The following is a 1043184-nucleotide window of genomic DNA, read 5'->3' as shown; positions in this document are numbered from 1 at the left end:
TTTTACAATTGAAAAATAAAAATTAACAAAAACAAAAAAATCCAATTTATTTAAAGTAGGTACATTTAAAGTTGAATATAAATATAACCCTACAATACTCCCCCTTCCGGAGATTTAATGTTAAATAAATTAAAAGTAACTTTTTTTTTTGTTTTTGTGTTAGGTATCTGTATTTTATCAATCATTGCTGGTTTTAAAAGATCAATAGGAATAGATTTAATTTCATTGTTTATTTCAATTTTAAAGTTTTTAATATCTTTTTCAATAACACTATAAGGACCTTCATACGGATGTTGCAAGGAATGTTTGTTTATTACACGTACAAAAACAAAATGACAATCTTTTAAATCTTTTGGAACAAAAATACCACTAGAATTTTGACGATGTTCCAAATTTGATTTAAAATGTTTAAAATGTTCACGCAAACTACTTAAAACATCCGTTGAAGTTATATTCTCTGTAGTTGAAACAAATAATTCACCAGGTAATCTTAAATTTTGTCCATAAACCATTTCAGCCGGTGTTGCTGAAATAGCTTCTTTAAAAATCGATCGCAAACCCATAAGTACTATCGGTAACTCTTCATACCAATCTCTGGATCCATTCCTAGCCATTATTGAAGATTTAAGCTATCTATGAAAACGTTCTATCATTCCATTAGCTTGGGGATGATAAGGAGAAGTTGTTATTTGATGACTTCCAAAAAGTTTCGTTAATTCTGAAAACAAGTTTGAAGTAAATTGAGATCCCTGATCTGTTGTTATTTCTAATGGAACTCCAAAACGTGAAATATATTCTTTAAAAAATTTATTTACAACCGTAACTGCAGAAATATCTCTTAGTGCGAATGCCTCTGGCCAACGTGTAAATCTATCAATTATAGTTAATATGTAACGATATCCTTTTGAAACAGGTAAGGGTCCAACAATATCTAAGTGAATGTGTTCAAATCTAGATTTTGGAATTGGAATTTTCATAAATGGAGATTTTGTATGACGATGTACTTTCGATTTTTGACAACTTATACATTCTTTAGACCAAGTATTAATATCTTCATTCATTTTAGGCGAAAAATATTTCTTAACTATCAAACGACGTGTAGCTCTACTACCAGGAAGTGAAATCCCATGTAACATATCAAATATTATTTTTCTTAAATTGTTTGGAATGAAAGGCCTAGGATTTTCTCCTGACACTTCGCACCATATATTAAAGTTAAGAACAGGAATTTTTATTAGTTTCAAATTTAAAAATGTTTGCTCTGAGGTAAGTTTGCTTAATTCACTGTCTAGTTGTTGTTCACTTTGTAAAATTTTTAAATTAATGTCCGAATTACTAATCGCTTCTACTTCAAACGACGAGATAATGTATCAGCTACAACATTTTCTTGTCCTTTAATATACCTAATGTGATTCGTAAACTGAGCAATGAATTCCATATGTCTAGTCTGTCTTGGACTGCGTTCTGTTTTTGAATTTAAAGCAAATACAAGAGGCTTGTGATCTGTGAAAACTGTAAATTCACGTCCTTCTAGAAGGTAACGAAAATGTTTAATGTTCAAATAAATAGCTAATAGTTCCCTATCAAATGCACTATATTTAATTTCGGATGGAGACAATTTCTTTGAAAAGAATGCAAGTGGTTCTGACTTATTATTAAACGTTTGATGTATGACACCACCTATTGCCGTATTGGATGCATCTACATTTAAAGAAAGTTTTGCATCTTTGTTAAAATGATTTAAAAATATCGCAGATGCAAACTTTTCTTTAATGCATTCGAAAGCTTTATTAGATGTATCGTCCCAAATTAAAATCTTGTCTCGCTTCTTATTTGTTCTATTAATTAAAGCATAGATAACTGTCGTAAACTCTGCTAATTTTGGTATATATCGATGGTAATAATTAACCATACCAATAAATTTTTGTGCCTGCTTAATAGATTTTGGACGATCAAAATTTCGAATGGCTAAAACTTTTTCTTCTGAGAGTCTAATTCCCGTTTCAGAAATATTATGTCCTAAAAAGTCAACATTTGTTACGCCAAAAGTACATTTACTTGGTTTTATATTTAAACCGTACTCCGTTAGGCGCTGAAGTAGTACGCGAAGATCTTTGAAATGTTGTTCCTCATTTTCGCTTGCCACTAAGAGATCATCAATATATGTAAAAACAAAGTCTAAATCATTAATAAATCGTTGAAAAGTTTGCGCGGAGTTCCTAAGCCCGAAAGGCATTCTTACAAATTCAAACATGCCAAAAGGCGTAGTGATTGCAGTTTTATAGGTATCCTCTTCTGCCATTGGAATTTGGTGATAAGCTCTTACCAAATCTAATTTTGAAAATATTTTCTTATTTCTTAGATTCATGTTGAAGTCATGAACATGGGGCAAAGGATAACGATCAGGAACTGTTACGACATTTAATCTTCTAAAATCTCCACAAGTACGCCAGTCATTTAACTCCTTCTTGGGTACAAGATGTAAAGGAGATGCTACTGCTGAATTAGAAGGTCTACATATCCCTGTCTTTACTAAAAAATCGAATGCAGTTTTAGCTACTTTGAATTTAATGGGGTCTAAACGTCTTGGTTTAGAAAATGGCAAATTTCCTTCAGTGATTAATCTGTGAACTGTTGTATGTCTAACTGGTTGTGAATAATCTGGTTCAGAAAATAAAGAAGGAAATTCTTTTAGTAACTTTGTAAATTTGTTATCAACAGCGAAAACTTTTGGTAGCGAAACATTACAAACACATGAAATTGTGTTAACTGAAAGACTTGTTATCGGATCTACTAAGCATTTGCGTTTAACATCAACTAAGAGACCATATTTACACAAAAAATCAGCACCGATAATTGGTTTAGCTATATCCGCTATTAAAAACGTGAACGGAAATTCGCGACGCAGTCCTAAATTAATATTTAAAAGTTTTTTACCGTATGTCGAAATCGTTGAACCGTTAGCTGCAGTTAAAATAATATCTGATGATTTCTGCTCCACTATCTATTAAAAAATCAAGTTTGTTTGTTTTATCAAAAATAAATAAGCGACGTGTAAAGGTGTCTAAATTTCCGTTGTTTGTCGCCGTAACAACGGATAACTTTAGTTTGACGAACTATTATTTTTAAAAGCGCATGGTTGTTCGCACTTCAAAGCCTAATTACCAAACTTATAATGATACCTACAGAGGCAATTTGGGTTGTCACGAGACTTTGATCAATATCTAGAAGGACTTCTAAAACGATTCCTACTAAAAGATCGGGACCGTGAATAATTTTGACTCATCTGATTTTTAATTTCACTTATCTCTAATGACAATTTTTCAAAATTTTTGCACATCATGTTAGTTGTTTGAACCAAATTTGAAATAATTGCATTTTCGCTTTTAGAATTTGGAAAATTACTAACTGAGGCTATTTCATTTTTATTATAAACTTCCCAAATATTATCGGCTAATTTAACTAATTCACTTATTTCATTCAAATTCGAACTAGTAAGAATAATACTTAAATCTTTGGGCAACTTCCTTATCCAAAGCTTTTTAAGAATTTCTTTGCTAAAATTGTTTCCAGAGAGTAGCACTAGAGACCGATAAAACTCAGAAGGTTTACGATCTCCCATTTCTGAATCGGATAACACTCGATCTAATTTGGCATTCTCACTTAATGAGTGCCGTTCAATTAAAATTTTCTTTAATGCAGAAAATTTGTCATTTTCAGGAGGATTTTGAATAAAATCAAGAATTGTCATAATTACATCCTGTGGAAGTGCAGTTATGACATATTCATATTTTGTCCCTTCCTGAGTAATGTTCTTTCGACTAAATTGCATTTCAGCATGGATGAACCATGATTCAGGGCAATTAGTCCAAAATTGGGAAGTTTTACCGATGTAGCAAAAATTTCATTATTTTGATTCACATATGGATTTTGTAAATCATTTTGATAATTTTCATTATCCAAATCAATAAGTGAATCGTTTACTTGATTTCGTGGTGTAGATGTACGTATATTATTTGATGGTGAATGAAACATTGTTAATAGAAATAACTACAAAAATTATATTATAGGAAGAAATAAAAATGTCCGGAAAGGAGCGTTTACAAAACCCAAATTATTAATCTATTTTGATACATATACAGATACATATAAATAATATTAATACTAGATACAGCTCACCAAATATTTGCCGCAATGGTTTTAAAATTGATTGATGAATTTAGACAATGTATTGTGCAATGGCTTTAATTGTTTTGTATTTGTAGTTTTGTTGTTGTTGCTCTTGCAATGTTTGATTGAAAGGCTGATGTTAATGATGCAGCGGTAACGTCTGAAATAATGACAATCCAAAAATGCGACGAAGACGACGTCGTGCAGTTGAAAATAAACTAATTTTATAAAAGTGAATCTAGTTTTTGGACCACCACGTCTACGTCAAATACGCGTTAGAGAGGGCTCTTGTGATGTTCACGATATATTTGGTATATATTTTCAACTTTTTTTTCAGATAATTCTTCGAGTAGTGAGGACACTTCACACTAGTTTAAAGGTACGAATTACAAAACTTTTAGCGAGTTAGAGCTGGACGTTGCAAGATGTTACGCACTTTATTTGAAAGTGAATTTAAATAAATCTCTTCACTGGTCTTTTGTAAATCAATTAAAGTTTGTTCAAGTGCACCACCTTTAACAATTTGTTTAAGAATTTGCTGATAAAAACGTAATAAGTTGGATATAGTAAACAGAACTATGGTATCGTTTTCGGAAGTCAATATGGTTTCCACTCGCATAATATATAACTAGGAAGAGATTAAATCGATTTTTGCTGAACATCAACTGGTGGCGTTATTATTTCATACAGCATACAAGAATTAAAATTTGATTCGTTGTTTTTGAAGGACGGTTTTTATGTTTGGCTGGCTAGATCGCCAATGTGGTATATAATATATAAATCACTATTTAATAATAAGCACTATTTATTTTTATAAAATATTTTTATTTAACCGCTCCTAAAAGTATGTTACAAAACGTTTTTAAATATTTCAACCGAATGAAAATTTTTGAAAGACAATATTTTACAATCGAAAAATAAAAATTAACAAGAACAAAAAAATTCAATTTATTTAAATTAGGTACATTTAAAGTTGAATATAAATATAACCCTACAGCGTCCACCTATAGAACTACCACCACTCCCTTTTAAAACCCTTATTAATACCTTTAATTTGATACCCATATCGTACACCCATATGGTCCACCTTTATGCCGATATCTCGAAAAGGCGGCCACCTATGCAACTACCACCACTCCCTTTTAAAACCCTCATTAATACCGTTAATTTGATACCCATATCGTACAAACACATTCTAGAGTCACCCCTGGTCCACCATTATGGCGATATATCGAAAAGGCGTCCACCTATAGAACTAAGACCCACGCCCTTTTAAAATACTCATTAACACCTTTCGTTTGATACCCATATTGTAAAAACGCATTCTAGAGTCACTCCTGGTCCACCTTTGTGCCGATATCTCGAAAAGGCGACCACCTATACAACTACCAACACCCCCTTTTAAAACCCTCATTAATACCTTTAATTTGATACCCATATCGTACAAACACATTCCAGAGTCACCCCTAGGCCACCTTTATGGCTATATCACCTTTATGGCCTATAGAACTAAGGCCCACCCCTTTTAAAATGTTCATTAACCCCTTTCATTTGATACCCCTATCGTACAAACAAATTCTAGGGTCACCCCTGGTCCACCTTTATGGCGATATCTCGAACGGCGTCCACCTATGGAACTAAGGATCACTCCCTTTTAAAATACTCATTAATACCTTTCATTTGATACCCATATCGCACAAACAAATTCTAGAGTCAACCCTGATCCACCTTTATGGCGATATCCCTAAATGGCGTCCACCTATAGAACTATGGCCCACTCCCTTATAAAATACTCTTTAATACCTTTCATTTGATACACATGTCATACAAACACATTCCAGGATTACCCTCGGTTCATTTTCCTACATGGTTATTTTTCCTTATGTTGTCACCATAGCTGTCAACTGAGTATGTAATGTTCGGTTACACCCGAACTTAACCTTCCATACTTGTCAATATGCAAAGTGAGCACATAAAGTTATTATATAAGTTTTCGTTTAGTGTTTTGTTTTAATAACTTGATGAATTGGGGGATGCAAAGTCCGTGTTAAGCTGGCATCGAAAACGCTTGTTTTTTTTTTTTCTTTAATTTTTTTTTAATTTTGAACAAATAGAAAGAGTTAAATTTCGCAATTAGTTTGTTATAACTGGCAGTGATGCGCATCTGTTGATACCACTTTCGGCCATATCCGACCAATTTTCGACATGAACAATAAATGGCCTCAATAGTCTTAAACGAGTAGAAAATATAGTAACGCGCCGGACACCACTCTATTGAGTGGTGGCGCCGATTTCACAGTTAGCCCTTAAGCCGATTATGATCATGTTATGTTGTCACCTACTCACATTGGATTGAGGATTTCCATGTCAATATCGAGATGATAATACCTTTTGTATTCACCTAAAGGTGGAAAGAGTACAAGTCTGACTGGACTAGAAGCTAACAAAAAGGACCTGCCCGACATTAATCATTCAGTTATAAACAGGTATAATAAATCTCTCCATTGAACATGCTCAGACAAAAAGTGGCATCTGAACCCATATAAAGAGATGAAAATTAACTCTGTGTCTTTGCATGTAATGTACTTACCTTTACCAATTATTCAATTACAAAAGTAACGAGTTAATCGTAAAAGCAAAGACCTTTTTATCAGCATTTCAATATGAGTATATGTCCCAGTAAGACTCGGAAGAGTGGAACAGTTAAAATGTAAAAAAATTATGTGACAATGATTGATTTTTATCAATAAGCAATTAAATACATTTCGAGTGTTTAAACAACCTGCCGAAAAAATATACCCCTTATATAAAACTTATATGTTGATTGCGAAAACATCATCTTAGAAAACTACGCACCTCTCTCACGAAAGGCTCGTAGGGCTTCTTTTTTTGGAAGGTTCGCATAAAACATTTAGATTTTAATGCCCGGTTTTTCAGTGCGAGTTTAAACTCCAGTTAAAGTTGACTGGAGTTTAACCTTGTCACTTTGTTCGATAACATACTGTTACGAATATTAGCAACACTAAGGGGTACTGTCATCTCTAAGCGATGCTAGCAGTGACTTGTATGCACATCAATAGATCAATCATTATGACTACACATATGTCCATACAAGCAGCGGAGAAGAGACGCACAAACACATGCATATATCTTATCTGAGGTGCTCCCAAGAGAGGGCAATAATTTGTGCAAGTATTACTCACGCGCATATGAGAAGCTATAAACGTAGTTGTGGCTGGTTATTTTGTAGCTGATAACTAACTAGTAAGTTCTGGAGTGGAAAGCCTAGAAGTATGCAATGAGGAAATCAGACAGTATAAAAGGCGACAACAGTAGAGGCGCGGGAATTAGTTTGATTTAAGCATTCCATCTGTCGAGCAGTAGCAGTGTTATTTTTGAAAGTACTTTAATAAAGGCCATTTTGCATTACTAAATAGTGGTGTTATTTATTCAACAGTTTAGTGATTCGAACTTAGCAGAAGGTTGCAAATAAGAGGATTTGCAGTAAGTTCGTTACAATTGGTGTCAGAAGAGCAATTGTTGAATAAATTCCGAAGACTTCGAATACAACTTGGACATAGCAAAGTTGAGTGAATTGACGATCTAGCAACTGAAAGAGGAGTTGGAAGTCCGTGGATTGGCTACTTTTGGCGATAAATCCAAGTTACAAAGACGACTAAGTGTAGCTATGGTATTTGAAGGAATCAATGTAGGTCTTTCATTATGATAGCGACAAAACAACAACAAAAATGGAAGAAAAAAACGAAACACCGCAGACAGTGACCAGTACAATATCTGCCCAAAAATCGACAATGGCATCTCAGCTGGAGTCACAGGAGACACGCATTTCAGAAATGGCGTCGCAAATGTCATCTCAAGTGGAAGAACAGAAGATATATATTTCATCTCAACTGGAAGCGCAAGAGGCACGTATATCTGGAATGTCGACAAAAATTTCGGAACAGGTATCATCGCAGCTCTTTGCGAAACTGGAAGAGCAGGATGCAAAAATTTTACAACTCGAGGACAAGATTGATGCCGAGATAGAAGCGTTGAAAGGTCTTATGCAACAGTTACAACTAAATCGCCCAGCTGTTCCAGCGAGCACTCCGAAGGTAAAAGCTCCATCTTTTGACGGCTCTGTTGCTTTCGAGGTATTCAAGCTTCAATTTGAGAAGACGTCAGCAGTGAACAATTAGAATGCTGAAGATAAAGTTGCTGTACTGTTCGTGGTATTGAAAGGCCTGCAGCTGAAACCTTACAGACAATTCCAGAGTACGAACGGAAGAACTATGAACCATTAATGAGCGCTATAGAGAGACGTTACGGAAGCGAGCATAGAAGCAGATACATCAAATTGGGTTGCAAAATCGTTACCAAAAGGCGAATGAGACTTTGCAGGAGTTTGCGTCAGATGTCGAAATATTGGCTCATCTCGTAAATGCAGACGCACCCGTGGAATACACAGAGGGTTAAAATTCAGAGCTTTATAAATGGAATACGGGATGCCGCAACGAAATGAGCTACATATGCGAAACCAAAGCCAACATTTGCTTAAACGGTATCCCATGCACTGACTCAGGAAACATCGTCACTTTTAAGCCCGCATACAAAGCTCATCGCGTGGAAGTGGAAAGGCCAGATTGGTTAGACACAATTTTGGAAGCACTGAAGGGATTACAACAAAAAAATGCCGAAGTTATGAAGTGTTTCAAGTGCGGTAACCCAAGTCGCATTGCACGTCATTGCAGCACCGGTCATGGTAGTTCCAACTTGGCTGGTCGTAAACGCAAAGCTGGAGGCGATAAGCAAGAGCGAGTCAAATGTAAAGATCGAGAACTTGCCCCAGCTATTGAATGTCGTGTTATACCTATCTCGCAAACTGGAAGGAAATCGAGCAGTCTTACCGTCAAAGGAAATGTGGATGGCAAGGCGCCTGTACTGACTGTAGATACGGGCGCATCTCATTCTTTAATTCGATCCGATTTGGTCAACAGGAGAGTAAAGCCATTACCTGGAGCAAGATTGCGTACGATTACTGGCGAGTATAACCAAGTCCAGGGAGAAGTGGTATGTGAAGTCTTAATTGAGGAGGTCATGGTTTTACACAAATTCGTTGTGGCAGAGATCGTTGATGAAGTCATATTGGGAGTGGATTTCTTAGTTGACTATGACATCAGGGTCGATATGCAGAGAGGGATTATGCAGTATAAGAACAATGATGTGACACTTAACTTCAGTTTTGAGCAAGGGTTCAGCAGAAAGCGAGTGCTGGTGAAAGAGATTCGACGAAAACCACAAAAGTCAAAGGCAGCAGATCGGGCAAGGGTTGACGGAACGAATGGGCCAAACAAATCAAAACCGAAGGTACCTGCGAGAAAAACATTGGCATTGACAACCCCTAATGGACGCACTGAAACGCCTGAAAGAATTTTCCAGAAAGAATGCAAGGGTGGTTTCAAGTCAGCGCGCACTAATGTGGTGAAACGGCAACACGATACTGATTATGCAAAGCCAATTCGTCAAGATCAAGCCCTACGAAGTTGTTCATTGGCCAAACAACAGAGTGTGAGGGAACGGTCCATGATAATGAGTAGTAGGACGAAACACGACACGACAAGGAAAATAATTCGGAAGGTTTCCGGAAGGGAGATTTGGTTATGCTATACAACCGGCGTAAAGGTGCTCCATCCAAATATCGGTGCAGTTGGGAAGGCCCGTACAAAGTTATGAAGAAGATCAGTGATCCCATCTTCCGAATACAAACTATTGGGAAACCACGAAGTAGAAGAGTGGCACATTTGGAAATGCTAGCAGCGTTTAGATCGAGAGATGTGTGTGGTCGGGACGACCAGACTTAGGTGGAGGGCAATGTTACGAATATTAGCAACACTAAGGGGTACTGTCATCTCTAAGCGATGCTAAGCAGTGACTTGTATGTACATCAATAGATCAATCATTATGACTACACATATGTCCATACAAGCAGCGGAGAAGAGACGCACAAACACATGCATATATCTTATCTGAGGTGCTCCCAAGAGGGCAATAATTTGTGCAAGTATTACTCACGCGCATATGAGAAGCTATAAACGTAGTTGTGGCTGGTGATTTTGTAGCTGATAACTAACTAGTAAGTTCTAGAGTGGAAAAGCCTAGAAGTATGCAATGATGAAATCAGACAGTATAATAGGGGACAACAGTAGAGGCACAGGAATCAGTTTGAATTAAGGATTCCATCTGTCGAGCAGTAGCAGTGTTATTTTTGAAATTACTTTAATAAAGGCCATTTTGCATTATTAAATAGTGATGTTATTTATTCAACAGTTTAGTAATTCGAACTTAGCAGAAGGTTGCAAATAAGAAGATTTGCAGTAAATTCGTTACAATACAATATTGCTGCTCATATGAGCTATATCAACCGAAATGGCAGGGTTAAATTTTAGTCAACTTGATATGGTGTTTGAACTCGCCTGAAAAACCAGGCATAAGAGGAAGCTAGAGGCTAAAATTATTCTAGAAAAACTGAATGTTTTTAGCTGGCTTTTCTTTCAATTGTGTATATACTGTATCATTAAATTTGAAGTATCTAGTTTCTTCAATGAAAAATTTAAGTATTTCCATGAAAATTTGAACACATACGAATTTAAAGAAAGAATTAATAACACATTTATTTATGATGATGAAAAACTCATCTCATTTGACGTGGTGTCATTGTTCCCCAGCATACCAACAAATTTAGCATTAGACATAATTCGAGAAAAATGGGCGGTTATAAAAGAACACACTAATATACCCAAACAAATTTTCATGGAAATACTTAAATTTTGCGTTGAAGAAACTAGATACTTCAAATTTAATGATACGGTATATACACTATTGAAAGGAATGCAAATGGGATCCCCTGCATCCCCAGCCATAGCGGATATCATAATGGAAGAATTGCTCAACAAAACGATGGAAAAGCTAAGCCGTAAACCAAGAATATTAACCAAATATGTCGATGATTTATTTGCGATCATACGGGAGGATGAAGTACAAAATACGCTAAACATATTAAATTCGTTTGACAGAAATATCAAATTCACGATAGAACTTGAAGAAGAAAACTCATTGCCGTACCTTGACTCTATTATAATCCGCAGAGGAAATCAGCTAAAACTAAAGTGGTATAGAAAAGCAACAGCATCCAGACGATTCATCAACTTTCATTCAAAACATCCCAAAACGATGACAATAAATACAGCAATGGGCTGTGTACGACGTATGTTGCAGATAACAGACGAAGTTTACTACAATGAGATTAAAAAAGAAGCAAAATTACTGTTAAAAGACAACGAATTTCCGGAAAACATGATAAAAAAATTTCAAACCCGTCACTTATGTACCTCATTTATCAGAACGACTAGCGTAGTCAGATTGTTATGATAAAGAAAAAGTAAGAATAGCCCATAAGCCTACCAACACTCTGAAAACCATGTTCAACAAAACTAAGTCAAAAATACCTCAATTAGAAAAAAGTAATGTAATTTGTAAAATTCCATGTAACGGCAATAACCAAGAACCTTGCAAAAGTATGTATATTGGCACAACGAAATCAAAGTTAAAAACCAGACTAGCACAACACAAATGCGACTTTAAACAGTGCCATCATTCAAATACACAAAAAACTGCACTTATGGCACACTGTGCAAGTAGCGGCCACTCCCCCAACTTCGAAAAAGTAACAATATTACAACAAGAACAACACTACAACAAACGATTTACACTAGAAATGTTACATATAACTAACACTCTACCAGACATTCGGCTAAACTTAAAAACGGATACCAATGGCGTTGCTCACTTGTTTCGTCATTTACTAACGATCAAATAGACAGTGTTAAGTCCGCGTCAAGTTATAAAGACGTGCAAAGAAATGTATGTACATATATACAAATATTGTTTATGTTTTGACTTTGTTTTTGGTATTAAGAAAATTGTTTATATCACATTTATACACAGATCCTTGAGAACGGTTATCGCGGAATAACCGAAATATATTGGAATAAATTAGTTAAAAAACCTGTGGTTTTATTCAACGTAGTTTTATTGACCTCGAGCCAGCTAAAGTTCAACATATTCTAGAAAGAAATATTTGGGAAAATTTTCCATAGCCTTTTTTAAGGGTTTAGGTGTCTCTTGAGTAGGAATTTTTATGCGCCCAGACATTTACCGTCAAATTTTTACACAAGGTTATGAGGAGCTCATTATAAGGTTTATACGGCAGCCACCGTGTTCCTGTGTTCACGTTGATAGCAAAGCAACATCAAAATATTTTTCAATTAGAAAAAAAGAGTACATCATCGGTGTCGCTCCTCGGCATTGGTTTGGCAAACACTCCGCGTGTATTTGTGCCATGAAAACATTCTTAGTGATAATTCATCTGCGTTGCAGCCGCCGTTTTGAGTCGGGACATGTAGGTCCCGTTCGCCAATTTGTAGAAAAATGTAAAAAGTAGCACGACGCAAATTGGAAGAGAAGCCCGTCCTAAAATGCCTTCGGAGGTTAACACACGAGGTATTTATTATACTCAGCGTGCTTTGCACACAGAGTATATTAACTTTGATTGGATAACGATTGGTTGTACAGGTATAAAGGAATCGAGATAGATATAGACTTCCATATATCAAAATCATCAGTATCGAAAAAAAATTTGATTGAGCCATGTCCGTCCGTCCTTCCGTCTGTCCGTTAACACGATAACTTGAGTAAATAATGAGATATCTTTACCAAATATGCTACACGAGCTTATCTGGACCCAGAATAGATTGGTATTGAAAATGAGCGAATTACGATGATAACTACGCCCACTTTTTATATATATAACATTTTGGCAAACACAAAAAACCTGATAATTTAGTAAATAATACACCTAGAATGTTGAAATCTGACGTATAGACTTATATTGAGACTCTTGATAAACATTAAAAAAAAAAAATTTTTAAATGGCGTGGCACCGCCCACTTGTGATAAAATCAATTTTACATATTTATTAATCATAAATCAAAAATCTTTAAACCTATCGTAACAAAATTCGGCAGAGAGTTTGCCTTTACTATAAGAAATGCTTTGAAGAAAAATTAACGAAACCGGTTAAGGACCACGCCCACTTCTTTATAAAAGATTTTTAAAAGGGTCGTGGACGAATAAAGTCAGCTATATCTTTGCAAAGAAGAGCTTTACATCAATGGTATTTCATTTCCCAAGTGGATTTATAACAATAAATAGGAAAAACTTCAAATTTTAAAAAATGGGCGTGGTACCGCCCCTTTTATGACTAAGCAATTTTCTATGGTTCGTGTAAATAGCAAAAAATAGTTTTGAATCAATGATATTTCACTTATCAAGTTTTATTGTAAGAGGAAATGGCGAGACATTTTTTTTTAAACGGGCGGTGCCACGTGTTATGTAGTAAAGTAATTTATTTGAAATGAAATTTACAATTGAAGCTAACGCTGAGTATATAATGTTCGGTTACACCCGAACTTAGACACCTTTACTTGTTTTTTATTTTTATATGATTCAGCTTCCGTATTCCTTACAACTTGCAAATCATTTTTATATGATTTTTTGCTGGCAAAAAGAACAGTGGCATTCATACAAAAAATTTATTCTGTGTATTTAACAATACAAATTGACCTCTTTGTAATTGTAGTTCATTTCTCATGTTGCTGCTTGGAAATGATTATTTTTTTATATATACCAACTTAAAACAACAAAAATATTGAGTACAGTTAAGTAAGTGATGTATGTCATGTATTGATGATGGAAATGAACGTACGAATATTTCCTTTAGTTGTATATTGATTATAAAACAATGGATTATTGGGTGTTACGTAAAAGAAAATATAATTAAGATGCTACAAAATGACCTGGATAATATATTTACTATTTGGACAAATGCTCTAGGCCCAAATGCGTACTTTCATATATTTTCATGTCAAGCACTATACAAACTTATTTTATCTGCCAAAGTAGTAGTTTGAGTCGGATTCATTGAAAATATATTTATAGACTCTTAGAGTCTGACGGTGTTGCATACAACATTTATGTGCCTACGTATGTATGTATATGTGTATTTGTTATCCCGTTAAACATATTTATTTATAGCTGTGTATTTTTAAAAGGTTTTTCGACTAATCTTAAATATGCCGGAAAAGTTTTATTTACATTTGCATTTTTAAAACGCTGTTAAAGATGCCTAAGTAAACTCGAGCTTTGGGTCTACTAAACCATTTTCGTGTAATCTCAATTAAGCTAAATAGCATTTTCCATTCATCTCGAAATTACTTTAGTCTACCTATTAGAACGTTAACAAAAAAAAAAAAAAAAACACACTTTTTATTTATTTTGAAGAATATTGAAAAGTTGTCAGATTATTCCTTGGAAAATTTTTTGTTTTTAGGTTTTGGTTAGAGAGAATCTCGGACACTGAAAGCATTAGGCTGCAAATTTCTTTACACAAATTCTTGGCTTAAGCTTTTCAGAGATAGCTATATAAAAGAAATCAGCCCATACATTTCTGATATATTTAAGATTTAAATTTTTTACACTTCGCAAAGCATTGTTACGAACGAACACAAATTCAGTGCTGTAGCGGAAAGAAGTGTAATTGTGTGAGTCATAAATCAACTACCCGTTGGTCGGCTAACGAATTGGTTTGACGTGTTACGCTTATAGTATAATGGTAAGAAGACATTCATTTAAAACAATAAAGAGATATTAGATGCTAAGTTAGATCATTTAAAAGTTGTTTGGGGTAAAAACTTAAGCTCAAGAACAATAACTTAAACCGGCCTATTTTTAACGAAATTCTAAAAGTTTAGGGTTAGATTACGCTAAGTTTGCTGAACTGGTCCCTAAATTATTTTTAGAATTATCTCTTCGATCCCGAAATAGTACTGTGATGGTCCTCAATCAATACCAAAATGATCAGGAAAGAATACTGAAATGGATTCGAAAGCAATACTTGAGCAGCCTTGAACTAATCTTGAGCACTCCTGAAAATGACCTTGAAACAGCTCAGAAATTATTCCGAAAACAATTTCAAAATGAACCTGCAATAGTCCCGAACTGAGCCCGAAATAACCCGAAACAAAAACGAAATGATTCCGAAGTTGTCTTGGAACTATCGCGAAATTAATATCAAAATGCTCCCGCACTCGTCATGAATTGATCTTGATAAAGTCTTGAAACAGTCGCAATAAGATTTTGTAAAAATCCGTACATTATACCGAAATAGTCCTTGAATAACTGCTTTTGATGTCCGATTATAACGTCGGCGATTCTCAATACGAATACATTGTGAGTTCAGAAGTATTTTGCTAAGGGAAGACGGGTATAAAGAGTAGGCGCGGCTTGCTAAAAATTTCACAAAATTTCAGAGTAAAGAAATGGAGTTATAAAAACAAGGCCATTAAGATTTTTCAGCAGGGCTGGTGATTTTTTTCTGACTTATTAGTATTGCATATCTACCTGATGGCTTCTGTGCTACCTTTATAACATTACGAAATTGCCTGACGATGATTACGTGGCGCGGTTTTCGAAATGGTACCATCGCAATATGCCAGTAAATGTTTCTTTCTTTCTTTTTAGTTTCTCTTAGAAAAACATAATAATTGAATATTCAATTGTTATAAGCCGGTGTTAAGTTCATGAATTCTTAAATGATAAGTATAAATTAAACCCACCATTAAACAAACAAATATAAATTCGTTTTTTTTTTCTTTTACCAAAATTGTGTCAATGGAAACTTGCTAACTTTTTCTTTCGCCAATTTGATTTTAATTAAAATTCGAACCCCAAAACGCACAACCAGACATAACGTACATACATATGCGCATGCACACACACAAAGCTAATGAAACGCCAAAGTCAAGCGTAAAGATTGCTATAGGGCTCCGGCGGCTAACAACGAGATTGGCTGATTTTTGTGTGTTAGTGCAGTCGGGTGGCTTCGTGACACACGTATTTGTTGTCGGATATACGTTGATGAAAATCAAAAATTTTTAATTTTTTAGTTTGACGCTTGCTTATTTGATCGTCGCGGGGTGTGATTGACAAAACAACAGTGTTGTATTTAGTTTGTGTCGACATTCAAAATGAACAAGTGGGCGGCAGAACAGGAATTCATATTAAAATTTATTGAAAATTATCAATGTATTACGTTTTGCGTACAAGCTTTTCATCCACAATTTCTTTTTATCGCTCTTTTTCCTTTTGTTTTTATTTAATAAGACTGCTGTAGTTGCAAGTAAAAAAAATTATCATCCGATGACGAGATATTCACGTCCGAACGCTACGGTTTCTCAATGCAAATGTTGATTGATGTCTTTTTATTTGATAGTCGCGGGGCAACCGTCAACTACCCGACAAGCACACATACAAAAATTCAGTCAATCTCGTTGTTAGTCGCCGGAGCCCTTATGAAAACAAGCACATACATACAAATATTCATATTTGCAAACGCAAATAACAGCACGTGGAAAAACAATCGAAATAAATGCCGGTGCAATCGAATCATTTGAAAATTGCTTTGTGAATTTTCGTTTTACATTTTCTTGCTCACAGCATATCACATTGAAAATCATCGAGCGTAAACCCCAAAATAATAAATTATCACATGCTATAAGCTTGCAGCTGCAAAGGCCAAAGGTGCAAATTTCATGTCAAAGGGAATGAAATTGGGGATTACATAGCCAAATTATGCGATAAACATGTTTACATAAGCACAAGTTGCCCACCATTAGCAAAGCATTAGAGCAAAACAGTATGCAACAAAACTATCAAAGTTGACAACAACAACGAATACACAAACTGTGAGAAGCAAAGCTAGCGTGTAAAAGAAAATAAACCGGAAACTTGAGCAAAATATGCAACGGATTGATGCTTTGATATGTATGAAATTACGATGTAGTTATGTATGCTGTTAAGTATATGGGTACGATTCAGCTTGTTTCCACGACACTGGGCTGTTAGTGTAGGAAGATAAAATTGTTTTGCTGAATTTCAGCAGAATTTCTCAAATTAATTTTTTTCCCCATTTAATTGTTTTACAATTTTCTTCAAGTACATGGTATAACAAAATTAAAACTTTTTCTTGCAGCAGAGTAATCAGGAAAACGGACATCATACGGATCATTTTTGCTTAAAATACTTTCAGCCCAGCACATCTGCGATATCTTTATACCTTTCATGATATATTAAGTTTGTCACGAATCTCAAAATTGTAAGTCCTTAAAGGAAAAAGTATACCAATAAGTATACCGAAATGATCAGGATGAAGAGCTGAGTTGATTTTGCCCTGTCCGTCTGTCTGTTTGTATGCACACTAGTCCCTCAAATTTTTAGATGTCTTGATAAAATGTAGTGAACGGGTATATTTAGGTGTCCGATTAGACATTTGCCGGAACCGGCCGGATCGTACCACGATAGCATATATATCCCCCCCCCCCCCCCCCCCCCCCCCCCAAACCGAGTTTTCAGAAAAGAGGATTTTTGTCATATATTCCTAAATTTATCAGATTGAAGCATCAAACTTCACCATATGCTTTCTTATCTTGCCCATATTGTTGTCTGCAAAAATGGATGAGATCGGTCGTATGTATAGCATATGGGGGATATATATATACAACCGGTTCTTCAGATAAGAAACTTTTCGTAATTTCTGCCCCATTTTAACAGCTGGAGGCTTCAAATTTCACCGAATGCTTGCGTTAAGAGCATTCATTGTTGTCTGAAAAAATTGTATAAATCGGTGGTATATATAGTACATATCCCATGTGTTGCCTTTTTGGTTGTTGTGATTATTTACTAACAGCATAGTGATGTTAATATTCGCCACAATATCATTCTATTTTCTGTCATCAAACAAAAATTTTAAACTTAACTATTGAGAAGGTTTTTTGGTATGCAGTATAAATTTCCATTTAAATATAATGCAATAAAGGAAAAGTTTTATCTGGCTAAATCATAGAATTGAATTTTAAAATTCTGTTTAAAATTTCACGTTGCGAATTTTTTTCATAAGACAATTATATTAAACATTCGTTGGCTGAACTTTTTTAAACAGCACTTTTGACTCGTGATAAGCGATCACTAAATCGCCCGCATACCAAATTTCAGTTAAATTGCGTTATTTTCCGGAAAACTTCTCCAGTATTTTGAATACGCCATTTTGCATTTTTTTAAACAAATTTCAGATTTGTAAGCAAGGAATGGAAACGCGGTAATTTTAAGTTCTGTAAGAACATATTCAAATTTGATGTGGATATTAAATTTTACTGCTTGCCAGTACAGCCTAAATATAGCTCTATAAACATGATAATCGAGAATATCTAGCACCTCGATACTCGTTCGAAATTCGTTCTTTGCTCAATTGCTCAAATTTATATTTGCATGCATACACTAGAGTGTCCGGCATACGCTGTTCTGCCCGTAAATGTGTTTGCCTACATTTAAAAACTCTCTTCTCCTCCATAGTGTACAAGTACAAGTGTGTCGATTTCTTTCTGACAGGCACTCGCTTAAGTGAGCATAACGGGAAAATCTGGGTTGCCATTGTTGCTTCGGTTAAAACGATCAAATAGGGTCCTGTGCAGAGACGTAAACGATTGAAACAGGGTTTATGTAGTCGCAAAAGTGTTGGTCCTGTTCCACAGCATTTTAATTTTATATCATGGCGAAAAGTGTTCAGTTCAGGAGACTTTCACAGCTACAAAAATTAAGGCGGATTTACACAGACGCTTTGGTTGTGTTGCATTCATTAATTCATCTGTCGGGCGAAGTATCGAAAAATTTACATAAATGCTTTGGTTCCGTGCCTACGCTTTGACAACGCCAGACGAAAAACAATGAAACGCCGTACGTTATCTTTGCTTTGAAGCGACCAAAGCGTTTATATAATTTTGCCCTTATGCATTTGTGTAAACAGCCTTAATTTAAATAAATTTTACTTTCCGTATGTTTCCGCATTATTGCAGCCTACAAATCTTTTAGTATTATTATTTCCGCGGAAATATATGCAGCTATTTCATCTGTAAATTCTACAAAGTTTTATTAAACTATCAAATGCAACGCAGCTTGAAGTACTCTTACATACCAAAAATGCAACTCTAGACCTGAGATTTGCATCAGGTGAGCGAGGCTGTTTGTAGTTTTGACGTTTATCGCTTAGTTGACACACTTGTATAGGTACACTATGTTTTACTCCAACATTCTTTCGTCTCCCCCTATTTTCCTCCATCTCTTTCTCTTCTCTTGCTCCTCTCTTTCCTATCTTCGCCTTGCACTTTATCCACTTTTACCAGCATTTCCCACTCCCCCGTTCTTTCCATTATATTTTTCTTTCTTGTGTCCTTCTCTTTCTCCCCCTATCTAATTCCCACTTTTATCTCTGCTTTTATGATTCAAAAGAGATAGAAACAGATAGGGAGAGGGAGGAAAAGTAAGAGTGAGGAAAAGAAACTTCTTAAAGTTCTTTTAAATTTGTGGCCGGACCATATATATGTACTGGGTTCACGGTCATAAAGAGATAAAAGGTAACGAAAAGGCCGATTAGTTGACAAAGGAGGGTGCAGCATTCGCCGAATCGACGGTAAACGTTCCAATCCGTTTGGGAGAAATAAAAAGGGCACAGAGGTTTCATATGTTCCATCAAGCAGGAAAGGCGCGGGGCTACAAAATTTCTAAGATCGTTTACAAATCTTACGATATTAGACTCAAAAAGTGGCTCATTTAAGAGGCTAAGAATATTTCTGCGATAGGCTTGCCTGCATAAGAGGCGGCTAAAATCCACGGACTCGATGGTTTGTGGGCTCACAAACAATTGTTCGCAGTTGGGCCAATATCAGAAATTACTTGTACCGGAGAATTGCGCATTATTATCCGGCAAAGGACTGCTCTCATCCGCAAAACCTTCGAGGAGTGTTTTGAGCTACAATAACAGCATCTGGTAAGGCATCGTTTGCCTAGTCCGATAACTTTATATAAAACAATAGAAATCTGTTGTGTGAAAGTTTTGTGTTTTCAAATACTAAATGCCCATATTTTGCCAACTTATCTAATTTATTAGCGTTTATTTTGCATGTAAATTAAATGTTCTCTTTGTTCATAAACTTATGAGTTGGTACGATTATGTCTGTGTTTGTTTACATATGCAATATTTGCGTATTTGCATATCAAACTAACAGAGGCAAATATTTTAATTTGCTTACCCAGTTTTTAAATGACACCAACGAGATTAAAGTTTCTAACAACATTAATATGTGTTTGGGTATCATTAATGCATATATAAACAAATAAATATAAAAAGATGAAAGTTCACTGCCGCAAACATTCAGCTAAATTTTGGGGTGAGTAAACTATAATCGCAGCGTTATGCCATGTAGCAGGGGAAAAAAAATAACTTGATAATAACAAATATTAAAGCAATGATGTCTAAAGTTATCCGTTGCAAAATAAAAGGGTCCATTTTTTTAATAAATTTTAAAATCAATCTCTTCAGTACTTTTGATTCAGCGGGTAAACACTGACTAGTAGCAATGAAATGCTCTCTCAGTACATCCCTGCAGTCATATCAACTAGTTGTATAGTAGAAGATACTAGTTTGCCAAACATCCCAACTAGTATGAGTTCTGTAATTTTTCCATATTAGCAAACTGGTATTTTTAACACGGCTATGTCCTACGAAATATTAATTGCCAGTCTCTGCATCAGCATCATACCAATTGACATACAATATTAGTTAGTGTATTCAAGATCAACATACCAGGTGGCATACTACTCAGTCCATGCATCATTGTAATACCAATTGACATGCTAGCCTATATTTGCATCAGCATCCCACTAGTTAATGTACTAGTTCCAGTCGGTTTGAAAAATCACCATGGCCAGAACATTCCCACATTAAATTCCTTGAGAAAAAGGAACTGATAGGGTTCATCATGGAATTTGGCTGGGATGCGTTGCTGACCATTGGTCGCTGTGCAATCCTCAATAAATTATCTAGCTATCTAACGGAGAAGGAACCAACCAGATGTGGCTGACTGTATCACAACAGGCCAAGCTGCACTAGCACCGGCATATGATCAGTGTTAATGGAGTTCAGAATGATGGTAGTGATATGCACTTTAGTCATTCAGGGAATTTTAAGGATTTAAACGTTCTTTGGTTGCTGACTAAAAGGATTTTCGGTCTCTGGTAATGGGTTTATCCTTGCCATTCTCTGTTATTCTGGAATGGCAATGGCTTTTAACGACAAGTCGAAAAAATGTGCTAGGCTTCTGATGCCCTCCCTCATGGCCAAGGTGTTTTGGCATCGGCATGGGGTTTCCGTCTGTGACTATTGATATGGAAGGCTTGGCTTTTTCAATGGCTTCTTTAACCTCTGTTGAGGTAACTGTGAGGGTCGACTCGTCATTCCTTTGTTTATGTGCCGTTGATTTTGACGATATCTAGCATTGCCAACTGAAGTATGCATTGCAAATTGGCTACAGAAAGCACTCACGCATTTCCTCGAGTCCGACGGACGACATTCTAGTCGAATAAATTATTCAAATGCTAACTAGTATGAATAACCCCACAAAATTCTAGTCGATGCACTAGAATGTTTGCTGACTACTTTGGCTTTTGACTGCAGGGATATCGACAAGCCACATACAAACAAACTTTCATAAATGACTCCTTGTATCCATGGTCGCCACAATAACAAAATATGTCACTACTGTCACTGTCGGTTATATTTCTTAAATTTAATACACGAAGTGCATTTTGGCCATCTGATCCAACATTGTTCTTACTTACTAAGCTTAGCACACATTTTAATATACCAACCCAATCTTTCCAAATCATCCGACCTTCTCAACTTATGTCTGTATATGGATATATATAGCTAAATATAAACACATGTACACAATGTTATGATGACTAAAATCTGTTGTTTCTTTCTTTGTTGTTGTGTCGAATTTGTCGAGACCATAAAATTTCAAAATCTGTCGCAACAATGGAGGAGCAATGTTTATACTTTCATCTGTGTTTGTATTCAAATACATTTACATGCACTCTTTTATGCATAGTTGCGCATTTCCATTATGTACTTGCCTCAGTGGGCATTTTAAGCTCTCAAATCCGCCAGCTAGCATTTTTAAGATTTTGCCATGAATATAAAATACCAATGACCGCATAAATTGCTACGGTGGAGGAGCATAGTGGTAGCTGTGGTCATTTAACTTGCCGTGCTTATGCATAGAAATAATTCGTAATATTTGGGAGCTTTGCCAAAATTTCGAGTCAAAAAAAGAGATGTATCTGTTGTTATAACCGCAAAAATACTTCGCGATATATTGTGGATATTGACAGTCCTTTGCCGTATGTGAGTCCACCACGCTGCGGTGGTAGCGCCTTCTGGAACTAGCTCAGAAACGATTTCTAGCATAGCTAATCGCGATAATATTTTAGGTCCCTTGGTCCGCTGGGTATGCATGTCTGTTTATTGCACTTTTTGTGTTTTTTCTATTAAACAGAAAAGCGAGGGTTTATACCATTTATTTAATATTTTTTGAAACTTACCGGCTTTTTACCGCAAAAAGTGGGTGTTGCGGCGCATTTGCTTTGACAGCCAGGTCACTGTTAATGTGTATAACTTCGAGACTGTGAATAACTTCGACTATCTGCGAATCAGCATTAACAGCGAAAATAATTCCAGCTTACAAGTCAAACAGAGAGTTACTCTTACCAAAAAGTGCCACATTGGACGGATTAGTCAATAGGAAGTAAAGTCCTCTCTCCGCAAATAAAAATCGCGTTCCACAAGCACTCATCACAGCTCACTTGACGTATGACTCGAAGTCATGAACCGTGTCGAGTGAAGATGAGATGGCTGCTGAAGTATGCGAAAGGAAAATGTGTATAACTGTTCTCTCGACTGCAAGTTTTGATGGAACATCGTAGGAGGTAAAAGTCCAAAATCTCCTGGTGTAGGAAGACTTTCCCTCCCTTGATGCTCCCAATTGCCTTCAGTTATCGCGAAATAGCTATAGTTGGCGTGACTTGATACAAACGGCAAAAATCGATAAGGCGGCTAAGCATCAGTTAATGATGATGATAATCATTTTTTTACAGTTTTCGAAAAATTTCGTTATCATTCGCTATATTTTCTGCATTGATGCAATATAGCTACATTATCGTTTTGTTATAATTTTGTTGTTGTTCCAGAACATATCGGTTTTGCTTAATTATAGTTTCGTTTTCCTTATCATCATGTTATGCTATTGTTATCGTTCAGATATGGACTCACTGTCGCTGCTGTATGGCTAAGTTATCGTTTTGTTATCGTTTCATTATAGTTTCATTATTGCTTTGACATCGAATAGTTATCGTTTGATTACTGTTTTCTTATCATCTTGTTATTGTTTTATCACGATTTTGTTTTGTTTTCGTTATTGTTCATTATGGGTTGGTTATCATATCTTTTTCGTTTAGTTACCGTTCTATTATAACATGGGTATTGCTTCGTTATCTTTTTGTTACTATTTTAGTATAGCTTTGTTATGTTTTCGCTATTATTTCTTAATTGTTTAGTTAGTTTTTCGACATGCTTTGTTGTCGTTTTGTTATAATTTCGTTGTCGTTTCGTAGTCGAATTTACATCGTTTGCCAGGGTTTTGTTTTTGTTTCGTTAACGTTTTGCTGTTATTTCGTCATTCTTTTGCTATCGTTTCGTTGTTATTTCGGTATTGTTTCGTTATCGTTTATATGCGGTTTCATCATTAGTTCATTATCAATTTGCTATCGGATTGTAATCGTTTCATTATCTTTTCGTAGTCGCTATGTTGTCGTTTTGTATATAAAGTTATGATTTCTGTGTCCTATTCAATTGTTTAGCTGAGATTTTTCCATATCAGTTTGACATAAGAAAAATAAAGAGCATTTAGATTATTTAATTATTACAGGAAGGTCCCTAAACTTTTTAATTAACATTTGTCTTTTGTTGGAAAATTAGTTAAAGTCACAAACTTTTTCAATCAGAGCGATGTCTGGATTATATGTTTCGAGACCCGCCAATCCGTCATCAGGTCGTTTTTAGGGATTCAGTCTAACTTTTCAATAAACGGAATTAATTTTGTGTTAACGAAGTAATACGATATTCAAGAAAAAATTCACAGCTGTTCATTCTACATGTGCAGCTTTACCCAAATTAACCCTTTCTATGTAAAACAATTTGGTTTTCATTTGCGGCTTGAATGACCGCAGAATCAGCATACAACTTGTTTGAACATCGTAAAAATGCAATCAAACGCGAACCAAAGAAAATTTGAATCCACACAAAGCAAATCTACCAACGTAGCACAAACTGAAATGACTTGCATGGCCGAGTGTGGCCCCAATATTTTTTGTTAAAAACTTAAAATAAACAAATGAAAACAAAATTAAAAACCCTTAAAATTTATCTAAAACGCATGCAATCTCTGTTCGCTTTTCAGGCCTCACTGCAGCATGTCCCAAATTTTTCCTTATCCCATTAACGAGTTTAACTCGAAGCCTGCAGGGTCGCATGCGTCCTTTTCTTCTCTCTCCCTTGCGTATTGCTGCCATTTTCTCCAATTTTGTAACCAAAAAACAAATTGACCACAAAAGTGTAAACAAATGTAGAAAGTGTCTGGGTGTGTGTGGGCATTTTAGGAGTTCACCGTATGCCGGGCGTTGACCGGAAGTGTGGAAAACGTACAGAAAGTGAACATTTCTGTTTGCACTTTAAATAAAATAAAATAAATTTATTCAGCCATCAGGCTGACATTCGCCATTTAAAAAGCCGCTATGTATGAGTGCAAGAGTGCTTGCTCATAAGTGTGTCTAGTTGTTGGTGTGTTTATATCTCTTGTTAGTGTAATATGCTTGCTTTAATTTATAATTTATTTACTTTTTCAACTTCAGCTTACTTTGCATTTCATTTTCACTTTATTCAGTTGGTTTACTTTCGTTTTGAGGCAATTTTCCCAGGCTTTACATTTCGTTTCAGAGTTTTCACAATTTTCAAGGGTTCACTGGTGCTTTGCTTGCCATTTTAATGTTTCCACACCAATTTTTTGAACTTTTAACACTTTTAAAGGTGCTGACGTACAAACATATATACACTAATATGTTTATACTAACTGCATGCATGCAAGTGATATTTGTCTAAATAAGATATGAGTTTACTTTAAATAGAATTACTTTTACCCACATACATACTTACTTACTTAATTGGCGCTTAACCGTCTAAACGGTTATGGCCGTCCAACAAGGCGCGCCAGTCGCTCCTTCGCTCCGCCAACCGACGCCAATTGGTCACACCAAGGGAGTTTAAATCGTTTTCCACCTGGTCCTTCCAACGGAGTGGGGGCCGCCCTCTACCTCTGCTTCCATAGGCGGGTTCCGATAGAAACACTTTCTTGGCCGGAGCATCATCTTTCATTCGCATAACATGGCCTAGCCAGCACAGCCGCTGCATTTTAATTCCCTGGACTATGTTGATGTCTGCGTATAGCTCGTACAGCTCATCATTAAATCTTCTTCGGTAGTCGCCATCGCCAACGCGTAGAGGTCCACAAATCTTTCGAATAAATTTTCTCTCGAACACTCCCAATGCCGCTTCATCTGCTGTTGTCATGGTCTATGCTTCTGCCCCATATAGCAGTACGGGTACGATAAGTGACTTGTAGAGTATGGTTTTCGTTCGCCGAGAGAGGACTTTACTTTTCACTTGCCTACCTAGTCCAAAGTAGCATTCATGGCAAGATTGATTCTTCGCTGGATTTCAGTGCTAATGTTGTTGCTAGTGTTGATGCTGGTTCCCAAATAAACGAAGTCGTTTACTATTTCGAAATTATGGCTGCCAACAGTAGCGTGGTTGCCAAGGCGCATATGTGCTGACTCTTTGCTCGATGATAGCAGGTACTTCGTTTTGTCCTCATTCACCATCAAACCCATCTTTACCGCTTCTTTTTCCAGCTTGGAGTAAGCAGAGCTAACAGCGCGGGTGTTTAGGCCGATTATATCAATATCATCAGCATATGCCAGTAATTGCACGCTTTTCTAGTATATTATTCCAGAGCGGTTAAGTTCTGCAGTATAATTTTCTTTAGCACCAAATTAAAAAAATCGCACGATAGGGGGTCACCCTGTCTGAAACCTCGTTTAGTTTCGAACGGCTCGGAGAGGTCCTTCCCAATTCTGAATGAGCTGATGGTGTTGCTCAACGTCATTTTGCAAATGAAATAAGTCTACGAAAAATTGCATTCTTGGAATCTTTCCGCCATCATTAAATTTATAAATGATCATATCCTAATGAGATTTCTGTGCGCCGCTACTAAATTTGCTCACTTTAACTCAATAATGCCGCGGGTCCTACAAATACAAATTCAGCATTGTGAGGTGGAGTAGAGCGAGCTCTTCCTGATCATTGAGAAGGATTCTTTTGATGTGGTGCTGATCCAGCAGCCATAGCTCTCATTGGGAGGAAAAATTTCTGTGCTAAGCGCCCTAGGTTTTGGCTTTTACTACGCGATATGGAAAGACGGGGTGAGAGTTACAGTCATCTAATTTGCCTAAGTCCCCCTGTGATTATATACCCCGAACAAAACTACATGCGTAGTGTTCCTAAATATGCTGCATCTAGTAATGTTCGGGATATCAAACTGAGTTCGAAGCATCATATACCAAGTGCATTGCTTTTGCAAACCACATTTCGGATAGGTTAGGATGAAAGGCAGCCACCCCCGAATGGCAAAGACACTCGATCAACATGAAGACAACATAAAATACAGTCACAATTTAAAGAATTACAATTGAAACAAATACCGCACCTGAGAACACAGCCGTATGAAGCAAAAAAACACAAGCAGGTCCTCAGTGAACTCCACAAAGAGTACTCAAAGAACAATACCCAAAACTAGCAGAGGAGGAACGCACTCTCCCTAGGTAAACGCTAGTCACTCTAGCTCAATTTCGATCTGGATATTGTAACAGGTTAAACTCTTATCTATCCAGAATCAACCCCGACATACAAAACATATGTCCTGCTTGTAATGTGTCTCCACATGACACCAACCATCTCTTTAATTGTAATTTGGAACCAACACCTCTAACACCCCTCTCATTATGGTCCACCCCTGTTGAAACAGTAATTTTCCTTGGACTTACGTTAGAGGACGTCGATGACAATTTGTGATCGGTTGCACCTATTGGATGGGGCGAAGCACTGCTATAACACAACAACAACAAGATACAGTGACGCTGGCACTTAGAAAACCATTGCGTGGCAATAAAGAGGTCTCGAATAAGAGCGATCACGACCCTATTACATTTAATCCACCGAATATTTTACTCTGTCCGCATCTGCTTGGAAGACGCATAAACTTGCGGCTTACATCGAGCTACTGATAGAAAGCGCCTCCTCCAACCTTCCCGTCGAACTTCGAGCTATCTATTAAGAAGTTAACCAGTCTCTTGCCCCATATTAATTTCTTTTGAACTCCTCTCTTTTGAGGCTATGACTGACGGACTTGATAAAATTCCATATATTTTTATCTACTAAATTTGAGTAACCTATGAAGGCTACCACTGCAGAAGAATTGGACAGACTTTGATAAAGGTTACAATAAATCACGTTTACAAGAAGGCTCTTGGATTTAAGGAGCTGCAGATCTATCGGAAGCAAGTGAGGGATATTTTAGTCGGAAAAGTGGTGGAACGGAAATAGTGCTGGGATGAATATAAGAAATTAGCGGAGCGAAGAGAGCCCTTGAAAACGTTTGTAATGTCGTCGAATGCTCTGGCGTGGAGTACGTAAAATAAAAAGTCCCTCATGCCGCCTATTATCGCATATTCTCCTCAGGGATGACGAGGGAGAGTCGATATCCAAAGCTTGCCTCCCAATCACGTGGCGACAGGGCTGAAACTAGGCACAAATATCAAATCAAGTGGGCGGTAAAAACTCTTTCGAAAATTATCAGCAGAAGTAGTTGGTGAATGGGTTGGGATGATGGGAAAGATTGGTTATTTATTTCAAAAAGACTGAAATATTTTAAAGCACCGCATCCTAAGTTCAGTAAGAAGCTTGATTTTAAATATGCACTTAGCTCAATAACGAAAATAGTAATTTTCAAGTTATCCCAACATATCCGTTAAGTAGGTATTCAAAGACATGAAATAGAAAAGCTTATCTGTCCGATCTAGATAAAGAAAATGGGTACAAATAAATAAATCAGGGACGCCCGCGGGTAAATTAAAATCTGCATCATAAAGATACATATATTGACAAATTGAGCGAACAAAAAGTTAGTAAAATATTGACTCAAAAGGTGACGTAAAAGGATAAGCTTTGGTGGAGAAAAGGAAGCTACATATTGTGCCTGAAGGAAGCCTGCGTTGTGTGTATTTGTGTATATTTGACTATATGTGTATTCAATAGCTGCGCAAAAATCTTACACACTTCATAGTTTACACATGTTTATGAGGACCTGAATGGCTTGTGCGTGTTATGCATGGGTGAGTTTGTTGTTCAGCGGCTGAGTTTATGTTAAACTTTCTATTACAGCCGTGTTGTTAAATTATAAACTTGTTGCAATTTTTTATCCACCATCTGGTATTCGGCGTTATCCTGCCGAATTTACTTGTTTCATACCAAATAATGTGCAATGATGGTGCTTAACATGACGCCCATTATATACCCTCATACATGTTTGTAGCTTGTGAGCTCACATAATACAAATTTTTGGTATCCTTATGTGTGCAAAGCTCTTCTTTTTTTGTGTTTACCTCAAGCACGCGTTCACAAATTTCGGATTTTTTGTTGACATCATGCTAGACTATCACCCGCCTTAATTGTGACGTAAGTTGTGGTTCACGTTGTGAGTTGAGCACTATTATGATGAATGAACTTTTTTTTGTTTTAGCATTTTGTTGTAATAATTGAATTTAAATTTATTTATGATAATTTTGTAAGAATGAACAAATACAACAACAAATATGATGGTACTAAAAATGCTTTTTCATGGAATTCAAGTGACTGAAAACCAAGTGCCACTGTTCCTAGGGGGCTGAAATTTCGTATATAATACTGCTCAATCCTGGAAGGCTGACGAAACATTTGTCAGACTTCATGCGTTCCACATGTCGAAGCGGGAATAATGATGCCCGATAATGATATCAATCTCTAAGCATTTTTTGTTTCACTCACTCAGTTTATGAATTACGTAAAATCCAACAAAGTTCAAGATAACGTGAGCATGCTTGAATCAGTTTAATTTCTGATAAATTTTTTTACATCGCCTGTTGGAACTTTTATTAGATGTAGTCGAAAATAAACCCCTGAAACGAACATTTGCTTAAGGTTTTTAGGGATTTGAAATGCGATTAGATTTTTTCGCATTACACCTTATATGGAGTTGAAAGCGAGCCTTTCTGGGTCTAAACTCTTTATACTTGAGAAACCTAACTTTACTGGGAAAACACTCAATTTGATTTATAGACTTTAAGTCTTGATATAAAGTTTGAGATTGAACTTTAACTTCGTTTGTTTAATCTGATATGAACAAATTTTAATTATACTTAAAATTAATTTGATTTGAAAAAAGTTTCATTTGAGATGAAAAAAATTTGTATTCTACTTTATTATTTATTTATTTATTTGGTTTTAAAAAAGTTGTGTTTGACATGAAACAAGTTTCCTGTGGTTTGAAAATGTCATCTGACCTGAAAAAAATTTAATTTTATTTGAAAAAAGTTTCATCTTAAAATCTATTTGACTTGGCGGCCGCTGTGGTGTGGTGGTAGCCTTCTCCGCCTATCACACTGATACTGGGTTCAAGGCTCGAGCAAAGCAGCGTCAAAAGTTTAGAAAAAAAGCTTTTTTAATTGGAAAATAGTTTTTCTGATCAGGGTCACCCCTCGGCTGAATTTGCCAAACACTCCGAGTGTATTTCTGAGTGAAAATTCATCTGCCTTTCAGATGTTTTTCGGCCAATATGTCCGAACCGGCGTGCTCCGAATTACAGTAGTGTGCTCTACCTACTGGGCCATGATATATGTGCAACAAAACATATAATAACACCTTACATGTACATATAAGAAAATATTTCGAAAGGGAATCTATGACTTGCGGCACTTTTCACAAATGACATTTGTTATTTCTAAATTTTCAGTTACGAGTTTAAGATTTTGGGTTTTCTTTTATACCTAGAATGTATACAAGTTTCAATTTATAGATTTTTGAAACTTTTTTTTTGGGTTTGTTTTAAAGTAATTTTGTGATTTTAGAGTTTTTGCTCAAATAAGTTCAAAATTTGAACCTTTTAAAATTAAAATACCCAATAATAAATTGAGCGGTTTCCAATTTATTTCAAAAAAGATTCAAAAATTGCTTAATGGTCTAAAATGTAAGCTCAATTTTTTTATTCATGTTATTTGTGTCCTGTGAGATAAAAAAGAAGTGCGAGTTTTACGTTTTATAAAACTGGAAAAAACTGTTGAAGCATAATTGAGAATATTGGGAAATTTATTTGATTTTTATGCTTTTGTGGTTCTTCAAAATATATTTTTTCAAATTGCGATTACATAATTAAAAAAAGAAGTTCCATCGTAATAAACCGGACGTTGCCTAAATTAATTCTATGTTGGGCTGTAATAATCCTTGCTGCATCCTGTAAAAGAATAAAGTCGATAGTTTAATTATTATGTAAACGACCAGAATCGACAGTTAATGCTGTGCTCAAAAATGTGCTTGCATATATTTATTAAATCCAAAAAAAAAAAACAAAGGTTCGAAATTTTTCTAAAATTTTTTGGAATTTTCAAACTTTTTCGAAGATATTTTTGAGATTGGTTTATATAGTTTCAATTACAAAATTATTAAAAGGTTTTTATGAGTATTATTGAAAATAAAAGAAAGAACTATTGACGAAATTTGGTTAAAACTGTCATTGCTGGATAAGTGTGTGTCATATGACTTAAAGTAAAAAAAAAATTGAGTACTCTAGATTTTGTTCCAACTACTGAATAAAAGCTAAGTTCTCGCTCACAGGTCTTGATAAAATTAACGTACTTTTTATAGAAAATTTTTGAAAATTGCAAAGCATCACAAATCTCATTTATTGCTAAAAAAAAAGAACTCACTTGTCCCCGTTTCCCAACCAGGCTCCACATCATTTTGTTTATTTTGTTCCTTCAACCAAGTGTAGAGTGGCGCAAAATATTCCATAACACCTTTTCCGCTCAGCTTGCGATCACCGGTGGCTATTTCCAATAAATCGCGCCAATGCTTCGTTGCACCAGCTTCCATTATCTCCCTGAAGGTATGACAATGCAAATATAAAAAAAAGCCTTACAACTTGTTTCAATGTCACTCATATATAACTACAATTATACATATATACATACACAACTTTGTGCATTTTGTTTACGTACTTCATTAAAGTGCCCGCCTTCTTGCTGCCATAAAAATCGCAATTGTGCAATGGATACTCCGGATCACCAGGTCGATATTGCTCACTGGCCAAACAAAATGCTCGATAAAATTGAAAGCCCAGTATTTCCGAAAGCAATTTCCTGTTCACAAAAAAATGTACAAATGTGAGTTCATACTAAGATTATATCCATACCTGCACTTTCCAGATATTCTATACTAAACTAAAGAGATACAGTTTACCAATCTACACAACGTAAACTATTTAATTGATGCTTTGATGAAAGCATTGATGGCCAGCTAAAGCTACGTAAAACTCGGCCCGCACGTCCAATAAAATTGATAGAAACTTTGCATTTATATAGGATAAATGTGTATGTATTTGTATTTGCTTAGACTTTTATTCATGATGGGTCAAAACGAGTTACAACAACTCTCTGGTTCACTGCGTCTCTATGAAACATACATAGATACGCACCCACCAGCAACTATGGATGGCTTATACCCTGCAGTCAAATCCACAAGTTATGAACAGGTTCAGAAAGAGAATTACATAAAAAATTAAGAAAATGTAAACCTCATATTCGTCGGCTTATTATCGATAATGAAATTAACGTCGTGCTATCGACGGAATACAGATGTGTGTTTGTTTTTATATCAAAGCGTTATCGGTATCTGTTTTATTAAGACCGATTAGTTGTCGATAACAAATTGGTTATCGACGTGGTAGCACTCCCGTAACCAATCCATAACTAATCGATTAGATATAGATAAATTTTCGATAACACAGCGGTAGAAAATTGATAGCACTTCGATAACTTTTCAATAACTTAATGATAGCATTTTCGATATATGTTTGACAAAAAACCGATAACTCGTCGATAAAAAATCGGTAAATTATCGATAGTCTTTTTTATTGATGGTAACACTGCGCTAGCAATTCGATAACTCGATAAGACGCCCAGAATTAGTCGATAGCAAACAGATAACAGATCGCTAACCAATTGATAACAGCCGTCTTGTTGCGGTTCTGGCTTCGGTTTTAATTTCTCGTATCGCTTTTACCACGTGTATTAGAACACGTTACACTACAGTTAAGCAAAGACACTAACGCTTATATTGTGTATTCCCCGAAAACCTAGGCGGAGATGCATACTTTAACAAAAACGGTGTTAAAGTCACATACCAAGGAAGTTTGCTGAAATAACAGATTTCCGTCAATATTAGACGATCAGTGAAGGCTGTTGGCATGACAGAGGTTCCTGTTGTACCATACGAACACAGGAATGAGCGCCGTGAGCATACATTTTTCTTTAATATTTACAGAATATCATTATTTTAAAACCAAAAATCCATTTTAGTTGCTTCAAGTATGATCTATTTCGGACCACTTCGGTTACAGTCAGAAAATTCTAGTTCGTTTTCTCTGACCAGCTTAGCATTTCGCTTGTTGGTTACACATACATACGTAGACTATGCATGTTTGCGTGTGAAAAATCTGTTGCGATTTTAGCGTTTTTGTGCTTTAAGCTGTAGGATATTGGCGAATTCTTTTGCTAGCGGCTGAATTTGTGAGCTTTATTCGCTGTGCCATGAGATGCTGATGGGCAACGGCTTGTTAATATTTTTTTGGGGACTCAACGAAGATAAAAGTGTATTGAAATGTTGAGTGGATTTAGATTAAATTTTCAGTTTAAAGCCTGATTGCCTGATGCAGTTAGCCATATATCAAGCCGACGGATCTAGATAATCGACTAAGTGGCCATATGGCTTTACGGATAACTAAAATGGGCTTAAAAACACACAAGACATGGTAACCATTTGTCAGATACTCTTCACCTTTCTACAAAAGATTCCCAAATTGAAGGATATAAGTGGACTTTCTATACAGGAGAACGTTGGTGAAATTTAAGTCAGGCACACGCACACACCCTGCCGGGAGTTTTCAGCTCACGGTAAAAGCAAAATATATGAAACGGTGAAAGGATGGCTGATGTCAAAACCAAGACCACTGGAGCTAAGAAGAATGGGCACATTGTGGGCATATATGATCTCTAACTCCTTCTGTATAAGTTTACCTGAGTTAAACCACGCCGAGGAGCCAATAAATTGAGCGAACGCCCTTTAAGCCAGAACAGGCAGTAGCCTTCTGCTTAGTGTTAGTCAAATATGTAGTAGATGCTGCACGCCTTCCTCTTCCTTATTATATCATCAGCTCAGACAGTAATCATATTATTTGATGCACATCCTAGCCGAGAGAGTACTTACCGTAGAGTTTCCAATGAGAAACCTTACCAAGGCCGATTATGGCTCAAAATTGGTTTTGTGCGTCCTTTTTCATAGAAAGGCAAAACTAAGCTTAAAAGAGGCTATAGCTACACCATTCTCAGGTAGGATTGAGGCGATAGTTCGCCTCTGAGCCGGCTCATCAGCTATAAAGTTGCCTTCAATATCCCTGTGCCTTCGCACCCACATAAGGCTGATACTGAAGTGCTGGGTAATTTCTGAAGAGGATCAGCACATGAGTCCAATAGTCTGGGAAAATAAACACACGAAGGCGTCAAATGGTTTATTGCACTGCGCATTGGCAATATTTCCCCTTGATATAAGCTTCAAAAAAAAAAAAAAAAGTTACCTACTCCCACCTTCCCATCGTGGTTAAGGGCTAACGATAAAAATATGCAATCAGTTACTTTCTTATTAACCGCCACTTGTTTTGCACTGTGAATTTAAGCAGGAGCGAAATATCATGCTACATCTGACAGATTGCCGAAAAAAACGGAAATCTGAGTCATCGGCTCTGGAGTCCTTCACCTTGCTAAAAAATGTAATTAATTTACTCCTCTTTCTCATCGTTGTGACAGTTTCTGCAGAGGGAATTTTTTGGTATGAGACGCAGTTTTTGCAATAGTAAAGTGAACTGCGATGCCTTTGGCAAGTGCTCTCAAAGCAAAATTCTTCAGATAATGAATTACGCTCATTCATTTTCTATGCAAATGAGACTTTAAGTCCTCACAATTGGCAATATCGTTTTAATTATATTTTAGCTCCACGATTATCCTCAAAAGTTAATCCAGTGACGAAAATACGGAGCTACCTGCCTCGCTCATAGCCATTTTGGAACCTTTCCGGGTCATCTCATCAGCAAATTAATTCCCTACAACATTGCTGTGAAGATGCCCTATAAACGCTAGCGAGCCTCTGCAAGATATACGATTTTATCAAGTTAGATTTTAATGCCCGTAAGGCATTCTGGCTGTTAACGAAGATAGAAGACTACATTGTTATATGAAACCGCACTGTCCTGCAGCAGTATAGCTACTCAATCTATGTACTGTAAGCAAGAGAATAAGGAGTCAGTTCGACTGATTTCATAGCAGATGCCTCGAGGAAACTCAGTTCTGTATGCAAAAGCTGCCGCAAAAAAGTTTGTATTGGACGTTAGGTCAGTTTTGGCATTTCTGTTTTTTAAGTGCAAAGATCAAGCTGATTTCTCTGGATTTTATCAGTCTGAGAACCTTTGCAGAGGTGCCAAGTGACAGAAGACGCTTAAGCCATCTTGAGAGTCGCTGCTCACCGCACATTATAGCACCAGGATTGCTAGCCTTTGCACCTTCCAAATCACTCGGTGATTGAATACATGATAATTTCCCAAATACTTACACTGTATTCGGCTTCTCAGGATTTAGACCCCGATAGAATTTAAAATCCGGATCAAAAGTCTTCTCATTCCGCCTCATCGGTGGCACAACACCAGCATATTTATTTTGCAAACCCCAGTAAGCGCAATTCAACTCCTGCGCGCCAATGTGACCATCCATAACATCCACCAAAAATTTATCATTAATAAAATACTGAGGTATGGCTAAAATTGTGTGAATGCCCTAAAGGAAAATGAGAAAAAAAATTTAGTATTTTGAAACCTTGTTAAACTCGAACTCACCATACGAAATAGTCGATTCATCGATTGCTCCTCATTTAGACTATTATTGAAAAGTATATGCAATCGATTGAGATGACGTGGTGTGCCCGATGCAATGACAGCGGCTTCGCCAATACCACTTGCAAAACCCGGACATGGTTCACTATCCACGCCAAAAGGCAAACGTCCACGATATAAATTGTACTGCAACTCGGCCATATTTCCATGCATTTGCATTAGTTTTTTGTAATCCAATTTGGGACAGTAGCGTAAAGCGGCATCGGGAGGAAAGTAAAATACTTCAGCGCGACAATCGGAGCCAATGTCTTCATCGCCAATGCGTCGTGAAAACTTTTCGTAGAACGAGCTGAGTGAAGAGATGGAAAATTTTTGAAATATTAATTATAGTTGAACAGTGCAAGTTAATGATAACAACAATAAAAACCAACATTCAGACCCAGAAACCAGACTATATATTTCCGAAGGTTTATGATGCGCTAAATCCAAATCTAGCCTCAGATATCCTAACCTAAAAGTGCATAAAACACCGCTTTTGCCCATATTTGAGGTTATGTAGCCTTGCAGTTGTTTTCTTTCACCAAAATTAAAGGATGGTATCTTTAAACACAAGTCTTCTTCTTTCAAATGGCGTTCAATTTTTTCGTTGAGATATCGCATTTTGAAATTTTCATGTTTCAAAATTTTCCTACACCCGAAAATCAATTGAGATAACATAGACATGATATAGTCGATTACTAATTTTCTTGAATTGAGTCTTATTTTTCTTAAAATTGTGTCTCACACCATAAGTGTGCTAACTCACCACACCCCTACACTATCTAACCCTCTTATACCAAGTCACACACAGCCCTAACCAGTAGAAACCACCCCTATCATACCGCAAGCAGGCTAACCCATTTAACCCTGGGGTGATTTGAAATTTCAAAATGCGATATCTCAGCGAAAAAAAATTATATTTGAGCAAACTCAACACCATTTGAAAGAAGAAGACTTGTGCTTAAAGATGCCAGCCTACCATTTTGCTGAAAGAAAACACCTGCAAGGCTACATAACCTCAAATATGGACAAAAACGGTGTTTTTTGCACTCGAAAACCAGAGCTGATAGAGCGATTTTGAGGCCAGATTCCGATTCATCGCATCAAAATCCTTCGAAAATATATAGTCCGGTTTCTGGGCCAGAGATGCTGTCGGCATATGTTATCCATAACAGACACATAAGGATGATAATCAGGATATCGATATGAACTTGCGTTCAAAAAAAAAAAAAAAAAAATCTATCTAAAAAAAAAAAAAACGGAAGCCGAGAACGGTGTTTCCTGCTCACATGAAGTAATGAAAACCGATTGTGTTAATAATAGATGGAAAGAAAAAAAGAATGATAGTGAAACGAAAAGAGTTAAAAATGAAAGACAAAGATCTACTCGTATAAGGTCGTCTGTCAGAGCGGCGAGATCTATTATTTTGATTTTGTAGGATTGTTTAGGCGGGATGATATAAGGTTAATGTGTATAAAGACAGTTTACCTTATGTCCCCCTAAAATGCCTATAAGTTCAATTGACCTTATGACCACGTTCAATGACTATAAGGCCAGTATGGAGATCAATGAAAATTCCGTCTGACAATTTCGCGTAAAATACTGTAAATATATTTTGCTGTACCTTATTATTTCATAGAAAACCTCGCGGACTAGTTCTAATAGGATTTTTCACTGCAATGAATCTAGAATATAATAAAATGTGCGCCCAAAATTTGAAATAAAAGCCTTATTTTTATTCAAACGCTTTCATATATGTATATTTGAAATTTGGTTGTGCGAAACAAAACAATTGACTTTATGGCCCCTTTCGAAAATGTCAGTTGACATTATTATCATTATCATTACAAAAAAGCGCAATGGTCATAAGTTCAATAGTGTTGAAATTGTATGAAATGTAAAATTTGACGCTGTGAGCTTTTTAAATGGCGTCTATTTAATATAGTCATAAGGCCAAATGAAGTTATGACCTTGACCTTATGTCAACTCGACTTCCTGACTCCTGCAGTGTCTTCATAAAAATACAGTTAAACTACTCCAGGAGTGTAGAGTCTTAGATACTAAGGAAATTATCTGCATTAATGTCATGCTCATCCTGTTGTACTTAATGTGCTCCTCAACTTGCTCTAGAATTTCACATGTGTGGAACTGCAACTTGTTCAGTAGTAAGACTTGGCAAGTCTGGCTGTTGGATCTCGAAGTAGTATGGCTACAGTGGCATCCTCAGAAGGTTTGCTGGTGCGGCTTATCACAAGCCACCATTAATTTTTGACATGCTTCATAAGGTCCTTTCTCCCTTCAAGAGGGGACCTGACGTGGAGAAATAATTCTTTTTACAACTGACGAAATCGAAATCTTAGATTACATTAAGGACTCACCACATTTTCAACAACTACATAATAAGATTCCAGCAACTTTACTGAAATTACTTACTATGTGCACTAACTCACATTCTACTTCAAAGCTCACATGCCACTCTTACAATAATTTGCTTCCATAAAGTTAAAACTACGCACACATACTTACTCCGACATTTGATTAAGTCCAATCGATTCAAAGAACTCCGCTGCCTTTTTAATAATCTTCAGTGGGGTTACGAGTATTTCTTCCAAGCGCTGTTGCACAGTGGGTAGTTGGTTCTTGGGGTATGGTGTGCGAAAAACTGTGCGTGGTGACCATGCTTGACGTACAATTTGCTCCAACACATGTGCGGGTATGGCGTCCTCGTCGGCATTCAATTTATCACCATAAGTGTTGCGTACACATTTAAGTAGATAGGCGTGTAATTCTTTGTACAACGGCATTATCTCCCATACGACATCCTCGAGCTCACGTTGGAAATTATCCGTATCGTAATACAAATACCAGGTACGTGATGGGGTTATGTGGCCTATGTGTGTGGAGACACAAACAAAGAAGCAAAGGAGAATAAGTGAAAAACAAATAAATAAATATGTGTTGGATAATACAAAGAAATATATATATTTGCTTTAGTATGAGATGTGTGTATGTATGTGTATAGTTGCGTTACGTTGGTGTGAATATTCTTTCCACGCTGGTCTCTTATGTAATATTGGTGTTAGTAAACGTCCTTTGCAATTTGTGATTACCCTGCAAAAATGGTTGGATCATGTCCCTGCAAAAATCGTTGGATCATGTGGTCCACTGGAGTACTTACCTTTATACTCCTCTGTAATGCAGCAATGGACCAACTCACGTTTCTACACGAACACATTGTAAGCCGATCATTGCTCGTTTTTAACGATTGTAATCATTACACGATGTTTATTGGACTGTGGGTACTCCATGGATTACTCTGATGTAATGCGGAGCTGGTGTATATGGTCCAGTCCTAGGACATCGCAATGTTAATTGGACCATAGTTTTTGTATGAATTGTGGTTAATTTTGGAGTACTCGGTTGGTCCATAGCGAGTACTCCATACATGCATGCATGGAGTACTCGCGATTTTTGCAGGGTAGTTGAATGGCATATTTTTTCATTGATTTCTTGTCAATCGAATGGTTACTGCCTCTGCCTCATTACCATCACCACGAATGCTCAATATTCCAACCGCTTCATAACGGCTTCAATTAACCTTGTTAGTATTGTTGGATGGACCTTCGGGTTATGCGTCCACCGGTCAATTGACTTAATATATTTATGTGTGCAAACAAACAAACGCATATTTATACCCTAGATGTGAACACTGAGCTGGCCAGCATTTACAGGAGGCTACCCAGAGGAAAAACATCGATTTTTGAAAGAATTGGATTGAAACTCATACTAAAACTAACTCATACTAAACCAAGACATACGCCAAGACTTAGGGGGTCCTGGTACTGATACGCGGGTTGAGATAGTAACTGGGACTTAGACGGATACTTAAACTGATACTGGGAGCCAGACTGGAAATTTTACAAAAGCAGTTATTGATGCTGTGACTGGGACTATTATCGTGGTATAAAGTTGTTATTGAGGATGCGACTTGGACTAGGCTTGAGACAGGTTATGAGGCTGTGTCGGAGGTTGTATAGGCTAGGATTGAAATCTGTACTAAGGCCGACATTAAGGCTGAGACGGTTAATAAGACTAGGGCTGAGACTAGGATTGAGATGGATAATAATCCAGGGGTTTAAACAAGTTCTAAGGCTGAAGGTATGACTGGCACTGTGATTGAGGGTAAGACTGAAATTAAAATGGGGATAAAAACAAAATCTATGAAAGAATGCAGAGACTTTGACTCGTACTGGAACGCAAACTGAAGCCGAAACTGGGATTGGAAATCGTACCGACAAAAACACTTAGCCGTAGACTGAGACTTAAACTAAGCCGGATACCGGTCAGTAACTGATACTGAGACCGAAGCTAAAATTTGGACTGGGAATAAAGCGGAGATTGTTACTACGACTGAAAAAGCGAAGAAAACTAAGACCAATGGTGAGACTCAGGCTTGGATTGAATAAAAAGAGATGAAAACTTATGCTCACACAGAGACTAATTCTAAATTCAGACCGGCCGGTATTGGGGTCCTACAACATACAGTATATATAGCTCAGAGTTAAATATCTCAGTATTATATTGAATGTTTACCGAAGGGCTAGATCTCTGTCGCGATATATCGCTTTCCTATGTTCACAAAAGCGTGCAATTACTAGAACATGTTGACATTGATATCATCGGCCTAAACACCCGCGTCGTTAGTTCTGCTTACTCTAAACTGGAAAAAGAAGCGGTAAAGATGGGTTTGATGGTGAATGAGGACAAAACGAAGTACCTGCTGTCACCGAGCAAAGAGTCAGCACATATGCGCCTTGGCAACCACGCTACTATTGGCAGCCATAATTTCGAAATAGTAAAAGACTTCGTTTATTTGGGAACCAGCATTAACACTAACAACAACACATCAGCTCTGAAACGCACGAAGAATCACTATTGCCAATAAATACTACTTTGGACTAGGTAGGCAATTGAAAAGTAAAGTCCTCTCTCGGCAAATGAAAATCATACTCTACAAGTCACTTATCGTACCTGTCCTGCTATATGGCGCAGAAGCATGGACCATGACAACATCAGAAGGTACGGCTCTGGAAGTGTTCGAGAGAAAAGTTCTTCGAAAGATTTATGGACATCTACGCGTTGGAGATGGCGAGTACCGAACAAGATTTAACGATGAGCTGTACGAGCTCTACGCAGACATCAACATAGCCCAGCGAATTAAAACGCAGCGGCTGCGCTGGCTATGCCATGTTATGCGAATGAAAGATGACGCTCCGGCCAAGAAAGTGTTTTTATGAGAACCCGCCTATGGAAGCAGAGGTAGAGGGCGGCCCCCACTCCGCTGGAAGGACCAGGTGGAAAACGATTTAAACTCCCTTGGTGTGACAAATTGGCGCCGGTTGGCAGAGAGAAGAAGCGACTGGAGCGCCTTGTTTGAAGGCCATAATCGTTTAAATGGTTAAGCGCCAATTAAGTAAGTAAGTAGTGTTCATAAAAAGCAATGGGATTCTTACCAGCTCCGCTAATTACTTAAAATTACTCGCGAGCTTAAGACGTCACTGGATCACCTACCATTAATCTTAAATTTCAATACGCATTATACTCAGATGCAACTAAATTATGTGTCTATGTATCACCTCTACAAATGGTGTGTGTCCACTATTCATCGCAACCGATTCAGCTATATGTTATACACTATGGCCACCAGAGGTTTGTGCCTGAGCTTTTCGGTACAACATGTTCTGTAGCTAGTTTCATCTAGATGGGTCTCCTAAGCATTATCTAAGCGAGGATAAGCGTTTTTTTAAGCGCAAACGTATACGCTTGTAAAAAAACAAGGCTATTAATAATCTTTACCCGACAGTGCTGTGGTAACGGGTGGTCCTATAATGCGTGATAGCGCTGGCAATTTTCTAGCAATATTTCATACCCCTCAAAAGGGCAATGGAGTCAGTTAAGGGAATAAGCAGATATTCTTTAACGGCTGATAGTATTCTATTTCGAGGTGTGAAATATCTGTCACTCAATCTAACTAAACACACCTTAATATCGGCAGGGAAAGCTATCTCCACTTGGGTTTGAAATCTGCACACTGGGAGCATCCTCTCGATATAATCGAGCTGTGGGAGCTAATTTTCCTCTCACTACCTATTAACGCTATGGTATCGGAAAAGACCTATGCATACAGCAAAGCGCGAGTCATGAAGCGGAATCAGTCTATTTTATATATCATATAAGATTACGTCTAGCCAAACCAAAAGACTGAACCCATTGTCGACGATGTCATTGTTTTATCAGTGAGGCTTCAGATCTGTTAATCACGATACACTAATTTCTGGAGAAGACCGCCATAAATCGACAACCGCTGCGTTGTGAGAGTCGAAGGAAAGCTTGATCTAGCTTTATGCTTTATGCTCGCTTTAATATTTTTGGTACAACTTAAAGCTGTTCAATGAGTTGTGTCACAATTTCCTGCAGAGCAAAGGAGTATCCATAAATAAGTATGTTTGCATGTGCTCCTGCATGTTCATTTTGCCTACATTAATTGCTCAGTTGTATGTGTTATTTTAAATGCAATTTACGACATCTATTCACAATTTCATGCCCAACACATTGAGAGCGTATAGGTTCGATCGTTACGACGTATGCCTGGATACTGTGCCAACCTCTTCCGGAAGGTACATAAATGCATACAACCATAATTTTGCACATTCATCTTTATAACATAGAGGGATGTGTGTGTGTGTGGTGGCTTGGTATTAGGTTACCTCTATTTTCCAATCAATATTCATATGTTTATTCGGTTGTTCTTGCAAATGTGCTTCGTCGATCTTTGTAAGTACCAGGAATGCATTGTCCGCAAATTAGGTTGACATATTTTTCTCGCCTGACACTATTTGAGTGTGAATATACAGCCATACGTACATACATACATACATAAATACATAATGTGCATTGTTACCTCAAACCGAAATGATTTGCGTAAATTTTACTTAATGTGTAATTTAATTTTGTGTTACTGCTCTTAGCATTATGACTTGTGCTTTTGCGGTAATGGTAATTGGTAATCAAAGGCTAAGATGTGGAGAAAAAAATATTCTTGAAATCGGGGCAATTGATTCCTAAAAATCAGATATTGCATTCAACTTATAATTAGAAAAGACAATTAGGTTTATCACGGATAACAACCGATATGCCAGAAAAAGAAAGGCCTCAGCGAGATCTTTTAGTCAGATATATTTCCTAAGATTTTTTGAAAACTGCGACCGAAATAGCTTTAGGCAATTTCTCATCTGCTTTATTAACATAATGAAAACTTGAAGTTTTTAATTCTAGGCTCTGCTATTAAATGTCATTCTTAAAAGTTTTAACCAGGAAAATCATGCTACCTAACGAAAATATATTTATGGGGTCATGCAGGGACTATTTCTGGGTCCAATTTGAAATCATTGCTGACCTGCTTGGGGATGATTTTGCGATAACTTCGAGACTTCTTTGTACAAATGTTGGAATAATTCTGAGACTATTTCAAGATCATTTCGGAACTATTTTGGATTTTTTCGGCACTACTGTAGGTACAAACTCGAGATTTTTTTGAGAAGTTGTTAGGTAACATATCGGGTATATTCGCACGTTTATTTCAAGAATATTTCGGAATTTTGTTGAGATTATGTCGGGACTCTTTTGAAATCATTATGGGATCATTACGCAGCTATTCAAATGTAGTTTCAAAATTATGTTAGGCAATATTCGGGGAAAATTTTTTTCGGATTCTCAAAACTCATTTATGAGCACAAAAAGTTATCGGGCTCTCATCGATCGGCTGTTGTCGACACGTTATCGACTTGTTTTTTTGACAACAACTGTTATAAAAGCGTTGTCGGTACACTAATGTTGAATTATAGCTTTCTTATTGATAAACTTTAGTTTTGTTATCGAAAAAAATACAGATTTTCTATCGAAAAGTTATCGATTTGCTAAATACAAATTTATATTTGTTTGCCAAAAATCATCGAATTGTTATCGAAAAAATGTGGGTTTTATATCGATAACTTTTTGATAATATCCAGGGTTGTGTGATTTTTATTTGAATGAATCACGAATCCAAAAATAAAATGTATTTTTTATTTGAAAATATTTTCAAATCAAAGATATTTTTTATCTTTTATCTGATTCGGTATTAAAATAAAAGATACTTTTATTTGTTATTTAATTCTTCAGCCAAATCAAAGATACTTTTTATTTGCTATTTGATTCTTCTAAGCGGATGTCATTGCATAACTCATGGGTGAAAATCGTATAATCCTCGGCGCATCTACATAATTAAAATTTTACTAGTACCCTGGATAAAATGTTTAAAATGTAGACCGAAATTTGCAGACGTATGTGTTCACAATATTGATTTCAATAGTCTTCTTTAAATAAAAACGGTATTTTTGAATGAAAGTCGACCGATTTTAAATTGAAAGATGATAACTGCTGTTTTCCGGCCTTATGATATAAGAATTCGGTGACGCAAAATCCGTGTTAAGCTGACATCGAAAGCGCTTGTTTTTTAAATAACTTTTGAACAGTTTCGCAATTGGATTCTTATAACTGGCAGTGATGCGCATCCATTGATACCATCTTCAATAAATTTTCAACATGAACTATAAATGGCCTAAACAGTCTTAAACGAGTAGAAAATATAATAACGCGTCGGACGATGCTGCCGCTGCGCCGATATTTTTGACATTCGGCGGGGGCGTCCGAAAAGCGACAAAAATCGGCGGCGGAGGCGGCGTTTATCTCTAGTATAGCAGACATCTAGTCTGCCAATTTTTGGAAAATGAACAACTTCAGTCTTGATTTCTTTTAAGTCCCATATGAAAGCTGGAGATTTTTTGCGTTGTACGAAAATGGCTTGTTCTTTTATTTTGAAAGCCGGTAACCTCGCAAAATCTCAGGCCCAATAGAATTTTTATACTCAGTTGAGCAGAGCTCAGGGAGTATATTAAGTTTGATTGGATAACGGTTGGTTGTACAGGTATAAAGGAATCGAGATAGATATATACTTCCATATATCAAAATCATCAGGATCGAAAAAAAATTTGATTGAGCCATGTCCGTCCCTCCGTTAACACAATAACTTGAGTAAATTTTGAGGTATCTTGATGAAATTTGCTACGTAGGTTCCTGAGCACTCATCTCAGATCGCTATTTAAAATGAATGATATCGGACTATAACCACGCCCACTTTTTCGATAGCGAAAATTTCGAAAAACCGAAAAAGTGCGATAATTCATTACCAGAGACAGATAAAGCGATGAAACTTGGTATGTGAGTTGTACTTGTGACGCAGAATAGAAAATTAGTAAAATATTGGACAATGGGCGTGGCACCGCCCACTTCTAAAAAAAGGTAATTTAAAAGTTTTGCAAGCTGTAATTTGGCAGTCGTTGAAGATATCATGATGAAATTTGGCGGGAACGTTACTCCTTTTACTATATGTACGCTTAATAAAAATTTGCAAAATCGGAGAAGGACCACGCCCACTTAAGAAAAAATTTTTAAAGTAAAATTTTAACAAAAAATTTAATATCTTTACAGTATATAAGTAAATTATGTCACCATTCAACTCCAGTAATGATATGGTGCAACAAAATACTAAAATAAAAGAAAATTTCAAAATGGGCGTGGCTCTGCCCTTTATCATTTAATTTGTCTAGGATACTTTTAATGTCATAAGTCGAACAAAAATTTACCAATCCTCTTAAAATTTGGTAGGGGCATAGATTTTATGACGTTAACTGTTTTCTGTGAAAATGGGCGAAATCGTTTGAAGCCACGCCCAGTTTTTATACACAGTCGACCGTCTGTCCTTCCGCATGGCCGTTAAGACGATAACTTGATATCTTTACTGAACTTAGTTCACGTACTTATCTGAACTCACTTTATCTTGGTATAAAAAATGAACGAAATCCGAATATGACCACGCCCACTTTTTCGAAATTTACGAAAAATGAAAAAAATGCCATAATTATATACCAAATACGAAAAAAGGGATGAAACATGGTAATTGGATTGGTTTATTGACGCGAAATATAACTTTAGAAAAAACTGTAAAATGGTTGTGACACCTAGCATATTAAGTAGAAGAAAATCAAAAAGTTCTGCAGGGCGAAATAAAAACCCTTGAAATCTTGGCAGGTATTAAATTTATAAATAAATTAGCGGTATCCAACAGATGATGCTAAGTGTCACCCTGGTCCACATTTTGGTCGATATCTGGAAAACGCCTTCACATAAACAACTGCCACCACTCCCTTTTAAAACTCTGGTTAATACCTTTAATTTGATACCAATATCGTACAAACACATTCTAGGGTCACCTCTGGTCCACTTTTATGGCGATATCTCGAAAAGGCGTCCACCTATAGAACTAAGCCCCACTCCATTTTAAAATACTCATTAACACCTTTCATTTGATACCCATATCGTACAAACATATTCTAGAGTCACCCCTGGTCCACCTTTATGGCGATATCTCGAAAAGGCGACCACCTATAGAACGAAGGCATACTCCCTCTTAAAATACTCATTAACACCTTTCATTTGATACCCATATTGTACAAACGCATCCTAGAGTCACCCCTGGTCCACCTTTATGGCGATATCTCGAAAAGGCGACAACCTACACAACTACCACAACTCCCTTTTAAAACCTTCATTAATAACTTTAGTTTGATACCCATATCGTACAAACAAATTCTAGGGTCACCCCTGGTCCACCTTTATGGCGATATCTCGAAACGGCGTCCACCTATGGAACTAAGGATCACTCCATTTTAAAATACTCATTAACAACTTTCTTTTGATACCCATATTGTACAAACAAATTCTATGGTCACCCCTGGTCCACCTTTATGGCGATATCTCGAAACGGCGTCCACCTATGGAACTAAGGATTACTCCCTTTTAAAATACTCATTAACACCTTTCATTTGATATCCATATCGTACAAACAAATTCTAGAGTCAACCCTGATCCACCTTTATGGCGATATCCCTAAATGGCGTTCACCTATAGAACTATGGCCCACTCCCTCATAAAATACTCTTTAATGCCTTTCATTTAATACACATGTCATACAAACACATTCCAGGGTTTCCCTCGGTTCATTTTCCTACATGGTTATTTTCCCTTATGTTGTCACCATAGCTCTCAACTGAGTATGTAATGTTCGGTTACATCCGAACTTAACCTTCCTTACTTGTTTTGATTATACTCAGTTGAGCAGAGCTCACAGAGTATAATAACTTTGATTGGATAACGGTTGGTTGTACAGGTATAAAGGAATCGAGATAGATATAGACTTCCATATATCAAAATCATCAGTATCGAAAAAAAAATTTGATTGAGCCATGTCCGTCCGCCCGTTAACACGATAACTTGAGTAAATTTTGAGGTATCTTGATGAAACTTGGTACGTAGGTTCACTTATCTCAGATCGCTATTTAAAATGCACGAAATCGGACTATAACCACGCCCACTTTTTCGATATCGAAAATTTCGAAAAACACAAAAAGTGCGATAATTCATTACCAAAGACGGATAAAGCGATGAAACTTGGTAGGTGAGTTGAGCTTATGACGCAGAATAGAAAATTAGTAAAATTTTGGATAATGGGCGTGGCACCGCCCACTTTTACAAGAAAGTAATTTAAAAGTTTTGCAAGCTGTAATTTGGCAGTCGTTAAAGATATCATGATGAAATTTGGCAGGAACGTTACTCCCATTACTATATGAATGCTTAATAAAAAAATTAGTAAAATCGGTGAACGACCACGCCCACCTAAAAAAAATTTTTTTAAAGTAAAATTTTAACAAAAAATTTAATATCTTTACAGTATATAAGTAAATTATGTCAACATTCAACTTCAGTAATGATATGGTGCAACAAAATCTATATATGTAAAATTGAATGTTTGTATGTATGTCATCGATGAACTCAAAAACTACTGGACCGGTTATTATTAAAATTGGTATATATATGTATTTTTCCAAGGGGAAGGTTTGTATAATGGGTACTTTTATACCATGTGACTAGGGTCTCGAGATATAGGCCAAAACATGTACCCGGATACCCCTAGAATGTGTGTGTATTTTGGATATCAAATGAAAGCTGTTGCTGAGAGCTTTTAAGTAATTTTCATTGTACCCACATACCTATTTACATACGTCCTATTCGATTTGCCTGAAATTTGGTATATAAATTTGCCTATATTGGTATTTACGATGATTTTTTCCGGGAAGTAGACTAGAGACGGACTGGGACTGGGATTGGGACTGGGACTGAGACTGAGACTCGGAGTGGGACTGAGACTCGGACTGGGACTGGAACAAAATACATACCACCCTCTGGGACTGGCAATACGATATGAAAAAGAATGAGAAAAACTTGAGAGAAGAGAAAAGGGAGAAGGAGACTGAGAAAGAGATAGAATGAGATGAAGATGGAGATAGGTGAAGCGAAATACGAAGGGAGGGAGGAGTGAATACAAAGATTCGGAAAAAGTGTAGAGGGGCGAGGGCAGAGTTAGACGGAAAAAGCTTATTAAAATGTATGCAGATATACCAAATTTGGGGCAGAACAATGTCTGCCGGATCTGCTAGTACAAAAAAAAAGAAAATTTCAAAATGGGCGTGGCTCCGCCCTTTTTCATTTAATTTGTTTAGGATACTTCTAATGCCATATGTCGAACAAAAATTTACAAATCCTTGTGAAATTGGGTAGGGGCTTAGATTCTAGGACGGTAACTGTTTTCTGTGAAAGCGGGCGGAATCAGTTAAAGCCACGCCCAGTTTTTATACACAGTCGACCGTCTGTCCTTCCGCTCGGCCGTTAACATGATAACTTAAGCAAAAATCGGTATATCTTTACTAAACTCAGTTCACGTTCTTATCTGAACTCACTTTAAATTGGTGTAAAAAATGGCAGAAATCCGACTATGACCACGCCCATTTTTTCGATTTCGAAAATTACGAAAAATTTAAAAAATGCCATAATCCTTTACCAAATATGAAAAAGGGATAAAACATGGTAATTGGATTGGTTTATTGACGCAAAATATAACTTTAGAAAAAAACTTTGTAAAATGGGTGTGACACCTACCATATTAAGTAAAAGAAAATGAAAAAGTTCTGCAGGGCGAAATCAAAAGCCCTTGGAATCATGGCAGGAACACTGCTCATGGTATTACATATATAAATAAATTAGCGACAGATGATGTTCTGGATCACCCTGGTCCACACTTTGGTCGATATATCGAAAACGCCTTCAAATACACAACTAAAGGCCACTCCCTTTTAAAACCCTCATTAATGCCTTTAATTTGATACTCATATCGTACAAACAAATTCTAGAGTCACCCCTGGTCCACCTTTATGGCGATATCTCGAAAAGGCGTCCACCCATAGAACTAAGGCCCACTCCCTTTTAAAATGCTCATTAACACCTTTCGTTTGATACCCGTATCGTACAAACAAATTCTAGAGTCACCCCTGGTCCACCTTTATGGCGATATCTTGAAAACGCGCCCACCTATAGAACTAAGCCAACGCCTTTTAAAATTCTCATTAACATCTTTCATTTGATACCCATATCGTACAAACAAATTCTAGAGTCAGATCTGGTCCAGCTTTATGGCGATATCCCTAAATGGCTTCCACCTATAGAACTAAGGCCCACTCCCTCTTAAAATACTCTTTAATACCTTCCTTCATACAAACACATTCCAGGGTTACCCTAGGTTCATTTTCCTACATAGTGATTTTCCCTTATTTTGTCTCCAAAGCTCTCAGCTGAGTATGTAATGTTCGGTTACACCCGAACTTAGCCTTCCTTACTTGTTTTTACCTAGGCTTGATCAGCCTAGCCAAGCTGTGGAGCATAACCGGCTCCTCAGCACCTAAAGCTTTTTTTGGCTAGGGGGATCAGAGGCCAGAGAGTTCGCCAAAGAACATATACTACAGTGGCCCTATCCGGTCGGTTCCGACACAGTTCTTATCCGAAAGCAATATACATATACCAGCTCATGGCCAAATACATTGCCATCATCATCATGATTATTTCCGTATTTTTATCGGTGGGTACATCTCTTCCCTTTTGAGGACTTGCAATTTTGAGATTCGGGCCAAACTTAATGTGCCAGTTCATTTGCATGAAAGTTATATAAAGCATATTTGATTTGGCTGAGAAACCAAATCACAAATAAAAAATATTTTTTGTTTGGATGCCGAATCAAATAAAAAATGAAAATTATCTTTGATTTGAAGATGGATTTTAAATCAAGAAGTATTTAGAATCACGCAACCCTGATAATGTTGGCTATCGATAAAAAGTTTTTATCCTTCGATAGCAATTTGCTAGTTCGCCTATGCAACACCGACAGCAAACCGATGGCAAGAAATGTGCAAGTACTCCCATAAACCGTCAATAATAATCCGGTAACTCGTCGCTGTTGGTTGTTATCCTTTCCTTTCTTTTCGTTTGCTTTGCTGTGTTTCATTTCCTTCAGTTTCCTTTTCTTTTTCTTTTTTTCCCTTTACTTTATTTTCCGTTCTTTTCCTTTTCTTCTCGCTCTCTACCTTTGGACCAGCTGCCTTCCTATCTAATCAAAATAGTCGTACATACATACAACAACATATGGATGCCACTTAATTTGTCTAAATAGATACTGGATTACTTCGATTTCTGCTCAAAATAAAGATTACAGTTTCTCTTTTGAAAAAAGAAGCTGTGGTGGTCGAGGTTCCATTTTCTGTTTTAACCAATTGGTTGTTGCCCCAAAGCCCACTAACCATTATATGACGCCGCCAAACGCAATAAACGCACGTACGAAATAAAAGCCGACTTAGCACGATCTCGATCGGCTAATACCGTACGCCATTGACGCCAAAAATATTCGAGATCAGCTAAATTTTTAGAACGTCCAGCATGATTCAAAATCGTCGGCACCATAGCAACCTAAAGATCAAACAACATCAACAAAAAAATTATTAAAAATCAGTTCACGCCTTACCCCCTATCTCCCCCAACTCACCGTTGTTTGGCAATCACTAAGCGAGCACACCATTCGCGTTGTTATAAATGTTTGCATTGTATGTATTAAATTTTTGGCTTCTTCGTAATCATCATCTGCAAGTCCATATAATTGCAGCTTCGCAAGACGTTTGACACGCCGACGCAATATTGGATCATTCAATTGCATTACTGGTATTGTGCTGAGATTCATTGCGAGAGCGTACACGAGATGACGATAGTCATTTTCGATTTCTTGTTTGATTGGTGCCTGATTGACGGCATTGTAGCCACGTCCTTTGGTAGTGAGGCTAAAGAAACTGTTACGGCTACGTGTCCAAATATGTTGCATGCGCTCAGAAGCTTTATCCAAATATTGTTTGGCATGTGCCTCATAGGTAGCGGCATGTGGATATTTTGTTTTTATGTTGTTATTGGTATTGGATTTGGCAGCTGAGGATGTGGATGCTGAGTGTGTTATAGTTGGGTGGGCAAGTATTTTAATGTAGATGAAAAGGAGCAGCGGTAATTGTAGCTGAAAGATGTCAGTTGAGTAAAATTGTGTAAAAACATATACCACCTTTTTCTTTTTTTCGCCTTACCTTAGAGTGGCGGTTCCAAAGTAAATAATGTTTAATTTTCATTGTGATCTCATTGAAAGAAAAGTATCGTCTTAATTGAGAGAAGTTTTTAGAACCTTATTCGTTTGCGTACAGCAATATACTGATTTTCGTACCCCCACTAAAGCAGTTTGCTTTTAAGTGGCGATAAGAAAAAGCACGCTCTCGAATAATAATTGATAATCTTGCGCGGGTTGAAAACTAAAAATAGTTTTTTCTTTTATAATTAAACAAAAAACATAAACAGATAATCAAGCAGCATACATGTATAAAAGGAAGTCTGATATTTTTTTACTTATGTGCTCATTAGGGCGGCCCTTCTCTATGGATTGCAACTATAGTTCTAGAAGCAAAAGACAAAAAAAGAACTTCCTAATATAGGATTTTTACGAATCTGATAAACTGTACACCTAATCCTTACACCGATAGTAAAATCGACCAATCGGGTTTGCTATACTTGACTTGCCTAGTTACTAGACATTCTGTAAATTTGATCGCATTCTGGTTAAAAAGAATTTGTTGCTGCCACGTTGGAAATGTTCTTTACTAAGAACTGATGTCATCGCTTATTTCAACAGCGAATAACTGCAAATATTATGCAAATGATTTTAAAGAGAAACTCACGCTGAAGGCGCTCTTTACTTTGTTTTTATTGATCATGATGCCACAGAAATCTTTGATATCAACACCTTTCAATGTTATTTTAATGTTGACAAAAATTTGTTATTTTTTCAGTTTTTTTGATGCTTTAAGGGTGACAGTAGTGATAGAACGATACGAGTACTGAGTGAGTAGCATCGATACTTTTCCAAAAAATACTCGAGTATTTCGTACTCGATACTTTTCCCCGATACTTTATCAAGTGCCGATGGTCTACATGTTTTTGATAATAGTGGAACGGGAGAAGATTTCTGCATGTTGTGGTAAAAGAAAAGTACGTGTTTATTTTCCAGAATCACCAGCTCGAATAAAATTATGAAGAGCCGCCAACTCCATAAATTTCAATTAGATTGTCATATTAGAGTGTTATTATCATTGTAAAGACAGCGCATTATGTGTCTCCTAGTTAGATTTATTATATGACAGTCGATTCTGGGTACTTTGGCTGTGTTATACACTTTTGCAATCGTAACATATTTTGTGTAATTACTTTTTGCTGTCCTATATAAGGAAGTGCATGATCTCAGAATCCTTCTTTCCAGTTTTCTTAGCCTTTCCATGTATGATGGTGACAAGTTATACCAAATAGGACAACCATATGTGAGTACAGGTCTTACTAATGACTGATACATGATTGATTTTAGTCCGTTGTGCAGAAATTTCGTCGAGAACATTTTCTTAAAAGCATAATATGTTTTTTTTATTTGGTTGTTAATGTAATGATTGTAGTACAAGAAATTATCTAAGTAAATGCCGAGGTATTTGACTTTATCGGTTTGTTCAATTGTGATATTAGTAATCTCAGATTTAATTTTAAACTTTTTCCATAATTTGTTTAATGGTAGTGTTGCATTTTTTGATAGGGGGCGAAATAGGATATTTTCACATTTGTTGGTGTTTTATTTGAGATGCCAGCCCGTTGTATATTCTTCAATAGTATTGTATTTAAGTTGGAGATGTGTGTTTATGTTGGCAATTGTACTGTCTGAGTGATAAATAACAACATCATCTGAGAAGGCCATTATATTGTCAATTTTATGCAGTAGGTCTAGTATGAATATATTAAAAAGGGTGCGGGTATTTACAGTTCCTTGCTGTAGTCCGTTTTTTATATAGTAATCTTTACTGCTTTTTATATTATTTATCCACACCGAGAATGTTCTATTACAGAGCATATTGTAAATTAATTTAATCAGATGGAGAGGAAATTTGTATCCGATAAGTCCTTCTATCCAAACTTGGTCAAACGCTTTTTCGATATCAAGGAAGCAAGCGCCTTATTATTATTATTATTCCAGTTCCAGTTTATTTCCGAGACTAGTAGGTTGATCGCATGAATAGTCGAATGTCCATATTCAAAGCCAAATTATTTTGGGCTGACCAGGTTGTTATTTTCTAGTATTCTATTGATATTTATATTTATTACCACTTCGAAGACTTTGCTAATACTTGGAAGCAAGCTGATTGGCCTAAGATTTTAAATATTATTTTTTTCTTTTGTCTTTTTTTGGTACAACAATTATTTTAGCCTTTTTCCAACAAGGTGGGAAATATGCATTGTTCAACATGTTGTTAAATAGAGTACAATATTCTAAAATTATCTCTGAGGGAAGATTTTTTAGAATGATATTTGGTATTTGATCTAAGCCTGATGACAATTTACCTTTTAAATTTGCGAATACCCCTGCGAGGTCGTTAGAAAGAATGAAGAAAGTTTCAGTCTGTTCTTCGTTAAGATCATTTGCCTTTTTTTCATTGCTAAATGTTATTTTCTGCGATTCGATGCTATCAAATAAAATTTTTGTTCTTAAAAACTCATTGAAGCTTGCTTCAACTTGTGAGTGAACTAGATTAGTACGCACATTCTTTTTTGAAGAGTGAACTGCTTCGACGTGGACGCCAAGCACATCTACTATGTCTTTGTTGTTTTTAATAATGTAGCTGTTGGTTGCCAAATTGTTTTCAATTAAAGAGCTATCTACTGCCGCTTCTTGCATCAGTTCAGATGAAGCAAAGGTGATAGAAAGGTCTCATCTTGATTTTTGAGAAACGATTTTTTAACAGTGGATATTTTTGATGGATTGCTAGAATTAATGTGAGAGAGCTTATGTTCTAATTGATTGTTTATATGTATTTTGATATTTTCCTGGATTAGATTCTTGATTAGTTTTAGTTTTGTCTTTTCTTGTTGTATGTTGCTGAAAGAGCACTGTAGTCGTAGCCGGTTATATTTTTTTATATTGGTAAGAGTTTTACTTTTTTCTAGAAGTAATGTTTTTAACACTGGTATTTTAGTTAGGTTACGAGTAATGCTGTTAGGTTTGTTTTCGGGACTCTCTTTTTTATGGCAGTTATAATAATATTGTTTAGCTTATCCAAGTGGTGGCCGGTTATATTTTTTTATATTGGTAAGAGGTTTACTTTTTTCTAGAAGTAATGTTTTTAACACTGGTATTTTAGTTAGGTTACGAGTAATGCTGTTAGGTTTGTTTTCGGGACTCTCTTTTTTATGGCAGTTATAATAATATTGTTTAGCTTATCCAAGTGGTGGCCGGTTATATTTTTTTATATTGGTAAGAGGTTTACTTTTTTCTAGAAGTAATGTTTTTAACACTGGTATTTTAGTTAGGTTACGAGTAATGCTGTTAGGTTTGTTTTCGGGACTCTCTTTTTTATGGCAGTTATAATAATATTGTTTAGCTTATCCAAGTGGTGGCCGGTTATATTTTTTTATATTGGTAAGAGGTTTACTTTTTTCTAGAAGTAATGTTTTTAACACTGGTATTTTAGTTAGGTTACGAGTAATGCTGTTAGGGGTGTTTTCGGGACTCTCTTTTTCATGGCAGTTAGAATAATATTGTTTAGCTTATCCAAGTGGTGGTCGATCTCAATATTATTTAGGTTTCTATTCTCTGGTGTTCGGATAACGTTCTGGAGTTCTGGAGGCAAGGTGTTTTTTAATTTTTTCCAATTGGTTTTTTTGTAGCCCAATGTTTTCTCTTCTGTGTTGGCCAGTAGTGTAAAAAAGTTATCGTCTCTGCGAGCTATAATTTCTATGGCATTTTGATCGCTGTCATAGTGAAGGCATTTCAAAGAGTTGACGGTGTCGTTGGAATTTAGTATATTTAATCTGTGGTCAGCAATGCAGACATCCAAAAAAGAGCTTGCTCTCATGTATGAAGGTGATACAGAGGCATACATATTGCATCTGAATTTTAACTCATTTGTGATAAGCCAATCTTTTAACGCTCTGCCCTTAGGATTATCTTGGGCATTTCCCCAGTCCATGTGCTGGTCCGCTGGTCTATTACGGTCCGCTAATATATAATAGTGATTGAGTTGCTCGAGATTTAAAGCTTCGAAAACTGTGTTAACCTCTGTCTTAAATACATCATTATTATTTCCTGCTGGGTAATATGCTGCTATTATATATAATATGTTATTCGGGGGCATATGTATTTTAATTATGCAAGTTTCAAGGCATGACAGATGATCAATTTTGCGGTTAAAGACTTTGGTGAATTTAATGTTTTCTTTCATTAGTATTGCTGTGCCACCACCTCTCATGCCGACCGACCTATCTTTCCTTATCAAGTTATATCCAACAAATTTCAGTTTGTGCTTCGGGTTTAATTTAGTTTAATTAAGTAATATGTCTGGGTTTTTGTTTTTCAAAAATTCACTTAGATCTAGTCTCCTACATAAGCTTATGAGAGAGTTGACGTTAAGGGAAATAATATTAAATTGTGGCTTAGTAATAGCCTGCATGGGTCCAACGCTCATACTGAGTCCATTAAACCATATATTGCATCGACTCTAGCCATCTGCAATTCTAGTTGTTTTTGAAGGTTTGTGATTTGATTGCTTAAAGATAAAATTGTATTTTTTAATTCTACTAAAAATTAATTTTGAATATTTTGATCGTTGGGAGTGTTTAATGCTCGGTGAGCTTCTCTAGTTACATTTGCATAGCTTAAGTTAGAGTTAGTGAATCTATTTGGGTTGTTAGTGTTGTTAGTCTTAGTTATAGCTAGATTTTGCTTTTTCAGTCTTAATTTCTGTTGTAGCTCCTTATATCGTTCGCATCCCCTGTAGGATGCGGGGTGCCCTGATTTTTTGCATAGTACACAGTATATGTTTTCCTTTTCTGTATTTTCCCCATCTGAGGGAGAGCAATCTTTGCTGTTATGTGTTCCGCTACATTTCACACATCGCGGTGGCATATTACAGTTGGCGGCGTTATGTTAGAAGTTTTGGCAGTTTCTGCACTGTGGGATCTGAGGTCTACGTAGATGCTCCCATTTAATGCAATGACCATCGTGGTGCTACCATGCTCTGGGTTCACACCCCGGACAAAGCAACATCAAAATTTTAGAAATAAGGTTTTTCAATTAGAAGAAAATTGTTCTAAGCGGGGTCGCCCCTCGGCAGTATCTGGCAAGCGCTCCGGGTGTATTTCTGCCATGAAAAGCTCTCAGTGAAAATTCGTCTGCCTTGCAGATGCCATTCGGAGTCGGCCTAAAACATGTAGGTCCCGTCCGGCCAATTTTTAGGGAAAATCAAGAGGAGCACGACGCAAATTGGAAGAGAAGCTCGGACTTGGATCTCTTTGGAGCTTATCGCATCTTACATTTATTTATTTATTTATAAAATACAATTGATTGCTTTCAATTCTGAAATTAACCGATGGGCTGAAACGACTGATAAATGGCACCGGTGCATCGGGATCAACTGAGAGAGTAAAAAGCGACTGTAAGCATAGGCGAAGACTGTTATTCCTTTTATAATATAATTCCTTGCAAAGCTATTAATTTTGAACTTTGGACGGAAAATGATTCCTAATGATTTTTTTTTTTCGGGGTCGAAAAGTCCTGGTCTAAGAATTGTCCTAGGTGAAAATGTTTGAGTTCCCAGGTATCCCTATAGCAATATCATGTCGAATCATGCATCCTTTTTATTTTTCAAACATTTTCCTTAAAAGTCCACATATTAAAGTAAAATCTGTATTTTTATTTTTTGAATCCGATAGAACTAGTTAAACTCGGACTTTTAAAAATAAAATTCTGGAAATAAAAGTTAAATACGGACTTTTATTTTTTAAGGCCGAAATAAAAGTCCCGTTTGATAACTAAGAAACGGCTGATCCGAATTAAAAAAAAATCTTATTTCTGATCAGCCGTTTCTTTGTTATCAAGCGGGACTTTTATTTTGGCCGTAAAAAATGAAAGTGCGTATTTAACTTTTATTTCCGGACTTTTATTTTTAAAAGTCCGAGTTTAACTAGTTCTATCGGACTCAGGTAATAAAAATCCGAAAATAATTTTTTCTTGATCCAAATATATTTAAAGTCCAAAATTAATAGTTTTGCAAGGAGATATATTATAAAAGGAATGACAGTTTCCGGCCCTGCTCTAAATAAGTGAATATCTCTGAAAATTTTTATTGATATCTTTGGCTTTTTTAGGAGTTGGTTTTTGCGATCATTTCAAGACTATCTTCCAATATTTTCGGCAAAATTTCAAGACTTTTTTGGAAAGGTACTCAGGATTGCCCTTGCGAAATTTGAGAACTGTTTTTTTTATCATTTCGAGTCTATTTCGTGACGGTAAACTTTTTGAACCATCTCCAGATTATATCGGAATTGATTTGCGAATTATTTTATAAGTATTTCGGCATCATCTCTTATTATTTTTGAGGGATATATTCATCCTTATGTTCGAACACGCTACCGCACTATTTATATATTGTTTGCAGAATTTCGGAGCTACTTTGGAACCGTTTTGTGATTGTGTTTGGGAAAGCCTCGGAACTTGCTCAGCACAGCTTAGGGATTGTTTTCGGTTTATTAGGAAATGTGTTTGCGACTATTTTGGGAGTGTGCTCGATATTATTTAAGAGCTATATCGAAGTTGTTTTAACGGTTAACATTTCAGGATGATGAGAGATTAATTCCAAATAGTTTCAAAATCGTTTTTGAGATTATTTCGAAACTATTTTCGGATTATTTCAAGACCATTTTGGAATTGTTTTAAAAAAAATGGCGAGACTTTTTGGGATTTCTTTAACGAAAATATTGAAATTAGAACATAATATTATATATAGCGTTGGAACAGCTTATGCCGAGCGAGTAATGTTTATATGTAAGTATATGAATGGCATACATAAACACATCTGAATATTTTGCATTGCCACTGAAATTATAAAAAAACATATTGATTTGATAGAGTGGCACCTTATGCTATGTTACACATATAATTTTGAACAAATTCTCGCTATAACCATGATAACCATGAAAGATATTCCTTAATTAAATTTTTTGAAAAAATTTGAAAAATTTCTTCATTATTTTAAGTACGCACTTGTACTTTAGATTAATGCCCATTTATCGTCTTAATATTTTTGGTGAGGAAAGGCCTTACTAAATTATTTGATTTTGTTTCCGATATTTTGAATTATGTGCTCATGACTCACTTCCAGACTAAACTTTTAAGCAATAATTCTTAATAGGCCATCAACTACTTTGAATAAAAAGCTTTATGAACAAAAAACGTATACTTTCGTAAGGATAATGTGAATAAATACAGCAATTTTGTATACAATTTTAAATTGATCATAAAAAAGAAATTAAAATGATTATCGGGAAGCATTTAGACATAGGTGTAACTCATAATCTGAGACTGTTCTTTTGTGTCGGTGAAATCGGGTTTTGCCTTGATGAGGACATAAAGGAACGGAACCCGCGGGCGTTGGTACCTTCTCCTAAAATAGTTCGGACATTTGAAGTTCATGATGGATCTTTAAAATCATAAAAAAAGATCTCATCCAAGGCTTATTACTACTTGGCAAATCCCAAGCCTGACGTACAACCAAGGAACGGAATTGGGATTTTATTACCTTTTTATGTCAGGTATACCTATCGCGAGTACACTATTATCCCCCTAACCCTTAAAATATGCTAGTCTTTGTCTTAAACATAGTGCATATGAATATCTAACTTTGAAATTGGACAAGTTGTCACCCTAACCTTGACTTAAGATCACAGAACGAAAGTTTTGAGAACTGGGATAATGGGACATTAGCATTTATCAAACGTTGGCGTAATGTATTTAACCATTGATAAGCTAGAATTTATTCAAAAACCATTCTGGCCATTTGTGTTGAAGGGTTTGCCATGAGTTTCAGGATGGAATATTTCTCTCTACTCCAGCCTTCTGAAATTTAACAACCTACCTACCTTACAAAGTCAAAGTACATGTACATCTAAACAAAAAAACATGATAAATAGGCCTGCTTTTCTTAGAGAGATTATATTCAACTTCACGTCACAGACCACGTGAGATATTTTGAATCACTTTGTTGTAGGTAAACAAATGCAAAAAACAAATTATTTGAACTAATTAGTCTGATAATTTTGTATAAATTGTAATGATTTTTGGGGGGATTCCTGGATATTTTACAGCTTCTGTTAATGTTCAAAAAACAAGATTACTCGCGTACTTTATTTTGGCGTGTCTAAAATCAACTTAATGCCAACTCCTCAGCTTGCGCTGATTTTATACTCTCTATTGCCTTGTTCGGCCATTGCTCTTGGCGGCCACCGTGGTGTGATGGTAGCGTGCTCCGCCTACCACACCTAATCCCCCTGGTTCGCATCCTAGAGAAAGCAACATCAAAATTTTAGAAATAAGGTTAAGGATAAAAACAAAAACAATTGTTAATAAACCATGAGCACTTGGGAATGTCAAACAAAGTAATTGACAAAAAACAAAAATCCAGCATTATCAGTGATTTGCACCAGATAGCGCAACACTGAATAAATATAGTTGGTAAAAAGGAATAGAAGTAGCAAATTTGCCACTCAAACAAACCACCGCTGTATAGCTAAAGGGTTAGCGCAGCATGCCTAAAGCGTACTGATGATGAAGGCTTAGCACCCTTCGAAATGGATCTATCTGCGCAGCTATGGCAGGTTGTCTGAAAAATCTTCTACTTACTATTCCAAAAACAAAATACAATTTTTCAAATTTAGAAAAATTAAAAAATAACAATAATTATCATTAGAAAAACAATTATTGTTCTGGCCTTGAGCTCGAATCGAACCTTGAATCAGAAATAAGGTTTTTCAATTAGAAGAAAATTTTTCTAAGCGGGGTCGCCTCTCGGCAGTGTTTGGCAAGCGCTCCGAGTGTATTTCTGAAATGAAAAGCTCTCAGTGAAAACTCATCTGCCTTGCATATGCCGCTCGGAGTCGGCATAAAACATATAGGTCCCGTCCGGCCTATTTGTAGGGAAAATCAAGAGAAGCACGACGCAAATTGGAAGAGAAGCTCGGCCTTAGATATCTTCGGAGGTTATCGCGCCTTACATTTTTTTTTCATTGCCTTGTTCGTATATTTCTGCAAAGGGCTAGATTTTGCACAAACAGCCTTCTCGAACAATTATTTATTTATTTTCGTTTAAGCATCTCTTATTGACTTTGGGTACATATGTATGTGTACCCCAGGGAAGTCATCTAGGCCCTTTGCTCTTTACACTTTTCATTAATGACTTGCCACAGACAATATTATATTCCCATACTATAATATATGCGGATGATGTAAAACTTTGCTACACTTACTGTCCTACCGATTTGAGTTCCTTGGATTTTCTTCAGGCCGACTTGAACTCGTTCCAATGTTGGTGCACAACAAATTTACTAGCTTTAAATTGCTCTAAATGTAAGCATATAACATTTTACCGAGTGAAGCCAGCATTGAAACCTTATGTAATAGATGGTACGCCTTTGGAGCGTATATCTATTGCAAATGATCTAGGTGTCCTTTTTGATCCGAAATTGAACTTTAACATGCATATTTCATCTATTGCCAACAAAGCGTTGGGTGTACTTGGATTTGTTAAAAGATGGGCTAAAGTGTTCCATGATCTGTACCTCACTAAGCTTCTTTACACATCGCTGGTTCGTCCAATACTGGAGTATTGCTCATGCGTTTGGTCCCCTGTTTCTCATAAGCATATAAAGCGTCTTGAGTCAGGTCCAAACCAATTTTTGATATTTGCATTGTGCGGCCTTAATAAGGACTCCACCTTCCTCCGTACAGAAGTAGACTTCTTCTTATTAACTTACCCACTCTGGAAAATCGGAGAATATTACTGGGGGTATTTTCCATCCATAAGCTCATTATTGGAGAAATTGATTCTGCTGACCTTCTCAGCCGCCTATTTTTGTCGGTTCCCCCTGGAGTATCCAGACACTACGTTCCTTTTTATTTACCCCTTTGTCGACGAAACTTTGCTAAAAATAATCCTCTTCTTATCTGGTGCGCACACTACAATAACTTGTTTAGCTGTATCAGTCTTCAATGTACTTTTGAATCTATACGTAATGCTTGCCTATCTAATTTAAGAGATACAAGCTAATTTAATTTTCCGACATTTATTTCTATCGTAAAAAACAGGCACTATCTCGTATAAGGATGGAGGAACATTTATCAACATGTATCATTAAGAAGGAACAAGACAGTACTGTGTTGATTGGAATCTGGTGAATTCCAACAACGTTAAAAACATGCTTTTTCATTAGTCACTGATCGGAATCGTATGCATTCCGGCAGTATAATCTTATGGGTCAGGCGACGAGCTGATTGGAATCCGGCGCATTCCAACAACACAAATCATGTTACTTTTTTATTCCTTGTGATGGCGTATCCTCATTACACTACTCTTAGTACTGCCGGATTCCGATGACATGCTGATTGGAATCTTGTTGCATTCCAACAGCAAGATTGGAATCCACTGCATTCCGAAATCATGCTGAGCGGAACCTGATGCAATCCGCCAGTATAAGATCTCGGTATAAGATCTTATTTCTGCTCACATTTCTTATTATTATTATATTCTGAAATTAAAGTGTAATGTTCAATAATATATCTTTGTTTGTAACATAACATTTTTGAAATCTCGATATATCTTAAATTTTAACTTTTGAGTTGTGTATTTATATCTATATATGTATATAAAAAGAAGTGTACATTTTGATTGTCACTTCATAACTCGAGAACGGCCCTACAGATTACCATGAAATTTTTAGGAAAGATACAGGAAGGAGAGATGATGGTTAGTTGATTTTGAAATCCCAAATCGGTTTAGCCATATATATATATAAATCAAATTCTGTGTGTGTGTGTGTTCGCTATGGAAACGTATTTCCCACACATCAATCATCACCAAATTTTGGTTATGGGTTCCTTCGATCAACGGGAAGGTTTTAGGCTAAAAATAATTTCTATATATAAAATGGGCGTGACACTTCCCATACAAATGGAATCTTTGGTACTGCATACCTTTGAAGGTATACATGCCAGAACATTGAAATTCAGTAAGGAGTTAAATGAGGTCAATCCCTAACACCACCAAGAAAAGGCGGAATTGGGAAAAAGGGGGCGTGGTACCTCCCATACAAATGGAATATATTATACTGCATATATCTGGATGTCGTAATAGTGGGATAATTACAATTGGTAAGGAGCTATGTGACGTTAAGTCCTAAAACCTCCAGTAAAATGTGGAATGGGGAAAAACTATCGCTGCCGTACAAACTTAAGTTATTTTAACACCTAAAGTTTGACTGCATTGTTGAGTTTAGCTGTTATGCCTTTTGGACGTTTAGTAATCTGCCGCTGTTAAAAAAAATTGTTTAGCTTCAGTCTATCTACATGTTCTATAAAAATCAAATTCTGTGTGTGTGTTTCCTATGAAAACGTGTTTGCTATACTTCGATCATCACCAAATTTTGGCTCGAGGTTCCTTCGATCAAGACGAAAGTTTTTCATATTTCATATTTCTGAATTAAGAATTTTAAGTTTAAATGTGTTTGTTTCTTGGCTATGCGAAAGAACTATCTTAGCTCCCAAAAATGATCATGTTAACAAAATCAATGATCGCTTTCAAAATCAATTTCCTGGTGAAGTGACAAAATATAAATCGATTGACACAGTTACAGATGAAGATAAAATTGTGAATTATCCAAATGAATTTCTATACTCCTTAGAACCAAAAGGAATGCCTGCGCATATATCAACTTTGAAAATTGGCTCAGCAGTCATGCTTCTTCGGAATGTAATCAAAGCAACAATCATCATCGGTAAAAGCAATACAATAATATAAAATAAGATACAATAAGATACAAGAATAAAATGTTTTAACAGAAAATTTCACCAAATAAATAAAAAAATTCAATTCAATTTACAGAACAATAAATTAAATTATCAACAAACAAAACAGAAAAAATAACGCAACATCCATTCGATCTCGGGCGTTACAACGTGCGCCTGGTAAAGCTAGTACTTTTATATTATGCAGTCCACCATAGTTTGTCGTCGACTTTAAATACTTACTTACTTAATTGGCGCTTAACCGTCTAAACGGTTATGACCGACTTTAAATAATAAATAAAAAAAAAATATCTGCCATCTGAAATGAGACCGGCCATAGCGACGAATGTCACGCGTGATTAGTTATCACGTCCTGCACGAGGTGCCCCTGCTTCTACTGATAATGGCGGATCTAGAGAGGACAACTCGATAAAACCCGCACCCCCTGAGTCATTGTGCCGAGCTCAGGGGAGGGAGGACTCTTTAAGAGTCAAGATCGGTACACAACGGTGACGAACTGGACTGTTTTAGGGCTTTGATTTCACATTACATTTTGACTTGATGACTTTGGGCTGGTAGGTGCGGTATTCTGCCACTTTAGTAGGTCGGGGTGAAACCGTACCGAAATGGCTGGTAGGCTAATGCTGCACCTGCCCACGTCCCGTTAAAACCGTGGCGGGCCTCAAGGTACGTTCCGGCTCCGTCGCCGTTAAGTTGGTGGTGTAGGTGCGGTTGAAGATTTTCCCGCTTCGCGTCCGGTCTGGCTCTGAACGCATTACTCATAAGGTAATGCGTCAACCCTCGCGTGGCCTCCCTGCGTAGCATAGATAACCACGAGACCGTTAAAGGGCGACTACACAATCGGCTCCGGATAGCGGCCTTGAAGGGGGACTTTTTTAGAATGGACAAGACTAATACGAATCCGCCAAGAATGGGGTGCGGAAGAAGAGCGCTTTTGATGGAAATCCGTCAAATCAATCTTCAGCACTCTAAGGCGCCTTCCGCAAATTTGTTGCTCTGCCTTGAAAAAGGCGGAGTGGATATAGTCCTTGTCCAGGAGCCGTGGCTGAGTAGTAACGGCAGTAAGATTTCTGGATTAAGGACTGGAAAATTCAACACCTTGGTGCATGGGGAGGCAAGTAGGCCTAGATCCTGTGCGCTTGTTAAAAAAGAGATTAAAGCTTTTATTCTCTCTAATTTCAGCAATGCTGACGTAACCACGGTCTGCCTCGAGCGAGGAAGTAATGAAATGTGGGTGGTCTCAGCGTACATGTCCCACGGGGACATAGAGGGGCCACCACCTGCGATACTGGGTGAAATCACCGCTGAAGCAAGGCGGAGAGGTGTTGGCGTGATCATCGGTGCCGATGCTAATGCCCATCATAGCATTTGGGGAAGCTCGGATACCAACACTAGAGGTGAGTCTTTATTTACTTTTATTTTAGATGAGGGACTTTGTATATGTAATAGGGGGAATGACCCGACTTTTATTACTGCGGTAAGGGAGGAGGTCCTGGATCTCACCCTGGTTAGTAGAGAACTGGAAGGTCGGATATCTGGATGGAGGGTTCTCAACGAGCACTCCTTCTCTGATCACCGATATATTCAGTTCTCAGTGAACGAAGAACGTCCCGGTAAAATATCTTTTAGGAACCCTAAAAGTACTAACTGGGACTTGTATTGTAGGAAGCTGGAGAGCTACTGCCTGCGGTGCCTATCATTAGTTCGGGCCTGTCCGAATCTGAGATAGACGTTCTGGTGGAAAACTTCACCTCGGCAAGCAATAGCGCCTTTCAGCTGTCCTGCCCATTGAAAACTTACAGGGGGAAGGGCAAGCCGCCCTGGTGGTCGGATTCTCTTGACGACCTAAGAGCGTCCAGTCGGCGGCTCTTCAACAGAGCCCGGAGGAGTAAATTACCCTCGGACTGGGAGCTCTATAAGGTGAGTCTGGGGATTTATAAATATGAAATAAGGATAGCCAAGCGAGATGCATGGCGAAGCTTCTGCGAAAACGTAGAAGGCTGCAATGAATCCGCGAGATTTAGAAAAATACTCTCTAGGAACCCCGCTCCTATGGGGTATCTGAGAGATGATGGTGGGGACTGGTCGATGAGTAACGAGGAGTCCCTAAGGCTTTTACTGGACAATCATTTTCCCGATGTCCCAGTTGCGCAGGGATCTTCGCCTGCATGGTCGGCGGTCGTTGGCCATGCAGAAGTGCCTGCCATTCCAATACGGGAAAGTCAAATAACCTGGGCTATAGAGTCGTTCAAGCCCAATAAGTCTCCGGGCCCGGATGGAATCATTCCTGCGCAGCTTCAAAGGTCTTTGGGGATTTCCTGCCGCTGGTTGGCCATCATATATTCTAACTGCCTCAGGCTTAACTATATCCCGAAGCCTTGGCACACGGCTAGGGTTATTTTCATTCCGAAGGCCGGCAGAAGCTCTCATGTATCACCTAAGGATTTCAGGCCAATCAGTCTCTCGTCGTTTCTTCTTAAGACGTTTGAGCGGTTGATTGACCTGTACCTACGGGAAAGGATACCTCAGGGGTTACTGTCGGCTTCACAGCATGCGTACTGCAAAGGCAGATCGACGAAAACGGTTCTCCATTCGATTGTAAAGCAAATAGAGGGGTCCCTAGAACACAAAGAGTATGCTCTGGGTGCCTTTCTAGACATCGAGGGAGCTTTTAACAATATCTTACCGGGGGCAATCGAAAGAGCTCTTGTGGGTTTAGGAGTCGAGGCGGCTCTGGTTGAATTTATTAGCAAACTTCTATGCGGCAGAATTGTCGCAGCGGAATGGGGTGGGGCCATAATTAAGAGGAAGGTGTGCAGGGGCACGCCACAGGGGGGGTGTCCTATCTCTTCTCCTCTGGGTTGTGGTAGTCAACGAGCTTCTTGTGGAGTTGGAAGCCAGTGGTTGTTGGGTGGTTGCCTATGCAGATGACCTCGCTATCCTAGTCAGAGGCAAATTTCTGGGCACCCTGCGCGATGTTCTGCAGGGCTACCTGGATACTGTGGCTAGGTGAGCTGAGTTATGTGGGTTGGCGGTCAACCCGGGAAAAACGGAATTGGTCCTTTTCACAAGGAGATATAAGATGCCCGATTTCAGAACGCCCTCGATTGGAGGGGTGCCGTTGGTACTTTCTGATAGGGTTAAATATTTGGGGATTGTTTTGGACAAGAAACTGTCCTGGAGACCCAATGTGGAAGATCGGGCCAGGAAGGCCGCCACTGCCTTGTACTGCTGCAGAGGAGCTATCTGAAAGAGATGGGGACTCTCGCCAAGAATAGTACACTGGCTTTATGAGATGGTGGTCAAACCGATTATGCTATATGGGGTGCTGGTCTGGTGGAAAGCACTGGACACGGCGAGCACCTCCAAAATGTTAGTGTCAGTGCAACGGACGGCGCTGATCGGTATCAGTGGCGCTCTCAGAATAACACCTACCTTGGCACTGAACGTCATGCTGAACATATATCCAGTACATATTGCGGGAAAGGCGGCCGCGGCAAGGTCGTTGGTCAGGCTTCGTGATATGGGATATAGACTTTCTGACCGCGGACACTCTAGCCTTCTTACCAGTTTCGACTTCATCCCGGACAGAACGGACTACTGTATGCCGATAACTGCTCCCTATACAACCTTCACCCCAGTTATTCCAGAGAGAGAGGATTGGGAAAGTGGAATTATTTGGGGCGTGGGACCGGCTAACTTGTTCACGGATGGGTCAAAGCTGGATGGAAAGGTTGGTGGGGGGTCTTTTGTCAAGAGCTAAATTTAAGCCGCAACTTTAAGTTGGCTGATCACTGCAGGGTATTCCAAGCGGAAATTGCTGCGATTAAGGATGCGGTGGATGGAATGCTATCCAGTGCTACCACGGTTAGGGAATTTAACATCTACTCTGATAGCCAAGCGGCTATCAAGGCCTTGAGCGCAACTACAGTGCGATCGAGGGTGGTCTGGGAGTGCCTGACCTCGCTTGCGATTGCATCGAATTATTTTACAATTAAGATTATCTGGGTCCCGGGGCATAGTGATATCCCGGGTAACTGTCAAGCGGATCTCTTAGCCCGCATCGGTAAAAATGAACCGGATGAAGATGGCTGTAGGGATTTCGGGATCCCGCTGGCCACCTGTGGATTGCTCCTCCATAGCTGGGCCTCGAATCAGCTCAGCAAACGTTGGGCGGATACCACGTCTTGCAGGGTAGCAAGATCTTTCTGGCCAAAAGTGGATGGCAGGAGGTCTGCTGAAATAATTGGGTTCACTAAGGCTCACCTATCTATGGTCATTGGGGTTTTGACGGGGCACTGTCCCATGGGTATCCATGCGGTACGTCTCAGTATTCTGGAAAGTCCATCCCGCTGCAGCTGTATGGAGGATGATGAGGTGGAATCACCAAATCACTGATTGTCCAGCTTTTGCCAGAACTAGGCGAAAGTACTTCGGTCGCGACTCACTTGGATCTCCCGAGGATATATCCAAAGTTGAGATCGGTATCATTCGGAGCTTTATCGTTGCTACCCAACGATTCTCTAAGTAGCTAGATCTAAGTCACCGTTATTTTTTGTGTATGTGGTATCACAACGGACCTTCGTGTTGTCCAAGTGAGCTATCCTTATCAGGGCAGCTACCACCTAACCTATCCTATCCTCTCTTTGCTATGAGCTGCTGTTTACATGTACATATGTGCATGAAACAATCTCTTGGCTCTTTGCTTCGCTGTTTAGTCTGTAGGATTGAATCAAGCTGTAGATAAAATAAATAAAAACCAAATAACTGAAAGCCATTTTATCTTTAAAAATACGCTCCCAACAAATTTTAAAAATTACCATGGCTGCGGGTTCTTATTTCCACATATTTTCCTTGAGTAATTCAGATTTATTTCACTATTTATTGTTTTTGTTGTTATATCGGCCTACTGACTTGTAAGATCATTTGTTTTTATCTTAAATTCTACTAATATATTATTTACAATTTAAGGCTGGTATTTCGGTGCAAGTTTAAGCTGCGGCAGCGTTGAATAGAGTTCAAACCTGCCAGTTCGGAAGCATTGACTATGTAGCATCAGCAGTAAAATGGAATGTAAGCTGAGGTCAACTTAATTTGTAGTTTAAATTCAGAAAAACTGGGTATTAATGTGATTTTATAATACAATGGTGTCATTATTTTGAGAAATCTGAACAATTGTGTCAAGCTAATTTTGCGTATAATAAATGAAAGTTCCATCATCATTTGCATAGACGAATGTGACTTTAGGTGACGTTACGCTTAAATAGATCTATTCAACTTCAACCGCTGAACTACGTTTAACATAAGAATAAGAAAAAATATTACAAAGAACAAATACAATTTTACATACATCTGCCCGCCACAAATGTGATGCCATCAAATGTCCATATATTTACTGCGTTATGCAATACACAAAGTAGGTGCACATTTAAAGTTGATGATGAGGTGCGGTGTTAGTTGCGGTTTTGTTGTCACTGCTTGAAATTCTATACAGATTACAGTTGAAACGTGCTGACATGTGCCACGCATTCATCACGATTTTTCTATTTTTCTGTTTTCTATTTTATTTTTGTTTTTGTTCAATAAACCACAGTGGTGGCGTTGGGAGGTACGATGCCAAGCTTGCATTCTGCGTTAATATGACACAAATGAAAATCAAATGAGAAAATATAAATTGAGATGTACGTAGAGAGTGTAAATAAATAAAATGAGATAAAAATGTGTTAGACATTATTAAGTTGTGAGTGTGAATGCTTATGGATTTGACTTATATTTTTACTCACTGTCGATAGGCATCCAACCGACGCGCAAATTCTTGTTGATATTATCGTCACTAATCCAAGTGTTCAATGGCTCGAAATATTCAAGAAATGCGGTGGCAGTCATATTTGTTGCATGTATCCATGTTAAAGGTTTGATTACCTCACGCCATGGTTTGGAGGAACCAGAGCTCATCATATCGCTGAAATGTGGTAAGTAAATTAAGAGAAGAATTATGTAAGTACCAAGTAAAGTGTAAAAAGCAATTAAGTCAAAACTATAGAAACACAGTAATTTTTGCTTAAACATATATTTGTGGGCATTTCATAATCGTGGGGTGACTATAGAAGAATAACAGCGACCATTATACATATAGAAGTTTTTTTAATACAAAAAATCTAAGTAACCAGTACTGGTGAAGTTCGATGTGTAAACATACAAATCTACGTCTCAAATTAACTGGGGTGAGCTCACAGAGTTGTAATTAAACCCCAACAGAAGTTACTGTAATAAAGAGTTTTGGGCTATACATATGAAAAGAGTCGCTAGGTTTCTTTACCGACAAGTTATTAAGTATTTTATTAATTGCTTATTATCGATAGCGAAACTATCGTCGAGTTATCGGTTTGCTCCCGCCTTTTTAACACCGAGTCATCGGCTTCTTATTGGTTCTTTGTAGGCTTATTATCGACGGGTTACATATGTGCCATCGAATGCACACTGAAATTTTATCGGTGTCTGTTTCATAACAAACCGATGAGTAGTCGACAGCAAATCGGTAAAATGCTGAAAAGAATTTGGTAGCACTCGACAATTTTCGATAACAACCGATAACTTTTTGATATTTGGATCTTTTTTTCAAAATTAGTGTGGTTAAAAGATAAACACAAATGAAGAGCCCTATAGAGCAAGAAAAAGAGCTTAAATTGCTCAAGCAGATAATACTTACTAAAGAAATTTCCCAGCAAATTTGTTTCCATAAAAATCGCAATTATCCAAAGGCTTGTAAGCGTTACGTCGTTCAAACTCCCCAATGTTTAAGCAAATTACGCGATAAATTTGATAGCCTAAAAATTCATCGAATATTTTTCTAAAAAAAAAAGAAACAATTATTTAAAAAAAAATTTCGGGGACATTTGGTTTAAAAAAAAAAAAGTTGCTTACTTTGTGCTGCGATGTTGATCAACAATACCTTCGTAAAACTTATAGGGCATATCATATACGCCTGGATCCGTTTGAAGTGGTGGTTCAACACCCATGTATTTCTGCATCAAATTCCAATAATGACAATTATAATGTTCAGGTGGCACCTTGCCATCAATTATATCGACCCAAAGTTTTTCATGTACAAAATAAGTGGGTAGTGTGAGCAGTGTGTGGGCAGCCTAAAGATAAGGAAGGAAATTGTTAAAGAAGTCATAAAGTATTTTATTTGTTAGATTTTAGTAATAATATTTCAAATCAAATTTTCAATGATGATTTTGAATCTGGTAAAATATCGTAAGGGGAAACGAAGTGGAATTTTCGAAACCCGCATACTTTGAATATGGTAACGTTTTACAGGACGGTGCACCACCTATTTTTTATCGAAAATTATCAAAGGTGGTATCAAAAGAAGTATCTCGACCTCCGTTTTTAGAATCCCAAAGCGAAAATTTAAATTTTTATTTCTGTCAAAAGATATAAGCAAAAAATCGGTTGAAATTTTCATGTGGTTGTTGTTTTTTGGCATATTTGTTGTACACACACACATAGTAATGCAGAAAGGTGTTCTGCGAGCATTTAGTTTTGATCCCCAAACCGGTGTCGGACCCACCCAGGGTAATTTTTTATAAGCGCGACCGAAGGCCGCCAACGCAGAAAGGCGTTCTATGCAAAAAAACTATGGATCGGGCCCCACATTTCGGACGCTCTAGGGGTAATTAATTTTAGGGTTCTTTGTAAATAACTTTCGGCAGAAATAAAATTTTTGATTTCCGCTTTCGGATTCTTAAAACGGAGGTCGAGGCGCGTCTTTTGATACCACCTCTGATAATTTTCGATAAAAATTAGGTAGTGCACCGTCTTGTAAAACGTTACCTTTTATATTTAGTGAGTGTTTTCAAGTTTCAAGACGTTGGAAATTATTATTGTTTTTGTCGAACGAGTTACGGACACAAAATAGAATTTTCTTGTGAAAATTTTCAGTGGCTAATTTTTACAGCGGCACTTGTTCAGAACCACGACACGATTTGGCTTGTCAAGAAAGAACGGAGGTAATACAAGTTTCGAAATAACTAAAATAAATTTTACATTTTATTACATCTCTGATAAAGAGCTTAGAGCCTGAAAATTGATTTCCATATGTAGCCTTGTGAACAAAATGGAATTCTCAAAAAAACCCAAGCGTAATTAAATAAAACCGAATATTATTTCAAGAGAATACATATACTGGACATATGTAGAAGCTAGATAACAAGAAGAAAAAAATCTAAGAGTGGGAATAAAATAGAATTTTCGTTATAATATAAGTGACTAACATAATATGGTTCCGATGGCAATGAGAATGAAGGATTTCGGTATACCAACGCAATAGCTATATTTGCCTTTGATATCGCCAAAGAAAAACAAAAAATTTTCCAGCTACATACTGAAATTTTCTGGAATTTACGGTAAAACTGCCTGACCTCGGCTTACAATAAATTATAATTCCGTTTCGAGGACGACTTTGTCCTTATCTGAACTATCGGTTGTATGAGATATATACTATATATACCACCGGTCTCTATGATTTTTTCAGACAACAATACACGCTATACACGTAAGCATTTAGTGAAATTTGAATATATCTAAACGATTTTTAAGATAAATATATAATTCTTAGTATATAAAAAAACACGTGTCACAAGTTTGAGGCCAATGGACTCCTAAACTACTGAACTGATTTTGAATTTGTTTCGCACCCCGTGTGTATTTTGATCTAGCTTGAAATATAGGATAGGTTATATCTCAGTTTATAGTCGCAATATTATTTTATTGCAATTTTTTTTATTTGTTTATACGTAATATTAAAATGTTACGTATACGCAGTGGCACTCATATTTTCAGGAGGTGCGGATATACTTCCGCGTAATTGATTTGTGTTTAATTAAACAACCTGCTTATAAATAAAAAATATTATAGCGAATGATATAAAGTATAGTACATCACCAGGCCCGTCGAGAAGGGGGGGGGGGGGGGTTTCTGAGGGGGCCCGCGATTTAGAGGTACTATGACATTTTTTTTAATTCAGGAGAGTCTTTAGTTGTTCCATGTGCAATTTTTAAGCCTTAATCTGCATTTCGTTTTAATATTATAGTGAAGTGTGAAAAATAAAAATCTATATAAATCTTATTAAATAAAGTCGCTAAATGCCATGTATGCACATAACTTCACACAGAATGCTCCGATTTTAAAACGGTTTTTTGCATTTGAAAGCTTAGCTACGTGAGATGGTACAGTTAATATAATTTGAAGATATATATTATAGGAGCGTGGCAAATTGCCAAAATGTAGTAAAAATCATAACATTTTTGTTTACACAGCTATAACTCATAAACGGATGGATGGATTTAAAAAATTCTACTTTTCAGTAAAACTTTGAAATATTTACCTTCGATCTGCATCAAAAAAAAAATACTTGATTCTTTTCTTATATCAGCCAAATTGTTTAAACAAAAGTAACATTTTTACCAAAAAATGTGTTTGTGTGGTTGTTTGCTGTGAACTGTGCACGCTAATTGCTTTTGAGTGAGTCATGATGCGACACATACATACGTACATACATATATATAGCATTCGCTGCGTTATTTAACTTCGATCGTAGGTTTATAGGTATGTATGGATGTACATCACTACATAGTATAAAACAAAATAGCTTTTTCTGTCCCTATGTCCCTTTGAATGCTTAAACCTTTAAAAATACGCAACGAATTTTGATGCGCTTTTTTATTGGATAAAGAATGATTGAAGAGGAAGGAACGGATGAACATATTTGGCTGAAAATTGGTGGAGGGGTAGCTTAGAAGCAGGATACAGACATAGGATAATTTTTATCCCGTTCTGGCTAGGGTCTTGAGATCAAAACGTGCACCTGGGTAATCCTGGGATATGTTTGTACAATATGGGTATCAAATGAAAGCTGTTTATGAGTACTTTGATACGGGGTATTTTTCGTACCCGCGGGTAACTAGGGTAGGGTCTCGAGATATAAGCGAAAACGTGGACGCTGGTACCCCTAGAATTTGTTTATAGAATTTGGATAACAAATGAAAGCTGTTGATGAGTGCTTTAGTACAGGGTAGTTTTCATATCTATTGGTGACTAGGGTCTCGAGATTGAGGCCAAACGTGGACCCGCCTACCCCAGAAAGTGTTTATACAATATGGCTAACATATGAAAGCTGTTGATAGGTGCTTTAGTACAGGGTAGTTTTCATACCTATTTGTGAAGGGTCTCGAGATATAGGCCAAAACGTGGATCACGGTAACACTATGATGTGTTTTCACATTATGGTTATCAAATTGAAACTGTTGATGAGTGCTTTAGTACAGAGTAATTTTTATACCTCTGGGTCTCAAGATGTAGGCCAAAACCTGGACCCGGATACACCTAGAATGTGTGTGTAATAGGGATATCAAATGGAAGCTTTAAAGTAATTTTCATTGTGATATTCGATTTAGTCGCATCAACCTGGAAAAACTGATAAATATGCATGCTAAGCCGAAATAAAGACATGAATTAATAATACCCACATACCTATGTACATATTGCCTGGCAATAAGGTCTGAAGAAGAATGGGAAAAACTTAAGAGAAGAGAAAATATGGAAGGAGAAGGAGCTGAGAAAGATATAGAGTGAGACGAAGATATAGATAGATGAAGCGAAAAGACGGAGGGAGGAGTGAATAAAAGGATTAAGGAAAAGTGAGGGGGGGGGGGCAGAGTTAGACGGAAAAAGCTTATTAAAATTTATGTAGATAGACCAAATTTAGGGCAGAACAACGTCTGACGGGTCTGCTAGTCTATATATATAAAAAGAAAGGCTGAAATGCGTGTTAGTTGGTCGCCGGTGTTTGAAGAGATGCGTCGGTCGAGTTCAAACTTTCACATAAGTTGCGTAAACCTCACGCGGTGGTTACTACAGGTACAGGGTCTCGAGATATAGGCCAAAACGGGGGCCAGTGAATGCCTAGACAGTGTTTATACAATATGGATATCAAATGAAAGCTGTTGATGAGTGCTTTGGTACAGAGCAATATATTATCCAGAGACGGACTTGGACTGGGATTAGGACTAAGACTCGGACTGACACTCGGAGTGGGACTGGGACTGAGACTCGGAGTGGGACAGGGACTGGAATAAAATACATACCACACTCTTGTACAGGCAATAAGGGATGCAGAAGAATGAGAAGGCATTGAGAGAAGAGAAAAGAGAGAAGGCGATTGAGAAAGTGATAGAATGAGACGAAGATGGAGATAGATGAAGCGAAAAAGACGGAGGGAGGAGTGAATAAAAGGATTAGGAAAAAGTGAAGAGGGGGGGAGGGCAGAGTCAGACGGAAAAGGCTTATTAAAATGTATGCAGATAGGCCAAATTTACGGCAGTACAACGTCTGCCGGGTTTTCTAGTATAAAATAAACAAGTAAGAAAGGATAAGTTCGGGTGCAACCGCACATTACATACTCAGCTGCCAGCTTTGGAGACAAAATAAGGGAAAATAACTATTTAGCAGGGTGACCCTGGAATGTGTTTGTATGACATGGGTTTCAAATGGAAGGTATTAAAAAGTATTTTAAAAGGGAGTGGACCATGGTTCTATAGGTGGACGCCATTTCAGGATATCGCCATAAAGGTGGACCAGAGGTGACACTAGAATGAGTTTGTACGATATGGGTATCAAATGAAAGGTATTAATGAGGGTTTTAAAAGGGAGTGGCCCTTCGTTGTATATTTGAAGGCGTTTTCGAGATATCGACCAAAATGTGGACCAGGGTGACCCAGAACATCATCTGTCGGGTACCGCTAATTTATTTATATATGTAATACCAGGAACAGTATTCCTGCCAAGATTCCAAAGGCGTTTAATTCCGCCCTGCAGAACTTTTGTCATTTTCTTCTACTTAATATGGTAGGTGTCACACCCATTTTACAAAGTTTTTTCTAAAGTTATATTTTGCCTCAATAAACCAATCCAATTACCATGTTTCATCTCTTTTTTCATATTTGGTATAGAATTATTTAATTTTTTTCATTTTTCGTAATTTTCGATATCGAAAAAGTGGGCGTGGTAATAGTCGGATATCGGCCATTTTTTATACCAAGATAAAGTGAGTTCAGATAAGACGTGAACTCAGTTTAGTAAAGATATATCAATTTTTGCTCAAGTTATCGTGCTAACAGCCGAGTGGATGGACAGACGGACGACTGTGTATAAAAATTGGACGTGGCTTCAACCGATTTCGCTCATTTTCACAGAAAACAGTTAGCGTAATAAAATCTATGCCCCTACCAAATTTCGAAAGGGTTGGTTAATTTTTGTTCGATTTATGGCATAAAAGTATTCTAGACGAGTTAAATGAAAAAGGGCGGAGCCACGCCCATTTTGAAATTTTCTTTTAGTTTTGTATTTTGTTGCACCATATCTGTCTAAGCTTTGGTGATTCGGCGGGCGAATAGTTTTTTTGCTATTATATTATTTAAGTGGACTGTGTGTTATTTTAGAGAGGGAGGTTGCTATGTACCTGTTACACCTTGTATTTATTCATTGGGGGCGAGCACTGGGGGGCTCCAAGGTATTGGCTGCGAGTTGATCCACCTTGTTTTGCTTTGAAAAACCCCGCTTTGGGATAAAAAACTTAAACCATGCCTTTAGAATATTTCACTAACCAGTTGAGAATTACAAGCACACTCAATGGCTAATGAAACAAACGAACGAAAAATGTTCATAGTTTAAGTCACTTAAACAATATCATTACTGGAGTTGAATGTTGACATAATTTACTTATTTACTGTAAAGATATTCAATTTTTTGTTAAAATTTGACATTTAAAAATTTTTTTTTAAAAGTGGGCGTGTTCGTAATCCATTTTTTCTAATTTTTCCTTAGCTCATATTTAGTAATAGGAGAAACGTTCCTGCCAAATTTCATCATGATATCTTCAACGACTGCCAAATTACAGCTTGCAAAACTTTGAAATTACTTTCTTTTAAAAGTGCGCGGTGCCACGCCTATTGTCCAAAATTTTACTAATTTTCTATTTTGTATCATAAGGTCAACCCGCCTACCAAGTTCCTTCGCTTTAGCCATCTTTGGTAATGAATTATCGCACTTTTTCGGTTTTTCGAAATTTTCGATATCGAAAAAGTGGGCGTGGTTATGGTCCGATTTCATTTTAAATAGCGATCTGAGATGAGAGCCCAGGAACCTACATACCAAATTTTATCAAGATACCTCAAAATTTACTCAAGTTATGGTGTTTACGGACGGACGGACGGATGGACGGACATGGCTAAATGAATTTCTTTTTTCGCCCAGATCATTTTGATATATAGAAGTCTATAACTATCTCGATTAGTTTATGCCGTTACGGATTACCGTTATGCGAACAAAGTTAATATACTCTGTGAGCTCTGTTCAGCTGAGTATAGGAATAGGTAGGTACTTTTTGTGACGATGCAAAGCTTCACGTTTTTTGTTGTCTGCATGTAAAAGCTATGACTACGAATCACGTATTTCAAAAATATATGACATAAGCGTAACTATTTGATAAAATTTGATGAATTTTGAAGCTTCTAGCCGTAAAAAAGGGGCAATAATTACATATTATATGGGGTATATAATATAATATACCACCGATCTCTATGATTTTTTCAGACATCAATATATGCTATACACGTAAGCATTTGGTGAAATTTGAAGCTCCTAGCTTTTAAAATGGGGCTGAAATTGCAAAAAAATGTATATATATACTATATATACCATCATATATATATTACATATATCACCGACCTCTATGAGTTTTTTACACAACAATGTATACTATATACGTGAGCAATCGGTGAAATTTGAAATTTATAGCTGTTATAATTGCGAAAAGTTTCTTATCTGAACAATCGGTTGTATGAGATATATACTATATATACAAGCGATCTCTATGATTTTTTCAGACAACAATATATGCTATATACGTAAACATATATATATACCACCATATATATACTATATATATCACCGATCTTTATGACAAAAATATATGCTATATACGTAAGCATTCGTTGAAATTTGAAGCCTCTAGCTCTTAAAATAGGGCACTAATTACGAAAAGTTTCTTATCTGAACAATCGGTTGTGCGGGATATATACTATATATATGACCGATCTCATAAATTTTGTCAGACAACAGTATGTGCAATATACGAAAGTATATTGTGAAGTTTGAAGCTTCAATCTGTTAAATTGAGGAAGATATGACAAAAATCCTCTTTTTATGAAAAATCTGTTGTATGGAGGATATATGCTATAGTGATCCGATCCGGCCGGTTCCGACAAATGTCTAATCGGACACCCAAATACACCCGCTCACCAAATTTTATCGAGATATCTCAAAAAATGAGGGACTAGTTTGCATACAAAGAGACAGACGCACAGACAGACAGACGGACATGGCTAAATCAACTCAGCTCTTCATCCTAATTATTTCGGTATACTTAATGGTGGGTCTATCTATTTTCCTTTAAGAACTTACAATTTTGGGTTTCGTGACGAAATTAATACACCATTTCATTTTCATGAAAAGTATAACAAATGCTTAACGAAAGTAAAACGATTAAGAAACGACAATGAAACTATAACACAAACGACTGAGAAGGAATAACTAAACGATAACGCAACTTTAAACAAATAAACATAATCACATTGTTCATGTACCTCTAATCATATGATATCGAAACAAGACCGAAACGAGAGGAGAACTACAGTGCACTTATTTTGAAACAATAGTACAACAATAACGACACGATAATTAAACTATAACGAACCGATAAGGAAGTGGCCAACACGAGTAGCAATAAAAATGGGAAGGTTGAACTACAAAGGAAGGAAGTGAGAAGGATGCCGAAATGATAATTAAGACAGCGAAAAGAAAAAGCAAGGACGACAAAATTATATCAATACGATAACATAACTACAGTGAAAAAATAATGGAACGACAAAAAAGATAATGGAATGAAACCAAAATTAAACTACAAGCAGACAAATCAAAACATTTAAGAAATTTTAAATAACCAATATCTAAATAAAACTAAAATCTTATTTATTTAAACGAGCAATTCCTGTATATTTATATATGTATTTGTATGTTTGCATAGCCGAACGATCTCGGGAACGACTCAACCGATGTAAGCGAAATTTGGCACAGAGATAATGTATCACCTTCTAAGACTTTCTACATAGGTTTTGCCACTCAGAATGTTTCACAAGGTAGCCAACTATTCGAAATTAAAAAAAAAAATGCATGAGATATGCCGATATGGCATTACAAAGGGACATTTTTGAGTAGGGTTAAAAACAACACAAGCAATTTTACGATCTGCAATTGTGTCACAGTGATACCTTCATTTTTTGAAACGGTTGAATAAAAACCCACACAACTATGTTTACGACATGCAAATGCATCACAGTGATGCCTTCGTTTTAAAAGGGGGTTGTAAAAACGCTAATTTCTAATAATTGTTTTTTAATTTCTTTTCTATTACTAAGTTAAAATCATTTTTTCATTTACATATATTCTGATTGAATAAATTTCTAAAGAGAAAAATAAACTCCAAAAAGAAAAAAACATAGGCATTTCAAAGTGGGATTTTTCAAAATTTGCCCTTACCACCCAAAGGGGGGGGGGGGGGCATCAGAATTCGTTTTAGAGGTATGGTTCCTTCGGCAAAGTTTCTTATTTTAATCCCTAGATTATGATTTTCACAGAGCAATGGGCGATTTTTTTGCCTCCCCACAAATCGACCCGGCCTAGTAGCCACTTATTCGAAATAAAAAAATATTGTATGAGATATGCCGATATGGGTATCAAATGAAAGGTATTTCACTCAGCATTATAATAGAGACATTTTTGAGTAGGGTTGCCGTTTAGGGTTGGGTTGGTTAGACGAAATAGTACTCTATTTACTCATATTCTACCAAAGCTTTAAAGGAAAACATTAAAGTTAAAAATCTTCGAAAAAAAATCTTACACATGATTCGACTTAATTTTCTTAATTTCACACAAGCTAATAAAATTGAAATGCAATATCAAGGCACCGTAGCAAATTCTAGCAAAATATATTTAAATGCATATTTTTGGCAAATATGAAATAAATAATGGAAATTTCTCTCAGATTACTATTAGAAAGATTTCTCACCATAGCAAAAAGATATCGCACCATGGTAAATTGCTACCGTTGAAGAGGCATATTTTCAATTTGAAAACGACATTTAACATTTAACTACTTACCAACAGATGGCGCTTAGGGAAGTAAGTTGACATTTAATTAAACTAACTGATAGTTGTCATTCGTGAAATTTAAGTTTTTGGAATGTAATAAAATTGTGAGACTTTCATAGTGTATAACTAAAAAAATGTTTGAAATTAATAATTCTGCGCATGAAGATACTCGACTTAAATAACTTAGTTCTCGATTTTACTAATTGTCATAACAATCCCTTATACTATAGGCTGGATTTATCAATTTCAAATTTTTCATTCCAGTTCACTTTGCGGTTATTGTTTGATACGTTTTGAAATCTATTTTTAAGGAAATCAAATATTGGTAATTAAAAATATATATGTACATATAAAAAAGTAGAGTTTGATTAATGGTGATATGTAGAACATAGTATGTTATGCGGCATACTCGAAGATTGCCGAGCAAAGCTCAGTCGCACAGGGACTAATAGTAAAACGATAACGAAACAAAACGATCAACTAACTCACCATACGATATAATCGATTCAAGTTCAAAATATCATCATATTCGTAGTTCTGCAATAGTCCTAAGCGCTGCTGTAAATGCTTTGGATTGGAAACGGAAAGTATTACTGCTTCGCCCAAAGCTGCACCAAACCCAGGGCAAGCTTCCTGATTAAGACCAACACGGAAATTATTTTTTGCGATTGCATACTGCACCGCTGTAATATCAGCATGTGTTTGTAAAAGCTTCTTGTAGTAGACCCTCGGACAGTAGTGTAGCTCTATTTCGCCAAAATCGAAAATACGTGACTTGCAGTCAGGTCCACCAGTACCGGGTTCCATTTCAATAAAATGTTCGCTCATAAACTCCCTGTGCAGAATAGAAGAAGAATTAAAAAAATATACAAAACTAACATATGCATACATATCTTATAAAGTAAATACTCACTCTGTGAAATTTCTAAAACCCATCGAGCTAAAAAACTGCACACTAATGTTGACCAAATCGAATGGTTTCAACCCCACACCATCCAATTCCGTCTGCAAGTTCGGCAGCTTCCTTTGCGGAAAAGGATTTTTCAATACAGTCTCCTTCTTCCACGCCTGATATGTGACCTGTTCCAGGAGGTGATGTGGTATGAGACCTGTTGGTGGTATAACATCATTACCATATTTGTGACGTAAAACATTACGTAAATGTGCATGCATTTCACGATAGAAAGGACGTATGGCTTTCATTAGGTTCTCGAGTTCATATAGCAAATCTGGATCTTCATACTGATCATACCAAAAGGCAGAAGGTGCCATATCTGCTGTACTCAAATTTTTATAATATGAAATGTAATAATGTAAGGCTTCTTTCACATCAGTGGGCATTTTGTTACGCCACTCCTTCCAATAGTATTTCAACTCGTCCAAATCATCGCTATTTGTAAAAACTGATTTTATTTGATGCACAAAAGCCATTTGACAATTCGTCAGTTCGTTTTTGTTGCACACCCACTTTTTTCGTGACATATTTTTCAATGTATTTGTTGCACGTTTGAATTTATAATCGATTGGCGGATATTTGGCACCACGTAAAATCACCTCAAATTGTCGCCTAAGCAGAGGATCTACAAAATTTCGCCAATCGAATTTTTGCATTGTCTCGTAGAAGGGACGCAATTTTTCACGCATTAAAATTTCAGGGCTTAGAGTATCGTCTGCATATTGACGATATACCGTAGCACTGGCCCAATAAACATCATTGACGCGATTGAGTAGACGCTGTGCGCCCTCTTCATTGAAGTATTCTGGGTCATTGGGGAAGGTGTAGTTTTCTGCGGATTGTGCCAAGCAGATGAATGTAGTTAGCTGAAAGTGGTAAACGTGTAGTGAAGTGGTAAATTTAGTTGAACTTAATTAAATTATTTTAACTTTCGCTATCAAACAAATACACTAACGAGCAGCGTTGAAAGCACCCAGTGCTCAAAATCCGATGCCATAATTTACTTTGCCCTAAATTACTTGTTACGAAGTACCGTACGCACCAACTGTTATTGTAGAACTGAGATAGTACATTGAATTCTGATGAATAAAATAAGAGCACGTGTATACTATATATAATTTCAAAGAGGTCTTTTTAACTGATAACCTCAGGCCAAGTACACAAAATATGAAGCATACATTTTTATATTGCTGGCGTATTCAATACACACTTAAACTTAGTTTACACATATGAATTGATTAAAATAAAGTTTTTGATGGATTTTGAGTTCCAAAGATAGACTAAACAGTATTGAAGGCGGCGGTAGCCGTGATGTGGTGGTAGCTCCGCCTACCACATCGAAGGTCCTAGATCAAGTCATGGACAAAGCAACACCAAAATTTATTTCAATTAGAAAAAGGTTTTTTAAGCGCGGCCGCCTCTCGACAGTAGCTTGGCGAACATTCCGAGTGTATTTCTGCCATATAAAGCTTCTCGGTGAAAACACATTTACCGTGTAGCCGCTGTTTGGAGTCCGCATAGAACATGTAGGTCCCGTCCTGTTAACTAGTAGGAAAAAATGAAATCTACGCAAGTTGGAAGAGAAGCTCTGCCTAAATCTCCTCGGAGGTAAACCGCGCCAAGATTAATAAGAAACTTGGTCCCAGGGATAGTTATCACGTCCTTGTGACGAATCATGTATCTTTTATATTTTAAAAAATATTTTTTTTTTGACAAATATAGGTAGAGGGATTAGTGGAATGACGATCAAAACAATCCAAAAAATTAACTTAGCCAAAATAAATAAAAAGTTCCAAAAAAGAAGTAAAAGGCTTTAAAAAAGTAACCGCTTCAAAAAGGTAAGTCGTTTCATAAAAATAACGTGCACGAAAAAGGTTATTGACTCTAAAAACGTAACAACAATTGACTGCAAGTTGAATTAGAAAGTATGCATCGAAGAATGGGTACGGAAAATGGAAATGGGGACTCAAGCCAAGCAAAGTAATTTGGATGTACGAGGCGGTGATGCGACCGGTGCTTACCTATGGTTTCATAGCCTGGTGGGAAGCTCTAAGTAAGATCTACAATCTCACCAGCCTGCAAAAAGTCCAGCGCACTGCGTGCGTTGGTGCCATAGGGTCCGGATGCACTAGCCCTACAGCTGCTTTAGACCCCATTTTGCACCTGCTTCCGATCGACTTGCATATACTTTGTATATCGTCATAAACCGCACTGAGACTCAGGGAGTCTGGGTGTTGGAAGGATGCTCCGCAAGGGCATAGTAGTATCCTAAAGAAACTTCCGGATGGTACATGTAGTACCGAGGCAGATTACTACCCTCGAAAACTGAAGTTTGAGTACGGTTGTAATACCGCCTTTCCAAGCAGGAACGAGTGGAAGAGAAACCCGGGCATAAGGGTCGAGTACATCCAAATCTACACTGACGGCTCCAAGATGGAATCGGGAGTGGGGGCCGGAGTCTTCTCTGAGTCCCTAGATTTCTCTGCATAATTCAGACTCCCACCGCACTGCAGCGTGTTTCAAGCAGAAATCCTCGCGATTTGGCAAGCCTGCAAATCACTGGAGGGCTTGAATGTAGCTGGTAAAGTTTGCATCCTGTCGGATAGCCCAGCAGCGATAAAAGCGCTTTCCTCGCCACACATTAACTTAAAATTAGTGTGGGCTTGTAAGCGACTCATATACCAGTCATCCACCAATCTAAAACTACGCGTTATCTGGATTCATAGGGGTATAGAGGGTAACACGAAGGCCGACGAGCTAGCACGCAGGGGCTCATCGGAGATGAACGAGGAAATAACCAGTGTCGAAGTAGGCATACCCTTAGCAGTAGCCAAGGGGAATATCCAAAGCTTCTACTTGAAGAAAGCACAAACAAAGTGGAATAAATTCACCACCTGTACAATATCAAAATCCCTTTGGTCAAACTATGATGGAAAGAGGACGAGAAGTCTTTTGAACAAATCCAGGGCTAACACACTCAAACTGATAGCAGTCTGCACCGATCTTTGGGAAGTAGGTATGCATGCGGAAAAGATGGGCATTCCGTATAACGACTACTGCAGAAGCTGCAAAGATTCAAATGCCAGGGAGACAGTAGAACACTTTATGTGTAAATGCCCAACTCTAGCTAGAGTTCGGCTAAGGTTCCTTGGAACCCCGTTTCTAGAAGACCTCAGAGGGTTATCTGTGATAGCAATCCCGAATATTCTTAATTTTATCAACAACTCTGGCTGGTTGTAATAAATTGACCGTAACATTCCGTAGGTTTTTAGACGAGTTACATGGCATCAAAACGGCTTTAAATAGCTACTTGGGCGACCAGGGTCGCAGCCATTTCACCTACCTAAAAACGTAGCCGATTTAAAATAAGAAACGTTTTAATCAGTAACCGGTTGAACAATCAGCAGCCGGTACTAAAAAGGTAAACGGTTTTAAAAAAGTAACCAGTTCCAAAAAAGCAAATGGGTCTAAAAAAGTTGCCGGCTTGAATGTCTTAACTGGTTCAAAGACAAAAAAAGCACACCTGCTACGAAAATTAACCGGTTGCATGCAAGTCCCAAAGAAGTAACCGGTTCTTCGAATGTGAATCCCTTAAAGAAGTTAGAGACTTCAAAACAGTTATCGTTTCCAAAAAGTAACCGGTTCTCTGAATCTGGACCCTTTGAAAAAGTAAGAGGTTTCGAAAATAATATTCCTTTAAAAACAAGAGGTTTCAAAAAAGGTATGGTTTCAAAATAGTAAGCGGTTCTAAGAAAGAAAACGGTTCAAAAAATTTACCGGGTTAAGGAAGCAGCCTGTTTAAAAAGTAGCTGATTCAAGAAAAAAACCGGTTCTAAGAAGTAACCGTCCAAGGAAGTCTACGGTTCAAATAAGTAACCGGTACAAGGAATTAGCCGTTTTTAAAAAGTAGCCGATTCAAGGAAGGAACCGATTCAAAAACGTAGCGAATTCAAAAAAGTAACCGATTCAGAAAAGTTATAGGCTCAAAATATTACCAGTTCAAAATAACCGGTTCAGAAAAGTTATCGGTTCAAAATATTACGTGTTCAAAAGTAACCGGTCCAAAAAAGTAACTAGTTTAAGGAAGAAGACAGCTCAGAAAAGTTTAAGTAACCGGCTCAAAACAGGATTCGGCTCAAAAAGAAAGTCAGTTAAACAAACTAACCGCGTCGGTAAAATTAAACGATTGCGAAACAAAATTAAGTTGAAAGTTTAAAAATGTGACCGGCTCAAAATAAAATTAAGAATTTGCCCTGTAAAAAAAATGTATGCTCGAAGAAAAAAGAATTTACACTCCACCTTCAAAATTTCAAACAGTATAGAAATTCAATGGACTTAGTAGCCTTTCGTGTTTCTATTTTTTTTTTTGTACTTGGCTGCTTTAATTTTTAATAGCTTTAGCGATCTGGAACATAAACTCCCCCTCATTTGCCCTACCGTGGATCCGCCACTGATGCCAAGAATACAACACACAGTTTTTGGTCCCATTGGAAACGTCTAAGTGCAGAGAGGTTTAAGTTCAAACTACGCTATGAGACGAAGCTTTAACCACAAAGACACCCCTGAACCGGTTACAATCAAGACCGATATTTTTAATATTGTAATAAATTTCGGGAAATTCTGCTTATTTGAAACCTTCTTCTAATGTTCGTATCGCTAAAGCCTTGATTAATCACTCCAATGTTCTGTATAGCAAAATGGTCTTTATTAGACTACTTTAAGGTACTTCACAATAACTCTTACTTCACAACTAATTGCGAGTTTAAATCAAACTGCTTACTGATTACTCACCTTGCTCTGCTTTCATACTCTCTGTTGCCTTGTCCGCATATTTTTAAAAATGTCTAGACGTTTCTCCCTATAGAATCTTCTACTTGGCTACCAGCTATATGCATGTGTATTTGTAGTTTATGGCCTCTCGCATAGGCATATGCGTGTATATTTTTAGTTTGTAGTCTCTCGCAAGGCATATGCGGGTGTATATGTGAGTACTACTTCGGCTGATGATTACATGTGTTTATGAATATCTCTCCGTTGCCTTGTATGTTCGTGTGTAGATGATGATTGATTGGTTTACGTACATACTGCTTAGTATCGGCTTACTGATGGTAGTATCACTTAGTGATACTAATATTCGTCACAATATGTATGACATCGCCTACAATAATATAATTGTGTTTTTGTATTAGAAAACAAAGATTCAAATTTAAATCTTTTGAGTCTCCATTAAAAAACTTTAGTTTTGACTCCAGTGCAAAGCTCTTTCGAATCAGGACCAAATTCATGTATCATTATTTGTCCCTGGAGTTACTGTGTGAAAGCACAGGACACGGCGAGCACCTCCAAAATGTTAGTGTCAGTGCAACGGACGGCGCTGATCGGTATCAGTGGCACTCTCAGAACACCACCTACCTTGGCACTGAACGTCATGCTGAACATATATCGAGTAGATATTGAGGGAAAGGCGGCCGCGGCCCGGGTTTTGTTGTTGTTGTAGCGATATGGTTGCTCCCCGAAGGCTTTGGGGAGTGTTATCGATGTGATGGTCCTTTGCCGGATACAGATCCGGTACGCTCCGGTAACACAGCACCATTAAGGTTTTATGTGGCCACATTATACCTTCAGGCCATCCCTCCCTCCCCACCCCAAGTTCCATGAGGAGCTTTCGGTCGCCAGAGCCTCGTCTGTTAGTGAAACAGGATTCGCCTCGGATAGGTGGGGTTGAAAATTGGGTTTGGAGAAGCTATATATTGCGCTGGCAACCTGAAGGATTGCGCTACACAGCCCCTTGAATCTGATATTTTAGTCGCCTCTTACGACAGGCATACCTACCGCGGGTGTATTCTGACCCCCTAACCCGCTGGGGGCTGCGGCCCGGTCTTTGGTCAGGCTTCGTGATATGGGCTATGGGCTTCCTGACTTCGGACACTCTAGCCTTCTTACCAGTTTCGACTTTATCCCGGACAGAACGGACTGTTGTATGCCGATAACTGCTCCCTATACACCCTCCACTCCAGTCATTCCACCGAGAGAGGAGTGGGGAAGAGGAATTTTCTGGCGCATGGGACCGGTTAAGTTGTTCACGTATGGGTCGAAGTTGGATGGAAAGGTTGGTGGGGGGCCTTTTGTCAAGAGCTAAATGTAAGCCGCAAGTTTAAGTTAGCTGATCACTGCAGTGTATTCCAAGCGGAAGTTGCTGCGATTAAGGATGCGGCGGATGAAATGCTATCCAGTGCTACTACGGTATTTAACATCTACGCTGATAGCCAAGCGGCTATCAAGGCCTTGAGCTCAACTACAGTGCGATCGCGGGTGGTCTGGGAGTGCCTGACCTCGCTTGCGATTGCATCGAATTATTTTACAATTAAGATTGTCTGGCTCCCGGGCCATAGTGATACCCGGGTAACTGTCAAGCGAAACTCTTAGCCCCCATCGGTAAAACTGAACCGAATGAAGATGGCTGTGGGGATTTCGGGATTCCGCTGGCCACCTGTGGATTGCTCCTCCATAGCTGGGCCTCGAGCCATCTGAGCAAACGTTGGGCGGACACCACGCCTTGCAGGATAGCAAGATCTTTCTGGCCGAAAGTGAATGACTGGAAGCCTGCTGAAATAATTGGGTTCACTAAGGCTTACCTATCAATGGTCATTGGGGTTTTCACAGGGCACAGTCCCATGGGTATCCATGCGGTGCGTCTAAATATACTGGAAACTCCAGCCTGCTGCAGCTGTATGGAGGATGATGAGTTGGAATCACCATATAACTGTATGCTTGGTTGCCCAGCTTTTGCCAGAACTAGGCGAAAGTACTTCGGTCGCGCCTCACTTGGATCTCCCGAGGATATATCCAAAGTTGAGATCGGTGTCATTCCGAGCTTTATCGTTTCTCTAAGTAGCTAGATCTAAGTCGCCGTTATTTTTGTTGTATGTGGTATCACAACGGACCTTCGTGTTGTCCAAGTAAGCTTTCCTTATCAGGACAGCTACCACCTAACCTAACCTACTGTGTGAAGAGTGAGGCTGGTAAAGCTCGGTAATTTGATTTATAAAGATCATCCCAATGTACATTCATACATATGCACAAAAATAACTCATATAAAACAAAAAAAAAATTTTTTTTGTTTTCATTCAATACATTTTATGGATTATTTAACTCTTTCAAAGTTCGCACCTACATTTATACTCACATTAACACATACATATGTACATACACGCACAAGTACTACCATACGTTGAATTATTGTTGCTGTGGCAATTTGAAGTTCTTAGCATATTTTATTATTTCCCTCATTGCACGTTATTTATATTTTTTTTTTTTTTGCTTTTGTTTTCCCATCAATTTTACTTTTAGCTTCGTAACAAACTTCATCTTACACTTTGACACACACACGCACGGAAATACGCACACATACAATTGCTTTTTAACATTTTAGCACTACTGCCCTTATTTTTGTTGAACTTTGTTTTTGTTTTGTATCTTTTTATGCTTCTTCTTTGTTGCTGCAGTTGTTGCTCTCACTATGCGTCTTCTTCTTTTATGCCTGCGCTTGCATATGTAGTATGAACAACAACAACCATATGGATCGCCTGCTTATAATAATCGCGTTTTACATCGAACTTTGTGTTCTTTTTTTTATGTTAAACAGTTAGTAGGTTACCGTTGACCTTATTTCCAGAGATGCATTGCAGGACGCCTAAAAATAGTGGGAAGTTATGGAGGTATTGAGAATATTTTTATGCCCTATGTACGAGTGTGCTTTTGGCAGTTTTCTCTCATATTTTGGGTAGACTTTTGAATTTGCTGTTTTTGTAGCTTGCCGGCAAATATGCGTCTTTAAGGATATTTTAACAGTTCTGTTAAGTGAATGTTACTAACAGGACATTATTTTATGGGAATATATTGTAAACATAAGCGAGCTCAACCCAAGGATGGTCTTTTGATTGTATGATATGGTTTTAACGCCGATTCTCTATATGAAGTTCTGGCTTGGCAGTCAGCACTAGCCGCACCTTCTATGGTCAATAGGTCGGAAGAGGTGCAGCGATTTGCGATGGCTGGAATTAGAGGTGGTGAAAGTAATACACTGGCACCCCAATGCTAAATTTCTATTTCCGGGCTGCGCTTAGAGAAGCAGTTTATAAGCTTGAACTGAAGCCACACAGTGTTTTTTAGGCGGAGGTCAACTTTATTAATGAACGGAATGCAATGCGTCGCTATATATGTTATGGAAATTTAATATTTATTCAGACAATCAGTAGCTATCAAAGCGCTCAGCTCCACCACTGTGAGGTCGATTATCAATTCACCTTACTCACAGTGAGATTTTGATAAAAACTATCTCGGGGAATGCGGATACCCCTTGTGTGTTACCTTTGCGTTTCGGAGGACGGCAGCTACATGTTTCATGTAGTCTCCGAATGGCATCTCCTAAGTCGGATCAACTTTGCTGAGAAGCTTTTCATGGCAAAAATATATACGAAGTTTTTGTTTTAAAATAGTTTTAATAACATTTCAACTTTTTCCGGTTACCACAATTTGGTTTATGGAACCAATTTGATCTACAAGCCATCTGACATGAAAATTATTCTCCCTTATTTGATTTATTGATATTGAGAACCAGAAAAAATAGTAGCAAAAAGAGTTTATGCCTTAAAAAAAATTTACGGTCTCGAAAATTGTATTGGCGCCTAAAAATATACAATGGTTAGCTTTGTTATTAAAACAATCTGAGTAGTTCTCGCAGCTTTGGAAACGCATTCAATGCATACTTTTATGCGTTATTCTGTTTATTCTGATATTTTATATAGTAAATGCCGGAAATTACAAATTATTCCTTTGTATAGAATATTAAAATGCTTACCTTTCAATCAATAAATTAATTTCTATGTATGGTATATTACTTAAGTTCTTGCGTCTCTTCGTTTCCGTCTTTATCTCTCCGTATCATACTTGTAAACATTCATTTATGTTGTCTTTATTGTTACGCATCGCAGAGCATTCTTTATATCCTATAGATAGTGATGGTCCTAGACTATAGGTTGTCTAGTTCCAAAGACTGCTTACATACACTGTTGCGCGTATTCAGCAAACGCACTAAAGGGCTCAAAGTCATCCATCTCAATGCGCAAAGCCTATATAAAAAGCTGGATGAATTGAGATTCATATCTGAAGGTTCCGATAGAGATATTATATGTATTTCCGAAACCTGGTTTTCCTCATGTCACAAAAATGATTTGGTGCAACTAAATGGATATCAACTTTTCAGGGCTGATAGACGTGGTCATGGTGGTGGTGTTGCTATATATGTTAAAATATAGTTTATCCTGTAAATTTTGCTGCAGTGCTAGTCCAAGTGATTCTGTCGAATATGTGTTCGTATACGTGTTCTCTGTAAATAATGAAAGGCTTTTTATCGGCTGTGCATACAGACCTAATCGTGGAGTTGACTTCTCTGGCTTTATTGAATTTCTCGAGCCTCTACTTATAAGCTATGATAATATAATCATCGCTAGGGATTTCAACTCAACCTTCTCGTCGACTCAACTCTAAAGCTAAGTATGCAGTCTCTTGGACTTTTTCCCACCAACTTAACTTCACCTACACACTTTACTGACTCAAACTTTTCTTTGCTGGATTTATTTTTTGTGAATGATCCCCTGAAATTGCTCCACTACGATCAATTGTCGGCATCTTGCTTTTCAAAACACGATCTCATATTTCTTAGTTACAACTTTCAAATGTCACACATCCAATGTTCCTTTACGTATCGTGATTTTAGAAACATAGATTACAGTTCCCTTAATGCAGCGGTGGAGTCGGTCGAATGGAGCTTGATTCGTACGCTGACGTCGGTCGATGATCAGGCATCATTCCTACAGAACCATATTATTAGGCTTTTCGACAACCATGTGCCAGTGAAACTCAAAGCTGCTACACACAATAATACCCCTTGGTTTAGTGCCAATCTAAAACACTTAATTCACCAGCGTAACCTTGCTTACTCACGATGGAAAAGATACAAAACTCTGGAGGCTCACAACTGCTTCAAAGCAGCTAGGATCGCTGCAAACAAAGCCATTAAGTCAGCTAAGCAGAAATTTTATAATAACAAGTTTAGTGCTGCTTTGAGTTCGAAGGAAACCTGGGAGTCGATTAAAGATATTTGTATCGGAAAATCCAAATGTGATATTTCTGTCCTCCCTGATGTAGACATTAACGGGATAAATATAAATTTTGTAAATCTTCCAATCTCAACTGACAATATATGTGCTGACAATTATTTTATTCGCGCTAATGTTGATTTTGGTCCTCTTGAGTTTGCTAGTGTCGATGATTGTGATGTCGTTCAAGCCATTCTTTCAGTAAAGTCTAATACTATGGGGTTCGCTGATATATGTCCGAAATTTTTAAAGATAATTCTTTCTAAAATCCTTCCTCACTTAACCTACTTGGTTAACTCTGTGCTGATGTCCTGTGTATTTCCCAAATGTTGGAAAGTTGCTAAGGTAATCCCAATCCTCAAGCAAAACAAGGAGTATAGACCTATAGCTATTCTGCCTTTCCTTTCCAAGGTCGTCGAACGAATTTTGCACTGCCAGATAAATACTTATGTGCAGAATAATAACCTTCTCACAAATTCCCAGTCTGTATTCGGGTCAAATCGTAGCTGTAAAACGGTGCTCCTATCGGTGATAGAGGTTATTCGAGAACAAGTTGACAAAAATTTTACTGCTTTCCTAACTCTTCTCGACCATTCAAAAGCGTTTGACTCGGTCGACCACACCGTTCTCTGCAAGAAGCTAGATAACCTATTTAATTTCCCCAACTGTGCAGCAGCCCTAATCAGATCGTATTTGGCCTACCGAACTCAGGCAGTAAGTGTTGGTAGCAGAAAGTCTGACTTCGTCAGTGTTTTAAGAGGCGTCCCACAAGGCTCAATCCTTGGTCCCCTGTTATTTGTTTTGTATATAAACGATTTGCCTGGTGTTCTCAAGTATTGTAATATTCACATTTATGCTGATGACGTACAATTGTATATGTGCTGTCCTAGTGATCGTACCAGTTCATGTATTAATAGCTTAAATTACGATTTGTGTCAAATTGGTACGTGGGCTTTTATGAACGGCTTATGTCTTAACCCTAAGAAGTCGAAATGTATAGTTATTCATAGAAGGTCACTAGATAAAAGTGGAATGGAAAATTTAATTTTAGACAACGCTATTATAGAATACGTTGACACGGCAAAAATTCTAGGTGTAGTTTTTAACAAAACCTTGACATGGAAAGATCACATCTTCCGCACAGTGGGAAAAGTGTAGGGGATGCTTCGTACACTCTGGCTTACACAATATTTTACTCCGTTACATATTCGTCTACTAATAGCAAAAGCGTACTTAATACCTACGCTCCTTTATGGATGTGAGATTTACTCAAATTGTGACTATGTATGTAATAGGAAACTTAATGTTGTTTATAACAACATTGCTAGATACTTCTATGGGTTGAAAAGACTTGACCACGTCTCTCATCATACTTACAGGTTGCTAAACATTTCTTTCGATAACCTTATTAAACTTAAAACGCTCACTACGCTACATAAATTAATATATATGAAGGAACCTGACTATCTGTATCGGAGGCTAAATTTTCTCCAGTCGTCTAGATCTGTTCTCCTTACCCACTTCAGATATCGTATGCTAATATCTGATCGCTAGTTCTTCATTACTTCCATACGTCTTTGGAACTCGCTCCCTTCTAGACTTAGGCTTATAAGCAATGCTCTGCTCTTCAATAAAGAATTAACAAGTTTCTATAATAACCTAGACAATTAAAATACTGATTTCTTCTAAGCAAATGTACTTTATCATTCGTTTATTTATTTATTTATTATTTATTAAATATACTATTTATTGTAACATTTTCTTAGCCATAGTCATTAGCTTTAAGTTTCAAGTTTAAATTGTTCCTATTTTATGTCTTTTACCGACTAGCACTATAAAATAGTTTTTGCCAAATTGTTGTGCTGGGATGAATTGCCTAATAAATACAAATACAAATTAAATACCTTTCTACCTCATCTACTACACCGCACACATACACATATGTATATTTCAAATTTCAAACAGCTACTTTGTAGGTTGGGTTAGGACCAACCGAAAGCATGATTGAAAACATACCGGTAACTAATAATAATTCACATATACACACACACACATACACTAGCAACAGTCAACAAACGCAACAGCAAGTTTTTCGTCATAACAAATACGTGGTGAGTTTTTCCGGTATACACAACATGGGCGTGCTGCTGGCTGTTATCCTTTTCGGGTCAACACCACAAACCAATACCAAGACATCGCACGAAATACTGGGAAATTCCAGTACAGTGAGCAAATTTTGGCTAGGCAGGATTACGTCAATCGGGGAAAAAGCATTCAGTCGCCGACGAACCTCTCACATGAATTGTAGTAAAATCGCTTTTAGGTGCACGTGTACATCAGCTTATCAGCCTGAAAATATGCTATGAAAAAAGTGAAGTGAATATGAGAAGAATAAGTCGATATGATATGAAGTGCTTATATACATAATATAAATGTTACAACAAACATAAGGAAAATTCAAACAAAGTGCTAATGTATGAGTCTCTAATATAAATATGTCATAATGTAATAAAAACAAAAAACTGCTCACCCCACAAATTACTTAAAAAAGTTGCGGAAAGAAATGGCTGAGTAGGTTTTAAGCTCTAACTTGGAAGTGGTAAAGCAGTAAAAAAAAAATTACACAAAAAGAAATAACCAAAAACAAAATAACGAAGTGAATGGGAAGCGGATTAAAAATGGAATATTCCTAACCTAAATTCCCTAGCATACCTCGCAAAACACGCACATATACACTCACACAAGTGCAAACTCTGAGTAGAACACACCTATTGGCAGAAAACAAAAACAAAAATACATGCGCGTGTTTTCAAATTTAATTGTATTGGTGTGAGTGTGCATATATTTGCGCTTTCGGTGCTGGTGTTGGTGTTATTCATAGCTGCAGTTTTGTTGGTAGCGCAGCAAGAAGACAAAAACACAAAACGGAATAGTACGAGTGCTAAATACCGTTGGCCCACTATTTTTCTTCATCTTCTTCGCATGTGCGCGCCGCATCTGTGCAGAGGGGCTGTTGCAATACTGCAATCTAACGGCTCAATCTGTGTATCCGTGTTTCTGTTGATGATTCGCGTTTTTATGTCGTTGGCTGGCGGACGGTCGCTCGTTTAAAGTATGTCGCATCGTCGGTAGTCGGTTAGCCCGCTGGTAAGTCGTTCGTTAGGTCGCTTGCATGGCTGCTGTTGATCTGAGTAACGGTGTGTGCGCCAGCAAATTCAGCTCAAATATTTAGTGCAGCGTTGTCGGTGTGCGTGTTAGCGTTTGCGTTCGCGAAAACTTCTATGAAATGGACACATTTTCAGCTCTTTTGATATGTGTATGAATGGGGTTGAAAATATTTTTTTAAATTTAATTTTAATTAAGTGTAAACTGAAGTGAAGAAATTTTGTTTAGATTGGGAACTGCAGCTGATGTATTTTTTCATTTAATCTAAGCGCGTATTGGAAATAAAAATACAAGTATTCTAAAGCTGAAAAAAGCAGGTCATAAATTCACCAGTTTGAATTAAAACCAAAAAAATATATGAAACTCTTCACTTTTTTTGGTGTTACTATTTTCGCTTCCAAAAACATAAATAAAACAAATTTGCCAATACATAGAATAAGAAAATAGATAAAAACAAAACTGTGTAAAAAGAAAAAAACCTAAACCAAACAAAAATAGCTAAAAATATATTTAGCTTTAAACTTATAAAAGTTATGCTAAAAAAGAATTTTATAAAAAAGTACTTCAAATTGACTTCAAGTCAAAACGTGCCCAATATGGCAAGAAAATTTTTACAGCGTGAAAAAGTGTAGTTAAACAACCTTTTTTGTTTAAATTTTTTGTTGGGAACAATTTGAGAAAAAAATAAAATGTTAAATCTTTAAAGGACAAAGGTTTTGATTTTGCAATTTAACAAACGAACTAAGATTTATAAATGAAAAAAAAAAAAATTATTTAAAAAATTAAAATATTCAGAGAGTTACTGAAAAACTTCAAAAACTTGAGGAGCTTATCACCCTATCTAAGGTTTGCTTTAAGAAACTCTCATCCTTATGTCAAAGTCTTGTTTTCCTTTCAAAACATGAATACAAAAAATAAGTAAAGAAAAAATGTTTAACTTTGAAGTTGAAACTTTTTAAGGAGAGAAATTACAAACATTTTAAATGGCGGAATTTAATATTGCTATTATAGAGAACTATAAAACATGAAAATGATATTGAAAAACATTTTCGAAAATAATTTTGAAATTTGAGTGGCATCGAAATGCCGTGATATGATGTTTTTGAAGAAAACTCTGTTACAGGTATTTCTCAAAATTTGCTATGAAAGGTGATATTTCGCTCAGCTGTAGATTTGAAAAATAAAAATAATTTAATTATATGTGACTCGGTCTATGAAAAGATGGCTTTTGACTCAAAAAAGAAATTGCGAGAAACATCTGTTAAAGATAAACAATGCATTTCTTAAGGACATTTGTGCACTTCTTTTTTTTTTTTTTGAGTCATAAGCCACCTTTTTATAGACCGGGTCACATATATTTGCATGTATAATGCTGTGTTCAATTTTACTTAAGATTTTTCAAGAATTAATGAGCTTAACACTGATAAAAGATAATTGCTGTTCAATTACTATTTTTGGTTTTATTGGGAAAAGCTGAAAAGAATGAAACATTTACTGATATATTACGATGGTACCATTTCGAAAACCGCCACGTCATCATCGTCAGGCAATTTCGTAATGCTTATTTTATTTCAACAGGTTTTACCGGGAATCGGACCGCGTTCAAACTGCTGAAATCACAATCGCCTAACAATTGCTTTGCTTTCTTGGCTTATTTCAGTTTTATCCCAGTTTAATTAATAATTTAATTTAATATCAAATGAAGCTTTCAAGGTATGAAAAAAAAGAGTCTCGAAAAGGCTTTAAAAAAAGATTTGAAAAATGCTACTCGTTTTTCCTCTCCCAAAAGAAATTAAATAAAGAGATCTAGGAAGAGCTTCTCTTCCAAATTGCAGAGTGCTCCTTTCTTAATTTTTCCTATAAATTGGCGGAATGGGACCTATTTGTTTTATGCCGAATCGGAATGGCATCGACAAAGCAGATGAGTGTTTTAACTGAGAAGCATTTTTCATGGCAGAAATACACTCGGAAAGTTTGCCAAATCACTCCCAAGGGACGATCCTCCTTAGAAATTTTTCGTTTTAATTGAAATTTTTTAAATTAAATTTTTCACGCTACCACCACATAAAGTCTGCCGCCAAAAATGAATGAATTAGGTTAATATTTTTGGTAAAAATTGCTATTACTATAATTGGTTGCTGTACCTTGTCTGGAAATCAACTTGGACTTATTTCAACCAAATTTTTAAAAGGCCTGAAATACTTACTTAATTGGCGCTTAACCGTCTAAACGGTTATGACCGTCCATCAAGGCGCTCCAGTCGCTTCTTCGCTTCGCAAACCGCCGCGAATTGGTCACACCAAGGAAGTTTAAATCGTTTTCCACCTGGTCCTTCTAAAGGAGTTGAGGCCGCCCTCTACCTCTGCTTCCATAGGCGGGTTCGATAGAAACACTTTCTTGGCCGGAGCATCATCTTTCATTCGCATAATATGGCCTAGCTAGCGCAGTCGCCGCGTTCTAATTCGCTGGACTATGTGGATGTCTGCGTATAGCTCGTACAGCTCATCATTAAATCTTTTTCGGTACTCGCCATCGCCAACGCGTAGAGGTCAACAAACCTTTCGAAGAACTATTTTCTTGAACACTCCCAAAGCCGCTTCATCTGCTGTTGTCATGGTCCATGCTTCTGCCCCATATAGCAAGGCCCGAAATATTTCAATAAATTTTCACATCATGCAAAAAGTACTAACAACTCAAAAGCCTTTAAAAAAGGGTCATGAAAGCACTTAAAAACCCTCGCAATAAGGTACAGGTTTTTCTATTTACTTTTCAAGATATGTACGATACGGGAGCACTAAAGGCGAATCCTAATAGCCGAAGTGGAAAAATTATCATTTCGGCAAAACTGTTATAGACGGAACATGCCATGTGGTGCCTTCCTTTTTTCAGGTAAGCGCGACTGTTGAACCGAGACCTTACTCTGCTTAGTATGCATTGTATAACGCTAGATGTTCACGTAAGGTCTTTGCCGGAGTTTGGAATGTGTTCACTGCACTTACGATATCGGGTGTTTGTTCTCGAGCTCGCCTCCATTGAAAACATGTACATATATGTTGCAGTGTATTGACAAGCTGGGTTGCTTCATGGTCTATTTACAAAGTACGTGATCCTTTCTGCTACGGCAATGAGGCAACCCAACAAAATTTCACCCCGCCAACGCTACAATCCCTTTTTCTCAAAGAAATTAAATATAATTGAAAGTTGTAATGCTGCGAGCGGAGATATGCGGAAAAAATATTTTCGAAAATGCTAAAAATAAAGTTTTTGGAACATAAAAAAAAAGTTTTAAAACTCTATTAAACATTTTATTTTATTACGCCTTTACGTACAAAAAATTTTTGTTATTATGGAAAACTGAACCAACACAGTTTCTTCAGAAATTTATTTATTTATCTCCATGTTGTTTTTGTAGAAGCGCTTCGCCCCATCCAATAGGTGCTATCACTCACAAATTGTCATCAATATCCTCTAACTGGAGTCCAAGGAAACTTGCGCTTTTAAAAGGGTAGGATTAGAGGGGTGTTAAAGGCGTTAGCTCCTCATTGCAATTGAAAAAATGCGGGTTCAGGGAATTTAACGCTGGACAATAGAGGTCCAACCCCTTTTTGTGGATCTCACTGAAGACCCCTTTTTGTTTTTCTACTACATACAGAAGAGTTCTCAGGTTCCGTTTTTCCTCATAATGCTTTCGAAGATGACTTCTAGAGTTCCTGAGAGGCGGGCCTCTTCAATTAGATGTCGGTTGGGATGCCCAATATTCGGGGTGTTTCGCAGAAACTGTTTGTTCAGAATTTCCTTTCTCTCCCTAGTGAGGAGTACTAACGCCTCACTGTGTAGATAGTGTTCTGACGACATAAGAAAACAGCCCGTGGCGGTTCTGAGATCTGTGTTTTGGCAGGTCTGTATTTTCGTCAAGTGAGGAATCTGTAGTTTTGGCGACCATATCGGAGACGCGTAGCTTGGAAGCGAACGGCCAATTGCTTTTTAAATGGTAATGAGCGTCTTTCTTCGGATTTTATCACGGCTCTGGACTTTAGGTCCAATTGAAGATGCATGCTTGACAAAATGTAGATCCTGATCGAACGTCACACCCAGAAATTTTGGATGTAAGACAGTCGGTAGAGTAGTACCATCGACATGGATGTCCAATATGGTCGACATTTGTTTTGTGTATGTTGTAGAAAAGGTCGCCGATGATTTGGTCGGTGACATTGTCATGTTTGGGGAAATCAGGGAGATAGTTGTTTATTTTATTACATAACTCATCGATGGATGGGCGGGGACCTGCAGCCATTATTGTGTAGTCATCGGCGTATAATACAGTGGTAACTCCTTCTAGTGGTGAAGGCAGCTTTGACATGTTTATTAGTATGTGGTGCTCAAAAGCTTATAAACGGACTATAGCTCATGAAATGTTACTACTTAGTATGTAAAATGGAATAGATGAATGAATATACAAAAATAAAAATTAGTTGAAAGCTAACTAAAAGCTCTTGCCCCCACACTGAAAGAAAAAGACTGGTAAAATCAACCGAAATACGGTTCAATTCAACCGAAATTTCTGTCATTTTTTTTCCACCGCAACAAGATGTTGATTCAACTGCGCACAAATCGTTGATTCGTAATTGACCGCTTTAGTAGTCAAATGAACAAAAAAAGTTGTTGCGACAGCTTTGTACGAAAGTACCTATGTTGCCATATACATATGTAAATATGTGAATACATAAATACGCATGCTTGCTACATATCCATACATATGTACGCACTTACTCACCGAACTTCAATTGTGCTTACATCAAATATGCTGGCACACATTAAACAATATACACTTTATTATTTAGTTTTATTAAACGCACTTTCACCAAATTTTATAATTTATAATTTCTTTAATTTATAGCCTTGAACTTCGCTTTTCAAATGGAATTGAAAATAGTAGTCACAAAATTGTTTCTCAATTCTTTCAGTTGCAGCTCAGCTCATTCTCAATTTCTTCTCTCGCATGTAGTTGCCACACTTGATTGTTTCGAACAAAATTTGCAGTATAAATGTTTGACATAATATTTAAATAGAGAACTTGTAAGTTACAGAAAAGTAAAGAATCAAATGCGGGAAGGTAATTCATCACTGGAGTAACTTTACATGTAATTCGGCAAGTTTGATTTTCGTAACACTTTAAGTTGAAACAATTCCAAAACAACTCAAACTTTTATGTTGTCGGAAACATCAACATTAAAAAAGGATGTTTTTTATTATCTTAATAGATTCGTTCGCGTGAGTGGAAATTCGTAAAAACTTGAACAAAATGTTATTAATTTTGGAAAAATCCTGTTCATTCAAACACAACTTTTGCAACAAGAGGGCGGAATTTTGCATTTCGCTTGGAGGAGAAATTACAAAATTGTACCCGATAAATAGCTGTCGCGGTACCGCATAATTTTTTGCAGTGTAATGCACAGTAAATTCAAAAAAGGGCTTTTTCGTTTTGTATTGATAACTGAAAAACTAGTTTTTGTTGTTTTGGTGGTTTTCTTATTTTGGTGTTTTTTTTTTTTAACAAGTGGCACCATAGTCATAAGTGCAAAGTAGAGAGCGCAGTTAGCGTAAAATTCTCTTTGAAATTTGCTCTTTTATTGACTGTTGATCGCTGTTGAAATGACCAGTGAGTTCAGTTGTGTTACCAGAAAAATCAGTTTCACCGAATCTCCGTTAAGTCAAGAACAACAGAAACGATTTGTTGATTTTACTAGCACCATTTCTTTCAGCGTAGACATGTTATGCACGAACACGCCAATTGAAAGTGCCGCAACAACCGTTAGCATACTTGGCAATCGACAACCGGTCTTGGCAATGCAGCTCCAAATCCAACTATTAACAAGAACAACAATTGAAAAACAGCTAAGCGACCAAAATACGCGGCAAATAATGTTGAAAAACAGTAAATAAAAGGAAAAAGTAAACCGGAAATAAATTTGAAATAAAAATAAACAACATAAAATAGTGAACAAAGAAGAGATAAAATTTGAAAATAGCACTTTGGGGCCAAATAATTTTTTTTTTTGTTTATTGCACCAAATGTCCATTAAAATTTAAAACACATGATTTCCCAAATTCAATTTCGTATCTAGTTATTTTTATTTTTTGAAGGGATTGAGCCTGATGCGAAAAAATAGATCTCGAAGTTCGAGCCTTGACTTTTCGTATTTCTTTTTTTTTATTTAACGCATTGCTAAAATTAAACAACTTTAAATTTTCCAAGTTTTTCACTCTTCTTTCCTCATTTTAAACTTATTTTTGTACATTTATGTAATGCGCTCGAAAGTTAAATTTTTGCAAAAATAAAATGGTTTAAAAGACATCAAGGCTCCCGGTCAAGATCGTATCTGTTATGAGTTTTAAAAGTACGCACCAGAGTGTCTCTTAACTGAGCTTCTTGCTTTGTTCAACGTAATATTTTTAAAGAAGCAAATTCCTCAATCGTTTCGTGACTCTATTATAGTTGCCCTTTTCAAAAAGGGTGATCCCGATCTTCCATCCAATTACAGGGGGCTATCACTGCTTGATTCAATATAAAAAATAAAAAATTTTGGCTGGTTTGCTTCTGAGCCGCATCAATGCTTGGCTTGATTGTAATGATAAAATTTCTGAACTCCAGGCGGGTTTCCGTAAAGGCTAATCCACAATGGACAATTTGTATAATTTAGCTAGTATAGTTCAGTTAAAATTTGGCGCGAAGAATAAAACTTTCGCCTTTTTGTTGATTTTTTAAGTGCTTTTGACACAGTCCCACGGAATATGCTTTTCTATAAGTTAGCGCAGCTCGGCCTCTCCAGCCACATTATAGAGGTTTTGCGCTCCATAAAAGGGCAAATGTCCACATTTGGGCAAAAATTGCATATTTAATGCAATGTTTAATGTATATCCACCTTTATCCTATTCAATTTTATAGGTTACGGAATATTGCGTTTATTTTCTGAAGGGCTAATGTCGTGGAGTTGTGCCCTTATAATAACACGTTATTCGGTATCTTCACCAGTCTTCTGCCACTCATCAGCTTTTTAAGTGATGTTTTCAGGGTTAGAGGTCATATTAACTTGTTGTGTGATAGACATTTTGGCTATATCAAGAGAAATTTAAAACAAAGAGATCGAATATATTCCCAACGTCAATATTCAAACATGATTGACTATAAAATAATTTTTTTTTGGTAAATAATGGCGTAAGTAGTTCTGAATTTTAACAAGTGTTGACTTAAAATAAAATAAAGCGAAATTTATCACTAGCGGATGTTCTGCCAAGAGATTAAACGAACGTATTTAAAGATCACTGAGTTCTCCTATTTTAGGAAGGGTGATAGGGTTCCCTAAAAATCGAACACTGTTAATGCCTGAAAAATGCCGAATGCCCAAAAACAGCTCCGTTTTGGAACCGGCGCCCACCCCGGTATCACTTTCACATTACTTCAGGGTAGCTTCCGCATTTCTCATTTTTTAAGAGTCCACTGTTGCTCCTGCGTCCAGGTTCCTGCTATTTGCTCTGAGTGTCGATTTAATCGCCACTGCTTCACCTGGGCATTTCTCTGCGCTCTCTATCAGCATCCATAAGGCGTGTCATGACTATAAATGCAATTTTGCTCACTGCAGTCCAGCATTCCTTCCTGTTGCACATTTGTGATACCAAATTTCTCGTGGTAGGTTCCTCCCCAAAAACTCTATGCAAGGTGAGTCTTTCCTCGTGTAATCGGGGACAGTGGAATATGACGTGTTCTGCGTTTTCTAACTCCGTGGTACATATTGGGCAAAGAGGATCTTCCTCTAACCTACGCTTCCATAAATAACCGCCATGTCCACTCAGTATCTGCGTGAGATGGTAGTTCAGTTCGTCGTGCTTCCGCTCATTCCATTGAGCTACGTCCCAAACTAACGTGAAGGTCCAACGCTCGTCGTGTCACTTAACTATTGTTTCCATGCCTTTTCCTGGCTTCTTCAGATTGTCGCTCGATATTAGTGTTATACAGATCGGCCATTTCGCTTGCCAGTAAGTCCACTGGGATTTTCCAGGTTAGGGCAAGGATCGCGTCGTCGGACACCGTCCGATAAGCACTTGCTATTCTTGTAGCTGCAAGTCGGTATGCTGCTAATATATCTTTTTGATGGGTCCGTTTAGATCCGCACCACACTGGTGCTGCGTATAGTATTATCGAACTGGTTACTGTGGACAATAGATGACGGGTAGCTTCGCTCGGACCACCAATGTTAGGCATTATTCGCTTAAGTGCTCCATTAACTTTGGTAATTTTCTCTCCCACCGCTCTGAACTGCCCTTTGAAAGTTAACTTAGAGTCAGCGTGCACTCCTAAGTATTTTATGGAATCCTGTGAAGTGAAGTGATTTGATGATCCCCAACAGTTAAGATTAACTCATTCGCCGACCGTTAATGGCTTAATGAACAATATTAACTGTAAGCTAACCGACAAAATCAGAAAGTAAAAAAAATAGCATGATCAAAAATTTAATTTCTTATATTCCCTAGGGCATTATCATTGCGTGGCCGACTTCAACCAGCTCGTCTAACTCATATATAGAAAATAAGTTTCCCCGTTTCGGATCGTAAAAAAATATATGTATATATTATTGTTTAGCCCAATAGCCCAAACCCAAAAACATTAGGGGTCACCCGCGCATTTTCTTTATATTTGTTAACAGAGTCAGTCGAACTATTTATTTATTCCTTAGATGTTTGTTAGCATTTTTAACATAAACGGTCAGCAATTTTGTATTTCAATGACTTATTTATTATTGGAAGGGCACAAGTCCATAGACTAAAACGCACGAAAAGTCTAGAAAATAATTATGTAATTACCTTCAAAAATTGCTTCAAAGGGTACTTCAATCTTACCTACAACCTATCATTTACAATAATTGGAAAATAAGAAAAATAAAAAAGTTACATCGTTTTTTTCGTCTGCTTAGAAATATAAAAATGTGGGCACGTGCCCTTTTAATACTAAACGATTCATTTATTCTTAAACATATTCGGATAGTCTTGTTTATTCATGGAACATTTTATGAAAACCAAATTTCCCACATCGCCTAAGGCCAAATAGCCCTACTCCATCACTTAACCGCTCCGATATAATATTGCATTTCGCCTAGTGTTTTATTTAATGTTCTTCACATTTTTCTTGCTTTTTCTTCCCTGACACATCAAATTTGTTTTCGCTGCTGAAAGTACAAAGTTTTTCAGTGGAACTTGCCCATCTAGACCGTTTGCACATAATGATGGATTTGGCATTCATTGTATGGCATTTACCGCCGATTCTGATATTTCTGAAGTATTTTTTGACAATTTTACAGCACCATCAGAAGGATTTTTCACAATACTTCGCATAACTTACCATATTTTAGTACCTTCTTGTCGTTGTGGTCTGCCTAATTTGGAACGAGTTTGCATTTTTCCATATTTTTTGCTTTTTCAATAATATTTCGTACAGTATTGTGATCTCTATAGTATTAATATTTTCAATTCGGTGGAAGGTTTTCCTTTCCTAATGATATAATACCACAGGCTCGAGAATGTCGATAGGCATTTTTCATTGCGAAAAATGTTCTTCCGAAAATTTAAATAATGATCGCTAATACCTGAACACTTCAAATAGTTCATTTTAGTAGGTTATCATTCAAAGCAGGGCACTGTGAAAAACAAAAACAAAAAACAAAAAATATTTAAGGCGCGACAGCCTCCGATTTAAGACCGAGTTTCTCTTCAAATTTTTGTCGTGCTCCTTTTAATTTTTCCCACAAATTTGCGGACGGGAGCTACAAACGGCATCTGCAAGGCAGATGAGTTTTTACTGAGAGATTTTCATGGCAGAAATACACTCGAAGTGCTTGCCAAACAAAAACTTGACCTTTCAACTGTTTCATAAGTCTATCCTTAGTCGTTGTGAATAAATTTGATTTTGACACAACTTATTCCATATAGTGCGGCGTTTATGTGTCGGGTGTTACGACTTTTTTCTTTGCAAATATATGAACCCCAGCTTGTTCACTTTCTTTTGGCACTAGATATATGAAATATTTTCGGTTTTTTCTCCATAGCAATTTTTGCTGTAAGAGCTTTGTTTTTGTTTTCCATTAAATTGAACAGAATAACATATCATTTTCAAAACATATATAATATGTTCCATTGTGTCGCCTAGAAAGGCATTAAGTATAGCTAATATTGTTACATTAAACTCGCGTGTACTTTCTTTTGACATTTACTGTAGCGAAAGGTAAAACTTCGAAATTCAATACCTATGTTTTGGAGCTTAACTTTGAAAGAAACAAATTTTTTTTTACGTCTCACATAATCAAAAATTGGTTCGATTTAAACTCGTATTACTGCTCTTGAGTGTAATGAATATTTTTCTAAGAATATTTATACAAATATTTAAGGGAAACCGTTGACTGAAAAAATTTCACCAAAAAGTTGAAAAGATAATTATCTTAATAGCAAAAGATATGAATAAAAATTCATAAAAAAAATAAAAAATACACAAAATAATAAAAAAAAAGACTTTGGAAAAACTAATAAACATCTGCAACCAAATAGTGCGTGTGTGAAAATCCCTTAAAATGCAAATAAATTTAGTGTAACAAAAATTTGTGGGCTGATTGCAAAATTTGCGATGGTAATGTAAATATTGAAAAAATATGACATGCAAACGATATGCCAATACATACATACGTAGTATATAGATCCATATAAATATTTATTAAATTATATATTTGCAAAATAAAAAATAAAAACACCCGCATTAAAAAAGTTTATAAAATCTCCCATACATAGCATAAATAGTTAATATGCAAATTAAAAGTAGCTTAAAACTTTTTAGCTTCGAAAAAAATGCCGCTGCAATACAAATAATCAAAAAAATTTAATAAAATTTCTAGAATAATAACAAAGAAAAACTAAGTGGTAATTAAATTAGTGCTTCATTGTGAATCATTTTATAATTAAATTAATAATAAAAATCATAAAAACTTTGAATTGATCATTGCTAAAGTTCAATAAAAAGTGCTTGCCATAAACGTACATACCTATATAAATATGTAATAAGTATGTTAAATCAAAAATCATTTATATTCAAAACCAGCAAATTTGTGAAAAAATGTGCTGCATAAAGATTAGCTTATAGGTAAGAGAAATAATTCTAAAATAGCGCATGCTACCAGACTAAGCGAAAAAAAATTTAATTTTCTAAATTTGAGACATTGTTATCTCTACCCTCCTCATCTCACCCATTCTCTTCATATAGCCTTTCATTTTTCTCTTTTTCTTACTTTTTTCTGCTTATTGCTTTTCTTCTTACACTTTGTTGTCGTCTTCCCTTTACTCTTCAGAAACAAATATTTCAAAAAAATGCGAAAACTGGTTGGAATCAAAAATTTTATGTTGACAAATAATTATTCACAGCAAATGGACTGAGCCCAACAATTTTGTCTAAATAAAATGGAACTTATATTGGAAACTTTTCAGTGATAACGTTCATCAAAACTATGTCTTTGTTTTGGGAAAATAGTCTGCTTTTTATTTTATAAACTTTTTTTTTTTTTAATTTTTTATCAGAGCAATCGTGCCGTCAAGTGACAGTGATTTCAAGTCTAATATATGTTTCAACATGGGCTTCAACATTCTTCAAGCAACGAAATATTTTGGTTCTTATTTCAATGCCATGAGCTTCTGAAAGAAAGTTAAGTTTTCAAGTCACTAACTCACAGGAGTGTTACATAACAATCGCTTTTAATATTTTCCTATTTCGTAGTAATATTCTAAACATAACGGAACGTGTACCATCTTCCGATTTTTCTATCTACAGTGTTATTTTCAAGATTATACTAAATTTTTTTCATACCCTGAATTGCTTTCCGAGTTTTAAGTATTTAGCTTTTCAAAATATTATTTGAAAATTTATTGAAATATTTCGCTTGTTTGAATGAAGTTTTTGTATTTCTCCAACTACGTTCGATCTGGCGAAGCCTTTTTCCCTTGTGTCCGATTATCATCGGATTCTGGAGGACTCTATCTCACCGGGAAATTATTTAAAAATATACCACAATATCTCACATAAAAACTTTCTACGTCTCAGCTTTGCATGGTTAATGGGTTTCGAACCGTTAATACTTTATATCGACCAAAATATCCCTTTTAACGAACATTCTAAATATACGCTATCAAACTGAATTTTTCCTTATGCTGCATTTAAACAGTGTACTAAACTCGGCTTCTTTGTATCCAGTTTCTAGCTACCCAGGAATCTAATCGTTGATTACTTAAGTAGTTCCAAATTCCGGCACAACTTTTCGAGCGTTTCAAGAGTTAATGTATAATTTTTGCCAATACTTAACATTCACGTTTGAACAGCTGGGCAGGTACTTATTATTTCCCGTTACTTTAGTGTTTTCTAGTCAGAAATGCAATGCCAGCATTTAGAGTGTCAGAATCAAAGATGATTGATATAATAAGAAACGTCAGTTCATACTTTTGTGAAATTTATTTGTAATGTCCCATTTGAGGTGTAATTTTAAATTGCATCTACACGTTGTCTTGAGGTATTTTTGATTGTTTTAAGGGATTGTATTAATTAAACAATTCATCCTCCTTCCAACGATTACAATATATTGTGACGAATATTACACAAATCTCGTTGTGTGAAAAAATAGAGGGTTCTACAAACTCTATTATTCTTAAGCGGTTCTGAAATCTTTATAAATATGCAAAATCTTTTTTAAAATATGTCCATCATATTAAGCTCCTCGCATCCCTTTCTTCCGGCAACTCGTTTCCATTTTCAAAATAAGTATTTTTTATGCCTAGCTTACTACCGCCGCCTGTTTTGTTTCTATACAAAGTGGCCCTTTATGCACCATGTAACCCTAAACCATACTCTGCTCCAGACCATAGTTGTTACCTCATGCGCTGCTCTTTATTTACGAGTATATAGCCAATATAGTTGACGTTAGTCCTTGTGAGTTGTAGTTTGCACGCATATCCGCCTCATTCGCAACCATGCCGTAAGGATTCCTTGCATATGAAGGCCCTAGAAATTCAAGTTGCATACCCCCAAATCATAGTCTTGGGTATGTTTGGAGTTATTATTATTATTATTAATTTGAAATTATTTGTAATTTTTTATGAATTATGATATGATATTACTGCTAGTTTGAAACATGCTTTTCTGATTGCTTTCGTCTTGGAGGGTAGCGAGTTCCAAAGTCCGTCCAACTTATAAAGACCATTCTAGAGGATGTCACGTATTTAAAGTTCGGGATCAATATGTAAATTCAGAATCCGAGTAGAGCAGATGGGATTTTTTAGGGCTCTAAACTCAGTGCATAGCCAAACCACGAGCTGCCGAGTAAATATTAATTATCAATATGCTCGTGTTAGGTGTATACCAATTCTATGACTTTATTTTCCCCATATTACAGTGCGCTCTAAAATGTTTCCAACTTTTTAAACCTTAAACCTAATATCTGTTTAACTATAACATATATTTTTATGTTTTTGGTTTTGTTTATAAAATTTGTTGGAAGAAAGTGTAAAGTTCGTTTAAGAGATCATTAATTATAATTAGTGCAGGAAATGTAGCCCATTATGTTAGGAACATCACTGACAAGTGACTTACATACGCACATAAACTCACTCATCCATAACAAATAGTTGGCAAATAAAAGTAGCAAAATAGTTAGAGCAAGGATGTGTGTGCCGCTTCAATAGGTTGTCGAGCTATGTGGGTTAACTGGAGCTGAAAGTAGACCATTTAAGGCGAAAGAACAAAACCATAAATACGAACACAGTTTAATGCAGGCAGTCTGTTAAATTATGCGTTTAAGTTTATATTTTATGGAGCAAAAGTTGTTTCAAATCAAAATGGTGCACTTTACACGATTTTGCACATTAAACAAGTGACTGTTGGACATTTATCTTAAGTGTCGCATTTTATTTATTAATTACCTTGCGTAGGGCACAGCAAAAACAACAACAAACTATCAGGTTGGTAGCAACAAATCACTGTTAAATGTGAAAACTTTAAAAGAACACGAAAAGTTGTACAACTTTGGATACATGAACATAAATTGAACCACCTTTAGTATACAACAACATAAACAAAACTAGGAAACTAATTAGCCAACAACATTTTCTAAAGCTGTTACTTTGCATTTTTGGAATTTATGGACAAAAAAGAACTATTCAAGTTAAAGTGACTGAAAACAAGTAAGAAAACAAGGGAAAATCACCATGTAGGAAAATGAACCTAGAGTAACCCTGGGATGTGTTTGTAAAACATGGGTATCAAATGGAAGGTATTTTTATTTTTTTTTTTATTAAAGAGTATCTTAAAAGGGAGTGGGCTATAGTTCTATAGGTGGATGCCATTTCGGGATATCGCCATAAAGGTGGACCATGGGTGACTCTAGAATTTGTTTGTACGATATGGGTATCAAATTAAAGGTATTAATGCGGGTTTTAAAAGGGAGTGGCCCTTAGTTGTATATGTGAAGGCGTTTTCGAGATATCGACCAAAATGTGGACCAGGGTGATCAGAACATCATTTGTTGGGTACCGCTAATTTATTTATATATACAATACCACGAACAGTATTCCTGCCGAGATTCCAAGGGCTTTTGATTTCGCCCTGCAGAACTTTTTCTTTTTCTTCTACTAAGTTATATTTTGCGTCAACAAACCAATCCAATTACCATGTTTCATCCCTTTTTTCGTATTTGGTATAGAAATATGGCATTTTTTTTCATATTTCGTAATTTTCGATATCGAAAAAGTGGGCATGGTCTTAGTCGGATTTCGGCCATTTTTTACACCAATACAAAGTGAGTTCAGATAATTACGTGAACTGAGTTTAGTAAAGATATATCGATCTTTGTTCACGTTATTATGTTAACGGCCGAGTGGAAGGACAGACGGTCGACTGTGTATAAAAACTGGGCGTGGCTTCAACCAAATTCGTCATAGAATCTATGCCCCTACCAAATTTCACAAGGATTGGTAAAGTTTTGTTCGACTTATGGCATTAAAAGTATTCTAGACAAATTAAATGAAAAAGGGCGGAGCCACGCCCATATCGAAATTTTCTTTTATTTTTGTATTTTGTTGCACAATATTATTACTGAAGTTGAATGTTGATATAATTTACTTTTATACTGTAAAGATATTAAATTTTTGTTAAAATTTGACTTAAAAAAAGTGGGCGTGTTCGTCATCCGGTTTCGCTAATTTTTATTTAGCACACATATAGTAATAGGAGTAACGTTCCTGCCAAATTTCATCATGATATCTTCAACGACTGCCAAATTACAGCTTGTAAAACTTTTAATTTACCTTCTTTTAAAAGTGTGCAGGGCCACGCCCATTGTCCAAAATTTTACTAATTTTATATTTTGCGTCATAAGGTCAACCCACATACCAAGTTTTATCGCTTTATCTTTATCCGTCTTTGGTAAGGATTTATCGCACTTTTTCGGTTTTTCGAAATTTTCCATATCGAAAAAGTGGGCGTGGTTGCAGTCCGATTTCGTTCATTTTAAATAGCGATCTGAGATGTACGCGCAGGAACCTACACACCAAATTCCATCAAGATACCTCAAAACTTACTCAAGTTATCGTGTTAACGGACAGACGGACGGACGGGCATGGCTAAATTTCTTTTTTCGTCCTGATCATTTTGATATATAGAAGTCTATATCTATCTCGATTGGTTTATTCCGTTACGGATTATCTTAATGCGAACAAAATTAATATACTCTGTGAGGTATGCTCAGCTGAGTATAACTAGGAAACTAAATAGTCACCAACATTTTCTAAAGCTGTGGCTTTGCATTGTTGGAAAAATATTCAAGTTACAGTTACTGATAAATAATGTTAGTTTAGTTAGTAACCACAGTTTATTTTTTTTATGATACACCATTTAAGGTGGAAGAACAAAACCATAAATACGAACGTAGTTTAATTCAGACAGTCTGTGAAATTATTCGCTTAAGTTTATATTTTATGGAGCAAGAGTTGTTCCAAATCAAAATGGTGCACTTCTACACGATTTGCACATTAAACAGGGATCTTAAGTGTCGCATTTTATTTATTAGTTACCTTAAGTAGGGCACAGCAAAAACAGGTTGGTAGCAACAAATCACTGTTAAATGTGAAAACTATAAAAGAACACGAAGTGTTGTACAACTTTGAATATATGAACATAAATTGAACCACCTTTAGTACACAACAACAAAAACAAAATTAGGAAACTAAATAGCCAACAACATTTTCTTTTCAAGTTACAGTGACTGAAAAATAATGTTAGTTTAGTTGGTAACCCCAGTTTATTTTTTTTATGATAACACCAAAAGATACCAATATCTCTCCTCTTCGAACCACTTCGAAAAACTGATGTAGGCTACCAAGTCCTTGATGTCTTACCCCACGACGTGGATTAGCCAGAAAGGGAGCTCAAAGGCAGTTACGTTAGGCAGCACTAAACCGGCCAATTGTATATAAGGTGCTTCTTTGTTTCCTTTTCTAAGTCATCTCACAACTCCTACATTATCGACGATATGGCACTTCTAGCCTGCAAGTCTACCAATAGGGTAGTCTCCACTTATTATGTCCAAAAATATATGTAAATTTTATATCTACTCAGGTGTGAGCGTAACGGGGTTCCTCAAGGACCAATTTAGACAGGCTTTAATTAGATTTATGACACCCTGGGTTTGTAGTCATATATCTATCTATGTTGGCTTGACAGTAGAAACACTATATTAGCATTACATTGCATGACGCAAAGAGTAAATGTAAGCGTCCTTTGTCTAGAATACTATTTGCCGTGCGCTGCCTAGCAAGTTCGTTTGATATAAAGTTTTTCTAAAGGCCCCACTATCCTGACCAAGCGAGTTGTACAGCGTTCTGTTCGGCCACTTTCTGAACACATCGGTGGCAGTTTATTGTTATTTCAAAATTGAAAGGGTAGGAGCAATGGGATTTGATAAAAAAAGAGTTTCGTTTAGATTCGGCGGTGTATATGGAAATATGTGGAACACCGATTCGACTCCTTCCAATCATTTCCGCTGGGTATGTTTGCCATAAAGCTGCACATTTTGGTCACCCGCGGCCTAGGCTTCTTGAAGGAAGACAATAATTTTTTAGTATGTTACACTATCCTACGATTTCAATACTCCTACTGGATGTTTTTCGTTAGCATAGAGTGGACGTAGCCGCTGCTGCATATTCTCTCAAATCAAGAATAGGATATCAAAAATAAATGATCTTACGGGCTTTGCTTGGAATGATGCTCAGACAACCACTTACGCCGACGATATTCGATTTGTGCACTTATCCCAACAATGCTTTGCTCAATGCTGGTCACCATACGTCTACTTTATATAGCAATATAGGTTGAATAATCGCGTTATAAATTCATCTACATATATTGGGAGTACGTTCCCTGGTTTTTTGCTAATGACTCTTTTACACGTTTATAATGCAATGGAAGCTTTCTTCTGATGCTGAACTACGTCAACCTTCTCGTTCAGGTTTTTTGTCCAGAAATACATCAACGAATTTGGACTTATTGGGCAGATTAAGGCGCACACTATTTAGTTACCGAAGGTACAGTGGTGGTATTTTGTATCGTCTAGTGCATATAAAAAAGCTTCAATATATCGAAATTGACGCTGAGTCCGCTTCGGGAGGCCCAAAAGAAAACCCATTGCAATGTTATCTTCATCAGGTTACATAATTATTATTATTAGGTTTCTATACACTGCGACCTCATCAAAATATGCTATAATTTTTCCGCCCTCTCAAACTTGTATCTCTTAAAAGTGAGTTTCCATAAAAGCGGAGAAAGAAAACCACCACAAGGTATGTTTGTGACAAAAAATGGTACATATATCAGACTTCCCCAGTGAGGAAAGTATTTTCCTTCACTTGATCAATTAGTCCCACTAGGTATCTTTGTACACCCAGATTTATTAGAGCGTTGTTTCTTAGAAAGACCACAAGAGAGTAATCCTCTACAGTGGTAGGAAAAAGAATCAATTAAAATAACCGTGGCAATTATCCGCGCACACGAAACATAGTTGAGAGCCAAACAAGCAGTACAAATATGACGCAGCCAGCTAGTTGTTGCCTGCAAAGAGTAAATAAGCTGCGAGTGGACAAACTCGTCTGGTCCGGCGTGATTGGTATATTTATAGCCAAGTTTGCTTCAGCTGCTTCTGGTGCGTTGTGGTGGTTTATCGATAAATGTGTATCCAGGAGCTGCAGGAGAGTTTCCCTTTCCGTAATGTCTTCTCAAATAGCTCATACCTACTGATTTCTCATCGCATGACTTTCCGCTAAGCTAGAAATGCATGTGCGTCTTTTACATATGCCAGTATTTTTGCACCTTAAACAAATACAGAAACATAACTCCTGATAATAATATGCCAGACCAATAGTCTTAACTCAGATGAAGATTTCGCCTGCCGACTGATAAAAGCTAGTATGAAGAACATCGGGATATTGATGGCTAATGTTGTTCGCGCAAGGTTTCATATCCATATATTGCAGAGACCCAAACTGTTCTTTTATAATAAAAGTGCTTCAAAAAAAGTTATTTTCGGACATTTAATTTTTTAGTCCGAAGAAATTATTAAATCCGGGCTTTTTTTAAGGACAGAATAAAAGGGTGGCGCTATAACTATGGAACGGCTTATCCAAATGAAACCATTTTTTTTTTTCAAAGAGATTCCTTTTTATTTCAACAGAATGCGTTGTATCAAACTACAAGCAAATATCTCCAGATTTAACTTAAAATTTTGGACTTATAAAATAAAAGCCCGGAATTTACTTTAATTTATGATTTTTTCGAAAAATAAAGAAGGGTGCATCTTTTGTCATGAAAATGCTATGGGTATCCGCGGGATCCCATTAACTTTTGCCTGGGACAACAGTTTTACCCGGATCTTTTCTGCTCAAAAAAAAGTATTTTTAAAATGGGTCCCTGATGTACTGTTGTGTTTATGGTACGAAATTAGCAGCGGTATTTTTTATAAAATTTTGTCAATAAAATTCTTGTTTTTTTCCTTTTTAGATATTTTTTTTTATAAAACATACTCTATACAATTTTTAGCTGAAACTATGCAAACCAACCTCAAAACTTTTTCGGAAAAAAACGAGAATATTTAACGAAAATTTCGAAATTTATTTTAGATTATTCTGAATTTTGTTTAATTACTAAATGCAATTTTATTCAATATAAAAAGAGCTTTGCGCTGTCTTTATGAAGGAATTACCAGGAAGTTTGTAGATTGATGTTGAACGTAGCTATGTATATTGCACTTATACGAATCTGAAATGAATTCTGGAAAAACTTGTGTCAAAAACATATATACAAATATATACGTGATGTACTCATACCGCATGTATTACATATTTACAAATATATACTTATAAACGCTTTATAAGCCTTAAGCGCAAATCCGTTTGATTCGTGTCACAGCTGTTTTGAAATATCAACTTTTCCGATGAAAACCAACTCAAAGAAGGATTTACTTACAAATTTGTGTGACAAGGTGAATATGGTAATATAAATAAAGACACGTGTACAAATTCATATTAAATCTTAGGTAATTTTCATAAATACATGTGTACAGTGTTTGTGTAGGCAAACGTTTTAAAATTTTGTATTTTACTTTTCCCAAAGTATATTTGCTCGTGTGGTGAATGTTGGTTTACCATAACTCCTTTGGTTTTATTATAAACTTAACGAAAAATTATGAATTCAAATAAAGATTGAGAGAAGGAGGGAAATCAGTAGGGGGATGAAGACTGGATAAGGAGAGTGAGAGGAAGAAGAAAGAAAAATACTTTGAATTAAATACAAACAAAAATTTTGACAGGATAACAACTTTCGGGTGTCCGCTAGCGTGCTTTAAAACTTCTACTTATTTCCGTACGATTTTTTATTAATATAAACTAAAGTAGTTTTTTCAATTTCTCATGGAAGTGCTTCTAAATAATCTACTTTTTTGTTTCGTTTCAGCCAAAAATACAAATTACGGAAAAATATTTTGTAGTCCTAACCAACGTAGCCAACCAAAAATAAATAACCAAACAAACAAACTTAGGTAAAAAAAAAAATAAAATATTACGTTTATTAAATCAATATAGTGAAATATATATGCTATGTGAAAATTTAATAAAATAGTTGCTGTAAAACTCATTCAAAACGCTTAATATTTAAAATTAATAAAAATGTATAGGTAAGATAAGTATTGCGCTAATAAAATGACAAATGAAGTTAAAGTGTATGTATAAGTGTATGTGACAAAACCAAAAATGCTATTAATAAACCAAAATGTGGTTACTAAAAAAATTTAGTAAATACATAATTTAAACCTAACGCAAATAAATAACAAAAACTCTGCAATCCTTAAGCCGTAACTTAAAAGTGTTAACCCAAAAGAAGGAGAAATTTTGTTTAAATTATTGCTGTAACATAAAATATGGCACTGACGAATACAAAAAGGTGAGTTTGAAACGACAAAATTTTACTCTGTTCTTAGGTCGCTGTTTACGCACAAAAAGTTTTTTTGCTGATTATCGTCAACTTCTGTTCTAGTGTTTTGCATTACATTAAAAAACGGCAACTCTTCTCATGCAACCATTTATCATTTCGCTTTAATTTATTCTAAAAAAGTTTTTTAATTTATGAAATTTTTAAAAACAAACGTTAAATTTTCGATTTTTCAAACCAAAATTAAAAAATATTTCGTGAAATACAAAAAATTAAGTTGCACATTTCAAAGTAACATGTATACAATATTTGTAAAAAGAAGAAAGACAGTACAAAGCGAGTTGCCGAGCACAAGCGACGCGGTGCCCACACCCCGTTTCCTCGTCACCCCTTTTCTGAATGTAACCAGTTCCAGCAACAAAACTTAGCGTGTGTAAACAGAGACTAACAGAAAAAAAATTAAAAGTTTACAGCCATTTTGAGGGCTGCCACTGCAAAAAAAAATTAAAAAAAAAAAAAAAACAAGTAAGGAAGGCTAAGTTCGGGTGTAACCGAACATTATATACCCAGCTGCCAAATTACAGCCTCCAAAACTTTTAAATTACCTTCTTTTAAAAGTGGGCGGTGCCACGCCCATTGTCCAAAATTTTCCATTGTGCGTCATAAGGTCAACCCACCTACCAAGTTTCATCGCTTTATCCGTCTTTGGTAATGAATTATCGCACTTTTTCGGTTTTTCGAAATTTTCGATATCGAAAAGTGGGTATAACCACGTCCGATTTCGTTCATTTTAAATAGCGATCTGAGATGAGTGCCCAGGAACCTACATACCAAATTTCGTCAAGATACCTCAATACTTACTCAAGTTATCGTGTTAACGGACAAACGGACGGACGGGCATGGCTAAATTTCTTTTTTCGCCCTGATCAATTTGATATTTAGAAGTCTATATCTATCTCGATTAGTTTATGCCGTTATGGGGTACCATTATGCGAACAAAATTAATATACTCTCTGAGCTCTGCTCAGCTGAGTATAATTACAGTCTGCCAATGTCAACTTGTTTGTTAACTTCTGTTTCTGGGTTAACGTGGCGTATACGTAACATTTAAAAATATTTCAAGCAACTTGCTGACGGATATTGTAACGAACTTAAAATTGCAATAGGCAGTGAGCTGATAACACATGCATATGTGTTAAAATATGTCGAGTGCATACGTGGTTTAATGTTACGCATATGCTTTAATCCAAAATGCAGAAATGGAAGTAAAAAGTGCATTTTTATCCGAAAAAATACAGCAAATACAAAAAAAAAAAAAAATTACAAAGGTGCAATAACCTCCGAAGAGATTTTATGCCGGGTTTCTCTTGCAATTTGCGTCGTGATCCCGTAAATTTTCCTACGGACTTTTATGTTTTACGCTGACTCCGAACGTCATCTGCAAGATAGACAAGTTTTCACTGAGAAGCTTTTAATGGAAGAAATACATTCAGAGTGTTTGCGAAATCATTACAGAGAAGCGACCCCGCTTAGAATTAATTTTTTCTAATTGAACCTGGGATCTATGGTGTAGTAGGCGGAGCACACTAACACTACACCATGGCGGCCGAAATGTGTCTAACCACACGGCAATGGACGATTTCAGAAGCTTATTAGCTTCTAAAGAAGGCTAAGTTCGGGTGTAACCGAGCTGAGAGCTTTGGAGACAAAATAAGGGAAAATCACCTAGGGTAACCCTGGAATGTGTTTGTATGACATTTGTATCAAATGAAAGGTGTTAATGATTATTTAAAACGTAGTGGGCCTTAGTTTTATAGATACGCCTTTTCGATATATCGCAATAAGGGTGGACCAGGGGTGACTCTGAAATATGTTTGTACGATATGGGTATCAAATTAAAAGTATTAATGAGGGTTTTAAAAGGGAGTAGCCCTTAGTTGTATATGTGAAGGCGTTTTCGAGATATCGACCAAAATGTGGACCAGGGTGACCCAGAACATCTTCTGTCGGGTACCGCTAATTTATTTATATATGTAATACCACGAACAGTATTCCTGCCAAGATTCCAAGGGCTTTTGATTTCGCCCTGCAGAACTTTTTCATTTTCTTCTACTTAATATGGTAGGTGTCATGCCCATTTTACAAAGTTTTTCTAAAGTTATATTTTGCGTCAATAAACCAATCCAATTACCATGTTTCATCTCTTTTTTCATATTTGGTATAGAATTATGGCATTTTTTCCATTTTTCGTAATTTTCGATATCGAAAAAGAGGGCGTGGTCATTGTCGGATTTCGGCCATTTTTTATACCAATACAAAGTGAGTTCAGATAATTACGTGAACTGAGTTTAGTAAAGAGATATCGATTTTTGCTCAAGTTAACGCGTTAACGGCCGAGCGGAAGGACAGACGGTCGACTGTGTATAAAAACTGGGCGTGGCTTCAACCGTTTTCGCCCATTTTCACAGAAAACACTTATCGTCATAGAATCTATGTCACTACCGAACTTTATAAGGATTGGTGAATTTTTGTTCGACTTATGGCATTAAAAGTATTCTAGACGAATTAAATGAAAAAGGGCGGAGTTACGCCCATTTCGAAATTTTCCTTTAACCTTTGTATTTAGTTGCACCATATCATTACTGGAGTCGAATGTTGACATAATTTACTATTATACTGTAAAGATATTAAATTTTTTTACTTAAAAAAAAAAAAATTAAGGTGGGCATGTTCCTCATCCGATTTCGCTAATTTTTGTTTAATAATGTTAAATAATTCAATGGTGTAACACCTACCATATTAAGTAGAAGACAATTAAAAAGTTATGCAGGGCGAAATCAAAAGCCCTTGGAATCTTGGCAGGAATACTGTTCGTGGTATGACATATATAAATAAATTAGCGGTACCCGAAAGATTATGTTCTGGACCACCCTGGTCCACATTTTGGTCGATATCTCGAAAACGCCTTCACATATACAACTAAGTGCCACTCCTTTTTAAAACCCTCATCAATACCTTTAATTTGATACCCATATCGTACAAACACATTCTAGAGTCACCCCTGGTCCACCTTTATGGCGATATCCCAAAATTGCGTCCACCTATAGAACTATGCCCGACTCCCTTTTAAAATACTCTTTAATACCTTCCATTTGATACCCATGTCTTACAAACACATTCCAGGGTTACCCTAGGTTCATTTTCCTACATGGAGATTTTCCCTTATTTTGTCTCCAAAGCTCTCAGCTGAGTATGTAATGTTCAGGTACATCCGAACTTAGCCTTCCTTACTTGGTATATATATAACATTTTGGAAAACAAAAAAACCCGATTATTTAGTAAATAATGCACCTCGAATGTTGATATTTGACCTGTGGACTGATATTGAGACTCTTGATAAAAATTTGAAAAAAAAATTTTTTTTTAAATGGGCGTGGCACCGCCCACTTGTGATAAAACCAATTTTACAAATATTATTAATCATAAATCAAAAATCGTTAAACCTATCGTAACAAAATTCGGCAGAGAGGTTGCTTTTACTATAAGGATTGCTTTGAAGAAAAATTAACGAAATCGGTTAAGACCACGCCCACTTTTATATAAAAGATTTTTAAAAGGGTCGTGAATGAATAAAATAAGCTATATATTTGCAAAAAAGAGCTTTATATCAATAATATTTCATTTCCCAAGTGGATTTATCACAACAAATAGGAAAAACCTCAAATTTTAAAAAATGGCCATGGCACCACCCCTTTTATGACTAAGCAATTTTCTATGTTTTGGGGAGCCATAACTCGAAGAAAAATTAGTTCAGAACAGAACCATATGTATCTGTATTATTGCGCAGCCGTGTAACACTATTAAGCACACAAAACAAATAACAACAGCACTTCAAGTATGCGGCTGGGTATGTAATGTTCGGTTTCACCCGAACTTAGACTTCTTTACTTGTTATTATTGGAATTGGTTTGAATAACTGACTTGTGCAACAACAACTATTTAGCTTAGTCGAATATTTAGCATTTGTCTAAGATCACCAACAAATTATAGAGGCATTCATACATACATACGTCTGCATATATTTATGTCATATAAAATAACAAACTTTTTATAATTAATTAGAATTGAAATTGAAATGAATTTTGACTTAAAATTTTACAGCAATTTGGTTAGGCTTCGCTATCTTTTCCAAATTTATACAGCACAAAAAAAAAAACAACAATTTCAAAGTCAGCAATCAATAAAACCACTCCAAATATACCAAATAATTTACTGACTTCAACTGAGATAAAGTTATCTTGAATCTTTCTACAAGATTGGCTTTAGTTTCCCTGCAAAAAGTAGTGCGACTAATCCCTAAAGAGAACGGTCTCCGATTGGTCACTTTTATCTACATTAGTGCATAATTGATCCCCTCTAGTCCCCTTCGGGTACAGTTGGCATTAGTCAGATTGAAGCCTATGTAGCCCATTTTAAGAAACATAAAAAAGAGGCGACGAAGTGAGTTAAATAAAAAAGATTATAGATGATTGATACGAATTATTTAAGAAAAATATGGAGTCCTAAATCGAACTTAAATGACTTGGACCATATGTTCGGTTATCGTCGACCCATATCTCTGGGGATGTGTTGGCGACTTGATAATATTTTTACATAGATGTATCTAACAAATTTTTTTCAAGTTTTAATATTGCGCTTAAAATGTACAAATCCTCGTACCATACGAAACCTAATACTTTTTGATGAGAAAAGGAATTAGTCTTCATTCGTTCCCATATGGGTACAAAGGGGATTTGTCCTATCATTCCCGTTTGGGTATAAATGGGTACAATTAGTCTCTTCATAGGACAAGCTCAAACAAACGAACTGTTCGTTCAATGCATACAAAGATTTCAAAACTGGTATTCCTCGTATACTCCTTTGCGACGCATCTCGGACTCGTGCTAGACTAATCGCATTTTTTGCAGGGTACATACATATGTGTGTTTGTGTGTATGTTTGAATGTGTTAACATTGTTCTAATCGATTTTCAAGTTGCGTGTTTGAATTGCTTACCGACAATTGAGGCTCGTGGCAATGAAAATTGATATTGTTTGTTCCTCTTTGTACTTAGGTTGATTTATTGGTTCGTTTAATATGATTTACGATGGTGCTGTTATCATTACTGTGCTAACATTTGGGCGTATAGACGTTTTTGAATTTTAGAATGAAAACATTTTTGTTGAGAGTCGATTTTTGAGAATTTTCATATGACTTCTATCAAAACGTAAGTAGATATCCTAACAGTGCCGAACGCTTTGATAAAACTACCACAAATTTTTGTAAATTTTTTTTTTATTCGGTCCTACATAAGAAGCGACAAAAAAATTAGATAAAATTTTTTTTAAATACTTCCTTCATATAAAAGAACCAAAAGCGACAAAAAATTTCTCTTTAAACAAAAAAATAATCTTGTTGAACTTTGGTATTCAAATTAAACATAAAAACTGCAAAAATGTTTATGAGAAACAAAACTACATATGTATATAGGTGGAGTGCACATCGCTAGACTAATACTATTTTCACACAGAAGGCTTATTGAATAATAAAGGCAATTTTCTACATTAAGACGCTTATTGAGCTCAATCTTCCCTACAAAATTCGAATCTATTATTATTTCATTAGTAGCTAATCGAATGCCTAATGAAGTCAAAAGTACAATGCAACTCTATTGGCAGCGTTCCGCTTCCGTTTCCGCTTCTTAGTTTTTGGTGTATTCAGTGCTTAAAAATGTCATTTGTCAAAGCAAATGTCATTGTCTGCATGGCGGAACGATTTGATACATCAATTACCGGCGCAGTACGATTTTGACATTTGTCCATCGAATTTACAAGTACATGGAATTTTTTTTGTTTGTAGGTATGTCACCAAGCTCCCACCTTGTATCGTTCCGCCATGATTGTCTGTCTCATCCTTCATACTAATCGAGTAGTTACTTCTGTGTGAAAGCAAAAAATTTACGATTTCATTAGCAGGTGAAATGAGATCATTAAGTTTCTGTGTGAAAACAGTATAAGGTAAAGATTATATCGAAAGATTTCAGAATTCTACATCGGCTTTATCAAAACCTGTGAATATCTCGATCACTATTCCATATAGAAAAATCGTTTATCATAAATATTACAACTTTATAAAGCCCGAAGTTTCTTTCAAAGTTTCAGTGCTCTGGGTTATTGGGAAGTTTCTTAAAACACGAAAGTAAAATTTCCTATCTCGGACTATTTTTTTCATTTTCACGATCCCTAGGAATGGAAAAGTGGAATTTTTTTTCAAGAGTCTAGCTCTAAGAGAACTTACTCAAATAGCGGTTATAAGAATCCACATGATGTGAATGGTCTTTCTAAATATCTCTGATTATCTCGATCTCGGTTCCATTTAGAAAGGTTTTATTCCTTAATATTACAGCCTTATAGACTCCAAAGTTTAAGGTCTCAGAGTTATCGGGAAGTTCATTAAAACACGAAAGCAAAATTTTCAAGTTCGGATATTTTTAAGAATTTTCACGATCCCTGGATTACCTGGCATAGTTTTTTCGCCTCACTTAAAACTGTCACCGGGTTCCGATGTTTGTTCCAAGTTTCAAGACTTTGCTCTCCTGGAAGTTGCTCAAAAACAGATTGCAGGAGTCTCCAACTTTGTATGGAAATTGCCGGAAAACACCAAACAATGCTAATGTAATGGAAGTAAAATATAAAGTTTTAAAAATAAATAAAAATAAATAAATGTAAGGCGCGATAACCTCCGAAGAGATATAACGTCGAGCTTCTCTATAAAGTTTTAGGTTTCATAAAAATAAAGAGATGCGACGCTTTCGTGCTTATATCACTTTCTTAAACAACAACAGTAAAATTTTGACCCAGCACTACAAACATCTCAAACAATATGAGCACAAATTACTTCGATATTTTCGATAGTATGGACCTTAAAATGGAAAGCACTAATCAAGACTGCTGAACGAAATAACTCATGGGTATCCTATACAGGCGCTTACGGGGACTCCGGTGATTCTTTTCGATATCTCATTCCATTCTGGTGTTTAAAACACAGCGACGGAGATACTGAATGTGGGCTAAGGTAAGGGGCACATTACGTTTAAAGCAACAAGTCATTTTTTCTCATGTGAACCAAAACTCTTGCCCTATAAAAGCATTCATTCACTTCAGTGAGTGAAAGTAACCCTAAATACTTCTATGAAAATTTTGATATTATATAGTTTTAAAGCGTCGGAAAGGGTCACGGCGTCATACATAATCTAGCCCTTAAAACCCGTATCATTTTTATAGGTCTCAAACGAAAAATTAGAATGATGCTTTTAATTTCAACATCCATTCAGGATCTAGGTGGACCTAAAATCTGAATGTAAATTATGTTTAAGCAAAAATAAAAAATGTTTCCACGCCCGTTGGGCTCTTATGCCAAAATAAGATAATTCTAACTAGAATTCCATTTTTTCGGAGTCATACGTTCTCTCCATGCCTCGGCCTGTTGAAAATTTCCTGAACATTTGAAATTTTTTTTGGTTCCTAAATTTTTTGAGTAGTTTAAAAGATAAGTCCAGAAAAGAGGAATCATCGTTACTCAAGTCAATGTTTTCCATACTCATTCCTCCAGTTTTCACAACAGAGGGAGGATTTCCTATGTGATTTGTTAGCCTTTGCCAACGGAACTGTTAACTAATTGAGGTGTTGCGTGAAAGAGGGAACTTTTACAAAGAAGTTTTGAGATTTTCGTGTTTTAAACATTTTGGTTGTTGTAGTTTTGTAATATTTTTTTAACATATAGTATATTTCATCTATAATCTATTTTGTGTCTAAAAACAAATACAATAATTATTGCATGCAACCTAATTAAAACTTTGCTCAAAGCTGTGAGTTTTCTTAGAAATGGCAAACATTACACAAAAGTTTCGGCCATTTGAAAGAAACTGTTCTCGATTTTTTACATCTAGATTCTTCCCTTTGAACAAACCCAAAGATAGACGTGTAAGAATTATGTAAATCATAAATACATGTATATCTAATTACAACTAATGCTCAATTATTCACAGAAAACTTCTTTGGCGTACTTACATACATACATTTGCTCATAAATATTAAAGACACTATAAAAGTGCTATTAAAAGTTTTTCTATCGTTATTATTAACTTTCCTACACATTTGCTTAATTACCTGGCTCTAGGCTGTGTATGTAAGTATGTACGTATGCATGTATGTATATATATACCAGTAACAGTAACTCAGATTTCTTTTTATACTCAGCTGAGCAGAGCGAAAAAAGAAATTCAATTAGACATGTCCGTCCATCCGTCCGTGAACACGATAACTTGAGTAAATTTTGAGGTATCTTAATGAAATTTGGCATGTAAGTTCGTAAGCACGCATATCAGATCGCTATTTAAATTGAACGAAATCGGACTATAACCACGCCCACTTTTTCGATATTGAAAATTTCGAAAAACCGAAAAAGTGCGATAATTCATTACCAAAGACGGATAAAGCGATGAAACTTAGTAGTTGGGTTGACCTTATGACGCAGAATATAAAGTTAGAAAAATTGTACGCAATGGGCGTGGCACCGCCCACTTTTAAAAGAAGGTAATTTAAAGTTTTGCAAGCTGTAATTGGGCAGTCGTTGAAATATCATGATGAAATTTGGCAGGAACGGTACTCCTATTACTATATGTATGCTTAATAAAAACTAGCAAAATCGGTTGACAAACACGCCCACTCTTTAAACAAACATTTTCTTAGAGTCAAATTTTAACAAAAATTGAATATCTTTACAGTATATAAGTAAATTATGTCAACATTTAACGCCAGTAATGATATGGTGCAACAAAATACAAAAATAAAAGAAAACTTCAAAAATGGAATGACTCCGCCCTTTTTCATTTGATTTGTCTAGAATACTTTTAATGCATTAAGTCGAACAAAAATTGACCAATCCTTGTGAAATTTCGTAAGGGCATAGCTTCTATGCCGGTAACGATGAAAATGGGCGAAACCGGTTGAAGCCACGCCCAGTTTTTATACACAGTCGACCATCTGTCCTTCCGCTCGGTCGTTAACACGATAACTTGAGCAAAAATCGATATATCTTTACTAAACTTAGTTCACGAACTTACCTGAACTCACTTTATCTTGGTATTAAAAATGGGCGAAAAAAAATATAATTCTATACCAAATACGAAAAAGGGATGAAACATGGTGATTGGATTAGTTTTTTGACGCAAAATATAACTTTAGAAAAAACTTTGTAAAATGGGTGTGACACCTACCATATTAAGTAGAAGAAAATGAAAAAGTTCTGCAGGGCGAAATCGAAAGCCATTGGGATCATGGCAGGAATACTGTTCATGGTATTACATATATAAATAACTAGTGTTTGAAACATTAGAAACTGAGAATGAAAAAGAAATAGCAAGAAACAAATTGTGCAGCAGGATTCTTCAATTTAGGCACAACATTAAACATAATTCCGTAGAGAAATTTGTACTAGAGACTTACAAAAAAACAAAAGCTTTTCTAAAACTTCAAGAAGATGACATAATCGTAACAGACACGGACAAGGGTAACAAAACAGTCGGTCTATATAAAGCGGACTACAACACAAAAATTGAAAAACTACTAGGAGACAAAAATACCTATAAAGCGATGAGCCGACCCAACATCCACACTTCAAAGGAAAAACAACAATATAATACTCGAGCTATTCAAAGGAAAACACATTAGCCTAAAAGATAAACAACAATTAACTAGCACAGCAGCTACAGCACCTCGTTTATATGGACTGCCAAAAATCCATAAGCCAGAATGTCCCTTACGTCCGATTGTCTCGTCTATCAATGTTCCATGTTATCACTTGTCCAAATACATAGGAACAATTCTCAAGTCGTTGATTTCCGCCGAATATAACATTAAAAACTCGGTTGAGTTAAAAGAAAGACTGAAAAATTTAACTATACGTAATGATGAATTGTTAGTGTCGTTTGATGTCGTCTCGTTATTCACTAATATACCAACAAATATGGCCTCCAAAATAATAATGCAAAAATGGGATGAAATAAAGGAAAGTACGAATATACCTAAGAGCAAGTTTCACAATATTTTAGTGTTCTGCTTAAAAGACAACAATTACTTCGTGCACAACAACAACATATATACACAAACATATCGAATGCTTATGGGCCCAACCATTGCCGATATAATAATGGACGACGCGCTTTCACACACTTTTACTGAATTACAAAAACAACACAACATACAAATAAAGTTCCTAGTCAAATATGTAGATGATATTTTCGCCATCATCCCAAGAAAATACACAAATACAATATTAGATGTTTTAAATAAATACCATAATCGACTAAAGTTTACGATCGAAAAAGAAGAAAACAACAACATCCCCTTTCTAGACACACGTATACACAGGCTCAATAATAAACTAATATTGGATTGGTACTCGAAACCAACCTCTTCTGGGCGCCTCATAATCTTTATATCTTCACAGCCTTTCAAATACAAAATAAATACGGCGAAGAACTTTATAGACAAAATACTATCTATCAGCCATCAAAGTTTTCATGACGCAAATATTAGGATAATTTAATTGACGCTTAAAAAGAATAATTATCCGGACCATATCATATCAAATTTAATATATCAGAAACAAATGGAAATAGAAAATATAACCCAAAAAAACACAGTCTTCAGATACAAATAACCAGACAAAGCGATACTTCAGTGTCACTTACATTCCTAGGCTCACAGAAAATTTCACACATGACTTGACAAAAACATCAAACACAAACACTAAACTAGCATACAGGTCGAACTGCACTTTGGCAACGTGCTTTGCAAAAACAAAAACACCCATAGATCTCCAACAACGTAGCAATGTAGTTTAAAAATAATAGGCACCGAAAGGAGAGAAAAAGCGCGTTACACCTTAAGCATATATGACACTACTTTATTTTTGCTTGGATTCCAAGCTAAAAAAAACTGACGAAACTTTATCGGAACTTCAACACACCACAACAATTTCTATCATGAAAAACCGAGACCACTATTCCCAAAAATTTGTGAGTTTGACATGTTTTTGTTTATGTTTTACATTTTATGTTTACATTAACACTTTTAACAATAAAAACAATGCAAATAACACGCGAAAATTATTTCGGTCTCTAATGGTTCACTTTTTTCACAAGAAGGTTGGTTTTAATTGTGTTTTTATGCACTAAGTTTTCAAACTAAAAACAAAATTTTCATGTGTCAGAAAAAAATAATCAAAAACGGCCGAATGTCAAAAAAACCTATCGAAATACAAACTGGCTCGTTTGTTTTTAATGAACTAGATTGTATTTTCCTTGTATTTCGTTAGTTTTTTGAAATATAGTTTACACACTTACACCAATACTAAAGCCGTATTAGGAGGGAGTGCGACAAAAAATTGAAGATAAAATACAAGAAAAAATACACGAAAATAAAGTAGTGTAATATAGGTATTAGAAAGCCTAAGAATTTTGCAAAAAAGAGGAAACACAATAAACAAAAAAGAAGATACAGACAATATCGCCGCCGCGTACCTATTATGTTTGTAATTTAGTTTTTAGTATGACAAGTTTACCGCATGTAGGTGGTATCGATTTTTCCATTCAATTAACTTTACACAATTTTTTAATATTAAAATGTTTTTAAATGTTTAAATTTTTTAGTGAAAATTATGTGTTTCGTTTAATTCCAATTTTGTAAGTAAGAAAATACTTCTTGTACAAACAATATTTAATTGCAATATTTTAAATTTTAATTCTATATGTATCTGATTGTGTTCTTTGTTGTTTTTTGTTTTATTAAATAAATACAGTGTCACGCTCCTGAAGACGCCAAGGAAAATTGGCGAAACGTCGAGCTGAAAGGTGGAATAATCGTTGTTTTATTTGCACCCAACACAATAAATCTGCCTAGCTTAAATATACATAAATATAAATTATCGGTACCCGACAGATGATGTTCTGGGTCACCCTGGTCCACATTTTGTTCGATATCTCGAAAACGCCTTCACATATACAACTAAGGGCCACTCCCTTTTAAAACCCTCACTAATACCTTTAATTTGATATCCATATCGTACAAACACATTCTAGTCACCCCCGGTCCACCTTTATGGCGATATCTCGAAAAGGCGTCCACCTATAGAACTAAGGCCGAATCCCTTTTAAGATACTCATTAACACCTTTTAATTGATACCCATATCGTACAACACACATTCGAGAGTCACCCCTGATCCACCTTAATGGCGATGTCCCGAAATGGCGTCCACCTATAGAACTATGGTCCACTCCCTTTTAAAATACTTTTTAATACCTTCCATTTGAAACCCATGTCATACAAACACATTCCAGGGTTACCCTAGGTTCATTTTGCTAAATGGTAATTTTCCCTTATTTTGTCTCCAAAGCTCTCAGCTGAGTATGTAAAGTTCGGTTATACCCGAACTTAGCTTTCGTTACTTGTTTCGTTCTAAATTTTTTCATTGCATATTTTGTTTTGTTTTGACAGTTGTTCATTTGCTATTCAAAATTGAAAAAGTAAACTACGGTTTTTGAGGTTGCGTATTTGCCATGATGTAGCTAATGCATAGTTATAAAATTTTTGATCGTTTTGTGTAAAAATATTTCACCAATTTCCATAAAACCCTGAACTCCCTTATAATCTATTTTGCGTTTAAAAAAAATTACAAAAATTATTGCATGGAACATAATTAAATTTTTGAATATTTTGCTCAAAGCTGTAAGTTTTCTTAAAAATGGCAAACGTTACACAAAAGTTTCAACAATTTGAAGGAAACTGTTTTCGATTTTTTACATCTTTTCTTTTACAGAGTAGGATCTCTGTGAACAAACTCAACGACAGCCTTTGACAAACTATCTCTGAAATCAGCTTTTAATATATGTATATTGGGAATTTCGCCATTTAATTTTTAAGCTGATTGAAATAAAATTAAACATAAAATTATTATTACGTGTAAATTATTATTACGTGTAAGATATGTATATCTAATTACAACTAATGCTCAATTATTCAAAGACAACTTTTTTTGCTTACTTACATATATATGCTCATAAATATTAAGGACTCACTACCAAAGTGCTTTTAAAAGTTTTTCTATCATCATTATTAACTTTCCTACACATTTGCTTAATTACATGTCTCTAGGCTGTTTAAGTAAGTAAATCCGTATGCATGTATGTATGTATATACTAGTAACAACAACAACTCAGAATTCTTTTTATTTATATTAAAGCTAAGCGAGTATTTGACGATTTTCCTCATTTAACTCATTATTTGATTACACCTCCTGCGAATGGTCGTATTGACTTAGTCGCTCAATTGTGCTAGTATGACTTCGATAGCTTCCCTGCAAGGAAATGTCTAACAGAAATAACAAAGATATCTTTATCTGACATTTTTTATTTACGTTACACTGTTATATATGTAAATAATAATACCCGATATACCTCAAACCAAGTTAAGGCTAAGTTTCTCGCAAGGTTTTTTATTCCTGCGAGGGAGATTCATATTCCCCCCGTAAGAAAAGCTTTCTTGTTTACAATAGAGACTCCTTAAACGTCATAAATGTACATATATACATAAATATTGAGAAATATTTACATACATATATGTATGTACATGTGCAATAATATTTTGACGGATAAGCGCATAGCAAAACCGATAATCATACCTACATACAGTACGCGGACTTTTAAAAAGAGAATGTTGGTAGACGAAAAATTAAAATAGTGGTAGAAGTTGGTAGATTTTTTTCAAAGAAAACAATAGCTACAGTTTGTATTTGTACAAAACAATTCATAATTTATTGAAGAATAAATAAAGCACATTTCACGGAAATAACTCTTTTAAAAAAACATGTAAACAAAACAAGCTTGAAATACTGACGAAAATTTACCGAAACGTCTAATTACAACAACAATTTTCCAATGTACCAAAAATACTGCCACAAAATAACCGACTTCGGCATATCGTTTACTTAAAAATTTTTTTATTTTCGTTCAAAATTATTCACAAAAAACTGGTGAAAATAGCGCAGGAAAATATTTGCGTGCTCATTTACCACATTTATTTCATAAATAAATTTACTTCTTGTCTGAATTTGTGCACAAATTTTTCAAAATTGTTTAGTTTGGTTAGTGTCACCTCTTAATGTTATTTGGGTGTGCTCGGCAATTAAATACGTTTACCTACTGATCGCAGTATTTGGTTTCAATGCGAATATATTGAAATGTTGGTAGATTTTTGGGCTTTGGTGGTAGAAGTGGTAGAAAATGAAAATGGGTCTAAAAGTTGGTAGATCTACCAATAAAGTGGTAAAGTCCGTGCACTGCCTACATATGTACTTTTATATGAATGTATGTTTGTCACACTTACTGTGACTAATTTATTGGTTACTTCATCCTCTATTTGTGTTTATATCTTACTCAACAAACACAACAGTCAATCTCATGTGAACTACTCTACTTATATTTATGTATTTTCACGAGACTGTGTCAGGAATGACCAAATGAATTAAAATGAATGGTCTCACCACGTTTATAAAATTAATACATGTAGTTGTTTATTTAATTAACAAAAGGTTTAGGTTAAATTATAATTCAAATAATAAGAATCTTGATTGTAACACGAACTGACTACCGTTCTGCTTCAACGTCAACCAGCGAATGCCCTCAATGCTCTCACAAGCAAACTGTCGGTGACAGCTCGGCCTTTCCTGACATTTCGTCCTGCATGGACGAATCATCGTCGTCGTCGATACCATCAAGTTCAGGAATCAATGCACACCACGGTTTTATGTGATCCACACTACATATGTTGCAATAACGTCTTTGTGTATGTGTTGAGTCTGGTAGATCTTCGATAATATATCTGTCGTAGTTAAGTACTTTGGTAACAATATATGGTCCTTTAAATGCGGGATCCAGCTTATGGGAGAGACCTGTTGCCTTTGGAACATGATCAATGACAACTAAGTCGCCAACATCATATTTCTTTGGAGTTTGGTGTCTTTTGTCATAACGCCCTTTCCACTTTTCTCTCTGCCATGATATTGTTTGCTGCTTCATCACGTTTCACCTCGATATCTGGATTACCTTTATCATCATCGTTTATAGCTTGTATCATTCGGTTATATGTTACATCTCTAGGATTGAAATAAAACACAAGTTCATTAGGCGTGTATTTTGTTACCTCGTTATGTTGGAATTAATCGTCCATTGAATGTTTGGAAGCATTTTATCCCATGTTTTGGCCGTTTCGCTCATACATATCAAAGCGTTGATAATTGTTTTATTTACGCGTTCGGCCTGTCCGTTAGCTCTCGGTGTTCGTACTGCAGTTTTGTTGTGTTGAATACCATGATTGGAAATGAATTCTTCGAATTGCTTCGAAGTGAACACTGTACCTCGATCTGATGTTATTTTAAGTGGTTGACCGAAAATGGCCATGATTTCTTCTAATGCTTTTGAATCCGCATACAACTACTAATATGTACGAAAACCCTGATTTGCTGCGTTGGAATGGATCCACATGATCAATAAAGATGTGCCTAAATGGGATCGGCAATACATCGCTTACGTGCAATTGGCTTTGCGATTTACCTCCTGCTGCTATGTATGATTTGATATACCTCCTCATGCGTGGAAACCAAAAATGTTTGCATAGTCGCTGTAATATTTTTTCTAAAGAAAAATGTCCAGAGTCATCATGACATGACTTAACAACTCGCCATCTTACTGCCTTTGGTACTGCTAATTTCATTTCGTCCTTAGCTTTTCTAAATAATCGACTGTTATGCATCGTATAATCGGTTTTCATTTGCTTAATTGTAGCTTCATCTGCCGTTTCTTTCCCTGTAATTATATCGCTTATCCGTTTTAAATTTTCATCTTGGAGTTGCATTGAGTAAACCCAATCATTAATTGTAATGCCTCGGTTAAGCTTCAATACCTTTTCTGCAACAGTGTTTGTACTTTTCAGTATTTCAACAGGTGCTCGACTAAGTGAGTCTGCGTGCTGCATCTTAGACCCAGGTCGATATATAAATGTAAAATCAAATTCCTGTAGTTTTAGCCATCATCTGGCAATGCGCGGCTTCAATGCTGTAGTGGACTTAGTTGTTGCAATTGCATTGCAGTACGTTCGTACAACAAATGGTGTACCGACTAAATAAACTCGTAATCGTTCAAGCGTCTCTACGATCGCCAATACTTCTAATTCATGTGATGGATACGTAGACTCAGCTGCATTACATCGTCTGCCGTAATAGTGTACCGGCTTCCAATCCTCGCCTTCTAGCTGCACCAACACTCCAGATAGCCCTATGGAACTAGCGTCGGTGTGTACTTCGTGGCTCTTTGCTACGTCAAACAAAACTAACACCGGCTGAGTGCAAAGTACATGTTTTAATTTTTCAAAAGCTATGGCATGTTCGTCTGTCCACACGAATGTTTGTGCCTTCTTTAGTAACGTTGTTAGCGGCATAGCGGTACTACCATAATCTGGTATAAGCTTCCTGAAAAAACCTGTTAAGCCAAGGAATCGACGGACTTCTCCTACATTAGTGGGTTGAGGAAAAACTTTAATTGATTTTGTTTTCTCCTCACCAGGCTTAATACCATCTTGGCTTACAACATGGCCTAAGAATTTAACATTTCTTGACATAAAAGTGCATTTACTTGGTTTTAGCGTGAGTCCAGCATTTCGTACTGCCTCCAAAAACTCGGCTAGGACATCAATACCTTCACTAACATTCTTTGTTGCAATTATAACCTCATCAACGTAGCTTATAATTTTGTCTCGGTTTCTCAAACCACGTACAAGTTGAATAATCATCTCCTGAAAGACCATTGGTGCATTTCGCAGTCCAAATGGCATTACATTATACTCGTATAATCCCTCAGGCGTCAAAAACGCTGTGAACTTCTTGCTCTCCTCATGTAATGGAATTTGATAATATGCTGCAGTCATATCAAGGGTGGTGAAAAACGTATTACCCCCAAGCTTTGACAACTGCTCTTCTACTATTGGCATTGGAAATTGTTTTTTTATGGTGACCGCATTAAGTGCCCTAAAGTCAACGCACATTCTATCTTCCCCATTTGTCTTCTTCACTATTACAACTTGAGCTTCGTAAGGTGATGAACTCTGACGAATTATATTGTGTTTCAATTATGTGTGTCAATTATCGTGGAAAGTACAGGTCTTTGGATAAAAGGTACCTGGTACTGCCTACCTGTAATTGGTTTCTCGGTGCTGACAATGATTTCCATAGTTGTTGTTTTACGACGTCCAAGCTTTCTTAAGTCTTCTGCAAAACAATCCTTTCTTTTCCATACTGGTTGGTACTTTGGATTCGGATATGATTGATGTGTCGCTGCCAGTATCGATAAACGCCGAATACTGGTCACCATTTAGCAAGACACTTGACATTAACGGTGGATATAAATTTTCACTAACTACCTTCGCAACCGTTGATTTTTCATAGCGGCAAGACTTAGAATCGTGTCCCACCTTGTTACATTTTGCGCATCTTTCATTTCTTGGAGGCTTTGGACATTTTGCTGCAATGTGTCCATACTCGTTGCAATTAAAACATTTTGTAGATTTCTTCTCTCTAGTAACATTTCGTGTTACCTCGTTTACATTTCTATGACCACTATCTGTAACTTTGAACGCACAATATACATTTGCTAAACTATCAAGAGATCGCAATAAATCGTTACATGATGGTAATTTCATTGCCATAAGGGTGCGTGTTAAATTACTGTCATTTTACCCCCCAATAATATATGTATTGATTCATTCTTCATCAACCTTACCTCGCCTACCAATATTTAACATAGCGTAATAGTATTGACTAAAAGTTTCATTTGTTCGCCTCTTTCTTCGTGATAATTCCGCGTGAACTTATGCCGTACACATTGTGAAAGGAAATTCTGTTGAAATGCTGATACAAAAGCTGACCATCGTTGAAGTACGGTTTGCGTATCGAGCCATTCTTTGGCCACCCAACTTTGATTGAGCGGCTAACAAAATTTCTTGCTCAGACCATCCGTATGCTTCTCGTAGCTGTATAACTTTATCAACAAACTGTTTCGATGTTAAACTCCCTTTTAATGGATAAAAATCAGGTAATATTGCGATGATGTCGTGTACTGCGCTTCTTTCCCATTCACGTTGCGTCATTGGGACTAACAATGGACGATCTGCTATTGGTGTACTATTAATATCGTGTTCCGATGAACTCCTTGGTATTTCAGCGTGAACCTCTGTTGTGGGAGTTGAATGGTTATCGTGGCAACTAACTTCTGCTGGAATCGTTGTGGCATTCGACGGTGTTAACGTTTGCTTTGTCTGTACTGTCACCAAATCGTTTACAGACTTAGCTAGCCCCGCAATAATGCCACGCATTTCTTCCATTTGCTTCTGCATAGATGTAACTTCGCTGCTTACCTCCCACTCTTCAGCATCAACTTTATCAACGCCGTACATTTCTGTAAATTTAATAATCTTTGTTGCTTTATTGCCCATTACCGTCGCACCTTGGTTTTGTAGCAATTTGTTGATTTGATCAACCTTTAAAGTGTTTGATCATTTTTCCCATATTATAGTGCAATTAACTTTTCTGCATGCAATTGTCATCCAAAAACTGAAAAAATTGGCCTGCTTTTTTTTATACTCAGTTGAGCAGAGCTCACAGAGTATATTAACTGTGATTGGATAACGGTTGGTTGTACAGGTATAAAGGAATCGAGATAGATATAGACTTCCATATATCAAAATCATCAGTATCGAAAAAAAATTTGATTGAGCCATGTCCGTCCGTCGGTCCGTCTGTCCGTTAACACGATAACTTGAGTAAATTTTGAGGTATCTTGATTAAATTTGGTATGTAGATTCCTGGGCACTCATCTCAGATCGCTATTTAAAATGAACGATATCGGACTATAACCACGCCCACTTTTTCGATATCGAAAATTTCGAAAAACCGAAAAAATGCGATAATTCATTGCCATTGAAACTTCGTAGATGGGTTTAATTTATGACGCAGAATAGAAAATTAGTAAGATTTTGGACAATGGGAGTGGCACCGCCCACTTTTACAAGAAGGTAATTTAAAAGTTTTGCAAGCTGTAATTTGGCAGTCGTTGAAGATATCATGATGAAATTTGGCAGGAACGTTACTACTATTACTATATATGTGCTGAATAAAAATTAGCAAAATTGGATGAAGAACACGCCCACTTTTTAAAAAAAAATTTTTTTAATTCAAATTTTAACAAAAAATTTAATATCTTTACTGAATATAAGTAAATTAAGTCAAAATTCAACTCCAGTAATAATATGATGCAACAAAATACAAAAATAAAAGAAAATTTCAAAATGGGCGTGGCTCCGCCCATTTTCATTTAGTTTGTCTAGAATACTTTTAATGCCATAAGTCGAACAAAAATTTACGAATCCTTCTCAAATTTGGTAGGGGCATAGATTCTATGACTATAACTGTTCTCTGTGAAAATGGGCAAAATCGGTGGAAGCCACGCCCAGTTTTTATACACAGTCCACCGTCTGTCCTTCCGCTCGGCCGTTAACACAATAACTTGAGCAAAAACCGATATATCTTTACTAAACTTAGCCCACGTACTTATATGAACTCACTTTATCTTGGTATAAAAAATGGCCGAAATCCGACCATAACCACGCCCACTTTATCGATATCGAAAATTACGAAAAATGAAAAAAATGCCATAATTCTATACCAAATACGAAAAAAGGGATGAAGCATGGTAACTGGATTGGTTTATTGACGCAAAAAATAACTTTGGAAAAAACTTTTTAAAATGGGTGTGACACCTATCATATTAAGTAGAAGAAAATGAAAAAGTTCTACAAGGCGAAATCAACAGCCCTTGGAATCTTGGCAGGAATACTGTTAGTGGTATTGCATATATAAATAAATTAGCAGTACCCGACAGATGATTTTCTGGATCACCTGGTCCACATTTTGGTCGATATCGCGAGAACGCCTTCACATATACATCTAAGGGCCACTTGCTTCTAAAACCCTCATTAATACCTTTAATTTGATATCCATATCGTACAAACACATTCTAGAGTCACCCCTGGCCCACCCTAATGACGATATCTCGAAAAGGCGTCCACCTATAGACCTAATGCCCACTCCCTCTTAAAATTCTCAGTAACACCTTTCGTTTGATACCCATATCGTACAAACATTCTAGAGTCACCCCTGGCCCACCCTAATGGCGATATCTCGAAAAGGCGTCCACCTATAGACCTAATGTCCACTCCCTCTTAAAATGCTCAGCAACACCTTTCGTTTGATACCCATATCGTACAAACATTCTAGAGTCACCCCTGGCCCACCCTAATGGCGATATCTCGAAAAGGCGTCCACCTATAGACCTAATGCCCATTCCCTCTTAAAATGCTCAGTAACACCATTCGTTTGATACCCATATCGCACAAACACATTCTAGAGTCACCCCTGGCCCACCCTAATGACGATATCTCGAAAAGGCGTCCACCTATAGACCTAATGCCCACTCCCTCTTAAAATGCTCAGTAACACCTTTCGTTTGATACCCATATCGTACAAACATTCTAGAGTCACCCCTGGCCCACCCTAATGGCGATATCTCGAAAAGGCGTCCACCTATAGACCTAATGCCCACTCCCTCTTAAAATGCTCAGCAACACCTTTCGTTTGATACCCATATCGTACAAACATTCTAGAGTCACCCCTGGCCCACCCTAATGGCGATATCTCGAAAAGGCGTCCACCTATAGACCTAATGTCCACTCCCTCTTAAAATGCTCAGTAACACCTTTCGTTTGATACCCATATCGTACAAACATTCTAGAGTCACCCCTGGCCCACCCTCATGGAGATATCTCGAAAAGGCGTCCACCTATAGACCTAATGCCCACTCCCTCTTAAAATTCTCGGTAACACCTTTCGTTTGATACCCATATCGTACAAACATTCTAGAGTCACCCCTGGCCCACCCTAATGGCGATATCTCGAAAAGGCGTCCACCTATAGACCTAATGCCCACTCCCTCTTAAAATGCTCAGCAGCACCTTTCGTTTGATACCCATATCGTACAAACATTCTAGAGTCACCCCTGGCCCACCCTAATGGCGATATCTCGAAAAGGCGTCCACCTATAGACCTAATGCCCATTCCCTCTTAAAATGCTCAGTAACACCATTCGTTTGATACCCATATCGCACAAACACATTCTAGAGTCACCCTTGGCCCACCCTAATGACGATATCTCGAAAAGGCGTCCACCTATAGACCTAATGCCCACTCCCTCTTAAAATGCTCAGTAACACCTTTCGTTTGATACCCATATCGTACAAACATTCTAGAGTCACCCCTGGCCCACCCTAATGGCGATATCTCGAAAAGGCGTCCACCTATAGACCTAATGCCCACTCCCTCTTAAAATGCTCAGCAACACCTTTCGTTTGATACCCATATCGTACAAACATTCTAGAGCCACCCCTGGCCCACACTAATGGCGATATCTCGAAAAGGCGTCCACCTATAGACCTTGTGCCCACTCCCTCTTAAAATGCTCAGTAACACCTTTCGTTTGATACCCATATCGTACAAACATTCTAGAGTCACCCTTGGTCCACCTTTATGGCGATATCTCGAAAAGGCGTCCACCTATAGAACTAAGGATTAATCCCTTTTAAAATACTCATTACCATCTTTCATTTGATACCCATATCATACAAACACATTCTAGAGTCACCCCTGGCCCACCCTAATGGCGACATTTCGAAAAGGCGTCCACCTATAGACCTAATGCCCACTCCCTCTTAAAATGCTCAGTAACACTTTTCGTTTGATACCCATATCGTACAAACATTCTAGAGTCACCCCTGGCCCACCCTAATGGTGATATCTCGAAAAGGCGTCCACCTATAGACCTAATGCCCACTCCCTCTTAAAATGCTCAGTAACACCTTTCATTTGATTCCCATATCGTACAAACACATTCTAGAGACACCCCTGGTCCACCTTTATGGCGATATCTCGAAACGGCGTCCACCTATGGAACTAAGGATCACTCCTTTTCAAAATACTCATTAACTGCTTTCATTTGATACCCATATCGTACAAACATATTCTAGAGTCACACCTGGTCCACCTTTATGGCGATTTCTCGAAAAGGCGTTCACCTATAGAACTAAAGCCCATTCCCTTTTAAAATACTCATTACCACCTTTCATTTGATACCCATATCGTACAAACACATTCTAGAGTCACCCCTGGCCCACCTTAATGGCGATATCTCGAAAAGGCGTCCACCGATAGACCTAAGGCCCACTCCCTCTTAAAATGCTCAGTAACACCTTTCATTTGGTACCCATATCGTACAAACAAATTCTGGAGTCAGCCCTGGTCCACCTTTATGGCGATATCCCTAAATGGCGTCCATCCATAGAACTATGGCTTACTCTCTTTTAAAATACTCTTTAATACCTTCCATTTGATACACATGTCATACAACCACATTCCAGGGTTACCCTAGGTTCATTTTCCTACATGGTGATTTTCCTTATTTTGTCTCCATAGCTCTCAACTGAGTATGTAATGTTCGGTTACACCCGAACTTAGCCTTCCTTACTTGTTTTTTTTAAGTTCTGCAGAAATTCACTTGTAATCACGTTGGGTTTTCTTGAACGTCTCGCTGTTGTTCACCCCGTATGGCTCACAATAATAATTCTCCTCCATAGAATTCCAGAACGTTCTTCAATATTGCAGCTATAAACACCACTGCCCCTTATACGCTGCGCTTAAGCCGTTGCAAAAACACAAAACAAAAAAAATCTACTCTTGCTTTTGTCTTATTTTTGTTGTTGCGTTCTCGTCGTTTTGTTTGTATCGAAGTCGTTGCAAACACACAAACTAACGGCTTGTGTTCTTACATTCGCTACTTCGATTGTTGATTCGTTTGCGTTTACCTTTTGTTGTGTACGTATGCAAAGTCACTCGCCGTTGTAACTTTTCGTATGTAACTGTTGCAAATGATCTCTTTTTTGCTCTTTTTCTTTTTAAATTTATTCGTTGATTCGCTTACAGGTGGTATTTTTCCCCTCGCTTGTGTCGTTGATTGAAAATTCAATTCGTATGTAGGAATGGATGTAAAATATGTTCATCCCAATTCTGAGATGTCAGGAATGTCCAAATGAATTAAAATGAATGGTCTCACCACGTTTATAAAACTAATACATGTAGTTGTTTATTTAATTAACAAAAGGTTTAGGTTAAGTTATAATACAAATAATAAGAATCTTGATTGTAACACGAACTGACTACCGTTCTGCTTCACCGTCAACCAGCGAATGCCCTCAATGCTCTCACAATCAAACTGTCGGTGACAACTGTTTTTGAAGATTATGGTGAGACAAAGAAAAGAAAGAGCCGAAATGCATTTTTTATTATAGCTTGGTTATTTGATTCGATTAGATTGGGACAAAAAGTCCACTTTGGCCTTTAGTTGTTTTTGTTGTAGCGATAAAGATATTCCTCGAAGTATTATCGAAGTTGATGGTCCTTTGCCGGATGTAGATCCCGTACTTGACGGTAACAAGCACGATAAGGTGCAAGCGCGACCAGCTCGGGAATGACTAAATATGACCACGTTGAACCTTCTAGGCCATCCCATCACAAACCATGAAATTCCATGAGAAACTTGTGGTCGCCAGAGCCTCCCCTGCTAAACATTTGTGTGATACGTTTATATTCGTGACAGGCTTCGGCTCGCGTAGGGGAGGTTGTCAATCGGGTTGCGCTTATAGACTCCCTTAATCCCTGGGCAAGTCTAAAATTACAGAAGAGTTTTAAATGAAACAGAATGCAATTTTAGCGATTCAGTCCACTTTTGTAACTTATGGTAGCTTCAAGTAATATGTTTAAGATGTCGAGGTCCTCAAAACTAAGCTATGTATAAATACAGAGGCATACTTTTGCTGCTTTTTTCGGCCCAGTCTAATATGTAAGCACACGTATGTATATTGATACATACATATGCATTGCCTAGTTGTTCCTTATTCCCTTTCATTGATTGTGCATATTGCGTGCCAGCGCATGTTTTTTTCTATTCTTATTCTCAAAGAGTTTTGTCATATGAGTTTGCTAGATATTCTCATACCTCACCTAAACTTAGGTCTGAGGAGTCCGTCCACTCGGACAGCAGAGTGTTTGGAAGCATATCGCATTTTTTTGATGACCACTCACGCTCCAATACTCTGTAGATCTGTGCGCTATAAACCACCTCAAAATGTGTGATTTGGTTCTTGCGTTTGAAGGGCAACCCTTAAGCCATCTCAAGGTCGTGATATTGTTGCATGCATCTAATGATGAAACCTGTTTACGCGGTTCGTTCTGCAGCATTCTAGTCACGATCGACGCCATTTGGTAGGAATTATGAAAAATGGACTGTTACGATAAATTAGCAAAACATCAGGTATAGCCGGGATTAGGCGAATTTTCCTTATAGCCTCCCTTTTGTCTCTACGAGAATACGAGAGTTCTGATGTTACCTTCATTTGACTTATCACCCACGTCATCAGTTCTCTCTGTTGTTGGTATATAACTACTGTTCGCCGCTTATCTACTGCTTAACTTTCGAGAAAGTTGCTTCAACACTATTGGAGTGCCTCTGTCTTTAGCTTCGCGTATATGGCTTATCGGTGCTAACTACCTGTTTCACAGTCCTAGGGCTGGGTCCTTTTTGCCTCCTAAAAGTGGTCCCATCGACTTCAGGTGTAAGCTGCCTATTTATTCTGTTAAAATCTTGGTCTTCGTAATAACGGTCACAATATGAAAAGGTTCTGGCAACAACATTTTTGTCAGCGAACTGCCGTCGCCAAGTTTCTAATGCTTTGACTACATATTGGGTCGAATACGGTTCCCCAGCACTGACAATTTTGTAATGCTGCCCAATACTGTGAGGGGGCTCTTTTACGCTCTCTTCCTTGCAGCCTTCTTCATTTTTATTCTATGCTCGGATTCGCCTGTCGCCTTGGAGCTCGTTCATTTTGCACACGCTCCCGTTTTCCCTTTCTGCGGCCCTTTTCGCTCTCTTTTATCTTATCATCTTTAGAAAAATTTGGGTAATCCATATTGACTGCATGGACGTAAGCAGTTTGTTTAAAAAATCGGGAAAAATAGCCATCTACCACATCACCTCTCCTTGTTGTGGCTAGAGGTCAACATTACTTTTTGAGGCGGCCTCGATGGGGAAGCATCCGTTGAAGTTCAACAGAAGAGACCTTCAGACCCAAAATCATCCAATATAATAACCGGTTCGCAGTTATTGCTTACCGACTTTCTACCTGGATCCTATGTCGAGCAAAGCAAAGGTGCAGGAAACTATTTACTAGGCCACATATTCGCATGCTATGGAGTTCGGCTTAACCCTTGAATCGACGATGGCAGCTTCGCACATATCTTGTTACCTCATTGTTCCTGCAGAAAGTTGAACTTAACGGTAGTATGGGTAGTACAATACACAAATATGAAGGAAAATATGTTAGTAATATATCTAAGGTCTATTTTCTGGTTTAGGTTTTTTGATGCAACTTTTGCAAACAGAATTTCTTATCAAAACAATGCTGAAGTGGAATCAGAAGCTTTTGTTCTTCCACGAACGACCGACGCACTCCACTATTTAATTAAAATCTAATAGCAAAGTATGTGGCACCAGTTAAATGGCGTTTCTAAATGATTTTTAATTTTGTTTAATAAATAATTCACAGATTTAATATAAATCTCGTTGCTCACAACCTAACACTGTATTTAACCTCCCATCGACGTGTGAAGGCATTTGCTTGTACATTGATTTATCGTCGCCTTTCGGCCAAAAGCAAGTATGTTCAGCTTTACTGGTTTTGAAATAATTGGATCACTAAATCAACACTTGTACATTGTTTACGAAAGTACCGTACAAAATGTAGAAACTATTTACAGAGAACGGTTTTTTCAAAAACAGTCAAAATGCATTTTTAGTGTTCGATAATTTTCATTATTACACATTTATGATTTTGTCAAGGATTCATGTTTGTAGTGCACATCATAATAAATCAACCATTATACTATTTAACATTGTCCGCCCACACATTGGTTTTGATGTCTAAACATGACCTGCGGCAAAATTATATGTTGCCTTTGTGTTAGATTATAAATTATTAAATACATACATACATACGTACATACATATAGCTCGAGCATTGATTAATGAAAAGGTACGAGATAAGTCAAAATACAAACATATACAGCAAAATAAAGCAATGAAAAAAACGAAACAAATACAAGTTAAAAATTACTTAAGTAACATGTAAAAATGACAAAAAATTTATCTTTATATAAAAAAGCAAGACGCAAACATTTCATTTCCTTCTTTGAACGCACTGTGGCACAGTGCCGCGACTCCATACAAAAGATGGACAAAAATAGAAGGAGTGGTCTGAATTGGCTGAAACTTCACACCACGCTAATTTAAAAAATGAAATCGGGTTTTCTGTACCGGTTACTCATTTCGAGAAACCCGAGTTTTTCTCGCATTTTTGTATGAAAATAGTTATTGCGGACATGTGTTGATATAAGTAGAATGAGTCGTCAGAATGGGCCGAAACTTCACACCTCAAAGGACTATATCACGCCAATTTTAGACAAAAAATCTGTTATTCAATCCCGGTTACCAATTAATTTAAAACAATTTTTTTTTACAATTTGATAAAAAGGTCGAATAAGCCATAATCATCGTAGACATATGTTTATAAAAAGTGAAGTACTCGCCAGAACTGATTGAAAAAAAACCGGGTTTTTGCACGTTATTATATAAAATTGTAATGTGGCATATAATTGTTTATAAATGTTCAGAAAAATATAATTTTTAGTTATAATTTGTCGCATCTTTACATTAGGGTAATTTAATACATTATACTATGTACAAAGACACACCAAATTGGCAATTTATACCATTTGGGTAATTTATTACGAAATTTATCATATAACAAATAGTAATAATAAATTGCCAATTTAAAAGAAATTGCGTAATAAATTGTTTCAAACTGCAAATGCAACCTTGTAAAGTATGTTTATTGAGTAGATTTAAACGTCAGTTACGCTTGGCTGAACTATATGGTGGGCTCATCTCATCAGCTGATTTTATTTTTTTCATTTCACTGGTGTAGGGATTGTCAAAAGAAGATGGCAAACTCAAAATGAAACCAAAACATTGAACACATTTTCTTACAACACACAAAAATTCCAAAGTTTTATGTTTTCATTCCATTTCATTCGCCTAATACCAACACGCACATTTTGACAGTCTGAACAAAGGTATGTTCTTGCTGTAGAGATGAGCCAACCAGCTATCAAATTACCATTGTGTAAGCTAAATCGAGTTGTATGAACAGCACTCAATTCAAATCGAAGTTGCCTCAATTTATTTTTCTGTTTGAACATAGTATTACGCTAATTTTAAAAATTAAGTCGGTTTTTTTTTTGTTACATTTTACCCGTTCTGTAAAAAAAATAAAGCATAGTCGCTCTTGACTATGTAAATAAAAACAGAACTATTATAATCAATCAGTTTCAGAGTCCTCAGAAGATTCCATGTCGTTGTCTGCTTCATCACTTTCAACAATATATTTTTTAAAGCTGAGATCAGAATCCTTCGAATATTTGTTTCTCTGTTTTATATTTCTTTTAAATGCAACTAATGGATCGGATGATAATATCAAACGGGTCATTAAATCCGTATTGCTTTGTACTCTTCCAGTTTTTCGTGTATGATTAAGCCGATATTTTCTTATGTTTTTGTGTGAACATTCTAAGGCTTCTTCTAATAAAGAACCTGATAAAAAACGTGGAAGTACAGATTAAGACAAATAAATCATAACATAGCATAAAAATCCTATTGGTAAATCAAAGTATTTAATTACATCACATCCATGTACTAAAATTTTATGCACAGAACTTGACATGTTATACCAACCATAATTTTTTAGGTATAACTCTCTTGTTTCGGTCAACAAAACACTACACTCTTGGGTTTTTATTTCTTTTCCACAGGAGAGGACTCTAAGCACCAGAAAAAAACTATTGATTAGAGACTTATCCAGACGAGTAATTTCTGCGGCAACGTCAATATTTTCAAAAAAACGTCGAGCTGTATTTCCATCATTAGTTGTGCCAAACCCTTTCTTGACTTGATCAATTATCAAACCTGTTTTATCTTTGAATTCTTTTTGTATACGGGTTTTAGTTTCAATAAATTTAGCCTTATTTTCTATTCTGACTTGCCATTTCTTAAAAGGCAGGCGGCAGGCTATGTGCAGTAAAAATTCAAAGAATCGAGTCCAGCAATGGAGGGTTGATAACCCAAATTTATATTGATCTGGATTTGGTATTTTGTTTTGTTCAATATTGTTCATTTCCGTTGGGCTTGCATGACATATAAAACATCTGCTCGAAGAATTGGTGTTTGTTAAAACATTAGCTACTGCACCGTCAATCATAGTGCAGTGCATGACGTAGGAAATTTCAGCTATTCCCTTCTTATTTTTGAAAATATCGCATTCCAAATCATTAATCATCTGAACCATTTTATTATAATCAGAATGAATTACCTCTTTTCCTTCTTTCGTATAAATAAATTTCACTAGTCTACATAAGAGAGTAGAGAAAGAAGTTCGGTTGACCCATATTTCATTACCTGATTAGGAATCGATGAGCCTTAAATTGTGAAAAAAAAATTTTTAAATTTACAATATATACTTTGGAAACTAATTGATTTTATACGAACTTTATTTGTAAAAAAGCAATTACGAAAATAAATTCATCTGCGAGGTCTTCCACCGAGAAATTTTGCTTATATCGACTGTGCCCAGAACTACCATCCATTCCCCATTTACATGTAAGTATAAGTTTGCCCACTGGGTGTTTGTCTGAACAAACTTCTAAGATGTGTTTTGATGTAATATGCAGAAAAGCCTTTAAATTCACTTCTGCTGAAGTTTTAGTCGCTTCTATATGTGGTACTAAATTGTGTTTGAATTTGCTTAACTCATACGTGCTTGGGAAAGAATCCGTATGCATACTATTAACAACTTTGCGAAGTTTATAATATTTTTCTTCTGATAAATCTAAATCTAAACATAAGGCCAGCGTTTCAAAGGGCTCAAGACACTTCTTTATAGTGTTATCAGGTTCTTTTTCACCTTTCCTTACTTTCCGCGCAGCATAAGTAATTTCTTCCTTACTATGTTCTTCAATTATTTTACTTATCTTTCGGGATTTTGACTTTTCTGAAGCTACTGAAACTCTACTTGCGGTCTGCCTCTTTTCCCGTACTGGTGCTTGGTATCTGAAATTTATATTCAATTACAAACTTTCACACTACAAGGCATACATTAAATCATCGGGATCTTCAGTTTCAAAGACTGCCCATTGAAGCCAAGAAGAGTTCCATTTAATAAATCGCTCTTTTTTATAGGCAGCTTCTCTCCACTTGTTGTTCATGTCATAACTGAATCTATAAACAATTTTCCTCACATTATTTCTATCAAATTCAACATTAGTTAACTTTTCACAAACAAAAGCAAAAATGACTGATGATAATCTTTCTTTAAGGGGTGTTTCAAACCATAAATCTACCAAATTACTATTTCCGATTTTAATTGACATTTTTATTTATTTATTATAAAAGTTTTATGTTTTGGCTTTCGACACTTTATTTTGAAGTGAGATAAACAAGTGCCGATTTACCTGCTGCGGTCACTTGTTTTCACACGCACATATGTGCATTAAGGTGGTTCAAGTTTATATTAAACAAGTAAGGAAGGTTAAGTTCGGGTGTAACCGAACATTACATACTCAGTTGAGAGCTATGGTGACAGCATAAGGGAAAATAACCATGTAGGAAAATGAACCGAGGGAAACCCTGGAATGTGCTTGTATGACATGTGTATCAAATGAAAGGCATTAAAGAGTATTTTATGAGGGAGTGGGCCATAGTTCTATAGGTGGACGCCATTTAGGGATATAGCCATAAAGGTGGATCAGGGTTGACTCTAGAATGCGTTTGTACGATATGGGTATCAAACGAAAGGTGTTAATGAGTATTTTAAACGGGAGTAATCCTTAGTTCCATAGGTGGACGCCGTTTCGAGATATCGCCACAAAGGTGGACCAGGGGCGACCCTAGAATTTGTTTGTACAATATGGGCATCAAACGAATGGTGTTAATGAGTATTTTAAAAGGGAGTGGGCCTTAGTTCTATAGGTGGATGCCGTTTCGAAATATCGCCATAAAGGCGGACCAGGGGTGACTCTAGAATGTGTTTGTACGATATGGGCATCAAACGAAAGGTGTTAATGAGTATTTTAAAAGGGAGTGGGCCTTAGTTCTACAAGTGGACGCCGTTTCGAAATATCGCCATAAAGGTGGACCAGGGGTGACTCTAGAATGTGTTTGTACGATATGGGTATCAAATTAAAGGTATTAATGAAAGTTTTAAAAGGGAGTGGTGGTTGTTGTATAGGTGGTCGCCTTTTCGAGATATCGCCATAGAGGTGGACCAGGGGTGACTATAGAATGCGTTTGTACGATGTGGTTATCAAATGAAAGGTGTTAATGAGAATTTTAAAAGGGAGTAATCCTTAGTTCCATAGGTGGACGCCGTTTCGAGATATCGCCATAAAGGTGGACCATGGGTGACCCTAGAATTTGTTTGTACAATATGGGTATCAAAAGAAAGGTGTTAATGAGTATTTTAAAAGGGAGTGGGCCTTAGTTCTACAAGTGGACGCCGTTTCGAAATATCGCCATAAAGGTGGACCAGGGGTGACTCTAGAATGTGTTTGTACGATATGGGTATCAAATTAAAGGTATTAATGAAAGTTTTAAAAGGGAGTGGTGGTAGTTGTATAGGTGGCCGCCGTTTCGAAATATCACCATAAAGGTGGACCATGGGTGACCCTAGAATTTGTTTGCACAATATGGGCATCAAACGAAAGGTGTTAATGAGTATTTTAAAAGGGAGTGGGCCTTAGTTCTACAAGTGGACGCCGTTTCGAAATATCGCCATAAAGGTGGACCAGGGGTGACTCTAGAATGTGTTTGTACGATATGGGTATCAAATTAAAGGTATTAATGAAAGTTTTAAAAGGGAGTGGTGGTTGTTGTATAGGTGGTCGCCTTTTCGAGATATCGCCATAGAGGTGGACCAGGGGTGACTATAGAATGCGTTTGTACGATGTGGTTATCAAATGAAAGGTGTTAATGAGAATTTTAAAAGGGAGTAATCCTTAGTTCCATAGGTGGACGCCGTTTCGAGATATCGCCATAAAGGTGGACCATGGGTGACCCTAGAATTTGTTTGTACAATATGGGTATCAAAAGAAAGGTGTTAATGAGTATTTTAAAAGGGAGTGGGCCTTAGTTCTACAAGTGGACGCCGTTTCGAAATATCGCCATAAAGGTGGACCAGGGGTGACTCTAGAATGTGTTTGTACGATATGGGTATCAAATTAAAGGTATTAATGAAAGTTTTAAAAGGGAGTGGTGGTTGTTGTATAGGTGGTCGCCTTTTCGAGATATCGCCATAGAGGTGGACCAGGGGTGACTATAGAATGCGTTTGTACGATGTGGTTATCAAATGAAAGGTGTTAATGAGAATTTTAAAAGGGAGTAATCCTTAGTTCCATAGGTGGACGCCGTTTCGAGATATCGCCATAAAGGTGGACCATGGGTGACCCTAGAATTTGTTTGTACAATATGGGTATCAAAAGAAAGGTGTTAATGAGCATTTTAAAAGGGAGTAATCCTTAGTTCCATAGGTGGACGCCGTTTCGAGATATCGCCATAAAGGTGGACCAGGGGTGGCCCTAGAATTTGTTTGCACAATATGGGCATCAAACGAAAGGTATTAATGAGTATTTTAAAAGGGAGTGGGCCTTAGTTCTACAAGTGGACGCCGTTTCGAGATATCGCCATAAAGGTGGACCATGGGTGACCCTAGAATTTGTTTGTACAATATGGGTATCAAATGAAAGGTGTTAATGAGTATTTTAAAAGGCAGTAATCCTTAGTTCCATAGGTGGACGCCGTTTCGAGATATCGCCATAAAGGTGGGCCAGGGGTAACTCTAGAATTCGTTTGTGCAATATGGGTATCAAACGAAAGGAGTTAATGCGTATTTTTAAAAGGGAGTGGGCCTTAGTTCTATAGGTGGACGCCTTTTCGAGATATCGCCATAAAGGTGGAACAGGGGTGACTCTAGAATGAGTTTGTACGATATGGGTATCAAATTAAAGGTATTAATGAAAGTTTTAAAAGGGAGTGGTGGTAGTTGTATATGTGAAGGCGTTTTCCAGATATCGACCAAAATGTGGACCAGGGTGACCTAGAACATCATCTGCTGGATACCGCTTATTTTTTTTTTTATATATGTAATACCTGCCAAGATTTTAAGTGTTTTTTATTTCGCCCTGCAGAACTTTTTCATCTTCTTCTACTTAATATGGTAGGTGTCACAACCATTTTATAAAGTTTTTTCTAAAGTTATATTTCGCGTCAATAAAACAATCCAATTACCTTACCATGTTTCATCTCTTTTTTCGTATTTGGTATAGAATTATGGCATTTTTTTCATTTTTCATAATTTTCGATATCGAAAAAGTGGGCGTGGTCATAGTCGGATTTCGTTCATTTTTCATACCAAGATAAAGTGAGTTCAAGTGAGCACGTGAACTAAGTTCATTAAAGATATGTCGATTTTTGCTCAAGTTATCGTGTTAACGGCCATGCGGAAGGACAGACGGACGACTGTGTATAAAACTGGGCGTGACATCAACCGATTTCGCCCATTTTCACAGAAAACAGTTAACGTCATAAAATCTATGCCCGTGCCCAATTTCAAAAGGATTGGTTAATTTTTGTTCGACTTATGGCGTTAAAAGTATCCTAGACAAATTAAATGAAAAAGGGCGGAGCCACGCCCATTTTGAAATTTTCTTTTATTTTTGTATTTTGTTGCACCATATCATTACTGGTGTTGAATGTTGACATAATTTACTTATATACTGTAAAGATATTAAATTTTTTGTTAAAATTTTTTTTTTTTAAGTGGGCGTGGTCCTTCTCCGATTTTGCTAATTTTTATTAACCGTACATATAGTAATAGGAGTAACGTTCCTGCCAAATTTCATAATGATATCTTCAACGACTGCCAAATTTCAGCTTGCAAAAGTTTTAAATTACCTTCTTTTAAAAGTGGGCGGTGCCACGCCCATTGTCCAAAATTTTACTAATTTTCTATTCTGCGTCATAAGTTCAACTCATCTACCAAGTTTCGTCGCTGTATCGGTCTTTTGTAATGAATTATCGCACTTTTTCGGTTTTTCGAAATTTTCGATATCGAAAAAGTGGGCGTGGTTATAGTCCGATATCGTTCATTTTAAATAGCGATCTGAGATGAGTGCTCAGGAACCTACATACCAAATTTCATCAAGATACCTCAAAATTTACTCAAGTTATCGTGTTAACGGGCGGACGGACATGGATCAATCAAATTTTTTTTCGATCCTGATTTTTTTGATATATGGAAGTCTATATCTATCTCGATTCCTTTATATATATACAACCAACCGTTATCCAATCAAACTTAATATACTCTGTGAGCTCTGCTCAACTGAGTATAAAAAAATGTTGGCCTTTTCAGTATATTGTTACTCATACTTTACTTTCAAGTTTAAATTTAAGAAAAGTCGGTTAAGATATAAAAGGTGCTTATTGCTGTTTTATATTTTTTAATCCTGATTTTTTTTGTTAAATGGATAGAAAAAATATGTCAAATACAAGTTATAAATGAAATTTTAAACTCGCGTTGAGCACCATCTTCCACTAATAGTAAAACTATGAAATTTTTCACAGATAAAGTAATTAGTTAGGTGAACAAAATTATAAAAGAGATAAATAAAAAAAAAAAAAAAAGCAATTGGACCACCCTAATGTGCATTTTCGCAGAGCTCTTTTTGTTTGTGCTTAAGCTAAATATGCAGATGAAGATGAATATGTCACATATTTATTTTTTCTTTTTGTTCGCGTTTCGTCTAATGCTAAAGCAGTACCAAAAAAAAGGCATTTATTCACTTTTTCAAAATTGAAGATTTTCGCGAGGCGGAAGAAGGCGGAAGAGATTTCGATTATTTCTGTTAGTAGAAGGTCCAAACTACCATAAACAAAAAAAAATGTCACCGACTTGGGTTTTCTTTGTCTTCAAATTTACCAAAATTTCGGATTTTGGTATGTTTATTCATATATTTATTTATTAATAAAAAAAATATTTGTATAAGTGTTTTTTTATGTACCAAAAATTTTTTGGTTTGTCGCATATATCTTCATCAAAGTGCAAAATTTGATTTTGCTAGGAATAAAAATGTATTTTTAAAAATTTTTTAACTGCGACCACTTTTATGTGCGAAACCCCAAAATGAAATAGTATGTAGAAAATAAGTGTATTTTGAGGGGTGTGTGAGGCAGAAAGTTGTTTTTATCACAAAACAACTTATGAACTTCTCTTAGTTGGAGTTTTAGCTGTAACTTGACATCAAAACATCTAAGTTTCAAGACAGTCGATTTTTGTATTTTTGTCCACCTTCGCGGCACTGTGCGTGGGGCCGATTTGGATGAAATTTGCTCCAATTTGTAGGAAATAGAAGTTGTTGTTGTTGTAGCGATTACGACACTCCCCGAAGGCCTTGGGGAGTGTTATCGATGTTGACGATCCTTTGCCGGATGCAGATCCGCTGGAGGGAGTAAATAGAAGTCTTCAGTGCATATGGGGTATTTTTAATATTTAGGGGCGTGGCATCTAATGTATATACCAAAATATGAAAAACAAATATCTGTGAATATTTCAATCCCCTTCAGCGAAAATTGTAGTAGAAAATTACCTTTAGTAGTATATTATTAGTGATAATAAATCTGTAAATGCCAAGAGGTTTTGGGGGAAATAATTCATTTTCTACTAAATATTTCGTGAATTGATAAAGAGTTATGGTGGTTTGGTCATTCTTTCAGAATTTGTTTGAAGAATGTCGTACGTTAGAACTTTATTCATAAATACACTATCTCAAAATTTGTTTCAAAAACTCCAGATCTGAGTATAAGTTCAATGCATTTTGACATAAGAGGGATTTAATGAAAAGCAATCTGAGATAAGGCGTTCTTCAATCTAATTCTAATATAGGGCAGTTTGTGCCAAATACTGAAATGTGAAATTTTTTTTAAATATTTTGAGATAGGACTATTTGGAACAGGCAGCCGATATGGGGTGATACTCTACTCAGCAGACGCAATGAACTTACAAAAAAAAAATAAAAGAAAATGGCTTATTGTTAAGAGTTAAGCGGTCCTGCTACACTTTTTACTCAGAAATTCCGGAAAGCTCTTTTCCGTTTAAGTATTCATTAATTCTGAATATTCGGAACACGTTCCTTTGATACCATCTAACGAGTTCCGAATATATCAAATAAGAATATAAGTACATAACATTCAAAATATAAACCGACTCCTTAAATTCTTAAATGGAGACGAATGTTGCGAACATACGAAATGAATAAGTTAACATGCTCAATGAGTACATTTCTTTATGACATCTCCGTTATTTACTAATGACATTTTTACGTGAATCGATTTACTAGTCGAGTTTTTGACGTTGAACGATGAATATGTTCATAGGTTTACGAAAATGCACGATTCCTTGGTGTCCGTACTTTTCATAAAACCCACAATAATAGATCATGGGCATAAAATTATAAAATTGTTCTAAAGAATTATGCAACTCAGTACTTATCGGGTATTTGTAAACTGATTGCTTCATATTTCTACTACTAATATTTTTCGAAAAATCACAAAGAAACAACAGAGTTAACGAATGTCAATTCGATTTGGGAGCAAAATGGCTGCAATTGTCAAAAAAGCAAACCTCTTGTGATTGAATCATGATAACAATAAACAAAATATGAAAAACAAAAATAACAGTAATCGTATTTTTCAAAACAAAACTCGAGAAATAAGTATCCAGAACTTCCTCTCCAAGTACCCTGCGTTGTTTGTAGTTCTTTTCCATTTAGAAAAAATCTAATTTTTTCAGTAAAATTGTTTTCGAAATAAAAAAATTTATTGAGTAGATTTAAACGTCAGTTACGCATGGCTCAACTATATGGTTGGCTCATCTCATCAGTTGATTTTATTTTTTTCATTTCACTGGATTAGGGATTGTCAAAAGAAGATGGCAAACTCAAAATGAAACCAAAACATTGAACACATTGTCTTACTACCAAGGCGAATCCATACCAGGTTGTGGCAAACTGAATTCAACCAATTCGCCGTGCAGAATGTCAAGTCAAAAGAAAATTTTCATTGATTTCGATTAACTGACATATTGTTGCACAAGGCTTTGTATGGAAAATTATCAAGAAGAAGCATTCAGCTTTTGGTACTGAATTCGCCTTGCAACACAAAAACATTTCAAAGTTTTATGTTTTTATTTCATTCCATTCGCCTTATACCAACACGCACATTTTGTTGTATGAACACCACTCAATTTAAATCGAAATTGCCTCAATTTATTTTTCTGTTTGAACATAGTATAAGAAATAATGATGAAATGCCAAAAATGTAAAAATAAATAAACGAACGAGTTTACGGACACACAATTTTCTTCTATTAAAAGGAAACACATTATTCAATACAATGTAATAAACTCTAATAGTAAATATACAAAACCAAATAATTTCTTATTTATCTCGCAGCTTAGATATCCCAGATGAAGGATCGATCAAAGTACGCAGAACTATGGAAAATTAATGAAGTGCTTAGTTTTTCTAGAATATTAAAAACCAGCTAACCCAAAATAAATTGTAAACTTTCCGCTCTAAGGCAAAAACAATAAAGGCACAACAAAAAAGGTCAAAAGATCAAAGAAGCGCTTAAATTCAAAATAATAGCAGCCATATTTTTTTGAAACCTTTTCCAACTTTCCGCACCTACAAATTTGTTATGACCGTTTGGCATTTACACTAATAAATACCGCTGGCTATTTGTTTATCCAACTGCGTTCCTTTGCATGGACGGTAATTTACTGTTGTCTTTGTTTATAGCTACTTTGATACCTGCAGCCTTATGGCGCATAGATTTGTCTACCTACATATATATTAAATATACATACACTGAAAGAAAAAGACTGGTAAAATCAACCAAAATACGGGCCAATTCAACCGAAATTTCTGTCAATTTTTATCCAACGCAACAAGTGGTGAATCAACTGCGCACAAATCGTTGATTCGTAATTGACCGTTCTAGTAGTCAAATGAACAAAAAAAAAAAGTTGTTGCGACAGCTTTGTACGAAAGTACCTATGTTGCGGCATTTGCAAGGCAGATGAGTTTTCACTGAGATCTTTACATGGCAGAAATACACTCGGGAGTGCTTGCTGAACAGTGCCGAGGGGTGACCTCGCTTAGGAAAGTTTTCTTCTAATTGAAACCCCTTATTTCTAAAATTTGTATGTTGCTTTGCCCGGGGTGTGAACCCAGGGTCTTCGGTGTGGTAGGCGGAGCACGCTACCATCACACGACGGCGGCTGCCATATACATACGTAAATATGTGCATACATATAGTACACATAGTACACAGCATACATAAGTACAAAGTAGAGAGCGCAGTGAGCGTAAAATTCTCTTTGAAATTTGCTCATATATTGACTGTTGATCGCTGTTGAAATGACCAGTGAGATCAGTTGAGTTAACAAAAAAATCAGTTAAATTGATTAGGAATCTGTCAATTTTACAGAATTAAGTTAACTTAAGAGCGACAATTTCTCTTCTGTTGAAATGACTAAACTAATTTGTTCGCTTGACAAAGAACTCGGTCGAATCATAATTCGATTAATTTGGCCGAATCGCCGTTAAGTCAAAAACAACAGAACCGATTAGTTGATTTTACTAGCACCATTTCTTTCAGTGTAGATATATCCATTTTGGTAGTTATCCTGTTAAAATGATGTACCATTAAATGCGCATAAATGTGCTAGTGCAAAACATGAAAAAATTGTAACAAAAATTTAACCCAAACACACACAAACACAAACAAATTCAATAGAAATATTTCAGTTCTGAAAGAATTAACCATTTTAGCTTGGCAGCCGCTATCATCGTTTAGTTTAATGCTTCGGCCTAATCCTTTACCAACAAAAAAAGTAAAAGCACAAAAAAATGTGGCAAATAATTGCAAAAGAGAATATGAAAATGTTAAAGTCAGCTGCCAATTAGATGCTTAGAGTGTTTCTGTGAAATAAAGGATTATAAACAAAATCAACACACTTTTCAGAGAACTTAAAGTTAAGTTTAAATTGGCCTTATGGTAGGTGATAGTAACGCCCAAAACGCACGGGATGAGCAAACTGATAAGACAAGAGATAGAATAGATTATCTACGAATGTACCCATTATAATTCAATTTAAAGTGCAAGACACAATGAAGATTATTTTCGGTCGGAAGGAAAGCTTCTATTGATAAACCTTAAACAAAATAAGGAGTACCCTTTTGTTCCTTTGTTTACCACTTCCTAGATATATCGTAACAAGATTTCCCCAACGCCTACCGCCCACTCAGAGTATTGGCGGTTCACCTATTTAGACTGGGAGGGAAGAGATGATCCATCTATGCCTTTCAGTAAGATGTCACGGCTGACTCTGGCAAAAGGCTTTGAGAGGTCGAGCGCTACGAGAAATGCCTTTTGATAAATAGCCTATAAGCATTCGAAGAGGGTATATGATAAGGTTACTGGCGGATAGCATACTGTCAGAAAAGTTTTCCGGCAAGGACAGCGAGTGGCATCAGGTTTTGGAAAAGGGGAACATATATGCAGGAAAAATAAGCTAGATCAAGTAACCAACGTTTGAAACGTACTCAAAGTACGAATTAGCGAATGCAATGAAGATATTTAACATCGGCCTGCATTGTGAAGGTGTGCAGTCAACGATCTACTCGGACTATAAAAAATGCTGCCTAAGACCTTTTATGTTTACTTTTGATCAGATCCTGACGACGTGCAAAGACAAATAATTTTTCTTCGAATACAAACTGATTGTATGTCAGCATGCCGTTGTAGTCTCGGCCCACTGATGATTTGAAGGAAAAATGAAATGCGACGCAACTGAAGCTTGTATTTATTTATTTTTCTGCCACCATGACCGACTTTGCTTTCCTTACGTAATTTACTTGGATAACAACTAAAGGCCCATAAGTATTATGAGGAACATCTTTGAGTGATTCAAATCAAGTTTCAGACAAGGTAATTTTGATTTTTGAAGCTGGAGCATGAAGCTCGAGTCGAAGAACATAATCACCCCTATTCTGCATTTCGATTACGTTCCCGTTCTACGCTCCGCTTTAATCGAAGTTTGGTATTCTGCATTACGACGGAATCGTAAAGAGAAGAGGAAGAGCAAATGATTTTTCGAAATCAGCTGTTGGTATGGAATGTGTGAACATTGGAACAAAATAAATTAATGAAAATTTGTAAAAAACACTGAAAAACGTTTATATTTTATTATCCACGCCATTTTGTACAAAAAAAAGCAATAGAATATATTGCCGCAGTGTTATATTTTTTTGAGTGAAGTGCTTTCATAATTGTAAGTGCGTTTTTGTCGTTCTTTTGGCCAATTCCCTGCCGTGGCCACCAAGTTTTGTTAAAACGGATTCCTGCACGAATATAGTTGACATTTTTGAATTTTAAGGATGCTAATTTCATTGCACTGGCCTAAAATACTTTATAAAGGTTTATTTATTCTTTCCGCAAAGATTGTTTACATTTTCGCTTCACCTTCCTCTACGCCGGCAGCTTGCTTTGGCATATAATTGGACTCAACGAACAGACACAAATTATAGCTGTCTATTATAATGGAATCAATAGCCGCGGCATTATTTTTGGAGTTGGAAAGCAACGCATACGAAAATTGCCAGGCGAGAATGGAAAGGCAAATATTGCGAAATTTGTGTAATCCATTTGAGATGAGTGACGAATTGTAAGAAATTGAACTTAAAAGTGGTAAAGTTTAATGACTTATTTTCTTATTTAGGTTCAAAAAAAAACTTTCGACTTAACAAGGATGCTTTCAAGTATGTGCTAGATACTTTTGCGGGGCAAATACGTCCAAGGACTTCGACAACGACATGTTGTTTTTGACCTGGAAACATATAAAAAACAATCATCATCAAGCCTTCTACGTTTCTTAACAAGTTTTACTTACATTTTTGTTAAAATTCTGTTATAAATTAATAAAAAAATAAAAGAAAATATTTTTCCGCCAACTAATTTGCAACTTAGAAAAACGGAACTAAGATCGAAATGCGGAATACAAAAAATCGAACGATTCGAAGTTGGATCGAAAGAGATTGGAACACAGAATACCAAGATAGCCAAATCGAAAAAATTCCAATCCAAGTCGAAATGCAGAATAGGGCTGAATAAGTGAGAACCAAACTTACATAATCAAATTCAAAAAAGGACTGAAATGTATGAAACTGCTTTTTTCCTGCAAAGCTTTGGCTCATTATTCAATCGTGTGGTACCTTAAGCCGCTTCAGAAAACAAAAAAACGAGATTCGAGGTGGTGACTTTAGCATTCTAAAACTGAGTCTTCGCAGTCTCAGTTTATCAAAAAGTGTTAATACATTGTCCAATGCAGTAGTCTGGGTTTTTGCTGGGATTTGGAATCCACCATCATCTGATTTACTGCTTTCTAACTGAGGTGTCATCTGAAGTAACAGTCTTTAGCGTTTAAAATAAAGCATTCGCCAATGTAATTCCAGGTCAAATCTTTGAGGAGGTAGTCCAGAAACCAATTCCGAAATAGCTTCCAAAAATCTCGATATAGCCCCAAAATAAATACAAAAAAGTTCCAAAATTATCTCAAAAGCAGTACCATTTTTAGGTCTAAAATTTTCTCTAAAACACTCTTGAAATGGTCCAGAAGTGGTTCCCAAAATGTGTGATAATGATAAACACATAAATGAAAACAGTTTTAAAGTGATACGAAAATCGTCCAAAAATGTCCCTGAAACTTACACGTAACGTTAACAGCTCGAAACAAAACTGTACATCTGCTCAAAGGCGGCAAGCAGCCCACTTTTATAAAACTGCTTAAAACTTTTCAAACGTCTTTAGGCGAGGTCAAATAGGCTCCAAGTTATTGCGGTTTCCAAAAACAGTTAGCTGGTAGAAAGAAGGAAGGTTGAACCGAAGTTGAAAATTTAATACAACCTGCTAAGAAGTTTAAGGGTGATCGAACTTTCGCAGTCGTTAGGTGTTATATACAACAACAAATTTTGCATCTCCTCCGATATACAATGTACGAAAACATTCCGGTTCCGATTTCATTGCCTACCTTAGAAGCTAGTGGCAAAAGAAGAAAGATGTGTGAAACCGAACATCACATACCCATCTGTATACGTCAAATGCTGTTTTTGTTTGTTTTGTGTGCTTAATAGTGTTACAAGGCTGCGCAATAATACAGATACATATGGTTATATTCTGAACTAATTTTTCTTCGAGTTATGGTTCCCGAAACATAGAAAATTGCTTAGTCATAAAGGGTCGGTGCCACGCCCATTTATTGAAATTTGAAGTTTTTCCTATTTATTGTTATAAATCCACTTGGGAAATGAAATATTATTGATATAAAGCTCTTTTTTTGCAAATATATAGCTTATTTTAATCGCCCACGTCCCTTTTAAAAATCTCTTATATAAAAGTGGGCGTGGTCCTTACCCGATTTTCGTTAATTTTTCTCCAAAGCGTTCCTTATACTAAAGGCAACCTCTCTGCCGAATTTTGTTACGATAGGTTTAACGAGTTTTGATTTATGTTTAATAATATTTGTAAAATTGATTTTATCACAAGTAGGCGGTGCACCACCAATTTTTATCAAGAGTCTCAATATCAGTCCACACGTCAAATGTCAACATTCGAGGTGCATTATTTACTAAATAATCAGTTTTTTTTTTTTGTTTTCCAAAATGTTATGTATATAAAAAGTGGGCGTGGTTATTATCCTATTTCGCTCATTAGTATTGAACAATCTATTCTGGGTACAGATAAGCTCGTGTACCAAATTTGGTGAAGATATCTCAATATTTACTCAAGTTATCGTATTAGCGCACAGACGGGCGGACGGACAGACGGACGGTGGTGCATAGGTTCCTGGGCACTCATCTCAGATCGCTATTTAAAATGAACGAAATCGGACTATAACCATGCCCACTTTTTTGATATCGAAAATTACGAAAAACCGAAAAAGTGCGATAATTCATTACCAAAGACGGATAAAGCGATGAAACTTTTGTAGGTGGGTTGACCTTATGACACAGAATGGAAAATTAGTAAAATGATGGACAACGGGCGTGGCACCTCCCACTTTTAAAAGAAGGTAATTTAAAAGTTTTGCAAGCTGTAATTTGGCAGCCGTTGAATATATTATGATGAAATTTGGCAGGAAAATTACTCCTATTACTGTATGTGTGGTGAATAAAAATTAGCAAAATCGGATGACGAACACGCCCACATTTAAAAAAAAATTTGCTTAAGTCAAATTTTAACAAAAAATTGAATATCTTTACAGTATATAAGTAAATTATGTCAACATTCAACACCAGTAATGATATGGTGCAACGAAATACAAAAATAAAAGAAAATTTTAAAATAGGCGTGGCTCCACCCTTTTTCATTTAATTTATCTAGAATACTTTTAATGCCATAAGTCGAACAAAAATTAACCAATCTTTGTGAAATTTGGTAGGAGCATAAATTCTATGATGATAACTGTTTTCTGTAAAAATGGGCGAAATCGGTTGAAGCCACGCCCAGTTTTTATACACAGTCGGCCGTCTGTCCTTCCGCTCAGCCGTTAACACGACAACTTGATCAAAAATCGATATATCTTTACTAAATTTAGTTCACGTACTTATCTGAACTCACTTTATCTTGGTATAAAAAATGGCCGAAATCTGCAGAGCGAAATCAAAAGCCCTTGGAATCTTGGCAGGAATACTGTTCGTGGTATTACATATATAAATAAATTAACGGTACCCGACATATGATGTTATGGGTCACCCTTTTCCACATTTTGGTCGATATCTCGAAAACGCATTCACATATACAACTAAGGGCCACTCCCCTTTAAATCCCTCATTAATATCTTTAGTTTGATAACCATATCGTATAAATACATCCTAGAGTCACCCCTGGTCCACCTTTATGGCGATATCTCGAAGAGGCGTTCACCTATAGAACGAAGGCCCACTCCCTTTTAAATAATCAACAAACAAATTCTAGAGTCACCCCGGTCCACCTTTATGGCGATATCTCGAAAGGGCGTCCACCTATAGAACTAAGGCCCACTCCCTTTTAAAATACTCATTAACACCTTTCATTTGATGCCCCTATCGCACGAACACAATCTAGATTCACCCCTGGTCCACCTTTATGGCGATATCTCGAAAAGGCGTCCACCTATAGAACTAAGGCCCACTCCCTTTTAAAATACTCATTACCACATTTAATTTGATACCCATATCGTACAAACACATCCTAGAGTCATCCCTGGTCCACCTTTATGGCAATAACTCGAAAGGGCGTCCACCTATAGAACTAAGGCCCACTCCCTTTTAAAATACTCATTAACACCTTTCATTTGATGCCCCTATAGCACAAACACAATCTAGATTCACCCCTGTTCCACCTTTATGGCGATAACTCGAAAAGGCGTCCACCTATAGAACTAAGGCCCACTCCCTTTTAAAATACTCATTAACACCTTTCATTTGATGCCCCTATCGCACAAACACAATATAGATTCACCCCCGGTCCACATTTATGGCGATATCTCGAAAAGGCGTCCACCTATAGAACTAAGGCCCACTCCCTTTTAAAATACACATTACCACATTTCATTTGATACCCATATCGTACAAACACATCCTAGAGTCACCCCTGGTCCACCTTTATGGCAATAACTCGAAAAGGCGTCCACGTATAGAACTAAGGCCCACTCCCTTTTAAAATACTCATTAGCACCTTTCATTTGATGCTCCTATCGCACAAACACAATCTAGATTCACCCCTGTTCCACCTTTATGGCGATAACTCGAAAAGGCGTCCACCTATAGAACTAAGGCCCACTCCCTTTTAAAATACTCATTAACACCTTTCATTTGATGCCCCCATCGCACAAACACAATTTAAATTCACCCCTGGTTCACCTTTATGGCGATATCTCGAAAAGGCGTCAACCTATAGAACTAAGGCCCACTCCCTTTTAAAATACTCATTAACACCTTCATATGATGCCCCTATCGCACAAACACAATCTAGATTCACCCCTGTTCCACCTTTATGGCGATAATTCGAAAAGGCGTCCACCTATAGAACTAAGGCCCACTCCCTTTTAAAATACTCATTAACACCTTCATTTGATGCCCCTATCGCACAAATACAATCTAGATTCACCCCTGTTCCACCTTTATGGCGATAACTCGAAAAGGCGTCCACCTATAGAACTAAGGCCCACTCTCTTTTAAAATACTCATTAACACCTTTCATTTGATGCCCCTATCGCACAAACACAATCTAGATTCACCCCTGGTTCACCTTTATGGCGATATCTCGAAAAGACGTCCACATATAGAACTAAGGCCCACCCCTTTTAAAATACACATTACCACCTTTCATTTGATGTCCATATCGTACAAACACATTCTAGAGTTACCCCTGGTCCACCTTTATGGCGATATCCCGAAATGGCGTCCACCTATAGAACTATTCCCTTTTAAAATACTCATTAATACCTTTCATTTGATGCTCATATCGTACAAACACAATCTAGATTCACCCCTGGTCCACCTTTATGGCGATATCTCGAAAAGGCGTCCTCCTATAGAACTAAGGCCCACCCCCTTTTAAAGTACTTATTACCAACTTTCATTTGATACCCATATCGTACAAACACATTCTAGTGTCACCCCTGGTCCACCTTTATGGCGATATCTCGAAAAGACGTCCATCTATAGAACTAAGGCCCACTCCCTTTTAAAATACTCATTAATACCTTTCATTTGATACCCATATCGTACAAATACATTCTAGAGTCACCCCTGGTCCACCTTTATGGCGATATCTCGAAAAGGCGTCCATCTATAGAACTAAGGCCCACTCCCTTTTAAAATACTCATTAATACCTTTTATTTGATGCCCATATCGTACAAACACATTCTAGAGTCACCCCTGGTCCACCTTTACGGCGATATCCCGAAATGGTTTCCAACTATAGAACTATTGCCCACTTCCTTTTAAAATACTCTTTAATACCTTCCATTTGATACGCATCTCATACAAACACATTCCAGCGTTACCCTAGGTTTACCCTATAGAACTAAGGCCCACTCCCTTTTAAAATACTCATAAACACCTTTCATTTGATGCCCCTATCGCACAAAAACAATCTAGATTCACCCTTGGTCCACCTTTATGGCGATATCTCGAAAAGGCGTCCACCTATAGAACTAAGGCCCACCCCTTTTAAAGTACTTATTACCACCTTTCATTTGATACCCATATTGTACCAACAAATTCTAGAGTCACCCCGGTCTACTTCTATGGCGATATCTCAAAAAGGCGTCTACCTATAGAACTAAGGCCTACTCCCTTTTAAAATACTCATTAACACCTTTCATTTCATACCCATGTCGTACAAACACATTTTAGAGTCACCCCTGGTCCACCTTTATGGCGACATCCCGAAATGGCGGCCACCTATAGAACTATGGCCCACTCCCTTTTAAAATACTCTTTAATACCTTCCATTTGATATTCATGTCATACAAACACATTCCAGCGTTACCCTAGGTTCATTTTCCTACATGGTGATTTTCCCTTATTTTGTCTCCAAAGCCCTCAGCTGAGTATGTAATGTTCGGTTACACCCCGACTTAGCCTTCCTTACTTGTTTTCGATACTGATGATTTTTACATATCTAAATATCTATTTTGACATGTCTATATCTATCTCGATTCCTTTATACCTGTACAACCAACCGTTATCCAATTAAAGTTATAATACCCTGTGTACAAGTACAGCTGGGTATAAAAATTGTAACGCCTTTACGCTGCCTTCTTTTTTATTAAAGGAAGAGATCAGTGCCTTAGCAAATAGTACAAATATACAAGCATTTTCAGTTTATATTTATTAAGAGCAATTATGTTTATAGTTTTGGTAGACAACAACCAGAACCCAAAAAGCTGACTTATAAAAAATTCATAGCATATAAGTACTTAGTGAAAGCGTGAAAAGGAAATATTTGGTCATTATTCTTGTATGCATGGTTTGCTGGTGACTAAAATTCTGTATGCCATTAATGTAAGTATATATATGTACAGCAGCGGACACGAAAATGGCAATGATAATTCTTATCAAATTTCGTCAATTAAAAATTTCTTGTTTTATTCTCGCTAACCTAAGAAAAATGTCAGTTAATGTTGTAACAGAAACTGTGCAGATCAATCTCAAAAATGGTTTTCAAAAAAAGTTCGAAAGTTTGAATAAAAAAAATTTTAAATTTTGAAAATTTCATTTATTTTTCTACCGTGGATAACTTACCAAAACTGTCGACGAACTTTGTAACTGAAGCTATGAAAAACCAATCTCAAAAACATTTTCGAAAAATTCGAAAACGCGGCAAAAAATTTATTTTTAAATTTCGAACTTTTTCCTCTGAGAAAATACAAGTATAGGTTCCTAAAAATTTATACCCATTAAATTTTTTCTCCTTTCGAAAGGGTATTTTGTATTTTATTTAATACGAAGAGGCATTGTTTAATATATTTATACGGAACGAAATTTGAAACACCCTTCGGTGTTGGTTAGCCTCAAATTGATTGGGCTACAAAACTGCATACTCAAAAAAGTTCCGAAGAATCTAAATAAAAAGTTAAAAGTTTTCGTTAAATTCTCGCATGTTTTTAAATTTTTTTAAAAAAGTTTTTGAGATTGGTTTGCATACTTTTAGTCAGTGCTGCTCAAATTTCCTTATATGGAAGTGCGAATCACAATTCATGTACAAAATCGTGTGTGCACTGAAACTTTTTTGTATTTAAAAAAAAATTTATTTAAAAAATTTTAATTGTTTGAGGTTGGAAAGAGTTGAATATTTGGTTTCATGCTACAAAATTGTTGCTTAAAATATTACGTCAATAAATATATCACCAACATACCACAGCCGATAAATTTAATTCTGAAAGTAGCGAAAAATTACATTGACCTCTAGCCTCAAGTTTTGTGGGAATATATTCTATATACATATATTGTCGGAATTTGGGTTTCAATAATCATACTAGAAGTGAATGTACAGATTTCCGCGAATGTCGCATTGGAAATTGAATTTGAAAACATTTGCAATGCTCAATTAGAGGGCTCCGCGTGGTTTGTTTTAAATTTGTGTTCAAATTTACTTACGTATATTAGCAACAGAGATTACTGAGGTGCTGAAATACCATTTGAATTTAATAAAATATTTAACAGGTAAATGTTAGGTATGGTTACTTTACGGTTCCCCCCACTTCCAGTCGAAAAATGTCTCATAACCAGGGAGTCGAAAGGTCCTGGTCAATAAATTGTCCTAGGTGAAAATGTTTGAGTTCCCAGGTATCCCTATAGCAATATCATGTCGAATCATGCATTCTTTTTATTTTTCGAACTTTTTCCATAAAATTCCACATACAAAAGTAAAATATTTATTTTTAATTTTTTGAGTCCGATAGAAAAAAAAAATAAATAAAAGTCCGGAAATAAAAGTTAAATCCGTAAATGGCTTATCCGAATTAAAAAATGTTATTATAAAATTTATTAAGCGGTACTTTTATTTTGGCCTTACAAAATAAAAGTCCGGATTTAACTTTTATTTCCGGACTTTTATTTTTAAAAGTTCGAGTGTAATTAGTTCTATCGTCCAAAATTAATAGTTTTGCAAGGAATTATATTATAAAAAGAACAACAGTTTCAGCCTCTGCTCATAACCAAGAAAAAGAATATACCGAATTGAATAAAAAGTCACAGAAAGTACCCCGTAAGGAGAATCTCTGTTCAAAATAAGTGCATTTCTACTGCATTCTTAACCACTAATAGTTCGCCATCTATTTATTTTACATGCTTTCAACTGGCGAATTTAACATTGCGATGTCCTAGGCGGTGGACATTTTCCCCGCTGCTTTAACTTTTCACTAGTTCCTAACTATATACAAACTTCTTTTTGGTATTGTGACGAATATTCGTAACACTAAGTGATAATCACATCACTAATCTGATACTAAGTAAATAAAGCCACAACAACAACAAAGCAAGCTGCCACACTTGTATGTACGTAAACAATTTAATCATCATGTACGCACATACATACAATCACCAGAGAGATACTAACAAACGCATGTCATCATCAGCTACTACTTCGCTCGCATATACACACGCATATGGTTACATACTACAAATGCACGCGCGTATGGCTGGTGACCAGGTAGAGGATTCTAGAAGAAGGAACGTCTAGACATTTGGGCAGAGAGTATAAAAGCGGCAGAAGCTGAGTAGTCTGGGATCAGTTTGATTTAAGCACGCTATCAGTTGCGAAGTGAAGTTTAATTGCGAAGTACTTTCAAAGTAGTCTAATGAAGGCCATTTTTTAATACAGAATATTGGAGTGTTTTATTCAAAAGTTTAGCGATACGAACGTAAGCAGAAGGATGCAAATAAGCGGAATTTCCCTAAATTCGTTACGGTATTTTTTCGATAGTTACGTACTGGTGGAATAGTGTTTAGAAAGAGGCATACTCATATGTAGCCGCAGCTCGTTAAAGCTGGTAGCAGTTTTTTTGTCGATTTTATAACTGAAAATCTAGCTATTAACGAACTAATACTTATTTGGCACTCTAGGTCTAGTTCTGGACCAGAATTTTGTTTCACTAGTTACTGACTGCCCTTGAGGGTAATTAACTAATATCATATGAAGTTAGAATAGGCTCCTCTTGTTTTGGTACAGTGTTGCTTACATTCGTTGGTCATATGCCCCATATGTTTCAGCTCCCCGGTCAATTATGTATATATTTTAATTTTGTTTATGAATCAATTTAGATTACAAATTTTTTTCAATGCTATAATGTTTTTGAATAATTTTTAGGTGTCAAATTGTTAGTATACATTTTTTTATAATACACAAGTGCCTGAGCTTCATACGAGAGAGCTTTTTCTTGGCACTTTCATAATAAATTCAAGCATTTTCATATGATTCGAAATTATATGTGAGGGCATATGGGAGTGCTATAAAAAAAAAAATTTTTCAAAGTGTGAATTCAGGGCAAAACAAAAACAAAAGTGTTACAAGTGTATAGGGGTTGAGCAGCTCTGAAAAGTTTTAGTTAAGAGGTTTGTTTGTTTGACGAATTCATTTCATAAAATTTGATCAAAATTGCTACAACTATTTTCATGTTCGCTGCTGTATAACATTCTAGCACTGTTGTTATTTGTTTGACGCGTACTTGATGTACATTAGACATATTAATAGCCATAAAAAGAATACACACGTGCATACAAACAAAGTGCGGTCTATACAAATTGAATACACAAACAAAGAATTTACAAAAATGTTCGTAGAAGTAAAAGTATTCACGCTTCAGTTCCCAACGCCTCCCCTAATTTACTTTTGCTTCTTAGTCTTTGACTTTAACTTCGTCAAAACAAATGTTTTTCTTTGCTTAATAGTTTTGTTTTTTTTTTCTTTCTTTTTTCGCAGAAATAGCAGTTATTTTGCTTGTTAGTTTTTATTCTTTAACGAATTGATTACTCATACGCCTGGGTGCACCGAAACTGAATTGTCATGACTTTCCTACGATTTTTAGTTGTTTCTGTTGGTTTTTTTGTTTGGCGTTAAATTAAAATTTACTGTTGTTGGTTAAGTTTTGATTATCTTGATTAATCGCTTGTTTTACTTTGAAGTATTATATTTAGTCATATTATATATTTAATTAGCGAGCTTTGCCCATATTGCTTTATACAATGGGTTTGTTATTGATATTAGAGAAAAATTGTAAGTATTGTTTTTGTCGATCATTCATCGAAAAATTATAAGGTTTACAAACGGCGATGGTTACTAGGACATGTTTCTGATTTTCACTTCTTCATCAGCTAGATGTTCGGGAGCTGAGCATTGAAATCGAATCTCCAACATTCATACCAGTGCAAGGGCAGATGCCTTTAGCTACTCAGCCATATGAATGTCCCGTTGCTCGCTTTACAATTGGTCTCTAAGAATTGCCTTTTTGTTTCTATTCCTTTTATTCACCATTGTATAAAGAAATATGAGCAAATCTCGCTAATTAAATACATATGATCATATTGATATAATAGTAACAGCGGAAGTATTAAAAACAAATACTGTAAATCCATACAAATGTTACTAAACTTTCATAAGTGCACCTAAAATCATATCCACACTAATAGGAATAACCTACACACAGAGTGTATGTGCCTAAATGGTGAATAAAAGGAATAGAAACAAAAACGCAATTCTTAGAGACCAATTGTAAAGCGGGCAACGGGACATTCATATGGCTGAGTAGCTAAGGGCATCTGCCTTTGCACTGGTATGAATGTTGGAGATTCGATTTCAATGCTCAGCTCCCAAACAGCTAGCTGATGAAGAATTGAAATTCAGAAACATGTCCTAGTAACCATCGCCGTTTGTAAACCTTACTAGTATTCTATTTAGTTTTACATGTAATTGGCTTTGTTTTGAAGATTCTAATAAATAGGCAGCCATTGAGAAAAAAGAACTAATACTAACTCAGCGAATCCATTTAGTAGCCACGGCGTTTACAAGCCAGAGATTACAACAATCCGTAAGACCAACTTTGCGAGTCACATGTTCGAATGTAAAAACTCCCCAGCAAATACTCCAATGAAACAGTCGAGGTCCTACATACAAATGCAAGCAACAGGCGAGGTCTGACCGTACTCATGGAAAATATCGAAATCTACAAACATTCAACGGTAAAATAACAGAAACACTATTTTTGACACAATATTTGAACTTTTACAAACCACAAACACACATCAACAAATAAACAAATAAACACAAAAAAATAAACCAACCAAATCAACAAACTCACAAAAAAAGGTTAAGCGACTAAAGTTACTGACTTCTACCTGCCTCAGCTAACCACACAATTTGGTGAGTGAAAACCAGCCCCGTTTCTGAACATATAACACACACATATATAAATACACAAACATTCAATTTGACAAAACCTGCGCATACATCTTCGAACTATACACTTAGAACGAATGACAACATGAGACCAGAACGAAAACTGACATTGACAATGGCACAACGCCGAAACCGGTCTGTCACCAAACAAAGTTTGAAAGGAAAATTACGTAAAATCTTTCCAATATGCATCATTGTAAAAACTTTTATAAAAATCGCTTTTATTTACAAGTGTGACATTTATATAACGATTAAAATACATTCATCAGTTTTTTGTGGGGCACCTGAAGTCAGTGCTTCTTAGCGACTTCCGTCGATGCAGATTTGTATCAAAAATGTTTCGCAAATTTTTAAAATTAAGGTTTCAAATCCAAAGTTTATATTGAGTGATTTTGTTGTTGTCATCATTCGACTGCTGGTAAACTAATTTCAAGGGTTTTCCTCAATGCTCCCCGATAGGCATTTAAACAATAAATATCTCGTCCTATTATTAACTTCCTGGCATGCCGTTACTTGTAATATCCTTGTATTTTATTTCAAATTTTTCTACCAAATGGTGATTAAAATAACCAAAAGCTATTTTAGAACGATAACCAACTCATTAAAAATAGATTAACTCCCTTTAAGAATATGAAGTAAAAAAATCAAAAAGTAAAAATGTTTTTGTGTATAGATAAAAATAAAAAGCGCCAAGTGAGGTAATAAATCCCTGCAAAGAATGTAAAGCTGAACAAAGCACGGTTAACAAATGGCCCTGACTGCGGTTTGCCAACTTGTAAAGTTAGGCGCTGGGCTCGACAGCGTTTTTTATTCTTTAATGTATGCATTTAAGTATGTATACATGATTATGTGTGTGTGTTTGTGACATTCATATTAGCACTCACCTTACCACTTGTTGTGCAGTATTCGCACTCCAGAAAATTAGTTCTGAAGCAAAGTAAATAACTCAATAGTTTTTATTTTGGCGGCCTATTGACTTACTTGAAGTATTCTATTTAGTCATATGTATTTAATTAGCGAGCTTTGCTCATATTGCTTTATACAATGGTTTTGTTATTGATATTAGAGAAAAATTGTAAGAATTGTTTTTGTCGAACATTCATCGAAAAATTGTAAGGTTTACAAACGGCGATGGTTACTAGGACATGTTTCTGAATTTCACTTCTTCATCAGCTAGCTGTTCGGGAGCTGAGCATTGAACTCGAATCTCCAACATTCATACCAGATGCCTTTAGCTACTCAGCCATATGAATGTCCCGTTGATCGCTTTACAATTGGTCTCTAAGGATTGCCTTTTTGTTTATATTCCTTTTATTCACCACCGTTGTGTGATGGTAGCGTGCTCCGCCTACCACACCGTATGACCTGGGTTCACACCCCGGGCAAAGCAACATCAAAACTTTAGAAGTGAGGTTTTTCAATTAGAAGAGAATTTTTCTAAGCGGGGTCGCTCCTCGGAGTGTCTGGCAAGAGTTCCGAGTGTATTTCTGCCATGAAAAGCTCTCAGTGAAAACTCATCTGCCTTGCAGATGCCGTTCGGAGTCGGCATAAAACATGTAGGTCCCGTCCGGCCGATTTGTAGGAAAAATCAATAGGAGCACGACGCAAATTGGAAGAGAAGCTCGGCCTTAGATCTCTTCGGAGGTTATCGCGCCTTACATTTATTTTATTTTTATTGACTTACAATTTCTTGGTTCAAATACGATCTTAAGGCCTTAACAACAATTTCTAGGGATAACAGTTTCTTATAACTTTTTCACAATTGAAACTACTTTTTTTAATTCGTGTAGAAAAAAGAAATTTTCCAGAACCTTGTCATTGTTGCACAGATAGATTTATTTCGGGGATCGACAAGTCCTCCTCGCCAATATGCCTTAGGCCCGCCAATGGTTACATACATGGAATCGAATCCCAATACCCGAAAATGCTCTGATAAAATTTTGTTTGTTTTTATATTCGAGCGTCTCGAAGAGGTCCTTTCCAATTCTGATTGAGCTGATGGTATTACTCAATGCCATTTTGTACAGCCATATAAGTTTTGTGGGAAAACCGAGTTCAGACTTAGCCGCATAGTTGCTTTCGTGCTGTCGAATGCGGCTTTGGAATCGACGACCAGGTGACATGTGCCAATCTTTTTTCGCTTTCCAAAATTTGTTAAAGTCCAACCAGCCGATGGACGGTGGGCTTCGATCTATCGCATAAATATTTGCACCTCAAGCTTTGATCACTCACGCCTCTGATTTCTTCTTTCAATAAAGGCATCTTGCTTCCCTTTTAGATGTATGGTAGCGTTCACACACTCTTCTTATAGCGATCGTCTTTGGCGAAACTCTGCAGGCAGCGTCTTTTCTTTCGGTTGCATCACGGCATTCTTCATCGTACAATTTGTTTTTCCATAGTCGACGGTGAAAAATTGTTTTCCTTGGCGGCGGTACAAATTGCTTTAGAGATATGCTCCCACTCCAGCTGCATTCCGTTAGGTTAACTTGGGCTCTCAGGGAGCAGGTGTGAGAGTGGAATTGCGAAAGCATCGGCAGTCAGTTGCTGTCTTTCGGCAACTGGCTTTCCTTGTGGTTTTTGTTTTCGGTTTAAGCCGCGCAGAAGCGGGTACGTATTTTGGCTACGATGAGATAATGGTTCGCGTCGATTTCAGGTGCTCGGATCGTGCGAAAATCTAAAATACTGGATCCATATCCATGTATTACAACGTGTCCGATCTGATAGCGTGTATTTCGTTCGGGAGACAGCCATGTAGCTTGACATATACTTTAATGCATACGACCATGTTTCGTTCCGGCAAGCCGGTTCAGCCTCAGTTTATTAGGAGAGGTTTTATTATGACGTAGTAGCATAATAATGAAAAAAGCCAAATGACAATCGGTTTACGAAAGAAGTAAAATTTAATACACACCAAGCATGGAGGAGCTCACTGCTTACGCATTAGCTTTAGTTGACATTTAGATTATATGTACATACATACATACACATATCTCCGTTGAAAAATTTGAAATGTCATAAAATTGTCAATAAAAGATTTTGCTGACAGTTCCATTTTATTATGCAATTTCGTAAAATGTTAAAGCTAATAAAAACAATTTCAATGTGGCTGAATAAATTTGTGTAAATATTTATAGGCGAAAGTGAATAAAGAATACATGTGCATATGTGTGGGTGAGCTTTAACTCCCACATGAATATAATTTCTTGTAGTAAAATAGTATATATACATTGTGGATGATTTCGTATGCAAGGAATAAAGTTACTTTTCTGGGTATTTATATATGTATATTTGTATGTAGGTAAAATGCATTTATACATTCAAAAAAAGCCAAACATTTTATGACTTTTGTCTCGAGCACAATACAGAAATGCGAAATCATAAGCAGACACCTATATCTACGCTAGGGTGATCCTTAAAATTAAAATCAGCCACTCTTTTTAGTCCCAATCCAATGATAATACTACGGTGATATAAATTATGAATAAATGTTGGTCCCGAGTGAAGACTTGTCGCAGAGGGGTTAAAATTTGGGCTGCCTATGGAGAAACAACTCAAGCGCCGCCAATAGCAAAAAAATTATTAATTTGATATTTGAGTACCACCCTAATACATATGGGTGTGTATGTATGCTTTTGTAGCCTATTATACATTTGCAAATGTGTGTACAACATTTTTATGCACACATTTTCTCAGATAGCCCATTTATGTATATTGTTGCTAACCTGAAAAATTTTTCTTGTTAAAGATAAAACGTGTTGCCGAGTCATTCCGAGCAAGAATAAAACAAATTGCCTGCAATAACAAAAAAACCTGCACAGATGCATTAAATGTACTGAAAATAAATGTACTGTCTTGGGAGTCATTTCACTTTTTATTTCAGATAAAATTTTTATGGCTATCAAATTTGTTTTAATTCTGTTGTTTTTTTTTTTTGTAATTTTTCATTTTCTTACTACCACATTTGAATTAAGGATATTTATTAATTTATTTGTATAAAAAATTTGTACAAATAAGACTAAAGTCTTTTAGGTAGTACATCAATCAATCTTAAAGATTACAAAGGAAATATGACACATATAAATATAATAATTCCAAAGAAATAATAAAAAAGAAAACCATAATAATACTAATAATATTAATATCCTAAAAATAGCATTATACATTTTAACATAGAAATATTTTCGGTACACAGATTAAGAATCAAAGATCGAACTATCGCTTAAGATAAGTTAAGAGCTGGGGAAAGTTATTACTGCTTGTTTGAAACATCCTGCTTTTCGTATAGCTTTTGCCTTAGATGGAAGTGAGTTCCATAGACGGATTGTACTGACAAAGAACATTCTGGATGATGATGATTATCTAAAGTTTGGAACTAAAAGATTCATAGTTCGAGTAGACTGACACAAATTTAGTTTTTTAAATAAGTAAGGTGGATTTTGGAAATACAGTAGCTTATGCAAAAAGCAAAGATTTCTTACTTTTAAGAAATTATATACATCGCATCCCAGGATTTGTGTGGAAAATGAAGATATATGATCATACTTCCTTTTAGAAAAAATTAACCGGGCCGCATTGTTTAAGGCCAATTGTAATTAGGATCGACAACAGCTAAGCGAGATACACTTTACAGGAGATTTAGGAGGAACTTCTTTTCCACTTTGTGGCACGGTAATCACAATTTTATTTAATTTTTTTTTTCAAAATCGGCGGGACGTTAAGTTTTTATGCCGATGCAGAATTAAAGCCTTATACGTTATAATCACTGCCGCCTCAGATACAAAAAAAAAATTCTAACCTTTTTTCATTTCCCTTTCACCGAGACTTGAGCATTGGACCATCTGCCTGCTATGCGGACAGATTACTTTCATACAACATCGACCGCCTAACATCTCATTGCACCCCGAAGTGGATGAACTGACTGAATCATATCGTCACGATGCCTCATCTCCTGAAGAAGACTCATGATTAAATTCAAATAAATAAATAAATTCCCTAAACTGTGAAAAGGGCTCTTCCAAATGATGTTGAGCAAACCAACAGCTTTGTAAGGATTGGGACGAACTTTTCCGAGCCATTTGAAAACAACCAAGGCTTCAGACAAGGTAACTACATTTCGTGCGATTTCATTAACCTGATGCTGGAGCAGATAATTCTATCAGCAGAAAAAAATCGCTATTATTATTGCAAAACGTGTAACTTTTTACTGAATAGGCATTTTGAAAGTAAAGTCCTCTCTTGAAGTGCTCGAGAGAAAGGTTTTTCGGAAGATTCTCGGTCCAGTCCTGTCTTTTACGTAATGCCGACGAATGAATGGACAACAAAGTATTTCAGTTGACACCGTAGCTTGGAAGTAGAGGTAGGGGGAGAATTTCACTGAGTTGAATTCCATTTTTCGTAAGTTATCGCGAAAAAGGCAGAGCTGGCGTAATTTTTAAAGAAGCTTCCAAAATATTGTACACGGTTAAGCGCCAATTATTGATGAATGAAAATCTGCTTAGTGTGTTTCTGGCCTCAAGAGTACTGCAATCAGTTAAAGTATAGACGATGTCCTGTCATTTGCTGGTAGTTTAGTCTTCGCAGTTCAAAAGTGGGTAAATTGTACTTTCTTGTGAATTGTAGTAGTAATTCAGGTTTCGTCAAAACCACATTTTTGTGCCCATCGACAAAGCTTTGCCATAGTTCTTTCCATATTTACACTCAAAACAGAAGGATATTGATAGGGATGACCAAATGTTTACACCATTTGTGTTGAGTTTTGCTAAGACTAAAATTTTAGAAATGGGCCTTATTTGAGGTGAGAGCATATTGTGGTGTACATATCTACATATCTGCCTACTAACTATTGCTCCCTTGCTCAGCTAATATCGCCCGTTTAAGAAGATGAGAGGATATTTAATTGTTTATTAGTTCCTACTTTTCTGTTCCTGAAAAAAATTATATGGATCAAATCAAGGTCACTTAAATAAGCAGTCTGTCTTGATCTACAACTAACTTGGAATCAAATTTGCAAATTAAACACCCAACCATATTTCATAAACTTTTCTCTTAATTCAAGTACAATTATTGTAATTCAGTGCACATTTATCAATTCGAAATTATTGACAAATCCAATTTAAGGCTTTATTGTACATTTATACTGAAACTGATATCCAAATATATTTGAAAAAAAGGGCATTCAATGGAACAATTTCCAAATTTCAACAAATACATTATTTGTATTTTGTGTTTACTTTTTTCGGTCTGTTTTATTGCTTAACATCAAACTCAAATGCCTACAGCTAAGCCATTCAATTGGCAACTTAACAAGCAGTCAGACATTGATTTGAATAAAACTTTTTGGCTGAATAAAATCTAAGCGTCGATAATCCGCACGAGTAGCATTTAATGTGCGCTTGAAGAGGCATACTAGAATTTAATACACTTTCAATATTATTTTACATGAAAACTAGCAGACCCGGCAGATGTTGTTCTGTCCTAAATTTGGTCTATCTGCATACATTTTAATAAGCTTTTTCCGTCTAACTCTGCCCTCGCCATTCTACACTTTTTCCTAATCTTTGTATTCACTCCTCCCTCCGTATTTTTTGCTTCATCTATCTCCATCTTCGTCTCATTCTATCTCTTTCTCAGTCTCCTTCTCTCTTTTCTCTTCTCTCAAGTTTTTCTCATTCTTCTTCATATCTTACTGCCAGTCCCAGAGGGTGGTATGTATTTTGCTCCAGTTCAATTCCGAGTCTCAGTCCCAGTCCCACTCCGAGTCTCAGTCTCAGTCTCAGTCCTAATCCCAGTCCCAGTCCGTCTCTGGTCTAATTCATGGAAAAAAGCATCGTAAATACTAATATAGGCAAATTTATATAGCAACTTTCAGACAAATCGAATAGGACGTGTAAATAGGTATGTGGGTACAATTAATCCATGTCTTTATTTCGGTTTCGCATGCATATTTATCAGTTTTTCCAGGTTGATGCGACTAAATCGAATATCACAATGAAAATTACTTTAAAGCTCTCATCCTTAATACACACACATTCTAGGGGTATCCGGGTCCATGTTTTGGCCTATATCTCGAGAAACTAATCACCCAGCGGCATACAACTTACTCTGTACTAAATCACACATCAACAGCTTCAATTTGATATCCATGAGGTAGAAACACATCCTAGTGTTACCCCGATCCACGTTTTGGCCTATATCTCGAGACCCTAGTCACCCAGCGGTGTAAAACTTACTCTGTACTAAAGCCCACATCAACAGCTTCAATTTGATACCCATAATGTAAAAACACATTCTAGATGTATCCGCATCCCTGTTTTGACCTATATCTTGAGACCCTAGTCACCCAGTGGTGTAAAACTTACTCTGTACTAAAGCACTCATCAACAGCTTCAATTTGATACCCATAATGTAAAAACACTATCTAGGCGTTCACGGGCCACGTTTTGGCCTATCTCTCGAGACCCTAGTCACCCTGGGGTATGAAAATCACCCTCTACTAAAGCACTCATCAACAGCTTTCATTTGATATTCATATCCTATAAACACATTCTAAGGGTATCCGGGTCCACGTTTTGGCCTATAACTCGAAACCATAGTCACCCAGGGGTATGAAAATTACCCTCTACTAAAGCACTCTTCACCAGCTTTCATTTGTTATCCATATTCTCCAAACACATTCCAGGGGTACCCGGGTCCACGTTTTGGCCAATATCTCGAGACCCTAGTCACCCACGGGTATGAAAATTACCCTCTACTAAAGCACTCATCGGCAGCTTTCTTTTGATATCCATATTCTATAAACATATTCTAGGGGTACTCGGGTCCACATCTTGGCCTATATCTAGAGACACTGTGCGTCGATCCTGAATTGCTACAAACCTCACGGAGCCCGAGACCTTTCCAACGAATGCAAAACCGCGGAAATCTGTTAGTACGTCCTGGAGTTATAGCGTCAGGAAGGAAACCCCGACTTATTTTTATATTGTAACGAATATTAGCAGCACTAAGGGATACTATCATCTCTAAGTCGATGCTAAGCAGTGACTTGTATGCACATCAATAATTCCATCATTATGTCTACACATATGTACGTACACGCAGCGGAGAAGCAACGCACAATCACATGCATATATCTGAGATACTCCCGAAAGTATGCAATGGTTGTGCAAGTGTCGCTCACAAATGCACGCGCATGGGGTATGAGAGAAGATCATGCATCTATAATTATAGATGATAAGTAACTAGTAAGTTCTGGAATTGGGAGTGCCCAGAAATATGTCAACGAGGAAACCGCACAGTATAAAAGCAGCAACAGTGGAGGCGCGACAATCAGTTTGATTTAAGACGCTATCTGGCGAGCAATAGTAGTGTTATTGTGAAGTACTTTAATAAAAGCCATTTTGCATTATTGAATAGTGGAGTTATTTATTCAACAGTTTAGTGATACGAACGTTAGCAGAAGGTTGCAAATAAGAGGAATTGCACTAAATTCGTTGCAATTGGTGTCAGAAGAGGAATAGTTGAATAAATTCCGAAGCTTTCGAGTACAACAAGGACATTTTAAAGTTAAGTGTTAAGTTCATCTTGATGTCGACGAGACAACAACAAAAATTGAAGAGAAAAACGAAGCATCGCAGATAGTTACCAGCACAGACTTGAACATGATTTTGGCTGCAATATCTGCTCAAACATCGACAGTGTCATCTCAACTGGAATCACAGGAGACACGTATAACATCCAAGATTGAAGCACAAGAAACGACCATCCTAGAGTACGAACTTAACAGTTATGAAGCATTGATGGCTGCTGTAGAACGACGGTATGGAAGCGAACACAGGAAACAGATCTACCAAATGGAATTGCAAAACCGCTACCAAAAAGCTAACGAGACTTTGCAGGAGTTTGCGTCGGATGTTGAAAGATTGGCTCATCTCGCAAATGCGGACGCACACGTGGAATACACCGAGAGGGTAAAAATCCAGAGTTTTATAAATGGCATTCGAGACGTGGAAACGAAGCGAGCGACATACGCAAACCCAAAGCTGACATTTGCTGAAACGGTATCCCATGCACTGACTCAGGAAACAGCGCCACTTTTGAATAAGCCCGCATAAAAAGCTCATAGCGTTGAAGTGGAAATGCCAGACTGGGTAGACACAATTTTGGAAGCAATAAAAAGAACGTAGCAGAAAAACGATGGTGCCGTCAAATGCTTTAAATGTGGAAGGCCAGGGCACATTGCACGTTATTGCAGTACCAACCCTAACAGTTCCAGCAATGTGGGTGGCCGTAAACGCAGAGCTGAAGGGGATAAGCAAATCTCCAAATCTACTCAATCGTTAAAATAAAGCGAGTCAGCCGTAAGGGCGACAGCTGGCAACCGCAATTGAATGCCTCATAATCTCTATCTCGCAAATTGGAAGAAGGTCGGGCAATCTTACTGTCGAAGGACATGTGGATGGAAAGGAACGTTTACTGACTGTAGATACGGGTGCATCTCATTCCATCATTTGATCGGATTTAGTCAACAAGAAGGTAAGACCATTGATTGGAGCAAGATTACGTACAGCTACGGGAGAGGACACCCAGGTAATTAGAGAAATAGCATGTGAAGTAGCAATTGGGAATGTCTCGGTACCACACAATTTTATAGTGGCAGAGATTGTTGATAAAATCATAATTGGAGTGGACTTCTTAATCGACCAAGGCATCGAGATCGATATGCAAAGCAAGACGATGCGATATAATAACATGGACGTGCCACTTAATTTCGGCTACGAGAGAGGCTACAGCAGTAAATGAGTGCTGGTGGAAGAGAGTCAGCAAATACCACCAAAATCCGAAGCAGTCATCTGGGCAAAGATTGATCGGGATTGCGGGACAAACAAATTGTGGGTTGTTGAAGCAGCAAATAACTCAACACCGAATGTACTTATGGGAAAAACTCTGGCTATGACAAAACAATATGGACGTATTTCGGTAAGAGTACTCAATGAGTTCAAGTCACCACTCAAACTGACCAAAGGAGCTATTTTGGGAAGATGCCAAGAGGCTGAAGTAGTTATTAACTGTGAACAGCTCCAGGAACACGTTTCAACTTGTAATACTGATCATTCAAATGACATCACGGTATGGACGGAGGGCTTGAGGAAGATTATCAGAGTGAGTCGCGAACATATTTGACCAAGATGGCTCCAAACCAGGCCGCATCAACGGTGTGAAACATCACATTGACACTGGAGATGCGAGGCCGATCCGTCAAGCTTCTCGTAGTATTCCACTGGCGAAGCGGGAAGTTGTGAGTCAAATCGTACAAGAAATGAGCGACAGCGGCGCCATGGAACCGTTAGCTAGTACATAGAGCTCGCTCACCGGTGGTACTTTCGAAGAAGAAGGATGGAAAAATAAGATTTTGCGTTGACTACCGGAAGTTGAATGACATTACGAAAAAGGATAGCTACCCATTGCCAAGAATTGACGACACACTGGACTCGCTATCTGGTACGAAATCGTTTTCCACACTGGACTTGAAAAGCAGCTATTAGCAAGTGGAAGTGAAGGAGGAAGACAAAGAGAAAACAGCCTTCAGTGTCGGTGATGGTCTTTGGCAATTTACAGTAATACCGTTTGAACTTTGTAATGCTACCAGCTACTTTTGAGAGACTCGTGGACCAGGTACTGAAAGGACTACATTGGAAAACATGCTTGGTGTACCTGGAAGACATCGTCGGAATAGGCAAAAACTTAGATGAACATCTTAAGAACTTGGAGGAAGTTTTCCAGAGAACAGCTGGCGCCGGTCTGAAACTAAGTCCCAAAAAGTGTTCGCTGTTTAAAAAGGAAGTAAATTATTTGGGTCACAAGGTGACGACAGAGGACATCTGCACTGCGAATGAAAAGATAGAAGCTGTGAAGGATTGGCCAAGACCACAGAATCTTCATGAGTTAAGAAGTTTGCTTGGGCTGTGCACATATTATCGCAGATTTGTGCCAAATTTTGCCAGCGTAGCCCATAGTCTCCATGAGCTAACAAGAAAAAATAAAGCTTTTGAATTGAAGAAGGAACAAGAAGTGGCTTTCCAAATATTGAAAGAGCGTTTGTGCACTGCCCCAATATTGGCATATTCGATTCCAATAGCAATGTTTATTCTAGTTACAGATGCGAGCGGATATGCTATAGGAGGCGTTTTATCACAACTGGTCGATGGACAGGAGAGGGAGTTGCCTATTACAGCCGATCAATTGGAAAACCAGAGAGGAACTATTGCGTTACACGGAGAGAGCTGTTAGCATTGGTAGATTGCATTTAACATTTTCAGAAGCACCTCTACGGGCAGCGATTCCGCGTCAGGACAGATCACGCAGCGGTATAATAGCTCTTGCAGTTCCGTAATCCAGAGGGATAATTGGCACGGTGGATCGAGCGACTACAAAGCTATGACTTTTCCATTGAGCATCGAAAAGGTAGTACCCATGGAAATGCAGATGAAATATCACGAAGACCGTGTAGTTTGGAATGCAAGCACTATTCAAAGTCCGAGGCTAAGGAAGACATTATAGATGTCCGGCTAATGACTATAACTTGTATGGATGAATGGGACAAGGAGCAACTAAGGAAGTGTCAGCTAGAAGATACAGATCTGTCACATGTTATGTAAGGGCTAGAACGAAACGAAAACCAAATAGAGAGGAGATGTCAGTAGAGAGTCCCATTGCGAACTCATATTGGGCACAGTGGAACAGTTTAGAGTTGATATCTGGTTGCTTGCATCGAGAATGGTAGAGTGAAGGTGGTCAATGTAAGAGGAACCTGATAGTTGTTTCGAGGAAAAGGATTCCTGACGTTCTCCGAGCTACATAATGGTCCCAGTGGTATCACGGAGACGCTCGAGAACATTAAGCAGATATTCTATTGGGTTGGTTGTCGTCAGTCGATCACTGAGTGGATTAGGAACTGCGAGGTTTGCAGCAGAGCGAAAGGGCCCAAAAACCGAAGTCATGGCCAGTTGAAGCAATATTACTCAGGTGCGCCATTTGAAAGGATCGGTATGGATGTCGCAGGTCCATTTCCAACTAGTAACTGCGGAAACAAATATGTACTGGTGGTTATGGATTATTTCAGCAAATGGACAGAGGTATACCCAATCCCAAAACAAGAATCGGAAACAGTAGCAGAAGTGTTCATAAACAATTGGGTTGCTAGGTATGGTGTACCAATGGAGTTGCATTCTGACCAAGGGAGATATTTTTAATCAGCTGTATTCCACGAAATGTCTAAAATATTGGGCACTCGAAAAACACGGACAACTGCATTGCATCCTCAGTCCGATGGTATGGTGGAACGATTCAATAGAACATTGGAGGAGCACTTAAGGAAAGTAGTAGACAAGTTCCATAAAGAGTGGGATAGACGCATACCATTATTCTTGATGGCTTACCGATCGGCAGTGCATGAGACAATGGGCCAAACTCCCGCAAAAGTAATCTTTTAGCAATGACCTTCGATTTCCAGCTGATTTGGAGTTCGGGACGAATGCCGATGCGGAGAGAAATGCCAAGGAATCCACTGGTGTCTTGGAGGAAGAGCTGAGGGAAAGACATGATCTTGTAAGGCAACGAACCAAGATTATGAGTGACAAGATGAAAACCAGATATCACAAAGCATTTAATTCGAAAGGTTTTCAGGAAGGAGATTTGGTGCTGCTATACAACCCACAACGAAAAAAAGGTTTGTCACCGAAATTGCAGTGTAATTGGGAAGGCCCATATAAAGTTATAAAACGAATCAATGATGTAGTTTACCGCATACAAACCATTGGCAAACCACGAAACAAAATGAAAGTGGCCCATTTGGAAAGGCTGGCAGCGAGTAGATCGGAAAATTTGTCTGATCGCGACGATCCGACTTAGGTGGAGGACAGTGTGACGAATATTACCATCTCTAAGATGTACCAAGTAAATGCACAACAACAAAAACATTAAAGCAAGCTACATAAACACATTAATCATGCGAGAGACTATAAACTACAAATATACATGTATATATATGGATGGTAACCAAGCATGAATTTTGAGAAGTTACTAGACCTTAGGAGAAATGGGTGGACGAGACAACAGAGAGTATAAAAGCAGCGAAAGCTGAGTAATAAGTAATCAGTTTGATTTAAGCACGCTATTGGTTGCGAACTATAAGTGTTGTTGTGAAGTAATTTCAAAGTAGTCTAATAAAGACCATTTTGCATTATTGAATACTGGAGTTATTTATTCGTTACAATATATATATATAAAGTGGGCGTGGTTATCATCCGATTTCGCTCATTTTCAATACCAATCTATTCTATATTTACTAAAGTTACCGTGTTAACGGACAGACGGACGGACGGACGGACGGACGGACACGGCCCAATCAAATTTGTTTTCAATACTGGAGATTTTGATATATGGAAGTCTATATCTATCTCGATTTCTTTCAGTGAACAGCAAAAATCACAATTTTCTCGATTTAATCAAACACTAAAACTTGCATTCACATTCAATCATGCGAATAAACTCATATTGAATAAACTCATAATTGAATAAACTCGTAATTGAATATACTCAGCATCTGTCTTTACCAGACTCTGTTAGCATGATTGCGATCGAATGACCGAACAGGTTTTGCGTACGCAGGTTTTGCAAACGCCTGAATTGATTATATTCACGCATGCAATAAGTTGGTTGATTTTAAGTCAATGTCGATTATGTTCGTTTAAGCAAGTTGGACCATTGAACACGATCATGTTGCCGAATATAATCGAAGGTTGTTGTGTTCGATTTTTGCAGTTCATTGAATCCTTTATACCTGTACAACCAACCGTTATCCTATCAAAGTTATAATACCCTGTGTACAAGTACAGCTGGGTATAAAAAATATCAATGTATGTTTAACTGTCTAACCGCATTCTTTCTCCTTTTTTGCAGCGCCATTAAATAGGCCGGCACTACCAGCTGAAAAATTCCTTAAAACGAATGAGGTACGACACTGCGTATGAGCAACAATTCACGCCACGCCAATGCGGTGCTTTCACACTGGACATTGACAATTCAATTGCAAATGGCTTTAACGGTGAGTGTTGCGTGCTTTTAAACAAAAAAACAAAAAACGCTTAAAAACTAAAAGCAATAATAACAAAGTCGTATAAGACGATGACGATGACATCGGAATTTGAATGAAATGACGCCAAGCAACAACAACAAACTCCAAGCAATGACACGGCCTGTCAATGTTGGCTATACATTAAGCCAGCTAATGGCTGCTATGCTAACGAAATCGTTGGCGCGAGATTTTATTAAAAATGCATGGCAGGCGTTGATGCCGTTCGCTCTAATGGTGTTGGCTAAAGCAACAACAACAAAAGTAAATAAAATGGCATTTGAAGCGAATGAAAGTTAAAGAAAATACGAAGAAAATATAAGGCAGCGGCTTAGCCAAAGTAAATTAGAAAAAGTATGTAGCCAATAAATATATACATAAATAATTGAGAAATGTATACTTTAAATGCATAATATAAAAAACTTAATATCAAAACTTTGATAAAGAGATACAAAAATTTATAAATTTTGGTACTAAAGTAATTATGCCATACAAATGCAACGAATAACAATGCTAACTAGGAGCGAGAAAAAATTTCAACAATAAAAAAATTTCCCATTTAAAAAATAAAGAAAAAAAACACAAAAAGTACTTTTATGCATATTCATTCAAAACATTTTCCCGGTGAACAAAAAAAAAACCCAACTAATCGTCGTTTAAGCAAATACGCAACATAATATAAGATGTATGTATGTGTGTGTGAAGCGTTGTTAACCAGCAATGTTTAACAGCAATTTAGTTTTTTGCTGGAAAAGCAAAACAACAACATAAAAACTTGTAAGACTAATAAAACAGATTTAAAAGAGATAACAATATACATAAACAACGAAGATATAGACGCGTTTAACTCATAAAAAATTCGACAGGTTTCTTTAAAAAAGTAAAAAAAAGATAAACAAAACTAAACGGCAAAGCATCGGCTAACCAAAACGAACCAAAAACACACAACAAAACAACAGCACAAAATAAACGAACAAAATCTATCAAGATGAGTGATGACCAAACAACGCCCAATGATGATGATAAAGGTAAGTCAAACTGGGCAAGTATAAAAACTAACCAGCTAAGAAAACCCATTACAAACAGTCTAAATTCAGCGGCTTAAAGTTAGTACATAAAACGTGACAACAAAAAGTGTGAAAATTGTCATGTGAAAATGGTAAAGAAAATAAACACAAGGAGCAGAGTGTAATGTTGGGTCAGGAGGGATTAGATTTTGCTATTGGGTGAGGTCAGCATTTGCACAGCAATGAAAAATATAAAAAGCAGACATATTACAAATAAAGGAGAAAATGTTATTCTAGGTAAAAGTGAAAACAGCGAAAGGTGTTAAATGTATAAAAGCTATCTATTTTAGTTTTTCGTGCTCAAGGCATTTTCTTCTTCTTGTTTTTTGCTCAATTTATAGAATTTCTTTAATTTTGTTGATGGAGCATCGTTTTTCTACAAGTCTCATTCGTTTGTAAACTGTTGGAAAATTTGTCTTGTTTCACATAGAAAATGTGTGGCATATGTTTTCTAGTAGCTCATAGGTTAGGTTGAACTGACCGGCCCATGAGGACCTCACATAGACTGACTGAGTGTTACCAGAAGTTTATTTTAACGACCAAACTGAAAAACTCTATCGAAACCCAGGACTTATGTTATAAAATAACTCGGTCCTCTTGGTAAATACTTGAAGCTTCCTAGGACTTAACCCACTTGCTGCTTCTAGATCTGACAGCTGTATCACTCCTAATAGCTGGAGTATTAGCCTGGCAAGCGCAAGGCACGAGCACAGAACGTGCTCGATCGTTTCCTCCTCCAACCCGCACTTCCTATATCTTCTATCATTAACCAAGCCTAATTTAAAGGAATGTTACGCCAGAAGGCAGTGTCCAGTCAGAATACTCATCATGAGTCTACAGTCCTCTCTTTTCAATGATAGAAGCAACTTTGTTAGTCTAAGGTTGTAAGACCTACACATAATTTTTAACACTTTGTAGCCCCACGCTTGAACCCACGCCTTTCCCGCTTGTTCGATAGTGTGCACCTCTCCTCTCGCTTAACCTCGCCCAGTCTAATTAAGACGTCTTCGGAGCAAGCTTCAAGGGATGCACCCTTTTTAGCCAGTTCATCTGCTTTTTTATTCCCATTTATTCCCATATGCCCTGGGACCCAGTATAGACGTATGCTTCTCCCTGTCCCGATTCTCTCCAGAGATTGCTTACACTTTAATACGCATTTAGATGCCGTGTTATGAGAAATTGTTGCCTTTATTGCTGCTTGACTATCAATATAAAAGTTAACAGGGTTGCAGATTAAGCTATTCTCTTCCAGTGTTTTTACTGCTTTACTTACGGCTAATATTTCCGCTTGGAAAACGCTGCAGTAATCTGGCAGCATGTGGGATCTGTTTATATCCGGATAGGCACACTATACCGCAGACCCTACTCCTTCCACCACTTTGGAACCATCTGTGTCACTATGGTTGGAGATATCACATACAAAATTTGGTTATGCTTGGAAAAGCCTAACGCGTTTCGCAGGGGGGTAAAAGTTCAGACTACCCTACGGAGACTCGAAAAATAAAAGTGATTCTTCTTTTTATCTAATACCCGAAATAGATATCACTATGGTCGGAGATATCACATACAAAATTTGGTTATGATTGGAAAAGCCTAAGGCGTGTCGCAGGGGGGCAAAAGTTCAGACTACCCTATGGAGACTCGCAAAATAAAAGAGAAAGAGAAAAAAGAGGAATGGGCTATATATAGTAACTAATGGGTTTTTTGTCAATATTATAAGCAAATTAATTGCATAAAATAAATTACGTTTTCAAGTGATCAAGAACTGAAGTTGATATTTCGTTTCAATATGGTATCGCGACAAAAAATTAAGATTTATTTAGAGGGCCTCATCGAAAACCAAATTACGGGTGCCAAGTTGCCTTTTAATGGGCAAGTGTTACGGATTTTTCTCTACAATATTAGAAAAATAAAATTAAGTGTTCGCGGGGGTGCATATCTTGTGATAAAAGAAACGGCAGTGTTTGGCAAAAAGCACACATCCCTCTCAAGCCTAACCATCATAATGTTGCGAAGTTAGAAGCGTTATATATGAGATGGCGGTCGCTTTTTAAAAGCAGTAAACCCAACTCTGCACACCAAAAATCGAAAAAGTCGAGATTTTGCGAAGAATTGGAAAATTTATTTGATATAGCTCACGAAAAAGCATTGAACATGATCAACAACCAAACTGATAAGGAGTTTCTTATCAATCAGAGGAAGAAAGGACGTTTAGGCCCATTTTCAAGACTAAATTGTAGAGTAGTCTGAAATTTTACCCCCCCCCCCCCCGCGACGACCGCCTTAGGCTTTTCCAATCAAAACCAAATTTTGTATGTGATATCTCCGATCATAGTGATATCTATTTCGGGTATTAGATAAACAGAAAAATCACTTTTATTTTTCGAGTCTCCATACGGTAGTCTGATCTTTTACCCCCCCCCCCCCCCCCCCCCCGCGACACGCCTTAGGCTTTTCCAATCGTAACCAAATTTTGTATGTAATATCTCCGACCATAGTGATATCTACTTCGGGTATTAGATAAAAAGAAGGATCACTTTTATTTTTCGAGTCTCCATAGGGTAGTCTGAACTTTTACCCCCCTGCGAAACGCGCTAGGCTTTTCCAAGCATAACCAAATTTTGTATGTGATATCTCTGACCATACTGATATCTACTTCGGGTATTAGATAAAAAGGAAAATCACTTTTATTTTTCGAGTCTCCATAGGGTAGTCTGAACTTTTACCCCACTGCGAAACGCCTTAGGCTTTTCCAATCATAACCAAATGTTGTATGTAATATCTCCGACCATAGTGATATCTATTTCGGGTATTAGATAAAAAGAAGGATCACTTTTATTTTTCGAGTCTCCATAGGGTAGTCTGAACTTTTACCCCCCTGCGAAACGCGCTAGGCTTTTCCAAGCATAACCAAATTTTGTATGTGATATATCTGACCATACTGATATCTACTTCGGGTATTAGATAAAAAGGAAAATCACTTTTATTTTTCGAGTCTCCATAGGATAGTCTGAACTTTACCCCCCTGCGAAACGCCTTAGGCTTTTCCAATCATAACCAAATGTTGTATGTGATATCTCCGACCATAGTGATATCTATTTCGGGTATTAGATAAAAAGAAGAATCACTTTTATTTTTCGAGTCTCCGTAGGGTAGTCTGAACTTTTACCCCCCTGCGAAACGCGTTAGGCTTTTCCAAGCATAACCAAATTTTGTATGTGATATCTCCAACCATAGTGATATCTACTTCGGGTATTAGATAAAAAGAAAAATCACTTTTATTTTTTGAGTCTCCATAGAGGAATTTCAACTTCGACCCCCTGCGACACGCCTAAACCATCTCCAATCGGGATACAAATTTTTGTGCGATATAGTTGACCGTGGTGCAACGGATCTAGGGGGTGAGACTGGAAAAAATACTACATTTGATTATAAGGACCACCCTAGTGTACACATTTATCGCCCGTATATTGAGCACCCTTGCGCCAACGATCCACCTGCATTGTGGCCTTAAGGTCTCACTCGAAGCGCAGATAGGGAATCAGGTAGTCTGTTCGTCTTGTGATTAATGATGCTATACTACTGTGGCCGTATGGTCGGCGCTCAAGATGTCCCGAGGCACCGAGCCTGGTTGCATTTGTTACCGCTATGTTCTTTGCTACCAGGTGTACAAGAGGAATGTGCAGAATGGTACACAGTGCAGCCGTCGGGGTTCTTTTCAGGACTCCCGTAATGCTAAGCATTGAGAGTCTGCATACCCCTCTAAGTTTTTGAGGTAGGTTGTTTTTTGTGTGGCTTTCCATCAAACAAGAACTACACAGTATAGAATAGGGTTTACAATCGCTGTAAAAACTCAATGAAAAAAAGAAGGTGATAAGCCCCACGTACACCCCAACATTTTTTTACATGCATAAAACGCCGCTGAGGCTTTCTTCACCCTCTCATCCACGTTGAGCTTCCATGACAGCTTACTTTCTATGATAATTCCTAGATATTTGGTCAAGGTCTCTCCTGTAGGGCCACCCCTCCTAAATTAGACCTGGTCCAATTTGGGACCTTATACCTCTTTATAAATAAGACCATATCCGTCTCCGCGTTGGCTTTCAGCCCGACATTAGATGCCCATGTATGAATATCCCGAAGCGCCCGATCCATCAAAGAACTAATCGGTGGAAGGCACTTTCCTCTTATGTCAATTGCAAAGTCATCTGCGTAAGCCGTAAGTTTTACGTGCCCCTCATCGAATCGCCTGAGCAGTTGGTTGATGACCAGCTTCCACAGGAGAGGCGAGTGATGGCACCCCTCCATGTGGTGTGCCCCTGTCCACTGATTTCGTGGCATCGTACAATCCCCATTGTGATGTAATCTACCTGCAATTTTACATGCAGCCGACCCATCTGGTTAAGGCTGGATGTACTTTAATGTAATTAAGACCATCCATAATCGGCCATTTAGAAACATTGTTGATAGCCCCGGCAATGTCTAAGAAGACCCCTAGAGCATATTCCATATATTACGGCGGCCAGACTAATGAAAAAATATTGGGCTGTCCTGCGCTATCTTTGGGCACATGAGCCACATAGTTTTTATTAAAAAACACGTATTTTGGGGTGCTAGCTTCACGGGGTTTGAACATTTTTCCCCTCCTATTTTTTTCTAAGAGTGGTAATAATAGGATAAGCTATCCTTGGGTAAACGAACCAAAGTATAAACAAATCTGAGGAAATTTCAATTTGACATTTTTTTTACAAACAATTTTTTTCCAACATTGCGACAACGAAAAAACAGCAGCCTTAAGCCTCATCATGCGCTTTACACGGTGTATTTTGTTTTAGAAGAACTTTGTTATTTAGATCTCCGACAAAGCCTTAAATTGGGTTTCAGTCAAGATGCGGAACGTTTTCATTTTCATGGATTTTGACTTTTGTGGTGTACCAATAATAAAACCATAAAGAAACGACACTCTATTAAAACAATCCATGTAAATGCAACATTAATTTAAGTGCATCAAGTTTATGCAATATGTTCTTTCAAAGCTCTTGGAATCGTTAAACTATATGGTTAGCCCCAAAATATTTATGTATATGTTACTCCAATGGGCAGGACATTCTTTATGGTCAGAGCACTAAATAAAACCGCAATGAACTATAACTAAACTTTTTTGTGCATACGTCCATGCTATAAAAAAACTCAACTCAAATGACCGAAAGGGCTGGCTTAATGCCAAACAAAAATCACAAACGCTCTGTCCATTCGAATTATTTGCGCATCAGATTGAACTGAAACAAATTAACTTAAGTACAAACAAGGACTTCATTTGGGTTAAACAATGGTGCTGTAGTCAATTACTTAAATTTAAGGAGACGATTTGAGTAGATATCCACGCCTCTGTGCAATATCACCTTGTTTTGCTTATGGGCTTGATATGATAAGACCCTTACGCAGCTCAATCAAATTTAAAGTCCCTTTTGAAAAAAAAACATGAGATAGGATATTGTTCCAACAAATTCCGTTATAGAATGGTTTCAAATTGTCAGCGAAGCTAGAAATATACTCCACCCCAGCCTTATGACCACATGCCAAGCTGACAGTCAGTTGAAGCCGTCTATGTCACAAAAGTGCTGGAAAATATTGTTAAAATGTGTTATCTGTACTTCGTACCCTTCTCTAATCTTTTTATTTTTGCGGACTCACCCTTTCATCTCCCTTGCGGAGATCATTACCTTTCCGCTGTCCTAGCTCCCTAAGGCTTATATACCCCATTCTCCCTCCTTAATTTCCAAACTTCAAATCAGCTGGAAGTCGAAGGTCATTGCCAAAAATTACCTTTGCGGGAGTTTGGCCCGTTGTCTCATGCACTGCCGATCGGCAAGCCATCAAGAATATTGACATGTGTGTACCCAACTCTTTATGGTACTTGTCGACTACTTTCCTTAAGTGTTCCTCCAAGGTTTTATTGAAACGTTCCACCATACCATCGGACTGAGGATGCAATGCAGTTGTCCGTGTTTTTCGAATGTCCAATTTCTTACACATTTCTAGAAACACCGCTGATTCGAAATTCCTGCCTTGGTCGGAAAGTAACTCCATTGGTACACCGTATCTTGCAACCCAATCGTTTGTAGCCACTTCTGCTACTGTTTCCGCTTCTTGATTTGGGATTGGGTATAACTCTGGCCATTTATTGAAATAATCTATAACCACCAGTATGTATTTGTTTCCGCGGTTTCCAGTAGGAAATAGACCTGCTACATCCAAGGGGATCCTTTCAAATGGCGCATGTGAAATATACTACTTCACCTGGCAATGAATTCGGGTTTTGGGTCCTTTCATTCTGCTGCAAACCTCGCAGTTGGCAATCCACTCAGTGACCGACTAACGGCAACCGACCCAATAGAATCTCTGCTTAATCTTCTCGAGCGTCTTCGTGATTCCAAGATGACCCCCACTTGGACCGTTATGTAGCTCACTGAGAACGTCAGGAATCCTTTTCCTGGGAACAATTATCAGTTTCCTCTTACATTGACCATCTTCACTCTCCCATACTCGATGCAAGCAACCGGATATCAACTCTAAACTGTTCCACTGTGCCCAATATAACTTCGCAATAGGACTCTCTCTCATCTCCTCCCTATTTGGTTTTTCGTTTCGTTCGAGCCCTTGCACAACATGTGACAGGTCTGTATCTTCTAGCTGACATTTCCTTAGCTGTTCCATGTCCCATTCATCCGAACACGTTATAGACATTAGCCGGACATCTATAATGTCTTCTTTAGCCTCGGCTTTTGAACAGTGTTTTCATTCCAAAAAACATGGTCTTCGTGACATTGCATCAGCATTTCCATGGGTACTACCTTTTTGATGTTCAATGGAAAAGTGATAGCTTTGGAGTCGCTCGATCCACCGTGCCAATTGACCTTCCGGATTACGGAACTGCAGGAGCCATTTCAACGCTGCGTGATCTGTCCTGACGCGGAATCGCTGCCCGTAGAGGTACTTGTGAAAATGTTTAATGCACTATACCAATGCCAACAGCTCTCTCCGTGTAACGCAATGGTTCCTCTCTGGTTTTCCAATTGAATGGCTGTAATAGGCGACTACCTTCTCCTGTCCCTCAACCAGTTGTGACAAAACGCATCCTATAGCATATTCGCTCCCATCTGTATCTAGAATAAATGTTGCTCCTGGAATCGGATATGCCAACATTGGGGCAGTGCACAAACGCTCTTTCAATGTTTGGAAAGCCACTTCTTGCTCCTTCCTCCATCCATTTTTTCTTGCTAGCTCGTGGAGGCTATGGACTACGTTGGCAAAATTTGGTATACATCGGCGGTAATATGTGCACAGCCAAAAGAAACTCCTCAATTCATGTAGGTTCTGTGGCATTGGCCAATCTTTTACAGCCTCTATCTTTTCATTCGCAGTGCAGATGCCCGCTGTCGTAACCTTGTGACCCAAATAATTTACTTCCTTTTTAAACAGCGAACACTTTTTGGAACGTAGTTTCAGACCAGCGCCAGCTATTCTCTGGAAAACTTCCTCTAAGTTTTTAAGATGTTCATCAAAGTTCTTGTCTAATACGATGATGTCGTCCAGGTACACCAAGCATGTTTTCCAATGTAGTCCTTTCAATACCTGATCCATGAGTCTTTCAAAAGTAGCTGGTGCATTACTTAGTCCAAAGGGCATTACTGTAGACTGCCAAAAACCATCTCTGACATTGAAGGCTGTTTCCTCCTTGTCTTCCTCTTTCACATCCACTTGCCAGTAGCCACTTTTAAGTCCAGTGTGGAAAACCATTTTATGCCAGATAGCGAGTCCAAAGTGTCGTCAATTTTTGGCAATGGGTAGCTATCTTTTTCGTGACGTGGTTCAACTTGCGGTATTCTACGCAAAACCTCATTTTTCCATCCTTCTTCTTCACGAGTATCACAGGTGAGCTCCATGGACCAACTGATGGTTCGATTACGCCGTTGTCGCTCATTTCTTGTATGATTTGATTTACAACGTCCCGCTTCGCCAGTGGAACACTACGAGGGGCTTGACGGATCGGCCTCGCGTCTCCAGTGTCAACTTGATGTTTTACAACTTTGGTGCGACCTGGTTTGGAACCATCCTGGTCTAATATGTTGGCGTACTTTAGGAATAGTTGTTTTGCCTTACTCTGGTAGTCTTCCTCTAGTCCCTCCGTCCATGCCATGATGTCATATGATCAATATTACTAGTTGAAACGTCTTCCTGGAGCTGTTCAAAGTTAATAACTAATTCAGCCTCTTGGCATTTTCCCAATATAGCTCCTTTGGTCAGTTTGAGTGTTGACGGGAACTCATTGAGTACTCTTACCGGGATACGTCCATCTTGTTTTGTCATAGCCGGGATTTTTCCTACAAGTACGTTCGGTGTTGATTTGTTTGCTTCTTCGACAACCCACAATTTGTTTGTCTCACAATCTCAACCAACCTTTGCCCAGATGACTGCTTCGGATTTTGGTGGTATTTGCTGACTCTCTTCCACCAGCATTCGTTTACTGCTGTAGCCTCTCTCGTAGCCGAAATTAAGTGGCACATCCATGTTCTTATATCGCATCGCCTTACTTTGCATATCCATCTTGATGCCTTGGTCGATTAAGAAGTCCACTCCAATTATGATTTCATCAACAATCTCTGCCACTATAAAATTGTGTAGTACCGTGACATTCCCAATTGCTACTTAAAAGTGACGCTGTTTCCGGAGTCAATGCATAGGATACCGTTTCAGCAAATGTTAGCTTTGGGTTTGCGTACGTAGCTCGCTTCGTTTCGACGTTGCGAGCGCGGTGGTAGCGGTTTTGCAATTCTATTTGGTAGATTTGTTTCCTGTGTTCGCTTCCGTAAAGTCTCTCGACAGCAGCCATCAATGCTTCATAACTGTTCCATTCGTACTCTGGAATAGTCTGTAAGATTTCAGCTGCAGGCCCTTTCAATGCCACGAATAATGCAGCAACTTTATCATCCGCATTCCAGTTGTTCACTGCTGACGTCTTCTCAAATTGTGGCTTAAAGACTTGGAAAGGAACAGAACCGTCAAAGGATGATTTTTTTACCTTTGGATTACCCGCTGAAACTGTAGGGCTCTTTACTTGCAACTCCTGTATATGACCTCTCAAAGCTTCTTTCTCGGCATCAATTTTGCCCTCGAGCTGTACAATTTTTGTACCCTTCCAGCTTTGGTGTTACCCTTGCTTCCTGTGCTTCTAACTGCGAAGACATTTGTGCCACCTGCAATGATAAGCGCTCCTCTTGAGCTTCCATCTTTGATGTAATATGTGTCGATATTTCTGAAATACGCGATTCTTGTGATTCCATCTTGGAAGTTATGCGTGTCTCTTGCGATTCCAGTTGGGATGCCATATATGTCTTGTGTTCTTCCAGTTGAGTTTCCATCTTGGATGTTACTGTCGACGTTTGTGCAAATATTGCAGCCAATATCATGTTCAAGTCTGTGCTCGTAACTGTCTGCCATGTCTCATTTTCTCTTAAATTTTTGTTGCTGTCTCTTCCGCATCAGGTTGAAAGACACCTGATGCCTTTCGACTCCATAAACTCTCGTAGCCGTGCTTGAAGTTCGATCTTATTGCCGGTTGTATTCAATCCACAGTTCTCCAACTAATTTTTCAGTTGCTGGATCCTTAAGTAACTTAACTTCGTCATTCCTTGTAGTGCTCTGCAACTCTGGAATTTATTCAACAATTCCTCTTCTGACACCTATTGTAACGAATTTAGCGAAATTCTGCTTATACCACCTTCTGCTAACGTTCGAATCGCTAAACTGTTGAATAAATAACTCCAATATTCAATAATGCAAAATGATCTTTATTAGACTACTTTGAGGGTACTTCCCAATAACACTTATACTTCATAACCAACAGCGTGCTTAAATCAAACTGATTACTGATTACTCAGATTTATCCGCTTATATACTCTCTGTTGCCTTTTCCACCCATTTCTCCTAAGGTCTAGTAACTTCGCGAATTTCATGCTTTGTTACCAGCCATATATGTTCATGTATATTTGTAGTTTATAGTCTCTCACATAGCCATATGCGCGTTTAAATGTGAGTACTACTTCGGCTGATGGTGAGTATCTCTCTGCTGCCTTGTATGCACATGTGTAAAAGATGATTGATTTGTTTTACGTACATACTGCTTAGTATCGGCTTAGAGATGGTAGTATCTCTTAGTGATACTAATATTCGTCACAATATGTTATTACACAACTCCAGGAAAAATTTTGGAATGGGCGTTCTCCAAAGATGTTCTGATTTAGTTTTCTTCTTGCAAAATGTGAATAGAATACGTTCTGGCAATGGTGACAAAGACCTTGAAGATTTAAGTGAAGTGGTGACGAGGCCGCTTTTAGAGCACCCTCTTGTGATGCAGAAGATGGGATTCCACCTGAGGTTTTAGTTTTCATCGTTGGTTCTGAAAAATGAAAATTTAAAAACAGTCGATATCTTAGAACCGAAAATTGTTCATACCAAATGGCCACGTAATCAATTCCAAAGAGGTTTAGAAATGACAGTGGGATAGTCCCGAATTAATCCCCAAACAGTTTTTAAATGTGCTGAAAAATATCCTCAAATAGTACTGTAGGCCCTAACTGATCTCGAACATTTTTGAAATGATCCCAATGAGATTTCTTAAAAATATGGCAGTGTTTCGTAAACAATCCACAAATGGTTCCGACTTTATTCTAAATGAGTCTTGAAATTATTCAAAAAAGATCCCGAAATAATTCCGAACTCAACATGTCACATGATCACATAATGTTTTCAAAGTTCGCATTCAAATTTCGTGTCCTATTACCGACCTGCGACCATAGTCTTGTTAAAGGTCCACTTTTTTTCAATATATAAGCGGTCTGTCCACAAAATCTCTATACAGTGGCTATTGGGCATCCATGGTTAGGTTAGGTTAGGTTCAAGTGGCTGCCGTCCACATTGGAGCGGCACACTTAGGCCTTTATAGCCCCATTGTGAAACCACACGGATTTGTTCCTTCTCTCCTAATCAAACCACTTCGTTGAGTTTATGAAGCTAACTAAGCGTCTTGTATTGACCTCAGCTATATCAGTCAGATCTACGAGAAACATCTTGCCCATAAAACGTTGCCTTTTTCTACCGAGCGCAGGACATTCACGGAGTATATGCCTAACAGTTTCAGGCTCTTCTTCGTTGCCACAGCTTCTACAATAATCATTAAATGGAGCGTCAATCCTCTCCGCATGCGGTCCAATACAAACATGACCCGTAAGAAGACCTACAACTAAGGAAATATCCCTCTTACGGAGGGTGAGAAGCTCTCGCGATCTCTTCTCATTCCATTCCGGCCATGTGGCATCTATCATGATGCTTCCACCTGACTCCCGCTTCCATCACTAGAGCCTTCTTTATCTTGAGCTTGCAGGTGGAGAGCGGCATGCCCAACCTCTCCCCGGATGGCCAAAGTGGAAGGGAGGTATCCTTTCTTGCAAGCTCATCCCCATCTCATTACCTGGTATGCCCTTATGTCCCGGAACCCATACCAGATGCAGAGTACAATGTTCAGTAGGGCGGGTCGATTTAAAAATCGCTCATTGCTCTGTAAAAATCGTATTCGTGTCGTTGAATAAAAAACCCACACAACTATGTTTACGACATGCAAATGCATCACAGTGATGCCTTGGTTTTAAAAGGGGGTTGTAAAAACGCTAATTTCTAATAATTTTTTTAATTTCTTTTCTATTACTAAGTTAAGTTCATTTTTTCATTTACATATGTTCTGACTAAATAAATTTCTAAAGAGAAAAATAAATTCCAAAAAGAAAAAAACATAGGCATTTCAAAGTGGGATTTTTCAAAATTTGCCCCTACGACCCAAAGGGGGGGACATCAGAATTCGTTTTAGAGCTATGGTTCCTTCGGCAAAGTTTCTTATTTTGATCCCTAGAATATGATTTTCCCAGAGCAATGTGCGATTTTTTTTGCCTCCCCACAAATCGACCCGGCCTACTGTTCAGCCATCACGTTAAGTGATCTGCTACTACAGTTTCAGAATTAGCTGTGTCAGAGTAAATGGCTTTCAGTGCTCCATGACTGTCTGAGAAAATTGAAATGTGCTCCTGAGAGACTTGTATGGCCGCAAGCTCGGCCTGAAATACGTTACAGTGATCCGGAAAGCGAAACGATCTTTGTATCTCCAATCGTTCCACCCCCTCCGCCCCTGTTATTCAGTTTAGATCCATCTGTCTAGATCTAAATGCTGTCAGTGGGCCAATTCGGGTCACTCACCCACTGTTCCCTCTCAGGGATTAATATGTCGTATTCCTTTTTAAAGTTGGTATGTGGTTTGCAGAAATCTGTCCATTCTGGTATGCAGAATCTGTCGAGAATTTCATTATGTTTGCAGTGAGACCATGTGGCCAGTTTCCTCAGTCTAATAGCTGCACATGCTGCATATTTAATGCCTACTATATCTATGGGTAGTAGGTCCAGTATTACATTCATAGCCTCCGTTGGCGTTGTGCGGATGGCTGCGCTTATGCATAGTAGTGCAGATCTTTGCACCTTTTGAAGAGCAAGAACCGTCGAGGATTTATTCAGGGCGGACCACCATACCGCCAACCCATATAGCAATATTGGCCTAACTTTGGCCGTGTATATCCAATGTACTATCATAGGGGACATACCCCATTTCCGTCCAATTGCCCCTTTACATGTGTAGAGGGCAACCATGGCCTTACGGACACGTTCCGTGGTGTTTTGTGTCCAGTTCAATTTCTTATCAAGTGTGAGCCCTAGATAGTTGGCGGACTCACTTAATTTAAGCACTGTGTTTGCCAGCTGTGGAGTTGAGAGACGTGGTATCTTATACCTTCTCGTAAAGAGCACCAGCTCCGTTTTATTTGGGTTCCCGCTCAGACCATTATCAATGGCCCATGCTTCGACCCTTCTTAATGCCATCTGCATCATATCGCAGAGAGTTTGTGGAATCTTCCCACTTATCACCAAGGCTATAGCTTTACAGCCCCTCCTCTCCTCCATGTCCCTTAGCAGCTGATTCACCGGCAAGACCCACAGCAGAGGGGATAGGACTCCACCTTGGGGAGTTCCCCTACTGACGAACCTGCTCACCGATACCCCTGCAATTTCTGCCAGTACTACCCTGCATAGCAGCAATTGGTGCACAAGACCCACCAGCTGAGATGCGATGCCCAGGTCAGTCACTACCTTAATGATTGAGACGGGTTTAATGTTATTGAACCCTCCTTCTATGTCTAGGAAGGCTGCCAGGCAGTATTCCTTGAAGCAGAACGATCTCTCTATGCACGATGTAATTTCGTGCAATGCCGTTTCCGTTGATTTACCCTTCATATAGGCGTGTTGTGCTTCAGAGAGTTGGTCATTCATTGCCTCCCTGATATATGTTTCCATCAGCCTCTCCATCGCCGTTAGTTGAAACGAAGATAGACTGATGGGTCTGAAGCCCTTAGGTTTCGCGTGGCATGCTTTGCCTGCCTTGGGAATAAATACCACTTTAGATATTTTCCATATACGTGGGATGTGGTTTAGTGCCACGACACCTCCTATTATGGCATATAGCATTCCAGTGATTGTTGCATAGGTGTAACTCCGTCCGGCCCTGGAGTTTTGAATGGTTCAAAAGATTGGATGGCCCAAGATATCTTATCTATTGTAATTAGGTTGTGCAGTATAGGTTGCACTGTTGCTTGTGTCAAGCTTTGTGAATCCCCTGGTTCGTTCCTAGCTGCACCTAGAAAATGTGTATCCAGCAGTTGATCCAGGGTTTCCTCCCCGGTTTCGGTCCACGAACCATCATGCCTTTGCAAGCAGCCTGGGGCCGTATTAGCTGATCTGGAAAGTACTTTCCTGAGTCTACCCCCTTCAGACACTGTTTCCATGCTGCTACAGAAATCTCGCCAGGAGGATCTTTTGACTTTCCTTAGCTCAAACTTATAGTTTCTAAGATGTTCTTTGTATACTTCCCAATGCTGCTCATCGCCAGGGGCTTTAGCTGCATTGAAAGTGGTCCTACTTAACCTGCGAAGGATTTCGATTTGTGAATTCCACCATGGTGGCTTCTTTTTACCCCTTTGAATTATCTTGGGACAGACTTTATCTAGTGCCTTTGGGGCATGCCCCCGTGAAGTTATTTACCAGTTTTTCCAGTTCTGGTATGCTACCTGGTGTTTCGGGTACGCTCTCAAGTGGCAATATCTTAACTAGTTCCCTAATGTATTCTTGCCAGTTTGTACTTTTAATATTTCTGGTGGCAGCGCTCTGCTTTTTCACCCGGTCTAATTCGAATTGGATGTAACGATGGTCAGAGAATGAGTGATCCTTAAGGACCCTCCAGTCTCTGACCAACTCTTCCGCATCTTCTGAGAATAAGGTGACATCGAGAACTTCCCTTCTTGTTTTTGTAATAAAGGTTGGTTCAGTTCCCCTATTGCTTATGATTAGTCTAGAGTTTAGGATGAAATCAAATAGTAACTCACCCCTTTCGTTTTCGTCATTACTCCCCCAGGTGGAGTGGTGAGCGTTTTCATCTCCTCCCAGTATTAGTGCACCTGATGTAGCTTCCTGACGGTCGATGTCGGCACCGTCTTGTCATGGGCTAGATAAATTGATGATAGCCTGATTTGACTCATACTCAGGCTCAGGCTGATCGTTGTTGTGTCTTCATCACTAAATTGAGGAAGAAACAATATATTAAGCTTGATACTAACAAGTATACACGATTTTGGCTTTCCCGAGGTGCCACAACTTACCAGTGTGTAGCCGGTGGACTTGAGTCCGCAAATGTTTTGTCCTATCACCCACGGCTCCTGGATGAGGACAATATCAGCTGCCCCTTTAGATGTCAGTCGGAGCAGCAGACATCCATAATGGCGACTATATTTCAAAGTTGCCTGTCTTTTTCATATCAAAGAACCGGAATTGTGAGAATACCTACTTTTTCTTGCCGTTATGTGATATATCACCTACCAGTCTCTTGTTCTGCTGGTGTGTTTTGAAGAAAGTCCAGAAAAAGAATAGTCATCCCATCATGACAGATACTCTCTATTCTTAGATTTTTCTACTCCCTAACTTGTGTATGCTAACTCTACATTTGTGATTCAGCATCACTCAGTAAAGTGTAATTTATACATAGCCTACACCAGATATAATTAAAAAAAAATTTTATTTAAATTAAAAAATTTTGTAACTCATTACAGTTAGTACTGCTCTGCGTTAGAATATGACTATGTTTTCTTTGATAAATTACGTGAAGAGAATACTCTATTAAATTTCAAAATAATAATAATATTATGTTGGCGCGATACACCTTTGCAAGAATTTAGGCGGAGGTTCTTTTGGTAGTGTGCTACATTTAATCAGAACGGCATTTGCAGTCCATGCGAATCTTTGCTGAGAACTTTGCAAGGCAGAAATATATTTGTAGAGCTTACGAAAAAACTGCGATGAGGCGCTCTTTGAAAAAGAAATTGGCTAAGGATTTTAATCTTATATCGGGACTTGAACTTTGAATATTTGGCATGATAATCTAACACCCTAGGCATTTGCCAACGCAGCCGCCGACATATTTATGCACGGCAATAGTGTTGTCGTTTTTGTTTTTATTGTACTCCGAGCATGGAAAGTTTAAATTAAAGCTTTTGAGAGTAGTGGAGAAAGAATTAAAGTCATGCGCTCTCTAAACACATAAACGTATTTACATACGAATAAGGCGAACTTAAAAAATATATCAAAAACTTTTTATGGCAAATCTTTCAGTAAGTAATGCACATTAGGGTGGAGGAATTTTTTTTCATCAAATTGTAGTTTTAAATAATAATAAAATATCGATAAAAACTAGGGACAAGAATCAATTCGTTCCTTATTACGCAAATTATCGACAAATGGATTGATTTTTAGTTATAGAAAACGGAGTTCGGTATTGTGTGAATTTGACGTTGGAAACGTTGCTATAGCAAATATAACCTACGAATCGTGAGAAACTTTTTTCATTTAAAACATCTTTTTTAGCTATTCGGTTTTGAAAAAAAAAATACGGGTGTTGATGTTGCGTTTTGGCAATGCCGTATCAAATTCATAGCCATGTGTTTTGTTAGAGTACCGTAAAAAATATGCTACAGAAGTTTGCAATGCAATGATGCTAGACCATTTGCACAAAATCCTGAACTCTCTTAATATTTTCCTTTTTCGAAGTAGGTTGAACTGGCCGGTCAATAAAGACCTCACATAGATGGATGTCTATTGTACGGTTTTTGCAACTTTATATCACGGGTCAACACAAAATTTGACTTTGACTTCAAAGCATTAAATTTCAATTCTTTAGGTCGTAATTTGACGAAAAAAAAATATATGGCAAGAAAAAGTTTGCTTTCCTTTTTGGGAAACCGCTTGAACCAAATTTTTCAAAATCTGTGGTTTTAATTTTTACCTGAAAATGTAACAATTCAAATAAATATTTTTATTTAGTTTTAATATCGAAATAACTTACAAATAAGTAGAAAATGATTTAAAAGTGTACACTTTTACTTGTTCTTTTATGTTCATAGGTACTATCCCTCAGTAAACCCCAAATATAGGCTCACATCATGTTTTCATTATATTGGCCGTGATAACGTTGTTCGAAGAAGAGCCTAAAAGTTCTGCTTTACTTTTCGGTAAATTTAAATCTCTAACCAAATCATTCAAATCTTCAGTAGTGATGAAATGATGTTTTGGTTGTTCTGGTATCAGTAAAAACTCCTAAGAGATGATCCACTTCTCTGCGATAATTTTTCCGGTGGCTCTGGTACTGGTCGTGTCAGATCGTGCGCGACTGGAACAGAAGAATATTCAAGATCCGGATATTCGATAGGTTTTGCATTTTTACCTCTACGTATTTTACTCGGATTCACAATAGAAAAGTAGCAGTCTTTAACGTGGTATTTTGGTTCTCGGAAAATTCTTGGTGTTGCAAGTATCATAGATCTTTTCTCACCTCGATACCAACCTAAAATATAGAAAGAGAAATCACTAGGTTTACTTTATTTAATTTACTATTTAACTAAAATTTGCTTAACTTCCAAACATCTTTTACAATAACTATAAGCAGCATATGGAACCCATGTCTTGTCTTAATTCTAAACAGGACAGTCAAAATATGCTTCGTAGGCTTCACAGAGGATGAGAGATGTATTTAATTCATATTTTATACATCGAACTTTAATAAATTGCCCACATATATAACAAAAAGCATCAGCTGCATACTTACACTTTCGCGACGACATATTAGGGTATTCTAGATTTGTACAAAGCACCTGATCGTTGTTCAGTTATCACTCTAGCGCCATGAGTATTGTTATTATAACTATTACGAAAGCAAACTTTCTGCTGAAAAAAGGCATTTTCATTACACTTTTGTTTATAATAAAACACAAAATCGTGAAATAAACTTAGAACAAAGAGTTTTAGAGTCGAGTATTTTCTAATTGACAAATAAAAAGATGATAAAAAAATTTTAAGGACTACCTTTTTATAAATGGACCAAAAAATAGAAGACAATTTTTCTTTTAATATAGACATAGCCTTGTTGAATTTTGACTAAAAAACTATAACAATAGCCCTTGAAAGAATTTTGGGATTTAAAACTATAAAGGTGGAGCGCAATCTTTCAACTTAAGGCAAACCATGTACTTGTGATTAACTAATTGATTATTTAAAATTTAAACACGCGATCTACCTTTATAATTTTAAATCCCAAAATTCTTTTACAAGAGCTATTGTTAAAGTTTTTTTAGTCAAAATTCAACAAGGCTATGTTTGTATTAAAAGAAAAATTGCCTTATATTTTTTGGTCCATTTATATAAAGGTAGTCTTTAACATTTTTTTATCGTCTTTTTATTTTCAATTTTTTCGTACTGCCTGCAAAAAGGCAATTGCAACTTTGATTAGTAATTTAAATAATTCCAAAATGAAAATTCTTATCTTTATTTATTTGTTCAAAATAGCAATATTTAATAGAATTAGTGGAATTTTCGCTGACAAGACTGGAGAAAACAACAGAATTCCACCTCGCATCATAACAAGAGAATTCCAGCTCGTTTGCCAGCTACTTAATTTGCACAGCTGAAAATCGTTAAGAAATTCGCATATGCCTGAAAGTCCAAAAGAATCGTGGTGAAAGTCGCGTACGCCTAAAAGTATGCAAGGACGTGCATTGAGTTGGGCCTTCAACGAGGTGGTATTCTACAACGCCTGCAACACTCAGGAGGCTAGCCATGAAGGTATGGCCTAATCTTATAAATATTTCGACTTGTGCGTTACGTAGCTAAAATTTTTTGATCAAACATTGCACTGTCACCGAGTTTTAAACTATATTTCAGGTTTCAAGCCTCTAGATATCCAGGAAGTTAGTTAGAAATCGATTGCAAGATTCCCAGTTTAAAACTAGTTTTGTCAATATCTCGATCCATGCGCCATCTAGCGGAATTTTTTGGATAAAATATTGCATTGTCATCGAGAAGTTACTCGAAAATCGATCGCAAGATTCCCCCCGTTTTTAAAGGATTTGCAGTTATCTCGACTGGCGCGCCACCTAGCAGAACTTTGTTTTCTATAAGTTGTATCGTCACCAGGCCTCTAACTAAGTGTCAAGTTTCAAGTCTCTAGGTAACCGGGAAGTTAGTTAAAAATGGATTGAAAGATTCCCAAATAAACATTTTTTTTCTTACTATCTTGTTCCGCGTGCCACCTAGCGAATTTTTTTTGGTCAAATGATCCATTGTCACCGAGTTCTGACCCACGGCCCAAATTTCAAGTCTCTAGCTTACCGACAAGTTACTCAAAAATCGATCGCAAGATTCCCCTCGTTTTTCAGGGATTTGTAGTTATCTCAATTAGCGCGCCACCTAGCGGAACTTTGTTTTCTATAAATTGTATTGTCAGCGGGTATCGAACTATGTGCTAAGTTACAAGTCTCTAGGTAACCGGGAGGTTAGTTAAAAATGGATTGAAAGATTCCCAAATTAAAATTAATTGTCTTAATATCTCGATCCATGCGCCACCTAGCGGAATTTTTTTGATAAAATATTGCATTGTCACCGGCGTCTGACTTACGGCTCAAGTTTAATATCTCCAGCTCACCGGGAAGTTACTCAAAAATCGATTGGAAGATTCCCCTCGTTTTTCGGGGATTTGTAGTTATCTCAATTAGTACGCCACCTAGCGGAACTTTGTTTTCTACAAATTGTATTGTCACCAGGTCTTGAACTATGTGCTAAGTTACAAGTATCTAGGTAACCGGGAAGTTAGTTAAAAATTGATGGAAAGATTCCCAAATTAAAATTAATTTTCCTAATATCTCGATCCATGCGCCACCTGGCGGACTTTTTTGGATAGAATATTGCATTGTCACCGTGTTTTAACTTACTGCCCAAGTTTCATGTCCCTATCCCATCGGAAAATTCCCCTCATTTTTCAGGGACTTGTTATCTCAATTCGCACGCCACCTAGCGAAACGTTGTTTCCTATAATTTATATTGTCAGCGGGTCTCGAACTATGTGCTAAGTTACAAGTCTCTAGGTAACCGTGAAGTTAGTTAAAAATAGATTGAAAGATTCCCAAATTAAAATTAATTTTCCTAATATATCTCATCCATGCGCCACCTAGCGAATTTTTTTTGATAAAATATTGCATTGTCCCCGGGTTTTGACTTACGGCTCAAGTTTCATATCTCCAGCTCAGCGGGAAGTTACTCGAAAATCGATCGCAAGATTCCCTTCGGTTTTTCAGGGATTTTCGTTTATCTCGATTCGTCTGCCACCTGGCGGAATTTTGTTTTCCACGAATTGTAGTGCTATCGACTCGCAAACTTTGTGCTAAGTTTCAAGTCTCTGGATCACTGAGAATTTAATTAAAAGTAAATCGCAAAATTTCCATTATAAAATTTATTTTCTGTATATATCGATCCATGCGCCACCTAGCGGATTTTTTTTTCACTTGCATTGTAATGTCTCTCAGATCTGAACTATCTTCTAAGTATTAAGTGTCTAGCTCAACGGGAAGTTACCGAAAAAGACTTTTCCGTGGGTCACAAATTCGTATGGAAATGAGGGGACAAACATGAAAGCGACTTAATATAAAAGTAAAAAAAAATAATACAATTGCTCTTAAAACATAGGTAAAATCGTTCGAAATTAAGCCTTTCGTACTTGTGTTATAAACTTATGTTTCATAAAACCCTAAATAAGTAAAAGAGGCCTAGATTTGCCTTTTGTTCTCTTGAGTGGTATAATTTTTTTCACTGCATATGAACTTGCAAAAACAGAGTTAATTGGGTTGAAGGCCCGATCTTCGAAAAAGTCAAAAGCGATATATTTCTGCTAAAAGAATGCAGCACAAGCCAATATTCTTAATGCAATAATTCAAAGAAATTATAATAGCGAAGAGTCGAATTTCGAGTTTCGAAAGCACATTTCAAAAATGTTTTTGGAGGAAACTTTGGAAATTGAAAGGTAACATTTTGGCTTACAGATTATTCTCCTCAAAAAAATTAATTGGTCTACTACGTAGCCGCCTGTACTGTATTATTATTTAGTTCTTTCGTCTGTCTCTTAGAATAAGTACTTTTTCTTCTAACAGTGCATTTTCCATTATTTTACTTTCTCAGCAGCTAATTTTTTTGTTTGTTTTAACTTTCGCTCATCCCCAATGCATATACCCCATTAAATATGGCACGAAATGAAACTTTCATAGTAAATAGAAACATGTAAGTATAGTCTATTACTTAAGAAAGCCAAAAACCATAACCACATCCGAAGTTTCAAGCTAATATGAATGCACGCAAGGACATCAAGCCAAGCAGCAAGTCAAAGTTGTGGTCTTTAATATAAAAACAGCGAAAGTGAGTGAATGCGAAGAAGCAAAGTTAAATGAAAAGACAGCAAAAGGAAGTCGTTGAGTGTTTGAAATTGATTTTTGCTTTCGTTATAAAATTTATGCTTCCATTTGGTATAAGATAAATTTAGCTTGATAGAAACAAAAACAAATTTACTTTATTTGTTATTTTAAAGTGAATATTTGTTAGAGCATTACGCTTATAACGTATGTATGTATGTATGTACATTAAGCTGGGTTGATTTGCATGGACGAAAGTTAACCCATATCGCGCCATCGATTTTTCGATAGGTTTTGGGCTCAGGAAAAAAAAGTTCCACTAAGCATACCCAAAAAAATTATTTTCGAGCCTGCGAAATTTGAGATTTTTATCATTTTTTCTTTGATTTTTAAGGTTTTCTTCATGACCTTCTTAAAAAATTTTCATTTGATTCTAAAATTTTCATGTATACCCTGTCCGACTCAAAATTGTCCGCTAAAGACTTTGGCGATAACAGTTTTTTGAAAAAAAAAATATTTTTTGGGTTTTGAGGAGTGTTTTGGTGAAAAAATTTATTTTTTCGCCATTTTTTTTAAGGGCTTCTTCAGAAACGTGCAAAAGTGTTGCCGATGAAAACGAATTTGTCTCACGGACGGACGGACGGACAGACGGACATGGCATGGATCGTACCCTGATCATTTTGGTATACTTATTGGTGGGTCTAACGGAAACACATACATAAAAAATGATTTGGAGCCTTGAAAATGAAAAAAATCGATTTCGATCAAAACAAGTCCCAAAAACAAAAAAAAATTTTTTTTTAAAACTGTTAACGCCAACGTTTTTATCGCATAATTTTAAGTGGGATAGGAACTATGAGACAAATTCGTTTTCATCGGCAACAGTTTTGCACGTTTCTGAAGAAACCCTTAAAAAAAAATGGCGAAAAAATACATTTTTTCACCAAAACACTCCTCAACATCCCAAAAATATTTTTTTGTTTCAAAAAACTGTTATCGCCAAAGTTTTTAGCGGACAATTTTGTGTCGGACAGGGTATACATGAAAATTTTAAAATCAAATGAAAATTTTTTAAGTTGGTCATGAATAAAAACTTAAAAATCAAAGAAAAAAGAGCCAAAAAACTCAAATTTTGCAGGCTCGAAAATTATTTTTTTGGGTATGCTTAGTGGAACTTTTTTTCCTGAGCCCAAAACCTATCGATAAATCGATGGCGCGATATAGGTTAATAAATCGACCCAGCTTAACGGTCTGTTTGCCGTTGGTGATGAAGGAAGGAAGTGCTTGTGCACTCAAAATGCACGCAATATCCGTTTCCGCTATATACCATTGATATCACAGCTGGCTTTTAGTTTTCACTGCCCTTCCATCATTATTTCCTCATAATGTTTTATAATATTACACATTTATTTTAATTATATAAAAACGCTATAATGTTTTTAATAAGGTGAGCGAGTAGCTAAACAAGAAGTCGGTTTTGACTCATAGCAAAATAGTAGAAAACAAATTCTGTTTTGGTTTTGCTTCTAAATCTGCCAGTAATTTCCCATCAGATTTCATATCAAATAGAGCAACTTAGTATGCACTGAAGTGGGCCAAAGCGATAACTAGTATAATTAAGTGATATTTTACCAGTATTGTGAGTACCCCTATTACGTGGGAAGCATCTGATGGAGAATTTATTATCGAAGTGCTAACGGACGAATATAAATTCGAGACTGTGAAGGATTTCGGCTATTTGGGAAACAGCATCAACGAAAATACTTCTTCCAACAAGTGCTAATTTGGACTGAGCAGGCAATTGAAAAGTAAATTCTTCTCTCGAAGACCAAAAACAACGCCCTACAAGCCGCTCATCATACCTGTCGTAATATATTGCTCAGTATCATCGACGGTGTCGAGAGAAGATGAGTTAGCACTTGTTGTAATCGAGAGGAATGTTATACGGAGATTTATGGTACATTTCGTGATGCCGATGGCGAGTATCGAAGGAAGTATAATGATGAGCTGTATAAGCCTCACACAGGTATAACGAAAGTGCAGCGAATTAAGATCCAACCGCTTCACTGGCTAGGCCATGTTATGCGAATGGACGATGACGCTCTGGCCATGAAAATATTTCAACCGATACCGCAGAGGTGCATTATCAACAAGAGAAAGATTTGTTATCGAAGTATTATTAATTTGGTATCAATATCAAAAGTTATCATTTTACTGCTTTTTTATCGTTGATATATCGGTTTGTTGTCGAAAAAATATCGAAATGTTAATGATAATTTATCGTAAAGCTAAGGGCCTTTCAAATCGGCGAAGAGGTGATGTATGCAATTCTTTTTTCGCGGTTTTTTTTCAAGTTTTTACATACTTACTTACTTAATTGGCGCTTAACCGTTTAAATGGTTATGGCCGTCCAACAAGGCGCGCCAGTCGCTCCTTATCTCTGCCAATAGGCGCCACTTGGTCACACCAAGGGAGTTTAAATCGTTTTCCACCTGGTCCTTCCAACGGAGTGGCGGCCGCCCTCTACCTCTGCTTCCATAGGCGGGTTCTGATAGAAACACTTTCTTGGCCGGAGCGTCATCTTTAATTCACATAACTTGGCCTAGCCAGCGCAGCCGCTGCCTTTTAATTCACTGGAATATGTTGATGTCTGCATAGAGCTCGTGCAGCTCATCGTTAAATCTTCTTCGGTACTCGCCATAGCCAACGCGTAGAGGTCCATAAATTTTTCGAAAAACTTTTCTCTCGAACACTCACAGAGCCATTTCATCTGATGGTGTCATGGTCCATGCTTCTGCACCATATAGCAGAACGGGAACGATAAGTGACTTGTAGAGTATGTTTTTCGTTTGCCGAAAGAGGACTTTACTTTTCAATGGCCTACCTAGTCCAACGTTTATTGGCAAGAGTGATTCCGATGATATCAATGTCATCAGCATATGCCAGTAATTGCACGCTTTTATAAAATATTGTTCCAGTGCGGTTAAGTTCTGCAGCTAGTATAATTTTCTCCAGCATCAAGTTAAAGAAATCGCACGATAGAGTGTTACCCTGACTGAAACCTCGTTTATTTCGAACAGCTCGGTGAGATCCTTCTCAATTCTGACTGAGCTGATGGTGTTGCTCAACGTCATTTTGCACAGCCATATAAGTTTTGCGGGGAAACTAAATTCAGACATATCGGCATATAGGCAGCTCCTTTTCGTGCTGCCGAAGGCGGCCTTAAAATCGACGAAGAGTGATGTGTGCCGTTTCTTTTTTCGACGGTTTTTTCCAAGAATTGGCGCATTGTGAAAATCTGGTCGATGGTAGATTTACCAGGTCTGAAGCCGCACTGATAAGGTGCTATAAATTGCGCTTGGAGCTTCTTAAAAGATTAAAATCCCAGGAGGTTTTGCTCTTCTGTATGGCTTCCATAACTTTGTGATAATGAAGGGTATTTATCATAGGCTGGTGCGGTGCCATGATAAATTGTCAACCTAAGCAGTCATGCATTTGTCCGGGTAGATTTTCTTTGATTGATTTTATCTTTCTTCACCATATGGGAACTTGAAGGTCTGCGGGTTATGAATGTTATGCATTCAGTAAGTTTGTAAATATCAACATTGTCACAGGAATATAGCTTGCGTAGTCCATCTGGTTCTCTGTCCAAGCATCTGCTTTGAAGGGCAATCTCAAACAAATGTTCATTATTCCAAGGCTGGAAAAACGCCCGCACATGCACTTTTGTCATAATAAAGCATACAAATTTACTTAAAAGATTATTATGAAAAGTATCTAAAACTGATAAAAAATTTACCAGTGTATATGATGAACAGGCGATTACATCCGAGATCAAGAAAAAAAAAACCTTTATAAAAAGAAGTTATGGACAGACTGTTTGTTTCTTATGCTATGAGTCTTCAGCTTCTAGTCAGTGCAGGAAAAAAGTTTTGAGAAGCCCTGTCAGTTTTAACTTTGTCCAAGTAAGAGAAGTAATTTCAAGGTGCGGCAGTCCCAAAGCAATTTATATAAAAAAGTCTATTATTTTTATAAGAAAGGATGGAGATGGTCATGTTCTAACATCGTATTTAAATGAGCCAACTCGTAGTATGTATGGAAGCTGCTTGGATCACGTTTTCTGTCATGTTAGTAATCATTTTCTCAGTAGTTTGCGGAGCCTAAATCTTGATGTCGGAATAACAGATCACACTATGACTGGTGTATTACTAAGCAAGGCTTGTGCAAAAAACAATAATTAAAAGGTTAGTTCTTGTTTTACGCCAATAAATTTCGACGCTCTAAACGAACTATTACGATTTGAGTCATGGGATGAATGTTACTCTGAAAAAGCCGTATCCAAGGCATTTAATATTTTTCTGAACATTTTTAACAGACACATTAAGTCTGCTAGCTTTTCTTTTATCGCCTCGCAGATCTGATTATAAGTTAAAACCATGGATTAGCAAAAAGGTGCTCAAAAAAATGCATCTAAAAAACAAGCTTGAAAAAAAGTGCAAAAACCACCCATCAAACGCAAATCTTCGCAGCAGCTATATGAAATTATGTAGAGAACTAAAAAAATAAATACACTTGGAGCGTGATAATTTCTATCGAAATGAGTTTAGGTCTTCCTATGGCAATCCAAAGAAGGAATGGAATATCATTAACGGTCTTCTGAATCGCAGTTGTAAAGCTAATAACACATCAATTGTTTTATGTGGTGGTAGCGTGAACTTTTCTGATCCTCCAGCAGTGGCAAACCTTTTCAATGATCAATCTGCTGTTTTCGAATCCTCCGCTCTGATACCTGAGTTCTCGAACTCGGGAAATAGTTTTTTTTCGAGCCATTTACTGGCGTTGAAGTTTTAAAAACAATTAATTCTCTGAATAACTCCAGATCATGTGGATGTGATGGAATTTCGAATCAGACACTTAAATATGTGGCACTAAATTTAGTTGATATCCTAACGCATTTGTTTAATATACTATCTGGATTTGGTAGCAGGAATCAATAACGATGTGCATTTGCTAAGAGTGTGGTTTGCAGCACATAAGCTCTCTGTCAGCAATTTTCATCCAAAATCCTCACCTGACATAGCCATTGTATTCCACGCTACTGACTGCAAACGTTTTGTACTAAATAATTTTCTGTTCTGTGCATCGTTTAAAGCTGAAGTAAAATGTTGCGATAAGTGCTTCACTATTGAAAAAGTAGGCGACTTCCAATATCTTGGTGTTATTGTTGACCAAACTTGAGTTCGTCTACGCATATTTCTCGTTTGAAGTCCTACTTGCGATCTTCCGTTCGTTATTTTTACAATTTAAGAAAAGTTTGTTCAAACGCAACACTTAAAACTATTTACTACGCTTTAGTCCACTCCAAGCTCCAATATGGTATAACCTGTTGGGGTGGCGCTTCAGGTAATAAAATCCAGCAGCTTCTAACTATTCAAAAATGGGTCATAAGAAAAATATGTAATGTTGATGGTTTTCACCAATCTCTGGACTTGTTTAGGGATCTGCAATTTCTTCCTGTTAAGCATATGTACTACTATAAAACGTTAAAGATATTTTTCATTCGCTGTGGGTATTTACATAGCCTGGTCTCGGATAGTTATAACTTGAGGCAAAACCCATATGGACTTGTGTATTCGTTTCTTGTAAAGCTTTTAATGCGTTGCCTGCATGTATACGTGTCACTAGAAATCTGAATGAGTTTTTGGGAAAGGTTAAATCTTTTCTACTAGAGAAATCACACGAAGACATAAAAATTTTGCTGAACCCCAGCATTTAAAAAAATATATGTACTTTTAATCAAACTTCAACCCACGCACTATTTTACATGTTTTTAAATTCAATTTTATTCGGAGATGGCATTCGATACTAAAATACATATATTTTTACAGAATGCCTTACTTTTCTTTTGTAATTTTGGTTAATTTAATTTAAGTCGCTATTGTAACATATATGCTGTTTTGAAAGAAAATTAGTGAAAAATGAAATGAAATGAAAGCCGCTAACGATTGCCTCTTATGTTATAAGTACAACTAATAGTATCAATCATTACATAACGACGCTAATTAACTATAAGTCATTAACTAAAGTGCAAACTCGACATTCATTTAGACAAACAATCTTGAATGTCAGTTAAAAAAAAATAAATGTAAGGCGCGATAACCTCCGAAGAGATCTAAGGCCGAGCTTCTCTTCCAATTTGCGTCGTGCTCCTCTTGATTTTCCCTACAAATTGGCCGGACGGGACCTACATGTTTTATGCCGACTCCGAACAACATCTGCAAGGCAGATGAGTTTTCACTGAGAGCTTTTCATGGCAGAAATACACCCGGAGCACTTGCCAAACACTGCCGAGGGGCGACCCCGCTTAGAAAAATTTTCTTCTAATTGAAAAACCTTATTTCTAAAAATTTTGATGTTGCTTTGCCCGGGAGTTGAACCCAGGGCATACGGTGTGATAGGCGGAGCACGCTACCATCACACCACGGTGGCCGTGAATGTCAGTTATTATGCAGTTTTTTATGCTTCAATTTTTGTGGTTTTATAATTGCACAATTCTCTTACAATTTTAAAACAACACTTTTGCTAGGCCAAAAAGTAACTAAAAATCACACTAATTAAGATTAAAGCTGTGAGTGGTGAATCTAAAGAAATTTCGCCATATAATGCTTCGCTATAATGCCTTATTTCATTCGCTCAACCTTTTGCTTGCCAGGCGCTTACTTACTGTTCAGTTATTGTTTCCGAGCTGATGAACAACATCTCCTACTCCTTGCTCATACAAATATTACCTATTAAGTACTTATCACATTTTTGTGCTCTATTTGCTGGCTATTTGGTCTGCTGCCAAAAATGTTTGCTTACATAGCGCTTTAAATTGCCAATGCATGAATAGCATACAAATGCCTCGACATACTTACACGTACACGTACACATACATATATAATTTAATTTCATTTATGTAATGCTATTAGTAGTGTTTAACAATTTTGGGGTGTATTAGCAAATAAATCTCTTTGGGTAACTCCTATTGCTAGGAATCGGGGCTTCGTACCCTTATTTTACTATGTTCACTAATTGGGATACGGAAACTTGAATTGCACTTACCGGTACATATACGGAGATCAAGTTTTCCTCCTGTTAAGCTAATTGATTTGAAGTTCACCTAGATATTATTTTGCGCTCACATAGGAGACTACTTACCCAGAGTAGGCTAGCAACCAGAGACGTAATAAAATCCTCAAAACTCTTACAGGCGGCACTTGGCGTAAAGACTAAGGAACGCTCATTACCACTTACAAAGCAATTGGTCGGCCGATTGTACGCTACACGTCCCCGATATGGTGGCCAAGCCTAATGGTTACTCACTGGAAGAAAATACCGGCCTGCCAAAACACTGTTCTCAGAAATGCCACGCGTTGTCTTCTTATGTCCCCAGAACCCCATCTACACAATGAGGCGAGAGTATTCCCCATTAGGGAGAGAAATTAAATACTGAACAAACAGCTTCTGTTGATACCCAGAAACCTGGGCATCCCAATAGACATCTGATTGAAGAGGCCTCGCTTCCCAGGGACTTAAGAGGTCATATCTGTAAGCATTATGAGGAAATATGGCACCTGAGAACACAAACAGTTGTCGGACCTCTAAGCAAGGAATTGCTCGGCGAATCCAGATCTTAAAGAAAAATACCCAGAACTCACAGAGGAGGAACGCACTCTACCTAGGGAAACGCGCGTCACTCTAGCTCAACTTCGATCTGGGTACTGTAACAGGAATATTATTATTATTATTACTAGCTCTGGAAGCAGTGTGACCTTTGTGCAGATCTATTATGCAAGACCTTTCAGCCTAATTTTGTATCTGGATGCTTTTGATGTATATAAGTATCTCTTCAGGCTTTTTACTCCATATCTTATAAGGATTAAGAGTCGCACCACCTAGATGGGCTAGTTTCTGCCTAGTCAGAGCGGCGCATTCGCAGAGAATGTGAACCGGCGTTTCATTATCCAGCTCCCACAAACGATAAATTTGGGATCGGATAGATTTAATTTACTTAAGCGATATACTTAACAGGTTAAACTTGTACCTATCCAGACTCAACCCCGACATACCAAATGTATGTCCTGCTTGCAATGTGTTCCCACATGACACCAATCATCCCTTAATTGCAATGTGGAACCAACACCTCTAACACCTCTCTCACTATGGTCCACCGCTGTTGCAAGTTTCCTTGGACTCAAGTTAGAGGATATTGATGACAATATGTGCTCGGTCGCACATATTGAATCTGGCGAAGAACTGCTACAACAATAACAGTAGACCAACAACCAGTTCCGGCATTCCGAATGGATATCAGGAAGCCTGAAGAGCCTGTAGGTTGACAAAACTTCAAATACCAAAAATCTCAGAAGATTTGGCTATACGTTGGCTCCAATAACATGATTGCAGACAATTTGTGGAATTATTGACAGATCACTTCATGTGGTATAAAAACTTGACTGTCATAAGAACACATTGAAAACCAATCTGCTTATCTTGACTTGAAGACGAAGAGACAGTGTAGCATTTTATTGAGCTGGTGCTCCGCCTTCGCTACGATCATTTTTGTTAGTTTTGAGACCCGTGTCGCCGGGAACAAAATATTTCTGCATAGTTTTCGACAAAGGTGGACAGCACAGCATAAAATAACTGCATGTTGTCATCTCAGCGCTCTCCATGCAATTACAGCACAAAGGGTCTTACGGTATATCAAAGCGTACCGCATAGACTCTCATTGAACAGTGGCGTGTTAGTTCCCTAATCATTATTCAGAGATTAGTTGAATCCTCACAGGCACCCCCGAATAGTGATAGATCTTAAAAAAAAGTATCGATAGCGGTACTCATTTAAAATACTCGGATCAAAATATCATAATGATCCTAGTACTCATACTCAATAAAAAATGTCGAGTATACTCGATCTAAGTGAGTGCTTAGGAATTTTTACCAAAACTGAAGAACTTTTTTTTCTAAAACGAAATCGTATGTTTCAAATTTAGGAGAAACAAGTAAGGAAGTTTAAGGTTGGACAAAACCGAATGTTACATTTCAGATTTCATATATTTTAAGGATACGTTTAAAGAGAAAAGTCACGAATGAAATAGTTTAAAAGAAACTAGTTATACATATTTAAATATCGTGTTCCGTAAGAGGCTATACGTGCTATTTGCTATCATAAAAATGACTTATATATGTATCATATACATTGTATATAATACATTTTATATACTTACCAAATTTCAATAAAATTGGTCGATTTTTGATCGAGTTTAAAAATAAAGTTTTTTTTAATTAGAAAAAGGTTTTTATAAACGCTGTCCGAGTGTGCTTATGCCATGAAAAGCTTCGCGTTACAAGTTCATCTGAAATGCAAATGCCCTTCGTAGTCGGCATAAAATATGACGATCTCGTCTCTCGAGAGCTTGTGGCTACCTCTAGCTCCGCACAGAACCACCAACTCTCGCAAGCTTTTTCTCTCAATCTCAAAAAACACATATACCACACAGGCATTTCTAGAGGGAATGATTGAAGCGAAGCTTGTCTGTTCAGACTTAAACTCGAAGTCGGAAAGATTGTGAAAGAAAATGTGAACCGGCGTTTCATCATCCAGCTCACAGAAACGACAAATTTGGGTATCGGATAGATTTATCTTACTTAGGTGATATCATAGACCACAGAGTCAAGTATAGTACCCAGTGAGAGTTCTTAGGTCCTCCCTGCTTAGATTAATGAGTTTGGCTGATACTTTCGTTGCCGGAAGTAAAAACAGTTTGGCCTGTCTTTGCCCTGGGCAGTCAATCCAGTGACCTCTGAATTGTTTAGTTTCCCAGTTTCATATAGTTTCCCTGGTGTATGCTTCTGTAAGCCCATAAAAGGGCTCTGCACTGACTGGACTGTGTAGGATTGCAAGGCACGCAGGTCTGTCCGACATAATGTAGATGCTCTTCGGTGGTGAGCCTCTCCGCAGACATTCTCTACCACAGACTTCTATTGCATGGATTTCTGCCTGAAATATGGTGGGGTAGCTTCCCATTGGTGCCGATTTCTTGAAGCTCGGCCCATAGATGCCAGCTCCCGTTCTTCCGTCATCCAATTTCGATCTATCCTTGAACCAGACCTATGAGTCAGGGTTATAAAGGGGATTCCTTATTTTCCAGTGGGTCCTGTACACAATGGACACTTCATAATTCCGTGAGATTCTGAGCTTAGGGGACATTACGTCACACAGTTGTAATGTGGGATACCCAGAAAGTTACTGCTGGGTAAAAAAAGGCATTTTATCAGCGTGAGCAACGACTCGGCTGCCTAATTCAGTGTTGATTCAATTCAAAGGAATATTTAGAGGAAAGTATTTAACAAAACTATTGTAACGAGTTTTGGGCAATTCGGCTTATTTGCAACCTTCTGCTAATGTTCGAATCACTAAAGTGTTGAATAAATAACTCCAATATTCAATAATGCAAAATGGCCTTTATTAAAGTACTTCACAATAACACTTCTACATCCCGACAGATAGCGTGCTTAAATCAAACTGATTCATCGTGCCTCAGCTGGTGCTGCTTTTATACAAGGCGTTTCTATTTCTACAATTTACTAGTTAGTTACCAGCTATAAAAATACCAGCTATAACTACGTTTATAGCTTCTCATATGCGCATGTATATGTTAGTGATACTAGCACAAATTATTGCCTATTTTTGTGAGCATCTCAGATAATATGTATGCATGTGTTTCTGCGTCTCTCTCCGCTGCGTGTGCGTACATATGTGTAAACATAATGATTGATTCGTTTATGTAGATACAAGTGACTGCCTGCTTTATTATTGTTGTGGCTTCATTTACTTAGCATCAGACTAGTGATGTGAGTATCACTTAGTATCACTAATATTCGTCACACTACCCTCCCCCTAAGTCTGATCGACCCGATCAGACAAATCTCTCGATCTAACCGCTGCTAGCCTCTCCAAATGAACCACCCTTCTATTTCGTGGTTTCCCAATTGTTTGTATGCGGTAGATGACATCACTGATCCTCTGCACAACTCTGCACGGGCCTTCCCAACTGCACCAAAATTTGGATGGAACACCTTCCGCCGGTGAGGGTTGTATAGCAGTACCAAATCTCCTTCGCGGAAACCTTCCGAATTATTGTTCTTGTAGTACCTGTGTTTCATCTTACTACTCATTACCCTGGGCCGTTCCCTCATACTCTGTTCTTTGGCCAATGAAGAACTACTTCGCAGAGCTTGATCTTGACGGATTTACTTTGCATCATCCGTATCGTCTTGACGTTTCACAAGAGTAGTGCGCGCTCGCTTGAAACCACCCTTGCATTGTGATGGCTGGAATTTCAAATCGATCGTAGTTGGTACTTACATTTTTCAATAACTCTGGGTTATATCTCAGAAATACATATGACATTCCTATAGGGTGTTGGCGAATTATGAGGAGAAAGCTTGGTTTAATCGAAAAGAAAAATTTAATAAGAAATTTGCATTAAAAATCTTTAATTTGTATCCCAAAACCATACCAGTTTAAACTTATTTGGCCTCAGCACCAACAACAACCTATTATGTAAATATATTTAAAATGTAACCAGTAGCCAACTAAAATTATAATCAATTCAACAAAAGCCCGAAACAACCTGTTTGCGCAAACATCGTTGGAGCACCCTATATAATGTAAGTAAAACAAACAAACATACATATATACCTTAATATGTTGACTTTCAATTTGTTGTAATTGTAAATTAAATCAAGAAAAAGATTACTATGAGTTGTACTCATCATACAGCTAATTGTCAAGAGAATACGCATCCTTTATTGATTTAATTTCGCCTAGCCATGTTATTTTCGTATCAGTATATTATTACAAGCATATATATGTAAGCATTTTTGTATATCCAGTTATAAAGACCTGAGTTAAATTATGAATGTAATGAAATATAGGAGAATGAGGATAAGCCTCTTTTTGTGTTTTTTTTTTTTTTTTTTTTTTTTGTAGTAATGATCATTAGTGCCTTGCATTAAATAATTATGAATAAAGAGTAGATCATCTAAAGTAAGTCTTGTGAGTTGATTATGTAGTCGTGGGTGTTGTATTGGATGGGTATGGGAGAGATCGATGTCAACTCTCAATACATTGGTAGGGCAGGGAGCGAGAGTTATTATGAAGGAAAAACAACACCAAAAAACCTCCTCTCGCAGGTATGTTCTTTCGCTTAATATCGCATGTACTATTTTCCGCGTAGCAAATCCTCCTGTTGTGTTTTGGGTCAGTGATAGCTGACTCTTATATAGAGATTTTATGATTCCCTGAGTTCCGAATTTTTTTTTGTGTCTGTCTGTTTTTTTTTTTTTTTGCTATGCCAGTTAAGAGATTCTGTCCGTTTACAAAGCGTAAAAGCTGGATGAATTTTTCTTTGTTTTCTTAATGAATAGTTATTTTGTTCGGGTTCATTCAGCATGAAGTAAATTATATATGCTAATACTAGGGTGGTTCGATAGGAGCAAAAACCCCGACCTCCCGAGTGACTAAGCCTGGTAATACAAGCATGCACGTCCGCTCCGTCTTCCCCTAGTGTCGGTTCATGACGGCATTATTTCTGGAAAATTCTTTCAGTCGTTTTAGTGCGTCAATTAGGGTTTGTCAATGCCAGTGTTTTTCTCGCAGGTACCTTCGATTTTGATTTGTTTGGCCCATTCATTCCATCAACCTTTGCCGACTTACTTTCTTTGACTCTTGTGGTCTCTATTGAATCTCCTTCACCAGCACTCGTTTACTGCTGAACCCTTTCTCCAAACTGAAGTTAAGTGGTATATCCTGGTTCTTATAACGCATAACCCTTCTCTGCATATCGATCTTGATGTCATGGTCAACTAAGGAGTCCACTCCCAATATGACTTCATCAACGATCTCCGCCACAACGAATTTGTGTAGAATCGTGACCTTTCCAATTAAGACCTCACATACCACTTCTCCTTGCACGTGGTTATATTCGCCAGTAACCGTACGCAAACTTGCTCCAGGTAATTGCTTTACTCTTCTCTTGGCCAAATCAGATCGGATCAAGGAATGAGATACGCCCTTATCTACAGTCAGTACACGTTCTTTTCCATCCACATTTCCTCTAACGGTAAGACTGCTTGATTTTCATTCCAATTTGCGACACAGATATCACAGGAAATTTAATAGCTGGAGCTAGCTCTCGATCTCTACATCTTACTCTTTCTTGCTCATCCCCTCCAGCTTTGTTAATAAGACCACCCATGCTGTTGAAACTACTAGGATCAAGATCGCAATGACGTGAAATGTGACCGGGCTTCCCGCATTTGAAGCATTTATTAACTCTTTCACTCCGCTTTTGTGATCCTTTCAGCGCCTCCAATATTGAGTCCACCCAGTCTGACCTTTCTACCTCCACACGGCGTGCTTTGAACGCTGACTTACACAGAAGCGATGCTGTTTCCTGAATCAGAGCATGTGATGCCGTTTCTGTCAATGTAGGTTTTGGGTTTGCGTATGTCGCTCGCTTCGTTTCGACGTCCCGTATGCCATTTACAAAACTCTGAATCTTTACCCTTTCAGTGTATTCCACAGGTGCGTCCGCATTTGCAAGATGAGCCAACCTTTCAACGTCTGAAGCAAACTCCTGCAAAGTCTCGTTAGATTTTTGGCAGCGGTTTTGCAATTCTATTTGGTAGATTTGTTTCCTGTGTTCGCTTCCGTAACATCGTTCTACAGCGGCCATCAATGCTTCATAGTTGGTCCGCCCTCCTTCAGGAATCGTCTGTAGGATTTCGATTGCTGGCCTCTTCAATACTACGAATAGAGCTGCAACTTTATCTTCTGCATTCCAGTTGTTCACTGCTGCGGTCTTCTCAAACTGTAGCTTAAAGACCTGGAAAGGAACAGAACCGTCAAAGGATGGTGTCTTTACCTTTGGATTACTCTCTGAAACTGCTGGCCGATTTATTTGCAACTCCTGTATACGACCTCTCAAAGCTTCTATCTCGGCATCCATTTTGTCCTCGAGCTGTACAATTTTGTATTCTGTGCTTCTAACTGCGAAGACATTTGTGCCACCTGAAATGATAAGCGCTCCTCTTGTGCTTCAATCTTCGATGTTATTTGTGACGACATTTTTGAAAAACGTGCTTCTTGTCGTATCTCCTGTGATTCCAGTTGGGAGGCCATATATGTCTTTTGTTCTTCCAGCTATGATTGTGTTTCCTGTGCTTCAATCTTGGCTGTTATACGGTTATCCTGTGATTCTAGTTGAGATGCCATACTTTCAGTTATACGTGTTTCCTGGGTTTCCATCTTTGTCGATATTTGTGATAACAAAGCTAATATCGCATTATTCTCGCCGCTTGCGACTGGACTCGGACTTCCGTTCTTCTCTTCCATTTTTGTTGTTGATTCTTCTACATCAGGGTAAAAGACATACCCGTCCACATCAATTCCTTGCGATTCCATTACCTCTCGTAGCCGTGCTTGAAGTTCGTTCTTATTGTATTCAATCCACGGTTCTCCAACTCCTTTTTCAGTTGCTGTATCTTTAATTCACTCAACTTTGCCATGTCCAAGTTGTATTCAAAGTCTTCGGAATTTATTCAACACTTCCTCTTCTGACACCAATTGTAACGAATTTTGGGCAATTCGGCTTTTTTACAACCTTCTGCTAACGTTCAATCACTAAACTGTTGAATAAATAACTCCAATATCCAATAATGCAAAATGGCCTTTATTAAAGTACTTCACAACAACACTTCTACTTCTCGACAGATAGCGTGCTTAAATCAAAATGATTCATCGTGCCTCAGCTGGTACTGCATTTATACTTTTTGGCTTCCTCGTTGGCATATTTCTAGGCGTGTCAATTTCTAGAATTTACTAGTTAGTTACCAGCTAAAAAATACCAGCTATAACTACGTTTATAGCTTCTCATATGCGCGTGTATATGTGAGTGATACTTGCACAAATTATTGCCTACTTTTGTGAGCATCTAATATAAGATAGATGCATGTGTTTGTGCGTCTCTCTCCTCTGCGTGTACGTACATATGTGTAGACATAATGATTTATTCGTTTATGTAGATACAAGTGACTGCCTGCTTTATTGTTGTTGTGGCTTCATTTACTTAGTGATGCGAGTATCACTTAGTGTCACTAATATTCGTCATCATTTCTGTGAATGGCCCTAGGTAGGTAGGTTGAACTGGCCGGTCCATGAGGACCTCACATAGACTGATTGAGTCCGTAGTGCTACCAGAAGTTTGTTTTAACGACCAAACTGAAAAACCCTATCAAAAACCAGGACCTATGTTATAAAATAACTCCGTCCTCTTGGCAAATACTAGCAGCTTCCTAGGACTTAAGCCACTTGCTGCTTCTAGATCTGACAGCTGTATCACTCCTAATAGCTGGAGTCTTAGCCTGACAAGTGCAGGGCACGAGCACAGGACGTGCTCGATCGTTTCCTCCTCCAACCCGCACTTCCTACATCTGCTATCACTGTCCAAGCCTAATTTAAAGGCATGTGACGCCACAAAGCAGTGCCCAGTCAGAATACCCGTCATGAGTCTACAGTCCTCTCTTTTTAATGATAGAAGCAACTGTGTTAGTCTAAGGTTGTAAGACCTACACATAATCTTCGACACTTTACATCCCCGCGCTTGAACCCACGCCTTTCCCGCTTGGTCTATCATGTGCACCTCTCGCCTTCGGTTAATCTCGCCCAATCTAATTGGGACATCTACGGAGCAAGCTTCAAGGGATGCACCCTTTTTAGCTAGTTCATCCGCTTTTTCATTCCCATCTATTCCCATATGCCATGGGACCCAATATAGATGTATGCTTCTCCCTGTCCCGATTTTCTCCAGAGACTGCTTACACTCTATTATTGCTTTAATTGCTGATTGACTGTCAATATAAAAGTTAACACTTAAGCAGCTTAAGCTATTCTCTTCCAGAGTTTCTACTGCTTTGGTTACGGCTAATATTTCCGCTTGGAAAACGCTACAGTAATCCGGCAGCCTGTAGGATCTGCTTATTTCCGGATCTGCGCAGTATACCGCAGACCCTACTCCTTCCACTACTTTGGAACCATCGGTGTACACATGTATCGCCTCGTCCGCCATTTGCGCACACTTGCGCCAACCGTCCACCTCTATTGTGGCCTTAAGATCTCCCTCGAAGCGCAGATAGGGAATCAGGTAGTCTGTTCGTCTTGTGAATGATGACGCTATACTACTATGGCCATATGGTCGGCGCTCAAGCTGCCCCGAAGCACCGAGCCTGGTTGCGGTTGTTAACGCTTTGTTCTTTGCGACCAGGTCTACAGGTGGGATGTGAAGAATGGCATACAGTACAGCCGTCGGGGTTGTTTTCAGGGCTCCCGTAATGCTAAGCATCGATAGTCTGCATACCCCCTCTAGTTCTTTGAGGTATATTGTTTTTTGTGTGGCTTTCCACCAAACAAGAACTCCATAGTATAGAATAGGGCTTACAATCGCTGTAAAAACCCAATGAGAAAGAGAGGGCGATAGGCCCCGCGTACACTCCAGCATTCTTTTACATGCATAGAGTGCTGTTGAGGCCTTCTTGACCCTCTCCTCCTCGTTCAGCTTCCATGACAGCTTACTGTCTAGGATGATTCCTAGATATTTTGTGCAAGGTTTCTCCTGCAAGGTCACCCCTCCTAACTTAGGCCTGGTCCAATTTGGGAACTTGTACCTCTTTGTAAACAAGACCATATCCGTCTTTTCCGCATTGACTTTCAAACCGACATTAGATGCCCAGGTATGAATATCCCGAAGCGCCCGCAGCAGAGGTGATAACACCCCTCCCTGCGGCGTGCCCCTGTCCACTGATTTCGTGGCCTCGTACAATCCCCATTGTGATGTAATCTTTCTGCAATTTTACATGCAGCCTATCTATCTGATTAAGGCAGGGTGTACTTTAATGTAATCAAGACCATCCATAATCGCCGATTTTGCAACATTATTGAAAGCCCCTGCAATGTCCAAGAAGACTCCTAGAGCATACTGCTTATATTCCAGGGATTTCTCTATGCTTATTACCACCCTATGCAATGCGGTGTCTTGCCTTTGGTGTACGGATGCTGTGTTGTCGAGAGCAGCTTTTCATCCACGTTGGAGTTTATGTACACATCTATCAGCCTCTCAAAGGTTTTAAGCAGAAATGATGTTAAGCTAATGGGTCTATAGTCTTTGGGATACACGTGACCGATCTTCCCCGCCTTTGGTAGAAAAGCTACATGAGCAGTTCTCCAAGAGTGCGGTACATGATTCAGTCTTATGCACCCATCGAATATTATTTTAAGCCATTCCACGACCCACCTACTTGAGACTTGTAGCATGGCCGGGAATATACCATCTGGGACCGGCGATTTAAACTTAGAAAACGTCTTCACGGCCCTCTCGATCTTGGTATCGGTCACCAAGCCCGGCACTACTAGCTCCGTGATCGAAGTGTGAGTGATGTCTGCTGGCTCTTCTAAACCGTCTCCCGATGGGAAATGTGTATGGAGAAGCACCTCAAGGGATTCCTCACTATTACGTGACCATTCCACGTTCTCTTTCTTTATTAGTCCCTGGACTATGTTTCCCTTTGCTAGGACTTTTTTCAACCGTACTGTTTCGCTGGAGCACTCTATGTCCGTACAGAAACTTTTCCATGAGTTTCTCTTCGCCCTGGTAATTTCACGCTTGTAGATCCTCAGTAGATCCCTGTACTCGTCCCGACACACTTCGCTTTCCGCGGTCTTTGCGAGCTTAAACATTTCTTTTACCTGTCTTCTTAGAAAACTCAGCTCACTGCTCCACCACGACGGCTTTGCTTTTCCTCTGAATCTTCTTAGAGGGCAAGCTTTGTTATACGCAGTCATAAGTGTCCTTGTTAGGAATTTATTCGACTACTCCAGTTCCTCTACATTACCAACCTCTTTGGGTTGTCCCAGTTTTTTTTTCTACATGTTTCTGGAATTTAGTCCAGTTCGTTGACCTAGGGTTTCTAAAGGTTCCTCCCTTCTCTACCCTCTTTAGGGGGATGCTGAAGCTAATATACGTATGGTTGGAGAAGGATGGTCTATCAAGAACCATCCAATCATACCTTGATATATCACGCTCGGAGCTCAATGTAATATCCAGAACATTGCTGGATGTTGGACCAATGTATGTAGGGACATTTCCCCTGTTGGCTATCTGCAAATTGGTTTGCAGGATGTAACAAAACAGAGATTTGACTCTCTCGTTCGTATCTCCTCCTCCCCCCGCATTGTGGTTCGTATTTGCATCTATGACCAACCGCCCTTTTCGCCCTTCCTCCTGTAGTAGCCTTTTGCACTCCATCGGTGGAACCACCGCAGCATGGGCCATGTAGCAGGACGCCAGGATAAATACCTGCTTATTCTTTTGCTCAACGGCCACCGCTACGAGATCCTCAGTGGTGTAATTAGGCAGCATATATGAATGCAGTTGTTTCCTTACCATTACTACAGCTCGCACCCGTCCTTCCGTTTGCGCGTAGTAAACACCAAACCCGCGCGCGCTAAGTCCAGAAACCTTTCCTACCGATGATAGCCACGGCTCCTGGATCAGCGCCACGTCAAACGAACCCTCCTCAAGGGTTAGGAGGAGTTCGCTCAACGCCACTTTACTGTGTTGGAGGTTTATCTGTAGGACTCGCAGCACCATTGGGCTGTTTTCCCCCTCCAGCACCTTCGTCTTGACGTCGTCGTCCTCCCCTTGCCCTTTTGGTTTAGAGTATTCGAGGCCCCCTTCAGCCTCTCGCGACTGTTGTGCCGGGTGTTCCTCTGTGCGAGTCACAGCACCATTTAGCGGTTGGTCCTCTTCTAGTACGTTCGTGGTGATGTCGGGGACCTCTACCTGTCTTTTTTCCCTTAGGCTTTTGAGGTCTTTTCGACTTCGCCCACCTCTAGCGTGTTAGGGTTTTTATCCTCGGGACTTCTTCTCCTGAGTCGCATGTAGATTTTGCAAGTGCCAAAGGACATTTTGCCAAGCTGCGTGCACAAAATATCCTCCTCCTGCTTGTTTATTTGGAAGATGTAGAACTGACCATCCTCGGTAGGCCGAGATAAAATAATAAGTACCTTCCAATCCTGTGTCGGTATGTTCGGATTCTGATTCTGCAGAAGTCGTAGTGTATCCTCCGACTTCATCACGCATGGTATCCATACCTTAACTTTTGGTACCGTGGGGATCTTCGCTTTATCCACCACCTCAAACCGCGCGTTCTTGGCTTGCCTTTGGAGGTTTGGAACCACTTCCTCCAGCCACCGCAAGCTCGCGATGTTTTCGCACGCTATCATCTTCACATTATACTGTCCCCCCGAATCAAAGGTTGGAAGAGGCTTACTTGGTTGTTCCCGCATCATCTTAAGCATTAAGCTAATAAGCTCCCTTTCCACAGATCTCCACCTTTCAGTAGTCATTTGTCCGAAAGGACTGCTGCGATCAACCAGCGCCACAGTCAGTGACTGCTTTGCCACATCACTCAACTTCTCGGGAAAAGCAGGAGTCTTAGTGTTATCTCCCTTTGGCACCTCCGAGAAAGCCTGAGTCTTAGCGTTAACTCCCTTTAGCGCCTCCGAGAAAGCCGGAGTCTTAGCGTTATTTCCTTTTGGCTTATCTCCTACTTCCGTAATTGGAACTTCCCTCTGACTCGCAGCTTTCGAGGTAGTTGCTACCTCGCTATTGGAGCCCATCTGTCTTCCAGCTTGGGGCCTACTTGTCTTGTTTATGCGACTGCCCTGCCTCGCGGCTCTAGGACTGGGTCCTTACTGCCTCTTGAAAGCAGGCTTGTCGCCTTCCGCCGAACGTTGCCTATTCATTCTGCCATTCGACGCTTCTTCCTCCTCGTACCGGTTGCAGAACCGAGGGTTTCTCGCAGCAAACCTTTTGAATTGCTTTCGACCTACTTCTACCGCTTCATAGGTCCATTCCAAGCGCTCGATCTCCACTTCTGTTGGGTCGACCACTGTTCCCAAGCGTTGTACAATTCTTAGTGCTGCACGGTACTACGAGAGAGCTCTTTTACTTCGTCTGCTCCGTACTCTTCTCCACTCTTCTACTTCGTTTTCATTTGTGTGCTTCTCCAACACGGAGTTCATTGAATCAGCACTACTCTCGCTCCCCGAGTTCGACGCATCGCTTAATTCGTATTTGTCGTCCTTGGATTGCGACTCAGTTCTCCTCTTTACATCGTCCTTATTACAATCAGGTAATGAGTCGTTCATCTTGGTCGTACGACCACCTGCCCGACATGGCGGGCTCAGCGGTCCAGTATTATATACGGGGAAAGAACCGTCCGCCACAGCAGCGCCCCTTACTGTGGTAAGGCCATTAATACTTCCCGAGGTAGCCCGGTATGGGGAAGGCTCCGTTCGAATACAGCCGAATTTATCCCCTGGCTGCAAATCGTCCAATAGGCACGGTCCGCATAACACCCTGGATTAGGGGGTTGTCAGTTCTTGGTCACCGACATCCCGCCGCCCTCCTATGAGGCGAAACGGCGTAGATGTCAGTCCAAAACAGCTCCGCCTCATAGTCGGGCGCTATGGAGTTCGGCTAAGCCCACACACCAACGACAAAGTGCCTACCCTAGTGAGGGATAATGACCCTAAACTAAATTTTAAACATATTTCGTACCTGCTTTTTGAATTTTCAACAGTCGGTAAATGAAAGTTTTTGCAATCGAAAATTTCATTCTGTTTAATGACCATAAAAATTGCATGTCACAGCGCCGCTTCCTTGATTTCACTAGTCGCATACCTCAGCAGGCCAAAACACAGCTTATGAATCTTAATAATAGTCGTGTATGTATGCATATCTATTTGTGTTTCTGTAAGTATGCATGTAGAGACGCACTGACATAGCTTTGTGACAAAAAGAAAATTGCCTGTGACCCATCTGTTGTCACCTACACAAATTGCTGCCCAAAAGCAGATTACACCTATCCCCCGATTTACACGGTACTTGTTTTACACGATTTCGCTTTTACACGGTTCATAAAGCAGCAAAATTTGAAAAACTTCGAAGATTCACAAATCATTAAAAACCTTTGTGAGTCCCCTTGGCAACACTGGTTGCAATATTGAGGGTTTCCCCTTATTGTGAATATGAATTTACATAACCAAACGCAGAGTACATATGTAGTTAATGTGGAAGGAAAATCGTTTGATGAAAATTTGAACAAAAAGCCACAATTTTTACTATTATTGCGAGTTTTTTTGGTTTGAACTGGTAAGTTATCGATTGAATTATCTTTTCGTGAACCTTCATTAAGATGTTTTAGTTTTGTTTTATTTAAATAAATGACTGAATTGGGTAGTTTTTTCGCTTTACACGGTTTTTGTATAGGAAAACGAAGATTTCACTTTACACGGTTTTGTCGGGAACCGATCTTCCGTGTAAATCGGGGGATAGGTGTACATTTAAATTGCATTTCTTTTTTCTCGTACTCGGCGCTCTCACACTCCACCGCCTTTAATGTTGTCACACTAAATTACACCACTTGTACGTTCGCTGGCCTACCAACTGTCTGCCGGGAAGTGTTTAACCGCTTGACTGGTTACTGTGCTATGTGAAAAATGAGTCTCGTTGCCAAGAATAAGAATAAGACAATTTTGCCATGCTAAATATTCTGAATGCTCGCTGCCACCTGCAGAGTGCCCGGCGTTGATTATGCTCAGAAGACATTTCAGTTCTAACTTTTGCCTATGATTTTGATATTTTAGATGGAAAATATGGTTTTTACTTCTTCTTCTGTTGCATAATTTCGGCCGTTTTTTTTTGAAAATTGCTGACATTGGTTGGTAAATGGTCCAGATTTTGTTTTTATTTACCAATTTATATGCCAGCTGGCATATTTTGTATGTTTTATTTATTTGTGTAAGTAAAATTTGCATTAAAGCAGACTCTCAACTAGCCCCATCAATCCGTTTGTATCTTGCAGCGCCGATGAAAGCATCACCTAAAGCATTCTTCGAGATAGGAAAGTGGAAAGGAACCTCAGCGCGACAGGGGTCTATTTCATTGGTTCATGGATGGGTTGAAAGTGGTAGGGAAAGAGATGGGTGGTTTTTTTGTAAGAAACTAGTTTGTAAGACAAAATTTTGCATGGCCGATAACTAAAGCGTTTCCAAATCGGAACTTGTAGCGATTAAGGAGGCGCTGAGTGAGAGTCTATGCAATGCCACTACTAATGCCACTTAAAGAATAACGTGTTCTCGCTGTGTTAACTCGTTCTCGTTCTGGACATCCAAACCAAACGCTACTTTTCATATTCATGACCCACTCCATACACCGACAAACCAGACTTGATGTCATTGTCGCAGACTCGGCAGTCAGAAAATGATAAGCCTCCTCTTCACTAACCATTTAAACCCCATTAGTACAAACGAGACGTAGAAACTAGAGTTAACATCCCATCTCAACACAATTTTCTTGTAGGAAAGAGAACCCAATAGTTTGTACCGAACGCTGTCCTAAGCCCCGATAATGACGTCGCGGCACAGACCCTGAACAGAGGATTGCTATCAAAATCCCGTAAGATAGAATTATCTATGCAAAAAGCTACTTCTGCAACAAATTTCAAGCAAATTTCTAATATTAACGTGGTAGGCATACCACTTGTAAAAGCCACAGACGCAATTGTCAAGGGGTCGAGAGATCGAGATGTCCCTAATTCAATTCGGAAAATTATTGTTCATATCCAATTGTTTTTGTTTTTATCGGCCTATTGATAAACAATTCAAGGTTCAAATCGAGCTCAAGGCCAGAACAATAATTTTTTTCTAATGATAATTATTGTTATTTTTTAATTTTTCTAAATTTGAAAAATTGTATTTTGTTTTTGGAATAGTAAGTAGAAAATTTTTCAGACAACCAGCCATAGCTGCGCAGATAGATCCATTTCGAAGGGTGCTAAGCCTTCATCATCAGTACGCTTTAGGCATGCTGCGCTAACATTCGAACCTTGAATGATTTATCAATAGGCCGATAAAAACAAAAACAATTGTTAATAAACCATGAGCACTTGGGAATGTCAAACAAAGTAATTGACAATAAACAAAAATCCAGCATTATCAGTGATTTGCACCAGATGGAATAGAAGTAGCAAAATTTGCCAGTCAAACAAACCACCGCTGTATAGCTAAATGGTTAGCGCAGTATGCCTAAAGCGTACTGATGATGAAGGCTTAGCACCCTTCGAAATGGATCTATCTGCGCAGCTATGGCAGGTTGTCTGAAACATTTTCTACTTACTATTCCAAAAACAAAATACAATTTTTCAAATTTAGAAAAATTAAAAAATAACAATAATTATCATTAGAAAAAAATTATTGTTCTGGCCTTGAGCTCGATTCGAACCTTGAATGATTGTTCATATCCGCAACACTCCCATAGCCTTGGGGGTATCTTTAAAATAATTGTGCAAGAGTAAACATGTTTAAAGTATATTATGTAATTCAATCCTAAAGCAAATTTGTCTTAGCTAAGCTCTTTCCCAAAAGAAATCTCAAATTCACTTTAACTTGCTCTAAAATAATATCCATAGCACAGTGCATACCAATCATTGCGTTTTCTTTGATTTTCTTTCGTTATTACATTTATTGAAAACTACAATCCCACTGCAATAGCAAATATTTCGTAACTTCCTTTTAAGTGTCAATGATACGGCAATAAAAATTTATTTTATTTTACAAAATAAAAAAAGAGACTTCAAACAAGTAAGGAAGGCTAAGTTCAGGTGTAACCGAACATTACATACTCAGCTGAGAGCTTTGGAGACAAATGATGTAGTTGAATGTTGGCATAATTTACTTATATATTGTAAAGATATTGTGGCGAATATTAGCAACAGTAAGGGATATTATCATCTGTAAGCCGATACTGAGCAGTGACTTGTATGCGTATAACCAAATTAATCATTATGTCTACACATATTTGTCCATACAAGCAGCGGAGAGCAACGCACGAACACATGCATATATCTGAGATACTCCCAAAAGTAGGCAATAATTTGTGCAAGTATGACTCACATATACACGCGCATATGAGAAGCTATACACGTGCATCTGTAGTTATAATTTTATAGCTCTAGTTATCAGCTATAAAATTATAACTATCAATAAATTCTGGAAACGCCTAGAAGTATGGAACGAGGAAATCGAAGAGTATAAAAGAGCGCAATCTGAGCAATCAGCAATGAGTTTGATTTAAGCACGCTATCTGTCGAGAAGTAGTAGTATTGTGAAGTACTTGATTAAAGGCCATTTTGCATTATTGAATAGTGGAGTTATTTATTTAACAGTTTAGTGATTCGAACGTTAGTAGAAGGTTGCAAATAAGAGGAATTTCAGTAAGTTCGTTACAATATTCAACGTTTTGTTAAAATTTGACTTTTAAAATCTTTTCTTAAAAAAGTGGACGTGTTCGTCATCCGGTTTTGCTAATTTTTATTTAGCACACATACAGTAATAGGATTAACGTTTCTGCAAAATTTCATCATGATATCTTCAACGACTGCCAAATTTTAGCTTGCAAAACTTTTAAATTACCTTCTTTTAAAAGTGGGTGGCGCCGCGCCTATTGTCCAAAATTTTACTAGTTTTCTATTCTGCGTCATAAGGTCAACCCACTTTATCTGTCTTTGGTAATGAATTATCGCACTTTTTCGGTTTTTCGAAATTTTCGATATTGAAAAAGTGGGCGTGGTTATAATTCGATTTCGTTCGTTTTAAATAGCGGTCTGAGATGAGTGCCCAAGAACTTACATACCAAATTTGATTAAGATACATCAAAATTTACTCAAGTTATCGTGTTTACGGACAGAGGAACGGACGGACGGACGGACATGACTAAATGAATTTCATTTTTCGCCCAGATCATTTTGATATATAGAATTCTATATCTATCTCGATTAGTTTATGCTGTTACGGGGTACCGTTATGTGATCAAAATTAATATACTCTATGAGCTCTGCCTGCTCAGCTGAGTATAAAAATAGCAACAGAAAAGTTTTCAAAGAGCAAGCGCCATTGCATTTTTGTAAATTTTCCAATTGCAGGGCATGACTGTGGTTATGTTACTACATACACCCACTATTCCCCCGCTTGTTGTGAGTTCGTTAACTCATTCTTTTCTTATTTTTCTCCCTCTGTTGCTTCACTGATTTTTTGGGGCAAAACTATGTCAAAGCTTTTTTGACAAATTTCATACAATAAATAAATAGCTTGAAATAAATTCCACTTGTGACCATAAAACACAAACACTTAAAATTGTACAAATACTGTAATACACACACACATACACACGTAAGTAACGTGACTACATGAACATATTTATGAATTTAATAGTAGCTCAAAAGCCATCACAATACGTGACTCTTGTCGTTAAGTAAGGTACCATTCGAGCTACATACGTTACCACAAACACACACACAGGCAAATAGCATGCAAACATATACAAACACAAAGGAAGCGGTGTTCGGGAGGCTAGTTTTTTAGTTGGTTATTTATTTAACGTGTTTGGCTAAATTTAGCTACAAAAATATATAACCAAAGAGTATATATTTGTCAAGAGGCGTCACTCGATACTTTTGTGGTTGCCAAAGCAAATTACTCGATGTTTTCTCAAGGTAGTCGTTGGTTTTTTTTATCAGATGTATTTATAAAAACGCCTTCTATATATTTTCGTGGGGTATTTGTGTTTATTTTATTGATTGTATTAAATTAATTAATTAATTCTCTTTCCAAAAATCGTAATTATGCAAAGTCACTTTACCGCATAACTATATAGGATTCAATTAAAAAAAAAACTAAACAAAACTTCCTTGAGAATCACATTCGACATGACAGGGTTGCTTTGGCAACAACAAAGTATCGAGTGATGCCTCTTAACAAATATATACTCTTTGATATAACACGAACGGCTACGTCACTCTAAAGTCCATTGTTTTGTGTGGTGCGCCTGAAAGCATGCCATGGAATAGTTGAATGTATATTAGAGCAGGTCGGTTCCCATGAACAAAAAAAAAATTTCAAAAGGTCGCCCTTATATTTGAAGCATTTTTTTTTTTGTTTTTGATGTGAATGGGAGAGTACAGAATGTAAGTGTAAGTGTAGTCAATATACTGTAGAGTAATCAGTAAACGTTGTACCTTGGAGCGTTGATATAAGCGTGGGAAAGGACTGGAAAGGAAAAGAGAGACAGAGGGAAAAGAAAGGAAAAATTAGAGGGTGAAACCGAAACGGGAAACGAGACACGACGGCATTTCATAAATTTGTTACCTAAGTGGCCATGGTTTGTAATCTTTGAGTTATTGGTATAGTACCAATAGTATATGAGCGTGCTATTATTAGTGTTGTAGAAGTACCTCGTCCCATCCTATAGGTGCAACTAATCATAAATATCCATCAATATCCTCTAACACCGAGGAAACTTACAGTTTCAGCAGAGGAGGACCAGAGAGAGAGAGAGAGAGAGGAGGATGCTAGAGGAGTTGGCTCTACATTGCAATTGAAAATATGGTTGATGTCACGTGGAGACACATTGCAAGCAAGACACATATAACGTACATATGTCAGGTTTGATTCTGGATAGGTAAGAGTTTAACCTATTACAGTATCCAGATCGAAATTGAGCTAGAGTGACGCACATCTCCCCAGAAAGGTGGCTTTCCTCTTGTTTAAGTTTTAAGACCGTGTTTAGCCGGGAAATTCCGACGCCCTTTTGTGGTTATCACTGAGGACGTTTTTGTGTTCTTCTTCTACATACGGCTGAGTTCACAGGTGCTAAATTTTTTTCATAATGTTTGCGGAGATGATTTCTTAAGTCCCTAGGATGCGGGACCTCTTTCATCAGCCGGCTGTTGGGATGCCCATGGGATGCGACCATATCGGAGACGCGTAGCTTGCAAGCGAACGAAAGTCACACTCATTATTTTTCGATGTAAGTCAATCGGTAAGGTTATGCCATCGACGTGAATGTCCAATTGGGTTGACATTTGTTTTGTTTATGTTGTAAGTAAGGTCGCCACTGATTGGTCCGATGACAATGGCGCGAGGCACAGATACCTGAAAAATTAAGGATGTAGTCGTTACATAGCTCAATAACCGCTGGGCCGGGACTTGCAGCTATTATCTTGCAGTCATTGGCTTAGGATACAATAATTACTCCTTTTGGTGGCGAAGAGAGCTGCGATACATAGAAAATAGAATAGTACACCAACCTGTTGCACCTCTTGTTAAATTCTTCTGGGCTTAGATGTATCGATCCGCAATCAACTTATTTGTTTGTTGATGGCGTTTAGCACGGTGGGAGTGCTATGTAGCTTTCAAAAGCCATGCTGATTATTGGCAAGACGCAAGTTTGCGGTGAAATAGGGTAGCAGAATGGTTTCAAGTGTCTTGGCTACTGGCGCTTATTATCCATATCTGTACTGTTTGTTGAAGGTGTGCTAACGAATAGGTATATACGAACTTTTCTCAGTATTTTAGGTTTGTGACCGAAAAATGTTCGGTTTGTTAGCGAACGTCATATATTTTTTTCATCAAAATATTTTCGATTTTTGGTCAAAACGTTATTTATAAAAAAGGCATTGATATGTTATCAAAAAGTTATCGATCTGTAACAAGCTTATAATACACTATTTAGAAGCCGATGATTCGGTAGACCGATAAGAAGAAGAAGATGGTAAAGTTACCTCTGTTGTGGTTTAACTGCTACCCATCGGCGCACTCTAGTCAATTTGAAGGCCATATATCTCGCGAGTACTTGCTACTACAATAATATTCATGCTTATTGAAGCAAATATGCTAAAACAATAGCTGTGTTTTTTTTTCACGTCTATGTACGTTGACGCTTAAACTTTATATGGACTGCTAATAATGCAAATGCTTTATATGTTGCAAATTAGGAACATAGTGGGTGGACAAGATGGAGTGGTAATCGTAGAAAGTGCAAATAACGTTGAGAGAGAAAAAATACGAAATGCAATTGAAAATAATATTGGAAATAATTATGAGATGGGGATCCCTAAAAAAATTAACCCATCTGTTCTTATAATCGGAATAAGTTACAAATATGAGATTGAGGAGCTTGCTCAAAGAATTAAAAGACAAAATAATTGCTTAAGCCAAACTGACATAAAAACAAGTAAGGAAGGTTAAGTTCGGGTGTAACCGAACATTACATACTCAGTTGAAAGCTATGGTGACAACATAAGGGAAAATAGCCATGTAGGAAAATGAACCGAGGGAAACCCTGGAATGTGTTTGTATGACATGTGTATCAAATGAAAGGCATTAAAGAGTATTTTATGAGGGAATGGGCCATAGTTCTATAGGTGGACGCCATTTAGGGATATGGCCATAAAGGTGGACCAGGGGTGACCCTAGAATTTGTTTGTACTATATGGGTATCAAATGAAAGGTGTTAAAGAGTATTTTAAAAGGGAGTGATCCTTAGTTCCACAGGTGGAAGCCGTTTCGAGATATCGCCATAAAGGTGGTCCAGGGGTGACCCTAGAATTTGTTTGTACTATATGGGTATCAAATTTATTTTTATTTATTTATTTATTATTTAAAGTCGACGACAAACTATGGTCGACTGCATAATATAAAAGATATATAAATATACAACTCAAAAGATAAAATTTAAGATATATCGAGATTTCAACAATGTTATATTACAAACAAAGAAATATTAAAGAACATTACTATTTAATTTCAAAATATAATATTAATAAGAAATATGAGTAGAAATAAGATCTTATGCCGAAATCTTATACTGGCGGAATGCATCAGATTCCGCTCAGCATGATATCGGAATGCAGTGGATTCCAATCTCCCTGTTGGATTGCAACAAGATTCCAATCAGCATGTCATGGGAATCCGGCAGTGCTAAGAGTAGTGTAATGAGGATACGCCATCACAAGGCATAAAAAAGTAACATGACCTGTGTTGTTGGAATGCACCGGATTCCAATCAGCTCGATGCCTGACCCATAAGATTATACTGCCGGAATGCATACGATTCCGGACAGTGACTCATGAAAAAGCATGTTTTTTACGTTGTTGGAATGCACCAGATTCCAATCAACACAGTGCTGTCTTGTTCCTTCTTAATGATACATGTTGATAAATGTTCCTCCATCCTTAAGCGAAATAGTTCCCGTTTTTTATCGAAGGAATAAAATGCCGGCAAATTAAATTAGCTTGTATCTCTTAAATTAGATAGGCAAGTATTGCATTACGTATAGTGGCAAAAGTACATTCAAGACTGATACAGCTATACAAGTCATTGTAGTGCGCGCACCAGATAAGAAGAGGATTATTTTTAGCAAAGTTTCGTCGACAAAGGGGTAAATAGAAAGGAACGTAGTGTCTGAATACTCTAGGGGGAACCGCAAAAAACAAGCGGCTGAGGAGGTCCGCGGAATCAATTTCTCCAATAATGAGCTTATGGATGAACAATACCCCCAGTAATATTCTCCGATTTTCCAGAGTGGGTAAGTTAATAAGAAGAAGTCTACTTCTGTATGGAGGAAGGTGGAGACTTGAGTCCCAATTAAGGCCGCGCAATGCAAATATCAAAAATTGCTTTTGAACTGACTCAAGACGCTTTATATGCTTTTGAGAAACAGGGGACCAAACGCATGAGCAATACTCGAGTATTGGACGAACCAGCGATGTGTAAAGAACCTTAGTGAGGTACGGATCATCGAACTCTTTAGCCCATCTTTTAACATATCCAAGTAAACCCAAAGCTTTGTTGGCTATAGATGAAATATGCATGTTAAAATTCAATTTCGGATCAAAAAGGACACCTAGATCATTTGCAATAGATATACGCTCCAAAGGCGTACCATCTATTACATAAGATTTCAATGCTGGCTTCACTCGGTGAAATGTCATATGCTTACATTTAGAGCAATTTAAAGCTAGTAAATTTGTTGTGCACCAACATTGGAACGAGTCCAAGTCGGCCTGAAGAAGATCCAAGGAACTCAAATCGGTAGGACAGTAAGTGTAGCAAAGTTTTACATCATCCGCATACATTATAGTATGGGAATATAATATTGTCTGTGGCAAGTCATTAATGAAAAGCGCAAAGAGCAAAGGGCCTAGATGACTTCCCTGGGGTACGCCGGAGGAAACTCCGAACGATTCCGACAGATTGCACTTGAACAGGACTTTTTGGGTCCGGTTAGAAAGATAGCTTTTCAGCCACATTAATAGATGAAACGGAAAGCCCAGTAAATCAAGCTTATGAATAAGCAACTCATGGTTGACGGTATCAAATGCTTTGCTGAAGTCCGTGTAGATGACATCCGTTTGCTTTTTCGCTAAAAATCCTTCCATAACTATAGAGGTGAATACAAGCAAATTTATAGTGGTTGACCTTTGACGAATAAAACCGTGTTGGCATGCAGATAAAAGACTAGAACACTGATATTGCAGTTGACTGGTGACAATCTGTTCAAAGACTTTAGGAATGACTGAAAGTTTAGCAATACCCCTGTAGTTTTCAACTTTTGACCTACTACCTTTTTTATGCAGGGGTATAATAAAAGACTGTTTCCAAAGTGCCGGGAATGACGCAGATCCCAGAGATAGCTCAAATAACTTTAAAATAGGCTCATACATGTTTTCGGCGCAGTACCTAAGCACGCAACTAGGAACACCGTCCGGTCCCGGAGAAAAGGTGGGCTTCAAAGATTGAAGACTCTGAAGAACAATATTACCATCAATAGCAGGATTCCTAATGTAATTTGTGCTATCTAAGTGATAGGGATATTGACCGGAATGAAAACCACTGGATGAATACGTGGACTTAAAGAACTCAGAAAATAGTTCAGCAACGTCGTCATCAGTGCAAGCTTTTTTACCTCCAAAGGTTAATGAGGAAGGATACCCAGAAGTTTTCCGCTTTGAATTTACGAAACTGTAAAACTGTTTTGGATTTCTAAAAAATTGGGCTTTACAACAACTCAAGTAATTTTTATAACAAAGCTGATTAAGACGGTGAAATTTAGAACGAGCTATTAGATATTTAGAGAGGTCTGCAGATGCTTCTTGAACCTCTTATAAAGCCTAGATTTAATGTTAATAAGTCTGATAAGTTGCCTTGAAAACCAAGGGGGCTTATTCGAACATAGGGTATAGCGAGTAGGAATGCAGGTATCAAAGAAGCCATCAAGCGTACTGTAAAATATAGAGATAGCCGAATCGACATCAGTGCAAGCATAGAGATCCGACCAATCATGGGAAGCCAACAGATCATTGAGCATAATGAAATTCGCTTTGTAGAAGCATCTAGATCGGGGACGAGACTGTACTTGAATCCTACGGGGTAGGCTGATATCAAGTGATATCTCTAGCGTAGGGTGAAGAGGGTCTTCTGGAAGGGATAAACGTGGTATTCGCGTAAGGGCAGTACCCACCGAGCCATCCACAAATACTAAATCCAGCATTTTATTTCCACTATTTGGAACATTGTTAATCTGTAAAAGAGATGAGTCTAACAAGCAATTGAGAAACTCATGTTGAGCAGTGGGAGTTAAAAAGTTTGAATCAAATATATTAACCCAACTAACTGTGGGCAAGTTAAAGTCACCAACAACAACAAGTCGATCGTTATCTCCCAACTGCGAATGCAAATCACAGATGGCCGAGCTATGACTAGCATCAACATCCATATCCGAACGAGGTGGTATATACGAACAGCAAACAATTACGCTATAGCTACCGAATGAAAGCCTAACTGCTATGAATTCGATATGAATGAAAGGTGTTAATGAGTATTTTAAAAGGGAGTAATCCTTAGTTCCATAGGTGGACGCCGTTTCGAGATATGTCCATAAAGGTGTACCAGGGGTGACCCTAGAATTTGTTTGTACAATATGGGTATCAAATGAAAGGTATTAAAGAGTATTTTAAAACGAAGTGATCCTTAGTTCCATAGGTGGACGCCGTTTCGAGATATCGCCATAAAGGTGGACCAGGCGTGACCCTAGAATTTGTTTGTACGATATGGGTATCAAACGAAAGGTGCTAATGATAATTTTAAAAGGGAGTGGGCCTTAGTTCTATAGGTGGACACCTTTTCGAGGTATCGCAATAAAGGTGGAACAGGGGTGACTCTGGACTTTGTTTGTACGATATGGGTATCAAATGAAAGGTTTTAATGAGTATTTTTAAAAGGGAGTGGGCCTTCGTTCTATAGATGGACGCCTTTTCGAGATATCGCCATAAAGGTGGACCAGGGGTGACTCTCGAATGTGTTTGTACGATATTGGTATCAAATTAAAGGTACTAATGAGAGTTTTAAAAGGGAGTGGTGGTAGTTGTATATGTGAAGGCGTTTTCCAGATATCGACCAAAATGTGGACCAGGGTGACCCAGAACATCATCTGTTGGATACCGCTAATTTATTTATATATGTAATACCTGCCAAGATTTCAAGGGTTTTTTATTTCGCCCTGCAGAACTTTTTCATTTTCATCTACTTAATATGGAAGGTGCCACACCTATTTTACAAAGTTTTTTTCTTAAGTTATATTTCGCGTCAATAAACCAATCCAATTACCATGTTTCATCCCTTTTTTCGCATTTGGTATAGAATTATGGCATTTTTTTCATTTTCGTAATTTCCATATCGAAAAAGTGGGCGTGGTCATAGTCGGATTTCGTTCATTTTTTATACCAAGATAAAGTGAGTTCAGGTAAGTACGTGAACTAAGTTCAGTAAATATATGTCGATGTTTGCTCAAGTTATCGTGTTAACGGCCATGCGGAAGGACAGACGGAAACTGTGTATAAAAACTGGGCGTGGCTTCAACCGATTTCGCCCATTTTCACAGAAAACAGTTAACGTCATAAAATCTATGCCACTACCAAATTTTAAAAGGATTGGTAAATTTTTGTTCGACTTATGGCATTAAAAGTATCCTAGTCAAATTAAATGAAAAAGGGCGGAGCCACGCCCATTTTGAAATTTTCTTTTTTTTTTGTATTTTGTTGCACCATATCATTACTGGAGTTGAATGTGGGCATAATTTACTTATATACTGTAAAGATATTAAATTTTTTGTTAAAATTTTACTTTAAAAAAAATTTTTTTTAAAGTGGGCGTGGTCCTTCTCCGATTTTGCTAATTTTTTTAAGCGTACATACAGTAATAGGAGTAACGTTCCTGCCAAATTTCATCATGATATCTTCAACAAGTGCCAAATTACAGCTTGCAAAAGTTTTAAATTACCTTCTTTTAAAAGTGGGCGGTGCCACGCCCATTGTCCAAAATTTTACTAATTTTCTATTCTACGTCATAAGTTCAACTCACCTACCAAGTTTCATCGCTTTATCTGTCTTTGGTAATGAATTATTGCACTTTTTCGGTTTTTCGAAATTTTCGATATCGAAAAAGTGGGCGTGGTTATAGTCCGATATCGTTCATTTTAAATAGCGATCTGAGATGAGTTCCCAGGAATCTACATACCAAATTTCATAAAGATACCTCAAAATTTACTCAAGTTAACGTGTTAACGGACGGACGGACATGGCTCAATCAAATTTTTTTTCGATCCTGATGATTTTGATATATGGAAGTCTATATCTATCTCGATTCCTTTATACTTGTACAACCAACCGTTATCCAATCAAACTTAATATACTCTGTGAGCTCTGCTCAACTGAGTATATTTACAAAGTTATACCAAGTAAATAAAAATGGAAATATTTACTACAATGCAGTTCTAGAATTGGATGTCAAAGATTTTGCGAAGATATTAACTGAGGAAAGGCCTAATGTAGGATGGGAACAATGCAAAGTCTACGATGCAGTGCAGGTTTTGTGTTGTTTTATGTGCAAAGGTTGCAATCATAAAGCTATAGACTGTAAAGAAACGGAAGTGTGCACTAAATGTCATGGCGCACATATTTCCAAAGAATGCAATGAGACAGCAATTAATAGATGTATCAACTGCATTAGAGCAAACAAAGATCTGAATATGGGACTAGATATAAACCACGATACTATGGATAGATTGTTCCCTGTATATCAGCAGAAGCTGAATGTTAGGAAAAAACATATGGGATACTAGCAACAATCCAAATATAATGTGACTATATCACGGAAAACTAAAGCGTATACTACACGTACTAAGGAAGGCTGTATCCTGCAGTGCATATATCTTAATATTAATAGTATTGTTTCAAATAAAGTAGAACTAGAACGTCTTATGGAAGTTAAACAACCAGCCTTAGTAGTGTGCTCCGAAACCTGTACAACAGATAATATAATGGACTCCGAGTTAAATATTTCTACATATAAATTAATCCGTTGTGATTCACACAGTAGGCACATGTGTGGTGTGTTATTATATATACATGAACAAGTAGAATTCAACGTTGTATGCAATAAGTCTTTTGACATGAATATATGGTGTATTATTATAAAAATTAAAAAATGCGCTCTAAAGTGGAAATTTGAAGTAATCTATCACTCACCTAGTAGCAGCGATGCAGATTTTCTTAAATATTTAAATGAGATCGTCACAGAGCACCTTAAAGATTCGGATAATAATCTAATTGTTGGGGACTTTAATATAAACATGAATATACCATCCACGTACTCTAACCAGCTTAGAAGTATGTTTGCACAAATGGCCATGGTGCAAAAAATTGATTTTAATACGAGAGTAACGGAGCACTCAGCTACAAAAATTGACCTACTATTTGCCATAATGACCAGATCAAAATTGAGTGTGCCAGCGAATATAAAATATCTGATCATGAGACAATCTGCTTTCAAATACCTACTTCAAAATATTGCAGAATGAGAAGATATGCTAATGCCGTCTGTTGGGAGAACTACAGAGCGCAGAACCTGATAAATCTGCTGCGGATATGTGATATATCTAATATAGTGTTAGAAAATAGGGTTCAGGCTTTGAATGATATCTTGTCTGAAGCCATGCAAACGTTGACATACGAGAAGAGGATCAATATACAATTGCGAAATAAGTGGTACGACCGTAAACTAACAGTACTACATTAAAGAAAATTTGAATTATATAAAATTGTGATTAGCACAGGTCATTGGGATGATTATAATGCTGTTAAAAAAATATATAAAAAAACTATAATACTTAAAAAGAAGAAACAATATAGCTAATGTTTTGAATTGTTACTTTGTTCAGAGCATAATCCAAATCAATGATAGTATTGAAACAATTGAACTTGTTGATGAAAGTGAAACAACCAACTCGGTAGCAACATTTGAGCTCACCAGTATCGAGTTAGAAGATATAATGTACATAACAAAATCATTTAAAAACAAATATGGCGGTAAAAACCTATTGTCAGAGGGTGTTATCAAGGACTCTATGATGTACATTGCACACTTATATAAGGACATTATAAACGAATCGTTTGATAGTGGCATTGTTCCCAGCTGCTAGAAGATATCCACAATAATACCAGTGGCAAAAGTATAAAATACAATGAAACCTGACGAGCTGCGTCCGATTAATACCCTACCTATTGATGAAAAAATTATGGAAACAGTGGTGAAAAAGCAACTAGTAGCATACCTAGATGATCATAATATAATCATACCAGAGCAATCAGGCTTCAGGAAAGGCCACTCCTGCGAAACAGCATTGAACATGGTAATTGCAGAGTGGAAAGAGGCTGTTGCTGATAAAAAAGGTAGTAGTATCTTGCTTCTTAGACTTAAAGAGGGCATTTGAAACAATCGATCGAAAGGAAATGCTGATGTTAATGGATAAAATTGGGATCAAGGGAAAAGCTTTGGAATGGTTTCGTAGTTACCTGAGTAACAGAAAGCAGAGGATGGTAATTGGAAACGCAGTTTCATTGGTTGTTGATGTTAACATTTGGCTGCCACAAGGCTAAGTACTCGCTCCGATATTGTTTATAATTTATGATATAAAAACTTGCTTGAGAAATTGTAAAATAAGTATTTTTGCGGATGATGCATTTGGTAGCATTAGTGACAAAAATGTAGATTACGCTGTCATGAAAATACAAGAAGACTTAAATAATTTATTTAAGTGGCTGTGCAGTAGAAAGCTAAAACTTAATATTGATAAAACTAAGTATATGATATTTAACAAGAACCATAATAACTTAATCCAATCTAGTCTGAAAATAAAAAGCAATGCAATTGAAAGAGTAGATCAAATGAAGTACCTAGGTGTAATAATTGATGAGAAACTAAGTTTCACAGAACATATGAATCATTTAGAGGGGAAAATTGCACAGAAAATAGGATTTATGTATCGAACATGTAATCATATTAGCCAACATCACAAAATATTAGTATATAGCTCAATTTTAGGACCACATTTTATTTACTGCCCATCAATACTACTAGCAACAAATGATACGTCAATTAATAAGCCCCAAATACAGCAAAACAAAGTAATGCGTTTGATACTAAATGCTCTTATAGAACGTCAAAAAGTATTATGCTTCCTATGTTAAATTGCCTTAGTATTAAACAATTAATCTGTTATTACTCTTTGAAGTTTATACATTACATAACACAGGGAATGTTACCAAATTATCTGAGTGATAGGATACAGTACAATCATGAGATCCATAACTATGGAACTAGGAGTAGCAGAAATTTAAGACAGCCCAAAGTAAGAACCGAGTTCGCAAAAAAGACCTCATAATACGTAGGCTATAAAATGTATAATGAACTACCAGCAGAGATAAAAGACTGTGAAAACGTTGTTAAGTTTAAAGAAAAACTATTTCTATATTGTAAAAATTTAAATATGTAATACTAGTTAAACAATGAATTTACTTATTTCTTTTTAATGAAATAGTTTTAAGAAACAATTATGAATTTTGTAAATTGTACTATACAATGAATTAGGCTTTTTTGACAGTAATAAATAAAATAATAATAATAATAATAATAATAATAATCGATGTAAAAGATGTAACTGAAATATTTGTCCATGTATCACCCTCTGCACTAATTCCATATATTCTATGTGCGTCCACTATCTATCACAACTGATTCAGCTATATGTTATGCACAGATATACAACAGAGGGTTGTGTCTCCGCTTTTCGGTACACCCTGTAACTGTAGCTAGTTGTTTAACCACTGCCGCTAGATGGATCCCCTAAGCATTATCTAAGCGAGGGTAGGCGTTTTTTTTTTTCACGCGCAAACGAAACGTATACGCGTTTAAAAAAAAACACAGCTATTAATTTTAAAAATAGGCTATCAAAAAACTTAATTACAAAACTTAATTACAAATAAAGCAAAGCTATTCTCAATGTATATGCAAATTTTCCTATACTCTCTCAGAAAAAGCTTTAAATTAAGTGGCGGTCTTTAGCAAATTTCTTTTTCGACCCAGCCTAGTGTGTATAGAGCTCGCGGCAGCATTCATGTGTTCAGTGATACATTCTAGTAGTTTAGCGAAGTATAGCAGTTAATGTGTGTGTCCTAGCATTCGCGCTTGTTATGGCACTCTCACTCAGTCATCTGTTTGGAACTTTGCTCTCAGTTTGTTTTATGTTTTACTTACTCACTGTTGCCGCGCTGCTCCATATTTGTTCTTTACGAGTACTTTTGACTTGCTTGATTGCTTTCATGTTTTTCTTTGCCTTACTGGTGTTGGAACTCAAAAAAATGTTTCCACTTTGTTAAATGAAATTTTTACACCCTACTTGTGAGCAAATATTTTCCACAAAAATAACTAATGTAATTGGTGTCTATGTTTGTACAAATATAGGCTATATGAACTTGCTACTCTAGTGTAGATATATGTATTTCTATTTTTGTTTTTGTTATATTTTTTCAAATATAGCTGCACCTTTAGAGAAGACGTTTTTTATAAATTTTGGCCTTAGTCAGTGATTTGCGGTTCTTACCCAACGGTAGTGCAACCTGCTTTCGCTCTATGCTCCTAGTAGCTAAAGATCAGGTAATATTCCAATCAAAACGGATACGATCAAGTTTTCATTTTGTTACTAATTTTTTCTTCACATGCGTTACACAATATTTTGTGTTTTTCCTGTCTGTCAAACTCGTACGCCCTGATCAGGCGCCAGTTAGAATCCGCACTTTTTTATGCTAAAACAAATTAAAGCTTCAATCTACTTTGGTTCACAGTAACGATGATGTGTCTATTGTAGCAATATCCCTGCAAAAATCGCGAGTACTCCATGCATGCATGTATGGAGTACTCGCTGTGGACCAACTGAGTGCTCCAAAATTAACCACAATTCATACAAAAAATATGGTCCAATTAACATTGCGATGTCCTAAGACAGGACCATATACTCCAGCTCCGCATTACATCAGAGTAATCCATGGAGTACCCACAGTCCAATAAACATCGTGTAGTGATTACAATCGTTAAAAACGAGCAATAATCGGCTTACAATATGTTCATGTTGAAACATGAGTTGATCCATTGCTGCATTACAGTGGAGCATAATGGTAAGTACTCCAGTGGACCACATGATCCAACGATTTTTGCAGGGATTGATCACAGGAAGTTTCGAATTGAAAACTAGTTTTAGCATTGTGGGATGGTTGTTTCAGATATAAAGTGAATGAATTTATAAAAGGGTGCCGAAACCGGCTGAGATATTTTTTGCACAGCTGTAAATGAAAACGAATTGTTTTATTGAAATATTTATTATTTTTAATGAAATTTGTAATTTTTGGGCTAACACTTGTGTTTTAGTTTCTCGGTGCAACAAATGCGCCTGGCGGAGGGTTGCCATGGCTAAGCCCAGAATATCTATAAAGGTGGCAGCGGGCAAGGCATAGAGTGCATTGTACTGATGTCACAATCATTAATGTTCTTAACTGGTATACAGAGCACGTGGTGTGGGGTACTACGCGATTGCGTGTGCCGATAAAGGCGAGACGAAACGGGGGCGTGGGGCTCGGCATTGCTTCCATCGATGCTCCATAAACTGTAGTGATGGATTGGCGTAAGCAACAGCGGGCAGTTTATGTGGCCTGTTAGGCAGCGTTGCTGCCAGAAGGTGGCGGAGGTATGCTTGAGTGTGAGCCGGGAGACGTCCTTGGACGCGAACAGTAGAGAGTAGGAAAAGTTGTGTAGACATTTTGGGGTCAATGAATGTTGGGTTCTAGCCTAGAACATCCTGAAAGATGCTACCATCTTTTGCACGCTGTACACTGACAAGAGTTTGAACGTCGGAGGTAGATTCTTTTCCTGCATATGCAGCAAAAGCAGTTCCTAGGACCGGGCTTGGATTCCATACCTTTCTGAAACAGCAGGATATGAAACATTCCAGCTACAAGGAGCTGCTCCGAGGACGAAAATTTGGGGATGCACGCAACAAATTCAATGGAGTTACACTGAAATCACAGCCATTGGTCGAAAATAAAATTCGAGTCGCTCCGACACATAGAACTGGCTGCCGTGGGAAGCGAGCGAGTGCACCTGTTAAGTTTTATCAGGAAATAAACCAAACACCCTTTAAGCTTATTTCCTTGATTATTAGGATCACTAATTTTAAAAGGCGGATAGCTAGAAATTTGGGTAGAGGAAACGAGAAAAAGGGCAAGAAGCGAGTAAGAATTATTTCGGAACGATTTTGCATCATCCCTTGTCAATTTTGGTTTGGAGAAAAACCAGTTTCAGCGTTGTGCTAAATTTAAAAGCGATGACGGAGAATCGTTCCAAAATATTTCTGTTATTGAAATGTTTCAGAGTAATTTAAAAATGTTTACGTAAACTTTATAAAAATAAAGATTTAACAGCTAACAGCGATTGCATACGGTTCAACGATTTTTTTAGATTTGGTGGCAGATATCAACCATGATGTGTATTTGAGAAGAGCGTGGTTTGCTAAGCATAAGCTTGTTGTAAGTAAAAAACACAGATGATGTTTTTAATCTACATACGAGAGATATGCCTGATGGAGATATTGTTTTCCATTCCCTATTTTTCCCTACATGGCTTATCTTGTCCAATGAGTTCTTTCAATTACAATGCTTATTGTAGCGATTCCTGCTTTACAATTGAAAAAGTTAAGGAGTTTCAATATTTAGGTGTGTCTCTTTATCAAAGTCGTAACTGGTCTTTACACATTTTGCGTTTAAAAACCTATTTGCGATGCACGATTCGACACTATAATCTTTGTACAAATGCAACCCTCAAGGTTCTGTATTATGCGCTAATCCACTCCAAACTTCAGTGTGGCATAATCTGTTGGGGTGGGGCATCGTTTAATAAAATTCAGCCCCTTCTAGTTTGTCACAAATACATTATCCGAAAAATCTGCAATGTTAACCGATTTCATCACTCCATGGAGCTTTTTACAAAACTTGGAATTCTGCCGATAAGACACATGTGTTACTATAAGACATTAAATATATTTTTCATTCGATGCGGTTATTTACATAGCCTAGCTTCGGATAATTATAATCTGACAGCAAACACCAATGGCCTAGTTGTCATTCCTGCATATCGTACAACTCATTATAGTAACTTTTTCACAATCGTCTCTTGTAAGCTTTTCAATGCCCTGCCTGCCAATATACGTCTCATAAGAAATTTGCACAAGTTTTTAGAAAATGTTAAATCGTATCTACTCGAGCTATCACATAACGATATCAAAGTTTTTCTGGACCCTAGTATTTAATTTGACTTTGAATCTGTAAATATTGCATATTACATATTTATATTATAGTCGCTTATCTAAGTGCCATTTTCACCCCACACACTAGTTTTGTATTCTATTTATGTATAGCATTCCACACTATTATATTATATTTTACAGAATGCTTTACCTTTTTTTCTTACATATTAATCTAAATTATGTTAATTTTAAGTTGAAATGTTACATTGTAAGAAAAGAATGAATGAATAAATCTGAATCTAAAAATCTAAATTTAGACAAAGTGAAATCAGGGCGGATAATGCGACAGCTGTTTCGATTATACCTTGTCAATCTCTTCAGAGCCTTTTCTACCGGAACAACTCAGGCGCGATGTTAATTGACACTATATTTGTCAACAAATCGATCAACGCAGAAGTGCTTGCTTAAATGCCCTCTCCCGGCAGCAAAGGCTTTGAAGAGACTTACAAGATATAATCGCAACTGTCGAATTATCGGTACTGATATCACGTTGTCTAAATTTTTCCCAAACTATTTACTACTAATTTCAGATTTCTTTAAAAATATTTTCATACATTAAGCAATACGGGTTAGGTTAGGGTTGAACTGGCCGGTCAATAAATACTTCACATAGACTGAATGTGTCCATAGTGTTACCAGAATTTGTTTGACGACCAAAGAAGAAGAAGAACCCCAATCAGGTGCCAAGACATATTTTTTCAAATAACTCCGTCCTCTTGGACGAGCGCAGGACATGAACACAGAACGTGCTCAACAGTTTCTTCCTGCAGTTCACACTTCCTACACTTGCTGTTACTGACGAGGCCTAACTTATAAGCATGTGACTCCAGAAGGCAGTGTCCAGTCAGTATGCCCATCGTGAGCCTTAATTATTCTCTCTTCAGAGATAGGAGCCACTTTGTGGGTCTAATATCGTAGGATTTGCACATGATCTTAGAAATTTTGCAGCCCCGTGCTTTCGTCCATGCCCTTGGTGATTGATGGTTCATATGCAACTTCTGTCTCCTTCTGATTTCTCCCAAACGGATTTGGGCGTGTATCGTCGACTCAGCGAGTGTTGCACCGTCCTTTGTCAACTCATCGGCCTTTTCGTTACCTTCTATCCCTTTATGACCGCGAACCCAGTAAAGATATATGGTCTGAGCGAAGTGTTTCCAATGCTTCTTTGCATTCTAGAGTACTTCTTGAGATTATTGCCTTGATCACAGACTGACTATTAATATATAAATTGACGCGACTGCAGCTTAAGCACGCTTCTTCCAGAATTTCTGCTGCTTTCTTCGCTGCTATAATTTCCGCTTCAAAAACACTGCAGTAATCTGGCAGCCTACAGGATCTACTTTATTTCTGGGTCGATACAGTAAACAGCAGACCCAACCCCTTCCATTAATTTGGAACCATCCGTATACACGTGTATAGTATGTTCTACCATTTCTGCACCCCGGCACCAACTCTCCGGCTCAACTGTGGCCCCAATATCTCTTTCGAAGCTCAGGCACGGGAGCAATACGGGTACTCCCAGCTAAATATTTCATCTACTATAATGACCTAAATTATTTTGCGCACACCTGCACTATCGGCCCCAGCGTATGTTATCAACATTTCTAAATCTCATCACGTACTGTAAATTCCGCTTTTGATAAAAAGGACATATATTTTGCTTATTTTTTTAATTAAAAAAAATATATTAATTTTCACTTTAACGCTGCCACATTGCAAGTACGTACACGTTCTTTATTTGGATTTTGTATTCAAGCCATTAATGCCACGATAAAGCTCGTCAACACCAGCAGGTCAGCTAAAATGTGTTGTGTGTGGTCTGTCATGCAACGCATAAACATTTTTTTATACTCAACTGAGCAGAGCTCACAGAGTATATTAACTTTGTTCGCATAACGGTAAGCCGTAACGGCATAAACTAATCGAGATAGATATAGACTTCTATATATCAAAATGATCGGGGTGAACAAAGAAATTCATTATACTATTACTATTACTATATGTCTGCTAAATAAAAATTAGAGAAAACGGATGACGAACACGCTCACTTTTAAAAAAATTTTTTTTAAGACAAATTTTAACAAAAAATTTAATATTTTTACAGTATAAAAGTAAATTATGTCAACATTCGACTCCAGTAATTATATGGTGCAACAAAATACAAAGATAAAAGAAAAGTTCAAAATGGGCGTAACTCCGCCCTTTTTAATTTAATTCGTCTAGAATACTTTTAATGCCATAAGTCGAACAAAAAAATACGAAAAAAGGGATGAAACATGGTAACTGACTTGGTTTATTGACGCAAAATATAACTTTAGAAAAAACTTTGTAAAATGGGTGTGACACCTACTATATTAAGTAGAAGAAGATGAAAAAGTTCGGCAGGGCGAAATCAAACGCCCTTGGAATCTTGGCAGGAATACTGTTAGTGGTATGACATATATAAATAAATTACAGGTACCCGACAGAAGAGGTTCTGGTTCACCCTGGTCCACATTTTGGTCAATATCTCGAAAAAACCTTCACATATACAACTAAGGGCTACTCCCTTTTAAACCCCCTCATTAATACTTTTAATTTGATATCCATATCGTACAAACACATTCTAGAGTCACCCCTGGTCCACCCTTATTGCGATATCTCGAAAAGACGTCCACCTATAGAACTAAGGCTCACTACGTTTTAAAATACTCTTTAATATCTTCCATTTGATACCCATGTCATAGAAACACATTCCAGGGTTACCCTAGGTTCATTTTGCTAGATGGTGATTTTCCCTTATTTTGTCTCCAAAGCTCTCAGCTGAGTATGTAATGTTCGGTTACACCCGAACTTAGCCTTCCTTACTTGTTTTTTGTTATATTTGCGCTTTTGCTGTTTGTTTGTATTTAATATGCCATAGTCTCATTTGAAGTAAATACATTTCGTGTATTTTTTGCATTCAATGTATTTGTATTAAGTGTACATGTACATTAGTGTGTGTGTAAACATTATAGTACAAATTTACATTTACATAAACAAGCAAAAGTAGCCACGCGTGTTTGGCTGTGAAATTTTTATCTATTGGCTTTTTATGCAAATTTTTGTGTACAATTATTGTGCCAAAATGTGAAACGGATACAACTTTTTTAGCTTGGTTGCACAATAATTTAACTTCACTTTGTTTATTTTGTTCGTTTTTTTTTTGTTTTATAGTTTTTTTGCGTTCACTATTTTGTTTTTTTGCTTTTTTGGCCTTGTACTTCTCACATCATTTTTTCTGCTATCGATTTTTGTTTTGCTTTGTACTTTGTTGTTATCGCTACTGCAAACTTGTTGTGGTTGTATTTTAAAGTGGTTTTTACTTTATCTACATTTTGTTTACACTTTCAGTTTATTTATGCTTTGAAATTAAAATTCATTGCCGCTGATGTTACTTTTTTCTGTCCGACTTCATTACTTTTATATTGAATTTATTTCCACTTAATCCGTATTGCGTTAACAACGCGATTAGCTTACGTCACTTGATTTATTGATATTTCATTTTTCAGTTCTTTTTGCTTACAAAAGTTGTAATTGGTTGATTTCCTTTTGCTTGCACGTCATTACCCGAACTGGCTGATTTGCAGCATTCCAATTTGCGTTTCTGCTTATGAAGACCTGTGCTTTTGCTAATTGATCCCATAAGTAATTAATCCAATTATGAACACAAACGAAAAGAGTAGTGTAGAAGAAATTGTATAAAACCTCGTTCATATCACTGCGTTACAAAAAAGAGCTTTAGTTTTGTCCCATGAACCAAATATACTTTTTCGGAAAGCGGAGAAAAAATAAAAATATACGTGGTTCGGCGATTTTCAGGTACGCGTCAGAATTTTTTTTATGTATAAAGTATAAAGCTCGTAGTGTCCGTCTGTCCGCCTGTGTGAAAGATTTGGATCGATTTTTAACCCTTTTTCCGTGATCCAATCGAGCTGAATTTTTGCAGGCAATGTCTGTATCACGTCAAATTTAAAAAAAAAAGATTTTTATCAATTCTCAGATTTTCCTGAATTAAAAAAAATTTAATCTTATCAAATCTCAGATTTTCCTGATTTTTTTTTTAAATGGTTATCGGTTTTTTTTGTAACGGTTTCAGCTCATTGAAAACCCGATTTTTTTTTATTAATTTTATTATATTAAAATTAAAAATTGTTACATTAAACATTTCAATGCTTCGAAAGAAACTTAGCCCTTTTATTTTTGCGTTTGTAAGCATTTGTGTCAGTTAGCGGCTGTTATTTTAAAATCAGCCGCCACAATATTTATTCCACTGCTTAAAGCGTGATGCAAAGAGTTGCGCTGTTCTCTTTGACAAATTTCCGTCTCGTACAAGGTCATTGAAGTCGGCTTGCGTTACTAAACGCGGCACTGCAGTCCCAAGTTCACTGGGTGTTGGTACAAATTCCGATACTGGATTCTCGCATCTCGCATTCGATGCAAGAAATGTTGATAGCATTGTTGGTACTACTATTGGTTATCCATCGCTTTATTCGGTAACATCATCGAAAATCTCCATTGAAGGTGCTATACGTTCTTCTGGTGAGTACAGAACCGCTGGAATAACCGATTCTACATTAGCGTAGGGAATTTTGCTGCGGCGAAAGTATTGGTACCCTTTAGTTTAAGTAAAAGTTACGCAAAAGTAGCACAATTCATTGCAGTGCTCCGTACGTGGTAGCCAAATTGTTAGTACAACGTACCTTATTGTTGACCTTCCATCAGTAAACTTGCATAAATTTCTATAGCAATAGTCGCACACGACTTCCGGAGTATGCCACAAATAAGGAATATAAGCAGTCTTGAATATTTTCTGAAACGAATTAACCACTGTTTTCGTAATATTTTTAAAATTTTTACTTGGTGCGAATAAGCCACAAACGTAACAAAAGTTATTTCGAGTAGGGCACTACATTTTTTCTCAGATGAAATATATAGAAATACGTTTTCGCACAACAGAACTTAAAACAATTGTCAAAGTATACGTCTCCTAGTAGCGCATCTGTCAGATGATCGGAACAAACACACAATGGCACAGAGTGTGTTGTATCATATAATAAATTAAACGAATTTAAATCTGTTATACCAGTTGTAAGTGTTGTAAAAGTCATAAACAGTTTAGTGTTAGAAAGTTACTATTGATAAACTACAAATATATGGAGTAGGATGGGTCGAAAACAATTTTTTTTTTTGGAACGCTTTAGTAGTTTGAAAATTTGGAATCCCTTCAAGTTATGCTGAAAAAAGTAAAAAAAAAATATTTTAATTCAGGAAAATCTGAAAATTGATAAAAATCAATTTTTTTTTTTTTTGGTAAATTTGACGCGATACAGACATTTTCACGAGTCTACCTGCAAAAATTCACACAGGTGGACAGACGGAAACTACGAGCTTTATATTTATACATAAAAAAATTCTGACGTGTGCACGAAAATCGCCGATAAACGTGTATTTTTATTTTGTCTCCCCTTTCCGAAAAAGTATATTTGGTTCATAGGACAGAATGTGTGTAACGCAGTGTATTAATCGAAAATGCAGCACATGATGTTTTTCTCAAAAGAGCTTTTTTTGGTCTTAATTCCTTTTGGAAATTTTCGATTTTTTGATATGTATGCATCTTTGTTCAAGACATGGGAGAACCCAAATTGTAGGCGTAATGTTCGTGTAAGCGTAGTTTTTGGAAGTGATATGCTATATGGGGGAGTACAGACTGTAAGTGAAGGCGTAGTGTGTGAAATTGATTTGCTCTATTACAGAATTTTAGCGTCAATACATCGTAGATTGGTATGGCAACAATATATGAGTTGTTATGAATTTGTTACCAATGAGCTATCGCATGTTACAGATGTGTTATCGATTAGGTATAAACGAGATATCGATTTTTTATCTAAATATTATAAATTTTATATCGATGACGAATGTTATCGATTTATAATCGGAAAGTTATCGAGATTTTTCGATCTCGTTTTCCGAAAATTATAGATTTTTTTTCAGGAAGCTATCGGTTTATCTTCGGAATTTTTGATTTATCATACAAAATTATCTATCAATTATTAAAAAGTTTTCGATATGTTATCGAAAATTTTAGATTTGATACCGAAAAGCTATCAGTTTCTTATCGAAGTTTTACCAATGTTGTTTTTTTTGTTTGGCTCTCGAACGTTGTGAGAGCGCACTGCCCTCAAGTGGTCCGATTAAACCATTTGTACATGTAAACCAGTGGTCACCAAAATTGAAACTGTGGCTGTGTTCCGTCGCATAAGCATGAGTTTAACACAAACTTATGCATGATGTGTTGTTTGCACATATTTTTTTGGAGAACGATAGATCGAGCGACGCTGGCTCCATCTGATATGAAAGAGTAGCTAACTCTCAAATTTTGTTGCAAGCAAAGCATAAGAAGAAGAATTTGACATTTGCTTTAGCTAAGGGTGCTGGCAAACTTTGCAAGTGGAACTATTTTTCCCAGTCGTTGGTAACTTTTCTAAAATTTTTCGCAATTAAAAACTGCAATATAACAAATGCATACGGCACAAAATATGTCGGCAAGTATTTTTCTTATATAGAGAGAATTTTTATAACAGTGCTTCGCGAAAGTTTGTATGTGAATGGACAAAGTGAAATGCCAAGTCTGAAGTGCCTTCACATTATAAACGCAACATCTTGTTGGATTTTGGCGATGTTACTGGAATGCATAAACTTGTGTTAAACGCATCTATATGAAAATATTTCTTTGTTCCGCGGCCTAAAGAATAAAAATAAATATGCCATACAAATACTATTTTAGTGCTTGGGTCTAACAAAAAATTTAAAGAAAATATATTACTAATTTTTAACCATTAAAACATTATTCGCATGAGTGTTTGTTTGCAAAATATTTGTTTGGATACGCGCAAATAAACAAAAGCCTCCTCTGCCATTGCTACTCTGCTTGTTCCGTGAATATTAAACGAAAGAGAATAATAATGTGTGTGAAGTCAACGCGAATAATTATTTCACTAGCTGACGGCCAGTGATGTAAACATCAAAAAAATTTTCTACTTACTATTCCAAAAACAAAATACAATTTTTCAAATTTAGAAAAATTAAAAAATAACAATAATTATCATTAGAAAAAAATTATTGTTCTGGCCTTGAGCTCGATTCGAACCTTGAATGATTTATCAATAGGCCGATAAAAACAAAAACAATTGTTAATAAACTACAGATGTACATGTAAATAACCAAGTATGAAAAACCACTGTTGCAGAAGGCATGTTCGTGAAAAGTCTAGAGCATAGGAAAAAAGCAGCGCGGTGCAAGCGATAATGAATCAGTTTGATTTAAAAACGCTTTTAGTGAAGCACGCGAGTAATTAGTGAGGTACTTTTCCCAAGGTAGTCTAAATAAATCACATTTGACTATACGGAATATTTGAGTTATTTATTCGACAGTTCAGCGATTCGAATGTTAGCAGAAAGTGCATAATTATCAGGAATTTTCAAAAAATTCGTTACAATACATATACACATACATCCATACATACATATAAATAATAACGCTAGCGAATGTTGGCTTTCTTTCATACAATTCACAGCCAACATACACACGAACTGCATTTTCAACCTTTCTCACATTTTTTAAATTTTACTCTCATAATTTTTTCAAAACGCACCTGCAGAAGTATAACTTCAAAAATTTGTGTAATATATTTTGATGTTGCTATTCTCAGACTTGAACATAGCGCCTTTGGTGTGATGGGCGAGGTAGCATAGCTCCAAATCACGGCGACCGCCTGTATGGTATGGAAATTTGCGGAATGAAAGGCTAATTTCACAGCAGTTCATCAGCTCGAACCTTCTCTATGTTGCAATTTCTCCTACTTATACTTTTTTGCCGCCATCATGGCTACTTCTACTTCTGTTCCATGTGGCCTTCCTCGAATATTTTCGAATTTAGCGCAAGCTTTTCGTGAATAATTAAGTTTTTTTCCTTCTCTTGTTTTTCATGACAAAACTTTTGTTACCAACAAACAAATCCTTTCGATATAATTAAATGTACAGCAAAAATGTACCTAAAATGCAATTACTTGTCTTAAATGAGAGCAAATTAGCATACCACAAGCATTATACAAACACGAACACTCATTCATACATACATACAGACATAAATGTACATATTTTACGTTTAGTAGTTGTTGGCAATTTTCATTTAATCACTATAACAGTATGAACAAATTCCCCATAGTCCGCAATCGCCACTACCACAACATAAACGTAAAACTTAACTGTTTGACCTTTTAATTGCAAGCAAAAAAAAACTGCTGAACCAAGATAGAGGAACTTTGAGAAAATTCAAATTAAAAAGGAAAACACAAAATACGCAAAATACTGAGTTCCTTAGCGAAAGAAGTGGAAGAAGAGCGAGTGTAAGTAAGTCATGTACTAAAGTGCCAAGGGGAACATTTGTAAAAGTGGAAAAGGATGACCGAGGAAATTACAAAGTTCTAACTAAACCAAACTTAAAACAGAACAGTTGTTAATGAGATTATTAACACAGAATGGAACCAGTTCATCCCAGCTTTCAATGGAGGCTAACACTTTTGGAAATAGTAGCACATTTCTTTTTGTATGGGAAACGGCCTTCTCTCTTATATTTTACTTAAGTGCTAACATCATTTAGGATTGACTACTACTAATTTTAGGGACAGCTAAAGTAAAGCACGTAAACCTTTGTAAAACATCGCATGCTTTAATTCTAACTACAGATATCACGCATGCAATGACCCGGGCTGCAAGACCGATACCCACAAACTCGAGCCTCACTATGAACCTGTTTAACGAGGGCGCAGTTATATGGACGATAGGGTAATTTGGGCGCTTCAAACCTTCGGGTCTATTTAACTTTTCTGCAGTTGGGATAATTATTGATGCCAAACCTAATGAAGGTCATTAGGGAAAGCCACGTACTGGCCTATATCCCGATGGTATGAGGATAAAAGATCTGGTCAATATGTTCCCAACGGTTTAGGGGACTGTGAATATACCCGCGGTAGGTATGCCTGTCGTAAGAGGCGTCTATAGTACCAAATTGTATAGCGCACCCCTCTCAAGGGGTTTCCAGTGCAATATATAGCTCCTCAAACCCAATTGTCAACCTCTCCTACCCGTGGCGAATTCTGTTTCATGAACAGCCGAGGCTCTGGCGACCCGAACTCCTCATGGATCTAGGGGGTGGGGGGAGGGATGGCCTGAAGGTTTCATGCGGTCATACCAAATCGGTCCCGAGATTGTGGGGCTAGTACCTTTATGGTGCCTGTTACCGGGACGTACCGGATCTGCATCCAGCAAGGGCCCATCAACATCGATAACACTCGTCACGGCCTTCGGGCAGTGTCATTATCGCAACAACAACAACAACAACATCTGGTTAACTTCCTTTGCTCTGAAAGCAATGGAGTAAATCGTAAATTGCGTAACGAGATCAAACGCTCTAGAAACAAGTAAAGAAGGTTAAGTTCGGGTGTAACCGAACATTACATACTCACTTGAGAGCTATGGTGACAGCATAAGGGAAAATAACCATGTAGGAAAATGAACCGAGGGAAACCCTGGAATGTGCTTGTATGACATGTGTATCAAATGAAAGGCATTAATGAGTATTTTAAAAGGAAGTAATCCTTAGTTCCATAGGTGGACGCCGTTTCGAGATATCGCCACAAAGGTGGACCAGGGGCGACCCTAGAATTTGTTTGTACAATATGGGCATCAAACGAATGGTGTTAATGAGTATTTTAAAAGGGAGTGGGCCTTAGTTCTATAGGTGGATGCCGTTTCGAAATATCGCCATAAAGGTGGACCATTGGTGACTCTAGAATGTGTTTGTACGATATGGGTATCAAATTAAAGGTATTAATGAGGGTTTTAAAAGGGAGTGGTGGTTGTTGTATAGGTGGTCGCCTTTTCGAGATATCGCCATAAAGGTGGACCAGGGGTGACTCTAGAATGCGTTTGTACGATATGGGTATCAAATGAAAGGTGTTAATGAGTATTTTAAAAGGGAGTAATCCTTAGTTCCAATGGTGGACGCCGTTTCGAGATATCGCCATAAAGGTGGACCAGGGGTGACCCTAGAATTTGTTTGTACAATATGGGTATCAAAAGAAAGGTGTTAATGAGCTTTTTAAAAGGGAGTAATCCTTAGTTCCATAGGTGGACGCCGTTTCGAGATATCGCCATAAAGGTGGACCAGGGGTGACCCTAGAATTTGTTTGTACAATATGGGCATCAAACGAAAGGTGTTAATGAGTATTTTAAAAGGGAGTGGGCCTTAATTCTATAGGTGGACGCCGTTTCGAAATATCGCCATAAAGGTGGACCAGGGGTGACTCAAGAATGTGTTTGTACGATATGGGTATCAAATGAAAGGTGTTAATGAGTATTTTGAAAGGGAGTAATCCTTAGTTCCATAGGTGGACGCCGTTTCGAGATATCGCCATAAAGGTGGGCCAGGGGTGACTCTAGAATTCGTTTGTGCAATATGGGTATAAAACGAAAGGAGTTAATGAGTATTTTAAAAGGGAGTGGGCCTTAGTTCTATAGGTGGACGCCTTTTCGAGGTATCGCAATAAAGGTGGACCAGGGGTGACTCTAGACTTTGTTTGTACGATATGGGTATCAAATGAAAGGTGTTAATTAGTATTTTTAAAAGGGAGTGGGCCTTCGTTCTATAGGTGTTCGCCTTTTCGAGATGTAGCCATAAAGGTGGACCAGGGTGACTTTAGAATATGTTTGTACGATATGGGTATCAAATGAAAGGTGTTAATGAGTATTTTAAAAGGGCGTATGGCTTAGTTCTATAGGTGGACGCCTTTTCGAGATATCGCCATAAAGGTGGACCAGGGGTGACTCTAGAATGAGTTTGTACGATATGGGTATCAAATTAAAGGTATTAATGAGAGTTTTAAAAGGGAGTGGTGGTAGTTGTATATGTGAAGGCGTTTTCCAGATATCGACCAAAATGTGGACCAGGGTGACCCAGAACATCATCTGTTGGATACCGCTAATTTATTTATATATGTAATACCTGCCAAGATTTTAAGGGTTTTTTATTTCGCCCTGCAGAACTTTTTCTGTTTCTTCTACTTAATATGGTAGGTGTCACAACCATTTTATAAAGTTTTTTCTAAAGTTATATTTCGCGTCAATAAAACAATCAAATTACCTTACCATGTTTCATCCCTTTTTTCGTATTTGGTATAGAATTATGGCATTTTTTTCATTTTTCGTAATTTTCGATATCGAAAAAGTGGGCGTGGTCATAGTCGGATTTCATTCATTTTACATACGAAGATAAAGTGAGTTCAAATAAGCACGTGAACTAAGTTCATTACAGATATGTCGATTTTTGCTCAAGTTATCGTGTTATCGGCCATGCGGAAGGACAGACGGACGACTGTGTATAAAAACTGGGCGTGGCATCAACCGATTTCGCCGATTTTCACAGAAAACAGTTAACGTCATAAAATCTACGCCCCTACCAATTTTCAAAAGGATTGGTTAATTTTTGTTCGACTTATGGCGTTAAAAGTATCCTAGACAAATTAAATGAAAAAGGGCGGAGCCACGCCCATTTTGAAATTTTCTTTTATTTTTGTATTTTGTTGCACCATATCATTACTGGAGTTGAATGTTGACATAATTTACTTATATACTGTAAAGATATTAAATTTTTTGTTAAAATTTTACTTAAAAAAAAAAATTTTTTTTTCTCCGATTTTGCTAATTTTTATTAAGCGTACATATAGTAATAGGAGTAACGTTCCTGCCAAATTTCATCATGATATCTTCAACGACTGCCAAATTACAGCTTGCAAAAGTTTTAAATTACCTTCTTTTAAAAGTGGGCGGTGCCACGCCCATTGTCCAAAATTTTACTAATTTTCTATTCTTCGTCATAAGTTCATCTCATCTACCAAGTTTCGTCGCTTTATCGGTCTTTTGTAATGAATTATCGTACTTTTTCGGTTTTTCGAAATTTTCGATATTGAAAAATTGGGCGTGGTTATAGTCCGATATCGTTCATTTTAAACAGCGATCTGAGATGAGTGCTCAGGAACCTACATACCAAATTTCATCAAGATACCTCAAAATTTACTCAAGTTGTCGGACGGACGGACGGACGGACGGACGGACATGGCTCAATCAAATTTTTTTTCGATCCTGATTATTTTGATATATGGAAGTCTATATCTATCTCGATTCCTTTATATATGTACAACCAACCGTTATCCAATCAAACTTAATAAACTCTGTGAGCTCTGCTCAACTGAGTATAAAAACACTTCAACATCCAGGCCATCAGGCTATGGAATAATTAAAGAAGAAATTCAATAAAATTTGAAATCTACGAGATTGTGGTGTATAGATTTAGGGCTAAGCAGCAACCCAAGAGAAACGGACATTATTCCTTTCACCATGAGAAGAACACGATACGGCCACTGAAGGTATCTGCCAGTCGACTTGGGCATCTAAAGCATTGGTTTCAAAAAGTTAAAAGCAATTGCTCTTTCGCACACACAATGACAACAGAATGTTGCTATGGAATGCAGACCCCTGCTCTAGAACAACTTTATAGAAAATACTTGCCAACCTTGAACACTTCCAGAGACAAAGCATTCTGAAAGATTTTGCAGGCACACTCACAGGTCAATATAGACACTAAAGCTAATGTCATTTTATAATTGATAGATGTTTTTGTTTAAAGAAGGGTTATGACACGTTTTAGTAGTAAGACCTTCTGTTATTTACTAGTTCAAAAGTGAATGGAACACATTTATTGGACCCCTGGACCACTATTTTTGAGGGTTGGGATGGGCAATTCCCATAATGCCGTCGCAGCAACCATGCGTCCGTGGACTTAGAATCACCCCATTTTGAACCGTACCAACCAGGGACCGATACCTTCCATATTTCTCGTATTTCAAGAGCCTTCTGTTGTTCCTGCGTCCAGGTCCCGCTTTTTTGGTCTGAGTATGGTTTCTAGGAAGGCGATGATTTATTACCGCTCTTCCGGTTTGCCCAGAATATCTGCTGTAATATTAGCAACAGTGATTTGGTCGACTCCTTCCTTGGGCAACTGTCGATTCTGAATCCATCGCGAACACTTGAGGGTTGTTCAGCATCTTTCTCTTACACACTTAGGATTTTCGGCCTTTTTTATCCTGTGAAAATATTTTTGAATTACCCGGAGAGAATTTGGGTAACGTAGAAATTTACTTCCACTAAGCTTCTGCGGCTTCATGCTCCAACAGCTAGTAGTAGTTGTCCTGTCCTACTACCTCGATATTCAATTTCCTGCCTTTATTTCCACAACCTAAACATTTCTTTCCTGCTGTCTTTGCTAACAACTATCTAATGGTTAACTTCATTTTTTAATAACCACCCTCATGCGCGTGAATGTGAACGTAAATTGTGCTTCTACTTCTCCTGTAAAACTTCTAATTCGTTGGATACGTCCTTTGTGATATGAATATTTAAAAAGTATTCCAATAAAATAAATTAACCAACAGCTTTTGGAACAAATTTATGACTTGCCATTGATTATCAGCGTAAAGTGAGCAAAACAAATGAGCTAAAACGGTAAGCAACAGCAAGCAAGTAAAACCATACCTAATGCCCTCCATTCCTTTTTTTAAATTTTCAACTTTTTCCCTTCAACAAAAACTGCGTAAAACTTGCATTGCCGACTCGTCCCTACCTCCTGCTTACAAATTTAAAAGATGCTTTGATAAACGTACCCCCGTTCATGCTGTCACTTAATCAGCGCCAATTCACCTGAGGGAACTTCCACAAATTGGAGTGTTGATGGTTTTAGACAAGAGCAGAGATTACCGTTATGACGGTAATTTTTCTTTTACGTGTATTGATTGCGCTTTGCTAGTTGGGGGTACGTAGCGCATCTAATTTGGAAAACATTCAAAGGATATATGTTTCGTTTAATCTTATTATAGACTGGGGAAGTCAATGTGTAAAAAAAAATAGCTTGTCCATCCCAAAAAACCACTACTATTAATATAAAGAGATAATTGGTACAGAATTAATTCAATAAGGAGGCCATCTACGTTGAATTTGAGAATCTCCTTCTTTCATTTCAGCGAATTTTTAAGAAAATATTGGCAATGAGAGTTGAGCAAAAACGTACATTGTTCTCTTAATTTTCTACGGAGTTTTATGTCAAAGGTGATCCCATTAGCGACTGCTCAGTCGAATATCGGCCTCAACCGAAATTAAAAAAGTGCCGTTCATTCCGAATACACTTTTACCTATTTTTTTGAAAGGATGCGGTTTTCCACTTTGCTGTATAACCGACTTAGCTGTATCACAGGCAATGCACGACCTAACTCAACTGTTCATAGCAAGGGAGCAACCGATAAAACAAATGCTTCCAAATATCTCAACGGATAACTTGGGCGCAACATGGATCACTTGATCCAACTTTCCATGTATGACATCATTAGACCAGTTGGAAGACAACACAATCAGCAAAATTGACAAAACAGAGAGTATGCACCGCCCACAAAACATCGTATTGTGTGAATCTGACTTCAATGTGTGAAAATGCTGAATAAATTAGAAATCCACAATATTGTACTGTCGGCCTAGGTTCTGGATAGCAGGGAAGGAAGCAAGGGGTGAGCAGGCGGATAGCTTAGTAAGAGAAGTAGCACCTGTAAGGCATAAAATGAACCTAAAACGCTGCTACCAATTGGTTTGCAAACAATAGGCCAGGATTTAATAAACGAAGAGAGAGAGAGAGAAGAAAAAGGAATACGGGTTCAATACGCCAGGCTTGAGGCAGTCTAAATTAATGTATGTATATTCGACAAAAATAAACGAAGCAGTGCAAGTTCTTGTCAGAGCTACATACCCCAAATCGTTGCCGAGCGCTCATGAGCCTTCTAAAAGAATAATTTAAGAAATCTAAAAGGTATTCTTACAGGACATTGCCACTTGCATAAGTTCGAAATATCAGCTGGGACTCCTGGAATATGATGTAACTTCATTTGGTAGGCTTAATTCTCAGCTAACGATAAAGGAAATACTGCACTTCCTATGAAAAAAAAATAAATGTAAGGCGCGTTAATCTCCGAAGAGATTTTAGGCCGAGCTTCTCTGCCAATTTGCGTCGTGCTCCTCCACTGAGAACTTTTCATGGTAGAAATACAGTCGGAGTGCCTGCTAAACACTGCCGAGAGGCGGCCCCGTTTAGAAAAATTTTCTTCTAATTGAAAAAATTTGTCTCTGAAATTTTTGATGGCCCGAGAAAAAGGGCGTGAACCCATTATCTTCGGTGTGGTAGGCGGAGCACGCTACCATCACACCACGGCGGCCTATGAAAAGTCTTCCTAAATAAAGTGATGTTACTAAAACGAAGGCCATCGACCCTTTTCTCGATGTTCCTTTTGAGCCCCGTGAGCTGCAGCTGGTTCTAAAAGGTTTAAAAGACAACAAGGCTCCCGGTCAAGATCGTATCTGTTATGAGTTTTACAAGTACGCACCAGAGTGTCTCTTAACTGAGCTTCTTGCTTTGTTCAAAATAATATTTTTAAAGAAGCAAATTCCTCAATCATTTTGTAACTCTATCATAGTTGCCCTTTTCAAAAAGGGTGATCCCGATCTTCCATCCAATTAGAGAGGGCTTTCACTGCTTGATTCAATATACAAAATTTTCGCTAGTTTGCTTGTGAGCCGCATCAATGCTTGGCTTGATTGTAATAATATAATTTCTGTATTCCAGGCGGGTTTCCGTAAAGGCTATTCTACAATGGACAATTTGTTTAATTAAACTAGTACAGTTCAGTTGAACTTTGGTGCGAAGAAGAAAACTTGCATCTTTTGTTGATTTTTCATGTGCTTTTGACTCAGTTCCACGGAATATGCTTTTCTATAAGTTAGCACAGCTCGGCCTCTCCAGGAACATTATAGAGGTTTTGCGCTCCATTTATGAGGAAAGAGCCAGTCAGGTATCGATGGATAGAGTGCTTTCAGATCCGCTTACTGTTAATCACGTGTACGGCAAGGTTGTTTGCTGAGTCCAACTCTGCTCTCATTGTACATCAACGATTTGAGTGGGAGTCTCTCCGGCGGTGTAAAGGTTGCTGATACAACAGTAAAAGTACTTATGTACGCCGACGATATCGTTCTTTTAGCTGACTCTGCCACTGTCTTACAGAAAATGATAAATGAGCTTTACGTGTATAGTACGCAGTGGGGTTTGAGAGTTAACCTGACCAAATCTAAAATATTAGTGTTCAGGGAATGTAGCAGGTGTCCTTCTTTCCGTTGGACTACAAAGATTGCAAGTGACTACAAGTATCTGGGAGTTCTCCTGAATTACAAACTATCCTTTACAAAGCACCTCGAGGCAAAACTAACTGAGGTTAAAAGAGCGATAAATGCTACCTGGTCAAAATACATAAATAACCCTCGCATTTGTATCTCAAATAAGATGAAAAATTTCGAGACAGCATGTAGGTCCATTATAATTTATGGTGCGCAAGTCTGGGGTGTTGATAAGTTTGAATGCGTAAAGAAACTTCTTCGCTTCTTTTTAAAAAAGTTAAGTTTTTTACCAGCTAATACACCAAACTATATGTTACACCTTGAATCAGGTTTATCGTCGCTATTCAGTCACACCTTACGCATTCACATGCAGTCGACCATAGTTTGTCGTCGACTTTAAATAATAAATAAATAAATAAATAAATAAATAAATATTGCGCTCAGTTTGAGTTTCTTCTGCATCGCTTAATATGAGCATACCAATTTTACTAGAGAAATTGATTCAAAAAGAGTTTGCAGACTATGCCGATAGCTCTTTTCAGTCGTCACATGATCTTTACTCCGACTTGCTCACTATGTACTCTACCTATTTTAGCGATGAGTATCCTGCATACGCCACAAGTCTGATTTTCCAAGCAAGGGATGGCTTGCTAAATCTTAATGCTCGATGTTTTAAAGATGTTTTTTCCAAAACTATCACTTCATTGGGATATGTCCTATATGTAAAGACATTCGGTTTAATTGTTTTGGTGAGAAAGTTTTATATCTGCCTAAGGTGATAAATATCCTTAAGGGTTATAAATATAATTCACTCTTTGTTTATATAAGAAATTGCCTTAAGTATAGAGAACTTATTGTCAACGAATTTTCATAAGTGAGTTTTTCAGTTATAAGTGATATTAAGACACACAACATTTATTGTTATTGTCTGGAACCTTTATTTATTTATTTTTATATATTTATAGTTTAATTCATTTTCCTTTACTTTTGTAATTACTAGTTGAGAGAAAATAAATAAATTACTACTACTACTATTACTACTACTACTACTAAAACGTCGTAGCGCAGTCCTGAGCACTTAAGTATCTACCTACAGAAAATAAACCCCTCCCAATTTCTATCATTTACTATTCCGTCTGTCTGTCTGTTCCGTCTGCTGGTTTATTTGTCCGATTACTGATTTGTCGGAACCGACCGGATCGGACCACTGTAGCATATATCCCCATACAACCGAATTTTTTAATAAGAGGGTTTTTATTATTTATTCCTCATTTCATGAAATTTCACAGGATATTTACACACAAGGTATACACTAAAAGATTTTTTAACTCAGTCATATATATAATATTGTGCCGAATGTTAGTAAATAATCACAACAACAAAAACAGCAAGCAGCGACACTTATGTACTAGGCAACGAAGAACATTCCACACACATAACCAGTAGCTCGAAGTGATAAGATATCTCACATACACATATGTCGTCATCAGCTAAGAGAAGAAGTAGTTACTCAAACATACACACGCTTATGTCTAGTAGAAAAGCATTAACTACAAACATACATGTATATAGCTGGTAACCAAGCATGAGATACAACTGTTCGCGAAATGACTAGACCTTAGGAGAAATGGGAGAACGAGAAACCCGAGAGTATTAAAGCGGCGCAAGCTGAGGAATCAGTAATCAGTTCGATTTTAACACGCTTTTAGTGAAGCACGCGAGTTATTAATTTGTGAGGTACTTTTCCCAAAGTAGTTCAAATAAAGACCATTTTGCCATACTGAATATTGGAGTTATTTATTCGACAGTTCAGCGATTCGACGTTAGCAGAGGCGCAAAAAGAATCAAAATTCGTTAATTCGTTACAATATATATCCGATACAACCGATTGTTCAGATAAGAGGTTTAACGCAGAGGGTGCTTACACGTATGCCTTACGTTATTGTTTGAAAAAATCGTTAAGATCGGTCGTACTTATTATGTATATCCTATACAACGGATTTTATGAATTGTTTAAAGTTCAACACATTATTGTTCAGCTCCATTAATGAAAGGTATGAGGTCTCCAGGACAGCCGTAGACAGTATCGCCCTTACTTACTTTATTTTATACGAGGACCAACTCAGTCTACCATACAGCACCCAAGCAACCAGTTCTCAGCATCTCCACTTCTCTCGACCCACCTCTCGTTGTATTGAAAAACACTAATTGAATCTACAATTGCATTCTCACCATTATTTCAACAACGATTTCTACATTCGTATATCATCTTCAACTCCAACTGTTGCTGTTGTCAACAAAATACTGGTTGAATTCACATTTATTTCACCTAACGTGTTGCAAGTGCTGCTCCCATTATGTCCAGCTGTAACTAAAAAGAATTAAAATTAAAAAAAAATTGTTACTTTATTGCATTTTGTGCACAATGACAGTGGCCTCCTTGTGAGTGAATGAATTATTTGCTTGACACTTTTATGAGCATTGTTCAACTTAAATACGAACAATGTGCATATGATTGAAGAATGTTCATGTACACAGCTATGAACTTATATAAGATCGAAGGTACATACACATATATGCTTGAATGTAAATTTTTATTGCCCAGAATGTGTATGCTGGTTGAGCCATTCAATGTCTTGCTAGTATTTCAGCGATGCCAGTTTAAGTTGGCAGCTGGCCTCTATACAAATATTTATTTCTTTGGTTGGTTTTGCAAAATTTTATTTGGCTGCTGCCGTGGGCGATAACATTAATCTTGGGTATAGTACAGATGATTGAGACAGATTTTAATTTATTTGTTATCCAATAAAACTGGCATGAAAAGGTTTGCATCGAAGAAGACAGTGAACCATTAAGTAACATCAACCTACTTTCGTTAATTTGAACTTAAACGAACCACTTGATTACTTGGAATTTTTGTTTTTTCTTTTATAAAATAAATTGTTATTCATCAGCGTCAAAAGTTGTGAGAAATTACTTGATTAACTTACAAAGGTTTGTATGTTGCTAGTCGTTTCCAGACGAGCTATTCGCTTACTTATATCGTCATATTATATTTGACTAATCAAAAATATGTATGAATTTGTGCAATAAATCACATTCAAAGGCCAATGTATAATTAATCTTAATTAGTTGCATAAGGTAGGTAATCATGATTAGGATTCTTAGTTGCTCACATACTTATTTATTTACTTATCTACTCACATACAAGCCATTTATTTGCGAAGGTTTTAGGGATTTTTCAGGTAAACTTGGACGTTAGTTACGTTATCTTGCGTGGTTAAACGTCGGTACGAATTGTTGGCACATGATTTCTCATTTTATGCCATTTGTGATATGTTATTCTTTTTATGCTATGCTATGTTATGATATAACATATTATGTTATTTAATATTATGTAAAGTTATGTTATGTTATTTTTTCTGTGTTATGTCATTGTTGTTCGCCAGATTCAATAGGCGCGACCGAGCATAAATTGTCATCAATATCCTCTAACGGGAGTCAAAGGAAACTTGCTGTTTCAGCAGGGTGGACAATTAGAGAGGGGTTTTAGAGGTGTTGGTTCCACAATACAGTTGAAGAGATGGTTGATATCATGTGGGACACGTTACAAGCAGGACAGATGTTTTGTATGTCGGTGTTGATTCCTAATAGGTAAGAATTTAACCAGTTACAGTATCCAGATCGAAGTTGAGCTAGAGTGACTCGTTTTTTCCTAGAGAGTGTGCGTTCCACATCTGCAAGTTTAGGGTATAGTTCTTTGAGTACAGGATTTACCGGGCAATTCATAGGCATAGAAGTCCGACGCCTATTTGTGGAGTTCACTGAGGACCTGCTTGTGTTTTTTGGCTTCATTCGGTTGTGTTCTCAGGTGCCGTATTTCCTTATGAGGTGGGTTTGGTCAAAGGCTGAGGCATGCTCAAGTCAATCCAGAGTCGGATGGAGGTCCCACTTCCCCCACCTAAATAAATACACATTAAATTAGTGTTTTTGTTTCGAACACACACACACACGCGGCTCTCAGGCTAAAATATCCACAACCTTTAATCCAGGAGAGAGAGAGAGAGAGATGTTCACTAGGTAGTGTCGCTGACAATATAGTGTAACCCAAGGACGACGGCTCTCCACAGATAGAGGGAGATAGAAAGCTAGCTAAGCGGTGGCTGAGATGGTGAAGACGACGGTGGCTCTCGCTAAGGGGTGCTAACGGCGGTAGTAATGACGGCGGTAGTTAGGATCACGCCCGAAGAGAGATTACTGGGTGATGGTGGCTCTCACCAAATAGCTATGATGACGGTGGTGGCTAGACTGCGGGATGGGATATCCAAGGATCGGGATGGCGATGATGTTGTACCTACGGCGAAGTGTGTCTATTAGTATGAGGCTAACTAACTACAATATATTGGCTCGGGTATTCGGCTAGGGTAGTAGGGGAGTTTGTCCCGCCGCAGGCGTTGGGAAATGTTCCCCTCTTACCTGAGCCGTGTATCCGTGCATTACCCTTCCTCTGAGTAATAGGGGGGGTGAGTCCCGTCTTACTCAGAGGAGATGATAACAAAATATTAGGGTTGCCCAATAGGCCGCGGGGGGGAAGTACCATCGGCAGAACCGAACTTGTAACTTTACCCCCCCTCGACACAAAGGGAGTCCCTGGAATATGGGTAAGGCTGCCCAATAGGCCTGGGGGGAAGTACCATCGGAAGAACCGACCTTGTAACTTTACCCCCCGTCGACCCAAAGGGAGCCACTACGATGTATTTATATTGGCTCGGGCAGTCTGCCAGGGTAGTGGGGAAATCCGCCCCGCCACTGGCGTTGGGACGGGTTTCCTTCCTACCCGAGAAGGCTGCTCGTGCATTACCTTTCCGATGAGTAATAAGGGGTGTAAATCCCGTCTTACTCACCGGAAATGTGGGTAAACCTGCGGGGTGTCCGATAAGCAGGGGGCGTACCATCGGTGGAACCGACCTTGTAACGCACCCTCCTAACTCAAAGGGCACCCCTTGTCGACCGCCAGTGGCGGCCGACACGCACTTCACTTACCTACGGCGAAGTGTGCCTGGTGTATTCCGGCCAATCATTTTATTCATAGGTAACTATGAACACGTTAGGAATTATGCTCGCATTGTCGCGCACAGCGCGCCACGAATGCAAATTCCCAAGCATTGTGCGTTCACCATCGCTGGCTTGCTTTATGCTTGCGCGATGGTTGTTGGGCCGGTATGTATGTATATATGTATGTCGGTACATACACTACTAGGGGTGGGCAGTAAATGGAAAATATGATGTTAGGGGTGGGCGCAAAATAGGAAATAGATATTGTGGCGTAGCATTTGCTACGTTACAGTCCCCCTCCTACTTCGGCGGACGAAAGGTTGTGGTATTCTAGGGTTCTTGCGCGGAGGCCTGAACTACTATGGGCAGAGCCCAGGTATGTTTTATCATCGGTTGAATCCGATGGCTCGGCCGACATGTGTGTATATGTGTTCGTTGATGTTTTTATTATTATTATGATTGATTGATTTTTTTTTTTCTTCTTCTCTTTTTCAACAATAATGTGTACATTTCATTTGTGTTTAAATTTACATTGCAAGTAGAAATTCATTTTAAATTTACATTTCAAGATTAAGGTATATACATATGTACATTTTTATATTACAATTTCAATTTACATTTCAAAATTAAGGTATTTACATTTCATGTATAGAAAACTTATCAAACTAGGTCGGATCTTGCTTCTCCTCAGCCAGCGAATCGTACCATCTTGTAGTATTCTTTCAGCTTGATTATGGCGTGATCTTCGTCCACCCTACGCGCCGTGTTACACCCTTTTTGCGATTTAGCCATAGTCCGGGCAAAGAAGTCTGGGCGTGGTTTCCATTAATAGTATCGTATGGCTCTCGGTTTGGTGCATACGGTATAGTGTCACCAGCGGTTGGTTTGTCGCATACGATGGCGTTAAGATGGCCGGCTATTAATGGCGGGTTCCAGAATATCTTAGCGTCCAGTATTCGTGGCTTATTTGCGGGCCACGGTACTGCGTCGAATGGAGGCGGTTCTTCGGGCATGGCATATTTTGTTCGTGCTTCTCTCGGCCCAACGAAGTTGCGGTTAAAATTTATTTCGGCGGTTGATTTGTGTTGGGTCGTATTTATGGCGAACGCTTTTTCTGGTAATTCCCGTTGCCAGTTCCGATGGTCTTGTTTCGTACGTTGTGCCACCCTTGTTTTGATAACGCGATTAACGCGTTCGGTAGGACTTTTGTGGGGGGCACACGGTTTGGTAAATCGGTGGGTGATGTTATGATCCTTCAGGATCGTTGCCGGAGCGTTCGTGACGATTTGCTCACCATTGTTGCTGAGGAGGATGGCCGGGTAATAACTTTGTTTTAGTGTTGTGCTGTGTATGTGTTCTGCGGCAGTTTTTGGCCCTTTTAGGTGTGTGGGTGATTTTTGATGTGTTTCTATGAGCTCTAGGGGATCTATCTTTCGCTCTTCGTTGAGGTGTTCTGCTTCTCTTATGTAATGCAGGGTTACGGGTGCGTTTGCTTTGGTTGCACCGGCTGTGGTAAGGGGCTTTCCATCCAGTGAGACGGTAACGTTGCGCTTTGCCAAAAAGTCCATACCCAGGATAACACTCTCGGCCAAATTAGGGATAACAGACACCAACGTACTGGCTGTTTGATCATTGTATTTGACCTTGACCGGGTAGGAGTGGGTGCTCGCAATGCATGATTGGTCGGCGAGTTGCACGTTGCGACGATTGGATAACGGTGGAATCTTTCGTCGTTCCAGATGCCTTCTCACGGCTTCATTGATGTATGTCACGGTGGCCCCAGTATCGATCAGGGCGCGGCACATCAATCCTTCGATGGACACCGGTATGTAAAAACGTCCGTCGTTCCCCTTCCCTTTGGCTACGGATGATAATAGTGCGGGTTTTATCGGATTACTTTGGTTCATTCCGTAGCATGCACAATCCCTGGAGAGCGTTCCGTCTCGGCCGCATCTAGAACAAAAAAGTCGTCTTTTGTTGGTGCATTGGAAGCGGCGGTGGCCGCGTTTCTTGCATCGCCAGCAGGTGTTTCTTGCATCGTAACGGTTAGTGAGTGTGGACAGGGAGTGCGTTATTTGAGCATTCTGCTCCTCCAGCTCCTCGATTACTACTGTTCTTAAGCTATGTGCTAACAGCCGGCTCTGTTTGGCTTCTTCGCTTCGCAGCAGTTCGTACTCGTCGGTGAGCTCCATAAGCTGCTCTATTGTTTGGAACTCGCCCCGCTTCACAAAAAGTCGATACTCCACCCATAGTCCGTCATATATGCGTTCTAGATGATCTTCTTTGCACAAAGTCGGGTGGCGGCGAATCATCGTCTGGAGGGCGAGGATATAGTCCTTGGCCTTTTCGCTGCTCGTCTGTTTTCTTTGACGGATAGCGTCCTCTAGCTGGCTAATGTGTCGCTTCGGCAAAAAGAATTTTCCGGCTTCGTAGCGGAAGTCAGCCCATGTGTGTAGTTGTTGTTTTCGCAGGCGGAACCATTGAAGGGCTTTGCCACGCAGTATCTCTGGAAGGGTTGGGAGGAGTTGATCTGGCTTAATCAGATAGCATTCTGCCAGTTCCTCAATCCTTTCCAGGAAGTCGTATAATGTGTCGCCTCCAGCGTAATGTACATCCCAGCGGCGGACTGTATTCATGACCTCCGTGTTACTTATGCCGCTCTGCTCGCGCTGGGGGAATATTGTTTTGATTGTGACGGCCGGCGTGGTGTTTTGCGTAGATGTGACTGGCCGGGCCTCTTCGGCGGCGATCTCCATCTCTACCTCTCTCAAAAGATTTTCTGTTGACTTACGCTTTCGTTGGTCTCGGACGTATGCGCTGAGTGTGCTGCGCAATTCGGTGACGGTATGTCCTTCGGCGTAGATTCGGTAGCGTTGGCATTCTTCGATTAGCCTCTCCTTCTTCAGCAGGTAAATCCAGCCTAGAGAGTCGACGTTGAGCGTGGTGGTGGTGGTTTCGCTTATCTTTGTGTCAATTGTTGGTTGTGTGTTCGGTGAACCCGTTCCTACAGTGTTGGTGCTCTCGTTGGGTTTGGCACAGTCGCCTGAGGAGACGGGTCCCTGCTCGGGCGCCATTTATGAGGTGGGTTTGGTCAAAGGCTGAGGTATGCTCAAGTCAATCCAGAGTCGGATGGAGGTCCCACTTCCCCCACCTAAATAAATACACATTAAATTAGTGTTTTTATTTCGAACACACACACACACGCTGCTCTCAGGCTAAAATATCCACAACCTTTAATCCAGGAGAGAGAGAGAGAGAGATGTTCACTAGGTAGTGTCGCTGACAATATAGTGTAACCCAAGGACGACGGCTCTCCACAGATAGAGGGAGATAGAAAGCTAGCTAAGCGGTGGCTGAGATGGTGAAGACGACGGTGGCTCTCGCTAAGGGGTGCTAACGGCGGTAGTAATGACGGCGGTAGTTAGGATCACGCCCGAAGAGAGATTACTGGGTGACGGTGGCTCTCACCAAATAGCTATGATGACGGTGGTGGCTAGACTACGGGATGGGATGTCCAAGGATCGGGATGGCGATGATGTTGTACCTACGGCGAAGTGTGTCTATTAGTATGAGGCTAACTAACTACAATATATTGGCTCGGGTATTCGGCTAGGGTAGTAGGGGAGTTTGTCCCGCCGCAGGCGTTGGGAAGTGTTCCCCTCTTACCTGAGCCGTGTATCCGTGCATTACCCTTCCTCTGAGTAATAGGGGGGGTGAGTCCCGTCTTACTCAGAGGAGATGATAACAAAATATTAGGGTTGCCCAATAGGCCGCGGGGGGGAAGTACCATCTGCAGAACCGACCTTGTAACTTTACCCCCCCTCGACACAAAGGGAGTCCCTGGAATATGGGTAAGGCTGCCCAATAGGCCTGGGGGGAAGTACCATCGGAAGAACCGACCTTGTAACTTTACCCCCCGTCGACCCAAAGGGAGCCACTACGATGTATTTATATTGGCTCGGGCAGTCTGCCAGGGTAGTGGGGAAATCCGCCCCGCCACTGGCGTTGGGACGGGTTTCCTTCCTACCCGAGAAGGCTGCTCGTGCATTACCTTTCCGATGAGTAATAAGGGGTGTAAATCCCGTCTTACTCACCGGAAATGTGGGTAAACCTGCGGGGTGTCCGATAAGCAGGGGGCGTACCATCGGTGGAACCGACCTTGTAACGCACCCTCCTAACTCAAAGGGCACCCCTTGTCGACCGCCAGTGGCGGCCGACACGCACTTCACTTACCTACGGCGAAGTGTGCCTGGTGTATTCCGGCCAATCATTTTATTCATAGGTAACTATGAACACGTTGGGAATTATGCTCGCATTGTCGCGCACAGCGCCCCACGAATGAAAATTCCCAAGCATTGTGCGTTCACCATCGCTGGCTTGCTTTATGCTTGCGCGATGGTTGTTGGGCCGGTATGTATGTATATATGTATGTCGGTACATACACTACTAGGGGTGGGCAGTAAATGGAAAATATGATGTTAGGGGTGGGCGCAAAATAGGAAATAGATATTGTGGCGTAGCATTTGCTACGTTACATCCTCATAATGCTTACGGAGATTACTGCTTAATTTGTTATGTCATATCACGTTATGTCATATAATATAACGTCGTGTTATGTATTGTTCTAATTGTTCTGTAATGTTTAGCTATGTAATAATATGTTACGTTATCTATAAATATGTTATTTCATATTATGTTATATAATGTTATGTTATGTCATGTTATGCTATAATATGGTATGCTATACTCTTTCATACATATGTTAAATTATTATATTTATTTATTTTTGTTTGTGGTTTATTTGCTTTGTGGCTTTCGACGAGTACATACTTCATTCACTGACCGGGACTTTTAACCCTCACTACTAAAAATACGATTTCCTTCCTCTTGTGAGGGGCTATCTTCTATCGTCCTAGTCACACATCTCCGTATCTGAAACCGTATGTATCACTACTCCGAACACGAAAGCGCGCTAATGAGTTACTAAGCTAACTTCAAGCTACTGAGCTAGGCAACTCTCGTTTAGGGAGAAGAACATATCGCACACCTAGATCAAAAAGGATCTGCATAGTTCAGCATATGAGATTCAGAAGCTATGACTAACACCAGGCTTCCCAAAGCAATACTTACCGAACTTTATACTCGATTTATTATTACTTCCATTAAAAAGCGAAAAAGGACTCTGCAAAAAAACTTGTATTGGCGCATATGGGTGAGGGTGAGGGTTTTCCAAGCATTGCAATCATTTTAAGTGACCGCGGTTTTAAACTAGGTATGCAATATGTGCCTAACCTATTTATCGTATTCTCCCTTTATCTTGCGAAGATCATGTTATTGAATAACTTTGCCCAAGGAAAGGGTCGCCAAGTGTCTGTTATTCATGACAGGTATGACGGGGCACATAGCGAGGCTAAAGAGGTCAGTATTAAAGAGCACAACGAAATGCTGAACAGACAGTTTTTTGCTTAATTGTCATGAATTTGGAGACCTTAGCAAACAACTGTTTTATCTAGCTCCCCTCCAAGACTGTTAAGAGGACATTTCCATAAGCACAATGAAGAGATCAGTCACCTGACAACACAGCAATTCGATCCCGACAAGCATAAGGGGGTCCTCGGTTCCCGGTGAAGACCGTTATCAATAAACACTATCTTTCCAACGAAGAAGAAGAATGCACAATACCAAGAAAGACATGAGTCACCCTGGCACAACTTTGTTCTGGATACTGTAAATGGTTAAACTCTTACTTGCCCAGAATAAACCCCGACATAAGAAATGTATGTCCTGACAAATTAAATGGGGTTACACTGAAATGGCAGCCCTTGGTCGGGAAAAATCCCGAGTCTCGCTGCGCTAGACCTATCAAAAGCTTTTGATACGGTCAACCATGGCACATTACTGCAAGACCTAGAAGGGTCTACTCTTCCCCCCGAGTCTTAAAAGGTGGACCGCAAATTATTTGGGTAGTCGGCAGGCATCAGAGCAATTTAGGAACGCAACATCAAAACCAAGATGAATTAAACAAGGTGTGCCACTGGGTGGTGTCCTATCCCCACTTTTATTTAATTTCTACATATCAAAGCTACCTTCGTCACCAGAAGAAGTTACTATGGTTGCCTACGCCGACGACTGTACAATAGTGGCCACAGGCCCAGGCCCACAGATCGATGAGGTTTGCAACAAACTAAAAGGCTACCTCCATGATCTCTCCATTTTTTTCGCCTCGCGAATCCTGACATGACCGAATAAATCCTTGGCGACCTTATTTACAATATGGACGTCCCAAATGTCGACCATTTTGAACATCCACTACATTTTGGTGAGCATACAGCCGCAATTGTACCCAAAATCCAGGGCCGACATAAAATCCTCAAATCTCTTGCTCGCAGTACTTGGGGTAAAGATAAAGAAACGCTCATTACCACTTACAAAGCTATTGGCCAGCCGATTGCATGCTACGCGTCCCCGATATGGTCGCCAAGCCTAAAAACCACTCACTAGAAGAAGCTAAAGGCCTGCCAAAATACTGACTGATGATCTGATTGATGAGCCAACACTGCCCAGGGGCTTAAGGAGTCATCTCCGTAAGCATTATGAGGAAATACGGCACCTGAGAACACAGCCGTAAGAAGTAAAAAAACACAAGCAGGTCCTAAGTGAACTCCACAAACAGGCGTCGGATCTCTATGCCAGGAATTGCTCGGTAAATCCTGTACTCAAAGAACAATACCCTAAACTTGCAGAAGAGGAACGAACACTCCCTAGGGAAACGCGAGTCACTCTAGCTCAACTTCGATCTGGATACTCTAACAGGTTGAACTCTTACCTATCCAGAATCAACCCCGGCATACAAAACATATGTCCTGCTTGTAATGTGTCCCCACATGACACCAACCATCTCTTCAACTGTATTGTGGAAGCAACGGCTCTAACAACCCTCTCATTATGGTCCACGCCTGTTGAAACAGCAAGTTTTCTTGGACTCCCATTATAGGATATTGATGACAGTTTGTGATCGGTCGCACCTATTGGATGGGGCGAAGCACTGCTATAACAACAACAACAAAATGTATGTCCTGCAGCCGATGTATCCTCACATGACACCAACCATCTTTTCAATTGTAATGTAGAACCAACGCCTCTAACACCAAATTCCCTTTGGTTCATCCCTATTGACACTGATAGTTTCCTTGTACTCCCGAATGAGGCGAAGCACTGTTAACACAACACAACACATATGTAAGGAGCATAATTTGCAGATGGACAAAGTCTCTCGAGATTTCAAATTTATATCCGTGAGCAGTAATGTGGCTGCTAATACTCGAATTATCCAATTTTATTTTTTTACGACACCAAATACTTCGTCTTGTCTTCGTACATCCCAAAACCAACATTTAAAAAAAAAAGATAAAAAATTGTTTAAGCGGGTTCGCCACATTGGTTCTGAGTGTATTTCTGCCATGAAAAGTTGGTTAGTGAAAATCCACATTCTTGTAGGTTCCGTTCGGAATCGGCTTTAAACATGGAAAAAATTAAAAGAATAGCACGAGACAAATCGTAAGAGAAAAAACTCAATAAAAAACTTAGAGAGAAGCTGGGCCCAAATCTCTTCGGAGGTACATCGCACATTGTATTTCCTTATTTATATTTCACCCAGATAGGTGTTACCACGTACATGCTTCAATTTATTTAACATGTATTTTAAGTCGGTTTGCGAGATTGCTCGTCAAAAACTTTTTCCATTTAATTTTGTGAGTTACAGAGATATTACGATACTAACACGTCAAGTGGGCGATGGCTTGTCGAATGAGTGGATAGGTACCAAGTTACTTCTAATTTTTTTTCTGTTGAAGCTACTGGTTTTAATACTCTTATATTATTTTCACTATGTGTGTATGTTTGTAAGTCTTTTATACCAGATATTTAAGAAAAAAGTTACGATTACGCATCGGCAACCGTTTTTTCAGGTGTTACGGATACACTTGCATGTAGTTTATTCGTTTGTAATAAGACAACGTGCCAGTTTTGAGTGAGTTTTAATACAATTGCTTTACAAACAAAATGGATAACGATATTATCAATATTTTGATGTATGAATGTGTACACTTTTTACTGCCCACATTGCCATTTAAGCCTTTCTAATAGATATTCATAAAGACTGTCATTTCAACACCATGAACATTGTTTGCTAATTTCCGCGGGCATAATTAATCTTAATATTTCAACACGATAAAAGCGATACGAGCTGATTTCGTAAATGTTTCGCAAAGTCACAAACACATTCAGCTGTGTAATATTTAATTTATTGATTATCCTGCCATTTGAGGCGCACAGGAGCAACATGAATGAACCCACTCATGAGGTGGACAAAGCCTTTCGCATATGAAAGCACCATAGACGCACAAACACATTAACTACATACACATACACAGTTGTATTTACTTACCTTAAAAGCTCAAGTCAGCTAGCGATCCATTAGAGCAGCATTTCAGCGAAAGGACTCACATTAGAAGGACATTATGTGACGCTAGTGATTATAGGCAAAGACAAGCTAAGTAAAATAATCATGCTTGATTATAAAGTCAACTCAAACAGTGCTTGTGAGTCTCTTTACCCACACACACACACCCAATGAGTGTCAAAACAAAACTTTTGATATGCCCAATTAAGCTCAGAATTGGCTTCCTTTGGCACGTCTGGAGTACAATTAAGTGTAGTAAATTGATTTCCGGCATTTTGATCGCCCAAGCTTGTAAGTTTTTTAGGTCTTTGCGATTGCAGGAACAATTTGGCACACAAATTTCAATATAAATAAGAAATTTCGTGAGTGTACTGTTCATTGGATTTTGTGATTTGGAGGATGTTGTTTGCGGAGCAAAACGCCGAAGTCGTTGCTTCTTACAGCTACAAAAACATTCCTTCAAAGGCGAATGATGATGGTCGTCTGCTCGATATTGCTCCCGTACGTTTCGGAAACAAGCAACAGTGGAGTACTAGCCGGCCCATTTCGGAAACGATTTGATATAACCACCTCGAATCTTCAAAGTTTGTTGATTTTAATCGCCACTAACGAGATGCATGCCTACCGAAATATTCTAAGCTCATTAACCCACTGGGGCTCAGACGTTGGCCTCTAGTAATACTGAAACCAATTGTGAAATCCAGGGTGGGCCAAGTTTTCTACCACTTCTATATAAGTTTCTAGAGAATGTAGCCCTTTTCTCTTAGGCTGTAGCATATTATCCAATCACATTTGTTTCGATGTGCTATGTTTACTTGCGAAAAGTTTTACTATCAGCGGTCGGACCCAAAACTGGAGGTGAAATCGTAGAACGTTGAATGAAGCGCTGGTTAAAGTTTGGTGGTTAAAGGTTGGTGATCTCCAATTGGTCGTATGTGCTCACTGGTATGATGAGTGTCATATTGAACTGGGTAAGTTACCAAATTCTTGGGTGAGAGCAATATAAACATTTCTCAGTATGACGGAGTATGTTCAGAGTCGCGGTTTCCAAGGTACGATAAGGGTGTGAATATCTTATTCGCAGAGGAATGCTTACTAAAGCTCACAAATCGGGGTCCAATAGTAGTCCTGTGCGATTTTATCTAAGCGAAGAGACTCTGTCCTCAGAGATTCTCCTTACGTTCATTATACGTGTACCTGAGCCAAACTTTACATTGGACCCGGCATTCCAATCAGGAGGCAGGGGAGTTGTTCCTCAATACCCCTACGTGGAATGTCTCTTTTTTCCTCCACAGAGCCTCGGATTAGAATACTGGCGTTCTTGAGTGGTGTTTTTGCGAACTCGATTCTGATAATTTTCGTTTGGCTTCTACATAAATATTTACCACTACAGCTCAACGATATCCGATTAAGGTTATAATAGCATGCGTACTAGTTTAGTTAGGTACGAAAAAGTACAAAAAATAATAATTTGAATGAGTTGAAAAGCCGTCTCAGTTAAGTTAGGTGCTTTGATGCGGTCAAATCGGGACTAAATTACGCAAATGCGTCAAACCAAATCCCTTTTTGCCGACAAACTAAATCCATCGCATCCAAAGATTGCCTAATGAACAAACACAGTTATTCGCCCCTTTGTGGTTCACCTTAACTGTATATTTGTGCAGTTAAGCGCTGAAAAATTACGCCCAACACCAAAACAGTCACACTTTACTGAAATTCAATTACTTATTTAGCCGCACACTTTCTAAAATCAATGAACTACTTGCAACAGTAATTTTCTACACCAATTTCACCCTTCAATACCTCCAAGCCCAGTCTTGTACACTACATTACTTGCTTAATACGTATTCGATATAGTGTAAGGATAATTTAATTCAATTTAATTGGCGGCTTTCAATTGTGTGCGCGAAGCCAAGCAACACCCCGCGCCCACCAAACCAAATACAGCATTTTTCACCTTTATTCTACCACAAATAAAAATTCCATGCATTGGCAGCCAAGTTGTCGAGTGTCAGCTATTGCAAACGCCTATTGCAATGCTTCCTGGACAACGACTGCCTCCCTTGCATCAATACAAAAACAGACGCTGTCTATGTTTGTTGCTTGGGTGTTGTGAGTGTGGTTGGTGCGGTTTGTGTGGTCGCTTAAAGCTGCTTTGCGATTTTTTGTGTGCTCGTACAATTTACTTTTCAATGTTTTTTTTAAGTGATCGACAGTGAGCGAAATAGCTTAATTAAGCGCATAAGCGGAAAGAATTTTGTGTGGCGTTTGTTGGATGAGCTAATATTTGAGCAACGGTAAGTCTAGGATGAAAATTTGAGCATAAAGGAAACACAAAAGAGAGTGAGGAGTGATGGTTAACTGAGCAAATACATACAAAATATAAATTTATGAAACAGGGTTGTTGCTAATGACGACCAAGTTTTGATAGAAAACAAGTTAAAGTAATATTTTTTTTAATAATTCTTAATCTTTGTTCTTTTTGTCGTCACTACAGAAACGTCATTAACTTAAATGCACTATTGGATGACGTTTTGGCAGACCAAGTAAATATTCGTTTTCTTTCATTGTAGCGTTTAAGTTTTGAAAATTCCACGATGTTATTATGGATAAAGTGCTAGCGTTCCATACCGAAGGTCACTAGGTCGACTTTCCAGATATACATATAACACCAAAAAAGTTCTTCTTCATGTATAATATATATAGGAGACTTCCCGGAAGGGTTTGGGGAGTTTTATCGTTGTTGATGTTCATTTGCCGGATACAGACCCGTACGTTCCGGAAAATGGCACCATTCGCATATCATCCCGACCATCAAAGGAATGATTGATATGACCACGTTGAATCTTCTAGGTGATCCATCCCCCCCTTTCGTAAGATGCTTGCCGTCGTCATAGACTCGCTTGCTTGATAAACAGGATTCGCTTGACAATTGGGTTGCGGAAACTATATATTGCAATGGAAACTCCTTGAAAGGGTTGCGCTACACAATCCTATGATTCCCATTCAATATTAACGTTGCCGTGTGCTTTAAAGATATTTTTGAACAGCTCTTGCGTTCCCTCAGGTTTACTTGTGCTCTCAGTGAGCAGGTGTGAGAATTGAGTAAGGAAATGCTTAGCAGTTTTCTTCGGACAAGTTCTTTGTCCATGGTCGAGGGTAACCAATTTTTCCCTCAGTGCCGGTACGAAGTTCATTGGCGATGCATTAGCACTGTTCCTGCATTCCGTTGCGTTGAATTTGGCTCTGCAAGCAGGGGTGAGAGTCGAGTTGCGTATGTTGGCTACGGCAAGATAGTATTACAAATTTCTCCGAATGCCATCCGTCTATCACAACTGGTTCGATTGGATTGTGTGTATTTCGACCAAGGATAGCCAAGTAACTTGTTTAAACCTGGTGCTAGATAGGATCATGTTAGAGCACCGGCGAATTCGATCAGTCTCAATCCATTAGATAAAACTCCGTTGTGTAGGTTGAACTTATGGACAAAGGGGGACAGACAATCCAATTCCCTTAGCACTAATTTTATGTTATAATGACGGCAGTGCTCATACGCGTGTTCCAGACTCTTAAATTCATATTTTACTTCGGCGTCCATTTCATTCGTCGGTTCATAGGCGCAAATGAAACTCGACCAAATATGTAAAATAGGCTTTGTAAGTGAAAAACTAGCAAAACAGCTGATTTTTTCGGCTCTTTTTGTTTGCACTTATCTTTCTGAGACGCCTCAGTCAGTATGGAGAAAAGGAGAATTTCGTTGACTCATAAAAAAGTGACTTACAGAAGACTGCGCTGAATGAAGAAGAATAGCTTAGGAAGAAAATTCAGATTTTAGGAAAATTAACAAAAAAAAAACCGAGGAGATTTATTGTCTACTCTAAAAAAAAAATGTTTCTTCTTCCACACAGGTAAACAAATTTTGCTTTGGATCATTTTCAGTACTTGACGATTATCTCAATTACTAATGGCTCCTGATGAATGAGTCAAAGTGCTTAATCGACATAGACTATTATCCCAGACGACTCCCGAAATTATTAAGTGGGCCCAGATAGCATAGCCATGCCGATGCTTAAAATCCTAGGCAAAGAGAATTTCAAATATTTAGCAATGTCTTCAACCTGTCCCTTTCCACCTTTGTCCTTCCAGAAAAATGGAAAACGGCCAAGGTGGTCCCGCTTCTAAAGCCTGGGAAACCAGCTACCATACGAGATTCATATCGCCCGATATCTCTCCTATCGCCAGACGCCAAGACGCTTGAAGCCATTTTGCTCCCCTATTTCAAAGCAAATTTGCAACTAACCTGTCATCAGCATGAAAACTTCATAGCACAACCACCGCCCTAAATGCCATTAGCACCCAGATAAATTGTGGTTTAAATCAAAATCCCACCATAGAACAGTAGTCGTTGCCCTAGACCTATCAAAAGCTTTTGATACGGTCAACCATGGCACGTTACTGCAAGACCTGGAAGGGTCTACCTTCCCCCAAATCTTAAAAGGTGCACCACAAATTATCTGTGTGGTCGGCAGCCATCGGTGCAATTTATGAACGCAACATCAAAACCAAGAAGAATTACACAGGGAATGCCACAGGGTGGTGTCCTATCCTCACTTTTGTTTAACTTCTACAAATCAAAGCTACCTTCGCCACTATCGTTTCCTACGCCGATGACTGCACAATAATGGCCACAGGCCCAGGCCCACAGATCCATGAGCTTTGCAACAAAATAAACGGCTACCTCACTCTCTCCAGTTTTTTTCATATCTTGCTAGCAGTACTTGGGGTAAAGATAAAGAAACGCTCATTACCACTTACAAAGCAGTTGGCCAGCCGATTGCATGCTACGCGTCCCCGATATGGTCGCCAGGCCTAAAGATTACTCACTGGAAGAAGCTACAGGCCTGCCAAAATACTGCCCTCAGTACCGCCACAGGTTGTCTTCTTATGTCTCCAGAACACCATCTATATAATGAGGCGACATAACTCCCCATTAGAGAGAGAAATGAAATGCTAACCAAACAGTTTCTGTTGAATACCCAGAAACCTGGGCATCCCAACAGACATCTGATTGATGAGCCAACACCGACGAGTGGCTTAAGGAGTCATCTCCGTAAGCATTATGAGGAAATACGGCACATGAGAACACAACCGTATGAAACCAAGAAACACAAGCAGGTCCTCAGGGAACTCCACAAAGAGACGTAGGACCTCTATTCCAGGAATTTCCCGGTGAATCCTGTACTCAAAAAACAATACCCAAAACTTGCAGAAGAGGAACGCACACTCCCTAGGGAAATGCGAGTCACTCTAGCTCAACTTCAATCTGTGTACTGTAACAGGTTAAACTCTTACTTATCCAGAACCAACGCCGACATAAAAAACATATGTCCTATTTGTAACGTGCCCCCACATGACACCAACCATCTCTTCAACTGTATTGTGGAACCAACGCCTCTAACACCCCTGTTATTATGGTCCACAACTGTTGAAACAGCAAGTTTCCCTGGACTCCCGTTAGAGGACATTGATGACAATTTGTGATCGGTCGCACCTATTGGATGGGGCGAAGCACTGCGAAATTTTTATATTCCATTATCACAAATAAATGTTTAATGATTTTTGTAGTAATCCAAGTACTCCTTTCAATAAGTACTCATATCACGCTCTCATAAAATACCCATTGCCTTAAAAAGCTCTGTGTGACCAGTTACTGTACACCAAGCAAACAAACTCTTCGCGCTCTGTTTGATGTATTTTTATGCTTCAATTGACGTAGCGTGCTCTAGAATTTGTTAATGCTGGTTGTTGTGCTGGTAAACGAGTACACTCGCAACTAAAAAGGCAGAAAACATTGATGAAATGCAAGCAGCATTATCAATTAGTAGTTCTGGACGCAGAAGAAAGCCCCAAAAAATTCAGAATATAGAAAAAATCACACAAAATACGCAAGCACTTGGATAGGTCCTGAAATACCGATATAAAATATGTATGTACAAAGAAAGCTTGAATACATATATGTACATATATTTTGCGGCGCTCCCTTTTTAAATGCAAGCAATTTCCAAATTTTCTCACGTTCTTCTATCTTACAAGAGCGTTGATTTGCATATTAAATTTTATGTTACGTATACGCACTGTCATTCTTCATTTGCGATGCAATTTGTTGGAATTTCACGAACAACATGCAATAACCCAACGCAAGAGATGCCTAGGTAGAATAATCTACAAAACTACATAAGACGAAAATGGTACTAGAACTCAAATCAGAGTCCCATTATGAACAAAACTTGTCTCGATCCGAAGATAAGGTTTAATTGTGAAGCTCAATGAACGGGGGAATTCAACGAAAACGGATTTTCGCATAAAAATACAAAAAATTGGCATGATCCATCAAGCAGGAAAAGCGTGGATAGAAGCGCTATAATGAAAAATAACTAAGATCATGTGCAAGTCCAGCGGCTTTATACTCACAAAGTTGTTCATATCTCCAAAGAGAATTGTGGCCAAACCAGGTACCGTCCGTAACAGCGAATGTAAAAAGTGTGGGCTGCAAAATTAAAGGATTGTGGATGTTCTCTGTTCATGTCCAACGCTCGCTAGCTCAAGGCTATTAGGGACGGCAGATCTCGAGGCAGTAATGGAGCTAGGTCCTAGAAAACTTCTAGGCTAACCTAACTAGCATAGTCTCATGCTAACTTGACAAGAGTTTTCGGTCATTTGCCGTACAAGTTTCGGTTAAATTTTCGATTGGGGCATCAGATTCGGCGTCGGTTTCGATCTTTTTTATCCTTTTGATTCTGCTTTCTCAGTTCTGATACAATTTCAACTACGATTTTGGACCTGTTGTGATTCCGAGTTCTTGTTTCCCTTACGGTTGCCCTCTCGGTCCAATTTAGCTTTGTCTTGGTTTCGTTTCCAGTTCGGTTTCGATTTTTGTGTGGTTTTGGTTTCGACGCCGAGTTCCGTTCCATTTACGGTATCGGTTTCGACCCCTTTGGACTGTAGATTTGGTTCTAGTGTTGATCTTCGGTTTCTACTTCTGTTACTGTTTTGTCCTGGCTTCTGTTATGGTCTCAGTTTCGGTTCTAGCTTTAGCTCCGATTTCGGTTCCTCTCGTGGTGCTGGTTTTCGTTCTGGTTTTGGCTGCCGTTTCGGTTCCTATTTTAGTTTCAGATTCGGCACAGGTTTCGGTGCAATTCTAGTACCTGTTTGTCCAGGTTTCATTTTGGGGTCCAGTTACGGTTCCGGTTTCCCATCCTTTATACTCCCTTCTGCTTTTCTCCTCTTCTTTCTCGTACATTTACTGTTTGGCGTCTGATTTCGCTCATATCAACTGCACCTTGCACGTACGCTTAAACATACTTTCGTAATTCCCTCATAACGTTCCCAAAAATGTTTAATCATCAGACATTTGGCCGATTGGGTAACTTTGACTACTACAAAAAATTCGAATTTAGGTTTTAAATATCTTTTCAAACTAACTGCCTCTGATTTACTCGATTTCCAACTTTACAAGCCCGAAGAATACACTGCTTGGTTTTAAGCCATTTCTATATTATGTCGTAAATTCTACTGCTGCCTTTACAGCGACCCGATATATATATTTTACCTCCCATCCCCAGAGCCACATGCCCGCGAGAAGTCTTTATTTAATTTCACTTTTACAGCCCAATCATTTTCACTGCAATAACTTTTGTTAACAGTACAAAACGAAGGTTTCCTGGCATACACATAATGGCTTCCATATGTACATACTATGCCCCTATTCATGTGTGTTTGTATGTGCTTGCGAAAGTTTTGAATAATATTTTTTTATTTCTTCATGCATTTTTGAACCATTTTTACAGTTAAATCTATAAAATTTTCAGTATTCATATATATCAATATGATATGCCGTCGCCTTGAAAATCAGTAGCTTTGCCAACTGCTTCCAATGCTTCATAAGCAATTGTATGGACTTTCACGTCCAAATTAGATCATTCCGTTATTGTTGTTTTGTTTGAAATTTAGTACTATATGCTACTAAAAACAGCAAGTTTGTGCAAATTGATTTCCCAATGGACTTTTTCTTCATACTTGCTTGAAAGCATATCTTTAACTGAAGCTTTGCTTACAATTCGAATCATTTTCACTTCCCTGAAAATGTTTATTAATCGGTTGCTTGTGTTCAAAATGAAACTTACAAATTTTGTGAATTTTATTTTTAGTAGAGTAACATAAATCCAACCATAGCCATTTATGGTTCGAGTTGTTGACTTTTAATAACTTCAAATCTGTGTTGTTGTTATTCAAAATTTAAGGAAAATTCATATACAGCTTTCCTATATAATATCTGGTGACATTGGATATATTTCTGAGAAACATACTTCCTTTGTTCCAAGAAAAAAATTATTATATGGGTCATATGTGATTCATACATGACTCAAATATGACTCGTGTATGACCCAAATACGTTTCATATATGATTCATTTATGTTTTATATATGACTCACACTAGGCTCAGATGAGACAACCATGATAATGAGGGAAATTCTTGTATTTTCGGCGTCTCAATAAGCTCCAATAAAGCTTAAAGCCCTCCAAAATATAGACCCAAAAATAGTTTTACAACGGAACTTTCTCAGGGCTTTTTCATAGACCTCAAAAAACTACCTGTTGAGGTAAAATTTAAATGTAGAGCCGATAAGGTACGTCATGAATGGAAAATATGTCCCCGATGCTTGCTTACATAATCAGTTCGAATTATGCTCTCAGTGAGCAGCTGCAGTAGTGATGTAATCATCAACGGTTAGCTTCGCATGCAACTTCTAGACGGCAATCTATTCTTGGGTAACTAAATCCACTTTCTTCGTTACACAGAAATGTAATTTTGCTCCCGCAAGGTAATGGTTCGCGTCGATTTTTGGGCCTCATAGAGTGTGCACACCCAGGGCTCTGGTGATATTTTTGCCGCCGACCACAACGTAATTCTTTGACCATGTAGTAGCTGGTGTATCTTTTTGTGCTGATACCTGGTACTGCAGATGGACATACATATGTAGTTATTTCGAGACGTAGCGAACTTAGTAAACCTCAATCCATTGGGAAACGTTATATTGTGGAAACTAAATTTTTGTAGGCACAAAGACCGCTTTTGTGGCATGAAACTCCTTAAGTGAGATATTGATGGAATGTCCGGGGCAGTCATCGTATGTATTTTCTAGTTTCTTGCGCGTAAGCGAAGTCTCGCAGCATAGTCTCTTTCCCACCACAAAATTAGCATCGTGGTTTCGACCAATGCTTTTGTCCTCATAGCCATTGTCGTAAATGGCACCCTCGCACCATCTACCATTGTGCTTTTCCCTTTCCCTTCCGTTCCTGCCCCTGTAGCTGGTGATAGCAGCCTTTGCCTGCAACCCTTTTTACGCAATACAACTATTTGTGAGGCTCATAGTGTGACAGATGCTCCTATAGTTTCCCCTATCGTGCTTTAAATATGCTAGTGTAAATTTGGAGCTGAACGGCTCTTGGTGTGCTGCGGCCATGAAATCGTACTTAGTTTTTGATGTGTGTTTGAACCCTATAAAAGAAATTTAGGGCGCAGGCTCCTGAATATTTTATTCTAATTGTGTTAAGAAACTTCAAGGTAACTAAGAAAAAAATTCAATTCGCTGTGGAACATTAATATTTCGTAATTGTTCAGAAGAAAACATTACAATATATTAAGTACAGTTATTTGTATGCATATAAGATACTTTGGCATATAAAAATAACATCAGCATACAAAAACACACACACAAACAATGAAGCTCAGTTTTACTACGTACATATGTACAAATGCATATTTTTGGGATTTTCATTACTTTTACAAACAACTTCAAATTTCCTTTGTGATTCCCGCGGAAAAGTAATACCGTATAGGTAGGTAGGTTGAACTGGCCGGTCCATGAGGACCTCACATAGACTGATTGAGTCCGTAGTGTTACCAGAAGTTTGTTTTAACGACCAAACTGAAAAACCCTATCAAAAACCAGGACCTATGTTATAAAATAACTCCGTCCTCTTGGCAAATACTAGAAGCTTCCTAGGACTTAAGCCACTTGCTGCTTCTAGATCTGACAGCTGTATCACTCCTAATAGCTGGAGTCTTAGCCTGGCAAGTGCAGGGCACGAGTACAGAACGTGCTCGATCGTTTCCTCCTCCAACCCGCACTTCCTACACCTGCTATCACTGACCAAGCCTAATTTAAAGGCATGTGACGCCAGAAGGCAGTGTCCAGTCAGAATACCCGTCATGAGCCTACAGTCCTCTCTTTTTAATGATAGAAGCAACTGTGTTAGTCTAAGGTTGTAAGACCTACACATAATCTTCGACACTTTACAGCCCCGCGCTTGAACCCACGCCTTTTCTGCTTGGTCGATCATGTCCACCTCTCGTCTTCGCTTAATCTCGCCCAATCAAATTGGGACATCTACGGAGCAAGCTTCAAGGGATGCACCCTTTTTAGATAGTTCATCCGCTTTTGGGACCCAATATAGATGTATGCTTCTCCCTGTCCCGATTCTCTCCAGAGACTGCTTACACTCTATTATTGCTTTAATTGCTGATTGACTGTCAATATAAAAGTTAACACGGTTGCAGCTTAAGCTATTCTCTTCCAGGGTTTCTACTGCTTTGGTTACGGCTAATATTTCCGCTTGGAAAACGCTACAGTAATCCGGCAGCCTGTAGGGTCTGCTTATTTCCGGATCAGCGCAGTATACCGCAGACCCTACTCCTTCCACTACTTTGGAACCATCGGTGTACACATGTATCGCCTCGTCCGCCATTTGCGCACACTTGCGCCAACCGTCCACCTCTATTGTGGCCTTAAGATCTCCCTCGAAGCGCAGATAGGCAATCAGGTAGTCTGTTCGTCTTGTGAATGATGACGCTATACTACTATGGCCATATGGTCGGCGCTCAAGCTGCCCCGAAGCACCGAGCCTGGTTGCGGTCGTTAACGCTTTGTTCTTTGCGACCAGGTCTACAGGTGGGATGTGCAGAATGGCATACAGTGCAGCCGTCGGGGTTGTTTTCAGGGCTCCCGTAATGCTAAGCATCGATAGTCTGCATACCCCCTCTAATTCTTTGAGGTATATTGTTTTTTGTGTGGCTTTCCACCAAACAAGAACTCCATAGTATAGAATAGGGCTTACAATCGCTGTAAAAACCCAATGAGAAAGAGAGGGCGATAGGCCCCACGTACACTCCAGCATTCTTTTACATGCATAGAGTGCTGTTGAGGCCTTCTTGACCCTCTCCTCCTCGTTGAGCTTCCATGACAGCTTACTGTCTAGGATGATTCCTAGATATTTTGTGCAAGGTTTCTCCTGTAAGGTCACCCCTCCTAACTTAGGCCTGGTCCAATTTGGGACCTTGTACCTCTTTGTAAACAAGACCATATCCGTCTTCTCCGCATTGACTTTCAAACCGACATTAGATGCCCAGGTATGAATATCCCGAAGCGCCCGCAGCAGAGGTGATAACACCCCTCCCTGCAGCGTGCCCCTGTCCACTGATTTCGTGGCCTCGTACAATCCCCATTGTGATGTAATCTTTCTGCAATTTTACATGCAGCCGATCTATCTGATTAAGGCAGGATGTACTTTAATGTAATCAAGACCATCCATAATCGCCGATTTTGCAACATTATTGAAAGCCCCTGCAATGTCCAAGAAGACTCCTAGAGCATACTGCTTATATTCCAGGGATTTATCTATGCTTATTACCACCCTATGCAATGCGGTGTCTACCGACTTGCCTTTGGTGTACGCATGCTGTGTTGTGGAGAGCAGCTTTCCATCCACGTTGGACTTTATGTACACATCTATCAGCCTCTCAAAGGTTTTGAGCAGAAATGATGTTAAGCTAATGGGTCTATAGTCTTTGGGATACACGTGACCGATCTTCCCCGCCTTTGGTAGAAAAGCTACACGAGCAGTTCTCCAAGAGTGCGGAACATGATTCAGTCTTATGCACCCATCGAATATTATTTTAAGCCATTCCACGACCGCCCTGCTTGAGAATTGTAGCATGGCCGGGAATATACCATCTGGGCCCGGCGATTTAAACTTAGAAAACGTCTTCACTGCCCACTCGATCTTGGTATCGGTCACCAAGCCCGGCACCACTAGCTCCGTGATCGAAGTGTGAGTGATGTCTGCTGGTTCTTCTAAACCGTCTCCCGATGGGAAATGTGTATCGAGAAGCACCTCAAGGGATTCCTCACTATCACGTGACCATTCCCCGTTCTCTTTCTTTATTAGTCCCTGGACTATGTTTCCCTTTGCTAGGACTTTTTTCAACCGTGCTGTTTCACTGGAGCACTCTATGTCCGTACAGAAACTTTTCCATGAGTTTCTCTTCGCCCTGGTAATTTCACGCTTGTAGATCCTCAGTAGATCCCTGTACTCGTCCCGACACGCTTCGCTTTCCGGGGTCTTTGCGAGTTTAAACATTTCTTTTACCTGTCTTCTTAGAAGACTCAGCTCATTGCTCCACCATGGCGGCTTTGCTTTTCCTCTGAATCTTCTTAGAGGGCAAGCTTTGTTATACGCAGTCATAAGCGTCCTTGTTAGGAATTCATTCGACTCCTCCAGTTCCTCTACATTAGCAACCTCTTTGGGTTGTCCCAGTTTCGTTTCTACATGTTTCTGGAATTTAGTCCAATTCGTTGCCCTAGGGTTTCTAAAGGTTCCTCCCTTCTCTACCCTCTTTAGTGGGATGCTGAAGAGAAGGATGGTCTATCGAGAACCATCCAATCATACCTTGATATATCACGCTCGGAGCTCAATGTAATATCCAGAACATTGCTGGATGTTGGACCAATGTATGTAGGAACATTTCCCCTGTTGGCTATCTGCAAATTGGTTTGCAGGATGTAACAAAATAGAGATTCGCCTCTCTCGTTCGTATCTGCTCCTCCCCACGCATTGTGGTGCGCATTTGCATCTGCGCCTATGACCAACCGCCCTTTGCGCCCTTCCTCCTGTACTAGCCTTTTGCACTCCATCGGTGGAACCTCCGCAGCATGGGCCATGTAGCAGGACGCCAGGATAAATGCCTGCTTATTCTTTTGCTCAACGGCCACCGCTACGAGATCCTCGGTGGTGTAATTAGGCAGCATATATGAATGCAGCTGTTTCCTTACCATTACTACAGCTCGCACCCGTCCTTCCGTTTGTGCGTAGTAAACGCCAAACCCGCGCGCGCTAAGTCCAGAAACCTTTCCTCCCGATGAGAGCCACGGCTCCTGGATCAGCGCCACGTCAAACGAACCCTCCTCAAGGGTTAGGAGGAGTTCGCTCGACGCCACTTTACTGTGTTGGAGGTTTATCTGTAGGACTCGCAGCACCATTGGGCTGTTTGTCCCCCTCCAGCACCTTCGTCTTGACGTCGTCGTCCTCCCCTTGCCCTTTTGGTTTAGAGTATTCGAGCCCCCTTCAGCCCCTCGTGAATGTTGTGCCGTGTGTTCCTCTGTGCGAGTCACAGCACCATTTAGCGGTTGGTCCTCTTCTAGCACGTTCGTGGTGACGTCGGGGACCTCCACCTGTCTTTTTTCCCTTAGGCTTCTGAGGTCCTTTTCGACTTCGCCCACTTCCAACGTATTAGGATTTTTATCCTCGGGACTTCTTTTCCTGAGTCGCATGTAAATTTTGCCAGTGCCAAAGGACATTTTGCCAAGCTGCGTGTACAGAATATCCTCCGCCTGCTTGTTTATTTGGAAGATGTAGAACTGACCATCCTCGGTAGGCCGAGATACAGTAAGTACCTTCCAATCCTGTGTCGGTATGTTCGGATTCTGATTCTGCAGAAGTCGCAGTGTATCCTCCGACTTCATCACGCATGGTATCCATACCTTAACTTTTGGTACCGTGGGGATTTGCGCTTTATCCACCACCTCAAACCGCGCGTTCGTGCCTTGCCTTTGGAGGTTTGGAACGACTTCCTCCAGCCACAGCAAGCTCGCGATGTTGTCGCACGCTATCATCTTCACACCATTATACCATCCCCCCGAATCAAAGGTTGGAAGGGGCTTACTTGGTTGTTCCCGCATCATCTTAAGCATTAAGCTAATAAGCTCCCTTTCCACAGATCTCCACCTTTCAGTAGTCATTTGTCCGAACGGACTGCTACGATCAACCAGCGCCACAGTCAGTGACTGCTTTGCCACATCACTCATCTTCTCGGGAAAAGCAGGAGTCTTAGTGTTATCTCCCTTTAGAACTCCGAGAACACCGGAGTCTTCGCGTTAACTCCCTTTAGCGCCTCCGAGAAAGCCGGAGTCTTAGCGTTATCTCCCTTTGGCTTATCTCCTACTTTCGTAGTTGGAACTTCCCTCTGACTGGCAGCTTTCGAGGTAGTTGCTACCTCGCTATTGGAACCCATCTGTCTTACAGCTTTGGGCCTACTTGTCTTGTCTATGCGACTGCCCTGCCTCGCGGCTCTAGGACTGGGTCCTTTCTGCCTCTTGAAAGCAGGCTTGTCGCCTTCTGCCGAACGTTGCCTCTTCATTCTGCCATTCGACGCTTCTTCTTCCTCGTACCGGTTGCAGAACCGAGGGTTTCTCGCAGCAAACCTTTTGAACTGCCTTCGACCTACTTCTACCGCTTCATGGGCCCATTCCAAGCGCTCGATCTCCACTTCTGTTGGGTCGACCACTGCTCCTAAGCGTTGTACAATTCTTAGTGCTGCACGGTACTGCGAGAGAGCTCTTTTACTTCCTCTGCTCCGTACCCTTCTCCACTCTTCTACTCCGTTTTCATTTGTGTGCTTCTCCAACACGGAGTTCATTGAATCAGCACTACTCTCGCTCCCCGAGTCCGACGCATCGCTTAATTCGTATTTGTCGTCCTTGGATTGCGACTCAGTCCTCCTCTTTACATCCTCCTTATTACATTCAGGTAATGAGTTGTTCATCTTGGTCGTACGACCACCTGCCCGACAAGGCGGGCTCAGCGGTCCAGTATTATATACGGGGAAAGAACCGTCCGCCACAGCAGCGCCCCTTACTGCGGTAAGGCCATAAATACTTCCCGAGATGGCCCGGTATCGGGAAGGCTCCGTTCGAATACAGCCGAATTTATCCCCTGGCTGCAAATCGTCCAATAGGCACGGTCCGCATAACACCCTGGATTAGGGGGTTGGCAGTTCTTGGTCACCGACATCCCGCCGCCCTCCTATGAAGCGAAACGGCGTAGATGTCAGTCCTAAACAGCTCCGCCTCATAGTCGGGCGCTATGGAGTTCGGCTAAGCCCTCACACCAACGACAAGGTGCCTACCCTAGTGAGGGTACCGTATAAATGCGAAGTAAAAATGTCGGTCTTTATCTTGCCCCTTCTTGTCTTTTTTTTTCAGAGCATTAATTTCATTTTTGTTCAGCTTTTCCATAGCTTGTCTCGTCCTTTGGGGATTTTATATACGCCTTGCTTTTCAGTTGGCGCGAGTTAAATGAAAATACTAACCTCCTTGAACAGATTTTCGCCATTACGGCTGCTTTTTTTTATTCTTATTATATTAAAATAAAGTGGGTCAATTCACAGCCTTATCATAATTTGCAGAAAATAAATTTGGTAAGAGTATAAAATAAAACAAGTAAGGAAGGCTAAGTTCGGGTGTAACCGAACATTACATACTCAGTTGAGAGCTGTGGAGACAAAGTAAGGGAAAATCACCATGTTGTAAAAAGAACCTAGGGTAACCCTGGAATGTGTTTGTATGACATGTGTATCAAATGGAAGGTATTAAAGAGTATTTTAAGAGGAAGTGGGCCATAGTTCTATAGATGGACGCCATTTAGGGATATCACCATAAAGGTGGACCAGGCCTGACTCTAGAATTTGTTTGTACGATATGGGTATGAAATGAAATGTGTTAATGATAATTTTAAAAGGGAGTGGGCCTAAGTTCTATAGGTGGACGCCTTTTCGAGATATCGCCACAAAGGTGGACCAGGGGTGACTCTCGAATTTATTTTGTACGATATGGGTATCAAATGAAAGGTATTAATGAGTATTTTAAAAGGGCGTGGACCTAAGTTCTATAGATGGACGCCTTATCGAGATACCGCCATAAAGATGGACCAGGGGTGACTCTAGAATTTGTTTGTACGATATGAGTATCAAATGAAAGGTGTTAATGAGTATTTTAAAAGGGAGTGGGCCTTAGTTCTATGGGTGGACGCCTTTTCGGGATATCACCATAAACGTGGACCAGGGGTGACTCTAGAATGCGTTTGTACAATATGAGTATCAAATGAAAGGTGTTAATGAGTAGTTTAAAGGGCGTGGGCCTTAGTTCTATAGGTGGACGCCTTTTCGAGATATCGCCATAAAGGTGGACCAGGGGTGACTCTGGAATTTGTTTGTACAATATGGGTATCAAATGAAAGGTGTTAATGAGTATTTTAAAAGGGCGTGGGCCTTAGTTCTATAGGTGGACGCCTTTTCAAGATATCGCCATAAAGGTGGACCAGGGGTGACTCTAGAATTTGTTTGTACGATATGGGTATCAAATGAAAGGTGTTAATGAGTATTTTAAAAGGGAGTGGGCCTTAGTTCTATAGGTGGATGCCTTTTCGAGATATCGCCATAAAGGTGGGCCAGGGGTGACTCTAGAATTTGTTTGTACGATATGGGTATCAAATGAAAGGTGTTAATGAGTATTTTAAAAGGGAGTGGGCCTTAGTTCTATAGGTGGATGCCTTTTCGAGATATCGCCATAAAGGTGGACCAGGGGTGACTCTAGAATTTGTTTGTACGATATGGGTATCAAATGAAAGGTGTTAATGAGTATTTAAAAAAAAAAGTGGGCCTTAGTTCTACAAGTGGACGCCTTTTCGAGATATCGCCATAAAGGTGGACCAGGGGTGACTCTATAATTTGTTTGTACGATATGGGTATCAAATGAAAGGTGTTAATGAGTATTTTAAAAGGGAGTGGGCCTTAGTTCTATAGGTGGATGCCTTTTCGAGATATCGCCATAAAGGTGGACCAGGGGTGACTCTAGAATTTGTTTGTACGATATGGGTATCAAATGAAAGGTGTTAATGAGTATTTTAAAAGGGAGTGGGCCTTAGTTCTATAGGTGGATGCCTTTTCGAGATATCGCCATAAAGGTGGACCAGGGGTGACTCTAGAATTTGTTTGTACGATATGGGTATCAAATGAAAGGTGTTAATGAGTATTTAAAAAAAAAGTGGGCCTTAGTTCTACAAGTGGACGCCTTTTCGAGATATCGCCATAAAGGTGGGCCAGGGGTGACTCTAGAATTTGTTTGTACGATATGGGCATCAAATGAAAGGTGTTAATGAGTATTTTAAAAGGGAGTGGGCCTTAGTTCTATAGGTGGATGCCTTTTCGAGATATCGCCATAAAGGTGGACCAGGGGTGACTCTAGAATTTGTTTGTACGATATGGGTATCAAATGAAAGGTGTTAATGAGTATTTAAAAAAAAAAGTGGGCCTTAGTTCTACAAGTGGACGCCTTTTCGAGATATCGCCATAAAGGTGGACCAGGGGTGACTCTAGAATGTGTTTGTACGATATTGGTATCAAATTAAAGGTACTAATGAGAGTTTTAAAAGGGAGTGGTGGTAGTTGTATATGTGAAGGCGTTTTCCAGATATCGACCAAAATGTGGACCAGGGTGACACAGAACATCATCTGTTGGGAACCGCTAATTTTTTTATATATGTAATACCACGAACAGTATTCCTTCCAAGATTCCAAGGGCTTTTGATTTCGCCCTGCAAAACTTTCATTTTCTTCTACTTAATATGGTAGGTGTCACACCAAGTTTTTTTCTAAAGTTATATTTTGCGTCAATAGACCAATACAATTACCATGTTGCATCCCTTTTTTCGTATTTGGTATATAATTATGGCATTTTTTTAATTTTTCGTAATTTTAGATATCGAAAAAGTGGGCGTGGTCATAGTCGGATTTCGGCCATTTTTTACACCAATACAAAGTGAGTTCAGATAAGTACGTGAACTGAGTTTAGTAAATATATATCGATTTTTGCTCAAGTTATCGTGTTAACGGCCGAGCGGAAGGACAGACGGTCGACTGTGTATAAAAACTGGACGTGGCTTCAACCGATTTCGCCCTTTTCCACAGAAAACATTTATCGTCCTAGAATCTAAGCCTCTACCAAATTTCACAAGGATTGGTAAATTTTTGTTCGACTTATGGCATTAAAGGTATCCTAGACAAATTAAATGAAAAAGGGCGGAGCGACGCCCATTTTGAAATTTTCTTTTATTTTTGTATTTTGTTGCAACATATCATTACTGGAGTTGAAAGTTAACATAATTTAACTTTTTAAAAAGTGGGCGTGGTCGTTCTCCGATTTTGCTAATTTTTACTAAGCAGCTATATAGTAATAAGGGTAACGTTCCTGCCAAATTTCATCATGATATCTTCAACGACTGCCAAATTACAACTTGCAAAACTTCTAAATTACCTTCTTTTAAAAGTGGGCGGTGCCACGCCCATTGTCCAAAATTTTACTAGTTTTCTATTCTGCGTCATAAGTTCAACTCACCTACCAAGTTTCATCGCTTAATCCGTATTTGGTAATGAATTATCGCACTTTTTCGATTTTTCGAAATTTTCGATATCGAAAAAGTGGGCGTGGTTATTGTCCGATATCGTTCATTTTAAGCAGCGATCTGAGATGAGTGCCCAGGAACCTACATACCAAATTTCATCAAGATATCTCAAAATTTACTCAAGTTATCGTATTAACGGACGGACGGACATGACTCAATCGAATTTTTTTTCGATACTGATGATTTTGATATATGGAAGTCTATATCTATCTCGATTCCTTTATACCTGTACAACCAACCGTTATCCAATCAAAGTTAACATACTCTGTGAGCTCTGCTCAACTGAGTATAAAAAGAGAAATAAGAAAAACACAAGAACACTTCATCAGTTACAGTAAGATAGTCTCGAGTCTTAGTCCAGGGATGTTGACGTTGACAAGACTTGCAGTAAAAGCGCAAAGGACTGTTAAATGTATGGGTATTTCGGGATTTGTTGTGTATTATTCGTACTATATAGACGAATTTTTAGTAACTTTCCTATATAACAAGAGACTGAGACTTTGAGCATACCTCAGAGCTAATTAGAATGCAATATTTAGGATCACAAAGACGTCACTATCAACGACTCATTAATATCGATTTGTAGGTGTACGTCTAGAAAACTAACACTTTTAAGTTATTTGGACTTCGCCCATTGTTTGAAGGTTAACCGCAACCGAGGTAACGTTACCAGACACAACTACGTAGGCTTCTTATCGGTAGCAGCTCATAGACGAGTTATCGGCTTGTTTTTGCCGAGTCATCGTCTTCTTATTGGTTTCCTATCGGTTTATTATCAATAGGTGACAGCTGTGTCATAGATTTTATGTTGAAATTATATAGGCATCTGTTTCAAAACAAACCCATGCGTCGTCTATAACAAATCGATAACACTGTTGTAACAATACACCCATAAGAAATCAATAACTTTACGATCGATAGGTCTTGATAACAAACAGAAAAATTTTCGAAAAGTTTTCAATTACAAATCGATACCACGCGGATATAAAACTAATAGCATTCCGATAACTTTTCGTACAAATCGATATTTTTTCGATAAATGAAATTTTTTTTATTATTAATCGAAAACTTTTCTATATTGCGCCGATAACCCATTGGTGACACTGCGATAACTAATCGATAATTTATCTATACGTTTCCAGCAACAAATCCATAACTATTTGATGGCATATCGATAACTTGTCGGTAAATAATATATAATAAATCGATAACTTTCCGATAGCAAATATTTAATTAATATTTTTTTTGCTAACCTTAAAATTTTTGTTCTTGTTGAGCCATGTTAATTACTCCATATTCGCAAAAGATCCGCTGGGTAACGCACTGGTCAAGATAATAAGAAAATATATCTGTTATTTGGAATTTTGCGATCGTTTTTGAGTGACATTCCAGAGAGGTGGAAACTTGAAATTAAAAACATGTTTAAGAGGCCAATTACAGTTTTACTCGTAATGAAAAACATGGCGCACGGACTCAAATCTTACGAAAAGGTTTGAATTTTGCCATCAACTTTTGAAAGTATTATGCATGGGTAACTTCGAAGCAATCGCTGTGACTGACTAAATATGACGACATTGGCGTCTTGCTCGCAATCACGCTTTCCAATAATCTAGGCCTGTGCTTTTCTGTAACAATAAATTGCTACTAATGCCGCTTTCAATCCTCTTTTTTATTGTTTCACATTTCCCTTGCGATAAGAGCTGTGTTTGTGCCTGAACTGGAATTTAGATAAAAATCACCGAGTCTGAAAAGACACAGTCATATATCAGGTTGTTTTTCAAACATCTGACAACTATAGTATTAACAAAAGGCTGCCTAGCTTCTAAATCCTTGCTTATAGATGAAGAAAGTAATGGACACGCCACTTTCTGTTTCCTTGTCCGGATTGTAATAAAACAGACCTAACAAACTCGCATAGCCAAAACTGTACCAAGGATATGCCTGCAACAAAATTGCCTACACCGTTCCAAGCTGTTGTGGTATAACTCAAGCTCAATCAGAAGCGGGCCGTCATTTCTTAAAAATCTTAAAAAAAAACAGGAAAAGTTGGAGGCTCTTTTTTCTTCTACTCAAAAATCTGCCTCACCTTCAGTTATCGTCTACGTGTGCCCCTTCATATTTAAATATACAAAATATATATAAATATGTGCGGACATGCAAGTCTTGATTTCGTATCGCTTGAGTAACATTTGGAAAGAGAAGAACTAGCAATTTTTAAACATCTCGTCCTTTCCTACATAAACACCGAACCTCCGACATATTTATTCATATAATTTCAGCTTCGTGCTATGCACCCTTAAGTAGCGTAATTAGGTAAATGAATATGAAAAAGTAGACGAAGTGAAGAAAAATACCCATAAGTTCTACACACGTACATATCTACTCACACCGCTCAAGCTTGAATTGTGCGAATCTGAACTTATCTGACTTAATAATAAACAAGTAAGGAAGGCTAAGTTTGGGTGTAACCGAACATTACATACTCAGCTGAGAGCTGTGGAGACAAAATAAGGGAAAATCACCAGGTAGGAAAATGAACCTAGGGTAACCCTGGAATGTGTTTGTATGACATGTGTATCGAATGGAAGGTATTAAAGAGTATTTTAAGAGGGAGTAAGCGATAGTTCTATGGGTGGAAGCCATTTAGGGATATCGCCATAAAGGTGGACCAGGGCTGACTCAAGAATTTGTTTGTACGATATGGGTATCAAATGAAAGGTGTTAATGAGTATTTTAAAAGGGCGTGGGCCTTAGTTCTATAGGTGGACGCCTTTTCGAGATATCGCCATAAAGGTGGACCAGGGGTGACTCTAGAATTTTTTGTACGATATGGGTATCAAGTGAAAGGCGTTAATGAGTGGTGGTGCTTGTATATGTGAAGGCGTTTTCGAGATATTGACCAAAATGTGGACCAGGGTGACCCAGAACATCATCTGTCGGGTACCGCTAATTTATTTATATATGTCATACCACGAACAGTATTCCTGCCAAGATTCCAAGTGCTTTTGATTTCGCCTTGCAGAACTTTTTCATTTTCTTCTACTTAATATGGTAGGTGTCACACCCATTTTGCAAAGTTTTTTTCCAAAGTTATATTTTGCGTCAATAAACCAATCAAATTACCATGTTTCATCCCTTTTTTCGTATTTGGTATAAAATTATGGCATTTTTTTCATTTTTCGTAATTTTCGATATCGAAAAAGTGGGCGTGGTCATAGTCGGATTTCGACCATTTTTTACACCAACACAAATTGAGTTCAGATAAGAACGTGAACTGAGTTTAGTAAAGATATATCGACTTTTGCTCAAGTTATCGAGTTAACGGCCGAGCTGAAGGACAGACGGTGGACTGTGTATAAAAACTGGGCGTGGCTTCTACCGATTTCGCCCTTTTTCACAGACAACAGTTATCGTCCTAGAATCTAAGCCCCTACCAAATTTCACAAGGATTGGAAAATTTTTGTTCGACTTATGGCCTTAAAAGTATCCTAGACAAATTAAATGAAAAAGGACAGAGCCACGCCCATTGTGAAATTTTCTTTTATTTTTGTATTTTCTTGCACCATATCATTACTGGAGTCGAATGTTGACATAATTTACTTATAAACTGTAAAGATATTAAATTTTTTGTTAAAATTTGACTTAAAAAAAAATTTTTTTAAAGTGGGCGCCGTCCTTCTCCGACTTTGCAAATTTTTATTAAGCATACATATAATAATAGGAGTAACGTTCCTACCGAATTTCATCATGATACCTTCAACGACTGCCAAATTACAGCTTGCAAAACTTTTAAATTACCGTCTTTTAAAAGTGGGCGGTGCCACGCCCATTGTCCAAAATTTTACTAATTTTCTATTCTGCGTCATAAGTTCAACTCACCTACCAAGTTTCATCGCTTTATCCGTCTTTGGTAATAAATTATCGCACTTTTTCGGTTTTTCGAAATTTTCGATATCGAAAAACTGGGCGTGGTTATAGTCCGATATCGTTCATTTTAAATAGCGATCTGAGATGAGTGTCAGGAACCTACATACCAAATTTCATCAAGATACGTCAAAATTTACTCAAGTTATCGTGTTAACGGACGGACGGACGGACGGACATGGCTCAATAAATTTTTTTTTCGATACTGATGATTTTGATATATGGAAGTCTATATCTATCTCGATTCCTTTATACCTGTACAACCAAACGTTATCCAATCAAAGTTAATATTCTCTGTGAGCTTTTCTCAACTGAGTATAAATATACAGCAAAGGTTGCGTTAACGGAAGTATTTAGTAGGCAAGACCAGCGCGAAGGTGTCATTTGGGTTAAACACAACTGTAAATGAATATTTACCTGATCCTCAAACCTTAATCAAAATTTGTCTGCTTATTTTATGCAATCCCGTGCATATTCGTAAATATTTATGTAACGCGAAGTGCATTTTCTTTGTTTATTAAATTGTGATATTTACAGTCTATACCGCACCTCTAACCGGCCGCTCAAGTGATGTCGATACCAAATGCTTCACCAGCTGTGTAGCAAGCTTCTTACCAATGCGAATATATGTATGTAGATATTCTTCAGCTTTCTCCTCAAATAATTGTGGTCAGAAAACTAGGTTCTTATCACGTGCCGGCACTTCGAACGTAGATCAGACCTTACGCATAATAAAAACAATATTTTAAAGCTATATACCTCCGAACTTCTCTCCCAATTTTTATTCTGCGATTTTTCCTACAAAATAGCGAACCTTCCTGTTTTATGCCTACTCCGAACGGCCTCTGCTAGGGCAATTCGAATTTCGGTGAGGTAGAAATACATGTGGTAGAAATACACTCGAAGGCCTTGTCGAACCACTGCAGCGAGGCGGCTCCGTTTTAGAAAAAATTTTAGCTATTTTGATGTTAGTGGTCCCATCAGATTAGGCGGGCACCTGCCTCTAAATCACGTATGTGAGGCTTGTTTCTTGATATTTAAATCAGTGGATATATTAGCCTCTTACGATAAAGAGCGAAGTAGGATATAAGTCAAGTGGCTTGGGGATCTTGTAGCAGCTCTGTACTTTTGAGACTACTGTCGCACGCCAATTTCAATACTTTAGGATAACTGAGAGTCGGTGGCGTGACTTAATCAACGTGGGTATCCAATATTCTTGTTATCTATAGCTCCTACGAAGTGAGGGTTATCCGTAAGCTTCGTTGGCTGTAGTCATTTACATAGGATATAAAGTTGACTCCTTCTGGCGAGGAAGCGAGCTTCGATGTGTAGAACTTAAAGAAAGAAGGGAATAGGACCCCACCTCGTGGAACCAGTCTGTAAAATCCGTAAATATTTAAATATTTTATTCCTAAAATACACCGAATTATGCCGTCTACTAAGAAATCCGCAATTAGTAAGAAATTTAGACTGGGCGGAGGGCCGTCCGAAGTAATGAAATCGGTACAACGTTCTAGTGAGAGAAGTATGAGCAGGTGATGGGCTGATAGCGCAGCGCACCGATATCAGAGCAATCGTCACTGAGGCAGCACGTAACGACAAGAATGTAGCTTTTTATGATATCAAGATTGACATGGCCCGATCTAACAGATATATCAAAACGTTCTGTCCCTGAGGCCTATGTCGGGGTCAAATATATTAAATTGCATGATAGACCATGAACGCTGATCTTTGTTGTACTTCTAATAAAAATATATTCAGTTGCAAGATTTTGAAATGCGGCCGGAAATAAATCGTTATTTTCAGGTTCCATGATGACTGAGTGCACCTTGATAGTATGAGGCCGATCCCTTGTGAGTTCGGTGCTCTAGGCATGGTGCTACCATGTCCTTTTCTTGGGTACGGGGCTTGGCGCTACGCCTCAACAAATGAATCTCTCAGAGAGCTATTGTTTTTAATCCCAGAATATCTACTAAAGTGCCTGTATGTAAAACCAGTAAAATCTAAGAAACGTTTGAACCGCCGCAGATATCCCCGTTCTCATTAGTTTGACCACGTAGGTTAGGTAAGTTTGAACTGACCGGTCAATAAAGACCTCACATACACTGAATATACCCATAATGTTACCAGAATTTGACGACCAAACGGAAGAGCCCCAATCAGGTGCCAGGACATATGTTATAGAATAACTCCGTCCTCTTAGCAAATACTAGCAGTTTTCTAGGACCCAGCTTAATTGCTGCCTCAAGATCTGGCAACTCTGCCGCACCTAATAGCTGGAGCCTTGACCTGGCGAGCGCAGGACACGAACACAGAACGTGCTCAACCGTTTCTTCCTGCAGCTCGCTTTTCCTACACTTGCTGCTACTGACGAGGCCTAACTTGTAAGTGACGTCAGAAGGCAGTGTCCAGGCAGTATGCCCATCGTGAGCCTTAAGTCTTATCTCTCCTGAGGTATGAACCACTTTGTGAACCTAATATCGTAGGCTTTGGACATGATCTTAGAAATTTTGCAGCCCCTCGCTTTGTCCACATTTCCTGCTTGATGGGTCATATGCAACTCCTGTCTCCTTTTGATTTATCCCAAAAAGATTGGGACGTCTATCGTCGACTCAGCGAGTCCTGCACCCGCATTTGCCAACTTATCGGCCTTTTCTTTACCGTTATAACCGGGAACCCAGTAAAGATATGTGGTACGGCCTGAGCGAAGCAATGCTTCTTTGCATTCTAGAAGACTTCTTAATGAAGTACTGTGTGAGGTTATTGCCTTAATCGCAGCCTGACTATCAATATATGTATAAATTTACGCGACTGCAGCTTAAGCACGCTTCCTCCAGAATTGCTGCTGCTGTCTTCACTGTTATAATTTCCGCTTGAAAAGCGCTGCAGTAGTCTGGCAGCCTGTAAGATCTACTTCTTTCTGGGTCGACACAGTAAACAGCAGACCCAAACCCATATATTAGTTTAAAATCATCCATATACACGTGTATAGCAAGCTCTACCATTTCTGCACACCGACACCAACCCCCCGGCTCAATTGTAGTCCCCATATCTCTTTCAAAGCTCAGTCATGGGACCATATATTCCGTTTGCCCGATATTAGATGACGCTATACTGCTGTGGCCATAAGGCCTGCACTCAAGCTGCCCCGAGGCCCACGTAATTCAAGGCGGAAATACTAGAGTTCAGCAGATTTAACATGCAGCTTTACAAAAAAGGACAAATAAATTTTTGTATAAAAAATGAAGTGACTTAATATGGCAAATATAGATAAAACGACCTAACTGCGTCCATAGAATTTTGTGCTTGTAGACTTCAACCAAAAGTACAAGGTCATGCAAAATATAACTTTTGAGCAAATGATGTTCGGCTTTTATGTTCTTAAGTTCGCTCCAAATATATTGATATATCTCAACGCAAAAGTGCTATGATATTCACTTTCGTTATTGTTATTACATTTTTCTTTGTTCAAATCGCGCATTTCTGCAGAAAAAAGAAATGCTTTAAAATGTTTATCCAGGGATTTCAAACACACACCAATCTCATTGTGTACATATTGAATAAACCAATTTGCGACAACAATTGTATAAGCTTTTCGGCTAGAATGCGCCAACCGAGTCCAACTGACTCACCGGCCATGTCCCAAGCAGACAGTGGCTATTTGTAAAACCCAATTTCTGGTTGTCTTTGGCCATTAGAGTGGTAGCGTTTATTTATTGCATTCTTGCGTACACACCCCTCAGAAAATTGCGTAAGCGATTATAAGCAATAAGGAATATGGCGACAGCGCTACTTATAAATAAAAACGTCGTATGCTAAGATTTTATTCCGTTTTTCATCCGTTTTTCAAATGTTAAAATTTTCTTATTGAAATTGTACTAAGAAGGCGCAGGTCGGAATAAGGGGTTCTGGCGCTGTATTACAAAAGAGGTTGGTCTGGTAAATAATGTAATGGTCTAAAACTTTGTAATGGGCTGAATTTGCGGTAAGGCCTTAGAAGGTGAGGTATTTTGAAAACAAGTATCTTTTAGTTTCATAACTCAAATGTTGGGCTCGTCCTTAGCTAACAGGAGTATATGCCTTGAGATTACACACTCAGCTTCACATTTAATTTATCAGTAAATAAGTAAAATCTGGCAGCCCTGGGACAAATTGAACAAATTCAAATGTACTTTATATGCGTTTGGAAAAGCTGCACATGTGACCAGCACAATTTTTAACAAAAAACAAGTAAGGAAGGCTAAGTTGTAACCGAACATTAAATACTCAGCTGAGATCTTTGGAGACAAATTAAGAGAAAATCACCATTTAGCAAAATGAACCTAGGGTAACCCTGGAATGTGTTTGTGTGACATGGGTTTCAAATGGAATGTATTAAAGAGTATTTTAAAAGGGAGTGCGTCATAGTTCTATAGGTGGACGCAATTTCAGGATATCGCCATAAAGGTGGACCAGGGGTGACTCTAGAATGTGCGTTGTACAATATGGGTATCAAATTAAAGGTATTAATGAGGGTTTTAAAAGGGAGTAGCCCTTAGTTGTATATGTGAAGGCATTTTCGAAATATCGACCAAAATATGGACCAGGGTGACCCAGAACATAATCTGTTGCGTACCGCTAATCTATAATATACAAATAAGTCGGGTTTTCCTTCCTGACGCTATAACTCCAGAACACATGATCCGATTTCCACGGTTTTGCATTCGTTGGAAAGGTTTTGGGCTCCGTGAGGTTTATAGCAAAGAAAATTCAGGATCGACGCACAGAGTCTCGAGATATAGGCCAAAACCTGGACCCGGGCACCCCTAGAATGTGTTTATAGAATATGGATATCAAATGAAAGCTGTTGCTGAGAGCTTTAAAGTAATTTTCATTGTGATATTCGATTTGGTCGCATTAATCTGGCAAAACTGATAAATATGCATGCGAAGCCGAAATAAAGACATGAATTAATAATACCCACATACCTATTTACAAAAGTCCTATTCGATTTGCCTGAAATTTGGTATATAAATTTGCCCATCTATTTATTTTATTTTATTTATTTATTTATATAGTTTATTAGTATTTACGATGCTTTTTTCCGGGAAGTAGACCAGAGACGGGCTGGGACTGGGATTGGGACTAGGACTGGTACTGAGACTGAGACTCGGAGTGGGACTGGGACTGAGACTCGGAATGGGACTTGAACAAAATACGTACCACCCTCTGGTACTGACTATAAGATATGAAGAAGAATGAGAAAAATTTGAGAGAAGAGAACAGAGAAAAGGAGAAGGAGACTGAGAAAGAGATAGAATGAGACGAAGATGGAGATAAATAAAGCGAAAAATACGGAGGGAGTGGTGAGTACAAAGATTGGGAAAAAGAGTAGAGAGACGAGGGCAGAGTTAGACTAAAAAAGCTTATTAAAACGTATGCAGATAGACCAAATTTAGGGCAGAACAACGTCTGCCGGGTCTGCTAGTTTATTTATATATGTAATACCACGAACAGTATTCCTGCCAAGATTCCAAGGGCTTTTGATCTCGCCCTGCAGAAGTTTTTCATTTTCTTCTATTTAATATGGTAGGTGTCACACCCATTTTACAAAGTTTTTTCTAAAGTTATATTTTGCGTCAATAAACCAATCCAATTACCATGTGGCATTTTTTTCATTTTTCGTAATTTGCGATATCGGAAAAGTGGGCGTGGTCATTGTCGGTTTTCGGCCATATTTTATACCAAGATAAAGTGACTTCAGATAAGTTCGCGAACTAAGTTTAGTTAAGATATATCGATTTTTGCTCAAGTTATCATGTTAAGGGCCGAGCGGAAGGACAGACGGTCGACTGTGTATAAACACTGGGCGTGGCTTCAACCGATTTCACCCTTTTTTACAGAAAACAGTTATCGTCCTAGAATCTAAGCCCCTACCAAATTTCACAAGGATTGGAAAATTTTTGTTCGACTTATGGCCTTAAAAGTATTCTAGACGAATTAAATGAAAAAGGGCGGAGCCACGCCCATTTTGAAATTTTCTTTTATTTTTGTATTTTGTTGCACCATATCATTACTGGAGTTGAATGTTGGCATAATTTACTTATATACTGTAAAGATTTTAAATTTTTTGTTAAAATTTTACTTAAAAAAAAAAATTTTAAAAGTGGGCGTGTTCGTCATCCGATTTTGCTAATTTTTATTTAGCACGCATGTAGTAATAGGAGTAACGTGCCTGCCAAATTTCATCATGATATCTTCAACAACTGCGAAATTACAGCTTGCAAAACTTTTAAATTACCTTCTTTTAAAAGTGGACGGTGCCGCGCCCATTGTCTAAAAATTTACTAATTTTCTATTTTGCGTCATAAGGTCGACGCACCTACCAAGTTTCATCGCTTTATCCGTCTTTGGTAATGAATTATCGCACGTTTTCGGTTTTTCGAAATTGTCGATATCGAAAAGGTGGGTGTGGTTATAATCCGATTTCGTTCATTTTAAACAGCGATAAGAGATGAGCGCCCAGAAACCTGCATACCAAATTTCATCAAGATAACTCATAATTTAATCAAGTTATCGTGTTTACGACGGACGGATAGACGTACGGACGGACATGGCTAAATGAATTTCTTTTTTAACCCAGATCATTTTGATATATAGAAGTCTATATCTATCTCGATTAGTTTATGTCATTACGGATTACCGTTATGCGAACAAAGTTAATATAATCTGTGAGCTCTGCTCAGCTGAGTATAAAAAATGAATAACCGTGTAACGAAAAACATGGCTTAATAGAAAAATTTTTCTAGATCTGAACACAAATATGCATCAACAAACATTGAAACTAAACATGTGTGTGTGAACAAAAAAAATAAATTTGTATGCACAATAAAATTTTTGATGGCGGGATCCCGGTAACCGATCCAAGTTCATCACTTCTATCGTGAGTTGATGGGACATTCGATATGGTTAGGTAGCACACTTTTTCTACAGCATGGCGAACGTTGAATAGGTACAGCAGGAAAAAACTCAAAATAATTCCCACTTTTCGTCACGTTTTAGTCTATACGTCAGATACAACGCCCTTACGCCGAAGAATTACAACAGATCGGCAATCGATGTCTGAGCTGAATATCATCCTATCTCGGCTGCCCGTTCAAAAACGCCTCATTTGGGAATATTTTTTAAAAGCATCTTATCTCAAAACTCGCCTAAAGATCGCCCAATCTCATAATTAAGTATAAATTTCCATTCTCAATTATTTCAAAAACGTCGAAATGTTTTGTATTTATGTCCAGATAGATCATTCTTCATACAAATTTTGAAATAGGGCGGTTTTGGAGCGGCCGCAGCACTAAAAAGTTCGTTTTTTTTATTTCAAATCGGCCGGACATCCCTTTATCGCCCTTCACCTTCACAAGCCGTATTAGTTGAATATCAAACATCACCCAAAGTATTCGAAAGAGAACATCACCTTTCGGGGAGCCTCTATGAACCATATTTCCCACATAGTATTAACTCTATATACTACTATACTACTAAAAATTGCTCTGCCTTATTTGCATTTCGAAATCCCGGAATTCCCTAATTGCTAAAGCTTTGAATTTCTTGGTATGTATTTCTAAAATTCCAGTTTCTATAGAAATATACGCAGTCATGTGCGCTTTGTTTTTTTTGCATGTTTTTTGTGTATGTTTTCTGTATAAATATTCATATCTAACATATGTGCAAATACATTTAATTTTCCCCATCTCTCTATTCACCATGGCAATTATTATTGAAATTTTATGCTCGTTTTCATTGTAACTTGCCTTTTAGCTAAATGGTTACAAGAATGTGTGGAAGTGCATGAGTATGCGATAATGTTTGTTCCCATCTGTCATAATTTTGTCCCGCGCTGACATTTTCGTTCTTCACACTTTTTCCGCATGAATATACCTTTTGCTGTAAGTATTAAGTACACACATACACATGCATGCATACGTGAATACTTATACATATTACGTTCACTTATCGCAAGCAACAAAGTGTTTCTTGAAGTGTAAAGCCTTGACATGTGCACCTTTTAATGAGCGGAATTTTGAATTGCATTGACATGCAAACATTACGGCTAATGTAGGCCGTGTAATGAATTCAAATTAAGTAACGCACATTGACTTGTTACATAAATATCATGACAATTTGAAAGAAATGTAATAAATATTATTCTTTAGAGGATTATGATTTTATAGTCGATACTTCATATCCACTAAGGTTCCAACCTCTAGCGGCAAGACTCGATAGCAAGTGATATTATTTGTCCAATTCGGACGGAAGTTTATAAAGCAAGACTTAACCCGATTGAACAGCGATGAACTGATGAAAAGTCTTACCAAAGGTTCAACGTATTTTCTGGTCAAAACCTTGGAGAAACTTCGGATTATGCACACCACCTGTTGTTGTAGCAGTGTTTCGCCCCATCCAATAGGTCCAACTACTCACAAATTGTTATCAATATCCTTTAACGGGAGTCAAAGGAAACTTGCAGTTTCAACATGGGTGGACCAGAAAGAAAGGAGTGTTGGAGGTGGATATCTTTGAGGACCTCTTTGTGCATTTTTCTACTCACGGCTGAGTTTTCAGGTGCAATATTTCCTTATATGTCTGCTGTGTTGCGCAGGTTCCTGAGTATACAGCAGAAACTGTTTGTGCAGTTTTTCATTTCTCACCCTTATGTGTAGTACCCTTGTAAGTGGTGTTCTGGGCACATAAGACGATAACAGTCCGTAGCAGTTCTGAGAGCAGTGTTTTTACAGGCCTGTATTTTCTTCCAGTGGGTAACCTTTAGGCTCGGACACCATATCGGGGACGCGTTGCATGCAAGCGGCTGGCCAATTGCTTTGTAAGGGGTAATGAGATTCTCTTTATCTTTGCCCCAAGTACGGCCGGCAAGATATTTGAGGATTTTAATACGGCTCTGGATTTGAGGTACAATTGCGGAAGCATGATCGCCAAAATGTAGATATTGATCGAACGTCACACACAGTATATTTGGACGTAACACAGTCGGTAGGGTAATGCCATCGGCGTGTATGTCCAATATCGTCGACATTTGTTTTGTATATGTTGTGAATAAGATTGCCGATGAGTTGGTCGTTGACAATGTCCGGTTTTGCGAGGCGAAGAAACTGAAGAGATTAGGGAGATAGTCGTTTATTTCATATTTACATAGCTTATAAAGGGGTGGGTCCGGACCTATGGCCATTATCGTGCAGTCATCGGCTCGAATACAATGGTAACTCTTTCTAGTGGCGAAGGGAGCGTCGGTATGTAAACGCAAAACAAAATGGGGAATAGGACACCACCCTGTGTCAACCCTTATTTAATTCTTCTGGGTTTAGATGTTACAGATAATTCGCAGTCCACCTTTTGAGACGAGGAGGTTAGAAGAAAGGGGGCTCTTCCAAGTCTTGGAGTAAGGTGCCGTGGTTTACTGTATCAAAAGCGTTTTATAAGTCTAGCGCTACGAGTACTGTTATGTGATAATTGTTTGATTCAATCCGCAATTTATCTGTGCGTTGATCGCGTTTAGTGCGGTGGTAGTGCTATGTAGTTTTCGAAAGCCATGCCTGTGATTGACAAGACTCAGGTTTGCGGTGAAATAAGGAAGCGGAATGGCTTCGAGTGTTTTGGCTACTGGCGACAGGAGCCTTATATAACTGGTAGCCTAGTTATCAAAATAACAGTAAAGCTTTAAGTGGCTTCGAATCCAATCTTTGGAAGACTGATACACTTCCTTTAAGGTCCACAGAGGCTCTGGAACTTATGCCCAACCTGCTCGGAAAGACTGTCATGGTAAGCTCCCAATTGTAATGCTGTTTGTTGGAATGCAGTAATGTCCTGGAGCGACATCAGATTTTAGGGACCATTCCCAAAAACTTACATCAAATAGGTCACACCACACGCACCCTCTTTCTATACAATAAGTTCGATATAAGAATCCCAGAGAGGCACGAAAATATGTTTACTCAAGACCCGGAGGTAACGGCCGTATCAATAAAACTCATACATGGCAGAAGGATAGCAACAGACTGAAATCCGCGGGCTTAACAAACTAGCCCGCGATATGGGGTCAAGGTCACAGTGATGAACTTGGGAACTGTGCTGTCGACAAAGTAGCGAGGAAGACTACTGAATAGACCAAGTTGAACGAGCTGAGTGACAATGCTAGCGTAGCTTTGCTCTGCAGAACAAAAAAATTGCACGCACAAATTGGTTCGATTTCCGACACAATTTAGTTAGGAGGAACTCTAGGTCATCCAGTAGTATCACAATGAGCCAGCCGGCCTTAGTGAGCTTCTCTACTTTAGGGGGCAACTATTCTTATTCAACCTAACTATTTCTTAACAATAATCTTTTAAAGGTCACACGATGCATTTCGCGGTCAATTAATTTTAATTGATGTTAGGTTAGGTTGAACTGGCCGGTCCATGAGGACCTCACATAGACTGATTGAGTCCGTAGTGTTACCAGAAGTTTGTTTTAACGACCAAACTGAAAAACCCTATCAAAAACCAGGACCTATGTTATAAAATAACTCCGTCCTCTTGGTAAATACTAGTAGCTTCCTAGGACTTAAGCCACTTGCTGCTTCTAGATCTGAAAGCTGTATCACTCCTAATAGCTGGAGTATTAGCCTGGCAAGTGCAGGGCACGAACACAGAACGTGCTCGATCGTTTCCTCCTCCAACCCGCACTTCCTACTTCTGCTATCACTGGCCAAGCCTAATTTAAAGGCATGTGACGCCAGAAGGCAGTGTCTAGTCAGAATACCCGTCATGAGTCTACAGTCCTCTCTTTTTAATGATAGAAGCAACTTTGTTAGTCTAAGGTTGTAAGACCTACACATAATCTTCGACACTTTACAGCCCCGCGCTTGAACCCACGCCTTTCCCGCTTCGTCGATTATGTGCACCCCTCGCCTTCGCTTAATCTCGCCCAGTCTAATAGGGATGTCTACGGAGCAAGCTTCAAGAGATGCGCCCTTTTTAGCTAGTTCGTCCGCATTTTCATTCCCATCTATTCCCATATGCCCTGGGACCCAATATAGATGTATGCTTCTCCCTGTCCCGATTCTCTCCAGAGACTGCTTACACTCTAACACGCATTTAGATGCTGTGCTATGCGAGATTATTGCCTTAATTGCTGCTTGACTGTCAATATAAAAGTTAACACGGTTGCAGCTTAAGTTATTCTCTTCCAGGGTTTCTACTGCTTTGGTTACTAACTTTGGCTAATATTTCCGCTTGGAAGACGCTACAGTAATCCGGCAGCCTGTAGGATCTGCTTATTTCCGGATCAGCACAGTATACCGCAGACCCTACTCATTCCACTTGATTGATGTTAAATATTAATTTAATTTTTTATGGTCGTCGCTCAACGCCAGTGGCATCAATGTTTGACATTGATATTTGGTTTGTGAAAAAACGCGTTTTGTAAAAATAAAATATTTTCTATTATTTATAAGAAGGCAAAACAACCCTGAACAATCCCTGAACGGAATCGCGGTTTATATATTGTGAAAACAGTTTTCAATGTCCATTTAAATCAAGATACATATACATATACTTTAATGAATATAAGTCATCCACACTGAATGCGATACGCTCTTAAAAAGGACATACACAACATAAACAAAAAATAAAAATTTTAAATGTATACTATACAAAAGAAATATAACGAAAAGAGACTACGGGCACAGAAAGTTGCTTGCATATGTAAGCCACTTCCGTTTCCGTTCAGCATTTTAAATGCTTCAGCATTTCATTGGGATGCGCTGACATTGCGCTGCCTCCGCTTACGTTAATGTCAGCGATGGCAAAGATAGCTAAAACAACAACATAGCGTATGTGCTGCTCAGAGAGTCATAAAGATAATCATGAATAAACAAGTAAGGAAGGCTAAGTTCGGGTGTAACCGAACATTACATACTCAGCTGAGAGCTTTGGAGACCAAATAAGGGGAAATCACCATTTAGCAAAATTAACCTAGGGTAACCCTGGAATGTGTTTGTATGACATGTGTATCAAATGAAAGGTGTTAATGATTATTTAAAACGTAGTGGGCCTTAGTTCTATAGGTGGACGCCTTTTCGAGATATCGCAATAAGGGTGGACCAGGGGTGACTCTAGGATGTGTTTGTACGATATGGGTATCAAATTAAAAGTATTAATGAGGGTTTTAAAAGGGAGTAGCCCTTAGTTGTATATGTGAAGGCGTTTTCGAGATATCGACCAAAATGTGGACCAGGGTGAACCAGAACATCTTCTGTCAGGTACCGCTAATTTATTTATATATGCAATACCAGTAACATTATTCCTGCCAAGATTCCAAGGGCTGTTGATTTCGCCTTGTAGAACTTTTTCATTTTCTTCTACTTAATATGGTAGGTGTCACACCCATTTTACAAAGTTTTTTCCAAAGTCATATTTTGCGTCAATAAACCAATCCAATTACCATGTTTCATCTCTTTTTTCATATTTGGTACAGAATTATGGCATTTTTTTCATTTTTCGTAATTTCCGATATCGGAAAAGTGGGCGTGATCATAGTCCGATTTCTGCAATATTTTATACCAAGATGACTTCAGATAAGTACGTGAACTAAGTTTAGTTAAGATATATCGATTTTTGCGCAAGTTATCGTGTTAACGGCCGATTTCGCCCATTTTCACAGAAAACAGTTATCGTCATAGAATCTATGTCCCTACCAAATTTCACAAGGATTGGTAAATTTTTGTTCGACTTATGGCATTAAAAGTATTCTAGACGAATTAAATGAAAAAGGGCGGAGTTACGCCCATTTTGAAATTTTCTTTTATCTTTGTATTTTGTTGCACCATATCATTACTGGAGTCGAATGTTGACATAATTTACTTTTATACTGTAAAGATATTAAATTTTTTGTTAAAATTTTACTTAAAAAAATTTTTTTTTTAAAAGTGGGCGTGTTCGTCATCCGATTTCGCTAATTTTTATTTAGCACACATATAAAAATAGGAGTAACGTGCCTACCAAATTTCATCATGATATCTTCAACGACTGCGAAATTACAGCTTGCAAAACTTTTAAGTTATAAAAAATAAAAAATAAACTTTTAAGTTACCTTCTTTTAAAAGTGGGCGGTGCCAGGCCCATTGTCCAACATTTTTCTAATTTTCTATTTTGCGTCATAAGGTCAACGCACCTACCAAGTTTCATCGCTTTATCCGTCTTTGGTAATGAATTATCACACTTTTTCGGTTTTTCGAAATTTTCGATATCGAAAAAGTGGGCGTGGTTGTAGTCCGATTTCGTTCATTTTAATAGCGATCTGAGATGAGCGCCAGGTTCCTGGACCAACCACAGACATACCAAATTTCATCAAGATACCTCAAAATTTACTCAAGTTATCGTGTTTACAGACGGACGGACGGACGGACATGGCTAAATGAATTTCTTTTTTCACCCAGATCATTTTGATATATAGAAGTCTATATCTATCTCGATTAGTTTATGCCGTTACGGATTACCGTTATGCGAACAAAGTTAATATACTATGTGAGCTCTGCTCAGCTGAGTATAAAAATATGTATAAGTATGAAATCTGCTTGCTGTATCTCTGCATATGATTTTTGGTTTTTATGACAGCACAAGCAGATGGTAAATAAATGTGGCAATTTTCGTTTTAAAAAAATAAATTTAAAAAAATATTTTCGATTTTGATGACAGCAAATTTTTATTCGAAGTATTAGAAAATTAATCACCCTTATCGCGAGTTTTGTTTTCACCCGAAAATATTCACAGTTTTTGTTCACCCTATCGCAGAGGATGGCGAAAAAATTCTTCGTGTTCGAAAAAGATTTCACCTTATCGGCAACTCTTTGTTCGGGCGAAATGAACAGCGGGGAAACCCAAATTTGTTCACTTATATTTTACAGGCGAACGAGAGGAAAAGAAAATGTTAAGTAATGTTTTGTTTTGAAATTTGAAACACTTATAATTAAATGTATTTTTATTATTAGAAATAAATCAATAAATAATACACAATCAGAAGCTGAGTGGAAAAAAGTTAAATTCCTGTATTGCTAAATATTTAAATTCTATTTTTTATGACATTGTGGACAAAGCGACGGTTCCAAAATGTTGAACACCTCACTGAAACAAGATTGGCTAAGACCCATTTCGTCCTTCCCAACGCCTTCTCCCTATGCGAATACATTTACTCAACTTTACAATTGGTGGAACTCCAAATTTTTGCGTCAATGGTGGCAAGGAGTTGGTGAGAATATCTAGCAAATATTAGAATGCCAGCTTGTTTAGCCTGTGATATTGGCGAAAGCTTATTGAAAAAAATTAACTTGTTATTCAAAAGTGCTGAAAATAGTAATTTTTAGCTTACAGTGAATCATTTAGCTCCAAAGGGTTAGAACTGTCCCTTAATTGCCTCCGAATCGCTTTCACATATATATTTGCCTCGCGCTCAATCAATACCAAACTAAGTGCAATACTAAACATTATTTTATTAATTTTTATTTATATTTTTGTTGTATTTTAAGGAAATATATGCTTGGTTACAAAATTTACACAATTGTAAGTAAATTATTTGTTCACTGCCAATTCGCAATAGAGCATCAGCTGTTTCGAAGTGAACTTTTGTTCGCCCGAAAATGCCAATAGGCGGAAAAAGTTCACCCGAACAAAAGAAGTGAAGGCGAACACTTTTCCGCGTGAACTTCGCGATAAGGGTGAATATGAGTGCTTATTCTGATAATAACGGGAGCCTCAAAACTACCCCGACAGCAGCATTGCATGCCATTCTACACATTCCGCCTGCATACCTAACGGCCAAATAAGTTACGTTAGCAACGCCAAGGCTTAATGCCTCGGGGCAGCTTGAGTGCAGGCCTTGTGGCCACAGCAGCAGAGCGCCATCTAATATCGGGAAAACGGAATATATAGTCCCGAGCCTGAGCTTCGAAAGAGATATTGGGGCCACAATTGAGCCGGAGAGTTGGTGCCGGGGTGCAGAAATGGCAGAGCATACTATACACGTGTATGCGGATGGTTCCAAATTAATGGAAGGGGTTGGGTCTGCTGTTTACTGTGTCAACCCAGAAATAAGTAGATCCTACAGGCTGCCAGATTACTGTAGCGTTTTTCACGAAATTATAGCAGTGAAGAAAGTAGCAGAAATTCTCGGGGAAGCGTGCTTAAGCTGCGTCGCGTCAATTTATATATTGATAGTCAGGCTGCGATTAAGGCAATAATCTCACACAGTACTTCATCAAGAAGTGTTCTGGAAGAAGCTTTGGAAAAACTTCGGCCAGGCCGGCCCATACATCTTTACTGGGTTCCCGGTCATAAAGGGATAGAAGGTAACGAAAAGGCCGGTGAGTCGGGAAAGGAGGGTGCATCACTCGCTGAGTCGATGATAGACTTCCCAATCCCTTTGGGAGAAATCAAAAAGAGACAGGGGTTCCATATGATCCATCAATCAGGAAAGGCGTGGACAAAAGTGCGGGGCTGCAAAATTTCTGAGATCATGTGCAATGCCTTCGATATTAGACGCACAAAGTGACTCATATCTCTGAAGAGAGAATATTCAGGGCTCACGATGGGCATACTGACTGGTGAACACTGCCTTCTGGCGTCACATGCTTATAAGTTAGGCCTCGTCAGTAGCAGCAAGTGTAGGAAGTGTTAGCTGCAGGAAGAAACGGTTGAGACCGTTCTGTGTTCGTGTCCTACGCTCGCCAGGTCAAGGCTCCAGCTATCAGGTGCGGCAGAGTTGCCAGATCTCGAGGCAGAGAATTAGCTGGGTTCCAGAAATCTGCTTGTATTTGCCAAGAGGACGGTGTTGTTCTATAACATATGTGGCACCTGGTTGGGGTTCTTCCGTTTGGTCGTCAAACAAATTCTGGTAACACTATGGACACATTCAGTCTATGTGAGGTCTTTATTGACCGACCAGTTCATCCGCTTGAAGCGCTTAGTCGATTCGGTTTATTCGGCCGCTTGCGACAATGTTTTTCTCAACTTCCCGAAATAAGATAAAGTAACAAAATATAAAATTGAAGCTCTGGACCGCAGCCTTAGGGACAAGAATATAGCACAAACAATTGCATAAATGCTTACTACATCGTGGAATCTTCGACCACATTTCCCCCATCTTGTAGGAAAGATGAGAAACTCGGCCTTGAACTTACTTTTATTTTAGTCAAGAAAATTTTGGTAAAACTATAAGCAAATTCAGTCTATGTAAGGCAATATATGTGTAATACTTCCATATTACTATCACAGGCTGGGTACACTCACAAACATCAGAGTGCCGATGTATTGCTGTTTAAATGTTTTGGTTTTGGTATACAATAATCGAATGTACCCACATTTTAATTTTTCTTGTCACACTTACGCTGCTAAGTTCAGTAACTATTTAATTTTCACATTCACAGCATGCAGTCCAGGATATTCCACTTCTGAAATTCTATATGGCAAGTGATTTTATGCTAGTCACTTTTGTTGTAACTTTAATTTGGTGTGGTGGTCCTGAGATCAAGTCCGGGGTCAAGCGACATCAAGAATTTAGAAACAAGTTGTTTCAACCAAAAAAAGATTTTTCCAAGCGGGGGGTGTTTTGGCAAACACCCGCCAATTTGTAGAAAAAATTAAAAGGGAGCACAACGCAAATTGGAAGAGAGGCTTTTAATCTTTAAAATTGCCTAACAACATCAGACATAAATATTGACCTCAATCAAACCTGCCCATTAAGTTGAGTTATACAAATGACATGGAAACGCTGCTTTTCACTCCAAAGATGAATTATCCATTGATATCTAAAGCACCGCACGTGCCCTCTGAAATACACCACAAAGATATCTATGTTATAAACAAACGGCAAACGTATTCCTCTCAAATATTTTATTGAAATTCCACTTTTCCAGCACTCAAAGTTGTACTTGAACTTGATGACGCCATTGATGACGCCATTGATGGCGCCAAAATGCCACTATAATAACCGACAGCCCATAAAAAGAAATACCAATAATATAAAAACACAATAAATTGTATAGGCCATGGAAAGAAAAATGAATTTTTGCGTCTATTAATGTTGACAAAAAAATATACCGAATAGCTAAAATAGCAATATAGCAAATAGTTGAAACAGTGTTTCAAAGGAGAGAAAAAGCCAAAAAAAGATATGAAAATGTTGAGATGGCAGACGTTGAATTTTGATTGCAAACTAGGAAAATGTATTGATATCTGAAACTAATTTTTAAGTAAAGCTTATTTATTTTAGCAATGGCATAAATGGCGTTTTCGTCCAATTCAAAAAATTATCAGCCCAATTCTAAACCAAAATTCCGTGCGAGTTTTTTCCCTTCTCCCATTCCTCGTATTCTGAACAATGTTCGAATAAGCGGAAACCGGTTATGGGAGAAAAGTAGGTATTATGAATGTGAGGGAGAGGGAGATTTCTCTGCCATTTCATAGGAGTTTTTGCACTTGTTAAATTAAAGGGAATGCATCAAAATAGTTAAAGGAAATTGGTTCTTTTAAGAAAGAACACTTATTTGAACAAATTTGTGCTAAAATATGTATTTACATTCTACCACAATATTCTCACTGTTAATACAACAACAACTACAACCACAATATTCTTTATTTTAAGTCGAAAATTATATCATAAGCAACGGTAGAGCTCTTGGTATACATACATATTTGATGCAGCCATCCAGAAATTGCGCAAGGATTTTTTAATAAGGCTTAAATAGATTTTGGCATATGACGAAGGACGAATTCAACTCAACTTGGCCGCCAGAAAATTGCTTTGCTGAATGAAAGCAGGCAACTCCGGCAGATTTGTGTTATGCGGCCGTCTTTTTCTTATGTTCCGCTGTTGATGTTGCTGTGGCACCAATTCATTACTCATTTCAGTGAATACCACATGAAATGCAATAAATACTGTGCATTGTTTATATTTTATTTCTTAATTTCCAACAAATTTGCAACAATAATTAAACTTTTCAATTTTTTAAACAAAATAAGAAATGTGCAACGAAATTTCAATTGACAAAACAGCTGACTTCGAAAATTCGAAATTCCTATTCCCCAATTATTGTTCTCCCTAGGAGAACAGAATTGGAGGAATTTTTCCGCGGGAATAAAAAAATCCGCGAGAAAAAAATTCCGTGAGAATATTTAGAATTGGTCTGTATTTATCTGTGTCTGATACGAACGTGAAAAAAACAGCAATGCGTCCGCCACGGGTAACTTTATATTTTATTTGCGACTATGACGACTTTCACATTAAACCTGCTACTTTTAAGGTATTGTAATACTTCTCAAAAAGCGGAAGTTGCATCTAGAGTATTTTGCGAATATCATAAATCGGGAATTACTGTTTATCAAGCACTTTGTTGTCACTTCCGAAAAGAAAGTTCTTATTCAAGAGCGAGCTATTTTCCAAATTAGGGGTCCAGTCCCTTCTACTCCAGCAATGAATACTGTATAAAAAACTTTCGCGATCTATTTAATGTCTTCATTTAGTTACCGACCAGTTCAATCTTACCTAAACCCTAAGAATGCCGAATGCAATAAATCGGGATAGAGTGTCCAACAATCAATTTTTATTCCAATTTGGTATAAATTCGAACTGGAGCAAAAAAATCTAAGGGATAGCTTTCCAATGAATTTCTTATACATAGTGTACCTTCTAAAAGAGCTGAGAAACTTTGACCTAAGCTTGAAAGAGGTTTAGTCGGAAACACAATTAATTGCTTTCAAATGTTTCTGAAATTTTTGTTTGCTGTACATGGTATACTTTCGAAGATTAGGCGAAAAATAGCTCATGTGGGAATTTCGATGTGTATTAATTTTGTTCTAAGACTCATCAACTTTCAAGACAAAAAATCGTATCAATTAACATACCTTTTTACAAATATGTTTTGATCGAATAAAAAGCTTGCTTAATAGAGATTATTGCAAATCCCCATGTGACAAGAATAGACCGTTTCTCACCCATACTACTGTTTGGGACTTTCTTTAAATCGGCTGCTATACTATTCATAGGCTAAATAAGATTAAGTTGTAGCTACCCCGGCGACGGAAGCTCACTTCAACAAAATGAAATATATAAATATATCATTTTAAAACATGTAGAAGTTCTAGATACATTGACTGACCTAAAGTTTTATTCCACTTCCGAATTATAGACTGGTCCATATTTTTATTCCACTTCTGACTTATATCCTCAAAAAAACAAATCACATTTTGCTCTGTCAAAGATCACCTGCTACTGAAAAACATAATTTTAAAATAAAATAAAAAATTCAGAAGCTTTCAATAGAGGGGAAAGCAATATGGATTGTATGTTTTTAAAAATTTTTATATATATATACTGATATATCGTAACGTGAAACTACAATACATCTGGCAATACACTTTTTCATTGACGTTTTACTTTACCCGTCTTTCGCAATCTGCCGCCTATTTTCGACGTCACTAAAGTAATATAGTGAAGTCACAACATATACTCATAAAATAATAAGACACATTTTGTTTTTTAAAACTTTATTATTTCAATTAATTAAACTCTCATGCCAGGAGAGTGAAATGCGCTTAAGCCTTGAGTTATTTAGTTATCAAAGTAGGTAGGTTATTTTATGCATGAGTTTACAAAATAACTATAGTTGAAATAGTCATAAATACGTGGTTTAGGAATACAAGTTTCCTGGGGCAGTAAAAGGCAACATGAGAGCTAATAGGCTTAAGCAAAATCAAGTTTAAAAAAAAGTACAAGCAAATAATTTTCAGCTTACGGTACTAAGGATATACATAATTAAGTATGTATGTATGTCTTGATGGAACTAGTAAAACTAAGAGAGCAGATATTAAGTTAAAGTTTAATAAGCACTAGGAGTCTTAATTTAGATTTTCAGATCAGCATTTATCCTAATATTTAATAAAATTACATATATATTTTTTGCGCATTCACTTTTGAGAAGTAGAACCTTACGCGTACATTATTTTAACATTTTCGTGTAATTATTTTATGCTTTGACGGCTTCGTGTACGTAATAAGTAGGGCGAGAGTTGGTCTTATTTTGTATGTCTGTAGGTGTGTTTTTAACACATTATCTTTTAAAAGCACATCTTTTTTACGTAAATGTTAATCACTTTTACAAAAATCGTTTCAAATAATTCAAACTTCTACAAATAATAAATTAAGCAAATTTTCAATTTTTTCTTGTTACTTATGCACTATCACAAACTACGTTCTGTTTCTCGCTTAGGAGTATATAATGAGGTATATGAAAAGTTGTACATGACATGCACAACTCAGTCGAAACGATCAAATAAAACATATTCGCTGCCTCTTTCTCACGTCTCTTAGCAGCTCTTCTCTTCTTACGACTTACCCGCTTCATTACTATCCTTACTCTTCTCTCCGAGATGATAGTGTTCGTAGAGTAAATGTTTGCATCTATCATAGATAGTAAAGTAAAATGCCGTCATAAGACCAGACTTGATAAGTGTAGGAAACATGCCCTTATAAAAGCCTCTCACGCCCTCTTCGTGCATTGTCAACTGAATACAATGGAATGCGTCTTTGCAACGTTGCGTTTTACCAAAACGTGTACGATGGTGCTCGAAACCTTGTACCTGTAAACGTTTCTTAACGAAATCCAAAGGATAAACGACCGCTTTCGATGCAACCCCCGCTGCAGCACCAGTACATAATAATACCCATGTGGGTAATAAGTCATTATGCGCTAAACGTGTATGCAGCAAAATATCATTGAATTTCTTGTAAAACATAAAATTGAAGCCCACCAGCGGCACGATTTGTATCAAAGTCGGATGTAGGCCACGAAAATAGCCACGTATACCTTCGGTACGCCAAATGATTGGTACAGCATGCGCCATATTACGATAACCCTGTCCTGGATCTTGCGCCACTAGGCGTGTGCGTATCACATCGAAGGGAATGGATAAGAAAGTGGCTATGCATCCCGCAAAACCGCCAGAAAAAAAGTTAATAATATTTGGATGTGTCGCCATGAATGGTGAATCACGCATAACCCCACGTATTTGTTCGTAAGACCAAAACTGCGAAACACCATAAACAATGCTCATAAATTGTCCGGCATTATGACCTTTGAAGAGACCACGGAAACCCTCTTCGCGATAAATCAATTTGCTTGCTTGCAATAGCGATGTGTATTTGCCTGGTGTGGTTTTTGAGAGGGGTTCAACTTGCAATTGAAAACGGATTTTTAATACGTCGAATGGTTGCGTGATGGTGCGTGTTAAAGCACCTGAAATTGCACCAGCATATATTTGATTGAGTTGCGCTTGCGTTGAAGTGCGATCATCGTGGTGTGAGGTATGATGCACGGTGCCCTCGACATCATGCGGTTTAGACATATGCAATTCAGTTGCTGCTGGTGGCATTGCAGTAGATTGACCTCTCTGCAGTTGGAGTTGAAATGTTCAAACAATAGGAATGAGCTGAAATAAAGGAAATGTGAAAGTTTTTATTAAAAATACATATTGTTTTAGGCAAGCTATGTTATACTTTAAAACGAACTTGAACCTCTATTCAAGTAAATAATATCTTTCTCTTGCTACTAAACTGAAATGCTTGAAAAAACGTTTCGCACGAGTTGTCCCTTAACAGTCCCGAAACTATCTCGAAATAGTTCCAAAATTATCTCGAATTATTCGGAGATACTCCCGAAATTATCCATGATTAAACCTAAAATGAGAGATTCGAAATAATTCCATAATTTTCCCGAAATAGTTTTGAAATTATCTCGAAAACAATCTCGGAATAGCTCCGATATTATCCCGAATATCATCGGAATGATCCTCAGATAGTTCGAGCTTTTTTATTTGTTATGACCACATGCGACCTTCTAAGCCATACCGCCCTCCCACCCCTTGGATCCATGAGGAGTTCGGGGTCGCAAGAGCCTCGGCTGTTAATGAAACAGGATTCGCCACGGATAGGGGAGGTTGACAATTGGATTTGGAGAAGCTATATATTGCGCTGGCAACCTGAAAGGGTTGCGCTACACAACCCCTTGAATCGATTTGGTATTTTAATCCTCTCTTACGACAGGCACACCTACCACGGGTATATTCTAACCCTCGACTTCACCGCTGCTCGAAATATGGTCCACTGCAGTACAAGGATGGTCAATAGAATTGACAGGTACAGTTTTGTCACGATAGAATTTTGCCGCCTTTTCATAGACAAATCAAAAGCTTTTTAAAAAATCTGTTTCACAGAAAAAATAGTCAAAATAAATTTTTTCGTCTGTCGATATGTCACTTTGGACATATGTATATGGTGACGCAGAGGCTGATGGAAACATATATCAGGGAGACAGTGAATGACCAACTCTCTGAAGCACAACACGCCTATAAGAAGGGAAAATCAACGGAAACGGCATTGCACGAAATTACATCGTGCATAGAGATATCGTTCTCCTTCAAGGAATACTGCCTGGCAGCATTCCTAGACATAGAAAGAGCGTTCAATAACATCAAACCCGACACGATCAATAAGGTACTGACTGAACTGGGCATCGTATCTCAGCAGGTGGAGCTTGTGCACCAAGTGCTCATATGCAGAGTAGTACAGGCAGACCTTGCAGGGGTATCGGTGAGCAGGTTCGTCAGTAGGGGAACTCCCCAAGGTGGAGTCCTATCCCTTCTGCTGTGGGTCTTGGCGGTGAATAAGCCGCTAAGGGACATGGAGGAGGAGAGTGCCTGTAAAGATATGGCGTATGCTGACGACCTTGCCTTGGTGATAAGTGGGAAGTTTCCACAAACTCTCTGCGATATGATGCAGGTGGAACTAAGAAGGGTAGAAGTATGGCCCGCTGATAATGGTCTGAGCGTGAACCCAAATAAAACGGAGCTGGTGCTATTTACGAGGAGGTATAAGATACCACCTCTCTCAACACAGTGCTAAAGACAAGTGAGTCCGCCAACTATCTAGGGCTCACACTTGATAAGAAATTGAACTGGACACAAAACACCACGAAACGTGTCCGTAAGGCCACGGTTGCCCTCTACACATGTAAAGGGGCAATTGCGGAAATGGGGTACATCTCTTATGATAGTGCATTGGATATACACGGCCATAGTTATGCCAATATTGCTATACGGGGTGGCGGTATGGTGGCCCGCCCTGAATAAATCCTCGACGATTCTTGCTCTTCAAATGGTGCACAGGTCCGCACTATTGTGCATAAGCCGAGCCTTCCGCAGAACTCCAACGGAGGCTATGAATGTAATACTGAACCTACTACCCATAGATATAGTAGGCATAAAATATGCAGCATGTGCAGCTATTACGCTAAGGAAACTGACCACATGGTCTCACTGCAACCATACTGAGATTCTCGACAGATTCTGCTTACCATAATGGACAGATTTCTGCAAACCGCATACCAACTTTAACAAGGGATACGAGATATTAATCCCTGAGAGGGAACAGTGGGTGAATGACCCGAATTGGCCCACTGACAGCATTTAGATCTAGACAATATGGATCTAAACTGGATAACAGGGTCGGAGGGGTGTTTATTCGGAACGATTGTACATACAAAGATCGCTTCGCCTTCCGGATCACTGTAGCGTATTTCAGGCCGAGCTTGTGGCAATAGAAGACGTTGTAGACTGCCTAAGGCATAAGACAGTCTTTCAGAGGCACATTAATATTTTCTCAGACAGTCAAGCAGCGCTGAAAGCCCTTGACTCTGTCACAACTAATTCTGAAACTGTAGTAGGCTGTCGCAGATCACTTAACGTGATGGCTGAACATTTTACTCTGCATCTGGTATGGGTTCCGGGGCATAGGGGCATACCAGGTAATGAGATGGCGGAAGATCTGCAAAGAAAGGGTACCTCCCTTTCACTTTCGCCATCCTGGAAGAGGTTGGGCATGCCGCTCTCTCCAGAATTGTCTTCTTCATATTCCAATGCATTTTTCAGTTCAAGAGATGCAACATGAATATTAGTTGTTTCTTCCTTTATTGGGCGAGATACGGTTACTACATCAGCATACTTTATGCGGTCGCGGTTTTTATAGTGATGACCAACGGTGTTTGTTTGGCAGAAATTGCAATCTTCTTCCTTATGGAAAATTTCACGATGCCAAACCATTGGGGATGAAAATGGTAAAGGTCGCTTGTTGCATTTTTCAGTTTTCCATTTTTTGAGGGCACTAGAGCATGTTGGACAGGCGTATTTTAGTACATACCAAACACTTTTGTCATAGGCGCGGTCGTATAAATCTTTCACGGCTTTATTCGTCTCTAATTTTACGCGATGTTGCTTGTCAACGAACAAACCACAGATATAACAAAACTTTTTACGATTATTACACATTGTATAAAAAATAAAACAGCGATAGACCTTTACACGAGTTTAATTTTCTTATTTTAATTTTTTAATTTTGCAAAACTAAGTGGAAATATCTTCAATATATACATACATGTGATTCACAGCAACTAACAGAGCGCAGACCATTGATAGAATTTTTATACCTTTCATGAACATGAAATGGTATATTAACTTTGGTCCGATGTTTGTAACGTTGAGAAATATAGAAGATAGACTCACCATTAAGTATACCGAATTGATCAGGGCGACGAACTGAGTTGATATAGCCATGTCCGTCTGTCCGTCCGTCCGTCTGTCTCTTTGAACGCAAACTAGTCCCTCAAACTTTGAGATATCTCAATGAAATTTGGCACAAGGATGTACTTTTGTATTATATTAGACATTTTCGGATCCGGTAGGATCGGACAACTATAACATATATCCCCCATACAATCGATCGTTCAGATAAGACGATTTTGGTAATTCCTGCCGCAATTTAGAAAGTATAAACGTGAAACTCGGTGATATATATTTTAATATATCATAGAAGATTTTCTGAAAAAATCACTTTGATCGGAGCTATATATAGTATATCCTTATCCCATACACGCGATCGTTCAGATAGAAAGATTTTTGGCCTTTCTCCCTTAGTTTCCAATATAAAAACGTGAAACTTGGTGATATTTACTCTAATATATTGTAACGAATTTACTTGCAAATCCTCTTATTTGCCCTTCTGCTAAGTTCGAATCCCTAAACTGTTGAATAAATAACTCCAATATTGAATAATGGAAAAATGGCCTTTATTAAAGTAATTCACACTTTGCAACTAGCTTGCTTAACAACCAAACTGATTGATATCTCAAATGAAACTCTACTATTCAAAATAATACTGCTCTTGCTCGCTAGATAGCATCTTAGTCGAAACTGCTTGACAACTCAAATCAAACTGAATTCCAGCGCCTCTACAATTGCCGCCTTTTATACTCTTTGATTTCAACCTTCGCATCTTCTAGGCGCTTCCAGAATCTACTAGTCCAGCAGCTCTCAAACTTCTCAGCTGTAACTACAATTGCACAATTTTATAGTTTTTCTCATTGCATACTTATAGGAGTATCTCATATATATGCATGTGTTTGTGCATTGACTCCGCTGCTCGTATACGTACATGGTACATATGTGTAGACGCAATTATTGTTTCGTTTATGTAGATACATAATGATTGATCTATGGATGTGAATTCACGTCACTGCTTAGCATCGGCTTAGAGATGGCAGCACTCCTTAGTTTTGCTAATATTCGTAACAATATCATAGAAGATTTCCTGTAAAAATCATTTCGATAGGAGCTATATATAATATATATCCCAAAAAAACGATCGTTCAGATAAGGGGATTTTTTGCCATTTTTTATTTTATATTTATCTTAAAAATCGTTTAGGTATGTACACCTGTTCACTATATATTTCTTATCTTATACATTCGATTATTTGGAGATTACGAAAGGGATAAGATTACACAGTCCGACAAGAAATTTGACCATAAACCAGACCATACTTTCCTAAAGGCTTTCGATGCGCTGAATTCAAATCTGGACGCAGAATTGCTCTATCACGTCAGGATTTTGAGATATCCTAACCTGAATGTGCAAAAAACACCGTTTTTGCCTATTTTTGAGGTTATATATAAACGACAGATTTTTGTTTTTTTTTTAAAGCACACATAGCATCTTAAAGAAGCCGTCTTTCTCTTACGAATGGCGTTGAGTTTGCTCAAATATCTTTTTTTTTCGCTAAGATAGAGCAATTGTCGTAAGACTTATCGTAAGAGGTATGTGTTCTACTGCATCATACCTACGTTAATTCAGTGGTTTTTCAGCTATAGGAAAATTAGCAAATTTATAAACTTTAAATTGCTCTATCTTAGCAAAAAAAAAAAGAGATTTACAAGGTATAATCGAAACAGCTGTCGCCTTGTCCGTCCTGATGTCACGTTGTTTAAATTTTTCCCAAATTATTAAATAAATTATAAAATTTAAAAATTGCTTCAAATAAATGTTTTCATACATTTAAAAAAAAAAAAAAAAAAAGCAATATGGGCAATCCCCGATTATTAAAAATCATACAAACAGACAAAATTGGTTAATTCGTTTGTAGTTCTATAAATAGAACGAAAACAGCAACAAAACCAAAGTTTCTTTGAAAACCGCCGTACCAAGCATAGCTTTAACACATAACTGCATACGAAGTATGCAATGTGTAAAAGATTAAAATATGCAAAAAAAAGAAGGCAATTGGGAAAGACTTCACAACAGGCATGACGTAGCTGAATGCGTTTACAACCATTTCAACTATCGTAGGGGTGCGAGTTCGACTCCCACTCCCGGGAGAAAAGGCTTTGAAGAGATTCACAAGGTATAATCGAAACAGCTGTCGCCTTGTCCGTCCTGATGTCACGTTGTTTAAATTTTTCCCAAATTATTAAATAAATTATAAAATTAAAAAATTGCTTCAAATAAATGTTTTCATACATTTAAAAAAAAAAAAAAAAAAGCAATATGGGCAATTCCCGATTATTAAAAATAATACAAACAGACAAAATTGGTTAATTCGTTTGTAGTTCTATAAATAGAACGAAAACAGCAACAAAACCAAAGTTTCTTTGAAAACCGCCGTACCAAGCATAGCTTTAACACATAACTGCATACGAAGTATGCAATGTGTAAAAGATTAAAATATGCAAAAAAAAGAAGGCAATTGGGAAAGACTTCACAACAGGCATGACGTAGCTGAATGCGTTTACAACCATTTCAACTATCGTAGGGGTGCGAGTTCGACTCCCACTCCCGGGAGAAAAGGCTTTGAAGAGATTTACAAGGTATAATCGAAACAGCTGTCGCCTTGTCCGTCCTGATGTCACGTTGTTTAAATTTTTCCCAAATTATTAAATAAATTATAAAATTAAAAAATTGCTTCAAATAAATGTTTTCATACATTTAAAAAAAAAAAAAAAAAAAGCAATATGGGCAATCCCCGATTATTAAAAATCATACAAACAGACAAAATTGGTTAATTCGTTTGTAGTTCTATAAATAGAACGAAAACAGCAACAAAACCAAAGTTTCTTTGAAAACCGCCGTACCAAGCATAGCTTTAACACATAACTGCATACGAAGTATGCAATGTGTAAAAGATTAAAATATGCAAAAAAAAGAAGGCAATTGGGAAAGACTTCACAACAGGCATGACGTAGCTGAATGCGTTTACAACCATTTCAACTATCGTAGGGGTGCGAGTTCGACTCCCACTCCCGGGAGAAAAGGCTTTGAAGAGATTCACAAGGTATAATCGAAACAGCTGTCGCCTTGTCCGTCCTGATGTCACGTTGTTTAAATTTTTCCCAAATTATTAAATAAATTATAAAATTAAAAAATTGCTTCAAATAAATGTTTTCATACATTTAAAAAAAAAAAAAAAAAAGCAATATGGGCAATCCCCGATTATTAAAAATAATACAAACAGACAAAATTGGTTAATTCGTTTGTAGTTCTATAAATAGAACGAAAACAGCAACAAAACCAAAGTTTCTTTGAAAACCGCCGTACCAAGCATAGCTTTAACACATAACTGCATACGAAGTATGCAATGTGTAAAAGATTAAAATATGCAAAAAAAAGAAGGCAATTGGGAAAGACTTCACAACAGGCATGACGTAGCTGAATGCGTTTACAACCATTTCAACTATCGTAGGGGTGCGAGTTCGACTCCCACTCCCGGGAGAAAAGGCTTTGAAGAGATTTACAAGGTATAATCGAAACAGCTGTCGCCTTGTCCGTCCTTATGTCACGTTGTTTAAATTTTTCCCAAATTATTAAATAAATTATAAAATTAAAAAATTGCTTCAAATAAATGTTTTCATACATTTAAAAAAAAAAAAAAAAAAAAAAAAAGCAATATGGGCAATCCCCGATTATTAAAAATCATACAAACAGACAAAATTGGTTAATTCGTTTGTAGTTCTATAAATAGAACGAAAACAGCAACAAAACCAAAGTTTCTTTGAAAACCGCCGTACCAAGCATAGCTTTAACACATAACTGCATACGAAGTATGCAATGTGTAAAAGATTAAAATATGCAAAAAAAAGAAGGCAATTGGGAAAGACTTCACAACAGGCATGACGTAGCTGAATGCGTTTACAACCATTTCAACTATCGTAGGGGTGCGAGTTCGACTCCCACTCCCGGGAGAAAAGGCTTTGAAGAGATTCACAAGGTATAATCGAAACAGCTGTCGCCTTGTCCGTCCTGATGTCACGTTGTTTAAATTTTTCCCAAATTATTAAATAAATTATAAAATTAAAAAATTGCTTCAAATAAATGTTTTCATACATTTAAAAAAAAAAAAAAAAAAGCAATATGGGCAATCCCCGATTATTAAAAATAATACAAACAGACAAAATTGGTTAATTCGTTTGTAGTTCTATAAATAGAACGAAAACAGCAACAAAACCAAAGTTTCTTTGAAAACCGCCGTACCAAGCATAGCTTTAACACATAACTGCATACGAAGTATGCAATGTGTAAAAGATTAAAATATGCAAAAAAAGAAGGCAATTGGGAAAGACTTCACAACAGGCATGACGTAGCTGAATGCGTTTACAACCATTTCAACTATCGTAGGGGTGCGAGTTCGACTCCCACTCCCGGGAGAAAAGGCTTTGAAGAGATTTACAAGGTATAATCGAAACAGCTGTCGCCTTGTCCGTCCTGATGTCACGTTGTTTAAATTTTTCCCAAATTATTAAATAAATTATAAAATTAAAAAATTGCTTCAAATAAATGTTTTCATACATTTAAAAAAAAAAAAAAAAAAAGCAATATGGGCAATCCCCGATTATTAAAAATCATACAAACAGACAAAATTGGTTAATTCGTTTGTAGTTCTATAAATAGAACGAAAACAGCAACAAAACCAAAGTTTCTTTGAAAACCGCCGTACCAAGCATAGCTTTAACACATAACTGCATACGAAGTATGCAATGTGTAAAAGATTAAAATATGCAAAAAAAAGAAGGCAATTGGGAAAGACTTCACAACAGGCATGACGTAGCTGAATGCGTTTACAACCATTTCAACTATCGTAGGGGTGCGAGTTCGACTCCCACTCCCGGGAGAAAAGGCTTTGAAGAGATTTACAAGGTATAATCGAAACAGCTGTCGCCTTGTCCGTCCTGATGTCACGTTGTTTAAATTTTTCCCAAATTATTAAATAAATTATAAAATTAAAAAATTGCTTCAAATAAATGTTTTCATACATTTAAAAAAAAAAAAAAAAAAAGCAATATGGGCAATCCCCGATTATTAAAAATCATACAAACAGACAAAATTGGTTAATTCGTTTGTAGTTCTATAAATAGAACGAAAACAGCAACAAAACCAAAGTTTCTTTGAAAACCGCCGTACCAAGCATAGCTTTAACACATAACTGCATACGAAGTATGCAATGTGTAAAAGATTAAAATATGCAAAAAAAAGAAGGCAATTGGGAAAGACTTCACAACAGGCATGACGTAGCTGAATGCGTTTACAACCATTTCAACTATCGTAGGGGTGCGAGTTCGACTCCCACTCCCGGGAGAAAAGGCTTTGAAGAGATTTACAAGGTATAATCGAAACAGCTGTCGCCTTGTCCGTCCTGATGTCACGTTGTTTAAATTTTTCCCAAATTATTAAATAAATTATAAAATTAAAAAATTGCTTCAAATAAATGTTTTCATACATTTAAAAAAAAAAAAAAAAAAAGCAATATGGGCAATCCCCGATTATTAAAAATCATACAAACAGACAAAATTGGTTAATTCGTTTGTAGTTCTATAAATAGAACGAAAACAGCAACAAAACCAAAGTTTCTTTGAAAACCGCCGTACCAAGCATAGCTTTAACACATAACTGCATACGAAGTATGCAATGTGTAAAAGATTAAAATATGCAAAAAAAAGAAGGCAATTGGGAAAGACTTCACAACAGGCATGACGTAGCTGAATGCGTTTACAACCATTTCAACTATCGTAGGGGTGCGAGTTCGACTCCCACTCCCGGGAGAAAAGGCTTTGAAGAGATTTACAAGGTATAATCGAAACAGCTGTCGCCTTGTCCGTCCTGATGTCACGTTGTTTAAATTTTTCCCAAATTATTAAATAAATTATAAAATTAAAAAATTGCTTCAAATAAATGTTTTCATACATTTAAAAAAAAAAAAAAAAAGCAATATGGGCAATCCCCGATTATTAAAAATCATACAAACAGACAAAATTGGTTAATTCGTTTGTAGTTCTATAAATAGAACGAAAACAGCAACAAAACCAAAGTTTCTTTGAAAACCGCCGTACCAAGCATAGCTTTAACACATAACTGCATACGAAGTATGCAATGTGTAAAAGATTAAAATATGCAAAAAAAAGAAGGCAATTGGGAAAGACTTCACAACAGGCATGACGTAGCTGAATGCGTTTACAACCATTTCAACTATCGTAGGGGTGCGAGTTCGACTCCCACTCCCGGGAGAAAAGGCTTTGAAGAGATTTACAAGGTATAATCGAAACAGCTGTCGCCTTGTCCGTCCTGATGTCACGTTGTTTAAATTTTTCCCAAATTATTAAATAAATTATAAAATTAAAAAATTGCTTCAAATAAATGTTTTCATACATTTAAAAAAAAAAAAAAAAAAAGCAATATGGGCAATCCCCGATTATTAAAAATCATACAAACAGACAAAATTGGTTAATTCGTTTGTAGTTCTATAAATAGAACGAAAACAGCAACAAAACCAAAGTTTCTTTGAAAACCGCCGTACCAAGCATAGCTTTAACACATAACTGCATACGAAGTATGCAATGTGTAAAAGATTAAAATATGCAAAAAAAAGAAGGCAATTGGGAAAGACTTCACAACAGGCATGACGTAGCTGAATGCGTTTACAACCATTTCAACTATCGTAGGGGTGCGAGTTCGACTCCCACTCCCGGGAGAAAAGGCTTTGAAGAGATTTACAAGGTATAATCGAAACAGCTGTCGCCTTGTCCGTCCTGATGTCACGTTGTTTAAATTTTTCCCAAATTATTAAATAAATTATAAAATTAAAAAATTGCTTCAAATAAATGTTTTCATACATTTAAAAAAAAAAAAAAAACGCAATATGGGCAATCCCCGATTATTAAAAATCATACAAACAGACAAAATTGGTTAATTCGTTTGTAGTTCTATAAATAGAACGAAAACAGCAACAAAACCAAAGTTTCTTTGAAAACCGCCGTACCAAGCATAGCTTTAACACATAACTGCATACGAAGTATGCAATGTGTAAAAGATTAAAATATGCAAAAAAAAGAAGGCAATTGGGAAAGACTTCACAACAGGCATGACGTAGCTGAATGCGTTTACAACCATTTCAACTATCGTAGGGGTGCGAGTTCGACTCCCACTCCCGGGAGAAAAGGCTTTGAAGAGATTTACAAGGTATAATCGAAACAGCTGCCGCCTTGTCCGTCCTGATGTCACGTTGTTTAAATTTTTCCCAAATTATTAAATAAATTATAAAATTAAAAAATTGCTTCAAATAAATGTTTTCATACATTTAAAAAAAAAAAAAAAAAAAGCAATATGGGCAATCCCCGATTATTAAAAATCATACAAACAGACAAAATTGGTTAATTCGTTTGTAGTTCTACAAATAGAACGAAAACAGCAACAAAACCAAAGTTTCTTTGAAAACCGCCGTACCAAGCATAGCTTTAACACATAACTGCATACGAAGTATGCAATGTGTAAAAGATTAAAATATGCAAAAAAAAGAAGGCAATTGGGAAAGACTTCACAACAGGCATGACGTAGCTGAATGCGTTTACAACCATTTCAACTATCGTAGGGGTGCGAGTTCGACTCCCACTCCCGGGAGAAAAGGCTTTGAAGAGATTTACAAGGTATAATCGAAACAGCTGTCGCCTTGTCCGTCCTGATGTCACGTTGTTTAAATTTTTCCCAAATTATTAAATAAATTATAAAATTAAAAAATTGCTTCAAATAAATGTTTTCATACATTTAAAAAAAAAAAAAAAAAAGCAATATGGGCAATCCCCGATTATTAAAAATCATACAAACAGACAAAATTGGTTAATTCGTTTGTAGTTCTATAAATAGAACGAAAACAGCAACAAAACCAAAGTTTCTTTTAAAACCGCCGTACCAAGCATAGCTTTAACACATAACTGCATACGAAGTATGCAATGTGTAAAAGATTAAAATATGCAAAAAAAAGAAGGCAATTGGGAAAGACTTCACAACAGGCATGACGTAGCTGAATGCGTTTACAACCATTTCAACTATCGTAGGGGTGCGAGTTCGACTCCCACTCCCGGGAGAAAAGGCTTTGAAGAGATTTACAAGGTATAATCGAAACAGCTGTCGCCTTGTCCGTCCTGATGTCACGTTGTTTAAATTTTTCCCAAATTATTAAATAAATTATAAAATTAAAAAATTGCTTCAAATAAATGTTTTCATACATTTAAAAAAAAAAAAAAAAAGCAATATGGGCAATCCCCGATTATTAAAAATCATACAAACAGACAAAATTGGTTAATTCGTTTGTAGTTCTATAAATAGAACGAAAACAGCAACAAAACCAAAGTTTCTTTGAAAACCGCCGTACCAAGCATAGCTTTAACACATAACTGCATACGAAGTATGCAATGTGTAAAAGATTAAAATATGCAAAAAAAAGAAGGCAATTGGGAAAGACTTCACAACAGGCATGACGTAGCTGAATGCGTTTACAACCATTTCAACTATCGTAGGGGTGCGAGTTCGACTCCCACTCCCGGGAGAAAAGGCTTTGAAGAGATTTACAAGGTATAATCGAAACAGCTGCCGCCTTGTCCGTCCTGATGTCACGTTGTTTAAATTTTTCCCAAATTATTAAATAAATTAAAAAAAAAAGATATTTGAAACAAAAATCTGTCGTTTATATATAACCTCAAAAATAGGCAAAAACGGTGTTTTTTGCACATTTATGTTAGGATATCTCAAAATCCTGACGTGATAGAGCAATTCTGCGTCCAGATTTGAATTCAGCGCATCGAAAACCTTTAGGAAAGTATGGTCTGGTTTATGGTCAAAAAAATCGGTCTCATTTTGTCGGCCTGTGTTATTGTTCAGCCCCATTCATGAAAGGTATGAAGTCTTCGGCACAGCCGAAGACAGTCCCGTTCTTACTTGTTTTTATTAATTTTCTTGTTTACAATAAGCGTCGGAACTTAAACATTTATCAACCGATTTTGATAACCTATAACTTTTCTTACTCGGAATAAATAGTTCTTTCAGAATGAATGTAAAAAATATTTTTTTTTATGACATGTTACATAAAAAAGACGTCGAACTATGAAAAACGGGGAAAAAATGGGTAAATTTTAGATAAATTTTGGAAAATGTCCCAATTTTTTCGTATAAGGTATAAACAAATATATATCGGCTTGAAGCTTGAATCTTCTTCTTTCAAAACCGTAAAGCAATCGAAAATTGGTTAAAACATGACGTTATGATTGTTAGAGTGCGCGTAGTAGGCGAAAAACGTTTTTATACAGTAACTTGAAAATTTGGGGGTGTTATACAATTTTGAAACACATTATAATAATGTACTCGTCAAGGCCTACAACGTAAATTAGGTCACTTGAAAAGTGCAAAATCACTGTAGCACTGTGTAATTTTTATGTTTCTGTCTTTTTTAAAACTTTCTTCAAAATCTACTGTAAATTAGGGGAAATACGGCTCATCTGAGATTTTTTGCACAGTTCATATTTTGTGACGCTATGTATTGGCTCGCAGCTTCCTACTGCTAAGTGGAAGATGGTTTAATCCACTCGACGTTGGTCTCAATACAATATCCAAAGCATTTCGGGTCATATCACTATAATTTATATAACAAGTTTGATGGGGTCACTAAAGTTTACCTAAAATAACATAGAACTTCTGAGGCAGCCTATTTATACATAGTTATGTAAGTGGTAACAACAATAATAACAAACAAATAAATATACCCACGCCTTATAATTCTATAACAAATACGTGAAAACAATTTAAGGTCTCAAATATCAAATAGAGTGAAAGTAATTTCCTTCATTGCCCATTAGACATACCACTTCACTTTTTGGGTACGCACACTCACTCATAGGCGTTGTACGATAAAAATATAAATAATAAAATTCATTTCAAACAAAAGTGAAATGTAGAATACCATTACTTTTGTATATGCTTTGCTCTAGTGATTTTGGGGCGGTACAAAACGAGTTGATAACGAAATTTATACATATCGCTTCCCCGGTTCAATAATGACGCAATTGTAAAATATTAAGTTTTGGTGAAACAAGTTTCAATATTTGCATCAACGCGGAAACTATTTGTAATACAATTATAGAATTTATACACAGCAAAGATTAGTACTCTTTAAAGCCTTTGTGCGCGTTATCTCGAAACTTTAAAATTGACATTTGCGTCATTATTGAACCGGGGAAGCGATATGTAGCACATAAAGACGTAACCACAATTGGCGCAAGCACTGTCTCAATGCGCCTAAAGGTATACTTTTACGAGGGTTTTTTTGTTCGTTTAGCAAAAAAAACTGAAGCTGTAATAAAATAATAACCAGAAGACCGCAAAAAAAATATTAAAACGAAAGATGACCCCAATTGGTTGCTAGGAATAGATATGAAAGTGGCAGCTTATTTAATTTTTTTGAATGTGTATAGGCTTTTGTACACGTACACATATGCATGTAGCTATGCTGAATAAACGTCCTTGAACTCTTCAACAGAGTTTGTTGCAATATAACACTGCGTTACAAAAACGAGCTTTAGTTCTGTCCTATGAACCAAATATACTTTTTCGGAAAGGGGAGAAAAAGTAAAAATACACGTGTATCGGCGATTTTCATGTACACGTGAGAATTTTTGCGGGCAGACTCGTGGAAATGTCTGTATCCAAATTAAAAAAAAAAATAGATTTTTATCAATTCTCAGATGTTCCTGAATTTTTTTTTTTAACTGGTTATCGGTTTTTTTTTTTTTTTGTAACCGTTTCAGATCATTAAAAACCAAATTTTTTTTTATTTTTATTATATTAAAAATTTCAATGCTTCTCAAGAAACTTAGGACTTTTGTTTTTGCATTTGTAAGCATTTGAGTCAGTATTGCGACAAATAGACCAACAGTATACGCCAAGCATATGCGTAATGTCTTGTCCTTTAAAGCGCTTTTCAATAGCCCCAATGTCCTGATGGAACCTTACGTCATGCTCATTGCTACAAGCTCCTAAATCATCAGGGAAAAAATCTAAATGATTGTGAAGGAAATGGACCTTTAGCGACATTAATATGCCCATTTCGCCATATGCCGAAATCATTTCTGCAACAATATTTTTATAATTGGCAGCCCGTTTGTTGCCAAGAAACTGCTCAATAACGGCACCTGTGCCTTTCCATGCACTTTGTTCGATAGCATTCAATTTTGAAGAAAATTCATAACTTGCAACTATTTTTTCTATCTGCGGACAGACAATACGTGCTTACAGGAGTCATTGTCTTCGTAGACCTACCTCCGGTGTAAAACACAGATCAATATCCGTTGATCTTCGGCCCAACAAGTTGGTACCAAATCGGTGAGCTGGGCCTTGGTTTGGCCGAGGAGGACTATCCATCCTCCCCTTCCATTTTCGGGTAATGGCACCCGGTTGCACGGCAACTCCACCGCGAGTTCCGTGCTTGCCTCAGAATCCCTCTTTCATTGATTTTGATATCTCGATATCTGATTAACATGTTAATCAGATTGAGATATTGTGTTTTGTCGCAATTTAGGAATGTGACCAACCTTTCCTGTACTGCAGTGGAACAACAATGTAAAACATTGTTGACGACGGAGCTGGTTTTGCTTAGATATTGCTTAAGGGCCGCACTACGTTGACAAACAGAGTTAGCTTGGCATCAAATTATGCTCCGTCTTAAAACTCCATCACAATTAAAATCAAGGGATGTGACCAACCTTTTCCGCACACAGACATGTGAGTGCCGAGTGCCCGCCTCAACAATGCCCCTCGACATCGCTTGAGGCCACACTACGTTGACAGACATTGTGTGCCATATTGTGCTACTATGGGCTTCCATTTTTGCTACTAATTTCGCTCCAATTTTCACTCAATTACCCAACAATTATGCTCCATTTTGCCTCCAATTACACTCCTACCACAATTAAAGGGATGTGTCCAACCTTTTCCGCTCACAGACCTGTAAGTGACCGAGTACCTGCCCCAGCAACATCCTTGCATTGCAGTCCGCCACACTGCAGTGATTTGACAGCGTCAAATCTTGCCACATTTTTGGATGTGGCCATCCATTCAGCGAACGCCTCCTATTCGCTACGCAGTCTAAAGCAGCCTCAAAGATCTCAAAAGACGAGATGAGCACCGGCCCACTCGTACAATTATCGATTGTTTTTCGGCTGACGATAGACATGCGTTTCTTCACCATCTTTCAATCACCGTTTTTCATCATATATAACCGGCATCTCCGGTTGCCACAAATTAAGGGATGTGACCAACCTTTCATCTGCCCCTCAGGGTCAGTTTCTCAATGAGATTGGGATTGCCGTGGCAAGTATGAGACCGAATTCCCTTGGGTTTGCACGCCCCAAGGGAAAACAAGTCTACTCAGAGCGTGTGTCATAAGTTAACTCTATTTGAAACCACAACCACCGCGATGCTCCCACAAGGGGGCCATCCCAGGACAGGAGGTGAGACCTGAGTACAAAGCACTGTTCGATGCAGTGCACCAGATCACACTGGCTTCTCCTGCTCCCGCGGTAGCAGTTTTTATAAAGACCTTGCCTAGGGTCCCACAGGGTGATACCCGCGTCCACCCTGCTACCTTTCGAGTAAAACACCTTACTCATGGATTGGGTACCCATGATATTATGGTCGCCTTTTACGACCGGTATACCTACCGTGGGCATATTCTAACCCCTAACCCACGGGGGGATCTATCTGCGGACCATTGAAAACACCTTAAATCATACACATCATAAAAAATAAAGTTACTGAATGCCTTCTTAAACAAATGCCTGCATGAATCTTTGCGCCGCTCAGTTTCGGAAAAATTTTGCGCAAACTTGTAATCGCATCGCCTTCACGATCCAGTTTTTTAACAAAATTTGATACGACACCGAGCTTAATGTGTAGTGCTGGCAAAATGATTTGAGATGGCTGCACCAATGGTAGATGTTGTATACTTTCTACGCCTACTTTGTAGCATGGTCGCGGCTTCCACTTAAATTAAATATATGGGTCGAAAAACAATTTGTTTTTTTTTTTTCGGAACGCTTTAGTAGTTTAAAGATTTGGAGTCCCTTCAAGTTATGCCGAAAAAAGTGAAATAAATTTTTTTTTGTTTTAATTCTGGGAAATCTGATAATTGATAAAAATCTATTTTTTAAAAAATTTGACGTGATACAGACATTTTCACGAGTCTGGCTGCAAAAATTCAGCTCGATTGGATGACGAAAAAAGGGTTAAAAAGCGATCCAAAGTCTTGCACACAGGCGGACAGATGGACACTACGAGCTTTATACTTTATACATAAAAAAATTCTGACGTGTGCATGAAAATCGCCGATACACGTGTATTTTCATTTTTTTTCCTCTTTCCAAAAAAGTATATTTGGTTCATAGGACACAATGTGTGTTACGCGGTGTAATTGGGACTTTTATATTTTCAATATGCTGATATTTTTGCCGAGAACATTTCAATGAAAGATGTAGCAATATAAATACTCTTTTGTGATTTTTAAGATATAAATACAAACACAGAGTGAAATTCATTTGCACTCTGATGCCGCAATATTTCATGTAATATCTATTTGGTATAAAAATAAGCTCGACCATATTTAAAATGCCACGATCTAAGCGAACGTAGAAGTTCGCGTGGAGGTAAAGGTTGACATCATAGCACAAGCGATGGACTGAGCAATGCAAATGATCCGATAGGGCCTTGGATTGTCTAAAATAGTTACTTTATAGAAAGGCGCTAAGTATTGCCGTTCACGGATATGGACAATCGACTCACCGTGATCCTCTTCAGGGTAGGATGATTTGATCGAAGTGGGCACACTATCTTTTTATGAGAAAAGATATACGATGATATCAAAATCAGGCTTGACGACTTCAACCTAGGGGTTGGAGGTATTTTATCAAACGTTCGGAAAATTCAGATTGACGATGTAACATTTCCGAGACTGTTGGACTTCCCCGTAGCTTGAAATGTAGTTATCTGTTGTACCAGGTGCTAGCAAAAACAAATGAAGCGATCTCCTTGGTTGCCTCCTGATCAAAAAACACAAAGCTTATTTGATCACTTCTTGCCATGCAAAACCTGCTCACAAAACATATCGCTCATGATTACTCCACCCGGCGCACATACCTGCTCACCGAGAACAATCATTGACCTGACGTTCAACCGTGCAATGGGAGTACATATCCAACTCACTATACCGGCTCTACGGGTACCCCCAGGTTCTAACGAGGCCGAAGAAACACTGGTATGATGATGAAAGTCGAGCTTACTTACTTACTTAATTGGCGCTTAACCGTCTAAACGGTTATGGCCGTCCAACAAGGCGCGCCAGTCGCTTCTTCGCTCCGCCAACCGGCGCCAATTGGTCACACCAAGGGAGTTTAAATCGCTTTCCACCTAGTCCTTCTAACGGAGCATAGCAGGACGGGTACGATAAGTGACTTGTAGAGTATGATTTTCGTTCGCCGAGAGAGGACTTTACTTTTTAATTGCCTACCTAGTCCAAAGTAGCATTTATTGGCAAGATTGATTCTTCGCTGGATTTCAGTGCTGATGTTGTTGCTAGTGTTGATGCTGGTTCCCAAATAAACGAAGTCTTTTACTATTTCGAAATTATGGCTGCCAACAGTAGCGTGGTTGCCAAGGCGCTGATGCGCCGACTCATTACTGGATGACAGCAGGTACTTCGTTTTGTCCTCATTCACCATCAAACCCATCTTTGCCGCTTTTTTTCCAGTTTGGAGTAAGCAGAACTAACAGCGCGGGTGTTTAGGCCGATGATATCAATGTCATCAGCATATGCCAGTAATTGCACGCTTTTATAGTATATTGTTCCAGTGCGGTTAAATTCTGCAGCTAGTATAATTTTCTCTAGCATCAAATTAAAGAAATCGAAAGATAGGGGGTCACCCTGTCTGAAACCTCGTTTAGTTTCGAACGGCTCGGAGAGGTCCTTCCCAATTCTGACTGAGCTGATGGTGTTGCTCAACGTCATTTTGCACAGCCGTATAAGTTTTACGGGGAAACCAAATTCAGACATAGCGGCATATAGGCACCTCCTTTTCGTGCTGTCGAAGGCGGCTTTAAAGTCGACGAAGAGGTGATCTGTGTCGATTCTCTTTTTACGGGTTTTTTCCAAGATTTGGCGCATTGTGGAAATCTGGTCGATGGTAGATTTACCAGGTCTGAAGCCGCACTGATAAGGTCCAATCAGTTGGTTCACGGTGGGCTTCAATCTTTCGCACAATACACTTGAAAGGACCTTATATGCGATATTAAGAAGGCTGATTCCACGATATTTGGTGCATTTTGCAGTATCCCCCTGGGCAAAGAACACTTAGATTCCAACCGTCGGACATGCACTCGTCCGCCCATATTTTGCTAAGAAGCTGCTGCATGCGCCTTACCAACTCCTTGCCGCCGTATTTGAATAGCTCCGCAGGAAATCCATCAGCGAGAGCTTCAAATGCCTGCTGATACCAGAAATATCGGCGGATAACAGAAGATTTCAGGACAGTGGTAGATGCCTATAGAAATGATAATAGTAACCTGCTAGTGACCTGCTTACTCGTAAAGAGGGGACTTAATATCTTTACTAGCAGGCCCGAAAGACTTTGTGCGGCCTTATACTGTTTTCACGCAGACGGCTTATTGAATAATAAAGGCAGTTTTCTACATTAAGACGCTTATTGAGCTCAATCTTCCCTACAAAATTCGAATGTATAATTATTTCATTAGTAGCTAATCGAATGCCTAATGAAGTCAAAAGCACAATGCAACTCTGTTGGGAGCGTTCAATTCCTTATTTTTTGGTGCGTTCAATGCTTAAAAATGTCATTTGTCAAAGTAAATGTCATGGTCTGCATGGCGGAACGATACAAGGTGGCCGCATCGAACAGCTGATTATAACCTTTTTTTAGTTGATTTGATACATCAACTTCCGGCGCAGTACGATTTTGACATTTGTCCATCGAATTTACAAAAACAAAGTACATGAAATTCTTATCTATGTATGCAGGTATGTCACCATGTTGCTACCTTGTATCGTTCCGCCATGATTGTCTGTTATATAGCATTGTCATTTTATTCGCTTGACATTTCATCCCTCATACTAATCGAGCAGTTACTTCTGTGTGAAAGCAATTTACGATTTCATTAGAAGGTGAAATGAGATCATTAAGTTTCTGTGTGAAAACAGTATTAACTTCAGCTCCAATATAGTAAACAATATTTTGTACTGCACTCTCTCTCTCTCCACATTCATTCTCATTATGCCTCCCCCAACAGTCTGATAGCACACTCGGCCAGGCTAACATCTGCTGGATTTGTTAACTTTTGAATAAAAGAAAAATATATATGCTTATGCAATTTTTAAACTAACATTTTCTTTAAATTCCAGTTGCCACACAGCAAGTCGTTGAATATACACAAAAATCACAAATTAAACACGAAAATCGTCACATACAATTGGTGCGTGAATATGGCTTCCATCCGAGGACAAAGGCAACGGTTGAAGATGGCGATGTATTGCCAAAGAAATTCGAACCGTTTCCGGAGAATATGTACGGCAAACCATTGGAGGAAATTGATACTTTTATTTATGAAGAGGTAAGTGACTTTAATGAATGTGCTTAAATGACCACATTTATTGAGTATGGAAATGTTGGTTTAAGCATACAAAAAAAAAAGAAAAGTGATTTCTGTTTCGTATATTTCCATCCACATACTAATCTAGCAATATATCAATTTCTACTTGAGTGATGTACTTGTCAGCCAATTGATATGCCAATTTGACTCTGACATCAAATATGTCTCAACTGCTGTGTGAGCCTAAAGAATTACACGCTCACCACTTTTGGTTTGACAAAAAATTAGCTATTAATCTTTGCTATTTTTCATTTACGATTTTCTTCTTTCTTTTGTCTTATCTTTCATTTTCACCTGCACGTAGTTGTTAATGTCGGCAACTCGTTTGCTTTGCTTATTCGATTTAACGTAAGGTGAATGAAATCTGAACAAACGTATTATAGTCAAAACAAAGTATGAAATGATATTTGTTTTATTTAAAGTAAATTTATTATAATATCTAGATATATAAGATACATTTATAAATAAATATTTGCTCCATTACGGTTTGCTTTTCCTATTTTTTCCGGAAATTTCCTCATTGATTCTTGATTTCCTTTTGTATCGATATTTTTAAGCCCCTTTTTGACTTTATTAACTAAATACGTCGTATTTTTTGCAGGCTATCCTTCCCATAAAGCAAGCCTATTAAACTTTGCCCAAAAAGTTTCAATTGGTCTCAGATGGGGCAACGTTTGGGGGGTTGTACTTTTTAGGTACAAATTCAATTTTGCGGCTATGTACGTCCCTTAGCTTGCTTTTTGCATAATGTGAAGATGCAAATCCAGCCGGAATACTAACTTTCCCCTTTTTAATAAATTTTTGAAATTCTGGAATGCATTTCTCTATATAAGACTGAGCAGAAACGGCTAAACTACCCTTGAAATATACGGACTCACTTATTCCACGCTCGCTGATTGTTAGCCACAACAAAATTCCCGGGAAATTTAGTATTTTGAATATATATCACTTTGTCGGAAGATTTTCGTTTTTTGGACTCGAAGTAATACTTTAGGTGCCATTTGTTGCCTTCCACTGTGAAGTAGCTCTTATCGTCCATAACGCATTTGTAAGTTGAAGATGTGGAAAAAAAAAATTGCGAAAGTAGCCGCAACCTGGATTTAATTGTTTGTGCCTGCTTTTCTGTAGTAGCTGTTTTCGATTTTCTTTCTTTAATTTGTATATTCATAGCTTCCAAATAATATTTAATAGCATTCTTATCAACTTGGTGTTTTTGTCCGAGCTGACGGAACGGTTTTGCTTTTGCCCACTGTATCTGCTTTCAACCTTTCACGTACTTTACTGTCTTGTAAATTCCATTTTTTGTCGGAACCTTTTTTTCGAGATATGCTTTTATTATCTCTGAAAAGCATAATAGTCTTATATATGGATGTTATCTTAAATCCCATGTCCCTGAAGTGAAGAAATATTACGTTTGTGCTTTTGTCAGGATTATTTTCATAAAATTTCCAAACTAATTCGCTCCACAGAAACTCGTTCAAAGACATTTTGACTACTAATGGTGGCCTCATATAAATAATTTTTACGCGAAAATGTCACAAAGATGTCCCGTTAATTTTATGCACTGAAATTTGTTTTTAATAAATTGGGGGTACTTAGTTTTTGTGTTCCCAAGTTGTGTTCGGATTTCATTCACCATACGTTAGTATCGACTCGAGACCCAGTTATGTTGCTATTAACAGTTGTGAGTTTGATATCTTATTTAAGTATGGAATCTGCTATTTTTATGTGGATACGCATAGACAAAACTTTAGGAAAGAGAACACTAAATTAAACAGATGCCTTCATGGAATTAACACTTAGAATTTGTATTTTTCTGTTAAAATGTGCAAAAAATCAAGACATGGTGAAAATTGATGAATTAACTCTTATATATATGGCTATGAGTTTTTAGAATCGACCACTAATTTTGTATGCCTTTACCGGCGAGAAATTTTATTTTTAATAATGCTAAACAATGCTAAAAAACATTACAGCAAGATTAGTTATCAAACTACATACAAAATACTCTTGGATTGTGTCGAATAGACTCAGAGGTGTGACGAAAACAGAGGTGTGATTGAAAACAATCTCGGAATAGTCTTGAAGTTATCTCGAAAATAATGCGGGGACGATTCAGGCGCGATAACCTTCGAAGAGATTTATAGACATTAGGCCGAGCTTCTCTTCCAATTTGCGTCATGTTATTTTTAATTTTTCCTACAAATTTCATATAAAATATTTCAAGTCTACTCCGAACGGCATCTGCAAGGCAGATGAGTTTTCACTCAGAAGCTTTTCATGGCAGAAAGACTTTGTTCTAATTGAAAAAACGTGTTTCTAAAATTTTAAAGTTGCTTACCCCGGGTCGTGAATTCACGATCTTCGGTGTGGTAGGCACCACCACACCATGGCGGCCGCCGATTCGGATATCGCTGCGAAATAATCCCAAAAAACTCAGAGTTAGTCCCAAAGCTATTCCGAAACAATACCGAATAAAACTCCGAACGGTTTCGAAATATCATTGGTCTAGTCTAGTTGAGATAACGATTTAACATTGTAGCCTTATTAAGTTATTTAGCATAAATTATGTTTAGCTAATGGACCTGTAGTCTTTGAGGCTGATCTTCACTCCAGTGCTGTAAGAGTGAGATACATTGGGGGATTGCCAAGTTGTTGCTAGAAAAATTAGTGTGGCCGAATTCTTCAATAGACAGGTAGTTTTACGCAGGAACACTACACAAGCTAGACTTACATTACGTTTTCTGGACTTTGGCTGCATAGCAGTGTACCTATTACAATGCTTTGGTCTCATTTAGGGCACATTGGAAACATCTTTCTTTGTAGGTGGTTCCATTCTAGTGCAACAAATGATACAATAAATCAAATTGCTGTACCCATATTTGCCTGGGAAGCGAATCAACGTCGACCACGCTTAGTAGTTTGTAGCTTACTAAGTCGTCTATATACCATTGTGGGACAAATACATGAATTTTCTGCAGGTGAAGAGGAGTAAGATCAACGCAAGGTCCACAAAAAAGGAGGGTATCCCCTAGTGCCCTCAATTAACGCAGTTGTGCCACTTAGCTTCATACTGATTTTTTTTTTCATAAGCATGAACATTCTTCGTTGGATGAATCTTGGGTCTTATTTATTTGCTAATCAGAGCATATTGATTAGCCTAATGTAACTTTTTGTCATGAGATGTCACTAATGGCCGGAAATACCAATGAACGCAGAGACTGCTATATTTTACGACTGGGAAGGGTAGGCAAATTTATTCTTAAATAGGTGAAGTTTCTTTAGCTTGAACGCCCTGGAGATTTGAATACCCTGGCTTTCAGCATCATTTCCACTTTTTTCTTCAATATTAATGGACTACAAGCCACCCATTGTATGTGAATGCTTGGAGTCTGATATATAGTGCAGAAAATAAGTTGTAAATAAAAGTAGGCATATCTCTCCCGGCTACTGAGTACCTATAGCTCGTATTAGTTATTTTCCGAGTGTGAATTAGGAAGGGTCCTTGAAGTCTCAATAAAAACGTTAATTTTCTTACAATGCTTCTTTCGGGTAGCTCTCTTAGATATAGTTATTTTTTGTTTTAAATAAAAATAAGTGTAAGGCGCGATAACCTCCGAAGAGATTTTAGGCCGAGCTTCTCTTCCAATTTTTTTTGTATTATCTTGTAACGAATTTAGTGAAATTCCGCTTACCTGCAACCTTCTACTAACGTTCGAATTACTAAACTGTTGAATAAATAACTCCACTATGCAATAATGAAAAATTGTCTTTATTAAAGTACATCACAATAACACTTCTACTGCTCGACAGATAGCGTGCTTAAATCAAACTGATTCGTCGTGCCTCAGCTGGCGCTGCTTTTATACTTTTTGGTTTCCTCGTTGACATATTTCTAGGCGTTTCTATTTCTAGACTTTTCTATTTGTTTACCAGCTATAAATTTCTCAGCTATAACTACATATGCGCGAGTTTTATAGCTTCTCGCATAGCCCATGCGCGTGTACATGTGAGTGATACTTCCACAGACGATTGCCTACTTTTGGGAGTATCTCAGGTAAGATATATGTATGTGTTTGTGCGTCTCGCTCCGCTGCGTGTACGTACATATGTGTAGACATAATGATTGATTCGTATATGTAGATACAAGTGACTGTCTGCTTTATTGTTGTTGTGGCTTCATTTACTTAGCATGAGACTAGTGATGTGAGTATCACTTAGTGTCACTAATATTCGTCACAATAGTATAGCAATTCTATACAAATCCCAATCTCCCAATAGGCACAGCAACCTGTATACTTATCTTTACTTAAGCACGAGACCTCTTGAAAGCTCGTTCAACCTACAAAAGTCGCAAAGATTTATTTTTTATATGGAAGAGTCTGAACCATCCTCCGGAAAAAACTTTACAGCAATCAATGAGAATTTTGATAGACTTATAACTTAAACTTTGTTAGTCTAAAATTGATTCGTCGTAAAGATTGCATACTCAAGACAACCCAGAGAACTCCAAATAAAAAGCTCGAAATTTGCGTATACATTTCTGGAATTTTCAAATTTTTTCAAAAAGTTTTTGAGAGATTGGTTTGCATAGTTTCAGTTAGAAAATTCATAGAAGCTTTTCTGAAATAATCGAAAATAAAATAAATTATTGACCAAACTTGATTAAAATTGCTACTACTATTTTCGTCTTCGCGGCTGTACGTCTTAATTTCATATATAGTCTTTTCTCTATTTAAGCAGCAGAAAAAAATGTCTGCATATTAATTTTTCTAAAGAAAATTGATGTCAGCATACTGCAATCTTAAATGGTTTTATCTTATACGCATTTCGTTGACATTAATACCTTAAAAAATCAGCAACTCCAATGACTGCATTGTTCCTTGAGTCACTAAACAAATAACACAGATGTCGTGAATTAAACTTTCTTGCTGCCAATATACCAAATTGATTGCTTGTCAACGTTTACGGAACAATGCTTAGATTAGCTGAGAAATTTTCATCCTTCAGTTTTCTGTGCAAAAAAATGCATTTTTTCCAAACACATTTTTGAAAGAATGAAGTGTCACTGCAACAATAGGAAATGATAAAGTACTATACAAGCAGCATAGTAAAGTGAAAAAAGTAGAGACATAAGGCATAGCTCAGCAATTTTTCGTTTTCGTTTTACGTTAAACCAATGACTTCCATGATTTTAAATTACTAGCTGGAGAAAAAATTGTATTTCCTCCAGTAAAAAAAAGCTATAACTGAAAAATAAAGGCCAGAAGAAAAGCTGGCGAGCAAAGAATTTCGATAACGTACATGCAAACGTGCTTTTACATGTAAACATATACCAGTGTACGTTTAAGTTTTTAAGTGCGTGAGTTTATGTATTAGGCAGCATAGCAGCAGCATAGAATAAATGACATATTCAGCGGCATCTGACAGCTGCAAATAAATTTTCATACAACAGTTTTGCTTAGCTGTTGCTACTGCAATGCGTTGAGATTTATGCGTTTACAATTTGCTGCACACGCACATACACACACATATACACCGACTTTCCTGCATAATATTGGATCGTATTTTTCATTTTTATGTCTGCTTCTTTGAATTAAAATCTTTCTACTAACACAAACTTACACTTACATAAGCGTGAACTTTGACAGCGAAACAGTATGCGTTTGCAAACATATGTTAGTTGAGTTAGTACATATATGTGTGTTTAGTATCTACGTTTTTCTACTGGAAGCCTGCATACATGGTGTTTGACAAAATCAAAACAGCAGAAGTTTTCTTCAAAAAATGTATACAATAGTAATCCAACGACGTCTAACGCTTGATTTCGACATTCGAACAATGAAAGCAAGTAGAATGTAAGTGAGTCTGAGTTGTGGTGGAACCTGAAAAAATTAAGAACTTGAGAAAGTTCCACGAAAACTTCGAACTATTTACTAAGAGTTTCCTGAATTTTTTGGAGCACGCAGTTGTGTAAATCAGTCAATTTCAGTCTGAAAAAATAAAATTTGAAATTTGTCTTAATTTTGACATTTTTATTAAAGGATGTTTTAAATTTCCTACCAACGAAGGGCGCAACGTTTTTGCTTTTAAATGGAAAAAAAACTGCAAGTTCCTGCGAAAAAAGGAATTTCAAAAATCAATGCGAATTTTTAGAAAGCTTTTACATGTACTTTTTAGACCAAATTGATTGGGTTGTAAAACTGCAAGTTCTGAAAACTCGGAAACAATTTTAGAAAATCTTCTTTCGAATTTTGGAAAACGTATGTGAAATTGATTTGCATAGTTTCAGTTACAAAATTCATGATTGAAAACAAAATAAAAAGAAAATAAAAAATTTGTATATATTTAATTAGCGAGCTTTGCTCATATTGCTTTATACAATGGTTTTTGTAATTGATATTAGAGAAAAATTGTAAGTTTACAAACGGCGACGGTTACTAGGACATGTTTCTGAATTTCACTTCTTCATCAGCTAGCTTTTCGGGAGCTGAGCGTTGAACTCGAATCTCCAACATTCATATCAGTGCAAGCCTTTTGCTGCTAAGCCATATGAATGTCCCGTTGTTCGCTGTACAATTGGTCTCTAAGAGTTGCCTTTTTGTTTATATTCCTTTTGATCACCATGTAGGCACATACACTCTGTATGTAGTTTATTCCTAATGGTGTGGATATGATTTTTAGGCGCGCTTTTGAAAGCTTAGTAACATTTGTTCGGATTTTTACAGTATTTGTTTAAAAGGAATAGAAACAAAAAGGCAATTCTTAGAGACCAATTGTAAAGCGAGCAACGGGACATTCATATGGCTGAGTAGCTAGAGACATCTGCCTTTGCACTGGTATGAATGTTGGCGATTCGAGTTCAATGCTCAGCTCCCGAACAACTAGCTGATGAAGAAGTGAAATTCAGAAACATGTCCTAGTAACCATCGCCGTTTGTAAACTTACAATTTTTCTCTAATATCAATTACAAAAAATTTTTATGTTATTTAATATGTCCTTATATAAAGACATATTCTTGCTGAACTTTGATTTTAAAATTTTGACGTAGAAATTTTAAAAATATTTATGAGAATTAAAAATATTATAAAAGTGTATCGCACATTACTTAGAATGGAAAGTTGGCAGAAAAGGGGTCAATTTCTCAATATATAGTCAATTAATTCCACTCCACTTTTATATTTTTATTTCTCACATTTTTACGATTTCTATGTCAACATTTTAAAACCAAAGTTCAACAAGAATATTTCTTTATATAAGGATATATTTTTCTCTGAATTTTGTCTATTTATATAAAGGAAGAGCTTAAAATTTGTTTTCTTTTTATTTTCTATTTTTTAGTTCTAGGTGGAAAAGAGTACTGCCCTTAAAAACTAACTTTTATTAATTCAGAACCCATGCAATACTTGTATGTATACAATATAGTACATATCAGAAAAATTCGTCAAGCTACATTAGTTTTTAAGCTACTTGAAAATTGCTCATATATGCCAAGCTTGAATTGGTACATGGGAGTATGTTGATGAAGTTCCAAGATTGTAGCACAATGGGAAGTCTCTTATGATTCCCCCCGTTCCGTACGATTTTTCTTAATATCTCAATCCATGCGCCCGGTATCGAAACTTTTTTATGTTTTACACTGTCATCGGCCTATGAATTAAGTTTGAAATTTCAAGTATCTAGCTAATCAAGAAGTTACTTAAAAGCCGGTTTCAAATTTCCAAATTCTCATCTAATTATTTCGATAAGTGCGCCACCTAACGGATTTGTTTCCTTTTGCTCCTTTGTCACGGTGTCTTAAGCTACATATATGTACAGTTTCACGTTTGTAGCTCAATGAGAAGTTACTTAAAAATCGATTGCAAGATTTGTATTGGAAATGCGAACAAACATTTAACCAACCTAATATAAATGAAATAAAAAGTAGAATTCCATCTACTAATTTTGCTAAAAAATTGCTGCTGCTATTTTCGTGTTTATCAAGCTTTTTAAAACAACATTTATATACAAAATTTCAATTAAAAGGGCTTTATGAACCTATTTAATTGTTTGTGAGTTCCTCTCAAGCCAACATAACAATATTTAACATTCAATAACAAAAAAAAATTACATAAATAACAGTTAAACAAAAATAGCGCACAAAAAATTTAATTATTGCGTGTTCCTGATAAGCAGAACACATTTATGTTTAATGGACGCCACTGCGTATGCGTGATTAAATAATCGCATATTTTGCGTTAATAAGAAACCCCATACACAGAAAGGTACACAAAGAATTAACGATAAATAAAAATAAATACCTCGGTAAACTAATTCAAAGCTACTTACAAATTTCTCAACTTGTAATAAAATTATTTATTAGCCTTTAAGCTATTGCCAGTTGATTTGTTGGTCATAAAACAAAGCTACATACATAACTAAATCTAAATAACATGGACTTAAGTGTTGGTATGCGACTATACGTATAAGCTTTTATAATTAACGGCAATGTTCGGTAGTAGTAAGCACTCTTTTTTTGTGTGCGTGCCATTTTTTGGCATGCGTGTGTGTTACAACTGAATTGAGTTCGGATATCTCACCATTTAGATAAGAGCAACGTAGCACGTCCTACAATATTTTTGTTGGCATTAAGAAACGTTTATAAGCAAAATCTCACATCAATTGGACCACAATATGTCGAAGAAACTTGTTTTTTGTCGAACCAGATTTATAAGAAAGATTGTGAAACGCGCAATCTAGTGGACTGGCATAAGACACTTACTTATTTCTAAAATACTTTGTAAAGGCAATCAAGTGTTTGGGGCTGTTCTCCGTAGAACTGAAGGAACATGGATTCGGGTCGTCTATAAAAGCCCTCCTTAAACGTCGTGCTGGCGCATGTTGGAGAACATATGCCTTTAGGGTGAATCTGCCCTAGCGAAAATTTATTTTGATTAAAATACAAGGCTTCTGTAACAGAAGTTCTAAAAAATTACAAGTTTTCAAAAAATTTACCGATTCCAGAAAAGTATCCAATTTCAAAAATAGTAACCAGTTCCAAAATTCGAACCGGTTTATATAAGTAGCCTATTTAAAAAAATAAACCAATATTAATCAACAAAAAACCGCTACAAAAAGTAACCGGTCCCAAAATTAGTAACCTGTTCAAAAGTAGTTACCGGTTCAAAAAAGTTACCGGTTTAAATTTGGTATCCGATATCAAAAAAGTAACCGGTTTAAATTTGGTATCCGATATCAAAAAAGTAACCGGTTCTAACAAGAAAACCGGTTCGAGTCAAAATATGTTTTCAGAAATGTAACAAAAACCCGGTTACAAAAAGGAACCAAGAGAAACCAGTGGCAAAAAAAGAACCGGTTTCAAAAAAACAGCCCAATTTCAAAAATGCAACCAGCCCAATAAGTTACAGCTCCCAAAAATAAAAATGTATATTTTTAAAAATAATAGCCGGTTCAAAAAAATAAGAGCCTCCAAAACAAAACCCGGTTTTTTGAATTTAACCAGTTCAAAAAAAGTTACCGGTTTAAATTTGGTATCCGCTTTCAAAAAAGTAACCGGTTCTAACAAGAAAACCGGTTTGCGTCAAAAACTGTTTTCAGAAATGCAACAAAAACCCGGTTACAAAAGGAACAAAGGGGCATGAAAGTTACCGGTTTGAAAAGAGAACCCAATGGCAAAAAAATATTTGGTTTCAAAAAATAGCTCTATTTCAAAAATGCAACCAGTCCCAAAGAAAAATATTAATTTCAAAAAAAGTAGCCGGTTCAAAAAAATAAGTGTCCAAAACAAAAACTGGTTACTAAAATTTAACAGGTTCAAAAAAGTTATCGGCCAGCAAAAGAAACCCGTTTAAAAGCGTAAAAGACTTATAAAAGCAGCCTCTGGTAGACTAACCGGTTCCAAGAAGTACAAACAAGTGAAAGGTATGAACATTTTACCAGTTCAAGAAAAGCAGGTGATAAAACACTTTGTTTTATTAAAAACCAATTAATTAAACGCAAACACGTTCGTACTTTTAAAGATATCTGCAGGGTTGCGCTTGGAAAAAAATTTAGGAAAAGCCAACATACACAAGGTGAATGTCCGCTAGAGTTATCCAAGAGTGAGCTTCTATTGAATGGTCAGTTTAGGTACAAACCCCTCAGTATAGCTTCCATACTTTTTTCTAGGCTATAACATGAGAAAAAAAAAGTTAAACATACAGCAGAAGATGGTTGGAAGACTTTTTAGTAGCGATGTGTTTGTAAAATATCAACACAACTGACAACATTAACACCTGTTTCGTAAAACAACAAACACACACACACACAGTAATATGTACGTGCACACACAACCAATCGTATGGATTAACTATGTCTACATTGGTTGCATCAGCTTTTAAGTTCTTTTAACCATGACTTCTCTCATTTTATATGTGTTTTAGATAAACTACTATCTTTACATAAATATGCATACACATATATGAATATATAATGCAAATTTAATATGCACATACATATGTATGAGTGCAGGTATTTGTGTTTGTTATTGTTGACATTTTTTATATAAGCATACACAGACGATTTGCATAGCAAAGAAAAGCTTTGTGTATAACAGCTATCAACACGGAAGAGACTTAAAAGGACAGAAAAAGAAGAAGAAGCGCAAAACGTGTTTATAAAAGGTGCAAAACGTCAGTCAGTCAAGCCAGTCAGTAGTCAGGTAGTTATTGGCTTGAATGCATTTCAAAGGCTAGCGATAAAGTGGAAAAGTCCACACTACTTGTTTCAAATGCATGCATTAGTGTTTGTTTTTATATGTTTATGTATAAATGTGTGAAGCTACAGTTGAAGGATAGTGAATGCTGATGGCATATTCCACATTGTGACTAAGCTCAAATAGAAAATTGGCTAGTATTAAGAAGAAGATGAACAGATGTGCTTGACACGTGCAGTGTGATTTTGTTTGCTTTTGATTTTAGGTTTGACTACAATTTTCATCATCGTCATTTTTTTATTTTTTGTTTTTTTATTTATTAAACTGTATCTGGTCGCAGCAGCGTTTGCTTGTGGTTTTTCACATATTGTAAATTTTATATGATGCTGGCCTCCCGGCAAGTATTGAGGGGATTAAACTTGACGAGTCAATTTTAAATTTTTAAGGCGAGTCAAACATTAAAACCTTCCCAGCCTGCAAAAATAAACAAGCGACATATTTCACTCTCTCTCTCTCTCTCTCTTTCTTTCTATGTTTGGATAGGTACGAAGAGAAAGAGGGACGGAGAGAGGCCCTGACAAATTCAGAGCGGAGGAGGAAAAGTATGGGAGATAGATTTGGCAAGAGAGGTATAGGGGTACACTAAAAAGGAAGTCGCAGAGAGGTTGGTGGAATAGGGGCGTAGGAGTGAGATTAGTAACTCTCCACTATAGGTAGCAACTAAAAATTGTCCTATTAAAAAATTCTGAAAACTACTTTTATTATAGCAGGATTTTGAAAGATCTTTTCAATTTGACTTACTTAATTGGGCGCTTAACTATTTAAACGGTTATGGCTATCCAACAATGCCCACCAGTCTCTTCTTTGAACTACTAACGAACGCCAATTGGTCACACTAAGAGAATTTAAATCATTATATCCACCTGTTCCTTCCAGCGGAGTGGGGGTCGCCCTCTTCCTCTGCTTCATAGGCGGGTTCTGATAAAAATACTTTCATAGCCGGAGCGTTATTTTTCATTCGCATAACATGGCCTAGCCAGCGTAGGCGCTGCGTTTTAATTAGATTAGACTATGTTGATTCCTGCGTAATGCTCATAATTAGATCTTCTTCGGCACTTGCCATCGCCAACGCGTAGAGGTGCGTACATCTTTCGAAGAACTTTTCTCTCGAACACTACCAGAGCCGCTTGATCTGATGTTGTCATGATCCAGCAGCAACAGCAGCATCAAGCCGCGTATGCAGAAGTAATGACCAAAACACTTCTAAAGGCTTAGGGAAGTATAGCCGACGAGTGCGGTCATTATCTGAATATGAATCTGGTACACTGGGGTACTGGCAGCTTGTGATACTAGCCCGACTGCAGCGATGACGATTTTTTTGACCCCATCGAGCTTACTATCTAAATATTTTCGACCGACCGACCATTCATCGCCAGCCTAAAGAAATGATAACACCAGGAAATTTTAAAATAAAGCCGCTGCCCTTGGCTCACCATAAGGGCGGTCATATAGGCCGGCGACATGGCGTTGGACATAGGCGGGCTCTAGCCTGGACATTGAAGGAATCTCAACCGCACTAGCACCACCAACTTAGCGACGACGAGGCCGGAAGTTGCATTGAACGCCAACTCGGTTTCAACCTACCAGCCCAGATATTCTCAAAATCTAAACCCCGTTCCTTATCGTGGGTCAATAAAAAGCAAAAGGGAAGCTACTATTGTGGGACTATTTTGACTCCTTTATACCAGAGTGCTCCCACTAATGAACTCGGCCAATTAGGATTGCGGATGTCCGTAAAAGCAGAAGCACCTCCGGTTTTTTTGTAAGCATTGATTAATTTAAAAATCTTCTGTATAAAAGTTCATGTTATTACAGTGTACTATCATGTCAATAAAATTTATAAGTTTTTTTTTAGTATAAAAATTTGCATACGAATAGAACTCCGTCGAAATCTCAATGTTTGGTGCACTACATTCTATTTTTCCTACATATTGGCGGAGCCCCCTCTTTGCAGCATTTATATCCGAAAGGTCAATACAGTGCAATGCCGTTAGCTTATTTATAAACCAAAAGTCATTTAAAAGTCATCAAAACCATCACAGAGTAATAGAGACATGAACATACAAAGTGACCAAAACAAACAAAACTTGATATGCCCAATGAATTGCTTTATATATTTCATGTGTTTGTTTTTGTTGTTACATATAGCATAGACATTTACATTTCATGCAAACATCTGTAGTTTGAATTTATGCCATAGGCACAGTCAGCTCGATGGCAATCAATTACATGTGGACTTGCGCCGCCAATCAAATATGAATCGATATCAATAAAAAAATGCGCCTAAAAAAACAACACAAACAGACAGATCATCCATGTTTGCACACACATTTGCACAAATCTAAATAAATGCAAATATGCTTTGTGTTAACACGCAAATTATAGTTAGCAATTTTTATTTGTATTTCCGATTGGCGTTAGTCAAAGAAAGAAAATCCTTTATAAATCGCATATTAAATTTATTTATGGAATATGAATTATGAATAGTAAAATAAATAAATAAACAGTTTAATGCATATGTCAATAGCGATAAGTTTTAGCAAGTACATAATTAATACTGAGCTATACGATTCAAAAGCGATTAAGCCCTTTGACCAAATTGTGGTTTCATTCATCCACGGGTGTTTGTAATGTTAATTATTTTGATTATCGAGTTAATACAAAGTATTATTTCTTCAAAATCCGATTTTTAAAGTTAATCACAAATATATTGAGTAGTAGCTGGTGTATGGCGTATTTATATATATATATGTAAGGCGCGATAACCTCCGAAGAGATCTAAGGCCGAGCTTCTCTTCCAATATGCGTCGTGCTATTGATTTTCCCTACAAATTGGCCAGACGGGACCTACATGTTTTATGCCGACTCCGAACGGCATCTGCAAGGCAGATGAGTTTTCACTGATAGCTTTTCATGGCAGAAATACACCCGGAGCGCTTGCCAAACACTGCCGAGGGGCGACCCCGCTTAGAAAAATTTTCTTCTAATTGAAAAACCTTATTTCTAAAATTTTGATGTTGCTTTGCCCGGGGTGCGATACCAGGGCATACGGTGTGGTAGGCGGAGCACGCTACACACGTATGGCGTATTTACCTAAGTTATTAAAGTGTAGAATCAAAGAACTTTTTTATAGCCTAACCGTCTTTTTGAATCCTCCGATCAATTTCTAAAAAAAGTTACAAAGAGGACTTTAATTTAAATTTTTAATCCTTATTATTGCAGGCGAAATAATTTTTAACATTCTTGTATTAGCTTTACTTGTATCTTAGTATTGTGGCGAATGTTACCATTACAACAACAAAAACAGTAAGCAGCCACACTTATGTATATGTACACCCTAAAGCAAGCAGCCACACCTATACACAAGGCAACGAAGAATATTCCATACACATAACCAGCAGCTTGAAGCAGAGAGATTATTTCACATACATATATGTAGCCGGCAGCTAAGAGCAGAAGTTGTTACTCACACATACACACGCATATGGTTAAAAAAAAAAAACAAACTACAGATATACATGTATATAGCTAAATAACGAAGCATGAGATACAACTGTTCTAGAAGGCATGTTTGTGAAATGTCTAGACCTTAAGAGAAATATGCGAACGAGGCAACAGAGAGTATAAAAGAAGCGCAAGCTGAGGAATAATAATCAGTTTTGATTTAAACACAATATTAGTGAAGTATAATTGTGATTGTGAAGTATTACTCCCAAAGTAGTCTAAATAAAGATCATTTTTCAATACTGAATATTGGAGCTATTTATTCGACATTTCAGCGATTCGAATGCTAGCAGAAGGTGTATAATTATCAGGAATTCCCCATAATTCGTTAGAATATGTATGTGTGAGATATATATGTAGCTCTTTGATATAGAATAATACTAAAAATGTTACGTTTATCCACCGGTAGACGTATTTTCATGTGATACGGATATAAACTAACGTGCTTATTTTTGTTATAACTGATTTACTTGACATACATTTTTTTGTAGCACATATAGGAGACTGACTTAGTGACTACCTCCAAGGTGGTGGTAATCGGATTCAGATTGGGACATTTACTATCACTTGTACCAACAGTGCTGAAGTCTGACCTTTATGAAATTAGATTAATTAATCAAAGGCTATCACTATTTCAGAACCATCTACGACTGAACAAGTTAGAAACGCTTCAAAATGTCTGCAAAGGGGGTGATCGCCATTCTGTAGGAAAAGTGTCAGTCGAAAGCACTGCGAGAGATGAAAACTAGAACCTTTACGGCCTCGCAATGCGATGGTTATGCGCTAGTTCGGAACTAGAGCGTCTCTCTGCTACATAACTATCACTCGTTTGTGTGGATCTTTATAAATCAAGCCTTCTTTTAAAAACTAAACCAAGCATGTTCGCTTGAGCAGCAAGCGTCCAGCTTTGTAAGACCCAATTTAATTGTATAGTAGATGGAGCCTTGACCACGAGCGTGTCAACACGCGAACGTGCCCTAACGTTTCTAGCTGCAGTCCGCACTTGCTACTTACTATTTAATTAGTCCTTTTTCTTTAAAAATATGAGTAACTTTGTGAGTCTAATATCGTAGGATTTGCACATTGTTTATGCCTGCGGGCCAAAACATAAATATTTGCGGCTGCCCTAGGAACATAAATGTTGTCGGCAGCCTTAGTATGCATTCTGTTAAGCTTATGTTAACAGCAACTGTTTGACTACTTTTGTCAAACAGTTAACTACAATAATCGTTCGATCTTACCGTTTCGCGAGTTCGAGGATTTTATGCAAAAGAAGGCTCTTTCACTTCTTTTGCGATCATCCAAGGAACAGCAGTCTGCAGCCACCACGATTTCCGTAAGTTGAAAATAAAATTATTGATATACACATATATACATGTACATATACACATACACATTACAATTTCATATTGTAGTTAATCAAATTTTTGTATATTTAATTAATTAAATAAAATATTTTTATAACGTGAATCTAATTCTCAATTTTTTTCAATCTTCATTTATTTCGTCGGACGAGCCCAAGGTCTCCTGCTCCCTCGAACATGGTCCTTTGGAGCCGTTAAATGAGAAACAAATTTATTTTCCAGTGAGCAAACATTTTCAACTTTCGGAAAACTTATTATTATTGGTGGTCCAGCACATAAATTGGAAAATATCCAGCAAATAATATTGCAAGCAGCCATCCAGCGTTTTTACAATACAAATCTGCGATTTTTAAATAAAAGGTACGTGTGAAAAATTTCAGTGCACTTTTTAAAAATATATTGGTTACTTTTCTTGTAAAGAATAAAGTGAATCAAATTGAAAGAATTATTTAAAAGTGTTTTAAAGTGGTTTTGAAAATTAATTGAAGTTAAGGGTTGTTTTTGTTTGTGACCTACGCACATATGTACGTACATTCTTTTTCTTGATTTCGTAAATAGTGCACGCAAAGGCCAAAAAGAGTGTTAAAATATTTTTTTTGTGATTTCGGTAAATTTTTTGTTAATTAGTCACAAATATTTTTACATTAAATTAATTTGCTTTTAAAGTTTCAGGAGACAGGCATATGAGTCGGAAGGCTTTATTACTTCCGACCAAGAGTGCACCTGAAGGTTTCTGACTTCATTTGCGCTTAGAGTATATTCGTCTGGAGGTTTTGACTCCATTCGACTGCAGAGGTTGGCCGAGGGTTTCTACCTCAGTGACCTCTTATAAAGCTAGGGAAAAGGCTAGAGAATAGGAGTATCACACTTTTCCTTTTAACCTCACTTTTTAACGCTTGGCCCGTGCCCATACATATATAAAAACCTTAACAATTGTTCATTTCACGAAATCACTTAAATTATTATAGTTTTAAAAGTCACTTCAATTATTTTACAAAATCACTGCACTTGTTTTTAATTATTAAAATTTTGCTGACTGGCGAGCAATACACCACTTTGATTATTTACAATCATACATATACATATATACATATGTGCAATTAGGTACGAGCGGTCATCTGATTGCTGAAACATATGTTTTATATAAACAGGGTGTCTGGTTGTGTTAGTTATTGTTAAAATCAGTGCCACAAAAAATTATCTTGTACGATAAAGCCTTTTGCTATCGAGTATTTTCCCCCTACCCTGGTAAGGAATATCCGACACAGCTTAGGGCTGTACAGGCAACATATAAATTGGTTACCATAACCACGAGTATCTTAGCACAGCATTACAAAGCTCTCACCCACCCAGCCTTATACTGAATCGAAACTGGTCCCAAATGAACTAGTTTCCCAAAATATTAAAAATATCAGTTTTTTGCGTTTCTTTGTCTAAAAACATATATTTTTCTGGCTGGAAATATTTTTTGTGTGTTACATCTGTGGTGGTAATTAGTGAACCCGTCAAATATATAAGTTTTTCATAACCTTTGCATAATTTCATCTTATTATAAGCTTTTTGTAACAAAATGGAAAACTTTACCAGACTTACTGATTCAGTAGTAGATTTCGACAAGGATTTTAATGAAATTCCTGCAAAAAATCATACAATCCATGCGCTGAAAATTCAGCAAGCCGATTTTAAGGCAATGTGAAAGTGAAAGAAGCGTTTGACGGATTGTTGGCAGATGAAACCATTGACCAAAAAGCGGTTTTATCAATTCGCAAAAAGCATAAAATGTGCTATGCAACTTATATTAGAAGTATGTCAAAAATACATAGTTTATGCGAATCGCTTGAAGAGGAAGCGAAAAACAAGGGGAAAGAGAATATCGTCCACAAGCATCATAATCTCCGTCTGCCTCCTTGCGATACCATAACTTTCAAGGGCGATTATATTTCATGGCCAACTTTTCGTGATATGTTCACGGCTATTTATAAAAGCAATGAATCACTTGACGGACTTCAAAAACTATATTACCTTACACAAAAGACACAAGGTGAAGCAAGGGAAATTGTTGAAAAATGTCCTTTGACCAATGAAGGTTTTGACACTGCTTGGAAAAACCTTAGCGATAGATATGAGAATAAGAGAATTCTTATTAATTGCCAATTGAAAATTCTTTTCAATTTAGATTCAATAGCGTCAGAGTGCGGGACTTCTATTAAACAATTGCAGAGGGATATCAAAATTGTATATCCGCCCTTAAATGTCACAAAATTGACATTACTAACTGGGATGCAATTATCACCTACTTATGTTCAACAAAATTACCTGAACTAACACTATCGCTTTGGGAGCAGTCGGTCGAAAATAAGACGGACATATCCAAGTGGGAGGACATGGACAAGTGCCTCACTAATAGATTTCAGACTTTGGAAAGCGTTTCGGGTCTCCGAGGGGCCAAACCAAAGGTTCAGAAATCGAATAGTACACATACATAAATCCACCCCCGAACCTTCACAAAAGAAGCTTGGCGCACATCAATCTAGTGTTGCCAATAATGCGTGCAAGATGTGCAAATCAAAAGAGCACAAACTTAATAGATGTCCCAATTTCAAAAGGTTAGAGGTAAGCAAAAGGATTAGTTTTATTAAATCCAATGGCTGCTGCCTCAATTGCCTCTCTTCGGGACATACGGTGTCGAGATGTACTAGCCCGTACAATTGCGGCACTTGCCACTCTCGACATCATTCTTTATTGCATTTACAGAATCAACGGTCGAAACCGTCTAACAAATCACAGAAACCTTCGGATAATATACAGTCCACTTCTACACAAGCCCTACAAACGCGCGACTCCACTAGCAGTAACACACCATCTGCTAGCAATGTACAATCCCATCATGCTAATACAAGCAAAGGGATTTTATTAGGTATGGCACGGGTTAACATACATCACAATGGTACAAACTTTTCTGCCAGAGCACTTATAGATTCAGGATCAGAGTATTCCTTCATTACGGAGAGGCTCAGACGCAGAATAAACCTGCCAACACGTAAAATGCATGCTCAAGTTTCGGGCATCAATAATACGGTTTCTGCGCAGGTAAAGGAAGCGTGCATGATCCAACTGCGGTCACCTGTCGACCCACTGATGGCTATCGAGACTATGGTTCTTGTTTTGCCACAAGTAACTGGGAACTTGCCAACATGCCAAATTTCGGCGTTGACACAACAAGCTTTTCCAGACCTTATCTTGGCGGATAAGCGGTTCTTCATCAACGAGCAAGTTGATCTTGTTTTGGGAGGAGATGTTTACCCACAAATAATATTAGAGGGTATTAGGAAAAACGTGCTTAATACACTTTTAGCTCAAGAAACTGTGTTCGGGTGGATTTTAACTGGTCAAGCGGACGCAGTAAAACCATCTAACCATCGGGCATCCTATTTCAATGAAGTGTCATTAGTGAAACAATTAGGAAGCTTTTGGGAACTGGAAGATGTACCAAAAACAAAAATTCGTACGCAAGATGAGCAACAATGCGAAGAGCTCTTCAAACGCACAACAGTGCGGAATGATCAGGGAAGATATATCGTTTCACTTCCTTTCCGATCAGATTTCCCAAATAACATTTATTTAGGCCCTTCTTTAGGAAAAGCCTGTTCACAATTTTATTCAAACGAATCACGACTAGCAAAAAGGCCCGAGTTACATCAGGAATATAATAGGGTGTTCATGGAATATGAATCCATGGGCCACATGTCCAAATTACCTGAAATGCAGTCAGCTAATGCTACTGACAATTATTACTTGCCTCATCATGCGGTAATCAAAGAGGAAAGTACAACAACAAAGGTTAGGGTGGTTTTTAATGCCTCGTCTGCAACAGCAAATGGCAAAAGCCTTAACGACGTTCTCCTGCCAGGGCCGGTGCTTCAGTCTGATTTAACTATGTTGTTATTACGTTGGCGACTTTTTAAGTACGTCTTCAACAGCGATATTGAGAAGATGTATCGCCAGATTCTGGTCAATAGTGACCATACCAAATATCGGAGAATAGTTTTTCGTTCTAGTCCGAATGAACCTATCAATCTTTATGAATTGAAGACTGTGACTTTCGGAGTTAATTGTGCTCCTTACTTAGCGATTAGAACTTTATTACAGCTAGCTGATGACTCGGAACCCGTATACCCAATCGCATCGAATATTTTGAGAAATTATATGTACGTCGATGACGTCCTTGCTGGAGGTCATTCCATAGAATCGACAATTAAAGCGCGAGATCAAGTTAATACGGTTTTGAAATCAGCTGGTTTTCCATTACGAAAATGCACTTCGAATTTCAGTGAAATTTTAGGCGGGATTCCAAAAGCGCATCTTTTGCATGAAGATTTTCTCGAATTCGAAGATACGAGCAGTGCCAAAGCACTTGGTATTAGATGGAATGCTCATGCGGATCATTTCTATTTTAAAGTCAAATGTATTGAAACTAACCAAATTCTAAGTAAGAGAGAAATACTTTCGGCTATTGCCAAGCTTTTCGATCCATTAGGGTGGCTGGCACCAATTATTATAGTTGCTAAAATTTTGATGCAAAACATCTGGTTAGAGGGTACTAATTGGGATGAACCAGTTTCACCAGCCACGCAGGATCAATGGAACATTTTCGCGCAAAATCACATTGCAATCGAGCAAATGAGAATTCCACGATGGGTACTATTTTCACCAAAGGACAAAGTCGAGATTCATGGATTTTGCGATGCATCGGAGAAAGCATATGCTGCTGCTGTATATCTACGCGTGGAAAGGGAAGACGGGATACACGTCAACTTACTTTTAGCGAAAACCAGAGTTGCTCCAGTTAAAACTATTTCTCTGCCACGCTTGGAGCTTTGTGGGGCCGTTCTACTCGCAGAAATTATTGAATCGGTTATCAATAATCTTGATTTCGGTAACTTGAAATTGCATCTTTGGACCGATTCTACGATAGTTCTCGCATGGATACGCAAACTCCCATGCTCATGGTCTACCTTTGTGGCCCATCGCATTACAAAAATCCTAGATAAAGTAGGAAATTCAAGTTGGTCTCATGTAGATTCCGCAACTAACCCAGCAGACTTAGCTAGTAGGGGTGTATTAGCACACGAGTTGCTTAACAATTCCTTGTGGTGGCAGGGTCCTTCTTGGCTTCAAGAAGGTAAAGAAAAATTGCCGCCACAAAATACAGACTATACTACTAAAGCGAGGAAAAAAGGTTCAAAGTACATACTACAACCACAGGCAATGTTAGTGATATTCTTGAAAGATTTTCTAGCCTACCCAGAGCTTTGAGAGTGATTTCATATATTTTTAGGTTTTCTCAGAGAAAAAATCCAAAAACAAAAGCCTCATTTAAACCAACGTCTTGCTCAGTTGCAGCAGGCGAAATTAAATTAACGATTACTCGATTAATAATCATTGCACAGAGGCAACACTTTAGTTCGGAAATCAATAAACTCGAAGCAGGAGAAGTAATAGATTCTAAGAGTGAAATACTTTCTCTCAATCCATTTATTCACGAAGATAATATTTTGCGGATAAAAGGGCGTAATGAGGCATCTGAAGATTTACCTTTCAACGACCGTTGTCCAATGATTCTCCCGTATAATTGTAGGTTATCACGTCTGATAGTTCAATTTATCCATGACATATCACTTCATGGTGAAAACCAACTAATGTTGCGACTTATCAGAACGCAATATTGGATCCCTAGAGTGAAAACAATGATTAGGTCTGTCACTCATAATTGTAAGATCTGCACGATCTATCGGAAACGATCGCAAAACCAACTTATGGGTGCATTGCCGAAGGAGCGAACTACCTTTTCGCGAGCGTTTACCAATACAGGGGTTGACTTTACAGGACCATTTGATATTAAAAGTTATCGCGGCCGTGGTTGCCGCATTTCGAAAGGTTACGTTTGTCTATTTGTTTGCTTTGCTACCAAAGCTATTCATTTAGAAGCCACAAATGACTTAAGTACCGCATCCCTTTTAGCAGCCTTTGACAGGTTCATTGCTAGACGAGGATGTCCAAAAAATATCTATTCAGACAACGGAACGAATTTTGTCGGAGCCTCAAGGGTTCTTAAAAAAGAAGTTAAGGTCTTTATCGCTGATGCGCGTGATAGAACTTTATCAAAGTATGCACATCAATTACTTGAATGGCATTTCATACCGCCATCTGCGCCGCATATGGGCGGCCTCTGGGAAGCGGGCGTTAGAAGCTTTAAGGCACACTTCAAAAAGATTGCATTAGTGGGGAAATATACATTTGAGGAGTTTAACACGCTTCTATGTCGAATAGAGTCGTGTCTCAATTCGCGACCTTTGAGCCCTGCTTCTAACCAACCTTCTGACTTAGAACCTCTTACCCCGGGTCATTTCTTAGTAGCAGGACATCTATTAGCCCCACCAGAATTAGATACGAACGAGAATCCTGCTTCGATTGTTAATCGATGGCAGAAATTGAAAACTATACACCATAAATTTTGCCGAAGATGGAAATCCGAGTATTTAGCTGAACTACACAAACGGAATAAGTGGAAGCAACCTCAAACTAACATAAAGGTCGGAGATCTTGTCGTCATCAAAGAGGATAATTTGCCACCTAACGAATGGAGAATGGGCAGAGTGATCAATTTATATCCCGGTTCCGATAACCGAGTTCGCGTCGTAGACCTTATTACCGAATATGGTCAGGTTACACGACCGTTAGTGAAGTTGGTACTACTACCAACAGATACCATTGAAAATGAGGAACCTACTCCAAGGGAAACTATATCTAGGAAACCTAATCAACAAAGTAGCTGTTAGGCAAATTTTAACAAAAAAAAATTCTTTCCTTTTACTTAACACTATCACCTCGACATTCCTTCGCAATTCGTTGTTCAAAACATTTTTTTTCTCATCGCATCTCGTTCATTTTACCCGAAAAATACAAACATTTTCTTTTATTATAATGCTGGAATCCAAATTACCAATGGTATTGGAGTTGCCCATAAAATTATTATTATTTTTTTTATACTCAGTTGAGCAGAGCTCACAGAGTATATTAAGTTTGATTGGATAACGGTTGGTTGTACATATATAAAGGAATCGAGATAGATATAGACTTCCATATATCAAAATAATCAGGATCGAAAAAAAATTTGATTGAGCCATGTCCGTCCGTCCGTCCGTCCGTCCGTCCGTCCGTTAACACGATAACTTGAGTAAATTTTGAGGTATCTTGATGAAATTTGGTATGTAGGTTCCTGAGCACTCATCTCAGATCGCTATTTAAAATGAACGATATCGGACTATAACCACGCCCACTTTTTCGATATCGAAAATTTCGAAAAACCGAAAAAATGCGATAATTCATTGCCAAAGGTGGATAAAGCGATGAAACTTGGTAAATGGGTTGACGTTATGACGCAGAATAGAAAATTAGTAAGATTTTGGACAATGGGCGTGGCACCGCCCACTTTTACAAGAAGGTAATTTAAAAGTTTTGCAAGCTGTAATTTGGCAGTCGTTGAAGATATCATGATGAAATTTGGCAGGAGCGTTACTACTATTACTATATATGTGCTAAATAAAAATTAGCAAAATTGGATGAAGAACACGCCCACTTTTTAAAAAAAATTTTTTTTAAATTCAAATTTTAACAAAAAATTTAATATCTTTACTGTATATAAGTAAATTAAGTCAAAATTCAACTCCAGTAATGACATGATGCAACAAAATACAAAAATAAAAGAAAATTTCAAAATGGGTGTGGCTCCGCCCATTTTCATTTAGTTTGTCTAGAATACTTTTAATGCTATAAGTCGAACAAAAATTTACCAATCCTTCTCAAATTTGGTAGAAGCATAGATTCTGTGACGGTAACTGTTCTCTGTGAAAATGGGCGAAATCGGTGGAAGCCACGCCCAGTTTTTATACACAGTCCACCGTCTGTCCTTCCGCTCGGCCGTTAACACAATAACTTGAGCAAAAACCGATATATCTTTACTAAACTTAGCCCACATACTTATCTGAACTCACTTTATCTTGGTATAAAAAATGGCCGAAATCCGACCATAACCACGCCCACTTTATCGATATCGAAAATTACAAAAAATGAAAAAAATGCCATAATTCTATACCAACTACGAAAAAAGGGATGAAACATGGTAACTGGATTGGTTTATTGACGCAAAATATAACTTTGGAAAAAACTTTGTAAAATGGGTGTGACACCTACCATATTAAGTAGAAGAAAATGAAAAAGTTCTACAAGGCGAAATCAACAGCCCTTGGAATCTTGGCAGGAATACTGTTAGTGGTATTGCATATATAAATAAATTAGCAGTACCCGACAGATGATTTTCTGGATCACCTGGTCCACATTTTGGTCGATATCGCGAGAACGCCTTCACATATACATCTAAGGGCCAGTCGCTTTTAAAACCCTCACTAATACTTTTAATTTGATATGCATATCGTACAAATACATTCTAGAGTCACCCTGGCCCACCCTAATGGCGATATCTCGAAAAGGCGTCCACCTATAGACCTAATGCCCACTCCCTTTTAAAATGCTCAGTAACATCTTTCGTTTGATACCCATATCGTACAAACATTCTAGAGTCACCCCTGGCCCACCCTAATGGCGATATCTCGAAAAGGTGTCCACCTATAGACCTAATGTCCACTCACTCTTAAAATGCTCAGTAACACCTTTCGTTTGATACCCATATCGAACGAACATTCTAGAGTCACCCCTGGCCCACCCTAATGGCGATATCTCGAAAAGGCGTCCACCTATAGACCTAATGCCCACTCCCTCTTAAAATGCTCAGTAACACCTTTCGTTTGATACCCATATCGTACAAACATTCTAGAGTCACCCCTGGCCCACCCTAATGGCGATATCTCGAAAAGGCGTCCACCTATAGGCCTAATGCCCACTCCCTCTTAAAATGCTCAGTAACACCTTTCGTTTGATACCCATATCGTACAAACATTCTAGAGTCACCCTTGGTCCACCTTTATGGCGATATCTCGAAAAGGCATCCACCTATAGAACTAAGGATTACTCCCTTTTAAAATACTCATTACCACCTTTCATTTGATACCCATATCGTACAAACATTCTAGAGTCACCCTTGGTCCACCTTTATGGCGATATCTCGAAAAGTCGTCCACCTATAGAACTAAGGATTACTCCCTTTTAAAATACTCACCACCACCTTTCATTTGATACCCATATCGTACAAACACATTCTAGAGTCACCCTGGCCCACCCTAATGGCGATATCTCGAAAAGGCGTCCACCTATAGACCTAATGCCCATTCCCTCTTAAAATGCTCAGTAACACCTTTCGTTTGATACCCATATCGTACAAACATTCTAGAGTCACCCCTGGCCCACCCTAATGGCGATATCTCCAAAAGGCGTCCACCTATAGACCTAATGCCCACTCCCTCTTAAAATGCTCAGTAACACCTTTCGTTTGATACCCATATCGTACAAACATTCTAGAGTCACCCTTGGTCCACCTTTATGGCGATATCTCGAAAAGTCGTCCACCTATAGAACTAAGGATTACTCCCTTTTAAAATACTCACTACCACCTTTCATTTGATACCCATATCGTACAAACACATTCTAGAGTCACCCTGGCCCACCCTAATGGCGATATCTCGAAAAGGCGTCCACCTATAGACCTAATGCCCATTCCCTCTTAAAATGCTCAGTAACACCTTTCGTTTGATACCCATATCGTACAAACATTCTAGAGTCACCCCTGGCCCACCCTAATGGCGATATCTCCAAAAGGCGTCCACCTATAGACCTAATGTCCACTCCCTCTTAAAATGCTCAGTAACACCTTTCGTTTGATACCCATATCGTACAAACATTCTAGAGTCACCCTTGGCCCACCCTGATGGCGATATCTCGAAGAGGCGTCCACCTATAGACCTAATGCCCACTCCCTCTTAAAATGCTCAGTAACACCTTTCGTTTGATACCCATATCGTACAATCATTCTAGAGTCACCCCTGGTCCACCCTAAAGGCGATATCTCGAAAAGGCGTCCACCTATAGACCTAATGCCCACTCCCTCTTAAAATGCTCAGTAACACCTTTCGTTTGATACCCATATCGTACAAACATTCTAGAGTCACCCCTGGCCCACCCTAATGGCGATATCTCGAAAAGGCGTCCACCTATAGACCTAATGCCCACTCCCTCTTAAAATGCTCAGTAACACCTTTCGTTTGATACCCATATCGTACAAACATTCTAGAGTCACCCTTGGTCCACCTTTATGGCGATATCTCGAAAAGGCATCCACCTATAGAACTAAGGATTACTCCCTTTTAAAATACTCATTACCACCTTTCATTTGATACCCATATCGTACAAAAACATTCTAGAGTCACCCCTGGCCCACCCTAATGGCGATATCTCGAAAAGGCGTCCACCTATAGACCTAATGCCCACTCCCTCTTAAAATGCTCAGTAACACCTTTCGTTTGATACCCATATCGTACAAACACATTCTAGAGTCACCCCTGGCCCACCCTAATGACGATATCTCGAAAAGGCGTCCACCTATAGACCTCATGCCCACTCCCTCTTAAAATGCTCAGTAACACCTTTCGTTTGATACCCATATCGTACAAACATTCTAGAGTCACCCTTGGTCCACCTTTATGGCGATATCTCGAAAAGGCGTCCACCTATAGAACTAAGGATTACTCCCTTTTAAAATACTCATTACCATCTTTCATTTGATACCCATATCATACAAACACATTCTAGAGTCACCCCTGGCCCACCCTAATGGCGACATTTCGAAAAGGCGTCCACCTATAGACCTAATGCCCACTCCCTCTTAAAATGCTCAGTAACACCTTTCATTTGATTCCCATATCGTACAACTAGAGACACCCCTGGTCCACCTTTATGGCGATATCTCGAAACGGCGTCCACCTATGGAACTAAGGATCACTCCTTTTCAAAATACTCATTAACAGCTTTCATTTGATACCCATATCGTACAAACATATTCTAGAGTCACCCCTGGTCCACCTTTATGGCGATTTCTCGAAAAGGCGTGCACCTATAGAATTAAAGCCCATTCCCTTTTAAAATACTCATTATCACCTTTCATTTGATACCCATATCGTAACACATTCTAGAGTCAGCCCTGGTCCACCTTTATGGCGATATCCCTAAATGGCGTCCATTCATAGAACTATGGCCTACTCTCTCTTAAAATACTCTTTAATATCTTCCATTTGATACACATGTCATACAACCACATTCCAGGGTTACCCTAGGTTCATTTTCCTACATGGTGATTTTCCTTATTTTGTCTCCATAGCTCTCAACTGAGTATGTAATGTTCGGTTACACCCGAACTTAGCCTTCCTTACTTGTTTCCATATAAACTTTCCCCGTTTGCGTATCTTTTGATTTATGTAATTTGTGCATTCATTGAAATTTAATCGAACTTCACAAAATACCGAAAGGTTCAAAAAAGAAAAAAATTTTAATTTTTTTTTTGGCACAACACACTCCAACTCATAGCAGCTTTCGGCGGATTATACACCTCCTTTAGCGCACATCCAAAATAAAAACCCATCTGTTCCTTCAAAAAAAGGAAACATTTTTTTTTCTAGAAATTTTTTGTTCAAAGGCACCAACCCACTCTAATGCTCATTCTGATTTTGCCAATTTATTTGCACAGTTAAATAAGCATAACACGTGGCCTATTATTAAAATAACATTAAAATTCAGAAATTATCGCATTTCTGAACTTGGGCCATTGCACTTGGGTACATTTTCCAGCACCCTGTTTTTCTTGCATACAAATCTACACTTACCGGCACTTTGTTTTGATTTTGTTCTTCTTTTGTTCCCGGCCATCATGAAAGTAGTGGTGCGTGGTGAATGCATTTTTTCAATTCGATAAGTGCACCAAAGGTATCGATAGGTGTGATCATGTAGCGTTCACAACATGCAACTAGTTGTGTGGGCTGACTGCAAGATCCCGAAATCGATATGAAATGTATGAAAACGGTGTAAAATTTACTATTTTAGCCCGTATAAAGGCAAATTTAATGAAAATTAAAGGGGGGAGGATACTAAATGCTTCAGATTAACAAAAATCGCTCCAAAATATGTCAAGTGTTAATGCTGAAGATTTAATTTACTTATGTGCAGAATGGTCGTACGAAATATTTTAATTTTCTTTTTGGATCGCATATTCAATAAAGCAACATACATATGTATATGCTCGAGTATAATGAGCTATAAAATTTTAGTTTCTGGGTAAAAATACATACTTGCCACCCAGAATAATCACTTTAGCCACAAGTCGCAGCCGCTATTACTAAAGCGGCTTAAACCACCTCAGTTTCTAATCAAGGTAATCGGTAGAATTATTGCTCGCCAGCATATATACATGACATTTTCCATTATACCATTGTTACCTCAACGGGAAAAATGTCATTACAGCACAACATGACCCGTTATTCTGCTATGCGCAAACGCATTGAGTTCGGAGGACAATACAGCCTCAAGTGCAAATTCTGCGGCCGATATCATCCGATTCGGCTTTGTCCAATCTTTCGAGCCAAAAAACCGGAAGATCGTTTACGTGCGGTGCTCATACACCGCTATTGCACAAATTGCCTGGCAGGCACTCATCGAACAGAGAGTTGCTCAAATGAGGGAAGATGTCGTCGATGCAACGACGACCACCACACTCTTCTCCATATTGACACCTCTGCCGACCCGCGAAGAACAACGCACAAACCATCAAGGTATTCACGCCACGAAGACGACGACGATGACGACATCATTTCTTTAGAAGCATCAGTGGTCGAAGCTGAAAATACTGCGCCTGTAGAGTTGGAGGAAGGTGAAATATCTGTCTCGCAAGCGGGAACTAGTGCTTCCCGCAGAGACACCAACGAGGAAAGGGAGTTAGATGCACTCCCAACCGCACGAAGCAGCGATATGACCGACCGCCGATTTAGACCGTTGCTGCATCACAAAAAAAGGCAACAAGATGCGTCACGAGCGATTAAGCCGTACCGTCGACAACAAAATGCTCAAGCACATCGCCAAAAGCAAAACAAACCCCGGAGGAGAGTGGAACCCTACGCTTTCCAGCCTCTGGTTCGCAATAATTTTCGATCTGGTGTTCAGGAACCTGCTGCGTTAATGAGCATACAGTATACCACCGCGATTACACCGACTGCAGTCGTCAAGGTCGAATCCGGAGGGCGATTACATTTAGGTCGTGCACTGATTGATCCAAGCGCCAGTACCTCAATTGTCGCGGACGGCCTTGTAAAAGATTTAAACCTATCTACGACGGCGACAAATAAGCAAAAAGGTTGCTTTATCAAATTACAAGGCAACTACGGGCATCCGAGTACGGTAACAACGCATGCTATTGTTCTGCGGAACTTTTTCAAGCGCTCACCGGCTAACGAGGTTGATAGTGCAATCGTCAGAGCGTACTCCAACCTAAAGCTTGCCGACGCGCGGTTTCATAGTCCTGCCCCGGTACGCCTAGTACGAGGAGCAGACGTGTTCCCTAAAATATACAGGGGCACAATCCAAGCAGGCACTCTTGGTCCGCTACTAGCCCAAGACATCGTCTTTGGGTTCGTGCTTTCAGGGGCCTGCTAAAATCGCATACGTCGTTATTTTTTTTTTCTTTCATTTTTCAAACATTCAACTTTTGAATTTATATACATACATATATTAAGTACTGAACTTATTCTACATCAAATTTTATACATTTTATACGCTAACCAATTGAATTTTTTTGAGATCTATACCTTTTACCTTGCTAGACTTTATTTGATTGGGCTACAAACTGCACAAACACTCAATAAACTTCAGAAAACTAAAGAAAAAGGTTAACATTTTCTTAATATTTTCTCGAACTTTCGTAGTTTTTCGAGGTTGGTTTGCATATTTTCGGTGACAAAATTCATGGAAGCTTTTACTATTCTGCTATTTTCGTGTTTTTTTCTGTGTGCAGCACAGTGCAAAAGTAACGCTAATGTAAACGTGTGAAAAAGAATATACGAAAACGTTTAAACAAACCCAAACCAAATTTAGATTCAAGATCGGTCATATAGAATTTTGCTCATACATTTTTAATTTCCGTATCGCGCTTAATTTTTTTAAATGCTGTGCAAGATTGATGCGTTAAATTTAAATGTAAATTTGTTCCCTGTCATTACGATTGCGGTTCTTCTCTCATTACATGTTATTAACTTATATTAAAATAACAATAAGGTGACAATTTAATACAAGAATAGCAACAAATACCATCACAAAAATTGAAATATTAAATTCCCATACTAATTAAACGAATTATTTTTATTAAAAAACTGAAATAACTTTTGAAGCATTCATTTAAAAATTAAAATATTTGTGAAAATAATCTAAAAAAAATTGAGCTTTAACTATTATTACATTTTAAATGCGAAATGTATGCAATAATTGTCATCGGTTAGAATGATGAATCATTGAAATTCAAAAGTAAAGGCCAATGTTACGTATACGCCATGTGGTACGCTTGAAATTTATAATATCGTTAGCTTAATGTGAAAATGTGCTAAGTCACTTTTTACGAACTTTACAGGAGACGTAAAAAATTTAATAATTTTTGAAATAACCTTTTTTTTCAAACTGTGAATGAGGATACCTTCGTTGCAATACTTTTGAATGTAGAAGCTTTGAAAACGATAAATAAAAATCATGTATGCTAACCAAGCAGCTATTTTACGACTTAGCAGAATTTCCGCGCTCATAACAAATTTTTTCTCCTGACTTAGCACTTTTTACTCAATATGTTTCCCCATCACTCCTCCCCTTTAGTGATTGAAATATAACACTAAAACTATATATTTCAAAAAAAATACTATTTATTTATCAAACTATTTCTACCTATTGGCGGCCACCGTGGTGTGATGGTAGCGTACTCCGCCTACCACACCGGCTGCCCTGAGTTCACACCCCGGGCAAAGGACTAAATACTAAATCTCCTAATCGTTGTCAAGAGAATAAAGACTTGATTGTAATTTTTAACTCCAAACTCTCTTTTTCTAGTACCATTGACTTCGCTGTTTCAAAATTTGTTGCAATGGTTGGGTTCAGTAGCCGTAACACCAGTGACTTTAAGGACCCTATGACGTTGAAAGCACTTTATATATCCTTGGTCAGAAGTGGTGTTGAATATTGCTCAATAATATGGAATCCATTCTATGAAACTAACTCCTATAAAATTGAGAAAGTTCCAAAAATGTTTACAAAATTTCTTTACGTATGCTTCACTGGCCAGACGGCCTCCCATCATATACCAGCAGTCACAACTTGCTTGGTCTTCAGGTTTTGGATGACAGAAGAACTTTTATCACACACATGCTTACTTATAATGTAATAAATTTTAGCACGAATTGCTCTGATTTATCTACTTTATCCATTCCATATATTCCACTGCGTGATCTTCGGCATAATAGATTATTTATCGAAATAACTCATAAAACGAAGTATGCTCTGAATGAACCTATAACTAGGACTATAAATCTAGAAAATCGATTCAGTAGTGTTATTAATTTTAATAACAGCTAATATAAGTTTAAGCTTGAATTGTTTTCTATTTTTAACTAGTCTGTAAGAAAGCATGTAGTTATCGACATGTAAGAATTGAAGTAGATTATGGCCAGCGCAAAGCATTTATCAAACACCAAATGCATGTCTCAATTGGGTGAATCCAATTTCAAGGGGTTGTGTTCGGGGTTGCCAGCGCAATAAATAGCTTCTCCAACCCAATTGTCAACCTCACCTAACCGTGGCGAATCTTGTTTCATTGACAGCCGAGGCTCTGGCGCACCCAAGTTCCTCATGGAACTAGGGGGTGGGGAGGACGGGATGGCCTAGAAGGTTTAATGTGATCATATAAATCGCTCCCGAGATGGTCGAGCTAGTAGTACCTTAATAGTGCTTTGTTACCGGAACGTACCGGATCTATATCCGGCAAAGGGCCATCAACATCGGTAACACTCCCCAAAGTCTTCGGGGAGTGTCTTTATCGTTAATACAACAACAACAACAAAGCATGTACTTTTAGACTGAATGAATTAAATAAGTAAACAAAATGCGCGCACAAAGAAATGACTTGTAATTCAGATTGATATTATTGAATGGTTGACTAGCACATCTTTTTTGAACAGCTGACGACTTAGCACATTTACACATCATTGCCCACAGCACGTAAAAATTAAAAATTTAAATGTTTTTTTTTTGTGGTCGATGTATTTTGAATTCAGTTTTAAAACTGCATTAAAATACAATTTTTCAAAAAAAGTGACTTAGCACATTTTCACATTAAGCTAACGATATATGTACAATGTGGAAGCAATGAGGCGAGCTAAGTAAACCAATAGACAGATATTGAAAATTATACACGCCTTTAATAAAAATCCACAGTAATATTAATTGATGTATTGTAAATTGTACAGCATATTTATAATATAATGAAGGTAGCGATGATACAGAGATTTCAATCGAAAGTAATTTATCATTGATTATGCATGGCACTGAGGATTATATGTTGGCATGTTTTCGTTTCCGCTGTTAATTGTAGTCTACAGTAGCCTTGAAACGATCGCTTGGGTTTCCGTTGAGCCAAGGCTTTCCATGGAACATTTATAACATCCTTTTCAGCCGTATATAAAATATTTGAATATGTGTGAAAACATGTGAGTGACGAAAATAAAATTTATTCTATGAAAATGCGAAAGAGAATAAATTGAATAAAGATTAACATGTGTGCACATTTGAGGTTGGCACGTCAACGACATTAACACGAAAAAGTATGTGGCCAAGCTTTCGTTCATAATAATATATTCGTAATTTTTACCTTAAACCCTCCAAAGCATTAAAACCAAATTAGAAATAAGCAACCCGGAATATTTCGTAGTCAAATCAAGCAAATTCCAGCCAGACTGCATGATGCTATATAAGAAGATTCTGGCTTAATGTTGGCCTTCGGTCTGCCAAATAATTGTTAGTATTTGTATCTTCAGGGAAATAATATATGTGTAAACATCTAAAATATGGGAATAGATGGGAATGAAAAAGCGGATGAACTAGCTAACAAGGGTGCATTCCTTGAAGCTTGCTCCGTAGACGACCCAATTAGACTGGGCGAGATTAAGCGAAGGCGAGAGGTGCACATGATCGACAAAGCGGGAAAGGCGTGGGTTCAAGCGCAGGGCTGTAAAGTGTCGAAGATTATGTGCAGGTCTTACAACCTTAGACTAACAAAGTTGCTTCTATCATTAAAAAGAGAGGACTATAGACTCATGACGGGTATTCTGACTGGACACTGCCTTCTGCCGTCAGATGCCTTTAAACTAGGCTTGGTCAGTGATAGCAGATGTAGGAAGTGCGGGTTGGAGGAGGAAACGATCGATGCGCGTGCCAAACTAAGACTCCAGCTATTAGGAGTGATACAGCTGTCAGATCTAGAAGCAGCAAGTGGCTTAAGTCCTAGGAAGCTTCTAGTATTTCCTAAGAGGACAGAGTTATTTTATAACATAGGTCCTGGTTTTTGATAAGGTTTTTCAGTTTGGGCATTAAAACAAACTTCTGGTAACACTACGGAGTCATTCAGTCTATGTGAGGTCCTCATGGGCCGGCCAGTTCAACCTAACCTAAACATCTAAGCTCACAGGGGGAGGGAGTCCAGAATGTTATCATAAGCGTTGTGTAAGCGTAAGCGTAGTCTTCAGAATAAATATAGAATTTAAGCGTAAGTGTAGTTACTACACTGTAGGATAAAGTGGGATAAATATACGGGGTAGAGTTATCGATAAGCTATCAAAAAGTTGTCCAGTTAAAATCGAAAAGTTGTAGATTTTTTATCCGCGTGGTATCAATTTGTCATCGAAAATCTATCCAAAAGTTTTAAATTTTTCATCCATGAGTTTTTTTTCTGGTAAATTTACCTCTGTTGTAGATTAACTTAAACTCGTGGGCGAGTTGTCTAGACGCACACATGTCGGTTTACTCATCGAAGTTCACGTGTACTCGGTACTCACTCCTTTTTAAACTTATTATATAATAGAGAGACGGATGTGCTAATACATAATAGTAGTAAAAATAAAACGTCCCTGTGATATAGGATATTCAAAGAACCCTAGACTTGGGTAGATTTGCCTTTTCTCTAGCAAATAGGAATTATTCTAAATGTTTGGTGGCAGTTTATGGAGATGAAGCAAAGTTAACTCGAACCTAGCCCTCACATGGCTGGGGCTTACCTAGAGAAAACGCCAGGAGGTCGTCCCTGATCCTCCGTAGCTTTGGATAGTTTAAGCCTTCATATATCCTCCCCGATTGTAATACTAATGAACTCAGAGTTCATTCAGGCAGACGTAATTCTAGTTAAGTTCAAGTTTATGTGAAAGATTTCACTCCTTGCTATTCAGCTTTTGCCCATCTGTACAAAAAAATATCAGTCGACTAGTCGCGAGAATCGGCCCACTTTTTTACCAAATCAAGATAAATGAGCAGAATTTCGCACCAGTTTCTCAAGTGCATACGTCACGCAATGGTGATCAGTTTAGCAGAACCTACCACTAAGCAGATTCGAAGGCACGAACTACGCTGCCAACAACCACATCCAAAAATAAGGGGAGTGTCGGCATATTTAATGAACTCGCTAACCGCCTTGTTGTTGTTGAGCAATAAGGCCCCTCTCCGAAGGTTGTGGGGACCGTTATCGATGTGGACGGTCTTTTTCCGGATATAAAGTCGGTACGTTCCGGTAAAAAACAACATTAAGATACATGCCGCCATTTCGGGAACGATTTAATATGACCACAATGAACTTTCTATGCCATCCCTTCCCCCACCTACTAGTTCCATGAGGAATTTGAGTCGCCAGAGCCTCGAATGCTAAGGAAACTGGATTCGCCACGGATAGATAAGGTTGACAATTTTGTTGGAGAAGCTATAAAATGCGCTGGTAGCCCTTTAAAAAGGTTGTGCTACACAACCCCTTAAATAATTTGGATATTTTAGTCGGCTCTTGCGCCAGACATGCCTGTCGCGGATATATTTTAACCCCATAACACGCTGGGGGTCGTTAATCGCCTTCTTTGTAATCGCTATTTGACGTTGCTATTGCACTGGTGCTCGGTTTAAGACGATGTCATTTAAGACAACCGCTTCACTGTTCCATCATTCCTTTGTTCGAGACCTTACTGCGCCCCATCCATAGCAACCAACCAAGTTTTGGCGAGTCGCGAGGCGGAGGCTTATAGACACATAACTGTTTAATAAGCGAACAGTATCAAACTACATTTTAAGAAAAAATCGTCTATGAATTTTGTAACAGAAAGTATGCAAACCAATCCCAAGAACGTTTTCGAAGAATCCCTCTCAATTTAAGTGTGTATGCAGTTTTTTAGCCTAATAAATTTGAGTCTAACACATAGATTTTTCAAAATTCACTTTGATTTTTGAAACATTGTCCTGAGGGGGTTTTAAATTTTCGTCTATACAACGTGTCAAAAATTTTATTATTTTATAAGGAAGAAAATCTAAAACTCCCTTCGGAAAAAAGTTGTCAAGAATCAATGCTAGGTTTGAGAGACGGATAACTTGTACTTGGACTGCAATTAATTGGGCTACTACGCAAAACTCAGGGAACTCCAAATAAAAAGTTCGAAATTTTCATAAAAATTGATTTAGGATTGGTTTGAATTGTTTTAGTTACAAAATTCAAAGAAGTTTTTCTCTTGAAATACCGAAAATTAAAAAATAACTTATTTTACGAAATTTGATTTGCTGCTGCAGGTACATTCTTTTTGAATTTTCCTAAAAACTGTCTCAATAACAAGAATCAATGGAATGCAACATAAAGCATTCATCCATGCAAATGGTATAAAAAATATAGTTTTTTTTGCTTAACTCTGACTGAATGCAATGAATTTTGCTAAAGCAACCTTACAACAACGGTGCGTAGCGCCTGTCGTCGGATGATGGTGCATGTGCAAGTGTGTATGTATGTGCACTCGTAAGCGTGTTATAGATAATCATATAATCATATAATACAAGTCATCAGCTTAATGACGGTTGCCAATTCAAACTGTCTTGACTGATTAAGTGGCTACGTTGAAGCAAATCGACAGCTTATCGCGAAGTGCCAAGAGCAATGTAGGCGACGTTATATTTTGCCACTACACGTGCACCTACTTGTACACACTAATCCACTTTTCTTTGTATATGTAAATGTGTGCATATCCAATGCTTAGTGATAGAACGATACGAGTACTGAGTGAGTAGCATCCAAGGTTTTTCCAAAAAATACTCGAATATTTCGTACTCGAATTTTCCAAGTACTTAGTAAATAATGGATACTTTACCGAGTGCCAATGGTCAACATGTTTAATATCAACAAAGTTCAATTCATTAACACCATAACTTGAGCATAAACTGAGATCATCGACGATGCGGGAAAAGCTCCGTATTTAACTTAATCCGACTTTTTGATAACGGTGGAATGGAAGACGATTTCTGCATATGGTGGTAAAAGAAAAGTATGTGTAAGTATGTGTCACTAACTCCAAAAAAAATATGAAAAGCTGCTAACTCCATAACATTTCAATACATTTTAGCTTTTGATGCAGTAGAGGTGTTTCGTTCTACTGTGAAATTTTGGTGGATGGAGTTAGCAGCTTTTACAGCATCGTCGACGCTATATTGTTATTGAAAATGGCTGAAAACAGATTATATCCACGCTCACTTTCAAAAATGGAAAAAAGAACTTAAAGCATACTGATGAAGTGGAAATTTGTTCCAAAGGAGTTAATGTCTCCACAAAACGGTTAATGACATAAATAAAAACTTGATACCTCGGAGGAGATTTAGACCAAGCTTCTCTTCCCAATTGCTTCTGCTTTTTTTAATTTTACTTACAGATTGAGGTGATGAGATTTACATATTTTATGCCGATTCCGAACGGTATCTGCAAGGCAGATAGATGTATTTTCACTGGGATGCTTTTCATGGAAAAAATACACTTGCGAAACCATTGCTTAAAAACTTTATTCTAACTAAACATTTCTTTGTTAAATGCCAAAACACGATCAAAACTCTTTTAAATCATTTAATGTTCGTCACGTTTCTCTTTAAATGTATCGTTAAAATATTTGTAAGAACACACAAATGTGTTATATTTCGGTTTCGTCCAAACTTAAACTACCTTACTTGTTATACTCAGTTGAGCAGAGCTCATAGAGTATATTAACTTTGATTGGATAACGATTGGTTGTACAGGTATAAAGGAATCGAGATATACCCTCATATATATCAAAATCTTCAGTATCGAAACAAAATTTGATTGAGCCATGTCCGCCCGTCCGTCCGTCCGTTAACACGATAACTTGAGTAAATTTTGAGGTAACTTGATGAAATTTGGTATGTAGGTTCCTGGGCACTCATCTCAGATCGCTGTTTAAAATGAACTATATCGGACTATAACCACGCCCACTTTTTCGATATCGAAAATTTCGAAAAACCGAAAAAGTGGGATAATTCATTACCAAATACGGATAAAGCGATGAAACTTGGCAGGTGAGTTGAACTTATGACGCAGAATAGAAAATTAGTAAGATTTTGGAATGCGCACCGCCCACTTTTAAAAGAAGGTAATTTAAAAGTTTTTCAATGTAATTTGGCAGCCGTTGAAAGCCACGCCCAGCTTTTATACATAGTCGACCGTCTGGCCTTCCGCTCGGTCGTTAACACGATAAATTGAGCAAAAATCGATATATCTTTACTAAACTAAGTTCACGTACTTATCTGAACTTACTTTGTATTGGTATAAAAAATGGCCGCCCACTTTTTCGATATCGAAAATTACGAAAAAAGAAAAGAATGCCTTAATTCAATACCAAATACGAAAAAAAGGATGAAACATGGTAATTGGATTGGTTTATTGACGCAAAATATAACTTTAGAAAACAACTTTGTAAAATCGCGGGTTCGAATCGAGCTCAAGGCCTAACAATAATTATTTTATCATTATTATTGTTATGATAAATTTTTTCTTAATTGAAAAAAAATGGGTGTAACACCTACCATATTCAGTAGAAGAAAATAAAATAGTTCCGGGCGATGTCGATAATAGTTTTTAGCGGACATTTTTGGGTCGGACAGGGGATACATATGAAAATTTGTTTAGTAGGTCATGAAAAAAACCTTAAAAATCAAATTCGAAAAAAGCCAAAAAAATTAAATTTCGCGGGCTCGAAAAATTTTTTTTTGGGTATGCGTAGTGGAACTTTTTTCCTGAGCCCAAATCCTATTGAAAAATCGATGGCGCGATATCGGTTAATAAATCGTCCCAGTCTAATGTACATATTTTTTATTTTCATTCATTCTTAGTTATGTATAGTACAACATATTTCAAGCCATAGCGCCTTTCTTTCGCTCTGCAACCCTTCACAACCTTTGCTTTGCCAACGCAGCAACACTCGACTGCCCAATCAGCGCAATCCTGCCATTCTTCATCCAAGAGTTGTTGTAATTCTAACAGAAACGTCGTTCTTGCTCATATAATGCACAGGCATCACGACTACATGAAGCTTACTTGTCTCACTATGTCCTTTCTCTATATATGACTCTTCTGTGGCTATTGTTATCGCTTCTTTTATTTCTTTTGTTCTCGTTTTTCTTTTGTTTCAGCAAAACTTATAAAGTTTCTACTTTTGTGTAGTGAACAAATGCCCACTGGGGGCATATCCGAGAGCTGGTTTGCCTTATACATTGCATTTTTTATTGTACAATATATTTATGTATGAGTTGCTATTTGCAATGCTGTGGTTTAAACCTAAGGGCACACTACCCACCTACTCGCCGATTTCATGCAGTGATTATTTGGCTGAGATGCCATGGCGTATACGTAATATCCGTGTAAACGCCCATGCACATTTCGTATACAATAAAAAATGAAAATGTTTTACATATATTACAATATTTATATTGCTTACTTATATATCTTTATTTACTTGTATTGTGCTCTTGTGTGGGCCGGTTAAATTCCAGCGCTATTTGTGTGTAAATCAGGCACGATTCAAATATTGCCATATCAAGTGAAATTTTCAAATAAACATGGACCAAAGGTTGGTTAAACATAGGCACTGGCACCAACAAACCTACACATTGCCTTTGCTTTATTGTTAGAATTTGCTAGCTATGTAGTTGCTTATTGTATTTCCTTATTTGTTTGAATTGCGTTTTTCTCATCAGACTAAATAAACACTGAAGGAAGTTGTTCTCACAATAAAAAGGCTTTGGGTCAGGTTGAGAGAGCGTACAAACGTACAGGAGTACTTCCCACACTTCCAATCGGAAGCTTGGCTATAGTCCTTGACATGGGTCAAAAGAAAAAAATTATGAATCGACTCTTCCTCCTCCTCATCCTCACACCTTCTGCAGATGAAGCTTCTATTCAAACTTGGCAACACGGAAATAGCAACTTTTTCGTTTCTTTGTATACCACCACTATTGCCGTCCCTTTTTTCATTTACAGCTTTTGGCACACATTTTTCCTCTCGTTCCGTTCGTTCTGCTAATAAATTTAGAGGTGCAAGTCTTGTCATGCAGATAGCTTGCCCCGCGGTCATGGGACTGCGACGTTTCCAACGAACGCTGCCTCTTCTTCCATTTGGGGGTTTATTTCTACTCCGTGCGGTTGCAGAATAGAGGATCTTGGAGGAACAGCGGAATATGTGCACATCATCTTATAGGCACGTTCCGCATAACATCCTGTATAAGCGGAATTGGTAATTATTGGCCACCGATATCCCGTAGTCACCAGTAAGGCGAAACGGCGTAGACTAAGGCTTCTTAGCCGCTCAATTTTGCATTTAGCTTAGTATGTTACGTTTAATTAAATATTTGGGGATTCAAGCTTATTTTGCCTTTTATACATGTTTTTGTTTTTGAATACCAATTTTAAAAATCGAATTTTTTGTCACAAGTTGGTTCTCCTAATTTCTTTTGTTTTATACTTTTTTCTGTTATACTTTTTCGCACCAATCTTTTTTATGACACTTTTTGCATATGTTTTTATGTACAAATTTTTTATACCAATTTTTGTGTTAAACCAGCCTTTTTGGACCAATTTATTTATACCATTTTTTATACCAACAGATTTTATACCATTTTTTTCTTTTTTAATTTGTATTATTTTGAAATTCTTCTTCCTCGCCGCAATAGGGTGTTAAATATTTAAAAAAATATTGACAGCGCAGTAGGAACACATGAATAATACATCGCTGTGATAATACATTTAGAGACCGCACGCACAGTAAACTTTCTAAAAATCCCATTAAAAGTGTAGTTTGCCTATCTCAAATTCCAATAATACAAATTGCATTGTTCTCTCGCAAACAAAATTTATTGTTATGAGCTTCCAATTTGTCAAAGTTATGACTGTAAAGTTAATATTACTTGCCCTTACGATAGCATTAGAAATATGTATCGATAGAGAGCTACTTGAAATTATTGAGTTATTTAGCTAATATTTACATATTGACCCCATTGCAGATAAATTATTATAACGGCCAAGTTGCATAAATACATAAAACATTAACATTCTCAACACACACACCCCCCCCCCCCTTGACCGATCGCCTAAGCACAAAATAAGTGTTAAAAAAAGTTAAGTACCAATGGATGCGGTGGGCGAAATGAAGGAAATGACTACGAAAGGCACATACATACATACGTATGCATGTATGCACATTTGCACACATTTTTAATCAAAACACATTTGCTGTCTCATTGCTAGGCTTCAAAATGACATAAAACAGTCCAGTGAATGCAAAAAAATTAACAACAAGAAATTTTACGGATTTTGTGACAGTAAAATAAAGCGCAAATAGCAATTACAACAACTGCATACGTACTACATTGGTATGTGTGCAATGAATATGCCGTAAAAATAAAACAATGAACCACATGACCTCAATTAAACCGCAATTTTTTGCTTTTGCTTTCCTTCGTTTTTCATTTACTCTCAAGCATTGTGGTTTCCTTAGTTTGTTTTTAGTTTTTCTATTTTCTGTTTTTATTTATTTCCATTGCATTCAAAGGAGCATGATTTAGTTTTTCATTAGTACATACATACAACCCAGTAAACGTGTATATTTAATTTCAAGTTGAGATGCATTGATAAATAAAGCATTGATCTTATACTAAGGATCCACGATGTTCAGCTTTTACGTTGATACCTCAATTGCCGCTGACACAATATTTCGTAATACCGTAGCGCGATTCGTCCATGGCCGTAGCGCCTTTCGTACTACACCAATACAAGCTCTTTTTTGACAAAACCTCAACTCAATGGCGCAGATATTTCACTGACGACCGCTAAGCGCAAATGAAGAGAACGACACCTTCTAACAAATGGATGCGGCTATCGAAAGGTGCTGCGTAATAGCTAAAGATACAACACTAAGCATTTCTAAGGTCATATCTGATATATAAATTTGCTTCGTTTTGCGCACCTATTGAGCAGCTTCAAAAATTCGTTTAATGCAAATGCGCCATCTCAATACTTTTATTTCGGTCATGGTATCAAAGTCATGGTATCGAAGTCATGGTATCAAAGTCAAAAAAAAAGCCCTTAAACCCCTGCTTTTTTCGTAGCCTGTTTCATGCAAGTGAGAGTGACATATTCATCTCTTGCTGTATCATGCTTGCTTTCTTCTTTCACTCCCACTTTTTTTGCCAGCCAATTTCCCCCTTTTTTATTGTCATTCTTTTCGACCTTCTGTCACTTTCCTCTCTTTCCTGTTCTTGCTTTTTTCTTCTCATTTTCCCTTCCACTTTCTCCATTTCCCTATCATCTTCTGAGTTTTCTTTTCTTATAAATTTTCCTGTATTTTCTTATGTTGGTTAAACATATTTTTTGTGTTTTGTTATTCTTCTCTTTTCCCTCTTTTTATCTTCTCCCTTTTCCGTGTCTCTTCTTTTACTTCCAGCTCTACTTCTTTCTACTCTACTGCTTCCATTTCTCCGTTTTCCTTTTCTTCTCTCTCTTTGTTTCTTTTTTTCTTCACGACTACTTTCACATCACTTTCTTACCCCTTCATCTTTCTCTTCATCTTTGTATATTTCTCCTTAATTTTTTCTTCTTCTTTTTCTTCATCATCTTATTTCTTCTCGTCATTTTCTTCTGCATCTTCTTTTTATTCTTCTCTTTCTCCATCCTTTCCTCATTTACTCAACTTCTCTTTATCATTATTTTTTTTTTCATCCTTATTTTTTTCTTCTCTCTTTTCTACTTCTTTTTTCCTCTTTCTTCTTATTTTTCTTACTCGCCTTTTTGGTATTCATCTCCGTTTTTCTTCTTTCTCTACTTTCCTTCCTGTGCTGATTCTCCTTTATATGCATTAGTTCATTTTTCATCTTTTCTTTTTAACGATCTTTTCTTTTCGTTCTGCTTTTACTTATTCTTTTCCTTGCTCTTTCTCTTAATCTCTTTCGTTTGCTTTTCATTTATCTAACTTTTCCCCTTTTTTTCTTCACTCTTTCACGTCTTCTGCCTTATTTTTGTTTTTTGTTGTTCTTTGTTTCTTTGTATTCAACATATTCTTCTTTATACTTCCTTGTCTTCTTACACTTCCTGTTAGGTGCCTTTTATCATCTTTGCCAGGGCCGAATTAACAGGTAGGCAGAGTAGGCAGTTGCCTGGGCTCCCAATTTTAGAGGGCTGAAAAAGACTTCTAAAATTTTCTTACAAACATAGGATTCTAGAGAGTGAAATGAAAATATGAACAGAACTGAAAATAAATTTTACTAAAATAAATAAAACGAGATTGACCGCTTTCGAGAGGCGACGACTGACAAACTAGACAAGGTTCCTAAAAAGGACATTTCCGACTCATTTGACAAATTGTATGAGCGTGAAAAGAAGTGTATCGAAGTGAAAGGATTGAATAATAAAAAAGGTTTCTAACTTTTCTTCAGTTGGGAGGTCGTACTGGTGAAAGTCTAGCGAATCAAACTTTAAAGTTCCTTACTGAAGACTGTGGTTTAGATATTCAAAATTGTAGAGGACAATAATATGACAACGCATTAAACATGTCCGGAAAGTATAAAAGTATGCAAGCAAGAATATTGAGTTTGAATGAGAATGCGATCTATGATCCCTGTTCCGCGCATTCCCTTAATTTGGTTGGAGAGCATGCTGTGACATGCTGTTTTTATGCCATTATGCAGACATTATATAATTTTTTTCCGCTTTCAACTATCGCTGGGGCGTATTAAAAAATAAAATAAACAATGAGAAAACTTTGAAGACATTGTCAACTACACGCTGGGAAGCACATTCGAATGCGACGAATGCAGTTTACGATTCATTTGATATCATATTGTGGCTCTAGAAATCATTGCTGATGATGAATTACAAAATACTGTTACTCGTTATGAGGCTACGTGTACCGCGAATAAAATGCAAAAATTGGCATTTGATTTCATGTTGATTTTATGGAACTCTATTTTGAATGCTATGCGTTCAGCAAGTCATTGCAAAGTGAAAAAGCAGATTTACAAACGTGTGGTTTTTGTACGGATTGTTAGAAGAGAGTTTAGTTTCATTCTGTGAAAAGTTCAATGATTTCCAGGACAAATAAAACAATTATTACCTGGTGTAGGTTATACAGAAATCGTAAAACGTACTCGTCGTAGAAAAGACCAACCTAATAACGGAAATGCTCCAGAAGTCCAGAAGTAGAATTTTCGCCTCGCGATGATTTTAGGACAAAAGGTTTCCTCGAAATCATCGACAATCTTCACAGTGAAATCAAACGACGTGCGAAAGTGTATATGGAAGTTTCAGAGAGATTTGCATTTCTCATCAACTTTTCTCTAAGTGATGGCGACCTCCATAAAGCTATAAATAACTTAGTGCGTTTTTATTCTAGAGATTTGGAAGAATTTTTCATTGAAATGAAACAATTCCAAAGTTACGTGAACTCGAAATACACTGATGCACAAAAAACTCATAGTCATTTGTATAAGATTCTAATGGAAGATAAATAAGCCGATGTATTTCCTAGCACAGAAATAGCTCTTCGGACAGTTTTTACATTAATGATCACAAATTGTTCTGCCGAACGATCCTTCTCGCAATTAAAAAGAATCAAAGCTGCTGAAAGAGCTACAACGCGACAAGAACGACTCGAGATATTAGGTGTACTTTGCATTGAGTCATATTTATTGAATTTGCCGAAAACAAATGTAGAAAAGGACATGTTTAAAATTTAGATACTAATTTTATTGTAATTATTACATTGTGATAATAAAATGTTTATGAAAGATATAAGTTTGTATTTTTTAATCGAAAAAAGAAGTGAACGGACGTGAAAAAAGGGCCCCCAAATTGATGGTTGCATAGGGCCCCGTTCAGGGTTAATCCGGTCCTGATCTTTACCCATTGTAGTTATTTTTCATTCATTCTCGTTTTTCTTTTTAGCTTTCAAATCCAGCTATCCTTTTCTGCCTATTTAATAATCTTCTATTTTTGTTTTGCCTTCCCATCTCTTTCTCCGTTTCTTCATCTCTCTTTCTCCCTCCTCTCTTTCACGTTAAGGTTTCGTTATTTATCCCTTCTTCCTCGTCTTTGTTCTCAGTTTCTAAAGCATAATGGATGAAATCCTTTCTGAAGGAGGGAGGATCAGACCCTTCTCAAAGTTTCCTGACTTCAGAGATGAATTAGCGATTCAATCTATTACTTTTCCACATTCATGCTGTTATTTGACGCTTGATTTTAATTAAAAGGTAAGGCCTATCTTTTCTGCTTTTTACTGATTCCGAGTCATTCTTGAATCATCATTTCAGCTTTTGTGCGTTAGGGTGTTCCAAAATTAAAATTGCGCTACTGAGGATAACTAGTCCGAAAGACTTCACTGGAGAAAATATGCATTGCCCATGTTCCGGGGAACGAGCCAGGAATTTCTTTATTTGAAGTGAAAAAGCTCTGTAGACAAACAAATCAAATTGAGTCGTCTGTGGCTTTGGTCTTGGTAACTGCCTAAAATTTACAAAAAGCCTCATCATCTATATTTAAAAATGAAAGTGCCGTTATCTGTTTCTGCATGCCAGATATTTAAAACGTTGCGACTATTTGTAATTACTTTTTAATCATTTTCATGCATTTAGTAAATATAAATCCAACCAAAATAACAAAAAAATGCCATGGCGCAATTTGTACAATTCCATTTACCATGCAATTTGTGCGATTGTCCCATGAGCTCAAACAAATTTGACATTTCATTGCGGATATTTTAACTTTTCCGTTTTGTGTTTCAGTTTGAGAAAGCGTTCTTTTTTATTTTCGCTTAATTACGATTTAAAGAAAAGCTAAAAGCACACTTTTTACTGCATTGACCCTAACACGTCACTTTTTTCTCTCTGTCTTTGATGTCGTGCATGTCCTTCAACAATTCATCAAATTGGGGGTGTAGACTAGAGTTTGAGCTGCCCCCTCAAAAATCGACGACTGTTGATAGAAGTCAAAGTGCTTTGAAAAGCGATTGTTGTTCTTGATTGCATGCAAGATTGAGGGGGCCAAAAACAACAATTGAATGTGGGAAAGTAGTAAGTAAATATACCAAAACGGTTGTGTAGTTTCCTTCATATTCTAGCGTGTTGTTGTTTTTTTTTTTTTACTCCTGACATTTGTACAACAATTCATTTTTTGTTTGGCTTAGCAAAAAAAAGGACAAAACTGGCTATAAAACAAACATTAACCGTAAGTGGCAAACGAGCAAGTTCGAAATGTTCAATAAGCCAAAATAAACAAACAAAAAGCAAAAAAAACTAAAAGTCCGAAATTTTTACGATCATGATAATCTGGTAACGTTTATTTCGACTACACTAACTATGAACTTTGCTTAAGAATCTGTCACGCGACTATCAAATCATATACTTCGTATAGTTCGGTATTTATGGTAATTTGGTGAGAAAAGTGACGTTTCTTTTAATTTGCATATTTGGTATTTTTTAAACATTTTTGAGTAGTAATAGTAGTAGCAATAAAATTTAAATTGATTAGGAAGGAAATAGATATTTATATCAACGACAGGTAAAGAAATTGCATCAATTTAATTGTTGCTATCCATTAGCCGAAATCTTCTGGTGAGACCCGACATCAAATTTAGTACAACGGTTATATTCACCTTAAGCCACACCGTTCTCAACAGCTTTTGTAATTCCGTAACGGTTTTTAATGGTTTCCCTAATTTTAAAAGTTTTGCTTTCATCAGAGCCGAATATCGCATAATTGGCAGCAACTAAAGCACGTTGGGTGGATTAATGTTTTTCTTAACATAACGTACATTGTTATCTTTGAACCACTTTTGGGTGACACGAGTGCAACGTTACGGAGCCAATTTCTGTCAAAATATATAGGTTAAACATAATGGTGACGTAAGAATGGCAGCATACAATTTTGAAGACACATTTTCACCTTATTTTCTGCGTTCATGCTTCTCATCGTAAAGAACGGCGTAGATTTATGTCCACATTCACAAATAGCTTGCCAAGTCAGACTTTTCTACCAAACTTTTCTATGAATTGGTTTTTTTCTAATAGGAATGTTCTCTCCAGACTGCAAGCAGTGAACTGGGTGGCTAAGTTCATTTTCAAATACGATTCGTCATCTATAATCGCAAAAACAATTTTTTTGCCAGTTCTGTCCCATACAGTTTACGTGCAAAGGAAATAATCTTTGACGTTAGCTTAGCTTTGTTTTGTTACACAGATAAGATAGCTCAGTGAGTAGTGCACACGACTCAGATTCGGACGCGCGACTTAAAAATCCCTGACGGACAGCAAAATTTTTCTTTTGCTTAGATGCGTATGAAATCTTCTCTACTTTTTAGATTAAAACCAAGTTTTTCCTACCTACCTTCACGTAAACCGGTATGATCTGTGTTTTAAAACAAATTTGGTTGGGTCATATTTACAATGCAAAAAAGTTTCAGAGCTAGGCTCAAACTTTCAACCATGTATTATTTGTCCGGTGTTTTGAAACAACCAAGCAATTGGAAGAGGGTCTCAGTTGAAAAGTTTATTTTTGTGCAAACATACATATGTATGTATGTATATTAGACTGGGTCGATTTATTAACCGATATCGCGCCATCGATTTTTCGATAGGATTTGGGCTCAGGAAAAAAAGTTCCACGACGCATACCCAAAAAATAATTTTCGAGCCTGGGAAAAAAATGGCGAAAGGGTCAATTTTTGACCAAAACACTCGCCAAAACCCAAAAAATATTTTTTTTTGCAAAAACTGTTATCGCCAACGTTTTTACAACTAAAAATGGCGAAAGGGTCAATTTTTCTCCAAAACACTCCCCAAAACACAAAAAATATTTTTTTTTTCAAAAAACTGTTATCGCCAACGTTTTTACAACAGTTTTTTGAAAAAAAAATTTCTTGGGTTTTGGGGAGTGTTTTGGACGAAAAATTGACCCTTTCGCCATTTTTTTTGTCGCAGGCTTGAGAATTATTTTTTTTTTTTTGATATGCGTAGTGGAACTTTTTTTCCTAAGCCCAAATCCTATCGAAAAATCGATGGCGCGATATCAGTTAATTTTCGTCCATACAAATCGACCCAGGTTAATGTATATTCCGAAAAAAAATTTTGCATACGAATAGTTATAAATATGAGGTTTGTATCCCTTCCCCATTTTATCACCACTTACATTTCATCAACGCTTTCAAGAATAACATTTTTCTGGCAGCAATAATATGTACATTTAAACATGCTTACATAAGTTTTTTTCCACATATGATTGTGCCCACAAACATTTCAGTATTTATATTTTTTTTGCATTCCCCTCTTTTTATATTTATAATCTCTTTGCCTGCAGTATGCAACTTTGATGCAGGTTTTTGTGTCGATTTCACTTCCATTTGACAGTTTCCTTTTCTTTTTAGTCTTTTGGTTCACCATTTTTAGGAAATATTATCAAACGAGCCGGTTAAATACGGAAATAAAAAGAAAACATCAAAATATAAGTTGTTGACTACAAAAACGCATGCAAAATTTATAAATATGTATATCAAAAGATAGAAAAAAGTCATAGCCAAGCAGAAGATATCAGAGGCAAATTGAAGTGTCGAAATTCAAGTCATGGAGAAAGAACGAAACAGCATTCATGCAAGTTAACACGCTGCGGCACCTAACACATTCCATTCCCACATTCTACCTGTACGCGTGCCGTTGTATCAGCATAATTGCAGTCATACCATTTTGCAACCCAACACCCTAATTCCAGGCCAATGATATTTCACCATATACACCTGTGGGAAACCAAGTTCATGATTAGTACCACGTACTAATGTTTACGCAATAAGAACCATACCAACAGGGCCAGACAGTAGCGTCAGAAAATTATGTTTCACACGATTGTGAAATACTTGCGCATGTCCTCAGTGCACGTCAACCGTGAGAAGCTAGGGCCTAAGCCAGCGTACCAAATACTGCGCCCCCCAAGGCAGCAGAGCAACAAGTCTATATAAGGAAGCAGCGCGCATCAAAGTGGCAGCTGCATCGTGGACTACTAACCCGCTTGTTCTATTTCAATAAATTACTGTAAATCTAACTTTTCTGTGTTTCATTGCAGAACAAGTTGGCCCTTTAATTTTTTTATTGTTCGAGGACCTTCAGTCCTTTACTTGCATGTGTTTCAAAAAAACAAAAAAAAAGCTATTTGATAAATATAATATCTGTGATCATAAGCAATAATCACCTATGCCCTATCTTTTTATACGGAACTTAGGCGATTGTTGCTTATGCCTAAAGATATAATAATAAAATAATCTCAGGTTTTTTTATTTTTCTTTTTTCATTGAATACTTGATAGGTCGCTTAGCTTCAAATATTTTTTCTATTTCATTTAACAAAATTCAATTGGAAATTCAGACTTAACTACTATATGGAGCTAAATATTTTATTTGCGGTTCAAAATTTAACATATAATTAGATTTGTACACTGCTGGGGGTCTGAGTAACATTTCTTTTTATTATTTGGTACAAAAGAGTTACATACACACAAACATATAAATAAAGCTAATATGAGCGTGCTAAAAATATATATGTATATACAAAGACATTTGCTACAAATTGCTACAAAGGCGGACACGCTACTGTCACACCACGCTGGTCACCATACATGGCGAAAACTGCCGACTTCTGCTCTTCAGGGATGTGTAAGTTAAGGTCAACCAATAAATCTTAGTATACTTCGGGTCACAAACGCATCCATTCCAGCTATTATAAATGCCAACGCGTCCAAACATGGACGTTGACGGCGAAACTATGATGCTAAACCACCTATGTTGTAAGATAGTTAGCTATTTAATGCACTTTTTCGAGCTGATTTTGTAAATCTTTGCCACTACTGAAATATGAGGAACCAGCTGATTATGAAGGGTAAAGTTTCCTACGTCTAGGTAATCTACAGCATGATTTTCGGTCAATTCCTAGCACTATCACACCACTAAATTGTAGCTATTGCGCAGACAAATTAGCCAACACTTTTCACAAGAAAACTTGAAAACGAGATGGCCGCTGCGATGTGGTAGCGTGCTCCGCCTACCACACCGAAGATACTGGGTTGTAGCCCGGGCGAAGCAACATTCAAAATTTAGAAACAAGTTTTTTCAATTGGAAAAAAAGTTTTTCTAAGCGAGGTCGCCCCTCGGAAGGGATTTGGAAAGCACTTTGAGTGTATTTCTGCAATGAAAAGCCTCTCAGTAAAAACTCATCTGCCTTGCAGTTGCCGTTCAGAGTCCGCGCAAACCATGTAGATGTCATCCCGCCAAATCCTATGAAAAACCTAAAAGGAGCATGGCGCAAATTGTGGGAGAAGTTCAGCCTTAAATTTCTTCGTACGTTATCACGCCTCGCATTTATTTATTATTATTATTTACAAGACGAACCAACCAAAATGCAAGTATCGCCATCAAACTAGAGAAGTTACGATATCTTCCTTCGGTACTATAGAGGTGGGTGGCAACTTGCCGTAGTGGCAGCTACTTTCGGTTTACAAGTGCCCGTCGGCTAAGATCCCAGGCCCCTGCCATCTTGTATAAACAAATAAAATAATTAAAAACAGTTTTTTAGTTTAACGGCTTTATTGAAACAATACTTACATGAAGTAATAATAATACTAAAAGCTAGAAAGTAATTAGATAGGCCCTAGGTGCTAGTCATCACACTCCTCATCAATCTAGGGCGTTGATCAGATAATTAAATATTTCTAAAAATGTGAGGTGTAAAGTTCAGTTGGTCTTGCTTACGACTATCAATAGAAATTTGACGCGTCCAACGCTTTTATTTAATTGTCTGATCAACGCCCTAGATTGATGAGGAGTCCTACCTACCTAATTATTTTATACACTGAAAGAAAGACTGGTAAAATCAACCGAAATACGGGTCAATTCAACCGAAATTTCTATCAATTTTTATCCATCGCAACAAGATGTTGAATCAACTGCGCACAAATCGTTGATTCGTAACTTACCGTTTTAGTAGTCAAATAAACAAAAAAAATTTGTTGCGACACCTTTGTACGAAAGTACCTATGTTGCCATAAACATACGTACGTAAATATGTGAATACATAAATACGCATGCTTGCTACATATACATACATACATATGTACGAACTTACTAACCGAACTTCAATTGGGCGTACATCAAATATGCTGGCAGACATTAAACATTATACACTTTATTATTTTGTTTTATTAAACGCACTTTCACCAAATTTTATATTTCATAATTTATTTAATTTATAGTTTTGAACTTCGCTTTGCAAATAGAAATGAAAATAGTAGTCACAAAATTGATTCCCAATTCTTTCAGTTGCAGCTCAGCTCATTCTCAATTTCTTCTCTCGCATGTAGTTGCCACACTTGATTGTTTCGAACAAACCTTGTAGTATAAATGTTTGACATAACATTTTAAATAGAGAACTTGCAAGTTATAGAAAAGTAAAGAATCAAATCGCAGGAAGGTAATTCACGACTGGAGTAACTTTACATGTAATTCGGCAGGTTAAATTTTCGTAACACTTTAAGTTGAAACGATTCCAAAACAACTCAAACTGTTATGTTGTCGGAAACATCAACATTAAAAAAGGATGTTTTTTATTATCTTATTAGATTCGTTCGCGTGAGTGAAAATTCGTAAAAACTTGAACAAAATGTTACTGCCTTTGGAAAAATCCTGTTCGTTCAAACAAAACTTTTCAACAAGACGGCGCAATTTTGGATTTCGCTTGGAGGAGAAGTTGCAAACTTGTACCCGATAAATGGGTGTCCCAGTATCTCATAATTTTTTGCACAGTAAATTCAAAACAGGGTTTTTCGTTTTGTATTGATAACAGAAAAACTAGTTTTTTGTTGTTTTCCCATTTTATGTGTTTTTTCGATTTGGTCGTTTTCTTATTTTGGTGTTTTTTTTTTAACAAGTGGCACCATAGTCATAAGTACAAAGTAGAGAGCGCAGTGAGCGTAAAACTCTCTTTGAAATTTGCTCATGTATCGCTGTTGAAATGGCCAGTGAGATCAGTTGTGTTAGCAGAAATATCAGTTAGATTAATTAGGAATCTGTCAATTTTACAGAATTTTGTTAACTTAAGAGCGACAATTTCTCTTCTGTTGAAATGACTAAACTAGTTTGTTCCCTTGACAAAGAACTCGGTCGAGTTCACCATAATTTGATCAATTTCACCGAATCTCCGTTAAGGCAAGACCAACAGAATAGATTTGTTGATTTTACTAGCACCATTTCTTTCAGTGTAGCTTTTAGTATTATTATTACTTCATGTAAGTATTGTTTTCAATAAAACCGTTTAACTTAAAAAAAAATTTTATTGTTTTATTTTCAAGTTTTTAGTCTTTTTTGATTGCCTATTATTTCTCCTTCGATTTAGTTCATTTAGTGACTCATTATTACAAGGACTCTTTCCTGACAATTTGTTACAATCTATGTCCTCAATACATAATCCTTCCAAAGACTTTACTCGACTCTGCGCCACGTTTGCTTGTCCGTCCTAGAACTACAAGATATTTTGATATCACTTCCACCATGTAATATTTGTTCCAAATATGAGCCAAATCGGACCACAAATACGATTTTTTGAAATATTTCGATCCATACGCCACCTATCGGAACTATTTTCTTATTATTGCATTGTCATCGGGTTCTGAACTATATTCCAAGTTTCAAGCTTGTAGCATATCGGGAAGTTTCTTAAATTTTAATTACAAAATTCAGGGCGACCGGCTAGCTCAAGTCAAGCTAAACAAAACCATTTAATAAGTTCGATGTCCCTGCATGTGAGGTCAAACAATGCCTAATTCTCCTCCATTTAACAATGGCAGGCTTAGCTGATCAACCAGTACATATCAAACTCATTCGGATATATTCGAATGTAGGGGCAAGCAGTTAGCAGCTTGGATTCACCTGTAATCAAGTTTACCAGACTCCCAGAGGTTAGGTAGATTAGGTTGAACTGGCCGGTCCATGAGGACCTCACATAGATTGATTGAGTCCGCAGTGTTACCAGAAGTTTGTTTTAACGACCAAACTGAAAAACCCTATCAAAAACCAGGACCTATGTTATAAAATAACTCCGTCCTCTTGGCAAATACTAGAAGCTTCCTAGGACTTAAGCCACTTGCTGCTTCTAGATCTGACAGCTGTATCACTCCTAATAGCTGGAGTCTTAGCCTGGCAGGTGCAGGGCATGAGCACAGAACGTGCTCGATCGTTTCTCCTCCAACCCGCACTTCCTACATCTACTATCACTAAACAAGCCTAATTTAAAGGCATGTGACGCCAGAACGCAGGGTCCAGTCAGAATGCCCGTCATGAATCTACAGTCCTCTCTTTTTAATGATAGAAGCAACTGTGTTAGTCTAAGGTTGTAAGACCTACACATAATCTTCGACACTTTACAGCCCCGCGCTTGAACCCACGCCTTTCCCGCTTGGTAGATCATGTGCACCTCTCGCCTTTGTAACGACAGCCTTTGAGGATTTTTCTGACGACACGCAAGCGGGTATATGGACAGATGTGTAAGCAACCGCTAACCAAATCTCCTTCTCCGCTTTACGATATTAACAAAGCGGATGTTTGATTGTGTGAGTGGGTTGAACTGTTGCTTGCACATATGTGTATATACGTGCCGCCTAAGGGGCGAACGCGGATTGGTTCAACCAAAGCAGGAAGGCGATTCGTGACTTACGGTGTCCTAAATGCCGCAAGGATTAGTGGGTATAAAAGGGGGTCCCGCTAACCAACAGCATTCAAAATCGAAAAGTCGCGGTCTTAACTAGTGCGAAAAGTGAAGTGAAAAGTTTTATATTCAAAGTGCGTTTTGTTCACCTTAAAGTGTGGGTGCGCGAGTGACAAAATATTTTTTTAAAGTGCGGTTTCATGCGAAAAGTAAACGCGAGCGAAAAAAAAAATAAGAGTTAATCTTGATACCAGAGAATCCTCCCTAGGTGCACCGCAGAGCAAGGAGTATCGCCACAACTGGGCGTGGAAAAATCCCCGCAAGGAAGCAGCAAAGTCACAGGTACGCCAAAGTGTGAGATTTGAAATTCCTTTTTTTGAGAAACCTTTGTGTTTTTTTTACCCGCGATTTTTTTTACACCTTTTTCCTTTTATTAGAACATTTTTTTTTGAACCTTGGTTTAAATAATTTTGTTTGAAATTAACATTTTTTTTTTTTGTAAACTTTTTGAAGCAGGAGAGTTGTTAGAAAACCATTTTATTTTTTTGAATTGGTTATAGAAAAAAAAAAAAAAACAAAATTACTTACTTACTTAATTGGCGCTTAACCGTCTAAACGGTTATGGCCGTCCAACAAGGCGCGCCAGTCGCTCCTTCGCTCCGCCAACCGGCGCCAATTGGTCACACCAAGGGAGTTTAAATCGTTTTCCACCTGGTCCTTCCAACGGAGTGGGGGCCGCCCTCTACCTCTGCTTCCATAGGCGGGTTCCGATAGAAACACTTTCCTGGCCGGAGCATCATCTTTCATTCGCATAACATGGCCTAGCCAGCGCAGCCGCTGCGTTTTAATTCGCTGGACTATGTTGATGTCTGCGTATAGCTCGTACAGCTCATCATTAAATCTTCTTCGGTACTCGCCATCGCCAACGCGTAGAGGTCCATAAATCTTTCGAAGAACTTTTCTCTCGAACACTCCCAAAGCCGCTTCATCTGCTGTTGTCATGGTCCATGCTTCTGCCCCATATAGCAGGACGGGTACGATAAGTGACTTGTAGAGTATGATTTTCGTTCGCCGAGAGAGGACTTTACTTTTCAATTGCCTACCTAGTCCAAAGTAGCATTTATTGGCAAGATTGATTCTTCGCTGGATTTCAGTGCTGATGTTGTTGCTAATGTTGATGCTGGTTCCCAAATAAACGAAGTCTTTTACTATTTCGAAATTATGGCTGCCAACAGTAGCGTGGTTGCCAAGGCGCATATGCGCTGACTCTTTGCTCGATGACAGCAGGTACTTCGTTTTGTCCTCATTCACCATCAAACCCATCTTTACCGCTTCTTTTTCCAGCTTGGAGTAAGCAGAACTAACAGCGCGGGTGTTTAGGCCGATGATATCAATGTCATCAGCATATGCCAGTAATTGCACGCTTTTATAGTATATTGTTCCAGTGCGGTTAAGTTCTGCAGCTAGTATAATTTTCTCCAGCATCAAATTAAAGAAATCGCACGATAGGGGGTCACCCTGTCTGAAACCTCGTTTAGTTTCGAACGGCTCGGAGAGGTCCTTCCCAATTCTGACTGAGCTGATGGTGTTGCTCAACGTCATTTTGCACAGCCGTATAAGTTTTGCGGGGAAACCAAATTCAGACATAGCGGCATATAGGCAGCTCCTTTTCGTGCTGTCGAAGGCGGCTTTAAAGTCGACGAAGAGGTGATGTGTGTCGATTCTCTTTTCACGGGTTTTTTCCAAGATTTGGCGCATTGTGAAAATCTGGTCGATGGTAGATTTACCAGGTCTGAAGCCGCACTGATAAGGTCCAATCAGCCGGTTCACGGTGGGCTTCAATCTTTCGCACAATACACTTGAAAGGACCTTATATGCGATATTAAGAAGGCTGATTCCACGATAGTTGGTGCATTTTGCAGTATCCCCCTTCTTGTGGACTGGGCAAAGAACACTTAGATTCCAACCGTCGGGCATGCTTTCGTCCGCCCATATTTTGCTAAGAAGCTGCTGCATGCGCCTTACCAACTCCTCGCCGCCGAACTTGAATAGCTCCGCAGGCAATCCATCAGCGCCCACGGCTTTGTTGTTTTTCAATCTGGTTATTGCTATTCTAACTTCGTCATAATCGGGCGGGGGGACATATATTCCATCATCATCGATTGCGGGATCGGGTTCTTCATCTCTGCGCGGTGAATTGCTGCCTCCATTTAGGAGAGCAGAGAAGTGTTCCCTCCATAATCTAAGCACTCTCTGGACATCAGTTACAAGGTCGCCGTTTTCATTCCTACAGGAGTTTGCCCCGGTCTTAAAACCTTCCGTCTGTCGCCGTATTTTTTGGTAGAATTTTCGGGCGTTATTCCTGGTGGCAAGCAGCTCAAGCTCCTCGCACTCACGCCTTTCTGCTTCTGCTTTTTTCTTCCTGAAAAGGCGTCTCGCTTCCCTTTTCAACTCACGATAGCGTTCACACACTCCTCTTGTCGCGCTCGCTTTTAACGTAGCCCTGTAGGCAGCGTCTTTTCTTTCGGTTGCAACGCGGCATTCTTCATCATACCAGTTGTTTTTTCGTGGCCGCCGGTAACCAATTTTTTCCTCGGCGGCAGTATGAAGTGCTTTGGAGATATGCTCCCACTGCTCCTGTATTCCTTCAGGATGAGTTGTGCCCTCAGAGAGCAGGTGTGAGAGTCGAGTTGCGAAATCATTGGCAGTCTGTTGTGATTGAAGCTTTTCGACGTCTAGCTTTCCTTGTGTTTTTTGTTCCTTGTTTTTAGCCGCGTTGAGGCGGGTGCGTATTTTGGCTGCAACGAGATAATGGTCCGAATCGATGTTAGGTCCTCGGATCGTTCGCACATCTAAAACACTGGAGGCATGCCGTCCGTCTATCACAACGTGATCGATCTGATTGCGAGTATTTCGATCAGGAGACAGCCATGTAGCTTGATGTATCTTTTTATGCATGAACCTTGTGCTTGATATGACCATGTTTCGAGCACCGGCAAAGTCAATCAGCCTCAGTCCGTTAGGAGAAGTTTCATTGTGTAGGCTGAACTTTCCGACTGTAGGGCCAAAAACACCTTCTTTGCCCACCCTGGCGTTAAAGTCGCCAAGCACGACTTTTATATCATGACGGGGGCAGCGCTCATATGTGCGTTCTAATTGTTCATAAAAAGTGTCTTTCACCTCATCGTCTTTCTCCTCTGTCGGCGCATGGGCGCAGATGAATGATATATTAAAAAATTTTGCTTTTATTCGAATAGCGGCGAGACGCTCGTCCACAGGCGTGAACGCCAGCACTTGGCGACAAAGTCTCTCTCCCACCACGAATCCGACGCCGAAACTGCGCTTATTCGCATGGCCACTCCAATATATGTCACAGTTTTTGATCTTCTTTCTTCCTTGCTTCGTCCAACGCATTTCTTGGATGGCGGTGATGTCAGATTTTGCTTTGACGAGGACATCAACCAGCCGGGCATCTGCACCAATCCCATTCAGGGAGCGGACGTTCCAGGTGCATGCCCTCAATTCATTGTCCTTCAAACGTTTGCCATGGTCGTCATCAATAGAGAGTGTATTTATCCGAGGCTTGTTGTTATATTTCATTGGAGTATGGTTTTACGTGGCGGGTCCCAAGCCCAGCGCACAACCCGCTCAGCGGGGGTGAAAATATTACTTGGCACGTTTATATAGCGAGCCGCTTGCTCCAAGACAGACGCCCGCTTGCAGCCGCACCTAGAGGTGTACAGACGCTGCCGATGAAATCTCCCCCGGCTAGCCCTTAAACCGATTATGTCAGAGTGGCCTAGCCAGGTTGTCGCCTTCTCACATTAGCTCACCGCTAAACGGGTGTTTAGCGGCTACCCAGAGGATACTTGGCCGCAAGCGACCGGCAGTAGTGAGCTGCTTGAACCGCATGCAAAAGAATCGCTCTGGCCATTCCCAGGTGAATGGCGGTCAGAAGCTTTCCCCACTTTCGTGGACTTCTACACACGGCCCCACCCTCCAAACATTTTTGACCCAAAATTCCCTTTGAAATTTTGAACGTTTTCGTTGTGAACAATATTTTTCATTGTATTCCCGTCGAAATATTTGTTGTGAACTTTTATTTTATTGGATTTTTATTCGATCGAATTTGGTGTGAATTTATAATTCATAAATATTAAAATATGCATAAGTGCACTTACATGTACATATGTACATATATACTTATATATGTACACGAGCACATATGCAAACAAAAAGGTAGATTAAAAGAAGAAGAGGAAGAAAATATCGGAGATAATTGATATATTTTTTAAGTCATTTTAAATTTGGAAGAAGAGAAACGAAATAGCTAACTTTAATTTTAAACACAAAAAAAAAAAAAAAAAATGTAGGGCAAAAATTCTTAAAAATAAAAATATTTAAAATAATATATACGTTCTCTTGTTACAGCGCACGAAGCCAGCCGAAGGCCGCGACTTCTTTTCACATAAAATTTACACAAAATCACACGGAAACACATAAAAAAAGATACAAGTTATTTGATCGAAGAAAACACGCAAAACAACAACAAACACCAACCACACATACAAAAGGGGTCAATTGTCAAATTAAGGGATTGGGTTCTGGCCAAAAGGGCAGGCAGCCAACGAGGCTATATTGGCCAAAAGCATCCGAACGAATTAGCGCCAGAATTCCGCAAACACATACACAAACACGCACACACAACATAATCCAAAAGTCACCAACATCACACCAACAAGAAAATAAAACCAAACCCGACCATCAAAGGCAAGGCACGCAACTTCACACTATACACATCAAACCACCACACAAAAAGGTAACACAACCTAGTTAACACCGACTTCGCAGCAACCGCAGCAACATACAACGTGTTGCTAAACACGGCTACACAAACATCACTCATCAACATTTGCTCACCACACCTCCACACGCCAACTCAAAACACAAAAATACCACAATACACAGCAACATTGGTAACATTATGAATCCACCACCACAAAAATATCAATACATGTAACACGCAACATCACTCACCAGCAACAACGGAGCAGAACATCAGCAACATCACTGATTGAGCGAAGGGGAGAGCCGATGAAATTTCCCCCACTGGCGCTCTCATCATCCCACCTGCCCACCACTCCGATAAGTCATTAGGGCGCACCAGGAAAATTTAAGAATTTAATCACACAAAAATAGTATGCATTTTTTTCTTCTAAGTAATCACATTTGCGTCTTTTTTTCTTGTTTAAATTCTTCATATTTTTGTAAAATTTGTATAAGAATCGAAGCTGTAAGATAGATTTTTTTTATTTTTGCAAAATTTATTTGCTTTGAATTTTTTTCCACTGCTTGCGTTTTCTTTTTAATTAGTTTACATAAGCAGTCACTTGTGTGCAAAAGGTCATAAGTAGGCTTCAGTTAGATATTCTATTTGGGATTTTTCTTCTGCTTTGTTTACAATAAGAATTTTTAGACTTTTGTAGTAGAATTTTTTTTCTTAATTACATTAATTGAGTTAGTCACTTCTAATGAAACTTACTCATTCCACTTTTGCACACAAATTTCTTTTATTTTTGTAAACATTTTTTTTTTTGTCAAAGTTATGAATTTTAATTTGTTTCTTTTGATCATCAACGAGTAACATTATTATGGAGATTTTTTTTTGCAGTGGATACATCTGCTCACGGTCATGAACTTTAAATTCAATTAATATTTTCTTTTTTTTCACTTTTTGTGATTGCACTTAATCTTTTTATTTTTCACTTAATGTACGATTATCTTTTCTTAAATTTTTTCTTTCACAAAAATTCATATTTTTTACGTCCGCGCAACCGAAGTAAAAATCGGAACTAAAAGAAAACTTAAACATCAAAAAGACCAAGAACTAAAACTGTCCTTGATCTTGGTTATTCGGCCAATGCCCTACTAACTGAGTACCCTACATGTATTGTTGTTGTATATTTTTCTTCACTTTCAGCTTAATACGCCGTCTTTGGTCCAAACCCGGTTGACAAAAGCGAGGTGAGTTCACGCTAATATAATAACATATATACACCACAGGTACATATATTTATTTTTTTAATAACTAAACGTACACATATGTATGTATGTACATATTTAGAAGAAATTGAATTTGCATACATAGGCTTTGTGCAAGGAATATTAAGCAAGATCAGAATTTATGAAAGTTAATTTATAGGACTTAGTTGAATAATGATAAATTATAATTTTTTTTTTGCTTTTGAAATAAAATAATTAGAAATAACTTTTGTTGGGGTAAGCTGTCAATTGATGATCGTTAGAAGAATTGAATTTCGTTTCTTGGGTTAAACCATTAAGTTAGGAAGATTTATTTTTGGATATTTAAATTTTTACGTGAGTTATATACTAATAAAGAATTTGGTATGATTTTATGAAATTATCCAGATACGTTATTATTATATCGGTTGAGGATTATTATTTTTCATACATAGGTAATTTCAGCTACAACATGTCTGGCTAAAGGCCATTTCTTTGTTGGTGTAGGTGTTGCCCTTGCGGCAACTGATGGTAAGTTGGGGTAGTTGAGGGAAAATATGGAAGATACGTAGATACCTAAAGACGGACATTAGTCAGGTTCAAGGGGACTCTACTCGGGAAGCGGAGCCATAGTAGAGTCCAAAGGCTGTTCACATCTCGTGAACAGGAGGGGTGGGAACGCTCCACCTGACTCGGACAGGCTTTCTCCCGCTTTCCTATATTTATTTTTCTTTATTTTGTTTAGATACTTTCCCTCAGGCAGGAACTCAATTTTGCTATGTAACTTTTGGGGAAGGAGAAGTGGCAAGAACCGCGCCTCAAAGCCGACGAGCCTCAGCCGGGCTACTACCATGCCACTCCGCCGCTCTTCCTCTCCCGCACCAGGCAGTTACGTAACAATGGCGCCCAACGCTATAGCCCACTAGTAATTTCCAATTTCGTTTCTTTTACTTTCCAATTTTTCTTTTCGTTCACCTCAAGTTGCTTTTCAGTATACTAGCTTCAGCTTTTCACTTCCTTATCTAGTTTCTTAATTTTCCTTCTCTCGGACAGATTTAGGATCACGAGGGCAACATCGCTTGTTGTCAGCAACGAGAGATATGTGCCCAAGTGACAAACCAGTGGGGGGAGTGCTGGCGGTGATTTCTGAGTTCCTTTTAATAACTCCAACGTTTTTGAAAAGTGGTATCAGAAGTCATCGGCAGTACTTTAAGACGATAATTTTTTTTTGTTTCTATTTTGTTGCAAGCTACATCAGCTGCCATGCGTATGGTCCAGCACCGTACGAATGTGAGGTTTTTGTACGTTTGCAGGGGTAGATAATTTGACAGGGTAAAGGGGGAATTGTGGCAACCACGTCTTGTGCTAGTTCTTAAGACGATGTAGTGCCACATTTCACAATTAATAGGGGATTAGCTGACTTTGACCTTGGACAGAATACTTCATGACTTTACTCAACTACCCACAGAGCCCATCAGGCGAGGACAACACCAAATGCACCAACAGTACCACAATATATTTCAGAAAGTTTAAAATTTCATTCGGAAACTTAATTCAAAATACTTAGTCATACTGAGATTTTTACATTTTTTTTCATTTAGTTTTTTCTATCATTTATACTTGCAGAATTTCCATATATATTTTGCAATCAATTTATTTACTACAACTTTCCAGTTAATGGGTTGAGTATAAATCGAGGAGATTGTTGATCAGGATTTTTTTTTTTTTTGATTTTTTTTATGATTTTTCTTTCATTTTGATTTCAACTCTTGGAAGTTTTTTTTTTGGATCTTTTTCTTATTAAGTTTTTTATCTATACTAAAACTTAACAAACAATTTAAAACTATACTGTTTATTTACTCTGTATTTTTATATTAATTTATTTTTTTGAATTTTTATATTTTTAACGATTAAAAGTGAATTTTATTTTTATCTTAATGCACTTTCTCGTCACCTACATTGAGAGAGTAATCTATTCATGAATTTTGTTGAAAACAATTTTTTATACGCATATACATACACAAACAAAGAAAATTTTTGAATACCACACGTTTTTGAATATTACATACGCGTATCCATATACTAATCTAGTAACCAAAAAAAAAAAAAAAATCTCTGTTTGAATTTTGGAGTTGTACCCCCTTTTCATCGCTAAGACTTAAAGTTCTTACTCGCGTAGTAAATACTTGTGTTAGACACATTTTGTTACATACAGTTCGACATACTTAAACAGAGCTACATATAAATACAAATAAAGACATTTTTGAGGCTAATTAGTTTTGAATTTGTGGCCTTGTTGAAATAGACACAATTTAAGACACACACCCATACATAGGTACTTATATACATGTAATTTTCAGCTTTCGAATTTTGCCTTTTTTGAATTTTTGTACACATACATATACCTATACACAAATACACATACACATACATATATACGCTTAAGAAAGTTCCAAATTTTTTGAATTACACATTTATCATAATTATCTTTTATACCTATTTGGAAATATATATATATATATATACACACGTACATATACTACGTTTATATCCTTTATATTTGAATTTTACCCATTTAAATACATATACATACATATACTTTAATAATTGTCCATTTTTGAATTTTTCACATATATTTTTTTATCCTTTATACACATAAGTATTTTTTATACACTTTTTATATACATATATCAACACATACATATATTTCTTTCATACCATCTTTATCATTTGAATTGCGATTGTTTATTTCAATTTTTTTTTTTAACTCCGATTTAAGAAATAAATCCATAGGTGATATAATCGTTGAATTTAAAAACTTTTTTTTTTTTGCTGTACAAAAGCGTTTCGGTTTTATTTTTTTTGTTTCCTTTGTCCAACTTTGAAGTCTGACACATTTTTCGTTTCATAACGTTTTCGGTAGTCAGGTTGCGGACTCCCTTTTGATACCAGTCCTTAGTTTATGGACAAGTCCAAGGACCAGGGGGCGATTCCAAAGAGGGTTTTAGGACTGTTAGGAAGCAACAGGCGAATTACGCGTAGCGTAGCAAGGGGTTTGGAGAACGAGGTGGTAGGGTCCTTATTCAATCAAATCGACACAGGCATCGAATTACCAGCCGATTTCGTCCCAATAGACCTCTGGAATCTTTGCACTGCTATGGTATTTGGGCAAGCAGAGGTTTCGGTTACTGATAGGGTTGTCATAAACACGTCAGTTCGCTCGCTGAATTTTTCACAGAAATTGGAAAGATTGTTGGAAATGTCGGACACAGAGGATGGAGCTGTTGGAGGTGAAGGGATACAAGACCCCAGGGCAGGTGCAGCGGGGACTGGCGGGGACAGGCGCACGCAGGCATCGGTAGAAGAGCGCATCGATCAGCTAGGCCGTATGATGGAGGTGATGATGCAGCAGAACGCTGAGATGAATCATCACATGGGCGACGTGCGAAAGGTAAGGGAGGATATATCCACTCTTAGCAATCGTGTCGCTCAAGTGGCGACATCTATGCGCGCTCCTGCATCAGCTCCTCCTCCGAACACGTCCACGCCAGGACAAAATCGGGATGCCACCACGAACCTGCACAGAACCGCGAACCACACAGATACAGGCAACGGTCACTCCAGTTATTCTGGGCGAAAGAAAGTAGATTTAAACAAATTGCACCTTAAGTTCGACGGGTCAGCAAAGGGGATGACGGTGGAAAGTTTTGTTTTCAGGTTGGAACGAAAGCGCGTACAATACCAGTTGTCTTATCAGCAGTTGTTTTCCGATTTCCACTGTCTAGTTTCAGGACCCGCTCTCAAGTGGATTGGCAGGTGCTGGAAAATCACGCCGATGATGAGTCGTTTGACTATTTTGGGTTGAAGAGGGAAATGTTATCTCAATTTAAGTCGGCAGAGTCAGACTACGAGGTAATACGCGAGATCATGGAGCGGAAACAGCAGCCCCAAGAGAGCTTCGACGAATACTATGCTGACGTCCACGACCTAACGTTCCGACTGAGGCAAAGAATCCCGGAGAACGAGCTGGTCAAAATTATTAAGGGCAACCTAAAGTCATATCTGGCCTACCTGACATTCTCGACAAAGACGGAGACATTGGCGGAGTTGAAGGCCTAATGCAAAAGGGCGGAAAAGTTAATTAAGGAAAACAGGTCCAGGGCGAAGCCAGTCAGCGAGTTAGGGACAAACAACGTAGATTGGTCAGAAGGTCAGGAGAGTGAGTTTAACATAGAGGCGTTCAACAAAGACAATAGGAATTTAGGAGTTAGTAAGAATATGTCTCGTGCCCCTGTCACACAAAACCATCCTAAACCCAACATCCCAACCAATTTTCCCAGTCCTGTCGCAAGTTCGTCGTCCAACGTCCATAGTCAAAATGTTAGTCCTGTCCAAAACCAATTGTTTTGTCCCTCCCCGTTTCACCTTATGTTGTGTTATGCTTGTGGCATGCCGGTGGATTTCTATTTGAAGAACCCGGCAGAAGCAGCAAAAGACACAAAGTGCAAGTCGAATTTCCACTTTATGAAATGCTTTGCGTGTGGAGGTGATTCGTCCTTTTGTGTCTTTAAACCAGAGGCGGGAAACCGGGCGTTGGTAGAGATGTCCGGGAGCTTTGCCTCAAACCAGGATCGCTCGGGGAATTAATTGGAGATAGGCAGATAGTAATTTTAAAAAGAGATAGAGAGAACGAGGTAAAGGAAAAAGTAGAGGAAAAGAAGAAAGTTGAGCCAGTTAGAGATAGTTTACATGTTAGGAAGTTGGGGTATGAGGAGGCAAGGAGAAGAATATTCTGCGAAGAGATCAAGGCTAAAAAGAAGAAAAATTTCGGAAAAATACGGAAGATGCGGGAAAAACACAAGATTTTCAAGAGGATTAGAAAAAAAATTATTTCGACCATAGTTACTGTGCAGGGTGATAATAGGTTGTTCGCCAAAACGGAGATCGGTGGACGCGAGGTGCTCGCGCTCTTAGATTCCGGGGCCGGGGCTAGCTGCTTGGGGAAAAACGCCCATAAATTACTCGAAGGGAAGGAAAGCCTGATTCTGCCGATTCAGGGTCAAAATGTGAAGACAGCCAATGGGGGTGAAATCGCGGTTGTTGGTGTAGTGACTCTTCCAGTACTCTGGGACAGTACCACTCGGGAGCTGGAATTTCTTATAGTGTCTGGACTGCAACAAGAGGTCTATCTAGGGATCGATTTCTGGAAAGCCTTCCAGCTTAATGTAGTCAGTAGGGGGCCCCAAATCCAATCAAAGGTTTCGGTGGTATCAGAGCTTACTCCTGCTGATGGTGATTTATCATTCGATGCGGTGCAACATGATTTGAGTCCCGAAGAAACTGTAGCTTTGGATCGTGCAAAAGCACAGTTTCCTTCCTTCGCAATATTTGGGTTGGGTAAGACCGATGTAGAGGAGCACGTCATCGAGGTGACGGATGAGCACCTTCCTGTGAAGCAGCGCCACTACCCTATTTCTCCGGCTATTCAAAAATTAATATTCGCAGAACTGGACAGGATGTTGAAGATGGGCGTTATTGAAGAGAGCAATAGTTGCTGGAATACCCCCGTCTCACTCGTCATCAAAGGAACTAAAAATCGCCTATGTTTGGACGCCCGCAAATTAAATGATCGCACCATCAAAGACGCCTACCCACTCCCACATGTAGACGGTATTCTAAGTCGGCTTCAGAATACCAGGTACATATCTGCCATTGATTTAAAAGACGCGTTTTGGCAGATACCCTTAGAGCGAAAGTCCAGGGAGAAAACTGCTTTCGCTGTACCTGGTAGACCTTTGTACCATTTCACAGTAATGCCTTTTGGACTGTGCAACGCGGCACAGCGAATGTGTCGTTTATCTTCGTGAATCTGTGTTTGTTTACCTAGATGATTTACTGGTTTGTTCCGAGAATTTTTCGTCCCATTTAGATATGTTGTCCCGTGTTGCAAAATGTCTTCGTGATGCGAAGTTGACGATAAACGTTGAAAAGAGTAAGTTTTGTTTTAAAGAAGTAAGATATCTGGGTTATGTCGTAGGCGACGGATGTATCCGTACGGATCTCAATAAAGTGGCAGCGATGCGAGACTTCCCCGAACCCCGAAGCAACTCAGACGGTTCCTAGGGATGACAGGCTGGTACCGCAGATTCATACAAGATTACGCGACAATTGCAGTACCGCTGCACGGCTGCCTCACTAAAGACAAAATAAAATCTTTTAAAGTGACGGACGAAGCGATGCAAGCATTTTATTGCTTAAAGCAAAAATTAATATCTGCGCCGGTGTTAATACATCCGGATTTTGAAAAGCGCTTTTACGTGCAATGGGACGCATCCACGGACGGAGTCGGAGGGGTACTCTTCCAACTAGACGAGGACGGAAACGAACGACCGATTGCCTACGTATCTGCGAAACTAAATAAGGCACAAAGAAATTACAGTATCACGGAACTAGAGTGTTATGCAGCGGTCCTGAGTATAAAGAGGTTCCGGCCCTATATCGAGGGATTGCCCTTTACGGTAATAACTGACCATGCCAGCTTGAAGTGGTTGATGGGTCAGAAGGACTTGTCTGGCCGGCTGGCAAGGCGGAGTTTAAAATTACAAGGCTTTAATTTCGACATCCAGCACCGTAAGGGCACCCAAAATCCAGGGTCGTCATGAGTGAAATTTTAGTAAACGACAGAATATTGGACATCGACGTAAATTCACCTTACTTTAAAACGACTGAGTACCACGAACTCATAGACACGGTGACAGCGAACAAGGACAAATTACCGGAACTGTACGTATCTGATGGATACGTTTATAGACCAGGAGACCATGCCTGGAAACTCTGGGTACCTACTGAACTTCGTTCTGGGTTGGTGGAGGCATCGCACTGCTCGCCTTCTGCAGGTCACGGAGGTATACACAAGACCCTTGCGCGCATCCGTGAAAGATACTACTGGCCGGGACTTGTGTCAGATGTACAAAATTATATTAAAAGTTGCGATACCTGTAAAGGCAACAAAACCCAAAATGCTTTCCACAAACCGTTGATGGGAAAACAACATGTTACTGAACGCCCTTTACAGCGTTTATTTATAGATTTTATGGGTCCATACCCACGTACATGTGATGGTAATGTTTATGTGTTTGTGTGTCTAGATCACTTTTCGAAATTTGTGTTTTTGAAACCCATGCGTGGGGCAACCTCAGCTGAAGTTGTAAAATTTTTAGAACAGGATGTTTTTCATGTGTTTGGTGTACCGGAGTATGTACACTCTGACAATGGCAAACAGTTCGTTTCAGAAATGTTTACGTCATTTTTAGCAAGATACGGTACGACGCATGTAAGAACGGCGTTCTACTCGCCACAAGGCAACGCGACAGAAAGGGTCAACCGATCAATCTTGCAAATAGTGAGGTCATATGTAGGCGAAACCCAGAAAAATTGGGACAAACACATTAGTGATGCGGCCTTTGCATTACGAAGCGTCATCCCTTCGGCGATTAACACATCACCGTATTATGCGTTGTTTGGTATGCACATGGTGCAACATGGTGCATCGTACGAATTGTATCAAAAATTAGGCGCAGTCAAGGATGTGGACTGCGAGCTAGAGTTAACATCAGATAAGCTTCAGGCGATTAGAAATAATATTATGAAAGAGCTGAGGTTAGCCCACGAACGTAGCAAGAAGGTATATAACACTCGAGGTAGGGATGTGACGTTTAAGATTGGACAAGTGGTATACCGCCGAAATTTTAAACAGAGTTCACAAATCGACAACTATAATCCCAAACTTGCCCCAAAACAAGTAAAATGCATAGTACTTAAAGTAATAGGTAACTCGATGTATGAACTCGGTGATGTTAGTGGAAACAGAATCGGGGTATACCATGCTAAAGACATATTTGTGGCATGATGTTAGTTAATGTTCAATGTTGCATGTTATTTATTACTCACCTTTGTGCCTGAAAAACTTGACCTTTAGGAAATTTACATCCATCGTTATTTTTTTGTAATTATTTATTCAATTATTTTAGGTTTTATTGACCTGTTAATGTAATGATACCGTTTTGACATTACTTTTATTTAATTATACATTCCCAACTTGACATATTAATCCATATATACATTTGCAACTTGACTAATTTTCTTCAATTCGTGATATAGTTTTAGTTCAAACTGTGACATAGGATTAAGATGCCCATCTGTGATAATCTAGGTTAGTTTTTGCTTGAGAACCCAGTGACGTTTGGTTTAGAATTTTGGTAATTTATTTAATTTTTTGTGGTGTAGTAAATATATGTTGTTGTATTATATGTTTTAGTGAAAAGTTAGGTAAGAAGCGAACTAGAAGCCCGGCATTAGGTCGTGGGTCAAGGCCACACGTTAGCCCTACACTTATAAACCAACCCAAGGCTGCGTTATGAATTCCTTTACGCACACGCTCCATGATGCAAGCACCATCGGCGGATGCGAGCCTGTAACGACAGCCTTTGAGGATTTTTCTGACGACACGCAAGCGGGTATATGAACAGATGTGTAAGCAACCGCTAACCAAAACTCCTTCTCCGCTTTACGATATTAACAAAGCGGATGTTTGATTGTGTGAGTGGGTTGAACTGTTGCTTGCACATATGTGTATATACGTGCCGCCTAAGGGGCGAACGCGGATTGGTTCAACCAAAGCAGGAAGGCGATTCGTGACTTACGGTGTCCTAAATGCCGCAAGGATTAGTGGGTATAAAAGGGGGTCCCGCTAACCAACAGCATTCAAAATCGAAAAGTCGCGGTCTTAACTAGTGCGAAAAGTGAAGTGAAAAGTTTTATATTCAAAGTGCGTTTTGTTCACCTTAAAGTGTGGGTGCGCGAGTGACAAAATATTTTTTTAAAGTGCGGTTTCATGCGAAAAGTAAACGCGAGCGAAAAAAAAATAAGAGTGAATCTTTATACCAGGGAATCCTCCCTAGGTGCACCGCAGAGCAAGGAGTATCGCCACCACTGGGCGTGGAAAAATCCCCGCAAGGAAGCAGCAAAGTCACAGGTAAGCCAAAGTGTGAGATTTGAAATTCCTTTTTTTGAGAAACTTTTGTGTTTTTTTTACCCGCGATTTTTTTTACACCTTTTTCCTTTTATTAGAACATTTTTTTTGAACCTTGGTTTAAATAATTTTGTTTGAAATTAACATTTTTTTTGTAACTTTTTGAAGCAGGAGAGTTGTTAGAAAACCATTTTATTTTTTTGAATTGGTTATAGAAAAAAAAAAAAACAAAATTAATTGAGGTAAAAATGGTTTCGAATCGTTAGATCGGCAGAACTTAAAATCCACCTCGCGAAGGTAGTTTTTCATAAAATTTTCTTTGGCGCCTTTACACAAAAATCATGCCTCTGTTATCAAGCTAAACATTTTTGACCCAAAATTCCCTTTGAAATTTTGAACGTTTTCGTTGTGAACAATATTTTTCATTGTATTCCCGTCGAAATATTTGTTGTGAACTTTTATTTTATTGGATTTTAATTCAATCGAATTTGGTGTGAATTTATAATTCATAAATATTAAAATATGCATAAGTGCACTTACATGTACATATGTACATATATACTTATATATGTACACGAGCACATATGCAAACAAAAAGGTAGATTAAAAGAAGAAGAGGAAGAAAATATCGGAGATAATTGAAATATTTTTTTAAGTCATTTTAAATTTGGAAGAAGAAAAACGAAATAGCTAACTTTAATTTTAAACACAAACAAAAAAAATGTTAAGCAAAAATTCTTAAAAATAAAAATATTTAAAATAATATATACGTTCTCTGGTTACAGCGCACGAAGCCAGCCGAAGGCCGCGACTTCTTTTCACATAAAATTTACACAAAATCACACAGAAAAACATACAAAAAGATACAAGTTATTTGATCGAAGAAAACACGCAAAACAACAACAAACACCAACCACACATACAAAAGGGGTCAATTGTCAAATTAAGGCACGCAACTTCACACTATACACATCAAACCACCACACAAAAAGGTAACACAACCTAGTTAACACCGACTTCGCAACCGAGGTCAGCCTGATATATATAGCAGCAGAAATAATATTGCACGCAACCGCAGCAACATACGTGTTGCTAAACACGGCTACACAAACAGCTCTCGTCAACATTTGCTCACCACACCTCCACACGCCAACTCAAAACGGAAAAACATTGGTAACATTATGAATCCACCACCACAAAAATATCAATACATGTAACACGCAGCATCACTCACCAGCAACAACGGAGCAGAACATCAGCAACATCACTGCTTGAGCGAACGGGAGAGCCGATGAAATTTCCCCCACTGGCGCTCTCATCATCCCACCTGCCCGTATCATCATATTATGCATTTTTTCTTCTAAGTAATCACATTTGCGTTTTTTTCTTCTTTAAATTCTTCATATTTTTGTAAAATTTGTATAAGAATCGAAGCTGTAAGATAGATTTTTTTTTATTTTTGCAAAATTTATTTGCTTTTGAATTTATTTCCACTGATTGCGTTTTCTTTTTAATTAGTTTACATAAGCAGTCACTTGTGTGCAAAAGGTCATAAGTAGGCTTCAGTTAGATATTCTATTTGGGATTTTTCTTCTGCTTTGTTTACAATAAGAATTTTTAGACTTTTGTAGTAGAATTTTTTTTCTTAATTACATTAATTGAGTTAGTCACTTCTAATGAAACTTACTCATTCCACTTTTGCACACAAATTTCTTTTATTTTTGTAAACATTTTTTTTTGTCAAAGTTATGAATTTTAATTTGTTTCTTTTGATCATCAACGAGTAACATTATTATGGAGATTTTTTTTGCAGTGGATACATCTGCTCACGGTCATGAACTTTAAATTCAATTAATAATTTCTTTTTTTTTCACTTTTTGTGATTGCACTTAACCTTTTTATTTTTCACGTAATGTACTCGCGCGATTATCTTTTCTTAAATTTTTTATTTCACAAAAATTCATATTTTTTACGTCCGCGCAACCGAAGTAAAAATCGGAACTAAAAGAAAACTTAAACATCAAAAAGACCAAGAACTAAAACTGTCCTTGATCTTGGTTATTCGGCCAATGCCCTACTAACTGAGTACCCTACATGTATTGTTGTTGTATATTTTTCTTCACTTTCAGCTTAATACGCCGTCTTTGGTACCAAACCCGTTTGACAAAAGCGAGGTGAGTTCACGCTAATATAATAACATATATACACCACAGGTACATATATTTATTTTTTTAATAACTAAACGTACACATATGTATGTATGTACATATTTAGAAGAAATTGAATTTGCATACATAGGCTTTGTGCAAGGAATATTAAGCAAGATCAGAATTTATGAAAGTTAATTTATAGGACTTAGTTGAATAATGATAAATTATAATTTTTTTTTTGCTTTTGAAATAAAATAATTAGAAATAACTTTTGTTGGGGTAAGCTGTCAATTGATGATCGTTAGAAGAATTGAATTTCGTTTCTTGGGTTAAACCATTAAGTTAGGAAGATTTATTTTTGGATATTTAAATTTTTACGTGAGTTATATACTAATAAAGAATTTGGTATGATTTTATGAAATTATCCGGATACGTTTTTATTATATGGGTTGAGGATTATTATTTTTCATACATAGGTAATTTCAGCTACAACATGTCTGGCTAAAGGCCGTTTCTTTGTTGGTGTAGGTGTTGCCCTTGCGGCAACTGATGGTAAGTTGGGGTAGTTGAGGGAAAAGATGGAAGATACGTAGATACCTAAAGACGGACATTAGTCAGGTTCAAGGGGACTCTACTCGGGAAGCGGAGCCATAGTAGAGTCCAAAGGCTGTTCACATCTCGTGAACAGGAGGGGTGGGAAGGCTCCACCTGACTCGGACAGGCTTTCTCCCGCTTTCCTATATTTATTTTTCTTTAGTTTGTTTAGATACTTTCCCTCAGGCATGAACTCAATTTTGCTATGTAACTGTTGGGGAAGGAGAAGTGGCAAGAACCGCTCCTCAAAGCCGACGAGCCTCAGCCGGGCTACTACCATGCCACTCCGCCACTCCTCCTCTCCCGCACCAGGCAGTTACGTAACACCTTCGCTTAATCTCGTCCAGTCTAATTGGGACGTCTACGGAGCAAGCTTCAAGGGATGCGCCCTTTTTAGCTAGTTCGTCCGCTTTTTCATTCCCATCTATTCCCATATGCCCTGGGACCGAATATAGATGTATGCTTCTCCCTGTACCGATTCTCTCCAGAGACTGCTTACACTCTAACACGCATTTAGATGCTGTGCTATGCGAGATTATTGCCTTAATTGCTGCTTGACTGTCAATATAAAAGTTAACACGGTTGCAGCTTAAGCTATTCTCTTCCAGGGTTTCTACTGATTTGGTTACGGCAAATATTTCCGCTTGGAAAACGTTACAGTAATCCGGCAGCCTGTAGGATCTGCTTATTTCCGGATCAGCGCAGTATACCCTACTCCTTCCACTACTTTTGAACCATTGGTGTACACATGTATCGCCTCGTCCGCCATTTGCGCACCCTTGCGCCAACCGTCCACCTCTATTGTGGCCTTAAGATCTCCCTCGAAGCGCAGATAGGGAATCAGGTAGCCTGTTCGTCTTGTGATTGATGGCGCTATACTACTATGGCCATATGGTCGGCGCTCAAGCTGCCCCGAAGCACCGAGCCTGGTTGCGGTCGTGAATGCTTTGTTCTTTGCTACCAGGTCTACAGGTGGAATGTGCAGAATGGCATACAGTGCAGCCGTCGGGGTTGTTTTCAGGGCTCCCGTAATGCTAAGCATCGATAGTCTGCATACCCCCTCTAATTTTTTGAGGTATGTTGTTTTATGTGTGGCTTTCCACCAAACAAGAACTCCATAGTATAGAATAGGGCTTACAATGGCTGCAAAAACCCAATTAGAAAGAGAGGGCGATAGGCCCCACGTACACCCCAGCATTCTTTTACATGCATAGAGTGCCGTTGAGGCCTTCTTGACCCTCTCCTCCACGTTGAGCTTCCATGACAGCTTACTGTCTAGGATGATTCCTAGATATTTTGTGCAAGGTTTCTCCTGTAAGGTCACCCCTCCTAACTTAGGCCTGGTCCAATTTGGAACCTTGTACCTCTTTGTAAACAAGACCATATCCGTCTTCTCCGCATTGACTTTCAACCCGACATTAGATGCCCAGGTATGAATATCCCGAAGCGCCCGATGCATCAAAGAACTAATCGTTGGAAGGCACTTTCCACTTATGACAATTGCAACGTCATCTGCGTAAGCCGTAAGTTTTACGGGTCCCTCATCGAATTGCCTGAGCAGTTGGTTGATGACCAGCGTCCACAGCAGAGGTGATAGCACCCTTCCCTACGGCGTGCCCCTGTCCACTGATTTCGTGGCCTCGTACAATCCCCATTGTGATGTAATCTTTCTGCAATTTAACATGCAGCAGATCCATCTGATTAAGGCAGGATGTACTTTAATGTAATTAAGACCATTCATAATCCCCCATTTTGCAACATTATTGAAAGCCCCGGCAATGTCCAAGAAGACTCCTAGAGCATACTCCTTATATTCCAGGTATTTCTCTATGCTTATTACCACCCTATGCAATGCGATGTCTACCGACTTGCCTTTGGTGTACGCATGCTGTGTTGTGGAGAGCAGCTTTTCATCCACGTTGGACTTTATGTACACATCTATCAGCCTCTCAAAGGCTTTGAGCAGAAATGATGTTAAGCTAATGGGTCTATAGTCTTTGGGATACACGTGACCGATCTTCCCCGCCTTTGGTAGAAAAGCTACACGAGCAGTTTTCTAAGAGTGCGGTACATGATTCAGTCTTATGCACCCATCGAATATTATTTTAAGCCATTCCACGACCGCCCTACTTGAGACTTGTAGCATGGCCGGGAATATACCATCTGGGCCCGGCGATTTAAACTTAGAAAATGTCTTCACTGCCCACTCGATCTTGGTATCGGTCACCAAGCCCGGCACTACTAGCTCCGTGATCGAAGTGTGAGTGATGTCTGCTGGCTCTTCTAAATCGTATCCCGATGGGAAATGTGTATCGAGAAGTACCTCAAGGGATTCCTCACTATTACGTGACCATTCGCCGTTCCCTTTCTTTATTAGTCAACTTTTTTCAACTCGTTTTTTCGCTAGAGCGCTCTATGTCCGTACAGAAACTTTTCCATGAGTTTCTCTTCGCCCTGGTAATTTCACGCTTGTAGATCCTCAGTAGATCCCTGTACTCGTCCCGACGCGCTTCGCTTTCCGCGGTCTTCGCGAGCTTAAACATTTCTTTTACCTGTCTTCTTAGTAGACTCAGCTCATTGCTCCACCATGGCGGCTTTGCTTTTCCTCTGAATCTGCTTAGAGGGCAAGCTTTGTTATACGCAGTCATAAGCGTTCTTGTTAGGAATTCATTCGACTCCTCCAGTTCCTCCACATTGGCAACCTCTTTGGATTGTCCCAGTTTTGTTTCTACATGTTTCTAGAATTTAGTCCAGTTCGTTGGCCTAGGGTTTCTAAAGGCTCCTCCCTTCTCTACCCTCTTTAGGGGGATGCTGAAGCTGATATACGCATGGTCGGAGAAGGATGGTCTATCAAGAATCATCCAATCATACCTTGATATATCACGCTCGGAGCTCAATGTAATATCCAGAACATTGCTGGATGTTGGACCAATGTATGTAGGGACATTTCCCCTGTTGGCTATCTGCAAATTGGTTTGCAGGATGTAACAAAATAGAGATTCGCCTCTTTCGTTCGTATCTGCTCCTCCCCACGCATTGTAGTGCGCATTTGCATCTGCGGCTATAACCAACCGCACTTTGCGCCCTTCCTCATGTACGAGCCTTTTGCACTCCATCGGTGGAACCTCCGCAGCATGGGCCATGTAGCAGGACGCCAGGATAAATGCCTGCTTATTATTTTGCTCAACGGCCACCGCTACGAGATCCTCAGTGGTGTAATTAGGCAGCATATATGAATGCAGCTGTTTCCTTACCATTACTACAGCTCGGACCCGTCCTTCCATTTGCGCGCAGTAAACGCCAAACCCGCGCGCGCTAAGTCCAGAAACCTTTCCTCCCGATGAGAGCCACGGCTCCTGGATCAGCGCCACGTCAAACGAAACCTCCTCAAGGGTTAGGAGGAGTTCGCTCGACGCCACTTTACTGTGTTGGAGGTTTATCTGTAGGACTCGCAGCACCATTGGGCTGTTTGTCCCCCTCCAGCACCTTCGTCTTGACGTCGTCGTCCTCCCCTTGCCCTTTTGGTTTAGAGTATTCGAGGCCCCCTTCAGCCTCACGTGACTGTTGTGCCGGGTGTTCCTCTGTGCGAGTCACAGCACCATTTAGCGGTTGGTGCTCTTCTAGCACGTTCGTGGTGACGTCGGAGACTTCCACCTGTCTTTTTTCCTTAGGCTTTTGAGGTCCTTTTCGACTTCGCCCACCTCTAGCGTGTTAGGGTTTTATCCTCGGGACTTATTTTCCTGAGTCGCATGTAAATTTTGCCAGTGCCAAAGGACGACTCCCAGAGGAAGCCGGAGTAAATTAGTCTATCCTGCTATAGACGAACTCTAAGCCGGTAAGAAAAATTGAGTGTGCCATGACTTACAAGCTTACATCACACGTATCGAAGCTTTATTGACGCCTATGCTGCTGCCATTTTGCACACGATATCAACCGAAGACAGTTGCAGTATTGCGTTAACAGCAGAGAAGTAGAAACGCCCTACAGTGGCCTCTCGCCTTTCACTTACACGATTCTCAACACATTTAACTGAGACCGTGAGAGGCAATCTTGGATTAGATGAAACAAGAGCTTAGAGCAAAATAGCGGGAGTGCATACGAATCATTCAAATTGAACTAACCGAAACTTCAATAAATGACACAGGAAAAATGCTCACATAGTTTCTTTATTATTTAACAGCTATATAACTCGACACTCATACATACAAATATAAATAATATACTCAGCCATATATATGTAAATACAGATTGTGAAAATTGCTAGATGTACACAGTTATTAAGTATTTCATAGACCAAGTACGACAGCGTGCACGACAGGGCGTAGACGCAACCATTTCAGAGGATTTCGAAAATAGAAATCACCGCATACTGTGCCGAAATATACATATTACATTGCGAATGACAAACAAAAGCAAAGCAACGAAAAAAAGCGTTTAAAATTTGGACGCGGCCTTCAACTTTCATCCAACCACATGGTAAAGCAACAAATGTTGTAAATAAGCAACGAAACGCGCAAGCCAACAACAAAAAGTGAAAATTGAAAGCAAAATCAGTTAAGGAAAAATAAACCAAAAATAACAATATCAACACAAAAATCTTAAAAACAACAACAATCACTACAAATGCACGAATAGGCGCACACAGACACAAATACAAACAAAATTAAAATTTTTGTGCGCCGCTGCAGCTGCAATCAAAAACGGAAGCGTCAGTCGCAAATAAAATACAGTTAAAATGCTGAAGGGCAAAACGAGAAAGGCAAGCGGTGAAGAGTGAGAAGAAGAGAAGAGTGTTTTGTGTGGGGTAAACGAATTATTGTAAGGCTATAAGCAAATTTTTTTTTATGAGCGACAGCGGCAACAAATTGGGCGGCATAACAAAATGTCATCATGAATGCATAAGTGAATTTTCCGCCATGGCGTGCGAGGGACAGCTGAAATTGTAATGAATATACGAAAATAACAAAAAAAGCTCATACAAAATTTCGAGGGAAGCAAACAAGTTTGCGCGAAAACCGCTTATGGTGCGCGGTAGAAGAGAGTGCTGGGCACCCCACCGTCTTGAGTAAGGATAATCGTATTCAACTACTTAAATATTGTTCATTTTGCCTAAAGTAAACACGGCGAAGGAAAATCAAAGAAAAATAGCATAGAAACAACAAAATAGGAATAATATTGTTTAGCAATAAAAACAGCATGTTTGCTGTGTAAGAATTATTTTAAGAATAACGAAGTAGACAAAAAAAAATTTATTTTGCTAGCAACAATATGAAAATTCAATTTGGTACGAAACCCTCATCCGTCAGTGGTTTTAGCAAATAGAGTTCATTTCATTTCATTTTTATTGAGCATTTTTCTTATACCTATCTATTTACATATGTAGCAAAGTTACAATAGCAAAATAAAAATAAAAAAGTTTAACATTATGAAGTATAAACTAACGAATGCATAATATGTGTATGAGACCGTGTAGATATATTGTTATTATGTTAAGCTTAACACAGTGACAAATGTCATATCTATCAAAAATATTGAAACATTAGTGCAGTGGGGTGACTGCTAAATATTGAAATTAAGTTATAATTTTTTTAAAACCTACATATGATTTTTAGCCCAATTACAAGATGCTAATATTGGAAAAGCTAAAAGTAAGTAAAAGAAAAAATAATGGTGTAGGTATATAAAATAAAGTAAAGAAAGTTACTACTATTATTTTCGTTTAGTCTCTGTTATTAAGCTGCTTATTGAATAGGTCGTAGCAAAACTTCGATTTCATTATGTGAGAAACTCAGAAGAAAGGATTTCACACATTTTGTAAATTGTAGAATATTCCTCATGGCCCGAATTTCGGATTTAAAGGGAGTTTACAAAGATCTTAAAAAAGATAAGTCAAAAATCTAAAAGTTTTATGCAATACCTAGCGGCTTGTATACCAGATTAAAGACTAAATTTGACAAGGAGTCTACATTTATGTATAACCCAAAATTATGTACTCAGCTGTACGCTTCTATCGTATAGGCCATTTCGTTTCAATTCTTTGACACTAAGTATTATATAAATTGGCAGCTCTGCTTCTGTCCATATCTCTAAAATGCAATGAGATATTAACGATTCATACCCGATGCTATTTTCCAAGCCCATTTAAAAAGGTGTACTAAATTTCTTCCAAATCGGTTGAGCAGTTTCCGATATAGAAATGGATATACAAGGGAATATATCGTTAGCTTAATGTGAAAATGTGCAAGTCAACTTTTACGAATTTTACAGGAGACGAAAAAAATTAATAACTTTTGAAATAACCTTCTTTTTTCAAAACTGTGAATGAGGATACCTTACTTGCAATGCTTTTGAGTGTAAAAGCTTTGAAAAAGATAAATAAAAATCATGTATGCCAACCCAGCAGCTATTTTATGACTTAGCAGAATTTCCGCGCTCATAACAAATTTTTTCTAATGACTTAGCACTTTTTACTCAATATGTTTTCCCATCACTCCTCACTTTTAATGATTGAAATAAAACACTAAAGCTATATATTTCACAAAAAATACTGTCACGGATATTAGCATCACTAAATTATCCCATCACTAAGGCGATGCTAAGGCCATGCCAAGCAGTATTTACGTTAATAATCAAATCAAGTATACACATATATAAGGCAGCCCAGAGAGATGTCACACACAGATGTATTTACTTATACCCCTATGTGCGCGCGAGAGACTGTAAACTACAAACATTCACATCAATAATTCAATCTTTATGTATGTACATAAACGAATAAATAATTGCGTCTACACATATGTACGTATACGAGCAGCGGAGCGGCAATGCACAAACACATGCATATATCTTATCTGAGTTGTCACAAGAGAGAGCAATAATTTGTGCACGTAGTTGTGGCTGGCGATTTTGTAGCCGAAACAACTAGTAAGTTCTGGAAATCGAAGAGCCTAGAAGTATGCAGCGTAAACTATAAAAGCGGGGCAAGCGAGTAAGAAGTAATTCAGTTTGAGTTGAGCTATCAATCAGTTTGATTAAGCACGCGATCTGGCGGCCAATAGTAGAGTTTCATTTGAGTTATCAATCAGTTTGGTTATTAAGCCAGCGAGTAGCAAAGTATAAGTGTTATTGTGAAGTACTTTAATAAAGGCCATTTTTCCATTATTCAATATTGGAGTTATTTATTCAACAGTTTAGTGATTCGAACTTATCAGAGGATTGCAAATAAGAGGATTTGCAAGTAAATTCGTTACAATTGGTGTCAGAAGAGGAATTGTTGAATAAATTCCAGAAGACAACAAGGACATGGCAAAGTTCAGTGAATTAAAGATCCAGCAACTGAAGAAGGAGTTGGAGAGCCGTGGATTGAATACAAGCGGCGTTAAACTCGAACTTCAGGCACGGCTACGAGAGGCAATGGAAGCAGAAGGAATTGATGTGGAAGAGTATGTCTTTCACCTTGATGGCGAGGAGACAACAAAAATTGAAGAGAAAAACGAAACATCGCAGACGGTTACCAGCACAGACTTGAACATGATATTGGCTGCAATATCTGCACAAACATCGACAGTAGCATCAATGTCGTCGCAATTGGCATCCCAACTGGAAGCGCAAGAGGCGCGTATAACAGAAATGTCATCGCAAATATCCACCAACATGTCATCTCCACTGGAAGAACAGAATACATATATTGCATCACAATTGGAAGAACAGAAAACACACATGGCGTCACAAATTAAAAAAAAATAAATGTAAGGCGCGATAACCTCCGAAGAGATCTAAGGCCGAGCTTCTCTTCCAATTTGCGTTGTGCTCCTCTTGATTTTTCCCTACAAATTGGCCGGACGGGACCTACATGTTTTATGCCGACTCCGAACGGCATCTGCAAGGCAGATGAGTTTTCACTGAGAGCTTTTCATGGCAGAAATACAATCGGAGCGCTTGCCAGACACTGCCGAGGGGCGATCCCGCTTAGAAAAATTTTCTTCTAATTGAAAAATCTTATTTCTAAAATTTTGATGTTGCTTTGCCCGGGAGTTGAACCCAGGGCATACGGTGTGATAGGCGGAGCACGCTACCATCACACCACGGTGGCCGGCACAGGAAACAAAATTCTCATCGCAGCTGGAGGCTGTTAGTGAACGACAAAATAAAGTGGAGGCCGAGATTGATGCTTTGAAAGATCGGATTCAGGAGTTACAATTGAACCGTCCAATCACTTCAACGTCTACTCTGAAGGTAAAATCCCCAACGTTTGATGGTTCTGTTCCATTCCAGGTATTTAAGCTCCAATTTGAGAAGACGTCGACAGCGAACAACTGGAATGATGAAGATAAAGTTGCAGCTCTGTTCGTGGCATTGAAAGGGCCAGCAGCCGAAATCCTACAGACGATTCCCGAAGGAGAGCGGAACAACTATGAAGCATTGATGGCCGCTGTCGAGAGACGTTACGGAAGCGAGCATAGGAAACAGATATTCCAAATTGAGTTGCAAAACCGCTACCAAAAAGCAAATGAGACATTGCAGGAGTTTGCTTCAGATGTTGAAAGGTTGGCTCATCTCGCAAATGCGGACGCACCCGTGGAATACACCGAGAGGGTAAAAATCCAGAGTTTTATAAATGGCATACGAGACGTGGAAACGAAGCGAGCTACATACGCGAACCCAAAACTGACATTTTCTGAAACGGTATCACATGCATTGACTCAGGAAACTGCCTCCCTATTAAGTAAACCAGCATATAAGGCTCATCGTGTAGAAGTAGAAAGGCCAGAATGGGTAGACACAATTTTGGAAGCACTGAAGGGATCACAACAGAAAAATGCCGGAGTTATTAAATGTTTCAAGTGTGGCAACCCAGGTCATATTGCACGACATTGCAGCACCGGCCCCAATAGCTCCAACAATGTGGGTGGCCGTAAACGCAGAGCTGAAGGAGATGAGCAAATCTCCAAGTCCACTCAATCGTTAAACTAAAGCGAGTCAGCCGCAAGGGGCGACAGCAGGCTCCCTCAATTGAATGCCCCATAATCTCTATTTCACAAATTGGAAGAAGGTCAAACAATCTTACTGTCGGAGGACATGTGGATGGAAAGGAACGTTTACTGACTGTAGATGCGGGTGCATCTCATTCCATCATTCGAGCGGATTTAGTCAACAAGAAGATAACACCATTGCATGGAGCAAGATTGCGTACAGCCACTGGAGAAGACAGCACGGTTCTAGGAGAAGTATCATGTGAAGTCGCAATTGGGAACGTCACGGTAGTACACAATTTTATAGTGGCAGAGATTGTTGATGAAATCATAATTGGAGTGGACTTCTTAATCGACCAGGGCATCAAGATCGACATGCAAATCAAGACGATGCGATATAAGAACATGGATGTACCACTTAATTTCGGCTACGAGAGAGGCTACAGCAGTAAACGAGTGCTGGTGGAAGAGAGTCAGCGAATACCACCAAAATCCGAAGCAGTCATCTGGGCAAAGGTTGATGGAGATTGTGGGACAAACAAATTGTGGGTTGTCGAAGAAGCAAACAAATCAGCACTGAACATACTTGTAGGAAAAACCCTGGCTATGACAAAACAAGATGGACGTGTTCCGGTAAGAGTACTCAATGAGTTCAATTCACCACTCAAACTGACTAAAGGAGCTATTTTGGGAAGATGCCAAGAGGCTGAAGTAGTTATTAACTGTGAACAGCTCCAGGAACACGTTTCAGCTAGTAATACTAATCTTTCAAATGACATCACGGCATGGACGCAGGGGCTAGAGGAAGCATATCAGAGTAAGGCAAAACAACTGCTCCTAAAGTACGCGAACATATTTGACCAGGATGGTTCTAAACCAGGCCGCACGAACGTTGTGAAACATCAAATTGACACTGGAGATGCGAGGCCGATCCGTCAAGCTCCCCGTAGTGTTCCACTGGCGAAGCGGGAAGTTATGAGTCAAATTATACAAGAAATGAGCGACATCAGCGTCATCGAACCATCAGCTAGTCCCTGGAGCTCACCGGTAGTACTTGTAAAGAAGAAGGATGGAAAAATGAGGTTTTGCGTGGACTACCGGAAGTTGAATGACGTTACGAAAAAGGATAGCTACCCATTGCCAAGAATTGACGACACTCTGGACTCGCTCTCCGGTACGAAATGGTTTTCCACACTGGACTTGAAAAGCGGCTACTGGCAAGTGGAGGTAAAGGAGGAAGACAAAGAGAAAACAGCCTTCAGCGTCGGAGATGGTCTTTGGCAATTTACAGTAATGCCCTTTGGACTATGTAATGCACCAGCTACTTTCGAGAGACTCATGGATCAGGTATTGAAAGGACTACATTGGAAAACATGCTTGGTGTACCTCGACGACATCATCGTATTGGGCAAGAATTTCGATGAACATCTTAAGAACTTGGAGGAAGTTTTCCAAAGAATAGCTGGCGCTGGTCTGAAGTTAAGTCCCAAAAAGTGTGCGCTGTTTAAAAAGGAAGTAAATTATTTGGGTCACAAGGTAACGACAGAGGGCATCTGCACTGCGAACGAAAAGATAGAGGCTGTACAGGATTGGCCAAGACCACAGAACCTACATGAATTAAGTTTCCTTGGGCTGTGCACATATTACCGCCGATTTGTACAAAATTTTTCCAGCGTAGCCCATAGCCTCCATGAGCTTACAAGAAAAAATAAAGCTTTTGAATGGAAGAAGGAGCAAGAAGTGGCTTTCCAAACATTGAAGGAGCGTTTGTGCACTGCCCCAATGTTAGCATATCCGATTCCAGGAGCAACATTTATTCTAGATACAGATGCGAGTGGATATGCTATAGGAGGCGTTTTATCACAACTGGTCGATGGATAGGAGAAGGTAGTTGCATATTACAGCCGTTCGATTGGAAAACCAGAGAGGAACTACTGCGTTACGCGGAGAGAGCTGTTGGCATTGGTAGAGTGCGTTAAACATTTTCACAAATACCTCTACGGCCAGCGATTCCGTGTCAGGACAGATCACGCAGCTTTAAAATGGCTACTGCAGTTCCGTAACCCGGAAGGACAATTGGCACGGTGGATCGAGCGACTACAAAGCTATGACTTTTCCATTGAGCATCGAAAAGGTAGTACCCATGGAAATGCCGATGCAATGTCACGAAGACCATGTAGTTTGGAATGCAAGCACTGTTCAAAAGCTGAGGCTAAAGAAGACATTATAGATGCCCGGCTAATGAATATAACATGTACAGATGAATGGGACAAGGAACAGCTAAGAAAGTGCCAGCTAGAAGATGCAGATTTGTCACGTGTTATGCAAGGGCTCGAACGAAATGAAAGACCAAACAGAGAAGAGATGTCAGCAGAGAGTCCCATTGCGAAGTCATATTGGGCACAGTGGAACAGTTTAGAATTGATATCCGGTTGCCTTCATCGAGTATGGGAGAGTGAGGATGGTAAATACAAGAATAAACTGATAGTTGTTCCCAGAAAGAGGATTCCTGATGTGCTCAGAGAGCTGCATAATGGTCCAAGCGGAGGTCATCTTGGAATCACGAAGACGCTCGAGAAGATTAAACAGAGATTCTATTGGGTTGGTTGCCGTCAGTCGGTCACCGAGTGGATTGCGAACTGCGAGGTTTGCAGCAGAGCGAAAGGGCCCAGAACACGAAGTCATGGCCAGATGAAGCAATATAACTCAGGTGCGCCATTTGAAAGGATCGCTATGGATGTCGCCGGTCCATTTCCTACTAGCAACGGCGGAAACAAATATGTACTGGTAGTTATGGATTATTTCAGCAAATGGCCAGAGGTATACCCAATCCCAAATCAAGAAGCGGAAACGGTAGCAGAAGTGTTTATAAACAATTGGGTTGCAAGGTATGGTGTACCAATGGAGTTACATTCTGACCAAGGCAGGAATTTCGAATCAGCTGTGTTCCAGGAAATGTGTAAGTCATTGGGCATTCGAAAAACACGGACAACTGCATTGCATCCTCAATCCGATGGTATGGTAGAACGATTCAATAGAACATTGGAGGAGCACTTAAGGAAAGTAGTGGACAAGTACCATAAAGAATGGGATACCCGCATACCATTATTCTTGATGGCTTACCGATCAGCAGTGCATGAGACAACGGGCCAAACCCCTGCAAAAGTAATTTTTGGCAATGACCTTAAACTGCCAGCTGATTTGAAGTTTGGAATAGATGCCAATGCGGAGAGAAATGTCAGGAAATCCACTAGTGATTTGGAAGAAGAGCTAAGAGAAATACATGATCTGATAAGGCAACGAACAAAGATTATGAGTGACAAGATGAAAGCCAGATATGATAAAGCAATTAATTCAGAAGGTTTTCAGGAAGGAGATTTGGTGCTGTTATACAACCCACAACGAAAAAAAGGTTTGTCACCGAAATTGCAGTGTAATTGGGAAGGCCCATATCAACGATGTGGTGTACCGCATACAAACCATCGGTAAACCACGAACCAAAATGAAGGTGGTCCATTTGGAAAGGCTAGCAACGTTTAGATCGAGAGATTTGTCTGATCGGGACGATCAGACTTAGGTGGAGGGCAGTGTCACGGATATTAGCATCACTAAATTATCCCATCACTAAGGCGATGCTAAGGCCATGCCAAGCAGTATTTACGTTAATAATCAAATCAAGTATACACATATATAAGGCAGCCCAGAGAGATGTCACACACAGATGCATTTACTTATGTATATGCCTATGTGCGCGCGAGAGACTGTAAACTACAAACATTCACATCAATAATTCAATCTTTATGTATCTACATAAACGAATAAATAATTGCGTCTACACATATGTACGTATACGAGCAGCGGAGCGGCAATGCACAAACACATGCATATATCTTATCTGAGTTGTCACAAGAGAGAGCAATAATTTGTGCACGTAGTTGTGGCTGGCGATTTTGTAGCCGAAACAACTAGTAAGTTCTGGAAATCGGAGAGCCTAGAAGTATGCAGCGTAAACTATAAAAGCGGGGCAAGCGAGTAAGAAGTAATTCAGTTTGAGTTGAGCTATCAATCAGTTTGATTAAGCACGCGATCTGGAGGCCAATAGTAGAGTTTCATTTGAGTTATCTATCAGTTTGGTTATTAAGCCAGCGAGTAGCAAAGTATAAGTGTTATTGTGAAGTACTTTAATAAAGGCCATTTTTCCATTATTCAATATTGGAGTTATTTATTCAACAGTTTAGTGATTCGAACTTAGCAGAGGATTGCAAATAAGAGGATTTGCAAGTAAATTCGTTACAATACTATTTATTTGTCAAACTTTTTCTAACGGTTCTGATCTAGACTCTTTTGCCGGATGGTGCGGAGACAATAATTTATATTTAAATTCAAACAAATCTTGTGTTGTGCCTTATTCCAAAAAGACAGCTGCCACATACTTTATCTACAAACTAAATGCTAAATCTGTTGTCAAGAGAGTAAAGACATGGGTGTGATTTTTTACACCAAACTCTCTTTTTTCTAGTCACATTAACTTCGTTGTTTCAAAATTTGTTGCAATGGTTGCGTTCAGTAGATGTAATACCAGCGACTTTAAGGACCCTATGACGTTGAAGGCACTTTATATATCCTTGGTCAGAATTCGTATTGAATATTACTCAATAATATGGAATCATTTCTATGAATATAACTCCTATAGAATTGAGAGTTGAAAATTTTTTTACAAAAATTGCTTTACGTATGCTTCACTGGCCATACGACCTCCCATGATATACCAGCAGGTGTAAATTGCTTGGTCTTCAGGCTCTGCATGACAGAACAACTTGAATCTCATTCATGCTTGCCTATAATGTAATAAATTTTAGCACGAATTGCTCTGATTTATCTAATTTGTTCATTCCATATATTCCAATGCGTGATCTTCGGCATAATAGATTATTTATCGAAATAACTCATAAAACGAATTGTGCTATAACTAGGACTATACATCTAGCAAATCGATTCAGTAGTGTTATTAATTTTAATAGCAGCTAATATAAGTTTAAGCTTGAATTGTTTTCTATTTTCAACTAGTCTGTAACAAAGCACGTAGTTATCGACATGTAAGAATTGAAGTAGATTATGGCCGGCGCAAAGCATTTATCAAACACCAAAAGCATGTCTCAATTGGGTAAATCCAATTTCAAGGGGTTGTGTAGGCAACCCTCTCAAGGGGTTTCCAGCGCAATATATAGCTTCTCCAACCCAATTCCAACCTCACCTACCCGTGGCGAATTCTGTTTCATTGGCAGCCGAGGCTCTGGCGACCCAAAGTTCCTCATGGAGCTAAGGGGTGGGGAGGACGGGATGACCTAGAAGGTTTAATGTGGTCATATAAATCGTTCCCGAGATGGTCGGACTAGTACCTTAATAGAGCTTTGTTACCGGAAGGTACCGGATCTATATGCGGCAAAGGACCATCAACCCAAAGCCTTCGGGGAGTGTCTTTATCGTCAATACAACAACAGCAACAAAGCACATACTTTTAGACTGAATGAATTAAATAAGTAAATAAAATGCGCGCACAAAGAAATGACTAGTAATTTAGATTGATATTATTGAATGGTTGACTTAGCACATTTACACATCATTGCAAACAGCACGCAAAAATTAACAATTAAAATATTTTTTTCTTGTGATCAATGTATTTTGAATGCAGTTTTAAAACTGCATTAAAATACAATTTTTCAAAAAAAGCGACTTAGCACATTTTCACATTAAGCTAACGATATGTATATAATAAGTTTAGTTGGCGACGCTATCGAAAATATTTCTATTGAAATACAAAGTAAAATAACTTTAGTCTGATACCCATATTGGCAAGTACTTATCGTATAATTTACAAAAAAAACTTCAAATAGGTAGCAACACCGTAAAGACTTGGTTCTACAGCGAACCTATAAACTTTCTTCCTTATTCATCATTTATATTTTTATTAATTTGAAATCAGCTAAAATTGTCGTCGCAAAGAAGTATATGATCGTAACAGCCCACAGAGTAAGGGTAGCAGCATAAGTATTACAAGTAAGGAAGTCTAAGTTCGGTTGAAACCGAACATTACATACCCAGCTGTACACTTGAAATGCTGTTGTTGTTTGTTTTGTGTGATTAATAGTGTTACAAGGCTGCGCAATAATACATATACATATGGTTCTATTCAGAACTAATTTTTCTTCGAGTTATGGCTACCGAAACATAGAAAATTGCTTAGTCACTAAAGGGGCGGTGCCACACCCATTTTTTAAATTTGAAGTTTTTCCTATTTATTGTAATAAGTTCACTTGGGAAATGAAATACCATTGATATTAAGCTCTTTTTGCAAAGATATAGCTTATTTTATTCGTCCACGACCCTTTTAAAAATATTTTATATAAAAGTGGGTGTGGTCCTTAACCGATTTCGTTAATTTTTCTTCAAAGCATTCCCTATAGTAACGGCAACCTCTCTGCCGAATTTTGTTACGATAGGTTTAACGATTTTTGATTTATGATTAATAATATTTGTAAACTTGATTTTATCACAAGTAGGCGGTGCCACGCCCATTTTAAACAATTTTCAAATTTTTATCAAGAGTCTCAATATCAGTCCACACGTCAAATTTCAACATTCTACATGTATTATTTACTAAATAATCCGGTTTTTTGTGATTTCCGAAATGTTATATATATAAAAAGTGGGCGTTGTTATCATCCGATTTCGCTCATTTTCAATACCAATCTATTCTGGGTCCAGATCAGCTCGTGTAAGAAATTTGGTGAAGATATCTCGATATTTACTCAAGTTATCGTGTTAACGGACAAACGGACGGACGGACGGACATGGCTCAATGAAATTTTTTTTCGATATTGATGATTTTGATATATGGGAGTCTATATCTATCTCGATGCCTTTATACCTGTACAACCAACCGTTATCCAATGAAAGTTATAATACCCTATGTACAACTACAGCTGGGTATAAAAATTGTAGTGAGCGTTTATTAAAATAAGCGTACCGTTCTATCAGAGTAGTGGCGTTAAAACGTACTAGCGTGAAAGCGTACCAGCAAAAAGTTTACTAGCATCAGAGCGAACTGGCATAAAAGCGTCTTAGCATAGAAACGTTTGATCATTTTGAACTCAATATAATAAATAGCCATTTCGCAGAACATCACAATTTTAAAACTGTCAATTGAAAACACTGCTCGGGGACAGAGTTAGAACTCGTACCGTCACTTAATGTGATATTTCTGCGTTTGTACGGCACAAGTGCGATTCGCTGCAGGATAAATTAACATCGCTGCGTGTAACCAGTGCACGGACTTTTAAAAAGAGAATGTTGGTAGACGAAAAATTAAAATAGTGGTAGAAGTTGGTAGATTTTTTTTTTAAAGAAAACAATAGCTGCATTTTATATTTGTACAAAACAATTCATATTTTATTGTAAAACAAATAAAGCACATTTCACGGAAATAACACTTAAAAAAAATGTAAACAAAACAAAAAAATGCATGTAAATTTGTATATACATAGCTAATGCCTATATCATACTTTCTTTTTTCCTGTATTTTGAGCTTGAAATACTGAGGAAACTTTACCGATACGTCTCAATACAACAACAATTTTCCAATGTACCAGTATTTTTCTGCCACAAAATAACTGACTTTGGCATGTTATCGTTTACTTAAAACTTTTTATATTTTCGTTCAAAATCATTCATAAAAAACTGATGAAAATAGAGCAGGAAAATATTTGCGAGCTCATTTACTACATTTCTTTCATAAACAAATTTATTTGTTGTTTGAATTTGTTCACAAATTTTTCAAAATAAGAACCGAATTTCAACAAAAAAATTGTCAGAAAAAAACAAAAGAAAAATCTAGTTCTGTATGGGTGTTATTAAATACAAGGAACAAAATCACCTTCTACAAAATACAATTTTTTATAAAATTTTATTAATTTAATTGGAGGCTGAAATAAAGTCCGTCCGATACAATACTCTTTTATTAATATTTGATTGGAAATGCTTGAAATTTTTAATCCATTACGCTTGCGGTTTTTATGTCGTCCATTATAGAGAACTACCTTTCTGCGGCTGCACTACTGTGAGATAATATTGCTAAGGAGTACATTTATTCACTCAAATATTCTTTTAGAAGACCCTTCAGTTCCCAATTTTATCCATCCTTTAAGAATACCGTCGGAAAATATCATTTCTATTATTTCCTTATCATATAACATTAATCATCGCCATTCGTTGTTAAGAATTTCCATGAAAGTATTGTGAAATGGAAAAGCTTTAAGTAAGGGAACAATCATTGTCATTTGACTAGAATTAATATTTTTTTCATCAACATTTTCCAAAAGGTGTAACTTTTAGCCTTCGAAATTGAGTCGTTTCTTAATTTCCTTACAAAGGCAAATGTTGGTAGATTTTTGGGCTTTGGTGGTAGAAGTGGTAGAAAATGAAAATGGGCTAAAAACTTGGTAGATCTACCAATGAAGTGGTAAAGTCCGTGCACTGCGTGTAACTGATCGGCAAATGTAGTCCTAGAACAGAATTGGCCTGATAGTCATGTTACCGTTGCTCACACCGCCTCGCTCTTTCACTCTTTAACACGACATCGCTTTATCACCTGTATTTCTCTCACACTCGCATATTTTGACTTCTTAATGTATTCATCTCAGTCCATGACTTCAATGCAAAAGTATTCATATCTCCAGTTTTGTTTATCAGTTTTACTACATATGTATGTATGTTTAATCGACACACACTTATGCGTAAGTATTACACTTCTCATTTCTGTGTGGGTTTTTGTGAACACTTTCTGATTTTCAACGAAGCGTAAAAAATTTCATGGAAAACGAACTAAATAAGCTTATTTGCATGTAAACTATGCTGAAAATTTAACTTTTCACACACCTTTACCTCACACATATGTATGTAAGGGCAACAATTGTAGATGTTAATATGTCGGTGCTTCGGCACAACAACTTTTTTCAAAAATGCCAGCTTTAAATCGCAGCAATAATCAACTTATATTAATGTCAGTTTTTATTAGGTTAAGCGTCAGTGATGTGGAATACACACATATGAGTGCACATTACCAGCACCAACAATAACAACTTCAAGCTTAAATATGTTTATCTGAAAACCGAGCTGCCTACACCAGCAGCGCTTAAGTGGATTTAATAGAATATTATGAATGAAATAAATTGTGAAATTTATGTTATATTTGAAAAAATGCTAAGGAAGGGAAAAAGACAAAGTGCAAAAAGACAAATACGTATTCAGCAATAACACTAATGTAAATAGGTCACGAAGTTTATAAGTCATCACAAGCGCGTAGCTCACAATTACCCACACCGTCACTAGTAAAGAATTCGCAAATGAATATTTAGTGAAATGAGTGAATGACGAAATGGATGAATAAATGATTTCTTAGTTTTTATGATTCGTTCATATCAATACCTGCTTTTCATTTAATATGTCCTTGACACATTTCTGACTTTTTCCAATAGCTATTAACGGTAACTTACCGCTGCAATATAAATAGAGAATACCATGGAACATTTCAAATCTCGGTAGTTTTTTAATTGTAACGAGTAAGAACAATTCAAAGTTAACATAATAATTAAAGAAAAAAAAACACAAACCAAATACAAAAACAAATATTAAAAACAAGTAAGGAAGGTTACTTTCGGGTGTAACCGAACATTACATACTCAGTTGAGAGCTATGGTGACAACATAAGGGAAAATAACCATGTAGGAAAATGAACCGAGGGTAACCCTGGAATTTGTTTATTTAATATGTGTATCAAATGGAAGGTATTAATGAGGGTTTTAAAAGGGAGTGGTGTATATGTGAAGGCCTGTGGACCAGGGTGACCCAGAACATCTTGTGTCGGGTACCGCTAATTTATTTATATATTTCATACCACGAACAGTATTCCTGCCAAGATTTCAAGGGTATTTTATTTCGCCCTGCAGAACTGTTTCATTTTCTTCTACTTAATATGGTAGGTGTCACACCCATTTTACAAAGTTTTTTTCTAAAGTTATATTTTGCGTCAATAAACCAATCCAATTACCATGTTTCATCCCTTTTTTCGTATTTGGTATAGAATTATGGCATTTTTTTAATTTTTCGTAATTTTCGATATCGAAAAAGTGGGCGTGGTCATAGTCGGATTTCGGCCATTTTTTATACCAATTCAAAGTGAGTTCGGATAAGTACGTGAACTAAGTTTAGTAAAGATATATCGATTTTTGCTCTAGTTATCGTGTTAACGGCCGAGCGGAAGGACAGACGGTCTACTGTGTATAAAAACTGGGCTTGGCTTCAACCGATTTCGCCCTTTTTGGTAAATTTTTGTTCGACTTATGGCATTAAAAGTATTCTAGCCAAACTAAATGAAAAAGGGCGGAGCCACGCCCATTTTGAAATTTTCTTTTATTTTTGTATTTTGTTGCACCATATCATTACTGGAGTTGAATGTTGACATAATTTACTTATATACTGTAAAGATATTAAATTTTTTGTTAAAATGTTACTTTAAAAAAATTTTTTTTTTAAAGGGCGTGGTCGTTCACCGATTTTGCTAATTTTTATTAAGCATACATATAGTAATAGGAGTAACGTTCCTGCCAAATTTCATCATGATATCTTCAACGACTGCCAAATTACAGCTTGCAAAGTTTTAAATTACCTTCTTTTAAAAGTGGGCGGTGCCACGCCCATTGACCAAAATTTTACTAATTTTCTATTCTGCGCCTTAAGTTCAACTCACCTACCAAGTTTCATCGCTTTATCCGTCTTTGGTAATGAATTATCGCACTTTTTCGGTTTTTCGAAATTTTCGATATAGAAAAAGTGGGGGTGGTTATAGTCCGATATCGTTCATTTTAAATATTGATCTGAGATGAGTGCCCAGGAACTTACATACCAAATTTTATCAAGATACCTCAAAATTTACTCAAGTTATCGTGTTAACGGACGGACGGACGGACTCAATCAAATTTTTTTTCGATCCTGATGATTTTGATATATGGAAGTCTATTTCTATCCCGATTCCTTTATACCTGTACAACCAACCGTTATCCAGTCAAAGTTAATATACTCTGTGAGCTCTGCTCAACTGAGTATAACAAAAGAAATGACAAAAATTTCAATTTTTAACGAAAAATGCAGTGCAAAAACTAAATAAATAATAGTTTAAAACCGAACTAAAAAATAGAAAATAATTTTCAATTCAAAAGCGTTTATATAACAGTAGTAGTCATAAAATCATTTATAGTTAATCACCTCAAAATAAAATTATAGTAAAATTTAAGTTATTAACAGAATAATTTAATTCACACTAAAAAGCGTGGGGTGCCTTTGACTACATTTCATATCTTTCCTCTCAGATAGGTGCCAATAGAATGATTGTAACATTCAATATCAAGGACCCACGCTTTTTACTGTGAATTAAATTATTCTGTTAATAACTTAAATTTTATTATAATTTTATTTTCAGGTGATTAACTATAAACGATTGTTTTACCTTCTACTACTGTTATATAAACTCTTTTTAATTGAAAATTATTTTCTATTTTTTAGTTCGGTTTGCTATAAAAGCGTGTTTTTTTTTAGTTTTTTTAAACTATTATTTATTTTTAATTTTTTAGTTCAAGTAATTTTAAAAGTTTTAGTCCAGAGTGATGAAACCTCGAAACGCCAGCGGTCCGTGGAAGAATCCAACCCCACGGCACCGAAAAGGGCCAAGACGCAGGGGGGCCGGACGCGGTCTTTCGCCGAAATTGCAAAGGGTCGGGAGATCATTGGCATTATAGACGAGAGCAACGAAGATGGCAGGATCCCGAAACAACAGTGGAAGTGGATCGAGGCCGCGCTCGCTACGGTGGCCGTTAAGATTAAGAAAGACAACCCTGGTCCACCGCCATCTTACACCGATGCAGTGTGGTTCCAGGGCAATGTCAAGCTAATTGCCTGTGACGACGCCAGGTCGGTAAACCTCTACAGGGCCGCCGTCACGCTGATAGGGGTGGTATATCCGGGCGCGCGCCTCAAGGTAGTGGAGGCGCGTGATATCCCCTCACGACCAAGGGCTAGAGCCTGGGTTCCAGTGACGCCAACGGACCCAGCTGACATCCTGGGGCTGCTCCAGGAGTACAACCCGCCACAGGTTTGGAAGTCAACCCGGATAAAACCGAGCTTGTCCTCTTCACGAGGAGGTACAAAGTACCAAATCTTACACCGCCAAAAATTGGGGGTACGTTCTTAGCGTTTAGCGATCAAGTCAAGTATTTGGGAGTCATTCTGTATAGAAAGCTAATATGGAGTGACCATATAGTGGAGCGATCCAAGAAGGCAGCAGCAGAGCTGTTCACATGCAAGAGGGCAATTGGCACCTCCTGGGGATTCTCCCCTAAAGTGACCTACTGGATTTACACAGCCATTGTGCGCCCGATTCTTCTTTATGGTACCTTGGTCTGGTGGCCTGCACTAGCTAAAAGTACCTATCTTAAAATGCTTCAAAAGGTGCAACGGAGTTCGGAGCTCTGCATTACCGGGGATCTAGGCTCCACTCCAGATTCCGTTACATACATACATGGATACATATATACATAGATAGATACGGGCCAAGCTAATAAAACCTTGTTAAAAAGGGCTCCAGTATGCTCTTTCGTAGATGTGCCATGCATCCACTTCTATCATTAATAAAGGAATGCGTTCTTCGCATTATGTGCAAGGTTTCAAATCTATGGCCATTTGGGGTGGTCATAAGTTCAATTGACCTTATGTCCGTTAACCTTATGTCACCCCACCATCACATTATTGCATTGTCATCGAGCCTTGATACGTGTGCAAAGTTTCAATCAAACTTATGGCCATTCAAAGTGGTAATAAGGCAAATTGACCTTATGTCCATCACATTAATGCATTGTCATCGAGCCTTGATATGTGTGCAATGTTTCAATCAAACTTATGGCCATTCAAAGTGATAATAAGGCCAATTGACTTTACGGCCAATAACCTTATGTCACCACACCATCACATTAATGCATTGTCATCGAGCCTTGATACGTGTGCAAAGTTTCAATCAAACTTATGGCCATTCAAAGTGGTAATAAGGCCAATTGACCTTATGGCCGTTGACCTTATTTCACCGCACCATCCCACTGATGCATTGTCATCGAGCCTTGATACGTGTGCAAAGTTTCAATCAAACTTATGGCCATTAAAAGTGATAATATGGCCAATTGACCTTATGGCCGTTGACCTTATGTCACCACACCATCACATTAATGCTTTGTCATCGAAATCAAATTTCTAGAAACCGGCGAAAATTAAGCTCAAAGGTTCCGTTACATAGAGGTCAAGCTAATAAAAGCATGTTAAATAATAAAGGTAATAGGTTGAACTGGCCGGTCCATGAGGACCTCACATAGACTGAATGAGACCATAGTAATTAAAAAATAAAGAAATTTGAAAAAAGTTTATCAAAAAAACAAAAAAAAATATGATTTAAAAAAGCACTTTAATATGAAAACCGTTAAAAACAAAATAGAAAAGTTTTAATGGAAAACAGGATAAATAATATAAGATTCTAAAGTATTTTTAATTTAATTTTTTAATTTAATAACAAAAATTTAAAAGCGAAAAAACTGACAGCGATTAAAAAAAATACTTAAATTTCTATTAAAAATGCAAGTCAACATAATATTAAAATAAAATTATAAAAACAAAATAGTATAATAACAATTAAAAAAAAAAACCCAAAAATAAATTTTATTTTTTAATGTAAAACCAAAGAATCAACAAGAGTTTTGAAATAAGGAAATTTAAATAATTAGAACACATAAAAAGATTTATTTTCATTTTAAATAAAAAAAGTTTAATAAAACATTATAAAAATAAACAAAAACACAATTAAAACAAGTAAGGAAGGCTAAGTTCGGGTGTAACCGAACATTACATACTCTGCTGAGAGATTTGGAGACAAAATAAGGCGAAATTACCATGTAGGAAAATGAACCTAGGGTAACCCTGGAATGCGTTTGTATGACACGGGTATCAAATGAAAGGTGTTAATGAGAATTTTAAGAGGGAGTGGGCCATAGTTCTGTAGGTGGACTCCATTTCGGGATATCGCCATAAAGGTGGACCGGGGGTGACTCTAGAATGTGCTTGCACGATATGGGTATAAAATTAAAGGTACTTACTAATGAGGGTTTTAAAAGGGAGTGAACCTTAGTTGTATATATGAAGGCGTTTTCGAGATATCGCACCAGGGTGACCCAGAATATCATCTGTTGGTACCGCTAATTTATTTATATATGTATTACCATGAACAGTATTCCTGCCATAATTCCAAGGGCTTTTGATTTCGCCCAGCAGCACTTTTTCATTTTCTTCTACTTAATATGGTAGGTGACACACCCATTTCACAAAGTTTTTTCTAAAGTTATATTTTGCGTCAAAAAACCAATCCAATCACCATGTTTCATCCCTTTTTTCGTATTTGGTATGTAATTATGGCATTTTTTTCATTTTTCGAAATTTTCGATATCGAAAAAGTGGGCGTGGTCATAGTCGGATTTCGCCCATTTTTAATACCAAGATAAAGTGAGTTCAGATAAGTATGTGAACTAAGTTTAGTACAGATATATCGATTTTTGGTCAAGTTATCGTGTTAACGGCCGAGCGGATGGACAGACGGTCGACTGTGTATAAAAACTGGGCGTGGCTTCAACCGATTTCGCCCATTTTCACAGATAACAGTAATCGTCATAGAAGCTATACCCATACCAAATTCCACAAGGGTTCGAATTATGGCATTAAAAGTATTCTGGACAAATTAAATGAAAAAGGGCGGAGCTACGCCCATTTTGAAATTTTCTTTTATTTCTGTATTTTTTTGTACCATATCATTAGTGGAGTTGAATGTTGACATAATTTACTTATATACTGTAAAGATATTCAATTTTTTGTTAAAATTTGACTTAAAAAATTTTTTTTTAAAGGGGGCGTGTTCGTCATCCGATTTTGCTAATTTTTATTTAGCACACATATAGTAATAGGAGTAACGTTCCTGCCAAATTTCATCATGATACCTTCAACGACTTCCAAATTACAACTTGCAAAACTTTTAAATTACCTTCTTTTAAAAGTGGGCGGTGCCACGCCCAGTGTCCAAGATTTTACTAATTTTCTATTCTGCGTCATAAAGTCAACCCACCTACCAAGTTTCATCGCCTTTTCCGTCCTTGGTAATGAATTATCGCAATTTTTCGGTTTTTCGAAATTTTCGATATCGAAAAAGTGGGCGTGGTTATAGTCCGATTTCGTTCATTTTAAATAGCGATCTGAGATGAGTGCCCAGGAACCAACATACCAAATTTCATCAAGATACCTCAAAATTTACTCAAGTTATCGTGTTTACGGACGGACGGACGGACATGTCTAAATGAATTTCTTTTTTCGCCCAAATCATTTTGATATATAGAAGTCTATATCTATCTCGATTAGTTTATGCCGTTACAGGGTACCGTTATGCGAACAAAATTAATATACTCTGTGAGCTCTGCCCAGCTGAGTATAAACAAATTTTATAAAATATTATACAAACAAACAAAAACACAATTAAAAAAAGGTAAGATTTATTCCTTATTATCTAATTTAAAAACAAAAAAATCCAAAAACCAAAAACTACAAAGTACAAACGAAGATTAAAAAAATTAAAAGATTTAATTTATCTATTTTTTTCTATTTGAAAAAAATTTAATTTAAAAAAAAAATTATTTTTCAATTGTTTAAAAAGGAAAAATTAATTAATTTTTCGCAAAAACACATAAGTTCCACAAATATTTGTAATATTTCTGAAGAACATTAAATAGATGGAAAAATTATACGACTCTGTTCCTGAAAGTTATGATAGCCCTCCGCTGTCTTTAACAAAAGGATTTTGGATTTCTTGCCTTAATATTAAAGCACTAAATACTTTGTTTAACAAATATATGGCTTACCTTTAGTTAAGGACAAAAATTGTACCAACCGTGGAATGCTCCAAACTATGTAAGATTTTTTTCTACGCACTCTTCTCATATTTTGATTCGACTCTTATCAAGAAAAAGCTATTTCACATTTTCCTATTTCTAGTTTAAATACTAAAATATTCGTAGCTGTCTGTGTTTGCTGACTGAAATTAAAATTTTTTCCCTCAAGCTATTTGCAGCCTTACCGCCTCCTTTCACTTCAATATATCACATTACATTTGTATGCAGCACATTTTCGACGCAAGACATGGCAGATTAAGTCAGTTGCTGTTGGATCATGAGTCATAATAAAAGAACAAAAGCAGACAGTCATTTTGATGTTTTAGTGAGCGTCGAAAAAATAATATTTCTTTATCAAATATTTTTTGAATGTAATGAGAAGAAAAGAAAATATTGTATTATATAAACGCAATATTATTTTGTGCCATTATTTCCACAGTGCGCATTCAAACTGGCTTACAAATTAAACGCACAAACATATTTCAAAAGAGTTGGAATTAGCAATTTTTTTAAGAAAAAAATGTCTGTGTGACAATTTCGCGTTAACTATCATAAAAGTGGAGCTGATACTGCACGGAAACTGGTACGCCCTTAGATGCCGGAATCAAAGCCAAAGGCCAAACCCCGGTAGCAAAGCCGGTACAAAAACCGAAACAGAAGCTGGAATAAAGAAATGAAAAGAAGCAGAGGAACGAACAAAAGCTGGAGCTGATACCAAAACTGGTGCCGAAACCAAAAAACCGAAACCCGAGCTGAAACTGGAACTGGGGATGAAGCCGGAACGGAAGCTGAAACAAACATAGAATACGGGTTCGAGGCGGCAAATAAAATTCGAAACATGAACCAACCGAAACTGTGACCATAGCCATAAATTGCGGTAAAGCCAAAACCGAAGCAGAGATCATAACAGAAGAGGTAACCGAAATCGGAAATAGAACCAAACCGCAAACTAACAGAAACTGAAACCACAGCCGAAATACCGATACAATTTTATGTTTAAGTATCGAAATTTTAACATTATTTAATTGGGCAGTATCATTCACCAGTTTCGTTTTCTCAGACATATGTGCCAAATTGATTTTTACTGAAATAGGCGGGGCCACGCCCATTTTCGAAAATTCCTAAAAATTTAAATTACAGGTTGAAATTTAAAATCCTACGCATCAAATTTGATTTTTTGAGAAAAATCACAAGAATCACAAATGTTTTATATATAAGAAATGGGCGTGGCTTTTATCCGTTCTAGATATAGAAAATGGATGTCAATGAACCAAAATGTTAATTTCAATAAAATATCCGGTTTTTACAAAAACAAATTCGATTCTATTTTGAGTCAAGAAATTTTTCAATTGCTTTCACTACATTTCTTGAAGGATATACGAATCGAACTTGAAAAACTTGTATCTTTATCTCAATTCTTTTTTCTGCGCCTGATGTGTACTGTTATACTATGTTCAAACAGAAAAATAAATTGAGGCAATTTCGATTTAAATTGAGTGGTGATCATACAACTCAATTTATCTTACACAATAGTAATTTGATAGCTGGTTGGTTCATCTCTACAGCAACAACACACCTTTGTTCAGACTGTCAAAATGTGTGTGGTATTAGGCGAATGGAATGGAATGAAAACATAAAAATTTGAAATTTTTGTGTGTTGTAGGAAAATGTGTTCAATGTTTTGGTTTCATTTTGAGTTTGCCATCTTCTTTTGACAATCCCTACTACAGTGAAATGAAAAAATGCAATCAGCTGATGAGATGAGCCAACCATATAGTTGAGCCATGCGTAAAACTGACGTTTAAATCTCCTCAATAAACACACTTTGCAAGGTTGCATTTGCAGTTTGAAACAATTTATTACGCAATTTTTGTTAAATTGTTAATTTATTATTACAATTTATTATATGATAAATTGCGTAATAAATTGCCCAAATGGTATAAATTGCCAATTTGGTGCGTGTTTGTACATTAATAGTAATAGGCTAATAAAATTAATATACTCTATATGCTGGGTGTAATATTTGAAACAATTATAGACTATGTAGAGCACAATAATTTACATTAAGTTTGATTATGAGTGATTAGTGAACTAAATCGAGAGTCCATCTAACTTTAAATATCAAAATTTACATAACTATATGGACATCATTTGCTTACGCATGGCTTCCTTAAATAAATAAACTTTTGGTAAATCCAAATATTTACTGGGTGTGTTTATCATCATCATAGAATGCCAATGGCAATTTCTGCTCAGCAGCCAAACTCTTCTTATTACGTCATTAAGTCTGACGTAAAAATATTAGTCAAATATTCTAAGTTTGTAGTCATTTTATTTGAAGTGCTTTCATTTGCATATAAAATATAACAAACAACTATACTTGTATGTGATTGTAAACATTTGAACTGCTGTGAACGGGATGCAAGAAATGAGCTGTCAAAGAATATCCCTGCAAAAAATGGTGCGATATATTCATAAAGAGAGTGGTCTGCGATTAATCTCTTTTGGCCACTGTTCCTTTTGGGTATATTTGGCATCAGTCAGTTTGAAATTTATGTAGCCAATTAAAAAAGCAATAAAAAACCAACAGCAAAGAATTGAATAAACTAAAAAGATTAAATGTGATCGAATAGTATTATTTAAGAAAAATGCGGAGCTCTATAGCGAACCTAAAATACTAGGACCATATGTTGCATTCTCATAATATTTGTTTTGTTTTTATTATTCTACAACACCAATACGAAACAAAAATTATAAATCCGACAGTACGCATAGGCGAACAAAATAGACTTGTGTGACTCTGGCTGTAGGGGCACGAAGAAAATATGTCCGACACTACTCGTATGGATACAAAAAGGTCCAGTCGGACACTTGCCATAGGGTTACAAAGAGGAAGTTTCGAACAGTAGAGAAAAGATCTGTATGGACAGTATTTATACACTTGGTTTTTTTTACTTGTAAATTTCACAATACCTTATTTTTTTAACGAGACATGGAGAACATGGCTTCCCGCGAGATTCTCGAATCTCGAAATACTCGTAACCCCGCGAGCTTCTCGTCTTTCAATTCAGTTGCTGCATTGTCAGTATTCTATACATTTCGGTTTTTTAGATGCGGTTTTGTGGAAATTTTCGCTTGTGCTCCAGAAGAAATCGTAAGCTCTATATAAAACAGCCAATGAATCGATACATTGAATGTCGAGAACTCGCGGGTATTACGAGCCTTACGAGTTATTCGAGATTCGAGAATCTCGCGAGAACTCCCTTCTAGAACAAAATCGAGAAACCGTAAGCTCTAGTATGTTTGTATGAATGTAATTCATGTATGCCAAAAAATAAAAAAAATGTTCAGGTGGTTAGTTTTTAATAAAACAGCGTGCTTACTACGATGTGATTCAGATTCATCGCCTCTTATTTTTTGTTTTCCACAAGTTCTTAGCCGTGGATCTATGTGTTGAAATATTATTGGTCTGGGGCAAATTTACAGAGAGTTTTGACTATTTAAAAAAACTGTTCCCAAGAGCGGGAAGGAAATTGCTCCCACCATCGACTAACGGCTATCTGTATTCCGAATTTCGTTTACATCCTTCTAGCCATGCTGGCGAGATATCGTCGTAAAGTTGGCACCCATTTAGAACCCATTTTGCGAACAAAGTTCTTCTTTTCTAATTAATTTAATAATTTGGGAAAAATTTAAACAACGTCACATCAGGACGGACAAGAGGACAGCTGTTTCTATTTTTGATATTTTTAGAAACAAGTTCTGTGATTTTTGTAACTAAAACTATTCAAACCATTCTCAAAAACGTTTCAAAAAAATTCTAAAATTCGATACAGTTTTACGAAAAATTCAAACTTTCTCAAGGCATTCGCCTTGATAATAAACTGCACGAGTCCGAGTCATTAAAACGAGTTAAAATTGTATTAAAATCTTGGCAAAAACAATGGCAAGGTTCGTACATTTCTAAGTTTGGTCTACAACTTCTTAACAAAATTGAGTGAAAAAATTTAGGCTACGTTAAAAGGACATGGAATATAACTTCTCTTAGCAAAACTGGCTATGCATTATATTTGGCGATTTCTAGAATCATTGGTCAGTATAAGCCAATTTATCAAGCGCGAACTCTTTCTTATATGAGCCAACGTCTGAATGTATATATATTAAGAAGAAAAAAAAGTTATTTAATTCATTCAACCCAAACAATATATCATTTATACCCGCGAAACTCATTATTATAAAAAAATTTTAACAAAAAACTTAATCGCGGGTTCGAATCGAGCTCAAGGCCTAACAATAATTGTTTATCATTATTATTGTTATGATAAATTTTTTCTTAATTGAAAAAATTTTTAAATTAGAATAGAAGAAAGAAAAAATTTAGACAACTGCCAAAGCTCGTTGTATAGATCCATTTCGGGAACTGCTAAATTCCTTCATCGGCAACGTTTAGGCGCCGCTGCTATAACCATTCAGCCATCACAGCGGTTATTGTTAGGCCTTGAGGCCTTCGAACCCGCGATCTTACAAATCAGTAGGCCGATATAACAACAAAATTTAAAAAACTTAATCACTAGGGTAGGCACCTTGTTGTTGGTGTGCGGGCTTAGCCGAACTCCATAGCGCCCGATTATGAGGCGGAGCTGTTTAGGATTAACATCCACGCCGTTTCGCCTCATAGGAGGGCGGCGGGATGTCGGTGACCAAGAACTGCCAACCCACCTAATCCAGGGCGTTATGCGGACCGTGCCTATTGGACGATTTGCAGCCAGGGGATAAATTCGGCTGTATTCGAACGGAGCCTTCCCGATACCGGGCCACCTCGGGAAGTATTTATGGCCTTACCACAGTAGCGGGCGCTGCTGTGGCGGACGGTTCTTTCCCCGTATATAATACTGGACCGCTGAGCCCGCCTTGTCGGGCAGGTGGTCGTACGACCAAGATGAACGACTTACCTGATTGTAATAAGGACGATGTAAAGAGGAGGACTGAGTCGCAAGCCCAGGACGACAAACACGTATTAAGCGGTGCGTCGGACTCGGGGAGCGAGAGTAGTGCTGATTCAATGAACTCCGTGTTGGAGAAGCACACAAATGAAAACGGAGTAGAAGAGCGGAGAAGGGTACGGAGCAGAGGAAGTAAAAGAGCTCTCTCGCAGCACCGTGCAGCACGATGAATTGTACAAAGCTTGGGAGCAGTGGTCGACCCAACAGAAGTGGAGATCGAGCGCTTGGAATGGGCCCATGAGGCGGTAGAAGTAGGTCGAAGACAGTTCAAAAGGTTTTCTGCGAGAAACCATCGGTTCTGCAACCGGTATGAGGAGGAAGAAGCGTCGAATGGCAGAATGAAGAGACAACGCTCGGCGGAAGGCGCAATCCTGCTTTCAAGAGGCACAAAGGACCCAGTCCTAGAGCCGCGAGGCAAGTCAGTCCCATAGACAAGACAAGTAGAGCCAAAGCTGTAAGACAGATGGGCCCCAATAGCGAAGTAGCAACTACCTCGAAAGCTGAGAGTCAAAGGGAAGTTCCAACTACGGAAGTAGGGGATAAGCCAAAGGGAGATAACGCTAAGACTCCGGCTTTCTCGGAGGCGCTAAAGGGAGTTAACGCTAGAACTCCGGCTTTCTCGGAGGTTCCAAAGGGAGATAACCCTAAGACTCCGCCTTTCCCCCGAGAAGATGAGTGATGTGGCAAAGCAGTTACTGACTGTGACGCTGGTTGATGTAGTAGTCCTTTCGGACAAATGACTACTGAAAGGTGGAGATCTGTGGAAAGGGAGCTTATTAGCTTAATGCTTAAGATGATGCGGGAACAACCAAGTAAGCCCCTTCCAACCTTTGATTCGGGAGGATGGTATAATGGTGTGAAGATGATAGCGTGCGACAACATCGCGAGCTTGCGATAGCTGGAGGAAGTGGTTCCAAACCTCCAAAGGCAAGGCACGAACGCGCGGTTTGAGGTGGTGGCTAAAGCGCAAATCCCCACGGTACCAAAAGTTAAGGTATGGATACCAGGCGTGAAGAAGTCGGAGGATACACTGCGACTTCTGCAGAATCAGAATCCGAACATACCGACACAGGATTGGAAGGTACTTACTGTATCTCGGCCTACCGGGGAAGGTCAGTTCTACATCTTTCAAATAAACAAACAGGTGGAGGATATTTTGTACACGCAGCTTGGCAAAATGTCCTTTGGCACTGGCAAAATTTACATGGACTCAGGAAAAGAAGTCCCGAGGATAAAAACCCTAACACGCTAGAGGTGGGCGAAGTCGAAAAGGACCTCAAAATCCCAAGGAAAAAAGACATGTGGAGGTCCCTGACGTCACCACGAAGGTGTTATAAGAGGACCAACCGCCAAATGGTGCTGTGACTCACACAGAGGAACACCCGGCACAACAGTTACGAGAGGCTGAAGGGGCCTCGAATACTCTAAACCAAAAGGGCAAGCAGCCCAATGGTGCTGCGAGTCCTACAGATAAACCTCCAACACAGTAAAGTGGCGTCGAGCGAAATCCTCCTAACCCTTTAGGAGGGTTCGTTTGACGTGGCGCTGATCCAGGAGCCGTGGCTCGCATCGGGAGGAAAGGTTTCTGGACTTAGCGCACGCGGATTTGGCGTGTACTTTGCGCAAACGGAAGGACGGGTGCGAGCTCGTAGTGGTGGCCGTTGAGGAAAGTAATAAGCAGGCATTTATCCTGGCATCCTGCTACATGGCGCATACTGCGGAGGTTCCACCGATGGAGTGCAAGGGGCTAGTAAAGGACGAAGGGCGCAAAGGGCGGTTGGTCATAGCCGCGGATGCAAATGCGCACTACAATGCGTGGGGAGGAGCAGATTCGAACGAGAGAGGCGAATCTATATTTTGTTACATCCTGCAAACCAATTTGCAGATATCCAGCAGGGGAAATGTCCTTACATACATTGGCCCAACATCCAGCAATGTTTTGGATATTACACTGAGCTCCGAATGTGATATATCAAGGTATGATTGGATGGTTCTTGATAGACCATCCTTCCCCGACCATGCGTACATCAGCTTCAGCACCCCCCTAAAGAGGGTAAAGAAGAGAGGAACCTTTAGAAACCCTAGGTCAACAAACTGGACTAAATTACAGAAACAGGTGTAAACGAAACTGGGATAACCCAAAGAGGTTACCAATGTGGAAGAACTGGAGGAGTCTAATGAATTCCTAACAAGGACGCTTATGACTGTGTATAACAAAGCTTGCCCTCTAAGACGATTCAGAGGAAAAGCAAAGCCGCCATGGTGGAGGAATGAGCTCAGTCTTCTAAGAAGACAGGTAAAAGAAATGTTTAAGCTAGCAAAGACCGCGCAAAGCGAAGCGTGTCGGGACGAGTACAGGGACCTACTGAGGATCTACAAGCGTGAAATTTCCAGGGCGAAGAGAATCTCATGGGAAAGTTTCTGTACGGACATAAAGTGCTCCAGCGAAACAGCACGGTTGAGAAAAGCCCTAGCAAGGCGAAACATAGTCCAGGGACTAATAAAGAAAGAGAACGGGGAATGGTGACGTAAGAGTGAGGAATCCCTTGAGGTGCTTCTCGATACACATTTCCCATCGGGAGATGGTTTAGAAGAGCGAGGCGACTTCACTCACACTTCGATCACGGAGCGGGTAGTGCCGGGCTTGGTGACCGATACCAAGATCGAATGCGCAGTGAAAACGTTTTCTAAGTTTAAATCGCCGGGCCCAGACGGTATATTCCCGGCCATGCTACAAATTTCACGTATGGCGGTCGTGGAATGGCTTAAAATAATGTTCGATGGGTGCATAAGGCTGAATTATGTACCGCAATCTTGGAGAACTGCTCGTGTAGCTTTCCTACCAAAGGCGGGGAAGATCGGTCACGTGTATACCAAAGACTATAGACCCATTAGCTTAACATCATTTCTGCTCAATACCTTTGAGAGGCTGATAGATGTGTACATAAAGTCCAACGTGGATGAAACAACACAGCATGCGTACACCAATGGCAAGTCGGTAGACACCGCATTGCATAGGGTGGTAATAAGCATAGAGAAATCCTTGGAATTGTGCTGATCCGGAAACAAGCAGATCCTACAGGCTGCCGGATTACTGCAGCGTCTTCCAAGCGGAAATAATAGCCGTAAACAAAGCAATAGAAACCCTGGAAGAGAATAGCTTAAGCTGCAACCGTGTTAACTTTTATATTGACAGTCAAGCAGCAATTAAGGCAATAATCTCACATAACACAGCATCTAAATGTGTATTAGAGTGTAAGCAGGCTCTGGAGAGAATCGGGACATGGAGAAGCATACATCTATATTGGGTCTCAGGGCACATGGGAATAGATGGGAATGAAAAATCGGATGAACTAGCTAAAAAGGGCGCATCCCTTGAAGCTTGCTCCGTAGACGTCCCAATTAGCCTAGGCGAGATTAAGCGAAGGCGAGAGGTGCACATGATCGACCAAGCGGGAAAGGCGTGGGTTCAAGCGCGGTGCTGTAAAGTGTCGAAGATTATGTGCAGGTCTTACAATCTTATTAGGAGTGATACAGCTGTCAGATCTAGAAGCAGCAAGTGGCTTAAGTCCTAGGAAGCTTCTAGTATTTGCCAAGAGGACGGAGTTATTTTATAACATAGGACCTGGTTTTGCTTGGGTTTTTCAGTTTGGTCGTTAAAAACAAACTTCTGGTAACACTACGGACTCAATGATGTCCTCATGGACCGGCCAGTTCAACCTAACCTAACGTAATTAAATGTGAAAGTATTTAGCTGTGTCATATCTTACTCATAATCATTTTAATTAAAAATTATGTCGCATGAAATCTGTTGCGCAAAACCAAAGATTGTTATAATATTAGCTAAGAAAGCATTATTATTCCTTTTTACTTCACAATTACTGTTTTTGTAAACGACCTTAACATTTTCTGCACATGACATTATTGTTGTAAACGAATTAAAGCTTACCCAAGTGACAGTCGAAATTACTTCGATTAATGGCAGCAAATTATAGACATGGATGTAGTGACAAGTCAAGTTGTGTGTGAAATTGCGAAATCGAAAACATCTTCCAACATAATTGAATTTAGATCACAGAGAACACATACACACACACCAAAAGAACGTAAATGCTGATTAGTTGCTTGAAGAGAAACACTTACAGGCCTGTACAATAAAGTCCACCACACACTTTCACTTTTACAAACGTACATTCTAACATTTGCATTCACTTTACCTCAGCTATTAAGAACGAAGTGTGAAAGTAAGTTCTGGATATTTTTTTAAACTTGGAACATGAAAAAAAGTTTTAACGAAAACTAATTATTTTAATAATTTTCTTATATCTTAACTACAACAAAAAACAAGCAAAGTCTTAGAAACTTGTAAAATCACTACTATCTCGAAAATCGGGTTACCACCTAAATTTGTTCTGCTTTTTAATAAATTCAGTCGCTGTTTAACAAATTTACTACCCGCACCTAGTATTATATTCTAGGCCAGTGCTTACAAAAATTGTAGCTGTGGCTTGTATTAGTAAGAGTAAAATCAGTGGTGCCCTGTTGTTCTAGCAGTGGCAAAATATCCTATACAACAAGCACTTTCTCAGGTCCCTATTGCCATGCCCATTATCCTGTCTCTTCGGTGGATATTTCTTAAGACATTTAGTTTACAATGTTGTGTATGCTGAGAAAAGGTACACTCCAAAATCAGCAGTATTGTGCAAAAGTATACCGTAAAGTCTGCAATGTGTGGCAAAACATTGTTCAAGGCATTCTGTTTGCTACGTGTGACAGAACGAACGCTGCCTCTAATGACATGTCAATTTTAAAAGGGCATAGAATGTGTATAAACGGATGTTGCACCTGCTACAACGGGTATACAAATTCTAAGGCCCAGAAGCTGACTTGCAGAGCTACAGGGTTGTGGTTTAGTCGTAGACTAACGAGCAACGAGGCAAGACGTATGCACGAATGTTTTTTAATATTCAAAAAAATAATGCGTTAATATGCCATACAAATATTTTATTGCTTGAGTCTAACAAAAAATTAAAGCAAAATATATTACAAACATTAAAACATGCTGCTCCTTTGGAATTTATTTGTTGAATATGTTAATTAAAATGCGTAAATAAACAATAGCTTTTTCGATGTTGCTACTCTACTGCGACTACTAAACGAAAGAGAATAATAATATGTATGAAGTGACCACGAATAATTATTTCATTAGTTCTCGACATATTTTCTAAAACTTTGTAACTAGTCGTTGCCAAAAAGAATATCTTTACAATATATCTGAACTTTTTCAAACATTAAAGCAGATATGGATGTTAAAGATATTTTGACGCACAAAAATTAGGAAACGTTTATGAAGTTGAGTAATCTTTGGCGTACAACGTCATACAGAGTAGTAATAAAAAAATATTACTCGTACCAAAAACCCTTGTTTTGGTATTTTAAAAAATCTGATTACAGAAATTGGTCTTATTTAATTAAAGATTTCGTGTTTTGGCACGACTGGAAACTAAACTGATTTATTTTTTTTTTTTTCTTAGGTTTCACTAAATACAGAGTCAGATTCTACAGAAAAAAATGGTTTTCCCAGTAATCGTTTTCGACAGCCCAAGCCAGCGATAAAATACCGAATCGATCTTTTGTAGTGTCATTTGGTTCGCTGAAGGATGTCAACCAGTTTATTTTTCGAAAATATTCGAAGCGAAATGGAAACTATGTCTTTTCTCATCAATCCGAAAGGGTTGTTGTAAATTTTGTTTAATAATTCTTTCAACCAATTAAATTCGATGTGACTCGGAGCTGGAGTGAAAGGGAATGCCCGCAACCAAACCTCTAGGGGCCATATTCCGTTTTACCCATTTTCGGTTAACGCTAACTGCATTTTCATAATCAGCTGAGCAGAGCTCACAGAGTAAATTCATTTTGTTCCCATAACAGTAATCCGTAACGGCATAAACTAATCGAGATAGATATAGACTTCTATATATATATATATCAACACGATTTGGATGAAAAAAGAAATTCATTTAGCCATGTCCGTCGGTCCGTCCGTCCGTCCGTCTGTCCCCTAACTCAATAACTTGAGTAAATTTTGAGGTATCTTGATGAAATTTGGTATGTAGGTTCCTGGGCACTCAACTCAGATCGCTATTTAAAATGAACGAAATCGGACTATAACCACGCCCACTTTTTGGATATCGAAAATTTCGAAAAATCGAAAAAGTGCGATAATTCATTATCAAAGGCGGATAAAGCGATGAAACTTGGTAGGTAGGTTGACCTTATGGCGCAGAATAGCAAATTAGTAAAATGTTGGACAATGGGCGTGGCACCGCCCACTTTTATAAGAAGGTAATTTAAAAGTCTTGCAAGCACTAATTTGGCAGTCGTTAAAGATGTCATAATGGAATTTGGCAGGACCGTTACTCCTATTACAATATATATGTGCTAAATAAAAATTAGAAAAATCGGATGACGAACACGCCCACTTAAAAAAAAAAGTTTTTTAAGTCAAATTTTAACAAAAAATTGAATATCTTTACTGTATATAAGTAAATTATGTCAACATTCAACTCCAGTAATGATATGGTACAACAAAATACAAAAATAAAAGAAAATTTCAAAATGGGCGTGGCTCCGCCCTTTTTCATTTAATTTTTCTAGAATACTTTTAATGCCATAAGTCGAACAATAATTCACCAATCCTTGTAAAATTTGATAGGGGCATAGATTCTATGACGATAACTGTTTTTTGCGAAAATGGGCGAAATCGGTTGAAGCCACGCACAGTTTTTATACACAACCGACCGTCTGTCCTTCTGCTCGGCCGTTAACACGATAACTTGAGCAAAAATCGATATATCTTTACTAAAATTAGTTCACATACTTATCTGAACTCACTTTATAATGCCATAATTCTATAACAAATATGAAAAACGGGATAAAACATGGTAATTGGATTGGTTTATTGACGCAAAATATAACTTTATAACTTTAGAAAAAAACTTTGTAAAATGGGTGTGACACCTACCATATTAAGTAGAGGAAAATGAAAAAGTTCTGCAGGTCGAAATCAAAAGTTCTTGGAATCTTGGCAGGAATACTGTTCGTGTTAAAATACTCATTAACACCTTTAATTTGATACCCATATCGTACAAACACATTCTAGAGTCACCCCTGGTCCACCTTTATGGCGATATCCCGAAATTGCGTCCACCTATAGAACTATGGCCGACTCCCTTTTAAAATACTCTTTAATACCTTCCATTTGATACCCATGTCTTACAAACACATTCCAGGGTTACCCTAGGTTCATTTTCCTACATGGTGGTTTCCCCTTATTTTGTCTCCAAAGCTCTCAGCTGAGTATGTAATGTTCGGTTACACCCGAACTTAGCCTTCCTTACTTGTTTTGATTATAAATGGTTGGTGATCCGTCACCAAAAAGTCAATCGGATATCAACCGAAAAATAACCCGTCAAAAGGCATGTCCTCAGCGCCCCCTTTTTATAAAACGATTAAGCAGTTGTTACTTCTTCTTACATTTGGTGGTGAAAAAACTGAATAACTACAGCAAGGAGATAACAAGAAAACTTCCAGTACAACGGAATTTGTTGGCCCTTCTAGAAAAGTGTTTAAATGCTTGTTCTGCAAAAAAGTTCACTAACAAGTGGAAGTGCAAGAAAGTACTTCGAAATTCGAATATAAACATAGCAGCAAAAATGAGTTGCAAATTTTATTAGTTTTTTTTTTCTAAGTGTGCGTTAATTTAAGAAATTTTTTATGGACAAAACTATATAAACCGATTTCGCGAAAATTCTAAAATTATAAAGAAGAAAATACTGATCAAATCTGCAAATAATTTTTGCTGCTATTTTTTACTCGCAGGTGTACATATTAAAATAAGCAAATCTTCTATATGTGTGAGCATAATATACATATATCAATTTAAGTATGCTGACATATCTACACATAATGAATTGTACTTGTGATTGTTGCTGATTTCACACTAAGTCATTTTCTCTTTCCCTTGCTCCCAATACACTTTCTACTTTTGTAGAGCTTTTAACTTGTTCCACGTCAAGTCAACACTTATCGCAAAAACATGTGTGCTGAAATGTTTAAAAAGTATGTGTCTAACATGCAGACACGCACACACAAATACACATACATACACTACGCGCCTACATGAGGATGGTGTGTTTATGCGGGAGCATAAGTTACATTTCGTGGAAAGTTTGGTGTGGTACAAAAGTTGTAAATTCTTTTGAGTGTTATTTCCAAGAAATTTAAAAATAAAACTTTCCAGAGATCACCGTTGTTCCCTCGTTCTTTCGTGATTTTACACGGAAATTTGATTCACCTTAATGCAAAAATATTAGTATCCGATTTTTTCCATCAAAAATGTAGCACAAAACTTTTTGTATGAGAATGTTTTGAAGCTTAAATTCTTGCAAATTAAAGTTTTAGTCTTTCACACCAGGTAATCACAAATGTATCGCTGTTTAGTAAAATAATCTTGCAGGAATACATTATACGTACATACATACATACATACAGGTTGGTTATTAACAAGATTATATTAATTAAATGAACTTCCTGTCAACAGCAGAAACAACATTTGATAAATGACTTCTACGTGTCGTTCTTCATGTGAAAAGAGAAGAGAATCAAATGATTTCCTTATTTAAAATAAAGTTTTTTATTTTTACCTTTAATTGAATTTAACAAAAAAAAAAAGATAATTTTTTTTAATTTTCTTAATTTTTTTTTCTTAATTTTTTTTTAATGTTTTTTTTTTCTTTTAATCTTTTAAATGAAATTTAAAAGCTTCAAGTCTTCGACATCGCAAAAAAATTTTATAAACAATTTTTTTGTCTTTTTTAGTTTTTTACTTTTTTATCATTTTTTATTTTTTAAAATGCAAAACGAGATCGAGACGTAGTCGTTTTATGTACACTTGTTTAGAATCGTTTTCAGTTTTTTTATTTATCTTATTTTAATTTTAATTTTTTTTTTTAGTTTCTTTTACATTTTTTTTTTTTATTTAAAATATTTTTTTTTTCATATTTTTTATATCCCTTTTTTACTTTCAAGTGTTCGAAACAAATAAGAACAAGTAAGGAAGGTTAAGTTCGGGTGTAACCGAACATTACATCGTCAGTTGAGAGCTATGGTGGCAACATAAGGGAAAATAACCATGTAGGAAAATGAACCGAGGGTAACCCTGGAATATGTTTGTATGACATGTGTATCAAATGAAAGGTATTAAAGAGTATTTTAAGAGGGAGTGGGCCATAGTTCTATAGGTGGACGCCATTTAGGGATATCGCCATAAAGGTGGATCAGGGTTGATTCTAGAATTTGTTTGTACGATATGGGTATCAAATGGAAGGTGCTAATGAGTATTTTAAAAGGGAGTGATCCTTATTTCCATAGGTGGACGCCGTTTCGTGATATTACCATAAAGGAGACCAGGGGTGACTCTAGAATGCGTTTGTACAATATGGGTGTCAAACGAAAGGTATTAATGAGTATTTTAAGAGGGCGTGGGCCCTAGTTCTATATGTGGACGCCTTTTCGGAAAATAAAAAAAAATAAATGTAAGGCGCGATAACCTCCGAAGAGATCTAAGGCCGAGCTTCTCTTCCAATTTGCGTCGTGCTCCTCTTGATTTTTCCCTACAAATTGGCCAGACGGGACCTACATGTTTTATGCCGACTCCGAACGGCATCTGCAAGGCAGATGAGTTTTCACTGAGAGCTTTTCATGACAGAAATACAATCGGAGCGCTTGCCAGACACTGCCGAGGGGCGACCCCGCTTAGAAAAATTTTTCTTCTAATTGAAAAATCTTATTTCTAAAATTTTGATGTTGCTTTGCCCGGGAGTTGAACCCAGGGCATACATAAAGCGATGGCAAATGTCGTTAAAAAAAGTTAGTGAATTCCACTACAGGGTTGACTCTAGAATGAGTTTGTACAATATGGGTATCAAACAAAAGGTGTTAATAAGTGTTTTAAAAGGGAGTGGGCCTTAGTTCTATGGGTGGACGCCTTTTCGGAATATCGCCATAAACGTGGACCAGGGGTGACTCTAGAATGCGTTTGTACAATATGGGTGTCAAATGAAAGGCGCTAATGAGTATTTTAAAAGGGCGTGGGCCTTAGTTCTATAGGTGGACGCCTTTTCGAGATATCGCCATAAAGGTGGACCAGTGGTGACTCTAGAATTTGTTTGTACGATATGGGTATCAAATGGAAGGTGTTAATGAGTATTTTAAAAGGGAGTGATCCTTAATTCCATAGGTGGAAGCCGTTTCGTGATATTGCCATAAAGGGGACCAGGGGTGACTCTAGAATGCGTTTGTACTATATGGGTATCAAATGAAAGGTGTTAATGAGTATTTTAAAAGGGAGTGGGCCTTAGTTATATAGGTGGACGCCTTTACGGAATATCGTTATAAACGTGGACCAGGGGTGACTCTAGAATGCGTTTGTACCAAATGGGTGTCAAATGAAAGGTGTTAATGAGTATTTTAAAAGGCCGTGGGCCTTAGTTCCATAGGTGGACGCCTTTTCGAGATATCGCCATAAAGTTGGACCAGGGGTGACTCTAGAATTTGTTTGTACGATATGGGTATCAAATGGAAGGTGTTAATGAGTATTTTAAAAGGGAGTGATCCTTATTTCCATAGGTGGACGCCGTTTCGTGATATTGCCATAAAGGGGACCAGGGGTGACTATAGAATGCATTTGTACAATATGGGTATCAAACGAAAGGTGTTAATAAGTGTTTTAAAAGGGAGTGGGCCTTAGTTCTATGGGTGGACGCCTTTTCGGGATATCGCCATAAACGTGGACCAGGGGTGACTCTAGAATGCGTTTGTACCATATGGGTGTCAAATGAAAGGTGTTAATGAGTATTTTAAAAGGGCGTGGGCCTTAGTTCTATAGGTGGACGCCTTTTCGAGATATCGCCATAAAGGTGGACCAGGGGTGACTCTAGAATTTGTTTGTACGATATGGGTATCAAATGAAAGGCGTTAATGAGTATTTTAAAAGGGCGTGGGCCTTAGTTCTATAGGTGGACGCCTTTTCGAGATATCGCCATAAAGGTGGACCAGGGGTGACTCTAGAATTTGTTTGTACGATATGGGTATCAAATGAAAGGTGTTAATGAGTATTTTAAAAGGGAGTGGGCCTTAGTTCCATAGGTGGATGCCTTTTCGAGATATCGCCATAAAGGTGGGCCAGGGGTGACTCTAGAATTTTTTTGTACGATATGGGTATCAAATGAAAGGTGTTAATATATTTTAAAAGGGCGAGGGCCTTAGTTCTATAGGTGGACGCCTTTTCGAGATATCGCCATAAAGGTGGACCAGGGGTGACTCTAGAATTTGTTTGTACGATATGGGTATCAAATGAAAGGTGTTAATGAGTATTTTAAAAGGGAGTGGGCCTTAGTTCCATAGGTGGATGCCTTTTCGAGATATCGCCATAAAGGTGGGCCAGGGGTGACTCTAGAATTTGTTTGTACAATATGGGTATCAAACGAAAGGTGTTAATAAGTGTTTTAAAAGGGAGTGGGCCTTAGTTCTATGGGTGGACGCCTTTTCGGGATATCGCCATAAACGTGGACCAGGGGTGACTCTAGAATGCGTTTGTACCATATGGGTGTCAAATGAAAGGTGTTAATGAGTATTTTAAAAGGGCGTGGGCCTTATTTCTATAGGTGGACGCCTTTTCGAGATATCGCCATAAACGTGGACCAGGCTGACTCTAGAATGTGTTTGTACGATATGGGTATCAAATTAAAGGTATTAATGAGGGTTTTAAAAGGGAGTGGCCCCTAGTTGTATACATATGTGAAGGCGTTTTCGAGATATCGACCAAAATGTGGACCAGGGTGATCCAGAACTTCATCTGTCGGGTACCGCTAATTTATTTATATATGTAATACCACGAACAGTATTATTTCCAAGATTCCAAGGGCTTTTGATTTCGCCCTGCAAAACTTTTTCATTTTCTTCTACTTAATATGGTAGGTGTCACACCCATTTTACCAAGTTTTTTTCTAAAGTTATATTTTGCGTCAATAGATCAATACAATTACCATGTTTCATCCCCTTTTTCGTATTTGGTATATAATTATGGCATTTTTTTCATTTTTCGTAATATTCGATATCGAAAAAGTGGGCGTGGTCATAGTCGGATTTCGGCCATTTTTTACACCAATACAAAGTGAGTTCAGATAAATACATGAACTGAGTTTAGTAAAGATATATCGATTTTTGCTCAAGTTATCGTGTTAAAGGCCGAGCGGAAGGACAGACGGTCGATTGTGTATAAAAACTGGGCGCGGCTTCAACCGATTTCGCCCTTTTTCACAGAAAACAGTTATCGTCCTAGAATCTAAGCCTCTACCAAATTTCACAAGGATTGGTAAATTTTTGTTCGACTTATGGCATTAAAAGTATCCTAGACAAATTAAATGAAAAAGGGCGGAGCCACGCCCATTTTGAAATTTTCTTTTATTTTCGTATTTTGTTGCACCATATCATTACTGGAGTTGAATATTGGCATAATTTACTTATATACTGTAAAGATATTAAATTTTCTTTTAAAATTTGAATTAAAAAAAATTTTTTTTAAAAAGTCGTTCTCCGATTTTGCTAATTTTTAGTAAGCAGACAAGTAATAAGAGTAACGTTCCTGCCAAATTTCATCATGATACCTTCAACGACTGCCAAATAACAGCTTGCAAAACTTCTAAATTACCTTCTTTTAAAAGTAGGCGGTGCCACCCCCTTTGTCCAAAATTTTACTTTTTTTCTATTCTGCGTCATAAGTTCAACTAACTTACCAAATTTCATCGCTTAATCCATATTTGGTAACGAATTATCACACTTTTTCGATTTTTCGAAATTTTCGATATCGAAAAAGTGGGCGTGGTTATTGTCCGATATCGTTTATTTTAAATAGCGATCTGAGATGAGTGCCCAGGAACCTACATACCAAATTTCATCAAGATACCTCAAAATTTACTCAAGTTATCGTGTTAACGGACAGACGGACGGACGGAAGGACGGAAGGAAGGACGGACGGACGGACGGACATGGCTCAATCGAATTTTTTTTCGATACTGATGATTTTGATATATGGAAGTATATATCTATCTCGATTCCTTTATGCCTGTACAACCAACCGTTATCCAATCAAAGATAATATACTCTGTGAGCTCTGCTCAACTGAGTATAAAAAATATTTGTATAATAATACGGAAAACAAATTTTGAAGATGCAAAAACAAATAAAAAACTAACTTAAAAAATTAAAACTAGTTTTTTGGGCAAACTGAATAGAAGGAAGGGGAAGCTCACTTGGACAGCATGAAAGTTCGTTAAGATACAACACAAACAACGGTGACGTAAGCTCCAGCTACTTAGAGAGTCTTTGTACGCAGATGTCGCGGTCATTGCAGTCTCGGGGGCTTTTCCCTCCACGCTAAGCGACATCCTTCAGGGTGCGCTAAGCAGGCTACACACCTGGGCGGCATCGTGCGGGCTCGACATCAACCCTAGCAAAACAGAACTGATACTGTTCAGTAGCAGAACGAAAATACCAACATTTCGACTGCCCTCACTAGATGGTACGGAACTCTCGCTCGCAACTAGTGTTAAGTACCTAGGCGTCGTAATAGACAACAAGTTAAATTGGAAAACCAATATCGAAAAAGGGTAGAGAAGGCGTAAATCGTATACTACTCGTACAAGAGAATAGTCAGCAGAAATTGGGGGCTAAAGCCAAAACTCATGATGTGGCTCTATACGGCGGTCATAAGGCCCATCCTGACGTACGGAGCCATAGCATGGTGGCCTGCCCTGAACAAGCAATACAACACTAAAAAACTAGACTAAATACAAAGGGCAGCATGCGCAGGGGTAACAGGTGCACTTAGATCGTGTCCGACGGATGCACTAAATGTTATACTTAACCTGCTGTCACTGGCCCTCCACATCAGATATACAGCGATCAGCACAGCCATCAGGTTAAGGGAGTCTGGATGCTGGACAGAAAAACGATGTGGCCACAGTGACATCCTAACAGGGCTCGCCGATGTGGATTCGACAAAAGATTACTTCTCAAAAACACTGATCTTCGACAGAAATTACAAGGTGCAGTTACCCTCTAGAACGGATTGGTCGGCCGACAAAGATGGCAGGGAGGGGGTCACCTCACTCTACACTGACGGATCCAAAATGGACTGCGGCGTCGGAGCAGGTGTCTTCTCCAACCAACTAAATGTCGCAATCCCCATCCGCCTTCCAAACACAGCTAGCATCTTCCAAGCAGAGCTGCAAGGAATAGAGAGGGCCTGAATCTTCCTGCTGCAGAACCGGATAGACGGTGAGGTAGTCATATACTCCGACAGTCGAGCGGCGCTAAAAGCGCTAGAATCACCGTACACATCCTCAAAAGCCGTCGATAACTGTAAGAGGGTGCTACGTGAAGCAGCTAATCAGGCAGCTATCACACTCAGCTGGGTACCCGGCCACAGGAACATTGACGGCAACGAAAAAGCGGATGAAATAGCAAAGGCGGGAGCATCGTTAAACATCACGGAAGCAGTCGTGGTGCATCGACCACTCACATCAATTAAAAGAGACATTCTCACCTATCTTAGGAAAATAGCAATCCCTGATTGGTACTCCACGGACACCTGTAGAACTACCAAACTAATCTGGCCCGAGTACAACCAGAAAAGAACCGATGATCTACTAAATAGGTCTAGGCAGGAAATATACAGCATAACGGCCACTATTACAGGGCACTGGCCGTTTGGCCCGCACGCGAGTAGAATGGGTATCCCCTACAATGAGAGGTGTAGGAGCTGTAGACAGGAGGGTGCCGAGGAATCGGTTACCCACTTCCTCTGCGAGTGCCCAGCCCTCGCGAACTTTCGGTCCCGAGCTCTAGGCAACTATGTGTTTCCCGACTTAAGGGCGGTGTCAAACTGCCGCATCAAGGACATCAGTAAGTTTATAGTTTTAACCAAGTGGTTTGAGTAAAGCAATACGCAGGGTACATCAGCCAACATATAATTGGTTCCAGGAGAAAGTGCATCAAAATGGCGCCTAGAGCGCTACTTGGGCCCGGCTCCATAGCCGGGCAGCACAGCAGCCAACCAACCAAACAACCATAAGCAGTCTAAATGGATGTCATTGCGTAACTCATGGGTAGACTTGGGTGTTAAAGGATGAAGTGTGAAAATCAAAATTTACATTAACACAACAGATGTTTGAATGTAAGCCCAAGTGATTTTTCAAACCCTTCTCATACTTACATACATACATACTATATCCTCAACTTAAGTATGATGAAGGGTGAAATCATAAAATTGTGAATCATTTCAAAGGAGTGTTTATGCCCCTAGAACCTACTAAAGGATTTTACATCACTGATTTCGCTTATTCTTTCAGCCAATCGCAATATACAATTTTTAAAAAAATCGGCACCTTTTTTAGGTATTTTGCTTTTTTAACAACTTGAGGACAATTTGAAAACATGTTCGCCTTGGGTCATTTTATTTGAATTCATTGTTCAATATTAACTTTTTGAAAAAAATATGCAAAGTGAGCATATAAATTTATTATATAACCTTTATTTTAGTGTTTTGTTTTAATAACTTGGTGAATTGGGTGATGCAAAGTCCGTGTTTAGCTTACATCGAAAACGCCTGTTTTTTTAAATAACTTTTGAACAGTTAGAAAGAGTTAATTTTCGCAATTAGTTTCTTATAACTGGCAGTGGTGCGCATCCGTTGATACGACTTTCGACCATATTCGACCAATTTTCGACATGAAAAATAAATCGCCTAAACAGTCTTAAACGAGTAGAAAATATAGTAACGCGCCGGACGCCGCCGCCGCGCATATATTTTTGACATTCAGCGGCGGCGTGCGAAAAACGACCAAAATCGGCGGCGGCGTTTATCGGCGGCGTATATTTCTACTCGGGGCCCACCTATGCAGGAAATAGCACAGGTGACCAGCGGAATCTCGAAATCCCTATAGCCATCTCCATCATGTACAGTTGTACCGATGCGGGCTAACAGATCCGCTTAACAGTTGCCCGGGACATCACTATCGCCCGGGACCCAGATAAACTTAATCGTAAAATAGTTCGATACAATTGCAAGCGAGGTCAGGCACTCCCACGCCACCCTTGATCACACTTTAGTTGAACGCAAGGACTTGATAGCCGCTCGGATATCCGAGTAGACCTCGTTAACATTTCATCCACCTTATCCTTAATCGCCCCAATTTCCGCTTGGAAGACGCTGCAGTGATCAGCCTCAACTTGTACAACCATTTTTTTTATTAAACGTGACATATTGTCGTCTATTAGGCAATAAAAATGCCAGCGATTTTATTTAGGTAGCAGTGGAAATTTTGATTGAATTTCGTTAATGAAATTCTTTTTCTTAGTTTTCAATATTTTAACTAAAACTATGCAAACTAATCGCAAAAAGGTTTTCGTTAAAATTCAAAATCCGAACAAATTGAAAATTAGTTACAAATCTAACCAAAATAAATTTGAATATATAAAATCTTATTTAAAATAAAAAGCGAATTAAAAATTTTAAAAGAATTTAAGCTTTTAAGAAAACAAAATTTATAAAGAAAATTGCTTAAGATAAAATCTGATGCAAGCTTTTTATTTTAAGTTATTTTGAATTGTTACACTGAAAGAAATGGTGTTAGTAAAATCAACAAATCGGTTCTGTTGTTCTTGACTTAACGGAGATTCGGTGAAATTGATCGAATTATGGTTAATTCGACCGAGTTCTTTGTCAAGCGAACAAATTAGTTTAGTCATTTCAACAGAAGAGAAATTTTCGCTCTTAAGTTAACAAAATTCTGTAAAATTGACAGATTCCTAATCAATCTAACTGATTTTTCTGTTAACACAACTGATATCACTGGTCATTTCAACAGCCACCAACAGTCAATACATGAGCAACTTTCAAAGAGAATTTTACGCTCACTGCGCTCTCTACTTTGTACTTATGACGGTGCCCTTGGTTCACGCCCCGGGCAAAGCAACATCAAAATTTTAGGAATAAGGTTTTTCAATTAGAAGAAAGTTTTTCTAAGCGGGGTCGCCCCTCGGCAGTGTTTGGCAAGCACTCCGAGTGTGTATATATGCCATGAAAAGCTCTCAGTGAAAACTCATCTGCCTCGCAGATGCCGTTCGGAGTCGGCATAAAACAAGTAGGTCCCGCCCCGCCAATTTGTAGGAAAAATTTAAAAAAAAAGAACGACGCAAATTGGAAGAGGAGCTCGGCCTAAAATCTCTCCGGAGGTTATCGCGCCTTACATTTATTTATTTATTTATGTAAATGGCAACATAGGTACTTTCGTACAAAGCTGTCGCAACAACTTTTTTTGTTCATTTGACTACTAAAACGGTCAATTACGAATCAACGATTTGTGCGCGGTTGATTCAACATCTTATTGCGATGGATAAAAATTGACAGAAATTTCGGTTGAATTCACCCGTATTTCGGTTGATTTTACCAGTCTTTTTCTTTCAGTGTATGTAAAATACTCATGAAACAGCAAGTTGTGTTAGTTTTTGGTGTTAATTGGAAACAACAAAGAATAGTGCATAAATGTGCTTCATAACTATTTAGTTTTCGACTTTGAAACAAGTTTTTTCTATAAACATTTCAACACTGACAGTTCCGATTGACACTGTTTGGTACATAGATATTCTTAGCAACGCAGGTAGATATCATATCAGCGTTAACAAGACGCAATTTCCATTCAATAATAGAGCACGATACGCCGCTGGAATATGTGCATAACTGAAACTGCACTTTATGACAAAAATATTGAAAAATAAATCGCATTAAAAATCAAAGACAGCAATCTCAAAGCACCAGCCGCCAACAGTATATAGATTACCACATTTAACTTAAAATTCTTATGTGAAAATGTGTTGTGGTTTGTGGACTGTGGTATTGGGCAATGTGGCAGACAGGCATTAGAACCTTAGGTGGCATAGCAGACACACACATATGAAAGTACACATATGTATTAATATCTACGAATTCATATGACTGGAAGTCATGACTTCAATAACATTAGCATATAAATTCGTACCCATGTGAATTTCATTATACATGTGGGGCGTTTCACGTCGAGTGATCCCGCTGGAAAAACTTGACATCTCCAAAATCCACCAAAGTTGGTGGAAATGTTGTCATTGTAGGGTACATTAACCTGTGCAAAAGGAGTGACCGAAATATGAATGTAAGTTGCCTAAAAATTTATTGAAAATAAAATCGCAAGGACAAAAATAATTCAATTTTCTACACCTTTTATCATCGCAATACGTTCATATTTCGGTCACTTCTTGTGCGCATGTAATGCACTCTACATTGACAACATTTGCACAAACTATGTTGGACTTTGGAGATATGAAAATTTTCCAGTGCGAACACTTGACGTGGAAAGCCCCACATTTATGTATGTTCTCTATAGCAATGTTCGTGTCAGCAAATGCGTATACTTTACCTGCTAACATTTCTATTGCAAATGTTCTACTGTAATGTCTATATATGCAAATGTACAATAAAAGAAAGTGCACACAAAACTGCAACAGATCGTATATGAATGGGAGTAACTGTGTTAGTAGCTGTCAAATCGCATTTTAATAAGCCACTCAGCAGCTGTCGAACGCACTAACTCATACAAAGCAGCCACACACTCACATATACATACATGTATCTGAAATAATACAAGTTCTACATAACCTGTAATTAAAGGAACTAGTTGCAGACTACCGCAATACTAGTGTGAATGCCAAGCACAAACAGAGAGCCAGTTTTAAATATTGCCAAAATAAGCAAGGTAAAAATAGCAGTAACCATGAAGTTATACCAGCCTTGCGGCAGTTTAATATATGTATTAAAATAAATAAAAAATAAATGTAAGGCGCCATAACCTCCGAAGAGATCTAAGGCCGAGCTTCTCTTCCAATTTGCGTCGTGCAGAAATACACCCGGAGCGCTTGCCAGACACTGCCGAGGGGCGACCCCGCTTAGAAAAATTTTCTTCTAACTGAAAAACCTTATTTTTAAAATTTTGATGTTGCTTTGCCTGGGGTTTGAACCCAGGGCATACGAAGAATTTGAAAATGCCCTAATTTTTTTTTTATTTTTTTTAAGTTTACAGTTTACAAAGTCTATACATCCACATACCCCGCTAAAGTAATTTCCATAGTATAGGTATATCTGAGGTTGCTTATATATGATACATTTATTTTAATAAAATATTGGTTAACAAAATATTAAACTTTGCCACGAAAAAGTGAATACCCTAATAGTTAGTATATAGATAATTAAATACCCAAGTGCACAGAACGCAAAATATTTTTGTTGTTCCGTTTCCCACGGATTGTTTGTGCTAATAAATTTTAGCATTGAGCTCGTACGAGTTCATATATGCCAAGTTATGTTTGCGTATGCAATAAGCAGCGATTGACTGATATGGGCGCCTAAAAGTATACAACTGCATTTGCTGTAATATATATTATAAATGTGTGTGCTTTTATTTATTCTATGTGATTTTTGCATATTTTTGATTACTTGCGTTGGTTTTCTTTTATTATTTTTCAAGCTTTCTCTTGTGGTAATTTGTTGACCTTAGTTGGAAATTAAATGAGGGCACATGCGGTGTCGAGTGCGTTAATATGTAAATATGTAAGTAAAATGTACACACATTTTATTAAAATGTGTAAATCGAGGCATAATAAATACAGTAACGAATTTACTACAATATTCTGTATTGCAAAATGGTCTTTATTAGACTGCTTTGGGAGTAGTACAATTATACTTCACTTCGCAACTGATAGCGTGTTTAAATCAAACTGATTACTGATTACTCAGCTTGCGCTGCTTTTATACTCTCCGTTGCTTCACGTTTCGCCTTCTAGAACTGATTTATCTCCTGCTTGGTAATTGAGCTACATATATGCGTGTGTATGTGTGAGTAACAACTTCTGCTGATGACTATATCTGTTTGTGTTATCTCTTCGTTGCCTTTTATATATGTGTGTAAATGATGATTGATGTGTTCATGTATAGACGAGTGGCTGCTTCATGTTTTTTTTTTTTTTTTTGTTGGGTGATTATTTAGTTAGTATCAGCTTAGTGATGCTAGTATTCGTTGCAATACATATGCAGGTTCATAATATTTATATATCCAACGCCTGAAGGCATGCTTTTGAATGAACGTTCTTACGAAAATTTTGCTTGTGATAAAAACAGAGGATATAAAATTTTACCTTTTCTAAATTTAGCTACGAAAGATTTATTTTATACCGCAATTCTTGGTCACGTGTCGAGGAGTTGCATATAAATTTGAAAATTTGATTAAATTGCCATAAGAAACAAATTACATATTTTAAGAAATCCATGTAAAATGCGAGTTGATGCAAATTGGCAGACAGCAGCAGGAATCTCGTCAGATGTGCTATCACAAGCACACAACTATTGACGACACAGACAGTCAGCTTAATGCAAACTAGTGCAGCTGAATTGTACAATCGGTGGAAGAAAATTCATATCCCAACCAAGTTTGAAGAATACATACGGCTTACTTTTAGGCGTCAACTTTTAATTCAAACATTTCACCGCCCCCCCCCCCCCCTCCCACCCTTAATTAGGAACCTTTTTCGATTCTCATTTATGCGAAGCAACATTAGCTTTCGTGGTGAGTAAAGAGAGACAGACAGTATGTTTGCGCAGCTAGAGGAGGAGCAATTCCACTCGTCATCTGTGCAGTTACCTCCCTCACTACTTCGCCGCCAGCGCAGTTTCCAGGTACACCGCTGTTACCTGGCATCCACTTTACTGGTATGACTTACTGAGAGAACAGTTCCTTTAGCGACCGTCGGCAGTGCAACCCTACCTTTGTTGAAGTTTTGCTGCATTGTAGGGCAGCCTATTTTACGGCTACAATGGCTCGGCACCTCTACACTAACTTAGAGTAAAAAGTTCTCTGCAGAGATACCATTGCCTACATTGCTATGACAATGACTTCGGGGCCTAAAGCAGAGACATCATCCCATTTGCGCCTCTCTGGGCTTACAAGGAAAAATCTGTTGACTCGAGATAGATATTTTTAGTTGCATTAGTAACGTGTTCACTGTTGAGTTCCACATTAGTAGGATATAAGAAAAATATCAATACTTGGAGAGTCGTTTTAGTTAGAAGTTGCTTTACGAACTCTACAAGTGACAGATCAGTTTTTAAATTCAGTAGGGAGTCGATTACGGCTTGCTGCTAGGCTTTGGTAAATGCTCCCTTTATTCTCATTAAGACAACTAAAGAGAACAGCGTCAAAGCAATCCTCTTTCTATATTTATGGTGATAGCGTGGAGGGCTGTCAATTTGTATTTGCCCGTGGTGAATTCGTGCTGAGCGCTGGACAGGTTGTGAATCTGCAGAATATTTCTGATGTTCCAACCCTTTTCACATTTGGATATGACTACTATCTACTTATCTTAGCTTCGGCCGATCTTTGTGAATTTGAGTGGATCTTAGGCATGCCTCATAGATTTCCGTCAGAATTGAAAAAAAATTACAAAAATTTAAAAAAGCAAGTACAGGCTGACATAAATAAACAAAGCTGTTGATATTTAAAACACTGTTGCCCCACCTACAAACCACGAAACTAAATATGAGATCCGTATTAGATGAACTACAGAGTGGCAGTAAAACGTTTGTAGCCATAAATTTTGTATTACATAAAACCAGCCTGACCCGTGCGCGTCTTGCGCAACCAATATAAAAGTCTCTTATCAAATATCAACAGAAATCAACTGTTCTATTAACTTACAGCTTGCGCTGCCATCTAGAATATCTAGTATAATAGCAACTGCCGTCAGTCAATTAAAACTTACATCTTGCGCTGCCATCTAGCGTACAATAGCAACTGCCGATAATGCAGTGCAAATATTCACAATAGTGCCATAGTACTAATAGATTTCTTTGTGTGCTCACAATCGTTTATTTTTAACAAATTATTTTAATAAAATAAAGCTAAACAAAAGCACCAAATTATAAGGTGGAAATGCATTACGTTTGTATGTTCGCTGTATGAGCAAACTTGCTTTGAGAGGGAATTCCACCACATGATATTATGCGTCACATATATACATGTTGAATAAGATCGAGTGGTGAAAAAGGCCAGTATTCTCTAGAGCTACTTAGCTCCGGGAGTGCATTTATAAACTGTATGGATGTTTGTATGTTTGTTTTTTCTTTTCATAGTTATGCGTTTTAATGTTGTTAATGGTAAGGATTAGGAATGCATAGACCACTTAAAAATACTCTTTCGTTAAAAATTTTAAAAGCTTCCACAGCAACCCGGAGTGCGTTTCTGTGAAGCTTCTTTCCGGGAAGTTGACCAGGGACCGATCTATTTGAGCAAATTCCATTCACAGTTCGATTTGGCTGAAGTTTAGTACTTACGATAATTTTTAATGATGCCAAAAAGTATAACTTCTCATGGGCGTACATTTTTTGACGGGGTTGAGCATTTATTTCCCTTTTGGGGCAGTACACTACAAAAAAAACTGTCAAAAATTAGAAAAAATTGTTTGTTGCCGTAAAATTGTGACATTTGCTTGTAACATATTTACGAGTTCAAACCTTTCTTGAACTAATGATCCGAATACTCTACTACGAATTTTATTAATTAAGGAGATCTTAAAAAATGCAATTTAGTGTACTCCCTTAAGACTTGTAGTAATTCTCTAGAAATTAGCTTTTGCCACTTTCCTCTTTTTGCCTTCAGCACTGTAGCACTTTCTGTTGAACATTCTGGCCATAATGAAAAGGAACAAAACAACGCAAAAAATAAGAATGGCCTTCAAGGTTAAATAAAATGAAAACTTCAATTAAAATCGTTCAGCACTGAGTGCCGAAGTTTACAAAATTTACGCCTCAATTGCCTGACACTTTCATCTGTTCGAATCCGCTTGTTTGCTGTTCAGCTTTTGTGTAACTGTCTCAATATGCGAGTATGTAAATGTATTCGTATTTCTGCTGGCTGGTCATATGGATTCACATTCAACAGTTCTTAGTTCTTTTGAAATTTTTCGAATTCCGACACATTCATTCATTGTCTGGTTTAATTTTGTTGTTGGCATTCTTTTCTGTTTGTGCTTGTACTATTTTTGGTTGCTTGGGTAAAAACAGTGATTTTGGTTGAAGGAATGTATGAAGCTTACTTTTTTAGGTTGGAATGTTGTCTCCAGGTAGAATTTTTGCATTTCGTGCTTTAATTGAATTTTATTGCTGGAGATGCAGCTGCTGCCGTTAATACAAAAAACAGTTATGGTTGCCAGTTTTTCTTAATGTCTATATTGAACTGGTGAGTTTGCAATTAAGCTCTTGATTTTTTTTATTTACCTCCAATTTACAGCATTTGTTTTTCGTGGCCTCGAGTATTGATTCAAAACCGCATAAATGGGAGAAACTAAGAGAGGGAAAGGGCCGTAAGAATGGTATTTGGCCATCGATGCACTGGATCAGGGTTGAACTTTTTAAACATTTTTTGCCTAACATGTTTTTAATTCCACAGGTGGTGGTGTAAAGTTAAATTTTCAAAAAATCTTTAAAACGAAACCGTATGTTAAGATATTGTACCGACATTAGACAAAAATTACAAAATTTGCACACAGCGAGAACCATATGAATGACCTGCCGCACGCTTTAAGGTCTAATTATACTTACAGTGCATGGCATGACATAGCAGTACATAGCATGCGAAACATAGACCTGATTATACTTTATGTAGCCTACATCGATCATCGCTATCAAGGGCAAACACACACACAAATAAAGTTAGTATACATAAACACAAACAAGCAATACGTGCTACTCTGATAGTGATGCTCATTTTTCCACTCTTTGCAATAACAATGTTAACAGCACGAAGAGTGAGAGGTTCGTGCGCATATGGCATACATGGAAATCAAACTTCAACAGAATGCAATGCAATGCACTGCGTAGTCTAACCAAGTACACGCAAAGCCCATTGAACGGGTATTGTTTGTGAGAGGAATGTTGCTGTGTGCTGCTATGCTATGCAAGTATAATTGGCTTTTTATAATTTTTCCTAATACCAGTATGAATGTAGGCAATTTCGAGTTCAAAACTCATCACCTAAACTCATCGTCAAGCTAGCTGATGAAATTCAGAAACATTTCCGAGTAACCATCGCCGATTTGAGAAAAACTCACAGAAGGGAGAAGAGAGTGAGGAAAAAAATATACATAGATAAAAAAAATTTTTAACTGAATGAGGTAAATAAGAACAGAGAAAAAATACAGGGAAAGACGCACTCATAAATAGGTAAAAGGGAAAAGGCAGAGCAAGGTAGTGAAGAGTGAAATATAGAGGCAATGACGGAGGGGGAAACATAGTATAATATAGAGAGACGATTTCATGACAACGTCTTGGCGTGCCACCCGATATTTTCAATTGACCCCGAGGGAATCCCCAAAAAGATCCCGCAACGACCCCCAAATGACCCCGGGAGGACCCCGATGGAGTCCCCAAAGCCATCCCGGAATGACCCCCAAATGATACCGAGAGTCCCCAAAAAGATCGTGGAACGACACCCAGCAGACCCCGCGAGGACCCCGAGGGAAAAACATCCCGGAAGGACCCCTAAAAGACCCGGGAGGATCCCGAGGGTGTCCCCAAAACCATCTCGGAATGACGCCCAAATGACCCCGAGGAAGTATCCAAACGATCCCGGAGAATCCCCAAAACCATCCTGAAATGACCACCAAATGACCCCGGGAGTACCCCGAGGGAGTCCCCAAAACGTCGCGGGAGGACCCCGTGGGAGTCCCAAAATTACCCTGAAATTACCACAAAAACCCGGGAATACTCACCAAAATCATATCAATATTACCCTAAGAAGCATCAGAACTACACGCGAACTGGTTACGCATATGGATATATTTTCAGAGCATCTCGAGGGTTTATTTTTTTATTTTTGAATAACTGAATAAAAATTGAAATTTTATTGTTATTACATATTTTTTAAATAATGAATAATAACTCAACTCTTTACTCAAAATTTACAAAAATAAGAATGAGCGGTTATCATCATTTAGAATATTTTGAATAATGAGAAAATTTTATTCATTATTCAAGAATTGCTTGAATAAAAAATAACTTTTTATTCATCAATCAGAAAATTTAAAATGATGAATAATTTTTTATTTTTTAATTTGATTTCATTCATTCAACCCTAGGAGTAAGGATGTTTTATTTAAAGCAATTTAAACTAAATTTCTATATTCCTAGAGAAGCAGTATCAAACTCGTTCCGTTTTACGAATATGTGTAAGATGAACGGACATTTGGGATTCAAGGGGTTGATAAGCGCAATACAAAGCTTTATAGCTTCAAAGCTTCTGCAACCCAATACGCGAGGAGAACCCTGTTATGTGTATCATACACATATTTAGAAGGCGAGGCTCTGGCGACCCCAATTTGATCATGGAACTATGTGATGGGGAGGGAAGGGGTGGCCTAGAATGTTTAATGTAGTCATATTAATCGTTCCCGATATGGTAGGGCTACCACCTTACTGCTGCTTTCTTAACAGAACGTGCCGGATCTATATCCGGCGAAGGACCATCAACATCGATAACAATCCCCAAAGCCTTCGGGCAGCGTCTTTATCGTTAAAACAACAACAACATGAACAGACATTTATACTAAAGCCTCGTTAACACTTAGAACAAGATCTTGATTATGTCAGCCCACTTAAGTTCGAGAAGTGTTATTGATTCAAATTTATTACACTGCTCCCAACGCTCGATTTGTGACAGTGTACGGTAGAACATATTAGCATTTTGAAAACAAATAAACCTAATTAACTGCACGCTTTGTAAACATCATAAAACAAGTAAGGACGGGACTGTCTTCGGCTGTGCCGAAGACTTCATACCTTTCATGAATGCGGCTGAACAATAATCTTATCCCGTTCGTAATCTCCAAATAATCGGATGTATAAGATAAGAAATATATAGAGAACAGATGTACATACCTAAACGATTTTTAAGATAAATCTAAAATAAAAAATGGCAAAAAACCCCCTTATCTGAACGATCGGTTGTATCGGATATATATTATATATAATTCCGCTCGAAATGATTTTTACAGGAAATCTTCTATGATATATTAGAATAAATATCACCAAGTTTAACGGTTTTATATTGGAAATTAAGGGAGAAAATGCCAAAAATCTTTCTATCTGAACGATCGGTTGTATGGGATATATATTATATATAGCTCCGATCGAAGTGATTTTTTCATGAAATCTTCTATGATATACTAGAATATATATCACCAAGTTTCACGCTTTTATTTTGGAAACTAAGGGAGAAATGGCCAAAAATCCTACTATCTGAACGATCGGTTGTATGGGATAGGTATATACTATATACATATAGCTCCGATCAAAGTTATTTTTTCAGGAAATCTTCAATGACATATTATAATAAATATCACCAAGTTTAACGGTTTTATATTGGAAATTAAGGGAGAAAATGCCAAAAAGCTTTCTATCTGAACGATCAGTTGTATGGGATATATATTATATATAGCTCCGATCGAAGTGATTTTTTCATGAAATCTTCTATGATATATTAGAATATATATAACCAAGTTTCATGTTTTTATTTTGGAAACTAAGGGAGAAAGGGCCAAAAATCTTACTATCTGAACGATCGGTTGTATGGGATAGGTATATACTATATACATATAGCTCCGATCAAAGTTATTTTTTCAGGAAATCTTCTATGATATATTAGAATAAATATCACCAAGTTTAACGTTTTATATTGGAAATTAAGGGAGAAAATGCCAAAAATCTTTCTATCTGAACGATCGGTTGTATGGGATATATATTGTCACGGATATTAGCATCACTAAGCTATACCATCACTAAGGCCATGCTAAGCGATATTTACGTCAATAATCAAATCATGTATACACATATATAAGGCAGCCAAGAGATGTCACACACAGATGCATTTACTTATACGCCTATGTGCGCGCGAGAGACTGTAAACTACAAACATTCACATCAATAATTCAATCTTTATGTATCTACATAAACGAATAAATAATTGCGTCTACACATATGTACATGTACGAATACGAGCAGCGGAGAGTCAATGCGCAAACACATGCATATATCTGAGAAGTTTGAGAGCTACTGGACTAGTAGATTCTGGAAGCGCCTAAAAGATGTATAAAATTGTGTAATTTTAGTTATAGCTGAGAAGTTTGAGAGCTCATGGACAATGCTAGTACATTCTGGAAAAATGCGAACGAGGAAACCAAAGGGTATAAAAGGCAACAGATGTAGAGGCGCTGTAATTCAGTTTGAGTTGAGCAATCAATCAGTTATTGATTAAGCACGCGATCTGGCGGCCAATAGTAGAGTTCAATTTGAGTTATCATTCAGTTTGGTTATTAAGCCAGCGGGTAGCAAAGTATAAGTGTCATTGTGAAGTACTTTAATAAAGGCCATTTTTCCATTATTCAATATTGGAGTTATTTATTCAACAGTTTAGTGATTCGAACTTAGCAGAGGATTGCAAATAAGAGGATTTGCAAGAAATTCGTTACAATTGGTGTCAGAAGAGGAATTGTTGAATAAATTCCAGAGGACAACAAGGACATGGCAAAGTTCAGTGAATTGAAGATCCAGCAACTGAAGAGGGAGTTGGAGAGCCGTGGATTGAATACAAGCGGCGTTAAACTTGAACTTCAGGCACGGCTACGAGAGGCAATGGAAGTAGAAGGAATTGACGTGGAAGAGTATGTCTTTCATCTTGATGGCGAGGAAACAACCAAAATTGAAGAGACAGTTACGCAGACAGTTACGAGCACAGACTTGAACATGATATTGGCTGCAATATCTGCACAAACATCGACAGTAGCATCAATGTCGTCACAAATGTCATCACAACTGGAAGAGCAGAAGACATATATGGCATCACAACTAGAATCACAGGAGACACGTATAACATCCAAGATGGAAACTCAACTGGAAGAACAGAAGACACATATTGCAGAAATGTCGTCAGAAATAACATCAAAGATTGAAGCACAAGAAACGCGTATTTCAGAAATGTCGGCACAAATTTCAGCACAGATATCATCTCAGATCTCCACACAACTAGAAGAGCAGGAACTCCGTATATCATCTAAACTGGAAGCGCATATGGAAGAAAAACTAACCCAGTTTCATGAAGGCTTCAGTGGTCGACAAGATAAAATCGAGGCCGAGGTGGATGCTTTGAGAGGACGTATCGAGCAGTTACAACTAAATCGTCCAGCAGTTTCAGCGAGTAATCCAAAGGTAAAAACACCATCCTTTGACGGTTCTGTTCCTTTCCAGGTGTTCAAGCTACAGTTTGAGAAGACCGCAGCAGTGAACAACTGGAATGCGGAAGATAAAGTTGCTGCACTGTTCGTGGCATTGAAGTGGCCAGCAGCGGAAATCCTACAGACGATTCCCGAAGGAGAGCGGAACAATTATGAAGCATTGATGGCTGCTGTAGAACGACGTTATGGAAGCGAGCATAGAAAACAGATATTCCAAATTGAGTTGCAAAACCGCTACCAAAAAGCAAATGAGACATTGCAGGAGTTTGCTTTAGATATTGAAAGATTAGCTCATCTTGCAAATGCGGACGCACCCGTGGAATACACTGAAAGGGTAAAAATCCAGAGCTTCATAAATGGCATACGAGATGTGGAAACGAAGCGGGCTACATATGCGAATCCAAAACTAACGTTTGCTGAAACGGTATCGCATGCACTGACTCAGGAAACAGCCTCATTTTTGAGTAAGCTAGAGTACAAAGCTCATCGAGTGGAAGTGGAAAGGCCAGAGTGGGTAGAAACAATTTTGGAAGCACTGAAGGGATCTCAACAGAAGAATGCCGGAGTTATTAAATGTTTCAAGTGCGGCAACCCAGGTCACATTGCACGTCATTGCGATCTTGGTCCTAATGTGGGTGGCCGTAAACGCAAAGCTGGAGGAGATGAGCAAGAGCGAGTAAGAGGTAGAGAGCTAGATCCAGCTATTGAATGCCCTGTGATATCTGTGTCGCAAATTGGTAGAAAATCGAGCAGTCTTACCGTCAGAGGGAATGTAGATGGCAAAGAACGAGTACTGACTGTAGATACGGGCGCATCTCATTCCTTGATCCGATCTGACTTGGTCAACAGGAGAGTAAAACCGTTACCTGGAGCAAAGTTGCGTATGGTCACTGGCGAGTATAACCAAATTCAGGGAGAAGTAATATGTGAAGTATTGATTGGGAAGGTCATGGTTCTACACAAATTTGTTGTGGCGGAGATTGTTGATGAAGTTATATTGGGAGTGGATTTCTTGGTTGACCATGACATCAAGATCGATATGCAGAGAAGGGTGATGCGTTATGAGAACCAAGATGTGCCACTTAACTTTAGTTTGGAAAAAGGGTTCAACAGTAATCGGGTACTGGTGGAGAATACTCGACGAAGGCCACGAAATTCAAAGGTAAAGGTTGATAGATCGAATGGGCCAAATAAATCAAAATCAAAAGTACCTGCGAGAGAAACACTGGCATTGACAAAACCTAAACGACGCAGGAAAACGAAGCAACGAATTTCCGAGAAAGAATGCAAGGGTAGTTTCAAGCCGGACTGTTGTAAAATGTGGGAACGATACCGATTATGCAAAGAAAATTCGTCCAGCGCAAGCTCTACGAAGTGCTTCATTGACCAAACAACAGAGTGTGAAGGAACGGCCCAGGGTAATGAGTAGTAACATGAAACACTGGCATGACAAGAACTTTAATTCGGAAGGTTTCTTGGCGGGAGATTTGGTACTGTTAAACAGCCCTCACCGGCGGAAAGGTGTTCCAGCTAAATTTCGGTGCAGTTGGGAAGGCCCGTACAAAGTTGTGAAGAAGATCAGTGATACCATCTACCGCATAAAAACCACTGGTAAACCACGGTTAGAAGAGTGGTACATTTGGAGATGCTAGCGGCAGTTAGATCGGGAGATTTGTCTGATCGGGACGATCAGACTTAGGTGGAGGGCAGTGTCACGGATATTAGCATCACTAAGCTATACCATCACTAAGGCCATGCTAAGCGATATTTACGTCAATAATCAAATCATGTATACACATATATAAGGCAGCCAAGAGATGTCACACACAGATGCATTTACTTATACGCCTATGTGCGCGCGAGAGACTGTAAACTACAAACATTCACATCAATAATTCAATCTTTATGTATCTACATAAACGAATAAATAATTGCGTCTACACATATGTACCATGTACGAATACGAGCAGCGGATAGTCAATGCGTAAACACATGCATATATCTGAGAAGTTTGAGAGCTACTGGACTAGTAGATTCTGGAAGCGCCTAAAAGATGTATAAAATTGTGCAATTTTAGTTATAGCTGATAAGTTTGAGAGCTCATGGACAATGCTAGTACATTCTGGAAAAATGCGAACGAGGAAACCAAAGGGTATAAAAGGCAACAGATGTAGAGGCGATGTAATTCAGTTTGAGTTGAGCAATCAATCAGTTATTGATTAAGCACGCGATCTGGCGGCCAATAGTAGAGTTCAATTTGAGTTATCAATCAGTTTGGTTATTAAGCCAGCGAGTAGCAAAGTATAAGTGTCATTGTGAAGTACTTTAATAAAGGCCATTTTTCCATTATTCAATATTGGAGCTATTTATTCAACAGTTTAGTGATTCGAACTTAGCAGAGGATTGCAAATAAGAGGATTTGCAAGAAATTCGAGAAATTCGTTACAATATTATATATAGCTCCGATCGAAATAATTTTTTCATGAAATCTTCTATTATATATTAGAATAAATATCACCAAGTTTAACGTTTTTATATTGGAAATTAAGGGAGAAAATGCCAAAAATCTTTCTATCTGAACGATCGGTTATATGGGATATAACTATATATACTATACTAACTATATATAGCTCCAATCAAAGTGATTTTTTCAGGATATCTTCTATGATATATTAGAATATATATCACCGAGTTTCACGTTTATACTTTCTAAATTGCGGCAGGAATGACCAAAATCGTCTTATATGAACGATCGGCAAATGTCTAATATAATACCAAAATACATTCTTGTGCCAAATTTCATTGAGATATCTCAAAATTTGAGGGACTAGTTTGCGTTCAAACAGACAGACGGACGGACAGACGGACATGGCTATATCAACTCAGTTCGTCGCCTTGATCAATTCGGTATACTTAATGGTGAGTCTATCTTCTATATTTCTCAACCTTACAAACATCGGACCAAAGTTAATATACCATTTCATGTTCATAAAAGGTATAAATATAAAGCTCCTATAATAAGAAATTTCTAAGAATATGTTTTTGTAGAAGTTTTGTTGTTCTTATTAATTAGGTGTTTGGAATTTGGCAGCCACTTTTACCCGAAAACTTAAGCTTAAATAGGCCGAGTGTTGCAACTCTAGCTCGAATTGAGAAGTATTTTTATTGTGTCTAATTCCTAAAATCTGACGGAAAAGTTATTGTTTATTATACTCAGATCAGCAGAGCTCACAGAGTATATTAACTTTGTTCGTAAAACGGTACCCTGTAACGGCATAAACTAATCGAGATAGATATAGACTTCTATATATCAAAATGATCTGCGCGAAAAAAGAGATTCATTTAGCCATGTCCGTCCGTCCGTCCGCAAATACTATAGCTTGAGTAAATTTTAAGGTATCTTAATGAAATTTGGTATGTGCCCAGGAACACTCATCTCAGATCGCTTTTTAAAATGAACGAAATCGGACTATAACCACGCCCACTTTTTCGATATCGAAAATTTCGAAAAACCGAAAAAGTGCGATAATTTATTACCAAAGACTGTTAAAACGATGAAATTTGCTAGGTGGGTTGATTATATGACGCAGAATAGAAAATTTGTAAAATTTTGGACAATGGGCGTGGCACCTCCCACTTTTAAAAGAAGGTAATTTAAAAGTTTTGCTAGCTGTAATTTGGCAGTCGTTGAAGATATCTTGATGAAATTTGGCAGGAACTTTACTCCTATTACCATATGTGTTCTAAATAAAAATTAGAAAAATCCGATGAAGAACACGCCCACTTTAAAACAAAAAATTTTAAGTCAAATTATAACAAAAAATTTAAAATCTTTATAGTATATAAGTAAATTATGTCAACATTCAACTCCAGTAATGATCTGGTGCAACAAAATACAAAAATAAAAGAAAACTTCAAAATGGGCGTGGCTGCGCAATATCTAGAAAAGGCGTCCATCTATAGAACTAAGGCCCACTCCCTTTTAAGATACTCGTTAATACTTTTCATTTTATACCCATTTCATACAAACACATTCCAGGGTTACCCTAGGTTCATTTTCCTACATAGTGGTTTTCCCTTATTTGACAAAGGATGAAGGAAAATCGTTCCAAAAAACGTTACCCTTCGTCTACAATTTGGTCGGTATTTCCCAAACGTATGTGATGTGGAATTAAAAACCACTTATAAACCATCTACGAAACCAACGCAGCTAAGCTCTCAGCTGAGTATGTAATGTTCGGTTACACCGGAACTTAGCCTTCCTTACTTGTTTTTTATTCACACGACACAATTATGTATAAATAACGGCCACAAAATTTAGCTTGCTTCACTTTATACTTAAAAACCGGTGGAAATAGTTTTAAGCTAAAATGAATTCATACAATCATTTCGTGCTATTGTTTGTCGTGTTTGGATCCTTCTTCTTGATTTATACGAATTCGGAATTTCGCGTTATCAATGGCGTGGATTGGGATATAGAGCGTAGCCCACATTTGGTATTAGTAAATTATTCCGGCCACCCTAAATGCGTTGGTTCAATAATAACTACACAGAGGGTAATCACAGCTGCGCATTGCGTGGTTTATAAAGTTCCGAACCGCTTCACTGTTACAGCTGGTGTCACCGATTTTCATAATTCAAGAATAGCTGGACAAATTCTGCGTGTAGAGGATGTACTTGTTCCACGTCATTTTTCTACAGAAACATTAAATTTGGATATAGCTGTGATGAAAACGATTGGTTACTTTATCGAGAATCTTACAATTAGAGCAATAAAACTTTGCCATTGTTCATTAAACCTGCACACAGAAATGCGAGTTAGTGGATGGGGTTGGACAACTGAAAGTCATGGGAGTTTTACGCCTAGACTCAAATCTACTCTCTTATATACAACATCAATGCAAGAATGTAGTTATATTTATTCGAAACGTGGTAATTTTTTAACAGACGCAATGTTTTGTGCTGCCGGTCGTGGAGCTGATACGTCCGACGGAGATTCTGGGGCACCGGGTGTTGTGAATGGACAACTTTGTGGGGTGGTATCACACTATCTGCGTTCTGGAATAGAACGTTATCCGACTATATTTACAAAAATTAATAATGAAAATGTTCTAAACTTTTTAAGAGATTCTGTATAAATCGAGTATACAGTTCGGTATCTCTTGAACTGAGAAGCCCGGTGGTACTCATAACTTTCAGGTTTTTGTGTTAGCTCCCTTTTGATCGAGGTATGCGCCGCTCTAAATTGGCTAAGCATTAAACAGGTACTGTTTATCATACGATGAAGTTTATTAGAAACATAATAGAAGGCAAATTGCCTGATTATTTGAAAAGTAACATAAAATATGTAAGAAATGTTCATTCCGTAAATACAAGAAAAATAAATGATTTTACATTATTTTCGAGCTCGAGGCCACACAGATATATGAGTAATAAAAATGCAATGAATTATACCATATATGTGGTCTTATTTATTTTGTCAATATTTCGATTTCAATTAGAAATCATCTTCAGGGACTTGTGAATGCACCTTGTCCACTAATTAGCGTCGACGAGGCGGCAGCTGGGATATGGTGATATTTCAATTAGCAGTCGAATAGCGATATTTTGTTTTTATCTATAAATAAATGTTTAAATTTGCGATTTAATAAATTTTTTGGTTGTATTATGCAATTAAAGTGTGTGTAGTTGGTAGGTAAAATAACCAAATGTCATTCGTTTGTCTTTGTTTGTCCAGGAAAAATTTCCGCTTGTCCACCTTTTGTTAAGAAGTTATAAGAAGTTTTGAAAAAAACCCAAAATTTCTTTTTTTACTTTTTATTGTGCTAAATCTTATGTCCGTCGCACAGTGTGATATATCATCAACCTAGCTGATATAAAGTCACGATTGAAATAAATAATTAATTTTTCTAGCTCTACTCACCCACTAACGCTTTTACATCAAAATAAATTTATTATTTGTAAACATTTATTATTATTTCACCAATTTTTAAGTTTTTATTGAGCTAAATAAATTTAAATTAAGAAAGATTATATCAAATTTTGAAAAATTCATTAAAGAAAACGTATTATTGTGAAGAAAATCATATTTTTGTATGTAGTAATAAGTAATTGCAATAAACTTAAATAAATGCAATCAAAATCAGAAAAACGTAAGTCGATAAGGTTATGTTAATCGCTGAAACCGGAATCGAACTCTTCATCTAGGTCTGAGATTTCGGAGCCTCGATCAAAATTTGCTTCTGGGTTTGACAATAGTTTAAGTACTTCTTTGTGGAATGCCTCATTTGCCTTAAATTCATTCGAGCTCTCTTCTGAAATAGAGTATACGAGCCGGATCCGTGCGGATCTTGCGCAACAAATATAAAAGTCTCGTATCAAGTATCAACAGAAATCTGCTTTCCTATCAATTAAACATCTATAAACTTACATGCGCTTGCGCTGCCATCTGGCGAATGTTAGCAACTGCCGGTAATGCAGTGCTAGTTCTAATCAAATATTCAGAATAGTGCCATAGTACAAATAGATTTCTTTGTGTGCTCACAATCGTTTATTTTAAACTAATTATTTTAATAAAATATAGCTAAACAAAAGCACCACGACTAATAATGCCGAAAGCTCGCTAATAGCACGAATCCCCATCTTTACAACCAAAATTCCAATTAAGACGAAAAGGAGCCTGTACATAAAAACAGCAATTAAAAATAATATATAGGATTAGGGGATCGGACGTCAAAAATAATATATTGAATAAATCTTCCATTGTATATTTAAGAGACATCTTTATTTTAATATTTCGCCCGTTGCTCTTAAAATCTTCATTTCTACTCTCTAGTGCTTCCTCTGAGAGCTTTTCTGTTGGAAGTACTGCTTTATTAATAATGTCTGGCCCATGAATTAAAATTTTGTGAATGCTCGATGGCATGTAATACCATGGGTAAAAATCTACAAACATTTTTGTGGCCAAAATGGCATACCTTCGAAATGCTTCGGAATCAACGGCGAATCCACATGCCATAGTTTGAAGTATGGACAGCAAATCGCTTAATTAAATTTTCGTCAACTCCCGTTATTTCCGCAGCATTTGGAGGGCATTGGAAAAAACGCCTGGCTGTGTTGCCATCATTGGTCGTCCCAAAGCCTTGCTTTGGAAGATCTACTAATAACCCCATGTCTTCTTTAAATCTTTTTTTCTCTTCAACAATTTTTTTTCCGTTCCTTCAAGAGGTTTGTCCACGAACGCTTGCAGGTGGACTTCCAATGACGTATCAGTTATAAGAATGGATATCATCCAAAGCATGCAATTTTTTTCTTTTCTAAGGAATTCATATAATGGGTAAATATCAGCATGTATTTGTTTAGCCCCAGATCGTATTTCTAAATACGCTTTAACTGTAAACTTTTCATTTATGTATAGAGCTACTGCCTCTTCTGGAGTATATTTAACTAACACTGATGCTGGACGAGTAGGGCATGTTATATTTTAGTTGTGTCTGAATTTTTTGTGATGGTTTCTACCATACCGCATCCCGCTGACCTGATAATCTCAAGGTAGAAGCAGTTGCAAAAGCCCACTCCTCTTTTGAATAGTTTCTTATCAAATGTGATAACTTTTTCCTTTTCGACTGAGACTAGCCTCCGAAAAAAATACGTCTGCAGCTTTTCCACTCACAGATTTTGAAACTGCTTTTTTATTGGAGTCAACTTTGAGCTGTCGTTTTTTTCTTTTGTGTTATTTTGCTTATACCGAATCTCGAAAAGTTCATCCCTTGAAATTTCCATATTTCCTGAAAACAAAATATTACATAAAAACCTGCATTTTTCTGCAGCTAAAGTTATACTTATTTAGTTTTAAGAATAGTAACAAACACGTTTAGATAAAAATTAAATCGGATAAACGCGGATAACCAGATTGCTGGTCTTATGAATTCAAAACATTTAAAAAATTTTACTTAATTTAACATTATCCCACTATAACATGAAAAACTAATTCCTGTTCAACTTAAATCACAAAAATGTAAATTTACTAAAATTAGCATACGTCACAAAATAAACACAGTATTATATTTTAGCAATTGAAGTATAACTCACAGCAGGCCAGCAATTTAAACTTTCACATTCATTGGCAAAAAGTCGAGTTAAAACTTTTTCTCAATTGATATGCTTCCAAATAAAGCTCCGTTAGTCGATTCAACTTAGTTAAAATTTCCTAGTTTTTTTATTTTTTCGCTTAATTACGCATTTATAAATATAATTTCAAAAGAATTTTGGAAATTCAATGATATACTTTTTTAATTAATATTTTCTAGAACATGAAAGTAAAACACTGTGCGTCGTTTGCTCATCGTTTATCTATTTTTTCGAGGAAAATTTTCGTTTTTCCACCTTTTGTTAAAAGGTTATTTCAAAAAAAAAAAACCACTCGTGTGTGAAGTTGGCACCTCCATTTGCGAGCAATTCAAAAAACCAAATGTCTGTCATTCGTCTGTCCATGTTTCTTCCAGGAAAAATTTTAGTTTTTCCACCTTTTGTTAAAAGTTATAACAAAAATATTTTTTTTTTTTTTTGAAAAACCCCCCAAATCTTATTTTTCGCTTTATTGTGCTAAATCGTATGTCCATCGTTTGCACATCGTTTGTCCAGGAAAAATTTCCGTTTGTCCACCTTTTCCTATAAAATTTATAACAAAAAAAATCTTTCTCTTTTTCTTTTTTTTTCGAAAAAACCTCAAATTTTCTTCTTCTTTTTTCGTTTTATTGTGCTAAATCTTATGTCCGTCGTTTGATCATCGTTTTTCTATGTTTGGCCAAGAGAAATTTTCGTTTGTCTACCTTTTGTTAAAAAGTTATATCAAAAACAAAAAATTCTATGTGAAGTGATTAAAAAACTAATTGTCCAACCGTAAATTTTATACACATTTTAAAACTTTGAGTGTGGCTTAAAATAAAAATAAAATAAAAAAATTTTAAGCACTTCGTTTATATAAATGGACAAAAATCAGCGAAAAATGTCTCCTTATATAAAGACATATTCTTGCTGAACTTTGGGTTTTAAATTTTGACATAGAAGTTGCAAAAATATTTATGAGAAGTACATTACTTGGATTGGAAAGTTGGTAGGAAAGCAGATATTATTAGTCAATTGCGCTCCACCTTTATATTTTTACTTCTCATAAATACTTTTGCAATTTCTATGTCAAAATTTGATAAAATAATTTAAAAAAAATTTAGGTCAAACGGTTTTATTGAAAACAATACTTACATGAAGTAATAATAATACTAAAAGCTAGAAAATAATTAGGTAGGTCCTAGGTACTAGTCATCACACTCCTCATCAATCTAGTGCGTTGATCAGTCAACTAGATAAAAAGCATTGGGCGCGTGAAATTTCGAAAAATGTGAGGCGTAGCATAATCTTATTAAGGTTCAGTTGGTCTTACTTACGACTATCAATAGATTGCCCTAGATTGATGAGGAGTGTGATGACTAGTACCTAGGACCTACCTAATTATTTTCTAGCTTTTAGGTTGTTATTACTTAATGTCAGTATTGTTTTCAATAAAAGCGTTTAACTAAAAATTTTTTTTTATTATTTTATTTTCAAGTTTTTAGTCTTTACTTTCTCATTCTATTTAGCTAATTTAGTGACTAATTACTACAAGAACTCTTCCCCGACAATTTATTGCAATCTATGTCCTCAATACATAAACCTCCAAAATATTTTGATGTCACTTCTACTGGACTGTATATAATATTTGTTCCAAATATGAGCCAAATCGGACTACAAATATGAGTTTTTTTGAATATCTCGATCCTTGCGCCACCTAGCGGCGATTTTTTTCTTATTATTGCATTGTCATCGGGTTCTGAACTATATTCCAAGTTTCAAGCTTGTAGATTATCGGGAAGTTAATTAAATTTCAATTACAAAATTCATGCCAGCCAACCAGTCAAGCCAAGCTAAATAAAAGCGTTTAAAAATCAAAGTTCAGTAAGAATATGTCTTTATATAAGGAGACATTCTTCGCTGATTTTTGTCCAGTTATATAAAGGAAGTCCTTCAAATTTTTTTATTTAATTTTTATTTTCTCCTTTTCTTACATTTTCTCGGCGTCAGAACTTACATAAATCAGCAATCCCAAAATTCCCTCCGTTCCGTTTGACTTTTCTAAATATCTCAGTCCGTGTGCCCCCTAGCGAAACTTTTTGTATTGTGTCATCGGCTGTCATCGACCTCTGAATTAAGCTCTAAATTTTTAGCATCTAGCTCATCAAGAAGTTACTTAAAACCCGGTTTCAAATTTTCAAATTATTATCTAATTTTTTCGATCCGTGCGCCACCTAACGGAATTTTTTATCCTTTTGTTCCTTTGTCACGGTGTCTTAACCTGTCTCTGAGGTTTCATGTTTGTAGCTCAATAAGAAGTTACTTTAAAATCGATCTCAAAACACCAAATTTCCCAATTCTTATCTAAATATTTCGATCCGTGTGCCACCTAACGGAATTTTTTCTTATTTTCTTAAATTTTCTCGGCGTCTTATCATATCTGTGAAATTTTACAGTTGTAGCTCAATGAGAACTTACATAAAAATCAATCCCAAAATTCCCTCCGTTCCGTTTGACTTTTCAAAATATCTCATCCTGTGCGCCCCCTAGCGAATTTTTTTGTATCGTGTCATCGGCTGTCATCGACATCTGAATTAGGTTTGAAATTTCATCGAGAATTTACGTAAAACCTGGTTTGAAAATTTTCAAATTCTTATCTAATTATCTCGATCCGTGCGCCACCTAACGGATTTTTTCCGTTTGTTGCATTATAACGGTGTTTACTCATGTGTAAAGTTTCACGTTTGTAGCTCAATGAGAAGTTACTTAAAAATCGATTGCAAGATTTGTATGAAACGCGGACAAATATTCAACCGCCTTATACAAAGGAAGTAAAAAATTTAGTTGTACTGTAAAATTTTGTTGAATGGAATTAGCAGCACAGCACAACAGAGATCAGTGGAAAAATATGCTTTGCCAAAATGTCTTAAGGCTGAAATGTTACGTTGCGATTAGTGATAGAACTTTTAGAAAAAGGATCGATACTGGTACGTGTTAGAGCCGATGGTTCCACATTGCAACTGAAAATATGGTTGGTGTCATGTGGAGACACGTCGCAAACAGGGCATACATTATGTATGTCGGGGCTGATTCTGGGTAGGTAAGAGTTTAACCAGTTACAGTATCCAGATCGAAGTTAAGCTATAGTGACGCGCGTCTCCCTAGGGAGATTGCACTCCTCTTCTGCGAGCTCAGGATATTTTACATTAAGAACGGGGTTCACCAGACAATTCCTTGCACAGAGGTACGACACCCTTTCGTGGATATCACTGAGGACCTTTTTGTGTTCTTGTTCGACATACGGCTGAGATCTCAGGTTGCATACTTCCTCATAATTCTTGCGGAGATGACTTCTTAAGACCCTCGGAGGCGGGCCCCTTTTATGAGATATCTGTTGGGATGCCCAGGTTTCTGTATATTCAACAGAAACTGTTTGTTCAGCATTTCATTTCTCTCTCTAATGGGGAATACCCTCGCCTAACTACAATGTGGGTGGTACTATGGGCACATAAGAAGACAGAATTTTATTACGGCTCTGGATTCTAGGTACAATTCCGTATGCATTCTCGCCAAAATGTAGAGTCTGATGGAACGTCACAACTAGTTGGTAGTCGGTAACGTAACGCCATCGACGTAGATGTCGAATATGGTCGGCAATTGTTTTGTGTATGTTGTAAATAAGGCCACCTATGATTTGGTCAGTGACAATGTCAGGTTTCGCGAAGGGGAAAAATTGGGAAATCCGGGAGATAGTTGTTTATTTACTTACATAGGTCATCGATGGGCCGGGACCTATTACGATTATCGCGTCATCGGCGTCATCGGAGTCATCGGCGTAGGAAACAATGGTAACTTCTTCTGGTGGCGAAGAGAGATGTAGAAGTTAAACAAAAGCGACGGACTTTTAAAAGCTGCTAACTCCATCCTCCAAAATTTCACAATGGAATGAAAAAGCTCTATTGCATGACGAGTTAAATTGTATGGAAATTTTATGAAATTAGAAGCTTTTTATAATTTCATTGGAGTTAGTGATTCTGGAAAATAAACACATACTTTTCTTTCACCGCCATATGCAGAAATCCTCTCCCACTCCACAAGTATCAACAAGTCGGTTTAAGTTAAATGCGGAGCTCCGGTACCACAGCACCATTAAGGTGCTAGCCCGACCATCTCGGGAACGATTTATGTGGCCATATTAAACCTTCAGGCCATTCCCCCCTCCCCCCCGCCCCATACCACAAAGTTCCATGAGGAGCTTGGGGTCGACAGAGCCTCGTCTGTTAGTGAAACAGAATTCGCCGCGGATAGGAGAGGTTGACAATTGGGTTTGGGGAAGCTATATATTGCGCTGGCAACCTGAAGGGTTGCGCTACACAGCCCCTTGTATCTGGTGTTTTAGTCGCCTCTTACGACAGGCGTACCTACCGCGGGAAGATTCTGACCCCTAACCCGCTGGGGTTTTTCAATTTATGTTCAAGTTATGGTGTTAATGGACTGAACTTTGTTGATCTTAAACATGAATACCATCGGTACTTGGTAAAGTATCGGGGAAAAGTATCGAGGTAAAGTATCGATACTTTACTCAGTACTTGGAAAAAAGTATCGAGTACGAAATACTCGAGTATTTTTCGGAAAAGTATCGATACTACTCACTCAGTACTCGTATCGTTCTATCACTAGTTGTGATGTGGATATATCCACAAGTGTCTTTTCTCGGTTTTGGACGATTTTCTAAATCTTTAAGTTTTCACTTATAACACAATTTCTGCGTTTATTGCTTTACTCCGGATTGGCTTTGCCAACCTACAAAACAATACCTTCTAAAGTATATTCGATATTTTGAACCGCGATTCATTTAGGAATTTCTAAAAAGAGAATCTGGTTGTGACATTTAGACTCATTTAAAGTTAAAAAAAAACGTGCGTATCAATGAAAAGGAAGGGCCCTCTTTTACTAGGTTGAAAATTGTCTGCCTTTTTCTATTCTTTTCTCTTTTCGCTGAGCAGAGCTCATAGAGTATATTAATTTTGTTCGCATAACGGCACCCAGTAACGGAACAAACTAATCGAGATAGATATAGACTTCTATATATCAAAATGATCTGGGCGAAAAAACAAATTCATTTAGCCATGTCTGTCCGTAAACACGACACTCATCTCAGATCGCAATTTAAAATGAACGAAATCGGACTATAACCACGCCCACTATTTCGATATCGAAAATTTTGAAAAACTGAAAAAATTCGATAATTCATTACCAAAGACGGATAAAGCGATGAAACTTGGTAGGTAGTTGACCTTATGACGCAGAATAGAAGTTTAGTAAAATTTTGGACAATGGGCGTGGCACCGCCCACTTTTAAAAGAAGGTAATTTAAAAGTAAAAAAAGCTGTAATTTTGTATTTTGTAATTTTGTAATTTTGAAATTTTTCTCATCAGAAAACAGCTCTTTTAATATTAGGTACACCTCTCTAAAATACGACCGCGCCAAATTTTTTTCTTTCACGAATAATTCAAGGCAAATTTACGGCAAAGGCGAACTTGCAAATGCAGGGTTCGATGGTCATAGAATGTAAAGAGAACATAGGAACTGCTAAATAGGAACCACGCACGCTGACAGCTGGGAGTTCATACTGAGAGAATGTGGACAGCATATGCAGAAGTTGCGGCAAAGAACCGGTCAGCCACTGCCCCAGCGCTAGCACAGATAATATTTCAAACTCTGAAAGTCGATTACTCGACACTACATACTAATATAGAGCAGACAACAACAAACACTTCAACGAGAAAATGCATCATAATCGCCACCTGTGAGCAGCTTTGGTTTTATCACTCTCTTCCTTTTCCTCGTCTCTGTCCTAAATTTTTCCCATTCGATTTGTCAAACTCCCACCCATTCTAACTCATTCCCAAAATCTAACTCCCACACCCTCTTCAACTCGCACTTCCATCTTCTTTGCAGAGAGATCACATGTATATACATACTATGAAAATTTCGTAAGATCTGTGTGTACCTATATACGCACATACATTTATAATCATATAAGAATGTCATCCGGACAAACGACCTCGGGGTATTTGAAGTGTAAGGCAAGCACACCACAGACCAATGCATAGCGAACGCGTGGGCAAAGTGAAATCAGAATTTATTGTATGAAAATCGCCAAAAAGCTATTAATCCCCAATTAGAGCACACTGAATAAACCAAAATGTGAGTATTCAGCAGCTCATAAATTACCAATAGAAAGTATATTTTTACTTTGAAATGCGTCAATTTTTAACTGCAATTTATATACCCGCATACGTATGTGTGAATATCCGCAGCATTATTTGTTTTAATATTACATGAGATTAAGGCCCGGTTTTTCAGTACAAGTTCAACTCAGTTTGTCAGTTAAACTACGCTTAAACTTATTCTGCAGTTTTTCAGTCTACTTTAACTGAAGTTTAAGCTAAGCTTAAGCGGCCGATCTGCCAGGTCTAAACTCTAGTTAACCTATAAGTTATTTACGTTCGTACGAAATGGCGTCGAATATACACAACAAGCATTTGGGCTTGAGTACCACTAGAGCTCATGTTGATAACTAGGCATACTTCTAAAATCTCAGGAGTTGTTTCGAAACAATGGCTCAACTTGAGAATCATAATGTACTCAGCAAAAGAGGGAACTTTTTATGAAGCAAAATATGCTATTACTTAAGTTGAAAAAATGTAATTAACAATTTGTGGTTCTCTAACTAGACTCAAATGTAAGATTCAATGATGATGTAGGATCTTCGGTGTGGTAGGCGGAGCACGCTACCATCACACCACGGCGGCCGCCTATATAATTTATTCTTGGTTAATTACGCTTCATTACTGCTATCAGCCAGGTGTTTATTTCTCACAATAAACAGCTGTTGGTTTTGGTGGTACCACCTTGCAGATTTTTATCAACTCCACCTCAACTCGATATATGATGTAAGATATCAACAGGAGAAATGGGTTGAATATTCATTTGAGAACTGAACATTTCTCAAAATCTTTCGAAATTAGGATAATAATTGGAAAACACTAATAACGTTGGAGATCAACTGGAAAGCTTTTAGATTTACAAAATTTCTCAAAGGTTGGATAGTGACTGGTGAATGAAGTTGGATATCAACTCGAGAACTATCTGGTTTAAGAATAATTAAATAATCATGTTGGATATGACTTCCGGAACTAGATACATATATATTTCACCGGAGAATTTTTTTCCATGTTTGTTGGGTAAACAAAATCCAGATGTTGCCTTATCTACAAATTATCTAGATAATAAAAAAAACCAATGTTGCGGCAAAAAACAGCATACCCCAAAGGCGGCCTTAAACTGTGACTGAAAAACTGCTCAGTAGTTTAACTGGAGTTTAAATTTGACTAGAGTTTAAGCAAGCTTAGTTTAGCTTAGTTTAGTTTTTTTTTTATAGTTTAAGCTTAGCTTAACCAACCACTGATAAACCGGGCCCTAGTTTAACTAGAAAATAAAAGCGAAAAACCTGTAATTTCAAATTGAAATAAGCCATGCAATAAAAATAACGGTAAAAAAATCAACTCTAGTTGTAAAAAAGCGCAAGCAACGCGTCATTCGACTATTATTTATGAGACATATATTTGCGAAATTAAATGGCGCTGGTAACTGAGCATAAAAATTGCAATATCCTAACCAACAATGGTCAAATCAACAATAACTGCATAGCGCTGTCAAATACACACACAAACACATACACCAATACAAGCGCAATAGCATCATAAAATCTATTGTTTTTGTGGTTTTTGTTGTGAGAAGAAAAGTCATTGAAGCAAGATGGCGCTCATGAAAAAATCAAGATAATAATAAAAAGTTCATAACAGAGTATATCGATAACCGCAAATATATATAAAGTAAGCCACATAAGCGCCTACATTCGCACGTGGCGCACACTCCCACAAGTACTCGTTGGCTATTCAATTGCAGCGCCTGATGGTAGGCAACGATATTTATTTGTTGCGCATAATCAAATATGAATACAATATATCAACTACATATGAGCTATAACTGCGATATAGTAGATAAGCCATTTATGTGCGCATTAATGTAATATGTAATTTAAATGTATGATGATATTCAAATATTTGTAGAAAAAATAAGTGGCTATAAATTTGCTGGAGCACAATTGTGCCTGAAAAAATTTAAAAATCATTTTTGTATGTGTTGGATTTTTTTAAAGATAAAAATTTAGTTTGAAATTTGTATTGGCAATAAATAATATACATCATTACATGACGAGATTTTTCGTTCTTTCGGGTCACTGATTTATTGCGCAAATATTAATGAGCTAAAAAGCTTAGACAACGTCCACACTTGCGTAATTTATTTATTTTTTTTTTTTGTATTTATTATTTTATTTATTTTAACTCAAAAAAAATCGTAAACTATATAAAAAAGAACAATAGAAAACATATATGTAAATAAAAAAAAAACCAAATAAAAACCAAAAAACAAAAAACTTAGAAATGAAAAATAAAAATAGTTTAAAAAGTTCAAATATATAAATAAAAATTAAAAAAGGCGATTAAATAAAAAATAAAGACGACAATATTCTTAACTTTTATTTAGTTATTTTCATTTCGGATTTTACTTTTAGTGACTTTTTTTTCTAATTTATTTTTTACTTATTTGTTTTTTGTTGTATGTATTTTGTTATTTTACTGTCTTCATGTTTTTTTTATTTATGTGTTTTTTATATATTTTTTTGTTACTTTGGATTTTAAAAAAATAACATATAAAACAAATATAATAAATTAAAAACATTTAGAACCAAGAAATAAATGTATAAAAGACAATAAAAAAAGAAAGAAAGAACGAAGTAAAAGAAAAAAATATTAAAAAGGAATAAACATAAAAAATTAAATTAATAAAAAAATAAGCTTGAAAAATAAATAAAAAAAACTAAGACAGAAAAATAATAAAAAAAATTTTTATAAATAAATAGAGGACAATAAAAAATAAAAATTAAAAAAATATAAAAGAACTGAAACTAAAAAGAATTAAATAAAAATTTTAATAAATTGAAGAAAAGAACAAATAACACACAGAAAATAAGTTAAAAAAATGGTTAGCGCAGCGTGCCTAAAGCGTACTGATGATGAAAGATTAGCACACTTCGAAAGGATCTATCTGCACAGCTATAGCAGGTTGTCTTAAAAATTGTCTATTTACTATTCCAAAAACAAAATACAATTTTGCAATTATAGAACAATTAAAAAAACAATAATTATTATTAGAAAAATTGTTGTTGTGGCCTTGAGCTTGAATAGAGCCTTAAATCAAAAGGAAATTAATTAAAAGAATATAAAAAACACTAAGAAAGATAATAAAAAAAATAAACATTAAAATAGAAATAAGCAAAAATAAAATATTGTGACGAATATTAGCAACACTATAGGATACTATCATCTCTAAGCCGATACTAAGCAGTGACTTGTATGTACATAAACAAATCAATCCTTATGTCTACACATATGTACATGCCAGCAGTGGAGAGATGCTCACAAAAGTATGCAATCATCAGCAAAGTATTTCTCACACATACACATGCATATATCTGAGATGCTCACAAAAGTAGGCAATCATTTGTACAAGTATCACTCACGCGAATATGAGAAGCTATAAACGTGCATCTGTAGTTTATAGCTGGTGAATTTATAGCTGGTAAACAAGTAGTAAATTCTAGAATAGCAACGCCTAGAAATATGCCAACGAGGAAACCGAAGAGTATAAAAGCAGCGCCAGCTGAGGCACGACCAACCAGTTTGGTTGTGAAGTGTTATTGTGTTATTGTGAAGTACTTTCAAGTAGTCTAATAAAGACCATTTTTGCATTATTGAATATTGGAGTTATTTATTCAACAGTTTAGCGATACGAACGTTAGTAGAAGGTTGCAAATAAGCGGAATTGCACTAAATTCGTTACGAAACTAAAATCAATACAATAAAAAAAAAAAAATAAAGAACAATAACTTTAAAAAAACGATTAAAAAATTTAAAATATACATATATGAAGTTCAAATGTATTATTAGAGCTAAAACTATTAAGACTTCGAATAATAAATCTGTCTTAATACTATTACCATACATTCCTCCTACAAGTAGTGTAGAAGTATTTAGCAACATTTAGACAATTTAGTTTACGTTAATAATATCGGTAACGAAGGCACAGAAGTTATTTACCTCGGTTATTTTAATTTAGGTAATATTTCATGGCTCTGTAATAATCAGTATCTTTTGCCTACTAATGTGAAATCTGATATAGATTTATTAGTTACTAGTACGCTGCTATCTAATGGTTTTAATCAATGTAACGCTGCCTTAAATAACGGAGGCAGATTTCTTGATCTTGTGTTTGTATCCAATGACTTGAAGGCATATTGTAATGAATATCATTCACCTTTTTCTGCTAATAGTTTTCATCACAAAGCACTATACATAAATTTAGAATTCTATATCTATGATTCTATACCAATTGATTCTTTGCAACAGTACGACTACCTTAAAGGTAATTATTTGGCGATAAATGACTTTCTTAATTCCACCGTTTGGGATTTCCTGGACCCTCCAAATAATCCGTTGATTTCTTATACACATTTTCATTCCTTGCTGACGTTATCTATTTCGAGATTTATTCCATTGAAAAGAAGGTATATACATAATAAACCACCGTGGTTCAATGGGCGCATATGCAATTTAAAAAACAGAAAAAACAAAGCTTTTAATTGTTTTAAATTAAGCCAGAGTGAAAGTGACTTTACTAGTTTTGAGCGGCTTCGTAAAAATTTTGACTGCCTTCATAATTTCTTATTTAAATAGTACATGTTTAATGTTGAATCACGACTTAAATCTAATCCTTCATATTTCTGGCATTATATAATTTCTAAAAGGAAGACCAATGGTTTTCCAACTACTTTTACGTATAATGGTAAAGTTTCTGATAACACGCACGACTCTTGCAACTTGTTTGCTGAATTTTTTCAGGGAGTGTACGAGTTGTATGACAACCAATCCCTTCCCGGTTTTCCATCACCACCTTTACCACAAATATCGTCATTCGTTGTTGACAATAATGACGTTTCTAGTGCGATATCTGAGCTTAAGTACCAAACAAATTCGGATAGTGAGGGTTTTTGCACAGCCTTTTTCAAGTCCTGCATTGAATCCTTAGTAGGCCCAATAACTCGCATTTTTAATGCTTGTGTTTGCAGTGGTATTTTCATCGATGCTTGGAAGGTATGCTCTATACACGCCATTTACAATTCAGGGGACCGAAATAATATATGTAACTATATGCCTGTAGTAAAGCAAAGTACGCTGGCCAAGTTGTTCGACACTGTTATTCAATCGAAACTTTACCTGCACGTACGAAGCTCGATCAGTAACTGCCAACATGGTTGTATGCCAGGCAGATCCACATGCACAAATTTACTTTTAGCTTCCCATGAGATCGTAAGGGCATTTAATTACCAATCCCAACTAGATGTAATATACTCAGATTTTTCTAAAGCGTTTGTCAAGGTGGACCATGCTATTCTGTTACATAAATTGAAGCTTTATGGCATCACTGGTTTACTTCTAAACTTTAGCTCTAGTTTTCTTAGTGGCAGAAAACTATTCGTAAAGATGGGTTCAGACACTTCGAGCAGGTGCGTAAACGCATGGTCCGGTATTCCTCAAGGTACACACTGTGGCCCATTGTTATTTTTATTGTTCATTAATGATCTACCTTCACACTTTAAGTTTGTAAAATGTTTGATGTTCGCCGATGATGTTTAACTTTTGCTGCGAGTTGATAGTATCTCTGATAGCAGAAATCTACAATCTGATTCAAGTAACTTTTGAGATTTGGTGTACATCAAATCAACTATACTTAAATATCAACAAATTTTTTGTCGTATCTTTCACAAAGAAGACTAATGTACTTCTGTACAATTATCAGTTGAACAACAATGTTCTCACTCGTTGTTCCGACATCAAGGATTTAGGAGTGATCTTCGACACAAAGCTCTCGCTCAGTACGCACATTGATTTCATTGTGTCCAAATCGTTTGCAACGATATGCTTTATTCAAAGGAATGCACGGAATATTGTTCTCTTATATGGAATCCATATTACGATGTATATTCCGACAAAATTGAAAGAGTGCAGAAAGTTATCACGAAATTCGCCTTATATAGAGTCAACTACGAAGATGGTCCTCCAACTTATATAAGTAGATGAAAGCTTCTAGGATTGCAATCTTTGCATGACCGACGAATTTATAATTCCTTAATATTTTTGTATAATGTGGTGAACCACAACATTGACTGTGATGATTTAAAGATCTTGTTTAACGCATATTTACCCCCGCGAAGTTTACGAAATAATCGTCTGTTTGCGACCCATTTAGTAGAACCAACTACTCGATGAATGAGCCCATTACAAGATGTGTTCGTCTTTGTCGACCCATTTAGTAGAACCAACTACTCGATGAATGAGCCCATTACAAGATGTGTTCGTCTTTGTAACAAATATTCCGAAGTGATAGATTTAAATGTGACTGTTTATATGTTCAAGCTTGTTTTATTTAATTGAGAATGTTAAATTCATAAATTCATAAGAAGCTGAAATATTATTAAACTATTCTAGTATGTAAGATTTGTAATCAGTAGACTGAAATTATAAATAAATAAATAAAACAAAGGCCTATAAGACATTACCAATTCGGTTCCTTACAAAACTAGGCGCTTCTTACTGAGCACTTCACGTTAGGCCCCTTTTGGGGATACTATAAAACATTTCTACATCATAAATGTAACGTACTCAAGGCTTCAGAATGAGCCACTAACAACTATCAGTCTGCGGTTAGCTACCCCCTCATGGAGCAGAAAGATGCACCAATGCACTGATAGTTGTCATACCTTAGAAATATAGGCCTCGCGTTTGAAGCGGTGTGTGGAACTGTAGACCTATAAGCGTCAGACCTACTACGCGAACCAGTACTGAAATTCGGGCTGGATTGGCCAATTGTGGAATTCGTGAAGTTTTAACTAACAAAATGTTTTTTTCCTATTTTTATGGTATTTACATTAAAGCTACTACTAATTGCTATAAATTTTTGATATTTACGGCGTTAGTTCTTAAGTTGCCCTTACTTACCTTAACTAACTTTCGTTCTTTACAATTCATCTATGCAGCCAATGCATATATTAACTATTACGTCACAGCATTTATTAAGTCTTTTATGCTCAATAACCTATAAAGAGAAATAAAGAAAAACATTATTGGTTTTAAATTGTGCTTAACAAAAAAAATTAAAAAATGCATATTTATTATAAGAAACAACAACAATATGAGTGCAATTCAACAAGCAAGGTACTCAAAACGTCACTCTTACGCCCTGCACTACAATTATGTTTATGATTTTGTTATGGCGGAGCAAGTACGCAGTAGAGGTTTATGTCGATCACTTTATCGGCGGCGGCGGCATAGGCACTATAATATACCGGCTACGGCGGCGTGGACGGCGTACGCCGGCATCCTTACTTTAAAATTTTTCTATTTAAAAAAGGTTTTGTTTTTATGTATTTAAGGAAATCAACGATTTGGCCCTTTCGGACAGATCCGGCGTTTTTGCGTCAAAGTCTCGCGGATCGTTTCAAAAATTTCAAGAGTAGCTCCTTGCCGAGAGACTGTTCTTCGTTCGTTTACTCCAGGAAGCCTTCGAACCCAACCCCGGTCTAAGGGACTGGCACTGCTGCGTCTGCCGAAAAAATTCAAGTACTTAAAATGGTCACACTTTTTTCTGTATGTCTCGCGCAAAGCGTAGTTTCACCGAACGAGATGTTCTGGGCAAACTCCTAATGCTCATTGTCGACACGATTCCTTTACATCATTTGTGGCTCCTTGCTGGTCACGCACAAAGGCGAGTTACGGTTGCTATTAATGGTCTTTCAATACTCATGACTCTCGCGGCACAGTTTTAACGATTAGCACCAACGCTGGCCTATTGATGAACGCACCAAACCGTTTTTTCGGCTGTCTTAAGAACTATAAATCCCGATGTGTGAACAATAGCAATCCTGTCTACCACCAGTCGCTACCACGCCTCCTGGCCTTCACACCACATGCCATCACAGAAGCTATAAGACTACGACGTCGATCTCACACCTTCGCCGAAGTCACTTTCTTAGAAGCTTTAAGTATAGCTCCGAAGGCTTTCTAGCGAATTTTTTTTTCGCGCTATGCTACCGAGCACTACCAGAGAAATACCTTGAAAAGCCAAGGATGCCGCCCTCGAAATTACAAAACATATTTTAAAACTTATTTTGAGTTGGAAAACGGTGTTTTTTTTTTAAATGCTATAACTTTTTCAAAAATTGACCGTTTGGGATCATTTTTTTTTTTTTTTTAATATGTTTTTAAATGTACTTTTCGGAAAAAATACAAAAAAAATTTTAAAGTTTTTTTTCAATTAAATAAAACAAAAAAAAATTCTCGGCCCACTCCGGGATTAGTGGGGATGATTGCAGAATTGATTGAAGTTTTTTATGAGAAAAAAAGGGCGAAATTCGAAAAATCTCGAAAAACTGAAAAATTACAAAAAAAAACTTTAAAAATTTTTTTGAATTTTTTCCGAAAAGTACATTTAAAAACAAATTTAAAAAAAAAAGATCCCAAACGGTCAGTTTTTGAAAAAGTTATAGCATTTTGAAAACAAAAACGGTGTTTTTTTTAAATTCAAAACTTTTTTTTGAGTTGGATGAAAAAATTTGAAAAACTTCTGAAAAATGTCTTTCGTAAGCTAGAAAAAGAAGAAAAACTTTCAGCCAATTCTAAAGGGGTCGGGTTCAAAATTGGTCGAAATGGGATGGAATACCCCAAGTATACATATATATAGCTGGTAACCAAGCATGAGTAACAAATGTTCTCGCACTGTTCGCGAAATGGCTAGACCTTAGGAGAAATGGGTGAATGAGAAAACCGAGAGTATAAAATCAACGCAAGCTGAGGAATCAGTAATCAGTTTGATTTAAACACGCTATTAGTTGCGAAGTGAAGTATAATTGTACTACTCCCAAAGTAGGCTAATAAAAACCATTTTGCAATACAGAATATTGGAGTTATTTATTCGACAGTTCCGCGATTCGAACGCTAGCAGAAGGATTCAAATAAGCGGAATTTCCCAAAATTCTTTATAATATATACCTACGTATTCGCATATCTAACAGGAGCCGTAACGTGTAGGTGATATTTAAACTTGGTTGATAGCCTAGAATCAATGTGATTCACTCCAAGTGACTAGTTGGGATAGGGCCGCCAACTTTAAGAAATGTCAAACCGGAAGACTTGGGTGTTGATGAAGTGTTAAAATCAAAATTAACATTTCAGACGCTATTTTAAAGTTTCGCAAATAAACAACAGATTTTTAAATATAAGGCCAAGTGATTTTTCAAACCCTTCTCATACGTACATATATCTTCAACTTAAGTTTGAGGTGGGAATCATTTCAAAAGAGCGTTTAAGCCCCTGGAACCTACTAAAGGATTTTGCATCACTGATTTCGCTTATTATTTTAGCCAATCGGAATATAGAATTTTTTGTGAAAATCTGTACTTTTTTCAGGTAACTTGCTGTTTTAACAGCTTAAGGACAATTTGAAAACATGCTCGACTTGGGTCATTTTATTTGAATTCATTGTTCTCTATTAATTTTTTTGAAAAAATTATGAAAGGGAGCATTTACATTTTTTATATAACTTTTCTTTTAGTGTTTTGTTTTAATAACTAGGCGATGCAAAATCTGTGATAAGCCGGCATGGAAAGCGCTTATATTTTTAAATAACTTTTTAACGATTAGAAAGAGTTAAGTTTCGTAATTGGATTCTTATAAGTTATAACTGGCAGTGATGCGCATCCGTCGATACCCATTTCGACTATATCGGACCAATTTTCGACATGAACAATAAATGGCCTAGACAGTCTTAAATGAGTAGACATTCGGCGGCGGCGGCGGCGTTTATCGGCGGCGTATATCTCTAGTACGCAGTATGTCGTATGTACTAACATTATTATCTTGATATTGTTTGAGTTTTCCCAAACACTTAACAAACACTTGAGTTTTCTAACACTCTTACTATGCCATCCCATCTGTGTGTATGTACTCACTTTAAATAAAAAATTTTAAAAAGACAAGGCGCGATATAACTCCGAAGATATTTAGGCCGAGTTTCTCTTCCAATTTGCGTCGTGTTCCTTTTAAGGTGGTACCACACCACGGCAGTCGCCAACCACTCTGCTGTCACAAAATAGAGAGTCATACAACGCACACACACATACAGAAAACTAAGTTCAGAAAGCATTATAAAAATGCATAAAAAAGCAAAAATTAAATTACATATTTTACTTAAGTGCATCTCAATCGATTACGCAGCAAAATCGAACAAATATATCGCGGAGCGAGGCGTTTTCGGAAAGCACTTAATGTGTTCACTTGCTTGGAAAATGAGCAACTCTTCAGTCGTTTGACGCTAGAAAAGTGCTAGTAAAAGACTTTACATAAAAATTTTACACTTGAACGAAATTAATTTTAATTTTAGTGAGGTGAAAGGAATATGAGTTGCTTTTGCTGTCTTCACTAATTTTGTGTGTGTGGAAAATACTCCTTAAAGTTTTAACTATGTTAAGAAATATACTCACCTCAGTACGTAGAAATTGTGCAGAGTTTACTCACACATACACACGCATATAGCTCAATTACCAAGCAGGACATATAACAGTTCAAGAAGGTGAAACGTCTAGACCTTAGGAGAAATATGCGGACGAGGACAACAGAGCGTATAAAAGCAGCGCAAGCCGAGGAATGACTAATCAGTTTGATTTAAACACGCTATTAGCTGTGAAGTAAAGTATAATTGTGAAAAATCCCAAAGTAATGTAAATAAAGACCAATTTGCAATACTGAATATTGGAGTTATTTATTCGACAGTTCGATACGAACGTTAACAGAAGTTGTATAATAACCAGAATTTCCCAAAATTCGTTACAGTATTTTTAGATGCTGCCTGAGAAAGGAACCACGAAAAGTAGGCGAGGGGAAGGGGGAGGAGAGGAAAGAAAAGATTGTAAGGCAGCATCGAAGGCACCAAAACCGAGCAACGTGTTATCAATTTGTAATCAAAGTGTTGACAGGTCGTTATCGACGGATTATGGGTGTGTCATACAGTTGTTATTGTGAGATCGCGGTTTTTGTAGCTGTGTTATCGAAATGTTTAAAATGTGCTATCGAGGTGTTTTAAATTTACCCGAAGATACTGGGTTGACGCCCCACGCAAAGCAACAGCAAAATTTTAGAAAAAAAATTTTTTTAATTAGAAGAAAGTTTTCCTAAACGGGGCCGCCCTCGGAAGTGATTTGGCAAGCACTCCGAATGTATTTCTGCCATGAAAAGCTTCTCAGCAAAAATTCATGCGTCGGCATAAAACATGTAGGGGACATACCGGCCAATTTGTAAGAAAAATTAAAGGGAGTACGACGCAACTTGGAAGAGAAGCTCGCCTTAAATCTCTTCGAAGGTTATAGCGCCTTACATTTTTTTTTTAATAAAGGTTATCGATGAGTGATCGATTTTCTTTGACGATTTATCGGTCTACTATCGAAAAGTTAAAAAAATATCGAAAATTTGGTGCAACTCTATAGGTACATATTTCAACTACTACTATGCAACATTTCACACGACTTTTTGCCACGTTGCACATGAAATTGAGTAACGAAGATAAAAAAATAATTTCTCAGCAGCAGCTGTTCTAATCAATGCTTGCTTGACCAAATTCAAGCAAATCTGCATCAGTAATACTGCCAGATATATAATCAAACGGAATGGAAATTAAAGTGGTCATATAGTACAATAAAGTGTACTCTCTCCTAACGGACACCTCTCTTAAGCGTATACCTCTAATAAACGGACAATTTTTTCAGTACCAAAAAAATCCTTAAGCATTTTTTAAGATTTTCCCTTTTGAGCGGACAACCCTCCCATAACAGGACGCGGGCACTTGCTTTTTACCCCAAAGGGTTTTTTAATTTCCCATAACCGGACAGCTTAACACACTTTTTTTTCATATACTCTTTACCATATTCGTACAGCTGTTGCTTATTCACTAATACGTGCATGGATGTAGAGGAATCCCCTAAATACGAAGAACCTGTTTTCAATACAGTAAAAACATAAAAATGTATGTACGTATTGCATACACGTAGTTTGTATCTTCTTGTGTGTGTACGTACGTGAATCGCAATGCCTAAAGTAGTGTTGAGTATTAAAGACAAAGTTAATGTCATTGAATTGCATAAGAAAGAAAAACTAAGTGTACGAGAGTTGGCAAAGAAATGTAAGATCAGCAAAACGCAACCTGCTAGCATTATCAAAACCAAAGATCAAATTTTAAGTTTGTGGGACACTGACGTCAACCCGGAGAGAAAAAGGAGGATGCTGAAGCCCAAGGGCCTTAATATTGATAAATTGTGCTACGAATGGTTTGTGAAGGCTCGAAAAAAGAGCATTCCTCTGTCGGGCAAAGCTAAAGAAATTGTGAGACTCAATTACGGCGATTTTAGTGCATCATCCGGCTGGCTGGAAAGGTTAAAAAACGTCACAACATAACTTTCCGTACAATTATTTCGAATATTTTGTACACAAAACTTTATTCTTTAATTTATGAACAAAGCTTTATGAACCTCCTAACTCAGTCTTATTTGTATGTATTAATATTTTTGTTTTGGGAATAAAACTGTTTAAACATTCATCAATAACACTTTTCTCATAAGCGGACAAATTTGGCAGTCTCTTAGGTGTCCGTTTAAGAGAGAGTACACTGTACTATATTGAAAGCTGTGGGAAAATTGAAATGCAAAGATACACGAGTATTGAAAATTATAGCCTCCTAAAGCAGGTTTTATGACTCACAGGACGTGATTCTTATCACAGAAATTTAGTTGAATGCATAGAGAGCATAAAATGAGATAATAACTTCAAAAAGGCAAAGAAAATTTATAAGCAACTAAAAGATTAAAATCAGTTTAAAAACTTATAAAAGTTTAAGTAGAATCTAAATTTTACTGCCCTCTTCATCTAGACATCAAACGTAAAATTTTACGAACTAGAGCAAAAACGCACTCTAAACATAACGTATGTGATGACTTTTTTAAAGGTAATAATAGCATCTATGATTCGATTCAACTGAGTTATAAAGTATTTAAAAATTATTATATATACACGTGTTACCATTTTATGGTTAGCCAAACACACACAAATGTAGTTCAATGGGATTTTTTTTCGGATCGCAAAAAAGGACAACAAAAAAGGTTTTACTGAGCAAAGCGACGCGTAAACATAAAAAGTCGCACAAAATTGAAACGATATAAGGTTTTGCAAAACTTTTCCCCACAAGCAAGGAAATATAAAACCACAAAGTTTCATAAGACAATAAATAAGAAAAAGTAACCCAACTGTCTAGCCAATGATTGTATGATCGTATGCTTAGGTGAGCTAACACATTATTAAAATTAGGATTAAATAAAATAATAAAAAAAAAGTTTAAGTTAAACGGTTTTATTGAAAACAATACCTACATGAAGTAATAATAACCTAAAAGCTAGAAAATAATTAGGTAGGTCCTAGGTACTATTCATCACACTCCGCATCAATCTAGGGCGTAGATCAGACAAATAAAAGCGTTGGCCGCGTTAAATTCCTAAAAATGTGAGGTGTAGCATAACCTGATTAAGGTTCATTTGGTCTTATATATGGCTATCAATAGAAATTTGACGCGTCCAACGCTTTTATTTAATTGTCTTATCAACGCCCTAGATTGATGAGGAGTGTGATGAATAGTACCTAGGACCTACCTAATTATAATCTAGCTTTTAGTATTATTATTACTTCATGTATATTTCTCATTCTATTTAGTTCATTTATTGACTCATTATTACAACGACTCTTTCCTGACAATTTGTTACAATCTATGTCCTCAATACATAATCCTTCCAAAGACTTTACTCGACTCTACGCCACGTGTGCTTGTCCCTCCTCTAACGCCAAAATATTTTGATGTCATTTCTAACGGACTATATGTAATATTTTTTCCAAATATGAGCCAAATCGGACATCATAGGTCGCTTTCTATTCTTGTGTGTATTATGTGTTCCAAATATGAGCCAAATTGGACCACAAATACGATTTTTGTGAATATCTCGATCCTTGCGCCACCTAGCGGCGATTTTTGTTCATTGGTCGCTTTCTATTCTTGTATGTATTATGTGTTCCAAATATGAACCAAATAAATACGATTTTTGTGAATATCTCGAACCTTGCGCCACCCAGCGGCTATGTTTTTCTTATTATTGCTTTGTCATCGGGTTTTGAACTATATTCCAAGTTTCAAACTTATAGCTTATCGGGAAGTTATTTAAATTTCAATTAAAAAATTCGTGCAAGCCAGCCAACCAGCCATCCTGTCAAGTCAAGCTAAATGAAGCCGTTTAAAAACAAAATAATCTACTAAAAACGACCCAGTAAAGCTAGCTGCGAGAAAAAGGTTGTAAACTTTTTGCGGCAGCTTTGTTAACAAACGGCTTCACTCGCGTTTTCAAAGTTTCATCTTAAGGTAAAAGTAATATGAAAGTTTTACAAAAAGCATCACAACATTTTGAATTCGCTCAGTCAAGCATGTGACATGTGTTAGAGAAAGTTACGGGATACTACTAAATAACTTTAAAAAGGTTAAACGATAGCAGACAGCAGAGACATGATATCGAGTTGAAGGTATCAGTATTGGAAACATGTCAACCCAGGGTGCTCATGAATTGGCTCGGTATAGCTCGCAGCAACATCTCTCTGGCTCCGCACGGCTCCCAGCAACAACGAAATCGATTAAGGTAGAATAACACAGAAAATAATCATAGCATACTTTGAATTTCGGGTTTTGAGTTACGTAGATAGCAGCATCCCACACATTCAAATGAAGTCAATCCCTGGACACTCATTCGCTTTGGCGCCGGCTGGCTCCCAACAAAACCCAAATTGATGTCGGTAGAATAACACGCAAAATTATCTTAGAATGCCTCGAAATTGACAGACATTTAAAATTTTGGGGCCCGGGCCCCTTATTGCAGGAACCTGGCTTCGAGGGGAAGGGTTCAGCTTTCTTATTCTCTTTAAGCTAGGAAGACTTTTATACACTATAAGCCAACGTTGCGGACATCAAAGTTTCTATCAAGCCCGAACAAACTGCTCAAACGATGACGAATGCCGCGCTGCCTCTAGGTCTACGGTCTTAGGAACGGTACAACGTGCAATATATGCAAGCATTATTATGATTCGAAGAAATAAAAGAGACGTTAACTTAGAAAAAATGCAGAACGGCCAGGAGATTAATTTGCTAAATGATGCTCGAAAATACTACCGAAAGATTTTGCGGATGATAGAAGATTGCAAGAGCGGAACAGAGATCAGCCTGATTAATATCGCGTAGAAATCAACAAAGTAATTGAACCGTATCAGTGCATCTTCAGACCTGATAAATGTATTATAGACCAGCCATTTCTTGAATAAGACTCATTATAAAAGAATAGACATGCACCATCTTATGTCGACTTCAAAGCTGCTTCCGACAGCGCGAAAATGAGTAACTTATATGTTGCTATATTTGAATTCGAGTAAACTGCAAAGGGCGTTGACATTGAGCACCATCATATCAGCTCGGTAAGGATTGGGAACGACATCACCGAGTCATTCGAAACCAAACGAGGATTCAGATAAGCATAAAAGCGTACAATTGTTGGCGTGTCATTGGCCTTGCCAGACACGCCTTGAGTTCAGCATTTTTTGGATTGAATAAAAAGGCAAAACAGCAAAAGAGGTTGCGGTGGGCGAGGGTAAGGCATAGCAAATTTGAAGTCACGACACGTCCTTCCTTTTGGGAAATACTATAAGTTTTCTAAGACCTAGCTGCATAGAGATTCGGCAACTCTGCCGCCCCTAGTGGCAGGAGTCTGTTGCTGACGAGGCCATACTTATAAGTATGTGACGACAGAAGGTAGTGTCCAGTTAGTATGCCTATCGTGAGCCTTAAGTCTTCCCTCTTTAGAGACGTACGCAACTGTTTGTTCCCTACGTTGTACGATTTGCACACAATCTAAGAAATTGTCAGTCCTGCGTTTCTGTCCACGCCTTTCCTGCTTGAGGGATCATATGCCACTCCTGTCTCTTGTTGATTTCTCCAAAAGGTATGGGGACTGGGATGTCTACCAACGATTCATCTAGTGATGCACCCTCCTTTGCCAACTCAGCGGCCTCTTCGTTAGCTTGCATCATTTTATGGTCGAGAACTCGGTATAGATGTATGGTCGAGTCTGAGCGAAATTTCTGTTGTTGTTGTAGCAGATCCGGTACGTTTCAGTACCCAGCCCGACCATGTCGGGAATGATTTGTTATTACCACATGCGACCTTCTAGGCCATACAGCCCTCCCACCCCCTAGATAAATAAGGAGTTCGGTGTCGCCAAAGAATCGGCTGTTAATGAAACAGGATTCGCCACGGATAGGTGAGGTTGACAATTGGGTTCGGGTTATATAATGCGCTAACAACCTGAAAGGGTTGCGCTATACAACCCTTTGAATCTATTTGGTATTTTAGTCGTCTCTTACGACAGGCATACCTGCCGCGGGTATATTCTAACCCCTTAGCCCGCTGGAGGAAGCGAAGCGAAGTCCCTCCAATGCTTCTTTGCATTCCAGGACACTTTCTGTTGAAGTGCTATGTAAGATTTTTGCCTTGATCGCGGCCTGACTGACAATATGTATATTGACGCGACTGTAGCTCAAGCACGCTTCTTCCAGAATTGCTGCTGCTTACAATTTCCGGTTCATGGACAAACTCAGTACATGCGTGACCCTTGCGGAGCGGCCTATGCAATCAAACTTATTTAAAATGTTTCATTTTGTTTTCTTTATAATCATTTTATTATCAGATCATATTGCTTCCTGACTAGCATACATACCAGCGTCTTTACAAAATCTGGAGGTACAAAAGGGTTAGGTTAGGTGGTAGCTGCCCTGATAAGGATATCTCACTTGGACAACACGAAGGTCCGTTGTGATACCACATACACCTAAAATAACGGTGACTTAGATCTGGCTACTTAGAGAATCGTTGGGTAGCAACGATAAAGCTCCGAATGATACCGATCTCAACTTTGGATAAATCCTCGGGAGATCCAAGTGAGTCGCGACCGAGGTACTTTCGCCTAGTTCTAGAAAAAGCTGGGCAATCAAGCATAAAGTGAATTGGTAATTCCACCTCATCATCCTCCATACAGCTGCAGCAGGATGGAGTTTCCAGTATATTGAGACGTACCGCATGGATACCCATGGGACAGTGCCCTGTCAAAACCCTAATTACCATTGATAGGTGAGCCTTAGTGAACCCAATTATTTCAGCAGACCACCTGACATCTACTTTCGGCCAGAAAGATCTTGCTACCCTGCAAGACGTGGTGTCCGCCCAACGTTTGCTGAGCTGACTCGAGGTCCAGCTATGGCGGAGCAATCCACAGGTGGCCAGCGAAATCCCGAAATCCCTACAGCCATCTTCATCCGGTTCAGTTGTACCGATGCGGGCTAAGAGATCCGCTTGATAAACTTAATTATAAAATAATTTGATGCAATCGCAAGCGGGGTCAGGCACTCCCAGACCACCCTCGATCGCACTGTAGTTGAGCTCAAGGCCTTGATAGCCGTTTGGCTATCAGAGTAGATGTTAAATTCCCTAACCGTTGTAGCACTGGATAGCATTTCATCCACCCCATCCTTAATCGCAGCAACCTCCGCTTGGAATACACCGCAGTGATCAGCCAACTGAAACTTGCGGCTTACGGAGGTACAAAAACAAAAAAAAAAAAACAATCAATTTATAACAAGTAAGGAAGTCTAAGTTCGGGTGAAACAGAACATTACATACCCAGCTGTATACTTGAAATGCTGTTGATGTTTGTTTTGTGTGCTTAATAGTGTTACAAGGCTGCGCAATAATACATACACATATGGTTCTATTCTGAACTAATTTTTCTTCGTGCTATGGCTCCCGAAACATAGAAAATTGCTTAGCCATTAAAGGGGGCGGTGCCACGCCCATTTTTTTTAATTTGAAGTTTTTCCTATTTACTATTTGTTCAAAGCATTCCTTATAGTAAAGGCAACCTCTCTGCCGAATTTTGTTACGATAGGTTTAACGATTTATGATTAATAATATTTATAAAATTGATTTTATGCCAAGTGGGCGGTGTCACGCCCGTTTTATAATTTTTTTCAAATTTTTATTAAGATGTATTTTTATCTAGGTGTATTATTTACTATACAATCAAGTTTAATGTTTTTTCCAAAATGTTATATATATAAAAAGTGCGCGTGGTTATCCGATTTCGCTCATTTTCAAATACCAATCCATTCTGAGTCCAGATAAGCTCGTTTACCAAATTTGGTGAAGATATCTCAATATTTACTTAAGTTATCGTGTTAATGGACAGACGGACGGATATGGCTCAATCAAATTTTTTGTCGATACTGATGATTTTGATATATGGAAGTCTATATCTATCTCGATTCCTTTATACCTGTACAACCAACCGTTATACAATCAAAGTTATAATACGCTGTGTACAAGTACAGCTGGGTATAAAAAGTTGTTATAAGTGCGGTAGTATTTCACATAAAACGGCCATAGCAAATTTTTCTCTAAAATAAAAATATGCCCCTAAATGATTCAATTTTATCATTTAGTCTTCCATTTACGTAAACAAAAGCTTTGAAATTATTTAATTGATACAATTTACGAAAATATAGCTCGAGAAAATTAAATAATAAAATAATTAAAACGTCCTACACTTGCCACTGCCAAGTGCCTGCTGAAGAAGACGATGGCTCCCGAGCAACATGTTGCGGCAAACTTCATAAACAGTCAACATATTTCGCAAGCAGAAACGAAAGCAAAAAAACTATTAAATATTTTGTTTTTGTTGTTTGTGCTACTGGGCTGACACATGCCATCCAAGGAATGTATTTTATGGCGTTGTTTTATTTGTTTTTTTGTTTTTTGGGTCACTTGATACACCCACACTCTCACCACACGGGCGTGCACGAGTGGAAGTGCATGCAGGATATTCAGTAGAACTAAAAGTTGTTGAAGTCTGTTTATTTACTGTAGTTCGAAAAAATGTTGGCTCATCGCCAGGTGAATGCACAATATTTTGACTCTTTCGGTGGCGACGTACAATTTCCTGTGTCGACAATATTTGTGTTTAAAAGGATAAGGGCATATATGTTTACTTAAAATTTATCTGCTAGTTATTTACCATGTCCTTGACAATGACAATATATATCATGAAATTAAATGTGCTTTTTCCTAATACCTTAATTTTTTTCTTCTTCTTTCTAGGTATGTAAGAAACACTAAATGGAAGAATTGCAAGCTGATATAAATTTTTATTGTGATTAATTCATTTTGGTATGTGTAAGTATGTACATTAAAGTGATAAAAACGAGGGCCTTATGACAAAAAGTTTAAACATTCGTTATACAAAAATTTGCTTCAATAAAAAAATGTCCCTCAAAAATAGTGACCTCAAGCCTCAGTCCTCTGTGCTGCAATAGCAAATTCAAAGCGAATCAGATTAGCATAAAATATTTTATTTCTCAAGCAGTTCATATTGCATCTAAGAGATCTTAACAGATAGCCATCAAAGGTCAACAGTATTTTTTTTTTTCTTAAAAGCAATCTAAGAAAGTTCAAAAGGCACGTGCAAAGTACATAAAAAGCAGCAAGAAATACGATTTCGCTTGATTATCAAATTCTTAGTAACTGTACGTAATTCAATAAACCTGCCTAAAGCGAAGTTATCAAATGCATGTCATCTAATTTTTGGAGGGATTTGTACAGGTTTAAAAAAATTTAAATATCATCTGATAAAAAATGTTTGAGTAAATAAGAAAAAAGACTTAAGGTAAAGGGCAGTAACAAAGCATATTTGAAACAACTTTACATTTTTATACCTTTCATGAACATGAAATGGTATATTAGCTTTGGTCCGATGTTTGTAACGTTGAGAAATATAGAAAATAGACTCACCATTAAGTTATACCGAATTGATCAGGGCAACGAACTGAGTTGATATAGCCATGTCCGTCTCTCCGTCCGTCCGTCTGTATGTCCGTCCGTCTGTCTGTTTGAACGCAAACTAGTCCCTCAAATTTTGAGATATCTCAATGAAATTTGGCACAAGGATGTATTTTTGTATTGTATTAGACATTTGTCGGATCCGGTAGGATCGGACCAATATAACATATATCTCCCATACAACCGATCGTTCAGATAAGACGATTTTGGTCATTCCTACCGCAATTTAGAAAGTATAAACGTGAAACTCGGTGATATATATTTTAATATATCAAAGAAGATTTTCTGAAAAAATCACTTTCATCGGAACTATATATAGTATATATCCCATACAACCGATCGTTCAGATAGAAAGATTTTTGGCCATTTTTCCTTTAATTTAGAAAGTATAAACGTGAAACTTGGTGATATTTATTCTAATATATCATAGAAGATTTCCTGTAAAAATCATTTCGAGCGGGATTATATATAATATATATCCGATACAACCGATCGTTCAGATAAGGGGGTTTTTTGCCATTTTTTATTTTAGATTTATCTTAAAAATCGTTTAGGTATGTATATCTGTTCACTATATATTTCTTATCTTATACAGCGCATTTTTTGGAGATTACGAATGGGATAAGATTATTGTTCAGCGCCATTCATGAAAGGTATGAAGTCTTCGGCACAGCCGAAGACAGTCCCGTCCTTGCTTGTTTTTTTTTTTTTTAAGTTTCCAGCCTTACATTTTGCTACGATTACCTATTTACGCTGAAATTCTCTTCCGATTCGGAAGTAGAAAACACTGGAAGAATATAGCTCAAACTCCAGCCAAGCAGCAATTAAGGCAATAATTTCGCATAGCACATCATCTAAAAGTCTGCTAGATAATAGAGGTTTCGCCGATCACTATATCGGCGGCGGCGGCGTAGGCACTATGGCCGGTGTTCTTTAAAAATCGTTTTTCTATTTAAATATATAATATTTAGGAAAGGTTTTGTTTGTATGTATTTAAAGGAATCGACGTATTGGCAATTTCGGAAAGATCCGGGGTTTTTGCCTCAAAGTCTCGCGGATCGTTCAAAAAATTTCAAGAGCAGCTCCTTGCGGAGGGACTGTCCTTCATTCACTTACTCCAGCGAGGCTTCGAAACTAGCCCCGGTCTAAGGGACTGGTACTGCTGCGTCTGCCGAAAAAAATTTAAGTACTTAAAATGGTCACACTTTTGTCTGTATTCTCGTACAAAGCGTAGTTTCACCGAAGACTTTGTTCTGGTCTAACTTATCATACTCGTTATCGACACGATTTCTTTAAATTATTTGTGACCCCTTGCTGGTCACGCACAAAGGCGACTTACGGTTGCTATTAATGGTCTTTTAATACTCATGGCTCTGATGGCACAGTTTTAACGATGAGCACAAACGCTGGCCTATTGTTAATCGCGCCAAAGGGGGCGTCTAGTTTTTTCGGCTGTTTTAAGAGCTATAATTCCCTAAGTGAGAACAGTAGCAATCCTGTACACCACCTCCTGGCCCTCATACAACATACCAGCACAGGAGCTATAGGACTGCGACTTCGAACTCATACCTTCGTGAACGTCACTAGAAGCTCTATGTATAGCGCCGAAGGTTTTCTAACGGATTTTTTTGTCGCGTAATACTGCCGAGCACTACCAGAACACCAGCTTGAAATATTAGGGAATAACTATTCGGCACAGGATGCCGCCCTCGAAATCATAAGCAGTTCAAGTGGATATTACTGCGTAACTCTACTCAAAACGTAGACCAAAATATGCAGGCGATTGCGTTCGAAACGTTGATTTCAATAGTCTTCGATATTTTAGAATGAAGGTCGACCGATTTTTTCCGGCCTTTTGATACAAGAATTCATTATGAATAACCGCGCAGCTTCAGTTTTAAGCCTAGTTCGACTGTCCACTACGTTGGAGGAGTAGCACACACCGTCATTTGTTCGACTGTCTGGGGAAAACTTTTGCTTCACCACTTTTAGTGTTCTTGCGAAACCCCTCACCTGGTGAATATATGTGCCTTCGTACTCACATTTACGCCTATGGAAGCAAAGGTAGAGGGCGGCCCCCACTCCGTTGGAAGGACCAGGTGGAAACGATTTAAACTCCCTTGGTGTGACTAATTTGCGCCGGTTAGCCGAGCGAAGGAGCGACTGGCGCGCCTTGTTGGACGGCCATAACCGTTTAGACGGTTAAGCGCCAATTAAGTAAGTAAGTAAAAGGAGCCGTAACGTGTGGGTGATATTTAAACTTGGTTGATAGGCTAGAATCACTTTTGATTCACTCCAAGGTACTAGTTGGGATAGGGCCGCCAACTTTAGGAAAAGTCAAAACGCGAGACGTGGGTGTTGAATGATGAAGTGTGAAAATCCAAATTAACACATTGGACGCTATTTTAAAGTTTCTAAATAAACAACAGATGTTTGAAACTAAGGCCAAGTGATTTTTCAAAACTTCAGCAGTCCGTCACGTAACAGAAAGTGATAACCATTCAATTTGTAACCCTGCTAATTTTGTGGTCTTTGGTGCAGTTCCATTTACTGAACTTGACGTTATCAACGGCATCTCCGCCTTGAAATCAGAATTCAAATGAGATTTATGTAGATGGCTTATCTTCTTTCTTACTACAGCTGGTCTTTATCGGCTTAAGTATGAGGTGAGAATCATTTCAAAGGAGTTTAAACCCCTGGGAGCTACTTAATAAACGATTTTACATAATCAGTTATGCTTATTATTTACGCCAATCGGAATATAGAATTTTTGAAAAAATATGCATTTTTTCCCGGTAACTTACTTTTTTAACAACTTAAGGACAATTTGAAAACATGGTCGACTTGGGTCATTTTATTTGAATTCATTGTTCCTTCTTAATTTTTTTAATAAATTATGAAGAGTGAGCATTTAAATTTTTTATATAATTTTTCTTTTAGTGTTTTGTTTTAATAACTTGGTGAATTGGGTAATGCTAAATCCGTGTTAAGCTGGCATTTAAAGCAACTGTTTTTTTAAATAACATGGGTGGAAAGAGTTAAATTTTGCAAATGGATTCTTAAAACGGGCAGTGCTGCGCATCCGTTGATACCCCTTTCGACTATATCAGACCAATTTTCGACATGAACAATAAATGACCTAGACAATCTTAAATGGGTAGAAAATATAGTACCGCGTCGGACGACGCCGCCGCCGCCGCCGCTGCGCCAATATTTTTGACATTCGGCGGCGGTGTGCAAAAAACTACGAAAATCGGCGGCGTATATCTCTACTAGATAAGCAATCCATGCAAATAATCGGGAGAAGCATACATCTATTTTGGCTGCCAGGGCATGAGGGAATAGATGGGAATAAAAAAGCAGATTAGCTTGTTAGAAACGGCGCATCCCCCATACCTTACTGCGCAGACGTCTCAATTAGATGGGTCGAGGTTAATCGAAGGTGAGAGTAGCCCACGATCAACCTTAGCGCGGGGCTGTAAAGTGTCGAAAACCATGTGTAGCTCTTACAATCTTAGACCAACAAAGTTACTCCTATCATTAAAAAAAGAAGATTGTATACTCATGACGGATATTCTGACCTTATACTGCCAGCTGGCGTCACATCCCTTTAAATTAGGCTTGGGCACTGATAGCAGATGTGGGAAGTGCAGGTTGAAAGAGGAAACGATCGAGCACGTTTTGTGCTCGCGTCTTGCACTGGCCAGGCTAAGACTCCAGCTATTAGATTTGTAAAAGCTATCAGATCTAGAAGCAGCAAGTGGCATAGATCCCAGAAAGCTTATAGTTTTTGCCAAGAGTATGGAGTTGTTTTATGACATATATAAGGCATGTGTGGCCAGAAGGCAGTGTCCAGTTAGTATGCCCATCGTGAGCCTACAGTCTTCTCTCGTCAGAGATATGAGCCAGTTTTTGAGTCTAATATCGTAGGCTCTGTACATGATCTTAGAAATTTTCAAGCCCAGCTCTTATGTGCGGGCTTTTCTTGCTTGATGGATCATATGCAACTCCTTTCTCGTTTTTGTGCTATGTACTGCTATGCGAATTTTTTAAAGCTGTCAAATCACAGGTACCTGAAGGTTTTTCGTCTCTAAAGATTACCCGCAATATGGTTTGCAACAACCTTAAAATTGAGGCCCCCTTTAGGTATGTTCCCGGGCCCATTTTTGACAACAATATTTATCACCTAAGCTATTTTTAAATACCACAAATCCAATTTGAAGCCGAGACCACCAAGATTTAATAAATTCGATGTTTTTGTTCCCAATGTACAAATCCTAAAACTCGTGATTATGTTATATAATCAAGACTTAAAAATAGCGAATCACTCACAAATGAAAGAAGAGGCATTAAGGATGCATACCTATAGAACGATTGAAACAAAAAAGGGAGCTACAAGATAAAAGCCATAAATATGTAAGAAATATTAATAAATAGTGGCGCGCTAACCACCACTTGCAAAAGTGTCAGTCGCGTTTGCTTCCATCATGCAATGAAATTTTAGTTTTTTCAAATGCAGGAAGAATAAATTTCCAGTTGCCTTAGCAGCAACAGCACCGGTTTGTGTTGTGTGCCAATGGAGGCTGCATTGCATTGATGTTATGAAAAGTTGTTTAAAGGTCCTGTGCAACATTACTGCAATATCATCATTATTATGCTCATCATTATCATAAGTTCGCATACAAACAGCAGTGGAAAGTCCCTTGTGCTACTTAATGACTACCAGCAACAAAGCACACAATACAGCACTGTGAGCAGAGGAGTCGTTAATTAAAAAGTCCATATTGTAAATAAAAATTTACAAATGCAACACTTTTGCGCTATTTTCCTACCTTCCTTCCTTATATGCAGCTGCCGCCCCTTAGGCGCGTACCAGCTTGGCTGTTGCGGTTTTGTGATTATTCATATATTTTTTATATTTTTCAACATTTCCCTACTCACCTATTAACTACTGGAAAAGCGTTTTTTTTTTCTGGGTTAATTTAAGGCTTATTGTAGTCCGTATTTTTTATTATTTTTTCCTTAGTTACTTCTTCTGTGTAAAGAAGTCATTTGTGCGTAAATGTGTTAAATTAAAAACACTCTTACACTTGCTGACACATACACATAAATACTTATATACCCAGCAAAAAATTTGAACCTTATATGTATAAGGCTTTTTCATATGGTCAAAACGGCTAAGTCATCACTCCTGATTCTATAAGGAATATTAATTTTATGGCGTATTCCTTATAATACTCCTTATTTTTTGTACTTGCCATTTAGCATAATTATTATCTGGAAGATAACGTTATGTATAGGGCTTATAGCCTATGAAAATAAGGCATACATAAGGATCTGTTATAAGGCATTAGAAAGAATATAAAAAAAACCTATAAGGCTTATGTACAAAATGAAATAAGACTTACATGACACTGTGGCGAATCCTAGCATTTCTAACATCACTATGCTGTTAGTAAATGAACACAACGACAGTAAGCTCTTTACACACATACACAGAAGGCAACGAAGAACATTTCACACACTTAACCAGCAGCTTGAAGCGAAGAGATTATTTCACATACACATACGTAGTCAGCAGATAAGAGCGAAGAAGTAAGAGAAAGAATCACACATCACGTTATCATCAGCTAAGAGCAGAAGCTGTTACTCACACATACACACGCATATTGCTAGAAGAAAAACATAAACTACAGAAATAGGCAAACGAGGCTAACTGAGAGTATAAAAGCAGGGCGGTGCAAGCGTTCATCAATCAGTTTGATTTTACCACGCTTTAGTGTAGTACGCAATAATTGTAATTGTGAAGTACTACTCCCAAAGAAGTCTAAATAAAGAACATTTTGTTATACTGAACATTTGAGTTATTTATTCAACAGCTCAGAGATTCGAACGTTAACAGGAGCTGCAAAATAATCGCAATTTCCCTAAATTCGCTACTATACCTTATTATAGGATACTTCTTGCTGTATAATGACCTTTTATATAAAACTTATAACCCACTAAAAATCAGTCTTACATAAGGCGTGGTAATAAAATAATACGTCGAGTGCAATAACCTGATTTTAATGTTTATGAAACAGAATAAGGAATAGTATGTCATAAGAAAAATAACACGGTATGTTTGAACGAGCTCCGCCTACCACACCGAAGATCCTGGGTTCACGCCCCAAACAAGTTTTTTCATTTAGAAGAAAACTTTTCTAAGCGGTGTTGCCCCTCGGCAGTGTTTGGCTAGCACTCCGAGTTTATTTCTGCTATGAAAAGCTTCTCAGTGAAAACTCATCTGTTTTGCAGATGCAGTTCCGAGTCGGCATAAAATATGTAGGTCCCGTCTTGTCAATTTGTAGGAAAAATTAAAAACAGCATGACGCAAATTGGAAGAGAAGCTCGGCCTAAAATCTCTTCGGTGGTTAATGCGCCTTACATTTATTTATTTGATGACTCTTAAAACAACTCCGAAATCTACCCGAAAACAATACTAAAATTTTCGTGAAAAAACCTTCCAATTGATTCCAAACTCAATCACGAAAACTTCACGCAATCCCGAATCTCTTCGAAACAATGCCGAACATATTCCTGAAATGATTTGGAGAACAGATTCGATTGATCTTAACAGACACGAAACGATCCAGAATACTATAATTTCAGTTGGCTGAGGTAGCCCCGAAGTGATATCAAAACGGACACGAAGTTCTGTTCTGATATATTCCCGAAAATATACGAACACAATCCTGAAACAATCCCAAAGTGGTCCAGCAAAAGTCACTAAATAGTGTCAAAATAATTCCAGAAACAATGTCGAAATAGCTTCGAAATAATTCTGTAATGATCCCGAAAATACAGATATGATTCGGGGATATCCCAAAAATAGTCACGAAACAATTCCGAAGTTATCGCGAAACTGGCCAAAAATGGTTTTGAAATATACCCGACACGATCCTGGAAAAATCCCGAATAATCCGAACTCTCCATAATTGTGAAATCAAAATCATTCATCAGAGTAATGTATATAAAGTTTAAGAGGTTTAAAGTAATTGAAGACTGAGCCGCAGGACCTGCTTTTTTAACCAAAAAAAAACCAGCAGATAGATCCGTGCAGACTATGGCATTTGCCGAATTTCGTCCAAGTCCGTACAGCCGCTACGGCGCGAATGAGTCGCAAAGACGATTAAAAAAAATTAAGAAGTTACTATTACAAGGGGAGAGGGACTCCGCCTTTTACAAAATAAAGTATAGCCAGTTGATCCTTCAAGACAGTTAGCTTTCTTCGTACCAAATTTCATGCAAACCGTATCAAATTTCATTCAAGTTTCATACAAATCGTAGTTGAAGTTTTACTGAGTCACAAGAATAAACCTCGGGACATCCAGACAATCAAACTTCCACTTTGCCTTGCCTGAATGTGACTTTCACTCACACTGCCCATCACAACTCCTCGAATGCTACTCTATGACCGCGGTTCACATAGAAGTATATTATCAAGTTTACGTAAAGTGACTACTTGTATAAACCTCATTTTACTTTACGAATAATCTGAAACCACCTTACGATTTACAGAAATAAGAGCGAGTGCACTCAAAGCACATAAGTGGAGGTATGTATATAATTTTAAAGCCATTTTTCGCTGTTATTTACTAGCTTGGGTTTAATGCACTTTTTTTATTTACTCATTGACTTGTTTACGCTCAGTGGAATTACAAAATGATATAAAGAAATAAGTTGTGAAAGGAAAGGAAATAAATCACTCATACGCCATGTGGCACGCACAATGAATGAATGAATGCGAAGAAGTGAGAACGACGAGAAGTCAGGCGTGTGTGGAATATGTAAGTGTTCTTGGTAGGTATAACGATAAATGTAAGTGTGAGCCCAACATAACAGCCGATGAAATTCCTATATGAGTTTATAAATAGATTTGTATGTGTGTGTGTGTTTACCTGCATCCGTAAAATTGTGTTGCTATTTGCGTTGATAAAAGAATTTTACAAAAATACTTGAAGATTTCTAGATGGAACAGACGAACACAATAGCAGAGGATATTAACCTACATATTTGTGGAGATATGTGTGTTTATATGTATGTCGCAGTAGAAGAAAGGAGGCAGCAGCACTTACAAAGAGTGGTCTCCACTGGCTTGCGATCCTTATCATCTCGATTTTTTCCTTAATTCCGCTTTGTATAAAAGGTGGAAATTGGAAGGACTTGAAATATTGCTTTCGAAGAAATGGCTCATTTGCTTAAAACCTTGCCAATTATTATTCATGCTTGGAAGCTGCACAGTTGTCTTGTAAATAGAAGCGCTTGAAAATAAGATCAAAACAAATAACACAATTTTAACCTTTTTTCCAAAACTTTTTTCATTTGAAAGTTTGCCGCCCTTACAAAAATTTATTTTTTAGTGTTGAATTTTTATCTTTTTTAATTTTTTTATATATTTTAAATTTTTTTTAATGTTTCTAATTTTTTATCAATTTATTTTGTTTTTATTTTCATTCTTTTTGGAGTTTTTACCAACTTTTCAATGCTGTAACGAATTTTTAGAAACTCCTGATAATTCTGCATTTTTGTTATCGTTCGAATGGCTTAATTGTCGAATAAATAACTCAAATATTCAGTATAGCAAAATGTTCTTTATTGACAACACTACTTTGGTAGTAGTTGTACTCTGCACTTAATTTACTCGCGTATTTCACTTATGGTGTGTTAAAATCAAACTGACAGGAGCAGTCTTCTTGAATAGTTACTTATTTATTTCAGTATCTCATAGTTACTCATATTTGCCTTCTAGTTATACGCGTGTACATTAGACTGGGTCGAAAAAAAGTTGCCAATGCCCGCCCCTAAATTTTAAGATTATGTTGTGAGGGTTTCGGAAAAAAAATTTTTTTTGATCCTTCGAAATACAGCAGAAAAGGGGTTTTCGTTGTAACTTGGTTATTTGACGTCCGATTTTTAAAATTGATATGTCATTACTTTGGCCTTGAGAAGCTTCACATTTGCGTTTAATGTCCTTTTAAGCTATGAAGTTGTTTGCACATGATGAGGTCAGCGGGAAGTCAAAGTAAATAAGTGAATCAAACTGTTGTTTCGTTTTTACAATAATAACAACACTATGCGACAAAATAAACTTTTTTTCTGGGTATTGGACAAACCCCACTTTTTTGTAGAGATTGAGGCTTAAGTAAGTTTTTCGAAGTTAGCCTCAAAAATATCGGCTTTCAAAGTTCGAAATTCTATATTATTTTTTGTTAACGCGTTCAGCAAATTGCAAAAGTAAAAATTTGGTCGTGGTCCGCTCTTTACCCTTATTCGAAGGGCTGAATTCTTTTTTTAAGTTACGGCTATTTGAAGTTATGCATCAAATTTCAATACACTTTTTATGTGTCAAATGCGTGTGGTATCAAATGATACGATTAGAGAAAAAAATAACAACATATTTTGTACCCTGTACAGGATCTCAAATGTAGGGAAACGCCGTTTTTCGGGCACATAAAGAGATGGACAAATTCCGACTGCGAATTCGTATTCAACGCAGCAAATACCTTCGGAAATGATATATAAATTTCCGACAACAAATCCATGTTGATATGTGATATTAAAAGTGCTATAGCTTCTTTGTTTATTATTTCAGTAATATGGTTTAAAAGCAATATTTTCTTGAACTTTTAAGTATTTTCGGTTAGCTGACCTAATCATATGAAAACAACTTCATAGCTTAAAAGGACATTAAACGGAAATGTGAAGCTTCCTAAGGACAAAATAATGACATAAATAAATAAATGTAAGGTGCCGGATGAGACATACATACATGTTTTATGCCGGCTCCGAAAAGCATCCCTGTCTCTGTCCAATTAATTTATTTGAAGTTTTTGAACAACTGCTTTTTTTAATTTTTATTTTATAGTTGGTGTTTTATTTCTATAAAAATTTTCCAATTTAAAAATTAAAAGAAATTTCCTTTTTTATTTATTTTTTTTTTTTTTTGGCTTTTCATACCGTTTTTTTTACTTATTATTATTTTGTTAATTGTTTTTTTTTTTAATTAAAATTTTTTTTATTTTTATTTTTAATTGTTTTTTTTTTACTTTTAATTGTTTTTTTTTTTTATTTAAACTATGAGGAGTTTCTAAGCAATGACTTACAATTCCCACAAATGCGATATTGCGTGCAACACATCCCGAAGCTCTTTAACTTGTAATCATTTTCGTAGTTTGTGGATGTATGTATGCACGTGTTGGCATTCCGATTGTGATGTACTATGATGGAATGCTTGTACTACTGTGTAGTGGGTGTATAACATCGCCAGCTTGTCTTGTGGCACACTTACAACGAGCAATCGAAAATATAGAGATCAAGTGGCTATAAGGAGCAGCAACAACAACAATCAACTTAAATAACAATAAGCACTTAGCTCCTTTGATCCTGTATTTGTGTACAGTTTGTATGTATGTATGTGAAATATCAAGCACTCTTGGCCGCTGGCAACAGGATATAAAATAGAACTTTAAATACCTATAATGAAATTGTTGTTGCAACTGCATCTGGTGGTGGCTTTAATTGGCAATAATGCCATGTGAAATGAATGACACACAAAGTAACTTAGTCTGCAGGCAATGTGCTAAAGCTTTAAATGCATACTGCGATAAATGTAACATTCATTTTAAAGGATATTGGTATGTACACAGATACAATATGAACACTGTAACCAAAAGGTGTTACGAATAGGGCATCCCCTCAGCGGGTAAGGGGGTCAGAATATACCCGCGATAGGTATGCCTGTCGTAAGAGGCGACTAAAATACCAGATTCAAGGGGCTAGGTAGCGCAACCCTTCAGGTTGCCAGCGCAATATATAGCTTCTCCAAACCCAATTGTCAACCTCACCTATCCGCGGCGAATCCTGTTCCACTAACAGACGAGGCTCCGGCGCCCCAACCTCCTCATGGAACTTGGGCATTAAGCGCTAACATAAATCTATCATCTGTCAACAATAAGGCCACTAACTTCAAGCAAAATTCGGTGTCCCAGCTGCTGGTTTTCGTTAAAAAAACAAAAAAACAAATTTAAAAATTTTATGTAAGGCACGATAAACTCCCAAGAGATTTTAGGCCGAGCTTCTCTTCCAATCTGCGTCGTGTTCCTTTTAATTTTTTCTATAAATTGGCTGGACTGGACCTACATGTTTATTGCTGACTCCAATGAGTTTTCACTGAGAGCTTTTTATGGCAAAAATACACTCGGAGAGCTTGCCGAACACTGCCGAGGGGCGACCTCGCTTAGTAAAATTTTCTTCTAATTGAAAAACATTGTTTCTAAAATTTGATGTTGCTTTGCCCGGGGCGTGAACACAGTATCTTCGGTGTGATAAGCGGAGAACGCTACCATCAGACCACGGCGGAATCTGAGAAAAAGTGTTTAGGAACTTGCCTATATAATTGGCCGCCAGCCATAGCAAAATGGAACCATTTTTTTTTCGAGAAGATATAAGATCACTGCATTCAGGCTTCTCTTGACTGAAAGAGTATGGCTGACAGGGAGCTATAGTGGAAATTCAATATTGATGATAAGGATATGACTTGGGTGACCTGTACTGGTATGGGGACATCGTAAACTGGTATGGTACTCAAGCCGATTTCGGCTTTGGCCCTGAATGCAAATTGAATGTATATGCAGCGGACATTGCGAACAAGACGACTGCGGTTCGGACGTTGATCAAGGCTTCGTAAAATGGGATATGGGCCACCAGACTTTTATCACTCGAGCAATTCCACCCAGTTGAGGATTTGAACACCGCTCGCTAGCTGTAGCCTGGAATTATTTTAAGATTATGATCAAAGGAACAACAGTAATATCCCGAGAATTGGAAATCAGATCTCTTATCCTGGAGGGCTGCAAATAATTCATAATACCGCTGGCCACATCTGGACTGCTTCTGCACAAATGGGCCTCCAGTCAGTGTACCGAGATCCTTTTGGCTGGAAATTGATGACAGACTGCTGAAATCATTTGTTCCACTATCTATTAGGAGTGAATGCGGCACCTCTTCATATAGTAGGAAACCATTCTAGCTACAGCAGCTTTGGGTATGACGAAGTGGAATCATCGAGTACAGATATCCGAAATGGGATTGTAAACACCCTCTAAATACATATTCATGTTTGATGAAAGACTTATCTACTATTTCAGCGCTACTAACGGTACATTACATAAACGAACGGAAAGTCTGACAGCCTCAACCTCTCGGTGCAGATTTGACTGTCTCGAGGAAATATTAAATTTCAGAACTTACATCTCGAACACTTCAATCGTCCCATCTTCCGATGCAGTGGTCGGACCGCCTAGGCTTTCCGCTGACACCGGGCTTCTGATAGATTACTACCTTGCACCCCCAACAATTTCAATAGACGCGGCTAGACCACCATATCATATAGCCACTTACACCTACATAGTAGTAAAAGGCAACCGAAGTATTTTAGCCCTGGCCTCCACAGTAAGCTTCCCTCAGAGACAAGGATTGCAGAGTCATCATTATAAGCATAACAATTGGCAGTTCCCACCCCAGGGACCAGTGGCAGATCAAATACTCACGTTTATCTCAGCCGCCGCTCTTCTGATCTCCGTCGTGATAGTTCTGCCATTCAGCAATTTCATTATGAGTTCTATTGTAAGCAGGACAATTTGGTATGCATAAGTTCGTCTATCACATCAGCATCTTCTACAACTAATGCACAAGAAACGAGGTAAACTAGCAAAGGCCATTGTTAATTAACCAATGAACACTGCATTCAAACAAAATATTATAAATCAATTGACAAACGCAATATCTTTCAAAACTGCATAAATTACATTTACCAATCAAGCATAACGACGTTGGATTGCTCAGCTTCTCACGCCTGTTAGCCAAAGTGCTGAAATGTTCACACATTTTTTAATCAGTTTTTCTTATTTCAATCAGTTGCCATGGATTAAATGGCAGGATGTGGTGCTCAAGCTATGCGGAAGAAATGTAAAACTGGGGTTATATGCGAGCAAATGATCGAGTAAAATGCTTAATACGCTTGAGATAATGAAAATTTCGAGTGCCATTCAGAGCTATGTTCGCAGTTTTTTTTGCATTTTTCTTCTTTTTTGCGCATTTCATTTACATTAGTCGAAATAATGATGTTAACATCTGAAATATAAGTACCTTCATCCACTTAGTGGTAGTTTGGGTAAAACAATCGCATAAACACTTACACATACATACACACACACACTTGTCTGACACATTTTACAGTGCCATTTTGCTGGAAGACAAAATAGTTACAAAAAAGTTAACAATATACTTAAAATTTTACGCTTACGCACTCTTAATGCCGACGAATGTGAGATTGTACGGTTAAACCCACCCAAAGATCGCGATTACGACTTGCACGCACATAAACATACATACGTACTCAAAGATAAATGCACACAAATTGTGCGTTTCGTCGATTCGCCATTAAATTTAAGCTCATATATCAAAAGAAACTTTGTAGCTTATCCATCTTTTACGATAATTGGTTTAGTTATACGGTTAATATATGTATCATCAAACCAACGAGCTTTAGCGGTGCTCAATGCTTTTACGGTGAGTTGAGTTTAAATCACTTTTAAGTGTAAATTTGCCAATATACTGTCAGTTGATATGTTAAGTTACTGGAAGTTGGAATAATAATTTCCAATTGAAGCAAATGTTCAGATGAATAGAGGAATCAGGAGTTTAAAAGAGGTTTGGACAGTGCAGGAGCAACATATTTGCAGCGTCTCATAGGTCACAAATCCGACAATTATTGCATCAAAATTTTATGAAAGAGACTACAATGGCGCGCATCGTTCTCAATGAGAGATCTAGCGTCGTCTCTGTCCATGTTAACGAGTTTTACTAACATATTGTAACGAATTCTGGGGATTTCTGATATTTATGCACCTTTTGCTAACGTTCGAATCACTAAACTGTTGAATAAATCACTCCAATATTCAGTATTGCAAACTGGTCTTTATTTAGATTATTTTGAGAGTAGTACTTATGCTTCACAACTGATTAGTTATTCCTCAGCTTGCGCTGCTTTTATACTCTCTATTGCCTCGTGCGCATATTTCTACTAAGGTCTAGATGTTTCGCCTTCTAGAACTGCTCTATCTCCTGCTTGGTAATTGAGCGTGTGTATGTATGAGTAACAACTTCGGCTGATGACTACATGTGTGTGTGTGAGATATTTCTTCACTTCGAGCTGCTGGTTATGTGTGTGCATGTACATAAGTTTGGCTGATTACTGTATTTGTTATTGTTGTGATTATTTACTAACAGCCTAGTGATGTCAACATTCGCCACAATATGTTCTTGGTTTGGTCCCCATCCGGTGTGCGCTGATAAGTCCCTTTATGGCAATCACAAAGATTTTGTACAAACCAACCTGTCGTCTTCGTTGGAAAGTTTGATTGATTTGAGTGGAGAGCAGTATTCCTCGAGAGCGCATATCCACATGTCTATTGTAAGGATGGTTTTACATGATCGGAACTTCATTCGGTTGTCAAAGTGATAAAGGGGCTTAACGACATCAGAAAGCTTGTGCCAAACACCTTTCCTGATATCGTATGACCTTCAACATTGTACTACCAGTGTCATTGATAGAGCCCTACTAGATGTGGAAGTGGAAACAACTGAAGTAGAATTAATTAGGAGTCTGGTGAGTCGCAGAACGGTCGCAGTTGTATTAGGTTGTTGTTGTTGTTGTTGTTGTAGCGATAAGATTGCTCCTCGAAGGCTTTGGGGAGTGTTATGGATGTGATGGTCCTTTGCCGGATACAGATCCGGTAACACAGCTTTATTAAGGTGCTAGCCCGACCATCTCGGGAACGATTTATATGGCCACATCAAACCTTCAGGCCATCCCTCCCTCCCCACCACCAAGTTCCGTGAAAAGCTTTGGGTCGCCAGAGCCTCGTCTGTTAGTGAAACGGGATTCGCCGCTCGAAGGTGAGGTTGACAACTGGGTTTGGAGAAGCTATATATTGCGCTAGCAACCTAAAAAGGTTGCGCTACACAACCCCTTGAATCTGGTATTTTAGTCGCCTCTTACGACAGGCATTCCTACCGCGGGTATATTCTAACCCCCTAACCCGCTGGGGGAGCTGTATTAGGGGAGGGACGGCTTAAAAAAAGGTGTGTCGTGGTTCGGGAACAAGAAGGTAGGCTCTTCTAAGTGTTGGCCTATGCTTAATATCTGAGAAAATAGCTGTCAACCCTCTAGAAAGGCTCTGGAGCTGATTCTGTTCAAGATTCCTTAATTTTAGTCGCTTTGGGATATGGTGGTTAAGCCGATTCTCTTCTCTAGTCTGATAGATATCACCAAACATATCCTTCATGATCAAGATGAAGCTAAGTTTATAGCTTCTTCGACCCATTTTTCAACCCCCGCTACCCGTGACAAATCCGGATTATTCGGCAGGCAAAGCTCTGGCGACTCCAAGTACCACACAGAAGAAGGGGATTGGATTACCTAGAAGATGAAACTTAAGCATATCAAATCGTTCGCAAAATGGCTGGCTGCTAATATCCGGAACGTCACCGATCAATATCCGGCAAAAGTCTATCAACATTTATAAAACTGTCCAAAACCTTCGTGGAGTCTCCTTTAGCTTTAGCTACATTGACTAGGCGAAAGTATTTCGGTCCCAGCTTACTAGGATCTCCGGAAGATTCTGATTATTTTAAACTTAATCATTAGGTTACATTGGTTACGCCACCATTATCTTATGTGGCATTACAACGGACCGTCATATTGTTCAACTGAGCTTCCCCAGCTGTCGTTGCTACCACTAAACCCAAAAAAACCTAGGCTCATATCTCCCTTTTTCTTTTTCTTAAAGTTCAAGAAGCCTCAGAGATGCGCACACTCTCTATATGCAACACTTTCTCGATGAACAAAGACACTTTAACTCCAGATATCATTCCTCTGGATCGTAATCACCTGCTCTATCCAACGGGCATGCTATTGAATTGAGGTCCTATTTCATATGGCCTTGAAATATGTACGTCAGTGTTGCATACGCTCCAAACTTAGAAAAAGATATGAATTTAAAAATTTACATCAAATGAACTTTTAAATTTGTCAAAATGTCATTGCGAAAATTCAAATCAAACTTTCCCCATTATCACAGACACTACTTTTTCTATTGCCCTTATTAGCCTGCAAATCCCAACACAAAATTGCAAATAGCTACAAATAAAGAGCAACGTTTATGGGTACATGCAAGCGTTCAAAAGACCTCACGTAATCGAAACTGCGTGTAAAAGCATCAAGGAATTGCAAGCATAAAAATCGGAATACTTGTACATACATATGTACACCACGTACTTACGTACATTTCTCAATTTGTAATGTAATGCAATTGTGTAATGCAAATCCATGATATGCGAAGATATCAAATGCCATTATGAAGACATTTCTTCAACACTAACAACATGAGCAGGCAGGCAGGCAGCATTCAGTAAGAAGCGGACTATTATGGTAATGCCATACACGTAATCATAGGCAAATGCTCTCATGCATACATACACACGTACATAGAGTTTGTGCATAAAGTAAGGGAAGTTGCACTTGAGGACGCCTAAAGGAGAATGAGCAAATCAAACGAGATGTTGGCAAATAAGCATACTCGAAATGTTTGTTATCAACTGTATTAATGTGTTTCCGATTAGAGCATAGACGAAGTAATGCGGCAGTTACTCACGAACGTACGTACCAAAAACGTGTCAGCTGACACGACCTATCTTATGAGTGTGCAATGTAAACGAAAACTCACCGACGTGCAACGCCCGTACGTACGTAGCCCGGAACGTAGAAATCAAAACAATTTTGATTTTTTCCGTAAGAACGTGTCAGCTGATCGCTCTCTCACTAGACAGAGTTGCCTAGTAAACTTTTGTGCGCTAATTTTTGACCGTTTGCAGTTTTATGCAAAAACACCTAATTAAAGTTTGAAAAATTGTGAAAGTAATTCGAAATAATATTGTAAAAGTGCAGATTATAAATATGTAATCTATTTATATTTATTTAATATTAATTCCAGCTTTTTACAACATCAAAAATTAAATTGGAAAAAGTTGATGTTTCCATAAGCATGCATGCAAACTGGTCAATGGCAACAGTGCTTATCTGTAAACAATACACACACACATATGTTATGTACATGTACACAGATGCACACATTCATTCCTACGGGCTTGAGGGTTCGGTCAAACGTGTTTCGTACGACAAACGTCCGTACGTACGGCACACGTCGGTGGGTAATTGCCGCTTAAGCTGTGTCAAAGGTTTGTAAGAGGGGCGAGGGATTACAGTGTTTGAGATGCACTGCAGCTGAATGCATTAGCATTTTGTGTTTTATTGTGTTTCCGTGCTATGTTTTGGTGCTTGCTTGTTAAACTGCAACGAGACAAAAGTAGGGATTCGAGAAATATACGAGCGCACAAGGGATGAATTTGAATGACAACTGACAATTGTTGGCTGTACGAAGATCATCAACACAATTGTCGAATTGTTTATTTTTGCTTTTTTTCTGTGATGTACGAGGTTTGCTGTGAAAGTCATAAAATAACAAGTAAAGGTGTATAAGTTCGGGTGTAACCGAACATTATATACTCAGCGTGAGCTTCAATTGCACATTTCATTTCAGATAAATTTTTTTTCTAAATAACACGTGGCACCACCCGTTTAAAAAAATGTCTCCCCATTTCCTCTTAAAATAAAACTTGAGAAGTGAAATATCAATGATTCAAAACTATTCTTTGCTAAGTTATAGCTTATTATTCTAGTCTACGACCCTTTTAAACTTGTTATACTCAGCCTGCTTTGCACACAGAGTATATTAACTTTGATTGGATAACGGTTGGTTGTACAGGTATAAAGGAATCTATAAAGGAATCGAGATAGATATAGGCTTCCATATATCAAAATCATCAGTGGCGAAAAAAATTTGATTGAGCCATGTCCGTCCGTCCGTCTGTCCGTTAACACGATAACCTGAGTAAATTTTTAGGTATCTTGATGAAATTTGGTATGTAGGTTCCTGGACACTCATATCAGATCGAAACGAAATCGGACTATAACCACGCCCACTTTTTCGATATCGAAAATTTCGAAAAACCGAAAAAGTGCGATAATTCATTACCAAATAAGGATAAAGCAATGAAACTTGGTAGGTGAGTTGAACTTACGACGCAGAATAGAAAATTAGTAAAATTTTGGACAATGGGCGTGGCCCCGCCCACTTTTAGAAGAAGGTAATTTAAAAGTTTTGCAAGCTGTAATTTGGAAGTCGTTGAAGGTATCATGATGAAATTTGGCAGGAACGTTACTCCTATTACTACATGTGTGCTAAATAAAAATTAGCAAAATCGGATGACGAACACGCCCACTTTAAAAAAAAATTTTTTAAGTCAAATTTTAACAAAAAATTGAATATCTTTACAGTATATAAGTAAATTATGTCAACATTCAACTCCAGTAATGATATGGTGCAACGAAATACAAAAGTAAAGGAAAATTTCAAAATGGGCGTGGCTCCGCCCTTTTTCATTTAATTTGTCTAGAATACTTTTAATGCCATAAGTCGAACAAAAATTTACCAATCTTTGTGAAATTTGGTAGGGGCATAGATTCTATGACGAAATCGGTTGAAGCCACGCCCAGTTTTTATACACAGTCGACCGTCTGTCTTTCCGCTCGGCCGTTAACACGATAACTTGAGCAAAAATCGATATATCTTTACTAAACTTAGTTCACGTACTTATCTGAACTCACTTTAACTTGGTATTAAAAATGGGCGAAATCCGTCTATGACCACGCCCACTTTTTCGATATCGAAGATTTCAAAAAATGAAAAAAAAATGCCATAATTCTATACCAAATACGAAAAAAGGGATGAAACATGGTAATTGGATTGGTTTTTTGACGCAAAATGTAACTTTAGAAAAAACTTTGTAACATGGATGTGACATACCATATTAAGAAGAAGAAAATGAAAAAGTTCTGCAGGGCGAAATCAAAAGCCCTTGGAATCTTGGCAGGAATACTGTTCGTGGTATGACATATATAAAAAGCAGTACCCGACAGATGATGTTCTGGGTCACCCTGGTCCACATTTGGGTCGATATCTCGAAAACGCCTTTACATATGTAACTAAGGGCCACTCCGTTTCAAGAACCTCATTAATACCTTTAATTTGATACCCATATCGTACAAACACATTCTATAGTCACCCCTGGTCCACCTTTATGGCGATATCCCGAAATGGCGTCCACCTATAGAACTATGGCCCACTCCCTTTTAAAATACTCTTTAATACCTTCCATTTGATACCCATGTCATACAAACAAATTCCGGGGTTACCCTATGTACATTTTCCCATATTTTGTCTTCAAAGCTCTCAGCTGAGTATGTAATGTTCGGTTACACCCCAACTTAGCCTTCCTTACTTGTTTTATATCTAAGTTCCCGTGGTCTTTAACCGTTCCCGTCCATTTTTACTAGAAATATTTTCTACTATAGGGAAAATTTGTGTACCCAATTTTATTGCGATCCGTTAATTTTTCTTCGAGTTATGGCTTCCGAAACATAGAAAAAAAGGGCGGTGCCACGCCCATTTTTTTAATTTGAAGCTTTTCCTATTTATTGTTATAAATCCACTTGGCGAATGAAATACCATTGATATAAAGCTCTTTTTTGCAAAGATATAGCTTATTTTATTCATTCACGACCCTTTTAAAAATATTTTATATAAAAATGGGCGTGGTCCTTAACCGATTTCGTTAATTTTTCTCCAAAGCGTTCCTTATACTAAAGGCAATCTCTCTGCCGAATTTTGTTACGATAGGTTTAACGATTTTTGATTTATGATCAATAATATTTGTAAAATTGATTTTATCACAAGTGGGCGGTGCCACGCCCATTTAAAAATTTTTTTTTAATTTTTATCAGGAGTCTTAATATCAGTCCACACGTCAAATTTCAACATTCTAGGTGTATTATTTACTAAATAATCAGGTTATTTGCGAGACGCCCACCTTCCTAACCTCTGGAGATAACTCATCGGCGGTCGGACGGAGCTGTCCACCTCACTTATGTCTAAGTCGGAACCTTTCCTAGCCAAATCATCCGCGATTTCATTCCCTTCAATGCCGCTGGGCCCAGGGACCCAGTAAAGGGAGACATTGAGATGACGTATAGAAGCCAGGGAGGCTCTACACCTCCGCACGATGTCCGATTTTATCATGTTGGACTCTAATGCCCTCAAGGCGGCTTCGCTGTCAACAAAGATTGTTACGTCGGTGTTGGAGACCGCACTATCTTGGAGCAGCTTTGCCGCTCTGTCTATGGCATAGACCTCGGCTTGGAATACACTGCATGCGTCAGGAAGTCGGAATGATTGGCTTAGCTGTAGATGTGTTGAGTACATCCCAGCTGCAGTTCCCTTTTCCATTTTCGAACCGTCGCACAGTGTTTCGTTTAGAACAAGCTAGCTGGACAAAATTATTTTCTGATATTTTCAGTTTCATATGTAGTCATTTATTAAAAGTATAATAATTTTTCAGCCATTTGTGCCTTTTTTCTTATTTTTTTCTAAAATTTTACTTCTTTTTACTTTACTTTACTACTTACTGATCAAGGAAAAAGTTATAGCGAAAGTTTTCTTTTATAAGTATGTTACCATTCATTATCGTCACTGTCATTCGATGAGTCACTTGAGGAATAGTCATGAGCATGGTATAAATATTACAAGGTAAAACCGGTGAGAGCCAAAACGACTTTTAAAAAATTTTAAAATTCTCACTGCTCTCACATTTTTATTTTTTTATTTTGGTGTTGTTTTCAAATCCGAAAGCGGAGGTAAAAAATGTTGGGTATGTCAAGAGATATTTGCAAAAGAAATTTTGAAAATTTTCATTTGGTTGTTGTAATTTTGATAATTGTTGTACCCACAAAAAAAATCGTGAACATAAGTGTCTTCAGCGGATATAGGTTTGGTCCCCAAACCGGTATTGGACCCACCCAAGGTAATTTTTTATAAGCGCGGCCAAAGGCCGCCAATGCAGAAAGGTATTCTGCGCCAAAATAATATGGATCCCACTATCGGTTTTGGAGCACTGCGGGGTCATTTTTCGGTTTTTTGTTAATTTTGAACGATCTACAATTATTATTTTCCGCCTTCGGATTATTGTTGTCGAGGTCAATACGAGTCTTTTGACACCTCTCTCGGTATTTTTGGGCGCGTATTACCAGTGTCATGCTGTCGTATAGAATTACCATATATTTTTGCATTCTAACATTAATATTATGATATTTTACCCAAACCCGAATTTTTTATCGGTGGAAATAACCAGAAAATAAGAAATCTCAACGGTCAACCGCATTATAGAATTTTCAACTCAGGAATTGTATTGTGGTTTCCCGCAAAAGGAAGCATCAGGCCACGATCCTCTTCTGAGGAATTTTCTTCAACAAATTGTTTAGAAATGTATCAGCGTCTGCGCGACGAGAAGAAAAACCAGACTTACCGCCAAGGTTTACTAATAATAATTTGGTGTGATATATATCTGAGGAGATTAAGATCTAGCTTTCCATCTAATTCGAAGGCTACTTACCGTGTATTCGTTTTTCTACGAACTGGCTCACCTAAATACATGTTTTGTGTTGACCAAAAAATTTATCTGCTAATTCGGACGAACTTTTGGTGCCAGGGTAATGCCGATGGACAATCAATACCATTTGTACAAACTTTCTTAAATATTTTTGATGGATAGGTCAACACACTAGCTCTACACCACGGCGGCAGACTTTGGCCGTTCAGCCGGTAAATTCAGCCTCCACGAACTATAACACTCCAATTTTAGCTCAGCTACGAATGTTTAGCTAAGCTGCGAAGAGCTACAGCGGTTTTTCTGGCGTAGGCAAGTTATGAGAACATTTCCACTGGGTTCGGAGAAGCAAGTGGGGGAACACTTTGATCTCTTGGTGCCCCCTGCTAGCGTCAGTTATCGCGAAACAGGGTTAGCTGGATTGACTTGTTACGCAACGACCAGCATCTCCTAAACGGTTAAGCGCCAATTAAAAAATGTATCTTCCAACCGCGAGGAAAAGGACCAAAACAAACCAAAGAATATCTTCAAGGTCATTTTTTTCCGCAGTAGCGAGGACACTTGAGACTGGTGATCTCTTATAAAGTGAAGTTTCAGCATATTTAAGGGTTAAAGACGTATCAACCAAGTGAAGAAGGATGAATGTAAAATCGGTAGGGGTGGTCTCCATCATTCGCTTATTAATTAGAAGAGGTTAAGACGTAAGGATTTTTCTTTTGTTCCTTTGCAAAAATGCACGTGTTGAGGCATCCATTATATTGGTAATTCATTTGTTTGTCATATATGTACATAAAAACCGATTTCAAAACTTTTCGTAATATTTTTTCACTTATTTCATAAACATTTTATTTTTTTGGCATTAAAAAGAATGAAAAAGTTAAACCAACAATTTTTTTTTGTTTTCTTTGGTTTGGCATTTCCACAAAGTTCCAGGGAGTGATTTTAAAATTTTTTTAAAAATCAAAAAACCATTATGGCCGCCAAGAAGAGTAAATGGTTTTACCTGGTAATATGTATACCATGGTCATGAGCATCATTACTGTGAAAGCTTTAAACACTGGGGTATTTATTGACTCCTCAACATTATCGGAGGACAGTAAATGTAAGACTTCTGAAGTCAGGCTTTTAATTTTTTTTTTTTTTGTATCTCCCTTAAGCTGTTAACTAAGGGATCCGATGTTATAAGAAACATATTCATAAGATCTCTATTCGTGGCTACACGCGACTGCTTTTGTGTGTTATCATCCATGAATCGTCTCAAACATTTGTTACGGGCTTCTTGTGCTTCTTCAGAAAGTTGACCAATAGGCAAAATTGCTGATTTTATAATATCAGTACTATGCAATAAGATTTTATGAACTGTAGCAGGCATATAAAACCACGGATGAGATCTATGTATAGTTTTTTAGTCTCACTCGCAAATATCTCAAATCTTTGGATATTGGTATTATACCCAGATGCTAATGCGTGAAGGGGAGTATCGAACCTTTTGATGAGCGTTACATCCAATCCCGTAATCTCAGCACTAGCCTTAGAATTTTCGAAAACCTTCGAGCAGTATTACCATCGTTGGTATTGCCGAATCCTGGTTTTGGTTGATCTACTATCAATCCAAGTTCACTTTTAAATTTATTCTGGATTTCGTTGGAACGTTGCTTAACACTCTCTCTATCTGCCTCATTCCTAAGTTGCCATTTTTTTACTTCGAGGCGATAACTTATGTGAAGCAAGCATTCAAAACATCTTATCCAGGCATGGAGAGTAGACAAGCCAAAACCAAGATTATCTCGGTTAGGCATAAAAACCCGTATCTCATCATTCATATCTTTTGGAGTGGCACCACAAATATAACACTTTTGTGCGGAAGAAGTTTCAGTCACAGCATTGCAAACTTTTCCGTCAACCATTGTTAGGAGCATGTTGTGATTTACAGAAACCTCGCATTCTTCGAGAAAGTACTTTGTTGGTAACAAAGCATTTACCTCCTCTAAAACTTTTATGGTTTCAGAAACAATAAAATCTTTTGTTTCCTTATAGAAAATAAATTTAATTGGACGACAATACATTGTAGAAGAAGGTCGAGGATTCTGCCAAACAATGTTACCCCTTTCGTCCTGTAACTGAAGAGGAACGAAAGAAAATATAAACAAAAACTCATCAGTGTCAGCACTGCATGTGAATTTTTGCTTATATGTACTATGACCACAACTTCCATCGCAACCCCGCTTTGCTGATTAAAGTAAATGACACAGATGTAGGTAACAAACTAACATGAACTTCTTGATTTGCTAAAATTAAACGTTCAACAGTTTTATCTAATACGGCTTGAACTTTAATTTCAGCACTTGTTTCACTCACATCAATCTCATTTGGGTAGCATTCTGCCTTAGCTTTTCTTAAACTATAAAATGATGGATAAACCTTATGGCCTGCCTTGATACTCCACTTCCGAGTCGTTTTGTACACATGAGTCGTCGACTTGCTGTCTACATAGTATGCCAAAGCTTCTACACTGCTCAAGCATCTTGCACCTTGCTCACTGTTACCTTGTTCGTCGTTTTTTGTGTGGTTTTTTGTGAACTTTTCATAATATTAGCAATATTCCTGTTGCCGGACATCCGCGTTGATACTTCTGCCGCATAAACTAACTCATCAGCACTTCTGGATTGCAGTAGGTCGTTCACTCGACGACGTTTGGTCTTTTGACTCGAAAGCAGGAAGTCCTTCTGTGGTCTTCCGAGTCCTGGGTTACCTGAAGACGAAGCTGATTGCTCTGATGGCAACCTTGAATCCATCGTAATTGTAAACTTGAAATCTGTTTCCGAAAGCCACTCCGAGTTTTTATTACAAAATCGCTCCCGATGTCTTCCAGAGCTGTTCCATTTCTCATCGATTTTGGACGGATATTTTGAAATTTGTTGACTTAAATTTCTTAACGAATGCTCAGCTACTTCTCTTAAATCAGCCTTAAGTAAAATACAACTCAATAACTCCTTATTTCTCGATTCTTTCGAATATTTCAACCAAATTTCAAAAAACTCCATTCTTGGTATGGTTAATGCTAAATCTACAAAAAACAAGTAAGGAAGGTTAAGTTCGGGTGTACCCGAACATTACATACTCAGTTGAGAGCTATGGTGACAAAATAAGGGAAAATCACCATGTAGGAAAATGAACCGAGGGAAACCCTGGAATGTGTTTGTATGACATGTGTATCAAATGAAAGGCATTAAAGAGTATTTTATGAGGGAGTGGGCCATAGTTCTATAGGTGGACGCCATTTAGAGATATCGCCATAAAGGTGGATCAGGGTTGACTCTAGAATTTGTTTGTATGATATGGGTATCAAACGAAAGGTGTTAATGAGTATTTTTAAAAGGGCGTGGGGCTTAGTTCTATAGGTGGACGCCTTTTCGAGATATCGCCATAAAGGTGGACCAGGGGTGACTCTAGAATGTGTTTGTACGATATTGGTATCAAATTAAAGGTATTAATGGGAGCTTTAAAAGGGAGTGGTGGTAGTTGTATATGTGAAGGCGTTTTCCAGATATCCACCAAAATGTGGACCAGGGTGACCCAGAACATCATCTGTTGGATACCGCTAATTTATTTATATATGTAATACCTGCCAAGATTTCAAGGGTTCTTTATTTCGCCCTGCAGAACTTTTTCATTTTCTTCTACTTAATATGGTAGGTGTCACAACCATTTTCAAAGTTTTTTCTAAAGTTATATTTCGCTTCAATAAACCAATTTAATTACCATGTTTCATCCCTCTTTTCGTGTTTGGTATAGAATTATGGAATTTTTTTCATTTTTCGTAATTTTCGATATCGAAAAAGTGGCCGTGGTCATAGTCGGATTTCGTTCATTTTTTATACCAAGATAAAGTGAGTTCAGATAAGTGCGTGAACTAAGTTCAGTAAAGATGTGTCGATTTTTGATCAAGGTATCGTGTAACCGGCCATGCGGAAGGACAGACGGACGACTGTGTATAAAAACTGGGCGTGGCTTCAACCGATTTCGCCCATTTTCACAGAAAACAGTTAACGTCATAAAATCTATGCCCCTACCAAATTTCAAAAGGATTGGGAAATTTTTGTTCGACTTATGGCATTAAAAGTATCCTAGACAAACTAAATGAAAAAGGGCGGAGCCACGCCCATTTTAAAATTTTCTTTTATTTTTGTATTTTGTTGCACCGTATCATTACTGGAGTTGAATGTTGACATAATTTACTTTTAAAAGTGGGCTTGGTCCTCCGATTTTGCTAATTTTTATTAAGCGTACATATAGTAATAAGAGTAACGTTCCTGCCAAATTTCATCATGATATCTTCAACGACTGCCAAATTACAGCTTGCAAAAGTTTTAAATTACCTTCTTTTAAAAGTGGGCGGTGCCACGCCCATTATCCAAAATTTTACTAGTTTTCTATTCTGTGCCATAAGGTCAACCCATCTACCAAGTTTCATCGTTTTAGCTTTCTTTGGTAATGAATTATCGCACTTTTTCGGTTTTTCGAAATTTTCGATATCGAAAAAGTGGGCGTGGTTATGGTCCGATTTCGTTCATTTTAAATAGCGATCTGAGATGAGTGCTCAGGAACCTACATACCAAATTTCATCAATTTACCTCAAAATTTACTCAAGTTATCGTGTTAACGGACGGACGGACGGACGGACATGGCTCAATCAAATTTTTTTTCGATCCTGATTATTTTGATATATGGAAGTCTATATCTATCACGATTCCTTTATACCTGTACAACCAACCGTTATCCAATCAAACTTAATATACTCTGTGAGCTCTGCTCAACTGAGTATAAAAAAAAAATTTTAAATAGATGTGCAAAGAATTCGCAATGGTTTTTTCTTTCGACTATTAGAAAATACTTGGGACTATAGCATATGTATCATTTGGCGCGGGTACACGCGGGTACATATAACTTTTCCCTTTCTAAAATTAAAAATGTAGGTAAAAAGTACATTTTCTTCCTAATAACGGAATCTTAAAAATATTATAATTGCGAAAAGATTACTATTAAAAAATTCAACTTACCTTCTAGCTTAGAATCCATCACAAAATTATGTAAAAGTGTTTAATTAAAAGTATTATGAAAAGTAATATTCAACACTATTTTTGTAAATTAATCAACGCAAATTACGGCCACTCCTGCATACTTACTTCAATTACTCAAGATATAATAAGCGAAAAAAAACAAATGTGTGCACAAATCCCGTTATTTTGTTGTTTTCTTTCATTTTCCATTACAATATTCTTGGAATAAAAACTCTGTTTTTGTCCAGCTAGCTTGTTCTACACGGAACACTGTGCGTCGGTGTATATTGTGATGCCCCTGCCATTGTCTAGGCCTACTTCCCATTCCTCCCTTGAGGGATATCGTATGTTCTGAACCTGGAAGTCCAAAACCCCTGTGATGTGGTCTGTTTTGGATGTTAAGTCGGTTATTATTCCGTCCAATTGCCCCTTCGTCATATCGTCCAGAAGTTAATATACTCTGTGGGCAAAGCACACTGAGTATACAACTTAATAGCACTAGCAGGCGCATCAACAACAACAATTAAAAAATCCTAAAACCTAAAATCTTAACACAAAACATTCAGTGCTAGACTTCAGTTGTGCTTACTTAGCTTAAGAAGTATATAACATTACAACTGTCACTTACGTATTGTCGTATGTAAAATTTGGATTTATAAAACTTTTAAGCCAAGTTAACGAGCACCAAACTACTGCAGCCGCCAAAGGGAGTTAAGCATTTAGGCGTATCAATAAACAAAATATTTAAAATGTGCCTCTTAGTTCGACTACTTCGAAAAAATTTCTAAAATTAAAAGAAAAAAATTTATTTCAGCACTCTGTAAAATATTAGTTTTTTAAACGGTTTTATTTAGCTTGACTTGACAGGCCGGGCGGCACGAATTTTGTAATTAAAATTTAAGTAACTTTCCGATAAGCTACAAGCTTCAAACTTGAAATATAGTTCAGAACCCGATGACATTGCAATAATAAGAAAAAAACTCCGACATATTCATGTATGTATTGTGTGCCAAATATGGACCAAATCGGACCACAAATACGATTTTTGTGAATATCTCGATGTTTGCGCCACCTAGCGGCGATTTTTTTCATAGGTCGCTTTCTATTTTTGTATGTATTATGTGTTCCAAATATGAGCCAAATCGGACCACAAATACGATTTCTGTGAATATCTCGATCCTTGAGCCACCTAGCGGCGATATTTTTCATAGGTCGCTTTATATTCTTGTATGTATTATGTGTTCCAAATATTTACCAAATCGGATCACAAATACGATTTTTGTGAATATCTCGATCTTTGCGACACCTAGCGTCGATTTGTTTTTTTCGTAGGTCGCTTTCTATTCTTGTATATATTATGTGTTCCAAATATGAGCCAAATCGGACCACAAAAACGATTTTTGTGAATATCTCCATCCTTGCGCCACCTAGCGGCGATTTTTTTCTTACTATTGCATTGTCATCGGGTTCTGAACTATATTCCAAGTTTCAAGCTTGTAGCTTCTCCTCCATTTGAATCTTGATATATATTTTTTTCCAGTTGTTTTACTTTTTTTAGCGTTTTTATTATTTTTATACTCAGTTGAGCAGAGCTCACAGAGTATATTAAGTTTGATTGGATAACGGTTGGTTGTACATATATAAAGGAATCGAGATAGATATAGACTTCCATATATCAAAATAATCAGGATCGAAAAAAAATTTGATTGAGCCATGTCCGTCCGTCCGTCCGTTAACACGATAACTTGAGTAAATTTTGAGGTATCTTGATGAAATTTGGTATGTAGGTTCCTGAGCACTCATCTCAGATCGCTATTTAAAATGAACGATATCGGACTATAACCACGCCCACTTTTTCGATATCGAAAATTTCGAAAAACCGAAAAAGTGCGATAATTCATTACAAAAGACCGATAAAGCGACGAAACTTGGTAGATGAGTTGAACTTATGACGCAAAATAGAAAATTAGTAAAATTTTGGACAATGGGCGTGGCACCGCCCACTTTTAAAAGAAGGTAATTTAAAACTTTTGCAAGCTGTAATTTGGCAGTCGTTGAAGATATCATGATGAAATTTGGCAGGAACGTTACTATTATTACTATATGTACGCTTAATAAAAATTAGCAAAATCGGAGAAGGATCACGCCCACTTTAAAAAAAATTTTTTTTTAAAGTAAAATTTAACCAAAAAATTTAATATCTTTACAGTATATAAGTAAATTATGTCAAGATTCAACTTCAGTAATGATATGGTGCAACAAAATACAAAAATAAAAGAAAATTTAAAAATGGGCGTGGCTCCGCCCTTCTTCATTTAATTTGTCTAGGATACTTTTAACGCCATAAGTCGAACAAAAATAAACCAATCCTTTTGAAATTTGGTAGGGGCATAGATTTTATGACGTTAACTGTTTTCTGTGAAAATGGGCGAACTCGGTTGATGTCACGCCCAGTTTTTAAACACAGTCGTCCGTCTGTCCTTCCGCATGGCCGTTAACACGATAACTTGAGCAAAAATCGATATATCTTTACCAAACTCAGTTCACGTACTTATCTGAACCCACTTTATCTTGGTATGAAAAATGAAAGAAATCCGACTATGACCACGCCCACTTTTTCGATATCGAAAATTACGAAAAATGAAAAATGCCATAATTCTATACCAAATACGAAAAAAGGGATGAAATATGGTAAGGTAATTGGATTGTTTTATTGACGCGAAATATAACTTTAGAAAAAACTTTATAAAATGGTTGTGACACCTACCATATTAAGTAGAAGAAAATGAAAAAGTTCTGCAGGGCGAAATAAAAAACCCTTAAAATCTTGGCAGGTATTACATATATAAATAAATTAGCGGTATCCAACAGATGATGTTCTGGGTCACCCTGGTCCACATTTTGGTCGATATCTGGAAAACGCCTTCACATATACAACTACCACCACTCCCTTTTAAAACTCTCATTAATACCTTTAATTTGATACCCATATCGTACAAACGCATTCTAGAGTAAACCCTGATCCACCTTTATGGCTATATCCCTAAATGGCGTCCACCTATAGAACTATGGCCCACTCCCTCACAAAATACTCTTTAATGCCTTTCATTTGATACACATGTCATACAAACACATTCCAGGGTTTCCCTCAGTTCATTTTCCTACATGGTTATTTTCCCTTATGTTGTCACCATAGCTCTCACCTGAGTATGTAATGTTCGGTTACACCCGAACTTAACCTTCCTTCTTGTTTGTTTTATAAATTTTTTTTCAGTTATCCTAAAATAACTTATAATTTAAATTTATATCTTCAAACACGAAAACATATTAGATTTTTTCGCTTTATTTATCTTTTTAATTTGTATATGCAAATAAAATTTGCACGTGCATTTGCCAAGCTAACGCACAGGCCAGAGGGCGATGACGTACTTCTGTGGTGTCCGATCAGGATAAGAATTGGATTTTTCCCATCAAATGTGTACTAAGTAAAATGTACACAGAATCCAGCATCCTGCCGACGCCCTTAGATTATATGAGGCATACCCAATGTTGGTCACATCGGTCGTGTTCAATTTGAGACGGTGACATCCGATCCTCTTCATGTGCTCCTCGATGTCCGGGAAAAGGCCCTAAGAGCTATAAGCGCTGCATTTTCTCGTAGTGATATCTAGGGAGGCTTTGATTCCTTTGACATTTTGGGGCATTTCTTATTAGTAATTTTGTAATAATATTATTATGCCAATTGCTATTGGTATAAAAATTAACTATTGTTTTTTATCTGTAAATGTTGTCAGTAAAAACACAAATGGATTTTCTAGAAATTTATATTTTTTTGCAATCTGCGAAACGTCATAACAGCAATAAAGAATATTTATTGTATAAACCATTTGATGGTACGAAGGCCTACGGAAAAGACTAGCGACGAAATAGTTATACTTTTCCTCTATAAAAGAAATTTCAGGTTCCATATTTTTGCATGTTTTTTAACCCATTTATTCTGCCTTTTGCTTTCAAACATTTTTCATTTATTTGCATTATTTTAACATTTTTCAAACTTCACATGAAAAATTAATTTGCAAACAATAAATCTGTTTGCCTGCATAAAACAAAAATTCCAAGCAAGTAACTCTTGCTACTTAAAACTAAAATGAATTATTATATTACGAAATGCGCACGATAAAGAGGTTTTTACACTTTTTTTTGTAAAACAAACAACAACACTAATACACTCACATAGTAATGCACACCAATGGCCACTATGGCAGCGATAAAGTATGTATAAATAATTAAAACAAAAAGAACATTAACGAAACAGCCAGAAAAATTAGCACAACGTATATAGTTAACATACAGAAAATAACAAAATAAAAAACTATATACAAACAACAAAAACAACGTAAGAGCTAATTAACATTTTCACTTTAAAAGACCAACGTCAGTCAGGCACAACAGGACGTAAACGCAACATGACAATATCACGGGTATGAATGTATGCGAGAAAGGCATTAAAATCTACAAACACACACACGCATACATAGCATGCTTACTATTTAAGTGTGCGTGACAAAGGAAATGTAAATTTGCACACGCGAAATTTTTAAAACCCAGAATTTATGTGCCTAGTTTTTTGAATACAAAATAAATGGAAGAAATGGCAAAAAAAGCGAATGTGCTAAAAACGTGCAAAATAAATGCAACTGTTTCATGTTGCTAAGCACTAACTATGCGCAGGAGAGTGGGGGAGACAGTTTGAGAGGCGATTGACGGAGTTAACTTGCCTGGGCTAAATACGCAATGAAGCTATTTAAAATTTAAAAAAACTCATTTTTTTGAAGTGCTTTTCGCGTTAAATGTTTCAAACATAGGAAATTTTCCAAGCAGAAAAACAACGCACAGCACTGTATTGCTAGCTGTGGACAAGCTGACAAATCATTAAACATTTTCGTATATATTAACAAGCGTCGAATATGAAGCACGGCCCTTTCAATTGCTGCCTTTCGCACGTCGTAAGCCATAAGAACAAATGAATTCAAAAGAAAAAAAAAACATCGAGAATATGCAGCAAATTCATATGCAAATTATATAATTAGTTATGCTAATTACTTTGTATGGTAGCTGTGGTACGAAAAGTAACAGTAACAGGAGCTACCGTTGTTGGGGCGGTGGACGCGCAGTAGCCAGGCGATAAATGTGTTAGTACGAATATCCTTTTAATGTAACAAAAGGTAATGAGCAACATGTTGTCAAGTGCCAAGTGAGTCGATAATGCGCCAAGAAAGGCGTAAACTGCCGGTTGATTTTTTTTTTTCATTTATTGAAAAAGAAAATAAAGAAATTTAATTTTTGTTTTGAGAAGTTTTTTTATTTGGTTTTGTTTTTACTTTTTTCCTTTTAATATTTCGAATTATAAAAAAATGCGTTTTTCGTTTATTGTTTTGTTAACATTTTTGTGTGTTATTGTTGCAGTCCTTTAAGACGATCTCCCAGCGAGATTGAAATATATTGGGATTTTGTCAAAACAAAGATGTTTCATTATATCGGACTAAAATAATCTGCAAAACTACATTTTTTTCTTTCATTTTTTACTTAATTCTTTAAACTTTTTTTTTACTTTTTACGGTTTTTCCCATTTTTCATTACTTTTTGTCTTTTTTCTTTTGAATTTTTTGAATATGGGAAAAATTTGTTTAGTTTCAATTTTATAAAAAAAATAAAATTTCTACCACTCACTTTCCTTAATATTTCTTTACTTTACGTTTTTAAAATTCCGTTTTTTTTCTCTTTTATCTATCATAAAAACGAAAAAAATTTTGTTTGCATATTTAAAATTTTTCGTAACTAGTTTTTATTTCGTGTTTTTGGTTTTTAATTTTTTTATTTTAATTTTCTCTTGGCTTTACGCTTTTAATTTTTTTTTTAACTTTTTCTTTAAGTTGCAAAAAGGAAAACAAGTATTTTTTAATCAAACGTTCATTGGGGATATTTTTTTTTACTCTTTTTATACTCAGCTGAGCAGAGCTCACAGAGTATATTAATTGTGTTCGTATAACGGTATCCCCTAACGGCATAAACTATTCGAGATAAATATAGACTTCTATATATCAAAATGATCTGGGCGAAAAAAGAAATTCATTCAGCCATGTCCGTCCGTCCGTCTGTCCGTAAACACGATAACTTGAGTAAATTTTGAAGTAAAAAATAAAAACAATTGGAAGTATTTTAATGAAATTTGGTACGTAAGTTCCTGGGCACTCATCTCAGATCGCTATTTAAAATGAACGAATTCGGACTATAACCACGCCCATTTTTTCGATATGGAAAATTTCGAAAAACCGAAAAAGTGCGATAATTCATTACCAAAGACGGATACAGGGATGAAACTTGGTAGTGAGTTGAACTTATGACGCAGAATAGAAAGTTAGTAAAATTTTGGACAATGGGCGTGGCACCGCCCACTTTTAAAAGGTCATTTAAAAGTTTTGCAAGCTGTAATTTGGCAGCTGAGTATGTAATGCTCCGTTACACCCGAACTTAGCCTTCCTTGCTTGTTTGTTTTATACTTTTTATTTTTTTAAAATTATTTTTTTTATAAATGTTTAAAAAAATTACATATTCAAAATTTTTCTTAAGAAAATTATTATTACAATTTTTTTTCTGGTTTAACCGTTTTTAGGTGTTTTCTTTTTTTTTTTTTTAGGAAAATAAAATAAAATCTTTTCATTTTAATGTTTATTTAATACAATTTTACAACTCGTTAAAAAAAGTTGCATTTGCTTTTTTTTGTTTCATGTTAGCTTTATGAACTTTTTTTCATAAACATATCATAATTTCTTTTATATATTTCTTTATCAAGTTTTTTTTTATTTTTTATCTTTTTACTTCTTAAATACTTTTACTTTTTTAATTATCTTAAAAAAAACTAAATTTTTTTAATTAAAATTTTGTTCATAGCTACATAAAATCATGACACTTTGCACAAGCGTTCTACATCCGATCAATGATGCATGAAAATTGTGCTATTAATTTTAAGGGTTGGCTGGGAAACACCATTGCATGTAATCCCCCTCAAAAACAAGAGCCACACATATGTACATAACATGACAACAACAAAATCTTTACCATAATGCCACGTTTCTAGCATATTCGTCCAAGGAATATTAAGGGAGTAACGGTAAATTTGCTGCACTAAAGTGCACACCATTTTGTATGAATTCTATGTAAAACTCATTTGTTTAAAGTGTTTTATATGTAAGTACAAATATTTGCGGCCAACAATTCGGCTTCTTGACAAATGATCACATACACACAGCCTTATACATAGAATTATTACAGTTATGTGTTCATGTCTACTATGAGGCCTCATATGTCATATTTGAATATGATCATCAAGGGCATTAATAAATCATATTTAAGTAGTGGTTTTAGCAGAAGTGGGTTAATTTAAACAATTTGCTGGAAAGATTGCGCAAGTAGAGCTTATAAAAGAGCTTTTACGGGTGTTGGTTTAGGACGTGAAGTGGCTTCAAAAAGCTATTAAGGGTAAATTCATATGGTTTTTTAATTAGCTAGCTTTAGTCAATCCTAAGGCGGAAGTACAAAAATACGCAGAAATTTTTTATTTATTTCTTAATGCCTTAAATCTGCTTAAAATGCTAAAGCATATATGAGGAATTCCAAACCGAAACGCACTAAGTGACTCATAACAAATTCCTGGAATAAATATAATAAAAGAGTGCCCACTCTTTAATGGAGGCAATTTTCAAATACAATTACAATTACGTAAGAACGCACATACAGCCAAAAAAATCAAATTTTTTGGACAACTAGATTTAAAGTTAAGACAATAGTGGTTTGTAATTATTGCGTTTTGTCTGAAAAAATTTTTTTGTTGCATTTTTGCATGAATGTTTTTGGATTTTGAGCACACTGCTGTGAATTCTACTTATTCTTTATAGAATGAAAGTCCTTAGTTTAGCAATACAAGTTTTGTCACATAAGTACTCCAACATAAATTACGCTTAGCTCCAGCTTTGCTTGTGAGAAATTCATTAATAATTTATTTGGATTTTTTGGAAAGTTCTCGCCTAGAGGTGCTCCTTGGAGTACACAGAAGAATTATTCCGAGATGAAGGAGTATTCGGGACTGAATTAAGTCATCCTAACATAGGACATGGCAATGCAAATCGGATCACATTTTTTATACTCAGCGTGCTTTGCACACAGAGTATATTAACTTTTATTGGATAACGGTTGGTTGTACAGGTAAAAAGGAATCGAGATAGATATAGACTTCCATATATCAAAATCATCAGTGTCGAAAAAAAATTTGATTTAGCCATGTCCGTCCGTCCGTCCGTCTGTCCGTTAACACGATAACTTGAGTAAATATTGAGATATCTTCACCAAATTTGGTACACGAGCTTATCTGGACCCAGAATAGATTGGTATTGAAAATGAGCGAAATCGAATGATAACCACGCCCACTTTATATATATAACATTTTGGAAAACACAAAAAACCTGATTATTTAGTAAATAATACACCTATAATGTTGAAATTTGACGTGTGGACTGATATTGAGACTCTTGATAAAAATTTTAAAAAATTTTTTACATGGGCATGGCACCGCCCGCTTGTGATAAAATCAATTTTTCAGATATTATTAATCATAAATCAAAGATCTTTAAACCTATCGTAACAAAATTCGGCAGAAAGTTTGTCTTTGCTATAAGGAATGCTTTGAAGAAAAATTAACGAAATCGGTTAAGGAGCACGCCCACCTTTATATAAAAGATTTTTAAAAGGGTCGTGGACGAATAAAATAAGCTATATCTTTGCAAAAAAGAGTTTTGTATCAATGGTATTTCATTTCCCAAGTGGATTTATAACAATAAACAGAAAAAACTTCAAATTTTAAAAAATGGGCGTGGCACGGCCCCTTTTATGACTAAGCAATTTTCTATGTTTCGGGAGCCATAACTCGAAGAAAAATTAACGGATCGTAATTAAATTGTGTACACATATTTTCCTTATAGCAGAAAATAGTTCTAGTAAAAATGGACGGCATCGGTTAAAGACCACGGCAACTTAGATATAAAATAAGTTTAAAAGGGTCGTAAACTAGAATAATAAGCTATAACTTAGCAAAAAATAGTTTTGAATCAATGATATTTCACTTATCAACTTTTACTGTAAGAGGAAATGGGGAGACAATTTTTTTTTAAACGGCCGGTGCCACGTTTTATGTAGAAAAGTAATTTATCTGAAATTAAATGTGCAATTGAAGCTCACGCTGAGTATATAATGTTCGGTTACACCCGAACTTAGACACCTTTAGTTGTTATAAGTATGGGGTTCACTTGAGATGTACTCGTATACTCTTTAAATGTTCCTGAAGTACTCCATAAAACGTCCTTAAGGCATATACTTCTACCCCACAACTTATTCTTTGTTTATATAGCCATCACGCGCTACTTTGTATGTGTAGAGCTTTGAATAAAATAAAGTTTACTTTTATTTTTGGGTTGCTTAAAACCAATTATATATTCAACACTGCGAACTACAAAGAAGTTTTCGAATCTAGTTACATTTTGGATTATATAGCGTTAACGAGTTTTTTTACCTCTGTATTAAAGATCTCATCAGCAGCTCCCCTTTGATATCCATATTGTACAAATACAATTAAAAATTCCCGGGTCCATGTTTTGGGTTTCAAGGCCTTAGTGGTCTAGGGGTTTGGAATATATTCTTAGTTTTAGGTTAGACCTCAGCTGATGCAGCAGTGAAAGCTTCCTTCAATTCTGTGCAGTGGTTTCTGAGTAATAGACAGAAACATTTTTTAAAACTGCTGATTTGGGTTCAGCGTGTAAATACCCCTACTATCAACTTTTCTGAAATATCTTCAATATACCGACATCGAATTGTTAGAATTTGGCTGTACTTTTGTATTGATAATAAAATTGTCTATTAAAACAAGCAAGGAAGTCTAAGTTCGGGTGAAACCGAACATTACATACCCAGCTGTACACTTGAAATGCTGTTATTGTTTGTTTTGTGTGCTTAATAGTGTTACAAGGCTGCGCAATAATACATATACATATGGTTCTATTATGAACTAATTTTCGTTTAAAAGAAGCAAAAAGAATACAGAGGCTAACACCAATGACCTTGAGCGGGTAATAATGCAGTTTTCCTTCAGATATGGGTATTTCCCTACTGTTTACAAGTAAGTATATACAAAAAAAGTATAAAAAGGGCAGGGTTATTAACGAAATTTTCGAACTTTTACTAGAAATAGCTTATTACCTGCATCTACGCACTTTTACAAAATCTTTTATATAAAAGAAGGCGATTTAACCGATTTAGTCCATTTTTACTGAAAATATTTCCTGTTAAAAGGCAAGAGCTAAATGTAAGCCGCAAGTTTAAGTTGGCTGATCACTGCAGTGTATTCTAAGCGGAAGTTGCTGCGATTAAGGATGCGATGGATGAAATGCTATCCAGTGCTACTACGGTTAAGGAATTTAACATCTACTCTGATAGCCAAGCGGCTATAAAGGCCTTGAGCTCAACTACAGTGCGATCGAGGGTGGTCTGGGAGTGCCTGACCTCACTTGCGATTGCATCGAATTATTTTACAATTAAGATTATCTGGATCCCGGGCCATAGTGATATTCCGGGTAACTGTGAAGCGGATCTCTTAGCCAGAACTAGGCGAAAGTATTTTGGTCGCGACTCACTTGGAGCTATCCAAGGTTGAGATCGGTATCATTCGGAATTTTATCGTTGCTACCCAACGATTCTCTAAGTAGTTATATCTACGTCACCGTTAGCTTATTATATGTGGTATCACAACGGACCTTCATGTTGTCCAAGTGATCTTCCCCCAACAGGGAAGCTACCACCCAACCTAACCTAACCTAAGAGGCGTGGTCTTTAGCCGATCTCGTCCATTTTATCTAGAAATATTTCCTGATATAGGGAAAATTTGTGTACCCAATTTTATTACGATCCGTTTTTCCTATTTATTGTTATAAATCCACTTGGGAAATGAAATACCATTGATATAAAGATCTTTTTTTTTTTTTTCGTCCACGACCGTTTTAAAAATATTTTATATAAAAGTGGGCGTGGTCCTTAACCGATTTCGTTAATTTTTCTTCAACGCATTCCTTACAGTAAAGGCAAACTCTCTGCCGAATTTTGTTACGATAGGTTTAACGATTTTTGATTTATGATTAATGATATTTGTAAAATTATTTTTATCGCAAGTGGGCGGTGCCACGCCCATTTTAAAAAATGTTTTCAAATTTTTATCAAGAGTCTCAATATCAGTCCACACGTCAAATTTCAACATTCTAGGTGTATTATTTACTAAATAATCAGGTTTTTTGTGTTTTCCAAAATGTTTTATATATAAAAAGTGGGCGTGGTTATCATCCGATTTCGCTCATTTTCTATACCAATCTATTCTGGGTCCAGGTAAGCTCGTGTACCAAATTTGGTGAAGATATCTCAATATTTACTCAAGTTGTCGTGTTAACGGACAGACGGACACGGCTCAATCAAATTTTTTTTCGACACTGATGATTTTGATATATGGAAGTCTATATCCATCTCGATTCCTTTATACCTGTACAACCAACCGTTATCCAATCAAAGTTATAATACCCTGTGTACAAGTACAACGGGGTATAAAAATGGAAAAATTGTATAAACTTATAAATAAAGTACGTTTCCTATATATATTTTTTGAAATGCTTTAATATTTTCTGTTTTTTACTTTTCATAAATATATTTTAGAAAGTGCATTTAAATCCCAGCCATGTCTTACTTACTTACTTAATTGACGCTTAACCGTGTAAACGGTTATGGTCGTCCAACAAGGCGCGCCAGTCCTTCCACGGAGTGGGGGCCGCCCTCTACTTCTGCTTCCATAGGCGGGTTTCGATAGAAAAACTTTCTTGGCCGGGGCGTCATCTTTCATTCGTATAACATGGCCTAACCAGCGCAGCCGCTGCGTTTTAATTCCCTGAACTATGTTGATGTCTGCGTAGAGCTCGTACAGCATTGTTAAATTTTCTTCGGTATTCGCGATCGCCAACGCGTAGAGGTCCATAAATCTTTCGACGAACTTTTCTCTCTCGCCTTATCTAAAAAACAAAAAAAATTGTGGTGCACTTATTGCGTTTTGGTTTAGAAGTCCTCCAATTTCAAACATCACCGATTCTACGAAAAGTTTTATATTTCTGACAATGACGGCTTTTAAAATTTTCTTCAAATTGTTTGTCATTTTAACATGGAAATTGCACTTACTGTGTACATATATTTGTTTCATTCATCACCGATCATTACAAATTAATCAGTAGTACATTTCATCGAAATTTCCTCAATTATTAAATATATAAAATTAAAATTTTCACACCAATACCACCACAAAATGCAATTTCACACACTACACGCATTGCGCAAAATTTATTTGCACTTTCACTGTCACAGCACCAACTGCATGAATTTCACCAATTCGGCGATAATGAGAAAAATTATGGTCCACAACTGCAACAACGGCAAATCAAAAGCAAATGATAATAACAACAAAAATGCGTGGAATTTCGTGCTTAAGTTGGTATTAATATTTTCCATGGTGTGTTATGAGGATTTTCCAGGCCACATTTACTTATGCGGTGCAATACATTTTAAAAATATGTATGTACATATATATATATGTATGTATTCTAAAAAGATTCATCATTGTACATATAAAACACATTATGAGAGTGTTCCTTTCATAGATACAACAACATTGCAAGCTCGTTCTTTAAATTATGCACTCTGAAAAGATTAGCATACTAGCAAGAAATGTCTTGCCTACATTTGGAATATGCTTCCCTCTTTATGGCTCTCTTCTTCTCTACCTTTAATTTTTCCATCCTAACCCTGCCCTTCTCCATTTCTTTTTTATAACTGTCCAACTCCCACACCTAATCTTCCCGCCGGTATGCTACACAAGTTTAGTGCCCGGTAAGAAGTATGTGCCTATATTTTAAACCAATCATCCGTTTAAGCAATTTTTCAAACTTTTTTCACCTACAATTAAAACCTCTCAATTTAATACGCTATTTTATAATTTTATTACGTTTTAATTTTTAACTTAACCGAACAAAAAGTATAAAGCATCAAATTTATTTAAAAAAACCGAGAAGCTTAAAAAATTTTAAAATGTAAAGTCTTATAAATTGTTGGTCTTAAAAGCAAAACCTAAAGTTTAAACTTGATGCTGAAAACCTTAAAATAAAAACTTTCATTTCTGAAAAGCGCCACAATCCTTATATTTGATACCTCAGTAGGTAGAGCACACTACTATGATGGCTCAATTGGAGTTGGTGATTCATAATCTAATACACTCCATTATCTTATCATTGTTACTCCCAATTACGTACCGAACCACTACTTCGGAGTGAAATATATAACATAAGGCTGTCCTCTACTTTGAATAAATCATCCAGATATCCGAAGAGTTCCAAGGTGGATATAGTTTTGATTTATTATAAACTCGATAGTATGATTCCACCTTGTTTTACTTTTTACATGCAAAAGGGACTAAGTATTCTCAATGTTGAGGACCACCACTTGGATTCCCCTTAGAGAGAGCCCTCTAAAAGTACGAACTATCAGGCACTGATGCACCTTAATCCGCATAAGAATATTCATTTAGCTCTTGGTGTCAGCATGATTTCCAGATGTTGACACGGCTGTTTGATTGGCTGAGTACTGCCTATCCGATAAGAGACAGCAGGTATGCCGTGATGCAGACGGCAATATTCCGCGGTTATTTCAGGTTATCATTACGCCTTTGAAACAATAGTTTAGACATTCAAAGATTGCTCTCGATTAAAACGCTGTCGAATTTAGGTATTTCCGTTTGACTATCAGAGTAAATATTGAATACCCGCAACCGTCAGAATAATGGATAGCACCCCATTCACTGCTTAATTAATGAAAGTGACCTCTAGTTGGAAGACTATGTAACGACTAGGCAGGCTGAATTTTCAGCTAACCTCAAACCAACCAAAAAATTGTCAATCTGCTGCCTTAGCTGGGGCCATGATTAATTTCTGAATTGTTGCCATCACAAGTAACCTACTCCCATAATCGAGTATAGTAAGAGCCTGGGTGTCTTCTCGTGATGGAACAAGTACTACTTTAGTTGGGTTGACAACCAGTCCGCGTAATTCGAGTTTCCCTACTTTCAGTCATAGGTTACTCAAGAACTTACTTACTGACCAATTGTTCAGTGCAGACTACACTTAGTTGATTTTAAACTCATATTTGTAGAGTAGGCTGCGAACCATTTCAACGTAAAAGAGAGGTCAGTATTACGAACGGTTTCGTTAAGCGTATTCCTTGTGATTGCTCTCTTATACAAAAAGATCTTAGAATTTTCCTACTATCATGCGGTGTCTTACGTTGCGACTTCCCTGTCAAGTCGACTATACTTAACACATTCCTTCGCCGCTCCAGCGTAACAACAGGGAGTCTGATCGAAACGGGCAAACCCATCTCTCCTCTATTCTTTGCCCCAAAACTTCTACTGATCGGATAATAAGAGCTTCGGAGCTTTAGACCCATCTAGGAACAGCACTAAGAAATCGACTCAGAATCAGTATCATTATACTCAGCTGAGCAGATCTCAAAGAGTATATTAATTTTGTTTGCATAACGGTACCCCGTAACGGCATAAACTAATCAAGATATATATAGACTTCTATATATCAAAATGATCTGGGCGAAAAAAGAAATTCATTCAGCCATGTCCGTCCGTCCGTCTGTCCGTAAACACGATAACTTTTGGGTAAATTTTGAAGTATCTTAATGAAATTTGGTATGTAAGTTCCTGGGCACTCATCTCAGATCGCTATTTAAAATCAACGAAAGCGGACTATAACCACGCCAACTTTTCCGATATCGAAAATTTCGAAAAACCGAAAAAGTGCGATAATTCATTACCAAAGACGGATAAAGCGATGAAACTTGGTAGGTGGGTTGACCTTATGACGCAGGATAGAAAGAACAGGCCCGAATATAATATATTTAGAGTCTGCTGATCTAATGTTCAGAATTCTAGTTTTTATGGATATTGCATTTCGCTTATTGAAAATTGCTTCAATTCCAAACCTTAGGCATAGGTTCTATATGGGAAATTATTTAAGGGCCTTGTCGGGCCTAGAGTTTTCGGAATTTCGCTTTGTCAGAACTCTGAGAGGCGGCATTATGATGGGCTCCCTCAAATTCTTAACGGATAAAGCATACCCAAATGTAAAAACAAAACCTGGATGTGGATGAGAGCTTTAAAAATGTTATTTAACTTTTTTTTGGACAACCCTAGTATACACACGAGAGTTATGCTACACTTTTAACCTGGCGAGCCACTAACGCCCAACACTAGCATAGGAATTTTCTGCCACCTCTTTAGCTATTTCACTATTCTTTTGTTTGCTGCTTAATATGAAATACATTTTCGGCATTTCAGTGGTTGACGTGTCGTTTTAGCCACAAATCATAACGAACATGCCATGGCTTTTGGCATTTTAGCTGTTGATGTATTTATTTAGGATTTCATTTTTGTTTTTGTTATTATTACTTTATTAATGCCACAACTCGTATTACTTTTTGTTGTACTCTTTGTCGCAAATGCCATGTTGCATGCAATAATAATCCAAAGTGCTGCCAATAAGTCCGCGAAACCACCAAACCCTACACTCAACCTCAACATTACCACCTCAGCCTGGAGGCAGTCAGCTACGAATTAGTTAGCCTGTTAGCCAGCTAGCAGCCAAATTGACCACTATAGGAAATAGTTGGCATACAATGCAGTCACACAATGACTTTGTTCAACATTTTGAAAGCATGTCTGTGCAACGGTTTCTAAGCTTGTCAAACAAAAAAAATGAAAATAACTGCATTTATAACTGAAACAATATTCCCATAATCCTATTGCCGCGAGTTTGACACTCAACTATTTGCTGTTTTCGCTTTTGTTTAAATTTTTAGGAAGCTTCCTGTTTGGTTTTCGGCGAAAACAAAATATACAAAACTTTTTGTCAAAAAATCACATAAATTATGACCGTTTCGTATAATTGTGCCGCAAGCGGATAAAAGCCAGAACGTGAAGCACATGTTGGCGGAAATTAAGTACGCAATGGTGGAAAATCCTATTAAACTCTACGTGAGTAGAAATGGCGGTGGATATTTTTTTAATAAATTCACTGGCAGACGCGTTCAGCTTCAGTAAATTGTTACTCGCCGCAGAGGCACCTGAGGAACTTCCTGTTGTCGTCTGAATTTGGCGTCCATAAAATTTATTGAGAAAGGCAGCGGGTTCGACCGTGTTTCGTAGAAGCTGGCTTGATCAAACGAGGGTTTAAGTAAGATAACTCGCCTTGATATTTGTAGCTTAGTGATTGTGCTCAGACATATTCAGGAGCTGAAGCTATATCCGTGGTAGGGCGCGCCGGTCGCAGAGTTAACTAAAATCCAAATCTCGTATCCGAATTGTACACTGTGCTTAGAACTCGCCAGGTAATAAATAAGACGTAACAAGTGCCTTTTTTAAATAGTAACCCTGGCCAAAATTTTAAGGGCTATGTTTTGAGGGCATGTACCTGAATTATTCAGACTGTTTTAGCTTCACGATACCACAAATCCTGGAGAAGATAGTCTGCAATGGCTGCGATCCCTGCAAGGCTAATAAAGCAAAAGCGTTGCGACACCACGGTCTTCGGCAGTTCCTCCTTCACAGGATTAGATAAAGAAGCAGTGGCCGCGGAAAATACGAAGTACTTACTGTCATCAAAGAAAGAATCGGCGCATTGGCACCTTGGCAGCGAAGTCATCGTCAAAACTCATGCCAACAAGTGCGACCTTGAGCTGAGTAGCAAATTGAATTGTAAAGACTTCACGCGATGAATAAAAATTAAGCTCTAACTCTATCACCATATGTACCTGTTCTGAAGTATGGGTTGTCGGATTGATGAAGGGTGTCGCGAGAAGTTTGAATGGCTCTTGGAGCGTTCGAGAGAAAGTATGACCACACTGCAGCGCTATCTAAGAAGGTGTTACTATCTGCACTCGCATTTTAAAACAAGAGTTTAATGACTATTTTGGCTCCTAACATCACATTGGCTCCGGCTTGCTCCCAGCAATCAGTCGATTTCGTGAGAACAACACACAATTGATTCAACGGAATTTGGCGCCGACATGTCAGTAAAACAAATGGCATGCAAACCGACCAACATTCATTCACTGGATGAAGCAGGTGGAGGATGACGGAAGACTTTATTTCCCTTGCGAAGAGCAAACATTTTATGCTCAAAATGATATGAATTGTAAACTAGTCTTCACAAACATTGAACAAGAAACATGAAAATCTGAATTTATCACACTTTAAGGTCCATTTTTGTCTCTTATGGCTGTTTTCTCAACTAATTGTTAAAGTAGAGATTGGGCAACTGCAGATAAATTTTTCGGTTTGATAAATCCGATTGCAAACTCATCGAGCTATTACATTCGAGTTATCGCCGTATCATCGGCTTCTTTTTAGTTTCTTATCGGCTTGGTATATCAGGTTTATAGATGTGTCATAGATTTTATAGTGATAATTTATCGGTACCTGTTACATAACAAACCGATGAATCGTCGATAACAATCAGGAAATACGCCGATGACAAATCGATAACACTCCGACGACTTTTCGATATAAAACTAATAACTTTTTGACAAAAAATCGATAACTTTTCAATAACAAATCGATAACTCTTCAATAACAAATCAGTAACTTTTTGAAAGCTTATCTACAACTATCAACAATTTTTTGATAGTAAATTGATATATCGTTGATAAAAAAAAATTTGTAACTCATTGACAGTCTTTGTTGGCGATAGCAAATATATAACACTTCGTCTATGACACTTCTATAACAAACCGATAACTCATCGATAACAGAATTTCAACCCTTCGATAAAAAATTGATAACGCACCGCCAGTTTCCGTATCGGCTTCGATTTCGACTTCGGTTTTGACTTTTAATCTTTTCCCTCCCCTCTTTCTTTCTATCTCTGTTAAATTCAATTAATTGATTCCCTGTCTTATTTTGCTCATCTCAACTCTACCACGCACATTGTTTCCACATTACGCTACAATGCAGTTGCTACAGTTATGCTTACATTCTGTATCTCCTCATACAGCATACCAATCCCGCACACCACGCCTAATCTATACACTACACTTTCATTCTATATTCCCACAAATAGCATACCATTCTTAAGACTACACTTGTGCTTAAATTCTAGACTCGCCCATACCTTCAGCAAATATGTTTACACATCATGTCAAAAAGACATATTCTATTCGTTGAATTTGGCGACAGGGTGCATACAGGGTACATAGAACAGACACTGCAGACGATGAAAGCGCTTTAAAAGGAGAGACAATTTGTTACAGGCAGTCTAGAAAACGGACCTCATTTGTAAACACAGAGTAACTTAAATAACACATATAAAAAGCAAATAAAAGAATTTTGAAAACTTATAGTATTTACATGCCGAACAGATTTGTAAGCTTATGTTGGGTGTATAACAGCCTTATGGGTTTTTTGTTCACAGACATTTTGCTCATCAACACAATTTGCAATGTCGTCTGTAGTGCGCAATAATTATACAAGTAATTTAACACATTTTCAAAGTTTGTTTCTATGTGTGTGTGTTTGTGTGCAAACATTAATTGCAATGCACGCTCGTTCATACGCCACTTTACGTGTTACCCAAATTTACGCTCGGTTAGCTAAATGCAACACAACTCGGCTCTGGTTGACTACTATCTCTTTGCTAGACCGGAAAATGCTTTTAAAAATGAAAGTTTTTATTTGCATTATTTGTACATGTGTTTGTGTGTCATATGCGCAATAATATCGCATACATGCGTAGTTCCATAGACACTGTGCTTCATAGACCAGTCAGTGGGTTAATACACAAACAGATATGACAGTATATGTGAAACTATGTACGGATGAGGCAGCAGCAGTATCATAATTTGCCATTTGTTTATAGCAAGAATTCGTCATTTGCTTAAAATCTGCTTTCCTTTGCTCAAATTTTACGCCATGCGGCGCTAAAAGCCGGAAGTTGTCAGGCAAATGTTTCCATTTCCGTGCAAGGGTTTGTTTGTTGCATTTACTGTTCCAATGTCCCATATGTTGCTGCAGTTGTCAATGTGTTGAATAATTTTCCACAGCTCTCATTTTGATAAAAGTTTTATATTTAACTTATACTTAGTATGTGCGTTAGAGTGAGTAGTATTTAATGCGGGTTCGCAATTCTTTGAAAGTAATTAAATTGTAGTTAAAGGCAACACTTTGCTGCTCCTTCATAGTCGTTTAGTACTCACTTTAATGCAAACTCACTTAGTTGTAGTGTTTATTGCAATTGTAAAAACGAAAGTTTTCGCATTTTCAAGTGAAAAGTAGGACGATTGTAAATGTGAAAAAATTAAAGATGAAAGTTCGACGAAGCCTTGAAAGAGTTATAAAAGTAGAGTTTTTATCTTCTCTTAGTGCCGCTGTGGTGAATATGTGGTATGTATGATTTTTTCTTATTTGTGCGAACCATAATTGGTGTGGTGGTATTGTTGCTATTGGAAACGTCAAATTAGTGCTTGTAAGCTTAAGGAGCGCGAGCAGCTTTCTCAAATCTTTATAACTTCTTCCTTTCTTTCTGAACTTGAATTGAAATTTGTGAAAATTCTAAACTGGAATTGTAATTTTGTTAACTCGAATTGTAATTTTCTGAACATAAATTGGAAATTCTGGGCTCGAATCGTAACATACGATCACGGATCGGCAAGCATACGAAAGAAGGTTACGTTAGGTTAGGTTGAACTGGCCGGTCCATGAGTTCCTCACATAGACTGAATATAGTGTTACCAGAAGTTTGTTTTAACGACCCAACTGAAAAACCCTATCAAAAACCAGGTGTGTTATAAAATAACTCCTCCTGGTAAATACTAGAAGCTTCCTAGGACTTAAGCCACTTGCTGCCTCTAGATCTGACAGCTGTATCACTCCCAATAGCTGGAGTCTTAGCCTGGCAAGCGCAGGGCACGAGCACAGAACATGCTCGATCGTTTCCTCCTCCAGCCCGCACTTACTACATCTGCTATCACTTACCAGGCCTAATTTAAAGGCATGTGACGCCAGAAGGCAGTGTCCAGTCAGAATACCCGTCAAGACTCAACAGTCCTCTCCATATAATGATAGAAGCAACTTTGTTAGTCTATGGTTGTAAGACCTACACATAATCTTCGACACTTTACAGCCCCGCGCTTGAACCCACGCCTTTCCTGCTTGGCCGATCATGTGCATCTCTCGCCTTCGCTTAGTCTCGCCTAGTCTAATTGGGACGTCTACGGAGCAAGCTTCAAGGGATGCGCCCTTTTTAGCTAGTTCATCCGCTTTTTCATGCCCATCCATTCCCATATGCCCTGGGACCCAATTCTCTCCAGGGACTGCTTACACTCTAACACGCATTTAGATGCTGTTCTATGCGAGATTATTGCCTTAACTGCTGCTTGACTCTCAATATAAAAGTGAACACGATTGCAGCTTGGGCTATTTTCTTCCAGGGTTTCTACTGCTTTGGTTACGGCTAATATTTCCGCTTGGAAAACGCTACAGTAATTCGGCAACCTGTAGGATCTGCTTATTTCCGGATCAGCACAGTATACCGCAGACCCTACTCCTTCCACTACTTTGGAACCATCTGTGTACACATGTATCGCCTCGTCAGCCATTTGAGCACCCTTGCGCCAACCGTCCAGGTGACGTGATACGTCAAACGTATAAACAAAATGGGATTATAACATACGATAGCGAACGGTACTTAATTTATTTTTAATTCACAATGAATTTTTGGATCTACATAAGGCTGTATTGTATACTTAGCTCACAATAGATTTTGAACTGCCAAATTGGTTGCCAAAAATATAAAAAATAAAGTAAGTAACTGCAATGGATCCAATTTTATTGTTTTGTTTGAGCTCCAGTAATAGCGGAGGCGATGAAAAGATGGTCCGAAGGCGGTTAAGAGAGCGCAGTAATCCTTTGGATTTGTCAAACAAATAATTATTTCGTTTTAACAAAAACTATTACAGTTTCTTGAAGAGATTTCGCTTAACTTAAGAAGCTTTTAGTTGCCTTCTGGAGAAATTAAATTTGAAGCAGACCGATACCAAAGCGGCTGTCTCGCCATGAATTTCACCATTATTTCCTTTTGGCTCGGATTAAGCTTTTTTGCATTCGACCTTTGTTAATAATAAGAGTTTAAAATTTGTTATTTTACTTTATTTATTCATCTATTTTAACAATTTATTTACATTTTCAATGAAATTTGTGTGTATACGATCGCCAGTTTGTGTTCGAATGAAAGTGGAACGTAACGTGTACGTTCAGTCACTGTTGTTGTTGTAGCAGTGCAAATTAAATGGGGTTACACTGAAATGACAGTCCTTGGTCGGGGAAAATCCCGAGTCGCTCCGGTACATAGAACCGACTGCCTAGGGAAGCGACGTTCAGTCACTCGTCACGTATGTTGCGATCCAAAATTACGATCGAAGTAGTACGTTCACGTATGTCATAATCCGAAAATCTTATTTTTACGTGACGAGTTATACGATCATGGATGTTACAATTTGGCCCCTGAACTTCAATTGTAACTTTCTGAATTTAAGTTGCAACTTTCTGAACTAAAACTGAAAAAGATGTAAAAGCGAAACTTCTGAACTTGAATTGGATTGTTATTCTCTGAATTCGAACTGTAATTTTCTGAACTTTAATTGTAAATCTCTGAATTTAAGGCCCACTTGCAGAACGGCAAATTAATTCAGAGTTAACGTGATTTGAGGGGTTAAACTTGTACATTTTTGACACATTTTTTAAACTAACTCTGAGCATAAAAAATAACTTGCCGTTTTACGAGTGGACTTTAGTTGGAGTTTTTGCATCTGAAATGCAATTTCCTGAATTTAAATAAAAAAATCTGAATTTGAGTTGAAATTTTCTGACTAGAAGAGTACCCGGTAGACGTTGTCTTATCTGAAAATTGGTTTGCGTACCCCCATTCAATCTCTATATCAATGGAGCCCAACGCCGGCAAAGCTTCGAATACAAACGCAACTTTTTTGTAATAGTAAGTGTTGACATGAAGAATGTTTGAGCATTGAATACGCGCTGAAAGGTTTACTGCTTGAAGTACAATCTGATTGACTGCTCGCTTTACTGAATCTCTGTCGCTGCACTCACACGACATGTAAGTAAACGTCGAATAGTTTTTCGAAGCTCGACGAAGCTCGACGAAGCTCTCGAGTACACTGCTCTGTATCATCCAATAGTCTACTACTTTACAGCTTTTTCTTTCATTTCTTCATATCCCTTTGTCTCCGTTCTGTTCTCTCTCTACTTCTCCACCACTCCCACTCCCACTGTCATTCTCACTCTGTTTCCCACTCTTATTGCCATTCCCTCTAGATTTCCTGCAGAAAGTGCTTCATATATGGAAACTATAAGCCAAATATTGGAGTGCATATATCGAGGTTAAATTTTTTTTTTTAGCTCCACAGCCGTAAAGGTAAAGAGAACCGCCAACAGAACGAATAATGAGAAACAGTAAACCATCAAATCGCGGGCACAGCATGGAAAACTTTTGGTACCCCCCATAAATTCAGAAAGCAGAAATTCAGAAACACATTTTTTCAGAAAACATTAGTCAGAACCCTTTTTTCTGAAAGACAAAATTCAGAGGTCAAAACTCAGGTGTTATATCTGAGAAGTCTAATTTCAGAAGTGAAAATTTCAGAAGTCAAAATTCAGAAGGCAAAATTCAGTAGTCAAAATTCAGAAAGTAATCAGACGACAGAAAAAACATAAAATTTTTTTTTTAAATACAAAAACGTTTATTTATTTGGAAGGAATTATGTATAAAGAAAAAGTAGTACAATCTAAAATTTTGAATTGTGTGGAATAGCAAGCATGTAATTAATTAATTTTTTTCGCGTTTATCTTTTTCAAATGAATTTACATTTTCGCGGGTTCGAATCGAGCTCAAGGCCTAACAATAATTATTTTATCATTATTATTGTTATGATACATATTTTTTTCGTTGTATAGATCCATTTCGGGAACTGCTAAATTCCTTCATCGGCAACGTTTAGGCGCCGCTGCTATAACCATTCAGCTATCACAGCGGTTGTTTGTTTGTCTTCATTATTTCTACTTCTACCCTGTTTCTTGGCAATTGATATTCACAGAACTGCGACATCTGTTGCAGAATGAATGTGAAAATTGGGCTTGTTTCATGGCAATGATGCCATAGTGTCATATTTATTGACCCTCTTTCCTCGTGCTCTGCGATGTATCAACAATTTTTGTTGTTTCAATTAAGAAAAAATTTATCATAACAATAATAATGATAAAATATTTATTGTTGGGCCTTGAGCTCGATTCGAACCCGCGATCTTTTGAATTTGCAGTATTAAAAAAACGAAATCTTTATATTTTTTCTTACGTTTCCGATATGGTTCGCCTCCAGCTGAAAATTGCTGCAGTTTTGTTTCTATTATTGATTGTTCGTTTTTTGTTAGGGTGTGTCCCAAACGCACTTTGAATGACGTTGTGCCACCTTTCGATGGAATTATTTGTACGGACTTCACCCAATTTGGTGATATTATACATATTCCATGGAGAGTGGAGCCGTGTGTAGAAAACCACGAAAGTGGGGAAAGCTTCTGACCGCCATTCACCTGGGAATGGCCAGAGCGATTCTTTTGCATGCGGTTCAAGCAGCTCACTACTGCCGGTCGCTTGCGGCCAAGTATCCTCTGGGTAGCCGCTAAACTCTGACATAATCGGTTTAAGGGCTAGCCGGGGTGATCTCATTGGCAGCGTCTGTACACCTCTAGGTGCGGCTGCAAGCGGCGTCTGTTTTGGAGCAAGCGGCTCGCTATATAAACGTGCAACTAATATTATCACCTCCGCTGAGCGGATTGTACGCTGGGCTTGGGAACCGCCACGTAAAACCATACTCCAATGAAATATACCAACAAGCCTCGGATAAATACACTCTCTATTGATGACGACCATGGCGAACGTTTGAAGGACAATGAATTGAGGGCATACACCTGGAACGTCCGCTCCCTGAATGGGATTGGTGCAGATGCCCGGCTGGTTGATGTCCTCGTCAAAGCAAAATCTGACATCACCGCCATCCAAGAAATGCGCTGGGCGAAGCAAGGAAGAAAGAAGATCAGAAATTGTGCCATCTATTGGAGTGGCCATACGAATAAGCGCAGTTTCGGCGTCGGATTCGTCGTGGGAGAGAGACTTTGTCGCCAAGTTCTGGCGTTCACGCCTGTGGACGAGCGTCTCGCCGCTATTAGAATAAAAGCAACATTTTTTAATATATCATTCATCTGCGCCCATGCGCCGACAGAGGAGAAATACGATGAGGTGAAAGACACTTTTTATGAACAATTAGAACGCACATACGAGCGCTGCCCCCGTCAGGATTAAAAGTCGTGCTTAGCGACTTTAACGCCAGGGTGGGCAAAGGTGTTTTTGGCCCTACAGTCGGAAAGTTCAGCCTACACAATGAAACTTCTCCTAACGGACTGAGGCTGATTGACTTTGCCGGTGCTCGAAACATGGTTATATCCAGCACGAGGTTCATGCATAAAAAGATACATCAAGCTACATGGCTGTTTCCTGATCGAAATACTCGCAATCAGATCGACCACGTTGTGATAGACGGACAGCATGCCTCCAGTGTTTAGATGTGTGCACGATCCGAGGACCTAACATCGACTCGGACCATAATCTCGTTGCAGCCAAAATACGCACCCGCCTCAGCGCGGCTAAAACCAAGGAACAAAAAACACAAGGAAAGCTAGACGTCGATAAGCTTCAATCACGACAGACTGCCAATTATTTCGCAACTCGACTCTCACACCTGCTCTCTGAGAGCACAACTCATCCTGAAGGAATACAGGAGCAGTGGGAGCATATCTCCAAAGCACTTCGTTCTGCCGCCGAGGAAAAATTTGGTTACAGGCGGCCACGAAAAAACAACTGGTACGATGAAGAATGCCGCGTTGCAACCAAAAGAAAAGACGCTGCCTACAGGGCTACGTTAAAAGCGAGCGCAACAAGAGGAGTGTGTGAACGCTATCGTGAGTTGAAAAGGGAAGCGAGACGCCTTTTCAGGAAGAAAAAAACAGAAAGGCTTGAGTGCGAGGAGCTTGAGCTGCTAGCCACCAGGAATAACGCCCGAAAATTGAATTGGGGAGGACCTCTCCGACCCGTTCGAAACTAAACGAGGTTTCAGACAGGGTGACCCCCTATCGTGCGATTTCTTTAATTTGATGCTGGAGAAAATTATACTAGCTGCAGAACTTAACCGCACTGGAACAATATTCTATAAAAGCGTGCAATTACTGGCATATGCTGATGACATTGATATCATCGGCCTAAACACCCGCACTGTTAGTTCTGCTTACTCCAAACTGGAAAAAGAAGCGTTAAAGATGGGTTTGATGGTGATTGAGGACAAAACGAAGTACCTGCTGGCATCGAGCAAAGAGTCAGCGCATACCGCCTTGGCAACCACGCTGTTGGCAGCCATAATTTCGAAATAGTAAAAGACTTCGTTTATTTGGGAAACAGCATCAACACTAGCAACAACATCAGCACTGAAATCCAGCGAAGAATCAATCTTGCCAATAAATGCTACTTTTGACTAGGTAGGCAATTGAAAAGTAAAGTCCTCTCTCGGCGAACGAAAATCATACTCTACAAGTCACTTATCGTACCCGTCCTGCTATATGGGGCAGAAGCATGGACCATGACAACAGCAGATGAAGCGGCTTTGGGAGTGTTTGAGAGAAAAGTTCTTCGAAAGATGTATGGACCTCTACGCGTTGGCGATGGCGAGTACCGAAGAAGATTTAATGATGAGCTGTACGAGCTATACGCAGACATCAACATAGTCCAGCGAATAAAACGCAGCGGCTGCGCTGGGTAGGCCATGTTATGCGAATGAAAGATGATGCTCCGGCCAAGAAAGTGTTTCTATCGGAACCCGCCTATGGAAGCAGAGGTAGAGGGCGGCCCCCACTCCGTTGGAAGGACCAGGTGGAAAACGATTTAAACTCCCTTGGTGTGACCAATTGGCGCCGGTTTGCGGAGTGAAGGAGCGACTGGCGCGCCTGGTTGGACGGCCATAACCGTTTACGACGGTTAAGCGGCTCGGAGAGGTCCTTCCCAATTCTGACTGAGCTGATGGTGTTGCTCAATGTCATTTTGCACAGCCGTATAAGTTTTGCGGGGAAACCAAATTCAGACATAGCGGCATATAGGCAGCTCCTTTTCGTGCTGTCGAAGGCGGCTTTAAAGTCGACGAAGAGGTGATGTGTGTCGATTCTCTTTTCACGGGTTTTTTCCAAGATTTGGCGCATTGTGAAAATCTGGTCTATGGTAGATTTACCAGGTCTGAAGCCGCACTGATAAGGTCCAATCAGCCGGTTCACGGTGGGCTTCAATCTTTCGCACAATACACTTGAAAGGACCTTATATGCGATATTAAGAAGGCTGATTCCACGATAGTTGGTGCATTTTGCAGTATCCCCCTTCTTGTGGACTGGGCAAAGAACACTTAGATTCCAACCGTCGGGCATGCTTTCGTCCGCCCATATTTTGCTAAGAAGCTGCTGCATGCGCCTTACCAACTCCTCGCCGCCGAACTTGAATAGCTCCGCAGGCAATCCATCAGCGCCCACGGCCTTGTTGTTTTTCAATCTGGTTATTGCTATTCTAACTTCGTCATAATCGGACGGGGGGACATATATTCCATCATCATCGATTGCGGGATCGAGTTCTTCATCTCTGCGCGGTGAATTGCTGCCTCCATTTAGGAGAGCAGAGAAGTGTTCCCTCCATAATCTAAGCACTCTCTGGACATCAGTTAGAAGGTCGCCGTTTTCATTCCTACAGGAGTTTGCCCCGGTCTTAAAACCTTCCGTCTGTCGCCGTATTTTTTGGTAGAATTTTCGGGCGTTATTCCTGGTGGCTAGCAGCTCAAGCTCCTCGCACTCACGCCTTTCTGCTTCTGCTTTTTTCTTCCTGAAAAGGCGTCTCGTTTCCCTTTTCAACTCACGATAGCGTTCACACAAATATAACAACAAGCCTCGGATAAATACACTCTTCAAGTAAGTAATGTGGTTAATTACCTACCGCCAGTTTGGCAATTTCTATTTCTGTTCGTCGTTGATAATTCTTTATAGATTTATGGCTCGGTTTCACTCTCACGCTCATTCCTACTTCCATGACCTCTACCTCTGCCACCTTAATGACCTCACCAAATTTTCGGCATTCATTCAAATAATTACAGATATATAACGAGTTCAAATTTTTTTCATTCCTATTCCCACTTCCACTCGCCATCTCCTCCCTATTCTACTCCCACTCTCACTTCCGCTCTTCTACCTCTCCCAGCTAAATAACGTCATATGTGGAACCAAATATTGGATAAACCTCTCTATCTCTATCACTTAAATTTGTTGATACATGGAATCTTTATACTTAAGTTCGGGTACCCCCTTGTTGTTGTTGTTGTAGCAATGCTCGCCCCACCTAATAGCCGCGACCGATCACAAATTGTCATCAATATCCTCTAACGGGAGTCCAAGGAAACTTGCCGTTTCAACAGGGGTGGACCATAAGGAAAGGGCTGTTAGAGGCGTTGGTTCCACATTACAATTAAAGAGGTGGTTGGTGTCATGTGGGGACACATTGCAAGCGGGGCATACATTTTGTATGTCGGGGTTGATTCTGGATAGGTAAGAGTTTAACCTGTTACAGTATCCAGAACGAAGTTGAGCAAGAGTGACACGCGTTTCCCTGGGGAGTATGCGTTCCTCTTCCGCGAGTTCTGGATATTTTTCTTCAAGTACTGGATTCACCGGGCAATTCCCGACATAAAGGTCCGACGCCTGTCTATGGAGTTCACCAAGGACCTGTTTGTGTTTTTTCGCTTCATACGGCTGGGTTCTCAGGTGCCGTATTTCCTCAAAATGCTTACGGAGATGACTCCTTAGGCCCCTAGGCGGTGCTGGTTCGTCAATCAGATGTCTGTTGGGATGCCCAGGTTTCTGGGTATTCAACAGAAACTGTTTGGTCAGCATCTCATTTCTCTCCCTGATGGGGAGTATTCTCGCCTCATTATGCAGATGGTGTTCTGGGGACATAAGAAGACAGCCCGTGGCGATTCTGAGAGCAGTATTTTGGCAGGCCTGTAGTTTCTTCCAGTGGGTAGTTTTTAGGCTTGGCGACCATATGGGTGACGCGTAGCACGTAATCGGCTGGCTAATTGCTTTGTATGTGGTAATGAGCGTTTCTTTATCTTTTCCCCAGGTACTGCCAGCAAGGGATTTGAGGATTTTATTACGGCTCTGAATTCTCGGAACAATTGTGGTTGCGTACGCACCAAAATGTAGATCCTGATCAAATGTCACACCCAAGATCTTGGGGTGTAGGACAGTCGGTAGCGTAGTGCCATCGACGTGGATGTTCAATATGGTCGACATTTGGGGCGTCCATGTTGTAAATAAGGTCGTGGAAGATTTAGTCGGTGACAATTCCAGGTTTCGCGAGGCGAAAAAACTGGAGAGATCAGGGAGATAGCCGTTTATTTTATTGCATAGCTCATCGATCTCTGGGCCTGGGCCTGTGGCCATTATTGTGCAGTCATCGGCGTAGGAAACGATTGTGACTCCTTCCGGTGGTGAAGGTAGCTTAGATATATAGAAATTAAACAAAAGTGGGGATAGGACACCACCCTGTGGCACCCCTTGTTTAATTCTCCTTGGTTTTGATGTTTCGTTTCTGAATTGCACCGATGCCTGCCGACCACCCAGATAATTTGCGGTCCACCTTTTAAGACATGGGGGAAGGGTAGACCCTTCCAGGTCTTGCAGTAATGAGCCATGGTTTACCGTATCAAAGGCTTTTGATAGGTCTAGCGCTACGAGTACTGTTCTATGGTGGGGGTATTGATTCAAACCGCAATTTATCTGGGTGCTAATGACATTTAGCGCGGAGGTAGTGCTATAAAGTTTTCTGAAGCCATGCTGATGAGGGGCTAGCTGCAAATGTGCTTGGAAATAAGGGAGCAAAATCGCTTCAAGCGTCTTTGCCACTGGAGATAGGAGAGATATCGGACGATATGACGCGAATTTTTCCGCATCCGACAGCACCTTATCGCCAAAGGCGATGGAAACTTTGTCTTTGTGCTTAGTCGGATTCGATAGGGACTTTACGGTGGACCAAAGTTTACCTACACCGGTAGAGAGGTTACAACCTCTTAGGTGCTCTTCCCATTTCGCCCGCTTGTGTTCGTCCACAAGCAATCTGATGCGTTGGTTTATATCCCTTATTTGGGGGTCGCCTGGATCAAGCTGTCTTATAAGGTCGCGTTCCCTCGCTAAGCTCGCGGCCTCCGCCGGGAAGTGGGCCGGATTTCGGGTACCCCCTTCAAATAATATGGTGGTATAGCGAATTTAACGACTTTCTAATAGGGGCGTGCAAATTTTGTCAAGATCGGTTCAGTACTTTGGGCGCTCATGTCACACACAAACACATCTATTTTTATTTATAAGATCTGCTGAATATCAAGAACAGCGTTAACAACTTTTAAACGAAAATGAAAATCACGATACAGCCTTATAAAAAAAAACAAGCAACAATAGAAGATAGAAAATTATGTTGGTGGGTAATTCGATTTTATAAATAAACCAGCAGACCCTGCAGACGTTGTTCTTCCCTAACCTTGGTCTATCTGCATATCTCTTAAGAAATTTTTACCTCACCTCCACCCAGTTCTAGTCCCAGTCCCAGCTTTAGTCTGTCCCTGGTCCATTTCCTGGAAAAAAAGCTTCGTAAATACTAATATAGGCAAAGTTCTACCAATATACCAAATTTTAGGCAAATCAAACGATTAATATAATTTGTTTGAATAGATCGGTCCCTGGTCCACTTCCCAAAAAAAAAGAATCGTAATTACTAATCTAGGTAAAGGGCTACCTGTATACCAAATTTCATGCTAATCGAACTATGAGCCGAACTTGTTCGAATATATCGGTCCCTGGCCCGAAGTGTCGTGAATACGAATCTAGGCAAAGGGCTATCTATATACGAAATTTCTGGCAAATCGAACGAATACCCGCTCCACTTTCCGGAAAAAGTTTCTTAAATACTAATCAAGGCAAAGGTCCCCCTATACACTAAATTTCAGGCAAATCGAACCGTGAATAGAAGTCATTCGAATGGAATTGGTCTCTGGTCCACTTCATGGAAGGATTTTTTCTCTCCGTAAGAATCATCTTCGTACTTCAAGGAATATCTTTAAAAAAAAGAAATAGCTAATTCGGTCCAACCGTTAATTTTTAAATTTTGGACTAACAGACACGGCAGACTTTGTTCTACCCTAACTTTCATCTACTCGTATCTGCATAACTTTTAGGAAGTTTTTATTCTTACTCTCCTTCCCCTCCCTCCCCATTTTCTCCATCCTTTTATTCACTCCTCTCTCTGCCTTTCTCACTTTCTGGGCCTCTTTCTCCCCCTCCGCTTTTCCCACCCTTCTTTTCTCTCTACTTCCCTCTCCTTACTCCTCCGCTCCATCTATCGCTATATGTATATCTTCATCTAACTCGATCTCTTTCTTAGTTTCTTTTCTTTCTTTTTATTCCTTTCTTTTCCTTGTTTTCCTTTCCTTTCCTTTCCGAAAAGCTCACTGAACACCTTTGCAACTATTTTGATAAATGTACGCGATAATTTCAACTTTAGTTACGAACAAGTAAAGAAGGTTAAGTTCGGGTGTAACCGAACATTACATACTCAGTTGAGAGCTATGGTGACAACATAAGGGAAAATAATCATGTAGGAAAATGAACCGAGGGAAATCCTGGAATGTGTTTGTATGACATGTCTATCAAATGAAAGGCACTAAAGAGTATTTTATGAGGGAGTAGGCCATAGTTCTATAGGTGGACGCCATTTAGGGATATCGCCATAAAGGTGGATCAGGGTTGACTCTAGAATTTGTTTGCACGATATGGGTATCAAATGAAAGGTGTTAATGAGTATTTTAAAAGGGAGTATTCCTTAGTTACATAGGTGGACGCCGTTTCGAGATATCGCCATAAAGGTAGACCAGGGGTGACCCTAGAATTTGTTTGTACAATATGGGTATCAAACGAAATGTGTTAATGAGTATTTTAAAAGGGAGTGGGCATTAGTTTTATAGGTGGAAGCCGTTTCGAAATATCGCCATAAAGGTGGACCAAGGGTGACTCTAGAATGTGTTTGTACGATATGGGTATAAAATTAAAGGTATTAATGAGGGTTTTAAAAGGGAGTGGGGATAGTTTTATATGTGAAGGGTTTTCCAGATATCGACCAAAATGTGGACCAGGGTGACCCAGAACATCATCTGTTGGATACCGCTAATTTATTTATATATGTAATACCTGCCAAGATTTCAAGGGTTTTTTATTTCGCACTGCAGAACTTTTTCATTTTCTTCTACTTAATATGGTAGGTGTCACAACCATTTTACAAAGTTTTTCTAAAGTTATATTTCGCATAAATAAACCAATCCAATTACCATGTTTCATCCCTTTTTTCGTATTTGGTATAGAATTATGGCATTTTTTTCATTTTTCGTAATTTTCGATATCGAAAAAGTGGGCGTGGTCATAGTCGGATTTCGTTCATTTTTTATACCAAGATAAAGTGCGTTCAGATAAGTACGTGAACTAAGTTCAGTAAAGATATGTCGATTTTTGCTCAAGTTATCGTGTTAACGGCCATGCGGAAAGACAGACGGACGACTGTGTATAAAAACTGGGCGTGGCTTCAACCGATTTCGCCCATTTTCACAGAAAACAGTTAACGTCATAAAATCTATGCCGTTACCAAATTTCAAAAGGCTTGGTAAATTTATGTTCGACTTATGGCATTAAAAGTATCCTAGACAAATTAAATGAAAAAGGGCGGAGCCACGCCCATTTTGAAATTTTCTTTTATTTTTGTATTTTGTTGCACCATATCATTACTGGAGTTGAATGTTGACATAATTTACTTATATACTGTAAAGATATTAAATTTTTTGTTAAAATTTTACTTTAAAAATTTTTTTATAAAAGTGGGCGTGGTCCTTCTCCGATTTTGCTAATTTTTATTAAGCGTACATATAGTAATAGGAGTAACGTTCCTGCCAAATTTCATCATGATATCTTCAACGACTGCCAAATTACAGCTTGCAAAAATTATAAATTACCTTCTTTTAAAAGTGGGCGGTGCCACGCCCATTGTCCAAAATTTTACTAATTTTCTATTCTGCGTCATAAGTTCAACCCACCTACCAAGTTTCATCGCTTTATCTGTCTTTGGTATTGAATTATCGCACTTTTTCGGTTTTTCGAAATTTTCGATATCGAAAAAGTGGGCGTGGTAATAGTCCGATATCGTTCATTTTAAATAGCGATCTGAGATGAGGGCTCAGGAACCTACATACCAAATTTCATCAAGGTACCTCAAATTTACTCAAGTTATCGTGTTAACGGACGGACGGACGGACATGGCTCAATCAAATTTTTTTTCGATCCTGATGATTTTGATATATGGAAGTCTATATCTATCTCGATTCCTTTATACCTGTACAACCAACCGTTATCCAATCAAACTTAATATACTCTGTGAGCTCTGCTCAACTGAGTATAAAAAAACTGATCACTTGTAATCGTTTCGTTCGGACTATTTATTTCTGTTTAAAAAATAACACTTTTGTGATGATAAAATTAATTCCCTATGAGCACAGCTTACACAAATTACTAACAAATTTCAATAAGAAAATTCGTGAAAAAACACATTTAGGTCTGCCATGAAAGAATTAAAAAAATTAATACTCAGTAATTTTGTCTTTACGATCAGCATACAAATTAGCATAAAAAATATATTGGAGAATTAAGTCTCCTTAGTGCACAGACATTAGGACATACATACAAATATACCAAAAAATAGAACTTTTGTTTATAATTTGTAAAGAAAGAGTAATTTTCAATAGATGTATGGTACGTATGCATCACTCAAAAGCAATTTGCGCGCACAGTTGACAGCGAACCACCAACCACACGCACTAAATTTTTTGGTAAAAATGTTACTTTTGATTAAACATTTTTGCTGATATAAGAAAGGAATCAAGTATTTTTTTATGCAAAACGAAGGTAAATATTTCAAAGTTTTATTGCAAAGAAGAAATATTCCAATCAATCCATTCGTTTTGAATTTATAGCTGCGTAAACAAAAATTTTATAAGTTTTTACTACAAAAGTGGAGTTTTTAAACTTTTTTAGGCAATTCTTATAATTTTTCTCTCCGCAAGAACAATCCTCGTACCTCAAGGAAATTAGCAAGAAAAGAATTAGCGAAATCGGTCCAACCGTTCTCGAGATTCGCGCTTATTTCACAATTCAGCGACTTAATTTTGTATTACAGAAGATAAATTTGATCAATATCGATTTCAATAATAACCGTGACAGCCAACCTCGTTTTACCCAAATTAATTTCATAATTTTTAGTCATTATTGATTCAATTAAATGAAAGCAAAACAATAATGATAATCGTGACAACATAATTACGTGTTTAAACAAAAAAGCTTGAGATTACAAAGGGCAGGGCAACAACAGCAGCAGCAGGAATGTAACTATGAAGGACCACAATAAGGACGACGATGACGATGGCATGAAAAGAATAACAAAACTACATACAAACATACATATATGTATTTAGTTGATATTTTGTACAACGTGTTGTTATTAAGTACTTACAAGTAAGAGGTATCGCCAACGTCAACAAAAGCTTTAGAGTGGCTGAGTGAATTGTAAACAAAGCCGAAGCTGTGGAAATGCTGTTGCTTTCCTTCCGCGGGCAAAAACGATGCTTGACATGCTGACAACAACAATGGTGACAACAAGTAATGTTGTTTTTGTTTGAAATAGGCTCTAAGCGAGTATTGTTGTTACGGAAATAGCAAGCGAAAAGCCAACTACCTCTTTTCACTTGACACCAAAAACAACTCAAAAAAATCAAAACTTCTCTCCTGCTCATGTTACCTCGTGAAAGAAATTGAATTTGCAGTTGCTTACTTTTCTTTGTCTTTCTTATGGGTTTACATTAGCGCTGGTATTATGTCTATCTGTTTGTTTGTTTGTTTGTTGCTGTTTCCATGAGTTGAATATCATATAAGCGGGAGCTTTGTTTTGGTCATTACATTACGGTACCTATGGCTTTATTTATTAATTTGAAATGATTAAGTTTTATACTCCCAGTCCGAAATTCTAGCGGAAGTGAAAATCTGCCAAGCATGGACGGATAATGAATTCTCCCTAAAGATGCCTATAAAATCTAACCGGAATACACAGCAAAATCTCTAAGGCTGAAGAAAAGTCACTCTTATCACTAAATAGAGGAGCTTAGGCTTACTTGAGGGGTACTGCCTTCTAGCCTGATCATCAGTAATGGGCGCTTAACCTAGTTAATTTTGGCCGCTGCGTAGCAAATTTCTATTCTTGTTTCGCGAAAACTGACGCCAGTTGGGAGCACCTGTCGAGTTAAAGTTTTTCTCCATCTGTCCCTCCCAACTCAGTAGAGGTCTCTCCCTTCCTCTTCTTCCAAATACGGGTACAAACAGTAATACTTCTGAGCTAAACTGTCTTCATCCACTTTCATAACACCCAGCCAGGAAGCCTTTGAACTGTTTTTATGTTGAACTAAGCAGAATAAAATTTCTTGGAAACCCCTTTTTTGAAGGGCTCGAAGCCGTTAGGTCTAGGAAGCTTCTCAACTCTAAAAACTCAGTTGGGTGTATATGGTGGTACGGTATTCCCATTTGTTATCAGTCCTGTAGCTTAATCTACCTATGAGGAAATATTCCAGCTATCATTTCTTCATCCATTTTGAAAATTGGTATTGCCAAAGGCTGAGCTAATGCTCAGTCAAGTGAGGGTCAAGTAGAACTCCCACAAACCCTCACTTAACCAAAAAAATAGGCGCCGAAGTTATGAGCTAAGATCGAATACACGGCTAAAATTATTATCAGGGCAGCAGTTTTCCGTACAAAGAGGGCGGGGAGCGAGAGAGGGAGGGATTCAAGGGATTGATAAGCGCAATACAAAGCTTTATAGCTTCAAATCTTCCGCAACTCAATTGTCAGCCTCACATCATACACATATTTAGCAGGCGAGCTTCTCGCGATCCCAAGTTCCTCATAGAACTAGAGGGTGGGGAAGGTGGTATGGCCTAGAAGGTTTAATGTGGTCATATTAATCCTTACCGAGATGGTCGGGCTAGTACCTTAATAGTGCTTTGTTATCGGAACGTACCGGACCTATATCCGGCAAAGGAGCATCAACATCGATAACACTCACAAAAGCCTTCGGGGTGCGGATGGTGTCGGAGATTGTTCCTACGATAGGATGATCTGTGGTCGATGAAAGTTAGGTAAGCCTTCTCCCGGGAAGTACCGGTACAACAATAGCTGGTATGATAACGGAATTATAGCGGGCGCCATTCAGGCAATGGAGTGCGCATCAGTAGCGGAGCCGGATATGGGAGTGTCGGTAATAACATTGATAGTCTGGAGATCGGTGTTTACCTTCTAGCAATTTATGCTCTTCCAGAGGTAGTCGTTGGCAGTACGTGCAGAGTTTGGAGAAGTGACGATCCACAATGAGATGATGTATTATTATACGGCTTTATGCCGCAAAAAAATTAAGAGGCTTCACTTCTAATAGCAATCGCCCCACCCAATATCACATCAGCTGCGGAACTACGTACATACAGAATTCAAAAATTATGCTCGCCACAAAAACTTGCATTATAAATCTTATAAATTTTAAAAAATGCATTAAAAATCTTAAAGCTATCCTGAAATAAAAAAAATCACAAACGAGTTCTGAACAAACAAACTGGCTAACTACATAAGTTAATTTTCCATATAACTATACTTTGGCATATCATTTGTTTATTTATTTAAGTGTTAACTGCATCGGTTGACGGTGATACAACCGCAAGAATTGCACTACATTGCATACATTCAGGCGCATCACCGTACATTGCTTTGTTTTGCAAGCAAATTACTTTCATAGCTACACCGCTCGCTTTCCACTGTTATTGTTGTGATTGCAGTGTCTGCTTGACACTAACATTCATTTCAGCCGTTGCATACCAATCTGCATTTATTAACATCTATTTAGTGTTGCGGTAGGTCAAGAGTGTTAGGGCGTTAAATGTGCCTAAAAATATGCTACGCCACAAATCGTTTCAATTATGCAAAGTCTGCGAAAGGGACTTTAATGTGAATTGGATTTTTTATTTCAGTTTTTTTTCAAGACTGTAGAGCTTTTATTGAGAGCTAATTCAATGTAGGGGCTAATAAAATTGAGATGTGGAGCCAAAGTTTTAATAGGCTTTACTAAGTCCTGATTAACGGATGGGGCTACAAGTAGAGTTTGGAACTTGGTGGAACTTTTTATGGCATACAGAGATTTGAAGAAGAGGTTAAGGTTTCTGTATTCAAATATTTTTTATGAAGATTAAAGCAAATCATTTGTGAATCTAATAACGCCACAGTATGCCACAGGTACCGCCTTCTGTTCTCCATTATGTTGTTGACTTATTCAAGCAGCAATTTCGGTCAATATAACCGCCGCTCGGAGAATTGTCATCTAAATTCTCTAAAGGAAGTTCTAGGAAACTAATAGTTTTAACAGGGTTGAATAAAAAGGGGTTCCTGTTAGCGGGTGGGTTTCGTTTTTTGATCAGCTCCGGGACGAGAAATTGAAAAAACAAAAAAAACGACCGACTTTTTCCGAAAGATGTTTTCCTCGGATGATATGTACGGTTTATTCTCCCTAAAAACAAAACCATTGATTTCCTTTTACTATCTGACGTAACTTTGTTGCCAAACATAATATTGCGTTTTTTCGTGTTAGACCTTAATTTGGGATATCCTGGGTTGAAAGGTCGTACTTGATGTCTTCTCGTTGGGCTCCTGTTAAGTCGAATTTCTGGTGTTCTACCTACTGCGACTGGAAGCCGAATCGATAATCTGCCACTTCCCTTGTCCATCCGAAAAAACCGGAGCCTTGATGTTACCTTTCTTTGGTTTCTAATCCGCTTCCACATCCGTTCTGTCTGTTGTGAGCATATCACCAGTATGTAACACCTTTTTCTGACTTGCAGCTTTCAAGGTAGTTGCTTTCTCGCTTTATATTAAAACTGTGCTTATCGCCTTCAGCCGCTTGTTACCTCCATATTTTGGCTGAAGCACGTGGTCGACCAAACAGACCGGAATAGTGATCTAGCACTCACTTCTGCGGTCTGTTTGGCCGATTAGGTTTTCAAAAGCGCCGAACAATCCTTAATGCTGACCGATACTGTCTTTCTATCTATGCTTTGCAGCGTCCTCCACTCTTCTTTCCGTCTTTAACTTTCTTTCTCCAAGTCCGACTTATCGCGTAGCGGTTTCATCTTACCTGGCATGGGTTCTATTATCCTTCTCTCTAATCCTTATCTACATCATAAGATGCGTGATTCAGCTTGGTCGTGCGACCACTCGTCCGACGGGTACAGCGGTCTATTGAGGCCTAAGGCGAAAACTTACGATATGGTCTTACACAGCAGTCGCAACAACCATCCTTTCATACGTAGCAATAGTGTGGTGGCCACCTGAACAAGCAATATAACATTAGAAAGCTAAACAAACTACAACTACTGGGAATAGAAAAGGCATGTTGCTTCCTGTTGGAGAATCCTGTAAACGGTCGAGAGGTATGCATATTCTCAGACAGCCAAGCAGAGCTCATGGCGATCAATAGTTACGTCCTCTAAGGCCGGCGATAACTCTAAAAAGGCGCTGCGCAATGCAGTAAACTCGGGTACCATTACTCTCACATGGGTACTGGGTCACAGGAACATAGACGGCAATGAATATAGACGGATGAATTGGCAAAGGTCCGCACCTCGTTAGACAGCACTGAGGCAAAATGGTTGGAGTAAAAGTAAGATCGCTGAATAATAGGTTAATATTAATGGAAACTAATTGGTTCCAGAAGAAAGTGCATCAAAATGGTGCCTAGAGCGCTACTTGGGCTCGGTCGCGCCGTCCATGCAGCATAGCAGCCAACGAAACAACAGCGGTCTTTTATTAAATAAGGAGAGTGGTAACGCCACAATTATATCTTGAGGCACGGTTTTGAGAAGGTTTCTTGGAAATATAGCCGAATTAGCCTATAGATGCAAGTCTTTCGCCACTCTCCTATGAGGTGATTGATGCACATCCCTCCGGATAAGCCCTCGCAGCATCCGTCAGGTGGCAACTCTCTTCAGAGTTACATCGCACAAAATTATTGTTATTATTATCAAAAAAAAACCTCAAAAATCTTACTTTGACATTTAAATAGCTTGATAAGCTCCTCAAATTTATATCAGCATTGAAACCCTGATCATTGCATCTTAGGGATTGCGCTCGGTCGTTTACTCGGTATTTGGAAGTTTTAGAATTTCTTTTTTTCCACATTTTCAAATACATTTCAACTTGGTTAACCAGTAATGATATCAACAACTAACCACTTGGTTGGCAATGAGCTTTCAAATAGCTAATCTGGCAGGAGCAAAAGGGTGAGGATGCAGCAGCACGTTTTATGTAAAAGGGAGTCAAATGTATATGAGTAAATATGTGAAAGCACGTAGCGCATACAGACCAACTTATGTAAAAGCTATTACGTATGTAGTTTACATGAGATTTAAGGATTTTTTTTGAACTGTCATGAAATGCAACGTCGACAAAGCTACGACTGCAACAGCTCTTGCATGCAAAACTAGAGTCGAGTAGTCAAGAGCTGCTAAGCTGAATTAAAAAGAATGAAAGAAAGAAAACACAAAAAATGTGAATAAAATGCTACTTTGGTAGGGCAAAAATTATCAACTTTAAATACTTAAACTTTACAAATACAGCAATACAAAGGATTTCACATTTTCTACAAACACACACATATACACATTCTTAGAAGTTAGTTTAAAGCGATTACTTGGTGCACATGCAAAGGAATGTAGTGGCAGTCAGCAGCTGTAAAAATTTATTCGTTGACAATAACAACAACAAAAAGCGACGGAAATATAGCAACCAACAACCCAAAAAAGGACAAGACAAATTGTTGCACTTTGATGCACATCGCTGGCGTCCATAGAAATTAATTTGCTTTTGCCTTGCCCTTTTTCTCCGCGCTTTTACATATATAATGCGGTTGTATGCGATTTACATTTTGTACATTCAAGAAGTTTAAGTCTAACAAGCAAATGTACTTTATGTTTATAAAGCTTACCCATAGAAGGTACGATAATAACAAATTTGGTATAAACAAGTTAGAAAATATTAAGTCGCACGAGCGTTGAACATTACATCTATACCCAGAAGTATATTGCAGTTGTATTTAACTATGCTGAGAATGCTTATTCCGGAAAATGTATGGAAAAAATTGTTGATGAGTTAACATTTCCGGCGCCCAAAAAAGTATTAGTTTCCAGAAAAGCGACCAATTCAAAGAAGTAATTTCATCAAAGTAGCAGGTTCGAAAATAGTAGCCGGTTTCAAAAAAGTAACCGGCTTTATCAAAGTAACCGGTTTCATCAAAGTAACCGGTTTCGTCAAAGAACCCGGTTTCATCAAAGTAACCGGTTCGAAAAAAGTAACCGGTTTCCGAAAAAGTGACTGGTTTTATCAAAATAACGTAACCGGTTCCCTCAAAGTAGCTGGTTATAAAAAAGTTCCAGAAAACTAAATAACATCAACAAGGTTACCGGTTATAAAAAAGTAACCCCTTCCATCAAACTAACTTGTTTCATCAAAGTAACCGGTTTCATCAAAGTAACAGGTTCGAAAATAGTAGCCGGTTTCAAAAAAGTTACCGGTTCCGAAAAAATAACCGGTTTCATTAAAGTAACCGGTTCGAAAAAAGTAACCGGTTTCCGAAAAAGTAACTGGTTTTATCAAAGCAACCGGTACAAAATAAGTAGCCGATTTCAAAACACTAACTGGTTCCAAAAAAGTAACCGGTTCCACCAAAGTAACTGGTTATAAAACAGTTCCAGAAAACTAACTGACCTCAATAAGGTAACCGGTTTTAAATGAGTACCCGGTTATACAAAAATAGTCGGTTTGACACAAGCAACCGGTTATAAAAAAGCAACCAATTCCAAATAGGTAAACGATTCAAAAAAAGTTACCGGTTCAAAACATGCAAACGAGCCTAAAAAAGTTACCGATTCAAGATAAAAAACGGTAAAAAGTACTGGTTCTAACAAAGTTACCAGTTCCATAAAAATAACCGATTCAAGAAAAGTAAAAAAGTTGCCGCAAAACAAGCGACTGAGCCCGGCCTAGTACCTTAATTAATAGTGCTTTGTTACCGGAACGTACCGGATATATAACCGGCAAAGGACCATTAGCATCGATAACACTCCACAGCGCCTTAGGGGAGTGTCTTTATCGTTAATGCAACAACAACAACCAAGGTTACCAGTTCCAAAAAAATAACCAATTCAAATAAAGTAAAAAGCGATAAGTAAAAAGTAAGTATTCTTAAATTCTAGATGTTAAGCAAAATCGATCGGTACCAGATTTGCGTTTATACTCTGCTGAGCAAAGAACACAGAGTATGCATATTGATGTTGTCCGCGTAACGGTAACTTGTAACGGCAAAAAATAATTTAGAATTCATTAAACCATATCCGTCCGTCTCTCCGTCCGTTTGTCTGTGAACACGATAACTTAAGTAAATTTTGAGACAACTTATGGAAATTTGGGATGCGGTTTTATTGGCATTCATCTCACATCGCCCACTTTTTACAAATGTTTATAAAATTTTATAAAACACCAAAGTGATTATTCAGTCAAGAAAGCAGATACAATATCCAAATTTCATGCTTAGGTTGAAATAAGGACGTGTACAAGAAGTTCTGTGAATTGAAAGTGTCAACAGTTACTTTTTTTGTACTTTTCTTCATTATATATATCAACGACACCACCGTGGTGTGATGGTAGCGTGCTCCGCCTACCACACCATATGCCCTGGGTTCACACCCCGGGCAAAGCAACATCAAAATTTTAGAAATAAGGTTTTTCAATTAGAAGAAAATTTTTCTAAGCGGGTCGCCCCTCGGCAGTGTTTGGCATGCTCTCCGAGTGTATTTCTGCCATGAAAAGCCCTCAGTGAAAACTCATCTGCCTTGCAGATGCCGTTCGGAGTCGGCATAAAACATGTAGGTCCCGCCCCGCCAATTTGTAGGAAAAAAATAGGAGCACGACGCAAATTGGAAGAGAAGATCGGCCTTAGATCTCTTCGGAGGTTATCGCGCCTTATATATATATATATATATATATATATATATAGCAACGACAGGTAAAGAAATTTTATCATTTTATTCGGTACTATCCGTATGACTTTTTTGGAGAGACCCGATAACAAGTTTTGTATCACTTTTTTATTCACTTTTAGCGACACTGTTTGCCAAATTCCTTTTACTTCTGTAACGGGTGTTGTTGGTTTTCATATTCTCAAAAGTTGTGCTTCCATCTGAGCCCAATATCGCTTAATTTTCCGCAACTAAGGCATGTTGGGTAGAACTGGGTACCTGGCAACGTTCTTAGGTCCATTCTCGAAGACGCTTATTGTTTGCCAATTTGGTCTCACAGAGCTTACGTGCAAAGGAAATGCTTTTTGAAGTCTGTTTTCACTTGTTTTTGAAGTTGTTTCTCTTTGTACGTTTTAATAACATTTCTCTGTTTGATTCGTGTGACTTGCACAAGTGTGGTGTTGGCTATTTTGATAAGATGTCTTGTTGACATAGATCGGGTTTTCTGAATTAGGGATAGAACATTATTCTCGAACTGGGCGTCTGATGGTAACTTTGGGCGGCCACTTCTTGGCTTGTGCTTCACTAAGCCTACCATGAAGTGCAACACCGTTCTTGTGGCAGTGTCATAGGATAATCCTGTGAGTTTTGTCCACTTTTTGTAACTAGCATTGGGAATTATCGTCCAAATGTACACAATTTTTTTATGTAGCTTTTATTTATTACTCATTTTCGTCGTTATTGAGGCTTGAGTTCAAAAGGCAATATATTTTCAAATATGTTATGAAACACCAATTCACAAATAATTAATTCAAAGCCTACTATATCAAATCTAAAAAACTTATAGGGAGTTCTAAATTTACAGAGCTTTGTGTACCAGTCCTTAGTGGCAACTTCTTAGTTAAACTTTTTGAAAATATTCTAAAAATTTGTGGCACCGGCCAATTATGAGAGAATACATTTTTCAAATATTTACCATTTAAGTTATTATCAGAATATTCGGTAAACTGATCACGCCAGCCATATTGAGGCCGGGAAAAATGGACGAAATCGCTTTAAAAACGCGGCCTCTTTCGTATTAAATATTTTAGGCGAATATAATAGGCAATATCTGTATTTTCGAAAAACCAGTTCACATCAATGCCCTTTACTTATAGTGTTTTTATAACATTATAATGAATAAATAAAAAAAAATTTTAGAAATAGGCGTGGCACCATTCTTTTTAAACCCAGCATTTCCACACGTTTTGGAAGTCATAACTCGACTGGGATCTGACGTATACTGACAAAATTCGGCACACACATTTCTCTACGCCCACTTTTATAAAAAGAGATATTTAAAAAAAGTCTTTGCGAAAAATAAGTTTAAATCAAGGGTAGTTAAAAGAATTTTTAAATGGGCGAGGCACCGCCTTTTTATGCCTAATAAATCTTCTTTGTTCGAGGAACTGGACAAAAAGTTTAAAAATTTTGAAAAAACTCGATGCGCTTTTTTTAAAGAATAGTTTTAATGAAAATGGTCACAATTGTTCAATAAAGACACCCATATTAAATAATGATTAGTCAAAATGATTTAACCAAATTTCGCTTTAAAAATACTCGTACAATAATGTAGGTTTAAAAGTTCAATTTGAGACATTGACTTTGACTCATAAGTTTCCCTGAGCTATACCACTGCAGTCGCCCATATTACTATAACTCACATCCGTTCAAGCGCTGAAAGTTTTGCGTCGTCACCACCGGGTATAAAAACGGCTTCACAGATTTCTTAATATTTGATAACAAGCTAAACATTGTCGTACCATACCATAGTTACGTAGAAGTACTATTTGTAAAAGATTATCGTCTCACACTTTTACTATCTACAAATATGGGCATTCTTGAATTCTCGCTCTCTTTCTCTCTCTTTTCTGGGACGATATTTATTTAAAAATACAGTTTCTGCATTGCAACGTCTTTTCTACGCATACATTTTTTATATTTAAAATGAATTTAAATGAGCTTAAAACGCTACTCAAGTGCTCTAAATATTATTCATAGCCTGTTTTTGTCATTGCATTTAAATTTTTTCTCTACTTCAGGCAAAATTTATATTTTATTGCTGTATTTGTATTTTCAAAAATACTGCACTGTTAAATATTTTTTTTGCTCTCTCTTAGCACTTTGCTTCGTAAATATTTATGTAGCAGTCGCAAATTAACATGGCACTCGTTTAGTGCTGCTACGGCCACTCGGGCGTATGAGGAACATCTCCTTGTAGTGATGCTTAAGTTGTGTTAAGAATATTCATAAATACATACCTACATATATACTACTAGTTGTTGTAGTTTATTGTTGTTTTGTTTAAGATTAGGATAAGTAAGATTTTCAGCAATTTTTAAACGGTTTTATTTAGCTTGACTTGACAGGCAGGCCAGGCCGCGCATGCACGGCCGTTGTGAACGAATTTTGTAATTGAAATTTAAGAAACTTCCCGATAAGCTACAAGCTTGAAACTTGGAATATAGTTCAGAACCCGATAACAATGCAATAATAAAAAAAAAAACGCCGCTAGGTGGCGCAAAGAACGAGATATTTAAAAAAAGTCGTATTTGTGGTCCGATTTGGTCCATATTTGGAACACATAATACATACATGAATAGAAAACGACCTATGATGTCCGATTTGGCTCATATTTGGAACAAATATTACATACAGTCCGGTAGAAATGACATCAAAATATCTTGGAGTTGGAGGAGGGACAAGCAACGTGGCGCAGAGTCGAGTAAAGTCTTTGGAAGGATTATGTATTGAGGACTTAGGTTGTAACAAATTGTCAGGAAAGAGTCCTTGTACTAATGAGTCACTAAATGAACTAAATAGAATGAGAAATAATAGGCAATTAAATAAAGACTAAAAACTTGAAAATAAAATAATTAAACAAAATTTTTAAGTTAAACGGTTTTATTGAAAACAATACTTACATGAAGTATTAATAATACTAAAAGCTAGACAATAATTAGGTAGGTCCTAGGTACTAGGCATCACACTCCTCATCAATTTTTGGCGTTGATCAGAAAATTAAATAAAAGCGTTGGACGCGTCAAATTTCTATTGATAGTCATATATAAGACCAACTGAACCTTAATCAGGTTATGATGCGCCTCACATTTTTAGAAATTTCACGCGCCCAACGCTTTTATTTAATTTTCTGATCAACGCCAAAAATTGATGAGGAGTGTGATGCCTAGTACCTAGGACCTACCTAATTATTGTCTAGCTTTTAGTATTATTAATACTTCATTTAAGTATTGTTTTCAATAAAACCGTTTATCTTAACATTTTTTTTAATTATTTTATTTATAAGCAATTGATTATTTTATTTATAAGCAATTAATGATGATTAATTTTGCTATAGATATTTTTTTTTATATATAAACAATGGAGCCTTGCATGAATTTTTAGGAGCATTCCACTTTTGGTAAAGAACGAATCGTACGTATTTTTTGTTTGCGTCCTTAACTGAGGAATTACAGTGCACTATAGTTGTGTGGTAAATGTTCAAAGAAGTAAAGAAACTTGATTTCGTACAAGTGTGTCCAAAATCCAAAATAAACATGCGTTTTTATGGGACAGTTTCAGTTCATACGCGATTCTTGGTTATTGTGAATCAAGTGAAGTTTCTGAGATAGTTATAACATTTGAAGAGTTCAAAAAAAAAATATCTTAAATAGAACTTGGATCAAAGTAAAACAATATTATCGTTATAAGTACATATTTCGGAAATATGTAGAGCGCTACAGTGAAACAGATATATGGGACATGTGCGAAGTTCATGTTTCATACTCTGATTTTCTGATCTTTGATACTTTTACTTTTACACAGTACTACAAAAAAAAAAAAAAAAAAAACAAGTAAGGAAGTCTAAGTTCGGGTAAAACCGAACATTACATACCCAGTTGTATACTTGAAATGTTGTTGTTTGTTTTGTGTTCGTAATAGTGTTACAAGGCTGCGCAATAATACATATACATATGGTTCTATTCTGTACTAATTTTCGTTTAAAAGAAGCAAAAAGGATACAGAGGCTAACGCCAATTACTTTGAGCGGGTAATAATGCAGTTTTCCTTCAGATATGAGGATTTCCCTACTGTTTTTTTTTTTAAATAAAGATATAACAGAACAATAAACATAAACACACAAGTGCCATTGCACTAAAATGCATTATTACAAAAAAAGGGCAGGGTTATTAACGAAATTTTCCAAATTTTACTAGAAATAGCTTATTACCTGCATCTACGCACTTTTACAAAATCTTTTATATAAAAGAAGGCGATTTAACCGATTTATTCCATTTTTACTGAAAATATTTCCTGTTAAAAGGAAAATATGTGACCAAATTTTTCGTCGAGTTATAGCCCAGAAACGTTGGGAAATGCATTGTAAGAAAGGGGCAGTGCCACGCCCATTTTTCAAGACCTGAATTTTTTTCAATTTTTTGTTATAATGGCACAAAACACGATTTGCACAAAATACGCTTGGCACAAAACTATTTTTCGCTAAGATTTAACTCTTTACTTTTGCCTACGACCCTTTTTAAAGTCTTTTATATAAAAGTGGGTGTGGTCCTTAACCAATCTTATCCATTTTTACTAGAAATATTTCCTGCTATAACGAAAATATGTGTACCCAATTTCATTACGATCCGTTAATTTTTCTTCGAGTTAAGGGTCTCGAAACATAGAAAATTGCTTAGCCATAAAAGGTACCACGCCCATTTTTTTAAATTTGAAATTTTTCCTATTTATTATTATAAATCCACTTGGGAAATGAAATACCATTGATATAAAGCTCTTTTTTGCAAAGATATAGCTTATTTTATTCGTCCACGACCCTTTTAGAAATCTTTTATATAAAAGTGGGCGTGGTCCTTAACCGATTTCGTTAATTTTTCTTCAACGCATTCCTTACAGTAAAGGCAACCTCTCTGCCGAATTTTGTTACGATAGGCTTAACGATTTTTGATTTATGATTAATAATATTTGTAAAATTTATTTTATCACAGGTGGGCGGTGCCATGCCCATTTTAAAAAATGTTTTCAAATTTTTAGCAAGAGTCTCAATATCAGTCCACACGTCAAATTTCAACATTCTAGGTGTATTATTTACTGAATAATCAGGTTTTTTGTGTGTTTTCCAAAATATTATATATATATAAAGTAGGCGTGGTTATCATCCGATTTCGCTCATTTTCAATACCAATCTATTCTGGGTCCAGATAAGCTCGTGTACCAAATTTGGTGAAGATATCTCAATATTTACTCAAGTTATCGTGTTAACGGTCAGACGGACAGACGGACGGATGGACGGACAGACATTGCTCAATCAAATTTTGTTTCGATACTGATGATTTTGATATACATATATTGTCTATATCTATCTCGATTCCTTCAAACCTGTACAACCAACCGTTATCCAATCAAAGTTATAATAACCAGTGTACAAGTACAGCTGGGTATAAAAATAAATGATATGAGACAATTTAGTAAAATACAAGGTTTACTTAAGGGGTGCAATATTTTTTTTTCTTTTTCTATGAATAGGTGCTCGCCTTTTTTATCTTTTTACACAAATTTTGCTAGAACCAATTTTTATACCAATTATTTACACCGGTTTTTTATCCTAAATTTTTTATACCATTTTTTATAAACAATTTGTTTTGCCTTCAATATGCCATTCTTTATACAAAATTTTTCAAAAACATTTTTTTATCATGCTAATTTCGAATTGTTCTCTCTTGGTGAATATTTTAAATATATTGGCACTGAAAACTTAGCCGATTTTTTGAAAGTGGCATAATTCATTTATTATTTTTCTTTTTTTTATCATTTTAGTAAATGGGATAACTGTATGTACTTAAATTAAATAAAAATACAACGTGGGATAATCTCCGAAGAGGATTTAGGCCGAGCTTCTCTTCTAATTTGCGTCGTGCTTCTTTTAAACCCAGGATTTTCGGTGTGGTAGGCAGAGCACGCTACCACCACACCACGGCGGCCGCTGTACTTACACGGCCCAATTAACCAAAAGAGCAATTACAAAATTTATAATTTTTCATGCATCGTTAATCAAATTAAGAGCCAGTAAGACATCTCAGAGTTATGAAAGGGTCAATATAAAGTGCTTTTTAGCCCAAAAAGTAATTAATCTTTAAAATCAAGCACCAATTTCGATAAAAAACTTTAGTCAATAGCAGAATAAAATTAGAGTACAGCAAAGATTTGGACATGAAAGCGCAATTTTGCTAAGCGAACTTTTAGTTTATTATTAATGTTGAATAAAAAGTTATGCTAAACACTTAAGCTCCGTGTGAAAATGCGAAAAGTATTTGGTAGTACACACTTGAATGTGCCTTGGGAACCTTGTCGGTTTCTTCATCCACAATTGTTGCAAATTTGCAAATTGCGGAGTGTTTTTATGAGGAAGCACAAAATAAAAAGAAAATTAATAAATTGAGTGAGTGAAAAAAGTAATCTGCAGCAAGCAACGGAGTGGATATAGCAATAGTAAGTAGTTTTATTAACCAACAACAACAAATGCTTATAATAAAATCTACAAACGAGTTAAGAAAATTGAATCAAAGCAACCAAGGAAGCACAACCCTAACGGCAGGCAGACAAACGTCAGTAGCAAGCATTCCGATAGTTTGCATTCATTACAATTTAATAGTACTTAGGTTGAATGAAAAATTAGTTGAAAAATGTTAAAGTTTTTCAAATCGACGCCTTGTGTATTTGGATAAATTGCTTATACAATTTTTATTAAAAAAATCAGCTCACAGCTATGAAGTGAATGGAGTTAAATCATTTATGTGAAGATTTAAGCAAACATTTTTAACTTAACTAGATTAAAAGGGCGGTGCCACGCACATTTTCCAAAAAAAATGTTCTTTTGGATAATTTTTAGCAAGGTTTTATAAATATAAGCATTTTCTCCGTATTTGGTATTAAGTTCTGAGCCTTATAAGGCATCCATCGAATACCGTTATAGGAAAGTGGAGTTGGGTTGGGTTGGCTTGATTTTGGGAAAAAATCCTATTTATTATATTGGTATTTTCACCGTACATACACTCATGGACAAAATAATAGGTGTACCGTTGAGTACAGGGATATTTTGCGAAATGTTAAGCTGCCATATGCGGAGGAAAACACCCCACTCAGATTGAGTTATCACCAGAAATGGAATTGGCACATTTATACAATGGCCAGGTCAATACCCTGTTCTCAACCCGATTGAGAACTTGTGGAGTGACCTTAGGAGAAGATTTGCGTCCTTTTAATTTCACAACAAGCGACTTGTTCTGGCAGAAGATGAAGGATTGGGATGGGATAGCACTGCGTTGGAAACATGCCAAAAATTATTTTAAGCCATGTCCAATAGAATAAGCAAAGTTATATTAACCATGGCGGAGATACCGGTGATTAAAAAAACAATGGCGTAAGAAATTATAATTCAATGGTATTCTTTCATTTCTAAGAAAAGTTTCATACACCTATTGTTTTGACCAACGAAATTTTTTTATTATGATACAGTTTTCTTACAAATGGATGAATTGTAATCATTTTCATAGATTTAGTATAAGTAACTAAAGTTATTAATATTACCTCACAAAATTTGTTTCCATTTGCAAAATCTTGCAAAGATAGAGACCCAAAGCTGTATACGCCTATTATTTTGTTCATGAGTGTAAGTTGTACGCTCTGCTTATGAGAAGCATGTGATCTTTTTTTAGATGATGACTACGGCAAACATTTAAAGACTATGGTTTGGAAGCATGTACCTGGAATATCCAAACTCTTGCAGGAGAAGGAACTGTTGCCTGGCTCACAACAATGCAGGAAAGCAACGGAAAATTCAACTTTCACTATATACATCTCCAAACGAGTTTGAGTTGATTCACTTCACCCAAGCTATCTGCAGTAACAGATTTCAACATGAACACGTTCAATAAGCCACTTGTCTGCCTTCCGAGCGACGAACACGAAACTGATTCAATCACATCATGAATAATAGGAGAAATAGCACCAATGCGCACTCTACAAGGCCAAAGTATCGGCTCGAATACCTTTTCATAGCCAAGATATGCACACGCCAATGCGTAGCACGAAAGTGCACCGAGAGACCAAAGTGAAATTTGCGACGAGGCGCTGCTCACAAAATAGACACCTGGTGATTACTCCAATCGGCGCACACATCAGCTACCCTGCAAAAATTGTTGGATTACGTGTTCCATTTTCTTCATGTTGGAGTACTCTAACTTTACTTTGCAATGAGTTTGTGGACCACCATCAGCCGATCATTGCTCGTTTTTTAACGACAGTGATCACGACACGATGACGATCGAACAGAGTTGCCAAAAGTAAAATATTGCATGCAAATAACTAATAATAAAATTTTACTTTGGCAACTCTGATAAAATGCAACAGCGCACTGGTTTTATGTATACATATTATATTAGTTTCTTTATTCACGCAAATGCTAAATAACATAAGAATATTCGAAGTATAAAATATAAAAGTTGCATTGCCCCTCTTCATTTACTTTCATTTTAAATTAAATTTACTTCGATAATTCTTTCCGACACAATTCCTCTCTAGTACTTTGTCATATGATCCTCTGTGGGTGCTCCATGGAGTACTACAGTGAAAGTACTTTGGAAAGTACTCTCACGTATGTACTCTATGGAATACTCACAAACAAAGAGAGAGTGGGACCACCTACTCCTCTCCTAGGACATCGCAATGTTAATTGGAGCACATTTTTTGTACGAATACAGATTAGATTTGGAGCAGCCCTATACTCCCAAAGGAGTATTCCTTACATTATTTATAGAGTACTCGCGTTTTTTGAAGGGTAAGTAAAAGTAATCTTCGAACAGACGATGTAGGGCCCTGCTGGGTATGGTAGTAGCAACTTAAGTGCGAGGAGCTTCAGATGATGGTCGATAGAAATAATACGCGAAAATTGTACTAGATTTCATTGTCGGGCAGATTCCTGTATAAATAATGTGGCGAATGTTGACATCACTAGGCTGCTAGTAAATAATCACGCAACAACAAAAACATGAGGCAAGCCACACTGGTTTACATGAATACATCAGTCATCATTTACACACATACATACAAGGCAACGTAGAGATATTTCACACACACACATGTGGTCATCAGCCGAAGTAGTTACCCACACATGCTCACGCATATTTCTATGCGACAGGCATGGACTACAGATATACATGTATATAGCTCTTAACCAAGCAGGAGACACAATTGTTCTGGAACACATTTTCGCGAAATCACTAGACCTTAGGAGAAATTAATTAACGAGAAAACAAGCTGAGAAATAACTAATCAGTTTGATTTAAACGCGCTATCAGTTGCGAAGAGAAGTATAATTGTGAAGTATAATTGTACTACTCCCAAAATAGTCTAATAAAGACCATTTTGCAATACAGAATATTGGAGTGATTTATTCAACAATCTAGCGATTCGAACGTTAGCAGAAGGTTTCGAATAAGCGAAATTTCCCAAAATTCGTTACAATAATAATGGTGACCTGGTAACTGACGTACAAAGTCTGCTTGAGTTATAGAGGGAGCACTTCTCTTTGCTAGATGGCGATGGAGATTACGAAACCGATATCTTAATCTCTAACGACGGAATATATGTTCCGCCACCCGAATATGACGAATTAAAAGTCGCAATATCCCTGCTAAAAAAGCGCAAGGCAAGAGCGGACTACCCGCAGGGCTGTTCAAACGCGGAGGCGATAAGTGCGTAAAGAGAGCATGCCTCGCCACGCTAAGTAAGACGATTCCGCAAATCGCAGTAGTACCAGCGGAATCAGCGTGCTTTTTATAGCGTATAAGGTGCTATCTACTGTATTGTGGATAACTCTGAAACCCAAAGTCAAGGAAGTGATTGGAAAATGTGGAGATCTATTTACGAAAAGATCTTTACGAGCATGTTTGACCTAGACTCCAACTCGAACAGTTCGTTTACAACCGAACTTAGACTCTCAGACATTTTTTATACTCAGCGTGCTTTGCACACAGCGTATATTAACCTTGATTGCATAACGGTTGGCTGTACAGGTATAAAGGAATCGAGATAGATTTAATTGAGCCATGTCCGTCCGTCCGTCCGTCTGTCCTTCTGTCCGTTAACACGATAACTTGAGTAAATATTGAGGTATCTTGATGAAATTTGGTATGTAGGTTCCTGGGCACACATCTCAGATCGCTATTTAACAGGAACGATATCGGACTATAACCATGCCCACTTTTTCGATATCGAAAATTTCGAAAAACCGAAAAAGTGCAATAATTCATTACCAAAGACGGATGAAGCGATGAAACTTGGTACGTGGGTTGACCTTATGACGCAGAATAGAAAATTAGTAAAATTTTGGACAATGGGCGTGGCACCGCCCACTTTAAAAAGAATGTAATTTAAAAGTTTTGCAAGCTGTAATTTGGCAGTCGTTGAAGATATCTTGATGAAATTTGGCAGGAAATATTATATATGTATATATATGTGCTATATAAAAATTAGCAAAATCTGATGAAGAACACGCCCACTTTTTATAAAAAAAATTTTTTAGGTCTAATTTTAACAAAAAATTTTATATCTTTACAGTATATAAGTAAATTATGTCAACATTTAACTCCAGTAATGATATGGTGCAATAAAATACAAAAATAAAAGAAAATTTCAAAATGGACGTGGCTCCGCCATTTTTCATTTAATTTGTCTATAATACTGTTAATGCCATAAGTCGAACAAAAATTTACCAATCCTTGTGAAATTTGGTAAGGGCATAGATTCTATGACGATAACTATTTTCTGTGAAAATGGGCGAAAACGGTTGAACCCACGCCCAGTTTTTATACACAGTCGACCGCCTGTCCTTCCGCTCGGCCCTTAACACGATAACTTGAGCAAAAATCGATATATCTTTACTAAACTTAGTTCACGTACTTATCTGAACTCACTTTATCTTGGTATAAAAAATGGCCGAAATCCGACTATGACCACGCCCACTTTTTCGATATCGAAAATTACGAAAAATGAAAAAAAAATGTCATAATTATATACCAAATACGAAAAAAGGGATGAAACATGGTAATTGGATAGGTTTATTGACGCAAAATATAACTTTAGAAAAAACTTTGTAAAATAGGTGTGACACCTACCATATTAAGTAGAAGAAAATGACAAAACTTCTGCGGGGCGAAATCAAAAGCCCTTGGAATCTTGGCAGGACTACTGTTCGTGGTATTACATATATAAATAAATTAGCGGTACGCGGCAGATGACGTTCTGGGTGACCCTGGTCAACATTTTAGTCGATATCTCGAAAAGGCGTCCACCTATAGAACTAAGGCCCACTCCCTTTTAAAATACTCCTTAAAACCTTTCATTTGTACTCGGATTTATTAAAAGATGGGCTAAAGAATTTGAAGATCCTTATTTAACCAAGACCCTTTACACATATTTGGTTCGCCCAATACTTGAGTATTGTTCCTGTATTTGGACCCCGGGGTATAAAAATCATATAGATCGGATTGAATCGGTACAGAAGCAGCTTCTAATCTTCGCTTTACGCGGTCTTAACTGGGAATCAAATCAACATCTTCCACCTTATAGAAATAGACTTCTTCTCATTAGTTTGCCAACTTTAGAGAATAGAAGAACATTATTCGGGGTAATGTTCCTTCATAAACTGATTATCGGTGAGATAGAATCCACTGATCTTGTAAGCAGACTGAATTTTTCTGTTCCTGTGAGAACTACAAGACAATATCAGCCCAATTCTAAACGAAAATTCCGTGCGAGTTTTTTCCCTTCTCCCATTCCTCGTATTCTAAATAAAAATTCCTTGTGAGTTTTTTCACTTCTCCCTTTCCTCCTATTCTGAAAAATGTTCGAAAAAGCGGAAACCGGTTATGGGAGAAAAGTAGGTATTATGAATGTGAGGGAGAGGGAGATTTCTCTGCCATTTCATAGGAGTTTTTTTCACTTGTTAAATTAAAGGGAATGCAGCAAAATAGTTAAAGGAAATTGGTTATTTTAAGAAAGAACACTTATTTGCTCAAATGTGTGCTAAAATATGTATTTACATTCTACCACAATATTCTCACTGTTAACACAACAACAACAACAACCACAATTTTCATTATTTTAAGTCGAAAAGTATATCATAAGCAACGGAAGAGCTCTTCGCATATTTGATGCAGCCATCCAGAAATTGCGCAAGGATTTTTTAAGAAGGCTTAAATAGATTTTGGCATATGGCGAAAGGCGAACTCAACTCGACTTGGCCGCCAGAAAATTGCTTTGCAGAATGAATGCAGGCAACTCCGGCGGATTTGTGTTATCCCGCCGGTCTTCTTCTTATGCTCCTCTGTTGATGTTGCTGTGGCACCATTTCATTACTCATTTCAGTGAATACCACATGAAATGCAATAATGCGCATTGTTTATACCTTATTTCTTAATTTCAAACAAATTGGCAACAATAATTAAACTTTACAATTTTTTAAACAAAATAAGAAATGCGCAACGAAATTTCAATTGAGAAAACAGCTGACTTCGAAAATTCGAAATTCCTATTCCCCAATTATTCTTCTCCCTAGGAGAAAAGAATTGGAGCAATTTTTCGCGGGAATAAAAAAGTCCGCGAGAACAAAATTCCAAACCCATTCTACGGCGTAATTTTGCCAAATATAGCCCTCTTCGCAATTGGTGCTCGTGCTATAACGAACTGTACAACTGCATTAGTTTTGAGTATTCGATTGCTGCTATCCGTAAGGAAATACTCTCACGTCTGGCATGATATTTTTAAAGATTTTTAAATAAGATGTCAATTTTATTTCAATATTAATTTTAACTAATTTTTATTTTTGATTTGATTTATGTATTGATTAAAATTTAACTTTATTAATTTGATTGTTTATTGTTTAAGTTTTTACTTTAAATTTTGTTTTTTACGCTTATGTTTTCTTTCCTTGTTTTATGTATTGTATTTTATATCCAGTAGTCGACCGCTTTTTGTGTCTGTGTTGACTTTAACAAACAAATAAGTAAAATAAATTTGATACCCATATCGTACAAACACATTCTAGAGTCACCCCTGGTCCACTTTTATGGCGATATCCCGAAGAGGCGTCCACCTATAGAACTAAGGCCCACTCCCTTTTAAAATACTCCTTAACACCTTTCATTTGATACCCATATCGTACAAGCACATTCTAGAGTCACCCCTTGTCCACCTTTATGGCGATATCTCGAAAGGGCGTCCACCTATAGAATAGAACTAAGGCCCACTCCCTTTTAAAATACTCATTAACACCTTTCATTTAATACCCATATTATACAAGCACATTCTAGAGTCACCCCTGGTCCACCTTTATGGCGATATCTCGTAAAGGCGTCCACCTATAGAACTAAGGCCCACTCCCTTTTAAAATACTCCTTAACACCTTTCATTTGATACCCATATCGTACAAACACATTCTAGAGTCACCCCTGATCCACCTTTAGTGCGATATCCAGAAAAGGCGTCCACCTATAGAACTAAGGCCCACTCCCTTTTAAAATACTCTTACCTTCCATTTGGTACACATGTCATACAAACACATTCCAGGGTTACCCTAGGTTCATTTCCCTACATGGTGATTTTCCCTTATTTTGTCTCCAAAGCTCTCAGCTGAGTATGTAATGTTCGGTTACGCCCGAACTAAGCCTTCCTTACTTGTTTCTTTATAATTTGTGAACAGCTGTATAAATTGGTATACTTTTTATTATTACTATTATTTACACTAATTATTTGTACTATTTATAATATAAGTTGCAATCTCGCATGGCATTTTATTACTTATTGACAAAGTTTATTCACATTAATTAGTCTTAGAAATATACATACGAACACACATACTAAATGTTTTTTTTTTTTTATTTTTTTATTAACTGTAATCAGTGGTGTGAAAAAGTTTTGTTGAGAGATACAAAAGTAAATTTACATAGCTTGAGGTGCCGCAACTAAACCGATGACAAACACAAGTAAATTCGCACAAACATGTATGCAAATATATATATAATGTGTGGATATTCATGTTCATATGTATGCATGTGTGAAATTTGTTTCTTGGTTAGTTTGTTTGCATTTAAGTTAGTTTGGCTGAATGCTTTTACGCCGAGCTTTATTGCGTGCCGCCTTCACCTCGCACCAACACTTTTTTATACCCAGCTGTACTTGTACACATTATAACTTTGATTGGATAACGGTTGGTTGTAGAGGTATAAAGGAATCGATATCGATAGATATAGACTTACATATATCAAAATCATCAGTATCGAAAAAAAATTTGATTGAGCCATGTCCGTCCGTACGCCCTTCCGTCCGTCTGTCCGTTAAGACGATAACTTAAGTAAATATTGAGATATCTTCACCAAATTTGGTACACGAGCTTATCTGAACCCAGAATAGAGTGGTATTGAAAATGAGCGAAATCTGATGATAACCACGCCTACTTTTTATATATATAACATTTTGGAAAACACAAAAAACCTGATTATTTAGTAAATAATACAGCTAGAATGTTGAAATATGACGTGTGGACTGATATTGATACCTTTCATAAAAATTTGGCCTAAATTTTTAAAATGGGCGTGGCACCGCCCACTTGTGATAAAATCAATTTTACAAATATTATTAATCATAAATCAAAAATCGTTAAACCTATCGTAACAAAATTCGGCAGAGAGGTTGCCTTTACTATAAGGAATGATTTGAAGAAAAATTAACGAAATCGGTTAAGGACCACGCCTACTTTTATATAAATTTTTTTTAAAAGGGTCGTGGACGAATAAAATAAGCTATATCTTTGCAAAAAAGAGCATTATATCAATGGTATTTCATTTCCCAAGTGGATTTATAATAATAAATAGTAAAAACTTCAAATTTAAAAAAATAGGCGTGGCACCGCCGCTTTTATGACTAAGCAATTTTCTATGTTTCGGGGGGCATAACTCGAAGAAAAATTAGTTCAGAATAGAACCATATGTATATGTATTATTGCGCAGCCTTGTAACACTATTGAGCACACAAAACAAACAACAACAGCATTTCAAGTGTACAGCTGGGTATGTAATATTCGGTTTCACCCGAACTTAGACTTCATTACTTGTTAGTATTGTTTTCTTTCACTTTAGCTTTGTAGCTGTTGCAATGCTGAGTCGTTATAGTTAGTTTGGCAAAAGCATTCACACATTTTGTTTTCAAAGAATTAATAGAAATAAGAAAGAATAACTGGTATAGTAGCAATTTCTTTTGAGTTGGTAAACAGGTGAATTTATGTAGGTAAGTTTGTTTAGAAACCAATGACCCTGCAGAAAAGCCAGTTTAACCTAAACATCTCGTGCGCTCAGAAATCTGAGTCGTCTTGTCTGCAATACGGGACATCGGCATAGAAAGTCATGAATTCACTCCGCTTTCTGCTCATACATCTTCTTCAGAGGGAGCTTGCTGGTATGCGCCATCGTCAAGCATCAATAGCACAGCGTCCTGTTATGACGCTCGCAGGTAATTCAACTGTATATTTGTTTAGCTAAAGATACTCGTTCCATTTATATTCATACAAGGCTATAAGGACTTTGAGACTTCACAATCGTCATGCAAGTTCGTTGTTCTAATAGTATATTCTTCGACGTTGCCCAGGACATAAGCACGCAATAAACATTCGAGCTGAAGTCAAGTTGGTAATAGGCATAACATATCTACTTCTCAAGTCTTGTTCTCAACTTGGCAATCATACCGTTATCAACAAATATAGCAAAATACTATCTTTTTCTCAACTTGAACTGAAGCGTGATTCTCTAATTGGTTTCAAATGTATGATTCCTATACTGCAGAATTGTCATGGAAATTGATTAAAGCCACCAGCCACTTGCTTATTTCTGCACAATAAACAACTGTTCGCTTTGATGGCGCCACCTTGGAGAACATTTTTATTTCCAACTCCACCTCAACTCGATATCCAATGTTGGATATCAATGTGCAGGATGTAGATTTGAGAACTATTAATTTCCCAGAACTTTTCTAAGGTTGGAGAACAATTTGAGGATGTTGTTGCAGATCAACTCAAGAACTATAAATTTCACAAAATTTCTCAAATGTTGGATACTGATTAGAGAATAATTAGGGAATGATTTTGTATATCAACTAGATAACTACACGACTCTACAAAAAAAATGTTGTTCTTTGTCCTGAAGTTTATTTCATGATTTTCTATTTTATTATAATCACAAAACGAAAAGAAAATACCTTTTTCCGGTATAAAGTTTGCCTTCGTAATAGTTATAGTAACAATACTCATGGCGCTAGAGGTGTTTTGTACAAATCTAGAATAACCTAAAATGTCGTCGCGAAAGTGTAAATATGAAGCTCATGCTTTTTGTTATATATTTGGGCAATTTATTAAAGTTCGAGATAGAAAATATGAATTAAATACATCTCTCATCCTCTGTGAAGCCTACGAAGCATATTTTGGCTGTCCTGTTTTGAATCAATACAAGACATGGGATCCACATGTTGCTTGTAGTTATTGTAAAAGATGTTTGGAAGGTAAGCAAATTTTATTTAAATACTAAATTAAATAAAGGAGACGTATTGATTTCTCTTTCTATATTTTAGGTTGGTATCGAGGTGTGAAAAGATCTATGAAATTTGCATCACCAAGAATCTGGCGAGAACCAAAAGACCACGTTAAAGTCTGCTACTTTTGCATTGTAAATCCGAGTAAAAGTCGTAGAGGTAAAAATGCAAAACCTATCGAATAGCCTGATCTTGAGTCTTCTTCTGTTACCATCTCACACGATCTGACACAACCAGTACTAGAGCCACCGAAAAAATTATAGAAGAGCTAGCAGAAGTGGCTCATCTCTTAGTTCTTATAAAAGCAATGCCGATAAGGAGTTTTTACCGACACCAGAATAACCAAAACATCAATTCATAACTACTGAATATTTTAATGATTTGATTACAGATTTAAATTTACCAAAAAGTAAAGCATAGCTTTTAAGCTCTTCTTCGAACAATGTTAACAAGGCCAATATAATGAAACATGATGGGAGACTATATTTGGGGTTTATTGAGGGATAGTACCTATGAACATAAAAGAAAAAGTAAAAGTGTACACTTTTAAATCATTTTCCACTTTTTTGTAAGTTATTTCGATATTAAAACTTAATAAAAATATTTACATATTTAAATTTTTTCATTTTCAAGTAAAAATTAAAACCAAAGATTACGACCTAAAGAATTGAAATTTAATGCTTTGAAGGCATAGTCAAGTTTGGTGTTGGCCCGTGCTATGAATTACTCGAAAGCTGGATGAATATTATTTCGTTGTTTGTTAAGTCAGAAGCTGGCTGCCTAGTTTGTGTCAATTTCGGAATCTTTTCTTGTCAATCTCTTCACCAAACTCATTCAGTTTAATACTTCTGTGCTGTTGTGGGTGGGGACCCAATAAACGAAAACACCGGCGGGCCCGATATCGATTTTATCAAGCAGGATTCTTATACATTTAAGGCTACCTGGCTGCCAACAAAGATAGTTATATCGGTCTATAACGCTGTCTCCGTGCTCCATCTATGGTATAGACCTCCGCATGGAGGTCAGTACGCCTGATTCACCCTCAGCTGGTCCGCCTCAATTACATTTGTCAGTCGTCTGAGGGGACTGTAAAGTAAAGACAAATTTAAGTATGTATAATTTCCAAGGCTTACGTAATAGCAACTTATTTGTACTGTTTTCCACTCAAATTTTTCTTGCGCACCCTTTTCGTATATCTTTTGTTCAGCAAGTTTTTTTGTTTATAAAGTTTACCTAGAAATAACTCTTAGAACTATTTTTTCCAAGTTTTTTATAGTTTTCGGTATCTGCTACATATTTTCTATTATTTCTTTTGCTTTTATCTGCAACCCATGCTGCGCCAGAGAATGGAGGATTTTTTTTCGCATTTTGAAATTAATATGTATGAAATTAATTGTTTGGTTGTTTCTATTCGACGTTATTAAATTCTTCGGGAATTAAAAAAATGTAATATTTCTGCTGTTTTTGCAGTTTCCGCTACCGTGGGGAGAATAATTTGTGTAGCTTATATTGTAATGAATTTTGGGGAATTCCGCTTATTCCAAACCTTCTGCTCACGTTCGAATCGCTAAACTGTTGAATAAATAACTCCACTATTCAATAATGCAAAATGCTCTTTATTAGATTACTTTGGGAGTAGTACTTCACAATAACACTTAACTTCACAATCAATATCGTGCTTCAATCAAAACTGATTAGTCATGCCTCAGCTTGCGCTGCTTTTATACTCTCGGTTTCCTCGTTCACCCATTTCTCCCAAGGTCTAGTAATTTCGCGAACTTTATGCTTGGTCACCAGCTATATACATGTATATTTGTAGTTTGTAGCCATATGCGCGTGTATATGTAAGTACTACTTCGGCTGATGATTACATGTGTTTATGAGTATATCTCCGGTGCCTTGTATATATGTGCGTAAATGATGATTGATCTGTTTACGTACGCAGGAGTGGCAGCTTGCTTTATTGTTTTTGTTCCTTTATTTAATAACCGCTTAGTGATGTTAGTATCACTATATTAATATTTTTTCAGAAGGAAATATATTTGGAAAGCAGGATTTCTTCATTATCGAAATTACCTATCTTTTTTAATCTGGAATTTCTGTTGCAGATTTTAAATATGAAATGAAAAATTGTTAAATTTTACATTCCGTTCCACGCTGGCACTGATGATTAGAGAAAATAATTAGGAATTGACTACCGATTATGTTTCAGTGTTGCCGAGTAATGAAACCAACTAAGATAGGAATTTCGGCGTAGTGCCGGGACGACATTAAAGGAAATCCTGTGTTATTCTTTGTTGACATACGCTGGTATTCACTCCGCCTCGGCAGATAAAAGAACGATCAAATAAGAAACAATGTAAAGCTGTCTTATTTGATGACCCGAAGTGGCGTGTAAATATCCAGTCACAAAACAATATTCGAGCGCAGCTCCGATGTTACAAACCACGAAGAAGCGAAACAAAGTTCACAGACATCAAACGGTAGTGATACGCCTACGAAGAGCCAAACATCAGATCATTTTTATGGTTTCAATGAAAACCACGATCTATTGCTGTGAAATTTGGATAACGAGTGAAGCTAACCGAGCAAATAGACAGTCAGTGCTTTTAACGACGACAACCCTCCAGTGTTATAGGTAAATCTAGCAGTTTACCACATACCTCCATATTCTGCAAAAATTTAATCAACATCAATGAGACCGGCTGGGAAAACTTATAACAATACAGAAATTAATTATGAAAGAAATTCCCCGGACAACACTTCTATTTTCTCTCGGCCGTTGTTGGCAGGTAGAATACAGCAATTAGTCTAGTCTAGTGTCACATGTGTTGAAGCTAGGTGGAATAATCATTTGAGGTCCGAATCATTGTTACTGGCCTTTAAAACGTGCAGTCTCAACGAGTTAAGGGGCTTAAACTATTCCCGAGGAAGACTTGCCTGTCGTAAGAGGGGGCTGAAATATACCGACCTGAAGGTAGGAGGAGTTAAAAAAAATTTTTTCCGAAGCAGTCGGCTTAAAACCAGAAGAAGATTATACCGGATTCATACCCGGGAAAGGATTTTCCCTACGTTATTCTCCTTACCGATTTTACTCATAAACAAGTACACTTGTATAGAATATAGTAACTTTTATTTATTCTTTGCCATACATTTGCAAAAAAATTGAAAAAATCCGTAATGATTAAAAATAACCTTGATTTTCGGAATCAGGGGGTGATTGTACATAGGAATTTCATAATGGCTTCTCTGGTGCAGAAAAAAAGTTGGAATTTGTGATCCAGTGTTATCATTAGAAAAAAAATGTATGAAATTTATTTTTCGCAGTGGTTGGTAAATTTTCTAACATTTTTCGCAATTAAAAACAGCAATATAACAATCGAATACGACACAAAATATGTTAGCAAGTATTTTTCTGGTATGGGGAGAATGTTTATAACAGTGCTTTGCGAAATTTTGTATGTGAATAGGCAAGGCGTAATAAACTTCAATTGCCAAGTCTGAAATTCCTTCATATTTACGAACGCAACATCTTGGGTGATTGTGGCGATGTTATCGGAATGCATAAGCTTGTGTTAAACGCATCTATATGAAAAATGTCATTGTGCCGCGGCCTTTAAAACAAACAAACAAGTGAATCCAAAAATTAGCTGATTTTAGAGAACTGAGATGTGTTCTTATTTCCTGTCCAAAGTGCAATAAATTCAACTTGAGCTGTTTGAATTTCTTTAATATCTCGTTAATTATTGGTGTAATCTTCACAACATTTCGACACAATATGAAATCGAATAAGGAGATTCCAACAATGAAAATAACTCAATTTGGCCAAAAAAGGAGTTGTGTTGTTATTCCTTGTGGCTACAGATGTATACATAAGTGAGTAAGTCTGTGTTTATGAAAATAAATCAATGAAGAATTCAAAAGCTTATTGCCCATTTCTCGATTTCAAACATAGGTCCTTAGGAAACGCTCTCGTTGTATATCATCATTAGCATAAATATTTTTCAAGTAAATAACCGTTAATGTGACACCAAAAAAATAAAAATTTAAGTAAACAAAGATGGGCACTAAATGAAAGAGAAAGATGACAAACACGTAATGCAGATAGGAACAAGCAAGGAAGTGTAAGTTCGGGTGAAACCGAACATTACATACCCAGCTGTACACTTGAAATGCTGTTGTTGTTTGTTTTCTGTGCTTAATAGTGTTACAAGGCTGCGCAAAAATACATATACATTTGGTTCTATGCTGTACTAATTTTCGTTTAAAAGAAGCAAAAAGGATACAGAGGCTAACACTCAAGTGTCATTGTACTAGAAAGCGTTATTACAAAAAAAAGGGCAGGGTTATTAACGAAATTTTCCAACTTTTACTAGAAATAGCTTTTTACCTGCATCTACGCACTTTTACAAAATCTTTTATATAAAAGAAGGCGGTTTAACCGATTTAGTCCATTTTTTCTGAAAATATTTCCTGTTAAAAGGGAAATATGTGCACCAAATTTTTCGTCGAGTTATGACTCCATAAACGTTGGGAAATGCATTATAAGAAAGGGGCAGTGCCACGCCCATTTTTCAAGATTTGCATTTTTTCTCATTACTTGTTATAATGGCACAAAATACGATTGGTACTAAACTATTTTTTGCTAAGATTTAACTTATTATTTTTGCCTACGACCCTTTTTAAAGTCATTTATATAAAAGTGGGCGTGGTCCTTAACCAATCGTATCCATTTTTACTAGAAATATTTCCTGCTATAAGGAAAATATGTATACCCAACTTTGTTACGATATGTAAATTTTTCTTCGAGTTATGGCTCCCGAAACATAGAAACATTGCTTAGTCATAAAAGGGGCTATTTACTGTTATAAATCCACTTGGAAAATTAAATATCATTGATATAAAGCTCTTTCTAAAGATATAGCTTATTTTATTCGTCCACGACTCTTTTAAAAATCTTATATATAAAAGTGGGCGTGGTCCTTAACCGATTTCGTAAATTTTTCTTCAAAGCATCAGTCCACACGTCAAATTTCAACATTCTAGGTGTATTATTTACTAAATAATCAAGTTTTTTGTGTTTTCCAAAATGTTATATATATAAAAAGTGGGCGTGGTTATCATCCAATTTCGCTCATTTTCAATACCAATCTATTCTGGGTCCAGATAAGCTCGTGTACCAAATTTGGGGAAGATATCTGAATATTTACTCAAGTTATCGTGTTAACGGACAGACGGACGGACGCACGGACGGCATGGCTCAATCAATTTTTTTTTTCGCTACTGAGGATTTTGATATAGGGAAATCTATATCTATCTCGATTCTTTTATACCTGTACAACCAACCGTTATCGAATCAAAGTTATAATACCCTGTGCACAAGTACAGCCTGGTATAAAAATAAAGGAGCATAACAATGGCGTAGCATCACTGAAAGTAAATAATTTTATTTGAGTAATGATGGCGAGGCAGTGATAACAGATTTTCTAATTACGGCAGTGCTATTGAAAAAGAACTGGGGATGCCAATTTATTTTGTGAATTTTTCAAAGTCGCTTAGGTAACAGAATGTCGTTTAATAAGTGCTGATAGGAGAGTATGATGACGTTATTGCTAATGATTTTATGATTAGCACCCCACTTAAAAAAAAATCGAATGGATAAATGATATGTAAGTTGAAGACTGGCAATCAAAAATCGTGCTGGAATGCATATCAAGTGCTACTTTAGATAAAAGAGGCAACAAGGAATATTAGACCGTTCTTGACGAATTAAAAACACGCTCTTTAAGTATCATCATATCTGTCCTGATATGTTCACAAAATCATGAACGTAGTAGGAGGAATATGACATGGCTACTGGGAGTACTCTACAGAAGAGTTAACGGAAATAACTCTTTTTTTTTTTTAACTTAACAATCTTTGAACAACGGGCAATCGTCTTTGTTGGCGAAAAATAAATAAAAAGCTGTACCTGACGGAGGAAGCAGAGACGAGCAGTTGTCTGCGAAGCGGAGACAAACCTTTTTTCCCGCAGAAAAAGCATAGAGGAAAATAAACAGCAATAATAGCGTACTTACTGTCAAAGGATGGTGGGGAAAATAGCAAAGAATCATCTTGAAGAAAATATAGTGCAGGCAAATTTAAATTGAAATAAGGCACTAGGGAAGAGGGTAAGCGAGGTAAAAGCGAGAGAAAAACGGAGTTATTATAAACCACGTAGTGAGAGAAAGGAATTGTTTCCTTCTCACACATATCATACTTGTAAACATAGATTAGATTGATACGAATCTTTTGCTTACGCTCTCATATTTTCGCTCTCACGAGGGATTTATCTTCTAGTTGTTGCTGGCAACAATCACAGATAAATCCCTCGCGGCAGCTGAAGCGGGTGCCAGAACAAAAAATGTGCCAGCCAAAACGAAAAACGTGCCAAAAATTTTGGTAAACTTTAGTTTGACCTACAACTGTAGAATAGCGTTCAAAAATTATGGGAAAAAGGATAATAATACTTGTTTTAGTGTAAGTATTATTAGTTCGAAGGCGTAGGGTAAATATTATTTCTCATTCAATAGTTATCACTAAAAATAGGTTTTGTAAATATGAACTCCCGATGCAACCAGCCCATTTTGATCACAGAACCTGGAACGCCAGACATGCAGGATAAGCCCTATCCATTAAATAATGTTAACTATTATATCATAGGTCCGATTTACTGAAATTTCATAAAAATAGGTTTTGTAAATATGAACTCCCGATGCAACCAGCCCATTTTGATCACAGAACCTGGAACGCCAGACATGCAGGATAAGCCCTATCCATTAAATAATGTTAACTATTATATCATAGGTCCGATTTACTGAAATTTCAAAAGAATATATGGTTTTCATTGCGAGTTAAATGCGTTACAATATTTGACTAATTAATTTAATCGAAATGTAAATTTTACTTAGATTTGTTTGTATTTAACTCTAACTAGTCGTATTATTGTAAAATAACTTTAAGGAAATAAATATTTTACGACTATCATTTTATTAAGTGATTGAAACTATAATCGCCGAAATGTATGTCAAAAATCCCCATTTCCAGATCTATACATTTTTGTTTGGAGTGGCATCATTGATAAATGTTATAAAAAATGTGCATTTTGACAGCGCTCTCTCGAAACAAAGAGTTGCAAATCCATTCATCTATGCTTTCTATTTCCGGATTTCAACATGAGTAGTTGTGTCAAGGAGATTTGATAAAAATAGGGTGGTAGCTATTCCATAGATTAGATTGATACGAATCTTTTGTTTACGCTCTCATATTTTCGCTCTGACGAGGGATTTATCTTCTAGTTGTTGCTGGCAACAATCACAGATAAATCCCTCGCGCCAGCTGAAGCGGGTGCCAGAACAAAAAATGTGCCAGCCAAAACAAAAAACGTGCCAAAAATTTTAGTAAACTTTGGTTTGGCCTACGACTGTAGAATAGCGTTCAAAAATTATGGGAAAAAGGATAAAAAAACTTGTTTTAGTGTAAGTATTATTAGTTCGAAGGCGGAGAGTAAATATTATTTCTCATTCAAAAGTTATCACTAAAAACAGGGTTTGTAAATATGAACTCCCGATGCAACCATTCCATTTTGATCACAGAACCTGGAACGCCAGACGTGTAGGATAAGCGCTTTCCATTAAATAATGTTAACTGTTATATCATAGGTCCGATTTACTGAAATTTCAATAGAATATATGGTTTTCACTGCGAGTTAAATGCGTTACAATATTTGACTAATTAATTTAATCGAAATGTTAGTTTTACTTAGATTTGTTTATATTTAACTCTAACTAGTCGTATTATTGTAAAATAACTTTAAGGAAATAAATATTTTACGACTATCATTTTATTAAATGATTGAAACTATAATCGCCGAAATGTATGTCAAAAATCCCCATTTTCAGATCTATTCATTTTTGATTGGAGTGGCATCATTGATAAATGTTATAAAAAATGTGCATTTTGACAGCGCTCCCTCGAAACAAAGAGTTGCAAATCCATTCATCTATGCTTGTAAACCTGTACAATGTTCGGTTGCTCTCATACGATATAGTTACATTACGATCCCACCTACTTTTATAACACATATACATATTACTTATTGAGAAGCACTCTCACACTCTACATTCATTTATTGAAGACTTCTCTCACACAAATCATCTATTTATTGAGAATCCTCTCACTTTCACATATTACACATAACATCGGTTGCATCAGTTTCCGCTTAAGCGATGCTAATCGGAAACTACATACTTATATACATACAACGGATACGACATACACCTGTTCATACATACACTCCTAGCTTTACTCACAAGAAATGTATCATAATTCTAAGAAAGCTTTAGATTAAGAAGAGTGTGATATTGAAGTTAGTTAATAAAGTTCTTTGTTACATGAAGACGTTTAACCTTGTTTCTGGCGCAGTCGCAAGCGAACCTAACGCACTGCAAATTAATTAAAAAAAAAAAACAACAAAAACACATTAAACTTATGTGTAAATTTTAAATAGAATTATAACTTTTCGTTTTCATGCATTTGATAAATGAATACATAACCGGATGGAAATTCCGTATACAACAGTCATTTACATATGACCATCAAATTTAATTCAATGACGAGCAGTTTTAAAAAAAATAAAGGAACATTAAAAAGTTAAATATACTTTGAAGTGAAGATTCAGTACATATGGAAGTGAACTTTAAACACAAAATTGGTTGTGATGAAAAATAAAAACAGTTTTACAAACTTGAAAAAAGTGAATAAGTTCGAAATGAACATTAAACATGACGTACTGTGAAAACAATAAGTTCGAAAAGAACACAATTTGTGAAAAAAAGAAAAAATAGTTGAAAAGAAAAAAACGGTTCATGTGAAAAAAATTTTCCATTGATACATACATACATTAACGGGACTTGCAAGTAATTAAGAGAAATTGATTTGCTAAGTGCCAGCAAACAAAATGAAAGAGATCCCACTCACTAAAAATCATTTGCTAAATCAAAAAGCGTAGTACAAAAATAACTATACTCATTCAACAAAGAATATATGAGAATAAAATTTAATATAACAACAACTGTAATAAACAAGAAGACATCACATGATGCAGCGATATTAGTGCAGAGCGGAAGCGGAAATCGTTTTTGGGTACATAGAAAGAGTTAGGCAACAGTGCGGTAACAGAGCATTAACAGCAAGCACTCAGTCAACATAAGCGGAAGTAGTTGTAAAAGATAAGTACATACATACATACACCCATAAACACTATTAGAAAACATGGAGGAATTAAGTATACACAGTAAGTTTAAGCTTGTTTCTACAAACATAAATAGTATACCGCCATATAATGGAGATAGAGATTCTTTAATAAATTTTTTAGAGCGTATTGATACAATGGCTCCAGTTTTGGACACATTTTCTATGGAATATAAATATTTAATACTCGGAAATATAAAAGATAAAATTGTAGGTAGTGCAAGAAGGTCAGTATTGATCAATGGTAACCCTGATACTTGGCTAGAGATCAAAAAAGTGCTTATTGATAATCATGGTGAAAAAAATTCAGTTGAAGAGCTGATTGACAAAATTAGAGTTTGTAGGTGTGAGTTCACAATTGAAGCGTTTTATAACTCTTTAAATACTCTCTTATGTAGATTAAATAACGCGTTATATTTCAGCGAAAATTCGTTTGCCGAAGTCACTAGTGAGAGTAATGCCCGAATAGCTTTAAATTCTTTTAAAAATGGTTTACCCGAACCCGTAAAGAGTATAATAGTTAGCAGAAACCCGAAGTCTTTAAAAGAAGCATACGACATAATAAAATCAAACGGCTACTTAAAATATATAAATCAGCAGTTTAGTTTCCACAGAGGCCAATATTTTAATAGAAACAATTCAGCACAGAGTGCAAGTAACATATCTAATTACGATAACCAACAACATATACAACATAACAATAACAATACTAACAGAAATGAGCAGCAAGATCGTAACAGAATGCCAACAAATAATTCTTTACAGTCAAGACAAATTGCTAGCAGCAGCAATTATGCTAACAGAACGCAAGGTAATAGAATGAATAGAAGTTATAACTACCAGAGGAATAATAACAACATGCGATTTAATGTTAATAGCGAGCCTCTACCAGAGCAAATGGAAGTAGGAGTAAACGAGAACACGCAAAATTTTCTGTTGCGCGGGCAACACGATTACCCTATATAACAGTAGATACTCCCATACGAAAATTAAAATTTATTATAGACACAGGTGCAGAGTTTAGCATAATAAACCCAAAAGTATGCAATCCAAAATGGAGAATACATTCGCCTCCGATAACATTGAAAGTTATAAATAGAAATGTTTCAACAGATGTCCAGTACAGCATTCCACTGTTTAAAGAATTTAAAAAAGAAAACTGTTATGTAAATTTTCTAGAGTTTCAGTTTCATGATTACTTTGATGGTATTTTGGGCAATAACATACTGTTATACTTAAATGCTAGAATTGACTATAAAGATAAACTATTAGTAACAGACGATGTAAAATTACCAATTTTTTTTAACGAAGAAGAAGAAATAACAGTGACTGAGTATCTTGAAAATGATGCAATACAAATACTTATCAGTGAAGATGAAAACAGAAATGAAAGGTTAAATAGCCTATTTTCTAAACACCTTAATTCAAAAGATGAAACAATTTTACGAAATGTTTTGTTTCAATTCCAAGATATATTTTATAATGATGGAGATAATTTGCCATTTACTAGTGAGATACAGCATAGAATTATTACGAAAAATGATACTCCAGTTTATACAAAATTGTATAGGTATCCCGTAATACATCGCGAAGAAGTTAACAGACAGATACAGAGTATGTTACAGCAAAATATTATTTCACCAAGTTGCAGTCCTTACAATTCTCCTTTGTGGGTTGTACCCAAAAAGACTGACAATAGTGGAAAACAAAAATGGAGAATCGTAATTGACTATCGTAAACTAAACGAACAGACAGTAGATGACAAGTTCCCACTTCCAAATATGGAAGATATATTTGATAAGTTGGGAAATTGTTGCTATTTTAGTACGATAGATTTAGCCAAGGGATTCCACCAGATCGAGGTGCATCCGGACGACAGGGCTAAAACAGCCTTTTCGACAGCAAGTGGCCATTACGAATTCAATCGTATGCCATTTGGTCTTAAGACGGCACCAGCTACGTTTCAAAGATTAATAAACCATGTATTAAAAGAATATATCAATAAGATATGTGTCGTATATTTAGATGATATACTTATATTTTCTACGAGCTTTCAAGAGCATATCGAATCGATAAAGAAAATTTTCAAAACTTTGCGAGAAGCAAATTTAAAAATACAATTTGATAAGTGTCGTTTTGCTGAATTAAGCACAAACTTTTTAGGACACGTAATAACAAGTGATGGTATTAAACCAGATCAATCAAAGATTGAAGCAATCAGCAATATGCAAGCACCAACCAGTATAAAAGAAATAAAACGGTTTTTAGGTATCACCGGATATTACCGAAAGTTCATGAGGGATTATGCTAAAGTAGCGTATCCGATGGTCAAACTTTTAAAACAAAACGCTATATTAGACTTCAAAAGCAAAGAATTTTTAAACTCATTTGAGACTTTAAAAAAACTTCTTACAAGTGAACCAGTTCTGCAACCACCCGACTTTAATAAAAAATTTATCCTTACGACTGATGCATCTCAATTTGCTATTGGGTCAGTATTGAGCCAAAATGGTCACCCAATTTGTTACGCATCACGTACGTTATCCGATCATGAAATTCGCTACTCAACTATTGAGAAGGAAGCGCTAGCCGTTGTATGGTCAGTAAAGCATTTTCGTACCTATTTATACGGTCGTAAATTTCAAATTCAAACCGATCATAAGCCCTTAATTTGGCTACACAACATCAAAGAGCCAAATATGAAATTGCAAAGGTGGAAAATCATGCTAAACGAATACGATTTTGACATAACTCACATTAAAGGAAAAGATAATGCTATAGCAGACGCGCTCAGCAGATATTATGTAAAAGATCAAAATACAAATATTTTTAATAGTCAGTTAAAAGAAGCTGAAGTAGATATAAGTTCGACAGCTGCAACTATACACAGCGCGATTGAAGACAATTTAAATTATATTTTTATTACTGAAAAACCTATAAACTACTATAAAAATCAAATTTATCTAAACTATGGAGAAAAAGAAAAATTTACAACTAAAATTGTTCACAAAAAATGCCAAAACCATATTGAAGTAACTAATGAGACTGACTTAAAGAATGTTATGGAAAACACATTAATTGATAAAGGCATAATGTGTATTTTTTGCGACAAAGATGAACTTTTTATAAAATTTCAGAATATTTACGTAAATTTTTTTTATAATAAAAGTCTTACTTTATACCGTTCTAACATTAAATTAATCGACATTTCTGACAAAAATGATTTGCTAACAATAATAGAAGATGAACATTTGCGAAATAATCACAGAGGAATACAGGAAGTATATTTAGAGCTTAAAAAGAAATACTTTTACCCCAAACTATATAAAAATATAACGATTTTAATTAACAATTGTTCGATATGTAATATTGCTAAACATGACAGAAACCCTGTTAAGCTTCCTTATCAAATTTCCGAAAGTCCTTCACATTTTAACGATATAGTCCACATAGATATCTGGTTTCCCCGCCGAAATACGATGTACCTAACCACTATAGACAAATTTTCAAAATATGCAACTTTTCATAAATTAAATGACAGGAATTGGATTGCAATTTTGGCAGCTTTAAAAGAAAGAATTTTATTTTTAGGAAAAATGAATAAGATTGTATTTGACAACGAACGTTGTATATTACATAACGCAGTAAAGTTATTTTTAAAAGAGCAAAATATAGACACACACGTAACAACTCCCTACCTTAAAACGGGAAATTCGGATATAGAACGCCTACATGGCACTCTGAATGAACATCTCAGGATATTTGAGGTTGATAAAAACGTTGAAAATTCTGATTTGGATGAAAATCTTTTCAAAATTTTCACAATTTACAATAGAACAATCCACTCAAGCACTAAGCAGAGACCAATTGATTTTATAACCAAAAATCTTACTAAGGAAGAGATAGCTATCTTAAGTAAAGAGTATGAACAGCGTAAAATTCAAAAAATTAATAAATTAAATCAAGATAGAAAAAGTGAGCCAAAACTGTTAGACAATGTAGTAGTCAACAGACAAATCGCAAAAGCTAAGCCGAAATATAAAAAACTTGATAGTCATGAACGCCAAGGCAACTACGTAGTCGATACTACCAATAACCGAAAAGTCAAGTATTATAAAAGCCAATGGAAAAGAAAGTATAAATACACCAATGATAAATAGAATTGACCTTTTTTCATTATTTAAATAGTTTCGTTAATTAAATAAATTCAAATATTATTTTATTATTAATAAACAAATATAAAAAAAAAAAATCTGTTACGAAAATAAGAAATTAAATAAATTAAAATATTCGTAATTTTATAATTAAAATTAAGGTACACATTTGCGTGGAAGCAAATGACTTAGGGTGGAGGAGTTACATTACGATCCCACCTACTTTTATAACACATATACATATTACTTATTGAGAAGCACTCTCACACTCTACATTCATTTATTGAAGACTTCTCTCACACAAATCATCTATTTATTGAGAATCCTCTCACTTTCACATATTACACATAACATCGGTTGCATCAGTTTCCGCTTAAGCGATGCTAATCGGAAACTACATACTTATATACATACAACGGATACGACATACACCTGTTCATACATACACTCCTAGCTTTACTCACAAGAAATGTATCATAATTCTAAGAAAGCTTTAGATTAAGAAGAGTGTGATATTGAAGTTAGTTAATAAAGTTCTTTGTTACATGAAGACGTTTAACCTTGTTTCTATATACATACATATATGTGCAACAGACATTTTTTAAAGAAAGCTCCGCAGTGCGTTTTTATTAGGTTGGCCTGTAAAACAAAATTGTACAGACTGTTAACATTTCTACTTTGTTTTGCTAGTATAGTACGAAATGTTCTACAATTGCTATTGTTATTTAGCTAACAATAGATACTTAAATAGAGCGTGCAAGCACATTTATGATGAACTCAATGTTCACATTTAAAGTTAAGTATTTCAAATGTTCATGGGGGCGTAGAAGCTATTTAAAAAACAAGTAAGGAAGGCTAAGTTCGGGTGTAACCGAACATTACATACTCAGTTGAGAGCTATGGAGACAAAATAAGGAAAATCACCATGTAGGAAAATGAACCTAGGGTAACCCTGGAATGTGGTTGTTTGACATGTGTATCAAATGGAAGGTATTAAAGAGTATTTTAAGAGAGAGTAGGCCATAGTTCTATGGATGGACGCCATTTAGGGATATCGCCATAAAGGTGGACCAGGGCTGACTCTAAAATTTGTTTGTACGATATGGGTATCAAATGAAAGGTGTTACTGAGCATTTTAAGAGGGAGTGAGCCTTAGGTCTATCGGTGGACGCCTTTTCGAGATATCGCCATTAAGGTGGACCAGGGGTGACTCTAGAATGTGTTTGTACGATATGGGTATCAAATGAAAGGTGGTAATGAGTATTTTAAAAGGGAATGGGCTTTAGTTCTATAGGTGAACGCCTTTTCGAGAAATCGCCATAAAGAAGGACCAGGGGTGACTCTAGAATATGTTTGTACGATATGGGTATCAAATGAAAGGCGTTAATGATTATTTTAAAAGGGAGTGATCCTTAGTTCCATAGGTGGACGCCGTTTCGAGATATCGCCATAAAGGTGGACCAGGGGTGACTCTAGAATGTTTGTACGATATGGGTATCAAATAAAAGGTGTTACTGAGCATTTTAAGAGGGAGTGGGCATTAGGTCTATAGGTGGACGCCTTTTCGAGATATCGCCATTAGGGTGGGCCAGGGGTGACTCTAGAATGTGTTTGTACGATATGGGTATCAAACGAAAGGTGTTACTGAGCATTTTAAGAGGGAGCGGGCATTAGGTCTATAGGTGGACGCGTTTTCGAGATATCGCCATTAGGGTGGGCCAGAGGTGACTCTAGAATGTGTTTGTACGATATGGGTATCAAATGAAAGGTGGTAATGAGTATTTTAAAAGGGAGTGATCCTTAGTTCCATAGGTGGACGCCGTTTCGAGATATCGCCATAAAGGTGGACCAGGGGTGACTCTAGAATGTTTGTACGATATGGGTATCAAATGAAAGGTGTTACTGAGCATTTTAAGAGGGAGTGGGCATTAGGTCTATAGGTGGACGCCTTTTCGAGATGTCGCCATAAAGGTGGACCAAGGGTGACTCTAGAATGTTTGTACGATATGGGTATAAAATGAAATGTGTTACTGAGCATTTTAAGAGGGAGTGGGCATTAGGTCTATAGGTGTACGCCTTTTCGAGATATCGCCATTAGGGTGGGCCAGGGGTGACTCTAGAATGTGTTGGTACGATATGGGTATCAAACGAAAGGTGTTACTGAGCATTTTAAGGTGGAGTGGGCATTAGGTCTATAGGTGGACGCCTTTTCGAGATATCGCCATTAGGGTGGGCCAGGGGTGACTCTAGAATGTTTGTACGATATGGGTATCAAACGAAAGGTGTTACTGAGCATTTTAAGAGGGAGTGGGCATTAGGTCTATAGGTGGACGCCTTTTCGAGATATCGCCATTAGGGTGGGCCAGGGTGACTCTAGAATGTGTTTGTACGATATGGGTATCAAATGAAAGGTGGTAATGAGTATTTTAAAAGGGAGTAATCCTTAGTTCTATAGGTGGACGCCTTTTCTAGATATCGCCATAAAGGTGGACCAAGGGTGACTCCAGAATGTTTGTACGATATGGGTATCAAACGAAAGGTGCTACTGAGCATTTTAAGAGGGAGTGGGCATTAGGTCTATAGGTGGACGCCTTTTTGAGATATCGCCATTAGGGTGGGCCAGGGGTGACTCTAGAATGTGTTTGTACGATATGGGTATCAAACGAAAGGTGTTACTGAGCATTTTAAGAGGGAGTGGGCCTTAGGTCTATAGGTGGACGCCTTTCGAGATATCGCCATTAGGGTGGGCCGGGGGTGACTCTAGAATGTTTGTACGATATGGGTATCAAACGAAAGGTGTTACTGAGCATTTTAAGAGGGAGTGGGCATTAGGTCTATAGGTGGACGCCTTTTCGAGATATCGCCATTAGGGTGGGCCATGGGTGACTCTAGAATGTGTTTGTACGATATGGATATCAAATTAAAGGTATTAATGAGGGTTTTAAAAGCGAGTGGCCCTTAGATGTATATGTGAAGGCGTTTTCGCGATATCGACCAAAATGTGGACCAGGGTGATCCAGAAAATCATCTGTCAGGTACTGCTAATTTATTTATATATGCAATACCACGGACAGTATTCCTGCCAAGATTCCAAGGGCTGTTGATTTCGCATTGTAGAACTTTTTCATTTTTTTCTACTTAGGTGTCACACCCATTTTACAAAGTTTTTTCTAAAGTTATATTTTGCGTCAATAAAGCAATCCAATTACCATGTTTCATCCCTTTTTTCGTATTTGGTATAGAATTATGGCATTTTTTCATTTTTCGTAATTTTCGATATCGATAAAGTGGGCGTGGTTATAGTCGGATTTCGGCCATTTTGTATACCAAGATAAAGTGAGTTCAGGTAAGTACGTGGACTAAGTTTAATAAAGATATATCGGTTTTTGCTCAAGTTATCGTGTTAACGGCCGAGCGGAAGGACAGACGGTGGACTGTGTATAAAAACTGGGCGTGGCTTCCATCGATTTCGCCCATTTTCACAGAAAACAGTTATCGTCATAGAATCTGTTTAGGCCACCAGCCTAAATATGGCGGTGCACCCTCATATCGCTTTACTTTTCTTTTTCGTTGTCCTTTTACTTCATTATTGCGAGCGCGCCCTATCTGTGGTCTTGCCCCTACCAAATTTAAGAAGGATTAGGAAATTTTTGTTCGACTTATGGCATTAAAAGTATTCTAGACAAACTAAATGAAAATGGGCGGAGCCACGCCCATTTTGAAATTTTCTTTTATTTTTGTATTTTGTTGCATCATATCATTACTGGAGTTGAATTTTGACTTAATTTACATATGATGTATATTGGACCGATTTTCCGTCATCCCTTGTTAAATTTGGTTTTGAGACAAACCGGTTTCGGCGTTGTGCCATCATCAGTGTCGATTTTCGTTCTGATCTGTTGTTGTCATTTGTCCTGTATTTATAGTTCGTAGGTATATGAGCAGGTATTGTCAAATTGATGCTTGTGTATATTTAGTTATGTGTATGTGCCGTGTGTTCGTTCAGAACCGAGGGTGGTTTACTAATCGATTTGTGTGGCTGACTGGGGTAGGTAGAAATCTGTGATTTTAGTCGTTTGACCTTCTTTGTCGGTTTTTTGTTTTGGTGTGTTAATTGTTTTGTGTTTATTTGTTGTTGTGTGTTTGTCTGTTGTACCTATGTGATTAAGTTGTTTCCTGTAAACAAGTTTTAAAGGCTCGAATATTGTGTCAGAAATTGTGTTTATCTGTTCGTTTATTATTCTAACGTCGAATGTTTTCTGTTTGTAGATTTCCATGTTTTCGAGTACGTTGAGACGTCGGCCCTTTTCTTGTATGTGAAGAACCCTAACTGTTTTATTGATGTTTGCTGGGGAACATTCATTCTCGACCATGTGATTCGCGAAGTTAGACTCGGGTATATTGTTTGGATTCCGTATTTTTTTGTTGTAATCTCTAATATGTTCTCTGAACCTCGTTCTTATTTGCCGTCCTGTTTGTCCTATGTAACTATGCTGGCATCCGCAGGTAAGCTTGTATACGCCGTGGCTGCTAAACGGATCCTCTGAGTTAATGTTATTTCTTAGTTTTCGCCCTAGATTGTTCGATGTTTTGAATGCTGTGTTAATGTTGTATTTTTTAAAGAAGTTTGCCAATTTATATGTTGCTTTTCCAGTATATGTCATAGTCGTCCAGCTATTATTTTCCTTTTCATTATTTCTTTTTGGGTCTCCATTTGTCCTTCTGAGCTTATCTACTAGTGCTTTTTTATATCCGTTGTTTGCAGCGATATTATATATGACCTCAAGTTCTCTCTTATATGCCTCTTGTGTAAGAGGTGTTCTTTCAAGTCTATGTAACAAGTGCCTTAATGCTGCGTTTTTATGATGTTGAGGGTGATTTGAGGTATTGTGTATTATTGTGTCGGTGGCCGTTGACTTTCTATATATGTAATAGTTAAATCTTTTTGCTTCTTTATCAATATTTATCGTGAGGTCCAGATAGTTGATTCCTCCGTGTTTTTCGGTTTCCATTGTAAATTTTATATTGCCGTGCTGTTTGTTGAGGTACTCCAGTACGAGCTCTTCGTTATTAGTAGTTAAAACGCATATTATGTCATCCACGTATCTAGCATAAAATGACACGCCTAATTTGGACTTCAGCTCCTGTATGTACTTTTCTTCCAGATTTTGCATGAACATTTCCATAAGAATTGCTGATGTGGGGCTTCCCATTCCAAGACCGTTTGTTTGTCTACATATTTTATTGTTGAATTTAAAATAGTTTTGACGTAAAGTGGTTCTTAGCGTATTTGTGATTTGCATACTTTTCACTTTGTTTTTTGTGTTTTGAACTATTGTTGAGCTAACTATGTCCAAAGTCTCCGATAGTGGTATAGATGGGTATAGATCTTTTATGTCAAAAGATACCAATTTGCTGTTTCTTGTTAGCTCTACGGTCTCGAGTCTCTCTATTAGTTCTGTTGTGTTAGCTATTGCATATTCGTTCCTTAGCTCCAGAGTATCTATCAATATCGTTTTTAAATATTTGGACAGTTTGTAACATGGTGCCGATTTAAAATTAATGATGGGCCTCATTGGCGCGTCCGGCTTGTGGATTTTTGGTAGCGCAACCAGTGGAGGAGCCGAAGGGTTCATTTGGACCAATCTATGTGCCATGTTAGAATCTACTATATTTGTTGAATTTTTTATAGCAACTTTGATTTGTTTTTGGTATTCATCTGTGGGATCCTCTCTCATTCTACGACATTTCATTTCCGCTATGAGATCCTCGGTTTTGGATATATATTGCTCTTTTTCGATTAGCACAGTGGTGTTTCCTTTGTCCGCTTTCGTTGTGACAATATTGTTTTTCCTTAGTTTATGCCGTAGATTCTTTATTGTTTTCTCCTCTGTTTTCGGTTTTTGTCCTTCCTGTGCTTTCACCTCCTTTTTTATGATTTCCCTGCACATGTGTCTTGCGTGCTCCTGTTCTTCCTGTGGTATCAATGATATTGCGATCTCCGCATCTACAATCGCTTGCTCCGTTTTTCTTACTGTACTCTGGTCCATGATATTGTGCTTCAGGCCCTTTTCGAGAAGTTGTGCCTCTTCCTTGGTAATGGCCCCTGTTGTGAGGTTAACGAACTTGTCATGAAACTGGTGAGTGTTTTGGTTTTGGTTACCCTCTCGTTGTCCTGCCAGCTTGTCCAATTTTCGGTTCAGCGACCTGTATTTTTGTTGTAGTTCCTGATCGACCTCTGTCTTAATGCGGTCGAAACATTCCATTAATGCAGTCGTAGGTAGTTGTTCTGCCAATCTTAAATGGATAGATAATAACTCGGCATTTATCTCATCCTTCTTCGAGTATAAGCTTTCCAACTCATATTTTAAAAAATCCTTTTCCGCTTTTCTAACTGTTTTCCTGCTAGATTTGGTATTTGCCTTTATTGTTATTTTTGCGAATTTCGGAGTAACATTCAATTCCAGGCATTGTTTGTTGAACCAAATGCTCGCCTTTGCTTTATATATTTTCAGTAGGCGTCGCTTGTAAATTGTTAGTAGTCCATTCGCGTTCAAGTTAAAAGCCTGACAAGCAATAACTGACTTATCTTGTTTGGTTGATTTTCCGACAGGGTGGATAAATGATGTATATTGGAACGATTTTCCGTCATCCCTTGTCAAATTTGGTTTTGAGACAAACCGGTTTCGGCGTTGTGCCATCATCAGTGTCGATTTTCGTTCTGATCTGTTGTTGTCATTTGTCCTGTATTTATAGTTCGTAGGTATATGAGCAGGTATTGTCAAATTGATGCTTGTGTATACATATATACAGTAAAGATATTAAATTTTTTGTTAAAATTTGACTTTTAAAATTTTTTTTTTTAAAAAGTGGGCGTGTTCTTCATCCGATTTTGCTAATTTTTATTTAGCACATATATAGTAATAGTAGTAACGTTCCTGCCAAATTTCATCATGATATCTTTAACGACTGCCAAATTACAGCTTGCAAAACTTTTAAATTACCTTCTTGTAAAAGTGGGCGGAGCCACGCCCATTGTCCAAAATCTTACTAATTTTCAATTCTGCGTCATAACGTCAACCCATCTACCATGTTTCATCGCTTTATCCGCCTTTGGCAATGAATTATCGCATTTTTTCGGTTTTTCGAAATTTTCGATATCGAAAAAGTGGGCGTGGTTATAGTCCGATATCGTTCATTTTAAATAGCGATCTGAGATGAGTTCCCAGGAATCTACATACCAAATTTCATAAAGATACCTCAAAATTTACTCAAGTTATCGTGTTAACGGACAGACGGACGGACGGACGGACATGGCTCAATCAAATTTTTTTTCGATCCTGATGATTTTGATATATGGAAGTCTATATCCATCTCGATTCCTTTATACCTGTACAACCAACCGTTATCCAATCAAAGTTAATATACTCTGTGAGCTCTGCTCAACTGAGTATAATTATAAATTGCTCAAAACATCTACATTTAACGAGTTTTTTAAGGGTTATGAAAATAACTCCCTTCTTTCTATCTATAAAACGCCAGATATAAAACGGTCATTCTCGCATTAGGCTTCTCCAGAATATGTTGAACAACACACATAGTTTCGTCCGGTTAGAGCATACGCTTTTCAGGATCTCTCCCTTTAGGCAAAAAAACAAACTTTTAACAAAGCGTCTCAGTATCATGCTTTCTTTCACGTTAGGTCGCACTGTTAGAACCAAATTTTTGGAGAACAGATAATAAAGTGGGTTGACTCGAAAGTTCTACGGGTGAAACAAAATACTGCTAATACCGGCACTGACAAGCACAGTGTGAATCATTACAAAACTACACAATTCTATTTTATAGTATTCGACTTTACGATGCACACTACCAAACACAAAATAATAAAATAGTTGGTGAAGCTCGAGTTGTGGTTGTGTATTGTATTTGTGCGGCACAGCTCTTAGTGTGCATTAAATACATAAAACAAGCAACTTAGTGTGCATGCACCAATGCAGGCACAATTCGGACACAATACGAAGGATTTTTGTGTTTCATTAGACAGTCATGGCAAGAGGTGGAGTGCAATAACACCATACGCAATAAGGCCATAATGGCTTTATTTTCCGTTGCAATTGGAAATAAAGCCATAACTTTGATATAGCCTTATTCCAACTGTCAAAAGAAATAAAGACATCATGATGGTCTTATTGTGTTTTCCAAAATTTATGTCTAAAGAAGATAACATAGTTTGGTACGGACGGTCAGCGCGGCGGGCCACGGCGCGGGACGCGAAACCTGCGCCGCGCAGCGCTACGCGGCAGGCGAATTAACGCTATATATAACTAGCAGACCCGTCAGACGTTGTTCTGCCCTAAATTTGGTCTATCTGCATACATTTTAATAAGCTTTTTCCGTCTAGCCCTGCCCTCCAGCCCTCTTCATTTTTTCGTAATCCTTTTATTCTCTCCTCCCTCCGTCTTTTTCGCTTCATCTATCTCTATCTTCGTCTAACTCTATCTCTTTCTCAGTCTCCTTTTCCTTCTCCTTCCCTCTTTTCTCTTCTCTCAAGTTTTTCCCATTCTTCTTCATCCCTTATTGCCAGTCCCAGAGGGTGGTATGTATTTTGTTGCAGTCCCATTCCGAGTCCCAGTCCCACTCCGAGTCTCAGTCCTAGTCCTAATCCTAATTCCAGTCCCAGCCCGTCTCTGGCCTACTTCCCGGAAAAAAAGATCGTAAATACTAATATAGGCAAATTTATATACCAAATTTAAGGCAAATCGAATATGACGCATGTAAATAGGTATGTGGGTATTATTAATTCATGTCTTTATTTCGGCATCGCATGCATATTTACCAGTTTTGCCAGGTTGATGCGATTAAATCGAATATCACAATGAAAATTACTTTAAAGCTTTCAGCAACAGCTTTCATTTGGTATCCATATTATCGTATCATTCCAATAGGTATGAAAACTTCCCTGTACTAAAGCACTCATAAACAGCTTCCATTTGATACCCATATTGGACACACATATCCGAGGATTACCCAAGTCCACGTTTTGATCTCAAGACCCTAGCCAGAACGGGATAAAAAGTATACTATGTCTGTCTCCTGGTTCTAAGCTACCCCTCCACTAATTTTCAGCCAAATCTGTTCATCCGTTCTTGAGTTATAAATAGTATAACTAAGACCACTTTCTTTTATATATATACATCACATTAGAAACTTCAAAAATAACAGCATTTCTCCACTATTTAATGGATGTTTTATACATATAAACCTTCCTCTTCAATCAATCTATCTACTAAAAAAAAGCGCATCAAAATCCGTTGCGTAGTTTTAGAGGTTTGAGCATTCAAAGGGACATGGGGACAGGAAAAGCGACTCTGTTTTATACTACGTAGTGATACATGCAAAAATACCAAAAAAAAAACTTTTGTTTAAGAATTTTAACGAAATGTTCAATATTTTTAACAAAAGAGCATTTTTCAAGAGATGCATGCATTCCTAACCATTTATTATTATTTGTGTATGTACATACATATGTATGTCAAGCTGATATGAAAATACATACATACCTATAAACCTACGGCCGAAGTTAAATAACGCAGCGAATGCTATGTATTTACGTATGTGTCGCATCATGCCTCACTCAAAAGTAATTTGCTCGCACAGTTGACACCGAATAATCACATACACTAATTTTTTGGTAAAAATGTTACTTTTGTTTAAACAATTTGGCTGATATAAGAAAGGAATCAAGTATTTTTTTAGATGCAGAACGAAGGTAAATATTTCAAAGCTTTACTGAAAAGTAGAATTTTTCAAATCCATCCTTCCGTTTATGAGTTATAGCTGCGTAAACAAAAATTTTATGATTTTTTATTACATTTTGGCAATTTGCCACGCCCCTATAATATATACCTTCAAATATATTAACTGTACCATCTCACGTAGTTATGCTTTCAAATGCAAAAAACCGTTTTAAAATCGGAGCATTCTGTGTGAAGTTATGTGCATACATTGCATTTAGCGACTTTATTTTATAAGACTTATAGATATTATAGATATTTTTTTGGTTTATACAAAAAATCGGGAAATAATAACTATACTTTTTTAATTTATTAGTAACAAACTGTCTTAATCTAATTCACGAGAGCGCTTTTATTTAAAAATTTGGTTTTCTGCTGCTATATATAATTATTTACAAGATTTTCTAAATCCCGGTATTAGCACATATTCGAAAATTAAATTATTTTCCATTTTTTTCCACAAAATTTTTGTTCAATCGAGATCAATGATTATACTTGACAATTAACAGAAAACACGTGCATTGTGGATATGAAAAGAGTGATATCTTAGGCTTAAACGTCAAAATTATAAACAATTGTGATCACCTGATTTTCTACCAACTATATTGCATTCATCCGCCATCTCTTTCTATAATTCGTTAAAGATGTGCGGTTTGGACCGGATGCGCAACCATCTGTTTTGATTTTGAGCGGGTACGATTTTAAATTATGACTTTATTACTCATTTGAGGGCATTTTTAAATGGCTTTATTTCCAATCTGGACGAATATTTGCAATCTGCATTGGAAATAAGGCCATATGCTGTTATTTCTCAAACCAATTTGAAATAACGCTATATGGCCTTATTGCGTATGGTGTTATTGCACCCCACCATTGGAAGAATTTTATTTGTTCACCGATTTGGTTGAAATTTGGTACTAAGGTAGCTTTTATTTGGAGAACTTTCCGGCAAAAAAGTTTCCTTAATATTAACTTAAGCGAAAAAAATTCTTATGTGCCACACGCTCGATAAATAATTTTGTTTGGTATAGGTAGGTTCCTGGTCCATGTTCCGAAAAAAAAGTTTTCTAAGGGCCTCATTCTCTATTACGACACGAACGTTCGTTTCGCCTCAGAGACGAACCACTAGTATATTTTCACTATGTTAAAGGATGGTAACATATCATTTGACAAATGCTTTCGCCTTCCTGTTTGGCATAAAATAAGAAACGTAAAAGCCGAACAAAAATGATAAAGAATACCATTGCTAGACGGAATCGTTTGGAGGCGAATCGTTCGTACGAGCTGTTGTTCGCAATACAGAATGAAGCCCTAAATATTAGCCTAGGCGAGCAGGTACCTTTGTACCGAATTTCAAGCAAATCTCCCAATAAATACATTTTTTTGGGATGGGTCGGTCCCTGCTCCACGGAAAAAAAGTTGTCCAATAATAACCCAAGCAAAAAGCTACATATGTACCAAACTTCAACCAAATAAGCCTACGCCATTTAAACTAAAATTCTTGCCTAACTGTCTTTGTAATGAAACACAAAACTCCTTCGTATCGTGTCTGAATTGTGCCTGCATTCGTGCATGCACACAAAGTTGCTTGTTTTGTGTATTTCAATGAACACTAAGAGTTTTATGTAATATTGTGCCGCACAAATACAATGCACAAAAACAATTCGAGCTTCGCCAAGTATTTTATTATTTTGGTGTTTTGTTTGGTGGTGTGCATCGTAAAGTCGAATACAATACCATTGAATTGTGCTGATGCACACTCTGCTAACAAGTAGATGAATCAAATTCGATTACATTTATGCAGAACTTTAAACTAAGGGATTTTCTACAGACATCGCTGATTACGAGTTTGAAAACAGTTCAAAAAAACTCGAAATAACGAATCACTTCTTCGAAAAACTCCTGTATTTATTTAAAATTTGGTATGTGGGATTTAAAAAGTTTTGCTACGGATACAAAATTTTTATTTTAATATAAGTGATTTATTAAAAAAATTCGAAAGACAAAAATCGAAGAAAAATATTTGAATTCAGCGGCATATTAAACTTCCTCTTTATTCGTTTGAATTAAATGTGTATAAATCTGCATACCAAATCCCAATCCTTTGTAAATTATTTACTCAACTTTTTCCAGGCATTGTTCAAGATCATTTCGGGTCAATCGAATTTTTTCCACTGTCCGCATTGTTTTTGGAAGCATTTTGGGGACAATTCGATACTATTTCGGTATTTTTTTCGAGATAATTTTGGGGAATATATCCCGACGAGCCGGACCCGTGCGCATCTTGGGCAACCAATATAAATGTCTCTTATCAAATATTAACAGAAATCAGCTGTTCTATCAATCAATTAAACAGCTTGCGCTGCCATCTAGCGTACGGTAGCAACTGCCGGTAATGCAGTGCAGATATTCACAATAGTGTCATAGTACAAATAGATTTCTTTGTGTGCTCACAATCGTTTATTTTTAACAAATTATTTTAATAAAATATAGCTAAACAAAAGCACAACGACCAAAATTGCCCAAAGCCCACTAATAACCCGAATCTCCATCTTTACAACCAAAACTTTATTTATAGATTTGGATTCCAAATAAGAGCGAAAAAGGGACCCGTACATAAAAACAACTATTAGAGATAATATATATGATGATTATATTGGGACTGTCGCTGGAGCATTTCGGGAACATTTTTCAGCACTTTTTTCTAGCCCATTTCGGGGACTTTCTTTAAATATTTTAATGATTATCTTGGAGTTATATCGGTATTATTTTAATAGCATTTCGGGACTATGTCCAATCATTTCGAGATGATTTTGGATTGTATTATCTTTAAATCTTTTGTCAATCGGACTGTGTTCAGGGTCTTGAGTGAATATTCTGTATAGTTTTCAGAATCATTTCAGGACACTTTTGGAACGAATTCGGGAGATAATTCCGGACTATGTCCAAATGATTTCTGAACTTTTTTCTAGATCATTTCGGGGGCCATCTTCAGATAATTTACTGAATGTTTACGCAATAACTTTGGGATATATCGGGACTATTTCCGGACCATTAAGGGACCACGTCACCATCATTTCCTGACTATGTCGGAATTATTTTGAATAGTTTTCGGGACTATTTTAAGCCATACTATCTCCAATTTTAGGGCGGGCTTCCTTTCCAATATGAATAATGCTACTTCAAATTTGTCCTACAAATTGGGGGTTCCAAACCTATATTTTTTCTGCTGAATCCAGATGGCTTCTGCAATTTTTGCTAAATAACTTTTGATAATAGAAATACACACGGAGTTTTTGGCAAACTACTTTTGTAAAGATTTCTATGTTTTTTGTTTCGGGACTTGAACCCAGGACATTTAGTGTGGTAGGCGAGCACAATACTATCACACCACGCCTACCTCCGTATCACATTGGGTCTATTTTGGACCAATTTTTAGGGTCCTTTCTGGATTATTTCCGAATTGTTTTAAGAATCACGTCGAAACTATTTTGATAGCATTTTGGGACTATTTCAGGATCATTCCTGGGACATTTCGGGATTATCTTTAGGTTTGTTGCGGGATCATTTCGGACCGTACTTCAAAAAAACGATAATGTTTCCTAGTTTAATATAAACCAGCTTATAGTTAATTTGTAATAACCATTTTTTTCTGCTTGAGTTAGGCCCTGAATAAGTCAAATTTTGAATGAATATTCTTAAATTTTGCTTTATTTCTGTTAAATATATATCAAGATCAGCCATGGGCACTGCAATAACAGCCCATGGCTGATCAAGATTAAACGGTGGTATAAATATGCGAGGTGAAATCACTTAACATATATTAAGGGCCAATTAATGGTGACTTATCCATAACCAGATAAAACAGCTGATCGAGCCAACCTTATGGAAATCAATGTAATCGATTAATGGTGCCATACCATAACCCTAACGCCATAACCATACCACAGCCAACCAATTGGTTTTTGGTTTTTCGCCATATCCATAACCTAAAAATATTTGAGTTGGTGAATTTATTAACTTTTTGTATATTTTATTGTTTTGGATACGATTTGACTAAGAGACTTATTTTTTGTGGAATATATTTGTAATCTTTTGCGTTTTCCTAATTTTTATGAAAATGTCAGCTGTTTAAGGTTATGGCACCATTAATCGATCACAATGGAGATGGTTATGGATATGGGTATGGTCACGACTATGGCGTTAGGGTTAAGAAAGTTTAACTGGTCCTTTAACCGTTTGGATTTAGCTGTAATGAAGGCATTTCATGTTACCAGAGTAAATATCAACACTTCAATTTTGGTTCGTAAGCTAAAGTTCGTGTGAGAACAAAAATAAAATAATTATTATTAAAATAAATTCAAGCAAAATATATTGAAGAAAAAACTTTTACAATTTAGCAAAAAATGATTTTCGTTTTCGATAGGTGTGAAAAACATACCTTTTTGCAAAAGCTGTTTGATGGTATGGAGAAATATGCTCGGCTTATGCGATATCTTATACTGTGGTATTCGCCCCATCCAATAGATGCGATTACAAACATATGTTCGACGATGTCCTCTAACGGAAGCTCAAAGAAAAGTTGCAAGTTCAATAGAGTGGGGCCAAAGAGACATACAAATATTTGTGTTCATAAGCAATAATCGCATAAGACCCAGGATAGGATTTTAGTTTTACGGCAAAACTTCGTGTAAGGGCCAGACAATATCAGGCAGTCATGGACGTAGGAAACAATAGTACTTTATTATGGTGGGGAAGGGAGTTCGAGGCATAAAAATTAAATAAAAGGAAAGGGCATCACCTTGAGCTACCCCTATTTAATTCGTCTTGACTTGTATGTTGCATTTCCAAACTGGACCGATGCCACGCGACCATGCAAATAGTTTGCGGTCCACTTTTTGAGACTATGTGGAAGGTGGACCCTTCCAAATCTGGCGCCACGAGTTTTGTTCAATGGTGGGATTCTTGGTTCAATACTAATTTTTTTTTTTGTATTGTGGCGAATATTAGCATCATTATACTGTTAGTAAACAATCACAACAACAAAAACAGCAAGCAGCCACACAAGGCAACGAAGAGATATTTAACATACATATATGTAGCCGGCTTAGAGCAGAAGTAGTTACTCACACAAACACACGCATATGGCTAGAAGAAAAGCATAAACTACAAATATACATGTATATAGCTGGGTAACCAAGCATACAGCTTTTCTACAACACATGATCGTGAAACGACTAGACCTTAGGAGAATTGGCGAACGACATAACCGATAGTATAAAAGCAGATCCAACTGAGTAATCAGTAATCAGTTTGATTTAAACACGCTATTAGTTGTGAAGTGAAGTATAATTGTGAAGTACTACTCCCAAAGTAATCTAATAAAGAGCATTTTGTAATACTGAATATTGGAGTTATTTATTGGACAGTTCAGCGATTCGAACGTTAGCAGGTGTATAATTTTCAGAAATCCCCAGAATTCGTTACAGCATATTAATGGCATTTGGCGATACGGCGGTGGTGTAGTATTTTCGAAAGCCATGTTGATGGTTGGCAACCCGCGGGTTTACAGTGAAATGAGTTCGTAACAAACAAATAAAACTCCCACAGTTTTTGTTCCAGTTTCCCAATTTTTAAATTAACCAATGTCGCAAGACAAGTCGCTATGTATACAAACAATTAGACTTTCTTTAAATTAAATTTGTGTTTCCGTCAAATATTTTCTAAAGAATTTACCTTGAAATTCTTATATCATGGATTGAACCAAGTTCATGAAATATCCTTCATAAATAGTAGGAATCTTCTGTGTAGCTACAGTCCAATTACACATACTTCATTTTTATACTCAGCTGAGCAGAGCTCACATAGTATATTAATTTTGTTCGCATAACGGTACCCCGTAACGGCATAAATTAATCGAGATAGATATAGACGTCTGTATATCCAAATGATCTGGGCGAAAGAAGAATTTCATTTAGCCATGTCCGTCCGCCCGTCCGTAAACACGATAACTTGAGAAAATTTTGAGGTATCTTAATGAAATTGGGTAAGTAAGTTCCTGGGCACTCATCTCAGATCTCTATTTAAAATGAACGAAATCGGACTATAGCCACGCACACTCTTTCGATATCGAAAATTTCGAAAAACCGAAAAAGTGGGATAATTCATTACCAAAGACGGATAAAGCGATGAAACTTGGTGGTTGGGTTGACCTTATGACGCAGAATAGAAAATTAATAAAATTTTGGACCATGGGCGTGGCACCGCTCACTTTTAAAAGAAGGTAATTTAAAAGTTTTGCAAGCTGTAATTTGGCAGCTGAGTATGTAATGTCCGGTTACACGCGAATTAGCCTTACTTACTTGTTTTCTATACATATATATATACACTTGCTGCTCATTTCATTTAATCCACAGATTTAATAACCCCGCCAGCAGTGTCAATTTTAACAATACTTTATTATACATTAACCCCACCACAATGTAATGCCGTATTGTTAATAAATGTCTACGTAATTTCTCTAGTTGCTTTTTTCGTTTTCATTGTCTTTCAACATCAATACGTTGGTTTCTGAGATGCTTTTTTTTATTAATAAGCCTGTCGAAAAAACGGCACTATGACTTTAATTAAAATCTTAGCGCACTTTATTACAATGCCTTCTGTTTGTAGTTTTTCCACGAACTTTTGTCATTTTGATGTCATCTTGCGGATTTTCTTGTAAGTTTGACTATAAGAGTTTCTAATCTACCAAAATTATGATTTTATGCTCATTCTGGTTTCTATTATGAATAGAATAGACCCGCGGCAGATATGCATGTTGTTGTTGTTGTTGGAGCAGTGCTTCGCCCCATCCAATAGGTGCAATTTGGAGTTCTGTAGCGCAACCCTTTCAAGTGGTTGCCAGCGCATTTTATAGCTTTTCCAACCCAATTGTCAACCTAACCTACCAGTGGCTAATCCTGTTTTTTTAGCAGCCGAGGCTCTGGCGACCCAAATATCCTCATGGAAGTGGTGGGTGGGAGGCCGGACGGCCCAGAAAGTTCAATATTGTCATATTAAATCGTTCTCGAGATGGTTGGGGTTGTACCTTAATAGTGCTCTTTAACGGAACGTACTGGATCTAGCCACACAAAGGACCTTGATCATCGATAACACTCCCCATAACCTTCGGGGAGTGTCTTTATCGCTACAACAACAACAACATATAATCCTTTATCATTGAGCTGATAAAACAATCGAAAAAAAAAACTTTGTTGTAACTGGAGTAGATTAGCAATGTACTCAAAGTGGTTACCAATTCACTGCCGTCTCCATTTAGAAAAATTGTTTTCTAAATTAATTTGAAGTCACTGTATAACCCTCTTCCTATCTAATTTCCTATTCCGTCTGCATTTACTAGTTTACTTTAATTGGTTAATTCAATTTCCCTATCCCTTTCATTCTTCCGTAAATCTTCCCGCTTTTTTCTCTTACTTTTCCCGCTCTTGCTTTTATCCAAATCTAACTCTCACTATTACTGTTAATCTTATCCATATTCTTAATCTTCCTGTTAACCTCATTTTACTACTTTGTCGCAAGTCTTCTTTTACTCTCCGCCTCCATTTTCCGCTTGTTCTCTTTACTTTTTCGACTTCCCTCCAACTTCCTCTACTTTTTCGTCTCATTTCCTCTGTTTTCCCTTATCTTTTATGTCCTAGTTTTCGATGTGGACATTTATAGAGTTTGGATTTACCGCACATTACATTACTACGGTAGTAAAGAAAGGAGCAAAATAGTACTTTAACGAATTTACTGCAATTCTGCTTATTTGCAACCTTCTGCTAACGTTCGAATCACTAAACTGTTGAATAAATAACTCCACTATTCAATAATGCAAAATGGCCTTTATTAAAGTTCTTCACAATAACACTACTATTGCTCGCCAGATAGCGTCTTAAATCAAACTGATTGTCGTGCATCTTCTAGGCGCTTCCATTTGTAGAATTAACTAGTTGGTTATCAGCTATAAAATTACTACGTTTATAGCTTCTCATATGCGCGTGTATGTGTGAACACAATTATAATTGCATACTTTTGGGAGCATCTCAGATAAGATATCTGCATGTGTTTGTGCGTCTCTTCTCCGCTGCGTGTACGTACATCTGTGTGTTGATTTATTGATGTGCATACAAGTCACTGCTTAGCATCGGCTTAGAGATGATGTTGTTGTTGTAGCAATGCTCGCCCCACCTAATAGCCGCGACCGATCACAAATTGTCATCAATATCCTCTTACGGGATTCCAAGGAAACTTGCCGTTTCAACAGGGGTGGACCATAAGGAAAGGGGTGTTAGAGGCGTTGGTTCCACATTACAATTGAAGAGATGGTTGGTGTCATGTGGGGACACATTGCAAGCGGGGCATACATTTTGTATGTCGGGGTTGATTCTGGATAGGTAAGAGTTTAACCTGTTACAGTATCCAGAACGAAGTTGAACAAGAGTGACACGCGTTTCCCTGGGGAGTATGCGTTCCTCTTCCGCAAGTTTTGGATAATTTTCGTTAAGTACTGAATTCACCGGGCAATTCCCGGCATAAAGGTCTGACGCCTGTTTATGGAGTTCACCAAGGACCTGCTTGTGTTTTTTCACTTCGTACGGCTGGGTTCTCAGGTGCCGTATTTCCTCAAAATGCTTACGGAGATGACTCTGTGGTAAATAGATGAACACACCGAATTAGCTCAGCAGCTGTATAATTCCCGTTTATTTAAATTAAATTGTATTTACATTAATGAAAAAACTATAATTACTAAACTTAACTAAAATGAAATGAAATTAATTAAATGATAAATTTGCGACTCGAGTTTACGACTTGACAGCGTAAAGCGATTTCTTCGAATAAGAATGCTTGCTGTAAAAGTTGATCATGTACGTATGTATATACAAGTGTTTGTGCATGTGTTATTTGGTTCGATGAGCGCACTCGTTATTTTGTTTCCTTTATGTTCCTTTATGGCTAAGGTTGCCATCAACCTGTCTGTATACACAGTTGCCACAGTGCTCCCCCCAGACTTTACGTCCTGAAACGGACGGGGAGTCTTATTCTTCGTCCGAGGCGGCCCGTCGATTCAGGTGCGGGCTGCTGATCTGGTAGCTGTGATGTGTGCAACTGGGATGAGCTTTGTTGCGTCGATGTTGTTGGTGTTTGAGTATTAATTTGCTGTGCTTCCATAAAAGCTGGTTTCAGTCGGTCTATGGATACGTTGACGTTGTTTTTATTCGTTTTGATAGTGAAATATTTTTGGTTTTTAGATACAACCTGATATGGACTATCGTATGGTGGTTGGAATGCCGGGCGAACTTTATCGTTGCGAACGAAAACGTGAGTTGCGTCTATGAGCTTTGTGGAAACAAAATGCTTGGAATTGCTATGATTTGATGTTTGTACTGGGCGTATCTCTTGCATGACGTTAGTGAGTTGTTTCACGAAGTCGGATTGTGGAATCGGCGTTCGTGTTTCGTTGAAGAACTGTCCGGGCAAACGTAATGTGCTGCCGTATACAAGTTGTGCAGATGTCGTATTAATGTCGGGTTTAAACGCGGTACGCAATCCGAGTAGAACTATTGGTAGACAGTTAATACAGTCTTGTCTCTGGTGACATGTTATCGCCGTTTTTAGTGAGCGATGCCAGCGTTCTATGATGCCATTGGCTTGCGGGTTATATGCCGTTGTACGTAGGTGTGTTATACCTAGTATGCGTGATAATTCGTTGAATAACTGGGATTCAAACTGCCGACCTTGGTCCGTTGTGATGCGTGCAGGGACGCCAAAGCGTGAAAACCAAACGTTAATGAGTTCTTTGGCGACCGTTTCTGCGGTTATATCTCTGAGTGGGACTGCTTCCGTCCATCGCGTGTATCTGTCTATGATGGTGAGACAGTATTGGTATTCGTTTGATGGCGGTAGTGGGCCAATGAGATCTATGTTGATGTGCTCGAACCTGCACTCAGGTAGAGAAAATTTTTGAAGCGGTGCGTGAACGTGCTTGCTGACCTTTGACTGTTGGCAGCTGATGCACCTTTGTACTGCTTCCGAAACGTCTTTGCCCATATTTGGCCACACGAAGCGTGTTTTGATGAGTTTTGTTGTCGCTCGTACCCCCCGTGTGAAATCTGGTGCATTTTGTTGATGACCTCATTACGATGGCGGCGTGGTATGAAAGGGCGAACTTCTGCTGTAGATACGTCACAGTAGAGTGTACTATTTGTATTTGGCATACGAAGCTTTTTTAGCTGCAGAGATGTATTGTTGTCGTTGATGAGCTTTTGTAACTCTGTGCAACTTGTCTGGTCGTCGGCGATTCGTTGATAGTCGATGGTTGCTGTCTCTACCATCGCGATGCGTGAGAGCGTATCTGCTGTCGTATTTTCGATGCCGGCAACATGAATGATGTTTGTCGTGAATTGACTTATAAAGTCTAGTTGGCGCAGCTGTCGTGGAGAAGCTCGATCGTGCTTTTGTTTGAAAGCATATATTAACGGCTTGTGATCCGTACGAACTTCAAAGGGTTTTCCCTCCAACATATCACGAAAGTGTTTGATGGCTAAATATATTGCCAATAGCTCTCGATCGTAGGTACTATATTTCTTTTATGCTTCGGTGAGTTTGAACCTGAAAAACGCGAGAGGTTGAAGTTCGTTTCGAACGATTTGGTGTAGGACTGCACCGACGGCTGTGTCGCTTGCATCTGTACTTAGAGATATTTGTGCGTTTGGTGCTGGGTGAACAAGCAGTGCTGCATTTGCCAGCGCCTTTTTACATTCGTCGAAATGGTGTATGGTTTCCTCAGTCCATTTGATACGCGTTGTATCGTTTTTCTTATTTCTAGGGATTAACTTAACGAGAGGCATTTGATGATCCACTGCTTTAGGCAAAAAACGACGATAGAAATTAATCATTGCTAGAAATCGACGCAAATCTTTGGCAACTTCAGGCAAAGGAAACTTGCTAATTGCTTGGACTTTCTCTGGCAACGGTTTTATACCTTGTGTATTGACTACATGTCCCAGGAACTCAATCTGTTTTTGCGCGAACTTGCATTTGGCTAGATTAATTGTGAGGTGAGACTGTTGAAGCCTTTCGAAAACCTGTCGTAAGTGTTGTTTGTGCTGCTCGATGCCTTCGGAAGCGACACACACATCGTCAATATACACGAATACGAAGTCCAGACCTTGAAAAACTGCGTGCATGAATCTCTGGAACGTTTGCGCTGCGTTGCGTAAAGTCTTGGATGTGTGGGAGTGGATACCGATCTGGCACGGTTTGTGCATTAAGAGCGCGGTAGTCCCCGCACGGTCGCCACTCACCATTCGATTTTTTTACCAAGTGTAACGGAGAAGCATATGAGCTTTTCGATGGACGACATATTCCGAGCCGGGATAGATATTCGAATTCTTCTTTCGCGGCTTTCAGTTTATCGGGTGTAAGACGTCTGGGTCGTGCAAAGACTGGTGATCCTCTGGTTTCTATGCAATGTGTAACTCCTACCTGACTAGCGGAAGGAGCCGATGCGTGGGGATTCGTGATAGTAGCGTATTCTCGTAGTAGGTTTTGGATATCGTCGATTTTGCTATGTACGTCGGTAATGTTTGATGATGTTATACTAGCGATGTCTGATGGAGAGGCCGGCCTTTTGTTTAATAACGTAGAATTCGCTACATCGATGATTAAATTGTAATGATGAAGAAAATCTACGCCGCCAATAATAGCGTATTTCGTTTCCGCTATGACAAAATTCCACGATAATTTTTGTTGGAGGCCTAGATCGAGTGTTCGACGCGTTGTGCCATACGTTTTGATAGTAGTTCCGTTCGCGGCGTAAAGAAGGTTACTTTCGGATCTGCGTAGACGACACGCTCGAGTTGGTGGTACGAACGATACTTCCGCTCCTGTGTCTATCAAGAATGATTGGTTTGATCTCCTGTCTTCTATAAAGAAACGTTTATATCTAGTAAATTCTGAAATTTTTACCTTCAGTTCGCACTGTGATTTGTTGCTCGGTATTTCACAGCCGGAACATTCGAGCGTTACTGTTTCGGCGGTATTTAGTTTTTTGTAGAGTCTGCTTTCTTGACGGGGAAGTCGCATGGACTGCGGCACTTGCGTGATTGTGTACCATACTCACGGTGATACCAACAGGTGGGATTTTGTTGGGCATTTGTCGTGCGATGGGGAGTGGTAGAACGTTTAGCGTTACTTTGCGAACGTTCACGTTGTCGGCTACGATCTCGCAACATGAGCATGTTTAACTTACTATTGATGTTTTCCAGGATCGTGTCGTGTTTCTCGATGCGTTTCTGGAGTGCTTGCACTTGGCTGGTCGAAGCTTCGATAGCGTTAATGGCGGATCCTTTTGGTTGCGTTGTGGTTGAGTCGCGGCTTAGCGCATCCAATACTGCATCTGCGGTGATGGCCAGTTGGTGCAATGGTGTGCTTGGCTGAGCTTGGAGCATACCGGCAATAACGACGCGAGCGGATTCCGGTAGCTGTTTAAGCCAATATTGTTGTATGACTGACTCGTCTTTAGTTGCGTTGGTTCTTTGCATCTGGCTTAATAAATGACTTGGTTTAGCGTCGCCCAATTGTATTGCGGTGAGTTTGTCAAGCCGAGCCATTGCAGAATCACTAAATTTTTCTTTAATCGCATTTTTAAGAGTGGTGTACGGTGCGGTATTTGGCGGGTTGCGAACCAAATCGAATACTTGATCGAGGATGTAGTCATCGGCGTGAGCGATAATTGCTGTATATTTGTCTTTTTCTTTGCGTACCCCAAAGCCATGTAACTCGAACCATGCGTCTACTTTGATAAACCACGATTCGATGTTGTATTTAGAGTTGAGCTTTGGGAACGGTAATTTGCCGAATATCGCATTGATTTGTGGTCTTTCGCTGTCTGCGTTGGCGTTGGCGCTGCCGACTGCGCCGCCGTTTTCAGTCGAGACTTCTACATTTTTGTCGTTGTCTTCGATGCCCATGTTGTTGGCTACCGTATATATGTGAGAAGACTACTATTGCCCGTTATAACGGTTAACGGTTTTTAGGCGTATTATTTGCCTTAAGTTGACAATATACCAAATTTTTAGGTGTTCCAAATGTTAAACTACAAACTTTTTTACAAGTTCGTAGCTTGAGATTTTAGGAATCGTTTTATTTGCTGGGAAGCGTACGCACTCACTGCTGATGGATATTTAATATTCGATGCTAAGTTCACTATCTCCAATTTTATTCGGGGTCACCAGTGTGGTTAATAGATGAACACACCGAATTAGCTCAGCAGCTGTATAATTCCCGTTTATTTAAATTAAATTGTATTTACATTAATGAAAAAACTATAATTACTAAAATGAATTGAAATTAATTAAATGATAAATTTGCGACTCGAGTTTACGACTTGACAGCGAAAAGCGATTTCTTCGAATAAGAATGCTTGCTGTAAAAGTTGATCATGTACGTATGTATATACAAGTGTTTGTGCATGTGTTATTTGGTTCGATGAGGGCACTCGTTATTTTGTTTCCTTTATGTTCCTTTATGGCTAAGGTTGCCATCAACCTGTCTGTATACACAGTTGCCACAACTCCTTAAGCCCCGGTTAGGCGGTGCTGGTTCATCAATCAGATGTCTGTTGGGATGCCCAGGTTTCTGGGTATTCAACAGGAACTGTTTGGTCAGCATCTCATTTCTGTCCCTGATGGGGAGTATTCTCGCCTCATTATGCAGATGGTGTTCTGGGGACATAATAAGACAGACCGTGGCGATTCTGAGAGCAGTATTTTGGCAGGCCTGTAGTTTCTTCCAGTGGGTGATTTTCAGGCTTGGCGACCATGTGGGTGACGCGTAGCACGTAATCGGCTGGCTAATTGCTTTGTATGTAGTCATGAGCGTTTCTTTATCTTTTCCCCAAGTACTGCCAGCGAGGGATTTGAGGATTTTGTTACGGCTCTGAATTCTCGGAACAATTGCGGCTACGTGCTCACCAAAATGTAGATCCTGATCAAACGTCACACCCAAGATTTTGGGGTGTAGGACAGTCGGTACCGTAGTGCCATCGACGTGGATGTTCAAAATGGTCGACATTTGGGGCGTCCATGTTGTAAATAAGGTCGCGGAAGATTTAGTCGGTGATAATGCCAGGTTTCGCGAGGCGAAAAAACTGGAGAGATCAGGGAGGTAGCCGTTTATTTTATTGCATAGCGCATCGATCTTTGGGCCTGGGCCTGTGGCCATTATTGTGCAGTCATCGGCGTAGGAAACGATTGTGACTCCTTCCGGTGGTGAAGGTAGCTTAGATATGTAGAAATTAAACAAAAGTGGGGATAGGACACCACCCTGTGGCACCCCCTGTTTAATTCTCCTTGGTTTTGATGTTTCGTTTCTAAATTGCACCGATGCCTGCCGACCACCCAGATAATTTGCGGTCCACCTTTTAAGACATGGGGGAAGGGTAGACCCTTCCAGGTCCTGCAGTAACGAGCCATGGTTGACCGTATCAAAAGCTTTTGATAGGTCTAGCGCTACGAGTACTGTTCTATGGTGGGGGTATTGATTTAAACCGCAATTTATCTGGGTGCTAATGGCATTTAGCGCGGTGGTAGTGCTATGGAGTTTTCTGAAGCCATGCTGATGAGGGGCTAGCTGCAAATTTGCTTGGAAATAAGGGAGCAAAATGGCTTCAAGCGTCTTTGCCACTGGCGATAGGAGAGATATCGGACGATACGACTCACCTATGTTACCTGGTTTCCCAGGATTTAGTAGCGGGACAACCTTGGCCATTTTCCATTTCTCAGGTATGACAAAGGTGGAAAGAGACAGATTGAAGACATGCGCTAAATATTTGAAACCCTCTTTCCCTAGGTTTTTAAGCATCGGCATGGCTATGCCGTCTGGGCCCACTGCTTTGGATGGTTTAGCACGACCAATGGCGTCATCAACCTCTTTAGCGGTGATGGTGATTGGTGACGCGCTGAATTTGTGTTTATGTGCGCGTCTATTGGCTCTCCGTCTATCTTTGTCGACCATAGGATGCATTATATATTGTCGGCAGAAAGCGCTCGCGCATTTTTTCGCGTCCGACAGCACTTTGTCGCCAAAGGTGATGGAAACTTTGTCTTTGTGCTTAGTCGGATTCGATAGGGACTTTACGGTGGACCAAAGTTTACCCACACCGGTAGAGAGGTTACAACCTCTTAGGTGCTCCTCCCATTTCGCTTGCTTGTGTTCATCCACAAGCAATCTGATGCGTTGGTTTATATCCCTTATTTGGGGGTCGCCTGGATCAAGCTGTCTTATAAGGTCACGTTCTCTCGCTAAGTTTGCGGCCTCCGCCGGGAAGTGGGACCGGATTTCGGCAATTCTCCCGGCGGGAATGAAATGTGCCGAGGCGGATTTAATGACCTTACGGAAGGCACGCTCCCCTTGGCGGGCATCAGTAGGGATAGGGAGGGCAGCTAGGCGGCTGTCTGTAAAGGATTTATATTCTTCCCACTTTCCTTTTTTAAAGTTTATGAAAGTGCGTTTTTCAGTGACGATGAAGTCGGCGGTACGCTCAAGCGAAATAAGTATGGGCAGGTGGTCGGATGCCAATGTTACCATCGGCTGCCAGTTGACGCAGTTTACGAGTTCTGCGCTCACGATTGAGATATCTGGCGAGCTGTGACAGCTTCCTACCATACGTGTGGGGGTGTCTACATTTATTGTGCAGAACGTCGTTTCTTCTATTTGATCCGCCAACATCTCACCCCTACTGTCCGCCCGCTAGTTTGAATGCCATAGATCATGATAGGCATTGAAATCGCCTAAGATAATGCGAGTGTTGCCAGTGAGTAAGGCCCTGATAATAGGGCGGTATCCACTGGGGCAACAGGTGGCAGGAGGGATGTAGATGTTGATGATTTCTAGGTTTGCATCGCCTGACCGGACAGATAGGCCTTGACGTTCTAAGACATTGTCCCTGCGGTCGATGCCAGGATCAAATATATAATATTGCAGAGTGGTGTATGATAAAAGCGAGACCGCCTCCATTTCCGCTCTCGCGGTCTTTCCTGTGGACGTTATACCCAGAGCAGGTCTGCAATGCAGATCTTGCTGTGAGTTTAGTCTCTTGAATCGCAGCAATGCAGATGTTGTGCCGCTTCATGAAATCGACCATCTCGGTAATCTTCCCAGTTAGTCCATTACAGTTTAACTGTAGAATTCTGAAGTGCATAAGGGGAGACGTCGCCACTCTGGGGGTAAGTGACGGGTGACTACGCCTGGGTTGGGGAAGGCCAGGACGCAATTGCTGTTGTGGCCCTAGGACTGGGCGTCCTTGGGCAAGCATTGGGGTACTCGGATGATTTGGGTTTGCGACCTGGCAACATGGCGCGATGAAACCCGTCGGGGGGTTGCCGTCGCGGAGACCAGAACATCTAGGGAAGTGGCACCACCCAAGGCAGGAGCTGCATTGGGCGGATGTCGCAAACATATATATTCTGTGCTGGCAAACGGTGCAAACGGAGGTAGGGACTAAGAGTCTGTTTCCCTGACCTACACGATTGCTGCCGGAAAAGAGGGGGGGAGAAGACGGGGGCAGGGGCTGTTGCTCAGCATTGCTTCCGACTCTACTACGAAGATTGTAGTTATGAGTGGTAGCAGCTGTTTGAGTTGTTGGCGCCGTGGGGCGCGAGCAGCAGCGGGGCTGCTGGAAGGTAGGGGGGGGGGGGGGGGGGGGCGCTTAGACGTAGAATACGGGATGCCCTTGGGCGTGAACAGCAAGGAGCCACAAAAGATTTATAAAAGTTACGTGTACGTCGGGTTTTGGGATCAAGCCCAGAACAACCTGTCCGATGCAACCATCCCTTGCACGAGACACACTGAACAGAGTATGACCGTCCTAAAAAGATTCTTTTCCGGCAGATGCAGCAAAACCATTTCTCAGGACCGGGGTCAGGAGACGGACCCGGATTGGATTCGATGCCTTCCCGGAGTAAGAGAATATGGAGCAGTCCTGCTGCAAGGAGCTGCTGGGAGGATGACAATTTGTGGGAGGGACGAAACAAATTAGATGGGGTCACACTGAAATGACAGTCCTTGGTCGGGAAAAATCTCGAGTCGCTCCGGTACATAGAACCGACTGCCTTGGGAAGCGGGCTTAGAGATGATAGTATCCCTTAGTGCTGCTAATATTCGTTTCAGTACCAACAATTTTCCCTTCCTACTACTTTAAGATTCATCACCGATTATGAGGGCGGTCAAATTTTTGTTGTTCCACTACTGACTTCGCCTGTCTGGTTGTATTGCGTCATGACACTTCCTAACAAGAAGGAACAGGAGAAAGTTGAAAATAGCAGCTGTCGATTGGTCGAGGTGAGCGGTGGTAACAAAACCATTCGACATTCGCACGATGTGATTTGTAGCATCCAGCTACTGTCTCTTTCCATCTCCGTAAATGACGAAGTCCTTAACGTTAACTGAAGGACTAGGTGAAAACGGCAAGTCAGTGTAGCGAGATCGATAATTCGGCGCGATGTGAATGGGAAACTTACGGCGCTTTACTATTATGGGACTATTGAAAACAGGCTGGCGGTAAATTATTTAATCAGTTTTTGGCCGTTGAATAAATCGCACCAGTTGTTTTCCACATGGCTCTTTTAATGGAATGTGGGCCAACCTCTTTCTCTACTTCCATAGGCAGGTTTTGATAATACAACTTTTCTGGGCCGCATCATGTTTTTATTATTGGCAAAAGGTGCCCTAGATATTTAAGCCGCTGTGTTTCAATTCGATGGATTGCATATCAAACAGCGTGGTTGTTGTTGTTGTTGGTGTTGTTGTTGTTGTTGTTGTTGTTGTTGTTGGTGTTGGTGTTGTTGTTGATGTTGTAGCGATAAGGTTGCTCCCCGAAGGCTTTGGGGAGTGTTATCGATGTGATGGTCCTTTGCCGGATACAGATCCGGTATGCTCCGGTATCACAGCCCGACCATCTCGGGAACGATTTATGTGGCCACATTAAACCTTCAGGCCATCCCTCCCTCCCCACCTCAAGTTCCATGAGGAGCTTAAGAGTCTCAAAATTGTAGTCTCAAATTTGTTTGGTGAAAATCGATTTTAAGTTCAGAAGTGTTTTTTATAGTTGTTACAACCAAACCAGTGAAACGTTGGGCGATTAATACCTACCTTTAATAAATAAACATGAATTGCTTTATAAAAATATGAGTCTTCAGGAAGGCGAAAAATAGTAGGTAGCTGCTAAATTGCGATTTTGACTAAGTCGTTAACTGACTTACTATTTACAATCAGTTGAGGTCTTATGCCGTAACATACCTTCGTTCTTATATATATCTACATACATAAACAATAACAAAACAGTAATAAAAATGCCTAGCCGGCATACGATATGCGAAACCGTGTTAAGTTTGTTGCTCATAGTCAAGAAAATACGAAATTCTTATTTTTCCATTATTTGCTGCTGCTTCTGCTTACGCAGAAGTATTCATTGTATATCACCTGACAATTGGTATAATTCTTCTTTGGTTCTTAATACATAACCACTTATGTATATACATACAAAGTTTGTGCGTAGACAATTTGGAGCTCCGAATCTCATTTGAAACCCAATTAGACCTCATTGAGAATGCATATTTTGCTAGACTGAAAGTAATGAAAAAGCTTTCATCGTGAAATACAAGAAGTATTTAACTCTTATTATCATGTTCATGGTTAATTTATATTGTTTAAGCACCGGATGTATGCTTTTTTGCCACAAAACTTTTTATTTAGCGCACCAACAAATACAAATACTTGCACTCCATTGAACCGCTTGACCAACGGAATTGAACATTTTACAATCCACATGTTTATATATTCACTTTTCTCTTATACTAGGTTGGACTTACCAAAACAATTTATTTATTTGATTAGTTAATGTTTATGTCAAAATTACATAATTTACTAATTTTCTTTTTGATTGCACAATTACCGCAAAAGTTTATAAAAAGTGGATATGCTACATGCTTTTTCTTTCCATGCGAAAGCAGACGACGCGGCAAAGCGAATGCATGTAAACGTAAACAATGAAAAAAATATTCGAATTTCGAAGTCATATGTTCTTGACAACTCCAACCGATAGTTGCCAGTTTTGTAACTTTTCTTCTTCTTTTCTTCCTATACATTCCCATATATCGCGCACGGTCTCACAGTCGATAGTTCATACCCCCTACAATATATTTTTTTACATACTTTTTTTTTATACTCAGTTGAGCAGAGCTCACAGAGTATATTAAGGTTGATTGGATAACGGTTGGTTGTACATATATAAAGGAATCGAGATAGATATAGACTTCCATATATCAAAATAATCAGGATCGAAAAAAAATTTTATTAAGCCATGTCCGTCCGTCCGTCCGTCCGTCCGTTAACACGATAACTTGAGTAAATTTTGAGGTATCTTGATGAAATTTGGTATGTAGATTCCTGAGCACTCATCTCAGATCGCTATTTAAAATGAACGATATCGGACTATAACCGCGCCCACTTTTTCGATATCGAAAATTTCGAAAAACCGAAAAAGTGCGATAATTCATTACAAAAGACAGATAAAGCGACGAAACTTGGTAGATGAGTTGAACTTATGACGCAGAATAGAAAATTAGTAAAATTTTGGACAATGGGCGTGGCACCGCACACTTTTAAAAGAAGGTAATTTAGAAGTTTTGGAAGCTGTAATTTGGCAGTCGTTGAAGATATCATGATGAACTTTGGCAGGAACGTTACTGCTATTACTATATGTACGCTTAATAAAAATTAGCAAAATCGGAGAAGGACCACGCCTACTTTTAAAAAAAAAATTTTTTTTTAAGTAAAATTTTAACAAAAAATTTAATATCTTTACAGTATATAAGTAAATTATGTCAACATTCAACTCCAGTAATGATATTGTGCAACAAAATACAAAAATAAAAGAAAATTTCAAAATGGGCGTGGCTCCGCCCTTTTTCATTTAATTTGTCTAGGATACTTTTAACGCCATAATTCGAACAAAAATTAACCAATCCTTTTGAAATTTGGTAGGGGCATAAATTTTATGACGTTAACTGTTTTCTGTGAAAATGGGCGAAATCTGTTGATGCCACGCCCAGTTTTTATACACAGTCGTCCGTCTGTCCTTCCGCATGGCCATTAACACGATAACTTGAGCAAAAATCGGCATATCTTTAATGAACTTAGTTCACGTGCTTACTTGAACTCACTTTATCTTGGTATGAAAAATGAACGAAATCCGACTATGACCACGCCCACTTTTTCGATATCGAAAATTACGAAAAAAGAAAAAAATGCCATAATTCTATACCAAATACGAAAAAAGGGATGAAACATGGTAAGGTAATTGGATTGTTTTATTGACGCGAAATATAACTTTAGAAAAAACTTTATAAAATGGTTGTGATACCTACCATATTAGGTAGAAGAAAATGAAAAAAGTTCTGCAGGGCGAAATAAAAAACCCTTAAAATCTTGGCAGGTACTACATATATAAATAAATTAGCGGTATCCAACAGATGATGCTCTGGGTCACCCTGGTCCACATTTTGGTCGATATCTGGAAAATGCCTTCACATATACAACTACCACCACTCCCTTTTAAAACTCTCATTAATACCTTTAATTTGATACCCATATCGTACAAACTTATTCTAAAGTCACCCCTGGTCCACCTTTATGGCGATATCTCGAAAAGGCGTCCACCTATAGAACTAAGTCCCACGCCCTTTTAAAATACTCATTAACACCTTTCATTTGATACCCATATCGTACAAACATGTTCTAAAGTCACCCCTGGTCCACCTTTATGGCGATACCTCGAAAAATCGTACACCTATAGAACTAAGGCCCACTCCGTTTTAAAATACTCATTAACACCTTTCTTTTGATACCCATATTGTACAAACAAATTCTAGGGTCACCCCTGGTCCACCTTTATGGCGATATCTCGAAACGGCGTCCACCTATGGAACTAAGGATTACTCCCTTTTAAAATACTCATTAACACCTTTCTTTTGATACCCATATTGTACCAACAAATTCTCGGGTCACCCCTGGTCCACCTTTATGGCGATATCTCGAAACGGCGTCCACCTATGGAACTAAGGATTACTCCCTTTTAAAATACTCATTAACACCTTTCATTTGATACCCATATCATACAAACGCATTCTAGAGTCACCCCTGGTCCACCTTTATGGCGATATTTCGAAACGGCATCCACCTATAGAACTAAGGCCCACTCCCTTTTAAAATATTCATTAACACCATTCGTTTGATGCCCATATTGAACAAACAAATTCTAGGGTCACCCCTGGTCCACCTTTATGGCGATATCTCGAAACGGCGTCCACCTATGGAACTAAGGATTACTCCCTTTTAAAATACTCATTAACACCTTTCATTTGATACCCATATCGTACAAACGCATTCTAGAGTCACCCCTGGTCCACCTTTATGGCGATATCTCGAAAAGGCGACGACCACCTATACAACAACCACCAGTCCCTTTTAAAACCCTCATTAATACCTATAATTTGAAACCCATATCGTACAAACACATTCTAGAGTCGCCCCTGGTCCACCTTTGTGGCGATATCTCGAAACGGCGTCCACCTATGGAACTAAGGATTACTCCCTTTTAAAATACACATTAACACCTTTCATTTGATACCCATATCGTACAAACATATTCAAAAGTCACCCCTGGTCCACCTTTATGGCGATATCTCGAAAAGGCGAACACCTATAGAACGAAGGCCCACTCCCTTTTATAAATACTCATTAGCACCTTTCATTTGATACCCACATCGTACAAAAATAATCTAGAGTCACCCCTGGTCCACCTTTATTGCGATACCTCGAAAAGGCGTACACCTATAGAACTAAGGCCCACTCCATTTTAAAATACTCATTAACACCTTTCTTTTGATACCCATATTGTACAAACAAATTCTAGGGTCACCCCTGGTCCACCTTTATGGCGATATCTCGAAACGGCGTCCACCTATGGAACTAAGGATTACTCCCTTTTAAAATACTTATTAACACCTTTCTTTTGATACCCATATTGTACAAACAAATTCTCGGGTCACCCCTGGTCCACCTTTATGGCGATATCTCGAAACGGCGACCACCTATGGAACTAAGGATTACTCCCTTTTAAAATACTCATTAGCACCTTTCATTTGATACCCATATCGTACAAACGCATTCAAGAGTCACCCCTGGTCCACCTTTATGGCGATATCTCGAAAAGGCGACCACCTATACAACAACCACCACTCCCTTTTAAAACCCTCATTAATACCTTTAATTTGATACCCATATCGTACAAACACATTCTAGAGTCACCCCTGGTCCACTTTTATGGCGATATTTCGAAACGGCATCCACCTATAGAACTAAGGCCCACTCCCTTTTAAAATACTCATTAACACCATTCGTTTGATGCCCATATTGAACAAACAAATTCTAGGGTCACCCCTGGTCCACCTTTATGGCGATATCTCGAAACGGCGTCCACCTATGGAACTAAGGATTACTCCCTTTTAAAATACTCGTTAACACCTTTCATTTGATACCCATATCGTACAAACGCATTCTAGAGTCACCCCTGGTCCACCTTTATGGCGATATCTCGAAAAGGCGACCACCTATACAACAACCACCACTTCCTTTTAAAACCCTCATTAATACCTATAATTTGATACCCATATCGTACAAACACATTCTAGAGTCACCCCTGGTCCACCTTTGTGGCGATATCTCGAAACGGCGTCCACCTATGGAACTAAGGATTACTCCCTTTAAAAATACTCATTAACACCTTTCGTTTGATACCCATATCGTACAAACGCATTCTAGAGTCAACCCTGATCCACCTTTATGGCTATATCCCTAAATGGCGTCCACCTATAGAACTATGGCCCACTCCCTCATAAAATACTCTTTAATGCCTTTCATTTGATACACATGTCATACAAACATATTCCAGTGTTTCCCTCCGTTCATTTTCCTACATGGTTATTTTCCCTTATGTTGTCACCATAGCTCTCAACTGAGTATGTAATGTTCGGTTACACCCGAACTTAACCTTCCTTACTTGTTTAATCTTATAACTATTTTAAAATTTAGTGCATAATGAAACGAAATAGTGTGCATAGTAATTTATTTATAAATTATTTCACTGACTTTCAGTATATCACAATTCAGTCTTCAAATTTGAGAAATTTTTCTTAAATAGTAGGAAAACAAATATAAAATCTTAACTTCTTAAAAACAAAATAAACTTCTTAATAATAATAAAATACATATCAAAGAAAATATATATTTATCTATGTTTGAGGTAGTTTTGAACCTCACCATAACAATCAGGGCATTCTCCCGTCGGTCTCACGGACCGATTGGCGCCAAATATTACAACGCGTTCGCTTCGCACGAACGCACAGCGTGCACTAAAACTAAGTAAGTCACAAATCCGACAGCTAGCATAGAGCTCGGCTTCTCGAGATTTTCGCCCATAAAAATAATTACGAAAATGTGTTTCGTCGGTCTCAGAAACCAATGCGCGAGTATAGGAAGGTTAAAGAGCCTGGCAGGAACATTTCGACACCGGCACGACGTACGCCTCGTTCCGCAGACATTACGTGTTTGGCGTATAGTGAGAGTCATAACGACTGACGTAAATACTTTTATTTAAAAATAAAAGCTAGTCAGCGAAGAGCATTGCCAATTTTAAATACCATTTTTTAACATACGCGTATTAGAAATGGCAAAAATATTAAGTGCAACATCGTAACGTAGCTGACGCATGTCAAAAATAGAAAATTGGCAAAGGATGACTGATACGTCGCCTATCTATCCATCGTTGGTTATCATATAAATCTTCAGCTCTTGTTTTTTCGCTCTTTCTTTCATTCGCTCAAACAGTCAACTGTGACGTAGATGCGCAGAACGAAGCCATTCTGAACTCATGAATGCGCAACTGGGTATGTGATTTGTGGTACGACGGCACTAATAATCGATTGCATTGATTCCCATAAAAGGTTGGTCGACACGGTTGCGATACGGTTACCGATAAGGCACCAATGTCTGCAGCTTAAAAAAAACTTTTCCGGTTGCGACTCATCCGAAGGTATTTCTTATACGCCAATTACACGGCTCAAGTATCCTTGTGCCAATTACCAATTTGCACAAGGATTTGCCCGGTGTGTGCACTGGTTGTGCTAATTGCGCAAAGAACTGCGCTAAAATCAAAACGATTTTGATATTTACGCATGTCTGCAAATATTGCACATGCTTTTTTCTTCGTGTTTGGTAAATCTTACACAGTTTACCTGGGGTTCCTGATAATATAGCATCAGTAATTATTGCTTTAAAATGTTAATATCGAAGGCGCAAGGACCATCTGTAGCTTGTAACAGGAATTCACACAAATTCAATAATAAATAATAATTTTTGTTGTTATATCGGCCTACTGATTTTAAGATCGCGGGTTCGAATCGAGCTCAAGGCCTAACAGTAATTTTTTTTTATCATTATTATTGTTATGATAAATTTTTTCTTAATTGAAAAAATTTTTAAATTAGAATAGAAGAAAGAAAAATTTAGACAACTGCCAAAGCTCAATTGGCACGAACCAGAATAGAAGTAGGATTAATGAAGACAAACAAAAAACCGCTGTGATGGCTGAATGGTTATAGCAGCGGCGCCTAAACGTTGCCGATGAAGGAATTTAGCAGTTCCCGAAATGGATCTATACAACGAGCTTTGGCAGTTGTCTAAATTTTTCTTTCTTCTATTCTAATTTAAAAATTTTTTCAATTAAGAAAAAATTTATCATAACAATAATAATGATAAAAAAAAAATTATTGTTAGGCCTTGAGCTCGATTCGAACCCGCGATCTTAAAATCAGTAGGCCGATATAACAACAAAAATTGTTAATACATCCCAGAGCACGGGGAAAAAAGTGTCAATAAAATATGACACTATGGCAGCATTGCCAACAAACAAGTCAAATTTTCACAGCCATTCTGCAACAGATGTCGCAGTGTTGTGAATATCAATTGGCACGAACCAGAATAGAAGTAGGATTAATGAAGACAAACAAAAAACCGCTGTGATGGCTGAATGGTTATAGCAGCGGCGCCTAAACGTTGCCGATGAAGGAATTTAGCAGTTCCCGAAATGGATCTATACAACGAGCTTTGGCAGTTGTCTAAATTTTTCTTTCTTCTATTCTAATTTAAAAATTTTTTCAATTAAGAAAAAATTTATCATAACAATAATAATGAAAAATTATTGTTAGGCCTTGAGCTCGATTCGAACCCGCGATCTTAAAATCAGTAGGCCGATATAACAACAAAAATTGTTAATACATCCCAGAGCACGGGGAAAAAAGTGTCAATAAAATATGACACTATGGCAGCATTGCCAACAAACAAGTCCAATTTTCACAGCCATTCTGCAACAGATGTCGCAGTGTTGTGAATATCAATTGGCACGAACCAGAATAGAAGTAGGATTAATGAAGACAAACAAAAAACCGCTGTGATGGCTGAATGGTTATAGCAGCGGCGCCTAAACATTGCCGATGAAGGAATTTAGCAGTTCCCGAAATGGATCTATACAACGAGCTTTGGCAGTTGTCTAAATTTTTCTTTCTTCTATTCTAATTTAAAAATTTTTTCAATTAAGAAAAAATTTATCATAACAATAATAATGATAAAAAAAATTATTGTTAGGCCTTGAGCTCGATTCGAACCCGCGATCTTAAAATCAGTAGGCCGATATAACAACAAAAATTGTTAATACATCCCAGGACACGGGGAAAAAAGTGTCAATAAAACAGGGATGCACCTTAACGTTAAGCTAATCGTTTATCAAAAAATTTCCACCGTTTCCGTTGAAACACTTCTAAATATTATCGATAAAGAAATTATCAAGATAAATTGTATCTCGTTTTTAACCGAAACAAAAACCTTTCGTTAAGGTTAAAAACGTTAACAAAAACGTGATACTTTATATTTGAATTGTGCTGGCAATGCTATAGCCAATGGTGAAGCCGTAAGGTGGTAACAGCGAGCGGACATACACACAAACTCCATGCAATTTGTTTGTGTAATTCGTTGGTGGTAATGTCAAAAATACTCTGAGAAATGTTCGTACTGTCAAAATTTATGAGAAAAGTTGCAATCAGCTTGGCCAATGCTTTCACCTTTAATGACTACGCCATCAAAATGGATAATATAGCATTGCCAGCAAAGTTTGAAATTAATAATCAACCTAAACGATTTGATTTCGTTTTGATATGGCAGAAAACGAAACAAAATCATTTCGTTAATTTGACGTTCTTAACGTTAATAAACGAAACGAAATGACTTTGTTTCATTTACTAACGTTAATTATTGTAACGAAATGATATCGGTTCGTTGGTTAAGCATGCCTGCAATAAAATATGACACTATGGCAGCATTGCCAACAAACAAGTCCAATTTTCACAGCCATTCTGCAACAGATGTCGCAGTGTTGTGAATATCAATTGGCACGAACCAGAATAGAAGTAGGATTAATGAAGACAAACAAAAAACCGCTGTGATGGCTGAATGGTTATAGCAGCGGCGCCTAAACGTTGTCGATGAAGGAATTTAGCAGTTCCCGAAATGGATCTATACAACGAGCTTTGGCAGTTGTCTAAATTTTTCTTTCTTCTATTCTAATTTAAAAATTTTTTCAATTAAGAAAAAATTTATCATAACAATAATAATGATAAAAAAAATTATTGTTAGGCCTTGAGCTCGATTCGAACCCGCAATAATAAATAATAATTTTTTTAGAACACATGTTTCATTTGTTGCGCTAGTTGAAAAATTAATATTGTGCAGTGCTGCAATGAGTTGAGCTGGTCTTGCAATTAAAATATATATTTTATAAATACAATGGAAAATAAACGCTTCTGTGCGAGTTTTTCGACTTATACCGTGAATTACCAGCACTGTGGAAAATAAATAGTAAATTTTTATACAATTAATGCCTTTTTTATACAATTAAAATACATGTTTCATTTGTTGCGCTACTTTAAAAATGAATATTTCGCAGTGTTTTTGAGCCGTGTATGTCAAAATTTGCATTTGCACAAACTTCGTCGTTTAAATTTGCGCATGGTTTTTATGTCATGTATGGGCCGTATTACAGTGGTCCCACACAATTTTTTCTTTGATCATCAGTAATTATTACCAAATTTTAGAGAAAGTGATTTTTTCCTAGTCCAAGAAGCATCTCTAGGGTGTCATCTCTAAGTAGAAGCACGTCTTTCAGTGAGTTTTACAGTTCCGGCTCACGCTCAATTATCACGGGAATGCTCTGTATCATTGAAAGACTTGAGAAGCAGATGTCGTGAAATTTTGGCACACGTGAAATGTTATAGGCAGATGTCGCCGCTGTTTTTCTTTTAACTCATACGGCGAAAGGCTAAGCAGCGACATCTATTTTTGAAAAAGTAGGTATATTAAAGACCGCGTTACCAACCTAAAAAGAAGTAATTAACAAATTATCTGGCTCACAAATTGAACAGACTTCTATCTGGATTTATCTGGCTCAAATCGTTGTTGTTGCATTTACATGCAAAATTATTTATCTGGCTCAGGATTTTGCTACCGGATGATAGCTGAAATAAAAGAACATGAAAATTTGGTTCCTAGAGATGGGACATACGTGAACGCCGTCATGTACTCAATTACTTATATATGCATAATATGCAAGACCTTCCAAGTAAAGAGGAAAAACTCCCTTGGATCATGTTAGATGATTCTTTTCAAAAAGTACTCTACATACAAAAGATATATTCGATTTGCTACTCAAGGCGGCAGTCAGCATTGTATACGTCTTATCCACAATGGCAGCCGGCCTTAAATATATATATCCGGTCCGTGGCATGCGATGTAATATCGGAAATAATGAAGTGTCTACGAAGTCTTGAAAGGCTACGGCGCAGCAGCGAACATTGATCAGTCGAGTTGTGTGGATGTAGAACAAACTGCAAAGGTGGAGGGGGTCGAGCTGAGCACGTATTGGATGCAAGGCCTCCGTACAATTAGCGGCGTGAGAATGATAAAACAAGAAAAAACCGTAATATATGTAGGTAATGTAATAGTAAACCAGGCGACGGATTGGAGACAAGGCCTCTTCAACCGTTCGAATACTGCCCCAGGTGAAGGAATAAAGCACGGATTGGAGACACGGCCTCTTCAACCGTGCATAAAAAAAAACCCTACAATACAAGTAGTCGAACGCACAAGCATGCCATTAGCACTATATGCACAGTGTGTAAGGTACGCTTGGAAATCTTCGTAGAAGTGGTATGTGTCAAGCACATTCAGGTAGTAAGCAGGGCGTGCCAGTCCCAGCGTTAACTATACCGCGGGACTATCTAAGTACAGCAACGTGACCCCGACAGACATAGAGCTTAGTGCTCAACCTACCTCCCGACGGAATACTTGACGGTAGTACCGGGGGGTAAACGGTACTCAGACGGTAGGAGGTTTAGTGCGGTTAAAGTCCCACACTGACTATGAGGCTTTCGATGCTTCCTCGTAAAAAAAAAAAAAATCCATCCACAACTCCTCATGTAGCTGGAGTAGGGTCGGGTGGCTAGATGGTCAAGCTTGATCAAGGTTCAGGTGATTGTGCCTCAATACTAACAGTATTACGGCAAACAAAGCCGAAGTCCAAAGAATGGTTGAAGAAGAAAATCCCAGTATTGTGTTATGTGCTGAGACCCACACCACAGAGAATATAAGTGACACAGAAATAAATATTATTGGATATAATCACGTTAGATGCGATTCGCATAGCCGACACACAGGTGGTGTCCTTATATACATTCATAAATCGATCGAATTTAAAGTAGTATTTAATAACAGTATTAATAATAACCTATGGTGTATTGTGATTAAAACCATAAAAAACACGATTAAATGGAAAATAGGTGTAGTATACCACTCACCAAACACAAGCGATGCTGAATTTATAAACCATATGGGCGAGGTGTTAGAAGAATATTTTTGTGAAACTGAAAACAATATTATTATAGGCGATTTTAACATAAATGTGAATGTACAGTCAACGTACACAAACCAGCTAAATCATATATTCGCGATAGCATCAATGCACCAACTAATTAAGTTTAATACAAGGGTAACAAAAGTGTCACAGACAAAAATAGACCTTCTTTATAGTAACAATGATAAAATTGAAATAAAAAATCTAGAAAACCATAGAATATCAGACCATGAAACGATCTGCTTCAAAATGCCTGTTCAAGAAAGACACAAAATGCGAATATATGAAAACCGCGTATGCTGGGATAATTATACAAATTAAAATATGAGCTTTACAAAATAGCACAGAGTACAAATGAGTGGGATAGTTATAGTTATACAAAACGTATAACGACTTGTAAAAATAAAAAAGAAGCAATACATGGAAAATAAAATAGCGCTTAATTGCAACAATCAGAAACTAATGTGGAAATGTCTTAAAGATGCCATAAACATGAGTCATGACACAGCCCAAGTAAAACGTATAGTAATAAATAGTACAGTTATTGAAGGAGACCCCGATATCGCGACCCATTTGAATCAGTTCTTTGTCGAGAGCATCACAACAATATGTAATACCATTGAACCAGCTACATCAGATGAGGCCACAGAGGATATTAGGGGGAGTGTTTTTGAACTGAAGCAAATAAATGTGGAACAGCTGTTGAGAACAGCAACTAATTTAAAAAATAAGTATGGAGGAAAAAAACTGGTAACAGAAGGTGTATATAAAGACAGTATGGAATATTTGGGATACGCTTATACATGTATTGTTAATGAGAGCTTTAGAGAAGGTGTAGTCCCAGCATGCTGGAAAACATCGACAGTGATACCAGTTGAAAAAGTTAAAGGGACTGAAAAACCAGAGGAAATACGGCCTATTAATACGTTGCCTAGTGATGAAAAAATTTTAGAGAAAATCGTAAAAGACCAGCTTCTCGATTACCTGAATAAAAATCAAATTATTATATGTGAACAATCAGGGTTCAGAACTAAACACTCTTGTGAAAGCGCTCTAAACCTGGTTATAGCGGAATGGAAACAAAGCCTATCAAACAAGTTAGTAACAGTGTCGGTCTTTCTGGACCTAAAAAGGGCATTTGAAACCATCGACAGGGTCATCCTACTAAGGAAACTGCATAATATTGGGGTACGTAATACAGCACTGCGGTGGTTTAAAAGCTACCTTAATAGCAGAAAACAGAAAACCATAATTAGAAGCACATCGTCGCCGGAAGTTGATGTTGACATAGGTCTTCCACAAGGATCTATTCTTGCTGCAATATTATTCATTGTATATATAAACGATATAAAGAGCTGTCTTAGCCACTGCAAGATACGACTCTTCGCAGATGATGCATTATTGACAATAAGTTGTTCGTCGGAGATTGAAGCTATAACTAAAATGCAAGCGGACTTGAATGCTGTTTATAATTGGTTGTGTCAAAATAAGCTTAAAATAAATATTGAAAAAACGAAATGGATAACCATGAGAAGAAGAACGCAGAAGAAAATAATTTAGCCTTGAAAATAGCAAATAGTACCATACAAAAAGTTAAAGAAATTAATTACCTAGGAATTATAATTGATGAGAAACTTAAGTTCAATGAGCATCTTAAGTATACAGAGGCAAAGATATAAAAAAAAAATTGGATTTATGTTCCGGACATGCAAGCACGTCAGCAAATATTATAAAATTATGGTTTATAGGTCCATTATAGAACCTCATTTCATATACTGCCCTACGATATTATTCATGTTAGCCGACTCGAACATCGCAAAACTACAGGTGAAACAAAATAAAGCAATGCGGTTTATTCTTAGAAAACGATATGATACCCCAATACATGAAATGTTAGAAAGTTTAAATTGGCTGAGTGTCAAGCAACTCATTGTATACTACACTCTAAAATTCATACACAACATGAAACTAGGCAACCTGCTGAAATATTTAAATGACCGAGTAACATACAACAACGAGGTTCATGACTACCACACAAGAAACAGGAATAACTTCCGTCTGCCAGCTGTTCGATCAGAATTCGACAAGAACAATATATACTACGAGGGATTGAGAGAGTACAATGATCTACCATTTGAAATAAAATAATGTCCAAATATCAATAAATTTAAGAAATTATTATATAACTATTGCAAAGCACTACCATTTAGATAATGATCTCATACATACATGTACCTAATTTAGGTCTACAAGACTGTAAATAAATAAGTAAATAAATAAATAAATAAATAAATATATATTCCGTTAAAGGCCGTGCATATGGATAACACTACAGAAAACCTTCGGGGAGTGGTTATCGCTACAATATTGAAAACCCATGAGGCAGTCAAAGTGTTAAAAGTTTTTGTAAATCTGCCTTTAGCATCATGAGAACTCGTCTAAAATAAGGAAATTTATATTGGGTCGAGTATGAAAGACTCAACTGTTTTGCCAAGAACTACTCGGCGAGAAGGACGAAATACAAGTATTCCAGACCAAGTGTAAATCTCTGCTCCGGCTAGTGTCGTCTTGGTACTCTTTTATTCTGAGCAAATATTTTAATTTTATTCCAGACGTCAAGCTATTCCCTTAAACTATACTTATTTACGCGTCATGCAAAGGATTTTGCCTCCTGCTTAGGCACGGCATTAGAACATTCTTGTGATAGATAGATAATGATTGAGGATCGCACTGCGACTATTGGTCTATTGTGCCCTCAGCTACTTCCCAGCACCTCATCCAAGCCGACATCCCTGTTCACAGTTCACCTGGCTTGAGGGATTTGATGTGAGAATGCTCTGCCCATGTTGAGCCCATAAACTTAGCCCTACGTCTTGAGATTGCGACACACTCCAGGAGGATATGGTCCGCCGTCTCTGCTGATCGATCACAAAATCGGCATGTGCTGTCCGATACTATACCCAACTTTTGCATGTGACTGTTCAGTCTACAGTGTCCTGTAAGAATAGCTGTTAGGATTCTAAGGTTATCTTTCGAGAGGCCTATCAATGTCCTATATCGAGTTGTGCTGTTACCCCCTAACAGTAACTTAGATTGTCTCAGGCCTGGCATAACGCGCCAGTGTTCTTCCCTCTTTCTTCCACTAATAGATGCCTCCTAAATCCCTGCGGGCCTACTGGCAGGAACGGCTGGGGACCAATAGGTCGTGTCGTTGCTGCCTCTCTGGCCAGGCTGTCCGCCTGCTCGTTACCTTCAACCCCTCTGTGGCCAGGAACCCAAGCCAGCAGTAGTTCGTTGTGTGCTCCTAGTTGATTTAGCTTTTCAACGCACTCAAGGACCAGTTCTGATTTTATTTCAAACGCTGAGATTGCCTTGAGGGTGGCCTGTCTGACACTGAGTATAGCAATTGTTTCATTGGAGTATTCCGCTTGAAAAATACTCGGGTACGCCCCCAGAGGTATCGATATCTTGGCTCTGGGTCCAAAGACTCCAGATCCAATCCCCTCTGACGTCTTCGAGCCACCCGTGTACCATACTATTTTATGTCGCTGCTGACGCTTCCCAAGGCCTTCGGTTCTATGTACCGGAGCGAATCGGGATTTTTCCCGGTCAAGGACTGCCGCGAGTTGGCCTTCCACAACCCAGGCGTAGTCACCCGTCACTTGCCCCCAGAGTGACGACGTCTCCCCCTATGCACTTCAGAATTCTGCAGTTAAACTGTTATGGATTAACTGGGAAGATCACGGAGATAGGTGACTTCATGAAGCGGCACAACATCCGCATTGCTGCAATTCAAGGGACTAAACTCACAGCAAGATCTGCATTGCAGACCTGTTCTGGGTATAATGTCCACAGAAAAGATCGCGAGAGCGGCAATGGAGGCGGCCTCGCGTTTATCATACACCACACTGTGCAATATCCTATATTTGATCCCGACATCGACGGCAGGGACAGTGTCTTAGAACGTCAAGGATTATCTGTCCGGTCGGGCGATGAAAATCTAGAAATCATCAACATCTACATCCCTCCTGTCACTTGTTGTCCCAGTGGATACCGCCCTGATATCAGCGGCATACTCACTGGAAACAATCTAATTATCTTAGGCGATTTCAATGCCCATCACGATCTATGGCATTCAAACTTGCGGGTGGACAGTAGGGGTGAGATGTTAGCGGATCAAATAGAAGAAACGACGTTCTGCACTATCAAAGGAGACGCCCCCACACGTATGGTAGGAAGCTGTCACAGTTCGCCGGATATTTCAATCATGAGCGCAGAACTCGTAAACTGCGTCAACTGGCAGCCGATGGTAACATTGGCATCCGACCACCTGCCTATACGTATTTCGCTCGAGCGTCCTGCCGACTTCATCGTCGCAGAAAAACGCACTTTCATTAACTTTAAAAAAGGAAAGTTGACGAATTCAAATCCTTTACAGACAACCGCTTTGCTGCCCTCCTTATCCCAACTGATGCCCGCCAAGGGGAGCGTGCTTACTGCAAGGCATTGACTCCGCCTCGGCTCGTTTCATTCTCGCCGGTAGAATTCCCGAAATTCGGGCCCACTTCCCGGCAAAGTCCGCAAGTTTAGCGAGAGAACGTGGCCTTATAAGACAGCTCGATCCCGGCGACCCCCAAATAAGGGATATAAACCAACGCATCAGATTGCTTGTGGATGAACACAAGCGGGCGAAATGGGAGGAGCACCTAAGAGGTTGTAACCTCTCTGCCGGTGTAGGTAATCTTTGGTCCACTGTAAAGTCCCTATAGAATCCGTCTAGGCACAATGACAAAGTTTCCATCGCCTTTGGCGACAAAGTGCTCTCGGATGCGAAAAAATGCGCTAGCGCTTTCTGCCGACAATACATAATGCATTCTACAATCGACAAAAATAGACGGAGGGCCAACAGACACGCACGTAAACATAAGTTCAGCGCGTCACCAATTACCATCACCGCCAAAGAGGTTGAGGATGCCATCGGTCATGCTAAACCATCCAAAGCAGTGGGCCCAGACGGCATAGCCATGCCGATGCTAAAAAGCCTAGGGAAAGAGGGTTTCAAACATTTAGCACATTTCTTCAACCTGTCTCTTTCTACCTTTGTCATACCCGAAAAATGGAAAATGGCCAATGTGGTCCCGCTACTAAAGCCTGGGAAACCAGATATCATTGGAGAACCATACCGCCCGATATCTCTCCTATCGCCAGTAGCCAACACGCTTGAAGCCATTTTGCTCCCCACTTCAAAGCAAATTTGCAGCTAGCCTGTCATCAGCATGGCTTTAGAAAACCATAGCACCACCACCGCGCTAAATGCCATTAGCACCCAGATAAATTGTGGTTTAAATCAGAAGCCCCACCATAGAACAGTACTCGTAGCGCTAGACCTATCAAAAGCTTTTGATACGGTCAACCATGGCACTTTACTGCAAGACTTGGAAGGGTCTACCCTCCCCCCATGTCTTAAAGGGTGGACCCCAAATTATCTGGGTGGTCGGCAGGCATCGGTGCAATTCAGAAGCGAAATATTAAAGCCAAGAAGAATTAAACAAGGGGTGCCTCAGGGTGGTGTCCTATCCCCACTTTTGTTTAATTTTTGCATATCAAAACTACCTTCGCCACCAGAAGGAGTTACTATCGTTTCTTAGGCCGATGACTGCACAATAATGGTCACAGGCCCGGGCCCAAAGATCGATGAGCTTTGCAACAGAATAAACAGCTACCTCCCTGATGTCTCCAGTTTTTCGCCTCGCGAAACCTGGCATTATCACCAACTAAATCATCCGCGACCCTATTTACAACTTGGACGTCCCAAATGTCGACCATTTTGAACATCCACGTCGATCTACGCTACCGACTGTCCTACACCCCAAAATCTTGGGTGTGACGTTTGATCAGGATCTACATTTTGGTGAGCACGCAGCCGCAATTGTTCCGAAAATCCAGAGCCATAATAAAATCCTCAAATCCAATGCTGGCAGTACTTGGGGAAAATACAAAGAAACGCTCATTATCACATACAAAGCAATTGGCCAGCCGTTTACGTGCTACGCGTCTCCTATATGGTCCCCAAGTCTAAAAACTACCCACTGGAAGAAGCTACAAGCCTGCCAAAATACTGCGCTCAGAACCGCCACGGGCTATCTTCTTATGTCCCCAGAACACCACCTACATAATGAGGCGAGAATACTCCCCATCAGGGAGATAAATGAGATGCTAACCAAACAGTTCCTGTTGAATACCCAGAAACCTGGGCATCCCAAAAGACACCCGATTGATGAGCCAACAACGCCCAGGGGCTTAGGAGTCATCTCCGTAAGCATTTTGAGGAAATACGACACCTGAGACTCAGCCGTATGAAACAAAAAAACACAAGGAGGTCCTTGGTGAACACCATAAACAGGCGTCGGACCTTTATGCCGGGAATTCCCCGGTAAATCCAGTACTTCGGGAACAGTACCCAAAACTTGCGGAGGAGGAACGCATACTCTCCAGGGAAACGCGAGTCACTCTGGCTCAACTTCGTTCTGGATACTGAAACAGGTTAAACTCGTAACATATCCAGAATCAACCCCGACATACAAAATGTATGCCCGCTTGCAATGTGTCCCCCCCATGGCACCAACCATCTCTTTAATTGTAATGTGGAACCAACGCCTCTAACACCCCTTTCATTATGGTCCACCCCTGTCGAAAAAGGGCAGAGCCCCTCTAGCATATACTTTTTTTGGTAACGTTTTACAAGACGGTGCACCTCCCAATTTTTATCGAAAATTATCAAAGGTGGTATCAAAAGACGCCTCTTGATCTCCGTTTTTAGAATCCAGAAGCGTAAATCAAAATGACATGGCATGGCGAAGCACAGGGTTATTTTTTATAAGCGCGGCCGAAGGCCGCCAACGCTGAAAGGTGTTCTGCGTAAAAATACTATGGATCCCACCCCCGGTTTCGGAGGGACTCGCGGGTCTTTTTTCAGTTTTTCGTTAATATCTATTGAACGGGTAAAAAAAGTTAACTTCCGCTTTCGGACTCTTGATCTAGACGTGAATACGCGTCTTTTGATACCTCACTCGAAAATTTTGGCCGAATTTCGGTGGGTAACATAAACTGCACTATTACCCAAAATTTTTATTTGTCTAGATATAAGCAAAAAATCGGTTCTAATTTTCATGTGGTTGTTGTTGTCAGATTTGCTGTAAATACACACACACTAATACGCAGGACATCATCGTGGCGGTAGCCACGGTTATACCGCACACCCGGACGGAGGTCGAGACGCGTCTTTTGATACTACCTTTGATAATTTCCGATAAAAATTAGGTGGTGCACCGTCTTGTAAAGCGTTACCGTTATTTTATGCAAAAACTAGAAGCTATTGGAAGATTAAAAAAGTAAGTTTTAGAACCTAGGAGGATCCCTCCATAAATTCTTCTTAATATTCATTATCACAGCATGGTGCACTAATGGAAAATTTTCTCACAGGTTCACACCGTGGACTATTACATTATTTGTACAAGTGTTGCAAATTTCAACGCAAATAAACCACCATCATTAGTCACATCCAATGAAATTAGAACACATTACTGTTTCTTGATTTTAAAACTTCCAGCAAAACTTTAGATTACTATTTATTTCAAATAATTTACAATTTAGTATTGGTTATGCAAATATTTCGGAACGCCTCCAAAATATGGTAGCAAAGCTTTAACTTGAAGCTGTTTCACAGATTGAAGTTTGTACAACAAACCTGAAAAAGCAAAACAAAAAAAAAAAAGTTAGCAAAGTACTCTTCTTTTGGAGCGCTAGCGCTCCGCAATTACATACGTATGTGCATATGTTTGTACTTACATTCTCCGGGACCAACAAGCATTGTTTATTTGGACCTAGCACGCATCTTCCTGCGCTTACGCTTTAACCTCCGCATACGCTTCTTACGCCACTGCAAGAAAAATAAAGAGAAATAACCAATTAGAACAAATCGCAAGATTTATAGATTTTTCCTAGTTTTTAGTACGTGTATATACTGAAATTCACAATGGCGACGACCACCAAATGTTGCAGTTTTTCATTATAATATAATGTAGGGTTTTACTTTGGTGCACGATAACTAAATGTTAATTTATATTTTTAACACAACTAAAACACTTTTATGAGTAGAAATATAATATAAATACCTTAGCTCTCATTTTTCCTTCTTGACACGAGGACGGTTATAGAACGAAAAAGAAATGAACGGAAGTTCGCGGAAGCAAAACAGCTTTTTGATTTCAGCGCTGCCAACATTTTGTGGTGAATATAGGGACATTGATATCACGGTTGCCACGCCATGTTTTATTTTGGACCAAAATTAATCGAACAAAATATAAAATTTCAGGATGTTTCCATGGTTTCCAATAAAATTTTAATAAACTTAGTGAATAGGAGACTTAATTGAAACTGCACAAACAAAAACACTAATTTTAGGTATTATATTTTCAAATTTCTAGGATAAGTCTATGGCTTCACTAACTATATGTTTCGAACGTAGTTGTGCTGACAAAGCTCTTAGTTCCAGCATTATGTTGTTAATTGGAAAGAATTAAAATGTATAGCGCAGTTAGGATTTAGTAAGAAAAGGCTCAAAAATTTGCATTTTGGTGTAGCCGAACTATGAGCAAACTCAATAAATCATAAACGATGCTCACTTTTTACCCTGAACGTTTTCATACCAAAGCCTAGATTTAGCAGTTGTGATTTTTGAAAAACTTACATTTACTGAATCTAGCCCCAGGCTTCAGTTTAAAAATCAAACGTCTTAAAAGTTTCAACTGTGCAATAACGGAACCTGATTACATTTAAGTAGGTACTATAAATTAGTTCACAGCGTTGTTAGTGAGGTTTATGGGCTTCTGTACCTACGAGAATAAAACACAAAACACTCCTTTCGAAATCAAATATTTTTTACATTTGCTTCCGAATCTGAATTCAAAAGTTTTGTTCAAGCGCGATTCGTTATTCATTTAAAAAGTTATCGCTTTCAAGAAGTATTCCTGCTTTACTTAAAGTCAAAATATTTCTTATGCCAAGCTACTTAGTTTTCAATTATTCGGCGTGCCTTAACACCACAATACTCATATAGGATTTCTTTGTAAAAAATTTTGAAAGTGTTACCAAACATAAAACCAATTAGTTTCATTATTTAACTTAGTTTTCACTTCAAATTTTAACTGGACGGCCATCGTAATGACTCCATCAGTGGAAAGCCCTGCCAGCCCTTACGAAAAGTGTTTGATAACCGATCCAAATATCTGGATACTAAAACAACAATTTTTTCTGATAAGTCCGTGTAATGTGTTTGCCCTTAGATCCATCTTACTTACTTAATTGGCGCTTAACCGTCTAAACGGTTATGGCCGTCCAACAAGCGCGCCAGTCGCTCCTTCACTCCGCCAACTGGCGCCAATTGGTCACACCAAGGGAGTTTAAATCGTCTTCCACCTGGTCCGTCCAACGGAGTGGGGGCCGCCCTCTACCTCTGCTTCCATAAGCGGGTTCCGATAGAAACACTTTCTTGGCCGGAGCATCATCTTTCATTCGCATAACATGGCCTAGCCAGGGCAGCGCTGAGTTTTAATTCGCTGGACTATGTTGATGGCTGCGTATAGCTCATACAGCTCATCATTAAATCTTCTTCGGTACTCGCCATCGCCAACGCGTAGAGGTCCATAAATCTTTCGAAGAACTTTTCTCTCGAACACTCCCAAAGCCGCTTCATCTGCTGTTGTCATGGTCCATGCTTCTGCCCCATATAGCAGGACGGGTACGATAAGTGACTTGTAGAGTATGATTTTCGTTCGCCGAGAGAGGACTTTACTTTGCAATTGCCTACCAAGTCCAAAGTAACATTTATTGGCAAGATTGATTCTTCGCTGGATTTCAGTGCTGATGTTGTTGCTAGTGTTTATGCTGGTTCCCAAATAAACGAAGTCTTTTACTATTTCGAAATTATGGCTGCCAACAGTAGCGTGGTCGCCAAGGCGCGTATGCGCTGACTTTGCTCGATGACAGCAGGTACTTCGTTTTGTCCTCATTCACCATCAAATCCATCTTTACCGCTTCTTTTTCCAGTTTGGAGTAAGCAGAACTAACAGCGCGGGTGTTTAGGCCGATGATATCAATGTCATCAGCATATGCCAGTAATTGCACGCTTTTATACAAATATTGTTCCAGTGCGGTTAAGTTCTGCAGCTAGTATAATTTTCTCCACCATCAAATTAAAGAAATCGCACGATAGGTTGTCACCCTGCCTGAAACCTCGTTTAGTTTCGAACGGCTCGGGAGGTCCTTCCCAATTCTGATTGAACTGATGGTGTTGCTCAACATCATTTTGCACAGCCGTATAAGTTTTGCGGGGAAACCAAATTCAGACATAGCGGCATATAGGCAGCTCCTTTTCGTGTTGTCGAAGGCGGCTTTAAAGTCGAGGAAGATGTGATGTGTGTCGATTCTCTTTTCACGGGTTTTTTCCAAGATTTGGCGCATTGTGAAAATCTGGTAGATGGTAGAACCAGGTATGACGCCTCACTGATAAGGTCCAATCAGCCGGTTCACCGTGGACTTCAATTTTTCGCACAATACACTTGAAAGGACTTTATATGCGATATTAAGAAGGCTGATTCCACGATAGTTGGTGCATTTTGCAATATCCGCCTTCTTGTGGACTGGGCAAAGAAACTCCTAGAATCCTATCGTCGGGCATGCACTCGTTCGCCCATATTTTGAGAAGAAGCTGCTGCATCCGCCTTACCAACTCCTCGCCGCCGTACTTGAATAGCTCCGCAGGCAATCCATCAATGCCCAAGGCCTTGTTGTTGTTCAATCTGGTTATTGCTATTTTAACTTCGTCATAATCGGGCGGGGGGACATATATTGCACCATCATCGATTGCGGGATCGGGTTCGCAATCTCTTCGCGGTGAATTGCTGCCTCCATTTAGGAGAGCAGAGAAGTGTTCCCTCCATAATCTAAGCACTCTATGGACATCAGTGACAAAGTCGCCGTTTTCATTCCTACAGGAATTTGCCCCGGTCTTAAAACCTTCCGTCTGTCGCCGTATTTTTTGGTAAAATTTTCGGGCGTTATTCCTGGTGGCTAGCAGTTCAAGCTCCTCGCATTCACGCATTTCTGATTCTGCTTTTTTCTTCCTGAAAAGGCGTTTCGCTTCCCTTTTCAACTCACGATAGCGTTCACACACTCCTCTTGTTGCGCTCGCTTTTAACGTAGCCCTGTAGGCAACGTTTTTTCTTTCGGTTGCAACGCGGCATTCTTCATCGTACCAGTTGTTTTTTCATCACCGCCGGTAACCGATTTTTTGCTCGGCGGCAGTACGAAGTGCTTTGGAGATATGCTCCCACTGCTCCTGTATTCCTTCATGCTGAGTTGTACTCTCAGAGAGCAGGTGTGAGAGTCGAGTTGCGAAATCATTGGCAGTCTGTTGTGATTGAAGCTTTTCGACGTCTAGCTTTCCTTGTGTTTTTTGTTCCTTGCTTTTAGCCGCGGGTACGTATTTTGGCTGCAACGAGATAATGGTCCGAGTCGATTTTAGGTCCTCGGATCGTGCGCACATCTAAAACACTGGAGGCATGCCGCCCGTCTATCACAACGTGATCGATCTGATTGCGAGTATTTCGATCAGGAGACAGCCATGTAGCTTGATGTATCTTTTTATGCATGAACCTCGCGCTGGACATGTTTCGAGCACCGGCAAAGTCAATCAGCCTCAGTCCGTTAGGAGAAGTTTCATTGTGAAGGCTGAACTTTCCGACTGTAGGGCCAAAAACACCTTTGCCCACCCTGGCGTTAAAGTCGCCAAGCACGACTTTTATAACATGATGGGGGCAGCGCTCGTATGTGCATTCTAATTGTTCATAAAAAGTGTCGTTCACCTTAGATCCATCACTTTTCTTATCAATGCCTCGCCTTAAATATCTCCTATGAAATGTCATTGGTCTGCTACATTTTATTAACTGAGCAATTTTTGTGGTAAGATTTCCAAATACATAAGTAAATTGAAAATTATATGTGGGTTAATGGAAGTGTGCCAATTGTTGTGGGCAGAGTTGTGAATTTTAACCTCAGTGAAAAAGGAAGAAAACTACTAAAATCGTGGCTACTGCCTAAAAAGGACCAAAATTGAAAAAAGGGACCAGTGGACCAAATGGGGTTGGAAGCACAAATCACACTCAGAAGATTGCGCATTCACGAGTTCAAAATTGCTTCGTTCTGCGCAACTACGTCACACTTGACTGCTTGAGCGAATGAAAGAAAGAGAGAAAAAACAAGAGCTAAAGGAAAATGACGTACAAATTGCCCATAAAAAACAGCTGATCTTTTGTTTACATGCGCAATGCGCAATCTTGTATGTGTGAATTGTGGTTGAAAGTGACCATTTTGGTCCAAATGGACCAAGAGTGGCAACCATGACTGATATGGTATAGTGCGTGATTGAGATGGTGGGTTTGAAAGCTTAAGGCCATTGTGAATCAAACTAAAGGCTCCATTACTGATACTTAGCATAGACTTGACTTGGCTTGCGAACTGTCACTTACAGTTCTGTTAAATGAACATTGCATGTTAAAGGCTCCATTACTGATACTTAGCATAGACTTCACTTGGCATGTTACTGATTACTCAAAACTTAACTTGGCTTAGAAGTCTGTTGAATTTTGATTTTCTAAGTAAGTTCTAAGTGACGTTTACATTTTGAGATGCCATTTGTTTGATACCATTTCATTTTGACATTTTGTCATACAAATTGACATTTATTTAAAAATAAATTTCAACGCTGATTATGATGCCAGATTTTATGCGCCAAGTGGAGTATAATCGTGGCTAAGTTGCCAAGCTTACGCCAAGTCAAGTCAAGTCTATGCTAAGTATCAGTAATGGGGGCTTAAGTGTGATATCTTCTGTGTAGACGTCAAAATTCCAAAGTGATTGGATCACCTGATTTGTAATTGACTATTGCTGTCTCATTCTGTATCCCTTTCTATTACCCGCTGAAGATAGCCGCCCTATGCGCCGCCATATTGCACACCCTTTCAAAACGCTAAATGGTAGCCATAATGAACATCCTGTCAGGCAGTTGACAGATATCAAACTTAGTTTAGGCGCTTTTTTCACCATATGACAACAGATGGCGCAGTGGCTACTAAAATGTGTTAACGGAAGATGGTTGCGGGAGAAATTATATTCAATTTATAAAACCTCCCTAAGTGGAAACTCAGTATTTTTGTTAAAAATATATCTTATTTTTTTATAAATTAAACGCTTTTGTCGATTTGCTTTTTCATTGCAGACATTTTGTGTGGTCTCAAAGCGATTTCGTAAAAATTACATACACCGCTTCACCGGCACCAAAAGCCTTTTTCTCTTCCATCCATGGAGTACGCCGCGTCGTGTCTGCGTCTACATAGCAACGAATCAATTCTTCGACTATTGCGTTATGGCAACTATTTTGTTCAATTGCATTTTTTTAGCCATGACCGAAACTGTGGAAGAGGCTGAGTAAGTACCTACCGAAAAAGTAAAATAAGCCGTGTTTTTTTTACATCTATAGACGTTTACGCTTAAACTTTATATGGACTGCTAAGCGTCAAACTTTAAATACACCTCTGAAATTGATGCGCATAAAATTTGCCCTACTAAGTAGACAAAAGAGATCAATCGGAGAGCAATCGTTTTAGGGATTAATCGCATAATTTTTTCAGGGCTTATATACAAGTGGGTGTGACTTTAATTCGATTTTAAAATTTTTCTGTCGGTGTGTACAAATATAAATATGAAGTTCGCTTTCCAATTTGCAAAAACATAGCTCAAAGGGTGTATGAGTTATCGCTCTTGAAAGTCCAGAAAATCTTATTTGGAAAGTAGGTGGTGCCACGCCCATTATTCAAAAAAATTATGTGGATGAACTACATGCAATGTCAGTAATTTATAACGTAAAAATAATAACGTGGCTTCTTTAGATACTCAAATATCGCACCTTCTGTGCGGAAATTTCTATATACGGAAAGAGGCGTGGCTACTGACCGATTACGACCATTTGTTTTAGAAAGCTTTCCCATCATAGCAGAATGTGGTGCACCAATTTTCACTCTATTAGTTGTATTGGAACGAAATTTATAGCAAAAATCCACTGTAAGGTCACCATTTATACTACGAGATTTTTGATATAGTTTTTATACTCAGTTGAGCAGAGCTCACAGAGTATATTAACTTGGATTGGATAACGGTTGGTTGTACAGGTATAAAGGAATCGAGATAGATATAGACTTCTATATATCAAAATCATCAGTATCGAAAAAAAATTTGATTGAGCTATGTCCGTCCGTCCGTCCGTCCGTTAACACGATAACTTGAGTAAATTTGGAGGTATCTTGATGAAATTTGGTATGTAGGTTCCTGGTCCACATCTCAGATCGCTATTTAAAATGAACGAAATCGGACTATAACCACGCCCACTTTTTCGATATCGAAAATTTCGAAAAACCCAAAAAGTGCGATATTTCATTACCAAAGACGGATAAAGCGATGAAACTTGGTAGGTGGGTTGAACTTATGACGCAGAATATAAAATGAGTAAAATTTTGGACAATGGGCGTGGCACCGCCCACTTTTAAAAGAAGGCAATTTAAAAGTTTTGCAAGCTGTAATTTGGCAGTGGTTGAAGATATCATTATGAAATTTGGCAGGAACGTTACTCCTATTACTATATATATGCTCAATAAAAATTAGCAAAATCTGAGAACGACCACGCCCACTTTTAAAATTTTTTTTTTTTTTTTTAAGTCAAATTTTAACAAAAAATTTAATATCTTTACAGTATATAAGTAAAATATGTCAACATTCAACTCCAGTAATGATATGGTGCAAAAAAATACAAAAATAAAAGAAAACTTCAAAATGTGCGTGGCTCCGGCCTTTTTCATTTAATTTGTCTAGGATACTTTTAATTCCATAAGTCGAACAAAAATGTACCACCTTGTGAAATTTGGTAGGGTCTCAAATTCTAGGCCGATAACTATTTTCTGTGAAAAAGGGCGAAATCGGTTGAAGCCACGCCCAGTTTTTATACACAGTTGACCGTCTGTTCTTCCGCTCGGCCGTTAACACGATAAATTGAGCAAAAATCGATATATCTTTACTAAACTCAGTCCACGTACTTATCTGAGCTCATCTTGTATTGGTATAAAAAATGGCCGAATCCGACTATGACCACGTCGACTTTGTCGATATCTAAAATTACGAAAAATGAAAAAAAAAAATCCATAATTCTATACCAAATGCGAAAAAAGGGCCACTCCCTTTAAAAACCCTCATTAATACCTTTAATTTGATACCCATATCGTACAAACACTTTATAGAGTCACCCCTGGTCCACCTTTATTGCGATATCTCGAAAACGTGTCCACCTATAGAACTAAGGCCAACTCCGTTTTAAAATACTCATTATCACCTTTCGTTTGATACCCATATTGTACAAACGTATTCTAGAGTCAACCCTGGTCCACCTTTATAACGATATCTCGAAAAGGCGCCCACCAATAGAACTAAGGCCCACTCCCTTTTAAAATACTCATTAACACCTTTCATTTGATACCCATATCGTAGAAACAAATTCTAGAGTCACCCCTGGTCCACCTTTATGGCGATATCTTGAAAAGGCGTCCACCAATAGAACTAAGGCCCACTCCCTTTTAAAATACTCATTAACACCTTTCATTTGATACCCATATCGTACAAACAAATTCTAGGATCACCCCTGGTCCACCTTTATGGCGATATCTCGAAAAGGCGTCCACCTATAGAACTAAGGGCCACTCCCTTTTAAAATACTGATTAACACCTTTCATTTGATATCCATATCGTAGAAACAAATTCTAGAGTCACCCCTGGTCCACCTTTATGGCGATATCTCGAAAAGGCGTCCACCAATAGAACTAAGGCCCACTCTCTTTTAAAGTACTCATTAACACCTTTCATTTGATACCCATATCGTGGAAACAAATTCTAGAGTCACCCCTGGTCCACCATTATTGCGATATCTGGAAAAGGTGTCCACCCATAGAACTAAGGCCCACTCCCTTTTAAAATACTCATCAACACCTTTCGTTTGACACCCGTATTGTACAAGCGCATTCTAGAGTCACCCCTGGTCCACCTTTATGACGATATCTCGAAAAGGAATCCAACTATAGAACTAAGGCCCACTCCCTTTTAAAATACTCATTAACACCTTTCATTTGATACCCATATCGTACAAACAAATTCTAGAGTTAGCCCTGGCCAACCTTTATTGCGATATCCTTAAATGGCGTCTACCTATAGAACTAAGGCCCACTCCCTCTTAAAATACTCTTTAATACCTTCCATTTGATACACATGCCATACAAACACATTCCAGGGTTACCCTGGGTTCATTTTCCTACATGGTGATTTTCCCTTATTTTGTCTCCATAGCTCTCAACTGAGTATTTAATGTTCGGTTACACCCGAACTTAGCCTTCCTTACTAGTTTTATCATACATTTCTATAATTATCTTATATATAAATAGACAAGATGAAAAAATGTGGAACCGTTTTCTTCTAAACTATAATTCTAAGGTATACCAGTTATATATGTATTGATGGGAAATTTTGAGCTGCACCGTTATCCACAAATAAAAAAAATTTGAAAAATCATTTTAAAATAAAAAATTGAACATAAAGGTCACACCACTACACATGCACTTATTCATACTATAGACACGCTGTGTGTGTGTACTTACTTTTTGTGTACTATGCTGAATCGTGAGCATGGCCGAGGAGTTGCTTTGTACACAATAAAATGAAACAAAAATGCATAGCTGATCATGCATCAAGTCTATTTCTTTTCTTTCCTTTCTTTTCCATTCTATTCTTTTATTTTCATCTCCTTTGTTTTCTTTTCTTTCCCATCTTTTCCTTTTCTTTCCTTTCCTTTCCATTCCTTTCATTTCCTTTTCTTTCCTTTCCTTTCAATTCCTTCCCTTTCCTGTCCTTTCCTTTACTTTCCTTTACTTTTCTTTATTTTCCTTTCCTTTCTTTTAATTTTCTTTTTATTTCCTTTCTTTTACTTTCATTTCTCTTCCATTCATAGCCCTTCCTTTCCTTTCCTTCCTTTCTTTTCCTTTCCTTTCCTTTCCATTCCTCTACTTTCCTCTTTCCTTTCTTTTCCTTTCCTTTCCTTTACTTTCCTTTCCATTCCATTTCTTTCCTTGCCTTTTCTTTCCTCCCCTGTCCTTTGCTTTGCTTTCCTTTCCTTTATTTTCCTTTCCTTTTCTTTTAATTTTCTTTTTATTTCCTTTCTTTTACTTTCATTTCTCTTCCATTCATATTCCTTCCTTTCTTTTCCTTTCCTTGCCTTTCCACATCTGTACTTTTCTTTTCTTTTCTTTCATTTCTTTTATTTCATTTCCCTTCCATTGATTTTCCTTCCTTTCCTTTCCTTTCCTTTCCTTTCTTCTCCTTTCCTTTTCCTACCTTTTGTTTATGAGAAGCAGATTGATTAAATCATACCCTTCCTGCCAGAGCAATATAAAATTTCCCTATTTTGAGCTTACTTATTCATTATATTACCCATCGAGTGTTCCTATTATTATATTAAAATGACAAATTACTTTTACTTCAGTATTGAAATTGTTAATTTTAGCAATATATTAATATTAATAAAAATTTTAACGTTTTTAAATAACTCTTTTTCTTACTAAGGTAAATATCGTTAAGTATGAGCAATAATAATTGTATATATTATTTTAGCTGCTTATGTGGTTGAATTTCTTGTTAACATAAATTTTCAAAAGAACACAAGGTTTTTAATTTTCGGAATCCAGGAGAATCGATTGGTACCAAATTTTTTTTTGATTCGGATAAGCTGTTTCTTTGTTATTAAACCAGACTTTTATTTTGGCCTTACAAAATAAAAGTCCCGATTTACTTTTTATTTCCGGACTTTTATTTTTAAAAGTCCCAGTTTAACTAGTTCTATCAGACTCAAAAAATAAAAATACAGATTTTACTTTTTTTATATGTGGACTTTTATAGAAAAAGTTCGAAAAATAAAAACGATGCATGGTTCGACATGATATTGCTAGGGATACCTGGGAACTCAAACATTTTCAAGCGTTTTTTTTTTTACGCGCGAGTAAAAAAAACACGGCTATAGACCCAACAAATAACCTCACTTTTGTTTTTGAAATTTTCCTATCCGTTTCCTATTTGAATGGAATTTTTAGATATATCTTCCTTGCGATTTATACCATTGAGATGGTAATAAAAATCATCGCTAAAGGCTTCCTACTAAATAAGTACACGTATTTGCGCAATCCATGGAATTGGTTGGATTTTGTTGTAATCACAAGTGGTTATGCCACAATTGGCATGGAAGTGGGCAATTTGGCCGGTTTGCGCACATTTCGCGTACTACGCGCTCTAAAGACTGTTTCAATAATGCCAGGATTAAAGACAATCATCAATGCACTGCTGCACTCATTTCGTCAATTGGCCGAGGTCATGACGTTGACCATTTTTTGTTTAATGGTCTTTGCCCTATTCGCACTACAGGTTTGTTGGCTTAAGGAGGATGAGTTTTGAAATCAAGTTTAATAAATTTTGGAACTTTTTTTTTTAAACAGGTGTATATGGGCGAGCTAAGAAACAAATGCGTGAGAAATCTTCCAGACGATTGGGTTAATACCACAGACTTGGAGTGGCGGATGTGAGTATAATTTAGGAATATGAGATTACTGATACCAAGATTAATAACATTTTGTATTTTATTCTTATTCTTTTGTTCCAGGTGGATCAACGACACTGATAACTGGCTGCTCAATGATGAAGAAATGCCTCTGTTATGTGGTAATTTGACTGGTGCACGTCATTGTCCTACAGATTACACTTGCTTATGCGTGGGTGAGAATCCAAATCATGGTTATACGAATTTTGATAATTTCATGTGGTCCATGCTAACAACGTTCCAATTGATTACATTAGACTATTGGGAGAATGTTTATAATATGGTAAGTTTTGAAGCTCAAGTCATTGTTATTTAACCTTATGGAGTACCTCAAGGCTAAAGACTTGCAAAATCATAGCCGTTTCCTTTTCGAATTAGTTAAGAAAACTTGGTTTGGAGTGTTGACACGAGTTTGTTAAATCCTCAATTAAAAGAAAGTGGTTTCAGTTTATACACTGCAGCAAATCGCACTAGTTTCGAACTAGCGCACAACCATTACATTAGGATATTGTTCTCGTTCTTTTTCTGTTCCCTTGTAGAGTTTTCAACTGTTGTTGTTTTTGTTGTTGTTGTAGCGATAAGGACACTCCCTTCGGGAGTGTTATCGATGTTGATGGTCCTTTGCCGGATGCAGATCCGAACCACATACGACCTTCTAGGCCATAACGCCCTCCCACCGCGTAGATCCATGAGGAGCTCGAGGTCGCCAGAGCCCCGGCTGTTAATGAAACAGGATTCGCTACGGATAGGTGAGGTTGACAATTGGGCTTGGAGAAGCTATATATTGCGCTGGCAAACTGAAAGGGTTGCGCTACTCAACCCCTTGAATTTATTTGGTATTTTAGTCGCCTCTTACGACCGCGGGTATATTCGAACCCTCTAACCCTGGGGAGAGTGTTTTCAATTGTCACTTTTAACATTGTGATGTCCTATGAAATGGCACTTGGAAGCGGCTTTATCGGAAGCCTCAAGGCACGAGAAAATCTTGCAGACCCAAAATAGTGCTGCCAGATACATTTAGCAAACCCTCGATCATATATTTCGTTCTCTGGCTACGGATAGTTGCTGAGTAGGAATGGCAGTTATATTGGACCGAAAAGATCGGGTGAAGTCATCTTCCACTCCGTGTCATGATCCACACCGAAGGATATTTCAAAATCATTTAACCTCAAAACGTTGTTCAACGCGGCGTTGTGAACGGAAGGATCACGCCATATATTATAACCTGAATGAGGTAACAAATTGTCGACCTATATCTCTGAAGGATATATTCCTGAGGACGATAGACAATAGACGGAATAGTGCTACTGAAAAAAGGGGGCATACGAGGTGACAAGGAAGGCCTCTGTTGCAACCACCTCCTCCCGTTTGGCAAGTACGTATGTACATATGTACAACTGTGACAGCAGACTTGTGTCGACAACCTGTAGCTGAATACCACAAAGGGTGGCTAAAATGTGTGCATAAGCGCAGTCGTAAATGCGGCCAAATCTGGAGATGATACCCCATATTTACCCTTAGTTTATCTTCACAATCTTATGATTTCCTTCCAATGTCTAACTTCAAACATATTTATTTTCGAATTTCAGGTTCTTGCTACATCCGGTCCCATGAGCGTCTCATTTTTTACAGTGGTTGTGTTTTTTGGCTCATTTTATTTAATTAATCTAATGTTAGCCGTAGTAGCATTAAGTTACGAGGAAGAAGCCGAAATCACAAACGAAGTAAGCTGACATACCCTCATATCTAAACCCAACATACTAAATATTTTCGTTTAACTTTTCTAGGAACGCAAGAAAGACTTATTGGATCATCGTGATGATTCAACATTTAGCTTCGACCCGTCCGTTTTAAATGTTAAGAAATTAAATAAGAATAATAAAAAGAAGATAGATTCAAGGAAGGGTGTACTGCTAGCATCATACAGCAAAAAGAAGACACGCCGAAAAAAAGGGAAAGGTGGTAAAGAAGGTGCCAACAATAATAACGACAGCAACGGAAATGGCCAAGTAAATTTATACAAGTTAAAAAAAATTGATACAAAAATTACTTAAACTGTATATCTTACACACACACAGAATAATAGTATATCCGCAACGCCTAGCCCCGCACCAAGTCCACGACACAGCAATGTCGAACGTCCTACACAATTGCAATTACAAAACACCACCGCACAGCAACAACAATTGCTGCCACCACCAACTGATGCACAACAACAACAACAATTAAAACAACAAACGCCAACACCACAACCGCCAACACCGCAAGCGCTAACACCAAAAGAGGCGCAGACTGCTCGCACACGCATTTGCTTCCAAGAAGAAAACAATAAAAATCCAAATATGCTATATCCATCCGATTATAAAGGTCAATTGTTGCCAGGTAGCCGTCAGGCTAGTTCCAATTCAAGTGGCGGCGGCATCAACCGTGAATCCTCTCAAGATGACTCTGGTGTGGTTGACGATCATGAAGAGCAAGAAATCGGTACCGATATGGTGAATGTATCAACAGTGGAGCTGCCAAATGAATTAACCTCGGTGACATTGGCTTTATCGCCGCGTGAGGTGCGCCTTATTAAATGCAATGGTAACATTGCTCGTATTAAAAAGCATAATATTTATGCGTTACATCAGGAATTTTCTTCGGAAATTGTGGTGATCGGTAAACGTAATATTTACCTTGTTGAAAACATTAATTTAAAATATATAATTCCCCCACATAGATGATCTTCCCGATCGTAATTGTGATAGATGCGTACAATGCTGTATCAACTATGAGGGTTGGCTGCAGTTCCAAAATTGTCTTTATAAGGTAATGAGTTTCTAAGATTTGATAAGTAATTTGGAAATGAGTTTTTGGTTTCCTTTTCCTTATAGGTGGTGCGCGATCCACTTTTTGAATTAGCCATAACATTATGTATAGTATTAAATACGGCATTTTTAGCCATGGAGCATCATGGCATGAGTGAGAACTTTCGCAATGCATTAGACGTAGGAAATAAAGTATGTATATAAGGATGAAAGAATGATTCCAACACAAGATGATCATATGGACCTTTACTCGACAAGCACTCCGAGTATAATTCTTCCAAGAATAGCGTTTGAGATGCCGTTCTTATTCGAAATAAGACATGAAGATCCGCCAATTTATGTGAAAAACGAAAAAGCAGCGCACTACAAATTTTTAAAGAAGCTATGTAGACCTTAATTTTCTAAGATTTTAGATGAGGTTGAACTGACCGATCCGTGAGGACCTCACATAGACTGAATGAGTCCATATTGCTACCGGTGCCCAATGACCAAATCCAAAACTCTATAAGAAACCTGGACCTATGTAATAAAGTAACTTAGCCCTCTTGGCATATACCAGAAGCTTTCAAGGGTCTATGCTACTTGCAGTTTCTAGACCTGATTGCTGTGCCACTCCTAATAGCTGGAGTTGTTGTTGTTGTTGTTGTCATCTTCTAAGATTTTAGGTGAGGTTGAACTGGCCGATCTGTGAGGACCTCACATAGACTGAATGAGTCCATATTGCTACCGGAAGTTTGCCCAATGACCAAATCCAGAACTCTATAAGAAACCTGGACCTATGTAATAAAGTAACTTCGCCCTCTTGGCATATACTAGAAGCTTTCAAGGGCGTTTGCTACTTGCTGCTTCTAGATCTGATTGCTGTACCACTCCTAATAGCTGGAGTCTTAACCTCCTCCAACCTGCATCTTCTATCATTGACAAAGCCTAATTTATAAGCATGTGACCCCAGAAGACAGTGTCTGGTGAGTATACCCATCCTAAGCCTATAGTCCCATTCTTTTAAATGGTAAGATTCATTTTGTTAGTCCAAGGTGTTAAGACTAGCACAAGATCATCGACACTTTACAGATCCGCACTTGGTTCCATGCATTTCCTGCTTGATCGATCATGTCTAACTCTCGACTTCTTCAATCTCGCCTAATCTGATTGAGACGTCTACGATACAAGCTTCGAGGGATGCGCCCTGTTTAGATAGCTCATCCGCTTTTTCATTTCCATCTATTCCCATAAGCCCAAGGACCCAATATAGATTTAAACTTTTTTATTATATAGTTATATTATTATTTTCAATCACTCCGAGTATGTTTCTGTCATGAAAAGCTTCTCAGTGAAAAATCATCTGCCTTGCAGACGCCGTCCGGAGTCAGCGTAAAACTTGTAGGTCCCGTCCCGATCATTTTTAGGGAAAATTAAAGGAACAAGATGCAAATTGGAAGAGAAACTTGGCCTCAAATCTCTTCGGAGACTATCGCGCCTTGTATTCAATTTGTTATTATTTTGAGGACCTTCCACATAGGTCTTGTTGTCCCACGAGATCACGTTGTCTCCCTTAGGCTGCAGCTTCTGCTGAGAATCATGGCCGGATTTCCTATATTCTATAATAGAGAAGCCGACTCTATGAAGATAGAGCGGCCAATAATGAAATGGGCTGATCGCTCTAGTAATCGGAGTATGGGCAGGTGGTTCTATGCTCGCGTTATTATTCACCACAGTTTTTGAGTCCTACACTGACGACAGAAATTACTGACCAGTTATGGAAATTACGTTTGAGGGCATTACCATCACCTACGCGAGAGGAATCCTGTTACAAATATGAATGTATCATACACATATTTAGCAGACGAGGCTCTGGCGACCCCAAGTTCCTCATGGAACTAAGGGGTGGGGACAGCGGGTTTGGCCTTGAAGGTTTAATGTGGTATTATTAATCGTTCCGGAGATGGTCGGCTAGTACCTCAATGGTGCTTTGTACCGGAACGTACCGGATCTACATCCGGAAAAGGACCATCAACATCAATAACGCTCCCCAAAGCCTTCGTGGTGTTTCTTTATCGTTAATACAACAACAACAACATCGCCATTCACCGCTCTCAGTCTTTGAAGGTGTCAAGGACGGGTGAGTGCGCTTCGATGGTATAAGGCGCAACCGTAGGATTTAGGGCACCAATGTAAGGTTCGGCTGACGTGGCTGTAAATATTAGCCCGACTGTTATGCGACTTCGTTGAATCTTCTAGATCATACAACCCTTTTCATTTGTAAAACACCTTGGATCAACATAGCCTCGCCCGAATGAATTAATTGAACCATGAATTGAACATCAAATGCAAAAAACCAAAGACTTTGTCATTAGAATTTATGACTTTCATCCTGTTTGGAATCGTTTCACACCTATCATGTGGCATTATAATTATAAGTGGTTTATTAACTTAAATAATGCCCATCTACTTCGATCAGGTTTTTACATCGATTTTCACATTTGAGTGTATAGTTAAGTTAATGGCATTATCAAAGGAGTTTTTTCTATGTGGCTGGAACATATTTGATTTGATAATTGTCACAGCTAGTTTATTAGATATAATATTTGAGTTGGTGGATGGACTGAGTGTATTGCGGGGTTTACGTTTGGTGAGTAATATCCATCAAATTTCGAAAGTATTAAATACTAATTACGCCTAATCAACAGCTTCGTGTGTTAAAACTTGCCCAGTCCTGGACAACAATGAAAGTTTTGCTCAGCATAATTATATCGACAATAGGTGCTTTGGGAAATCTTACGCTAATTTTAGTTATAGTCATTTATATATTCGCTGTGATTGGCATGCAATTATTTTCAAAAGATTACACGCCCGAGAAATTCGATCCAGACCCAGTGCCAAGGTGAGTGGTTAATAAAATAAATTCAAAAAATGCATTTAACGTCCCTTTAGTCGCTGTTTAACAAAGATTATAAATTCGATGATTTTATTCGTTAATGACGCTACTTTTAGAGTTCATTGAGTTTAGTCCTTCTTTATTTACAAGATTAATTCATTATTTGCGACTAATCTCAATTTACTAATAATCAAACGGTTACTCATCTTTTTAAAAAACTATAAAAAATAAAATACAACTAAGTGGTGCACTAAATCGTGTTGATAAGATATAGCAACCGCTGTAGAAGTTTCGCAGTTTTTCTGGGAAATGTGGATAGATTGTCTCATAACAGGTGAAAACTGTTCAAAAAGTGGCTGGTAAAGAAATGGGTGGACAAGAGCGTGTGTCTCGGCAAACCAGCGTGAACAAAAGATGGCAACTGCTGAAGTGGACGAAGTTGGGACTCTCATTTACTAGCTAAAGGTGAGATACGCATCTGTTGTCTGCAATGAATATTAAGGCTTATGGTAAGAACTCCGGAAAGCAGGCTTCAAGAGCCCTGACGTAAGTAATGCTTACTTGTAGTGCGGACAAAATAGCAAACAGTCTTCGGGCTGCATGAAGCCAAACTGTTTGATATGCCAGGCTGCCCGTCTATCCAGGCCTGGGCCATGCAGTATGTTCTGAGAGGCACTTACTGTTGCCATTAATAGTACATAACGCAAATGACCAGCTTCGTTCAAACCAAATTGAATTAGAGCGCGTAAACTGATGATCTGCTGGATGGCTAGCTAGGTTTTAATCACAAAGCAATCAGCGAACCTGATTGTTGACACATTCACGTAACAAGAATGGCTACGTACGGGTAACAATGGCGCATACCACAATCGTCAAATGACCTGTCCCTGAATAATCCTAATCAAGGATTCAAAAACAACCTAGAGCAACTTGAAGACGATGGGAGACGGAAGTCGGGAATGCCTCAGAACCACACCCGAGGGAGGGAATTTGGAGAAGTAAGAAAAATTATACTGATAGAACAATGAAAACCCGTGCGTCAGGCAGAACTAGCGTTTTAGGAAATGTGGAACAATACAAAAGTGGGACAAAGTCACCCGGTCCCCCGGGACGGATAACATACATTGAGGAAGGAGACGGTGTGCCACCAAGAAAGGCCGATATTCTCAGTGGTCTGGCTAGACCCCAAAAATGGCCACGACTCCTTTAGGTAGATGACATGCTCCACGCATTTAAATCTGTTTTCAAGGTACTTCCCCATCCACTTGGCACATTAAGGGGTTACCTACGCTGGCTCTACGAAAAAATCAGCTCAATATAAAGATGAGGTTTTGATATCTGGAATGCTATGTATGCCAGTCTGCTTTGCTTCCACAGAAAGGACTTTCTTTGTTACTTGCTGTTGTCACAACAGCACGGAACAGTGACCTCGACCCCCAGCGGGTTAAGGGGCTTAGAATATACCCGCGGTAGGTATGCCTGTCGTAAGAGGCGACTGAAATACCTAATTGATTCAAGCGGCTGTGTAGCTCAACCCTCTCAAGTGGTTTCCAGTTCAATATATAAATTCTCCATCTAAATTGTCAACCTCACCTTCCCGTTGTGAATCCTGTTTTATTAACAGCCGCGGCTCTAGCGACCCCGAACTCCTGATGGATGCAGGGGGTGGGAGGGCGTTATGGCCTAGAAGGTTTCATGTGGTTATACCAAGTTATTCCAGAGATGGTCGGGCTAGTTAGTACCTTTATGGTGCTTGTTACCAGAACGTAACGGATCTGCATCCGGAAAATGACCATCAACATCGATAACACTCCCCAAGGCCTTCGGATATTATCCTTATCGCTACAACAACAACCTGGAAGGGCTTAGATTAAGTCACGCAATGCGCAATATAAATATATCTGCATCACACCTTTGGCGGCCACCGTGGTGTGATGGTAGCGTGCTCTGCCAACCACACCGGATGCCCTGGGTTCAAAACCCGGGCAAAGGAACTTCAAAAATTTTAGAAATAAGGGTTTTCAATTAGAAGAAAATTTTTCTAAGCGGGGTCGCCCCTCGGCAGTGTTTGGCAAGCGCTCCGGGTGTATTTCTGCCATGAAAAGCTCTCAGTGAAAACTCATCTGCCTTGCAGATGCCGTTCGGAGTCGGCATAAAATCATCTAGGTCCCGTCCGGCCAATTTGTAGGGAAAATCAAGAGGAGCACGACGCAAATTGGAAGAGAAGCTCGGCCTTAGATCTCTTCGGAGGTTATCGCGCCTTACATCACACCTTTGGGTGGATAAGAAAAGCACATCAGAAAGAAATATAAAGCATATCAAAATTTAAATAATTACATATCAATATGAAGACCCTCCTAACATAAGCTTTTAATTTAGTGGAAACCTATTGCTTCTTTTTTTGGCCCTATTGTAATGTATAGACTTTTCAGTTTTGTGTGCCGTTGTAATATTATTTGTAATTGGACCAGAGGTCGTATGAGTTACATTAAAGATTTGTTTTAAATGTCGTTTTTTGATTATTGTTTTTGAATTTTATTTTCGATCGGAAAATGCAATCTATTTCTCAAGTTTTTTATTTCGCTTGGGAAATAAAAATATTTAAAAAAAAAAAGCTCGCAAAAAAGCAACGACGATTACTTCAGTATTATTATTTTTTTTTTGTTAAATTTCGACCAGTAACCGTTATTTTCAATCGCTAACCTTAAAACCTTGTTTTTGATTAAAATACTTGCAGGTGGAACTTTAACGATTTCTTTCATTCTTTCATGATGATTTTTCGCATTTTATGTGGTGAGTGGATAGAGCCATTGTGGGATTGTATGCGAGCAGAGGAAGAGGTAAACATGCAAAATTTTAAATATTAATATATATATTTTTAAAAACGTATATCAATTTTTTATTTTTTGCAGCAAGGTGCCTCTTCATGTTTTGCTATATTTTTACCAACGTTGGTGATGGGAAATTTTATGGTGCTAAATTTGTTCTTGGCGTTGTTGCTCAATAGTTTCAATTCAGAGGAATTGAAATCGAAAAAAGAGGTAAAGTATGCTAAGACACACACATTCACAAAACTTTAAATATCATTAGCAAAATAAAAAGCACAAAACATATTCCATTAAATAAATGTGCGTGTTTTTTATGTGTTTTTCTTCATATATGTATGTATGTGTATGTTTGTGATAAAAACAAAAATTAACTAAAAGAGAACGAAATCCAAAATTCTTAAACTCACGCAAGTAAATTGATTGCAATTAAATACTATTATACATATGTATCTATATGCCAATATCTTCGTTGTGTGCTAAAAACTTTATTTTATAAAATCATTTTTTTAATTACAAATAATTTTATTGGTGTTAGCGCAAATAAAAGCAAAATAATTAACGCATATGCCATACAATTGTTTAAAACAAAATTATGAAACTGCATTGCATTTTATTTGCCATGTGTGTGTGTATAATTTTCTTTTCGCACATTCGATATTCAGAAATTAAATTTTTTTTTTAAATTGACTATCAAATCGATCTTTTTCTGCCTTATTATAAAAAGTTTTCAGTTCTCATGTTATGTTTGGTTTTAATGGTCTGTAAATATTTAATTATTATATTAATTTCTTTTCAGTTCTCTTTAATTAATATTTGAATATATATTCAGGGATCCATTCTTATAGTAATTTTCTTTTACTCGAAAAAGTCCGGCCCAAAAAATTGTCCCAGTTGAAAGTTTATGCGATCCCGGAATCCCCATAGCGCTTCATGACGAATCATAAATACTTTTCATTTTCCGGACTTTATTTAAAAAAGTTCACAAGTTTAATCCGGACTTTAATTTTTTAGAAGAAATAAAAGTCCTGCCCTATAACTATGGACAGGCCTATCCAAGGAAACGAATTTTTTACTAATCGTTTCTCATAAATATGTAAGCACACTTCAAAATTTGTGTTACTAATACTAGAAAAACCGAATACATCAAAAAACCATAACCAACAGTACTCATACTTTTCCTTAGTAAACTTGCACCTGTTTCTTTGCCATAAAGTTTGATCAAAACGAGATCCTACGTTGACGTGTTGTTGTTGTTGTTGTTGTAGCAATGCTCGCCCCACCTAATAGCCGCGACCGATCACAAATTGTCATCAATAGGGGTGGACCATAAGGAAAGGGGTGTTAGAGGCGTTGGTTCCAAATTACAATTGAAGAGATGGTTGGTGTCATGTGGGGACACATTGCAAGCAGGGCATACATTTTGTATGTCGGGGTTGATTCTGGATAGGTAAGAGTTTAACCTGTTACAGTACCCAAAACGAAGTTGAGCAAGAGTGACACTCTCCCTGATGGGAAGTATTCTCGCCTCATTATGCAGATGGTGTTCTGGGGACATAAGAAGACAGCCCGTGGCGATTCTGAGAGCAGTATCCCAAGGCAGTCGGTTCTATGTACCGGAGCGACTCGGGATTTTTCCCGACCAAGGACTGTCATTTCAGTGTGACCCTATCTAATTTGTTTCGTCCCTCCCACGTGGACGTGTGATACACCGCTCTCTGGTGAAACAAGAAGGAGTCTATATGAAACAAAATATTTTATTCTGTCCTTGAAAAATAAGGGCTTAGTAAAAAATAAAATTCCGGATTTATTAATTTTTTTCGGACTTAAAAATTAAAAGTCCTACAAAAATTTTTCTTTATTATTTTTTTTTTATTATAAAAATAATTAAACAGTGTGGGTCCCTGTATTCATTTATTGAATATTTTAGGTTAAATTTTTTAAGTTTAGTTCCGCACTTAGAAACTGGACCAACATATATAAGCGAGTGTTCAAAAGATAGGGTTTATTTGGTTTACAATTTTTCTTGTTTTGTGTGAGCTTGCCTTATTTTTAATTTCCCTCTTGATTTGTATTCTTTAATAATCAACAATAATGTGAGAATATTCTTTAAATGTTGTTATTGCAATATTCATATTTTCAAAATAAAATTTTTAACATTAATACATATGGGGTATTCCATCCCATTTCGACCAATTTTGAATCCGACCCCTTTAGAATTGGCTAAAAGTTTTTCTAGCTTACGAAAGACGTTTTTCAGAATTTTTTCAAATTTTTTCATCCAACTCAAAAAAAGTTATGAATTAAAAAAAAAAACACGGTTTTTGTTTTCAAAATGCTATAACTTTTTCAAAAATTGACCGTTTCGGATCTTTTTTTTTTTAATTTGTTTTTAAATGTACTTTTCGGAAAAAATACAAAAAAATTTTTAGTTTTTTTTTAAAATTTTTCAGTTTTTCGAGATTTTTCGAATTTCGCCATTTTTTTCTCATAAAAAACCGATCAATTCTGCAATCTCCCCACTAATCCCGGAGTGGGCCGATTTTTTTTAATATTTTTTTTTATTTAATTGAAAAAAAAATTTTCAAAAATAAAAATTTTTTTTTATCAATTTTATTTATATAACAAAAAAATGTAAGAAAATGATTTTTAAGAAAATAAATTCATAATTTGTTACATTATTTTTAGAAAACTTACATGTTTACTATGTCAGTCATTAATCCTGGTTATTTTAATTGTAGATTACCATAATATATAAAGAAAAGAATACTTAAAAATCATTTTCTTACATTTTTTTGTTATATAAATAAAATTGAAAAAAAAAATTTTTTATTATTTTTGAAATTTTTTTTTCAATTAAATAAAAAAAATCGGCCCACTCCGGGATTAGTGGGGATGATTGCAGAATTGATTGAAGTTTTTTATGAGAAAAAAAAATGGTGAAATTCGAAAAATCTCGAAAAACTGAAAAATTAAAAAAAAAACTTTAAAAATTTTTTTGTATTTTTTCCGAAAAGTACATTTAAAAACAAATTTAAAAAAAAAAAAAGATCCCAAACGGTCAATTTTTGAAAAAGTTATAGCATTTTGAAAACAAAAACGGTGTTTTTTTTTTAAATTCATAACTTTTTTTGAGTTGGATTAAAAAATTTGAAAAAATTCTGAAAAACGTCTTTCGTAAGCTAGAAAAAGAAGACAAACTTTCAGCCAATTCTAAAGGGGTCGGGTTCAAAATTGGTCGAAATGGGATGGAATACCCCATATAAATCTAGAAAAAAGATAATAAATACACTCTGACACATCATAATACTTAATCTTTATAATCTAATAAGCATTTTGCATTTGCATCCGAATATTCATACATACGGCCATATGACATCATAATAATTAAACTTATAAAGTGAAATGCATTGCTAATATCCATACATATATTAAACAATAATGTTAATACAAATGTATACAACCAATACTTCAAAAAAACTTACTCAACATGGATTTTGTAAACAACACTGACCACAATCTTCAGAGGTGTTTCAATATTTTTGAAATATGAAAAAATTCGCAGCACAAAACACTTTTTGACTACAGGATTCGGTGCTTTATAAAGGATTATTGCATGGTGACAGATGTTATGAATCTACTTTAATTTTTATACTCAGCTGCGCATAGCACATTATTTGTGTGCAATTTTATATAAAACAATCGAGATAAATTTAGACTTCCCTTAGACTACCAAAAGGCTCAGGGTGAAAAAAGCAATTCATTAAGCCATGTCCGTACGCGCGTCCGTCTCATTAAAATTTGATATGTAAGTTCTATGCCACCCATTCTTCCATAGCAATTTAATGCCAGCTACATTTGTTTTTATGCGGACCGCGCCTATTGGACGATTTGCAGCCAGGGGATAAATTCGGCTGTATTCGAACGGAGCCTTCCCGATACCGGGCCATCTCGGGAAGTAGTTATGGCCTTACCGCAGTAAGGGGCGCTGCTGTGGCGGACGGTTCTTTCCCCGTATATAATACTGGACCGCTGAGCCCGCCTTGTCGGGCAGGTGGTCGTACGACCAAGATGAACAACTCATTACCTGAATGTAATAAGGAGGATGTAAAGAGGAGGACTGAGTCGCAATCCAAGGACGACAAATACGAATTAAGCGATGCGTCGGACTCGGGGAGCGAGAGTAGTGCTGATTCAATGAACTCCGTGTTGGAGAAGCACACAAATGAAAACGGAGTAGAAGAGTGGAGAAGGGTACGGAGCAGAGGAAGTAAAAGAGCTCTCTCGCAGTACCGTGCAGCACTAAGAATTGTACAACGCTTGGGAGCAGTGGTCGACCCAACAGAAGTGGAGATCGAGCGCTTGGAATGGGCCCATGAAGCGGTAGAAGTAGGTCGAAGGCAGTTCAAAAGGTTTGCTGCGAGAAACCCTCGGTTCTGCAACCGGTACGAGGAGGAAGAAGCGTCGAATGGCAGAATGAAGAGGCAACGTTCGGCAGAAGGCGACAAGCCTGCTTTCAAGAGGCAGAAAGGACCCAGTCCTAGAGCCGCGAGGCAGGGCAGTCGCATAGACAAGACAAGTAGGCCCAAAGCTGTAAGACAGATGGGTTCCAATAGCGAGGTAGCAACTACCTCGAAAGCTGCCAGTCAGAGGGAAGTTCCAACTACGGAAGTAGGAGATAAGCCAAAGGGAGATAACGCTAAGACTCCGGCTTTCTCGGAGGCGCTAAAGGGAGTTAACGCGAAGACTCCGGTGTTCTCGGAGGTTCCAAAGGGAGATAACACTAAGACTCCAGCTTTTCCCGAGAAGATGAGTGATGTGGCAAAGCAGTCACTGACTGTGGCGCTGGTTGATCGTAGCAGTCCGTTCGGACAAATGACTACTGAAAGGTGGAGATCTGTGGAAAGGGAGCTTATTAGCTTAGTGCTTAAGATGATGCGGGAACAACCAAGTAAGCCCCTTCCAACCTTTGATTCGGGGGGATGGTATAATGGTGTGAAGATGATAGCGTGCGACAACATCGCGAGCTTGCGGTGGCTGGAGGAAGTCGTTCCAAACCTCCAAAGGCAAGGCACGAATGCGCGGTTTGAGGTGGTGGATAAAGCGCAAATCCCCACGGTACCAAAAGTTAAGGTATGGATACCATGCGTGATGAAGTCGGAGGATACACTGCGACTTCTGCAGAATCAGAATCCGAACATACCGACACAGGATTGGAAGGTACTTACTGTATCTCGGCCTACCGAGGATGGTCAGTTCTACATCTTCCAAATAAACAAGCAGGCGGAGGATATTTTGTACACGCAGCTTGGCAAAATGTCCTTTGGCACTTGCAAAATTTACATGCGACTCAGGAAAAGAAGTCCCGAGGATAAAAATCCTAACACGCTGGAAGTGGGCGAAGTCGAAAAGGACCTCAGAAGCCTAAGGGAAAAAAGACAGGTGGAGGTCCCCGACGTCACCACGAACGTGCTAGAAGAGGACCAACCGCTAAATGGTGCTGTGACTCGCACAGAGGAACACACGGCACAACATTCACGAGGGGCTGAAGGGGGCCTCGAATACTCTAAACCAAAAGGGCAAGAGGAGGACGACGACGTCAAGACGAAGGTGCTAGAGGGGGACAAACAGCCCAATGGTGCTGCGAGTCCTACAGATAAACCTCCAACACAGTAAAGTGGCGTCGAGCGAACTCCTCCTAACCCTTGAGGAGGGTTCGTTTGACGTGGCGCTGATCCAGAAGCCGTGGCCCTCATCGGGAGGAAAGGTTTCTGGACTTAGCACGCGCGGGTTTGGCGTTTACTACGCACAAACGGAAGGACGGGTGCGAGCTGTAGTAATGGTAAGGAAACAGCTGCATTCATATATGCTGCCTAATTACACCACCGAGGATCTCGTAGCGGTGGCCGTTGAGCAAAAGAATAAGCAGGCATTTATCCTGGCGTCCGCTACATGGCTCATGCTGCGGAGGTTCCACCGATGGAGTGCAAAAGGCTAGTACAGGAGGAAGGGCGCAAAGGGCGGTTGGTCATAGGCGCAGATGCAAATGCGCACCACAATGCGTGGGGAGGAGCAGATACGAACGAGAGAGGCGAATCTCTATTTTGTTACATCCTGCAAACCAATTTGCAGATAGCCAACAGGGGAAATGTTCCTACATACATTGGTCCAACATCCAGCAATGTTCTGGATATTACATTGAGCTCCGAGCGTGATCTATCAAGGTATGATTGGATGGTTCTCGATAGACCATCCTTCTCCGACCATGCGTATATAAGCTTCAGCATCCCACTAAAGAGGGTAGAGAAGGGAGGAACCTTTAGAAACCCTAGGGCAACGAATTGGACTAAATTACAGAAACATGTAGAAACGAAACTGGGACAACCCAAAGAGGTTGCTAATGTAGAGGAACTGGAGGAGTCGAATGAATTCCTAACAAGGACGCTTATGACTGCGTATAACAAAGCTTGCCCTCTAAGAAGATTCAGAGGAAAAGCAAAGCCGCCATAGTGGAGCAATGAGCTGAGTCTTCTAAGAAGACAGGTAAAAGAAATGTTTAAACTCGCAAAGACCGCGGAAAGCGAAGCGTGTCGGGACGAGTACAGGGATCTACTGAGGATCTACAAGCGTGAAATTACCAGGGCGAAGAGAAACTCATGGAAAAGTTTCTGTACGGACATAGAGTGCTCCAGTGAAACAGCACGGTTGAAAAAAGTCCTAGCAAAGGGAAACATAGTCCAGGGACTAATAAAGAAAGAGAACGGGGAATGGTCACGTGATAGTGAGGAATCCCTTGAGGTGCTTCTTGATACACATTTCCCATCGGGAGACGGTTTAGAAGAACCAGCAGACATCACTCACACTTCGATCACGGAGCTAGTGGTGCCGGGCTTGGTGACCGATACCAAGATCGAGTGGGCAGTGAAGACGTTTTCTAAGTTTAAATCGCCGGGCCCAGATGGTATATTCCCGGCCATGCTACAAGTCTCAAGTAGGGCGGTCGTGGAATGGCTTAAAATAATATTCGATGGGTGCATAAGACTGAATCATGTACCGCACTCTTGGAGAACTGCTCGTGTAGCTTTTCTACCAAAGGCGGGGAAGATCGGTCACGTGTATCCCAAAGACTATAGACCCATTAGCTTAACATCATTTCTGCTCAAAACCTTTGAGAGGCTGATAGATGTGTACATAAAGTCCAACGTGGATGAAAAGCTGCTCTCCACAACACAGCATGCGTACACCAAAGGCAAGTCGGTAGACACCGCATTGCATAGGGTGGTAATAAGCATAGAGAAATCCCTGGAATATAAGGAGTATGCTCTAGGAGTCTTCTTGGACATTGCCGGGGCTTTCAATAATGTTGCAAAATGGGCGATTATGGATGGTCTTAATTACATTAAAGTACATCCTGCCTTAATCAGATGGATCGGCTGCATGTTAAATTGCAGAAAGATTACATCACAATGGGGATTGTACGAGGCCACGAAATCAGTGGACAGGGGCACGCCGCAGGGAGGGGTGCTATCACCTCTGCTGTGGACACTGGTCATCAACCAACTGCTCAGGCAATTCGATGAGGGACCGTAAAACTTACGGCTTACGCAGATGACGTTGCAATTGTCATAAGTGGAAAATGCCTTCCAACGATTAGTTCTTTGATGGATCGGGCGCTTCGGGATATTCATACCTGGGCATCTAATGTCGGGCTGAAAGTCAATGCGGAGAAGACGGATATGGTCTTGTTTACAAAGAGGTACAAGGTCCCAAATTGGACCAGGCCAAAGTTAGGAGCGGTGACCTTACAGGAGAAACCTTGCACAAAATATCTAGGAATCATCCTAGACAGTAAGCTGTCATGGAAGCTCAACTTGGAGGAGAGGGTCAAGAAGGCCTCAACGGCACTCTATGCATGTAAAAGAATGCTGGGGTGTACGTGGGGCCTATCGCCCTCTCTTTCTCATTGGGTTTTTACAGCGATTGTAAGCCCTATTCTATACTATGGAGTTCTTGTTTGGTCGAAAGCCACACAAAAAACAACATACCTCAAAAAATTAGAGGGGGTATGCAGACTATCGATGCTTTGCATTACGGGAGCCCTGAAAACAACCCCGACGGCTGCACTGTATGCCATTCTGCACATTCCACCTGTAGACCTGGTAGCAAAGAACAAAGCGTTAACGACCGCAACCAGGCTCGATGCTTCGGGGCAGCTTGAGCGCCGACCATATGGCCATAGTAGTATAGCGTCCTCAGTCACAAGACGAACAGACTACATGATTCCCTACCTGCACTTTGAGGGAGATCTTAAGGCCACAATAGAGGTGGACGGTTGGCGCAAGGGTGCGCAAATGGCGGACGAGGCGATACATGTGTACACCGATGGTTCCAAAATAGTGGAAGGAGTAGGGTCTGCGGTATACTGCACTGATCCGGAATTAAGCAGATCCTACAGGCTGCCGGATTACTGTAGCGTTTTCCAAGCGGAAATATTAGCCGTAACCAAAGCAGTAGAAACCCTGGAAGAGAATAGCTTAAGCTGCAACCGTGTTAACTTTTATATTGACAGTCAAGCAGCAATTAAGGCAATAATCTCGCATAGCACAGCATCTAAATGCGTGTTAGAGTGTAAGCAGTCTCTGGAGAGAATCGGGACAGGGAGAAGCATACATCTATATTGGGTCCCAGGGCATATGGGAATAGATGGGAATGAAAAAGCGGACGAATTAGCTAAAAAGGGCGCATCCCTTGAATCTTGCTCCGTAGACGTCCCAATTAGATTGGGCGAGATTAAGCGAATGCGAGAGGTGCACATGATCGACCAAGCAGAAAAGGCGTGGGTTCAAGCGCGGGGCTGTAAAGTGTCGAAGATAATGTGTAGGTCTTACAACCTTAGACTAACACAGTTGCTTCTATCATTAAAAAGAGAGGACTGTAGACTCATGACGGGTATTCTGACTGGACACTGCCTTCTGGCGTCGCATGCCTTTAAATTAGGCTTGGTCAGTGATAGCAGGTGTAGGAAGTGCGGGTTGGAGGAGGAAACGATCGAGCACGTTCTGTGCTCGTGCCCTGCACTTGCCAGGCTAAGACTCCAGCTATTAGGAGTGATACAGCTGTCAGATCTAGAAGCAGCAAGTGGCTTAAGTCCTAGGAAGCTTCTAGTATTTGCCAAGAGGACGGAGTTATTTTATAACATAGGTCCTGGTTTTTGATAGGGTTTTTCAGTTTGGTCGTTAAAACAAACTTCTGGTAACACTACGGACTCAATCAGTCTATGTGAGGTCCTCATGGACCGGCCAGTTCAACCTACCTACCTACCTACATTTGTTTTTAATTTATTACGTACGTCCATGTTTTTTTTAGACTTTATTTTATTGTCCAGCAGTATACCACAAAGTCTAAACTCCTCTTCAAGAACCTCTCGGGAATCAAGACTAAACTGCTTATAGGCGACCAAGGTTGCATTGAACTGACCGGTCAATGAAGACCTCACATGGACTGAATATGTTCATAGTGTTACCAGAGTTTGTTTGACGATCACACGGAAAACCCAGAATTAGGAACTTGGGACTTATTTTGTAAAAAAACTCTGACCTCTTGGCAAATACTAGAAAATTTCAGGACCTAGCACAATTGCTGTCGCGAGATCTGGCAACTCTGCTGCCTGCACTCAGAGTCTTGACCTCGCGAGCACAGAACACGAATACAGAACGCGCTTACCGTTTCTTCCTGCAGCCAGGACCTACTACATCTGCTGTTAGCGACGCCGGAAGGCAGTGTACAGCTATAATGGCCATCATGAGTCTTAAGTATTTTCTCTTTAGAAATAAGAGGAACTTTACAAGTCTAATATCGGAGGAATTGCACATGATCTTAGATATTTAGTAGCCATACGCTTGTATCGACGCCTTTCCTGCTTGATGGATCATAACCAACTCTTGTCTCCTTTTAAGTTCTCCCAAGCGAATACCGCCAACTCATTGGCCTTTCCGTTACCATCCATTTCTTTATGACCGGAAACCCAGAATACATGTGTGGGCAGGCGTGAGCGAAGTCTCTCCAATGCTTCATTGCATTCAAGGCCATTAAATGGTGAAATATTGTGTGAGATTATTGCCTTAATGGCTACCTAGCAATATACATATATATGTATATATTGATGCGTTTGCAGGTTAACAACGCTTCCTCCGAAGTTTCTTCTGCTTTCTTCACAGGCACGATTTAAGATCAGATATTGATGTCCACGCCACTATCCTGGCAAAACGAGAATTGCAATTCTATCAAGAGACATGTTTATATGAAATAGTATTAAAGCTAGGGTCGCTTTATTGGGAATGGAATTAAGTTTTCCAACTCAAATGCTTCAAGGCGACCAGATAAACAGGAATACAATTTTGAATAGCTTCTAGTGCTCTATTGATAGAACACCTAATTTTAAATAAGCTCCCTGCGTATACACCTTCCTCAAATGACGTGCAAAAGTTCAAGACTCTCGGGCCCAGAAAGTATTTCTCTTGTCTGTCAGGCTTTTGTTGGTTTGAGAGAAACAGGCGTAGGCAAACATGATGTCCATAGGTGCTCCCAACTGGTGTGGTGTCAATTATTGCAAATCAGCAATGATAAGGATAACTTGCTATATAACGGGCAAAATCGAACTTATAATTTAATAAATCTAAAATTAATGTATGTACATAAGTGAAAATGTTTGGGAACTGTTACTAAAAAAATTGTATGTAATAAGTTAGAAAACTCTTCGAAACAAAACAAATCAGAATTTCACAATGCACAATATTGTTGCCTCTCCCCTCTCTCAACTTCTCCCTCTTCACTATCTCTTCCTTTTTTATTCCCTCTGAGTCTTCTTTCCCTCTTCCTTTCTCTTCCTTTCGTTTACCTCCCTCTTTTCCTTCCTATCCCTAGCCCTATTCCTTTCCCTCTCCCTCTTCTTCGACTTCGCTATCCCTCTTTCTCTTTCCCTTTCCCTGACACACTTCCTCTCCCCCTCCCTATCGTCCACGTTCTCCCTTCCTCTTCCCCTTTAAACCCCCTTTATTTTATTTTTCTCTATCTATCCCTCCTTCACTCCCTTTCGCTCTTCCATTCTCTCTCCCCTGATGTTCAATATTGTTGCTAACGAAAGTTTTAAAAATATTGATACACCTCAAAATCGCCGCCAAAGGTTATTTGCAAACTTATATACTAACATTTATCTAAGAAAATCTATAATTTTTTTATTTCTATTATCTTCCTCTCTATGACTCGTCTATGTTTCCCTGCTCAACTGTTGAACACTTGTGAACGGTCCTTCATATCTATCTATTTGTGTATTTCAACAACAACAACAAAATAAATACTGCAAAAACTAAATAAATTTTCCCAAAACTGTGTTGTACCTCCATTTTCGTGTGTGTTTGGATGATTTAAACTGACTCTTTTTTAAATTTAATGCAACGAATATTATAAATCTACAAATCTACTTATTTTCAAAACAATAAAAAATATTATAAAAAAACTTGCACATGAATAAAAAATATTTTTTTTCTATAAATTTTGACATTGTTTAACTTTTTTTTGCTGTCCTAAATGTAAAAAAAAAACTACAAATTATGTATTTATATACAAAACAATAACCAAATATGCACCAACTGTGTTTAAAAAAAATGTATTGTCTCTCATGATCGTACTCCCAACGGCGCCACGTTTGTGTTGTAATTAAACTATGAACTATGTATTTGTTGTATACACCTTTAAAACGAAAATGTTTAAAAAACCACATTGAAAATGAGTACTCACCTAACTCCAAATAAAAAAAAATATTATATATGTACACAAAATAAACAGATTTTCAAAAAGAAGGTAATTTCCTGTGATTTAAATGATTTAATAACCCCACAAACCAAATATATACTTACCTAAATAGAGCACCTTTTTCTGCATTAAAAATCTTATGTAATGCTCCTTTAAAAAAAATATATAAAAATAATGCTTGCTAATTGATGTTACTTCATGGTTTTGTTGTTAATGTGAACATAAATGTAAGCGTTACTGCATGTGTAATATCCAAAGTAGAAAAAAATTTACGCATATTCCCAATTGGCGTATTGTAGTAGCTTAGGAAAACCTAAACCACTTCGAGAAATAAATTTTGAATTCATTACTTAAGTAACTTAAACGAAAAATTCTGTATAACATTGGCGCTAAAGCAAGCAAAAAATTATTAACTAAATTTACAACTCCTACGCCTTTTTCTCAAAAGAACATTTTTTTACACAAATTAATTTAGTATCAAACCGTATTTCTCTTTCTCTCCACTCCGTTATTTAGGAAGTCGGCGAAGAGTCGAAATTGACGCGCAGTATTGAACGTGTACGTGATTTGATACGTAAAAAGCGGCAGGAGCGTAAAGAGCGTAAGGAACGAAAATATGCCACAAAGTTCCAACAAATCGTTGTAGAAGCTCAACAAGCGGCAGCGGCTGCCATTGAAAAGCCGAGCTTATTAACAGAAACTAAACTACATAGATTAAGTTATCAAGTGAGTATGGATTATATTTATATAAGCCAAGTTAAAAGTTACGTTTAAAGAGATTTTCACTACAGGCGAAATAGTTTTCGCCTTGTCCTTCCTGTTGTTATGTGCTCTTTAAATTTTCATAAGAAAGTCGCCCGCCGAGGCAATATTTAATCGCAAAATAATCCCAACATGATTCCGAAATCAATCCATAAATTATCCCGAAGTGATTTTTAGACGATTCAAAATTATACCAGAAATGTAAGGTAAAGAGTGTCGAGAGGTTCTGGAGATATTTCCAACATAGCCCCGAAAAAGTCCAATAACAATCCCGGAATTAACCGGAGATTCCTACAAAATGATCTCGAAATCGCTATAAATTGTAGTCCCTTCAAACGATCTCAACCTAAAATAGTCCTTATCATTGGCCAAATATCAAATATAATTGGTATATGTCAAATAGACTCAGAGTTGTAGCGATTTATGTATAAAAAATGTTCTGAGGGAGGGTTTTTTGATGGAGGGAGGCTTCCACTGCTGAATTTTACATTTTTTTTTACTCCGAGCCCAGATTCGAGCCCAGGTTTAGAATAATTGGATTGCAAGTTAAAGCGACTTATAAAAACGTTTCTAGAGAGCGGGAGCGAGCTATGGGGACTGGAAAAAAACAACTTAACTAAAATGAGGGAAAGCATTTCCTAAAAAAATGTCTTTAAATTAAGGAAAATTTCATTGTAATGAGTAGAATTTCTTATTTTTGTACACAACTTTTCATTAATTTGAGGAAAACGTTTTCTCAATTTTTTTAAAATCAAGAATACTTGATTGAATGTTTCTCACAACATTTACATGCGCGAATTGAAGCCCTGTCACATAGTTTTTTATATAGATGCGTTTAACGCAATCTTGGGAACGCATGATGGGTAGATTGCACGTATTTTTTTATAAATAAGGCTAGATCGAGCGACAGTGGCACCATCTGACATGAAAAAGTAGCCAACTTCAAACTTTTGTTACAAGCAAAGCATAAGAAGAAGAATTCAATTTTTTCTTTTCCTAAGCGTGCTTTCACACTTTCCAAGTGAAATTATTTTTCCCATTCTTTGGTACTTTTACACCGTCTTTCACAATTAAAAACTGCAAGTATTTTCTGGTATAGTGAGAATGTTTATAAGAGTGCTTCGGGAAATTTTTTATATGCATGGGCAAGGGGAACTAAGCTTCAAATGCTAAGCCTGAAATTCCTTTATATTAACAGAGAGTTTACACTTCCTGTATACGTTCTCTAGTTACAAAATACATTTTTTTTAAATATTATATAACATTTTTGAGAAAATTACTTGTTTAGATTAAAAGAAACGTTTCTATGCATCAAAACCAATCACGATTTCTCTTCGTTTTCATGAATATTTGGGATTTTTTTTAATGTACTAATGCGCGGTTTTTGAGTGCGAGTTTAAACTCCAGTTAAAGCTGATTAGAGTTTAACCCTGCCACTACGGCCGCTTAAGCTGAGATGATCAGCAAAATTGTGTGTATTCGAACAAAGTGATAAGGTGAAACTGTAGTCACCTTTAACTGGAGTTTAAACTCGCACTGAAAACCCGGTCATTAGGTTATTACGATTTTGAACAACTTTCTGGGGAGAGAAGCCCTGCCTGCTGCGTCACTTTTCGAGGCGAAAGCGATTGTCTGGGTAAAGTCTAACACTAATATTAGTACTAAACCAAGGTTTCTGATTAAGGAATGTAACCTCACCCGAAAAATGTATCGTTTTGTAAATCCCTTTTAATTTTTTTACATTAGACCTTATTATACATTTTTACTAATCATATCAATGATTTTGAAATCCCCCCATCTTCCGTACATTACAGGAATCCATGAATCGCCCGGTGTCCGGTTCGGATTTCGGCTTTCAAATACCGCTCAAAGACACCTTACATACCATAGTTGATGGTGTGGAGAGTGAACACGAAGTTTCCGAGCAGCAACAACAGCACTTGCACTCACCCAGCCAATTAAATCAACAACAACTTGTGCTGTTGCAACAAAAACAATATCAACAGCAGCAACAACAATTGCTTCATATGCAATTGCAACAGCAAATGCCCTCGTTTGATGGTGTCACAACAACTACAAGCTCCTGCCAATTAGACAATAATAGTCGCAACGATTACAATACGCTTTATCCGCAAGCAGAACGTCGTCTATTACATCAAGTGTCTTCCGGTTTCGGTACCCAACACAACGATTCACGCGATGAGCCAACATACACCGAATCCATTGAATTGCGGCTCATGGGCCAATACAATTCGACTGATACCGATCCATATGCGAATGATCAGCGCAGCGGTTCATATGTGCCTGGCGATTCTCTGCAGGATACATCGTCACGTCGCTACTGTAGTGAAGAGCATGATGAAGCTTATTTGCAGTATCAAAAGTCATTATTGACACGTTCCCCTAGCTATCGCAAATCGCTGGATCGCCTTTCACAATCAAGCGATCAATCGCAACGTTCACTTATACCCTCCCGCAGTTTAAAGTCTGATGATGATTTGCATTTAAGCGTGCGTAGACATTCGAGCGGCCACTCGCTAAATACTATCTCTATAGAGCATGAAGAGCTACTCTCGCATCAGGGCAATTTACGAGATGAGTTGCTTAATTGTGAGCAAAAAGAGCTTTTTCAATTCCTACAAGATGATGGCGATAATAGTAATAACTACTTTAGTGAAACTGTTGGTTACGGATCAGCGATTATAGATGCTGACACAGATTCGCTGATTGTTGATGTGCGCAAAGATGAACGCAAACCCTCAACTAGCAGCATAAAATCAAATTTGAGTTATATTTCGAATTCAATAATGCAGCAGATAGAACAACGTCGTAATGGTAGCAATGGCAACGGACATGAGAATGAAGGCCTGCCGCTAGTTGAACATTCCGAGTTCGATAATATCATACAAAGTTTCGAAAAAGAGTTAGAAGAGATCAAGCGTTCAACAACATCTTTGGAGCGTAGACTTTCTACGCTGTCAGAGCCTTCACCTGCCGCCGATGAAGCTAATAAGGCCATACTCGATCACATAGCAGTCATAACGGGCGCTTCAGAGCGTTCTGCCGCCGATGAAGTTGTACATCCACTTAATCCATACGATAGTTACGATCTATCGACAGTGCCGCGGCGTCAGCCCACACGACTGACTACCACCGAACGCAATTCAGTGAAAATTAAGCGTCGCAGTTTGGAAAAGCAACGCAAAATCGATGAAGACTTTAGCATATCAAATGAAATACGCAAAATCTGTGATCAAATTCATGCACCATTCGTGACCATAGAATCGATGGCAGTGGCAGCTACAGTTAACGCGGCCGCCAAATCGCCATTTGCACGACGTAAGAGCGATCAATTTAGCGCACAATTTGACCGTTTCAAACGTTTGTCGCTAATCGAACGTGTAGATGAAGTACCTGAAGATGAAAAACCCATATCAACGCTGCGCATGGAGTCGGAGAAACTGCCACGCAAGTGCCTAACCACAGATACCATCCGACTAGATAGCTTATCGCTAAAGAGCACAAATTCATATGAGAATTTACTTATACAAAAGCAACAATTAAGTCGTCAGCAGAGTAATCAACGCAATGGCGGCGGCTCATTGACTTCGTCGGGTGTAGCTGTACCAGCAACGCCACCAACATCACTCAACTCTCAACTCGAACCGAGAACACCAGCACAAGTATCTTCAATTAAAACTACGCCGCCATTGGCGGCACTCACTGAGCACCAACAACATTACCATGCCTCGAAAATACATGACCCACCACCACTACCACCTCCACAACAACAACAATCACTGCTGGCGTCAGCAACAAGAGCCACAATATCCACAACAATTACAACCACCAACACCACAACCATCCGCCCAAGGGCTGCTGGCGATACGCGCGATATGCGCACCAAACGTTTCGCCGAGCATCAACAATCGACTCTAGACAAAGCCGCTTCCTTTCAATCGACACGTACTGAATCGCATAGTTCATGCGGTGGCGGTTATGCCGACACCAGTTCGGTACTGGCACTGGGACAGGGCGCGCTGAGCAAACGCTCCTCTGCCGGCGGTGCTATGGTTACGGACACCGCTGAGCCAGCTCAGAAGTCAACCTTCTCGCGGTTGACTGAAAAACCATGGCATTGTCTGGTCTCCTACGTAGACGATCTCACTGTAGGTGGGAGGCGTAACTCGCAGGGAGCATACAATGACCCCATGACTTTTCCAAGTTTCGGGCAAACAAAACCACCGAAAGTGCCAGATGATTGCTTTCCCCAGAAGTGCTACGATCAGTAAGTATAACTAAATAGAGCAGTAAGCATAATCGCATAATAAGTATGATATAAAGATACGGAATAGACTCGGTTATTATACAAGAATACGCAGTAGATGTTACCCAGCGAAAATAAAAAGCATAATAGCTAAGTTTTATTTAAAATTTTACTTAACATATAACCGAATTCAAAATTGGAATAACCATAGTAACTTCTTTCACGGTGCATTAAGGCATATGCCTATATGAGAACAGCAGGGAAGGAAATTAGAAAAAATTTTGTAAATCGTTCTATAGGATCAAAAAGTATGCAATTTTGGAAAGTGGTGGTCACGCGCGTTTGGGGAAAATATGTAATTCGCTATTAACTGAAAATATATAATATTTGGTATGTTGATATTAAACATGAGGTAGATCAGTAGGAGGGAAACATGGAGACGGTAATAGATGGGCGGGATGAGAAAACGGGTTCATTGCGCCATGTTGCCAGGCCGCATATCCAAATACACCGGGTACCCCAATGCTTACCCAAGGACGTCCAGTCCCAGGGCCACAACAGCAGTTGCATCCTAGCCTTCCACAACCCAGGCGTAGTCACCCGTCACTTACTGCCAGAGTGGCCACGTCTCCCCCTATGCACTTCAGAATTCTGCAGTTAAACTGTAATGGATTAACTGGGAAGATTGCGGAGATAGTCGATTTCATGAAGCGGCACAACATCCGCATTGCTGCGATTCAAGAGACTACACTCACAGCAAGATCTGCACTCAGACCTGTTCTGGGTATAATGTCCACAGAAAAGATCGCGAGAGCGGAAATGGAGGCGGCCTCGCGTTTATCATACACCACTCTGTGCAATATCATATATTTGATCCCGGCATCGACCGCAGGGACAGTGTCTTAGAACGTCAAGCCCCATCTGTCCGGTCAGGCGATGCAAACCTAGAAATCATCAACATCTACATCCCTCCTGCCAACTGTTGCCCCAGTGGATACCGCCCTAATATCAGCACCTTACTCACTGGCAACAATCGCATTATCTTAGGCGATTTCAATGCCCATCACGATCTATGGCATTCAAACTTGCGGGCGTACAGTAGGGGTGAGATGTTGGCGGATCAAATAGAAGAAACGGCGTTCTGCAAAATAAACGGAGACGCCCCCACACGTATGGTAGGAAGCTGTCACAGTTCGCCGGATATTTCAATCGTGAGCGCAGAACTCGCAAACTGCGTCAACTGGCAGCCGATGGTAACATTGGCATCCGACCATACTTATTTCGCTCGAGCGTACCGCCGACTTCATCGTCACAGAAAAACGCACTTTCATAAACTTCAAAAAAGGAAAGTGGGACGCATACAAATCCTTTACAGACAACCGCTTTGCTGCCCTCCCTATCCCGACTGATGCCCACCAAGGGGAGCGTGCTTTTCGCAAGGTCATTGAATCCGCCTCGGCACGTTTCATTCCCGCCGGTAGAATTCCCGAAATTCGGCCCCACTTCCCGGCGGAGGCCGCAAATTTAGCGAGAGAACGTGACCTTATAAGACAGCTCGATCCCGGCGACCCCCAAATAAGGGATATAAATCAACGCATCAGATTGCTTGTGGATGAACACAAGCGGGTGAAATGCGGTTGTAACCTCTCTGCCGGTGTAGGTAAACTGTGGTCCACCTTCCCTATCGCATCCGTCTAGGCAATGAAAAGTTTCCATCGCCTTTGGCGATAAAGTGCTGTCGGATGCGAAAAAATGCGCGAGCGCTTTCTGCCGACAATATCTAATGCATTCTATGGTCGACATAGATAGACGGAGGGCCAACAGACACGCACATAAACATAAATTCAGCGCGTCATCAATTACCATCACCGCCAAAGAGGTTGAGGATGTCATCGGTCATGCTAAACCATCCAAAGCAGTGGCCCCAGACGGCATAGCCATGCCGATGCTTAAAAGACTAGGTAAAGAGGGTTTCAAATATTTAGCACATGTCTTCAACCTGTCTCTTTCTACCTTTGTCATACCCGAAAAATGGAAAATGGCCAAGGTGGTCCCGCTACTAAAGCCTGGGAAACCAGCTAACATAGGAGAGTTGTATCGCCCGATATCTCTCCTATCGCCAGTAGCAAAGACGCTTGAAGCCATTTTGCTCCCCTACTTCAAAGCAAATTTGCAGCTAGCCTGTCATCAGCATGGCTTCAGAAAACTCCATAGCACCACCACCGCGCTAAATGCCATCAGCACCCAGATAAATTGCGGTTTAAATCAAACCCCCACCATAGAGCAGTACTCGTTGCGCTAGACCTATCAAAAGTTTTTGATACGGTCAACCATGGCACGTTAATGCAAGACCTGGAAGGGTCTACCCTTCACCCATGTCTTAAATGGTGGACTGCAAATTATCTGGGTGGTCGGCAGGCATCGGTGCAATTTAGAAATGAAACATCAAAACTAAGGGGTGCTACAGGGTGGTGTCCTACCCCCCCTTTTTTTTTGTTTAATTTCTACATATTTAAGCTACCTTCGCCACCAGGAGTTACTATCGTTTCCTACGCCGATGACTGCACAATAATGGCCACAGGCCCAGGCCCACAGATCGATGAGCTTTGCAACAGAATAAACGGCTACCTCCCCGATCTCTCCAGTTTTTTCGCCTCGCGAAATCGCATTATCACTGACTAAATCTTCCGTGACCGTATTTACAACATGGACGTCCCAAATGTCGACCATTTTGAACATCCACGTCGATGGCACTACGCTACCGACTGTCCTACACCCCAAAATCTTGGGTGTGACGTTTGATCAGGATCTACATTTTGGTGAGCACGCAGCCGCAATTGTTCCGAAGATCCAGAGCTGTAATAAAATCCTCAAATCCCTTGCTCGTAGTACTTGGGTAAAAGGCAAAGAAACGCTCATTACCACATACAAAGCAATTGGCCAGCCGATTGCGTGCTACGCTTCTCCTATATGGTCGCCAAGTCTAAAAATTACTCACTGGAAGAAGCTACAGGCCTCCCAAAATACTGCTCTCAGAATCGCCACGGGCTGTCTTCTTATGTCCCCAGAACACCATCTACATAATGAGGCGAGAATACTCCCCATTAGGGAGAGAAATGAGATGCTAACCAAACACTTCCTGTTGAATACCCAGAAACCTGAGCATCCCAACAGACATCTGATTGATGAGCCAACACCGCCTAGGGGCTTAAGGCGTCATCTCCGTAAGCATTTTGAGGAAATACGGCACCTTAGAACTCAGCCGTATGAAGCAAAAAAAAAAAACACAAGCAGGTCCTTGGTGAACTCCACAAACAGGCGTCGGATCTTCATGCCAGGAATTGTCCGGTGAACCAGTACTCAAAGAACAGTACCCAAAACTTGCGGAAGAGGAACGTATACTCCATCTCTTTAATTGTAATGTGGAACCAACGCCCCTAACACCTCTTTCATTATGGTCCACCCCTGTTGAAACAGCTAGATTCCTCGGACTCCCGTTAGAGAATATTGATGACAATTTGTGATCGGTAGCAGCTGTTAGGTGGGGCGAAGCACTACTACAACAACAACAACATGAGAAAACGAGGTAGTGGTAGAAAAAGGTGAAAATAAGAGGGAGAGAAGTAAATAGAAACAAGGAGGGGAACGTTAAGGAAAAGGTATATTGGGAGCTTAAGAACCGCTAGGGTGGAGGTATATAGCTGGAGAAAGAAGAATAAGAAGAAAAGTAGGCGCGAAAAGAAAACGAGGGGAAATGGAGGAATAGGCTGAAATATCAGAAATAAAAAGCTGATGAAAAATAGAAGGAGCGGATAAGAAGTTGAAAATTTAATGTACAGTTCGAGGGATAGATACCAGAATGGACATATTTCTCCAAACCTCATACCAACTTTAACAAGGGATACGAGATATTAATTCCTGATCGACAACTCACATCAAATAAAAGAGACATTTTCACCTATCTTAGGAAAATAGCAAACCGTGATTGGTACTCTACGGACACCTGTAGAATCACCAAACTTATCTGGCAGAGTACAACCAGAAAAGAACCGATGATCTACTAAATAGGCCTTGGCAGGAAATATACAGAATCACGGCCACCATTACAGGGCACTGGCCGTTGGGCCCGCAACCGAGTAGAATGGGTATACCCTACAATGAGAGGTGTAGGAGCTGTAGACAGGAGGGTGCCGAGGAATCGGTTACTCACTTCCTCTGCGAGTGCCCAGCCCTCGCGAACTTTCGGTCTCGAACTCTAGGCAACTATGTGTTTCCCAACTTAAGGGCGGTGTCAAACTGCCGTATCAAGGACATCAGTAAGTTTATAGTTTTAACCAAGTGGTTTGAGTAAAGCAATACGCAGGGTACATCAGCCAACATATAATTGGTTCCAGGAGAAAGTGCATCAAAATGGCGCCTAGAGCGCTTTTTGGGCTTGGCTCCATAGCCGGGCAGCGCAGCAACCAACCAACCAATCCCTGAGAGGGAACAGTGGGTGAATGGCCCTGATTGGCCACAGATGGATCTAAATTGGATAACAGGGTCGGAGGGGATGTCTATTCGGAACGATTGGACATACAAAGATCGTTTCGCCTTCCGGATCACTGTAGCGTATTTCAGGCCGAGCTTGCGGCCACGCACGACGCTGTGGACTGCCTTAGGCAGAAGGCAGTCTCTCAGAAGCACATTTATATTTTCTTAGACAGTCAAGCAGCACTGAAAGCCCTTGACTCTGTCACAACTAATTCTGAAACTGTAGTAGGCTGTCACAGATCACTTAACGTGATGGCTGAACAGTTTACTCTGCATCTGGTATGGGTTCCGGGACATAAGGACATACCAGGTAATGAGATGGTGGATGAGCTTGCAAGAAAGGGTACCTCCCTTCTAATCTCGCCATCCTGGAAGAGGTTGGGCATCCCGCTCTCCACCTGCAAGCTCAGGATAAAGGAGGCTCTACTGATGGGAGCGGGAGCCAGGTGGAAGCAACATTATAGATGCCACATGGCAAAACTCACATGGCCGGAATGGAATGAGAAGAGATCGCGAGAGCTTCTCACCCTCCGTAAGAGGGATCTTTCCTTAGTTGTAGGTCTTATCACTGGTCATGTTTGTATTGGACCGCATGCGTAAAGGATTTGCGCTCCACTTAATGATTATTGTAGAAGCTGCGGCAACGAAGAAGAGCCTGAAACTGTTAGCCATCTACTCTGTGAATGTCTGTAGAAGAAGGCAACGTTTTATGGGCAAGATGTTTTTCGTAGATCTGACTGATATAGCTGATGTCAATACACGACGCTTAGTTAGCTTCACAAACTCAACGAAGTGGTTTGATTAGGAGAGTAGGAACAAATCCGTGTGGTTTCACAATGGGCCTATAAAGGCCCAAGTGTGCCGCTCCGATGTCGACGGCAACCACTTGAAGCTAACCTAACCTAACCTATAGGGATAGATAAAGGGAAAATGAGAGGGAATTGGAAACAAGAAGAAAGGAAAGGGGTAGTCCAGCAAGAGAGCGGAGGGGTAAAAGCAAGAGTGAACATACATACATATAAACAAATTTAAGAAATTTAATGCGTAAATGTCACGGTCGTGGATTTCTAGTGGAGGTCCGCAACTTCGCAATAGAGCACTCTTATTCACAGGGCTATCTCGTACATGTAAATATTGCGAGAAAAAATTATGTAAACGCTCAGAATATTTTTGAATTATTTTTATGTTTGGCTAAGCCGTAGTGATACGAGGGGGAAGGCGGTATGGTATGATAGTTTGTATAACATAGCCTTGACATTTTTTTTTTTTTTTTGACGAAGCGTTATTTTTCTAAAATTTTTTACATACATGTGATTTTTAACCATTTTTCTTCTTTCTCTTCTATTTTTAAATTTAAATTTTTACAAAAACCAAAAACTTATTGCAGCTTCTACTTTCGATGTCCATGTTTTATGTCATGCATGGACACGAAAAGCGCCAAACAATGGACACATATAAGGACGGCTGTCTTGACGGTTGTCGATACTCCAGCCTTTGAGTGGTTTGTGCTAGTGCTTATATTCGCGTCGAGCATCACTCTCTGCTTCGAGGACATATATTTGGATAGTAACAAAACTTTAAAACGTATACTCTACTGGACGAACTTCTCATTTTGTCTGATATTTGTTATTGAAATGGTGTTAAAATGGTTAGCGTTGGGGTTTTCCAAATATTTTACAAGTTTTTGGACGATATTGGATTTTATTATTGTTTTCGTGAGTAGAAATATTAATAATAACCAAGAAAATCCTAATTTTTTGCCTTTGCTCTTTTTAGGTATCTGTGTTTTCGCTGCTCATCGAAGAGAATGAGAATCTAAAAGTCTTGCGTTCGCTGCGCACATTAAGAGCATTACGTCCCTTGCGTGCCATATCACGGTAGGATTATGAATGTTCTTACCTCAAAATAACGATTACTTTTCCCGAGATATTAAAAAATTATCTACGTCTAATCGTTTTTTTTACTCATAACTGCATTTTATTTTGAAATAAACTTTTTTATTAAATATGTATCTCTCTGGCATGCTTCGTGCTAATATTGTTATTTATGCAAACTTATTGATGTCTTTGTAATTGTGTGAATTACTTTCAAAACTTGAAGATTTATGCAACAACTTTCTACTTTCAGATTCAGTCTATCTTTTTAACTTCTACTACATATTCTACTATCAACTATTCATGTACACACAATTTCTCCGCCTCTAAAGATTGTATGCACTTTTTTATGCTTTCCTTTTTATTTTCGGTTGAATATTTTCTACTTTTTTTAATTCACTTGAAGAAGCAAAGTTTAATAAAAAAACTGAAAAAGCTTTTTGAAGTGAGATTGTAGGTTCGAATTTGAGCGCAAGGCCCTAAAAATAATGTTTTGTAATTAGTATTATGTCACGTTTTTTTATTATTTATTTTTTTTTTTTTTGCTCTCATATAAAAAAAATTCTGACTTTATATTCTGTTAAAAAAATGTGAATCGCAAAAATAAAAATCAATCAAGAAAAATGTATCATAACAAAAATAATTACAAAGAACAAATCTTTTATTAGGAAAAAAAATTATAATTAATTATTGATTACATTGATTATTAGGAAAAAAGTATATTATAGCAATAATATTGACAAAAAAGATAAAATAAAATTCAAATAAAAACAATTTGTCATAGTAAAAAAGAAAACTTTTTTTCAATTCAGAAAAAAAGTTATAAAAATTACAAAATAAATTCAAAAAAGAGAAAAAATTTTAACTTAGAAAACAACTTATCATAGCAGTTATTAATAGCAAAAAATGTTTAATCAAAAAAGAAAAAAATGTATTTTAGCAATAAACCATGGTTCAACTATATGGTTGGCTCATCTGTACAATAAAAAAATATGTCTGTTCTAATTGTCAAGATCTGTGTATTGGGGTTGGTACATGGTGAATGGAAACATAAAACTTAGCAGTTTTTGTATGTGTAAGAAAATGTTGCCAATGTGTTGGTTTCATTTTGAGTTTGCCATCTCCTTTTTACAATCTCATCGACCATGCAATGAAATAAATAAAATCAGCTGATGAGATGAGCCAACCATATAAGTGAGCCATGCAATAAACACAAAAAATATCCTTGAACTGGAATTTGCATCCATAATCTTGCAAATTAGCACACCGACAAACAACAACGATTTTGGAAGTATTTAATACAATCTCGTCTTCTTTATGGATTTCGAATAGAAATAATAGATAACTGTGAAGTCCATTCATTATAGTACCGTATAGCTTTAGGAAAACTCCTCTCAATTTTCCGTGGTAGCATTTACTAAGTACTTTTTGTCGAGCGTTTCTCACATATGTATATTCCAAATAATACAGAAAAATAAGTATGCAACTATTTTAAGACCGTATATCCTATACATCCTGAAATCCTAATAGGCAACCGATTTCCAGCAAAATCAGAAAATAAAACTTGTTTAGTTGTTATTGATATTGTTCAAAATTTGCGTACAATTGTACTTGCACATAAAAAGTGAAATTAATCAAAAAAAAAAAAGAAAATTATTCAACTTATAGGGTGTTACAATCAAATATTAAAAAATATTATACACTTTTTGTGCTGCAAACACAGAGCAATTCGTGTTACACTTTGCCTTCCTAATCCATAAATCGTTAATTATTTAGAATCGCCTTTCCTTTGATTGTGTTGTTATCAATACATTCCTTTCCTGTATTCGAGCTATGTACTATTAATTGGCTTGAGTCCACCCGCACCTTGCACCTTGCCATCCTGTTTATCCTGTTCGATGTGTATGTTTGTTGCATACTCTACCCTTTACTGCTATACGGCTCACAATTAAAACACTACCTCTCGCTTTGATATCCTAGTTTTCTTATTTGAGAGTAAAAAATTATTCGTTTTGCATGCGTTCCACCTATAATAGTTGTATGAAGCAATTAGCTTATGTCGCCTTGATTTGTCTATCAAACAAAAAATTTTGTTTCATACTCGGGTCCATATTTTCATCGATTTTTCCGAAATCTTTACCATTGCCTGGCCTAGAACATTCTTGAAGCAATAAAGCAACCATAACTAAAATTTAATAACAACTTTTGTCATTAGTCCCGTTTTGCACCATACAATTCTTAAATTGAACTCTGGTGGCGTTCCCTTTTGTACTTTCTACTTTACTTTCATCAATTTTTCTTGAAAGCAAGTGTGAATCAAAAACTGGCATATTAGCAGAGAGAGGAAGAGATAGCAAGAAATATTTAAACGACTTGACGGTACGGATGCTGTTGTACCTACTCTTCTCTTCTCACCCTCTTCACCTATGTCGCGGCAGACAAAATTGTTTGATATAAAAGGGCACTTATTCACGCGCCCTTCTCGGGAAAATAGCCGTCTCAGCAGACATACAGAATTCGGAAGAGGGACGCATGGAAAAGAAAATACTAAATCCTTTAAAATAGGAGGATAGAAAGGAAATTTTTGGATAAAATAAATTTTAAACTTAAAGTAGTAGTAGTTTCGGTAATGTGAAAGAATAACTCTCGTCAAAAAGTGCTACTTTGGACTGAGTAGGCAATTGAAAAGGAAGTCCGTCGGAAGTCGGAATCATGGACGGTGTCGATAGAAGATGAGGTGGCTCGTGGAGTGTTTGACATAAAAGTTTTGCGGAAGATTTATGGTCCAGTACGTGATTTCGGCGGCGAGTTATGAGCCCGATGAGCCGTACTATGAAAATAGTGCAGCGAATAAAAGCGCACAAAGGCTTCCTTGCCTAGGTCATATTATGCCAATAGACGCGGACGCTCTTGCCAATAAGGTACAGTATAAACCGCAGTTTGGAAGCAGAGCAAGGGGGAGTCATCCACTTAGTTGAGAGAAGCAGGTGGAGGATTAACGCGAAACAGGAAGAGCTGGCGTGACTTGTTTCGAAACGGAAAAAATCGCTTAGAAAATGGCGTAGCTTGTTATATCTTCAAATATAATTCAAGTATGTATCCAATATTTGGCATAGTGATCACGCAAATGAGAGGAAATATTAAATAGATGAGGTAGAAGATGAGATGGGAAAAAAGAGGTAAGGAAAGAAAATAACAGGGAAGCAAAAAAAGCCGAGAGAATGGAAAAGGAAGCGGGAAAGAGAGAGGGGAAAGTTGATACAGGGAAGCAAATACTTGGGGAAAGGATAGTAGGAATTCGAAAAGATAGACGATGTAGGGAAGGAGAGCGACACGAATGGAAGCCAACAATTGTTTGTTATCAAATTATTGTAGTCGATTCTGATAGGATCTTCAGTGTTGAGTTGAATCTCATATTCGAAATTTCTGATTTCTTCTTGATTTCGCGATGTTTAGGCTTAAAGATGTAGAAAAGTACGTTGGTAATTTTTGAACTTTTGTGAAGCAATAAGTTGCTACAATATATCTCTATGCATGACAGAATTTTAAACATAAAACCGTGCTCTTTAGTACTCAACATCAATAAATCATGGTCAGAACTGTGCATACATTTCGGAACATATTTTACAACAAAGCCCCAAACTTTAAATTTCAAATGTAGTGAATATAGAATGTATAAGTTGAAGAGGAACGCTCCAGATGAAGATAAAACGCATACCGCAACATCGAGCGCTAATAGTAAAGCTTAACTTGCACTAAACCAATAAAGTTGTCAATAATTAGCGTAACAAACATAAATATTTATAATTCAATGTTATAATTTGACCGCGTTACACACATTCTGCCCTATGAACGAAATATACTTTTTCGGAAAAGGGAGAAAAAATAAAAATACACGTGTATCGGCGATTTTCATGTACACGTCAGCATTTTTTTTATGTGTTATGAGGTGGGTTTTGTCTAAGGCTGGGGTAACGCTCAGTCAATCCAGAGTCGAGTAAAGGTCCCACAAACGCCTACTGAATAAATACACGATATTTATGTGTTATGAACACACGCACACACGGCTGGAGATATTAGGCGGACAGCAGCTTTCCGTCGCAAGATGGCGAGGGGGCGGAGCGGCGGCTAACGGTCGTTGGAGTAGAGGAGGTTCGGTAGGGCGGTTGAACGGTCGGGTAACGGACGGACTCGTACGGCGGTACGGAAGCAGCAGCGGGATAGAAGCAGCGGCTTAACGGCGGTAGGATGGCAAGCGGCCAGTGGCTAGTGTAGCAGCGGCGGGACGGATGCCGCGGCTTAACGGCGGTAGGACGGCGAACGACAGACGGTCGTCGTAGCAGCGGCGGGACGGATGCAGCGGCTTAACGGCGGTAGGATGGCAGACGGCCAACGGTCGTCGTTGCAGCGGCGTGACGGACGCAGCAGCTTAACGGCGGTAGGACGGCGAACGACCAACGGTTAGTGGGGCGGCGGCGGCACCAGCAAGGCGGGATGGGCACGGCAGTAGTATGGCGGACGGCTAACGGTCGGCGTAGCACCGGCGGGATGGAAGCAGCGGCGGCACCAGAGGGGCGACGATGCGACGGCAGCGGCGGTGGGCTACGGAGCGTGTACCAGGGCTGGGGAGAGAGGGGAAGTAGGCTGGCGATGGGGTTTACCTGGACAGCGGCGGCACGTTCCGGGCGGGGTCGGTTGATGGTGTTGGCGGGATCGGCAGTCTTCGGCAGATAGTAGGGCAGTCGGTGACCTGGGGAAGAGACCGCGAGGACTCGGGTTAGTGCTGGTTTCACCGCTGGACTCCCCGCCTCCCTACTTGCACACTAGTAGAAGGAGCGTAAGGGGAGTGGGGTGTACCAGCCGAGACAGCCGTGGGTCGACCCGTGGCGGAGGGGAAGTGCACCTTAACGGCACAGCGGAAGCCCCTTGTGCGCACGCATCGGCTCACGGCCGAAACCAGAGCTGCGGAGTGGGGGTCGTGCTGTCGTTCGGGCGGCGAGTTATTCCTTACCAGACCAGGACGACGGAGGGAAGGGTAGTCCGAAGACACCACTCGCGTCATCTTGGTGCAGCAGGGGTGACTCGCGCTACGGCCGCACCCTCTTCTCCCCAGCTAACTAGAGGGAGTGGTTCCTCTGCTCCGGCCAGCCTACTAAAACCAGAGCTGAGGGGGAGGGGGGGTTATTTGGTCATTAAGGCAGCGGGCCGCTCAACACCGAAGTGGGCGACGGAGGGAAGGATAGTCCAAAGACACCACTCGCGTCGTCCAGCCCAGGTGAAGGGTGACTCGCGCCATGACAGCGCCCCTTCCGCTCAGTCCGAGCCGCGGGGGAGGGGGGTTATTTGGTCATTAAGGCAGTGGGCCGCTCAACACCGAGGTAGGCGACGGAGGGAAGGATAGTCCGAAGACACTACTCGCGTCGTCCAACTCTGGTGGAGGGTGACCCGCGCCATGACAGCGCCCCCTTCCACTCAGCTAGCTAGCCGGAGTGCCAATTTTGTCTTCAAAAAGACAACTACTCCCGCTGGCTCACCTGCGAGGACTGAATTGCAAAAATGAAAATTCGATGTTTATATGGGTGGTGCCGCAAACTGGTTGAGAAGTCAACACACCATTATTGTGATTTTCATTGGTTTGCTATCAGTGGTTGTTGGCTATGCTATAAAAGAATAAGTACAAGTGTTGTTGGCTATGCTATAGAAAATTAACAACAGGGAGGTTCAGGTTTAAGTGAATAAGGAAATACAGGGGGTTACGTTATTGTAACGCTACGTTATAGTATAAAGCTCGTAGTATCCGTCTGTCCGCGTGAAAGACTTTGGTTCGATTTTTAACACTTTTTCCGTGATCCAATTGAGCTGAATTTTTGCGGGCAAGAAATGTCTGTATCACCTCATCCATCATCAGCCCATCAGTAAACTTGCTTGAAAGCTGTGTGAAAGACTTTGGTTAGTTTTTTAACACTTTTTCCGTGATCTAATCGAGCTGAATTTTTGCGGGCAGGAAATGTCTGTATCACCTCATCCATCATCAGTTCATCAGTAAACTTGCATAAATTTCTATAGCAATAGTCGCACACGACTTCCGTAGTATACCAAAAGTAAGGAACATAAGCAGTCTTGAATATTTTCTGAAACGAATTACACACTGTTTTCGTAATATTTTTAAGATTCTTACTTGGTGCGAATAAGCCATAAACGTAACAAAAGTTATTTCGAGTCGGGCACTGCATTTTTTCTCAGTTGAAATATATAGAAATACGTTTTCGCACAACAGAACTTAAAACAATTGTCAAAGTATACGTCTCCTAGTAGCGCAACTGTCAGCTGATCGGAACAAACACACAAACGGCACAGAGTGTGTTGTATCAAACAATGAATTAAACGAATTTAAATGATGGAATATTGATTGTGCAATCAATTCAATGTTTCATCTGTCATACCAGCTGTAAGTGTTGTAAAAGTCATAAACAGTTTAGTGTTAGAAAGCTACTATTGATAAACTACAAATAAAATATATGGAGTAGGATGGGTTAAAAAAATATTTTTATTTTTCCGGAACGCTTTAGTAGTTTGAAAATTTGGAGTCCCTTCAAGTTAAGCCGAAAAAGAAGGAAAAATGTTCTTTGTTTTTTTTTTTTTTTTAATTCAGAAAATCTGTGAATTGATAAAAATCTATTTTTTTAAAAACCTGACGTGGTACAGACATTTCCACGAGTCTGCCTGCAAAAATTCAGCTCGCTTGGATCACGGAAAAATGGTTAAAAATCGATCCAAAGTCTTTCACACAAGCGGACAGACGGACACTACGAGCTTTATACTTTATACATAAGAAAAATCTGACGTGTACACGAAAATCGCCGATACACTTGTATTCTTATTTTTTTCTCCCCTTCCTGAAAAAGTATATTTGGTTCATAGGACAGAACTAAAGCTCGTTTTGTAACGCAGTGTTTTTGTTGATTTGGTCTATTAAGAGTCCGTGTTTAAGCATTTATACCTCCCAATGCGTGCAGACTAAGGTATCGAGTGCAGAGAGTCCCGATCCCGAAGTCCCGGGATTGCATAAAATAATCACGGGATTTCGGGATATCTTCGTATTTTTTCTTCATATTGCAAATTAACATATTTTTGGTTGGTTTATTTGTCTATGTTTCAATTTCAAACCATATGAAATCCTCTTTTCCTGGTCAAGTATGATTCGATTTCAAAGGAAACTGACATTTTTCTAATAAATGGTTTTTTTGAACTACTCATATTTGTATATGTTACATAATCATCTTTGAACCAAAATTCAAAATTAACAGTCTCTGGATGATCCAAATAAAACCCGTGGTACAGGGATTGTCATTTTCAAATGCCGAAACCCGGAGATTGCAAAATGTTTTCGGGATCAATGGCTTAATACAGACATACTGCAACGACAAAAGTTAAAGACTTTTCCGCTTCTTTAAGCCCAACTATCTTGAATACAAGAGCGAATCAGAGATTTCGAGGATCAGATTTCATCCCGGAAAATTCCTATTAGAATCGACTTTAACATTTTTGAAAGCAAAAATACTGTAGCGCTGAGTTATAGGTTGATATTGCTCCATTTGTAGTGTTAACTTGCGGACGAACGGACAGAAGGACATGATCCAATAAAAATCTCGTCCTACTCTGATAATTTTTATATACGGAAGTTTTTTCTAGCTTGATTCCTTTCCACGATTACAGCCCAATAACACATACAAGTAAAGCTGGGTATAATAATATACAAGGACAAAGGATTTTGCTTTTGTTCAATACATGTATTGCTAATAGATAAAAATGTCATGATAAGATAAATTTTTTGGAGCAAAGTTTAATTTTGAGCCAATATTCTCGCGCAGTTCTTGAAAACCGGTTAAGTTGGCTTACAAAACTATATTATCATGTTGTTCTTCGTGATTCTAAAAAGGTTTACAAGGTTTTATTGTTAGCTGTTCTGAGTCAAATTTCACGAGCTTTAAGTTATAGATACCTACTACGTACATATGTATATTTTTCTCTAAACAAATCTAAGTTAATTGCTTTGTACAGAGTGCATTACTTGATTTTCCTCGAAATGTATGTCTAAAATAAAGTTGAATACGAATTACTGTCAAACTACAAAGAGGCGTGAACGTGTTATCGCGAAACGGCACAAGTCAACATGTGACTAATGAAAAAGTTGAAATATTCAAACAAGAAATGCAAACCCGGCGTAAAAAATAGAACTGAATCTACATAATTGGAACGTCTGTTTTGTGTCTACGAACACCTCGTTGCATTTTGACTGTTCGTACGTAATTGACAAAAATAATTAGCTTCATTATATTCCTTAGATCATTAACAGCCCGCTCAGTCCTACAATTACATTAATGTCCTCCAAAAAAACAAAAAAAAAAAAATATATTAAAATCAATAAAACAAGAAATGCATACATATGTAAATATATAACGCATATCCCCCATAATATTTTATGAATATGTTTCGTTTTATTTCTATTCCAGGTGGCAAGGAATGCGAATTGTAGTAAATGCTCTCATGTATGCAATACCGTCAATTTTTAATGTACTTTTAGTTTGTTTAGTATTTTGGTTAATATTTTCCATAATGGGTGTACAATTTTTTGGTGGTAAATTTTTCAAATGCATTGATGAAGATGGTGAATTGCTGCCAGTGACGGTTAGTAAACGAAATGGAGAAAAGTATTAAGAAAACAAAAAGGAAATAATAATAATAATAACATCAAAGAAAAAGAACAGAAGGCAAAACTTACACCAATTACTACTATGAAAACTAATACAAACCCCATAAAACATTTTTTGACGTTGCACACAAGAAGTACAATGTAGCTCTATTTTTTACAGTGTACAATTTTGTTACTCTTCGTAATATATTTTTTTTTAAACAGTCTATGTAAGCTTTACTTAATTTTAACTCTTTTTCCCACAATCAGGAAGTGAACGACCGAGATGAGTGCATTAAGCAGAACTACACATGGATCAATTCGAAGATCACTTTCGATCATGTAGGCATGGGCTACTTAGCATTGCTGCAAGTGGCCACCTTTGAGGGTTGGATGGAGGTAATGGCCGATGCAGTGGATGCGCGCGGTGTCGATCTACAGCCGCAACGCGAAGCCAATCTTTATGCCTACATCTATTTTGTTATCTTCATTGTATGCGGCTCATTCTTTACACTCAATCTATTTATTGGAGTTATTATCGATAACTTTAATATGCTCAAGAAGAAGGTAAGTGTGACCGGCTCATGGCGTATGACAAGCAGGTTTGGTGCCAACAATATTTATTTTTTTCACAAATCTTAAACCCTGTGACTTCAATTTCAAATTTCTAACACCTACAAAATATTATAAACACAATTACGTATTTATCAAAGTATAATTATTAGTAAACAAAATATAAAAAAATTCCGAAAATACATTGAAAAAATCTGTGGTCTTTCATAACTAGTGTATAAATATTCCTTAAATCCTATCAACAATGCTTTAACTAATAACTTAAATATATATACACAAAGGCAAAAAGTCACTCCAGATTCAAGGGTTTGTTGATGTTCAAGGGACTGTTAAATTTAATACAAAGCTTAATAGCTCACACCTCCAACAAAACTGTCAACATCACCAACCCGAGGCGAATCCTTTTACAAATTTGAGTGTATCATCACATATTTAACAGACGGGACCCTGGCGATTCCAAGTTGCGCACGGAACTAGGGATTGGAGGGATGAATGGCCTAGAAGTTTCAAAGGTATTTCCCATACGTGCCGGATCTATTTCGGTAAAGGATCAGCAACATCGCCAGCACTCCCCAAAACCTTAGTGGTGGGTCTTTATCGCTATAAAAAGAAGGAGACCGAAAGTGATAAAATTTTCTACCACTCGCCTCCCCTAACTTATTATAGGACACCCCCTACATCCGCTCTCAAATATGCGTCCGATAGATAGATAGAACTTAAAGTTTATGCGATGTTAAGTTGCCTTTCTTGTGCATTGGGCAGAGCTCACTACCAATCTGGAGGCATGTACTCCTTCGACCATATTTTGGATACGAATTTATGTTTGCTCTTTAGCAAATTTAAACAACTTGGCGGATAGTTCGTCATTACCCAGCGCTTTGTCATTCTTGAACCGAGGTATTACCATAAGAGCACCCCTTATATTGTGAAAGAATTAATGGGCATTGTTCCTATCAGTCAAAGTATAAAGATTTCACACTCATACAGTTCGGCTTTATGTTTCGTCCTTCCACCACTCTGTTACATTGTCAGGTCAAATGTCCTTTTATGCTGAAACTGCAGATGACCAACAATGTTTCGAGCTGCGGAAAAGTCAATCAACCTCAACCCTTGGGTTATTATATCCCGCGGAGGCAGAATTTTCCGGATGTAGGGCCAGAGGACCCTTCTTTGGCCACCCCGGCGTTGCCTTGTTTTTTTATTGGTTCGAATTTTTATGTGTACCTGCGCACAACTTGGGAGCGAGATATTTATGTGTGCAATATTTTAAGTTCCGTAAATAGAAATAAAATGTAAAGAAAATTCCAGTATGGTTTTATTTAGTTGTCCGTCACTGTAAATACAAAAAATTTCCAAGAAACTACTTTTAGGCAAGAGTGGTAACATTGACCGAAAAGTAATTTCAAACATTACAAAAAAATTTGCTTCAGTGTATTAATGTTTAAATATACATACATATGTACATATAACTGGTTTTACTCACACACACACGCATACACATTTTACACAGTTACTAAAAACCTAAAAAATGTATGTTGTTTATATGTATATGTAAAAATTAAACATAAAAAAACATTTACTTTCATCGTTCCATAGTATGAAGGAGGAGTGTTGGAAATGTTTCTCACCGAATCTCAAAAACACTATTACACCGCCATGAAAAAATTGGGACGAAAAAAACCACAGAAAGTCATTAAGCGACCAATAAATCATTTTTTAGCAATGTTTTATGATTTATCGAATTCAAGAAGGTAATGATGATCAAAGGCTAAAAGTATGATTTATACCTACTAAATACATATTTACTACATTAAATTTTTAAATCTGTAGGTATAATTTTTTTGTTCTTGTTTTTTTTTTTTACAACTTAACTAATATATTTCTTAAAACTACTTCCGTTTTTAATTACAATTATTTTTTCTATTCTTCATTCGTTTAACACGCGCTTTTTGCATACTCACAATTCTTTTTGGTTCAGCTAATCTGTTGCTATTTGCTCTAGTAATGCTAAAGGACAGTTTACACCTCATAAGCTATATGAAAACTCACTTTCTCTCTAACTTAAATTTTCTCAACCTTTCACCTTCTCTCTTGCTACTTATATATAACATATATACTCAACTACTCTACTGCAGTAAGATCTATTGAACAAAAAATTTTGCAATCTAAATAGCATCTGAAGAAATACTATTCTTTCTCAAATGGTTGACAGGTGGCAACACTAATTCCGATTAACTAAGCACTGCACGAACCTCTGTTAAAATTAACTAAACAAAAAAGGGAACTAAATAATTGTTAAATAAAAAAATATCGTTAGTCCCACTCCAGGCTCAGAACCGAACCGAAGTCCTCTCATTTTGAGTAAAACTTTTTTCTAAATCTCGGATGTTACTGTATTTGATGATAAACCAACGATGAAGACAAAATGACAATTTTAATAATGATATCGAACCTAAAATTATAGTTTTGGTACTCGATTAAAGTAATATCGAAACTAAAATACTCGATATAATTGGCGAAGTTGCTAAGAATGATGAAATAGCTGAACTAAGGATAATATAACCCATAACATGGAACTGACCAAGTTGGGTTATGATTGCAGAGAGCCGCGATTCCAACCAGTATTATTCACTGTGCAGATACTAACTCTAGCTCTTGCTGCTAGCAGTACAACGCAACCAAAATCTTCCTAGCCCCATACCCTACATTAAGTTTCCAGAACAGATTACTGTTCAGTCAATCCCTGCAGAAGTAGTTCCGTTATGTTCGCAGTGTGTCCAGGTATTTGCTACCGACAAATATTGCCATCTTTAATGCGAAAGAAACAGGGCTTTCGATATTTTGAAGGATAGTTTTTTTACGACCGATCTGTGGGCTATCCTTGTAATAGGTATGCTGCGAAGCCGATAATAACCAGCACACCCGTGTTTGAAGTTTTATTTTGCTTGAAAGATTAGACCACACAGGCATTCCTACGGAGCCAATATCAGCCGACAGTGCAGAGAGCGTGCCTTTTAACAGCCTCATTACATAAAGCCGAACTATCATTCATCTACCTAAAGCACTTTCAGCTTTTCACTTCTTAGCAGAAGCTGCCCATGCTGATTTTATGTCCTCAAATGCACCTTGTAGGGCGGATGGTTTACTACTACTAGCTCTCTTGAAGAACTGTCTTTTCAGGCTCTAAGGTGGTCAAGTGATGCTGTCCACTAAGGAGGTCCACCATTCTCCTATAAGTTTTCAAAAGCCAAAGCTGTTAAAAGCCGTTATTATCTTCAGAGGTCTATCGAGACATCTATTGCAGTTTTAGTTGCTCTAAGTTCCTACAGCAAAAGTACCAGTTTTTTGCTTCTACCGTATCCAAAACTTTTTCTAGGACTAACTAAATTAACAGAGAACTGCATATATCATTGATCAGAAAAAGAATGATCGGTAAAAACCGCTTACCTTGATAAAAGTTTCAGCAATTCACTGCATGCCACGTCCAAAGCACCTCCCTTACTGCTCTAACAAAAGTCGGGTCGTTGCCACCGATTTCTAGACAGAGCCCCTCATCTACAATAAAAATAAGTAAATACTCATATCTCTAATTGGTAACCAAGCTACCTCAGATGCTATGGGGAGGTTCGCTTTTGCACCAAAAATCATGTTAACTCCTCTCAATTTAGGCTCGAGTCTGATATCGTAGGTGACTGCTGGTGGCACATGGTCTATGGCATGGTTAATAGTTGTAGCGTCGTCATTACTGAAAGTAGAGAGCGGAAAAACTTAAATCTCTTATTTAGCTGGCACACGGACATTGACCCACCTGCCAACGTGCACCAACAGATTTTAGCCTGCCGACCTCAACCCCGAACATTTTGTCACTTCTACTGCTCAGCCACGGCTCCTGGATCAGGAGGTAGCCTCGCTCGGGGCAAATCAAGCTCATACGGTTAAATATTGATGAAACAAATTTCCAATTAAAAGCGCTTAATACAAGTTGTGGGACCTATTTGTTTTATGCCGACTCCGAACTGTATCTGCAAAATGAGTTTCCACTGAGAAACTTTTCATGGCAGAAGTACGCTCGGAGTGCTTGCCAAACACTGCCGAGGGGCGACTCGTTAGAAAAATTTTCTTCTAATTGATGTTGCTTTTTACGGGGCGTGAACTCAGGATCTACGGTGTGGTAGGCTGAGCACGCTGCCCTCACACCACGGCGGCCGCCTATTGATCTTCTAAGCATTGTTGAACAAGGAATTCAACCAACAATAACGGTCAATAGTTGCTAAGTAAAAAATCCTAAAAATTCCTGAAAGCAAAGGAAAAATGGGATTGATTTTGCGCCGTAGAAACACTTCCCTTAATCTGGACAAGCAATTTTCTCAAAAACTAAAATTTTTTTCCTTGGTTATAGAAATAACTTTCTTAAAAACGGAGAAAAATGTATAAAAAGAATTACTTTATGTTACTGTCACGGCCGTGGATTTCAGGGTCGTTCATATAAATATTGTGAGAACTATCCAATCAAGTGTTTTGATTGGAAAAAATATAAAATGAAGACAAATTTTTCCTCAAATTCATGAAAAGTTGTAAACAAAAATAAGAAATTCTTAATCATTACATTTAGATTTTCCTCAATTTGAAGAAAATATATATTTCTGCTCATTTTAGGTAAGTTTTTTTTTTTTGTCTAGTGTAGCTGGTTAATCTGGATTAACGTACCACCTGCCTATACTATTACTTTCTAGTCTCGTCTCAATATCATCTAAACTTTCTCAATACATAACGCTCTATTCAATGCTCACCCAATACATTCTTACGATACGTTTTTGGTTTTTGTATACTTCTTCGCTGTCTGTATCTAAATTTCTAAAGTACCCTAAAGTAATTGCATCGAAACCGCTTATAATCTTTCAAAGTGGTTTTATTCAAAAATGTTTGGTAAAAGTGTTATGAATTTTAATCTTACGTACTTCTTACAAACATGTGTAGATGCTATGTATGTAGGTGGCAACATTGATTTGTAAATATAATGTATTTATATAGACGAGTTTTAAAGATTTTACTGCTACAGTGCGTACGTTCTAAGCATAAGAATTACAGTTACTACAAAAGTACACATAGATCCCAGCTACCCACAAACAAATTCAGCTGTCTACAACATAGCTGAATAAAGTAAACGATTTGGTGATAAAATTATTTAAACACTTGCTCTATCCTAAGATATTTTGCGAGTGACTCATGCACTTCAATTTTAACGGTGTTTTCTACAGTTGTAGTTTTTCTATTGTTGGAGAACTGTAAGCGTAGAAAACCCCTTCACAACTCTGTATATTATACATATTTGTTCTTGTTTACATAGTTCTCTATAATAATTAACAATATTAAATTTTATCGAGTGAAGATTACTAGACATATATTTAAAAAAAATGTTTAAAAATTAGTGTTGTTGAAATGTTTGTAGTAAACCAACTGACCTCGTTCACATCCATCCTGCGAATGTCAAATATCTTTACTAGAGGAGAATGTAAAATCGAATGGGAACAACTGTTTTATTTGTAGTATAACCCATCCCAATTATATCTGTATGTATATACATACATAATACCTTTTCACGTAATCACTTTTTATACCCAGCTGTCCTTGCACACAGGGTATTATAACTTTCATTGTATAACGGTTGGTTCTACAGGTATAAAGGAATCGAGATATATATAGATTTCGATATATCAAAACCATCAGTATCGAAAAAAATTTGATTGTGTCATGTCCGTCCGTCCATCTGCCCGTTAACACGATTACTTGTGTAAATATTGAGATACATATATTCACCAAATTTGGTACACGAGCTTATCTGAACCCAGAATATATTAGTATTGAAAATGAGCGAAGTCGGATGATAACCACGCCACTTTTTATATATATAACATTTTGGAAACACACAAAAAACCTGATTATTTAGTAAATAATACACGTAGAATGTTGAAATTTGACGTGTAGACTGATATTGATAAAAAAAAAAAATTCATAAAAATTTGAAAAAAAAATTTTTAAATGGGCGTGGCACCGCCCACTTGTGATAAAATTGATTTTACAAATATTATTAATTATAAATCAAAACTCGTTAAACTTATCGTAACAAAATTCGCCTTTACTATAAGAAATGCTTTGGAGAAAAATTAACGAAATCGGTTAAGGACCACGCCCACTTTTATATAAACGATTTTTAAAAGAGTCGTGGACGAATAAAATAAGCTATATCTTTGCAAAAAAGAGCTTTATATCAATGGTATTTCATTTCCCAAGTGGATTTATAACAATAAATAGGAAAAATTTCAAATTTAGAAAAATGGGCGTGGTAGCGCCCCTTTTATGGCTAAGCAATTTCTATGTTTCGGGACCCTTAACTCGAAGAAAAATTAACCGATCGTAATGAAATTGGGTACACATATTTTCGTTATAGCAGGAAATATTTCTAGTAAAAATGGATAACATTGGTTAAGGACCACGCCCACTTTTATATAAAAGACTTTAAAAAGGGTCGTAGGCAAAAGTAAAAAGTTAAATCTTAGCGAAAAATAGTTTTGTGCCAATCGTATTTTGGTGCACATATTTTCCTTTTAACAGGACATTTTTTCAGTAAAAATGGACTAAATTGGTTAAATCGCCTTCTTTTATATAAAAGATTTTGAAAAAGTGCGTAGATGCAGGTAATAAGCTATTTCTAGTAAAAATTGAAAACTTCGTTAATAACCCTGCCCTTTTTTATAATAACGCTTTTTAGTACAATGGGACTTGTGTGTTTATGTTTATTGTTCTGTTATATCTTTATTTAAAAAAAAAAACAGTAGGGAAATCCCCATATCTGGAGGAAAACTGCATTATTACCCGCTCAAAGTCATTGGCGTTAGTCACTATATCCTTTTTGCTTCTTTTAAACGAAAATTAGTTCAGAATAGAACCATATGTATATGTATTATTGCGCAGCTTTGTAACAAACAACAACAGCATTTCAAGTGTACAGCTGGGTATGTAATGTTCGGTTTCACCCGAACTTAGACTCCCTTACTTGTTAGAAGAAATATTCGTGTAAAAACTTTTTGGAAAAAAAAAAATCATTGCAAATAAAAAATCATTTCATCCTCATCACTGATCTTAGCTGTTTTGAATGTTTATTTTGCAATGCTATTTGCTGATTGATATGCATATGTTTGTATTTGTTGTTCTTTACGTTACTCTTGCTTTTAAACTTGATATAATAACCAACCCTACTTTATATATACATATATATAATATTTTAGTCAGCTGTTCATCCCAGAGATTGCAATTAACGTTTAATCAGAAAAAAGAAATTGGTTTATGCCGCATAACAACCGATCAAAAAAGGCTTCTTTAGTGAGATATGTTTATGTTTAAGTTTTTCGGTCTTTGTGAGTGATACATTTTTATTTTCAAGTGCTTTCTCACTATCACTGAGATCGTTTAGTGTGATTTATTGCTTAAGGTTATTTTAAAACTGTTATTTTGGTTTCGGGAATAGTAAACCTCTCGTCTGCTCTGCTAGAAGCAACATAATGTAAACTTTTACAATCAATAACTGCAAGGGGCTGCGAATAATTGTTATTCATCAAAATTTAAACAAGAAAAACAATACTAAGATTGTCCCCATCGTAGATGTTTGGTTTAATGCATTCTTTCCAGGACCAATTTTAGATAATTACTGAACTGCTCTGGTATAATTTTGGAATAATTTTGAGACCTTTTTGTAGAAATGATGGGATCATCTCGGGACAATTTTGAGATCAATTCAAGATTGTTTGGGTTTTTTTTAAATAACTTTTGGGGTTTTTTTCGGAACTACTTTTAGATTGTTGCGAAACAATCTTCCGGACACGTTTGGAAATAATTGAGGGATTGTTTTACCGACTATTTCGGGATCATTTTGATACTATTTTCGAATTATTATTATGTTATTGGTTTTGTTATAGAGCTGTCGGCATAGTATCACTTTATTTTCAAAATTTTATAGATTTATCGAAAATAAAAATCGAGTATTTTGTTATCGAAAAAATATCGATTTGTTACCAAAATAAATACGAATTGTTATTGAAAAAACAATGTTGTCATTTATCAGCTGGCATGACCTTGCTAGCGAAGCCTTTGGGCTCTTTTCGTTGCGCAATATTGATATCTACATAGAGCTTATTCAGCTCATCATTGGCCCTCCTTCGGTACTCACCGTCGCCATCACGGACACGACCATAAATCTTCCGGAGAACTTTTCTCGAACACTCCAAGGGCCATAGCAACGATAACAAATCGATATCATCGTCGTTCATTAATTGGCACCGAAATCACCTACCCAGATTGCGCATTCAAGAATTCAAAACTGCTTCGTTCTGCGCATCTACGTCATAGTTGACTGTTGAGCGGATAAAAAAAAAGACCGAGAAAAAAAATAGCTAAAGGAAAAGAGTCAATTCATACGTCATAACAACAGCTGATCTAATGTTTACATGCGCAATTCGCAACCTTCTTGTGTGATTTGTGAATTGGCATTTAGCCGTCCATTTAGCCGTCCATATTTAGGCCTTTTCGTAACAAGTCACACCATCACATACCTCTTTCGCGATAACTGACGTCAATAAAGAGCACTAATGGAGATGAAGTCATCCTTAACCTGCCTCTCCAAACTCAGTGGAGGTTTCTCCCTACCTCTGCTTCTCAACTGCATTTATTCCTCCTTCCTTCCTCCTTCAAACACTCCGAAGGCTAACCCCTCTCGACGTGCAGAGCGTGATTTTTGTTCTTCGGGAGAAGACTTAACTTTTTAGTTGCCTACTCAGTCCAAAGCAGGCATGCTTAACCAACGAACTGATATCATTTCGTTACGATAGTTAACGTTAATATACGAAACAAAGTCATTTCGTTTCGTTTATTAACGTTAAGAACGTCAAATTAACGAAATGATTTTGTTTCGTTTTCTGCCATATCAAAACGAAATCAAATAGTTTATGTTGATTATTAATTTCAAACTATGCTGGCAAAGCTGATTGATGGCTGAGTCATTAAAGGTGAAAGCATTAGCCAAGCTGATTGCAACTTTTCTCATGAATTTTGACAGTGGGATCATTTCTCAGAGTATTTTTGACATTACCACCAACGAATTCCACAAACAAATTACATGGAGTTTGTGTGTGTATGTCCGCTCGCTGTTACCACCTTACGGCTACACCATGGCTATAGCATTGCCAGCACAATTCAAACACAAAGTATCACGTTTTTGTTAACGTTTTTAACTTTAACGAAAGCTTTTCGTTTCGGTTAAAAACGAGATACAATTTATCTTGATAATTTCTTTATCGATAATATTTCGAAGTGTTTCAACGGAAACGGTGGAAATTTTTTGATAAAGGATTAGCTTAACGTTAAGGTGCATCCCTGGTCCAAAGTATCACTTGTTGGCAAGATTTATTTTCCGTTTGATTTGTAAACTGAAACTGCTTAATTGCTCATCAATAGATGCGTTCTCTACTGCAAGTTAGTAAGTTTAGTAAAAATGTTGCTGACAGGTTCTGTTTCAGTTACTGACGCAACTATTTTTAACAATATTTTATGGTTATGTTATGTATTCAAGTGAAAAAAGGTAGTTTCTTTATTTTATGTATGTACTTAAAGTACATTACACCGTTTCATACATCCGTTTTACTTATTACTTAAATTGCTATACTCAGCGTGTTTTGCACACAGAGTATATTAACTTTGATTGGATAACGGTTGGTTGTACAGGTATAAAGGAATCGAGATAGATGTATACTTCCATATATCAAAATCATTAGTATCGCAAAAAAATTTGATTGAGCCATGTCCGTCCGTCCGTCTATCCGTCCGTCCGTTAACACGATAACTTGAGTAAATATTGATATATCTTCACCAAATTTGGTACATGAGCTTATCTGGACCCAGTATAGATTGGTATTGAAAATGAGCGAAATCGGATGATAACCACGCCCACTTTTTATATATATAACACAAAAACCTGATTATTTAGTAAATAATACTCCTAGAATGTTGAAGTTTTACATGTGGACTGATATTGAGACTCTTGATAAAAATTTTAAAACCAAAATATTTAAAATGGGCGTGGCACCGCCCACTTGTGATAAAATCAATTTCACAAATATTATTAGTCATTAATCAAAAATCGTCAAACCTATCGTAACAAAATTCGGCAGAGAGGTTGCCTTTACTATATGGAATGCTTTGAAGAAAAATTAACGAAATCGGTTAAGGACCAGGGGGTCAATTCCGTAACTGTGAAAAACTGAAAAATGTACACTCATTGAAAACTCATTTGCACACACAATTTACACTTTAAATTTTCATGCGATTCTGTAAATTATTGTGTACATTGTTTTTCTGAATGAGAGCTGAATGTAAAAGTCTTATGTCAGTGAGAAAATATTCATCAAACGCCATGAAAACAAAAAAGTCATTCTGCAACAGTGCGTATGAGTTTTGAATGTCAGAATAGTGTTCACTGGCTGCCAAGAAAATTCACGAAGTTTTTATCAGTGAGTTTTTTTGTTCACAGTTTTGCTTTACAGAATCAGAATTTCAAAGTTTACCCAATTTCTTGGGTACACTTTAAAACTCACAGTTAGCGAATAGGGCCCCAGGCCGACTTTAATGAAAATGATTTTTAAAAGGGTCGTGGACGAATAAAATAAGCTACATATATCTTTGCAAAAATAGCTTTATATCAATGGTATTTCATTTCCCAAGTGGATCTATAACAATACATATGAAAAACTTCAAATTTAAAAAAATGGGCGTGGCACCGCCCCTTGTATGACTAAGCAATTTTCCATGTTTCGGGAGCCATAACTCGAAGATAAAATTGGGTACAAAAATTTTCTCTATAGCACGAAATATTTCTAGAAAAAATTAACGAGATCGGTTAAAAACCACGCCCACTTTTATATAAAAGATTTTTAAAAGGGTCGTAGACGAAAATAATAAGCTATATCTTAGCGAATAAGAGCTTTGTATCAATAGAATTTTACTTTCTAAATTGAATTATAACATTAAATTGGAAAGCACTAAAATTTTTGAAAATGGGTGTGGCACCGCCCCTTTTATGACTAAGCAATTTTCTATGTTTCGGGAGCCATAACTCGAAGAAAAATTAACGGATCGTAATAAATTTGGGTACACAAATTTTCCCTACAGCAGGAAATATTTCTAGAAAAAATGGACGAGCTCGGTTAAAGACCACGGCAACTTAGATATAAAATAAGTTTAAAAGGGTCGTAGACTAGAATAATAAGCTATAACTTAGCACAAAATAGTTTTGAATCAATGATATTTCACTTATGAAGTTTCTTTTAAACGGGCGGTGCCACGTGTTATGTAGAAAAGTAATTTATCTGAAATGAAATGTACAATTGAAGCTCACGCTGAGTATATAATGTTCGGTTACACCCGAACTTAGACAGCTTTACTTGTTTGTTATTAAGTTGTTAAAAGTACTCTAAGGGTATTTCCACGGTATTTACTAATTGCCCATATGAATTACTTGTCAAAAATTGCATTCAATGAATTATAAATAAAAATGTTTTAAAGGTATTATATGATTAGTTGAATTAATTTTCAATGCTAAGGCATTAGAGAATAAAGTGCATTATATGCATCAAGAAGACTAGAATTAAAAATATTTCTTTTTCTGAAAGGGGCTCATGTAAAACATAACAGCACCAGCACCATCCACCACAATTTCATATAAAAAATTATTTGATACGCACATATTTAATTAATCTATAAATAAATTAGTTTTTTTCTTCTATTTTATTTCAAATATATAAATAAATGCTTGTATACACTCATAAAAACACTTGTCTACAAATTTTCAGTTGTGTAAATAAATTTTTTAACTGATTTATTGTACTAACGTACACATGTACTTGTATGCAGAGTTGGGTATTATTTGAATTCATTTGTATTTGGAAGGAAAATATTGTTTAAGGAAATTATTTAAAGCTAAATGCATAAATTATTTCTGAATAACCTTTTTATTCATAATTTATTTTTGAATAATTTTCCTATTGAAACGTATTCACAAAAATTCATAGTTTACTCATTTAAATAGCAGGCAAAGAAAATTATTAGAATAAATTCTGCCCAACTCTGCCTGTATGAATGTATGTATATTGTCTTTCACCAAATAAATTTGACTAAAATGTGTTCTCTTTTTCGATAATTCTTCTCCCCTATTTTCCCATGGCTAACGTTCAATGTGACAATTGTTAACAACAACAACTGAAACACATGAAACAACATAACAACAAATAAATGTTAACGTCTCAAACCAAAACACTTAACAATTAATTAACACAATAAACAATAACAACGTGTGCAACTTATTAAACAAAATATGGCAAAAAATTTTATCACAACAACGACACCCAAATAAAAACCCCACAGATTTGAAATAGCCATATTTGTATTAATTTTTTTAAATATGTTAACAATGGGTATCGAGCACTACAATCAACCACATTCTGTGTTTTTTATACTCGAAGTAAGCAATGCGTTTTTTACCACCGTTTTTGGTCTGGGTAAGTATTGTTAACAAACTCTATATTTTGTTGAATGTTATTAATTGTTCAAGAAAACCGAAAAAAGGACGTGAGTACGAAGTACTCGTAAAGTTTGATGTGTAAACATTCAGCAGTACATTGGCTGCATGTATTTAAATTAATACATAAGAGATTTCCCAGTGTTTGAAATTAAAACACTGTGCTGACTACTGTACTTTATATGTAACGTGAACATAAACACAATATATAAGCGAACCTTATATCAACTGCTGAAGGGAATATCACCCTATCTCGTTTCGAAAACGCGGTGTCTCAGAAAACTGTTGTCGGTTTCGGTATGGTTGTGGTTCTTGTTCCGATTCTAGTTTCAGTGTCTATCTAGCTCTGGATTGAGTTTCAGCTCTGCTTAACGTTCCGATTTGCTTGCCGATATGATTTCGGTTTCGGTTCCGTATTCGGTTAACTTTTCGTTTGGTTTCTGTGTCTGTTTGGATTCTGGTTTCGGAGTGCGTCTGGCTCCAGTTTTGGTGTCGATTTTTATTTCGATCATGGTTTGGATTTCAGAGTCGGTATCGGTCTGGTCCCGCTTTCGTTTCTGGTTAAACTCTCCTTTCCATTCCTTACGTTTCCATGCACGGATTTAGTGTTTGATTGCGCTCAATCAACAACTCAACCATGTACATTGTTCAAACATTACGGTTACGCTTACACTTACATCGTGCATTCCGCCATACCTTGAGCAAGTATGTTTACACATCAAAAAGAGATGCATGTCTTTGGTATATTGATATGTATTTATGTAATGTTTAGTATATATGTATAGCATATTTCTAAAATTTATTATTTACATTTGTATGCGTTTTACCTTAATCCAATGAATTGCACCAAACTAAATCCCCGTATTTCGTTTGGCCTCCTCCTCCACCACCCACACAACAGAGGCGATCGTGAAGATAATCGGTTTGCGTTATCACTATTTTACTGTACCATGGAACGTATTCGATTTTCTACTTGTGCTTGCATCAATTTTTGGCATCCTCATGGAGGATATCATGATCGATTTGCCCATCAGCCCAACCTTGTTGCGTGTTGTACGCGTCTTTCGCATCGGTCGTATACTGCGTCTCATTAAAGCGGCCAAAGGTATACGTAAACTATTGTTCGCTTTAGTTGTCTCACTGCCGGCGCTATTTAATATTGGCGCATTATTGGGATTGATCACCTTCATCTATGCCATATTAGGCATGTCATTATTTGGTCATGTTAAGCTTCAGGGCGCCTTAGATGACATGGTGAACTTTCAGACATTTGGACGCAGCATGCAGCTGTTGTTTCGTTTAATGACCTCCGCTGGTTGGAATGATGTGCTGGAATCACTAATGATTCAACCACCCGATTGTGATCCCTTCTTCAACAAACAAACAAATGGAGACTGCGGCCATCCCCTATTGGCCATCACATATTTTACTAGTTTCATTATAATCAGTTATATGATTGTGATTAACATGTACATTGCTATTATTTTGGAGAATTTCAATCAGGCACATCAAGAGGAAGAAATCGGTATAGTTGAAGACGATTTGGAGATGTTCTACATCAGATGGTCCAAGTTAGTATTCATATTTTTCAATATATGCATATTTTAATTTAAATATTTGTTGCTCTCAAATATAATTCAATATACTTTCCGTTTTTCATTACAGATACGACCCACACGCTACACAATTTATACACTTCGGTCAACTTTCGGATTTCATTGCCTCGCTCGATCCACCGCTTGGCATTTCGAAACCCAACACTGTAGCGTTGGTCTCATTCAATTTGCCTATATCGAGAGGTAATAAAATTCATTGCCTTGATATTTTACATGCTCTGGTCAAACATGTGTTGGGTCATGTTGAGGAGACGGACAACTTCAAGCAATTGCAAGAACAAATGGATGTAAAATTCAAGAAACAATTTCCCACACGTAAAGAGTTGGAAATTGTTTCATCGACACGTATTTGGAAGCGTCAGGAGAAGGCAGCTACAACTATACAGAATGCATGGCGTGAATATCAGCGGTTAGTTAATATAGTAAAATAATGAATTACGCTGTCGATGCTGCTTTTTAATATTAATAAATACCATGAACGAAAAGTTAAAATGCGGCCTAAATCTTCTATATCGCGCCTTTATTTGATTTTCTATTTGTATTTACTTTTCGACTTAAGATAACGATACCCCTATTTCGGGTTAATAACAATACTTTCGAATATATTTACTCTGTTTCTAGGATGAAGAAGGAAAAAGAACGTTCCAACTCTGGTGATAGCATGACTCAAACATCCAGTCCCGGTGGATGGCAGTCCAAACTGTCTGCGCTAAATTTCTTTCATCTTCAAGTACTTATACAAAGCATACTTCTAGTATAGCAACAAATAACCACAAGTTCAACTCGTCCCCTAGGTCAGTCGTCGTGGCACACAATGTTCCAGTCGTGCATCCTCACGCAAATCTTCACGTGCCTCTGATGCTTCAGATCTTAGCGAATTGGCTGGACCTTGGCTTAATTTGCCTTTAATGTTGGTATCTGGCGCTGACGATGTCGTGAAGGATATCAAACAGCAAAGTGATGAACTTGGCAAGCGGTACTAATAATTTTAATAAATTTTATTAAAAAATTATTTTTTTTTCTAAACGAATTGGTGCCTTGAACAAAGTTATTTTCAATTAATCCAGTTTTCTTTGCAATTTTTGACGAAACCATATACAATTATATATACAAAGTTACATACTCTTTATATAAACATATTAGCTAACAATTACTTATCACCATGCAGCAGTTTTTTGTTAAATTATCAATCAATTGTTAATTTGTATTATCTTAAGTCCTATTTCTAGAATGCCGTCTTGTATCTCCCTAACATATGAGTCATTGCTCGCAGATTTGGTCTCAAACGTTTTACGAAGTGGCTCACAATCAAGTGATTTAGATTTATTATCGAATTGCAATGATTGTGCAAGAGGTAATTGTAGGCAGTAGATAGCGTAATTAAGACGTAGATTAGTCAACAAATAATTTTGGACAATATTTAAATTATCTACATATCAGCATAAACACATTCATAAGTATATTGCGCAATTTGTGCAAACCTTGCATAAATCGTATCACTCGCATTAATATTTCAAAGATTTATTCATTTGCAGTGTAAATTATGTAAAGTAATGTAAGAGCATAGTGCTTACAATTGAAAAAATTAAACTTTTTATACTCAGTGGTGATAGCATTTAGGAGGTTTTATTATTGTCAATATAATTAATTAATTGTAGTTTGCAACGGCATAAAGAAGGAAAACATTACACACATGGTTTTTAAATATCGCATGAAAAGTTTCCCAGTGTAAATTAAACGGGTTAAATTTCTTCGGCGGCCGCCGTGGTGTGATGGTAGCGTGCTCCGCCATCCACACCGAAGAACCTGGGTTTACGCCCCGGGCAAAGCAACATCAAAATTTTAGAAACACGTTTTTTTCAATTAGAAGAAAATTTTCCTAATCGGGGTCGCCCCTCGGCAGTGTTTGGCAACCACTCCGAGTATATTTCTGCCATGAAAAGCTCTCAGGGAAAACTTATCTGCCTTGCATAAAGCATGTAGGTTCCGTCCCGCCAATTTGTTGGAAAAATCAAGAGGAGCACGACTCAAATTCGAAGAGAAGCTCGGCCTAATATCTCTTCGGAGGTTATCGCGCCTTACATTTTTTTTATTTAAATTTCTTCGGATGTAAATCGCACCAAGTATAATTTTTTTTTTGGAACACAATGTGCAACAGTACTTTTTCGTTAGCGTAATGTGAAAATGTGCTAAGTCACTTTTTATGAATTTTACAGGAAACGAAAAAAACTGAATAATTTTTGAAATAACCTTTTTTTCAAAACTGTGAACGAGGATACCTTAGTTGCAATACTTTTGAGTGTAGAAGCTTTGAAAAAGATAAATAAAAATCATGTATGCTAACCCAGCAGCTATTTTATGACTTAGCACAATTTCCTGACTCAAAACAAATTTTTTCTCCTGACTTAGCACTTTTTACTCAATATGTTTCCCCATCAGTCATCAACTTTAATGATTGAAATATAACACTAAAACTATATATTTCACAAAAAATACTATTTATTTGTGAAACTATTTCTAACTATTGGCGGCCACCGTGGTGTGATGGTAGCGTGCTTTGCCTACCACACCGAATGCTCTGGGTTCACACCCCGGGCAAAACAACATCAAAATTTAAGAAATAAGGTTTTTCAATTAGAAGAAAATTTTTCTAAGCGGGGTCGCCCCTCGGCAGTGTTTGGCAAGCACTCCGAGTGTATTTCTGCCAGGGATGCACCTTAACGTTAAGCTAATCGTTTATCAAAAAATTTCCACCGTTTCCGTTGAAACACTTCGAAATATTATCGATAAAGAAATTATCAAGATAAATTGTATCTCGTTTTTAACCGAAACGAAAAGCTTTCGTTAACGTTAAAAACGTTAACAAAAACGTGATACTTTATGTTTGAATTGTGCTGGCAATGCTATAGCCATGGTGAAGCCGTAAGGTGGCAACAACGAGCGCACATACACACACAAACTCTATGTAATTTGTTTGTGTAATTCGTTGGTGGTAATGTCAAAAATACTCTGAGAAATGTTTGTACTGTCAAAATTCATGAGAAAAGTTGCAATCAGCTTGGCTAATGCTTTCACCTTTAATGACTCCGCCATCAATCAGCTTTGCCAGCATAGTTTGAAATTAATAATCAACATAAACGATTTGATTTCGTTTTGATATGGCAGAAAACGAAACGAAATCATTTCGTTAATTTGACGATCTTAACGTTAATAAACGAAACGAAATGACTTCGTTTCGTTTATTAACGTTGATTATCGTAACGAAATGATATCGTTTCGTTGGTTAAGCATGCCTGATTTCTGCCATAAAAAGCTCTCAGTGAAAACTCATCTGCCTCGCAGATGCCGTTCGGAGTCGGTATAAAACAAGTAGATCCCGTCCCTCCAATTTGTAGGAAAAATTAAACAAAAGGAGCACGACGTAAATTGTAAGAGAAGCTCGAATTAAAATCTGTTCGGAGGTTATCGCGCCTTGCATTTATTTATTTATTTTATTTCCAGCGGTTCTGATCTGGACTCTTTTGCCGGATGGTTCGCAGACAATAACTTATTTTTAAATTCAAACAAATGCTGTGTTGTGTCGTATTCCATAAAGACAACTGCCACATACTTTATCTACAAACTAAATGCTAAATCTCTTAATCACTGTCAAGAGAGTAAAGACTTGGTTGTAATTTTTGACTCCAAACTCTCTTTCTAGTCACATTGATTTCGTTGTTTCAAATTTTGTTGCAATGGTTGGGTTCGGTAGACGTAACACCAGTGACTTTAAGGACCCTATGACGTTGAAGCCACTTTATATATCTTTGATCAGAAGTGGTATTGAATATTGCTCAATAATATGGAATCCTTTCTATGAATCTAGCTCCTATAAAATTGGGAAAGTTCCAAAATTTTTTACAAAATTGCTTTACATATGCTTCACTGGCCAGACGGCCTCCCATCATATACCATCAGTTGCAAATTGCTTGGTCTTCAGGCTTTGCATGACAGAAGAACTTTTATCTCACTCATGCTTGCCTATAATGTAATAAACTTTAGCACGAATTGCTCTGATTTATCTAATTTGTTCATTCCATATATTCCGCTGCGTGATATTCGGCATAATAGATTATTTATAGAAATAACTCATAAAACAAATTATGCTATGAATGAACCTATAGCTAGGACTATAAATCTAGCAAATCGATTCAGTAGTGTTATTAATTTTAATAACAGCTTATATAAGTTTAACCTTGTTTTCTATTTTTAACTAGTCTGTAAGAAAGCATGTAGTTATCGACATGTAAGAATTGAAGTAGATCATAATCAGCGCAAAGCATTTATCATACACCAAAGGCATGTATCAATTGGGTAAATCCAATTTCAAGGGGTTGCCAGCACAATATATAGCTTCTCCAACCCAATTTTTAACTCACCGAGGCTCTGGCGACCCCAAGTTCCTCATGGTGGGGAGGGCGGGATGGCCTAGAAGGTTTAATGTAGTCATATTAATCGTTTCCGAGATGGTGGAGCTAGTAGTACCTTAATAGTGCTTTGTTACCGGAACGTACCGGATCTATATCCGGCAAAACGCCATCAACATCGGTAACACTCCCCAAAGCCTTCGGGGAGTGTCTTTATCGTTAATACAACAACAACAACAAAGCATTTACTTTTGGACTAAATGAATTAAATAAATAAATAAAATGCGCGCAGAAAGAAATGACTGATATCATTTACAGGTTGACTTAGCACATTTTTTTTAACAGCTGACGACTTAGCACATTTACACATCATTGCCCACACCACGTAAAAATGAAAAATTTAAATATTTGTTTTTTTTTTGTGATCGATGTATTTTGAATTTAGTTTTAAAACTGCATTAAAATACAATTTTTTAAAAAAAGTGACTTAGCACATTTTCACATTAAGCTAACGATATGTCAAAATATTTCACTAAACCTCCAATACCGTCACAAGACCCTTTGCCATGTCCTGCTACAAAATCACTGTAATTCTGAAAAATAACAACAAATGAATGTTTTCAATAATAAATGAGATATTTTAATTAATTTTAAGCATTTGGCATTGATCGCCTTGTATGCTGATATGTATTGCATCAATAAATGGGGGAAAATGTTTAATATTCAAAATTCATATCTCGAAAACAACAAGTTTCGGCTAATAGGCATTTAGCCAAGTTGAAATATGAACTGTTCACTCAATAAAGAAAACGTTTAAGCAAAAAAAAGATTACGTTTTTTGAGAAATTAATTTTTGAAAAAAGTCAAAAATTGTTACTAAATACTAAACAAAAAAATTTTTTTAAACTATATGCTATTGTTTATAAAGTTATATAAAAGTAAATATAATAACGAAAATTTCAAAGAAAAAATCATGATAATCGGTTAATTTTTTACAAAGTTATTGACAGTTGAAAAAATAGGTGAATAAACTATCGATTGAATTTTATCGAATTCAATTGCCGATAAATCCGAAAAAAATTGTTTGAGGCAAAAAAAACACGTATTTCATTATTTTGACCAAAGAACAACATATTAAAATTTCATCGAAATCAAGAATCATGTCCTGCGCTGACCGAGTGTCTTGAAATGGAATGAGCCTGTATATATAAAATTTATTACTTTTTCGGTAGTAGGGCAGTTTAGGGGCTCCACCCTATCTAAAATCTTACCAAGTAGGATTATTATAAATTTATTTTTACCTGTATTGTTAAGTTTTTTTCACTTTTCTCAAAAGGTTGATTTTTGAGTTATACCGTTATTCCACACATCCCCTCAATTTCAACTCTATATGATAGACCGAGATGATATAGTAATATCTTAAAACAGTTTGGTATTATTTAGTCGAATTTCTATGCAATGATCATTTTAAATTTCCAATATTTTGCTTGATTGATTATGAAATACGCAGAAAAGAATCATAAAATATTTATCGAATGAAAATATGAAATTAGACCATATTCGCATAGTTAACTTTTTCAAATAGTTTTGTAGTATATGTCGCCCGTTTTCTGGTAAACAGATGTAAACATAAATTTTAGTTTTTCAAGATTTTAAGATACCTCACAAGAGTCGACTGGTGAGACTATGTTCACATGTATAGCATGCTCCTAGAGGCAAAGATGATCAGGCCAGTAGTGAATTCACTAACTTATAACGGTGCGATTTGTCGATATTTTAATTAACGATTTTGTCGCTTGACTTATCGATTGTACTATTCACTAACTTTGTTTTAAAGACTCGCAATAAATGGCATTTCGTTTTAATAGTAGAAAGGTGGCAGCACAGCTTAACGAAACCTAAAAAATGCGAAGAGCACGAAAGGAATGCCAAAAATAAATAAATTCTGTATATTAACTGCTTTTAAAAGTAATTATTGTGCAAGTTTTTACATATTGTAAATGTGGTATTAATTTCTTTTTTTTCTCTGTTGATATCGCAGTTATTCTTGTACTCCTTAATTGACCATCAAGTTGAGAAATAATATCATGAGCCAAGTCTGGGGTTAGCCGGTACAGCTTTCGAAACTCCGTTGCATTCAAGTGGAATGGGTTATCTACTTCTCTAAGAAGGTGTCTGTCCACTGGCGATGGACTTAGTAATCCTTCATCTTGTGATAAAACGTACGCCAAGTACTCAAAAGCAAATTTGATTTATAAAGCAGCTTTTCGTGTTTGAAAGTATTTAATTAAAGTTCCGATTTTCTTTTTTAACTAAAATTGGCAGAAATGTTAATTTCGTGATTTATAACGCAGCCGATTTACTTGCCGTTTATTTAACAACACAGCTTATCGTCGATAAAGAAATATCGATACAAAATAGTTACTAAATAACAAAATCGCTACAGTTATCGATTCGCAAATAAAGCGATGGCAAATGTGTTTAAAAAAGTTAGTGGATTCCACTACAGAGGTAATAAAGTTGTATGAAAAAATTAACTTTTTTGCGTTTCGCGATGTAATTAAAATTTTGAATTACATCTGTTTACAACAAAACGGGCGATATAGTCTTTTTTGGTTCCTTTTTTATAAACTTCGTATAGAGTGCCATTTTTGGAGACGCTAGAGGATTGAAATGTTCTAATAGAGAGGGTATCGATTAAAATCTTTGCGTAAAGACTTTCGCTAGTATGTTATGTTAGGCTTTAAAGCTTTTTGAAGTCGTGACCCATCACGACTTACGAAATTTTATTTAGTCAATTAAAGATCCAGTACAAGATTACTCAAATTCTCAACACTTCGTTCGTTATGGTATGGGACTGTTTTGCCAAAAGGAGGACGAAAATTGTTTGGCTTTAATTTTCAATTGAGACACAGAAACTAATTCTTGGTTGGTCCTTCGGTCGAAATAAATGACATCAAAAACTGTTTCAAACTTACCCGCTGGTCATTTGGTGTCAAATGCGTTTCCATTATGTCGTCGATAAAAAAGTGTGAGGTCAAAACCCAAGGTGAGTTTTTGTGTTCATTTATTACACAACCCTTTTTAATATTGACTGTTGTTTCACAGGCTCCTTCAGGCGTTATTTATTGTTTGGACGTTAGTTGGCAAAAGAAAATAAATTGCATTTTAGTAAATTAAACTTCTATGTCAAATTAGCGAAATTTCTTAGCAATTATCGTTTTTACTTATTGGTAAATTTAATTGTCCTTTTAGCATCAAAACGTACGGCAAACGTATTTGACGACGTATGACAAGCTGTGTTCATTGATATGACCAAGTTTGTCCTAGTGAAAAGCAAACATTCGTATTGTCGCATAACTGACCGGAATCGATAAAGCAGTGAGCGGTTTGTTTAAGTATTCATGGAAAAGTTTATGTTGTTCATACCGTTTCATATAAACTGTCGATTATTCCATTACTTCTATTCTGCTTCCTGAATGAATATACATATATACCTGTTGGAAATCGTGCGGAGCGTTAATGGTTTAATGAACGAACTGGTGCTAATCGAATGCGCTGTTCATATATGTATGTATTTGAATAAGCCAACCAAAGGCCGCGACTATTTCAGAAAGGTCTGCAGAGGAGGCAAATTCGCCATTTCGTGGGAAATTACCATGTTAAAAGTGTCAGTTGAATGCACTACCGGTGGACAAAATTAGTACTAGTGCCGTCTCTTAATGCAATAGTTCTACGCTAGTTCGGTACTAGTGCAATTCGCTGCAAAAGCCTCCAAGTGTATTTTTTCAGAGAAGCTTTTTAAACTCACCACTGGGTATGTAATGTTCGGTTTCACCCGTTTCAACGTTCTTCATATTGTAATGTAAATTACTCGCTCTCATTATCAAAAAGCATTCATACATACTTTGTTATGTGCGTATGCAATACAAACCTAGTCCTAAAGTGAAATGTCGACATGAAACTTTCATTGTTTGATTAACCCTCAAACCAGCAAACTTTAAATAATGATCGGAAACGGCTGGGAATTTTTTTCTAGCTTAATTAGGACATAACAAACTTAATTCCGTCAACAAAAAGTCAATATGTCGTTTCGTTTGTCTGCCATGTGAGAAATAAGAAACAGTGCCTCCAGGCACTCTTGTCGGTTAGAGCAAAACAAATTAACACTTACAATTTTTAGTAAGGAACAATATTTTATTTAAATAAGTTTTAATAAACAATGAATAATAACACAAATATATTATTTCTTTGCATGATATTCCCCGAAACAATTTTTCGTGACGGAGCAGCATAAAAGTAAATTACATACTTCGCAGACACATTGAGTTTGGGAGTTTTTACAAAGTTTACACCATTTTTTACCATCTTTTTTCTCAAGCCATTTCGGAAGATGGGTATTACCGTTGAAGCGAACATCATCAACAGGATATGCAGCTTTTCTGTCTACACTCAGAGAATCAGGTAAAGTAGTTGGTTGGCTTGTTGAAGATGGACGACCCGCCTAACGCTTTTGATTGTAGCTCACAAGAGCAGCAGCGATTTGTTCTCTGTAAAATCTTTTCTCCTTCGTCAGAAATATTACTGGAATCATTTATCTTCTCTATATTTATTCGCTTATAAAGAAGGTAAGCGTTCGTTGCAGCCATATCAATAAAATGATAAAAAAGGCGCGTCATTACATCACGTGTCTTGGCTCTCACGTGATATCGTCCCATCAAAGCATCCATAAAGTCGACGCCTCCCATATGTCTGTTGTATTCCCTAATTATTTGTGGGCAATCGACTTCAATGTTTTGCTTCTTCTTCCTGTCATATCGTTTAGCCTTAGCTACTTGCTCATTCGGATTGCTTCAATCGAATGGCTCAACTCCTACATAAGTCGAAGCCAGCCTGACCGCTTGATTGTCCTTCCACAGAACAGTACTAATATCGATTCCATATGCAGAGCTCACGTACTCTGTTGAAAACCCACGCTTTTTCTTTGCTATAGCACTGTCCGGTGGCAATTTGCAATTTGGGATGCGATTCACTCGAATTGTGCCAAGACCAAATATGCCACGAGCTCGCAAATAAACCAACAGAGGTAACGACGTATAGAAATTGGCGAAGTAAATTATATGGTACATGAAGTCATTCACAGTTTGGGATAAGCGAACTACAACATTTGCTGAGCTGCCTAGATCGGGACAATTTGGTAGAATAATATTGTCTCCTGCTCCATTGTAGATTTCAAACCTATATGCGTAACTATACGAATCGCATACTACGAACAATTTGACACCCCAATTGTGGGGTTTGTTTGGCATATATTGTCTTAGATGATAATAATCTTTTTATAGCTTCAAATCGTTTCAATGGCATTGTTTTGCGAATGGGTTCGAAAGGGTTCTTTCCCCAATAGCTTTCTAAATTCGGGTATCGATATATTGACATATATAAATGAATTCCGATGTATTGACATATTTCATCGGCATTCACATTGAATTTTGAGTTGATGTCCCCACTTAGAGCACACCGGTTAGTCTCCTGAACAATCATATCAATTATTTCTTTAGAAAAAAAATAGAGATATAATTGTCAGGTAAACGTGTGGATGTACGGAATGCGACCTCATTTACATGAAGTTTAAGAGCTGTATTGCGCCACATCAACTTGCTAAACTCAGCGGAATCTTTGGAAATTGATTTAGTGTCTGAAATAACGGTAAAATAAATATAAAGCAAGATCGCCATGGGCAAAGATGGGGGAGATATACTTACTTCCTACAAAACCACCATTGGTTGGCACTACGACTGGACCGGTGTCTTCTGGTCTTGATAACGGCGAACGAGCTCTCTTCCTTTGAACTGGAGTTGAAGTCAATGCCGTGTAGGTTGCTGTAATCGCATCTGCTGATGGAATGTCAGCTTCATCGGCAGTAGCAGTATCTCTGACTGTAGATGTTGTAAGTGAGTAATTAACTGCTTCGTTGAAAAAATTTGCACTCGTATCCATACCTCGAAGGCATTGGGATATCAAGTGTTCGTCCTCTGAACTTATTTCCTCTGGCTCGTGGTTCAGAGAACCAGAGTCTATTCCACTGTTTGAATCTTCTTCATCACTTGTCACTACCGATTCCATGATTTCATGGATTTCTTCGTCTGATAACTTCGAAAATTTCACACGCGACATCGTACAGCGGTTTAAAAACAGTATATTTGTATTCACTTTATGAAAACAAGTTATGAAATAAAAGTAAACCCGACTATATAGAGCACTTTTTAATAAAATCAATGTGTAGAAAAGTTCGCGCTGAACGACAACAGTGCCCTGAGGCACCCTTTAGTTTTTGCACTGTCGGGCAGAAAATTCCACTAATTTTAAAACTTTAGATATTAAATCAGCAAGTTAATGAGCACAGCTTTACGAAAAAAAATTATCAAGCTCCGCACACTTCTCAAAAATAAAATGTTTTGATATTGAAAATAATAAATTTCTTTATCCAAAAAAACGACCGTTTTCTCCACCTGTTGCACAAAACTGAGTATAGAAGACAAACCCTCCACCCGATATTATTTTAATTTGAGAAACAAATTTCACTAGAAATATGGGCGAGAGAGTTGAATTCATTTTCTTAAGAAAAAATATTTTTTTCACACGGAAATCTTGATATTTGTGATGCATGCCCTGAGGCACTCTTACTGGTTAGAGGGTTAAGTCTAATTTTCAAAAGTAAATGCTCATTCCTTGTGAAGTTGATAAATTGTATTATTAACTTATGTAACAAAAATTTGCAATTATTTCAGTTCATAATAAAAATCAATAAATCAAGCGTAAACAAATTCGATGAATACAATTTGTAAGTAGTGGCTAAACTATTTTTAAATAAAAATGTATTTATTTTTTTTTAACATTTTTTTAATTCCTAACTTTTGAACAGAACTAGGTCGATGTGATTCCTTTAACAGTTTCTGAGAGTTGTGAATAGCAGGGAAAGTAACGATTTAAATTTTTAGTATAAAAACCGCTTTTTAAATTTTTTTAGTTTTAGTTTGGAAATTTTTCGAATTTCTTACTTTGTTCGACAAATATTCGAAATATAACTATTGGTTTAGGATCAGAAGAAAACACTCCAAAAATAACAGTTATTTATGAGTGAAATAAATATAAACATTTAAAAAATTTAATTGCAATTGCATTGTAATCGCATATACCCAGATCTGTTAAAAAAAAATAGGTATTTCAGTTTATTTTAGTGCTGTAACATAAATTATAACAAATTAGCTAATTACGCTTGTAGTGAAAGACAAAAATTACAAAAAAGAAATCTAAAACTTCACTTGCATATTAGAGTTAGTTAGTTATGTTATAACTAATTGAAAAGAAGAAAAAAAACTTTAGCAATCCCTTAACCCTTTCAATACCTTCCATACATTTGCAAAATATCTTCTTACAAGCTGCCCGAAATCTTTCTTCACGCCTCCAACACACCAACTCATGCATCAGCAAATGTCAAGCATAGATTAATTTTTCAACACAAATACATGCATTTCAATTTAAAAAAATATACATACATACATACGCATGTACCTAATTAGAAAATACAATTTCCAGTGCTGAGCCACACATATGCACATGCATATATGAAAAATTAAATAACGGTCAACATGAAAGTGGGACGAATTTATTTTTTTGTGCTCAACGATCTTCAAAATGAATTTTCGTAACTTTTAAAATTTGGAAAATTCATTTTGAATATTGTTAGGCGCAAAGAACAGGCAACGAGTTAAAAAGGAATGTGATAAAGTGATGGAACAATAAATGTTAATACATTGAAATAGTTAAAGTTTATTGTGTGAGTATTTCCGATTTAAAAATTATCCGTATTTTATTTCTTATTGATTTATACTTTTTTAAAATCTGCTGTATTGTATTATTTCATACAGAGTTGGACAAAAAAGAATAAAATATAAATAATTTTTTCTCGATTATTTACGAATACATATAATTTGTTATTTCAGGAAATTTTATTTGAGTGAGGAATAAATTAGTTTGTTCTTTATTCTAATAATAAATAAACGCGAAAAGAAACTCTTAACATACAAAATATTTTTTTGTTACATTATTAAAGGTACAAACCATGATTATGAAAAAAAAAACATGATTAAATTACTAGACTTGTTCTTTAATGTCAACAGATCTTTGACCCTCCCAAATTTAAAAATCAAAACGGGTTGCTTTTACGAAGTAAGGTAAGCGGGGAATAATTCAAGCCCCTTTACCGCAGTAGAAAAGTACCTTAAATAGTGTATTAGTAATGATAGAATTTTGGAAATATCAACAAGTTTTAGGGAAATTATTTGTCTATTACCCAATATTTAGTGAAGTGATAGAGTTTTATTGCTTTTTTCATTATTTCAGAACTTGTTTGGAGGTCGCCGTACTTTAGAATTTTATTCAAAGACACACTATCTCAGAATTTGTTTCAAAACCGCTCTATCTGAGCATAAATTCAAAACTTTTTGACATGATAGGGCGATTTCGAACTGGAACACGATATAGGATGATACTCCACTTTGCAGTCGACAAGATCTAACAAAAAAACTATAAAAATTACTCAATTTCTTAGAACTTGAAATTGAGGCTTTGACTCTACAGAAGAGTTGAGCTACCTACGCAGGGAGTGTACTAACCTATTTATTTTGATACTTTGACTTTTCATGGAATCATTTCGGATTAACCGTTACCTTGGAATATTCGGAATATGTTAGTGTGATGATACTATCTCATGCGGTCCGAATATACGAAACATAAATTTAATATTCCAAATATAAAAACGATTCCAAAAATACTTAAATAGAGACCGCTAATATGATCACTTTGAAACTTCTTGTCCATTCCGTCCCCACCCCTTGGTTACATGAGGACCTTGGGGTCGCCAGAGCCTCGGTTGCTAAGTGTGTGTGTGATACATTCATATTTGTTACAGGATTCCCCTCGCGTAGGTTAGGTTGATAATTGGGTTGCGGAAGGTGTGAAGCTTTAAAACTTTGAATTGCGCCTATTAACCCCTTATATCTCCACTAATTAATGTAAATTCGATTTGGGAGCAAGATGGCAGCAATTGTCAAAAATTTTGTAAGCCGAGCAAACGTCTTGTGATTGAATCATGTTCTCAATCGGAAAATTATTCAAAAATAAATTATCTTCAAAAATGAATAAATTAACTTTGAATAATTTTTTAAGGTACATTTTCATTCCAATAATTGTCTAAACAAAATTTTATTCGGACATTGCCCAACTCGGATTTTAATGTCCTTAGACTTCCTCATTATATGTAAATGGGCGTGGAATATTGGAATCAGCCGGATTCCGTGTGACGAATATTGTTGTCTAGCGACGTTGAGTGAGATTGGTTGTTTGCGAGTAGAAGAGCAGCATGCCTGTGTGTAGGAGTAACTTTTTACAAAGCATACTTATAGGCCGAAAGAATTCAAAGTTATTACTAATTTTATTTATTTTGTTGGGATAGGGAAATTATACCGATATACAAAGTTAACGAATGGTTGAAACGATCGCAACCATATGAGATTACACGATGTTCTCAAAGTTCACATGCAAATGTCTAGACCCCCAAAACCGCGATCCATCACAGGTCTGTCATCATAAACTTGTTAAATCACCAATTTTTTAATCCATCAGAGGTCTGCTATCATTGTTTCTTTACTGTTGTAATTGGTTAAAGTTGCCGGTATTTTTCATATCATAGCAGAACTGTAATAGGTATCTTTTGTTTGTGATCGATATGTGGTCATCACGTACAAGTAATTTTACCTGCAGGGTTCTACGAAGTCCTCCTAGTTGTTTGTTAATACAATCTAACTTTTATTTTCTACACCTTTTAAAGACTTTTAATGAGAATAAGCAAGTTTTTTATTTGCATCTCTTACGTTTTACCTGAACCCTTTTCCTACCGACCTTTAAATATCTGTGTAACATACATAAGGATAATTTCCCCAGGTAGCTATAATACCCAACTTGCCAACAAACAAACAAAAATTTAAAAAACCGAGTGTCCTTAGAAAATATAATATATCCTGACATTATATATCCTACTGCTTTTATTACTAGCCGTTGATTGGGACGATTTGAACACCAATGGCATAACATGTCTTATTTTTGTGGCATAAGCCATAACAATGGCACTGCGCATTAAAAGTTGCAAAAAAATAACTGTAAAAATATATATCATTGAACAAACGTAAAACAGGTGATAGTGACAAGAATTGCATTTTTGCTGATTTTTTTTTTTTTTAATTTCTATTGGGATACATGATCCCCATTGTAGTGAAAGATTTGAAAGCTGTTGAACCAAGTTTAAAACTTGAGCCAATTTCTTAACCTCCGATTAGCTTTAACAGGTAGCTTATTTGTCAGTTCACCGAATGATTTCTGTCAAATAATCCGCGGCTCCGTATTAAGTGGAGGTTGAGAAAACGGGATTAGCTGAAACTATTATGAGAAAGTTTTCCGAAAATATAAATATTTACAAGATCAATTATGAGGACTTGAAACTTTAAGTTGCTGTATATTTTTACAGTTTTTACAGGGTAGTAATAACTATTATATAACTAACTATGAACACCTACTATAATCTTCAGCTTCTATAACCAATGGCTTTCGTCAAAAATTTGCAAAATTTCAAACATTTTCTTAAAAAATGCACCGATCGAATGCGACCAAGCCATAATAAACAAAAGCCTAAAACGAAATTTTTATTAATAAAATATCACTTAAATTTATTTATTTTTCATACTTATTGCTTCATAAATTTGCCACACACGCAATCGTACAACGCCAATTGTAAAAAAATATATATATATATATATGTATGTCACAACAACAACAACTACTACTACCACAACATCAACAAAAACATAATGTATAACAAAAAAAGCGGTAGCATTTTTATGGAAGCGCCTCGAGCTAATCGTCGTCGAAGCTTTTATAATTTCTTTTTACGTCATCAGGATGCTGTCGATGATAGCTTAACTTCGCCATCAGTACATAGAAAAAGTAATTATTTGAAACTTGAAAAAAAAAAAAATTTAATAAAAATTAAATACTAATAAAAACACACAGAAATTGAAATCATTCTAACGCAATAAGGCCCTTACACAAATTCCAATCAAAAATTTTCAAAGCACAAACCACTTGAAATATCTGTTACTTTTATGTCAAACATTAGGGTGGAGCGAAACGAAAGTAAATTGTAGGTTCAAAATAAAACTTGTAAATTTTTCTAAGCCTGTAAGAGAAAATTAGCTCTACCACCAAATGGAGTTTTTTTATTTCGCTCGAAAAATAAAAAATGCTTAACATATCGTCCCAACAAAATAAAATACCCAAAAAGTAATACGTTAGCTTAATGTGAAAATGTGCTAAGTCAACTTTTACCAATTTTACGGGAGACGAAAAAAAAGGAATAATTTTTGAAACAACCTTTTTTTCAAAACTGTGAATACTACAGTACTTTTCAGTGTAGAAGCTTAAGATAAATAAAAATCATCATGCAGCTATTTTATGACTTAGCACAATTTCCGAACTCAAAACAAATTTTTTCTCCTGACTTAGCACTTTTTACTCAATATGTTTCCCCATCACTCCTCGCCTTTAATGATTGAAATATAACACTAAAACTATATATTTCACAAAAAATACCATTTCTTCGTCAAGCTATTTCTAACGGTTCTGATCTAGACGCTTTTGCCTTTGCGTAGGCAATAATTTATTTTTAAATTCAAACAAATGCTGTGTTGTGCCTTATTCCAAAAAGACAACTGCCACATACTTTAATTACAAACTAAATGCTAAATCTCTTAATCTTTGTCAAGAGAGTAAAGACTTGGGTGTAATTTTTGACTCCAAACTCTCTTTTTCTAGTCACATTGACTTCATTGTTTCAAAATTTGTTGCAATGGTTAGGTTCAGTAGACGTAACACCATTGACTTTAAGGACCCTATGACGTTGAAGGCACTTTATATATCCTTAGTCAGAAGTGGTGTTGAATATTGCTCAATAATATGGAATCCTTTCTATGAATCTAACTCCCATAAAATTGTGAAAGTTCCAAAAATTTTTACAAAATTGCTTTACGCTTCACTGGCCAGACGGCCTCCCATCATATACCAGCAGGCACAAATAGCTTGGTCTTCAGGCTTTGCATGACAGAAGAACTTTTATCGCACTCATGCTTGCCTATAATGTAATAAACTTTAGCACGAATTGCTCTGATTTATCTAATTTGTTCATTCCATATATTCCACTGCGTGATCTTCGGCATAATAGATTATTTATCGAAATAGCTCATAAAACGAATTATGCTATGAATGTACCTATAGCTAGGACTATAAATCTAGCAAATCGATTCAGTAGTGTTATTAATTTTAATAACAGCTTATATAAGTTTAAGCTTGTTTTCTATTTTTAACTAGTCTGTAAGAAAGCATCTAGTTATCGACATGTAAGAATTGAAGTAGATCATAGTCAGCGCAAAGCATTTATCATACACCAAAGGCATGTATCAATTGGGTAAATCCAACTTCAAGGGGTTGCCAGCACAATATATAGCTTCTCCAACCCAATTTTCAACTCACCTAACCGTGGCGAATCCTGTTTCATTGACAGTCGATGCTCTGGCGACCCCAAGTTCCTTATGGAACTAGGGGGTGGGGAGGGCGGGATGGACTAGAAGGTTTAATGTAGACATATAAATCGTTTCCGAGATGGTGGAGCTAGTAGTACCTTAATAGTGCTTTGTTACCGGAATGTACCGGATCTATATCCGGCAAAGGGCCATCAACATCGGTAACACTCCCCTTCGGGGAGTGTCTTTATCGTTAATACAACAACAGCAACAAAGCATTTACTTTTAAACTGAAAGAATTAAATAAATAAATAAAAAGCGCGCAGAAAGAAATGAAATGAAATTTTTTTTGTGATCGATGTATTTTGAATCCAGTTTTAAAACTGCATTAAAATACAATTTTTCAAAAAAAGTGACTTAGCACATTTTCACATTAAGTTAACGAATAGCTATTTTGGTTTTCGGTGTTCGTGTTCACAATTTTTTGTTTCGCTCCATCCTAATACATACTTAAATACACATGCATACATTTATGTTGTATGTATTTTTCTATCTAAAATTGAACTTAATAGCAACTTTCTTTTCATGAGTCATGGCCATGCCCCCATATCCCATTATAGATTGTAGATGAAAATAATAACCTTTTTTGTTTATTGACGTAATAAAATTACAAATTAACCTCACAGTCATTTGTAAATAACTTACACATTTATAATTACTTTTAAGTCTGTGTGGGTTTACTCTTATTTTGTGTATGTATGCGCATGTGCCCAATAAATGTTTCAGTACAATGTTAATTGGAAAAGCATATCAATGGTTAGTTCTCAAATGCATCTCAAACAACCATTGATATAATCAAACTTAAAGACACATTTTGCTACTCAAATTGAGAAATTTAATATGTTCCAACGCATTTGAAACATGAGCGGAACGAAAAATGATTATCTAAAATAAAAAAACTTGTACTCAAGTTGAAAAGTAAAGTTTGATAGATGCAAAACAAATTTCTCTAACATTTGGGAATTCTTCCAAATCAAAGTGTACCAGAACGGAGTGGAGTTGAAATAATTTTTTCAAATACTTCTACACCTCTACTCAAGTTAAAAATGTTTCAGAAAATGTTAGGCCTGAAATAATAAACAATAATGCTCAAACTTTTGACAATTTTGTATTCTGTTATTTATTGGGTGCTCTCTACGATCCTTCTCCATGTGTGTTTGTATGTGAATTTAATTATTAATGTATTTTGTCAACGGTTTTGCATTCCCTTAAGCAATGTATGAATATTTTTCTTCACCCTCCTTCTCACACATACTGCGCAGGCATTTCACCAGCTACAGCAACAACAATTTCCACCACAACCACAGCCACCGATAGACAAATCCAACCGCAAATGCAACAACACCAATTACCTACGCAAATAGCGCCAACGCCAACGCGTAAACGCGCCACAAGTTTTATACGTAAAAAGCCACCGCTTGAAAGAGGTTTGTCAGCACAAAGCGCTTTAAGAGTTAACAAAAATGCTTTTGTCTGTATGTGTGTCGATGGTATTTATTTGAATGTTTGAGCAAATTTGACTTAAAATTGTTTTCTTCATTGATTTTATTTTAGCGGATACATCGACACCGGAAGTGATTGTAACAAAACCATCACCAGAACAACAAATGGGACCGAGTGGCTTGAGACCGGATAATGCCACATTGGTACATGTGTTGGTACATCGTGAGAGTGAGGAGTATAAGGATGAAGTAGGTGATGAGTGTGGTGGTGGCAGTAGGGGTATGCCGGTACTAGTGGGAGTTGGTAAGTTATGTCAACAAGTTTATTTAAAAACTAGGAGACTGTTAAGTCCTTAAAGCTTTAAAGTTTTTGTAGACATTTAAGGTTCAAATTAGAGTTTCTGAAATCTTGATCAATTTATCTCAAATTATTATTTTAACCTTTCAAAGATTTTGAAGTTTAACTTGCTACGCGTTACGAACATGTAGTGAGTTAACAATTTACAAAACTTCATCTCAATAAATCAATCCGTTTTCGAGATATTAGAGGGTATATATAGGAATGACCATAGCAAAGTTAAGTAGCAACCCTAGGTACTTAAAAATATTTATATATGGGCAATTCACAAATTATCCTATTCGCGGTATGTGCTATGCTTTTGTGTTTTATTTTTTTAATGGACGTTGTGGCAGTGCGCTGCCCTCAAGTGGCCCAATGAAACCAGGCTAATCCTGTTCACGCGATCAATTTATATATGTGGGAACGTACCCAAATTACGTGACCTCTTTAGGGGGAGGAGGGTTTCTTTAGGTTTTACACCTGTTGTGAGACTTTGTCACGTAGTCAATAATCTGTAGAAAATCTTGAAATTTTTTTGTGGAATTTATTTCGCGTCAAAAATGTCCATGAAAAATCATCAGAAAAACGTGCACGGTAATGCAGTGGACGACGTGTCTCGCGTGCGACCTCTGTAGGTCCTCTCCAGAAGACCAAAAGAGATCTTATGTATCGTGGAGCAAAGCGCGTAGTGGATAGACATCGAGGCTTTCGACGAGGAAAAAATAATCACGTCTGAGGAAACTCCTGATGCTACTGCTCCCATAATCTACGATGTATCCCAGTGGCTTGATGCTGGAAGCGTATTCGTTAAAGTTGAATTAGATGAAAATAAAAAGACTTTATAAATTAAGTTGTTGTTCGGTTATGTTTTTAAATACATTTTTTCTTCTTAATATTATTAACTTATAATTATATGTATGCACGGACGCGTCGCGTAACGCGGCGGGTGCCGAATTAATAAAAATAAATATAAATCAAATAAATTTTTTTTTAAGTTAGCAAAAAATTATTTAAAATCATACTTATGAACTACTACGTGAAAACTAAACCCTTTAGTGGGAAGAGGTCTTAAAATATACTACCGGTGGTCACCGAGGGGGGATAAAAAGTTTTAGAAAATGGGTCACCTAGTTTGGGTACGTTCCCTATATATAATAACTTTTTTTTGTGTTTTTGTTTTTGCCGAGTCTTTGATGGGCAGCGGTTTGTCAAGCGTCGAGATCTGAGACTGCTCAGCTACAGACGAAATCTCATCAGGCAAGCGTAATGCTTAAAGAGAACAGAAGCAATCGTTTTATACATTAATTATTAAGAGTGGTGAGAACAGTCTTTTTTATAGAAAAAAAGGAGTCCGAGCTATCAAATGTGTTTGAGTAAGAGTTACAATCTTGGCATAAACACCGAAAAGGTTCATTTAGTTCGAAATTCGTTCTACATTTTTTCAGCAGGAGAGGTTTGAAGTGTCTCGAAGTCTTAGAGGGAACACAAAACTCACTTCATTCAGAAGGAATGGGCTTGAAATTGTTCCACTTAAAAGTTTTATCATAAATACTACACCAAGCATTTCCCATCGACTATCAAGAGTTGTAAGATTGATAAGCTTTAATCGATTAGTATAAGGTGGAAGATTATATAAAGAGTCCCATTGAAAATTTCTTAAGGCAAATAGTAAAAAAAATAAATCATACTCTACAAGTCACTTATCGTACCTGTCCTGCTATATGGGGCAGAAGCATGGACCATGACAACAGCAGATGAAGCGGCTTTGGGAGTGTTCGAGAGAAAAGTTCTTCGAAAGATTTATGGACCTCTACGCGTTGGCGATGGCGAGTACCGAAGAAGATTTAATGATGAGCTGTACGAGCTATACGCAGACATCAACATAGTCCAGCGAATTAAAACGCAGCGTCTGCGCTGGCTAGGCCATGTTATGCGAATGAAAGATGATGCTCCGGCCAAGAAAGTGTTTCTATCGGAACCCACCTATGGAAGCAGAGGTAGAGGGCGGCCCCCACCCCGTTGGAAGGACTTAATAACGCGGATTCCACAAACAAATTTTTTTATTTGGAAACCATGAAAAGAACTCTTTTCTTAAAAATTTTACATGAATCCGACACTTTTGTGAATTGCTCAATATAATTAAGCAGTAAAATAACTTCCGTTTGATAAGCATTTTTACTTAAAACGTATATCAGCTTGTAAAAACTTTCTCACTGGCAGGGCTTACATGAATAGTCTGCTCTGTTCCTAGTACGTTTTACGATCAGGGAATGAAAACCATTTTCAATCAAACGTTAACCATGCAGCTGTCAAACTATTCTTTAATATTTAATAAATTATGAAAGGGGGCGAGGCGTAGCGCCATGACACGTACAAGGTGTGTTATGAAGCTACGTATGACCCGCTTTGGGCTAAAATTTCGTATGCAATGTCTAGTACACGTCTATGAAGCTACGCCTCATGTGCATCTTCCCACATATATTTCCTTAATCTGCTTCACATGCTTCTGGGCTATTGCGATTTTAAAAATTGATTCCGATCACGGATCGTATAAAAATTAAAGATTTGAACTTAAGATTTCCCAATTTTAACTCTTTCAATTCCTCAAACCACATTCAATGTTTTTCAGCAGACAAGTGCAAACCACCACAAATTCACATTAGTCCAGGTTCGGAAGACATACGTTTCGATGATCTCTTGACAATGCAGCAGCCGGTCGTGCAAATAATGGTCGATAGTCCCAAGGACCCACCGCGTGGTGATTTCTCTGATGAATTTCAAGACTCCATAGCACGCGTTTACGAATATGCTTCCACCACCGATGTAGGCGTTGACGAAAATAAACCCAGCCGCAAAGCTGACACTCACGTTGACAAACAGATATCACCAGCTACTACGACGATTGATTTGAATGCACCAATTGATGTTAACATACAGGGTGACACTTCGAAAGTTTTTTATGATTATAATCCACAAGATGCCAATGAGATTATAGTGTTAGAGACTTTGACAGAAGACTCACCACCTAAATCGGAAGATATAAAGTTGCCGTGCATTCTTTCTCCAATAACACGAACTCAACCAAGAATATCAGTACCACCATCACAACCTGAAATCCATGTCGAAAGCACAAGTGATACTAGCGCGTCCGATGACAGTGATAAAGCGATTAGATGACCTTCAATACATACAGCACCGGTGACAGAGAGCTCTGGCTCATCAAGCACGAGTTGCTGTAGTTCTAGGCCCATATCCACATATAGTTCCAATTCGGCGGCAGATGCATGTGGTGCGTTACCCGATATGCCAAACGATAATGAACAACAACAACAACCACAGCCATCAATGCCAACAACTGCTTCTACGTCACTACCACCTGTGCCATCGGCTATTGATGAGAGTGTTGTGCAAGAAGTTGAATATGATGTTCATGCTAATGCTGCAACGAAACCCGATTATTCACATGGCAGTTGACAATCTCGGGCATGAGGACTGTTGTCTTTGATATATCGGTGCGCCAAATTAGCTATCATATTTACGTTTATTATACAATGTTGATATGAAATTTGATTGAATTTTGATTACATAACATTATATATTTTGGTATAAAAAAAAAGTTGTATGCATGTATGTAGTCTGTAATAATCCATTTACGAATACTCAAACGATTTGTATGTATGTATGTATGTCGCCGTTAAGCGAGATCATGAACACGCAAATTAAGAATATTACCTAAAAAAATCATACATGTACACAGGTATAGGTATTATATACATATAAACTAATAATTTGTTTAAGGAAATCAAATGTTAACAATTACATACAATACAATAGTACATACAATCTTATATAGATATCCTTACCTAACAGGCAAAAGCTCGTAACTAACTACTTAAATTTTTCCAATTATGATGCTAGTTATGCCCTTTTGCATTTCAGGTGACGAAATGTGGTGTTGTCATTAGATATTAAGTACTAGTAGATTAAGTTGCGTCAACGTTGCGACTTGCAAAAAGTTACAATTATATATATAAGGTAGTTAAGTTATAGTTAAGTGTTGAAAATAAATATGGTTCATACGTACAGCTGTGGTAAAAGAATTGATCCAAAATTCAAAATAATATCTATTGTTCGCAATAGTGTTTAAACTTTTTGAAAAAATATATCACCCCGTAGACGATATTTACCTTGTTCAAAGAGCTTACCACTTATTTTATCTCTGGAATCGTCTGAACAAAACAGCTAATCTAATGGGCCAATTTTCGAACTCAAGTCTTAGAGATTTTCAATAATTGTTCGCATTGCTATAGTGTTTGTCATGCAAACCAATGCAAACGTTTATGCCTAGAGACAATCAATACAATGGTATCTAACTCTAACCTTGTTGTTGTTATTGTAGCGATAAGGTTACTCCCCGAAGGCTTTGGGGAATGTTATCGATGTGATGGTCTTTTGCCGGATATACATAGATCCGGTACGCTCCCGTAACACAGCTCCATTAAGGAGCTAGCCCGACCATCTCGGGAACGATTTATATGGCCACATTAAACCTTCAGGCCATCCCTCCCTCCCCACCCCCCAAGTTCCATGAGATTAGAGAAGCGGGATTCGCCGCTCGAAGGTGATGTTGACAATTGGGTTTGGATAAGCTATATATTGCGCTGGCAACCTGAAAAGGCTGCGCTACACAACCCCTTGAATCTGGTATTTTAGTCGCCTCTTACGACAGGCATACCTACCGCGGGTATTCTAAACCCCTAAGGTTATTTTTATGTGTTCGGGCCTTAAGGTAGCACATCACTCAATCCTCGTGTTCCAATGGTACATGAACCAGATACGGATAGAGATTTAATATGCAAATACAACAACAATGTCATCCATATGGTTCACATTGTTGTGAATTTGCATGTTAAATCTCTATCCGTATCTGGTTCATGCTTCATTGGAACACGAGGAATGTGTTCGCATTGATAGGCCATTTGTCGTTCGCGCATCAATAAACCGCATAAACAAAAGTTTTGATTCACTGTATACAACTGTTATCTTCTGCTTTTGCTTTTCTTTATTTAAGTAGTGGAATTAGCTGGCAAACTTTTTATCGAATTGCATACACCTACGTCAACTTATTTCTTACACTTTGAGGAAGATAATTGGACTTGGTAAAATCAATCCAAAATTAGGACGTGTGACACTTCCCATACGAACCAGATATTCAATATGACACATTTTCTGACTACAAAATTTTGGCACTACCTTTCTTTACGGGAAGTAAATATGGAGTGACCTGTTCGAAATGAGAAGAAAGGGACCACTCCAGTCAAGCGATATGGTCGATATTCGATGAAAGAAGAGGTAAGAGGAGATGGTGCGACGTAGGAACAGAGAAAGGCACAGACAAAAGTAGAGTTAAATTAGTAGGAAAGGGATAGGGAAAAGAGATTTAGAGGGAGAGGAACAATGAAGGGGGGGGGGTATCTATTTGACGTAGACCAATGTTAGACCTAGTACACATGTAAGGAGATTACCTTAATTTGTTTAAGTAAATAAATAACTACATTTCCCTTATAAATCTTTCTCTTCGATAATCGGTAATTATGAACAAATCTTAGAACTTCCAATTTTTTTCATAGACAAAGTACAATCTCTAATTTAAAACACAAAATAAAAGGGAAACGTGAAAATGTTATAGCTAATAATCTAGTTCCTAGGGATAGGATACATGTAAACGCGTAGATTATCTATTGAGGATTTACTGTAGAATAGTGCATGTGTAAACGTGGTCTTTTTTTGGCATATCCTTCATATAGATTGGGGTCTAAGCACTTTTGGAAAAAAGGAAGAGAATGCGACTATTTCGGTATAAACTCAATACCATATCGGGAGTATATCGGGACTATTTCGTTTATATCTCCGAATTTTTTTGGACTATTTTGGTAATTTTTTTGGGTTCATTTTGGGATCATTTTGGAATTATTTTCCGAGCGTTTTTGGGGACCGAAACTATTGCCTAATATCATTTCGCAACTATTTACGGATAGTTTTGACATTATTTCGGGTCTATCTCCGGATTTATTCGGGTTAATTTTAGGATTATTTAAGGGATAATTTTGGGACTACCTTCGAATCATGTTCGGTTTATCTCCAGAATCTTTTAACATTGTTTTCGTTTTCTGTAAGCGACTTTTTCGGAACCTGTTTCGGTTTTGTTTTCGGGGACATTTCTTTAGTGGTTAGCAAGACTATCTATAGACAATTGCAGTATTATTTAAGTTATCTCGCGACAGCTGCAAAATCATTTTGAAACTGTTTCGTGATTGTTTTGTTTTTGTGCCGCTTTAGGGGTAGTTTTAAAGATCATTACAATTCTGAGTATACTCGGCTTAGACCACTAATATTTGGTATGTGGACTTGATTGCGGTTCAATCGATTAGGGAAAAGAGGCCATAACTATCCCACAAATGTAACCAAATATTTTAATTCAACGGAATTTTATGTTTGATTTCCTTAGTATTTGTTATAAATCCACCATTCGTTTCTATGATTTCTAGAAACAGGGAGTTGTCCCAATATTTTACATTTGCAAAATTTCACGAGCGTACGAGAAAAACAAATAAATCTACATAATTTATAAGTCATTTTGAATTTTGTGTTTATTTTTCGACCGCAGCTGTATATGAATGTATGTATGTAAGTTGGTCCATGTAAACAAATAATTAGTTGTGGTGAAGAAAATTTAGTTTGTACTTAAATATGCATATTAAATTAGAGGTTGTTACAGTTTTTTTATGTAGTTATAATGTAAGCATGTACGTATGTATGTAAGTGGTAAAACTAATATTGGTATAACTATGTATGAAAATCAGTATGATATAGGCGATCAAAATTATTTTATAAAATTTGAAAAGCATGATAAGATTAAGATATGGATTAGAATAGAAGAATTTATGTTACAAATACTAAAAAAATAAAACTGCTTATACGAATGAGTCCAGTTTAAAAAAAAATTACTGTCTTTGTTGATTATGAAATACCGACTTTGTATGATTTCAGCTTATTAAATTTTTTTTATTTGGTCAAGTTTACTTTTGAACAAATATTTTTTTTAAGTGTAACAAAAGTATATACTTTTACAAATGTATAACGAATTTCTTCCCTACTGAAACTTTGCCAAAAGAAAAATGTAGTGAACAACAAAAAAACAAACGTTGCTTATTAAATATAGAATATGTAGTTAAAACGAGTAAAAGCTAATTTAATCTTACCCACTTTATCCATGTATATCTGGACAATCACTATTGAGAGTAATAACATTGCAGTAACCACAAATATTGTATACCATTTTGTATTTAACAAGCAAAATTATAAATAATATTTAAAACATCGAAAAAATAGAGAATTCGAAATAAATCCATAAACATCACTTTTTTCACAGATATTTTCAATTTCTTAAGTAGAAAATATATAAATTAACAGTATAATTAAATATCAATATAACCGGAACAATAACAACTAATTCAAATCAAATAGAAATAATAGTGCATTAAGGAACAAACCATACACTCGTCAATTAAGTGATATATTATTAAATGAAATTAAATAAATAATCATTAATGATTATTTGCTTAGCAATGTCGGCTACAGTTCGTAATTCCAAAAACATAAATATACTGTATTGAATTAAAAGATTAAAAAGTTAAATGTACGCAAAAACTGGAAACAAAAACCTTGGAGAGAATTCTTGTTCTGTGAAGTCTTCATGGTTTATTCCTTCATTCATTTATATAGTTTTTGATTTGAAAATATTTTTCATTTAACCATTTTACAGAACAAGAATTTTTTTTAAATATATGAAAGTAGTATGTATGTATGTATATATAAAACAAGTAAATAACAAGTAAAACTAAGCCAGTTAACATTTTTATAATTTATACATATAAATATGTATGTACATAAGTGCATTATTATTCGGATGAGCCGAAACATTTTTTTTGGGGGGTGTTATATATCTACAACTAGCTTAATTTAAAAAAAAATGTATTCGTCCGTGAAAGGACAAATTTAACAAAACATGTAAGGGCCTGTCAACATAACGAAACGAGGCAGTTAGTTACGGAATGTGGGAGATACAAATGTCAACAAATATAAATTTCCAAAAAACGCGGGTTTCTTGGGTCAGCTTCTATAGTGCAACTGAATTAGTATTAAAAAAAAAAACTTCCTCAGAACATGGAAAATATGTATATAAGGAGGTTTCCTTGTTAGAAGAAGACATTTCTATGTGGAAACCCCATTTCCGATTTGAAGAACAAAAAAAAAACATGTTTGAGTATACCGCTCGAGGGAGGTACTTTCTAGATCTCCAACATTACTTAGTATTGTCCATGTACAGAAGTCGGACAGTAATTGGATCGATTCTACCACAGACGCTATGAGCTTCCTTTTAGATACGCACTTTGCCGTAATCAATGATCAGAGGATGTTAGAGTCTAAAGGTGGCCAGGTCAAGAGTTATAAAGCTATGGACCGAGGTTATATAAATAAGTTTTCAAGAGATGTTAAGGTAGTTTTTATCAGTAAGAAGGTAAAAGCTTCCCGCTCTAAACTGAACGATTTAAGGCCGATTAGACTGTATAATTTTTTATTTCTTTAAAACCCTACGAAGGCTTATGGAAGATCTCCCCAGCGGGTTAGAGGGTTATAATATACCCGCGCTAGGTATGCGTGCCGTAAGGGGCGACCAAAATACTAAATAGATTCAAAGGGGTTGTATAGCGCAACCCTTTCAGGTTGCCAGGGCAATATTTAGCTTCTCCAAACCCAATTGCCAACCTCACCTATCCGTGGCGAATCCTGTTTTATTAACAGCCCGAACTCTTCATGGATGTAGGGGGTGGGAGGGCGGTATGGCCTAGAAGGTCGCATGTGGTACTAACAAATCGTTCGCGAGATGGTCGGGATTGGTACCGGAACGTACCGGATCTGCATCCGGAAAAGGACCATAAAAAAAAAAAATATTTTCTTTTTATTTTTTTATTAATTTATAACAGAATTTTAACAAAAATGTAAGTAAAACTTGTTAAGAAACGTAGAAGGCTTGATGATGATTGTTTTTTATATGTTTCCAGGTCAAAAACAACATGTCGATGTCGATGTCCTTGGACGTATTTGCCCCGCAAAAGTATCTAGCACATACTTGAAAGCATCCTTGTTAAGTCGAAAGTTTTTTTTGAACCTAAAAAAGAAAATAAGTCATTAAACTTTACCACTTTTAAGTTCAATTTCTTACAATTCGTCACTCATCTCAAATGGATTACACAAATTTCGCAATATTTGCCTTTCCATTATCGCCTGGCAATTTTCGTATGCGTTGCTTTCCAACTCCAAAAATAATGCCGCGGCTATTGATTCCATTATAATAGACAGCTATAATTTGTGTCTGTTCGTTGAGTCCAATTATATGCCAAAGCAAGCTGCCGGCGTAGAGGAAGGTGAAGCGAAAACGTAAACAATCCTTGCGGAAAGAATAAATAAACCGTTATAAAGTATTTTAGGCCAGTGCAATGAAATTAGCATCCTTAAAATACAAAAATGTCAACTATATTCGTGCAGGAATCCGTTTTAACAAAACGTGGTGGCCACGGCAGGGAATTGGCCAAAAGAACGACAAAAACGCACTTACAATTATGAAAGCACTTCACTCAAAAAAATATAACACTGCGGCAATATATTCTGTTGCTTTTTTTTGTACAAAATGGCGTGGATAATAAAATATAAACGTTTTTCAGTGTTTTTTTTACAAATTTTCATTAATTTATTTTGTTCCAATGTTCACACATTCCGTACCAACAGCTGATTTCAAAAAATCATTTGCTCTTCCTCTTCTCTTCACGATTCCGTCGTAATGCAGAATACCAAACTTCGATTAAAGCGGAGCGTAGAACGGGAACGTAATCGAAATGCAGAATAGGGGTGATTATCTCTGGAGGTGAAGCACTGAACTAATAGCCTTTGATTCAAATGTGGACTACACAAAGTCAATCCCTGAATACCACAGACTTCTCAGTTTAATGGCCCTGGATAGAGGAATGTTAAACGCAACTTTAAGCTTATGAACTGGCCAGGGGTGGTACAACCGTCGGCGGCATCCCAGAAAACAATCCGGTAGGCATACCTATAGCCGCACGGAGCTTAGCAAAAACATAGGCAAATGGGCATTGGTCAGTACTTTCCACGTGCGAGCTATCAAGGCTAGTTTGGGCATCCTATGACAAAGGACATCAAAAAACTCTATTGACTTTCAATAATTCGACGCTATCGTCCCTGGTATTAGCCCTTACTGTACAGTTGTTCAATTTCAAAATTAGAAAATAATTTTACCTTATTAGTACTTATATCTGCATATGTATATGTGACGTATACAACCATGATTGAATCACATGAGGTTTTATCGGAAGACAAAGTTTTTGATAATTACGAGCATTTTGCTCCCAAATTGAAATGACAAACAGTGTGGCTTCTTTGCAGATTTATGAAAAATAGAAGAATAGAAGAAGTAGAAGAAAGAGGTCAAAATTTAAAATTACCTGCCAAGTACTAAACCGCGTTATTCCTTAGTATCATGCACTCTCTTCTGTTAAATTGGCGAGGAGAAATGCTGCATTATTTTTACTTTATACAGGTTTCCGTACGAGTCCATATTGGAGCCTAAACAAAAAATGTGCTAACAACAACGAATACAACTAAATAAGTTGATATCGATGACGACAGTGGGCCTAGAATATACCCTCGGAGGGTATGCCCGTTGTTGTTTTTGCTGTTGTAGCGATAAGGACACTCCCCGAAGGCCTTGGGGTGGGTGTGTTATCGAGTTGATGGTCCTTTTCCGGATGCAGATCCGGTACTCCGGTACCAAGCCCGATTTGTTATGACCACATGCCACCTTCTAGGCCATCCCTACCTCCCACCCCCTAGATCCATGAGGAGTTCGGGGTCGCCAGAGCCTCGGCTGTTAATGAAACAGGATTCGCCACGGATAGGTGAGGTTGACAATTGGGTTTGGAGAAGCAATGTATTGCGCTGGCAACCCGAAAGGGCTGCGCTACACAAACCCCTTGAATCCGGTATTTTAGTCACCCCTTGTTGTTGTTGTTGTTGTAGCGATTAGGTTACTCCCCGAAGGCTTTGGGGAGTGTTATCGATGTGATGGTCTTTTGTCGGATACAGATCCGATACGCTCCGGTAACACAGCACCATTGAGGTGCTGGCCCGACCATCTCGGGAACGATTTATATGGCCACATTGAACCTTCAGGCCATCCCTCCCTCCCCACCCCCAAGTTCCATAAGGAGCCAGAGCCTCGTCTGTTACTGAAACGGGATTCGCCGCTCGAAGGTGAGGTTGACAATTGGGTTGGAGAAGCTATATGTTGCGCTACACAACCCCTTGAATCCTTTTATTCACCCGTCGTACGAGGCGATTAAAATACCCAATTGATTAGAGGGTTGTGTAGCGGAAACCTCTCCATGTGCAATTTATACCTTCTCCAGCCCAATTGTTATACTCACCTACCCGTGGCGAATCCTGTTTTTTTAGCAGCCGATAGTCTAGCGACCCCAAGTTCCCCATGGTACTAGGGGTGTGGTGCGGGATGGCCTAGAAAGTTCAATGTGGCCATATTAAATCTTCCCTGGATAGATGGGTTTATACCTTAACAGCCAAGGGAAAAATACGGTTCTCTAAATCGAGTTCGTTAGAACAATATACGTATATCCCCATTAGCATAAACCCCTAAGTTGTTATTCGCTTAAATATACATACATACATTGAAAAACGAATTAGCGATATGCGTTTAAGTGTGAAATATGTTAAAAACATAAAATAATTATGGATTTAGAAATATGTAGTTATGTATAGGATACAAAATTCAAAAGTTAATATTATTAAATTTGTATTGATAAAATCATGAATAGAAGAAAAGTCAAATTAGCATTTTGTTTTAATTTTTGTATACGTAATTTAAAAGAATGGCTATAATATTGCTTATTAGTAAGTAAAAATGGAACAGAAATGTCATTCGATATTAAAAAACTTTTTTTTTATTAAATTATAATATCAACCCAAGGCAAGCTTAAATACTATTATATCAAAGGATTTTTTGTAAAACATACATTTAAAAAAAAGTAATGAGCTTTCTCGGCAGAGCTTCTTTTCGAATTTGCAACGTGCAACCTTTTAATTTTTTCTACAAATTGGTGGAACGGAACCAACTCCGGAGGAGGCATCTACAAGGTATTTTTGTTGAGAAGCTTTTTATGGCATAGAAAACTTTTACGGCAGCCGCCAGAAATGGGTATTTCAATTGAAAATGTTTCGTTTTATGTTAAATTAAAATACATCAGACTCTGTGATGAAGAACGAAGAATAAAATCATCGAACCGCGCAGAAGGGCAGGAAAAAAACTAAGTTTTTGTCTCTCATTTATCAGCCGAAAAGCTCCGTATGGAAAAGATCAATAAAAATATTTGTACCTTCTCAATTATAATAATTGTTATTCCCGATTCTCGTTTTTTTTAATAAGCACCTTAGTTTATTTTAATTTTTGAAATTTTTATCGTTTTATAAAATAAAAAAAACATGTTATCGATATTATACCGTCAAAAAAGCTCTTTAGGTATAATGTGCGCTTTGTTGAAATATTTTTATTTGCAAAATACACGAATGTATGTATATGTATATAGAAATGCCACTAAAAATAATACAATTAACTTTATAAATAAAATTTCCATATTGTTAATTGAATTTAAAATCAATATATAGGTACGTAATATCTAAAATGATTATGTAGATTTAAAGAGAATTATATATGTATGTAGGTACCTATCTACATAAAATATTGAATAATGTTAGCAGTAAATTAATTGTATTTACAATTATACATACAAATATTTATTTGTTACAAAGAGTGTAACAAACGCAAAGAACAAAACATGGTTATAAAATTAAAATTATATAACGACAATAACTACACTTTTTATGAATTGCAATGTGAAGCTTGTTTTTTATAAGTAATACCATTTTATACTTACATAAATAATACAAACAAAAAATTATTTAAAAAATGACAAACATACATTGTAGCAGTAACTGTTGGAAAATATTTTAAAAATTTATTCAGAAAGTTATTATAAAAATATTTTAGTTAAAAAAAATTTAACACTTTTTGTTTATACATTTTTTAGGTGAAGTTGAATAACTTCTATGTTTTCCATATAAGAGATCTTGCGAAATATCTAAATGGAGTATTTTTATCTATATATACCAGAACTGTTTGTTCTGCAATCCTTAGCATCGATGAGATGCGATTTTCGGCTTGTTAATTCTTGACAGACCAAACATATGTTGATGCGGCACTTGTGACTACTTTCCGCCAATTAAGTTTTTTAAATATATATTTAGGAATGGGATATGCGAACCGTACTGCAGTCCATAGCAAAGATGTAGTGAAGTGTAAAAGTGAAATCGAAGAAATATAAAATGCGGGTTTTACGCATGATTCAATCACAAGAGGTTTGCTCGACTGACAAATTTTTTGTCAATTGCAGCCATTTTGCTCCCAAATCGAATTGACATTCGTCAACTGTGTTGTTTCTTTACGATTTTTCGAAAAATATTAGTAGTAGAAATAGAGAGCAATCAGTTTACAAATACCCGATAATTACTGAACTGCATAATTCATTAGAACATTTATTTTAATTTTATGATGAATTTATTAACTATGCCATGATCTATTAGTGTGGCTAAACATAGGTTTTATGAAAAGTACGGACACCAAGGAATCGTGCACTTTCGTAATCCTATGAACATACGAAACCTAAACCAATTCAAAATTCGTCGTTCAACGTGAAAAACTCGACTAGTAAATCGATTTCCGTAAAAATGTCATTAGTAAATAATGAAGATGCCATAACGAAATATGACTACATTGAGCATGTTAACTTATTCGTTCCGTATGTTCGGAACATTCATCTCCATTTAAGAATTTGGGGAATCGGCCATTTTCTTTTATTTTTTTTGTCAGTTCATTGCAGCTGCTGAGTAGAGTATCACCCCATGTCGGTTGCCTGTTCAAAATCGTGCTATCTTAAAATATTTTTAAAAAATTTCCCAATAAAAAGGAGAATAAAAAGGTGAATACTCCCTATGTAGCAGGACCGCACAAAAGCTTAACTCTCCTGTCAAAGTCAAGGCCGGAATATAAAGTTCTAAGAAAATAAGCCATTTTCTTTTATTTTTTTTGTCAGTTCATTGCAGCTGCTGAGTAGAGTATCACCCCATGTCGGTTGCCTGTTCAAAATCGTGCTATCTTAAAATATTTTTAAAAAATTTCCCATTTCAAGATTTATCACAAAAACGACCTATATTAGAATTAGATTGAAGAACGCCCTATCTCAGAATGCTTTTCATTAACTCCATCTTATGTCAAAATGCATTGAACTTATGCTCTTATAGGGAGTTTTTGAAACAAATTTTGATATAGTGCATTTTTGAATAAAATTCTAAACGAACATAGGTTTTTATCAATTCACGAAATTTTTAGTAGAAAATGAATTATTTCCTCCAAAACCTGTTGGCATATACAGATTTTTCAATTTGGGAGTGTCAAAGCTTTGTCATCATTAAAGAACAATCCTCTAGAATTGGGTTTTACGTTTGTTTTAAATAAATAAATAGTTTTATTTGGTAAACAAAAAAATGTATGAATATAACAACAATTAAATGTTTTCAATAATAAATGTGATATTCTTATTCATTTGAAGCATTTGGCATTGAGCGCCTTGTATGCTGATATGCATTGCATCAATATATGGGGGAAAAAATTCTTTTATATTCATAAATTCATATCTCGAAAACAACGAGTTTTGGATAATAGGCATTTAGCCAAGCTGAAATATGAACTTTTAACTCAAATAAAAAAAATTTTACCAAAAAATTACCTTTTTTGAGATATTAATTTTTAAAAAAAGTCATAAATTTTTACTAAATACTAAAAAAATTTGTTTTTAACTATATCCTATTGTTTATAAATTTATATAAAAGTGAATGTAATAACGAACATTTCAACAAGAAAAAATCATGAGGATCGGTTGATTTTTGACAAAGTTATTGACAGTTAAAAAATTGCCGATAAACTCGAAAAAAAAAATTTATGAGGCAAAAAAAAAAGACGTGTTTCATTATTCTGACCAAAGAACATATTAAAATTTCATCGAAATCAAAAATCATGTCCCGCGCGGGCCGGTTGTCTTGAAATGGAATGAGCTTCATAGATGCTGCAATATGTGGGTATTTTGGAAAAGCCTTATGGTCTTTTGCTGCAAATGCAGCAAAAAATTTTTTTTTTATTTTTTTGGTGTTTTTATTTTTGTCGTAAATTATTGAAAATAAAGTTTTTTTGATTTCAATTGTTACATGGGCAATAGCACCATCAAGCAAAACGTACTAGATTTTTGACTCCATTCAATAAAGCAATAATGAGATAATTAGGAATTTGTGTTTTGAATATTGTGCTTAAATGTAGAAAACTTGACTAATTACTTCGTTAGCCCTCTGTATGAAATTGGTATACAATTTTATAATAAAACTAGCAGACCCGTCAGACGTTGTTCTGCCCTAAATTTGGTCTATCTGCATACATTTTAATAAGCTTTTTCTCTCTAATTCTGCCCTCCCCTCTTCACTTCTTTTTAATCATTTTATTCACTCCTCCTCCGTCTTTTTCGCTTCATCTATCTCTATTTTCGTCTCACTATATCTCTTTCTCAGTCCCCTTATCGTTCCCTGTTTTCTCTTCTCTCAAGTTTTTCCCATTCTTGTTCATCTCTTATTGCCAGTCCCAGAGGGTGGTATGTATTTTGTTCCAGTCCCATTCCGAGCTCCAGTCCCACTCCGAGTCTCAGTCCATATCCTAGTCCTAATCTCATTCCCAGCCCGTAGGATCGTAGATACTAATATAGGCAAATTTATATACCAACTTTCAGGCAAATCGAATAGGACGTATGTAAATATGTATGTGGGTATTATCAGTTCATGCTTTTTTTTGGCTTCGCATGTATATTTATCAGTTTTGCCAGGTTGATGCGACTAAATCGAATATCACAATGAAAATTACTTTAAAGCTCTGAGCAACAGCTTTCATTTGATATCCATATTACACACACATTCTAGGGGTATCCGGGTCCACGTTTTGGCCTATATCTCGAGACCCTAGTCACCAGCGGTATAAATTACTCTGTACTAAAGCACACATCAACAGCTTCAATTTGATACCTATAATGTAAAAACACATCCTAGTGTTACCCTGATCCACGTTTTGGCCTATATCTCAAGACCCTAGTCACAAATAGATATGAAAATTTCCCTGTACTAAAGCACTCATCAACAGCTTTCATTTGTTATCCATATTCTATAAACACATTCTAGGAGTACCCGGGTTCACATTTTGGCCTATATCTCGAGACCCTAGTCACCCACGGGTACGAAAAATACGCCGTATCAAAGTACTCATAAACAGCTTCCATTTGATGCCCACATTGTACAAACATATCCCAGGATTAACCAGGTCCACGTTTTGATCTCAAGACCCTATCCAGAACGGGATAAAAAGTATCCTATGTCTGTCTCCTGGTTCTAAGCTATCCCTCCACCAATTTTCAGCCAAATCTGTTCATCCGTTCTTGAGTTACAAATAGTGTAACTAATACCACTTTCGTTTATATATATACATACATCACATTAGAAACTTCAAAAATAACAGTATTGCTCCACTATTTAATGGATGTTATTATACAATCTACAAACTTCAATCACTCTGTCTATTAAAAAAAGCGCATGAAAATCCGTTGCGTAGTTTTACAGGTTTAAGCATTCAAAGGGACATAGGGACAGAAAAAGCGACTTTGTTTTATACTATGTAGTGATACATGCAAAAATACCAAAAAATACAACTTTTGTTTAAGAATATTAAGGAAATGTTTAATATTTTTAACGAAAGATTATTTTTCAATATATACCATTTATATTGCAGCATTAACAATTAACCATTTATGTTGCATAAATATGTATGTACATACCTATGTCAAGCTGATATGATATGAAAATACATACATATGTACATTCATACATGCCTATAAACCTACGCCGGAAGTTAAATAACGCAGCGAATGCTATGTACATATGTACGTATGTGTCGCATCGCCTCACTCAAAAGCAATTAGCGCGCACGGTTGACACCGAACAATCACACACGATTTTTTTGGTAAAAATGTTACTTTTGTTTAAACAATTTGGCTGATATAAGAAAGAAATCAAGTTTTTTTTTTGATGCAGAACGAAGGTAAATATCTCAAAGTTTTACTGAAAAGTAGAATTTTTTAAATCCATCCATCCGTTTATGAGTTATAGCTGTGTAAACAAAAATTGTGATTTTTTACTACATTTTGGCAATTTGCCACGCCCCTATAATATATACCTTCAAATTATATTACCTGTACCAATTCACGTAGCTAAGCTTTCAAATGCAAAAACCGTTTTAAAATCGGAGCATTCTGTGTGAAGTTATGTGCATATATGGCATTTAGCGACTTTATTTTATAAGATTTATAGAAGAAGATAGATTCTATTTATAACAAATTTTCAGAGAATAAAAGCAGCAATAAATATTTTATACTTCTTGCCTTCGAAAACTAATTTACTGCTATTTTGGTTAGCAAATCTAAAATATTCGAAATTTAAAACAAGTTTTATATCTTGCTTCGTCTTCAAATTTGAATTTTGATGATTAACTTTGAAGTTAATAAGTAAATTCGTGCCGCTGAAATATATTGGCATCAAAATTCCGAAAAGGTAGTAAATGAACTTTACTGCCTTTTTGCTATGGACGGCAGAGTAGTACCATATACAGTTGTAGAGAGAAGTTCTGGAAAATAACAAAATATTTTCAATCCCTATATACCGAAAAAATTCCTAAAACTGACCCGGGTCGCCCAAATACAAATATGAGGGACAGTCACACAAAGCGACGGTTTCGCTCTAGAGGCTATGGGCGCGTTCAAAAGATCTGGAAAGGGGGCAACTGCCATTGTTAACAGTGTCAGTTGAAAACACTGCCTTTAAATGCGATAACTCTGAGATATTTCGGAACCAGTGCAGTTCGCTACAAGGTATATAAAAGCCACTTTGATGTCATAAAAATTGCATAATCTACTGATTGCTGCATCGGCTGGAATTGTTTATATAATGAAGATTATTTCGTATCGCTATTTCCGATATCTCACCTGATTTTTCTAATAGGACTTCCCAAGAATCTTAAATGCGCTTCAGCCAGAGCCGGGCGTTTATAAAAACAATATCAAATACTTTTCTTTGTAGGGGCGTATTTACAGCTTCCGCAGTAGTTATTATACGGAATAGACATTTTTCGTTCTTGTCTGAAAAGTCCAATCACCAGTTGTTTATGGGTGTCAGATATAGATCTACCCAGAAGACTCCTTATCCTTTTATCGGTTTTATCTGGCCATTTGGCTCTTGATATTGTGCAGCCAATGATAGCTGGGCTTTGTTAGGTAACAATTTTGAATTTTTGCTTTGGCTACCCTTAATTGTATACCTACTTCGACTTTGGTTATTTCCTCATTTCGTTCCGCTGAACACCAATGGGAAAGCACTTCAGCCATCTCACTTTCCTGGATTCCCCTAGCACCCGGAATCCAAATAATTGATACTCCAAAAGTTCTATTATAACCTACTTACACTGAGCTAGAAAGCGGCGCGATGTGCTATAGAGCGGCGCAACAAGCACTTTGGTACTACCTTACTGTTAGAGAAGATAGTCACCTAACCGTCCTCAAGTAATTTGCAAAAATGCCAAATAGCGAAGCCTTCTGCACTATATCGCTCATTTACTTCAATAGTGTCATAACTCAAAAAACATGACTTTTGTGATCAAATTTACCACGTGTTAGAAAAACGAAAATATGCCTTTATATGCGCAACATATGGCAGTTAAAATCTTTAAATGGCTCTCCTGAAAAATTGTGTTTTTTGAGTTATGACACTATTGAAGTAAATGAGCGATATGACGAATATTTAAATAACATTGAAACATCTTTTGAGTCCAAGTAAGTTTTCGCCCCCAACACCTAGATATGTGAGCCGTTGTCACTGCGGCAGTACTTCTCTTATCCGGACCAAACCTAAAATCTGTGTTTTCCTGTTTCATACGACTGCTAAAATATGTCTAAAAATATCGGGAGAGGTATCGAATGGCGTGTTTTAACCACGATATAAATAGTCCGAAAGCGAAAATCAAAAATCTAATTTCTCTCAATAGATATTTTGCATAAAAGAGTTGGCACACACGGTTTAGGTTCGGTGGAAATTTAGTATTACCGAGTATAGGAATCCATTTCGGAAGCAAGAGATATACTGCTATGAGGATAGTTGCTTCAAAAAGTATCAAGAAATGAATATTTCAATAAAATACTACCAGTCATATTTTTATAATTTTTATTAGGCTTCGTGAAATAAACATACCTGGGTTCTCTAAGGTACCTACATAAATTTTTTTTTTTTTTTTATAAAAATATTAATAAAAAAATAAAACCATACACCAGCTATTAAAATAATAAAAACATTCCACAAAAGCGAACAAATACTCACACATAACCAAATGGGAATTTTAAAACCTTGATACATAAGTCTGTCTTTTACTGTAAAACTCTAAGAAATAAAACCCATAACTTAGTATAAAGCAAAAAATATAAAAAATAACATAAAAACTTTCTTATATACCAACATACATAGTTAGATGCAGATTTCTGTAGTTAAAACATTAGCAGTCATATTAATGTCTATATTCAAACTAAACAAAAAATTAGTTAGTGAAATTTTCTTGACAAGGAATCGAAAACAAACAAAAATACGAACAATAGATTTTATTAAAAATGTGAAGTAAACAAGTATGAATGAATTCAGCAAATTCAAAGTATTGAAAAAAATATTTCAATGCAAGTACTCGCAACTGGTCTATTTTTATTTTTAAATTTAGTTTAAGCAATTACTAAATTTAACATGTAAAATAATATTTTAAATCTTTTTAGAAAAAAATTAATTACACAAATAGGAGATAACAGCCGGAGGAACCGAAAGTAATACTAATTTTACATGCTTATAACCTAACTTATTAATAAATCAGTAGTTATAAAAGTTCATTCCACGATAGTTGACGTAGTTTGAAGGATCTTGTGGATTGCGCAAAAATTACTTAGGTTCAAAACGACATTTATGCATTCCTCCGACCACATTATGCATAGAAGTAGATACATGCATGCAGTGGCATAACTATACCATCTGGGGCCCGTGGCAAATTCTTTTGATGGGCCCCTATCAATAAAAATCGAGTTTAATTTTCAAAAAATTCCGCTTTTTCAACAAACCGAACTTTTAAAGCAAAAACGGCATCATAACATCCTGTCCATCTAGTAGGGTTTAATGTTTTTAATGTTATTAAAGTTACAGACTCACTTTCTTTATTAGATGTAAAAGTTGATAAAATATTCCATGTTGAATTGTTTAAAAAAATGTTTGCATATCAATAACCTCTCTCACGTGTAACGTGTGCATCTTTAAAAATGAATCACCATCTTTTTGTTTAGTTTCGTTGAAATCTCAGCGATTAACTTGCAATTGTGTTATAGTCTTTAGTTGTCTCACATTGGATTTTAAGCAGAACTTATAAAAATATTCTCTTGGGTCGGGCCCGTGGCATTTTGCCAGCCCTGCACCCTATTGATACGCCACTGCATGCACGTATCAACTCGCGGTCGTATTTAAATAGCTCAGCAGCAAACCATCACCGCACGCATTTTTTACAATGGGTATTGCTTTGTCTGATAAGATAGAGATAAGAGCTGATTACATTTAACACGGCGTCTACAGACCACAACCACAATAAAGCGAAGCTCGACGACAACCTTAACAAAGCATTGGCTGCTTGATTACACTTTGAACGTGGCAGTCAGAAATATAAATTATAGCAAACAGTAGTTTTTGTTTACAAATTAAAAAGGACGCCATTCAATGTCTCTACCCATAAATTGAATTTGGTTTTATCGCCCGGAAAATAACGACTCTCATAAAAACATGTGTAAAAATAGCAGGGATGCACCTTAACGTTAAGCTAATCGTTTAGCAAAAAATTTCCACCGTTTCCGTTGAAACACTTCGAAATATTATCGATAAAAAAATTATCAAGATACATTGTATCTCGTTTTTAACCGAAACGAAAAGCCTTCGTTAACGTTAAAAACGTTAACAAAAACGTGATACTTTCGTTTGAATTGTGCTGGCAATGCTATAGCCATGGTGAAGCCGTAAGGTGGTAACAGCGTGCGGGCATACACACACAAACTCCATGTAATTTGTTTGTGTAATTCGTTGATGGTAATGTCAAAAATACTCTGAGAAATGTTCGTACTGTCAAAATTCAAGAGAAAAGTTGCAATCAGCTTGGCTAATGCTTTCACCTTTAATGACTCCGCCATTAATCAGCTTTGCCAGCATAGTTTGAAATTAATAATCAACATAAACGAGTTGACTTCGTTTTGATATGACAGAAAACGAAACAAAATCATTTCGTTAATTTGACGTTCTTAACGTTAATAAACGAAACGAAATGACTTTGTTTCGTTTATTAACATTAATTATCGTAACGAAATGATATCGGTTCGTTGGTTAAGCATGCCTGAAAAATAGTTTGGCAGATGGCGCTTTGTATCCGCCGTCGTGAATGTAATCCCAGTGCTTTTCGGCGGGTTACCTTATGGCCGAGCCACAATGCAATCTTATGCGTCCCACTAGCATCGCCCCAATCAACCAAGATGTTGCATTTGTAAATATAAAGGAACTTCAGACTTGGCAAATGAAGTTTATTTCGCCTTGCCCATTCACGTACAAAATTTTTCGAATCGCTGTTATAAGCATTCTCACTATACAAGATATATACTTGATAAAATATTTCGTGTCTTATACATTTGTCAAATTGCAGTTTTTAATTGTGAAAAATGTTACCAAGGTGTTGGAAAAATAATTTAACTTTGTAAAGTGTGAAAGCACCCTTAGCCAAATCCAATGTCAAATTCTTCTTCTTATGCTTTGCTTGCAACAAAAAATGGAAGATGCCTGCTTTTCATGTCAGTGGCGTTGGAGTCGCTCGATCTGCCGTTCTCCATTAAAATAAGTGAAATTGAGTAGATATGCATAAAATTGTGTTAAACGCATCTATATGAAAAACTGCTTTTGTGACGGGGCTTTTATGCTGTCAGATAGGAGCCGTGAGAGTAGAGTTGCGAAGCCGATGGTAGTGTGTTGCTATTGCAACTTTTGGACGCCTAGCTTTTTTTTATTTTCCTTGTTGTAAGCTTTTAACCGAGCGGAGAATGAGGTAAATTTCACTGCAATAAGGTAGTGATCCGAGTTTGATTGAGTGATTTCGGTCAGGGGATAGCTTGTAGCTTTATGGATCTTTTTTGGTTAAACCTATATGTAGGTATGACCCTATTTTGGCGAGGGGAAGTCGAGCCCCCAGCCCATTGGGTGAGTTTTTGTCTGACTTAACTTTCTTCGGACTGAACTTTCCGACTCTTTTCAGGTCCAATCCATTAAACCATAGGCTTTGCAGTGGTCGTCATCGAAAAAAGATTTTCCCATTATTCGGGGCTATTTTTTTTTCATTGGCACGTTCCAAGCTCAGCGGTCAATCCACTTTGCCGTGAAGAAGTTGTGACACGCGTACGAAGCGCTTGATCCAACATGGGTACCGATGGAATCCTTTAATTATGAAAGTGGTTGTCGTTCACCACCAAATGGTTGATCGGCAGCTACGCTATAAATACTTGGGCGCAAGCACTCGTAGGAATGAGTTGCTTGAACTCGTAAGAATGAGTTGCTTGAACCGCATGCAAAATTATTGCCTTCGCCATTCCCAGGTGTATAACGGTCAGGAGTTTTCTCCACTTGCGTGAACTTTAACACACGGCTCTATCTTTCAAAAGTTGAGAATTATATAAAAGTTTCCTGATTTAAGTCCTTTTTTTTTAATTGTGAAAAGGAATTAAAATCGACACTGATGATGGCGCAACGCTGCATTAAGGATTCCTATTTCTTCCAAAAAAATTTGTTTGCAGCTCCAGCCTTTTCAAGCGGCTTACTGCGATACGACTTTTTTTTAATTTTCCAGTTACGACCTTCTATAAGAATAGCTTAAATTAAAGCCTTTTCAATTTTGGACTTTTTCGACTGATCGCCAATTTAAGCTGTCAAAAAAAAAATAAAGAACAGAAAAAATTGCGATTTAGTAAAAGCAATTAAATAAATGCAATAAAAGAAATAATTTGATTATAATAAAAAAAAAAAAAAACACGAATAAAATACTGAACTCATTTCGAAACGAAGTCATATCAAAAACCAAAGTTTATATGTAATATATGAAGCAAAATATGAAAAGTAAGAAAATACGAGTAATGTTAATTTTAAAAGTACAAAAAATAACAACAACACATACTTCTTCATAGATCATTAATCAAAGAAAAAGAAAATAGAAAACTGAAAGTAACAGAAGAAAATCATTCAAATAATTTATAGTCAAAATAGTATTAGTAATAGCAACTTGAAAGTTATAATAAAAATAAATAAATGGATAAAATTAAGAAATTTAGTAAAAATAAACAAAAAACTAGAAACTAACTATGAATTGTATAACTTTTGTTGGTGTAAATATTAATTTTTAAGTAGAAACGTTAAATAAAAAATAAATATATTTATTAAAAACAAACGAAAAATTAAAAAATTAGTTGAATTTTTGAAAAATAGCATAAACATTTTTAAGACTTTAGGCAGCCGAATATACAAAAAGTGAAATACTCAAATAAAATTCAACAAAAGCAAATGAGACAACAAGTTTTATTGAAAATCAAAATAAATAACCAAAAAAAAAATTTTCAGATAGGTAAATAAGAAAAATTCAAAAAAATAATTATTTATGCGTGTTGCATATTGTTAAAAACAAATATTAAATACATCCCTGATAAAATGCTACAGCACTAAAAAAAAACAAGACATGTTAAATAAAACTTAAAACTAAATCCAAATAAATAAATTAACACATTTAACAGAGAAATTTCAGATATAAAAGATAATAAAAAACGAAATGTAATATTAAAAAATATATACATACATTCATACATATGTATTGATATTATCGAACATATATACCTACAATTTTAAGTTTTTGTGATCATCATTGGGAAAATAAGAAAAAAATAATAACAAAAAACGAACTTTTGTTTCTAATCCAATAATTCGTTTCAGTAACTTTTCACTTCAGATGGAGAGTGACGCCTTCCGATAATATAATGTACCTAGAAGCATAAACCAACAAGCTAAATATTCAGGCGTTAAGATTTATCGGTCGGAAAGCGGCGATAGCTATCGCAATTGGGTGGTTAACATCTTCCTTCACCTGTCCATCGCAACTCAGAGAAAGTACTCCCCTTCCTCTGCTTTCAAACTGCTTTGTCGATGGAAGCACCTTCGTGGTCTGCGTAAAGCTCATACAGCTCATTAATAGACCTCCTAAGATACTTGCCGTCGGCACAATGGACAGGACCGTAAAACTTTTCTACCGAATACTCCAAGGGCCATACCATATTCTCGTCTACACGGGAAGAAGGCAGAACTTGCGTTGTTGTTTTTTTTTAGCGATAAAGACACTCCCCGAAGGTTTTGGAGAGTATTATCGATGTCGGTGTTCCTTTGTCGGATCTATATCCGGTACGTTGAACTCTTCAGGCAATCCCTCCTCCACCCCCTAGTTTCAGGGGGAACTTGGAGAATTCGCTAATTGATTCGCCGTTGACAATTGCGGTGGAGAAGCTATAAATTGTGCTGGCAAGCCCTTGAATTTCTTCGAGCTTGCGACGTGTTGGCTAAGGAATGATATTGTAACTAATTTCGAACATAATAAAAGCGATTTAATTCAGTTGCTAGAATTATACTCTCTAGCATAAATTACATGAAATCGAACGATAGGAAGTCGCTTTGCCTGAAGCTTCGATTGGTTTCCAATCGCATGCCATTTGTCAAAGCTTTTTAAGCTTTCCAGGTCTCCCAATTTCAGGCGCAACAACAAAGCGGCAACTCCTTTACGCGTCAAAAGCTGTTTTGAAGTCGATTAGCTTTCTTGTGGATTGGGAAGAGCGCACTTACATTCCAATATTTTGCGTAGGAGTATCTTTCGTGTTTCAACAATCGAGAAGTTCGTCGTTACCCGGCGCCTTTGCTATTTTATTCCTTGGACATTTCCATTATTACTACGTCTTAGTTGGCTGGCGGCACTTTTATTCCGTTGCAAGAATTGGCGTATGGTGTTATGGATACGCATTTTCAGTGGAAGCAGTAAGGAAGGCGGTCGGCATGATGTGTTGGTGCACAGTGGCTAGCCATTGTCGGCTGGAGCGGGTCCTTGCCAACCTTACTGTTCCTGCGCCATAAACAGAGAAATTGGTCATATCATGCCTATTCAAAACTAACTGTCAAAAAGCGCAGAGACCGACTCAAAACGCTTGAAATTCAAAATAAAACAACATCCGGCCGAACCGGATGTCACGGACAGACCGTTGACATTCAAAATCTAAATTCAAAAAAAAATATCTAACGAAGCAAAAAAAAATTACCGAACCGGAAATGACCGGTTACCACAAGTTCAAAATCAAAATGAAAAAAAAAGCGGCTGAAAAATAAAATTGCAAAAAAAAGTTGAAAATTAAAATGAAAAAGAAAAGGGCCGAATATATAGAGGGGCGCCGCGGGTGTTGTTGCGACGCCCGGTGCTTTGCCCACCCTCAAAAACCATGGCCACCGACGCACCCAAATTTCGGTGGCCCCTTACCTGGTTTACCCTATGCCTTCTAAATCATTGGCGACGCCAGCATTCCCATATTATTAACAGCTTTTATTCAAAATTCATTATTACTACTAACATAGCTTTCTCTTTTTTTTTCTCTTACTTCTTACTACAAGGGTTTTGAATATATTTAAGCTTATAAATAATTTTTTTTTTTTTTTTTAATATATAGCAATCAAAAAGGCTATATATGTAATAAAATAAAAATATACTATACATGTAATAAAAAAAATCTTTTTTTTTTCAGAAATTTGGATAATTGCCCTTTCCTCTTTTTTTTTTTTTTTTGTTTTACAAATCTCTCTTAGGGCTGTACAGTTTGGATACAACTTCTGATAATTGGGGCCCCTTACAAAATTAATAGTTGTTGTATTAAACTTACTTTGAGTTTAACTGAACATCATTTCGGTATTACACATAGTATAATGACAGTAATATGTACTATGCACTAAGAAATTAGTTATAAACGCAACTAGGACTAAACTTGGGGTAAATCCTACCCCTCAAAAAATATTGTTTCACAAGCTCAAGTAAAACGTAAGCTTTTAGATTCATGGAAAAATTACCAAAGTCATTCACCTGTTCAGGTAAAACATGAACCCTTTAAACTTATAGTACAATTAATGAAATTGTTTTACTTGTTCAGTTGAAACGTTAACTATTTTACATGTAACAGTCAGGGTTGGTATTGTTTCGGATTTAGTTCGACTCAGTCACCAAAAAATGTATACAACAAAAAGTTTTGTTTTGATAACGCAAGCTAACCCGCATTACTTGTTATTTGCGTCTCTCAATATAGAGCTAATGCATTTTACTGATAATGCAACTGAACTTGAATTAACAATAAAACTTTATTCCTTACCGAAACAATATCAACACTTTTGCTCACTCCAAAATCATATTCGCCACGATGGCATCAATTAAAAAAAAAAATGTAATAGTAAAATTCTACCACAACGCAAAGCAAATTTTAATACCTGAAACACCTTTTTCTTTGTTTCACAGGCAGTATAAATTGCACACCTATGACCATTAAAATATGCTTTGTTTGTGTTGGTTAAAATTTCTTTTCAGTATGCAACAAGTTGAACGTACAATAAGAATTGCTTCTTTTCTTTTTAACTTTTCATTTCCTCCGGTCATTGTGCATATTGCATTCGCATGCACATTTGCTTTGATTCTACAATAGGGTGATAGCCCTAAATTTGAGTATGGTGGTACATTAACATTACATAATGTTGCGGAGTCAAAAATATAATTTTAAAAGATAGGGTTAAGGCTACAAATACATAACTTTAGTTCAGTAGTGGAACGAACTCACCGCTTTAACCGCTGATGTTCGTTATCGCAATTGGAATGCCCGCAGGCCTATACTCGCTGCCCTGTGATCGTCATTGTAGCTGGTTTATTGTAGCCCGTCTGGTCGTAGCTGATACGGGTTGTGCTAGTATTGTTATAGCCGGGATGGACGCAGCCAATAAGGATGCGCTAGTAGTATTATTGCCGGTATGAACGCAGCTAATAAAGATGCGGCTAGTATTTGGGTCGGTGGTACCGCCTGTTGTTGGTGTTACCATTAGTGGCCGCAAGCCGATGTACGTGGCCCCGCTACGTGCGTTGCAACTGGTGTGGCGGTACGTCTGATGGTTGTTGCGCTCGTGGTGGCGCTTATGAAGGAGTTGGGGGAGGTACTACCGATGGTGATGCCCGTGGTAATAGTAGGCACCGTTGGTGGCGGTTGGCGCTGTGGTCCGAGGTGACCAAATGACCCAGGTGGCGATAAAGCTTCGTGCTGGCCTTTACGCCGGTGGTAGTGTCCTCACTAGGTTAAGATTTATTACAACCCAATTTTTTACATTTGCTGCGCTGCATACAATTGCCACTTGAACATGCCTAATGGTTGATAGGTTAAATGCAAATCTAATTCTGGCGTTGTTTCATTGATGGGAAAATGTTCACGTTGTAAGTTCCAATAATCATTTATAAACACACTAGGTAAATACGGCCACCGTGGTGTGATGGTAGCGTGCTCCGCCTATCACACCGTATGCCCTGGGTTCAACTCCCGGGCAAAGCAACATCAAAATTTTAGAAATAAGGTTTTTCAATTAGAAGAAAATTTTTCTAAGCGGGGTCGCCCCTCGGCAGTGTCTGGCAAGCGCTCCGATTGTATTTCTGCCATGAAAAGCTCTCAGTGAAAACTCATCTACCTTGCAGATGCCGTTCGGAGTCGGCATAAAACATGTAGGTCCCGTCCGGCCAATTTGTAGGGAAAAATCAAGAGGAGCACGACGCAAATTGGAAGAGAAGCTCGGCCTTAGATCTCTTCGGAGGTTATCGCGCCTTACATTTATTTTTTTTTAGGTAAATACGTTTTACCACCATCATCTTTTTTGGTGTCGATCTGGCCGGAAATTCGGCGATTTTTCTCGATTTTTATTTCTTACCAAAATTTTTTCTATCTTTCTTCGTGTCTATGCAGCCGGAAAACTTTTTGCCTTTTTCTTCCTATTGATGGCAGGTCTGTTGTCTTTTTCTTGTTTTCGATATTTTTTTATCGCCACTTTCGCCACATCGCTAGGTGTGTTCGCGTGAACACGCTCCCAAGTGGATCGTAGCCGTAGACCGTAGCAGCAGACCGTAACAAACCTGCGTCGCTTTGGAGACCTGACGATGAAGCGAACAGGAAACCGGATCATCTGTGGGAAGCTACTGCCAGGGATCTTCGACGACAAGCAACGTGGGGCACGACTCACCCCTCAGATAAGAGTCTCAAAGTCCTACTACGAAGCTAGCAGGGCAACATAGGTCCATCAAAAAAACTAAGTCAGGTTGGGAATTAATTCTGTTTCCTAGTTTAAAAGGGCTTTGCGGCAATTAGACATTTGTTATGGAGAACTCGTCAAAACTCCGAAAGATGATTTCTAGTGGGTATCGCTCCCACAGGAATGCAAAACAAAAAGTGTAGACATTTTGATCTGGAGAACTCGTCCAAACTCCGAAAGGCTAGTCCGACCTAAGCGTGGACTGCCAGGGTGTTCACGGTCCTCGGTGAGTACGCGGGTGAACATCCTATGAGGTCAGTGCTCGGGGAAAATACTGGGCGAGATGTCCCCGACCGCCAAAACGCCCAGACAAAAAAAGTCCAATTGGTGGGTATAGAAAAAAAATCAAATCGTAATTTGGCAAGGAAACGTTTTCTGGTTCATTGCGGACGAATGTCCGAAGCGTGAAAGCGACCTATCAATTTCCCGTTTAGGTCTTCGAGATCATACAGTGCATTGCCTATTTTTCGAAGCACGCGACACTTCAGGTATTTGGGTAGGAATTTGGCGTTAATGCCCTGTTTGAAATTACTTAAGGCAAAGTTTCTCCGAAAAACTTCCTGACCTTCCTTATAGTTGACTTGTCTAGAGCGCTTGTTATAGGTGGTTACTCCCCTATCCTTAGCCTGATCTAAATTTTTACGGATTTGCTCACGAATATTAGTCAACTTGTCAGTTCGGCTTACTATCGTAACTTGGTCTTCCCGAAGGCTGCCGAGCTTCGCTAAAATTTTGTACGTTGCGGCATGCTGGACCATATTTTGGCCATATAATGCAAAGTATGGAGAACACTGAATCGCCGTATGAAAATCACTTCTCAAAACTGATAAAATTTCGGGTATATGCTTATCCCAATCGGTGTGGTCAGGCTTATCCTTCAGGAAAATCCTAATCTTAGAAACAATTTCTCTATTGACGCGTTCGCTTGGGGAGAATATAGCCCCGTCCTCACGTGCGTCACCCCGTAATTTACTAAAAATTGGTTCATTTCCTTCGAGATAAACTGTTTACCATTGTCACTATGGATAAATTCAGGAACCCCTACAGTCGGGAAAATTTCGGAGGCGAAGTAATTTATAACGTTAACAGTGGTGGCTCTTTGCATGGGCTTTAGCCAAACGTATTTTGAAAGATGGTCTAATACTATAAAAAGAAATTGATTACGCCGCTTAGATCTTGGATACGGCCCTAGAAAGTCGCAATATAACCGCTGAAATGGCCTTTCGGATTCAAAGGTACTCCCTATAGGTGGTCTCGACTGCTGATTGGTGGGTTTTACCGTTTTGCAGGTGTCACAACGCTGGACGTAGTCCCTGACTCCGCCCACACCTATTTTGGAAGCGTCGCATTGTATTACGAATTCCCTTGAAAAGTCTGGTTGGGCCAAAACAGGGGCGGAACTCAAAGCTACTTTTAGCTTTTCGAAGGCCTCTATAGCTTCAGTGGTAAGCTTGAACGGGCCTGCTGACTTACGTAGACAGTCGGTCAAGGGACCTGCCAAGTCAGCAAAATTGGTAATAAACGCCCTGTACCAATTCGCCATGCCCACAAACCTACGCACTTGCCGAGGGGATTTAGGGATCGGAAAGTTTTGCATTGCTTCTACTTTTCCCGGATCCACTTTCAGACACCCGCTGCCTATCAAGTATCCTAAGTAGCGTATTTCCTTCTGACAAAATTTACTTTTTTCCACGTTTATTGTCAGCCCTGCGTCTCTCAAACATTGGGCCACTTCCGCTAGCAATTTCAGGTGATCCTCAAAATTAGTGCTACATACCATCAGATCGGCCAGGTAGACAAAGACGTTCTCTCGCAGACGCGAAGGGATTGCCTTGTCCATCAGCCTACTCATAGTCTGTGGTCCATTGCACAGACCAAATGGCATTACTTTGAAGTGGTACAGAGGCCTCCCCGGAACTGCGAATGCTGTTTTTTCCTTAGAGGACTCTGTCAATTTGATCTGGAAGAACGCGTCCTTCAGATCAATGCCACTAATAAAATGCGTATCTTTCAGTCTGCTCAATAAGCCGTTGATATGAGCCAGGGGGTATGAGTCCTTCTTAGTCACCGCGTTGACCTTCCTCGAATCTATGCACAGCCTAACTTTACCTGGTTTCCGGACCAGTACTACAGGACTACACCACGGGGAGTTGGATTCTTCTATAACTCCTAATTCGAGTAACCTGTCTAGTTCTCTATAAGCTTCGGCTTGCCTCGGTGGCGAAAGAGGGAAATGTTTGCTTTTTATAGGTACAGCATCACCGGTGTCGATGTGATGCTCCACTAATTTGGTTTGCCCTAGGCCTAATTTCTCGTATGAAGGAAACGTCTCGATGACCTTTTGTAATTCTAATTTCCGGTCTGGTGACAATTCATGGAGGTTAAGTTCCTCTTCCTTTTCGAGCCTAATCTCTAAACACTCTACGCTTGGGAATATTTCGGGAGCTAACGCAAATGCTCTCCAAAAATCTACCCCGAAGTATGCTTCTTGGAGCAATGAGGGAACAAGGTAAAAACGAATAACCTTTGTGATATTTTTGAAGGTGACTGGTAGGGATACTGAGCCTAAAATTTTTTGCTTGTTGCCGCCCGCGGTATATACGAACGCGTGTAAGGGCTGATATTCGAAGCCGTTATCCTCTAGGAATTCTACTCCATTTTTCCCTAAGATGGAGACGTTGGCTCCCGAGTCCAACAACCCTACAAGAAAACTATCTTTAATTTTAGCCTTTACTAAAGGCCTTTCGTCCTCTGTAAGCGTTAACGTGGTGGCTTGCAGCAGTCTACGCTCCTGTACTCTCCTGTGGTATCTCTTCCTACACTTCAAAATATTTTCCGATACCGGGTAGTGTTCAAAAATGGTATGTCTTATTTGTTCATACTTATGTTCCCTTTCTTCTAGGTTTGGTGAAAGTTGCGTCTGGCAAGCCACATCCCTATGCCGGCGTCGCAGAATTTTAGTCGGCTCGCCCATCGCGGATGAAGACATTTGACTCTCGGCTTCAGAACTATTCGAACTGTCAGGGTAAGTTATTATCACTTTTGAGGGCTCTTCTGCCAGGGTACTACTGCACCTCGGAAGCGTATCACCTCCATGCAGAGATTCACCCTCTGGTTCAGCGCACGGGACGACGCCTCGAGCACTGGCTGATGTGGGAGCTATGAAGCCGAATGAGGTTCCCCCGCCTTCTCGCTCGGGTACTGGTTTCCCTGCCTGCGATGGTCCCTAGGGCATTTAGGAGTAAATACACCCTTATACCCACATTTAAAACAAAAAGGATTTTTTATGGGTTCCTCACAATATATATAGGAGTGCCCCATTCCCTGGCAATTCCAGCATTGGATTCCCGAATAGTCCGGTCTTCTGTTGCGTCGATATTCCAGCGCCTCTATCTGCGGATCCATCTCGCCGTCTTCGTTTTCCATCCTCATGTCCGGTGTTGTCACGCGTGCTTCGCTTACATGCCGTCCTGGGTAAGTGGCTCCCAGCAGCTTGCTTTCTTTCAGCACTTGTTCACCTCTGCGTGCTACATCGCGTAGATCATGAAGGGTCCTTACGTCCGCATTAAAAAGCATTAGCTTAAGGCTACTGTTGACGTTCCTTTTTATTATGTCAATCAGTAAAAGCTCCGACATTGGCTCTCTTAAGCGCGCGTTCAAGGAGATTATGTCCGTGTGAAACACGTCATAACACTCACTTGCTTTTTGCTTCCGCATGGAGATCTCCATCATGATCTCGTGGTCAGTTTTCAAAGTGCCAAACTCTCTTTTCAATGAGTAGCACAAAAAGGCATAGGTCGCGTTTGGGTTTTGTTTAGTGAAAAGCCAGTACCATTCTTCGGCCCGCCCGGAATGAAACAGGTGGAAACTAGCCATTATTTGATCGTCCGTGCATTGTGTGCGCTCACACAAGGTGTTCAGTTTAAAAAGGAAATCGGCTACACTTCCAGTGCCGTCGAACGAGATTTTCCACTCCTGCGGCTTCACTACTATATTGCTCGGAGCAGGGTATATTGGCGGTACCCCCGTTGGAAATGGGTTACGGTCCATCCTACTTGCGTTCCTGTTTTGCTGATTTGATTGCTGCGCGGATTCGAGAGCGGCGTTGAGCTGGTCCATATTGGTTCTAATTGACCCCATCTCTCTCCGCATTTCCTCCTGCGAAGCCTGGAACAGCTGGTGTAGCACGTCCACCCACGAGCCTCCACGAGTAGCTTCGTTCTGGATCCCTGGATAATTCGTCCGGTCACTTGTAGCGTCCCCAAAATTTCCCGTCTCCTGATTTGGTGGTAAAGCACCAGCTCCTTCGGGTGCATAGATCTATGCATTGGTTATTAGCCCCGAGATATCATGCGCGTTTAATAGGGGCGCGTTCAATTGACTGTTGCTTCCCGGTCTGTCCAATTTTTCGCGAGGGTCAGTCAGGTTCGAGCCCATATTCGGCCCCGCGGGATCTACATATGGTCCACCTACTGGGGTGTGCACCACCAAGGGACGCCTAGCCTTGGGGAAAGCCCCCCTATTACTACCGCCCCGGTTCTGGTTTCACCGATAATTCCCTGCACTTCCAAACGGAGTGTTCCGGCCCGGTTGCCGGAAAGACTGGTCGCGCGACATAATTAAAAAAAAATGGTCAAGTCGTAGGTCAAAGAAAAAACTTTTGCCACGTAAGGCAGTTAAGGATTCAAAAAAAAGGTTTATGTATATAAATTTATATGCAAAAAAAGAACTTCCAAAAGCTGGAAAAAGAAAAGCGATTAAGCAATTTAAATATATCGTGAAATCAATGGGAATGCTGACATCCCCTTCCCGAAGGCACTCGGCTACCGGCGAAAAAAAAAGATTACATAAACTCATTCATACTTGTCCCTAGTGCTCCCAACCGCAGTGCAAGGGGGTCTTAAGGCCCCCCTCCGAGACTGGTTGGGGCCACTAGGGTCACTCCAGGCACACACGGGTTGGTCTCAACACGCCCAGCCGCAACGCAGGGGCAGTCTCCAGGGGCTTGCCCCTGGGACTGGTTGGGGGTGTTGAGGCCTCCCGTCCATTCTCGCTGGACACCCCTCCTGCCTCCGCCGCAATGGGTGGAGCGGTTTCGGAACCGCTCCCCAGTCTGGTGGGACAGGAAGGGGTGTCACTCTGAATCCCAGCTCACCCCGTCACAATCCAGGTGGCACTATGGGTTGCCACCTGAGACGTGGGATGAGCTGGGGTCCTTGCAATTCACACACACACTCACTCTAACAACACAAATTCGGCATAGGAAAAAAAAATTAAAAAAACTATTAACTTTAAAAAAAAATTTAAAACCCCGTTAGCGGACAAATATTTTTCCAATGCCGACTAACGGACAACATTCCGGGAAAATAAAAACCCCAACTACAAAAAAAATAAAGTGCGTGCAGCACTGCCTCATCGGGTGAATGCAAAAATCCGGAGGACTGACGTGAAGTCCCGTGACCCCTTCGGCCACTGCCCCCGATGACCAGCCCGGACAACCTGATCCGTCCAACCATCCCACCGCAACGTAGGTGGCAGCTCCTGGGGCTGCTCACTCGGACTGGTGGGATGGTCAACTTCACAGGTTGACCCGACTGACCCTCGCGGCCAGCGCCACGTTGGGCGCCATCTGTTATGGCGCCCTCAGCAACTGTCATCGATGATCATTCTGGACAACTTGATCCGTCCAACCATCCCACCGCAACGCAGGTGGCTGCTCCTGCGGCTGCACACCTCGGACTGATGGGATGGTCAACTTCATAAGTTGACCAAAACGACCAGCGCGACAGCGCCTCGGGTACCAAATCACGTTGGGCGCCATCTGTTATGGATACGCATTTTCAGTGGAAGCAGTAAGGAAGGCGGTCGGCATGATGTGTTGGTGCACAGTGGCTAGTCATTGTCGGCTGGGGCGGGTCCTTGCCAACCTTACTGTTCCTGCGCCATAAACAGAGAAAATGGTCATATCATGCCTATTCAAAACTAACTGTCAAAAAGCGCAGAGACCGACTCAAAACGCTTGAAATTCAAAATAAAACAACATCCGGCCGAACCGGATGTCACGGACAGACCGTTGACTTCAAAATCTAAATTCAAAAAAAAATATCTAACGAAGCAAAAAAAAATTACCGAACCGGAAATGACCGGTTCAAAATCAAAATGAAAAAAAGCGGCTGAAAAATAAAATTGCAAAAAAAAGTTGAAAATTAAAATGAAAAAGGAAAGGGCCGAATATATAGAGGGGCGCCGCGGGTGTTGTTGCGACGCCCGGTGCTTTGCCCACCCTCAAAAACCATGGCCACCGACGCACCCAAATTTCGGTGGCCCCTTACCTGGTTTACCCTATGCCTTCTAAATCATTGGCGACGCCAGCATTCCCATATTATTAACAACTTTTATTCAAAATTCATTATTACTACTAACATAGCTTTCTCTTTTTTTTTCTCTTACTTCTTACTACAAGGGTTTTGAATATATTTAAGCTTATAAATAATTTTTTTTTTTTTTTTTTAATTTATAGCAATCACAAAGGCTATATATGTAATAAAATAAAAATATACTATATATGTAATAAAAAAATCTTTTTTTTTCAGAAATTTGGATAAATGCCCTTTCCTCTTTTTTTTTTTGTTTTACAAATTTATCTTTGGGCTGTACAGTTTGGATACAACTTCTGATAATTGGGGCCCCCTTACAAAATTAATAGTTGTTGTATTAAACTTACTTTGAGTTTAACTGAACATCATTTCGGTATTACACATAGTATAATGACAGTAATATGTACTATGCACTAAGAAATTAGTTATAAACGCAACTAGGACTAAACTTGGGGTAAATCCTACCCCTCAAAAAATATTGTTTCACAAGCTCAAGTAAAACGTAAGCTTTTAGATTCATGGAAGATTTACCGAAGTCATTCACCTGTTCAGGTAAAACATGAACCCTTTAAACTTATAGTACAATTAATGAAATTGTTTTACTTGTTCAGTTGAAACGTTAACTATTTTACATGTAACAGTCAGGGTTGGTATTGTTTCGGATTTAGTTCGACTCAGTCACCAAAAAATGTATACAACAAAAAGTTTTGTTTTGATAACGCAAGCTAACCCGCATTACTTGTTATTTGCGTTTCTCAATATAGAGTTAATGCATTTTACTGATAATGCAACTGAACTTGAATTAACAATAAAACTTTATTCCTTACCGAAACAATATCAACACTTTTGCTCACTCCAAAATCATATTCGCCACGATGGCATCAATTAAAAAAAAAATGTAATAGTAAAATTCTACCACAACGCAAAGCAAATTTTAATACCTGAAACACCTTTTTCTTTGTTTCACAGGCAGTATAAATTGCACACCTATGACCATTAAAATATGCTTTGTTTGTGTTGGTTAAAATTTCTTTTCAGGGCCCGAATCGCCACATACGATCACGGATCGAAAACTATACGAAAGACAATTACGTGATACGTCAGACGTATGGGTCGATTGGCATTACCACATACGAAAGCTATCGTATCGTAATTCATTCTTAGTTCACAATAGATTTTAAGGTCCACATCACTGTGGATTTTATTTTTATGTCACAATAGATGTGGAAATGTCAAAATATTTAAAAATTTTAATAAACAAACGAAATTTCAAAATGGATGTGCACTTACTTTTCTATATAAGTTCAAGCGATAGTGAGGAAGATGAAACAGTAGCACGGAGGCTACTTAGAGATAAAAGTGATCCTTTAGCTTTACCACAAACTGCGTAAGTATGTGGCAAATAAAGTTTTACAAGTATACAAAAATGTGTGTTCTGCAGATTCTTGAAACGATTTAGATTATCTAAAGAGGCTTTCCAGTTTGTACTTCATGCCTTAAATTTGAAGCAGTCGGATGCAAAAGCGGTGCCTCCAGTTCTACAACTAGCTGCCACACTTTCTCTTCTAGGAAGTGGCGGGTATCAGCATTGTGTCGACAGTGATTATTTGGTTGGAATGTGCCAGAGCACTGTGTCAAAGATAACATCCCACGTTATTCTCGAAATGGAGAACAAGTTGTGTCCACAAAATATACAATTTCATTTAAACGAAACTTCGGAATGCAAGCAATGGTTTATGGATAAATACAAAATACCTGCAGGTAGGCAAACGTTCAATTACATTTATTAAATAAGTTTTTTAATTGAATATCTACTTTTACAGTCATCGGTTGCATTGATGGCACACACATCGGCTTGCAAAGACCATCTGTGGATGAGCATATGTACTTTAATAGGAAAGGATACCATAGTATCAACGCAATGATAGTGAGTTGTTGCTCATTTTCTTTATTCTTTGTACTAACTATATAAATATTTTGGCAGATGTGCGATCACACCTATAAAATTTTGGCAATCAACTGTCACTACGGTGGTGCGGCTCATGATTCCTTCGTTTGGAGGCATTCAGATCAACGACGAGTATTGCAAGAGAGGTTTGAAATTAATAGGCGGAGCAATGCGTGGCTTTTAGGTACGACAGTGTTTGCTTTTTGGTTAATATTACTATTGTAATGACAATTTTCATTTCAACAGGTGATTCTGGCTATCCACTAGAGCCGTGGTGCATAACGCCTTACCGAAACCCCGCCGATGGCTCCAGTGAATCCGCATTTAATGATGTACACTCAAAAGCAAGATGTATCATCGAACGTACCATTGGTATTTTTAAAGGACGTTGGAGAATATTAGGGTATGGCAATAGGGGTAGATACCATCCTACAAAAGTGGCACGATTTGCCAATGTGTGTGCAGCTTTACATAATATCTGCATACAGTTCAAAATTGATTACAACGTACGAAGATATGAATCAGACCAAATCAGCGATGTTGACCCAGGCGAAGCCAACCATCTTACCACAATTGGTCAAACAATAAGAGACCAAATAAAACACTCTCTAATTAATTCCACGTAAAAATTAAGAAAAAACGATTTGTAAAAGCAAATGAATTCATTTAATTGTTTCTACTAAGTGCTAAGTATGTATGTTAAAATTAGAGATAAATGAAATCACTATTCGCTTAATTGCTAAAATCACAAAAATTAAAAAAATTCAGGTACAAACTTTGTTTTTACTAAGTGCTAAGTATGTATGTTAAAATTAGAAATAAAATAAATGAAATGACTATTCGTTTAATTGCTTAAAATCAAAAAATTAAAAAAATTCAGATACAAACTTGTTAAAGCTAACATAAAATTTTAATTTCTTCTTTTTCTATTTACACTTATTGCTAGAGACTCTAATTCTAAATTTTTGATTTGTAAATCAAGTGCATGTGATTCTTGATGCAGTTTATGCTTCTCCTCCTTAATGGTCAGCATCCTTTCATGCACTTGCAACAACCTCTCCTGCACCTGCACCAATCGGTCAATCTTCTCCCCCAAATCGCGCTGAAAATCAGACACTCTACTCAAATTTTGTTGGAGCAGGGACAATTTTTCGGCACTCTTACTTACTCGCCGTGGAGTATTGCACCGAGAGGTTACACGCGGTGTAAGGGTAGTAACCGACCTAGATGGACCAGGTAAAGCGCTGGCTGATGCGCTGCTTGTTCCACTATCACTGTTGCTCTCACTATCACTATTTTCGGTGCTGCTTCTATGAGCGGGTGAATTGCCAAAAGTGCGAACGGTACTATTCCCGTCCACTGCGACCTCAAGTCCGGCTGCCTTTATAATCAATTCCTCAGTTGCACTGATGGGAATTTCATTATAAGGACCTCCTCCAGTTTGTCTTTTGGACAATTTGTTGTGGGAAAGCTTCTTCTTCGCCTGATATTTTTGATCTGCGAAAACCTACGAGCAAACATTTGTAAGTATCTTGGTTGCACTTTATATATATATATATATATACCTTCCTCCACATTTTGGCGTCTTTTACTGGTGGCCCGTCAGCATTTAAACGCTTGGAAAGCTCCTCCCACAGTCTGTTGGACGTTGCTCTACCTTGTGCGGAATTGGGAAATTTGTTTTTCGCCAAGTTCGGGTGTTCCGCCATAAATTGCGCCATGCACTCCTTTTGGTTTGGGTTTAGCTTGTTAAAATTCGTCCTTAAATAATAAAATATAGTCCAACAAAAATATAAACACATATTTTGAGAAATAACTTACATTTTCTCTTATATTTGTATTAAATTTTTGTATATTTATATATTTGTACTCGCTTTCGGTTGCCGGTTTGTAATCGAATAACAATACGAACGATCGAGTGCAATTGTCTCTCGTTCACGGTTGTCGCGATACCGATTTACGATCCACAAAGTACGTTCACGTATGTAGTAATCCCAAAAAGTGACATTTTACGTGACGGATCGTACGATCACGTATGTCATAATCCAAAAAACAAGTTTTTACGTGACGAGTTATACGATCACGTATGTGGCGATTCGGGCCCAGTATGCAACAAGTTGAACGTACAATAAGAATTGCTTCTTTTCTTTTTAACTTTTCATTTCCTCCGGTCATTGTGCATATTGCATTCGCATGCACATTTGCTTTGATTCTACAATAGGGTGATAGCCCTAAATTTGAGTATGGTGGTACATTAACATTACATAATGTTGCGGAGTCAAAAATATAATTTTAAAAGATAGGGTTAAGGCTACAAATACATAACTTTAGTTCAGTAGTGGAACGAACTCACCGCTTTAACCGCTGATGTTCGTTATCGCAATTGGAATGCCCGCAGGCCTATACTCGCTGCCCTGTGATCGTCATTGTAGCTGGTTTATTGTAGCCCGTCTGGTCGTAGCTGATACGGGTTGTGCTAGTATTGTTATAGCCGGGATGGACGCAGCCAATAAGGATGCGCTAGTAGTATTATTGCCGGTATGAACGCAGCTAATAAAGATGCGGCTAGTATTTGGGTCGGTGGTACCGCCTGTTGTTGGTGTTACCATTAGTGGCCGCAAGCCGATGTACGTGGCCCCGCTACGTGCGTTGTTGCAACTGGTGTGGCGGTACGTCTGATGGTTGTTGCGCTCGTGGTTGCGCTTATGAAGGAGTTGGGGGAGGTACTACCGATGGTGATGCCCGTGGTAATAGTAGGCACCGTTGGTGGCGGTTGGCGCTGTGGTCCGAGGTGACCAAATGACCCAGGTGGCGATAAAGCTTCGTGCTGGCCTTTACGCCGGTGGTAGTGTCCTCACTAGGTTAAGATTTATTACTACCCAATTTTTTACATTTGCTGCGCTGCATACAATTGCCACTTGAACATGCCTATTGGTTGATAGGTTAAATGCAAATCTAATTCTGGCGTTGTTTCATTGATGGGAAAATGTTCACGTTGTAAGTTCCAATAATCATTTATAAACACACTAGGTAAATACGTTTTACCACCATCATCTTTTTTGGTGTCGATCTGGCCGGAAACTCGGCGATTTTTCTCGATTTTTATTTCTTACCAAAATTTGTTCTATCTTTCTTCGCGTGTATGCAGCCGGAAAACTTTTTGCCTTTTTCTTCCTACTGATGGCAGGTCTGTCTTTTTCTTGTTTTCGATATTTTTTTATCGCCACTTTCGCTACATCGCTAGGTGTTCGCGTGAACACGCTCCCAAGTGGATCGTAGCCGTAGACCGTAGCAGCAGACCGTAACAATGGGGCTGGTCATCTCCCCACATCTAGAAATGAGAAGTGTTCATCAATAACAAAAGCACTTTTTGTACTAACGTCGGTTACTGGCGCCATTATCAATTCTGCAAGGTCTTGAAAAATTTCGTCTTTTCTGGTAGAATTTTGGGAAATTATTCCTATCAGCTAGCATTTAAAGCCCCTCAAACTCACGCCATTCGGCCTTAATTTGCATTCTTCCAAGTAGGTATCTCTCTTCCCTGTTAGCATAACGGCGGTCTTGAGCAGCGTAACCCTAAAGGCTAGGTATTACATTTTCGGACTGGTTTTCCGGGCTCGTTGGAAACCGAAGGTCTCCGCAGCGCGGTACGCAATGGGAGAGGAGTATCCAGAAACGGCTCGGTTTCTTACAGAGAGAATGAACTTATCGGGGGCCATATCGTTACATCCGTGGTTGTTGTTGTTGTAGCAGTGCTCCGCCCCATCCAATAGGTGCGACCAAGGATGCAACAAATTAAATGGGTTACACTGAAATGACAGCCCCTGGTCGCGAAAAATCCAGAGTCGCTCCGGTAAATAGAACCGGCTGCCTTGGGAAGCGTTACATCCGTGTTCGTGTGACTTGTTACGTAAAAACATGGTTTTTGGATTATAACATACGTTATCGTACTACGTGAACGAGCAATTGAACGTAATCGCTGAATTGATAATTTTTTGGTCCTAAAAAGAGCAAATTATTCAAAATTAATCGAGTTTCTTTTTGCTATCGTATGTTTTAATCCAGATAAACTTATACGTCGAACTTTTCAAGTAATTTATTTTCGTATTGTGTTCGATCCGTGGTCGTATGTTACGATTCAGTCCCTATTCGTGAGCATCTTCTCGACGCTAATCTCTCCTTGATTCGCCTCGTGCACTTTCTTCGTTACGCAAAATCGTATGCGTCTCTTGGCTACCACAAGGTATTCAGAATCGATATTTGAATTTCATAGCGTCGGCATATCCGTGACACTGGTGGTATGACTGCCGTCAAACACGACGTGATCGAGATATTTGTCTTTGTGACTCAATAATACCAGAAGTCTGGAAAGATCTTCTGGCTATATATTAAAAAAAAGAAGGTTCAACGCCCCCTGAAATCAGCTACTTTTTAACTATTGTAAATCTTTACTGTGACTCACTGCGCTAGAACGGTTGAACAAATTTAGATGAAATGTGGCACACAAAAAAACGGATATACTGACAAAATATAAAGGGGGAGATTCCCACCGTTTCTGGGAACAGTTACTTTTTAAAATTTTTAGTCTGTAATAGAGGTTTACGCCGATCACTTTATCGGCGGCGGCGGCGTAGGCTCTATTATATACCGGCGGCGGCGGCTTGGTCGGTGCGCCGGCATACGCCGGTGCTCTTACGTTAAAAAACTTAATTTTTCTATTTAAAAAAATAATATTTAGGAAAAGTTTTGTTTGTATGTATTTAAGGAAATCTACGTTTTGACCATTTCGGAAAGATCCGGGGTTTTTGACTCAAAATTTCGCAGATCGTTCAAAAATTTTAAGGAGTAGCTCCTTGCGGAGGGATTGTCCCTCGTTCGCTTACTCCAGAGAGGCTTCGAACTTAACCCCGGTCTTTGGAATTGGTACTGCTGCGTCTGCTGAAAAGAAATAGAGATACATAAAATGGTCACACTTTTGTTTGTATATCTCGTGCAAAGCGTAGTTTCACCTGGTAGCTACAATTCCCGATGTGCGAACATCATCAATCCCGACCACCAGTCGCCTCCTGACCCTCACACCATATGCCAGCACAGAAGCTTTAGGACTGCGACTTCGAACTCATACCTTCGTCGACGTCACTTTCCTAGAAGCTCTAGGTGTAGCTCCGAAAACTTTCTAGCGGATGCTTTTGTCGCGCTATGCTACCGAGCTACACCAGAGAAACACCTTGAAACGTTAGGGAGTGACTATTCGGCCAAAGATGCCGCCCTCGAAATCATAAGCAGTCTAAATGGATGTCATTGGGTAACTCATGGGTGAAAATCGTATAATCCTCGGCGCATCTACATAATTAAAATTTTACAAGGACCCTGGATAACATTTTTAAAATGTAGACCAGATGTTTGTGTTCACAACATTGATTTCAATAGTCTTCGTTAAATCAAAACGATATTTTAGAATGAAAGTCGACCGATTTTAAGTTGAAAGATGTTAACTGCTGTTTTCCGGCCGTATGATGTAATGGCTCATTATGGATGACCGCGTAGCTTCATACTAGTTCGGCTGTCCATTACATTAGGGTAGTAGCACACAGGGTCATTAGTTCGACTGTCTTGGGAAAGTTTTTGCTTCACCACTTTGAGTGTTCTTGCGAAGGACAAAGCCTCACCTGATAATTATATATGCCTACGTATTCACATTCGTAAAAGGAGCCGTAACGTGTAGCTGATATTTAAACTTGGTTGATAGGCTATAATCGATGTGATTCACTCCATGGGACTAGTTTTGGATAGGGCCGCCAAATTTAGGAAATGCCAAACCGGGAGACTTGGGTGTTGAAGGATGAAGTGTGAAAATTAAAATTAACATTTCAGACGCTATTGTATAGTTTCGCAAATAAACAACAGATGTTTGAATGTAAGCCCAAGTGATTTTGCAAACTCTTCTCATACGTACATGTATCCTCAACTTAAGTATGAGGTAAGGATCAGTTCAAAGGAGTGTTTATGCCCCTAGAACCTACTAAAGGATTTTGCATCACTGATTTCGCTTATTCTTTCAGCCAATCGCAATTTAAATTTTTTTATAAATCGGCACCTTTTTTGGGTATTTTGCTTTTTTATACTATGTTCAAACAGAAAAATAAATTGAAGCAATTTCGATTTAAATTGAGTGGTGTTCATACAGCTCAATTTAGCTTACACAATAGTAATTTGATAGCTGGTTGGCTCATCTCTACAGCAACAACATACCTTAGTTCAGACTGTCAAAATGTGCGTGTTGGTATTAGGCGAATGGAATGGAATGAAACATAAATTTTTGAAATTTTTGTGTGTTGTTAGAAAATGTATTCAATGTTTTGGTTTCATTTTGAGTTTGCCATCTTCTAATAACAATCCCTACTCCAGTGAAATGAACAAAATAAAATCAGCTGATGAGATGAACCAACCATATAGTTGAGCCATGCGTAACTGACGTTTAAATCTACTCAATAAACACACTTACAAGGCTGCATTTGCAGCTTTAAACAAATTATTACGCAAATTTTTTTAAATTGGCAATTTATTATAACAATTTATTATATGATAAATTGCGCAATAAATTGAACAACTTGAGGACAATTTGAAAACATGTGTTAATTTTTTGAAAAAAAAATTTGCAAATTGAGCATATACATTTATTTTATAACTTTTCTTTTAGTGTTTTGTTTTAATAACTTGGTAAATTGGGCGATGCAAAGTCCGTGTTAAGCTGACATCGTCTGTTTTTTAAATAGCTTTTGCCCAGTTAGAGAGTTAAATTTTGCAATTAGTTTCTTATAACTGGCAGTGATGCGCATCCGTTGATACCATTTTCGACCATATCCGACCAATTTTCGACATGAAAAATAAATGGCCTAAACAGTCGTACAGGAGAAAATATATTAACGCACCGGACGCCGCCGCCGCGTTGAAATTTTTGATATTCGGCGGCGGCGTGCGAAAAACGCCTAAAATGGGCGACGGCGGCGGCGTTTATCGGCGGCGTATATCTCTACTCTGTAAGTAGCTATAACTCCAAGTATATTTGCCCCACACAACAATTTTTCCATCTGAGTCATATAGGTCTAGACCTACGCAGTTGTGGCAAAGTAAGCTTGGATAATTTGTGGGTTAGTTTCAAAATTGTCTCCGGATCGTTATGGGACTGCTTTCGGGATAATTTTGTAGCTATTTCGAAATCATTTCTGGACTTCCTATGACCTTCGGATTATTTCAGAACCGTTTCAACATGCTTTTCTTAACTATTTTGCGGTTGTTTTAAAGATCATATCGGGGCTATATCATTTCAGAAAAAAGGAGCAGATTCTTCCCACTTCGAGCACGAAATATTTGAAAGACGTATAATTCCATATAAAACAAGTAAAGGTGTCTGAGTTCGGATGTAACCGAACATTATATACTCAGCGTGAGCTTCAATTGTACATTTCATTTCAGATAAATTACTTTCTACATAACACGTGGCACCGCCCATTTAAAAAAAATGTCTCCCCATTTCCTCTTACAATAAAACTTGATAAGTGAAATATCTTGATTCAAAACTATTTTTTGCTAAGTTATAGCTTATTATTCTAGTCTACGACCCTTTTAAACTTGTTTTATATCTAAGTTGCCGTGGTCTTTAACCGATTCCGTCCATTTTTACTAAAAATATTTTCTACTATAGAGAAAATTTGTGTACCCAATTGTATTACGATCCGTTAATTTTTCTTCGAGTTATGGCTCCCGAAACAAAGAAAATTTCTTAGTCAAAAAAGGGGCGGTGCCACGCCATTTTTTGAAGTTTTTCCTATTTTTTGTTATAAATCCACTTGGGAAATGAAGTATCATTGATATAATACTCTATTTTTGCAAAGATATAGCTTATTTTATTCGTCCACGATGGTGCCACGCCCATTTTAAATAATTTTTTAAAATTTTTATCAAGAGTCTCAATATCAGTCCACACGTCAAATTTCAACATTCTATGTGTGTTATTTACTAAATAATCAGGTTTTAGTGTTTTCCAAAATGTTATCTATATAAAAAGTGGGCGTGGTTATAATCCGATTTCGCTCTTTTTCAATACCAATCTATTCTGGGTACAGATAAGCTCGCGTACCAAATTTGGTGAAGATATCTGAATATTTACTCCAGTTATCGTGTTAGCGGACAGACGGACTGACGGACGGACGGACGGACATGACTCAATCAAATTTTTTTTCGACACTGATGATTTTGATATATGAAAGTCTATAGCCAACATCCAGTGAGTTTTCTAACTCCGTATCACGCTCAATTCTCACGGGAATGTTCGGATCATTAGGAGACTTCAGAAACAGAGGTCGTGATATTTTTGTACATATGAGTTGTGATAGACAGATGTCGCCATTGTATCTCATTTAACTTATACGGTGAAAGGCCAAGCAGCGCCATCTAATTTTGAAAAAGGTAGGTTTATTATAGGCAGCATTGCCAAACTAAAGATAAGAAACTAACAAATTATCTGGCTCACAAATTGAACCAGACTTCCATCTGGATTTATCTGGCTCAAATCATTGTTGTTGCATTTACATGCAAAATTATTTATCTGGCTCAGGATCTTTGCGACGGGATGATGGTTTATATCTATCTCGATTCCTTTATACCTGTAAAACCAACCGTTATCCAAACAAAGTTAATATACTCTGGGTGCAAAGCACGCTGAGTATAAAAACAAAGTCCGTATTTGTACCACATTGTTTAGTATCGTAAAATGAAGTCGCTAAATACGTAAATAAAATTTTTTTAAATTATATCCCTTGGAAAAAATTGGTTACGATTTTTACTCACACTATTATTAATAAGGCAGTAAAAAAATGTAAAGTACTTATTGCCTATTACGACACATGCAAGCAAATAAGTTAAAGCCATTCTCTATTCTTTATTAATTAGACCCTTGTTTTTTTTTTTTTTTTTGAAAACAGAAAATAAATCCATCCAACGAGCTCTCAGAAAGTAGTTATTATCAAGATGCTAATTATATATTAAGTAACAGTTTAACCGTTAACAGTTTAAGAATGTGTTCGCATACAAATGAGACTGAATCAAGAATCAATTTTGTAGAGTGAGTTTAAAGTAGACAAAAGAGTCTAATAGAAAGCAAAAAAAATGGTATGATTTATGGTTAATAGAAATAAATACATTTTTTCCCCTGCAGCAAACGAAACATCCATCGTTTCTCCTTTCAAAGATAAAGGAGCGGGCTTAAGTGCAGAATACATACATTTGTCAAATTAAAAAAATTTATATGAGTATCGGTAGTGGTGTTTATGGTGAGTTCAACTGTATAATTTTTTTTTTTTTGGTGCAAATAATAACTATAGGGGTAATTCCACGTCAAAAGGTAAATTTTACATTTTTTTAAAACAAAATATCTTTCAAACTATTGAGTCAGTCTTGAAAATTTATTATTTTTAGATAGGTAATAAAACAAGGTTTTGTTTGTTATATAAAACTTCTATATTTAGAAGAAATTTTTATAATAAAATTATGTTTTTATGGGAAAATGATTGCTAACTTATCATAAATCGAATAATAAGTCGAAAAAATATGTTATTGACAAAATACTTGAATACTATCGTGTTGAAGATAATATATATATCTTTATATTAGAAGGTATAACTTGATTATTTAGGGGCGAAAAACAAAAAAGGTGTCATATGAGTTCAATTATTTTTATCGATGTAGGTATATATATGATGTTATTTATGTATGTATGAGTTTATGCATTGTATTAATTATTGCAAAAATACATAATGTATAACATTGCTAATTTTTTATTGCTAAAATATACGTCAAAGGTAAACTATTTAAAATTTTGCATTCGTGAACGAGCTGATATTACCTTATAACTCTTCTCTTTATTGTTATGTATTTTCTTGGCAATTTCAGCCAAAAAACGACGAAAACCAACCGATGTCCGACGGCAATCGGTTGGGTTAGATGGAGGAAATAATCACCTAAGATTATATATGCAGAATATGGCTGGTGTTAGAACAAAATCCCAGCTGGTGCGGCTATTTAGCTCCCATGAAGATTATGAGGTTTTTGTCTTCATTGAGACGTGGCTAAATGAAAACTTTTTCAGCGAGGAATGTTTTGATCCTATGTTATACAATGTTTTTCGCAAAGAGAGAAATTCAAACCTTACTGGTTGTGCACGAGGTGGTGGAGTTCTCATTGCGGTACATTCCAAACATCATGCTTCTGAAATCATACTGGAAAATAATAGTGCGCTACTTGACCAGCTATGTGTATGCATTCGAGGCTCATCAGACCCTGTTTTTGTTTGTGCTTCATATATACCGCCCAATAGTAGCTACGAATTATACACTGCACATGTCGATAATATTACGTCACTGGCATTGAACAAAGTTGGTGGTGATCATCTCTGCGTGCTGGGTGATTTTAATCTGGGTAATGTTAAATGGTCACAGACTCTATCAAACTCGGCTTTAATAGCATGTGAGGTCATTGGCTCCAGTGAAATATATTTAATATATAGTTTTTTAAGTATTGATATTTAACAAATTAATCGTTTTTCAAACAGACTAGGTCGTACTTTGGATTTGATATTTTTATCCAATAATCTAAATTTTTCACTTTTTGAATGTATTTCTCCTATTAAAAAATCCGATTTGCATCATGTTCCATTAGTTCTTGATCTTGAGTTTTATAAATTTGCCGAAGCGAGTACTACCAGCTCTAATTTTTCTTTTAATTTTAAGAGATGTGATTTTTCAAACTTGAACAATCTTTTGCTGGAAATAAATTGGGATAATTTGTTTTGCAGTCTTGATACCACTAAAAGGTTTGAGATATTTAAGTCTACTGTTCTGCAAATTTGTAGAAATGTCATTCCCTTGGCTTCCAAAAAGAAGTACAATGTGCCCTGGCATAATAGAGCATTGATGAAACTCCGGAATTTGAAAAATAAATTTTTCCGTAAATTTAAAAGAACTCAAAATCCAAGGTTTTTCAACTTGTATAAAGAGTATGATAAGAAATTCGCGTGTCTGGATAAATTCTTACACAGAAATAATATTTTAAATTTTGAGGAAAATCTTGAATCTAACCCAAAATCATTTTGGAACTTTGTCAACTCGAAGAAATCAGTTTCGAATATTCCGTCCTCTCTTTTTCTTGCTGAAGAAGCTGTCGATACTCCGGAGGGCGCTGCAAATCTTTTTGCTGAATACTTTATGAACAATTTCACTTCTGACTCTGTCAATCATGATAATATTACTTTTAATATTCAGGCTTCTATTGACTTCGGTAATGTAGTACTGTCTAAGGAAGATGTTCTTAATGGGCTTATTCGGCTTAAGACGTCGACGAGTACCAATATCGATGGGTTCTCTGCAATTTTGTTTAAACAATGTGATTCCCTAGTCTATCCACTGTTGTTAATTTTTAATAATTCGTTATCTACAGGTACTTTTATTGATGCGTGGAAAGTAGCGTTCATTACACCTATTTTCAAGAGCGGCAATAAAAATGATATTACTAATTATAGGCCTATTTCAAAACTTTCCACCATTGCGAAGCTCTTTGAATGTATCATCCAAAATAAATTACGTTTCTGTGTAAAGAATTTTGTGTGTCCAGAGCAGCATGGATTTTTTCCAGGACATTCAACTGTGTCTAATCTGACTATTTTCTCGGATGACTGCCTCGCATCTTTTCAGGCAGGATATCAGGTTGACGCTGTGTATACTGACTTTTCCAAGGCATTCGATCGGGTCTCCCATGTTATTTTGATAAAAAAGTTAGCCTGTTTGGGCTTTCACTCAGTATTTTTGAGTTGGATTGAATCCTACTTATTTAATCGTCGTTGCATGGTTGTAGTTGATGGTGTTAGGTCTCGTCCATTCGTTGCTTCCTCTGGTGTTCCACAAGGTAGTATCCTGGGTCCATTTTTTTTTTGTCATGTTTATTAATGATATTCGCTCTTGCTTCTCTAAAGTAAGATTCTTGCTGTATGCAGATGACCTCAAGATATACTTGCCTATTCATAGCCTTCATGATGCGGTATTGTTGCAAGAAGCTTTGGATAATAATCGGTTATCGCTTAACCTAAAAAAGTGCTTTCAAATAACTTTTTCGAAGCGTGTCAACTTGATTGATACCGTGTATCAAATATCAAACTCGCCCCTGTTGCGGGTTAGTGAAATTAAGGACTTGGGAGTAATATTTGACTCGTAGTTTTCGTTTTCAAGTCATATTAATGTGTGCATTGCTAAGTCGTATGCCATGCTAGCTTTTGTTAGGCGTCATAGCTTGGATTTCAGTTACCCGTATACGCTAAAGCTTTTATATTCTGCGTTTGTGCGATCAAAACTTGAGTACGCTTGTTTCATCTGGTCTCCGTATTATTCCTGCCATGTTGCAAGAATTGAACGAATCCAAAAATTATTCGTACGCTTTGCATTACGCAGTCTGCGCTTCTCGGATCCTATCCCGACTTATAAAGCTCGTTGCTTATTGATTAACTTAAAATCATTGCAGGACAGGACAATTTTATCGCTGTCGTTCGTTTTCGATTTGTTACGTGGGGTTGTTGATTGCCCTGTGCTCTTGGAGAGGATTTTCATTAATATACCGGCTAGAGCTCTTCGTGCTTCTGAGTTTTTTCATATTGGTGTTCTCAGGGCTCTTTATGCGCGGAATGCTCCAATTACTAGAGCTTTAATTGAGTTCAATAGAATTTCTAAATTTTGTGAGATTTTTCTTGTTCGAAAGATGGCTTTCTGAGTATTTTAAATACTTTTTATAAGTAAGGTAATTTATATTATTATACATTGTTAACTACTTTACACTTTTATAATTAGCCTATAAGATTCTTTTTTAATTGGCTTAAATAAATAAATAAATAAACTCTAGAATAAAGCTCTTAATAACTGTAAAAAGCCCGTTATTATCAAAAGTGGAATTTAATTGTGCGTGATAACATGGATAACTTAAAAAAACTTTTTAAAAAATTTTATAATCTTCGGTTGTAACGAAAGTGGTCCATTTACAAGAGATGCACTAGCGGCTCTTCAGGAGTGGGGTTTGGTGCATTATGAAGGTACATATTTATGTGCAGAGGGCCATGAAAGGAAATTGGTCGAGTGCGCCCAAAACATTGGCGGGTTTGTCTGGAGGTGAGTTTTTATTTTAGTTTTCTTGTTGCCGGTATCGGATCGGTTAAGGGTAATTTTTTTAAAGTGCGGCCGAAGGCCGCCTACGCAGAAGGACATCACCGTGGCGGTAGCCACGGTTATACCACACACCCGGACTTGGCATGGCGTAGCCCAGGGTTATTTTTTATAAGCGCGGCCGAAGGCCGCCTATACAGAAAGGTGTTCTACGCAGAATTACTGTGCATGGCGCAGCCGGTGTTGGATCGGCTAAGGGTGTTCTACGCAGAATTACTGTGCGTGGCGTACTGTTACATGTTGGGAGTACTATAGTGCTGAAAATCTTTTAACTTTGCTACGAACATGCGATTTCAGCTTTATGTCAATTTCCGGAGTAGAAACTAAAACTAAAGCCCTAAACGAAGTTTTAACTGTGGCTATGCAAGCACTGACTTATATAAAGAGGACCCAAATACAGATAAGAAATAAGTGGTACGACCGAGAATTAACAAACCTGCATAAAAGAAAAATAGAATCTTATAAAACTGCTCGAAATACTGGATTTTGGGACGAATATAACGTCATTAAGAAAATATATAAAAGAACCATAATTTATAAAAAAAAGAAATACATGGAAGATAGAGTAAATCATAACAATGGCGATATGAAACGTATGTGGAAGTGTCTAAAAGACCTCGTCGAGCTTAATGATGTTAAAAAACATATCACTAAAATTGTAATTAACGGTGAATGCCTGGAAAATGAATATGATATAGCTAATGCCCTAAATAACTTTTTTATACAAAGTATTGTTGAAATTAATGATAGCATCGAAGAAATTGTAAATGGGGATGAAATAAGCGCAAATCATAGTAATCCATTTGAAACATTTAAATTTACTGACATTGTAGTGGACGATATTATTATTATCACAAAATCACTTAAAAACAAATATGGCGGCGACAAGCTTTTATCGGAGGGTGTCGTTAAAGATGCCATGACATATACTGCTAATTTCTACAAAGACATAATTAACGAATCCTTAAACAGCGGTATTGTACCTAGTTACTGGAAAATTTCAACAATAATACCTGTTGAAAAAGTAAAAAATACAATGAAACCCGAGGAACTACGTCCAATTAACACGTTACCTACAGATGAAAAAATTATGGAGACAGTGGTGAAGGATCAACTTGTGGCATACTTAGAGAAGCACAATGTGATTATCCCAGAACAATCGGGATTCAGGAAGAGCCATTCTTGTGAAACAGCATTGAATATGGTAATTGCAGATTGGAAAGAAGACATGGCGGACAAAAAATTTACGGTGTCTGTCTTCTTGGATTTAAAACGGGCTTTTGAAACTGTCGATAGATCTGAGCTATTGGACGTTATGTTTAAAATTGGTATAAGAGGAAAGGCTTTGGAATGGTTCCGGAGTTATTTGGGTGACAGAAAACAGAGAACGATAATTGGAAAGGAGGTTTCATCAGTGGTGGATGTTAACATTGGTTTACCACAAGGCTCGGTCTTGGCGCCAATATTGTTTACATTGTATATCAATGATATCAAAAGATGCTTAAAATATTGTAAAATACGTCTATTTGCGGATGATGCATTGCTTATCATAAGTGAAAAATATGCAGAATGTGCCATGCTGAAAGTACAAGAAGACCTGGACTCGCTATACAAATGGTTATGCCTTAGAAAACTGAAATTAAATGTCGAAAAAACTAAGTTCATGATATTTTGTAAAAACACTAATATCATAAGTAACAATAGTTTAAATAATATTACGCTGAAGGTAAAAAACATGGAAATCCAAAGAGTAGACAAAATTAAGTATTTAGGAGTTTTGATTGATGATAATCTAAATTTTGGAGAGCATGTAACTTATCTGGAAAGGAAAATTGCACAGAAAATAGGCTTCATGTATAGAACATGTAAACATATCAGTCAAAGTCATAAAATATTGGTATATCGTTCAATTATTGAACCACACTTTATTTATTGTCCTACTATTCTGCTATTAAGTAATGATATATATATTAAGAAACTTCAAATACAGCAAAACAAGGCAATGCGATTTATTTTAAAATGTCCTCCAAGAACGCCAAAAATTGTAATGCTCAATAGATTAAACTGGCTTAGTATTAAACAGTCAGTTAGTTATTTCACATTGAAATTTATACACCAACTTAGGTTAGGAATGTTACCGAATTACCTGAGTAGTAAAATACATTATAATCATGAAATCCACAATTATGGAACAAGAAATTGCAATAATATAAGACTGCCTAGAATAAGAACTGAGTTCGCCAAAAGGTCTCTTGAATATTTAGGGTATAAAATGTATAATGAGTTACCTTCTGATTTGAAAGACTGTGAAAATATTAGTAAGTTCAAAGAAAAATTGTTTTTATATTGTACGTCACTAAATGTGACATAAGTATTTATGTTTAATCTCTTATTTTAACCTAAACTAGGTCTTAAAGACCGTAATAATAAATAAATAATAAAAAAAAAAAGAGCTTTTTCAAATTTTTGGTAAATAAAGCTAGAAAAGTTAAAGATATATATACATCAAATGAAATGTATTTTTATAAGTTATTTTTCGATTTTTTAATTTTTGAAATCCATCCACTAGTTTCAGAGATATTTTGATTTGAAAAATTTATAATTTCGCCTTTTGACATGGATTTACCCCAAACCTTTCATTTGTACCAAAAAAGAAATATACCGTTGGAATCAGCATAAAAACCTCTATAAATTCCGATTTTTTTTTTTTTTTTGACAAATATATGTATTCTGCACTTGTTCCAAGGAACGTTGCCCAGCGTGAATAATGACGCACACAGATGCTTAACGACGAAAGGCGCCAGCTATACTAAAAGCTTGAGCTGGTTTTTTGGAGTCAGAATTTGTTCAAATATTTATATACACACACTAGTAACTATATATATACCAGCATACACTTAGCAGCATATCAATAACGCTAGCCCGATTGACAGAACTTAGCTTATTTACGTAATGGGTTTGTTGACATATTACATTGATGTGCTATCTCAGTGGAGTTTTTGTTTTCTTGTTGCGTAGCCGCTACATTTGTTACGATTATGGTATGTATCATATGCTGAAAGATATTAGTTAAGTTCCAGCTTTCTATTTTCGCAATGAAATATATAATACTTGGTTATGTTTTATGTGTTTTAATTTTTCTTTTATGATTGATGAATCTTAAAATGTTAGTACAATATAAGATAAATGCAAAGTTTCATTTTTTAATGCAATAAGGAATTATTAAATGTTGCGAAATATTATTCTTTTGATGATTTCAAGTAATAAGCTTTGTTTATTTTTTTGTTTCTTTAATTTAAACATTTTAACTTTTTCTTTCTTTGTTTACTTGATTCGTTATAACAGTTATAAAATTGCTTTTCGGTACTTCAAATTTCTTTATATTTCGTTTATTGTATATCTTCAACTTTCGCAATATGCAAAACGTTAACATTTTTATTTCGCCAACCACTTTCACGCCTCAAAGCTTTCACATAAACTTTTTCTGCGCAATGAATATTTTTTTATAAAATTTTGTATTTTATCCGAGTATGTGCGTACGTTCTATTCCTCTACCTCTTTTTCTTCCGCTCACTCTGTATGCTCGCCTCTTTAAGTTGTGGCATCAGTCTTCGGAACGCTAAATGGCTCCTTCACTTCTATGTAACCGCTATTAACAATAACAACATCCTTAACAGGACGATCACGTCCATCAGTTTCGGTGTTTTCGATTTTGCGCACCACATTCATTCCAGATAAAACTTTTCCGAAAACTACATGACGTCCATCCAACCAGGAGGTCGGTTTAGTTGTTATAAAGAATTGTGAGCCATTGGTATCTTTGCCAGCATTAGCCATGCTCAACCAACCTGCACCATAGTGCTTCAGCTTGAAGTTTTCATCGGGGAAGCGTTCACCGTAGATTGAGCGGCCGCCGGTCCCATCACCTTTGGTGAAATCACCACCTTGGATCATAAAGTCTTTGATAACACGATGAAATTTGCTGCCCTTATAGCTGAAAGTGAAATGATAAAATAAATCAAAATATTACATAACATTTTTAAACGTTTTTTTTTAGCAGAAAAAAAAGATGGGTGAAATTTGGGCAAAACTATTCTTTCAAGTTATTTTAAAAGAAAGGGTGAAATTGTTTCATGATCAAATGGCTTCCGCGCTCCTAGTAGTTAAACTTAATTTTTAACTTTTTTTGTTTTGTTGATATTCCGACAGGGTGGATAAATGATGTATATTGGAACGACACTGATGATGGCACAACGCCGAAACCGGTTTGTCTCAAAACCAAATTTGACAAGGGATGACGGAAAATCGTTCCAATATACATCAATTAATGTTTAACTTTTTTATCGTGTTTGTGAGTCAAGAACGGCAGGACGGATTTGCAGGAAAATCTGTATACAGAAAGACAGCTGTCTAGAAGAATTTACTACATTTTTTAAAGGTAGCAAAGGGGAGGGTTCTCAATTTCTCTAAGACAAGTTTCAAATTATTTTTAATAGTTATAAGTTAAGTTTATTGACCTCAACCAGCGATATTGCGTCGTGATATCGTCGTTATGTGATATATATCAATTAGAGGCCTCTCTAATCCCCCGACCCGGGAAGACTTTTGTTTTTTCAATGGTTATAGCTCTAAGCCTAAGTGGCATCTGTATCACATACATATGTAGCTGACACTGTAACTAAGCCTAGGATAATTTCTGGACTTTTTCTTGATCATCGGAAAAATTTCAGTGCGGATTTCGAGATAATTTGGAACTGCTTTTGGGACCGGTCAACCGGTCTATTTCACAACTATTTTACGCAAATTTAGAAATTATTTTGGAAACATTGCCACTATTTCGTTTTTATTTCAGGGCCAATGTGAATTAATTCGATATTGTTTGCGGAACTACTTGAGGATGATTTAGAGATGGTTTTTGGACTTTTTCGGAAATTTATTAAAATTTTTCGAGATTTTTTAGGATAATATAAGGATTGATTTCGGTGTTATTTCAGGACAGTCTCCGGATCATTTGGTGATTGTTTACGGAATAATTTTGGGACTGTTTCGACCTATCTAAGGACCAATTCGGGATTGTCTCCGAAAACTTTGAGCTTGTTTACGTTATCATTTTGCGACTGTTTCGAGTTTGTGTGGGAATTGATTTCTGGACTGGTTTTTTCTAAGTATATTGTTACGAATATTAGCAAAACTAAGGAGTGCTGCCAGCTCTAAGCGATGCTAAGCAGTGACGTGAATGCACATCAATAATTCAATCATCGTGTATCTACATAAACGAAACAATAACTGCGTCTACATATATGTACCATGTACATGTACGAGCAGCAGAGAGTCAATGCACAAATACATGCATATATCTGAGATACTCCTATAAGTATGCAATGAGAAAAACTACAAAATTGTGCAATTGTAGTTACAGCTGAGAAGTTTGAGAGCTACTGGACTAGTAGATTCTGGAAGCGTCTAGAAGATGCGAACGAGGAAACCAAAGGCCAAAGGGTATAAAAGGCGACAGATGTAGAGGTTATTAAGCCAGCGAGTAGCAAAGTATAAGTGTTATTGTGAAGTACTTTAATAAAGGCCATTTTTCCATTATTCAAAATTGGAGTTATTTATTCAACAGTTTGGTGATTCGAACTTAGCAGAGGATTGCAAATTGCAGAAAATTCGTTACAATATAAAAGTTCCGGCAATAGTTCCAAAAATGTCGGGAGAGGTATCAAAAGATGCGTCTTGATCCCAGTATCAACAATCCTTCCGCTTTAGGATTCCAAAGTTGCTTAAGTCCATTTAATATATTCGTTATTCGAAAATAGAACGTCGCCTTAAGCGAGAAAGAGTAGATAAAATTCGGAAATAACTGACTAAGTCTGCACAGTGTTTTTCTTAATTACCAAGTCCTTTGCCTTCTTCACAAACTGTATAGGACATTCCATTATTTCATTAAAGTCTGCATTCTACTTTTTGTGATGTTATGTCTTTTTACTTTTGCCTACCATTTCCTAAGTAATATAACAAACACAAACTATGCACTTACATATACATACGCATATTTTATTTAGTTAATATTATGAGAAAAGCTCCTAGTGCCTAGCTGACCCGATGGCCGGGTAATTTTTGCATTTTTATATTTTTAGTACAAAAGTGTTTATTGTGCATAATTTACTTGTGCCTTAATTCAATATAATGTGCCTTCATCTTACGCATAAGATGCCATGTATCAGAGATCTGCAACTACAACTGGTCATATTAGCCGTGTTTTTTTTTACACGCGTATACGTTTCGTTTGCGCGTGAAAAAAACGCCTATCCTCGCTTAGATAATGCTTAGAAGACCCATCTAGCGGCTGTGGTTAAACAACTAGCTACAGGAACAGGGTGTATAGCGGCTGTGGTTAAACAACTAGCTACAGGAACAGGGTGTACCGAAAAGCGGAGATACAACGCTCTGATGGCCATAGGGTATAACATATAGCTGAATCAGTTGCGATGAATTGTGGACACACATAGAATACATAGAATTAGTGTAGATGGTGAAACAAAGACACATATTTCAGTTACATCTGAGTATAATGCGTATTGAAATTTGGTAGGACAAAATTTATGCGCAGCAATTTCAGAGGTGTATTTAAAGTTTGTCGCTTAGCAGTCCATATAAATTTTAAGCGTAAACGGATATACGCGTGTTAAAAAACACGGCTATTTTCAAATCTTAAAAGTTTACTCGAAATTCGCCATTCATTGCATTCTTAAACTAAAAGGCGAATATTTTACGGGGGATTTCATCAGCTAGTTTGCTTTTAAAACGCTTTTTCTCAGTGAATGGTAAAAAAGCTCTATTTGATTTTTTTGTATTCATCGTGTATTTTTGCTTGAATATTCTTTTGTTTTTGTTTTCGTTGTTATTGTTGGAGTTGGACTTTTTCTTCTCATAGAAAATGATATCAATGAGAAAAAAACTCTCCGAGTAAAATAATCTAGAATTGAATTGATCAATAAAGAACGTTTATTTTTGATGTATGACTGACGTGGTAATATGTGGTTGGTGCTACGACAGTCAGGGAAATATCATAAGGTGCTAGTACCTGCGGGCATACGGCCAAGTTCTTTCACTTCAGCAAGGTTTTGTTATTTAAACCATACCAACAACATAAAGTGCTGTTCGATTAAATATTTTTGCTATACGATGGTAGAGACATTTTAAATTAGCTCTGCAATTCTCTCCGAATAGGCATAGCAGCCCAGCACTTTTTAGTTGTGCAATTTAATTTCAATTACTGTTATCAAAGACAGAACTTAAGTTGTTTGACCTCTGAGGAATCTTTCTCCTAGGGGAGGTTGTTGTTGCCGTTGTATTAACGATAAAGACACTCCTCTCAGCGGGTTAGGGGGTCAGAATACACCCGCGGTAGGTATGCCTGTCGTCAGAGGCGACTAAAATACCAGATTCAAGGGGCTGTGTAGCGCAACCCTTTCAGGTTGCCAGCGTAATATATAGCTTGTCCAAAACCAATTTTCAACCTCACCTATCCGCGGCGAATCCAGTTTCACTAACAGACGAGGCCCTGGCGACCCCAAGCTCCTCATGGAACTTGCGGCTGGGGATGGAGGGTTGGCCTGAAGGTTGAATTTGTCCATATAAATCGTTTCCGAGATGGTCGGGCTAGCACCATAATGGTGCTGTGTTACCGGAGCGTACCGGATCTGTATCCTAAAAAGGACCACCATATCAATAACACTCGCCAAAGCCTTCGGGGAGAAACCTTATCGCTACAACAACAACAACAGCAACATTCCCCGTTTTGGGGAGTGCTGTCGATGTTGTTGGTCCTTTGCCGGACATAGATCCGTTATGTTCCGGTAACAAGCACCATAGAGAGCCCGACCATCTCGGGAACGATTAATATGACCACGTTCTTGGCCATACCGCCACCACCTCCAGTCACATGTGGAACTTGGGGTCGTCAGAGCCTCGCATTCTAAATATGTGTATGATGCATTCATATTGGCCCAAGTTATCTAAGGAAACCCCCTAAAAAGTTACCCAATTATCAAGCTTTATCTATATTTGACTAATAACTTTTATCTAGTGCACACCATTGTTCTTAGAAACCCAGAAATCCACCTCTGTTATATAATCTCTCTTGTTAGAGGACGACTCAAGAAAAAATAGAGAAACATATCGTTCTCAAACAAGGTAGAGAAAAGTGCGTAGTATGTGTAGAAAGGTAAGAACAGGTACTTAAATGTAAGGCGCGATAACCTCCGTAGAGATTTTAGGCCGATCTTCTCATCCAATTTGCGTCGTGCTCTTTTTAATTCTTCCTACAAATTTGCGGGACGGGACCTACTTGCTTTATGCCGACTCCGAACGGCATCTGCAAGGCAAATGAGTTTTCACTGAGAGCTTTACATGGCAGAAATACACTCGGAGTGCATGCCAAACACAGCTGAAACATTTTCTTCTAATTGAAAATACTTGTTTCTAAACTTTTTGTTGATGTTGCTTTGCCCGGGGCGTGTGCGCAGGATCTTCGGTGTGGTAGGCACAGCATGCTACCACGCTATATCACGGCGACCGAAAAGGGGCTTAGTCAACTTCAAAAACGACATAATCAAAGTAAGTTGAAAATTTCAGAGGTAAATACAGATTAGAATTGAATTAGGTCGTAGTTTGTTATTTTTTTTGCTGATAAGCAGCTACTCGAATTTAGGGTACTGAGAGTTTTCATATTTCATCACTTGCTTGCCCGATAAATGTACATGTACATTAGGGTGCTTCATTTTGAATTACGTTTTTCTACCAAAAATAGTAGTATGTTTAAGGCATCATGCCAACGTATTGCACAGGTTGAAAACGCAATACAAAGCTTTATAGCTTAACAACTTCTTTATAGCTGCAACAACAACCAAGTTGATAAAATTATAAACTTGATAGGTCTTCTTTTTAATATATCAAGATTTGGCCGAATTGAACAAGTTTTCCGTAAATCAAATTTTAAAGCTTTGCGTGATATACATACTTCCGGAGATTATGACCGACCTTTTTTTAATTCGGGGTATTCTGCTTCTTAACATTTCTTCCACAATTTAAACATAAATATTTAATGCCTACTTCGAAAGGCATCAGCTAAGGCAGACGAACTTTTGCTGGGAAGCTTCTCGAGTTCGAATCACAAGTGTTTGGATTTCCTGTTGTTGCTTTTGTTGTAGCAGTGCTTTGTCCCATCCAATAGGTGCGACCGATCACAAATTGTCATCAATATCCTCTAACGGGAGTCCAAGGAAACTTGCTGTTTCAACAGGGGTGGACCATAATGTGAGGGGTGTTAGAGGGGACACATTGCAAGCAGGGCATACATTTTGTATGTCGGGGTTGATTCTGGATAGGTAAGAGTTTAACCTGTTACAGTATCCAGATCGAACTTGGGCTAGAGTGACTCGCGTTTCCCTGGGGATTATGCGTTCCTCTTCCTCAAGTTTTGGGTACTGTTCTTTGAGTACTGGATTCACCGGGCAATTCCTGGCATAAAGGTCCGACGCCTGTTTGTGGCGTTCACTGAGGACCTGCTTGTGTTTTTTTGCTTCATACGGCTGAGTTCTCAGGTGCCGTATTTCCTCATAATGCTTACGGAGATGACTCCTTAAACCACTAGGCGGTGTTGGCTCATCAATCAGATGTCTTTTGGGATGGGTTTGGTGTTTCTCTCCCTGATGGGGAGTATCCTCGCCTCATTATGTAGATGGTGTTCTGGGAACATAAGAAGACAGCCCGTGGCGGTTCTGAGAGTGGTATTTTGTCAGGCCTGTAGCTTCTTCCAGTGTGTAGTTTTGAGGCTTGCCGACCATATAGGGGACGCGTAGGATGCAATCGGCTGGCCAATTGCTTTGTAAGGAGCGTTTCTTTGTCTTTTCCCCAAGTACTGCCAGCAAGAGATTTGAGGATTTTATTACGGCTCTGGATTTTCGGTACAATTGCGGCTGCATGCTCACCAAAATGTAGATCCTGATCAAACGTCACACCCAAGATTTTAGGGTGTGGGACAGTCCAAAATGGTCGACATTTGGGACGTCCATGTTGTAAATAAGGTCGCGGAGAATTTAGTCGGTGATAATGCCAGGTTTCGCGAGGCGAAAAAACTGGAGAGATCAGGGAGGTATCCGTTTATTCTGTTGCAAAGCTCATCGATCTGTGCTGTAGTTTTGATTTTAACCGCAATTTATCTGGATGCTAATGGCATTTAGCGCGGTGGTGGTGCTGTGGAGTTATCTGAAGCCATGCTGATGACAAGCTAGCTGCAAATTTGCTTTGATGTAGGGGAGCAAAATGGCTTCAAGCGTCTTGGCTATTGGCGATAGGAGAGATATCGGGTGATATGACTCTCTTAAGTTAGCTGGTTTCCCAGGCTTTAGTAACGGGACCACCTTGGCCATTTTCCATTATCGGGAATGACAAAGGTGGAAAGACACAGGTTGAAGAGATGTGCTAAATATCTGAAACCCTCTTTCCCTAGGCTTTTAAGCATCGGCATGGCTATGCCGTCTGGGCCCACTGCTTTGGCTGGTTTAACATGACCGATGACATCCTCAACCTCTTTGGCGGTGATGGTAATTGGATACGCGCTGAATTTATGTTTATGTGCGTGTCTGTTATCCCTCCGCCTATCTTTGTCGACCGTACAATGATTTTTTAAATATTTTTTATAACTGTAGCAGGGAAAATAATAAATTTAGTAATTTCTATGAAATTAGATCATTTTTTTTTAATTAGGCAGCCTAGTGTATATATGTACATATGTACAAGCAGCAGAGTTGTTAAGGAATGCTAATGGAATTTTTTAAATTTTTTTAAACTTCCTTACAATTAGTAATGGTTGATATGTTGCTGACAAAAATATATTTCAATCACGAGGACTTTAAATGATAACTAAACATCACATATAACAGATAATAACAATTAATAATTTATAATTTTCAACAAAGTATTTATTGGCTGTAACTTGGTGGTTGCATTATTTTCATGATCATGGTATTGTTTGGTACCGCTTACGTGCTCCATATAGCGCGTGATGTTCAGAAAGTTTATGACTCGTTCGTTTGCCGGGTCCCATCCGCCCAGTGCTCAAACTATAAAGGCCTCCACTCTGAATTCGTAGCCAAGTGTCGATAGCTGGTCAGCAAGCGGCTGGTATTTCTGTAGCTTTTGCTGCCGAGCATCCTTAAAAGCCTCGCCTCTATTTTTAAACGGAATAGCCACGTCGATCAGAGTGATTCGTCGGCTTACTTCGTCCCGTATGACGATGTCTGGTCTTAGGGTGCCAGCAGTACCGTGGGAGCCTTCTATTATTCTATTTACTCTCACGTTCCCGGGGCACCTCAGGGCTCTTAAGAGTCTGTCTTGGACGTTGTTGTGGCGTTGCTGTCGTGCCGCGGAGTGGGGGGTGCAGTGGTTAAGCACATGTGGTAATGTCTCCAGGTCTCTTCCGCACTTGCGGCAGCGCTTGTCTGCGTCTATAAGCCACCTCTTTGCAGCGTTCAACGGGAGGATATTGAGACGTGCCCGGTGTATAAAACGCCAGTCGCAAAAGCGGGTGAATTTTTCCGAGCGGAGAAAGTGGTTGGCTGGGGGTGTCCTGCACGTCACTTCGACACCTTACCTTGGTCGGGTTTGTTTATTAGCATGGCTTCGTAGTGTTGTGTTACACACCGTCGCAATGTCGAAATGATGCGATGGGCGTCCCCAGGTTCGACAACTGTGAAGTTCGAATCAGTTGGTGTACCACACTGGATCCAAAGCTCGGACTCCGGTGAGGACCATGTCCAGCGTAGCTTTACCTTGCTGCTAATTCTGGCCGTTGCCGTCCGCACCTTCGTCCAATAGTTCGCGATACTATTTGAACGTGGGACGTTGGATTCGCTGGACAGGTAACTCGCCATGTCTATATGACATGCTGGTTTTCTTTGCCTTTCCGCCGTAGCCTGTCTCAGCGATGAAACCGCTATATCACTCACGACATGGTCTTTTGAGCTTAACATCTTAAATGCATGGGCCACGGTGAGGAGATCCGTCAGGTCTGCCAGGAGTAGCAGCTCGCCACCACCTTTGTGGGGCGGCATGAAGACGAGTACTGGACTAGCCCGTTGGGGCAGGTTCATCCAGCGTTTGGCTGTTCTCTTTATAACCTTATCTGCCTCGCTCAAATACTCTTTGTCTACGTCTGCCCCTTGCAAAATAAAGTCTAGGCGTGGCAATAAAAACGTTGCCGTAGCATCTATCTTTTGCCATGGGGCCAGCCCTGAGCGATCCAGTGCCCACACGTCGCTCAGCATACCAGCTATGGTGCTCACCGGTGTCTCTCTAATCTGGAAGCCAGTGGGTACTCCGAGGTGGTCGTAATACTCCCCTGGCCCCAGTGCTCGAACAGGCTGGCCCTGGACTAGGAAGTTCGTAGCCAGTACGTCATTGCCCCTCCCTGGTATGTGGAGCGTTGCGCATTTGGCAGCATTATATTTAAGCCCAATAGCCCTCGCCCCATTTTCAGCGGCCTCAAGCAGTTTTCGCAGGTTTTCCGGGGTATCCGCTATTAGCACCACGTCGTCGGCATATGCCAGGTTATTAATGAGGGCGTTGCCCAGTTGGTATCCGATCACTTCTAGGGCCACCGTGCGAACGACGACCACCAGAATGAGATCAAACACTATAGGACTCAAGGGGCATCCCTGGCGAGCTCCCGCCTGCATGTTGAAGGGCGGGGACGTGCCCTCTGATACCTTGAGTCGTGTTGTTATGTCGCTGTAATTCTGATTGATTGTATTAATTATTTTTCTCGGTAGGCCATGTGCTTCGAGAGACTTAAAGATTATAGAGTGTTGAACGGATGTGAACGCGTTGGAAAAATCTAGCCACGCGACTACCGCTTCCTTTTTATTTTTCTTAGCGTCACCCAGTACTTCCTGTAGAACGTAATTGTGCTCAAAACACCCTTCAAATTCTAAAAACCCTTTTTGGGAGGGGCTTATACGGCTATTGGCCATGGCCCACTTTTTTAGCCGGTCAGCTAGTGTCGCGGCAAAAAGCTTCGGCACCGTGTCCCCTAGGGATATCGGTCTCCAGTTTGCCACCTCACTCGAGTCGCCCTTTTTGTACAATAGAATTGTGTGGCTTTCTTTCCATTTTACTGGAACCGACTCCCGTTCTCAGCACTGCGTTGAACCACGCTGTCAGCACTTGAGCCTTTGGGTCGGCCTTCCGCAGGTCGGAGTAGATCAGGCCACCAGGACCGGGAGATGAATTTGCCCGACCTTTTAGCCTGTCCGTAACCTCCTCTCTGATGAATGGGCGAGTCAATGCCTCGTTGCTTGAGGTGGAGGGGTCTTCACGATCGAATCTATTCGGCCAGTCTTCCTCGACGTCTCTGGGCGCAGCTAGGGTACGAAAGTGGTGCTCGAGGGTTGCTAAGGGTATCTGGCAAGTCCTATTGGAACCTTCCGGAATGTCCTGCACCGCTTTCTTCCTATTGTTCCTATATAGACGCTGTAGTCTGGCGGCCTCCCGTATACGATCTGAAGCACTCCTCTGCGTGGGGGGTTTCTTCCACCACGTCCTGGTTGAGTTCCTCTCACAGTCTGTCGGTCTGTACGGACGGATAACCTCGATAGGTATCTCATGGCTTCGACTGAGGCTTCTTCTAATTGCCCTTGGTCGTTTGATAAGTTCAAAGCCTCGATTATTCGTCGTATATCTGCGTTTGTACCGTGGTTGGCAGTTAACGGCTCTACTGGTGATGGTGCGTTGGTTTCCACCATGGGTATGGGGTGTAGCGTAGCCCCTAACTGTGGGCTTGTATGTGGGGTTACTCTTTGCGAATTATCCTCCTCTGACAACGCAGGGGACTGCGCCACTGGCGGTGATTGCATGGAAATTAGTATGTTGCTATTGGTTATTGTATCTCCTGCTATTTCCGTTGGCGTAGGTGTTTGGATAATAATTGCGGGAGGGGGTGGTGTCGCGGGTGGTAACTGAGCGGCATTTACCAGTGTGTTATCAGAAATTATGTTTTCCGTTCTTTGTGTAGCGGCAGCTGAGGTTGACGACGGGTTCGATGAACCCGAAGCATCCACTGCATACACCTCGTTACTCATGAGAGGCTGCGTAAGTGGTATAGTCGTTCTTGAATCTGTTGTTGAGCGTGTTCCTCTTCTTCTAGTTCGAGTATCAACAGTTGGCACTGGTCGCTCGGACGTTGCTCCAATTCGTTGGCGAATATCTTGGCGGCGCTCACTGTCTCTCCCGCCTGCCGATGGTACAACACGCTCTGGTACGCAGGTAGCGCAGTGTTGCCGTACCACTTTTCTCTGGTATTTCGCTGTGGGAGGAGCCTCAAAAGAGCATCTCCAGCAGCGGAATCGTGGTGGCATGTCTGGATGGTGCTCTTTGAGATGGCGCAGGAGATTCTCCTCCTTTCGCGCTCCCGCATAGTGACCAATCCGTCTATCGGAGCACAGCGGGTACAAGAGAGCACGCTCATCTACTGGCAATAGGATGACAATGATGTTGCCCTCAGCCATTACTTTGGCATCCGGCTACTCAGCCATCCTACCAGAGGGGATGGGATTTACAATTGGACAAACAATTACAATTCAGTCAGTGTCTCCGCCCTAAGCTGCCTTGGCGAGACGTTTTCGCTCCCCCTCATACACAAACAACTCCGCACCCTCCAACCAACAGGCTAGTCCTGATGGCCCGATATCGCCTGATACAGTCAAACAGCTCTAAGCCGCAAGACCAACAAGCTCAGTCACACAGGACGGACAACAAACACAGCACACTTGACAGCCACCACGCTAATCCTGATGACTAGTTTCGCTGCCCCAGGGTAATCCAACTCTAGAGTTGTCAAACCAGCAGCTGCATTCACACGTCACAATACAAAAATAAAAAAAGGGGAAAAAAATTTAAAAAAAAGAACAACACAACTCAAACTCGCTTTTAAATGACTCAGACCGTATGACATACTTGTATTGATTAACAAGCGTTGATGAACAAAGCAATGTCTGATCAAAAAGTTTATTGATTAACTACACTTTTGATCTAATCCATAGGCCGAGAAGCGTTTGAATCGTAGCCATTATTCCTTGGAATAATGAATACATTTTTTAAGTCATTATTCCTTTTTGTTTGTCCGGACTAATTATTCCTTAAAAACTTAAAAAACATTCTTCGTTTGGAATAACAAAATTCAAAAGCATTGCTCAGTATATTAATAATATTGAAAAGCATTAAAAAATAAAAATAAATGTAAGGCGCGATAACCTCCGAAGAGATCTAAGGCCGAGCTTCTCTTCCAATTTGCGTCGTGCTCCTATTTTTTTTCCTACAAATTGGCGGGACGGGACCTACATGTTTTATGCCGACTCCGAACGGCATCTGCAAGGCAGATGAGTTTTCACTGAGAGCTTTTCATGGCAGAAATACACCCGGAGCGCTAGCCAAACACTGCCGAGGGGCGACCCCGCTTAGAAAAATTTTCTTCTAATTTAAAAACCTTATTTCTAAAATTTTGATGTTGCTTTGCCCGGGGTGCGAACCCACGGGCGGGGCACGCTACCATCGCACCACGGTGGCCGCATTCCTCATGTGAATAATGGTATTATAATCATATATTTTTTATATATGTAATGTGACCATACAACCAAAATTAAAATCATTGAAGTATAAGGCCCAGTTTCAGTGCCAATTTCAACTACAGTTGAAGTATGGCAAGTTAGGCCGTTTTAACTGCAATGAACAGTTAAATTATCTAAAATATTAAACTACTAATTTCCCGGTTGGATTACGCGATTTTACTTTACGTTTTGTTATCTAATTACCTACGTCATTGTTACCTTATGGCTTTAGGTTTGTTTTCTGAAAGTCTGCTCTGGCAATCGTTAAACAAGACAAACATAAGTAAAGTTTAAGTCATACAAAGGAATGCAAGGGATTGCGGAATGCGTTCCTCCGAGTATTGCCGTCAAATTGATGCAATCTATGGAATAAAAAAAGCAATAACTAGTCTGGAATGCAAAAAAGGTTTAAGACTAAAACTTTTTTTGATTATTCTTGCCTTAACAAAAAAATATGAATCGCCTAGGGCTTCAATCATTATTTCTTTGATTATTCCAAATGGAACGAATTCTTAACAACTCTGACAAACAGTTTACCTGTGGTTACGAATCTCTCTATGTATCTACATATATACCTGTGTAGAAAATAGCATAATGAATAACAATGGATGCACTTCTAAATGGGCTACATCAACAGACATGCTCAAGAAAAATGCATATTTAAATTCTTATTTGCCGGTGGGCCTATGTATGTATGTGTGTTCGAACAGGTTTACCGGCTTGCATATATTTTCAATACATTTTCTTTGTCAGTTTTTATGTATCATTAAACCTAACCTCAACAAACAGGTTTGAACAGTCATGCAATTAACCACGAAATCATCCCTCAGTAAACGACTAAAATGTATACTTGAAGCATATTAGAATGACCAAAGTTAATGTAGTTGAGGAAAATGTAAAACCCTTTGTTTATATTTTATATTATGGCATTTCAGCTCACTTACCCTTCGCCTTCTGGTTTACGGGCAAGTTCTCTGAAATTAATTGCCGTTTTATTCACTGTTGCACCAAAGAGACCGATCTCAATACGTCCAGCTGGTTCCCCACCAATGGTGATGTCAAAGAAAACCTAAACAACAATGAAAGAAATATACAGACACGAATAAACCTTTAAAGTACTTATGTGTGTATAAAGATTTGTTCAGCATGAAAAATTCTTTCCTAACATATATATAATATTAACATATAGGTATGTATGAGGTAACGTTTTACCAGACGGTACACCACCTAATTTTTATCAAAAAAATATCAAAGGTGGTATCAGAAGACGCGCCTCGACCTCCGTTTTAGGAATCCGAAAGCGGAAATCAAAAATTTTATATCTGTCGAAACAAACAACAGTAAAATGACCATGAGACTGTCCGAAATATAGGGCCCGATCCATAGTTTTTTTTTTTTTTTTTGCACAGAACAGCTTTTAGCGTTGGCGGCCTATGGCCGCGATTTAAAAAAATGACCCTGTTTGGGTCCGACACCGGTTTAGGGATCAAAACCAAATGCGATCAGAACACCTTTCTGCATTAGTGTGTGTATGCGTGTAAAACAAATCTGGCAAAAAACAACAACCGCATGAAATTTTAAAACGATTTTTTGCTTATGTTTTGAGAGAAATAAAAATTAAAATTTTCGCTTCCGAATTCTAAAAACGGAGGTCGAGACGCGTCTTTCGATATGACCTTTGATAAAAAAAATAGGTCATGCACTGTCTTGTAAAACGTTATCTACCATGTTTGATTACAAAAGGGAACAGCGAAAGTGTGGGAGGCATGCAAGAAAAATTCTACGTTGATATTAAACATAAAAGTAAACGTTGAATATATGCATACATACGATATCAGTTACTTTGGGCCCTTGTCCCTGTCCTTGGCCTCCTTGGCCGACTTCAGCAATGGCGATACCAGACGCCACCGCCAGTATAAACAGTCCCAAATACTGCTTCATTTTGTGGTTTCCGTTAACCGAACGCACAATGAATTAATACTATATTTTACAGATTTTTATCTTTTACTTAAATTCAAAAGCTCCTCCGATGTCGTCAGCATTTGGCGAATAAATGAATATGGAACCGATGTTAATAGACACCACCACAGCTACGAGTCAGTGCTCTCCTGCTTTGCCTCTGCTAATAATTGTGAGCGGAATATTTTTCAGTGCACAACAACCATGCCAACTTCGACTGCAAACATCTCCGAACAGAGAGAAAATTCTTTTCCGCCTTCAGATTATTGTTGTCGTGTCGTGGTTATCCACAATGGTTAATACGTGTCTTTCGCCACCTCTCCCATTATTTTTGGACGCGTATTAGCAGCCGACTCTTGTTCTAGACATTGTAAACTTTACCAAGTAGCGCAACTAACAGCTGATCGCTCAAAATTTGTACACACACACAAACATCACTAATGGCCATATTACGGAAATCTTAGGGAAATTGAAGTTAAATTTTTAAACAGACATAAAATGTTATAATTTTGGAATATATAGCATCTTGGACACCTTAATTGCAGTAATTGAAAGAAAATGTTTGCTTACACTCAAGTATTTAATTATATTTTCCAAATTTATCTTTAATATTGATACAATGATTGATCCAATGCAACTCTGGTCATCCTACTGTTCTTCATTCCACTCAATTCGAGTGCCTATTTTCACGGCCTGCGAGTGCCTTCCACTCTATTCGCAACATAACCTCGAATTAAGCTGCCAAACTATATAGTAAACAATGGTTCTAGACTTTTACCATTTTTGGGAGAGCACTCGGCCATAGATGAAACTCGGAAAATACACAACGCCGCGCACTATTGTTGTTATTGCAAAGAGTATTATTTTCTTTAAATAATTATTTTGGAGACTTGCGACGAAAGTTTTGACGTTTGTACTCGATTACAATTACGGTTGCCACCTCCCATTTTAGTCGTAAAATAATTAATAAAAAACAATTCACCGTTAAAGGGCCAATTAATGGTTACTTATAACCATAACCAGATAAAACAGCTGATCGAACCTACCTTATGGAAATCAATGTAATCGATTAATGGTGCCATACCATAACGCTAACGCCATAACTATACCATAGCCGGGGAATATTTAGAATAAGGTGCCACAATTTTCCAACTTTTCTTTTTTTCGAGGGGTGGCGGGGGTCCTAAAAATCACAAAATTATTATCCACAGCTCTAGGAAACTCTTAGTTTATGAAATATAAGCCTTTTAATTTCCAAATTTAGTAAAATTTCAACTTAAGTCCTGCACTTAAAATTCGGGTCGCACATGTCGATAGCGATATCAAAAGACGCGTATTTGCGTCAAGATTCAGAATCCGAAAGCAGAAACTATATTTTTTATCTCGTTTAAAAGTTATTCGCGGAAACCCCGTCGGTACTATTGTCGCTTTTTTCGTTGTTGCAATTAAATAAACGAAAACAAATGAAGGTGGTGAATAGTGTTGCCAGCTCCGCAACAATATCTTTTTAACTTGGTAGAAGATTATAAGGTGGTGACGCGTCGACATAAATGCAAACAAACATACACTATCAATGTATTTTGTTTTGTAATTCTCTGAACAATTTGAAATTAATGTATTTAATTGGAACAAGTGCAGAATACATACATTTGTCAAAAAAAAAAATAAAATAAAAAATTGAACGGTAATTCTGCGTAGAACACCTTTCTGCATAGACGGCCTTCGGCCACGTTTATAAAAAATAACCCTGAGCTACGCCATGCCAAGTCCGGGTGTGTGGTATAACCGTGGCTACTGCCACGGTGATGTCCTTCTGCGTAGTACACCCTTCTGCGCAGCACCCCAAATAATATTAGACTACAATTATTAAAAGTGTTTTACAAAAACAAAATACATTAATAGTGTATATTTGTTTGCATTTATGTCGACGTGCCACCACTTTATAATGTTCTACCAAGATAAAAGGATATTGTTGCGGAGCTGGCAACACTATTCACCACCGTCATTTGTTTAATTGCAACAACGAAAAAAGCGACAATAGTACCGACGGGTTTTCCCCGAATAACTTTTAAACGAGATTAAAAATGCAGTTTCTGCTTTCGGATTCTGAATCTTGACGCAAATACGCGTCTTTTGATACCGCTATCGACATGTGCGGCCCAAATTTTAAGTGCAGGACTTAAGTTGAAATTTTACTAAATTTGGAAATTAAAAAGCTTATATTTCATAAACTAAGAGTTTCCTAGAGTTTCGGATGATAATTTTGTGATTTTTAGGACCCCTCTACCCCTTCAAATCAGCAAAAGTTTGAAAATCGTGGCACCTTATATAAAATCCAACCCCCATAGCCAACCAATTGGTTTTTGGTTTTTCGGCATATCCAAAACCTAAAAATATTTGAGTGTGGAATTTATTAACTTTTTGTAGATTTTATTCATTTTTTTGGATACATTATGACTAAGAGACTTATTTTTTATAGAATATGTTTGTAATTTTTGGCGTTTTCTACATTTTTATGAAATTTACGATTAATGGCGCCTTAACCTAAAAATCGTGAAAAAATGAAGAAAACGCCTAAAATTCCAAACATATTCTACAAAAAATAAGTCTCTTAGTCAAAACGTATCCAAAACAATAAATAAAATATACAAAAAGTTAATAAATTCCTCATCTCAAATATTTTTAGCAAATATTTTAATCAATTGGTGGGCTATGGTATGGTTATGGCGTTAGCGTTATGTTACCATTAATCGATTATATTGATTTCCATAAGGTAGGTTCGATCAGCTGTTTTATCTGGTTGTGGTTATATGGTTATAAGTCATCATTAATTGGCCCTTTAGCTCTGTTTGTTTTTTTTACATCTATAGACGTTTACGCTTAAACTTTATATGGACTGCTAAGCATCAAACTTCAAATACACCTCTGAAATTGCTGCGCATAAAATTAGTACTACTAAATTTCACAAATCACCCAAGAAGATTGCCCATTGCGCATGTAAACATTAGATCAGCTGGTTTTTATGGGCAATTCATACGCCATTTTCTTTTAGCTCTTGTTTGTTTCTCTCTTTCTGTGACGTAGATGCGCAGAACGAAGCAATTCACCTTTTTCAACTGCATTGCTGAAAAAATCAACTGTATTTCAGAAAAGCTCAAATGAGTTTAGAGAAGGCCAAATGTGTTTTAAAAATTCAAAAATAAATTTCAGATATTCCAATTGTATTTCATAAAACCTCAAATTAATTTCAGAAAAGCTCAAATGTATTTCAGAAAATGCCAACTATAATACAGATTTCCTAATTGTATTACAAAAAACCTCAAATGTATTTCAAAAACCTCAAGAAGACACAAAAGTATTTGAAGAAAGTAGCTCTCCCATGGTAGAACAAAAGAACGTAACTGTTTTTGTGAAAACTGCGGGAAATTAAGGATTGGCGTTAAAGTCCTTGGCGCATAGTCATAGTCAAAATAAAATTGGTGTTATGTCTAGTTGCAGCTTTTTTGACAAATAGCTCATACCAAATTATGTCAAAAAGCTGCAACTAAATTTAAAACCTATTTTATTTTGATTATGACTATGCGCCCATATCTCCACGAAGTATCAAGTTATTTCAAAGACCCTTTATACTTTAGGATATAATTTAGATCTCTCTCGTAGTTTCGGATTAAATACTAAAAATTTAACGTTATGCGCTTAGCAAATGGCACGATTTAAGCCCTTCATATATAATGAAAAGTACGCAACTTGGCCTTAAGTTCTATGAAATTATAACACAAAATTTTTTTTCAAACGTTTTAATTTTTTCGTTTCAACAAAAGCACGTAACTTCAGTTAATTTTAAGACGACGATATTTTAGAGTCCGTTGCTGTTTATGTAACAAAGCTTTTGGAAAAGCTTCTAAGGATATTGAAGTTAACGATACATTAGCTGATTGTATTACCGCTATACAAAATTCATTAACTTTTTTTCTGATGTTGTTGTTGTCGTTGTAGCGATTAGGTTACTCCCCGAAGGCTTTGGGGAGTGTTATCGATGTGATGGTCCTTTGTCGGATACAGATCCGATACGCTCCGGTAACACAACACCATTAAGGTGCTGGCCCGACCATCTCGGGAACGATTTATATGGCCACATTAAACCTTCAGGCCATCCCTCCCTCCCCACCGCCGCTCGAAGGTGAGGTTGACAATTGGGTTGGAGAAGCTATATATTGCGCTACACAACCCCTTGAATCCCCTTTTTCTGATGCTTTGGCTTTCGTGGCATGGAAATATAATTCAAGTTTTGTTGTTATTTTAATTGATTCGCTATCTTTTTAAACTTTGTAACTTGGTAAATTTTTCATTTATGTAGAGCAAAATGTAAAACTTGATGAACTTTTATGAAATATTTGGGACTTTCTTAATAATATTTAATTTTTTCTGAAATACATTTGAAAACTCTGAAATACATTTGAAATTTTCTAAAATAAAATTAATGTTTTTTGTTAAACAATTTGAATATCTGAAATCCATTTGTGGTTTTCAGAAACAAATTTGATCGTTTTTTAAATTTATTTGAGCTTTTCTGGTATACAATTGATTTTTCTGAAATACATTTGATCTTTTCCGAAATACAGTTGGAAAAGGTGTAGACTGTATTTCTCTTAGGTATATTCCTTATCATTTTTCGGAATATAGTCTACACACTTATTAGGAGGGAGGATGTAGATTGTATTTCTCTTATATGCCTTATCCTTTTTCGGAATATAGTCTACACACTTATTAGGAGGGAGGGCAACAAAAAATGTAGGGAAAAAATAAATAAATGCAGGGCTCGATAACCTCCATAGAGAATTTAGGCCGAACTTCTCTTCCAACTTGCGTCGTGCCTTTTTTAATTTTCCTACAAGTTGGCGGGAAGGGACCTTCATGCTTATAATGACTCCGAACAGCATCTGCAAGGAAATTGAGTTTTCACTGAGAAGATTTTCATGACAGAAATACACCCGGAGCCCGATTAGAAAATTTTGTTCTAATTGAAAAAACTTTCTTAAAATTTGATGTTATATTTAAGTTTGTAAACCCAAGAAGATCTGGAGAACCCACGGAACCATTAATAATATCGAAAATAAACATAAGTAAAAGAACAGACTTTCTACCAGCGAGGGAAATAACACTAAAAACTAAGTGGCCGAAGAGCAAAACGAATGAAATTCTTCTGCACTCTTTCATCTCTGAAAGAATGTTAGAGATGAATTGGATTCCATATTGCTGAAGCATACTCCAATTTATACCGCACAAAGGAATTGTATAGCATCTTAAGCATAACACGATACAAAAGCCAAGTTCGGATAAGCTTTAGGTAACTATAATGTAATTGACATGATTACCAGAGCTATAAACAGCTACAGCCAGTTACCGGCCACCGTGGTGCGGGGTTTACACCCCGGGTAAAGCAACATCAAAATTTTAGAAATAAGGTTTTTCAATTAGAAGACAATTTTTCTAAGCGGGGTCGCCCCTCGGAAGTATTTTGCAAGCGCTCCGGGTATATTTCTGCCATGAAAAGCTCTCATTGAAAACTCATCTGTCTTGCAGATGCCGTTCGGATTCGGCATAAAACATGTAGGTCCCGCCTGGCCAATTTGTAGGGAAAATTAAGAGGAGAACGACGCAAATTGGAAGCTCGGCCTTAGATCTCTTCGGAGGTTATCGCGCCTTACATTTATTTTTTTATAACCAGTGTCAAAAACCACACTCAAATCTAGAAATTCAGATACCATATTAAACTCAATATTTAAAACTGAATAATTGGACGGTAATCCAATAAGTGGTTTAGACAGATTCATTTGGAAAGACTTTTTGATATTAGGAGCTAATCTGCTTCCTACACTCCAATCCACAAGCTTATTCAAGTCACTCTAAAGTGCGCAAACATCTGCTGAACAGGAGATTTTACTAAACAGCTTTAGACATCTGCATATAAGAAAAGTTTTGCATGACTAAAACAATAGCCACTGTCGTTAATAAATATCTACTCCGAAAACCATTCAATTTTTTCGCGACACTCTCTATAATTCTGAGCCAGAAGAGTTATGAGAGACCTATAGAGCGAATTTTGTGCTCCCTGAGGAAGGGCTTTATTTTTGAATTGCCTTTTTGGTACAAGATAGAACTTGTCATGGAGAATAGTTTTATTCGCTGTTAATACTGATTCTCAGATAGAAAACAAGAAACAGCAAGTGCTATGTCTTGCACTTACACCAGCAATCATATGCTCCATAACAGATTGATTCTTCACGGTTATATATGTATCTTGCTAAAATAATCTTCTCCTGCATTAGATTAAAAAATCGCACGATTGGGAGTCGTCTCGTTGGAGATCTCGCTTCGTTTCGAAGTCCTTCATAATTCTTAGGGCTCTTTTACTGAGAAAATTTTACGACGTTCAACCAAAAATATGAAGTAATTAATGTAATACCGTTTTCACACAGAAACTTAATCGAATCACAATTATATTTAATGAAGTAATAAAGTTTCCATTTTCATAAAGGAACTTTTGCTTCATTAAGCGAACATCTGTCAGCAGCCCCAAGAAAATATTTCATTTTTACAAAAAATAGTTAAAATTTCGTATCTTAACTATAATACAAAAAAAAAATAAACTGCATGCGGAACTATCAATAGATGTTGCACCTAACAAATATGTGCCTTTTTTTGAAAAAGCCATATTATCTATTGCAGCAAATACAGCGAAAATTAAATTTTTTCGTGTTTTCCATTTTTCGTAAATGATTGAAAATAATTTATTTTTGACATTCGAAGCACCAAGCATAGCCAATTGGATTTTTCACCCGATTAGGCCATTGTACAGGTTTACAAGTATGATATGTATGAGAGGGAAACAATTTCTTTCCCTTTCTAACACACGGCAGTTTGACACTTCGGTCAGTGTCAAACTAGCGTGGAACCCAGTGGAACCTGCGTGGAACATGAGTTTTGACACTGAACGAAGTGTCAAAATTACCGGGGTTGCTTCGTCGAAAGCGACACAGGGAAGCAAAAAAGGGATCGGAATATCAGATATGGGTTGCTGTGATGGTAAATTTCTTTTAACGAATTTAGTAGGAAATTTTAAGTGCACCCATGTGGGTCCTTCAGAAAATTATAAAAAAGTCTTTAATTGGGGTATCTGAGGACGCTTAGTTATTTCAGTATTAAGAATACAAACACGGGAGTTAAGTTTTTCTACCCGTTCAAAAGTTCTCCGCGAAAAACAGTTTGAAACCGAGGTCGACTGCAATAACCCGTCCAAAAAAGCGGAAAGAAAAATGAATAGACGCGTTTTGTCCTGTTGTCAATAGTCCAAAGAGAAAAAGTATTCGAATTATTGGAAGCGAGGCAAAAACGCGTCTATTAATACCTCCCCCGACGGTTTTGGTCGTGTTTTAGCAATCGTCCCCGTAAAAAAGTATCACAATTTGTTAATTAAAATTGTCCAAAATATATGGTTATTAAAGAGATATGTAATTAAGTGTTCGTTTGAAAGTAAATAAGTATATTTCTTTGTAATTTAAGAAAAAAAAATTTAAGCAGTTTTCGATAGCAGCTACTAAACTTTGTTTGGTCCTAAGAAGTACAACAGTGCCAAATAGCATCCACAAAAAAAACGAACAAGAACAAGCATTTTATCAGGTGAGCGTGGCTGTGTATGTGCGTGCTGCTACATATCCTACTTGTAGACCTGTACAATCATTGTTTACTATATAGCAGGGATGCACCTTAACGTTAAGCTAATCGTTTATCAAAAAATTTCCACCGTTTCCGTTGAAACACTTCGAAATATTATCGATAAAGAAATTATCAAGATAAATTGTATCTCGTTTTTAACCGAAACGAAAAGCCTTCGTTAACGTTAAAAACGTTAACAAAAACGTGATACTTTATGTTTGAATTGTGCTGGCAATGCTATAGCCATGGTGAAGCCGTAAGGTGGTAACAGCGAGCGGACATACACACACAAACTGCAAGTAATTTGTTTGTGTAATTCGTTGGTGGTAATGTCTAAAATACTGCGAGAAATGTTCGTACTGTCAAAATTCATGAGAAAAGTTGCTATCAGCTTGGCTAATGCTTTCACCTTTAATGACTCCGCCATCAATCAGCTTTGCCAGCATAGTTTGAAATTAATAATCAACATAAACGATTTGATTTCGTTTTGATATGGCAGAAAACGAAACAAAATCATTTCGTTAATTTGACGTTCTTAACGTTAATGAACGAAACGAAATGACTTTGTTTCGTTTATTAACGTTAATTATCGTAACGAAATGATATCGGTTTGTTGGTTAAGCATGCCTGCTATATAGTTTGACAGCTTAAGTGGAGGTTATGTTGCAAATAGAGTGGAAGGCAGTGGACTAGGCAGTCGAATGTCATATAATGAAGGAATGGTGTTCGGAGATTTTTCAAAGTTAAAAAAAAAAAATGGTAAAAGCTTTAATATAAATAAAACTATTGTTGTAATAACAACAAAAACGCCATATATATTCTGTATACATAAATTGGTAAGGATTATCCCACTTTAAAATTTGAATTAAATAATCTAAAGTTTTGTTTTGAAACTGAGTCGTGAACTGTGCGTGTGAATGTGCGAATTTTCACCGATCAGCTGTTAGTTGCGCTACTTGGTAAAATTTACAATGTGTACAATGGATTAGGCATTCAATAAAGCAATAATGAGATAATTAAGAATTTGTACTTTGCATATATGTAATACTCCTATATTGCTACAAAAGGCTAGGTACTTTCCCAAACATCAGAGTGCCGATATATTGCTGTTTAAATGTTTTTGTTTTTGTATTCAATAATCGAATGTACCTAAATTAAAATTTTTCTTCTTCATGAACCAATAAACAGATCCCGCATTAAAAAATGAGAGAGCAAAAAAATCATAGTTGGCTGGGAAATAAATTTCTCGGCGTGACGTCACGCTTTTGACAACATGTTTTATTGCTAACGCAGTGTTCAGACTTTAAAGGTTTATTTGAGTCGAGTTGAAAACTAAATAGTATTACTACCTAATATCTTTTGGTTGACGTTTTCAATACATATGTACGTATGAAAAGCTGATTTTTTACAAGTGACGATTGGACGAAATTGTTGTTCGTGTCTTAAGACATGTTTGTTCACATTTTTCCTATGGAATCCGAATAGAAGGAGTAAAATGCAAGCAAAAATGTGTCCGGACGCGATCTCTTAATCCTGCCTAAATTCAACATACTGCTCTTCTTGAAGTTTTATATAAAAATTACATACGTTGAGTCAGTAAGGTCAGCTAACCCTCTTCTTCCTATGTTACAAATTGCCGGAGCGTATTCGTTCATCCGCATAACATGACCTAGCTAGCGAAGCTTTCTGTTTTTATTGGCTGCACTATCGTCATATATGCGAAAAGCTCATATAGCTCATCATTATACCTCCTTCGATACTGTTGTTGTTGTTGTTGTAGCAATGCTCGCCCCACCTAATAGCTGCGACCGATCACAAATTGTCATCAATATCCTCTAACGGGAGTCCAAGGAAACTTGCCGTTTCAACAGGGGTGGACCATAAGGAAAGGGGTGTTAGGGGCGTTGGTTCCACATTACAATTAAAGAGATGGTTGGTGTCATGTGGGGACACATTGCAAGCAGGGCATACATTTTGTATGTCGGGGTTGATTCTGGATAGGTAAGAGTTTAACCTGTTACAGTATCCAGAACGAAGTTGAGCAAGAGTGACACGCGTTTCCCTGGGGAGTATGCGTTCCTCTTCTGCGAGTCCTGGATATTTTTCTTCAAGTACTGGATTCACCGGGCAATTCTCGACATAAAGGTCCGACGCCTGTCTATGGAGTTCACCAAGGACCTGCTTGTGTTTTTCCGCTTCATACGGCTGGGTTCTCAGGTGCCGTATTTCCTCAAAATGCTTACGGAGATGACTCCTTAGGCCCCTAGGCGGTGCTGGTTCGTCAATCAGATGTCTGTTGGGATGCCCAGGTTTCTGGGTATTCAACAGAAACTGTTTGGTCAGCATCTCATTTCTCTCCCTGATGGGGAGTATTCTCGCCTCATTATGCAGATGGTGTTCTGGTGACATAAGAAGACAGCCCGTGGCGATTCTGAGAGCAGTATTTTGGCAGGCCTGTAGTTTCTTCCAGTGGGTGGTTTTTAGGCTTGGCGACCATATGGGTGATGCGTAGCACGTAATCGGCTGGCTAATTACTTTGTATGTGGTCAAGAGCGTTTCTTTATCTTTTCCCCAGGTACTGCCAGCAAGGGATTTGAGGATTTTATTACGGCTCTGAATTCTTGGAACAATTGCGGTTGCGTGCGCACCAAAATGTAGATCCTGATCAAACGTCACACCCAAGATTTTGGGGTGTAGGACAGTCGGTAGCGTAGTGCCATCGACGTGGATGTTCAATATGGTCGACATTTGGGGCGTCCATGTTGTAAATAAGGTCGCGGAAGATTTAGTCGGTGACAATGCCAGGTTTCGCGAGGCGAAAAAACTGGAGAGATCAGGGAGATAGCCGTTTATTTTATTGCATAGCTCATCGATCTTTGGGCCTGGGCCTGTGGCCATTATTGTGCAGTCATCGGCGTAGGAAACGATTGTGACTCCTTCCGGTGGTGAAGGTAGCTTAGATATGTAGAAATTAAACAAAAGCGGGGATAGGACACCACCCTGTGGCACCCCTTGTTTAATTCTCCTTTGTTTTGATGTTTCGTTTCTGAATTGCACCGATGCCTGCCGACCACCCAGATAATTTGCGGTCCACCTTTTAAGACATGGGGGAAGGGTAGACCCTTCCAGGTCTTGCAGTAACGAGCCATGGTTGACCGTATCAAAAGCTTTTGATAGGTCTAACGCTACGAGTACTGTTCTATGGTGGGGATATTGATTCAAACCGCAATTTATCTGGGTGCTAATGACATTTAGCGCGGAGGTAGTGCTATGGAGTTTTCTGAAGCCATGCTGATGAGGTGCTAGCTGCAAATGTGCTTGGAAATAAGGGAGCAAAATGGCTTCAAGCGTCTTTGCCACTGGCGATAGGAGAGATATCGGACGATATGACTCATCTACGTTAGCTGGTTTCCCAGGCTTTAGTAGCGGGACCACCTTGGCCATTTTCCATTTCTCGGGTATGACAAAGGTGGAAAGAGACAGGTTGAAGACATGCGCTAAATATTTGAAACCCTCTTTCCCTAGGTTTTTAAGCATCGGCATGGCTATGCCGTCTGGGCCCACTGCTTTGGATGGTTTAGCGCGACCAATGGCGTCCTCAACCTCTCTAGCGGTGATGGTAATTGGTGACGCGCTGAGTTTGTGTTTATGTGCGTGTCTATTGGCTCTCCGTCTATCTTTGTCGACCGTAGGATGCATTATATATTGTCGGCAGAAAGCGCTCGCGCATTTTTTCGCATCCGACAGCACCTTATCGCCAAAGGCGATGGAAACTTTGTCTTTGTGCTTGGTCGGATTCGATAGGGACTTTACGGTGGACCAAAGTTTACCTACACCGGTAGAGAGGTTACAACCTCTTAGGTGCTCTTCCCATTTCGCCCGCTTGTGTTTGTCCACAAGCAATCTGATGCGTTGGTTTATATCCCTTATTTGGGGGTCGCCTGGATCAAGCTGTCCTTCGATACTCGCCGTCGACATCACGGATAGGACTATAAATCCTCCGGAGAATTTTTCTCTCGAATACTCCACGAGCCATCTCATCTTCTCTCGACACCTTCCATCATTCCGAGCCATACATCAGGACAGTTATGAAGAGTGACTTATAGAGCGGGAATTTTGTTCGTCGAGACAGGACTTTACTTTTCAATTGCTTAAAGAAGCACTTGTTGGCAAGACTTATTCTCCGTTTGGTTTCTAGGCCGACATTGTTTTTGCTTTTGATGCCGCTTCCCAAATAGACGAAATCCTTCACAGTCTCCAATTTTGAATCCGTCAACAGTGACGTGGCTACAAAGGACACGATGACAGCAAGTACTTCGTCTTGTCCACATTTACTGCAGGACCCACTTTTTTGCTTCTTTATCTTACACCAGCTCTTCGCCTCCATGTTTGAACAGCCCCGGGGGGGGGGGGGGTATCTCGTCATTACTTGGCACCTTGAGATTTTTTAGCAGTAATATTGCCATTCTCACTTCGCCAAAGTTGGATGCCGGAGCGTGTTTTTCATCATCGGCAATGGGGGTATCGGGTTCGTCTTCACCCACACTCTGTACGTCAGTTACCAGGTCGCCATTATCATTCCTATAGAAATCTGCCCCGGTCTTGAAACCTTCTGTCAGTAAAAGAGTATGAAAAATGTATGATAAACCAAAAATAATAATAATATTCTTCGCGATATGTATCCGGGGAGATAGAGCCCACTTTTCTTCCAGAATGTTGTGTGCTAATGGGAGCATTATTTGATAGGTAGGTAGGTAGGTTGAACTGGCCGGTCCATGAGGACCTCACATAGACTGATTGAGTCCGTAGTGTTACCAGAACTTTGGTTTAACGACCAAACTGAAAAACCCTATCAAAAACCAGGACCTATGTTATAAAATAACTCCGTCCTCTTGGCAAATACTAGAAGCTTCCTAGGACTTAAGCCACTTGCTGCTTCTAGATCTGACAGCTGTATCACTCCTAATAGCTGGAGTCTTAGCCTGGCAAATGCAGGGCACGAGCACAGAACGTGCTCGATCGTTTCCTCCTCCAACCCGCACTTCCTACATCTGCTATCACTGACCAAGCCTAGTTTAAAGGCATGTGACGCCAGAAGGCAGTGTCCAGTCAGAATACCCGTCATGAGTCTTTTTATTTGATAATCCTACACGTTTTAGGCCGACTCCATGTGCATCTGATAAGGCAGATAACTTTTTTGCTGAGAAACTTTTCATGACGAAAACAAAATCGAAGGGATATTGCCAAGCCACCATATCAATTTGATGTTAGTTGTTCGCCCGCTTTCAAAAAGGAAAAAAATATACTCCGAAAATTTTATTTTTACTCCGCCCTAGTCGTTTACTCAGGTAACAGTTTTAAATACTCCGAACACTGGTAACGAAATATGAGAGAAATGTAATAAATCGAAAAACTTCAAAAGCGCTACGTCATCAAACATTTTTTTCAAATTCGATTACAAATGCAACAATTCCGGAATGCGAGATCTTTGCTGATTTTTTTATGATTTTTTCTTCACACTTATGCTCCTACAATCACAAAAATTTTATAGGCTGTCTTGTTTTGATTTCGAATTCAAAACACATTGCGAACATTTTCTATTAGCAATATAGGAGATTACATATATCGTATTTTGTATGGAAGATTGATGTAGAAAACTTCACTATTTATTTCATTTAGCCTCTGTGAAATTGGCATACAAAAAATCAACTCGTGTATTATATTCAGACATACCGGCGTATAAGCAATGCAATAAGTTTTTTATGGGATGACATGAGGTCAAGTGCATAAAGTCAATTTACCACATCAAATACCCATAGGCGTAATTGAAACTTCGCACACACATCAAGGGTCGGTGAAAATGCAAAATTTTTTTCAATTAGAAATTGGAAGAGAAGCTCGGTCTAAAATCTCTTCGGATTTATGTTGTATTTTTTTATTTGAAGTAGTCTCATAAACAATGGAACGGAAGAAAATTTCAACGTCTTTAACAGCCATTAGATTTAGGTTGCGAATTATGTCACAAACAATTTAATTTTTTGGATTTTCGATTCAACCAAAATCAAGGAACCTTCAAATAAACACGCACTTTTTAAAATTATAAATTTCTTACTTGTTTTATTTCTTAATCGAATTATTATTATAAGTTTACTCTTTTTGTTCAATGTTGTAAATGTAAATTATTGTAAATCGTACATTAATATTTTAACAAGCTATAACTATATACAGTATAAATACATTTAAAAATACTATACGTTTTAGGTCTAAATGGTGAGATTACTAGCAACGTAACTTATCGAATAAGTATTTATTTATCTAACATTGGAAGTGAATACAAAAAGTACTAGTCGCTAATTGGTAAAAATATACGAGACGCAAAATTTGCGAACTGTTGAGTAAAATATTTCTTTTTGTAAAAATTACATTTTCGATAATATCACAATTAATGAAAAAACATATTTATTTACAAACATAGAAACATAAGCAAAGTATTTGCATTTGTAACGTATATTAAAAGCAAACTAATATAAAATATTAGACTCCGTCGAGTATTAATGTGAATGTATTAGTGACTACTATATTTTAGGGAAATTTATTTAATTTGTGCTTGCTTTCATTTTTCCCAATTAATAATAATAAAAATCGAATCAAACCCAAAAATACAGCCAGAGTATTGATTGCATAGAGAGCAATTTAAAATCAAAGCGTTTTCAAAAAAAACGTAATTTCTCCTTCACTTCGAGAAGATCAAAATCCGATATCGTTACGCATATGCAGAATAACTACGAACCGCGTATGCGATAAGCCAATTTTTCACAATTTGATTTAGTCATTGCTACCAATTAACGATTCTTGTTGTTCTTCGTCGTTTATTCTAAAAAAAAAAAAAAAAAAAAAACGTGAAATAAATTGTTTCAATAAATGTGTTACATAGTTAAAGAGCATATTTGGTATAAACAGCATAATACAAGTATTTGGTGTTTGCATTTCGATGAAACATACCTGACAATATTTGGCTTTTGGCACCGACATAATTTGCGATAAATTACTTTAAACAACTTCATCAATGGATCTGAGTCATCGTTACGTATAAGCAATGCAAGTAACATAAGCGCCAAAAATATGGGTATTGAACCCATATAAAACATAGGTGAAAATGGCTTACGTTTTAAGACGACATCAAACACAATGGAGAGTGGTATTTGTAGAGACATGGCAATTGTGCCAATTAATGAAGAGGTGAGAAAGCAGCCCCTTAAAGAAAATAAAGAGATATTTAATATTTAATCAAAGAATTAGTAGAACTAATTAGTAGCATATTCAGCTAAAAACATACCATAACCATAGCGCTTCCGAAATTACAGTACCAACTAAACCATTTAAAAATAGTAGAGCAAATTGATTTTGATTTGGTAGCTCGAATTGTTCGATTTTTAGAAAATTTAAAATGAAGAATATTGGCCACATAAGTAGGAGATTCCACAGACCAACAAAACCTGTGAATAGTAAAAAAAGGGGTAAATTACACTGTGCAACAGCATTTTTTGCGAGCACAATAATTACAACTCTGATAAAAAGACCGCGAGATATAGTGAGAACTCAAAACAAGAGGTTAAAGCGTTCTTATTAGTTATTTGGCTTACAAAGGATATGAAAGGACACAAAGATAAAAAAAAGAGATATGCTGTCTTGAAGTATGTAGCAATTTATCATGAAAAGCTTAGGCCCACTTGCACGACAAATTATCTTTTTAACTCAGAGTGAGGTGACATGAGCGTTCAGCTCATACACTTTTGACAAACTTTTTGAACTAATATTGCGTTAAAAAGATAATTTTCTGTTCTGCAAGTGGGCCTCAATCAGTAATACAGCTTTGTAGTAAACAAAAGGCCAATACGAAGATCATTAAAAATATGTTGAGTTCTGCTTTTAATCTTTCAGAAGGTTCAATCTTCTAGGTCATTCAGGCCCTCCTTTCCGTCAGGAACTTCAAATCGCCAGGGCCTCATCTGAATAATCAGGATTACCACGGGTGTGTTGCTGACAATTGGGTTTGAGAATCTGTAAATTGCGTTGGCAACCCCTTGAATCATCACTATCCATATTTGATTGCATACATAATTATTTCAAGTACAAAATAAATACTACTGAATCACTTACCAAAAAATAATGGAATATCTACTTTTTCCTCAGTGTCACTTTTTCGTTTCACAAAAACTAAATATGCGGCATAAAAGAATGCACTAAATGAAGCCAAGAGTGCACCTCGTGAAAATTTCGTATCATGAACATCAGAAATAGTGACTGTAACCTTAAAGTAACAAAGAAAAACATGTTTGCACGTTGCTCTAAAAAAATATGCGCTCCTTGAACTTACAATTCCCCCAATATTCATTGCCACTGCTATACATTTGGTTATTGTAAATTTATCACCCACAGCAGAAGGGAAAAGTTCAGCCAGTACAAGTGTGAAAAATGATGATGACGAACTAAGCAAAGTTACCATTGCTGTTTCACCCAACTCCAGTGATAATTGAAAAAAATAATTTGCAACAAACCACTATAAATAATAAATTTTCATTAACTTGAAAATGCAGAAGTATTCATCTCTTACCAACAGACAAAAAAGTAATGCTGTCTTTGCAGTTTTGTGATGCGATTTTTGCCTGCGTATGCGCATGCTTGCCGCATAGGAAAGACGTGCCATTAGCGCTTCGGTTGCTTCATGTGCAGACATTTCACGTACCTCAGCCATTTTACTAAAACGCACACTGCGTATGCTGGAATCATCGCTCTCAGTGCCAGAGATGGCACCACTAGAACGTATTGGAACGAATGTAGGATCACTCTTAAATGCAAAATGATAATAAAGTTTTTGAACATTCATTTCAAATATGTATTCAATAGCCGGACATACCAAAGAGGGATTGGTTGAGTAATAATTCTCATCGTTAGCCACTTGATCCATTACCTACAACAAATAGATACGACTTTTAGAGGTGTTAAAGTATTTGCGAAAACGTTATTGGAAAAGAAAGTGAATTATGGAATTGTTGAAATAAATTACACGCAGGGTCTGTCCCCTTCAGAAAGTTTATCCATAACCTCGGAATGTCATATTTCAGAACTTGTTTCGAAAACACGCAATCCCAGTATGTTATTGAATAACGCCCTATTAAAGAATTTATTAGAAGATGCCCTACCTTAGAACTGCTTTCATACACACTCCATCAAAACTCAAATGTGTTGAATTCGTGCTGAGATATGGCATTTGCGAAACAAATCCTGATATAGTGCGTTCCTGAAACAAGTTCTGAAATGGGCGAAACCAATTCTAAGATATGACGTTTTCAAAGCGGTGGCTTCCTTTTGTACAATATCCATATCCTCTTCCTTTAGAATGGAGTCGTGGTTATTTTAGAATTAGCATCACCATGATCCTCTCCTCAATCCAAAACTATCAGCAGTGGAGTTTACATTTTTACCTGTACTTTCGAATGCAGGCACCGAAACAACCCGATACTTTTTTGATTAACATATGCCATTACGACAGTGCTGTTTCAAACTTTTTTAATGAGTGCTTATGCTGTTACCATAAAACCAACAAATAGCCAGCACAGTATATGCTTGTACTTCTCCAGTAATGTGTCGAAACTTTTAGATATACATTTTTGGATATACATACCGTATAATGGCCGTTTTGACGTTCACATGCCTCGCGCCATGGAGTCACCAATCCAATGACGACCAAATAAATAGCAAACATAGATGTTTTGAAGTATGTGCAAAAGAAGGGCTTATCAAATCTTTCATTCTCGTAGAGAAACTATAATAGAAGCATATGTCAATAATAAACTACAACAACAACAAAAACATGTAACAAATAAAGATGCGATTCCACACATTCCTAAATCTTATAAATATACCTTTGTTAATTCACTGGACGATACCCAAATTACATCAACTAGCAATAATACAATAATTCCAAGTACGAGCTTTTGTGTTTTGCTCAACATGTTTTCTTTTAGTATTAAACTCACGCCGGCGGCGTTAGTTAGCCGGCGTGTTGCTTGTGGTGGCGCACTCGTAAAGTTTTTCAAATTTTCGCTTAAGTATGTGTTCTGGCCTCCCTCTCCTTTTCGTCGTCTTAACTTTATTTTGATAGTTTTTAGTCGCTTCTACGTCAAATAATAGTACCCTTGGTTTTGTTGCGTTTCTTTTTCTTAGCGGAACTTAAAAAATGTGGTTTTTCGTTAGTAGCACTTTGAGTCTTCGAGTTGATTTTTCTTTTTATCTTGGTTTATTTGAATTTAGTCTGTTAAATTGAATATCCTATTGCAAGGCTGTTCTACTGTGTTGCTGTATAATGTGCTTTTTGCCGCTAACTGTAAATAAAAACATTGTTAATATGGCAACAAGGAGTTTTAGAACATTTATGCCCGGTTTTTTTCAGATCGAGTCCAAGCTACAGTTAAAGTTGACTAGAGCTCAGCACTGCTACAACAACTAGAGTTTAACCTTGTCACTTTGGTCGATACCATAAAATTTTACTGATCATCTCAGTTTAAGCGGCCAAAGTGTCAGGGTTAACCTCTAGTCAATTTTAGCTGTAGTTAAATCTCGCACTGAATAACCGGACTTAGAATATAAATATCCAGCAGGACATTATGCGCATTATGATTATAAGGAATCCCCACTTTGGACGTCGGTGGTAACACCTAGTGCTATGAACTGCATCCGGATTTTTCAACTATCCGGATAAACCGGATATTCGAATACCCGGATGGCTAAGCAAAAAATACGGCTATCCGGATATCCGGATTCACAAATGGGAAATCAGGATATTCGCTGTTCGGCTATCCGGATACGTAAACGGAAAATCCGGATATCCGTATGTCCGGATACTGGAATATAAAAGTTGAATATCTGCTTATCAGAATTGAACGAAGCAAACGTCGAAACATTATTCACAAAATATGTTTATAAATTATTAAATTAACATCAAAAATTAAAAAGCTACAATTTTACAACCAAGTGAAAATAAGAACAGTGCCATTTGTTTATATTGTGAAAAACCGCTGTTAATAGATTTAAATGCCCCACGAATTTATTGTTATTAATGTTAAATAAACATATATGGTACATCAATTTGTTGCTTGCACTGGATATCCAAAAATACGGATATTAACCGGATGTTCATAAATCCTGATATCCGGATAGTTTCACAAACGAATATTAACCGGATATCTATGCCGTCCGGATCTTATCCGTGTCAACGGATATCCATATGGATATCCGGATATTCGAATATGCGGATAGTACCAGCCCTAGTAATACCGCGTGACCACCTATTTTGCCGCTAACAAATATTATCCGGAATTTGCTGGCAGATAAAATGGTGTTTGTCGTTTTCTTACGCCGTGATTGGAATATACCTAACATGCTGGAATAAAGTCCTAGATGGCGCTGGTTCGCTCAATCATTTTTTGAGCAGCAGATGAGCAAGCTGATTCCGGCCATAACCTTCGACTGGTCAGAAGAAATCGTACTCAGGGCAATCGAGATAATGGGTGATGGCGCTAGAAATTATAATTAAGGTTCAGAAAATTAAGCCTATTTAAAATTGCTGGTGGTAAAGGCGCTTATATATAAAAAATACGCCAGAATACTTTGTGTCAGTATGTGGCAACTTCTAAAAAATTTGGCTATTCCAATCATATTGAAATAGCCCATGCTCCTATATACACATAGTACACGCACAATTTATACTCCATATCAATAATGCAGACGTGATTAATTAAATTTTCGCAGTGGGAGGCAGGAGATAAAAATGCAATGTTGCATATACATATATACATATGTACGCTCATATCAATATCTTCTAAACAATGCGCAGATAGGAACACATCTATGTGCTTCGAACATCACTGAGATTGAATTATGTATATGCAAATTATCTATAATTAAATTAGTGATTTATGATGATTAACTCAATCCAAGACTGTGATGGCGACAAATATAAAATCAATTGTAAATATTTTTGTATATGGATGATAAGAGCAATTGGCACAATTACAAACAAGAATCGAATTTTTTCGTGACTGCTATACTATAACCTGCTTAAATAGTCTTGAGTTATGAGCAAAGTTATTTCATGCCGATTTCACACAGAGGCGTAATGGAATAATTAGTCAATTTTTCTACATTAAAACCCTAATCGAACTCAATCTTCCATACAAAATTCAAATTCTTAATTATCTCATTATTGCTTCATTGAATGCCTAATCGAGTGAAAAGTCGGTTTTGCTTGGTGCTTCGAATTTTATTGTCAATATAACGAATGACAATCAAAAATAAATTATTTTCAATAATTTATGAAAAATTGAAAACACGAAAAATTCAAAATTTTATTTTCGCTGTATTTGCTAAAAAAGACAATGTGGCGTTTTCGAAAATAGGCACATATTTGGCTGGGTGTTGCGCATGCAATGTATTTTTATTGTATTTATAGTTAAGATAGGAAATGACCGCTTTCCATTTTAACTATTTTTTGTAAAAACGAAATATTTTTTTGGGGCTGCTGACAAATGTTCGCTTAATCAAGCAAAAGGTCCTTTATGAAAAGGGAAGCTTAATTATTTCATTAAATAAAATGGTGATTCGATTAAGTTTCTGTGTGAAAACGGTGTAACGATAGAACGAAATATTTTGGGAGTCAGTTCGCTGTGAGCTGGCTTGTTGTTGTTGTAGCGATAAGGATGGTTGATGGTCCTTTGTAGCATGCAGATCCGTTACGTTCCGGTAACAATGACCATAATGGTACTAGCCCGACCAACTCGGGAAACCTTCTAGGCCATGACGCCCTCCCACCCCCTACATCCATGAGAAGTTCGGGGTCCCAGTAGACCCGGCTGTTAATGAAACAGGATTCGCCACGGGTAGGTGAGATTGAAAATTGGGTTGGAAAAGCTATATATTGCGCCGGCAACCCTTTGCGAGGGTTGCGCTACACAACCCCTTCAATCAATTTGGTATTTATGTCGCCTCTTACGACAGGCATACCTACCGCGGGTATATTTTAAGCCCTCTAACCCGTTGGGCTGGGTGTTGGTAGGCTCTTTTGAGAGGCATGACAACGATTTAAAGTCCTATGGAGTTAGATTACATTCTGAGTAGCTAGAAAGTCCGTTTGGCTTTGAGTAGTATCTAATTGTTTTGGAAAAAGTTTTTTTCATTCTTCATATGCCTAGTTCAAGCATGCGTTTGAGTGTGCAGTGATATGTGAGTGTGTGTTGCTAAGATTCACTTACTGCTAATCGTGGATTTATATCCCTAGAATGCACCTCTTCCTTACTGAGCGCTTCACTTATTCTATTTAACTCTATATCAATGTTTGGTTACGGCACTATAGGGATTTCCACAACTTCGTTTCTGGCCAGCCTATGTACTTATTGGTTAAGATCCACCTCTATGTATCTCGGGTCCCAAGCTAAAAGGATAGAGCTACTATTCTACAAGCGCTTGTCCCCCTACGCACAGAACTATTGAGGAAATAATTTCAACAGAAGGTGGCACGACTACCACTACATTTTCAAGTAGCCTCCTGCATGTTGATCTCTACCACCAGGTTTAGGGCAACACATAAATTTTAGGGATTTTGCGGAATAAGATCCGGTTGCAGGGATTGCATTAAGATACTAGACCGACCATCTCGGACACAATATGATATGACCACATTGAACATTTTAGGCCATAGCCTCCTAGTCGGATTTGTCTTCCAACTAATTTTCAACCGCTTTTCGAACATGATGAGCTTTTCCAGTTACAAGAGAAACCATTTAATATCTCATCAGAAGCCCCAGGAACCTTTCTTAATCGAAGTCTGATAGTTCAGAAGTAATAAGTATTAGAGATATACGCCGCCGATAAGCGCCGCCGCCGATTTTCGACGATTTTCGCACGCCGCCGCCGAATGTCCAAAAAATCGGCGCGGCGCGGCGTTCGGCGCGTTACTATATTTTCAACTCTTTTAAGACTGTCTAGGCCATTTATTGTTCATTTCGAAAATTGGTCCGATATGGTCGAAAGGGGTATCAAGGGATGCGCATCACTGCCAGTTATAAAAATCCAATTGCGAAATTTAACACTTTCTAGCCGTTTAAAAGTTGTTTGAGAAAACAGGCGCTTTCAATGCCAGCTTAACACGGATTTTGCATCACCGAATTCACCAAGTTATTGAAACAAAACACTTAAAGAAAAGTTATATAATAAACTTGTTGTTGTTGTTGAACCGATAAGGTTTCTCCCCGAAGGCTTTGGGGAGTGTTATCGATGTGATGGTCCTTTGCCGGATACAGATTCGGTACGCTCCGGTAACACGGCACCATTAAGGTATTAGCCTGACCATTTCGGGAACGATTTATATGGCCGCATTAAACCTTCAGGACATTAGTCGCCTCTTACGACAGGCATACCTACCGCTGGTATATTCTAACCCCCTAACCCGCTGGGGGAATATAATAAACTTAAATGCTCACTTCGCATAATTAAAAAAAAAAAAAAACTACTAAAGTACAATGAATTTAAATAAAGTGCCCTAAGTTGAACATATTTTCAAATTGTTCTCAAGTTGTTAAAAAAGAAAGTTACCCAAAAAAGGTTCCGAATTTTATATCCCGATTGGCGAAATCAGTGATGCAAAATCCAGTGGTTTAAATTCTCCTTTGAAATGATTCTCAGCTCATAATTAACTTGCATACATCTTCAACGCGTATGAGAAGGGTTTGAAAAATCACTTTATTTGCTGAACTATAAAATAGCGTCTGAAATCATAATTTTTATTTTCACACTTTATCACTCAATACCAAAGTCTCCCGGTTAGACATTTCCTAAAGTTGGCGGCCCTATCCCCAACTAGTCCCTTGGAGTGAATTCCATTGGATATAGTCTATCAACCATGTTTAAATATGACCAACACGTGACGGCTCCTATTACAAATGTGAATACGTAGGCACATTTTTAACCAGGTTAGGTTTTGTCCTTCGCAAGAACACACAAAGAGGTATAGAAAAAGCTTTCTCAAGACAGTCGAACAAATAATGAACTCTTATATCATACGGCCGGAAACGAAGGCTATTGAGGTCAATTTATCTAACACAAACGTCTGCAAATTTTGATCTACATTTTAAAACTTTTATCCACGGCCCTTGTGAAGTTTAAATTATGTACATGCGCCAAGGATTATACGCAATGATATCCACTTAAACTGCTTATGATTTCGAGGGCGGCATCCTTGGCCGAATAGTTACTCCCTAGCATTTCAAGGTGCTTTTTTGGTAAAGCTGAAGCATAGCGCAACAAAAAAATCCGCCAGAAAGTCTTCGGAGCTACACCTAGAGCTTCTAGGAAAGTAACGTCGACGAAGGTATGAGTTTGAAGTCGCAGTCCTCTGGCATATGGTATAAGGGTCAGGATGCGTGGTAGCGACTGGTGGTCGAGATTGCTACTGTTCGCACGTCGGGAATTGTTGCTCTTAAAACAGCTGAAAAAACTGAAGGCGCCCTTTAGCGCGATCAACAATAATCTAGCATTGATGCTAATCGTTAAAACTGTGCCCAAATTTTATGAACGGATCACGAGATTTTGAGGCAAAAACCGCGGATCTTTCCCAAATGGCCGAAACGTCGATTTTCTTAAATACATATAAACAAAACCTTTCCAAATATTATTTTTTAAAATTTTCGCTTTACAATCCTCCCAGATCTTCATCCGCAAGTTAATGATATTGTTCCAGATCGTCAAACATACAATTGACGTCAGCAGTATGTTTCCATATCTATTAGTTGTGGACAATGTGATACTCTGAAGTCCCGCCATTCAATTCAGAGGTTTACGCCGGCCACGCCGCCGTCGCCGAGTAAGTGACCGGCGTAAACCTTTAATAAGTATAAGGACCTAAGTTAAGAAAGGTCTTGTTGCGAAAAAAAAAATTTTCCCCGGAGGCTACCTGAAGCGCAAAGTATTGCAAGTTTATTTTTCGAACCACATCGTATCGTGACAGCTTTAATCTTGGTACAAAGTTGTGGTCACACTCCTTTTACTGCAATGGCTTTTTCTTTTCTGAAAATAATGCCGCCCTATCACGAAGACGGAAAGAAGACGCCATAAAAAAGTAAAAACATTTAAAATGCCTTTGGTCTTTACAATTATATCCTTCCCTTGTCATGTTTTATGAACTTTTGCCTCTTATTTATATACAATTATAACGGCTTAGGTACTTCAGCCTAATACTGTGTATATATGTATGTACCACATAAAGCGAGATCAATTATCGGCAATTTTATACGACAGCATGACACTGCTAATACGCGTCCAAAAATATCGAGAGAGGTGTCAAACGACGCGTCTTGACATCACTATTAATAATCCGAAACCGGAAAAGAAATATTTTAATTCGGTCAAAAGATATTAACGAAAAACCAATAAATGACCCGCGGGTCCCTCCGAAACCGGGGGTGGTATCTGTAGGGTTCTTATTATTTTTATTTAACTTTGAATTTTAGTTACTTTGAATTTTGTAATTTTCAAATGTATTATCAATATTTTAATTTTCAATATTGATTTTTCAATTTTCAAAAATTTTCATTATTGTGAAAAATAAAAAATAAAATAGACGCATACATTTAACCGTTTTAAAAAATATAATTTAAAGTTTTGTTAAAATAATAATACGTGGTTTCAATTACTACATTGGCGATATCTGCCTATTTTAAAAAATTGTGTGTGTGATCATACAAATATTTAAAACCGATTTTAAATATATAAATTATACGGGATTCCTAAACGCAACTGTAGTTATTATGGAACATTCTTAAATTAAAATTTTGCAAAGGAGACGATTTTTCTTGTTCATTGCAGTAACTTGGTGTGGTGGAATTATCAAAAACGTTTTTATTTTGAGGTCATATTTGACCAAGATAATTCAGACGGCTGTTCAATTCGATAAAAATCGCAATATAGTGCACACCGCCACAAATTATACAATTTGCATTAAAAAAAAAAACTAAATAAACAATATAACTCAATGAAAAGTATATACTAAATTTAAGTCGTATCATAATCGACATTTGCTTCTAACACCTGCTATGCATTTTTGATTTGGAACCTATGAGTTCTTTGAGCAAGTCATTTATGCGTTTGTGCGAATGAAACGTTCTATTAAAATATTTAAATTAATTAAATCACATAAAATTAACGAAAGTTATTAAAAAGGAGGTCCACATTTGTCAAATTCAAATGCTTCAAAACAGTGAAACCAGCATCAATCAATCTGTCAGACGCTCAATCCTTTCTAAAGCCATTGCATAATTTCATCAATCACTTTTAAAGCCATTGCACAATACATTGTCCAATTTCATCAATCAATTTTAAAGCCATTGCACAATATTAAAACCGTCAAATTTCATCAATCAATTTTAAAGCAATTACACAATTTAATAGGGAACAAAATTTTGGAAGAAGAATTTTGAGGTTGGTTTGTTCTAAGTTAAATATATATATATTGTTTATTTAAACAGTTATTATAAAATATATTTTTTTTTAATACTGATATTTAATATTTTACTAAATTTGTAAACTCCTTCTTCAATTTAGTTAAAATGTTCCATTCTCCACGACACAATACACACACTTCTATACTCACACAAAATTTAAATGATTCGCTTATTGATTTACAGAATAATTCTTCTCAAGAAGAATTAGTAAATCCATATGCAAATCAAAATAATTCCGAAATTTGTGCTACATCTGTCAAACTTCCACAATTTTGGACTAGTTGTCCAGAAGCGTGGTTTATACACGCTGAAACACAATTTAGCACCAAAAATATAACTCAAGAGAATACCAAATACGAACACATTATAACAGCACTTCCACAAGGCGTAATAGTAACAATTTTAGATTTTATCCAAAACCCTCCCCTCACTAACAAGTTTAGTGAACTCAAAAAAGTTTTAATAGAAAGACATTCTCTTAGTGAAAATTCAAAGCTTGACAAAATCTTAAATGATTCTGAAATGGGTTTTCGCAAGCCCTCTGAATTTTATCGGTCATTAATTTTGTTAGCCGGTTAAAATTTTAGTGAAAATATTTTAAAGAGAATTTGGTTGAGAAAACTTCCCAAAAATTTAAATGTAATTTTGGCTAGCTCGAGTTCTAATAATATTAATGAATTAGTAAAATTAGCGGATAACATTTTTGAAGTTATGAATAAAAAAGAAGTTTTCTCAGTAAATACAATATCAGATACAAAAGCTCAAAATACAGTTATTGAAAATCTAGTTAAAACCACTTCTTTAATGTGTGAAAGTTTTCAGAAACTTTCTTTGGAGTTAGCAGAAATTAAACAGAAGTGTTGTGAGGACCAAATATAATCCATTAATTTGGCCCACACAAAACCACCACCCCATAACACAGGAGCAGTACTACAGACAACACGAGACACAAACAAGTCTCTGAAACATCATAAAAACACGATTAGCAACATTGCCAACACAACACGGGACACAAACAAGTGTCAGAAACATCACTAGCGCAACAAGTTGCCGCAACACGCCACAGCAACACCGTAACCATGGCAACGCAACGAACTATGCTAGCAACATCAAGAGCATTGGCTATAAAAAGGGCAACACGAGAAGACAGGAGGCAGTCAGCACGCGGTTGTGGTTGCGACCGGAGCTACTATTGGAGCGCTCTGGAAGGCATATCGGTTTTGACCATTGCAAGCCAGTGCGTTTCATAGGAGAAAGTCGTGGACTGAAGATTGTAGGTAAGCAGGTTTTGACCGCTCTACAACGCTTTAGATCACGCTTGCTCCCTCGCAAGCAAACGCCCTCCACAGCATCGTGATCCCGCGCTCAGCCAAACGTCGTCCGCGGCAGAAGTACGTCGGCATCCGCAGTAGGAGTGAGTCGAGGTGAAACGCAACAACGTGACTGTACCGAGGCTAACGGATCTCACCTAACGGGGCGCAAAGTTGCGATTGTCACCTGAGCAGCAATTGAAGGGCATCTGAAAGGCGTATCGGTTTTGACCATCGCAAGACAGTTCCCGTCATAGGAGAGAGCCGTGGGTTGAGGATTGTGGGTAAGCTGGTTTTGACCGCTCTACAACGCCTTAAACTACGCTCGCTCCCCGCTAAGCGAAGGCCCACAACGTCACGACGCCAGCAGAGTTACGCAAACGCACGACGTTGGCCACAGCAGAGTCACGCATACACACGACGCCAGCAGAGTTACGCAAACACACGACGTTGGCCACAGCAGAGTCACGCTTACATACGACGTTGGCCGCAGCAGAGCTACGCAAATATACGACGTTGGCCACAGCAGAGTCACGCATACACACGACGTTGGCAGCAGAGCCACCCATAAATACGACGCTGGCAGAGCCACGAATACGCACGACGTTGGCAGCAGCAGAACTACGCGTACATACGACGTTGGCCGCAGCAGAGATACGCAGGCATACGACGCTGGCCGCAGCAGGCTTAGCACTGCCACTAACCATAACAGGAACACGCCGGCGCAAGGGGTCACCGAGACACATTCACACATACCTAGACGACGACCAGTACGGCGCCCTAACAGAACGTTCCTAACGGGACACGAGGGACCGCTAGCCCATCACGAATTATAAAGCAAGCAATGAAATTAAGTGAATTATAGATACACATTTTATACATTTTATATTATAGTTTAGGGAATTTACCAATAAAGTGAATTTATATGAAAACGATTTGCAAGGCGCCCCGAAATACAAATTCATTGTAAACGAACCTTGGACACGGCGAGTATACCCCAGCAGTTGCTGAAGAAGCACCGGGGCAAGGAAAAGCTTCGTTACAGTGTATAGGAATAAATCTAGGTCGCGTTCTAATTCTAGGAATAATTTTAGAAATTCTTTAAGGCATCGTTCTAACTCGCGTAATAGCCCAAATTGGTTGTGTAGATTTCACTACAAATTCGGAAATAATGCTAGAAGTTGTGAACAAGTTTGTTCTTATAACAAAAACAAAGATTCAACAAACTAAATTCTTCCGTTGTTGCAGCGACGAACAACGGAAATTTAGAATTTTCGACGCGTCGCTTATTTATTTTTGATAGAGAAAAGAAACAAAATTTTTAATTTGATAGTGGAGCAGAAATTTCGGTATTACCCGCGTCTAAATTTCCTCATACGAAACGTTCAGACATAATTCTCACTGCAGCTAATGGCTCAACAATTGCCACTTACGGGAAAAGGCTTTTAAACGTAAATTTAGGTTTAAGACGTGAATTTCCCTTTACATTTTCGATTGCGGATATAGCCAAGCCAATAATTGGCGCTGATTTTCTTTGTAAATATGGTCTTCTTATAGACATTAAACATAAACGTTTAGTAGATCCTTTAACCAATCTCTCAGTTAATACAGTATCCTACTTTTGTGATATTCCATTACCTAAATTATTTGTGGTTGACAATAAAATTACAAAATTATTATAAGAGTTTCCGTCACTTATTTCAGAGCCAGATTATACTAAACCTGTTAAACATACAACAGTACATCGACTTGTAACAGAAGGTAGTCTTCCATTTTCTAAGCCCAGGCGCTTAGATCCGGTAAAATACAAAGTCGCGAAAACGGAGTTTGTTTTCTTAGTTAAAACAACAGGCATTTGTCGGCCTTCAAATTCTTCAGTAGCATCACCACTTCACCTTGTACCTAAAAAAGAGATGAATGATTGGCGTCCATGTGGTGATTTTAGAAGATTGTAACTGTTCCTGATCGTTATGCCTTACCTCACATTCAGGATTTTAATCAGGGCTGTCATGGAATCCAAGTCGGTTTCGCGTTTTGTCGGAATTACAAACCAATATTGATTTAAATTGGTGTCATAAAACCGTATTGGTTTTCGAATGTAAATAAAAGCGATGTTTGAATCAGCTGTTTTGCGGTGCACCGGCAATTTTGATGTTAATTTTTTTGACAAAGTTTTATAAAATAGTTGTTTTGTGCATTTAAACAGAAATAAACAAATTTGTTGACAACAAAGTGGCATCAGCAGTTGTAGCATTTATATTATTGGAAGAAGAAAGTTGCGAGAAGGTCAATAGGAAAATTTGGAGAGATCGCAGCAATCCAATTGAGTTGCCAGGGACAGCGTATTTAAAAATATTTCTTAATGTGGGTTTCTAAATATTTATAGTGTATTTGCAGTTACATTGCATACTATCGCATAAACAAAGAGGCTTTCCGAATGGTATTGGACACCATTGAAGGACGACTAACTCGCTCGAAAGTTCTGCCAGTGCTGCAACTAATTGCTACGTTACGATTTTTAGATGAAGGACCGTATCAAAGATCAGTTAGCAAGGATTCTAGCATGAGTGTAGGTAGAAGCACGGTGTCAATGATTTTAGATGATATGCTTCCTGAAGCCCTTCGCAATATCTGGATGCTTCTCCATAAATTCAGTCAAAATACTGTTTTGCATTGAATTTTTATGTTTTCCTCTATTAAGAATGAAAATATATGTAAATTTACATTTATTTTTATAAAATAAACCTTTATTTACTAACATTTTTAGAAAATACTCAACTGCAAGAGAAATAATACTAGGAACAAATTAAATTCAACAGCATTTAACTGATTTGATTGTTTCCGATAGCAAAATCGATATTATCGGATTCTGTGACACCTAAAACCGACACTAATTCCAATTCGAACACTAAACCGATAACATTGGATTTCATGACACCAAAGCAATTATTTTGTCGTTTTTAAATCCAATTCCGACAACAATTGGATTCCATGACAGCCCTCAATATGAACCTTCATAATAAAAATATATTTTCAAAATTATCACCAAATTCCTATGGCTGAAGAAGATATTTATAAAACTGCTATTACAACTCCTGTCGGTATGTTTGAATACATGAGAATGCCTTTCGGGCTTAGAAATTCTGCACAAACCTTTCAAAGATTTATAAATGAGGTAGTAGGTGACTTAGATTTTGTATATGCTTACATTGACGACTTACTTATTGCAAGTAAAGACGAAGAACAAAATTTAAAAGATTTACGTATCCTTTTTCAACGCCTTACAGAGTACGGTTTAAACATTAAACCAAGTAAATGTACTTTTGGTGTAACAAATATAGATTTTTTAGGACATAACATTTCTGGAACAGGTATTCGACCTTCCGATGAAAAGGTATCAGCTATTCGCAATTTCGAACGTCCAAAATCAGTTAAGCAGGCACAGAAATTTATTGGTATGGTAAATTATTATCATAGATACATTCCAAAACTAGCAGAATTTACAAACAAAATTTTCCCCCAGCGGGTTAGGGGATCAGAATATACCCGCGGTAGGTATGCCTGTCGTAAGAGGCGACTAAAATACCAGATTCAAGGGGCTGTGTAGCGCAACCCTTCAGGTTGCCAGCGCAATATATATGTGGGGCACCCTGTGAAAACTTCTGTATAAATATTACATTATTATATTTTGACATTCTCTTTCTACAATGTACATTGTTTTTGTAAGCTTACAGTTAGCAAAACTGAACATTTTTTGATCATACGATTTTTGTACTCAAGCTGTAGAACACGCGCTAATTTTCCTTTAAAGAAAACTTTCAAGTAATTAAATTTAAGGTTATCAATATTAAACCGACTTTTTTATTTACTGGAAAATTAACTCCCTAAGTGTTTCGTCAGGCAAGAACACTAAATTGAACAGTGGTAAGAAAATCTCCCACACTGGTGACCCCGACGTAATCCTGATTTACAACACACGTACACTCTAGTGTGCCCTAACGGAGTACAGCCGCAAGTTCCGTTGTAAGAAACACGCGTTTTTTTAGAAGTCTAGCATTACCGAAAATGCCTTCCGACAGCGGCATATCTTCACCACCGACGAACCTTCCACAACAACAAAATCAAAATTCGGCAGAAACGCAACCAACTGAGAGGCAGGCCGCAGTTATCTACGCCCGGCTGCCTGTCCCTGCAATGTCTAGTTCCAACATAGAGGCGTGGTTTACGTCTATGGATTTTTGGTTTACAGCCTCTGGAATCACATCAGACAAGCAAAAAGCAGCAACCGGTTTTGCAGCACTGGACCCCATTGTGGTTAGTCAAGTCATCGCCGACATGCCACAGAGCGACAAATTTGAATATGTCAAGACAAAAATCATTGAGCATTTCGCCGATAGTGAGCAGAGACGTCTCAATAGGCTACTATCGGAACTGCCACTAGGTGATAGAAAGCCTTCGGAGCTGTATTTGGAGATGAAACGAGTGGCAGGAACTACCCTGGGCGACGCTGCTCTTAAAGGACTTTGGACAAAACGTTTACCAGCCTTTGCCCATCCGGTTATCGCTGCATCGTCTGGCACAGCAGCAGAATTCACGAAGATAGCCGATTCAATAATTGATGCCGTTGCTCCCCAACAAGTAGCGTAGGTACGAACAGAAGCATCTGAATTAAATCAACTTCGTACAGCAATAGAACTTATCCAAGCGAGTTGAGAGACTCAGTTCGAAATCACGCTCTCGCTCACAAACTCGATCAACACCGACAAAGTACAACAACTCGAAAAGCACGAGCCGGCCGCAACAAACTAGAAACAGAAGTCCATCATCAGCCAATGCCGAATGTTGGTATCATCAGAAGTATGGCACTAATGCTCGCAAGTGCCACAGTCCCTGCCGACGCCGACAACGATCAGTTCAAACAATAACAACAGATGCTAAAGATTGACTTGAAAAGCAGGTGACGAAATGTAGCGAAAGTTCTGTCACCGACCGCCAAGTTTTTCGCCTCCAGGTAAGAGATAAAACAACGAGTACAATTTTTCTCATCGATACGGGAGCAGACGTTTCCATTCTCCCACTAACAACATTGTCATATGATATTCGTCCAACCGCCACAAAATTGTATGCAGCAAACGGTGCTGCTATAAAAGTACTAGGGGAAAAACGAATTAGATTAGACCTAGGCCTTCGCCGCGATTTTGTGTGGTCATTCCTAGTCGCAGACGTCACACAAGCCATCATCGGTGCCGATTTCATAAAATTTTATGATCTGCTTATCGATATGCGACGAAACAAACTTATAGATAAGTTAACATCTCTTTCGACATCACTAGGAGAATCGAACAAGTGTACCGCAGCATTAGTAAAAACATTCATAGGAGGAAATGAATTCGCAAATATTTTATCAGAGTTCCCGTCCATCACAAAGTTAGCACCGCTTGGATCCAAAACAACATCGACAGTGTTTCGAGACCACGTCGCCTTTCGCCCGACAAGCTAGAAGCTGCTAAAGCAGAATTTGAATTTTTATTAAAGACAGGTATTTGTCGCCCATCTAGGAGCAACTGGTCAAGTCCGCTACATATGGTGAAAAAGAGTGATGGTACGTGGAGGCCGTGCGGCGACTACAGGGCGCTTAACGCACATACACTCCCGGATCGATACCCATTGCCCTATCTGACAGATTTTACCAACATTTTGCGAGGTAAGCAAATTTTTTCTAAAATAGACCTGCAAAAAGCATTCCATCAGGTGCCAATTTACCCTGATGATATTCCGAAAAGAGCAATCACGACTCCATTCGGATTGTTCGAATTCCAGTTCATGACTTTTGGTTTGTGCAACGCTGCACAAACATTTCAGCGCCTTATAGACGAATTCTTACGAGGTCTTAACTTCGTATTTCCCTACATTGACGACATATGTGTTGCGTCCGAATCAATCGAGCAACACCGGCAGCATCTGCGTTTAGTCTTTCAACGCTTATGCAAAAACAACCTCTCTATTAACTTTTCTAAATGCGAATTTGGTAAAGCTGAGATCAAATTTCTGGGCCATCTTGTCGATGCCCAAAGCATTAAACCCTTGCCAGAAAAAGTATCGTCGTTGTTAGAGTTCCCCAAACCAGCAGTGGCCAAACATCTGAAGCGCTTTATTGCCATGCTAAATTTTTACAGAAAATTTTTGCCACATGCCGTCGACTATCAAAAATATTTACAGAGCCTTATTTCAGGCAATAAGAAGAATGACCACACGCTGCTTGCATGGACATCAGAGGCTGAATCCGCTTTCCAACGTTGCAAAGAGGAGCTTGCAAACGCAACTCTGCTGTTTCATCCATCCCACGATGCCGAATTGTCTTTGCACATCGACGCCTCGGATTTCGCAGTCGGTGCCGCGTTGCATCAAATTGTAAACGGTGAATATCAACCTCTTGCTTTCTATTCAAAAAAATTGACGCCACCTCAGTGTAAATACTCTACTTATGACCGAGAGCTGACTGCCATGTACCAGGCAGTTTCACATTTTCGATATATGATAGAAGGAAGAAGATGTCACATTCTCACTGATCATCGTCCACTTACGTACGCCTTTGCCCAAAAGCTAGGTAAAACCGCTCCACGCCGAGCCCGACAGCTTGATTACATCGCGCAATTCACTACCGATATTCGGCATATAAAGGGCGAAGCCAACATTGCAGCAGATGCCTTCTCGCGAATCCAATCAGTTCACGGCACCATCGACTACAAAAGCGTAGCAGAGGAGCAGCGAAACGATGATGAACTCCAACACCTTTTGCAATTAGGTACAAATTCAAAAACCTCACTTATTCTAAAGCCTTTCATACTTCCAGATACGAATGTGAAGCTGATTTGTGACACTAGCACATCGCGTGTGCGCCCGTATATTCCGAAAAAATTCAGAACGCAAATACTTACGAAAATCCACAGCCTATCGCACCCCGGCGTTCGCACCACAACCAAGCTAATGACGTCTAGATTTGTTTGGAAAGGTGTCAAAAGGGATGTAACAAATTTTGTTAGTAGTTGTGAAACTTGTCAACGGTCGAAGGTGCAGCGACATACGAAATCATCACCTGAAAAATATGCATTGCTACAAAATAGATTTTCGCACATAAATATCGACATCGTTGGACCTTTTCCGCTATGCGACGGGCAGCGATACTGTCTCACCGTAATAGACCACTACACGAGAATGCCAGAAGCGATACCAATCCCAGATATGACAGCCGAAAATATCGCTAAAGCATTGACTACACATTGGATCTCCAGATTTGGTGTACCAGAACGCATCACATCTGACCGAGGTAGACAGTTTGAGTCAGCCGTTTTCAAAGAACTGGTTTCTACAATCGGGCCCAATCATCTTCGTACTACGCCGTATCACCCCCAATCCAATGGTCTCATAGAACGTTGGCATAGAACGTTTAAAACTGCCATCCTCTGTCACGACCCTGACAAATGGACACATTTTCTTCCAACGATCTTACTCGGCCTCAGAGTAGCATATAAACCCGATATTGGTGCATCGCCAGCAGAACTCGTATATGGAACGACGCTCAGAATTCCAGGCGAATTTTTTCAAACGACCAAATTACCCGTGCCGACCAGCGAATCGGTTGCAAAATTTCGCCAAGCTATGGAAAAGCTAAGGCCAACGGAAACCACATATCATTCGCCACCATCAACGTTCGTTTCACCGAAACTGCTGAGCTCAACACACGTTTTCGTCAGAAATGACTCCATACACCCTTCGTTGACACATCCTTACGATGGTCCTTACGCTGTTACACGCAAACATCCAAAATACTTTACGGTCATCATCAAAGGCCACCCTAGCAATATTAGCATTGATCGACTTAAACCTGCTTTTTTAACAAACACCGATCTCGAAACGCCAGCTCATCCTGAGATAAACCAAACGCCGCAAAAACATATAGAACCGCCAACTCACTCTGAAACCAATCAGCAGCCACAAGAAAACATCGAAACGTCAACTAATTCTGAAAAAGGACAACCTGTACAGGATAGTAGCAAGAGCGTTCCGACGAAAACCACCCGCACTGGTCGCCAGATTAATCTTCCTCAACGATACAGATAGCTTTCGTCTGGTGGCGGAGTACTGTGGGGCACCCTGTGAAAACTTCTGTATAAATATTACATTATTATATTTTGACATTCTCTTTCTACAATGTACATTGTTTTTGTAAGCTTACAGTTAGCAAAACTGAACATTTTTTGATCATACGATTTTTGTACTCAAGCTGTAGAACACGCGCTAATTTTCCTTTAAAGAAAACTTTCAAGTAATTAAAGTTAAGGTTATCAATATTAAACCGACTTTTTTATTTACCGGAAAATTATCTCCCTAAGTGTTTCGTCAGGCAAGAACACTAAATTGAACAGTGGTAAGAAAATCTCCCACATATAGCTTCTCCAAACCCAATTGTCAACCTCACCTATCCGCGGCGAATCCTGTTTCACTAACAGACGAGGCTCTGGCGACCCCAAGCTCCTCATGGAATTTGGGGGTAGGGAGGGAGGGAATGGCCTGAAGGTTTAATGTGACCACATAAATCGTTCCCGAGATGGTCGGGCTAGCACCTTAATGGTACTATGGTACCGGATCGTACCGGATTTGTATCCGGCAAAGGACCATCACATCGATGACACTCCCCCAAAACCTTCGGGGAGCAACCTTATCGCTACAACAACAACAACAAACAAAATTTATGAGCTAATTAAAAAAGTAAGTAAGAAACGTGACAAAACTTTGGTATGGGACGAGAATTCGAATGAAGCTTTTGAATGCATTAAAGATAAGTTTGCATCTACGATATTGTTAAATCATTTTAACAAAGATGCTAAATTATCTTCAACAGTAGATGCATCTAACACAGCGATTGGGGGCGTTATACAACAAAATTACAATAATAAAATTGAGCGCATTGCATTCTTTTCTAAAAAACTTTCTCCAACTGAAATTAAATATAGTGCTTTTGATAGGGAGTTATTGGCGATTTACTTAAATATAAAACATTTTAGATATCTGTTGGAAGGAAGACAATTTACAGTTTATACAGACCATAAACCTTTGACTACTGCTTTAAATTCAAAAACAGAACGAAGTCCTAGACAAATGAGACACTTGGAATTTATAGCACAATTTACTGATGACATACAATACATTAAAGGAGAATCCAATGTTGTAGCAGATACGCTATCTAGAGCTTTTGAGGTTAATGTAATATATAATACAGAACTGAATTTTAAAATTTTACAAACTGAACAACAAAAAGATGATGATTTAAATCAACTTGTATCTGATTCACAATATCTAAATTTAAAACTAATTAGTATTCCCATTTTAAATTTTAATATTTGGTGTGAAATTTCAGGAGAAACTCCTAGGCCATTTGTACCGAGTAATTTGCGAAAGACAGTATTTGATATTTTACATGGAATAGCACATCCGGGTACAAGAGCTACACGACGGCTCATAGTTAAAAAATATTATTGGCCTAATATGAATAAGGATATTAATATTTGGTCAAAAGAGTGTCTTAATTCTCAAAAGTCTAAAGTTTATCGTCATACAAAATCCCCTGTTGTCAAAATTCAAATTCCCAAGAATAGATTTGAACACATCCATTTAGATATAGTTGGACCATTACCTATTTCAATAGGACATCGCTATATTTTAACGATTATTGAAAGATTTACCCGTTGGCCTGAGGCATATACATTAAAAGATATTTCAGCAACTACAATTGCAAATACGTTTTTTAGAGAATATATTTCTCGATTTGGAGTTCCGTTAAAGATAACAACTGATCAAGGTAGCCAATTTACATCGAAATTGTTTCAGAGTAAATTACTTGGTAGTCACCAAATTACAACATCCGCATATCACCCTCAAGGAAATGGTATGGTTGAAACTCGGTGAATGGTTTTCGGTCAGAATTTACGTTTGCCAGGGGAACTTGTTGTGCCATCAGCTAAAAATTTCTCATCAACTGAAGTTTTAAGTAATTTACGTGAACATTTTCGAAATGTTAGATCAAATTTAAGTCATCATAAAGATGCTGATACTGGAATTTATGTTCCAAAAGATCTTCAAACTTGTAAATTTTCATTTGTTCGAGTCATTAATAAACATTCATTACAACAACCATATGAAGGACCTTACAAAATTGTGGAAAAAGACCAAAAATGTTTTAAACTTGATGCATATAGATAATAATATTAAAACTATTCCTATTGATAGATTAAAACCTGCAATAATTGAAACAACGGAGACAAACAACACCAAGAATTTACATAAAAAGAGAGTTACATTCAATTTGTTTAATGATAAATTTTCTTGAAGGGGGAGTAATGTAGGGTTCTTTTTATTTTTATTTAACTTTGTATTTTAGTTACTTTGAACTTTGTAATTTTCAAATGTATTATCAATATTTTAATTTTCAATATTGATTTTTCAATTTTCAAAAATTTTCATTATTGTGAAAAATAAAAAATAAAATAGACGCATACATTAAGGCGTTTTAAAAAATATAATTTCAAGTTTTGTTAAAATAATAATACGTGGTTTCAATTACTACAGTATCCATAGTATTTTTGCGCAGAACACGTTTATGCGTTGGCGGCCGCGCTTATAAAAAATTACCCTGGGTGGGTCCAGCACCGGTTTGGAGACTAAAACTATATCCGCGCAAAACACTTATGTTCAGAATTTTTTTGTGGGTACCACAACATTACAACCACCACATGAAAATCGTCAACTTCAACTGCAAATATCTCCGGACAGAGATACAATTTTCGGATTATTGTTGTCGAGATTAATACGCGTCTTTTGAAACATCCTTCGATATTTTTGGACGCCTATGAGCAGTGTCATGCTGTGGTATAGAATTACCAAATTATCTAAGGACTATCAATTTTTAATCTTTCCAGAGCGTTTCAAATTCATCTAAATTGTTATACGATTGTGTAGTCTTTTAAACAAACAAAGACGATTCGTGGAACACTTTACTGCACCACAGCTAAGCCAATATATGTATTTATCAATTATTAAGTGATACACTCGTACGACCGATTCTCGAACTTATATATGGCAAGCCAGTAGATCGGTTACAACGTTTTTGCGCTTCTCAAGAACGGGCTTTATTTATTTTATTTGAATAATGGCTACCGCCACGGTGATGCACAATTGTTTTTGTGGGTACGAACACAACAACAACAACATGGAAATCGCCAACTTCAACTGCAAATACCTCACTCGATATTTTTGGTAGCGTATTAGCAGTCGACCCCTCAACTAGACTATTACCATTTTTGGTAGCGTATTAGCAGTCGACCCCTCAACTAGACTATTACCAAATTTTTATTTTCCGCCTTCGGATTAATAATACTGATGTCAAGACGCGTCGTTTGAACCTCTCTCGATATTTTTGGTAGCGTATTAGCAGTCGACCCCTCAACTAGACTATTACCGATATTTTTGATAGCGTATTAGCAGTCGACCCCTCAACTAGACTATTACCCAATTATTTAAAAATTATACGCTTTTGATTATCAATTTGGTTTGCTGCCGCTTTGCTTACAGAACAGCCCTTTCCCAACTATTTCGGCCTAAAGCTTGTCATTTTTCTTTAGACTCAACCAAATGATTCAGTTTCTCGTATGCCATTGGAATTCACACTTTATGTAGTAGCTAAAAACTTACTAATTTATTTTAGTCAGATTTGTTCTTCAATTTTGTTCAGTTTCTTTTTATCTTATATTTTTCCACTGTTCTGTTTTGCTTTTACAATATACGACGGCGATTTTTCTACAGAAAATTTTCAGAATGATTGCCATATGGTAGTTTGCTTTGAAGATATCAGCTGTTTCTGGCAGTGTTGTATTTCAATGGATCGACTGACTGTTCTACAAAGCCCCAAAAGTGCTGACTACATTGAATTCTCTGCCGTATGTACATGAGTTCTATGTTCGGTACGTTCATCTTTAGTACACAGAACTAATAGAAAGTAAGCGAGGCAAAACTGTGAGATATTAGCTGTGTTTTTTTTTTTACATCTATCTAGGTTTACGCTTAAACTTTATATGGACTGCTAAGCGTCAAACTTTAAATACACCTCTGAAATTGCTACACATAAAATTAGTACTACTACATTTCAATACGCATTATACCCAGATGCAAATGAAATATTGTTTCACCTCTGCACTAATTCTATGTATCACCTCTACAAATGGTGTGTGTCCACTATTCATCGCAATCGATTCAGCTATACGTTATACACTATGGCCACCAGAGGTTTGTGTCTTCGCTTTTCGGTACACCCCGTGCTGTAGCTAGTTGTTTAACCACTGCCGCTAGATGGGTCTCCTAAGCATTATAGAAGCGAGGATAAGCGTTTTTTTACTCGCAAACGTAAACGTACACGCGTGTAAAAAAAAAAATACACGGCTATTATAACCATATCACGCATCTATATATCAATGTAGAAGTCTGAGTGGAATGAGGATTTATTGAAAATGTGCTTTAAGCGCCATTGAACGTAAAGTTATCTGGCTTAAAGTAATTTGGCGCTGAAATATTTCTTAACATATTGCTTTCGGCTTAAGGGCCAATTAATGGTGACTTATCCATAACCAGATAAAACAGCTGATCGAACCAACCTTATGGAAATCAATGTAATCGATTAATGGTGCCATACAATAAAGCTAATACTGTTTTCACACAGAAACTTAATGACCTCATTTCACCTTCTAATGAAATCGTAAATTTTTTGCTTTCACACAGAAGTAACTGCTCGATTAGTATGAAGGATGAAATGTCAAGCGAATAAAATGACAATGTTATATGACAGACAATCATGGCGGAACGATACAAGGTAGCAGCATGGTGACATACCTACAAACAAAAAAATTTCCATGTACTTGTAAATTCGATGGGCAAATGTCAAAATAGTACTGCGCCGGTAGTTGATGTATCAAATCAAATTAAAAAAGGTTATAATCAGCTGTTCGATGCGGCCACCTTGTATCGTTCCGCCATGCAGATAATGACATTTACTTTGACAAATGACATTTTTAAGCACTGAACACACCAAAAACTAAGAAGCGGAACGCGGCCAACATTGTTGCATTGTGCTTTTGACTTCATTAGGCATTCGATTAGCTACTAATGAAATAATTATCGATTCGAATTTTGTAGGGAAGATTGAGCTCAATAAGCGTCTTAATGTAGAAAACTGCCTTTATTATTCAATAAGCCGTCTGTGTGAAAATAGTATAACGCTATAGCCATACCATAGCCAACCAATTGGTTTTTGGTTTTTTTTCATATCCATAACCTAAAAATATTTGAGTTGGTGAATTTATTAACTTTTTGTATATTTTACTTTAGACAACATATGAGCAGCCAGTTAGGCAAACATTTTAAAATATGTAAATAATGCAATACACCAGTCGTTTACAAAAATATTTAAAAAGCACTATTGGCAAATGATTTAAGTAATCGAACAGCGATTGAGCAGGTGATCGAGGCTGTTTGCTATTGTGAACGTTTTTTTCAAACATTCGCCACTTGTATGAATTCACAATGGTTTGAGTTTTTCGCTACCCAACACTCATTTAATGCAGAAAATTGTGTTTTAACAGTCCCTAAATTCTAACCTTCGTTAAGGCTAAAACTCCATCACCAAAACTAACACCCCTATTATGAACTCATACGATACACGATAAACGCTTGCAATATGTTATACCGTATTATGAAATAAATTCTAGTGTGTGAATACCCGGCCCCGGGGTTTCTCAGGGGGCCCGAGATTTAGAGGTACTAAGGCACTTTTTTTTTTAATTCAGGAGGGTCTTTAGTTGTTCCATGTGCAAATTTTAAATCGAATTTCAAAAGCAACGAATATTGATAATGATTCTTTGCCTGGGCCTGAGGAGACAATAAAAACATCAAACAAAAATGTGTTTCTCAGAGGGCCCGCGATTTAGAGGTACTAAGAAATTTTTTTTAATTCAGGAGAGTCTTTAGTTGTTCCATGTGCAAATTTTAAGCCGAATTTCAAAAGCAACGAATATTGATAATGATTTTTTGCCTGGGCCTGAGGAGACAATAAAAACATCAACCAAAAATGTATGTTTATATGAATCCAAAATCGTAAAGTTTTCGTGGTGACACTGATGAAGGTCCATCTTCAAAAAGTCTTCCAACAATACCACCAACTCTGTATCAAAGTCCAGATTATTTAAACGACTTCGATATGGGTACCGTGAATAATGAGTTTTTGCGAATTGAAGAAGTCAACGAAGTAATTCGTCCAGGTAATCAAAACTGTCCTGTTATTTTTCCACGTGATTGTCATGACGAGGCATTTCCTACCTCGTTGTTAAACAGAATCTTGCCAAATGGAAAGAAAGTGGAGCGTGACTGGTTAGTGTGGAGTGCCAGTAGCAATGCTTTTTTTGTCTACCATGCCGCATATTAAGCACCAATACTTTAAATCGACCTAAAATTTGTTCTGCGGATATTCGAAATTCCAGGTATGGACGAAGCTATACGATAAACTGCCATCACATGAAAATACTGAAGATCACATTAAATGTTATATTCAATGGCGATCTTTACAAAATCTAATTCAAAAGGAGGCTACAATTGATACACCTATCAACGACCAGCTAATCACTGAAACTCAACAGTGGAAAGAAATCTATATATATAATTACAGACAACAAAAGTGAAACTAAATAAAAGCTTATAAAAAGAAGTGTACATTTTGATTGTCACTCCATAACTCGAGAACGGATAGAAAGATTGGCATGAAATTTTTAGGATAACTTAATAGGAACCCGGAGAGTGTTTGTGAAAAGTTTTTTTTTCGGGAAGTGGACCAGGGACGATTTATTCTAAGCTGTCGTATATATGGCTCGATTTGCCTGAAATTTGGTATGTAGGTAGCGTTATATCTAGAATAAAATGTCGGATAATTTTTCTTCCGGGAAGTGGACCAGGATACATATTGGTGACTAGGGTCTCGAGAAATAGGACAAAAAGTGGACCCGGGCGGCCCTAGAATGTGTTTATACAATATGGATATCAAATGAAAGCTGCTCATGAGTGATTTAGTACAGGGTAGTTTTCATACCTATTGGTGACTAGGGTCCCCTAGAATGTGTTTATACAATATGGATATCAAATGAAAGCTGTTGATGAGTGCTTTAGTACAGGGTAGTTTTCATACCTATCGGTGACTAGGGTCTCGAGATATAGACCAGAACGTGGACCCGGGCACCCCTAGAATGTGTTTATACAATATGGATATCAAATGAAAGCTGTGATGAGTGCTTTAGTACAGGGTAGTTTTCATACCTATTGGTGACTAGGGTCTCGAGATATAGGCCAAAACGTGGACCCGGGCACCCCTAGAATGTGCGTGTATTTTGAATATCAAATGAAAGCTGTTGCTGAGAGCTTTTAAGTAATTTTCATTGTGATATTCGATTTAGTCGCATCAACCTGGCAAAACTGATAAATATGCATGCGAAGCCGAAATAAAGACATGAATTAATAATACCTACATACCTATTTACATACGTCCTATTCGATTTGCCTGAATTTGGTATATAAATTTGCCTATATTAGTATTTCCGATGCTTTTTTCCGGGAAGTAGACCGGAGACGGACTAGGACTGGGATTAGGACTGGGACTGAGACTGAGACTCGGAGTGGGACTGGGCCTGGGACTGAGACTCGGAATGGGACTGGAACAAAATACATACCACCCTCTGGGACTGGCAATAAGATATGAAGAAGAATGAGAAAAACTTGAGAGAAGAGAAAAGAGAGAAGGATACTGAGAAAGAGATAGAATGAGACGAAGATGGAGATAGATGAAGCGAAAAATACGGAGGGAGGAGTGAATACAAAGATTAGGAAAAAGTGTAGAGGGGCGAGGGAGAGTTAGACGGAAAAAGCTTATTAAAATGTATGCAGATATACAAATTTAGGGCAGAACAACGTCTGCTGGGTCTGCTAGTTTTATATAGAATTTTGGGCACTATTTTATTTTTGGGTGAAAGAGGCCTAGCTTTCAAAGGCGAAAGTATACTGTGGCTCCCAGCTTATTTCGTGCAGCTATAGAATAAAACTGTTGAGCTATATAGTGACGATGTCAAAAAAATTCAAATGCACAATTTTAATAAAAATATGCTTTTAATTGAACAAATACTTAATTTTCATGTGTTTACACGTTTGTGCTAATTATTTAATAAAAACTAAATTTATCTCAAAAACTAAGGTCACAGCTTATTTCGTGCACTGTGCCCTGCCTTAGAAAAACTACTTTTTCTTTAGTTTAGTACCTCGTATGACCACCTTTTTCTTAAATAACATCTTCAAGATGATTTTCCATAGATGCAATTAGTTTTTGAGCGGCTTCGGGTGGTACCTTATGCCTTTCTTCAACAAGAGTAGTTTTTAAATCACTAATCTTACTAATCTGCTTTTGCCGTGTAGCCGAACCCAAAATTTGTTAGAGATATCAATTTAATACTGTAACATACTTTGTTATATTTTCACTGTAAAACAATTTATAATAGCAATTAATCTAATCGAGTTATTTCTGTCATCTACATAAAATATTTTTTCATTCTGTAAGAAGTTTTGTTACAATAAAGTCTTTTATAAAATCCTAGTCTTTTTTCTTACTGCGCATATACGTTTGCAATAGGTTATGGGCCGTTGCACCATGGAGTTTTTAAAAGGATCTTTTGCGTAGCTGAATGCGGATAACTATCATTTATGGAAATATAAATTGGAGTTAATCTTGCGGAAAGAAGGAACATGGAAGTGTATTGTGGAGCCTACGCCTAAGGAACCAGATGCGGCTTGGAAGCAGCTGGATGATGAGGCAACTGTAACCATTGGTTTAAGTATCGAGGACAGTCAGCTGATGTTGATAAAAAAGGCCAAAACAGCTCTTGAGGCTTGGGAAATCTTACGGAATCAACATGAAAAAGACACGCTTGGGAGTAGCGTGCGAATAATGCGAAAAATTTGCGAAATGAGATACTCAGCGGATATGAACATCGATGAACATATCATGGAGATGAAAATCCTGTTTGAGAAGCTTGAAGCATTGGGTGAAACATTTCAGGACTATTTCGGGATCATTTGGGATACCTACCGGCAACATTTCTGGATGGTTTTTGGGATTCGTCCGGGATCCCGTCGAGGTCATTTCGGAACTTTTTCTCGACTAATACGGGATCATTTGCGGACCCTTTCGGCATCATTTCTGGATAGTTGTCGGGATCCGTTCGGGATTCCGTCGCGGTATTTTCGGGACTATTAGGGGATCATTTGAGGACCTTTCCGGCATCATTTCTGGATAGTTTTCGGAATCCTTTCGGGATCCCGTCAGGGTCATTTCGGTACTTTTTCGGGATCATTTGAGGATGACTTTCAGGATTCGTCCGGGAACCCGTCAGGGTAATTTCTGGACTTTTCCGAGACTATTTCGGGACCATTTTGGGACCCTCCCAAGATCATTTCTGGATGGATTTCGGGATCTGTCCGGGATGCCGTCAAGGTCATATTGGAACTATTAGGTGATCATTTGAGGACCTTTCCGGCATCACTTCTGGATGGTTTTCGGTATCCGTTCAGGATCCCGTCCGAATAATTGCGGGACTTTTTCGGGATCATTTGGGGTCCCTTCCGGCATCATTTCTGGATGGTTTTTGGGATTCGTCCGGCATCCCGTCGGGGTAATTTCGGGACTTTTTCTCGACTAATACGGGATCATTTGTGGGCCCTTTCGGCATCATTTCTGGATAGTTGTCGGAATCCGTGCGGGATCCCGTCAGGGTCTTTTCGGAACTATTAGGAGATCATTTGAGGACCTTTCCGACATCATTTCTGGATAGTTTTCGGGATCCTTTCGGGGTCCCGTCAGGGTCATTTCGGGACTTTTTCGGGATCATTTAAGGATGGCTTTCAGGATTCATCCGGGAACCCGTCAGGGTAATTTCTGGACTTTTCCGAGACTATTTCGGGATCATTTTGGGACCTTCCCAAGGTCATTTCTGGATGGATTTCGGAATCAGTCCGGGATGCCGACAGGGTCATTTTGGGACTATTAGGTGATCATTTGAGGACCTTTCCGGCATCATTTCTGGATGGTTTTTGGGATTCGTCCGGCATCCCGTCGGGTTCATTTCGGGACTTTTTCTCGACTAATACGGGATAATTTGCGGGCCCTTTCGGTATCATTTCTGGATAGTTGTCGGGATCCGTTCGGGATCCCGTCAGGATCTTTTCGGAACTATTAGCAGATCATTTGAGGACCTTTCCGGCATCTTTTCTGGATAGTTTTCGGGATCCTTTCGGGGTCCCATCAGGGTCATTTCGGGACTTTTTCGGCAACATTTAAGATTGGTTTTCAGGATTCGTCTGGGATCCCGTCAGGGTAATTTCTGGACTTTTCCGAGACTATTTCGGGATCATTTTGGGACCCTCCCAAGATCATTTCTGGATGGATTTCGGGATCTGTCCGGGATGCCGTCAGGGTCATTTTGGGACTATTAGGTGATCATTTGAGGACCTTTCCGGCATCACTTCTGCATGGTTTTCGGTATCCGTTCAGGATCCCGTCGGAATAATTGCGGGACTTTTTCGGGATCATTTGGGGTCCCTTCTGGCATCATTTCTGGATGGTTTTTGGGATTCGTCCGGCATCCCATTGGGGTCATTTCGGGACTTTTTCTCGACTAATACGGGATCATTTGTGGGCCCTTTCGGCATCATTTCTAGATAGTTGTCGGAATCCGTGCGGGATCCCGTCAGGGTCTTTTCGGAACTATTAGGAGATCATTTGAGGACCTTTCCGACATCATTTCTGGATAGTTTTCGGGATCCTTTCGGGGTCCCGTCAGGGTCATTTCGGGACTTTTTCGGGATCATTTAAGGATGGCTTTCAGGATTCATCCGGGAACCCGTCAGGGTAATTTCTGGACTTTTCCGAGACTATTTCGGGATCATTTTGGGACCTTCCCAAAGTCATTTCTGGATGGATTTAGGAATCAGTCCGGGATGCCGACAGGGTAATTTTGGGACTATTAGGTGATCATTTGAGGACCTTTCCGGCATCACTTCTGGATGGTTTTCGGTATCCGTTCAGGATCCCTTCGGAATCATTGCGGGACTTTTTCGGGATCATATGGGGTACCTCCAAAGATCATTTCTGGATGGATTTCGGGATCTGTCCGGGATCCCGTCAGGGTCATTTAGGGATGAGTTCGAGATCCCGTCAGGGTCATTTCGGGACTTCTTCGGGACTATATCGGGATCATTTCTGGATGGTTTATGGGATCCGTCCAGGATCCCTTAAGGGTCATTTCGGGACTATTAGGTGATCATTTGAGGACCTTTCCGGCATCACTCCTTGATGATTTTCGGTATCCATTCGGGATCCCGTCGGAATCATTGCCGGACTTTTTCGGAATCATTTGGGATCCCTTCCGGCATCATTTCTGGATGGTTTTCGGGATTTGTCCGGGATCCCGCAGGGATTTTTTCGGGACCTTTTTCGGGGCTAATACGGGATCATTTGGGGATCCTCTAGGGGTCGTTTCGTGACTTTTTCTGTTTTATTTCGGGATCATTTGGAGATCCTTCCGGCATAATTTCTTGATGGTTTGCCGCATCCATCAGGGTCATTTCGGGACCATTTTGGGATTATTTGGGGACCCTTCCGGGATCATTTCTGGATCCGTCCGGGAGGCCGTAGGAGCCATTTCGGGATTTTTTGTTACTTTCCGGGATAGTTTTTGGACCCTTCCGGGATCATTTCTGGATCTGTGCGGGATCCCATCTGGGTCATTTCCGGACTATTTCGGGATTATTTTGGGACCCTTCCGGAATCATTTCTGTATGGTTTTCGCGATACGTCGTGGATCCCCTCGGAGCCATTTCGGAACTTTTTCTGGAGTATGTCGGGATAATTTAGGGACCCTTCCTGGATATTTTCTGGATGGTTTTTGAGATCCGCCCGGGAGCCCGTCAGGGTCATTTCGGAACCTTTTCGGGATCATTTTGGAACAACTTCAGGAATCATTTCTGTGTGGTTCTCTGGATACGTCTAGAATCGTGTCGTTGTCATTTCGGGTTTTTTTGGGACTATTCCGGGAACTTTTGGAGACCCTTTCGGGGCATTTCTGGATGGTTTTCGGGATCCGTCCGCGATAGCGTTGGGGTAATTTCGTAGCTTTTTCTGGATAATTTCGGGATCATTTGGGATCCTATCAGGTTATCAGCTCATTTAGTTCTTTTTTTTACTCAAACACAAAAATAAAATGCATTAGACAGAAAACAAAATTTTAAACAGATAACTTGATAAGCAGGCTTACGCGAATAGCCCATATATTTAAATTTCTCCTTGCGGACGGGGCCGCGGGTAAAGGCTAGTCTAATCTAATCTAATATCTAATATATATTATAAATGGGAAAGTTTGGATGTTAAGATGTTTGGATGTTTGGATGTTTAGATGTTTGGATGTTTGGATGTTTGGATGTTTGGATGTTTGTCCAGACGTTTGTCTTTGTGACTCAATAACGCAAGAACGGCTGGACCGATTTGGATGAAATTTTGCACACATATAGCCAATAGTCTAGAAGGATCTACTAGCTATATATTTTTCAAAAGGGGCGTGGTCCCCGCCCCCTAGGAACAGTTATAATTTAATTATTATATTTTTTCGTCTTTGCGACTGAATCACGCCAGAATGGCTACACGGATTTTGATGAAATTTGGGACACAGACAGTAGTCTACTAGCGAAATTTTTTTCGAACATGGAAAGAGGGGTGGGGGTCCCACGACCCTTCGAGAAATTATTTTTCATAATTTTTACACATTATAACTTTACGTATACTGGCCTTCACCAATATCACAGACTCAAGGGGTCAAATAAGTCGAGGGCTTACAAAGTAAGCAGTGACACCCTCCGCCCGCCCCCCTTTATCCCCCCTCTGGTGTAAAATCCATAAATTGTTATAACTCAATCTAAATTTTCTCCTAAATCAATAGTTTTTGGTATCTGGTACATACAGAACGAGATCTAGACAATTTTGGAGGAACGATCAGTGGTCCTCTCCTCTACTCCCGCCATCCGCCCTCCATCAATTGTTTTTATTAGCACGCTTTTATTAGCTTTACCTGTATGTTTCTATCTAACTTTTTATTCGCTCCAATGCGCCTGCTGCCTTATTAACATGGTTTTATAATTAGCTTCACCTTATTTGTAATCCCGTAAGGGTTATATCGAGGCTCTTCCAGGATCATTTCTGGATGGTTTTCGGGATCGTTCCGGGATCCCGCCGGGGTAATTTCGGGGCTTTTTCGGGACTATTTCGGGATCATTTTGGGACCCTTCCGGGATCATTTCTGTATAGTGTTCGGGATCCATCCGTGATTCCGTCGGGGTTATTTTGAGACATTTTCGGGACTATTCCGGAATCATTTCGGGACTATTTCGCGATCATTTGGGGACCCTTCCGGCATCATTTCTGGATGGTTTTCGGGATTCGTCCGGGATCCCGTCGGGGTACTTTCGGGATCATTTGCGTACCTTCGAGAGATAAATTCTTGATGGTTTCCGGGATCATTACGGGACCTTTTTCGGGGTTATTTTGAGTCCCTTTAGGCATCATTTCTGGATGATCTTCGGGATTCGTCCGGCATCCCGTCGGGGTCATTTCGAGACTTTTTCGCGACTAATACGGGATCATTTGGGGACCCTTTCGGCAACATTTCTGGATGGTTTTCGGGATCCGTCCGGGATCTCGTCAGGGTAATTTGGGGACTTTTTCGGGATCATTTGGGGGCTCTTCCGGCATCATTTCTGAATGGTTTTCGGGATCCGTCCGGGATCTCGTCGGGGTCATTTGGGGACTTTTTCGGGATCATTCGGGGGCTCTTCCGGCATCATTTCTGGATGGTTTTCGGGATCCGTCCGGGATCCCGTCGGGGTCATTTCGGGACTTTTTCGCGACTAATACGGGATCATTTGGGAACCCTTTCGACATCAATTCTCGATGGTTTTCGGGATCCGTCCGGGATCTCGTCGGGGTCATTTGGGGACTTTTTCGGGATCATTTGGGGGCTCTTCCGGCAACATTTCTGGATGGTTTACGGGATCCGTCCCGGATCTCGTCGGGGTAATTTGGGGACTTTTTCGGGATCATTTGGGGGCTCTTCCGGCATCATTTCTGGATGTTTTTCGGGATCCGTCCGGGATCCCGTCGGGTTCATTTCGGGACTTTTTCGCGACTAATAGGGGAACATTTGGGAACCCTTTCGGCATCATTTCTGTCTGGTTTTGGGGATCCGTCCGGGATCCCGTCGGGGTCATTTAGGGGCTTTTTCGGGGACAATACGGGATCATTTTTGGACCCTTCCGGCATCACTTCTGGATGGATTTCGGGATCTGTACGGGAACCCATCAGGGTAATTTCGGGACTTTTTCGGGACTATTTCGGGATCATTTGGGGACCATTTAGGGGTCATTCCATGACTTTATCTGTATTATTTCGGGATCATTTGAGGACCCTGCCGGCATCAATTCTTGATCGTTTGCCGGATCCATCAGGGTCATTTCGGGACCATGTTGGGATCATTTCTGGATCCGTCCAGGATGCCGTAAGATTCATTTTGAGATTTTTTTGTTAATTTTTCGGGATAGTTTTGAAACCCTTCCGGGATCACATTTGGATCCGTGCGGGATTCCATCGGGGTCATTTTCGGCCTATTTCGGAATCATTTTGGGACCCTTCCGGAATCATTTCTTTATGGTTTTCGCTATCCGTTGTGGATCCCTCGGGGTCATTTCGGAACTTTTTCGGAGCTTTTTCTGGACTATGTCGGGATAATTTAGGAACCCTTCCAGGATGGTTTTTGAGATCCTTCTGGGAGCCCGTCAGGGTAATTTCGGAACTTTTTCGGGACTATTTCGGGATCAATTTGGTACCCTTCAGGGATAATTTCTGTGTGGTTCTCTGTATAAGTCTAGAATCGTGTCGTTGTTATTTCAGGTTTTTTTGGGACTACTTCGGGAACTTTTGGAGACACTTACGGGGCGTTTCTGGATGGTTTTCGGGATCCGTCCGCGATAGCGTCGGGGTCATTTCGTGGCTTTTTCTGGATAATTTCGTTATCATTTTGGGATCCTATCAGGAATCCGTCCGGGATCCCGTCGGGGTCATTTCGGGACTTTTTCGCGACTAATACGGGATCATTTGGGAACCCTTTCGGCATCATTTCTGGATGGTTTTCGGGATCCGTCCGGAATCCCATCAGGGTAATTTCGTGACTATTAGGGGATCATTTGGGGACCTTTCCGGCATCATTTCTGGATAATTTTCGGGATCCGTCCGGGATGCCGACGAGGTCATTTCGGGACTATTTCGGGATCATTTGGGATGGTTTTTGGGATTCGTCCGGGATCCCGTCGGGGTCATTTCGGGACTTTTTCTCGACTAATACGAGATCATTTGCGGACCCTTTCGGCATCATTTCTGCATAGTTGTCGGGATCCGTTCGGGATTCTGTCACGGTCATTTCGGGACTATTAGGGGATTATTTGAGGACCTTTCCGGCATCATTTCTGGATAGTTTTCGGAATCCGTTCGGGATCCCGTCAGGGTCACTTCGGGACTTTTTCGGGATCATTTAAGGATGGCTTTCAGGATTCGTCCGGGAACCCGTCAGGGTAATTTCTGGACTTTTCCGAGACTATTTCGGGATCATTTTGGGACCCTCCCAAGATAATTTCTGGATGGATTTCGGGATCTGTCCGGGATGCCGTCAGGGTAATTTTGGGACTATTAGGTGATCATTTGAGGACCTTTCCGGCATCACTTCTGCATGGTTTTCGGTATCCGTTCAGGATCCCGTCGGAATAATTGCGGGACTTTTTCGGGATCATTTGGGGTCCCTTCCGGCATCATTTCTGGATGGTTTTTGGGATTCGTCCGGCATCCCGTCGGGGTCATTTCGGGACTTTTTCTCGACTAATACGGGATCATTTGCGGGCCCTTTCGGCATCATTTCTAGATAGTTGTCGGGATCCGTTCGGGATCCCGTCAGGGTCTTTTCGGAACTATTAGGAGATCATTTGAGGACCTTTCCGGCATCATTTCTGGATAGTTTTCGGGATCCTTTCGGGGTCCCGTCAGGGTCATTTCGGGACTTTTTCGGGATCATTTAAGGATGGTTTTCAGGATTCGTCCGGGAACCCGTCAGGGTAATTTCTGGACTTTTCCGAGACTATTTCGGGATCATTTTGGGACCTTGCCAAGATCATTTCTGGATGGATTTCAGGATCAGTCCGGGATGCCGTCAGGGTCATTTTGGGACTATTAAGTGATCATTTGAGGACCTTTCCGGCATCACTTCTGGATGGTTTTCGGTATCCGTTCAGGATCCCGTCGGAATCATTGCCGGACTTTTTCGGAATCATTTGGGGTCCCTCCCAAGATCATTTCTGGATGGATTGCGGGATCTGTCCGGGATCCCGTCAGGGTCATTTAGGGATGCGTTCGAGATCCCGTTAGGGTCATTTCCGGAATTCTTCGGGACTATATCGGGATCATTTCTGGATGGTTTGTGGGATCCGTTTAGGATCCCTTACGGGTCATTTCGGAACTATTAGGTGATCATTTGAGGACCTTTCCGGCAGCACTTCTGGATGATTTTCGGTATCCGTTCGGGATCCCGTCGGAATCATTGCGGGACTTTTTCGGAATCATTTGGGATCCCTTCCGGCATCATTTCTGGATGGTTTTCGGGATTTGTCCGGGATCCCATCGGGTTATTTCGGGACCTTTTCGGGGGTCGTTTCGTGACTTTTTCTGTATTATTTCGGGATCATTTGGGGACCCTTCCGGCATAATTTCTTGATGGTTTGCCGGATCCATCAGGGTCATTTCGGGACCATTTTGGGATCATTTGGGGACCCTTCCGAGATCATTCTGTATGGTTTTCGCGATCCGTCGTGGATCCCCTCGGAGCAATTTCGGAACTTTCTCTGGAGTATGTCGGGGGTCATTTGGGGACTTTTTCAGGATCATTTGGGGCTCTTCCGGCATAATTTCTGGATGGTTTTCGGGATCCGTCCGGGATCCCGTCGGGGTCATTCCGGGACTTTTTCTCGACTAATACGGGATCATTTGGGGACCCTTTCGGCATCATTTCTGGATAGTTTAAGGGATCCGAACGGGGTCATTTCGGGACTATTTCGGGATCGTTTGGGGGGCTCTTCCGGCATCATTTCTGGATGGTTTTTGGGATTCGTCCGGCATCCCGTCGGGATCATTTCGGGGCTTTTTCGCGACTAATACGGGATCATTTCGGAACCCTTTCGGCATCATTTCCGGATGGTTTTCGGGATCCGTCCGGGATCCCATCAGGGTAATTGCGGGACTATTAGGGGATCATTTGGGGACCTTTCCGGCATCATTTCTGGATAATTTTCGGGATCCGTCCAGGATGCCGACGAGGACATTTCGGGACTATTTCGGGATCATTTGGGATAACTACCGGCATCATTTCTGGATGGTTTTTGGGATTCGTCTGGGATCCCGTCGGGGTCATTTCGGGACTTTTTTCTCGACTAATACGGGATCATTTGGGGGCTGTTCCGGTATAATTTCTGGATGGTTTTCGGGATCCGTCCGGGATTCCGTCGGGGTCATTCCGGATCATTTTCTCGACTAATACGGGATCATTTGGGGACCCTTTCGGCATAATTTCTGGAGAGTTTTCAGGATCCGTCCGGGATCCGGACGGGGTCATTTCGGGACTATTTCGGGATCATTTGGGGTACCTACCGGCATCATTTCTGGATGGTTTTCGGGATTCGTCCGGGATCCCGTCGGGGTCATTTCAGGACTTTTTCGGGATCATTTAGGGTACCTTCCGGCATCATTTCTAGATGGTTTTCTGGATCAGTCCGGGATCCGGTCGGGGTCATTTCGGGACTTTTTCTCGACTAATACGGGATCATTTGGGGACCCTTTCGGCATCATTTCTGGATGGTTTTCGGGATCCGTCCGGGATCCGGTCGGGGTCATTTCGGGACTTTTTCTGGACTAATACGGGATCATTTGGGAACCCTTCCGGCATCATTTCTGGATGGTTTTCGGGATCCGTCCGGGATCCCGTCGGCGTCATTTCGGGACTTTTCGGGATAATTTGGGTTCCCTTCCGGCATCATTTCTGGATGGTTTTCGAGATTCGTCCGGGATCCCAACGTGGTCATTTCAGGACTTTTTCGCCACTAATACGGGATCATTTGGGGACCCTTTCGCCTTCATTTCTGGATGGTTTTCGGGATCCGTCCGGTATCCCGTCAGGGTAATTTCGGCACTATTTGGGGATCATTTGGGAAACTTTCCGGCGTCATTTCTGAATAGTTTCCCGGATCCGTCGGGAATCCCTTCAGGGTGATTTCGGGACTATTAAGGGATCATTTGAGGACCTTTCCGGCATCATTTCTAGATAATTTTCGGGATAAGTCCGGGATCCCGTTGGGGTCATTTCGGGATCATTTGGTGTACCTTTCGGCTTCATTTCTGGATGGTTTTCGGGATCCGTAAGGGACCCCGTCGGGGTCATTTCGTCACTTTTTCTCGACTAATACGGGATCATTTGAGGACCTTTCCGGCATCAGTTCTGAATAGTTTCTGGGATCCCGACGGGGTCATTTCGGAACTATTTCGGGATCATTTTGGGTACCTACCGACATCATTTCTGGATGGTTTTCGGGATCCGTACGGGATCCCGTCAGGGTCATTTCAGGACTCTTTCGGGATCATTTGGGTCCCTTCCGCCATCATTTCTGCATGGTTTTCGGAATCCGTAAGGGATCCCGTCGGGATCATTTGGTGTACCTTTCGACATCATTTCTGGATGGTTTTCGGGATCCGTCCGGAATCAGGTCGGGGTTATTTCAGGACTTTTTCGGAATAATTTTGGGTACCTTCCATCATCATTACTAGATAGTTTTGGGGATCCGTCCGAGATCCCGTCGGGGTCATTTCGGAACTTTTTCGGGATCATTTAAGCATGGTTTTCAGGATTCGTCCGGATCCCGTCAGGGTAATTTGTACTTTTCCGAAACTATTTCAGAATCATTTTGGGCCCTAATTATTCCTGAATGGATTTCGGGATCTGTCCGGGATCCCGGCGGGGTCAGTTAGGGGGCCGTTTGAGATCCCGTCAGGGACATTTCGGTACTTCTTCGGGATCATTTCTGGATGGTTTTCGGGATCCGTCCGGAATTCCGTCGGGGTTATTTCACGACTTTTTCGGAATCATTTTGGGTACCTTCCTTCATCATTTCTAGATAGTTTTGGGGATCCGTCCGGGATCCCGTCGGGGTCATTTAGGGGCTTTTTCGGGGACAATACGGGATCATTTTTGGACCCTTCCGGGATCACTTCTGGATGGATTCGGGATCTGTAAGGGAACCCATCAGGGTAATTTCGGGACTTTTTCGGGACTATTTCGGGATCATTTGGGGACCATTTAGGGGTCATTCCATGACTTTATCTGTATTATTTCGGGATCATTTGAGGACCCTGCCGGCATCAATTCTTGATCGTTTGCCGGATCCATCAGGGTCATTTCGGGACCATGTTGGGATCATTTCTGGATCCGTCCAGGATGCCGTAAGATTCATTTTGAGATTTTTTTGTTAATTTTTCGGGATAGTTTTGAAACCCTTCCGGGATCACATTTGGATCCGTGCGGGATTCCATCGGGGCCATTTTCGGCCTATTTCGGAATCATTTTGGGACCCTTCCGGAATCATTTCTTTATGGTTTTCGCTATCCGTTGTGGATCCCTCGGGGTCATTTCGGAACTTTTTCGGAGCTTTTTCTGGACTATGTCGGGATAATTTAGGAACCCTTCCAGGATGGGTTTTGAGATCCGTCTGGGAGCCCGTCAGGGTAATTTCGGAACTTTTTCGGGACTATTTCGGGATCAATTTGGTACCCTTCAGGGATCATTTCTGTGTGGTTCTCTGTATAAGTCTAGAATCGTGTCGTTGTCATTTCAGGTTTTTTGGGACTACTTCGGGAACTTTTGGAGACACTTACGGGGCGTTTCTGGATGGTTTTCGGGATCCGTCCGCGATAGCGTCGGGGTCATTTCGTGGCTTTTTCTGGATAATTTCGTTATCATTTTGGGATCCTATCAGGTTATCAGCTCATAAAGTTCTTTTTTTTACTCAATTACAAAAATAAAATGCATTAGACAGAAAAAAAATTTTTAAACATATAACTTTATAAGCAGGCTAACGTGAATAGCCCACACATTTCATTATCTCCTTGCGGACGGGGCCGCGGGTAAAGGCTAGTATATTATAAATGGCAAAGTTTGGATGTTTGAATGTTTGGATGTTTGTCCAGACGTTTGTCTTTGTGACTCAATCACGCAAGAACGGCTGGACGGATTTGTATGAAATTTGGCATGCATATAGCCAATAGTCTAGTAGGATCTACTAGCTATATATTTTTCAAAAGGGGCGTGGTCTCCGCCCCCTAGAAACAGTTATAATTTAGTTATTATATTTGTTTGTCTTTGCGACTGAATCACGCCAGAACGGCTTCACGGACATTTTTTAACTAAGGCGAACGGAAATTCGGAGAAGAGGTGTCATTTTTGTAAGGCAAAGGGGCATATCAAAAAGAATTGCTGGAAACTTAAAAAGGCAAAGACTACCAACGGCGTCAATGAAGTTCAGAGCGGCAGTCAGGGTAACTATTGTTTTTCTGCAGCGAGTGATAAAAATTCGTGGGTCATTGATTCTGGAGCTACGTGCCACATCAGTGCAAGGAAAGATGTTTTCAAGTCGTTGGACATTTCAGTGCATGAAAAAGTAACTGTGGCGAATGGGCAGACGGTTTATGCTAGCGGCAAAGGCACGTGTGAAATGACTTTGTATAACAGTAGCGGACAAAAGCATTTGGTCAAAGTGGAGGGAGTGTTATTCATACCTTCATTTCATGTAAACCTGATATCTGTAAACAAATTACTACAAAAAGGGCTCAAAGTTATGTTCAAAAAGTCATCATGTATTATTAGTACTCAAAATGGAAAAGAAATCTCGGTTGCTGTTCTTGAAGATGGTTTGTTTCGATTAAAGCATCAAGTTGAGGAAGTTTTAGTGGTCTCTCAGTGCGAGTTACAAGATTGTCAACATTACTGGCACAAGGTATTTGGTCATCGTGATATTGATGCCTTGAAATTCATGCAGAAAGAATGTCTGGTAAGTGATCTAAAATTAATTAATTGCGGTGTTAAGAAAACTTGCAGCGTTTGTATGGGAAACAAAATGGCGAGAAATCCATTCCCAAACTCTTGTATTAAATCAAGTTCTGTTATGGACTTTGTACATACAGATGTATGTGGACCAATGGAAACTATTACGCCGGGGAAAAAGAGGTATTTCCTTACATTCATTGACGATTACAGTCGTTATACTGTCGTTTATTTGCTCCAAAATAAAGCAGAGGTTTTTGAACTAGTAATGAACAAATTTTCAAAATATCCTAAGATTATCAGATCAGACAATGGAGGGGAGTTTCGCGCAAAAGTTGTGGAGAATTTTTTAGATTTAAAAGGTATTCAGCGTCAGTACACGGTGCCTTACTCTCCACAACAGAATGGTGTTGCTGAGAGGAAAAACAGGACACTGGTAGAAATGGCGAAATGATTGCTAAGTGAAGCGAAGTTAGCAAATTTGTTTTGGGGTGAAGCCATTAATACAGCGAACTATTTGCAAAATCGCTTGGTAACAAGTGCTACGAAATGCACGCCTTATGAAAGATGGGAAGGTGGAGTCCCTAGTATAAAACATTTAAAAGTTTTTGGCACGCAGGCATATGTTTTAATCCCGAAAGAAAAACGTAAGTAATGGGATAGTAAGTCAGATTTACTTACTTTCGTAGGATATGATGACCATGCTAAGGGCTACAGGTTCGTGGATATAAATACAAAGAGAATAACATTGAGCATGGATGCTAAATTTGTAGAGAATTCGAATAAGTTGAGGCCCATTTTTAAAGATTTTGAAGAAGAAGTAGCTGTTGATAATTTAAGTCCGCCAAATCGTAAAATTGAAGAATGCAGAAAAGGTAAACATCAAGATAATCAAGCACCAAGTAGTCATTCTGAAGATGAAAATTCATTTCGAAGTTTAGATGAACGAACCGATTTTGAAAGTGATGTGGAAGATGCAGGTGATATGGCAAATTCGAAAGATGTTAGTATAGAGAAAGACAATACAGAGGATGACCCGTTATGCCAATTAGACAATTTACCTAGTGCGGAAGAAAATTCAGTACGCAGATCGACACAGTCAACAAAAGGAAAAATTCCAGCGCGTTTCACTTACAATGTTAGTGATTTTATTGTAGAACCTAAAACATATAAAGATGCAATAGAGTCCTCGCAGCGAGAAGAGTGGGTTAGAGCAATGAAAGAGGAATATTTATCCCTCATATCATCAAATACATGGGAATTAGTAGTACCACCTCCAAAGGCAAATATAGTAAGCTGCAAATGGACGTACAAAATAAAACGAGATGAAAACGGCAAAATTAGCCGATATAAAGCACGTCTTGTAGCAAGGGGGTTTAACCAAAAATACGGCTATGATTACGATGAAGTTTTTGCACCAGTTGTAAGGCAGGCAACATTTAGGATTTTGTTGAGCGTTGCTGGTATAAAACGAATGAATGTGGTTCATATTGATGTGAAGTCAGCATTTTTAAATAGTGCTTTGGAAGAGACAATTTTTATGCAACAACCACAGGGATTTGAGAAAGAGAATGGTAATTTTGTATGTAAATTAAAGAAAAGTTTATATGGTATTAAACAAGCGGCAAATATTTGGAATAAAACTTTGCATGAAGTACTTATATCAGGAGGATTTATTCAGAGTAAAGCAGACGTATGCTTGTATACAAAATGCACCAACGAGGGAGGATTAATATATGTATGTCTTAATATACGTTGATGACATTTTAATTGCAAGTTTCGATAAAAATAATATTGAAAATGTTGAAAAATTACTAAGGAAACATTTTGAAATTAACAGTCTTGGAGAAGTTAGACATTATCTAGGCATGGAGGTGTTCAAGGATGAAAATAGTAACTTTTGCATACGCCAAAGGAAATATATCGAAGAGATGTTAAATAAATTTGGTCTTAAAGATGCTAAAAGTTCTCATTATCCTTTAGATCCTGGGTATGGGAAAACGACATCTGAACCCTTATTATCTAATACTGAATATCAGCGTTTAATTGGTTCCTTATTATATATAAGTGTAAACACAAGACTTGATATTGCAGCAAGTGTATCTATATTGGCAAGGAAAGTAAGCAATCCTACTCAAGAAGACTGGAACGAAACAAAACGAGTGCTGAAGTATTTAAAGGGTACAATGAATTTTTATTTGCGATTGAGTTGTACGACTGATAAACGTGATACCCTTATTGGCTACGCCGCACTATGGTTCAAAATCGAAATATTGAGGAATTAAAGCCAATTATCGACTTTTGATTTTCCCAAAAAAAATAATTACCTTTTATTACACATTACTGTAGTAAATAAAAAATTAAAAAAATAATGTCAGCTGGCTACCACTTGTTTGTCAGTAAGCTTTCAAAGTCTTGGTTTTGATTTTTGTATTCCTAAAAAAGAATTTATTCAAATTATATAAAAATCTCAAGTGGTGATAAAAAGCTAATGAATTTGAATAAAGTGTGTTTATAAAATGGAAAATATTAATAAAGGTATGTAAAATCAGGAACAACAAACTTTTCTGAAACAATAATAATCTTTAATATATTTTTGAGTTTAAATAAGCCGTGTTGTGTTTTGATTTTTGTGAGTTATTTCTGTGTTAAATAGAATATAACTAAGTTGGATCAAATAGGATCAATATAAATTATATAGGTAATTTCAGCTAATAGTGTCCTCTTTAATGCAAATGTTATTTTATCTGCAAGAGTTTGCAAGCGAGGCTACAATTTTTCAGAGCAAGGTGTAGTCAAAAATGGCGAAATTTTCAAAGTTTGGATTGATAATAAAAAAGATTTTGTTGCGGTGTTCGATTGCGTTGTTGGGAGATTGAAAAACAGCTATGGGGAGGAAGAAATTGAATCAATAAAAAACAAGGTTAAAATTTTTTGTAGAAACGCCAATAGAAGGTGGAAGAAAAACAGTCGAAGTGGTTAGAGTGCGAGGCAGAACTTCTCAAAACCGTTACTGCAAAGCCTCGAGGCCGACCAAAACTCCAATATGATATGGTTTTCGAAAGGCAGAAAAGAAAAATAGCGTCTACAGTGTCATTAGAACAAGAACGCAAATTAAATGCATTGCTTCATGCTGCTTCGATTTCGGCGAAACCCTCAAAAGAAAAATATCTTCATTATGTTTTCAATGCAGTGAACAAATCTCCTTGTAGGCCAAGTAAGATAAAAAAATTAATTGATTCGAAGGTTGTGCATCCAATACCTTTGTCTCCTGGGGATGCTATGGCTTTTCTCTTGGAGAATAATTTCACAAAACAACAATATAACAACATTCGACAACTTAGCAAGTCTCGTAATTGCGATATTTATCCCCACTATAATAAGTTGTTGGAATATAAGTCACAATGCCGACCGAATGGAATACAAATAACAGAAACTACAGCAGTTGTCCCATTACAAAATTTACTCAACCATACCGTCAAACGAATTTTGTTACTCCAAGAAGACGTTCTGCTCAAGTTTAAAGGAGATAATACACTTTATTTTAAGCTATTGGTTTGATGGCTCTAGTGGACATAGCCAATTTAAGCAAAATTTTTTGAAAATACTCACGAGTCATTTGAACAATCGTTGTTTCTGACGTCAATAATTCCCTTAAAATTAGTAAAATGAGTCAAATGATACAAGATTTGATATAAACTATAGTCTTAACATGACTCTTATCGATGGAAAAGTTTTAAACGTTTTAACTGATACGAAATCTACCCAAGTTTGTGCAATATGCGGTGCTGGACCAAAAATGTCAATGTCAGTTAAGGACTTCAAATCTCCATGTTTTGAACCTAGATCGGATAGTTTGCAGTATGGTATAAGTCCATTGCATGCATGGATTCGTTGCTTTGAATTAATCCTTCATCTTTCTTACATACTTGATCCGAAAATATGGCAAGTAAGAAGCAAAGAACATAAAGAGCAAATAGAAAAAAAGAAGCGGGAAATTCAAAAACATTTCTGGGACGAAATGGGTCTATATGTCGACAAACCCAAGACAAACGGAAGTGGTAATACCAACGACGGTAACACAGCGAGAAGGGCATTCTCAAACGCAGAATTGTTTGCTTCACTTACTAAAATAGATTTAAGTTTTTTAAAACGCTTATACGAGTATTATATACTCGTAGCAATATCGTGTGAATACGAAGTAAATACCCAGCTATTTCAGAGCTACTGTGAGGAAACAGCAAAATTGTATTTTCAGCTTTACGATTGGAATCCGATGACACCAGCACTTCATAAACAGTTAGTGCACTCTTCGCAAATATTGGAGTTGGCGATATTGGAGTAGGCGAAAACGCGTCGGAAGCGCGTAACAAAATTTATAAAAGTGATCGTATCGGACATGCCAGGAAAGATTTAAGAGTGCACAATATCCGAAACACCGAAAACATCCTCCGGCAGAGCTATGGACTCTTCTGATCAACTATTATCTTCGTTACGGAAAAACAATAAAGCCAAACAAAAATTGTCTCCTCCACCTGCAGTAGTCTCCCTTTTAAAAATGCCTGACATCTCTAATGAATGTGAATTACTTTCTACCTCAAAAGTGGCACTAAGCGAGACTCACTACGAATCTGAGGAGGACCTTTATGAATCTCTTTATTCACTCGAACTTAAAACTGATCATTCTTTTGATAATTGTAACGGTAAGATTTTAAAAACACATTTCAAATAAACAAACTTTAAAGTAATATAATTTCAGATATAGATGTTCCTGATGCAGAGTCGCACTTCTTTTAGGTTTTGATTTTGTGTTTTTTCGAGTTCAATAAATATTGTTTATATCGAAATATATAAAAAACTATCCTGTTTGAAATTAAATTTAGATTTATAGTTTCCACTTTGTATGGCAGCAGTAGTGAAAAATGGGCGTGGCCCGCCCCTTTTTCCCACAAGACGTTATTTTCATTATAAATACCCCATGCAAAATTTTAGACCGATAGCTTAACCCCAACTATTTTATTCCTCAAAAATTCAATTTTGAACCAATGTGCGCCGATGCAAACTGGGCTGAGGATAGAAAGGACCGCAAGTCGAATTCAGGATATATTTTTCAATTAAATGGTGGCGCTATAAGTTGGTCTTGTAAGAAGCAAACATGCGTTTCTCTGTCATCTACAGAAGCCGAGTTCGTTGCATTGTCCGAAGCATGTAAAGAAGCTGTGTGGATGCGGAAGCTGCTTGCAGATTTTAATATAGAACAAATTTCACCTACCGTTATTTTTGAAGATAATCAAAGTTGCCTGAATTTAATCAAAGAAGAGAAGCTTAGCAATCGTTCCAAACATATCGATACCAAAGTTCAGTTCGTAAAGGATCATGTTAATAAAAATAACATAAAATGTATATATTGTCCAACTGAGGAAATGGTAGCTGATATGCTGACAAAACCATTGCCAGCAGCAAAATTAAGCACTCTTCGTTCAGCCGCAGGAATAGTATTTAATTGAGGAAGGGTGTTAGAGATATCAATTTAATACTGTAACATACTTTGTTATATTTTCACTGTAAAAACAATTTATAATAGCAATTAATCTAATCGAGTTATTTCTGTCATCTACATAAAATATTTTTTCATTCTGTAAGAAGTTTTGTTGCAATAAAGTCTTTTATAAAATCCTAGTCTTTTTTCTTACTGCGCATATACGTTTGCAATAAAATTGACGATAAATTTTCAATGGCATTTAAGGCGAGAGATTGTAGAAGTGGATTCATGAGGTGTGGACAGTTCAATATTACCCATGCCTGCACAATCCCGGCACAATCCCATTTGACTGCTCAAGCATACGGAGACGTTACCGGCATTCTCAAGTACCTTAACAAGTTCGATTGTATCTTGCTGTCCTCAGTTTGGTTCAAAATTCTGACTACCATTAATGAAAGAAACGTGGTCCTCCAAGCTAGAGACGCCACCGTAGATGTTCAGGTCCGACATCTAGATGTCTTATTAACTGATTTGAAGTTGATCAGCAACCAATGGGAAAAAAACTTAAACGAATGCAAAACAGTTGCTATTCAATTGAACATCTCGCCGGACATTCGAAAGAGAAAACCGAAAAGAAGTTCTGATGATAATTTGAATGAGACGATTATGGCTTATTCAAAGTCTGATTTTAAAAACAATACATTCCTGGTGATAGTTGATTTGGTAATCACTGGCACTGACTGACTGACTGAACGATTTGCAGCTATGAGAAATTTGAACGAGGCGTTTACCTTTTTGTGGCAATTTGAAGACATGGATGAAACTACGGTTCGGGCGAGCGCAGCAAAATTTGTCGAAAAATACAAGTCGGACATTTGTCAAAGCTTAGAATGCGAAATAATTCACTTGAAACACATTTACCAAGCAAATTTTGATAAAGGTCTGTCACCATTGGAATTGCTAAATACCGTCTATGTTCAAAACCTGTACACAAATTTCCCCAACATTTGTGTTGCTTTCAGGGACGGAAAATAATAATTATTTTTTTTTCGGAGTCGAAAAAGTCCTGGTCAAAAAATTGTCCTAGGTGAAAATGTTTGAGTTCCCAGGTATCCCTATAGCAATAACATGTCGAATTATGCATCCTTTTTATGTTTCGAACTTTTTCCATAAAAGTCCACATATAAAAGTAAAATCTGTATTTTTATTTTTTGAGTCCGATAGAACTAGTTAAACTCGGACTTTTAAAAATAAAAGTCCCGAAATAAAAGTTAAATCAATACTTTCATTTTTTAAGGCCGAAATAAAAGGCCCGCTTGATAGCAAAGAAACGGCTTATCCGAATTAAAAAAAAAAATTATTTCGGATAAGCCGTTTCTTTGTTATCAAGCGGCCCTTTTATTTCGGCCTTAAAAATAAAAGTCTTGATTTAACTTTTATTTCGGGACTTTTATTTTTAAAAGTCCGAGTTTAACTAGTTCTATCGGACTCAAAAAATAAAAATCCGAAAATAATTTTTATCTTGATCCAAATATATTTAAAGTCCAAAATTGATAGTTTTGCAAGGACTTATATTATAAAAGGAATAACAGTTCCAGCCCCTGGTTGCTTTACGTATCTTTTGCACTATACCTGTCACTGTAGCTACGTTCCTTCAGCGTCCTTTCAAGAATCAAAAACTTTTATAGATCGTGTTTATCTAAAGAGCGAGTTTTAGGACTTTCCAAGCTTTGTGTTGAATCCGTTTTTGCAAGACAATTAAATTTTGATATTATTATAAAAATTTTTTCAGCGCAAAAAGTAAGAAAAGCCACTCTTTTATATCTGAACCTTCTATAAAGAATAATTAAAATTTATAATCATTAAATTTATCAGAAATGTATTAAGATGGTACCACATAACTAGAAAAGATTATTTGAAACAATATGTGGCTGCTAGAAGAAAATTTTATTTCTATGCTACAATAAAATAGTATAAATAGTAAATATTCTGTGTTAATTTTATGTTTAGGTCTTAGTCCAAAAATCAATTAGTTGATGTGGCAAACATTTTTTTTGATGTAATCCACCAATAATGATTCATAAATGAGACGTCATTAATTCAAATTAATAAAATGTATTAGGGGATTTTTTATAGGGGGCCCGTAAAGTTTTTAGTCCCGGGCCCAGATTTTCTCTCTACGGCCCTGCAAGAAACCTTAAAGTGGCACAAATATTGAAAATATTTGGGATTGATAACCTATTTTTACGGGCGCGCAAACTGCCTAGGCATTCCTTCTACTTCTGTTAAGACATACTCTGAAATCAATTTTTTTATTCAACTTTTTTTTACTTTTAGTATGTCAAGTACTTACAGTGTAGAGTTTCATCATTTTCATTCATTTTGAAAGTAGACTCTCAGAGATGCATCCGAGACGAAGTTTGGGATGTCACAAGTGTTGCAATACATATCACTAGGTAACCCTACGACACTATTTGGTTTCCTCCGTTTTTTGGAAAAAAACGAAAAGGCTTTACAGTGACGTTAGAGGGCCACAAAGCAGTATTATCGTTATTGATAGTGAGAGTATTTGACACGAGTGGTTGCGTATTAAATGCAAGTGTAGAAGTAGAAATTGTAGATGCCAATGTACAGGTAGAAGTAGAAATGTTATTAGTGAGAGACTTTGATGATTGTGTTTGTTCATTTGTATGTGTAGGTGTGGATGGATGTTGAGAGATTAAAACAGTAGATTGATTACTTGAGAAAGCGTTTAGCATATCTGATTCGTTAGAATAAGTAGATGTAGACGAAGAAGAAAATGTAGGCAGAGCACGACTATTGTTGGAAGAAAGACCGTTTGATATTTGCAGAGGATTTGATTGCAAACTGGCGACACATGAGTTGTTGTTGTGTATGATAGGACTAGACGGGGGAGTTGACGCATTATTTTTGTTGTTGACATTCGGAGAACTTTCAGCAACGTTCAGATTGTTGTTGGATGATTGCAACGAGTTCATTAACAATTCTTTGAGATAATCAAATTGTTTTGAAAAATTAAAAAATTTGTTATCAATAGCACTTGAGAAGAGTTCAAAACCAAGTTTTTGAGCAGATAGCACAGAGTCAAGTGATTTGCAGAGCTCATCCGGCATATTAACGCACTTCTCACACAAGTAGAGCAAGTGACGATTAGATTTGATTACTCTCACATCATAATCCGATATATTTTTGCAACATGCACGATGAAATAATCTTTTGCAAAAACCATTACACGGCACGATATTAGAGTAAGATTTCGAAAAGCATTTATTGCACTTGGCACAACAATCGTCCATTATGACAAAATAAAATAGAAAGTAAACAAAATAAAACGAGAGAGCGGTAAGAAACACGTCCGCACACAGCTTCCCATTTCGTCGCAATTTGACAGCTTCTTGCAGCAGAAGTCTATTCTCTTTAGAGAGGCTTTCATAAATATGAAAAAAACCCTCACAACCAAGAGGATTTAGGGGAATAGCCGACTTTGTTCTTTTCCGATGCTCACGAAAAGCTCGCAGGGTCCGGTTACGGTCGAGAGGCGAGTGAAATTTTATAATAATAGCACTATTTGGATTTGAAGGTTTTGTGCGAAAAATATCTCTTATTTGAGGATAATGGAAGTCGATAGATTTACACAACAGGTTAAATACACGTTTTAAGTCTTCAAGATACGGGACGCCGAAAGCAACCGCATCAGCGGAGATATCCGGCGCAGCACTCTGTTCAATGACACCAGCTAACATATTTTTCATGCATGCTATGTCCTCTTCAAATTTCATCGCATTGGCTTCCAAAACAGAGATTCGAGCGGTCGATTCAGCAATCGTAGCATTAAGCACTGATATTTCTTCCTCCATTCGCTTAGAAAGCTTATTTTTCACCTCAGACAACCTATTCGCTACACTTTGAATTAAAGGCCGCAATTGTTCGAACTTGCTTGAGTTTACATCCTTTGTATCCAACAGTTTTAAGACTAATTGTGAAGTTGATGTTATTTATACTGATTTTAGTAAAGTATTTGATAAAGTTTCTCATTCCATACTTTTATTCAAACTTAATCGGTTAGGATTTCCTCCATTGTTCCTCTCTTGGGTTTCTTCTTATTTGAAGGAAAGAAAACAAACAGTTATATTTAATAATTGCTGGTCTCGGTTCATAAACGTAACTCCTGGTGTTCCACAGTTTTGGTCCAGTTTTGTTCCTGTTGTTCATTAATGACCTTCCAAGTGTTTTGAAGTGTTGCAAGCCGTTGATGTACGCTGATGATGTCAACCTGGTAATGCCTATCAAGGGGATCTGAATAGTATAGTTTTTAAATATTTTTTTAATGTAAACGCCATGTCACTAAACCTCCCTAGGTGTAAGTTCATGTGTTTTACAAGGAAGTCCTTCCATTCCCAAGATTATGCCATTGGCGATTATTTAAGACTAACTCTATTGATCTAGGCGTTACAATAGACCGAAAACTGAATTTTAAATTCCATATTGAATCTTGCATGAATAGGGCTAAAGGTACTTAAACGTTGGTCTAAGGAATTCAATGACACATACGTTGCAAAAACTGTTTGTATATCATTGGTCAGGCCTATTCTCGAATACGCTTAAATAATTTGGAATCCACGTTATTAGGTTCATTCCGACAAGCTGGAATCGGTCCCGAAACAATTTTTGTTTTTTGCTTTAAAACACTTAACATAGGATATTTCCAAAAGAACGCTAAACCGTGGTAATACTGGACAACCCTCTATTTTAAATATGAAAGTACTAGTTATTGGAAACTTGTTTGCAAAATTGTGATTTGATCATTGTCTTTATATGTACATATGTACTCAAATTTATTCTGTATAAATTTTATTATGTATAAATTTTATTCTGTATAAATTGTGTCTACTATTAATTTCCTCTATTGTTCTCAATTTCATAAATTTACGTGTGGGCAAAAAGCTCCCTCATGAGTATTTTGGGCGAGGTCGTTTGGAGATACTTACAAGAATTCATTTACAACATTTTAAACTTCTGCTCAAGTTTTGAATTCGAAATTATCAAGCGTTTAATTAAATACGGTTTAATATTATTTTAAAATTGATGACTGCATATGTTATTTATATCGTCCATTATATCTTTAAATTTTCTGTATAATTGTTTGATTTGTAGACTGATAAATAAAATTAAATAAATAAGATGTGCGACTTAAAAATTTAAACTTTTTCTACTTAAGACTATTTTGCATAGACATATATTATGTGGGTATTAACAACAAAAAGGATTCAAATAATACAATAAGGCGGCTCATTGCTGATCTTCTACATCCATATCTGCATCCATTGTATTTGTTCTTCTAAACGCGTAACAACTTCGTTATACGAAAAATTGTACTTATCCTTGAATATGTGAACCAGCCACTCAGGCATTAAGGCATTGGCAAATAGCGTAGAGTACTGTAAATATAAAAAAAGGTTATACATTTTATGTACGAAGTAAAGATGCCTCAAGCTTATTAAAACTGGCAATTGGAAGAACGAATCCCTGGACAAGGATCTACGGCAGTTATATTGAAAAGTTCTGAGAAGATTGAAGGGGAATTGAATCGGATCCTGTAACTATATGGATCTAAGTAAATGACGCCTTTCTGCTTTATCTCCATTTTAAGTGGCACTATTAACTCATAAATATATTTTTTGGGAACAGTTAAGCTAGTTCAGAGTAGTTTGTTCCTGAAGTGGTTTTTATTGTAACTTAAAAAGCACTCCCAAGAATTAGAGGTGTAGGTAACCTATGATCTAGCCGATGCTTAAAAGCCAAGGGAAAGAGGGATTCAAATATTTAGCACATGTCTTCAACCTGTCTCTTTCCACCTTTGTCATTCCCGAAAAATGGAAAATTGCCAAGGTGGTCCCGCTACTAGAGCCTGGGAAACCAACTAACATAGGAGAGTCATATCGCCCGATATCACTCCTATAGCCAGTAGCCAAGATGCTTGAAGCCATTTTGCTCCCCTGCTTCAAAGCCAATTTGCAGCTAGCCTGTCATCAGCATGGCTTCAGAAAACTCCATAGCACCACCACCGCGCTAAATGCCATTGGCACCCAGATAAAATGCGGTTTAAAACCCCACCATAGAACAGTACTCGTTGCGCTAGACCTATCAAAAGCTTTTGATACGGTCAACCATGGCACGATACTGCAAAACCTGGAAGGGTATACCCTTCCCCCATGTCTTAAGAGGTGGACCGAAAATTATCTGGGTGGTCGGCAGGCATCGGTGCAATTTAGAAACGAAACACCAAAACCAAGAAGAATTAAACAAGGTGTGCCACTGGGTGGTGTCCTATCCCCACTTTTGTTTAATTTCTACATATCTAAGCTACCTTCGCCACCAGAAGGAGTTACCATCGTTTCCTACGCTGATGACTGCACAATAATGGCCACAGGCCCAGGCCCACAGATCGATGAGCTTTGCAACAGAATAAACGGATGATACCTCCCTGATCTCTCCAGTTTTTTCGCCTCGCGAAACCTGGCATTATCACCAACTAAATCCTTCGAGACCTTATTTACAACATGGACGTCAAAATGTCGATGGCACTACGCTACCGACTGTCCTACACCCCAAAATCTTGGGTGTGACGTTTGATCATGATCTACATTTTGGTGAGCATACAGCCGCAATTGTACCGAAAATCCAGAGCCGTAATAAAATCCTCAAATCCCTTGCTGGCAGTACTTGGGGGAAAGAAAAAGAAACCCTCATTACCACATATAAAGCAATTGGCCAGCCGATTGCATGCTACGCGTCCCCTATATGGTCGCCAAGCCTAAAAACTACTCACTGGAAGAAGCTACAGGCCTGCCAAAATACTGCTCTCACAACCGCCTAGGAGCTCAAGGAGTCATCTCCGTAAGCATTATGAGGAAATACGGCGCCTGAGAATTCCGCCGTAAGGGGCAAAAAAACACAAGCAGGTCCTCAGTGAACTCCACAAACAGGCGTCGGACCTTTATGCCAGAAATTGCCCGGTGAATCCAGTACTCAAAGAACATTTCCCAAAACTTGCGGAAGAGGAACGCACACTCCCTAGGGAAACGCGAGTCACTCTAGCTCAACTTCGTTCTGGATACTGCAACAGGCTAAACTCCTACCTATCCAGAATCAACCCCCACATACAAAATGTATGCCCTGCTGACACCAACCATCTCCTTAATTGTAATGTGGAACCAACGCCTCTAACACCCCTTTCATTATGGTCCACCCCTGTTGAAACAGCAAGTTTCCTTGGACTACCGTTAGAGGATATTGATGACAATTTGTGATCGGTCGCTCCTATTAGGTGGGGCGAAGCACTGCTACAACCACAACAACAAGCCATGGAATATTCTAAATCATCTAAAGCAGTAGACTCGTCCCTGAATGCCTCACAAATTGAAACTGGCGAAGGTGGTACCGCTACTCAAGCTTGGGAAACCAGCTAACGTAGGAGTTTCATAACGTCCGAACTCTCTCCTATCGCCAGTAGTAATTTCATCATAAGCCTGCGACTTGCCAATCATCAGCATGGCTTTCGAAAATTGCTTACCACCACTGCTCTAAATGACAACAACACACAAATAAATTGCGAAATGAACCAAGACCCCATTATAAAACAGTACTAGTAGCGCTAGACTTATCAAGACCTTTGACACGTCAATCACAGAACGTTGGCTCTAGACTTTGAAGTGTCTACTCAATCTAAAAGGTGGACTGCAAATTATCTGTGTGGTCGGCGGGCATTGGTGCAGTTCAGGAAGGTAACATCAAAACCTGCAAGAATTAAACCAAATCCTCAACGGTCTTGTTTACAACGTGTATGCGGCAAATTTCGGCAATATTGGATACCCATGTCGATGGTATTACGTTACCCACTGGCCTACACACAATAATACTGGGTGTGACGTTGGATCAGGACCTACAACCTTAACAAATTCTCAAGTACCTTGCCGGCAGCAAACAACAACTAAAATCACCAACCATCTTTTCAATTACAATGTGGAACTAACGCCTCTTACACCCTTATCTCTTAACAAATTTCTTCGAACTCCAAGTTTCCCATAAAAGGATATTGATGTGTGAGTGATCGCAACTTTTGGATTGGGCGAAGCACTGCTACAACCACAATAAAGTTAGTGGTCCGGGAGTCCTTTCCGGATATGAATTCGCTAAGCTCAGGTACAAGGCCAACTGCCGAGTGAACCCATTTTGCACCACTCGAATCTTAGGGCATGTGTGTTTTAGTTGCCTTTTACGACTGGAAAGTTCTACCATGGGAATGTAGTGAGGCCCTTAGCCCGGTGGTGACCAGAAGGTTCGATCAGGGCAATTCAGAACGTTCGCTTGAAATTCGGTGAACCGAAGTCATATCCGACAAAAGACCTAAAATATTAAAAAAGTGAAATCTGGGTGGGGTCTGCCTTTCTTATTTTAATATGATTAGTTTTATAAGGGATCAAAGGACAGATAATTTTTTAAAAAACATTAAACAGGATATACATATTTGGAAGAGCCAAGGGTTCGAACTTCAAAAAATCTATTGCCCAGAAAAAGGTTAAATAAAAAGGTTAATAAATAAAGTGCCTTTTGTGTGTTTTCATACACTTCACCAAGTTTGGGCATCATTTTATATTGCTTTATATAGTATATAAGTTCAATAACAGAATAATGATTAATGCCATTATAACCGGTAACTTTTGGCTTTGAGTGCAACTTATGGAAAACTTCATTCAGCTTATGCTTATATTTAGAAAAAGTATTTAAAATGTCATCAGCGGACATATCATTCATTGATCTGTTATAAAGCGAAATTCTAAATTTAATATTCATTGTCATAATATGATAAATAATCAAATATATGTACTACTCACAATATTTCAACATGATTTCAACCTTTTTTGGCCCTTCTATTAAATCTTTGAACTCCAATCAGTGTATTTTGTGTGCTTAAATTATTTAAAAAATTGTGTTAAAGTTTGTGGTGTGGTGAAAGTGACCTACTAGAAATTTGTGAAGCTCCGCTGCTTTGCACTGAAGTTCGCGCAAGCAACATCTTTATTTTTCAATAAATATTTGGTTCAGGGGGCTTAAAAGTAGGTTAGGTTAGGTTGGGGTGGCTGCCCGAGGGCACACTTAGGCCAGTAGTACTAGGCCCGTTGTGATACCACGAAAAACACCGTTACCTCTCCTCTTCGAACCATTTTGAGGACCTGATGAAATCTACCAGGTCCTTGACGTCATGCTCCACAACCTGACTCATAGTATCAAGAAATGGAGCTCCCAGAAAGCGCTGCCGTGCTCCGCTTAGCGCTGGGCAGTTGCAAATGAGGTGAACCACCGTTTCCTCCTCCTCATCTTCTTTACAACTCCTACAGCAACGACGATAAGGCGCTCCTAGCCTTTCTGCATGCCTACCTATGAGGCAATGACCCGTTAGTGCCCCTACAAGTGTGGAAATTGTATCCCTTCTTAGGTTGTAAACGTGACGGGACCTTTTAGGATCCCATTTAGGCCAGGTTTCTTTCGACGTTCGACATCCCGGTGTTTGTAGCCATCTTTCGTCGGCTTGACGGTAGATGTGCTCTTTTAGCATTAGCTTGCATGTGGACAGGGGCATACCTAAGCGTTCTTGTCCAGGAAGAACCTGCTTGGTTGTACCCTGCCTAGCGAGTTCATCTGCAATACAGTTTTCCTCGATATCCCTATGTCCAGGGACCCATGTAAGGTGTACACGGTTCTGTTGACCCATCTCTTGAAGAGATCGGCGACAGTTTAGTGCTAGTTCAGAATTGAACGAGTGGGAGCCCAGAGATTTTATGGCAGCTTGGCTGTCGCTGAAGATAAAAATTTCTTTGCCGACAATGTATGTCCCTATCCTAGCTGCGGCTTCCATTATGGCTGCAACTTCTGCCTGGAATACACTGCAGTGGTCGGGTAGTCTGAATGAGAGCTGGAGGTCAAGGTCCCTTGAGTATACTCCACCCCCAACTCTCCCGTTTAGCTTGGAGCCGTCCGTGTATATGGAAATGCTGTTGCCCATAGCAAGGCACTTGTCCGACTCCGTCCAGTCATCCCTTCTGGGTATGTTTATCTTAAAGTTGGTTTCCGCAACTGTTGTGGTCGCACAGCGATCCGTGCTAGGAGGGAGAAAACTGTATTTGTTTAGTATACTTGAGTGTCCTGTGGTCCTGTTGTTCCAGCACGACAACTCCCTTAGACGCAGGGCTGACGTTGCCGCTGCTCGATGACCAGCCAGATCCAGTGGAAAGATGTCAAGAATGACCTGAAGAGCTTCGCTAGGCGTTGTTCTTAGAGCCCCGCTTATGCTTATCATGCTGGATCTGTGGACTTTACCCAACAAGTTTAGGTTTGACGCCTTGCTCAAGGCTGGCCACCATACGACTACCCCATACAGCAGTATGTGTCTGATAATCGCGGTATAAATCCATCTGCATATGTTGGGGGTGAGTCCCCATTTTTTGCCAATGGCTCTTTTACACGTATATAATGCAATGTACGCTTTCTTTTGTCGCTGGATAACGTTGTCCTTCCAGTTCAGCTTTTTGTCTAAAACTACGCCTAAAAATTTGGCTTTATCTGCCAGGCTTAGGCGCACCCCATTTAGTTCAGGTAGGTTCAACGATGGTATTTTGTATCGTTTGGTATATAAGACAAGCTCTACTTTATCGGAGTTGACGCTGAGTCCACATAGGGAAGCCCACAAGGAAACCTCTCGCAATGCTACCTGCATCAAGTCGCACAAAGTTTGAGGAAACTTGCCCCTGTAGATAATCGCTAGGTCATCAGCATATGCCACAACCTTCCCGCTCCCCCATCTAGTATCTCTTAATAGCGAGTTTACCGTTAGGTTCCATAGTAAGGGGGAAAGGACACCACCCTGGGGCGTGCCCCTTGCGACAAATCGTGTTACCTCAACCTTCCCCAGTGAGGAGAGCACTTTCCTTCCCCTGAGCAGTTGATAAATTAGTCCCACTAGGGGTCTATTTACGTCCAGTTCAGTTAAAGCAATGTTAACGGCGTCTGGACTTATGTTGTTGAATGCTCCTTCAATGTCTAGGAAGGCCACAAGACAATAATCCTTTTCGAACAAGGATGTTTCTATAGTAGAGACTAGGCTGTGTAGCGCAGTCTCCGTAGATTTACCTTTGGTGTACGCGTGTTGATAGTCCGAAATGAGATTCCTATCAATGCTTGTAGTGAGAAAATCGCTAACTATTCTCTCTAGGGTCTTGAGTACGAAGGATGAAAGACTGATAGGTCTATAGTCCTTCGGCTCGTAATGAGAGGCTTTGCCTGCCTTAGGAATGAATATGACCGTGGCGCTCCTCCATGCACACGGAATATAGTTCATAGCCAAACAAGCGGTATATATGTTCCGCAGCCAGTTGGCTGATACCTCCAAAGAGTAGATAAGTTGAGCGGGTACAATCCCGTCTGGTCCAGCAGCCTTAAAAGGTTTAAAACTTTTGACTGCCCTCCTCACTCTCTCCTCAGTGATGGGTATATTCACAGCTTGGTTTGCTGCAGGTAATTCCGGTGCGTTTGTCATATTTCCCGGGAAATGTGTGTCCAGGAGCAGCTCTAGAGTTTCCCCTTCTGTGCTGGTCCAGGTACCATTCGGTCTCCGCAGAAAGCTAATAGCTGTTTGCGTCTTAGAAAGCACGCACCGTAGCCTGGATGTGTCCACGACACTTTCGACTCCAGTGCAGAAGTTTCTCCATGAAGTTCTCTTCGCTTGTCTCAGGACTTTTTTGTAGGTTCTTAGTTTGTCCTTGTATTCTAGCCATTGTGACCCGTTATCAAAGAATTTGGCTTTGTTAAACTGTTCTCTACAGGATTTACGAAGTAGGTCCAGATCATGGGACCACCAGTGAGGTTTACGCTTACCGCGCGGTTTTGGCAATGGACAGGCCTGTCCTAAGGCTTTTGAGAAAGCCGATGTGAAGGTTTCTACCAGACCCTCTAGCTCCATCGTTGATGAGAGGCTTTGTGGGGGCAGTTCTGGTAGTTCTCTTGCTAACAGCTCATTATGTAGTTCCCAGTTTGTATTACGTGGGTTACGTCTCGCAATGGGCTGATCGACGAAGAACTCTAACATTACTTCAATATAGCGGTGGTCTGAAAAGGAATGTTCCTAAAGAACACGCCATTTTTTAACCCACCCATAAACGCTTTCGCTACAAATAGTGAGGTCAATAACCTCTCTACGGTTTTTAGTAATAAAAGTTGGTTCATTACCTACATTGCAAACTACAAGGTTAGTTGTTAAAAGGCACTCAAAAAGTGACTCACCCCGAGTGTTTATGTCGGAACTACCCCACTGCACGTGGTGGGCGTTTGCGTCTGTCCCAATTAACAGATGGCCTTTGCTTGAGTCGGCCACCAGATCCTTTACCGTCTTTTGCGGAGGAGGTTCCTCTGCGTCGTACGGCATATAAACGGAGGCTAGCGTTAATTGGGTGCCTCCGCTTGACAAACTGGCCGCTGTGACGTCACCATTGCTATAATTAGGCAAGAGAAAGATATTTAGCACATGTTCTCACTTTACCTTCATCTGCAGCTCGGATGAGCTTAAACCCAGTGGCCCCCAATCCGCAAATCCTTGAGTTGTTCACCCAGGGTTCTTGGATAAGGACCACTTCGACGTCGCCTTTAGAAAGGCGACTGATGAGAGCAGCCGAGGCTGCCTTACTTTTGTGCAGGTTTATCTGGAGCAACCTCAGCATGAGTTTGCTCAGACTCCCCTGCCTCCATCACCGTGATGTTGGGATCCTCTCCGTCGCTATCCAGCAGAGCATCCTCCATCGACAAATTGCCCAGAGCCCCTGCGCAATTTGACGTGGCGGAAACCAGGCTTTCGGCGTCGGAGATTTCCGCTTCCACTTCGGGTGCCTCAATGTCCGTGTCAAAAGAGGCACTCGAAAGGGATGCGCGCTGTGCGTCCCCACGGTATACGTGAATTACGACCTCCCCGAGGCCGTAAAACACTCTTCCTTTGCTCCGTCTAAGGGGCTCGAGAGCTTCCTTATTCAGGGCTAACACGACCTGTCTCCTAGGTCCTACAGCGTCCTCGACTTGGATGACACTCCAGTCCTGCGTTGGGAGAGCCGGGTTCATCAGTTGCAGCATCCTGAGAATTCTCTCAGGTTCTGCTGGAACCGCTGGAACCCATGCCCTGGCCCTTGGCCGAGCCGGAATGTCCTTCCAGTCAACGACCTCGATAATCGCCCCGGGATAAACTTGTGCCAGCTTTGCGGCTGCTGCCTTGTACAGCGCAACAGACCTTGCGTCCTCGCAAGCGAGTACCTTGATTTGGCCCTGGTACCATCCTGCATCAGAACCTCGCGGCGGACTACCCGGAGACTCCATCAGCACGTCGAGAACGGCGTTGCCGATTTCATTCCGGACGTACGGCCACTGGTCTTTAGGGATTGCACCACGGTCATTCCCTCGGTCCAGGATTCCTATAAGGATCCGGCCCTTGGCTACCTCGGCAAAGCTGGGTTTGGCTACCGCGGGGTGATTCTGGTGCCTTTTCGGCGGTGGTTTGATATCCTCATCGGACCTTTGACGTTTATATGGGGTTGCGCTTGTTGGCAGAGAACCCCGAAAATTCGGCAGTAGAGCTCGCGCCCTTTCCACCGAATTCCTGGCGTTCTCTGACAGCGTTTCCAGCGGAACACCCTCATACCTTGACAGGACTTTTGCAGCCCTTCTTTTGTTCCTGTGGAACGATCCCTTATGGGAATCTTCTTGAGAAGGGGTCCGACCCGTAGTTGCCCTCGCGGTCGTACCCCCGGATGATGTCTTCATTATGGCTCCTTTCTCCTTTGGCTCAGTGTGACCAGATCGTGGGACCCCTGTCACAGCCGTGGGGAGAATAGTCGCCATACCGGCGTCAGACGGGCGCCCAGCATCAGCAGGCGCGTCAGTGTTCGCCGTTGCCAGCGCAACTACCTTCGCCGCCATACTGGTGCTTGCCCCCGTCCGATGACCTAAGACTGTGTTGACTGAGGTTGCCCTCTTGTCGTCCATGGGGAGCCGACCCGTCGTTTCCAACGCAGTCGCTCCCCCGGTTAAAATAGCTGTTGCGGCCCCGTTTTCCCTTGGCTCGGAGTGGCCAGGTCCAGAGACCCCTGCCACAGCCGTGGGAAAAAAAGGTTGCCGTTCCGGCGCTTGGTCGGTGTCCGACAACAGCAGGCGCGTCAGGGTTCGCCGTTACCAGCGCAACTCCCTTCGCCGCCATACTATTGCCGCCCCCCAGGCTTAAAAGTAACTTTTTATGTAAGTCTGGTGGGTGGACAGAGTATTTAAAGAAGAGGCCTTCCAGTCTGCTACGAGTGGCGAGTAACTTGCTGGAAATCAAAAAATTGATGCCGAATGTTTTCTATGAGGAACATTTTGGAATTGCCTCCCATTTATCCATGCGCTGTAGGCACCTTATGTAAATGTGATTTTTGGAAAGAAAATTAATTATAGAAGAGATTTTATGCACATCTCGCCAAAAAAAAAAAAAAACAGCAACTACCTCATAGAAAACATCGAGCAAATAGCTGCGAGTAACGAGTGACGTCTCTTACTATAATTATCCTTTTTGGTGAAAGTAGCAGAATGTTTTAATAAAATGTGGAAAAACACTTGCCACTTTTTGGGATTTTCGCTAGTACTCTTCATCTCAACGTCCATTTAGTAGTTTTACTATAATTATAACTTTTTGGTAAGGGTTCTTTTTATCCCTAATGTGAACGTGTACATAGGTATTATAACTTTGATCGGCTAATGGTTGCATGAAATGACATAAATGAATAGACTTCCTTAAATCAAACTGAAAGTATATCAAACGATTAACACGTAACTTGAACAAAAATTAAGATATCTTTCCGATGTTTGGTATATGGTATATATGCGTTGACTTTATGACAAAAATAGAAATTTGTTAGAATTTGGGAAAATGTGGGTGCTGCCCACAATTAGAAGAAAAAATTTAAAAGTTTTTTTTGGCTGTAAATCACTATAATATATTCACTATGTAAAAATTAACAAAACTGGATTGTGACCACGCCTACTTGAAAAAAAGTTTAAAGTCTAAAAAATGCGATATCTTTACACTAAATTATAAAATTATACTGATATTTCACCTCAGTAACCAATTCAAAATTTTTTGACAATGGGCGTGGTCCCGACTCTTTTTTAAGTAAAGCATCGATTGCCATGAATAGGAAAAAATCGAACAATCTTAACGAAAATTTGGCATAAAGATTACTTTTATGACAAAAACTTAACTTTCCGTCCGTCCATTTATACGATAGCTGGAGCAAAAATTGAGAGGTCTTCACCAAATTTAGTACAGGGGATTATCTGAAACCACATAATAAACACGCCAAAATTTTCGACACCGAAAACTTAGAAAAAATGGAAAAATTAGCCAGCGCTGAGCATTACTTGAGTGGTGGCCCTTTGGATACTATCATGGCATGGGTTATGATTGAAACACAATGCCGAGCGACGACGATATACGCCGCGTCGGGCGATTACATTTTTCAAATTACGCCCAGCCATTTCGTCTACTTAAAACACAATGCATTGAAATTGACGACGAAATTGACGCTGTTTATTCAGAGTGGCCATTATTTAGAAATAAAGATGAAAACAATTAAAACTTTTTTAATTCTTTACTTTAGCACTTGACTGCTAAAACACGCCCAAAATGTTAAGAGCTGTGTTAATCCGGAGGGCGAACATTAATATTATAATCTTTAATTTAAAAAATACAGTTTACATGTATACGGCACACGTTACGTACGTTTCCATAAGCTTTCATGAGTTTAAAATTTTGACAGCGCACGTACCCGGTTAGTTGAAAACATTGAAAAAACGAAAATTTAGCAAATATTTGTGCTAATTACCTTTTAGTTTTTAATAATATTATTGGCAGTTTATTAATAACGATACCGAAACACGTATTTCGATATCCCTTCCAATTTTTTTGAACGTCTTTTGGCAGTAAAATTAAGAATTATATAACAAAAAAAACAAAAAATTTGTTTTCGGATATTATGTTGTCTTTGTTATACTTAAAAAAATTGAACAGCAGCAACCCTGGCATGTTTGTCGTCATCGCCCGTCGGCGACGATAGATTTGTTGAAGTCGCGTAAATTTCGCTTTTCGCTTTCATTGTGTTCACCTTCAGTTAATTACGGGGATTCTATTTTTGACCAGGCGAACTTCGTCGCATTATTTCGCGGCGTCAGAGCATTGTGTTTCAAGCATTAGACATTTTTAAGTATATGCTGCCAATATCCCCTCTGTCATTTACGCGGGCTATAATATGTATGACCCTACCCGGGGTATATAGTTGCCAGAGTATGAACGATTCATTTTGACCCTTAATGGCAGAAATATCTCGACCAACCTCAACGAGGAAATTGTATTTAGATTGCCTCTACTCACGTACATAAGTACGGAACCCGAAACGGACAAGCAGCCAGTCTGTAGATTCTAGACTGCTATTTACGCTCTTTGACGGCAATAAAAATGTGTATGGGAGGTACCTGGTTGGTTGGTTGGTTGATGTGCGCTCTAGGCGCCATTTTGATTCTCCTGGAACCAATTATATTTTTAGACTGATGTAACCACTTGGTTAAAACAATATACCTACTTATGTCCTTGATGCGGCAGTTTTACTCCGCCCTTAAGTCCGGCAACACATAATTGCCTAGAATTCCGGACTGAAAATTCGCGAGGGCTGGGCACTCGCAGAGGAAGTGAGTAACCATTTCCTCGACACCCTCCTGTCTACAGCTCCTGCACCTCTCATTGTAGCAGATACCCATTCTATCCGCGTGTGGACCAAACGGCCAATGCCCTGTAATAGTGGCCGTGATTCTGAATATTTCCCTCCTAGACCTATTTAGTAGATCATCAGTTTTTTTTCTGGTTGTATTCTGGCCAGATTAGTTTGGTGAATCTACAGGTGTCCGTAGTTTACCAATGACGGATGACTGTTTTCCTAAGATAGGTGAGTATGTCTCTTTTAATTGATGTGAGTCGTCGATGCACCGTGACTCCTTTCGTGATACCTAAAGATGCACCTGCCTTTTTTATTTCATCTGCTTTTTCGTTGCCATCAATGTTTCTGTGGCCGGGTACCCAGCTGAGTGTGATAGCTGCCTGGTTAGCTGCTTCACGTAGCACCCTCTTACAGTTATCGATGGCTTTAGAGGAAGTGTAGGGTGATTTTAGCGCTTTGAACGCTGCTCGACTGTCGGAGTATATGACTACCTCACCGTCTACCCGGTTCTGCAGCAGGAAGACACCGCAGTCCATTTTGGATCCGTCATTCAGAGTGAGGTGACCCGATCCCTGCCAACTCTGTCGGCTGACCAATCCGTTCTAGATCTGCACCTTGTAATTCCTGTCGAAGATCAATGTTTTTGGAAGATAATCTGTTCTCAAATCCACATCGGCGAGTCTTCTTATGATGTCACTGTGGCTATATCGTCTTTCTTTTCAGCATCTAGACTCCCTTAGCCTAATGGGTGTGGTGATCGCTGTATATCTGATGTGGAGGACAGTAGCAGCAGGTTAAGTATAACGTTTTGTGTGTCCGGAGGTACCACTCCCCCTTTTCCAATTTCACTCACACCACCCCATTGTTACAATAAATATTTTTGCATCTACCTGGCAAATGTAATTACTCTAGCATTGTTGTCTTCAAAGATGTATGATTTATCATATGTTTGTCTATATGCCAGATGCCACGCCTCCTTAATACCCCTGCGCACTGAAAAACTTAATTTCCTAGATATTGGTGCATATTTCACAAAAAAGAAGTTCAATCATTTCCTTGTGTTGTATTCCATATAGAAGATATGTAGGTATGCTATTTTATTTTCTGAAATTTATATCTTAAAAAGGAAACACCTGGGGGTGGATTCAGTAGCTGCGAGTTTTAAAATGTACACTTTTTCTACAAATAATTTGTACATTTCAAAACTTACACTTACGGAATACAGACACTTGAACAAACTATGTATATATTTTTGGATTGTAGACAAAAATACCAATTCGTACCAAATTTATTTATATACACTTAATGGTTCATTTTTAATTTCAAAATGCCTTTTATTATTGACTAAAAAAATATTCGGAGTAATTTAAATAATGTTATCAAACTGAAAAAATAAAAGTCAAGTATTTAATAAAACTTTGGTACAAACTTGTTATTAGTAAACAAAATAACTGTGCTTTTGATACTTTTATTATAAAAATATTAACTGGGTTCCTAGTTATAACATCAGGCCACTGGCCTCTCGAAGATTGCACAAAAACGGTCACTCGGCTACTATGCGAATTTCTCGGTCCAGGTAAAGCAACCAAAAAGCCAATCACTTTCAATTGAAACTAGCCTTTTATTTAAATATGCGCTTCTGTTAACGTTTTCGTTTATGTGTGCCATACACGGCGTATGAGTAACTAATATATATACATACGTTCCACGAATGCAGCAAATTGTGTCACATTTCTGATATGAAACTTCTCGCTCTCTGAGAGCGCGAGAAAAGGTTCATTTTAATAATATTGGCCATAGAAGCCATCATACTCATAACCAAATTTGGGCGTTTTAATATCACTTTGGGGTATTTTACATGGTAAAGGTTTAATTTATGATTTTCAACGAAAATTTATTCAAACTCAGGTCAAATGGGATATCAAAAAACTCAAGTTTATGTCAGGATTAAAAATCCGAAGAAAAAAATTACTCTTTTTCACCCGTGGAAAATTTATCTGTGAAATCATCAAGAGCTGCACACGAAACGAGTTTTGGTAGCGACTTTCGATTGGTGAAAAATTTGGCTTCTTAGTCTTCGCGCTGATGTAAGTGGATGGATAAAGGCCATGTTTTTGTGGCGCGTTGCGACATTCCCTTTTTGACAGCTGAGATAAATTGTACGTATACGTATAGGTTAACGCAACATGTTTCATTAACAGATTTTTGCGGACTACAACGCAGATACTTCAAGAAAGTTTTATCTTTTTGTGTTCGTTATGATAACAGTGGATATAATTTCGTAATTTCTTATTAATTTTTTGCGTTTTTCATTGTATGTAAATATGCGTAAACGTTTTGGTCGCATCAAAGCGAAGAAAAGGGATAGCCGTTCATTGTTATCTTATGGCGATACCAGAGCATCAAAGCAAAGCAACGCGATCGAAATATATTATTTCATATTTTTTCACTTATCTACCACAAAATAATTTTACACAATTTTTCTTTTTTATAAATTTTAATAAGTTTTTATCAGCCTACTTGCTGATTTGAATGAAACCGGCCGGATTACTTGGAGTTTTGTTGGCGTATTTTAGGCAACTCTATAGCCAGCTGATATTCAAGACCCATTCCTGGAAACGAATTGAGAGAGAATGAGTGTTTCGTATAAGGTCATCAGCAGTGTTGCCAGAAAAAAAATTTCTTTGGGGATATAATCTAGAAAAAAAGTGGTAGAAAGAGCTAAATTTCTTCAAGAAAATCCAAAACCCGTTGCAAAAAGAGCTAAAATAAAAGTTATAAAAAAGATACAAAAAAAAAATATATATATGGTACAAGAGAGGTACATAAATAATACTGTTTTTGTAGTTAATTTTATTATTCATTTTATTTATTATATTTTTAATAACAAAAGTACGTTTTTTTTTAACTTTTGTTTTGCCATTTGGCGGTAAGGTATCTTTAAAAAGTAAGCAGTGTTTTGCCAAAATGTTGGCCGATGAAAATTAATTAAAATTTTTATTAAATTTTTGACGTCCTACGGGTGTACGAATCACCATTAAAATACACGTGTGCGATATTCAAGTTTATGTTGGGGCGAGATATGTTTGAAGGGCCTTAGACTTCAAAATCTATGATTTCATCCTTAGAAGATGAATTATTATTTTTGCTACACCCATAAATATTTTTTGTGTTCATTAATTTGAAAAGACCGTTGTTTATTTCAAAGTTGTAACAGCATTTATTCAGCCGTATAAGACCACTTCTTATTGTCAGAAGCGAATTCAACATAACTAAAGTCATTTTGTTTCTGTGTTTCCTTTCAATCAAACTCATGTTTGAAAACGTTCTTGCAACTTCAGTATTACTTATTGGTAGCACAAAATCGACAAGCTTTTGGAATTACACTGTTTAACATCAAACCAAAAACTTAATGTTGAAGTCACATTTTTCCAATTTTGGGGACAGATATTTTTCCACTCCATTTGTAATCTCGTTATTTCATCAGTGCTATACTTTTTTTTTCATCTGTGAAATATGAAAACCTTTGAGGTTTTATAATTCTCAATGTGTTTTCAACCGAACAGAAATCTATTTTGCTAAGCATTTCTATAGTGTGCGGCAAGCGTTGCCTTAATTGCTCTATTAATTTAATTATGAAGTCGCGACATATATTACGTATCTTTCTTTCAATGAATTCGTCTATACTTTTACATTATTTTTTAATTCATATATAAAGGGTCGAAACTCTTTGAAGGTGACACTATGCTGTTGCACAAGCTGGAAAGCAAATATGCAACATCCATGACACAGTTTATCGATTAAAGTTTTTGTTATCAGTTGAGTACCGAGTTGCCACATCATACATAACAAAAAAAATAAAATAAAACTTCGACACACATAAAATACATTACAAATTTCACAATACGTATTGCCGAAATAGACTTGTAGCCAAAAAAGGGCAAACATTTTAAAGAGGGCCTAAAAAAGAGCTAGGGGCTAAACCGGATTTTTTTGAGTTAAGCGCAAATAAAATAATTAAAAAAAATTGTAAGTTAAACTGTTTTATTGATAACAATATTTTCATTAAGTAATAATAATACTTAAAGCTAGAAAATAATTAGGTAGGTTCTAGGTACTAGTCATCACACTTACCTAATTATTTTGTAGCTTTCAGTATTATTATTACAGTATTATTAGTACTGTTTTCAATAAAACCGTTTAACTTAAAATTTTTTTAAATTATTTTATTTTCAAGTTTTTAGTCTTTATTTAATTGCCTATTGTTTCTCATTCTATTTAGTTCATTTAGTGCCTCACTATTACAACGACTATTTCCTGAAAATTTTTTACAATCTAACTTCTCAATACATAATCCTTTGTTCCAAATATGAGCCAAACCGGACTCCAAATACGATTTTTTTAATATCCTAATCCTTGCGCCACCTGGTGGCGATTTTTTTCATATGTCGCTTTCTATTCATGTGTGTAATATGTGTTTCAAATATGAGCCTAATCGGACCACAAATACGATTTTTTTTTAATATCTCGTTCCCTGTGCCGCCTGGCGCCGATTTTCATACGTCGCTTTCTATTCATGTATGTAATATGTTTTCCAAATATGAGCCTAATCGGGCCACAGATACGACTTTGAAATATTTCGATCCATGCGCCACCTATCGGAGTTTTTTCATATTCTTGCATTGTCATCGGGTTCTGAGCTATATTCCAAATTTCAAGCTTGTAGCTTATCGAGAAGTTACTTAAAGCGCTATGCCATAAGTGTTGCGGCAAATAACACAGGCGGCATAAAACTGATAGTATTTCGTTTGTATGTATGTATGTATGTATGCCTATAACGAGACGATAATTGCCGGCAATGGAATCTTCTTATTTTGGAATTTGTTGCAATTTTTATATGGTGTTATCCAACATACATAAGTAAGTTTGTATGTACATAATGAAAAATGACGCGTATGTGTGAATACATATGTATAAATATGCGTTATGTACTTATATGAATTGATATACATACCTATGTACATATATGAATGTTTTTTGGAATGATGATTACCGCAAATTTCATTGGATTTTTATTGTTTTCAAATTGAATATTTCACATTTTTAGGAAAACTAATTAAAAATGCAATACCTTGAACAAACGCTAAGATAAAAGAGTCGAAAATATCCATTTTAGTTAAAATGAATTATGTACATATATGGTTAAGTCGTTAATGCGGCAAGATTAAAGTTCGGGTGAAACCGAACCAGCCATCCAGCGTTGACCCACCTTTAAATGGTAAGCAATTTAAGACCAGCATTAAAGCAAACAACTTCTGCAGTATTGGTTAAATGTTTAATTGAAAATATATACCTATTTCTTATTTCAAAGGAATCCTCACCGGCCCAGCTTTTATTTTGATTTTGCAATCTAATGAAACCAGAATTAGGAAAGCTAGAGCCACAGCCGAAAATGTGGAATAAAAATTCGCGTAATTTTTAAAATAAGTTGTTCTTATTTTGAGGAAATCCACGCAGGAATAGTACTAAATCCGATTATTCACTAAAATGGGAACCAAATGTAGGGAAAGAATCGCCGTATTCGAAAATTTGATAAAAAAACATTTAATACATGGAGGTGCGAAACAAAGTAATGGACCTTATGAACTCTTGGGACTTTATGCCAACCTCGAACACTACGGACTCATTCATTGGAAAAATAGAGTTGACTTTATGTCAACCTTAAACACTACGAACTCATTCAGTCCATGTAAGGTCTTCACGGACCGCCCAGTTCAACATAACCTATGACAATCTTGGGAAAGCAGGATGGGCATATTGTCAATATTGTTTACATTGTGGAGATTTGAAGTGAGCAGCTAACGTTAAGGCCGCTGTTATGTCATTCCTCCATCGTCTTGTAGTAAGGATCATTGGATTGTGTATCATCTCATCAGCATTTGCTTTACGGTTTGCAAAACTTTTAATTTTTCATCTATTAAATGTAACGCCCATATTTTCCAAAATTTTACTTAATTTTAATTTTGTATCTCAAAGCCAATCTACTCATAATTTTTTAATGAATTATCCTTTTTTTCCATTTTGCGAAATTTTCGATACCGAAAAAGTGAGCCCATTTTCAATGGCAATCTATTATTAAATTATAGTGCTTATGGACGGACGGACATTGCTCAATCAAAAACTTTTTCGGCGTTGAGGATTTTGATATGAGAAGGTCTTTATTCATCTCGATTAATTTTCTGAAAAAAGTATGGTTAACGGTACAGGGATTAAATAAGGGGCGCATCTCTATCATATATCTTTACTGGGTTCCCGGTCATAAAGGATAGATGGTAACGAAACGGCCGATGAGTTGGCAAAGGAGGGTGCAAAACTCGCTGAGTTGACGATAGACGTCCCAATCCGTTTGGGAGAAATCAAAAGGAGATAGGAGTTGCATATGATCCATCAAGCAGGAAAAGCGGGGACAAAAGCGTGGAGCTGCAAAATTTCTAAGATCATGTGCACAGCCTACGATATTAGACTCACAAGGTCGCTCATATCTCTGAAGGGAGAAGACTTAAGGCTCACGATGGGCATACTGACTGGACACTGCCTTCTGGGGTCACATGCTTATAAGCAAGTGTAGGAAGTGTGAACTGCAGGAAGAAACGGATGAGCACGTTCTGTGTTCGTGTCCTGCGCTCGCCAGGTCAAGGTTCCAGATATTAGGGGCGGCAGGGTTGCCAGATCACGACGCAGCAATTAGGCTGGGTCCTATAAAACTGCTAGTATTTGCCAAGAGGGCGTAGTTATTTTCTAATATATGTCCTGGAACCTGATTGGGGTTCTTCGGTTTGGTCGTCAAACAAATTCTGGTAACACTATGGAAACATTCAGTCTATGTGAGGTTTTTATTGACCGGCCAGTTCAACCTAACCTAAACTCTCTATTTAAACATTTGGTATCTCGATATGATGATTACTGAACACCACAATCGTTGCAGGTTTAGACTCGCATTTATACAAATGGCGAATGTCGGTAAAAAAGTCAATGAGTTGCACTATACAAAGGTGGGGCAGTGACCATTTCAGAAACCGTTAAGAATGCCTTCAAACTGTTGCAAAGGACGACAATTGTCATTTGGTAGGACATTGCAATGTTGAGTGCATTTCAAAGAGACAGAACTACAATTAGTAGTGTTTCTTAACGAGATAGTTCTTCGCTTGTGCGAAACTTGTTCTTGTTTTTAAATTCAATATTTGAGAAACAAAATACATGGAAACTTTATGTTTGTCCGTAATTTTGCTATGGCTACCACCTTAGGGAACGTACCCAAATTACGTGACCCCTTTAGGGGGGAGGGGGTTTCTTTAGGTATTACACCTGGTCATGGGGGGGGGGGGGGTGGAGGGATTGGGGCTTTATCACGTGGTCAATAATCTGTAGAAAATCTTGCAATTTTTTTGTGGAATTTATTTAGCGTAAAAAATTTCCATGAAAAATCATCAGAAAAACGTGCACGGTAATGCAGTGGACGACGTGTCTCGCGTGCGACTCCTGCATTTCCTCTCCATGAGACCAAAAGAGATCTTATGTATCGTGGAGCAAAGCGCGGAGTGGATAGACATCGAGGCTGTCGACGAGGAAAAAACAATCACGTCTGAGGAAACTCCTGATGCTACTGCTCACATAATCTACGATGTATCCCAGTGGCTTGATGCTGGAAGCGTATTCTTTATAAAGTTGAATTAGATGAAAATAAATAAATAATAGTTTAAAAAAACTAAAAAAACACGCTTTTATAGCAAACCGAACTAAAAAATAGAAAATAATTTTCAATTAAAAAGAGGTTATATAACAGTAGTAGAAGGTCAAACAATCGTTTATAGTTAATCACCTCAAAGTAAAATTATAATAAAATTTAAGTAATTAACAGAATAATTTAATTCAGAGTAAAAAGCGTGGGGTGCATTTGACTACATTTCATATCTTTCCTCTCAGATAGTTGCCAATAGAATGATTGTAACATTCAATATCAAGCACCCCACGCTTTTTACTGTGAATTAAATTATTCTGTTAATAACTTAAATTTTATTATAATTTTATTTTGAGGTGATTAACTATAAACGATTGTTTTACCTTCTACTACTGTTAGATAAACTCTTTTTAATTGAAAATTATTTTCTATTTTTTAGTTCGGTTTGCTATAAAAGCGTGTTTTTTTTAGTTTTTTTAAACTATTATTTATTTTTAATTGTTTAGTTCAAGTAATTTTAATAGTTTTAGTCGAGAGTGATGAAACCTCCAAACGCACGCGGTCCATGGATGAATCCAACCCCACGGCACCCAAAAGGGCCAAGAAGCAGGGAGGCTGGACCCGGTCTTTCGCCGAAATGGCCAAGGGTCGGCAGATCATTGGCATTATAGACGAGAGCAGCGAAGATGGCAGGATCCCGAAACAACAGTGGAAGTGGATCGGGGCCGCGCTCGCTACGGTGGCCGTTAAGGTTAAAAAGACAACCCTGGTCCACCGCCATCTTACACAGATGCAGGGTGGTTCCAGGGAAATGTCAAGTTAATTGCCTGTGACGACGCCAGGTCGGTCAACCTCTATAGGGCCGCCGTCACGCTGATAGGGGTGGTATATCCGGGCGCGCGCCTTAAGGTAGTGGAGATGTTCCCTCACGACCAAGGGCTAGAGCCTGGTTTCCAGTGACGCAAACGGACCCAGCTGGCATCCTGGAGCTACTCCAGGAGTACAACCCGTCACAGGTTTGGAAGTCAACCCGGATAAAACCGAGCTTGTTCTCTTCACGAGCAGGTACAAAGTACCAAATCTTACATCGCCAAAAATTGGGGGTACGTTTTTAGCGTTTAGCGATCAAGTCAAGTATTTGGGAGTCATTCTGGATAGGAAGCTATTATGGAGTGACCATATAGTGGAGCAATCCAAGAAGGCAACAGCAGAGCTGTTGACATGCAAGAGGGCAATTGGCACCTCCTGGGGATTCTCCGCTATGGTGACCTACTGTATTTACACAGCAATTGTGCGCCCGATTCTTCTTTATGGTGCCTTGGTCTGGTGGCCTGCACTAGCTAAAAGTACCTATCTTAAAATGCTTCAAAAGGTGCAAAGGAGTTCGGAGCTCTGCATTACCGGGGCTCTCGGCTCCACTCCAGATTCCGTTACATACGTACATGGATACATAGATACATAGAAAGATACAGGCCAAGCTAATAAAAGCGTGTTAAAAAGGGCTCCAGTATGCTCTTTCGTAGATATGCCATGCATCCACTTCTATCATTAATAAATGAATGCGTTTTTCGCATTATGTGCAAGGTTTCAAATCTATGGCCATTTGGGGTGGTCACAAGTTCAATTGACCTTATGTCCGTTAACCTTATGCGACCCCACCATAACATTATTGCATTGTCATCGAGACTTGATACGTGTGCAAAGTTTCAATCAAAATTATGGCTATTCCAAGTGGTAATAAGGCCAATTGACCTTATGGCCGTTGACCTTATATCAACACACCATCACATTAATGCATTGTTATCGACCCTTGATACGTGTACAAAGTTTCAATCAAACTTACGGCCATTCCAAGTGGTAATAAGGTCAATTGACCTTATGGACGTTGACCTTCTGTCACCACACCATCACGTTAATGCATTGTCATCGAGACTTGATATGCGTGCATAGTTTCAATCAAACTTATGGGCATTCAAAGTGGTAATAAGGCCAATTGACCTTATGGCCGTTGACCTTATGTCACCACACCATCTCATTAATGCATTGTCATCGGTCCTTGATACGTATGCAAAGTTTCAAATTAATAAGACTTCTAGAAACCGGTGAAAATTAAACTCAACGATTCCGTTACATACAGGCCAAGCTAATAAAAGCGTGTTAAAAAAATGGCTCCAGTATGCTCTTTCGTAGATATGCCATGCATCCACTTCTATCATTAATAAAGGAATGCGTTTTTCGCATTATGTGCAAGGTTTCAAATCTATGGCCATCTGGGGTGGTCATAAGTTCACTTGACCTTATATCTGTTATCCTTATGTCACCCCACCTTCACATTATTGCATTGTCATCGAGCCTTGATACGTGTGTGAAGTTTCAATCAAACTTATGGCCATTCAAAGTGGTAATAAGGCCAATTGACCTTATGGCCGTTGACCTTATGTCACCACACCATCACATTAATGCATTGTCATCGACCTTTGATACGTGTGCAAAGTGTCAATCAAACTTATGGCCATTCAAAGAGGTAATAAGGCCAATTGACCTTATGGCCGTTGACCTTATGTCACCACACCATCACATTAATGCATTGCCATCAAGCCTTGATATGTGTGCAAAGTTGCAATCAAACTTATGGCCATTCAAAGTGGTAATAAGGCCAATTGACCTTATGGCCGTTGACCTTTTGTCAGCACACCATCACATTAATGCATTGTCATCGGTCCTTGATACGTATGCTAAGTTTCAAATTAATTAGACTTCTAGAAACCGGTGAAAATTAAGCTCAAAGATTCCGTTACATACAGGCCAAGCTAATAAAAGCGTGTTAAAAAAAAGGGCTCCAGTATGCTCTTTCGTAGATGGGTCATGCTATGCCATCTATGGCCATTTGGGGTGGTAATAAGTTCAATTGACCTTATATCTGTTAACCTTATGTCACCCCACCTTCACATTATTGCATTGTCATCGAGCCTTGATACGTGTGCGAAGTTTCAATCAAACTTATGGCCATTCAAAGTGGTAATAAGGCCAATTGACCTTATGGCCGTTGACCTTATGTCACCACACCATCACATTAATGCATTGTCATCGACCTTTGATACGTGTGCAAAGTGTAAATCAAACTTATGGCCATTCAAAGAGGTAATAAGGCCAATTGACCTTATGGCCGTTGACCTTATGTCACCACACCATCACATTAATGCATTGCCACCAAGCCTTGATATGTGTGCAAAGTTGCAATCAAACTTATGGACATTCAAAGTGGTAATAAGGCCAATTGACCTTATGGCCGCTGACCTTATGTCAGCACACCATAGCATTAATGCATTGTTATCGGTCCTTGATACGTATGCAAAGTTTCAAATTAACCAGACTTCTAGAAACCGGTGAAAATTAAGCTCAAAGATTCCGTTACATACAGGCCAAGCTAATAAAAGCGTGTTAAAAAAAGGGCTCCAGTATGCTCTTTCGTAGATGTGCCATGCTATCCCCTGCCATTTGGGGTGGTCATAAGTTCAATTGACCTTATGTCCGTTAACCTTATGTCACCCTACCTTCACATTATTGCATTTTCATCGAGCCTTGATACGTGTGCGAAGTTTCAATCAAACTTATGGCCATTCAAAGTGGTAATAAGGCCAATTGACCTTATGGCCGTTGACCTTATGTCACCACACCATCACATTAATGCATTGTCATCGAGCCTTGATACGTGTGCAAAGTGTCAATCAAACTTATGGCCATTCAAAGTGGTAATAAGGCCAATTTACCTTATGGCCGTTGACCTTATGTCACCACACCATCACATTAATGTATTGTCATCGACCCTTGATACGTGTGCAAAGTTTCAATGAAACTTATGGCCATTCAAAGTGTTAATAAGGTCAATTGACCTTATGGCCGTTGACCTTTTGTCACCACACCATCACATTAATGCATTGTCATCGGACCTTGATATGTGTGCAAAGTTTCAATCAAACTTATGGCCATTCAAAGTGGTAATAAGGCCAATTGACCTTATGGCCGTTGACCTTATGTCACCACACCATCACATTAATGCATTGTCACCGGTCCTTGATACGTGTGCAAAGTTTCAAATTAATCAGACTTCTAGAAACCGGTGAAAATTAATCTCAAAGATTCCGTAAATACAGGCCAAGCTAATAAAAGCGTGTTAATAAAAAAAAGGAAAAAGACTTTATAAATTAAGTTGTTGTTCCAATATGTTTTAAATACACGCAGGCTCCGCGTAACGTGGCGGGTGCCGAATTAATAAAAACAAATATAAATCAAAAAAATGTTTTTCAGTTAGCAAAAAATAGTTTAAAATCATACTTATGAACTACTACGTGAAAACTAGTGGGGGAGGGGGGTCTTAAAATATACTACCGATGGTCACCGAGGGGAGGGAGGGGGATAAAAAGTTGTAGAAAATGGGTCACGTAGTTTGGGTACGTTCCCTTACTTTATTTTACTACTTTTTATGACAAACGTTCTTGCAACAACAAATAGCCCACCAATTTATTACTCCATAAATAAGTTGCCATGACCACCAACTTTTGTTTTGGTCAATTGTACTTTTTTGTTTCGTTCCTCTGGAAGATAAGAGCAAAACTCACAACTAAATTAAAACGTTATAGAAAAATCGAAACTGAAAAAAAAAAAAAAAATTAGTTTATGAGCCTTTGGCACACATAAACAAACACACATACGCCTAGCTTGGAAATTGCTGTCCACAACACCAACGAAATCGTATTTCACTAATAGCAGCTGAGTAGGGGCAGGGGTAAAAATAACACGCGAATTACCACAAAAAGTTTAAAAAGAAATTGGGTAGGACATACTTTTGCCTTTAATTCCAACGTCAATTGTATGGCCAGTGCGGAAGAGATTATATGTAATGGGCACGTTATAACGTTGCCCACGCTGGAGGTGGTTAAAGCAGGTGCATCAATTCAATATTTTGCTTCAAAAAATTAAGTTTAATATAGTAAACTATAAAGTTACGTGTAATTTAAGTGTTTTTTATGTACTAATTTTAGCTCCCATAATGGCGCCTGGCACAAATATAGATTGGTTGCTCCATCTGTACTATGCGCGTCGTGATTTTGTACGTTGTCGCATTATAATAGGACGGGAATTATATAGGAGTTTAAATCCAGAATACATCTATTTTGTGAAGGTATGTATGCAAGTATATTTGTATTTACGTGCAAAGAAATTTTAATTATCAGTGCCTGAAACTACAAACTTTTTTCCAATGGATGGTCTTTGTACGAATTAGATTTGATTCCATCCTACAATTGACGATTATTTCAGTTATGGTATTTTGTTTTGATTATCTTGAATTTGAGTAAAATCTGAACAAAAAGGTGTGCGCCTTAAGATATGTAACATTTTTGAAGCTGGGAAATTATTATAGAGCTAAAAGTTATTATGTATATGAACATTTTGAGAAGATATTTTAAAATCTATAGGTTAAGTTAGAGTGCATTCACCCAACAAGCAGAAGGGCAAACCTAGGGCGGATAGCTTATTGTAATACCATTAGATGAGCTACAGCCTTTTGCTCTTTTAAACATGTGTAAAATTTAACTAATTTGATCGTTTTATGTGAAGCAGAATGTTCTCGATATCACCAGACCAACCTCCGCTAGAAAGTCAAAGAGTTGCTTGTTCAAGCATTCCATACGTGTCCTGCACAGAGCTGGGCATCTGCAAAGAAATTGCTTAAACTTTTTTATGTTCTTTTCATCCCATACAGCTCAGAGAGAAGTAATCATTCCCATACATTCCGTGTGTACTACTATCAGACAATAGCCCGTTAATATCCAAAATATTGGACCAAGTTTTTTCAATAAGAAGAACAGTTTTCTAAGCGAGGTCGCCCCTCGACAGTGTTTGGCAAGCACTCCGAGTCTATTTCTCCCATGAAAATCTCTCAGTGAAAACTCATCTGCTTTACAGATGTCGTTCGGAGTCGGCATAAAACAAGTAGGTTCCGTGCCGCCAATTTGTAGTTAAAATTAAAAGGAGCACAACGCAAATTAGAAGAGAAGCTCGGCCTTAGATTTCTTCGGAGGTTATCGCACCTTTCATTTATTTATTTTATATTTTAAGTGGAGAATGGACCGAAAGAGGGACTATTAAGAATAATTAGGTGTCTAGTTCGGCTCCATTTATGCGAATCCAAATATGTCTATACACCTCACAAGTGGGTTCCAGTATCCATCTGACGGGAAATTTCTCTATAAAAACATACACGAACAAGTACTTGTTACTTATATGATTTAACTCGTTCGTTAGCGAGATGTTCTGCGTCGCACAAAAGTAAGTTTTCTAGTATACTGGCCTAATCGGAAATCGTTTGTGGGTAAGACTGCTTTCGGTTTAACTGCATTACAACCTGTCTGAAGTTTACCATAAAGATCTATCGGGAGGGAGTTAAGCATAATATCCAGAGCCCTTGTGGGCGTTGAGGCAGTTTCCATATATATAAGCAGTGTATAAGATTGCTGAACTCATATAATTCTGCAAACTATATTTTTTTTCAAGTCTCGGACACGTAATGACCCCGGTGTACATCCATAATGCTTTCTAAAAGCCTTTTTATACCCACGTCTGCTTCACAAGCGTGCAGGGAATTTATAGCATTCCTGGTGCTGTCGACCCATCTAAGAGTGGATATTTTCCGGTTGCTAGTAGAGCCGTTACCGTTAGCCATTGTGTTGCAAACATTCATTGCAAATGCAAAGCCTGTTCATAGAGAGGATACAAAAACAAGCATAGCTTTGATACAACAAAACATACAAAATATTGTGACGAATATTCACATCACTAAGTGATACTAGCATCCCTAATCCGATAATAAGCAGCCACTCGTATGTACAAACAAATCAATCATCATTTACCCATGTACATACAAGGCAACACAGAGATACTCACCATCAGCCGAAGTAGTACTTACATATACAGACGCATACGGCTACAAACTACAAATATACATGTATATATGGCTTGTAACCAAGCATGAAGTTCGCGAAGTTACTAGACCTTAGGAGAAATGGGTGAACGAGGCGCAAGAGAGTATAAAACCAGCGAATGCTGAGTTGTCAAGAAGCAGTTTGATTTAAATACGCAATTAGTTGTGAAGTAAGAGTTATTGTGAAGTACACTCTAAGTAGTCTAATAAATACCATTTTGCATTATTGAATATTGGGGTTATTTATTCAACAGTTTGGCGATTCGAAAGTTAGCAGAAGGTTTCAAATAAGCGGAATTTCACTAAATTCGTTACAGTATATACATAAATACTGTACGGCAGATTAAACATATGCGCAGAAGGCAATTGGAAAAGTTGTACAACAAGAAATACGTGGCTTTGGCTGAATATGTTTGTCATCTACTCCCCGAAGAAATGTCTTTGAAGTGATTTATAAGGTATAATCGAAACAGCTGTCGCGTTGCCCGTCCTGACGTCTCACTTTTTACATTTTTCTCAAATTATTTAATAAAATCTCTTTTTTTTTTCGAAGGTCTTTAAAATGCACTTCTACTTAATTTTTAACTGAGATATCTCGAAAAAGCTAATTACCCACAATCTGTCATCACTGCCTAGAAATCAAACACAGAATTTATCTGTAAGGAGCCCAGTGGGCAATTGCGAAGTAAAGCCATTCTTGCTAAAGTGCGATCATTTAATTTAAGTAAGCACTTGCAAACTTTTCTGGGTAATAAGATGTTGTTGCTACATCTTTCGCACAAGCATTACATGGAAATTTTATAATACGTTATTTATCACTTCTATTTCAAAGCATTATTTATGATGTAATTGTCAAATGACTAAGAAAATTTTTTCTTGTTTCCTTCTTTGTTTTCGCCAAATCATTCGCACGCCCCTGACTTATGAATTGCATGAATGTCTGCGTTCTTCTTCCAACGATTCCCATACAACATTCAACACTTGACTTGCTGTTTGTAAGCTTAGGGTTTAATTGACCGTGAAGAGGGCAACAATATCGAAGCACTACGCAATTTACAAAAGGCGCTAGAATTGAATACAAAAAATATTGAAACGTACAAGGAGATTGGAAAAACGCTGTGAGTATACAAAAGTAAAAAGCGGCAAATATATCATGAAACTTAGTACATACATACTTTCTCAACACACATATTCATACACTTATGCCATGTTTGGAATTTAGACAAAGTTCTAAGAAATAAATAATAGTTTAAAAAAATTAAAAAACACGCTTTTATAGCAAACCGAACTAAAAAATAGAAAATAATTTTCAATTAAAAAGAGTTTATATAACAGTAGTAGAAGGCCAAACAATCGTTTATAGTTAATCACCTCAAAATGAAATTATAATAAAATTTAAGTTATTAACAGAATAATTAAATTCAGATTAAAAAGCGTGGGGTGCATTTGACTACATTTCATATCTTTCCTCTCAGATAGTTGCCAATATAATGATTGTAACATTCAATATCAAGCACCCCACGCTTTTTACTGTGAATTAAATTATTCTGTTAATAACTTAAATTTTATTATAATTTTATTTTGAGGTGATTAACTATTGTTTAAGCGACTTAAGCTATGAGTTTTTTTTCTTTCGTTTGTTTCATAAGCGCTGAAATTCTCATCCGGCTTATGAAATATTCTAAAGACATAGTTTTAGTTTTTAATTTAAAATTGAGGTTCTTCGAGTAGAAGATGGGGTGCCAATACCTCAGAGCCCAGTGCTCGCCTCCATATCACATTTTTAAAGGGGTCTTCAAATAGAATATGAGGTGGCTCATTAGAGCGAAACCTCAGAGTTCCCTATGCTCGCCCCAACTTAAATAAATAAAGCTGTACCGATGCTTTGCATCGTCCCGTGTTTTAAATACACCATAAATAACATTAAAAATAACAAACTTAATAAAATGCAGTGCATTAAAATAATAATTTATAAAATTATAAATTTAAAAAATGTTTGGTTGCAATGGGCTTTGAACCCGCAACCCCAAACGTTTGAGTCGGGTACGTCATCCACTGTGCCACGACTCATACGCCTACAAGCACGTCAAATTACTCCGTTATAACTCACATTAAACTGCTCGCCCTTAACTGCCCCACGTTTAGCTAACTATAAACGATTGTTTGACCTTCTACTATTGTTATATAAACTCTTTTTAATTGAAAATTATTTTCTATTCTTTAGTTCGGTTTGCTATAAAAGCGTGTTTTTTTAGTTTTTTTAAACTATTATTTATTTTTAATTTTTTAGTTCAAGTAATTTTAAAAGTTTTAGTCGAGAGTGACGAAACCTCGAAACGCCAGCGGTCCATGGATGAATCCAGCCCCACGGCACCTAAAAGGGCCAATATGACCTTAAGGCCAATTGACCTTATGGCCGTTGACCTTATGTCAACACGCCATCACATTAATGCATTGTCATCGACCCTTGATACGTGTGCAAAGTTTCAATCAGACTTATGGCCATTCAAAGTGGTAATAAGGCCAATTGACCTTATGACCGTTGACCTTATGTCAGCACACCATCACACTACTGCATTGTCATCGAGCCCTGATATGTGTGCAAAGTTTCAATCAAACTTATGGCCATTCAAAGTGGTAATAAGGCCAATTGACCTTATGACCGTTGACCTTATGTCACCACACCATCACACTACTGCATTGTCATCGAGCCCTGATCGTGTGCAACGTTTCAATCAAACTTATGGCCATTCAAAGTGGTAATAAGGCCAATTGACCTTATGGCCGTTGACCTTATGTCACCACGCCATCACATTAATGCATTGTTATCGACCCTTGATACGTGTGCAAAGTTTCAATCAAACTTATGGCCATTCAAGTGGTAATAAGGCCAACTGACCTTATGGCCGTTGACCTTATGTCACCACACCATCACATTAATGCATTGTCATCGAGCCTTGATATGTGTGCAAAGTTTCAATCAAACTTATGGCCATTCAAAGTGGTAATAAGGCCAATTGACCTTATGGCCGTTGAACTTACGTCACCACACCATCACATTAATGCATTGTCATCGGTCCTTGATACGTGTGCAAAGTTTCAAATTAATCATACTTCTAGAAACCGGTGAAAATTAAGCTCAAAGATTCCGTTACATACAGGCCAAGCTAATAAAAGCGTGTTAAAATAGTTCACAACGGCATGTCTCCCAAGCCAATTTTTCACTTCTGCTTTTACACTTATAATCCCATTACTCTATGAAACGATGAAGTCAATGCGTAATTATACCTTTCATGAAAATGAAATGGTATATTAACTTCGGCATGAATGTCAAAATTGTAAGTCCTTAAAGGAAAACAGATAGACCCACCAATAAGTATACCGAAATAATCAGGATGAAGAGCTGAGTTGATTTAGCCATGCCGTCTGTCTGTTTGTGTGCAAACTAGTCCCTCAATTTTTGAGATATCTGGATAAAATTTGGTGAGCAGGTATATTCAGGTGTCCGATTAGACATTTGTCGGAACCGGATCGGGCCACTATAGCATATATCCCCCATACAACCGATTTTTCAGAAAATATGATTTTTCTTATATTTTCCTCAATTTATCAGATTGACGCTTCAAACTTCACCATACGCTTTCGCATATTGCACATATTGTTGTCTGAAAAAATGAATGAGATCGGTCGAATATATAGCATATATCCCACAACCGATTGTTCAGATAAAAAGCTTTTCGTAATTTGTGCCCCATTTTAACAGCTAGAAGCTTAAAATTTCACCAAATGCTTACGTGGAGAGTATTCATTGTTCTCTGAAAAAATTTTATAGATCGGTGGTATATATAGTATATATCTCATTCAACCCATTGTTCAGATATGAAACTTTTCGTAATTTCTGCCCCATTTTAACAGCTAGAACCTTCAAATTTCACCATGTGCTTACGTATAAAGTATATGTTGTTGTTGTTTGAAAAAATCATAGAGATCGGTAGTATATATATTATATACCCCATATAAACTGCCATTTTTGCCCCTTTTTTACGGCTAGAAGCTTCAAAATTCATAACATTTCATCAAATAGTTACGTTTACGTCATATATTGTTGAAATAAGTGATTCGTGGTCATAGTTTTTACATGCAGATCACAAAAAAAGTGAAACTTTGCATCCTCACACAAAGTACCTACCTATTTTTTATACTCAGCCTGCTTTGCACACAGAGTATATTAACTTTGATTGTATAACGGTTGGTGGTACAGGTATAAAGGAATCGAGATAGATATAGACTTCAATATATCAAAATTATCAGTATCGAAAAAAAAAATTGCATTGAGCCATGTCCGTCCGTTAACATCATAACTTGAGTAAATTTTGAGGTATCTTGATGAATTCGGTATGTAGGTTCCAGGGCACTTATCTCAGATCGCTATTTAAAATGAACGATATCAGACTATAACCACGCCCGCTTTTTCGATATCGAAAATATCGAAAAACGGAAAAAATGCGATAATTCATTACCAAAGACTGATAAAGCGAAGAAACTTGGTTGGTTGGTTGACCTTATGACGCTGAATAGAAAATTTGTAAAATTTAGGGCAATGGGCGTGGCACCGCCCACTTTTAAAAGAAGGTAATTTAAAAGTTTTGCAAGCTGTAATTTGGCAGTCGTTGAAGATATCATGATGAAATTTGGTAGGAACGTTACTACATATGTGCTAAATAAAAATTAACAAAATCGGATGAAGGAAGCGCCCACTTTTTAAAAAAAAAATTTTATAAACATTTTTTTCGAGCTCTAGGCCATGTATATTTAAATTAAAACACCAAAATGCTTGTTTTACATATAAATTTTATATTTGTCAAATTTATTTTTATCAAATTTATTTTAATCGATATTTCAGTCGATCAGGTGCACTCAAGAGTTCCTGAGGATGATTTCAGTTTGAAATCGAAATATCGATTAAAATAAATTTGATAAAAATAAATTTGAAAAATATAAAATTTATATGTAAAACAAGCATTTTGGTGTTTTAATTTTCATATACATGGCCTAGAGCTCGAAAAAAAAATTTTTATAAAAATTTACAAAATAAAGGCCGAAATAGAATAAAAGTAAAAAAATTTTTTTTTAAAGTCAAATTCTAACAAAAAATTGAATATCTTTACAGTATATAAGTAAATTATGCCAACATTTTCAACTCCAGTAATGATATGGTGCAACAAAATACAAAAACAAAGGCAATTTTAAAATGGGCGTGGCTCCGCCTTTTCATTTAATTTGTCTAGAATACTTTTAACGCCATAAGTGGAAAAAAGTTTACCAATCCTTGTGAAATTTGGTAGGGGCATAGATTCTATGACGATAACTGTTTTCTGTGAAAATGGACGAAATCGGTTGAAGCCACGCCCAGTTCTTATACACAGTCGACCGCCTGTCCTTCCGCTCGGCCGTTAATACGATAACTTGAGCAAAAATTGATATATCTTTACTAAACTTAGTTCACATACTTATCTGAACTCACTTTATCTTGGTATATGGGTGTTACACCTACCATATTAAGTAGAAGAAAATGAAAAAGTTATGCAGGGCGAAATCAAGAGCCCTTGGAATCTTGGCAGGAATACTGCCCGTGGTATTACATATATAAATAAATTAGAGGTACCCGACAGATGATGTTCTAGGTCACCCTGGTCCAAATTTATGGCGATATCTCGAAAAGGCGTCCACCTATAGAACTAAGGATCACTTCCTTTTCAAATACCCATTACCACCTTTCATTTGATACCCATATCGTACAAACACATTCTAGAGTCACCCCTGGTCCACCTTTATGGCGATATCTCGAAAAGGCGTCCACCTATAGAACTATGGCCCACTCCCTTCTAAAATACTCTTTAATACCATCCATTTGGTACCCGTGTCATACAAACAAATTCCAGGGTTACCCTAAGTTCATTTTCTACATGTTGGTTTTCCCTTATTTTGTCTCCAAAGCTCTCAGCTGAGTATGTAATGTTCGGTTACACCCGAACTTAGCCTTCCTTACTTGTTTTATTTTATATTTATCTTAAAAATCTTTTAGGTATGTACATCTGTTCACTATATATCTCACATCTTATACAGCCGATTATTTGGATATTACGAATGGGATAAGATTATTGTTCAGCCCCATTCATGAAAGGTATGAAGTCTTCAGCCGAAGACAGTCCCGTCTTACTTGTTTCTTATTGTGATCGTGCCTTAGCTTGCGTGTTTAATCGATGTACCATCTAGTCACTGTTAGCAATATGTTAAATGTTAGTCGCCAGGTCGATTTTTTAGTATTATCAATAATAATAATAATATCATATTTGGAGGCTGGGGCACATTGCATCACAATACAATTAAATTGTTTGTTAAGCGTAATTATGGTACATGCCATGCTACAAAATGTGATGGATTACATAATAGGAAAAGGATAATATAATATGACCTAATGTAAATTAGACTCTATCCAAAAAAATGCAAACGGCCGCCCGTAAATGCGCAAACTATGTTGAAAGGGCCTCGGCACAAAAAGTAATTTCTATGCTTTATTATACTTGGTTATTTGACAGTTTTTTCATGTCTTTTATTTTGTCTTGAGTAGTCTATATATTCTTCATATATGTATATGCCCTCTTTCTGGAGACATTTTTATCTGCTGTACGAGTTTTTACTCCCTAAATTATGCTATGAAAACACGACTATGTGAAAACGACGACAGAGCTCACAGGACTTTGGAAAGAGAATAGAGTTTTTGAATTCCAAAATAATGACTAATCTTTTTTAAAAATATAATATCAACTACCCTAGTTGGATTAGGTTAAGTTGAAAAGAATGGGACTAAAAATAACTTCGGATTGGCCTATGCTATTCTCTTAAACTATCTGTAGCCCTTGTCGTACAAGCCATCGTGGAGTGAAATTCTTGGATACCTCCGTAAGATTCTTGAAAAACAATTGACCAAGATTACCCTTCTACTTAGTATTGGACGATACCACAGCAGATGCTGCACGTTTTTCTCCTCCAAGGCCAAACAAGTCCTGATCTCTTACACCTGGAATATGCTGATCGGACCATATTTGCCCTGATTATAGTGTGGTAGGTAAACCTACCGTATAAGTTTCTAGAAAATGTAGGCGATCATGCCCCTCACCACTTTGCTCAAAATCGTATCATGCTCCGAACCCCTTTGGACCTTTTCCGGGCAATGGCGGTACAGATCTAGTGTATTATTTAAGATAAAAACCTCACGAGAGACTTTCTCACAGGTGAACAATAAGGTCGTTACTTTTTTTACCCATTTTGGGATAGTAAAAGGTTAGCTATTTTGTAGTTTCTTGTGAGGACTAGTTTAGTATTTTCCGTGTTAACATTATTAGGTTACAGAAAGTTTGAAGGGATTTTCTACCGCCATCAGTTAACGGACACCATCCAATTTAGTGGGCAAGGAACACCTCTTTTCGAGTGGCTTGCAAACTAGATCCTAATAAAATATAAATAAAAATTCGCTGGTATTTACGAGGCCTTAAAAAAATTTTTTTCCGAGACCAACTTAAATTAATGGATGGCTTTTAGTACCGTTTTTATTTCTTAGGGGGAGTGACACAGTCTTGTGTACAAACATACATCCACTAAATGTCACGCAAACCTATTAAACGACATAAGTACGACTATGCAAAACCAAAAACTTCTTTTATTAAAAGAAATGTTAGAACCCACTTAACTGCACATTGTATGGCGGCCAAAGAAAGTTCAAGTGTACTTGAAATAGAAAAATCAAGAAACTTAAATTGGTCGCCTCCGAACCGTTTACAATCATCAATATTATCGACGTATTTTTTATGTATGTTTGATAAGTTAGGTTACGTTAAACTGGCCGGTCAATAAAGACCTCTCATAGACTGAGAGTGTAGTCTACTATGTAGAAGTTTTCTAGGACCTAGCTTAATTGCTGCCTTGAAATCTGACAACTCTGCCTGATTGATGAAGCCTTGACCTGGCGAGCGCAGGACGCGAACCCCGAACGTACTCAATCGTTTCTTCAGGAAGAAACGGGCTGATATGGCAAATCGAAACTTATATACGCTAATATAACATTAAACAGATGCAGAAATTTTGAATATTCCCCAAGATACCATCCAAAAGTATTAGTGTACCAAAATGCCTACAAAATATGAAACTTTAAGAAGATTGGATTAGATTAGATTCAGGGTCAACAAATTTATCGTCGAAGCCATCTTAACTCTAAATTTCTTAAAAATTTTACTTTTGGTTAAGCTCCAAGTTCCATTTATTGTATGTATACAATGCAGCTTCTCCAAACGGATTGGGACGTCTACCGTCGCTTCATCGAATGTAGCACCATCATTTGCCAACACATTGGCCTTTTCGCTACCTTATATCTCTTTATGACCGGAAAATCAGTATAGATGTAGGGTCCGGCTTGAACGAAACTTCTCCATTGCTTGTTTGTATTCCAGGACACTTCTGCTGGAATTATGCTGCTTTCTTCACCACTACAATTTCCGCTTTAAAGACACTACTACAGATTCATTTTGAATTGATACAAGCTGGCGCCCAAGAAGTCATCTCCGTAAGCATTATGAGGAAATGCGGCACCTGAGAACAAACTCGTATGAAGCAAACCCACACAAACAGGTTCTCAGTGTGTCTAGAAACAGGAATTGGACGTCAAATCCAGTTCTTAAACTCGTAGAAGAGGAACGCATTCTTCCAAGGAAACGCGCATCACTCTAACTCATCTTCGATCTGGGTACCTATCCAGAATCAATCCCGACATGCATATTGTATATCCTGCTTGCAATGTGTCCCCACATGACGCCAACGATCTCTTCAATAGCAACGTGGATCAAACGTCTCTAACGTTTCAGCACAAATATATCCAAATATAAAACCAATTTAAAAATTCTAACACCGGCCTGTGTTATTGATCCCCCAAAAAACTGGAAGCCTTTGGCGGGACCTTCAAAATTTTGTCAATGAGTGAGCGTGGGTGTATCACTAAAAGGATTTGGAAAATTATATTTGCCATTTTGTACCAGCACTAAACCAATGCCAAAACAGTATGGGGTTCCTAATAAAGTCAATGTTCGTTGGCTTGGAATTTATAGAAATACTAGCCTTTACCCGCGGCCCCGTCCGTTTAAGAATTATTTTTGCCTAATGTATTTTATTTTTGTAATTTAGTAAAAAAAAAAAACTAAATGAGAAGATAAGCTGAAAGGCACACTTTCATGAATAGTACAATACAGTTTTTTCGAATTAAAAAAATACATTTTGTTTTTAAATTAAATTAACTGCTATGAAAGGGGTGAAAGAATTACTACTCCTAGAACAAAGGTGTGAAATACAATTAGCTAAAACTAAAGAGAATTTTTTAGATGAAAATAGTGGTGATTTTTCGGGTTTTAGTTGATTAAAATTTAAAAAAAAGTGTAATTATAGTCATAACAGTTCCTTACACTATTATAGAACGAAAAAGCTGTGTTAGATTGAAGACAAAACATACCGAATTTTAATTACGAATAATTAGCAGCAAATCCACGGCCATAAAAGCTCATAATTTAAAAAGGCATGTGTGCTTAACTACCGGTTGCGAAGAGAACTAAAATGATCCCGGAAGGGTCCCAAGATGATACTAAAATTCCAGGACAGATCCCGAAAATCATTCAGAAATTAACCAGGAGGGGTCCCAAAATGATTGAGAAATAGTCCCGAAATTACCCTTATTGGTTCCCGTACAGATCCCGAAAACCATCCAGAAATGATACCGAAAGGCTCCCCAAATCATCCCGTATTAGTCCCGACAAAGTACAGGAATGGCCCCGACGGGATTCCTATCGGATCCCGAAAACCATCCAGAAATTATGCCGGAAGGGACACCAAATGATCCCGAAAAAGTCAAGAAATGGCCCCGACGGGATCCCGGATGGATCCCAAAAACCATACTGAAATGATGTCGGAAAATACTTCAAATGATCCCGAAATAGCCCCGAAAAAGTCCCGAAATGATCCCGACGGGATCCCGGACGGATCCCGAAAACAATCCAGAAATGATGCCGGCAAGGTCCTCAAATTATCACCTAATATTCCCGAAATGACCCTGACGGGATCCCGGACGGATACCGCAGAATATCCAGAAATGATGCCGAAAGGGTCCCAATTAGAGCCCGTATCAGTCGATAAAAAGTCCCGAAGTGACCCCGACGGGATCCCGAAAACTATCTGGAGATGATGCCGGAAGGTACCCCAAGATGATCCCGAAATAGTCCCGAAATGACCCCTACGGGATACCGAACGGATCGCGAAAACTATCCAGAAATGATGCCGAAAAGGTCCCCAAATGATCCCCTAATAGTTCCGAAATTACCCTGCTGGGATCCCGAACGGATCCCGAAAACCATCCCGAAATGATGCCGAAAAGGTCTCCAAATGATCCCGAATTAGTCGAGAAAAAGTCCCGAAATGACCCCGACGGGATCCCGGACGCATCCCGAAAACCATGTAGAAATGATGCCGAAAAATACCCCAAATGATCCCGAAAAAGTCCCGAAATGACCCCGACGGGATCCCGAAAACCATCTAGAAATGATGCCGGAAGGTACCCCAAATGATCCGGAAAAAGTCCAAAAATGACCCCGACGGGATCCCGGACGGATCCCGAAAACCATCCAGAAATGATGCCGGTAGGTACCCCAAATGATCCCGAAAAAGTCCCAAAATGACCCCGACGGGATCACGGACGAATCCCGAAAACCATCCAGAAATGATGCCGGAAGGCACCCCAAAAAATCTCGAAAAGTCCCGAAATGGCCCCGACGGGATCCCGGACGGATACCGAAAACCATTCACAAATAATGCTGGTAGGTACCCCAAACTGATCCCGAAATAGTCCCAAAATGACCCCGTCGGGATCCCGAGCGGATCCCCAAAACTATCCAGTAATGATGCCGGAAAAGTCTTCAAATGATCCCCTAATAGTCTCGAAATTACCCTGACGGAATCCCGGACGGATCCCGCAAACCATCCAGAAATGATGCCGAAAGGGTCCCCAAATTATCCCGTATTAGCCGAGAAAAAGTCCCAAAATGACCCCGACGGAATCCCGGACGAATCCCTAAAACCATCCAGAAATGATGCCGGAAGAGACCCTAAAAATCCCGAAAAAGTCCCGAAATGACCCCGACGGGATCCTGGACGGATACCGAAAACCATCTAGAAATGATGCCGGTAGGTACCCCAAAATTGTCCCAAAATGACACCGTGGGGATCCCGGACGAATCCCTAAAACCATCCAGAAATGATGCCGGAAGGGAGCCCAAATGATCTCGAAGAAGTCCTGAAATTACCCCGACGGTATCCCAAAAACCATCCAGAAATGATGCCGGAAGGGACCCCAAATGATCCCGAAAGGATCCCGAAATGATCGCGACGGGATCCCGGACGAATACCGAAAACCATCCAGATAGGATGCCGGAAGAGACCCTAAAAATCCCGAAAAAGTCCCGAAATGACCCGACGGGATCCTGGACGGATAGCGAAAACCATCTAGAAATGATGCCGGTAGGTACCCCAAAATTGTCCCAAAATGACCCCGTGGGGATCCCGGACGGATCCCTAAAACCATCCTGAAATGATGCCGGAAGGGAGCCCAAATGATCTCGAAGAAGTCCTGAAATTACCCCGACGGTATCCCCAAAACCACCCAGAAATGATGCCGGAAGGGACCCCAAATGATCCCGAAAAAGTCCCGCAATTATTCCGACGGTATCCTGAACGGATACCGAAAACCATGCAGAAGTGATGCCGGAAAGGTCCCCAAATGATCACCTAATAGTCCCAAAATGACCTTGATACTGAAATAGTCTCGGAAAAGTCCAGAAATTACCCTGACGGGATCCCGGACGAATCCTGAAAACCATCCTTAAATGATCCCGAAAAAGTCCCGAAATGACCCTGACGGTATCCCGAAAGGATTCCGAAAACTATCCAGAAATGATGCCGGAAAGGTCCCCAAATGATCCCATAATAGTCCCGAAATGACCGTGACGGGCTCCCGAACGGATCCCGACAACTATCCAGAAATGATACCGAAAGGGTCCGCAAATGATCCCGTATTAGTCGAGAAAAGGTCCCGAAATGACCCCGACGGGATCCCGGACAAATCCCAAAAACCATCCAGAAATTATGTCGGTAGGTATCCCAAATGATCCCGAAATAGTCCCGAAATGACCTCGTCGGCATCCCGGACGGATCCCGAAAATTATCCAGAAATGAAGCCGGAAAGGTCCCCAAATGATGCCCTAATAGTCCCGAAATTACCCTGATGGGATCCCGGACGGATCCCGAAAACCCTCCAGAAATGATGCCGAAAGGGTTCCCAAATGATCCCGTATTAGTAGCGAAAAAGTCCCGAAATGACCCCGACGGGATCCCGGACGGATCCCGAAAACCATACAGAAATGATGCCGAAAGGGTTCCCAAATGATCACGTATTAGTCGCGAAAAAGTCCCGAAATGACTCAGACGGGATCCCGGACGGATCCCGAAAACCATCCAGAAATGATGCCGGAGGAACCCCCAAATGATCCCGAAAAAGTCCCCAAATGACCCCGACGAGATCCCGGACGGATCCCGAAAACCATACAGAAATGATGCCGAAAGGGTTCCCAAATGATATTGTATTAGTCGCGAAAAAGTCCTGAAATGACCCCGACGGGATGCCGGACGAATCCCGAAGAACATCCAGAAATGATGCCTAAAGGGACCCAAAATAACCCCGAAAAAGTCTCGTAATGATCCCGGAAACCATCAAGAATTTATCTCTCGAAGGTACGCAAATGATCCCGAAAGTATCCCGAAAACCATCCAGAAATGATGCCGGAAGGGTCCCCAAATGATCGCGAAATAGTCCAGAAATGATTCCGGAATAGTCCCGAAAATGTCCCAAAATAACCCAGACGTGATCCCGGACGGATCCCGAAAACCATCCAGAAATGATGCCGGAAGGGTCCCCAAATGATCGCGAAATAGTCCAGAAATGATTCCGGAATAGTCCCAAAAATGTCCCAAAATAACCCCGACGGGATCCCGGACGGATCCCGAAAACTATACAGAAATGATCCCGGAAGGGTCCCAAAATGATCTCGAAATAGTCCCGAAAAATTCCCGAAATTACCCCGGCGGGATCCCGGACGGATCCCGAAAACCATCCAGAAATAATGCCGAAAGGGTTCCCAAATGATCCTGTATTAGTCCCGAAAAAGTCCCGAAATGACCCCGATGGGATCCCGGACGGATCCCGAAAACCATACAGAAATGATGCCTAAAGGGACCCAAAATAAGCCTGAAAAAGTCTCGTAATGATCCCGGAAACCATCAAGAATTTATCTCTCGAAGGTACGCAAATGATCCCGAAAGTACCCCGACGGGATCCCGGAAGGATCCCGAAAACCATCCAGAAATGATGCCGGAAGGGTCCCCAAATGATCGCGAAATAGTCCCGAAAAATTCCCGAAATTACCCCGGCGGGATCCCGGACGGATCCCGAAAACCATCCAGAAATAATGCCGAAAGGGTTCCCAAATGATCCTGTATTAGTCCCGAAAAAGTCCCGAAATGACCCCGACGAGATCCCGGACGGATCCCGAAAACCATACAGAAATGATGCCGAAAGCGTTCCCAAATGATATTGTATTAGTCGCGAAAAAGTCCTGAAATTACCCCGACGGGATGCCGGACGAATCCCGAAGAACATCCAGAAATGATGCCTAAAGGGACCCAAAATAACCCCGAAAAAGTCTCGTAATGATCCCGGAAACCATCAAGAATTTATCTCTCGAAGGTACGCAAATGATCCCGAAAGTACCCCGACGGGATCCCGGAAGGATCCCGAAAACCATCCAGAAATGATGCCGGAAGGGTCCCCAAATGATCGCGAAATAGTCCAGGAATGATTCCGGAATAGTCCCCAAAATGTCCCAAAATAACCCCGACGTGATCCCGGACGGATCCCGAAAACCATCCAGAAATGATGCCGGAAGGGTCCCCAAATGATCGCGAAATAGTCCAGAAATGAGCTAAAACCAAATCAATTTTTTAGATGAAAATAGTGTTGCTTTTTCGGGTATTTAGTTGGTTAAAATATTACAAAAAGTGTAATTATAGTTATAACAGTTCCTTATATGATTATAGAACGAAAAAGCTGTGTTAGATTGAAGATAAAACATACCAAGTTTTAATTACGAATAATTAGCAGCAAATCCACGGCCATAAAAGCTCATAATTTAAAAATGCATGTGTGCTGAACTACCGGTTGCGAAGAGACCTAAAATGATCCCGGAAGGGTCCCAAGATGATACTAAAATTCCAGGACAGATCCCGAAAATCATCCAGAAATTAACCAGAAGGGGTCCCAAAATGATTCAGAAATAGTCTCGAAAAAGTCCCGAAATTACCCTTATGGGTTCTCGTACAGATCCCGAAAACCATCCAGAAATGATACCGAAAGGCTCCCCTAATCATCCCGTATAGTCCCGAAAAAGCACAGGAATGGCCCCGACGGGATTCCTGACGGATCCCGAAAACCTTCCAGAAATTATGCCGGAAGGGACCCCAAATGATCCCGAAAAAGTCACGAAATGGCCCCGACGGGATCCCGGATGGATCCCGAAAACCATACTGAAATGATGTCGGAAAATACCCCAAATGATCCCGAAATAGCCCCGAAAAAGTCCCAAAATGATCCCGACGGGATCCCGGACGGATCTCGAAAACTATCCAGAAATGATGCCAGAAAGGTCCTCAACTGATTCCCTAATAGTCCCGAAATGACCCTGACGGGATCCGGACGGATCCCGCAGACTATCCAGAAATGATGCCGAAAGGGTACCAATTTGAGCCCGTATCAGTAGAGAAAAAGTCCCGAAGCGACCCCTACGGGATGCCGACAACTATCTAGAGATGATGCCGGAAGGTACCCCAAAATGATCCCGAAATAGTCCCGAAATGACCGCTACGGGATCCCGAACGGATCGCGAAAACTATCCAGAAATGATGCCAGAAAGGTCCCCAAATGATCCCCTAATAGTCCCGAAATTACCCTGCTGGGATCCCGAACGGATCCCGAAAACCATCCAGAAATGATGCCGAAAGAGTCTCCAAATGATCCCAAATTAGTCGAGAAAAAGTCCCGAAATGACCTTGACGGGATCCGGACGCATCCCAAAAACCATGTAGAAATGATGTCGAAAAATACCCCAAATGATCCCGAAAAAGTCCTGAAGTGACCCCGACGGGATCCAGAAAACCATCTAGAAATGATGCCGGAAGGTACCCCAAATGATCCGGAAAAAGTCCTAAAATAAACCCGACGGGTCCCGGACGAATCCCGAAAACCATCCAGAAATGATGCCGGAAGGGACCCCAAATGATCCCAAAAAAGTCGCGAAATGACCCCGACGGGATCCCGGACGGATACCGAAAACCATCCAGATAGGATGCCGGAAAGGTCCTCAAATGATCCCCTAATAGTCCCGAAATGACCCTGACGGGATCCCTGACGGATACCGGAAATCATCCAGAAATTAACCAGGAGGGGTCCCAAAATGATTCAGAAATAGTCCCGAAAAAGTCCCGAAATTACCCTTATGGGTTCCCGTACAGATCCGGAAAACCATCCAGAAATGATACCGAAAGGCTCCCCAAATCATCCCGTATTAGTCCCGAAAAAGTACAGGAATGGCCCCAACGGGATTCCTGACGGATTCCGAAAACCATCCAGAAATTATGCCGCAAGGGACACCAAATGATCCCGAAAAAGTCACGAAATGGCCCCGACGGGATCCCGGATGGATCCCGAAAACCATACTGAAATGATGTCGGAAAATACCCCAAATGATCCCGAAATAGCCCCGAAAAAGTCCCAAAATGATCCCGACGGGATCCCGGACGGATCCCGAAAACTATCCTGAAATGATGCCGGAAAGGTCCTCAAATGATCCCCTAATAGTCCCGAAATCATCCTGACGGGATCCCGGAGGGATCCCGCAGACTATCCAGAAATGATGCCGAAAGAGTACCAATTTGAGCACGTATCAGTAGAGAAAAAGTCCCGAAGTGACCCCGACGGGATGCCGACAACTATCTAGAGATGATGCCGGAAGGTACCCCAAAATGATCCCGAAATAGTCCCGAAATGACCGCTACGGGATCCCGAACGGATCGCGAAAACTATCCAGAAATGATGCCGGAAAGGTCCTCAAATGTTCTCCTAATAGTTCCGAAAAGACCCTGACGGGATCCCGAACGAATCACGACAACTAGCTAGAAATGATGCCGAAAGGGCCCGCAAATGATCCCGTATTAGTCGAGAAAAAGTCCCGAAATGACCCCGACGGGATGCCGGACGAATCCCAAAAACCATCCAGAAATGATTCCGGAAGGGACCCCAAATTATTCCGAAAAATTCCTGCAATTATTCCGACGGGACCCCGAACGGATACCGAAAACCATCCAGAAGTGATGCCGGAAAGGTCCTCAAATGATCACCTAATAGTCCTAAAATGAACCTGACGGCATCCAGGACAGATCCCGAAATCCATCCAGAAATGAACTTGGGAGGGTCCCAAACTGATCCCGAAATAGTCTCGGAAAAGTCCAGAAATTACCCTGACGGGATCCCGGACGAATCCTGAAAACCAATCTTAAATGATGCCGAAAAAGTCCCGAAGTGACCTTGATGTGACCCCGAAAGTATCCCGAAAACTATCCAGAAATGATGCCGGAAAGGTCCTCAAATGATCTCCTAATAGTTCCGAAAAGACCCTGATGGGATCCCGAACGGATCCCGACAACTATCCAGAAATGATACGGAAAGTGCCCGCAAATGATCCCGGACGGATCCCGAAAACTATACAGAAATGATGCCGAAAGGGTCCCCAAATGATCCCGTATTAGTCGAGAAAAAGTCCCGAAATGACACCGACGGGATCCCTGACGGATCCCGAAAACCATCCAGAAATGATGCCGGAAGATCCCCAAATGATCCCGAAAAATTCCCCAAATGACCCCGACATACTCCAGAAAAAGTTCCGAAATGGCTCCGAGGGGATCCACGACGGATAGCGAAAACCATACAGAAATGATTCCGGAAGAATCCCAAAATGATCCCGAAATAGTCCGGAAATGACACAGATGGGATCCCGCAAACCATTAAGATATTATGCCGGAAGGGTCCCCAAATGATCCCGAAATAATACAGTCAAAAAGTCCTCTAGGGGTCGTGATCCCCAAATGATCCCGTATTAGCCCCGAAAAGGTCCCGAAATAACCCCGACGTGATCCTGGACAAATCCCGAAAACCATCCAGAAATGATGCCGAAACTGACCCCAAATGGTTCCGAAAAAGTCCCAAAATGACCCCGACGGGATCCCGGATGGATACCGAAAACAATACAGAAATGATGCCGGAAGGTACCCCAAATTATCCCGAAATAGTCCCGAAATGACCCTGACGGGATCCCGAAAACCATCCAGAAATGATGCCGGTAGGTACCCCAAATTATCCCGAAATAGTTCCGAAATGACCCTGACGGGATCCCGAAAACCATCCAGAAATGATGCCGGAAAGGTCCTTAAATGATTTCGAAATAGTCCCGAAAATATCCCAAAATAACCCCGACGGGATCCCGGACGGATCCCGAAAACTATATAGAAATGCTCCCGGAAGAGTCCCAAAATGATCCCGAAATAGTCCCGAAAAAGTCCCGAAAATACCCCGGCTGGATCCCGGACCGATCCCGAAAACCATCCAGAAATGATCCCGGAAGGGTCTCGATATGACCCTTACGGGATTGCAAATAAGGTGAAGCTAATTATAAAACCATGTTAATAAGGCAGCAGGCGCATTGGAGCGAATAAAAAGTTACATAGAAACATACAGGTAAAGCTAATAAAAGCGTGCTAATAAAAACAATTGACGGAGGGCGGATGGCGGGAGTAGAAGGAGCGGACCACTGATCGTTCCTCCAAAATTGTCTAGATCTCGATCTGTATGTGCCAGATACCAAAAACTGCTTACTTTGTAAGCCCTCGACTTATTTGACCCCTTGAGTCTGTGATATTGGTGAAGGCCAGTATACGTAAAGTTATAATGTGTAAAAATTATGAAAAATAATTTCTCGAAGGGGTCGTGGGACCCCCACCCCTCTTTCCATGTTCGAAAAAAATTTCGCTAGTAGACTACTGTCTGTGTCCCAAATTTCATCAAAATCCGTGTAGCCATTCTGGCGTGATTCAGTCGCAAAGACGAAAAAATATAATAATTAAATTATAACTGTTCCTAGGGGGCGGGGACCACGCCCCTTTTGAAAAATATATAGCTAGTAGATCCTTCTAGACTATTGGCTAAATGTGTGCAAAATTTCATCCAAATCGGTCCAGCCGTTCTTGCGTTATTGAGTCACAAAGACAAACGTCTGGACAAACATCCAAACATCCAAACATCCAAACATCTTAACATCCAAACTTTCCCATTTATAATATATACTAGCCTTTACCCGCGGCCCCGTCCGCAAGGAGAAAATGAAATATGTGGGCTATTCACGTTAGCCTGCTTATAAAGTTATCTGTTTAAATTTTTTTTTCTGTCTTATGCATTTTATTTTTGTAATTGAGTAAAAAAAAGAACTTTATGAGCTGATAACCTGATAGGATCCCAAAATGATAACGAAATTATCCAGAAAAAGCCACGAAATGACCCCGACGCTATCGCGGACGGATCCCGAAAACCATCCAGAAACGCCCCGGAAGTGTTTCCAAAAGTTCCCGAAGTAGTCCCAAAAAAACCCGAAATGACAACGACACGATTCTAGACTTATCCAGATAACCACACAGAAATGATGCCTGAAGGGTACCAAATTGATCCCGAAATAGTCCCGAAAAAGTTCCGAAATTACCCTGACGGCCTCCCGGACGGATCTCAGAAACCATCCAGAAAATATCCAGGAAGGGTCCCTAAATTATCCCGACTAACTCCAGAAAAAGTTCCGAAATGGCTCCGAGGGGATCCACGATGGATCGCGAAAACCATACAGAAATGATTCCGGAAGGATTCCAAAATGATCCCGAAATAGTCCGGAATTGACCCAGATGGGATCCCGCACAGATCCAGAAATGATCCCGGAAGGGTGCAAAAACTATCCCGGAAAAGTAACAAAAAATCCCGAAATGGCTCCTACGGCATCCCGGACGGATCCAGAAATGATCTCGGAAGGGTCCCCAAATGATCCCAAAATGGTCCCGAAATGACCCTGATGGATCCGGCAAACAATCAAGAAATTATGCCGAAAGGGTCCCAAAATGATCCCGAAATAATACAGAAAAAGTCACGAAACGACCCCTAGAGGATCCCCAAATGATCCCGTATTAGCCCCGAAAAGGTCCCGAAATAACCCCAAAGGGATCCCGGACAAATCCCGAAAACCATCCAGAAATGATGCCGGAAGGAATCCCAAATGATTCCGTAAAAGTCCCGCATTGATTCCGACGGGATCCCGAACGGATACCGAAAATCATCCAGAAGTGACGCCGGAAAGGTCCTCAAATGATCACCTAATAGTCCCGAAATGACCCTTAAGGGGTCATGGACGGATCCCATAAACCATCCAGAAATGATCCCGATATATTCGATATATTCCCGAAGAAGTCCCGAAATGACCCTGACGGGATCTCGAACGCACCCCTAAATGACCCTGACGGGATCCCGGACAGATCCCGATATCCATCCAGAAATGATCTTGGGAAGGTCACAAAATTATCCCGAAATAGTCTCGAAAAAGTTCAGAAATTACCCTGACGGGTTCCCGGACGAATCCTGAAAGCCATCTCTAAATGATCCCGAAAAAGTCCCGAAATGACCCTGAATGGACCCCGAAAGAATCCCGAAAACTATCCAGAAATGATGCCGGAAATGTCCTCAAATGATCACCTAATAGTTCCGAAAAGACCCTGACGGGATCCCGAACGGATCCCGACAACTATCTAGAAATGATGCCGAAAGGGCCCGCAAATGATCCCGTATTAGTCGAGAAAAAGTCCCGAAATGAACCCGACGGGATGCCGGACGAATCCCAAAAACCAGCCAGAAATGATGCCGGAAGGGACACCAAATGATCCCGAAAAAGTTCCGCAATAATTCCGACGGGATCCTGAGCGGATACCGAAAACCATCCAGAAGTGATGCCGAAAAGGTCCTCAAATGATCACCTAATAGTCCCAAAATGACCCTGACGGCATCCAGGACAGATCCCGAAATCCATCCAGAAATAATCTTGGGAGGGTCCCAAAATTATCCCGAAATAGTCTGGGAAAAGTCCAGAAATTACCCTGACGGATACCGGACGAATCCTGAAAACCAATCTTAAATGATGCCGAAAAAGTCCTGAAATGACTCTGAAGGGACCCGGAAAGGATCCCGAAAACTAACCAGAAAAGATGCCGGAAAGGTCCTCAAATGATCTCCCAATAGTTCCGAAAAGACCCTGACGGGATCCCGAACGGATCCCGACAACTATCCAGAAATGATACCGAAAGGGCCCGCAAATGATCCCGTATTAGTCGAGAAAAAGTCACGAAATGACCCCGACGGGATGCCGGACGAATCCCAAAAACCATCCAGAAATGATTTTGGAAGGGACCCCAATGATCCCGAAAAAGTCCCGCAATTATTCCGACGGGAATCTGAACGGATACCGAAAACCATCCAGAAGTGATGCCGGAACGGTCCTCAAATGCTCACCTAATAGTCCCAAAATGACCATGAGGGCATCCTGGACAAATCCCGAAATCCATCCAGAAATGATCTTGGGAAGGTCCCAAAATGATCCCGAAATAGTCTCGGAAAAGTCCAGAAATTACCCTGACGGGTTCCCGGACGAATCCTGAAAGCCATCCTTAAATGATCCCGAAAAAGCCCCGAAATGACCCTGACGGGATCCCGAAAGGATTCCAAAAACTATCCAGAAATGATGCCGGAAAGGTCCTCAAATGATCCCCTAATAGTTCCGAAATGACCGTGACGGGATCCCGAACGGATCCCGACAACTATCCAGAAATTATGCCGAAAGGGTCCGCAAATGATCCCGTATTAGTCGAGAAAAAGTCCCGAAATGACCCCGACGGGATCCCGGACGAATCCCAAAAACCATCCAGAAATGATGCCGGTAGGTATCCCAAATGATCCCGAAATAATCCCGAAATGACCTCGTCGGCATCCCGGACGGATACCGAAAATTATCCAGAAATGATGCCGGAAAGATCCACAAATGATCCCCTAATAGTCCCGAAATTACCCTGATGGGATCCCGGACGGATCCCGAAAACCATCCAGAAATGATGCCGGAAGAGCCCCCAAATGATCCCGAAAAAGTCCCCAAATGACCCCGACGATATCCCGGACGGATCCCGAAAACCATACAGAAATGATGCCGGAAGAGCCCCCAAATGATCCCGAAAAAGTCCCCAAATGACCCCGATGAGATCCCGCACGGATCCCGCAAACCATCCAGAAATGATGCCGGAAGAGCCCCAAATGATCCCGAAAAAGTCCCCAAATGACCCCGACATACTCCAGAAAAGGTTCCGAAATGGCTCCGAGGGAATCAACGGCGGATCGCGAAAACCATACAGAAATGATTCCGGAAGGATCCCAAAATGATCCCGAAATAGTCCGGAAATGACCCAGATGGGATCCCGCACAGATCCAGAAATGATCCCGGAAGGGTTCAAAAACTATCCCGGAAAAGTAACAAAAAATCCCGAAATGGCTCCTACGGCATCCCGGACGGATCCAGAAATGATCTCGGAAGGGTCCCCAAATGATCCCAAAATGGTCCCGAAATGACCCTGATGGATCCGGCAAACCATCAAGAAATTATGCCGGAAGGGTCCCCAAATGATCCCGAAATAAAACAGAAAAAGTCACGAAACGACCCCTAGAGGATCCCCAAATGATCCCGTATTAGCCCCAAAAAAGTCCCAAAATGACCCTGACGGGATCCCGAAAGGATTCCGAAAACAATACAGAAATTATGCCGGAAAGGTCCTCAAATGATCCCCTAATAGTCCCGAAATGACCGTGACGGGATCCCGACAACTATCCAGAAATGATGCCGAAAGGGTCCGCAAATGATCCCGTATTAGTCGAAAAAAGTCCCGAAAGGACCACGACGGGATCCCGGACGAATCCCAAAAACCATCCAGAAATGATGCCGGTAGGTATCCCAAATGATCCCGAAATAGTCCCGAAATGACCTCGTCGGCATCCCGGACGGATCTCGAAAATTATCCAGAAATAATGCCGGAAAGGTTCCCAAATGATCCCCTAATAGTCCCGAAATTACCATAATGGGATCCCGGACGGATCCCGAAAACCATCCAGAAATGATGCCGAAAGGGTTCCCAAATGATCCCGTATTAGTCGCGAAAAAGTCCCCAAATGACCCCGACGAGATCCCGGACGGATCCCGAAAACCATCCAGAAATGATGCCGAAAGGGTTCCCAAATGATCCCGTATTAGTCGCGAAAAAGTCCCGAAATGACCCCGACGGGATCCCGGACGGATCCCGAAAACCATCCAGAAATGATGCCGGATGAGCCCCAAAATGATCCCGAAAAAGTCCCCAAATGACCCCGACGAGATCCCGGACGGATCCCGAAAACCATCCAGAAATGATGCCGGAAGAGCCCCCAAATGATCCCGAAAAAGTCCCCAAATGACCCCGACGATATCCCGGACGGATCCCGAAAACCATCCAGAAATGATGCCGGAAGAGCCCTCAAATGATCCCGAAAAGTCCCCATATGACCCCGACGAGATCCCGCACGGATCCCGAAAACCATCCAGAAATGATGCCGGAAGGGTCCCCAAATGATCGCGAAATAGTCCCGAAATGATTCCGGAATAGTCCCGAAAATGTTCCAAAATAACCCCGACGGGATCCCGGACGGATCCCGTAAACTATACAGAAATGATCCCGGAAGGGTCCCAAAATGATCCCGAAATAGTCCCGAAAAAGTCCCGAAATTACCCCGGCGTAATCCCGGACCGATCCCGAAAACCATCCAGAAATGATCCCGGAAGGGTCTCGATATGACCCTTACGGGATTACAAATAAGGTGAAGCTAATTATAAAACCATGTTAATAAGGCAGCAGGCGCATTGGAGCGAATAAAAAGTTAGATAGAAACATACAGGTACAGCTAATAAAAGCGTGCTAATAAAAACAATTGATGGAGGGCGGATGGCGGGAGTAGAGGAGAGGACCACTGATCGTTCCTCCAAAATAGTCTAGATCTCGTTCTGTATGTACCAGATACCAAAAACTATTGATTTAGGAGAAAATTTAGATTGAGTTATAACAATTTATGGATTTTACACCAGAGGGGGATAAAGGGGGGCGGGTGGAGGGTGTCACTGCTTACTTTGTAAGCCCTCGACTTATTTGACCCCTTGAGTCTGTGATATTGGTGAAGGCCAGTATACGTAAAGTTATAATGTGTAAAAATTATGAAAAATAATTTCTCGAAGGGTCGTGGGACCCCCACCCCTCTTTCCATGTTCGAAAAAAATTTCGCTAGTAGACTACTGTCTGTGTCCCAAATTTCATCAAAATCCGTGTAGCCATTCTGGCGTGATTCAGTCGCAAAGACGAAAAAATATAATAATTAAATTATAACTGTTCCTAGGGGGCGGGGACCACGCCCCTTTTGAAAAATATATAGCTAGTAGATCCTTCTAGACTATTGGCTATATGTGTGCAAAATTTCATCCAAATCGGTCCAGCCGTTCTTGCGTTATTGAGTCACAAAGACAAACGTCTGGACAAACATCCAAACATCCAAACATCCAAACATCTAAACATCCAAACATCCAAACATCCAAACATCTTAACATCCAAACTTTCCCATTTATAATATATATTAGATATTAGATTAGACTAGCCTTTACCCGCGGCCCCGTCCGCAAGGAGAAATTTAAATATATGGGCTATTCGCGTAATTGAGTAAAAAAAAGAACTAAATGAGCTGATAACGTGATAGGATCCCAAATGATCCCGAAATTATCCAGAAAAAGCTACGAAATGACCCCACGCTATCGCAGACGGATCCCGAAAACCATCCAGAAATGCCCCGGAAGGGTCTCCAAAAGTTTCCGGAATAGTTCCAAAAAAACCCGAAATGACAACGACACGATTCTAGACGTATCCAGATAACCACACAGAAATGATCCCTGAAGGTGTTCCAAAATGATCAAGAAAAGGTTCCGAAATCACCCTGACGGGCTCCCGGGCGGATCTCAAAAACCATCCGGAAAATATTCAGGAAGGGTCCCTAAATTATCCCGACATACCCCAGAAAAAGTTCCGAAAAGGCTCCGAGGGGATCCACGACGGATCGCGGAAACCATACAGAAATGATTCCAAAAGGATCCCAAAATGATCCCGAAATAGTCCGGAAATGACCCAGATGGGATCCCGCACAGATCCAGAAATTATCCCGGAAGGGTCCAAACTATCCCGGAAAAGTAACAAAAAATCCCGAAATGGCTCCAACGGCATCCCAGACGGATCCAGAAATGATCTCGGAAGGGTCCCCAAATGAGCCCAAAATGGTCCCGAAATGACCCAGATGGATGAGGCACTCCTTCAAGAAATTATGCCGGAAGGGTCCCCAAATGATCACGAAATAATACAGAAAAAGTCACGAAACGACCCCTAGAGGATCCCCAAATGATCCCGTATTAGCCCCGAAAAGGTCCCGAAATAACCCCGACGGGATCCCGGGCAAATCCCGAAAACCATCCAGAAATGATTCCGGAAGGAATGATAACGAAAGGGATCCCAAATGATTCCGAAAGAGTCCCCAATGATTCCGACGGGATCCCGAACGGATACCGAAACTCATCCAGAAGTGATGCCGGAAAGGTCCTCAAATGATCACCTAATAGTCCCGAAATGACACTTAAGGGGTCCTGGACGGATCCCGTAAACCATCCAGAAATGATCCCGATATAGCCCCGAAGAAGTCCCGAAATGACGCTGACGGGATCTCGAACGCATCCCTAAATGACCCTGACGGGATCCCGGACAGATCCCGAAATCCATCCAGAAATGATCTTGGGAGGGACCCCAAATGATCCCCAAAAAGTCCCGCAATGATTCCGACGGGATCCTGAACGGATACCGAAAACCATGAAGAAGTGATGCCGGAAAGGTCCTCAAATGATCACCTAATACCAAAATAACCCTAACGGCACCCCGGACTGATCCCTAAATCCATCCAGAAATGATCTTGGGAAGGTCCCAAAATGATCCCAAAATAGTCTCGGAAAAGTCCAGAAATTACCCTGACGGGTTCCCGGACGAATCCTGAAAGCCATCCCTAAATGATCCCGAAAAAGTTCCGAAATGACCCTGACGGGACCCTGAAAGGATCCAGAAAACTATCCAGAAATGATGCCGGAAAGGTCATGAAATGATCTCCTAATAGTTCCGAAAAGACCCTGACGGGATCCCGAACGGATCCCGACAACTATCTAGAAATGATGCCGAAAGGGCCCGCAAATGATCCCGTATTAGTCGAGAAAAAGTCCCGCAATGACCCCGACGGGATGCCGGACGAATCCCAAAAACCATCCAGAAATGATTCCGGAAGGGACCCCAAATTATTCCGAAAAATTCCTGCAATTATTCCGACGGGACCCTGAACGGATACCGAAAACCATCCAGAAGTGATGCCGGAAAGGTCCTCAAATGATCACCTAATAGTCCTAAAATGAACCTGACGGCATCCAGGACAGATCCCGAAATCCATCCAGAAATGAACTTGGGAGGGTCCCAAACTGATCCCGAAATAGTCTCGGAAAAGTCCAGAAATTACCCTGACGGGATCCCGGACGAATCCTGAAAACCAATCTTAAATGATGCCGAAAAAGTCCCGAAGTGACCTTGATGGGACCCCGAAAGTATCCCGAAAACTATCCAGAAATGATGCCGGAAAGGTCCTCAAATGATCTCCTAATAGTTCCGAAAAGACCCTGATGGGATCCCGAACGGATCCCGACAACTATCCAGAAATGATACGGAAAGTGCCCGCAAATGATCCCGGACGGATCCCGAAAACTATACAGAAATGATGCCGAAAGGGTCCCCAAATGATCCCGTATTAGTCGAGAAAAAGTCCCGAAATGACACCGACGGCATCCCGGACGGATCCCGAAAACCATCCAGAAATGATGCCGGAAGATCCCCAAATGATCCCGAAAAATTCCCCAAATGACCCCGACATACTCCAGAAAAAGTTCCGAAATGGCTCCGAGGGGATCCACGACGGATCGCGAAAACCATACAGAAATGATTCCGGAAGAATCCCAAAATGATCCCGAAATAGTCCGGAAATGACACAGATGGGATCCCGCAAACCATTAAGATATTATGCCGGAAGGGTCCCCAAATGATCCCGAAATAATACAGTCAAAAAGTCCTCTAGGGGTCGTGATCCCCAAATGATCCCGTATTAGCCCCGAAAAGGTCCCGAAATAACCCCGACGTGATCCTGGACAAATCCCGAAAACCATCCAGAAATGATGCCGGAAGGGATCCCAAATGATTCCGAAAAAGTCCCGCAATGATTCCGACGGGATCCCGAACGGAATGCCGGAAATGACCCAGATGGGATCCCGCACAGATCCAGAAATGATTCCGGAAGGGTCCAAAAACTATCCCGGAAAAGTAACAAAAAATCCCGAAATGGCTCCTACGGCATCCCGGACGGATCCAGAAATGATCTCGGAAGGGTCCCCAAATGATCCCAAAATGGTCCCGAAATGACCCTGATGGATCCGGCAAACCATCAAGAAATTATGCCGGAAGGGTCCCCAAGTGATCCCGAAATAATACAGAAAAAGTCACGAAACGGCCCCTAGAGGATCCCCAAATGATCCCGTATTAGCCCCGAAAATTATCCAGAAGTGATGCCGGAAAGATCCTCAAATGATCACCTAATAGTCCCGAAATGACCCTGAAAGGCATCCCGGACTGATCCCGAAATCCATCCAGAAATGACCTTGGGAAGGTCCCAAAATGATCCCGAAATAGTCTCGGAAAAGTCCAGAAATAACCCTGACGGGTTCCCGGACGAATCCTGAAAGCCATCCTTAAATGATCCCGAAAAAGTCCCGAAACGACCCTGACGGTACCCCGAAAGGATCCCGAAAACTATCCAGAAATGATGCCGGAAAGGTCCTCAAATGTTCTCCTAATAGTTCCGAAACGACCCTGACGGGATCCCGAACGAATCCCGACAACTAGCTAGAAATGATGCCGAAAGGGCCCGCAAATGATCCCGTATTAGTCGAGAAAAAGTCCCGAAATGACCCCGACGGGATGCCGGACGAATCCCAAAAACCATCCAGAAATGATGCCGGAAGGAACCCCAAATGATCCCGAAAAAGTCCCGCAATTATTCCGACGGGATCCTGAACGGATACCGAAAACCATGCAGAAGTGATGCCGGAAAGGTCCCCAAATGATCACCTAATAGTCCCAAAATGACCTTGATCCCGAAATAGTCTCGGAAAAGTCCAGAAATTACCCTGACGGGATCCCGGATGAATCCTGAAAGCCATCCTTAAATGATCCCGAAAAAGTCCCGAAATGACCCTGACGGGATCCCGAAAGGATTCCGAAAATTATCCAGAAATGATGCCGGAAAGGTCCCCAAATGATCCCCTAATAGTCCCGAAATGACCGTGACGGGCTCCCGAACGGATCCCGACAACTATCCAGAAATGATACCGAAAGGGTCCGCAAATGTCCCCGTATTAGTCGAGAAAAGGTCCCGAAATGACCCCGACGGGATCCCGGACAAATCCCAAAAACCATCCAGAAATTATGTCGGTAGGTATCCCAAATGATCCCGAAATAGTCCCGAAATGACCTCGTCGGCATCCCGGACGGATCCCGAAAATTATCCAGAAATGAAGCCGGAAAGGTCCCCAAATGATGCCCTAATAGTCCCGAAATTACCCTGATGGAATCCCGGACGGATCCCGAAAACCCTCCAGAAATGATGCCGAAAGGGTTCCCAAATGATCCCGTATTAGTAGCGAAAAAGTCCCGAAATGACCCCGACGGGATCCCGGACGGATCCCGAAAACCATACAGAAATGATGCCGAAAGGGTTCCCAAATTATCACGTATTAGTCGCGAAAAAGTCCCGAAATGACTCCGACGGGATCCGGACGGATCCCGAAAACCATCCAGAAATGATGCCGGAGGAACCCCCAAATGATCCCGAAAAAGTCCCCAAATGACCCCGACGAGATCCCGGACGGATCCCGAAAACCATACAGAAATGATGCCGAAAGGGTTCCCAAATGATCACGTATTAGTCGCGAAAAAGTCCTGAAATGACCCCGACGGGATGCCGGACGAATCCCGAAGAACATCCAGAAATGATGCCTAAAGGGACCCAAAATAACCCCGAAAAAGTCTCGTAATGATCCCAGAAACCATCAAGAATTTATCTCTCGAAGGTACGCAAATGATCCCGAAAGTACCCCGACGGGATCCCGGAAGGATCCCGAAAACCATCCAGAAATGATGCCGGAAGGGTCCCCAAATGATCGCGAAATAGTCCAGAAATGATTCCGGAATAGTCCCGAAAATGTCCCAAAATAACCCCGACGTGATCCCGGACGGATCCCGAAAACCATCCAGAAATGATGCCGGAAGGGTCCCCAAATGATCGCGAAATAGTCCAGAAATGATTCCGGAATAGTCCCGAAAATGTCCCAAAATAATCCCGACGGGATCCCGGACGGATCCCGAAAACTATACAGAAATGATACCGGAAGGGTCCAAAATGATCCCGAAATAGTCCCGAAAAATTCCCGAAATTACCCCGGCGGGATCCCGGACGGATCTCGAAAACCATCCAGAAATAATGCCGAAAGGGTTCCCAAATGATCCCGTATTAGTCCCGAAAAAGTCCCGAAATGACCCCGATGGGATCCCGGACGGATCCCGAAAACCATACAGAAATGATGCATAAAGGGATCCAAAATAAGCCCGAAAAAGTCCCGTAATGATCCCGGAAACCATCAAGAATTTATCTCTCGAGGGTACGCAAATGATCCTGAAAGTACCCCGACGGGATCCCGGAAGTATCCCGAAAACCATTCAGAAATGATGCCGGAAGGGTTCCCAAATGATCGCGAAATAGTCCAGAAATGATTCCGGAATAGTCCCCAAAATGTCCCAAAATAACCCCGACGTGATCCCGGACGGTTCCCGAAAACCATCCAGAAATGATGCCGGAAGGGTCCCCAAATGATCGCGAAATAGTCCAGAAATGATTCCGGAATAGTCCCGAAAATATCCCAAAATAACCCCGACGTGATCCCGGACGGATCCCGAAAACCATCCAGAAATAATGCCGAAAGGGTTCCCAAATGATCCCGTATTAGTCGCGAAAAAGTCCCGAAATGACCCGGACGGATCCCGAAAACCATCCAGAAATGATGCCGGAGGAGCCCTCAAATGATCCCAAAAAGTCCCCAAATGACCCCGACGAGATCCCGGACGGATCCCGAAAACCATCTAGAAATGATGCCGGAAGAGCCCCCAAATGATCCCGAAAAAGTCCGAAATTACCCCGACGAGATGCCGGACCGATCCCGAAAACCATCCAGAAATGATGCCGAAAGGATCCCCAAATGATCCCGTATTAGTCGCGAAAAAGTCCTGAAATGACCCCGACGGGATGCCGGACGAATCCCGAAAACCATCCAGAAATGATGCCTAAAGGGACCCAAAATAAGCCCGAAAAAGTCCCGTAATGATCCCGGAAACCATCAAGAATTTATCTCTCGAAGGTACGCAAATGATCCCGAAAGTACCCCGACGGGATCCCGGACGGATAGCGAAAACCATCCAGAAATGATGCCGGAAGTGTCCCCAAATGATCGCGAAATAGTCCAGAAATGATTCCGGAATAGTCCCGAAAATGTCCCAAAATAACCCCGACGGGATCCCGGACGGATCCCGAAAACTATACAGAAATGATCCCGGAAGGGTCCCAAAATGATCCCGAAATAGTCCCGAAAAAGTCCCGAAATTACCCCGGCGGGATCCCGGACCGATCCCGAAAACCATCCAGAAAAGATCCCGGAAAGGTCTCGATATGACCCTTACGGGATTACAAATAAGGTGAAGCTAATTATAAAACCATGTTAATAAGGCAGCAGGCGCATTGGAGCGAATGAAAAGTTACATAGAAACATACAGGTAAAGCTAATAAAAGCGAGCTAATAAAAACAACTGAAGGACGGCGGATGGCGGGAGTAGAAGGAGAGGACCACTGATCGTTCCTCCAAAATTGTCTAGATCTCGATCTGTATGTGCCAGATACCAAAAACTATTGATTTAGGAGAAAATTTATATTGAGTTATAACAATTTATAGATTTTACACCAGAGGGGGTGATAAAGGGGGGGAGGGGACGGGCGGAGGGTGTCACTGCTTACTTTGTAAGCCCTCGACTTATTTGACCCCTTGAGTCTGTGATATTGGTGAAGGCCAGTGTACTTAAAGTTATAATGTGTAAAAATTATTAAAAAGTAATTGCTCGAAGGGGTCGTGGGAGCCCCACCCCTCTTTCCATGTTTGAAAAAAATTTCGTTAGTAGACTATTGTCTGTGTCCCAAATTTCATCAAAATCCGTGTAGCCATTCTGGCGTGATTCAGTCGCAAAGGCGAAAAAATATAATAATTAAATTATAACTGTTCCTAGGGGGCGGGGACCACGCCCCTTTTGAAAAATATATCGCTAGTAGATCCTTCTAGACTATTGGCTATATGTTTGCAAAATTTCATCCAAATCGGTCCAGCCGTTCTTGCGTGATTGAGTCACAAAGACAAACGTCTGGACAAACATCCAAACATCCAAACATCCAAACTTTGCCATTTATAATATACTAGCCTTTACCCGCGGCCCCGTCCGCAAGGAGAAAATGAAATATGTGGGCTATTCACGTTAGCCTGCTTATAAAGTTATCTGTTTAAAATTTTGTTTCTGCCTAATGCATTTTATTCTTGTAATTGAGTAACAAAAAGAACTTTATGAGCTGATAACCTGATAGGATCCCAAAATGATAACGAAATTATCCAGAAAAAGCCACGAAATGACCCCGACGTTATTCCGGACGGATCCCGAAAACCATCCAGAAACGCCCCGGAAATGTTTCCAAAAGTTCCCGAAGTAGTCCCAAAAAAACCCGAAATGACAACGACACGATTCTAGACTTATCCAGAGAACCACACAGAAATGATGCCTGAAGGGTACCAAATTGATCCCGAAAAAGTTCCGAAATTACCCTGACGGGCTCCCGGACGGATCTCAGAAACCATCCAGAAAATATCCAGGAATATAGGGACCCAAATTATCCCGACTAACTCCAGAAAAAGTTCCGAAATGGCTCCGAGGGGATCCACGATGGATCGCGAAAACCATACAGAAATGATTCCGGAAGGATTCCAAAATGATCCCGAAATAGTCCAGAATTGACCCAGATGGGATCCCGCACAGATCCAGAAATGATCCAGGAAGGGTGCAAAAACTATCCCGGAAAAGTAACAAAAAATCCCGAAATGGCTCCTACGGCATCCCGGACGGATCCAGAAATGATCTCGGAAGGGTCCCCAAATGATCCCAAAATGGTCCCGAAATGACCCTGATGGATCCGGCAAACCATCAAGAAATTATGCCGAAAGGGTCCCAAAATGATCCCGAAATAATACAGAAAAAGTCACGAAACGACCCCTAGAGGATCCCCAAATGATCCCGTATTAGCCCCGAAAAGGTCCCGAAATAACCCCTACGGGATCCCGGACAAATCCCGAAAACCATCCAGAAATGATGCCGGAAGGAATCCCAAATGATTCCGTAAAAGTCCCGCATTGATTCCGACGGGATCCCGAACGGATACCGAAAATCATCCAGAAGATTTGCTGGAAAGGTCCTCAAATGATCACCTAATAGTCCCGAAATGACCCTTAAGGGGTCATGGATGGATCCCATAAACCATCCAGAAATGATCCCGATATATTCCCGAAGAAGTCCCGAAATGACCCTGACGGGATCTCGAACGCACCCCTAAATGACCCCGACGGGATGCCGGACGAATCCCAAAAACCATCCAGAAATGATGCCGGAAGGGACCCCAAATGATCCCGAAAAAGTCCCGCAATTATTCCGACGGGATCCTGAACGGATACCGAAAACCATGCAGAAGTGATGCCGGAAAGGTCCTCAAATGATCACCTAATAGTCCCAAAATGATTCTGACGGCATCCCGGACAGATCCCGAAATCCATCCAGAAATGATCTTGGGCTGGTCCCAAAATGATCCCGAAATAGTCTCGAAAAAGTCCAGAAATTACCCTGACGGGATCCCGGACGAATCCTGAAAACCAATCTTAAATGTTGCCGAAAAAGTCCCGAAATGACCCTGATAGGACCCCGAAAGGATCCCGAAAACTATCCAGAAATGATGCCGGAAAGGTCCTCAAAAGATCTCCTAATAGTTCCGAAAAGACCCTGACGGGATCCCGAACGGATCCCGACAACTATCCAGAAATGATACCGAAAGGGCCCGCAAATTATCCCGTATTAGTCGAGAAAAAGTCCCAAAATGGCCCCGACGGGATGCCGGACGAATCCCAAAAACCATACATAAATGATGCCGGAAGGGACCCCAAATGATCCCGAAAAAGTCCCGCAATTATTCCGACGGGATCCTGAACGGACACCGAAAACCATCCAGAAGTGATGCCGGAAGGATCCTCAAATGATCACCTAATAGTCCCAAAATGACCCTGACGGCATCCCGGACCGATCCCGAAATCCATCCAGAAATGATCTTGGGAAGGTCCCAAAATGATCCCGAAATAGTCTCGGAAAAGTCCAGAAATTACCCTGACGGGTTCCCGGACGAATCCTGAAAGCCATCCTTAAATGATCCGAAAAAGTCCCAAAATGACCCTGACGGGATCCCGAAGGGATTCCGAAAACAATCCAGAAATGATGCCGGAAAGGTCCTCAAATGATCTCCTAATAGTCCCGAAATGACCGTGACGGGATCCCGACAACTATCCATTCCGAAAGGGTCCGCAAATGATCCCGTATTAGTCGAGAAAAAGTCCCGAAATGACCACGACGGGATCCCGGACGAATCCCAAAAACCATCCAGAAATGATGCCGGTAGGTATCCCAAATGATCCCGAAATAGTCCCGAAATGACCTCGTCGGCATCCCGGACGGATCTCGAAAATTATCCAGAAATGATGCCGGAAAGGTTCCCAAATGATCCCCTAATAGTCCCGAAATTACCCTGATGGGATCCCGGACGGATCCCGAAAACCATCCAGAAATGATGCCGAAAGGGTTCCCAAATGATCCCGTATTAGTCGCGAAAAAGTCCCGAAAAGACCCCGACGGGATCCTGGACGGATCCCGAAAACCACCCAGAAATGATGCCGAAAGGGATCCCAAATGATCCCGTATTAGTTGCGTAAAAGTCCCGAAATGACTCCAACGGGATCCCGGACGGATCCCGAAAACCATCCAGAAATGGTGCCGGAAGAGCCCCAAAATGATCCCGAAAAAGTCCCCAAATGACCCCGACGAGATCCCGGACGGATCCCGAAAACCATCCAGAAATGATGCCGGAAGAGCCCCCAAATGATCCCGAAAAAGTCCCCAAATGACCCCGACGAGATCCCGGACGGATCCCGAAAAACATCCAGAAATGATGCCGGAAGAGCCCCCAAATGATCCCGAAAAAGTCCCAAAATGACCCCGACGAGATCCCGGACGGATCCCGAAAACCATCCAGAAATGATGCCGGAAGGGTCCCCAAATGATCGCGAAATAGTCCCGAAATGATTCCGGAATAGTCCCGAAAATGTCCCAAAATAACCCCGACGGGACCCCGGACGGATCCCGAGAACTATACAGAAATGATCCCGGAAGGGTCCCAAAATGATCCCGAAAAAGTCCCGAAATTACCCCGGCGTAATCCCGGACCGATCCCGAAAACCATCCAGAAATGATCCCGGAAGGGTCTCGATATGACCCTTACGGGATTACAAATAAGGTGAAGCTAATTATAAAACCATGTTAATAAGGCAGCAGGCGCATTGGAGCGAATAAAAAGTTACATAGAAACATACAGGTAAAGCTAATAAAAGCGTGCTAATAAAAACAATTGATGGAGGGCGGATGGCGGGAGTAGAGGAGAGGACCACTGATCGTTCCTCCAAAATTGTCTAGATCTCGTTCTGTATGTACCAGATACCAAAAACTATTGATTTAGGAGAAAATTTAGATTGAGTTATAACAATTTATGGATTTTACACCAGAGGGGGATAAAGGGGGGCGGGTGGAGGGTGTCACTGCTTACTTTGTAAGCCCTCGACTTATTTGACCCCTTGAGTCTGTGATATTGGTGAAGGCCAGTATACGTAAAGTTATAATGTGTAAAAATTATGAAAAATAATTTCTCGAAGGGTCGTGGGACCCCCACCCCTCTTTCCATGTTCGAAAAAAATTTCGCTAGTAGACTACTGTCTGTGTCCCAAATTTCATCAAAATCCGTGTAGCCATTCTGGAGTGATTCAGTCGCAAAGACGAAAAAATATAATAATTAAATTATAACTGTTCCTAGGGGGCGGAGACCACGCCCCTTTTGAAAAATATATAGCTAGTAGATCCTTCTAGACTATTGGCTATATGTGTGCATAATTTCATCCAAATCGGTCCAGCCGTTCTTGCGTGATTGAGTCACAAAGACAAACGTCTGGACAAACATCCAAACATCCAAACATCTTCACATCCAAACTTTGCCATTTATAATATACTAGCCTTTACCCGCGGCCCCGTCCGCAAGGAGAAAATGAAATATGTGGGCTATTCACGTTAGGCTGCTTATAAAGTTATCTGTTTAAAATTTTTTTTCTGTCTAATGCATTTTATTTTTGTAATTGAGTAAAAAAAAGAACTTTATGAGCTGATAACCTGATAGGATCCCAAAATGATAACGAAATTATCCAGAAAAAGCCACGAAATGACCCCGACGCTATCGCGGACGGATCCCGAAAACCATCCAGAAAAGCCCCGGAAGTGTTTCCAAAAGTTCCCGAAGTAGTCCCAAAAAAACCCGAAATGACAACGACACGATTCTAGACTTATCCAGATAACCACACAGAAATGATGCCTGAAGGGTACCAAATTGATCCCGAAATAGTCCCGAAAAAGTTCCGAAATTACCCTGACGGGCTCCCGGACGGATCTCAGAAACCATCCAGAAAATATCCAGGAAGGGTCCCTAAATTATCCCGACTAACTCCAGAAAAAGTTCCGAAATGGCTCCGAGGGGATCCACGATGGATCGCGAAAACCATACAGAAATGATTCCGGAAGGATTCCAAAATGATCCCGAAATAGTCCGGAATTGACCCAGATGGGATCCCGCACAGATCCAGAAATGATCCCGGAAGGGTGCAAAAACTATCCCGGAAAAGTAACAAAAAATCCCGAAATGGCTCCTACGGCATCCCGGACGGATCCAGAAATGATCTCGGAAGGGTCCCCAAATGATCCCAAAATGGTCCCGAAATGACCCTGATGGATCCGGCAAACCATCAAGAAATTATGCCGAAAGGGTCCCAAAATGATCCCGAAATAATACAGAAAAAGTCACGAAACGACCCCTAGAGAATCCCCAAATGATCCCGTATTAGCCCCGAAAAGGTCCAGAAATAACCCCGACGGGATCCCGGACAAATCCCGAAAACCATCCAGAAATGATGCCGGAAGGAATCCCAAATGATTCCGTAAAAGTCCCGCATTGATTCCGACGGGATCCCGAACGGATACCGAAAATCATCCAGAAGTGACGCCGGAAAGGTCCTCAAATGATCACCTAATAGTCCCGAAATGACCCTTAAGGGGTCATGGGCGGATGTCATAAACCATCCAGAAATGATCCCGATATAGTCCCGAAGAAGTCCCGAAATGACCCTGACGGGATCTCGAACGCACCCCTAAATGACCCTGACCGGGTCACGGACAGAATGATCCCGAAAAAGTGATGCCGGAAATGTCCTCAAATGATCACCTAATAGTTCCGAAAAGACCCTGACGGGATCCCGAACGGATCCCGACAACTATCTAGAAATGATGCCGAAAGGGCCCGCAAATGATCCCGTATTAGTCGAGAAAAAGTCCCGAAATGAACCCGACGGGATGCCGGACGAATCCCAAAAACCAGCCAGAAATGATGCCGGAAGGGACACCAAATGATCCCGAAAAAGTCCCGCAATAATTCCGACGGGATCCTGAGCGGATACCGAAAACCATCCAGAAGTGATGCCGAAAAGGTCCTCAAATGATCACCTAATAGTCCCAAAATGACCCTGACGGCATCCCGGACAGATCCCGAAATCCATCCAGAAATGATCTTGGGAGGGTCCCAAAATTATCCCGAAATAGTCTGGGAAAAGTCCAGAAATTACCCTGACGGATACCGGACGAATCCTGAAAACCAATCTTAAATGATGCCGAAAAAGTCCCGAAATGACCCTGAAGGGACCCGGAAAGGATCCCGAACGGATCCCGACAACTATCCAGAAATGATACCGAAAGGGCCCGCAAATGATCCCGTATTAGTCGAGAAAAAGTCCCGAAATGACCCGGACGGGATGCCGGACGAATCCCAAAAACCATCCAGAAATGATTTTGGAAGGGACCCCAATGATCCCGAAAAAGTCCCGCAATTATTCCGACGGGAATCTGAACGGATACCGAAAACCATCCAGAAGTGATGCCGGAACGGTCCTCAAATGCTCACCTAATAGTCCCAAAATGACCCTGAGGGCATCCCGGACAAATCCCGAAATCCATCCAGAAATGATCTTGGGAAGGTCCCAAAATGATCCCGAAATAGTCTCGGAAAAGTCCAGAAATTACCCTGACGGGTTCCCGGACGAATCCTGAAAGCCATCCTTAAATGATCCCGAAAAAGCCCCGAAATGACCCTGACGGGATCCCGAAAGGATTCCAAAAACTATCCAGAAATGATGCCGGAAAGGTCCTCAAATGATCCCCTTATAGTTCCGAAATAACCGTGACGGGATCCCGAACGGATCCCGACAACTATCCAGAAATTATGCCGAAAGGGTCCGCAAATGATCCCGTATTAGTCGAGAAAAAGTCCCGAAATGACCCCGACGGGATCCCGGACGAATCCCAAAAACCATCCAGAAATGATGCCGGTAGGTATCCCAAATGATCCCGAAATAATCCCGAAATGACCTCGTCGGCATCCCGGACGGATACCGAAAATTATCCAGAAATGATGCCGGAAAGGTCCACAAATGATCCCCTAATAGTCCCGAAATTACCCTGATGGGATCCTGGACGGATCCCGAAAACCATCCAGAAATGATGCCGGAAGAGCCCCCAAATGATCCCGAAAAAGTCCCCAAATGACCCCGACGATATCCCGGACGGATCCCGAAAACCATTCAGAAATGATGCCGGAAGAGCCCCCAAATGATCCCGAAAAAGTCCCCAAATGATCCCGACGAGATCCCGCACGGATCCCGAAAACCATCCAGAAATGATGCCGGAAGAGCCCCAAATGATCCCGAAAAAGTCCCCAAATGACCCCGACATACTCCAGAAAAGATTCCGAAATGGCTCCGAGGGAATCAACGACGGATCGCGAAAACCATACAGAAATGATTCCGGAAGGATCCCAAAATGATCCCGAAATAGTCCGGAAATGACCCAGATGGGATCCCGCACAGATCCAGAAATGATCCCGGAAGGGTCCAAAAGCTATCCCGGAAAAGTAACAAAAAATCCCGAAATGGCTCCTACGGCATCCCGGACGGATCCAGAAATGATCTCGGAAGGGTCCCCAAATGATCCCAAAATGGTCCCGAAATGACCCTGATGGATCCGGCAAACCATCAAGAAATTATGCCGGAAGGGTCCCCAAATGATCCCGAAATAAAACAGTAAAAGTCACGAAACGACCCCTAGAGGATCCCCAAATGATCCCGTATTAGCCCCAAAAAAGTCCCAAAATGACCCTGACGGGATCCCGAAAGGATTCCGAAAACAATACAGAAATGATGCCGGAAAGGTCCTCAAATGATCCCCTAATAGTCCCGAAATGACCGTGACGGGATCCCGACAACTATCCAGAAATGATGCCGAAAGGGTCCGCAAATGATCCCGTATTAGTCGAAAAAAGTCCCGAAAGGACCACGACGGGATCCCGGACGAATCCCAAAAACCATCCAGAAATGATGCCGGTAGGTATCCCAAATGATCCCGAAATAGTCCCGAAATGACCTCGTCGGCATCCCGGACGGATCCCGAAAATTATCCAGAAATGATGCCGGAAAGGTTCCCAAATGATCCCCTAATAGTCCCGAAATTACCCTAATGGGATCCCGGACGGATCCCGAAAACCATCTAGAAATGATGCCGAAAGGGTTCCCAAATGATCCCGTATTAGTCGCGAAAAAGTCCCTAAATGACCCCGACGGGATCCCGGACGGATCCCGAAAACCATCCAGAAATGATGCCGAAAGGGTTCCCAAATGATCCCGTATTAGTCGCGAAAAAGTTCCGAAATGACCCCGACGGGATCCCGGACGGATCCCGAAAACCATCCAGAAATGATGCCGGATGAGCCCCAAAATGATCCCGAAAAAGTCCCCAAATGACCCCGACGAGATCTCGGACGGATCCCGAAAACCAACCGAAAGGGTCCGCAAATGATCCCGTATTAGTCGAAAAAAGTCCCGAAAGGACCACGACGGGATCCCGACCGAATCCCAAAAACCATCCAGAAATGATGCCGGTAGGTATCCCAAATGATCCCGAAATAGCCCGAAATGACCTCGTCGGCATCCCGGACGGATCCCGAAATTTATCCAGAAATGATGCCGGAAAGGTTCCCAAATGATCCCCTAATAGTCCCGAAATTACCCTAATAGGATCCCGGACGAATCCCGAAAACCATCCAGAAATGATGCCGAAAGGGTTCCCAAATGATCCCGTATTAGTCGCGAAAAAGTCCCGAAATGACCCCGACGGGATCCCGGACGGATCCCGAAAACCATCCAGAAATGATGCCGAAAGGGTTCCCAAATGATCCCGTATTAGTCGCGAAAAAGTCCCGAAATGACCCCGACGGGATCCTGGACGGATCCCGAAAACCATCCAGAAATGATGCCGGATGAGCCCCAAAATGATCCCGAAAAAGTCCCCAAATGACCCCGACGAGATCCCGAACGGATCCCGAAAACCATTCAGAAATGATGCCTGAAGAGCCCCCAAATGATCCCGAAAAAGTCCCCAAATGACCCCGACGATATCCCGGACGGATCCCGAAAACCATCCAGAAATGATGCCGGAAGAGCCCTCAAATGATCCCGAAAAAGTCCCCATATGACCCCGACGAGATCCCGCACGGATCCCGAAAACCATCCAGAAATGATGCCGGAAGGGTCCCCAAATGATCGCGAAATAGTCCCGAAATGATTCCGGAATAGTCCCGAAAATGTTCCAAAATAACCCCGACGGGATCCCGGACGGATCCCGTAAACTATACAGAAATGATCCCGGAAGGGTCCCAAAATGATCCCGAAATAGTCCCGAAAAAGTCCCGAAATTACCCCGGCGTAATCCCGGACCGATCCCGAAAACCATCCAGAAATGATCCCGGAAGTGTCTCGATATGACCCTTACGGGATTACAAATAAGGTGAAGCTAATTATAAAACCATGTTAATAAGGCAGCAGGCGCATTGGAGCGAATAAAAAGTTAGATAGAAACATACAGGTAAAGCCAATAAAAGCGTGCTAATAAAAACAATTAATGGAGGGCGGATGGCGGGAGTAGAGGAGAGGACCACTGATCGTTCCTCCAAAATTGTCTAGATCTCGTTCTGTATGTACCAGATACCAAAAACTATTGATTTAGGAGAAAATTTAGATTGAGTTATAACAATTTATGGATTTTACACCAGAGGGGGGTTAAAGGGGGGCGGGCGGAGGGTGTCACTGCTTACTTTGTAAGCCCTCGACTTATTTGACCCCTTGAGTCCGTGATATTGGTGAAGGCCAGTATACGTAAAGTTAAAATGTGTAAAAATTATGAAAAATAATTTCTCGAAGGGTCGTGGGACCCCACCCCTCTTTCCATGTTCTAAAAAAATTTCGCTAGTAGACTACTGTCTGTGTCCCAAATTTCATCAAAATCCGTGTAGCCATTCTGGCGTGATTCAGTCGCAAAGACGAAAAAATATAATAATTAAATTATAACTGTTCCTATGGGGCGGGGACCACGCCCCTTTCGAAAAATATATAGCTAGTAGATCCTTCTAGACTATTGGCTATATGTGTGCAAAATTTCATCCAAATCGGTCCAGCCGTTCTTGCGTTATTGAGTCACAAAGACAAACGTCTGGACAAACATCCAAACATCCAAACATCCAAACATCCAAACATCCAAACATCCAAACATCCAAACATCTAAACATCCAAACATCCAAACATCCAAACATCTTAACATCCAAACTTTCCCATTTATAATATATATTAGACTAGCCTTTACCCGCGGCCCCGTCCGCAAGGAGAAAATAAAATATATGTGCTATTCACGTTAGCCTGCTTATCAAGTTGTCTGTTTAAAAATTTTTTCTGTCAATGTATTTTATTTTTTAATACAGTAAAAAAAAAGAACTAACTGAGCTGATGGGCACGCTTACATGAATAGTACAATACACTTTTTTCGAATTAAAAAAAATACATTTTGTTTCTAAGTTAAATTAATTGATATGACAGGGGTGAAAGAATTACTGCTCATAGAACAAAGGAGTGAAACTACAATTAGCTAAAACCAAAAAGAAGTTTTTAAATAAAAGCAGTGTTGCTTTTTCGGGTATTTAGTTGGTTAAAATATTACAAAAATTTTAATTATGGTTGTAATAGTTCGTTACAGGATTCATTTAAAAATAGAACGAAAAAGCTGTGATATATTAAAGATAAAACATACCGAATTTTAATTACGAATAATTTGCCGTAAATCCACGGCCATGTGTGCTGAATTACCGGTTTCGAAGAGACCTAAAATGATCCCGGAAGTGTCCCTAAATGACCTTGAGGGGATCCCAGACCGATACCGAAAACCATCCAGAATTGATCTCTAAAGGGTCCGCAATTTATCCCAGATAAAGTCGCGAAAAAACTACGAAGGGATCCCGAACAGATCCCGAAAATCATAGAGAAATTATCCCGGAAGGGTCCCAAAATGATCCCGAAATAGTCCCGAAAAGGCGCGAAATAACCCTGACGGGATCCCGGACGGATCCCGAAAACCACCCAGAAATGATCTTTAAGGGCAACTGACCCCGAAATAGTCGTGAAAAAGTCCCGAAATTACCCCGACGGGATCCCGAAAACCATCCAGAAATTATCCCTGAAGGATCCCCAAATGATCCAAGAACAGTCTCGAAATTCCCTGACATTTTCCCGAAAAAGTAAAAAAATAAACCCGAAATTACCCTGACGGTATCCCCGACGGATCACGAAAACCATCCGGAAATGATGGCGAAAGGGTCCCCAAATGATCCCGCATTAGTCGCGGGTTCCGAAATGACCCTGACGGGATCCCCGAAGGATCCCGGAAACTATCCAGAAATGATGCCGGAAATGTTCCCAAGTTATCCCCAAATAGTCCCGAAATTACCCTGACGGTATACCGGACGGATACCGAAAACCATCTAGAAAAGTGGCCGGAGGATACGCCAAACCATCTGGATCTCGTAAACCATCCAGAAATGATGCCGGAAGAGAACCCAAATGATCCCGCAAAAGTCCCAAAATGACCCCGACAGGATCCCGGACGGATCCCGAAAACCATCCAGAAATGATGCCGGAATGGACCCCAAATGGTCCCGAAATGACCCCGACAGGATCCCGGACGGATCCCGAAAACCATACAGAAATGATGCCGGAAGAGACCCCAAATGATCCCGCAAAAGTCCCAAACTGACCCCGACAGGATCCCGGACGGATCCCGAAAACCATCCAGAAATGATGCCGGAAGAGACCCCAAATGATCCCGCAAAAGTCCCAAAATGACCCCGACAGGATCCCGGACGGATCCCGAAAACCATCCAGAAATGATGCCGGAATGGACCCCAAATGGTCCCGAAATGACACCGACGGGATCCCGGACGGATACCGAAAACCATCCAGAAATGATGCCGGCAGGTACCCCAAATTATCCCGAAATAGTCCCGAAATGACCCTGACGGGATCGCGGACGGATTCCGAAAACCATCCAGAAATGATGCCGATAGGGTCCCCAAATGATCCTGTATTAGTCGAGAAAAGATTCCGAAATGACTCCGACGGGATCCCGGACGGATCCCGAAAACCATCTAGAATTGACACCGGAAGGTACCCCAAACGATGCCGAAATAGTCCCGAAATGACATCGACGGGATCCCGACCGGATCCCGAAAACCATCCAGAAATGATGCCGGAGGAGACCCCAAATGATCCCGCTAAAGTCCCAAAATGACCCCGACAGGGTCCCGGACGGATCCCGTAAACCATCCAGAAATGATGAAGGAAGAGACCCCAAATGATCCCGCAAAAGTCCCAAAATGACCCCGACAGGATCCCGGACGGATCCCGTAAACCATCCAGAAATGATGTTGGAAGAGACCCCAAATGATCCCGCAAAAGTCCCAAAATGACCCCGACAGGATCCCGGACGGATCCCGAAAACCATCCAGAAATGATGCCGGGAGAGACCCCAAATGATGCCGCAAAAGTCCCAAAATGACCCCGACAGGATCCCGGACGGATCCCGTAAGCCATCCAGAAATGATGCCGGAGGAGACCCCAAATGATCCCGCTAAAGTACCAAAATGACCCCGCCTGGGTCCCGGACGGATCCCGTAAACCATCCAGAAATGATGCTGGAAGAGACCCCAAATGATCCCGCAAAAGTCCCAAAATGACCCCGACAGGGTCCCGGACGGATCCCGTAAACCATCCAGAAATGATTCCGGAAGACACCCCAAATGATCCCGCAAAAGTCCCAAAATGACCCCGACAGGATCCCGGACGGATCCCGTAAGCCATCCAGAAATGATGCCGGAGGAAACCCCAAATGATCCCGCAAAATTCCCAAAATGACCCCGACAGGGTCCCGGACGGATCCCGTAAGCCATCCAGAAATGATGCCGGAAGACACCCCAAATGATCCCGCAAAAGTCCCAAAATGACCCCGACAGGATCCCGGACGGATCCCGAAAACCATCCAGAAATGATGCCGGGAGAGACCCCAAATGATCCCGCAAAAGTCCCAAAATGACCCCGACAGGATCCCGGACGGATCCCGTAAGCCATCCAGAAATTATGCCGGAGGAGACCCCAAATGATCCCGCAAAAGTCCCAAAATGACCCCGACAGGGTCCCGGACGGATCCCGTAAGCCATCCAGAAATGATGCCGGAAGACACCCCAAATGATCCCGCAAAAGTTTCAAAATGACCCCGACAGGATCCCGGACGGATCCCGAAAACCATCCAGAAATGATCCCGCAAAAGTCCCAAAATGACCCCGACAGGATCCCGGACGGATCCCGTAAACCATCCAGAAATGATGCCGGAAGAGACCCCAAATGATCCCGCAAAAGTCCCAAAATGACGCCGACGGGATCCCGGAAGGATCCCGTAAACCATCCAGAAATGATGCCGAAAGGTTCCCCAAATGATCCTGTATTAGTCGAGAAAAAGTTCCGAAATGACCCCGACGGGATCCCGGATGAATCCCGAAAACCATCTAGAAATGATGCCGGAAGGTACCCCAAATGATGCCGTAATAGTCCCGAAATGACATCGACGGGATCCCAAACGGATCCCGAAAACCATCCAGAAATGATGCCGGAAGAGACCCCAAATGATCCCGCAAAAGTCCCAAAATGACCCCGGCAGGATCCCGGACGGATCCCGAAAACCATCCAGAAATGATGCCGGAATGGACCCCAAGTGGTCCCGAAATGACACCGACGGGATCCCGGACGGATCCCGAAAACCATCCAGAAATGATGCCGGAAGAGACCCCAAATGATCCCGTAAAAGTCCCAAAATGACCCAAACAGGATCCCGGACGGATCCCGAAAACCATCCAGAAATGATGCCGAAATGGACCCCAAATGGTCCCGAAATGACACCGACGGGATCCCGGACGGATCCCGTAAACCATCCAGAAATGATGCCGGAAGATACCCCTAATGATCCCGAAATAGCCCCGAAATGGTCCCGACGGGATCCCGGACGGATCCCTAAAACCATCCAGGAATGATTACGGAAAGGACCCAAACTGACCCCGAAAAAGTCCCGTAATGATCCCGGAAACCATCAAGAATTTATCTCTCGAAGGTACGCAAATGATCCCGAAAGTACCCCGACGGGATTCCGGACGGATCCCGAAAACCATCTAGAAATGATGCCGGAAAGGTCCCCAAATGATCGCGAAATAGTCCCGAAATGATTCCGGAATAGTCCCGAAAATGTCCCAAAATAACCCCGACGGGATCCCGGACGGATCCCGAAAACTATACAGAAATGATCCCGGAAGGGTCCCAAAATGATCCCGAAATAGTCCCGAAAAAGTCCCGAAATTACCCCGGCGTAATCCCGGACCGATCCCGAAAACCATCCAGAAATGATCCCGGAGGGTCTCGATATGACCCTTACGGGATTACAAATAAGGTGAAGCTAATTATAAAACCATGTTAATAAGGCAGCAGGCGCATTGGAGCGAATAAAAAGTTACATAGAAACATACAGGTAAAGCTAATAAAAGCGTGCTAATAAAAACAATTGATGGAGGGCGGATGGCGGGAGTAGAGGAGAGGACCAATGATTGTTCCTACAAAATTGTCTAGATCTCGTTCTGTATGTACCAGATACCAAAAACTATTGATTTAGGAGAAAATTTATATTGAGTTATAACAATTTATAGATTTTACACCAGAGGGGGTGATAAAGGGGGGGAGGCGGGCGGAAGGTATCACTGCTTACTTTGTAAGCCCTCGGCTTATTTGACCCCTTGAGTCTGTGATATTGGTGAAGGCCAGTATACGTAAAGTTATAATGTGTAAAAATTATTGAAAAATAATTTCTCGAAGGGGTCGTGGGACCCCCACCCCTCTTTCCATGTTCGAAAAAAATTTCGCTAGTATACTACTGTCTGTGTCCCAAATTTCATCAAAATCCGTGTAGCCATTCTGGCGTGATTCAGTCGCAAAGACGAAAAAATATAATAATTAAATTATAACTGTTCCTAGGGGGCGGGTACCACGCCCCTTTTCAAAAATATATAGTTAGTAGATCCTTCTAGACTATTGGCTATATGTGTGCAAAATTTCATCCAAATCGGTCCAGCCGTTCTTGCGTGATTGAGTCACAAAGACAAACGTCTGGACAAACATCCAAACATCCAAACATCCAAACATCTAAACATCCAAACATCCAAACATCCAAACATCTTCACATCCAAACTTTGCCATTTATAATATATATTAGACTAGCCTTTACCCGCGGCCCCGTCCGCAAGGAGAAAATGAAATATGTGGGCTATTCACGTTAGCCTGCTTATAAAGTTATCTGTAAAAATTTTTTTTCTGTCTAATGCATTTTATTTTTGTAATTGAGTAAAAAAAAAGAACTTTATGAGCTGATAACCTGATAGGATTCCAAAATGATAACGAAATTATCCAGAAAAAGCCACGAAATGACCCCGACGCTATCGCGGACGGATCCCGAAAACCATCCAGAAACGCCCGGAAGTGTTTCCAAAAGTTCCCGAAGTAGTCCCAAAAAAACCCGAAATGACAACGACACGATTCTAGACTTATCCAGATAACCACACAGAAATGATGCCTGAAGGGTACCAAATTGATCCCGAAATAGTCCCGAAAAAGTTACGAAATTACCCTGACGGGCTCCCGGACGGATCTCAGAAACCATCCAGAAAATATCCAGGAAGGGTCCCTAAATTATCCCGACTAACTCCAGAAAAAGTTCCGAAATGGCTCCGAGGGGATCCACGATGGATCGCGAAAACCATACAGAAATGATTCCGGAAGGATTCCAAAATGATCCCGAAATAGTCCGGAATTGACCCAGATGGGATCCCGCACAGATCCAGAAATGATCCCGGAAGGGTGCAAAAACTATCCCGGAAAAGTAACAAAAAATCCCGAAATGGCTCCTACGGCATCCCGGACGGATCCAGAAATGATCTCGGAAGGGTCCCCAAATGATCCCAAAATGGTCCCGAAATGACCCTGATGGATCCGGCAAACCATCAAGAAATTATGCCGAAAGGGTCCCAAAATGATAAAAACCATGGGACCCGGAAAGGATCCCGAAAACTAACCAGAAATGATGCCGGAAAGGTCCTCAAATGATCTCCCAATAGTTCCGAAAAGACCCTGACGGGATCCCGAACGGATCCCGACAACTGTCCAGAAATGATACCGAAAGGGCCCGCAAATGATCCCGTATTAGTCGAGAAAAAGTCCCGAAATGACCCTGACGGGATGCCGGACGAATCCCAAAAACCATCCAGAAATGATTTTGGAAGGGACCCCAATGATCCCGAAAAAGTTCCGCAATTATTCCGACGGGAATCTGAACGGATACCGAAAACCATCCAGAAGTGATGCCGGAACGGTCCTCAAATGCTCACCTAATAGTCCCAAAATGACCCTGAGGGCATCCCGGACAAATCCCGAAATCCATCCAGAAATGATCTTGGAAAGGTCCCAAAATGATCCCGAAATAGTCTCGGAAAAGTCCAGAAATTACCCTGACGGGTTCCCGGACGAATCCTGAAAGCCATCCTTAAATGATCCCGAAAAAGCCCCGAAATGACCCTGACGGGATCCCGAAAGGATTCCAAAAACTATCCAGAAATGATGCCGGAAAGGTCCTCAAATGATCCCCTAATAGTTCCGAAATGACCGTGACGGGATCCCGAACGGATCCCGACAACTATCCAGAAACTATGCCGAAAGGGTCCGCAAATGATCCCGTATTAGTCGAGAAAAAGTCCCGAAATGACCCCGACGGGATCCCGAACGAATCCCAAAAACCATCCAGAAATGATGCCGGTAGGTATCCCAAATGATCCCGAAATAATCCCGAAATGACCTCGTCGGCATCCCGGACGGATACCGAAAATTATCCAGAAATGATGCCGGAAAGGTCCACAAATGATCCCCTAATAGTCCCGAAATTACCCTGATGGGATCCCGGATGGATCCCGAAAACCATCCAGAAATGATGCCGGAAGAGCCCCCAAATGATCCCGAAAAAGTCCCCAAACGACCCCGACGATATCCCGGACGGATCCCGAAAACCATCCAGAAATGATGCCGGAAGAGCCCCCAAATGATCCCGAAAAAGTCCCAAATGACCCCGACGAGATCCCGCACGGATCCCGAAAACCATCCAGAAATGATGCCGGAAGAGCCCCAAATGATCCCGAAAAAGTCCCCAAATGACCCCGACATACTCCAGAAAAGGTTCCGAAATGGCTCCGAGGGAATCAACGACGGATCCCGAAAACCATACAGAAATGATTCCGGAAGGATCCCAAAATGATCCCGAAATAGTCCGGAAATGACCCAGATGGGATCCCGCACAGATCCAGAAATGATCCCGGAAGGGTCCAAAAACTATCCCGGAAAAGTAACAAAAAATCCCGAAATGGCTCCTACGGCATCCCGGACGGATCCAGAAATGATCTCGGAAGGGTCCCCAAATGATCCCAAAATGGTCCCGAAATGACCCTGATGGATCCGGCAAACCATCAAGAAATTATGCCGGAAGGGTCCCCAAATGATCCCGAAATAAAACAGAAAAAGTCACGAAACGACCCCTAGAGGATCCCCAAATGATCCCGTATTAGCCCCGAAAAGGTCCCGAAATAACCCCGACGGGATCCCGAAAGGATTCCGAAAACAATACAGAAATGATGCCGGAAAGGTCCTCAAATGATCCCCTAATAGTCCCGAAATGACCGTGACGGGATCCCGACAACTATCCAGAAATGATGCCGAAAGGGTCCGCAAATGATCCCGTATTAGTCGAAAAAAAGTCCCGAAAGGACCACGACGGGATCCCGGACGAATCCCAAAAACCATCCAGAAATGATGCCGGTAGGTATCCCAAATGATCCCGAAATAGTCCCGAAATGACCTCGTCGGCATCCCGGACGGATCCCGAAAATTATCCAGAAATGATGCCGGAAAGGTTCCCAAATGATCCCCTAATAGTTCCGAAATTACCCTAATGGGATCCCGGACGGATCCCGAAAACCATTCAGAAATGATGCCGAAAGGGTTCCCAAATGATCCCGTCTTAGTCGCGAAAAAGTCCCGAAATTACCCCGACGGGATCCCGGACGGATCCCGAAAACCATCCAGAAATGATGCCGAAAGGGTTCCCAAATGATCCCGTATTAGTCGCGAAAAAGTCCCGAAATGACCCCGACAGGATCCCGGACGGATACCGAAAACCATCCAGAAATGATGCCGGATGAGCCCCAAAATGATCCCGAAAAAGTCCCCAAATGACCCCGACGAGATCCCGGACGGATCCCGAAAACCATCCAGAAATGATGCCGGAAGAGCCCCCAAATGATCCCGAAAAAGTCCCCAAATGACCCCGACGATATCCCGGACGGATCCCGAAAACCATCCAGAAATGATACCGGAAGAGCCCTCAAATGATTCCGAAAAAGTCCCCATATGACCCCGACGAGATACCGCACAGATCCCGAAAACCCTCCAGAAATGATGCCGGAAGGGTCCCCAAATGATCGCGAAATAGTCCCGAAATGATTCCGGAATAGTCCCGAAAATGTTCCAAAATAACCCCGACGGGATCCCGGACGGATCCCGTAAACTATACAGAAATGATCCCGGAAGGGTCCCAAAATGATCCCGAAATAGTCCCGAAAATGGCCCGAAATTACCCCGGCGTAATCCCGGACCGATCCCGAAAACCATCCAGAAATGATCCCGGAAAGGTCTCGATATGACCCTTACGGGATTACAAATAAGGTGAAGGTAATTATAAAACCATGTTAATAAGACAGCAGGCGCATTGGAGCGAATAAAAAGTTAGATAGAAACATACAGGTAAAGCTAATAAAAGCGTGCTAATAAAAACAATTGATGGAGGGCGGATGGCGGGAGTAGAGGAGAGGACCACTGATCGTTCCTCCAAAATTGTCTAGATCTCGTTCTGTATGTACCAGATACCAAAAACTATTGATTTAGGAGAAAATTTAGATTGAGTTATAACAATTTATGGATTTTACACCAGAGGGGGAAATAAAGGGGGGCGGGCGGAGGGTGTCACTGCTTACTTTGTAAGCCCTCGACTTATTTGACCCCTTGAGTCTGTGATATTGGTGAAGGCCAGTATACGTAAAGTTATAATGTGTAAAAATTATGAAAAATAATTTCTCGAAGGGTCGTGGGACCCCCACCCCTCTTTCCATGTTCGAAAAAAATTTCGCTAGTAGACTACTGTCTGTGTCCCAAATTTCATCAAAATCCGTGTAGCCATTCTGGCGTGATTCAGTCGCAAAGACGAAAAAATATAATAATTAAATTATAACTGTTCCTAGGGGGCGGGGACCACGCCCCTTTTGAAAAATATATAGCTAGTAGATCCTTCTAGACTATTGGCTATATGTGTGCAAAATTTCATCCAAATCGGTCCAGCCGTTCTTGCGTTATTGAGTCACAAAGACAAACGTCTGGACAAACATCCAAACATCCAAACATCCAAACATCCAAACATCTAAACATCCAAACATCCAAACATCCAAACATCTTAACTTCCAAACTTTCCCATTTATAATATATATTAGATATTAGATTAGATATTAGATTAGATTAGATTAGATTGACCAGTCATTACTTTGTCAATCTTTGTAGTTATGGGAAATCTTTTGGCTTCTGTTGCGGGTTAATTCGCTTCATTTGTGAACAATGTACGACGCAGCGGTCGTAAGCGGATATGATATGCTTTTACAATTCTTCATTAACATTAATAAATAAAAACAGCTATGAAAGTCACTTCCTATGATAAAATTTAATTGGGGAATTTTTGTAGAAAGCTTGTAGACATCACACACAATGCATCACGGTCTCTGGCCCAGATCCAGAGAAAAACTTGCCGGACCACTTTCTGGGTGTCGTTGCAGCTATCTTGGAAATTTTATTATAAATATATTTATTTTTGTCTTTACTAGTCATTTGAAAGTTTGAGCATATCCAGCAAAAAACTTAATGTGAAAATGTGCTAAGTCACTTTTATTGCAGTTTTAAAACTGAATTCAAAATACATCGATCACAAGAAAACAATATTTTAATTTTTAATTTTTACGTGCTGTTTGCAGTGATGTGTAACTGTGCTAAGTCAACCCGTCAATAATATCAATCTGAATTACTAGTCATTTGTTTGTGCGCGCATTTTATTTACATATTTAATTCATTCAGTCTAAAAGTACATGTTTTGTTGTTGTTGTATTAACGATAAGGACACTTTCCGAAGGCTTTGGGCCGATGTTGATGGTCCTTTGCCAGATATAGATCCGGTACGTTCCGGTAACAAAGCACTATTAAGGTACTAGTGCGACCATCTCGGGAACGATTTATAAGACCACATTAAACCTTATAGGCCATTCCCGTTCTCCCCACTTCTAGTTTTATAAGGAACTTGGGCTCGCCAGAGCCTCGGCTGTCAATGAAACAGGATTCGCCACGGGTAGGTGAGGTAGACAATTTGGTTGGAGAAGCTATATATTGCGCTGGGAACCCCTTGAGAGGGTTGCGTACACAACCCCTTGAAATTTAATTCACCCAATTCACATGCCTTTGGTGTTTGATAAATGCTTTGAGCTTACCATAATCTACTTCAATTCTTACATGTAGATAACTACATGCTTTGTTACAGACTAGTTAATTAGATAAATCAGAGCAATTCGTGCTAATGTTTATTACATTATAGGCAAGCATTAGTGAGATTCAAGTTGCTCTGTCATGCAAAGCCTGAAGACCAAGCAATTTGCACCTGCTTGTATATAATGGGAGGCCGTCTGGCCAGTGAAGCATGCGTAAAGCAATTTTTGTAAACATTTTTTGAACTTTCTCAATGTTATAGGAATTAGATTAATAAAAAGAATTCCATATTATTGAGCAATATTCAAGACGACTTCTGACTAATGATATATAAAGTGCCTTCAACGTCATAGGGTCCTTAAAGTCACTGGTGTTACGTCTACTGAACCCAACCATTGCAACAAATTTGAAACAACGAAGTCAATGGTACTAGAAAAAGAGAGTTTGCAGTTAAAAATTACACCCAAGTCTTTACTCTCTTGACAACGATTAAGAGATTTAGTATTTAGTTTGTAGATAAAGTATGTGGCAGTTGTCTTTTTGGAATAACACACAACACAGAATTTGTTTGAATTTAAATATAATTACTGTCTGCGCACCTTCCGTTAAAAGAGTCCAGATCAGAACCGTTAGAAATAGTTTGATAATAATTAGTATTTTTGTGAAATATATAGTTTTGGTGTTTTATTTCAATCATTAAAGGTGGGGAGTGATGGGAAAACATATTGAATAAAAAGTGCTAAGTCAGGAGAAAAAATTTGTTTTGAGTACGGAAATTGTGCTAAGTCATAAAATAGCTGCTGGTTTGCCATACATGATTTTTATTTATCTTTTTCAAAGCTTCTACACTCCAAAGCATTGCAATTAAGGTATCCTCATTCGCAGTTTTGAAAAAAAGAAGGTTATTTACAAAATTAATCTTTTTTTTCGTCTCCTGTAAAATTCGTAAAAGTTGATTTAGCACATTTTCAGATTAAGCTAACGATATATAATAACCGGGTCGATTTGTGTGGACGAAAGTTAACCGATATCGCGCCATCGATTTTTCGATAGGATTTGGGTTCAGGAAAAAAGTTCCACTACGCATACCCAAAAAGATAATTTTCGAGCCTGCGAAATTTCAATTGTTTTTTCATGACCTACTAAAAAAATTTTCATATGTATACCCTGTCCAACCCAAATATGTGCGCTAAAAACGTTGGCGATAACAGTTTTATGAAAAAAAAATACATATATTTCTTTCGACCCAGTCTAATATATAAGGCTTGTTTCATATGGTCAAGGAGTTGTATGGCGTTTTCTTATATTACTCCATATTTTTCTGTACTTATGTCATCAGGCTAATAAGGCCTACATAAGGAATTAATATAAGCAATTAAGAAGAATATAGCAACTTATAAGTTGTTGTTGTTGTTGTAGCAGTGCTTCACCCCATCCAATAGGTGCGACCAATCACAAATTGTCATCAATGTCCTCTAACGGGAGTCCAAGGAAGCTTGCTGTTTCAACAGGTGTGGACCATAATGAGAGGTTAGAGGCGTTGGTTCCACAATACAGTTGAAGAGATGGTTGGTGTCATGTGGGGACACATTACAAGCAGGACATATGTTTTGTATGTCGCCGTTGATTCTGGATAGGTAAGAGTTTAACCTGTTACAGTAGCCAGATCGAAATTGAGCTAGAGTGACGCGGGTTTCCCTAGTGAGAGTGCGGTCCTCTCTGCTAGTTTTGGGTATTGTTCTTTGAGTACAGGTTTCTCCGGGAAATTCCTGGCATAGAGGTCCGACGCCTGTTTACGGATTTCACTGAGGACCTGCTTGTGTCTTAAAGATAACTCACTGGAAGAAGAAGCAACTTATAAGGCTTATGGGCCATATAACAAAATTACATTGGGCCTTATTATAAGATACTGATTGCTGTATTAAAACCTTTTATATAGCGCTCACTAAAAATATGTCTTCCTTAAGTTGCTATATTAAGAGAATACGTCGAGTCAAATAACCTGATTAAAAGCAGAGTTGGGCATTATTCGACTTTTTTAGATAATTATTCAAATAAAAATATATCTAGAGAAAATTATTCAAAGTTATTTAATCATGAATAAATTATCTCTAAATAAATTGTTTATAGACATTTTGTTTAATAATTTTTAGATTTTTTTTTCAAAAACTCAAGAAAAAAAAACATTTTGTATCTTAACTGAAAGAAAACAAATGTTTATTTAATATTCGAATAAATAACAAAAAATTTATTCGTCATTCAAATAAAATTTATTCGAATTAACAAAATTATCTGTAGATATTTGTAAAAAGCCGACAATGAAATTATATATCTTTTATTCGTTATTCGAACAAATTTTGCCCAACTCTGATTATAAAGTTTATGAACAAGGAAGGAATATTTCCCAACATTTTAATCTAATTATAAGTCTTATTGCACTAGGGGCGTAGCCAGAAAATTGCCTTGGGGGGTTCAAAAAAAAAAAAAAAAAATTTTTCAGTTAAATAAAGCGCATGCGTCGGCTTTTATTTGCCATTTCATTTAAAACTTCATCAACGGTAACAATTTGATCACGGTGGAAGCTTAGTGATGCACAGCCATTCAATCGATTTTCACTCATCGTGTTTCTCAAATATTTTTTAATCAGCCTAAGAGTTGAAAAAGATCTCTCGTTCGTTGCCGTTGTTACTGGAAGCGTACACAAGATTTTCAACAACATGTGAACATTAGGAAAAGCCACAGAATCGCATTCCTGTAATATGAATCATAGATAAATTGATAAAAAAAAAAAATAACCGAAGTACCTCCTTCAGGAATAAGTAGAATTCATGCTTTTTGAGCCTATCTAACGTATACGTATCTTATCTAACGTATACGTATATAAAATTCAAAAGAAACTGATCGAAAGAAAAAAAATTAATTTAAAAAAGTCATATCTACACGGAAAAAACACTAATGTGTTTTTTACATTTTAAAATGTGAAACACATTATTTTTCATTTATCAAATAATTTGAATTTTACATTTTTGAAATGTGTTTTTGACATGAAACAAAATGTGGATATAACTTTATAATAATGTGCTTTCCACATGGAAAATAATATCAAATTGGCATTATATTTCAAAATATATGTTAAATGTTAAAAATATTAGCTTTTTGATTCCGATGAATGTAATGCTATTGAGGCAAACGAGCAAATGCCTGAATTGATAATATTCATGCATGCAATAAGCTGGTTGTTTTCAAATCAATGTCGATTATGTTCGTTTAAGCAAGTTGGATCATTGAACACGATCATGTTGCCGTTGTTGTCGAACGTTGTTGTGTTCGATTTTTGCTGTTCTCTGATATGTATGTAGATGGTCGTTAGGCAAATTTACAAGGAAACTTCTTTATGAAATTATAGTAAAAGTTAACATGTACATTGCAGAATTATTATGAAACAGAATATGATTAAAATATATAAGTATTCACTTCGTACATACATATGCTTGCATATTACAAATATAATATCACCAACAAAGTAAAAACGTAGCAGAATTATAAAGAAATTTATTAACACAGACATAAAACATCAAATATTTGAATTGTGATGACCTAAAAATCAAATGATCCGGAGGAAAGGGGGTTTTAACCCCATCCCCCGTCGCTACGCCCCTGTATTGCACAATTAAAATTAGGCTTGCATTGGATTTACAATAAGACATCGTGAGATTTTAAATTACTTTATTCATATTTATAATCATCTAATTCAAAACTTTCCTTCCTTTAAGTTACGAAACAAGTAATATTAAAAGTACTTTTTGCAAGTTACTTTAAACGGGGTCACTACTCCGCATTCGCCCGGCCAGCCCATTAGGTGTATATCAGCCATAGAAATGTTCTCTTCAAAAAAAAAGCAGCATACAAAAAGCTTGAAATAGAGCTGCACAGACAGTGAGAAATATATAGTTTAAATTTTTTATTGTTTCCTTGAAAGGACAAAAAATATATTTCCTTATAGAAACAAATTTTTCAAATAAAAGAAAACCCAGTTTCCTTAAAATATTATTATTATTTATTTATTATTTAAAATGAACGATATCGGACTATAACCACGCCCACTTTTTCGATATCGAAAATTTCGAAAAAGTGCAATAATTCATTACCAAAGACAGATAAAGCGATGAAACTTGGTAGGTGAGTTGAACTTATGACGCAGAATAGAAAACTAGTAAAATTTTGGGCAATGGGCGTGGCACCGCCCACTTTTAAAAGAAGGTAATTTAAAACTTTTGCAAGCTTTAATTTGGCAGTCGTTGAAGATATCATAATGAAATTTGGCAGGAACCTTACTCCTATTACTGTATGTACGCTTAATAAAAACTAGCAAAATCGGAGGATTTTTTAAAGTAAAATTTTAACAAAAAATTTAACATCTTTACAGTATATAAGTAAATAATGTCAACATTCAACTCCAGTAATGATATGGTCCAACAAAATACAAAAATAAAGGAAAATTTCAAAATGGGCTTGGCTCCGCCCTTTTTCATTTAATTTGTCTAGGATACTTTTAATGCCATAAGTCGAACAAAACTTTACCAATCTTTGTGAAATTTGGTAGGAGATTAGATTCTAGGACGGTAACGGTTTTCTGTGAAAAAGGGCGAAATCGTTTGAAGCCACGCCCAGTTTTTATACACAGTCATCCGTCTGTCCTTCCGCATGGCCGTTAACACGATAACTTGAGCAAAAATCGACATATCTTTACTGAACTTAGTTCAAGTACTTATCTCAACTCACTTTATCTTGGTATAAAAAATGAACGAAATCCGACTATGACCACGCCCACTTTTTCGATATCGAATATTACGAAAAATGAAAAAAATGCCATAAGTCTATACCAAATACGAAAAAACGGATGAAACATGGTAATTGGATTGGTTTATTGACGCGAAATATAACTTTAGAAAAAACTTTGTAAAATGGGTGTGACACCTACCATATTAAGTAGAAGAAAATGAAAAAGTTCTGCAGGGCGAAAAAAAAAACCCTTGAAATCTTGGCAAGTATTACAGATATAAATAAATTAGCGGTATCCAACAGATGATGTTCTGGGTCACCTTGGTCCACATTTTGGTCGATATCTGGAAAAGGCGACCACCTATACAACTACCACCACTCCCTTTTAAAACCCTCATTAATACCTTTAATTTGATACCCATATCGTACAAACATATTCAAGAGTCACCCCTGGTCCATCTTTATGGCGATATTTCGAAACGGCGTCCACCTATAGAACTAAGGCCCACTCCCTTTTAAAATACTCATTATCACCTTGCGTTTGATACCCATATTGTACAAACGCATTCTAGAGTCACCGCTGGTCCACCTTTATGGCGATATCTCGAAAAGGCGTCCACCTATAGAACTAAGCCCCACGCCCTTTTAAAATACTCATTAACACCTTTCATTTGATACCCACGTCGTACAAACAAAGTCTATAGTCACCCCTGGTCCACCTTTATTGCGATACCTCGAAAAGGCGTCCACCTATAGAACTAAGGCCCACTCCCTTTTAAAATACTCATTAACACCTTTCGTTTGATATCCATATTGTACAAACGTATTCTAGAGTCACCCCTGGTCCACCTTTATGGTGATATCTCGAAAAGGCGACCACCTATAGAACGAAGGCCCACTCCCTTTTAAAAATACTCATTAACACCTTTCATTTGATACCCACGTCGTACAAACAAAGTCTATAGTCACCCCTGGTCCACCTTTATTGCGATACCCCGAAAAGGCGTCCACCTATAGAACTAAGGCCCACTCCCTTTTAAAATACTCATTAACACCTTTCGTTTGATATCCATATTGTACAAACGTATTCTAGAGTCACCCCTGGTCCACCTTTATGGCGATATCTCGAAAAGGCGACCACCTATACAACTACCACCACTCCCTTTTAAAACCCTCATTAATACCTTTAATTTGATACCCATATCGTACAAACAAATTCTAGGGTCACCCCTGGTCCACCTTTATGGCGATATCTCGAAACAGCGTCCACCTATGGAACTAAAGATCACTCCCTTTTAAAATACTCATTACACCTTTCTTTTGATACCCATATTGTACAAACAAATTCTAGGGTCACCCCTGGTCCACCTTTATGGAGATATCTCGAAACGGCGTCCACCTATGGAACTAAGGATTACTCCCTTTTAAAATACTCATTAACACCTTTCATTTGGTTCCCATATCGTACAAACAAATTCTAGAGTCAACCCTGATCCACCTTTATGGCGATATCCCTAAATGACGTCCACCTATAGAACTATGGCCCACTCCCTCATAAAATACTCTTTAATGCCTTTCATTTGATACACATGCCATACAAACACATTCCCGGGTTTCCCTCGGTTCATTTTCCTACATGGTGATTTTCCCTTATGTTGTCACCATAGCTCTCAACTGAGTATGTAATCTTCGGTTACACCCGAACTTAACCTTCCTTACTTGTTTTTATTTACCTTAGGGATAAAGCTTAGTCGTAGCGTAAATAAGCCTCAAATAAGGGGTTTCTATAAGGTGCATGATGTACAATATAAACTTTATTATAAAGCTTATCTGTCAGAAGTGCAAACAGTATTCCTTATTACTTAAAACTAGAGTCCTGCATGAATGCATTCACACGTGAATGTACAATGAGACATACTGATACTGTCGCAGTATCCATTGTACTACACGCCAATGAGTTTGTATTGTATGAGTGATCGTATGCAAAGAGAAGCTGTATGTACCCGCATTTTATCTGCGTTGTATATGCGCGCATTCATATCATTACCAAAGAGGATAAATACAATAAGAGCCGTCACTCGTTATTTTTTTGGCATTTACTCGATGTATACTGAGAGGTAGTCGCTACTTTTTTGAATATACTATGAGTACTAAGTACCTACTTGTTTTCGTTCTAAAATGATGTGTGCATTTATGAAAAGTTAAATGTTTGCGTTGAAACTATGAAAAACGTAACAAAAAATATGGATATTTTTAAGTGGCGAATGCAACATTTTTTTAATAAGAAATAAAAATACTAAATATCTTTTCTTAAGAGCTAATAAACGTTTACAAATCAGCCATGCTGGGGAAATTTGCAATGTTTCCCGCTTTTCATACAAAAATTTCAAAAATTAACAAAACCTCAAAATAGCCGTTATCCCTAATCACCATCAACTTGTATGATGATAGACACTTGCCTGCCTGAAGGCCATCGATTATGGCCTTATAAATGGGTTAGGATATATTTATGTATATACATATTGCATTATCTATTTCTTTAACTATTTATATAATTAAAGGAACTTCAGTATATATAGAATAGAACTATATAAATAGAGAAATTAACTGAAGAAAGATCATACCAAGGGATAACTACATTGAAGTATCACCAACTAAACCACAATACATTTTCTGAAGCCTTTTAATATTTAGCGCACAAATATATACATATATCATGGACCAATTAACATCAGCCAATTCACCGATGTCCGTAAAAAATCGCCAGTTAGCCGAAATAAAAGAAAAAATAGTCAAGGGAGACTACAAAATCATTTTAACTGCCGGAAAGATCAAAGTTTGGAATCCTTTCGGCAAAGTAGATATTGGCGGCAGCTTTTTGGAAAAAGTAGTAGCTTACATAGACTGCAGCAGCGTTTTAACCTTTACAAAGAGCACATAGAATTTAGTCAAACACAAGTGTTACAAAAATTTTACAGATCGAGTTGACAATAGGCCCCGAATAGATGTTGATGACGAGACAAGAAAGGACGTTGTCCGATCTGTTACATGATGGGTTGTAAAAAATTGCCGATCGTTTCAAATTGTCGAGGATGAAGGCCTGCAGGAATACGCAGAGCTAATATTGTCAATAGGAGCCAAGTATGGTCCAAATGTAGACGTCGAAAAATTGCTACCACACTCTACCACTGTATCCAGAAACATAGACAAGTTCTACAAAATTGCCTATGATGAAATGAGAACAGACAGAACTAAAGGAACTAAGTGGCGGATTTCTTGGACTCACTTCGGATATATGGACAGACACTGTTTCAAAGCATTCCTACTTATCACTAACGGTGCACTTTATTACAAATGCAAAATTATTCACAAAATTGCTTGTACCAGTAAGAATTGCCTATTTCAATACCCTGCTCAATACCCTGAATGTTTTTTGACGAACTTTTTCACAATAGATCAAAGAATTCGGCAAAAAGTGACGGAAGCTCTGGACGAATGTGATTGCTCTTTGGATAAAGCCATTATTGTTACGGATAGAGGAACTAACATGAAAGCCGCTTTCCAACATCACAACCACATATTTTGTATTACCCATTTATTGCAAAACATCGTGGAAAAATCTCTTAACGAGTCAGCCGATATTAGCGAAATGAAAGAAAAATGTTCACATGTCGTCAGGTATTTCAAGAAATCTGGATCCAATGCACAATTTACAACAACCCTTAAAAGCATTTCTCCGACAAGATGGAACACAGTTTACTACATGCTACAGTCTCTCAAAAATAACTGGGTTGACGTTGGAAATATTTTGGAGGAAAATCGTCAACTGAGCCGTATTAGTGGAATAAGCTTAAATACCTTAACAGATACCCTTAAAGTGCTGGCTAAATTTGAGGAGACATCAAAAGAGTTGGAAGGCGATAGCTATCCAACCTTACATTTAGTAATAGTACATGTTTACTACTTAATGCGGCATTGTGAATCAACCAACGATGAGTCAGAATGCATACAAGATTTGAAGCTACGGCTGCGCACATTGCTTAAGGACACTGTACTTAGTAATTTAACAATGATTCATAAAATAGCTCTATTTCTGTTCCCACCGACTAACAATCTCTCCCAGTTTACTGCTGTTGAGAAAAATGAAGTCAAAAGACATTGTAAAACTTTGCTTGAAAGGCTAATAAATGAAGACAGTTTGATAAACAATGAAAACTGTCAGCAGAATTCTCTTTCAAACGAAAAAGAATGCCTATTTTCCGGATTTCTCCAGCCTCAAAACATACCTAGTAGTATTGACAGAGTACAACAAGAATTGTTGCTATATGAAAATATTTCTGAGGTCATGCACAACGATTTTGACGTTCTAAAGTGGTGGGTGTTTAATAAACTTAAATATCCTCTGTTATTACAGCTAAGCCGAAAAATATTTGCTACTCCTGCTAGTAGTGCCCCTTCAGAAAGAGTATTTTCAAGCGCCAAGCAATTACTTTCAGATAAGCGTAGTTCCCTAGGGTTTAACCCGAAATATGTTGAAAAAATTATGTTTTTACATATCAATATGAAAAATATTTAGAACATATATAAAAAAAAAAACTACTTAGTTAAAGAGATATTAATATCTAACATAAGAAAACGCATTAATATGCAAAATAATTAAAATCCTAAAATGGCACATTTATGCACTTTATTTTGTTATAATAAATGGGTTTTACACGGGCAACTAGTGTACATTTTTATAATTCCTTAAAATTCACCAAACTGTAGTTGTATACACAAGTACACCTGCGATACATGTAGTACTACAGAATATACAAGTTGTACTACACACATGCGTTGACGCCATTGGTTGTAGTTGTGCTGCATGAGACGAGACTTGTATATTTGATGTATATTGGAACGATTTTCCGTCATCCCTTGTCAAATTTGGTTTTGAGACAAACCGGTTTCGGCGTTGTGCCATCATCAGTGTCGATTTTCGTTCTGATCTGTTGTTGTCATTTGTCCTGTATTTATAGTTCGTAGGTATATGAGCAGGTATTGTCAAATTGATGCTTGTGTATATTTAGTTATGTGTATGTGCTGTGTGTTCGTTCAGAACCGAGGGTGGTTTACTAATCGATTTGTGTGGCTGACTGGGGTAGGTAGAAATCTGTGATTTTAGTCGTTTGACCTTCTTTGTCGGTTTTTGGTTTTGGTGTGTTAATTGTTTTGTGTTTATTTGTTGTTGTGCGTTTGTCTGTTGTACCTGTGTGATTAAGTTGTTTCCTGTAAACAAGTTTTAAAGGCTCGAATATTGTGTCAGAAATGGTGTTTATCTGTTCGTTTATTATTCTACCATCGAATGTTTTCTGTTTGTAGATTTCCATGTTTTCGAGTACGTTGAGACGTCGGCCCTTTTCTTGTATGTGAAGAACCCTAACTGTTTTATTGATGTTTGCTGGGGAACATTCATTCTCGACCATGTGATTCGCGAAGTTAGACTCGGGTATAATGTTTGGATTCCGTATTTTTTTGTTGTAATCTCTAATATGTTCTCTGAACCTCGTTCTTATTTGCCGTCCTGTTTGTCCTATGTAACTATGCTGGCATCCGCAGGTAAGCTTGTATACGCCGTGGCTGCTAAACGGATCCTCTGAGTTAATGTTAGTTCTTAGTTTTCGCCCTAGATTGTTCGATGTTTTGAATGCTGTGTTAATGTTGTATTTTTTAAAGAAATTTGCCAATTTATATGTTGCTTTTCCAGTATATGTCATAGTCGTCCAGCTATTATTTTCTTTTTCATTATTTCTTTTTGGTTCTCCATTTGTCCTTCTGAGCTTATCTACTAGTGCTTTTTTATATCCGTTGTTTGCAGCGATATTATATATGACCTCAAGTTCTCTCTTATATGCCTCTTGTGTAAGAGGTGTTCTTTCAAGTCTATGTACCAAGTGCCTTAATGCTGCATTTTTATGATGTTGAGGGTGATTTGAGGTATTGTGTATTATTGTGTCGGTGGCCGTTGACTTTCTATATATGTCATAGTTAAATCTTTTGGCTTCTTTATCAATATTTATCGTGAGGTCTAGATAGTTGATTCCTCCGTCTTTTTCGGTTTCCATTGTAAATTTTATATTGCCGTGCTGTTTGTTGAGGTACTCCAGTACGAGCTCTTCGTTATTAGTAGTTAAAACGCATATTATGTCATCCACGTATCTAGCATAAAATGACACGCCTAATTTGGACTTCAGCTCCTGTATGTACTTTTCTTCCAGATTTTGCATGAACACTTCCATAAGAATTGCTGATGTGGGGCTTCCCATTCCAAGACCGTTTGTTTGTCTATATATTTTATTGTTGAATTTAAAATAGTTTTGACGTAAAGTGGTTCTTAGCGTATTTGTGATTTGCATACTTTTTACTTTGTTTTTTGTGTTATGAACTATTGTTGAGCTAACTATGTCCAAAGTCTCCGATAGTGGTATAGATGGGTATAGATCTTTTATGTCAAAAGATACCAATTTGCTGTTTCTTGTTAGCTCTACGGTCTCGAGTCTCTCTATTAGTTCTGTTGTGTTAGCTATTGCATATTGGTTCCTTAGCTCCAGAGTGTCTATCAATATCGTTTTTAAATATTTGGACAGCTTGTAACATGGTGCCGATTTAAAATTAATGATGGGCCTCATTGGCGTGTCCGGCTTGTGGATTTTTGGTAGCGCAACCAGTGGAGGAGCCGAAGGGTTCATTTTGACCAATCTATGTGCCATGTTAGAATCTACTATATTTGTTGCATTTTTTATAGCAACTTTGATTTGTTTTTGGTATTCATCTGTGGGATCCTCTCTCATTCTACGACATTTCATTTCCTCTATGAGATCCTCGGTTTTGGATATATATTTCTCTTTTTCGATTAGCACAGTGGTGTTTCCTTTGTCCGCTTTCGTTGTGACAATATTGTTTTTCCTTAGTTTATGCCGTAGATTCTTTATTGTTTTCTCCTCTGTATTCGGTTTTTGTCCTTCCTGTGCTTTCACCTCCTTTCTTATGATTTCTCTGCACATGTGTCTTGCGTGCTCCTGTTCTTCCTGTGGTATCAATGATATTGCGATCTCCGCATCTACAATCGCTTGCTCCGTTTTTCTTACTGTATTCTGGTCCATGATATTGTGCTTCAGGCCCTTTTCGAGAAGTTGTGCCTCTTCCTTGGTAATGGTCACTGTTGTGAGGTTAACGAACTTGTCATGAAACTGGTGAGTGTTTTGGTTTTGGTTACCCTCTCGTCGTCCTGCCAGCTTGTCCAATTTTCGGTTCAGCGACCTGTATTTTTGTTGTAGTTCCTGATCGATCTCTGTCTTAATGCGGTCGAAGCATTCCATTAATACAGTCGTAGGTAGTTGTTCTGCCAATCTTAAATGGATAGATAATAACTCGGCATTTATCTCATCCTTCTTCGAGTATAAGCTTTCCAACTCATATTTTAAAAAATCCTTTTCCGCTTTTCTAACTGTTTTCCTGCTAGATTTGGTATTTGCCTTTATTGTTATTTTTGCAAATTCGCAAATATATAGAAAGTAAACGGCCACCGACACAATAATACACAATACCTCAAATCACCCTCAACATCATAAAAATGCAGCATTAAGGCACTTGGTACATAGACTTGAAAGAACACCTCTTACACAAGAGGCATATAAGAGAGAACTTGAGGTCATATATAATATCGCTGCAAACAACGGATATAAAAAAGCACTAGTAGATAAGCTCAGAAGGACAAATGGAGAACCAAAAAGAAATAATGAAAAAGAAAATAATAGCTGGACGACTATGACATATACTGGAAAAGCAACATATAAATTGGCAAATTTCTTTAAAAAATACAACATTAACACAGCATTCAAAACATCGAACAATCTAGGGCGAAAACTAAGAACTAACATTAACTCAGAGGATCCGTTTAGCAGCCACGGCGTATACAAGCTTACCTGCGGATGCCAGCATAGTTACATAGGACAAACAGGACGGCAAATAAGAACGAGGTTCAGAGAACATATTAGAGATTACAACAAAAAAATATGGAATCCAAACATTATACCCGAGTCTAACTTCGCGAATCACATGGTCGAGAATGAATGTTCCCCAGCAAACATCAATAAAACAGTTAGGGTTCTTCACATACAAGAAAAGGGCCGACGTCTCAACGTACTCGAAAACATGGAAATCTACAAACAGAAAACATTCGACGGTAGAATAATAAACGAACAGATAAACACCATTTCTGACACAATATTCGAGTCTTTAAAACTTGTTTACAGGAAACAACTTAATCACACAGGTACAACAGACAAACGCACAACAACAAATAAACACAAAACAATTAACACACCAAAACAAAAAACCGACAAAGAAGGTCAAACGACTAAAATCACAGATTTCTACCTACCCCAGTCAGCCACACAAATCGATTAGTAAACCACCCTCGGTTCTGAACGAACACACAGCACATACACATAACTAAATATACACAAGCATCAATTTGACAATACCTGCTCATATACCTACGAACTATAAATACAGGACAAATGACAACAACAGATCAGAACGAAAATCGACACTGATGATGGCACAACGCCGAAACCGGTTTGTCTCAAAACCAAATTTGACAAGGGATGACGGAAAATCGTTCCAATATACATCATTTATCCACCCTGTCGGAAAATCAACCAAACAAGATAAGTCACTTGTATATTTTGCTACTCACAGCCTTTTGTACGCATACACATAAGTTCTCATGCCAATGAATTGAATGAGTGCTTGTACAAAATTTGTGTGAATGAATTCATAGGCATATTTTTGTGCATTCATGCAGGGGCTACTTAAAACCTCGTATGCCAGCTTTTGCTGGGTAGGAGAATGTTTCAAAAAATTAGAGTTGGGTCGTTTCGTTCTGAACTTGTTCAATTGACCGGGTCTCTCAACTGAACAAGTGAACTAGATCTTCGATTTCGGTATTGCTGCATACACACCCTCATCTATACTTGTTGGCTTTTTTCGCGGGTGCAAGCAGCAGTGAACAAATTTGCTTGAAAAAAAAAAGAACAGATGAACAAAAATAACAACTTGTTCGTTCATCAGAAAAAGAACTAAAGAATCGAATCTCTGAAATGAACGAAAAAGCACAACTCAACAAAAAATGTATGCGGCTTTGATCGGTTTTGTTGCAAAAATGTGTGTGTGAGTATATGTACATAAGTATGTAGGTAGACATGCTTTCGCTAGCTGGCTTTTTTCACCATTTGATATAATGCAACATCTGGTGTGGTGGAATACACTCGCTCAACGCATGTTGGAATGGTTGACAGCGAACACACACACACAAACTCCTTATTTATTTTAATTGTAATGCTTGTTTACAAAAATTCGGTTACATGAGAAAGTAATCCAAGTATTTTTTCAAAACAGAATGAAAGTAAATATCCAGGTGTAGATATATTGTACTATATTTAAGCAATTTGGTACTCCCCTATTACAAATTCCTTTACATTATATCGAAATTAACCACCTCAAGCTTCAAAACGCAAAACACCGATATCAAATCGGAGCTTTCTTTTATTAAATTAAATCGACATTAAATGATGTTATTTTGCAAAATGTATATATATCTATATATGTTACTTATTTTCTCCATAACGTTGTGCAAATTTACTTTGAATTTTTCGCGTCTTCTTTCATTTCAGTTTCACTATGGGCCGTTTCAATCAAGCATTGAGCATCTTTCGTGAGGCTGAGGAACTCTCACCCTGTTCCGATCATGAAATTTGCCATTTCATTGGTGAATTATTGCATCGTTCAGCAGCGGCCCGCAATCAACAGGCGCTAGCATGTCAAGAGCAAGCCAAAGCAAAAGTATACTTCGAGAAGGCAGTTCAATCTGGCAAAAAATTGGAAAGCTTTCAACGACTCGCCGAAATATTGCGTAAAGAAAAGGACTATGGCAAGGCAATTGAAGTGCTCGAGAATTGTTTGCTGTAAGTACATTGAAAGTATACTCAATTTAAAGGTACGAAAAAGCCTTCTGTTGAATATACATACATACATCGGTGCATACGGTTGAAACGCTTCATAAACTACATATCAACAATGGGAGGAAAACACTTACGCGTGATAAATATTTTTATTAGCTGCATATTAAATTGAATAGAATAAATGTTTTTTTTTAATGAACTAATGCCAATTTCACACAGAGGCTTAATGAAATAATTAGCAAGTTTGTTACATTAAAGCCCTAATTGAACTCAATATTCCATACAAAATACAAATTCTTAATTATCTCATTATTGCTCTATTGAATGCCTAATCGAGTGTAAAATCCAGTCGGCTTTGCTTGGGGCTTCAATGCTTATTGTCAATGTAACAAATGATAATCAAAAATTAATTATTTCCAATAATTTACGAAAAACAGAAAAACACGAAAAAATTCAAAATTTAATTTTCGCTGCATTTTTTTTTGATTGTACTCATAGTTAAGAAGGAAACGGCTGATTTCTATTTTAAATATTTTTTGTAAAAACGAAATCATTATAAAGGTCTGCAAGTAGGATATGTAGCAGCACGCACATACACAGCCACGCTCACCTGATAAAATGCTTGTTCATGTTCGTTTTTTTGTGGATGCTATTTGGCACTGTTGTACTTCTTAGGTCCAAAAAAAGTGTAGTAGCTGCTAACGAAAACTGCGTAAAATTTGTATCGTAAAATTACAAAGAAATATCCTTATTTACTTTCAAACGAGCACTTAATTACATCTCTCTTTAAAATCCATATGTTTTGGAAAATTTTAATTAACAAATTGTGGTAGTTTATTACCGGGACGATTGCTAAAACACGATCAAAACCGTCGAGGGAAGTATTAATAGACGCGTTTTTGCCTCGCTTCCAATAATTCGAATACTTTTTCGCTTTTGGACTATTGATAACAGGATAAAACACGTCCTTTCATTTCTCTTTCCACATTTTTGGACGGGTTATTGCAGTCGACCTCAGTTTCAAACTGTTCTTCGCGGAGAACTTTTGAACGGGTAGAAAAACTTAGCACCCGTGTTTTTATTCTTAATGCTGGAATAACTACGCGTCCTCAGATACCCCAATTCAAGACTTTTGTATAATTTTCTGTAGGACCAATATAGGTGCACTACATTTTCATACTAAATTCGTTCAAAAAAATGTTCCATCACACCAACCCATGTCTGATATTCCGCTCCTTTTTTGTTTCCCTGCGTCGCTTTCCACGACAGCAATCCCAGTAATTTTGACACTTCGTTCAGTGTCCATAGCGGAATGATACAAGGTGGCAGCATGGGGACATACCTACAAACATAAATAAAAATTCCATGTACTTTGTTTTTGTAAATTCGATTGACAAATGTCCAAATCGTACTGCGCCGGAAGTTGATGTATCAAGTCAAATAAAAAAAGTTTATAATCAGCTGTTCCATGCTGCCACCTTGTATCGTTGCGCCATGTCCAGTGTCAAACGCATGTTCCACGCAGGTTCCACTGAGTTCCACAATAGTTTGACACTGACCGAAGTCTCAAACGGCAGTGTGTTAGAAAGAGAAAGGAATTGTTTCCTTCTCATACATATCATACTTGTAAAAACCTGTACTATGAACGAAATATTTTTTTGGGGCTGCTGACAGATGTTCACTTAATGAAGCAAAAGGCCCTGTATGAAAAGGGAAACTTAATTATTTCATTAAATAAAATGGTCATTCGATTAAGTTTCTGTGTGAAAACGGTATTACACAAAGAAGATTAAAATTTGAATAATATTTACAGCTTATCACCAGAAAATATTGAAGTGCTGACTGAAATCGGTGTACTTTATTTGAAAATCAATGAGACACAAAAAGCCTTTGAACGTTTGTCCGATGTTATTAATTTGGATAAAAAATGTGCTAGGGGATTATTGGCTTATGGCGCTATATTACAGGTAAATAATAATAACAGTAATAATGAAAGAGGTTAAAGCTAAAATTCGCTTCCAATACTGTTTAACGCAAAATTTATTTCACATTTCATTTGTTTTTTGATAGTATAACCGCCAGAATCACGGTTGCATGAACTGATAACGATTTTGGTTACATAATAATCCGATAACAAATATACTGCTCGGAATAAAGCCGCATATATAAAATTTCATTACAAACTTCTATAACTTAAAATAAAATATAGAAACTAGGCGCGATATATGTACATATGTATGTACCTCCCGAGATATTATGGCCCAACTTCTATTCCAATTCTTTTTCGCTGAATAGCTTTTCATGGCAGAAATATACTCGGAGTGTTTGCCAAATCAATGTCGAGGGCCGACCCCGCTTAGGTTAGGTTGAACTGGCCGGTCCATGAGGACCTCACTTAGACTGAATAAGTCCGCAGTGTTACCAGAAGTTTGTTTAACGACCAAACTGAAAACCCCTATCAAAAACCAGGCCCATGTTATAAAATAACTCCGTCCTCTTGGCAAATGATAGAAGCTTCCTAGGATTTAAGCCACTTGCTGCTTCTAGATCTGACAGCTGTGTCACTCCTAATAGCTGGAGTCTTAGCCTGGCAAGCGCAGGGCAAGAGCACAGAACGTGCTCGATCGTTTCCTCCTCCAGCCCGCACTTCCTACATCTGCTATCACTGACCAAGCCTAATTTAAAGGCATGTGACGCCAGAAGGCAGTGTCCAGTTAGAATACCCGTCATGAGTCTACAGTCCGCTCTTTTTATTGATAGAAGCAACTTTGTTAGTCTAAAGTTGTAAAACCTGCACATAATCTTCGACACTTTACAGCCCCGCGCTTGAACCCACACCTTTCCTGCTTGGTCGATAATGTGCACCTCTCGCCTTCGCTTAATTTCGCACAGTCTAATTGGGACGTCTACGGAGCAAGCTTCAAGGGATGCGCCCTTTTCAGCTAATTCATCCGCTTTTTCATTCCCATCTATTCCCATATGCACTGGGACCCAATATAGATGTATGCTTCTCCCTGTCCCTATTCTCTCCAGGGACTGCTTACACTCTAACACGCATTTAGATGCCGTGGTATGCGAGATTATTGCCTTAATTGCTGGTTGACTGTCAATATAAAAGTTAACACGATTGCAGCTTGGGCAATTTTCTTCCAGGGTTTCTATTGCTTTGGTTACGGCTACTATTTCCGCATGGAAAACGCTACAGTAATCCGGCAGCCTGTAGGATCTGTTTATTTCCGGATCAGCACAGTATACCGCAGACCCTACTCCTTCGACCACTTTGGAACCATCTGTGTACACATGTATCGCCTCGCCCGCCATTTAAGCACCCTTACGCCAACAGTCCACCTCTATTGTGGCCTTAAGATCGCCGACCCCGCTTAGAAAAACTTATTTATTATTCAATACCCTTATTTTTTTTCTTCTAAATTTTCGATGTTGCTTCGCCCGCGACTTGAACCCAGGATCTTCGGTGTGGGGTGCGGAGCACGCTATTACCACACAAATTTGCATAATTATATTTGTCTACCACATCCCAGTAGATTTGTTATTACAAAGTTATCGATTTTATATCGAAAAGTTATCGATTTCTTATCAGAGTGCTGCCAATCGTTTATCGGCGTTATCGACGAATTATCATATTGTTAGGAAACAGTTGCCAATAAAACTTCAATGTAAAATCGATGACGCATCGGCAACTGGAAAAATAGTTTAGAAAGTATGACATCTCTCTTAAGCGGTCCTTTATTCATTATTTTAGCTTTTGTAAACGGAGCTGTACTTTCCTTAGATATCGCTGGAAGACAAAAGATGCATATTCGCGAGTGCGCTGAGTCTAAGGCCGATACCATCATTTTTCACTGGTAGTATATACAAATGTACATAAACAAATGCAGCCATAACATATAAGCACTTTATGTATGTAAATACTTATAAAACGATTTCATAATTTTGTTAATTTTTCGCTTCTTTGGCAAAAATATTGAAAACTTCGTCAATAATCGTATAATTTCTTTTTATTGATATTAATATTGTCTCTTTCTCATTATGCCTTTCACATTTCCACATAATATTGGCTCAACGCTATAGTCCCGCAATGATGTTGATGGCGCTTTGGCAAAATATCAAGAAATTGCTGCAACCGAACCGGATATCCCGGAATTGTGGAATAATATTGGATTATGCTTTTTCAAAAAGAAACAACAAAAAATGATAGTTGTAAGTAATGGTCGCGGCACAATGACATTTTTCATATAGATGCGTTTAAAACAAGCTTATGAACTCCAGTATCATCGCCACAATCAATCAAGATGTTGCGTTTATAAATATGAAGGTACTTCAGACTTGGCAATTGAAGTTTATTTCGCCTTGCCCATTCACATACAAAATTTCGCGAAGCACTGTTATAAATATTCTCCCCATACAACAAAAATACCTGCTAACATATTTTGTGTCGTATTCGATTGTTATATTGCAGTTTTTAATTGCGAAAAATGCTAGAAAAGTTACCAACCAGTGGGAAAAATAATTTCACTCGCAAAGTGTGCCAGCACCCTTATCCAAATCAAATGTCAAATTCTTCTTCTAATGGTTTGCTTGCAACAAAAGTTGCAATTTAATCACTTTTCCATGTCAGATGGCGCCAGTGTCGCTCAATCTACCGTTCTCCATAAAAATAAGTGCAATCTACTCATAATGCATATGATTGAGTTAAACGCATCTATATGAAAAACTGCTTATATGACGGGGCTTTAAGAGAAAAGTGTTTTAACGAGAAAATAATAAAATTTGATTCCAACTTCATTGGACTTTAAAGTGCAAATGACAGTTTGTAAATGTCGAATTTCCCTTTATTACACATACACACGTATGTACGTTAATCAATTGATGGGAAGTTGAAAAGCTATGATCGGAAGCCTTGCGGAAATTCATGGGAGATGCAATAAAAAGGCCACCAATGTTTTTCAACACTACGTGGCAGCTAACTCACGAAAATAATTTTTCCATTTAAGAGAAAGGAACTGGAATATTCCATATAAAAACGTCTCTACCTCTGAAAATTAGGTTGTTTTGATTGATTTAAGAATGACATCTTGCATGTATGTGTGTCTATATTAGCCATCATCTCGTCGCAAAGATCGTGCTCCTTTTAACATTTCCTTCAATTTTATTTAATTTGCAAATTAATAAAATCTTTCAGAATAGTTGTACAATGTTCATGCGGACATTTATAACGAATTGATAAAATTAGGTTAGAAATTACAAATTAGATTAGGTTCCACGTAATACTTAGTTCTAATTTATTTATATTTACATGTGACCCGATCTATGAAAAGGTGGCTTATGACTAAAAAAACACCTGTTTCTCGCAAAGAAAAAAAACAGCTGTTAACAGCTGTTTCTCGCAATTTCTTTTTTGAGTCATAAGCCACCTTTTCATAGACCGGGTCACATATATGATGCCGCCGGCATGGATGCGATTGCGAGCACCTAAGTTAATTTTGTTGGAAGGTTATTTTCAAAATTATCCTATCCCTATTATAATTTAAAGTTATTGACATACCGGCCATAGCAATATATACATATACATATTAGGGATTGTTGAGTATGTTGTCGGAATGGACGGGATTTCGAGCAACGAAATCGAGTGATCGAGAGACAAAGTATATTGGTGTTCGGAAAGCACAGATTTCATTCCACTGTTATGTTATCATTCACAAACTTTTTATTGTATATTGGCGTACAATTATTGATAATGCTGTCGGAACGGACGTGACCGCGAGCAACAGAATACAAATTTCAAACAGAAATTATGGTTGTGATGGAAGGTTGCAAAAGACGCGTTTCCAAGCCACCCACCCTAAAAGTTGTTTCTAACTATTCAAGGCAATATGTATCTGCTTTTAAGAGCGAGTGAGATGTATTAAATTACGACAACTTGAACAACTTTTGCTAATCGACAAATCGATGAATCGGATATTCGATTTTCAAGAGCTCTAAAGTATAGAAAAAGAAGAATTTAAAATTATTTAAAATTAAAAAAATATAAATAAATAAAATAAAAAATTTTAAGCACTTCCTTTATATAAATGGACAAAAATCAGCAAAATATGTGTTCCTCTGGAACTTTGATTTTCAAATTTTGACATAGAAATTGTAAAAATATTTATTAGAATTAAAAATATAAAGGTGGGATGCACATTACTTGGATTGGGAAGTTGGCAGGAAGGAGTCAATTAATTTCGCTCCATCTTTATAAAGTTCAGCAAGAATATGTCTTTGTATAAGGACACATTTTTTGCGGATTTTTTTCCATTTATATAAAGAAAGTGCTTAAATTTTTTATTTTCTTTTGAGTATGATTTATACTGTCATCGGCCCCTGAATTCAGTTTGAGATCTTAAGTATCTAGCTCATCGAAAAGTTACCTAAAAGTCAGCTTCGTATTTCCAAATTCTCATCTAATTATGTCGATCCGTGCACCACCTAACGGAATTACGGTATTTTGTTCCTTTGTCACGGTGTCTTAACCTATCTGTGAAGTTTCACTTTTGTAGCTCACTGAGAAGTTACCTAAAAATCGATTGCAAGACAAACATTCAACCGACTTAATATAAAGGAAATAAAAATTATAAAAAAACATTTGTACAAAAAAACAACCCAAAACAATATTAGCACCAGTATAAGTTTCTTCTCCTTAATATTAAATATAAAATAGCTGAACAAAATTCATAAAGCTTGTTCCTGGAAATCGACTTTTCCAAAACAATTTTATTGTAGCTCTATACATTTTTCTGATATAAATGTAATTATTTTTTTGTTACTTTGGTAAGCTTTATAATAAATATTATTCTCTTCTAAATATTGATTAGGAAAAATCCGTTAGAAGTAGAAATTAGCTACTAAATGACCGCTGTGATAATATCTCACCTTCAAGGCGAATGCCACCGAAATTGGATCTAAAGTACAAAGTTGCCACAAATCCTCAAGTCGCTTGCCGGCAGCACTTGGGGAAAAGATAAAGAAACGTTGCTCACCACGTACAAAGCAATTGGGCGGCCGCTCATGTGCTACGCGTAATCAGTGGTCGCATAGTCTAAAAAACACATACCAAAGATTATCGAAAAGTAAATATGTTGCAGGCGCAAACTTCGCTGGAAAGCAGCGGAGCGTAACAAAATTCTAGTAGGCCACTTCAACCACACCAAAAACTTTAACACAATTTTTAACATAATTTAAGCACAGAAATACACTGATTGGAGTTTTAGAGAGTAAAAGTTAAAATTCTGAACACATTACCTAAAAAAGTGTATAAATAACTATTAAATAACAAATACAGACAGTGGTAGCCAACAAATTCTGCTGTGGTAAGTGGTGAAAGTGACCTAATAGAAGTTTTGTGAAGCTTGCTTCGCACGATTTTTCGTCCCTGCAACATCTTTACTTTTCGATAATCTTTGCACATACTAGAAAAGGCTGCAGGCCTATCAAAATTCTGCGCTCAGAACTGCCACGGGATGTCTCCTTATGACCCCTGAACATCCTCTTCATAGCGAGGCCAAAGAGCTTAATATTAAAGAGCACAGCGAAATGCTGAACAAACAGTTTTTTGCCTAGTTGTCACAAACAAGGACACGATAGCAAACAACTGCTTCATCTGTCCCACGCCTCCAAGAGGGTATCTTCATAAGTACTATGATGAGATCCGGTACCTACCAACACAGCCGTTTGATCCAGACGAGCATGAGATCAGATCCACAAACGCCTTTAATACTAACCTCCCTATGGACCACACCTATTGAAACTGCTAGTTTCCTGGGACTCCCGCTAGAGGACTGTTATGACAATTTGTGAGTGGTCGCACTAATTCAATGGGGCGAAACACTGTTAGCACAATAACGACATCCATGCCAACTTTTTTTTCAAAACTTAAAAACTAACTGTTAAATATACAGCACAGTAGAACGTGGTCTTGTAAGTTTTCAGTTATTCAATACTTAATTGGATTAAACTTTCATGAAATATGAACTATATTCGATTCTTTATATTTTTAGGCTATATCATCGCTTCGTAAATCAATTTGGCTTTCGCCGCTTAATTACAATGCTCTCTACAATCTAAGCTTGATTTATATAACTGGTAAGTAATTTTATTTATTCGACTTTGTTTTTATAACATTATTGGGTAAAAGTCTAGTTGAGGGGTCGACTGCTAATAAGCTACCAAAAATATCGAGATAGGTGTCAAAAGTCGCGTATTGACCTCGAAAACAATAATCTGAAGGCGGAAATTGTAAATTGTATCTCTGGCCGGAGATATTTGCAGTTGAAGTTGGCGATTTTCTTGTGGTTGTTGTAATTTTGTTGTATCCACAAAAAATGGGAACATAAGTGTTTTGCGTGGATATAGTTTTAGTCTCCAAACCGGTGTTGAACCCACCCAGGGTAATTTTTTATAAGCTCGGCCGAAGGCCGCCAATGCAGAAAGGAGTTCTGCGCAAAAATACCAAAGCATTCGGGGAGTGTCCTTATCTCTATCATAACAACAACAACCATTTCGAACCAATTTCTTATCACATTCGAGAGCACGTAATGATTTCGGCAATATCGAAACAAACTCTAAAGTGGCTGCAATATGCAAGTTAAAGGAACTAATTAATATGACCTCTAATTAGTCAGAGAAAAAGACCGCCCCTCAATTTGAACCCTTCATGTCTCGGAATATTTAAAAGAATTTTGGTTGAGCCTTGCCAATAATGCCGAAACCTCTTTAGAGATCACGTAACCTAGGTGAACAATTACTTAGAAACCATCAATATTGGATATTTCGCAATAAAGAAGTTATTATAGCCCGAGTTTTCAGTACAAGTTCAATGTAGTTTGTCAGTTAAACTACGCTTGAACTTATTATGCAGCTTTCCAGCAAAGTTTACTTGAAGCTTACGCTGAGCTTAATGGCCGCTTCAAAAGGAACTTTTTCATACAGATGCGTTCAGCGCAATTTTATGCATGATAGCAAATCGCCACATTCACGCAAGATGTTGCCTTTGTAAGTATAAATGAGCTTTATACTTAGCAATTGGAACAAATTTCGCCTTGCCCATTCACATACAAAATTTCTTGAAATAATGTTATCTACATTCTCACTATACAAGAAAATATTTGCTAACATAGTTGGTCTACTATTCTTTTTCTAAAATGCAGTTTTTAATTGTGAAAGACGGCAGAAAAGTACCAAATTATTTCAATCGCAAAGTGTGAGAGCACTCACTAAAGCAGTGTGAGTGAATGTGGCAAAAGTAGATGATTGACAACTTTTGTGTGTAAGATGTCGCTAGTGTCGCTCAATCTGCCGTTCTCCATAAAAAGTATTGGACGAACCAGCGATGTGTAAAGAACCTTAGTGAGGTACGGATCATCGAACTCTTTAGCCCATATTTTAACAAATCCAAGTAAACCCAACGCTTTGTTGGCTATAGATGAAATATGCATGTTAAAATTCAATTTCGGATCAAAAAGGACACCTAGATCATTTGCAATAGATATACGCTCCAAAGGCGTACCATCTATTACATAAGATTTCAATGCTGGCTTCACTCGGTGAAATGTCATATGCTTACATTTAGAGCAATTTAAAGCTAGTAAATTTGTTGTGCACCAAAATTGGAACGAGTCCAAGTCGGCCTGAAGAAGATCCAAGGAACTCAAATCGGTAGGAAAGTAAGTGTAGCAAAGTTTTACATCATCCGCATACATTATAGTATGGGAATATAATATTGTCTGTGGCAAGTCATTAATAAAAAGGGCAAAGAGCAAAGGGCCTAGATGACTTCCCTGGGGTACGCCGGAGGAAACTCCGAACGATTCCGACAGATTGCACTTGAACAGGACTTTTTGGGTCCGGTTAGAAAGATAGCTTTTCAGCCACATTAATAGGTGAAACGGAAAGCTCAGTAAATCAAGCTTATGAATAAGTAACTCATGGTTGACGGTATCAAATGCTTTGCTGAAGTCCGTGTAGATGACATCCGTTTGCTTGTTCGCTAAAAATCCTTCCATAACTATAGAAGTGAATACAAGCAAATTTGTAGTGGTTGATCTTTGACGAATAAAACCGTGTTGGCATAGAGACAAAATACTAGAACACTGATATTGGAGTTGACTGGTAACAATCTGTTCAAAAACTTTAGGAATGGCTGAAAGTTTAGCAATACCCCTGTAGTTTTCAACTTTTGACCTACTATCTTTTTTATGCAGGGGTATAATAAAAGACTGTTTCCAAAGTGCCGGGAATGACGCAGATCCCAGAGATAGCTCAAATAATTTTAAAATAGGCGCATACATGTTTTCGGCGCAATACCTAAGCACGCAACTAGGAACACCGTCCGGTCCCGGAGAAAAGGTGGGCTTCAAAGATTGAAGACTCTGAAGAACAATATTACCATCAATAGCAGGATTCCTAATGTAATTCGAGCTATCCAAGCGATAGGGATATTGACCGGAATGAAAACCACTGGATGAATACGTGGACTTAAAGAACTCAGAAAATAGTTCAGCAACGTCGTCATCAGTGCAAGCTTTTTTACCTCCAAAGGTTAATGAGGAAGGATACCCAGAAGTTTTCCGCTTTGAATTTACGAAACTGTAAAACTGTTTTGGATTTCTAAAAAATTGGGCTTTACAACAACTCAAGTAATTTTTATAACAAAGCTGATTAAGACGGTGAAATTTAGAACGAGCTATTAGATATTTAGAAAGGTCTGCAGATGCTCCAGATTTCTAGAATCTCTTAAAAAGCCTAAATTTAATGTTATTAAGTCTGATAAGTTGCCTTGAAAACCAAGGGGGCATATTCGAACATAGGGTATAGCGAGTAGGAATGCAGGTATCAAAGAAGCCATCAAGTGTACTGTAAAATATAGAGATAGCCGAATCGACATTGATCATACTGAAATTCGCTTTGTAGAAGCATCTAAATCGGGGACGAGACTGTACTTGAATCCTACGGGGTAAGCTGATATCAAGTGATATCTCTAGCGTAGGGTGAAAAGGGTCTTCTGGAAGGGATAAAGGTGGTATTTGCGTAAGGGCAGTACCCACCGAGCCATCCACAAATACTAAATCCAGCATTTTATTTCCACTATTTGGAACATTGTTAATCTGTAAAAGAGATGAGTCTAACAAGCAATTGAGAAACTCATGTTGAGCAGTGGGAGTTAAAAAGTTTAAATCACTTATATTAACCCAATTAAAGTCACCAACAACAACAAGTCGACCGTTATCTCCCAACTGCGAATGCAAATCGCAGATGGCCGAGCTATGACTAGCATAAACATCCATATCCGAAAGAGGTGGTATATACGAACAGCAAACAATTACGCTATAGCTACCGAATGAAAGCCTAACTGCTATGAATTCGATATGAGAGATATTGTCCAGCGAAATCAACTCAGATGATAGGTTAGATTCAACAGCAAAAGGACACCTCCCGCTCTAGAGATGCAATCACGCCGATAAACAGCATATTTATTTGAAAAAACCTCAGAATTGTAATTATCAGGCTTTAGCCAGGTCTCCGTAAAAGCTACAACTTGTGCAGAAAAGTTGAAAGAATTAAGGAAGAATGGAACAAGTTTTGATCGTAAACCACGAATATTTTGGTAATTAATGAGAAGACGTGACAGATCAGCAATTACCTTTGTGTTGTTATTACTGTGTTCGTCATACCGTTTTTTGGCTGTAATAAAACAGGTTCGGTCCTCGCCTTTCTTGTGAACAAGTGAACCACAGTATGCTTAGGCCAAAAAGAGGAATCAAGTACCTTATCGAAATATTCATCTGAAAGGGATATTTTAAATGAGGAGATGTCTCTCTCATATTTAAAGTTAAATTAATACACATTGATGTTACTAGTGGGTGCAATACCAAGTTTAGAGCAAACGTAATGGGCAATGTCATTTTCGCTAAGCGAGGCGTGTAATCGGGACACAAATACAGCCCTACGAGGTGGCACGGCAGTCACCTGCAAAGGAGTAGCAGATAGCGAACCAGAGGTGCGGCCGTTATAGAACAGTTTACAGAAAACGCATTGCTTGACCTAGCGTTGGTTATCGAGCCCGTCAAAGAAGAACTATTTTTTTCAGGTACACTTGTATCGCCAGCAACAACCCCAGTATCGGTAACTGTTATTGTTGGAGCTAAAGATACCGGTGAAGGTGTAGGATGAATTGGGGAGTCCAGCGAAATCAACATTGGTGACGTAGAACAAACAGGCGCAAAGGTACCACTATTAGTTCGTGCATCGTTTAATTTGCCAGAGATCGTTTCACTGGAAGTCTCGACACAGCCTTGTGGAGATTCCTGAGCTGCATTGTTCATAACGTCTTTGGTAAGCCTGTTCGTATCAGTCAACGCGGTTGAAGGGACATTCGTAGGAGGGCAGCTATGCCCCTGACTCGAAGACAAGTTGGAGTCATTGTTGGGCATACATTTCTTACGTTTTGGGGATTCAGATATCACTTTCAATTTTTTAAAGTGAGCCTCCATCGTTTTTAATCTTTCGTTAAGGTCACGAAACCCAATAAAAATGTTGTTGAACTCTTTCTGAGTTTGCCTCACAAAAGCTCGCATTTCATTTTCTACGGAACGACAATCATGACATGTCCAGTTCAGTCCAATTTTGCAGGATATTAGGTCAACCACCCGACCACCTATGTGAGAGAAACCGGTACAGATAACATGAGCCATATTATCACAGAGCCAACAACAAACATAAGTATCACCACGGGAAATTTTCTTTTGATTGGTGCACTTCTTGACACAGCAATCCAACATAATTGCAAAGTTAAACAAACCCAAAAGAAAAATAGGCAAAAGAAACTTTAAGTATAGGATAAATTGAACAGCTGTTCAAAAAATATGGGCGAGAGTTATTTTGGAGCACTGGATGCAAATCCCAAGACAGCGTATAGCTAGCAGCGAACGCAAAAAGCAAAAAGGGCACACAATGACTTGCTAATAGCAGCTACCAACAAAAAGGTATGCAGTTATCACAAATTTTTGTGAAAATCTATGATAAATGAACACACAGACTGAATGTTTAAATTGCGCAAAAAGCCACTATGTATATTGCACTGTGTAAAGATTTAATACGAAATTAACCTTATAAACTGTTTTCTATTATATTAATGAATATTTATAAAAGATAAAACTTGTTTACAAAGTAAAAATAATAACAATTCGAAGAGCGGTCAAAACACGTCCGCGCACGACAAGGTTACCAGATTTATTGGCATTCTAGTTTGTTCTGATTGCAAAATATGTAATTCGATGCATTCCAAGGCTAACCTATTTGTACTGTTACTTGTTAATGTATAGTTTTTACTTATTTGGTCACATCATTTTTTCTCTCAGCAATATTGTCGAATATGTATTTGTAGCATAAGAGCTCGTGTTCATAGCTAGTATACTTCTTAAATCTCAAGCGTTTTTTCTAAACAGTGACTCAATTTGAGAATCATAGAGTTCTCAACAAAAAGGGTATTTTTCAACATAACAAGATACTCAAGTTGGGAAAAAATTATAGTTCTCAATTAATACTTGGATACGATTCTCTCATTGGACTCAAATGTAAGATTCCAGTACTGCAGTATCTTCATGAAATAGCTTGGGTAGTGTCATCTTGGAGAAGTTTTTTTTCAACTACAACTCAGCTCAGCATGAGAACTATCAGGTTTGACAATTATTAGATAATGGTGTTAGATACCAACTTCAGAACAGGATACATTTTTTTCAAAGGCTGGAGAAATATTTTTCCATGATTGTTGGGTGAGTAAAATCCAGCAGCAATAAATAATAAAGACTCTGCATCACCTACTGAGACTTTTTTCTCTATTTTTACAATGTCATCGGGTTCTAAAGTATGTTCAAAGTTTCATGCCTCTATCTCAGGAAGTTGCTTTAAAATGGATTGCATGATTACTCAATTTTATACTGAAATTCGCGAAAAAACATGAAACGAAACTAATATAAAGAGGGTCATATTAAGTAGGTAGGGACGTGAAATGGCTGCGACCCTGGTCGCCCAAGTAGCTATTTAAAGCCGTTTTGATGCCAGTAACTCGTTTAAAAACCTACGGAATGTTACGGTCAATGTATTACAACCAGCCAGAGTTGTTGATATAAATTAAGAATATTCGGGATTGCTATCACAGATAACCCTCTGAGGTCTTCTAGAAACGGTGTTCCAAGGAACCTTATCCGGTCTCTAGCTAGAGCCGGGCATTTACACATAAAGTGTTCTACTGTCTCCTTGGCATTTGGATCTTTGCAACTTCTGCAGTAGTCGTTATACGGAATGCCCATCTTTTCCGCATGTGCACCTACTGCCCAATGACCGGTGCAGACGGCTATCAGTTTGCGTGTGTTAGCCCTGGATTTGTTCAGAAGACTTTCTATCATAGTTTGGCCAAATGGATTTTGATATTGCACAGGTAGTGATGTTATTCCACTTTGTTTGTGCTTTCTTCAAGTAGAAGCTTTGGATATTCCCCTTGCCTACTGCTGAGGGGATGCCTACTTCGACACTGGTTATTTCCTCGTTCATCTCCGATGAGCCCCTGCGTGCTAGCTTGTCGGCCTTCTCGTTACCCTCTATCCCCCTATGACCCGGGACCCAGATAACGCGTAGTTCTAGATTGGTGGATAACTGGGATATGAGTCGCTTACAAGCCCACACTAATTTTCAGTTAATATGTGGCGAGGAAAGCGCTTTTATCGCTGCTTGGCTATCCGACAGGATGCAAACTTTACCAGCAACATTCAAGCCCTCCAGTGATTTGCAGGCTTGCCAAATCGTGAGAATTTCTATTTGAAACACGCTGAAGTGCGATGGGAGTCTGAATGATGCAGACAAATCTAGGTACTCAGAGAATATTTGGCCCCCACTCCCGATTCCATCTTGGAGCCGTCAGTGTAGATTTGGATGTCGTCGACCCTTATGCCCGGATTTCTCTTCCACTCGTTCCTGCTTGGAATGGCGGTATTACAACCGTACTCAAACTTCAGTTTGCGAGGGTAGTAATTTGTCTCGGTACTACATGTACCATCCGGAAGTTTATTTAGGATACTACTATGCCCTTGCTGAGTATCCTCCCAACACCCAGACTTCCTGAGTCTCAGTGCGGTTTGTGACGATGTACAAAGTATATGCAAGTCGATCGGAAGCAGGTGCAAAATGGGGTCTAAAGCAGCTGTGGGCCAAGTGCGTCCGGCCACTATGGCACCAACACACGCAGTGCGCTGGACTTTTTGCAGGCTGGTGAGATTGTAGCTCTTACTTAGAGCTTCCCACCAGACTATGGAACCATAGGTAAGCACCGGTCGCACCACCGCCTCGTACATCCAAAGTACCATGCTTGGCTTGAGTCCCCATTTCTTGCCAAACATTGATTTGAAGGCATAGAAGGTGATGCAGGCCTTCCGTACCCGCTCTTCGATGCATACTTTCTAATTCAACTTGCAGTCAATTGTTAGTCACAGATACTTGGTACTCGATGACAGGGTTAGTTGCTGGCCGTTTAAGAATGGTAGTCTGAAGGCAGGTGGCTTGTACTTCCTCGTGAAGAGAAGCAGGTCTGTCATGTCGGGACTTAACCTAACGTCACATCCCTGCGCCCACCTGCTGAGTTTAGCCAAGGCCCTTTCCATGATTTCGCTCATTACGGAGGGGAAAGGACCAGAGACCAAGATCGCCACGTCGTCGGCATACGCCACCCCCTCTGCGTTAAGTTTTCCTAGGATTTCATTTATGGTGATCAACCAAAGCAGAGGTGGAAGTACCCCACCCTGTGGTGTGCATCTGCATACCTGCTTGTCAACACTAGCTCCTCCTAGCTCTGCTGTTTTTTCGCGGTTGCGAAGCAGGGTTGAAACCCAAAGCCGTAGGGGTTCTTCAACCCCTGCCCTACCGAGGGCAGTCTCAATCGCTGCAGGTCTTATAGTGTTAAACGCGCCTTCCACATCAACAAACGCAGCCAGAGTGAACTGCTTTTGATGAAGGGAGTTTTCCACCGTTCGAACTACGTCATGTAGCGCGGTTTCTGTGGATTTCCCTCTCAGGTACGCGTGCTGTGCCGTGGAAAGTGGAGCCTCGCCTAGAAGATCCCGTGTATGTATATCTAGTAGCCTTTCGAACGTTTTCAGAACAAAGGACGTGAGACTTATTGACCGAAAGTCTTTGGCTACTTCATGCCCCCTTCTTCCGGCTTTAGGGATGAAAACCACCCTTGTTTTCGTCCACGAGACCGGAATGTGGTTGAGACGAATGCATGCCTCGAAGATCTCCTTTAGTTCCTTAACCAAATATTTCTGAGTCCTCTGCAGCATAATAGGTAGAATACCATCCACGCCCGGTGATTTATATGGAGAGAAGCTATCTATTGCTCAGGAAATTTTCTTCTCCGCTTGTTTAGGCCAACAGCCCAAAGTCAAAACATAAAAGGTCGCCCTCGCACTTTTTCTTATATTGTAAACTGTGCCAGTCCAACTGTTTATGTTAACCATACAAATGAACATCGCTGGAATAAATAAACAGTTTGACTGGCAAGCGGTATTGACCTGTTATACATTTTTTACTTCACTTGTTTTCACACATCAAGGAGAAAGGACGTATCCCGCCGCAGTTTCCAGCTTCAACCAAAAGGTAACCTAAAAATATATATATAATTAATTTTTGTGCACAATCTTTATTTCGAATAAAGATATTATATTTAAATTAAAATTCTAATACCAAACTTTTTCTTCTTTTCTACATTAAATCTTGACCGGCACCATCCCTGAGCTGTGGCCCGGCCAAGACATTGGTCCTTCGAGCCGGACATTGGTCCATTCAATCCGTTATTTCGTCCAGCGACCATTTTGTGAGCCAACCATCGGTTATTACAATAGTACTTGGTATTTTTTTGAGGAATTTTTTCGTGAGCAGTTTATTTGCGGCAACATCAGCAGCAGCAATATCAACTTCTACAACACAGCAATTTCTCAAAGCCATTTGTTTATATATTATTTAATCCACTTCATCAGAACAACATCTAAAAATATAAAGGTACGTGGTTATTTCAGTGAGCACATTAGTTAATCAATTAAAAATTAGTGAAAGTGAAAAGTGCGCGAGTGATTTGTGAAACAAAAGCAAAATTAAGTTTGATTTGTACAAATAGCCTTTTTGACCATCAAATATTGCTTGCCGCCGACGGTAAATAATATTTGACACGGCTTAAGGGTCTTCGCTGTTGCATTATTGCACACAAATATTTGTACAAACAGTGTTTGGGTATAATTTAATAGAAAAGTGCAAGTAATTTTTCAAAAATAAATTAATTCAATATACATTTATATGACTTGCACTTCTCTGTTATTAACAACCACAACATCAACACTGCACTGTGTAATTAACCTCACTTTTGGGTTTGGTTCATCACAGTTGAATTTGAGAAAAATTAATTTCACAAAAAAATCACTCGGTTTTTTAATTAAATTCACTTTTTAAAACAGACAAAATTTAATTTGAGCGTTTATTTAGTGGACGGAACATTTTTCCTCCAACTTTTGCTCAGGTTTTCATTTGCGTTTGCATTCAAATAATACTGTGCTACATACATATATACACGCACACGTACATAAATATAGTTGGTTGGCGAGCAATTACCTTTAGTTTTAACACGTATATTTACACGTTCATATATATTACATACAGTCCACTGTTTTTTTTTCTCTCTTAACATAATTAAATTTTGAGTTTTATTTCCTTCAAAATAAATATTTACGTTTGTAATCAGTACACTAAACTTATTAGAATATTATTTAATTTGTTGGGTTCACTTTGTTGGTGGAAAGCGTTGTTTAATTTTTATATTAGCAAATTGGGTAATTTCACAGATTCTGTCTCTGTGTACTTAAAACTTTTGAAAAATCCATTGTTTCTATTTTTAAACTTTTTGCAATATGGAAGCATATAACCGCTTAGTTGACACAATTATTGAGTTCGATATCGAATTTTTAAGCATAGCCACTAGCGAACACTCCAAAAATTCGCTGAAAATTCAGCAGCAGGAGGTGAAATCGATGTGGGAAAAAGCTAAAGAAGCTTTTGATGCGTTATTACAATTAGAAAATATATCTGAGAAGAATGTTACGGCAATTAGAAAAAAAAATAAGTCGTGCTATACTGTTTTTGTGCGGTGCATGACAGAAATTAATGACCTGGCGGAAAAATTTGAGAAGGCAGAGAAGAAGAACGATGCTGCCTTCACGCCACGCAACTTGCACTTAGCACCTTGTGATACCGATATATTCAAAGGTGATTATTTGTCATGGCCAACTTTTCGTGACATGTTCACGGCCATTTATATTCTAAATAAAAGCCTGTCGCCAGTACAAAAATTATATTATCTCATACAAAAAACCCAAGGTGAAGCCAGAGAAATCGTTAAGAAATGCGAATTGACGAATGATGGTTTTGATATAGCTTGGAAAAATTTGTGCGACAGGTATGAAAATAAAAGAATATTAGTCAACACTCAATTAAAGATTCTTTTCAACCTTCAATCAGTCGAAACTGAATGCGGTAATTCAATAAAAGATTACAAAGGGACATAAATAATTGCATATCCTCGTTAGTAAGTCATCATATTGACATATCTAATTGGGATCCAATTATTACATACTTATGTTCAACTAAGCTTCCTGATGTGACCCTTTCGCTATGGGAACAGTCCGTAGAAAACAAGACAGAAACTTCGAAGTGGGCGGATATGGACCGATTTCTGACAAATCGTTTTCAAACGTTAGAATCAGTCTCAGGTTTAAGAGGTACAAAGAGTACAAAACCTCAAAAGGTACAAAACTCAAAGCAGGCCTCTGAACATCCCCCAAAGAAACTTGGCGCTTTTCAAGCAAGTGTAGCTAAAGGCACTTGTAAAATGTGTCAAAGCAATGATCACAAAATTTATGCGTGTTCAAAGTTCAAAAATTTGAACACCAATGAAAGACTTGCTTTCAAAAAAAGAAATCACTTCTGCCTAAACTGTCTGTCATCGGGTCATTCAGTGTCAAAATGCACAAGTGCGCACAATTGCAGCAACTGCCATTTAAGACATAATACCCTTCTGCATTTACAGACAAGTAAGGCAAAACTTACACAGGCAAATAATTCTGCAGATTTATCGGATGAGCAACCGTGCACTTCAAGGCAAGCTCAATCTCAAAATGAATCTGCAAAACAAAAAAAGCAGCAAAATAAAACTACTGTAAAATCTAATTTTATTAATACCAGTAAAGGGGTTTTACTAGGCACAGCTCGCGTCACCATTCATTATAATGGTACAGATTTTTCGGCCAGAGCTCTCATAGATTCGGGATCTGAATGCTCTTTTATCACTGAAAGACTCAGACGAAGAATCAACCTGCCAACTCGAAAGATGCATGCTCAAGTTTCGGGCATCAATAATTCAGTTTCTGCGCAGGTAAAAGAGGCATGCGCCATTCAGTTGCGACCCCAGTTGACCCACTAATTTCTATTGACGCATTAGTTCTAGTTCTACCCCATTTGACAGGTAATTTGCCAACATGCGATGTTAGTGCATTAACACAACAAGCATTCCCTGATCTTGTGCTTGCGGATAAACGTTTCTTCGTGAATGAGCCAGTTGATCTTGTTCTGGGCGGGGATATTTATCCGCAAATCATATTAGACGGTATCAAAAAAAATATTCTTAGCACTCTTTTAGCTCAAGAAACTGTCTTTGGTTGGATACTGACTGGTCGTGCTGATGCAGCCAGTCCAACCAATCATAATCGGGTATCCTTTTACAATGAAGTGGCTTTAGACAAGCAGCTAAGGGCATTTTGGGAGCTCGAAGACACGCCGAAAGCTAAAGCCTCCACATTAGAAGATACATTTTGTGAGGAATTGTATCAACGTACAACGCACCGGAATTCTGACGGAAGATACATTGTGTCGCTTCCGTTCAGGTCAGAATTCCCAGGAGAGATAAATCTAGGTTCATCATTAAGAATAGCGTGCTCTCAATTCTATAAAAATGAAACCCGACTTAGAAAAAATCTCGATTTACAGAAAGAGTACAATAGAGTCATACTAGAATACGAGACTATGGGGCATATGTCAAAATTAGATTCAATTCAATCGGCCCATGCAGTCGATAATTACTATTTACCACATCATGCAGTAATAAAAGAAGAAAACATCTCTACCAAAGTTAGAGTTGTTTTCAATGCTTTTTCACGCTCTTCAAATGGTGTCAGCCTGAACGATGTTCTTCTTCCTGGTCCTGTGCTTCAGGCTGATCTACCAACATTAATTCTTCGCTGGCGACTTTTCAGATACGTCTTCAATAGCGATATTGAGAAGATGTATAGGCAAATCCTAGTAGATGATAATCATACAAGATACCAAAGAATAGTTTTCCGCTCAAGTCCAGATGATCAAATCAGTGTGTATGAGCTCAAAACGGTGACATTTGGTATTAATTGTGCTCCTTATCTAGCAATAAGGACATTACTTAAACTGGCTGATGAAGAAAACACCGAGCCCACAAAAAGAGCGATACTATCTACTATAGCAAAAATATTTGCCCCATTAGGGTGGCTAGCTCCAACAATTATCGTGGCAAAAATGATCATGCAAAATATCTGGTTAGAGGGTACTGGCTGGGATGAAACCGTTTCGTCTTCAACATTAGACAGGTGGAAAAATTTTACCAATACGTACAAGGAGATCGACAAAATACGAATACGGCGATGGGTAGCCTTTTCTCCAACAGAAAAGGTCGAAATCCACGGATTCTGCGACGCCTCCGAGAAAGCGTATGGTGCAGCCGTGTATTTGAGAGTGGAAACCAACGATGGCATATTTGTGAATCTGCTTTTGACAAAAACAAGAGTAGCTCCAGTCAAAACCATCTCACTTCCTCGACTGGAACTTTGCGGTGCTGTATTATTAGCGGAGATAACCGAATCTATCTGCGCTAACCTTGATTTAGGTCAACAAAACATTCACCTGTGGACAGATTCGACAATCGTGCTGGCCTGGATACGAAAACCTCCGTGCTCATGGTCAACTTTCGCTGCGCATCGAATTACAAAAATCATCGACAAAGTTGGAAGTGCATCATGGTATTCATGTGGATTCAGGTACAAACCCAGCAGATTTAGCCAGTAGAGGAATACTAGCCGAGGATTTAGTCAACAATTCTCTGTGGTGGCAGGGTCCTTCTTGGCTCCAAGAAGAGAAGGAAAAGTGGCCAACTCAAGATTTGGATTTTAACACGAATATTGAAGAAAACCCGTGCAAGTACATGCAACCGCAATTTCCAGCAATATTAATGATATTCTCGATAGGTTTTCAAATCTTCCTAGGGCTTTAAGAGTTATATCATATATACTCAGGTTTTTTCATAGAACGCATTCTAAAACGAAAGATTATAGTCAACCTGAATCTTATTTAATTTCCTCAGATGAAATTAAAGCTACAACAACCCGTTTAATAAAATTTTCTCAGAAGCAATATTACGGATCAGAAATTTCGAGCTTGCAATCCAAAACACCAATTGGATCTAAAAGCGAAATACTGTCTCTCACCCCATATCTTGATGAAGTAGTAAAAACGGGTGGACGACTTGGTGCATCCAAAGATACTACCGAATCTGAACGCCATCCCATAATACTTCCGTACAATTGTTTTTACACGTCTGTAGGTTCAGTTTGTCCATGAAATGTCTCTCCATGGTGAAAACCAATTAATGCTGCGCATCATTAGAACGCAATACTGGATACCAAAAGTTAAGACCATGATACGATCCGTTATTTATAATTGTAAGATCTGCACGATCTTCAAGAAACGATCTCAAAGTCAGCTCATGGGAATTCTACCTCAAGAACGCACCACATTTTCGCGTGCATTTACCAATACAGGGGTAGATTTCGTAGGGCCTTTCGACATTAAGAGTTACAGTGGGCGCGGGTGTCGTACCTTAAAGGGTTACGTTTGTCTATTCGTTTGCTTTTCTACTAAGGCCATACATTTAGAAGCCACTAGTGATTTGAGCACATCCTCATTCCTAGCCGCGCTTTCAAGATTCGTAGCTAGACGAGGATGTCCAAGAAACATTTATTCGGACAATGGAACAAACTTTGTTGATGCATCACGTGCATTAAAAACGGAATTTAAGGAATTTCTTGCCGCTGCAAGAAACCAAACCCTGTGAAAATATTCCCATCAGGCATTAAATTGGCATTTCATACCAGCAGGAGCTCCACACTTGGGAGGACTATGGGAAGCAGGAGTGAAAAGCTTTAAAAGCCACTTCAGAAAAGTGGCCTTAAACAACAAATTCACTTTTGAGGAATTTAACACACTGTTATGTAGAATTGAGTTACATCTCAATTCTCGTCCACTTAGCCCCGCTTCAAATGAACCATCTGACCTTCAGCCTCTAACACCAGGACACTTTCTTATTGGAGGACACCTATTAGCACCAGCGGAAATCAGCGTTGATGAAAATACTGCCTCAATAGTAAATCGCTGGCAGAAACTCAAGGCATTACATCAAAACTTCTGCAGAAGATGGAAATCAGAATATCTTTCGGAACTACAGAAACGGATAAAATGGAAGCATCCTAAATCAAATATGCAAGTCGGAGATATGGTGGTTATACGGGAAGACAATCTTCCTCCCAACGAACGGAGATTGGGGCGTGTGATAAGGTTACACCCTGGTTCAGACAACCGGGTGCGCGTTGTGGATATAAGGACTGAAAGGGGGCAAGTAACAAGACCACTTTTCAAACTAATATTACTACCACCCTATACCGCGGAAACCGAAAACACGTCAAACCCTAATCTCCAGCAGTAACGCTACAATTGGAGTTACAAAATCTCCACACAACATCAAAACTTCTCCTAACCAAAACGATACAACTTCAACAAACTCATAGTGGAAACAAAAATTTCTTTTTTTTTGATGCAGCCTAATGTTACATATGTACATGTACATACATGCTTGCGCACATGGGTGGTGATTTTCATTTATAAAAGCAACAATATTTTTCTACAATTGATGAACACTTTTTATTATTAAGTTTTCAATTTTTTAATGAGGTTATCAGGTAGTCGCCACCGAAATCATGTGCACAGGCATATACACAATGACTATGTGCATTGGACTGCATGGAATCATGAAAGAAAAAAAAATGTCGGGTCTGCTTAAGCAATCAAAAAAATTTCGTGGTTTCGCAAACCACATATTACATCATGAAATTTCCCTCAAATAAATATTTCCTTTGTTCTTTTTGCCTAATGCATTATATATAAGGGTGCTCACATAAACATAATTTTTTATTTTTGTTGCGAAGAAACGAAAAAAAGGATAGTAAAATGGTAAAGGCAACGTTACTTAAATTAAACAAAATCGCTGCCAATTCCATTGCATACACCCTTTTTTTATCGAAATAAAAATAAAAACAAAAATAAAATAAGTAAAAAAAAAAAAATTACGGAAATAAAAATGTTTCAATTAAGGACACCCTAATATAATGCACGGCACATAGCTGGTTCTTTGCTTTTTTGTTTAGTATTTAAACTTTTTACTTCGAAATGTAAAAATGAATTGTGCTACCTTAAGTTTTTGCTTTTCGAAGCAAAAACCAACACAAAAAAAAAAACACTTAAAAGAAAAAAAATTTTTTTCTCTCACAATAAAAAAAAAAAACCACTGAACACCCTACTACACATGTTGTCACTCCACGATCGCATGATTTTATTGCGAATCGTATCGACATCAAAACACAATTACACAACTTTTCACACAACTTGTTGCTCTGCTTATTGGAGGATTTTTACATGACCCTTCATAGGTCTTTATTATCACATTCTTTTTTTCCCTCTCTTTATAATTTGCAACATGTATATACATATATGTACATATGTATATTTTGTTTCACTAAACCACTTTACAAACACGAAATAAACACTAAATATTCGCGATTTACATTTTCGCCCGCACGCGCACTATTTTTCTTGCAATTACAATTATATTGCAATCATAAAACCGAAATCACACGCGCCAGGTTTTTTTTTCGTTTTTCGTTTTCATTAATTAATCCGGAACTGAAGTTAGTGAAACATGCAATATATCGATATTGCAAACAATCGATTCACTAGTACGGTAGCATAAGGGTGTTGACACATGATCACTTATCCGTAAGACTACATGCTTCACGTATGGAAAAGCATGACGTAGACATTTACATTTTTGAGAAACGTGTTAGTAATCAAAAATAAATGCTTGGAAATCTATAAATTAGACATTGTTTGAGAAAATCTTTCCTGTTAATGTTTGGGTTGGCGTTGTTTCTGTCTTGGGGGTCCGAGGGTATTATTTGCAAAACAAATGAATATCAGTTATACTACATTACAATACAGCCATCGCGTATTTATATATCGCATACTGTACCCTGCTTCCACTAACAACCCCTTATAAGGTGAAGTTCACATTTACCTTATCAGAATTGCTCGCCAACCGAAATACGCTCGCTACGTCGATAAAGCCAGAACCACCGATAAGGAAAGCGACACCCTCTCCATTAACTCATTGGAGGTCGAAGCAGAGTCCTCTGCAGCGGAAACGTCTGCTTTCTGTCCGGAGGCCTCAGGTGGAGTGGAATCATCTGCATTCCACCCACCTTCTAAGAGCGGATTGGAAATGAAAACTTTCCAACTGCGCCGTTTTCGTCCTCTATTTCGGCATGAGGTGATCGCAAGCGGATTGGAAATGCAAACTTTCCAACCGCTCAAAAATAGCTACAATGGAAAAGACAAAGAGAATCGACGCAAGCAGCAAGCGCATTAACCACGCGCCGCAAGGAGAGTGGAATCACCTGCATTCCACCTCCCTCCAACGAGTGCCTTGATGAATTGTAAATACCTACATATTTTTTTTACAAAAAATTAATTTTGAATACTGCTTATGCATATCCATAAGCAATGACATATTTTATACATACATACATGAAATAAAAATGAATGTGCCACTGAGATTGAACCATGTACATCTATTATTTATTTTTCTTCAATTTTCGACTTTAGGTAATTCAAACGGAACCTGAGCTGAAAATAGTTTTAAGCTTAATTTAATTTAATTTAAACTGCGAACCAGCGGCGGAAAATGTCCAATTAAATCTTGCGTATCGCAAGGGGGCCGGCATGTTTAGGCCAACAGCCCAAACTCAAAACATAAAAGGTCGCCCTCACACTTTTTCTTATATTGTTAACAGTGCCAGTCCAACTGTTTATGTTAACCATACAAATGAACATCGCTGGAATAAATAAACAGTTTGACTGGCAAGCGGTATTGACCTGTTATACATTTTTTACTTCACTTGTTTTCACACATCAAGGAAAAAGGACGTATCCCGCCGCAGTTTCCAGCTTCAACCAAAAGGTAACCTAAAATATATATATATAATTAATTTTTGTGCCAATCTTTATTTCGAATAAAGATATTATATTTAAATTAAAATTCTAATACAAAACTTTTTCTTCTTTTCTACATTAAATCTTGACCGGCACCATCCTTGAGCCGTGGCCCGGCCAAGACACCGCTAAAAGGTTGTTTATGAGGCCAACAGGTACTTCCTGATGTGCCGTCTTTGTATCGCGTACTCCCTCCCCCGATCCATCCGGGAAGTGAGCATATATAAGGATGTTAGAGTCTCAGCCGCCGATCCTGCCCATGTTCCATCGGGCGCTTGACAAATGTCTTATTTGAATGACTCTTGGCAAGAATCCTTCCCAGCCTGGCTGAGTCCTTCGTGGACTCAATCGACTCGCAGTGTTCTCGCCAGGGAGAGGGTCATATTAATATTAAATACATTTTTTATAGAATTTGTAGTAAAGAACGTATTGATTAACTTCGTAATTCGGCATTACCACTTCAATAATTATTTTTTTTTATTATAACTAAATATTATTTAAAGCGCGTTCATTGAAATCCCAAATTAACTTGTGGTACGTGAAACATTTATGAGAAGGTTTACATTCAAAAATATTTTGAGTATAGTTAAATTAAAACTTCAACATTCACTTACTGAAATCTGATTCACTTCAATTTCATCTATATTATTGTGCACCGCTATTGTTGAAAATTTATGTTGTTGGGTGGCACATAGTTTCAACAAAATTAGGTTTCACAATTCCCAGAAGTCATAATTATTTAAATTATTTATTATTTTTTGTTTTTCGTTTCGTGCTACTTTATAGTCTTTCCTACAACTTGGCGCGACGGGACCTAAATATTTTATGCCACACAGTGGCGTAGCAAAGGGGGCTGAAGGGGCGGGCCGCACCGGGTGTCATCTTTTTTGGGGTGACACCCACCCGGTCTCTCAACTTTAAGAACAATGTACAAACAAACAAAAAATCGCTAAATCGCAAAAATCTCTTTTTCTAGGATTCCCCCACTAGTACTAGCTCAGCTCTATGTATAATTCGGGGATTCCCGCAAAAGAGTCTGACGCTGTCGTGGGGGATTCCCCGTCCCATACTCGCGATCTTTGACGTCTCAGTTGCAACATTTCTCATTTGTTTCGTGAAGTATGTTTTTTTTTTAAATTTATTATAGAATGGGATTTTACAGAACCTCTTCCTAATCTTATGATTGCAATGAAATTGTTCATGACGGCTTGCGTGTCCGTAGCTTCATGTGAGAGAAGTTTTAGTAAATTAAAATTAAAAAAAAACTATACGCGGCTTAGCAATCTTAGTATATTAGCCATCGAAAACGAGGCAATACAAAATATAAATTTCAATGAAGTAGTTGCTGAGTTTAAATGATCCATGACCTCTATCACATACAATTAATTGCTTTTTACTTCCGATAGGGCGACACCACCAACTTCCGCACCGGGTGTCACTTAAGGTAACTACGCCACTAATGCCACATCCGAACGCTTTTAATGGAAGAAGTAAACTCGGAGTGTATGCCAAACCAAATCCGAATGGAAACGTTGATTAGAAACCCTTTTGTCTGTCAAATTGAAGAAACAATTTTTTCAATGAATTTGATCTTGTTTTTTTCGGGCGTTGAACACAGGACCTTTGGTGTGGTAGACTAGCACGCTACCACCACAAAACGGCGGCTCTAATTTTGCTATACTATACTTTGGTGTACACACATACCCTCTTACTGCTATCATGTCACAATCATTATCCTTGCCAAAACCATATTTTGCCATAATGAAATCACTGTCAACGGCTCCTTTGGGGCATATTTTCATCGATTAGTTTAGGCTCATATTTTGAGGTGCCTTTGAATGTGGATGTTCGTTTGATATGAAAATCGTATTTGACATTTGTTTCAGCTACAAAATGTTTTTTAATGGGAGTTTCTTAGAACAGGCGGCACAATAGCAATGTGTGTATATGTGTCAGTTATATATATTAAAAGTAGCTGCGAAAGTCAATTGATCACATTTATGCATGTGCATTAGGCTGCTCCGTCGAAAATAAAGGGCATGCTTTTCTTCAGCTTCACCCCTTTGAATAGTTAAACTACGGTGAATAATTTGACATATGAATTCTGTTAACCATTGGATATGGTTGATGAGTATCGGACATGGGTCAAACTTATATCCTACTTACTACCCTTTGAAGACATGTTTTAACCTTTTCCAACTATACGTCTCCAATCAGGATCAAATATTTTGTGCTTTGCCCTTTATATCTTAGTTAATATATGCACGATATTACCACTACTACAAGCAAATCCCGAAATGGTTGCGAATCAATATTATAAATAATTCCCAAATGTTCTGGAGATAGTTCCGAAATAGTTCAAATTGATTCCAAAAATAGCTCCCAAAATCATCCCAAAGTGATCCCCTTATGATTCCGAAATAATCAGAAAACAGCCACCAAAACGACCCAGCGGTAGTCCAGAACCGATTCCAAAACCCTCCAAAAGCTAAAACAAAATCATTTCGAACTATTTATGAAATAATATCAGAGGGCTCCCAAAGTCATAGGAAGATAATATGAATACAATTCCGAAAACAATCCCGGAGTGATCCAGAGATAGCCCAAACCGAGTCCAAAGTCATACAAAAATGATCGCAAAATGAGCTCGAATTTATTCTGAAATTACTTCGGTGGTATTCCGTAATTATAAGAAGATAGTAGCCAACAACTCCAAAATGGGGCCAGAAGCAATTCCGGTTCGGAGGTAACCCCTAAATCGCTCAAATTGAGCACGAAGGTAAATCCAAAACTATAGGTAATGTGGTCGAAACAGCCACAAAGAATCTCAAAAATGTCGCAGAAATAGTCATTGGATTTTGCCAAAGTTATGCGATCTGAACCGGAAATAAATCCTGGCGGTGGCTAAATAGGTGTCTGATGGCACACCAATGACCAACATAACAGATAACAACGGGCTAGATGATATAAACCTCCAGTTTATGAAACCGGTTCTGGGATTGGGATGACTCAGATGTTCTATATTATTGAATGTAATCTAATACACTCAGAGTTATAATGTTTTCAAAAGCGGTTCTAGTTGAGGAAGGAAAGGAAGGGAGAAATGAAGATGACACTCCTCGCTTTCCCACAATTAGTGAGACCGCGATTTATAATGATCTAAGTCAAATATTCTAACAGCTATACCATTATTAAAAAAATTGTTGATAGAAGTGAAGACGACACTGCCAGCTTTTCAAAAATTGCTCAAAGCCCCCACAATTATAGTTATAACGACGTCCAGCGGGCGTGGAAGCTGTCATTAATTACCATGAAAAAAGGCCTATGTATCCTTCCAGACTTTTCTTTATCTTTGGTCAATATTTTGTTCGTACATCCAGCCGTTCTGGCCATAAAAACAATCATCTGCTAAGCACCACAACCAAATGTATAGTTTTCTCACTTTTGTAACATCAAAATACGGCTCTCTCAAGTCCATTGAAGCTTTATTCGTCCCGAACTGTGTGGCTGTTGAGTTTTTGTCTCATAAGGGTATACGTGTGCTTTCTCTGGTAATCACTTTTTGACCTTTATACGTCTAAAACCTTTTCGGAAAATATTTTTTCCTTTCTTTCAGTCATTGTATATATCTGATGTGAATTCGTTTTTAAGTGTTTTTATTCGCTATTCCCATTTTGTTGCCTTTAAATTATGCATCTACATATGTAACACATATATTATTTAAATTTTGATGTCACTTGTTTTGTATACATATTCAATTTTTTTCATGCTTTCTTTTTTGACTCAACAATGATGCAGCTCAACAATACGCAAGTGCTTTTCACACCCTGGCCGCGGCCATAAACTTGCGGAAGGACAGCGCCGAATGTTATATGCTACTCGGAAGTAAGTGCACACATATACATAGATATTTATACCCATACATATATACATTACAACACATGTTCTACTATAATGATGGTAAAAATCTAATTATACTATGCAAATAATATTGTATGTGTAGAATTCAATAGAAAACGAATGACAAATTTTAGCGCCATCATAATTGAAGCATTCATGCAATTTTCTCTTACAAATGGATTTAAATGCAAGAATATATTACCGTTAACAATTGCATGTGGCATTATGCCATTGTTGCAATTATCAAGACTGTTAAAAGCAGCCATATTAGTTCAAACCAAGCCACACACAGGCGCATATACTTATGTACCTACTTATATACATTCAAAATTTTAAACCTGCATACACATAATAGTAACTCATAATGACCGCGAACCGGAAGTCCGTTAGCCTTCATTTATGTTGCATAAGTTCTAATTTTGACTAAGAATGGATCGGTTACACTTTGAAATGTTGCTGCTTTCTCTTTGTTTAAATTTCTTACTTAAGTATGCACTAAGTGCTAAGCGGGTAAAAGTTTAAATAATGGCAAGTGTAGGTCTGTTGTCAGAAGGAAAGTTCATTTTTGTTTGACAATAGATAAAGGTTTAGTCTTGAAATTTGTATTATTCTTAGGTTTATTATTCTATAAAGTTTGCTCGCGTTGATGTTAGACTTAAAAGGGCATTACTTGCTTCACGCCATGTTAGGCGCGTAGAGATATTCATGTTTTTATATTTTACAAGCATAAAACTTTGCTGATATGTTAACTTTTACAATTTTCATAAGAAAAAAGCTTGTTTTCTTTATATAATGTGAATGTTTATATAATGTGAAAAATATTAGGAAATTAATTTGAACGATAGTAATATTCACGAAGTGTCTGCTTCTGTCATTCAAGCTGAGCTGAAGACTAAGCAAAGGGCAAAGGACTGAATGAGCTTAAGGGGCTTAGAATGCCTCATGGTTTTGTTATTTACTCGTTAATCACAATGAAAACGGGCTATATAATGAAATATGGAAAGCTCACTCAGAGATTCGGCATCATAATCTTCACGGTCGTATCTAATTTTTATTTTTATACTCAGTTGAGCAGAGCTCACAGAGTATATTAAGTTTGATTGGATAACGGTTGGTTGTACAGGTATAAAGGAATCGAGATAGATATAGACTTCCATATATCAAAATCATCAGGATCGAAAAAAAATGTCCGTCCGTCCGTCCGTTAACACGATAACTTGAGTAAATTTTGAGGTATCTTGATGAAATTTGGTACGTAGGTTCCTGAGTACTCATCTCAGATCGCTATTTAAAATGAACGATATCGGACTATAACCACGCCCACTTTTTCGATATCGAAAATTTCGAAAAACCGAAAAAGTGCGATAATTCAATACCAAAGACAGATAAAGCGATAAAACTTGGTAGGTCGGTTGAACTTATGACGCAGAATAGAAAATTAGTAAAATTTTGGACAATGGGCGTGGCACCGCCCACTTTTAAAAGAAGGTAATTTAGAAGTTTTGCAAGCTGTAATTTGGCAGTCGTTGAAGATATCATGATGAAATTTGGCAGGAACGTTACCCTTATTACTATATGTCTGCTTATTAAAAATTAGGAAAATCGGAGAAGGACCACGCCCACTTTAAAAAAACATTTTTTTTTAAAGTAAAATTTTAACAAAAAATGTAATATCTTTACAGTATATAAGTAAATTATGTCAACAACAAAATACACAAATAAAAGAAAATTTCAAAATGGGCGTGGCTCCGCTCTTTTTCATTTAATTTGTCTAGGATACTTTTAATGCCATAAGTCGAACAAAAATTTACCAATCCTCCAAAAATCGACATATCTTTACTGAACTTAGTTCACGTACTTACCCGAACTCACTTTATCTTGGTATAAAAAGTGAACGAAATCCGACTATGACCACGCCCACTTTTTCGATATCGAATATTACGAAAAATGAAAAAAATGCCATAATTCTATACCAAATACGAAAAAAGGGATGAAACATGGTAATTGGATTGGTTTATTGACGCGAAATATAACTTTAGGAAAAACTTTGTAAAATGGTTGTGACACCTACCATATTAATCCTGCTTTCATAACGTACGTCTGCGAGGCGTATCACATTTTTTATTTTTGGTCTCCCTCTTACAATTGCTGTCTCAGGAAACTCATACTCACATTTATCTCAGTCGTTACTCACAGATTTGCAGTGGTGGTTGATTTTGTAGAGTGAGTTTCGTATTTCATGAAATATGGATGTTACATACGCTTGAGAGACGTATCGTTATGATTTGTGTTACTTTTACGCTTTAAATTTATTTTAAAATTAAGGTACCTAGGCCATCCTCGTAGAAATTTTAACACACAAATGGCAAGAAATCAAGGACTAGACGACATGCAAATAGCTAAGTACCTGCAAAACCTTTCCAGCGACTACAGTTCCTCGGAAGAGGAACCTACCCGAGCATGTAAGTCTTTCTGCGAACCTATCTCGTGTTTTGATGCCTTTTTCACGGATGAAATAATATCCGAAATTACGTAGTGGACAAATATTGAAATATCTCTAAAACGTGGAACTCACATGACAAATAAAACGTTTGGAGATACAAGTTCAATGGAAATTCGTTCCCCTTTTGGGATACTTACTCTATCTGCCTTACTAAAAGACAACCAACTGTCATCTACAGAGTATGTACATTCTGCCCATCAAAAATTCGACGTATGTCTAAAATGACTTGTACGAAATGTTCAAAGCCCGTATGCAACGAACATAAAAGTATTATTCGCAACTCATGTATATAGAATGTTAAAATTGTGCTTTTATGAATTAACATTGTATAAATGAAATATTGGTAACTTATTGAATTATTTAAAAAATTGTTATTTTAGTTTTTAAAGAAACTTTTAGTTCCTCGCAGATAATACTGCCTTTTTTGTTGATTTTTGGATGATAATAAAACTTAAAAAAAAAAGTATTAAAATAAGCAATTGCTTTTTACAAAAATGACTTTTATTAAAAAAATAACATTGAAATATCTGAAGCATGATTTTTTATATGTACTCATTAATCATCAGGTGATGTCCTTAAACATTATACGCCTGGCAGGCGTATCGTTATGAATTAAGCGATACAAAATAACGTTATGAAGGCAGGGTTAAGTAGAAGAAAATGAAAAAGTTCTGCAGTGCGAAATAAAAAAGCCTTGAAATCTTGGCAGGTATTACATATATAAATAAATTAGCGGTATCCAACAGATGATGTTCTGGGTCACCCTGGTCCACATTTTGGTTGATATCTGGAAAACGCCTTCACATATACAACTACCACCATTCCCTTTTAAAACTCTCATTAATACCTTTAATTTGAAACCAGTATCCTACAAACACATTCTAGAGTCACCCCTGGTCCACCTTTATGGCGATATCTCGAAAAGGCGTCCACCTATAGAACAAAGCCCCACGCCCTTTTAAAATACTCATTAACACCTTTAATTTGATACCCATATCTTACAAACATATTCTAGAGTCACCCCTGGTCCACCTTTATGGCGATATCTCGAAAAGGCGACCACCTATACAACTACCACCATTCCCTTTTAAAACTCTCATTAATACCTTTAATTTGAAACCAGTATCGTACAAACACATTCTAGAGTCACCCCTGGTCCACCTTTATGGCGATATTTCGCAACGGCTTCCACCTATAGAACAAAGGCCCACTCCCTTTTAAAATACTCATTAACACCTTTCGTTTGATACCCATATTGTACAAACGCATTCTAGAGTCACCCCTGGTCCACCTTTATGGCGATATCTCGAAAAGGCGACCGCCTATACAACTACAGCCACTCCCTTTTAAAACCCTCACTAATACCTCTAATTTTATACCCACATCGTACAAACACATTCTGGAGTCACCCCTGGTCCACCTTTATGGCGATATTTCGCAACGGCTTCCACCTATAGAACAAAGGCCCACTCCCTTTTAAAATACTCATTAACACCTTTCGTTTGATACCCATATTGTACAAACGCATTCTAGATTCACCCCCGGTCCACCTTTATGGCGATATCTCTGAAAAGGCGACCACCTATACAACTACCACCACTCCCTTTTAAAACCATCATTAATACCTTTAATTTGATACCCATATGGTACAAACAAATTCTAGGTTTACCCCTGGTCCACCTTTATGGCGATATTTTGCAACGGCTTACACCTAGAGAACTAAGGCCCACTCCCTTTTAAAATACTCATTAACACCTTTCGTTTGATACCCATATTGTACAAACGCATTCTAGAGTCACCCCTGGTCCACCTTTATGGCGATATTTCGCAACGGCTTCCACCTATAGAACTAAAGAACCCTTTAAAATACTCAGTAACACCTTTCATTTGATACCCATATCGTACAAACAAATTCTAGGGTCACCCCTGGTCCACCTTTATGGCGATATCTCGAAACGGCGTCCAGCTATGGAACTAAGGGTCACTCCCTTTAAAATACTCAGTAACACCTTTCTTTTGATACCCATATTGTACAAACAAATTCTAGGGTCACCCCTGGTCCACCTTTATGGCGATATCTCGAAACGGCGTCCACCTATGGAACTAAGGATTACTCCCTTATAAAATATTCATTTACACCTTTCATTTGATACCCATATCGTACAAACAAATTCTAGGGTCACCCCTGGTCCACCTTTATGGCGATATCTCGAAACGGCGTCCACCTATGGAACTAAGGATTACTCCCTTTTAAAATATTCATTAACACCTTTCATTTGATACCCATATCGTACAAACAATTTCTAGGGTCACCCCTGGTCCACCTTTATGGCGATATCTCGAAACGGCGTCCACCTATGGAACTAAGGATTACTCCCTTTTAAAATATTCATTAACACCTTTCATTTGATACCCATATCGTACAAACAAATTCTAGGGTCACCCCTGGTCCACCTTTATGGCGATATCTCGAAACGGCGTCCACCTGTGGAACTAAGGATTACTCCCTTTTAAAATATTCATTAACACCTTTCATTTGATACCCATATCGTACAAACAAATTCTAGGGTCACCCCTGGTCCACCTTTATGGCGATATCTCGAAACGGCGTCCACCTATGGAACTAAGGATTACTCCCTTTTAAAGCCCTCATTAATACCTTTAATTTTATACCCATATCGTGCAAAAAAATTCTAGAGTCAACCCTGATCCACCTTTATGGCGATATCCCTAAATGGCGTCCACCTATAGAACTATGGCCCACTCCCTCATAAAATACTCTTTAGTGCCTTTCATTTGATAGACATGTCATACAAACACATTTCAGGGTTTCCCTCGGTTCATATTCCTACATGGTTATTTTCCCTTATGTTGTCACCATAGCTCTCAACTGAGTATGTAATGTTCGGTTACACCCGAACTTAACCTTCCTTACTTGTTTCTTATCTATATGGGTTGTCGAGTGGGAGTAGGAGCCTATGCAACACTTCCGACAACGTCCTTATCTAAGCGTCTTCCCAACTCAGCGAGTGCTTCTCAATGCGAGATTTTCAAATACAAATATTATGAATAAGATAGGAACCATGGTTCTCCCGATTCAGCCTTATGTACACATCAATTATTATGCTAAGCCATTCTATGATCCTTCTCCCCGACATTTCAATCATGACAGCAAATATTCCATCTATGCAAGTGACTTAAACCTGGGCAAAGTTTATACCGCCCACTTGATATAAGTATTAGTCAAGTTGGTGCTACTCGCCCCGATATCTGAATGTAAGTACTTTGTATTGGCTCCTACGCATTATCTCCCTATAGAAAATGTGCGTTGATAGGCGCTTTAAGGAACTCTATTAATATATGCCCATTCCCCATTATCTTCCTTTATCAGTGCCTAAACTATTACACCATTAGTTAGCTTTGTTCTGCTATTTTGTTAGAGTATTCGATGTGTGCACAGAAGATGTACCATGAGGGTTTCTTTGCTTTTGCCAATCTCCCGTGAGGTACACATGCATTTTGCCAGCTTAAAAAACCTCATTTATGACTTAAAACAAATACATCTGCATAAGGTCATGCCGTCAGTGACAAGTGTTAGGCGATCTAGTCATGAAGCGTGCACGCCGATCATAATTAAGTAGGTAACATAAGACTTTAATCTATTCTTCAAAAGCTTTCCCTTTAAAAATTTATATTATCACTTAATTTTCTTTTTTCAATTTTGGCACTTTGAACCCCTTTTATTTTCTCTATTATTCCATTATTTTACTTAATTACTGTGGAAGGACAAGTCACAAACTTTTAGCCCTTTCTTCATAAAACCGTACGTTTAAGACACTTTTCTAATTACAAGTTTTCTTTTTTCTACAATTTCGCAATGTCTCAATTTTCGCCGCATAAAACTTTTATTTCAACTTGCTGTGCAATTAACTTTCAACCCAATAATCTTCTCCACTTATCGGAATCACATTTCTTTGGGAAACATTTACTGTATGATGTGGCAACCAATTAAAGTCTGCCTGCGCAAGTTAGAGGATGGTGAGAATGCGTTTAAGGCTTTTCAACGTTCAAGTGAAATACAATTCCAATTTCAAAAGGATACCACCGGGCATAATCCGCTTGTACACCTAAATTTTGCACTCTTCTGCTATGAGATGGGACGTATTACACTTGCTACGGAACAATTTACACACTTTATAAACTCTTCACAGGATATGCTATTACCGACCGAAGTAAGTTTGGTTAAATTACAAAAAGCACAATGGGCATATGCGGTGAGAAAGTGGCGTTGATGATAAAATTTTGTGTGGTTTTTGTAAATGGTATTGCTGTGATTATAATGTTGCTATATATAAATATGTGCATGTAATTTGTTCAAGTAGATTTGTTGTCATTTCCACACACAATTCAACTGATTGTAAAGCATATTGTTTTTGTTTTTGTTGGAACTTTTTTGTAGTGCTATTTTAATTCCTGCTGATAATCACTGGCGAATGTCGGAAATGAAATTGACATTTGTTAAATGCATAGTTGCTAAAAGCATTACATAGCTGTAGTTGTTGTTGTTTGATTTGCAACCGTAGTTTTAACATGCACGTGGTTATTACATAAATATATATTTTAGTATCTACCCACTAAAGACTTTTGATTTTTTGAATTTTATAAAATTTTCTTAAAAGCTAAAATATGGAGCTTTAAATTTTTTGTTTGCTGAAACAAGTGTAACGTTAAGCAATTATCAATTGTTTTTGTTTTATCGGCCAAGGTTCGAAACGAGCTCAAGGCCAGAACAATAATTTTTTGTAATGATTATTGTTTATTTTTTTTAATTTTTCTATAATTGAAAAATTGTATTTTTTTTGGAATATTAAGTAGACAATTTTTTAGACAACCTGCCATAGCTGTGCAGATAGATCCATTTCGAAGGGTGCTAAGCTTTCATCATCAGTAAGCTTTAGGCATGCAATTATGCTGTAATATTGGAATAAATTTGGCATATGTATTTTTATCAATTCAATGTTCTGATATTTGAAAAGTAATCGCGAAAAACGTTATATGCGACAGTCATAACATACCATGATACTAAAAAGAACTAAATTATGGCACAGCTTTTTGGTATTTAAAAAATTAAAAAAAAAAAACGAGGAAGGACGGGACTGTCTTCGGCTGTGCCGAAGACTTCATACCTTTCATGAATGGGGCTGAACAATAATGTTATTCCGTTCGTAATCTCCAAATAATTGGATGTATAAGATAAGAAATATATAGTGAACAGATGTACATACCTAAAAAATATAAAATAAAAAATGGCAAAAAACCCCCTTATCTGAACGATCGGTTGTATGGGATATAACTATATATAGCTCCGATCAAAGTGATTTTTTCAGAAAATCTTCTATGATATATTAAAATATATATCACCGAGTTTCACGTTTATACTTTCTCAATTAAGGGAGAAATGGCCAAAAATCTTTCTATATGAACGATCGGTTGTATGGGATATAACTATATATAGCTCCGATCAAAGTGATTTTTTCAGGATATCTTCTATATTATAATATATATCACCAATTTTCACGTTTATAATCTCTAAATTGCGACCGGAATGACCAAAATCGTCTTATCTGAACAATTGGTTGTATGGGAGATATATGTTATAAGGGTCCGATCCTACCGAATCCGACAAATGTCTAATATAATACAAAAATACATCCTTGTGCCAAATTTCATTGAGATATCTCAAAATTTGAGGGACTAATTTGCGTTCAAACAGACAGACGGACGGACGGACGGACAGACGGACATGGCTATATCAACTCAGTTCGTCGCCCTGATCAATTTGGTATACTTAATGGTGAGTCTATCTTCTATATTTCTCAACATTACAAACATCGGACCAAAGTTAATATATCACTTCGTGTTCAAAATGTTATATCGACGGAACTTTTTGAAGCAATGAAAGATCCTAAAACAGTGTCGTTTCCAAAGTTTTTAAACGGTTTTATTTAGCTTGACTTAACAGGCCGGCTGCACGGCCGTTGTGAACGAATTTTGTAATTGAAATTTAAGTAACTCCCCGATAAGCTACAAGCTTGAAACTTGGAATATAGTTCAGAACCCGATGACAATGCAATACTAAGAAAAAACTCCGATAGGTGGCGCATGGATCGAAATATTAAAAAAAATCGTATTTGTGGTCTGATTTGGTTCATATTTGGAACACATAATACATACAAGAATAGAAAGAGACCTATGAAAAAAATCGCCGCTAGGTGGCGCAAGGATCGAAATATTAAAAAAAAATCGTTTTTGTGGTCCGATTGGGCTTATATTTGGAACAAATATTACATGCAGTCCGGTAGAAGTGACATCAACTTGCTGTACAAAATAATTTGTAGTTCGGGGAGGGACAAGCATACGTGGCGCACAGTCGAGTAAAGTCTTTGGAATGATTATGTATTGAGGACTGAGGAGTGTAACAAATTGTCAGGAAAGAGTCCTTGTAATAATGAGTCATTAAATGAACTAAATAGAATGAGAAATAATCGGCATTAAATAAAGACTAAAAGCTTGAAAATAAAATAATAAAAAAAGTACATTTAAGTTAAACGGTTTTATTGAAAACAATACTTACATTAAGTAGTAATAATACTAAAAGATAGAAAATAATTAGGTAGGTCCTAGGTACTAGGCATCACACTCCTCATAAATTTAGGGCGTTGATCAGACAAATAAATAAAAGTGTTGGACGCGTCCAATTTCTATTGTTAGTCATATATAAGACCAACTTCACCTTAATAAGGTTATGCTACGCCTCACATTTATAGATTACCCTTCAATTAAGTAAAATGTGTCATCTATATTCATTACATTCAGATGTGCTCATAGCCTAATATTAGGGAAGTATCGACGACGAGGATGTAGCAACACTTGATACTTAAATTTTTTCTCAAATTACTTAAATATCGAGTGTTGCTAAGTCGACACATACAGCAATTCTGTGATTTTAGAAGCACAGAGTACTTTATATGTGTTCACATAAAAGATATCGGGGTATTTGTGGACACTTTTTCGAATTGCAGTGAACGCTAATGAAATTATTCTGGCTTACTTCGGCGCAACAAAGGTGGACCTCTCTATTATAATCAATGCTTTGGTTTTGGGTGTTGATTGTTCCTCTGCTGGGTCTCATATTTCTTTGCAAACTGTGTAGAAATCAAAGTTTTACCCACTTAATTTCCAGTCAGGAAGAATTTTGTTCTGCAGAGTCTACGACTTGCGATTCCTTTTAAGTCTTCTTGCTGCCGGAGTGTCAGATTTTTCCGATAATATTTATCTTTTCTTCTCGGCCTTTTGACATAGCAGGTTTGCGTCAGCAGGTAGCAGGTAGTTTGAATGTGTCGCGTATTCACAAATAAAAAGTAACTTTTATGTGAAAATTTTCCAAATCTTTTTATTATACTCAGCCGAGCAGAGCTCACAGAGTATACTAATTTTGTTCGCATAACAGTACCCCGTAACGGCATAAACTTAAATCGAGATAGATATAGACTTCTATATATCAAAATGATTTGGACGAAAAAAGAAATTCATTTAGCCACGTCCGTCCGTCTGTCCGTAAACACGATAATTTGAGTAAATTTTGAAGTATCTTAATGAAATTTGATGTGTAAGTTCCTGGACACACATCTCAGATCGCTATATAAAATGAACCACGCCCACTTTTTCGATATCGAAAATTTCGAAAACCGAAAAAGTTCGATAATTCATTACCAAAGATGGATAAAGCGATGAAACTTGGCAGGTTGACCTTATGACGCAGAATAGAAAATTTGTAAAATTATGGACAATGGGCGTGGCACCGCCCACCTTTAAAAGAAGGTAATTCAAAAGTTTTGCAAGCTGTAATTGGCAGCTGAATATGCAATGTTCGGTTCCAGCCTAGCGCTCCTTACTTGCTTTTTGTTTAAATCGGTATCCAAATAAAGAATACTTTTTATTTGTGATTTGATTGTATAGTTAAAACAACGATCCTCCCTGTAAAAAAGGGTAATCACACAGGCACAATAGACAAATTCCCAAAAAAAGGTCAACGACTAGAATCAAAGACTTCTACCTGTCTCAGCTAACCACACATGTTGACAAGTGAAAAACACCCCCGTTTCTCAAAGAACACATAACATAAACTATGAATAATAAAAAATTACATTGCTGATGGCGCAACGCTGAAATCGATTTGTATCCAAACCAAATTTGACAAGGGATGACAGAAAATCGTTCCAATACATAGCACATTCAGTTAATTTTCAGAAAAGTGCAAAACAGTATACGTAAATTGCACCACATTCATTTTGCAAACTATCGTAAAGCATTCCTTGCTTAATACAAATTCCGCAGGACTATTGCACTTATGGCCTTTTTGCATATTCGTTGTAGTCAGAACAAAAGTAACAATATTCCCGAAAATTTCACAAAGCTCATTTATATTTTTACTACCTAACATTTTAACAAGCTTCTTTTTTTCGTCTGATAAACCATCGAGTGGTCCATCATCATTTGGAAGGTGTTCCACGAATTTATGAATCCCCTATATTCCTTCGAAAATATATACATACACACACAGTAGGGCGGGTCGATTTAAAAATCGATCATTGCTCTGTGAAAATCGTATTTTAGGGATCAAAATAAGAAACTTTGCCGAAGGAACCATACCTCTAAAACGAATTCTGATGTCCCCCAATTTGGGTCGAACTTTTGGGTACGGGCAAATTTTGAAAAATCCCACTTTGACCCATTTAGAGTGCTCCAATCGAGCCCAAATGTATGACCGACCCCCACTAACTTTGGAGGCCCGACCCACCGATGCCAGTGGCACACCCCCTGGAACCCCCCTGGGGGTTCACCATACAAACATTTCAAAAAAACGCCGGTTTTGCACTTTACATAAAAAAATCAGCGAAATGCCTATGTTTTTTCTTTATTTTTATTTATTTATTTATAATAATATTTATTATTTATTTATAATAATATCTATTTTTTCTCTTAAGAAATTTATTTAGTCAGAACATATCTAAATGAAAAAATTAATTTAAGTGAGTTATAGAAAAGAAACTAAAAAAAATTATTGTTTGAAGTCTTTTTTACTTTCAAGTCTGGGCAATTTCGCACGGCTCTCTAATGTCGTCGCCATAACAGCCTCTACATTTTCCGGTATAACCCGTTGGGAAACGCTAGCTAGCAATTGAATATGTCGTTCCGTTCCTTGTATGTGTGATGGAATTTTTGGATCATTAAACGGTGGATCATCTTGATTTAAATATTCTTTCAATATATCATACGGAATGCTTCGCGTGAATGGTGGTTCAAATACGATATTTATATCATTCAAATTGATCATTTCCGTATAAGCTCTTCGCGCTCGAACCGCTTACATTTAAAAGTTGTTTAAGCCTTCAATCAAAAGCCGTTGATATGATGATGAAATTTTTCTCAAAATGTAGTTATTGGTATTATATATATACCTTGGTGTTGTTGTAGCAGTGCTTCGCTCCATCCAAAATTTGAAAAGATGGTTGATGTCGTTATATTACATGCGAGATATATATTGCATATAACGGGACAGATTCTGGATAAGTAAGAGTTTTACCTTTTATAGTATCTTGATAAAAGTTGTGGCAAAATGACGCGCAACTCCCTGGGAAGGCCGTTACCTTAACTACGAGTTTCGGGTATTTTACATAGAGAAAGGGGTTTGCCAGGCATTTAACGGCATAGGAATTCGCCAACTTTTTGTGAAATGACTATGTGGGCCTTTTATGCTCCTTTCGTTCAAACGGCTAAATTATTTTGTACCGAAATTATTCGTAGTGCTTTCTCTCTTAAAGCAAGGCCTTTAAACACCATTTTGTTTTAAGTAGACGTCATCATCAACTAATTTTATACAGGTCTATATATTCTGTAATAATAAAGAAAGTAAAATTTGGTTTCTTGTTTGATGTCCAGAAGATAATTGTTTTTATTGACGAAGTTACCTTAGTATTTATACAAAATTATTCTAATTAATTACATACTAACGCCCCGATTCTGAGCGTTACCAGTAAAATAGTACCCAGAACATTATGTAACCGAATATCGTTACCAGTTCTTTTATCCGCGATTCTGGCCCAAGTGGTAACGCTGTCATCACCGAAAAACTCACCAGTGTCTGTGGAGAAATTGGAAAGGTAGTTTTCTTCGCTTTTTCGGTTGCCACTTTGGTCCATTTGGACCAAAAATGGTCCCTTCCAACCCCATTTGGCCCGCTGGTCCCTTGTCTTCAATTTTGGTCCTTTTTAGGCAGTAGAACGAATGGTACTTTTCTTTCTTTTTCACTCAGGTAAAAATTCACAATATTGGCCAAAAATTCGCCTGCTCAGTCAATAAAATGTACCAGAACAATAATATTTCACCTAGCATATAATTCAGGCCAGGCTATAAAAAGAAAAGTTTTGGCAAACACATTGTCCTTAATTGTTGATGAAATAACCGACTGATCAAAAAAAAAACTCTTTTTTTTTATAATAATAACGGCTAGATATCTCGAGGGGTATACAACACTATGTAAAATATATATATTGTAACGAATTTACTTCAAATCCTCTTATTTGCAACCTTCTAAATAACTCCAATCTTCAATAATGCAGAAATGGCCTTTATTAAAGTACTGCACAATAACACTTATACTTCGCTTACTGATAGCTTGCTTAACTCGACTGATTGATAGCTTTAATGAAACCAACTATACTATTGCCCGACAGATTGCGTTCTTAATCAAAACTGATTCTAGCGCCTCTATTGTTGAGGCCTTTTATACTCTTTGATTTCCTCGTTGCATCTTCTAGGCGCTTCTGTTCTAGAATCTAATAGTTGATTATCTGTTATAATTATAACTACAGATGTGCGTGTATAGCTCTCATATCTGCATGTGTTTGTGCGCTGCTTCTCTGCTTCGTGTACGTACATATGTGTAGACATAATGATTGAATTATTGATGTGCATTCACGTCACTGCTTAGCAACGGCTTAGAGATGGCAGTACCCCTTAGTTTAGAATATTCGTAACAATATAAAATAAAAATTACTTCTCGCCTAGCATAGCTTATAGCGAGTACTCTGCCGTGAGCCTAACACTTTCAAAACTTATACAAAGAAATTCTATGCATTACTTCTCGTTTGGCACGTTGATATTTAAATCTTTCTCACCCAGCTCAATGAGTTCAAGGAATTCCAGGACTATTGTGGTGTTAAGCCACGCGAGGTAATTGAAAATTAAGTATCTTGGCACAAGAAATATTTTAACTCGAAAACAGAAGGAAGCAAATGCAAAAGAGATTTGATTCGGAAGAAATGTTTTGTATAAAATTATTCGCGTAGGTGCTAGCAGAACCCCTGAGGCCTGGGATCAAAACTCACACTTACTGAATATAGGCTGTGATATGAAGTTTAAACGTTAAGGGAAAAAGTAAGCATCTATAAAAATAGCACTAACAAAATTGCCTAGTTTCGTTTATGATTTACTGATTTTTCCACATACATAGTTCGGCAACACCAGAACGCAAATTTTGAACCGCTTCTTACTAAAACCTAACTGCACTATATATTTTATTTCATTGCAATCAACAACATAATTCTAGAACCAAGAGCTTTGTGACCAACACTAGGTTCACAACATTTGGTTGGTGAAAGACATAGACTTATCCTATGTCAAAATATAGAAACACTTTTTGGCTGCATGCACATATATTTGTTTGTTCAGCTTGAATTAAAGGAAAGTCTTCACTATGTTTAGTAAAATTTTATGTAGAAACATCATACAATTTTGTATTTAATACTAATAAAATAAAACAAAAATTTGGTCCTTTTTTTCAATTAATTTTGGTCCCAAATGAAAACATGGTGTGGTAACCGTGTTCACTTTACCGAAAATGTCTCACTTTTAGATACGAGGTTAACGAATAAACGGGACGATGTGTATGTATATCAGGCATGCTTAACCAACGAAACGATATCATTTCGTTACGATAATCAACGTTAATAAACGAAACGAAGTCATTTCGTTTCGTTTATTAACGTTAAGATCGTCAAATTAACGAAATGATTTCGTTTCGTTTTCTGCCATATCAAAACGAAATCAAATCGTTTATGTTGATTATTAATTTCAAACTATGCTGGCAAAGCTGATTGATGGCGGAGTCATTAAAGGTGAAAGCATTATCCAAGCTGATTGCAACTTTTCTCATGAATTTTGACAGTACGAACATTTCTCAGAGTATTTTTGACATTACCACCAACGAATTACACAAACAAATTACATAGAGTTTGTGTGTGTATGTGCGCTCGTTGTTGCCACCTTACGGCTTCACCATGGCTATAGCATTGCCAGCACAATTCAAACATAAAGTATCACGTTTTCGTTAACGTTTTTAACGTTAACAAAAGCTTTTCGTTTCGGTTAAAAACGAGATACAATTTATCTTGATAATTTCTTTATCGATAATATTTCGAAGTGTTTCAACGGAAACGGTGGAAATTTTTTGATAAACGATTAGCTTAACGTTAAGGTGCATCCCTGATGTATATGCATATTATGCATAATAAGTTTCTACAAAGGTATATTGTAATTTATTCTGTGAAAGTACATAATGTAAACAAATACATATGTATAGCAAGAGGCAACACTTTTATTCTTTTACCAACTTTACTTATTTGCGCTTACAATTCTTTATTTTTCAGTTTTGCCTTTTTCTAAACAACAGCTGTTGTGCGGTTATTTCGATGTAACCACCTACTTTTGTGGGTAAAAAATTATCCGGCTACTTTCGCGGGTAGAATACCAAACGGGTGTAAAAGTTGCCACATTATTTCGTTACCGTGGTGAAGAATGTTGTTACCACACTAGAATCGGGGCGTAAGTGTACAAAATATGAACTGCGTATTTACATATATTCAGCTCGGTGGGAAGCGCAAGCTCAGCGCAAATAACGTTAGTTTTGGGATATGCATAGTAAGCAAAAACGGAATAGAGTATGGAAAATGCAGTTTAAGCGTAAACGAGTCGTGGAAATAAATTGTGTTTAGGAAAAGGTTTGTAGTGAGTAATTTGAAATAGAAGAAGCCTCAAGTTACGAGACGTAGACTGTATGTATGTACAAATGAATGAGTCAGTGCATCTCAAGACATACCAAAACGAAAATTTGTATATGTTCAAATGAATGAATGAGTGAATGGATGAATACTACAATTCATTGTAGCCCCATATATAGACTGAACAAAATCGGCTGATGATCGCGCCAAATGAAAGAAGTTGTTTATGTAAGAGCACTCAGCTAAGTACATAGTGTTCAAATTCACTGGAAACTAGCCTTCCTTACTTGTTATATTTAATTTCTATTTCTCACGAGCAACCGATATTAAGCTGTGACAAAGAAAACAAAAGTTTATCGAAATATGAGCCACCCTAGAGTTCATATTGTCCAGATAGCCATTCAGGTCATATTTCAAACTAAGCTTAATTTTAGCACATCTGTGCAATTAAGCACTCTTGTATTACTGAGTAGTATTAATATAAATGTATGATAATATTTCAAAATTGTGAATACTTTTCCGCTAAGATTAATAATTAAAATAATGTGAATGAATACCACAAAATAACTGGAATACAAACACAAAAATTAATTAATTAATTTTTTTCTGTAGTTTGCTACTTCAATTGCTCACTTATGTTTGACTTCGCACTTAGTAGTTAGTGATTATTATTTAAGCTCTACACTTGACACTAATGAGTAGAATAACTGCTAGTGCCACATAATATTTAGCATCACTACACTTACAATTATTTGCGTGTTGGTGGTGGTATTCGGAAAGCTCAGTTATGTTACCAAAGCTTGGATGTTCACGGAACAGTAAGCTTTGTAATATGAACTTAAAATGAGCAGGAAATTTATCGAGCATTTTAATACTGCAAGCAGTTAATTTCCCCTAAATTGTAAGTAAGACGTACAACGATGCAACGGTGAAAGTTTAATTTATTTTCATAGCACAATGGTTTTCGATTGATACGCATTCAAAAAAATTTACAAATTCACGGTCAAAACAATTCAGATAACTATTGATTTGAGTTGAGTAGGTCCAATAATGCCCTCACTAGGGTAGACACTTTGTCGTTGGTGTGACAGCTTAGCCGAACTCCATAGCGCCCGACTAACAGGCGGAGCTGTATAGGACTGGCATCTACGCCGTTTCAACTCATAGGATGGCGGCGGGATATCGCTGACCAAGAACTGCCAACCTCCTAATCCAGGGTGTTACGCGGGCCGTGCCCATTGGACGATTTGCAGCCAGAGGATAAATTCGGCTGTATTCGAAAGAGGCTTCCCGATACCGGGCCACCACGAGAAGTATCGATGGCCTTACCACAGTAAAGGGCGCTGCTGTGGCAGACGGTTCTTCCTCCGTATATAATACTGGACCGCTGAGCCCGCCTTGTCGGGCAGGTGGTCGTACGACCACGATGAACGTCTCTTAACCTAATTGTAACAAGGACGATGATAAGAGGAGGACTGAATCGAAAGCCAAGGACGACAAATACGCATTAAGCGATGCATCGGACTCGGGGAGGGAGTGTATTGTTGATTGAATGAATTCCGTGTTGGAAAAGCATACAAATGAAAACGGAGTAGTAGAGTGGAGAAGGGCATGGAGCAGAGGTAGTAAAAGAGCTCTCTCGCAGTATCGTACAGGACTAAGAATTGTCCAACACCTAAGAGCAGTGGTCGATCCAACTGAAGTGGAGATCGAGCGCTTGGAATGGACCCGGTAGAAGTAGGTCGAAGGTAGTTCAAAAGGTTTGCTACGAGAAACCCTCGGTTCTGCAACAGGTACGAGGAGGAAGAAGCGTCGAATGGCAGAATGAAGGAGCCCTTCGGCGGAAGCCGGCGAGCCTGCTTTCAAGAGGCAGAAAGGACTCAGTCCTAGAGCAGCGAGGCAGGGCAGTCACATAGACAAGAAAAGTAGGCCCAAAGATGTACGACAGATGGGTCCAATAGCCAGGTAGCAACTACCTCGAAAGCTGCGAGTCAGAGGGAAGTTCCAACTACGGAAGCAGGAGATAAGCCAAAGGGAGATAACGATAAGACTCCGGCATTCTCGAAGGTGCTAAAAATAGAGAATATAATGGTGTGAAGATGATAGCGTGTGAAAACATCGCGAGCTCTGGTGGCTGGAGGAAGTGGTTCCAAACCTCCAAAAGCAAGGCACGAACGCGCTGTTTGAGGTGCTGCATAAAGCGCAAATCCCCACGGTACCAAAACTTAAGGTATTGTCACGAATATTAGCAAAATTAAGGAGTGCTGCCGTCTCTAAGCCGATGCTAAGCAGTGACGTGAATGCACATCAATAATTCAATCATTATGTATCTACATAAACGAAACAATAACTGCGTCTACATATATGTACCATGTACGTATATGAGCAGCGGAGAGTCAATGCACTAACACATGCATCTGAGATACTCCTATAAGTATGCAATGAGAAAAACTATAAAATTGTGCAATTGTAGTTACAGCTGAGAAGTTTGAGAGCTACTGGACTAGTAGATTCTGGAAGCGCCTAGAAGATGTATAAAATTGTTCAATTTTAGTTATAGCTGAGAAGTTTGAGAGCTCATGGACAATGCTAGTAGATTCTAGAAAATGCGAACGAGGAAACCAAAGAGTATAAAAGGCGACAGATGTAGAGGCGCTGTAAATCAGTTTGATTTGAGTTGTCAAGCAGTTACGACTAAGACGATATCTAGCGAGCAATAGCAGTATTATTTTGAAAGTCAGTTTCATTTAAGCTATCAGTTTGGTTATTAAGCTATTCGTTGCACAGATTTAATGTTATTGTGAAGTATTTTAATAAAGGCCATTTTTCCATTATTCAATATTGGAGTTATTTATTCAACAGTTTAGCGATACGAACCTAGCAAAAGGGCAAATAAGAGGATTTGCAGCAAATTCGTTACAATTGGTGTCAGAAGAGGAATTGTTGAATAAATCCCGGAGGACAACAAGGACATGGCAAAGTTCAGTGAATTGAAGATCCAGCAACTGAAGAAGGAGTTGGAGAGCCGTGGATTGAATACAAGCGGCGTTAAACTTGAACTTCAGGCACGGCTACGAGAAGCAATGGAAGCAGAAGGAATTGATGTGGAAGAGTATGTCTTTCATCTGATGGCGAGGAGACAACAAAAATTGAAGAGAAAAACGAAACATCGCAGACGGTTACCAGCACAGACTTGAACATGATTTTAGCTGCAATATCTGCTCAAACATCGACAGTGTCATCTCAACTGGCGGAGGAGAAGACATATATGGCATCACAACTAGAATCACAGGAGAATCGTATAACATCAAAGATGGAAACACAATTGGAAGAACAGAAAACACACATGGCGTCACAAATTGCAGAACAATTAAAAGAACAAGAGGCACGCATAACATTACAGCTCGAAGCACAAGAAGAGCGTATCTCGACAAAGCTGGAGGCACAGGAAACAAAATTCTCATCGCAGCTGGAGGCTGTTAGTGAACGACAAAATAAAGTGGAGGCCGAGATGGATGCTTTGAAAGATCGGATTCAGGAGCTACAATTGAACCGTCCAATCACTTCAACGTCTACTCTGAAGGTAAAATCCCCAACCTTTGATGGTTCTGTTCCATTCCAGGTATTTAAGCTCCAATTTGAGATGACGTCGGCAGCGAACAACTGGAATGCTGAAGTTGCAGCTCTGTTCGTGGTATTGAAAAGGCCAGCAGACGAAATCCTACAGACGATTCCCGAAGGAGAGCGGAACAACTATGAAGCATTGATGGCCGCTGTCGAGAGACGTTATGGAAGCGAGCATAGGAAACAGATATTCCAAATTGAGTTGCAAAACCGTCACCAAAGAGCTAATGAGACTTTGCAGGAGTTTGCCTCGGATATTGAAAGATTGGCTCATCATGCAAATGCGGACGCACCCGTGGTATACACTGAAAGGGTAAAAATCCAGAGCTTCATAAATGGCATACGAGATGTGGAAACGAAGCGGGCTACATATGCGAATCCAACACTAACATTTACTGAAACGGTATCGCATGCACTGACTCAGGAAACAGCCTCACTTTTGAGTAAGCCAGCGTACAAAGCCCATCGCGTGGAAGTGGAAAAGCCAGACTGGGTAAACGCAATTTCGGAAGCATTGAAGAGTACGCAGCAGAAGAATAATGATGCAGTCAAATGCTTTAAGTGTGGAAAGCCAGGGCATATTGCGCGTTATTGCAACACCAACCCTAACAGTTCCAACAATGTGGGTGGTCGTAAACGCAGAGCAGAAGGAGATGAGCAAATCTCCAAGACAAATCAATCGTTAAACTAAAGCGAGTCAGCAGCAAGGGGCGACAGCTGACTCCCTTAATTGAATGTCCCATAATCTCTATCTCACAAATTGGAAGAAGGTCGAGCAATCTTACTGTCGGAGGACATGTGGATGGAAAGGAACGTTTACTGACTGTAGATCCATCATTCGAGCGGATTTAGTCAACAAGAAGATAAGACCACTGCAAGGAGCAATATTGCGTATAGCCACTGGAGAAGACACCCAGGTAATTGGAGATGTAGAATGTGAAGTAGCAATTGGGAACGTCACGGTACTACACAATTTTATGGTGGCAGGTATTGTTGATGAAATCATAAATGGAGTGGACTTCTTAATCAACCAAGGCATCAAAATCGATATGCAAAGCAAAACGGTGCGATATAAGAACATGGATGTGCCACTTAATTTCGGCTACGAGAGAGGCTACAGCAATAAACGAGTGCTGGTGGAAGAGAGTCAGCAAATACCACCAAAATCAGAAGCAGTCATCTGGGCAAAGGTTGATGGAGATTGTGGGACAAACAAATTGTGGGGTTCGAAGCAGCAAATAAATCAGCACTGAACATACTTGTAGGAAAAACCCTGGCTATGACAAAACAAGATGGACGTATTCCGGTAAGAGTACTCAATGAGTTCAAGTCACCATTCAGTTTGACCAAATGAGCTATTTTGGGAAGATGCCAAGAGGCCGAAGTAGTTATTAACTGTGAACAGCTCCAGGAACACGTTTCATCTAGTAATAATGATCTTTCAAATGATATCACGGCATGGACGCATGGGCTAGAGGAAGCCTATCAGAGTAAGGCAAAACAACTGCTCATAAAATACGCGAACATATTTGACCAGGATGGTTCCAAACCAGGCCGCACCAATGTTGTGAAACATCAAATTGACACTGGAGATGCGAGGCCGATCCGTCAAGCTCCACGTAGTGTTCCACTGGCGAAGCGGGAAGTTGTGAGTCAAATCATACAAGAAATGAGTGACAGCGGCGTCATCGAACCATCAGCTAGTCCATGGAGCTCACCGGTAGTACTTGTAAAGAAGAAGGATGGAACAATGAGGTTTTGCGTGGACTACCGGAAGTTGAATGACGTTACGAAAAAGGATCGCTACCCGTTACCAAGAATTGACGACACTCTGGACTCGCTATCTGGTACGAAATCGTTTTCCACACTGGACTTGAAAAGCTGCTACTGGCAAGTTGAGGTGAAGGAGGAAGATAAAGAGAAAACAGCCTTCAGTGTCGGTGATGGTCTTTGGCAATTTACAGTGATGCCTTTTGGACTTTGTAATGCACCAGCTACTTTTGAGAGACTCATGGACCAGGTACTGAAAGGACTACATTGGAAAACATGCTTGGTGTACCTGGACGACATCATCGTATTGGGCAAGAGTTTTGATGAACATCTTAAGAACTTGGAGGAAGTTTTCCAGAAAATAGCTGGCGCTGGTCTGAAGTTAAGTCCCAAAAAGTGTACGCTGTTTAAAAAGGAAGTAAATTATTTGGGCCACAAGGTAACGACAGAAGGTGTCTGTACAGCGAATGCAAAGATAGAGGCAGTAAAGGATTGGCCAAGACCACAGAATCTGCATGAATTGAGAAGTTTCCTTGGGCTGTGCACATATTACCGCCGATTTGTACCAAATTTTGCCAGCGTAGCCCATAGTCTCCACGAGCTAACAAGAAAAAATAAAGCTTCTGAATGGAAGAAGGAGCAAGAAGTAGCTTTCCAAACATTGAAAGAGCGGTTGTGCACTGCCCCAATGTTGGCATACCCGATTCCAGGAGCAACGTTTATTCTAGATACAGATGCGAGCGGATATGCTATAGGAGGCGTTTTATCACAACTGGTCGGTGGACAAGAGAAGGTAGTTGCATATTACAGCCGTTCAATTGGAAAACCAGAGAGGAACTATTGCGTTACACGGAGAGAGCTGTTGGCATTGGTAGAGTGCATTAAACATTTTCACAAATACCTCTACGGCCAGCGATTCCGTGTCAGGACAGATCACGCAGCGTTGAAATGGCTTCTGCAGTTCCGTAATCCGGAAGGACAATTGGCACGGCGGATCGAGCGACTACAAAGCTATGACTTTTCCATTGAGCATCGAAAAGGTAGTACCCATGGAAATGCTGATGCAATGTCACGAAGACCATGTAGTCTGGAATGCAAGCACTGCTCAATGGCCGAAGCTAAAGAAGGCATTATAGATGTCCGGCTAATGACTATAACGTGTACGGATGAATGGGACAAGGAACAACTAAGAAAGTGTCAGCTAGAAGATACAGATCTGTCACATGTTATGCAAGGGCTCGAACGAAACGAAAGACCAAGCAGAGAGGAGATGTCAGCAGAGAGTCCCATTGCGAAGTCATAGTGGGCACAGTGGAACAATTTAGAATAGATATCCGGTTGCTTGCATCGAGTATGGGAGAGTGAGGATGGTCAATGCAAGAAGAAACTGATAGTTATTCCCAGGAAGAGGATTCCTGACGTGCTCAGCGAGCTGCACAATGGTCCAAGAGGAGGTCATCTTGGAATCACGAAGACACTCGAGAAAATTAAGCAGAGATTCTATTGGGTTGGTTGCTGTCAGTCGGTCACCGAGTGGATTGCCAACTGCGAGGTATGCAACAGAGCGAAAGGGCCGAAAACCCGAAGTCATGGTCAGATGAAGCAGTATATTTCAGGTGCACCATTTGAAAGGATCGCCATGGATGTCGTAGGTCCATATCCTACTAGCAACCGCGGAAACAAATACGTACTGGTGGTTATGGATTATTTCAGTAAATGGCCAAAGGTATACCCAATCCCAAACCAAGAAGCAGAAACAGTAGCAGAAGTGGTTAAAAACGAATGGGTTGCAAGGTATGGTGTACCAATGGAGTTACATTCTGACCAAGGCAGGAATTTTGAATCAGCTGTGTTCCAAGAAATGTGCAAGAAGTTGGGCATTCGAAAAACACGGACAACTGCATTGCATCCTCAGTCCGATGGTATGGTGGAACGCTTCAATAGAACATTGGAGGAGCATTTAAGGATAGTAGTAGACAAGTACCATAAGGACTGGGATACACACATATCATTATTCTTGACGGCCTACCGATCGGCAGTACATGACACAACGGGCCAAACTCCCGCAAAGGTAATTTTTGGCAAAAGTATGGGATAGATGCCGATGCGGAGAGGAATGTCAAGAAATCCACTGGTGTCTTGGAAGAAGAGCTGAGAGAGGTACACGATCTGGTAAGGCAACGAGCAAAGATTATGAGTGACAAGATGAAAGCGAGGTACGATAAAGCAATTAATTCGGAAGGGTTTCAGGAAGGAGATTTGGTGCTGCGGTTAAATCGAGAGATTTGTCTAATCGGGACGATCAGACTTAGGTGGAGGGTAGTGTCACGAATATTAGCAAAACTAAGGAGTGCTGCCGTCTCTAAGCCGATGCTAAGCAGTGACGTGAATGCACATCAATAATTCAATCATTATGTATCTACATAAACGAAACAATAACTGCGTCTACATATATGTACCATGTACGTATACGAGCAGCGGAGAGTCAATGCACTAACACATGCATATATCTGAGATACTCCTATAAGTATGCAATGAGAAAAACTATAAAATTGTGCAATTTTAGTTATAGCTGAGAAGTTTGAGAGCTCATGGACAATGCTAGTAGATTCTAGAAAATGCGAACGAGGAAACCAAAGAGTATAAAAGGCGACAGATGTAGAGGCACTGTAATTCAGTTTGATTTGAGTTGTCAAGCAGTTACGACTAAGACGATATCTAGCGAGCAATAGCAGTATTATTTTGAAAGTCAGTTTCATTTAAGCTATCAGTTTGGTTATTAAGCTATTCGTTGCACAGTTTGACTGTTTTTGTGCAGTATTTTAATAAAGGACATTATTCAATAATGGAGTTATTTATTCAACAGTTTAGCGATACGAACCTAGCAAAAGGGCAAATAAGAGGATTTGCAGCAAATTCGTTACAGTATGGATACTATGCGTGATGAAATCGGAGGATACACTGTGACTTCTGCAGAATCAGAATCCGTACATACCGACACAGTATTGGAAGGTACTTACTGTATCTCGGCCTACGGAGGAAGGTCAGTTCTACATCTTCCAAATAAACAAGCAGGCGTAGGATATATTGTACACGCAGCTTGGCAAAAAGTTTACCTTTGGTAGAGGAAAAATTTACATGCGAGTCAGGAAAAGAGGATAAAAATCCTAACACGCTAGAAGTGGGCGAAGTCGAAAAGGACCTCAAAAGCCTAAGAGAAGGTCCAATAATGACCCCTCCCATCACTTTTCCTTAATATAGTCAACGTACAGACATCGGCATGTTACAATTTTTCTTATATTTAGAGATATATGCAATGTTCATCATTCGCCATGCCATACCAAATGAAAAAATACGCGGAGCTTTTTCCATTTATTTGATTTTACGAAGCCCTGGTAATTGTATTAAAAATACAGGGTCGATTTCCCTGGTAAGTAACATCAGAAATAAAAATGATTCAGAAAAATTGTTTGATGTCCCTCCGAGAGTCCTTTTAAGTAAAACTTAATCATCAGTAAGCAGCGTCTGTCTAATATTTCGGTTTCACTCATGTTTCTTTATATGTGACCTGGAATCATGAAACGACCCTATTGTGCGAAAATACCGTTCCTGACTTTTTGAGTGATTCTTATAGGATATTTAACGCTCTTTACAATGGAATAAAACGCAGTTTTTTTTATCTTTCTTAGTTTTTTCACAAATCGCATTTAAAACCAAATCGGACCACAGATACGATTTTTTGAAATATTTCGATCCATGCGCCACCTATCTGAGTTGTTTTTCTTATTATTGCATTGTCATCGGGTTCTGAAATATATTCCAAGTTTCAAGCTTGTACCTTATCGGGAGGATAATTAAATTTTAATTACAAAATTCGTTCACAACGGCCAGACGCTACACAGGAACAAGCTAAACAAAAACCTCAAACACGTTTTCTCGATAACTTGTTTTCGCACAATAGGGTCGCTTCATGATTCCAGGTCACATATTTTTAGCCACATATTGTATGTTCTAAATTAAAAGGCAACACATTGACTGAAAAGCACATTTTATTTGCAATTTCTCACTTAAATTGACAGACATTTTTCGCAGATGGTCTTTTATTTTGTTTCGTAGTGAGCGAAATTGCCGTTTTGGGTGTTTGTTGTCGGTCATATCGAAGTGTTGGGCAGGAAATTTTGTAAAAGTTTGAAAATATATTTAAAAATTGTTTGCAAGTCATTTTCGTTGGAATAAACAAATATGTATATAAACTTTTACTAGCCAGTTTTGAGCTTATAAAAATAGTACATATAACAAAAAAATACGAAGAACCAACAGACTATTAAAAATAATTCCCCTATTACGGTGAGCAACTCAACTTAGTTGGGTTGTAATTAAAACAACTCAACTTTTAGACAACTCAACTCCTGTTTGGTATTACGAATTAAAACTTATTTCAGTTGAAGTTGAATTGAGTTGCCAACTTCAGAAAGTGATGATTTGACAGATAAATGAACAGCTGATCTATTTGTGGAGGAAATTTAAGCATTTACGAAATAAAAGCAAAACGGAGATTATATGAAAATCTATTTTATAGCGGCAAAAATGTTGGTGATTGACATGTCGCGAATGCGGAAAACATTCGCGTGATCATTCCAATCCCTTGGAACTACCAAGCACCAAGTAAGAAAATGTTTAAGTGACAAATGATCAGCTTTCTCATGAAGTTATTTTGCAGATTTGAAAGGAAGCATTTTGCTCATTACTAAACAAAATTAAAGACCATTTCTGCATACGCCTTCGTATTTTAAAATTATTCGCCACACTCCGATTCCTTGCTGACGGCAGCTATCAAATATGCTGTGGAAATGATTTTGGTGTTGGACTGGTTTTAGATATTGTAACGAATTTTTATTTGCAAATCCTCTTATTTGCAATCCTCTGCTAAGTTCGAATCACTAAACTGTTGAATAAATAACTCCAATATTGAATGATGGAAAAATGGCCTTTATTAAGTACTTCACAATAACACTCAAACTGTGCAACTGTAGCTTAATAACCAAACTGATATCTTAAAGGAAACTGACTTTCAAAATAATAGTGCTATTGCTCGCTAGATATCGTCTTACTCGTAACTGCTTGACAATTCAAATCAAACTGAATTACTTCTTACTCGCTGGCGCCGCTTTTATAGTTTACGCTGCATACTTCTAGGCTCTTCGATTTCCAGAAGTTACTAGTTGTTTCGGCTACAAAATCGCCAGCCACAACTACGTGCACAAATTATTGCTCTCTCTTGGGACAACTCAGATAAGGTATATGCATGTGTTTGTAGTTTACAGTCTCCCGCACACACATAAGCGTATAAGTAAATTCATCGGTGTGTGACATCTCATCTCTTGCTGCCTTGTATGTAAATGTTGCTCGTCGGAATGTGTACATATGTGTAGACGCAATTATTTATTCGTTTATGTAGGTACATAATGATTGAATTATTGATGTGCATTCACGTCACTGCTTAGATCGGCTTAGAGCTGGCAGCACTCCTTTGTTTTGCTAATATTCGTAACACTGCCCTCCACCTAAGTCTGATCGTCCCGATCAGACAAATCTCTCGATCTAAACGCTGCTAATCTCTCCAAATGAACCACTTTCATTTTGGTTCGTGGTTTGGTAGTGGTTTGTATGCGGTACACTACATCGTTGATCCGTTTTACAACTTTGTATGGGCCTTCCCAGTTACACTGCAATTTCGGGGACAAACCTTTTTTTCGTTGTGGGTTGTATAGCAGCACCAAATCTCCTTCCTGAAACCCTTCCGAATTAATTGCTTTATCGTACCTCGCTTTCATCTTGTCACTCATAATCTTTGCTCGTTGCCTTACCAGATCGTGTATCTCTCTCAGCTCTTCTTCTAAGACATCAGTGGATTTCTTGACATTCCTCTCCGCATCGGCATCTATCCCATACTTCAAATCAGCTGGCAGTCGAAGGTCATTGCCAAAAATTACCTTTGCGGGAGTTTGGCCCGTTGTGTCATGTACTGCCGATCGGTAGGCCATCAAGAATAATGATATGTGTGTATCCCAGTCCTTATGGTACTTGTCGACTACTTTCCTTAAATGCTCCTCCAATGTTCTATTGAAACGTTCCACCATACCATCGGACTGAGGATGCAATGCAGTTGTCCGTGTTTTTCGAATGCCCAACTTCTTGCACAGTTCTTGGAACACAGCTGATTCAAAATTCCTGCCTTGGTCAGAATGTAACTCCATTGGTACACCATACCTGGCAACCCATTCGTTTTTAACCACTTCTGCTACTGTTTCTGCTTCTTGGTTTGGGATTGGGTATACGTCTGGCCATTTACTGAAATAATCCATAACCACCAGTACGTATTTGTTTCCGCGGTTGCTAGTAGGAAATGGACCTGCGACATCCATGGCGATCCTTTCAAATGGTGCACCTGAAATATACTGCTTCATCTGGCCACGACTTCGGGTTTTGGGCCCTTTCGCTCTGTTGCATACCTCGCAATTGGCAATCCACTCGGTGACCGACTGACGGCAACCAACCCAATAGAATCCCTGCTTAATTTTCTCGAGTGTCTTCGTGATTCCAAGATGGCCTCCACTTGGACCATTGTGCAACTCGCTGAGCACGTCAGGAATCTTCTTTCTGGGAACAACTATAAGTTTCTTCTTGCACTGACCATCCTCACTCTCCCATACTCGATGCAAGCAACCGGATATCAATTCCAAACTGTTCCACTGTGCCCAATATGACTTCGCAATGGGACTCTCTGCTGACATATCCTCTCTGCTTGGTCTTTCGTTTCGTTCGAGCCCTTGCATAACATGTGACAGATCCGTATCTTCTAGCTGACACTTTCTTAGTTGTTCCTTGTCCCATTCATCCGTACACGTTATAGTCATTAGCCGGACATCTATAATGTCTTCTTTAGCCTCGGCCTTTGAACAGTGCTTGCATTCCAAACTACATGGCCTTCGTGACATTGCATCGGCATTTCCATGGGTACTACCTTTTCGATGCTCAATGGAAAAGTCATAGCTTTGAAGTCGCTCGATCCACCGTGCCAATTGTCCTTCCGGATTACGGAACTGCAGAAGCCATTTCAATGCTGCGTGATCTGTCCTGACATGGAATCGCTGGCCGTAGAGGTATTTGTGAAAATGTTTAATGCACTCTACCAATGCCAACAGCTCTCTCCGCGTAACACAGTAGTTCCTCTCTGGTTTTCCAATCGAACGGCTGTAATATGCAACTACCTTCTCCTGTCCATCGACCAGTTGTGATAAAACGCCTCCTATATCATATCCACTTGCATCTGTATCTAGAATAAATGTTGCTCCTGGAATCGGATATGCTAACATTGGGGCAGTGCACAAACGCTCCTTCAATGTTTGGAAAGCCACTTCTTGCTCCTTCTTCCATTCAAAAGCTTTGTTTTTTCTTGTAAGCTCATGGAGGCTATGGGCTACGCTGGAAAAATTTGGTACAAATCGGCGGTAATATGTGCACAGCCCAAGAAAACTTCTCAATTCATGTAGATTCTGTGGTCTTGGCCAATCCTGTACAGCCTCTATTTTTTCGTTCGCAGTGCAGATGCCCTCTGTCGTTACCTTGTGACCCAAATAATTGACTTCCTTTTTAAACAGCGCACACTTTTTGGGACTTAACTTCAGACCAGCGCCAGCTATTCTCTGGAAAACTTCCTCCAAGTTCTTAAGATGTTCATCAAAGTTCTTGCCCAATACGATGATGTCGTCCAGGTACACCAAGCATGTTTTCCAATGTAGTCCTTTCAGTACCTGGTCCATGAGTCTCTCAAAAGTAGCTGGTGCATTACAAAGTCCAAAAGGCATCACTGTAAATTGCCAAAGACCATCACCGACACTGAAGGCTGTTTTCTCTTTATCTTCCTCCTTCACCTCCACTTGCCAGTAGCCGCTTTTCAAGTCCAGCGTGGAAAACCATTTCGTACCAGATAGCGAGTCCAGAGTGTCGTCAATTCTTGGCAATGGGTAGCTATCCTTTTTCGTTACGTCATTCAACTTCCGGTAGTCCACGCAAAACCTCATTTTGCCATCCTTCTTTTTTACAAGTACTACCGGTGAGCTCCATGGACTAGCTGATGGTTCGATGACGCCGCTGTCGTTCATTTCTTGAATAATTTGACTCACAACTTCCCGCTTCGCCAGTGGAACCCTACGTGGAGCTTGACGGATCGGTCTCGCATCTCCAGTGTCAATTTGATGTTTCACAACGTTGGTGCGGCCTGGTTTGGAACCATCCTGGTCAAATATGTTCGCGTATTTTATGAGCAGTTGTTTTGCCTTACTCTGATAGGCTTCCTCTAGCCCATGCGTCCATGCCGTGATATCATTTGAAAGATCAGTATTACTAGATGAAACGTATTCCTGGAGCTGTTCACAGTTAATAACTACTTCGGCCTCTTGGCATCTTCCCAAAATAGCTCCTTTGGTCAAATTGAATGGTGACTTGAACTCATTGAGTACTCTTACCGGAATACGTCCATCTTGTTTTGTCATAGCCAGGGTTTTTCCTACAAGTATGTTCAGTGCTGATTTATTTGCTGCTTCGACAACCCACAATTTGTTTGTCCCACAATCTCCATCAACCTTTGCCCAGATGACTGCTTCTGATTTTGGTGGTATTTGCTGACTCTCTTCCACCAGCACTCGTTTACTGCTGTAGCCTCTTTCGTAGCCGAAATTAAGTGGCACATCCATGTTCTTATATCGCATCGTCTTGCTTTGCATGTCAATCTTGATGCCCTGGTCGATTAAGAAGTCCACTCCAATTATGATTTCATCAACAATCTCTGCCACTATAAAATTGTGTACTACCGTGACGTTCCCAATTGCGACTTCACATGATACTTCTCCTAGAACCGTGCTGTCTTCTCCAGTGGCTGTACGCAATCTTGCTCCATGCAATGGTGTTATCTTCTTGTTGACTAAATCCGCTCGAATGATGGAATGAGATGCACCCGTATCTACAGTCAGTAAACGTTCCTTTCCATCCACATGTCCTCCGACAGTAAGATTGTTTGACCTTCTTCCAATTTGTGAGATAGAGATTATGGGGCATTCAATTGAGGGAGCCAGCTGTCGCCCCTTGCGGCTGACTCGCTTTAGTTTAACGATTGAGTGGACTTGGAGATTTGCTCATCTCCTTCAGCTCTGCGTTTACGGCCACCCACATTGTTGGAGCTATTGGGACCGGTGCTGCAATGTCGTGCAATATGACCTGGGTTGCCGCACTTGAAACATTTAATAACTCCGGCATTTTTCTGTTGTGATCCCTTCAGTGCTTCCAAAATTGTGTCTACCCATTCTGGCCTTTCTACTTCTACACGATGAGCCTTATATGCTGGTTTACTTAATAGGGAGGCAGTTTCCTGAGTCAATGCATGTGATACCGTTTCAGCAAATGTCAGTTTTGGGTTCGCGTATGTAGCTCGCTTCGTTTCCACGTCTCGTATGCCATTTATAAAACTCTGGATTTTTACCCTCTCGGTGTATTCCACGGGTGCGTCCGCATTTGCGAGATGAGCCAATCTTTCAATATCTGAAGCAAACTCCTGCAATGTTTCATTTGCTTTTTGGTAGCGGTTTTGCAACTCAATTTGGAATATCTGTTTCCTATGCTCGCTTCCATAACGTCGTTCTACAGCAGCCATCAATGCTTCATAATTGTTCCGCTCTCCTTCGGGAATCGTCTGTAGAATTTCGGCAGCTGGTCCTTTCAATGCTACGAAGAGTGCGGCAACTTTATCTTCCACATTCCAGTTGTTCACTGCTGCGGTCTTCTCAAACTGTAACTTAAAGACCTGGAAAGGAACAGAACCGTCAAAGGATGGTGTTTTTACCTTTGGATTACTCGCTGAAACTGCTGGACGATTTAATTGTAACTGCTGAATCCGATCTTTCAAAGCATCCATCTCAGCTTCCATTTTATCTTGTCGTTCACTAAAACCCTCCAACTGCGATGATATGCGATCCTCTTGCGCTTTCAACTGCTGAGCCAACTGAGATATCATATATGTCTTCTGTTCTTCCAGTTGCGATGCCATATATGTCTTCTGTTCTTCCAGTTGAGATGACATTTGCGACGACATTTCTGAAATACGCGTTTCTTGTGCTTCCATTTGTGATGACATATACGTTTTCTGTTCTTCTAGTTGAGATGACAGTTGAGATGTTATATCTGTCTTTTGCGATTCCAGTTGAGAAGCCACTGTCGATGTTTGAGCAGATATTGCAGCCAAAATCATGTTCAAGTCTGTGCTGGTAACCGTCTGCGATGTTTCGTTTTTCTCTTCAATTTTTGTTGTCTCCTCGCCATCAAGGTGAAAGACATACTCTTCCACATCAATTCCTTCTGCTTCCATTGCCTCTCGTAGCCGTGCCTGAAGTTCGAGTTTAACGCCGCTTGTATTCAATCCACGGCTCTCCAACTCCTTCTTCAGTTGCTGGATCTTTAATTCACTGAACTTTGCCATATCCTTGTTGTCTTCTGGAATTTATTCAACAATTCCTCTTCTGACACCAATTGTAACGAATTTTTATTTGCAAATCCTCTTATTTGCAATCCTCTGCTAAGTTCGAATCACTAAACTGTTGAATAAATAACTCCAATATTGAATGATGGAAAAATGGCCTTTATTAAGTACTTCACAATAACACTCAAACTGTGCAACGAATAGCTTAATAACCAAACTGATATCTTAAAGGAAACTGACTTTCAAAATAATAGTGCTATTGCTCGCTAGATATCGTCTTACTCGTAACTGCTTGACAATTCAAATCAAACTGAATTACTTCTTACTCGCTGGCGCCGCTTTTATAGTTTACGCTGCATACTTCTAGGCTCTTCGATTTCCAGAAGTTACTAGTTGTTTCGGCTACAAAATCGCCAGCCACAACTACGTGCACAAATTATTGCTCTCTCTTGGGACAACTCAGATAAGGTATATGCATGTGTTTGTAGTTTACAGTCTCCCGCACACACATAAGCGTATAAGTAAATTCATCGGTGTGTGACATCTCATCTCTTGCTTCCTTGTATGTAAATGTTGCTCGTCGGAATGTGTACATATGTGTAGACGCAATTATTTATTCGTTTATGTAGATACATAATGATTGAATTATTGATGTGCATTCACGTCACTGCTTAGATCGGCTTAGAGCTGGCAGCACTCCTTTGTTTTGCTAATATTCGTAACAATATTATAGAGGAGCATATTTGTGCGAAGTGGATTAAAACCCAAACAGCAACAATTGTATTTTACTCTAAAACAGGATTCCCAGGAGTAGTAATTAGTATCAATGGGACTCATTTTGGGATTATTTCACCTATTTTGGCTGCATCCGAACTGCGGCCAGCCTCGTCCAACTACGGAATGTCGCTCCATTGAGTAAAAAAATTATTCAATGTAATCCTTCGTTTAAACGTTGTTTTTTCTATACAAAATTGTTGGTTATTGTTTGATTAAAAAAGGTTTAACTATGGGCTTTCAATTTTTTGTTTTTATTAGGTAACGTTTTATGAGACCGTGCACCATTTAACTCTTATCAAAGGTGGTACCAAAAGAAGTATTTCGATCTCCGTTTTTAGGATTCGAAAGCGGAAATTAAAAATTTTTTTTCTGTCGAAAGATGTTTACAAAAACTCACAAAATGGCCCGAGAGGTTCCGAAATATGAGGTCCGATGCACAGTTTTTTTGCACAGACCATCTTTCTGCGTTGGCGGCCTTTGCCCGCGATTTGTAAAAATAACCCTGGGTAGATCCAACACCTTTCTGCATTAGTGTGTACAAAAAATCTGGCATAATAACACAACCACATGAAAATTTGAACCGAAATGATATGACAGAAATAAAATTTTTAATTTTTGTTTTCGGATTCTTAAATCGGAGGTCGAAACGTGTCTTTTGATACCAACTTTGAAAATTTTTGTTAAAAATTAGGTGGTGAACCGTCTTCTAAAACTTAACATTTTTTCAAAACAACTGCAAAATTGTATGAGACAACTGCTAGTAAGTAAGATTTTGACGTCTTTGACAACTACACCAACACAAGGTTGTAAACGGTAATGCCACAAAAAGTTGTTAGACTAGACAACTCAACCGACATTTTTTTGACAGGTTGAGTTGTAATCCGTAATACCAAATTGCGAAATTTCAACCCAATCAGAGTTGAGTTGTAAGCGGTAATAGGGGCATAAATTTTTAGGCAATCCGCACATGACTCATGTCGTCGGAGCGACGCATATTTTTCACACAACGAACACGACGAAAATGTTGATGCGTGCACAAAGAGTGCTGTTGTTGTTGTTGTTGAAGCGATAAGGGTGCTCCCCGAAGGCTTTGGGGAGTGTTATCGATGTAATGGTCCTTTGCCGGATACAGATCCGGCACGCTCCGGTACCACAGCACCATTAAGGTGCTAGCCCGACCATCTCGGGAACGATTTATGTGGCCACATTAAACCTTCAGGCCATCCCCTCCCTCCACACCCCCAGGTTCCATGAGGAGCTTGGGGTCGCCAGAGCCTCGTCTGTTAGTGAAACAGGATTCACCGCGGATAGGTGAGGTTGACAATTGGGTATGGAGAAGCTATATATTGCGCTGGCAACCTGAAGGGTTGCGCTACACAGCCCCTTGAATCTGGTATTTTAGTCCCCTCTTACGACAGGCATACCTACCGCGGGAATATTCTGACCCCCCAACCCGCTGGGGTGCCATTGACAAAGAGTGTCAATATGATCGGTGGAGGAGTATAATCTATTATATCAAATAAATTCTATATATTTTTTATACGATTGCACATACACTCTCCAAAGTCCGTAAACTAACTAAAAGTTCCGATTGTATATGACGACAAACTGAGACGTTTCACAGTGGTTCAGAACCAAAAAAAAAAAACAGATATAAAAATTTCATGTTTTTACTGAACATTTGCTTCGAAAAAAGTAATCAGTTTTCGCCGTTTGTGATCAAGTCTTCAGGAAAAATCGAAAATGCTTAATAATTTTTTTAAAAGTTTTCGCAATAAGTTCTGCCATTTAGCAAATAATAGTAATAATACTTTATGATTTCGTAGTTGCATATTATGAGGACCTTCAAGGGAATAGATGCAAAGCATTTTAAAGACCGTACAAAAAAGCTCCAAATTGTTCCAGGCTAAGAGTAATATTTTAGTATTTCTTATTGCATATAGATGACAATAAAATAAATTGCAAATGGTTGCAGTTCCTGAAAGCTAACCAATTCCAAAAACAGAATTAAATAAAATAATTAAAAAAAAATTTTTAAGTTAAACGGTTTTATTGAAAACAATACTTACATGAAGTAATAATAATACGAAAAGCTAGAAAATAATTAGGTAGGTCCTAGGTACTAGTCATCACACTCCTTAGCAATCTATAGCGTTGATCAGACAACTAAATAAACACGTTCGGCGCGTGAAATTTCTAAAAATGTTAGGCGTAGCATAACCTGATTAAGGTTCAGTTGGTTTTACTTATGACTATCAATAGAAATATGACGCGTCCAACGCTTTTATTTAATTGTCTGATCAACGCCCTAGATTGATAAGGAGTGTGACGACTAGTACCTAGGACCTACCTAATTATTTTCTAGCTTTTCGTATTATTATTACTTCATGTAAGTATTGTTTTCAATAAAACCGTTTAACTTAAACATTTTTTTTAAATTATTTTATTTTCAAGTTTTTAGTCTTTATTTAATTGCCTATTATTTCTCATTCTATTTAGTTCATTTAGTGACTCATTATTACAAGGACTCTTTCCTGACAATTTGTTACAATCTAAGTCCTCAATACGTAATCCTTCCAAAGACTTTGCTCGACTCTGCGCCACGTATGCTTGTCCCTCCTCCACCTCCAAAATATTTTGATGTCACTTCTACCGGACTGTATGCAATATTTGTTCCAAATATGAGCTAAATCGGGCATCATAGGTCGCTTTCTATTCATGTATGTATTATGTGTTTCAAATATGGACCAAATCAAATCGGACCACAAATACGATTTTTGTGAATATCTCGATCCTTACGCCACCTAGCGGCGATTTTTTTGTTGATAGGTCGCTTTCTATTTTTGTATGTATTATGTGTTCCAAATATGAGCCAAATCGGACCACAAATACGATTTTTGTGAATATCTCGATCCATGCGCCACCTAGCGGCGATTTTTTTTCACAGGTTGATTTCCATTCTTGACTGTATTATGTGTTCCAAATATGAGACAAATCGGACCACAAATACGATTTTTGTGAATATCTCGATCCTTAAGCCACCTAGCGGCGATTTTTTTGACAGGTCGCTTTCTATTCTTGTATGTATTATGTGTTCCAAATATGAGCCAAATCGGACCACAAATACGATTTTTGTGAATATCTCGATCCTTACGCCACCTAGCGGCGATTTTTTTGATAGGTCGCTTTCCAAATATGAGCCAAATCGGGCCACAAATACGATTTTTGTGAATATCTCGATCCATGCGCCACCTAGCGGCGATTTTTTTCACAGGTCGATTTCTATTCTTGCATGTATTATGTGTTCCAAATATGAGCCAAATCGGACCACAAATACGATTTTTGTGAATATCTCGATCCTTACGCCACCTAGCGGCGATTTTTTTCACAGGTCGATTTCTATTCTTGCATGTATTATGTGTTCCAAATATGAGCCAAATCGGGTCACAAATACGATTTTTGTGCATATCTCGATCCATGCGCCACCTAGCGGCGATTTTTTCACAGGCCAATTTCTATTCTTGCATGTATTATGTGTTCCAAATATGAGCCAAATCGGACCACAAATACGATTTTTGTGAATATCTCGATCCTTACGCCACCTAGCGGCGATTTTTTTGATAGGTCGCTTTCTATTCTTGTATGTATTATGTGTTCCAAATATGAGCCAAATCGGACCACAAATACGATTTTTGTGAATATCTCGATCCATGCGCCACCTAGCGGCGATTTTTTTCACAGGTCGCTTTCTATTCTTGTATGTATTATGTGTTCCAAATATGAGCCAAATCGGACCACAAATACGATTTTTGTGAATATCTCGATCCATGCGCCACCTAGCGGCGATTTTTTTCACAGGTCGATTTCCATTCTTGCATGTATTATGTGTTCCAAATATGAGCCAAATCGGGCCACAAATACGATTTTTGTGAATATCTCGATCCATGCGCCACCTAGCGGCGATTTTTTTCACAGGTCGATTTCCATTCTTGCATGTATTATGTGTTCCAAATATGAGCCAAATCGGGCCACAAATACGATTTTTGTGAATATCTCGATCCATGCGCCACCTAGCGGCGATTTTTTTCACAGGTCAATTTCTATTCTTGTATGTATTATGTGTTCCAAATATGAGCCAAATCGGACCACAAATACGATTTTTGTGAATATCTCGATCCTTACGCCACCTAGCGGCGATTTTTTTGATAGGTCGCTTTCTATTCTTATATGTATTATGTGTTCCAAATATGAGCCAAATCGGACCACAAATACGATTTTTGTGAATATCTCGATCCATGCGCCACCTAGCGGCGATTTTTTTCACAGGTCGATTTCCATTCTTGCATGTATTATGTGTTCCAAATATGAGCCAAATCGGGCCACAAATACGATTTTTGTGAATATCTCGATCCATGCGCCACCTAGCGGCGATTTTTTTCACAGGTCGATTTCTATTCTTGCATGTATTATGTGTTCCAAATATGAGCCAAATCGGGCCACAAATACGATTTTTGTGAATATCTCGATCCTTGCGCCACCTAGCCGCGATTTTTTTTCTGATTATTGCATTGTCATCGGGTTCTGAACCACATTCCAAGTTTCAAGCTTGTAGCTTATCGGGAAGTTACTTAAATTTTAATTAAAAGATTCGTTCACAACGGCCGTGCATGCAGCCTGCCTGTCAAGTCAACCTAAATAAAACTGTTTAAAAAAACTACCAGTTAAAAAATGGGTAATCGGTAGCACAAAAATAGTAGCCGGTTCCAAAAGAGCTTCCCCGTTTCAAAGTCTTAACCGGTTTCAAAATAGTTACTGGTTCCAAAAAGTGCCGTCTCAAGACAACTAAGTGATTAAACAAAAAACAACAAGTAATCGATTCGAAAAAGAGTATCACGGTTCAGAATACTAACGCATTCCAAATAAGCGTGCGGTTCTTAACAACAACCCGCCACACAAATTTTAAGTCTTCAAAAAATAATAGGTACTAAAAAAATGACCCGTCCTAAATAAAGAGCCGCTTCTAAAAAAGTTACCAGTTCTAAGTAACTTCTTCTTAAAAAGTAACCAGTTCTAAAAAAGTTACAAATTTTAAGTAAGTGACTGGTTTTAAAAAAGTAACAAGTTATAATCAGTTTTTGCTAGCTGGGTTTTTTTATATATTACTATTACACACGGTAATCGTCTTCAGGGTGAAAACTACAAAACATAAAAAAAAAAAAATAAATAAATAAATAACAAATTTTCTAACAAACAAATTTTTAAAAAATTAATCACATACATTTTTTACATGTGTGTATCACTTGACGTGGAGTTTATCACTGATCGTTTGTTTGTCAACAAATACCTATAGAAGATAGCGGAGTTATCTACGTCCGTTTTGTAGCTCATTCGTTTGCTGGTTGGTGTGTTAATAATGTGAAGCATTTCCAGAGTAAATCGTTTTCTGTAAAGCCGGAGTCATTGGTGCCGTATGTCGTATCGCTGTATCCGTATCCCTAACGTAATCAGCTGTTTATCGTTACGACGGTAAACCAAAACCTATTTGGTTGGCTAGGATACGGTTACGACCTTAGCGGCACCAATAATCGATTGCATTGATTCTCATAAGGTTGGTCGAATCAGCTGTTATAAGGTTACCGATACGGTTACCGATAAAGCACCAATGTCTCCAGCTTAATGTTGTTCTTGTTGAAAAATAGTAGCCTTGTCAAAGTTTGGTGAGTGGGAGTTTTCAGTACAGTGGGTCATAAGTGCAGTTTTCTGGTTTGCAGTATGGTGGCAATATTTGTAATCTGATTTGTGTTGCGCTAGTCGAGTTTTAAGTTTGCCTTTTGTTGTTCCAACATATACGATGTGGCATGGTTCGTTGTTTTTTCCATTGCAAGGGATTTCGTACACTATATTGCTTTTTCCTGTATGTGGAACTTTTGATGTTGTTTGATTATATATGTTTTTTAAAGTATTTATCGGCTTATGGGCTATTTTTACTTCATCTTTGTTGTAGCAGTCTGATTTGGCCAATCGTTCCGACAATTTTGGCACATAAGCTCTGACTTAAATATTTTCTGCGGTTTTTCTTTTTCTTTTTCTCTTTCTTGATTCTTTTCTTCTTGATATTTATTTAACAGGGTTTTAATTATGTTTTCAGGAAAATCATTTCTTCTTAATAATAGTTTTATTTCATTTTTAATTTCCTCGTGGTAAGTGTCGTCCGTAATTTCTAACATTCTTCTTATACAGCCCATTGCTGTATTCATTATCATCGTCTTTGGATGCTTTGAATAAAAGTTGATGATTCGTCCTGTTGATGTTGATTTCTTATACCACTTTAACTTCAATTCATTTTTGCTTCTAATAACAATTGAGTCAATTTATGGTAGTTTTCCGTCTTCTTCAAGTTCCGTTGTAAAATTTATATATTTGTTGAAAGAGTTTAGTGTGTCCAGCGTACTTTTTACATCATCTTCGTGTATTATAGCAAATAGATCGTCGACATATTTTGTGAGTAATCTGGGTACTCTTGCTAATTTTGTTTTTGTGTTCTCCAGTGATGGAAATACTATTAGATTGATTAATTTTTAAAAAATTTGTATGTTAGAAAATTTGTTATTTAATATTTATTTTGTTGTTTTTATGTTTTGTAGTTTTCACCCTCAAGACGATTACCGTGTGTAATCGAAATATATTGATAATATATAAAAAAAACCCTTGTGTTTTTATTTCAATTCGGACCTCAAGCCAGCTAGCAAAAACTGATTAGTTAACAAGAAGGTCGCCAAAATCAAAATTTGTAACAAGTTATAAATAAAATAAACGGTTCGAAAACAGGAACCGATTCTAAATCAATAACCGCTTCTAAAAATAAACCATTTTAAATAAGTCAGCGGTTCTAAAAATTTAGCCAGTTCCTAAAAAGTATTAAAAGGAACCAGTTTCAAAAAAGTGACCGCTTTTAAATTAAGAACGGGCTCCAAAAAATAAACCGATTCTAAATAAGGAACCGGTTCTAAAAACGTAATAGATTCCAAACTACAAGCCCCCGGTTCTTAATAAGTAACTGTTTTTAAAAGAATAACCGTTTGGAAAAAAGTAATCGGTTCTCTGAAAACAAATGATTCTAAATCAATAACCGCTTCTAAAAATATCCCGTTTTAAATAAGTCAGCGGTTCTCATAATTTAGCCAGTTCCTAAAAAGCAGTAAAAAGGACCGGTTTCAAAAAGTGGCCGGTTATAAATTAAGAACCGGGTCCAAAAAATAAAACGATTCTAATTAAGGAACCGGTTCTAAAAAGGTAATAGATTCCGAATTATAAGCCACCGGTTCTTAATAAGTAACCGTTTTTAAAAGAATAACCGGCTGGAAACAAGTAATCGGTTCTAAAAAAACAAGTTCTCAGAAAACAAATGATTCTACATAAAGAACCGGTTCTGAAAAAGTAAAGAATTTAAAATTAGGAAACCGTTATAAAGCAGTAACCGGTTCTAAGTAAGTATCCGGTTCTAAATTCGCAACTGGTTTCAAAAAAGTAGCCCGCCTTAAATGAGTAACAGTTATAGAGTTATAGAAAAATAACCGGCTCTAAAACAGTCACCAGTTCTAAATAAGTAGCAGGTTCTAAAAGTAACCACTTGCAAATCAGTAACCTCTTCTAAAATAGTAACCGATTCTAAAAAAGTGAGCGGTTCTAAAAAAGTAAGCGTTCAAAAAATTAAGCGGTTCTAAATAAGTAACCAGTTATAAAAAGGCATAAGTTTCTATCAAAACGGCTGTTTTGAATTGGCCATCAATGTGAAACCAAGCTTTTAAGATTGAGTTTTTATCATTGGAGACTTATCTGGTAGAAAAAATTTGCGATATTGGCGACTTCGAGGGGACTAGCTGGCGACATTGTGTAACAAAAATTTTTACAGAGCCGTTTCCTCAAGTAAGCTTTGAGGTTTATCTGTCTGATGAAAACTTTTTTCATGAACAAAATTTGTTTATAGGAAAAATAACTTTTACAGTTCACATGAGAAAACGGCCCTAAAGCTTTTAACATAAAAGCCATAATTGTTTGGATTTAATTAATTCTTTAAAAAATTTCAAATTAATTTAAAAAAATTCAAATCAATTTAATAAAATAATGTAGGTGTAGTCCAATTTTATGTAATATTATTGCTTTTGCGAGTGTTGTTAGTAATCGTATTTTAAAACCAAATTATCAGATTTTCTGAGGAAGACGTGAACGTGTCGAAACCCGTAGTGGAGAAATTTAACTTTGGCCTTTAATTTCAAGAAAAAGGAAAGCACTATTTCGGCCCAAAATGCCAAAATTATAAATTTAAAAATTGTAGCTAACGATACAATCGCAATAAGGTCTCCATTCTACAACTTACATATGTATATAGTCAGCATATTGCTACATATACACGCATACACACATACAAATGCATGAATGTGAATTCTAAGTTTAAGTATTGCCATCATCAAGAATAATCTAAATTAATTTTTCTTGCTTTTTCTTCATCTCATGCTCATTTTTCTTCCTCTTTTTTTCTCATTTCATATACTATTTGTAGTACAAATTTCAAGCGACCAAACTGAAATCGCTACTAAAAGTTTCAACCAACAATATTTTGACACCAACTGGACTTGGAAGTGACGTTGGCTCGCCACCAACCGTGGGTAACCCCAATCGTTATAGCAAGAATATTAGCAAAAGTAGCAAGAATAGCATTGACGATATCTATGGGATTTATGGGGTGAAACGCCAAACCTCTGAAGATGATAATGATCCAAACAATACAAAATCACAAACGCTCACGTCCGTTCCACTACCAAACACGTCCACTTCCACAGAAATACCTTTTGAGGTGAATGCTGTGGTCAATGCCTGACGAAATGAGTAAGCAGTGAAGTTCTATCACAAACACTACTTAATAGCGCTATAAGCAATAAAGTTAACACGCATACACTTACAAATATCAATGACAAAAACAATAGTAGCAACAGACACAACAACGTCGATGAAATTAAAACAAAAACTCAAGATAATAGCGCAGAATATGAACACGCAGGCGTAAGTGAAGGGGCGGTGGAAGATAGTGGCAGTAAGTCAATGAAAGGCAGTCTAAGAGGAAATATGGGTCACAGCAATTACAGCAATAGTGTGGACAGCTGTTGCCGATATTGCGGTTGTATGCCGTTGGCAAATTGGCCAACATAGTTACACGTTTTTGTGAATGTGAAATGCGGAGATGAAGGAAATTAATAAAGAAATAATAAAATCAAAACAAATAAAAAAAATGTGTTGCATGAGCAGATGAGCGGGTGGTACTAGCGTGTTGAGTTGCAAAACTGTTTGTTGTTATTTAACAAAAAAAATTAATTTGAAAATTGGGAAAAGAAACAATAAAATAGTGAGCAAATGGCATGCTTTAAACCAGGCCAGTGGAAAATTAAATAAAGTTTTGTCGACTGAAAGTGACGTCTGAAGGTGTTTCAATTTAGTTTCAACTTAGTTTTGTGTAGTAATTCCTCATAGTCTTTTGATTTGCCAACGTAATAAAAAAGCAAAATATTAAATGCTGTATTTTCTGTGTTTTATTCAAGAAAGATATAAGTTAAATCAAGAAAGGTGGGTAAAAATCTAAAGTAAAGGAAACTTGGTTTTAAAAGTTAATGTGCAGTTCTTAACTTTTGTATTGTGCTTAATTAAAATCTGCGGTTAACGATTAAACCCAATTTATGTAAGTTGTTGAGCAATGATTTAAAAATTTTAGCAGGTAAAAGTGGGTTTATTGCGGCTGCACTGATACTTTCCGAGGGGTGACGTAAGGTTAATGGCCATAATGTTAATCGACCTTATTACATACTTACTTAATTGGCGCTTAACCTTTTAAACGGATATGGCCGTCCAACAAGCCGCGTCAGTCGCTTGTTCTCTCTGCCAACTGGCGCCAATTGGTCACACCAAGGGAGCTTAAATCGTTTTCTACCCGGTCTTTCCAGCGGAGTGGAGGCCGCCTTTTCCTCTGCTTACATAGGCGTGTTCCAATAGAAACACTTTCTTTCACTTTGACTTATAGCCACTTCAAATTGCCACAACAGCAGTTGAACTAATGACCATATGAAATGGTCACAACGTCAAATTTCAAATAATTACAATAGCAACGATATCGACATGAAATCAATTATCTTGTTTCGTATTAAAATGTTAACGACAATTCAATTACAGTTAGGTTTGATGGTTTATGCTCAATCTTTGTTCAGTCGAATGAAATGAGATATTTATGTACTCAGTTGAGCAGAGCTCACCGAGTATATTAACTTTGACTGGATAACGGTTGGTTGTACAGGTATAAAGGAATCGAGATAGATATAGGCTTATATGGAAGCCTATGAGTATGAGGGCAAAGTATACGAAAAGAAAATGCCATAAAAAATTTTTAGATAAAACAAATAAGGAAGGTTAAGTTCGGGTGTACCCGAACATTACATACTCAGCTGAGAGCTATGGTGACAACATAAGGGAAAATAACCATGTAGGAAAATGAACCAAGGGTAATCCTGGAATGTGTTTGTATGACATGTCTATCAAATGAACGGCACTAAAGAGTATTTTATGAAGGAGTGGGCCATAGTTCTATAGGTGGACGCCATTTAGGGATATCGCCATAAAGGTGGATCAGGGTTGACTCTAGAATTTGTTTGTACGATACGGGTATCAAATGAAAGGGGTTAATGAACATTTTAAAAGGGAGCGGGCCTTAGTTCTATAGGTGGACGCCTTTCGAGATATCGCCATAAAGGTGGATCAGGGGTGACTCTAGAATGCGTTTGTACAATATGGGTATCAAACGAAAGGTGCTAGTGAGAATTTCAAAAGGGCGTGTGGTTTAGTTCTATAGGTGGACGCCTTTTCGAGATATTGCTATTAAGGTGGACCAGGGGTGACTCTAGAATGCGTTTGTACGATATGGGTATCAAACGAAAGGTGTTAATGAGTATTTCAAAAGGGCGTGGGTCTTAGTTCTATAGGTATACGCCTTTTCGAGATATCGCCATAAAGGTGGACCAGGGGTGACTCTAGCATGTGTTTGTACGATATGGGTATCAAATGAAAGGGGTTAATGAGCATTTTAACAGGGAGTGGGCCTTAGTTCCATAGGAGGACGCCGTTTCGAGATATCGCCATAAAGGTGGACCAGGGGTGACCCTAGAATTTGTTTGTACGATATGGGTATCAAATGAAAGGGGTTAATGAGCATTTTAACAGGGAGTGGGCCTTAGTTCTATGGGTGGAAGCCTTTTTGAGATATCGCCATAAAGGTGGAACAGGGGTGAATCTAGAATCCGTTTGTACATTATGGGTATCAAACGAAAGATCTTAATGAGTATTTCAAAAGGGCGTGGGTCTTAGTTCTATATTGGGACGCCTTTTCGAGATATCGCCATAAAGGTGGACCAGGGGTGACTCTAGAATGTGTTTGTACGATATGGGTATCAAATTAAAGGTTTTAATGAGTCTTTTGAAAAGGGAGTGGGCCTTAGAACTATAGGTGGTCACCTTTTCGAGATATCGCCATAAAACTGGACCAGGGGTGACTCTAGAATATGTTTGTACGATATGGGTATCAAATTTTTTATTTATTTATTTATTTATTATTTAAAGTCGACGACAAACTATGGTCGACTGCATAATATAAAAGATATATAAATATACAACTCAAAAGATAAAATTTAAGATATATCGAGCTTTCAACAATGTTATATTACAAACAAAGAAATATTAATGAACATTACTATTTAATTTCAGAATATAATAATAATAAGAAATATGAGCAGAAATAAGATTTATGCCGAAATCTTATACTGGCGGAATGCATCAGATTCCGCTCAGCATGATTTCGGAATGCAGTGGATTCCAATCTCCCTGTTGGAATGCAACAAGATTCCAATCAGCATGTCATGGGAATCCGGCAGTGCTAAGAGTAGTGTAATGAGGATACGCCATCACCAGGCATAAAAAATAACATGACCTGTGTTGTTGGAATGCACCGGATTCCAATCAGCTCGATGCCTGACCCATAAGATTATACTGCCGGAATGCATACGATTCCGGTCAGTGACTCATGAAAAAGCATGTTTTTTACGTTGTTGGAATGCACCAGATTCCAATCAACACAGTACTGTCTTGTTCCTTCTTAATGATACATGTTGATAAATGTTCCTCCATCCTTAAGCGAGACAGTTCCTGTTTTTTTTATCGAAGTAATAAAATGCCGGCAAATTAAATTAGCTTGTATCTCTTAAATTAGATAGGCAAGTATTGCATTACGTATAGTGGCAAAAGTACATTCAATACTGATGCAGCTATACAAGTCATTGTAGTGCGCGCACCAGATAAGAAGAGGATTATTTTTAGCAAAGTTTCGTCGACAAAGGGGTAAATAGAAACGAACGTAGTGTCTGGATACTCTAGGGGGAACCGCAAAAAACAAGCGGCTGAGGAGGTCCGCGGAATCAATTTCTCCAATAATGAGCTTATGGATGAACAATACCCCCAGTAATATTCTCCGATTTTCCAGAGTGGGTAAGTTAATAAGAAGAAGTCTACTTCTGTATGGAGGAAGGTGGAGACTTGAGTCCCAATTAAGGCCGCGCAATGCAAATATCAAAAATTGCTTTTGAACTGACTCAAGACGCTTTATATGCTTTTGAGAAACAGGGGACCAAACGCATGAGCAATACTCGAGTATTGGACGAACCAGCGTGGTGTAAAGAACCTTAGTGAGGTACGGATCATCGAACTCTTTAGCCCATCTTTTAACAAATCCGAGTAAACCCAACGCTTTGTTGGCTATAGATGAAATATGCATGTTAAAATTCAATTTCGGATCAAAAAGGACACCTAGATCATTTGCAATAGATATACGCTCCAAAGGCGTACCATCTATTACATAAGATTTCAATGCTGGCTTCACTCGGTGAAATGTCATATGCTTACATTTAGAGCAATTTAAAGCTAGTAAATTTGTTGTGCACCAACATTGGAACGAGTCCAAGTCGGCCTGAAGAAGATCCAAGGAACTCAAATCGGTAGGACAGTAAGTGTAGCAAAGTTTTACATCATCCGCATACATTATAGTATGGGAATATAATATTGTCTGTGGCAAGTCATTAATGAAAAGGGCAAAGAGCAAAGGGCCTAGATGACTTCCCTGGGGTACGCCGGAAGAAACTCCGAACGATTCCGACAGATTGCACTTGAACAGGACTTTTTGGGTCCGGTTAGAAAGATGGCTTTTCAGCCACATTAATAGGTGAAACGGAAAGCCCAGTGAATCAAGCTTATGAATAAGCAACTCGTGGTTGACGGTATCAAATGCTTTGCTGAAGTCCGTGTAGCTGACATCCGTTTGCTGGTTCGCTAAAAATCCTTCCATAACTATAGAGGTGAATACAAGCAAATTTGTAGTGGTTGACCTTTGACGAATAAAACCGTGTTGGCATGGAGATAAAAGACTAGAACACTGATATTGCAGTTGATTGGTGACAATATGTTCAAAGACTTTAGGAATGACTGAAAGTTTAGCAATACCCCTGTAGCTTTCAACTTTTGACCTACTACCTTTTTTATGCAGGGGTATAATAAAAGACTGTTTCCAAAGTGCCGGGAATGACGCAGATCCCAGAGATAGCTCAAATAATTTTAAAATAGGCTCATACATGTTTTCGGCGCAGTACCTAAGCACGCAACTAGGAACACCGTCCGGTCCCGGAGAAAAGGTGGGCTTCAAAGATTGAAGACTCTGAAGAACAATACTACCATCAATAGCAGGATTCCTAATGTAATTCGAGCTATCTAAGCGATAGGGATATTGACCAGAATGAAAACCACTGGATGAATACGTGGACTTAAAGAACTCAGAAAATAGTTCAGCAACGTCGTCATCAGTGCAAGCTTTTTTACCTCCAAAGGTTAATGAGGAAGGATACCCAGAAGTTTTCCGCTTTGAATTTACGAAACTGTAAAACTTTTTTGGATTTCTAAAAAATTGGTCTTTACAACAACTCAAGTAATTTTTATAACAAAGCTGATTAAGACGGTGAAATTTAGAACGAGCTATTAGATATTTAGAGAGGTCTGCAGATGCTCCAGATTTCTTGAACCTCTTATAAAGCCTAGATTTGATGTTATTAAGTCTTATAAGTTGCCTTGAAAACCAAGGGGGCTTATTCGAACATAGGGTATAGCGAGTAGGTATGCAGGTATCAAAGAAGCTATCAAGCGTACTGTAAAATATAGAGATAGCCGAATCGACATCAGTGCAGGCATAGAGATCCGACCAATCATGGGAAGCCAACAGATCATTTAGCATAATGAAATTCGCTTTGTAGAAGCATCTAGATCGGGGACGAGACTGTACTTGAATCCTACGGGGTAGGCTGATATCAAGTGATATCTCTAGCGTAGGGTGAAGAGGGTCTTCTGGAAGGGATAAAGGTGGTATTTGCGTAAAGGCAGTACCCACCGAGCCATCCACAAATAGTAAATGCAGCATTTTATTTCCACTATTTGGAACATTGTTAATCTGTAAAAGAGATGAGTCTAACAAGCAATTGAGAAACTCATGTTGAGCAGTGGGAGTTAAAAAGTTTGAATCACTTATATTAACCCAACTAACTGTTGGCAAATTAAAGTCACCAACAACAACAAGTCGATCGTTATCTCCCAACTGCGAATGCAAATCACAGATGGCCGAGCTATGACTAGCATAAACATCCATATCCGAACGAGGTGGTATATACGAACAACAAACAATTACGCTATAGCTACCGAATGAAAGCCTAACTGCTATGAATTCGATATGAGAGATGTTGTCCAGCGAAATCAACTCAGACGATAGGTTAGATTCAACAGCAATAAGGACACCTCCCGCTCTAGAGATGCGATCACGCCGATAAACAGCATATTTATTTGAAAAAACCTCAGAATTGTAATTATCAGGCTTTAGCCAGGTCTCCGTAAAAGCTACAACTTGTGCAGAAAAGTTGAAAGAATTAAGGACGAATGGAACAAGTTTTGATCGTAAACCACGAACATTTTGATAATTAATGAGAAGACGGGACAGATCAGCAATTACCTTTGTGTTGTTATTACTGTGTTCGTCATACCGTTTTTTGGCTGTAATAAAACAGGTTCGGCCCTCGCCTTTCTCGTGAACAAGTGAACCACAGTATGCTTGGGCCAAAAAGAGGAATCAAGTACCTTATCGAAATATTCATCTGAAAGGGATATTTTAAATGAGGAGATGTCTCTCTCATATTTAAAGTTAAATTTATACACATTGATGTTACTAGTGGGTGCAACACCAAGTTTAGAGCAAACGTAATGAGCAATGTCATTTTCGGTAAGCGAGGCGTGTAATCGGGACACAAATACAGCCCTACGAGGTGGCACGGCAGTCACCTGCAAAGGAGTAGCGGATAGCGCACCAGAGGGCTGGGAAGGTGCGGCCGTTATAGCGTTGGTTATCGAGCCCGTACTATTTTTTTCAGGTACACTTGTATCGCTAGCAACAACCCCAGTATCGGTAACTGTTATTGTTGGAGCTAAAGATACCGGTGGAGGTGTAGGATGAATTGGGGAGTTCAGCGAAATCAACATTGGTGACGTAGAACAAACAGCCGCCAAAGTACCACTATTAGTTCGTGCATCGTTTAATTTGCCATAGATCGTCTCACTGGAAGTCTCGACACAACCTTGTGTAGATTCTTGTGGAGATTCCTGAGCTGCAATGTTCATAACGTCTTTGGTTAGCCTGTTCGTATTAGTCAACGCGGTTGAAGGGACATTCGTAGGAGGACAGCTTTGCCCCTGACTCGAAGACAAGTTGGAGTCATTGTTGGGCATACATTTGTTTCGTTTTGGGGATTCAGATATCACTTTCAATTTTTTAAAGTGAGCCTCCATCGTTTTGAATCTTTCGTTAAGGTCACGAAACCCAATAAAAATGTTGTTGAACTCTTTCTGAGTTTGCCTCATAAAAGCTCGCATGTCATTTTCTACGGAACGACAATCATGACATGTCCAGTTCAGTCCAATTTTGCTGGATATTAGGTCAACCACCCGACCACCTATGTGAGAGAAACCGGCACAGATAACATGAGCCATATTATCACAGAGCCAACAACAAACATAAGTATCACCACGGGAAATTTTCTTTTGATTGGTGGTGAAAGGTGTTAATGAGTGTTTTAAAAGGGCGTGGGGCTTAGTTCTATTGGTGGACGCCTTTTCGATATATTGCCATAAAGGTGGGCCAGATTAAATGTGTTAATGAGGCTTTTAAAAGGGAGTGGTGGTAGTTGTATATGTGAAGGCGTTTTCGAGATATCGACCAAAATGTGGACCAGGGTGACCCAGAACATCATCTGTCGGGTACCGCTAATTTATTTATGTATGTAATACCACGAACTCTATTCCTGCCGAGATCCGAAGGGCTTTTGATTTCGTCCTGCAGAACTTTTTCATTTTCTTCTACTTAATATGGTAGTGTCACACCCAGTTTGCAAAGTTTTCCCTGAAGTTACATTTTGCATCATTTAACCAATCCAATTACCATGTTTTATCCCGTTTTTCATATTTGTTATAGAATTATGGCATTATAAAGTGAGTTCAGATAAGTACGTGAATTAATTTTAGTAAAGATATATCGATTTTTGCTGAAGTTATCGTGTTAACGGCCGAGAAGAAGGACAGACGGTGGGTTGTGTATAAAAACTGGGCGTGGCTTCAAACGATTTCGCCCATTTTCACAAAAAACAGATATCGTCATAGAATCTATGCTCTTACAAAATTTCACATGGATTGGTAAATTTTTGTTCAACTTATGGCATTAAAAGTATTCTAGACAAATTAAGTGAAAAAGGGCGGATCCACGCCGATTTTGAAATTATCTTTTATTTTTGTATTTTGTTGCACCATATCATTACTGGAGTCGAATGTTGACATAATTTACTTTTATACTGTAAATATATAAAATTTTTGTTAAATATACTTTAAAATTTTTTTTAAAGAGTGGGCGTGTTCGTCATCTGTTTTTGCAATTTCTTATTTATAACACATGTAGTAATAGGAGTAACGTTCCTGCCAGATTTCATCATGATATCTTAAACGACTGCCCAATTACAGCGTGCAAAACTTTCAAATTACCTTCTTTTAAAAGTGGGCGTTGCCACGTCCATTGTACAAAGTTTTGTTAGTTTTCTATTGTGCGTCATAAGGTCAACCCACCTACCAAGTTTCATTGCTTTATCCGTTTTTGGTAATGAGTTATCGCACTTTATCGGGTTTTCGAAATTTTCGATATCGAAAAAGTGAGCGTGGTTATAGTCCGATTTCGTTCATTTTAAATAGCGGTCTGAGATGAGTGCCCAGGAAGTTTCATGCAAAATTTCATCAAGATAACTCAAAATTTACTCAAGTTATCGTGTTTACGGACAGACCAAAAGGAAGTTTCATGCAAAATTTCATCAAGATAACTCAAAATTTACTAAAGTTATCGTGTTTACGGATAGACGAACGGACGGACATGGCTCAATCAAATTTTTTTTCGATACTGATGATTTTGACATATGGAGGTCTGTGTGCAAAGCACGCTGAGTATAAAATTATTATTGAGTCAAAACGATGAAATGACCTAGAGCCTTATGGTTTTAATTCATTGCACTACATTCATACATGAACCTTTTTCTCGAATACTACAAGAGCGACTCTATCTTCTCTCGATACCGTCTACGATTCCGAGGTGTAAATCAGGACAGGTACGATGATAGACGGACATATAAAATGTGTTGTTTTTGCGCGAAAGTAATTTACTTGTTACAATTATGATTATCCGCTTGAGGCTGACATTTTATCGAATTTACATCCGCCAACATCGTTGCAATTATTTTTATGATAACGGCAAGCTCTCCGTCTTGTCCACTTTTTTGCTGCTTTACATAGAACAGAGTACGTGGGAATGATATCAATACCATCAGCATTCGCCAGCAATTTAAGATCTTATACAGATTGCACCATCGCGGTTGGATCCACTGCTAGATATATTTATTCCAGCATAAGATTGCAAAAATCTCACTTGATTTCCAATGGCTCGTAGATAGCCATCCCAGATCCTGCGTAGAGTTAGACTAAGAATTATATTAGAAGGATTTCCGGCATACCTTGTCGATTTCGGCTTGATCCAAAACCGCTTCGACGCTGTTCCATCTTCAGTGTTTGTGAAAACGATATTGAATACTGAAAATGGGATAGCGCAGAAGCGGGGTTGTGTCCGAAAGAAGTTTTTTTAAGGAAGTGCACCCTTTACAATTTAAGCACACTCTGACGTGGGCTACCATATCGCCACTACCTTTCCTGAAGTATTATGCTCTAATCAATAAACCTTCCATCATCCTTGGAATTAAAAAAAAAATGTAAGGCGCGATAACCTCCGAAGAGATCTAAGGCCGAGCTTCTCTTCCAATTTTTTTCCTACAAATTGGCGGGATGGGACCTACTAGTTTTTAATGCCGACTCCGAACGGCATTTGCAAGGCAGATTAGTTTTCAGGGAGAGCTTTTCGTGGCAGAAATACACTTGGAGTGCTTGCCATACACTGCCGAGGGGCGAACCCGCTTAGAAAAATTTTCTTCTAATTGAAAAAACTTATTTCTAAAGTTTTTGATGTTGCTTTTTCCGGGCGTGAGCCCAGGATCTTCTGTGTGGTAAGCGGAGCACGCTACCATCACACTACAGCGGCCGCCGTGGAATTTCCTGCTAGAATATTCGGAAAATAATCCTCTCAGCCAGCGTCAAAACTTCCTAGCACTTACACCATCTGCCACATGTTTCTTTCTTTCAACTTGACTCTTTCTTTGGTCTTCACTTCACGATAACGCTCCCGTATACCGGGCGTTGAATTAGATTAGGTTAAGAGTGGGTGCATGGAATAACTTCTTAGTAGTTGTCAACGAACCACTTATTTTTTGTGATAAACTTTATTGGGACCGAAAGATCCGCCTTCTCAACTTTTAACAGATTGTCGAAAAATTGTATGTCCAGAAACCTGAGTTGTCTTGTGTGTTCCTGGATATCTGTAGAGAAAGTGATAAATCTTCTTCCTCATACTGACAGTTTCTGCAGAGGGTTTAAACAATTTGTGTAGCTTTGCGGGAAGCTAGTTTTTCCTATACAGATATGCCGTTATGAAACTTGAGACATCCCAATTATCCAGGTTGGTTCACAGCAAGTGATTGTTCCTCGATTTTCATCAGGGGATAACCCAGCTTTTGTACTTCCCTATGAAGCATGGTTCTCAAAGCGTTTTCCTTTTTTCCACTGGAGTGCAAAACTCCTTAATGCACTAACGGTATCTGCAGCTGCCCAGTTACTTCGTCCGGTCGAAGACGGCTCTCTATAAGCATATGTAACTTTCAGATTTCTGTTCTGTGAGCAGCTACTTGACGATAAGCTTTCCTTGCATCACAGCGTGCAGCTTCTTCGCTGCATAGAGGCCTGTTTGCACGATGGCTGCCTTAAAGTTGTGATACGATTCGATATTAAGACTTCTTAGAGTGCGCGTTAAGCGGGGTACCTGTGCTAACATTGTTATTGATTCAGCAACGTATTCTACGACCAGGAAATATCCTATTAACTTGGATTTTTTTTTGTGCTGAAAACTGTACAGCAAACCAACATATTTTGTTCCACGGCAAGATCAATCAATTTTAACCCGTTGGGAGATGTTTTATGGTGGAGGCTGAATTTACCGGACCAAAAACGGAAGGAAGCTAAGCATGATGCAGTGCCCATCCGGATTTTGGACGTAATCGTGGAGCAGCTCCAGGATGTCAGCTGGGTCCGTTGGCGTCACTTGAACCTGGCTCTACCCCTTGGTCCTGAGGGGATATCACTCGCCTCCACTACCTTGAGGCGCGCGCCCGGATATACCACCCCTATCAGCGTGACGGCGACCCTATAGAGGTTTATCGACCTGGCGTCGTCAAAGGCAATTAGCTTGACATTGCCCTGGAAGCACCCTTCATCGCTGTAAGATGGCGGTGGACCAGGGTTGTCTTTCTTAACCTTAACGGCCACCGTAGCGAGCGGGGCCTCGATCCACTTCCACTATTGTTTCGGGATCCTGCCATCTTCGCTGCTCTCGTCTATAATGCCAATGATCTGCCGACCCTTGACAATTTCGGCGAAAGACCACGTCCAGCCTCCCTGCGTCTTAGCCCTTTTCGGTGCCGTGGGGTTGGACTCATCCATGGACCGCTGGCGTTTCGACGTTTCATCACTCTCGACTAAAACTTTTAAAATTACTTGAACTAAAAAATTAAAAATAATAGTTTAAAAAAACTAAAAAAACACGCTTTTATAGCAACCGAACTAAAAAATAGAAAATAATTTTCAATTAAAAAGAGTTTATATAACAGTAGTAGAAGGTCAAACAATCATTTATAGTTAATCACCTCAAAATAAAATTATAATAAAATTTAAGTTATTAACAGAATAATTTAATTCACAGTAAAAAGCGTGGGGTGCTTGATATTGAATGTTACAATCATTATATTGGCAACTATCTGAGAGGAAAGACATGAAATGTAGTCAAATGCACCCCACGTTTTTTACTCTGAATTAAATTATTCTGTTAATAATTTAAATTTTATTATAATTTTATTTTGAGGTGATTAACTATAAACGACTGTTTGACCTTCTGCTACTGTTATATAAACTCTTTTTAATTGAAAATTATTTTCTATTTTTTAGTTCGGTTAGCTATAAAAGCGTGTTTTTTTTTAGTTTTTTTAAACTATTATTTTTTTTTTTTATTTTGTTACTTGTCGCATCACTTGGAAAGATGACCTTTGGTTAGTTTGTCCAGCGTACTAACATAGCACCATGTTTGCAGAGATGAAACAAACTGGTGAAAAATAAGTTCCAGCAGGGCTAACAAAGCGTTTGCGGTAAACTCTAATGAATAATGTTTGTGGGCTGCATATTAAAAGAAAAGTCGACATTGTTTAGTGAATTTTAATATATATATGTATTTATTTTGATTTTGTTTCCAAACATGCATTTTTAGAACATAGTAATAAACATCTTATTGTATAAAATATTTAAAAAATAATTACAATATTAGTGATTTGTATTTTTACACATTTATATATCGACTGCTGTGTGGAATATCGCCCTATCTCGGCTGCCACTTTAAAAACGCTCTACTCAGAACTTTTTTCATATGCCCCTATTACCGTTTACAACTCAACTCTGGTTGGGTTGAAATTTCGCAATTTGGTATTACAGATTACAACTCAACCTGTCAAAAAAAATTTCGGTTGAGTTGTCTAGTCTTACAACTTTTTGTGGCATTGCCGTTTACAACCTTGTGTTGGTGTAGTTGTCAAAGAGGTCAAAATCTTACAACTGCTTGCTAGCAGTTGTCTCATACAATTTTGCAGTTGTTTTAAAAAAATTTTACGTTTTAGAAGACGGTTCACCACCTAATTTTTAACAAAAAATTTCAAAGTTGATATCAAAAGACACGTTTCGACCTCCGATTTAAGAAGCCGAAAACAAAAACTGTAATTCTTTGCGACAGCATGACACTGCTAATACGCGTCCAAAAATAGGTGTCGCGTATATATAGGTGTCAAAAGACGCGTATTAATCTCGAAAACAATAATCCGAAGGCAGAAAAGAAACATTTTATCTCTGCCCGGAGATATTTTCAGTTGAAGTTGGCGATTTTCATGTGGTTGTTGTAATGTTGTCTTTTTTCGGGTTTTGCTTAATATCTTTTGAACGAGTTAAAATTTTCCGCCTTCGGATTATTAATACTGATGTCAAGACGCGTCGTTTAATACTTCTCTCGATATTTTTGGACACGTATTAGCAGTGTCATGCTGTGGTAAAGAATTACCACAAAAATTAAAAATTTTATTTCTAATAAAATCTAATTTCATGTGGTTGTTGTATTTTGCCAGATTTTAGGTACACAGCAATGCAGAAAGGTGTTGGACCCAACCAGGATTATTTTTACGAATCGCGGCCAAAGGCCGCCAACGCAGAAAGATGTTTTTAATTTCCGCTTTCGAATCCTAAAAACGGAGACGGAAACCTGTCTTTTGATACCACCTTTGATAAGAGTTATATGGTGCACGGGCTTATAAAACGTTACCAAAAAAAAAAAAAAAATTTAAAGCCGGTAGTTAAACCTTTTTTAATCAAACAATAATCAACAATTTTGTACACATTTCTAGAAAAAACAACGTTTAAACGAATTACATTGAATAACTTTTTGACTTTATGTAGCGACATTTCATAGTCGTACGAGGCTGGTCGCAGTACGGATGCAGCCAAAATAGGTGAAATTATGCGAGTCCCATTGATACTAATCACTACTCCTGGGAATCCTATTTGAGTAAAATACAGTTTTTTCTGTTTGGGTTTTAATCTACTTCGCACAAATACGCTCCTCAATGATATCTAAAACCAGTCCAACACCAAAATCTTTTCCACAGCATATTTGATAGCTGCCGTCAGCAAGGAATCGGAGTGTGACGCATAATTTTAAAATACGAACGCGTATGCGGAAATGGTCCTTAATTTTGTTTAGTACTGAGTAAAATGCTTCCTTTCAAATCTGCAAAATAACTTCATATGAAGCTCATTATTTGTCACTTAAACATTTTCTTACTTGGTGCTTAGTAGTTCCAAGGGATTGGAATGATCGCGCGAATGTTTTCCGTATTCGCGACATGTCAATCACCCACAATTTCCCCATTATAAAATAGATTTCATATAATATTAATAAAAAAATCACATTTGAAAATGCTTAAATTTCTGCCACAAATTGCTCAGCTGTTCATTTATCTGTCAAATCATCACTTTCTTAGCTTGGCAGCACCAATTCAACTTCAACTGAAATAAGTTGTAATTCGTAATACCAAACAAGAGTTGAGTTGTCTGAAAGTTTAGTTGTTTTAATTACAACCCAACTAAGTTGAGTTGTATACCGTAATAGGCCCTATAAACACCGCAGCTAATGTCAAAATATATTGAATTTGAGTTCATTTAATGCGGTTTTGAAACAAAATCTAACATGGGGTGTTATTTAAACATTTTCTGAGATAGGGCGTTTTCGAAACGGCAGCCGAGACAGGGTAATACTCTACTCAGCAGTCGATATGCATAACTGGAAATTTTTAATTTCGCGGGGTTTGGAGTGCCCAATTATCAAAATATAAAAAAAAATATAATGTTGATACACATTCCCCTGAAGTATGATACAATTTAGACTTGTTTTTATGGGGTCGACGATTTTCGTTGGTAAAAAAAATGGATCGAAGGATTTGTATTAAATTTTGTGTAAAGAATGAAATAAAGTGTAACAAAGTGTGCGAAATGTTAACAAAGGCATACGGTGAGTCTGCAATGAGTAAAACAGTGGAGGCATTCTGGATCGCCAAGAACGAAAAAGGCTCGACAAGTGCGGTCGAACGTGAAGGTTATGCTCACAGTATTCTTCGATTTTAATGGCATAGTGCATCATGGATTCTTGTCACGAGGTCAAACGGTCAATATGGAGTACTACCTACAAGTTCAACGCCGCTTACGTGAAGCAATCCGAAATACAATTCATGGCTTTAGCACCACGATAATGCACCTGCTCGCACTTTTTGCTTGTTTGTGAATTTTTGGCAAAAAAAAAAAATTGTAACCCCCAGCCTCCTTGAAGGGCCGTAGGTTTACAAGCATAGACGAAATTAAAAGCGCATCGCTGAAAGAGCTAAATGCTATCCCAAAGACCGAGTTTGAGAAGTGTTTCGATGATTGAAAGAAGCGCTGGCACAAAAGCATTATATATAATGGG

General features: G+C 38.2%; 8 protein-coding genes and 4 long non-coding RNA genes across 29 annotated transcripts; 3 read left to right on the top strand and 9 right to left on the bottom strand.

Moving 5' to 3' along the window:
- Nucleotides 1-30722: 30722 nt before the first annotated feature.
- LOC137244699 (angiotensin-converting enzyme-like) lies at nucleotides 30723-51449 on the bottom strand. The gene is made up of 9 exons (XM_067774092.1): nucleotides 51293-51449; nucleotides 50713-51225; nucleotides 50471-50636; nucleotides 38157-38520; nucleotides 35595-35940; nucleotides 35315-35535; nucleotides 31654-31794; nucleotides 31363-31535; nucleotides 30723-30890 (listed from the first exon to the last, which is right to left on the bottom strand). Exons 1-9 carry the CDS (start codon nucleotides 51332-51334, stop codon nucleotides 30859-30861), a joined length of 1998 nt encoding a protein of 665 aa, XP_067630193.1. The 5' UTR covers nucleotides 51335-51449; the 3' UTR covers nucleotides 30723-30858.
- Nucleotides 51450-61846: 10397 nt separating this feature from the next.
- LOC137244698 (angiotensin-converting enzyme-like) lies at nucleotides 61847-81438 on the bottom strand. Of its 3 annotated transcripts, none has more exons than XR_010951163.1 (8): nucleotides 81324-81438; nucleotides 80327-81234; nucleotides 79903-80248; nucleotides 70066-70286; nucleotides 69851-69991; nucleotides 68925-69103; nucleotides 68492-68770; nucleotides 61847-61865 (listed from the first exon to the last, which is right to left on the bottom strand). XR_010951163.1 is itself a non-coding variant. In XM_067774091.1 (7 exons), exons 1-7 carry the CDS (start codon nucleotides 81363-81365, stop codon nucleotides 68721-68723), a joined length of 1887 nt encoding a protein of 628 aa, XP_067630192.1. In that variant the 5' UTR covers nucleotides 81366-81438; the 3' UTR covers nucleotides 67990-68720. The 3 variants fall into 3 exon arrangements, 1 of the variants encoding a protein (XP_067630192.1); XR_010951162.1 differs by lacking the exon at nucleotides 61847-61865 and adding an exon at nucleotides 67990-68432; XM_067774091.1 differs by lacking the exon at nucleotides 61847-61865 and having other exon boundaries at nucleotides 67990-68770.
- A 10972-nt stretch (nucleotides 81439-92410) lies between these two features.
- On the bottom strand, nucleotides 92411-627473 carry Tpc2 (Thiamine pyrophosphate carrier protein 2). 10 transcript variants are annotated; one of them, XR_010951158.1, is made up of 6 exons: nucleotides 627333-627473; nucleotides 487126-487222; nucleotides 292405-292474; nucleotides 261100-261370; nucleotides 197898-198017; nucleotides 197458-197843 (listed from the first exon to the last, which is right to left on the bottom strand). XR_010951158.1 is itself a non-coding variant. In XM_067774085.1 (4 exons), the coding sequence occupies exon 4, from the start codon at nucleotides 267126-267128 to the stop codon at nucleotides 264786-264788; it is 2343 nt and encodes a 780-aa protein (XP_067630186.1). In that variant the 5' UTR covers nucleotides 267129-267598; nucleotides 487126-487222; nucleotides 538755-539069; nucleotides 627333-627473; the 3' UTR covers nucleotides 263354-264785. The 10 variants fall into 10 exon arrangements, 6 of the variants coding, with proteins under 6 accessions (XP_067630186.1, XP_067630185.1, XP_067630187.1 ...); XR_010951159.1 differs by lacking the exon at nucleotides 292405-292474; XM_067774085.1 differs by lacking the exons at nucleotides 197458-197843; nucleotides 197898-198017; nucleotides 261100-261370; nucleotides 292405-292474 and adding exons at nucleotides 263354-267598; nucleotides 538755-539069.
- Nucleotides 92820-733845, top strand: NaCP60E (Na channel protein 60E). 2 transcript variants are annotated; one of them, XM_067774082.1, is made up of 35 exons: nucleotides 92820-94842; nucleotides 104130-104872; nucleotides 113768-114253; nucleotides 179738-180937; nucleotides 336254-336462; nucleotides 650877-651085; nucleotides 655834-656161; nucleotides 656233-656315; nucleotides 656397-656616; nucleotides 657923-658057; nucleotides 658121-658342; nucleotides 658412-658994; nucleotides 659056-659144; nucleotides 659210-659335; nucleotides 661602-661772; nucleotides 661831-662024; nucleotides 664756-664858; nucleotides 664931-665059; nucleotides 676688-676702; nucleotides 677171-677380; nucleotides 679231-681704; nucleotides 687604-687931; nucleotides 687993-688093; nucleotides 696604-696778; nucleotides 697053-697349; nucleotides 698952-699106; nucleotides 709824-709957; nucleotides 710879-711548; nucleotides 711643-712002; nucleotides 712215-712323; nucleotides 712388-712569; nucleotides 726939-727057; nucleotides 729951-730178; nucleotides 730243-730434; nucleotides 733100-733845. In XM_067774082.1, the coding sequence occupies exons 4-35, from the start codon at nucleotides 180898-180900 to the stop codon at nucleotides 733645-733647; spliced, it is 9138 nt and encodes a 3045-aa protein (XP_067630183.1). In that variant the 5' UTR covers nucleotides 92820-94842; nucleotides 104130-104872; nucleotides 113768-114253; nucleotides 179738-180897; the 3' UTR covers nucleotides 733648-733845. The 2 variants fall into 2 exon arrangements, with proteins under 2 accessions (XP_067630183.1, XP_067630184.1); XM_067774083.1 differs by lacking the exon at nucleotides 676688-676702 and having other exon boundaries at nucleotides 729951-730163.
- LOC137246824 (uncharacterized) lies at nucleotides 645127-645811 on the bottom strand. Its single transcript, XR_010951712.1, has 3 exons — nucleotides 645715-645811; nucleotides 645389-645479; nucleotides 645127-645287 (listed from the first exon to the last, which is right to left on the bottom strand). It is a non-coding gene; the product is annotated as an uncharacterized lncRNA (long non-coding RNA).
- A 5675-nt stretch (nucleotides 733846-739520) lies between the features above and the next one.
- LOC137246823 (uncharacterized) lies at nucleotides 739521-740294 on the bottom strand. The gene is made up of 3 exons (XR_010951711.1): nucleotides 740150-740294; nucleotides 739757-739981; nucleotides 739521-739702 (listed from the first exon to the last, which is right to left on the bottom strand). It is a non-coding gene; the product is annotated as an uncharacterized lncRNA (long non-coding RNA).
- A 26436-nt stretch (nucleotides 740295-766730) lies between these two features.
- On the top strand, nucleotides 766731-768551 carry LOC137246821 (putative nuclease HARBI1). Its single transcript, XM_067777829.1, has 5 exons — nucleotides 766731-767076; nucleotides 767131-767450; nucleotides 767513-767616; nucleotides 767674-767821; nucleotides 767884-768551. The coding sequence occupies exons 1-5, from the start codon at nucleotides 766919-766921 to the stop codon at nucleotides 768261-768263; spliced, it is 1110 nt and encodes a 369-aa protein (XP_067633930.1). The 5' UTR covers nucleotides 766731-766918; the 3' UTR covers nucleotides 768264-768551.
- LOC137246822 (uncharacterized) lies at nucleotides 768279-769749 on the bottom strand. Its single transcript, XR_010951710.1, has 3 exons — nucleotides 769459-769749; nucleotides 769203-769398; nucleotides 768279-769144 (listed from the first exon to the last, which is right to left on the bottom strand). It is a non-coding gene; the product is annotated as an uncharacterized lncRNA (long non-coding RNA).
- Nucleotides 769750-784011: 14262 nt separating this feature from the next.
- On the bottom strand, nucleotides 784012-798836 carry LOC137244694 (peptidyl-prolyl cis-trans isomerase 5). Its single transcript, XM_067774081.1, has 3 exons — nucleotides 798392-798836; nucleotides 797506-797630; nucleotides 784012-784890 (listed from the first exon to the last, which is right to left on the bottom strand). Exons 1-3 carry the CDS (start codon nucleotides 798500-798502, stop codon nucleotides 784488-784490), a joined length of 639 nt encoding a protein of 212 aa, XP_067630182.1. The 5' UTR covers nucleotides 798503-798836; the 3' UTR covers nucleotides 784012-784487.
- Nucleotides 798837-812338: 13502 nt separating this feature from the next.
- LOC137244693 (solute carrier family 35 member F5) lies at nucleotides 812339-836994 on the bottom strand. Of its 4 annotated transcripts, none has more exons than XM_067774079.1 (11): nucleotides 836847-836979; nucleotides 826821-827000; nucleotides 816163-816621; nucleotides 815922-816062; nucleotides 815154-815207; nucleotides 814851-815084; nucleotides 814614-814796; nucleotides 814397-814547; nucleotides 813573-813732; nucleotides 813239-813490; nucleotides 812339-813110 (listed from the first exon to the last, which is right to left on the bottom strand). In XM_067774079.1, the coding sequence occupies exons 3-11, from the start codon at nucleotides 816250-816252 to the stop codon at nucleotides 813062-813064; spliced, it is 1314 nt and encodes a 437-aa protein (XP_067630180.1). In that variant the 5' UTR covers nucleotides 816253-816621; nucleotides 826821-827000; nucleotides 836847-836979; the 3' UTR covers nucleotides 812339-813061. The 4 variants fall into 4 exon arrangements, with proteins under 4 accessions (XP_067630180.1, XP_067630179.1, XP_067630181.1 ...); XM_067774078.1 differs by having other exon boundaries at nucleotides 826834-827000; XM_067774080.1 differs by lacking the exon at nucleotides 836847-836979 and adding an exon at nucleotides 827078-827095 and having other exon boundaries at nucleotides 826834-827000.
- A 17258-nt stretch (nucleotides 836995-854252) lies between these two features.
- Nucleotides 854253-1028806, top strand: BBS4 (Bardet-Biedl syndrome 4). 3 transcript variants are annotated; one of them, XM_067777826.1, is made up of 10 exons: nucleotides 889200-889482; nucleotides 889580-889719; nucleotides 892525-892637; nucleotides 957212-957502; nucleotides 959313-959466; nucleotides 961589-961717; nucleotides 965554-965638; nucleotides 986846-986932; nucleotides 993465-993682; nucleotides 1027834-1028806. In XM_067777826.1, exons 1-10 carry the CDS (start codon nucleotides 889410-889412, stop codon nucleotides 1028149-1028151), a joined length of 1608 nt encoding a protein of 535 aa, XP_067633927.1. In that variant the 5' UTR covers nucleotides 889200-889409; the 3' UTR covers nucleotides 1028152-1028806. The 3 variants fall into 3 exon arrangements, with proteins under 3 accessions (XP_067633928.1, XP_067633927.1, XP_067633929.1); XM_067777828.1 differs by having other exon boundaries at nucleotides 889557-889719; XM_067777827.1 differs by lacking the exons at nucleotides 889200-889482; nucleotides 889580-889719 and adding an exon at nucleotides 854253-854468.
- LOC137246820 (uncharacterized) lies at nucleotides 974018-975170 on the bottom strand. The gene is made up of 3 exons (XR_010951709.1): nucleotides 974959-975170; nucleotides 974293-974588; nucleotides 974018-974205 (listed from the first exon to the last, which is right to left on the bottom strand). It is a non-coding gene; the product is annotated as an uncharacterized lncRNA (long non-coding RNA).
- Nucleotides 1028807-1043184: the final 14378 nt, after the last annotated feature.

Source organism: Eurosta solidaginis, chromosome 3 (assembly GCF_040869045.1).
Source record: "Eurosta solidaginis isolate ZX-2024a chromosome 3, ASM4086904v1, whole genome shotgun sequence".
Classification (NCBI taxonomy): domain Eukaryota; kingdom Metazoa; phylum Arthropoda; class Insecta; order Diptera; family Tephritidae; genus Eurosta; species Eurosta solidaginis.
The sequence above is the reverse complement of the archived record's forward strand: the minus strand, read 5'-3'. Positions and strand labels throughout refer to the sequence as shown.

Coding starts and splice junctions, on each gene's coding strand:
- BBS4 (XM_067777827.1), top strand. CDS start 854,256: ATGTTCAAAAAGTCATCATGTATTATTAGTACTCAAAATGGAAAAGAA. Junction 957,503..959,312: donor GTGCTCGAGAATTGTTTGCT/GTAAGTACATTG, acceptor TAATATTTACAG/CTTATCACCAGAAAATATTG. Junction 965,639..986,845: donor AAGCTTGATTTATATAACTG/GTAAGTAATTTT, acceptor ACAATGATGCAG/CTCAACAATACGCAAGTGCT.
- LOC137244699 (XM_067774092.1), bottom strand. CDS start 51,334: ATGAAAATTAAACATTATTTACTTTGGAACCGCCACTCTAAG. Junction 38,521..50,470: donor TTTGGCGGCGTCATATAATG/GTTAGTGGGCTT, acceptor CCACACACATAG/GCCACATAACCCCATCACGT. Junction 30,891..31,362: donor TGGTTGGGAAACGGGGACAA/GTGAGTTCTTTT, acceptor ATTCTTTTACAG/GATGCAGCAAGGATTATTAC.
- NaCP60E (XM_067774082.1), top strand. CDS start 180,898: ATGAGTGATGACCAAACAACGCCCAATGATGATGATAAAG. Junction 658,343..658,411: donor ACAGCAACGGAAATGGCCAA/GTAAATTTATAC, acceptor ACACACACACAG/AATAATAGTATATCCGCAAC. Junction 697,350..698,951: donor TTAATATGCTCAAGAAGAAG/GTAAGTGTGACC, acceptor ATCGTTCCATAG/TATGAAGGAGGAGTGTTGGA.
- LOC137244693 (XM_067774077.1), bottom strand. CDS start 816,252: ATGTTGAGCAAAACACAAAAGCTCGTACTTGGAATTATTGTATTATTG. Junction 814,797..814,850: donor CATTACTTTTTTGTCTGTTG/GTAAGAGATGAA, acceptor TATTATTTATAG/TGGTTTGTTGCAAATTATTT. Junction 813,111..813,238: donor CAAAAGCCAAATATTGTCAG/GTATGTTTCATC, acceptor TTTTTTTTTTAG/AATAAACGACGAAGAACAAC.
- LOC137244694 (XM_067774081.1), bottom strand. CDS start 798,502: ATGAAGCAGTATTTGGGACTGTTTATACTGGCGGTGGCGTCTGGTATC. Junction 797,631..798,391: donor GGCCCAAAGTAACTGATATC/GTATGTATGCAT, acceptor ATTGTTGTTTAG/GTTTTCTTTGACATCACCAT. Junction 784,891..797,505: donor CGTAAACCAGAAGGCGAAGG/GTAAGTGAGCTG, acceptor TTTCACTTTCAG/CTATAAGGGCAGCAAATTTC.
- Tpc2 (XM_067774085.1), bottom strand. CDS start 267,128: ATGGCGCCCGAGCAGGGACCCGTCTCCTCAGGCGACTGTGCCAAACCC.
- LOC137246821 (XM_067777829.1), top strand. CDS start 766,919: ATGTCAAAATATTTAAAAATTTTAATAAACAAACGAAATTTCAAAATG. Junction 767,451..767,512: donor TAAATACAAAATACCTGCAG/GTAGGCAAACGT, acceptor CTACTTTTACAG/TCATCGGTTGCATTGATGGC. Junction 767,617..767,673: donor ATAGTATCAACGCAATGATA/GTGAGTTGTTGC, acceptor ATATTTTGGCAG/ATGTGCGATCACACCTATAA.
- LOC137244698 (XM_067774091.1), bottom strand. CDS start 81,365: ATGGCATCGGATTTTGAGCACTGGGTGCTTTCAACGCTGCTC. Junction 81,235..81,323: donor GGGTGCTTTCAACGCTGCTC/GTTAGTGTATTT, acceptor TACCACTTTCAG/CTAACTACATTCATCTGCTT. Junction 68,771..68,924: donor CGGTTGGATGCCTATCGACA/GTGAGTAAAAAT, acceptor ATATTAACGCAG/AATGCAAGCTTGGCATCGTA.